At 30.2% G+C, this 1,100,227-nt stretch overlaps 9 protein-coding genes across 21 annotated transcripts; 6 read left to right on the forward strand and 3 right to left on the reverse strand.

Annotated features, from left to right (window-relative positions):
- Positions 1-230,214: 230,214 nt before the first annotated feature.
- Positions 230,215-238,289, reverse strand: Rab40 (RAS oncogene family member Rab40). Its single transcript, XM_075375336.1, has 4 exons — positions 237,937-238,289; positions 234,150-234,343; positions 231,447-231,669; positions 230,215-230,641 (listed from the first exon to the last, which is right to left on the reverse strand). Exons 1-4 carry the CDS (start codon positions 238,127-238,129, stop codon positions 230,361-230,363), a joined length of 891 nt encoding a protein of 296 aa, XP_075231451.1. The 5' UTR covers positions 238,130-238,289; the 3' UTR covers positions 230,215-230,360.
- A 411-nt stretch (positions 238,290-238,700) lies between these two features.
- Positions 238,701-267,167, forward strand: LOC142330276 (putative 3-methyladenine DNA glycosylase). The gene is made up of 4 exons (XM_075375466.1): positions 238,701-238,858; positions 247,465-247,946; positions 250,746-250,819; positions 264,904-267,167. Exons 1-4 carry the CDS (start codon positions 238,845-238,847, stop codon positions 265,261-265,263), a joined length of 930 nt encoding a protein of 309 aa, XP_075231581.1. The 5' UTR covers positions 238,701-238,844; the 3' UTR covers positions 265,264-267,167.
- Positions 267,168-297,392: 30,225 nt separating this feature from the next.
- Positions 297,393-850,035, forward strand: rho-5 (rhomboid-5). Of its 4 annotated transcripts, none has more exons than XM_075375248.1 (21): positions 297,393-297,742; positions 458,313-458,424; positions 484,654-485,004; positions 500,136-500,897; positions 753,535-753,615; positions 786,400-786,666; positions 790,041-790,212; positions 800,390-800,506; positions 807,770-807,877; positions 813,835-813,989; positions 815,171-815,335; positions 815,668-815,851; positions 818,639-818,713; positions 822,364-822,525; positions 824,978-825,019; positions 830,025-830,113; positions 831,994-832,249; positions 833,446-833,546; positions 839,796-839,949; positions 843,501-843,767; positions 849,625-850,035. In XM_075375248.1, the coding sequence occupies exons 3-21, from the start codon at positions 484,682-484,684 to the stop codon at positions 849,790-849,792; spliced, it is 3,648 nt and encodes a 1,215-aa protein (XP_075231363.1). In that variant the 5' UTR covers positions 297,393-297,742; positions 458,313-458,424; positions 484,654-484,681; the 3' UTR covers positions 849,793-850,035. The 4 variants fall into 4 exon arrangements, with proteins under 4 accessions (XP_075231363.1, XP_075231364.1, XP_075231365.1 ...); XM_075375249.1 differs by having other exon boundaries at positions 824,996-825,019; XM_075375250.1 differs by lacking the exon at positions 824,978-825,019 and having other exon boundaries at positions 849,625-850,034.
- Positions 850,036-865,368: 15,333 nt separating this feature from the next.
- On the forward strand, positions 865,369-901,661 carry WRNexo (WRN exonuclease). 5 transcript variants are annotated; one of them, XM_075375406.1, is made up of 8 exons: positions 875,882-876,261; positions 883,984-884,150; positions 884,890-885,195; positions 888,533-888,683; positions 888,817-888,902; positions 892,184-892,325; positions 899,212-899,313; positions 901,443-901,661. In XM_075375406.1, exons 3-8 carry the CDS (start codon positions 885,179-885,181, stop codon positions 901,515-901,517), a joined length of 573 nt encoding a protein of 190 aa, XP_075231521.1. In that variant the 5' UTR covers positions 875,882-876,261; positions 883,984-884,150; positions 884,890-885,178; the 3' UTR covers positions 901,518-901,661. The 5 variants fall into 5 exon arrangements, with proteins under 5 accessions (XP_075231519.1, XP_075231521.1, XP_075231523.1 ...); XM_075375408.1 differs by lacking the exon at positions 875,882-876,261 and adding an exon at positions 880,904-881,089; XM_075375407.1 differs by lacking the exon at positions 875,882-876,261 and adding an exon at positions 882,791-882,893.
- Lipt2 (Lipoyl(octanoyl) transferase 2) lies at positions 901,548-902,207 on the forward strand. The gene is made up of 2 exons (XM_075376134.1): positions 901,548-901,816; positions 901,940-902,207. Exons 1-2 carry the CDS (start codon positions 901,548-901,550, stop codon positions 902,205-902,207), a joined length of 537 nt encoding a protein of 178 aa, XP_075232249.1.
- Positions 902,208-906,320: 4,113 nt separating this feature from the next.
- LOC142330014 (L-xylulose reductase-like) lies at positions 906,321-927,479 on the reverse strand. The gene is made up of 5 exons (XM_075375019.1): positions 927,239-927,479; positions 914,483-914,735; positions 909,382-909,496; positions 907,823-908,033; positions 906,321-906,610 (listed from the first exon to the last, which is right to left on the reverse strand). Exons 1-5 carry the CDS (start codon positions 927,288-927,290, stop codon positions 906,507-906,509), a joined length of 735 nt encoding a protein of 244 aa, XP_075231134.1. The 5' UTR covers positions 927,291-927,479; the 3' UTR covers positions 906,321-906,506.
- Positions 927,480-938,901: 11,422 nt separating this feature from the next.
- Positions 938,902-964,386, reverse strand: LOC142330262 (L-xylulose reductase-like). Of its 2 annotated transcripts, none has more exons than XM_075375451.1 (5): positions 958,650-958,674; positions 957,047-957,299; positions 954,234-954,348; positions 942,453-942,663; positions 938,902-939,181 (listed from the first exon to the last, which is right to left on the reverse strand). In XM_075375451.1, the coding sequence occupies exons 1-5, from the start codon at positions 958,657-958,659 to the stop codon at positions 939,078-939,080; spliced, it is 693 nt and encodes a 230-aa protein (XP_075231566.1). In that variant the 5' UTR covers positions 958,660-958,674; the 3' UTR covers positions 938,902-939,077. The 2 variants fall into 2 exon arrangements, with proteins under 2 accessions (XP_075231566.1, XP_075231565.1); XM_075375450.1 differs by lacking the exon at positions 958,650-958,674 and adding an exon at positions 964,101-964,386 and having other exon boundaries at positions 938,904-939,181.
- A 5,680-nt stretch (positions 964,387-970,066) lies between these two features.
- Positions 970,067-1,001,235, forward strand: LOC142329921 (multiple inositol polyphosphate phosphatase 1-like). Of its 4 annotated transcripts, none has more exons than XM_075374869.1 (10): positions 970,067-970,217; positions 976,833-977,103; positions 979,616-979,741; positions 982,123-982,301; positions 985,256-985,381; positions 994,559-994,694; positions 994,828-994,928; positions 995,668-995,780; positions 997,935-998,141; positions 999,330-1,001,235. In XM_075374869.1, exons 2-10 carry the CDS (start codon positions 976,860-976,862, stop codon positions 999,643-999,645), a joined length of 1,548 nt encoding a protein of 515 aa, XP_075230984.1. In that variant the 5' UTR covers positions 970,067-970,217; positions 976,833-976,859; the 3' UTR covers positions 999,646-1,001,235. The 4 variants fall into 4 exon arrangements, with proteins under 4 accessions (XP_075230984.1, XP_075230983.1, XP_075230986.1 ...); XM_075374868.1 differs by lacking the exon at positions 970,067-970,217 and adding an exon at positions 970,230-970,385; XM_075374870.1 differs by lacking the exon at positions 970,067-970,217 and adding an exon at positions 975,012-975,030.
- A 2,328-nt stretch (positions 1,001,236-1,003,563) lies between these two features.
- LOC142330283 (monocarboxylate transporter 9-like) lies at positions 1,003,564-1,093,736 on the forward strand. 2 transcript variants are annotated; one of them, XM_075375475.1, is made up of 8 exons: positions 1,003,564-1,006,020; positions 1,077,390-1,079,809; positions 1,080,679-1,081,058; positions 1,082,526-1,082,643; positions 1,084,513-1,084,734; positions 1,087,704-1,087,989; positions 1,090,333-1,090,502; positions 1,092,363-1,093,736. In XM_075375475.1, the coding sequence occupies exons 2-7, from the start codon at positions 1,078,517-1,078,519 to the stop codon at positions 1,090,491-1,090,493; spliced, it is 2,460 nt and encodes an 819-aa protein (XP_075231590.1). In that variant the 5' UTR covers positions 1,003,564-1,006,020; positions 1,077,390-1,078,516; the 3' UTR covers positions 1,090,494-1,090,502; positions 1,092,363-1,093,736. The 2 variants fall into 2 exon arrangements, with proteins under 2 accessions (XP_075231590.1, XP_075231591.1); XM_075375476.1 differs by lacking the exon at positions 1,003,564-1,006,020 and adding an exon at positions 1,048,497-1,048,598.
- The last annotated feature ends 6,491 nt before the right edge of the window (positions 1,093,737-1,100,227 follow it).

Below are 1,100,227 nucleotides of genomic sequence, written 5' to 3' on the forward strand. Positions count from 1 at the left end.
AACACCTCAGTTACTAATATGTATTAGATTAGCTCAATTATCTGTAATTAAAAGTTCAATAGTGTGTCGTGTGTGTTATTAATAAATAGTTTACTGTTCAAAATTTGAGGTTTTTATTTCGCAACGTAAGCGGAAAAATTGGTCATCCGGGCCGGATGTTAATTAGTCTCAGTTGCTAGGACTTGTTGTCTATAGCAACGGTAAGTTACTATGAGTTTTTGCTGTTTTTTCTGATTTATTACGTTTTTCTGTGTTCAAGATACGTTCCTTCGGGTGTGGAATATCATTTGGACACTGTGTCGCTCGTTTCAGGATTTTTCTAGACATCTCTACGTACTTGGAATTGCAAATAACATCAGTCCGCTATGAGTTAAGAGAACAACACGCCTTTCTATGGCCTCTGTTACTATTATGCGTTAGATTAGTTCAATTACCTGTAATTTAAGGTTCAATAGTGTGTCGTGTGTGTTATATAAATAAGTAGTTTTATAACTCAAAATTGAGGTTTATATTTCGCAACGTAAGCCGAAACAAAGATTGATGATCAATAGTTTCTTCAATTTAATGTTATTAAACGAAGTGACAACCAGTAGTTTTATATGTAAACTGGCTCGTAACCGAATGCTCTTTACCGAAGGCCCTACTACATAATATTGAAAAGAAAAAAACATTATATAATATTTAAAAAATTTTTTAAGTATTAAATTACAAATAAACATATTATAAAACCGTCTACGTGATTTTTCATTAAAAGATCTTTCTCTGGCTTCTAAGTTAGTTTTTGAAACACATTATTATTATAGTTCCATCAAAGAAAATTTCTCTACAAATAATAAAAAAATCTCTGAAATATCAAAGCAACTGGTAAAAAGAAGGTTTGGTAAAAGAACTTCTATTTTTATAAAAAAAATAATTTAAAAAAGAAAATTTTCCTGGTTTTTCTTTTAAATTATTAAAATTGAGGGTGTTGAACTCTAAAATCAATATGTTCTGTAAGATAGACATGATTATTTTTATCTCATACAAAAAAATGTATTCACTACTTAAACAATAACAAAAAAATAATAATTATACTTTTAATTAATAAATAACTTAAATCGAAAAGTTTAGTGGTGCTTAGCCGACTATTTTAACAATTTTTTTTGAGGAAATACGAACTTACATTACAATGAAAGTAGTTTTCTTTTTTCTTTTTTTTTTAAAGGAAAAGCATCGAGAGTGAAAGTTCATGTTCATCCCATTTTCTTGACCAGCGGCAGAGCAGAGCAGCTGTATCAATTCACGTGTGCCAAATGCCGAACAGATAGCACGTCAAGTGGAAGAAAATAGGTTCGGGTAATAGGAAAGAGCTGCAGAAGAAATGAAAGGGTGAAAGTAGGCGATGGAACTTCAAATATCTTCTTTTTCTGTTTTATTTCTTATCTACTCATTCAATAATGTTAAAACGTTGTCCAAGGTACTCACTAAACTCAACATCCTTCCTTTATTATTTTTCTATCTTATAAAATAAAATGATGCTGTAAAAAGCTAATCCTTATCTACCTTCATTTTATTACAACCTAGTCTCTATTTAAAGTTTAATAGAGATAGTTTAAACTGGATACAGAAGTTTATGATGAAGAGATCTTTAAAAATTTATTATTATCTTAAATTTAAATATTCGTAAATTTAAAAAAAATATTAACTTCTTTAAAATTTTAATTTATTTTTAATTTAATAAAAGAATACGTAAAATCTTAAATATCGTATTGATATTCCTGTACACAAAATATTATAAAACAATACATTTTTTACCTGAATTTACAAAAAAAGTAACCTAATAAAAAATTACGTAAAAAATAAATATACATTGTTTCATTTTAATCGCCTCAGGCGAATTTCTCGTAAGCTACAATTAATACAAAAAAATGACCTAAAAAAAAGTTACTCAGATTGGAGTGGAAAACCAAATGGTGACCTTTGATTTGACCTTGACCGTATTTCAAGGTTAACACGATTTTTCAAATACAATAATCTATTTTTGACCTCACGAATGACACGAGCAGAAACTTTTATATTGGAATATGTGGTCATAATTATAACCTTGGAACTTTTCTGATGGTCATACGACTAACCGAGATAGTTTTATAAGAGTTACACGTTTTTGAAGGTGATACAATATTCCTGGAATATTTATATTCAAGGCAATTTATCTCGCAAAATATGAGAAAAAGCATAAAAATAACTTTACAGATGTTATGTGAATAGGAGGAGGATATCCAATGGTGACCTTGACCATGACCTTAAGGTCCCATTTGGAGGTTATATCAAGATCATTCAGGTTTTTCAAATAGAATTACCTTTTTCGATAGCACTAATTGGATTTAGTCATGACGTTTTATGATTATGTTTCGTTTTTTTCCAGCTTCTTGAAGTTCATGGTTGACTTACGGTATATACGATTAATACAATTTGCTGATTCAAGACAGTACCATACAGCAATCCTCTTTACAGAACACAGAAACCAGTGACTGTAAATAGTTGCAAAAAGAATCTAGCATCCGTATGACACTATCTCTCATGCTTAGCCGTCTGACCTTAAAAACAATTTCCAAGATCATGTGTGACCACATATTCCAATATAAAATGTTCTGCTCTATTCATTAGTAGGGTCAAAAACAAGTCATTCTATTTAAAAAAAAAATCGGTTAACGATTTAGGCTAATTCAAGGTCAAATCCAAGATCATCATGAGGTGTCCCCTTCCAATCTGAGTAACTTTTGTCTAGGTCATTCTTTTGTATTGCGCGTAATTTATGAGAAAATCGCCTGGGGGGGCGATTAAACTGAAAACTCTATATAGTGCGATTCAAAAGTACTGCAAATCATTTCTAATTCTAAAGCTCTTTCGCATGAATTCTTGAAACATTCAAGAAACCCACCGGGTTTATCCAGTGTTTAAACTCGTCTTTGTAAAACTAGCTGATTTTGGTGACTCATAAAAAATAAATCGATTAAATAAATATTTAACTTTCCAACTATCCAAAAATATTTACTATAAAAAATCAATTTCTTACAATGTAAAATTCAGACATTATAATACGGTTATAAAACGTGAAAGACCTTACGTGTTATGAACTTTAAAATTAAATAATCAAGGAAGGCTAGAAAATATTTTGAAAAAGTAAAGAAATATATTAGGCTCGAAGTGTGAAAATAATAAAAATGCTTTAAAATCAAACGAGAAAATTTAAACGAAATCTGAAAATATAATAGACACAATTATAAAACTAAGAATAATATTTTACGGTATTTAAAGAGAATGATTGAAGAATAATTGAAAAGAAAGATTTTAAAATTCTTTTATAATCTCAAAAGTAAATAATTAGTTTTTAGAGATAGGAAAGGATCTAGAAGAGATAACAGAAAGGAATATTTCTAAAATTTAGAGAAAAAAGTACATGAGTTTAAAAGATTTAAAGTGGCTCAAGATGGAAGAGAAAAAACAACAGAAGAAAACAGAGAAAGATTAAGAGATAAATATTAATAAAAGTTAAAAAACTAGACAGCCAAAAGAAAAAAATTAATTTTTAACATAGGATAATTAAAGAGCTGCAGGTTAAAATTTTCTATACAGCATAATTTTTTAAAAAATTATTCAAATATACAAATCCCGGTAACGTAAGGATTCCAACGCGGGGTCATACATCTAATCGGTTCGGTCGTTGGGCTTCTACGGTGGAACAAACATACATACATACATACACCCTAAATACACTACACTCCTTTTTTGGTAGTCGTGTAAAAATGATGACCGAGATGGCAGAAGATTAAAGCCTCGAAGAAAAAATAAATTTGTTCATGCAATTCAGAGATTGCCGGTTCAGAAAAAAAATGGACTGCCAATAAGAAAAATTTCCCACCGAGCTGATCTAGTGGTTAACTCATTATCGCAAATCAGTTGTTTAACAGCTGATTTTCGTAATCTAAGGTTCTGAGGTTCAAATCCTAGTAAAAGCTAGTTGCTTTTATAAGGATTTCAATGTTAGACTGGATACCGGTGTTTTTTGGTGGATGGGTTTTAAATTTTAAATTAATCACACGTCTCAGGAGCGATCGACCTAAATCTGTTCAAGACTACATGTATACCGATACATTTACACTTATATCTGCAGCTACGTCAGGCCTGGTAATCCGGTAGCACAGATTGCAGTTGGTAATTTATACATTTTCTGACCCGGAAGTAGCTGTAAAACCTGTTGAAGAAAACAAACAGAATTGAAACGTTCAGCAGAATTTTTACTCAAATTAATCTGGCTTAACAATTAGGTTTTTTTCTTTTTTGTGAGATTTTAAAACGAAAAATATTTAAAAATGCACCCATCAATTGGCAACTCGTTTTAAAATTTTTATCAAGATAAAAAGAATGGTGTTATCATCAAATATGTACGATATCTCAATTTAAAATGGCAGAGAAATAAAATACAAATTTTGTCGGATTTTAAAGCATTCAAAATCAAATTTATATTCATTCATTTAGAGATAAGGGATCTTTTTTTTAATTTACAAAATTAAAAAATTATTTTCAAAACTGTTTTTCGTCTTATTATAGCTAAATGTGCTTTACAGTTATACTTAGTGGTTTCACATACTCGTGTAACAAAAAAAAGAAAAGAAAAGAGAGTGTGTGCGTGCGCGTGTTTGCATGCATGTGCGTTTGTCTGTGAGATGGGAAACTAACATACTTTATTCTGGAATGATCAATGTTACAGGTTTATTTAATAATAACAGACCTTTGCGAATAAATATTCGATTTCATCATTTTATAATTATATATATATATATATATATATTTATACAGTGGGATGATTTGTGTATAATTTTATGCATCAATGTCTATTTAAAGTGAAATATTAGTCAACAAACCAATTAGTTAATTAACGTGGGTAACAAAGTGGAAAAAAGTAGAAAAAAATGTTAACCAAAAACAAGAGTCCTACAACATTTCGGTTAACTTTTAGTAGTATTTTTTTATTTTTCCTTTTGTTGTTCTTTATTAATATAATTGATTTATCCTTTTTTTTTTAATCGCGATTTAAGTTTCTCCAATTATTTACAAGATCTATATACCGCTTGCTCTTAGAAAGTGGGTTTTTTCTAATTTTGATAATAGTCTAGATAATCACTCTAATAAATTAAGAGATATAATGTTCATAAGTATAAATATCAATTAAAATATATTAAATAAATATAATTTATAAACTAAATTAGCTAATCAACAAAATTTTGCTTTCTGCAAAAAATGAACATCATATTCACTTATAACGCATTTTTTTGAACGCTGGCAAAGATGTAAAATCATTTTAGTATTCTTAGTTTTTCTGGCTTTTGCATACAGAATAAAATTTTGTTTCTTCACATACTGATGAAGTTAAAATACGAATACTCTTACGACCATATTAACTTTATCAAAAAAAAGATTGAAAATGATTCGTAAAACAAATAAAATGTTCTGAATATTATCACAGATTTCATCCTGAACTAAAGTATTACAATGTAACTTAAAATTACTTAAGCAACTTTAAAATTTAGTTATAAACATCTGTGAAATTATTATAATTTTTTTTGTTATTTAAAGAAAAAACATAATAAATAAGTTATTTATAATTTATTCTAACTTGCGTGATAAGTAGCAAAAGAGGTATCCTTAATTGTTATTGAAATACAATTCCGTACAGAAGATTGTGAAATCATTACCAGTAATACCAACCATCTTCATAGCCGTTCAATAACCTACCATCCACCTATTTCAGACCTGATGAACAAATTGACTAATAAAAACAAATTTCAGTCCAACAAAAACGTTTACTGAAATAAAATTAATTTAGTGACAACGGCTTTATCTTTAAATTTAGCAAACTGTTAAAAATCGTAAGTGGAATGTGTTTATTTTCAAAGATGAGTGGACGTTCGAGATGACAGTAATGGGAAAATCTAAGTGAAGTGTTTGCTTTTTTGGTGTTATCGTAAAATCTTTAATATACGCTTTACAAAGGTATTTAACGAAGAATTATTTTTTCATTTTTTTTTTAAATCGAAGATTTTAGTGACTGTTCGATTCTTTTGTGAAATGTTTGATATAAACGGATCGGATATGCGATAATCATAAATTTGCTATTTAATATCTTGGATGGATCTATGGACTTTAAGAACTGTTAAAGCTCTGGAATATTTAAAACAACTGGAGTTTTCGTTCCGGAATTATTAGAAACTGAATTCAAAAACTGAGAATGACGGAAACCTAATTTACAATCGACATCAGGTTCGATACTTTTAGCCGAGTCAAAAGACACTCAAAACGGCCTTAACGTCGAAAAAATTCACAACAGCAAATAAAGTATTAGAACAGGTTCGGAAACGTATATAGAATAAAAGTATGCCCTAACGGACATGAGCGATTAACTATTTGTTTATTAACAAATTAAGGAAAAAAGGTTTAGGCTTTCGTCTTAGCCTAGAGGCTTTTAATCACATGTAAAAAAAAAAAAAAAAAAAACACCAAGAAATAGATTAAGAAATTTTGCATTAAAATCTTCCCGGTATTTTTTTCTACGAGCAAAAACTAAGGGCTAGCGAATTTTACAATAAACGCCAAATTGCGCTATGGTATTTTTTGTTTTTTTACCGTTAGATATTGCTTCAGACGACGAGGATGAATGATTTGTAGCGTGTGTAAAAATTCCATGCCTGACCGGGATTCGAACCCGGGACCTCCGGATGAAAGGCAAAGACGCTACCACTAGCACCACGGAGGCCGGCTGATAAAGTAGCTTGGAAACGGGAATAGATTCGTTTACAGTAAGACTAAATGGACAAATTAATAATTTATCCATATTTTCTTCATATTGCTAGTAGAAAAAATTGTTCGGGAAAATTATTTTATGAAAAATTATCTTAGTTTTCTACTACTGGTATGTATTTTTTTCATAAGATTAAAAAAAAAAACAAAATATGATGATTTTTTTTTGTCTTCAGTCATTTGACTGGTTTGATGCAGCTCTCCAAGATTCCCTATCTAGTGCTAGTCGTTTCATTTCAGTATACCCTCTACATCCTACATCCCTAACAATTTGTTTTACATATTCCAAACGTGGCCTGCCTACACAATTCTTTCCTTCTACCTGTCCTTCGAATATTAAAGCGACTATTCCAGGACGCCTTAGTATGTGGCCTATAAGTCTGTCTCTTCTTTTAACTATATTTTTCCAAATGCTTCTTTCTTCATCTATTTGTCGCAATACCTCTTCATTTGTCACTTTATCCACCCATCTGATTTTTAACATTCTCCTATAGCACCGCATTTCAAAAGCTTCTAATCTTTTCTTCTCAGATACTCCGATTGTCCAAGTTTCTATATAAAGCGACACTCCAAACATATACTTTCAAAAATCTTTTCCTGACATTTAAATTAATTTTTGATGTAAACAAATTATATTTCTTACTGAAGGCTCGTTTCGCTTGTGCTATTCGGCATTTTATATCGCTCCTGCTTCGTCCATCTTTAGTAATTTTACTTCCCAAATAACAAAATTCTTCTACCTCCATAATCTTTTCTACTCCTATTTTCACATTCAGTGGTCCATCTTTGTTATTTCTACTACATTTCATTACTTTTGTTTTGTTCTTGTTTATTTTCATGCGATAGTTTTTGCGTAGGACTTCATCTATGCCGTTCATTGTTTCTTCTAAATCCTTTTTACTCTCGGCTAGAATTACTATGCATCAGCAAATCGTAGCATCTTTATCTTTTCACCTTGTACTGTTACTCCGAATCTAAATTGTTCTTTAACATCATTAACTGCTAGTTCCATGTAAAGATTAAAAAGTAACGGAGATAGGGAACATCCTTGTCGGACTCCCTTTCTTATTACGGCTTCTTTCTTATGTTCTTCAATTATTACTGTTGCTGTTTGGTTCCTGTACATGATAGCAATTGTTCTTCAATCTCTGTATTTGAACACTAATTTTTTTTAAAATGCTGAACATTTTATTCCAGTCTACGTTATCCAATGTCTTTTCTAGGTCTATAAACGCCAAGTATGTTTGTTTGCTTTTCTTTAATCTTCCTTCTACTATTAATCTGAGGCCTAAAATTGCTTCCCTTGTCCCTATACTTATAATATGATGATAAACTAGATATTTTTTTGAAACACGTTTTTTTCCAAAAAGAGTAAAAAATTTTCAAAATCAATCACATCTTTGGTTAAATATTGATATGACGTATCTTTACATAAATCTACGAAGTTGAATAAAAATGTTCATTAACTTTTTATAACGATTTGTTTATTGCGTCATTTTCATGTGTTTAGGAAGTATACTAACATTTACTTCCTAACACTCATTGAAATGAAAATCTCTCTCATTTAAAAGTACCTGTTTTACGTTACAAATAACAATTAAAATACGTTCTTATTTGAAAAAATAGGATTTATAATCAATGATTGGTTTTGAATGTTAGCCAAGGTACCAAAACATGCTTTCTCTAAAAAATGTAATTTTCAAATGTTGATATATAAACAATTAAGGATATAGATATCCTTTATGGAATAAGTAGGTAGTTTGGAATTTTTTTTTTTGTTATAGGCGTTTTATCAACAACTTGAATATTTTCACTGTAGATTCAGATTAACGGGCAATAAAAAATTAAAAATACTTCGAAAATTTGACTAATTTATAGTCCTGGGTTTTATAAAGCGGTACCTTTCTGAATTTATTGATTATCTTTAATAGGAACAGAGTTATGGAAGTTGATTTATTGCGTGCACTCGAGTTACGCTGCCTATGTATGGATTTTGCTGCTTATTTAAACTTCGCTAGTCCTTAGTTTTCCTCGTAGAAAAAAGTACACGAGAGATTTTTTATGAAAAATTTCCTCAGCTATCTACTGGTGCTTTTTACTTTTACATGCGATTAAAAATAAAGCCGTTATTGTCGAAAAATCAAAAACTTTTCCTTAATTAATCTATATATATATAAAAATGAATTTTTGTCTGTCTGTATGTCTCTTATGCCTTCCTAAACCGTTCATCCGATAGCGATGAAACTTTGGGGAATGGTTGGACGCATGCCAGGGAAGGTTTCTGAATTAGTTTGGATCCCCTAGGTTGTGCTAGCGTCGAGATTTTCGAGATATGTATTTATGGTCCGATTTGCCTCATATGCAGAATACATGTTACTTACATGGAAAGAATTATCTCTGCAAAAAATGAACTCGCTAGATGTCGCTGGGATTGAGATATTTTGAAAAAATATATTTATGGACCGATTTGGTTCATATTCAGAATATGAATATTAGTTACGTGGGAAGAAGAAATATTTTTCCAAATAATATACCCGCTAGGTGTATAGTTTACAAACAAACAGACTTTTATATCTATATATATATATATATATATATATATATGCCTATCTTATATCTTATATATATATGATCTTATATCTTGTATATACGCCTTATTTTATATATCTTACATATATATATATATAGGCATGTTCGTATGTGTGCCGTAAAGATCAAAAAACTAATGGACTGATTTACGCGCGGGCAAAAGGGAAAAAGGGGAAAAGGTGGAAAGAGAAAAGGGGAAAACGGGAAAGGGTAAAAAGGAAACTGTGGAGGGATGAGGGAGAAGGGTGAAAGGGAGAAGTTGGAAAGGGAAAAGGGGAAGGAGAATAAGTGAAAGGTAAAATTTGCGAAGTTCAGTTTTTTAATTTTTTTATCAAATTTTTAATTGTGTTCATTTAAACTCTCTCTCTCTCCCACTCGCTCTCTCTCTCTCTCTCTCTCTCTCTCTCTCTCTCTATATATATATATATATATATATATAGCAATAGCGAAGCATTGCCGGGTCTGCTAGTAATTAATACACTGAATAGTTAATTCTCATTTTCCCTATGGCATCATTTGTTCAACCGACATCAGTAGTTTACCTAAGAGAAAAGACTCCTAGCACACTGCTGTATGAAGCTAAACTAGAGACATATATGGCTGACCACCAGCCAATTAAAGCTTCAAGCGCTTTATTGTGGTGGACAGGTACTTCTTAGCATTCAGCGACCTAGGCGTGGCAGCGAATTGCTGTCGAGACGAAGTAAATTTTAATTTACGGATGTCTTATATATTTTTAGTATATGACGGGGTGCGCCTACCCATTTTAGTAAATATATGAAAGTGAGCGGTTGGAACACGTAAGCCGGTGGTGTATGGCACCGCGCTTAGTCCGCTTACGCTGTTAGATAAGCTCTAGGAGCTATTTAGGACACTGGTCGCTAGGCTCAGTAGCAGTTTGTGGCACAGACATTCGGTCTTATGCTTTAGGGTGAACGAATGGGGGTGGTGGCGGGAGAAATACCAAGCAAAGCAAGATCCCTAAGCCACACTTTTATTCTAAATACTTTTCCCAACCCATTCCAATAATTTATTTGCTGTAGTAAATTTTTTCCACGTTAAAATTTCTATTGACTTAGCTATTTGATGAAATCTATGTTGCTTAAATAATGAACTTACTAATGCTTTTATCTTATCCTTATGAAAAAATTAAGCTTTTCCTTAATACTTTTCAAAGAATGCACACTTCAAAAATTCGAAAATTTATATAAAAATTATTATCAGTATATAACTAAAACGTTTCGACCTGAAAAAATATCTTAAAGTATTCTTTAAGAAAACTTAAATTCAACTCATTTAAGCAGATGTGAAATTATATACTGAAAATTGGTCCTGTAATTACAAAATGAAAAGCACAAGTAAGAAGACGAAGAAAAGATACGTGTCGTGTATTTACTACACACACATGCACACATGTATTTGTACATTAGAAACACTACGAGGAAGACAATTTTATCTCGACGACTGCAGTAGTTAAGACAGCCTTATATAGTAAAGGTTATATTATAAAAGATGCCTTAAAGGCATATGCGAGGCAGCAGTTAGGCCTATTTTGAGCACATACACGGAGTACAGAGGTCCTACATAACTTAATTGGAACCGTAACGTTAGCACCAACGAAAGGGGAACGGTGTTAAAGGCAGGCACAAAGCCGACGCCGGCGCCCTCACCCGCGCCTAGGTATCCTGAATTAGTAAGGCATATTCCGTATTCTAATGAACTGCAATATTCCGTTACTTCGTGCTCGCCTCTGTTTCAAAACCCTTCCTCCTTACTCGTTTGGCTTAAGTTTAAATAAAATCGAACTTTTACATTAGTATTACAATTAGAAAATTCTTACGTACCTCATTTTTTTTCTTTTTATGATGAAAAATATAAGTATTTAAATGTGCACACACGTAACTCTAATAATTATTAATTTAGTTTTATTTGTATTTAAAAAACTCATTATTTTACGTATATTTTCTAATCTACTGTAAGTTTTCCTTGTTCCTTTCACAAAATTGAAAAATGCAATCGTAATATTCATTAAAATTTTTCCATTCAAAAAAATATTTACCTTCATTTGTCCTTATCATTTTTTGTTCACTTGAACTGTTTTAACTATAAATTTCAGAATTTACTCTATCCTTGGTTATTTTATGTTCCAAAACGTGCTTTACATATACGCACACTTCTTCTTTTTATGGATGCTTGGTGAATTTACTTAGAAATCAAACATCTTTAAATATATATGTAAGTTTATAAGTACATTCGAGAAGTCGCTGTGTAGTATGCTTTAGAATTATGTCGTGCATTCTGTTCTTTCGGCGTTAGGTTGGGCATCCTCTGGGTTCGTTGAGCGATGCTAGTAATAAACCAAGAAGTCAGTAGCTGCGTTGTAATTGAACGTGCTTCGTTTCGTTTCGTGTTGTTTCGTTTTTATAAATCAATAGTCGATCCGGAGGTCCTGGGTTCGAATCCCGGTCAGGCATGGCATTTTCACACTCGCCATCCTCTGAAGCAGTATCTCGGAGTGATTGGATTGTTCATTCGGTAGAGGAACAATTATTATCGTTAACACATCTTTCGTGATGGTGACAATTATACTGATTTAGTGAAGCACAAGTTTTCTGAAAAGATTCCAAATACTCCTGTTCCTCCCCGCAATGTAATTCGAAATCTTATTGAAAAATTTTGGGCAACAAAGTTGAAAGTTAACACAGCAGCAAGATGTTGGACTTATTACCGCACATAAAGCTGTAAGAAAAGAACTGAAACTTTTCCCCTACAAAGTAATGTATATTCAAGAACTGAAATTTAACGATCATGCCAAAAGATTAAACTATTGTCATTGGTTTAAACATTTTATTGACCAAAGGTCGTAGATATCCTTGACAATAGATATCCTTTTTTGTTATAAATGAAGCGCGGTTTCATCTGGGAGGTTATATTAATTCACAAAATACACGACTGTGGTCGGCAACTAACCCCCATGAATTACACGAACCTTTACAGAAAGCGAAAATTGGTGTCTGGGTCTGTGTAAGTAGAACGCGTATCATGGGTCTAATCTTTTTTAAAAATACAATTAACAGTACCATTATTGTATGTATTAACAAACTTCATTAACCAGTTAACAGAAGTGGACAGGCACGGCTGGTTCCAACAAGATGGCGCCACAACGCACACAACTAACAAGTCAATGTTTACGAAATGTTTTTGGTGAAAGAATCATTTAGTTAGGTTTTTGGCCTACACGATCTCCCGATCTGACTTCCCCAGATTGCTTTCTATGGGGGACAGCGAAACAAGGAATGTATCGCAAAATATTAGGTACAATTAACGAACTAAATACCGCACTAACGGGAATTCATACGAAACATTCCATTACAAGTGTATAAAAACGAAGTGAGACGTGTGTAGCGTTGCATTGAAGGGCATTTTAAACACCTTTTATAAACTATTTCAGTTATTGTAACATCTGTTTCTATAAAATACAAAGTAATAATTAAGAAATTTTCGATATTACACTTCCATGATTCCAGTGTCCAGCACCTTTCCGAACGCATTGTACTAAGAGGTTTACATAATTAGATTATTAGTAGATATTTTATTTACAAATCCATTTGGTTGAAATTTTATACTACGAACGAGTAATAAATTGTAAAAAATTATACCATCTATTTTATTTGTCTTTTATAAGTCTTTTTTTATATGTTTTTATAAAATGTATTTTTGTTGCGTCAACAATTCTTTTGGATTAATGCATTTTTATGAAAATTTTACTTGGAAATCTGAAGAAAAATAAATTCTATTTAAAATCATTAACTAATAATATTAATTTTATATTCAAAGGTACAGTCCCAATCAGAAAGGAAGAAAAGGAAAACCAAAGAAGAAGATTGAAAAGAAGGAATATCACTGTATAAAAAAGGGGCTGAAATTGTAAAAGAGACGTAATAAATTTGAAAAAGATAATTTTGTTTCTTTATAAATCCAGTACTGGTAAAGTTGTTACAAACCAGAAACAAGTCGAAACATGCATAATTCTCTCCCACTTTAACTACGGAATTCTAACAGGTAAAAAATAACGACAACCTGGATAAATATAATGGCGTAATTTACATTTTTTCTATTTCTACTCGGATATACACTTATCTACCAGCATTTACAAGCAGATACGTTTTACAATGTTGAAAAAATACATTTTTTAGCGATTTAAAATTTCGTTTTTAAAAAAGTCAAAAACATAATGACTAAATTCTTTAACTATTTTTTTGTTTAAATTATATGTTATTCATTGTTCTACAGTCTAATACTAGATCGTGGATACCGGTGTTATATAGAAACATATTTTAACGAAGAATATTGAAAAATATGCAACTGAAAAATCTAAAATAGTAATTGTTGTTCTTATAACAGTCGGAGAAGAAGTACAAGGGAAATTCTTAATATTGATAGAAAAACAGGGAGGTTGCTTGGTCGCATATTGAAACAGGCAGAAGTAGTTAATTAAGTAATGGAGATATCGCTACAAGATAAACAGGAGTAGGAAACCGTTAGAAAAACCTTTAATGTAAAACAAAAACGAAGAGAATTATTTGGAATGAAATATTTTTGTTTCACTTCGATAAGACGTTAATTATGTTTAAAGAAATAATAGGGCCCCTGTTTTGTAATTTACAAAAATTAAATTATTTTTCATGCTAGTTATTCAATTCATTAATTTAACCATTCACGATAGAGCTCAGATGCTTTACACAAGTAACGCACCTGAAATACAAAAATCAATAATGAAAGTGCTCTCTCTGAGAATAGTCTTGGCATCTCGTTCACTCACAGTGATGAATTAAAAAGTATCATCACTTATTAGATTAAATATTGTCTTCATTTCAATGGGGTTTGCATGGTACTAATGTGTAATATATCTGAAGATTATAAAAAAGACTGAATGAATCGATAACTATTTAAATCTTCACACCTCACTTTTCCTAGTAAGCCTTGCATATGATATCCCTTTTTTCATTTATTTGGGAATGAGTATTTGTCTCGTGTTCAGATTGCTCATAACTGTGAGGTTGTGGAACGTTAATTTATTTTTTTTTTTTTAATAGATCAGCAAATAAATATAATTACCAGCATGTAAATAAATTTCTCAACAGAATGTTACGTGGACTGGAGTTAAGACTTACAATCAAACCCACCAGGTTGGTCTAGTGGTGAACCCGTCTCCACAAATCAGCTGATTTGGAAGTCGAAAGTTCCTAGTAAAGGCAGGTACTTTTATATGGATTTGAATACTAGATCGTGGATACCGGTGTTCTTTGTTGTTTGGGTTTCAATTAACCACACATCTCAGGAATGGTCGATCTGAGACTGTACAAGATTACACTTCATTTACATTCATCCATATCATCCTCACTCATTCTCTGAAGTAATATCTTAGGATGGTTGCAAAAACTAAACAGAGGAAGAAAGAGAGTATTTACGAGTATAATATCTTGTTCTACAGCCTAATTGTAATCGACATCAAATTTTTAGCTGGGATATGAAAGGAAATGAATTGAAGAACAATTTGTTTTCATTACATGACCCCATTAACTAAAACCAATTATAATTTCGGTATAAAATAATTATTTATTATAATTGAGATAAATCAACTTATTTATTTATCGATTAAGGAAAAGGGAGATAGCAAAGGCCTTCTTTAATTGCGACTTTTTTTTTGCAATGATAGAAATAAATTTTTGTTATGCATGAATTCTGGTCAACCCTGACCGAGATTCGAACACAAAATATTCCGGATGAGAAGACTATACCACTAAATGAAAGTCAGCATTAAATAAATAAATAAATAGAGGGTATATTGATCCACTCATTAATATATAAGGAAAATATTCGACCTCCATTCAATACACTCCTTTAACACAATACACTCCTTTATCTATAATATGATATAACAACAGGTAAAAAAATATGTAAATACATATTTAAAAACAAAAATACAGAGTTATTTATAAACATTTTGGAATTTTAAATAATATGCATGAAATAATGTCATTAATTGAAGAACAAAGTAAAACGATAAGGTGATATAGAAAAACAGAACTTAAAAATCATACCTCGTATTATGGTCAAAGACAATTTAGATACGAACGTAATATAACTTCTGGAAAAGGAATTAGAATAAATTTGAACGAAAACACGAAATCTGGTGGAGATAAAAAATTTTGATTTAAATTTAATATTTTTAAGTTTCAGAAAACTTTATAAAACAAAAATCATCTTTTGAAAAGAGCTCAAAACTTATTAAAAATATTCAAGTTAACCCAACAGAAGCATGATTCCTTATCCTTCTCTCCCTATCCTTTTGAGACCCGTACTTCGAACTTTAGTACCGTCAATGACCCATTTATGAAAGTTACTGAGTTAAATTTAAAGTTATTAACGCAAAATATAAGTTAAAACATAACGTATTCACGCATATAGACGAATTGAATTTTTGGTTACGGTAAAAAGTGTTAAAAAAGAAAGAGTAATTTTAAAATCAAATATACCATATACATTGTAATTTAATTTTACGTATTTTAAGTAATTTAACTTTGTGGGGAAATCATCAAGAAAAAAAGTATTATTATCAATTATCTGATCTTGTAAATGCATAAGATTTGTAAGAAAAAAATCCTACATGATATCAGTTAAATAGATTTTATCCACTTAATTAAAATTATTTTTAAACTTAGATTACTTTTTTTTTATACGCCGACTAAGTAATCGTAGTAAAATTAAAAATTTTAATCACGGAATAAAATAAAAATAAGGAAAAAAAAATTACGGAAGTAATTTCTCATCTCAGCTCCAAGATTATTCAGTAGAGTGAAATAAAATGAAAGGAGAACATGGCATCCCTCTATTTTTAGTGAATTTTATAAGTTGATTGATATAGAATGGAATGGGTGGAAGTAAGTCGGTGAGCGAAGGAAAGTTTACTAAAGGGCGGGTCGTGCATAATGAAATTGGATCTTTCGGTTAGAAAGGAAAACGAGGACTCCTCCTATGATAGCCGTTCCCGACTATTTTAACCTACGGTTGCAAGTCTACTTCATTAAATTGAAAGAGTACCACTAAAGGAACGAAGTAGCGAGCGAAAGGAAGATAGAAAGAGAGAATTCAATTACTTAAGATAATTTTCAATCTATCCTCCTTCAAGGTTAAATAAATGACCATTTTCCCTTATTTTTATTATTTTTTCCTTCTTTTTATTAATAACAACCAACGAGTTCCGAGTTAATGAAAAAATTAATTAGCTCGTTTCTGTTACATTTTTGTTATAACGTGTTTTTTTTTTTTAATTGAAGCATTGCCGCTTCCTGTATAAATCTGTTATGACAGGTATCAAATGGATATACCAAATCTTTTGGTTCTAAACTTCTCCCTTTCTTGACATTATTAACATTCTTAACCTCCTTCTTTCACTTTTTTTCTACATTCAAGTTTTCCCTTCTACATTCTTCCAGTTTACTTTAAAATTTCTAAATGATATGTTATTCTAAACGGGTATGTCCCGTAAACGCATCAACTTCCTGTTACAAGCAACAATACGGATTGATGATTTGAGCCTTATCACCCAACATATTGTTAAAAGTAACTGAATAGGAACGTTACAAATTGATGTTGGACGTCCTGTACCTGTTATTTGTCTTATGTCAGGAAGAAATTAAAAAGAAAGCTGGCAAAATATCGTATTTCCCGGTAACGTCGATCAAATCATATAATACCTTGCACAGATTTTTCGCTACAAAACCTTTCCCCAGATCGCCAGAAGTCTTTGCAATTCAATCATTAACAATTATATTTTTATTTTCATAATTTTTTTTTTGTCTTCAGTCATTTGACTGGTTTGATGCAGCTCTCCAAGATTCCCTATCTAGTGCTAGTCGTTTCATTTCAGTATACCCTCTACATCCTACATCCCTAACAATATGTTTTACATATTCCAAACGTGGCCTGCCTACACAATTTTTCCCTTCTACCTGTCCTTCCAATATTAAAGCGAGTATTCCAGGGTACCTTAGTATGTGGCCTATAAGTTTGTTTCTTCTTTTGAATATTTTTCCAAATGCTTCTTTCTTCATGTATTTGCCGCAACACCTCTTCATTTGTCACTTTATCCACCCATCTGATTTTTAACATTCTCCTATAGCACCACATTTCAAAAGTTTCAAATCTTTTCTTCTCAGATACTCCGATTGTCCAAGTTTCACTTTCCATATAAAGCGACGCTCCAAACATATACTTTCAAAAATCTTTTCCTGACCTTTAAATTCATTTTTGAAGCAAACAAATTATATTTCTGACTGGAGGCTCGTTTCGCTTGCGCTATTCGGCATTTTATATCGCTCCTGCTTCGTCCATCTTTAGTAATTCTACTTCCCAAATAACAAAATTCTTCTACCTCCACAATATTTTCTCCTCCTATTTTCACATTCAGTGGTCCATCTTTGTTATTTCTACTACATTTCATTACTTTTGTTTTCTTCTTGTTTATTTTCATGCGATAGTTCTTGCGTAGGACTTCATCTATGCCGTTCATTGTTTCTTCTAAATCCTTTTTACTCTCGGCTAGAATTACTATTCATCAGCAAATCGTAGCATCTTTATCTTTTCACCTTGTACTGTTACTCCGAATCTAAATTGTTCTTTAACATCATTAACTGCTAGTTCCATGTAAAGATTAAAAAGTAATGGAGATAGGGAACATCCTTGTCGGACTCCCTTTCTTATTACGGCCTCTTTCTTATGTTCTTCAATTATTACTGTTGCTGTTTGGTTCCTGTACATGTTAGCAATTGTTCTTCTATCTCTGTATTTGAAACCTAATTTTTTTTAAATGCTGAATATTTTATTCGTCTACGTTATCGAATGCCTTTTCTAGGTCTATAAACGCCAAGTATGTTGGTTTGTTTTTCTTTAATCTTCCTTCTACTATTAATCTGAGGCCTAAAATTGCTTCCCTTACCCTACCGTTGCTGTGTGAACTGGGTTTGAACTGAATGATTATGAATATCTAAAAATCAATTTCTAGTTTTGAAATTCTGAGTTTCAAGGGTTAAAATATATTTAAAAAAAATTTTTTGAACCCTATTATTTTTTTTAATTTTTCGGTAAAAAATGAAGAAATCAACCTAATTTTTAGCGATTGTAATCCTGATTTCTAGATTTCTGAAATTCGACTTTGAATGGGAATGAAGAAAGACAAAAAAAAAATTTAAATGATGATTGTAAATTTTCCCAATCTCGACTACAGTAAACGAGATATTCAGTAGATTTGGGTTTGCAAATACACTTCAGATAAATATTTAAAAACCATTTTCGGTTTAATTTTTAATTCCGATTTTTTTTTAAGGGGTGCAAAGGTATACGGCGCTATGGCTTAATCAAAAAAACCCTGCTACCGTTACTCTGTGTTTAACTGGCTGCCTCCGGTTACTTAACTAAAAAACATAAAATATAAAGATAGACCGCTACTGGAAACGCAAGTATCCATATAGCGCGGGCGAAGCTGCGACGGGGAACTAGTATATATATATATATATATATATATATATATATATATATAAGCTAAACATACACCTTTAACAAGAATTTCTTCCTGTATAAATTTGCTTAATATTTATTATGTTGTTATACAGTACAAATTTGAATTCTATCCGTCTTAGATTACGACATTTTATACCATAATTTTATGAATAAGAATTTAACGAGGGAATTGAATAAGTAATTGGTAAAGATAGGGTGTACATAACAGATGAATAATATCGTGAAAATTTTATGTTGTGAATAGATTGATTAAGGCGGGGTGAATTTATAAGCAAGATTTATATCCAGGAGTATAAATGTACTTAAAAACTAAAATACTGTTTTGATAGAAGTGTAAAACGTTTGCTATAAAATAGGAAAAAGAAAAATCGATGAATAAGAATGATTATAAACTTTAAAAGGAAATAGCGATGGAATATAAACTACTAACGGATGGATATGTATATATATATATATACCAGTAAGCACTTTGATTACTTCGCAAACACACCACTATCACACAAAAGCTAATCAGACAAATGGAACTGAATGTGTTTCGTGGTATAATGGTAAGTCCCAAAGGGTAGAGGGGTTTTGAGAAATGTTTGTCGGTTTGCGTGTTACATACAAGGTAGGTACCGCACCGTGTTCGGTAGATTAATTATTACAAGAGGAGCGGAGCAGTCTGGTAACAGTCGAATGGAGACGAGACTATAGTACAAATAAATGTGGTAGGTAGCAAACATGCGACTAAAATGTAACATATTTTAATCTACTGAAATCCGTTTTAACTATTCTATATCGTTTACTTTATACAAAATATATTAAATTTACCCGTCGTACTAATTATATGACCAAAACTTAGTACATATATGTATAAAAAAAACTATTTTTTTCTAAGAAAACGATTTTTAAGATTAGCAAAGCATGTTACACTGTTGCATTTTTAATATTTTGTCCTCCCTATAGTTCGAAAACTTTACGCTCTATAGTTTCGTCGATTCGAACGTGAGGGTATTCACGTAATGGACTCAATTTTTTTTCACAGACGAGGGGTGGTTTCATCGACGGCTACGTAAACAGCCGTATCAGTAGGATTTGAAGTGCTGAAAATCCCCCTGCGAATTGTAAAAAACAATTGCATCAACAGAAGATAGGCGTATCTTACAAAATAAATTATTAGTTCTCTTATTTTCGAGTACACCATTGCCGCAGAACGATATCAGAATATTATATTGCAATTCATTGCACTCTTGGAAGAGGAAGATCGATGCTGCTGTTTTTCAATATGACGGTTCAACATCATACTAAGCAAATTCAACTTCTGATTTCGTTAACGAATTCTTTGGTGATCGCGTTATTGGTCGTGGCTCAGGCCATTAAGATCTCCAGATTTTTTTTCTTTGGGAGTTACCTCGAAGAAAAAGCCTACAGCAACAAACCAAGAACACTTGTACAACTGAAGGTCAATATCGAACTAGCTATTTTAAATATCGACCCACAAACTCTGAAAAAATTTGCAAGAAATACAGCGAAAATGGTGGAAGCGTGTATTCATAAAGATGGCGGCCACTTAAAACATTTACTCTAGTATTTAAGGTATTAGAAAATTTGGAAACAAAATTTTTAATTTAATAACTTACGAATGTCTTTTTTATTTAAATATTCCTATTGACATAGATGGGTTGCGTTTTATACGGGAGACAAGTAAATATATATAAAAAGAGATAGAGAGAAAGGAGAGAGCTTATAAAGCCTTCTAGATGTAGAGGGATATAAAACTTTATAGAAAGAAGATAGAGAAGATATACTAATAAATATATATATATATATATATTTCACTTCAGGAATAGGTAGGTGTATGCTACTCCATAGATAAAAGTAGTACAACTCCAAAATTTGACTGGATGGATCGTAAAACAGTTGATCAGAGCAGCAACACAAAATTATTTTAAAAAAAACGGGAATGGATTACAGAAAAGTCATACTAATATTTAATATATATATATATATATATATACACACACACACAATAAAATTAAAATAAATTTAATATATGAAGATATTAAATGTAATAAAAATAAAAAATACGTAAATAAGTACGTATTCTGAAATAAGATTTCAGAAGGTATTAGTAAAAATTATTTGATTACATTTGGGTTTAAATTTATATACATTAAACGAAGATGAAAAAATTCGAGAAAAATTTACCAATGGCGTAGTAGATTTTTATCATACTTAAAAAAAAAAACGGAGAGTTAAAAATCCGCGGTTAACATTATTTCCGTTGTGTGTTTTCAAACAAATTCATGACCAAACGCATCAATTTCTATGTATTTTCCCACATAACATAAGTTTTGTTTAACAAAGATTACGATCTACATAACAAATGAAAGATTTCTTTTGTCGAAATCACTGGTTAATTAGTTTTATATTATTATAGAATAATGATAAAAGCAGTATTATCCGATGGCTTTCTTATATTAGATATATTCATGCACAGCTTGATGAGAATCAAGAAGGAAGGTTGAATTAGAATTAAACATTTGTGTAGAGCTAAGCAAAGTTAGGTACAAATAACGTAAAAAAACAAATCATATTTTTCTAAATTCTTTTCAAAAAAAAAAAAATAAATGAAAATTTTGTTCTTTAATTTAATAATATTAACTTTATCAACAACTTTTTACTTCCTTGTGTGAAGAACAGGAAGTATTGTAATCGCGAAAAATTCGGTTTTCAGATTTCAACGGAAATATCCATTTTGACCATTTCTAAATCCTTTTTGACTAGTTTCGGCGTGACGTCTGTACCTACATACGCATGTATCTCGCATAACTCAAAAACGAATTGCTTTGGATGTTGAAATATTAGATTTAGGAGTTGTAACACCTAGTTGTGCACCTCCCCTTTTGATTACAATCGACTGGACCAAAAGTGTCCAAAAAAGCCCAAAATCCAAAAAATTTGGATTTTTGACGTTTTCTTAACTGTCGTAATAAGCCCTAATTGAGAGTGTTTCAACGATGTATCATAAATGGTACTTATTTTAATTGGTTCCAGAGTTATAGCGAAATAAAATTTTAGTTAATGAAATATTTGGATCTTACAAGAGGAAGGCACATCGGTTCGAATCCGACTTCATATAGATTCTTTTTTTAGAATTAATTTACTAAAAATTTGGCACCGTTGGTATTAATACAATTGTATAAATCGTAATTCCACTTACCAAAAATTTTCAAAATATATTTTCAAGAACTTTCGGAGATGTTACTCCATCATCAGGAATTTCTTATACGATGTTAATTCAAAGTTAAAATTATAATTATATTTAAGTTAAAAATTGTTATGTTCATAATAGTCGGTAGTGAAGAAATAAAAATAATTTATAATAAATATTTATTTGCAATAATGACAGTATTTACGATAAAGATATTTTTAGTAAACCAAACATAATATTCAATATATGTATTATAGACAACAAATTATTGAATCCATTTATTTTCAATGAGAATGTTTCAGGTGTTTCATAATTAAACTTTTTGCGGAATAATTTCCCAAATTTATTGAAAGATGTTCCTCTGATAACAAGAAGGCACATGCGATTTTCCAGTACGATACGACATCACGCTTTTTACTAACAAGCCGACACTCGCTATCGAAGCGTTTCCTAATGAACGTTTATATGAACTTTCTTCTTTATTTTCATTAGTAGAACAAGTCCTGAATGCTTGTTACATGAATCATTATGTATAATCGTCTTTTTTTTTCCTCTTCAGCCTTCGGGAATCACCGTCAGGTATTAATTCAGAGGATGACATGTATAAGTGTAAATAAAGTGTAGTTCTTGTAGAGTCTAAGGTCGACCATTTCTGAGATGTGTGGTTAATTGAAACCCAACCACCAAAGATTGATCACCAAAGGTTGATCATCACCTATCGCAGTTTTTTACAGGACATGGTTCCTTCAATAACTACCTGCACAAAATAGGCAAGAGAGAAGAGCCAATTTGCAACTACTGCAACGAGATAGATGATGCTGAGCACACCTTTTTTGAGTGCAATAGGTGTGACACACTTAGACATAGTAAGGCACTCACAGGTATAACTCCAGAGACAACAATAGACTACATGCTAAGAAGCGAGTCAAACTGGAATAATTTTGCTAGTTTTGTTAGACAAGTTGTTCTACAGAAATACTCCGATGAGAGAAGACAAGGTGTTGGCTAGAATAGGACTGGGTGGACAGCCTTGCTGGTGAGGTCCAGCATGCTGCGGTGTGTTGGCACTGATGAGCCACCAAGGACTCCACGGGTAACAGTCAGGCAACAGCACACTGAATACTGAAGGGACCCGGTACCGCGTCGCGGCGAACTGGGTCTGGCGTGGTGTATTAGTATTGCCCTTTTGGGTCCCCAAGGGGGCAATATTGATAAAGAACTCTCAAAAAGAGCTAACCGGTAGGCCGACCTGCCTTGCCGGTATATAGCTGGTAGGTGGGGAGGCCTATTTGAGTTTAAAGACACTCCCCTGGGCGGCGTAATACCAACAAGTCGGTCCGGCCCAGGGGACCTGAGAGAAAAAAAAAAAAAAAAAAAAAAGAAAAAAAAACCACCAAAGAACGCCGGTATCCGTGATCTAGTATTCAAATCCGTATAAAAAGTAACTGTCTTCACTGTATAACAGTTTAAACATACCGTTCGTTACTTAATATATTCTATATTACGAACTTTTCCGTCTAGATAGCGCTGTAGCTCTAGAAGGGATAGTAATGAAATCGGTCCAATTCGGGCGTATGCGGTTTTCACCGGATGGGACGTTTTGAGACCTAAGGAATCCAAAAAACCGGATGGAAATTTTCCATATGTTCCTATATACGTGTGTTCGATGTTAGTCTCCCACCTTATATCCAAAACTACTGCATCGGTTTTGACCAAACTTGGACAGATTACTTTTATATATGGGGCATTGATGCCATTAAAATTTCAATTTAAAAGGTAAAGGGGGTGAGGATGTGGAGCAAGCCACCTTCTGTATCTCGAACTTATTACGGTAATCTCGCCTAATTAAGGTAATTTTTTCTTAGTCACATTTGTTAATAATCAAAAAATATCTGTATAAATGTTTTTTTTTTTTTTTTGTAAAACCGCATCCCCCACTCTAAAACATACTGTTTTAGTCGTCTGCTATGTTGTGACGTCATAGGTGAATTAAATAAACTAATAATATTTAAAGTGTAAAAAACTACTTCAGTCTGGCTGGGTCTTGAACTCGAGCGCCCGGTTTACTCGGAACCTGGTGCGTTAAGACTTGCGGCTATACTAGTCTGCCGACCGTACAAGCGAAATTTGTTCTACGTAAGTTGTGAAATTACATTAGTATAGTTAGTGTCAACCGTCGCCGCTAGTACCGCTACACGCCCGCGAATTAAATACGGTGCGTGCGCCCTATAGTTAGAATCATTGAATTAAATAAATGAAAAAATAAATTATATTTAAATAAAATGTTAAATATTTTAAATTAAGTTTTGTATGTAAGCCGTATAGTCGTAGGACTTTCCGGGAACGCAGCTTTAGTTGTGTGACTGTGTTGTCAGATTTTTTTCTACGATAGGCATGTAAAGGAAATAATCATGTGATGAATGTAAAGTAAAAGAAGATTAAAAATACAGAGAATTTATCAGGAGAACAATGCTAAGATAAAAAGATTGAGAGAATAAATTTTGAATCGGGAGATAAACGGGAAAAGATGTGAAAATAGATCCTAGAAATGATAACAAAACGAAGTAAGGAAGAAAATGAGGACGTGTGGAAGAAGAGAAAGAAGCGGTGGTATGCTAGAAAGAGTTGTTTATCGGTAATCCTTCGCTGCAATTAAGAATACTGGATAAGATAAAGAAGACTAGAAAATAAGAATTAATTCATAAGATTAAATGCAACGCCGGCAAAGTAATTCGGTTGAATTTCAAAAGACGAAGAACAGTTAAAAGGTAACGGAGTATGCTACTACAACCTTCCTTACAGTAGGTTATAAACGGTATAAGAAGGGAGAAGAGCTTTGAGCGTTGTATTTGTGTGTGTTTACGTTTAAGACAGATGGATGAATATAGAAGGGGGAGGAGGTATGGGATAAGAGTAGTAATTAAAAGCACATGGGGCTTAATGAAGGAGTAAAAACGATGCGTGGATCTGCAAGAGAAAAGCAAGCAAAGGATACATATATTAAAACGGGTAGGCGGGAGGAGATGTTGATATAGTGATGCTGCTGAAGGGTAGAACACACTCATTCGTCATCATGTCATGTGACCTCATCCATCCACCTGCTTTCAACGCGAACAAGTAGAAACGGCAAACATAAGAAACAGTACAAATGCAAAACAATCCCTCAACGATAAATAACACTGCAATAAAAACTGCTTCTACCAATTAAACAAACAAAATATCTTCGATAATCAGCGGATTTATTACTATATAAATCGTAAGGATGTGAATAGAGATTCATATTTTCTCATTTCCCATACACACACACACACACACACACACACACACACACAATTTGTTTTTTAAGTTACTCTGCCATCAAATAAATAGAACAAAGAAAATAAGTTTTAATAACTGAAATAAAACTGAAGTTATACAACTGGTTTTACTTCCTTGTACGAAGTAAAGGAAGTATTGTGATCGCGAAAAATTTCGATTTTCAGATTTCAACGGAAATATCCATTTTGACCATACCTGAATCTATTTTGACTAGTTTCGGCATGACATCTGTACGTACGTATGTATCTCGCATAACTAAAAAACGATTAGCAGTAGAATGTTGAAATTTTGGATTTAGGACTGTTGTAACATCTATTTGTGCATCTCCCCCTTTGATTGCAATCGACTGAACCAAAAATGTCCAAAAATGCCCAAAATCCAAAACAATTGGGATTTTGGACTTTTTCTTAACTGCAGTAATAAGCCCTAATTGAGAGCTTTTCAACGATAAATGGTACTTTATCGTTTACATGAGATTCATAAAATTCTGGGTTTTTTCTTTATAAAAATTAGTAGTTTTTAAAAGCTAATTAAATGAATAATATTAATTTTATTACGTTTTGATTCTACTTTACATAAAATGTTAGCAAGGTTTTTTAAATTCTTTGATTATATATTAAAAAACGGAACGAAAACATAATAAGGTTCTTTTTATAAGCCGATAGCACGAAAATTGTTCTGTTCTACTCGTATTAGATAAATTTGTTAAAAATTGATCCTAATGAATCATATTTATGGATGTCAACCAATGATCTGATATCCCATTTTATGTCTTAAAAATTCATTCTGAAGTAGCTCCAGTTTTTTATTTTATTCAGTCCGGAATATTTGTAAGTATAATAAAAATTTAATAATGATTACAAATTAAACGTTTTATTTATGTTTCATAGTGAAGCAGTACGGTTTCATCCTGTTGCAAACGAAATAAATTTGATCATCCTTCGAAAATTTGTCTTCTAATAAAACATCTAGAAATTTCGCTTTGTGGGTAACATAAAAATATTATCGTACTAAAAAAAGGAAGTCATCATTTTTTTACCAACCTTAAAAAATACAACTGATTGATGCCCAACAATCGGGCAATAAAATAAAAGCAGTTGAAAAATGTGCCGACTGTCAATCGGCGTTACTAGGGCTTACCGAACGATCTCTACAGAGGCAGTCTGGTGATTGCTTCGCTCCCTCCTATGGAGCTATTGGCGGAAGAACGGGTGCGAAGAAGAGAAGAGATGACAAAGAGCATGGCCAGGAAGGAGACGATAGAGCGCTGGCAGGAGAGATGGACCGGATCAGAGGTGGGTCTCTGGACAAAGAATTTAATACCAGATATCAGGCCTTGGCTCAGACGTGAGCACGGGGAACTCAGATTTGAACTAACCCAATTTTTATAGGGGCATAGTAGCTTTAATAGCTATCTATGTGGCAGGAGGAGACGGTCATCTGAAAGCTGCCAGTATTGTGGAGAGCGGAATACTGCGGAACAGACTGTTTTCTGCAAGATAGGAGGAAGACAGGATGATGATGCTGACACGGTTGGGAGAGGTTACCGCAGATAATATAGTGAAGGTAATGCTTCATGGTGAGCGGAACCGGTCAATAGTCAGTAAGGTAATAGGGAACATCCTCCGAAAGAAACTTGGATGAAGTGGAAGATGGATGAGTGGTGTTAGCGTTAGGGCAGTGAGGACAACCCCGTTCAGGAGGGTGGGATGCTCCGGCGTCCCACCTTCAATGATTGTACGGGGACTTCTGGGGTCCTTAGCTGTGGTAAAGAAAGATGGAGACCCAGTAGGGGGTCCCGGATTAGAGGCAGGCGCTTATTAAAAGACCGAAACCCAGCCGCTGGGAAATGCTGTCAGGAACAGCAGAGCCGGGTCTGGCAGGGCCTCCCAGATGAGTAGAGGCAACTGGCACTCTCAAAGAAGTGTTATACGGGACGTGGATCGGGCCTTGAGGGAAAGGGAGTAAAAAAAAAAGTTGATAACAAACAGAATTTGTGTTCTCATGAATAGAATACAAATTTTATTTTATCTCTTTAAAAGAATATCCAATTAAAAAACATATCCTGGTTTGATGATTCTGTCATCAGAACAAACCGTTTTTACTCTATTTTTCTGTTACACAAAATTTACTTATTTATTCTTTCCATAGAAGTAATGTAGATAGACACTAATTGACCGATTACGTGATCGTTTGTTAATTATTATTAGATTCTTGTTAATATTTAACTACTTATTTCAATAAAGAATTTTCATAACTATTTAAATTTGTGTATTTAAAACAACTTATCAGAATTATTTAAATAAAAAATAACAATTTAAAATTTAAAGTTAGGTGGCTATCATTTTGAATGTGAAACAATCATCACTTGTAGATACTGAGGAATTAATATAAGATAAAATTAACGTAGAATATAATGATTTAAAAAAATAATAAATAATAACCTACTTAATAAACCTGCAAAAACAGTGCTGTTATTTATTTTCATAAAAATGTTTGATTGAAAACTATGAAGTATAGTTTTAGGCAATCTCAGTCGAAAGTAAAAAGTTAGCTTAAAAGTTTGAAGATACTAAGCGGTCTAAACCACTTAAACTCAAACTCAGATTATCCACCATAACTTAATAAACTGCTTAAGACCGTTTAAAGCTATGTAGTTTTAAACGGTTAGCGAATATGTATTCGCTAACGTTAAACAAGAAAATAATGATAAGATGCTTGCTTGTATAAATCATAGTGGACAATTTGAATCGGAAGATAAAAGTGGTTTAGCTTTTTTTGTGAAATTTACGCGTTTTTAGTCGAACGCCTAAATTAATTTCAGTTGATAACTCTGTTATTTCAATCTCAGTTGATTACATAAAACAATAATTCATAGATTTATTGATTCATAGATTTATCTTTTATTTGTAATCGTATGAACTTTTTGAAGGTACTATTTATTTTGCTATTTATTGTATCGTTATTTATTTTTTTTTTTACGATTTTATTACTATCTGTAATAATGTTTATTTAAAACTAATTTCTTAATATTTACTGACGATGATAATTTTATAACTGAAACAGTCATCTATTTCTAGATTTTAAATTACTTTCTTTACGGTTTTCGATTTTTCATAATCGTTTAACAGAGCTCTTTTTTTATATCTAACCATATTTATTGGTCGATTGAATAGCTCTATTTTTCTATTACTTTATATTTATTTTAATTATTTTAAATATATATATTTGCCAGTAGTAATAATTTGAGTGAATTTACATATTTTTATTTTCCATTGAAAAATCTGTGTAGGTTTTATCATAATTATTAATAATTTAATTGGTTCACAGGCAATCCGTCTTGGATTTTATGGGCTATATAGAACTGAAACGCCCGCTACAGCTTTTAATATAGAAACAACAAAAATATTCGTTTACCAGCGGATAATGATAATTATTCGCCGACTTGAAATCATTTTATATAAAAATCATTGTTGCATAACGTGAGTCGGCTCTTCGGTCTCTCTATATAAAACGTTGGAATTTAAAAAAGTTAAAAGTCAGTTCATCTTTTTTTTTGTAATATAAAACTTAAAAAGCGTAAAAATTATCATAAGAAATTGAATAATAAGTTTTTACATAAAAGTCATCAAGATCAAGGTTTTTTAGAACTTTAACCTAACGTATCTTAACGTTATACATATAAAAAAAAAGCTCGGAAACCAGTTTTTTGTTAATGACATTTTAAGATCACTCTCTGTAGAAACATATATCGTTCGAGTCACATATATTATAATCATAGAAAGTCCCTATTAAAAATAACAATCCTTATCGTACTCAAATAACAAAAGGTTGAAATTTATTAACTTAATCGATAATAACTGGGTGATTAAATTATAACATATCTTCCCCACAGAAAATAGGATTTCCATAAAATTATCAAACGATTTACTGTTTCAACCCGTAAACATTTGTTTTTTTTTGTTTTTTAATGAGGTATTATTAGGGTGGAAACAGTTTTTAGCATTTATATTATTATTTATTTTATACAGAGTATCCCATGAAGAAATGGAGAAACCTTCAGGAGATATTCTATTTAATAAAAATAATGAAAAAAGTTCATATAGAAATAGGTTTGGAAGGTTTCAGATTTTCTGATAAAAAGAAGCTCTACTGTAATTTTTGAAATCCAAATTAATAAGTAAAGTTGGTGGTTTCTTGTGTAATTTCAGCTCGGGAATAGGATAAAAAAAGGTGCCAGAATTGGAATTCCATTAGTTTTTAAGATATCCAACGTAAAACACGAAATTCGGTATCGAAAAACAAGTTTTGTTTTTAGTTTTGTAGTACAATAACTTTGATTATTTTTGTCTTCAGTCATTTGACTGGTTTGATGCAGCTCTCCAAGATTCCCTATCTAGTACTAGTCGTTTCATTTCAGTATACCCTCTACATCCTACATCCCTAACAATTTGTTTTACATATTCCAAACGTGGCCTGCCTACATAATTTTTTCCTTCTACTTGTCCCTCCAATATTAAAGCGACTATTCCAGTATGTCTTAATATGTGACCTATAAGTCTGTCTCTTCTTTTAACTACACTTTTCCAAATTCTTCTTTCTTCATCGATTTGCCGCAATACCTCTTCATTTGTTACTTCACCCATAAATATTGTTACTATCTGATTTTAAAATTCTCTTATAGCATCACATATCAAAAACTTCTAATCTTTTCTTCTCAGGTATTCCGATCGTCCAAGTTTCATTTCCAAATAAAGCTACGCTCCAAAAATATACTTTCAAAAATCTATTCCTGACGATTAAATTAATTTTTGATGTAAAAAAATTACATTTCTGACTGAAGGCTCTTTTCGCCTGTGCTATTCGGCATTTTATATCGCTCCTGCTTCGTTCATCTTTACTAATTCTACTTCCCAAATAACAAAATTCTTCTACCTCCATAATCTTTTCTCTTCCTATTTTTACATTCAATGGTCCATCTTCTAAAGAATAAATAATAGAACTAAACTGCAGGGAATTTAATAACTTTTAAAAAAGGTTATAGATATTCTTTAACTAAAATCAGTTACTTTTTATATACATCTGCAAAAATCATCTTTATTCCCTTTCACCCCACTTAACTCTATAACAGATAACTCTATTACGTAGGACTTTCTGGAATCCTTTATAAATAATTAAAGATGAACATTTCAAACAAAACAAAATTAATGAATGACCTCTGTTTCTTATTCTGTATCTATTTTTACAATATTAGAATGAAATCCCAATAATTTATCGATATAAGAATTTAACCCTAGTAAATTTAATAATTAATTTTTTTTTGTAAAATCATTTTAAAGGAAATTCGTGTGCGTCCTGTTAAAAAACTTATAATTGCATCCTTTATTGTGATAAAAGTTTTTCGTTTTAAAAAAAGGTTTTTCAAATATATCACTTCCTTCTGAAGATTCGAAGTATTTGATTTATTAACAATAGATTTAGTTTTCATAGAAAAAATTTAGACATTGTTTTAAAAATTTTGTTTCTGTTTTTTCTGCTCAATCTCTTTCTCGTTTTTCTTTTTTCTTTTCCTTCTTTATTTTTTCTTCTTCCTGCCCTCTTTCATGTTACGCCCATTATTGATATTAAAATAAAACCATCAAGAATTGTTAAATTTAAATTATAAAACATTATACCAGTTTGTCCTTTGCCTTTTGTTGTTAAAAAAATCTCATCTTAAGACAAATTGTCCCAAAAAATATTATTATTTTAAATGAAATTCTTAATCACTTAGTTCGTTAAAACTTCGTCGGTAAGACAAAGTCAACGAACTGTTTAGAACTGTAAACTTACAGTTCTAAACATGATTTAACCTAAAACTCCTTACGGACAATGACATTACTATCGAAAAAACAAATTAGCATGATTTTGATTTTTGATTTGCTCATTTTTTTTTGGGGACGTGGTGAGTTTGATAAGGAGTGCCACTCCCTATATATCCAAGATTCATCACCAGTAATAAAATTTTTTAGAAAATAGGGATCAGTTTCAATTCGCCCTAGAAGATCGCGGCACGCTTCCATCCTGTTGTTTTTCTGTTCAACAGTAAGGTTTTTTGGGATCAAGTTTGCAGAAACGTTTTTCATGTCCAATTCTTTTGTCAAAGTTTGATGGACTATGGTACGGTTCAAATTCGATTGTTCTGCAATCATTCTGACAATTAATTGCCGGTCGTACCGTATCAAGTCTCTGATTCGCTCAACATTGTCGCCACTTTTTGACGTTAAGGTCTTCCAGAGCGAGGATCATGCGCAACTGAATCGCGGCTATCAGAAAATGCTCTAAACCACGGAAAAACTTAGGCTCGTGACAGAGCGTCATATCTCCATACTTTTTAATTGTGAAAATGTTTCAGTAGCATTCTCAAAGAGTTTAAAACTTGATTGCTCAATGTTATACTCATTTTTGTAACGCACAACAAGAACTCGTTTCACGAAAGGTCCATAGACGGATCTTGTCTCGGTCTTCTGGGGTTAGAGGCAGGCAAAGTCTAAGAGTCCCGGTCTCCGGCGGGCGGCCCGGGAACGACGTAGTCGGGCCTGGTTACCGTCCGTTGGGGATTAGAGGCAGGCGTGCAGTAATAAGATCCGACCGGGGGGCTGACTTGCCGTACCGGTCATACAACCGCCGGATGGGGAGGCCCCCTTAGAGTAAAAGGACACTCTCTCGGGCTGAGTCCCGGGGGAGTAGGCCGGATTAGCCCGGTGGAGTAGGGTTTTAAAAAAAAGTCTATCGTCATTATTGTCGTCATTAATTATTCAGTCTTCATTCGTTACTCTTGTTCGGTTCCAGCCAGTCGCCAACAATTGCAATCTCATTATTCTTGTACAATCGCATTCAGTTCCAGTTCATAATTCAGTTATAATAAACATTTAATAATATATAAATAATTCATTTAATATTTCAAGTACATTAAACATACAAAAGTATTTTAAAATATAATAAAGAATTGATACACTCTTCAAACTAAGATCCAACATTTCCTACCCAGCAAAGATGCAAAGAATAGAAAGAAGAATTCTAAGAACATGCATAAATAAAATACGACTTACTGATGGGGGAGAATGCAGACTCATACCAAACCAAGAGATACATAAAGACACAGAACCAGCTCTAGACTACTTTAGAAAGAAAAGTATCTCCTTCTTTGGACACATAATAAGAACAGAACCGAATAGGCTCGTCAGAAGACTGGTCGAGAAATACTGGAAAATGTCCAAAACACCGACCTAGATAACCGAAATTAAACAAGACATGCAAGAACTAGAAATCACAATAGAAGATTTATGAAACAAAACTGACAATATAAAAATACTAAAAGAATCAAACACCAGATTTAAAATTAAAGAAAATAAAACAACAACCAGGGTTTGTTCAAAAGAACTCAAAAAAGCTCTGACAGAATAAAGAACTATTGCGAAGTAATCAAGAAGAAAACGAAATACAAAAAAACGAACAAGAATTGACTAAAGTAGTCACTGTGACCTCAAAATCCTCAAAAAAAAAAAACGAATAGATAATATCAACTTATGAGTATTATTTAAGAATCAGCGCCGAACTTTATCTGTTCGTACATCACACAGACTTCATTTCCTTTTCTTTTTTTAACATTTTTTTGTTTAAATATATTGAATTATTAATAATTATTAACCTCTGATTGTAAAATAAAATTACAATAAATAATAACTCAATAACAAAAAGAAAAAAAAACGTATAAAAAATATCAGAAGTTTATGAAATAGAATTTTATGTACTTTTCATTTTAAAAAAATGTGTATGTAATTTAACAGGCGTACAAGGAAGTCATGTGATGTTCACATCAGTTTTTTTTTTTTTTAGAAAAATTGTTTTTTAAATTAATTTTATTCTTATTTTTTAAATTTTAAAGCATTTTATATTAGTTTTAAAGAGACAGATGTTAACTTTTATGAAATTACCCAACAATTCGCACTGTTCTTTAAAAGTCTGTTTGTCTTTTTAACCTGCATGATTTTTAAATAGATATTTTCCCCTGAAAATGAAAATAATCAATTTATTTAATTAAATTAGAATAATTTTTTTGGTGAATTGTAAGTAAAGAGAGATAATGAGAATTCGTTTCTTATTAGAAGGAACAGTGCAATAAAAATGAACTTAGTTAAATCATATTAAAATACATGTTATTTAATTATTATATAATTTATAACAAACTAGCATCTACTTCGCGGTTTATTCTTCTCTATTTGGTTACCTACGTTTTCCCTCGTGGTAAATGTTTTATTTTATGGTTCTTAATCAAGTAATCGGAGGGAGGCAGGTACAACTTGTCGCGTCGCACGTACAGAAACAGTGGTAGTGGTTGTGTTGATTAAGTTACCTGTGGTGGTTGAAGCAACGGTTTAACTTTTTTTTATTATGATACATTTTTTCTGTAACTTCATCTTATTCGATTTTTGTCATAATTTCCGTTTCCATTTTATATATTTGTCTATTTCTTCATATATTGTTGAACTGTAAAAAAAAGATGGTAAAGTATTAAATGACTATCCCAGCTACGCCGGCCAAGTCATACGATACTTTCATTGATTCGAATTTTTTTTAATTTTGGGGCAAGCATATCAATAGTTTTTAGTACCTTGTACGAAGTAAAGGAAGTATTGTGATCGCCAAAATTTCGATTTTCAGATTTCAACGGAAATATCCATTCTGACCATCCCTGAATCCATTTTGACCAGTTTTGGCGCGACGTCTGTACGTACGTATGTATCTCGCGTAACTCAAAAACGATTAGCAGTAAGAGATTGAAATTTCAGATTTAGGACTGTTGTAACAACTAGTTGTGCACCTTTCCTTTTGATTTCAATCGACAGAACCAGAAGTATCCAAAAAACCTAAAATCCAAAAACATTTGGATTTTGGACTTTTTCTTAACTGCAGTAATAAACTCTCTTTGAGATCTTTTCAACCGTATATCATAAGTGGTACTTATTTTCATTGGTTCCAGAGTTATAGCAAAATAATTTTTAATTTATGAAATATTTGGGTTATAGGGAAAAGGCACATCGGATCGAATCAGACTTCATCTCCTTTTTTTTAACTTTTTTTTTTAATTTAAATATACTGATTTATTAATAATTATTAACCTCTCACTGTAAAAAAAATTGTCGACGAATAATAATTTAATAACAAAAAAAAAAAGAAAAAATATCAGAATTTTTTAACGAAATAAAATTTTATACAATTCATTTAAAAAAAAAAAGTGTGTAATTATAATTTAATAGGCGTACAAGAAAGTCATGTGGTGTCCACATCAGATTTTTTTCTATTGATTATACTGATTACCAAAATAAGATTTACGCATTAAAATTTCGAAATTTCAAATAACTTTTGTTTTTTTTACTTTGGGGGTTTCCTTAATTGATAGGTACAATTTAATAGATGTTTATAATTTTTTTTTTAATTTAGAGATTTTATGATTGCTCTACAATAAAACGTTCAAAAAATGTTTGAAATGTATTTAAACCGAAGGGAGCATAGAGAATAATAAATACGTATTTCAATTTTAAAAGGTGACGGTTTATTTCTTGAAAAAAAAAACTGATTCTCGATAATTTATATATCCAATATGGATAACGTATTTGCTTTAATAAATGTTTCTCTAAAATCCCTCTGAAGAAAATCGAAATCATTTTTTTCACGATGTTACTCACCCGCTTAACGAATTTTGAAAAAACAAATTTAAAGAAAATTAGTTTGGTCAATTGAGGGAATAAGTCAAAAGCAAGACAACACACACTTACATATGTATGTACGTATGTTTTTTTTTTTGTCAAGATGAATTTAGAACGTAAGAATCTGGTAAAAAAACGATACCCCATTTTTGACACGATCCCTTATACTTCCACCTTTAACATAGATATTCTAACTATATTTATCGGGAAAGTAACATTATTAACATTATATTATTTTAGAAGTTTAAAATACTTCTAAACTAAAAAAAAAAAATTGAATAGTATACTTCTATACTATTACATAAAGACCAAGAGAGTTTTTGTTTGTTCGGGAAAAACAAAAAACTACTCCATCAACGTAACCAAACTATTACTCGTGTTTCTCTGCACGAGTGAAAAGTTTTATACAGATATATTACATCTCGAAAAATCTCGAAGACCCGATCGAACAATTGCTTTCAAAATTTCGGGATACATTCTAATTACACCACGGAAGGTTCTAGCTCCCTTGAAGATTAAAATATTTACATTTTTCATTATTTCTTCACCCCGAAGGAGGATGAATTTATAGGCTAAAGATATTCATTCAGCGTAAAAAAAGATTAATCCTTTTACTTCTTTATTATATTTCTACCCCCACGGTAAAGAAATAAGTTCTGAATTTTTCGTAGTCAAAGTTGTATGTACTTTAGTTACCATAACTACTGCTATTCTGTCTTTTGTAATTGTTTCTTTATCAAGTTTTATAAAGCCTGAATAAATTATTTATCAGTATTATTCTCATATTAGGATAACTAACAGTGCAGGGTCCAGGGGGTGGAGCCCTCTGAGTAGACGGGAATGGCGACCAAAATGAGCTCTGCGGGTGTTCAAGGATCTGTCCCGCTGCAGCATAGAATGGCGAGCGAAGTGAGATCTGCGGAGCTGGAGTAGACCTCGTGATCCCGAAAACCCCCGAGGAGCCCCTGAGTTGGATCCGGGATTCGCTTGGACCGATCTAAGCCCTGAGGGTCCAGGTTCTGGCTAGATGGACCGAAAAGTTTACATTCGACGAATATACATCACTTTAAATTATTTCACGCAAAATACTTTTTAAATAAAAATCCAACGCATAAAGAAGAACAAATAACTATACCGTGATAAAAGAAAAAATTCGAAGAGATAAAAGAAAAAAAAATTCGGGGAAAAAATTATATTAGAAAATTCCTGATAAATATTTTTCGGTAATATAAAGCCGCACTGAATTATAGCGTTTAGATGATTTGCATACGGTTTAGTGAGCTACATTTTATGAAGAGCTATCCTTTTCAATAACGGTAACGGAGTTGAATATATCGATTAGTCGAAAAAGGATAGGTAGGCAAGCATACACACACGCGCACGGATTATTTATACGTTTATTACTTACAACTTGTACATGAGTATATATATATATATATGATCCTATAAGTTGCTCTGGTATTTGACAAACGATATAGGTGAAAGAATATTGTAAAACTAAAGAATATAATGTTATTTTACTTTTCACCTCCCTTTCTTTGTTCTGTGAGATATTTTTTTAACTTTTTTCCTTCGACTTCTATTTAAATTCTATTTCAACTTAAAGTTTTACAGTTGAAAGCGTAAATTTATACTTTTCAAACCCTTCTGTTTCTTTTTTCTCTTATGTTAAATTCCCTCATTCCTCTTAGAAAAAAATATGTACGATTAGTATACAATGAATAGAGATAAAAGCCATTAACAAACCTTTAAATCCACTACATTCTACACAACTTCTCTTCCGCAAATCTTTCAGAAATCATAAATGTGAAAAATCTATTCCGTACAACATTTCTATCTATTGCTACAAAAATTAATTGACTGATCCAACATAAAATATGAGAAACTGATAATCTGGAACCACTCCAAAAAAAAAATAAAAATAATAATCCGTTACTGACCTATCTGAATCCTCCGTTTCGTGAACTTCGATAAATTAAATAAATATCTAAAATCGTTCATATATATATATATATATATATATATATATATATATGCACTCATAAACACAGAGAAAGAAGGGGAAAGGAAAAAAAAGAAAGGAGGAATATATTGGTAAAAATGCCGATGTAACTGATATAAAATACATAAATGCTCTTTATTTGTCAGTAATTATTAATTTTTTTTTTTTTTTTTTTTTTTTTTGTTATTGTGATCTGGCAAATGTCAATATCCTCCGGTGAATGCTTACGAATACCAAATACGTCGGTGAAAGACAGAAATATTTGCTTATGTTATGATACATTCGGACCTTCGTCGGTATATGTCGACAAACACAGATAAACTCTGGTGGGGATCGAAACGATAACTAGAAATTTAAAAAAAATATCATCGTCCGATACCAGTCTCTAATGTAAATAGAATACGTGAAACCCTCGTAGTAAAAAAGGAAGTTTAAATTTAAGCCAAACATAGTCTACGCTCGCTAACCCGTCTAATTAATCTTAAATATACTAATTATATATGTTATTCTGTAAATTTGGAGGTGATTAATCGAATTCATCGCATTCAGCACGCATTGATGGGCGAAAGTTTAATAAAAATATTTTTATAAGAAAATTGTACAAAGGGTAAACTATTTGAACATTTATTTGTATTGCTATCGTTCAACCATGCAATTTAAGTATTCTGTATATCTTTATTGGCCCTTTCAATTTATAAAATGCTGAAAATTTGATTAAATTTTTTTATAAATGCGAATCGTCCTCATAGTGGAGAATAACATATATAATTTGTATATTTAACGTTAATTAGACGAGTAAGCGTAGGTTATGTTTGGCTTAAATTTAAACTTCGTTTTTTAACAAGGGTTTCTCGTATTCTATTTACCTTACAGATTCGTATAAGGGTGATTTATTTTTAACTTATAGTTATCGTTTCGACTCCCACCAGAGTTTAACTGTGTTTATTGACATATACCGACGAAGGTCCGAATAAGGAAATATTTCGGTTTTTCATCGACGTATTTGGTATGTGTCGAGAAATTCACGTATACTCTTTCCGACGCGGTTGCAGATGATGGTTGATTGACAATCGAAATTATCATATATCTTTATATGTTAAGTGAAAATGTTTGTAAACATCTTTTCGAGCTTAATTTTTGTTTCTAATTAATTCCAATAAACGTGTAACAAAGTCTTTTATTTATATATTTAATATCTAAGGAATACTTATGATTAGATTTAATTATAACGATGTAAACTTTGACTATAGAGAAATGTTCAAACATACCTTCGCTATTTTATTAGACTTAAATAAAATGGGAAGGAAAAGGGGGAAACAAAGAAAATAGAAACACGTAATGCGGGTAAGGGTAATAATATAAGCGAATAGAAAGGTTTAATCTATACGTACTTCTTTGTAAAAATGTTAATTCTTCATTACTGCGTTATTTAGTTAATGAGGCAGCAAACTTAAAGACAGTGACTGAGATGTACATCTTATATAAATCAAACAAAACATTAAAATAAATGTAAAAAAAGTCAACGATAAATTTCGTAGATGTAACTAAATCACAGGTATAAATAAAAACAAAACACACAAATACACAACCACTCTTATTCTTTTGTAGTTTTCATTTTCCCTCTGATATATGTATTACATCATGCATAAGCTTTTAGAAGTCAAATCAGGTTCTTTATTTATTTTTAGATTACTCTCGTCTTTTATATATTTATATTTTCCATTCAAAGCACCCGAGAAAAAGGAAATTTCCTAATACTCGCATTTTACTTAAATTTCACGTAATGGAATAACCTACCACCATATCCAGTTCAATAAACATACCACTGAATGTAGAAAAATGTATTTCTATAACTTTCCGGAGATTCACGCGCGCGCGCGCACCCCCCCACATATATATATATATATATATATAGAGAGAGAGATTTATACTAAAATATTAAATGGTAAATGCAGTCTGCTAAATTTGTAAATGGATTTAATGCTAGACATAACACTTCCCTGTCTTTCGTAATCCACTTTATAAGGAAAAAAGAATATAAAATAATTACAATTTTAAAATAAAATCAATAGAATTTATAAGTTACTTATTTAAAAGAAATATAAAAGGTTTTTACTTTGTCCAAATTTCTAAATCCCAGCTGAATCAGGTAACAATTGATCAATATATATTTCAAATATTACCTAAATATATGCTTTCCTGAAAGAGAATATATCGGATTAAGGTTTCTAAAACCTTAAATTTTTGTTCTTACTGAGGCAGTCGCCATCTTTGGGCATTTGAAGATATTTTTAGATGATCACTTATACATTTAAAAAATAGATTTTAAATTCAACCTTAATGTGTTATGCTTATAAACTTTTTTTTTTTTATTTAGCCTCCGGAACCACCGTAAGGTATTACTTCAGAGGATGAATCAGGAATGTAAATGATGTGTAGTCTTGTATAGTGTCAGGTCGATAATTTCTGTGACTTGTGGTTAATTGAAACCGAACCACTAAAGAACTCTGGTATTCAAATTATCTAGCATTCAAATCCGTATAAACATAACTGCCTTTACTACGATTTGAACCTTAAAACCTTAATATAAATCTGCACTATTTATCTAAAACTATATCATAATTTACAATAACATACATGTTCATTTTCTACAATGAAAAATAAATCAAATTCGCAAAATAAGAATATTGAAATAGAATTTCACTGGCAGTTGATTGGTTTAATACCTAAATTTTGTAATCAAAAATTTATTACATTTGCTTAATCTTTTTTTTTAATGTATTTCTATTACATACTTTTTCAAAAACGTATTTATGTATTTGCCATATAGTTATCAAAACGCATTAAACAAAGTAACCTTTTTATGTGATGGGGTCCCTCCATTAGAACTATTTTTTTTTCTTTCTGGCCGCACAACGAAGTGTCGTTATCAGCCCCGGACACAATATTACTATCGTAATCAATTAAAAATTAATTCTACTGATATAAAACGCCTATTCCGTATGCTAAAAGCAAAATAAAACCAGAATAAAAAAGATGTGGGCACCACATGACTTCCTTGTACGCTTATTAAATTATATATACACATTTTTTTTAAAATGAAAAATACATAAAATTTTATTTCAATCATAACTTCTGATTTTTTCATATAATTATTATTGAATTATTATTTATCGTAAATTTGTTTTTACAATCAGAAGATAATAATTATTAATAAATCAATATATTTAAATTTAAAAAAAAGGAGATGAAGTCTGATTGGAACCCACAACGGTTCCAATCATAAATTTTAATTAATATATTTTATCATGGTTTTAATTCGCTCTTATCATACGACATGGGCATTTTGTTCTATTCTGTGTTTATATATTACTTTTCTGTAATTTTTAGGTTAAACTTTTATAATTAATGTTTTAACATATAAATATTGTATTCGGGCGCTAATGACGGTACTTCGTTTGGCGCCCAAAAATAAAAGTCTGATGTGGACACCACATGACTATCTTGTACGCTTATTAAATTATATAATTTCATTTTTTTTTTAATTGAAAAGTAATAAAACTTTATTTCATTAATAACTTCTGATATGTTTTCATTTTTTTGTTGTTGTTATTATTGAAATATTACTTATCGTGAAAATATTTTTACAATTAGAGGTTAATAATTATTCATAAATAAATATATTTAAATTAAAAAATTAATAAAAAAGTCTGATTGAACACCGATGTGGTTTAAATCCGATTTAATCTCCTTTTTTTACCTTTTTTTTAATATAAATATATTTATAATTTAAATATATATAATGAAATAAAATTGAATGTACATTTCATTTAAAAAAAAATGTGTATATGTAATTTAATAGGCATACAAGGATGTCATGTGGTGTCTACAACCGATTTTTTATTTATATTACTATAGTAAAAATAAGGCTGATTCCGCTGGCGTCAGCACAAGGAATAATTAGAAGCCAAAGTTTTTCAAAGATACAACATTAGATAGCTTTTTACAAAACACTGGTCAATTAATGATGGGGGATGTTTTATCAGCAATTTTTAACGAATATTCTAGGAACGCTTACTTAAAATCTACAAAATTTATTTTTTAAATCCTATTTTTACTCTTGAATATTGGATATATTGTTCATGCTTCTCCATCGAGATGTTATAAAAAAAAATCTCACCGAGAACCGAACTCTCTTTGGCATAAATATAGCAACGAAAATAGCGTACTTAAAGTAACATAACATACGTGATTGATATTTAAATCAACCACCCATTTTATAGAAAGTCATAAAAACTAGTTAAATCTTTGGTACTACACCTATCTATTATTTTCTTTATGACGTATAATTACGTACGTGATGTATTATTACGTTATACGTAAATTTTTCATGATAAAATCACAATAATTATAAGAACACAGTGTAATTTGGTCAATCATAAAGCTAAATAGTTATAAATTGAGTTAGATGGACATTTACGAGTCACATCCGCTCAACCGGAATGAAATAATGTCATATTTAAACCCTTGTTTACGTAAACTTAAACATGTATTTATACATGTTGTAAAGCTTAACATGAATTTAAGAAAGTAACAACTAATGTCAGGTAGTACAATATAATAATATATTAAAATGACAGCACGGATCGTGGTATGACCAATTGACGTCAAATCAGTTTAATGAAAAGGATAAAATTTTATAATGTTATTAACCGCAATTTTTATAAAAAATAAAATAAATTTCGTAACATAATATAATATCTATTAAACAACTTACCTGTTATAAACAAATATAAATATATTAATGATTGTTTAAGTAAATGTACTCACGTAAATTATCGATCCGTGTAAAGATAACATGGCATGATGGTAATTGAAGCGATTAAATCTGAAAAAAAATGAATAAGATTAATAATTTCCATAAAGCTCATTAGTCGAAGTTTTCAAAGGAAATGCATCGTTTAAAAAAATTGAGGTTTATAATTGTCCCAGATTAGCATATGTGTGTAAAAGAATAAAAATTGATATTTTATTAAAAAGAAAAAAAATTAACATCAATTATGTTCAGTAATCTATTTTATCTAATTTTATCTTCTCCTGTTATATAGTTATACAGTGTAGCTACACTACATAAGGGAAACTAATCGTTCAAATTTTGCATTTTGCAGATCTTGACGTTTCTGGAACCCCATTTAAAAAAACAATGTTACTGTTGAAAAATCCCAAAACTATCAATGTAAGTTAATTTTTACGGACAATAAATTTAAGTTTTGTAAGCGTAGTTGGAAGGGGTATTTTAGACGCAGAGGGGGAACTACTCCTCTGCAGCACTGTACGAAGCGAAACGTACATATGCGATCGAATGAAGACTGATCGTTTTATTCCCCTATCCATCCTAAATATTTTCACAACAACCGATCACTAGCACAAAAATATACCCAGAGGTAATTAAAATGAACTACTACGCATCATACAACTGCTTTAGAAAAATAGACTGGTAGGTGTATAAAAATAAAAATAGGTGTATCTTATAATAGAGTCGAGAGGGCGCAAGGCCTCGAAGGAAATGAAGCAAAAGATAGACTTAGACATAGATGGCAAAATAGATGGCAGGAGGATTGACCAGTCAGACGCACAAGGAGCTGATTCCAGATCTTGCACTATGGTTAGACAGGAAACATGGTGAGTTAAATTATCATATCACGCAGTTTTTTACAGGTCATGGCAATTTCAATGAGTACCTCCGTCGTGTTGGAAGAAGGCCAGGTCCAGAATGTATGTACTGTGAGAGAATTGACAATGCAGAACACACATGTTTCTGCTGCGAGAGTTGGGCAATTAAAAGGAGGAACTGTGGCATAATAGGTATGAGCCCAGCAGAGGTCCTAGAGCACATGTTGAGGAGAAATAAACTGGAGGAAGGTTACGGAATTTATAGTAGCAGTACTAACAGAGAAGGATATAGATGAAAGGCGACTAGGTTACTAGTGTAGAATAGGGTAGGGTGGACAGCCTCAGTGGTGAGAGACGGCACGCTAAGGTGTGTCGTTCTCAATGATCCACTGAGGACTCAAAGGGTTTAGATAGGTTCTGATGAAGAAGAAGAGTAAGAAAAGACCCGGTGCCACGTTACGGCTATTCGAGGTATGTCGTGGTTTCCAAATGGGCAAACAGAAAATCACTCAAAAGAGCTGACACCGGCGAGTCGACCTGCCATGCCGGACGTTCAGCCGGTAGGCGGAGAAGCTCGTTAGAGTTTACCAGACACTCCCCTGGATGGCGCAGTACTAACCAGTCGGACCGGCCCAGGGGAGTAGAGTGAAAAAAAAAAAAAGGTGTATCTTCTTTTTTGTTTGTAACTTTCAAAAAGTAGTAAATCATAGAGTTACAACCTTTGATGTATTAAATTAAAATTGTTCTTTAATTAAATATAAGAAATTATAATCTATTTTGAATTGTTAAATTATGAGCATAGTACATTTTTTATTAACCTAATCGAAACTTCAATATGGGTACAGCCAACATAATTCCGTACTGTGTTATTTAAAAACCTGTACTTTTCACCAACTACAGGCCGGGAGGGGGGAGAGAGAGAGGGAGTTTCATATAAACACTCTTAAGATTAACAAAATAAAACGGTTTGTATTTGGTTGGGTTGTAGTGTTCAGATTCGTGACAGGAATTATGTATTGTGATTGGTCAAAATTTGGTGGATTCCGATCGATTAGTACCTTTCCATGCTGATAAATTATAAAATCAGAAATTGTAATTTGTTTAAATTTAGAGCTTTCTGTGATGTGTAAGTGTATATACTCTGGTTTACGATTGGTCAAAAGTTTTCATACTTGATTGGATAAGATGTGGTATTCAAACTGTTGAAAATCTGTGGAATCCGATTTTCTTGAACGAAGCAGTATTGGATTATTTGAAAATATTCCTAGTTGAGGACGGAGAAATTTAAGTGCAGTTTGTAATGTGCTCGGATGAATGTGTACTATATGTAGGTATTTTTTATTAGTTTCAGCCCGAAAGGGTTAGGACCATTTGTCGTGTTTGATTCTTATTTCTTTTTGTCAGTCTGTTTAGGAACAATTATTCAATTTAGCAACAAAATTTCAATATATTTTACATAGGATCTGCATGAATTCGAAATTAGTGATTATGTTTGGATATTAATTTTATCTCGATTCGTACATCGTTGTTACGCACATCCAATATTATTATACACATACACAATATTATTTGCTTTCACATACACAAATTATTATGCTTTATGTATGGATATTTTACGTATTCCAATGTAAATGTATATGAAATTCGACCGAAACACAAAGAAAAATAGAATAAAAAAAATCACCTTTTCGAACATTTTACAAATAGAACATCAAATTTTCCGTAACCTTAATAAAAAAAATATTATTGCATTTTATTTCTTACCTAAATATATAATACAGAGCTTTACCGTTATGAACAGTAAACAGTAGATTGAATGGAAAATTATGTAGAAGAGCAACACGGATTTACAAGTGACGTAGAAACAAGTGATGGAATAAGACTTTCTGAGAGTAATTGAAGAAAGAAATAGGGAAAAAAGTAAAAAAAGTGTACGTGATTTTTATTGATCTGGCAAAGACTTAAATTTTTTATAGGTTTTTTCGTTATTGTCTAGCTTTAAATCTTAAAATTTTATTAGCCAATTTTTATGAAATTTTTCCGTAAACTTCTGAATATGGATAATTGATATCATTTTATTTTGGTTTCAATTGATCTAGTGGGTGGGAAGGAATGGCGGCTTGTAGCAAAAATTAGTGAGGGTGCTGCTCCAAAAAAATTTTTTTGAGCCTTTTCAAGGTTATGGTTTAAGTTTTTTGTACAATAAAGGAACAAAAAAATGAATCAAATAGAATAGCTAGAAGCAGGATAATAATCTCACTTTAATACATTCAAGAATATGGTACACGGTTTAACCGAATAAATAATAAAATGTCAATACAGATAATATTTTTTAGTATTATTAAATAACTTAATAAAATGTCCGCTTAAAAACACTACGGTCCAATGGTGCTTAATTTAAATTTCTATGTACACAGAAACTAATAAATAATTAGTTTTTACTAGTTACCATCTCTTTCGCTCTTCCAGCGTGTTTATGCACAGATTTTACAATCAAAGAGCCCTTGCTTTCCGCCATCTTCTAATCACTACTGAAAAAACAACTAAATCGCTTTCATATTCCTTCCACCAAATAAACTAGAAAAGGGAATGAGCAAGGAACATCCATACGTACGTGGAGTAAAAATAAAATTACCTTCCACCAGCACGCCAGAGTCGGCACTACGGGAGCGACAGTGCTCTCTCTCCCTCGCAGCCTCACGTACAGCTTTCTATGTGCGTATGTGCACAACAACCAAACACCACGCTGCTGGAGCTGTGAAGCGCACAGTTCTATACAAAGATTTTTGTATATCTTTCATACGCTGGGGGATGGCTACTGACATTAAGCTTAAGGATTATATATTGTACACGTATAAAGAAAGGATTAAAGATAAAAGGACTCATTACATTAGATGTTATCGATAATATAATGTGGAAATAGGAGGTGCTGCATTCCACAGTGTCTATACGCGAGCCGCCACTGGTGGGAAGATACGATTACCATGGTTCCCGTATCTCAGAATATTACTAAAAGAGTAAAATCTTTTTTCACATAATTCTACTTATATAAGTATACGTGTATACTTAATTTTCTACCTAATTTTCAATCTTACCTATTGTAATATAATTTTCTTAAATTATGAGCATTATTTCTTGCTAATATCAAGGCATATTAAAGGACAGCATTTACAGTAGTATAGCTGCTTTAAAGTTTTCAAGCACCCGTTTTGCAAAATGATTCTTTATTTCAGACTAAATATTTTTTTAAAAATAATTTCAAAATGGTTTCATTAATTACAAACAAATTCTCAGTTAAAAACACTTTTATTATGCAAAATACAAAACTATTTAATTAAAATAAAAATTCTACAAATGGTTATCTCTAAACCAAATACAGTTTTATTGTAAAAAATATTATTCTGAAATCTAATTTTTTTGTTTTATTTCTCTTAAACTACACACCTTATACTATTTCTCTACATAATCGCCACATGAAAAGACATTTATCGTAGCGATACATCAGCTTCAAAATACCCTCGTCGTATTCTTCTGCAACTGATTAACAGTGGCTAATTTTTAAGTTCGTTGTCACCCGCGAATTGCTTACCGTTCAAAAATTCTTTCAATTTCACAACCACACGGTAATCAGAAGGAGCTAAGTCCGGACTACATGATGGATAATCGTGAATTCTCCATCCAAATGTTCTCAGTAAATCACGTGACGGACGCGCAACATGTGGACGTGCATTATCGTACAGCAGGACGACGCCGTCGGTCAGCCGCCCATGCCGCCGATTTTGAATGGTGTGGCGTAACTTACGTAGAGTTTTGCAGAAGGCTTCTGCATTTATAGTCATTCCACGTGGTATGACATCAATCAGCAGTATGTCAAACCGATCCCAAAAGACTGTGGCCATCAGTTTGCGTCCAAATGGCTGCGGTTTGACCTTTGCTGGTCTGGTTGGTGATTGAGGATGATGCCATTCACTTGACTGCCGTTTTCTCTCTGTCGTGTAATACGAAATCCATGCTTCATAACCGATAACAATAAAATTAAGGAAGTCATCACCTTTTTCTGTGTAACGCATCAAAAATTCCAAAGCAGTCCCATTCGGACTTTCTTGTAACGTTCCGTTAAAACGTGCGGCACCCAACGTGCTGAAACCTTTCTGAAACCTAAATGGTCATGAACAGTGCGAGCAGTAACAGCACTTGAAACATCAGGAAACAGAAGGGCCAGGTCTGAGATCGTTGAGCGACGATCTTTTCTGATTTCATCATTGATGCGTTTCAAAAAGTCCTCGGTGATTATAGAGGGCGTCCCCGAACGTTCTTCATTATGCACATTAATTCTGTTACTTCTAAACCTTTCACACTATTTTTGGACGTTTCATTACATTATCAACGTACACAGAAACCAACTGCCTATGAATTTCAGCCGGTTTAACGTTTTCATGGTTTAAAAAACGTATGCCTCCACGTATTTCACAGTCGGCGGCAATATCGATTTTCCTATTCTTTTTATAACTAATAACTCACACGTAATAAAAGATACTACAACGCAACAGCTTATAGACGATAATGCAGTGTGTACATTACTAGCGTGGCCATGAACGACACAGACTTGCCAACTTTAAGGAGAGTAATTTCCCACCGGTCCGTACTTTAGAGATATCTTCTGTAAGTCACAGATTCACAACAACTATTTTGGTAAAAAATTTCATTAAAGGGTAGTAAATGAGTGAATAAACTTACCTGAAAATCTATCGCGTACAGAAACTTCCTTAAGAAGTGTATTTTATACATAAAAAAGCTTTTTTTAAATAAAAGAGGTATGTATGTATATATATATTCTATGTTTTTCATCTTTGACATTTAATTAATAATCTTGAAGAGGTTAAAAAACTATTTTAATATTTGGTCAAACAATATATTTTACTTATATTTTTTTTGCTGATTTTATATCTTTTCCCGAATATTTATTAATTTCATATCGTTCAAACATATCGAGATCTTAAAAATATGTGATTGCGTTATTAATGCATAACTCATATAAATAACTGTGCTCTTTGTTGATATAGAACTTAAAATTTGTATGTTATTTATATATTAATGTGTTCAATTTCAATAGAATAACTTTTAATAATAATAATAATATAATAAATTTATTTTGCAGTTGAGACTAATCAAAAAGCAAATACAATTTTAATTTAAAAGCAGTACTATTGTTTTAATAATCTCCTGGTGTGAGACGTATAATTACATCACAATAAATTAAACTATAACATTGCTTTTTATTACGTCGAAATTTTAATAATGTCTATACATTTGTAATTTCTCTGTTATTATTCCAATAATAAAAGCGATATATTACTTGGATTATTTATAGAATTGAATATATATCAACTTATGAATATTTAGTTTGCGTTATTATTTATTACGTGTAGTATTGATAAAGGCTTCTTTGAAAATTTAGAGTACTTTATTGTATTAGTATTTATTATTTTTATCCAGTGTTATTTGTTAGAGTAACATTAGCTATTTATATAGTGAATACTAAAAGGGCTGGTAACTCTTGAAGTAGAAAATAATTGGACTTATGAAAAATAAGGTTTTATTTCTTTGATTTTATTATACTCATTAAAATATAATTAAGTAAAACGATGGAAATAATAACATTTCTGAGTGAAGGAATATTTTAATGGAAAGTTTTTAAAACGCGGGATTCTAAAGATATCTGTATACATGATCAGAAACGTATAATGGGTGCATTTAATTAATAGTGGTTGGAGGTACGTTGGGCCGACCCGACGTAATTCAATTCTAATCAGTACAATCATCAAAATAATTTAAATTAAATTTATACGGAAAATATCTGTTTAATGCTATAAAACGCCCTTCAAAGCGAGGTTTGACCTATATGCCGGATCTGATATACGTGGGATTTATGGTAATTAAAAAAAAAAAGATACGTCGTCAACCAACATTTTCGATTACATCCACGGTTAATATTATCAAAACAGACAACAAAAAATACTAAAACATATGTGTCCCGGCAGCGTGCGGTATTGTAGTGACCGTGTAGTTTTAGAAGTTGCCATATTCCTGTGATAAAAATGCCTGTACTTTTTCCGATAACATCTTTTATAATCTTTGTAAATTATTTCTCCAGAAATGAAATATTACAAAGGTCGATTAGTAGTACATTTCAGGACTTTTACACAATGATTTTTTTCTGGCTACATCATAACAAGATTTTCATATAATACTTTAAAAAATAAAAGAAAAGATAACTTACCATATCTACAAAACAAAAAAATCTTTTTTGTTAAGACTAAAATAAAAATAAAATGTTTTCGAAATCTTTTTTGCAAACAGTTTTCCGTTAGTTCCATTAAAATTTAGGTAACGCAATTTCTTTTAAACATTTTCCTACGTTACCATTTTGATGAAAAGTTGATGAAAACAGCCGATTGGACGTATTAAGACGTTAAAACAACGTTTGAAGACGTCAAGGAACTGACTAATATAAAAATGTTCATTCATTCGTTATTTATGTATTATTACATATACAGAGTGTTTCTAAAATGGTGAGTTGGCTATACTTTTTCGGATTCTACTTATAAAACAAAACAAAAAATATCCTTAAGAAAAATGGCAATTTCTCCTTCGTTCTCCACCTTTATTTATTTATTTTTTTTTTTTTTGTTAAAGAGGTGGGGAATCCCATTTACGGACGCCTAAGCAGTGTCGGGCTCGTTAACAGGTGCCGCAAGATGTTATTAATATGCGTATATAAACCTGCGCACTACCGACTAAACCGCCACCCCTGGCAACCATCTTTCCTGGAACAGCTAGCGAAGCATTCCTTCTAGAAGTAGGTTTACACGCTCACTCACACACTCATACGTCATAGTACAATCGCATCGTAATAGGAATATTAACAAAAACACATCAATTACAGTAAAACAACAGAAAATAAAATACATCACCATATATCAAGATACAGAAAACAAATTATGAAACTACATACAAAGAAAAAAGTCACACAAGAGAAGAAAAACTCAAGAAAACAACAAGTCTCTCAACAATATAAACATCATATAAAAAAATCATCAAAATCAATACAGCAAGAACGTAAAAATACGCCTAAAAAAGATACATTAATTAATATTACACTATCAGAGCAACAACACGACACTAAAAATGCATACATCGGACAACAATAAATATCTGTAGCCAAACAGCTACCTAATCCTCAAGGAATGCAGTAAATACAAAATACTACATACTACAATACGGCTTCAAAAAACAGGGATTTAGCCCAAGATCAAAAAGACATCATAAAGACATAATATATATCAAAAGCAAAATACTCAAATAAATAAGTAAAAAAAAAAAAAATTATAAATTAAAAACATTACGTTATAATATCAGTACAGGAAACATACATCATAAACTAACCAGACACACATACTCCTTATACTTACTACCTGCGGACACCAGATCAGATACGGGAGCGTTATGTCCGCGGCCTCTTTACGTCAAGGCAACCCCTACATGCACGGGAGACCCCCTAGTCGCTCACTCACGAACGTGTCCGCCCCCATACCCTCTGACACCGCCTATTGTTTCGTGATTCCTCCCATGCTTGGACGTCTCTTATCCTGATTTTCACGTACATACTGATCACCTTCCAGTTTTCTTTCTTTTCTATCATTATGTCCATCAACTTCTCAGGCTGGAACATAACTTCCCTGCCAAGTATATCAAGTTCGTTCTCCACCTGTCCGCCATTTTGTTATATTCATATAAAAATGTATATCTCAAGTTCGGATAGACGAATCACATTAACATTTGGTAATAAAGTTTTAAAATTAGCAAAACAGGACTTAAGTACCTTCGCAAATTAAAAAATGGCGGCCATGTTTATTTTTCAATCTGTTATATCTTCATAAATATTAGTTTTACTAAAATATTAAGCCTTTTATATTAAACAAAATGACATTTTATTTTTGAAAATCGGTTAAAAAATAGCCGAGTTATGGCAAAAAATTGATGTTGTAATTATGTCTGTTTTCATGTCCCCCACTTTACGTTTAATTCGATGAAATATTAATTGTTTTTATTTATTATTAATTCTAGTATTGTAAATTAGTATCAAATTAATAATTTTCTCACAATAATATACCTAATAATTATGACACAAAATTGCAACATCAATTTTCTCCCATAACTCGACTATTTGTTAACCGATTTAAAAAAATAAAATGTCGTTTTGTTCAAAACAAAAGGCTTAATATTTTAGTAAAACATATAAATTTTGATAAAACTAATATATATGGAGATATAACGGATTGAAAAATAATCATAGCCACCATTTTGTAATTTGCGAAGGTACTGACCGATTTTTAGTTAATTTTAAAACTTTATTATCAAGACGCTTACCAAATATTAATGTGATGATTCATCTATCCAAACTTGAGATATAAATTTTTATGTAAAAATAATAAAATAGGAGGCCGTGGAGGGGGGGGGATGAAGGAGAAATTGTTATTTGTCCTAAGGATATTTTTTGTTTAGTTTTCAAGGAGAATCCGAAAAAGTATAGCCAACTCATCAATTTAGAAACACTCTGTATAACTAATAAAATGTTAATTTTTTATATAAGATTAAATCTTATATGTTGGTATATGTTGCATTATGTAATTCTCCTTATATACGTCTACTATAGAATAAAATATTCTAATTATAATTTACCATTTGGTTTTTTATCTACGTTAAATATCTGTATTCAATTCAAATGAATAACATTACTCTACTTATTCCTAAATTATAGTTATTCATAAAGAGAGGTTAGGTATTACGAGATTAGAGATTAGATTAGAGGTTAAGTACTGAGAATTGTGTTCCTACATCATACGAGTGATGCCATTAATAAAAAAAAAAATTATAACAATTCAAATCATAATCTAAATATTGCAATAAATTAACAAGTAAAATAATTATTTGTTAACAACTAGCAGAACATCTATCTTCAAGCAAGAACAAAAACTGTAATCGGCAACTTAAACTTAATCGGTTGAACTGAAACGAAGGAATATACAACGGATTATAATACGATATACATAAAGTGATTTATCGCTGTTTTTTCTTTTATATAAAATGGTCGAGAAAAGTGGAAAATATAAATGGGAGAGGTGAGATTAAAAAAAAGGAAAAATTAATGGTGAATCCATTAAAACCATTGTTCTTCTGTTTCATTGTAAAACTGATCAGCCATGAATTTTTTTTTTTTTTTTTTTTTACTATGCAAACATTTCTTCTTGAAATTGATTTATGATTAGAGTATAATACATTTTTCTAACTTGACTTTTAAATTTAAAAAAGGAACAATAAAAAATCGCTTTTAATATTTTGGTAATGAAAATTTTCAATTAGACTTTTTTACGATTAATATTTTTAAACGTAATCTGTCTATCGATTGGTTATATATAAATACTCGAATAACTTCAAAAATAATAATTATTTTACTTCATTGATTTAGGTTTTATAATATAAAAAACCGTACTTTTGTATTAAAACGGTTTTTTTTTTGGAAGGTTATATATAATATTTATATATTTTATAAAGATAATTGGTCAAAATCTGTTATATGCCCACCCTCTTGTAATTTTATAAATATAAATTAACCTACTCTCGCTTCGCTCGCTAACCTCGACTAATTAACAGTAATGTTTTGATTATTTAAATTATAAATAATTACAATAATTACTGAATTTATTATTTAAATACTCAAAACATTATTGTGTTAATTAATAAAGGTTAGCGAGCGTAGGTTAAGTTTATTTAAATTATATTTATAAAATAAATATAATTTAAATAATAGGAGGGATATATATCCCTCCTAACAGAAGGCGCCGTTTTAATACATAAATATCTAAAAAATACTTATAATATAAAATCAAGAGAAAAATGAACAATATTTCTTGTAGCCTATGATTTATAAATGAAAACATACATTTTTGAAAAAGCGCATTATGCTTCCTAAGTAAACTCATATCAAAGTTCCAGTAAAAACACATTGGTTTATGTGGAACTACGTTTCGCACGAGATTTGAGCGTGACAACGTTATTGAACTACTAGCTGCAGGACGTGCCTATGGCACGGTTCCGCAGCTAGGTCCTCCGAACGGGTTGCCCTGGCGGGCGACGTCTAGGAATGGGATTATTAGGTGTCCAAAATTGATTACCTCTTGAGTAAAATTTTTTTTTGAATGATGAAAATTGGTCAAGGAAAAGCGAAAAAATAGCAGCAAATCTGTCCAATAAAAATTTGGTTTAGATCGGTTTAGGCATCTGTTAAAGATAGCACACTCTCAACATTTTCATTAAGATCTATACTATCCATATGTAAATTCACTCAATACGAGAGCTGGAAGCTTAAATATAAATTAAATTTATTTATTTATTAGTTATATAATATTATATCCAGTTTACGAAACAAATTATCGTAATATGAAACTAACCTTCCTTGACACAATAACAAAAGAGAAGTTAGCTTCAAAATCAATAAATCGCTAAGGAGGAAATAAAGGATTCAAAATTCTTCTAATTTTGACCTTTATTGTTTACCATTTGATTTGACACACGTGTTTTTGCCTATATGTATGTTCAGTTGTAATTACAAGGCCGAAAAAAAATCTTGTTTACGATTCTAAATGAAAGCAAGCCCTCATCATTTTTATCCTTCAAAAGAATAAATAATGAAAAAGTATAAAAGTAAAGTAATTGAATAATGAAAAGTATAAATAATGAGGATTTTAAACCCTCATTATTTATACTTTTGTTACTTTCTACTGTGTTTTATTTATTATTATTATTAGGGTATTAGTGAATCCATAGTATTTTCAGTATCGATTTATTTTTATCAAAAATAGTTGTTTTAGGATCTGCTACGATATTGAATGAATGAATTACGATAGTACAATTTATTAATTTATTTTGCAATTATTATTACTGTTGTTATTTATTGTTTATAAATGTTTAAGAAAATCTTTTATGATTTTTTGACAGGCATTATGTTCAACAATGTAAATATTTCTTTCTTTTTTCTCTTATTTGCTGGTGTTGCTTCTTCTTACTTATTGTTTATAAACATTTAAGAAAAAACATGATTTTTTGTACGATAATGAAAGCATGTTCTCAGCTAAGAGGAACGCATACACAGACAGATACACATACAAGTGCCTTTAGTAGGATAGGACTTAAATGCAATTTTAAGTAAAACTCAGTTTTTTTTTTATATTGTCCTTTGTCCTTATGACAGTTACATGTGAAATTTTTAAAGAAAGTTAATAAATAATTAAAAAAGAATCCGTCGACCTTTGATTGTAATGTAGCAAAAAAAAACTTGTTATCCTTACGAAGTAAACACATGTTTTTTGAGAAATTAGCGTTGGGCTAGATGAAAATTCCAAATAATTAATTCATCCATGATTTGGATGTTTTAAAAAATTACTTGTTAAAACAAACAAATTAAATCGAAGTGATTGTTTAATTAGCTAATGAAACACGTTAATATTCCATTTTTCATTTCATTTAATAATAATATTAATTAATATTAATATTTTTTGCAAGTTTAAATTGAATGATTTGTTAAAAAATAATTTGAACAATTTGTTGTAGAAATAAACTTTAATCAAATCAATGTTGATAAAGTGTCAATTTAAAACGATGAAATTGAAATGATAAATCAAATTCATGAAATTGCTGTTTTTGAAAAGCCCGCCAAAACCTGCTTGACATGATAGTATATTCCGTTGCACGACGGTTCGGCTCGGCTCAGGCGGAACGGGACAATTTTTCGTGCGTGCTGCCGGCGTTCATCGATTTATAAGACGTTGAACGTCTTGTAATCGATGAACGCCGTACTTAATTGCAAATTGATCAAGTAATTTCTTTGTTTATCCAGAACAAACCAAAATCCTCTTCGTATATATATATGTGTGTGTGTGTGTGTGTGTGTGTGTATGTGTGTGTGCACGCGTGCGTCCGCGCGCGCGCGCACGTATGTTATTGAAAAATTGATTAAACCGATCATTACATAATTCAAGATTAAAATGAACAGGCTGGCGCATGAAATGATCCAACATTTGCTTTTATTAAAAAGAAAATAACTTACAAATATACAAATAGAAAATTAAAATTCACAGAATTGTAAAAATGAATAGAAAAAATTGTTATAAATAATATAAATATTATTATACAAAGAAATTATTTTATATACTTTTAAAATACTTTCATTTTAACTTTTATTATTTTTTTTAAGAGAAAGAGCTATTAAATAGTTACCATAATAAAATAATTAGAAACGATTATGGAACATTAAAAAATATTTAAAACTTTGTACTAGATGCACTAGACATTACTTCTGTACCCATCGGGTTGGCCTAGCGGTGAACGCGTCTTCCCAAAAATCAGCTGATTTGGAAGTCGAGATTTCCAGCGTTCAAGTCCTACTAAAGGCAGTTCCTTTTATACGGATTTGAATACTAGATCGTGGATACCGGTGTTCTTTGGTGGTTGGGTTTCATTTAACCACACATCTCAGGAATGGTCGAACTGAGATTGTACAAGATTACAGTTCATTTACACTCATACATATCATCCTCTAACGTATTCTCTGAACGGTAATTAGTGGAGGCTAAACAGGAAAAATAAAAAGAAAAGGAATTTATTTCTAAGAACCCAAGATCGTATATAAAATATACGAGTATATGATGTGTACATTATACTGTAAAGGTAATGTTCTCTGGTTAAAATTTTATCCAGTAAGTACATATTTTTCTTTAACTAATACAATTTACGTTAATTAATCTACTGATCAAAAATAATGTAGATTGTTTTCCACTGGCATTTGTAGATTAACCATTGGAACTTACACTAAATATCCTACATCCTAAGCCTTTCTTAAGACTGTAAAAAATGAAAAATATAAAAGGAGGTATTCACGTTAGCTTCCTCTGAAAGTAATGTGATGTTAATTATACAGTCATTTACTCTTAAAAGGAAATAATACGACCTTGATATCTAAGGGCTTGATTTAGTGGTATCCAAAAATGTATCGCCGAACTTAGTGGCGCGATTGGTAGCGTCTCAGCCTTTCATCTGGAGGTCCCGGGTTCGAATCCCGGTCAGGCTTGGTATTTTCACACGCTACAAAATTGTCATCTCATTTCAACCTCAGAGCAATAGATGGTCCCGGAAGATAAAAAAAAGCTTTCTTTAGTAAGCTTGGTATGGCATGTTATTCCATAAGTATCACCGTCACCTAAAACCGTATACTCACATCAGATATGTGTATATTTCTTCATTATTTTAAAAGATATTTTAACTATTGTTTTTTCTTCATTTTAACCGTGATTACTCTTTTGCAGAATTCTGATGATTTTATTTAAATTTATTTCAAATTATTATCTTTTTACATTTCAGGATTTATTTTCTTATAAACAAATTATCTTAAAATTTATAATACTATAATTTAATTTATATTTTCATGATTATTCTTTTTTAAAAGTTATTTAATACATTTTCACGTAAATTTTTCTAACAGAATATTATAAAATTTTTATGAATTCTTTTGAACGTTTTATACAGTACCTTTCCTAATGTGCTTTAAACAATTTTGTCTTCAGGATGAATAAAAATTGCGTACACCGTCGACCACAATATAATAATGAAAATATAACCAAACAATTACTGTATTCTAACATACTCATGTACCCTTTGTCTTTATTATTTACCAATGTAATATTTTGTCAGTAAAATATGATTTTGCTAGCTGTAGTTGATGAATTATTCTTTTTGCTCATATTTTACCGTAATATAGTCAATTTAAATACCAACTAAAATAATTTATTATGCAGTATAATATTTTATTTACGCAGCATTTTGTAAAATACTGCTTTTATTTTTACTACCATATATCTACTGGTACTGACTCATCGACAGATTTTTGCAATCAGTTCGTATACTCTAATACTAAATTGAACAATTAAGAGAGTCCCTTACTATACAGAAATAAATAAAAAAATAATTTTTAGTACTAATGATTTACAAAATGAGTATCGGGATTGGAAGGGTAAGATTTATACGAAGACTAGTGAAGTAAGACTTATATGAAATGAATAGGTGACGTGTAAAGGGGTACGCGACCGCTAAATTTATCGTTGAAACGCAGCAGTAGGCAGTTAAGGTCTACATACGTATAAGTGAACGGGGAATTCTGTGTATGGTACGCATGAATGCGCGTGTATAAGACGATAAGCTGCTAGGGTAACCATCCTAGTGTGAACGTTTAACGAGCAGTAATCCATTGAAGGATGGGGTACATACAAACCCTTTCTTTTTCATGCTTATAATCTACGAAAGAGAGAGGAAATTTGGATGAGACTGAAATTAAATAGGAAAAGCTAGTGGTTAATAGAAACTAAATAATATTTAGCATGTTTGTATATATATATATATATATATGTAAAACGAAAGTATTAATTTTAAGTAATTATAGTTCGCGCTATCTTGCTTACTCACAGTAAGCAAGGATGTGAAGCACCGTCGCCGGCAATCGCAGCAAGCAAAACGGATGCATCGGTCCGATCTATTAAGTGTCCAAGTGTAAGATTACTATGTCCTATTCATAAACGGTAAATAATAACCCCCTTAAGACCGTTATTCCAGATTGAAAAGCTCCATAGTAGCACAGTATCCTTTATGTATCGGAGTTTATGATCCATTGAAGCAGTCCAGTCATCTTGTTAATTTCTTCGAAGTTTAAGAGAATTAATAGAATTACTAGTAGTAACACGAGCGGTGAAAGACGGTTGGCTACATACATTTTTAGCAGCGAAATACGCACGTTCGTTACCCGGGATTCCCACATGGCCAGCAGAAACTCACTTGTGTATTGCGGAGGTTCAACTCAGCGACTGCATCATGAATTTCGATGACGGTAGGATGTTTAGAATAGAAATCTTCTAAAGATTGGAGTGCACTACACGAATCGCTACAAATAAGGATGTGACGGTATTTTCGGCTAATGATATTCAAAGCTTTATTGATGGGGTACAGTTCAGCATTGTAGACACTTGTAATACCAGGTAGACCGAATAAACAGGTTCTGCTATTTACAATAAAAGCGCATCCATCGGTACAATTCTGTTTCAATCCATCTGTTGATACATTGCGTCTGGGTTTGTCTTGGATAGATATTAAAATTTGTGGGGTCGAGTCAAAACGGAGGTTGATAAACCACGGTCGACCGATTCTTAACACTGTTTGCTGTACTCTACAGTTTTCTAGCTCACCCTTGGCCTTGTAAAATTTAAAATAAATAAGGGAATCATCGTTACCGCCTACGATGAAATCCGGATTTTCAAAACCTGTTAGCGGTTGAATTTCATAGGCAACCGGTTTTTATTTATTTGTTAATTCAGTATAATTAAACCCTATTTTATTACTTATTACTAAGTAATTGTACATTAAATTCTACTGCACTGTAGAAGGTCAGATCAATCGATGGATTGATTGTACTGAACCTACAGACTAATCCTGAACCTCTAGAGATGGTTTGATTGGAATCACAAGAAGCTGGAGTACGAGTTGACCAAGTTCCTTACCGACCAGGTTATTTTAAAGCACATCTGTGGGCGCGGACGCTGAGACTCTACTATTGCGGACCATTTTGTATGGAGCGCGACTATTGCGGGAAGGGGGATCCCCAGCAATACACACAGTGTTCGAGTGCGATCGCTTCCAGCAGCATACGGAAGCATGCTTGAGAGAACTAGGCGTGCAACCCCAGATAACATCATGAGACTATTCTGCAGACCGTATGGGGATGTGTCACACGTGTCATCCGTACAAAAATGGTGAAAAAAGTGCAGAGGTAAATAATTTCCCCTGATCTCTTGATTCTCCCTTGGGGCTGTATACATATTAAAAACCTCCGGTCCCAAACGAGATTATAAAAAAAAAAAAAATGAGGCATTAGAGACGGCTGACAAAGGACGTTGTGCTACCGAATTATCTGGTAACTCGTGTCCAAGTACGCATTAATAGACATCATTTCTTTCGAGCCCAATAATCAATATTTTTTTTTAACTTATCAATGTAATATTAAATAAAATTGTTTGGAAAAAAGATTTTAAAAATATTATGTATACGGAAGTATCTAAAAACTCTTTAGAAAATAAATTAACACATTTAACACTATTATTTCAATTAATTATATATGTGTACGATATTTTTATATCTTCAAAACTAAAATTACTGTTAAACAGGCTTTGTATAAAAGGTGGAACATTATCATTTTCTATGTTTTTTTGTTAAATACTAAAATAGTAAATATAAATCGGAAACTGAAAACATAGCAGTGTGTCCTAGATCTTGTTACTGCTACTCAAACAACAGTTCAAATGTGCAGAACAGAATTTTTATGTAAAAATTTAAAAAAACACAAGTAATTCTTTCATCTTTGTCAAAGTTTGTTTGCTTCAGTATTGTTTGAGAATATATATATATATATTCTCACAACGATATAAAAATATATATATATATGGAAAAAGTTATATATCAATTATATAAATTTTTAGCTTTACTCAATTTTATTTTTATTCGTGAAGTCCTTTATTTTATACCCGAGATACAAATTTACAATTTGTGTTTAAATAAAAAGGAAAAAAATATGCACATTCAAAAACAGTAGTTACGCCCACTTCTATTTGTAATCGAAGTAAACAACAGAAAACTTAAAACATTTGATCACGCTATCATATAACAAAAAGAAACTAAAGTAAAGTTTAAAACAGTAGGATGAGAAGGGAGAAGTTAACACTAAGTTTTACACTGTGACGTCGTAACGCTCAGTTTACAGCAGAGTTTAAGTGTTTCCCTCTCACCAAACACACCATAGCACTCATCCGTTTCTCTTTCTCCCTCCAAAGTTAGGACTTTATTACCATCTACCTTGATACTTATCACTACACAAATAAATGAAGAGGTGACAGAATGTTTTTCAGAATGAACCTTACTTAAAATATACGAACTGAAAGTGAACGCAATTGAAGGTCTGTTCATATTGTTGTATCATAAATTTCTTTCAATCAGATAAAGATTGGTGAAGTTACACGCTACAATAGTATTATATATGCTTTGGAAACTATATATATACATACAGCCTATGACACTCTCGGTAACGTAAAGATTCCAACGCGGCTCATACATCTTCTTTTTTTTGTGTTTAACCTTCGGGACCACCGTTAGGTATTGCTTCAAAGGATGAGATGAATGATCTGTAGCGTGTGTGAAAATACCATGCCTGACCGGGATTCGAACCCGGGACTCGGAATGACCGAGACATTACCATTCGCGTCATGGTGGCCGGCGGGACGGGGGTCATACATCTAAATCAGTTAAACCGTTAAGCTGCTACGCTGGAACAAACATCAAACACATACATACACCCTAAATACATTATTCTCCTTTTTGAGCAGTCACCAATTCCTAAAAAAAAAAAAAACTATCCAATCCCACAGTTATCTTATGTCAGGTAGTACTTCGCATATAAAAAAGGTTTTTTTTTATTATACTTTCGTTTATTACATTTTCATTTTTAATAAATTACCGAGCCCTTTGAAAAATTTCTATATCAATGTATTTAAAATATAAAGATTTTCTTTAACGGCAACAATATTACTTTGTCGATGAAATTTAAAATAATAATAATCTATTTATAAAAAAAAGATGATTTATCTGCATCCCGTTCAATTGTGTAAAAATATGTGCTCAAAATAATTTTCACCACAGCCTTCTGAAATATGAATTATTTTGGATCGGCCTTCGTTAATTGCTTCCAAAGTCTGCCGAACGTCATTACTCGACGATTTATGTTACATTTATTGCTGCACGTATTAAAGATTGTATAAACAAAATTTATAATTCAACTTCATTTTTATTCCTCTATATTTAAATCTACTTTTAATTTTACGAAAATAATTTTAAGCTTATGTTTGAATCAGGCATAGTAAAGATAATTTCTGAATAACTATTTATGCGAATTCTTATAGAGGAAAAAATTGAAAACGGATGATCGAAATGTATTTCAAGAAATTCTGGAAGATGTCGTTTTTTTTTGGACTATGCAATAAATATTTTTGTTCGTATGTAAGTATTGAATGTTTCAAATAATATTATAAAACTCATTTTCAGCTTTCGTTAATTGTAATTAACTCTTAAATCTGCTTTTTTTTAATATTTAAAAATCTTTTGGACATTTAAAAAAATTACTTATTTGCACATTTTTTAAGTTATCTTTTAAAATGTGTAGCAATTTTTTAAATATTTTTTCCTAGAAATACGAAAAAAATAAATAGGCGAGAGGATAACCTTATTTTAAGGTTATCCTTATATAAAGTTACTTTTTTATATTGAATATCATCTTATATTTATTCAAAATTATTTCATGCGTGTTTTTATTGGAAAACTGAAAGGGAATCCTGGCTTCCTTAGATTCCTAGCCTTGCGGAGGATGCCTCAAGGGAAATGATGCTGTTATAGATGTATAGATAGAATAGCGAATGGCTACGAGCCCACCTGCTTACTTCGCCAAGATAGGCGTTTTGACATCGAGCTCCGGTTAGCTTAGATATTCGGTGCTAGGATGAAAATGGATGCGTGGAGAACTGTGTGATAGAGTTGTGATGCAGGAGGGTGTAGGCATTGACTTCGCTTCCGAAAGCGGACCAGAGCAGAGAGAGAGGGAGAGAGAGACAGATAGGATATGCTTTTATTAGAGGCTTATCAAATCTCTGAATCAGTTTCTTGATCTATAAATAAATCGAGAGGACATTGAGTAAATTGAATTCTAGGACAACATTTCCGTTATTGCGATCAACAGTTGTTTTATTGGTATGAGGATAGTATTTTTGGGGTTTAAAGACTCAATCAAGTTTTCTTTTTATCATAGTTTGGTTTGCTTGACATTTCTCCCGCCACCACCCCATCCGGTCGCCCGAAAGCATAAGACCAAATGCCAGTGCCACAAACGGCTACTGAGCCTCGAAACAGTTTAGCGTCCTATTTAGTGTCCTAAATAGCTCCTAGAGCTTACGTAACAGTGTGAGCGAACTAAGCGCGGTACCATACATGACGGCTTACGTGTCCCAACCGCTCACTTGCCATATTTACTAAAATGGGATAGGCGCACCCCGTCAACTCAATCAAATATTGATCTGAGTGCATAGTTTAATTGAAGTTATATATAGGAAGAGTTTTTGTGTAAAACCAGAATAAAATATTTATGTATTTAAACGCAATAGATTAATTACTGTTAAAAAAAATAATTGAGATAAATATTTGTTAATTTTTAGATAATATCTAATTAATTATGGGGATTGTAATAAGATATTTTATACTTGCAATCAGAATTTTAATTACTTAAATATGAATCAACATATGATTATTTGAAAAACATAATTATGTGCATAAAACTCGTAGATAGGTTTACGCGTATCATATGCATAATACTGTTTACGCTTTATAAGCGACGGATAAATAAATAAATATCAATGCGGCAGTGGAAACAATAATAAAATTAGAAACAAAGAATTGCATTGAACAGCGTTGTATTGTTATGAATAATACTATTCATGAATTATTACATAGCAATTAGCAACAGTCACTGGTCGCTGCATTTGAAGGGTGCTGTTGGCAGACTATGTGATGATATTTGAAAGGGCTGTTTCCTGGTGAGGGTACAGTAATGTTCATGCATCCATTATTATTTTCCATCAACAAGTGTAGGATATATCCAAAGGTTATTGCTTAATTAAAGTGACGTATTCAAGCAACATAATTACTTTATTTATGTTTTGTATTAATTAATTTATATCTTAATTAAACACATTATGTAATAATGTGTGTGTGTGTATATATATATATATATATATATATATATATATATATATATATATATATATATATATAATTATAATTTGGTGAATTGCTAATATGCATTTCTCAAATTAATGAATTAATTACCAGATGAGGATTTTAATTTTACCCCTGGTCAAATTAAAAAATAAAAAAAGTCTGACAACAAAGTTTTAATACTTTACTGGTATTCGTTATTCTTATATAGTGGAAAAATAATGATATATGAAAAAAGTTACGTAAGATTTATTTTTTGGGATGGGGTAATTGATGATGATGAAGTTTTATTATAGAATTATCATTATATACTTAAATAAACTAAAAATTCAAAAAAAAATTGCAATTTTTTCTTTTCCTCTAACTAAAAATTCATCTTATAATAATTTTTTTAAATATTTTTCTACGTTTAATATGTTAAATGGGAGAAGCTAAAAAAAAATTCCACCGATTTATTTTTTATCGGTGGGGAATAAGATTAAATTTTATTTTTATAAAATTTAAATTTTATCTAAATAAACCAATATTTTTTAAATTAAAAAATCGATATTTTTGAACTTCGAGCGGCTCTCACCTTCTTCAATATTGTCCCAAAGTATCATTTTGGATAACTTGTACTAGTACTAACACTCCGCCCAGAATGACATTAAAAAAAAATTTGGTTAAAAAATTAGTAATAAATAAAATATAGCTTTTTGAATTTTCTTTTGGGCGAAAAACGCTTTGGCGTTATCATCGCCCCAACACGATGTATGTGTTTTAAAAAAAACCAACTAAATGTTAAAAATTCCCAATTAAAAATTAATTAAAAACAAAAACATCTTTAAAAACAATTAAAATACATCTTAAATTCTTAAAATGATAAAAACCTGTAGCGTATGCTAAGATCAAAATAAAAACACACATATATATCACGCTGTATATCTGATTAAGATATTAAGATTACCATGCGCTTTACGCAAATGGCATAAATAACTGAAAAATAGTAATTAAAATATTTGAATATAAACGGAAGGTCCTAAGGAATCGTAAAACATATGATAACTTGTAACTTTTTCAGTTTTAATTTGTAACAAGGGGTGCGCCTCCCCGATCTAGTTTTAATTTGACAAGTGAGCGGTAGGGACACGTAAGCGGGTGCTATACGGCACCCAGCTTAACCGCTCACGCAAGACAGGAGCTCACTAGGAGCATTAGGAATAACGAGGTCGCAAATCTGTTTTGAGGCACAGTAGCCGTTTTTTGGCACGGAACATTTGGTCTATGCTCTAGGGCGACCGAATGGGGTGGTGGCGGGAGAGATGCCAGCTAACCAAATATGATAACTTCATCCACCCCCCGTTTCATCATCCCCTACAATAGTTCGAATTTGATTTGATTAGATTTGCATGGAATTTCTCCCGGCACACCCCATTCGGTCGCCCTAAAACAAAAGACCAAATGTCTATGCCACAAACGGCTACTGAGCCTCGAATCAGTTTAGCGACCAGTATCTTAACTATCTCCTAGAGCTAACCTAATTGCGTGAGCGAACTAAGCATGGTGCCACACACTACTTGCTTCGTGTCCAACCGTTCACTTTCATCCACATAGTTTCATGGATACATATGATAAGAATAGTTTGAATGTTAGACCCCCAGCTTAAACTTGCCATGTAATGTCGCATAACAGATGCAATCCACAATGATGTGGTGCACCGTCAGTAGGCAGTCGCAGCGAGCACAAACTGATGCATCTGTTTGAGTCATCAGATATTCATGCGTGAATCTAATGTGCCCTATTCGCAAAAAACAGATAACCTCCTGTCGACGGTTAATTCAGCATAATTTTTGATTTTTGAAGAATTTGGGGCAACGTTTTTTAAATGCACGCATATACTGAGAGCTTTATATAAAGTGGGATTAAATATGCGTAATTTTCAGAAAATTGACCGCAAAAAGTTACCTTCTTCCCCTCCTCGAGATATTCATTCCAAAATTTTACCAAAAAATAGCCCCGTATACATGAGTCTCTTTACAAAATTTCATCAAAATTGGTTTATTTAGTTCAAATTTATTATGCTTCAAATACGCCAACATGCATACGTACGAACATTAGTTTCCACAATTTTTTTTTTTTGTTTTTTGGGGTACCTGGGTCGTGAAATATCAAAAAATGAAAAAACTAGACCCCATTTTTTGACTGATTACCGTACTTTCCTATTTTTTGCATTGTTCTAGAGCTATGACGCCAGGAAAGTAAAATTTTTAATAAAAACTGTTAAATATCTTTTTTTCTTTTTATTGCCGTTTCGTGATAAAATCTTTTTATTTAAGTGTAGTTGATTAAATTTATGGTTGATTTTGTCTCAAAGAAACACAATTTTGAAAAATTAAGCATCTTCACTTTTTTCAGTCATCATTGGAATCAATAAAAATAGTTGGTCTCAATTAAATGAAAGTACATTACCATTTTACAAAAAAAATCCGCAATTTTTACAGACCTGTTTACACAATCATTTTCCTAGACAATTTGCCATTTCTTTTGTTTTAACTTTTTTGTGCCAGAAGTATACATAAAAAAATTTATTTCCTAGAAAAAATTTATAACTAAATTTTGATAGATCTTGAGTTCTTGTATAAAAAAAATAATCTTTAAAGATATCGGTGTGTGGGTATATTTTGTCCGTGATCTCGTACGTGAAATATAAAATCAATATCATTCAATTAAAATCTATGGAATCTATTCATTACTCGGCGCGTATTCAAAAGCCTTTACTTTTCCGGCTACAACTCTACTGCTGCATATGTTGCAGTTATAAATGGAAAATACACAGATCAGCCCAAAATTTCGATGTCGGGGTTTTTTTCTGAATGTTGAAGTTTCACGATCCCCTGAGTTAAAAAAGTTAAAAAAAATATGGAAATTTATATATATGGCTTGTTCTATATTTTGATTAATATTTCGGAACTATCTCGATATTAATCTTTTAAAAATGGTTCAATAAATTTCTACAAATGTGACATTAAATTTTGGATAAAATTAAAAAAGGGAAGAGGGTAGATTTGACAATTTGATTTTTTACTTTTTGATAGTTCATTCATTCATTTATAGTGTCCTGCCATTAGGGAAGGTCCTGCGCGGCTGCAGTTCTGCACCTTGTTCTATCCTTTACTAACTTCTTTGTTTCAGCATATCTTCCTTTTCCATAATCCCATCTATCATTTGAAATCTCTTTCTTTCCTTCCAATCACCAAGCCTTCTGCGTCACCCCGCTTCTCAAAAGCTTCGATTTGTTTTCTGTCTGCCTTTCTCATCGTACATATGTTTCAGCTCCATACAGCATCACACTCGTTTCATTAAATTCTTTCTTAACGCTAAGTTTAACTTACCACACAAAGTCTTCCCTTCATATTAAATGCCTGCTTACTTCTTGATACTCTTGTTTTAATTTCTACTCTGAAAGTCAGGTGATCAGTTATGAAGCTCCCTAAGTACTAAAATTTCTTCACCCGTTTTAAAATTTAATTTCCTGTCTTAATTTCTACCCTCTCCTCTTTTCCACTTAATATTATATATTTTGTCTTCTTTTTATTGATCCTTGCACCCTGACTTTCGCAAGCTTCATTTAAGTCATCAACCATTTCATTTAGTTGATCTCTCTGCCAGTACCGCCATATCACCAGCAAGACGAATACATTCTATTTTTCTTCCCCCGATCTTTATTTCTTATTTTTCATTTACACTTTAATTATTTCTTCCAGATATACACTAATCAGTGTTGGTGACACAGTATCCCTGTCCCTGACTCATGCCCCCTTCCACTCCCTAGTGTCCTGTCATTTTGTTCCTAACCTCACTTTTATCCTCTGGTTATGGTACAGTTCTTACATTGTCGTCTCTCTTTCCAGTAAACTCCCTTCTTTTCCAAAATTAACAGTAACTTATCCCGTCTAACTCTGTAAAACGCCTTTTCTAGGTCGAAAAATCTAACATACACTCTTTGCCTCCTTTCCATTTATCTCTCACCTATTACTCTTAACAGCCCTATAGCGTCCCTTGTTCCAACAGCTCTTCTAAACCCGTACTGTTTTTCCTCAATACTGCCAACTAATTTATTGTATAACCTCTTATTTAGAGACCTCAATTAGCTGCATGTGATATTAGGCTAATTGAACATCAAAATATTCTTCACAATTTTTTGAATTTCTTTTCTTTTCTATTGGTACCATCATTGTATCTCAGAAGTCCTCTAGGTGTAATAATATATAATGGTCGTAAAAATTGAATTTTAGTACGATAAAAGTACTTATTAAGATATTAAAAACTCCATACTTTTAGATTAATCTGGTTTAGAAACGAGGAGGGACATTCAAATTATTTCTAAAATATTTTTACCTCATATCTCGAAAACCCGCTAACCAAAAAGGTTGAAATTGATACAATTATTTGGCTATATATATACCAGCTATCAATATTTTTTTTATTTTTTCCATTCAACCGCGGCTATAAAGAGAGTCCCGGAAGATGTTAACCAAACATAAGGAACTGATTTAGAATATCAAAATGAACAAAAAACCTTCACGAGGACAAATGTTGAGCTTTGCTTATTTACCGTCCGTCCGCTATGTTGATTATTTTCAATGAAAATTTACATTTTAAGAACGAATGAGATATTTTAATCAAATCTAATACGCCTATACCCAACAATATCATCTACAAAATAAATGAATTTGAAAATTTTATCTTTGGAAATTAAAAGAGGCGGTCATTAAAATCTTTTAATCATTAATAGTCCGTAAATATTAGTTTTATTGAATTGTGTTTTATTAGATAAATCGTTAACTTTTCGTTATGAACAAAACAACAGTGCATTTGTTTAACATTTTCTGACAAAAACTGTCTAAGTGGATCGCAAAAATTAAGCTTGAAAACAGGCAAAAAGTTGTCAAACTACATCATTTACCCTCTGTACACCAAGAGGGAAATATAGAAACCAATTTCACGTTTTATTAGTTTTCTTCTAACATTATTAAACAAATTTTGAAGTAAAGCGCGAAAATTAATTAAAATATCACCTTATAAGAGAAAAATTCAACGGATTATTAATTTTTTGATTTTTCCTAATTTTTAATACTTTAATTTTAATTGTTTGTCAACCGATTATTTTAATCCTCTTTTCTTTTTCACCTAATACCATACATTTTGTCTTCTTTTTGTTGATCCTCGTACCCTCGATCTTCAAAAACCGATTTTCAACAAATGAGGTGTCGTTTTGTTCATAATTAATGGTTATGGTTTATTTAATAAAACATAATTACATAAAACTAATATTTTGGAACTATTAACGATTAAAAAATTTATTTTTCAAACTACGGCTATAACTAAAAATTTTATACTAATATCAAGTGTTTATTATTTCTTCTATTTTCTTTTCTTTTTTATCAATTATACTGTAATTACAGTATAATTTTGATGTTAAAAACGTCATTTGATGAAAAGATCAACTATGACTCAAAACATTTTACTAAGAGTTTTGATATTTTTATCACCAATTATATCTTTAGTACTGTATAATTTTTGAGGTAAAAACTTCATTTGATAAAAGAGATCAATTTGATTTCCAAGCGTCCTAATTTTTAGGGTAGTCTTCCCATGTAGGTGGCGATTTTTATTACTTTTTCCCGGGCGCAAAGCGAAGTGTCGTTATTAGCGCCCGGATACAATATTACTATCGTAAGCAAATAAAAATTAACTTAGAAATGTAACTCATTTAAAACGCCTATTCCGTATGCTAAAAGCAACATAAAACCACAATAAAAAACGGCATTTAATATGTTAAATATCTGACTTAAAACAATAAAACTTCTCCCTTGCATATGCAAAACAGAAAAAAATCGACTATACAGAATAATAATAAATATTTGAATACAGAGTTACGGCCTTTAGAAATATTAAGACTTTGGAACGATTTTGAGGCCTAAAACTCCGTACTTGCTACATTTAATAATAAAAATGGAGAGAGTGTTATATGTACGACTTGGTTGAAAAAGATAACATTTTTTTCATTAGATATTAAATAAAATAGTAGGACATGGAATTTACAGATAAATTGTTGATTAAGAAATGATACGCTGAACCTTTTTCTTTTCTTTTTATATCTTTACATCCGACATCTCTGTAAAGGACTATACGGGCATTAGAACAAATTTGTCTTTATTTATTTTTTTACGATAGGAAACTGAGAAGAAATTGAGAGTGTTGTTGTAAGATTAAAGCGTTTTAGCTGTGGATGCTATATTAATTTGACCCCTGCAACAAACCACATAGATTTTAGGATTTTGTTCAGCGCTAAAGGTTTTTTAAAAGGTTAACTCATTTTTAATTATATAATAAAAATTATAGAAATAGTATAGTAGTTTTTTCACCTGAAAATACAGCTTTTCATAAAATATGTAAGAACAGATTTTCTCCTAACGTAACAATTTTTTTTAAGTTTACGTAATCGAACGCAAGGATAGCGGGAGAATTTGTATCTCCCTATTAATAGCAGGACCTGGACGAAAATCCCTTGTTCCTGTATCTTTCTTTTGTCGGGCGAGTAATTATTTATTTAATAGCGGTTAGATTTATTTTGTTTTATTTATGGACGGAATTATTTGCTGCGTTCCGATGATATAGACGGGAAGAAATTGTTTGACTGGGGCTGATTTTGGGAGACTAGCCGCACATGAGCTTCCTTTCTTCAGTCCTGAAATCCTTTCGGTGCTAGACCTTTCGGACTAGCAGGAATGCGCCTTTCCAGGACCCTAGTGTTGGAGGATACAATGCACTCCCTTCTCCTTAGAGGGAGTCACATGTGCTAGCGGTGACTTTACTGGTAAAATCTTATTGGATTTGTTAGCTGGTGCGATTTAATCGGGTGATAAAATCTGAATAATTTGTTTAACATTGCCTTTTTTATAATTTTCACATTAATTTTATGTTTACCACGGTTTTAGTAAAATTTTATGAAAAAAAAATTTGGTATTTTTTTTTTTTAACAGCTTGCTTTTAATGTGAAAATTAACGATAAACAATTACAAAATTTGGTTTATCAGAATGTAAGCATTATATAAATAATATTTAAGGGAGACCAAATTTTTCATACGTAATCTAAGACCAAAGTCACGAATTATTACGGGAAAAATATAATTAACATACTAGTAATTTAAACAAAATAAATATCCCGTAATACTTTACTTTTATCTTTCTGATCATGCAAAAGAAACTGTAGCAACAAATCACATATATTGTGAAATAAATAACGTAAATATAAAAGAATTATTGCGGAAAATTTAATTTAGTTTTGTATTTGTGTGTGTGTGTGTGTGCACGCGCGCGCGCTCATCTGTGTACGTATCACACACACGTATGATGAATATGAAATACATACATACTATAGGAGCAGACATTTTACAAGCGATGCAGCGTTGATTTTCTATGTACTGTACTTGAAGTGTATTATTGTCATTCTTATCAAAAGAGTAAATCATAACTTTTAGGGCCGATGAATAATTTAACATAAACGACATTGAATAGTAATATGTCAGACAAATTTTCCCAATTCAAATTCAAAACACACGATATTTCTTTCTTAATAACAGAGCAGATGGTATGATCAGAGATATACAGACACACACACACACACACACACACACATACACATGCATACATACGAAACCTGAAACAGAGGAAGGACGGAAGGAATAGATTGGAAAGAGAAAATAGAAGTAAGAATCAGTAGAGAGGGATAACTTGTACAATAAGGGTGGTTACGTATGTGAGGGTGTCTAAAAGCAAAGCACACGTGGCGTTGTAATATTTGTTTAACCCCCCTTTCCCGTGCTTACGTACTCCTGTGTTACCCAACCCTCTAAGCTTAAGCTTTTCGAAACCCATTGAGAGCTAACCTAATGTAAGACATAACTTATTCGTTCCTTTCTAAAACTGTACAGCTCTTCAAATATTTTGCAATAACAATAACATCAGACGAACGGGATAACTTTTCTGGTTCAGTAACTTAATTAGTGTCTTGTTTCTCTCACTTTACCAATAATTGTTTTAAGTAGCAATATAGAAGGATTTTAAAATTATTTGATACTTTTTATTGAAATTTAAAGTAAAATCTTTTTACAAACATAATTAAAAAAAAAAAAAAAAAAATACGCGCATTTCTGCACATAAAGACCGATTTTCGTTTCCAGCACCCTCACTATTTTGGAATCAGAAACGCAGGGAATTTCTTTGTGCAACGCACTACATACGTTCTATTAACCAACAGAACCTTCACACAAGCATTAAGTTTCAACTAACTCACCATATAACTAATTACAAGAGCGCGTATGAAAAATACACCAATACAAAGTCAACATAACCTAAAATTCAGGTTATTGTCTGTCATCGACTTTAAATTTAGCGTAACTACACAACAACTAAATTTACCTACGTAAAATCTTCACAACTTCAGATACTACCACAGCATATTGTCGCGTGTTCGCGGCTCGATCAGGATATTGAGAGATTGACAATTGAAAATGTTTATATAACTACAATTTACTGGTTTAAAAACACAAGTAAAACAAGAAAAATCTATAATAATAATATGACAATAGTAATAATAACAGTAAACAAAAATAATAAAAATAGTAATCACAACCACAATAATAATAATAATAATAAACAGTGATTACATACATAACAGAATTTAAAGTAATCATCAGGAGTTATTGACAGGTAGTTACATGTAAGTTAGTCCCATTGACAAAAGATATTACCATGACCGCTAGTCTTAACACTTTTAACCACTAGTCTTGCATTAAGAACATTAGTACAATAGATAAGACAAGTATAAAGTTCTTTCAGGAAAAATACCTTTGCTGTTCACAAATAAAACTACTCTAACAATTTAAGAATGAGATTTAGCACATTATCTCTTCCACATATAGTCTAACAATAACTCACCGAACCATTTCTTGTTTTCATGTACTGGAATTACTTGTGACGTCATCCTAATCGCGTCGAACTTAATTCACACTAGAAATTAGCTCCTTCACTGATCTCCTCGCAGAATACTCTCGCTTACTGATATCTCACAGAACTCTCCTCGAGCACTCACATCATAATGTCTCGCTTAGACTGATCTCGCAGTACTCATTTCAACTGGTCTTTCTCGGATTATTTATATCCCTATCCTCTTTACCTGCAGGACCAGACACCAATTAAGCGTGAGAACGATCGACCGAGCCCTTTCATTGCTGTGCGTTCCTAACCTGATCCGGTAACTCTCCTCGCGGAACAAAATCTGTTTAGGTGTGTCAGTGGGCAGTATTACAAAAGAAGATTGTTAAATGGAATTGTTACCTTTACTAAAAGGGGTTATTTTAACTTCTTTCTGGATTTCTCCCATTATTATGTTTTCTATTACTTCTTTCTTCATTGGCAGGAATCCGTTTCTCGGGTCCCCTACACCAGTCTTGTTACAATATCTAAATTTTAATGAAGTTGATAAAATAGTTTCAGAGATTTTCGAGCCACAAAATCTTACACATAAGCCTACAAATATATCGGGAAATTTTAAGTGAATGTTATTTTCATACACCTCATACTTCAAAACGTAAATAAAATTCATTTTTATCTCCCAATCTCACTATGCGACCGAAAGTAATACTGCCCATTTCTTAAAAAATTGTAAAAAATTTTAATTTGAAAACTATAAAGTTGACAAATAGTTGCATAAGTTTCCCAGCTTAGCCGGAAAAGCCGGCTAAGAGGGAAAATTAAGGAGGAAAATTAAGAGGGACATTGAAGTATGCAAGTAAAGAATTATGTAAAAAAAACTATTCTAATTAATAATATTTATACTAATTAAGTGAAATTTTAAATTATGGTACCCATAAATACTGTATCTGCTTATCTCCTTGACCACTTATAACCAAAAGTTACGCAACTCTGGTTACCGAAAGAGTTTGCCATTTATGAACAAATATTTAGACAGAAAATTATGTGTAATGTTAAAATATACGAGTATGCAAGTTAAGAATTACGAGTATATAAAAAGATTCTTTTTAATTAAATTTTGTTATACGGGACTCAAATTGACCTTATTTCCTCACCACTGAGCATCACTTGAATCTCCACACAACTTTAATTAAAATTAAATCGCATTAAACACTTCTTTTCAGAAGTTATCGTACAAAATTTAATAAAAAAATCCAGTCTAGATATCGAGAAAACCGGTAACTAATTTAAAAAAATAATAGGCTTATCCCACCTCTGAATGAAATTACCCAAATATCAAGGGATATACTAATATAATAATAGCATCATTTAGTTAGTACAAGAATGAGACTTGAACCCCCGGTTCAAGAACCCTGGGTTTTGAACCCCCGTACATGAAGAAACCCGCCTTGTGACGATCCCGGTCGCCACACCACCCACACCGTTCTTAGTACTGAAGGGTTTTACCGGAGTCATCTTTTAGACCCTGTAAACTTGATATTACAACAGTCATTAGTTTGGCCTCTGTAAGAATGTCACCGATACAGCTATTGCCTCAGCAGATATTTCCAACAGTGCATTTACACAACCTACTATCTATCGCCTTCGTATGACGTCTTCCAACCACGACCACCTTCCTTCCTTTATCTGTTTAGCTTCCAGAACCACCGTAAACTGTTACTTTAGAGGATAAATGAGGATGATATGTATGAATGCAAATGAAGTGTACTCTTGTACACTCTCAGATGTGTGATTAATTGAAACTCAACCTCCAAAAAACACCGGTATCCACAATCTAGTATTCAAATCAGTATAAAAGTAATTGCCTTTACTAGGAATTGAACCTTAGAACTCTCGACTTCGAAATTAGCTGATTTGCGATGACGGGTTCACCACTAGACCAATCCGGTGGTAACCAGTACCACTTACCTAAACTTATAACTCTCAACTATCAAATTAACCCGATTCGCGGAAGCGCGATTCCCGCGCCTTCCTCTAACACCGAAGGTTTTACACAAAAACTCTTCCTTTATCTAACTTCAATTAGACTTTGCACTCAAATCATTACTTGACTGAGTCTTTAAACACCAAAAGTACTATCCTCATACCATCAAAACAAGTAAGTGTTGATCGCATAACGACAATTTTGTTCTACAATTTAATTTACTCAAAGTGCTCTTGATTTACTTAAAATTCAAGAAACAGTACGCCGTAAGGTGGATGTAGATTTCATCAGTGCTAAACAAAGGGAAAAAAATGATTTCCACCTTAAAGTTGAGAAAAACTTTAAATTTACTCAATACGACAATGATTACATGTGAAACCTACGGCAAGCCCCATCTTCTTATAATTCCGGCAAAATTTTAGTCATCCCTTGCCGTAAAGGTTGGTTATATCAAAAATTGTTTGAAAAAAGTTTTAGGTAATGTCTAGATAACTAACAACCATTTTAAACCGATTCGATACTGTCCCTATTAAGGGAGGAATGATTCTTTTTTGTCTTCGAAACTGCATTTTTCAACCCCCTGGGCCAATTGTTGGGGATATAAAAAAAATTACTTAGATACATTTTATACCCTTATCCAAATAATAGTAGGAACTTTTCTTTAAATAAACGAATTCAATATTTTACTTAATAAGAAAGTTATAGCGATATTTTGTTTTTTCGAAAAATCTCCCCGATTTCCACCTCCATAGTCCGATTCTGGCCATTAATGAAATCAACCGACATTTTTAAGGAACAATTTGAAAGTGATTGACGCAAAAATTACGGCAGTTATCGTCTCTACAAGAAAGTGAATATATATATATATATATATATATATGTAAACTTTTGAACTGACGGTGGTTTTGGAGTCTGGAGGATGTGAAACGCGAAGATAGCCGAAATTTTCCGGAAATCGAATCATGGAAAATTACAACAGGTAGCTTTCTTATGAAATCTACCTAAAAATGTAGAGGTTTATGAAAATATTAACAATTTGGTCTATTAATAACGTACTAAATGAACAGGTAGTAAGAAAAATTAAAAAAAAAGGTTGTTAGGAAAATTCGTAGAAATTAACACATGACTACTTGCAAATTTATTTTTAAAAAAACCAAGCTAATAAGAGGCTGGTTTAGAAGGAAATGTATATATTGAAAAAACAATAAAGAAGATAAAATATTATAGTGGGTTAAAAAACAAACAAAGAAATAATATTGTTATGTTAATGGCACAAAGTAGAAAAATTAGAAAGTCCATCAAACCAGTTAAACAACCAGAAAAAACTTTCCGATATTATGTTAGCTTATTCTTATGGTTTCGAACACTCTCATTTTCCCCCTTTATGTTAGCGGATTTTAGTAGGGTGCTTAACCACTGTTTGAAAGAAGCTATTACAAGTCTACATTTTTGGAAGGGTTTGTCTTCTACAATGATCCCCTTTTTCACTACCCACCCTTTTTCATTAGTCTTTATCCTACCTTTTCTAAAACGAGAACCCTCTACCGACCTTATAGGATTTTCCAGTGATAAAGTTTCTTAACGGGTGGGGGGGGGGTTGTAGAGTAAGCCTAATTAGTGGCTGCTGTGCATCGTTAAAATCCCGAGCGTCCTGGTCCTCATAATAACACCATAGAAGCGCCCTTATACGAACCTTTAAAAACCACCTGTGTATTAAAAATGCTTTCAGATTCAGATTATCAAACTGATTTTCATGAAAAAAAGAATCTTAAGACTGGCGTTGTAAGTAAAATTTGTACCAATTTTGTTCCTTTTTTGAAAATCAAAGAACAAATTAACAAGTCGACACATCCGAGCAGTCGAACTATTCCTTTAAGCTACTCAACAGCTAAGTGCAGGCACTTCATAAAGAATAATACCCATTTTATAACATAAAATTAATACATATCTTATGAAACAATATGGAAAAATCATTTTCTTCATCCTTAATTACCAACAAACCATTAAGATGACTTTCGAACCACAACTAAATTCCAAGGATAGAATTACAGGCGTATAAAAGGTAGATGTGAATATAATTGATCTTAAAAAATCGTTCCTTTACTCTGTTGACTGTAAGTCTTTTTCTTTCTTTTTCCTGTTTAGTCTACGGGAATTACCGTTTAGGTATTACTTCAGAGGATGAATGAGGATGATGTGTATGAGTGTAAATGAAGTGTAATCTTGTACAGTCTCAGTTCGACCGACCATTCCTCAGATGTGTGGATAATTGAAACCCAACCACCAAAGAACACCGGTATCCACGATCTAGTATTCAAATCCGTATAAAAGGAACTGCCTTTAGTAGGACTTGAACGTTGCAAATCTCGACTTCCAAATCAGCTGATTTGGGGAGACACGTTCACCACTAGACCAACCCGGTGGGTTTGACTAAGTCTTAATTCCAGTCCACGTAACGTTCTGCTGAGGAATTTCCTTACATGCTGGTAATTATATCTGTTTGCTTATCTATTAAAAAAAAAAATCAACGTTCAAAACCTTACAGTTATGAGCAATCTGAACACGAGGCAAATACTCATTCTCAAATAAAGGAAAAAAAAGGGATATCACATGCAAGGCTTACTAGGAAAAGTGAGGTGTGAAGATTTAAATGGATATCGATTCATTCAGTCTTTTTTATAGTCTTCAGATATATTAATGCACATTAGTACCATGTAAACCCCATTGAAATGAAGACAATATTTAATCTAATAAGTGATGATACCTTTTAATTCATCACTGTGAGTGAACGAGATGCCAAGAGTATTCTCAGAGAGAGCACTTTCATTATTGATTTTTGTATCTCAGGTGCATTACTTGTGTAAAGCATCTCTATCGTGAATACTCTAGTTAAATTAGTGAATTGAATAACTAGCATGAAAAATAATTTAATTTTTGTAAATTACAAAACAGGGGCCCTATTATTTCTTTAAACATAATTAACGTCTTATCGAAGTGAAACAAAAATATTTCATTCCAAATAATTCTCTTCGTTTTTGCTTTACATTAAAGGTTTTTCTAACGGTTTCCTACTCCTGTTTATCTTGTAGCGATATCTCCATTACTTAATTAACTACTTCTGCCTGTTTCAATATGCGACCAACCAACCTCCTTGTTTTTCTATCAATATTAAGAATTTCCCTTGTGCTTCTTCTCCGACTGTTATAAGAACAACAAACTATCACTATTTTAGATTTTTCAGTTATATATTTTTCAATATTCTTCGAAAAAATATATTTCTATAGGCTTTAATTTTTCAAATAAATAATCAGTATTTATTTTTGTTTAAATAAAAAATTAATGAAATAACAAACATTAAAAAAAAATTAATTTAAAAGGAAGAAATAGAGAAGTGCATGAATCGATTTTTGTGATTACTGAAAGAAAAAACACGATTACTTAAAAAATATTTTAAGCATGTGGTTTACAGAATGGTCGGTTTAACTTTAAACTTTGATGCCCATGTAAATTTAGCAGTAGATAACGTAGCATTAATATGAGAGGCGAAACGGAAAGATTGTTGGAAACAATCTGATTTTGAAATCAAGGAAATCTAATTTTGAAAACTTGGGTTTCATGCATCATACTCATTATAAAATTTTGAATTTAAATCCGGTAGGAAATGGTTATTTTTACAGAGGTAAATAAATTCCCGTCAATTAAATGGATTATGAAAGCAACGTGTGGGCTAATCAATGTTAATTGTAAGTTGTAGGTCAGAAATGTAAATGTTTCACACATTTAAAATGTGTTATTGAATTCAGGAAAGTAGGAGGGGATAACTTTCATTCCGTTGCTTGATGCTCTATCCTTGTCGATTGGAGAAGTCGCTGGCTAGCGTTAATAGAGCTGTGATTTATTTATATATTTTTTGAACGGAAAGAACTGGGATAAGCTGGCTGCCTATTGCAGAAATGCGTAGTATTATAGATGGGCATTAGTTGGGGATTTCAGTTATTAACTGCTTAGGACTTCTACTGAAAATGATTATATGGTATTATAGCAATAATTCACATTTTTGGTTCCAATACTGATATCGATGTTTCACGTTCGATTTTGCCCGTACCGGTTGTTTTCTGTTAAGAATGGATGAACTTGAGTTTATTGAAGATATTAAATTTGAATGATTAAAAAAAAAGTTAAACGGTAAATTTTAAATGAAAAGTAAAAGAAAATGTAACTTTTTAATCTCGAGTAATAGGTCCCTACAGAGTGGTGCACGATAAGTTGACACATTTATCAAATCGATTATAAATAAATGTTTTGTGTTCCATATTGTACATACGTAATTCCTATTTCTTGGAAACACCGGTAGAGGTCGCCTAGCCTTTGTATTAACTTTTGATTCCGCAGCACCTTAGTTATTGTTGAACTACGGCCTATCACAGACGTTTGTCTAATTCACAGCGCGTTAATGCTGTGATTCTTTATACTGAATTAAAAAGTGTTACAGTGACTCAGCGATAATTTCGAGCTCATTTTAACATTTAATGGATTCCAGTAAAAAACATCCATCTCCGTTTATACCGTAAATTTGAGATCAAAAGTAGCTTCCGTTCGTTCTCCGGAAAATATATCGAAGCAATTTGTTGCCATGCAACTTAGTCCGAGAAAGTCTATAGGACGAGTTTTACGAGAAAAGGGAATATTTCGTCGTACAAAGAATGTTAATTTATTATTTTTTTGATCAAGCTCTTTCCATATAAATTTACAGTCCTGCATAAGGTTTTTTTTTTTTTAGTTCATTAGTTTTTATCCTCCTCCCTGGAGCCAGACCCGAAATCAAGCATGAACACAGCTCCAGGGGATTCCATCACCTCAGACTGCCTAGTCGAGAACTGATGTTTCCCCCAGACAACCGGGACTCGCTCTTTTATTAGTCGCCATGCTTCTAATGAGGTACCTCTAGAGATCCCCCTAACGACTTCAGACTTGACGCCACGCCTCAAATGAGGAACCCTAAAGAGATCTCTCACCGGGACACCGGTCTTTCTTTGCCTCCCTTATCGAAGTTCGATCGGAACACTAGGGAGGTGTATGTACATGTACATGTATATGAGTATAATAAAACAATAAAAGTCTCCTAAAAGAACTAAGAAGTAAAAGAAAGATGATAGGCCTAAAAAGAGATCAGAAAGAATACACATTAAGATCGTTAAAGATTTGTACCAAACAATAAAAAAATCACGGGAAAAGAAGACAATCTATGGTCACATCAAGAGAATGCGTACTGAGTAGCTAGCTAAAACTTCTTTTTTTTTACTTAATGAATATCTTCAATTCACAACTTCACCTTCCTTGGTGGCGAAGAAATAATGAATAATTTTAATATTTTAACCTTCAAGATTAAGGTGCAGCATAGAAAAGTAAAATTTAGCAAATTTTTCTACCTCCAAATAATTTTTTTTTTGTATGATACCACCACACTCAGGGGAATAGTACGAGGAGCAACTCAAATTGATTTAAAGTGAAATAATACGACAATGATGCACCATTTATAAGACACTGGAAACCAATAATTTTGACAAAAAAAAATATCACGTTACAACAACTAAAAGGATGGTCATTTAATATTTTCCACAGCTAATCTCAAAACAGATTATTACACCTTGGATATATAATTATTGTTATCAAGAAATGGTCATAGAAAGATTACATCTTGAAACTAAACCTTGGTAATCTTGACGAACCATAAATTAATGTTTTGTTATCAATGAAGTTGGTGTTCATATTTTTATCAGGCGGATATTGACCAGAATTTGAGCAGATTATCATGATTTAGCTTCCCTTTAATAAGTTTCTGTTACATAGTGTTATATTAATTGTTTATGTATGTATAGGTTTTAATACAAATACTACATCTGTATTATTACTACACATAAATTTAGGTTTAATTAATTTTATGATAATAAATGAGTAATAATGTTTGTATTAATAATTATTGTTTAGTTTTTTTTATTCATAGTCTTTGTATTATGTATTACAGTATTAGATGTTAGAAAAATTAGTGAAATGAAGAGTAATGAAGCTTTCTTGATTATGCTGGTGAAGATGTTATGTTATATCCGTATCAAGGTTCAAACGGATATCAATATTGGCAGAATATGCCGAGGATAATGTTTTTCCACGTAACAGTACAGATTTTGATCGTAAATCATTAATTTATTTTTATTGATGTTTTCTTAGTTAATCCTTAAATTTGGCTAATACTTTCTAGGACCCGCTACGCATATATTTATAGGAATGTAGGAATGTACGTGTATAGGAATGTTTGTACGTACTTATTTTATAAAGAAATTTACTTTTGAAATTTTATTTTATTTGAATTACCTGACTGAAGCGAGATTCTATTAGTAATTTTTATCATTTCATCTCTTTGTGTTTTATAATATAGAATTTTTTCATATGTAATTTGAAATTTTAACCGTAATCATCTTTGTTATTATTAACTACAATGATGTAAGTACACATGTAAGAAATTTTCATAAAATCGTTACAGCATGACATTCACTAATCGGTGGTGACTAGAACAGATAATTTAAAAGATCATTTCTTAACGAATAAGAAGGTCAAATTCTTGAAGCTCATTTGTAAAATAGAGAATTACATTCCCTACAAAAAAAAAAAGTATAATGAGCATGTGTCCTTGATAGTCAACGGTCACTGATGAAATTGAAATTTTGGACTTTTTTAATTTGGAATTAATACAGTAAGATTATTTGTGGTATCGGCTAAATTTTACACTTTTAGTTTAAATCAATAATTCTGTTTTTTTGCTGTAATAATTAAATTTGTTAACCTGGAATAAATTTATTGACATCTACAACCACAAGAATGTATCCGCGAGTTAACATTTTAAACTTTTTTTTAAATTAACGATAACTAATTTAAAATTGTTATTTTAAAACTTTTTTGGTTAATGATGTAGTCAAAGGTTTTCAGTATCTGGACTAAATCAAAAACCAAATTTTCAATTATCTAGGGGAAGTACGTAAGTGCTTTATGTGAATAATAAAACCTGTACACTCTAAATAATAATATTAATAATAGTAATTCAAAGTATTTACAATTAAAGTAAATATGAAACATTATAAATCTGTTTCTTAGCAACAACACAAAAATTTTGAAAGTACAAGACATTATACATAGTATATAACACGGGGAAGTATGGAAAATAAATTCGAAGACAGTGAATAACAGCGGATAGCAGTGTATAATTACATTTTCCAACATTTTAAATTTTGGATACAGAAGCTAAAATAAGATAAGTTTCAAAATCCTTTATTTTAATTCACAATGTTTTCTTTCGATATTTTAATTTTTTTTCCGGATATTTATTTGATTATTTATAAAAGTTATTTCTTGACGATTAATATTTTTTAAAAAACAAAATTTATTTGTTTTTGTCTTTGTTTATTTATTTTATTTATTTATCTTAATTTGCTGATAGAATTTCCTGTATTCCTCTATGATAAATATCTATATGATAATTATTTATTATTCCTTGCGATTCTTCTTCGTTGCTGATATCTAAAATTCTATGTGTACATACTACTAACTGCAATTGGTAACTCTTAAAATATTCGGTTACAGTTATTGCAAATTTTTCAGAAAAATTATTTTCAAAATATAAACTACAGTTTACATTAGGAACTAAATATTGTTTTATAAAATGATATCACTAAAATTTTATTTTTAGATATTTCTACTGTTAACCATTATTTTACTATTATCAAAAAATGTTTGTGTTTTAACTTTATGTGGATTATTTTTTTTTACTAATTTTAATGTCTGTGATGAAGTGAATAAAAGTAGCAAATAAACAAACACTACATCTAGGTAGTTTAATCAACACTGCCAGGAAGGGTATCTGGAAAAACTGAAGGTACAACTATGGGTAGTTATAAAATACAATGCAGCAATAACTATCATTCATGTTGCAACTTTTTCCTCGTTCCCTCTGCGTCCACCACGCACTCCCACCACGCACTCCCACCATGTCAATCTTAGCTCAGTGTGCAGCCTTCGCTCATAAGAGGAAGATTCTTTTGTCGTTCCAGAACACTCATCTTATTTTAATATGTTGTAAAGGGAAGATAAAGGGGATGTTACGAACGCTGTTGATAGATATTTATTCGTCAAATTACTCACAGAACACTCAGTGTTGTGGAAAAGTTAAAGAGTGCTAAAAGCAATTAATGAAAAAGATACGGCGTGGGAAGAATGTAGCATCATATATCCCCAAGGTACTGGAAGTGAAATTTTAGCAGCCCAAATGAAGAAAATGCTATAAAATTTGAAGATCAAAATAAAAAAGAAAACTGATAAAAAAACAACGGGAAACAAAAAGATCAAACTTAATGATTGGCGAAAAATGCTTTTATTAATATCGGGTGAAAAAGAAAATCCAGTTTTCACCAAAGTGTCAGGAAATATTTTCGTTGGGGTACCACAGTGAACCGAAGATAAAGCAGATTCACGTCTAATAGTAATGATGAATGCAGCGATCCTCCAAAATCTTCAGTTAATAAGATTACGTCTTTTCAAGTTGTACAACAGGCGAATACCACATCTGCAAAGACTTATGCGAGATCCAGTATAAATGTATCCAGTAAATGTAGATCCAGTATCCAGTATAAATGTCCTAGGAAAATGAAGAAAGACTTATAGACTCCTCAACTGTAGAAGCTGGTCATGTTACAGCAATCTGAACTGCAGAAAATCCAGAAAGAGAAGAGATTTGAAGAAACTATATAAAAACTACTCAATGAAACAGACTAACATAACCTCAGACGTTTATTTTATAAAATTTTAAAATAACTATTATCAAACATTCATTTTTGATAATACATCATCAAAAAAATAATAAAATAAATGAACAAAAAATAGAATGTAGGCAAGTACAATTTGCACGTCTGGTTGTACACACTGTTAGCTTAGCCGTTGTCACCATGGTGGGCCGTGAGTACATCCATCCCAACCCCGTAGAGGAAGACACCCGCCTAGTGTGACGTTCCGGTCGCCACACCTCCCCCATCCGTTGGGCCTGTAAGTATAGCTACGTCCTGGGCTTGTCTATGGCACTGCAGCAGGCCTAATAGTTGGACATAGATCTAGTCGACAGCTAGAAGATTAGCGCCGCCGGCGCAGCAAGTACTGGGTCGTGACTGCGATGTGACATCAACAGGCCAACCAGTAAAGTAGCTGATTATTGCCGACATCAGATTATAATTTTTATTTTTTATTTTGTTTTATATTTTTATTATTCTAATTAATTTGTAAAACTGGTAATGATTTTATAAACGGAGTGTACTGCAATTGAGGCTATACAATATGTATTTTAGACAATAAATTAAAATTCAACATGTAAAATATAAACTTACAAATGATAAAAAAATTAAATTCTTTAGAATGATAATGCATAAATTAAATAAAATTTTATTTAATATCCCGCCGCTTTTGTTCCCCACGAAGTTTTCTTGCACTGATTTTACGTATCTCTCTGCCAACTTCCTCTTCATGGAAGACATCCTCCTCCAAATCTTCTTACAAGTCCTTCAAGTACCTTCAAGTTATTTGTCGATATTGTAAAGAACATCACAGCTCACTATTAGTTTTGGTAAACTTTCTAGTGACACTCCCACGCAGATACCAAGGATTGGGAACCTCTATTGGAGCTAACAAAACACTCCTTCTACTATGATTCTTTCTTTAACTTGTTTGTGGTTAAATAGAGGTTGAAGTCATCGTCACGTGGCTTGAATGGTGAGATCAGCCACAGAGATATATCACAGCCGGAGTCGCCTAGCAAATAAGCAGTGGCGTGATATCGGGAGATTGTCCTAAATATCACTTCTTCTTCATACTCTAGCACAAAGCCTGACCACTAGGCACTAATGCTTGTAAACGTTTCCCCTGCATCGAACGTCGCCTGAACATTTACACTAGCACCCTTGCGATTAAGATATTTGTCCTCGAACATTGATGGTTTTTTTACGTGAATCCAATCTAATAAACCAACAGCTTGTCAATAACAGTGGATTTGCTACAGTAACGTTGCATTATTCATTTTTTGTGCTGTTCTGGGAAAATCAGTCCGATCATCAGCTTTTTAAAGAATATGATCCTAACGTAAATACTTATATACACTGTTGATCGGTCTACTCCAAAATCTTCTGCCACTCCACTCTGAAATACAGGATCAGCAGTTTAACGTAAAAATATTTCCATTTGATTTCTTGGGATTAGTGCTTTTCCCCGAATTTCATCACTATTTGGCATAAATTCTGAAGTTAAAAAATCAATATTTTCAGTCTGGAAACGCATCAGTTCCTTGCATCTACTCATAACTCTTCTTTCTTTATACTTTTTCCCTCCCACACATGCATGAACGTTGCCATTACGAACACCACTGAAAAAGTGGATGTGACAACTTCAGACTCCGAAATAATGAAGTTGTATCTTTACTCCATTCACAACAAAAGTGAAGTTATAAACCTTTCCGGAAAAACGAAGTTGTAACTGTACGGGATAGTTGTAACTTAACTTTTATTCACACTAAAGGTAGTTGTAACTTAGAAATACAGCAGATGACCATCCCTGAATTATTCATTTTGACTAGTTTCGGGGTGACGTCATTACGTACGTACGTTCGTATGTATCTCGCATAACTCAAAAACAATTAGCCGTAGAATGTTGAGATTTTGCATTTAGGACTGTTGTAACATCTAGTTGTGCCCCTACCGATTTGAATGCAATCTACTTGACCATAAATGCCCAAAAAAGTCCAAATTTATTGGATTTTGGAATTTTTCTTAACTGTAATAATAAGCTGTCAATGAAAGCTTTTCAACGATATTATCATAAGTAGTACTTATTTTCATTGGTTTCAGAGTTATAGCCAAATCCAAATATTTTATAATATCTTACAAGGGTTCGAATCCGACTTCATTTCCTATTCTTTTTTTAACTATTTTTTTAATTAAAATAATTTGATTTATTAATAATTATAAATAATAAATACAAATATTTATTAAAAATTATTAAATAAATGTTTACAATAAATAATAATGCAATAACAAAAAATAATAAATCAGAAGTTATTGGTGAAATAAAATTTTACGTACTTTTCATTAAAAAAAAAAGTATATATGTAATTTAATAAACCGTGCAAGGAAGTCATGTGGCCCACAACAAACTTTTAATAAGGGGTTTCGTTATATTAGCAAAATTTGTGTAAACTTTCTGCAGTATCCTAATAACACTAAAAATCTTAATTTCTATGGCGGTTCTTGGTATCGGATAATGTTAACTATATTGATCTTTTCTGGAGTGGGTTTAACTTCACAGCGGTCATAAGTATCTTAAATATGCTACTTCTTTTCGTAGAATTCTGTTTTATCTAATTGAATTTTGGAGTTAACAGATCTAAATTTCAAAATATTAAATCTTAGTATATGTTCTTTTAAACTAGTCGAATAAATAACATCGTCAAGATAAACAAGGCAAATTTCGTTTTGAATTCCGCGTAGTACATTTTTCATTATTCATTGGAAGATCGGTGGGCTATGTTTTAATTTGAATGGCATCCTCAAAAATGTTTAGTGCCCTCAGTAGAGAACACCGTTTTTTCTATAATACTCGGGCCCATCTCTACCTGATGAAATCCAGAGGCGAGATCTAACGTACTAAATTGAGATCTAAACGTACTATATTGGGCTCTTTCCTAGCTTGTCTAAATCAGTTACATCTGGAATTGACTGACTTGGAATATATAACATACAAAATTACTGTTTTGAATAATATACAGTTATTCACTACACTTCGTAGAATAATTCTGGTTGTGCTTTGTTATTCAGTCTTTTATTCCCGTTGTGCTTTGTTGTCTTTGTAAACGGTGGATACCGACGAAGAATTATGTTCCTTAATCCTCCTCGAAGATCCTCGCAGTCCTACCGACTGCGTCAGTTATTTCTTAACGAATATCCTTGAAAAAAAGCAACGAGCTAATTTATTATTTGAAAAAGTGCCTCAAAAAGAAATGAATACAAACAGTATGAAATGCACAGGAGATAAAAAATACTCTAGGGGAAAAAATGTACACATAAACACGTACAGCAAATGGTAGATGAATCGTTTGTCAGCATATTTACGTACGTGTAAATGATAAGCGCATCATTGTATCAGTACTGTTTGAGTTTAGGGCAGATTCTGGGAAGATTCTATTAACTTCCTTGTAAATTACATTACTAATCTTTCTTAATAGACTACTAGGTGAGCTCACCCTAGAGCATGATACATAAAATTGCCCATAAGAAAAACAGTTTTCTCTTAGATATTTCCTACTACTTTTAATTGTTGTCCTTAAGACTTACTGAGTTTCATTAAAAAAAAAAAATTAATAGGAAATTGCATTCTTTTGGACTCGAAAGGATATGCGTAGGTAAATGTTAATAAATAAACGATAATTCGTACGGTTGCATGTACGAAACATTCATTAAGAAAAATCGAAACATAAGTGAATGTATATTCATTATACATCACTATTTTCAGTAAAAAGGAAAAGGATATCTGTTTTCATAACAAGCGTTATCTGTTAACATAAAACAGGCGTTTACCAATATTTGTTTCTTTCTATTGCGAACAAAGCTGTCGTGTTATCATCGACCGAAACAAACTTATCACAAATAACGTTAAAAAAAACTTACAACTAGAATCAGAGCTAAAATATCAAAGTAAACTTAAATCCGCATAATAATCTCAACAACTTCAATTGCAATTTTCATCATGATCGGAAGACAGCATAACAAAATTACTCTTTCTTGAATCTACTAAATCTAATACGATAATATGGTGAATGGTATTACAAGCGATAATGACTTGAAACCTCTTTAAAACCAAATTATTAAAATCTATTTTTTTTAAATTTGTAAAATACCAAATTTTTAATGTCAACTTTACCTACTGAAACAAGTAAATTTCCTTACCAAAAAAAAAAAAGGTATAGTAGAAAACCAATATAGACTTATTATCACGCGGCAACAAATATTTAATGATTTATAATAATTTAAATTTTATTAATTTACTTGAATATTTAATAAATTAATATTTAATTTCTAATAATTTATTCTTTGAAAATATCCGTAAATGACTTCGGTATATAAAATACGTTAATGTAAATATTTCTTTAATTGGAAAATACCTATTATAAAATTCTATATTCTTACACGTAATCTAAGCATATTTAAAAATGATATAAAAAATTAATTAAAACTATTGTTATAAAATATAATAGAATAATTTTAGTATTCTTGTGTAAATATGGTAAATTGGTGTAGAAATTCATTCGGAAAGAACAACCCCATGGAACAACGCAGGTACGGAGAAAAATGACTCATCTAAGCTACTAAAGGATGGAGAGGACGCGACACACAAGAATTACACCAGGGCATTGTGGATCAGACATATACGAGTCAGAGTGAATGTGTGTGTAGCTGTGGGGGCGTGAATGGGTGTGTGATTGGGGACGTGTATGGGTGAGTGATTGTGTGTCTGTGTATGTGTGTGTGTGTGTCAGTGAATGTGGGTGTGTGGGGGGTTGTATGAATGTGAGGGGTGCATGAATGTGTGGTGGCTCGGGTGTGCCTCTTCCACTCTGTTTCTGGATGTTCTTCCGTGTGTGCGATCTTGGGTCGCTCGTGTGTTACAATCTGCATATTATTCACACCATCATCAATTGCAATTTTCGACATGATCTGAAGACAGCATTTCAAGATTACTCTTTATTGTATCAACTAGTTCTAATACTATAATTTAGTGATGCTATTCCTAGTGATAATGACTTGTAACCACTGCTGTTAAAACTAAACTGCTTAATTATATTTTTTTGTAAATTTGTAAAATAATAATTTTTATACTTCAATTTAAACTACTGGTACAATTAATTTACCTTAACAAAAATAATAGGTTTGATTGAAAACAATTACTTAATGACAAATATTTAATGACTTATAATAATTTAATTATTAATTTACTTGAATATTTATTACTTTTTTCATTTGTAACAATTTATTCTTAAAAAAATATTGGCAAATTCTTTCTATATATAAAAATTTAATGTAAATATTTCTTTTATTGAACTATACCAATTAAAATTAGTATAATCTTACACCTAATCCGAGCATTATTAAATATGATATAAAAAATAAATAAAAACTTTTGTGGTAAAATAGAATAGAATAATTATTATCCATGTGTTAATTGTATAGGAAGTTATTCGCAAAGAAGAAACACCCCATGGAGCAACGCAAGTACCGTGAGAAATGACTCATCCGAGCCACTCAAGGATGGAGAGGACGCGACACACCGGAATTGCACCAGGGCATTCTGGATCACATATATACGAGTCAGAGTGAATGTGTGCGTAGCTGTGGGGGCGTGTATGTGTGAGTGAATGGGTGTGTGGTTGGGGGCGTGTATGTGTGAGTGAATGGGTGTGTGGTTGGGGGCGTGTATGGGTGAGTGAATGTGTGTGTGGTTGGGGGCGTGTATGTGTGAGTAAATGTGTGTGTGTGTGAGTGAATGTGGGTGTGTGGGGGGTCAGTTCCAAATGATAAATTTGGAACTGATATTTAATTATTTATCATAATTAAAATATTATTAATTTTCTTAAATAATTATTATTTTTTTTTTTTTTATTTCTAATAATTTGTTATTTAAAAATATTTGTAATTGAGTTCTATATATATAACACGTTAATGTAATACAAAAGTATTAGTAAATATTTCTTTAATTGTAATATATTAATTATATATTCCTACATGTACTAATCATAATTTAATATGAAATAAAAATTGTATTAAAAAATTTGTGAAAAACGATAATAGAATAAGTATTCATGTTTAAATATGGTAAACTACGAAATGAATTAATCCGTAAAGGAGAACCAGCATATGGAGCTACGCAAGTATAGAGAGAAGCGATTTATCCGAGCCACTCAAGGATGGAGAGGACGCGACAATCCGGAATTACACCAGGAGAGTAAGGTTCAGACATATACGAGTCACTAAAGTGTGAGGAGGTGTGTGTGTCATTGGATGTGTGTGTGAGAGGTGTATGAATGGGTGTGTGTATGTGTGTGTGAATCAGGAATGTATGTGTGAGTGAATGCGTGAGTGAAAATCACTCACACACACACCTCCAACCATACACACATTCTCTCACACACACATACACCCCCAGATTCACACACACATTCACCCACACTCATTCCCTTACAAACTCACACACATTCACTCACACATACACACCTCCAACCACACACACATTCACACCTCCAACCACACACACATTCACACCTCCAACCACACACACATTCACTCCTCCAACCATTCACTCCTCCAACCACACACATATTCACTCCTCCAACCACACACATATTCACTCCATACACACCTCCAACCTCACACACATTCACTCACACATACACACCTCCAACCATACACTCAAAAGAAAGAATGTGTGTGTTTTTGGAGGTGTGTATGTGTGAGTGAATGTGCGTGTGGTTGGAGGTGTGTATGTATGAGTGAATGTGTGTGTGTTTGTGGGGGAATGAATGTGTGTGTGAATCTGGGGGTGTACGTGTGTGTGAGTGAATGTGTTTGTATGTATCGTTCCATGATTCTTTGTTGTATCTGTAACTAATAAAGAGTTGTCAGAACTTTTTTTAATTTCTTACCCACCTCTCTGATATTCCAGAAAATATAATGAAAATAATAAATATTGATTTCTGTTTACGCGTCTGAATTAATAGAGGAATTATTTTCCCAATATTTTTAATAATATTGAAGTTAATCTGACAGAAATATTTTCCAGTAGATAAATTTTTAACCAGTTATGTATTGTATAATGATCACCTCCGGGATCACAGTTACATATTACTTTAGAGGATGAGAAGATATTAATTTTGTAGCGTGTTAAAATGCCATACCTGACCGGGATTCGAACCTGGGTTATGCGGATAAAAGGCCGAGACGCTACCACTCGCGCCACGGAAGCCGGTGTATAATTACCGCCTAGTCCTGAAAATTTTAATCTATTTCCTCAATCCTGAATAGATTCTGATTTGCCAGTGGCCATAGAAGAAGGTAATTTCTTATCTAAAAGATAAATTATTGTAGAGATGAAGAGCAAATGGTATTCGTTAAAATTTAAATGGCTTAAATGACGCGAAGGGTGGGGATAGATTGCTGGATTGGTTCCTTCTTATCTCTGATGGTTTTTTTTTAGCCTCCGGAACCACCATAAGGTATTACTTTAGAGGACAATATGTTTGAATGTAAATGAAATGTAATCTTATACAGTTTCAGGTCGACTATTTCTGAGATAAGTGGTTAATTGAAACCCAGCCACCAAAGATATAAAAGTAACTAACTGCCTTTACTAGGATTTGATGTGACGTTCTGTTGCGGTAAACTATCCCCATTCCAATGAACTATTAGCAATGGTAAAATTACTTCACTCAGATAAAACTACTGCGCATCTGTGTATACATGAGTATATATATGATAAAGATCACGACATTAAAACACTGTTACTATTTAATTATTTAACTAAAATTACAAGAAATAATGTAACGTAAATCCATTAAACATAAATAATTCAAAAGCCGTTTTGAAAATTATTTTAAGCACTTATTTGCATACATATTGAACGTGATACAAAACCATCAAGGTTTTTTTTTAATTGGTATTGTTTAAAAATTCATCAAAAAATAATATTCGTGCATATTTACTTCGTCGTATTTTTTTTTATTCTCGAAAAGAAAAACAAAATCAAACGTCCAACTGAAAATAATATAAATCAACCAAATAAAAAGAGTACAGTATAAAATAAAACAAAAAATAATTTAAAAAAAAACAACTTCATAAGAAATTCTTTGAGAAAGTCTGCAGTCCAATACAGAATAAACACAATTTGATGATCAACAAGTGATACTTAAAGCTACAGACAAAGAAATGACCAGAAAATAAATAATTAGCAAAAGAAAGAAAATAAGATTCCTTTCTAAATAACTAAAACATCACTAAAAGGCTAAAATAAACCAAAAATGCCAATTTCATTAGGATCCCCACAAAACTGAAAGATAAAGTAAATAAGCAACACCCAAAAGAATAAATACAAGTAAAAAAAGTACTAAAAAACATCTACTAACAGTAAAAAATACATTATTAAATCCTAGATTTAAACCACTTAAATCTGCCAAATTAGTAAACAGATTACTCCATTACTAGAAATCCTTTCGTACCAATTAGTTTCCCAAAAGTCCACTACAGCGATTTTACTAATTTTTCTGTTTTCTAGTTGCAGGACTGAAAAATGTTGACTACGGAAGAGCGGGTAGAGATTATCCTGTTTTGTGGAAGAGAAGAATTCTCTCATAGACAAGTTGCCGGTGAATTTAATAAGAGACATCCTTAACGAGAGCCAGAGCAGCACAGAACGGTTGGCAGACTTCTAGCAAAGGTCAAGGTTACAGATAATGTTGCCTATTTAAAAGATCTGGACGTCCAAGCACTTCAGAAAAGATAATGAAAGGGGTTTTGGCGATGGTATCTGTAAGGCCGAAAAAAATCAATTCGCCAAACAAGCTTGGAAGTGGGGGTTTCTCGGTCTAGAGAATGGAGGATCTTGCAAAAAAAGTATCATCTGTACAAGTTACAAGTGTTACACCACATGTCAGAAGACGATCCTGATCGCCCTATGGAAATATGTAAATGCCCTATGGAAATTTGACCCGGTTGGAGAAGGACCCAGAGTTTTTGTCTAAAGTTATGTTCTCTAACGAAGCCAACTTTTATGTAAATAGTGAGGTGAACCGACAGAGCTTACGGTGTTGGTCTGACAGTAACCCTCACTGGTTTATCGACAGTAAGGAGCAAGGAGTTTATCGCGTCATAGTTGGTGTGGTTGTAGAAATTCCGGATCATTGGCCTCTACTTCTTTAACGGAACAGTTAACAGCGAAACTTACTTGACAATGTTAGGAAATGAATCAATGCCTGATTTGCATTTGTTGTGTTCTGGAAAACCATAATGGTTCATGCAGGACAGTGCACCCTCCCCCAGCAACTATGGTACACAAGTTCGTAATTGGGTAGATGAACACTTCCGTCAGTGGATCGGTCATAGGAGACGAGTGGAATGAGCTCCACGATCCTCGGATTTAAACCCAGTGGATACTGTCGTGCTGGATTATGTAAAATCCCAAGTTTACATAGTCAAGATCAAGAACAAAAATCTGTGAGAGCGCATCACAACTGTGTGCCAATCTGTAACGCCTGACTTAACATTCTGCGGAACACGGGAGACCGTTTCCAATTATGTTTCGACTTACACGGAAACCACATTAATCAGATACTGTAAATATATTTTATATATATAGTGCGGGACTTTTGGGACAATTTGTAGAATAAATTTTAAGATTTGACTACCAATCTGACTCACTTCGGCTTGAACTCAGATCATGTAAAATTTTAAAGTTTGAACAGACCTTAAACTGTAAAACCTACCCTACAGCAGTTTTAAATCCTACATCGAGGTCGCAAACAAATCTATCAATAAGAACTCTACAGATATATAACGCTGTTATTCTTAAGGTATCTTAATGTTATAAGAAAATAAAATACAAATAAGGTAAATTTTTATTATTCGGGAAAAAATTTAATTAATTATAATTAACAAACGCTGACAGAAAGGTACTAAAAACAATTATTGTTCTTAAATAAAATTTAATTATCCATAACAGTACTATCAAGTAAATTGAAAAAAAAAAAATAAAATAAAAAAAAAGATCGCATTCAATTGAACTGAACAGTAAACTTACTTATTGTAAATAAATAAAACCCAAAATCTGTTTCTAGATACACTTTGCAGTACACCTACTTTGTTACGACTTATCTCAGTTTATGAGAGTGACGAGTGATATGAACATAATTAAGATCTAAATTCAAAGAATAATTAAAAAAAATTACTATTACATCCAAATTAAAAATAATCGAAATAAAAAATCAAAAAAAAAAAAGAAGATTAATGTAATCCATAATAACTACATCTTAGCATAACATAAATATCTAAAAAAATTTATGTGGAAACAAGATGATTTCCTTGTACGCCTATTAAATACACATACACACATTCTTTTAAAATTAAAAGTACACAAAATTTAATTTCATTAATACCTTTTAATTTAAATTTTACGTAAAAATCTAGTTTGGACCCCACATGACTTCCTTCTACAATTTTCTTAAAATGAAAAATAAATAAAATTTTATTTCATTAACTTCTGATATTTTTTAATATTTTTTTTTTATTGTTATTATTGAACTATTATTTATCGTAAAAGTTTTTTTACAATCAGAGGTTAATAAATTATTAACAAATCAATATATTTAAATTAAAAGAAATTGAAGGTTAAATCGGATTTGAACCGATGTGCCTTCCCCTTGTAAGATTAAAATATTTCATTAATTAAAATTTTATTTGGCTATAACTCTGAAAACAATGAAAATAAGTACCACCTATGATATATCGCTGAAAAGCTCTCAATGTGTGCTTACTACTGCAGTTAAGAAAAATTCGAAAACCCAAACAATTTGGATTTTGGGCTTTTTTAGACACTTTTGGTCCAGTTGATTACAATCAAAAGGGAAAGTGCACAACTAGATATTACAACAGTCCTATGAGATGATCTCATATTACAGTTATATGAGATGTACGTACGCAGGTACGTATGTACATCCCAACCTCGTAGGGGAAGACACCCGCCTAATGACGTTCCGGTTGCCACACCTCCCCCACATTTCCTGCCCTGTAGGACTTTAACGGGAGTCGTCTAACGCCCTCTGACTTTTTACATCTCATAGTAATAAGCCTGGCCTTGTTGGGATACCACCGATGTAAATGCTTCGGTAGACATTTGCATCGGTGATTTATTAACTCACCTTTTGCCTTCGCTCTAGGCCTCGTCCGGACATCTTGAATGTCCTACATCGTAACCCTCTGAACAAGCTAACCAAGGTCGCGGAAGCGCGAACCCCGCGCCTAGTTCTACTTATTATGAGCCAATTTCGTGAATTTCTCTTAAGTCGAGGCAAATTAACACAATATACCACCAAAGATGTTGATCGCAACAACGAAATTTAGTCCTAATTTCCCTTATTGAAAGGTACGTAGGTAAAGACGTCACGCCGATTCTAGTCAAAATGGATTTAGGATGGTCAAATGGATTCGTACGAGGAAGTAAAAAGAAAAAAGAAATTTTTCATTACATTCAACGACAGTGATATATAAGAAATTAAAGGTATAAAAAATCAATGATTATCATTTATATTGCAGGTTCCTAGACCTATTAAATTTCAATTAATAAAATATACTACGTTAGAGAAATAAAACATAATTTGAATAACAGTATATCTAACCCTGGCATTTTACTAGAAAAAGAAAGAATAATAATTTCACCTAAAAACAAACTTTCCAAAATAAGATTAAACTAAACTGTAAAAAAAATTAGCTTGTACTTGATGTGTAGCCGCAAATGCTGGCTCAACATTTAGTGTTTATTGTAAAATTCGCTAGCGCCCTAGTTTTGCTCGTAGAAAAAAGTACCCGGCAGATTTTTTATGCGTAATTTCCTCAGCTAATTAATGTTTTTATTTTTATATGCGATTAAAAATAAATTATTTTAATCGCTATTGGCGAAAAAATTAAAACTTTCCATTAATTTCGTAATTAATAAATTAAATAGTTAATCGCTCATGTCCGCTAGAGCCCACTTTTATTCTACATATTTTTCCGAACCCAATCGTATTATTCAAATAAGAATTTGCTGTAATAAACTTTTTCGAGGTTAAAATCTCTATTGACTCAACTAATACAGTAGTACTTAACGAAATACTATAAAAAAGAATATGTTTAGCCAAATTTTAGTTAATCCCATTGATAAACGTAAATTTAAAATAAAAAGCATATAAATCACTGAAACCACTAATCCGATTTCTCTTCTCTTTATCGGTAGGAGGGGAATCAAAATACTCCATATAAAGTGTTTTTTTTTGTAATGTTTATTCATCAATTAATATTTTATTTATTATTTTCTCTTTTTTCATTTATTTTTTTATTTTATTTTTATCTTTATTTATTTATTTATTTTATTTTATTTTTTATATATATGTGTATGCTTTTCTGCTATGTCCACCAATTATATTGTTTAACAATCGAAATTACATTCTAGATTTACATTTTAATTAAAATAATAAACAGCTTTTGAGCGGAATTTTGTCTTTCAATTTTAGCTGTCTTATATAAAAACATTTTCGTTACTTACGTATTAAGGCCACCGCAGCTACAGCTTTATTTAAAAACGAAGTAGTCAATCGGATTTTGGTGGAAAATGGGCCGATATAGAGTTTAACATAGATTCAAAACAGTCTCTTTATTAATTTTAATAAATGGTTATTTTTTATATAATTTAACCAAACTTAACCTACGCTCGCTTCGCTCGCTAACCTTGACTAATTAACAGGAGTGTTTTGATTATTTAAATAATAAATAATTGCAATAATTACTGAATTTATTAAATAAATACTCAAAAAATGACGGTGTTAATTAGTCAAGGTTAGAGAGCGAAGCGAGCGTAAGTTAAGTTTGGTTAAATTATATTTATAAAATAAATAAATATAAATAACCATTTATTAAAATTAATAAAGAGACTGTTCATTTTCCACCGAAATCCGATTGACTACTTCATTTTTATAAATAAACCTGTAACTGCGGTGGCGTTAATACATAAGTACCTAATTTTCATATGAGATAACATTAAATATATTTAATATTTAATTTAAAAAAAAAAATTCAATTTATAGTATTTTGCTAAAAGATGCTTTAATTTGTTAAAACATCTCATGTGGACACCACTAAACTTTCTTGAACGCCTATAAAAATTACATATATTTTTTATTAATTTTTTTTTGTTATTATCGAATTATTTATTGTAAAAATTCATTTACAATCCTCGGTTAATCAACATATTTTACTATTAATAAGTCAACATGTTTAAATAATAAAAAAAAGGAAATGAAGTCGGATTCTTGCCGATGTGCCTTCTCCTTGCAAGATCCAAATATTTCATTAATTAAAATTTTATTTAGCTATAACTCTGGAACCAATGAAACTAAGTACCACTTATGATATATCGTTGAAAAGCTCTCAATGAGGGTATATTACTGCAGGTAAGAAAAAGTCCAAAAACCAAATCTTTTGAATTTTAGGTTTTTTTTGGACATTTTTGGTCGAGTCGATTGCACTCAAAAGGGGAGGTAAACAACTAGATGTTACAACAGTCCTAAATCCAAAATTTCAACATTTTACGGCTAATTGTTTTTGAGTTATGCGAGATACACACGAACGTATAGACGTCACGCCGAAACTAGTCAAAATGGATATTTCCGTTGAAATCTGAAAACCGAAATTTTACGTGAATAAAAAATTTTTAAGAACTATTTTAAAGATTTAGTTTTGTGTTGAGTTCAGTTCGTATTATGAATAATTTTTCTTTTTCGTTTCAATTTGATCGTAAACTTTATTTCCAATTTAATATTTTTCGACAGCTATTATTTTCACGTATTACCTAGCATAATTGATGAATACGAAAAATTACGCGTGGTAATTCCGATAAATTTATACTTGGTCTAACGGAAAAAATTATGGACAAACCGGATAAAACTTTTTAAGGCGAATTTTTTAGGACATACGTTTTGTATATGGGAAAATTGATAAAAATATTTTTTGTATAAATACGAAAATTAAATTTACCTTTATGCGAAAATTAAATATATTTATTTAATTATTACTTACTATTCTATAATAAATTTACCTTTTTGAGGAAGAAAAATAAAAAAATATATATAAAGGAAAATAGCCGTTCATTTCTTAAAGGAAAAAAAAGGTAAAAAGAGAAAAAAACGGGAAAAACATTTTTACGCAAGGAAAAGAATATATAGAAAAACAAGTATTAACAGCTTGTAACTGTAGAAAAAAGTGGATGTACAAAGAAGAAGGGTGGCGTAGAATAGATAAGAAATGCACGATCGGAAAGTATATTCTCGTTGGGTCCACAGTCGACTGGCTGGTCCATTAGTCCAAACTGTCAGACTACTGTTCATTCAAGGATAAAAAATATTGCGGGTGAATTTGTTCCGAGGTATTTTTCCCATGAGATTACTTCAGTAGTGGACATCTGATGGATGATAGAGAAAATATTACCACTATTACACCAAATACATTGTTTCCGCTAACATCACATTGTTATAAAAATTATTATAAGTATTTTTAATATAATCATTAAAACACGTTTCGTATTTTAAATAAAAAAACAAAGCCGAAAAGGGTTTCTATCTTAAAAAAGAAAGAAAGAGTATAACATAATTTAATTTTTTAACAAATTTTTAAAAAATTAACATTTCACAAAAAAAAAGAGAAATTATTAGAAATATTCATGAAACGTATGTTTTGCAGTTAATGATGTGATAGACTAACAAAAGGAGGTACAATAAGAAATTCTAGTTTCATAGTAAACGGTAATGAAGGAATATGATCAGAAACTCGATACCCTATAAATCAAATACGTAACAAACCAGTATATTTTTTTACTCTTAGAGAAAGCAACACACAAAAAATTATATACTACTTATCCAGCTTTTTTATATTACATATACGTTATATATCACTTATCCCTTAATCGCTTTTATACTATTATCATGAAGATGAAAGAAAAGGAAAATCCAACTGGTTTAAATCAAAGAAATTTACTTTTATTAGCCCACAAACGGATAAAGGGATTTTATTAAAACCATTTCTTTAATGGTAAATAATTCAGTCTGATCGCGTGTTGTAAGTATTCCTCACCTGTTTAAAATATTACTATTATTATAACCAGTAATAGGGGTTTTTCAATTATTTATCTACGTATACGTTGTAGACATTAACAATATGATTAAATTTAATTAACATCGGTAGTAAACATTACGACAATACATACTCTTCTAATATTCATTTTTACTTTGTCTAGATAAACCTGTTACGATAGGATGATACAGAGTGTCCCATATAAAACTCAACCCATCAATCACTCATCCATGAAATTTCAAAAGTCAAGCTTACTCCCCTACACGTTACTGAAATAGACTCACTCATCGATGAAATTTCAAAAGTTAAGCTTACTCCCCTACTCGTTACTGAAATGGACTCGTCCAACATCTATACAACGTGGCGATGCAGTAGAACACTACCGATAGTAACAACAATGCAATCATAACGTTCAGTGTATTGCTAGAGACAAGATGGTGTTTTCGCTAGATGAAGGTGTTTTCATTGTCGAGTCGTACTTCAGTACGAAATCAGTGGTTGCAGTGCAAGATTTGTTTCGCCATAAGTATCCAGATAAACCAGCTCCTAACAAAAGTATTAGGTCAGTTGCAAAATTTAGAGAGACCGGTTGTGTTAATAACAAGGAACACAAAAGATCTGCGTCAGTGTTGAATACAGATACAGTCACTGAAATCAAAGACCGATTACTCGCCTCGCCAAATAAATCGATCAGACGTTTGTCTGCTGAAATTAATTTGTCTAAATCAACCATTCACCGGGCTACCAAACAATTACAATTACGTCCTTATCGCATTCAAACGGTTCATCGACTTCTTGAGCCCGACAAAGAAAAACGGCTACAATATTGTCACCGGTTCCGTCGATTTCTGCGTGAGGGAATTAATGTTATGGATTCGTTATTTTTCACAGATGAAGCACGGTTTCACTTGGATGGCTACGTAAACAGCCAAAACAGTAGAATTTGGAGTACTGAAAATCTCCACGTTTATCACGAAAAACAATTACAGAACGTGTGGTGCGCGATATCGCGGAAGAAAATAACCGGTCCTATTTTTTTCGAGTACACCATTAATGCAGAACGATATCAGGATATTTTATTTCAGTACATCGCACTCTTGGAAGAGGAAGACAGACACTGCTGCCTACAACATGACGGTGCGACATCTCACTACGCAGGTTCAACTTCTGATTTCGTTGAGGAATTCTTTGGTAATCGTGTTATCGGTCGAGGCTTGTGGCCACCAATATCTCCAGATTTGACTGCGGCGAATTTTTTTCTACGGGGTTACCTCAAAGAAAAAGCCTACAGCAACAAACCACGAACACTTGAACAATTGAGAGTCAATATTGAACAAGCTGTATTAAATATCCAGCCACAAACTTTGAAAAAAGTTGCAAGAAACGCTGTAAAAAGAATTGAAGCTTGTATTCAAGAAGATGGCGGCCACTTCCAACATTTACTCTAAATGTAAGGTAATGGATGGTAATAATAAAAATTACATTTACATTTACACATGCCTTTTTATTATTTCAATACCTACCAATATAAGGCTGGGTTGCGTTTTATATGGGAGACTCTGTATAAAGGGCCGTTTGTGTAGTTCTCTCCTGACAAAGATAACACAACATTTTTCTGAAATTTTGCTTTTTAACGTTGTCACCTTGCTATTCGGTGTACTAAGACGAAAACTTTTCAACTTTTAAATACTTTCATTGTAAGGCGATTTGTCCAATTCTGCAAATTAAACGGTTGTGTCCGTTATAACCTCATCCAATTGAAATGAATCTTTTTCCAGCGAACCATTTCTACAGATTTGGGGAGAAGAAGAAGAAAATTCCTGGGAATCAAATCCGACGAATACGGTGCATAATTACTCTGTGGAGAATTATAAGTATAAATCATCTTGAAAAAATAAACAAACTAACCGAGTTTGCCTTCTGTGTGGTTTTCTTTTTAAATTTTAGGAGTGTTTTACGTTCCTCCCACCTCATAGGTATTTCTCAGCAAAATTCTTCTCCAAAATAATACTTCAAAAGTCACCAAGGTTTTTTCTTTTAATTATTTTCCTCGAGGTCCGCGTTACAAATGTTTTATCTCAAATCATAAAAAAACGATACTTCAAACACATTTCCTTATAAGTTTCTTTTTCAAATAAGAATAAAGATTCTTCAAAATAAGTAGCCGCTTCTTATTATGAAGTATGACCTCAGATTTCCTAATTCGCTCTCTCTTATCTCCCCTAACCACATGACTTCTTTGTACGCCTTTGTACTGCCTTGTAAACATTTGTTCAAATTACATATACACATTTTTTTAAAATGAAAAGTACACAAAATTTTATTTCATTAATAACTTCTGATATTTTTTCACATTTTTTTTTATTGTTGTTATTGAATTATTTATCATAAATTTATTTTACAATCAGAGGTTAATAATTATTTATACATTAATCTGAAGTCTGATTCGAACCGATGTGTCTTCCTTCTCCTTGTAAGTATTTTGTTAATTAAACTTTTATTTGGCTATAACTCTGGAACCAATTAACATAAGTACCACCTATGACATATCGTTGAAAAGCTCTCACTTCGGGCTTATTACTGCAGTTAAGAAAAAGTCCAAAATTCAATTTTTTGGGATTTTGAGCTTTTTAGGACACTTTTGGTTCAGTCGATTGAAATCAAAAGGAAAGGTGAACAACTAGATATTACAATCCAAAATGTCAACATCCTACGGCTAATCGTTTTTGAGTTATGCGAGATACGTACGTACGTACTTACAGACCTCACGCGAAACTATTCAAATTGGTCAAAATGGATATTTCCGTAGAAATCTGAAAACCGAAATCTTTCACGATCACAATACTTCCTTTACTTCGTACAAGGAAGTAAAAACTGAAACCTCAATTATTATTATTTTCAGCGAAACTACGCTTTTGAGAACTTAAATAAAGGCACCGGAAGCACGCTTCGCATTCGAAACTAAACTGACGTTCTGCAATCCCTTACGCCTATTTTATACTGCTGAGAGCACGAAATATTCAAACGTATCATCATATTCATGTTCGAACATGACGCTCTCACAGCGAATATTTTGCAAGCAAACCAAATTACAAGGAGTACGTACACATCAAGTTGGAACCTGTTGATTTCTCATGTTATTACAACTCATACATCTATGAGGATGATATGTATGAATGTAAATGAAGTGTAGTCTTGTACATTCTCAGGTCGACCATTTCTGAGATCTATGGTTAATCGAATCCCAACTACCAAAGAACACCGGTATCCACAATCTCGTATTCAAATCCATACAAAAGTAACTTTGCTTTACTAAGTATGTGCCTTTACTAGGATTTAAACCTTAGAATTCTCGACTTCAAAATCAGTTGATTTGCAATGAATTCACCACTAGACCAACCCGGTGGATAAATGCAACTAGTCTGATATTATTACAAAAGCACAAACTTTAAATTCGGTAACAAATTTCACCTTGCATTTTTCATTTCACAAAATGTGCGAAGCTTCAAGCCGCAACTGGCGTTTCTTTATTAAAAAAAAGCTTTTCTTATCAGCCAAGTATATAAAGTCACTCTCTAATATAGATTTACTAATAATAATTACGTAAATTTTTTATCATTAATTATCATGATATTCATTGATATTTCCAAGTATCAATAATAATAAATGAAAAATTTCGTCGATATTGTAGAATAATTGTTCTTTATTCGAGATAAAACATTAGCGGTCGGAAAAAAGAAAAATGTTTCAATTTAAAGTACAGTAAATTTCCTATTTTATTTTAAACAGTATTAATTTTTACCCATTTGTTAGCGGTAAATAAAGAAAAAAACGGTCGATGTTAGACAGGATTGAAACTATACTAGTTAAGGGCTAATTTGTAATCGGCACTCCAAGTAGATTACTTTAGGCCGTAGTTACGGACAGGTCCTATTTCAGAATTCCCCTCAGCCATATTTCTAGTAACAAATCGTGAAACCCCCATAGGGGTTGGTGACGTCATTACGTTTCCTGCCACCCCTTGGGAATACCTCCATCTCTTCAACCCGACAACTCATCCCCCATAACACACACGCGCCACTGCCGCTACTATTACTAATACTACTACTGTTACTACCACCACTGGACCACCCTTCCTGATTTATCCCAATCTAAATCAGTATCCAAACTATCTCTATCTCTTTTCACCCCTTCCACTCCTCGTCTATTCTTACGTTTCGACCTTCTTCTTCTCCGACTTGTACCCCCTCTCGTCGACAATCACCATCATTCCCCCTACTATTGCGTATTTTTTCTCCGACGCTCATGCTCATGCTCATCGTAAACAGGCGTCTTCGTTGACTACCAGGAACTTTCACCACACGTACCAGTAGTGCAACTACGAGACTTACATACCTTAAATTTTGCTAACGTAAAGTTAAGACCGAAAATGAACAACTGTCTGTATAATAATCAAACTTAGAAAATAATAAGGTTTTTTCAAATTTTATAAATATTTCTTATATAAACAATAACATCTTTTTCATTTTCATCAGATGTTTTTTTAATTTCCAATAATTTATTATAAAAATACCGGGTGATTCAAAAAGGATTTCACAACTTTAAAAGCATATAAATATTTATTGAAACAACTTACAGACTCAGTTGAGATCTCATTTCATAGAAAAACACATCAAGTTTGTCACCCAACATTTCATTTTGGTTCGATATGGTTTCCATTTGTAATGCAACATATATCCCACCTGAAGTCTATTTCATTCCAGAATGTAACCAGCAAGTCGAGCATTACCTCTGCTGTTGCGGCGTTAATTCGAAGTCTTTGCTCAACAAAATCAACAGGCAAAGGATGTACATAATTCCATTATTAGATTTTCATCTTTAACGAAAATCCACAAGATGAAATTTAGCGGAGTCAAATCTGGGGAGCGAAGTGGCCATGCAATTGGACTTTCACGACCAATCCACCGACCTGGGAATCCAATATCAAGAAAATCTCGAACTTCTAGACGGTAGTGAGATGGTGCCCCGTCTTGCTTATAATAATGGCATCCGTTTTGGTCATCATCGTCTAACTGAGGAAAACTTTCGAAACATATCCAGAAAAAACAATACCATTTACGGTTGCCTCCTGGAAGAAGAACAGTTTTTGTTTACTTAGGACACAAAAAAAAAAACATTGACCTTCGCGCTATCACGAATGTTCTGCAAAGTTTCATGAGGGTTTTCGTTACCTCATATTCTACAGTTATGGGTGTTCACCTTGCCACTGTTGTGAAACGTTGACTCATCACTAAAAATTACATTATCTAAAAATGCATCGTTTTCTGCAATTCTATCCCTCAATTTTACCCAAAACTACAGCCGAGCAAGTTTGTCATCATCTATAATATGTTGAACCATGGTTAGTTTATATGGCTTCAAGTGCAATCGCTTAAAAAATACGCGCCAAACAGTTTTTATGGAATGCCAGTCTCACGTGACGCACGTCGAGTTAATTTCTTCGAACTATCTGTAAAGCTTCCTCTGAGTTATTCCACATCAGCTTCCGGGACGCGTGGTCATTCTGGCGATTTTGTACGTTCAGAGAAAACCTGGCTGAACGAAGGTTTGGTGCAAAGAGTAAATCATATACCTATTAGGAGGCTCCTAACCGTACTCTATGAAAATTACGTTGAACTGCAGTTTCTGACTGCAAATTGTGAAACCAAAACACACAGTGAGGACGTTCCATACCAGTAAATGTATCCATTTTTAACAACACTGGTGAGTGCTGTTGCTAGGTACTAGTGAACATCGAGAGACAAAACTTGATGTGTTTTACTATGAAATGAGACCTCAACCGAATCTGTAAGTTACCTAAATAAATTTTTATATGTTTTTAAAACTGAATACAAACAATTAATTTAATTAACTTTACCTGTAATTAACAATCTAATTAAAACATACTTTCAACGATAATTATTTTATTATTATAAAATAATTATTAATATTAATCATTATTTTATTTTTTGGAATATTTTCTATCCAAAAAAAATTTATTTTGAATAATGTTTATATACCAATTACACCAATAATTCACTTTAAAATTATTAATAAAATAGATTACGTAATTTTACAGCGTTGAGGATCCTGATGTACTTTTTTTCTTACTTTACACGTTAACTTTCAAACTAACCGGAGGATTACTCATTTTACACGGATACTGTAAGAAATTTATAATTATTTATATATTTTTTTATCAAACTCATCAATCTAGCTTTCACAGAACCAGTAACTGATTTAAGGCTTGAATCAGTGTCTTGCAATAGAAGATTTTTCTTTAATGAAAGTGTTATGGAATGTCTTATTCTGGATAAGTTTTTTACTACACAGACTGGTCCATAAAGTAAACACACATAGGAAAAATAAACTTTCTTTATGAAAACGATTTTTATTTATTTATTTTTATATACCTATGTATGAAAAATTATGGAACACTCTGTTAATAATCTACTTGATTTTTTACTGTGAAAGCAGATATATCACTGTATTAAGATCAAAACCATTGTCATAATACATTGTAGAAAACGTATGAACTTAGTTATATTCAGTTGTAAAAATAATCTATCACTAAAGCTTGTTGCATGAAAAAAGATTGCTTCAGAAAAGTTTTGTTGGCAATCACTTTAAATTCAGATGTTCCAATTTTATCCAATTTAATCCTTGGAACCTCAATCGCGTTTTCTAGCGTTTTATATTTGTAATATTTTTTTAAAATTAATCTAATCTCATAGAAATACGCATAAGCTTGCAATTACGATTTCTTCTCTTTCTTTCTTCATTCCAATATACACATATATCTTTGTATATATATATATATATATATATATATATATATATACACATACACAAACAAAAAACTTATGTAATAAATATATACGTGACACTCGGCGATAAGTAACGACTGACACGAAACATAATTCATTTATTTCGTTTTATATTACCTTCATGAAAAACAGACATATTGATCAATTTAGACATCAAACATATTATTTATGATCGTTTATTACGATAAATAGAACCTGAAATTGTTCATGTCTTTTGTAATTATATATCACTAAAAATGTATTACCTACCTCTCTATATTTTATTCTTTTTCAATTAGAATTTTATAGACACTGCTGATGTAGACATATATCAAATTAATAACAGAATTATTATCTGTTTGTTATGTAGGACAACCAGCAATTACATCCTATTTACCAAAAATTACAAGGTTTTAACAAAATTCCGTTTCTATTTTGGAGAAAGGTGTTTTTTATCCCGTAACGTCATTTTTAAATTCTACTATAGTAAGATTACAAGTCAGATATGTTAATACTATTCAAATATTCACTGAACTTAAATGTGGGAGGGAGATTTATTATTTTTTTACAATTTTTTTTACTATATTTGAACTTTGAACGCTAGAAAGAAAAGAGGAACTGAAGATATGTAACAGTAGTGTGAGTCCCCTAATTACTCTCTCATAAATAGCAGTCGGATGTTTCATTTAGAGAGGAGTTATAACTAATAAAGTGAAAGAGCCATGAATAACTATGCAAGATGATGCATGCATTCATGATTCATGACGGATCCGTGAATAACTGTGCAAAATGATACTGTAATACATGTGTAGGGATGACTTGTTTGAAATGATTACGACCTAAATAGATTCAGAAAGTGACGACAAAAACTACCATGTAATTTCGAATAATACGAGTATGAAACTAGTAAACAGAAAAAAAGAAAAGGAATCCATAATATTTTTCAAAAACATTTTGAGTTGTACTTTATTTTTTTATGCTGTATTAAAATGTTAGTTTATTAAAGTTTACATATTAAAATATGTATTTCATTTTTTTTTTTTTTAATAGTTTAATTGTACAAAGTGGACTATGCGAATGGACAATTTTGAAATAACTGTCACCAACGTTAAAAAATGTTTTTACAAGTTTTATTGTTGCAAATTAAAACTAAACTATATGCCAATAATGTTTAACATGTAGATTTAAAATTTTTGAAAACAATGTAGTGTAAATGGCTATCCGTCCCACTGTTTGCATTCCTCAAATCTAACGTGAATGCGAATCTCATGGTACTTTTCGAGATTTCCACCTCTGTGGAAATCTCGAAAATTTTCTCTTGAATCCTGATTTTAACTGCTGCACAATTTGCACTTTGTACGGATGGAATTGTAACTCCTAATGGGGTATTCGTTGAACGATTGTCCGGCAGAAGCGCAAATCTGATGCCTATTTACGAGCAGAACGTCGAGGGCTTCTTAGGAACAAACCCTGAAGAGCTTTACTATTCTCTGGGGTTCGCTAAATTCGTGGAGCGCCTGTCTGATTCTTGCTTAAAACTGAACCCGTCTCCAATCTTACGGCAAGATGGATCACGATCATGGCGTTCTAAATAGTAGTGACGTTAAAATTTCCTGGTAGCAGCATGCTATCACCGTTTTTATAACAACACGTCTTCACGGCAAACGCGCGTTGTGAAACGGTCCACTGCTCCATTGTTACTGAATAGCAAGGTTGTCCCTGCCTTAAAGCACAGTCATGAAATGCTGTCATCCTTAAACAGCAGCCACTATGCCTTTCAAGATTTTCAGTTTTCCTGAACCACCTTTCATAAGGTTAATTTTGTAGTCGATTTGGTTAAGTGAAATCTTTTCGTGGGTAAAGTAATTATTACTGAGTTTAGGAGAAGGCGCTTGACTAGAGAGATGGTATGAAAGCATCCAAAAGAAACCAAGTGTATTTACTAATAAGTAAATGAAGCATTCTGAGAAGCAACAGAGAAATTTTGGATTTTTTAAAATGACATCATCGTGTTTAAATTAATGGTTGAATGCATTGGTAGCGTTATTTTTTCGAATTATACACAAAATATACATGAAGATGGCAAAAATTTCCTAGAGGGCCTCCGGTTATTAAGGGTAAACACGCATCTACTCTACAACGAACTTGATATGTCGTTCACCGTATCATCTACTTGTTAAGGCATTACCTTTGACTTAAAAACTTTAACTTCAACATTAACAAAAAACAATTAATTTATGAAAAATTAGGAAAATGAATTTACGGTATCATATAATCTTCGCACCCCTTAAAAAATTGAAATTCAAAAACACCGGAAACGGTTTTTAGATATTTATCTGAAGAGTATTTTCAAGTCCAAATGTACTGAGTAACTCGTTCAATATAGCTGAATATGGGTGAAAATATCGTTAAAAATTCGAAATTCAATAAACCTCGAAAATAGTTTTTAAATATATATTTATATCAAGAATATTTGCAAGCCTAAAAAATAGAGTATTCCCTTTGCGGTTTCGCCCACGCCATTTGGTTATTTGCGTTTCCCATCGCGGTCAGGGGATATTTAACCGGTGATGGCTCGCTTCGCTCGCCCTCCCCGTCTAGCCAAAGGACTCTGCCCCTTGGACTCTTCTGTGCTCATTAAACTCATGCTTGTGAGTAGTAATAATGATAAATAAAAATTAAAGCCTGCTCAATTTGTAAAAAAAATATTAATGTATTGTAATTTCTTCAGAGCGAGCAGCACTTTGGTGATACAGCAACCGAAACTTTGAGTGATCTATGAATGCGGGTTTCAAATCAGTTGGCCTTCATCTTAAAAATATTAGTTTTAACTGGTTATCCGTACTTCATACGAGTAAAGATAGATTTTTTCGGTCGTGGGCATTACCCGACAAACACAGCTAGGACATTTTTTTTACATTTCTCATTAGCTTTATTTTATGTTTTTAGTCAAGTAACCGGAGGCAGGTGCAGCCATTCGCGTCGCACCTACAGTAACAAGGCCTTATAAAAACATTCTTACACCGTTGTAAGCCTTATTGGTCTACAACGGTGTAAGGCTGGTTGAGCCGCCGCGCCTTACACCGTCGTACCCCTTTAAAAATGAAATTAAAATATACACGAAAATAGTTTTTAGATATTTATCTGAGGAGTACTTTGAAGCCTAAATATAGATCTTGATTAGTACAGTGGGAAATGGGGAAAATTTGCAATCATTGTTTGAGATTTTTTTTACCTTTTTTCATGCCTTTCAATGTCGAATTTCGTAAATTATGAAATAAATTCGTTTTTAGATATTTACATGAAAATTACACACAACAAAAATCAAATTGATATCTTCATTTGTTATAGAGAAATTAAAAAAAAAATAGCCGGGTTTCAACGATTTTGAAAAAAAATTTAAAATCCATTTTAACCTTTTAAACTCGAAATTAAAAAAAAAAATCGAAAATTGGTTTTTAGAAGATTACACACAACAAAATTCAGGGTGATATCTTCATATTTACCGAGAGATTAAAAATATAGTAAATTTCATTGTTACTCCATTTTAAATTGAATTCGGAATTTCAACAAAATTCTTTCTTAATCTCCACTTACACAATAAGAGGGAAATTATACAAATTTCCATCAATTTAGCTTCGCTAGTTTTTGCTGGGTGTTAATGAATCAGTTAGCCAGGAGAACTTGCTTTATAGGTACAGGTATAAAAAGAGGTTGCCTTTAATAAAATTTCCATTGCTAATTCAACTGACGAGTAAATGATTTGCTCCAAAACGAGTTTCTGAAGTACAATTTCCAAACAATTCTGAAAACGAATCTTAAATAATTTCAATTTATTAGTAGTTTTATTAAATAATATTTTTTTTAAATTACTACTTTTATCTTTGTTACTGGGTGTAATTTTCAGTAAAAACTTTTAATTTCTTTTTAAAAAGATTATTTTTAATATATATTAATTAGTTATGAAAAAATTATAATAACTTATAATATGAAAAGCCGATTTTCAATAAATATGCAAAAATTACGTATTATTTCATACTAAAAAAAAACACCATATATTACAAACCTAAAAAATAAAATAAAAAATGGTTTTTCGACACCGAATTTGGTTTTTTTTTCTTGATGATATTGCCACATAAGCTTGAAAAGCCTGTGCGTGGAATATAGAAATGGGATTTTGTAGCGTATGAAAAATGGCATGCCTGACCGGATATGTTTTACGTCGGATATCTTAAAAACTACTGGCGTTTACCGTCCTGGGACTTGTTTTATCCTATTTCCCAGCTCAAATTACATAAGAAAACACCAACTTTACTCTTTGGCTCCCAAAAATTACACTACAGCTTCTATTTATTAGAAGAACTGAAATCCAGGCGAAATCTTTTACTAGCCGTAACTTAAAAATGAGGCTTTTCCATACCTATATTATATGAACTTTTTTCATTAATTTTAGCAGTAGAATATGTCCTGAAAATTTCTCAATTTCTTCATGGAACAGTGCATTAAAAAAAAATGTTAAAAGCTAAAAACATTTTTACACTACCGCTAAAAGAGCTCGTAAAAGTTGCGAATCAGAACGCTTTTATAATAGTTTTTATAAAATCATCAATAAAGTATCCCTATTCGATCATATGGGTGCCTCGATCAAGTGTCAGTCGGTCAAATGTCCACCAGAAAGTGTCTAACGAGTATTCTGATAAGACTTTTTCTAATAACCAAATTAAAATTGAAAACCTATAATGCCTTATAGGTATAACCTACCTAATACATTATTTACATTAACATATGTAAACTAAAATCTTTTTTTTATAGAGATCCAATTAAGTTTCCAGGAATTCTTAAGCATTTTTGCACAAAAAAGTATTTAATTACTGTATATGGTTATATATTACGCATGGATTTTCACCTAAAACTAAAACAAAATACAAAAATGAAATCTAAACCATTTATTTACTTTTATGAAATCGATACATTGGTATAATTCATTAAATACGAGTCTGTAAATAAAGTAATGAGACTAGTTTTTTTGGCAGCAAAAGTGGCAACACTGTAAAGTTACTAGTATACATATGGTTATATGAACAGCTGATTTAGATTAGATATTAATATTTTTATTCTACTGGTGCCACATGAGACGTAAATAAACTTTTCGTGAAACGGGTTTTTGTTGTGCGTTACAAAAATGAGTGATACTAAATATGAGCAACGTTCTACAATCAAGTTTTGTGTTAAACTCTGTGAGAATGCTATTGAAACTTTTTAAAAATTGAAAAGGGCGTATGGAGATGACGCTCAGTCATCAGCCAAAGGTTTTAGGTGGTTTAAAGCATTTTCAGATAGCCGGGAATCAGTTGCAGACGTTCCGCGCTCTGGAAGACCGTTAACGTCAAAAAGTGACAATGTTGAGCGAATCAGAGACTTGATACGGTACGACCGGCGTTTAACTGTCATTGATGTCAATGATTGTCATTGATTAACTGTCAATGATTGTAGAACAACTGAATTTGAACCGTACTACAGTCCATCAAATTTTGACAAATGAACTGGACATGAAAAATGTTCGTGCAAAATTGGTCCCAAATACCTCATTGTTGATCAGAAAATCAACAGGATGGAAATGTATCGCGATCTTCTGGGGAAAATTGAAACTGATCCTAATTTTCTAAAAAGTGTTACAACTGGTGATGAATCTTGGATATTTCAGTACGACCCAGAAACAAAACGCCAGAACAAGGAGTAGCACATTTCAAACTCACCACGTCCCCAAAAAACAAAAATGAGCAAATCAAAACCACGCTAATTTGTTTCTTCGATAGTAATGGCATTGTTCGTAAGGAGTTTCTGCCAACAGGACAGACTGTAAATCAATATGTTTACCGAGAAATTCTTGAAAGACTGCGGAAAAGGGTTGCCCGCGTGAGACCAGCCATCAAAGACAACTGGATGCTGCATCATGACAATGCACCTTGTCACACTGCACTCTCAATTAATGAATTTTTGGCAAAAAAAAAAACATTCCTGTATTTCCTCAACCACCTTATTTACGTGACTTGAATCCCTGCGACTTTTTCCTGTTCCCGACTTTAAAAACCAAGTCAAAGGACACCATTTTGGAACAGTAGAAAACATAAAGAAAATGTAACCAACCGTTTGAAAAATATACCGGTTTCTGAGTTGCAACACTGGTATGACGAGTGGGAAAACCGTTTGAAGCGTTGCGTGGCTTCCCAAGGGAACTATTTCGAAGGTAATGGAGTCCATGTATAATTAAAGGATTGTAAATAAAAGGTTTATCTGAACAAGTCTCATTACATTATTTATAGACCTCATACGTCTACTTTACTTTTAAAACGTTTCACACCTTTTTTTTTTTTTAAATCATGAGGTTGTAAAGTTGTAAATGGTTGAAGTATTGTATTATCCATTAACGGCTGTGTAAAATTATTTTAATAAAAAAAAATATATTGCAATGATATTTTACGTAAAAAAAAACTTTATAAAATTGAAATAAAAAGTTATGCTTTCTTTATTTCGGAACTAAAAGGTTTTTTCTTTTCGTTTTCTTAAAATAGTACATAGTAAAACGTCGTAGGTTAGAGGTTTTTTTTGAAGGCTTTATAGTGTAAAAATGAAATGTACCGTTGCACGTGAGAGGGTAGTGCCGGTGGTTGAGGAACAAGGAGCTCTTAATTTATTATGAAGTTTTAAGTTAAGTGAAGTTTTATCCATTAATCATTCAGTTGCGTAAATGAGCATAGGCTGTTTTTCATTCGGAAATAAAGCACGTAGCTAGCCCATACAATTATTCTTTTTTAACTTTAATATGAATTTATTTCTTATTATTATTGTTTTGCTTTATCTCATTCCTTTTTCGAATTTACTATTAATCTCTTTGTGGAAAAAGAAATATTTTAGGTTTTGTATTATTCAAAATTTTACCGAAACTGTGAGTCGAATAGTGTCTGCGATCATGCCTACTATTCTAAATACTGTAATCCACAGAATAACTTTAGATTAAATAAAATGCACCGATTCACTTGTTCAAATGATTATTTAATGTTTTTTTTTTACATTTTTACATATTTAATTACATTTTTATATTCTTTACATTGTTGTGTTATATTTTATAATAAACGAGATGAGATGAACACGTTTGTGTGAAGTTATAAAACAAGAGTGAACAATACAATAAGCTTGCCGGCCTCCGTGGCACGAGTGGTAGCGTCTCGGCCTTTCATCCGGAGGTTCCCGGTTCGAATCCCGGTCAGGTATAGCATTTTCATACACGCTACAAATCATTCATCTCATCCTCTGAAGCAATACCTAACGGTGGTCCCGGAGGTAAAGAAAATACGTATATTAACATCAGCTGTATTTAGGCTAACTAGATATAAGCTCTAAAAAAGAAAAAAACGAGAGAATACCAAAATATATCATAAGAAATATTAAGTAAATAACAAATGGAGCTGAACATACTACCCGTAAAAAAATCTCTAACGGTTTTTACTTCTTAATATTATAGTAATGTTTCATAAGTAATAACACAATGTTAACATTAACAGTGTTTGATCTGAAATCTCAAAATTGTGCATGAAAATAAATAATATAATACACTGAAACCTCTACAAAATAGAACCTCCAAAAAACGAAAATCTCCACAAAACATGCGGTTTCTGAAGTACCGATATATTTTTATAGAAATTAATCTCTTCAAGACGGAAACCTCCGCAATACGGAAACGGAAAGGAAACAGAGATTTTACTTTTAATTTTATATATTAATCTTGTTCCATAAGACGGAAAGGAAATTAAAAAAAAGATTGTACATTCCCACGATTTGCAAATTATAAATCCAGTAGATTATTATTATAATACAGTACTGTAACTGTTATTTTTCTGATTATACGCAGTCACATTCTTGTCTCCAAACATAGCTCAAACTCCAAACAAGGCGAGGACACAGAAAAAAAATTAACAGTTTCAGAAAAGCATTGGGTATGGTCGCACAGCTGGAAGAATTCGCGATTCGTATAAACAGCGATGATATGCGATAGAATATGTTAACGGCTAGAAATATTATTGAAAACAAAAGTTCCAAGAGTAAATTATTGAAATAGAACACTGTACCTTTATTATTTCATAAAATGATTTTATTTTAGAATTAGTTTTAGATCATGTTACATGTCTTCTTATTAAACGTAACTTTTAAATGAAAAATTACTTTTTTTTTTGTCTTCAGTCATTTGACTGGTTTGATGCAGCTCTCCAAGATTCCTTATCTAGTGCTAGTCGTTTCATTTCAGTATACCCTCTACATCCTACATCCCTAACAATTTGTTTTACATATTCCAAACGTGGCCTGCCTACACAATTTTTTTCTTTCTACCTGTCCTTCCAATATTAAAGCGACTATTCCAGGATGCCTTAGTATGTAGCCTATAAGTCTGTCTCTTCTTTTAACTATATTTTTCCAAATGCTTCTTTCTTCATCTATTTGCCGCAATACCTCTTCATTTGTCACTTTATCTACCCATCTGATTTTTAACATTCTCCTATAGCACCACATTTCAAAAGCTTCTAATCTTTTCTTCTCAGATACTCCGATCGTCCAAGTTTCACTTCCATATAAAGCGACACTCCAAACATATACTTTCAAAAATTTTTCCTGACATTTAAATTAATTTTTGATGTAAATAAATTATATTTCTTACTGAAGGCTCGTTTCGCTTGTGCTATTCGGGATTTTATATCGCACCTGCTTCGTCCATCTTTAGTAATTTAACCTTTTTAAACTTCTAACATTCCACGCTCCGACTAACTTTTAAAAATTACTAACTTTTAAAAATAAAAAACATTTTAGTATAACTGAACAATTTTTGAAGATTGGTGTTAAACTTATGTTCTCTGTATGCAGTATAATTTCCGGATTATTCTAAACGTTTATCCTTGTCTAACTTCATTTTAAATTTGTATAATTCATAGCACAGGACCTCACGATAAAATAGCTCGATTTTTTAAAAATCTGCAAGACGGAAACGTCTTCAAAACGGAATTCTTACTTGGTCCCCTTAGATTCCGTTTCGTAGAAGTTTTACTGTAATTTATATTAGTGATATATAGAAATAATGAATTTTTTAAATTTTATTAATGAATTTTTTAAATTTTATTAATTAATTTTTAAAAGATTATTATCCTTTAATTGCTGTTTATCCAACTTAACAAAATTTATTTTTATTTTCCTAACAATTACAATAACTACAGTTGCCTATTTTTTTCTTTCTCAGCTATTTATTTATCCTTTGCGTTTTTGTTTAAAAAACAACCCAAGCAAAATACTTTTTAGAAAAAAATTAATTAGATGAAGAGGTTGGCAACACAATCTATTGTTGTTGTTTGATAATTAGCCGATATTATTTTCTATTCCTTTTTGTTAACGGTTAGTTATGTTTGGTTTACTGTGTTTTTATTAAGAACAAATGGTTTTGAATACCTGAAGAAAGTTTTTTTGTTGTGGAAAATTATTTAACAACTAAATCTTCTGTTTGTGCCAATTAGCTTTTCAATTAAAGTTCACGGGTAAGAATGTTCCAAATAAATCTTCAATTCATCGTTTGATAAAAAAATATAGAAGGACTGATTCTATTTGCAATCAGAGAAGTAGTCGGAAACGTTCAGTACTTAATAACGAAATATTAGATGTTAGGACTTTTATACTCACCTAACAAATCATTAAGTTACTTGCCAAGTATAACATCCCAATGTTAAATCATCCGCCTTATTCGCCTGACTTAGCACCATATCACTTTTATCTGTTCCTCAAAGTCAAATCCGCATTAAAATGAACAAGATTTCAGACCGTTGAAGCTGTGAAAGAAAAACGGCACGCTTCATGAAAGAGCTCACTGAAGAAGACTTCAAGCTCTGTTTTCAAGAATGAAAAATTCGTATGGGCATTGTAGGGATAGAGAAGCAATATGCACCATATTGAAGGGGATAATAACTAAATATGAATAAATTTAAAATAAAATATTTTATAGCATTAGTCTCATTATTTAATAGCCGCACCTCGTGTATGTATATATATATATATATATATATATATATATATATATATATAGTACGATACTCCCAGTAACATAAGGATTTCAACGCGGGGTCATAAATCTAAATCTAAGTTCAGCAGTTGAGATGCTACGGTGGAACAAACATACATATACTCTAAATACATTACACTCCTTTTTAGGCAATCGTGTAATAACAAAATTGTTCTAATATTTAAATCATATAAATTGTTATGCCTATTTTAAATAAATTTATTTGTCAAATTTTGTTAAAACAGTTTAGATCGTTCATGCGTAATCTATACAAACAGTAAAACATATATAAATCGTGATAATGAAAACGAATTGAAATAAACAAAGCATTAAAGCAAAAACCCTTTTGTTTTAGTTTTATCCGGAATGCAGAGATAACATGAAAATAATGGCATCTTAGAAATTAATTAGACACATAACTTTAATTGTGTATACAGAAAACAGTAGCACTCACTTCGATTAATTACGTCAATCGCCTTGAATAAAATATTATGGTAAAATAAAATTTATATTAAATAAAAAATATATTCTTTTACCTTGCCGACAGTTTATTCGATTTAAAAAATGAAATAACAGAATAAAATTATGTTTTTTTTTTCAGCGATTAAAAAAATGATGTAAAAAACGAAACATTTTCTTTTTAGACTTTACTGTTCAACGTAATGGAGTTATCTAGATAAATTTACCCGTATAAACCAACCTCAAAGTTTAATGATTTTTATTCGCGTGCAACTAAATAGGCCTTTGTCGACAATTTGTTGTTTTAAATGTGACTACAGTTAAATAATGTATTTATCCTTCAAACCTTACTCCTGTAAAGAACCTAAAACGATGAGTTTATATTTACTATTAGGCCCATGATACATGTACTAGTAACTACGCTTCTAAATAACAAAGGCGTTTTAAAAAAAGTTGTTAATTAGTACTATAAAGATATCGCATAATAATTCAGCACACACCAGCTATTGTACAACATCTTCAGCAGTTAAAATCTCTTGGCGCATTCACACTTTTTTTTTGTAGGGGTGGAGCATACATTTTACAGACGCCGAAGGATGGTCGGGGTTGGTAACAGGTCCCGCTAGGTATTAGGAAGAGCGTATGTATACCTGCGCACTACCGACTAAAGCTCCACCCATGGCTATCCACCCTTCCTGGAATAGTTGATAAAGCATTCCATCAGGATGGGGGAGATTGCCCCCTCCTACCACACACAGTCATGCGTATGACACACACAGTCATACACCACAACATACTACAAGTACAGATCATAAATTGCAAAAACAATATAAATTCTTACATGAGATCATCATTACATAATCAGAACAAATACAATATACACATCAATACAACAATGTAGAAACACCATCAATATTCAGCAAATTGCACAATATACACCATGTACAAATACCGTTAAACAATACAGACAACATAATATCAAATATATAACATACAATATATTATACATATATATTTTATTATAGAATATATAACACCACAAACAGTTTGATACACATAAAATGCAAAATACAAAAATGCAAGAAATGTGACTTGCTAGTTACACTAGAAGTACCATAAATTGTTTAAGATAAAGGAAAGTTGCTTCAATATGAGTTTTCAAAACTAACGGATTTCGAAACAGTGCATTTGCTTATTAATGCCCTTATATTTTTAATGGTAATGAGATTAGCATATATTGTACTAAAAAATCTTTAATTTTATTTTTAAATTTAAACTGATCTAAGGTGAAGAAAATAAAAACATTTTATTTTTAGATGATGAATCTTGATGATGATGTAAAGATGAATATTTTTCAAAAGATTATTTATTAATTTAAAACGTTTCAAAGCTGAATTTATAAAATTCATTCCCACAAATTTGATAAAATTTTAATATGTTTATTATTTATTATGCGGCATAATTAAAAAAAAGTAAAAATAAAGATTTATATATATATTTTTTTGTATCCGCAGCAGTTTTACAAAAAATTGCTGGTAAAATATTTGTTTAAAAATTTATGTTACTTAAAAATGCTAAATATCAAAGTATTTATTAAAAAAAATTGCTATATAAAATATTATTATACAAAATAGTATGTTATGCAAAACGTTTATTTGGAATATTTCTCTTTTGAGTTTTTCCTGGGCGTTAAACGCTTCCGTATTATCATCGCCCAGTTATTTGGAACAAAATAAAAATAATAATAATAATAATAAATATAAATGCAAGAAAAAATAAAATAAAACAAAAAAAGAAAAAAAATAATTTTTCCTGTATTTAAAAAACCGACAACCTTCCGTAGATGGAAAAATCTTTGCGCAAATTCGGCAGATTACAATACTTCGCCTTCTAAGTCTATAGTTCAGCTGTAATGGTAGACGGTAAAGTAAAAGCTGACAACAAATTTTAATACTTCCCTGGAATCGGTTATTTGTCTTAGATATATTGGAGAAATAATCATACATGAAAATAGACTTAAAAAACGTTTTGAAAACTCGATTTTTTACAATTCGTTCGGTTTCCCCACCCACAATATTGCCCCCCAAAGTATTATTTTTGGATCACTTTACTACTACTACTAATACAGCTAGGAAGACATTTAAAAAAAAAATCGGTTAACAAATATGCAATAAGTAAAAAGATTTTTCCGATTTTTGGAAGAATTTTTTTGAAAGGAGAAAAATTATGAAGCAAACGTGTTTTTAAATGGTAAGATGCATACATACATGTACTATACTTAATAAAAAGTGGGATATGTTTGTACAATTTTGAAAAAATTGACTCCAAAATTTAAAAAAAAAAATTGCTCCATACATACGAGTCTGTGCCAAATGTTATCAAAATTGGTTAATCCTGTGTCAAGTTATTAAGCTTCAAACATGCCAACACACGTACACGCGTAAGTACATACAAACATTACCTTTTGTTTCTTTTTTGGGACCCCTAAGCCATGAAACGTCGAAAAATGAAAAAAAATTCATACCCTTTTTTTTGACCGATTACCACACTTTCTTTCTTGCAGCAATAGCTACAGCTATGAAGCCAAGGGAAGTAAAATAATCAGGAACTGAAAACTTCCCTTAGCTAAACTTATGGTAACAATCTAAACTTATGGTAACGATCATAGTGATATATTATTTTTACTTCCTTGTACGAAGTAAAGAAAGTATTGTGATCGCGAAAAATTTTGGTTTCTAGGTTTCAACGGAATCCATTTTGACTATTCCTGAATCCATTTTGACTAGTTTCGGCGTGACCTCTGTACGTAGATACATAAATACATATCTCACATAACTCAAAAAGGATTAGCCGTAGAATGTTAAAATTTTGGATTTAGGACTGTTGTAACATCTAGTTGTAGAACACCTCTTTTGACTGCAATCGACTGAACCAAAAGTGTCCAAAAAGACCAAAATCAAAAAAATTAAGATTTTAGATTTTTTATTAACTGCAGTAATAAGCCGTTAGTGAGAGATTTTCAACGATATATCATAAGTGGTACTTAGTTTCACTGGTTCCGGAGTTATAGCCAAATGAAATTTTAATTAATGAAATATTTGGATCTTATAAGGGAAGATACATCGGTTCTAATCGGACTTCATTTCCTTTTTTTTATTTTTTATTTAAATATATTGGTTTATTAATAATTATTAACCCGTGATTGTAAAAAAGTTTTACAATAACTAACAATCCAATAATTACAATAAAAAAAAAACAAACATAAGTTATTAATGAAATAGAATTTTATATACTTTTAATAATGTTTATGTGTAATTTAATAGGAATTATTACATACGTGTATATGTAATGCATTTGGTGAAATGTCTGGTATTTAATATTAATTGAAAATTATAATTTAGAATCATATTATTTTTGATTTTCTAGTTTAGTTTCTGTTTAATTATATTTAATTATTCTGGAATTTCTGTTTAATTTTATCTACATTAAGATTACTTACAAAGTGACTGAAAAATAGACCCTCACAAGAAAAACATATACACTAAGGCATACATGCCCAATGTTTAATAAATTGCAAAAAATTCTTATCTTTTAGTTCATTACTCCTCTGATATTCTCGGACAATATCCAAGTCGAAGTTGATCATAAATTTGTTTTTTTTGCTTGTTTTTTTGCATTCATTTAATCGCCCTTTGATTTAATTTAAATCTTCTGATCTTAATTTGTGTATACGTTCTCCAATTTCAGCAATTGTGTAAATGTCCACTTTATTAAAAAATTGGAGGATCGTATCGCACTTTCTAACGAAATAAATTTAAGTGAAGTGCAGCAAAAAATATGTATATGTAATTTAATACATGAACAAGGAAATCATGTGGTGTCCACGTCAGTTTTTTTTTATTTGATTGGTTGAGGAGGGGGTTGAACCAACCAAATAAATATTTCAAAGAATGAAATTGATAGGATGCCAAAAATTATATTCACGGAGCGATTGTTCAGCAGGGGAAAGAAGGGTAAACCCAAGAAACGATAGTTAGGTAAGGTGAAAAAGATTTGGCTGTGTTGTGAAGGGGTTAGAGGAGAATGGTTGGGATAGTGTAATGTAAAGAGCTATCGAGGAGTTGGCTCTTATAAAAAACTGCATGCCAGAAAATAAAATAATATTCCTTGTTCGATTTCCATTACTAAAATAGATTTATTACAACTCCCCAATTACCAATGATTTACAAAATAAATTATTTTTATTATTTAAAAAAAGATTTTTAATTTTATGAACAAAGGATATAGATTTTACGTGCCCTTCTTTCTGAACTATCAGTCGAACAAAATGTTTATGAGTAGTTTTCAAAAGGTTTTAATTATCTCCTACGAATACAATCGCAGATATGGTAAACCAAACTGGAAAAAATAAATGTGCATTTTCTTCAAATTCATTAAGAAACTGTTATGAGATAAACGGAAACTGTATGGTTTATTTCATGGAATTGTAATTATTTTTTCGTTTGCGCGTACTATTATCTATTGTATTAAAAAAATAATTTTCTTTGCATCTGCTAGTATTCTTTCACTCATCAACTAACTTCCTCTCTCTGGCTTTGGGAAAATGTTTTCTCCTCTTTTCCTGTTAATTTCCTGAAAATTCTTGAAATTTATTATTTTAATTCTGAAAGTATTTCGGTCCAAAATTTCTTCTTTTTTAAAATTGAATTCCTTATATTTTTCCGATTTCTTGAACCCAGTAATTTTTTTAGTTTTTAATTTAGGAAGATAATTAAAAATTCTTTTTGTTAATTTGTTGTCCTTCATTGTTTTTAATGGACCGTAAAAGCATATTTTATTTTTCTTATAGTGTTCGTTTTTTTTTTCAAGTTTTTGGTAAATTTTATAAATTGGTCTTAAAATATTTTGATTATTTTTCTATTTAGGTCAAACAGTTTTCTTAAATTTTTTCTTTCTTTCTCGATTCTTTGACTGTCATTATCATTGCTACTGCACATAAGGATTCTGGTTACAAACTTGTGTCTAAATTTTATATTAAAAAAAAATAAATGTTTTGTTATATATATGTTTTGTTAGTTGATAGGCTTGTTTCATTTTACTTTACTTGCTTTCATTTCTGAGGGTTTTATCTATGACATAATACTGAATTATTTCTCAGAGATATTTACATTTTTCAACTATTTTAATTTTATAATAATTACTTTTTAAAAACTTCAAAATATTTTAATATTTGTCATACACTTTGTTTTTTCATAAGAAATTTATAATCTTGTTTTCACTCCGATTTCTTTTGAATTTTTGTTCCTTCAGAATTTTTTGTGATTATTGGCAGATTGTCTCCCAAGGCAAACAATCTTACACGAGATTGTTTATTTCATTTTTTTTTCATTTTTGATTGACTATTAATTCACTACTTAAGCTCGTAGCATTTTTCGTCGTGTGGAAATACTTTAGCATATGAAAAATGGCATCCCTGATCGGGATTCGAACCCGGGATCTTCCGAAGTAAAATAAAACCTTATTAATCGGCTACAAAGATCGGTAAAGTGTAGAATATCATGTTTTAATTTACCATTAGAAGTTTACGATTATTAATCAAAAAGATAAATTTAACGCTAAATAGTACTGATACATCTATATAAGTTATATTTTAGTTTTCTACGATTAGATCAGTAATTTGAAGAGCGACAAATTTATCTGCCTTAGCGGTTGAATCACATATTTTCTGGTTAAAATACACAACTATTCATTACCCTGTTACCGTATATGTCTACTATCAGGGGCATTATAAATCATAGATTGTTATTCTAGTACGCGTCGGTGAACATATATCGCAAAGTTTACGACATGCAGTATAATGTCATTCTTGTTTACATTCGATCCCTAAGGAACGGGGACGGATCTACTTTTGTAACGTACTTATTGACTCACAGCGTCAGTATTACGGTACGGGTGTATACAGCATAATATAAGAACTCAGGGTCTAGTGTATATACTTAAGGGAACAAATACGGACGGAAGAGGTACGTCAGGTAACTGGACAGCGAACCCTGAGGTAGCGGTAATGGCCCTTTCAGTATTACAACGACTCTATCAGCCGCCGCTAAACCGGACTGAATCTGTAGGGTGCAGCGGTGTTATTTGTAAAGGAAAGAAGGTCGGGGGCGGAGATGGTATTCGGTGAATTGCAGCAGTGGATGCGGGATAGCGGAGGTCCGAAGGGGGTGGAAGGATTGTATGCCGGTCTGTCAATACATGTAAAGGGTCAATCCTCCTCTAAGCCCGTAGCCTTTCGGTGGTGCTGTTACTACTAAAGTGTATGTGTAGTGGTAACAGCATCACCCCTTGGCCCTTCTGATCCCTCTACGTCTGTGTGTGCGCGCGCGCGTTCTCTCCGACACGTACACGCACACAATCGGGGATTCGGTACGATACCTCCGTCCTCGTCCACTGAAAATCGCCTATACTATCGCCCTCGCTCCTTACACGCTCTTTCGTTCGTTGAAGCCTCTGTTCAGTAGGCCACTATTTTATACCCTCTTCTTATCTGACCGCCACTGACCTTTGTAATACCAAACTACTGTTAGATGAACAAGGGTGGTTGAAACTCAGTCTGATAGTAGCAAAACTTTGCCATGCTTTTAAAGGATTATACGTTTATAAACACCATCTATGTTTGCTTACATCAATGATTATTTAAGCGGTTTTAGTTTTTATTATTACTATTATCTATCTACTGTCTACCACATAGAGTAGATCTTTCTGTGTGCTGATGTCTGAATCTAGGAATGGTTTTGGGTTCAGTGTTCTACGCAAGGGGTTGGAAATAATTTATTAATAATTCTATACGTTTTGTTTCTTGTTTGTCAAATTTTGTAATAATTTTAATGTTCTTACTTTCTATAACGAGTATTTCCAACATAAAGCTGTTTAATTTGCCAGTACAAGAATGATTTCAGTAGATTCTGTTTTATTATTTTATCTATATAAATAAAAGACAATCTTCGTTTTGTGTGTGCACTGTTAACTCAAAAAATGCTTAACCAATTTCCCTGAAAACTTTACAATTTATTATTATTTGTCCCGGTAGTGTTATATGTTATTACTTTCATAATATTTAATAATCTAATTATTTAATAATACAATATTTAATCACATAATAACTGTCTGAGTAAATCGATATTGACATAGCAAACGATCGATATAAACGATATTTCTCGATATATACAACGACATTAAATTCAGTAAAAGAGGTTTAAGGTTATTTATTTATACTTTTTAGACAATATTTATACATTTAGACTAACCCACCGGATTAGTTTAGTGGTTAAACTCGTCATCGAAAAATCACCTGATATTCGAAGCTGAAAGTTCTAAGATTCGAGTCCTTGTAAAGGAAGATACTTTTATATGGATCTGAATACTAGACTGTGGATACCGGTGTTCTTTGGTGGTTGGGTTTCAATTAACCACACGTCTCAGGAGTGGTCGACCTCTCTCTCCTATTCTGTTAGCCTCTGGAACCACCCCAACCTATTACTTCAGGGGAGGAATGAGGATGATATGTATAAATGTAAATGAGGTATAGTCTTGTACAGTCCCAGGTCAACAATTCCATCATGTGTGATTAATTGAAACCCAACCACCAAAGAACACTGGTACATTCAAGATCTAGTATTCAAATCTGTATAAAAGTAACTTTACTAGCATTTGAACCTTAGAACTCTCGACTTCGAAATCAGCTGATTTACGATGACGAGTTAACCATTAGACCAGCCCGCTGGGCAAGGGTGGTCGACCTGAGTCTGTTCAGTAGGTGGAAAAGTTGCTGCCAAATCCCCCCCCCCCCCATCTCACTACTACATATTTATATATTTCTAAAATATATAATAGTGAGATTGGTGAGGTTTGAACCGTGGTAAATATTCCGGCAACAGCGAACAATGCCGGGTCCAATATAAAATGTAATGTTTTTTAAAAAAAAGACTAAGATTTCGAATGTTCATTTAGTCAAGTAATTCTTTAGAATTACTTGACTAGTTGTCACTACTTGTCAAGTAATTCTTTAGAATTACTTGACTGTGCACTTACTTGAAATTATACTTATATTCATTACTTAAAATCGCACTTATATTCATATAATTTTCGAGTAATAAGCAAACTGGATTTATGTTTTTACATAATTTTTAAAGAGTCATTAAAATCAGCTTTCTTGTAATATTTCTGAAAACAACTAAATTCTATTTTATGAAGATGTAAAGAACTTCATCATTATTTTTATCAAAGGATAAATTATTGAATTGGGTAAATTTCTTCCCTTTCTTTGTATAACTTCCGTTTAATAATTACGAGTAACAATTTATTTTCAATTAATCTTGAATGTATATTTAAAATGTGTCAGGTTATTTTAACTTAAACTTACTAATGATTAGGAATTTAGCAAACTTATATTAAATATAAGTTTGTTTTTTTTTTATGTTATCTTTCATGTTTGATTAAAAAGTATGAATCTTAAATTATTTTTAAGGAAAAAGGCTTCAAATAATAAACGTGATGCAAGACTTGATTCAAAAGAACATGACAAAAATATTTAACTATACTTTACCTTACAAAAGTGCTAAAATATAATGTAACGAAGCAGGTAAAAGTGATACAATTTTTTCTGATCAGTAATATACTGTATTAAAAGGTCCAGATAATCACTTAGGTCCAGATGATCGGATAACAGTTCCAGATTCGCCCGTACTCAAAAATTCCAAAGAATACCAAGGGTACAGTAAAAAACAATACAGAGAAGAAAGGGATTAAGTGTAAAGGAACCCGGATAGGTTTTTTCTTTCAAATGAAACAAACAGAATCTCATTCAAAGGAATTGTTTTTCCATATTTTAGTCGAATCATGGTACCCATTACAATAGCTAGCTTTCTTATAAAACCTACCTAAAAAGCCCTATTGTAATTTTTGGACCTAAATTAAGAAGTACAACTGGTGGTTTCTTATGTAATTTTACTTGTGAAATAGGATAAAAAAATTCCCAGAACAGTAAATGCAATATTTTTTTAAGTTATCCAACGTAAAACACGAAATTCAGTGTCGAAAAACAATTTTTTTTTTTTAGGTTTGTAATATATAATAGCTTGGTTAAATGACTAATAAATTCCGAAGATTTAGTAACAAATTTATAGAGAATTTACTCTGAAGAAAATTAATGTTAATACAGCTAATAATAAGTAAATAAAAACTTTTAAAAATCGGTTTTTTATTGAAGTAAAACAGACGAAAAATAGACAGAAAATCGTATTATTTATTCTGTGCCTAATAAATACTTTTTAAAAACAAATAAACTAATTACTGAAAATAATTTTTAAAAAAATACAACATTTATAAAACAATATTTTAGCTGTGTATGTTCAATAATCATTTACACAGGTAAAACGAAATAATTACGTAAAAAATTAAACTGAAATGTATGATTCTTTAGAAATATTTAAAAAAATGTTATTGTATTAGTTGCCAGTACTAACAGCTGGTCAACAATGAAAATTGTGTACGTCGTTTGAATCTGCTGTCATAAATTATACAGATGACGGAAGTGTAGTGTTATCACGGAAGTGTAGTGTTATCACATCGTAGTGTAAAAATGCCGTTCCAATTTTCTAATGAGGATACAGCGATATAACTGTCGTTATGAATTTTGGCGTCTGACCGATGTTTATATGAACTTTTTTTCATTTTTTTCGCCAGTAGAATACGCCCTGAACGTTTCTCCGTTTCTTTGTGGGACACGTGTGTGTGTGTGTGTGTGTGTTGGTGTGTGTGTGTGTGTGTGTGTGTGTGTGTGTGTGTGTGTGTGTGTGTGTGTGTGCGCGCGCGCGCGCGTGTCTCTCTCTTTCTCTCTCTTATATATATATATATATATATATATATATATATATATTATATATTGTTACAATGCCTATCTTATGCCTATCTTAATATCGGCGAACGGCAACGGTAGCAGGTCAGATGCACGCGCTTGCACAAGCGTCACTCCCGCCACATCGCGCAGTTCTCCCATCATACTAGCGCTACGGCCCCACCACTCGTAGGCTCCAATAAAAGAACATACACGAGAGTGAATTTTCAATTCATCGTCGACCACCAACTGGAGAAGACCAAGAAGAAGATGAAGATGGAAGAAATTCCCTGGCCGCCTCAACGTGGAACCTCCCGGCGGATGCTAACAACCCCGCCGGAGCAGCAGGACTGGCCGTCCTGCCGAGGGAGCCTACCTACCCGCTTCAATCGTCCTGGCCAGTGGACTCGGCAGCAGAAGCCTGCCCAGGGTGGGATCGCTCGAGGAGAACCGCCTCGGCCGCGCCGGCGAAAGACAACCGATACTGCGGGACTCTGGGGCCATCATTGCCACGCTTTAGTGGGGACCCAACTACCACTGAGGGGAAGCCCGGGCCCATTTCAATGGACAAGCCGTAACTCCCCGACTACAGCCAAGTCGGCTTCGCCGGAGATTAGCTTCCAGACCCAACAGATCTTCTCAGAGCTAACGCAAAAATGTTTAAAATTACAACATGCCGTCAAAGCCATTAGGCGACAACAGGCCTTTTCAGTCCAATCGTAAGGTTATAAAGACGCCACGTGCATCGAAGCCATTCGGCGACAATATATAAAGCCTATGTGTAAAATTTTGTGGCTCGAAAATCTTCATAACTATTACACCAATTTCATTGACATTTAGACGTGCTGTACTTGTGTATCTGAAGTTGCACGTAGGAAATTTTGATGAAGTTTAATCGAGTTGTTCTTGAGTTATGCTTAATTTAAGGTCAACAATTTTGAGCAAGGCAAGCGAGAACCGTGGTTAGTCATGGTTCTATAAGTTTAAACTTGATGTTTCTTTATCTACTGCATCTATTGTTAGCAATATTGTCCGGCGTATTCAGGTAGCGTATTTAGAGGGTCATGATGACTATGTATGTGTTGAGAGGGGCGAAAGGAAACAAAATAACGAAACGTCGGTCTTCTTGCGCAGAACTGCGCACGATTTTTTTTTGTAATCTTCCGATTTCGAATTACTAATTCACCGAAAGTATATGTATTGAATATTAACATGTTCGTGGTATAATCTTTTTTGTGTTTTGACATACTGTTCTCTAAATAAAAAATACGAGCAAAAATGACAAAGGAAGCACTTGCAAGTGTAGTAATGTAGTTTCAGTAGTTCTATGTGAATAATTCATGCTTCTTAAATTATTATTTAAGTCCTAATTACAAATTAAATGGCACTGCACAAGTTCTTTCCCCCTACTCTCATTCAACTCACCATTAACATTTTCCCTGCATTTACTTTCTCACTTCCCCTATTTATTTCCTTTTTCCCCTCTTTACTCTTATACCGTTTGGTACTATACTGTCTTTTTCTTCTCAGATTTCGTTTCCATCTAAAAGCGCGTGTTAAAGTGAACCTTGTCCAGGTTCTATTTCTTATCCTATTTTTTCGTATAGTATAAATATAAGTATATATATATATTACACCTCGAGAATATTTCTAGTGCTCTACTTTAACTACCCTATTTCTTGTTATACCTACGCCTTCATGTTTCTAGAACCACTGAACTAGTACTTTTACATTCATTGCCTGCATTGCTGTTTTTAGACCTACGCTACCAAAGTTTATGCAAAGTAATTTACTAACTCATCCAATTTAAATTCCACCTCCTAATTTTTATTTTATTATTTAATGCAATTACTTTTTTCTCTCTTTGTTTCCTCTTACACACAACTAGAGTATATTAAATTAATTTTACACACACAGCCACACACAAACTTTGGGGCTGTGTGAAAAATTCTGAATGCGCGCTCACATTCTAGATAGTTGCATTCTTTTATTTAATGTAAGGATCTCAATATAATGTCTTTCTAACAAATGACACATATTAGATTCCACTTTAACAGAACGGAAATATTAAAAATATAGTCTCTACGGAATACTGTTTACGTTTTAAAAATTTTCAATTTTAATAGAAAAGGAATAATGCTCATTAAAAATACAAAAAAGAACAATTTTTTGAAACAGTTTTTCTTGAAAAGAAAAATGTTTAAACATATCAAAATTATAAATAAACATTTACTGACGTTATCGACGAACAAACTAATGTTACGTTAATGGCTTCCATATTACGTACGTATGTTTATGAACACTTTTTGTCTAGGATTTTGATTTTGGATTCGAATTAAGCAGCGTTAGATGATTGACAAAAATACACAAATAGCTGCGATCGGCCGTAGGGTTCATCTCAAAATGGCCTTCATAATTAAAATTTTGTTATAATCATTAAGCAACAACGGTCTAAGATATTGAAGTTTAATTCAGTTAATTCAATTTTTGCATTCGTACATTCCATCTCATTCAAGGATAAATGAGGAAGAAATATAAGCATGTAAATGAAGTGGAGTCTTGTACAGTCTCAGTTCGACCATTCCTGAGAAGTGTGGTTTATTGAAACCCAACCACCAAAAGACACCGGTATCGACGATCTAATATTCAAATCCGTATAAAGGTACCTTTACTACGAATTGAACCTTAGAACTCTCGACTTCGAAATCAGCCGATTTGCAGTTACTCTTTATTACAAAGTAAATAGGTATGAAAATTTTACATTTAATAATTCCAGAATGGCCACACTAGTTTTTAATCACCAATAATTCCATAAATATTACTTTTATGGAATAATGTTTATTAGATAATTTTTACTTCCTTGCACGAAGTGAAATAAGTATTGTGATCGCGAAAAATGTCGGTTTTCAGATTTCAATGGAAATATCCATTTTGACCATCCCTGTAAACACTTCGGCTAATTTCGGCGTGACGTCTGTACGTACGTAACTCAAAAACGATTAGCCGTAGAATGTTGAAATTTTGGATTTAGGACTGTTGTAACATCTAATTGTGTACCTCCCCTTTTGATTGCAATCGACTGAACTAAAACCGTCCAAAAAAGCCCAAAGCCAAAAACTATTTGGATTTTTTACTTTTTCTTAACTACAGTAATAAGCCCTCATTGAGAGCTTTAAGATATATCATAAGTGGAATTAATTTTCATTGGTTCCAGAGTTGTAGCCAAATAAAATTTCAATGAATGAAATATTTGGATCTTACAAGAGGAAGGCACATCCGTTTTTTTTTTTTTTTTACTTTTTTTATAATTTAAATATATTGAATTATTAATAATAACCTCTTATTGTAGAAAAATGTGTATATGTAAATAATAGACGTACAAGGAAGTCTCATGTGGTGTCCACATCATTTTTTTTAAACCTTTTATTGTAAACAAAATGACATCTCATTTATTAAATCGATTGATAGACTGCTGCGGTATGATTGAAATTACTTAAGTGAATCTGAAAATTAGGCGTTAAAGCAGATAAGAAATTATCAATCTGCACCGTTACGAACAAGTGGGTAATTCGATTTCACATTTTATTACTTTTCTTCTAATATCATTAAACAATTTTATATTAAAGCGCGGAAATTATTCAAAATGTTTCCTTATAAGAATATCATACAACGGGATGTTAATTTTTACGTAAATAAGATTGTTACATTTAGTACCAACCAGAGAAATATCAGCAGAACCTCCAGGAACGCTCTGCAGAAAGCGATTTCTAAAACCTTTTCATAAATTTGTTATCTGCAATCGATTTTTATTTTGTATTTTATAATTTGTTTGATCGATTTAAAGTAAGAATAAAAGAAATAATATTTAAATATCCAATGGTGTATTTGAAAAAAAAGATCTGTCAAGAACGAACCGGGAAAGTTATGCAACATATTTTCAGCTTTTTTTAAAAACCATTTTATAATCTGCATTAAAAAAAATGTATTTATATTTTTATAATAATAAATTTTAAGTTGTTATTGAATTATACAAATTGTTATGTTTATAGATTAAAATAAAAAAAAATTTAAAAAAAACTCTTGATGAAATAGATTTATTTATTCATAGATCAAGGGCGGGAAATATGTCGTCTAAACCAGGATTCCAAAACTGTGCCCCGCGGCCTCTTCACAGTGGCGCCGCGAAATATTATAAAAGCTTCATAATTAATTATTAATATTATTCATATTATAATTATTAATTTAATATTAATGAAGTAAAAAACATAATTAACATAGACGAGTTTTTTTTATTTTTATCTCTTATTAAGAGTAGTCATACTTTTACTTAGGGTAGGGCGCCATGAAAAAATGTTAATTGGAAAAGGACGCTGCGATTCGGAAAAGTTTGGGAATCACTGGTCTGGGAAAAACTGTCCACAATTTTCATACATAAAGAATTAAAACTATCTGATAATTTTTATAAAATTATTTTTTTCTTATGGTTATTATTAATAAAAATTGGGTAAAGAATATTAATCTAATTTTAAGTTTCACTGTCATAATATAATAATAATAGTTCATCGTAATGTGACCAAAAAATTTAAAATTAGCCTAAAAATATTTCAACAAAATGCTGAATTAATTTTTTTTTTAGAAATAAAGAAAATATTATATAAATTAAAATATATATATATCGCGAGTTATTTCTATGAAAATCTGATAAAATTGATTGTCAGTAGTATGACGTAAATTGTCTGTACTAATATTAACGTCATTGCTTTAAATTACATGACAACGACTATAAACTTAACTCCTTTAGTCTTGGAATCGACACAAAAGAAAGAAAAACTGTAAAGAAAATTTTATAGAAAATAATAACGTATGGGTGTATCGAATTAGGATTTATTAATTTATTATTTATTCCAGTAAACTAAATAAAAGCCAAGAAACGAAAATATTGATAATTTATCCACTCTAATAAATTGGACTTACGTCCGATTTCATTTTAGGTAGATCTCATAAGTAAGTTAGTTACCTATAGTAATGGGTACCATAATTTGACTTCTGGAAAATTTCGACATATCTTCGCATTTCACTTCCCCCAGACCTCAAAACCACCATCAGTTCAAAAGTTATATATATATATATATATATATATATATATATATATATAACAAATATATATATATAAACACAACTGCCGTAATTTTGCGCCAATCACTTTCAAATTTTTCCTTAAAAATAATTCGTCCCAAATTCTCAGTCGAGTTCGTTAACGGCCAAAATCGGACCATGGGATGGTAATGGGGGGGGGGGGGCTTCTTCGAAAAAACAAAATATCGTTATAACTTTCTTATTAAGTAAAATATCGAATAGTTTAAAGTTCTTACTATTCTTTGGATTAGAGCCTAAAACTTATATAAGTAATTTATTTTATATCACCAATCATCGGCCCAGGAGGTTGAAAAAATGGAGTTTCGAAGACATAAAAGAATAATACCACCCTTAAAAGGTATCGAATAGATTTAAAGTGATCCTTAGTTCTTTAAACATTACCTAGAACGTTATCTGAAACAATTTGTGATATGACCGATCCTTACGGAAACGGATGACCAAAATATTGCTGAAATTATAATCAGATTGGGCTTGTATGGTAAACATGTGAAACTTTTTTTTCATCCAACCATTGTCGTATTGAACAAATTTGAAGTTTTTCTTAATTTTAAGGTGGAAATAATTTTATCTCCTATTAACACCGGTGAAATCCACTTCTGCCTTTTGGCGTACCGAAGGGGATTTTTATTATTACTTTTTATTTATTTATTTTTTGGCACAAAATACACAGATTTGAAATTTTAGTAATAATAAACAATTTTATTTAAATTTAAAAAAATTATTTTTAATGCAACATAGTATACAGGCTCCGCTGAAAAAGTAAAATGTTTGAGCTTTAGTATGCAGTTCTAATATATAATTTTAGTTTTAAAAAAACGTAGAAAATAACTTAAAAATAACAAACTTAAGTAGAAAAAAATAAAGCGATAGAATTAATTATATCATTTAAATTCTAACACAAAATATTCTGGTAGTTGATATTTTATAATTATAGGTATCATTAAGTCATACTGAATATTACGTAGCATAATAAATAATTATCCATTATATCAGGATTAACACAAAAATTTTCATTTGAAATAAAGTTTTCTTTTCAACCACGTATCAATTTCTTTGTTTTGATTATTGGTTATTTTGTTGTTAATAAAGTTTTACGGAATTTTATTTATTAACAGAGGCATTGTTGTTTAAAGTGACGTTTACAAGAAGTTAGCTTTGTAACATCGATATTGTAGGTAATCAAGACTGATGAACGTACGAGTATATCATAAGGGGTTGTTACGCATAGCAAAGATGTGTGTATTTTTATTTATGTACAGAATTGCGTTTTTTACATAAGTTTATCGTAAAACTTATTTAAATAAGTTTATACATGTAAAACGTAAAATTTACATTACCTTTCTACCTCCTTTTTTTTGATGAAGAGAAAAACTTTTTGTAATAATAATAATATTAAATATGAGCCGGATCCGGTACTCGAAAACGAAACAGTAAACACAAACAGAAATAACGACCATTAAACTATCGCTAACCATAAACGGATATCACACTAATCGAAAAACAACGAAAGAAAAATTTCTGGTTAAAATCTCAATAACGAACAGCAGCAAAAACTTGGACATAAAGCAAAGCAAGAAAGTTAGAGAACTATATACCGTTGTTTCAGGAAATTAAGGAAATATGGCAAACAATAGCGTGTTCACATACTGCGGATCATCTTCTCCACTACGAGGATAATACCGGAAAAATTGAAAGCGAAAATCGAAAATTGCTACTCGACCTGCATGCGGATCTATTTACAGTTATAGAGAAGTTTAATCGTCAGTACTTGCAACATAGTTTGGAAATTCATACAATGAAATAGTAGCATGGCTTGACGAAAAAAGTCGGCGCCAAACAACAGCTAATGTTAAAGTTTAAAAAAAATAGTAATAATAATAATAATAATATAAAAAGACAATTATTATATCCCGAAAATAAAACCATGGGGCTTAAATATTAAACGTAACAAGAGATAAATATTAAAAATTAAAAAACAGGAATGCCAAAAAAAGAAATAGCTGTTTAATATAGGATTAATAATAATACATAATATAAACGGAATTTTTTACATTTTAAAAGTAAAAAAACTACGTATTTTACTTTCTTTTGTGTTCGCGAAAAATTTCGATTTTCAGATTTCAAGGGAAATATCCATTTTGACCATCCCTGTAACCATTTAGGCTAATTTCGGCGTGACGTCTGAACGCACGTACGTAAGTATTTCGCATAACTCAAAAACTATTAGCAGTAGAAATGTTGAAATTTTGGATTTAGGACTGTTGTAACATCTAATTGTGTACCTCCCCTTTTGATTGCAATCGACTGAACTGTCCAAAAAAGCCCAAATCCAAAAACGATTTGGATTTTTTACTTTTTCTTAACTACAGTAATAAACCCTCATTGAGAGCTTCAACGATATATCATAAGTGGTATTGGTTCCAGAGTTGTAGCCAAAAAAATTTTAATGAATGAAATATTTGGATTTTACAAGGGGAAGACATCGGTTCGATTAGACTTCACGTTTTTTTTTTGTTTTTTTTAATTTAAATATATTGATTTATTAATAATTAGCACCCTCTGACTGTAAAAACATTTCTACGATAAATAATTCAATAATAATAAAACATGAAAAAATATCAAAAGTTATTAATGAAATAAAATTTTATGTACTTTTCATTTAAAAGAAAATGAATATACATAATTTAATAGGCGTACAAGGAAGTCTCATGCGGTGTCCACATCATATTTTTTTGGCGTAAAACGAAGTACCGTCATTAGCGCCCGAATGCTTTATTTATACGTTAAAAAATTTAATTTAAAAGTGTAACCTAATAATTACAGAAAAGTAATATATAAACACACAACAGAACAAAATTCGTGTGTGTATGATAAGATCAAATTAAAACCACGATAACATACATTAATTAAAATTTAACTTAAGAAAACAATAATATCATCTGGTATACGTCAAATAGCCTAAACAGATTAAAAAGATTATAAGAATAATCAAATTTTTGAATCCAGATATACGGCCTTAAGAGATCTTATGACAAACGACATCATAGTCATATCGTTACCTAAAATATTTCTGATGTTAGTTCCAAAATTAAATTTCCGACGCAATGCCGCATAATAGACACAGTTCACTGGTACGTGGTGTACCGTCAGTTGACAGTCGCAGCGAATATAAACGGGTGCATCAGTCTGAGTCATCACATATACATGGGTGAGTCTAGTGTGCCCTATTCGTAAACGGCAAATAATAACCTCCTCACGACAGTTATTCCTACATGAAGAGCTCTAGGGTGGCACAGTATTCCGAACTGGACAAACATTATTACTGATGGTAGCATTCTATTCACTCTGTCACTCATCAGGAACTACGTTCTTCAGTTAACATAGAAGATCATTCGAAACAACGCGATTAAAGAAACGAGGCTGCAAACAAGCCTCTTTTGTCGTCCGATCAGCGCGCTCATTGTCTGAAATTCCAATATGGCTGGGGATCCAGCAGAAGCTCACACTTGAATTACGTGTTCGTTGAGTTAATCCAGAGAATATTAGACTGTATATTGTGAACAACGGGTGTCTAGAGTACATATCACTTACTATTGACTTGCATGGCACTCATAGAATCTGGACAGTCAAGTACGTGTCGGAATACTGGGCTAAGTATGTATAAGACTTTGTTAAACACAAACAGCTCCGCGACGAAAACACTAGAGATATTGGGAACACCAAACGAAACAACATCGTGTCAGGAACCATCTGTATAAACCACAACACTTGGATTTACGCTATTTACAATATTAAAAAAAAAATTGTTTCGTAAGGTAGATGGATTCGTGTCCTTTTTTGACTTTGACCAAGACTAAACCAACAATTCAAGAGAGAAGGCTGCCAAGGGGGGTAGTAATGTTGAGTAACATTGGTCCTGGAGGTAATTGTATATTTAGAGCTAAGAGAAAGCTCTGAGCTTTGATGCCTAGCGGAGCAGTAGATCTCCCATATTTCTGACATCGATTAAGGTGTGGGTTAGAAATCACGGGTTCTAGTAGTAGAATCGCGGTATACAGGGAATATAAAAGCATAGATCATTTGAAAAACGTGTAAAATTGTACAATATTTAACTTTTAGACTAACTATATAGTTCTATTAACTATATAGAGAATAGAGTAACCATTGAAAAGTCGTTCTAAAATTAAACAAAAAAATGATAATACGAATATTATTATTTATTCAATGACATAATGCTAATTTTCGCAAAACATAATCCCTGCTACATTAGACATCTTTCTTACAGAAAGATTTAGACTAATATCTAATGTCTAAGATTTCATATTACAGTAGCTACAATTCCAAGAATCGTTGACCTTTGTGTCCGACCCATTTTTGAACTTGTGCTGATTTCGGTTCCGCGTAAAAATTCTTTGAGAGGAAAAAATAAATATCTGAGAGTGCAAGTACGGTACTGCAAATTGAATGCAGCAATACCTCCCAAACCGACAATTGAATAACTTAACTGTCTTTAGAGCGGTATGGGGAAGGGTGATATTATGTAGAAGAACTACGTCTTTTGAGTGAAGAAACCGGGACGTTTTTATTCTTCCTGGTTTCACGTTATTTTCTAGCATTTTACAATAGCTCGCTATTGTACTTCCAAATAACTATAATAAATTGGGCATTTGTTGTTGCAAAACATTAAAATCACTTTATTCGCTGATGTGAACTTGCATGTTTCTATTCCGTACTCTGGCGTATACATTCCTGCTAAAATGATCATATCTTCATCACGTGTTATTATACGATGTAAAAAAGCATTTTACCTTCCCCTGAAAACCGTTAATTAATTTTAATACAAAATGATGCCGTATACTATGCTTTATATCAGTGAGCGCAACGCTAGCCATTAGATGTCGTGAGTACTTGCAGTTCATCTCTAAGCGCCTGCACACGCGTTCTTCCCCACCAAGCCAGCTGATCGCGCAACTCTCCTATCACAGCGGCGCTGCAGCTCCACCACTCGCAGGAGCCTATAAAATACCTGTACAAAACATACCACAGCGAAAGCATTCCGTCGTCAATCTCCACCAGAACAAAAAGAGGAAGAAGAAGAAGAAAGAAAACAAAGAATATGGAAGAAGTTCCCCGGCCGGCCCAACGTGGGACCTCCCGGCGGGTGCCAACCTGCTCTTGCCGATGCAGCAGGCCTGGTCAGCCCGCCAAGGAAGCTACTGGGCGCTGACGCTACCTTTCCGCTTCAGCTTGACGGGCTTAAAGCGTCCTGGCAGGTCCAACACAAAGCCTGAAGACGGAACCGAACGAGGGCCACTCGGGTAGAGCCGCCCCGGCGGAAGACGACCGATGCCGACGCCGACCCGACACTGTAGGGCTCTGGGGGCCACCACTGACCCGCTGTAGTGGTGTCCCAACTGCCACTGAGGGGAAGCTCGGTCCGATTTCAACGGACGAACCACGACTCCACGACTGCAGTCCAGTCTATATCGCCGGAGACCAGCTTCCTAACCCAATAGCTTTTCTCAGGGTTACCTCGCAATATCCACAAACGGCTCTTTTTCCGGGTCATCACTTCACAAACCTCAAACAGCTCTTTTCAGGGCTACCATAAAGTTCTAAGGTGCCACTTGCCGTCGAAGCCATTCGGTGACAAAATATAATTACGGATATCTTTGTGATTTTGAATCGATCATTTCGAAAGCCACCTCGAACTGTTGCTTGAATTCAGCTTATCTCGGATAAAGAAATGGTCGGCGCCGATATTCGCACTACAAATTTCAGTAATTTCCCCAGTAATTTTTATAAGTCTTTCCTCGAGAATATTATTCAAAGCATCAGTCAAACTACCACCGGTGTTTCGCTACGATGAAAATCGGTGAAACTTTTCTGCCTAATTTAAACTGTTTTATACACTTATTTAAATTTTCCCTTTTTATTGTATTATTTTAACATCCACGAGTGAATTTTTTTTTTATTTTACATCTACAGAAAATAAAAACTAAAATAAAAAAATCACAGCTCCACACACTGTTCCACCACGGCACATGTTTCAAGCGGAGCCGTTATTTTGAAAAAAAACATATTTTAATAATGGAAACTGATTTCGAACAACTCATATATCCTACGTCAGTCTGAAGTCAATCTGAACATCACATAACTTCAGTTTATTTATTTAATCATTTTTCCACTGTTGTCATTTGTCTCTTTAGTTATTAAATGAACCTCGTATTTAGATACGTTAAATCATATTTACCATTAAAATTTGATTAACAATGTTCGTAAATGATTAATTTACGTTGTCTTGATTTAAATACAATGTTGTTATGTATATAAAATAAAGTTTTCAGTGTAATTGTCATATGTCTCTTTACTTACGACTTTTTTAATAGATAATTGCAATACAAATAAAATTACTTTATATTTTAATTAATTCTCTTTCTGTGACTTTAAATAGAGAAGTAAAAATTCCATTAAATGCCGAATCGTACAAACGTGTACTAGTCTGACATTCTACCATTTATTTCAATTTTAGATCAGGTCTAGGGACTTGTTTATAGTAGTTTGTTCCCTTTTAAACACGACTATTAATTGGTACTTCCCGATTTTCAATTAATTTAAACATATACAATTTAATTTAAATAGATACTTAAAGTAACGAGTTATACCAAAATTCGGGTTGAATCATTGTTTTTTGTTGATTTTAGTAATTTTACCCCTATGTTTTATACAAAATAAAACTGTATAAAGAAAAAATATAAACATAGAGAATAATTTCTTAAAATCAGTAGCTATTCCGTATGGATTCATTTTTTATCACAAAAAATAATAATACAACATTTACTAAAAAAATATTACTTTTTTATTTAAAAAAGAATTAATGAAAGCTTGTACTATGATGCACAAAAGGGAAAGAGAAATGTACCGAATTCTAAACACATAGACACGTACCATTTTTAGCTTGTATCTTCCACACAGAACGTCGGTGTGTACATATATAAATACTTGCAAATTACTAGCTTAGCATATTTATGCTAATAAAAATATACTCTAGCTGTAATATTTGTAAATACGTTTACAGTGGTCCGAAAAATTTCACGAATGCTCATATATGTTGCAGTTTCAATAGCATTCAGAGTATACGGGTGACACGAGAGATCTTTAACTATACGGTCAATAATTCAACATAACATTGTAGAATACGTTATTTTGTTATTAATATTAAAAGAAAGATCGATTCGAACCGAATAATCTTACATTCCCATGTTATCCGGTCGATATCTTGAATTTACCTACATTTTATTCCCGTTGTTTCAGCTGCTGTGTCACATTATACTGTATATAAATTTAAATATATGAATTTTAATATATATAAAAATCCATACATATATACCAGTCAACCGTAACGGAAATTAGTCTATATAATACGGTCTATTTTCTGTATAATATATTCAAAATTATTTCATGTAAAAGCAAAAAAAAAATTGGTAATTGCAATAACATACACGAGTTTCATTATTCTTTTTCCACAATCCAAATTTACCGCGCTTTTATATATATATATATGTATATATATTTTGGGTGTCCCGGGAGATGTTATTGACAAACTTTAAGGGACAGATTCAGGCTATCAAAATAAAAGCGAAGTTCATAAGGAAAAATGCCCACGATAATATTAGTTTTATCAAATTAGGTTTTATTAGACAAAATTTTAAGCCTTTATCGTGAACAAAATGGTACTTTCCATTTGTTCAATTTGGTTGATAAACAACTAAGATGTGGTTGAAAATGTTAAATTGGATCGCACAAATTAAGCAGTCTGATAATATTGTGCCTAAAACAGGCACAATCTTATATATAAAAATTTAATGGATTCTGTGAGTCTGTTGCTTTTTCATGCAAAAACTATCCACAAATTAATTGAGCTGAAATTTTTTATGCACATAATTTTAATATTTGGAAAGAACGTACGATTTCTACCGTTACGAAATGTTTCAAAATGGTGGCCAATTTTAATGGTTTGTGGTAATAATCGAATTATGTTCTTTGCCTATATTCAACATTACTGTGGCCAAACGTTTGATCAAATCCAATACGGAGATCAACTTCTGTATTTGAAATTAAATTTTCTACAAAAATGGTATTTTATCATTTTAGCTATCTCTTTCTTTTATCGATAAAAGTAGCTTTAAAAGTGCTACGGTGTACGGTCTCTCCTTCGTTTTTAAGGGCAACGGAAGCCCGAGTGCTCTCCAACCATGTAAATTTAAACCAATATTTGTTTCGGTTCCGCCTGGCAGCTGATGAGCTGTGCGTCTGCGGGGAGGTCCAGTCGAACGAACACTTGATGTTCAACTGCCTAGCTCTTGGGGGGGGGGGGGGCAGAACTCAGGCCAGCCTGGAACTTATAGGTCAAGGGAAAAATTGGCCACTCACAATCGGCGAAAGCCGCATGTCGGACCGTGTGGGAGTCCTTGATGCGGTTGGTTTGTTCAATCGATATCAGCAGTTTGCCTAAGGGAAAAGACTCTTATGGCGCTGCTGTAGGAAGCTAACCGAGAGATATGGCTGACCACCAGCCAGATTAAGGCTCCAGTCGCTTTAATGTTGGACAGATACTTGTTGGAATTCAGCGGCCTAGGAGTGGCAGCGAATTACTGTCTTTGACGAGATAAATTTATATTGTTGACAGTCATATATGGTTTAGTAGTTGACGGGGTGCGCCTATCCATTTTAGTGATATATGACAAGTGAGCTGTGGCAAACGCAAGCGAGTGGTGTATGGTACTTTTAGGTTAGCTCTAGGAGCTAGTTAGGACAGTGGTTGCTAAACTGTTTCGAGGCTCAGTAGCCGTTTCTTGCACAGACATTCGGTCTTATGCTTTAGGGCGACAGAATGGGGTGGTGGCGGGAGAAATGCCAAGCAAACCAACCAATATCCTCGTGGTGTTTGTCGAGTAACGCTAAGAATCATGCAAAATACTTTTTTAACCGTACGAAGGACAGATAAGCACCAGCTGCAATTACTATTTTTAAGATAGACTGACTTTTCTGAAACCCGCATCCTACAGATCATTACAGGTTTCGCACCTGTGCTGACTACACTGTTACTCTGAAGAAATTTAAATAGAACAGGATTTAATTGTTACTTATTAGTATTAATCTCACAGACATGATGATAACGAACACAGTGAGGTCTAGGGGGCTCCGCTCCCTGACGGAAGGGTGTGCTAAGCGAGCCCTGCCTGGCTAGTATTATAATATAAATATTATTATTATTAATAATAATAATAATTTGTTTATTTGTTTGTTTTGTTCGTGCAATAGAACAGCTATATAAAACCTTCGTATGTTGCACAATATTACACAAACACATATAAAATAATTATAAGTCAACAATTCACATATAAAATTAAAAAAAAAATTTAAATACATAAAACTCAGAATACAATACTAATATAATCATAAATTCATAACAATGGAAGTAATAATTAGAATTTCAAGTCACAATTCACAAAAAATAAAAAATATACATAATTCAAGAAACGAACTTTTGACGAGAAAATCAGACCACCACCTTTACTATCTTACTGAAACTCTTCTTTCTTGCAAAGAAATGCAGCTCGTGTACAAAGCGATCGGCAATTTTGAGACATCTGGAGTCAAGTGCAGTAGAATTATCCGCCGGATGAAAAAAAAAACGTTAACTATTCTTAAAGAATATGCTGGTAATCTTAACCCAATTTCAAAATTTATAATAATGCGACCATGTAGAAAATTATAAAATAATAAAAGATCAATACACTTTCTTCTCAAATTTAAAGACACTAGCCTCAACTCTTGAAAATATCGCCGATATTTCCAAGGAAAGGGAACTTGCAAGACATCCAGTAAATAAAGTTTCTCTGAACATTCTCAGTCATATTATCGGTGTAGGCACGCTCTCTGTTCCAAATAACTGCGCAATATTCAAGGTATGACCTAACTAATGATTTGTACAGAGCCACACATTCATCAACAGAAGAAAAATAATAATAATAATAATAGAACTTGTTAATTATTTTTAATTTAAAAAATTAAGTAAAAAGTATTTCTCGGAACAATCTGTACGTACCTAGTGACTGTTTAATGAACACAACGAAAAACGTAATTATTTATCAGTGAGATACCGAAATTAAGTCGCTGAAGGCGACTTAATATTAAATATTTATCACTTTCGATAATAATACACCCGTTTTTAATCAAGACAAGCAAACTTTAATCAGGAAAAGTCAGCAATGTAGTGTGGTTTTCCATCGGCTTCTTCATTAGACTAAACGTAGTGTCTTATACATTAGAATGTTAGAAATGTACAAGTAATAGTGTTTAACTTTAAAAATAAACTTGATGTGGACACCACATGACTTCCTTGTACGCCTATTAAAATACATATACACATTTTTTTTTTAATGAAAAGTACATAAAATTTTATTTTTTCTTATTTTTATTATTGAATTATATTTTGTATTTTTTTTTTACACTCAGAGGTTAATAATTATTAATAAATCAAAATATTTAAATAAAAAAAGGTAAAAAAAAAAAAAAAACCCAGATAAAGTCTGAGTCGAACCGATCAAAATATTTAGCCTTTAAGATCAAAATATTTCATTTATTTGGCTATAGCTCTGAAAACAATGAAAATATGATATATCATATATACACTTATGATATATCGTTGAAAAGCTCTCAATGAGAGCTTATTATTGCAATTACGAAAAAGTCCAAAATCCAATTTTTTTTTTTATTTTGGGCTTTTTTGGAAACTTTTTTGTCTTTTTTTTTCTTTTTTTGACGCTTTTATGGTCCAGTCGATTGCAATCAAAAGGGGAGGTGTACAACTAGATGTTACAACAATAAAAAATCCAAAATGTCAACATCCTGCAGCTAATCTTTTTTGTGTTATGTGAGATACACACACATATACGTACAGACGACACGGCGAAAGTAGTCAAAATGGATTCAGGGATGATCAAAATGGATATTTCCGTTGTAATGTGATAACGGAAATTTTTCACGATTACAATTCCTCCTTTACTTCGTACAAGGAAGTAAAAAAATATCCTTTTTAAATTTATAACAATTTTTGTTTTTATTAATCAGAGAGAGAACAAATGTAAATTCTTCCTCTTCCATTTGAAACAATTTACATTTGTTAACGGTCATCAAAAAGAATATTAGGATTAGTAAAGAAAATTCTGAGACACTACTGTTCGAACACGTGCCTTAACGCACCTTTCAGTATTCGAAGCGTATGCCGGTCGTACAATAATACTTCCAAATAAATTCCCTTTATTGTGATTAATTATATTTCTATTGTAGTAGAATTAGACACATGTTATTTATTTCATATCTTATAGTATCAATAACTTTCATATCGTTGGGTTATTATAATAATAATAATATTATTATTCGCAGTTTAAATTACATTTTATAATATGACTAAAGCCCTTTTATATTAATTATTTTAATATATTTAAGAACTTAATAGTTTTACATCTTAAGAACTGAATTGTTTAGTGTATAAAATGTTGTATTAAACAAAAAAAAAAAAACCTTAATAATTACATAAAAAGAAGTATAATTTTACAATAGATATAATATGTATTTCTTCTTATTATAAAACAACTGTAGAACTGGATTGACATATATAATGCATCTTACATAAGTAAGAAAAAAAGAGTTATATAATTTGTGTTTTTTTTTAACCTCCGGTTCCGTCGCTAAGTATTGCTACTGAGGAAGAGACGAATTATTTGTAGCGTGTGTGAAAATATCATGCCTGAACGGGATTCGAACCCGGCACCTCCGGATGAAAGGCTGAGACGCTACCATTCGCGCCAAGGAGGCCGGCATAATATATAATTTGTTTATCATAAATGATGAGAACATGAGAATGAACAACTACTACACCTTCACGGCGGTGGCAAATTGGTATTTATTCAATACTAGCAGACCCGGCAATGCTTCGCTATTGCTAGCTTTGAGTGTATAATAATACATATATATATATTAATTGAAAATTTGATAAAACATTAAAAAAATGAACATTACGGAACATCACTAAATTAAACTTTCACTTTATCCCTTTGTCCCCTTTGTCCCTATTTCCCTTTTTTCCTTTTTCTCTATTTCCCTTTTTCCTTCTTCACTTTTCCCCTATTTCCCTTTTCCCCTTTTAACTTTTTCCCTTTTTCCGGCATGTAAATCGGTCCACCAGTTTTTAGTTTATAGCGGACATACGTACGAACATTACCTTTTATATATATATAGAAGAAGAAAGTCTGTGTGTATATTTGTTTGTTTCGTAAATATTTCGACACCGGCGTCACCTAAAGGTTATAGTTTTTTACAAAAATTTGTCTTTTCACATAACTAATGTATATTCTGGATATGAGCCAAAATACAATTTTTCAAAATATCTCAACCCCAGCGCCATCTAGCGGGTCCATTTTTTTCAGAGGCAATTCTTTCCATGTAAGTAACATGTATTCTGAATATGAACCAAATCGGACCGTAAATACAATTTTTCGAAATATATCGACCCCAGCGCCACCTAGCGGGTCCAAAATAATTCAAAAACCTTCGCAGGCGTGCCCACAACAACTCACCAAAGTTTCATCGCAATCGGATGAACGGTTTAGGAAGGCATAAGAGACATACAGACAGACAAACATTCATTTATATATATATATATAGATTAATTATCATTTTACAAAAATTAAATAAATTCAAATCAAATTTAGAAATATTTATTAATTAAGAACTAGCCCTACTCTATATCAATTTTTTTTAACGATTAATACACTCAATTTTCGGTTAAAATAAACGAAGTAAAATCAGTTAATCAAATCAGTTTACTAAACCCTTATGATCGATATCAAATACGTATGCGAACAGCTTTATGGGAAATTGATTACCACTGCATCAACCGAATATGGGTTTAGGTCTACAGATTAAACGAAAACGTGCTTCGGATAATAATACTATTAACCAAAGACTAAACGCACGCTTAAATGAGCTTACCTCTACTCAATATGTTAAAGTACTTAGTCATAGATTCTTAAACTAATAATTTCATTGTAACTTTTCAATATAATAAGTTTGAGATATATATCCTGATTTAAAGAAATTTTAAAAATATAACCTGTATTAACTATGTGATTACAGTTGCTACAAATTAAACCAGATCAGTAGTTCAGAGAAAAGTAAATTACAATCAGACCCGAATTTAGAGCAATTTATGCTAAGATAAACCGGCGTGTAATGCATCTCTACTTATATACTATTGCTCTGAAAAAATGTATTTAGTTTAATTACAAATTATAATTAAAAACAAATAATAATTTATTTTCATTAATAATATTAAAAATATACATAATACTTATAGTTTTAATACGACTGCCCAAAAAGGACTGTAATATATTTAGGGTGTATGTATGTATATATGTCTGTTTGTTCCATCGTAACAGCTCAACGGCTGAACCGATTTAGATGTTTGACCTCGCATTGGAATCCTTATGTTACCGAGAGCGTCATAATACATATATATATATATATATATATATATATATATATATGTATGTAAATCTTTAAATAAATGTAAAAAATTAGAAAAAAATTATACTATATACAAAATTGTCACCCGCGCGCTCTTTAATTATCCTATAGTAAAGAGCAATGCTTTTCTTGCACAGTCGTGTTTTTTAATTTTTAATATTTACTCTTGTTATTTTTTTTAATTTATTAATACAAATCACCTTGATTTATATCTGCTTAGGTTTACTTTTTTTTTTATTCACATTATTTAACATATTACCGTTTTTCTGCTATCAATATTTGATAACCGGTACATAAATAACAATACGGTAACTCCAATACAACTATGAAACATCTGATGTTTCACTTAAAAAAAAACAAAAAAAAAACAGTAATTAATAAAAATTTAAATACCGATAAATATTGTAAATATATAACAAATTTAAACTTCAGAGAATTTAAATTATATATTCATTCCAGATATGCTGCTGTAAAATTTTTTTTTAGTTTAAAATAACAAAGAAAACTATTAACATGCGACACAGACGTATTTATAGATTTATGCTAATAAAAATTCAAGTTTAAGAGAAATCTTATAATTAATAAGTATCTCACCAATTATTCTCCAATACGGAATTAATTTAATTTAAATATAATCAAATATTATTGAATTTGTAAGTAAGAAGCCAAAATAAAAAATTAGTAACTTGCATTGTTGTAAAATAACAGCTATACTACTATAAATTTGTAATTAATTTTTTACATTTTTAAATTTTTTAAACGGGTTAAATTTTTTTTTAATTTATAATTTAAATGGCACTGCGGCTGACTAGGTAGCACCTCGGTATTTCGCGCGGAGGTCCCGTGTTTGATTCCCGGCGTGGTATGGCATTTTTTCATACGCTATCAATCTCCACCGGGCTAATGATCATAGTTGTTGGTACCGGATTTTTCTTAATAAAAAATAAATAAATATATTACATAATTTAGGACCACAAACATTTAATTAAATTTAAAAATTATATATTATGATTATTAACGTAAATTGTTCTAGCCATTTAATTTGTACTAGTGTGGCAAATTATTAATAATTGTGTATTATTATTACTTATTTGTTGTGAAGGTTGTTGTTGCTAGTGCTTGGGACATTAATCCCAACATTAACTCTTTAAAATTTGTTATTTTATGTTATCCTGAAGATAATACGAAAAAGGTTACTGTGAGTTCATCAGTTTTTATATCCTTCCCCTGGAGCCAGACCCGAAACCAAGCATGAACACAGCTCCAGGAGGCGCCATCGCCTCAAATTGCCTAGTCGAAAACTGACGTACCCCCATACAGCCGGGACTCGGTCTTTAATTAGTTTCCATGCCGCTAACGAGGGGACCTCACAGAGATCCCTCCACCGGGACTCCGGTCTTGACGCCACGACTCAAATGAGGAACCCCAAAGGGATCCTCCACCGGGACAACAGTCTTACTTTTCCCACCTCATCGAATTCCGATTGGAACACTAAGGGAATCCCTGTCCAATCGCTGGCAACGGGACACCTAAACGGCCCACCCCTCCAGGACAGGGCTGTCCTAACCCAGGTATTCCCCAAAACACAGCAAAAGCACCTCATTATTTGATCTTGCAGCCGCATTCCCCAAGGGAATGCCCGAGAATTACAAAGGGTACATTTTGCCTTCGTTGGGCAATCCTAACGTAAATTCCCCGTAATCCCACAGTTGAAACAATGTCCTTGCCTGTGGGGCGATTTACATCGTTTTATTTTTACTACAATTTTTCCGTTTTGGCAAGGAAGGGATTTATCGGGAAACGATTTACAACATAGTTTTTCTACTGAAAATTTACGTTAAAATCAAGTATCACATCTCCACCTTCCTATTTATAAAAAAAAATTTGATTCAAGGAAGCGGATTCAGCATGACGGAGAAAGATTTCAAACACGCCAACTGAACAAACACACCAAACGAGTAATTTTTGTAACCTTGTGTGTGTGTGTGTGTGTGTGTGTGTGTGTGTGTGTGTGTGTGTGCGTGCGCGCGCGCGCGCGCGTATGTGTGTACATATAAATACACCAGTGGATCCGGCAATGCTTCGCTATTTCTAAATTTGAGTGTATTAATTAAATCATTAAAAAAAGGTATAAATAACCTAAAACTTCTTTTACTAAATTTAATTTCGTTGTATATATCGATTGTCATTGTCTATATAAACAGTTGTTTGTGTCAATATCGACTTCCTCAGACAGTTATTAAATTTAAGTATTAAATTACTATATTATTAAATATTATGATACTAATAACATATAAACACTCCTAGGACAAATAATATGTGAGATTTTCAGCGAAATCGGTCAAGTATTTTCTAGTTATTTCGGCACACACAAAATGAAGATTATCTTTTATTTATATAGATAATATTTTACATATTTATTTACAACTTTGGTAATACTGAGTATTTACTTGATCAACATCAAATTTATTCACACTGGCATATTACTACATTAACATATAATTGACTATATTGAAGTATTATTAACAGAAAAAGTGATGATCAACATATAATAAGTATGAGAGATGCAAATTAAACCATAAACTAACCTTAATAGATCAGTGACTCGGTTGTAAACCGTTGAAGGTGACTGATGGTACTCTTCATCAGATGGTTTATCTGTCGTATAAATGACTAATGGCGTCTAAACTTTAATCTTAACCTGTATTCGCACAATTTTAAGCGCTCTCCAAAGAACGGATTAGCATCTGAAGAAGTCTTATAACTCACACAATTGATTGCTAATTGATTAGAGTACTGAAAATGCGGCGAGGACTTTCAACTTGCACGGGTCACTCGCTGTCCAAACCTGCATTCCGACATTTAAATCTGGTGATTTCCTGATTCTAGACATATCTACTACGGTATATTAAAGTATGAAAAAAATTTAAGTCGATCAAATAATTGCTCAATTTACCATAACTTTGAAGAAACTTGTTGCACCAATGAATCCTGTTATTATTAGGATGTGCAGGGCATATGTTGAATATAAAACTTTGAAGTGACTAATTATACCTGAACTTTTCTAATTTGGCTTAACATAGATTTTAATTTCCTCCAAATCTGAATAAAAAATGAAGATGTAAAATAATCAAATTATCACGTAATTCGGGATTATTTCAAGATATGCCCCGAAGGGCGTAGGTAGATTTTTTTTGATTATGTGACGTTTAATTTCATTTTTTTATTATTGTAAATAAAAATAATTTACGAGATTTCAAGTTACATAAAAACTGGAGATGCAACCGCAATAAACCATCGTAAATAAGAAATATGTGTAAATTACACGGTAATAAAATTAAAATTGAGGCACTGAAGTAATAATTTTTTTCTAGTTTAATAATATAAAGAATAGTAGTAGATAATTTATATAATCAAGATGCTTATTCCTATCTAATACGATTAGTTACATGGTATTTTAACATGTACAGTATGTTAGAATATAATACAACCGTAATTCAATATTTAAAAAATCAGTTAAATTTAACATGATTCGTCCATGATAACGATACAACCAGACATGTGAAAAGAAAAAAAAATAAGAAGATAAATCAATAGGGGCTTAAGGGCAGTCAGTAAAAATTATTTGTTCCTTGTTAACGGTTCATACGTAACAGATTTTATTACAATTGATAACTTCAACCAATAAAACTCATTTTTGATAATTATAAAAATAAAAAAAAATATTTATACTATATATACATCTACAATAATGAAATAAAATATTACCTTTTGCAGACCCGATCGTTGCTAAATAAGTTTTTCATTATTAAAGTGTTTTTATTTAACATTTAATACGCACAGTTAATCAACAAGTATGTACATGTCTGTCACGAGAAATGGACTGGCAATAATCGTACATCTCCGCGTATAATCGGCCGCGTCCGTTTAAGCATTTTACCCTAGTTACCGTCAATCGTATTAGAATAGCTTTATAAGCGTCTGTCAATTAAAAACCAGTCTGTTAAGTAGCATTTTCTCCTGTAACGATACAAAATTTTAAAATATAGAATATTATTTAATAAAGTATTTAATATTTTTGACAAGAAGTTGATAAATCTATCTAAAGCTATCCGGTGCATCAAAACATTTTACAATTTAATCTTTTAAACTGCAGATAAATTCTATTATTTTCCTGCAAAAAAAAAAGAAAAAATGTATACTCGCTACTAATATATTTATTTTTTACAATTTTATAAGTAAATGTATCCATCATTCAGACGTTAGCATTTACTAATCAAACCCCTGAACCTGTTTATATTAACATATTTAATTATATTTAAGAAAAAGATAATAATTTAGGGTACTTGTGTATTAACCGGGACGCATATTATTTTACATAATTTTCTAATTATGTATTTTTTATTTATCTAACCTAGTCTTAAAAGATAAATTTTTACTTAAATTACTTAATAATTTAAGTAAAAATTAAAAACCTTCTTAAATAATCATTTCATACCGTTTCATGTGGGAGCCAGAAAAGAGATATTCATTTCAGTACTTCTCCAAACAGTGCATTTTTTTGGAAATTTTTTCGAAACATGAATTCAGCCAGCTAGGATTCCAAGCAGTGTCGAGAGGTACCCCGGTATTTTTTGTTCCCCCACTTAATTGATCCCTAAATTCTTTCGGTAAGCTAAGTATGTGACCCCGTCTCCGGGTTGATAAAACTGTATCGACGGTTAACGTGTAGATGTGTGTAACCATTCCTTTCATGTAACTGATGGTGACCGTAAAAAATTCTTGCCCCATGGAGAATGGGTAATATTATAGTTGAGACGACAATTTTTCATGTTATTTATACTTTAATATATTTTGTATGTAGGTATTTTCTTTTCACAGTTGCTACATTTTATGATCTTGCTGTGCTTTTTTTTTGTGGCTGAGATGTCTGCTGTATAATTTTGCTATCTCTGTTGTTTGTATGATTGAACTGACTGACATGTCCCTTTTGATGTATTATGTTGATGTACTATGATATTTATGTATTATGTTATTTTGATGTATTATGTTATCTAGTTTTTCTTTGTTCCGAAACCTTGTTGTGATCTGCCCGAATGATCGTGTGACTTTTTACATATGATAATCTCTGAAAGGGGCTGATTTGATAAGTTTTGATGTACTGTCTCCAATTATGTTCTTTGCTCATGTGGTGTTTGATGTGAACTATTCTGAGGTTTCTTAGTTAGATTTTTTGTATATATGTATACATATTTTGTTATGAATTGATTTTGCTTGATCATCATTTATATTATCTGTCGCTGGATGTGGTTTCTTGGCATAATGTTATTGCTATGTATTGCTTGGACAATGATGTATTACATTGTGGTGTATGAATATGTGAGTAGGCGCATCGACCCCCTTCCTAAAGTAATGCTTCTTTAAGCAATTCCGGAAAGGGCGGGTAGCCAGAGGTATAGGTTTAGTCGGTAGTGCGCAGGTACTACATATATGCATTAAACAACATCTTGCGGAACCTGTTTGCGACCCCGATACTGCAATATGGCGTCTGTAAAATGGATTCCCACCTCTACAACAAAAAAAAAGATGTGTGTAACCAGCCGCCTCCAATTCATCACGCTAATAACCACACCGGTAGTCTGATACGACGATCGATCCAGCTTGAATTTTTTGTCTAATAATTCCCAGCAGCGTTTTTGCAGAAAGATCAGGAACTTCGACAATGTACGTTTTGTTTAGTTCTTTGCAAATTCCCCAAAAATCTATTGTTGTAGAAGAACCCTGCCCGCATTATTTTTGCGTCGTGTAAAAGACTCATCAGTTTCCACTTCTGTACCGTAACCACCTATTTTGTCCATCGGAAACTGATGTACAATAAAAGCACATATTTCTCTTACGTTCATATTCCAGTCGACTTACGTTCAATTATCGATCGCAGAAGTCTACTGAAGTACTCTACTTGCCCAAACAATAAATGAATCGCATAAAAGTAACTATCGGAAGCCTAGTATCCTCCAGCCAATTTCCAATACGAAATCGCTTAGATTCGTTACAAGCTCTTTTGTTACATTTCCACTTCACACAGTCACTGAAATATAATATCACGTCATGATCCTGTGTGCATTTTCAGGAAAGTAACACTACTCCATATGCCTGTAACGCTGATTCTTCAGTATTTGGTAGCTGTCAAAAATGCATACTATTACTTTCCGTTATAGCGGAAGGACACTGAATGATGAAAACACGACAACTAAACAAACTAAATTGAACAAAATTATTGGGATAACGAGAAATAAATTAACTTCGATAACAGCGTGCACAACAAAAATAATGCTTAATAGTCCAATGAGATGTGGATGATATGTATGACATGTAAATGTCATACAGATAAGATTAATTAAATGTGATGAATCCAAGATGGTAGACAAAGATTTTTAACAACCCATAAAGTCTTGTACAGATTCAGACCGACCATTCCTGAGACGTGTGGTTAATTGAACCCCAACTCCGAAAGTACGTTGATAGCCGCCGTTTAATATTCAAATCCGTATTAAAGCAATTACCTTTTACTAGGATTTGAACCTCCGAAACTTCGACTTCAAAAAACAGCTGATAAACAACTGCTTTGCGAGGACAATTTAACCATTAGACCTTACTATTGCCGGCCTCCGTGGCGCGAGTGGTAGCGACTCGGCCTTTCACCGGAAGTTCCGGATTCGAATCCCGGTCAGGCATGTCATTTTCACACGGTACAAAAATTGTCATTCATCTCATCCTCCGGAGCAATACCTAACGGTGGTCCCACAGGTTGCTATTTAAAGACTAAGCTCTACAAAAAAAAAAAAAAAAGATTAATTCAATGTGATGAATTCAAGATGGTAGACGAAGATTTTTAACATATCATAAAGTAATAATTTTGTACTGTAACTATATACGGTAGATCCGCACTTGTTTCTAGCCCCTAGTATTCCTCAGCTTTCAAATATGAAACCTTTTCCGTATCGTAATATCACCTTCAGCTTCACACACACGCGCGCGCGCACATACATATACATATATATATATTCAGGCTGTGTAATTAAGTCAAGATAATATAAGGATATTTACAAAAATGATTATAATAAATTTTAAGATAAGAATTTCTAAATTTGAATATAAATGAATTATTTAAATATTTAAAACTTACTGGAAATTCTTTTTAAAGTAATGTAGTGAAATAGCACTCGTATAGCACTGAGAATAAACATTAAACATTCATACTACTCCTCCAAAAAAAAAAGATAGTATAAATAAATATGGTTTCAGAAAATATTAATTTACATATGAATTAGCTAACAAATTATTTCATCAGCTCTACGTGTAATATAAAACTAAAACTAAAGGAAAGAAAACTTAAAATTAAATATAATAAATATATTATTAAATTTTCGTAAGTTCCCAGATCGTTAAAATTCCGCCTTCAAAAATTACATCAAGTTCTACTTCTCTTCATCTCATTTTTATAAATAATACAGAATATCTGCATGTTTGTTTGATTACTAGTACCAATGTAATTCAGGATCGGCTAAGACCAATTGAAATGATTCTTTTGTCGACACATTTAATTAATATCTTTAAAAAAATGAAAAATCATAAATATTTCAAGATAAAACTTCATTATTAGGTAAACAGTATGGTTTCATCGAGAGCGTATAATATTTTAGCCATTTTATGAAATATTTTGATTCGCAGAAAAAAATCATATTCTGAATAAGATACCTAAGCTAAATACAACATTTTTAATTTAGTATTTCATTAATAAAAATGAAGTTCTCAAAATTTCAACGATTTAAAATTGCACTAGATTTTTACTAGAGAAAATTTTCCAAGTTAGCGTCTATGGATGTTCTTTCTTGTTTTGAGAATGAGTCAAAAGTATAGAAACTCCTGAACAACATTAAAACCGTTCAGATAGAATACTGTGCCGGCATCCGTGACGCGAATGGTAGCATCTCGGCCTTTCATCCGCAGGTCCCGGGTTTGAATCCCGGTCAGGTACGGCATTTTCACACGCTAATTGACATTCATCTCATCTTCTGAAGCAATACCTAACGGTGGTCCCGAAGATTAAAAAAAAAATATACTGTAATTTTCAGGATAAGGTATCGGTCAACTACTTTACCTCTTGTTTCAAGCCCTTATTGAGGGCTGGCCCAAGGGCTTAAACTCAAATATTTTAAATAATACTTTTTTTGTGATACAATGTTATAAAGGTCTCTTTAAGACAAAAAAATGGTATAAATAAAAACTTGATAAGATCTCTATACCAAAAATAAAGTTTGGATTTTGAAAAAAATTACATTGGTAATAATTTAACGAACTGTTATCGGAAATATATAAATTTCTAAAGATTTGATTAAATGGATACATCGAAAAAAATTCATTTAAAAAATAATAATTTATTAAACATAACGATTATTTATTTACTTCTGTTCCATTTTAACAAAAAATGTAACTCCTTCTGTTGTTTGACAGTGTCAGTCTGTTTTAAAAGGATGATACTGCATTATTCAATGATTTTCTAGTAATATTTTGTGCCGATTCTCGATTCTATTTTGTAAATCTCCGATATGTTTGGGCTTATTATGATAATTCTTTTTAAGTGGCGCCATTGAAAGTAATTCGATTGTGACAAATCGGGTGATATCGATAGCAATTCTATTTGATCCCTTCGGCCAATCCGTCTTCCAGAAAAAAATGCATTTAAAATTTCACGTAACTAATTGACCAAAATTTGGCTATATTGAAACCAAATGTTTTAGAAATTAGGGCCAACAACGTTTTGAATATTTGGAATGATATGGTTGAGAAGTAACGCCTCATATTTCACTGCGTTTAAATTTCCATCAATAAATATAGGCCCTATAAATCCTCTACCTACAAAACCTGCCCGTTTATTTACTTTGGCTTGATACTATATATATGCCCCATAATAACCAGTGTGGGTTAATATCAGTCCAGAATCAATTTACATTGTCATTTAAAAAAAAGTGCCCTCATCACGAAAAACTACGTTGTTTAATAAATTAGGATCTGTACAAATATTGTCCATCATAATTTCACAGAACTCAAGTGTTTTCTTGTAATCATCTTCATTAAATTCTTGTACCAGACAAATTTTAAAGGGTATGAAATTTTCACTTTATAACGCTCAATCACTGAACTTTGGCTAATATTATGTTTTCGTGCAGTTAGAATCGAAGAATGAGGCCTCTCAAGAAATTGTTGCATAGTATCTAACGAATTGTTATTTGTTACAGATTTAGACGTTCCTGGTTTTGCCTATTATTAATGATCCCTGTTTCTTCAAAGGGTTGAAATTCTATAGCTCTTCAAAAGGTAAAATAGTTGACCAATTATCTTCATCTGAAAATTATAGTATTCTATACGTTAACTATAGGTTTCTATACTTCTAACTCGGTCTGTATATCTACACGCCATATTTATTTAAAATAATAAGAAAAATATAAATCGGTAAGATTACACTTTATTTTAATATTTTTCTTTATATGAACAGAACTGAAACGAAAGACCATAATCTATATTTGTATCTGGTTGTAAGGGTTATACGCACGTACGAACAAATCTGATTTAACGTAACTTAACTGGAGTAGCAATTTATACAATTGAAGTCTACAAGCCATTTGTTAAATCTTCAATTGAAATTTGTACCATCTGGCACTTTCATCTGGATGACTAATTGAATTTTATATTTAATTACTTAGATTTCTTTTTATAAAAAATAGGATAACAAATGAATCCGTATTCTTAATCGTCATTTTTTATTAATATAATTTCATAGAATGTATTTAAACAGACAATTATAACATTTTCAACAACAATAGTAATTATTTGAATCAACTTTCCTTGGAATTTATCTTATTTAACGAAACTGAATGTGGGATTCTAACCACCTATTGAGAAAATGCTTTTTTTTAATGGTTTTTGAAAGACGATACATTTTTGAAAACTTTTAAGCAATGAAAAAGGGTTATTTCTTCCTATATCTTGAAATGGATTTTTTGTGATTTTCACGCTAGGGAATTTTATTTCAATAAAAAAATTTCTGGGTAAAAGGGTAAAATCAAATAGAATATGAAACAACGATTTTTTTAATGTATGACTGAGAGATCCCTATTTGGATAATAAATGAGAACTAATTCCGGAAGAATACCGAATAACATTTTAACTATTATTTCTGTAGATTTAATTTTGATAGAAATCAGTGTTACGTTTTTATGAATTACACATGTGTGAAGCGAAAATTTAAAATCGTGATTATTCATTTAACGTTTGGGTAAAGGCTGTGAACTTTATGCATTGTCAGTCATTAACGTCAATTAGTAAACATGGAACAATGGTCAGGTGTACATCGAACTAAAATCGTTTTATAAAATGGTGACTCCACGACAACAATACGAGATTATTTCACAATCGGTTCGATATTCCGCATCATGGGCGGATACCGTCTGTTCGTGTAACTTATTGGTTAAAGTTTGAGAAAACTGCGTTCATATTAAATTTAAAAAATCTGATGTAGACACTACATGACTTCCTTGTACTCCTATTAAATTACATAAACATATTTTTTGCTGCAATACATTTAAAGTTATTTCATTTGAAAGTTAGATACAATCCTCCAATTTCTTAATAAAGTGGAAAGTTTAAATTGCTGAAATATTATTCTTATTAACATTAAATATTTATACGATTATTATTAATTCAACAATCTTACATGAAATATTAGGATAGAGTAAAAATCCCTTTATATTACTAGTTCAGTATTATTCGTATCTTCTTGAATTGCTGATTAGAAAAGGTTTTAGATTTTTGGTGTGTCGTATAAATAAAAGTTAATAATTAAACTATTCCGTTTAGTGAACTCCTCCTGTATACAGGTTACAAATGTAAATTTCGACTTTACGATGTAAAATACTCAGTTTTTATAGTTGGGTTATTTGATAAATAATCAAAATGAAAAAGAAACGATCATACAGGAAAAAGAAACAAGATTAAGATCTAAGAAGATGATGTGTATGAAGGAGAAAGAAAATTTCAAAACCAAAGAAAGAATAAAAATATTAAGAGAGAATGATAAATATAAAGAGGAAGAAAACGTTAAGACCAAGGAAATAATAAAAAGATTAAGAGAGGATGATGAAAATAAAGAGAGATAAAATTTCAAAACTAGAAAACGTGTACACAAATTAAGATCAGAAGAATTATATCGAACCAAAGAGCGATTAAATGAATAGCAACAAAAAACAAACGAAATGATGATCACCTCCGACTTAGGGAAAATATTATCCGACAATATCAGAGGAGTAATGAACTAAAACAAGAATATTTTTCAATTTATTAAAGATCGGGCATGAATGTCTCAGTATATATGTTGTTCTTATGAGGGTCTATTTTTCAATCAGTCTGTAGTTAAATTTAATATAGATAAAATTAAACGGAATTACCAGATTAATTAAATAAACTTAAACAGAAATAAACTAGAAAATCCAAAAATACGACGATTCTAAATTATAATTTTCAATTAATACTTCCCCTTTTAAGATCCAAATATTTCATTAATTAAAATCTAATTTGGCTATAACTCTGGTACCAATGAAAATAAGTACCACTTATGATATATTGTTGAAAAGTTGTCAATAAGAGCTTATTATTGCAGTTAAGAAAAAGTCCAAAATCCAAACATTTTTGGATTTTGGGCTTTCTTGGACATTTTTGGTCAAGTCAATTGCGAAAAGGGGAGGTGTACAACTAGTTCTTACAACAGTTCTAAATCCAAAATTTCAACAACCTACGACTAATAGTTTTTTGAGTTATGCGAGATATATACGTACGTACATACAGGGGTCACGCTGAAACTAGTCAAAATGAATTCAGGAATGATCAAAATGGATATTTCTGTTGAAATCTGAAAACCGAAATGTTTCGCGATCATAATACTTTACTTCGTACAATGAAGTAAAAAAACACGAAAAATTGAAAGTACAAAAAACAAATTCACATATGAAAGTAAATGAAGTAGCAAAAACGATGTAATTGTGATTTTCAATTGTAAATAATACTACAAGAAAGAAGGAATCATATTTAAAAAATAAAGTCCTATAGAATCTAAAAATTGAAAATCTGATAAATTCTCAAACTGGAAATAAAAACAATTTTTTTATAAAATATTTCAAAACCAAAAATTAAAAAAATTAAATTATAAATTTTTTTTATTTAAAATTATAAAATGGTTTAATAAAAAAACGTACAGAGGAAATCAGCAAAAAGCATGTCTATTTCTAATCAGGTAATATGTTTAACAGTACAAGTAATACCTTGCCACAAAGGCATTACCACAAACATGTTTGCAAATGCTAGTGAACATTTTTCATTGGCTAAAGACTACCCTAACATGTGTTTGAAAATCAAAGTTCATGAAATAGGTTCCTACTCGAAACTCATACCATTCCAGCTTGTATAACTAAAAAAATAAAAATATATGTTTCATTTCATCGTTATGAAAAACCACATAACTTTTCTTTTACGCAATAGAGATTGTAAATGCTGTGGTTGCTTTGACCATGCAGTTGACTGCTTCTGCATGCGATGTCTCCATGTTCCACGGAGGGGCCGATGCACCAGAAGCGACTCTTTTACTAGTGGGCACCGGAGATTGCGGGGTTGCGCCGAGAATGTCTTCGGCTGAGAAGAGCGGCTCAACGTTTGGAAATCGATGTACGCAAATGTCCAGTCGGCTGTTCAAAAGGCGGCGAAGAAGTGGCTCAGCAGGGCCATTAATATGAGCAAGGCACGCTGCTGACGAAACCTGTCGTAGACCGTGGACGTAGACTAGGAGTCTTGCAGTCACCAGCTCCACTAGACAAGGCTAAAGCAGAGCACGTCGTTAAGACGTTCCCGGCTCACTCGGTTCGTACCTAGCGTGACTTCAGCCATTTCCTACTCTTCTCGATGGAGAAGCTGGTGGGAGCCGTGCGGTCGCTGATTCTCAGAAAAGCCTTAGTCTCGATGACATGCCGGGCAAGGATCTCAAGCTGGTGGCTTTCAGCGCTAGATGGAAGATCGCGCATCTTGAGCTGATCGCCAAGGGCAACGGAGACTCGGAGTCGCCGTCCTCCTACTGCCCAATCATTTATCTTGTCGTGTGGTCCTTCTCGTTACGTTGGACATGAAAAACGCATTCGACTCTGCACGATGGAGCGATGGGCTTCGGGCCCTGGAGCATTCATTCCACGTGGCTCGATACCTCTTCAGATTGGTGGACGCATACCTGAGGAACCGCGGCAGGCTGGCGCAGGACCGCAAGCACGTCGGAGTCGGCACAAGGGTAAATCTTCGGCCCCGTCCTTTGGAACGCCGTCTACGACAGCTTGATGAGACTGGAGATGTCGGAAGAGTTGGTTGGGTTGCTGACGATGTTGTGCTGCTTGTTGCAGACCGCGACGTGGAGTGCGCCTAACTCAGGGTCATTAACTGGCTGGAAAACCATGGGTTGTCTTCATCCCTCAGCAAGACGAGATTGTGGTTCTAACAAAGAACCCTCCTCCCCTTGCGGACGAGGTTTTTGAGACCAAGCTGGATGCATATGGTGCGATTACCTACATTAACTAGAATCTCAGACTACCTAAAGGAATACCATCGCCCACCTTCAGAATCTTCAGAAATGTAAAATCATCTGCTATTAAATTCTTAATAAAAAATTTACAATGTACTACTTCAACATACATTTTTAATAAATAAATATTAAATTTTTAAAAGAATTACTTTAAGTGATAAATCTTTAATCTATTTATTTAAAACAATAAATGATAAATTTTAAACCATTATTCTGATCACATTAAAAATCCTAAATTACTTTGAAAAAATTAACATTTTTTTAAATTCAAAATTTTGAATCTGTGTGATGAATACCAAACCGTGGTACTTAACCATGATGTAGGGTACACAACCTTACATCACATTGACTACACATATATCTACTCTTTCACTTATTCATGTACTTCAGAATGTGTATAAACACAGCATTCTCTCATTAAATTTTTGCTATTTGTTGTCTCCGGTACAAGAGAAGGAAAATGTCTCTCGGTTAGTCTGAGTGATGGCTCTTTAGATGATGGTTGTTTCCCACGCTGAAAAATTCCTGCTGTATGGTACAGTTCAAGAAATTATCAAATGACTTCTAGTTGAAAGTCAGCTACGGTGTGACATATTTATCTCTATTTACCATGTACAAGGCATGGACATTCAGCAACACTATATTAATGAAATGAAAAAAAACTTTTTTGTACTATTTTACTGTTTTGCAAATTCCACTGAACTAAGCATCATATAGCTTTGATCAACTGCCCCCTTCTTCCCATTATAATCAACTATGCATGTTGTTTTTTTTTTGTATTCTTCTGTTATGTGATCTTTTTATGGGTTGTTTTAATTTCATTTTTGTGAAGTGTAAAAAGTACTGTTACTTGTTTTTTGTCTAACCATTTCACAATCATTTAGTTCATTGAGAATGTTTTTTTAAAAATATGATGCCAGAATCTGAATTGTCAAATTAATAATTAACAGGATCAAAAGCTACCTCAGGCCACGGTAAAGTAGGTTTGAATTTCTTCGTTTTTGTTCGTAGGGTCTTTATCTTGGTTTTTGTCGTCAGTCGTCTTACGTTTTTTTCTTGTTAAAGTTGCATTGTACCATCATCAGTTGAGTGGTTTAGTTTTTTTTTTTTTTTTTGTATACATTGTAACTGGGAGATTGAAGTCACTGTATTATAAGCATCTTGGGTATTCTGTAGTCTTGTCGGCGGCTAAAAAAGTACGCAGATTTTCAATATTTACATCACTACCGCTGTCCTCACCATCCGATTGCAAATCTAATACTTCACGAATTTCATGTTCATCCGTTAAATTATCACAACTTTAGAAATAAATTAAAACGAACCTATACCGACTATTGTTTACGAACTGTAACACGAGTGCACGTTCCTGCCGTTCCGTAAGAGTTGAGGTTAGCGGCTGGTGACGTGATTTTTTCGTCGTTTATTTCAGCGTTAGATAAAGATATCTATAGTAAAATTAGTTACTTATAAAGCCAATAGACTGCACTAATCGGTAGACCAATATAATTATACTGAACGCGTTAACACGACGCTAGTACTTGGCCGGGAAAGTTCAAAAACGAGTATACGCGACAGTAGGCTTACGAGTGGAGAAAGCTGCCGTCGCGTGCACGCAACGCCAGTACTTAAAAGGTTAATAATGACAAAATATCAATAGTTTAGCAATGTTTGAAAGGATAGCATTCTTTAGTCATTTTGGAAATAAAAAAAGCATGCTATTTATCTTTTTGTGCATGTTAATTATCAGTATGATGTAGGAAGTACATATGAGTACAAGAATGTTAGGTTATGATGCCATTATGAATTGGAGTCGGGCTGTGTGATAGGAAACTCTTGTCTAGAGTTTGCTCAGTTTCTGTAAGTCTTTAACCACACAACTTTACTTTTAAAAAACTATAGGCCCATTAATGATTCTAACTGAGATCTATTGATTGTTTATGACTAGTATTATCATATTTTATAAAAAAGGATATTTTTATTATAAACATAAATGTACTGTCCATATATTAATGATTTAATTAGTCTTGTCTATATACACATATCCTTCATACGTGTCAAATAAAATATATGGTCACTCTTAAGATGTCTCATATAAACTAAAACCTTAGCAAAAATTCAACTAATCTTATCTTGAAGGACTGATTAGTATGAACAACATAGTCGGTTCTCTTCCTTGTAAACTATTGAAATTGATGTTGTACCCGTTACATTAAACATTCCTTTCCAGCCTCTTTACATCTTCACACATATTTATCCATTACATTACATAAAATAAAATTATTCACTACTCAAAAAAAATTTAAACTCTCTTGCTACTGAAAATGTTTCATGATTTTTAGAGAGAGAAAGAAATAATGTTAATTACTGGCAATATTGTAATATCTAAATATGATATTTATATATCTGAATAGCTATTTTTATACATCTGAATTTGTGCTTTGATCAAAAAGTCCTGTACACTTTTGATGTATAAAAATAAAATTTTTATATTCATAAAATGTTAATAAAATTTTTATTAACAATTATGTTACATAATTGTTGATTTTATTTCATAGCAACTAAAATAAAACTAAAAATAAATAAAACTGAAGTATTGACTTATAAAGTATTACATCATGATTGAATGCTTTGCTCAAGTTTTCGCTGATTGTATACTTTTGTTAATAAGTGCCTTTTACTCACTACTTCTGCAACCTGTGCTTAACAACCTAGGTGGATTCTTAGTAAATTATGTATTTTATAATTTTTTATACTACTGCATTTTATATATCTTTATCGTTATTCTAAGTTTTCTACCATTCATCTTCACTGTATTACTTTTATTCCACATGCTTCTATTTATAAGAATTAATTTTGACCAGTAATATATTAGTATTTCGCCAAAATTTATTGTACTTAAAATTTTTTATATGATAAACATTTGAAAAAATTATTATTTTTACACAAAAAAATTAATTTTGATTACTTCTACGCAACATTTTAAGACATTTCAAATGAAACTTTTAACGTAATACTTATTTTAACATTTTGATGTGATCAAAATTTATTGTTCATATACTTCAAAATTATTGTTAAATGATAATTATTTTATCATAATTCAAAGTAATTTAAGATTTTTATTGTGATCAGAATACTGGTTAAGAACATTTTCAATTTAAACATACTAAGAAAATCTTAAAATTTTTATAGAAATTAACAATTTTGATTCTACATGTGGAATGTAAAACTGAGATCTCAATACACTTGAACAATATGAAATTTATCAACACTGAACTTAAAAAAATTAGAAGTTACTGGAACTGGACAACTGTAAATGAAGGCCTCATAATGGTTGACTTGGAAATATTGTATTGGTGCAAATTTTTCTGTTGACTTTGTTCTCGCTAAAGGTTTACAGCAGGAGTGTTGTATTTACCAAACATTATTTTAAATTTATTTGCAGAAGGCTCTGAAATGCTGGACTAGTAAATGTGATCAAATGGAAGTTCTGATGGAGAAAAAGTATATTTAAAATTTATTATTTGCAGATGAAAAGGTTATTTTGGTAGATAAGAATGATATTTTGAATATGATGGAATTGTTTATGATAACTTAATTACTGAATACAAGAAACGGGCACTGGAAATTAATATCGAAATGATATGGTACATGGAAAAAAAGTGAGGATTTAGAAACGCTGTGAAGCATTCTGACGAATCTACATATCTTGGAATAACATCAACATCTATATAATAATAATAATTATCTATCCTATTATATTATCCTTATTATAGGATAATTAATATCTATCCTGAAGAAATTCTACAAATATTATGAATAAGGTTATAAAGGGAAAGAGAATTGAAAGATTGCTTTAGTGTTGTGGAATAACCAAATCTAAATGAAACATAACATTAGTTGAAAGCAGTGAGGTGTATGTATCTGAGCAATGAACATGAAATGATGAAACAGAAACTGATGGCTTTAGATGATATACTGGAGAAGATGCCGGAGGATGTGGGATCATGACCTGGTGAAGAGTATGGAGGAACGAGGTTTGTTGGATGAAGTGACCAAGGATAGGAAGGCATGGAGTAGATGCAGAAAATGCTATAACGGCTGTAAAAAAAAACCAGTAATAAACTCATGTATTTTTAAATTTCTTTAGTCCAGTAAGAAACACAATGAAGTTATAATGTATTTCATGGCTAATAAATTGAAGATAATAATAAAACAAATTCCTAATTTATTTATTTTTTATTTTTTACTTGTTAATTTAATAAAATTACTAAATATGAAATAAATATACACTAAAATAGTGTAGTTATATGCATGATATTTTTTACAATTAGAAGTTAATAATTATTAATAAATCAATATAATTAAATTAAAAAAAAAAGTTAAAAAAAGATTCGAACCGAATCTTTAAAGTTAAAGTCAGATTCGAACCGATGTGCCTTCCCCTTGTGAGATCCAAATATTTCATTCATTAAAATTTCATTAGGCTATAATTCTGGAACCAGTGAGAATAAGTACCACTTAAGGTATATCGTTGAAAAGATCTCAATGATCGTTGATGATCTGCTTATTATTGCAGTTAAGAAAAAATCCAAAATCAAAATTTCTTTGGATTTTGGGCTTTTTTTGGACACTTTTGATCCAGTCATCCAATCGAATTTTTCTATTTTATATTAGATTTCATGAAAACTAGGGTAGATACAGTTTTCTGGAAAAGTTAAATTTAATTTTTCAGGTCAAAAAACATAAGAAAATATCAAGTTTACCCCTTAAACATTTCAGTACCCCAGTGAGGGGTACTGAAATCCGGGGGAATTTTTCGTTAGCCATAACTCGATAAAAAGCGTTTCGGACATATGTTTGAACCGACCTTTATTTTCTTATTTCGAACTCTAGAATCGGTTCCCAGATTTTTCCCCTTTCCTCCTGAATCACTGTATATTATTTATATATACAGAGTGTTTCTAAAATGCCGAGATGACTATACTTTTTCGGATTCTACTTGTAAAACTTACAAAAAATATCCTTAGCAATTTCTCTTCGTTCTCCACTTTTTTCTTCCTTTCTTTTTTCCTGTTTAGCCTCCGGTAACTACCGTTCAGATAATACTAAAGAGGATGAATGAGGATGATGTGTATGAATGTAAATGAAGTGTAGTCTTGTACATTCTCAGTTCGACCATTCCTGAGATGTGTAGTTAATTGAAACCCAACCGCCAAAAAACACTGATATTCACGATCTAGTATTCAAATCCGTGTAAAAATAACTGGCTTTGCTAGGACTTGAACGCTGTAACTCTCGACTTCCAAATCAGATTTGGGAAGACGCGTTCACCACTAGACCAACCCTGTGGGTTTTCGTTCTCCACCTGTCCACCGTTTTGTTATTTTTATATAAAAATTTATACCTCAAGTTCGGATAGACGAATCATATTAATATTTGGTAAGCGTCTTGGTAATAAAGTTTTAAAATTAGCGAAAAATCAGGACTTAAATACCTTCGCAAATTACAAAATGGCGGCCATGTTTTTTTTTCAATCCGTTATATCTCCGTAAATATTAGTTTTATCAAAATGTATGTGCCTAAAATACCTTTTATATTGAACAATATGACATTTTATTTTTTTAAATCGGTTAACAAATAGCCTAGTTGCGGCAGAAAATTGATGGTAATTTTGTGTCGTAATTATTAGGTATATTATTGTGAAAAAGGTATTACTTAATTTGATACAAATTTACAATACGAGAATTAAAAATAAATAAAAACAAATAATAATTAATCGAATTGAACGTAAAGTGGATAACCTGAAAACAGACACAAAATTACATCATCAATTTTCTGCCGTAACTATATATTTGTTAAAATGAAGAATAACAATTTTTTTTTCATACATACGATTTCATGGACAAAATGTTGAAACCTGGTATATCAGGTAATAATAAATCCTTCATTATACACTTACATATTTTGGAACCTGATATACCAATTACGGTTCCAGTATATAATAATTTGAGAAAGAAATTATGAATTTAATTCAGATTTAAATTTATTTTTAAAGACTTCATTTTTATATATTTCTTTATTGTTCAGCAATTACTAAAAAAAAAAAATTAAAATATAATTAAGGGAGAAATAGACACTATTTTTTAAATGAACACAGAACTTTTAACCTTGCAACCTAATTAATATTAAATCATTGACCCCATAATAAAATAAATTAACCAACTTCAAATATACAAACGGATTAAAGTAATTTTATTTTAACGAAAACTGAAAATGGCTGAGCTAAAAAAATACACTACAGTAAATTGGAAAATGGTTCAATCAAAATGAATGAACGAAATGAAGAGAGAGCTACCGAGTAAGTGGGCGAGTGAGTGAATTTGTGAAACGGAATGAGACAAAGTCAAATGTTTACACAACATAGAGACCACTTCCCCTAGATCGTTTAAACATTATTCGCCAATCACTGAATTTGCTGCTTATGAGGTTTATATTTACAATCAACATTTGTCCAGCTTAATTATTTCATCATCGTATTTTAATTTTTGTACGGCACTTTATAACTGTTGTATAGAATACAGTGTACATAGAATTAATGAAAATAAACAATTAAGTTATTTAAATACCACATATTCACAACCGTAGTACTTTTAAATAAACATCAGTTTTTTTTATCTACGCCTATAACTCTGACATCCACAGTGATGACTATTGGTAGGTAAGAAAGTATAAACAAATTATTATACAAGTAATTTAAATAAAAAATATATTTTTAAAAACTATTTCGCTTAAAGCGCTCGATGAACAAGCAAACAAAAAAATACATATCGATTGAGGAACTTAAAACCGAATCGCTACAAATTATAGTTGCGACATGTAACATGTTATAAATTAAATGAAAAATTAAATTAAATTTTGTATTTTCATTAGCAGAAGTTTCATATCTGCCACATTTTTGACGTGAAACGTCTTTAAAATCACACCGAAACATACGGGTACCAGAACAGAAATTTGTAGCGTAACGAAAAGGTCTATATCATTCTGCCTTAATAACTCCCATTTTTTGGGGTTTTTTTATTTTATTTTTTTTTTCTCTATCTACCTTCGTTTTAAATAGTTTTCAAACAGATATTGAAAGTTATATTTCATATATAGAGCTATCAGTAAATGTCTACAATTTGTTTAAATTATAAATCCCAAACTTAAAATAGGGAAAGGTTTTTGAAAACTTTTTTTTCTAGTTTTTATTAAAGGGGTATTAGATTTATAAAAAAACTATATTTAAGAAAATTTGTTAAGCTTAACCAATGTATGAACATTTTTAGAAAAATATTTCTTAAAATTTATTCCTCACCCCTAAAATATATATATTCTATTTTTGTTTTTTGCCTCTAACCTTTTATAAATTTTATTATTAATAACCGGAAAATTCATGCAATAATTTGACAGCTTTATATATAACAAAAATTAAATATTTTAAATAAATAAAATATCGAAAAAATATTATTTTATTTCCTTGTACGAAATAAAGGAAGTATTGTGATCGCAAAAAAATTCGCTTTTCAGATTACAAGGAAAATATCCATTTTGACCACCCCTGAATCCATTTTGACTAGTTTCGGCGTGACATCGGTGCGTATGTATCTCGCATAACTAAAAAACGATTAGGCGAAGGATGTTGAAATTTTTAATTTAGGAATGTTGTAACATCTAGCATTTGGAAAAATATAGTTAAAAGGAGAGACAGACTTATAGGCCACATACTAAGGCATCCTGGAATAGTCGCTTTGATATTGAAAGGAGAGGTAGAAGGAAAAAATTGGGTAGGCAGGCCACGTTTGGAATATGTAAAACAAATTGTTAGGGATGTAGGATGTAGAGGGTATACTGAAATGAAACGACTAGCACTAGATAGGGAATCTTGGAGAGCTGCATCAAACCAGTCAAATGACTGAAGATAAAAAAAAAAGTAACATCTAGTTGTGCATCTCCCCTTTTTTGATTGTAATCGACTAACCAAAAGATTGTAATCGACCCCAAAATCCAAAAATTTGGATTTTGGACTTTTTCTTAACTGGAGTAATAAGCCCTCATCGAGAGCTTTTCAACGATAGGTGGTACTTATTTTTATTGGTTCTAGTGTTATGGCTAAATAAAATTTTTAATTAATGAATTATTTGGATCTTACAAGGGGAAGGCACATCGGTTCGAAAAAAATTACAATAAGTTATTGTAAAAAAATATTCAATAATAACAATAAAAAAATATCAAAAGTTATTACTGAAATAACATTTTATGTACTTTTCATTTTAAAAAATGTGTATATGTAATTTAATAAGCGTACATGGATGTCATGTAGTGTCCACATCAGATTTTAAAAAAAATTATAAATCTACCTAAAAAAAATAAAGTATTAAAATAAAAAATAACTTTGTTTAATGTAATCACTTTTCACAATTTTTGTCAGTTTAATTTTAAGTATGCTTAAAACTCATCATTAGATTATTTTTCAGCTAAAAAAATATGTGAACAGTCTTCTCTGTAAACTTAATAATAATTTTATAGAAAACTGTTACAAGTTAACTAATTAAATATTAAATATTTTAATAATGTATACAAATTACAAAAAAGATTTGTTTTAAACTTTATAATCGTAAGCAGTAAAGCAAATTTCTGAGAAACAATAATTAGTAAAAATCAAAAACTGGCCAATAGAATAATAATAATAACAAAAATCGAGTAAAACATGTGAGTTATCGGGTAATAATCAAGGAGGAGTTTTAACAGAAAAAGAGAGAGGACACGCATAATACATAAATACACTATCACAAACATAAGTAAAAAGAGGTTAGCAAATAGTTGCGTACCACAATACTAGAATAAGCGTAACATACACTCACTCATTCGTATGAGAATGTGTAACTCCCTCCCTATTATGGCCAACCGACCAAGAACAGCTCTCTCGGTCCTAACTTAAGTTGGTGGCTATAATTCAATCTTTGAAGAAGAGGAGAAAAGCGTAAGAGGAGGGAAGATTCTACTGCTGCTGGTTCTGCTTCTGCAGCTTAAGTCCCTTTGCAAACATATTTCATGGATGCGTTGTTATTTTAGTTGTACTTACCGTGATTAATTTAACAAATTTAAATTAAATTACAGACGACAACGCAAAGCTCCAATTCTACTGTTCTATATTATTATAGTACGTATAAAATGCTATTTGTTTAGCCTACGTTAATGTTTATTCGACTTTGTTAACTTAATGAAATACTATATTTTCTTACGTTAACCTTTATTACAATTAAACAAAAACATCTTACCTAAATCCACCGTTACACGATTTTATATTAAACTACAGAAAGTACGATTTAATTATTTTCATTTTAATCAGCAAAAAATCTTATTTTAATTTATGTTAGTTTTCATTTGACAAATATTTTTCATTGGATAAGTGGAACAATCTGTTGTATATGTTTAAACAAAAATTACTAAACCAAAAAAAAAAAAAACGATTTTTGTTGGGTTTAGGAAATAAATAAATAATGCAGTTTATCATAATCTCATTCTCTGTTCTGATATACCGCATTCAGTCATCCATAGGCTTACAAATCAGCTGATTTGAAAGTCGAGAGTTCCAGCGTTCAAGTCCTAGTAAAGTTAGTTATTTTTACACGGATTTGAAAACTAGATTGTGGATACCGGTGTTCTTTGATGGTTGGGTTTCAATTAACCACACATCTCAGGAATGGTTGAACTCAGACTGTACAAGACTACACTTCATTTACACTCATACATATCATCCTCATTCATCCTCTGAAATATTATCTGAACGGTAATTACCAGAGACTAAACAGGAAAAAGAAAAAAGTCATCCATAGGCACGAAGGAAAAAAAATTTACTTCATCTTATCTTAATGGGATTTAAAATAGCCTGACGTAAGATCGTTGGAAGCAGATTATCCAAATTTTGTAGGTAAATGTCGAATAACCCACCGGGTTGGTCTAATGGTGAACGCGTCTTCACAAATCAGCTGATTTGAAAGTCGAGAGTTCCAGCGTCCTAGTAAAGTCAGTTATTTTCACACGGATTTCAATACTAGATAGCACATACCAGTGTTCTTTGGTGGTTGGGTTTCAATTAACCACACATCTCAGGAATGGTTGAACCGAGACTGTACAAGGCTACACTTCATTTACACTCATACGTATCATCCTCATTTATCCTCTGAAATATTATCTGAACGGTAATTACCGGAGGCTAAACAGGAAAAAGAAAGGAAAGGTAAATATCGAATAAAAATTAAAGAAAAACATTTTTAAACAATTTTATAAAAAAGAAAATTAAAAAGTAGATATAATATAGGGGTTCAGAAAGTCGCTGTGCCGTACGCTTTAGAATTATGTTGTGCATTATGTTTTTTTCGGCGCAAGGTTGGTGTTCTGTGATTTCGTTGGGGGTTGCTCAGTAATAAACCTAAAGTTGAGTTTTGATTGAACGTAATTGTTTCTTTACGAGTGTTTTCACTTATCGGAAATAATAGTTGCGAGAAACGTAACGGTTTTTTCGGTAGAGAAGTGCATTTTTCTCGTTGAATAAGTCCTTCGTGAAGGGAACAAATATACTGATTTAATGAAGCACAATTTTTCTGAAAAGTCTCTAAATACTCCTGTTCCTATCTCAATAAAATTACTTGAACTTTTATCGAAAATTTTGGGCAACAGGCTCTGTCGAAGACGCTGATCGAGGTAGAAGACCACCTAAACTGAACGAACAAAAGCTGTTTGATATTTCGGGTGCTGTAGCGGAAAATTCATCAAAGTCAATGCGTAAATTAGCACAGCAGTGATATACCGACTTGCTACCGAAAATAAAGCTGCAAGAAAAAGAGTTGAAACGTTTTTCCTATAAATTAATGTGCGTTCAAGAACTGAAACCTACATATATTACCAAAAGATTAAATTTTTGTCAATGGTTTAAAAGTTTTATTGACAAAAATCTCGTAAGTATCCTCGAAATTAAGATTTTTTGACAGATGAATCGCTATTTCATCTGGGAGGGTATATTAATTCATAAAATTAACGACTGTTCTCGACAACTAACTCTCGTGAATTACAATAAAAATCTTTATACGAAGCGAAAATTGGAGTCTGGGTCGGTGCGAGTAGAACGCGCGTTGTGGATCGAATATTTTTTTTGAAAATACAGTTAAGAGTGATGATTGTTATTGTGCTGTTTTAATAAAATTCATTAGCAGTTTACAGAAGTGGAAACCCAACACGGTTTGTTCCAACAAGATGCCCCCATAGCGCACACAGCAATCAGGTCAATGACCTTTTACGAAATGTTTTTGGTGAACGAATAATTTCGAGGGATTTGTGGCCTGCTCGATCGTCCTATCTGACTCGCTCAGATTACTTTCGATGGGGAACAGCGAAACAAGCAGTGTATCGAAACAGAACACGAACGATTGACGAACTAAAAACGCAATAACGGCAAACGTTCGAGACATTCGGACATTGTGTGTAATGAAAAAATCGTTACCTGAAATTAGCGTCTTAAAGCATAAAAATACTCGTCTTTCTTATGTAGCCTAAATAAGAAATAGTATTTCTTATATAAACCATTTTATTAATAAATTTATTAAGTTGATATATATTTTTTTTTAATTCTGGAAATACAGTGCTATTAAAATATGTACCAGATATAATTATTTTAAGTCTCCGATTACATTCTATTACCAGCGGCAGTATAATGGATTTTTACTTACTCGGCTGCAATATACAACAGAAAGAAAGTTTGCTACTCGTTAAAAAATGTTCCTATCCTATTTTTTTTATTTTTTAACGTTTTGAAATCCTCTAAGCTCAAAAATATTGAACTATACGTTATACAATTTTGTATAATTCTATATTTATGGAGTAATATGTTTAATTTTGTCTTTATTTATCTTAATGTCTATGGCATGGTTGAACGCTTATATTCATAAAATTTGGAATGGTATGGCATTTTGGGGAAGAGAATTACATTTAAACCATTTAAAAATCGGATGAAAAGTTAGGAAGATAATATAGGAATTCTATCGTTTGAAGATGGCTTGATATCTACTTCATTAAAACTTTTACTCGCGTGTTTTTTTAAGTCATCAGAAAAAAAATATCAAAAATTCCATTAGAAATAACAAAATTAAAAACTTTTTATTATTTTCATAAAATCCAACCCTAAAAAAAATTTCTTATAACAATTTACTTTTTACTTGCTCCATCTATCGACCAAAATTTAAATAAAAAAAAAAATAGTAATTATTTTTCCTAAATTTATTTAAAAAAAATGGAAATAGTTTTTAAAACTTTACCACTGGGATAAAACTAAAAAATGTAGCCACCTTGAAAATAGAAGGTCTATGAATTTTTAAAGTTTTTACTGTTTCAACATATCGACTTAATCAATCCCGTTTTTTTATATAAGTTACTTGCTCTACTTGGACAATATTCACGTAAGTACGGTGTTCCACATATAATAGGAATTTTATTAATGCTTAAACTACTGACAATCAAAAATTTTATTATTTTGACGTATATTACGCGTCTAAGGTACAGTAAACAGTTAGTTGCTTTCTCTGAAATTAACGATTCTAATTATACAATCATTCTCAGAGTTTAATTGTTATCATCTGTAAGGCTGAATATTGATTTTTGTGGGCTTGACATGAAGATGTAGAATTTGGTTCAGTGAAAAAAGAAAACCATTTCTATTTATGTTCCCTAATAACCCTAACATGGGACCCTTATTTATCTTGGAAATGATCATATAATTTTCCGAAGTGATAGTTGTATTTTATCCGATCACTACAATCTTTTTGTATGGTATCCATCATACTTATAATATATTTTTCTGAACACGAACAATCGGAGGGGAAATAATCTTCAATCTTTTTATCACAGAGATTGACGGTAAATTTTTTTGCAAATATTCTAAAACGTTTAACAATTTTATAGATATATTTTCCTCTGCTGAGTCAAAGTAGTTTACATAAATCGTTGTTTCATAAAAGAATGGGATAAATTAATCCGTTGGCAGAGTATTTTTTATGATTTGTGACAGATGTTAAACATTTGAGGTACAAAAGCCATCAATTAGGTTCGCTTTTTCTGGTAGTAATGGTGATCGCTATACATTCAGTCCCTATAATGAACAGAATGAAGGTAGAACCTTTAGAGCTAAATATCATCAGAATTTTGCTCGGCATACCGTACTGAAACAGTATATTTAACTCGGGAAAGAAATCACTGTGAAACGACCACCCTTTTCGCTTTCCTTGCTAAGCCTTTCAAACTGATCTTAAGATGGTTTTATTATTTTTGAGGGTGACGTTTGATTTACGCTAGGTCACCTACTCTTGAATACTAGATCGTCGATCCTGGTGTTCTTTGGTGGTTGAGTTTCAATTAACCACACATCTCAGGAATGATCGACCTGAAACTGTACAAGGCTGCACTTCATTTACATTCATACATATCATCTCATTCATCCTTTGAAGTAATACCTTACGGTGCATCCGGAGGCTAAACAGAAAAAGAAAGAAAGAAAGGTCACTTTCTCTTGCCGGTCTCCGTAGCACCAGTGATAGTGTCTCAACCTTTCATCGGGAGATACTGCGTTCGAATCCCAGTCAATATATGACATTTTTACACGCTACAAGATTGTCATTTCATCTCATCCTCTGAAGCAAACCTACTAACGCTGATACCGGAGGTTAAAAAAATGAAGTCACCTACTCTTACGGTTCTTGAAGTACAATGACATCTTAGTTCAAAATTTCTTAGCACAGAATTATGTTTGTGTTAATTTCAAGAATGATTGATTAAATAAAATTTTGTATATTATTTCCAACACCGAGAGAAGGGTTAAATTTTACATTTTCTTGTAATCCCGTTAAATTTCAGTGTTTCCAAATTTTTATAAAATTTAAGCTTGGACAAGGGAGCACGGTATGGAATTTTTTAAACGTATAAAAAACAAGTCAAGGATTCGAATCCAGAACCTTTAAGATAAAGGCTAATTGGTTTCATTTTAGTTTTAATTAACCTACCTTTTATGGTAAATTAATGAAGGGTAGCGAACACCGTAATGTGCAATTTTATAACCTCACTATATATATTATAATGTGTATACATACATATATATACTTTTTCCCTGGGCTGACAACGAACTGTCATTGTCTGCGCTCGGACACGATATTTGCATTTTAAATAGATAAATATTAAAAATCTGATGTGGACACCACATGACTTCCTCGTACGCCTATTAAATTACATATACACGTTTTTTTTTTGTTTTTTTTTTTTTTTTAATGGAAAGCACATAAATAACATTAATAACACACATAAATTAGTAACTTCTGATATTGTTTAATTTTTTTTTATTGTTATTATTGAATATTATTTATTAATTTAAATGAATATACTTAAATTAAAAAGAAAAGTTAAAAAAAGGAGATAAGTCGGATTTGATCCGATGCGTCTTCCCCTTGTAAGATCCAAATATTTCATTAACTAAAATTTTATTTGGCTATAACTCTAGAACCAATGAAAATACTTATTGTACCACTTATGATGAAAACCTCTCAATGAGGTTATTACTGCAGTTAAGAAAACTTCAAAATTCATTTTTTTGGGGGATTTTGGGCTTTTTTGGACACTTTTGGTCCAGTCGATTGCAATCAAAATGGAAGTTGCACAACTAGATGTTTTAACAGTCCTAAATCCAAAATTTCAGTATTCTACAGCTAATCGTTTTTGAGTAAAGATGTCACGCTGAAACTAGTCAAACTGGATTCAGGGATGGTCAAAATGGATATTTTCGTTGAAATCTTAAAACCGAAATTTTTCACGATCTTAATACTTAAAAAACTGACGGCAATGTTACTGAAATTTCTCAAAATTTCCTTAAATCTTAAAATTTCTTTTAGGTGTGTTATTTGAACACACTTTAAAATTATTTTTACCATTTACACGATATCATTCAGCTTTTTATTTTATATTTTTGTATTAGGTTTCAAAACTTTATCAGATTAGGCTACATGACACAAATCACCGAAAAATGGATAGTTATTATTAAGAATAACAACCTCCTAATTTTACATATAAAGGGGAAAAATGAGGAATGAATTGGTTTCCCATATCCTTCTTCTGCAGTATTCTATATTTTAATACAATGCCCACTGAAATATGATATTCAGCCACGTAAGGAACACCTCATTAACAGATTACATAATAAACAAAAAAATATGACTTTCGTAAAAGCGACTCTTGATTAATTCTGTTCATAACTTAGATGATATATATATCTATTATAGCAGCAGTCAAGCAATATTAATACCAAAATGTAACGTTATAAATTATGTAAACACAATAATATTTTTAAAAAACACTATATTCATTTTGTGTAGAATAATTTTAATTTCTTACTGAATGGAAAATACTAATTACGGAGTTCACAATATTTAGAAAATGGTTGATACGTTTGAAAATTTTGATCCAAATTCACCAATTTTTTTCTTGGCGTACCATAAAGTGAAGTTAATAAACACACTACAGGTATTTAGAGATATTTTAAAGCAAATTATGAATATTTTTAAGATTAAAATGTATGTTTAAGTTATATGATAATGTAAAAAACTATTTTCTGATAACAGATTTAGAAAAAAAAAACAATAGCTTAATAAATTTTTTTCGAATAATTTTTCGATTGTACGATATTAATTTCAATAATATTACTGATGTCATATTTAAGATAAAAAAAATACCTACAAGTTAAGACTTTCATAAATTTCCATTCTTTTCAAAATCACCCTTTCATGATCCAGTCTTAAAAAAAATTAATTTAATTACATTTCCCTTAAGATAACACGTAAAGCACTGAATTTTATAAATTTTAGATTAAACCATTCCTATGATATGATATATAGAAATAGAAGCATTATCACAAATACATATATGAATGGATTGTACCTCTGGATTTCGAAATAAAATTTTTTTTACAGTGCGCTTGTTTCACTTATAAAATAATCTCCTTCTACACACAGCCGTCCAAGACAGTAAAAATATAAACAATTAATTATAATTTATAGAAAAATAATTTTATCCTAATTCATAAATATACAAAAAAACCTACCTTTTATGTGTAACTAAAGCAAGTATCCTCCTGAATTTTATTTAAAAAAATAAATATATACATATTTTCTTAAAATTAACAATTAAATAAATAAATAATCTACTCCTTATAAGTATATTTTAGAATAAATTATTTTTATTATTATTAAATAAAATTAGTGGCAGTATAATTAAAAAATCGGTCACGCTTTTTTAAAAATAAATTCCACTGATATCCACGAACCTACTCGGCGAGTATGAACCGCGCAACTGACTGACGGTCGGGAAATAGAGTCGCCAACGAACGGTATTTCGTTAACCCCGCGAATCCATCCCCCAGCCAAAACGAGTGAGCGTAAAACCTACCGTACTTCGTATGTGTTACCATGGTTACTATTGAAAACCGAGTGTCAACATAACATCGTGCTCGCACCAAATTCCGTATATTATCATGCTACGATAAAACTTTATTTATTTGTATTTATCTATCAATTTAAATCAATGAAACAGTAATTATCAAGAAATTATTATCAAATTATAATATTCCGCTTTAAAAATTTAAATGAAGTTTTAATTTAACTAATTTTTCTAATCGGATTTATTTATACAGAGTGATTCACAAAGAATGTAACAAATTTTCAGAATATGTTATATTGATGAAAATTAAAAAGAATGTTCATATAAACATAGTTTTGTTATTACTTTGTTCGCTGGCAAAAGATTTTGTCCTGATTGTTGCGGCTTTGGTAAAATTAAGCCTTGCTGTATTCCTTAAGGCCCGAACTAAGGAGGTAATTTTAGTTTTATAAGAAATCTGACCTGAAAAATTGAAGAAAAATATTTATCCCGGAACTGTATTTTTATGTTTGGCGTAAAATAACTTTGTTGATGGGTACAAACACGTAAAAGATTACATAAAACTTGTAGAGAATTTTATTCTGAGTAAAATGGTGAGAATACAGTCCACAGAAACTAAATACAAACGTACTTTTGTGCTGACGGTGGTTTATTAGTTTGGGAGATATGAAACGCAAAGATATGTCGTAATTTTCCAGAGTCGAATCATGGTACCCGTTACAATAGGGAGCTTTCTTATGAAATCTACCTAAAACATTAGACTGTCCAAAAATATAATAAAATAAACTACTATGTAATTTGGGGGGGTTTTATCCGTTTACAACCCCTTAAAATTGCATAATTCATTCGGTTTAAAAAATAGATATTTTTCGTAAAAATAAAAACAATAAATTTATTTTTTATTATTAAAGATCTTTTACTGATTTTAAATAAAAGTCCATTTAAAACCATGACCTAGTTTATAGTAAACATCAGACCTTTAATTATTAAATATCTCTTCATTATTTTCAAGTCATTTAAATATAAAGTGAACAGTTGATATTAAAGTGTAAGCTTCCCTATCATATTCCTATTGTATTATAATATAATATAATATTAAATTGAAACTTGTTATTCATATTGTAATTTATTACAAGCGTGTATTATTCGTATTTTTTTATAAATTTTGTTTTTATTAGTTAGGCATTTTTAATATCATTACGTTCTATTAAATGAAGTGTTTAATCTCTTTAATTTTTAAATAGCAAGTGTAATAATATTTTTTATTACTTTAGACCGAACATACGTTTATAATTCTATTTTGTAATATGTCAACATTAAAAAATAAACAACAACAAATATATATATATATATATATGTAACCTTTTACTTCAGGGTTATTACTTTTTTTCTGTTTAACCTCCAGAACTACCATAAGATAGGGTATAGTGATAAGGTGGTTGGGATTGAATCCCAACCACCGAAGAACACTGTTATCTACTATCTAGTATTCAAATCCGTAAAAATGTTATTCTTGCCTTTCAACTCTCAATTTAGAAACTCTCGACTTCAAAATCACCTGATTTGCGATGACGAGTTATCCACTAGACATACCCGGTGGTTTTACCAATTAAGCCCGCTATTCATCAAGATTTGCGAAATAGAATTGGTACAGCAGTGAATTCAATAACCAGGGACCAGTTTTCAATAAAAATAATTTGAGAATAAATTATAAAAATAATTAACTTTTATTTATAAATATCGATTTTTATATCCTTTACGAAGTAAAGGAAGTATTGTGATCGGAAAAGTTTCGGTTTTCACATTTCAACGGAAATTTCCATTTTGACCAGCCCTGAATCCATTTTGACTATTTTCTACGTGACACCTGTACGTACGTATGTATTTCGCATAACTAAAAAACAATTAGGAGCAAAATGTTGAAATTTTGGATTTAGGACTGCTGTAACATCTAATTGTGCACCTCCCCTTTGACTGCAATCCACTTGACCGAAAGTGTCCAAAACCCGAAAATAAAAAATAAATGGATTTTAGTGTTTTTCTTAACTGCCGTAATCAGCCCTCATTGAGAGCTTTTGAACAATATATCATAAGTGGTACTTATTTTCATTGCTTCCAGCGTTATAGCCAAATAAAACTTTAATTAATGAAATATTTGGATCTTACAAGGGGAAGGCACATCGGTTCAAATCAGACTTCATTTCCTTTTTTTAATGAAAAGGAAATAAAATTTTATTTCACTAACTTCTGATTTTTCATATTTTTTTTTATTGTTATTATTGAATTATTATTTATTGTAAAACGTTTTTTACAATCATAGGTTAATAATTATTAATAAATCAATATAGTTAAATTTTTTTAAAAAGTTTCAAAAAAAGCCAGTACTAAGGAGGGAATAAAACAAATTTCCACCTTAAAATTAAGAAAAACTTCAAATTTACTCAATACTACAATGGTTGCATGTGAAAAAAACTTTCACATGTTTAGCATACAAGCCCCATCTTACAATTCCAGCAACATTTTTGGTCATCCTTGCCATAAGGGTTGGTCATATCAAAAATTGCTTCAGGCAAAAGTTTTAGGTAATGTTTAGAGAATTAATGACCACTTTAAACTGATGCAATACTGTGCCTATTAAGGAAGATATGATTTTTTTTTGTCTTCAAAATCCCATTTTTTCCACCCCCAGAGCCAATAGTTGGTGATAAAAAAAGCTTTGCTTACATAAGTTTTAGGCCCTTATCCAAAGTTTTGTAGTAACTTTAAACGAATTCGATATTTTAATTAATAAAAAGGTTAGCGATATTTTGTTTTTTCGACAAAGCCACCCCATTTCCCCCATGGTCCGATTTTGGCCGTTAACGAACTCGACCGAGAATTTGGGGCGAGTTTTTTTAGGGAGCAATTTGAAAGTGATTGGGGCAAAATTACGGCAGTTATCGTGTCCACTGGAAAGTGATAAAAGTGTATATATATATATATATATATATATATATATATATAAACTTTTGAGCTGACGGTGGCTCTGGAGTCTGGGGGATGTGAAACGCAAAGATATGTCGAAGTTTTCCGGTAGTTGAATAATGATACCCATTATAATAGGTAGCTTTCTTATGAAATCTATCTAATAAATATAAGATTCAGGAAATTTATTAAAGAGAGATTTAAAAAATATTGGCAGAAAAAGAAATGAACTGATGCTAAATCAAAGTGTTAAACATTTCCTTTATTTTGGCCAAAACAAAAAAAAAAAACAAGATTTATTTATTTTATTATTATTTTTATCTTTATTTTTTATTTTTTGTTTCGAATTCAACCATGTAGTGGTACATTAGATCAGGTTATTTTCATGTGTGTTCTTTTCTCTTCTTCCGATATTCTTTCGTTCTTTTGAGGTGGCTTTCTTCCTTTCTTCTCCCATCTTGGATCCCCTTTTGGCTGAGATGTTTTCTTGAAAATCTTAGGTTTTCACTTTTTCAGTGTCATTCTGTTCTTTTTTCTGTTGGTGTTGTCTTCTTTTAGTTCTTTCATGTCTTCTTCAATGTGTCTGAACCAATTTTCCTTGGGTTTTCTGTTCATGAAGAAGTTGAAAAAAATCTGTTTAGTCAATATTGTTTTGGTTCTTTCCTTTAATGTGGCTGAAGAAGCTGATTCTTTTTTTCTCATAGAATCTGAGAGTTTTTTATTTTCTTGTACAGTTCTTTGTTTGGTATTAGTTCTATTTTATGAAGAAAGCCACCTCACCTCAGAAAGAATATCTGAAGAAGAGAAAAGAACACGCGTGAAAATAACTTGATCTAACGTACCACTAGGTGGGTGAATTTGACCCAAAAAAAAATTAAAGATATGAGTATAATAAAATACGATAAATTTTGTTTTGTCTTGTTATGGTCAATAACTTTGACCTGAGGAGTTTTCTGATTATTATTTTTTTTCAATTTGTTCTTTTCTGTTTAGTGTTAGCATCTCTGCTGCTTACAGAGCTTTATTACTGTTCTGTTGGATCGTAATATATTATTATTTTTTGGTATTATGGAAATTGTGTTATGAAAACTGTAAAAGCTGGAACAAAATGTTCCTTTATATTCAGCAGAAACTTTAAGTCAACCTAAGTAAGGAACAGAAATTAGGCATTTAAATTTACCATTTACAAAATCTATTATTTATTTACATCTTGTCTAAAATATAGACAATGATAAAATTCTTTTTGAATTAGAGAGATGCAAATGAAAACTGTTACAAATTAAAAGTTTATCTAAGTTAGGTTAAGTCTGGGTAGGGATTTATACTTTTAACCCATCGGGTTGGTTAGTGGTTAACGCGTCTTCCCAAATCAGCTGATTTGGAAAGTCGAGAGTTACAGCGTTCAAGTCCTAGTAAAGCCAGTTACTTTAAACATGGATTTGAATACTAGATCGTGGATACCGGTGTTCTTTGGTGGTAGGGTTTCAATTAACCACATATCTCAGGAATGGTCGAACTGAGAATGTACAAGACTACACTTCATTTACACTCATACATATCATCCTCATTCATCCTCTGAAGAATTATCTAAACGGTAGTTACCGGAGGCTAAACAGGAAAAGAAAGAGGGATTTATACTTTGCAGTATATATTCCATGGAATTTACAAAAAATAATGAATTTTTTCCACACATGGTGCCAAAGAGGTCGACTGAACCAGTGGACCCATCTATATGATTCCATTTATTCCTATTATCTGAATAATTTAAATCTGAATAAATGAGGCCATAATTTGTAATTAATATCAAACAAAGAAATCGGTTAGTAAACAGTAAAGTTTTCATGGAAACATGTTTAAGTAGTCTCTTGTGAATCAAGCAACATAGGAACCGAATCAGGTAAATCTGCACATCATGTAATATCTAATGATGATTAACTACCAACATCTAATAAGAAAGAAACCAGTGGTTATTCTGACATGAGTAAAACAGCTATAGATATCAGTCAGTTGGTCAGTAATTAATATCATCAAAAAATGAATAAATAGTAACACAGATTTTTATTGGATGATAGAATAGTGGATAACATGTATATATAAACTGCATCTGAAGATGAAGTAGTGAATAATAATGAAGGTATAATTGTCATATTTAAATAACTAGAAAGTAATAATACCAATTTAATTATATTGTAGTAATGAAATTGAAATAGGTTTAGAAACCTATTGAATAGGATGTTTTGAATAGGTTTAAATTTCAAAATGTAAATAAGAGTATTCCAAAGAAATATATTTATTTTAGATTCCATTACACTAGAAGATGTTAATAAATTATAAGAGAAAGTGTAAATAACAGTAGTAATTTAATTTTAAGTTTTGTCAAGAATAATATAAACAGCCCTTTAATTAATAACAATGGTATTGAAGAACATACATTTTTAAGAAAAAACAGAATAAAAACCTAAAAATAAGAAATAAACAAATAATTAATAATATAAGATAAAGAATACCTAGGTTATAATCATCGATAACCCAAGTTATATAAAATCAGAAAAGAGTTCAAGTTGTGCAGAAAAGAAAATTTGGAAGCAAATATTTTTCTGAACTTTTTAAAAAATCTGAAAATGAAAGAAAATTGTTATTCATAAAATTCTGGAATGATTTATCATGGGATCAACTCAAAATGCATAGAGAAAATAGTGTTAATATTATTCTTTTGAAGCAATTTTATTAAGACAACTCTAAAACAAAGTTCATTTGTTTATTTTTTTAAAAATAGGTAATAAACAAGTTGGCAAAATAATGTTTCAGTCTATGTTAGGTCATAAACATCACAGGTGCATCACAAGATGATTTTTTAAAAAAACATAAATCATAGATATTAATAACTAAAAAAAAAAAATATGTTGATATATTCACAAAGTTTATGGAATTATAAAAAATTGTCATTACTATGAAAGGAAAAACACTTCTTAATTCAATTTTGAGAATATATTTATTCACTAATAAAACTTTATTCCTTGTACCACAAAATAAGTTACGAGCAAACGTGTTATCTCTCATTCTTGGGCAATATTTTTATTTTTGTTTTGTGAGATAACCCTGTATTTATGCGATGCAAAATATGATCAATTTTGTAAACTCGTATGTGCATAACATGAGGCAAGAAATCTGTATGATAATTTCTTAATGGATATTCAATATTTTATTTTTTTTAATGTTTCATTATATTATTTTTGTAGTTTAACTGTATTAAGTCGTTAGTTGTGAGAGAAACTTAAAAGAGGTTTGTGGCTGGTATAGTAAATAAACTTCAGACACGAGTTTTTTCTAGTCTGAAATTATTGTTTTGTTTTTGATTTCTTTATATTTTGCAGTTTATTATGTACTTCTGTTTATGTTAGTTAAAAAACCAAAAGGTAATTTTTACATGAGTTTCTTGAATTGATCAAAATGAATATCTGTGGACATTCGTTAAAAACAATTCAGAAAAACTGCTGTTACAATATTTATGTATGTTTTGATTTCAGAATTACTGGCATTGGAATAGTTTGTTGCAACATTTGAAATACTTCCAGACAGTAAAACGTTAAGAAAGAAAGATCATCTGCCACAATCACTTCTTCATCTAAAGCTATTTTTGCTACAAGACTGAATTACTCCAAGGCAATATATTATATTTAAATGTACTATTATATATATATATATATAATTAATATTTTTTTATATTAATTATAACTATAGTAATTAAATTTCATATTCTTTTGTATTCCCAATAAAAAAAAAAATATTATACACCTTAAATGTAAATTTATTTTAGCTTTGCCTACATTTGCATAATAATAACCAATATAAAAGGTGACCTAAAGTCTTTCCATGATTACAAAAAAACTATTAAAATTATAGCTGTGTGATTTGTGGAAAAGAAAGAATAAAGAAGAATAAGAAAGAAAAGTACTTTTTATATTGGTTTGTTGCAGGTGGAGGGCAGGTATTAATTTTTTGTAAAATAGCGTCAATCCAGGAGAAAGTACAATGTATGTTGTGATATCCCAAGTCGAAATCACCGATTACTGTACAACAAAATTTTAGAAAGTAATATGGATGACCAGCAATTGATAGCAAGAGTATTGTGCGTAGTATACAAAGTTGAGAGTGGAAGTGTAGTCAATTTTCCATGAACAGGGTGGTTAGTGAAGAGAAGGTTGAGATTGTGCAGCAAGCATTTCTACATAACCCTTCCAAATCTACCAGTCATGCATCAACTAGGGATTCCCTGGTCAACAGTGCACAAAATTTTACACAAGAAAGTAAGGTTGCATGCATATAAAGTTCAGATATTACAACATTTACAGCCGGATGACAGCCATCATCGTGCTGCCTTTATGACTGAGATTTTGCAGGGGATTGATAATGACAATGAGTAACTGCAGCGCGTGTGCTTTTCAGGCGAGGCTAATTTCCACACCTCAGGGAAAGTAAACAGGCATAATGTAAAAATATGGGGTTCAGAAAATTTGTACTTTAGGGAAAAAATTAGAGATTCCCCTAAATTGTATGTGTGGTGCAGTTTGATGCGCAACAGAATCATTGGTTCCTTCTGTTTAATTGAGCAATCACTAAAAATTAACATTTACCTGGATATGCTGCAACACTTTGCTACACTTCAACTAAATGACTTGCAGCGGTTTTCCAGGAGAGTGGTACACCACCACATTGGGTGGTGAATTAGTTCAAGATTCTCTGAATGAATTATTTCATGGCATATGGATTGGGTGCAATGGTCCCACTCCGTTCAGCAGATATAACTCCCTTAGACTTTTTCCTCTGGGGTTATGTTAAAGACAGAGTCTATCCAACACCCGTACCTGATCTGGACAGATTGAGATGAAGAATAACTGAAGCTGTTGCTAGTGTTACCGAAGAAATGTTGACCAACACATGGCATGAAATTGATTATCGGTTGGACATTCTACGAGCGACAAAAGGCGGACATGTTGAAATTAATTGACATTGTAAAAAACTTTCTTTTGCCAAAAATCACACAGCTGTAACTGTAATTTTGTAATAAATTTTTGTAACACTTTGTATATTATGGCTCTCAGTTGTGTTAAAATTGGTCCTAAGTAGCGTGAAACCATAAAACTTCAACAAAAAAAAAATATATATATATTTTTTTTAATATTTTATATGTATATAAAACTGTTACATTATAAATTATGATTATTCTGTTATAAATTTACAAGAAATTAAAATAAATCAAATCAATAAAAACTTAAATATTTCACAAAACTATCCTTACTCCTACAACATTTGTCAGTTGTAGGTTATGACTTATTGTAATTCCATGAATGATACATAAAATAAATAAGTAAATATATGAAAAATATAAAAAATAACAATTATATTAACTGATAAATAAACAGTACTTAAAAAAATTATAAAATGAATATTTCTAGGTAGGATTTTATAAGATTAAACAATTAAAAAATACAAACAACATAACTGAAACAATTAAAGCAAAGCTATGAGTAATTTAGCTTATTTCTCAAGCTTTAAAGAATTGTTTACTCAAGTTAAAGCTGTAAGAAAATATCCAATTGAAAATAATCAACCTAGTAAATTTATCAGGGTAATTACATTAAAAAAAAAAATAATAATAAAATAAAATATTTTTAATACATTTGCTAATTATATTCTACCTAAAGAATAAATCATAACATAACACTAAACATAACACAAAATTTTTATCTTATGATAAAAATCATTTAAAGAAATAAAATAAATACTTAACTATAATTTAAATAATCTTGAAATAAAAACTAAAATTCAACATACAATATAACTGACAAATGAAAAATACATTCCTAAGAAAAAAGAGAAATAAAGATGATAAACTAAGAGCTTAATCTATATAACGTAATTACAACTTAAAATAATTACACATAGACAAAAATTTGAAAAAAATACGCAATTGTAAATGAAATTACTGATACCCATAACTTGAGTAACTTTGGAGAATGGATACATGTGTTCTTCAATGAAACTTTTACAACTAACTATGTCATTTGTTAAATAAATTTTATCAATAAAAATGTGGGTGTACATATTTTTAAACTGTCTATAATATTTTATCAAAACATATCATATAAATAAATTATAAATATAAAATAAATTTTTAATGTAAAATACATACCTACCTAGGTAATTACAATTTTTTTTATTTTACAAAAAATGTAAAAAACATTACCTTACTTCACGCAATATAGCAAAGAAAACTACACGCAAAAGAGACAGTTACAATCTAGCTAACCTACTTCTACTTCATAGAATTAATAAATACATCAATGTATGAATATACACATATATGTATGTATGTGTATGTGAATATACACATACAATATATGTATGTGTTTTTTTGTTTGTTTGCACAAACAAAAAAACACAATTAGATCTTATCCATTACATCTTGCAAGGAGAAACACATCCTCGTATGAGACACTAGTTTTTATTTTGTGCAAACATCCTGAATAGAAGGCAGTCCCACAGTAGACCAAGAATAAGCCTCAATAATGAAGCAGCTGCTCTGGCGGAACTAGAAGATCCTAGCACGGCAGCATAGAAAAGCCAAAACATAAACAGACATTCCAATAGTAATTATCCAAAGAAGAATATTACGAAAAATAAAGATAATGAATAAAGAAAGAAGATAGGCAATGATGGAGGTCAATCAACAAAGGGAATAGGCAGGGCTTTGTTTAAGGTAATCTACTGTCTTGTTCACAACTACCAAAAACAATTAGTTATGTATAAAACAAACGAATGTACCATCATCCTTTAAATGAATTTGAATAACAGATCCTTCACCATCATGAAACAGTTGACATATTGACTGACATATCGTTAGTAATTAAAAAAAAATTAAAACATGTAGCTTGGGTTAAAATTGATGTTAGAACATCAACTTACACTGCACGCAGATACTTACGAAGAATATGGATACATGGTGATCTAGATGAGATAGTTACTTGATGTCTTTTATGTGATTTTATTCAGACTCAAATGTACTAAAATAGCCATTTACATTAAAATTTAGCACTAATTTCTACTGCCACCAAATCTTTACACAAACAATAATTATAATAATAATTAAAAAATTTTCAGGAGCCAAAATAAATATGTGAGATTTCTATTTACAGTCAAATGTATATGATGGGCATATCAAATTAAATGTTAAAATATTCTAATCGCTGAAAATAATCATTTTACAATAAGTTTATTCTTTTCAGGATAAAATTATGACAAGGTACAGTATAATACTTTGCAGCATTCTTCACTTAGCCTACGGCTGGACAATTTCACAACATACGACATTTTTTGAATGGCCCACCAGCCAGAAACTTTATATCTGAAATTGATATATTTTTGAACGACATAATTTTTTCTAAGATTCATAAAATGTGTATTAAAAAATATATATAAAAAACAGGATTTAAATAACAGGAAAATACAGCATGATATCTGATGTATATGTTTTTATAGTTACAAGTGGAAATAGTTTCATAAACAAAATCAGATGATATTTTGAAGTTGACACTGATTCATTATGTAGGAGAACCTACTATCTGTTCGATTTATATAACACCAGCTGGATGGCAATACAAGCAGCCATTTATTTAAAATTATTACAGATATGACAAATCACAAACATATGCACATAGACAACAAATACCATATGTAGTTGTAGCATTTCCTGCTCTGCTAATTCATTTGGGATATATCGATTTATCATTTGCACAAGCATCTACAGCTGTATCTTTTCAATCATAATTTTGTATTATATTCTTTTTTTGCACACAGAACATTCACAAAATTAATTTTCTCACACACCACATAAAAACTTAAAATCCATTCGAATCAGAACCAACTGGAAATTGAATGACACAAAAGGATCAATATAACCAAAGAAAATTTCATTCAGGAAAAGTGAAAGGAAAGCTTACTGCTAAAACTTAAAATCGATGTTCAGTTAAAATTAATGTTTACAATTTAGTTATTGTGTAACAAAAAACAAAACATAAAATAAACGATAAACGGAGTTTTACAAATAAATAAAATACTTCATAAAGAAATTATTTCAGTATGTCAAAATTTTCTATACCATTTTTTTTGGTGCAACCATTTTAGTATCATAGCATCAAAGTACATTATCCTAAAAGGTTTTTGGTATTTATAATAATACAGTGATTGACATATTATCAATATTTCATAAAGGAAAAAGAATTGTTGGTACTGATGATATCTAATACCGACCAACCTCCTTTCTGACTTAAAATGCTTTATTTTTTTAATGTAAATAAAAAGGAGAAAATCAGCTGTAATTAGAGTAAAAAGAAATGAAACAGAAGTGTAAAGGTGCATTTGATTGATTGCAAAAGAAAAGAAATTACTCTTTACATGATTTTCATGAAGTAAATGTAAATTGTTAGAATATAAAAAAAGTAGGATGGTCATCAACTTAACTGAGGATTGGAGAAATATACCTTGAATTTTCAAGAAAAAAGATATTCACTGATTATAAAAAATTTGTGGGGTACAAAAGGTAGTATTCGAACATATTCTACTCTTTGTTTTATGTTTAGTAACAGGTCTGTAGCTAAGTATGTAAATCCTTCTTCAGTTATGTTACCCGTTGACTGCTGTTGTTATAACACCATCTTAATAAGACCAAGGTTAAGATGATGTTAAGAAACAAAAATCCCTTTAATTTGTAGTCAAATAAAATATTTGATTTTCATTCCACAAGTTTTTTTTTTTTAATATGTTCATTTTATTAAATTTATTTATAAATTAAAAAAAATAAAATAAAAAATAAAATAAAATTTGTTTTATATTGATAAGGCTTTGTTCATGTTACTGTCTGTATCAAGTGGTTGGCAAAATTTGATTCTATCTGAATCAAATTTGTATTGTGTGGTGCCTGAACATGTACTTTAAGTCAGAGAGTGAATGTATGTTCAACTAATCTAATCAATGTAGTATTTAGTGCAATCATTGTAATTCAGTTTTACATATCTAACCTGGACTGTTTTGATAGCTTGTTTATTGATCTTGTGTATACCATTTGTTATTCTACAAGTGACACAGTAGCTTTCCTGGAAATATAGAGAATTTTTAATAATTGTTGGTTGATTTTTAAACATTATATATTTTCTGTTGCTGAGTATGGTTTTGTCTCGACAAATGTTGAATTATTATTTATACTTTAAACAGAAACACTACATTTTTTTTTTAAATTTTACTATTAGATCAATGTCAGTTCATAATTTTGAAATGCTACAACTGGAAATGGAGGCCATTTGTAAGATAAGGCTGTGATATTAATTTCATACAAGTAGTGAAACAAATGAGTGACTGAATTGTCCTGAAACAATATTTCTAATAAGAAAGACATTTAAAGATAGTGTCACATGCAATAAACCATGGAATAAAATACAAAAACAATTGAGTATCAAGGAAAAGCAGTTAGTATTAGCATAAACAGAAACCAAAGAAGAATATATGTATGAAAGCGCTGTAATAACAATTGTATGTTTGATAAAATACATTGAGCGAGATATATTCAGATTGTTTTTTTATATTATAATTTATCTGGCTGGATTAATAGTAATTTGTTAGGAAGGATAGCTTGCTGGCTGTGTGGTATGAGTGGTAGATTTCAGCCTTCCATCCAGAGGTCCTGGGTTGAAATCCTGGTCAGACATAGCATTTTCACACGTTACAAAATTATCATTTCGTCTCATCCTCTGAAACACTACTTGATCCTGGAGGCTAAAAAAAAATCAATGATGGATAGCTTGCAATAAAGATTCTGCAGAATCCTTCATGGTTAAGTTCACTTAAGACGTGGGAAGATAACAGTTGGATTAAATAATTTATAAATTAAAATATTATAACAAATTTTATGTAATTAAAAAGAAACTGCATTATTTATAAAAATAAATCTTAGATGCAAATAAAAATTTTAAGATACAAAATAAAATCTATTTGAAGAATATTTCAAATTATATAACAAAATCACTTTCATGTAAGGGAACAACCCTTCACATATTAGAATCAATTTATTATGTTTCTATTTTTAATTAATTGCTAAACCATATTATACATTTTTTACATTTTATAGATCTAATTAAAATTAAATTAATTTCTTTCTTCTGAATCAATTTTTAATTAATTACTAAACCATATTACAGATTATTTCTACATTTTATAGATTTAATTAAAATTAAATTAATTTTTTTTTTCTGAATCAACTTTATTGATGAGTTTTCAAATACTAATTTACAAAATTGTAAACTAAATTATCTGTATCTGTGTAACACTTATAATTAATACTCATATTTGTTCAAATATTTTTCATTATCATTATTTAAATTATTTTTTTCTACTGATTTTATTTTCACATATTTGTTTATTTATATTTACTTTAATTAATCATTCTATTTTTACACGCAATAAAAAAAAGTTTTGTAATACAAATTAATTTTGTAATGTGTTCTGGTCAGGGATTTATGATTGTTTCCCTTCATCTATTGAGGTAAATAATAAAAGAAATTTTCTTTTTTTTATTCTGAGGCATAAGCCCACCTACTTACTCATTCCTATATAAATAAAACATATAATTATGTACTTATATGAATAAAGTTATTTTTCACAAAGAAAAAACTTGATAACATTTTATTGTATGTATATATACATTAAGTTTTAAGCTCTTACAAAGAGATAAATAAATTAAAAACTAATCAAGTACATAAAACATTACAAAATTTTAAGAGAGATGATGACACCATAATTTTCATAACATTAGATTATTCTTTCTTTTTCTGTTTAGCCTCCAGAACCACTGTAAGGTATTACTTCAAAGGATGATGTGTATAAATGTAAATGAAGTGTAGTCTTGTACAGCTAGACCATTCCAGAGATATATGAATAACTGAAACCCCACCCCCAAAGAACATTGGTATCAACGATCAAGTATTCTATCTCTGTATAAAAGAAACTGCCTTTTCTAGGATTTGATGCTTAGAACTCTCGACTTCGAAATCAGCTGATTTGCAATGACGAGTTCACCATTACACCAATCTGGTGGGTTAACATTAGACTATTAGTTAAAATAATTGAAAATTTGATTATAGAAATTTTACTTCATTAGCTGAAGGAAAAGCAAATAAAATAGCCAACTTGTATTAATGATCAATAAAATTTCAATAGAATATCAATAACTTACTACAACAACATTAAAATATTTCATTTATTATTTCTAAATAACATTTGTAAAAGTTTCATTTTATTAAATATACCATTTTCTTGGATGAAGCTTCTTTATTACATTATTATTATTATTATATGACTGAAGTATTTTTTGGGTATACTGTTTTCTAGTTAATTAATAATTATCAAATTGCATGTAATTCTAAATGAGAGAATAACTAATCATTATCCCACAACTAGGCTTTATATTAAAACCCCTACAGGTTGGTCTATTGGTGAACTCATCATCGCAAATCAGGTGATTTCGTAGTCGAGAGTTCTAAGTTTCAAATCCTAATAAAGGCAGTCACTTTTATGCAGATTTGAGTACTAGATAGTGGACACTAGTATTCTTTGGTGGTTGGGTTTCAATTAACCACACATTTCAGGAATGGTCGACCAGAGACTGTACAAGACTACACTTCATTTACATTCATACATATCATTCTTATTCATCCTCTGAAGTAATAGCTTATGATGGTTTCAGAGGCTAAACAGAAAAGAGAGGAGGCTTTATATTAAATGTTAATTAATACTGTTTAGGCTTTGTACAACATATAAAGGAAGCATTGACTAAAATCAAATTTTCAAATACTGGTTTTAGGCTAATAACATAATTTATAACACATGGATTAAGCAGAAGTAAAACAATAGATGTTATTTAAATTTTAAATCAGCTAGAAAATGTTGTGATAAATCTGAAATTATTGATAATAAGATATGAATCTACGTATTTACAAAAGAGAATTTATAATAGGGGAAGAATTAATAAACCTACATTAATAATACAAACCCAACATTTTAATTTAATTAAGGAAATAAATTTATTGACAAGTAATACACAAAGTTACTTTATATGTTAATTGTTTTTTGTTTTTAAGAAAATAAAAATAATTTTAAACCAGAATAATTTACATATTTAATTTATCTAACTGTATTCTCATATAAGAATTAAGTATATGAACGAGGGATCAAGAAATTTCTTTAGTGACCGTTAAAATAAGGTTTAAATTTTTTTAGGTTATTCGTTAGTTATCAGTTTTTTTTCTAGTTCAATAAATTAGTATGTTATTACTATTACTAGTATAGTGAAATAACAAATGATATAATAAAATTATATATTTTTACCTTCAAAACATACGTTGTGTCACATTATCAAAATTCCAATTCTGTAAACAATAAATTCATACAGAGGAGAATGGAAGCTACTACGATGTTTTACACTAATCCAAGTTCTCGCATTAAGATTACCAGTAAGCCATACCATACAGAACAATCTGTATTCTTAATCGATTTTTAAAATGGATCACAGACAAAAAGAACGGAATTTTGAATATTTAAACAAATTAGAGTAACATGATTTACTTAACCCGCCGCGTCAGTCTACTGGTTTAACTCGTCATCGCAATATCAGCTGATTTTCGAAGTCGAGAGTTTTACGACTCGAATCCTTGTAAAGCCAATACTAGACTATGGATATCGGTGTTCTTTGGTGTTGGGGTTTCAATTAACCATGCGTGTCAGAAGTGGTCGACCTGAGTCAGTTTCAGACTACATGTTTACCGGTACATTTTAACTTACACTACATCTACATCAGACCTACCAAGCTGGTAGCGGTAATTACATTTGCCTGTACACATCACAGAGATCCCGCAGTAGCTGAAAAACTGGAGAAAACTAAACTGTGATTACATAATAAAATAAAAAAAATTTTTTGTACAGATAACAAATTTTTGTTCTTTAATGATAAATCAAAATACTTAATGATTTTATCTTATTCGTAAATTAAAAAAAAAAAAACACAAACTAAAATGAAATAGAGTCTAAATTCAATTCGGTTTGTCATTAAAAAATCAATTATAATCATAGCTAAACATTTATAATTTATACACATACAGGCTTATAAATTATAAATTTATGTATATTTTCATAAAACATTTTTTTTAACTAGGATAAACTAAAAAAAGTTCTGTCGAATAACCGCATCAGAAGTTTTTCCGGCTTTAATTAATCTTCAAAATGTTAAACCATTTTTTAGAGTACATTTTTAATAACTCTTAACTACGGCTCCTGCAAACCAATTCACTTCAAAATCAATAGGGCTCTATTCCCAATAGGTTTACATCACCCCACCAAGTTTCGTCAAAATCGGTTAAGATTTGCGTCTGATAGAGCGGACAAAAATATTTTATACATTCATACATACATATGCTTAGATATGTATTTTAAAAAGATAATACAAATAATATAATATCGTATTAACACCACTCACACACACACACACGCGCGCGCAAAACCAGTAACGATTTCTAAATTCTTTGAAAATCTGCTAAAAATTAAGAAATTGTGATTTGAGGAGGGTTTATTTTCGCTCGTATTTACAAGCATACAAATTTTAACCAAAATTTAATTTTATTTCACTTATAAAAAATAAAACATTTTTAAAACTTATAAAAATTAAAACATTATAGAGTAGTTGTTTTTAATTTTAACTGGAACACATAAGTTAATTAATACGTTTATTTTAATAAGATAAATATGCAAGTATAATTATTTGAAATGAAATCAAATAACTCGATGTTGAATTAAAAAATCGATTATACAAATCGTTACAATTAGATCAACTGGTTTATTTCTGTGATCTGTTACTATGTGCGAGAATCTTCTATCAAATAAACAAGAAAACATTTAAAGGTATTATTGAAAACAATCAATTTTATTAAGTATTAATCAAAATTTGTTATTTTTTCTTTTATTATACTGATCTGTCTTGGTTTTTTTATAATAATAATTCGCATGTACCGTTTATTTAAACAGTGTTATATTGGGAAAAATAATTTTTGTTAAAAATGTAATAGTTATGTTAATGATTAAGGTATTGTAATCTGTGAACTAAAATTCAAGTAAAATCACTCAATAGTTTCACGTTTGGGATGTAAAAAATAATAATCTGTAGCTAAAGATACTTTATTAATACGATTCATTTTTAGTATTACGTTTTCTAAATAAGAATAAATGCTCCATTTAAGTAAAGTAATAAAATCTGTACAAAACGATGAAAGCTGATGTGTTATAAAGAATAAAATATTTCACTATTTATATTTTTAATACGTAAGAAATGGGTTTAATTAATTTTATTTCCATCACAGTGTGTAGGTTACCTATTGATGTTAGGACAAGACATCTTTTCACATTCGCTTGTTGCTTTTCATCAGTGTATTAATTTTCGGTGTTGAATTATTTTATTTTTGTTTTTAACTCGCTAAAGTATACTAGTTGTCAAATTTACATATGCCTTGGGATATAAAACATTTGAAAAGTCAAAAAAAAAAACCGACCACGCGCTAGCACATAGAACGTACGGGAGAAAAAACATACCGTCCATGTTGGAACACTCATTCGTGTGTGGTTGAATGTATTCGTAAATTTCTTTCTAGTTCATGCTTTCAATTTATGTTTACTAATTTCCTAGTCTTTTAATTACATAAAAATAATTTATTTCTTCGTTTTATGAAAAAAGAAAGACATAAGTTTGTTGATTTTACTTATAAAAAATTTGTGTTAAATTTTCGTACAATAAATCCTCAATTTATTCCGTAAATCAATAAATTTAGAATTTTTTTAATTTTTGTATTAGGTTAATTAATAGTTTATTTTCATCTGGTTTGTTTACGACTTTAATATTAGTTTTTATTCCTCTACATGTTTTAGAATAGATCGGACAAAAAAGAAAACTAACAAAATTATTTTATGTTTTAAACCCATAATTAAATAATACATTGTACATTTTAAACGTTTTGATTTAAAATATTAATAATAATAAAATTATAGAAATTTATGTAAAGTGCATTTAATTAAAAAGGATATCAAAATCGCCAAAATTTATTAATTTAGAATGAAAATAATAGAATATAATTATAAAAGTAAAACATAATTGTCTAATCAATACTAACGGAAATACAAATAATAAAAACAAACGGTACAATGTAACTACGGACGACTGTACACTAACAAAATACAAACGTATTTTGATGCGCGAATAGACAACACCGGGTCTAAAGTAACACGCTGACCTCACCAGTAAAGCTGCTGCACTACCACGCGTATGAGCGTGGTCAGCAGGGTACATGTATATATAAACCACGCCCCAGCAAGTTTTCAGTACTAAATGTGTTCTTTTAATAAAAGGTTAATTAAAACCTTTTATTTTTGTTTTGAATTTATTTTCCGGTTTATTTAATTTTTTAAAAAATATATAAAAAAAAGTAAAACACGAATTAAGTGTAAATTATTTATATCCTTATGTGGAATTTCTTTAAAAATTTATTTCCAGTAATAACTAAACACTACTCTTTAGTAGAATTAATTACTAAGGTATTTTTGTACGAACAATTAGAGATACTTTTTCTCTTTCAGGTTATTGTTATTTTGTATAATCTACTAACTTACATCTGACCAGGTTTGGATTCCGGTCAGAAATAGCACCTTTTTTACATAAAAATTAAATGTTTTTTCCTGTTTAGCCTCCAGGAATTACCGTTCAGGTATTACTTCAAAGGATGATATGTACGTTGTAAATGAAGTGTAGACTTGTACAGTCTCGGTTCGACCATTCCTGAGATGTGTGGTTAATTGAAACCCAACCACCAGAGAACACCGGTATCCACGATCTGATATTCAAACTCGTATAAATAAAAATTAAATCTGTCATTAAGAAACTTAACTGGGTTTTTGTTGTTATGTTTTTTTAATGGAGTAAATAAATAAATAACTGTATTCCATTATTATGGCTTATATATTTAAAAGCGTGTAAATAACATACAAATGACGTTACGTATCATCTATAACCTGTACTTTATTTCGGATATACACTCAAACAACAAACTAAAAAATTTTGAGTTCACTGATAATTCAAACACAAAAAAATAATCTAATCCATCACTATATTCTTGATAGTTTTATAGAACTTATGTGGTAGTTTTATGTAAACTGATCGCGTTTAGATGTGTTCAACAACATAAACGAAGTATCAAATATATACCATCCGTAATCAAAAATTATCAAATAAAGTAAAATTATCTGATTGCACAGCAAAAGAAATCTTGATAGTAGTGATTAAAAATATAATTGTTCTATAAAATTATAAATATTTACATGAACACAAAATGCAGTGGTATAAATTAAATGTTCCACTAACCAACGATTTTCAAAATATATTTCTAACGGTGCCAAATGCTTAGTAAATTAAATCTAAACAATAAAAATTAACTTGCAATAACATTTTAAACTAGTATCATTGTTTTACGTTTCAGTAATGAAGTTATACACATTAAAACAGAAACATCACGCAAGAAGTGAACGACTATTCGTACACTAACTTTTATGACCGTTTCTAATCGACTGACAGAGGGTCATTCTCGTTAGTACAGTATAAAAACAATTACAACATAGTATTTCCTTTCAACTCGATACCGGTAGACATCAACTAAAAGACAGTAAGTCACGTATTAGGTTAAAAAAGAGCCGACTAATGTATAATCTATTTTATTTTGTTGCTTCAGAACTATTGAAAGCATGTTATATTGTTTTTTTTTTCTTAACTCTGCCAAACAGTACCATTTGTATTATTTATCGTGAAATATGCGTATTCTACAAATTAGTTACTAACATTTCCTTATATTTAAAAGTCGGCATACATTGTTTCTACTAATTTAATGACTATACATATTCTTTTAGTTATCAGTAATTATCAATTACTCGAAAGGAAAGCCTATTTGTTCGTTAGGTTCCTAATATTTTTTAGCCTACCGACCCCTTTTCGAAAAACAAAATTATTCACCGTCCTATTTTCAAAAAAAAAAAAAAAAAAAACCGACTCCCGTTTTTGAAATCAATAACGTAACTCATAGTTTTCCAATTTTTTTGAGTCATGGTCCAGTTTTTCAAACACTGATTCGATGGCGCTCCTCTTAGATGAAGTACACTATATACATTGAAAAACAAGCACAGATTTTAAAAATTAATTTTTAATTTTTTTGGTGATAAAATATTTTAAAAAAGCTTTACTGATTTTTTGTTTTAAATAAATTCCTGTGCTATGATAAGTATTATATATTATCTAGTGTAATCATATAATATGATAATGGTATTTGTTAATTTTTCGGATGATCGATATGACGGCAGAAATAAAAAAATTGATTTTCATTTCTCTTCTCTCTCTTAGGTTTATAGATAAATCTACGGATTCTAGTTACTGTTTTATCTGTATATTTTTGTAGTTAAATTATTAAAGAAAATTTAAAAAAAAAGAATTTGATGTGGACACCTCATGACTTCCTTGAACGCCTATTAAATTACATATGCACATTCTTTCGAAATGAGAACTACATAAAATTTTATTTCATTAAAAATGATATTGATATTTTTTTCATTTTTTATTGAATTATTATTTATTGTAAAACTTTCTTTACAATCAGGGGTTAATATATTTAAAATTTACAATTAATAGATCAATATATTTAAATTAAAAAAAGGGGATGAAGTCTGATTTGAACCGATGTGCCCTTGTAACATCTAATTATTTCCTGAATTTAACTTTTATTTGGCTATAACTCTGGAACTAATGAAAATAAGTACCACTTATGATATATTGTTTTATATCGCTCCTGCTGTGTCCATCTTTCGTAATTCTACTTCCCAAATAACGGAATTCTTCTACCTCCATAGTCTGTTCTGTTCCTATTTTTATATTCGGTGGTCCATCTACATTATTTCTACTACACTTCATTACTTTCGTTTTAGTTCTTGTTTATTTTCATGCCGTGGTTTTTGCATAGGACTTCATCCATGCTATTCATTGTTTCTTCTAAATTTTTTTACTCTCAGCTAGAATTACTATATCTTCAGCAAATCGTAGCAACTTTATATTTTCACCTTTCACTGTTACTCCGGATCTAAATTGTTCTTTAACATCATTAACTGCTAGTTCTATGTAAAGATTAAAAAGTAACGAAAATAAGGAAAATCCTTGTTGGACTCCCTTTTTTATTACGGCTTTTTTCCTATGTTCTTCGATTATTACTGTTTCAATTTCGTAAATTCAAATTGTAAATTCAATTTGTAAATTTTTCGTAATATAAATTTTCGGGTCACAAGGTTGCGCCACCCTTACTCCTCTGCTCCGGAGCCAGCATGCCAACTACCGATAGCCACCTGAGTATGAATTAGCCCTCAACTATTACATACCCTTATTACAATAAATAAAACCTTAAACCCTAAAGCCTTAACTACATATGAGTTGCATCCCATCAGGTTGTCCCTTAACGACCATCCTTCCACACTGTATGTCCGTTTGCTATTTGTAGCAACACTTATTTAGTAACTTAGCCTAACAATTAATCCAAATCCAGAGTAAATAAATAAATAAATCATGAAAACAGTCTATATTCTAATATTTATGTTTCTTAATTCTACCGCCGATGCTCTCGGTGTCCACCTACCCCGCTCATAGTTCCTCTGCCTCCCGTTCTTTGGTTTGGAAGCCAGTCCCGAGACCTGATCCCATTGCCTCCGTCCCCGGAGCATGTATCCGGTGATGCTATCCGGCGTCAACCACTCCAGCCCGGATAGCTTCCGCATCGCCACCCACCGTCTGCAGCGAAAGAAGACATGCTCCGGGGTGTCTTCTTCATCACAATAGGCACCTAGGATCTTCCCTTCTGCGGAACCTGGCGAGATAGGATCCGAACTCCCCGTGCCCGGATAGGAGCTGGTTGAGATAATAATTGATCTCACCAAACCCCCTCCGGAGCCACGGGTCGATATTTGGTATAAGCCTTCTCGTCCAGGCCCCCTTTTCTGTTTCCACCCACTCTCGCTGCCACTCGTCGATCAGCAGTCTCCGAGCCTCAGGTTTCGGGACTCCTTCACTTGTCCGTTTTAGTTCCAGCGCCCGTAGGTGGATCGGTGGGACTCCAGCAATTACCCCCGCTGCAGCTGCGGAGATCGTTCTGTATGCAGAGGTCACCTTGATGTTGGTCCTCCGCTGTAGCGACGTAAGTTTAGCGACGTTCCTTTTAATCCCCAGAGCCCCGTGCCATACCGGTATCGCATACATTAGTATCGACGTCGCAACCGAGAGCAGCAGCCTTCTCTTTCCCGACGCATATTTTCTTAGTTAAAGATAACCTAAGCTGTTTCGGTAAGTTTGGATTTAAAATTCGCATACGTTTGAAATACATAATTTTACCACTACGTACTACAACAACTGACTGGAACTAAATGATAATACTCTATTATTTTTATCGACAAGCAAAATATTATATTAGGCTAAACAGTTGCTACTAGAGATTCTGTACAGTAGCGATCGAAGGTTTGAAAAAATTAGTAATTTTTAACCGGATCCAAATTTTCGTAAGTAAATCGCAAATATCTCGAATATGGTCGTCCTGGCGCTCTGAAAAATTTTTCAACCCTCCCTGGATCCGCTCCCAGTGGTACCCGTTGGATGATAATATTTTCAAGTGTCCCCGGAATGCCGTGCGGAAATTCGCAAAGGGGCGCGATGGGGGTCCCACCGTTCGGCAACCGCTCGTCCAATTTTCACGATTCAAACGGCGTATGTATCAGCAGGTCGAGCGCTAACTGTTTAACGCATCGGTACACTCTTGATCGACCGGATCTTGGTTATCCGGAAATTATCGTTTAGCCCTATGTTTTGATTGTACTCACCCATCGTAAAACGTACCGATCCGATCTTTCGCTAAATTTGCTAAACCCTGTGCGCCAGCACAGATGTGAAGTATATACTTATGAAGACTAAATATTAGAAAATAAAAATCATAACAGAACCTTTTAAAAACCACTCATATTAAATCCACTAAAAAATATGTAAAAAAAAAATTAAACACTACTCTTAAATTAAACGCACTAAAAGGTAAAAAATAATTTTTGGACGGTATCTCAAAATGGATTTGACAACAAGCTTTGGTGGTAATATGTAAGATTATGTGAAAGTCATAGCTTCAAATTAAAAACTTGATGTTTTTGCCAGTTGTTTTATATGCGTGATGAATAGTCTAAAAAGTGGGATGCAACCTTGCACTCGACTAAGAGTGGTTTTTAAAAAGTTTTTTTATATTGTCGCGTGTTCCTCGGCTCGATCAGGATATTGAGAGGTTGACAATTTAGAATGATTATATAATTACAGTTTATTGAATTAAAATGTACATAATTACTCATGTTCATAATACGTTTATATTATTATTGTTATTACTGTTCGTATTATAATAAATACAGATTTGCTCATTTTCTATAATGTACGTAGTTTAGTGTAGATAATATAAAATTAGTACGGAAGTCAAATACGTGGATCTATGAAAATTGTATACTAGTATATGATTATATAATCTGGTTCCCATGAGTTTACTCTTTGAAACTGTCATACAACAGCGCAATCATTTCAGTTATAATTAAACATAGGTATAATTAACTATTCAGATTATTCCAAGAGGGATGGTGATTACATATTGCATGTGTAAAACCAGTTTGATTTAAAAACTTTCCACTGAAATGATAAACATGTTTTTTTTTTTAAATTTGTTTTATTTAATGTTATTTTTTTACCTGAATAAATTTAAAAAAAAATTAAAAATGCATAAATCAGGTAGTTTTATTACAAAAATATATATATATATATAAACTTCTCTCCTACTACATTAAAAGCAGTGCATATAATATATTGTTTTAAAAGAGAGGTAAACTATATCATTAATGTACCGCCTAATATATATAAAGCTATTAAGTGAAAAATAACACGAAAAAAGCACATTTTTTATGAAATATTACGTTCTCTTTTTTTCACTGAATGTGAAAATAGGAGGAGTAAAGATTATGGAGGTAGAAGAATTTTGTTATTTGGGAAGTAGAATTAATAAAGATGGACGAAGCAGGAGCGATATAAAATGCCGAATAGCACAAGCTAAACGAGCCTTCAGTAAGAAATATAATTTGTTTACATCAAAAATTAATTTAAATGTCAGGAAAAGATTTTTGAAAGTATATGTTTGGAGTGTCGCTTTATATGGAAGTGAAACTTGGACAATCGGAGTATCTGAGAAGAAAAGATTAGAAGCTTTCGAAATGTGGTGCTATAGGAGAATGTTAAAAATCAGATGGGTGGATAAAGTGACAAATGAAAGAGGTATTGCGTGCGGCAAACAGATGAAGAAAGAAGCATTTGGAAAAATATAGTTAAAAGAAGAAACAGACTTATAGGCCACATACTAAGGCATCCTGGAATAGTCGCTTTAATATTGGAAGGACAGGTAGAAGGAAAAAATTGTGTAGGCAGGCCACGTTTGGAATATGTAAAACAAATTGTTAGGGATGTAGGATGTAGAGGGTATACCGAAATGAAACGACTAGCACTAGATAGGGGATCTTGGAGAGCTGCATCAAACCAGTCAAATGACTGAAGGCAAAAAAAAAAAACTAGGGTGGGACGCTGATTATGTAATTTTTCAGTTCCTTTTACAATTGTGATTGGTGTGAAGCAGTGACTTTTTGATTGGTCAATAGTATTCGTACTTCTGAATGGTTAGGAAAATACGGTATTCTGATTAGGGTGTTACTAATCTATGGGGGGCAAAGAATCTTATACGTAATTTGCGATATGCTTGGATGAATGAGAATTGTCGTTGGTCGATGGTTGTCGTTTGGTTTATTTTTGACTTTGCTTTGGGAGGATTAGAGCGAATTTGGATCAAATTTCATTTTTTTACGCAACTAAGGTGGCTGATATAAAGGGCAAAATATTAAATTATTTTCATCAAATTGCACTATTATTAAAAACTAATGAGTTCTGGTATATTAATCTTTTACACATTATTACCTTAGTTTCCGTCATTATAAAATTTAATACTAAAATTATAAACTATATACGTATGTATTTTTACGATTACCGGTTAAAACGCACTTGCATTTGAATGAAAAATGATGTATCTTGTCGTGAAAATTTACCTTTTTGGAGATTTTATAAGGATTGAATATTTACTGTGGAATTTTATCGTAAATTTATTTCAAATTATTACTTTTAGAATATAACGTCCAATTCGTTATCACATTTTTTTTGTGAATATTAAAATCATAACAATTGCAATATGATTGTAGTTTTTAAATATATATATTTATGAAGTATATTTATTTATAATATTGTATAAGGGTATTAAATAATGAAGTAATAAAGTTATTCTGCAAAAATATATAATAAAAACAATCATTTGTATGCTAGTTTTAAATGCATACAAAGATGGTAGTGCAAATCTTCGGCGATGTGACGAATTCTTGAAAGAAATTCAACACTTTATATTTTGGGGTGAGTTTAGTCACTAGATTAACATTTCTGGTCTAAAAACATACAGTAGAAAATCAACAGAAAATTAATGGTATATTTTATCAATAATTTATTATCAAAATAAAGAGAAAGACCAAATGCCAACTCGGAGATGATTAAATATAATAACCATAGAAATAGATAGATATTTAACATAAATGTTTTCCTGTGTTTTCCTAGTTTAGTCACGGATATTGGAAAAACGAAAGTATGAATTTATTTTCGAAAAGTTTTAACGTATGTTTACTAACAAGACAAATATTTTGGTTCAAAATTAAGTTGTTAGTGACCGACTTGCAATTATGAATATGTAATTCAATTTATTGGGAACTGCGTAAAAATGCATTGACTGACTGCAAAATTTCCAGGGTCCATTTCGAAATTCTTTCGATTCTGTGTTAAAAACTATATACTCCGTAGTACCGATTTGTAAAATCTGCAACAATTACCTTTTTGTAAGATAACCTCGTGTAGCGAAAAACTTCTTTCAAATAAAAAATCGAAATTAAACACTGTGTATGTCGATAGAGTTTTTCGAATCGTTAATTTAATATATTGATTGTAATTTATTAATTTGTAAATTTAATTCACAATTTCAGGAAATACATTTTCCATTCTCCCGAGTGCAAAAAATATCGCTGTTGCATACAACAACTACATATAATTTAAACTGGTAATACATTAAAATTTTGCCTTAAACAATCCATTGTTTGGATGTGAAAAAGAATTAAATCTAAAATAATATATCAATTCACATATTAAAATTAAATTTTACAATATATTTATAAACTGGGTTGTATATACATATATAAATACTGAATATCATAAATGAATATGGATTGGTTAACGAATAATTTTGTTGTTTATCGGATAAAATAATGGTGACGATAATTCTGTCCAGTGTTTGGTCAAAATAATTGTTGTGGGGATGTTTTTCAGAATCGTTTCTGACAAAAGGTAGAGTAAAAACACACTACGGATTTATCAGAACACTACGGATTTTATCAGTCAAAATTTGTTTTTTTCTAACTGCATTGTGTGTGTGTTCCGTGTGCGCGCGTGTGTGTATGCTTGTGCGTGTGTGTAACACTACATAAATATTTTTTTTTTTTTTTTTTTTTTTTTTTACTTTAAGACCACTTTAGTCAGAATAATTCAACTCTTTTTTGCCGATCTTTTAGCTTTCACTTTCTCCCAATATTTTGTCATTCTTAATGATCTTGCTTTACGATCCTCTTCTGAATAAACCCTTTTTGTATAATTAAAAGTTCTTACTTTAAAGTTGGTATTCGGATCTTTAATAACAAATTTTAATTTTTCGGATTTATTAAGTAAATCTTCATAAGCCAAATTTAATTCTTGCATGTCTTCTTTAATTTGTTTGATCCATAATGGCGGATTTTTTAAAGACCAAAATCGATCGATAATTCTCTTAGTAATCCTATCCTGCGGTAATCTTAACAAGTGTGCACAGAAAGAAATTCGCTTCTTTTTCATAGATTCAATTAAGGATTCCAAGTTTTCGTACAGAAATGTATTAGGTAATAATCTGTACTGATTTTCGTGTTTATATTTTTTGTTTATGAAGGTTCTAAGAATCCTGCTTTCAACTTTAAACAAAGGTTCAGTCCTATTTTTCTGATTTAATCTAAATAAATTCTCGCTTGCGTAAGTAATTACTGGTTTAACCATAGTTTTGTAACGTCTAATTTTAGTGTTAATCGAGAGCTATTTTTTGTTGTATTTTTGGTTACTTGTAGCACTAAATAATTTATTAAGTCTTTCAGTCCAATTTTGTTTTTCGTTACAATTACAAGTAATGATCTCTCCAAGATATCTTTCTACAAGTTCTACTTTGTTTCCATTAATATTCACAGAATTAATAACTAAAGGATCTACAGCCATCATTTTAGTCTTTTCGTAAGAAATTTTAAGTCCAATTTTATTCGCAAGTTCTTCTATACGTGTTATTTGCATTCTGGATTCTGCGATACTATTAGCTAATAAAGCTAAGTCATCGGCAAATCCTAGGCAATTTAAAATTAAGTTATCTCTTTTGTATCCTATGTGAATATTTTTTGAATTAATTTTAAACCATTCGCGCATCAGAAATTCTAGTGCACAATTATATAATAAAGGCGAAAGTCCGTCGCCTTGTCTCAGTCCAGATTTTATGTAAAAAGGTTCGGAAAATTCGCCACGAAAATTCACTTTAGATTTTGTATTTGTCAATGTTAAATCGATCATAATTACCAATTTAGGATACAATCCGAGATTTCTCAGAATTTTTAACATCGAAGGCCTATGTATGCAATCGTACGCTTTTTTGAAATCAATAAAAGAAATAATCATCTGTTTTTGCTTTCTATTATAAATATCTATAAGTAATTTCAAAGTAATAATTTGATCTGGACAACTGCGCCAAGGCCGAAAACAACCTTGGGCTAGCTCTCTTTCTAGTTGGTCCTTAATTCTATTGTAAATAATTCTAGATAAAATTTTATACGTACAATTTAATAACGAAATTCCACGACAATTGTCTGGATTTGTCTTGTCGCCTTTTTTGTGTAAAGGATGTACGTATAATAGCTGTCGTCCAATGTTCTGTAAGTTTTTCGGATTCCCAAATTTTAACCAGAGAATTATGCAAAGATTTCTTAACTGATTCTCCTGCATTTTTCCAAATTTCTGCAACTGTTTGCTCTTCTCCGCTTGCTTTATTATTTTTAAGTTCTTTAAGCGCATTTTCTACTTCTTTATAAGTCGGCGGTTTAAATATAAATATAATATAAGGTTTATTTAAACATAAATATTTATTATACTGAAATGGTCATAATTTACATACCCATGTCTCTTTTAAATTCCTAAGTATTATTCTCACCTTATGATTCCGTAATATACAAGTAATATGATTGGTTGGAATTTATTGCTTGAAAATTAATTAGTACCTTTTACAATTGTGATTGGTGGACTGTAGTGCCTTTTTTATTGGTCAATCGTGTTCACACGTTTAAAAAATACGATATTTTTATTGGTATGATACTGAAATAATCTCTAGGGGCGGAGAATGATATGTATTATCTGAGTGTAAGAAACGTATTTGGGTAATATTTTTATAGTCTTTACGCACGTTAGGTGACTGTTAAGGTCTAAACGGTAAATAAATTTTTATCAAATTGCACTTCTTTTAAAAACTAGTGAATGCTTGTATCTTAATCTTTTACATATTCTACGTTAATTTCCGACATTATAAAATTAATACAAAATTGTTTAGTATGTACTCATCTATTTTTACGATTACACGTTAAAATTTACTTGTATTTGTATGAAAAATTATGTAACGTGAAACTTTATCTGTTTGTAAATTTTATAAGGCTTGAATATATTCTGTAGAATTTTACACAAGTTCATTTTAAATTACACCTTTGAATATGCCGTCAACTCGTTATCCCGTTTGTTTTGAATTTAAAAACCATAACAATTCCAATATGATTTGTGGTTTTTAATATAAATTTATCAGGTAGTATTTATTTATAAAGATGTATATTTAATTATAAAGTATTCTCATTATTCTGCATTAATATAAAATGAAAATAATATTTGTATGCTTGTCTTTAAATGCATACAAAAGTGGTGACTTAAATCTTTTACGATTGACGAATTCTTAAAAGAAATTCTATAATTTGTGGTGCGTTTAGTCATTAAATTATTAAATGTTCTGATCTAAAATACGTACAGTAGAACATCAACAAAAAGTGAATGTTTTATTTCATTAATATTTTGTTAATAAAAAAAGAGAAATTCCAAATGCAAAAAAATGACATTATTAAGTGCAGTAACAATAGAAATTAATGTATAACATAAATATTTTCTGTGACAAGGTATAAAAAATAAACATTTATTATAACAAAAAAATTATCAATGTGCGCGCGTGTATATATATGTGTGTGTGTGTGTAACACTACATAAACATTATTATACTAAAATGGTCATAATTTACATACCCTTGTCTCTTTTAAATTCCTACCTTCACAAAAAAAATTAAAACTGATATTTAATAGCGTTTTTGTACACACATATCTCGTACTGGGATAAAATTGTAAAATTTCCCGTACTGGAATAACGGTAGTATGAATTTATTTTATTTTTGTTAGTGTACTAACAAGATAATTAGTTGGGTTCATAACTGAGTTATTGACCGACTTGCAATTAACAATATATATCTGAATCCTTTAAGAATTGCGTAATAAATTTAGTGAGATTTAAAATCACTCAGTCAAAATGTATTTACGCCTGCCTGCAAATTTTGCAGGGTCCATTTTTTCCCCCCTTATGATTCTGGATTATAAACTACATACCACGTAGTATCGTTGTGTAAAATCTGCAACAATTAGCTATTTATGGTATGGCCTCGTGCACCGACAAACTTCTCGTTCCAGTAAAAGTTCGAAAGTAAACACTGCTATATGCTGTTAGGGTTTGTCGACTCGAAAATCAAACATATGAATTGAAATATTAAGTTGTAAATTTAATTCACAATTGCGGGAATTACATTTCCCATTCTCTCGAGCGCCAACGTTACCGCAGTAACTTATAAAAGTACACAAAGTTTAAACTGGTAATTCGTTAATATTTTGCTTTAAAACTGTCCATTAAAGAACTATATTTATAGTAATATGTCAATTCACGTATTAAAATAAAACCTTACAGTATATGTATAAACTAGGTTGTACGTACATCTAGTGGTTATCTCTAAAGTAAAGACCGTTTCATTGTAAATAGATTTATTCTGAAAACTTTATAAATATTTTTATTTCTCTTGAACTACATACCTTATACTTACTTCTCTATATAATCGCCACATGAATTAAGACATTTATCGTGGCGATATAATAGCTTCAATATATTTTCTACCGCCAATCCATTTAGCCTTTGATTAACAGCATTTTTAAGTTCATCGTCACCTGCTTACTACTCAAAGATTCTTTCAATTTCCCAGACAAATGGTTATCAATAGGATAGTGATACATTTAGACATTAAATTATCTGGTCTAAAAATATAGAGTAGATGATCAACCAAAAATGAATTTTATATTTCATCAATATTTTCTTATTAAAAAAAGAGAAATTCCAAATACAAATAAGGAGATTATTAGATGTAATAATCATAGAAATTGATATTTAACATAAATTTTTTCCTGTGACAAAATATAAACAATAAACATGTATTGTATTGAAATGGTCACAATTTACATAACCATGTTACTTTTTAAATTCCTTTCAGTCAATAGAAAATTAAAACTAATAATATTTCATAGCTGTTGGCATACACATAATATGTACACTAATTTATATATTAAAATTTCTTATACTGCAAAAAACGGAAGTCCAAATCTCTTATCAAAACATAAGGAAAATTTGCTGAAGACATAATTATATTGTTTTATAACACGAATTGCTAACGACAGACAGCAAGTAAAAATATGTAACTAATTCTTTTGGACAGTGTGAAACAAACGTAGTTTTTAAAAGCGTTTAACTCGCTTTAGGAATAATCAAATCGTGCAACTGCTATATATTTTGATCTATCGTATGAAAATTAATGAAATTTGGTACACGTATGTAACTTCGATGACAATACAGCACTACGGTGTCGGAATTTGATATGACCCATCCCCACGCCACCACGCACTACCCCTACGCTAAATTCATGCATTTAGTTGAAAATGTTCATTTCTCAGTAATGAAAAAATAAATAAATAAATTTGGTATACGTATGTAATTTCGATGTGTAAAAATAAATATTTTTACTTCTTTTTTGGTCTTAAAAAAAAATTCAAAAAAAATTACAAAATATATTTGATTACATATAAAAAATTATTTTTTGAAAAAGCTTTTATTTTACTAATATTAATATTAACATTAATAAAAAATGAAACAAATTACAAAAACCCTCTAAAAGTAAAAAATAAGAATTAAATTGAGAATTTTAAACAAAAAAATATAATATATTAACAAATATAAAAATGCACTGAAAAGTAAAAAATAAATTATATAAATATCTAATAAATAAATAACCAATAAAAAATAAATAAATGTAATAATTATTAAATTTTAAAATTAAAAGTAATGAAATATTTAGTTAAATAAAATAGTGAGGCAGTTTTTATAACAATGTTTTTGAATAAGTATTGTTGTAAAAATAAATGTTGTGTTGTTTTAAATAAATTATAAAATCTCTTGGTGGAATTCATGGAATGTGACACAACCATTACTGCAGCTTCATAATGCGTGATTCTTCAACGTCTATGAAGGGCAATTCAAAATAAGCGGAGAGGAATATTGTCATCAGGGATTGTCTTTCTCCAAGACAATGCTCGGCCGCACACTGCAGCTGTTACAAAGAAGCTCCTGCAGTGTTTTCGTTGAGAAGTGTTTGATCACCCACCATACGGCCCAGACTTGGCTCCATCTGATTTTCACCTCTTTGCTCACATGAAATGCTGGCTAGGAAGACAACATTTTGGCACAGACCAGCGTAGAAACATGGCTGAAAACACAGGCGGCTCCGTTCTATGACGAAGGTATTGGAAAGTTGGTACCACACTACAACAAATGTCTAAATCAGAGTGGCGACTATGTAGAGAAATGGCATAACTATATAAGTACTTGTTACAAATAAAAAAATTTTTAATTTCACTGTGGTTTTAATTTCGTGACTGATCAGACCTTGAAAAAAAAAATAACCCTCGTATTTAATTATTTACCTAAAAACTAAACATTCAATTTCAGTTTTTGAAGAACATAATTTTAAGTTTGAAGTTCAGTTTCTGCATAATGATTTATTCTTGGTTAGATAAATTATCTATATAGTACTATAAACTGAAATAAATGAAATTAAGTTTTTAATATACATGTTTTGATCCAGTTTTAATTAAAAAATCAGTGCATTACATTTGTAAGGGGTTGACAAGAGTTAAAAAAATAAATTAAAACAATTAACTTTCTTACTCGAATAACCATTTTCAGAACATTAATCAGACTTTTGATATGAAAGCAACATTTCTATAAAAATATAATTTTGTTAAATGTTAGTAAAGATGTCTATTATTATTGTACAGAAATTTTGCAATGCGATTGATTATTACACCTCAAGTCTATACCTTTATTGTTTACGTGCCAAATAGATTATTTTAAATGTTATTTAAAATAAAAGTACAGTAGTTTACTGTTAAAAAAGTTAGTCAGGTTTCAGAATGTTTGATTCCCCCCTTACAAGGTGAATAAAAAGATATTACATTTATCTAAAAGAAATTCGTAACTTTCAGATACAAAAATAATTCAAATACTCAGAAATGCTACTTCTTGAATAAAATTGTACCCAATGCATGCATATTACAGCAGAAAGAAGGATGAATTTACGGTTGTTTAAAATTAAATTTTCTTCCAACTAAAATTTTTTCTAAGCATATTTTATTTTTATATACTGTGTTTGAACATTTTAATTAAAGGCAAGTTTCATCAAAAGAGCATCTAATATTGAAATTTGCCCTGTACTTAGCCATATATGTTAACTTATTGTAATGACACAAGCTTACTCATGAAAAACGTTTCTTGTTATTGAGAAAAAACTTCCATAAATAAAATCAAAGATTTCATGGTTGCATTTAATTATGAAATTTACAATATTAAGAGGTAATACAACTCCACTGGGAACTTCATGTGTTAGAACTAAATGGTATATTCAGAAAGTAAATTCAATTTCTAAATATTGCCACTACTGTGCTACGATTGCCATTCTACACATGCATGCTGAGTCGCCTGATATGTTGTGAAAAAATTGATAGCATTCTTATTTAATTGAACATTCTGTACACTTGTTAGTGGGCATTTGTAATGTTTAAGAAATGCGAGACTCTCACCACATGTAAAATTTAGTCTTGAGATCTATTTCTGGAATGTAAGGAATATTAAACTGGTTGAAATTCAATGCCAGATTTGTGATGTTTTTGGAGAAATCGCAATGAGTGATTCCATGCCGTGGAATTGTTTAATGAAGAATACGAGAAGAATGTGCACAACAATGAATACAGCCGGTGACCAGCCATCTTAGATGATTTGGTGCATGCACTTGATTTTTGTTTCTGGAAGGCGAAATCGCATGCACTTGATGAGATGAAAGAGAACAGATGATTGATTCATCAGATCATCCTTTCTGTGAATTTTCCACAAATTTCATGTTCACTTCTTCAGGAAATTGGGTCTGAGAGATTGGATTATTGGATACCTTTATTTCTGTTATCCAAATTATTGGGAGTTCTGTGACGATGTTGATGTCAAACAAATTTTAATATCTGACTTGTGTCACAGTTAGAATCATCATTACGTGATGAAGGGATGTAACTCCTCATTATGATGGGAAGAACTACATAGGAAAATAACGTAAAATCTGTACCTCAAATAACAAGAAAATTTTTAAATGAATATGTTGTTGATTTTTTTTTTTAATAGCCCTTCAGAACTTACTTTCTGGATAAAGTCTTACATAACCACAATAACAGCTTGTTTCAGCCTGATCCCAAAGGGTTAAAGGTAGCAAGCAATATGACTAAATGAAAGAAATAACAGATTCTGGAGAAACAATTTTTAATCTTTATTAATTTATTAATTCTTTACAGCAATTAAAAAAAAATTTGACTAAATTTTTTTCCCAAAATGTACAAAAATATAGTAATTAATAAATCAATCAGGCATACATTTACAGCATAAAATTTTATCAGTTCACACATTCATACTCGCATACGCGCAAACAAATGTACATATAATATGTTACACAATATATAATACTATCATTAAATCTATAATATGTATATTAATATACAATATTATATAATTTCTAATATTCTATCTATTCTATTATTTATAAATAATACAATACAAACACAGTACAAAACGGACAGACAAAAAAAAAAATCACTTTTATAACTATAATTAGCTACAAAAAATAATTACAATAGAGCATAAGTAATATGAACAACAAATATCTGAACCATCAGCTTATACCTGCAAACAAATAAAAATTAAAAAAAAATTAAAACGAATAACCCGTAAACCAGCATAAGCTTTAATATTTTAATAAAAGCCATATGTTTTAATCACAATTACATATTTTTTTAGTGACTGCATAGTTTAAAATTTCAACACTTAAGATAATCTGAAATTTATTAAAATATTTGAAACTAACAAATCTCCTGCCATTTTTTTAATCAAAAATTTACATCGTGGAAATTGATGGATACATACAATAAGCAATTATTAGCTTATGACCACTGTAGTCATCAGTGCTGCTTTTCAGCAAAAGCACATATTTTTATAAATAACAAAACTACTACTGTGGTTTAGTATCTGCATGCAGACACAAATCATTATTTGTTAGAAATTTTTTTTCCCCTTACGTTTAAATGTTAATTGGCACAATACAAAGCGAGCTATCTTGAGTAGCAAGCAGGAAAATAATTAATCTGTTACTTAAATCATTTATATCCTGAACATTTTATTCATATAAATGTTATGGTCAAAGTGAAAAAAATGGGCATCACACATAATGCCTGAGCAATCTGGTATAATGATTAATGAATGAAAATTAATCACTTTACCCAAGCAATAAGCAAATAGGTTAGAGCAAAGTGATTTACTTTTATCACATTGTTCGAATGCCATTGGGCATTATGTATATTGTCTGGGTAAAGTAATTAATTTTAGTTCATTGATCATAATGTCCAAATGTGTTTGGCCATTAATCACATTGCTTGGGCAATGTGATTAATGGAACTAAATGGATTAAATTAACTACTTGCATTCACAGTCAGGCATTACGACTAATACCAGATTTATCACTTTGCCCAAAACAAATAAATAAATATAGACGACTCTAATAGATAAAACTGAAGTGCAAAGCACCATACATTTTCATTTTTTATAAATCACTAGAAAACATCAAATCTGCTTCGATGGAAAATTAAAGACAATAAATAACACATTAAAACAATTCTTAGAAAGATTTGAACATCACAAAAAGTGTCATTATTTATGAACTGATAACTGCCATTTAAGTAATATTCAACAGAAATCGTCAAATCAGTTAAAATATAACAATTATAAATTATCCAAAATATGTGGAATGGTGATTTTTTTTTGTTGGGTGGGTACCATCTTGTACAAATATTCAAGGAGATTAAATTACTAGATTTTTTAGAATTAAAAAAAGGGAAATAATCTCAAATTAAAATATCCTCAATTCAATCAGTTGAGAGTAAACCATAATTGAAAAAAAATCATACAAAATATCTCGGGAAAGAGATTAAAGGTAAGATATGTCAACCTAGTTGAAAAAAAGATATACCTCACAATGTTTAAAAAGAACACTGGCAAGTCATAACTGTTTTCTGGAACATCTGCATAAAATCAGAATATAACAAATGTATGTCTCCAAAGTGTATCAACTGCAATGAAGTGATTGATTTGGAATATATTAAAAAATGTGAAACTGGTCGCACCAGTGTTTTAGACCAGGATTTTAATTTTAACAAGGTGATTTTTCAAAAATTGTTATATAATATCCATTACAATTTTATGTACTTCTAGAAAGATGATTTAACATTCAGATTGTAAATGCATTTGCAACATCTAATATCTAGATCGCTTTCTCCAGCTGTTGTATCCTGTCTATTATAAGTGCACCCCCTGACATTTCTTCTTATATACCTGCTATATTCCACTACACCTTTCCGAGAATTATTTTTATATGTAAAAGATGAATTTTTTTATAAATGTGTAGTTTTTATTATAAATGAATATATATTTTTACATCAAAACAAAATATTATTATTTATTATATTTAAGTATTTAAATTACAGAATTTATTTTTTTTTTAATTATAATTATAAAACGACTTTTTTCCATTTCACAATTCAATTTCTTTTACTGTTTCTTCAAAATATTCTATTTTGTAAAAATTTTTATCATAAAAAGATAAACTCAAAAACCTATTAGAAGGATTACAAAAAGAACAAGTAACAAATGAACACATAGGGAATTTTTACTCTTACACATGTCGCTAAAACGGTTTCTTCAAGTCATTTTTGACTTTATGACTGGTTTGATGTAATCTTAATGTGGATAATATTAAAAAGAAAAACTGACTCAGTTGTACCCATTAGAAAAATGTGATATATAGATATTTACAAGTAACTGGACTCCACATATAAGATAACTCTTAAAAGTCTATAGAAAAGTACCTTGGGATATTGATAAAGTGATGTTATATAAAAATACACACAGCGATGATAAATTCTGTATAATGTAAGATATTTATTACACAACTATTTTTGAAAAAAATTGTATTGCTCTCATATTGCAGATCAATAAAATAAAAATAACACATACCAAAGGCGAATAAAAATATGTAAACATGATTAAAAAAAAATCCTATCCTTTAGAGAAAGAATATCACAGATATAACAGCATATAGGGAAACTATTTTGTAAAACTGGTAACTGGTGTAAAAGAATGTGTATGCGAACACGTTCTCAAAATTTTAAATAATACCTATACATACATACATATATATATATATATATATATATATATATAGGAATAATAAAAAATCAGTACTGCCCACATTATTAAAGAGTTCATATTACTGATGCTCTATTGAAAACTAATTCTATAAATCATTACAACATTATAATTATTTTTATCTTATTATAAAATAATAACAATGACCAGTAATTAATATTTAGCTCTTAAAAACTATTATTAATTATTAGTAATTTAATATTTACAAAATATTAACATTATAAATATCATGTCACCACCGGTCTCATGTCTTCTTAGTTTTAAAAAAATTAAATTTGGTAAATTAATAATTTCAGTATTGCAAGGAAACAGATATTCTATATATCACCAACAAATTAATAAGTATACAATTTATATAAAAAAAGGCATTTGAAATGAAGTTCCCAAATTTCATGAGTCGAATAAAAATTCTTAAATTAAAAAAAACAAAAATTTTAAATATATCTATTACATGAAACATCAAGTCAAACTCCACAATTTAAAGATAATGAAATTTGTTGATCATTTAAAACCGCACAATATTTTCTAACGGATACAAACAACCAATGAATGACACTCAAAAACACAATAAACAGGCAAAAAACAATATTAAACATTGAATAAAACTGTCAATTAATTAATATATTTATTTTTCAGTATATTTATGTAATATTTTCATACATACAATATATATGAAACAAAAATTAAAATTCACTGACAATTAAAATTAAAACATTTGAAGCAAAAGTACAGTATAACAAAGTACAATACAATACAATTCATTACTAAATCAAGAAAAAAAATTCATAATTAAAACATTCATCTGAAACAGCTGCAAAACAAAATCTTCATAGTTTTTTTTTTAATTTTAAGTGTTTTATCATAAAACAACACTAAGCATTGGACGGATGTGTAACAACGAATTATTTTCATTAAAGAAAATGCTTCTACAAAAATTAAGGCATCATTATGACATTTAACAATACAATAGTATATTTTACAAATATACTGTAAATAACTTAATTTGTAAATAAAATGAAAGTTACCAAGATTATTTTTTCATAATAAATAAAATATTTTAATAATATACAATTATATTGGAAACAAATATTATGATAAAGAGGATGTGCATCTAAAAAAAATATGTCACTGATTTTTTAATTTTTGGGCCCTATAACTCACACGAGTTAATTGTCACAACTGTTACAGAAGTAGAGATTATTTTAATTTAATATGTCTTTGTGAAATGTATCTGTTACACACAAGAGATTTATGAAAAAACAAGACGCACGTTGTTGAAAAATGAATAGTTAAATTTTATTTAATATTTAAACGTAATTAATAAATATGGTTATATAGCGAAAAAACATACAGATAAAAATTTTAGGAATTTTAAGGAACAATAAACATAAGTACTTAACTAATTTTTTAGTAAGTTTTTAAAAGACTGGTTGGCAATTAAGTGAGTGCAGTATGATATTCAATGCTACAAATTTTTATTTTTTCATTTGACTGTACAGTTTTTCTTGCCTTATACTGTAATCTTCAATGTACTTTTGCTTTTAACTGAACTTCAAGCCCTTACACTTTAACACTGTCATTTAAGTTCAATTGTTATTCAGCTGTAAATGAGACCAGCACAACAATCAGTACTTCTGTCAGTACAGGAATTCGCATTATCACGAGTTAACTTTTTTTATAAACATAACTTTAATCAGCATTACGTTTTTTATAACAGTATCTTTTTGTTTTTCTTATTTTTAAGACAATTTCAATTTTTTTATTTTTCTTGAATTACCATTTAATAAAAAAAAATTATGGTCTACCTTACAGTAATTTCATTGTTGGTTGGGTACAGGGGAGGCAAGTAATTGTTTCTGCGTTATTAATTTTGAAGCTAAAAATTACTTTTTTTTGTTTGTTTAAGAGTTACTGGTGATTTTTATTATTTGATATAACAAACTTAAATTTTTATATGTAGTTTTTTCATGGTAATTTGGAGTACTTGACCTGAAACTAATTACATTTGGGAAAGTTAAGTAAATCAAAACTAGGTCAATAAAAAAATCAATAAAACTAAAAATATTCCCCCAAAGAGGAGTCTTATTCTTTAAGACTTTGGGGATTGGGGTCCTCACAGGCCTAGCCTCTGCAGCCTTCTTCCCACTACACTCTGGGCTACAGAACACTATACTACACACATACAATACACCACCAACGTGTACCTTTTTACTACACTTTGTGCACACAGTTACAACATTACACATGGTGATGTTGTGATACCTTTTGAGCCGCAACGGGACCCAAGGTGGGAACTACTGTATTATGGCTCTGCATAGTGAGTCTCGAACGATGTCCTCTGGGAACATGGGCAAACCCAGTTGAATTATAGCCCTAGCTCCAGTATGTGTGTGCTCTGCTGGGGTAGTCATGTATTTGCTGATACTCATGGGAACGACGATGGATAATCTTCAAGTAATATCAATGATGACTGGTGGTCTATCCAAAAAAACCACCAGAATTATGGAAGAAGAGGTGATTGTGAAGCCAGGCAAGAAGAAGGTAATGATTTTGTCACCAAAACAGAAGAGGTCAGGGAGAAGGAGGAGGCCCCCTGGGACCTCCAAACACAAAGGAGAATCTCTCAACACAGATGTACAGGGAAACTCACAGAGTTGAGTCGCCCAGTAAAGAAGTTGGCCAGAAAAATTGGAGATTGCCAGAAAGCTACGGGATGATGGCAGTGGCTCTCTGGAGGCACAAGAAAGAGCGCAACTGATAAAAGAAAAAGCACTTGACTGAGCAATTCTTAAAGGTCAAGGGACCAAGGACTGGACAAAGGGCATCCACTTGGACACAGCCCAGGATGACACTCAGTATAAAGGTGATGACAAAAAAGGTGAGCTGTGGAATATCAGAACTGGAAAAAATGCTCAGAGACATGGCTGTGCTGTGGACACACATGAAGCCCAAGGGAAGATTGGACTGGCTTCTGCCGCTAGCGAGATAACTGGATCTACCAGTGACATGGATGAAGTGAAGATTGAATCCAAAAGGACGACAGCCATCTCACCAACACCAGAACTGAAAGCTGGCTGCAAGGACGAAAGGGCTGGGACTACTGACAACTCTGAAGTAGCAACACAAACACTGGTGAAGAAGAGGAGGGGTTCAGGAAGTCCTACCAAAGAGGATTTATTGACACAGAGCTATGGAAATAAACTCATAGAAGTAGCGGATGACCTCGCTTCACTATGTGATAAAGAGCTTCTGTCACCTAATACAATACAAGAATTAGCCATGTATTAAAGGATAGGGTCAGAGGTTTAATTACAGCTGCGCAGGGAAATACCACCAAGACCAAACTAGAGGTTGAACAGGAAACACAGGTACAAAATATCACCCCAGACATTGTGGAGCAGAGCAACAAACGAGACAACAAGGCATTGGATGACATCATGAACTTAACATGGCGCTGAAGGGCGTTCAAGAAGGGTCACCCACAGATAAGACAGATAAGTTCAGAAGACAGGATCTCGCACCCACAGATAAGGACAGAAGTATGGCTTTTGTACTTGCTAGAATTTGTTGGAAACAGGGCCCCCTTAACAGATTTTATTCGCCAAAATGCTACGAGGATTGGGTGAAGAGTGGACTCCAGTGCTGAGATCCTGGGTGGTACTGTGCTTAAAGACACCAGCAGCACAAAAATCTACTACCCGGAGAATAAGGATGAGAATCAGATCACTATCTTCACCGTGGTGAAGATACTATAGACACCATGAAGGATGAGAAAGTAAATCTGATACGACAAGGCATTTGGGTTGATCCCCAACCCAAATACAGCAAGAAATTATAAAATACTGAGCGGTGAGGGATCAGTTACGCACAACCATCAAAGATGCCAATTAAAAGGCATGGAAAGAGCTGAAGGACATAGACCCATGGGAAAGAGCATACCAAATCCTCATGAAAAAATTTGATAAGCCCCTCTTGACTGTGTCAAGAGAACAGGTGCTGTTGGCGATGAAGAGTCTTTTCCCCTGCCAGGAATCAGACCACGAAGCTATAATTAGTCACAACTCGAGATTGTTCACTATTGAGGAACTAAACGGTGCAGTTGGTGAAATCAACACTAAGAAGAGGCCAAGACTACATGAAGTGAAGGGTCTACTGTTCAAACATGTGGCCAATGCACACCCAGGACTGATGGTAGAGGCAATCAATAAAGCCCTCAGAAACGGATGCTTCCCTATAACCTGGAACAGAGGGAGGCTGATACTCCTCCCGAAATGGACAGCCAAAAGACAAACATCCTTTAGACCAATATGTCTGCTTCCCTCGCTGGGAAAGCTCTGTGAGTGGCTCCTAGCAGGGAAAATCAAAGGGGAACTGGAGGATTCTGGGGGTACATTATCTTTAGCTGTGCTGAGGGGCACTCTACCAGTTTTAAATATGTAAGAAGGAACTCACTCTATGTGGGAATTCAGCCCTAGAACAGAAGAAAGGGCTGGAGAGTGTGCGCTATAAGTATCATTATATCATATTAGGTAATCAAACTGGACCACATTGATTTATTGTGCCTAAAACATATTGTAAAATAGTATGTTATACAGATAACCAATGAAAATACAGTCATTATCATGTCATAGGTATTTTTTACCTTAAATGATATATATAACACATTCGCAGGAAATCGTGAGCTTTCATATACGGAAGATACATTATAGATATCTAATTTGTTATATCTTTAATTGATTGTTGTAACAGCCATACACATATTAGTACAAGTTATATTAATATCCACTGTCGAAGGAAAAGTAACTTATCAAAATAAATGGAATTCATTTTAAACCACCAGGAACAGAAAGGGCTGTAACTAGAAGTAATATAAAGGTTTGTGGACCCAACGATAGTATCGTACCAGGACTGTACATCCATTGCAGTTAATTGCCATGATACAGGGAGGGATGTAAAGTTTAAAAATAAGGAGGGTAAGTAACTCGAGAAAAAAAAAAATGGGATGGGATGAAAAAAAGGAGGGTAAGTAACTAGAGAAAAATAAAAAAAATGGGATGAAAAATAATGGAAAGAAATGGGGCCTGTGTAAGGCCAGACCTTCCTGGCCCTACACAGGCCCCTTTGCCTAATGTGTTCTGGTCTGCCCAGTGAGTTGGTCAGAGCTCCTCGAGGATGGCATGGGGGACCCTCGATGATGTCGTGTCGTGGGAAGTGAAGGGCATGCGCAATGCATGCCTGGATCTGGTAGGCTAGGGCCAGAATGGGTAGCCTGTCAATCAGCTTCCCAGAAGAGAGGTCTATGTGTTTCAATGAAACCGGGGAACTACAGATGGGGAAAACCCCTTAGAATAAAAGTCAGCCAGGGAGGGTAGAGATTGCTGCACTGGCACACTGAGGTGACCGTATTATGCTTGGTGGTGATGACCGGTGGCCTTGGGGGTGCTTAATTAAGAAAGAAAAAAAAGATCAAAATATAAAATAAATAAAAAAATAGTAAAATAAAAATATTGTGTTGTACATCAATGAAACAAAATTCCTTTTGTGTTTATAAAGTTTTATGAACACATCGGATCCTACTAGCATGCACAGTATTAAGTGCTGTAATGTAGCCATTATAATAAATTTAAAAATCATATCAGCTAACAGGTAAATAAAGTTAACAACTTATATTATAAAATTTAAATTAAGAATAATTTGCTATTTTACAATTTTTTCCCAAAATTAAAAATATAAACAATATCAATACATTATTTGTATAAGTAAACTGAAAAAAGTATTTTGATAAATAGTAATTATAATGATTTTAATTAATATTTAAAAATAATAATTTACAGAAACTAAAACCTATTTAAATAAGATAATAACAGCTTGATCTACATTATCAATTTCAAACAACATTAAAATTCCACAGTCAGATAGCTAGGCAATCATATAATTAAAACAAAATGAGAAACTTACACACACTGAAAGAAAGATCCATCCTTAAAAAAAAGGATGCAATACACAATAACTTCACATGCATGTGTAAATATGATAAGGGCCATAACTAAGAATGGTTTTTTATAAGTAAGTGGATCTGACATGTAATATAATTTATTCCTGAAAACAGCATACCCATTTTCAAGAATTCTATCCCATACTAGCAGAGTGGAGAGTAAAGTAATTTCTTGATGCCTTTTTCACAGAATCAAATACTACATATATAAGTAATTTAAACAAATTAATACTAAATACCGAGACTATACAGTTTATATGAGGTGTGTTCAAAAAGTAATGAGAATTTTGAAATTTCATAGGCTGTATTACTTCGATTCTCAGAATTTTTTCATTGTTATTGTTAAACATGTCTGAAAAGTATCTGTAAATTTTTAGCCATTTCGGTTGTTTGGACTGTTGTCAGATGTCAGAAGGATAACACGTCTTTTGAAACAATCTGTGATTTTTTATTTGTATCAACTGGGTCATACCATTAAATTTTTCTGGATGTTTTGGGTATGAAACGTGTGATAACAAAATTTGTTTTAAAATTGCTGAATTTTGAACAAAAACAGCAGTGAATGGGAGTTGCTCAGGAGTCGCTAAATGAAGTCAACAATGATGCAGAACTATTGAAACATGTCATATCAGGTGATGAAACATGGGTTTACCGATGATGTCAAAACTAAGACTCAGTTGTCTTGGTGGAGGCATTCTGGATCACCAAGACTGAAAAAACTCGACAAGTACAGTGGAATATGGTTATGCTCACACTGTTTTTCGATTTTAACGGCATAGGGGAAGTTCTTGTCACAAGGTCAAATGATCAATAAGGAGTTAAACGTCGTTTGCGTGAAGCAATCCGAAAAAATTCCCGGATTTTTGGCGAAACAATTCATGGCTTTTGCACCATGATAACGCTCAAACTTCATTGCTTGTTTGTCAATTTTTGGCCAAAAACAAGGCCCTGTTTTTCTATTCCCAAAAATAAAAAGAACCTTAAAGGGCTGTTGATTTACAAGCATAGATGAGATTAAAAGCAAACAGCTGAAAGAGCTAAACACTATTCCAAAGATTGAGTTCCAGAAGTTTTTCGGGGACTGGAAAAAGTGCTGGCATAAGTGTCTAATGGGGACTACTTTAAAGGGGACAACATTAATGTTGATGAATAAATAAAATTCTTTCCAACAAACAACAATTCTTGTTATTTTTTGAACACACACCTTGTATATTAGTTACATCCTATTCATTTTTATTTTCACAAAAGAGTTTCTCTCAATTTTTAAACGTATGTCATTTAGTTATTTGATAAGCTCTTTTTGCGTCAAATTATGTAATACGTTGTTAATCAGTGGGTAAAATGTTAAGATATAATAAATTTTAAATAATCTCCATAAAATCAAAACCTTAATTTTAATAATTTGCATAATTATTGTAAATAAATATCACATTAAGATGAATATCCTAATATGAAAATTAATTTAATGAAATGATATATAATAAAAAATAATGTCGGCAGAAACATAAATAACATTAAAAAAATAAATACCAATATTATATTTAAAACATAAGCTACTTAAATTAAATCAAATTGTACAATGATTTACACTGTGATTGCAATTATTAAGTTAATGAAATTTTAGATACAATAGTAAACAATATTTTAATATTTAAAGTAACATAATTGTGAAAAGTATTCAAAAAGTTCCTGCAATGCTAAACTAATGTTTAAATATCTCTTACAATATAGTCAAAAATAATACAGGTAACTTATTTGCTGATCTTTAAGACAATGTAATAAATTTAAAGTTTTAACTAGATACACCAATAAATCAAAACAATAAACATACACAATCTTATTAACACGTGGTGATTTTTTTTTAATAACCTACACAAGATGAGTATTCTAGAAAAAATGAGTAGTGATAAAGTTTCAACATTTGGAACCATTATTGGTGTGGGCAGGTCCACCCAACAGACACCAAATGATGGTTAGAGTCATGAAAGATTAAAATTTTAATTTATAAGTTTATAAATATATTATTCTGAGGATATTAAGTTAAAATTAAACATTAATCATTAATTTAGAAATAAACATCACTATAAATAATTAAAATTAAAAAAAGATTTTTAAATATAAATATGATTTTGTAAAACGCATTATTAATTCAAATAAATCTGATATTTATTTTAATCATACAAAAAAATTAAAAATAATTTATCTGTATAGAGAGAGGTATGGTATGGATGCTGTTTTAACATCATTCAGGTTGTATATGATAATTAATTAGCAAATATAATAAATAATTAGTTTATCATTTTTACTGAATTTATTGAGTAACTCCATAGTGTTTCAGATCAAGCAGCTAGAAATCAAAAACTTATCAGCCTAACAAAAAAACCACAGATAAGGAGATGAGTCGCATAAATTTAAGTGATTAATATAAATAAATGGCACATAATCATATTTCAAGGAATTTAAATAGAAAAACCAAAATTATGAAGTTAACTGGATTTTTCTTCTGGCTTCTTAAGTAGAGTTCTCTGCAAAAGTAAGTTAAGACGTAAAAAAGAAAAAGCAATAGATGGAAAAACTGTTTTAATAAATTAAATTATTATGAAATTTAGTATAACTAAAACAGCATCTAACATTTTCGAGGAACTGAAAGGCAAACAAATTTTTTTTTTATCTTTTTGGTATTTTGTATTTTATTAAATTAGAAAGCTTCCTGATTAGATTGATGTAAAATTTACATTATTCTGAAATATATTTCATATAAAAATCTGGTTTTGAAATATGACTACTCAAGAATATTTTTTATTATAGTTGAAAAAAACCTATTTTAGAAATTTTTTTTTAATATAAGTATACAATATTTTAAGTCTAGTGTGTTGTTCACAAATGTTCCTATAGTTCACTCCTTATTCGGTTTTTACATATGTAAAAGAATAATGTTTTGCTATTCCATTTCAGTTAGTTTGAGTTCATAACCCAATCTGTTGTTTGTCCTGTTTTTATGGTTATATTTGTTTCATTTTAGAATTTGGTTTTACTTATTGAAACAAATAAAATGAAATCCCCTGATTTCAAATTAAACTAATGAAAACTTGTAAAGGTGTCAGTGGGAAACGTTTTCACAAAGAAAATTCAGTGCACTCATCATGTCCTAACCTTACTACTTCTGGTACATGTATTCATAAAAAAAGTTGGCCTCAGTTAAGTATGAACAATAAATTTCTAATTAACAACATTTACATGAAGTAATAGATTTATAGATTTAAAGTTATTATCAGAAATTTTAATTTTTGTATTACTGTGTAGTTTACAAAAAAAAAAAAAGCTGGACAGTACTGAGGCGGTCTTTCCTCGTTATATTTTTGGCTTTAAGGGGAAATTTTTTAATCTAAAGCAATAGAAAACTCACATACAACGGAACAATTATTTGATGTATATCTTGGGCTAGTATATGGTCTAGAAGCATTGGTAGGGATTGAAGGCTGGGCAGACTATGTATGGTGTAATGAATCTTGTATAAGTTTACAACTTATACAAGGGTTCTTTTCCATGCTGCTGAGACACTGTTGCAAAAAACACCCGTGAAAAATGCTGTGAAGAGGCAATTGAAGAAACAAATCCATTGGTGTAGACAATCAAAGACATCTCTGTTACATTGGATGGTACCTGGCAATATCATGGTCATAAATCACTAAATGGTGTAGTTACACGTAAAAGTGTCAATACAAGAAAAGTATTAGATGTAATAACACTAACAAAATATTATTTATTTCCTGACAAATAGAATCATGAACCAAACTGTATGCAAACTACACAGGTTTACGTGGGGGTCCATAGAAGTTCATGGAGCCAGAGAAATACTCAGGAATTCTCTGTTACAGTATAACATGAGGTACATAATAAGATTATTTGGGGACGGAGATACAAAGAATTTTCTGCTATTTTTGAAGAGAAATCTTATGGAAAAACTGTGATCAACAAACTTTAGTGTGTTGGCCATGTTAAAAATAAATGGGAGCAAAACTTTGTAAACTGAAGCAACAAATGAAGGATGAAAACTAGATGTTACCGGGAAGAACCACCTAACAGATTGAAGCTGATCTATTTATGCTGCCTGTTAGGTGGTTCTTATTATGACCAAACTATTAGAAAAAATATGAACAGTCTGCAAGCCATGAAAACCTCCATATGGGCCATATATTTTCATAAAAGATTAACCGATGAACATCCTGCTCATGGATTACACCCTGCAGGACAAGACACCCGGTGCAAATTTAGGAAAGCTGCCACTGGAATTACTTACAAACATAATCATAGCATTCTTCCTGCAGTAATGACAGGTATAAGGCCAGTGTTCCTTGAACTTTCTATTGAAAACTTGCTATGATGTGCCTTCATGGGAAAACTCAGAACAGTAATGAAGGTCTAAACAGTAACAAAATATGGACCCAAACTTTGTGAAATGTATTTGTGACTAAGATTACGATTCGTATGGTACTGTAGCACGGTTAAATAATGGAGATACTTTCAAGTGTCAAGTACATGGCACTGAATCCAGAACTGTGTACAATTCAGGCAATTAAACCCTCAATGCAGAATGAGTGCATGGAGCAGACCGAGCAATGAGTGACTGAAAGGAAAGCAAGAGATTAGACTTCTAAAATAAAGTTGGAGGAAGAATTTGACGACTGTGAAGCATATAACCCAGGAATGTACTAAGTAGGTCAACATGTTTCAGTTTTCCATGTTTCTATCTCCTGTTTGTTATTTTCCAAAATTTAATTATTTAAGATACAATCAACATTTTCACATCAACCACTGAATTAATTTCCCTGAAATTTTTACACAGTATTCAGGCTCATTACTGGTTTAATCTGAGTATATATTATGAAAAAAGTGAGTGAGTAGAATTGTTTTGTTATAACTATAATTTTCAGAAGAAATTGAAAGACCAGCACGAAAAAATGTTTATTTCTTATAGTGTTGAATAATACTGTTATATTGCTGTATGTGGGTGAAAGTAAAATGATATTATAAAAAAACATGATTGACAGAGTAGTTTTTGGGAAATGTTTCTTACATTAGCATTGAAAGAGATAGGAATTCTGACTTCCCTATGATGAAGACAGTGTTCAAAGAACATTACATTTACTAGAACAACATTATTTAAAAAAGAGAAAAATGTACAAGTCAGCCAATAAGTGAAGAGATAAATGGTAGTAAATGTGTGTGTGTATGTATATATATATATATATATATATATATATATATATATATATATACACAAATATACCACATATGTTGATATGTTTTTATCCCTTTTATCAATCTAGAAAACCCGATAACTATCTTAATAATCATAATTATTGTTAATTACTTGATGTAGTAAGTGGACTACAGAAGAATAATTTTCAAAGAAAAGATTTCTGGTTTTAGAGCGCATAAACCTGCATATGAAATTTACTTCCAGATGCGCAAGCTATACAATTAAATTTATGTGTACATTTTTTCAAGCAGATTGAAAGGTTTTAAAGATGAGTTAGTGTAACCAATAATATTGTAGTTCTAAACGTTTTCAACAGATACACTTATTCAAGTAGATAGATGAAGTTTAATAGAAAGAATTACCAACTTTATTGTAAGAGTATTAGTATAGTTTATTTAATAATTTGTAATTGATCACCATAAAATGGGCTGGGAAACCACATCAGAGAAATCTAATATAATTTGATTGAAGGGAAAAATTGGATTTCATTTTTGAAAAAAAAAAAAAAATTCAATTAAAATTGAGATTTGGATATATCTCTATCATAGTGATGGCTACCCATCATATAAGCTGGAATCCTAGCAAAACAGTGCAGAAAGAATTTCAGTTTTCCATGAAAAAGAAATTCATTACCCAAGTAATTATTAGCCATTAAAGTGATGCTAATTGTCTTACAAGATGCTAAAGATTTTCTATTGCTTTTTTTTTAGGAAAGATGAGATACTATTAACAGCCAATATTTGAAAGCCAATGATACTGAAAAAAAAAAAACATGGTTTATAGTTCTGCTATATGCAATCTTAAATACTATATATTTTATCAAACATTCTTTTTTGTTTGGGTTCCACAAGTAGTCATTATATGGCATCAACTTTCACAAAAACAAAGAAATAATAACAAATGTATGAAACCGGCTCAGGCTTCACAACAAAGAATTTTTTGTTGTTGGCATAAAGAACTAGTAGAGATGGGAAAAGTATATAACTGGGAATTAAGCTGAAAAATGAGTAGTTGTTAAATAAACTATAGTAAAACAACAGTAGTTTATTTCTAATTATTGAATGATTCTGACATTATGTAGTGGTAGTTGGAATTACTGCTATCAGTGATGTAACAGTTGTGGCAGAGAAAAATGCTAATTACATCTCTTCAGTCATGCCTCACTCTTCTAAACATATAAGAAAATGGATATTTTTATAATTGTAAAATCCATCAGAAAATGCTTAAAAAATCTATAATAGGTAAGAGGTTTTTAAATACAAATGATCAGTAAATCCATTGTAAATGTATCAATGTTTTATGAACAAAAGATTATTTTCAAAATTGAATAAGTGTATATGTTAATAAATAAAAACAAAACCATTTCAGAAATTTTTTGAATACTAATACAGTTATTTGTAAGAATGAAAGACACATATCTGTGTATTAATATTAATGAACAATTTTTATACCTTATAACGCAAGTATGTTCAAAAGTAGATTGTAATAAGATCATATTTTAGAAATCTTATGTTAAATCTACAACTATTCACAAAAATATTTATTGAATTGTACTTAAAACTAAATTCTATTTGATAGAAAAAAGTTACAACTATTAAGTAAACATATGAATTTATAATAAAATCCATGAAAAATAAATGCATTTATATAAAACTAAATTTTAATGGCTGCAAATTCAAATTAAATTTTTTAAAATAAAATATCATAAAAGGATACAAACGAAAGTGTTTTACAAGACTTAAATAACCGTTTCATAAAGATAAAAGAGAATGTTAAATTCTGTTTATAATGTAAAATTACAATCAATTTCAACAATAACAGATAAAATAAAATTATAGAAATTAGTTTCCAGGCACCACTGAATATCTTTCATATGATGTATGCTCAAACAGACTAAATTTCAAGTATATTTTTAATTACTGGATATGTTTATATACAGAGAGAATATTTATAAATGCAAAAATTCAGTTTAAGACAGAAAGCCAATGAAGATATTGTAACTAAAAAGCTAATGAGTAAATCTGTGTCAATGTACAGTTATTTATTTTTTTTGCTATAATGTATATTAGTTGGTGCCAATGGCAATATTTTTCTAGACAACAAACTAAATATTATATTTTGATACTTTTTTTTAGTACGAATCGCATACAATTTACTGATAAAAAATTTGAATTTTCTAAAAAAGATCTCCTGTTGGTGCCAATGGCAGTATTTGTAATAAAACACTGAATGACAAATTAAATAAATGTTGATATATTTTAGTACAAATTACTTTATATCAGATTTCCTGATTTATATACTATTAACAATTATGGAAAGAAATGTTTAAACACACTTTCAGATCATTTTTAACAAACATATTTTACGATATAAAAAAGATTATGTCACAAAATGTACAAAAAATAGGGATTATGATATAACAAGCAAAAGAAAGAAAAACATATTAATACAATCTAAAACAAATTTACTTTTGATGGTAGTTAATACATTATTTTGTAGTATGTTCTTTTTTAAATTCTTTTTACAAAGGAAAAAACACAATTAGTTTATCAACAAATATAAAAGCTTTAAATGAAATTTATTATTAAGTGACAATCTTTCATGACTTCTAATGCTAACTGTCTTTTACTTCAGAAAATTCCCTATAATGCCCTTTTGTTTTAGAGAAAACTGATAGTAACTGATTTACTTATAAAAAAAGTAGCTGATGACCAATTATAATTGACAGTCTTTTTTTGATGAAAATGAAATTTGTAATATATGAAATAATATAGGATGTAAAACCAGATCCAGATGAAAGGCAGAGATGCTATCTTTCCACCAAGTCAATTGAGGGGTGGCCTTCAATATTTTAACTTTCCTAACATTTAATTATTTTAATATCTAACAATCTAACAGAACAGTTCTTGTCTCTGATTTTTAACCAGGGCTCTGGAGCAGGCACATAGAGCAGGTGGAGCAATAGATTTTTATTCTGAGCAGAAGCAGAGCCAGAGCACAAAAATTTGCAGTGCTGCGCTGCTCCAATATATATATTTTTTTAATATTTGAGCTGGGGAGAATGGAAGTGGCATAAGTCATAAAAATTAAAAATTGAGTTAAGTCCATGTTTGAAATCCTCTGACATAGTTCTGTTTTGTTTAGAATGAAAGTGGATTTAGTTAGTATAGAAATTCACCACTAATATTCATTTCTTACATTTGATTTTTCAATAACAATTTTAACAAACCATTAAATATTAAATTAAATTTCACAGAGAATGAAAGTGGCTTTCATTCTCACCGGCTCATTTGATATTTTGCATTATTAAGTTTACAACACTGATATTATTTAACATGTAGCAAACTTGTCAAGTGATACATAACCTCACTATTTTGGATGTGCTTGGTTGTGAGTGTGACAGTCATTCGTTTCAGTTTGCAATCAGTTTGTTATAATCGTATATCATAATTTGTTTGCAGAGGTAAGATTATTATTACTTGGTTAATTTGTAGACACGAATGTTTATATGTGTTATTTCTTAATAAATAACACTTATATATATATTTGATTATTTAAGCCATGGCGTCAAACTATCATCTACACTAATTACTTGGAAAAGGAACAAACAACTGGAAAGTATTAAGCATCATTATCGAACCGATTGATTGAAGAAATCAAGATAGAAGTCCTCATATGAAATATAAAAATATCCTCTTCCATTAATACAATGCACGAATGCACATCTGCGCAGTTTTGATTGCCAAAAGTATGGAATTAAAGTTCAAATTATTACATCATGCACCGTATTCACCAGATTTGGCCCCCAGTGATTTTTTTTATTTCCTAACTTGAAAAAATGACCTGGCAGGCAACGGTACATGTCGAACGAGCAGGTCATCGCCCAATGGATGCTTATTTTGAGGGCCTTTTGAAATCTTACTTTTTGGATGACTTAACAAAATTGAAGAGATAAAGTGTATAAGGTCAAGTGTATAGTTAAAAGGAGATTATGTTAAAAAATATAAAAAAATCTTTTTCTAAGGAATTATTGAACGACCCTTGTAATTGATTTAGCTCAAGAACCAGCAATTGTTGAGCATCGGTAGACGATGATTTTGAAAAGAGTTGGATAGAAGAGAAAAAAGTTGTCGAATTTCAACTATATATAATAAAGATGACAACTAAAAAGACACATATATTGAGAAAGACTGCAATGCAATAGAGGATGTGGGGAGAGTAAAGGTGAATGTATTTGAAGCCATTGACCATTATCTGGAGTGCATCAGAAAAGCATGCAGAGTTGCTTCAAGCATACCAACTTTTCAAGTGAGTGTTGAGGGACTACTTTCTGGATTAAAATTAATTTTAAGTGATAATAGGTAGTCAATGAAGAACGATTTGCTGTCTGCCATTTTATTTATTAAGATCAACGAATAAATTTTAGATTGTACATTCATTTTTTTAATAATAAATAAATTAGTTTCAAATAAAAGTTTTTTTTAAATGTACTTATATATCAAAGAAAAAATTAATGTAATTCCTATATGAATATTTTAACCGGAGCTTGGAGTGGGGCACGTAACAGGGCTGTAGCAAATAATTTGATGCTAGAGCAGAGCAACTGAAAAATGTGGTCACTTTAAAGCCCTGTTTTAAAATTATAATTTCATAAATTCCAACTGATTTTGATATAAATGGGGCTGTAAGTGTGATTGTAACCAAGTCTTACCAACTGTATTTTAAAAATGAGCAAAATAATTGAAAGAATGTATATAAAGGTAATTTAACCATAGAAGCAGTACCCTGTCAATTTTATAAACACTTAGTGTGTCTTGTTAACTGACAGTATGATTAACCATCTATTCATTTTGTATTATGAATCACCAATTTTGTCAATTCACATTGTATATTGATATATGGAATAAGATTCTAATCATCTTTTATTGTATTTCTTCCAATATGGTATATATTAATTTTTGTTATATATATAATTTTTTGGTATATATATATATTTTATGGTATATATAATTTTTTGAACTGACAGTGGTTTTGGGTTCTCGGGGATGTGAAACGCAAAGATATGTCAAAATTTTCTGGAAGTCGAATCATGGTTCCCATTACAATAGGTAGCTTTCTTTCTTATGAAATCTATCTAAAACAGCAGTATTCTACTCACATGGTTAGTGTCATAATAGAGAAAAAGTGATCTCATTTCATAAGATTTCACTTTAAATAGTATATTTTGCATGTCATGAATAATTTTAGTTAATATATAGTTAAATATACCAAATATCCACTTAATCATCTCTTGCAAGCATGTACTTGGTACTATGGGCTAGAATATGCAATACATTTTAATAGATAAATACACAAAATTTATTACATTTAGAGACAACTATCAACAGCTTTACCCACACAGATTCTATAAATATTATTTAAGCAAACAGCCTCTTTAAAATGTCTTCTTTGCAAATTTAACTTGTTTAATGAATAATAATAACTGAATGAATCTTTTAATCCTATCAAAATCAAAAGCTACTGATGCTATGTAATTAAAAAAGATTTGATGAAAAAAATTTTTTAAATTCAAACAAAAATAAATAAAATAAGTAAATAGCACCAAATGGAAACACAAAATTTATAACTGTGATTAACGTTTAATTCATATTTATCTGTTTTGTACAACTTTCTTATTCTCTTTATTGAATGATTTAGTCTGACTAGTCAACACAGTCTTTTACAATGATTGGTTCACGCATGCACAATAGCTTTAAGTAGTCTGGTGTGGACATGTAACTCTGTATTATCGTCAGTTCATTGTTTGCCTTTGCAATTCCACATTGTCGTCAGTTCATTGTTGTTTGCCTTTGCGAGACAGTGTGTTATGAGTGCAGTAATAACAAATCCTGCAAGTTATGAAGTTCAATTAGTGATTAGATTTCTAAATATAAGAGAACATAATATGCTGCTGAAATTTACCATCAATTGTGTGAAACATTTTGGCATATTCAATAAGTGAAGGAAAAGTGAGGCAATAAATCATGAATTTAAAGCCATCCAAATGTTCATCAAGAACAGAGAAGTGGCAGACCTCTAGTGTATGGACTGATGATCTCACTGAACATGAGAATGCAAAAGTGAGAAAATCATCGCTTTATGATTAGCAATCTTTCTCTAGAATTTCCAGATAACAATGTTGAGAATCGTGACTGACATTGTAAACTGTGTGCATGATGGATGCCAAAAATGTTGGCAAATGCTCATAAAAATTACAGAATGACATCTTCATGTGCTTTTCTTGACTGCTTTAACGAGGGAGAAGAATTTTTTCGCATATTGTCACTGGTGACGAAAAGTGAATTTCAATGCTGAAAAAAAAAATCAATCCATACAGTGACATCATTCCAGTTCACCTAAACCAAAAAAATTGTAACAGCCCAGTCTCAAAGGAAAATCATGGCAACTGTATTCTGGGGCCAAAAGGGTGCGCTTTTAATTGATTTCATGGAACATCCATCACATCATAAGTTTATCGTGAAACACTTTCTAAACTGCATCATGCCATTCAAAACCGATAATAGGGAATTCTGAGATCAGGAATTGTTCTTCACAATAACAAACATCCACATACAGATGCATGCACAACTGAAATGATTCAAAAATTTGGATGGGAGATTTTTTATCATCCTCCTTACAGTCTCTTGATCTCACGTCCAATGACTACCACCTCTTCCTATATCTCAAAAACTGGCTCGTGTCTTAACAATTCGAGGAAAGCGAAGAGTTAAAAATCTTTGTGCAAAAGTGGCTACAATCCCAATGAGCAGAATTTTATGCAATGGGTTTAAAGAAGCTCGTTTTAAGATATCAAAAGTGTTTGGAATGATATGATGATTATGAAGAAAAATGGAATAAATATTTAAGTATATGTAACCATTAATAGATTTTTCATTTTTTCAACTGTTCTCATTTTGTTACTGATCAGCTATTACTTTTGACCTATGCCTTGTGTGTGTGTGCATATGAAAAAAATTCATTTTTATATTTCTTTTGATGACAATTGCACCAAAGAATACGGTACCTACTTTTTCACTTACATAAATATACTGTGATAAATCTATTAAAGTGTTATCTTGATATCTGAAACATAGTTAAGCTACTTGAATTCAAAGAGTTATCACAGCCAACCTCTGTGGCACAAGTGGTAGCATCTTGGCCTTTCATCTGGAGGTCTCGGGTTCGAATCTGAGTCAGGCATGGCATTTTCACATGCTACAAAAATTGTCTTTCATCTCATCCTCTGAAGTAATACCTAACGGTGGTCCTGGAGGTTAGGCTAATATCACAATAGCCAATTGCACCAACAAAAAAATACTGTTTAAATTAAACTATAACAAATTATTATTATTAATAACAAGTAGCATTTAAAGAAAAAATTTGTCCTTGTACAATAGTGTTAAATAAATTTAAGCAATATAGATTGTTCAGTCTTATTATTTTTTTTATAATTATAAATGTATATGGATTTAAAAAAAAACTTCAATATTATTTTAAATTAATGCTTAAATATATTATATACTATGTATATATTCACACCAATTAATATATAAAATTATTAATTATTTCATAAATTTTTTTAAGACAAGAATCTCAGTGGAGTGGTGGAAAATTACTGGAGGGAGTTGAGTTAGGAGGGAAATATAGTAGGTTAAAGATCGCAAAGATCATGATAATATACAAGAGTTTCTACCAGAGCAACTGGGCCTTGATGGATCAGGTGTACCTGTTTGCGGCTGTCCTCCGGGATTTGTTTGTTGTAACAAACGTAACTTTTTAGCAGCAACACGTGGCATCTGATGCGTCGATGATGACATTGTCGTATATGTTGTCATCGCATATGATTTAAGGTGACTTTTAATAGTATTAGGTAATGGCAACTGGTCGATACTATACACTGTTGTACGTGCAACGATAGCACGACAACATAGCTCCTGCAATGTTAGCACTGAAAAACATAACAATACATAAAAGAATTACAGAAGACAATGTTAAATATAATGATAACCTTATCACTATATTATCTATGAAAAACACATTTTAAAGGTCTATAATGTTTTAAGTCCTTGACTTTTGATTAAAAATGCATCAAGGTATACTTTCTGTTGAAACCAGTAACAAGTATCTTGACTGCATCTCCTGGTAACAATGTATTCAAATATAATAAACACGACTTCCTAGCCAAGCAATCCAAAGATGAAGTAACCCAAGACTACATAAAAAAAAGGGCATATTAATCCTTAAGCCCAGATTGATTTAATACATTTAACCACACATCAAGAAACTATACCTATTATTTATATTCACCCAACAAAAGTTTTCTAATTTTTGTCACTTCTGACACAAAAATTGATTATTATTATTATTACATAGTGAGTATGTTAAGCTTCTTCTGGAAGCTTCCATCATAATACTTTGTATATCATTACGCAATTTCAAACAAACATATTTTACTGTGTTGTCAGTGGACAACACAGTAATATCTTTAAAATTATTCCTTTTTTCAAAAATTAACTCAATGAAGAAATTACTTTTTCTTTTGCTTATAGTATTTACCCTTGAGATCAGTAGTATCTTTTGAAATGTATTTTAATGAGAATATCAACCACTAGCCATCCAATACATTTGAAAATTCCTACTAGTCAATGGGTATGGAAAATAATTTTACATGGAAAAGCAATCCAAGCATTTTCCATTGAAAAGGTTGCATGGTAATAATAAAAATTAATAATTTACTTCTTAATTTGACTTACCTTTATTCGATCTCCACAATCGTTCCATTCCATTCCTTTGCAGGGCACGTCTAGAAAGTTCCGTAAAACTTTCTCTAATGTTAAAATTACATAAAGGGCTGACTTCAAAAAAAGCCATTTGATTTTTGGCGGCATACGCTTCGGCTTCACGAGTACCAACTTGTCTCTTGAATGCCAGATGCAACCTGTTACCAACAAGCACCTTGGGCACTCCTGGTGCATGCTGAAAAGGAATAAATTTCATTACTTCTACACAAATAGAAAAATACCCAATTTATGTAATCTTAAAAAAGATGTATGATATGGTGGTAAATGAAGAAGGATCTTTTTTCCTTGGCCATTTCATCAGACACCAGTTTGAAATTTAAGTTTAACTTTCTTTACTTCAATAAGCTATTTTTTTCAGAGCATCTTCTGGGTAACCGATTTTTTTTTAATGTAAACCACACCTTAATCTGAATCCCTTCTCTGAAGCAGTAATGGGAATCTTTTCTCTCTTCCTTCGAGTGATAAGGTACATTAACTGTAATGATAACACTTCCTTTGAGAAGTACTACCATAATGTTATCTATCATCTATTTTTCAAAACGTGAGCTCTGCATTTTATCATGGTAGTCCAGCATGGGCTACAACAAATCGAGGTCCTTTGGAAGCAGCTTTCAGTCCAGTCAATAATCCTGCTAAAAAAGGCATCTTGGTGTTTTAATTATGACATCTTCCTTGTTTTTCAAGATGCAATTACTCTGTTCGTTTTTCGTTTATTTAGAATTCTTAACACAGTAGTCCGGGTAGATTTAGGTACCTCACAAGTTTACTCAACTATAAAATTAATACTATCCTGAGGGTTTGTTTTTAAAAAATAATCATAAACATTAACTTCAGTTAACCTTTTCCCATTCCTAATTGGCTTCTTTTTTTTTGTGGAAACTTCTGTTGGCTGAACTCACTTCAGGTAAAAATAAATTAAAAATAAATCTAAATATATGGATAACATAAATGGATTAAAACAATTAAAAAAAAAAAAACTATACACTATAAACATCCTGTGCGGTATGCAAAATCACAGTCATGAAATTAATTTAATGATTATGTAAACTTTATGATGCCGGTTTCATCAAAATACAATAGCTGACTAAATTTTATTCAGAAAAGGATAAAATTTGTATAAGATCAGCCACAGCTATATTATAGCTACAATATAATAACAAAATATAAAAATATAGTTTAAGGAGGTTTAAATGTAAACAGAAAGATTTCTGTTTGAATCAGAATATTATAATCAGTCATTAAACATAATTAATTGTCAAAATCTGTTAACTGATTTATAAATACATACATATTAAAAAGAATGAAATAAACTTGATTAATGAAAAAAATAAATACACATGGAAATATTAAACAACATGTGATATCAAAAGTAAACAATTCATTTCCTTTTTCCACAGTTGACCATGAATTGCAATTTTTTTATAAAGAATAATACTTGAATTCACCTTCATTTTAATAACAGTTTCGATAAAACTGTCATTTAGCATAGTTGATTCCATTTATGAGTTCATCATTGCTTTTGAAGTATTGAGTAGCAAGCCCATTCTTTAAATTTATAAACAGATGAAAATCAGATGTTTCACAAAGGTGTGTGTATGTGTGTGTTTGTGTGTATGCATCCACTGTTTGAGCTATTTTTTTATTTCAATATCAATGAACTGAAAGCAATGACTTGTCCCCTAACACTACTGTGAACAAATTTACTTTCTTCAATCTGATATTGCTGAAGATAAGTTAATGTCACTCCCATTCTTTTTGTTTTATGAACATTTTTAAGTTGTTTCGGTATCCGTTATGTACAGTAGATATGAAAACCCTATCTGTTTGTAAGAATTCCACTGATCTTGTATCAGTGGATCTTGAAATTTGAGGAAAATTTTCACTAATATCAGTAATTGTGAAGCTGCTTTATCAAGAATGGCATATTCAGTTTTTTTCAACAAGTTCATCAATCACACAATGGTCTTCTTTTCTCGTTATCCACTAATTACATTATTGCTTTAGAAGATAATAATGTTGACATTACAATGACACTGAACTATCAGTATCAGATGGTTTACTCGTTGATAATGGATCTAAGCTGCAGATGTTCCTTCTGCTGGGAAAAATTGAATGACGTTAAATACCTGGCAACTGACGCAAGCCACAATAATCATCTTCATATTTCACCACATACTGCTCCAGCATTACAAAACAAAAGGGCAACTGACTGTATGTGTGATATTATTTAAGCAGCTGTCTACTGCACATTCTTTATTATCGAAAACAGTTCGTTTGTAATGCTTAATCAGAGGTTAACTTATAAATAGCCAAATTATTTATTATATTTTAGATGAACAAACTTAAATTTTATTTATTAAATATAAACTGATTAATTTCTACCTACTTCAAATTAAAAAAAGTATGTTTACAAAACCAAATAAATTCAGGAAATCTCATGATTACTAAATTCTTTTTTTTTTCTAAATTCTGTTATACTAACTTTATTTTAAGCAGAAATTATGGTTAATTTTAAAATCCATACTTCCCTCAAATACATAAAATAAGTTAATAATATACACTTAATAATAATAAACAGACAAACAAAATAAAAATGGCAATAAATTTTAGTAAAACAGGATAAATATAAAGAGTAAACTAATAAAAATTCCATACCTCTTCGACTTCTTTAAGCCAACGGTCGATTCCATCAAATGACCATTTATTAGTAATATCATACACAAGCAAAATACCTTGGGCTCCTCTTGAATAGGAACGTATTATAGTACAAAATCTTCCTTGACCAGACGTATCCCATAATTGTAATTTAACCCTTTTACCATCCAATAATATCGTAGTAGTTTTATAAGCTGAAACAATACAAAAACCTCGAGTAAACAAATAACTCATTACAATAATAATAAATAAATCATTTCTGAAGTTGAAAAAGAACAACAGCTGATAAGTTTATTAAGAAAATAATTGAGAAATGCCCAAATATAGCTTTAAGAAAAATGTTCAATAAATAGTAAGACTTCAATACTATGTAATCGAAAGTAAAATTTGTACCTTGCAGAAAATTATACAGTGCAAAAGTATCTTATAACTTCATCCTAAACAGGATAGGCCTGTATGATTTTTTAAAAACACACTGGTATGCCATGTTTTGAGAAAATATAATATTAAATGGTTTGCAGTAATGAATTTTAGGATTCTACAACATAATTACACGCACACTGAAAAGTGAAATTATACACTAATTTGGGATAAACTTTTAGTACAAGATAAAGAAAATGAATCTTTTGAGCCTAAGACTCATGCTATGTTTAGCAATGTGGTCAGCCATATCTCAAATGTTAAAGTAATTGCTTATGTTAATTTTAAAACAGAAAATATCAAACTTGAAAGTATCATTAGTATAGAATGTATGCAACTGCTGGTGGCATAATTCATCAACCGTTTCTGTAAATTATCTCTAAATTTCAATCTCAGGTAGGCTTTAAAATATTGATTTAAGGAGGCTATAAACTAATTTCAGATATTTATTTTATCAAAAACAAGATTAAACGTTTTTCTGATAACTCCGGTGAAGATGAGGCTATTAATTAGCTCTAATTTGTCTTACAGAACAAATTCCAGTACATTGTTCCAGTACACTGAAAGCAAATGATTAAACATTTAACAATTTAAAAGCTTTATCACATTTCACCATGCTGTTTAATGAACTGTTTAAAAAATGTAAGTAAGATTTTATTTTAGATAAGTGTTACTACATTTCTCAGGGATTATTACAAACTTAGCCAATGTTCATTGGATAATTAACAAAAGTTATAAATAGAAATTAATAAACAGATAAAAACAGAGACAATCTGATTGAAGTCCCGTACAGCACAGACTGTTCCAGTACACTGAAAGCAAATGATTAAACATTTAACAATTTAAAAGCTTTATCACATTTCACCATGCTGTTTAATGAACTGTTTAAAAAATGTAAGTAAGATTTTATTTTAGATAAGTGTTACTACATTTCTCAGGGATTATTACAAACTTAGCCAATGTTCATTGGATAATTAACAAAAGTTATAAATAGAAATTAATAAACAGATAAAAACAGAGACAATCTGATTGAAGTCCCGTACAGCACAGACTATGCAAGGAGCAGGATATCTATTTAAGTTATGTAAAAAAAAAAACTTTTACCATGCAATATAATTTGATTAGCATAGGGCAAAAGTATTTATTAAACAAATATTTTATTAATAAAAACTGAAATACTTTATAAAATGTTTACAAATTAAATACTCATAAATATTTATTCAGAAGGTAAAACAATTAAGCATAAATTTAACTAGGCTATCGTTAATCAATTAATTAATCTATCTGGTTTAATTATATATTATCTTATTTGTTTAAGTCTAGTCAAAATATTCATTAAAATTAACAGTTACTATTAGTTATCATATGGCTTATTTTGTTTTCAAAAGCAATACCAAATGACATTTATTCAAATACATTTGTTATATCTTTGCAAATGCAACTAGTGTTAGTTTCTCATTAACCTACTTAGTATAAACATAAAAAAATAAATAATAAAACTGAAGACTAAAAAATAAAAATAGTAATTATCATCATAACTATTAACAGTAATGTACCACAGGTGGTCCATCTCATTAATGTCATATATTTGGCTAATTTCCTTTTATTTTTAATGCTAAAATACAGAGTATTTATTCACACTTACTTTTTATCCACTTAATATTAGCTACTTAAGTTACATATTTTAATCGATTTATAATACCCGTTTTATGTGTAAAACAATAGATAATTTGTAAAAGCGTAGGAAAGCTACATAGAGATTGAAAATTAATTTTGTTTTGCATATGTTGGAGAGAATTCAACTGAAAGAGCTACAAACTACACTATACAACAATCTGAAAAATGATTCAATGGATAAAAAATTAAGATGACATGAATGAGTTTGAACTGCGTCTGACTCAAAAATTGTTCAAATCTTCTAAACTGTTCTGTTTAAGAATTTCACTCGCTCAAAATTTAATTTCAGAATAATAAAATATATTTGTTAGTCAATGCTAAGTGTTTGATTATCATAGCAATACTAATGACTAATTATTTATTTATTGTGTTTTTTTATAAGATATTTATTTTTTAAACAATAATTCCAATTTTTTTTCATAAGACAAATATGGATTTATTATAATAATTAATAAAGATAACTATTATGTTCAAAAACTTATTAAGAATGCTACGAATGGAGCAAAGCAGTGTTTACAAAGAGGGATATGTGTGAGTAAAACAGATGAAATTGCTCTTGTTTAAATACTGTAGGAATTCAACTCAAGCGCAAGCTGTATACATGCAATAACTTAGTTATTTTAGACTCTTAGGCTTAAATAAATAATTTAATAATAATGTATGGTTGTGAACAATTGGAAAAACATTTCATGGTTATATAAATTCATGCTGTGCATGCTAAATATTATAAAAAAACTCAGTACTTCTGTAATGATGTTTCAGAAACATGTGTCTGAGTAAACTATACATAATAGTGAAAAATTTGAGATTTTTGTGAGAAATAAGCTTTTTGTGGTAATGCAAATAAGATTGCATCATTTTTATTTTCTGTATTTTTAATTTATACTTATGAATGTCTCTTTTTGAGATAAAAACTTATGAGAAAAACTATGTAATCTTCTGATTTTGAAGAAATCATTAGTAACATTTTTGCTTAAAGTACAATGCAGCAATGTGTCTTTGACGACTCAAAGAAAATATTTCATTATAAACTTCTTATGTTATGATTGAAATTGGAATCACAGTTTCATAGATAAATTACGAACCAGCTGCACAAAAATGTAACATAATAGAGAGAATCATTAAGTTTGATGAATTCATATATATCACTTATTAATGCACAGTGCTGTCAAAATTCTACTGAACTTCGGCATTCACTATGATAATAAATAGTAATTTATCATAATATATGGAAGCTTCCACAGTTCTTAGAAGAAAGTGAGGAGTTATAAATATAAATTCTATAGAAATGACTAATTGTACTGTGTTTTACATACTATATAAAAAAAGCATGCCAAACAGCCAAGCAGATGAATGGACAGGTGGTTACAAATTTTGGGATTAACACAATAAATAGTTATAAATATGATATTAATTAAAATAAACTGCTCTTTACAATCTATTATGACTTCTATTCAATACTGCAATGTATAACATGGATTAAGTAACCTAACAAGGACTAAGCTGTTTTACTAGTGGTATTTAATACTACATAACTACTACAAGGCCAGAAAATATAATTAAAGAAATCTTTTTTTCCTAAAATGTTACTACTGATTAAATATAAAAACTATATTAAAGTGAACACGGCAATACAAAACAATGCAAAAGGTTAACAACAGTTGTTGAATAAAAATATATTAGAAATTACCACTGCCACTACAAAACGGTGATTCAGAAGAACCGTCCTCTAGTCCACTCAATATTTCTTGTTTTCCAACGTCACTGTCACCGACTAACAAAAACTTTAATAAATAATCATACTGCTTTTGCTGTTGACATAATGATCTTGTTTCTACTGCCATAAGTGTAAGTGGGCTTACACTTATGTTTCTCTTGCGCATAATAAAAAATTTATTATTTTAATCAAGCCCACCACAAAAAACAAACGAAAAATATGCACTACTAGCTAAATAAATATACAAAAGTTCATATCTTAAACACTAAACGAAATAAACCACAACAGATATACTGATTTCCATTGTTTCATCACATCACATCTGTTATGTCCTATTATTTACCATCCATATTGGAGTAAAAATACCAACTATGAACAACAAAATGTAAGCTTAGAAAAATTTCAAATACATATAAACTCATTTCATTTATGTTGATTTAGGTTACGTATTATCTGATAAAGTTATTAAAATGTTATAACTAAATAAAAATTATAAAATTGTCTGTTTAGCCTACACTTTGTTGAAAAATGCCTTAAAATTCAGTATCAGTATTATAATGTAGTGCTAGAATTATAATCCAGAATAATCTTATTTTCCTAAATTACTATTTTTAATTAAAATGAGATGAATATCCAGGGATTTGGTAATAAATAGAAAGTAAAATGTATGTATGAAATACTACGTTGAAAAATTAAGATATACCAAAGTTTATCACCCTGTTCTTGTTTAGCAGCTTGGCGCTTGTAAACATAACCTGTTGTGTAGTTAAATTATGTTTTTGTATGAAATTAGGGGCATTTATCAACCCCTTACGTGTATGACTTTTTCGGATTTTACATTTTCCTTTAAGAACGTATAATGGCGGAGTAAAATTTTTAAAATGGCTTCAAAAAGGTAATATTTTGTATTTTTTATAATTCAAATATACCATTTGTCTTCTATAAACCTACGTAATAACCGATATGATGGTATAAGTTCTTTTTTAAATCTCTTGAACTAGATATTTAAAACTCTCTACAAAACATATTTGGTTTATTAGAAAAAGTATTGCCGATAATTTCAAAACCTATTCGTATATATAAAATTAATTAGCTCGAACATATTGAATTAATATTATGATTTTTTTCAAGCACATTTCTGAGAAAAAAATGGTCATATTCTTTCTAGTCTAAATAAAACATTTTACATCGTATAAACGTCGTTCAAATTGTTTAATAAAACTGATTCCTTTGTGAATATAAAACAAAATAACCGACTTAGATGCCACATAAAATGATTTTGTAACATCGATTTAAAACTGACGGCGTACATAGCCAGTTCCAAGGCTACATGATCTGATGTATCAGGATTTACGAACGAAAGGGTCATTTCCAATGTGTTTGTTTTCTGTTGAACGCCAAGTAAATCATTGTGTTATCATGATGAATATCATGTGATTTCAGCATAGTCCAGGCACTAGTACAAGGTGAATTTCATGATTCACCGTTAAAATTTTTGAAGTGTCAGTTTCATAGCTAATATAGTTTATCTTAGTCATGCAGCATCATACTACATAAAACTATGAATAATTTTTATTTTTGTTTGTAGAATGAATACTTAAATGTTTTTTATCACTTATTGTGCAAATTAGTTACATAATGGTTGTCAATACCTATCTGTTACACTTAGTTTAATATGTTAAGATGTTAGTGTTTTGTAATTTTTTAAATGTTAATGTTTTACAAATTGATATATATTATTTTACGGAAGAGGAACAATTTACTGGAGATTTTCAATAATGAGGGTGAAGCCCTCATTGTGACAGAGTGATCACAAAGTCTCATTCCATGATGTTTTTTTTAACCCTGCCTCCCGGAACCAGACCCCCATTTAAGCATGAATACGGTTCCCGGAGGAGCCTTCGCCTCTAGCCGCCAGTTGAGGGAAACGCCAAGCCCGGTTATGCCGTTCCCGGCTTTCATCATCCAGCAACCGGGACTCGGTCCTTTGTGCTTCGCCTCTAACGGGGACGCTCCCGAACGGACGACTTCGCCGGGACTCAGTCTTTTAGCTCAGGGGCTCGAGAGTCCGCGCACTTCATCACCACCACCCTCCCTTGCAAGTATGGGCGAACGGCAGCTCCGTACGGAGCTATCCCTCACCCCCTAGCTTCCTGATATTTTATTTGCAGTATTCCCGTCAGTGTCGAAGTCCACCGACCGCGTAACATCGTTCTTACGATCGTCCCCCACCTCAAGATGCCCAGTTACGGCAGCACTCGGCGTTCCTCGTCTCCACCGCGGGCACTGGAATATCACGTGTTCCGGCGTGTCTAACTCTCGATAGTAGGGGCAGAAGGGGTCTTCAGCTCTTATTCGTCTACACAGGTATGAACAAAAGACTCCCATGACCGGCCAGGAATTGTGTCAACCAGAATCCCAGTTCGCCAGACGGAAGTCTGGTTCCGTGATCAAACGATGCGTCCACCTCCCTTTTGTGGACACAACCCACCTGGCTTGCCAATCCCTGTAGACAGTTGCGTTGTCATCGTCTTTACACACACCATGATAAACTTGCGCACGAGCCGCCACCAGCTGTTGAAGTGGCGGCTTCCTTGTCATCACCTCAGTTGAGACCGAGGCGTATGCCAACGCCACCTTAAGAGCCATACGACCCTCCAACGTTGGGTACTATCTTAACCAAGTTCTTGAAGTCTGCCCAGCTTTCTCACTCACCGCCTGGATGTGGTGAGTGAATGACTGCTAACGGTCCAACTACACCTCAAGATACTTGGCGGCCTCCAATGGTGATTGGGCCACAGCTCCCTCCATCGATAGCGGGAAGGGCACCAGTCGCCGCCTTCCCGCCATTGGAACAAACAGAGATTTGTGGCAGTACAAATGAAGTCTCACCCCGGCTAACCACTCACCGACCATCGCGTTAACGGCATTCGCGGGACTGTATCACCTCTTCTTCAATCTTTGCCACCAGGGCCAAATCATCAGCGTAGACGATAGAGGTGACACCCTGCAGGAATCACAACCAGAGGACTCCATCGTACATGATATTCCATAGGTGGGGACTCAAAATGGAACCCTGCGACCTATAATGTAGCTTACATGTTGAGCACTGTATATCATTAGAGGTGATTGTTAAGAAGAATCAGCTGCTTTCAGTTACTCAACCATGTGCCAGGTTTATAAGTTGATGTTATTTTGGCATGTAAAGTGTGAATTTTGATTTGTGCAGTGGCTGACCCTTAATATTTATTTGAAGAAAGACTTGTTATTAGTTAAACACATAAGCTTTCAGTTGCAAATGAAAATTACAGTAGCATGTAAGTTAATTTGAACACAAGGAATTTTTTGTTTAGTTCAATCTTGTGGTTACACTACTTGACCGCACCCATTCTGTGGGATTTCTGTGTAATGTGAGGTTATTTAGCAATTTGCATGTTATAAATAGTGTTTTGTGAAAATTTCATTTTTTATTACAAAAAAATATTTTTTTATTCTTTCTTCTATGTGTCTTGAATATATAATAATGGCCATAACTTCAATAAAACATTCAATAATTGTTTCTTTTTCTTAGCATAACAATATTATACGACAAATAGCTACTTAGTAAGGTGTCGGTCTAGGAACAGTTATGCTATTTTAAAACAATTTAAAGAAAGTGGCTCCTTTTCATTTCAAAGGAAAACCAAATGTGGCCATAAAAGAATAAAATAATACAACACAGGATTAGTGAGAAAAAGTAAACTTGATCCAAGATTTTCTGCTGTGGGCTTAAAATGAGAATTAGCAGCCAGTGAAACAAACTTACATGTGACAACTGTTAAAACCGACTTATTGCAACTGGATGCAATAAGATGGATGTTCATCGGCCAGCTAAAAGTAGCTGTTAACATCTAAAATGTGCAAAAAATAACTTTTGTGGACCAAAATAACATGCCAATTGGACCAAAGACTGAAAAAAATGTTGTATGTTCGTTTGAGTCACACTTTTATGTTCAGGGACAAAGGGTTCCATATGTTACAAAAGTATCAGTTGAAAATTCATCACCGGCTCATATCCAAAAATTAATTATACATCCCCAGAAAAAAAATGTTTTGGAGGCACTTATTCATTACTTCCAGTAGAGGATTGTTGAAAACTGATGGATATATCAATTCTGAAGGAAAGGATTTTAATACAACTTCAAAACAATTTTCCACAAGGCAGTAGGGTGTTCTAACAAGATTTGGCGCCATCCCATACTGTCAAAAAAATGGAAAAAATTTACAAAGAATGAAACATTATACTGCTCTCATAGCCAGGTAATTCACTAGACTTAAATCCGTTGAAAATCTTTGTACAAATTCCTTCTAAAATTTTTATAAAAAAAAAACTCAAAAATTAATTGTTTCACATAATTTGACGTCAGTAAAGCAATAAAATTGGATGGTTTTGTAGTAAAGTAATCAAACAATGTGTAGTACACTTGCTGAGTTGATGCCAGATTGTGTATGTGAAGTAGTTAAGAATAATGGAGGACATTAGCAATTAATATGTTTGCAAACTGTGTAGATATGATTTTTTTTTCTAAATAAGTTTAATTTTTATTAAATAATGTCTGTGTTCGAATTAATTTGCCTACTACTGTATGAAGATAGATTCATTTGTTTTTTGAAGTGCTGCCCGTAATAACCCTTCGAAAGTGGGAAAGAAGAGCAGCTTCCACCAGGTCACTCCTTTTTCCCCTGGATCAATTCAGGTCATTCCCCACTTTTATAAGAAAATCACAAATCGCTGTTATATGTAGTGATATGGGCAGCAATATCTGAAATACAGTTGATTGAACCATAGAACTTTTTAAATGAATATTTTATAGGATGGTGAATTGATAAGGTCTCTGAAATTAAATAACTACCTAGAAATCCAGACTTATCCTGTGACAAGTTCCTTTGGGGCATAATCAAAGAAAAAATCGACCATTTATGACTTTTATCCTCCAGCATAGAAGAGAATGTCTAAACATACTTAGTGACTGAAAAAAGAGCACATTACAGGTATAATTTAAAGTTTTACACCTAAAACTATTAAATTAATTAATTACAAACAAGTCATGTTTATCTTTTTATGAAAAGTTACTTTTTGGCCACAGTGTAGTAAGTTATGCAGTCTGTTCAAATTTAATTATAAGTAATTGCTTTTTCATAGATTATAAAAAAGGAGAAGAATTAAATGAAAGATTTTTTTTATTTTTATATTCATGAGCTTAATTTAAAAAACATATTTAAAAAAAAACATTAGCTGATAATAATATTTTATCCAAATCCAGTATTTGCTCTTCAACATACCAGTAATACAATTTTTTTAGGCATTATATTGTTACAGAAATGACTAGTTTAAGTGCGTCACTCAAGAAAATGTATGTGAAAAATATGTTGTTTTTTTTTTCTCCTAATGTGTATGTAGCAATCTGTTCAACTAGTGAACAGTAAGCAACTTCCCTATGATCTCGTATGATGTGGATGATATGTATGACATGTAAATGAGTTGTAGTCTTGTATAAACTCAGACTGACCATTCGTGAGTTTTGTGATTAATTGAACACCAATCACCAAAGTACACTGGTATTTACTGTCTAGTATTCAAATCCAGTGGTGGCTCGCGTATAGGCACTGTGGGACAACAGCACCCTCTATTTCCACTTAATATTATCAATAACATTTAATACAATGAGCCCTTCTTTCTTTAATTCTTTCTTTATATTTGCATAATACATAACCCTTAAGCTTAATATCAGTAGCCATCCCCTGGTTTATGAAAAAGATACAAAAATCTTTGTATGGAACTGTGCGCTTCACAGTTCCAGTGGCATGGTGTTTAGCTGTTGTGCGCATGTGCACATAGGAAGCTGCAAGGAAGAGAGAGCACTGTCACTCCTGCAGTGCCGACCCTGGTGTGTTGATGTAGGTAGTTTTTTTTTTACTCTTGTGCTTAAAACCGTGTACCATATTCTTGAATGTGAAAAGTATAGATTAGATTATTATCCTGATTTCTGCCATTCTATTTGATTTTTTTTTTTCGGTTCTTTTATTTTACAGGAAACTTTAACCATGGCTTTGAAAAGGCCCAGAAAAAAATTTTCTGGAGCAGCATCCCCACTAATTTTAGCTACGAGCAGCCACTGTTCAAATCCATATAAAAGCAAGTAACTTTTATTAGAATTCGAACCTTATTGAGAATCAGCTGTTAAATGACTGATTTTGCAACAAGTTTACCACTAGACTAGCCTGATGAAAAATATGAAAATAATTTTTTCATTACTTTTCTTGTAGTCGAATTAATAAATATAACAGCTGATTTTCATTTATTTTTTAAAATGTGTACAATTAATATTGTTCTTCAATCTGAAAATGAATATATACGTATTATTGGTGTTAGATAAAGCAAAAAGAGTATTATTTTTTAAATCTTAAGTTTCATACTTGTCTTAAACATAATATTATTAAATGCCTCTTAATTAAACTGCATTCTTCTTTGCTGAACAAATTTAAAGTTTTCTAATTGATAAAATCCAATTTCTTGATATATTTTATTATTTTTCCTGTTTAGCCTCCGGTAATTACCATTCAGATAATACTTTAGAGGATGAATGAGGATGATATGTATGAGTATAAATGAATTGTAGTCTTGTACAGTCTCAGTTTTAGACCATTCCTGAGATGTGTGGTTAATTGAAACCACACCGCCAAAGAATACTGGTATCCACGATCTAGTATTCAAATCCGTGTAAAAATAACTGACTTTACTAGGACTTTACTAGAACGCTGGAACTCTCGACTTCTAAATCAGCTGATTTGGGAAGATGCGTTTACAACTAGACCAACCTGGTGGGTCGATAGATTTTATCCAGTACGACTTAAACACATACACACACAAATAACAAGTGCCCTTACCATTTTATATTTCTAATGTGTTTATCGTAAGAAATACTAAATAATTACATTCTTTTTTTTAAATTTATACTTATCAAGAATATTGCTACCTAATTATGCATAAAAATGCTCATAAATGTTTTATCTCTGTCAATTTCCTCAAAAAATGTTAACAGTGTTTTTTGTGCTAGAAATATAAAAATTAAACAGACCTTCCCAAACAGATCTTTGTTTATCTCAATGTTAAGTTAAATAATCATAAAAAAAAAAAAAAAAACAAATCTTGGTCATATAATTTTTTCTGAGTGTTCAAATTTTGAGTGTGTTAACTAACGTTTGGTTTTAAATTCAGGAAAGTTTTAGTTTATCATTACATTTGGTTAAGCAGCTTTTACATTAGGATATTTTTTAATAAACTTTTGAGAAAAGTCTTTAAACGCTAGAAAAGTATGGTTGGTTATCATTGATTTATTTACATGTTATTTGGAAGCACTGATTAAATTAAAATTTGGTGTAATTTTGACAATAAAAGTGCATAAGATTTTATTTAATAATTATTAATGATAAAACTAATAGATACAAAGATATAGTATATAAAGGCCTCACAGCCACCATTACTATGACTGCAGATGTACAAATAAGTTAGTTGAACACTTAAAAATTTTTAAATGGACCCAGATTGGAAGCTGTCATTTTGGAATTTAAGTAGGGAACCCTCTCTTACCTCCCTGCAAAAGGGCATCAATAAACTTAGTTGTAGACTGACCACCTGCCCTTGTAAGGTAAACATATTGTTACACATTGACCTGCCAAGGCCACCAAAATGGAGAAGATATTCAACTCTTTAGTTTGTCGAAAAGAGGGGAAGTAGTGTTATTTTAAAATTTGTATTATGAAAATTAAACCAAAGGTTGATAATAACATCTTCCAGCAAATCTTATTAAAGTTTAATATAAGGAGATACAAATGTAAAAATTGACACAGTTCTTGAAGCAGGCTGGCAAGTATTCATTCTTCATTAAGTCTCCAATTTTCATTAGGCAGTGTCACACACAGGCCTCTCATAACGATTTGCAAAGAAGGTTGTGTACTTAACAGATTATAAAATTAAGACTATTGATGATAATCTATTGGAAATATATTACATCTGTTTCAATTTTCCTGATTAGGTTGATATTAAATAATCCTGTGAATTAAAATAACTTGTAGAATTCTACAAGTTGAAAAAAAAAACAAAAATGCCATTTTTTTACAAACTGAGAAAAATGTTTGGTGTTATATATATCCAGATTTGAAGGGAACTCAAGAAAAGCGTTTTTAAATATATAATATTCATGAAACTCTATAGCTTTCAGTGCTCTAAAGCAGTGTTTCTCAACACAACTGATACTGCGGACCAATAAAAATTTTAAGTTTGTACTGCTGACCACACAAAAGTTGCATACGAAACTGAAGAAAGTGCAGCTTTTTTTTAGTAATTTGCAGACTAATTACCTAAAAAGTTCAATCAGTACTGTAAACTCATAGTTGTACAGTAAGCAAGTACTCGGTTTTCTCAGTTTTATACATTATTATTGTCATTAAAAAAAAAATAAATAATAATGGATTTAAAGTTTGTAAAACTATGTAATAAATGTAAAGAAGTTCACGGACCATTAAAATTTTCCTGTGGACCACCAATGGTCCTTGGCCCACCGGTTGAGAAACAGTGCTCTAAAGGGTTTCCATCAGAAATTGTTTGGTTTTTTATTTTGTTATACTTTTCTTGTAGATATGTAGACATTTGTAAAAGGTGCGTAGAATGAAAGTATAATGTTAATATTTATGATATAGCTGTCATAAATTGGCTATTTATAACATAGAAAATGTCAGATTTTTATAAAAAAATGTTATTAGATAAAATTTATTGAAAATGTTATATTAAAATTTAAGTTTTTCTATCAAGAAAATCATTTTTAACATGATAGGATTCATTTAATCACATTTTTGAAATCCATTATAACCTAAGTGTAATGAAGTCTAAGACCCAATTACTCAGTGCACTGATATAATTAAATACAACTTTTATATCAGTTTTTTTATTAAACAATGATAAGTCCATCAAACGTGATGCTTGAACAAATTGACAGACTTTCATTTTATATGTAGTACATATGTAAGTATTTTTGGGTAACATTAAAGGTACATTTTTGGGTACATTTAGTATACTTGCTTTTGAACAGAATGGTATTGAGTTCAGTACTCGCAAATAGTCTTGTATTTTTTTCCACTTTTTCATTTCTTCCACCGTCATTGATGAAATGGATATGTAAAAACATTATACATAATTTAATTTTTAAGAAAAACTAAACAAATTTTGATAATATAATGTTAAAATTTAATTACCAAATTTTCAGTCACTTTGATGGCAATTTTCAATGTCTTAAGAATAAAAATTAATCATGATTTTCATCTCTGACCATCCTGAACAGAAACACTGCAGATATAAAATCATGTCCAGTGTCGTGTTTATTTACTAAGTATCAAATTGTATTTAGGTGTAAAAATGTTTAGTATTCTATTTGTTTTGTTAAATTGTACATTTTCCTGTTTCAGAAGTAAATATTTTAACGATAGTGAAGAAAATTCAAAAATACGAACAACTAGGAAAAGATATTCAAATTCTCAGGATGAAAATTCAAAATTTGTGAAAGAATATCATAAAAGAGCTAACAGTGGTGAAAGTGCCATCTGTACAGATGAATCTTCTAGTAAATGTGATAACAGTAGAAATAACTTGATAGGAATGAATAATATTTCATCAATGAACAGAGTGAAAGATGCATTTTATGACATACCTTGCATTGAACTTGCTAAACGATTGTTAGGAAAAGTATTAGTAAGAATTGATGATGACGGTACTGTATTGAAAGGTAAAATTGTCGAGACTGAATCTTATTTAGGGGGTGATGATAAAGCGTCTTTTTCTTATAACGGTAAAATGACTCCAAGAAACAAACCAATGTTTATGAAACCAGGGACTACTTTTATTTATATAACCTACGGAATGTATCATTGTTTTAACATATCATGTCAAGGTATTCAATTTTTTTTATTATTATATTAATTTTAATGTTTTATTTATAGTTGAACTCCTACTACCCAAACTCACATTATCCAAATTGTACTTTTCTGGAAATAACAGGATGGGCACTAGCCTAGCCTATGATCCTAAATCAACGAAAATGTGCTGATGGTTTTTTTTTAGATCAGTTATAAGTTAAGAAATTACAAAATTGATGTAAATAAATCTAAAATTACACAAAAGATTAGGATGTCTGCCTCTTGATTCCACGTCAGCTAAAATATCTTCCAATCATTTTTAGGTATTTATTTTAGGTTAAATGTTTGTTAAAAAAATTATTAGCTTACTGTAAGTCTACAGTCAAACAAAACTTTACAGGATCAGGTCATTTGCCTGAGATCCCAAGTCAACCAAACTGTCTATGTCTACTGATTGATTCTTTTTGTTAGCTGTGTAAAAATAAAGAAAGGTTTCTTTTAATAAAAAACAAAATTATACGGTTGTTTCAAGTTTATAATTTTACTGTTATTAAAAGCAACTGTTCAACAGTATTTACCTACTGACCTTTTTATCTACCATTTAATAAAGTAAAAATTAAGTAAACTTCCAGTTTGATGTACGCGGTCTGTAAATAAAGTAATGAGACTAGTTTTTTTTGGTAGCCAAAGTGGCAACTCTGTAAAGTTATTAGTAAACATGGTTATATGAACAGCTGATTTATATTAGGTATTAATATTTTTAGTCTATTGTTGCCATGTGAGACATAAACTTTTCGTGAAAAGAGTTTTTGTTGTGCGTTATAAAAATGAGTGATAATAATTATGAGCAACATTTTGCAATCAAGTTTTGTGTTAATCTTTTAGAATTCTACTGAAACTATTCAAAATTGAAAAGGGCGTATGGAGATGACACTGTCATGAGCCCAAATTTTTAGGTGGCTTAAAGCATTTTCAGATGGTCAGGAATCAGTTGTGGACAATCCACGTTCTGCACTGTTATCATCAAAAAGTGATGACAGTGATGAGCAAATCAGAGACTTGATATGGTATGACCAGCAATTAACTGTCAGAATGATTACAGAACAATTGAATTTGAACATACTACAGTCCATCAAATTTTGACAACGAATTGGACATGAAATAAGTTTGTACAAAATTGGTCCCAACAAACCTCACTATTGAACAGAAAAACAACAGGGTGGAAGTGTGCCGTGAATTGAAACTGATCCTGATTTTCTAAAAACATGTTATTACTGTTGATGAGTCTTAGATATTTGAGTACAACCCAGAAACAAAACGCCATAGCAAGGAGGGCACATTTTAAACTCACCACATCCCAAAAAACCAAAAATACGCAAATCTGAAATCAAAACCATTCTAATTTGTTTCTTTGATAGTAATGGCATTGTCCATAAGGATTTTTTGCCTACAGGACAGACTGTAATTCAATATGTTTACCGAGAAATTCTTGAAAGTCTGTGGAAAAGAGTTGCCTGCATGAGACTAGTCGTCAAAGACAACTGTATGCTGCATCATGACAATGCACCTTGTTACACTGCACTCTCAATTAATATGTTTTTGGTAAAAAAAAAAACATTCCTATAGTTCCTTAACCACCTTATTCACCTGACTTGAGTCCCTGTGACTTTTTCTTGTTCGCGGCTTTAAAAAACCTCAAAGGACACCATTTTGGAACAGTAGAAAACATAAATAAAAAATGTAACCGACTATCTAAAGGATATTCCGGTTCTAAGTTTCAACACTGCTATGAAGAGTAGGAAAACTGTTTGAAGCTTTGTGTAGCTTCCCAAAGGAACTATTTCAAAGGTAATTGTAAATAAAACATTTTTCTAAACCAGTCTCATTACTTTACTTACAGACCTGATATATTAGTCATGAAAAAGTGCTCTAGTTCCAGGACTGTTACACAAAATTTTATGAGCAAAACTTTACTGTGAAGGTTTTGTGAAATAAAGTGCTAGTGAAATAAACCATATCCAATAAAAGCAACAATCTGAGAGTATACAAATTAAACCACAATGAATGTTCTAAGTGGTACACTAGGCAGATAGGATTCACATATACAAAGAATACAAAACCACTGCACTCATCACCATCAGCCTTCCAGATCATCTCATATAAATAAATGGATGTATGTATGAATACATTAAATAAAACATGAAAATGTTGTTGACTGTAAAGCACGTATAAGCATAAACTTCTTATTTAAGCAATATTAAATTTATGAATAAAAATACACAAATTTGACAAAAACAACACATAAAACAGATAACCAAAACATGTATCAAGTATAATATTTTATTGCGTGCTAAAATGGATTTCCCAGCTTTGTCAAAATGAAAAGCTAACTATAACAGCTGCAGCAGTACTAAGAAAGAAACTGAGCCATTGTGAAATTCTAAAAGCACATTTCATGTTATTCTGGAATTGTGTTTAAATTTATTAAAAAAAAAAAAAAAAAAAAACTTTTAAGGATCAAGAGGGCAGACTACTTCTTGAAGTACTCCAATCACCAGTTTAATTTACTATACTATTAATTTTTATATTTTATTTTCTGCCATACTCAGTTGACATAAAAGAAAGTATTTTATGATCTGAGCTCATTTTTCAGAAAATCATTATTTGTTGATATTATTGAGTTTCATATAAAATAGAGGGAAAAGATGAAAAATTAAATTATTCAATAATTTATATAAAATATTTTGGGAGTGTGTTTACATAATTTTTTTTTTGTGTTTTATATTTTTAGAATAGTGCTAGTTTTATCTTCTATAAATCATTTGTGGTTTTAGGTGATGGTGCTGCTGTTTTATTAAGAGCTTTAGAACCAATTGAGGGAATTGAAAGAATCACTCAGAATAGACTAGTAAGTTCTTGTTTCCTTTTGTTTCACATTTTCATTCATCATGTATAATATAAACAGGGTCATTCACGGGAACAGGATGTTTTTAAAATAATCATAAAAAATTGAATATTTACTTTAAAAAAGTTTTATTGGTACTGAAACACTTGTTAAATCAAAGCATTTGTTATTTACTCATGAACGAAAAATTAAGTCCGGCAAGTTATGTCCATTTTGGACAATACATTGTTGTAGCCTTTCACGGTAACTGGCCTCAATTCTTTGCAGCATGTCTACATCAATCTGGGTGACGTGATAACTAATTGCGATCCTTAAATCCTCCAATGTACGCGGTTTATTGCCGTACACACGCGATTTCAGAAACCCCCACAGAAAAAAATCACAACTACTCAAGTCGGGGGACCGAGGGGGCCAAGGAATGTCGTCGAATCTGGAAACGATCCGTCCCGGAAACAAGTTACGGAGAACAGCCATCGTTGCCCTCGCTGTGTGCGCTGAAGCTGCATCCTGCTGGAATAACACATTTTGAAAATCGATTCCCTGGTTTCGTAACTCAGGGATGAAAAACGTATTCAACATCGCAATGTAACGATCAGCTGTTACAGTTACGGCAGCGTCATTTTCTTCAAAAAAATATGGTCCAATAACACCGACCTTTCCTATTGCACACCAGACAGTCAGTCACCTTTGAGCTATGAAGTGGTCTCTCGTGAAGCTGATGTGGGTTTCTTTCTGCCCAATACCAGCAATTCTGTTTGTTGACGAAGCCATTCAGACGAAAATGGGCTTCGTCACTCATTAACAATAACAAATTTTCATTTTCTTCAAAAATGGTAAGCATTTGTCGACAAAATTGTAATCGCTGCGTGAAATCTTGCTCGTTTAACTGCTGCACGATGGCTATCTTGTAAGGATGGAAATGCAGGTTTGTATGCAGAATTCGTTTTACCATACTTGTGCTCATTTGAAGCGCTGCTGAATGCCTCTGAATAGAGTGGCGTGGGCTTCTGACAATGGCTTCCCTTACTCGTTCGATGTTCTCCGGAGTGCTAGTAGTTCGTCGGGGACCCGGTGGTTTTTTCTTCAATATTGAACCGCTTGTTCGAAGGTTGTTTACCCATCGCAATATTGTGTTACGAGAAGGAACACTTGCATTACGATGGATATTAAACTGATGGCGGAAATCTCGCTGGACAGCAGTTACAGATTCATCATTTCACACAAAACTGTCATACGCGTAAAGGCATTGGTCTAGCGTCCACGGCTCTATCTCAATGACTAAAATGTAAATGCTATGAACAAAGGAAACGTCAGACACCAGCCACGTGCCCCTCCCACCACGAACGCCCGAGTACAACCCACTTCAAAAACATCCGGTTCCCGTGAATGACTCTGTATATATTTTTTAATTGATTGCCCAGAAAAGATTGAGTGATTATTTTGTGATATGGACTGCGGACTGCTTTGAACATTACCTACTAAGCATCGTGACAGTGTTTAATGATCTTTGGAAACCAGTCTATTAAATGGTGCTTCTGCCATTGACATTATACATTTACTTTGTGATTTTCAGGATAAAAATTATTTTTTTATCTGATATTATTTTTTCAGGATGAATATTTTTTTTTTAATTTTGTCCTTTGAGTTTAATATTATCCATTTATTTTATTTATTTTTTGTATACTTTAAAGTTTTTATATACATTTTATTTTATTTTTTTACTTTGAAATGTTGCAGATATTATGAAACAATGATATAAAGAATGCTTCTTCCCAGGACTTCTGTAATAATATTTATTATAGTTTGTTTAGCTTATTAAAGAAAGCTTTTTAATTATTTAGATTTAGCTGAATAGGTTATTTAAAAATGAATTTAAGTAATGTGTTATTTGTTTTAAAAGTTGAGAAAAGAAGGGTGATTACAGAAATTGTTCATTCTGTTTCTTGAAATAAAAATTTCATGAATTCTTCAAGAAGGTTTGATAAGTTCATGGAAAGTAATGGCACAGATGTGGTTAAAAGAATTCTGTACTTTATGAATAAAGGATCAAGTCTGCAAAGATTGTTTTTTTTTGCTTTCTCTGCTACATCTGTATTACTGCTGCAGCAGCTTACCTATAAAGAGAAACTAGGGTGATAGGTCAATATTTTGGATTATTTTGGATATCAAGATTTTTGCTAATGTTGACATCTCAAAACTCCCTTACTCCAAAAAACACTCATTTTATGAGTTTTTAAGTAAAAAAATTGTTTAAATGAATTAATTTTTTTCTTTCTTTTTTTTAAGGCTTTAGTAAATTTAAATAAATGTGTTATAAAATAATAATTAGATTAATCTTTACACTAAGTGTAGTCTTTTTTTATAGTTTTGCATGAAAAATTGAAATGATTTTAAAAAACTTATAGAATGAATATTTAAATCTATTACCTTGAAATATTTATTATTCAAATCTATTATTAATGTTTTGTTCCCTATAACTATTGCTGTTATATTATAGTGATTGTTCCAAATTTTTATGTCGGGTTTTTTGTGATTATGACATTTCACTATTTGTCCTGTATCTAAAAAAGTAAAAGAAATTTTAGATGTATGTACACAGTATGTCTGAAAAGTTCCCGAGCTAAATTAAATAAAAATACAGATTTAAAGATAAACGGATTTACTCACAACCCTTTAAATAGAACCTTTCTCTAGTTATACACTCGTTGCAGCGCCGGTAGAGCCCATCAGATGCTCTGGATAGATCACTTTGTGGGATCGTCTTCAACTGCTCAGTGCAAGCCCTTTGGATGGTCGGAATGTCGTTGAAAAAGTGGGCTTTCATCTCTTCAGCTTGAGTTTTGGGAACATAAAATAGTCTGCTGGAGCCAAGTCTGTTGAGTAGGGCAGGTGGGATGAGGCAGTGATTTGATTTGCGGCATAATAACGTGTTAAAACTGTTGCCATGTGTGCCGAGGCATTGTCGTGCAAGAGACCAACTGCCTGGATCCCAGTACTGGGGTCGGATTCGACGAATGCGACACATCAGGCGTTTCATTACTTTCATTAGAAACTACTTATTAGGTTATTTAAAATTCCTAAGTTTTTAATCAATTGGATTTAGTGGGTGGGGGGATATTCAACATTATTTTGAGACAATTCTTGCCTTATGTTTTGAAAACCCTTTTACCATTAAAGTTGAAATTTTTCTATATCTATTCCAGTTTTGGTCTGATTTCACACTCATTAAATAAAGGGGCCTTATGATACCCTTTTTTTTCAGCAAACTATGAAATTTGTTTAGCTGTGCTGAATGACACTGCACCAAATTAGGCCAACTTATTGAAGTAAATAATTACTTTAAAAGATAAGCATTTAACCAACAAAAAACAAGAAGGCTGAAAAAGACCCATACTTAAAATAACAATTTTTTTAGACTTTAATTTTCAAGATTGTAAATGATACTGTTCTATTATTAATTAGACAACATGGGAACTATTGTAAAAAAGGAGTTCCATGTGAAAGACTTTTTTAAAGTTGTGGTCGTTATTAAAATTATTATAAATTATCTGTCATGGAATTAGGTCAAATGGGACCAAATTTTTTTCCCAATTACATTTTTAATACTGCATATTTTTTTTTTTGGTAAAATCATAATTTGTTCAATTTTTTCGGACCGAAAAACACTTTGGTGTTATCATTGCCTGGGTACGATATTTGTTCTAAAAAAATAAACTGGACAGTTAAAAATTAATTAAAAAATTAAAAACCCCGACACGCAAAAATATCTCTTCAAAGTAAAAAGTCTGTTATGCATGTTAAAAGCGAAATAACAACACAAATAATATCACATATATTTCAAAAAAAAAAAAAATTTTTTTTTAAATCACATTCTGCATTACAGCAAATTGCATAAATATTTTGAACACATTACAGTAATTTATACATTTTAATATAAATAGACGGCTCTTAAGAAATCGTAAAATGTAAGATAACAACAGTTCACTACCCCCAAAAATTCTTTGCATGTTAGCTCTTAGTTTATACTTGTAACACAATGCCACATAACAGATACAACCACATCCGCAAGGATGTGGTACACTGTCAGTCAGCAGTCACAGCGAGCATAAATTGGTGCATCTGCTTGAGTCATCAGATATCCATGTAAGAGCCTTGCTTCCAAACGGCTGATAGTAACTTCCTCTTGACAGTTATTTCTGCATGAGGAGCTTAAAAGTGAAACGATGAATTTAATTGGGTGAAGTTTATTGTTTATGGTAGCATCCTATTCACTTTGCCACTCATCATGAACTAAATTTCCTTTTCAAGAAACAGATAAGATTGTTGTTAGAAGCAACGCAACTGGTAAAAGGAGGCTGAAAACAAGCCTCTTTTGCTGCACTCATTGTCTGAAATTCCTACGTGGTTGGGGATCCAGCAGAAGCTCACTGTTGTATTACATTTACTAATCTGCAAAATGACACAATGAATCTCATTGACAACAGAGTGTCTAGAGTACAAGTCATTAATCGCCTGTAAGGCACTCATGGAATCTGCCAATATTTTGGGCTAATTATATGTAAGGCCTTATTAATGGCATATAGTTGTGCAACGAAAATACTGGTGATGTTGGGCAAGCCAAACATGTATGTTCTGTTGTTAACAACAAAGCCACAGCCAACAGAATTAATGTTTCTAGAACTGTTCGTATAAACTGTAACATTCATGCTATTTTTAATATTATAAAATTCATTTTGTAAGAGTACCGGATTTGTGTTGTGTTTGTTATACTGACAAAGATCAAAACAGTTATTAACATGAGAAGGCTGCCAAGGAGGGTAATAAACATGGTGTAACAGTGAAGACTGGAGGCAATTGTATACTTAGAGCTGAGAAAAGGCGTTGAGCCCTGATAGGTAGTGGAGCAGTAGACCTTGGCTGTTCCTGGTATTGATTAACATGTTGGTTTAAATATATCACATCAAAGGTTGAGTGAGTTGATTGTGCTTTAATGTGAGCCACATAGGAGCATATTTGCTTCTGTCTATTACAAAGATACGGCTCATCATTATCCGCCAGCAGACCACAGGACTTGAGCAAAAAGCACCTGTGGCAATGAATGAACATGGACTGCATTGAGCATCTTTAGTGCGGTGGCCCTCGCCGATGACCGAACTACTTTTTTGACCTACACAGCCATAGTCCAAACGAGAACAGACCAGAGCTCGGTAGAAGCACAACATGCATACATGATTGGCTTCCATATGGATGTTGGACAGAACTCTCAGCATGTCTAACATTTATAGACATTTTACCTTCAGCTCCTTAAAATGTGTTATCCATATTAGTCATTGGTCAAACGATGCACCTTGAAATCTAACCCCTGTGCATGCTTCAGTTGGTTCACCATGTAAATATAGTTGGGAGTCAACATGTTTCCTCAACTGGAAAAAGCAAATGCACTTGGTTTTTTCCGGGTAAAACGTGAATCTAGTAGATATACATTACGATTCTAAGCGGGTTATTGTGTTTTGAAGCAGCCTCTCACCTGTAAATAATGATCTATACATGCTATGTAAGTTGAAAAATCATCTACAAACAAAGAACACATAACAGTTTTTGGCACGCAGTTTGTTACACAATTTACAGCTACGGGAAACAAAGTAACACTAAGAACACTTTTCTAGGGTACTCCATTTTCCAGTGTGAAACATTCAGTTACCTTCTTTCCAACTCGAACTTGGAAGAACTGACTGCTAAGGAAACCCCATGATAAATGTGAGGAGATTACCTTGTACAACCCAATCATGAAGTGTGTTTAGGATTCCTTTCCCCCATGCTGTGCCGTATACCTTTTTTAAATCAAAAAATACAGCAACCAGATATTGGCAAAGTGAAAAGGCGTTTTGAATAGCAGCTTCCAGGGCAACTACGTGATCAATAGATGATCTGCCCTGGCAGAAACCATATATTTCTGGGGCAGTCATGATTTTCTCTCTAGGTACCACACTAGATGATGGTTTACCATTTGTTCTATAACTTTACACAGAGCGATAACTTCAGTTTGATTTATCCTTACTAGGTTTCAGTATGGAGATTACTAGTGTTCCTGACCAAGAATCTGGAAACGCATGGTCAGAGAATACACTATTACAGATACACAGACGATGTCGTGCACTGTCTGAGAGGTGTGACAACATATGGAACCTGATATTATCCTTTCCAGGGGAAGTGTCACAAGAATTAATCAAGACATGTGTTAGTTCATTATAAGAAAATGGAATGTTTAGTTCATTTAGCGAGTTTTCAGTCACCAAAGGGTTATTCTCTATCTACAACTTAAATCTCACAAGTCCAGGGCAGTATGATGATGCCCTGAATGACCTTCCAGATGTGGTCTTGGTAACAAGATCTCTGCCAATTTGCAATTCAATCGGCTGTGGTGAATGTACCGATCTACACATGGTTTGAACCTTTCTTCGTACAACAGGTGATGGTGTTGTATAAGAAATGGATTCGTCATAATTCAACCAAAATTTTCACATAGCACATAAGAAAAATCTATGGCAAACAGACCTCATGTTGCAGAAGGCATAGAGCATTTCAGTTGTTGGACTTCAATTGAAATTACATAAAGCCCTACCCACCAAGGAACATCAGGCTACCTTGGCTTTCCAGCTGTTCAGGGGATGAATTCATTTGCATTACAGAGAATCCGATGTGTAAACATGGGAATTTGGTGGATCACACTACCACTCTTGTTGTAATCACCAAAGGAGTCCTTGCAACCGATCCAGTCTGCTTTCTAAACCACCCGTCTTTGTGGCTGACTCAAAGCAAATAATAATTACCGACTGAGATTACAATCGGTCTACGATTGCTTCCAAAGAAGTTTTTGGAAATACACCAGGTAAGACATGGGAGCAAGTTTGCTGAACACAATGACAGATCGATGCACGAAGATGTACCTGATGAAGATGACATAAACGTACACAATCCATCGTTCAACAAGCAGAGATCTAAGTTCTGTCTCAGCCAATCAACTATATTGCCTGTGCGAAAACATGACAATGAACCTCAAGAATGTTGATGGGTGTTGAAATCACCAAGTATTAAGGATAGTACAGAAATCTGGGAAAACAGACTGGACAGATCATCCTCATTGATATCGGAATGTGGAGGAAGATATAAGTTGTAGACATTGATTTTGAATGGCGCCAATATCTTCAGTGCAACTGCAGGAATGTTTGTCGCTAGCGGAATACTGGTGGCTCTGATGATTCCTTCACGAAAACAGCTACACCCTTATGTCCTCTACCCTCAGTTTCATGGTCACATCTTTTACAGACATATCCGTGAAAGGACACATCATCCTGGGGATGGAGGCAAGTCTCCTGACACAGTATTAAAGGATTTTGTTCCTTTAGTAGAATTTAAATATCCTTACAGAGACCACAAACATTCCATTGAATAATTTTTGTACCCATAAATAATCTTTTCTTGTTATTACAGAACTGCATGCATATTGTTTGTCAAATACAATCCGGTTTTTATTTTTACTGTTTATAACTTTTAAGAAGTACTTTGCTTCTTCAGGCACTTCATCAGCCTCTATATTCTCAAAGAGATCTCGAGATGGTGGTGGGGGACTTCAATGCCTAGGGGGCCAGAGATACCGTACCAGGCAACAGATTTTTAATTGATTCCTTCATAGGGATCTTGGTAGTTTGCTGCATTGTTGGTGCTGCTGGAACTTTATTTGATGTTGTTCCAACTAAAGTGGTTTTCGGTAAACCATTGTCGGTCTTTCCACCAATAACACAAGCCTGCGATGATTGTGTGTTTTAGTTTTTAATACTTGATTCTTATGAATCTTTTAGCGCTGAATCTGAAAATTACCTTCATTATTTTCCATCACGTCAGGATTTTTTTGCAAATCGCAAATTTCAAAATCTGAAAAAAGTTGAAAAATTACAGAAATGTAATAAAGTAAAATTGATACATCATTTTTTTTTATAATAAATTAATATATTTACTTTTTTGGCTTATACTATGCATTCTTATAGTTAAACAGTTGAGATTTCTAAAGAGGGTGGTAGGGGGGGTCATTGACTCCTTAATTTCTAGTGAAAATTGCCTCAAAAATGCCTAATTTCTGTTAATCGTGCATTTTTAAATTAATTTATTTAATTAATGTTTATGAGGTACATCATGTACTGACATGATGTACCTCATAATGTACCTTTGTACAAAGATTACATGCCTTTGGAAAGCACTCCCCTTCTTCACCCACTTATAATGACAGAGTGTGTAAAAATTCCTACTATTTTATTCCATATGTTGAAGTTTCTTTGGATGGCTTATATTCTGCTTCGCGCTTTTCCTTCTATGTTCTCTATAGAGTTCATCTTGGTGAAACATCCAGTAATAGTCTGCCATCATCCATTTTCCTTGATACCTCCTTTCTATTTCTTTCATTTTCTGATGAAATCTCTCACCTATCTCTTCGCTAATGGCATCCAATTTTGAGGAAAATAATTCACATGTGAATTTAGTAAGTTAACCTTCAAACTCATGGAGTAGCCTAAATTTTTATACTTCTGCAGCATGTTCTCAATGATTGATTTGAAATCAGATCCTTCTTATTGTCCAGAAACTTGGTTACTATGTCGTTAAAGGCTCACCAGGCTTCTTTTCCTGCAACTTCCATTTGTTTCTCAAAATTACCATCTTTGAGAAATTTTGTAATGTCAGGACCAGTAAAGACACCCAAAGACCTTCTTTAAGGCAAAAATATGTTGTCTTTATATGGTGGTGAGATTATAAAAAAAATAGATAATAAATATTACGTAACGAAAAATAATTAAAATTACATTTTTCTATGGTTATATTATATATAAAATGCTTGAATTACATGGCTGGAACCTCGATCATAGTGAGAGTCATTTTGATACAGTTGTTCAACTGATCAAAAGCCTTTTCTTTCAATCACTGACCAATCAGAAGCAGGTATTGTTTAATGTAACAGTTTTTTTTTTTTTTTACTTTGATTTTAATCTGATTTTAATAGTTAGAAAGCAAAGATTAATGGGGAAGTGCATCAGTAGGTAACTAAATTTCTATATTACATTATTTATCCTTTTGTTAATTATGACAGATTCTAAGGAAAAAATGTCTTCAAAATCATCTTCAAATTCTATGTTCTTATACTGTGGTCAGGATACGTCAACAGTTACCCTGTTCTTATCAACAGCATATTTATCCTCATCAGACAATGCTGAGTGATGTCTTTTCACTTGACTTGGGTGGTGGTTTTTTTTTTAGATTGACCACCATCATAGTGGTTTCTTGGGGTTTATTAGGAATTTCCATTTAGTTCCCACAAATACCGGCGACATAAGACCACTCCAGAAGAACGCACGCATAATGGAGCTAGAGCTAAATACAACTGGGTTATATAATATATATATAATATCCTTACAGAGACCACAAACATTCCATTGAATAATTTTTGTACCCATAAATAATCTTTTCTTGTTATTACAGAACTGCATGCATATTGTTTGTCAAATACAATCCGGTTTTTATTTTTACTGTTTATAACTTTTAAGAAGTACTTTGCTTCTTCAGGCACTTCATCAGCCTCTATATTCTCAAAGAGATCTCGAGATGGTGGTGGGGGACTTCAATGCCTAGGGGGCCAGAGATACCGTACCAGGCAACAGATTTTTAATTGATTCCTTCATAGGGATCTTGGTAGTTTGCTGCATTGTTGGTGCTGCTGGAACTTTATTTGATGTTGTTCCAACTAAAGTGGTTTTCGGTAAACCATTGTCGGTCTTTCCACCAATAACACAAGCCTGCGATGATTGTGTGTTTTAGTTTTTAATACTTGATTCTTATGAATCTTTTAGCGCTGAATCTGAAAATTACCTTCATTATTTTCCATCACGTCAGGATTTTTTTGCAAATCGCAAATTTCAAAATCTGAAAAAAGTTGAAAAATTACAGAAATGTAATAAAGTAAAATTGATACATCATTTTTTTTTATAATAAATTAATATATTTACTTTTTTGGCTTATACTATGCATTCTTATAGTTAAACAGTTGAGATTTCTAAAGAGGGTGGTAGGGGGGGTCATTGACTCCTTAATTTCTAGTGAAAATTGCCTCAAAAATGCCTAATTTCTGTTAATCGTGCATTTTTAAATTAATTTATTTAATTAATGTTTATGAGGTACATCATGTACTGACATGATGTACCTCATAATGTACCTTTGTACAAAGATTACATGCCTTTGGAAAGCACTCCCCTTCTTCACCCACTTATAATGACAGAGTGTGTAAAAATTCCTACTATTTTATTCCATATGTTGAAGTTTCTTTGGATGGCTTATATTCTGCTTCGCGCTTTTCCTTCTATGTTCTCTATAGAGTTCATCTTGGTGAAACATCCAGTAATAGTCTGCCATCATCCATTTTCCTTGATACCTCCTTTCTATTTCTTTCATTTTCTGATGAAATCTCTCACCTATCTCTTCGCTAATGGCATCCAATTTTGAGGAAAATAATTCACATGTGAATTTAGTAAGTTAACCTTCAAACTCATGGAGTAGCCTAAATTTTTATACTTCTGCAGCATGTTCTCAATGATTGATTTGAAATCAGATCCTTCTTATTGTCCAGAAACTTGGTTACTATGTCGTTAAAGGCTCACCAGGCTTCTTTTCCTGCAACTTCCATTTGTTTCTCAAAATTACCATCTTTGAGAAATTTTGTAATGTCAGGACCAGTAAAGACACCCAAAGACCTTCTTTAAGGCAAAAATATGTTGTCTTTATATGGTGGTGAGATTATAAAAAAAATAGATAATAAATATTACGTAACGAAAAATAATTAAAATTACATTTTTCTATGGTTATATTATATATAAAATGCTTGAATTACATGGCTGGAACCTCGATCATAGTGAGAGTCATTTTGATACAGTTGTTCAACTGATCAAAAGCCTTTTCTTTCAATCACTGACCAATCAGAAGCAGGTATTGTTTAATGTAACAGTTTTTTTTTTTTTTTACTTTGATTTTAATCTGATTTTAATAGTTAGAAAGCAAAGATTAATGGGGAAGTGCATCAGTAGGTAACTAAATTTCTATATTACATTATTTATCCTTTTGTTAATTATGACAGATTCTAAGGAAAAAATGTCTTCAAAATCATCTTCAAATTCTATGTTCTTATACTGTGGTCAGGATACGTCAACAGTTACCCTGTTCTTATCAACAGCATATTTATCCTCATCAGACAATGCTGAGTGATGTCTTTTCACTTGACTTGGGTGGTGGTTTTTTTTTTAGATTGACCACCATCATAGTGGTTTCTTGGGGTTTATTAGGAATTTCCATTTAGTTCCCACAAATACCGGCGATATAAGACCACTCCAGAAGAACGCACGCATAATGGAGCTAGAGCTAAATACAACTGGGTTTACCCAGGTGCCCAGAGGACATCATTCGAGACTGACTGTGTAGAGCCATTCACCCATTGGCATGATAAGTTTCCTTCTTGGGTTACAGTTGCGTTTTGTAAGGTGTTGCAACACCACTAAGTGTATGTATAAAAAGAAATAGTGTAGAATGTTGTTGTGTAGTTGTGTAAGGGTATATGTTGTAATTTGTTTAGTGTTCTTGATGTAGTGTATGTGTATAGTGTAAAGTGTTCTGCAGCTCAGTGTGTAGTGGTAAGAAAAGCTGCTAGGCCTGTGGGGACGCCAACCCCTAAAGTCTTAAAGAATAAGACTCCCCATTGGAAAAATTTGTTCAAGGGGATCAAATCGGACCCAAATTTTTTTACTGAAAATTTATCTTTTTTTGCAGTTGTACTGTAAATATTGCATATTTAAGTTATTAATATTTAAAACCTCTATGGTGTATTTGAAATAAGAATCTGACTAGGGCAAAGCCAGAAAGTTATGTAAGCCTTTGCTGGTTTTTTAGGAGAGTGTGAAATCATTGACCTCTGCAGAAATAAAGTAATTCAGATTATAGTCAATGTAACTAGGTTGTTATTAGACTGAATTTTTAAACCACAACTGGATGGCTAGTTACCATACAAAGAGTATCCAGTGACAGAAAGCTGGACAAGGACAGGAAAGTTAGAAAACTCAGAAAGAAGTGAGGAAAGCTATCTGACGAACATATCTTCATTCGAGGAGTGTGGTTTTGGGTAGTAATAAATGGTTTTTAATGGATAGTGATGGATGATTTGTTTTCTATTACGTTTATGTAAAATTATCACTTTTGAGATGATTAAACCAAATTTTAGATATGGTAAAAACTTTTTATTCATTAAAAAAAATGTCTCAATTACATACAGTACTGTCTTAGACTAGTTCTGTTGCTGCATTGTGATTCTAGCTAAGGTTATTAGCATTTTTTTCATTGACTAGGCATTATATAGAATGTGTATCAAAGAGTATACTAGATTTAATCTGTGTGTAGAGTATGAGTGTTTACGTCTTAGTTTAACTTTTTATTGTTCAACTCTATTAAAAACCTTTTCTCTGTTACAGAATTCTTTGGCTTTTTTCATTTTTCTGTATTTGTTTTCTGTTTATTTTAAAAATGTTCTTGGAAAATGGCTGTGTATAGTGCTTTCAATTTCAAACGCATCTAATGAATGTATGAAATTCATGATAGTGATTCATTATTTACCAAACATATCATAAAATATTGATGCAATAAATTTAATAAAGTGCTAGAAATATTGCATATGCACAATAAAGGATTCCATTTTAAGTGTAAGAAAAATAAAAGCAATCAAAAGCATATATTATCTAAAAAACCAACAGGCACAATTCAAATCAAGGCATTTAAATAATCATTCCAATCCAGGTTTACTAAGGAAAATAAGGGTGTGAAATGGTTTCCTGGCACTTTTTTCACCTGAGCTGTATGAACTGTTGCATATGATCATTTCAAGCCCTCCAAAATGCAGGTAATATGTAACTCTGTGAGTGATGTCTTTATTCTGCACAACTATACTTCATTACTAGAGTCTCATGTACCTCAGGTCCTTTATATGCATCAGTCATTAGAAAGACTCGCAAACAATGAAAAGCAGAAAAACAAGATTGAGATTGAGACAAAATTAGTACATCTTGGCCTACCATTAGAATGGTTACTTAATAAAATTCTATAAATTTATGATGGTGTGTATTACCTACAGGTTTTAACCTTTATATCTGTTATAATATTTGATTTTACCCATACATTCTGTACTATATTTTTTTAACTTTTCTAATAATCATATTAACATTGTTTATGCTTAATTAAATTCACATATTTAGCTTGCATACTTCAGGAGCAATTTCAAGCATAATTAGTTTAGATACCATTAATATAAACATCAACTTTTATAGAAATTCTGAAAACAATAGCATAGTGTAATAGCTAATTAATAGGAAAACGACTGTTTATCATGGCATATTTTATTCAGTCATGTTTTATATTACTTAAAAATCAATTGAAGTTATAATATAAATATATAATATTTTGAAACCTTCTTCTTCCTTCTCTAATTTAAATCATTTAAAAATTTGATCTGAAACAGGGTCTTTGTTACAAGGTTTGTTTTTATTAAACTGCATGCATTTTTGTTAAAAATAACAGACCAAGATAAACATTACATTGCATGTAGGTGGTCTCCATACATTTAAACGTTTTCATAATCATTTTAATATAAAGTGTAGAGACAATTTCCAGTACATATTTGGCATTATATATGATGACAGATATATAGAACTGCACGCTCATGTAATGCATAAATCACCATCTAGTTATGAAAATTAGATAAATCCTGGGGGGTTAGGCAATAAGCTGTATCCCGTTCAACCGTTAAGACCAGCTTAATACTTGATTATGTAACGGTATACTCTCAAAATAGAGAATTAAAAAAAATCCAGAAATTCTGATCCCATCTATATATGAATGAAATTTATATATGAATGAAATTTAAAAGTGCATTTTACATTAAATACTTTTTTTTTAATTTCTAATTATGTACCGATTTTGCTAGCAGTTTAATGGTATTTTTTTTATTATTACAGGAATTTGGAAAGAATAAAAAAACTCCATCAATACCAAAAAAAAAACCAGACATGAAAGTTTTTCAGTTGTGTAATGGACCTGGAAAATTATGTGTCGGTTTTAATATTGATAGAACATTAAATGAAAAAGATCTCGGTTCATGGGATAGGATGTGGATAGAATATCTCAATGATGGTGATCATAGTGATGTAAAAGATGACCTCATCGTGATAAGTAAACGTATTGGCATCGATTCTGTTGGAGAACCCTGGTCTAGAAGTCCATTACGATTTTATTTGTATGATTGCCCATCTGTAAGTAAACGTGATAAATTAAAAGAAGAAATTGTTAAGCAAAATTTATTAAATAATACAAATTAATTAGTTTTTTGCATATTTATAATAGACCCCTCAAGAAAATGTTTTAAAGTAAATGTTAAGAAATTTATTGAACTTACCTCATCGTGGCAATCATTATTTGTGGAGTAGCAGTTAAATAATTTAACAGTTTTTTTTTCAGCATTCTGCAATCTAGTATGTGTAGATTTGATTTGATGACAGTGTTTTGTCTAGTAGATGATTTTATCATGAGAAAAAACCCCTTTTTTTCTAAGATTAATATTGGTGTGGTTTTACCATTGCTTTGATTGTTGTACGTTTACGTATTTTATGTCTGAGGACTCTGTTATAAGTATTTGTATGTAATCACATCGCAGTTATTAATGAGTAAAAATGTCTCAGTAATGAGTAATCATTTATCCTTTTCTCCAAAAATTGATTTAAATGGAGAAGCCAAAAGATTTTCTAGATTTTTAAATTCTTAATGTACTTTATGAATAAATATCAAAGCATGTAGTTATTTTAATCCTTTATAAATATTTATTATAATACTGTTATTACTTTCTCTTGTATGGAAAATCGGAGCTCATTTCTTAATATTATTTAGCCAGTTATTACAAAAAACCAAACCGTGTCCTTGTTATTATAATACTAAGTTATATTTTATGGTTTCACCTCTTAAAATACCATACTCATTCAACAGTCTTCAACTGATGAAATTTTTCAAAAAGTATAAATTTTGATTTCTATTTTTGGTCATTGGATATTATTCAGGTTTTAACTAATAAAGAAAAACTAAATGATTCAATATTAGATTTTTATATATCACAAGTTTATTTATATCTTTTTGTTATATATTAATGAATGAATATTAAGAATACATTAAGATGTGGGTATTACTTACAACTACATTGTAAGTCTATAGAGAGAATCTATAAATACGAAGGGTGTGAGAAAAGTAATGGGACTGACTTTTTACTTATCAAAGATATATTTTTTCAAAGAACAATATTATCCCCTTCAAAGTAGTTCCCTTGGGCAGCTATACACCGGCGGAGTCGTTGTTCCCACTCCTGGTAACAGTGCTGGAAGGCTTCAACTGGTAGGGCATTTAACTGGTCGGTCACAGTCTTTTGAATGTTCTCCAGAGTTCCCAAATGATGTCCTTTTAAGACATGTTTCAATTTCGAGAAAAGGAAAAAGTATAGGGGGGGTTGAAGAACTGTAGGAATGCGTTTTGAGGTCAAAAATTCCATGATGGAAATGGCCGTGTGATACAGGGCATTGTCAAGAAATTGTCACAAACCTTTTGCATGTCCAGATCGTCTGTCAAAATTTGATGTATGGTGAAAGTGTTTAAATTTAACTGTAGACTCATCATCCTTATTGTTAAACGACGGTCTGATCTCACAAGAACCCCCATACTTCATGTTTTCGTCAGATTTTGAAGTTGAAGGACTCCCTGAGTGAGGTTGATCTTCAACGTGTTCTCGGCCTTCCAAAAATGATTTGTGCCGACGAAAAACTTGTGCTCTTGATAAGCAATGTTCCCCGTAGGCCTGTTTCAACTTTTCAAAGGTCACACTTGCGGATTCCCCAAGTTTAAAACAAAACTTGATCGCACCACGTTGCTTTAAATTCCGATGCTCCATTTTCGTAACAACAAAAACACAATTTCACTGATGGCGCTGCCAAAAATAATGTTTTGGCTGAACGGAGTTGAAATTTGTACTGATCATGTGGGATGAACAAACCGGTCTAGCACAGACCAGTAGACACAGCGTTGCTACATCACTCACAGTGTTACCAATCTCATTACTTTCTCACATACCTTGTAAGTGCAGAAATATGAAAAAAAAAAATCATGCAGAATTACTTGCATATTTTTATTTGTATATTCCTTATTTTGGTTTTTTAAAATAATATGGTTTTCTATTAAATAAAGAGATCCGTAGTTTTTCATCTGAAAAAATTAATAAAATTACATTTTTATAAGCATGTCAACTTTATTTGTCATTTTATTTATACAATTCAGTTTTATTCCTTGCCATAATATTTTTGCATATTTTTTGTTTATTTAATGAAACTGTATAAAGTAAAGTTTATATAATAAAATTGTATCGTGCTCCTGATAATTTCAATTCAGGTAATGATTTGAATTGTGCAGGATGGGAATCCTGAAGTTTCATGAACTTTATTTACCAGAAAAACAATTTTATTAATGCTTTATTTTTAGTTATGGACAGCAGTATATTTTACAACTTCACCAAATTTTATTGTTAAAAATATTGTCATTATTAAGGATGCAATGAAATCATCAAATTGCACAAAACAATTATTTCACATCCTTATTTACTGAAAATTATGTAAATTAGACAGAAAATTGTTCTAAATGAAGATTATAGGAAGTCAATAAAATAAGAACAAATTAAAATTTTAGTTTATTTGTACATCATCAACAGGCTGATGCCCAATAACAGTTATTGACAGTTGATAATTAATCTTTGTAGTGTATGAAAAGATTCCTTGCCTAACAGGGACCCAGACCTGGAACCTCTGGATGAGAGTTAGTGAGTCTTCATCCTGGCACAGAGCAATCCTATAAGATTATGCTAAAAATTAAGACCATTTTAAACATTATAAACCCTTGAAATTTTCCTTTAAAAACATAATTCTTTTTCTTTCTACTTTTCATGTTGTCCATGTTTCACTTTCATAAATGTAATTTGATCTGGCAGTTCAAACTTTTAACAAACTACTGTAACAGCAATGGATGCAGCAGTCTTAGAAACCACATCGGTAAAATTGCAGTAGAGATCTGAAGACTTCTTGAATATCATACAAATCAGTCGATTATTATCAGCAGTAATCCCCATAAAATATTTTTAAGAACATTTTTCCATTTCTGAGATCTATATTCAGTATTACCAGGTACTTCTTTATCTACTAAAGCTCTCCTTGCTTGCTTCAATTTGCTTTCATTATTTACGTTTCCCTATCTTTATTTTTTTTATATTTTTTTTTTACTTTTAAGACCATAACGGATCACTTTAATTCATTTTTTTTGGCAAGTTCTTTCTTTTCTTGCTGATTTGTTGTTTTTCAGCTTTTATTTTTTGCCAGTAATTTCTAAGGGTTTCAGATCTTCTTGCCCTTTCCTGTCCAGAGTACACCCGACTTATTGTTTTCTTGGGTTTTGATAGAAAAATTGTTTCTTTATTTTTTAATTTCTCATAGTTTCCGGTTTTCGTTTTTAGGTTTTCATGGGTTATGTCTAATTCCTCCATGTCTTTCTGTACTTCGTATAATCAGTTCGGTCTGCTTTTCTTGCTTCCAGAAAAGTTCAATTATACGTCTGATAAGTCTGGTCTCTTCCATTCCGAAAATATGTCCTAAAAAAGGAATTATCTTCTTTCTAAATTTATTAGTTATAAAGGCGGTAAGGTTTTTTCAAGATTAACAACTACCGCACCAACAGTCCTGTAAAGTAGGAGCCTTGCCACAATGCCGATAAGGTAAGGAATTGAATAAACGCCGTTTGGCGTTGGGAATGTGCAGTTTTTTTTTTTCGCGTGAGATATTTGTGCCCCCTATTCAATATATATAATACAGCTTGATAATTGATATTTTATTTATATTTGATAGATGTTATATATGTATTTATATTTGATAGATGTTATATATGTATTTATATTTGAGAGATGTATATGTTTGGCACCCACCGGCAGAAGGAGGGGAAATCCCTTTCCTTTTTATCCTATCCATCACAAAATAAAATAATAATAAACTTTACTATTTTTTTTTCGCGTGTGTTCTGTTTCTTATATTCCAGATATCACATCCACCACAGCCAACAAAACTGGTTTCTTCACTGCGACCACGCAGTCTTCCCAAACCCTTCCTGGACACACGTGTGTCTGGAAGATTAATATTATGTAGTGTGAGCAATCTGCTCTTACTTCTTCGACAAAAGGCGATCGCTGCTCCCAAACTGCAATCGCGAATCAGTTTTAACACAATTGTAAGTTCCTTATCTCCTTTCCTTTCAAGAAAGAAGAAGAGGGAACGAGTCCAGCAGCTATCAGCCCAGCAGTTACCTGCCCAGCAGCCACTGACAGCATAGAAGAACGAAGAGAGAAGAAACAGCACTTTCCCCCGTTCAGCGCTTCGGGGCCACGGGATCTTCAAGGTTACTGGCATGTAATTTCGATTACTGCCAAGTCTCGGAAATTGCAGGCCAAAGAAGAACGAAGAGGTCATCTGAAGAAGAAGAAAAAGAAGAAAGAAGACCCACTACATGACCCGACATCACAGACAGGAGTCCGAAAAAAGAGCCAGCCCAGCAGAGATGCAACATGAAGGGCAGCCATTGAAGAAGTGGATGAAGATCTTCTCATTATCCATTCCTTAAAATACCTTTATACTTACAATTAATTAAATTAAATTAAATCAGCAATTGCGACTCCCTCCGGAGAAGGGGCGCATTGCTCCCTCCAAACAATTAGTGCCCCATTGTGACGTATTCCTACTAGCCTATGAAGCATTAGCACTGAAAGGACTTCAGTGGACGGTCTGAAGGGGAATTACGTCGGGAGGACAGGTTTTAAAACCCTAGCCTCCCACAGTCTGACCCAGAAATGAGTTTGAGAACGCTGGTACGAATCAGTTTCAGTGCGAATCAGTTTTAACACAATTGTAAGTTCCTTATCTCCTTTCCTTTCAAGAAAGAAGAAGAGGGAACGAGTCCAGCAGCTATCAGCCCAGCAGTTACCTGCCCAGCAGCCACTGACAGCATAGAAGAACGAAGAGAGAAGAAACAGCACTTTCCCCCGTTCAGCGCTTCGGGGCCACGGGATCTTCAAGGTTACTGGCATGTAATTTCGATTACTGCCAAGTCTCGGAAATTGCAGGCCAAAGAAGAACGAAGAGGTCATCTGAAGAAGAAGAAAAAGAAGAAAGAAGACCCACTACATGACCCGACATCACAGACAGGAGTCCGAAAAAAGAGCCAGCCCAGCAGAGATGCAACATGAAGGGCAGCCATTGAAGAAGTGGATGAAGATCTTCTCATTATCCATTCCTTAAAATACCTTTATACTTACAATTAATTAAATTAAATTAAATCAGCAATTGCGACTCCCTCCGGAGAAGGGGCGCATTGCTCCCTCCAAACAATTAGTGCCCCATTGTGACGTATTCCTACTAGCCTATGAAGCATTAGCACTGAAAGGACTTCAGTGGACGGTCTGAAGGGGAATTACGTCGGGAGGACAGGTTTTAAAACCCTAGCCTCCCACAGTCTGACCCAGAAATGAGTTTGAGAACGCTGGTACAAATGGATATGGAATGCTAATAAATCCGACCATAAAATATAATAAAACATTAAAACTTAGACCCGTCATTAAAAAATAAACCCTTAAACACACCCGATTACAGAATCATACAGCAGCAAGGAACTCTGTCGGCTCTGCGATTCGAAGGGAGAATTTGTGAAACTCCTGCCACCTATGCACTCCATTCCAATGTCCCATAAATTATATTATTTTAACATTTATTTGGTAAGAATTCCTTTCTCAATTTTCCTCTCTCGTAGAATTCTTTATTGTCTTCATTTTTAACATTTTTTTTTTTTTCAGTCTAATGTACTTTAAAATAATTACAGTTTACAGTAGCTAATATTTTGTCAATATTTTTAAAGATTTGTTTTCCAAAATTCATGATAATTGCTATTTTTCATTATTAACACCACTCCACTTCTTGTTATAATTTGTGTTGGTATTTTTATTTCTGTCTAGTTTTAACTATGAATTAGTGAAAAGGAAAAACATTTTATAAAGAAAATTACACTTTTATGGCCTCCATGGGACCACTTTAGTTAAGTTTACAGAGGGTGTTTCAATTTCCTTTTCTCCCAGCATTTCTTCATTCTGTCAGATCTTGCCTTTTTTAATTCCTCTGAAATCATCCATCCTGTCCATTTTCTTTCCTTGGTTTGTAGTCTAGTTTGTTTGTCCTTTAGAATTCCCATTTTTGCTTTTTTCCCTTCAGGTCTGTTACTGTTATCCCCAGTGTTTCCATGTCTTGTATTTCTGCTTGTCAATTAATTTTGTTCTTCCTTTTCCATAGTTTTTCTATTACTTGCCTTGAGATTCTATTGCCTGGTGTTCTGATTAAGTGTCCAAAGAAAGAAATTCTCTTCATTTTGATTGTGCTTGTTACAGGTTCCATTTCCTTAAAAACTGTCTCATTCGATATTATCCTCCAGTCCTTGGTAGTATTTTTTGTTTTTACAGTTTCTTGCTATTCTTTTGAGTTTTAGAATTTTGTCTTTGCTGTGTGGCTTGTTTTGAATATAGTTTCACTACCATATATTATTATGTGTTGGATGACAGTTTTGTAATGTTTGAATATGGTGCCTATTGAAAGGCATTTTTTGTTGTATGTGTTGTGAGTTTTCGTGCTATTGTTAGCTTGTTGATTCTACTCTTCCATGTGGGTATCTCTTTTAAGTTGTATGTTATGATTTCTCCTAGATACTTCAATTTTTCTACAATTTTAATCTATTGATTATTTACTGATATCTTGTTTGTAAGGTGGGAGGGTTAGTTAACATTAGTTTTGTTTTCTCTAAAGAGATTTTTAAACCTCTGTGCTATCTTCTGAAGTAAACTTATCTGTTTTTGGCTTCTTGGATGCTGACCAACCGGGTTGGTCTAGTGGTTAACGCGTCTTCCCAAATCAGCTGATTTGGAAGTCGAGAGTTACAGCGTTCAAGTCCTAGTAAAGCCAGTTATTTTTACACGGATTTGAATACTAGATCGTGGATACTGGTGTTCTTTGGTGGTTGGGTTTCAATTAACCACACATCTCAGGAATGGTGAAACTGAGAATGTACAAGACTATACTTCATTTACACTCATACATATCATCCTCTGAAGAATTATCTAAAACGGTAGTTAAACAGAAAAACAGAGGCTAAACAGGAAAAAGAAAAGAAAGGCTTCTTGGATGCTATTAGCCAGAAGGACTAGATCATCAACAAAGCCGACAGTTTAGTTTTATGTTTTCTTTCTTTCTTCCGATGCATGTGTTTTTTGTATTTACTTGATACCACTTCCAAGGCCAGTTGAGAATAGTCTCATCTCCCTGTCTCAGCCCTTTGCTTATCATGAAAGGATCTGAAACTTCTTTAAATTTTACTTTTGACGTTTTGTTGGTTAATATTAGTTTTATCATTTTGGTGGTTAATGTTAATTTTATACAATATATATATTAAAATGGAATTATCTCTTAAATACAATTTTTATAAATCATCTTAATTATGCAGAGCAGCCCATGACATATAAATGGGGTTTTCTGCATAATTAAAGTAATTCATTTATAAAAAAGATTTAGTATAATAGTTGATTTATATGTTCATTAATAAAAAAAAATTATTTTATACTACTAGTTGGTCAAGGCTTCCTTTGCTTGCCTGACTGTCCAGGCGTGTCCAGGGTGGAGCCAGGGCCTCCACCCCCTGCCACATAGACCCCTGTTGCGATCATTATTCTCATGGTTGTGAGAATATTAAATATTTTACTAATATTCATTAAAGAAAAAAGAATTAATTGATGTAAAAGGATTAATTTTTTACTTTTGTTTATTTGTAAGCATTTTTTATGCCTTAGTTTTAGAGTATCTGTTATTTTCTATTTTTATATTATCATTCTTATGGGTTTTTATGATTATTATTTTTTGGTGTTTGTGATGGTGTTTTAGGATTATCACTGTTGGTTGTTTTGATTGGTAGGTCTAAAAAAAAATTATCATGGACTATCATTTAATTACAGGTTCCTCTAAAAAGATTTAAAAACCACCAGATCTGTTAAATTTCAATTATTAAAATATATACTACCTTATAGAAATAAAACAGATTTTGAATAACAGGGTATCTAATCCTGGTTGAAACCAAAATTTACTTAGAAAAAAGATAAAAACTTAATATAAATTTCATCCAAATATAAATTTTTTAAAATAAAATAACTAAATTGTAAAAAAATGAGACCACAAATCTACAACTGTGAGTTGTTTCTGATGCATGGTTTGCATACACATATACATGCACACACTACTTAATTTAAAATATGTATCATTTTATTTAAATATAATATTTATTTGTTTATTTAATTCAATGATTCTAAATAAAGCATCTGCGCATTCTGTACTTAATTTGCGCAGGTATGGTGATATTAGCGGAAATGGTCAGCATAAACTAAACTAATGTAATTTCATAACTTACATAGAACAAATTTCACTTATGTGATTGGCAGATTGGTATTGCCGCGAGACTTATTGCATCAGGTACTGAGTTAACAAAGCGAACGAGTTCGAGACCCAGTCAGACAAAGTTATTTCTTTATATTTTAAATATTATTCATTTATTTAATTCTACTGCTCACCTATGATGTCACAACATAACAGTAGTTTAGAGCATTTTTTGGAGTAGGATTGAGATTTTAAAAAAAAAATTTGTTTACAGATTATTTTTTAATTATTAACAAATTTGCCTAAAAGAAATATTTCCGTAATTAGGTGAAATCTTGAGGCACTGAGGATGACCTTGCTGTACAGCCTCATCCCCGTGACCTTTTAAATTGAAAATTTAATGGCATCAGTACCCCATATATAGAAGAAATCTGACTAAGTTTGGCCTAAGTCGGTCCAGTAGTTCTGGAGATATAAGGCGATTTTAAGGCTAATACATAGAACACATGTAGATACGAACATTAGCATGTGAAATATTTCCATCTGGTTTTTTGGGTTTCTTAGGTTTCAAATCGTCAAGATCTGGTGAAAAACGTATATGCCCAAATTGGACAGATAACAATACTTAACCTTCTAGCGATATCCACAGGGAAAGTAAAAAATTAACTTGAACAATGTATAACTGCAAATGCCGGCACAACATTTAATCCTAAAAAGTATAACTTTAATTACAAAAATAATTTGCAAAAACCTAAGCACTGAAAGTAAAATATATTAATCATTAAGAACAAAGGAACTAACAAAAATTTACATGTATTATAAACTGTAGCCAAATTTAAAAACACAGATCAAAATTTTTTTAAAATCAACGACCAAAAATTATAAAAAAAAAAAGTAATAGCTATGAGTAAATCATAAAAAAAAGGCGTTAAGTCACTGAGCAAGTTAGGCTGAAATTTACCCCAATATTCCAACTCTGTTTAATGAATACCTTTAATATCTTAATCCCCAAGGGAACTAAGACCTCAGTCTATGGCTTAAAACCTTCTCTGGGATAAATATGAATGCATTCTGAAAATCTGAAAGTAGTCAGTCGGTTGATTCTCGAATGATGCTGTTGCAAGCAGTCAGATCCACAAACTTTCATATTTGTATAAGATTTATATAAATTATAATTTGTGTTTAAAGGTGATTTCATTCAGTCATGTACAACAATAGATGTAGGAATTTATAATATTGACTAAGTTAGCTAGTTATCTATATTTTTAATGATGTGATGTGAGATAAGTATTGTGGTGTTTTTATATTTTTATTTTAAGTAAAATTATTTTCAGATGATAAAATCTGATTTCATTAGGCATGTTTTCCTCACCTATTATAGAGGCTCATTTTACAAGCCTAATTACTAGTAGTTGTATAATAGACATTACTCATTTTGTATTGATTTTAACAAATTGAGCTCTACAATGAAATTAAATACATAAATAAAATGAAAATTAAACTAATATATGGGAATTAGATATTTTCAATATTGTAAATGTTATTTCCCAGGATATCAGGATTTCTAAGTGTTGACTAAAAGTATTGTATTAAGTATTTCTTTTTTGTGTTTTTCCATGTTTTTGTATTCACGTTTTCTTCTTTTTTTTTAAACCATTATCAAAGAAAAAACAATAAAGAGTAATTTTATTGGTGGTGTAAATTAAGTATTTAATAGTCTACTGAAAGGTAGAAGAATAGTCTCAGAGATAAATGTTAAATTATAGATGGAGTAAAGTGTGAAAGAGTGAAGTATCTTAAGCTGAGGTACTGGAAACGGTATGCGATGTTAGCAATAGATCACATCAAAAGTGCAGATGAGACCTTATGTATAATCTATTAGCAATAGTGGGTTGGCAATTACATTTTCCCCTCCATCGCATCCCCTGGTAAAGAAAGGTGGAAGCCATCATTTTGAAATTGAAAATTCATTATGTCCTCCACGTAATAACTAGGAGCTTTTCACTAACTTTGATTAAAAATTAGAAAATGCATCTGGACATAACTGTATCACAAACAAATTGAGAAAAAATTGAATTATTCTTGGATTTTAATCTTTTTTTAAATTTATCTTTTGCCAAAAAAAATACTAAAACATGAAATAGTAGCAGCATTTTTGGCTGATTCATCATTTTCAGGAGCTTCATTCAAATTATACAATTTTAAAAAGAACATTTATGTTGAATATCTTAATATATGAAAGATTGACATCTATTTAACTGAACTCTAAATGCAATTTTTTTTTATAAATGGACCAAAGGATGGTATAACAACTAGAGCATTAGAGCTTTGTTATTGTTTTATAATGTGAAAATGTATTGATTTTCATTATTAATATTTTCAGGTACATTCCCACTAACTGGGCCACATATTATTTAGCTGGACCACTTATAATTTTTGTAGATTTTTAAACATTTTTACTGTGATTGTCAAATTAGGTTCAGTTCCTTGTTATATTACTTCCAGAAATGTAATTATGAAATATTCAGGAACAATGGCAAGAAACATTTCTTTTCCCAAATATTCATTGTCGGAAGTATTCCGCCAGTCTTATTTTCTGGTGTGTAAACATTTTTCATCAGTTTTGATGATGGTTTCACTTGCAGTTTTACTGTACAGCTCAAACATTCTAACATACACATCTCCCATACGTTCCAAATCTATGATTATCTTTTTTGACATATTAAGTTGCCAGTCACAGAAATCAATTCAATTCCTCACATCAGCATTAAATAAACTACACAAATCAGAACTGGAAACCAGCTTCCCTGAAGTAAGTTACCAACACATGCAATTTTTAAGTTCTATTTTCATTAAAAGTTAGAATTCTTCCTCTACTTTACACTGTCAGTTTAAGTATAGTTTCATTGCATGGCAGTTGCTGCATTACCAATTTGCTGACGACAGATTTATTCTTGTAGAAACACCGTGACTGTTTCTTCTGTGTTTGGTAATTTCCACAGTCATTACTATTGTAGAAAACTAGACTTACAAAGAAATGAACAATAATGAAATGAATGAATGTACAAGTAATCAAAGAGAAAGAAACATTGATTCAGTAGGGCCTGAGATTCAGTAGTCCTGCCATTCAATAGAACCTCATAGGTTCAGAAAATAGTAATTTCAGGGCCAAAAAAAAATAAATTTAAACATGTGAAATATGACTATTTCTTTAAATATGAGATTTTAAGAGATATGAGATTTTACAAAAATAAATCAACATTGAGGTATGTATCATCTTTGTTGGAATGAAGTCCAACTTGGCTAACAGGAAAGTACCTATTTTTATTTTATGTTTACCACTTAATAGTTTTTTCTTTAAGATTTTAAATGTGTTTATGTAGTATGTATAGATTGGTCTTGAATTAAATGTATATTAGAAGTCAAATTATGAGTGTTCAACTTACTTGGAGAGAAAAAGTATATATATATTGGTATTTCTAAAGATTTATTGCTTTATTTTACTATGCGCTAGTAAAATCTTTCACACCAAAGTGTGTATGGGATCCATAATTCAGACTATGTAGCATTCACCACTTTAGCAGTATGTTTGGTTATTATATAATAATAGACAATAATGTAAAATGAGAAGAGAATTGTTTGCAGGCAGCATTCAAGGAGACCACCGAGGCATTTTCAAAACTGAATAAAGATTACCAATCAGAGTTTGAAATGGGTCAGCTTATGAAAGAAATATGATACCTCTGCAGCTGCATGTCCTGATATCTTTCTTCCAACCTTTGCTACTTTAGCTGGAGGTTTACCAGCCACCTCTGGTGGTTCTCAGCTGTATGACTTCCTGACATCTTTGGTTGTATTACTTCAGTAAATGATTCAACTGCGTATATTGTTGATATAATGTTCTGTAGTTGTGCTCAAGTGTGATCTGATCATTGATGTCTACAGCCAATCTGTTGTCATTCGGTTTGCAAGAGCCAAGATAATTGCATCCAGGAAAATTCATACTGGCAGGTTAAATATTATTTGAGTGTAAATCTTGTACAGTCTCAGTTTGACCATTTCTGAGATGTGTGATTAATTGTAACCCAACCACCAAAGAACACCAGTATCCATGATCTAGTATTCAAATTCATGTAAAAATAACTGACTTTACTACGATTTGAATGCTGGAACTCTTGACTTCCAAAACAGCTGATTTGGGAAGATGCATTCACCACTAGACCAACCCAGTGGATTTTAAAACTTATAGACAGGTATGTTTATCATTTATCAGTTTATATTACTTATCGATGGTAAACAAACTTCTCTATAATTTTAAATTGTATTTTTTATTTAATTCCACAATAAATAATCATTTTTATGAAGCAAAGACTCCTGTTGAGATACTGGAAAAGAAAAAAAAACAGTTCATGAAAAGATTAATTTTATAAATAATTTTATGCTGCTAGTAGGATGCAGTTTGCTGAACTATTTATTAAAATTTGTATAATGAATTGTTTTAGGCTTGAATGATGAGAAAATGTAATGATAGCAGGGTGGCTTAGATTAATAGAAACTGCAATGTTTTTTCACATTTCAAATATTTGTTTATATAATTTGAATGGTTTGTTTTAACAAAATAATTATTTATATATTTTTAAAATTAGTGTTAGTCGTTAACGATGACTTTTAAAACAATAATTTAAGTCTTTTCTAAATAGAATTGGTTATAAAAATTTTACTTCAGTTACACCTTGAAAAGGATAAAATTATTTCTATTATGAGGTCAGTTTGCCAGTTCAACACTGATTATTTAATGTTTATACATAGAGTTTTATCTAACTTATTAATCCATAGAGTAGCATATCTAACCATTCCTGAATGATCTAATTAATTTATTATCATTTACCAATCGGAATAAGAATAAATAGTATTTAATAACAAATACTATGTGTTTGGGTGAGAGGTTTCTCTTCCCACACAGGTAGGTATTCAAGATCAGTTTGAACTGGTTACATTTTACCAATTACAGTTTCTTGGTATAATTTTTTGGTCGGTATTTATTTATTAATGATTTCTAATTAATATGTATTCTGACCCCTGGTGATGCAAAGATGTAGCAGCTGTAACTGTAGGCACTTCTGCTACAAAAACAAGATATCCACATCCCTACAGGTCCAAAATCAATGAAACTGCAGAAGATGCCTGTAATTTGTATGAACTAATCATTAAAAAATCTTTTATGATAGTGGTGAAGTAAATGTGTCGTCAAACAGTAGGCTGGTTTGACATACCACTAACTACTCATACAAAACTTAGACTCCCTTGACAATGTTTTCTTCTAGATTTTAAGGATTGGTGGCCAGTTCATTTTACTTGTTGTCACTTAAATGATCTGTTTACATATTATGTATAAGTGTTCCCAACAGAATTCTTGTTGTCGTAAATGAAAAAATTCAAATTTCTTGTCACATAAATGATCTGATTACATATATATAAGTGTTCCCTACAGAATTCTTTTGTAGTCATCACCTAGTTCTGATTTATAATCATTAATTAGAGTTAGGTCATGGCAGTAGATACGGTAAGTTTTTATACATAAAAATAAATACATTTAATTTAATATCTTCACTATTAATCTAATATATTCACAGATTTCCTTACAAAACGTTATGAACAATTTTATCGAATTTTCTTTCTTTTTTAGTATTAGCAATATTGAGTTATGATTAATAATTTTTTTACAGTGAAAGGGTTTAAATTAAAGAATTAATTAATTTTTCGTTGATGTATGATTAGTTGTTTCATTATCTAACTATAATGAAATGGTATACAATTAGTTACGCTAGAAACAATGACTGTACGGAAATTAGAAATTTTCTACATCGTTTATTAAGTTGCTCGCTAGAATACGCTACTATCTTTGTAATATTACCGAGTAATAAAATTTTGCAAATGACATAACCGACCTAGTTAAGTTTCTTCTCGGTAGAAGCGGGACTTGTTCAATTTCCTCCAGTCTTGTGTATTTAATTTGAAAAGTTTTAGATTTTTTGTCTGCTGAATTATTGATGAAATCTTTCTAACATATTAAGAGAAATTAAGTTACCTATATTACATGCGATAATTTAACACAGATATTCATGCTTTCAATTATACTATAACGGGTGAAATTATTTTCTTTATACTGGCAAGAGATTACTTTTAATTTTAAAATGAAATGCGACCCATTTCTAAACAAGCTGTTAAATCATTTTATACTTTATTCGATCTTTAAAAAAAAATCTTATTTAGTCAAAAGGTTTTGATCTTTTATAAATATGATTACGTTGAATCAGTGTGGGTTTCGACTGTTCATGACACTTAATCAACAAATTCGCAAAGTATTGCATTCGAGCAATATACGTGGCGTAGTTCTCGATATTTTACAACCGTTTGCCTTATCTAAATTTTGTTTTTTTCTAAATAAAAATATTTCCTCATTTGTTCTGTGATATTTAAATGCATTTACATCATTATTTAATTGTGAAATCTGTATACCTAAATAAGTAGGATTTCCTTTGGTACGTATTAGCTTCCATTTTGTACATCGTTTTTTATAATCTGTAAACGCGTTTACACAATGCGTCATTCCTCCACTTGCAATATAATCTCAGTGTCAGAACGCAGATACTTATATACTTTTAATAACAAATAAATTCTGCACACCTTTAATTATATACCTTATATGTACCTTTAATTACGTTAAGATGGTTGTATAAAGTGAAACCCACCGGGTTGGTGTAGTGGTTAACGCATCTTCCCAAATCAGCTGATTTGGAAGTCGAGATTTACAGCGTTCAAGTCCTAGTAAAGCCAAATATTTTTACACGGATTTGAATACGAGATCGTGGATACCGGTGTTCTTTGGTGGTTGGGTTTCAATTAACCACACATCTCCGGAATGGTCGAACTGAGAATGTACAAGACTACACTTCATTCACACTCATACAAATCATTCTCTGAAGAATTATCTAAACGGTAGTTACCGGAGGCTAAACAGGAAAAAGAAAAGAAAAGAAAAGGTTGTATAAAGTGAAAAAGTTACTTATTCACTTTAACTTTAAAATCTATTTACGGTATGCGCAAACAGCTCCGTGAAAACATATATCAGTTCTGTCGGCTACTTGGAACAATCTAAAATATTATTCCGCAAAAAAGTTCTATTATATTAATAAATTTGAACGATCCAGGTGTGGGGTAAATCAATTAATTCAAATATTAAAATCACTCTGCGATCCCAGTTGAAAATAATTCGAAAATTTTGACAATAGCAAAATAAAAACATTCAAAGAGATTTACCATGGTCAAAAACATTTCAAAATTCAGCCCTTATTATAAAAAAAAATAAATACTTGAATCTCCCCAAAATTATTTAGCAATAAACACGGTGGATAATTGAGAGGTAGTGAGTAAGAAGATTAAAACGGAACCATTTTGCATACTTGTTTTACTAACAATTCTTACCAATCTATTAACAACCATTACGCTTGTGTTTTTAAAATTTTAATTCATTATAATTGTTCGTTCATTCATTCATATTGTTCTGCCACTGGGGTAGGTTCGGTCACGGCTGCTGTTTACCTTATTCTATCCTTTGTTAACCTCTTTGTTCAGCATATTTTCCCTTTTCCATAATCCCATCCATCATCTGAAATTTCTTCCTTTCCTTATACTCGCTAAGCATCGCATCCACTAATAAACACTTTATTCTCATACAATGTCCAAACCAATTGCTTTTCTTATATTCAATCACATTTAGTATTTTTCTGTTGTCTCTGATTCTCCTTAATATTTCCTCATTTTTATTTATTATCGTTTTATTTTACACTTTATACGCTTATTATAATTTTATATAAGCCTCCTTATACTCGCTAAGCATCGCATCCACTAATAAACACTTTATTCTCATACAATGTCCAAACCAATTGCTTTTCTTATATTCAATCACATTTAGTATTTTTCTGTTGTCTCTGATTCTCCTTAATATTTCCTCATTTTTATTTATTATCGTTTTATTTTACACTTTATACGCTTATTATAATTTTATATAAGCCTAAGGAAAACGCTGCTGGTATGGAAAAACCATTCACAAGAAACACTACCAGTGTGAAACGTATTCGTTTATGAAAGATAAAAAAGGATTAAAACAACTGCTACTGAATGCAAGCTAAGCTTCTCTAGAATCCGGGAATTTGTATTATTTTTTTACCCTAAATTTTTACGTGAAAATACTTAGAATAATAGGAGACAATACGTTATCGTTGTCGTTCAATAATTCAGTACTGATCTGTTATGATAACAAGTAAATAGTTTCAAAATATGTAATTATTTTTTTTAAAGACATCTTCCACTTACTTATCTGGAAGTAACCTCAATTTGAGGTTATGTCGACGTTAAATTGAGCTTAACTTAAGAATGACTAAACCAATAGTCATCAAATTTTCACTTGCATAACATAAGATTCACTACTAAGCATTTAAATTTCAATAAAATTGATGTAGTAGTTATGGAAATTTTCGAGCCATAAATTTGATACATACATTATTAGGTACTGTAGGTTTATTGTCTACGCATATGTAGTGGTTCCAAGACCCGCTACATGATCTGGTAATAGATTTATCTACTATCAGGTTATGTGACAAATGATGAGGAGAGTGTTTAGCAAATTTTTGTTTTCGTAGGAAGTTAACGCGCGCGCGGATTAGATTTGTATTTTTATTTTTTTTTTATAAGGTATTACATAAACGGGGTGTGGTACATTAGACGCGCGCGGAATTGAAACTTAAATATTACTTACATCCGATAAAAATTAGACCAATGAACAAGATTTGTCCTTTCCCGTATCTCAGATTACCGTTATCATTTAACGCCCTCGCAGGTTACTTCGGTAACAAAATAATCTGAATAGAAAACCCGATAAAAATTAGACCAATGAACAAGATTTGTCCTTATATATTTAAAATCTATTCGGAATTATGAACTGTATTCATTAATTTCTTTTTTGCTTCATTCCTAATCACTGACAGTTATTTCTTTAAAAACTCAAAAGCAAATTTTTTCATTGATTCTCCGACATTTACTCTTTTAATTGCTTCTAATTTTTTTTTCCATTGACACTACCACCTGTTTACTTTTTGTATGAGTAATATCTTTGCTATGACTAACCATTATACAATAGCCACAAAACAGTACATACAAGTAAGCAACACAACACACTACAGCTACTACACTGTATTACAGTACAGCAGATACACACTCACAAAATATAGAACAATATTTACGCATACAATAGATAACAGAAACTAAAGAGAATTTATTGTTTTGCTTTACTGCCATGTGCTGTGAAAATGTAATAGTAATTACTCTGCAATAGTAATTACGTATGAATAATCATCAGTAATAGGTAATAATAAAATTCATACATGGAGTAAATGGCATCTTGGGAATTTTTTTTCACCTATTTTATTTTCAGCACAGAATTGTTGATAAAATAAATACAACTTTTCTAAATTTAAATCAGGTCTTAAAAATGTTTTCATAGTTTTCAAGCATGAATAATGACTCATATTTCGGAATAACATTTATGTGTAGAATAACATTTTGAATTATTTCCTTCTGTGTTTTCATAGCAGGTGTATGTCGTCCTCTTTTGTCTATTTCTACAATTCCTCCAGGTTCTTGTTTTTTAATTGCATTAACTATGACTGTATTAGATATAGCTAGTATGTTTAGAAACATAACTTTACACACCCTTATTTTTACATCATTTATGTGTAAACTATAATGAAAAGAATTTTCTTTTGGTTTTGTACCATTCGTACCTCTACATTTTTCTTATAGTCTTACTTCAATGTAGGACATAATGAACTGTCTTTAAATTTTTAAGTAATTTTTGGTAATATTTTATTTTACACATACATGGAGGCTTAATTTCTTCTGCAGCCAATTCTTTGCTCTTTTTATTTGCATTGCTCTCACAATACAAATACACATTTAAATTGTATGTAAGCTCAATGTACAACTGTACATTGAGCGCTTATTTTTACACAAATATTTTCATTTAAATTACTAGAGGAAGTGGTGGAATCTATTCATTCCGTAAGAAAAAAAAAGAATTACCAAGTCTCCACTGATCATTATCACTGGCAAAAAAAATTTGATTTGATTTAAATTAATAATACTGTCAATAATAACACTAAGAAATAAAAGTTAGCAAATGTGGCTGCCAGTGTTTGGTAATCAGATTTCAGTTGCTGAAACTGAAATGATCATATCCTCATACACAAAAAATGATAAATAATATTAACAAGAAATTTACACATTAAATGCAATACTATTTTCAGGCACCATATTATATAAAGGATAGGTAGATATAATTATATATAAAATACATTAGAAATTTGATAAAATATTTAGATCAAAGCCTTAGATAAATGTTAAAACTTTTGGAATGTCCTCTCACTTAAAGATGCGATCACTTATAACTGCTAAACAATTGTTCGAATCTTTAACTCGGCTAAGGCTTTAATGATTGTCAAATAAAATCAAGTATATAATTTACAAACCTTAATAACTGGTAATTAGTCTATTAACATACCAAGTTTGTTAATTACGTTATTCTTTTATTTGGTGAGGAAAGCTAATATAGAAGATATACACATATTCTGTTTGAGTCATATTATCTACAGTAAAAATTCATAAAAGCAAATTCAAATGCTCTTGGTAAAAAAAAATTTGCATATAATATAGACAAATAAATATACACACATATAACCAATTATTTGATATATTATTTTTAATTCAAAATAATACATTTTATAATAATAATATAAGTAACAAAATGTCATCATCGGTCTAACTTAGTTCATTCAGGAACTACTGCATGTATCAAACAATGATAATAATTAAAATAATAACAAATAAATAAGTATAAAGGCTTGAGAAAAATACATATTCATTTGATTGTTTTTTTTTTCGTATTTATCCATACGTATTTATAATGAAATTAATCCTAAAATTTAAAATACAAAGATCATATCTTACATACTATTTATACTAAAAGAAAAAAAGAAATCAATAAATAAATAAATACTATATTATGGAATTTGGCTCATTGTTTTGAGAAAAATTATTTACTATATTCACAAAACATAAACTTATTAAAAACAAAAAATCTCAAATTTTTGCACAGCTGATTATATTTACAATAAAACTGTTAAGTACTGATTAAAAAAAAAAATGTATAAAATGAAATTGAAATCTATTGGAAAGAATCTATTTTTTTTAATATTTTAAAATTTCAGTTCATAAAATAGCTAAATGTTATGGTCATTAGAATATAATCTTCTTGATGATCAACATCCATTTCAGTACCACGGAATGGAAATGATTATTTTTCTCTCAAAAATATCCATTGGAATTATTTGGTTCTTATTATTACTACCTCCTTTTTCTTGTTTAGCCTCTGGTAACTACCTTTCAGATAATATTTCAGAGGATGAATGAGGATGATATGTATGAGTGTAAATGAAGTGGAGATGTGTAGTTAATTGAAACCCAACCACCAAAGAACACTGGTATCCACGATCTATTATTCAAATCCGTGTAAAAATAAGTGACTTTACTAGGACTTGAACGCTAGAACTCTCTACTTCCAAATCAGCTGATTTGGGAAGACGTGTTCACCACTAGACCAACCCGGTGGGTTTATTATTACTACCTAAATATTACTTTATTTGCACTTTCATTCTTAAACAGCTAATATAAAATAATAAAATATTTTTCATAAATTTTCTTTGAAAATAGCTACTTTTTTGAAATTTTATTACATAAAATAATAAAGTAGTATTTGAACAATATATCAATGAATGTATTTTATAACATTAACGTCTACTTTTTCTAATTTATGAGCTTAAATTAACACTTAATTTCTAACAAATCTAACAGATTGAATGTAGAATCAATGAAGGTAGGCGTAAACAGATAACTAAATGGACTTTAAAATTGTCATTGATATAGTATAAGGTATAAGAATTGATGTTGCTTAATTAATAATCTAATATTACTTACTGGAATAAAATGTACGTTAAAATTTTAATTTATTTTGTATGAATGTCCATAAAATTGCAAATTTAATTTTGTATGTTAAACCACTTCAGGTAAAACTAAAAAAAAAGACTAATTTTTTTTATTTATTAGTAATCATCAAATTATAACGTAATATTTTTACATCCCATACTAGTTTCTGAAATAAATTAGTATTGCAACATTCTTAAAATGTTAGCAAAAGAACTTACTAATGTAACATTATCAAATTTTGTTTTCTTTCTGATATATATTATATTGTCAATACACAGTTTCTTTGGCATCTATTAATTTATAAAAAAATATGTCTCATTTTTTAACAGCTGAAGTTTACACATACATAAGGATTTGTCTTAAACAAAAAAAAGTCAACAAAGAAATCTAATTGGCAGAAATACTGAAACCAATGTAGATGCGAGCAATGGAAATGTTAAAATTAAAATATTTTTAAGTAAAATATAAACTTTTGATGAAAAAAAATGATTTTTCTAAGAGGGGCATGCAATAACTCCATAGTTAATCATTTCTATGAGTTCTGCAAATATTTCATGGCAATGTTAGTTTCTCATTCTAATATCTGATACACAAAAGCTTAAAGTAAACTGGAGATATAATTTCTTGATTTTACAATAGAGATTTAATGAGTAATTTTTTCTTCTTTATATCTTTAATGAGCATCTTTTTACATCATTCAACATAAAAGAGAAGAAAAAATAAAAGTTTTTTTTTACTAATGTATAAAGAATAAAAGTTAATTTATTTAAATATATAAGATTTTTAAATCTAACCAATTGTTAAATAGTAATTCCCTCAGAAGCTACTTTTCCTCATTTGGAATCGATTGAGTTAACTAATGATGCTAACAAGACATGCACAGCCTAATTTAAGAACCTAAAAAAATTCTCCATCATGTGCATGCTTATAGATAACAAGTGCTAGGTGCATGTATTTGTGTGATAATTGACCGTAACATAATGGCACGTAAACACAGTTAAGGAGAAATTGCAAATTTAAATGAATCAGATTCTGATCTGGATAAATTCAAATTCTTGAAAAACAAATTGCACTGTTATCTTCTTTTATGTTTATATTGGAACAAAAGGACTCATCTTCATGAAGCTTTCACAGACCAGTAATCGATATATAAATCACAGCAGATAGAATTGTGTCTGCTATAGATATAAATTCTGAATTTTCAACTAAATGCAAAATTTTATATATTTTCTTTTACTGACAATTATTTTTATAGATGAATTACTGATTAAATATTTAATTTAAATTTATTTTATTTTAAGTGAAAATCAAGCAATCATTTTAGAGGTGGGGGTAAGATATATAATCATATATAATAGTATGGAATTTAATTAACTAAAAGTAAGCACATTTTTCAATATTGAGCTTTTTCACATGAAAATTCATCACAAAACAATCCAATTACTGAACATCTAAAAATTGTGCAATTCAATCAGCTGAAATAGAAAATCTGATAATTATTTTCTGGAGATTAAAACTATAGAAGTACAAAACTTAAGATATATACTTTTTTTTATAAATAAAGAGTAATTATTACAATATAATACTAATTTTTAAAATAAGCCGAATACATTAATAACAAGCTAATGTTGATTATTTTATAAATAATAGTTAATTTTTATTGTTTTAATATAATAAAACAAATAAAAAAACCTATATAGTTAGTGTGGACTGCTGAAAACTGTGGAATGTTCACAGCAGTCTTTAGGGACTATCAAGTGTTGAATCTTTACAGATAAAAGAAAAAAAGTAACTGCGTGTATATATTGGCTTGATGCAATGATTTGTTAATTTTACGATAATTTCTCACTAAAATTCAATACCGATCAAATACTTATTACTTCAATTCACCATCTGGTAAGTTTAACTTACACGATTTTATAAAAAAAAAAAAAAAAATAAAGTAACATTACAATATTAAAGAAACATAATTATTTCAATTATATTCCATTCCAGATGTTAAGGGATTTAAATTTGATTATTTTATACAATAATGCTCACTTAATAAATATAAACAATTTTACAATAAAATAAAATCCTATAAAACATAAATACCTTATATTTCTGAGATATTCTGATTAATTAATTAAATCCAGGGTAGAATAAGTAGACAATTAATGCTTCACTTTGCAAGTCCAATTTCAATTTATAATACAGTTAATTTTTATGCTTGGGGTTCAGTTTTTAAAAAAATTATAACTAATGAAACTGTTCACCTTCAAAAGATGAAAAACAATTGTTTTAACATAAAATATCTATTAATTTCTTACTTATTTATGTACGCTTACACAAAAAAGTGTATTTATAATGAATAACGGTAAAAATATGCTTAATACTAAAATTAGAAAAAATAATTCTAACAGGAATACTTAATATTTTAGCTTATTATTAATTTTATTATCTGGTCATTTCTGCTTGCTTGCAAACAGATAAATAATCTGATCAGATTAAATAATTCTTTAAATTAAGTTTTTTTTATTAAACACAGAAATAACTGTAAGCTTAATCATTTACTGAAAACATTATGTATTTTGACAAATTACAAATATCAAGAAAATAAAAAAAATTCTACAAATCAAAAAAAAAATTTAATATAAATATCTTCCTCCAAACTGGAAGAATGCTAAACTTAAAATATTAAAAAAAAAATTATAAACAATAAAATACTTTTTCTGTTATAATTAATTTACAGATACAGATGACCAAATTACATTGAGCCAGGTATAATTAAAATTTCATAAGTTTCTATACATAAAAGAATGCAAATGAGATAGAGACAGGAAGGACACGTTAAAAATATCAGAGAAGCTTTAATTAATTTCTTTGCAACACAAATTTGCTATATGTGTTCTTGGTAAACTTAAAAAAAGAAATAAGAGCAATAAAAAGTTATGGTACAAAAGTATATATTTTATACGAAACATTAAGATCTGAAACAATAATTATATGTAATATAACAAATAATATTACTGTGACACACTAGGTTTAATAAGGAATTGATTGTTTTTAAAATCAATAATACGAGGGTTATTATTTGTTCAAGGTCCGATCGGTCGCGAAATAAAAACCCGCGCAAAAATCGGATGAACCTTTGCGCATATGTGTTTCGCAGCGTCTCTAGTATGGCCTTCAACACGCCGCGTCACTTCGTTTAGTTCTGAACACGCAGGAAGCACGTAAACATGTCTACAACAATAGCATCTCCCGCCAAGTGTGAAGTGCGTGCGGTAATTCGATTTCTTCAGGCTGAGGGGTGTAATGCAGCTGAAATTCATCGACGAATAAGTAATGTGTACGGTGAAACTTCAATGAGTGACAGCAAAGGCAAGAATTTTAAAGCAGGACGTGCTGATGTACATGATGCAGGCGGTCAGGGAAGGAAGCGAATGTCAACCGATCATCTCGTTGAGCGAGTGGATGAGGCGATTCGAGAAAATCGTCGGTTCACAATTTCTGTATTGAGTGATTCGTTTCCTGAAATTTCAAGTTCAGTTCTCTACACCATTGTGAATGAGAGACTTACGGAGTTGATGCTATGGGTCGTACGCAATGCTGCGAATGGTTTTCACGATTTAAAAGTGGTCATCAGTCAATTGAAAATAATCCTCGACCAAGAAGGCCTTCGACTTCAACTGATGACACATACATTCAGAAAATCAACGATCTGGTGCGTGCAAATCGCCGATTGACTGTCAGCGAACTTGCAGAAAGTTAACATCCCGATTGGAGCATGCCGTGACATTTTGACTGAAAAAGTGAACATGCATCGACTTGCAGAAAAGTTTGTTCCTCGTTTGATGACCGAACAGTAGAAACAACATCGAGTGGACAATTGTCGGCGACTCTTTGAACAAGGCGATGATGATTAAACATTCATAGAAAGGATCGTAATGGAAGACAAAAGCTGGGTTTACGGCTACGAAAGTTCGAACATAAAATAATCGCACATTACAAAAATCGCTAATAACACTTAAACATGTTGCATTCAAATAAAAATAACACGAAAATTAAACGAGATACCAACAATCCAAGAACAATTAGTTACAGAGGAGATTATGTGGAATACATTGCTGCCAACCGCACGTCAGTAAATAACCCCGTTGGGCGGGTAATTAAAAAAGTTCGATTATTTTTTGAACAGGCCTTGTACTTATTTATTGTAAAAACCCGTTACAAAAACGGGGAATGGTTGGCAGAAACAGTAAGAAAACTACGTAAGTACTCATTTCGATAGATACAATGTACTATTTCAGTCAACTGTTGAAGAGTTGATAAAAAATTTCAAACATACGTATTCCCTCAAAGGTGACACACCGCGTATGCATCAACGTGTCGGTTCGACCGTCACTAAAACATCGTTGCAATGAGTGAGAGTGTAACAATTAATGCTAAAACATCAATACGCAATCGAACACAGCGATTAAACATTCCACGAGCTATAGTAGAACAAATTTTGACAACATACATATTAAATTCAATTAATGCATTAATGTTTCCTTGAGACCATCAACAACGAAGAGACTTCGTCAATTGGGTAATGGAACATAAGGAAACGGATAATGAATTTCAACAGAAAATAATCTTTAGTGACAAGGCTGATTTCTACCGGTTTTGTGAATAAATAAAATTTTCAAATTTGGCGCAGTGAAAATTCGATGGAAGTTCACACGCATTCTATGTATCCACAATTCACAGATGTGACTATATGGTGCGCAATTTTGGCTGGGGAGTGATTGGACCCTCTTTATTCGAGAACGACGCTGGGATTACTGTTAAAGTGAATGCTATTAGTTATCATCCGATGCTCGAAAATATTTTCTTTTTTTATTAGAATTGGAAGATATGGATCTGTAAGTAAACAGTTGCAACAGGACGGTGCGAACTGCTACGCAGTACGTGAAACCAACCAATTATTGCCGATAAAATTTCCAGGACTTGCAATTTCTCATTTTTGAGATTAGAATTGGCCAGCAAGGTTGTGCGATCTACCACCTTGCGATTATTTTTTGTGGGGTTATTTGACCAATAACATGTACACCGATAACCTATCAACATTTCTAAGGTTTAAAAACATAATTCGCTGTTATATTAAATTGACTTACAGACATGTGAATATGTACTTGAAAAATTTATTAATAGAGTGGACACCTAACAACAGAGCCTTTAGGTGACATTATTTCATATTTAATTTTCTCCTTTGTACTTATATGTTCTTATTGAGATACTCTTTATAATCAATAGATTTATTTAAAATAATTTTTTAATAAAAATTAAATGCCAATTTTGGAGACAAGAATTTAATTTAATGCAGAAAAGATATTATTGTTGGCTGAAACGGAATATATACATAAGTTGCAAAGTTTTCTTTATTTCAAATAGTTCAAACCAGAAAATAGAGTTAAATTTTCTGAGAATGTTACCAACCTTCATTGTATGGAAATGGTTCAGTAATAGTATGTTTAATATCAAGATATTCTTGTGTAGTGTATATATTCCCTTAATTATATTAATACGCTCTATGTAATTTTAACTTTGTAACAAAATCTTCTTTGTAATAAAATTCTTTAACTTTTCTTCATTAACTTAGGGTTTATTTATCTTTGTTAATTTTCATATCGAATATAAATTTTGAAATAAAACTAAAATATTTAAAAGTAAATTTCAGAATTTCTTTTTAAAAAAAAATCCTTACGAAGAGTTAAATTAAATTTTTAATCTCACGCGTACTTGTGATGCTATGCAGCTAATATTTTACTTTTTACTAGTATTTAACGTGTTAAAAAATATTCTATTATATAAATTGATTTTACAATAAAAACAAAACTTTTTAATCTTGTTTTAAACTGATTCTCATAATTATATTTTACTCGTAATGTTATGTTTAATTTTTGCAGTATTTTCGCTTTTATGTAAAACATCTTTTGAAATTATAAATTATTTTACTCTTTATTTACGTTATCATATTTTTATGTATAGATATTTATTCATAAAACAAATTGAATTTTTATTTATATTGATATTACTTTTTAAACTTTATGTTGTTAATATGTAAACTTATGTACCTGCTTAATTATTTTTTTGTTTCTGAATCAAATTTAATTGAATTTTTATTAATTATCATATTTTATAAATGATTTATCTTATCTATAAGTTGTTACAAAAATAGTAAATTTAGCGATTTGAGAAGTCGTTCATGAAATTTCATAATCATATTCAAGAGTAACAAGGTACCATGTCAGGCTAATTAAATAAATGAGGAATTAATTTTTTTTCTTGCCTTTTTCACTTAGATATAATTAGTAGTACAAATTGCACATTATCTATGTTCCTTAAAAAAGGCTTGATGTATAACGAACATCATTACCCTTATAGAAAACAAATTTTTACACTTCAGATGTTATATGTATATGTTACAGCTGTAACAAGTATTGCGATAGTTGGTTCAAAATTAAAGAAATTAAATATTTCTTTTTGTTTGTAAAACAATACACATTGAATACCCTTCCATTGTATATTACGATGGATGAGGGGTGGGGGGTAGAAGCATTTTTATTTCTTATAATATTCTATGAGCACCAAAGTTGATTTGTTTTTTTCTTATATATTTATATACTAGCATCCTCGTCGCGGTTTTGCCCGCGCTAAAGGGTAACGTGCGTCTAACGGTCGCGGCCAATTTTATTTTATGTTCTTTAGTCAAGTAATCGGAAGCAGGTGTAACCAGTCGCGTCGCACATATAGTAACAATGTCTATAGCTGTTGGTTGAGCCGCTGCGCCGTACATCGTCGCATCGTTTAAAAAATCGAAATTAAAAAAAAACTTAAGATATTTTTCTGAAGAGTATCTGTAAGCCGACATCAACTATCTCGTTTAGTATGGTCGGAAACAGGGAAAATTTGCAATCATTGTTCAACATTTTTTTAATCTTTCTTCGCCCTTTTCAAGGTTGGATTTTGAAAAACCTAGGGAAAATAGTTTTTAAATATTCACATGAGGATTGCAGACACCAAAAATCAAGTTGATATCATATGTTACCGAGAAATTAAAAAAAATGGTTGGGTTTCAAAAAAAATTCAAATGCCTATTTCAGTCCTTTAAACTGACAATTTCAAAAAAATTAGGAATTGGTTTTTAGATATTTATATGAAGATTACCCGCACCAATCAAATTTATATTCTTCATTTGTTACCGAGAAATTAAAAAATATATTAAATGTCATTGTTACTTCAATTTAACTCTTTAAAGTGGGAATTTCAAAAATCCTCTTTTATTGTCCTTACACTGTAAGAACACGTCTACAAATTTTTATCATTTTATCTTCAGTAATTTTTGCTAAGCGTTGATTATAAATCAGTCGACATATTCTTTTCTGTACAGAATATATCACGAAGTTCTCCCGATACTTTCATAACCTATTCTACTAGTGAAAATGATGAAATTTTAATGGTCTCACAACGCATTACCCTTGCATCTTGGCAGGTCAGGTGGGATGACTTCCTGCTGGTCGTTACACGCATGGTATATTCCTAACTGCGACTGATTTGCGTGTGGTTAGGTGGATTTCCCCCAATCGGTATATTACACAATTCCTTTCCGGGCATGGTGTCTTTAGAGAAAGTTTGGCTAGGTTTCGTTTAATAGATTCGGACCTGTGTCTGTTAACCCACCGGGTTGGTCTAGTGGTGAACGCGTCTTCCCAAATCAGCTGATTTGGAAGTTGAGAGTTCCAGCGTTCAAGTCCTATTAAAGCCAGTTATTTTTACACGTATTTGAATACTAGATCGTGAATACCGGTGTTCTTTGGTGGTTGGGTTTCAATTAACCACACGTCTCAGGAATGGTCGAACTGAGAATGTACAAGACTACACTTCATTTACACTCATACATATCATCCTCATTCATCCTCTGAAGAATTATCTAAACGGTAGTTACCGGAGGCTAAACAGGAAAAGGAAAGAACCTGTGCCTGGATTGTGGAGTAGACGACACACTTGACCACGTCCTTTATGTATGTCCCCGGTACGAGGCTGAACGTTCCAAGAGTAGTTAGAAAACTTGAGAGTGTGAACTCCTTTCTGGTTCTCCGAGTTAATCGGAAGGTCCGTGGAGAATGGTCGATAGTGGTCGGTTTCCTCTGTTTTCTTGTATTAAGTAGGTCGGCAGAAAGTGTTTAAACGGAGTCGGTTCCCGGTGGCTAGGGTTTCGGCGGGAACATTGGATTGGTCGGAGGTATACGTATTGGCAGCAAGCCTCGGTTAGTTTGGTTAGAACAGTAATTGTTAAAGTCGAGTGGCGGGGCAGTTGTCGACGGGGGCATTACTGTGCTACCGAGAGCATGTTAGTCCATGCAATCGTGAGGTGTAGCACTGTTTTGCTGAGAGCGGTCTTCGAGTGTGACAAAGTAAATGTCACGCGGGACTCTGAGATAGAGCTGGGTGGGAGTAAGAGGTCTGTTCTCGACTCCCTTGTGGACCAGATTGGAGTCCATTTTTCTTAAATCGGTTAATTAGTGTATTTTGTACTGGGTGATGGAAATGAAGCTCTGAATTTCGTTGTTACGTATAACAAATTTTTGAGTGGTGTGAGTTTGGCATTGCATTTGACTCGTTACTTAATCGATGTTTGAGGCATTTATATAGTACAAGCGTTTTTATTGTAATTGGGCTAGACGCGGGGTTCGTGATTCCGCGAACTCGGTTAGCTAGTTCAGAGGATGATGCTATAGAATAGGAAAAGTGAAGATGTCCGAAGGAAACCTAAAGCGAAATCGTTGGCTGAGTTATTAGTTTTTACTGATGTTTTTACAAATATCTGCCGAGGCATTTTCATCGGTGGCATTCCGACTAGGCCTGGCTGGTGACTGAGGTGTAATCAGTTAGAGGGTCTGAAGACGACCTCTGGTAAAGCCCTTCAGGGCTAGGATCGGAGGGAGTGGTGACCGGAATCGGCACAAGGTAGGTGTCTTCCCCTAGGGGTTGGGATGGTGAAAATGATGGAAAAAAGTTCATATATATCCTAAAATGCTTCGTTTGTGAGTTACGGCTAGCGAAATATTTCGCTCGCATTTTAGCTACCTCATTGAAATGAGGTTGTACTGGAATTTTTATCTTAGGAGCCAAGAGTTTAGTACCAAGTCTTGGGCTCCCGTGTGTCCTGTCTAGCGTCGAGGCAATTTTTCATTTAGAAACCAAAGTGTGGAGATGAACCAAGGTCCAATCTTACTGAAAAATGAATTCTTCAGTCTTCATTTAGTTGTGAAAAAAAGCAGCTCTGCATCATCTCAAGATAAGAATGCCTTGTTATTCTGTTTCCTTAAAAAAAAGGACCGTACATTTTTAGAAAAAAAAAACACAAATGAAAATAAATGTTAGTGAATCTCTCTGTTGTACAATTTCGTCGGATTCTTAAGTCCTCAAGTGCAAAAATTGAGACGTAAAAATTTACAAATTAAATTAAATGTTGTTTCATCACTAAAGATTAACCGCAATAAAAACCTACCGTTTTCCATACCAACTAAGAGAATATCACAGAAATCTTTACGTCTTCTTTTGTCAGTTACACGAAGAGCTTGTATCTGTTGTAATCGAGACGGCCTGAAAGATGTTAGCATTTAAAATCGCCTTGAATTCGTTGTACATTTCCTCTGAAGTGCGTAGTCATCCTGGACTTTTTCCCTTACGTAAATACCCCGATTCTTTGAATTGTTCATACCAGTGATGTATCTTCTTACCCGATGATGGATCGATCTTTAACCTATCGATACGCATACGGAACCGTTATAACGTACTCTTGCCTTGCTAAATTATATAGAAGATAAAACGTTTTCTGTTACATAACGCCATGTTATTTACGATTCAAGTTAGCATAAGTTTGAGCGATAGAATTATAATTTCGCAGCCGATTTTTAAAACTCTAGGACCTACATTTTAATTGACGCAAATTTCATTAACTGATCATGCATGGTTGCATAGGTGTATGGTTTTGAAATCGGATCATTCTTTTTGATGTAGGCTGTATTTTAAAAGCCTGTTATTTTTTTTTCGTTTCTGCCTTTCTTATCGATCACGTATCATTTCTACAAAGTGCTATTCTCGACTATTTTTTTTAATATTGTTTTGTTTTTTAAATTCTAAATATATGTGTTTAATATTAACACACTTAATTTTATGATAGAATTTTTAAATACTTTTTATTTATATTAGTCTGCTTTTCATCGTCCAGCCTTTTTCATTTTTATTGACTAAATATAAATTTCTTATTTTGGTTTATGACTTATCATTTTTCTATCTTTTTTTGTTATATTTCATTATTTTTATTTTTAAATTATAATCTACTTATATCAGTTTTCCTATAACTCTTATAGGTTTCTCTTAAATGTTTTCTATAAGAGACTAAGAATCTTAGATGCTGTTCTATAAATTCAGGATTTCCAATGATTTAATTATTAGTTTATTAAATAAAGTAAATATTACAAATAAATACACAAAATTTTATTTTCGGGATTTTTGTGAGAATTTTCATATTTATTATAAATTTAATAAAAAATTATAAGTATATATGAGAAAAGAAAGTAATATCGTTAATTTTATTTTCTAAATGTGCGAATTAATGATAAACAATGATAAAACAAGAATAACGATAAATAATTAGCTAAAATGAATAAATTTATTAATTATTTTAAGATGAGATATTAATTTAAATAGAATGAAGTAAAATAAATCTCATCTAAACGTTAGATCAAATAACTTTATTCCCTTCGATCTGGACCAGCATTCGAAATCTTAAGTAAAGTGAGCGGTAAAATTTTAGAGTTATTTTTTAGATTTTATTTTATTTTATACTAGAAAATTGATTCTCTTCTCTTATTAGTTTTTTTTTTTAATGTAAATCTTTATATAATAAACTACTATTTCTAGAGTGTGTCATACGTAGCGTACTATGATATCAAATCACATTAGTTTCGATTGGAAACCGTTGTATAATTGCATTATTTGAATTACTAGATAATATACAAATTTGTCTTCTCTAAGCTTATATTAATCTTAATACGGTTTGATATAGTATAAGCGCGTTCTTCTTTTAAGTTGTAAATCTCTATGTAAATCTCTCTTTTAAATCTCTATGTAAAACAGTAAATATTTTTATTTTGTAGACTATTAAATAATATATAGGTCGGACGGTTTTATTTATGTAAACAATGGGTTTGTTTTTGTTAATTTATTTTATTTTGATAGTACAAAATTATTAAGAAGCGATTAGGTAACGCTTATTTTATAAAGAGGAGTCGATGTAAAATAGAGTGAAAATTTATAAACCCGGTAACGTTGGTCCGTAGTTTTTACATATTATAAATAATGTGGATGCTGGAAATAAATAGAGTGTTCCAATCGTAATGCGAGAACGTAAGGGATAAAAGGTAGTGTATTCCAGAATAGGATGCATTTATATATAAAAGGAACGAGGTGGGGAGGAGTTGTGTTCTGCGTTGCCTGTATAAAATCAGCTGTATGAAGACTGTATTTTTTATAGATTACGACAGTTACGCGATTAATAACCTTATTTATATCGGTAATAAGGCCTACCGAGGTCGAAACGGAGGGCACAGAACTCGTTATTGATTTTAAACAGGGTTCCATAAGGGTGTGGGAATCAGGTGTAGAATTTTGGGGTGGAGATTATAGCCTCCAACCCGTATCGAGGCGTGTTATCACGCATGCGTTCTGCTGTAGCCTAGACCAGCAGACGACCGACGGATTAATATACACAAAGTCCGGTTATCGGGACCGCGGTTAAGTCGATACATATAAGAATGCCAGTCGTGTTTTTAGTTTTTCAAAACGGTCTTATACCCCGATACGCGTGATCTTGTGTTTATTATATTATTTTATATTTTCGTATCGCTTCCGTTTAAATATCGTTCGATTTTGTGTGTGTTTTTTAATTGTGCGTTGTCTTCATATATTTTACGCGTAGTTTTTGCGCAAGGCTTTACCCAACCCGAATTGATTGTATGTTTAAATGTATGGATGCGGCCATTTTGAAAACCTGTACGTCTTTAACGCGAGTGAAGTTTTTATGTGTTAATATTTATTTTTAAATAAATCTGCATCGATATCCGACTGGAATTTGTATAAGGTATTTATTTTATATGTATCTATACATACATATACATATATATATATATATTTTTTTTTTTATTTTATAAATGTATTTATATATATATAACCTGATCTTAACTTTTAATGTTATCGAACGACCTTTCTATCTACTGATACAACATGTAACGTAAAAAAAAAAACAACACCCCAAAAGTACCACCCTTGTAAAATATATCGTTTTAAAAAATACTCCGCGCGGTGTAATAGAAATAAATTTATTCGGATAACTTCCGAGATTAATCGGTATAATTACTATATCGCATTTTAAAGTATAAACTTTATTATTTATAATATAATTTTAAGGGTGGGAGATGATGTCAGCGCTCCTTGTGACAAATACATGAACAAATTTATGGGAATTTTTTATTTTTGTTAAGATATTATTATTATTATAAGATTTATATTCCTAAAACTTTTTCTTTCATTAAAATAAATATTATTTTATTAAAAATATTTACAAAAATTTATTTCATCTATATCGTAGTAGAAATGATTTATATATACTTTTCAAATTTTAACTTTAAATTATTATTAGAGGAACACAGAGAAATCAATGTTTATGATTGTCAAAACAATATTATTACATTTATGTTAATAAACGAGTTTTTTTCTTTATTAATTATATTTATGATAGATAAATCTATTTAACTTTAATTATTAATTTAATCTATTAATAAATATTATACGTAACTTTTTTTTAAAGAAAATTTAAATTTAGTAAATTTTTATTCTAATATCTATCTCAACGGTACTTTATGTTCTGTTTACCACCATTTTGTTTCTAACAAGTATGTTATGTTATGATTTCTAACTTTAATTTTAAGTATTGTAATTATTATTTTTATTTTGTTGTTAATTTTTTATATTTATTAATTTTGTTTTAATGTAATATTTTGTATATAATTTGAAGTTTTTATATTTTACATGTTTGTTTTTGTGCATTTATAAAAAATTTAGATTATGTTTTAAAAAAAAACCGTTTATTTGTTTTAAGATTATAAAAGTACTAGTAGATATGTTTAATCTCTTTATTAGACTGTATTTAAAATAAATTATTTAATTTGTACATTCAAAAACATTATAACAGTGAATTGAAATATAATTATAATGTAAATAAATATATTTTATTTGGATTATAATATAATTAAATATTAATTATATTAATATTTAATATAATATAATAATCTATAAATCACTTCAGGAGAAGTAGTTTTGTTGAATAAAAAATAATAAAATTTTTCAATGTTTTTTTTCTTGCAAGAATCAAGGAAAACTGTGGTGTAACCTTGATCAGTTTAATATCACAAAATATAAATTAATTACTTAATAAAATAGCAATGGCTATATAATTTATATTAAAATATAAAAATAATAAATGTTGTGTAACTAAAAGGTGAAATAAATCGGTAGTGTAAAATAAAAATTTTGTAGGCATTTTATAAAAAATGTATATTTGAGTTCGTTTTTAAATTAATATACAGAAAATTTATCTAATATTATTCTATATAAAAATCATTAATAGAGAAATATTGTTTTTGTAAAAAGTAAATAAAAACGATTTTTAACAATTTTTAAATAAATTATTAGAGATATTTAAGATCGTTAGGTAATTTATAAAAAAAAAGCTATAAAAAATTATAGGCCGGATATTCACTGATTTGATGTTTCTGTCAGATTTGTACAACCATAAATATAAATGATGAAAATTTAAAAATTTTTAGTTTCCTAATTATCGGTTAATATTATTTATATTATTTACGTAAATCAAATATCTAAAAACCTCCTTTTGATATTTTTAAATAGCCCCATGATGTAACATTATTTAATTTTAGATGGGCGTAAACAATTATAAAAAAATCATTTAAGGAATTATTTTATTATTATTCAGTCTTGTTTAGGTTTATACCCTATTCGTCTCTATTCCAGTGTAATCTCTTAATTTCAACGTACTTTTTATGATCTTATGTTCATACTATTCCATACATTTTTATCTATAACTTCCTATAATATTTCTTCTTTTTATTATTATAACAACTCTAAAACATTTTATAGACTTCCTCAACAATTTTTTTCTCAGCCTCTTTATCGGTCACCATAATCCTCCGTCGTCTCACACCCATGAAATCAGATTTTCCATAATTCATTTTTTTTTTTTTACTTTTTTCTTAGCCGGAACTTCCATACGATCTTAATCATTCTGATCGCCTTTATTTTTAAACGATTTAATTTTTGTGCTTTTACGAATTTGACGATATTTATACTTTTTATAAGTGTTCAGTTTTCTTTTTTTTTCATTTTCCGTACTTTTAAATATCCGGTTAAAATATTATCCTTAAAATTTTTCTTTTAAATTTTTTTAACATGTTTTAAGTCCATTTTTTTACTGCTATAAATGATAACAGAGTTCTAAAAAACTATCTACGTTATATATTTAATTTATAAGAGATTTTATATCGGCAAAATAATGTAATATTTTAACTACATCTGTTCTTGAATTGATATATTGTTTTTCTTTTATTATTATATTTATTTCTTTTAGTTCAGCATAGTACTAATTAATCTGCGAGGGTCTCCTAATTACGTCATCAATAATCGTGATAATTTATTTTATTTTACTCTCATTTAGTATAAGGCCAAGTTTTTTTTATTTTTTATTCCATTTTCTTGGATGTATTCTTTTCAAAAAATTCCGCTGTAAATTATTTTATATTTCAGTTCATTACTTAAAATCTTCATTCCGTAGTTTATGACTAAATTAATTTTCGAAAATCTTTTTAATTTCATTAAAAAAAAAAAAAACTTTTATTCTTTGTTTTTCTGATTTCCTTTCCATAAATATAAATTATGAATTTAATTATATTTCTTAAACCTATAATATTTTCTTTAAGCTTGTGCGTGAAATATGGAAATTTTGATATGTTTGGCTGTTATCATAATGATTAACACATTATATATAAATATATTTATTCTAAAATATATACATATATATTTTATATACAACATATATGTATATATGTATCTTCATTACATTTGTGTTTTTTCTAATAAGTCCTTAAGAGGCCACGTTAATCAACATAGAATAGGTTCTTTTTGAACGTTCAGTTTTATGTTTGGCTCCAGTATTCTTTCATTTTCTGAACTGTAATTGTTTACATTCTTTCTGCCAACTCTTTTGTTTTTTTTTCTGGAAAACCTTTATAATTTTGAATATATTTACTAAAGAAATCACTATCATTAATCATTTCATCTGTAATATTTAATTTTGTAATTTCTTTAACCCGTACTTAACTGTTTTTTAGTTTATTCATTTTATAAAAATATTTTTTTGTTATTCTATCATTCTCCTTTTTGAAAATGTATCCATAAAACCGTAAATGTTTTTTCTCTCTAGTAATGGATACATGTCATTTGACTTCCTTAGGGGGAGTCGAATTTATTATTTTACTTTTTTATTTCAAAAAAATAAAATAAGTAAACAATGATTATTACCAAGGAATAATCTTAAGATTTATAATATTTGCTCCTGATTTATTATTTAACTCTAAAAATATGTTTTTATTTTTTTTATACCTTATTTTACGAACATATAAAAAAAAGAATAATTTACGTCTTTCGTTTTCATCTCTTTCTGTCATTTCTTTCTATACTGAAACTCTCCTTTCCTTGTTATATAACTTTGTTATATTGGTTTTTATAATTATAAATTACTATTCATTCTTTGAAATTTTTCCAACTTATTTTTTTAAAAATGTTTTTATCATAATTAAATTATTTATGAATAAACGTTATTGTTACTTATATTATACCTACGGTAAATAATATATAAAATATAAATAAAGGGATATGCATATAAAAAGAGATCGACTTGAAAACAAGATATATTTAAAATAATTTTACTTAAGATGCAAATCTGGTTAGCTATTTCGATTATTAGACTATCATTTTTAAGTATACATAGGAAAAAGTGTATATATAAAATTACGTATAAAAAAAATCGGCAAATAAACAGTAGTTATGGAATGTTGTAAAAGGAATATTTCTGAAAGCGTTGATATAATAAAAACAAAAAAAAAAAGGAAATATAATTGGTTTAAAAACATTTAAAACTGAAATTTCCAATAGAGACTGCCAACCACGTCTTAGTCCACGCCCTTTATGTTAAAGAATAGATAAAACTTATCGTAATGAAGATGATTGAAGATGACCAATTAAAAAGATATCCACACCTGTGAACAAAATTTAAGGGAGGAGACATCCATTTAATATTCTTAAGTATGAAAACTTTGATTAATAAATTTTAAATAAATTCAAAATTCATGAAAGCCCTTCGTTTTAAAGATATTCATCCCCCATTGTTATTTATTAGTGAAATTTCTGCATTGCTATTCTTACTTGTTAAAGTACGAGAAGTTTCACCTGTGACTGGTTTCCAAGAGCCGTATCTTCTAGAGGGAGAAATATTTTTTTCTTTTTCTCTAATAGCATCATCATCATCATCATTAGTTTCTTTTTCAAATAACTGGACTAATGTATCAGTAAAAAAAAGTCTGAAGTAGTAGGATTAGTCTACTGAAGGACAATTTTTAGGTGAGAAGTTTCACCTGTCTAAATGCTGGATTTTTTAAAAAATTGTGTTACTAATAAAGTAATTTTGTGATCAGTATCCAGACAATGGAAACTAGGCAACAGCCGATTTTTCTGTTCTTCTATGTAAATGAGCAAAATTCTTCTTTATTATAATTTTCAATTATTCTTTTAGTTATTTCTATTTATTCTAAATTATAATTATTGTCTTTATAAATCAATCTTTAAATGCAGGCGCTCTTACTACGGGCTTAATTTTACCTTTAGTTTTATCAAGAACAAAGGTAAATTTTCTATATGTAGGTAATCTTTAAAAATATTCTTTACTTTGTTGCTAAAAAACAAGTAATATGTAATTTTTATCCATGATTTCTCTGTTCCTTCTCTATATTTGTGAAATAAGTTTTTTATCTTTTTGTCAATTTTTATCAATTTTTTTTTGTGTACAGTGTCAATGAAATTTCTAATAAAATCATTGTTCTCAATTGTATTTTTAATAAAAAATGATTTTTCTGTGATACGCTTTTAGAACGAGCCGGCACCCGATTAGTTCTACAAAACATCGCATTAAAAACTCTCAACTTAGTATGCAAGTAGAATGAAAAGAAATTTTTGTAAATGAAAATCTTTTGACGTATTTATTAACAACGATTTAATCTTTAATTTTTAAATGGTTAGGTTGAATAACGTGAAGTAGTATTACTGAATTTTTATTTTTCGATAAGAATGAATTATCCTATTTTTTTCTGTTCTTATAAACTTTGCTCATTTATAAATATAAATGGATGAAAATTTTGCAGCTTTTAATTTACCAAGTTTAGATTCATACGGTTCATATGTACAAGCAGCATCAAAGTTCTGATAACCCGTATTTATAGTATAAAAACTTACATAACGATTTTAATCGATTAAAAATTCATTAAAGCCTCTTTTAAAGATAATAGTCCTCCATTATTGTTCAAGAAGAAACGTTCTAAATCGCTACTGATAAATTGCTTTATCAGTATTGCTTTATTTATTACTTACAATTCTTACTACTGTTGTTTCTGTTAAATATTTTGAATCCAATTCCTAGGCAATGATGGATTACAGCCAATTTCTTGGTATTCTCTTTATTTATATTAAATCAAATGTCCCTTTGTTCTTTTTTTAATCTTTCTTTTGGCTTGCCCTACTTATCCTAAATTGAATTTACAAATCAATTTATAAATGCCCACTCTTTCAACCGGCTAGTTTTTTCTTTACGTCAGAATTTTTTTTTCCAAGGACAGAGGTCAATTTTATTTTTGTTTGTCTTTTACTTTTATTTTAAAAACATTTCTAAAAATATTTGTTTTTAATGCTTCGTAAGACTGTTTTTTTTAATAGTATTTATTATTATTATTATTATTATTTTTATTAATTCTTTTTCATTCATTTCTTTACTGATTTTCTTATGTACATATATTTTCTTTACTGTCTACTGATGATGATTAATTTAATAATCGAATTGTCAATTTAAAATAAAATTTTTTTAGATGAATTATTTTAGTACAAAAAATGATCTTTGTACTTTCATGACCTTATTTGATATATTATTTTTATTTTTTAGGAATATATTTTTAGTTTTTTAGTTTTTTTTCGTATAATTATTCTGATACAGCTAAATTACCCGTTCTTCTTTTTGTTTTTTGTTATTATCACATAAGGAATTTGCTTCAAATCTTAATTTTTTTTCCTCAGATTTTTCCTAAACGGGTAAATATATAACGAAAAGATTGATTCTAATATAATAAAATATTTTAAGCGAAGTATTTTATCTTACTTTTTTTATCATCTGAAATCTTTTGTTTAAGTATAAAAGAAAACTGAAATAAAGCATTAACGAAATATGATAGAGTCCACTTTTATTAATTTTTTTTTTTTTGAGAAATATATTTCTAGAAAGTCATTTAAAATTGTATTTGTTCATTTTTTGTTAAATTAATTTACTTTTAAATCCGTCTTATATAAATAAATTCAATAAATTATTTTTTATCAAGTAAATTGGGCGAGATCTCTTAAATATATATGTTACCGTGAAAGACCATTATCTGGCAAATGTCGATATTCTCCGGTGAATGTCGACACATACGAAATACTTCGATGAAAGACCGAAGTATTTGCTTATTCGGATCTTTTCATCCTTAAACTTAAATGTTCTTTTTGAACGTTCAGTTTTATGTTTGGCTCCAGTATTCTTTCATTTTCTGAACTGTAATTGTTTACATTCTTTCTGCCAACTCTTTTGTTTTTTTTTCTGGAAAACCTTTATAATTTTGAATATATTTACTAAAGAAATCACTATCATTAATCATTTCATCTGTAATATTTAATTTTGTAATTTCTTTAACCCGTACTTAACTGTTTTTTAGTTTATTCATTTTATAAAAATATTTTTTTGTTATTCTATCATTCTCCTTTTTGAAAATGTATCCATAAAACCGTAAATGTTTTTTCTCTCTAGTAATGGATACATGTCATTTGACTTCCTTAGGGGGAGTCGAATTTATTATTTTACTTTTTTATTTCAAAAAAATAAAATAAGTAAACAATGATTATTACCAAGGAATAATCTTAAGATTTATAATATTTGCTCCTGATTTATTATTTAACTCTAAAAATATGTTTTTATTTTTTTTATACCTTATTTTACGAACATATAAAAAAAAGAATAATTTACGTCTTTCGTTTTCATCTCTTTCTGTCATTTCTTTCTATACTGAAACTCTCCTTTCCTTGTTATATAACTTTGTTATATTGGTTTTTATAATTATAAATTACTATTCATTCTTTGAAATTTTTCCAACTTATTTTTTTAAAAATGTTTTTATCATAATTAAATTATTTATGAATAAACGTTATTGTTACTTATATTATACCTACGGTAAATAATATATAAAATATAAATAAAGGGATATGCATATAAAAAGAGATCGACTTGAAAACAAGATATATTTAAAATAATTTTACTTAAGATGCAAATCTGGTTAGCTATTTCGATTATTAGACTATCATTTTTAAGTATACATAGGAAAAAGTGTATATATAAAATTACGTATAAAAAAAATCGGCAAATAAACAGTAGTTATGGAATGTTGTAAAAGGAATATTTCTGAAAGCGTTGATATAATAAAAACAAAAAAAAAAAGGAAATATAATTGGTTTAAAAACATTTAAAACTGAAATTTCCAATAGAGACTGCCAACCACGTCTTAGTCCACGCCCTTTATGTTAAAGAATAGATAAAACTTATCGTAATGAAGATGATTGAAGATGACCAATTAAAAAGATATCCACACCTGTGAACAAAATTTAAGGGAGGAGACATCCATTTAATATTCTTAAGTATGAAAACTTTGATTAATAAATTTTAAATAAATTCAAAATTCATGAAAGCCCTTCGTTTTAAAGATATTCATCCCCCATTGTTATTTATTAGTGAAATTTCTGCATTGCTATTCTTACTTGTTAAAGTACGAGAAGTTTCACCTGTGACTGGTTTCCAAGAGCCGTATCTTCTAGAGGGAGAAATATTTTTTTCTTTTTCTCTAATAGCATCATCATCATCATCATTAGTTTCTTTTTCAAATAACTGGACTAATGTATCAGTAAAAAAAAGTCTGAAGTAGTAGGATTAGTCTACTGAAGGACAATTTTTAGGTGAGAAGTTTCACCTGTCTAAATGCTGGATTTTTTAAAAAATTGTGTTACTAATAAAGTAATTTTGTGATCAGTATCCAGACAATGGAAACTAGGCAACAGCCGATTTTTCTGTTCTTCTATGTAAATGAGCAAAATTCTTCTTTATTATAATTTTCAATTATTCTTTTAGTTATTTCTATTTATTCTAAATTATAATTATTGTCTTTATAAATCAATCTTTAAATGCAGGCGCTCTTACTACGGGCTTAATTTTACCTTTAGTTTTATCAAGAACAAAGGTAAATTTTCTATATGTAGGTAATCTTTAAAAATATTCTTTACTTTGTTGCTAAAAAACAAGTAATATGTAATTTTTATCCATGATTTCTCTGTTCCTTCTCTATATTTGTGAAATAAGTTTTTTATCTTTTTGTCAATTTTTATCAATTTTTTTTTGTGTACAGTGTCAATGAAATTTCTAATAAAATCATTGTTCTCAATTGTATTTTTAATAAAAAATGATTTTTCTGTGATACGCTTTTAGAACGAGCCGGCACCCGATTAGTTCTACAAAACATCGCATTAAAAACTCTCAACTTAGTATGCAAGTAGAATGAAAAGAAATTTTTGTAAATGAAAATCTTTTGACGTATTTATTAACAACGATTTAATCTTTAATTTTTAAATGGTTAGGTTGAATAACGTGAAGTAGTATTACTGAATTTTTATTTTTCGATAAGAATGAATTATCCTATTTTTTTCTGTTCTTATAAACTTTGCTCATTTATAAATATAAATGGATGAAAATTTTGCAGCTTTTAATTTACCAAGTTTAGATTCATACGGTTCATATGTACAAGCAGCATCAAAGTTCTGATAACCCGTATTTATAGTATAAAAACTTACATAACGATTTTAATCGATTAAAAATTCATTAAAGCCTCTTTTAAAGATAATAGTCCTCCATTATTGTTCAAGAAGAAACGTTCTAAATCGCTACTGATAAATTGCTTTATCAGTATTGCTTTATTTATTACTTACAATTCTTACTACTGTTGTTTCTGTTAAATATTTTGAATCCAATTCCTAGGCAATGATGGATTACAGCCAATTTCTTGGTATTCTCTTTATTTATATTAAATCAAATGTCCCTTTGTTCTTTTTTTAATCTTTCTTTTGGCTTGCCCTACTTATCCTAAATTGAATTTACAAATCAATTTATAAATGCCCACTCTTTCAACCGGCTAGTTTTTTCTTTACGTCAGAATTTTTTTTTCCAAGGACAGAGGTCAATTTTATTTTTGTTTGTCTTTTACTTTTATTTTAAAAACATTTCTAAAAATATTTGTTTTTAATGCTTCGTAAGACTGTTTTTTTTAATAGTATTTATTATTATTATTATTATTATTTTTATTAATTCTTTTTCATTCATTTCTTTACTGATTTTCTTATGTACATATATTTTCTTTACTGTCTACTGATGATGATTAATTTAATAATCGAATTGTCAATTTAAAATAAAATTTTTTTAGATGAATTATTTTAGTACAAAAAATGATCTTTGTACTTTCATGACCTTATTTGATATATTATTTTTATTTTTTAGGAATATATTTTTAGTTTTTTAGTTTTTTTTCGTATAATTATTCTGATACAGCTAAATTACCCGTTCTTCTTTTTGTTTTTTGTTATTATCACATAAGGAATTTGCTTCAAATCTTAATTTTTTTTCCTCAGATTTTTCCTAAACGGGTAAATATATAACGAAAAGATTGATTCTAATATAATAAAATATTTTAAGCGAAGTATTTTATCTTACTTTTTTTATCATCTGAAATCTTTTGTTTAAGTATAAAAGAAAACTGAAATAAAGCATTAACGAAATATGATAGAGTCCACTTTTATTAATTTTTTTTTTTTTGAGAAATATATTTCTAGAAAGTCATTTAAAATTGTATTTGTTCATTTTTTGTTAAATTAATTTACTTTTAAATCCGTCTTATATAAATAAATTCAATAAATTATTTTTTATCAAGTAAATTGGGCGAGATCTCTTAAATATATATGTTACCGTGAAAGACCATTATCTGGCAAATGTCGATATTCTCCGGTGAATGTCGACACATACGAAATACTTCGATGAAAGACCGAAGTATTTGCTTATTCGGATCTTTTCATCCTTAAACTTAAATGTGGAAAATTTAAACTTCCTTTTTTTACGAAGGTTTCTCGTAATCTAGAGTAACCTCGTAACCTTAAAGAATAACTTCTCGTAACCTCAGAGATTGGTATTGGGTGGTTTTTTTTTAATCTCCAGTTATTGTTTCGAACCCCTCGAGAGCTTATCTATATTTACCGAGATATACCGGCGAAGATCCGGATAAGCAAATATTTCGGTCTTTCACCGACGTATTTGGTATGTATCGACATTCATCGGAGAATAGTGATATTTACCAGATATCGGTTTTTTACAGTAACATATACACTCGTGTGTTTATATATATATATATATACATACATAAAGATGAAGCACACGTTTCAGACAGGTTTAATCAGTTAAATTTCATGTTATTAATTTTTAAATTCTTATCAGCTGTTGTTCCATGATTTTTTAATTAATTTTTACTAATATAAAGTAGGCACAAATCAATATAGTTTAATTATCTTCAGTTTTTATTTAGAACGTAATGGACAAAATTACAACGTAAAATTTAATATTTTAAAATTATATAATGGTTTTGATAAGGGATATTATGCTACTTTTTTATTTAATTTATTTAATAAAGTGTTCATGTTTCGACTACAACTAGAATAGAAATTATTTTTTTCTTTGCGGTTAGGCCAACTACGGACCATGCAAATATTTTTTCTTCTGGTTTCTTTTTCTATTCAACTAATATTCTTTCATTCTTTCCGCGATTTTCTCTCTCTCTCTTCCAACTATTTCACTTTGGTGTGATTCTTTTCCTTCCTCAAACTTAATTTCGTGTATTTTTTGTCAGAATAGCTTTCTATTTTTCATTCCATGTTCTTGGATCCCTACGTTCTGTAATTATTTCTTTATTTGTCGTAGGTATGCAAGGGTCCTCTTTTGTTCCTAAAGTTTAATGAATATTTGTTTATTTTGTCTCTGTCCTTCCATTCTGGCCTAGGAATCTCAATCTCCTTCTTCTTATCGCTTTTTTGGTATCCTCATCTCTTCATACAGTTCTTGATTGTATCCTTCTGTTCTTTTCTTGGGGCTTAGGATTGTTCTTATTGTTTCTTTATTACGTCTCACTTGGTAGTAGTACCACTGGTCTTACCATTGTGGCATAATGTATGAGTTTGTGCCTTTTTTAAGTACTTTTCATTGTAGATATCTTTGATCAGCAAACATAATTTATTCAATTTTTTTCTTCACTCCTCTATTGCCGCTCTATTCATACTGCTGCTTTTATTGTTTGTCCCTACTTATTTGAAATTAGACACTTATTATTTTATTTTATTTATTTTTAGAGCTTCTTATTTTTTTAAATTATTAAAAAATATAAATTGTTTACTATCAAATTACGTAAGATATTTCCTTTAGAAGACTTTCCAAGCTATTTAATCATTCCTTTCTATACGAAGATACCGTTGCTTATTGTTCTTAATCGGGCCCCTCTTTTAAAGATTAGAAAAATCGTTTAATATCCGATCAAATTACCTATGCGATTAATTTTTTTTAATCTGTTGTTTTTCAAATTAGATGTGTTTTAAATCTTATATCGTTAATATGACTTGAGGTATTTCTTATTACGTACAATGCAAAAAATGTGCATGTTTAGTTAATGTCTTTGAAAGAATAACTTTTTGATGTTATTTTTCCAGAAATCTGTTCCGTTTATATTTGTGCGTGGGTGAGTCCAATCTGTCAGGTGTATGCTTATTTATAGCTTATAAAAACTGAAATATTAACAAACTACACGAAATTTAAAAAAAAAAATCAATTTTAATGATAAAAAAAGATTAATTCGTCAAATCAGTTGTTTAACAGAGGCTTTTTGATGTTGACGTTTCTGAAATTCAAATCCTAGTAGAGTTTAGTTGCTTTTATACGGATTTCGGATTTGAATACTAGATAGTGTCGTAAAGAAGATAAATATCTACTATACTTATGAGCTACCCTCCTTTTTGGAGAACAACAACGCAAAAAGTTTCTGGAACCAGGAAATTGTAACAACAAAACCCATCAACTGTAATAAGCCAGATTTATTAGTAGCTGATAAAATGGAAAAAGTAACTTACCTAATAGATGTGCCATCCCATCAAGTAACTACATCAACACTAAACGCAATGAGAAGCTGCAGAAATATACAGATTTTGCTTTTGAAATTAAAGAAATGTGGACTCAAAAAGAAGTTTATATAATCCCTAATTATATCTACGGAGGGAATAATACCATCTACTTTGCACTACAGTCTTGAAAAATTGAAGATCCAGTGAAAGACCCACGCGCTAATGCAAAGGAGCGTGATAATTGACACCTGCCATGTTGTCCGGAAGGCACTTAGTCAACAATAGCAAGCCTAATCTCGTTGGTATAAATTATTCCGAGTTTAAGGAATGTCACCGGCAAAAAAGTGTAGGATAATTAATAATACTAATAATAACAAATTTTATTAAAAACTTCAAAATTATACATTAGTGCAGCAAACAAGAGTATTTAGATGCTTTGTAAAAACAAAAAATTATAAAATTTCAAAAATTCAGCTAGAATAATATATCTGAATGTATAAATTTAATTTTCATTCAAATAGGTTTTAAGATAAACAATCGCTAGATATAGCTAGATATTAAATCCAAAATATTTATTCGATTTTTAAAAAAGCTCTCCGTAAGAAAGCACGTTCGTGATCAAAAAACAATATTTGTATAAAACCCATGTTTTTATTTTTATGTGTGCTTTTTTTATAATTTACAAATATAAGTGATGGTAATCTAATCTGATGATGGAATTTATATCCTCGAAATGGTGAATTATGTAATTAGATGAAGTTGCATGATGGACCCAAAAAAAAATCAAGTAAATGTTACTTCTTTTATTATAAGATCAATAAAAAAATTGGAAACCAATTAGTTGATAAATTACTAGGACTTTGGTAATAATATTACCAAATTTGTGTACTAAATTACACAGACTTGTGATTTGTGTATCAAATTACACAGATTTGTGATTTGTGTACCAAATTACACACACTATCTGTATAATTTGGTGCACATATTTAAGATTTTACAATTACATTTTTAATGTCGATTATAAAGAACGGATGATTGAAATGTGTACTAAAAAATAAAAAAAATATGTTCCTTGTTCATTGTTGGAAACTGGATTTCTTTTTAATGTGAAATCTCTTTCAAAAATACTAAGTTTCCGACGATTCTTCTTAAAGTCTTGCTAAAATGTATCATGTGATAAATAAATCATAAAAAACTTCTTAGAGGTAGGTGGTAGAGGTAAAACATTTTAAAAACTTTTTTCTTTAAAAGTTTTTAATGTTAGGGTATATTTACTTTAAATCTTTTATTAAAATCTTTTTTGACTAAAGTGAAAATGTGTAGTTTAAAAAAAAATTTTCAATAAGGTAGACCATTTTTTTGAGTTAAAAAAAAATCTTTAGTCTTTTGATACGAACAATGTTGAGTAGACTTTTTTTAGAATTTCAATTATGTAAAATAAATTAAAAAAATGTGTTTAAGACATTAGGGGGGGTTTCTATACATCTATACAAATTTCAAAAATTATTATTAAACTTGTAAATTGGGTTTTAAAAATCAATTCAAATCCTCTAACTTAAGTTTAGAAAAAATAAACGTTAAAAACAAAATTAATGTTTGAAAAATAAATTGTAATGATTTATATATTAGAATTGTTTAAAACAAAGTTTTTTATTTGTTAAAAATTTAGCCCATCCTTCAAAACAAGTATCCAAGGTAAATCTTTAAAATTATATACATTCTAATCTTTGTGTTTGTTATTATCGTTTATTCTTTACATCTCTTCCCGTAACCAAATTAATTAACCTTGATTCTCTAAAATACATACCACCAACCCAGTTATTCTTCTGCTGTTCATAGCTGTAGAGAAAGTAAAAGTAAACAAGCAGTTTACGCGATAAACGGTAAATGAGTTTTCCTAACAGCGTTTCTTAAGTTAGATTAAATGAAGTAACCTAAATTACTTACACAAATATTTTACTAAATTTTTCTGAGTAAAAAAACATTTTCTTAATTTTTTACACAGACATACCCAACATCAATATACTATATTTAAATATCTTTCACCTACTTTCTAGGTCAACTTAAGCAGTAATTTATAATATTTAAAAGCGACTACTAAATAAATTCTATTTCTATTAAATAATTATATAGAAGGAAAACTTATCCATTTATATATATAAAATAGGAATTTTATCTATAAACTGGAGAATGATGATGCCACCTCTTTTATCTTGATTAGAAATAGTTTTTCGATATGTGCTTACTTAATTAGAACATAAACAAAATTATTAATTAAACCGAATGTAGATTATTTTTGACCTGATTATGGGTCTGTTTTACTACATATTACTAATTAGAGGGTCCAAAAGAGGATCTCCGGTAAAGCCAATCAGGGCTAACAACGGAGGAGGCAGGGATCGATCGGGATCGTCACAAGGTGGGTGTTTCCCTAATGGGGTCAGGATGCATATTAATCAGTTTCTTTCTGGACATGGTGCTTTTAGGGATAAGTTGGCTAGGTTTGGCTTGACTGACTCAGGTCTATGTCCAGAACCCGCCGGATTGATCTAGTGGTAAACGCGTCTTCCCAAATCAGCTGATTTGGAAGTCGAGAGTTCCAGCGTTGAAGTCCTAGTAAAGTCAGTTATTTTTACACGGATTTGAATACTAGATCTGTGGATACCGGTGTTCTTTGGTGGTTGGGTTTCAATTAAACACACATCTCAGGAATGGTCGAACTGAGACTGTACAAGACCACACTTCATTTACACTCATACATATCATCCTATGAAGTATTATCTGAACGGTAATTACCGGAGGCTAAACAGGAAAAAGAAAGGTCTATGACCGGAATGTAGAGTTGATGAAATGTCAATCATGTCCTGAATGTACTAGAATATAAAAGAACTTACAAGAATTAATTCTGATTTAGAATTGCAAGTCAATTGGAAAACCCAAAGGAAGTTGAATATAGTTGCTTCTTTAGGTTTTTAGCCCTGCAGAGAGTGGCGAAGGGGTTTAATACTCTTATAGAGTAGCAACCTGAGTTGCTAGGGGCCTGCTTGGGAGCTCACTTTGCCAGGATAGGCGTTTTGGCATTGATCTCCGGTTAGTTGACGTTTCGTTTTCAGGACAGAGGTGGATTGTGTTAGGAAATCTGTGATGGAACTGCGGTATGAAAGGGTGAAAGTTACCTTACACCCGAGTTATTCACCCGAGTTATGAGAGGGTGAACCTTACTCCCGAAATCGGACCAAATCAGAGAGTAAATTTTTGCTTCTTGTTAAAATTTTTTAATTATCTTTGACAAATGATGGTAGATTTTGGTATCTGTAGGACAAAATTATTGTTGTTAAGATCAAAACTTGTTTAAGAAGTACGAGAATAGATTTTAGATGATTTTAGCAAACAAAAAAATAAATATTTGATAATATAGTTTGAAATCTATTATGGGAAATGGCTATTTTATGTCCTTCGGTGTTAGAAATAGGCGCGGGGTTTGCACTACTGCGAAGTGGTTAATAATTTAGTTAAAAGGGCCACAAATTAGAGTAGATGAGCGAAGTTGGAAGAAGCCTAATACAAAGGCGATAGGAAAGTTGATAAAATACACTGTGCATCGGTGGCATTCTGGCAGAGGCCAGACTGATGACTGTGATATGTAATCAGATTTCCAGGGTCTAAAAGGCGACCTCTGGTAAAGCCCATAGGAGGGTGTGATGTGACAACCAGGAACATCTTCTCCTACGGGGGTCAGGATGCATAATTGTAAATCGAAAGAATAGCGATCGGGCAAAATATTGGTTATAAGGATTTTTAAAATTTTGACATTTCAAAACCCCATTTAGTCCAGAAAGTTTAGAAATTGCTATAAGATATGTATACATAAGAAGTGTGTTGGTCTGTATTTTGATTAATATCTACGAACTGGCTCAACATAAATTATTCGAAAACGACCCAAAAAATTCAACTGATGCCATTAAATTTTATACAGAATAAAAAGAAAGGAGGGATAGTTTTCATCATTTTGAATCTTTTACTTTTTGTATAGCGAGAAAGAGTATTCTTTTATTTTACCTATTAAATTTAATAATTTCCTTAATTTTTTTTATAATTTTTTATATTATGTGGGGTTTATATTTTATATAAATTTTATTTTATTACGAAGTCTACTTTAAAAACTTATTAGTTGTTAAAGTAGACTTCGTCTGAATTTTTATTAATAGATTTTTTTAGATATCGAAGTTTAAGTCTTAGAAGATTGAGTTTTGTATCCAAATATTTTGTCTAAAATAAAAAGATTAATTAATTAATTAATTTAAAATTCAAGAGCTTTATGTCAATCGGATTAAATGATGGGGGATATTCAACATAATTTATAAACACTTTTTTCCTCATATATTTAAAATCCGTTGATTAAAAACGCTGAAATTTGGCACAAATATTTGGCTATTTCAAACCTGGTAAATTTTCGATCCCATCTGAAAAAGGGAGTATTACAATACTCGTATTTTTTTAAACTATATTTCTTGGCTTTGTTGAATTAATATTGAGCCAAATGGGACCAATTTTTATTCAAGTAATGAATCTTGTAAATAGAATTTTAAGCCTCTCCCCAAAAAAATACATGAAGATCTGAATGGGATCCGTACTTAAAAAAAAAATATTTTTTAAACTTTAATTTTCAATATCGAACATCAAACCATACATAATATTAATATAGATGACATGGGATCTTTTTAAAAGAAGTTGGTCTCATGAGACCCGATTAAAGAATTTAATAAAACGTTTGAGGTTTTCTGTTTTTAGTTCTGGCAGTCATTTAAAATGTATACGTGTATGAGGTAACTGCAATCAAAGAGATCAAATGGAATTCAAATGTTTTACTGGTTATTTTAATTTCTCTTTAGATACTGTATGTTAAATACAACATAATTTTGTTGCTAAAATCGTCATTCAGTTATGAAACACTTAACTGGGACCAACTTTTTTTTTTATAGGAATTTTAGTTTTTTCTCAATTACATTTTTAACATCGGGCTGGTCTAGTGGTTAACTTCTAACAAATCAGTTGTTGAACAGCTGATTTTCGAAGTCGAAGGTTCTGAGGTTTAAATTCGAGTAAGAGTTAGTTGCTTTTATACAGGTTTGAATAATAAACAATGAATACCGGTGTACTTTGGTGGTTAGGGTTCAATTAACCACATTTCTTTGGTCGGCCTGAGTTTGTATAAGACTACATCTCATTTAGATGTCATACATATTATCCTCATATCATTGGGCCGTGGGAGGGTTACTCATTAGTTAAAAAAATTACAATGTACACATTAGGAAAAACTTTTAAAATTACACTTTTAATACTGCATCATTTTTAAAATAAATACGTTATTCATTGGTGGGGTCAAATCGAATCTATATATTTTTTTCTGAATACTACGGTATTATTGGCAATTATATTCTGAATATTGTATATTTAAGTTATTAATATTTAAAAGTCCTATGGGGTATTTGAAATAAATTTCTGTCAAGGACAAAGCGGGAGAGTTATGCAACCCTTTACAGTTTTTTTTTTCACTTGTTAGAAAAACATTCCATTCTTGTACAACATTCCAAAGCTGATTTTCTACGTAAAAAGTTTCAAAAATTTAAACAAAATTTTTGTTGTTTATTGTTATGAAAAATTATCGCATTTTTTCATAAATATTTAGCAAGTGCAAGTATTTTTTTTTTCATTATTATTAGTATTATTATTACTTTTAATTTATAAATCAATTTTTCTGTTAGTACCTTCGTTAGCGAGTTTAGAAATATTCAAAGTTGCAATGACGGAAAAATGTTGTTAAAAATAAAACAAGGTAAAACGCACATGAACAATTTCCATTTTACAATTTAAACTATTTTACATTCATAATGCAAACAATAACGAACTTAACTTAAGGTTTACTTAATATAATCATTTTAGAAATATCGATTTGTTGTTGATGAAATCAAGGACAAATTTTACCACTAATAATATTCATTCAAAAATAATTATTAAAAAGAACTAGTATATCCTAAAAGTTTACTTCTATCTCTTCGATATCTAAGAGATGTCCTACAAACCCTGAAATTATTCTTTTTTATTTTTGAGTTCCAGTTTTGATTTTATCAAAATATAACTTAAACCTTAAAGCTTTGTTAAGGATTTATCCTGCAAATTCAACGATTTACCAAGAAGCAATGGAAAATAAGTGAATTCATAACTGCTACCCATTCAATTGGTGTTACTTTGGATAATAATGTTGTCGAAATTGGACAGTTTTTCTAACTCTTGAAATCAATTAGACTTATACCTAAGTTTTAATTAATTTTACATTTTCATTTTTACACGATGCTCTTGGCACACCTTCCTTAAATACTTTTGTTTAATTAATTAATAATTTATTGTTTGTAATTTATTCTTCTGAGTAATTGATTTTTGTGTTTGTTTAGCTTTTAAAAATTTCTGCTAAGTGAGAATCCATTTAGAAAAATCTTCGTCATTTACTTGTAGTGTTTACTACAAATTACATTATGTATTTATTTTTTATATTATATGTGAGTGCATATTCTCTCTCTCTCTTTTTCTATATATATATAGGAAATTATTAAATAACTTCCCGGCTACGCCGGTCATGATTACCAAAATAAGAATTAAGCATTAAAATTCCCAAATTTAGAATAAAAAAATGTTTGATTTTAGCGGTTTCCTTACTTTGAATGAAAATTTAGGAAATATTTATTTATAAAGAAATTAACCTAACATAAAAAAATTTAAAAGAGAATTGTTTAAAAGTATTAAAAAATATAAAGTACAAGTAATGAAAGTAATGAAAAAAATTGCTTCTTATTTTTGATCTGGAATATAATGTATATGTACGATAACTTCTTTAATTTTAATAAAGCTTTTTAAGTGATGAAAGATTCAAAAAATAAACAAAGAATATACATATATATATATATATATATATATTAGAGGTAGGAATAAATTTTCAAAAAATGTTTTCTAAAATTATTCATATATATAAGCTTAATCTATGTATACAAAACGAAGGTTAAACTTAACAAATTTGCTTGAGTAATTTTTGTTTCTAAATCTAACAACCCTTCAATAAATTTGTAAGAAAAAAATAATTGTGAAAAAACCTTTCTACATTTTAGGGTCGGAATTTATTATTTTTAAAAATTGCAGATATTTCTTTAGAGCTCTAAATGTGGAGTATAACCCTTAAAAATATTTTTAGAAACTAAACCGAAGGGAGAGCAAAAGATCAAAATACAGTTACGAGTATTTCAATTTTAAGAGGTTAAGATTAATTTCTTCAAAACAATTTTGATTATTACACGACTCCCCAAAAAGGTGTGTAATGTATTTAGGATGTATGTATGTATATGTGTATGTTTGTTACACCGTAGCAGTTCAGCGGCTGAACCGATTTATATGTATGACACCACGTTGGAATCCTTACGTTACTGGGAGTGTATATGTTTAAATAAATTTAAAAACTTTAAAAAAATTATACTATTACAAAATTGTCATCCACAGGCTCTTTAATTATTCTATACTAAAGAGAAATTTTTTTTTTTTTAGTAGTCTTTTTGTATATTTATTTCTTATTTATATATGCATTTTAGGTAACAAATTTGCTTTAACAAAGTTCTTTCTAATTGCTGAAAAAAAATCGAAATTGGGTTTTAGCGTGTCATCCTTAACGAATTTGAAAAAATTAATACGATCGACGACCCAGTTATAGAAATATTTAAATAAAATTTGAATAAAATCGGTCTTGAGATTGACGAAACCTACTTTTTAGTAAGGCTAACAGCAGTGCAACACACGTAAGTACATAGGTACTCACATACATAGATATGTTATTTTTTTATCTAGACGAGCCTAAAATGTAATATATATATATATATATATATTTTGTTTTGTTATTTTTTAGTGTAATTTTTAAAAATTTGTTTTATTATTTTTAACATTTCCTCAGTAGTTTATAGTTTAAAGCAGTACGAAATTTTATTGCATATATTTTCCAGGCGATGTAAGCTACCTATGTTCTTGCATTTAAAAAATAATTTAAATAAAAAGGTTCAATTTACCTCATTTTTAATGAGGTAAATTAATTTTTCATTTTTATATATTTCTAGAATACTTCTACTTAATGTAGATTTTTTTAAATAATAAAATAGATTTTTTAAAGATATTTAAAAAGTACGTACTAAAGAGTTTTTATTAAAAATTATCCGGCCGTAAGAGGTGTTATCGGATAAGAACTAGTACAAAGTATCAAGACAGTAGATCGTGAAAGAAATCATAAAATCACTTTCTTACGCAGAAATTTCCCCCTTAACGGGTTTCTTTGTATAAAAATTATTTTAAAAATAAAAATTTCGAAAATAATTCGTTTTTTGTTACTTTTACGACCTTATAAGATCACTTTAGTTCAATTTCTGGACCAGTTCATTTTGCAATCGGTTCTTCTTATTATCTAATTGTGTGAGTTTCATTCTTGCTTCTTTTCTTTTTACCCACATCTTTTTGAGGCGTTCTGATCTCTAGCGCCTGTCCTCATTTTACACCCTGTTTTTTTTTTTTTTTTTTTTTTTTTTTTTTTTTTTTTTTTTTATTTTAGGTTCAAATATTATCATATTAGTTTTAATTATCTTGTCGTATTTTTCAGATTTGTTTTTATATTTTATTAATTCTTTTATTTTTATGGAGTACAAATACTCGTACAATTAAACAAATTAATATTGTAATTGTTTTTATCTTCTTTATCAATTATTTAGTTTAAAAACTGAAGTTTAATAGACAACTACGCCTCAAAACCGTTCGGATTAGTTTGAGACCGGGGACGATTCCCGCAAGTTTGAGAAATAACTAATATTTAAGATAGAATTTACTTAAAAAGACATTTATCGAATATAAAAGGTTTAGAATTTATTTATTACGGTATATCAAGCACTTTGGTTATTACTTTATAATCAAATTTTATGCACGTCCGGTCATTTTTATTGGTATTATTATTATTTTGCTTTTTATATCGTGAGGTGAGCACATACACCCACAAAATAAGTTTTCTTATCGGGCACATTGGCTGTAAATTGTACTATAGAGTTGTCTGACCGCTGTGTACACAATGTCGTTTTTTCTTTTCCCTAAGCTGTCACCTATATTGGAAATATCAGAGTCTTAAAAATGCACTTCAGGGATCTTTCGGTCTCCTGGGACGTTGGAGGAGTGAAGCTTGCTGGACTCTCCGTTCCATAATCAAATTTTTGAAACTTTCTTAACCCGTAACCTTCTATTTGTTTTTTTTCTATTTTCTCCATCTTAACGTAATCTTCTCTTCTTTTTCTTACGTTTCATTCTAGTCTTTTCTTTATTTTCCGACTTCTTCGTTCAGCTTCAATATAATTAGAAATATTTATATTTTATTTTATGCAACTTCTCCTTCAGTGTGCTGATAAAGTGTAAACAATTTAAATTTGTTTAAAATATAGTTAATATGAGAACTGTTGAATTAAATGGAGAAAATTCGAGAATTTTATATTAAGTGATTTGATTAACATCCTCGATTAGAATCAATTCATAAGCCCTATCCACAACTAAACTTTTTACTTCTATATTTTACATTAGGGTTATCATGTTAACAATTTATTAAAATCTAATACGAATACAATCACAAAACTTAACTAACAATAACACACTTTTAAAATTAATAAAAAGCCAACAACGGTAGAAACCATCCAACCTTATACAAACATTTTTAGAGATATAATCCACAAATTTTTCATTGAACTCATTTCATCAGAAGAAATTATAGAAGTACTTAAACTGCAAAATATCAACACACGTAAACGGATATAACAGCACACTGATTGACACAAAATAAAAACAAACATAAATAAAAACAAAAATGTATCACATCATAAACAAAGACGCGGAGAAAATATTTCACAGTTTAAAAATAATCTGTATTGTATCCCAATGTTTTTTTAAATAAAAATACAATGAACAGTTAAAAGCTTTCCACACCAACAAAGTCAAGAATTTTCCAATCATCTCATGAATACAAATCTATCAATATGACAATCACCTTGATATTCTAATTTAAAAAAATCCCTTTCGGCACGCCGGAAGTCGGCGAGGTAGATTTCACCAGTGCTAAATAGGGGATAAAAAAGATTTCCACCTTAAAGTTAATACAAATTTATTCAATACGACAATGGTTGCATGTGAAAAATGTTTCACATGCCCCATCTTCTTACAATTCCAGCAACATTTTGGTCATCGCTTGCCGTAACGGTAAGTCATATCAAAAATTGTTTCAGATAAATGTTTTAGGTAATATTTAGAGAATAACAACCACTTTAAACCGATTCGATACTGTGCCTATTAAGGGAGGTATGATTTTTTTTTGTCTTCAAAACACCATTTTTTCCACCCCCTGGGCCAGTGGTTGGTGATATCAAAAACTTTACTTAGATAAGTTTTCCTTATCGAAAGCATAGTACTAAAACTACAGTTCTGGAATATATATTTTTTTTCAATTTTTCAGGTCAGATTTCATATAAAACTATTAAATTTACCCATTAATTTGGGTTCCATGAATTACAGTACGACATAATTTTACCGAAGGTGTAGAAATCAAGGTGAAATCGTTCGCGCCAGCCAACAGCCGCTAACGAAGCGTTTGCGAACCTATGTTTATAACAACTTTCTTCTTTATTTTCACCGGTAGAACATATCCTGAAAGTTTGTTACATTCTTCACGAATCAATCTAAATATAAAAACGTTGTACTAAAAATCAAAAAAATACATACATATACAACTTTAAACCACATTTCTTTATACGTGTCAGCATACTTTAAGAAAAAAAACATCTGTACTAATAATAACTGACGCTTGTGGAAAAACAGTAGTACCAAGACACTTAAGTTGCCAACGGTCGTCAAAGATGATTGAAATCGTTTCAATTTTTTTTATTTATAAAATTTTTAATAAATGTAATATTGGTCTGTTATTACAGAAATGTTAACTTCAAATTAGTATTAGAGTAGGTGTGTAAAGGGAAGAGTACGGAATAACTGTCTGAAAAAATATTGAACATATCAGGAAGTTTTTCCTGTGTAATCCTAAAATAATTTGTTACGAAGCCGAGCGCTTACTAGCCATTCCGGTAATGACAGTATAGAAGATTTTAACGAAACGCTTATATATGAGTCCATACTGTATATAGTTGTTACAAGCTTTAAAACTACGGAATACGCTGATGCGTGTTTACTTCGCGATCGAAATGTTGCAGATGAAATCGATAACTTTCTTGATCGTGTTGTGTTTAGTGATAAATCAACATTTCAACGTAGTAAAAAAGTTAAGGCACATAATGTGTGCATTTGGGAATCAGGAAATCACATGAGTTATTACAATACAAAAGGGATTCACCAAAATTAAATGTTTTCTGTGCGGTATCCTGTAGACAAGTTTGAGGAGCCGTTTTTTTTTTTCACTGAAAGCGTAATAGGAGTTGCTTGTTCGATATTCTGAATACATGGATCTTTTCTCAACTCTAAAATGGACAAGAGAATTTTAATTAGCATCAAGATGGACATCTTCTCACTGGGATCGGTCGAATGATGATTTTCCAGATCGCTAAATTGGTTGGCATGAACTTGATGACTTGATGAACTTGTTTGCGGTGACCTTCAAGATCAACCGATTCTGATACCTTGTGATTTTTTCCTACGGGGGTCTTATAAAGGATCTTATGTACGCGCTTCCACTACCTATTGATTAACCAGATTTTAAGCACAGGATTGAAGCAGCTATCACTTCCATTATTTCAGACACGCTGGTTAAAGTATGGAATGAACTCTCCCTCCTATCGAATGAGTGTGTGTCGCTTGACGAATGTTGCTCGCATTGATCATTTATAGGGAAATACTGTAGGAGTTACTCTTTTATCTCAATTGTGATTCATTACTATAAATCAAATTTAAGAGATACCAAATAGCTTTAAAACTCCGACATTCTTTTTTATACATTTTGTATAATTAATTTGAAGTTGTTTTAAATTCTTCAACTTCTCGATTGGACTATAGATATAATCAGTAAAAATAACTAAATCCTTGTACATAAGCCGAATTTGATTATAGCGCATCTTTAAATTAAAATTGCATTCTAAATTATTTTTTATTCGACGAATAACATTATCTAAAAAATATACTGGCGTAATAAATGCCCCGTGGAACATTTGATTTACTGATAAATTTATGTGTATACACACACACACCACACACACACACACACACACACACACACATATATATATATATATATATATATATATAAAATGAATCTCAACTGTCATAAAGTAGAAAAAGCAAATTACCATCTTTAAATCATTTTTTAAACAAGCAGCAAACCCAGATAAATTCATGGTAATGAAGGAAAAAATCATTAAAAAATAAGTATCACAAAAATAAATAAAACAATTTTTTTTTTTTGTCTTCAGTCATTTGACTGGTTTGATGCAGCTCTCCAAGATTCCCTATCTAGGGCTAGTCGTTTCATTTCAGTATAACCTCTACATCCTACATCCCTAACAATTTGTTTTACATATTCCAAACGTGGCCTGCCTACACAATTTTTTCCTTCTATCTGTCCTTCCAATATTAAAGCGACAATTCCAGGATGCCTTAGTATGTGGCCTATAAGTCCGTCTCTTCTTTTAACTATATTCTTCCAAATGCTTCTTTCTTCATCTATTTGCCGCAATACCTCTTCATTTGTCACCACATTTAGCACCACATTTCAAAAGCTTCTAATCTTTTCTTCTCAGATACTCCGATTGTCCAAGTTTCACTTCCATATAAAGCGACACTCCAAACATACACTTTCAAAAATCTTTTCCTGACATTTTAATTAATTTTTGATGTAAACAAATTATATTTCTTACTGAAGGCTCGTTTCGCTTGTGCTATTCGGCAATTTATATCGCTCCTGCTTCGTCCATCTTTAGTAATTCTACTTCCCAAATAACAAAATTCTTCTACCTCCATAATCTTTTCTCCTCCTATTTTCACATTCAATGGTCCATCTTTGTTATTTCTACTACATTTCATTACTTTTGTTTTGTTCTTGTTTATTTTCATGCGATAGTTCTTGCGTAGGACTTCATCTATGCCGTTCATTGTTTCTTCTAAATCCATTTTACTCTCGGCTAGAATTACTATATCATCAGCAATAAAACAATTAAAACGAATAATTAAATAAACACCAGAAGTAACTAAAGTAGAAGAATGAACTAACCATCAAACCAGTAAAATGACTGAAGACCAAAAAAAAAACAATATTTATATATATATGTTAATCTGAAAGACCGAAATTAGAGAATGTCAATATTGTCCAGTGAATGTTGACACGTATCAAATACGTCGGTGAAAGATCGATATATTTGCTTATATTATTATACATTCGGGCCTTCACCGGTACGTTAACAAACACAGATAAGCTCTGATGGGGGATCGAAACGATATCTAGAAATTAAAATAAATTCGTCCAATTCCAATCTCTAAGGTAAATAGATTACGAGAAATCGTCGTAAAAAAATCGGGTGGGCTAAGTCGGGGCGCACAGCCGTTGGTTTAATGTGAAACATTACAAACCTTGGATGAAGTTCCTCCGAGCTACAGACCGACCAATGGGAAAGCCACCATCGTATTTTTTTTTTTTGCAAAACTGAAAGTCTCCAATGGAAAATTTTAGTTCCTTCATTTGGCCAACTCCACAAATAAATTGGTGGTCTGTATGTCAGCGAGTTACTTATTCTGTACTGGATTGAAATAAAAGCGAGGTATTTACTACGTACTAAATTTAATTTTAACATAAAACAGACACTAAATGGTATATGATATTTATTTCGACTAATATTTTTGTTATGAGAAGTAAGAGACATAAGGCATAATAAACAGCGATAGAGGTGCTCGCGCCGTCGACGTCGTTCACTGAACGCGTCGTGATAGTTTTGCGACGCTCCCAAAACAGTCTCGCTCGTTCGGTATCAGACATTGGGGCACCTCTGTGGTCCAAAACCTCCCCTTTCCAACCATATGGGTAATTTATATCTCCGGCTGGCTTTTGCGCGGGCTGAAACTGACTTATTGAATTTTTATACTTTTTTACATCAATTTTTTACACATAAATATTGTACAAGATACACTTACTATTATTTAAATCGATCTACCTCGGCAAACTCTAAACTCAAACACACGAATCACCGTGCTATCACTTCTAAGTCGTGTGCTACACTGAATGAAAATGAGCTCGGCAGTGACGCAAAGTCGTACCGACGAGCTGACCATGTAAGTTATAAAATGATACCGCATTTACGTCTCGGAGACTAACAGTTAGGGAGTTATTAAGACAGGATGATATAGGCCTTTTCGTTACGCTACAAATTTCTGTTCTGGTACCCGTATGTTTCGGTGTGATTATAAAGACGTTTCACGTCAAAAACTAAGTTTAAATTTAAGCCAATCATAACCGATGGTCACTAACCTCGTGTAATTAACGTTAAATATTCAAATTATGTATGTTATTCTGCAGCACTGGAAGCGATTTATCAACTTCACCGTATTCAGCATACACTGATAGTGAAAGTTGAATAAAAATATTTTTATAAAAAAATTGAACAAAGGAAAAACCATCTGAACATTTATTAGTATCGTTATCGTTCATTCATGCAGTTAACATATTTTGTATATCCTGATTGGCCCTTTCAATTTATAAAATTCTGAAAAATTTGATTACATTTTTTTATAAATGCAGTGAATTAATATTGGAGAATAATATACGTATATTTAACGTTAATTAGACAGTTAGCGAGCGTAGGTTATGTTTTGCTTAAATTTAAATTTCCTTTTCTTAAGAGGGATATTCGCAATCTATTTACTTTAGAGACTGGTGTTGGGTTATTATTTTTTAAATTTCTAATTATCGTTTTAACTCCCACCAGAGCTTATCTGTGTTTATCGATGTATACCGGCGAAGGTTCGAATAAGCAAATATTTCGGTTTTCACCAACGTATTTGGTATGCGTCGACATTCAACGGAGAATATCGACATTTGCCAGATATCGGTCTTTCACGGAAACATATAAATATATATACTTCTTGATTAATTTATATTTACGGATTATAGACCAATCTGCGTCATGGCAGTAAAAATCGTATCTTTTGTTACAATTTCAGCTCAAATGATTTGGATTACTTTTAACTTTTATAGCTTCTTTAGCCGTACATTTTTATGTACCTGCTTCATACTCTCCCATTCTCTTCTACCATGTTATTTTTGACACAGCCCCCCTCCCAGCATTTATCATCATTTTTCCTATTTTTCTTTTCATTTTTAACAGATATTGTTTTATTTTAATTTTTTTTCTATCTTACATCATTTATTCTTATAATAGTCTGCCCCATTTTCGCAGTACCATTGTTTTTCCTGTATCCGTAATTCCTGTTTCTTGTTTTATATCGATATTTGCTTTATATGGATATCCATTGATTATTTTTTCATAATACGTTTAATTTTTTTTAATCACGTTTCTTTTTACAGCTTTTTACAATAGCATACACCACATTTCATTTTAATCAGCATCATCATGCTCTACAGTTAATTTTTTATCTTTACATCCGATGTAAACAAATATTTATATCGGTTAAAAGCAAACCATCCTATAAATCTTGATCTGATTTTATTTTTTCCCCGTCCTTTTAAGTCCTTTAATCTCTTCTATGGTTTAATTTCTTATAGCTATAACATTTTCGTCATTATAGATAATTGAATATCATTTTATTTTTTCACAATTTATCTTTATTTAAAATTTTTCTCATTTTCCTAAAATTTTCAAATTATTTTGTTTTCACCTTTCCTATTTGTACTTTATCAAAAAATTTCAAATTATTTAATCGGTCTCCATTAATTTTCTTTTTATTCGATCGATTGTTTTTTCCAAATATCAAGGAAAATAAACAAATATTCAAGGAGAAATTTACTTTATAAAAAGATTTGTAATTGTACAATTAATATAATGTTTTTATTTTGTGGTGTGGTATAAAAAGAGATAAAGGAACATTATTTAATGTTTACTAGATTTTCTTTAAGGTATTTTAATGTGGAGCCAAGTTCAATACAGATGCATACAGGAAATACGAAAATAAATTTAAAAAATTGGCCGAGAAAGCTATTTATTTGAACTCATATACATACTTCTTTTGCAGAGTGAGAATAGAGTTTAAGTCGCTTATGAACCTCTATATTTTATTTTGATGTCTAGTCTTTAGTCTTTAGTCTAGTCTGTCGCTATTTAAACTACAACATAATGTGAAAAGTATAACAAAAATAGATCGCAGACTAGTAGCTTGAACGGTTTGCTTGTTACCCATTAAATTTTATTTGGAACGCGTCCTATCGGTTGTGTTTCTATCTTTCTTTATTTTAAATGTTAAGCACGGGTGTTTCCCGCAAACAGTCGACCGCCAGACAGACATCGCCCTACCCGCTTCACCGTATCCCTTCCTAGCCTTGTATTTTTGGTACATTCATCCGGACATTCACGAACAGTTCACTGCTCTCTGAACTTCATTGCCTGTCTACATTCATCTCTTTTTTTATCCGAGTCAATTTTAGATTAACGATCTTTGTCTTTATTACTTGAAACACATAATGGACTTAGGTAGATTTAGCGCAGAGTATTTTAACCTCACATTAAAAATCTTAATTGGATATATATATATATATATATGTATAAAATATCTTGAAAATTTTGAAAATTCCTGAAGATTGGAAGACTGCTCTCATCTACCCACTTCATAAAAAAGGATCCAAAACAGAACCAAATATAACTGTAGGGTAATTTCTCTTTTGGAAGTTACATATGAAATTCTATCTAAACCTCTTCTTAATCGTGCTGAACCTCAATTGAATTAACAAATTGATGAATACCAGGTTGGATTTAGGAAAACTAGATTTTACTCAGAGAAAATCTTTAATAATAAAAATATTACGGATTATTGTAAATGTCGAAAATAGAACATGTGTTATAAAAAAAGCATTCGATTAGGTAGATAGAACATCACTCTTTTCAACATTAACAGAATTAGTTTATATAACAAAACGGCAAACTTAATTTAAACAACATTAACTACTAATACATACTGTAAAATAAAATTTCTGGGAGAATTATCAGATCCTTATCCCATCAAAACCGGTGAACTTTCTCCACTATTTTTTAACTGTGCTCTTGAAAAGGTAGTTAGAGAATGGAACAAAAATTTAGACAAAAATAGTGGAATAAGACTGGGAACTAAAGAACTAAAGATTAACTGTTTCGTTTTCGTTGATGATATGGCATTATTAGCAAAAAAACCGGATGAAGTACTTTCGTTAGAAAACGAAAATTTTTACTAATGATAAAAACTGCCTGAATTTCCTTAGCATAAATAATAAAAAAGTAGAGAAAGTGGATAATTTCAAATATTTCGGAGAATGGACAATTGGAATTCTTTAGATAAAAAAGCGTTAAAAGTTAGAACCAATAAAATGGAAATCGCTTTCCAACTAACGAAAAACACATATAACAAACAGTCTTTATCATGGAACTAAAAATGTCAACACTATAAAACTGTGATAAAGCCGGAGGAACTCTATGCGGTAGAAACCCTAAGACTGTTTCGTTTATGTTCATCTAATAACCGCTTCTGTATTCTTCATATTTTGTCAATGATAATTTATTATTAAGATTTTTATAAAATCAATTATCTTTGAAAACGGTTAACGTGATTATTATGCCAGATATTTTAGTTTGTGAAAATGTTCTTTACACGATACCCAGACCGCTTTCCCTTATTTTCAGGGATAAAAAAAAAAATCACTTAAAATTGATATCACTTTATGATTCGGAAAGATATATCTAGATTATCAAAATTTCATTTTTATATACAGTTGTCTTATTCAACAAATCGGTTTTAAAATACACGCAATTTTTCTTTTGAAAGAGCCAAAGCTGTTACGTAAAATTTTTAAAATAAAATTTATAGAGAATTTAATTTTGAATAAAACGTAAGAATTTAGAAGTTTATTTAAAGCAAAATATATCAAAATTTGGCATATTTTAACTAGGTATTAAACGAAACATAATTTTCAATATTACAAAAAAAAGAATTAAATATTTTAGAAAAATAACAATCAAATAAAACAAAACATAAATAAAATAATTTATTAACATCTTTAAACCTAATTAAAAATTAGTTTTATTTAATTTTAAAAACCATAAATAAAATCATGTCTGCAAATTCTTCATTTGAAAATGTATAAGGAATTCTTAGATAATTACATACTCAGCCATTCCATATATTTATTTAAAAATCTGATGTGGACACCACAAAACTTCCTTGTATACCTATTAAATTACATATACACATTTTTAAAAGTACATAAAATTTTATTTCACTAATAACTTCTGATTTTTTTCACTTTTCTTTTTTATTGATATTATTGAATTATTGCTTATTGTAAAATTCCTTTTAATAATTTTTAAAAAGATATTTAAATTCATTATTAATAGTTACTAATAAATCAATATTTAAATTAAAAAAAAAAGTTAAAAGAAAAAGAAAATTAAGTCGGATTTGAACCGATGTGTCTTGTAAGTTTCATTAATTAAAGTTTTAGTTAGTTATAACTTTGGAACCGATGAAATTAAGTACCACTTGTGATATATCGTTGAAAAGCTCTCAATAAGGACTTATTACTGCATTTAATAAAAATTTCCAAAATCCAATAAATTTGGATTTTGGAAATTTTTACATTCTTTTTGAATCATCCGTCATAGTAAATACGAATTAAGTTTTAATGTCTATTAATTCACTTATTTTACGCGTTATACACAATAAACTTTCGATGCATAAGGTTTACCAATCGAGTATAAAATTAAAAAAAATGTAAAAAACATAGTGGCGGTGTGGTAGTGTCTCGGCCTTTCATCCGGAAGTCAGGGATTCGAATCCCGGATCAGGCATGGCATTTTTACACATTACAAAATTCATTTATCATTCATCTGGTAACTGTAAGAGAGTGAAATCTTGTAGTTATATGTAAATAAATAAATAAATTTAGGCAGTAAAACGTAAAGTATTATGTATATTACTGTCGTTATATCATACGTATGTGTTATTATTATATTACAAATCGTAGAACACAAAAATTTATTTTTAAGAAAAATGTTTTGTTCATCTAAAATTTATATTTTTTTTTTCATAAATATAGAAATTCTCCATTGCAACTGTTTAATATTTTTCTTTGATGATATATTTATACAGAATGTTTAAATTATTCCCTAGCGTTCTAAATTCGTGCTTATTCATATTTACGTGTTCTGAATAAGTTGAGTACAAATATCATAATTTGTAGGCACATTTATACCCTTTAAAACGTCGTTTTTTAAATAAAAATATTAATAACATTTTAAATTTATTACACTTTTTATTTCTACTTCATACATTTTTATTTATTCTTTTTTAATTTCTATAATCGTTATGTAGTGATAAAAGTTTTCTTATGAAAAAATAGTGTTTCAAATATTGAAATTAATGTTATAATAATAATGTTAAAACAACGTTTAAAATAAATCTTGTTCAATTTGTGGGAAAAAGGTTTTTTTTCTAATGACAGCTACAAATCATTTGCAAAATAGGCATTTAATGAGAAGAGAAGACTGCTGTGTGGAAAGTTAAACTTAGCGTTAAGAAACAGATTTATAAAATGTTTTATTTGAAGTGTGATGCTCTATGGAGCTGAAATCTGGACGATGGGAAAGGCAGACAGAAAACGAATTGAAACTTTTGATATGTGGGCGTGATGCAAAATGATAAATGTCAGATGACAAGACCATGTAACAAATTAAGGAGATTCGAAGAGAACAGGAAAATTCTAAATGTGATTGAATAAAGGAAAAGAAACTGGCTAAGGCATTGTATAAGAAGGTGTTTATTAGTGGATTTGATAGAAGACTTAGTGAATGGAAGGAAAACAAGAGATTTCAAAAGATGGATGGGATTATGGAAAGGAAAAATATGCGGATACAAAGAGGTTAGCAGATAGATAAGGTGAACATCAGCAAGGTGGAGACAGGATTTTCCCTAATGGCAGAACACTATGAATGAATGAAACTAAATCAGATATTTTTATGTAATAAGAAAAACTTATCAATATTTATTTTTTAAGTAGTTTAACTTAAATCTTTAGAAATTTTTCAGTTCTTTAAATAAAAAAACGCACATATTCAAGTAAGTGGTGGCATAAAATTGTTTGCAATTTTAGTATATTTTTGTTATTGTAAAATTCTATCAGATGCAATTTTCCAAATTGCTTATTTTTATACATATATAAAACAGGATTACGGTTTAAATAGATAAGCATATATACGCGTATTGTAGGAGTACATATTTCCAGGAAAATAACCTTCGGTCCTAATTCTGAATAATGCTCCTTACTAAAGTTTCTTTTTAAATTTACTTTCGCACTTTTTTGTCTTTAGATACTTTTTGATAAAATTCACTTCGTTTTAATCACAAATTCCCCCAAAGAAAGACTTTTTAAAAGAACTAAAAAAGCGATTTTTTTTGATTTTTTAATGACTGAGTATTGTACCTAAAAATGAATTGTAGGGATTTTGGTGAAAATTAGTAAAATAATATAATTACACATGATATTTTGTTTTATTAAGTGTTATAGCAGTAATGGTTATTGGTTTTAATGACTGAGTATTGTACCTAAAAATGAATTAAAACTACTGTAGGGATTTTGGTGAAAATATGTAAAATAATACAATTACACATCATATTTTTTTTTATTAAGTGCCATAGCTGTAATGGTTATTGGTGACATGACATGAGTCACAAGTCACTCATAAACATGCAACTGTACGTAAGAGTAAAAAAATCTCCATAGCAAGCTACAGATAAAAAAGGAGTAAATTGCTTTTGTAATCGTCTTTTTTACCGTGCGAAATGGTTGGGTACCAACATGCCAAGCCCAAAAAAATGTAAGTAATATTCGGCTCTGAAGTTGTTATTTAAAAATAATAACTTTACTAGTTTCATCCGAGGGGTTGGTTTTATAATGAACATCATTATTCTCAGAGAATGGAATATGATTAGTGCTAACGAGCCTTACCGTACTATTTCACGGAAGGCAACTTTGGTGATTGCAGGCGTGAAATGGATAGATTTAATTGCGTTAAAAAAGCAGCAGCGTTATGATGCCAAGAAATCAGTTGAATTAACTTCAGAAAAAATGTGCGAGATAGAATAAGGAAAGATAGAAAAATGCGCAGGCCAGATAAGATGCGGCAGAGGGTGGGCGATATACACATGATCTCTTTCCAGACGTTGTTGGTTTGCGGGTAGCCCCTTGGGTTCACCCGAACAAGTATGTGGCGCAATCTCTTTCTGGTCATGGCGCCTTCTGAGACAAACTCCAGCGTTTGGGCCTGGTGGATTCAGGAGTGTGTCCAGATTGTGGACAACTAGATGACGCATACCATGTAATTTACGAATGCGTAAAATACGAACTTTTGCGCATGGAGACTATTTGTCGACTCGACATTATCGGTTCGACATTAGATCTCCGTGAAAAACCGGGCTTAATGGGTACTCGTTGAAAATTTCATCGGGTACCTCGAAAGAGAACGCATTGCCGAGGGAATTTAGGGTTCCGCCTGATCTTTCCTGTGTCTTGGTTTTGTTGTTCATGTGTTATAACATTTTATGATTTTGTAGTGCTTTGTTTTATTTTTAAGGTTTTTTATTTCGTGTTTTGTGTTATGGTTGCTTGTTGAACTCAACTTCTAACCTATTGGATCTCCAGACTTTCATCTAGAGGTCCCGGATTTGAATCCCGGTCAGGCATGTCATTTTCACACACGCTACAAAACATTCATCTCCTCCTCTGAAACAATACCTATCGGTTGTCCCGGAGGTTAAACAAAGAAAGAAAAAACCTATCGAGTAGGTAGTTACGTTATTAGTTTCAGTTCCTTTGTGTCATTTTGTCTTGTTAAAGACTCGACATAGATGTGTTTTGTTTTAAAAAGTTCATTTCCTAGTAGAACACCGACGGTAATATCAAATGTGGTATTCGCATCGGTGGCATCCTGATTGAGGCAAGAACAAGGCTGAGAGATGCCTTTTGCCGGGGTTCTCAAGATGACCTCAAGTAAAGCCCATAAAGGCTAGGTATGGAGGGGGTGGCATCAACCGAAACAGCCACATGGAGAGTGTCTTCCCGTACGGGGGGTCAGTGTTATTTAACTATATACGTACATATATATATATATATATATATTAATACTAGCTTCCCCTACGCGGCTTCGCTCGTGCTATATGGTTACTTGCGTTTCCCGTCGTGGTCAATTTTTATTTTTTTTTATTTTATGTTTTTGGGTCAAGTAACCAGAGACAGATGCACCCAGCGCATCATATATACAATTAACAGTGGCAGTGGCTGTTTTGGTTCAACCGTCGTGCAGTACATTTTCTCACCTCTTAAAAAATCGAAATACGAAAAACATCGAAAATGATTTTTAGATATTTATCTGAAGAATACTTGCAATCCCAAAACTACTGAATATCTCGTTTATTTATAGTTGGAAATAGGGAAAATTTGTAATCATTTTTCAAAATATTTTACCTTTTTTCATCCCTTTCAAGGTTGAATTTTAAAAAAACCAAGAAATTTGGTTTTTAGATATTCACATGAAGATTAAACACCAGAAATCAATTGATATTTTCAATTTTTACCTAGAAATCAAAAAAATAATGGGGATCAAGAAAATTCAAAAATCCATTTTAAGACCTTAACTCGGAATTTCAAAAAATTTAGAAACTGGGTTTTACATATTTAGATGAAGATCACATATAAAAAAAATCAAGATGATATCTTCATTTTTTAAAGAAATTAAAAAAAAAATAGTAATTTTCATTGTTATTTTATTTTAGATTCCCTTTAGGCAAGTAATTTTTAAAAAAAATCCTTTTTTAGTATGCACTTACACGATAAGAAGGACGTGTATACAAATTTTCATTAATTTATCTTCAATAGTTTTTGCAGGACGTTGATTATGAATCTGTCACGACATTTTGATATATAAAGTTATTCTCAAGTCTTGCTAATAATATTACATACCGAGCAGAGATGATGTGACGTTCAAATCTTTTCTTCTGATCATTAATTTTTTACTATCTCTAGATTTTATATCTTTTATATCTTATTCATATCATTCGTGTCAATTTGCACGAAGTTGAAATTATAATGATTTCTTTTTCTGTTGTTCCTAAAGCACTTTTATTGTTCAGCAGCTGCCAACAGAAAGTTTAACTAATTTAACCTTATTCATACAAATAATAAAAGTAGTAAAAAAAACATTTTTTTTTTAATGGCTGGAAAATATCCTGACAGATATTTATCTTAAAAAATAAAAATATTATTACGTGACTGCTTCTATTTCATGAGGACAGTTTACATAATGAAGTGCTTCCCTTATTTAAGGGTATATTTATTATATTTTGTATGTCTAAAATTATTTTATGGCTGTGATGTACGTAAGGCGTCTTTAACATAGTTTTCTATGAGCATAGTATTAACATTTCAATAATCTTGGCATCTGATGTACAACTATACGTAGCTTGGTGAAGAAGGTAATAGGGAATAATTCGTAATAAGCCTGACATGGATTTCTACTTGCAATTAGGAATGATTTTGCCAATTTATAACCATTACATTTGTGAAATAGCAAACGTAAACTATTCCTGTTTTTCTGAGGAAGATTCAAGGGAAACTGGAATAAAACTTTTAATCAGAGCAGAAAACTAAATTACAAAACAAATAAATGTTTATAGTACAACTAATTATTTAGAAATTATAGTTTTATTAAATAATAATTATATAACTGTTTTTCGATTATGAATAAAATCATTGCTAAAAATATTAATGTAAATATTATAATATTTAATTAATGTAAATAATTATTTTAGAGCTGTTAATTGCTAAATATCTGTGCACACATACTTAAGTACACGTTATCGATTATATAGAAAATACGTTAAGGATTTATCTAATTAAATTACGCTTCAAAAACCTTTTACAACAAATGTTTACTTAAAGATGGCCATTTTGATTGTTAATCAGAAGTGGCGGCTCCCGTATAGGCACTGTGGAACTGCAGCACTCCGTATTTTCACTTGATATTAACGATAACATTTAATATAATGAGTTTTTTTTAATTCTTTCTTTTCGTTGTACAATATACGAGTGTAGTCCTTAAGCTTAATGTCAGTAGCCATCTCCAAGTTTATGACAAAGATACAAAAATCTTTTTATGGAACTGTGCGCCTCACAGTTCCAGCGGCGTGGTATTTGCCTGTTGTACGCGAGGGAGAGAGCACTGTCGCATCCGCAGTGCCGACCCTGGCGTGTTGGTGGAAGGTATTTGTTTTTTTACTCCGCTTGTGTATGGAACGTTTCTTGTTCATTCCCTTTTCTAGTTTTGTGGAGAGAATATGAAAGTGGTTTAGTTGTTTTTTTCAGTAGTAATCAAAGATGGCGGAAAGTAAGGGCTCTTTGAATATCAAATTTGTCCAAAAACATGCTGGAAGGGCGAAAGAGAAGGTAATTAGTAAAAACTGATTATATATTGGTTTTTGTGTACATAAAAATTTTAATTAAGCATCGCTAGACTATAGTGTTTTTAAGCGGATATTTTATTAGGTTATTATCTAATTATACTAAAAAATATTATCTGTAATGACTTTTTTGTTATTTATTCGGTTAAACCGTGTACCATATTCTTGAATGTGATAAACTGTAGAATTAGCTTACTATCCTGCTTCCAGCTATTCTATTTGATTCATTTTTTCCCCGGTTCTTTTATTTTACAGAAAACCTTAAAAATGACCTTAAAAAACCCAAAAAAATTTCTGGAGCAGCACCCCCACTAAATTTAGCTACGAGCCGTCACTCTTAACCAGTCATCAGTAGACGCAAGAAAAAACAACATATACAAAAACATTTTTTTTTTGCCGCAGTGTTTAATTTAAAATCTGTTCCAATTTACCGGAATCAAAAAATAAATTTGAATACAAAAAACCATGATATGCAGGGAGAGAATCCATTGAAATCCCTCAAAGAATTATTTACATGTATGAATGTATCTACATACATATTTTATACAGAATACATAAATATATAATAAACATAAATAAGTACATACGAAGATGAATCCAAGGAATATTTACAAAGCTCAGAACATTTAAAGCAAACACCAAAAAATAATCTCATAAATCAAACAAAGAATAACTAATCAAAAAAACGATGAAACAAATCAAAGAACCAGTAAAACTAAACGGAAAAACGAAATGAAGAATTTTGACGATGCACAACACCTTAGGGTAGTTGATTTACCTCAAATTTCGAAGAATAAAATAGATCTATTATACGCAGCTGTTTTGGCGCTTTACATCTTCGCTTTATCCAAGTAGTTAACCGGGAACCAGTTCACATATTTGTTCAGTCTCATTTCGTATCTTGTATCGAATCGCCGTATTTATTCTTGCAAGATTGGCAATTTCAGATAATCGTGTATTTCAGTGTTTTCCGCAAACCACGGCGCTTCTGTTATATTTTTTAATAGTTTTTTCTGGAACCACTGAACACTTCGATGTTACTATCTATTTTCGTGCTCTATAGTTGGATTCTGTAAGTCCATATCGGTTTAAGGACCGCTGAGTATAGTAATTTCTTATTAGGTAATGGTAGTTGTGATCCCCTTCTTAACAGCCAGTATATCTCTCTGAACTTAACGTTAAGTTGCGTCCTTTTCTGCCTGACATTAATCCTCCACGTCAGACGGCGAACCAGATGCAATCCTAGGTTTTGCACGCTGTTATCATGCTGAATGAAAACGCTATTCAGTTTGAACTCGTGAGCAGTCCCCCCTCCTCAACGTAACATGCATAGACTTTTCCGGATTAATCTTCATCTTTCATTCAGCTAGCAGTTCGTTAATTAGATCCAATGCAGTTTGTAATTTATAAAATGTTACGATAGGGTCAATATTTACAGCCAGGTACGTCGTGTCACCCGCAAATGATGGAGCTGTGATGTCCTCTGGAGTCGGGAAGTCTGCAGTGAAGACCGAATATAGAACCGATCCCACACTGAACCCTGGGAAACATCCGATCGAGTATCAAATGAATTCAGACTTCAAGGAAAAAATTCCTTCCAGGTAGTTGTTTAGGATCAAGTAATACGGTTGGGGTCTGTATCAAATGCCTTTTTTTTCCGTAGGAACTGGGAAAATTTACCTGAATCAAACTCCCAGCAGCCCGCACATACTGGGTGTGTGGGGTTCATCGCCTATGAGATGGGAACCACTAAAAACCCACTCCCTCCCGCAGAGTGGTGCTGGAATTGACGTAAAGGCATGAAATCAGCATCACCCGCGTCACAGGCACACGTTTCAATCACATCAATATTTACATAACACATTAAAAAAAAATTTACAATTAATAATATATACAGCTCAGAATATATACACTATAGCTATGCTGGCCTCAGACAACAGGAATGCCTCCTGCGAGAGCCATTGATCACGACAATGCCGAGGCACCTCCGCCAACCGCTCCCGAAGCCGTCCTTAACCGACCTCTTCTTGTTCTCCTCACGGTCCTCCTCTATTAGTTTCTGCTGTAGTACCCTTACAAAATACCAGGCACAGGCAGTCCATCCCTCACCGGGACAGAACATCAACCCTCTGATTCCCCCCCGGCGAGTTCAATTGCCACGCGGTAACTTCTACCTCCCTCTGGGGATCAAATGCCTGCTGGTGGACACTCAAAAAAACACAGAGCAAAACATCTTCTCTTTTAGATACTGGCTGATAACGTTGATAATCCTGTATTTTATTAGAATGTTGAGTAGCCACGTCTGAAGCCGAACTAACAGTCAGGAATAAGACGTCCTTCCTACAAAAAAAAAAAATAATTAAAATAAAAACAAAGAAATAATAAACAATATTGACTGATAAATAAAAAGTACTTAAGAAAACAAACAAGAAACTAAGTATTTTTAACAGGATTAGTAAAATAAATATAAAAAATTGTTATTCTAGAGACTACCAACAGAAAGCGTAAATCTTGTTTAAAAATAAATGAAATATTTAAACTTTCAGTTCAAACTTTCCACCACCACTTAGTGCACGCCTCTTTTATAAGTTGGGTGGATAAAAATTATCTCAAGAAAATGACACAATATAATCCTTAAACTAATGAAAGAGATAATCCCCCTTGAACAAAAGTTTAATTGTGGTGATAACATTAAATTTTTTTACGAGTGAAAAATTTCTTTCGACCTTTATAACAAAATTTAAACTTCAATTAGGCGGCTTATGAATATCAGTTTCCTATTGTTCAACTATAATGTGGCTGCTTACTGTTAATAAAGTAAATTTTCCAACCATCCGATATCTCTTTATTATGTATATATTTAACGAACGAACAGTTCATTATTGAATTCAGTATGTACGTGAATGAACACGTTTTTTTCCGATTTTGATTTTGGATTCGGATTAAGCGTCATTAGAGAATTAAAAAATATACAAATGTTGCGATCGGCCGTCGAGTTCATCTCAAAATGGCCGCAAAAATAAAAATTTTATACTAATCATTACGCTATAATGATGTAAGCTAACAAGTTGGTTCAAACACACTAATGTAAGGTTTAATAAAATGTATAAAATATATAAATATCAATTTTGTAAATGAAGTGTAAAAACCCCAAAAAATAAAGTGGTGGTTAATTTTGATAAACTAAATTTTTAATAATTGAAGGAAAGAATACCATAAAACCACCAAAACTATAAAATTATACTTATTTAGTAATCAAAATTATACTTAAAAATTATACCACCAAAATTATACTTATTTAGCGTATTATCCCAATAGAGATTTATTAAAACCATAACAAAATCATTTTTGCGATCTGAAAATATAATTTTTTTTTTAAATTGAAAATTAAAAAAAAGGTTTAATTAAAACAAGAGCGAAGCAATATTATAATACTATAGATAAACTAGCTGTTCAATCTGTTGATCTCCGAAGTTTTGTTTTTCACTACAAAAACTAACATTTAATGCGTTTTATCGCTTAATTAATACTTGATATAAAAGCTATGTCAATCATCTTAATATTATTAGTTAAATTTTTTAATTAATTTTAATCTACACTTTGCAAAACAGAAATGTATTCAACCAGATGAACAAGCATGGTGTGTTGGTTTGTTTTTTGCACGTGCTCAGAATTTTATTTTGATTGAAGCATTTCCTTGCAAAACGCAACAAAGTATCACACTTTATTTACTTGCTTTATTGTTTTGGAAAAACTCCTTATTTGTGTTGAAAAAAATAAAGCATATTTATTATTTCCTTTTATTATTTTTTCATTGCTGTTGCAAATTTTTTTTGTAATTATTGAAGCTTTTCGTTGTAAAACTTTTTGTTGTCATTACGTTAAACTCTTGAACGTTATTTAGTTGGCAAAAACATTTAACAAAATTTTATGTAATGAAACATAAACTATGTAATGTTTTCACGGCGAGTTGTTGTATGTTTTCTAGTTTACTTTAATAAAGGACGCAGCTGCATGCGTGCTCTGAATCAACAAAGATACAATATAATTTTTTTTTTATAGTCGCATTAACAATTAGTCATTAGTGACTTATTAGTGTAATGTAACTGTACAGATAAATTTGTAGTCTTGGAACTAACTCAGGTCGATTAACCTGAGATGTGTGGTTAATTGAAACCCAACCACCTAAGAGCACCGGTATTCACGATCTAGTATTCAAATCCGAATAAAAGTACCTTTATTAGGATTTGAACCTGAGAACTTCGACTTCGAAATCAGCTGATTTAAGACGACGAATTTACCACTAGACCAACCCGATGAGTTACAATATAACCTGACACTTCCGGAATATCATATTAAACAATTGATAATTTTTAATTTATTTTTCATACTGCCCTTTTCACTTCCTCGTACGAAGTAAAGGAAGTTTTGTAAACGTGAAAAATTTTGGTTTTCAGATTTCAACGGAAATATCCATTTTCACCATCCCTGAATCCATTTAGACTAGTTTCGGCGTGATGTCTGTACGTACGTACGTTCGTTCGTGTATATCTCGCTTAACTCAAAAACGATTAGCCGTAGGATGTTGATATTTTGGATTTAGGACTGTTATAACATCTGTTTGTACACCTTCCGTTTCGATTCCAATCGACTGGACCAAAAGTGTCCAAAAAAGCTCAAAATCCAAAAATTTGGATTTTTTCTTAACTGCAGTAATAAGCTCTCATTAAGAGTTTTTCAACGATATTTTATAAGCGGTACTTATTTTCATTGGTTCCAAAGTTATAACTACATAAAATTTTAATTAATAAAGTATTTGGATCTTACAAGGGGAAGGCACATCGGTTCAAATCAGACTTCATCTCCTTCTTTTTAACTTTTTTTTAAAATTAAATATATTGATTTATTAATAATTATTAACCTCCGATTGAAATAATATATGGAAAAAAATCAGAACGTATCACTTAAATAAAATTTTATGTACTTTTCATTATTAATAATTCAATATATTGAAATTTAAAAAAAAAACTTAAAAAGAAATAAATGTACATGATGGTTCGAACTGATGTGTGCATAGTTACGGATCCGACATGTTCTCAATTATACCACATAACTACTTGAGCGACGTGAAACAAAATTAATGTATAAAATTGTGTAACTGTCTACATTATTAAAGAATTGGAAGATCGTGTCTCACTTTCAAATGAAATATGTTTAAATGAATTGCAACAAAAAACGTGTATATGCAATTTAATAGGGGTACAAGGAAGTCACGTGGTGTCCACATCAGATTTTTTTTAGTTTTTAGATTTACATTTTTCTAGAGAATAGTTTTACCGTAATCAATAATTTACTTTCCATTACAAATTAGAGTTGTTTTTTTTAATAATCGACGTATAACACTGAAACGGTTATAATTAAAAAATTATTTATGATTTTTTTTTTTGTCTTCAATCATTTGACTGGTTTGATGCAGCTCTCCAAGATTCCCTATCTTCATTTCGATATACCCCCTACATCCTACATCCCTAACAATTTGTTTTTCATATTCCAGACGTTGCTTGCCTGCACAATTTTTTCCTTCTACCTGTCCCTTCAATATTAAAGAAACTATTCCAGGATGCCTTAATATGTAGCCTATAACTCTGTCTCTTCTTTTAACTATATTTTTCCAAATTCTTCTTCTTTATCGATTTGCCGCAACACCTCTTCATTTGTCACTTTATCCACCCATCTGATTTTTAACATTCTCTTATAGCACCACATTTCGAAAACTTCTAATCTTTTCTTCTCAGGTACATCGATATACCTGAGATGATGTGGTGCTTTATATGTACTTCCATATAAAGCGACACTCCAAGCATATACCTTCAAAAATATTTTCCTGATGTTTAAATTAATTTTTAATTTAAACAAATTATATTTCTGACTGAAGGCTCGTTTCGCATGTGCTATTCGGCATTTTATATCGCTCCTGCTTCGTCCATCTTTAGTAATTCTACTTCCCAAATAACAAAATTCATCTACATAATCTTTTCTCATCCTATTTTTACATTCAGTGGTCCATCTTCGTTATTTCTACTACATTTTATTACTTTCGTTTATGATTATAAAAAACAAAAATAAATTATATAATTTGTGTTATAAATTCAACCTAATTAGAAATAGTCTTAGTTGTTTTTTTGTTTGTTTATTTATTTTTTTGTTTTGAATGAACAAATGATGAATGAATAAGCAAGTTGTAAACTGAATTAAAATAAGAAACGAGATAGTCCGTTCTTTCATTTCATTATATAATTCCCCTACTCATACCATTCGTTAGACCGTATACTGTAATAATAGTCTATAAGCTTAGCGTTCTAAAAATAAAATTGAAACGTCAAGTATAATACATGTGTTATACATAAAAATCGCTTGTTATATTGCAGTACTTTATATTCCCTGTCACTGTAAATAACTCTAGCAGATGACTAATTAACACAACAAAACGTTAACTATTTTTATCACGGGAAAACTTCTGATAATAAAAACCTGTTAATAATGGAATAATTTATTATTAAATCATTATATTTTTAATTAATATGAGCTTATTCAGGTATGATAAAATTATTTATTCTCGTATCAAAATTCTATTTGTAGGCGATTGTATATATATAGCAGACTCAGCAATGCTTCGCTATTGCTATATTTGAGTATATATATATATATATATATATATATAGATTAAATGAACAGAACTGAAAGTCTGGTAAAAAAATGAACATTACGTACTTCAATAAATTTACCCTTTCCTTAATACGTCAGAATAAAAATAAATCTAATTGGCAAAGCAACAGCACTATCTATCGGATTTAATTCAAATCACTCTCTAAACACAGTAGTCGTGGAAAATAACCTTTTAACGAAAGAGATATGGCTGCAAAATCATGGCAATTAATACTGAACATTAAGAAACTTACAAAACATTACGGAACTTCACAAAATTTAATCTTTCACTTTATAAAAGTCAGAATGTAAATAAATCAAATTGTCAAAACAGCACTACCTATCGGATTTAATTCAAACTATTCTCAACACAATAGTCGGTTCAAAATACCCTTAACTTTCCTTCTACGTCAGATCGAGGATTTCAATAGCTTTAAACCTTCTCCGGACAACGCGGACCATTTTTCAGAAAGCCGTGCGTAAATCGGTCCAGTAGTTTTTTAGTTTATAGCGGACATGCGAACACTGACTTTCATATATATATATATATATATATATATATATATATACATACTAGCAGACCCGGCAATGTTTCGCTATTGCTAGATTTTATATATATATATAAATTAAATTAACACAATTGAAAGTTTGATAAAACATTAAAAAAAATTAACACTACGAACTTCACAAAATTTAACCTTTCACTTTATCCTTTTTTCACTTTTCCATTTCCCTTTTCCGCTATTTCTCCCTTCCCTTTTCCTTCTTTCCAATTTTACTGTTTCCTCTTTTTCCTTTATCCCATGTCTCATTTTTCCAATTTTCCCCTTTTCCAATATTTCCTTTTTTATTTTTTCCGTTTTTCCCCGCGCGTAAATCGGTCCACTAGTATTTTAGTTTGTAGAGGAGATATATATCAACATTGCATTTTATATATATGTAGAGAAGAAGAAAGTCTGTTTGTATATTTGTTTATTTCATGAATAACCGGCGCCTCCCTAGCGAATATAGTTTTTGTAAAAACTTTAATTTTCATGTATCATATATATATATATATAATCGCTTCGTGAGGAAGCGATTGATAGATTATACAATCTGGTGTGTAATATTTATGAAAAAGGGGAATTTCCGTCAGACTTCAAAAAAAGTGTTATAGTAATGATACCAAAGAAAGCAGGGGCAGATAAATGTGAAGAATACAGAACAATTAGTTTAACTAGTCATGCATCAAAAATCTTAACTAGAATTCTATACAGAAGAATTGAGAGGAGAGTGGAGGAAGTGTTAGGAGAAGACCAAATTGGTTTCAGGAAAAGTATAGGGACAAGGGAAGCAATTTTAGGCCTCAGATTAATAGTAGAAGGAAGATTAAAGAAAAACAAACCAACATACTTGGCGTTTATAGACCTAGAAAAGGCATTCGATAACGTAGACTGGAATAAAATGTTCAGCATTTAAAAAAAATTAGGGTTCAAATACAGAGATAGAAGAACAATTGCTAACATGTACAGGAACCAAACAGCAACAGTAACAATTGAAGAACATAAGAAAGAAGCCGTAATAAGAAAGGGAGTCCGACAAGGATGTTCCCTATCCCCGTTACTTTTTAGTCTTTACATGGAACTAGCAGTTAATGATGTTAAAGAACAATTTAGATTCGGAGTAACAGTATAAGGTAAAAAGTTAAGATGCTACGATTTGCTGATGATATAGTAATTCTAGCCGAGAGTAAAAAGGATTTAGAAGAAACAATGAATGGAATAGATGAAGACCTACGCAAGAACTACCGTATGAAAATAAACAAGAAGAAAACAAAAGTAATGAAATGTAGTAGAAATAACAAAGATGGTCCACTGAATGTTAAAATAGGAGGAGAAAAGATTATGGAGGTAGAAGAATTTTGTTATTTGGGAAGTAGAATTACTAAAGATGGACGAAGCAGGAGCGATATAAAATGCCGAATAGCACAAGCTAAACGAGCCTTCAGTAAGAAATATAATTTGTTTACATCAAAAATTAATTTAAATGTCAGGAAAAGATTTTTGTCAGGATGTCAGGAAGACAAAAAAAAAAATATATATATATATATATATATATATGTTTTCTGAATATGATTCAAATCGGTCCATAAATAAGATTTTTCTAAATATCTAAACCTCAGTGCCACCTAGCAACACAATTTTTCGCAAAAATATTTCACGTAACTAATACATTTTCTGAATATGAACCAAATCAGACCATAAATGCAACTTTTCCAAATATCTCGACTCCAGAGTCATCTAACGGGTCCATTTTCTGCAGAGGTATCTATTTCCATTTAAGTAACATATATTCTGAATATGAGCCAAATCGGACCATAAATATAATTTTCTGAAATATCTCGACCCCAACACCACCTAGCGAGTCCATTCTAATTCAAAAACCAAATATCACGACCACAGCGCTACCTAGCGGGTCCAAACTAATTCAGAAACCTTCCCTGGCATGCGTCCAACCATTCTCCAAAGTTTCATCGCAATCGGATGAACGGTTTAGGAAGGCATAAGAGACATACAGACAGACAAACATTCTTTTTTATATATACAGATAAGAAGAAAGTCATTTGTATATATTTTTGTTTATTTCGTAAATATCTCGACACCGGCGTCGCCTAGAGGGTATAGTTTTTGCAAAAATTTTTGTTTTCACGTAACTGGTAAATATTCTGAATATGACCCAAATCGGTACATTAATACAATTTTTCTGAATATTTCAACCCCTGTGCCACTTTGCGGGTCCTTTTTCACAAAAATATTTATTTTCACGTAACTAATATATATTCTGATTATGACCCAAATCCGACCATAAATGCAATTTTCTCCAAATATCTCAACCCCAGCACCATCTAGTGGGTCCAGTTTTTGTAGAGACATTTCTTTCCATGTAACACATATTCTGAATATGATCCAAATCGGACCGTAAATACATTTTTTCGAAATACCTCAACCCCAACGCCACCTAGCGGGTCCAAAGTAATTCAGAAACCTTCGTGGGCGTGCGCAAACAACTCACTAAAGTTTCATCGCATCGAATAAATGGTATAGGAACTCATCGTGACAAACTAACATTCATTTTTATATATATAGATTATACATTATTATAATTTCTTCATAATAATTTTATTTAATTTAGAATTAATAATATTCAGAAATTACTTAATAGATATAATGTTTTTTCAGCTGTTTAAGCTAACTGGTAACACCATCTTAGTATACAGTTTTCATTTTACTAAATATAAAGTTGAAAAGTCTTTAAAAAAAGATATTCCGTAGTTTAGGATAATATCTATAATCAGTAACGTGATATCTGAATATTAAGTGCAGTTTATTATCCAAGGTATGACAGTGGAACAAACATTTTTACTTTCCAGGAGCTAGAATATTTATATTAAAGGGGAAAATATGGTGATCATTTCAAAAATGGGGTATCGGATTTTTTGTAAATCTTTACGTTTTAGGATCCAACTTGTTCTGTTAGACTAGAAAACATATATTTGTATGTACGTACGTGTGTGTGTCGCTTTTGACCTTATATGTCAGGTTTGACCATATTTCAGGATTTTCTTCAAATTTGGCTTAATTTTTCTGTTTTTACGAGACATTTATCATATTAATTTTTTTTTCAAAATTCGTAAATGGGGTTGGGAGATATCGCGCAAAAATCAATTTTGATTTTCTTCAGAGGTATTTTAGAGAAAATTTTCTTAAAACAAATTTGTTTCCTACAGTGAATATATATATATATATATATATATGTAAATTATCCAAAACCCTTTTTTCAAAACATCAACCTCCATTTCTTAAAATTGAAATATACATTTTTGTTCTATTGCTCTATCTCCCTTCAGTTTTTAATTTTTAGTGAAAAGCATTTTTTTTTCATTACTTTCATAAAAGTTAAATTTTCTTTTTTCAATATTTTAAAATAATTCTGCTTTAAATTATTATTATTTTTTTTTTTTTTTGGTAGAGTTCACTTCTTTATAAATAAATATATCCTAAATTTTTCCCATAAAGTACGGAATCTTTTAAAATCAAAAATTTTTTTATTCTACATTTGGAAATTGTATTCTGATAATCGTGACTTGACCGGCGTAGCCGGGAAATTCATGTAATACTTTGCTAGGTTTTTTATTTTACGAAGGACTGAAGTAGAAAATATAAATGCAAAAAAGCTCTCATTAATTCCTTTTCTGAAGCAAGATATATAGCTAAAATAACAGACATATATAGTCATGTTTTAGGAAGGGATTAAATATTAAATAATCTGTCATCTTGATAAAAAAACTTCCAACTTTTGTATGAAAAAATTTTTCCTAAATCCCTCCGATTTAAAATTTAAAATTCAATTTCGTTCAAAATGCCACCACCCCTTTTTCCAATTTTTGCATAAATTTAATACTTTCTTTCTCCCCGAAGGATTACCTAGTTTGAAGAAAATCGGTTAAAACGGGGTCCAGTGTTATAATACCAAATACATGCCGACATTCATGTATTTGAGGATACATGAAATACAAAGATACCTTCGTACGTATGCACAAACGTCCGTCTGATAAAAATAGACTTTTTAGACTTAGGAGCCTTGGAGAAAAAAATTATTTTCGAAGATTATTTATAATTTATTTTTTTTTTGTTAGAAAATATCTTTTCAAAATATCTCCTTGAGGCACAATACAAAAAAAACACCAATTTCTATAGATATATTTTACCGATCTGTTTACTATAGGTGTAGCTGCTATAGCAGCATATATCGCTATAGTCGAAAAGGTAAAAATCATAAAATGTAATGTGACGTAGTTAAATACAGGTTGTAGATTTCTTTTACTTTGTAAAAAAAATATTTCATATATATTTTAATACGACATAAATCATGTTTCACATACACAGTCTCACGTAGAGATAGAAATTAAATTAATTAAAATGACATTACCTAGATAATTTACTTTACATATATTTTTAAAGTCACTAACTTTTTCACTGAAATGTTATAACTTTTTTGAACTATAAACGACAGTTTACTTTATTTATACTCTTATAATCTCCTGGGGTCAATTTAAACGATTTAGTAGTAAATTTTTTAATTCCTAATTTATTTTTACGGCAGTTAGGATAATTGTATTAGCTAATGTCTGTATCCTATCGCTAAAATTTCTTGGAAATAAACCTCAAATTTGCGTATATGGATTTACCTATCTTGTATTTTTAAGTGTACTATATTGATAATTACGAAGTTTAATCTTAATAATAAAATGAAAAAAATTTACTCTTTTTAAATTTATGTAATATATCATTAGTTGAATTCAATAGTATTAACGCCTATATTTGTTTGTAAGAGTAGGTTAGAATAAGTTGAAACGAAGACAGTCACTCCCAAAAATTATATTACCATACCAAAGAATAATAAGCCTTCATGCCAGGTTTACTAAGGTAAATGAGGAGTGAAGTGATTTCCCGTTGTATTTTTTAATGAATCACTTATCTATTGCATATTAGTATGCTGCACTCATTGAAATGCAGCTGATAGTCTTGCCTATACGTGACATTTCCAATGTTACGATCGAAAAATGACTCGGAGAGGTAATAATATAAAACAGCAAACAAATGAACCTTTTACTAAAAATAATGCGTTATATGTATTCTCTTAACTCATTTAGGAAATAAGCAGCAATATATTTCAGTATTGACACGTATTTTAACGATAAAGATGGAAAAAATGATATTAAACCCTTGTCAGGAATCAAACCGAACTTAGCTAACTTAGAAGACTAATTACAACATCAATTATCCAGTGAATTAGATTTAAAATAAATTACAAAAGTAATTTACAAACAAAACAATCTAAATTTAAGGTGAAATGTATTTAAATTGTTTATTTAGTTGGGGTAAGAAATCCTGGGTTTATTTGTAGTACAAATATGTAACAAAAAATGTATATCTTAATACTTCGTTTTTCAACGATAGGTAGAATTTTTCTGTTATGTAACAACGAAATTCATTGTCAATAATCTGACATGAGACAACACTTCTGAAAATTGTATTGTAATTCTTAAGAATAATACATTTATAATGCCAGGCATACATAGAAAATTGAAGGGAAGATAAATTTCCCGTTTCTTTCTTAATTGAACGGAATATACTTTCTAGTACATCAACATATCAAGCGTGCCGGCCTCCGTGGTGCGAGTGGTAGCGTCTCGGCCTTTCACTCGGAGGTTCCGGGTTCGAATCCCGGTCAGGCATGGCATTTCACACGCTATAAAAATTATCACTCATCTTATCCTCTGAAACAATACCTAGTGGTGGTCCCAAAGGTTAAAAAAAAATCGTATAAATAAATAGTGTTTCTAAAATAGTGAGTTGGCTATACTTTTTCGGATTCTCCTTGTAAAACTAAACAAAAAATATCCTTATAAAAAATGGCAATTTCTCCTTCGTTCTCCCACTGTCCCCCATTTTGTTATTTTTTTTATAAAAATTTATATCTAAGTACGGATAGATGAATCACATTAATATTTAGTAAGAATCTTGATAATACAATTACAATTACAAAAGTTATAAAATTAGTAACAAATCAGAACTTAAATACCTTCGGAAATTGCAAAATGGCGGCCATGTTTATTTCTCAATCAGTTATATCTTCATAAATATTAGTTTTAATAAAATTTATATTATTTTCTAAAATATTAAGCCTTTTATTTTGAACAAAATGACATTTTGTTTTTTTTAAATCGGTTAACTAATAGTCAAGTTATGGGAGAAAATTGATGTAAAGTTTCAGTCATAATTATTAGCTGTGTTATAGTGAGAAAATTATTACTTAATTTATACTAATTTACAGTACTAGGAATTGACAATAAATAAATACAATTAATATTTAATTGAATTGAACGTAAATTGAAGGAAATGAAAACAGTCACAAAATTACAACATCAATTTTCTACCATAACTTGGCTACTTTTTAACCGATTTTCAAAAATAAAATGTCATTTTGTTTAAAATAAAAGGCTTAATATTTTAGCAAAACATATAAATTTTGATAAAAATAATATTTATGGTGATGCAACGGGTTGAAAAATAAAAATAGCCGCCATTTTATAATTTAAGGTATTTAAGTCCTGATTTTTTGTTAATTTTAAAACTTTATTACCAAGACGCTTACCAAATATTAATGTGATTCGTCTATCCGAACCTGAGATTAAATTTTTACATAAAAATAACAAAATAGCGGACGGGGAGAACGAAGCAGCCATTTGCCAATTTGCCAATTACAATTTTCTCCTAAGAATATATTTGTTTAGTTTTTCAAGTAGAACCTGAAAAAGGTTAGCCAGCCCACCGTTTTTGAATCACTCTGTTTATAAACAGTATCCCACGGGAAAACCGATACTTCACAGGTGTATACCTCTCACCAAAATAATGAAAATATTTAATATAAACATAAATCTGAAAACGCTTCGTTCACGAGTTACGGCTAACGAAAGTTTTCGCCCGGAATTCAGTTCCTCCAGTGAAATTAGGTGTTACTGAAATTTTTAGGACGTTAATTAAGGAGCAAAATTAATTGTCTTCTATGGGTATTGACCTGAAAATTGAATAAAATAGGTTTCAGAGCATTATCTCCATTAATTTTTTATGATATCCGAAGTAAAACTGAAAAAATTTGTTGTCTGTAAACCGTTTTTTTAAGTTTACAATACAATAACTTTGTTAAATGACTAATAAATGCGGTAAAATTTATTAAAAAAAGTTGTACATAATTTAATTCTAAAAATAGTGATATAAATTAAAAATATTGATAAAAATCAAATAACAATTTAAAAAATCAAATTTTAATGAAGAAGAAACAGAACAAAAAATAAAGGAAATGACTGCTTTTGAAAATCTTTGAAATCCATTCATTGTTTGATTAAAAAACAGTTAATAATAAACAAATACAATATAGTATTTAGTTAATTAAATACTTACAAAGCAGTCTTAAAACATTCTACAAAAATAGGATTTCAAGAATATTGTATTAATTGAAGTTCTTAAAGTTCATTGATAATCTAAAGTTGACAACACAGTTATTTTCACAAAAAAAGTTTGAATCGAAGTTTTTGCATACCTGCTCAACCATTAACTTATTGTTAACCATAACTAGTCTCTTACCTGTGATTTGTGTACTGTATGTGCTCTTTTTATGATTTTTATGTTAGCGTAGCCGAATAGTGATCATCATCACTTTTAGAGAAAGTAACTCATGTTTTTTCATGCCTTATAACCAACCATGCGTGTGTGAGTGTGTGTGTGTGTGTGTGTGTTATCGTGTAGAAGTGTGGTTGCGCGCGCGCGTTGTATTACCTCGGAGAATTTAAATTTAAAATAATATTTTTATATTTACGCCCAAGTACATAATTCTTCCTGAAGTAAAATAGTAAAGTTTTGGTAAATATTTTTCGCAGATGTTTGTTTAATATGGCATAAGTAATTTATAATTATTCTTTTGAAAATATATAAATTTGCATCATCCAGGTGTACTTTTACAGAGAGAATATTTTGCAAGGTAAAGAATAATTCATCTGACTACTTCAGAGTATTTTGCAAGGTAACGTTTAGCTTGAATTCTCTAGGATCTAGGATCAAGTAAAGTTATTCCTTATTTATTATTAGGATCAAATTGACTTAATTTCTTATTCCCTATAATAGGTTAAAGATACAGACATTAATTTAGAATCAATAGATCTGATTTAAAATTAATTATACTTGAAATAAATAAAATAAAAAATAAAAAAAATAAAAATAATTGTTATAAAAAACTATTTTTTTTTTGTTTTAATAAATAATTTCTAATATTGAGCATTGAGTTATATTTTTGTATGTTAAGTCAAGAGTAAATTTACCTAATTTCAATTTTTAAAACTTGGCATGTCTGTCAGACTGCAATGGTTCTAAAAAGTGAACAGTTTCATTTAAAAAAAAAAAAAAAATCGTAATTTATTTAGCATTGTATTATACTGTATTACCACTGATTCCGTTGAAATAAATCTTTATTTTTCTGGTGAATAAATTTTTGTGAACTGCATTCACAACGGTTATGACGTTAGCATTTTATTTATTTAAAGGCAAAAAGGCCAAAGGTTAGGGGGTATGTAAGGGTTGTTTTTGTATTTTTCAACTGTTATTCTTTTCATGTTACGTCATCTGGAAAGTGGAAGTAGAGATTGAGTTTAAATTTTCTTTTCTTTCTGTTTTATACGAATACTATGTTCTTCTCGTATCTATGAATGCAGTTATTATTTTATTTAATTTAAATAAACGTTGTTGTTTTTTTTCACAAAAATATAACAATGAAAGATAAAAGAACTCATGCTTTGTATACGTCTCTTGCAGAACTTTTTTCTCCATTAATTTCTCATTTATTTTGTACTTTAAAAATAATATTAAAAAAAGTGCAAACCTTTTTCTGTGTTTTGTTATTACTTATTTAGATACTATCGAATAAATTCTATTGTAAGATAAAAGCACAAAAGTTTGTTCCAATGTTATTAGTTAAGTATAATGCTTTTCTACATTCTCATTCACTTTCTTTGAAAGTGACTTTTTAAAAAGAAAAATCTTACTTTAAATAAGCACAGGAAATGGAAAGAAAAATACAAAATAAAATCGTATTTATTCTCTTATGGATGTTCAATTTTTAAATTTATTTGTGTTATTAGTAATTTCACAAAATACAAACCTGTAAACTTATGAATTTTAATGGATCTTGATCAGGTAATAGATAGATTTAACCAGTTTGATACCTCGCTATCCTTTCTATTCTGCTCAAGTATTTTAATTTCAATAAATTTACTTCATCTACATTTTATAAAACTTTGTTTCATTTATTATTTCTCTCTCTCATTTTCTCTCTTTTCTTTCCAGTTCTTATTTTAATACATAGTCTATTAAACTGTACCTAGTAACAGAATATAATTATTTATAAAAAACAATTTTTTCACTTATTGATTTATTATATTTTTATTTTGGTTTGAAATGAGCGCTTTCGCAGAGATTTTTACATCATAAGAACATATACGTGGAGATTTATATTAGAAACCAAAAAATGTAAACATAGATGAATGTCTTTATATATATATATATAAAATATATATGGTGAATAGTGAATGGAAAACAGACACAAACCAATTCTAGGATTGAAAACAAAAAAAAGGAAGATATACATTTTGTGTAGGTTAAAAAATGAAAAATGGAAAAATTACTTTTATCTTTTTTTATTTTTTTTTTCATTTTTTTTTTCTGGACAAGAAACGCTTCCGCGTTATCATCACCCGGATACGATTTATTCGTTGTAAGAAACAAAAATATCACGTTATATATCCCAGTTAAATAAATAAAGCAACCATCTGCTTTAGGGTAATTTCCATGAATGGTTGAAACTTACTACAGTAATTGAAATACTTGAATGTAAACGGAAGGCCCTAAGAAACCGTAAAACATAAGATAACAACAATTCATTATTTCCTAGAATAATTTGCATGTTAGCCCCTAGGTTAAACTTGCGACGCAATGTCGCATAAAAGATACAATCCACAAGGATGTGGTGCACTGTAAGTTGGCAGTCACAACGAGCACATTTGTTAACAATATTTACGAAAAAACTTTGCAAATTCACACCCCCACCCCAAAAAATGCTCTAAACTAGCGGCTAAGTGGGAATATTGCGTCAATAGTACTCCTGTCCTCACAAAGAGCGCTAGTGTCGCAGTCCGCCATCTTGGAATTTCCTTTTTTCCCTGTAGGAAATTCCCTTTTCTCTAGTCATCTTGGACTAGGAATTTGAAATTTTATAGGGTTGCCAGCAAAATTATTTTTTTTACTTTAAATATTAATTATTTTTTTCATTTAATTTTGTTAATATTTTAAAGGTTGGCAGTACCGACGTACAGCTGTTTTAGTCGTCTTTCTTTCTTTTTCTGTTTAGTCTCCCGAACCACCGTAAGGTATTACTTGAGAGGATGAATGAGGATAATACGTATGAATGTAAATAAAATGTACTCTTTTACAGTTTAAAGTCGACTTTCCTGAGATATGTGGTTAATTGAAAACCAACCGCCAAAGAACTCCGGTATCCACGATCTAGTATTCAAATCCATATAAAAGTAACTGGTTCTACTAGGATTTACTAGGAACCTTAGAACTCCCGACTTCGAAATCAGCCGGTTTGCGATGACGAGTTCACCACTAGACCAACCCGGTGGGTTTTGTTGTAGTCGTCTGCTATGTTGTTACGTCACAGATGAGCGGTCTTTTTAATAACATCCGTTCTGTCTCCTTAATAATATGGGTAAAGCGATCGAACTTATGCTAGTGACACAACTTTCTGATGAAATTAGTTCTGGTCTTGGACTACATAAGAATCAGTTCGTTTTACTGGAAGGGGCGCTCAACAGTTCAAGTACTCTTGAAGGTAACTTCCACAATTTCCGAACGGCGCCTTGGGGGCACTTAAAAATATTATCATCCCCGGGTACCACTGTGAGTAGATGGAGCATTACAAAGGGGGTTGAGAAAATTTTCCAGAGCGCTAGGACTGACCGTTTTCGAGATATTTATGATTTTCATCTGAAAATTCGGATCCGGTTAAAAAGTATTAAATTTTCCCAAAAAATCGATATATATTTCGCATACATATTGATATAGATACGGTATATCGATATATAATAGTATAATAAGTATAAACGTGACCACCACGAGGCATGTACTAAGGAATCGGGATTTTCCGCTAGTAATCGATACATTCCGGTGCTAAGCTACGGGGGACGCACACACAGACACACATGCAGATGCCGTTTAGTAAGATAGAATTTTTCTTATTTTTTCTAGAAAAAGTTCGATTATATATATGATTACAGTAATTTAATTTATTTGTGTAAAAATTAAAAAAAAATTCATATTATTATTTTATGTTGATAATATCTCATTAGAGTAGAAAAACCTAGTTCACATGGAAGGGAAATTATCATATCTCACTCGGTACACAACTAGATTATTTATTAATATAAAAAACAAAGCACGCAGTCAGACATCTATATGAAATAAAGTGAACTCTATCTGTTTTATTATTTTGTATTTATTACTGTTTTAAACAATAATAAATCTAAGCAAAGTATTTGTCCACCTGAAACTAAAAAGCAAAGAAGCATTTGAAAACTTTTTATGTATCTTTTCTCTGCATCCAGGAATTTTTTTGTGAGACATATTACACAAACTAAAAGTTTATAATTGTATATACCCGTTCAATAACATTAAAATGTATCTAAAACTTTTTGCTAATTTTCACAACTTCCTCGTAATATACAAAGTTAAAAATATATCTATGTTTTTATCGACATCAAATATTTTAATGTATTCCTTTCAAAATATTCAGTTTAAATGATTAAATGATAAAGAAAGTAAGTAATGCTAGCTTACCAACTTTAATATTATAAATATCCATAAATCAAATAAAAATTCCCTGTCAGTAGATAGTTAAACTAATTTACATAATATTTATTACCTATTTTTATTTAAAATGTGTTTAGATAGAATATATATACAAATATGAAATTAAATATATGATATTTTTATATAAAAAAATTATTTTTTATGACAAATAAAGTTACTTGAATTTAAATTTATTTCCTTAAATATATTTTTTAAAACTTGATATGACAATATAATTCTTAGTTACGGGCTTTATATAAAAAAATACCATTAATATAAGATATATATGTATATTATATTTATGAGATAATTTTATAAGTTAATTTATATATATATATATACATAAATTAACATATAATTATTTTGTATAATATAAAAGACGTTGAACTAACATATTAAAAATAACAATTGATTAACAAATATTATAATAGTATTAATAGTATTTAAAATCCTTTACTCTGTTATAATTACATATATTGCCAATCTTCGTGGCGGAATGGTAGCGTCTCAACCTTTCATTCGGAAATACTGGGTTCCAATCCTGGCTAAGGATGTCATTTTTCATAAGCTACAAATTTTCATTTTCATAAGAAAAAATGACCAAAGCAGTCAATGACAAAAGAAAAAATATGTACACAGAGTGTCCACGAAGAAACGGAAAGTTTGACCATAATCCAGGGTAAAGTAATGATAAAATATCATATAAAAATGCTCTTTGTTTTCAGGGATTTTCGAACAATTACTATAATTAAGGTTTGTTATTCTGTTACCATTTATCATTTCATGTATTTTATTTTTTGTTTTGCTATATTAAGAATAATGTTTATTAAGTGCAAAAAGAATAATACGATTTTTCGCGTTTTTCCTCGCTAAAATACGAATTTTAAAGCTTTTATTTACTTTTTATTTGCTGTATTTACATTATTTTTTTCAGAATTAAATTCTCTTCAAGTTTTTTGAATAAATATTTCCCATTTATTAGTAATTTAACAAAGCTGTTGTACTACAAACCTAAAAAAAAACTTGTTTTGATACTGAAGTTTTGTTTTACATCGGATATTTTAAAAACTATTAAAGTTACGGTTCTGGGAACTATTTTATCCTATTTCCCAGATCAAATTACATAAGAAACCACAAACTTTACTTCTTTATTTGGTTCCCAAAAATTACAGCAGGGCTTCTTTTTATTAGAAGAACTGAAATCCGGAAGAAATCTCTTTGGCTAGCCGTAACTCGAAAACAAAACGTTTACAGACCTATGTTAATATGAATTTATTTCATTATTTTAACCAGTAGAATAGGTCCTGAAAGTTTCTCTGTTTGTTCGTGGGATACTCAGTATAAAAAAAATTTATTTTATCTCTTACCCTTTTTGAGATGAAAACAGGTGTGAAGCAGGGAAATAAATAAAAGATTTTCCTTGGACCAGCAATCTATTAAGCGAATAGAGATTGTGTCAACATTAGTTCAAATTAAACAGAATTCATTCGTTGTGATCATGGATAGCCTGCCTTAATTACAGTGTTTTGTGAATCCTAATGCAATCATTACCGATAATATTTATCACCAATAATACAATTTTGAAGTATGTCTGTCCATGAAAAAAGACATTTTTATATTTATTCTTTCTTAGCTTCATAATTTCTATTTTCAGTTTTACTGAATTATAACCGTTAATTTCAGTCTTTACACAATTGTCATTTTAACATGCGATCACAAATTGCTTTTTCTTGGTGGTCTAATTGGTGTTTATTATCTTTCCGGTGAAGTACGCAAACTAACTGTATTTGAGTAGATGTTTACAAACAGACAGATGTATACTTAGTTTAATCGGGTTTCTCTCGTTTGATTTTCCTGATAGGTTTATAGCATTTTTTATATTACGTTTGCAATTATAAAACCCTTTCTCAATCGTATATGGATGAGTTTATCAGTTTAGTAAATTTTTTCACAAATTTTCTTCATTTATATAGCCTATGGCACCAATTACACCGATTACAGTCAAAATTACAAACAAAGATTTAACAAACTAATATATGCTACTGATTCTGGAGTCGCCATCAGGAAATCTTCAGGATTCCCTTCATAAGCTGTCCTAGGGCAAACTTCTGTGATGTGTCTAACAGTTTGATTTTCACCACATTCACAAAGGGGCGTCGGTGTTTTACCCCATTTATACAGGAAATAGGCGTACCTACCATGCTGAATTCGTATTCTGTTTAGCGTTGACCAGATTTGGTTATTCTGCTTTGTGGTCCATTCTTGACGTCAGGCGTCAAGGTTAAATCCGTCCTCTGTGGCAGCAATTGCTGTTTTGATAGGTGGCTTTCTAGATTGAAGGCGACCACGGTTGGCATCCTCAATGTCCTCATGTAGGACATTGTCCTACATGTCCTCATTGTACATTGTCCTCATTGGTAGGTTTCGATTGTCCATAATCTTCTTGTACTCTCTTACAAGAGTGTTCATACGGCGCAGGTTTGGGGGTGGTGTGTGGCTCAATACTGGGAGCCATTCCACGGAAGTAGACCTGATAACCCCGGCAATCATTCTCATTTTCTTCAAATTAATATTTATAAATAGAAAGTTTTGCAACATTTGAATTAAATCGTATAATAAAACCAGTTGACCGTTATCCTCTCCTCATGAATTTTGTAGGTATTTATGACAGAAAAATGCATTAGCATTTGGGCGAGAATGTTTTAAAAATGATTAGACTGTTACTTTACATAAGAGAAATAACAATAAAAAATTTGCAAAAAAATTTGTAATATTTTTAAAAATTTTCAAATTGAAATAATTAAATGCAAATTAATGAAAGTTTAAACTAAGAAAATATTTGAGAACATAAATATGAACTCAAATATTTATTGCGTAGATAAAATAAAGCAATATCTTCTAGAATTGCTTGAAACATTACGATTATCCGATTTAATTTTTTCCCGCATAAGTAACTGTCCAGAAATTCTCTTGCTATGTCTCATTTATGGTTCATTTTATTTTTGGGTGCTCCTGTACTCATTCTACCTTTTGAGTATGAGTTCCGTAATTGGATAGGTTGGAAAAATAAAAGGTTTATCAAAATTTAATAGGACAGTAAACGCCGGGTACGAACGCCCATTAGTGCTGTATAAGGTGGATGGTCCTCTACCGTTATAAATGAGAGTTTGCGAGGAACTGCTTTAAAAACCAGATGATTTGGTTGTCTTTTAAGACAGGTAGAGTATGATGCTAGCAATTGATCCTTGTGTATCCCAAAGTGATGGTTCACCGCGATCAAGTATGCTTGCGACAGGGCTTGATCTAAAGGCATTTGTATTAAGATGAAGAAAAGCGTGATGTACAGAATTCATCATCTTAAGCACTGTATGACGCTCTGAAGATTAGACAATGCAACCGTAATCCAAACGAGACCGAATAAAATAATAATAATAATAAAGCAACGTACATGATCGATCGGCTTCACACTTGGTGTTGCTAAGGATTAGTAGCATATCTACAATTTTTAAACATCTCAATTTTAACTGTTTTATATGTTTCACCCACGAAAGACGACTATCAAAAAGTAAACCTAAACACTTACCTCATGGATTCTCCGTTAATAAAAGGCTCTCGTAGGCGAGAAAAAACATTTTGTTTTCTCAGATGAGAACGTGAAGCCGTTGACCTTGGGCCAAGCTTAAAAACGAGATATAGTAACTGTGTAGTATAATTCTGTAAACCCACCGGGTTGGTGTAGTGGTGAATGCGTCTTCCCAAGTCAGTTTATCTGGAAGTCGAAAGTTCCAACGTTCAAGTCCTAGTAAAGGCAGTTACTTTTATACGGATTTGAATACTAGATCGTGGATACCGGTGTTCTTTGGTGGTTGGATTTCAATTAACCACACATCTTAGAAGAATGGTCGAACTGAGACTGTACAAAACTACACTTCATTTACACTAATACATATCATCCTCATTCACTCTTTGAAGTAATACCTGAACGGTAATTCCCGGAGGCTAAACAGAAAAATGAAAGTATAACTCTGTAGTAGTCTCTCAGCTGCGGCTGTTGAACGGGACGTGATATGTATAGAAAAATCATTAAAAAATAAAGAACATGACACAGGTGGCTGCACACATTTAGTAATACTGTTGATTGCTGTAGTAAACTTGGTAGTAGTTATTAATAGCCTTCCTTGAGGTACACCATTCTCCAAGGTGACGCTACTCAACACATAATCTCCAACACGGACACGGAATGTTCAGTCATTTAAGAAATCCGTAATAAAGGCAAGAATATTGCCCATGACTCTCCATTTTTTAAGGGTGTTTAGAATACTACGTCGCCAGACCGTGTCGTACGCCCTTCTGATGTCAAAGAAGATAACGAGGAGTTTCTGGCGAAGCAGAAAAGCGTTTTTGATAGCTGTTTCCAGTGAAACTAGATGGTCAATGGAAGATCGTTCTTGGCGGAAACTACATTGTTCTGGAGATATTAGGGCATGTTTCTCTAAATATTATGTAAGCTTGAGGTTCACCATTCTCTCCATTAGTTTGCACAAAATGTTTGTGTAGGAAATAGAGCGGTAGTTGAGGAGCATTTATCTCTACCAGATTAAAGTACTGGTACGACAATGGCTTCCCACCAGACAGGTGGGAAGACTTGTGCGAAGCACAGTACATTATAAATAGGCAATAGGTGTTGTGGTGCACTACAACAGACCAAAAACCACTACTGGAAAGAAAATAGATAGGCACACTATTCATTCTATCTCTTGATAAAATACATTTATTCAAACACATTTACTGGAAGATCCATAACGATGGCGAATTTTAATTACAACGGTGAGTGACAATAACCGTATAACATTGCACAAATAACTACTATGTAATGTAATTTAAAAATTAAAAAAAAAAATTACAATACTAGCAGCATGATTATGTAACCAGAGAAGTATAAACACGCTTGCTAAAGTCTAAAGTAATTTTTAGAACCATCTGTTGATGGAATTACGATTATCATAAACAAACACGAACGAACACTTGAGATATAAATTTCGTTAATAACTTATATGCGTGCAGCAATGAATATAATAAAACGTGTAGAGTAATGATCTCAACAATGAATATAAAATAATGGAGGTCGATGTACACAAATAAAAGCAAAGATAAACAAAACAAAAATACATTATAAACAAAATTCACATGGATTAGCCCGAATCAAACAAAACAAATCAATAGATGGTGAACACTATCAGTAACAAAAATAATACTCCTAGAAAAAAAAAAATATATATACATACAGAACTGCTCCGACTATACAATGTTCTACATTAATCAAACAGGTTACAATTAAAAAAAAAAGATACACTGAACGCTTAATACCCCCATAGTAATGTACAGTAAATATCATTTGTTAATCACCTTAAGGAGAAAGAGTAATCTGTTTTTTTCTTTTTAACATTTAGTTACTTGTAATATTTACTAAGGATAAATGTAACCTAGAATATAATTTAACCAATCTCTTTCAACTTACACTATTAACAGTAAGGTTGGATAATTTTTTTTAATGCTGAAACGTTTGATTTTATTTTTAATCTAGAAATATTTGTTTGCCGTCGTAACTACTGGATTCTCAGTGCTTTTTTTTATCTTTATGTAAACAAAGTGACGTCAGGAAACTGTTATGGAATCAGTTAATGAATGAATTAGAGCACATGGCAACGTATTCCAGAACTAGAGCAGTGCAGTTAGACCATAGATTCTCAAACTTTTGCGCCCACCTTCCAAATTGAGAATCATAAATTTTCTAGCGCCGCGGAAATTTTTAAACTTACCATCTGTTAAAAATAATAATATTAAAATTGCTGTTTTTAAGATACGCTCTTAAAAACAGCAATTGCAATTACTGTTTTTAAACGTGGCATATCCTATTTCTGAGTTGAAAATTACATTTTAAATGAGAGCAATTAAAACGCATTTTAATCATATTTGGAAGTATTTTTATTAAAATTCCTTTCATAAATTTGCAGTCGTATCTATATAGTTATATAACAACAATAGTGATAGCATATTCAATATAACAATACATAATTATAACAAAGCATTTCAATAGAAAAAATACACTTACATTAATGTGAAAGATGAATCTGATGTGCTTTAACGATTTTGTTAATATCAGGCTCGATTTTACTTAAAAACAGCCGTAAGTCGCCGCGTTCGATAACATGCAGCCGATTTCTCTTTATGGTTAGTAACGTTGGTACAGTAAATCCACGTTCGGACAAATACGACGTGGTAAAAAGGTATCAGAAATCGTTGAGAAATCGACCATAATCCAAGGTAACGTTGTGGGATTGGCTTTTGCAGCCAAAATTCTTGGTAGCCATTCTTGAATTTTATTTTTATTTCTTTGTTTAGTTTAGCAGTTATCAATAAGTTGTTCTTCTAACTGGGATGATCCTGCTGTGTTAACATTTGAAAAATGATCCAACACCCAGTCTGGTATGTGCACATTTGAAATGACCTGAAATCGTTCTTTGAACTCACTGTAGAGGTTCTCCAAGTGTCGCTAGTAAACAATCAAGTCGTCGTTGTTGCAGGATACCGCTGATAAATTAGGGAAGTTATTAAATTCACGTGTGCCAATATTTCTCTTGTGTAATAGCAGTTTGGCTACCAAAACGTAACATTTTTTTTTATTTTAATCAAGTTCACAATTTATAATCAAGTTATACAATTAATAATCAAGTTTGTAATTTAATAGGCGTACAATCAGGTCATGTGTTGTCCAAATTAGATTTTTTTTAATGTATGAATATTTGCACTGAATATAAAAATTATAAATAGCACCATGGTTTTGGTAAAACTTACTATGTCCGAAAGTAATTTAACGAGCACATCTTAAAAGCTGGGATTTTTACGCAGGTTAAAAGAAATGTAATGTATTTATGGTACAGTGCATGTATGTTCCACCGTAGCAGCTCAACGGTTTAATCGATTTAGATGTATGAGCCCGCTTTGGAATCCTTACGTTAACGGGAGTGTAATAGACTATATATATATATATATATATATATATATGTTTAAATAAATTTGAAAACAAAATTATATTATATACAAAATCGTCATGCGCACACTCCTTAATTATCTTACGTTAGTAATTATTCTATATTAAAGACCAATTTTTATCCACAATGTTTTTTTTTGGCAATTGTAGTTTTTTAATTTTTAATATTTCTCTCTTGTTAAAAATTCATCGACCGAATAATATTGATTGATTTCATAGAAAAAAAATATTTAAAAAAAAAATAAATTAGTGGGAAAATTGTTCAAGTGGTTCGAAAATTTATTAAAAAATAAATACCCTTACCTGTAAAGCCCTTACTTGTAAGCCGAAGTATTGTGCTGAGTTGTAAAAAAACAGTTTCGTGGTCTGGTAAAGCCGGTTATTGTTAATTAAAAAAAAATAAGTGATCGAACATTTGAACAAAGATTAGACATTCATAAATATATACAGAAGGGTTAATTAACATATTTAATTTTCTAAATATCGTTTTCACGGTTCATATTTATGGCGCCAGATAATGATCTGGCGCCGCCTATTTTTGTATTTTTAAAATTCGATCCGACTTTTTGAAGGAACTTCAATAGATGGATGATATTATACTTCTGATGGAAAATTTTTTTCGTAATAAATATTAAATAATGAAGACAAACTTAGCGTTATATTATTGTGCTTCAAAGTAAAACATTTCGGTTTGATTTTTTACAAACCATGGCGTATAGATAGTATGGAACTGCAGCACCTATATTTCCACTTGATATTATCGATAACATTTAATATAATGAGTCCTTTCTTTTTTAATTCTTTCTTTATATTTATACAATGTATAATCCTTAAGCTTAATGTCAGTAGTAGCCGTCCCCCAGTTTATGAAAAAGATACAAAAATCTTTGTATGGAACTGTGCGTTTCACAGTTCCAGCAGCGTGGTGTTTGGTTGTTGTACGCATGCGCACATAGGAAGCTGCACGCGAGGCTGCAAGGAAGAGATGTATCACTGTCGCTTCCGCAGTGCCGACCCTGGCGTGCAGTAATATAAAATTATTCCTTTCAAATAATTATCTTATGATATAGATAAACTTGTGTCGTCTATGAAGTGAGTTAAAATGAATGGCTCAAAATTATAAGACAGATCATTATTAAATAATAAGAGAAGTAAGAGGACCGTGGACACTACCCTGAGGCACTCCGCGTTCTACACATTAAAGTGAAAATCTAAATTTTAAATTTGTATTCTTATCAGAAGCTGAAATTTTAATTATGTTGTTTACGGTTGGTAAGTATGAGTTTAATCAGTTACAATAAGAGGAACTGCATGCAATTCCTCTTATCCAACTAAAAGCAGCATACTAGATCGTAGATACTGGTGTTCTTTGGTGATTGGATTTCAATTAACCACAAATCTCAGAAATGGTCGACCTGTGACTGTAATACAAGACTAAACTTCATTTACATTCGTACATATCATCCTCATTCATCCTCTGAAGCACCTTACGGTGGTTTCGGAGGCTAAACAAAAAAAAAAAGATGTAAGTTAAAAGCAGCTAGTTGAAGAACATCGGTTTGTCCGAAGATGAGATGGAAATATTAGTTCGATGTGTAATGATGATGTCTTTATTTTTTTTTCATACTAACTAAATGGAAATTTTCATTGACTTTTACAGTTATTACTTTTGTAGTTTTGGAACGGGTCTAGAGACCTAATCCGGAATGTTCTTGATGATATAATAATAATAATGTTACTTATTTAATTTAGCGTTACACTGCGACTGATTCAATCGTGTATGCATTATTTTTAGAAATAAAATCTTTTTTTTTTGTTTTAAAAAAAATATATAAACCACTTTTTCTACAAAATTTTAACATTAATAAAACGACAGATTTGAGCATCAATTTTTATAATACTGCACCCGAAATCTACATTTAATTTTTTTTATCTACATTTGATTTTTCATCGATAAACAAGTTAGAAGAAAAAATCCATAAATAATTTTATTAAAAGATTTTCGTTAGTTTAAAAATACAGCAAACAACCCCGAGGTAATCAAGTTTATCGATGTTGATATCGCTGTAATCCGCAAATTAAATTACTGATTTACGATTTTATTCCATTTTATAAATTATAATTTTCTAATACATAACGTTTTATCAATTTTCTTTTTGACACAAGTATTTACGTAAACTTATAGAACATTATTTTAAAATTTAGATTTATTATAAAAAACTGACTGCTTTGGTATATCCTATACATAGTAGACTTCATTATATAAATTTGTTCTTTATTCGATTTTCTTTGTCTTTTGTCTGGGTTTCTTTCATTTCTTTTCCCCTTTTTTGAAGAAAAACATATATATTTTCTTTTCCCTTTGGTAATCCTATCACGCCTACTAACCCTTAAGACATCCCTTTATCTAAATCCCTTGCCATACGTAGCACCCTACTGGTTTCATGTAAAGAATGACATACGTCCTGTCACTTGTAAGTTACGAATGTGTTTTTTAGGGGTTGAGAGTACGGGTGGAGAATGGTAGTTTCTTTGTATTTTTATCCTGTTCATAATGAACATCTCGTATGTGTTGTTTTTTTTTGTTGTATAATATAAATATTTTTATTACTTGTTAGAACATTTATACTTGCTTTATTTTCAAAATTTGTTTTTTTAAAAATATTAACAAATCAAAATAACATTTATTTGAAATTTATATGATAAAGGGTCGACCCGTCTAGCCAGAACCTGAACCTTCAGGGCCCAAGTCGGCCCACGAAATCCTTGAAGCCAACTAAGGAGGGGCTCCTCGAGGCCTTCCAGGGCCACAGAGCTCGCTTTGCTCGCCATTCCTCTGTTACAGGGGAATGGCGCCTTGGACACCCGCGGTCGCCATTCCCGTCTATGCAAAGGGCTCCGCCTCCTGGGCCTTCGCACTGGTCGTTATCCTAATGATTATGAGAATAATACTGATAAATAACAATTAAAGTATTCAGGCTTTATAGAAACCTGAAAAAGAAACTAAATTACAAACGACATAATAGTAGTTACTACGGAAACTAAAGTACACACATTTTTGACGACGGAAACTTCATAACTTATTTCTTTGCCATGAAAGCAGAAATATAATGATGAAGTAAAAGGATTAACTTTTTTCCTTAATGAATATCTTTAATATGGAACTTCACCCTCCCTGGGGGTGAAGAAATAATGAATATTTTTAATATTTTAGCCTTCAACGGAGATAGGCTATGTGACTTAAAACCTTCCATGGCATAATCCGAATGTATCCTGAAAATTTGAAAGTAATCGATTTGTTGGTTCTTTGAGATTTTTCAAGATGAAGTATATCAAAAAATTTTCTCAGTTATACCAAGAAATGGGTAAATATTTTATTGCGATTGATCGAGTAGTTTTTTTATTTATTTCGAACAAACAAAAACCCTCTTCCTCTTTTTAATAATAGTATAGATAGATTTTATTTACCGTATATATAATTACATTATTTTTGAAAATTATTCATTCGAATCATTCATTTTAAACCATCTCAAACAGTGATAGAAACTCACAGTTTATTAATTCTATTCATTAAGGTTTGTGCTTCAACCGGAAAATTTCCACTACTACATATATATTACATTTTTTTTTCGAGATTTTTTGAGATTAAATATATCTAAAAAATCTCCTCAATTATGCCAAGAATCATTGGTAAAAATTTGTTGCGATTGATTGAGTAGTTTTTTGTTTATTCCGAACAAATAAAAACCCTCTTCGTCTTATATAATAATATAGATTTTTGGGATGAATCCTTTATTTTATACAATCCAATATATAATTCTCAATCGAAATTTTATGAAGTTATGAATGAATTACTGTTATAAAACCCCACAATATAATAGTTTTTAACTGAATTAAATAAACGTATAAATAGAATCTTCAAGAATCTTTAGTTGATTATATAAGGAATAGACGGTGATTAAGGAAAATCAGTTCTATGTTACCTTTAGGCTTAATTAGTAATCAAATATTTCTTAATGAGAAAATAATTCCTCGATAAAATATTGTTAGATATCATAAACCGCGTTCACAGAGAGGCGACAAAATTAGGTACTGGATACTGCTTTACTGTTCTTAAGATAAGACATAAAGAAAAAAATAAATTATTATAACCGTAATATGACTAAATAATTAAAAATAACGCTAGCCCCTAGATACTCATCAAGTTTAAAGTCACTCACCATAAGATTATGTCTCACTGCATAAGCGAATATGAAAAGTACACCTTTTTTTCTAACCCCCTCCCTTGGACCGGACCCACAATTAAGTATTACTCAGCCCAGGGGAGTGTCCAAGTGTCCAATACTCTAACGGGCCTCCCCGTTTACCGGCTTTACATCCGACATGACAGGTCGGCCCACCGGTCGGATCTTCTCTTTATGACTGCCTCAAGCCGCAGGTGTATGGCGCCAGGTCCAGCTATGCCAAAACCTAGTCCCTGCTCCAGAAGCCGGGTCTCGGTCTTAATTCTGCCTTGCCTCTAGTGGGCAACCCCCAGAAGGAAGTTCCCCACCGGGACTATGGTTTTAAAATCCCTTCGCCTCAAATGAGGAGCCCCCCGTAAACGGGGGTCCTCACCGGGACTATGGTTTTAATTCCCTCCAGAAGTTGTTGCGTCCTGTTGTTTGTCATTATATCGAGTCCTATTTGGAGTCCTCAAATTGAGGTTATGTTGTTCGTTGTCGACTTTAAATTGAGCGTAACTGAAGAACGACTCAATCAATCTTCATAAAATTAACTTCATTAAATTTAACTAAATTTTAATTAAATATTTTAATAATTAAAGTGAATTATATCAGTGAACTTGTTTAATTTGTAGTAGTGTTGCAAATTGTTAGTTATTGTGATTTATTATTATTATTAAGGCTGTTGTTATTATTGTTTGGACCACTAATTCCAACATTAAATATTTAACATTTGTTACTGGTTGGAATTCTGAAAGTAATGCGAAATAAAAAAGTTACTACCAGGAGTTTTATCTCGTTTTATTACCACCGCGATTGTTTTCGTTTTTTCAACTTTGATTGGTTACGACTTGTAAAAGAAGGGATTTATTGAGAAATGGTTTTCGGTATCGTTTTCCTCTTAAAGTGTTACATTAAAATTATGTACCACATGTTTACCTTCCTATTCAAAAAAAAAAGTTTGATTCAATGTGTCGGACAAAAATTGTAAACACCATAAAGTAGTAATTTTACCATAAGTATGTAAATACACACTCGTGTTTACTTCCTAGTATCCCTCAGTTTTGAAATATGAAGTCGTTTCCATATTTTAATATCATTCTGTATTTATGTTATTATGAAAGATCGTTATCTGGCAAATGTGGAAATTCTCCGGTGAATGTCGAGATATACCAAATACGTAGGTGAAAAACCGAAATATTTACTTACTCAGATCTTGGCCGATATATGTTGACAAACTCAGATAAACTGTAGAGGGGGTCGAAACGATATCTAGATTAAAAAAAAATCACATAATACCAATCTATAAGATAAATAGAATACGAAAACCCCTGTAGAAAAATGGAAGTTTAAATTTAAGCCAAACATGACCTACGCTCGCTAACCTCGTCTATTAACGTTAAATTTACAATTATTTATTGTATATAACGTTAATATTGTGTATAACGCAAATATACAATTTGCTATTCTCCAGCATTGGAGGCGATTAATCAAATTCACTGTATTTATACAAAAATTAATCAAATTTTCAGCAATTTATAACTGAAAGAGGCAATCAAGATATACAGAATATGTTAACTGCACGGATGAACGATAACGATACAAATAAATGGTTTACTCTTTGTTCGATTTTTTATAAAAAATATTTTCATTCAACTTTCACCATTAGTGCATGTTGAATACGATAAATTTGATTAATCGCCTATAATTATAATTTATAATAATTGTAATAATAATTTGTAATATATGTTACAAATATATCATTTGTAATATACGTTAATTGGATGTGATTAGCGAGCGTAGGTTATGTTTGGGTTAAATTTAAACTTTTTTTTTTATGAGGATATCTCATAATCTATTTACCTTAGCGATTTATATTGAGAGATTTTTTTTTTAATTTCTAGTTATCGTTTCGATCCCCACAAGAGTTTATCTGTGTTTGTAGATACTCTTATATACCAGTGAAGATCTGAATAAACAAATATTTTGGTCTTTTACAGACGTATTGATATGTGACGGTTTTACCGGAGACTATTGACATTCTCCGGTAACATATATATATATATATATGTGTGTGTGTGTGTATTTAGTTGTAATATAAAAATAAAAAAGCTGATGTGGAGACCACATGACTTCCTTGTACGCCTACTAAATGGCATATATTTTTTATACATTTATAAATTTATATTTTTTATTACATATTCTGTTATTTTTTTTCATGTTTTTTTTTTGTTATTGTTAAATTATTATTTATTGTGAAAACGTTTTTACAATCAGAGGTTAATAATTATTAATAAATCAATATATAAAAAAAATAAAAATAAAAAAAAATAAATGAAGTCGGATTCGAGCCGATGTGCCTTCCCCATGTAAGATCCAAATATTTCATTAATTAAAATTTTATTGGGCAATAACTCTGGAACTAGTGAAATTAAGTACCACTTATGATATATTGTTCAAAAGCTCCTAATGAGAGCTTATTACTACAGTTAAGAAATCCAAATATTTTGGATTTTGGGGTTTTTTGGCACTTTTGGTCCAGTTGATTGCAATCAAAAGTAGAGATGCACAACTAGATGCTACAACAGTGCTAAATCCGAAATTTCAACATACTCCGGCTAATCGTTTTTGAGTTATGCAAGATACATACATAAATATGTACGTACATACGTACAGACGTCACGCCGAAACTAGTCAAAATGGATTCAGGGATGGTTAAAATGAATATTTCCGTTGAAATCTGAAAACCGAAATTTTTTCGCGATCACAATACTTCCTTTACTTTGTACAAGTAAGTAAAAACAACCTTGCCAACAATTTATATTATTTCCCTAAAGCTTTCGGTCATTTGACCATCCTCAGGAAAAAAAAATTTTGTAATTTAAAACATAAAAATTAAAAAATCAATTAAAGATATTATAAAATATTAAAAGCATAACAAATGGTCGTTGTGTATAAAAATAATTAATTTCATAACAACTGACACACTCTTACTGAAATGACGTAATTATTTTTATACAATGACGACCAGTTGTTATGCTTTTAATATCTTTAAATTTATGTTTTAAATTAGGAAAATATATTTCTCCTGAGGATGGTCGAATGATCGAAAGCGCTAGGGATATAATATAAATTGTTGCTAAGGTTGATTTTTATTTTTATAACTAATTGTATACACCAACGGTGCCATGTTTGAAAAATGTAATTTAGATTGTTATTTTTTTTTTAACAATTATACTTTCGGGTTGTAAATTTTGAATTAAACAATGAATTATAACAATTGTTAGAAGGTATACTGTACTATTAGTTCAAATAGTAATTTACAAAGTATTATTATTTTTGAAACAAAAAAACGTTTTGTATATTATCATTGAATGACTCATGGGTATAGAATGTTGTAAAATCAGCAATCACCTATGAAGTGAGTTTATCGTATGGTATCGCGGATCATGTGGGGACAAAGAGGTTATAAAAATCTTCCATAACATTCTTTTACAGCCTGAACAAAATGTCTGATATTTTGTTCTTCGGTTAATAGTAGTATACCGTATATTTCATCTCCTTACTTTTCGTTAAACTATTCTGTGTCTTGTATTTTATGTTATACGAGAGTATACTCATATTTTATTCCCGTTCACCCACTCTATCCCATTCTCTTTCTGTCTTTATATATATAATGACATTCTCTTCATACCTTGCACATAATACATCAGAGAACTCCTATTTATAAATTTAGCTATATAATACCAGAAGCTGCTTTCACAAGAATGTTTTGACCTATATACTTGGGACATGTTATCGCGATTTGTTACGTTATTGTTTTGAATTTGATGCTACTGTTTCTGATAAACATTGTCTTGAAATTTTTAATCTACTCTCGTGTTGTTCACCCAGTTCACATGCTCTTTAACTTTTTATTTTTTAGTGTCGTTTATTTTGTTTTTTAAAGCTTTAATGATTATTATTATTATTTTTTTTATTTCGTTGAAAGATTATCGTTTAAATCAACAATTTTATTTATGGAAAAAGTATAATTGTTTATTCATGCTGTAATTAATTACAAAGGTTTTGTTATAAAATCATTTTTGTAATTGGATAATTTTATCTATATCAGGAAACGATAATTAAAAAGGTAAAATTAAAACAAAAAAGGTTGTTTTTTTAATACGATTTTATTTTAAATGTGTAGATGTGGATTTTGGTATTTATATATTCATACTTGGATTTGGATTTACGTCCAAATTATTAAAACTAATGATTGGATCGTATTGTCAAAAACGTACAAGCCATCTTATAGATCTGTAAATTATCTCAACCAAATAGAAAAAAAAACTAAACATTGCAACTACCGCCAACCATCATGGAATAGGATTTTGGAATCGTTTTTCAGAATTACTGTTGCATTAATGTAAATGAAATAATAGTTACAAAATAAAAAAATAAAAAAATGTAATTAATAATCTCCTTAACATATCGACGACTTTTTCTTTTCTTCCCGATAATCGCAAAAACTATTGAACCAATCATTACATGAAATTTTAACTGTAGCTTTTTTATGACCTTCACGGAATGTTTACCACAATTCAAACTTCATCAATATCGCTACTAAAAAATATAAATAAATAACTTATTTTAATAAATATAATTAAAAAATCTGATGTGTACACCACATCACTTCCTTGTACGCCTATTAAATTACATATACACATTTTTAAAATTACATAAAATGTTATTTCACTAATAACTTCTGATTTTTTTATTTTTTTTTATTGTTATTATTGAATTATTATTTATCGTAAAACATTTTTTACAATCAGAATTACTAATAAATCAATACATTAAAAAAAAAAATTAAAAAAAAAGAGGAGATGAAGTTGTATTTGAATCGATGTGCCTTCCCTTTGTAAGATCCAAATATTTCATTTATTAAAATTTTATTTGACAATAACACTGGAGCCAATGAAAATAATTACCACTTATGATATATCGTTGAAAATCTCTCAATGAGGGCTTATTACTGCAGGTAAGAAAAAGTACAAAATCCAATTTTTTTGGATTTTTTACTTTTTTGGGAACTTTTGGTCCAGTTAATTGCAATAAAAATGGGAGGTGCACAACTAGATGTTACAATAATCCACAATCCAAATTTTCAACATCCTACGGCTAATCGTTTTTGAATTATGCGAGATACATGCGCACATATGTACGTTCAGGCTTCACGCTGAAACTAGTCAAAATGGATGATCAAAATTGATATTTCCGTTGAAATTTGAAAACTGAGATTTTTCGCGATCACAATAATTCCTTTACTTTGTACAAGGAAGTAAAAAGAACGGTTTTTTTTTATTGATGATTAAAAGTTCATTCGATCAAAGTGAGGCAACTGGAACCTAGTATTTTTTATTAGGAATTGTGATTTTTTTCTCTACTGCACTTTTAATACTGTACAATGTTAAGATAAAAATGTAAACTGGTACAGGGGGTCAAATTGAACCCAAATCCTTTAACTGAATATTAATCTTTTTGTAATTGTATTCTAATTATTTCATAATTAAATCATAATTAAAAAACCCTATTGCATGTTTAAAATAATAGTTTGATAAGGATAATGCAGATAAAGTTATGTAACCTTTGTAGGCTTATTTTAAATTGAATAATTAGTTAAAAATGGAAACATTTTGATGGCTAAAATATGTTTTTTAACAGTGCAATAACGAATGTGTTTAATTATTTTTTTATATATATATATATATATATACATTTATTCATATAACTTTTATTTATTTTTTTCTGTCTAAAGTTGTTTTTTCAGAATACTCCAACACAGAATCTACGTTTAATGTTATGATTAGTGTTTTGCTTTCAGGCCTTGTACTAAAAACCTTTTGTAAAAGTATTTTGGTACATTTAAAATAATAAAATACGTCATTTCATTCAGTTTATTTGTATCCCTTTTATTTATTATATTATATTCGTATATCAAATACATATTTGTTATATGAATAGTTATTTGTTAACATTTCTTGGTTACGTATTACAAAGGTGATATATATATTGTATTTCTGGCTGAATAATTTCACAAATACATTTTTATGTGAAAAATGAATACCAGGATTTAAAAACTAAACTTTTATTTTACTAATTAACATTTTTTGAGGAGATTGCTGTTAAATTTTTTTTAATAATTTTATTTATAGTCGTGTCAATTAAAGTCATAAGCAACTCATTAATATTTATGTGAATGTACCAATAAACGTGTGGTCTTGGACTCAGGCCGACCATTCTTGAGACGTGTGATTAATTGAAACCCAACCACCAAAGAACACCAATATCCTCGATCTAGTATTCAAATCCGAATAAAAAGAAACTACCTTTATTTATTAAACCAAGAACCCTCGACTTCGAAATCAGCTGATTTACGATGACGAGATTTATCATTATACCAACCCGATGGGTTCGTGTTTAATTTAATACTTTTTTCACTATTACTTTAATTCATTTATTGTTATCAGTGTAATTTTATATCAAAAATATAAACTAATCGTGGATAAAAACAAAAAATTTCTTTAAAATACACGATTTTTCTTATAAGATAACTTCACAAGATATTGTAATTATAAAAAAATTAAATATTTTAAAATTTGGTTCAGCGTGTCATTAATGAAGGTTATATTTTTAAAATACAGCGTGATTCATGAAGAAAGGGAAATAATTTGAGAATTGATTTTATAGCTTGAAATAAAGAAAGTACGTATACGATACGTACAAAAACGCTTTGTTATCGAGTTACGGCTGGAGAAAAATTTCGCCAGTATTTCCGTTCTCCCGACGATATCCACCTCTAACAAATCAACTCCACTGAACTTTTCAACTCAACATAATATTTCGGATTACGAAAAAGGCCGTATTATGCTTCCGTTGCAGTTTTAAATAATAAATTACTGAAACATTTAAAAAAATCTTCCTATCATTTAATTAAAATGCAAATAAAAGAATTTATTTTTTTTTAAATTATTCTTTCCATGGATTTTTAAATAATCTAAATTATTTTCTTTTTTTAATAAAAATTAAGTTAAAATATTTCATTTAATGTTTATAAATAATTGCTCGAACATTTTCATGATCGATTACTGAATTTTGATTTTATTTTTCATTGATTGATTATTCTAATATATTTAATTTATTTTTATTTCATAGGTTTATATTTTAAATAATTTAAAGGAACTGTAATCACATTTATTTTCTATTTTATAATTAATTATGATGGTATTTTGTGATGATTTTTTTGAAGTTTTATCACGATTTTCCAATATCTCTCTCTCTCTCTCTCTCTCTCTCTCTCTCTTTTCCTGTTCAGCCTCCGGTAACTACCGTTTAGATAATTCTTCAGAAGATGAATGAGGATGATATGTATGAGTGTAAATGAAGTGTAGTCTTGTACATTCTCAGTTCGACCATTCCTGAGATGTGTGGTTAATTGAAACCCAACCACCAAAGAACACCGGTATCCACGATCTAGTATGCAAATCCGTGTAAAAATAACTGGCTTTACTAGAACTTGAACGCTGTAACTCTCGACTTTCCAAATCAGCTGATTGGGGAAGACGCGTTAACCACTAGACCAACCCGATGGGTCTATCACGATTTTCCTAGATCTAGTCTGACAAACGCTGAGGCATTTCCTTTTTTATACATGGAATAGCATATTACCTATTCCTGACGTGATATATATTCTTATATATACTGATATAGAATAGAAAGTTTATTTTAATATTTAGGTTTGGAATGCCATTTGGAATTAGATATATATATATATATTACTTATATATCTAAAATAAAATGTATGATATATATCTAAATAAAATAAAATTTATTAGAGGAGTCGGTTGATTGATGAAAATGTCGAATTATAAAGTAATTCCGTTAAAAGAAGTATGTGTACATATGATAATAATGAAAAAGAGATAGTTTACATTATTTATTGGATGAAAATCAAACATTATTGATAGTTTTCTGTATGATAGATTTTTAATATTAAAGTACTAAAGCAATTAGATTTGTTCACAGCGTAAATATTATTTATTTCTTCAATTGCTTACTTGTTTTAAATGAGAATACTGTTGCTGGTTCATAGAATTTAATCCGGATCGGGGCGAAATAGTAGATAGAGAAATAAAATTAAAACTAAACTTTTCAGAGACATTGTTGTTTTACTGCTTTCATGTGAATGCATATACCCGTATACGTATAAAGAGATTCGATTGTTTTCCTAGAATGAGTTTTCTGTTTACTTATTCATTTATTTATATTGTAACTTATACAAACAGTTTTAAATTATTTACTACTTGTTAATTATTTATTTAATTCAAACGCGTGTATGTTTTATTTAGTATTTAAAACTATTGTTTACTTTTAAATAGATTGTTTTAAATTTATTAAAATTAATTCTGGAAAATTGCATTGTCACCGATCTGGGAATTTGTATTTTTTTATTTTAATTAATTTTATTGTTACTTTTCTTTGTTTTAATTTTTAGAGCGATAAAATATAAGTTTCAAATGAGATTATGAGAAATCTGTTATAATGTTTTAACATTATAACAGATTTCTCAAGAATAAAATTATTATCAAGATTAAAATCCCTTGAAAACGTTCGAAAAAAAAGAAAGTAGATAATCTGGAATCTACTGTAGTCACTATAATAAATATGTGTTTAAAAATCCGATGTTACAATTGTGCGTAATATGAAAGATAAAATCTGATTTGAAGTAGCATATAAAAGTTTTTTCCCTTAATGATGAACCAACCAAATCCTTGTTTCAGTCTTTGTCCATCTGCTAAAAATACAATTCTTTGAATTCCTTTTTTTGCCTTTTGAAATGTTTTAAATACAAAACATAAAAATCTATGAAATTACAATATAATGTTGTATAGTCACCCGATTTACTTTACTGTGTAAAATTTCAACATTTTATGCTTCGAGAAATGAGTTTAATTAAGGTTGCAAGATTTAAGGACACGGTTGAACCATTGTAACTTAAAGAAAAAGATATAATAATAGATGATTTTTTTGATTTTTAAACAATCATCAACTGTAGATACTTTGGAATTTTTTCTTACAAGGAAATAAGTAAATAAAAAAAGAGAAAAAAGTTAATTAATTGGAAAATAAATAGTTAAAAAATATAGATAACACTGAGAAAAATTCTTGACCCCAAGAAAATAGCATAAGGATAAAGAGTGAAATCCAGCCATAAACTTAATGAAGAAATAGAGTATGTCGAAAAAACGATAAAGAAAAGGAAAATAAGATTCTAGGCCGTGTGTACAGAATGGTTGAACAGAGACTAAATTAACAAATATTCATTAAACTCTGAAAACAAAAGAGCAACCATGGGTACCTACAAAACATGAAGAAAGAGTTACAGAACCTAGGGATCAAAGAACAGGAAATGTAGGATAGAAAGCTATTCAAACTAAAAACACACGAAGTGGAGGTTGAAACGGTAAGGAAGGGGGAAAGAACCACACTAAAGTAAAATGGTTGGAAAGAGAAAGATGAAACACGAGGAAAGAATGAAAGAATAATGGGAGAAAAAAAACAGAAGAAATTATTTTTGCGAGATTCACAGTTGACCTAACCGCAAAAAAAATAACAGTACTAAGTTTAAAAATATTTGAACTTTAAAACAAAAAAGAGCTACATCAGAGTAGTGAAAAAAATAACGGACATAAAGAAAAAGTGAAATTCTTTTATCACTTTGTCAGAATGACTAAACACAAGTTAACTAAAAAACCTTTTATTCTTCTATAATAGGAAAATAGGAGGTATGTAAATAAAGTCATGAGACTAGTTTTTTTTTGGCCGCCAAAGTGGCAACTCTGTAAAGTTACTGGTAAACGTATGGTTATATGAACAACTGATTTATATTAGGTATTAATATTTTTAGTCTATTGTTGCCACGTGAGACGTAAACAAACTTTTTGTGAAACGAGTTTTTGTTGTGCGTTACAAAAATGAGTGATACTAATTATGAGCAACATTATGTAATCAAGTTTTGTGTTAAACTCGGTGAGATGCTACTGAAACTTTTTAAAAATTGAAAGGGTGTACGGAGATGAGGCTCTGTCATGAGCCCAAGTTTTCAGGTGGTTGAAAGCTTTTTCAGATGGCCGGGAAACAGTTGCGGACGATCCACGCTCTGGAAGACCGTTAAAGTCAAAAACAATCTTGAGCGAATCAGAATTTGATACGGTACGACCGGTGATTAACTGTCAGAATAATTGCAAAAAAGTGAATTTGAACCATACCATAGTCCATCAAATTTTGACAAACGAATTGGACATTCAAAAATTTGTGCAAAATAAGTCCCAAAAAATTTCACTGATGAACAGAAAAACAAGATGGAAGTGTGCCGCGATCTTCTAGGGCGAATTGAAACTGAACCTGATTTTTTAAATGTTATTACAGGTGAAGAATCTTGGGTATTTGAGTACGAGTCAAATACAAAACGTCAGAGCAAGGAGTAGCACACTTCAAATTCACCTCGTCCCAGAAAAGCAAAAATGAGCAAATTAAAAATCAAAACCACGCTAATTTATTTCTTCGGTAGTAATAGTATTGTCCATAAGGAGTTTTTGCCTACAGGACAGACTGTAAATCAACATTTTTACCGAAAAATTATTGAAAGTCTGCGGAAAAGAGTTGCCCGCGTGAGACCAGCCATTTAAGACAACTGGATGCTGTATCATGACATTGCACCTTGTCACACTGCACTCTCAATTAATGAGTTTTTGACAAAGAAAAACATTTCTTTATTCCTTTAACATTTCCTACATTCCTGTAGTTCCACTTTATTCATTCAACCACTTTATTCACCTGACTTGAGTCCCTGCGACTTTTTCCTGCTCCCGACTTTAAAAAACTCCTCAAAGGACACCATTTTGGAACAGTGTAAAACATTAACAAAAATGTAACCGACCATCTGAGGGATATTCCGGTTTCTGAGTTCCAACACTGTTATGAAGAATGGGAAAACCGTTTGAAGCGTTGGGTGGCTTCCCAAGGGAACTACTTCGAAAGTGATGATTAGTCAATGTATAATTGGATTGTAAAAAAAAGTTTTTCTGAACCAGTCTCTTACTTTATTTACAGACCTCGTATAATTAAACTGGGTTAAAGAGGTTAACTGGATAAACCGAGGTTACCCAGAGAGAGGTTAAATGAGTAAACTGGGTTAACTAGGTTATAAACTATTTAAAATTTAAAAATATAGAAAACTATATTAAAAAACACCTTTAACGTATGTACCCCTTTAAAGTATATATTAAAGGATTTTCAAGAACAAAAGACGAAGAAAGAGAATTTAAGAAAGGTCGGAAGAACGCAAAAAGAACATGCGAAGAGTATGAAAAAGTACTGGAAGATAAAAAACAGCGAAGAAGAAAGAAGTGAAAGATGTGAAACGTGGTCCTAAAGTGGCTAAAATCGAAAATAAAGAACAACTGTAATTACGAAACACTAAAAAATGTTTTTAGAGTAAGAGTAAAAAATACAAGTAACTGTTTTTTCTTTTTCTTTTTTTTTAGTCAGTCCCAAATAGAATATATAGAATATAAAAACTGTAAGCTGTAATTTAGTGTAGACTGCACCTCACGGTTTAATGCACACTTCTCCTAAATGGATAGATAAAGTTTTATCTCAAGAAAGATAAAGGTACATGAACCTTAAACTAATCAAAAATATATGCCCTCCCGACGAATTAAATTTAAGGAAAGAGATAATTTTTATATTTTTTATAATTGAAAACTTTTATAAAAAGATTTAAAAAGACTTTTTTACTGACCCCTATCGTTGTTCAGGGGTTTCTTCAGTAGTGATTAAGTAAATTTCCTAAATATGTAATTCCTGTTTAATACGATTATGTTTTAAAATTATAGTTTGAAATAAACAAATTTTGTGAGCAGTTTGAAAAAAATATTTGACTAAGGTCATTTTTTTATGTTTTATATTTATAATGGGTTAAATTCTCCTCTTTTATTTAATACTCCTCAGTTTAAATTTTCCTTTTAGTTTTCACTACTTATTATTTCAATTTAGGATACGTTCTTAATATATGATTAGGGGTAATAAACCTCTATATTGAAAAATAAAAATTGTATTTATTTTATTAACGTTTTATGCTTTGACTTATGAAACTGAAACAATTTTATTGAGGGGATTTTCATAGATGGAAATACTATTCAATCCTTGTCATAGAGGTAGAGGAATTTGTAATGGTTTTTAATAATTTATTGTGAACTTCAGTAGATTAAAGGTAGTATTGTCGAATAATTGTCGTCTTGGTGTCTGGTGTCGTACCTTGTTTGGATATAGTTATTCTAATCCTTTATTATTGCTCATTCATGAATAAATAAGACCTTTTTAGTTTATATTTAATTATTTTTAATGAATATATAACATATATATATATATATAATATTATTTTATTTGTAAATTTATATGTAATATCGTTGAAACTCTATGTAATATTATGTGAGTCCATGAAGGCTAGTAGAAGGGTGACTAGCATTAGAACAATAGCTCATTTATATAGTAGGACATCTCCGGTCGCCACACCCCCCCTCCCCCACCCGTTCAAAGCTCTGTTGGGCTTTCACAGGAAGTAGGAAAGAGCCGCCTGAAGCCGCCGGAACTATGTGAGCCGCCGGAGATGAGTGTAGCCGACCGGAGCCGAGTGCATCCGAATGGAGCTGAGTGAAGCCGACTGGAGCCGAGTGCACCTGAATGGAGCTGTGTGCAGCTGATCGAAAGACCTTTTAATTTTAAAGTCCTTTTTTTTTGTCTTCAGTCATTTGACTGGTTTGATGCAGCTCTCCAAGATTTCCTATCTAGCGCTAGTCGTTTCATTTCAGTATACCCTCTACATCCTACATCCCTAACAATTTGTTTTACATATTCCAAACGTGGCCTGCCTACACAATTTTTCCCTTCTACCTGTCCTTCCAATATTAAAGCGACTATTCCAGGATGCCTTAGTATGTGGCCTATAAGTCTGTCTCTTCTTTTAACTATATTTTTCCAAATGCTTCTTTCTTCATCTATTTGCCGCAATACCTCTTCATTTGTCACTTTATCCACCCATCTGATTTTTAACATTCTCCTATAGCACCACATTTCAAAAGCTTCTAATCTTTTCTTCTCAGATACTCCGATTGTCCAAGTTTCACTTCCATATAAAGCGACACTCCAAACATACACTTTCAAAAATCTTTTCCTGACATTAAAGTCCTTAAAAAATTTTTAATAACATAAATTGAAACTGAGACTGAACAATTATACAAATTCAGAATAGTACACAAAGAAAAAAAGAAAAGAAGGCCGGCATCGCTTTATCCCGGCCGGCATTCTTAACAAATTTTTTAGGACTACGCAGGAAAGACTCCGTGATACGTTCAACATTCCGTACGGTCATTCCGTACATTTAATTTTACATAGACATCTGGTTGTTTCAAATAGATTACGCCATCGAGGAATGTTAATGTCACTAAGGATCACGATTAAACTTTCTACGGGACGTACATTGAACTGTAACGACAGATTCACATTTAACAAAGTGCAAAATACAGAAGGATCTCTGTTTAGGAGTCGCCATCTTTACTATTGATTTTTTTGGGTTTTGTCGGTCTCAAGGTGGAAAATTAGGGAATCAATCTACGGTCATCCACGCAACTACAATTGTTCCTTAAATCAACACTACAAGAAATGATAAATTAAAATTCGTTATTTTTTTTTTACGCTCGGTATATAGTAAAAGTGTCAATTTACTTTCCTTTTTATTTTAATTCATGATATCGATCCGTTTAAATTATATTTTTACTATATTTTAAAACTACAGTTTTTAAAAGCATTTCTATAAATACATAATTTTACTACCCAAAATTATGTGATAATTATATATGTTGCTGATTATAGTGTAGTAACCCCTTCTCATTGTAAAGGGAGGCGCACAATGACTTAAAGTTAAAAAAAGAACAAAGATTATCAATTCAAAGAAATTTTATTTTTCAATTTAGAATTAAAAATAAATGAAACAAAATTTAAGGATCTGTGATTACAAGAAATTCATTTAACAAAGGAAGAGAAAGAATCCATATTTAATTATAATAAACAGATGTAATTTGAAGAAATAATAAAAAGGATTAGCAGTTCCGAGAATAATAATGTAAATAATTAACTTTAATAATAAGTTTAAGTACCTAATAATAATAAAACCATCTTTATTTAATACATTTCGTTTTTTTCTGGAATCGTCGAATATATTATTACATTAAAATAGAAATCAGCCGATAAATGTCAAAATTTTATTTTAAATTAAAATATCTTTATTTCAAACTAAAAATAAATAAATAAATTAGCGCTATATTCGTTTCAGGCGAACCTGGGCATGCGACATTAATGACAAACCTAGGATCATAAGCTTTCATTTAAAAAAAACATTTGGCGAAATCGGTTCAGTGGTTAGGGCTGGGTGATTCTCTCAATGTTTTTACCAGTTACTTTAAACATACAGAAGATGATAAAATAGTAATGAATTAAGTAGATTTAAAAATAACACTGTGAATATTTGAAAAAAACCTGATGTGGACACCACATAACTTCCTTGTACGCCTATTAAATTACGTACACATTTTTTTTTTTTTTAAATGAAAAGTACATAAAATTTTATTTCATTAATAACTTCTGATTTTTTTATTGTTAAAAGTTTTTTTACAATCAAAAGTTAATAATTATTAATAAATCAATATATTTAAATTAAAAAAAAAGTTAAAAATAAAAGGAGATGAAGTCGGATTTGAACCGATGTACCTTCCTTTTGTAAGATCCAAATATTTCATTAATTAAAATATTATTTGACTGCAACTCTAGAACCAGTGGAGATAAGTATCACTTATGATATATTATTGAAACTCTCTCAATGAGGGCTTATTACGGCAGTTAAAAAGTCCAAATCTTTCGGATTTGGGATTTTTACGGACACTTTTGGTCCAGTCGATTGCAATCAAAAGGGGAGGTGTACAACTAGATGTTACAACAGTCCTAAATCCAAAATTTCAACATCTTACGGCTAATCATTTTTGACTTATGCGAGGTACATACACACATAAAAACATAATACATACAGATGTCACTCCGAAAATAGTCAAAACAGAGATGGACAAAATGGATATTTCCGTTGAAATCTGAAAAAAGAAATTTTTTGCGGTCACAATACTTCCTTTACTTCGTACAAGGAAGTGAAAAGAGACAAAAAATTTTAAATATTATTTTTTCATAATTAATGTTTTAGAATATTAACCGTACACTAACCAGCTTTTTTTAAGTTAAAAAGGTAACTGTATAAATATTATTTTTTTATTATTTATAATTTTTTTTTTTATTAATATTTATATATAATTTTTTCTCCCTGTTGAGTTGAAACACATTAATTTGTAGCTATATGATATATTCTTTGCTATGTGTTGCTTTCTTTGAAAGTAATGATGTCCAATATTTAATAATTATTCCATCCAATAAGCATAATGAAGATATTCCTTTTAGGACTGAATATCATCAACATTTCTATGGTTTTAGCATGTTAATGTGCTAATACGCCACAGTATATTTGTGTTAGTGAAGAAGACAACAGGAAAACTACGTCGCTTCTAATTTTTCTTAGTAAATCTGGTATGAAATGAAGTAACTTTTGATTCGTATTAGATTAACTCAATCATTTACAGTTATTTCTTTTAACATATACATATATATATATATATATATATACTAGCCGGCTCGTTTAGCCAGAAAACCTTGACCCTCGGGACTCAGGTCAGCCCAGGTGAATCCCGTAGCCTCCTAAACTCTGAGGCTCCTTGGAACCTCGCGGGGTTCTCGCATGATGCGATAACAAACAAACAGAAAAATTATATATATACACTTCCGAATAACCATAACCGTGATCTATTAGTTCGAGAGTGTACCTGATGCATGCAAGAGTTATCCTTCAACCTACCAACAAATAAAAAATTTGAATTTTGAAAAGTGATATTATAAGAGCACTTCCCAAAACAGCATCCCAGGACAGCCCGTTTGTAACTGGTCTAGACTCCCACGAGGTGCTCGCATACTTCACCACTTTAGCCTCATACACAAACCTACGGGAAACCCATTATTGTTAAACAGTAACCTTTTAAAATTTATTTTATATTATTTTAGTTATCGTAAATTTAATTTTATTGCTTTTGTAATATTGTTCATTCAGTTGATTCAAATCATTCAATTCAAACCCAGCTCACACAGTGATACTCACAGTTCACAGTTCATTCATTCAATTCATTAATTCAATTCATATATGTTTTTCTTTTTCCGTTTAGCCTCCGGAACCACCATAAGCTATTATTTCAGAGGATGAATGAGAATTATATATGTGAATGTAAATAAAGTGTTGTCTTGTACAATGTCAGGTCGACCATTCTTGAGATGTGTAATTAATTGAAACCCAACCACCAAAGAATACCGGTATCCACGATCTAGTCAAGAGTTCTAAGGTTCAAATTATTGTAAAGGCAGTTACTTTTATACGGATTTGAGTACTAGATCGTGGATACCGGTGTTCTTTGATGGTTAGGTTTCAATTAACCGTATTACTTCAAAGGATGAATCACCAATCATCCTTTGAAGTAATACCTTATTGTTGATCCGGTGCTTAAAATAGAAAAAGTAAAATTAAAAATATTTAAAAGCCTTTTCAGTTATACAAGAAACATGGGTAAAAATTTGATTGCGATTGATCGACTAATTTTTTTGTTTATCCCGAACAAGCAAAAACTCTCTTCTTCTTTATATAATAATATATATGTGCATTAATTTTTATAACGTTTTACTGGTCTAGTTAAATCATTTTGAACGACCTTTTTTTATATTATATTTTTAGTTATAAAAGTAAACAGGAGAAGTAAATAATATTGTAAGGATGAGAGTGGTATTTAATTTTATTGTTGAGGAAGAATTAAATTTTTGAAGTTTTATACAAATTCTAGTAAAGTTTAGCGACGTCATTGCCAATTTCTATATTTTAGGTTATTAGTTATAGCGAGTTCGAAAAGCAGTAATAAGATTTTACTTCTGTGTTTAACCCAGTTTGGTTGTAAACAAAATATTCATCATTTTATAAATTTTTGTAGGGGTTTAAAGTTCTTTTTTATAATGTTTAAAATATTACATATTTTCGTTGATAAATTATTGCTCGATAATGAATATATACGTGAGCTTTAGTGCGGCGCATATTATATATACATTTTGAAAGTAGAGCGTAAATTTGTATAGATATATACATATGTGTGTATAAATGCAGTGTAACCGGTCTAGTGTTAGACGCCTTTGCCTTCTATATCGACGTTTTGCTGACGTCACCGCCCAATTCCACTCCCTTCTCTTCCCTTTCTCATCACTACCACTTACCACTTACCGCTTACCGTTCCCGTTCGTGCTACCCTCTTCTCCGTCGAGGTTTAATTCTCTTCTCGCTTTAACTACTCCTTTCTCATTCCCTCGTACTCGATGGAGAGCTGTGATGAAGCATAGCGACGAGAGAACAAGAAAGAAATACCAGCAAAACGGGAGAAGAGATTTCAAGTCTTGTCATGAATCACATTATTTCAAGTCAACCGACATCATTCTCCTCTCATATTCTCTCGCTATCTCTTTCCTCGACCCCTCTGCTTTTTATGTCCCTTAAAAGTAAGCAGAATTTAAACTTGGCGCTGATAAATATTTGTCATAAGTATTTACATCATGCTAAAACATGAAAACATGTGCAAATTAATTACAAATAATAAATAATTCTGCCCTGTTTAAAAGTCTGTTTTTTCATTACTGAGAATTACAACTTTCTTTAATATCATTTTAAATACTAAAAAAAAAGTATTAATTACTACAGCACATTATTTATAGTTTGTTTTTTCAATAGAATAATAAAATAATAAATATGACTCGTAGAAAAAAAACTTTTTTTGAAATACAATTATAATAATTAAATTTAATTTTTTTTTGTTTTTTTTTCTGTGTTTAGAATACTAAAAATTTATAAAACATAATAAAAGTAACTTCAGAAATCAATCAAAGATAAGTAACAAACAGTGTTTTTTGTTCCAGCTTTATGAATAGATCAACTGTAAATTAAAAGTAGTTATTTATATAATTCCGACCATCAATTTAATGCTGATTTTAAAAAATTACAATTTAAAGAAGAATGAAAAAATATTATTTTTTGTAGTAGTCTGTTTTTACTTCCTTGTACGAAGTAAAGGAAGTATTTTGATCGCGAAAAATTTCGTTTTTCCGTTTCAACGAAAATATCTATTTTGACCATCCCTGAATCCATTTTGACTAGTTTCGGCGTGATATCTGTACGTACGTATGTATGTCCTACAACTGAAAAACGATTAGCCGTAGAATTTTGAAATTTTGGGTTTAGGACTGTTATAACATCTAATTGTGTACCTCCTCTTTTGATTATAATCGACTGAACCAAAAGTGTCTAAAGAAAGCCGAAACTCCGAAGAAATTTTGATTTTTGATTTTTTCTTAACTGCAGTAATAAGTCCTCATTGAGAGCTTTTCAACGTTATATCATAAGTGGTCATTTTTTTCATTGATTTCAGAGTTATAGCAAAATAAAATTTCAATTAATGAAATATTTAGACCTTTCATGGCACATCGGTTCGAATCAGACTTCATCTCCTTTTTTTTAATTTAAATATATTGATTTATTGGTAATTATTAACCTCTGATTGAAAAAAAAATTATTAGTGAAATAAAATTTTATGTACATTTAAAAATGGTGTATGTGTGTATATATATATATATATATATATTTAATAGGTGAACAAGGATTTAATTTGGTGTCTACATCAGACTTTTGTTAATCCATTTAGTGATAGGAAGTGAAAACAGGCAGAAAATTATAATACTGCATAATTTTTACCATCTACTTTAAGAATTGTAACCATATCTCATCTATCTTTCAACCAATTTGAACAAATGAGGTTCATTTTGTTCAAAATAATAGGCTTAAAATTTTATTTATTATAAAAGAATTAGATAAAATTAATATTTCTGGAACTATTAACGATTAAAAAATTTAAATGGCTATTGTTTTAAAATCTTTAAAGGAAGAATGGTTACACCTTTTTTTTATTAGAAATTGTTATTAGATACATGTACATCAAATTCCATTAAAATATCTCAATCCTTTCTTAAGATATGCATTTCAACTACTAAAACATATATGACTATCAATAATTAAATTTAACTCATCAAAAACAGCAATTCGCTGCCACTCCTAGACCGCTGAATGCCGGCAAGTACCTGTCCACCATTAATCTGGCTGGTAGCCAGCCATATCTCTCGGTTAGCTTCCTACAGCAGCGCGGTAGAAGTCTTTTCCCTTATGTAAACTACTGATGTCGGTTGAACGAAGATAACCGCATCAGGGAACTCCCACACGGTCCGACAATGCGGCTCTCACCACATTGACTTGTCATTTATGAATGACCAATTTTCCCTTTGACCTCTAAGTTCCAGAGTGGCCTGAATTCTGTTTGGTACTTCCAAGAGGTGGGCAGTCGAACATCATGTGTTCGTTCTACTGGAAACTGGACCTCCCCGCAGACTCACAGCTCATCAGCTGCCAGGCGGAACCGAAACAAATGTTGGTTAAAATTTACATGGTTGGAGAGCACTCGGGCTCCCGTAGTCCTTAAAAACGAAGGAGAGGCATGCCATCCTCCCACATCCTGTATAAATCTATACAAGGACATTCCCTTAGTCGTGGCTTGCTATTATTGCTGCTACGCTTCCATCGCGAGGCTGTAAAACCTCCTCCGCAGGCGGGAGATGGGCAACTTTTCGAAATTTAGAACCGGTGCATTGAGATCAGTCCCAGAAATCCGTCGAATACCAGGTTCTACAACAAGGGACCGAGAACGGAGCCCTGCGAGCTTCACCTGGTGACGGACCTCTCCACAACTAGGTGCGCATCCTTAAACAGAGCCGTGCGATGAAACAAGTAGTTTTGTACCACAGCCTGTAGGGCTAAGGGAATATTGCGGCGTTCCAACTCATAGAGAACAGAACTCCAACACAAGGAAGGAAATGCTGCATCTATGTCAATAAAAATTGTCAAAGCATGTTTAGCATAGAGATGTACGTAGAAAACATCTGACGTTGACATCACATGACTTCCTTGTACATCTATTAAATTACACATACACATTTTTTGCTGCACTTCATTTAAACTTATTTCATTTGAAAGTGAGATACGATCCTCCAATTCTTTAATAAAGTTGTCAGTTACACAGTTGCATTGTGGTGAATACCACATTGCATCACATTATTTTGTGGTATCCGTATCAGCATTTAATATTAGATTATATGCTAATTTTGTTTCACGTCGCTGAAATAGTTATGTGGTATAAGTGAGAACGTGTGTATCAGACTTCATATACTTTTTTTATAATTTAAATGTATTGATTTCTTAATAATTATTAACCTGTGTAAACATTTTAGAATTTAAATGAAAAGTATATAAAATTCGATTTCACTAAAACTTCTGATTTATTTCATTTTTTTTTTTAACCAGAGGTTAATAAAGCAATTAATAAAGCATTAATAAAGCAATATATTTAAATTTTAAAAAAAGTTTAAAAAAAAGGAAATGAAGTCGGTTTCGAACCGATATGTCTTCCTCTTGTAAGATCCAAATATTTTATTAATTAAAATATTATTTGGCTACAACTCTAGAACGGGTGGAAATAAGTATCCCTTTTGATATATTATTGAAAAGCTTTCAATGAGGGCTTATTACGGCAGTTGAAAAGTCCAAAATCCAAATTTGTTTGGGTTTTACGCTTTTTTGGACACTTTTGATCCAGTCAACTGCAATCAAAAGAGGAGGTACACAACTAGATGTAAGAACAGTTATAAATCCAAAATTTCAACATCCTACGGCTAATAATTTTTAAGTTATACGAGATACATACGTACGTACGACGTCACACCAAAACTAGTCAAAATGGATTCAGGGATGGTTAAAATGGATATTTTCTTTGAAATCTAAAAACCGAAATTTTTAGCGATTACAATACTTTCTTTACTTCGTACAAGGAAGTATAAGAGGTCTTTTACTAAAACATAAATGAAACTTCATGTAGTAGGAAAAAGATCGAATAAAAGTTTAAGTTTCACTGATAGTGTTTTGATTTAATTTTTTGCATTAAGTTGAAGATGGAATTGTCCATAGAATTCCATGAAATGGGACAATAAAGCAATACTTGCTTCTAAATAAATATTTTTTCATAAATTGAATAAAAAACAAAATAGTGAGTAAAGGAAAAATGAAGCTAGATAGGACATTTTTTTACGGGAATTATTTGTTTATTTTGGTATCCTTAATCTGTCCTTTAATTTTAGCCATTATATCCGGGGAACCTATATAATAAACATCATTATTTTCAGAGAAAGCAAATATTGTTTGTAACATTTGTATATGATATTTTATATGTATCACTAGTAGAAGAAAAACTGAATAAAAGAATAAGTAGTGTGTATGATTTTGAAAAATATAAATCATTAATAAAGGTATATCTGTTGAAAAGGTTGAATTACTCGTATATAAAATGTTTTATTCAATGGAATAATTTTTTTTATTTTATGTAAAATGCAAAAAGATATTTTGTTTGAATACTGCATCTGTAGGCGAAAATGAAAGTATGTAGAATGTACTAAACGGAGTAATGTTATTAAATAACTTTTTACATGGAGTTAAAATAAAAAAGCTACAACTTTTATCATTTTAATTAAAACACCCGCGCGCGCACGTACACCCATATATATATATATATATATATATATATATATATATATATATACCCATATATATATATATATGAGTAATATTAAAATTCATTAATAATAAATTAATCAATATAGTTATACAAACCTATCTATTTAACAGTAATTAATATTGTAAAATTCATAAAATTAATACTGTAATTAGATTAAACTATTGTTTAAAAGTATCCTTTTTTTCCAAGAATTGTAATTTACTTAAAATTTAAAGAGCAACAATAATTTTAAATATAAAAAAATCTGATATGGACACCACATGACTTCCTTGTACGCCTATTAAATTACATATACACATTTTTAAAGTTACATAAAATTTTATTTCACTAATATCTTCATGTATATGTAAATATATATATATATATATATATATTTATTTTTTTTTAATTGTTGTAATTGAATTATTATATACTGTACATTTTTTTTTACAATCAGAGGTTAATAACTACTAAATCAATATATCTAAATTAAAAAAGAAATAAAGTTTGATATGAGCTGATGTGCCTTCCTCTTAAGATCCAAATATTTCATTAATTACAACTTTATTTAGTTATAACTCTGGAACCAATGAAATTAAATTCCACTTATGACATATCGTTGAAAAGCTCTCAATGAGAGCTTATTATTGCAGTTAAGAAAAAGTCTAAAATCAAAATGTTTTGGAATTTGGGCTTTTTTGAACAATTTTGATCCAGTCGATTACAATCAAAAGAGGAGGTGCACAACTAGATGTTACAATAGTCGTAAATCCAAAATTTCAAATTCTACGGCTAATCATTTTTGAGTTATGCGAGATACATAGGCCTACATATATACATACGAACAGACGTCACGCCAAAACTAGTCAAAATGGATTCAAGGATGGTAAAAATGAATATTTCCGTTGAAATCTAAAAACCGAAATTTTTCCCGATTACAATACTTTCTTGTACTTCGTACAAGTAAGTAATTATTAAACATTAGCTCTTACCCATATAACAGTAGTACGTTACTGGGTTAAGAGCTGCGTTTTAATTATAAAAAAATTTATATTGATTAAATAGCTGATATTTGTTTTAAATATTAATAATTTTTTTTTAAAGATTTTCATCTAAATCCATTTATGTCTCTATCAATTACATACATAAATAAGGATAATGTAACTTGTTTATTTTTGTATGTATCCATGTGTTATTTTCTTTATATAGATCCAAAATAATTATACAACTAAAAGTTATTTTTCTAAAATAGGAGCTAGATCTATTTTATAAAATAAATTATATTGATTTCTAGAAGATAATTAATTGGGCCGTATATTTATTTATTTACATCTCTTTTAAAAGTTTCAAATAATTCTACATTAATTAAACAAGAAACTCTGATTATATGAAGATTTAAAAAAATAAACAACTAAATGGATTTCGGTAGATGCAATTTTACTCAAAAATTAGAATCGACGATTATTTGTAGGGAAGTCTCGGAATCCCGGTCTGGCATGGCATCTTTTTATATGCTACCAATTTTCACCGGGCTAAAGACTATAGCTTAACAGCTAACCTTTTAAACAGCTTTTAATAGCTTAACAGAACCTTTTTTTATGAAAGAGGTTGTTTGAAATCAATAAATAAAAATAAGTGAATAAAAAATATTAAAAAATAAATAAAATGAAATTAAGTAAATAAAAATGCTTGAAAATACGATTTAAATATATATAGTACAAGGTTCTTTAGTAATATCATACAATAATTACAAAACCCGATCCGCTCTCCCAAAAAATAAATTAATATTCATAAATATATTTCTTTACAGAAATGAGTTAGTAAATGCTATATTTAAACGATTCCGTTTTATATAATTTAATTCTGCTTTAATAATTAAATGGTAAATTTTATCTTTTAAAAATGTTATCAGAATCGATCTTTTAAATAACCATTTTAACGATAGCTTTATTGTGGGTAAATTCTTTTTCCTTAAAGTTTCTTATATGGTTAAAAGAAATGGTTTCTTTACTACCCACGACGGAACGGAGATGGTATATGCATTTGGGAGAAGAGGTTTGTGTGTGTGTGTTTTACCATTTTCCTCAAAAACTACTGGACCGATTTTGATATGGCTTTTGCATTACATAGGTATCCTGGACTCTCGTAGGGGAAGAAATCCTCCGCCACCCCCATCGTTCCTAGCCCTTATGGGCTTTACCGAAGTTCATCTTCGAAACCTCGGCTCTTAACATATTCCAGTCCTCTTACTTAACATAGGTATCACTTCAGAACAGGTTCTTAGACATGTTTTACGGTTATAATCCACCAAGGGGCGCTGCAGTAGATGTATTTCTCTAAAACAACTGGGCCGATTTTGTTGCGGTTTTTTTTATTACATTGGTATCACCTAAGGGCAGGTTCTTAAATTAGTTTTACGGTTATAAGCTGCTAGGCAGTGTTGCAGTAGATATGTTTCTTCAAAACGGCTTAGTAGTTTTTTAAATTTTAATTTTTTACTTTTATTATGTAACTCAAAGTCTTTCTTTTGATTGTGATGTATGTAAAGTAATTTTTGTACCAAGAAATACCAGTAAAATTTATTTAAATAATAAAATTTTAGTAATAACATTACAATAAAATTTCATTATAATTCACCTCCACTGGACAAAAAGAAATCTTAGATAATTTTTTCCAATATAAGTTTAGGTATAATTATTTTTCCACTGTAACAAGAATAAGTAACTAATGCCAATTTTTTTTTTATCTCAAAATAGTTTTTTTTCAAAATTATAAAATTTTGCTATCTTAAAATTTATAAAATTTTGCTATGTTAATTATAAAATTTTGCTATTTTAATTATAAAATGATATCGATTGATTGACAATGTGAAAACAAATCGAAAATTAAAAATATATCTATTTTTGTTATTATCAACTTCATTCATATTTTTGAAGAGTTGATCTTCGATTTTGTTAAAAATATTACCCAATTGTTTTTTTGTTTTTAAATTATATTACCATTCAACATTCTGTACGAATTAATATCTCCAAAAATTATTCAGGTTGACCTATTCCTGAAAGAGTTTCGTTAATCAAATCCTACATCTAAAAGAAAACAATTAAAGCCAGAACTTTCTTAATAAATGTTCAAATATGAAATGTTTTAATTTCTTATTTCAAATCGTTTCTATTTGTATTTTTATATTACTGTTTCATTGGCAAAAAAACAGTTAACTGTATATCAGTATATTCCTTTGTATAACATTTTTTAACAATTTTTCAATGTAAAAAACAATTCTTTTCTATTAAATGCTTTTTTCTTTGTAGTGTACAAGATATAATGTATTTTGCTCATCCCTAAAGTGATCTGTCAGCTTATATCGTTTTATCAAGATACCTTGACCTGCTCTACTTTCTCTTTACATATTAAAATATATTTATTTACAATGTATTTTAATTTTAAAACGTATATCGTATAGGAAAGTCATTCTCATAGATATAAAACATTTTATTTTGAAAACAAAGAGGAAAAATCGTTTATTTTATTTTACTCTATTTATTATTATTATTATTATATTCGTAGTAATATTTTTACTTTTTTAATCTAAAATCGTTTTCAGCAGTTTTCAGAATATTCTGAATTGAGGCGATTCATGTCATATTCAGTTTGGTATTCCAATCTTTTAATATTAGATTATTTAAGTGCAGCCATATTTTTTAATATTCTATTCTTTTTTTTTTAATTTTTTATTTATCCCTTATTTTTCAATATTTTTATAAATTTAATGTACAACATTATATCTACGTATTTTATTTGTATTAAATTTTTATTGTATTTAATTTATTTATTTTTAGAGAGAGTGTAAGAGAAGTTTTTGAGAAAGAAGATTCTTTCGTTTTACTTTTTTACAAACGACAAAGGCAATGGTTACAGTATTGCATTTTGTTCTTTATTGTGTACAGAAATAAAGACGTTTCCATATATATATATATGGAAACGTCTTTATATATATATATATATATATATATATATATATATATATATATATTATATATACAAAGGGAAAATATACATTTGTGTAAGTATGTATGTATGGTGTGGTCACACTCCTGCTGAGCCGCAGTGGCCTTTCTACGACAGTTAGCAAATTGGAATTCTATCAGGGATTGTTACAAACTATAAAGACGTAATATCTGCAACAGTAGTAACAATAATAATAAAAAAAAACTGTTTTCTTCTCTGTTGCAAAGGCAGCAGCTGTATGGGATATTTCGTTTTTCTTTATGAAGAATTTAGGATTCTTTTTCTTGTTGTTTTACTGTAAAATTTGTTACAGTTTAAAAAAAGAGAGAAAAAAGAAAGTAAGTGCTTTTTTCTGTTATATTTATGTACATACATTTACAAGTTTATTATTTTACAATAAAATTCTTGTCTGGAACTCCATACGCTAGCTGAATCTTTAATTGGTTTTTAATACTTGTTTATTCTTTTCGGGCAAACTTCTTTAACGTTGGAAAGTGTAGTATAATATTTTTACTAGATAATGGTAGTTGGAAGAGATTTGATTTTTATAATGAAACAGCCAAAATTAACATCTAATTATATATATATATATATATATAATATTATCTTTCATAACATCGAAATAAAGATAGTATTGAGATTGGTTCGATTACAAATCTTAGTATAAATTTATGGTTTACTAAAAATCGACTGGATTTATTTTCAGAATGAATGGTATGTAAATATCAAACACTAAACAAAGGACATTAGAAAAGATTTACAAATACAACGGAACGGAACATCACAGGCGGTTACAAGTTAGCTCGGTCACAAGTGCACTGTAGCCGCTCTAACCACCGTCTCAGTGTTATTTGCTTTTTAACAGTGTTAATGAAAAGATTTAGTGATAGTGTCGTGTTCGAAAATTGAATACCGGCAATTTTGCGGAAATGTTTTGCTCGTGGGTTACGCGTTGATCACTGTAGAGGATTGTCCTCATCGTAAAACAATATTTTTATGTGGTACCGAGAGTTTGATAAAGGAAATTTTTGACTTTGAGGACGCTCAAAGGTTAGGTTAATCGTCTTCGTCTTTGACTGAGGGAAACATTGCTGTGTATGAAAAATGCTTTAGACAGACTGGCATGACCTATCACCAAATAGAGGTGTTCTTCGGCATTAATGCACCGTCAGTTCGTGCTATTCTATGAGATCATCTTTTAGTTACAAAGCTTTGAATCCTTTTGATGCACATAACTTGACTGACGATGAGACGGTACGTCGTGTTTCATGGTGTCGTGAAATGCTGAAAAAGTTTGAAAATTATAAATATTAAATAAATTTGAATAAAATTTCTAAACCATCTCAGGACAACTGTAATAGCAGTTAATAAGTGGTAATATTAAGAATTAATACCACTGAATAGCACTGTACCAATGGTTTTTTTTTATGAGAAACGAAAACTTTTAATTAATTACCTTCGCAATTTTCAAAAAAGTCTATTTTTACTTTTTAGTATAACTGTACAGCTATGATGCAAGAATAGAAATATGGTAATCAGTCAAAAAATCGGGTATGGTTTATTTTTTGCATTTCTCGACATTTCATCACCCAGGAACACCAAAGAACAAAAAAAGAGAGGGAGGGTAATTTTCGTACGTATGTAGGTGTGTTGGAGTAACCCAATGGGTTGGTCTAGTGGTGAACGCGTCTTCCTAAATCAGCTGATTTGGAAGTCCAGAGTTTCAGCGTTGAAGTCCTAGTAAAGTCAGTTATTTTTACACGGATTTGAATAGTAGATCGTGGATACCGGTGTATTTTGGTGGATGGGTTTCAATTAACCACACATCTCAGGAATGGTCGAACTGAGACTGTACAAGACTTCACTTCATTTACACTCATACATATCATCTTCTGCAGTAGTACCTGATTGTAATTCCCGGCGGCTAAACAGGAAAAAGAAAGAAAGGTGCGTTGGAGTATTTGATGCTTAATAACTTTTGACTGGATAAACCAATTTTCATTAACTTTTGTACATAAACTCGTGTGAATGGGAAAATTTCTTGGTAAAATGTTTGGGTCAATATCTTAGTGTGGTATGTGGATCAATTATTTCAGAATTTGTCAAACATAACTTATTTTATATTAGCCATATAAAGTAGGGCACATAACTCTACTTTATATTAAGCTCAGTACATCCGTGCATGCTTATCTTACTATTTTAAAAACAATGTGCCCTAAAATTCCCCTTTCCTTAAAAATCGAAAAAGTTATCTTTTTATTTATTGCAAATTTTTTTAACCGATTTTTTTTAATGTCTTACTAGATGTAGTAGTAACGCGAGAAACAAGGAAAAATACTTTGGGGGTAATATTGAGGTTGGGGAAGCCAATCAAAGTTTAAAAATATCGATTTTTTTTAAACATTTTTATTTTAAATAATAAACTAATGATAATAATGAATAATAATCTTTTAGTAATAATATTGTAATAAAATTTCATCACAATTCACCCTATTCCCAAAAAAAATAAATTTTAGGTAACTTTTTATTGGTTGTTTATTTTTCAGTGGAGTTTTTATTGTTTTCTTCCATTTAACATAGAAAAATCAACAAGAAGTTTCTGGAAAGGTAATTTTGGAGGTTGGCGAGCAGACAAAAATTAAAAAATACCGTTTTTTGAAAATGTTTTTGGTTTATTTTAAAATTTTACAATAAAACTTTATCATAAATTACCCCACCCCAAAATATAAATCTTAGGTAACTTTATCACGTACAAATTATTTCTCCACTATATAAAAACAAATAATCAGGGCTAGGAAAATATTACAACTGTGCTGCAAGCTTTTTTTATTTCATATAACAGTACCTAGCACTAACGTAAAGATTTTGCAGATTATAGACTCATTTATGTAATGTAATTTTAAATATTTTTTTGCTTGAATATATATTACTTTTTTTTTTTTTATTACTTTTAAGACCATACTGGATCACTTTAGTTTATTTTTTTTTTGTTTTTTTGGCAAGTTCTTTCTTTTCTTGCTGATTTGTTGTTTTTTAGCTTTTCTTTTTTGCCAGTAATTTCTAAGGGTATCAGATCTTCTTGTTCAGAGGACACCCGGCTTATTGTTTTGTTGGGTTTTGATAGGAATCTTGTTTCTTTATTTTTTAATTTCTCATAGTTTCCGGTTTTCGTTTTTAGGTTTTCACGGGTTATGTCTATTTCCTCCATGTCTTTCTGTACTTCGTATAACCAGTTCGGTCTGCTTTTCTTGTTCCAGAAAAGTTCGATTATCCGTCTGATAAGTCTGGTCTCTTCCATTCTGAAAATATGTCCTAGAAAGGAAATTCTCTATATATTACTTTATTTTTTAAGAAACTATATATTACTTTATTATATTATTATTTTTTTTTTTTTTACAATTACCAGACGTGAGAGACTTAATAACCTAAACGTTAAATTATGTTTACTAAGCACAAAATTTATTTTTAAAACTAATAATAACGCTTCACTGAAGATGCTATTAAAAATACCGAAACGCGTTTAATTTTATAATAAGTAATAGTGTAGAGTTTATTTATTTTTTTTTCATTTTAGGTATTTATAAAGTGTTCCATAAAGAACGCATAATTTTTTTTTATAAAAACAAGAGATTTTATACAACTCCCGAAGTAAGAAGTCGTGTGGATTCAAATCACAAGAACACGGTGGCCAATCCTGTTATCCGTTGCTTGCGATGAGAGGGAAAAATTTTTCTTCCAAGGAATCAATTGTTTAGCGTACCATGTGACCTGTTGCGCCGTCTTTCTCAAATCGTATATTTTGCAGATCCATATTATCTGTACTATTCAATCTAGGCTACAAAAACCAAAAAACTCTGTTGTCATGTTGCGCCATTCGCTTTTATTTAATTTAGGGATTAATTTTTTTCTAAAAAGTAGAGAATTTAAACGATAATTTTGTTTTATGTAAATTGTGGAACAATCAAAATATTGTACAATCATCTTATTACATAATCATTTTCTAACTGCATTTAATATATAGAATTCAGTTAAAAAATGATTATATCGGTTGAATAGAATACACTCAATATTAATAAAGAATCACTTGTCATCTTTATTTCCTTGTACAAAGTAAACGAAGTATTGTGATCTCCAAAAATTTCGATTTTCAAATTTCTACGGAAATATCCATTTTGACCATCCCTGAATCCATTTTGATTCGTTTCGGAGTGACGTCTGTACGTTCTTATGTATCACGCATACCTAAAAAACGATTAGCCATAGAATTTTAAAATTTTGGATTTAGGACTGCTGTAACATCTAGTTGTACCACCTTCCCTTTTGATTGCAATCGACTGAACCAAAAGTGTCCAAAAAGCCCGAAATCCAAAGAAATTTGGATTTGAACTTTTTCTTAACTGCAGTAATAAGCCCTCATTCAGAGCTTTTTAAGAGTATATCATAAGTGGTACTTATTTTCATTGGTTCCAGAGTTATAGCCAAATAAAATTTTAATGAAATATTTGGATCTTAGGGAAAGGCACATCGGTTCAAATCAGACTTCACCTCCTTCTCCTTTTTTTTTAATTTTTTTTTTTTAAATTTAAGTATATTAATTTAGTTCTTAATAGTTTCTTAGTTTTTATTAGTTTAGTTTAGTTTAGTTAAGTATAATAATTAAGTTCTTGTAAAAAAAATTTTACGATGAATAATAATAAAATATTTAAAAAAATTTTTTTTAAATATAAAAAGTTATTAATGAAATAAACTTTTATGTACTTTTCGTTATAAAAAAGTGTTTATATGTAATTTAATAGGCGTACAAGGAATTCAGGTGGTGTTCACATCAGAGTTTTTAAACAAAATTTCACTTTTGTAATCTGTAATTTTATATAGTTGTTATTTATTGATTTATCCCTCTACTTTTTATGTGTTGCTTTATTTATAGAGAAACTTTGAAATGTTTCAAAACTTGGTAATACAAAAACATACATAACTACTACTTATTTTATATTTAGTTTAAAACTAAAGTTACTTTTGTAATTTATTAAAGCACTCTGTAAATTACAACATTTATCATGTACCACACAATATAATGTATTACATATATAATATGCAATAAGATTGTATTACATTAATTTACAGCAGGAAAATAGAAGCGTGGTTAAAATTTCGTATAATGCATACACAGTACGTTACAGTATCTTGTAAGGCTGCGTGCAATGTAATCCACTACTGTAGTGAAACGGATAGCTTGTATGTTAATAGTTGTGTCGGCCTGAAAATATATTGTATATGCGACCAGCCCTACTGGTAAGTACAACTTCGTTGTTACATAACTTGTACTCCTATTTCTACAAGAACGTTTCTCCCTTCCTTTAATGCTTCGCTTTTTACACGTGTCTACTGTAGTAGTTAAATCAAGCGGAACGGTATCTTTCACCGAATCATATAAATGTACGTATATTGGAAAAGCGTAGCGGTTTGAAAATAAATATTTTATGTACGAAATATCAATAATAAAAATTCTTTAGTGTCCAGGCACTACAACATTGTACAGTTTTCCCATAAATAGCTGCGATTCGTACTGAATTTCTTTAATCATACTAAAAACGCGTTCCTATGTTATAAACAATGCAGTTAAGTATCATCGAGTGTAACTGGTAAACGGGTTGGTGATCGTTCATTTATGTTATGGATGCTGTTCGGTTAGAAAGATATCTGAATGAACTTTAGAAAATTTTCAACTAAATAATCTATAAAAAATTATTTTTAAAATCAATTTTTATTCTTACTAAATTAGTTCTAAATTTTTATATTCTTTATAAAAAGAAAACGGAGTGTATAATGCCATAGTTTCCCGTATAAAAAGATATATTAATTTGTGTTTTAATATTATATAGTCTTTGTTATGACTGTGACACGTATTTGAGCAAAAAATGAGATTAATCGGAATTGATTTCTTTATGAGTAAGTAGTGTTTTTATTATACAACTAGTTCCTGTGGTGATGTCAAAGTGCAGATGTCATTTGTATGTCTGAATATTACATGTATTTCAAAAAGCTTGGAATGCTGATATACCAAACAGTATATTCAATTCGGTGAAGAAAATTATGGGAAACTACTTAATTCCTCATTAGTAAACCGAGCATCGAATGGTTATATTTGTTAATTATTGAGCAAATATTTAGGAGTGACTTTGTCTCATGTCGGTTGTTTATAATTATTATGGTTTTTATACGTAATAAATACATACTTTTTTTTGTGTGTTTGTTATATATAATATAAAATTTACTGGAACTTGAACCTGACAAAATATAGGTTTGTAGCACATAGATATGTTTCTATTAATATCCCAAGAATTAATAAAACAATTATCGATCAAATTTTAAATTATAATTGATAATTTTTTACTATAAAAACAATATACGATTAGTTATATTTTCAAAATCTTTTTTGTAGGTTATATCATTATTGCACTTTTTTTTCTACATGTTCACTACATAAGTACAAAAAATTATACAGATATTATTTATAATGTTTTCCTCTTGATTTTAATACAGTACAGAAATGTAAAAAGAAAAAAATTATGGGGCAGGGAAATGTTCTTGTAAAAATAAAATTACAACTTACGTAACAACAAAGTTGTACTTACCAGCAGGGCTGGTCTCATATAATTATACATCCTGACCCCCGTAGGGAAGTACACCCACCTTGTGACGATCCCGGTCGCCACACCGCTTCCTCCGTTCCTAGCCCTGATGGTCTTAACCGAGTGTCATCTTTTAGACGCTCTAAACTTGATAACACGACATAGTCATAAATTTGGCCTCTCTCAGGATCCCACCTACGTAAATGCCTCGGCAGACATTTTCATCAGTGTATTTACATAACGTACTACCGCTTTTGTAAGGCCTCTTCTAATCACACGACTACCTATCACAACTTACAACCCTCAAATTAACCGATTCGCGGAAGTGCGATCCCCGCGCCTTTCTCGAACGCCAAAGAATTTATACAAACTTCTTCCTTTAACTAACTTCAGTTAGACTATGCACTCAGATCATTACTTTATTGAGTCTTTAAACAACAAAATTGCTATCCTCCTACCAATAAAACAAGTGTTGATCGCAAAAACGACAATTTTGTCCTACAATTCAATTTACTAAAACATGTAATTTTACATTTTTTTATATATATTTATATATTGTTATTATTAATATATATATAGAGAGAGAGAGAGAGAGAGAGAGAGTAGCCGGTCAGGGGACTTCGCTTGCTGAACCCCAGATGTGTCGCGTTTTTTCCTCATGGTTGTGAGAATATTAAACATTTTACAAGTACTCATTAAAGAAAAAATAATGAGTTGTTTATCTCACTATATTTCTATTGCCATCATGACGGAAATATAATGGAATAAAGAATTAATTTTTTTTTAACGAATTAATATCTTTAATTCACAGCTTCACCCCTAGGGAGGCAAGGGCCTCGAACTTTGACTTAAAACCTTCCGCGGGATAACGTTAACGTATACTACAAATTTTAAAATAATCGACCCGTTGGTTCTTGCATGATGCTGTCACAAACTAATACACAGACAAACTTTCGAATTTATATATAAAATATATATATAAAATATATATATATATATATATATTTATATAAAATCATCAATGAATATTTTTCGGTTGGATATTACAATAAAAACAGAAGCACAAAATATTCATCACAAATCCGGTAATTACCTTTCAGATAATACTTAGGATGAATGAGTATGATATGTATGAGTGTAAACGAAGTCTTGTACAGTCTCAGTTCGTCCATTCCTGAGATGTGTGGTTAATTGAAACCCAACCCACTAAAGAACAACGGTATCCACGATCTAGTATTCAAATCCGTGTAAAAATAACTGACTTTACCAGGACTTGAACGCTGTAACTTTCGACTTTCAAATCAGCTGATTTGGGAAGACGCGTTCACCACTAGACAAACCGGGTTAGTTTACAGTAATCTGGTACACGAAGTTAAAAAAAAAAACTACAGTTCTTATGTAAGAAAAAAGGAACCGTCAAAATAGTTCTGTAGCTGCAATGTGATATACTACGTTAGTGATGAGTTACTTCTGTCCGTCATTATAAGCGATAAAATGTTGCAGTGGAGTAGAAAAAATAAGACATAATAACCGATTAATTATATATAAACAATTTACATACTGTATTTATGTATTAACAGCATACTAAACCAACGAAGAGACAAGTTTTTGGTCATTACATCCGATATGTCATACCCGATGTCACTATAAACGATACTTAATGTATATATATACATATACATAACATATATATATACATATACATAAAATATATATATATATATATATATATATATATATATACTTTTTTATATAATTTATCAGACTCGTGTAAAAATTTATACTGTTCTTAATGAACGTGTTTTCTGGATTTTTAAAAAAAAATTTATTTAATAATTTTTTTTTACTTTCACCAGCTGTTACAGTTTGCTACATAACACAAAATAAATTAATAATGTTGTTAAAAAGTAATTCCTCTGCAGGAATTTTATATATCTCAACGTTTTGATGCTTAAAAAATGGAAAAAATATTAAAATCTTGGCAACAAAGTTATGTATATACAGATGTATTGGCATATCAAGCACACCTGACTTACATTTTAATCTGAAATTTTGTTGTTAGCTTTTATATATAAGAGGACTGATATTATTAGAGTAAAAAAAAAAGAATGAATGTTTGGGAAAAGTGGGAAATGATATATCTGCAAAGGATTAAATTTCATAAAACGTTTACTGCTATATGTAATTTTTTTTTCTTTATCTTAAATAATACAACTAAAATTAATACTTTAGGAAATTTATTAAAAACTAAATCTCTTTAAAAAAAATATATAAAACTAAATACAGAAAAAGAAATCGCACTAATAGGCGCCAATTTCAAAATGTTAAAATTAAATAGTTTTTCATGTGGGGTTTTTCTTTTTAAAGTCACTTAATTTATTTTATGTGCTTCTTTTATTTTATTATTTTTTTTATTCAGTGTATAGAAAACTTCTATTCACTAAAAATGAGCTGTTCTTAATAAACACTTAGTGAAAAAATCTATTTAATGAAGAAAAAAAAATGGAAAGAAGTCATATTAACAGACTACTACTGAGCGGGAGCTAAGACTGTCTGAGATTAGGGATTGTTTTCTTTTTACTGTATTATACAAATAATTTTCTTCAATTTTCGCATAAATATACTTCAAATAACTGAATAACGTCAGACTATATATATATATATATATATTAAACAACATGTTATAGTGATCCAATTCTAAGCAATGTTAACGACAAAAATGGAGAAAAATAACAATATTTCATATAAAAGGTGTGGTTTGGTTTCAAAAAATTCTTTTTAAGTTATCTAGAAGAAACTTACAACAGGAACCCCAATTTTTAGAGCAATTTCCTCAGTCAAATAAAAAGGATCTTCAAGAACATGGTAAAAAATACCCTTTAAAAATATGTACGAATCGAATCGAGAACTTTCTTCTGTTTTGTAGTCGTTTAAGAAACAAGGCCTACCCTAAAATGTAATTATTATTTATTATTTACGATTAATTTACATAAGTTGTAAGCTTGTTCGTGTAAATACGGAATTTTGTACAGTATGAAATATGCTTTACGTGACCGGGATTCGAACCTAGGACCTTACGAATAAAAGACTGGTGTATTTCTATTATTTTTTTCTTAATGTATATTACAATCTGTTCAACTAGTGAAGAAGCAACATCCCCCTCCCCGTCGCAATGAAATGAAGATAATATTTATGACATGTAAATGAGGTGCATCTTGTACAGATTGATGTGACCATTCTTGAAACGTGTGATTAATTGAACCCCAACCACCAAAAAACACCGGTTTCCAATGTCTAGTATTCATATTTCTATAATATCACTTAACATTTACTATGATTTAAACTTCATAAATTTAAATTTCGAAAATTAGCTGTTAAAGCACTGATTTGCGACGACAAGTTAACCACTAGACCAGTCCAAAATAAATGAAAAAAATATTTATAAACAGGTATAATATTTCTATTTTATTACATTCTATTCATTTTATCACAAAAATATTTTCAACAGCTATCAACCAGTCAACTTTTCCTTTTTTAGTTAGATTTCATAAGAAAACTTACCTATTGTAATGGTTATCATGATTCGACTTCCAGAAAATTTCGACATATCTTCGCGTTTCACATCCTCTAGACCCCAAACCCACCGTCAGTTCAAAAGTTTATATATATAAATATATTTCATTTTCTTTTGGACACAACAACTGCCGTAATTTTTCTCCAAGCACTTTCGAATTATAAATAAAATATAACGACCAAAAATTTCGATTGAGTTCGTTAATGGGCAAAATCGGACCATGGGGGTGGAAGTGCTTTTACGAAAAAACAAAATATCGGTATAACTTTCTTATTAAGTAAAATATCGAACTCGTTTAAAATTCCTACTATTATTTGGATAAAAGCCTAAAACTTATATAAGTAAATTTTTTTGATATCATAAACCTTTGACTCAGGGGGTAGAAAAAATGGTGTTTTGAGGACAAAAAAAATCACGCCTCCTTTAATAGGAACAATATCTATTCGGTTTAATGTGGTCATTAGTCGTCTAAACATTACCTAAAAAATTTGTCTGAAACAATTTTTGATGTGACCAACCCGTACGGCAAGGTATAACCAAAATATTGCTGGAATTGTAAGATGGGGCTTGTCGTATGCTAAACATGTAAAACTTTTTTCACATGCAACCATTGTCGTATTGAGTAAATTTGAAGTTTTTCTTAACTTTAAGATGAGAATCTTTTTTATCCCCAAATTAGCACCGGTGAAATTTACCTCCAGCTTCCAGCGTGCCGAAAGGGATTTTTTATTATTTTTCTTTAAATGGAGCATTATTAGATTCAGAATAATTTTAAAAATACATAACAAAGATATGATTATATAAATTAAACGCAAAATTTTGTTTCAATAATCCAAAATATTGTTATTTCTCATTAGAAATTATAATAGAAATAATTGAGACAATAAGGATAAAAAATAGAATTCAAATTTATGAAAATTTAAAATTAAATTTTAAGTTCCGTCCAAATGCTCTGGGATTGTCAACACATTAAATATTTTTTAATCCATCTTTATTTAGTGTTTCTATTGTTTTCATTTTTGCCAAGTTATTTGAATTAAATTATTTAAATTTGTTTATTTTACATTTCCACCATTAATTTATTACAGCAAATTAATTTTCTTTTTTTGAGAGAGTAATGACTCTTTTATCAATACTAGCTGTCGTCTATCGTCTAGCCAAGGGGCTGTGCCCCCTGGACCCTCGACGCGTTCGAATTCTCATCTTTATGAGAATATGAAGTATTTTACAGATATTCATTAAAGTAAACATCTGACGGGGACACCACATGATTTCCTTGTACGCCTATTAAATTACATATATTTTTTATTACATTTTTTTTCATTTTTTTTTTAATTATTGAATTATTATTTATTGTAAACATTTTTTACAATCAGAGGTTAATAATTATTAATAAATCATTATATTTAAATTGACAAAAAAACCTTAAAGACTCTTGTAAGATCCAAATATTTCATTAATTAAAATTTTATTGGGTTATAACTCTGGTACCAATGAAAATAAGTACCACTTATGATACACCGTTGAAAAGTTCTCAATAAGGGCTTATTACTGCTGCTAAGAAAAAGTCAAAACCTAGTTCTTTTTTTGGATTTTGGGCTTTTTTGGTCCAGTCGATTGCAATCAAAAGGGGAAGTTGCACAACTAGATGTTATAACAGTACTAAATCTAAAATTTCAACATTCTACGGCTAAACGTTTTTGAGTTATGCGAGATACATACGCACGTCACACACAAGCGTCACTTAGAAACTAGTTAAATTGGATTCAGGGACGGTCAAAATGAATATTTTCGTTTTATGAGCACATTTTTTTATAGTTTCATATGTGCGCACATACAGAAATCCAACGCGGCTATGGCTTTTTATTGGAGAGACTCGTTAGCCCTTTGAAATTACAATATGATTACATGTTGTGTCATCATCATCATCATCATAATCTGGTGTTTTGCCCGTGGGCATATTCCTTATGCCAACGCTGTTTCTATCCTGTTCTGTCCCAACCCTTCTCCTTAATCCCCTTGTACTTTCCAATCTTCACGTCATCTATTAACTTTGTCCTTCTTCTTCCTCGCTTCTTTTCTCCTCCTACTGAACTTTCCGATGCAGTTGTCAAGTTTCCACTTCCTCTAACCAAACGTCTTAATCAATTTCCTTTTTTTGTCTACTTCCTACATAAGTGATCTTTCTTCTTTAATCCTGTTTATCACTTCCTCATTCCTAACGTTATCTTTCCATCTCATTTTCTCCATACTTCTCCATATTTGTATCTCAAAAGCCTCAATCAAGTACCTTTTCCTTTTCCTTAACGTTTATCATTCACTCCCACACAAGACACTTCATACGTAGGCATTTGGATAACCTCTTCCTTAACTAAGTTGAGAACTTTTACTATATAGTAATCTCCTCTTCTCACTTTACCGGTGTTATCCTTTCTTTTATTTCTATTGTGCTCTTCCAGTCCTCTGTCACCATAGCACCCAGATACCTGTAACTTTTTACTTTTTCTAATTTTTCTTCGCATAAGTAAATAAATTCCTTTTCATAAATAAATTACATGAAAAAACCTGTATTATTCTTTGAGAAAATTAAAAATATTTAAGAAAATGAAATCTAGATTACATAATTCTTCTTTGTATTAATAGTTTAATGCATGAATAAAATCTGATACTCATTGCATCAACAACTTGTTTTAGTATTTTATTAAAAAAGATTTTTGACATTTTACCTTAAATGTGAAATACGATATTTCCTTCGTATGTTCGTAATTCTGATTTAAATAAAATATAGCTACGTAAATTATTCCTCTTTTCAACAACATTTGGTTATTAAAGTTTTTTTCATTATTTACTTTATAAGCAAGATCGTCATTCAGTGGGGTAAAAGAAATTAATACCTTATAATCATATTATTATTCAAAATAGATAGTAAGCATTATTTTTCAAAGCAGTTATTTTCAAAAAAATAAAACATTTTAGAATAATTCGGAACTTTCTTTGGATACTTCTAATTTCGAAAAATGCATCATTCAGATGTATTCAGGTGAATTTACCTTCGTGTAAATTTTTATAAATGTACTTCTCATGTTCTTTCACAAAATTAATTCATATTTTGTAAACTAATTTTAAATATATCAAGGGTTTTTGAATGGAACCTTGACATTATATCAGTAATAAGTCTCTCAAATCAATAATGTTAAAACGAAGCCGGTAATTTACAGCACTTTAAGCAAATCAAAACAAAACGAAACCTATTTTCTACAAAAATTATCTCTACGGTACTTAAAATCGTTATTTCTATCTTCAACAATAATAATATTAAAAAAATTTGCGAACGTTTTTTTAATAAAATTTAAAATTATTTTTGAAGTGAAAACGTTTTTAGGCGCGTTTTGTCAAGAGTTTTTTGTACATATGAATTACATGGGAACATGGGAAAAAAATCGCTGATTTGTAATCAAAATCTGTAACGTAACGCAAGACTCTAAGCATATATATATGAAGGAGAAAAAGGCATACAGCGAGAATATATATACGCATATATGAGTGTATAGTATAATATGTAGTATCAAAGGATGGGAGGTGGGAGAAAAAACTACCGGTGTTTCACAATAATTCTCCCTCTTTATCGCTCTCTTTCTCTCTTTCAATATGCATGCCCATACACGCGTATACGTCTAGATTAGTATACGGTAAAGATAGACTATGAATTACAGTAAGCCGTACCACGTTGCGTCTCAGTTGTGCTTGTATACATATATACATTGAAATGTTTGTTCATTATATGTCAAAGTGTTTGTTTATATTAAATATTTCAATACGTATTCATAATAAATAAAAAAAATAATTGTTTAAATTCAATGTAGGTGAACATATTATAATATTTGTGAAGAATACTGTATAAAAAAGTGAGTACATCAAAAATGTATTTCATGTTTATATATTATATTTTTTATTATAACGTGTTGCACGTGACACTTACATTCAAAAAGCATATACGGCATAATATATATATATATATATAATTATATAACAATGTCAAACGATAAAAATATAAGTACTATAAGATATGACACAATAATAGACGCGGTATTTACAAGATATTTGGATAAATTTCATTCGAGAGTATTTATTTCATACTTAAGTTACCAAAAACCAATTGTTTCATTTTTAGAACATGACGATAATTCAAATAATGTAAATATTTCAGAAATATAATAAAATGTATCATTGTTAACTATAATACACATCATTATTAACATGTAAATATTTTGTTATTGTTACCAATAATTAATAAATAAAATTAATTTAAATTTTGTTGTTAATATTTTTCAATTCATTATACAATCATTTAAATATGTTTTAATAAAATCAGCAGAAGTTAGAAATAGTAATATAATCAAATATAATTATAAACCACTAATCGGTATTCATTATTTGAAGTTTTCACTTCAGTCGGCCAGTCCCGCGACTGCCATTTTTTTTTTAAGTTTTGTTAATACTCTTCTCAAAAAATTATTTTTTTTATCCATGTCATAAATTATTTATGTCTTTTGTTTTAAAGAAATTGAGGTTTAAAAGTTTCAAATTTTAATCCTAGAATCAGATATATATATTTTTTGTACAACCATTTTTTCAGTTTTTTTTTATGGACAACAAATAGATGTGTGAAACAAATTTAAGAAATACGTATTTTTTCATATTTAGTTATATAAATTTATCTAATTTAATTCTATAAAAAACTAAAAAAAAACTGATAAATTTGTTAAAAGGCAAATTACATCGTAATTACAAAGAATGAAATCATTTTAAGATAAAACAATTTTCTGGTGTTTTAAAAACAAAACAAAAAAAATAATAAATAAAAAACTGACAACACAGTCGTAAGAATAGCCTTCACGCGGTTTTTTACTGATGCACAGCTTACACAAACAACTTAGTTTAAAATATTTGTCATTTTATCTAAATATAATATTTTTTGTTTATTTAATTCAATGTTTATAACTAAAGCGTGCGCGCATACCGTATTTCATTCGCGCGGGTGTAGCGGTACTAACGGCCACTGTAAATACTTTTTTATATTTTTAAATATTATTAATTTATTTAGTTCTATCACTCACCTGTGACGTCGCAACATAGCAGGCAATTCAACAGTTGTACGTCAGTGATACACTAGCGCTCTTTGGGGTTGTAACGTATACTATTGACGCAGTAAAGCCACTTAGCCACTAGTTTATTTAGAGAATTTTTTGGGGGTGGGGGTGCGATTTTTTTTTGTAAGAATCTTTTTGCAAATATATATTTTTTAAATTGTTAACAAATGTGCCTAAGACAAAAAAGATCCTAATTAAGCAAAATCTCGAGAGGATGACCTTGCTGTACAGCCTCACCCCCTCGGCCTTTTAAGTTGACAATTTATCGGCATCAGTGCCCCATATACAGAAGTAATCTGACGAAGTTTGGTCAAATACGGTTCAGCAGTCCTGGAGATATAAGGAGTGGGACCGATATATAAAGTATGGATATAAATTTTCATCCGGTTTTTTGATTCCTTACGTGTCAAAACGTAAGATTTATTGAAAACCGCATATGCAAAAATTGGACCGATTGCAATACTTTTCCTTCTAGAGCTATAGCTCTGTTATAATGCTAGACGAGAAAATTATAGGAAAATATGTCATTTTGATAGATTGAGAACTTTCCGTTGGCATTATAGATAAAATTCAAATGTTTAAATTTATCGATATGTAAAGTAAATATTAATTTACAATAGTTTTATTAAACTGATTTTTACTAGATGTATTTCTTTTCCTTAAGATAAATTTTTGTATTATGAATTCAACATCTTAGCCACCGGTCAACCTTTAGATTATTATTTAAAAAATCTTACCTAATAATGTGGTACCGACTTTTAAGTCTCATTGTGGTAATGTGTGGGGGGGGATAAAAGAGGATTTTCTTTACGTTTTGAGGTATGAAGAGTACGAAAATACCATTCAGTTAAAATTTCATTATATATCTATATAAGGAATAATATATATAGGCCTATATATAAAATTTTGTGGCTCACAAGTCTACAAAACTAAATTAATCAATTTCATTGAATTTTACATATGCTATAGTAGTGTAACTGAAGTTGTACGTGTGAACAGTTGATGAAGATTGGTTAAGTCGTTCTTGAGCTACGATGAATTTAAGTTCGTAAAAGATTTGAGGTTATGTTGGTGTAGCGGTGTATTTTTCATACGAGGTTATTTAGAAAATCCGGTGGTGAATGAGTTGAAACTTGACTTAACCAGTCTATTGGTTAATCGAAAATATGTATTGCATTATACTTTTAAAATCTGTCTGTTTCTGACTGCGAAATAGAGACGGAAACGAAAAGTTTGTGCAGAACTGCGCAGAAGTGTTTTATTATTACTAATTAAGTGACAGTTATTTGCAGAAATTCGAGTTAAAAGATTTATAAAACAATAATAATAATATTTTACATAATAATATATGTGTTACAGTATTTTGAAACGTTTTGAGAAATTCTGTTTAAAAATTTTGCAAAGTTGCGTTGTGTCTATAACGCAAAAACAATAGCTTTTATATTTAGTTAAGGCCGGTTCAATGTTTTAGTTAAAACATCAGCGCTTTCATGCTTTTATACCCTAAATTAAGATTTATTCGTCTGGCGGAATAAACATTTAAATCAATACTCATTGTTAAAAGGTGCATTACACATCGTGATACTATAGAATAGAGTACATTAAAACATATTATTCATTATTTATTATTTTTATCAGAGCAGTTTAGACTACAATAATCATAATAATAACAATAATATAAATGTAAGTAATAAAACAGCGATACAGAATGTTCTAACTTATAATTTATTCTGTTTTAGATAACATGACGCCAAACAAAACTTTTTACGTATTTTTACAACAAGCATTGTTGCCAATATTTTCTATATTAATGTTACAATCATGCTATTTACTATTTTTTTTCCAATAAAACTAAAGTTTATTTTCTATTATCATATTTTTATTATTTAAATTTATGAAACTATTTACTCGTTACATTATGGAATAGTTTATCGCAGACTATTTTTAAATCTTGATAAAGTGTTTAAATTGTTTGAATTTTTATAATGATTTTTGTAAAAATATATAAGTTTGTATATATTTACCCGTAAATGTATTCTACTAACATACAAAGTAATAATAACACTTCTTTGATCTATTTTATTACTTCGTTCAAGGAAGTATTTCAATCGCGAAAATTTTCGGTTTTCAGATTTCAACGGAAATATCCATTTTGACTAGTTTCGGTGTGACATTTGTACGTTTGTATGTATGTATATCGCATAACTCAAAAACGATTAGCCGTAGAGTTGAAATTTCAGATTTAGGACTGTTGTAACATCTAGTTGTGCACCTCCCTTTTTGATTGCAATCGACTAGTCCAAAAAAGCCCAAAATCGTCAGCAAACGTTGAACCGGTTGTATCTGCTGTAATTGAAAAGTCAGCAGTAAACAGAACATATAAGATCGGTCCGAGAACGCTTCCTTGAGGTACCCCTGATTTTATTAGGAACAAATCCGTTAAAACTTCTTTATTTTTAAGTTTAAAATATTTATATTCTAAGTAAGATTTTAGCACTGCATAGAAAACATGCGGTAACATCTTTGTTTAATTTATAAAGCAACCCTACGTGCCAAACTTAGTCAAAAGCTTGCCTGACGTCGGGAAAAACCGCTTAACAGTTTTTTTGATTGTCTAGAGCATGATTTACAACGTTAACAATTCTGTTTGCTTGCTTCACAGTAGCATGTTTCTCCCTAAACCCAAATTGGTGACTTGAAATTTGATCATTTACGAACTACTTCATTCCTTTTAAAAAGAGCTTTTCAAACTCTTTAGAGAGCACTAGAAGTAAGCTGATAGGCCTGTAAGATTTAATATCAGTTGATTTTTTATCCGGTTTTGGTGTAACAATTATTTGTGAAATTTTTCACGGACCAAGAAAATGACCAATTTGAATAACACCATTAAAAATTAAGGGGTATATCTTGTCGATGTAATGCTTGAAGTACCTGGTCGGTAATTAAATCATATCCCGGCGCCTTTGTTGGATTTACTTCGTTGTTAATCACTGAAGAAACTTCGTGGATTGTAAAGCGTTTAATTGGTAAAGGCATTTGAAAAGGAGAAATCAAATACTCGGAATATGTTTTGGTGTGTTAAGGTAGCACTACCTATTTTAACGGTCATGGTGTTTGTGTTGGGCATAAGGAAACAAAATAAAAAACGGAAAGTTGGCATTCTTGAGCAGAACTGCGTAAGAATTTTTTTATGATACGTTTTGAATAAATAATAAATTATAATTTAATTCTGAACGCTCGTGTTTTATTGTCAATTTTTTCATAACTTTTAATTCAATAGGAAAAATTAATAGAAGTTTCATCCTAAATTTCTTTAAAATTATTAAAAATCAATTTTCTAATATTTAAGAAATTTGAGGGGATTTTTTTAACTTGTATTTTTAGGTTATATTTTGAAAAAGGGCCGATAAACAAAATGCAGATTCGAACCAACAGTATATTACAGTAAATATTTCTCCATTAATGATCTAGTCCCTATTATATAAGTAATTCTTAATTCTTTCATAACTCAAAACGCTTACATATTTTTATTTTATTTTTAAAATACCATAATCAAATTTAAAAACTATTCTTAGATTCTAAAGTCAAAAAAAAAATGTCATAATCAGCCAGTGTAATGTGACGTGAGCTAAATATTCAAAATATTTCGTAATCGAGTTTATACTTTACCAGATTATAGATTATTTTTTTTTATAAACAAATACGTACATTTTCAATCTTTATCTATATTTATTTATATTTAATTTAAATTTAATATTATCAAAAAAAACAATAGTGATAAAAAATTTGCGTTTTTTTTTCTGTTTCATGCCCATAATAATTACCTAAGGTTATAGTCATCTATTTTACGAACTAAAAAGTAATATACCTTACTTAAAATAATACTTGTAAAACATTATTAATACAGAACTGTCTTAGTAAACAGTGAAAGTTTTTTACGAATTTTTACACATTCAAAAAAAAAATTACTTTACATTTTATTTTATTGTTTTTCTTTAGATAAGAAAACAGCTGAGGTCGTAATAATAGTTTTCAACTTTATCTTTGGGGGAAGAGTTAAATTTAAAGCTCTTTGCAAATAACGGGAAAGTTTTACTATTATATAAAAATAATATATTTTTATGTAATAGTAGATTTCAAGAATGAAAAAAAAATTTGACAAAAGGAAATTTTATAAGAACAAAAAGATTTTTTAGGGTTATATTCTAATAATTTTAAACTTCAACATCTTTATTTATTTTAAATTGCCGTAAACAAGATTTATAATTGATTTTATATAACAAAAAAATGTATAATATTACCTCAATATGTTTCTTAATAATCACTGTTATAAATAATCTCCTCTAGATAAGTCCTTGCACTATATTCGGGAAGTCTTTCTTTCCATCTAAACTTTTGAGTTCTTGTTAGTTCTCTTTACTTTTATATATCGTCTATAACTTTTCCGGCCTGTCTTTTTTTCATCCTCTTTTGATCTTCTAACATTGTTTTATCAATTCTTTTCTTCTCATACGTTCTAGCTGACTTTTCTATTCTGAATTGCTGATTTTTCTGATTAAACTTTTTCACATTACTTCTTCATTTCTCAATCTGTCATTTTAGTTTTTCCAATCTCCTTCATGCCCACATTTTCAATTACTCAAGTCTTTCTTTCGTTAACTTTTTTTAATATATATTGTCGCGTGTTTGCGGCTCGATCAGGATATTGAGAGACTAACAAAATAAAAATTTCTTATAGATACAATTTATAATCTAAAAACATAGATAATAATATAAATAAATAATAATAATAATAATAATATTAATAATAATAATAATAATAATAATAATAATAATAATAATAATAATAATAATAATAATAATGATGATGATGATGATGATGATAATATTGAATATATAACACACAAAATAGTAATTCAAATAAGGACAAGATTTGTTTAAAAACAGTTAAATTATAAAAACCAGAATACAGTCCAGTTTACTGAAACTGCATTAACACAAGATAAGATTAGAAAAGTTCATCAATTCAACTATCTGCAAATATTACTTCTTTTACTATTCACAAGGAACTATCCTACACTTTATGAATGAATATAATATTGTCACTTTTACTACTGTTTACCAATAACTTAGCGAACAACTTCCTTCATTCAACCACTGTCCACACTGGAATGCTTGTGATGTACTCGTTGTTACCAAATACTTACTGATAATGCCGTTACACAATCACGTCGAACACGGCCTCGCCTAACTACTCTCTTAACTACTACTTAACTACTCGCTGTTTCCGCTGGTCCTGGCAGTATTTATATTCCCTACTACTTTCTTCTGATTATCCTCCGGAACCACCGTAAGATATTACTTCAGTGGATGAATGAGGATGATGTGTATGAATATAAATGAAGTGTAGCCTTGTACAATCTCAGGTCGACCGTTCCTGTGATGTATGCTTAATTGAAACCCAACCACCAAAGAATACCGGTTTCTACGATCTTGTGTTTATATCCCCTGGCTTACATAACCAGTACCCGTCTAATTCCTCAACTGTTGAAGGTAATAATTTCATCGTCCGCTCACTTATGTTTTTCCATAAATTCCTGTTCCGGTCCAGTAACTCTTCTCGTGAAACAATCACAGGTTAACGGCCTGGGAAAAGGATATTTTCATTATTATTTTCTCTTAATTTCTTCTTAATTGGAAGGAATCCGTTACCCTGGTCCGTTATATGGTCCTTTAACAACAATATGTTACACATGTATTTCGAGTGCAACATTTCACAAAACTTTTTCACGAGACTAATTTCATTTTACTACGTAATAAGAATTATCTTTTAAATTCTTCCTTATTCATTATTAGTTTTTATTTCATTTTCATTTTCACATGTAGACCTTGCTCTACAGCCTTACTCCGTTGACCACTTAAGTTGAAAATTTAACGGCATCAATATCCCATATGTAATCTGACCAAGTTTGGTCAAAATCGGTTCAGTAATTCTGGGTATATAAGGTGATTTAAAGTGCGACATCAAAAAAAACACGGAGACACACGTACATACGAACAACCAGAAAATTTCCATCCAGTTTTTTTGGTTCCTTAGATGTTAAAATGTCAAGATGATGAAAACCGCATTTGCCCAAATTGGACCGATTACAATACTTTCTCTTCTAAAGCTACAGTTTTACTATAGCGCTATCTAGACAGAAAAGTAAAAAAGAACTTCTCCTAAAAAAGGGCCAAACTCAGACATTACGCCACAGTGCTACTATTCGGAAGTGAAACGTTGCATCTTATCGACCTGGAACAGTTAAAGAAAATAGAGAGAAGAACACAAAAAAATCCTAGGCCCTAAGAAAACAACAGAAGAGTATAAACTGAGATTCAATCAATAAATTTACGAAGAAATAGAGAATATTGAAAAAGCGATAAGAAGAAGATTTCTGATCTATGTGTACAGAATGACGAACAGAGACTAAATAAACAAATATTCATTAAAGTTTGGAAAAAAAGAGCAATCACGGGTACCTATAATAAATGAAGAAAGAATCAAAGTACCTAGGGATCCGAGAACAGTAAACAAAAGACAGAAAGTTATACTCACAAAAAATACACGAAGTTGAGGATGAAGCTATGAGGGAGATAAAACCTACACCAATGTGAAATGCTCGGAAGAGAGAAAGACCAAACACGCGGAAAGAATATTGGAAGAGAAGAAAAATAAATCAGAAGAAATGATATCTGCGAGTTGGCCTAACTTTAGAAAAAAAAAAATTATTTATTTACACTAATTAATGTATTTTAGTGTAAAATTAGTATTTTTATTTATTTATTTAAACGCACTGTGGCAACAGAATTTATTTATATTATTAATCAATAAAACACTTACAGATTTTTGAACATTTTTTTTTTATCATAGGCGCTTAAGCAGTTTTCGTTGGTTCATAAGGTGATTAAAATGCATTTAATTGATTAAATTCGTTTAAATAGAAAACAAAAATTATGAAATTCTTTTTACATTTTAATTATTTGAGAGAAAAGAAATAATGTAATAATTAATTCATCTGCAATATTTTAAATAATTTTTAATCAATTAAACTATCATAATAATTTGATAAAATATTACGCATTGTAAAAATGGTAAGGTAAAGATAAGAATAAAACTTTCAAAATAAAAATAATAAGTGTTTTGTTGGTTAATAATTTGTACTATTTATATGAACAGAGTGATACTTAAGTTCCGAATCGACTTCATATTTCAAAACTGAGGGATATTAGGATGTAGAAACAAGTACAGATCTACATATATCTATTACAAATGAAGCTACATTCTTGTTAAATGACCATGTAAATAGGCATAACTATCGATACTGGAGCAATGATAATCCTAAACTGATTTTAGAAGTTCATACAAAGTATCCTGAGAAAATAAACATTTGGGAAGGAATTGCTGATAATAATATGATAGGGGCTTTAATTTTAGATGAAAATCTTACAATAGGTGCTTATTGCAATTTAGTCGTTATATGATTTTACCAAATATCCAGGAAAGTTTTGGATAATTGTTAGATAACTAATGGTTACAGCAAGATGGACGCCACCTCATAATTATTTAAGGACACGGAAAATTTTAAACGAAACATCCAGATCATTGGATAGATCGGTGAGGAGCTATTTGAAAACTTGGCCTGCCAAGTTTTCAAATCTGTCTCCTTTAGATTAATATTTTTGGGTTACTTAAAACATAACGTATACAAAACAAAACGTGTAAACAATGCCGACTTGAAAAGGTATAAAACTAAAGAATCTGCACGTATACTTCCAAACGTAATACCAGTTAATAACGGATATTACTTAAAGTTAGCGCCAATTAGTTAGTTAGCTGCCAAGAAATAAAGGGAACATTTCTTGTAGAACGATGCGATTTCAAAATTTATTGTATTAAATAATTTAGAACCGAAAATAAATAACTAAATTTAAAATTAATTATTGTGATAATTAAAGTAAGTAATATCAGTTGACCTAGCCATTTAATTTGCAGTTGTGCTTATTATTTATTATCGTAAAATCATTATTATTGGTATTTGGGTCAAATACTAAAACCTTAAACATTACTATTTAAAATTTGTTATTCGATGTAATTCTGAGAATTGTACGAAATAAAGTACTACCGTGATGTTTCTTTTTTGCAACTTTGATTACTAATAACATGAAAACGAAGTTTATTGACAAACGGTTTTCGCCATCTTTTTTCTCGTAAAAGGTTACATTAAAATAATGTATTACATAACCTTCCTATTTAAAAAAAGAAGTGTGATTAAATACGGCAGTTCCAAGATAGAGGATAAAAATTTCGCACATCATAAAGTAGTTAGTTATTTTGGAAGTATGTAGACCCGCAATTTTTTCTATCTCCTAGTTTTGAATCTCTGTTTGTTTTTCTCAGTTTTGGAAAGAGTGATAATAAATATATATATATATATATATATATATATTATCAGTCTCCATAATAAAGAATGGTGCGTGGGTTTGTTTGTTGTGTGGGCTCACATTTTTATTTTACCTGCTATTGGCGCAGAGCGGACCAATTGCAAGATGGTGCGCCGGGTGGCCGCGCGCAGCGCACGAACGATTTATACTTTTTGATACGAACGATTTATTTTATTTTATTTATTTTTTTGTTGAATTTCTTTATTTACAATCTGCTTTTATATTGAAGCTATAAGTAAGTCGTATGACAACAGACTGAATCATACGATTTATCTAAAATTATATTTGTGTTTTGGGAATAAAAAAGGGAAAAATTGGGGTTGCAGCTGTAGTAAAAAAATTACAACTCAAGAAACAGCTAAACATTTTTAGGATTTTGAAGCTTTTGTTGTAAAAGTTTTTGTTGTTCGTATTCTAAATTCATGAACGTTATTTAGTTACAATTGGCAAAAATATTTAACAAAATTAAGTGTAATGAAACAAAAACCGAGTAAAATTTTCTTGGCGGGCCGTAGACCCGAATTGTTTCTAGTATATTATGAAAGAATAAAAGGGAAAAATCATATAATATGATTATAGAATTCTTTACCTCTTGAAATAGATGTACGGATTTACTGTTCGATTTATTTATTTATTTAATTAGCATGTACTTAGTAATTTACTAATAGTAAATTGTTTAATACCTTCTTGTATTTTAAATCTATTAAATTCTATTTATTCAGTTTTGTGAAGTTTTTTTTTTTGTCTTCAGTCATTTGACTGGTTTGATGCAGCTCTCCAAGATTCCCTATCTAGTGCTAGTCGTTTGATTACAGTACACCCTTTACATCCTACATCCCTAACAATTTGTTTCACATATTCCAAACGTGGCCTGCCTACACAATTTTTCCCTTCTACCTGTCCTTCCAAAATTAAAGCGACTATTCCAGGATGCCTTAGTATGTGGCCTATATGTCTGTCTCTTCTTTTAACTATATTTTTCCAAATGCTTCTTTCTTAATCTATTTGCCGCAATACCTCTTCATTTGTCACTTTATCCACCCATCTGATTTTTAACATTCTCCTATAGCACCACATTTCAAAAGCTTCTAACCTTTTCTTCTCAGATACTCCGATTGTCCAAGTTTCACTTCCATATAAAGCGACACTCCAAACATACACTTTCAAAAATCTTTTCCTGACATTTAAATTAATTTTTGATGTAAACAAATTATATTTCTTACTGAAGGCTCGTTTAGCTTGTGCTATTCGGCATTTTATATCGCTCCTGCTTCGTCCATCTTTAGTAATTCTACTTCTCAAATAACAAAATTCTTCTACCTCCATAATCTTTTCTCCTCCTATTTTCACATTCAGTGGTCCGTCTTTGTTATTTCTACTACATTTCATTACTGTTCATTAATTTGTTCTTGTTTATTTTAATGGGGTAGTTCTTGCGTAGGACTTCGATGCCGTTCATTGTTTCTTCTAAATCCTTTTTACTCTCGGCTAGAATTACTATATCATCAGCAAATTGTAGCATCTTTATCTTTTCACCTTGTACTGTTACTCCGAATCTAAATTGTTCTTTAACATCATTAACTGCTAGTTCCATGTAAAGATTAAAAAGTAACGGAGACAGGGAACACCCTTGTCCGACTCCCTTTCTTATTACGGCTTCTTTCTTATGTTCTTCAATTGTTACTGTTGCTGTTTAGTTCCTGTACATGTTAGCAATTGTTCTTCTATCTCTGTATTTGAACCCTAATTTTTTTAAATGCTGAACAATTTATTCCAGTCTACGTTATCGAATGCCTTTTCTAGGTCTATAAACGCCAAGTATGTTGGTTTGTTTTTCTTTAATCTTCCTTCTACTATTAATCTGAGGCCTAAAATTGCTTCCCTTGTCCCTATACTTTTCCTGAAACCAAATTGGTCTTCTCCTAACACTTCTTCCACTCTCCTCTCAATTCTTCTGTATAGAATTCTAGTTAAGATTTTTGATGCATGCAAGTTTCTTATAACAGAAATATTTATATGTTCTCTCTAAACAGTGATTAGATGTATTGAATTTCTGAAATTGATTTGAAGAAGAAACCCCCAACAGCAATTACCTTCTCTATACTCTGTTTTATTCTGCCTAGCACCATGTAACAGCTGCCGATGATGATAATAAAATGAATTTTCAAGTCAAATCCAGAATTTCTGGATTTTGAAGTTAATATTCAGAATTTAATTTACAATTTATTTTGTTTAAAATTTTTTAATTTTTTTCATTGAAAATTTCATATTCTCTAAATATTTTTCATTCATTTAATTTTAATTTTTTGTATTTATTTTCGTACTTATTGATTTATTAAATTATTTTAACTTATATTTAAAAAATTATTTGTTATAAATTTTATATATATATATATATATATATTATTTTTTTTTAATTTAAATATTTTTAATTTTTTAAATACATTTTAATTATTTTTTTTAATGCTTTTATTTACAGTCTCATCAACAATTACAGTCATTAGTGACTAAAATAACACTAAATGATGGTAAATAACAAATATAAACAAGAACAATAAAGAATAAAAAAAAAACAAATAACAAAAAACACAAACTAAAATACATAAATCAGACAAAAACCACTAAATTGTATTCTTCATTCCACAGTAGGAGAAAAACCTTAACAGAAGATGTTTTATACCTTCTTTCCGGTTTAGTAGAAATTTCATATCTGAACCCATGTCTAAGTTTTGTGGAACGGTTCCAAAGATCGGGCAATCAAAGAGCAGATGGTGCACAGACAATTTGACCTTGCACGCCTCACAGATCTGCCGAGGAAAGCCAAATAGATGAGCGTGGGTAAGCCTGGTGTGTCCAATCCTTAGCCAAGTTAAGATGACTTGGTTTCTTCTATTGCTCGGTAAAGAGGTTTCTCGAGCACATTCTCCCGGATATTATGTAATGCCGTGGGAGGACTTAACAGCCAGAGCTTATTCCACTAAGGTCGCAATTTTACACGGACAAATCTCATGAAGTCTATCTCACATGTCAATTGTACTCGGAGACCATTTATTGCTGCTCTCTTGGCAGCCTCATCGGCCCGTTCGTTCCCGAGGATGCCACAATGGCCAGGGACCTGTACTAATACCACAGTCTTATTTATTCTTGAAAGGATATCATGAATAATCTGGACGACAGATTCAAAATGTCTGCAGCTCAAGCTCTCAAGTACACTCCTGGAGTCGGTAATTACTAGGAAGCTGTCGTCACAACGGGTTTCGATAACTTTCAAGGCGGAGTACATCGATAGGCCTCGCAAAAGAACGCAGAGGGACAGTCATTAAGCTTATATAATATCTCGGTGTCAGGGAGTACAATAGAACAGCCACATCCGTCGGCAGACAGAGCCGCCTGTTTAGATGAGTGCACCCATTGTACTTCTTAGCCATTTTGTTAAATTGGCCTCTAGCAGACTAGAACCGTATGCCCCGTATAGTACTTCCAGATGGTAACTATACGTTCTCTGGAGATGCGCGTAACCAAGAGGCACCGCATCCTATTTCCTTTCCAAGGATCTTCGGGGCAGGCAGACCTAGTTCTTCTTTGGTCTAGTGGTGAAGCGTCTTCGCAGATCAGCTGATTTCGAAGTCGAGAGTTATAAGATTCAAATACTAGTAAAAGCAGTTACTTTTTCATGGATTTGAATACTAGATTGTGGATACCGGTATTCTTTGGCGGTTGGGTTTCAATTAACCATACATCTCAGAAATGGTCGACCTGAGATTGTACAAGACTACACTTCACTTACATACATACATATCATATCATCCTATGAAGTAATTCCTGACGGTGATTCCCGGAGGCTAAATCTTCTTGGAGATTTTAATTTTTAATTTAAAACATATTTATTTAATTTTTAAATATTTGAAATTTTATTTTTAAATATATATTAATAAAATATTTTAAATTTTTAATTATGTTATTCGAAGAATTGTAAACGTTTTCGTCATGAATTGACCTTAGCTTATTTTACGTCCTATTACTAATCTGTACAGACATGGTTTAGCCACAATGTTAAAGTGGATTTCTAGCGAATGAGAAATAATGTTATGAGAATAATTATTGTCCCAGTTTCCTTTATCCCGGTATAGTGGTTACCAGTTCGAACTAATATACCTCCACCTGAACTTAAATAGCAGTATTTTTGTATTTTATCAAAGAAGTTTTATAATGCAAAACTATCTATCGACCAGCAAATAATGGAGTGAAATCTCAAAACCCTACATGAAATATTCAATAGAGCTTTTTTAACATCAGCGACGATCTGTTTGGGATAATAATAAAAATAATATTTATGAGTGTAAAAATAGTTCCAAATAACAAACTTTTATAAATTTATAGTACAAGTTATATAGTTAAAGACCGAATACAGAAGGTCTAATTACTTTTTGAACCGATAGAATTAGGCGCTGACCACAATCTGTTGTATGGTGAACCTCAATAGATAGCAGAGCAATGTTGTGTACTGCCCATTAAATTAAGTAGATAAGTTGGGCTTACCAAGCGAGAGAACTCACTGGACGTTTACCGTACCACTACGTTAGGAATTGATTGGCTGAGAGAAATCTGCACATAAAACTGTACGTATATCGTAATGTTTCAGCTTTTACCAAGAGGCATTAAAAACAAATGATGTAGACATCTATATTCCTTTTTGCTCACACGCACACACACACACACACACACACACACATATATATATATAAATTAATTATGTAATAGTTTCCACTTACCGACAATCTTTAATAGTAATGTTCGAACGCTTTCGGATTATTAATCCATCCTCAGGAACAATGATGTGTTATATATTATAATTATTTACTTCACATATCATTGAGATTATACTAAATTGAATTTTATAAAAATATAAATATAACAATTGATCGTCAAAAGTTAAAATAAAGTTAACGTTAAACAATTAAGAATCAACAATTGAGACCTTCATGCTGACGTGATGGATAATATATATTTATATATATATATATATATATATAAATATTTATTTATTTATAATGGTATAGTTTTTAGCTGAGTGTACCACATAATTCCCCTCCGGGGGCGCGCACACACACACAAAACCAATAAATCGTGTGTGTTTGTGTATGTATTCTTACGTGAGGGGGGGGGAACTAATGCACATTTTCTATGGTACAGTCAGCTAATAACTATATCATTATAAAAAACGTTTGTTAATAAGATTTACAACTGAATTGTTAAAACGAATTTTTTCTTTGGTTTGTTTTTTCCAACCAGTTTTCCACCTACTTCCGAGTCTGGATGTGTGTGTGTGTGTGTGTGTGTGTGTGTGCATAGGCAAATGCAGTTATCACTACCGTCTTGCCAGGCCTGGTGTAGTTGTAGATGTAGTGCAATCTAAGTGTAAATGTGCCGGTAAACATGTAGCCTACAACAGATTCAGGTCTACCACTCCTGAGACGTTGGGTTAATTGAAACCCATCCACTAAAAAGAACATCGATATACACAGTTTAGCATTTAAATCCATATAAAAGCAACGGACTTGAATCTTACAATTCTCGACTTTGAAAATCAGCCGATTTTGAGATGGCGAGTTTAACCATTAGACTAATCCGTCGGGTTAAGCTTTTCTTTAATTATTTTTTAAGTTTTCATTGTTTTGATTAATTTTTTTTAAACCTACTACAAACAAATTCAGATTCTTAATTCAATATCTATGATTTTTTAAATGTACTCATATATTTAAATATTAGCCTTCATTAAACGGGCCGATTTCCATTAACGTTTTTTTTATTTTATAAAGGCGATTCTTTTAACGGTCCCGTTATATTTTTTCTTTTTTTTTAAAATAACTTTAGTTAATGATTTTTTAACGGAGAATTAGAGTATTTGTATACAACACTACGATATGAAGATTTTTTTCATTTCTATGACGGCATCAATCCTATAATTAGAATTATTACATGATAATGGATTTATATGTTGTTTGATTTTGCACGAAAATTAATAAAAAAAAACTTAAGATATAAAAAATAATTCCATATTCTCGCCGTTACTTTATATTAGGGTAACAACTGTTTACGGCCTTTTCTTATATATATATATATATATATATATATACACACACTTTTAATTAAGACGCATTTTTCTTGCATCCTTTGTGTTTTTCTTGCAGAAGAATATTTTTCATATAAGCAGCATTATTTTGTTGTAGTTTTAACCAATTTTAAACAAAATTAAAAGTATAAAATGATCCAGTGGTTAACTCATCATCGCAAATCAGCTGATTTCGAAGTCGAAAGTTCTAAGGTTCAAATCCTAGAGTAAAGGCACTTACTTTTATACGAATTTGAATACTAGATCATGGATACCGGTGTTCTTTGTTGGTTGGCTTCAATTAACCACACATCTAAGGAACGGTAGACCTGAGACTGTACAAGACTACATTTCATTTACATTCATACATATCATCCTCATTCATTCTCTGAAGTAATACCTTACGGTGGTTCCGGAGGCTAAACCGAAAAAGAAAGAGAAAACTACAAAATAAAATTAATTAAAAAATATAGTAACAGAGCAACTCAAAAAACCACCCCTAAATGTAAAAAAAAAGACACTTTCTTAAATTTCAACTTTGTGAAGCCAGCGGTAAATTTTGGTTTCATAAGTTTATTTTAATTTATCCTCTCTTTTTATTTTTAAATTATACAAAATTAAACACGTTTAACATTTGAACATTTTTCACAAATAGTCTTCTTAGTAATTGTTTATTTATGAAATAGTACCATTGACTCGATCCTAATGATTGAAGACCCGCGGTAAGACAGACATTCAAACCCATCTAAAAGTAACTTTAATCCTACTTGGATTTAAACCGAGATTCTTCAACTTAATAATAACTGTGATGAAGTAATTCATCACAGAAACCTACAAAGAAGTTTTTGCGTGGGAATATGAAAATAGAAATTTGTAGCGTATGAAAAATGTCATATCTCACAAGGATATTCAAACCTAGGACCTCCGGATGAAAAACCGAGACGCTACCACGGAGATCAGGTTATTTTCATACATTTATTTTGCATACTATACAAGTTTAATAACTTTTTGAAACTTATTTAAAAATATCTCTTCAGACCAATACATGATAAAAAATTATAAATTCTTCTTGTTATTAAACTACTGGCCGGTCAATTGTTGAAGTGGTTAACATTAGTTATTAAGCTTGTGTCAAATTCAATTCCTGACAAGATTCTATCATTTTTAATTTCATATAATTTCACATATATAAATCCGAGGTCGCAATGTTAAATAAAAATGGATTTATATATATCATATTAGAAATAAGATGAGAATAAAATGTTCAACATTTTAAAAAAATTAGAGTTTAAATACAGAGATAGAAGAACAATTGCTAACATGTACAGGAACCAAACAGCAACAGTAACAATTGAAGAACATAAGAAAGAAGCCGTAATAAGAAAGGGAGTCCGACAAGGATGTTCCCTATCTCCGTTACTTTTTAATCTTTACATGGAACTAGCAGTTAATGATGTTAAAGAACAATTTAGATTCGGAGTAACAGCACAAGGTGAAAAGATAAAGATGCTACGATTTGCTGATGATATAGTAATTCTAGCCGAGAGTAAAAAGGATTTAGAAGAAACAATGAACGGCATAGATGAAGTCCTACGCAAGAACTATCGCATGAAAATAAACAAGAACAAAACAAAGTAATGAAATGTAGTAGAAATAACAAAGATGGACCACTGAATGTGAAAATAGGAGGAGAAAAGATTATGGAGGTAGAAGAATTTTGTTATTTGGGAAGTAGAATTACTAAAGATGGACGAAACAGGAGCGATATAAAATGCCGAATAGCACAAGCTAAACGAGCCTTCAGTAAGAAATATAATTTGTTTACATCAAAAATTAATTTAAATGTCAGGAAAAGATTTTTGAAAGTGTATGTTTGGAGTGTCGCTTTATATGGAAGTGAAACTTGGACGATCGGAGTATCTGAGAAGAAAAGATTAGAAGCTTTTGAAATGTGGTGCTATAGGAGAATGTTAAAAATCAGATGCGTGGATAAAGTGACAAATGAAGAGGTATTGCGGTAAATAGATGAAGAAAGAAGCATTTGGAAAAATATAATTAAAAGAAGAGACAGACTTATAGGCCACATACTAAGGTATCCTGGAATAGTGGCTTTAATATTGGAAGGACAGGTAGAAGGAAAAAATTGTGTAGGCAGGCCACGTTTGGAATATGTAAAACAAATTGTTAGGGATGTAGGATGTAGAGGGTATACTGAAATGAAACGACTAGTACTAGATAGGAAATCTTGGAGAGCTGCATCAAACCAGTCAAATGACTGAAGACAAAAAAAAAAAAAAGAAATGATAAAAGTGTTACTCTACTGATAATAAAATAAAAAATATAGAATTATCAAGGAGAATCTTGATCATATCAGTAAAGTACAAAAATTAAACGTTTGTAATTTCCTACTATTATGTAAAAATAATAAATATATAAAATAATATTTAATAAAATATGTAATGATAATAAATAAAGATAAGATCTGGAAGAAAAATTAATTGAAATTATTTAAGAACATATTTAATTGTATTAATCAAGGATAAGTTCAGGTATTTTTTTAAATTATCCATTAGCATTCAAAAACATTACCATAATATTCATTTATATATAGTAAAAACAAGTCTTTTATTTTAATTTTAAATAAAGACTTTTCTTGTAAGTCTGTTTTATGCTGTGGAACTCGACTATACAAATGCCTTGTATAATAAAAGATAATATATTTTTATTTAGAATAAATAACTCTTTTTTTTCTTTTTAGTTAATTGTTAATTCGTAAACTTAACAATTTTTAATATATTTAAGTAAAAAAATACTTAAAAAGATGAAATATTTAGAATTTAAATAATTTAAGTTAGAAGATTTATAATGTACAGTTAAAAATTTATTATCCCAAAAATTTCATTGTGATTTTACTTGTTAAAAAAATAATAATAATAAAATATTGTGTAATATTTCATATTATCAAAATTATTGATAGAATCATGGATGTCGATAGAATAAATAAATGAGGAAAAGAATGTTGAGGTAATGGTCTGGTCTGGTTGAGGGTGGTCGTTGAGGGTTATCGCTATAGGTAGGAAAGGAAGAAAAGAAGGTATAGAATGGTTGTGGATGGGGAAATTCTGTTGAGAGTTGAGACTGATGGTGCAGCCTATAGTGCAGGATTGGAAGGGAGTGGCACAAATAGGATGAGTAGGAGAGTAGGCCGAATAGGAAGAGGGATAGGTTGGGAAAGTACGATCGCGGCATACATACCGAGTGACTGTTGTCGGTAGAGGGTAGTAGAGAAGGATAGTAGGGTTAGGAATTGGTTCGGTAGAAATCCAATATGGGTCAGGGATGGGCGATATCAGAGACGTAGAGGCAAGGCAGACCAACAGCGTTGCCACCTATATACTGTCTGCAAAATTTTCCCTCTTATTTCATTTTAGTCCCTTTTTATCATTCCAACGTTGTCGTTTGAAAAATTTATTTTTTATTTTTACTCATGCGAAATTCTAGATTCGTAAAATTCATCTGCGTAGACTTCTTATACGGTTTTTTTTATTCAATAATATAATATAGTATCGTATTGTATTCCATGTTGAATATGGATAAACCAGGCCGTGCGCACGTGCTATGTGTAGTATCTTTTTTATCTTTCCAGTTATATTACGACGTACAATAAAATAAAATTCGCATGCCAAATATATAAACATATACTGTATAAAGAATTGAATTTTGTTATACCAGACTGTCGGTGACGTTTACGGTTATATCTGGAATATTATTTATAGCTAATACTTTATATTTTATGTAAAATTAGTTTAGACATAAGATATTATTTTATATATTTATAAAATACCGATTGAAAGCATTTTACAAAATGATTCCATTTTATTATATTATTAAGGGCGATGAACTGCTGTGTTACAATATGTCAAAATAAATATAAGCTTTTAAAATTCGAAACAGGATTAACCTACTAACCGACAAAAATTTTATACAATATTTAATCCGCAAACCATCTGATTAAACCTCTCTCGTAACTGCATGTATGATATATAATCATTACCTCCTCTAATAATACTGACATACATTTTTCCGATATTTCTCCGTTCCAAATTAAAAAAAAAAATCTATTTATTTTTATACTTTAATTCAAATATTTAATAATTTTATATATCTATATAAAATATGTAATGACCATAAAAATAACATTTACATTATTGTACAACGTATTACATAAAATATAATGCTTTAGATAATTTTACAAATAATTAATCAAAGATAAACTGACTTTTTTTTAGAATTGTCTCTACCATTAATAATTCATTTTAATTAACCTAAATAAAATAATAACAAATTATACTCAAAGAGAGAATTCTTAAAATGTTTATTATATGATACTCGTAATGACAATTGCAATAAATGAATTTTTGATAACTTTGTGTATTTCATAAAATTTATTAAACATATATTAAAAAAAAATAAAGTTTATATTTTTTTAGGAAAAAATAGCAAAGATTGACGCTCGAGAAAAGCTAAAAAGATTTGTATAAGTATTCAAAATAATCATCGGTAGATTTGAAAATTTAAAAATAAATGAAAGGCATTTGATAATAATTTTCCAGAATAACAATGAAAACAGATAATTAAAGATTTCATAAGAAAGCTACCTATTGTAATGGGTACCATGATTCGACTTCTGGAAAATTTCGAAATATCTTTGCGTTTCACTCCAAAACCACCTACATTTCAAAAGTTAATATATATATTTCACTTTCTTGTGAACACGATAACTGCCGTAATTTTGGGACAATCACTTTCAAATTGATACATAAAATATAACGACCAAAAATCTCGGTCGAGTTCGTTAATGAGCAAAATCGGACCATGGGGGGTGGAAATGGGGGAGCTTTTTCGAAAAAAAAAATAACAAAATATCGCTATAACTTTCTTGTTAAGTAAAATATCGAACTCGTTTAAAGTTCCTACTATTCTTTAGATAAGGGCCTAGAACTTATTTAAGTAGTCTTTTGATATTACCAACTATTGATCCAGGAAATGGAAAAATTGGGTTTCGAAGACAAAAAAAACATACCTCCCTTAATAGGCACAGTATCGAATCAGTTTAAAGTGATAGTTATTTCTCTAAACATTACCTAAAACTTCTGTCTTTAACAATTTCTGATATGACCAACCCTTACGGCAAGGGATGACCAAAATATTACTAGAATTGTAAGATGGGGATTGTCGTCTGCAGAATATGTGAAACTTTTTTCACATGCAACCATTGTGGTATTAAGTAAATTTGAAGTTTTTCCTAACTTTAAGGTGGAAATCTTTTTTATCCCCTACTTAGCACTGGTGAAATCTACCACCGCCTTCTGGCGTGCCGAAAGGGATTTTTTTATTTTCATTCGACATAAACTTCTTTTACCTCAATACTTTAATTCAGTTAAAACTTTAAATTGAGAGTTTTTGAATTTAATTTTGTGTTTTAAATTTAGTAAGTAAGTTTAGAGATTAAATAAGTTAAATAAAATAAAACAATTGATAACCCACCGAGTTGGTCTCTCTTTTTCTGTTTTGCCTCCGGAAACGCCGAAAGGGATTAAATCAGGATGGATAAGGATGATGTGTATGAATCTAAAAGAAGTGTAATCTTGTACAGTCTCAGGTCGATCATTCCTTTTTACACGGATTTGAATACTAGATCGCGGATACCGGTGTTCTTTGGTGGCTGGGTTTCAATTAACCACACATCTCAGGAATGGTCGAACTGAGAATGTACAAGACTACACTTCATTTACACTCATACATATTATCCTCATACATCCTTTTTTTTTCCCCCTACATCCCTGGGCCGGACATCCAATTAAGTATACTCGGCCCAGAGACGTGCCTTTTGACTCTAAGGCGGTCTTCCCGCCCACCGGTTTTACACCCGGCACGGCAGGTCAACCGCCCCGGTACTAGATCTTTTCTTGCCTGCCTCTAATTCCCGCCGACGAGGGTAAAGCCCGGCTATGCCGTTCCCCACCCCCGCCGACAGAAACCGGGTCTCGGTCTTTATGCCATTTGCCTCAAATCAGCGCGACCAGCACAAGGAGCGCGGGCACCCCCAAAACCAGCCACGCCGGCCGGGTCTAGGTCTTTTAATTTTATCCCCGCGAAATCTCCCCGGAGTCCCCGTCCCCTCACCGAAACCTGCACGCCAGGGCATACAGGCTCTCAGAGACGGGGCTGTCCACCTATCCCTATTAACGATTGAACCTAACGATTCCTTCGTCGCGCCTCCTCTTCCTTAGTGCGAAGAACCGTACCGGCGAAATTGTTAAAAACGTTCCAGTTCTGCTCCCTCCTTAGCGACCACTCTACTATGTTATTCGCGTTCAGGTTATCGACTGCTATGAATTGTCTGTATTGTGCCCATCTTCAGCATTCGAACATCGTATGCTCTGCGTCGTCCACCTCCTGGCAGTAGTCGCAGTTGGGTGTGTCTCTCTTGCCGAATCTTTTTAAATAGTAACCAAAACATCCATGACCCGACATCCTCATTCATCCTCTGAAGAATTATGTAAACGGTAGTTACCGGAGGTTAAACAAGAAAAAGAAAGAAAGGAAAGGTCGACCATTCCTGAGATGTGTGATTAATTGAAACCCAACCACCAAAGAACACCGGTATCCATGAACTAGTATTCAAATCCATGATACTAGGATTTGAACCTTATAATACCGGGTTGGTCTAGTGGTAAACTCATTATTGTAAATCAGCTGATTTCGTAGTCGAAGTTTTCAGGTTTAAATCTTAATAAAGGCAGGTGCTTTTATTCGGTTTTGAATACTAGAACGTGGATACCGGTGTTCTTTGATGGTTGAGTTTCAATTAACCATACGTCTCAGGAATGGTCGGCATGAGTTTGTTCAAGACTACACATTTACTGGTACAGCTAAATTATACTGATAAGTCGGTAATGACTTTAATTGTTGATGCGACTGTAAATAAAAGTATTAAAAAATTCAACAAAAAAATCTATAAAATAATTTTTTGAAGCAGAACTAATAAATCATTTTTTCCGGGTTTGAAAACAGGGAAACACACGATTTCTAAATTTGGAGAAGGTGGAAATAATTTTTGGTGTAATTCAAATAATTTTACTTTTCTGAAATATGAACTGGTTTGTAGTCAAAATGAAAAAAGTTGGTTTAATAACGTTTCATAATTATCTACGAATTGATGTTTTTTTTTGTTTTTTTTTTTGTTTTTCATCAAAGAAAATTGATGAACCCTGTCCATCCCAAAAAATAGTTGCATTTTTTCTTTGATAAAACGACTTTTCCGTCTTTGCAGTTCATTCAGCTTTTTCCAATTTTTCTACTATTATTTTAATTTTTGACATGTTGACATGAATTCATATTTCATACAAGATTATTAATCAAAGCAGAAATTTATTTCAATTGTGTTTAAAAAGCTTTGAAAATGTTTATAAAAAGCCTACGTTTTTTATCAATTTTAAGCAAACGCAGCATAAACCTATCTGGCAGCTGTTTATTACATACATATCCATTTAAAACGTCAAGCATTATTATTCGACGAACTTTCAAAACAAAGTCATTGATTTTTTCAACGATTTTTTAAATATTTTTATCTCTTTTGAATGTTTAATGTATACTTTGTCTTTTGTGCACATGTGACCAGGTTTTAATTAACCACACCAAAAAATGTCCGATAGTACGGAGTCACAAAAAACATTATTGAAATCTGTACTGAGTTGACAAGACTTTAAAAAATAATCATTACCTAGTACTCGTTTTTTTCCATTTAAAAAAAAAAAATCGAATTTTTTTATTTCATATAGCTGTAACAAATAACTTAATTCAATATTATGAGTTTCTGATGGGAATCATGATATGTAAAGAATGGTAATTGGCAACGTATGAGTTATATGTTAGTGCTGCCATCTGTCGAAATTTGGGTATAATCAAATGCCCTTCTTGTGTGCTTTTGTGTGTGTGTGTGTGTGTGTGTGTGTGTGTGTGTGTGTGTGCGTGCGTGCGTGTGTGATAGCATCTAAGTCGCGGCTTCGCCCCCGCTGTATGGTTATTTGTCCCTTTCCCGTCCTGGTCAGTGGATATTCAGTCGGACATGGCTCGCTTCTTTCGCCCTTTTAGCAAGGGCTCTGCCCCATTGACCCCATTATGCTCATTAAACTCATGCTTGTGAGAATAATAATGATAAATAAAAATTAAAGCCTGTTCAATTTACAAAAAAAAAATCAGTGTATTGTAATTTCTGCAAAGCAACAGTTTAGTCAGTACAGCACTCGAAACTTGGAGTTATCTAGGGGAATGTGGGTATCAAAACAGTTGGCCTCCATCTTAAAAATATTATTGATAACTGCTTACTAGTACTTCATACCGGTAAAAATGTATTTTGCCCGGTTCTTAGCGTTACCCGATATACACCAATAGTAGATGACCGTACTTCGTTTCTGTTTTTTTTTTAATTTTATGTCTGTTTTTTTTTAATTTAGTCAAATCATCGGAGCAGGAGCAGCCATTCCCGTCGTATATACAGTAACATAGGCTGTATCTGTGTTTGATTAGCCGCCACACAGTATCCCTTAAAAAATAAAAATTCAAAAAAACCCGAAAATTGGTTTTAGATATTTATCTGAAGAATATCTGCAAGCCCCAATCTAGTGAATATCTCGTTTAGTATAGTCAGAAATGGGGAAAATTGGCAATCATTGTTCAAAATAATTTTACCTCATTCAAGGTTGAATTTCGAAAAATCTAGAAATTATTTTTTATATATTTACATGAAAATTAAACAAACAAAAAATCAAGTTGATATCTTCATTTGTTACCGAAAAATTAAAAAGAAGGAAAAAAAGTAGCCGGGTTTCAGAAAAGATTCAAAATCCATTTTAACCCTTTAAATTAGGAACTTAAAAAACTAGAGATTATTTTTCATTTTCTCACATGAAGATTACACACACCAAAAATCAAGTTAATATCTTAATTAGTTACCTACCAAGAAACGTAATTAAAAAAAAAAAAAAAAAAAGAAAAAAATAGGTAAATAAATTGTTAGTGCTCGGCCGTTTATTACTGGCAACTGAACATAACTGTGTAAATCGTAAAATTTTCCCCCCAAAACGTGGAGTACGCATGCGTTTTCACCAATGTAGAATTACTGCGCAGTGCAGGGGAGGAGGCGATTGATAGATTATACAAACTGGTGTGTAATATTTATGAAAAAGGGGAATTTCCGTCAGACTTCAAAAAAAGTGTTATAGTAATGATACCAAAGAAATCAGGGGCAGATAAATGTGAAGAATACAGAACAATTAGTTTAACTAGTCATGCATCAAAAATCTTAACTAGAATTCTATACAGAAGAATTGAGAGGAGAGTGGAGGAAGTGTTAGGAGAAGACCAATTTGGTTTCAGGAAAAGTATAGGGACAAGGGAAGCAATTTTAGGCCTCAGATTAATAGTAGAAGGAAGACTAAAGAAAAACAAACCAACATACTTGGCGTTTATAGACCTAGAAAAGGCATTCGATAACGTAGACTGGAATAAAATGTTCAGCATTTTAAAAAAATTAGGGTTCAAATACAGAGATAGAAGAACAATTGCTAACATGTACAGGAACCAAACAGCAACAGTAGCAATTGAAGAACATAAGAAAGAAGCCATAATAAGAAAGGGAGTCCGACAAGGATGTTCTCTATCTCCGTTACTTTTTAATCTTTACATGGAACTAGCAGTTAATGATGTTAAAGAACAATTTAGATTCGGAGTAACAGTACAAGGTGAAAAGATAAAGATGCTACGATTTGCTGATGATATAGTAATTCTAGCCGAGAATAAAAAGGATTTAGAAGAAACAATGAACGGCATAGATGAAGTCCTACGCAAGAACTATCGCATGAAAATAAACAAGAACAAAACAAAAGTAATGAAATGTAGTAGAAATAACAAAAATGGACCACCGAATGTGAAAATAGGAGGAGAAAAGATTATGGAGGTAGAAGAATTTTGTTATTTGGGAAGTAGAATTACTAAAGATGGACGAAGCAGGAGCGATATAAAATGCCGAATAGCACAAGCTAAACGAGCCTTCAGTAAGAAATATAAGTTGTTTACATCAAAAATTAATTTAAATGTCAGGAAAAGATTTTTGAAAGTGTATGTTTGGAGTGTCGCTTTATATGGAAGTGAAACTTGGACAATCGGAGTATCTGAGAAGAAAAGGTTAGAAGCTTTTGAAATGTGGTGCTATAGGAGAATGTTAAAAATCAGATGGGTGGATAAAGTGACAAATGAGGAGGTATTGCGGCAAATAGATGAAGAAAGAAGCATTTGGAAAAATATAGTTAAAAGAAGAGACAGACTTATAGGCCACATACTAAGGCATCCTGGAATAGTCGCTTTAATTTTGGGAGGACAGGTAGAAGGGAAAAATTGTGTAGGCAGGCCACGTTTGGAATATGTAAAACAAATTGTTAGGGATGTAGGATGTAGAGGGTATACTGAAATGAAACGACTAGCACTAGATAGGGAATCTTGGAGAGCTGCATCAAACCAGTCAAATGACTGAAGACAAAAAAAAAAAAATTCACCAATGTCAAAAACTCAGCTACAGAGACGGTACAGTCATAGACACAATTATTGATAAGAACTTCTCCAGTTGCATGAATTTTTAGGAGGAATATTTACAATTTGATATAAATAGAATATATCTATGTTATAAAATACACAATATTAATACAATATATACACGGTAATGCGCGTCTCACTTCTTGTACTTACTTTACAAGCACTGACGTTGACAGCCCGAACCCAGTTACAGAATGAAATGCGCACGCGCTACTATTGCTAGCCTCTAACAAACGCCTTAAAGCAAACTGTCCGTAGCCTCGCGCGGGGTGTCTGTCTAAAATCGGAGTTGCCAAAAACGAACAGACGAACTCTACTCCATTTTCACCCGTTAAACTCGGAATTTCAAAAAAATCCTTTCTTCGTGTGTACTTACACCGCAAGAAGCAAATGCATACAAATATTCATGAATTTATCTTCAGTAGTCTTTGTCGGTTGTTGATGAATCTGTCAGTAAGGACAAGTAGCTTTGTAGATCTAGAGATGTACACACACATACTAAAGCAAAAAATAAAAAAAATATTAAAATAAATAAAAACAGAACACTACAATAAATATGTAATACAATTTGAAAAACCCAAGCTGAAAGAAAGTGTTAGGTAACAATACATTCATTGATAATAAAACACTCCTTCATTATGACTGTCAAATAAATTCGAATTTACTTAATATAGAATAATATAATTTTTTTAAATAGTTACAGTAATATAGAAAACAAGATATGATTGATAAATTATAGTTAAAAAAATATTAACAAGAAGGAATAAAGTTTTTGTTTTGTTCTCCGTCTACGATTGACTAAAAAACCTCGTAAAAATTTATATATATATATATATAAAAGAAACGCTTCGTCATGTTTGCTACTTTACCCAGATAGCTTCTTAATCCCTCCTAATCATAAAAATTAATCAACGAAAAAACAAATTTATAAGAATCTACTATTAAAATATTACTTATACAAGTATTTCATTACTAATCATCACCATCACAGCTTTTTTCGAAGTAATATTTATGCTAAACTATAAAAAAAATTATTAAATTAAAACGATTAAAAAACAAACTCCGTAGCGGAGAGGTAGCGTCTCTGCCTTTAAACCGGAGGTCTCGGGTTTTAATTCCGATCAGACATGGCATTTTTTATACAAGTTATTCTCACATTCCCAAGTACAAGCTCTTTTGTACGATCTGTAGTGAAATAATTCATCAGACAAAAAAATTAATTAAATAAGTAAAGATATCAGAATTTTATTTATATGGTTTTTGTTAAAATGAATGATTTTTAAATAGTGTATCTGATATATATTAGATTTTATAATGATTCATGTATGTATATGATACATAAAATAAATATTTAAAAAATAGTTATAATATAGTAGCGACATACTATAAATAACAAAATAATATTTTCTTAAAGAGATACGTATGAAATTATTTTTAAAAAATGATAAAGGGTCAAAAATAAATTTTTTTGAGATTAATATACAGAGTGATTCACGAAGAATGAACAAACCTTCAGGAAACGTTCTGTTAGTGAAAATGAAGAATGAAGTTTATATAAACAAATGTTCAGAAACTCTTCGTTAGCGATTGTCGGCTGGTGAAAAACTTCACCCAGATTCCTGCTCATTCGGTAAAATTAAAGCGGATTGTAATTCTTGGGACCCAAATTAAGGGATAAATTTAGTGGTTTTATCTGACCTGGAAAAAAATATAGGACCCAAGACTGTATTTTTCGATAAATCTGAGATAAAATACAAAAGATCGGAATCTAAAAACACTATTTTATATTTGGCGTAATAACTTTGTTAAATGGATAATAAACACATATTAGATTTAAAAAATCCTTGTAGAGAATTTGATTGTTAGAAAAATATTATGAATAAATTCCACAGAAACTAAATACAAACGTAAGTATTTCGAAATTTGTTGAAAAGAAGATGTGGCAGATTTTAACGAGATGTTAAAAAAAAACTAAATTTTCAGTATTACAAAAGAATTGACACGGGAAGAAATTCAAGCTGAACGTAGAAAAATGTGATACTCGTGAAATGTGATAGAAAGGAGGACAAAAGAAAGGTGATATTAAAATAAGAGATCATAATACACAGAAGTTGAAGAATTTCGTTATTACGGTTCTAAAATTACAAAGTATGGAAGAAAGTAAAGTTGATACCTACATACTTAAACCAGGAAAAGTTTTATTCTGAAAATAAATCTGCTAGTATCAAATGAAAATAGGGATTAGAAAGAAATTTAAAAATATATATATTTATATGATATTTATTTACATAGGGCAGTAAAACATGATCAATATGTAAGCTTGAGCCGGCTTCCGTGGCGCGAGTGCTAGCGCCTCGCCCTTGCATCCGGAGATACCGGGGTCACATTCCGGTCAAGCATGCCATTTTCACATGCTAAAAAATTTCCATTTCATCTCATCCTCTGAAGGTTTATTTAACTGTGGTCCTGGAGGCTAAACAAAAGTATGCTGGAAAGTTTTTTAGATAGGTCTTAACGAAGAAGTTTAAAAATTATATACATGATAGATTGTGATATGAAAAGGTTTTAAGACGGAGTAGAGATGGAAGAAATCTATGTCAGAATGTTTTACAAAGTAGGACAAACCTAGCGGGCTATATAATTTAACAGACACACAAGGTAAGTAAAAGTGAAAAAGGTGAAAATAATGATGGAAAATAGAGATTAGAGTAAAGTATATGAAATGTAATAAAATAAATAAATAAAATACAAGAATATCCTAAAAAAATTAATGATGAAGTTAATATAAAGTGTTTTGTGACGCCAATTTTTTGTGTTTACGATAACTTTCTAAAAAAAATTACTACAAAATATATCTAGGACATAATTTATTCAATTCACACCATATGAAATCACCTTAAAATTTAAAACTTATTTTAAGTTCAAGCATTTCAGTATGGCTTTGTTTTATCCTTGAAACAGAAATCAGGACTAAACTTTTTCCAAGCTACAACTTGCTAACGAAGCGTATTCCAAATCTTGTTTTTAAGAAATTTTTCTTTATTTTCACTTATAGGTGTCCTGAAATGTTTACCGTTTCTTGTGACGTACTACATATATATATACAGATATACTACATATATATACAGAGTGTCCCATATAAAACGTAACCCAACCTTATATTGGTAGGAATTGAAATAATAAAAAAGGCATGTGTAAATGTAAATGTAATTTTTATTATTACCATCCATTACCTACATTTAGAGTAAATGTTGGAAGTGGCCGCCATCTTCTTGAATACAAGCTTCAATTCTTTTTACAGCGTTTCTTGCAACTTTTTTCAAAGTTTGTGGCTGGATATTTAATACAGCTTGTTCAATCGTTCAAGTGTTCGTGGTTTGTTGCTGTAGGCTTTTTCTTTGAGGTAACCCCATAGAAAAAAATCCGCCGCAGTCAAATCTGGAGATCTTGGTGGCCACAAGCCTCGACCGATAACACGATTACCAAAGAATTCCTCGACGAAATCAGAAGTTGAACCTGCGTAGTGCGATATCGCACCGTCATGTTGTAGCCAGCAGTGTCTGTCTTCCTCTTCCAAGAGTGCGATGAACTGAAATAAAATATCCTGATATCGTTCTGCATTAATGGTATACTCGAAAAAAAATAGGACCGATTATTTTCTTCCGTGATATCGCGCACCACACGCCCAACTTCTGCGGGTGTTTGTTTGTCGTGATAAACGTGGGGATTTTCAGCAAATTCTACTGTTTTGGCTGTTTACGTAGCCATTCAAATGAAACCGTGCTTCATTTGTGAAAAATAACGAATCCATAACATTAATTCCCTCACGCAGAAATCGACGGAACCATTGAAAATATTGTAGCCGTTTTTCTTTGTCGGGCTCAAGAAGTCGATGAACCGTTTGAATGCGATAAGGTCGTAATTGTTGGTCGCCCGATGAACAGTTGATTTGGACAAATTAATTTCAGCAGACAAACGTTTGATCGATTTATTTGGCGAGGCGAGTAATCGGTCTTTGATTTCAGTGACTGTATCTGTATTCAACACAGACGCAGATCTTTTGTGTTCCTTGTTATTAACAAAACCGGTCTCTCTAAATTTTGCGACTAACCTTAATACTGATGTTTTGTTAGGAGCTGGTTTATCTGGATACTTATGGCGAAACAAATCTTGCACTGCAACCACTGATTTCGTACTGAAGTACGACTTGACAATGAAAACACCTTCATCTAGCCAAAACACCATCTTGTCTCTAGCAATACACTGAACGTTATGATTGCATTGTTGTTACTATCGGTAGTGTTCTACTGCGTCGCCGAGATGTTCAGATGTTGGACGAGTCCATTTCAGTAACGAGTAGGGGAGTAAGCTTGATTTTTGAAATTTCATGGATGAGTGACTGATGGGTTGCGTTTTATATGGGACAACCTGTATATATATATATATATATATATATATATATATATATATATTTCGCTTTATTAGTTTGACAGTTTTCTCTTATTTTCAATTCCTTCCCTAACTGAATTAAAAATAATTTATATAATAAGTAGTAATAGAACTTGTACAAAATTATCAGACCGCATAATTTTGCTATCCGCTTTAACAATTACAGCCAAATCTCAGCCGATTATTATTTATTGTTTATCAATCGATTTGAATAATTGAGGAGTCAGTTTGTTCATAATAAAAGGCCTAACATTTTGGGTAATAAAGCATACTTCGATAAACTCAATATTTTTTAGTTATCTATAAATGATTAAAAATTTAAATGGCATCATTTTGAATTTTCTACAATTGAATTTTCAACCTTATCGATTCTGTTGAATATGTTGTTGCATACACATGCTATCTAGGCGGGAACTCCCTCTACATTGTAATAAATCCAGTTTAATCGGGCTCTTTCTTTTTCCTGTTTAGCCTCCGGGAATTACCGTTCAGCTATTGCTTCAGAGGATGAATTAGGATGATATGTATGAGTGTAAATGAAGTATAGTCTTGTACAGTCTCAGTTCGACCATTTCTAAGATGTGTGGTTAATTTAAACCCAACCATCAAAGAACACCGGTAATCCACTATCTAATATTCAAATTCGCATAAAAGAACTGCCTTTACTAGGATTTGAACGCTGGAACTCTTGACTTCCAAGTCAGCTGATTTGGGAAGACGCATTCACCACCAGACCAACCCGGTGGGTTTAATCGGACTCTACTGGTACCAACTCTCACCGCTGATTTCGCTCACTGCTGCTGGAAAGGTGGGGTGGATAAGCCGTGGTGGGGATAATCCAATGTGTTCATTCGCAGTGGGAAGACCTTAGTCGTAGTCGAGCGTGGAACGATGGCGGATACGAGCGCGTTCACGATCGAAAAACGTTTTTTAGTTTGTGTGTAGGTTCACGAACGCCCACACACTGGTAAAACATGACTTCTTTGCGCGTTTTAGGAAATCGTTTCTGTCATGGGACAAAAAGCTTTTACAACGAGAAGTGTTCTTGATACGCCACGCAGTGGGAGGTCGAGCACTCCAGCTGATACGTGTGCTGCTGAGGAGGCATCAATTCAGTATTCACCGATGAAATCAACGCGCAAACGTTCAGCAGAGCTAGGCATTCTAAGTGACTATGCGAGACGATATACGGAAGGAATTGAAAGTTAAATGTTTTCGTCCAGTCACAGTTAATGTGTTCAGTGAAAATGACCTTGATCGACGTTTTTATGCATGTCAGATATTGTTTGAACGCTTTCCGAAAGCAAACTATAAAAAGAACGTCATGTTCTCAGACATCTGGGCGATTCATCAAAGCTCTCGTAACCGAAAAGTTTTATTCTGGACAATCCTCATTTTGTTTGAGGAAAAGAACACCATTCGCCTCATGTTATGATTTGGGCTGGGATGATAGCTGAACATCTCCTTGGTCCTTATTTTATCGATGGCACAGATAATCAACACAATTATTTGAGAATGATCAATGAGTGGTTGCTTCCAGAATTAACGGCAAAAGGGATCGCTGACATCATTGTATTTCATCAAGACGGTGATCCAACGCATTTTGCTTTGAATCTCCGCAGACGCCTCTATGAAATTTTTCCGAATCGCTGGTTCGGACGTGGATCAGAATAGTTACCGTCTCCCTTGCCTTGGCCAGCAAGAAGCCTTGACCTTACCACACCTGACAATGTCCTCTGGGGATTTGTAAAAGAAGAGATCCGAAAACGGAGATACGTCAAGTACAAAAGCTCCCAAGACGCTGATTTGTCAGCATTTGAAATAATCACCCGTGATATGCGGTTGCAGATAAACAACCGGACATGGAGACGCATACTCCATGTCCGGTTTGTTGCTGCTCTTTAAATATGGTGGTACCCCCCACACAGACGTGGGAAGGGAAGGATGTTCTTGAAAATGCTATTAAGTCTCCCGAATGCCTGTCATCCAAGCTTAACTCTTCGCTCAACTTCTTTGATTATATCACCCTTAGTTGACTTCCGTTGGCCAAAATGTATGTAAGATTTATCTGTTACAGTTTTCCAGAGATAAAAAGTTACTTTATATATATATATATATATATATATATATATATATATATACATATAGAGGCTATGTATAAAATTGTGTGTCTCGAAAATCTCCAAAACTACTTAATCAATTCCATTGAAGTTTAGATGTGCTCTAGTAGTATATCTGACGTTGTGCATATGAAAATTTTATGAAGATGGGTTGAGTGATTCTTGAGTTACCCTCAATTAAAATCGACAACAGACAACATAACCGTAATTTGAGGTATTTTTTTGGATTACATAGTGAGATTGGGGATGGAAATGAATTTTCTTTTCGTTTTGAGTTATGAAAATTACGAAAATACTATTAATTATAAATTTTTCGGCTTGACAATTTCAAAAATAACATTCATGTATCAAAAACTGTGGCTCAAAAATTTCCAAAACTAAGAAAATAATTTTATTGAAATTTAGATATATTGTAGTAGTGTGTCTGACGTTGTGCATATGAAAATTTGATGAAGATTGGTCGAGTCTTCTCAGTTACGCTCAATTCTTCTCAGTAACTTCTTCAGTTACGCTCAATTTTAGATTGGCAACAAAAAATATAACCTCAATTTGAGGTTGTGTTGAATTTGAATTGGTGTATTTTTCATACGCGCTTACACAACGAGTCACAGTGGTGAGTGAATTTAAACCTTAATACTTGTGTGTAGGGGGTCCACTTATTAGATTTAATTATTTCTTCAAATTACGGTTGTAATAAGTCAATTTAATTTTCTTATTAATAGAAAATATATTCTAATATTAAAAAAAAATAAAGAATTATACCTCTTCCAGTTTTTTAATTTAATATGTTTTGTATACATCTTGCACAAAAAAATTATACAAAATAAAAAACTAAAAGCCGACCTTATTGCGCAGAACTGCGCAAGAATTATTTTTATAATAAGTTTTCTAATGAGAACGGATTAGAAGTTCTAAGGTTAAATTTAATATATTTATTTTAAATAAAAAGTCCTCAAATATTTTAGTATTGGTTACATAATTCATTGATTTTCAGTAGTTAAAGATTGTAACGAAATAATTTAATTCTATAATTTTTTTCTACAGTTGATCAGGTTTATTTTTACATATTTTTAAAAGTATTAAGTAAGTATACATTTAAACGATTGTTAAACGACACAAAATGAAAATTTTTGTTTACTATTAAAGTTCCACGTCCGATAAAATTATAATTTGAGTAAAATATTTCTAAAGTACTTCGAAAAATCTATAACGTGATCAAAATTTTATCTTTAAATATTTATTGTAATCAGGTTGTAAGTTTTTTTTTAGATAATGACAATTAAATCAAATTCAGCACGAAATAAATTATAGATTTCAATGGCGACGCACGAGCCTTGAGTAACTTTGTCTAGAGCGAGGTTTTGAGAGGGTTTGAGAAGAGATGCAGGTGTTGAATCCCTTCTTTGGGGGGGTCACTAAATGTTAAGAACCATGATGTAGTCCTAGTTATATTAAAAGAAGTTGAAAATAATTATTCGTCTTTGAAGTAAAAGTACTCTTCAACTTTTTTTTATAGCGAGAAGTGCAGATCTGAGATAGAAAGAGTTGCTTCGTTAAGGAGCGACAGTGCAGTGCAGAGATTGTGTGACTGGCTAGTGCCCCGCCCATCGTCTATCTTTAATTTCCTTAGCTATAAAGGTGAACGATCCACTTGACCCCCCTCAGGTCATCTGGGTTTATTCCAGAATTTTCTTCTGTCTTCTTTTTTAAGATATAGGTAAATCATAATAAACAATTATCGATTAAAAACTCCCTATTGATGTTATAGCTAGAATTTATAGTTCATTTATAAAGATCCCGATCTGATGAGGAATTTTTCATAGTAAAGAAAAAAATTTCGTTTATATTAATAAAATATCACCAAATTATAGATTTCAGTTAATGTATGATGGAATCATATACTAAATATCGGTAATATTCTACGAGTATACTTTATCGTGTTCGCGGCTCGATCAGGATATTGAGAGATTGGCAATTTAACATGTTTATAAAATTACAATTTATTAGTTTAAAAACATAAATAAAATAGGACAAATCAATAATAACAATAATGACAATAGTTATAATAAACAAATAATAATAGTAGTAATCACTCCACAACAAAAAAAAAAAAATAATAATAAACAGTGATTAAATACATAACATAATTCAAAACAATCGTCAGGATTTATTTACAAGTAGTTAAATACTGAAAACCAGAATTCAGTCCCATTCACAAAAGATATTAGCATTACCGCTAATCTTGACACTTTTAATCACTAGCCTTGCATTACTAACAATAGTACTATAGATGAGACAAAGATAAAATTCTTTTACGACAAATACCTTTGCTTTTCACAAATAAAACTACCCTAACGAATTATGAATGAAATTCAGTAAACATTATTTTTTTCACTTATAGTTTTACAGTAATTCACCGAACCACTTCTTGCTTTCGTGTACTGGAGTTACTTGTGACGTAACCTTAATCGCGTCGAACTAGTATGCACTAGAGATTCGCTCCTTCACTGCCCTCCTCGCATAATACTCTCGTTCCAAACGTGTACTTCGCAAACATCACTCTTCGCTTAGAACTCTCTCGCAGAACTTGTAGACTGATCGTCAACTGGTCTTCCCCGAAGTATTTGTACTACTAACTTCTATACCTGCAAAAAATATTTATCTGAAAAATATTGACAATACAGTTTACAGTACCCGATATACTTTATGTACCTTACAAAATGATTTTAACACTAACACAGTACTGCGTACTGTTGTTGATCAGCTGTTGTTATTTTAGTGCCAGCTGTGAAATAATCATTTTTCAAATAATTTATTTTCATTAATAAAAAATTATTATCATTATTTTCATTATATCAAAATTATTATTAAAGTAATTTATTTTATTTTTTTATTTTACAATTGTGTAATTTCCACCTTTTTTAATTTTTTAACAACCAGTTTTTTTATAAGTTTTTCAGATCACAAAGAAAGAATTTGGTTTTTGCTTACATTAAATAAGTACTTTTCTAACAAATGTAGTAATGTACTGTTTCTAAATAAAATTCTAAGTTTTTTTTTAAGTTTCTATGTCTTATTCAACTTATCTTAAACCATTTTGTTTTGAATTAAATTTTTTAAAAGTTTTATTTAGTAAGTTTTGTTGAATAAGTTTTTAAACTTATTCATTTAACAAGTTATTGCCAAAAATAAAAGAAAAAAAACAGGTTTTTTATCCCAATTTATTGGTTTTCATCCCAGATTTCTCAATAACCTACTTGAGATAAGGTTCTGGAACCTTTTTATCCAATTTTTTAGGTCAAAAATAAGAAATCTATAATTCTTTCCCTTAATTAACATCCTAGAAATTTTAGTACAACCTCATTTCATGAAACTCGTGCGAAATCTTTCACTAACCGAAAGTCGTAAATGAAGCATTTTAGGACATATATTTATATGAACTTTATCCATAATTTTCACGAGTAAAATAGGTTACGAAAGTCCCGGGAGAACTTCGCGATACACTCCGTATACCATTCGGATTAGTATTTTTATTTAATTTTGTATTTTTAGATTACTATTTCTTGGTAAATAGACAAAGATTTGTTATTATTATGATTAGTTTATGAATGAGTTATACGGGTTCAAAAACAAGATAATAATCTTTATAAATATATAAAAATTTTAAGTTCGTTTGTGTACGGCTTCAAAAATTCAAAATGTTCTGCACCGATTGAGCTCAAATTTTAGCACGATATATAACCCGCATCAAAGATTGTTTTCATCTGTTTTTAATAAATCTATCTATTTTTAATTTGTATAGTTTTTTAATAAATAAGAAGCTAATAAATCAGATGGAAATGTAAACAAAGGAAAACCAATCAGATCAATGCAAGATGGCCGCTGTTAAACACAACGGCCAATCACAAAGAGCTCGTATGGCCGTTGCCAATGTAAACAAAATCACAACTGATTAAGTAACTAATTTCTTTGAATTATATTTAACAGCTAAAACGTCTGAATTTTATTAAAAAAAAACAAAAAGAAAATCCACCAAGAAGGACAACCGCAGTTGGTGATGATATGAATGATTTATAGCGTATGAAAATGCCATGCCTGACTGGGATTCCAACTCGGAACCACCGGATTAAAGTCCGAGACGTTACCACTCGCGCCACGGAGGCCGGCAAACATGTTTGTTAGGAGCCGAATAAAAACACGACTTACCAATATGGCGTTGTGTGTCAAACCAATTTTATACGGACTATAATTACTTTTAATATAAATACACCGCTAAACTATTTCTAAATAATTCAAATTCGTGTAATGTTTTTACGAATCGCGTTTTTATCAAAATCTCACCTTTTTATCAATTGACCTGCGGGGTTTTGTTTTCATTGGAGACCGTAATTCATTAGTAGATTCAAACTCGAGACGTGGTACACTGAAGCAGCACAACTTCTACTTACGTTAGCAGTTTATTAACATCTGAAATCAACGCCATTTGATTATTCTGTAATTTGTAAGCATTACTCTGCTTTTGTAAGCATTTAAAATGATGTGTTTTTTCGCACGACTGAAGGGCTTTTTTTCACAGCCCACAAATCTTTATATATAAAAATGTTAAGTTCGTTTGTGTACGCTTCAAAAACTCAAAATGTTCTGCACCGATTGAGCTCAAATTTTAGCACGATATATAACGCGCATCAAAGATTGTTTTTATCTATTTTTCACATCAGTCACATACCCGCGACCGCGAGAAAACAGTTCTTTTAACGGTCACCTGTGTACCAGTGACCGCGCCATCTGCCGGAAGCGAGGGGAACACTAACGACATACTAGCTAACGACAACCGCAGTCACATGTGAAAAAATACCTGTTCCCAGTTACATTGTTTATTAACAAAAAAAAAAAAACGTATCCACTTGCATCTGAAATTCAGATTATTATACAATCTGAATTAAATATTCACTTTAATCGAGGTACTTTTGTGTGATCGTGTCGTGATTGAGCTGCGCCTTTCACCAAGCTCTGAATTTATTAGAAAATGACCAAAAGTGGGATATATGTATTAATGACGCGTGCAACACTGCACATCCAAACCAAATTCGCGCATTATTCGCAATTATATTGACCGCTTGCTTCCCTTCATCTCCCACAGAGTTATGGGAAAGATGTCGATCGCATATGGCTGAGGATATTTTGCATAGAGTACGCCTAGAAAATACCAATATGACCATGGAATTTACAACGAAGCATTGATAAATATTGAAGACAAGTGCTTAGCTATTGCAAATAAAGTTCTTAGTCAATTGGGAATGCCAGCATCCACCCGAGCTGCGATTGCTTCATTTGATATGGATTTACGCCGTGAACAGAGTTACAACATTGGTGATCTTCAGTCATATGTCCAGTCAAACATTCCCAAATTAACGCGTGAAAAGAAAGACATTTATGATCGCATAATGCAAATGATAAATGACGGAGTTGGGGGACCTTCTTCTTGGATGCGCCAGGAGGAACTGGGAAAACATTCCTCATTAGATTGATTCTAGCAACGGTTTGATCAAAAAATGACAATTATCCTGTTGCGGAATATTAATCAGCCAAAACTCTGCAACGGTACGCGACTTGCAGTTAAGAAATTGATGAATAACGTAGTGGTAGCAACGATTTTAACGGGGCCTTTCAAAGATGAAGATGTCCTCATTCCTCGAATACCCATAATCCCGACCGATACACCATTTTAATTTAAAAGATTGCAATTCTCAATTCGATTGGCATTTGCAATCAAAATCAATAAAGCTCAAGGTCAATCTTTAGAATTGTGTGGTTTAGATTTACATTCGGATTGCTTCTCACATGGGCAACTGTATGTTGCGTGTTCCCGAGTCGGCAAACCAGATAGCCTTTATATCTACGCAGACAGTGGAAAAACAAAAAATATTGTATATCCAAAATTAAACTTCTATGAAACGTATGCTTTGTTTTGTTTCTCATTTCTCATCCATGCAACCACAATGTGCCACAGCGAAGCGAGGCGGGTAGAGCTAGTTAGTTTATAAATCTTTTAAAAACATTAAATTTCAAATGCTTCTGATGGTATTGTTTCTTTTTGTTAAACAAAATAAATGAAGAAGAGTAAGTTTATAACAGTATTAATCTGAATATAAAATAAATATAGCAACGTACTTATTATGATATTTAAATAGACAAACGGTAAGTGAAAATAATTAATTATATTTTAGTACGTAAACTTTCATGTTGTACTAAGTAATAATGAAAATATGTTTCTACATAATACATTTCAGACAATTTTACCTTTTAACAATTTACAATTTTGTTCTCAAGTTATAATTCAGTAATTATAAATTTTCTCCCTATTTCTTAGTTTTAAAATCAGTCGTACGAAGTTTAAACGAATAAATATATTTTATTTAAAAACAAAACAAGATTTTGCAGTCGAAAGAATAATTTAAAACAAATTATTATGTTAAGTAAACTCGTATTAATATTTTACTTTCCTGATGAATGCAGCTAGAATAGCTTCTCTTATTCCGTATATACGTACTGTATGTTAATTTCACTGGTTTTAGCTTATGTATTAGAATCGACAGAACTGATTTTCTTAAAACTTGTCCCAAATATTTTTGTATAAGAGCCATTGATTTTATTAATTTTTTTTTCAAAATTCTTTAAGGAAGTGGAAGATATCGTCAAATAGTACATTACGCAACGAGCCTATAAACCATTAATCCACGAATACGAAGTAAATCAACCTCACTACAGTGCATTAATGGCCATTATACAAAGTTGCATAACGTATTTTTTTTTACGTCGGATAAAATATTGAAATTATTGATTTAAATCAATGATGGAATACTTTGTTTACGGAATATATTTTTTTTAATTTTTCAAGAAATATATTAAACCACACATTTCTGTCTACGGCTATTAACTTAGGTTAATAACACTGGTGGCTAAGCATTATGTTAAGTTCTGCCTTTTTTTTAAAATATCGATCGTGTTAAAGACATTTCTTCCTCGGAATTGTTATGAGAAAGAGTTATCCATATAATATTTGATACAGCAGACCTCTGGGTGATAGAAGTCTGCTGACTCTGTGAAAGTCTTGGATATTTATTGGAATATGTCTATTATTATAAACTTTTAAAGCGGTTTTAATTAACTGCTTTTGAATAGAACGGATTACATTTAAATAACAAGACTTAACATGTCCCCAAGCAGTAATATCATTTCTTAAGATTGACTCAAATAATGTAAATATATAATTTTTAAAACGTAATTAGGGAATCGATTCATAGATGATACATTTTACATTGTATACTATGCGGAAATAACACTAATTTGCTTAGAAAAAGTAAGAAATTCATCAATAATAATGCCCATATACTTATTCTTGGATTTATAAGCTACAACAAGGCAATTGCAGGAAGATGAACAGTATAATATAGAAACTTATTTACCTGTTTGTGTACTTTCAAATTAACTTCTGCTTGCTAATTGCTGAATCAGATTAAAATCAAAGTAAAAAAGAAACTTATACATTAAACAATATCCACTTCTCATTCGTCAGTGATTGAGAATTTTAGGCTTTTGATTGCCTATAATCAAAAGCCTCTTGATCAAAAACCTCTTTTTTACAATCAAAAGCCTCTTTTTTCTTTATTTTTCATAAAGAAAATCTGTTTCATAATGGCCCTCATTATGATACAGGTTTCAGCCGCATAATTCAAACGTTACATTACAGCCATAGAAAAAAATTATTTCGATTTTCTCCAGAGGCAGATTAGAGAAAATTTTATTAAACCAAATTTGTTGCCTACAATCCATATACAAATAGTTCAAAAAACGATTTTCAAAAAATCAACCCCTACCTCTTAAACTCGAAATATATATATATATATAAAGTTTATAATTCATATACAGAGCTTTCAACGTCAAAATTTTTTTTTAGTTATAGACCCTGGACCTTTCTTTCTTTTTCCTGTTTAGCCTCCGGTAACTACCGTTTAGATAATTCTTCAGAGGATGAATGAGGATGATATGTATGAGTGTGAATGAAGTGTAGTCTTGTACATTCTCAGTTCGACCATACCTGAGATGTGTGGTTAATTGAAACCCAACCACCAAACAACACCGGTATCCACGATCTAGTATTCAAATCCGTGTAAAAATAGCTGGCTTTACTAGGACTTGAACGCTGTAACTCTCGACTTCCAAATCAGCTGATTTGGGAAGACGCGTTCACCACTAGACCAACCCGGTGGGTCATAGACCCTAGACCTAAAATGCAGAAACACTTTTTTGAAAATTTTCGTTTTCTTATATTAGCTTTTATAGAAGGAGGATTTAGATTTTAAGAAAGCTTTACTGAAGAAAGTTTTTTAAGCTTAACCTGTATATGAATATTTTTTAGAAAAACGTTTCTTAAAATGTATTCTCAAATCTAAAAAAATATATTTTGCTTTTATTTTTGTTTCCAACTCTTAATTTTTAATTAAGCCGGGAAAGTTATGTAATGTTTGGCCAGCTTTTGTTGTTTGTATAAAATATTATATTATGTTGATTTTGATCGTATAAAAAGCTTTTTTATATTCGATCGTAAAACTTTTTTTATAAATCAAGAATTTTTTTTTAACCATCAATTCCGAAAGAAACCTTTTTTAAAAAAGGTTTTTAATGTTCCATTTTCCCCTTCATCAGATTTGACCACTATTAACAGCTTTATTTTTCTTTTAGTTTCCGGAACCTCCATAAGGTATTTCTTTACAGAATGAATGAGGATGATACGAATGAATGTAAATGAAGTGTAGTCTTGTACAGTCTGAGGTCGAGCATTTCTGAGATGTGTGGTTAATTGAAACCCAACCAGCAAAGAACATCGGTATCCACGATCTAGTATTCAAATCCGTATAAAAGTAACTGGCTTTACTAGTATTTGAACCTTAGAACTCTCTACTTTGAAATCAGCTGATTTACGATGACCGGTTCACCACTAAACCAATCCGGTGGGTTACCGGTGGCTGCTCATAGCTAAAATTATTGGAGGTGCTGCTCCAGAAAATTTTTTCTGAGCCTTTTCAAGGCCACGGTTAAAGTTTTCTGTAAAATAAAAGAGCCGAAAAAACGTCAATCAAATTGAATAGCTGGAAGCAGGATAATAATCTAATTCTACAGTTTATCCCATTTAAGAATATGGTAAACCGTATTTTGTTTAACGGAATAAATAATAAAATGTCCGATTAAAAACACTATATAGTCCAATGGTGCTTAATTTAAATTTCGGTGAACACAGAAACAAATACATAATTATTTTTTACTAATTACCTTCTCTTTCGCCGTTCCGGCGTGTTTTTGGATAGATTTGGCAATCAAAAACCCTTGCTTTCTACCATCTTCTGATCGCTACTGAAAAAACAACTTTCATATTCCTTCCATCGACTAAACCAGAAAAGGGAACGAACAAGGAACATTCCACACACACGCGCGCGCGCGCGGAGTAAAATAATAAATATCTTCCACCAGCACGCCAGGGTCCACACTGCGGGAGCGACAGTGCTTTCTCTTTCTCGCAGCCTCGCGTGCAGCTTCCTATGTGTTCATGTGTACAACATCCAAACACCACACCGCTGGAACTGTAAAGCGTACATCTTCATACAAAGATTTTTTTTATCTTTTTCATAAACTTGTGGATAACTACGGACATTAAGCTTAAGGATTATATATTGTACAAGTATTAAGAAAGAATTAAATAGAAAAGGACTCATATTAAATGTTATCGATATCATGTGGAAATAAGGGGTGCTACAGTTCCACAGTGCCTATATGCTAGCCGCTACTGAACAGGTTATTAAATTCGTTGCTTTCCAATATTTAATTCAATATTTAAACATAAATAAAAGTATGCTCAAACCTGATGTATACAGAAATATCAGAAATTAATGAGCGAACTCGTGGCATAATCGTTCCGAATTTTAAAAATTGGCAGCTATGCCTGTTTCATAAACTTGGGGATAGCTACTGATATTAAGCTTAAGTATCTTATTGTACAAGTAAAAAGATACAATTAAAGAAAAACGGACTCATTATATTAGATGTTATCGATAGTACTAAGTGAAAATGGGAGTGCTGCAGCTCCACAGTGCCTATTTGCGAGCCGCCACTGTGGGCTACTATTAACAGCTAAATCACAAATAGTTTCTTCGAAGTATTATATATCTAATTAAATTTTGTTTTTATAATATATCGATTTTAAGATGTTTTTTAAAGTGTTCGGTCATGATCTGATGAAATAATATTAAAACTAATACTTAACCCATTAATTCATAATAGCTATTTATTCACAAAAAAATTCACTGAGCTTCGACCTTTAAAGATAAAGTTTAGTTTATCACTAATTTACATTCTAATATCTCTTATCTAAAAATTTGTGATATATAGAAAAAAAAAATTGATTGAGCTTGTGTTTCAAGCGTTTTTGTATTAATTGTACACCATATAGTAATATAATTACTTAATCATTAAACAATTAACCTTAATCGATTAATACACAATAAATGGGGTGAAAGGTATATTAATTTTGGAGTAACTTTTTTTTATATCTTGTAATAAAAACTTTACACTCGTTAACGGTTGTTCCAGACTTGAACCCATATCAGAAGAAAAGCTTCTTACAGAATTGAACCATTACTGACACAAATGTTCATCCACTAAAGATGATGGTTAAACCAACTAGAACGTAACTCACAAAGCGAACGCTATTGTCTCCTTAAGAAGACTTAAGAAAGCAGTAGACCATAAGGTAGCAGTAATGGGATGATGCTTGTATTACCAGTAGAGTTTATTCTTTTCTTTAATTTAAATATTTTTAACATAAATATTTTGATAAATTTAATTATATGTCAACAAACACTAGATAAACAAACTAGGTTAACAATTACTATGTTTGTATTGTAATTTATTACTATCTTTATATAAGAATCATAATCCTTTAATATAAACTTGCATTTGTATTTATCTACTTAATAATTTTGTATTGTTTAGGAATCACTTATCTAGAAAATATGGAAAATTGACTGCCGTATATTGCATAAAGTAAAATTCTAAAAAAAAACAAGGCGAGATAGTTTCAAATCCAGAAAAGTTTATTAGTAAGAGCAATTTGTTTGGCCTAATCCATAAAAGTAGTGATTATTACTTTTTTTTACCGTAGTCTATTATTACGGGTTAAGTGGTTTTATTTGAAATTTAACCTGAAAGATTGAAAAAAGAACCCAGAACTGTATTTTTAGTATTTTTCGAGAAATGTGGGGGGGAAACAAAAGAATGGTGTCAAAAAACATACTACAATTAAATCCCTATATAACGAACCTCGATATTACGAAACCTCGATTTTGCAACAACAAAAAACTTTACTACGAGTTTAATAAATCTACGTATAAATTGACCTCTATTTAACCTATTCATACCTTTATGTAACGAAATGGTTACTGCATAATAACATAATACAGTTTGTGGTAACATATAGTAAATTTTACGAAATCTTTTTTTAAAAATAATAAGATTAAATTTAGTATTTTGGGCATTTCTGTGAGTTTAAGGTAGTTATTCTTTTGATTTCCGTACCTAATATGTACCTGTGTACAAAAAAAAAGTATTCTTTACAACAGTCAAGAATTACAGGTTATTTTTATTGAACTGGGAAAGCAAAAATTCCCAATATTCCCTCATAACCCATCGTGTTCTACAGTTACTGTCTGCCTATACGTTATAGTAGCAGAATTTCCCGAAATCTATTAACTAATGCTTTTTTTTTAGTCTTCAGTCATTTGACTGGTTTGATGCAGCTCTCCAAGATTCCCTATCTAGTGCTAGTCGTTTCATTTCAGTATACCCTCTACATCCTACATCCCTAACAATTTGTTTTACATATTCCAAACGTGGCCTGCCTACACAATTTTTCCCTTCTACCTGTCCTTCCAATATTAAAACGACTATTCCAGGATACCTTAGTATGTGGTCTATAAGTGTGTCTCTTCTTTTAACTATATTTTTCCAAATGCTTCTTTCTTCATCTATTTGCCGCAATACCTCTTCATTTGTCACTTTATCCACGCATCTGATTTTTAACATTCTCCTATAGCACCACATTTCAAAAGCTTCTAATCTTTTCTTCTCAGATACTCCGATCGTCCAAGTTTCACTTCCATATAAAGCGACACTCCAAACATACACTTTCAAAAATCTTTTCCTGACATTTAAATTAATTTTTGATGTATATAAATTATATTTCTTACTGAAGGCTCGTTTAGCTTGTGCTATTCGGCATTTTATATCGCTCCTGCTTCTTCCATCTGCAGTAATTCTACTTCCCAAATAACAAAATTCTTCTACCTCCATAATCTTTTCTCCTCCTATTTTCACATTCAGTGGTCCATCTTTGTTATTTCTACTACATTTAATTACTTTTGTTTTGTTCTTGTTTATTTTCACGCGATAGTTCTTGCGTAGGACTTCATCTATGCCGTTCATTGTTTCTTCTAAATCCTTTTTACTCTCGGCTAGAATTACTATATCATCAGCAAATCGTAGCATCTTTATCTTTTCACCTTGTGCTGTTACTCCGAATCTAAATTGTTCATTAACATCATTAACTCCTAGTTCCATGTAAAGATTAAAAAGTAACGGAGATAGGGAACATCCTTGTCGGACTCCCTTTCTTATTACGGCTTCTTTCTTATGTTCTTCAATTGTTACTGTTGCTGTTTGGTTCCTGTACATGTTAGCAATTGTTCTTCTATCTCTGTATTTGAACCCTAATTTTTTTTAAATGCTGAACATTTTATTCCCGTCTACTTTATCGAATGCCTTTTCTAGGTCTATAAACGCCAAGTATCTTGGTTTGTTTTTCTTTAATCTTCCTTCTACTATTAATCTGAGGCCTAAAATTGCTTCCCTTGTCCCTATACTTTTCCTGAAACCAAATTGGTCTTCTCCTAACACTTCCTCCACTCTCCTCTCAATTCTTCTGTATAGAATTCTAGTTAAGATTTTTGATTCATGACTAATTGTTCTGTATTCTTCACATTTATCTGCCCCTGCTTTCTTTGGTATCATTACTATAACACTTTTTTTTAAGTCTGACGGAAATTCCCCTTTTTCGTAAACTAATGCAAAGCACTAAAATTGCTGTACAAACTTTTATTCATTTATCTAAATGAGACATTTACCTACAGCATGTAATCATCCTATCCTACTAAAGGGCATTTGTATTTGTGTCACCTTTCGCTGAGAACAGGCTTATATGATCGAATATATTGCCCGTCAAAAAATCATAAGATTTTTTTCTTAAATGTTCATAAATAATAAATCAGCAATAATAGTAATAATTATAAATTAAATTAATTAATTTTACTACCGTAATTCATTCATTCAATATCGTAGCAGATCTTAAAATACTATTATTATAGATACAAATAAATCAATACTGAAAATACTATCGATTATCCATCTAGATTAACTTATTTTTTTAACCTACGGACCACCGTTATTATTGTTTCAGAGAATGAGATGAATGATTTCTAGCGTGTGAAAAATGCCATACCTGACCAGGATTCGATCCCGGGACCTCAGTATGAAAGGCGGAAACGCTACCACTCGCGCTACGGAGGTCGGCTTAGATTAACTTTCTTTCTTTTTCCTGTTTAACCTCCGGTAATTACCTTTTAGATAATACTTCAAAGGATGATATTGTGAGCGTAAATGAAGTGTAGTCTTATACAGTCTCAGTTTGACCATTCCTAAGATGTTTGGTTGATTCAAAACCCAACCACCAAAGAACACCGGTATGCACGATATAGTATTCAAATCCGTGTAAAAATAACTGACTTTACTTTGATTTGAACGCTGTAACTCTCGACTTCCAAATCAGCTGATTTGGCAAGACGCGTTAACCACTAGACCAACTCGGCGGGTTGGCTTAGATTAACTTATTTTAACTCTTTCCTAATGAGAAAGGGTGCTTAACTGAACGACGACGAATCTTTTTTTCGCTTTTCTTTGATCAGTTTTCATCATTAAAAAAAAAAGAAGTTTTTATACAAGAGATAATCAATACTGGACATCTAATAATAGCATTCCGAGATGCTGCTCGCCCGGAGGGCCTAGCTGCGAGGGCGTGCCATAGGCAAGCCCTGCTGCTAGTAACAAGTAGAATTCTTAGAAAACATTTAACACATTTTTATTGTTCAGTGCATACATATTGTTCAGCAATCATTTTTCCTAGATTTATTCAATTGATCTCTGTCTTTGGATTACGTTACTCGCGTTATACAGTACTATAATGTACTGAACTGTTTCTTTAGTATGCTGTATAATGTGAAAACTGAAGTGCGTTATTGTTTCAGAAAAAAAGCATTAAACACGAAATTGTCAAATGTCTTAAAAAAAAGATATCGCGCAAAAATTTGGAATCCCACCAAGTTCATTGTCATTCATTGTCAACAATTTAAAAAAATCGGGATGTGATACTGCAAGAACTAGACCAGCGTAAAAAAAATCTAGTGAGAAAAAAATTAAAAGGTAGCAAGTATGATCATATCGACGAAACCATTTTAAAATTGATGACAGTGATGCGCGAAAAAAGCTTCCGTTATCCAGGACATTAATTAAAGAAAAAGCCGTAGAATTTGGAGTCTTATTAGAACACAAAGATTCCAGGTCAGAAATGTGTGGTTAAAGAAATTTAAAACAAAGTCATTGCGTTATTCATGAAGTAATTACTGAAGAAAGTCCAGAACCACTATTTAGCAAAATTTTTTCCCGGGATTCTGGGTTTCGTTATATAGAGGCTCGATTGTTTTTATGTTTTGCTTAAAATAACTTTATTAGATCGGTAAAAAACGTAAGTTTTAAAGGTTTTATGTTAAAGGTATCCGGGGTTTAAACAATCTGTTTAAAACCCCGGAAAAAAATGAAGAAAAGCTTTTTAAAAATTTTCTCTTTCTTATTTTAGCTTTATTGAAAGGGGGAAGCTTTTACTTTAAAATATGAAAGCGGTGTGACAACCTTCTGGTGCTTTATGTGGGAGATAATTCTACCGCATTCAATATTGCTTCTTCAACGTTGGCATTTCTCACAAAACGTTCACCATCCGCATCGAATCGATGTGGTTTAAGCTTACCAGTTTCTCGAACTCGTCTCTTTAAATTTTTAAATGTTTTACGATCCGGACTCTTCGAACTGGATAATTTTCCCAGTATATACGCACAGCATCCAATCTACTTTTATTTACTTTTACCATATATTAACAACGTGTACGTCAACCCTCTAAATGAAAACAAATTTGTGGTATCACCCATTTAAAATTACCGATCAAAAATTAACAACACAAATACCGCTCAAATGTAGACATTAAAATTAATTGATGATCGTTGTTATTGCCAACCTTTGAAAAAAAAAATAAAAAAATAAAAAAAAATAATATGTTTTAGAAGGATGTCTTTCAAATTTATTTTATAATTTTTACCATTTATATGTAAATTCTCCTGCTTAAAATCGTATTTTGTGTACTTTTCTGATCCAGTTTGTGTATTTTGTTTTTAATTATATATGAACTTCTCAAATTAGTGTTTCATTTTAATAGACGATATTTACATCAATTTTCTCTGAATTAAATTAACTAGAAAGTTAACTAAATTTACAATGTTAACTAGAAATATTTATTTGTCTATTGGTAAATTAACATAGATGATATTTACATCAATTTTCTCTGAATTAAATTAACTAGAAAGTTAACTAAATTTACAATGTTAACTAGAAATATTTATTTGTCTATTGGTAAATTAACAATTATTTTATTCTAAACCTAAAAATGTGTATTTATGAAAACCTATTCGTTCCAAAGACGCAAAACTGGACTTTTTTGACCCAAAATTTTTAGTATGGTTTTATTTCACAGAGGGAGCAGAAGACAGGGATAAATGTTTCGCTAGCCGAAATTCGCTAACGAACCGTTTTCTGACCTATGTTTATATGAACTTTTTTTTTTTATTTTTGGCTAAAGAATCATATTCCGAAATTTGCCGTGAAATTTAAGAAAAAAAAAACATTTAAACAAAAATTACTATTTTACTTCTTTTTATATATAAACATTTAAACAAATTAAATACAGGTTATGTAATTAATGTATAAACAAATACATGTATTTTGTAGTGTTAAAATACTCGAAACTTCTTCTATTGTCATGAAATTCTAATGGTATCATGGTTTATTGGTGTAGATTGGATGTTAATTCTTATTTTAGATAAGTATGAGAATTATTTCATTTACTTTTGTCATAGGCACAGTGCCTCTATGTTTTTTTAAAAATCTTTTTATTCATTTCATGCAATTAAAATAATGTGATGGTAACTCCTACACAGATTTTTTCTCGGGAGTATCTAATTTCTCTTCACCTTTAAAAGAAACTGTAACATGTCAGACTAGATATATTAGAAACTTTAATAATGTTACTAGTTTTTAATTCAATTAACAATTAAGTTGATATAAGAGTTCTTTTTTTGTATGAAAATATAATGTAACTATGAGATTACGTAACAAAGAGGAGACGAGAAACAATGAATAAAGTAAAATGAAATTTTGAATAAATATTAAATTGAATATATATATATATATATATATATATATATAATGACATTTTATTTCTTAAAATCGGTTAACACATAGTCGAGTTATGGAAGAAAATTGATATATACACACACACACTGTATATATATATATATATATTTTTTTTTCCGAAGTAAAGGAAGTATTGTGAACGCGAAAAATTTCGGTTTTCAGATTTCAACGGAAATATCCATTCTGACCATCCCTGAATCATCCATTTTGACTAGTTTCGGCGTGACGTCTGTACGTACGTATGTATTTCGCATAACTCAAAAACGATTATCCGTAGGATGTTGAAATTTTGGATTTAGGACTGTTGCAACATCTAGTTGTACACCTCCCCTTTACGATTGCAATGGATTGAAGTAAAAGTGTCCAAAAAAGCTGAAAAGCCAAAAAAATCTGGATTTTGGATTTTTTATTAATTGCAGTAATAAGTCCTCATTGAGACCTTTTCAACGATGTATCATAAGTGGTACTTATTTTCATTGGTTCTAGAGTTATAGCCAAATAAAATTTTAATTAATGAAATATTTGGATCAAGGGGAAGGCAAATCGGTTCGAATCAGACTTCATCTCGTTTTTTTTTTAACATTTTTTTTTTTTTTTTTAATTTAAATATATTGATTTATTAATAATTATTAACTTGTGATTGTAAAAAAATTACGGTAAATAATAATTCAATAACAACAATAAAAAAAAAGAAAAAATATCAGAAGTTATTAATGAAATAAAATTTTACGTACTTTTCATTAAAAAAAAAATATATGTATATGTAATTTAGTAGGCCTACAAGGAACTCATGTGGTGTCCACATCAGATTTTTTTTTAACTTATAGTGGTATAGCAGAGCTATAGCTTTAGAAAATATTGTAATCGGTCCAATTTGGGCATATGCGGTTTTCACCTGATCTTGACCTTTTGACACCTAAGTAACCCAAAAAACCGGATGAAATTTTCCGGATGTTAATGTTCGTATATATGTATGTGTATGTTAGGTGTTGGCCTCTAAATCATTTTATAGCTCCAGAACTACTGTACCGATTTCGGCCAAACTTGGTTAGATTACTTCTGTATATGAGGCATTGACGCCATTAAATTTTCTTAACTTAAACGGTCAAGGAGGTGAGGCTGTAAAGCAAGGTCACCTTTAGTATTTCGAGATTTCGCCTAATTAACCATTTTTCTTAGGCAGATTTGTTAACAATTAAAACATAACAATATTTGCAAAAAGGACTTTTTACAAAATGCACCTCATCCCAAAAAATTCTGTTGAAGTCGTCCGCTATGTTATGACGTCACAGGTGAGTGGAGAATTAAATAAATGAGTAATATTTATTTTGTAAAAAAGTAACTAGGTCGGCTGGGTCTCGAACTCGATAGCCCGGTTGACTTGGTTCTGGTGCATTAAGACTCGAGTCTTCACCAGTGTGCCGACCGTACAAGCAAAACTTTTAATAAATATTAAATTTATAAATATTTTTAATTAAGTTGTGTGTATAAGCCGTGCATCAGAAACAACTGTGTTGTCAGCTATTTTTATTATTTTATTATCAACATTACAAAATTGTATAAATTATTTCCGCATTTCATCTGAATAAATGTTACGTTCACTATTAAGCTTCAGTAATTTAATTTGAGTATTATTATTTTTATAATAACAAACTTTAAGCTTTTATTGTATTAATATAATTTCGTTTTATTTATGACAAGATATTGTGTATATATTTTTTTTTTTACTATTAAGGCCACAAAGAACCACTTTAGTCAGAATAATTCAAGTCTTTTTTGCCGATCTTTTGGCCTTTAAGTTCTTAGTTTTTACTTTCTCCCAATATTTAGACATTCTTAATGATCTTGCTTTACGATACTCTTCTGAATAAACCCTTTTTGTATAATTAAAATTTCTTACTTTAAAGTTGGTATTCGGATCTTTAATAACAATTTTAGTTTTTCGGATTTATTAAGTAAATCTTCTTAAGTCAAATTTAATTCTTGCATGTCTTCTTTAATTTCTTTGATCCATAATGGCGGAAAGACCAAAATTGATCGATAATTCTCTTAGTAATCCTATCCTGCGGTAATCTTAGCAAGTGTGCACAGAAAGAAATTCGCTTCTTTTTCATAGTATCGATTAAGGATTCCAAGTTTTCGTACAGAAATTCATTAGGCAATAATCTGTACTGATTTTCGTGTTTATATTTTTATAATATAATAAAGAACATAAAATATGTAATAATAAAATATTTCACATATTTAAAGTATTTTAAATGTTAGAAGCTGATTGTAACGTCTAGTATTGACTATTATGTTTCGGTATATATTTGCAGCGTTAGCAGACTATACATGTCGAAATAAGTATACGTCACACGGCTCTTGATGAGAAAACTAACCTATATGTTTTACTATTCAATTTGAGACAGCTTCATCTTTTAGCATACTCTTTTATCTATAACATAGGGTGGTATTCTTTTTTCAATTTTACAAATCACAATATTTTTGTTTTTCATGCTCTGTTCATGAAATTGAATAGTGTGTTTTGGAGATACAAACAGTCTTACAAATTATATCTTAAAAATGTAAATTAGAATTACTAACCTAACTTTGTATAATATTTGTATAAAATTCTTACGGTAAGTTGGACAAATTTTTGCCTGCATTATTTGAATAAATACAATAGCTTCTTCGCGTACCGGAAAGTATAAAAGTATTATAATTCTTTTTTTAAATATAGATGCATGAGTATGGAACCATAAATTAATCCTGTGTTTAATGTTAAAGACCATATATTTTAACTGTCATGTCATTTTATACAGTAATTAATTAATTCTTGAACTACATTGTTAAAATTATGCTGTTTTATTATCTGATTACCGTTTGTTTAAAATTGAAGAATGATATTCGGTCTTGTAAGCAGTAACTACTTTTACGTTTAAAATTTATTATTATTCAGTAAATTATGGTAACATGTTATTTTGTTAATGAATTCATATTGTCTTTTTGTTGTTTAAAATCATTAATTTATTGTTTGTTTGGTTTTATAGGGAGGGATGTGTTGCAGAGAGACAGCCGGGGGTGGTATCGCGTGATGAGGTAGTTGGTCGCCACGGAACAGGAAGTCCCCTCACCCTGGAGTGCCCCCTCCAGTAGGCACAGGTAATAAATTTAGATCATGTTATCAATATAAACATATATATATATATATTATTCTCTTGGTATTTTCATGACCACATTATCACAGACAATGAATTATTTCAGCAGGCTTTTTTTGTGTTCCATTATTGGTAACCATGAAATCAAAAACACCACAGTGAATAATAGTTTATTTTAACCGCAAAAAAGAAATAAAAAGCTATTGATGATTTGTTTTTGCAGTTTTTAATTTCCTGTAGGAATATTTTGCTTTTTTTAACCCATATTTGTAGATGGAACTCATTTTAGAGTTAGTGTAAACAAAATTTTAATGTAATATAAGTTTCTGAAAGAGATTACAATTTTTTTAGCTACATTTTAGCCACCATCACTGTAAATAGTACATACAATTCTGGTGAGTTATTATTGAAAATAATTTTAAGACTGAAGGATGCATATTTATTATAAGGTGTATTAAAAAAAAATGTTATTTGTGTATTCAATAACATTCAAATTTAAAATATGTAGGTTGTTGTTAATATTTGTATTTGTCGTCTATTTCTATGAACCGTAAGTAAATGCCAGCGTCAAGTTACTGACTTTTTTTAAATATTTTTGTTGAAGTTGCATCCTGTTGGTCTAATGTAAAACTTTTTTATATTCCTGGAACACTGTTCGTTTTGTGTGTGTGTGTGTGTGTGTGTGTGTGTGTGTGTGCGCGCGTGGGCAAGTGTTAGAATGTATTTATATGGTTTGTTCTGTATTGCTGTTTGTTCAAAAAAATATTTTATCCATTTTTTTTAGAATTTTTATCGAGTTTTCTGAACAATTTTCTATTTATAATGTTATAGAAGGTCTATTGAATTATACTCATCTCTTATAATCCATCATGGTGAAGGAGGAAATACCCCCATATGTAAAAGCAAGCAAATATTCCCAGAGAAATCAGAATATGAGACAAACAACCCCATCCAGAGAACTATTCAAGATCCCTTTAACTTATGGTACTAAAATGGGAGCAGCTCATCATCAGTCAATAATTTTTCATTATCAACTTAAATAATAATTACAAGAAAAATTGTATTTTCCTTCAGGAATTAAAGAGCCTCCCAAAGTACAATTACTGGGTTCCTAATGGAACATCATCCATCTTCAGACTATGTCGCATAAGGAAGTACCAGATTGAATTATAAACGATTCGGGTAGATATGTACTGAAAGTTAAAAATATTAGGAAAAATTAATAGGAAAAAGCTCTGCCAGCTGCCATCAGGCCTGCACTGATGGCAGAGCAGGGCTCTCACCCGCTATAAAACCTCGCCTCCTATCATGCAGGGGCCGGATTTAAGCCATATGTTATGTACAGCCCCTGCATGATCACCCAGGCACTCTACTATCCGAATCCGTATGACCGGAAGGCATCCCCAGTGGATGATCAACGAGTGATGACTCCGAGGAGACCACACCGCCCACTCCCAGGAGCTGGCCTCCCTTGATCACCTGTCATCAAACTCCACGTCTATATAGATCCACATCTGCTCAGCCGGTCGTCATCTCTCTTCATTGGTCTTCTCTCCTATCATTGATGTGACTGTAGTCAAGATACATTCCCAGTTGTTGCTATTGCTGAGCATCACCTCGATTATATTGTTGGCCCCCTCCACACCCTGATCCTCGAGTACTACTCTTAAGTTGCGCCATCTAGGGCAAAACAACACCACATGCTCTGCTGTATCCAGTCCGCCACAATCGTGACAGCAACTTGTATGGCATCTACCCATCCTGTGCAGATAGTCCTGAAGACATCCATGTCCAGACAGGAGCTGGGTAAATTCGTAGCCTGTGTTACCATGCTTTCGCTCCACCCAGTTCTTGACATCGCTTATGAGCCCATAGGTCCACCTTCCTTTGTCCGAATCTCGACATCTGCCACGCCAAGGCATGTAGAGACCGTCAATTGCTTCCTTTCTCTCCTGTCCAGCCACTTTTGAAGCTCTCATTTGCACTTGTAAGTCTATGGGTGGTACTCCAGCTATAACCGATGCCGCCTCAGTGCTGATCGTACAATACCCTGCGATGATACATATATTTAGCCTACATTGTTGCATAACCAAACGCCTCATGTTGCTGGCCCTTGACAATGCTCTCAGCCATACAGGAATCGATATAACATCACCGAGGAGTGCACACTGGCCAACAGTTTCCTCTTACCCGTCTAAGGACTGCCCTTATTCCTCATCATTTTGCTGAGCGCCTTCACCATATTTTCGCCCTTTCTAATCGCCTCCTCAACAAATATAGTAAAGGTTGGTGCTTGTCCAGCCACATGCCTTAATACTTCGCGGCTGGACTAGGGTGGACCATCATGCGTCCCACTCTAAAATGCAATGGATGTAGTCTGTGTCTTCCTGCCATAACAAACACTTTCACTTTGTCTTCAGTGAGCCGTAGACCATGAGCTATTAGCCACCTCCTAACCATGTCAGCCGCTTCTTCACCAGCTGCCATCAGTTCCTCTTCTGTTTGCATACAATCACAAGTGCCAAATCATCGGCAAACGCCACCGGGAATCCATGTGTGTTTGTCAGTTTTATAAATACAAATAAAGAACAGCTCTTCAGCTGTTAAACAATCAGTATTATTGAGGAAAATTAAATAAATATATTTATTACTTTTTTTTTTGGTCGATGAATTACATAGAAATTTACAAAGGATTGTCTAAATGTATATGCAATATGGAATTTTATAATGCATGAAAAATGCCATTCCTGACTAGGATTTGAACTCAGAACCCACGATATGAATAAGGAAGAATTAATATACCTGCTTAATTCTTTCTTATTCATATAATAATTTAGTTTTATATATTTATATAATAAAATTTTCTACTAGAACACTCTTGTTTCTGTTTAGCCTCCAGAACCATCGTAAGGTATTATTTTAGACGATGAATGAGGATGATATGTATGAATGTAAATGAAGTGTCGTATTGTACTGTCTCAGGTCAACAGTTCCTGAGAAGTGTGGTAAATTGAAACTACTAGAACACTGCAAACAGCATACTGCATTTAGAAAGGCTATTGTAGAAAGGCATTTAGAAAGACAATGTACAATATTTGTTTTTGAATTAAAAGAATTTTTGATTCAAAATAATATATACGTATGTCTGTTTTATTACTCATATTATATTTCTAATGAGTTGATTATGGTCATTGAAGTAGTGTCTGTTTCCTTTAAACATGATTAGTGCATCAGTAACTGGAATGTTTCTGTAGAGATTTGTTATTCTACTGATAATTTTGTCACAATTTGATAGCTGAAAACAAATATTTTATTGTTTTTTATTACCCAAAATAAACAATTTTTATTATGCCAACCATATGGAAAAAACAGAAGGACTAGTATTTGGAAAACGTTATTAAATTTTAAGAAAGAAATAAATATTAATAATTTCATAACTTACAGTTTTGTTGTAAATTTCATCCATTTGCAGCTATAGAGTCATCAGCATGTTTCTTCATGTTACCAGCTACTTTTTTTAAATGGTTGCAGCACTGATTTGGGGTATTTCGATTTCAAATTTTAATATTTAGTTTGAATTGATCAATCATGTGAAGGTTTTTTCTGAAGACTTTTTCTTCTAAATAGCCCAAAAGAAAATATACATGATAGATGAATCTGACAATCTAGGTGGTCATTGACTACAAGAATGATTTTATTCTCAAAGAACTAACGTAACAGCAACATAATATTAATTGCTGTCTTGCTACATTCAGCAATTGCAACATTCATCGTTTTTTAATAGCTCTATGAAGTCAGTTGTAATCTTCTTGTAGCATCAGATGTTACTGTTTCCATGAAAAATATTAGACCCAGTATTATCTTTCAAGAAATTGTGCGCCAAACTGCAACATTTTCTGAATGTACAATTCAAATAGTTGAAAATACTGTATTTAAAAAAATTCTTCTTAAGCCTTAAAAGCAAGCTCTTTGGAGGAAACTATTCAAAGTTTGGCTACTGTATAAAAAGTAATCTATTAAACTTTTTTAATGGTTTATTTTTTATTTTTCAACCAATCTATACACCAAATATTTTTACTATTTATAATAAAGGATACTTAATTATATTAATTAAGAGGAAAAGAATTCTTAAATTACTGTTGAACATAACTGAAAAGTTCTATTTTATCTAGAAAATATGAGGCTGATAAATTTTGCACACAAGCGTGCTACACGGAGACAAAAGTTACTATTGAGTTGGGCATGGCAGCATATGATAGCTAAAATCTCCCTCTACAAGCCTGTGATAATGAGTTGAAATCCATTTACCGGTTTTTTTTCAGTAGCAGTTAAAATGGAGTCGAGTATGGCCAATATATTAACACAGTTAAAACAGTGCACAGTGACAGAATTTTTAACAGCAGAAAATGTGAATCCTATGAATATTTTTCATCATTTAAAAACTGTTTACGATAGTGAAACTGTTGACAGGAGTACTGTGAACAGGTGGGTGTTGAAATTTAGCGAATGTGAAGTTGGTAAAGCGACAATTGAGGACGCACCTTGCAGCGGATGACCAGTTTCTGTGACCGACAAGAAACATCGAAAGGAGGTGGATGATTTGCTTCGAAGTGACTGGGGAATCACCCAACAATGCATCGCTATTCAGTTAGGCATATCTAAAGAATGAATAGACCATATTATCGCGAAATTGGGTTACCATAAAATCTGTGCCCGATGAGCAAACTCTCTGATGGCTCTTGGCAAGCTGAAGTTTAAGCCTATTCCGCATCCGCCATACTCTCTGGATTTGGATCCTTGTAACTTCCACTTTCTATGTCATCTCAAGAGGCATCTGAAAAATAATCATTACACCACCGATGATGGGGTGAAGGAAGCTGTGGACACTTGGATCCGAGAAAGTCCGCCAGAAGTTTTCAGTGATGGAATGCAAAAACTTGTCACATGTTGGGAAATGTGTATCAGTGTAAACCAGGATTATATTGAAAAATAAATACTGTATTTTGTAGCTAAGGTATTGTACTTTTATTTACTTTTTATTTTTCCAATATTTCTTTTCATTTCCATGCTACGCATATATGTGCAAAATTTATCAGCTGAGCCTCGTACAAAAATAAAGTCGTAAAAATATAAAGTCCTAACAAAGAACTAAACCCGTAGTTAAAACTGATTTCAATCAATTCTGAGTTACGATCCTGATCAACAACTTTCATCTTCTTTATCTCTTCACAATTGTTCCAAAAACGAGTTATTTAACAATATTCCATTCTAAAAATATTCACTATTATCTTGTCTGTGACATCTTCCTTAGTCTGTCATTTGGTTCCATTTTTATCATTGCCAAGTTGGAAATACCCAGATATAAAAACTGGTATCACTTGCTGCAGGATTAAGGATGTGTTCCTACATTGTAGCTAGGGGAAGGGTCAGTTGAGCCAAAACAATAGTGACTGTTGGGCCTAACTGTAGAGTTACAGATATAGTTCAGATTCAAAAAGTGTGAACCATTTTTTCTTAAAGAAAATGTACGCCTTCCCCAGTAACATCCTTAATTGTATTCTATACCTGGCACAAATACAAAACTTATTGTCAGTTTTAGAAATAGATTTTAATATATGTTTCACAAAATCTTTATATTTATCAGATAGACATTGGCTGTGCAGGTTGTTAGAAGAAAATTTTTTTAGGCTAAGTACTGGTCAATCTTGGGCAGAAAAATATGGAATAGATTTGGGTTTTCTGATATTGTACAACAATGGACAATGGAAGAAAAAATTGAGTGCATATCTAGAAAATAGTGTAAGTTAAACAGAGTAGTTCAACTCAAGAGATTACAGAATATTTACATTAAATTGAATTTTGTTTTAGCTGAAAGTACATTTTTAAGTGACAAATCTATGTAGAGATTTAATTATTTAATATTTAAAACAAGATGATCTATGTCCAGAATAGTAGTATGAACAAAGAAGAATCCACAAAACGGTGTTCTTTGTGCAACTCATGGCAGGAGAAATGCATTCTATTTCCCTTCTTAGAAAGGTGCTCTGTTTAGCAAAATAAGGAGGAGATCTGTTAAACGTAGAATTTTTGGTGATAAACATGTTAAATTTAGAGAATTAGGTTAGGTTCGTGAGAAATGTTTAGGCAGCCTTAATATATAAACAGTTACTATATGTGAGTTCAGCTATTATATTTCTTTTAATTATTTGGTTGATTTCAGGGAATTATATTTTTGTTTAGTAAACTGACCTAATAGACAATCTACAGTCATATCACATTCATGTGTTTGATAGAAAGAGCTCTCTTTTGTTTTTACAGAAATCAAAGATTCTTATATCTGATAGTAGATGTTGCACCTTTTGGATATTAGATATAACACACCTTTGAGTAGGTGAATTCAGAATTACAGCTTAAATTTAGCATGAGTGTTTACTATATATTAAAAATTTATTTATTTATTTTTTCATTTTATGAACTGTTTTGTACATATCAAGTTTTTCCTGTTAGTTTTATGGATGGTAGAGTATTGTGATTCCATTACCTGTTATGCTCAAGTGCATCCTTTCTTTTGAGTACACATTTCGATGCCAATTGAATAAATGCCAGCAGTCTGTTTCTATGTAAGAAACTTAAAATTTAGATTAGTTATGCACATACTTCAAAATATACAACAAAGTAAATTTATTTACAGATATTGTAGAGATATATGTTCACTGCATATAGTCATATTTTTACATAAACTTTACTATCTTTAAATAAATGGTTCAGATCTAGCCAAAATTAATAAAAATATAAATCAAATTACTATTTCTCAGTTTTACTTTTACAGTAAAATATTGTATATTAATATCACATTTATTTCTCAGCACTGTACTAAGAAATTAACACCTATATATTTTGTTACAAAATATTGAACGTTTTATAATTTACAACTAGCTACTTTATTGACGCAATGGTTTTATTTATGAAGTCAGATTCCTATTCTATTTAACAAGAAATATGTAAATGACACTCTTACAGGGAGTTCCTTCAGTTTAAGTCCCATTTAATAAAGTTTTATTTTAATTGGTTTTTTTTTTCATTAAATAACTGCTGAATAAAATAATTTGCAGTTAGTTTTCAAGATATTTTTTGTTTGCACTCACCATATGCTACCTAGCGCAATCCCAGATGAAAACCTAACTTCCCTAAAGATTTGATTAAACTGTGCTTTCAGTAATAATAATTAATTTTTATTAAAGAAATCTGATGTGGGCACCACATGACTTCCTTGTATGCCTATTGAATTACATATGAATCTTTTAAAATGTGAAGAATAAAAAGATTAGGAAAGGATGATGAATATAAAGAGAGAGAAAATTTCAAACTAGAGAGCGTGTACACAAATTAAGATGAGAAGAATTATGTCAGCCATAGAGCAATTAAATGATTGCCAAAAAAAAACAAATAAAATGCTGATCAATTCTGACTTTGGGAGAAAATTTCCGACAATATCAGAGGAATAGTGAACTAAAAGATAAGAATTTTTTGCAATTTATTAAAGATTGAGCATGTATGCCTCAGTATATATATTGTTCTTGTGAGGGTTAACGTTTCATTCACTCTGTAATTAACTTTGATGTAGATAAAATTAAACAGAAATTCCAGATTAATTAAATAAAATTAAATTAGAAAATCCAAAAATAATACAGTTTTAAATTAATATTAAGTAATCAGATCACTCACCAAATCTATTACACGTACACACATGTAATAATCCCTATTAAATTATATATACATATTTTTAAGAGTCCATAAAATTTTATTTCACTAATAACTTCAAAATTTGATTCATTTTTTTTATTTTTATTGTTATTAAATTATTTATTGTAAATTTTTTGTTTACTATCACAGGTTAATAAATTATTAATAAATCAATATATTAAAATTTTTAAAAAAAGGTAGAATAAAAAAAAGTTAAATGAAAAAGGAAATGAAGTCTGATTCGAACCAATTTGCCTTCCAAATATTGAGTGAGATCCAAATATTTCATTAATTAAAGTTTTATTAGGCTATAACTCTGGAACCAATGAAAATAAGTACACTTATGATATATCATTGGAAAGCTCTCAATGAGGGCTTATTATTGCAGTATAGAAAAAGTACAAAATTCAAATTTTTTTTCAATTTTGGGCTTTATTGAACACTTTTGGTTCAGTCGATTGCAATCAAACGGGGAGGTGCACAACTAGATGTAACAACAATCCTAAATCCAAAATTACAACATCCTACAGCTAATCATTTTTGAGTTATGTGACATACATACATATGTATGTACAGACATCACACTGAAACTAGTCAAAATGGATTCAGGGATGGTCAAAATGGATATTTCCATTGAAATCTGAAAAAAACTTTTGACGATCACAATACTTCCTTTATTTCGTACAGGAAATTAAAAATGAATGCCCTAGGATTTTTCATACTCTAAGGAATAGAATGCTTACAGGATTCTCAATGAAACTATGCCATTCAAGGTGATAATGTAAAAGTTACTTTTTGAATAACTTTTCTTTCATTCTGAATCACAAAAAAAGAACCCTACATAGGTCAAATAGAATTTAATTGCTTATTTTCTGTACCTTAGAACTGGAAAAGAGAAATAATAGCTTAATTTATTAGTAAAAAAAAAAAGAAAAAAATAATAATTTTAATAATAACTTGTTACAAAAAAGACATATAAACAGATTTGTACTTATTGGTTTCCTTTTAAATTGAATTTGAGGTATAAATTTTTATAAAAATAGTAGTACAAGAAATTTGTTTGTTTGAACAGCTATCTTTTGTTCTAAATCACTAATATTTTAATCTATTTGCATTCTTTATTCTTTCATCAGGGCCTATTTAAGAAAGGAAAAAAGATGGCAAATAACAAGAAATATGATTATAAGATATGATTATAATACAAACTAATTGTTTATTAAAAAAAAATGAATAAACAAAATTAAGTTTTAAAATATTAATAAATGTATACATATGTGATACACGCATGCATTCACACACACACACATACACACAGAGAGAGAGAGAGAGACACACACATGCAGAATTCATGTATGACATGAATTACACCTGGTTGATTATACTGCAAGGCTGCACTGCTATTAGAGGTTTAATCAATTTGTTCGAGAGAGCATTTAAGTGTTGGATAATGTATTTTTACAGATGAGGCTTGGTTTCATTTGAGTGATTACATTAAAAGTCAGAATAATCATTACTGGAGCTCAATAATCCATTCACAATCTTTATACCCATAATAAATTGGTATGTGGTGTGCGATTCCAGGCAAAGAATAATTGGCCCCATATTGTTGAAAACACTCTTAATGCAGACCTCTACCAAGAAATTGTAATGTAATTTATTGCAGATCTAGAATTAAGTGAGAAAGATTCATGATTTCAACCAAATGGGGCCACATTTGGTTGAACACGGTACACGGTTTGAGCAACAATGGACCTTTGAAAAACTTTATTGGTGAAAGAGTAATATCGACTGGCTTTTGGCCATCTAAGTTACCTGATCTTTTGCCTGCAGATTTTTTCTCTGGAGATATTTAAAAGGTTGTGAATTCAAAAATAATCCACTCACCATTGAAGAGCTGAAAGCCAACATAACTGAAGAATTACAGGAAATAGATAGAGAAACACTTCGAAAGATTGTACGGAATATGAAAAAGAGGGTAATGGCTTCCATTGATGAAAATGGTGAACATTTTCAACATTTGTTATAAAAAAATTTGATCTCAATATTGTTTAGCATAAATAATTGTAGTGTTTATAACTAATTGCATTAAATATACCACATTAATTTTCTTTAAAATGGGTTGCGTTTTAAAACAAACACCCAGTATTTATAATTACTTTCTCAACATCTTGTACATTATGTACAACATTATGAATTTTTTTTGCAAACTCTAGAAATGATAAACAGATAATTTGTTCTTTTACTTTGCTTAATTTGATGGGTCAAATTGCTTTTCATGTACTCACAGTTCTAAAATTAAACTAATATCATTAAGTATACATTTCACATCTTACTTGTATAAATTATCCTAATTAGTAATCTAGAAACATGAGATATTTTATTTTTTATGTTAATTTATTTTTATTTTTCTTACTGTTTTTGTTTATAACAGAAATTATAATTACTGAATGACCTTAACTATAGAAAGTAGTGACTAAAGTAAAAATTAGAAAAGATTTACGTAATTAAAAAATGTATATGGTACTATAAAAATTGTTATTGTATTGACAGTTGGATAATGAGTAATTATGTAATTACTGCATCTTATTGAAAACCTGTCGTAATCTTTTAATTTTGATAGCAACAGCTTCTATGTACTATCTTCACCATCATTCTCTCTTTGGATTCAAATTAACAACACTTCCTGGTCAACAAATATAATAAGCTGTAGGAATTAGATTAATAAGAAATACTGTGGGTCATGAATCAAGAAAATTACATAATCTTTGCAAGATATTATATGAAACAATTAAATAACATTTTTATTAAATTAGTCCTACTATTTATATATTTTTTTAAGTCATTAAACAAATTACTGGTTTGATGGGATTCTTCATTTTTTTCTTCTGTGCTGGTCTTTTAACTTCAATTCACATAATATTGCATCCTATAACTTCAATTATATATTCCATATATTCAATGTTTGTCTTCCTCTACGGATTTTACTTTTAATACACCAACCTTGTTAATACCTTAATAAAATTTTGTCATAGAGTTCTCTCTTGTCCTGTTGATCTTAATACCTCTTCATTTTGAATTTTATTAACTCATTATCTTCAATATCATTTTGTGATAGAACACTTTCAAAAGTCCGTATCTTTTCATTTTGTATCTTTTATTTATTTGCATCACATATTTTTATTTTTATTTCTTTTGTGCCCTTGTTTCACTATCATAAAGTACTATACAACACACAAATATTTTCATGAATTTTTTTATTAATATTGTATTTTAAAATATGTACTATAAACTGCAATGCATAGTAATAGTTTCTGCTCTATTGCAACTATTAGTATCCTAATTTTAATAAAACAACAGGATCAATATAATTCTAACATCTAAACTTCACATATCTCATGAGCTGTTATAATCAGCTGTAAGAAGTACATTTTTTTTAATAATTATGAATTATATGAAAAGATCTCTTGCTGTATTACTTTTCAAGCATTAATAAGTAAACAGATAAACATTGTAGTAAATAGAACATTAAAATGGTTTGTATAAGATAATATTGGCTGCAGTTGAAAGGCTTCTTAGAAAAATAATATTGGTCTTGGAGAAATACCCTTTAATAACACAGAGTAAGTAATGTAGTTTAAACAAATACTATTTTAACGTTAAGTACTTTTCTAAGACTTAGCATTATTGATGCACTTTTGTGTCATCAGTTACTTTATTTTTTAATTTCTCTTCCACCTCAACATTCCTTTAAGTTCAACATTATTCTATTTGCTCATAATTTTTTCTTCATTCTGTATAATAATTTCCTGATTTATGTACTTTAATTTGTGTTTTTCATTACATTATTTACCCTCTACTTATTATGTTCCATCCATAACCTAACTAATTAAATTCATATCCTATCCTATTAAAGGGCATTTGTATGTGTGTCTGTTTATGTGTGTGTCCATCCCTCTTACTTAGCAGATAAAAAACAAGTAGTATGAGTAATATTCTATACAACAATAAGTAAAAATGTGCTCAGATAACAGGCACCGAAATGTACCGATCACTAGCAGAAAATCCCGATTCGTTAGTACATGTCTCCTGGTGGTCAGGTGTATACTTATTGCTTGTACTTGTTATTATTTGTACTTGTAATATACATTTATTTCTTTAATCGATATACATGCAAAATAAATATTAATATTTATTTATGTGATTGTTTTTCTTCATAAACTAATAAACTATAACCAAAAAATAATTACTCAAATTAACCATGATACAACTGGAAAACTGTTTCTTCCATCCATCATCCTTTTCTGATTTCATTTAATTTTCTTACTCATTATTCATCGAATATTCATTTTAATTTAAAAAAAAGTAACTGCTAACACTTTCTTTATTATTAATACTGATGTTTTAATTCACCTTATACATTAAGGTTTTCTATTATTTTTTAATATGAAGAGACTTAAGTTTCCTGTGCGATTAGCTTTTTGTATGACAATTAATAAGTCTCAAGGGCAAACTTTTGAACTGGTTGGTACTGATTTGAGAAGAGAAGTTTCTGGGCATGTACAGTTGTATATTGTGTTATCAAGAGTAAAAGCATGGAGTGGAGTGAAAGTGAAATTGTTTCCAGAGCATAGAGATAAACAAGTGAAAAATGTTGTTTTCAGAAAAATTTTGGTTGGTCTAGATTGATTAGTGAAACAGTGATTTTTGTTTATTGAAGAAAAGAGTTTAAAAGTGAAAGCGGATATTTTGTTTTGAAGTTATTTTGGTTTTAGAAGGTGTGATGATGGTAACCTACCCTAAAATTTATTTCCTAATGAGGAAGAGCACTTAACTGAATGATGATGAACCTAATGGTCCTCTTCAGGGCCAGTATTTTAAATATTATAAAAGAGTTGTCTCAAGGTTTTCTGTTCGTATGTTTATTAATAAATTTCTTTATGTTTTTGTTTGTATGTTTGAGTTTTTATATTTATATATTTATAAATAAATTTAAATTATACTATATAATATAATTTTGTAACTTATCTTTATCCTTATTTTTTCCTTTTTTTTTTAGGCTTATGCCTAAACCGATCTAAACCAAATTTAATAGGAAGGATTTGCTGATATTTTTTCCCTTTTCCTGGATCAATTTTCATGATTCCAAAAAAACATTTTGACACAATTTTGGACACCTAATAATCTCATTCTGAAATGCTGCCCACCAGGGCAACCCACCCAAAGGATTTAGTTGTGAAGGGCATGCCATAGGCATGCCGGGAGAAGCTATTATTAAAAAAATGGAATAATATTTATCAACTATTATAAAATATGTTACGACTTATTTTGAAAGTTATTGGAAATATGCTTCTGTAGAATCGTTTCAAAAAATCGAGCCTTTTCTACAATGGTATTGCAGGTGATGTAAATGAGATAGACATGAATTCATTCTATACAGACCACTTCACTAAGCCAATTATTATTTTTAATACTTCCTATAGTTCAACCATTCCTTTAAAATAATGTGATGTAATCATCTAAATCAAAATGCGATACATTAATTGAGAATAAAAGATATTATTTTCAAAAAGGACTTTTTATTTTAAGATATAATTTTTTCATTAAAACTTAAATATAACTGTTAGACAACACACAAATAAAAAAGCATCTAATAATATTGTTAATGTAAAAAGTTTTGTTAAAACAAAACTGAAACTTGAAAGAGTAGAGTTTGGCCGTTTATTATTGGCAACTGGACATAGTTGTATAAATCGTATAATTACCCTCTCCAAAACGGGGAGCACGCAAGCATTTTCACCAAATCAGTCAGCTACAGAAATGGTACAGTCATAGTCACAATTATGATAAGAGCTTCTCCTGTTGCATGATTTTTTTAGGAGAATATTTACCATTTGATATATATATATATATATATATATATATAGAGAGAATACATTTATGTTATAAAATGCACAATATAAACACAACTACATGGTAATTCATGTCTCACTTCTTGTGCTGACTGTACAAGCACTGACATTGACAGCATGAACCCAGATACAGAATGAAATGCGCATGCACTACTATTACTATCCTCTAACAAACACCTTAAAACAAACTGTCCATAGTCTCGTGCTGGGTGTCTGTCTTAAATCAAGTTGCCAAAAACAAACACCACAAAATTCTACATTTACATCTGATTAATCTGATAAGAAGCAGAAGTAGGAGGCTTGGATTTTCCCAGTAAATACCTCAGCTATTAGTCTGGCTTTTTGTGTAACCATCTTCCTGTATGAATATTTGGACAATTTCACAGGTACATAAGGTCATTACCCCGTAAAGTTTCAACAAAAAGGCATCTGTTCTACCACTAACCTAAAGATACGAGTATGTTACCACAGATGGAACCATGGTGTTATCCGACCAAAATAATTCTTTTTCAGTAAAGAAAACAGTGGGAATAGGAGAGTCAACACAGAGAGGGAATTGGCGTAGAAGAAAATCAGTGTACTTTTTTATGTTACTGTTTTAATCAGTTTTCCATTCAGCCAAGAGTAATTTTCAGATGAACCTTTTTCATTATTCCTTTTGACTACTTAAGTTATAATTTAAAATTTACTTAATAACACCTATGTAGGTTTGATAATTACCAGTAATTTATACTTTCTAAGAAAATTAATAATTACTATTTTTTTTTTTTATTCTTTTATTTATAGTTATATCAACAATAAATTAAGTAAGAGTCATTAGTGACTTAGACTTAGAGAAATTTTTTTACAAATAGCTAATGTTTAAAATTTACAATTGAACAAACATTGAACATCAAACTAATAATTACTAACCATTAGAACTTAACCACTGTTTAAGCAATATTTCATATAGACAATTAAGGATATAAAAATTTTTAAATTAATTTTCTCATTTTATTATCTTATAAAAAATTTTAAGTCTTGATGTCATCCTCTCAAATAAGCATCTTCATATTTTGACTTAAGTTTAATTGCCTACAACTAGTTGTGAATTTTGGGCACTCTAAGAGAAGAAGGTTTATAGTCCATTGTTCATTACATAACTGATCTGTTCTTACACAGTAAGATCAGTGACAACGAAGCAGATTGGTAGAGGGTGAAGCTAGTGTTCCCAACCCGTAGTTGCCCTTACAATGATGTGATCTCGTCTGTTGGGATGGACGATTGGTTTTTCAAACACATTTTCCCAAATTCCATGTAGGCCCATGGGTGAACTTAACAACCAAAATTTGTTCCACTGGGCATTTAGTTTATTGGAGGACAAATAAATATATATTGCATTTCTTGAAAGTGTTGTGTATTTTTGTCTTCCTTCTTATCACTTCACATATTTTATCATTCCACCACAGAATGAGTAGCTTCTTGAGTTAACCAGATATTCTGGAAATATATCTGATGCAGAGTCAAATATAGCATTCGAACACCAACTTTCAATAACTCCAGTTGTTTGAGGGAGTATTGTGTTAGCAGTGAAGCTGATCCAATCTGCCTTACCAAACAACCAACTTTTAGAAACGGGATATAATTTTCTTGTAACATCATTTATAATTTACACCAAGAAATAATCACTTCTCTGAAGATTTTGTAGAACTTTGTGAGAATATCTCAGTGCAATCGAAGCACTAATAAAAGTTTAATCTATACAGGAGATTGTTCCATCTCTGGCTTAAAATAAGTCCCTGAGTCATCATTTAAAATAGTAAAGTCAGAATTGAAAGAGACTTTTTCAATTTTCTTCCCTGGGGATCTACTCAATTTGACCCCCAAATAGGACAATAGTGTTCATTAAAGTCACCCATTAGTAGTACGGGTGGGGGAAGCTGAGCAATTAATCATATTATGTCATCCTCCTTCCAATCAAAGTTTGGCAAGTATATGCTACAGACAGTAATCTGCAGCAGACACTTTTTTGTGTTGCTACCACTTGCATATTATTTATTGTGTATTTCAACCACTTCATTGATAGCTCTAGCCGAAGCTAATATGGCTACTTTACCTCCAACTCTTATTATGGTGTTGTTCATCTCACCATTAAATATTACATCTACTTAAATAAAAATTTTTATCTCAGCAGAAATGTTTCTTGCAGATATATAGAAATTGGGTTTACATCATATATCAAGAGTTAAAGCTCAAGAATGTTTGACAGACATCCATTGATGTTTCATTAAAGAACTGACTTATTTATTTCTTTAGACAATTAATCTTTAGGTTTACCCTTCATCATTTTCCTTTTCTTATCTGTTCATCGAACAGCTTCATGTTCGATAAGTATATCATCACCTGTGTAATTGCCAGCCTCTTAGTTGGAGACCAATGAAGCAGCAGATGATGACTGTCAGGGCTCAGTGCTTGGTTTAGGCATCGATTGAGAAGCAGGAATTGAGGAGACACCTACAACAGGTGTAGCACTGCCTGCCAGCATCAATCAGGAGAGAAACAGGTCTCCCCTGTGTGGTTTTAGGTGGCCTCTGTGGTTTTGGCAACTCAGAAGTACATGGTTTCAGAGACTCCTTAAAAGTCTTTGAAGCAGTCATCCTCTTGACAGGCTCATCTAACAGATCAAGCAATCGAATTTGAATCTCAGGTTTTTTATCCTTCTTTCTCTGTTCAGATTCACTCTTGTTCTTACTCAATGCATTGTCTGGTGGATGTGTCTTGGACGGTCTCATAATTTTCTTTGGAGAGAGAGTTAATTTTGTTGTCAATCACTCTCTCTATCATTGTGGCTAACACTGGAGTGAGGTTTCTAAGGACTTGGTCTGGATCATCTGTTAGAGCAGGAACAGTAGTCACTGCCTGAACATAAGTTGTAGTTGCTCTCAGTTTGTGGTTGTTTACAATCTTTTTGGCTTCGAAGTAGCTGACATTATGTAACATTTTCACATCTTGTATAGCTACCTCATCTTTGTAAAGAGGACACTTTCTTAATCAACATACGAGGGCTATTCAGAAAGTAAGAAACGTTTTGGAATTTTAAAAAACCAAGTACAAGAAAAACTTTTTATTATATACATGTGAAAGAGGGTCTAAAATACTACTTTTCAACATAATCACCATACAAATTCAGGCATATCATAATGGTGGACAAGCTTTGAAATTCCTGTGTCATAGAATTCTGCCGCCTGTGATCTCAACCACTCAGTGACGCACCCATCTTGCACAAAATTTGTGGTAGCCTAGCTTCTGTGAAACAATTTCAAACAATAAAGTCCGTGAAACTTGTGGGAAACATAGAGAAAGCTCAGTTATTGTGAAACGGCGGTTTTCACGAATCTTTTCGTCAACTTTGGAGACCAGATCGTCAGTCACAATGTTCGGACATCCATTCTTCTCTTTATCGTGAACGTTTGTTCGGCCATTTTTAAACTGAATGTACCACTTCCTGACAGAACTTTCACTCATTACGTTGTTCCCGTACACTTCACACAGTTTCCGATGAATTTCTATTGGTTTTAATTTTTTTGCCAACAAAAAACGAATCACAGACCGCAACTCACAACTGTCGGGATTTTCGATTGCAGCACACATTTCAAATTTGTATATAAAAAAACAGGCAGTGCGGAGATGTTCCCGTTTTCACGGTTGGACGCTGACTGAGGTGCCGAGCACGAGCACACCAATATATACGCGATTGGCGTGCGCCTGGCGGCGTCAGTTGGAAACGATCCTTACTTTCTGAATAGCCCTCGTATATGCTGTTCTCTGCAGTTAATGCAAGCAGAAGGATCCCTACATTGCTCTCCTTCATGAATTTCTTTACCACACACACATATTTGCAGTCGTTTGCGACAAACCGCGGTGTGGCCAAATCACTGATATCTAAAGCATCACATAGGTTCAGCACAAATGCTTACATATCCAGACGATGTATATCTATTCATACATTCTCTGGCAATTTTGGTCTGTTAAAGGTGAGGACATGAGAGGCAGAAGGTTATAATAAGGTTCATCCTTCGACTCCTTGCGGTGACAACTCCTCTAAAATGTCCTGTTCAGAGCAATTGAGAAGATCTTGGCAGGCCACAACACCTTTTGAAATATTGAGGGTGTTGTGAGGATCACAGAGCAAAGTCTGTATCACAGAGCTGTAAGGATCAACTTGTACAGCAGTCTCCTGTTAAATTCAGCCTAAGAAAATTTTTTTGGTCTTTTCTTTCTTTTTCCTGTTTAGCCTCCGGTAATTACCTTTCAGATAATACTTCAGAGGATGAATGAGGATGATAAGAATGAGTTGTAAGTGAAGTATAGTCTTGTACAGCATGTCATTGGTCTAGTCAATGTATAGATTGTTGAATGTTTTTCGTATTTCTTTCACTGGCCTTCAGCGCATATCATTATTTTGCAAGCAGTAAGGGAAGGGCTTACCTTTGTTAAATTTCTATCTTCCTTAATAACGACCAGGTCTCAGTGCAAAGTTCTTCATAGTAGTTCTCTGCACACTCTTCAAATCAATAATTCTTCCTTTCCCAAAACTCTTCTTCCATTATGATTCTTGTGACATGGCTGGTTCTGAACAAGGGTGTTCGTCTACCACAATGAATTGTTTAACTTGCATAATGATTTAATCCCTTCTATAGCAAGACTAGTTGCTGGGATACACCCACACTCCAGGGCTACCAATCCTGGAGGTTCAGCTAGGTACTATGGTGGAACTGGTATATGTCCTGGCTGAAAGTGGATGTGTAATCTCTGCACTAACTTCAGCCTCTTTGACCCTGGCCACCATATCGCCAGTTTTAAAAGTGGTGTGAGTTCATTTCCAAAATCATTTTCAATTGTTCGTGTCAACAGGTGGCCAAAGAGTCCAGTCCATATAGTGACCTGAAGATGGAAGAAGACATCTTCAGGTTACTATATGGACAGGACCAGTGTTTGTGTTAAACTTTTCTGGATTCAAGTCACTGTAAGGAAGATGGAAGTCCGAGGAAAATACTCGGAGACCTGTTAGCCAGCTATATGTATGTATTGTACTTATGTACAGCTGTTACTGCCCTGGAAATGGAACATAGAGGGTATGTTTTGAATGTGGGGATTATCTTTCTCAGAGTAGTAAATACCATACTTTAATATCCATCTTTGTATCAAGTTTAATGAAGTTTCTATTGTGTCCTTAGTAATATTAATGCTTTTACCTCTGACAATGAGACTTTTGGAAAATTGGTACTATTAATCCTCTTATTTATCACAATTTTTTTTTGTTTATTATAACTATAATACATTTACGTTTTTTTTTTAATTATAAATTTTATTTATTAAACTACATGACAGTAATTAAATGTTGGTGATATTCATTTATGCTTTCATTATTAAGTGATAGCAATTCTGTCATAATCAGATATACTCATATGTTTAACGAAAATAAAAAAAATAGAAATTAAAATTGAAATTTGGAATAACAAACTCGAAGAGATGACTAAATACCTCTGTAAAACAATTTAACTTCAAAAAAAATTTCATCAACCATTTCTCTGTAAGGAGATTATCAGAATTTAAAACAGAATAATTTGTATTCTTTTGAATTTATTTGTATGAATTGATGCTTTAAAATATTATAAGGTCTCCAATGCATATTCTATTATATCTGTCTACTGTTTGTTATTACTTTTACTGTGTAAAAAACTGCTTTTTTGATTTATTTATAATGATTCTAAAGAATTTTTATTAATTTGCAATCTATAGATTTCTATATAGTTATTTATTTTAAGAAAAAATTGTGAAAGTGTGAATGTGCATCAAATTAAATGAGACACATGTTGGATTACCAAGAACAGTGTATGTTCATTTGCCTTTCTCATTTTTATTTCATTGCAAACTTTGAGACAAGTGAAGGAAACTGGACAGTAACATTGATTGTGATGGACGCACCCTTCTTTTATATTTTGCTTAGTAAGCTTATATTTATTTTATGTGCCTGCACATGATGATAAATGTATTGTGTATGTGTGTTTTAGTGTGTGTGTGTATGTGTGTTTTAGTGTGTGTGTGTGTGTGTGGGGGGGGTGAGAGAGAGAGAGAGAATGAGAAAGTGTGAAAGAGAAAAGAGGAAGTATATACACTTTTTTAATACAGACATTTTAAAATTATATTATTTCTTTATTACAATAAAGTTAACCTTTTAACCAAAGGTTTCTAGAATGAAAAGCTACATGCTGACAGCAAACACCTCATTCACAGCCTATACTACATAAGAAAAAAATGTAACCAATGCTACTCAGCTGACATTTAATTTCCTCCATTAGTGGTTATGTAATATTTATTACAGTTAGGAAGGCTAAAGAGTCGCATATTAAAAGTAGATTTTTACAGATTTGAACCAGATTTTTTTAACCATCAACCTCTGGATTAAGAAAATAGTAGTCAACCATTCAGTTATTCTGATTCCAACACAGCAATTCTATTAATTATAAAATGTATTAATTACTTTTGTATATAATTTTTCTAAACTTATGATCTATAATACATTAATAATATTTTAAACTGCTTATTGTTCAAAGCACTTCATCAGTTTATTATTTCATAATTACTTTTTGTCTTTCAATTTATTATAATTACTAACCTCAATGATGGAATAATAGTATCTCTGCATTTCATGTGGTAGGTTCTCAGTTGAATACCAGTCAGGTTTAGCATTTTCCTTACACAAAACAATGAATTTTTCATAAATAACTGTAATTAGACAATTAGTCTGTAATTACTAATATAAATAAAAAGTTATTATTGTTAACATATTATTTATGTTCATTCACTTATAATATGATAGAGTTTTTGTTTATATAAAGTGGGCTTACATTTCTTTTTAAGTAATGGCCTGAGTCTAAGATTAAAGACATTATAAGTTGAGGCAAGTATTTTACTAGTAAATAATAATTTTATTGTTTTTGGTTCCTTTCATAGAAAATGGTACATTGCAACCTTTATCAATCTTTCAATATCATTGACCCGACTGCATAATTGAAATATCTCTGATTTAAAAGAGTTTTTCCTTTATTTTGTTGAAGCAAAATGTCTCTGAGTGATTATAGCCTGAGACCTAGCCATATCAGTCAATTTTTAATGTCACTTGTTCTGTAGTTCTGCCTTATGATCTTCATATTTGTTATGAACTAATTAACAATGCATATGGGACTAATGAACCAAGGAAATAAAACAGGAACATGAATATTTTTATTCAATGAACAAGAATCACAGTATGTATAATCCAAGACACAGTTACCAATCACAAAAATTTTCTGAAAATATTTCATTTTACTTCTAATTATATGAATCTTTTCTAAATATTGTAAGTAGTATGAACGTCTTCTTCGCTTTATTACATTTCTTGTTAACTCTGGAATATGTGCATTCATTTCTTTAACATAAGTTAAGAACCTGTTTTTTTAACAGTAGTTGAATAATAATTTTACTCAAAGAATATTTGTTCACAACCTTCATGAAATATATCAATAATGATGATGTGATATTTAAACATTGAACTATTTTTCTCTTTTTGTCCTTTTCTGAAGTAGTTTGGATATGTTTAGTGTAATAGTTTGTAAATAATTATGTTTTAGTTTAAGATTTTATAATTAGTGTTGTAACTTATGTTTTTATAAAAATTTGTACTTAACTAGTAGGTGTAATATATAAAAGATTTTTAAAAATAATATAGAATATAACCAAATTTAGCTGTGTTAATATTTTTTATTTATTTTGAAAACTGGATTATTATTTTCAGATTAAATTAAGAAATTAGGAATATTAAACATGGTTCATTTTTATTAAGCATAATGTTTATGATTTGAGTGGAATGCTTGATAAATTATTGTTTTATTTTGTTAAATAAGGGTAAATTATGGTTTTTACTATACACTACTTCAGGGTTTAATTTTTTTATATTGTCTACTTCAGTAACAGGTTTGTTTAGTTTTGCCATATTTTTATGATAATAAGAATTTTCATTCTATTTAACAATGAAAATTTAATCTAATCTATCTACGGAAGAATGTTAGCAAAGATAAGTTAGAAGTTGATCATGTAATATCTTTCGACCAAATCTTTATGTTGAGCAAATAGCCTATCTTAGGAGAGTTTTTTTGCATATCAGTTAAAAAAAAATTTTCTAATAGTTTCATCATTTGAGAAATATTTCCTTCTTAGTTAAGTAAATTCTTACTTAGGATTCTAAATAAATTAAAAAATATGTTAGTCTGTTCATAAATATTATCTTCACACCTTTTTCTTTGAAAATATTAAACTAATTTTTATGAAGTAAAAAGCATAAGATTAGAGTTAAAATTTTGATTAATTCTATGGTCCTTCTAATTCCTACAAGATTAGCACTTAATTTAAGTTACTCATAACTATAAATGGCATTTATTCTATCGGTTTACCACCTGTATAATCATGAATATTTTATAAATTTTTAATATACATCACTAATAGAGATGTAGAGAGGATAAAAATTGCACATTGTTTTTTTTTAAATTTATTATCATTATATAAAATACAATAATAATATTATTATTATATCTAATATTATTTAATAAAATATTTTGTAAATTTTATCAAATTTACTATAACTAAAAATAAATTTTTAAATTTAAAGTTTCCAATTTTCAAGGACATATTATCACACTGATCAGAATGACGATATATTTAAATCCAAGTAATTATTAACAAAAATTATGTTTTGTGTGTTCATAATATGGAAATCATATTTTCATCTCAACCATTAACCTTAAAATTGGTTTGTATCCTCTGACCCAACACCAGAAGCATCATATGGATATAAGCTTTATATCTTTATGAAGCTTAAATAGAGAGATGTACTCAAGTAAGAGGTATGAGATACGGCCTGTTCCTTTCCAAATCAGAAATATACCTTAAAAACTAATATTAATCAGAAAAACTATATAGTACATAATTAAATTAGGTTACATTCTTTTTTTTCTGAATAATAAATTTGTGTCAAGAAATTTCTTGCCTTGAGGAAACACAGTATCAAAAATTATTGATATGAAATACTGGTTTTATATGTTCACTTAAACAGTTGTGTCAACTAGTATGGAGAAATAGATTGGCTGTCTTACGTTGCTATATGTTTAGTTAATTCTTCTGTTTTCATTGTTGATGAAGCAAAACTTATTTAAATCACTGAAGATTATTCCATTTACCTTCTTTCTTCCTGAAGCCAAAAGATCACTGCTGATTTCCCTGCTGTGTTGTATATTTATTTATAATTCATAAAGAAATGTACGATCTGTTTGATTCATCAACAAACCTTTCTTAAACAGTCACGTCAATATTAAAGTTCTACCTATAGTAGGAATAGACAAAATTAAAATTGTAACCCTGTGGCAATTAAAATTGCTTTCTGTTTGATTCTTGATTTAATGTTTAGCTTTTATATAAAATTAGACAGAATCTCTTTTTCATTTCATAGAAATGAGTGATCAATTTTTTTTATCAATGTATTAATTCATCATTTATTTTCAATTGCTAGTCTGTCATATAAAAATTAAAAAAATTATATTTTTTACTTTGTAGCAAACGAAAAAGTTAAGATGGCATATTTTATATTATAAAAAAAAGTTAAAATACAAATTTAATATCTCTACCTAGAATACATCATTTACATTTAATTTTAATACGAAAAACTAAATTAAAACAACCAAACAAATTTGTTTCTTACTTCTCACCAGATAAATGTAATATATTTAAATGTTACTGACAGATTCATTTGTAGTTAGTCTTTTAATCAGTTCTTTTCAACAACAGAGAGACACCTAAAGAAAATTAAGAAATAATGTTTTCCAAGAATTACTAATGCTTCTTATTAAAGTTTGAATTTTTTAATTTTGTGATTTTGAATTTTTTTGCTAAAATGAGTATGAAAGACTCAAAAACATTTTTTTTTAAACTGCCCTTTAAAAATTGAATTTTTTTTTTGTAAAATTCATCCCAAAGTAAAATTTAAAACGGCTGAAAGTTCTCTGTGATGAATGTACTAATTTGAAGACAGTACTTCATTCACAGTTATGATAAATTTATCCTAGTCAAGTTTTGCTAAAATGAGTATGGTCTCAGGGCGACCATTCCTGAGATATGTGGTTAATTGAAACCCAACCACCAAAGAACACTGGTATCCAAGATTTAGTATTCAAATTGGACACATTACACTTCATTTACATTCATACATATCATCCTCTGAAGGAATACCTTATGGTGGTTCTGGAAGCTAAACAGAAAAAAGAATATACACGTCTTGCTGTTGAAATAATTTCAATCGTTCTTGAATGGCCCACACATGGACAAATTAATAATCTAATTAACCCATTATTAAAGATTAGTATTACAGGTGACCCAATTATTTTGATTTTATGGATGAAATTATTTTATCAGTTATTTTTATTGATGAAATTAGTTCATCAATTATTTTTATTGATTAAAATTTCAGTAAAAAAAACATCCTGTGGATAATGTAAAAATAACAATTTTATTTAAATAGGTTAAAGTTCTTAAAACTCAAACATAAGAAAGGACATTAAATTTTAAATAAAAATTTATTTTAGAGAAATATTGATACTGGCAAAAAAACAAATATGTATCTTGAATTTGAAATACCATCTAACCTAACCCAAGCTATATTAATTTAATTAAGTTAACATAAGTTAATTGAGTTAAATAACATAACTGAATTTAAAATAAGTTATTTAACTTAATGTTAACTTAACAATTAAGTTTTGTTAATATAAGTTAGGTTAAATAAACCTACCTAACCGTAGCTGAGGAACGTTCTCAGATTAGGAATATAACTTAATTATTAAAACAACTAAATTATTAAAATTACTTAATCTTTTAAATGTAGTAACGCGCTCTAATTAATAGCCCCAAAGTGGTATCTTTTTTTGGGTTGAAAAGGTGGTGTAAAAGAACTATGGAAAATAATAATTCCTTATACAATAAAAATAAATTATGACTTACAGACCCAAATATTTATATTTTTGTTTTACAATAGTACTTTTGAAGTTAACGGAATCATTTATATTTAATCTTATGAATCGTGTAAATAATAACTGCTGAATAAAATAATCATTGAAAAATTTCACATTGGAAAGTGTATTATTATAAAGTGAGCAATGGGTTTATTGTAATTTCAAAATAAAGAGTGTTTAATATCTAGGACAAATTTTCAAAGTAAAGTTTAAGAACCTCAGTTTATAACCACTTACGAGTCTACTAACCTTTGTTGTCACCAGTATCGACCAGGTCATGCAAACACATTAGCGACTGCATGGATTCGCCCGAAATTTGACTCATTAAGTACTGAATGTTCATTAATGCCGCAAAGAGTTCGATCTTTCTCATGTTACTGAATTTATTTATTTATCAGTAGTAATTTTAATAAATTTTTCGTATTTTTTACTTCCAGTTCTTAAAATAGTGATTCTAATTAAAGTTGTTAGTTCATCTTTTCTTTCAATCCGATCGTTTCTTAGATAATATAATCATTAAATAAAATAGAATACCAAGATAAACCGATTACCTGGACATTTATCCAATAAAATATATGGCTGTTCATTTTAATCGGATGATCCTGAGTCAAAAGTATTAAAAAATACTGGAATAATAATAATTGATAGCATAAAGCTAACCTTGTCAGTGTATACTACTTACAGTGTATACCAGTGTGTACCATTTCACATTTTTTAATTCTAGTCGCAGTCGATGACAAGTTTTCGGAGACCACCTAACAAAACAATTGTCCAAGGAACCAGATAATAAACCGTTATATCTTAAATCTGTACGTTTTCCGGTCGCGAAAAAAATTGCTTCCATATTTAGAATATAAATTATTAGGTGTATATAATAGCGTCTTTTTTTCTCCAGTTGATTTAACTTATAATTATACAGTAAAGTTCATTTCCTGTGGAGAATATACCATAATCCAAAAATTCTTTATCTCGCGTTAATTCATTTCGTTATTTTGCCTCAATAAAATATCACAGGCTTTGTGAACAATTAGCTATGGTAGTTCTAGCCTAGAGAGAGCTACCTAAAGTAAATATAAACTCAAACGCCTACTGTTTTTCTACCTTAATTTCATAAATTATCCCACCACAATAAGTTGTAAGCCAAATTACAGTTTTTTTGTAACCCTGGACAAACATTTCTTATATCGGCGTTATTTTGAAGCCCAGTTCTAAAATTCACCAGTAACACTAAAATTTAGTCAAGTTAAAAATAGTTTATAGTCTAACTTTCAATAAACTTAAACCAAAATCCTGGAACAATACAGGTAACAATAGCTGATTATGGTTACCTTTTGTCCTCTTCCAAACCGCTGATGTTTTGTTTTACCTAAAGAACTCTTAATAGAATGAGAAGAAATTTCTGAAAATTAAACATTTTCTCTGGGGCATGAAGATTACATCATTTCCTTTCACCTTAAAGTTTAATTTTCAATCCAGTGTTTAATTTTTTATTTTTATGTGTTTTAGATGTCCTGAGAAGGGTTCCCGGGGGAGGATGCAGGAGGTGGAGGCACGCAGCAACGTCAGGGATCAACACTGCGTTGGCGGCGGCAGTAGTAGTAGCGGAAGTAGCATAAGCAGCAGCAGTGCCAGCAGCAGCAGCACGTCGAGTAGCAACGGCAGCGTTAGGGAATCGTGCACCGGCAGAGGCGGCGGTGGCTACCTCGCCGAGCACAGGGCCTTCCTTCCGCCGCCGCCGACTCCAGACCGCTATTTGCCTCCACCAGCCCCCGCGCCCCCGGACCCATACGATAGGTATCTATTGCACAATTACATACACGATCGATATGTACCGGCCAACATCGATAGGTATGACAGGTAAGATTTTAATATCACATCTCTTAATAAACTACTTTTATGCTCCATATTTAATTAGTTTGATTTGATTAATCACTTGATTTAATTTTAAGACGTCCTTGTGAAAAACTTTATTAATTGCAAAAGATACAGAATGAAAAGTTTTTTCAATCAACAAATTGATAATACTAGCCAATTCTGTGGGCAGTAAGAAGATGCATCTTAAATTTTTTTAACTGATCTAGTAGAGTACTATTTCTTAGCTTCATTCTTTTATTATATATTGACACGTTTTGAACCACTCCATCGTCAAAACTTATTGTATTGATAGAAGTTTAAAAACTTCTACTAATCTTTATATAGCATCTAGTCAAATCACCTCTTTGACGTCATGCCTTATCTAGCTTTCTTGTTTATTTCATGTTAATGTAATGTTATAAAATAAACAAGAAAAAGGTTAGGTAAGGCATGGTTAAATACATGGAGCAGAAATTTAAAAGTACCAATACAATAAGTTTTGACAATGGAATGGTTCCAAAACACTTCAACATATAATAAAAGAATGAAACTAAGAGAGGTAAATAGTACTCAACATAGTGATCTTAGCAGAAAAGATAATAGTAATTATTATTTTAATAACAACAATTTTGATCTAGTAGAAATTATTGGTTGAGAGAAAGCGTTTCTTTATTCATAAGCAAGGAAATTATATTACATGTGGTATATTAGCAAATTACAGACTGACAACTGAGAGAACTTTTGAGAATGCTCAGAATTTTTAAAAATAAGATTATTTTAAAATATGACAAACTGTTAAATAGTTATATAAACATTTAAATCACAGAATAAGAAAATTTTCCTGTATGAACACCAATCGATTGTTTTTACTAACTGAAATTCAAATTTACAGCATTCTGTAGACATCAGAACGGTTTAGCAATTCTATAATTCTATTGTATTTTCTTTTATATGAGTGTCATCATAAGGGATAAAACAAATCCTACAAAAAGGAAAGCTAAAATATTTTAAACAGATGAAGTTATACTTGTTTAAATACATCTAAATTGGAAAATAATTTAGACTTTTTGTAATGTTCTATCATCAGTCTTTGATAATGAATGTTTTTCTGCTTTTCCTTTCAAACAATGACCTGACAACCCAATTTTTATCTAGATAATTCATTCGACTTTCTGTTGGACCCCCAAGGGATAATATAATACTTCATTTTTTTTTTTTTTTGTTTATGGGTGAAAAACGCCTGGGTGTTATCATCGCCCAGAAGTTTATTAATAAAAGGGTAAATTAACTCCAAAATAATAAAACTTATAAGGTGTAAAATGAATATTAATCATATAATAAAAATTTATTAAAACAAGAGTCAAGAATGTAAAATAAAATTCAAAACCAATACCGCAGACGAAGTCTTTAAAAATATAATACTTCTGATGGAACTATACATCGAAATAATAAATATCTAATAATAATGTCATGCTTACTGCTTTATTAAGATATTTCAAAGAGAAACAATATAATTTATGTAATTACTTATGAAATCATTCTGATTATTAATTGGAATTTGTCATCTAAGATGGCTTCCAGAAATAATATACTATGGACAACAGAAATACTACTGTTATTATTAACGGGAGTACTATTTATGTAGTTAGCAGTTTAGTACATTCCTGAGTAGCATAGCCTAACGGTATTAACCATTTTTAAATTAGATATTTATAATCAATGTACAAAATTGTTTAAGTTTTTAAAAGAAAGTTATTTAAAGAATTCTGCCAGATATCAAAACAAGTTTAACATTTAATAATTTTGTTGGATTCTATTTTGTATTAGTGTCGCCGTATTACCCATATATAATGTCACCAAAAAAGAACAGTACTGTACATTTCAGGGTTGGATGCAACACTTATCACTTACCCAGTTTTTTTTTTTTTTGTTACGGCCCGGAAGGACCAATTAGTCATTTATGTTTAGTCTTTCTTATCTTCCAATACTCTTTCATTTTCCTGGAAAAATCCCTTTTCTGTTCCTCTGTCCAAACCGTCCCCGTTTTCTTTTTAAGCTTTTCTGCAAATTTAACACCGGGCAAGTTGTTATAATTTCCAGATCCTGTTCTGAGATTTGCAGTGCAATGCCTACTTCTTTGATGTCTTGAAGCTCCTCAGTGGGCCACACTGGTTGCGTTTTTAGCTTTAGCTATCTTTCCAAGAGTTGTTTACTTTTCCTTGATTCCTCCAAACGCAAGAGGTGGCCAAAGAATTTAATTCTCTTCTTTCTTATTTCTTCTGTAATTGGTGTAACGACCTCATAGATTCTATGGTTTGGGAGTAATCTCCACTTTCCTTCCACCAAGTTTACCCCGCCAATACAGGTCCTTACGATCCTTCTTTCTATTTTGGCTACTTTTTCAGTTCTCGATGCTATCTTGATTTGACCCAGTGTTTCACTCCCATACATTACTACCGGTTTGATCACCGTATTATAGTGTCTTACCTTGGCTTGTTTGGAGATGCATTTCTTGTTATAGGTGTTTCGTGTGACCACTTGTGCCATTGCTAGTCTGTGTGCTCTTTCTTGCCAGGCTATTTTCTCGTTTAGATTCCATGTGATGGATTCAACTAGTTTATTACAATTAAATTATTTATATCCCACATTGTCAATACTTTTTCTCTCTTCATCCCATATCTCTGTGTCTGGTAACAGATATTATGGTTATAAAGTCTCCATTACAGTTTTTCTTTTGTAGTTTTTCAATCATTAGTAAATTGTATTGATCACACTTCAATAAAGAATGTGGATGATCAGAGTTTCATGATTGTAGAATCATTATTTCATGAGAAATTATATTCAGTATATTTTTATTCAATTAATGAATGCTAAGTTGGTCCAGTGATTAGTACATGAAAATATACTGTTGTTTTTTTTTATTTTTTTTAATAAAGTATAATATTAAAACACTAGTAAAGGACTTGTAACAATTATATGAAATAATTACACTGTGATGGTTTTTTACTATTCAAACAAGAATAGTTATTACTTTAAATTATCAACATTTCCTAAAATAATCAACACTTCAGCTTAAAATCTATGTACGAGTATTCATTGACATGTTAAATTATAATACCACTGTTAATTTCACATAAGTAGGATCTGCTTTTAATTGCAGTGAATATATATATATATATATATATATATATATATATATAGGCACACAGAATGTTTCATTTTAATCACCCCAGGTGATTAATTATTTTTAGTAAACTACGCACAATACAAAAAAATGACTTAAACAAAAGTTACACAGGTTGGAGAGGGACACCTCATGGTGACCTTAGATTTGACCTTGAACTCGACCTTATTTCAAGGTCAACACTTTTTTCAAATGGAATGACTTATTTTTCTCCACCATTGAAAAGAGCAGAAAATTTTATATTGGTATGTGTGGTCACACATATGACCTTGGAAAATGTTTTTAAGGTGATATGGCTATCAGAGATAGTGTCATATGGATCTGGATTTTTTTTGCATATATTTACAGTCACTGGTTTCTAAGTTATTAGAAGAGGATTGCTATCTGGTACTGTCCCGTATAACACTATCTCTGATAACCCGTATAACAGTGTTTACCTTGAAATGAGGTCAAGGTCAAATCTAAGGTCATCATGAGGTGTCCCTCTCTAATCTGATTAACTTTTGTTTAGGTCATTTTTTGTATTGTACGTAGTTACAAGAATATTGCCTGGGGGCAATTTAAATGAAACACTCTATACATACAGAGGGTTCCGGACAAATATTCACCGAACTTCAGTTACTGATTCAGGACACCAAAATGAGTAAAACATTTACATCAACATAAGTTCTATTTTGCTTTTTTTTCATTCTGGACGCCATTTTGTGATTTTCAACAAAAAAAATATTTTTTTCAGGAACGGGTTAACCTACTTTAATTAAATTTGGCAAATATACTACTACTGTCTTATTCTACAAAATAAAAAAAATTTAAAACGTCATCTTTAAAAATTTCATAATGTCCGCCATCTTCATTTATTAATCTTCAATATCTTAGTAATTATTTGTTTGATCTAATTTTTATTTATTACAAAATTTATTAGTCATTTTATTTTGAACAAAATGACAACTCATTTCTAAAACTGCATTGATAAAAAATTCCAGTTATTGCAGACAATTAACCTGGAAGTACGCATTCGCTCCATAATGCAGGCTTTTAATTTTTTGCCACTAAATCATTTTCTTCACTAAATATAATAAAAATTATTAATAACAAATAATAATAGTAAATTAATAATAATTAAAAAAAAAAAAAAAAAAATTAAATAATAAGTTAATTTGGTATAAAAGTTCTAATAAAACAGAGAATAGTTCTTTTTATAATGACGAAATATAACCTGTATTAAAAGAAAAAGAAAGTAACTTATAAAAATGAATTATCTAAATTAAAATTGTTAGTTAAAAAAAATCAAATAACCGAAATCTATTTAATAATTTGTCAACAACGAAGGAGCTTTTCTTTATGTTATTATTATTAAATATTAAAACATTTGTACATTATAAATAATTTTAAATTTGGCTCATTTTTTTCTATTTTTTTAATAAATAAAACAAATTCATTTATTAAATACTAGCAGACCCGGTAATGCTTCTCTAATGCTAGATTTTTGAGTATATATATATGGGTCCGGCATATAAACCTGACGATTTTTGAGGGATAATAATTAAACTGTGTTTCGTACTATTAAAACATTTAATATATCAAATTAAGATCAATTTTTGCAATTTATAGTGAATTACATAGATTTTTTTTATTTGAATATTATGTCGTACAAATGTTTTCCATTACTCCTCACACACTCACTTAACCTCATTCTAAAATTTGACATTGCTCGCTCAATCATCACTTGTGGAACTGCTTCAATTTCTCGTTGAATGGCTTCCTTAAGTTCTGCAATTGACTGTGGTCGACTACCAAAGACAAAGACTATGTTTGAGATACTCCCACAGAAAAAAATCACAAACAGCCAGATAAGGTGAACGCTATGTCCAAGGAATGTCGCCAAATCGGGAAATCAAACGTCCAAGAAAGGTTTCTCGCAGAACATCCATTGCGATTCTCGCCGTATGGACGGTGGCACCATTCTGTTGAAACCAAATTTCATGTCCTTGAAAGTCATTCAGTTTCGGTCGCAGAAATTCATTCAACATGTTTACGTATCTATGAGATGTTACTGTTACTCTGCGATTTAACTCCTCAAAAAAATACGGGTCAATTATGCCAAACTCCGAACTTTGAAACCGCACACCACACTGTAACATATTAACTGTGAAGTGGTTTTTCAAGAATTTGCCGTGGATTATGCGAACCCAATAACGGTAATTTTGTTTATTCACAAATCCTGGCAGATGAAAATGTGCCTCGTCACTTAAAAGAATAATGGCATCCTGGTGGACATTTTCGAGGACGACCTCGCAAGCTGCTTTGCGAGACGCCCAATCATTTGCATTAAGTTGCTGCACTAACATCATCTTATACGGATGGAATTTCAGGTCGGCATGAAGAATTCGTCGTACACTTCGATCAGAAATGGCTAGCGCAGTAGCATGACTCGCTGCTGAACGTCGTGGAGACCGCGTAACAGCTAACCTTACAACGTTAATGTTTTCAGTCGTTCTCAAAGTCCGTTTTCGTCCTGTCAGTTTCATTTTTAAAGCAGACGATGTGTTCCTAAAATTCTTCACTCACAACAATATCGTATTCCTACTGGGAACAGACGCGTGTCGATATAAAATGAAATGTCTGCGAAATAAACGCTGTTTTACAATAACCGAGTAATTATTTTTAAAATAGGCTTCAATCGCAAACGCTCGTTGTTCACCCGACCACGACATACTTGCTTCTAAAATGCATGAATAAACCTGTCGGTTTACAACACTCCCGCCTTCTCATTGACAGTGGTGCCAACAAATTACTACAAAATCGTCAGATTTATATGCCGGATCCAGTACATATATACGAGGTGCGACAATAAAGTAATGAGACTGATGTGAAAAAAAATGTTGCTTACCGTTTTAGTCATGTTTAGTGTTGTCTCCTTCAAAGTAGTTCCCCTCTGATTGCACACACTTATTCCAGCGCTTCTGCCATTGATGGTAACATTTCTGGAACTCATCTTCTGTAATATCCTCCAAGACCCTCGTGACAACTTTTTGGACATCTTGTGTTGTTTGAAAATGGTGTCCCTTGGCCGCTATTTTGACTCTTGGAAATAGAAAAAAGTCGCACGGAGCGATATCTGGTGAATAAGGTGGCTGTGGTAGTACTGAAATTTGTTTTGAGGTTAAAAATTGCTGTACTGACAGAGCAGTATGGGATGGCGCATTATCGCGATGCAGAATCCAATTATCAGCAATGTTGGCACGGACACGAAGAACTCGTTTACGAAGTCTTTCTAAAATTTCTTTGTAGATATATTGGTTAACTGTTTGTCCAGGAGGCACCCACTCTTTATGAACAATTCCCTTGGAATCGAAGAAGCACACAAGCATGCATTTCACTTTTGACTTTGACATGCGAGCTTTTTTTGGTCTGGGTGATCCCTTTGAGCACCATTGCGAACTTTGGCGTTTTGTCTCTGGATCGTATTGAAAAAACCAACCTTCATCACCAGTGATAACACGGCTCAACAAATCTGGATTGATTTCCGTTTGCTCTAACAGATCGGCTGCCACAATTTTCCGTGTTTCTCTCTGTTGTTGTGTGAGATTCTTGGGGACCATTTTTGCACAAATCTTTCTCATACCAAGACCTTCAGTTAATATTAGACGAACCGTTTCTCGATTGATGTTGAGTTCTTCTACAATCATTTTCACGAATAATCTTCGATCAGATCGTACGATTTCACGCACCCTGGTCAAGTTGACATCTGTCCGTGAGGTTGATGGTCGTCCACTGCAGTCTTCAACATTCGTTCTGCCTTCACTAAATCTTTTATGCCACCGAAAAACTTGAGCTCTTGACATAACCTCCTCTCCAAAAGCTTTCTGAAGCTTACCGTAAGTTGTCGTCGCGTTTTCACCCGATTTAAAGTAAAAAGAAATGGCATACCGTTGCGCAATATTTTGCGGTTTCATTTCTGTGACGAGAGACACAAACACCTGTTCACTTATTACAGCGCAACTCACGACTGAGCAGTTGGATCAATGTGCCGCTTGGACTAGAAGTAGCTTATAGACCAAGGTCAAAGATGGTGTCCCTACGCAAGCTGCAGGGTTGCCACATCTTGCAAAGAAAAATCAGTCTTATTACTTTATTGTCGCACATCGTATATATATATATATATATATATATATATATATATATATATATATATATATATATATATATATATACATACATACAAAACTTCACAAAATTTAACCTTTCACTTTTCCCTTTTTTTTCTTTTTACCCTTATTCCCTTTTCCCTTTTTCCATATTACCCTTTCTACTTTTTATCTTTATTCCTATTACCCTTTTTACCTTTTTTCCTATTTCCCTTCTTTTCTTTTTCCCTATTTTTTCCCCTTTTCCCTATTTCCTTTTTTCCTAATTTTCTTTTCCGATTCCCCTTTTTCCCATTTTCCCGGTCCAGTAGTTTTTTAGTCTATAGCAATAGTTAGTCTATAGAAGGAAGTCTGTATATTTGTTCGTTTGTTTTGTTAATATCTCGACACCGGCGTCATCTAGCAGGCACATTTTTTGCAAACATTTTTCTTTTCATGTAAATAATATATTCTAACTATGAACCAAATCGGACCACAAATACAATTTTTCGAAATATCTCGACACCAGCGCTACCTAGCGGATTCAAACTAATTCAGAAAGCTTCGCGGGCGTGCGCACAACAACTCACCAAAGTTTCATCGCAATCGGATAAATGGCATAGGAACGAATGCGGGACAAACAAACATTAATTTATATATATATATATATATATATATATATATATATATATATATATTTATAAGATAAGATAGGTTAACATACTTAAAAAGTAACGAACAAGTTGAATGTATAGAAGAGATACAAAACTGAGTTAGATAACATCAAAATGTAAATTTCCTTTTATATTGGTTACAGTTCTTCAATTTGACTGTACTTTGGAAGTTTCTCATTCACTGACCCTCAGTGTTCATAAACCTTTTTATGTATAGTAACAACATATACATGCACACAAATAAAAGCAACTGATGAGAATGGTTTGTAAATTAAATTGCAACAAATAATAAAGCGGTCAGATAGAATGCATATTCAACCTCAAACACAAAGTACTGTACTCATACACAAATTGTAAACAAAAACAGAATCAACCTCCACTTAATATAATAAAACAAACAATATTAATAGCAATGTGGAAATTTATTCAGCAATAAAGAATCAGAAACTCTAATAGAATGATACAATACAAAATATTTGAATATATCAAATTAACAAATAATATATTTAATCAGCAAGTATAATACTAGTCACTCACAGTTATTGTGAAACACTAAATATCTGGATTAACCTTTACAAGAGCAAATTTTTATAATCAGAAATCCAGATAATTTTAAAATTAAAAAAGATTTACCATACTGGATATATCACTTTGATATATATATATATATATCCACTTAGTATAAAAAAATATATCAAAAATGTATCACTGATATATATAAAAAAAATCAAAATTTAAAAAAATTATCTGAAAGAAATTAAAATTTACTACCACTTTATAAAAAATATAATTTCAAAAACATTAAAAAAACTTTTTGAAGAGAAACTCAATTGTAATAATTATAACATACAAATGTGTTACAAAAAACATTATTCCTTAAAAATTACAAAAATATTGAAAAAATTATACAATATGTTTAATAGAATAAGATATGGTGGTAGTCAATAATCAAAACATAACTTTACAAAGACAATTCCTTTTTAAAAAAGAAAATCTATAATCTGTACTTGCTTTAACATTGATTTTCAATATATGAACTGCGAGATCATATAGTCATTTTAAACAAACAATCTTTGTAGAATCGCATTCTTTATGTCACTCCAACCAGTCTGTAGCGGTAGATAAGCAATCATTAGTTTTTTCATGTGAAGGTCCCAATGTAAGTCATTAAATCATAGTTCTTACTTGATCAATTAATGTGTTTCCATCAAGCATTTCTTAAGTTAATTTTATTAAAAAAAAATGATGTAGTTTACCTTAGGCCTAAGTTTACATTTGTTTTGTGTAGTGGCAGCTCACATATAGGTATTTCAAAAAAAAAAAAAAAATTCAACAAAAAATTGAAAATGCTTTTTTTATTAGACAGTTTTATTTATTACAGTAGCTGAATTTTTTTTGCAAACAGGTGCTTTTATATAGAATTCTATCAACGGTTGTTTTTCAAACTTTGAATTTTGAGGATTCAACAAATGATGGATTTATTAGGCCTTCTGATTGCAGGTTGTCTAATTTATTCACCACTTTATTCTGATACCAGTAGGTGGCCTTCCAGGCAATTTCTGTTTGAAAATAGATCCTGTTTCTTTGAAGCAGGTTGAACCAGAGTAGTATATCGTTTTCATATGGTGACTTTTTTCATATGTATGACAATATGTCCCTTTAACTAAAATTATAGATTACATTTTAGCATGCCACAAAACATACTTGTTCTTGAACACACAACCTACTTTTTCTTGAAAACATTGTATACAAAGGAACTCAGCTCAATAACATTACAGAGACTGATGCCATAGTTTTAATTAAAATGGCTGTTACACAAACTTTTGGGGTGAAGGCTTCCAGTGCTACCAACATAAACTCTCAAAATGTGCCTAATGCCTTTATCTCTCTCTTTTTCTGTTTAGTCTTCAGAAGCACTAAGGTATTACTTCAGAGGATGAGAGGATGATATGTATGAATTTAAATGAACTGTAGTCCTGTACAGTCTCAGGTCGACTTTTCCTGAGATGTGTGGTTAATTGACACACCACCAAAGGCATCCATTCCGGTCAGGCATGGCATTTTCACACATGCTACAAATCATTCATCTCATCCTCTGAAGAATACCTAATAGTGGATCCTGAGGTTAATGAAAAAAAAAAAACCATCAAACAACACCGGTATCCACAATCTGGTATTCAAATCTGTATAAAAGTAACTGCTTTTAGGAGGATTTGAACCTTAGAACTCTCTACATAAAAATCAGCTGATTTGTGATGATGAGTTCACCACTAAACCAACCTGAGTTACTAAATTCCTATCTGTTTTTATGATGATCTTTGTATCAATATTTGACTAGAAAGTACAGTTCAAATACGTTGTTTATAAATCAGAAAAAAACGATTTTTGAGGCAAAATCTTGTTATAAGAAGAACTAGGTTAATACGCTAAGGTATTTAAGAAATTGATATATAAATGAATAATGACTAAAATTGTATATTAAAAACTCAGAAACAATAATTAGAGTAGTCCTTTAGATATAAAAATTATAGTGTAAAAGTAGTTTATTGAACAATTTGGAAATAAACATAATAATGTTTATATCCAAAATGTTAGTTAACGTGTAAACCAACAGATGATAACGAGGTAAAAGGGAAAAGGTTTATGTGGGATTGAATACTGTGGCTTATTCAAAATCACACCGGAGAATAATTTGGTTTCCATATTAAACATAGTATGAAATGAAATTGAAATTGAAAGCCGGTGATTGGCTGTTATACCGTACTACGTTTTGGATTCTATTTGATTAGAACGAATATTTGATAAAACTGTGGTACACACACTATTTAATACTAGTGTTTAAATAGACTCAAACTAATAATAATATTTAATTATATATTCATAAAGCATAATTTGTTTTTTTTTGTTGTAATAGTTTGTATTTCCTATTATTTCATATAAAATTTTGATTTTATGACTTCCAAAGCTTATATTTTTAACAAATAGACTAGTATAAGAGACATATTAATTCCTCATTGTAAAATCTGAGAACATATTTATATAATTAGGTTGAAATTTTATATTTTAAATTTTAAAATGTTGATACCAATAATTAATTACCATATCTTTCAGAAATATTGAATAGTTTTTAAATGTTGATTTTATTTTTGGATGAAAGTTATAAAAAAAAACTTTACCGAAGTGAAGGTTGTTACACCTGGTGTTTTAATTAAATTTTAACAGATCTTTCAGTTCATGTAATGTTTTTGTGTGACAAATTTTTTTTCTTCCATTTAGACCTTTGTTTTTGTGAGTTTGTATATTTTGAATTGTTCTAATGTATCTAGTGTTAATTTTTTATTGCTGTAATAATTTCATGTTTTTATTGTTGTTAATATCTCTGCATGTATCAGTTATTTCAATGAAGTGGTTTTAACAAAAGTGGTAATGTTCTTAACATCATTGTAAAAATTACATCCTATTTGTCCTATGTAGAACGTATTACAGTTCATCTTGTAGAAAGGTAAATCAAATTTATCTTTAGACAAAAACTCAAATAAGCATATTCAGCCCACTCTTCTTTTTACAATTGATTTGCACATCATATTTCAAACGGCTCATGGTTTTCCTTTACTTCTTCCGATAGTTATTTAGCTTTAATTTTATGTTATTTTGCAATGAAAGATTTCAGTAATTAACTTTTTTTATTATCATTGTTTTTATTTCTTTTGCATTTAAAAGGTTTTATTTTGGTTTAATAACTTGTACGCCAAAAGTCTATAATGATGATTATGGTAACATTTCTTATGTACCTCTTTTCTTGTCATTCAATATTTCTAAAACCAAAAAAATCTGAATTTCAGAACTTTTTTGGAAAAATATTTGCAGTTTTACTAGCCCCCTATTGTGGTATAAAATAATTGGCATAATTAAATAATAAATATTTCTTCACTTTATTTTTTTTTTCATTACTGTGATAACAGTCAGGAACTGTATCTTTATTGTTTTGTGTTCTACTCTCATTTTCAAATATCTCATAGGTATCTATGTATGTATCTATGAAATATCATAGATATAAATATTGATATATATATATAGATTCATCATATCTCATAGTATTATTATCTCATTTTTTTAATGATTTTTTTTTTTTTAATATTACTTATCATTTTTATCTAGAATAATTCTGCTTATGGAAATATAATAAAACTCAACATCTTGAATAAATTAAATTGATGAATGATTTTGTTGTCCAACATGAATTTATTTTTCACAAATAAGATCCTGATAAAAATGCTAGAGAAATAGAAATAGTTTTACTTGGCAAATTGTTAAAATTATATTCTTCAGTAATTTTATCCAATCAAATTAATTCCCATTTTAAATTATCTATGCTAACAGATATTATAAATTCATAATAACATAAACAAGATTATTGTGATAAAGATTGTTATAAATTCTTAAATAATTTATTTTTCCATTTACAAGTTTAATCTTGGCAATCTCTATGGCAGAGTAGTACCATTCCATCCTTTCATTTGGAGGTCCTGAATTCAAATCCTAGTCAGGCATAGCATTTTTCATGTGCTACAAAATTTAAATTTCAATATTCCCATATTGAAATGTTTAAGTAAGTGTGTACACTTATTATTTTAATTAACTTTTGCAATTGTCAAGTTTTTCATACTTTATATATATATATATATATATATATATATATAATGCGTATTATAATTTCTGTATAAATTATATATTATTTGCTAACTAATATTATTTATTTGCAATTAATGTTTTTTTTTAATAATTCTTCTTTTAATACAATAATTTCTTGTGTAACGCTTTTGTTATCAAGTAAAATCATGATAAAAACATGTGCATAGCTTTTTAAATTAGTATTTGTTTTTATCATTTACTAACTATAAAGAACCAGATGTTACAAGATGAAAGAAGTTTTTTCTGTCGGCCTGTTATTCATTCTACTATATTAAATACTGTTTGTTGCATGATTTCTTTTAAGTACTAAAATTGTATTCTTAAAAATCTGGAGAAATATTATGTGTAATGTACATAATATTATGTGTAATGTATCGGCCTCTAAATCACTTCATATTTCCAGAGCTACTCAACCGATGTTGATCAAAATTTGTCAGAATACGTCAATATATGGGCCAATTGATGCCGTTAAATTTTCAACTAAAAAGGTCAAGGTGGTGAGGCTGTAGACCAAGGTCACCCACAGTATTTCGAGATTTCGCCTAATGAAGGTCTTATTTTTCTTAAACAAATTTGTTAACAATAAAAAAATAGCAAACGCTGCAAAAAAAACCTTTTTGCAAAATCGCACCCCTACCCCAAAAAATGCTCTAAACTAGTGGCCAAGTGGGCATACTGCGTCAATAGTACGCCCTATTACCACAAGGAACGCTAGTGTCACAGTTCGCCATTTTGAAATTTTCCTTTTACCCTTTGGGTAATTCCCTTTTCCCTCGTCCTCTTGGACCGAAAAATTTGAAATTCCACAGGGTTGACAACCAAATTATGTTTTACACTTTAAATATTAATTATTAATTTATTTTGTTTAGTTAATATTTCAAAGATTGGAAGCATTACGTACAGCTGTTGTAGTCGTATGTTTTGTTGTTACGTCAGTGGTGAACGGTAGAATTAAATAAATGAATAATATTAAAAGTAAAATAAAGTAACTCGAACTCTTGAAGAACGAAAATAATAATAAATAGTCTTGAAAATAAAATAATAATAATCTTGATGAAAATAAAGTAACCCTTGAAGAACATAAGAAAGAAAACGTAATAAGAAAGGGAGTCCGACAAGGATGTTCCCTATCCCCGTTACTTTTTAGTCTTTCGAACTAGCAGTTAATGATGTTAAAGAACAATTTAGATTCGGAGTAACAGTACAAGGTGAAAAGATAAATATGCTACGATTTGCTGATGATATAGTAATTCTAGCTGAGAGTAAAAAGGATTTAGAAGAAACAATGAACGGCATGGTGAAGTCCTACGCAAGAACAACCGCATGAAAATAAACAAGAACAAAACAAAAGTAATGAAATGTAGTAGAAATAATGTAGAATTACTAAAGATAGACGAAGCAGGAGTCATATGAAATGCCGAATACCACAGGCGGAACGAGCTTTCAGTCAGAAATATAATTTATTTACATCAAAAATTAATTTAAATGTCAGGAAAAGATTTTTGAAATTATATGTTTGGAGCGTCGCTTTATATGAAAGTGAAACTTGGACGATCGGAGTACCTTAGAAGAAGGAAAAGATTAGAAGCTTTTGAAATGCGGTGCTACAGGAGAATTTTAACAATCAGATGGGTGGATAAAGTGACAAATGAAGAGCTGTTGCGGCAAATCGAGGAAGGAAGAAGCATTTGGAAAAATATAGTTAGAAGAGACAGACTTATAAGCCGCATCCTGGAATAGTCACTTAAACATTAGAGGGTCAGGTAGAAGGAAAAAATTGTGCAGGCAGGCAACGTTTGGAATATGTAAAACAAATTGTTAGGGATGTAGGATGTAGGAGGTATACTGAAATGAAACGACTAGCATTAGATACGGAATCTCGGAGAGCTGCATCAAACCAGGCAAATGACCGAAGACAAAAAAAAAATGTAACTCGGTCTGGCTGGGTCTCGAAGTCGATCGTCCGGTCGTCTCGATACGTTGTGCATTAAGCTTCGGGGCTACATCAGTCTACCAACAGTAAAAGTGAAATTTGTTCTATGCAAGTTGTGAAATGATATTAGTTCATTTAGTGCCAACCATTGCCGCTTGTACCGCCACACCCGCGCGAATTAAATACGGTATACGCGCGCGCTTTAAATTATAATCATTGAATTAAATAAAAAAAAAATGTTATATTTAAATAAAATGATAAATATTTTTAATTAAGTTTTCTGTGTAAGCCGTGCATCAGAAACAACCTACAGCTGTCGGGTTTTTTAAATTTTTTTTTTTTTTTTTTTGAAAACTGACAAAAACTTTTTAAGAACAAATGGTACAGTAATTAATGGAACACAATTTATACAAGTGATCTCACAAATGCAAATATTTATGCGTTATCATTGTTTTTGTAGGCTTTACCATTTATTTATCGATTTTTTGATTATAAAATAAATTTTGTTTGTTCTTATTTTTCAGTTACCACCAAGCAACGACGGTGGCCGTACCGCCGATACCGGGCGGTCCCGGCGACCCGTACATGCGACGTGACCTGGGTTACCACCATCATTATCGGCTGCCACCGACTCCGGCGCCGGTGGTTCCACCCTCCGGCACGGGAATATGTTACTTCCCGTCTCACCAACATCATCCGCAACATCATCACCACCATCAGTCACCGCAGTCGAGAGTGATAGTTCCGTCATCGCAGACGACGTCGAGGCATCAAACCGGCGGCGGTGGAAACGGAGGTGTAGGCGTGGGCGGTGGACATTTAATACCGACCAGAAGGTGCTGCCCGTCGACTACACCTTATCACGCTCATCATACGCATCATCATCATCATCACCATCATCACCAACATCAACATCAACATCATTTACAACATCAAAACCATCATTCGACTTCTTCATCCGCGTCTTCAACGTCGCCGTTATTATCGCGTACCGCTGCGGCCAGACAATCCGCAGGTAGTAACGGCGCTACGGCGCCTCCCCCGGTCGAATATTTAGGCAGCAGCGGCGGTAGATATATATCTACGACGCCTCCTTTGCCCAGGTGTAACAGTGTATCCGATGTACATACCGCTAACGATCTAACAGTCTCCCAGCAATCTCAGCACAATAGAAGGTTACAACATCAGTTAGTCAATAACAGCAACACGTTATGTTGTCCGAGAAGACCGCAACAAATATTGGCCGCACCGCAGCCATCGACACCGGCTCAACACAACTCTGTATGGTGAGTAAATCAGAAACGCATTATTTTTTTTATAAAATATGTATGCAAAAATATTCTTAATGCTTGACTTCGCACAAATAACTAAAATTAAATATGTATTTGTTATCTAGTAAATCATCACACCTTCCTCACAATAAGATATCAGTTATTAGTTATCGCTTTGATAATTAATTAAAATTAACCCGGTGACAGTTTAAATTTTTCCAGGCTGTATGCATTTATATGCTTACCAGGGGACTATGCAGCAGATACAAACATAGTCCTAAACGCAAAACCTCTAGTTAAACGTCAGTGAACTGACGTCATCAAATGATAAAGGTGACAACATAATTTTAAAACAAAATTTTCTAGAGTAGAATAGGTTTTATAAAGACTTATAACAGTTTTTTTTGTTATGTATATTTTACGTTACGTACATATTTTTTCTCTTTTTAGTTGTATAGAACGGTTTTCTACTTGTTATTTATAATTAAGATTGCTATTTATATTATAAATAATATAAACTGCTTACCAATATATTATTGGTTTCTCTCAAGCGCTTATTCAAGCGGTTATTCTGCCATCTTCAGGAGAGATTATAATTTATTATTGAAATATATAAAAGTATAAAACTCACATATTTAAATTATATACATAATAATTGATCGTCATTTTGTTAGTGTTAAAGTCTTGTCAAAATACTACGTCCGTATTGTAATAGTATCATAATTGTTATGTTTTTTTAACTTTTACATAATGACAATCAGTTGTTATGTATATAATTTAAATGTGTGAGTTTTATACTTATATATATTTCAATCATAAATTATAATCCATCCTGAAGACGGCAGAATAGAATAGCTGAAAGCGCTTGAGGGAAATATATTGGTAAGCAGTTAATATTATATATAATAATTGTAATTTACCAACGGTACCGTGTTAGAAAAACTTAATGTTGTCTATATGTTTCTCTTATTTTGAATTTTCATATATTTTACCGTGATATTTGTATTATCTTTTCTTATGAACTAAATTCGCCTAGTTCTGTAAATCAACTTTAATATTCATATACTATTCTATTACAAATTTAAATAATCTTAAATTAAATTAAAAACAGAAGTTTTCTTCTTTAAAGAAAATTTTCTTAATAGAAAATAAAGTTTTATTGATTTCGGTTGAATGATTCTATTATTATATTAATTATTTTTTTTTTTATATTTGTTCGTAAATTTTTTTTTTTTTTTTAAAGAATTCGTAGCGCTGTTGTTCATCATAAGTAAAATTACTCGTATTTTTTCATTTTTACCACAATAAAATGTTTAATTAATACAAGATAGATCTGGTTTAATAAATGTTGAGTGGCTTTATGTTTATAAAACATTGAATGTTTACTTTTATATTTATAGTACATCGTAAAACATTCCAGGTGTTTTTAAATTATCAAAATGTAACAATAAACAGATTACACTTTTACATATTAAATCGACAAAGGAGTTTGTTACTTATATATTTAAGTAATATTTCTTAATCTTTTACTACAAGAAGGTGAATTACGACCAATATTTCACCTATCTTATTAAATTTACATTTTTTACTAAGTAAAATTATTAATACAATATCTACAATGTTAAATACGTTGATGAAATATTTTTTTTAACAGTATTGAAACTATTAATTTTTTTAACAAAATTATCTTGTTCTTCAAGTGCCCTATTTATAAGTGGTACATAAAAACATATGCTCCATGCAATCGTAGATAAAGAAAGAAGTGTACTCTACTTAAGTTATAGCCCCACTTTTAACAGGAATGCTACAAAAGTTGTGGTGCCAAGAAAGTTCGTTCAGATTCACGTTTGATATAAAATAACTTAGGCTACTACTTACCTAGCATTTTATAAAAAAACAGTAAGATGGAAATATCGGATAAGTTTTTAAAATAGTCGGTTGAGATATCAATGATTTTTACTTCGAATTTTATAAAAAATAATGGTTGTGGTTAACTTTTAACATATTGTCGCGTGTTCGCGGTTCGATCAGGATATTGAGAGATTGATAATTGAAAATGTTTATAAAATTACAATTTGGTTTAAAAATATAAGTAAAACAAGACAAATCAGTAATAATAATAATAAGCGTCACTAATAAAATAAATTATGAAAAATAATAAATAAACAATTATTTTTTTGTTCACCTTCATTTAACCCGCCCCTCGGGGTAAACAGATATGCTTAGAACAGTATCTAAGCATATCTCAGCTCCGGGGAGTGTCTTCGTTTCAAACTATCTCGGCAGAACACACGGTTCCGTCCAGGTAGCCGGGACTCGGTCGTGCAGTACGTGCCACGCCTATAATGAGAGGACCCGAAAGGAGTCCCCTCACCGGGACTACGATCTTGCATTTCCTCCCCCAGAGGTGCTGCGAAGGAGTACCCGTCCAATCATTGATGGTGGGACGCCGGAGCCTCCCACCCCCCCCTGGTCGGGGCTGTCCCTCACAGACACCCAACAGCACCGAGCAGGGTCCGCATCTTTATGTCGCAAGTGAAGCCTTGCACCCTCTATCACCGGTGCATGTCCATACAACCGTCAGGAAAGACACCAAGCCTCTCACCGGCAGTCCTTCCGTAGATGACTGACCTCACCACAGGTGGGATACGTCCAACAGCCAATAATTTATCCTCAAGGACGGGCGGCACAGTCACAGTGACCACCTGCGTCGCACCATAGGCCGTCTCATGGACATAACTTTGATCGACACTGACTCCCCCGTGATTTTCCGAAATTGCGTAATGAATTCATCCTGAGTGGTGTGTACATCCACATCCTTAGTAAGAATGTGGACCCTCCTACCAACCCTCCCTGTCAGAGCCGTAATGGTGTCCTCGACTTTCGTAGAAATATCCATGCTTATTCGTTCAGAAGCACCACTATCGGCCCGCACCCGGATGTGGAGGTCCTCACCTTGTCCCTTACGCGTGGAGAGGAACCCGACTTCACCTGATGACACAGCTCCTTTCACTGAGCGTAAATTTTCCCCTCGCTTTGATTACCACTGTCGTCGTCAGTGGGCCTATGGGCGTCTCCTGCCGACATATTTCTGCATCGACACTAACAGATGAGTGGTGTTTCTTCTCGACTTGTGGACTGAAATATTCAACTGTGCGGCACAAAGGTTGTCCAACTCGCTCAGATGGTCCTGAAAGACATACCGCCGAAGAGATAGATCTCCGCCTATGGAGATAGATTAGTTCGGTGTTGCTTTTTTTATTAAACTTTTTAAACCTCTTTTTATTGAAGAGAACTTATGTTGCACTACAACTAACCATTTTACCAAATTACCATTAAACGGAACAAAAAGTAAAAATATATGGGGTATTCTCGCGGTAAGCAGTCCAAGTTGAAAGATATGTTATTAGCCAACCTTTTTCATTCAACTTAAACTGTTTTAAGGTTATATTATTTTAACTTTTTTTTAATTTATAAGTATAAATAATACTGTTTTATAGTTACATGAAAGTGTTGAATTAGATGTTTTAAATATATTTATTTATGCTTATTTAATTCCTTTATATCTTAATTACAAATGATAATTGTTTAACAATTGAAATGTGTACATAGTTATAGCAGAGTCGTTCTAGCAAGGCTCATTTTCCTCTACAACAATACGTATATTCCCCTCCACAAGCGTCTTGCTGTAACTTCTCGGCTGTACATGTATTTATTTTTTTTTTTGAGAATTTCCCTTTTTACTTCCTTGTACGAAGTAAAGTAATTATTGTATTTCCGAAAAATTTCGGTTTTCATATTTCAACGGAAATATCCATTTTGACCATCCCTGAATCCATTTTGACTAGTTACGGTCTGACGTCTGTACGTACGTATGTATGTATCTCCCATAACTCAAAAATTATTAACCGTAGGATGTTGAAATTTTGGATTTAGGACTGTTGTAACATCTAGTTGTATACCTCCCCTTTTGATTGGAATCGTCTGAACCAAAGGTGTTCAAAAAAGTCCAAATCCAAAATAAAAATTGAAATTTGAACTTTTTCTTAATTGCAGTAATAAGCCCTCATTGAGAGCTTTTTAACGATACATCATAATTGGTACTTATTTTAATATTTTAACAGTGAAGAAAATGAAACTTCAGAACGTAACGAATTTGAGGAAAATATGATCACTGCCCCACATATATTTGGGCCAAATTTGAAGAAAATCGGTTTCGGACAATCCTGATATATAAGGCCAAAAACAGTACGATGCACATATGGACATACATATGTTTTTTTGGTCTAGAAGAACTAGTTGGATTTTAGAATGTAAAAATTTTCAAAAAACCCGACACCTTATTTTTGACATGATCATCATACTTTCCTATTTAATACAGTTATTGTATCTATATTCGCCAAAAAAGTAATATACTCATGTGTGTGTGTGTGTGTGTGTGTGTGTGTATATATATTCAAATGAAAATCGGGGGTTTAAAGTTATATAATACCGTATTTCTCAGGTTTCACGTAGATTAATTAATTTATACATGAAATGAAAGAGCAATTCAAACACTTTTAGCTGTAAGCAAGCTCATAAACAGTTTCCTGCACCTTTCGCTTGAAAGCGCTACTAGCAAAGATGGCGATTCCTCAACAGAAAGCGTTCTATGTTTTGCAGTTTGCAAAGAGTAAATCTGTAATTACAGTTCAAAGTGTGTTCCATTGTGATCACCAGAGTGACAATAATATTCGTAGTTGGTATAAACAGTTTGAGACTACTGGCTGTATTTGCAAAGTGTACAGGAAGACCGAGTGTGTCCGAAGACAATGTTGAACGTTGACAATTTTGTGTGTATATATATATATATATATATATATATACACATTTAATATAACACCTAACTTATATAACACACACACACACACACACACACATATATACATATATACATATATATATATATACATACATAGCAGTCATTCAATGGATAATAATTCTACGACAAGTTTCTTGAGGAGTGAAAGTTTCCCATAACCTTCTTTACTGATTAAAGCATACAAATCAGCACGACAAGACCTAGTTAAATTAATAAACATCATTACTTACAGAGAAACTATTCTGGTGGTTGAATATTATACATCAGGTTCTTTACAAATTTCAGTCGTAATAAAGATTGGGACAGAGAGTGGAAAGCGTTAAATTTGTCATATCTAACGATACGGAATTTTTCAGTTGTTATGACCGATTAAATACCGTACTTACTAGCATAACATGTTATTGCCGAAGTTAAGTAATTTTATTTTTCATTCCTAAAGTAATACCCCTCTCTATTCTTTGATTGCTTCAGTAACTTAAGAGGTAACGCATCATTTACGAAATACGTTGGCAGCTACTGATGCACATAATAATGTGTACGTGTGTATGTTGTGGTAGGAAGAAGAACTGACGCAACGAAATATAAGTAAAAAGTGATCCTTTCCTCTGAATCCATTCTCATTCCTACTTTAAACATAACTGAAAATTATGATAATATATCTGAAAACATGTTTTCCTTCAGATCAATGCAATTTTCTAAGCTTTTCCAACACTAGCAATACGTAATTTTAGCTTTTCTATGTAATTTCATTTTCACTACCTATCGAAGCGTTTTAATGAAACATCTTTTAAAAGATTTCTAAATCGATTCTCTTAAATTTAGCCCTTACAATTTATGTAAGATGTGGGAAGTATACATATCTACATCCTTTTCAAAGGAAAAGAAAAAATCAAACATCCAACTGAAAATAATACTGCGGTAGCGTCTCGGCTTTTCATCCGGAGGTCTCGGATTCGAATCCCGATCAGGCATGGCATTTTCACACGCTACAAAACTTGTCATTCAACTCAACTAAGCAATACCTAACGGTGGTCCCGGAGGTTAAAAACAAAAAAAAAAATTAAAAGATAAAATAAAACAAAAAATATAAAAAAAAGCCAAAATTTCATTAAAAGAACAAAAATTCTAACCAAACAACAAAATACAAAAATATTTTTAAAGCACCTAAATCTGCCAAATTAGAAAATAAATTATTACATACTAAAAATCCTTTCGTACCAAAATTCGAATCGTATAAAAAATATAAAAACTAACCTGGCTCACGCTAGCTTGAACTCAGATCACTTTTTATTATTTTTTTTTTTGTTTAATCTCCGGGTCCGAAGTTAAGCATTTCTTCCGCAGAGATGAATGCTTTGTAGCGTGTATAAAAAAATGCCATGCCTGACTGGGATTTGAACCCAGGACCTCCGGGTGAAAGGCCGAGACGCTACCACTCGCGTCACGGAGGCCGGCAGAGATCAATGTACGCGCCACGGCCTTGTTCGATTATGTTCCATCCTTGTTCGATTTTCTTCAGAGGCGTTTTCGAGAAAATTTTATTGAATCAAATTTATTACCTACAATGCGTATATAGATAATTCAAAATTTCTTTTTCTAATCAAATCCCACCTGTTAAAATTTAAAAGTATTTTTTTATTCTTTGGCTCTAGCTTCCTTCGGTTTAAATATTTTACAAGATTTTTTCTAAAGTTTATACTTTATATATAGAGCTATCAAGAAATTTTTTTAACTTCTTGAGTCTGATTTGCCAGTTATTACAACCAATAAAGACACTAGTATAATTTTTTTAAAATTGACATTTCATTTTATATAAAATACTACATAGCTATTTCGATTCCAATGGAATCATCTTCAGTAGTACGTATAACATAAACAAAATAAACATTTTTAACATTAACAAACTATCAATTTAAAAAAAATACGGAAAGGAGAACATGTAGCTTCTGCGAAGAACTACGAGTACATGTTACTGTAGATCTACAAAACAGTAACATTTTTACTGAAAAAAATTTGTGAAATTTCTGAATAACATAAAAAAAATTTTTATTTTGTTTATGATGTAGTATTGATGATGATTTCATTGGAATCGAAGTAGCTATATAGTGTTTTATTTAAAGAAAATGTCGATTTTGAAAATTTATACAAGTGGTTTTATCTATCAAGAAATGTGAACATTTTTTTTTTTTTTAATTACAGACCCCGGACCTAAAATGCAGAAAACATTTTTTGAAAATTTCCTTTTTCTTATTTTAGTCTTTATTGAAGAGGATGTTAGATTTAGAAAATACTTTACTGAAGTAATTTTGTTAAGCTTAACCTATAAATTAATATTTAAAAAAAAAAATTTTTTTTAATTTATTTTCCTCGTCTAAAAAATTTTATATCTTTTTTTTTTGGTTTTAACTCTTTTAAATTAATAATTATGTGTAAAGTCGTGGAATAGTTTGGCAGCTTTTTCTTTATTTATATTTTATAGCAGTGTCACCTGATGATGACTGTATAACAATGGAAACGCCATTTAGGTTTCGATTTTTAGTAAAAAAAAGATTAAACGATTATGTATGTAATCTTGTTTTCCAGTTTGCTTGTTTAACATTTTATTTTTTTATTTAACTAACAAATATTTTGTTGTAAATATTCATTTTTTTGGAGGGGATGATTTTAAAAAATTACATTGCTAAATAATATAATGAAACTTAAATGAAATTTTCAGCTTATCTGAAACGGATTTCCGGATAATAAATGTTAAGTGAATGCAAATAAACATGAAAAATAACTCTACCAATAATTTTTATTAAATTACTAATTTCCTCTGTTTTAATCTTTTCCACAAAATTTATTATTTATTAGTTTATTAGTAAACAAAAGGTTTACGTTAGTTTTATTTGGTGAATATTTATTTGATATTAATATTTCAATTACTTTATACATTTATACTTTCCTGTAGATTTTATTCCGTATTTTCCTGATACAAATTAATTTTGTTTCTAAAGTTTAGAAAAATAAAAGTGTTATAACAATTACTTAATAAAAAGACTAATCATTTTAAAATAGAATAAAAACTTAATATTTTTTTATTATGTCATTGCTATTATAATGCATCTGATATGTACTCCTATTCATTAATAAATTATTTGCTTAATAATACTTTGCCGCTTAGCAAATAAGTTAATAATACTCAACTCCGATTTAGATTAAGTTGAAAATTTCTATACTTACCCCAATAAATAGTTTTTCAAAATTCGCTAAGAAAATTTGATCATTAAAATAAAAACTTCCTTAATGTAAAAGTAGTTAAAAAGAAAAATATTAATGCAATTAAATATAAATCTTGAATATGTTAATTTAATTCATCACAGCAAGAATTTTATATCGTATTTTTTTGTAATACTAAAATGCACCGTTAATGACTATACCCAAATCTTGACTTTAAGAAGATCAAAATTGCAAACCCTACGAGACACGGTGCAAATTTTCAAAATATATATAAAAAAATATTAATTGTTAATAATTTATCACTCGGCAACTTCTCTGTCAGATGTCCTTCAAGCAGGAATTTAAGGAAACGTTTCTAAGTTACTCTTCCGTTGAATTGGTTAATTCTTTATAGGACTTCCAGAATTCAAGGATTGATTACGTTTATTTTAACGTTTCCGCAAGAGGCTCAGGTCCATTGTTCTTTAATGTTAGTTTCAAATTAGATTTTACGTAATTTCTCCGCTAGAATTTGTGTAGACGAGTGCTTGGAGTAAAATAAACAGTGGCGGCTCGCGTATAGGCATTGTGGACTGCAGTACCTCATATTTCCACTTGATATTATCGATAAAATTTAATATAATAAGTCCTTTTTTCTTTAATTCTTTCTTTATACTTGTACAATATATAATCCTTAAGCTTAATGTCAGTAGCCAACCCAAAGTTTATGAAAAAGATACAAAAATCTTTGTATGGAACTGTGCGCTTCACAATTCCAGCGGGGTGGTGTTCGGCTGTTATTGTCATGCGCACATAGGAAGCTACACGCGAGGCTGCAAGGGAGAGATAGAGTACTGTCGCTCTCGCAGTGCCGACCCTGGCGTGCTGGTGGAAGGTAGTTTTTTTTCTCCGCGTGTGTATGGAACGTTACTTGTTCGTCCCCTTTTCTAGTTTAGTCGGTGGAAGGAATATGAAAGCGGTTTAGTTGTTTTTTTTTCAGTAGTGATCAGAAGATGGCGGAAAGCAAGGGCTTATTGTTTGCCAAATCTGTCAAAAACACTCTGGAAGAGCGAAAGAGATAGTAATTAGTAAAAACTAATTATATATTTGTTTCAGTGTATATAGAAATTTAAATTAAGCATCGTTGGACTATAGTGTTTTTAAGCGGACATTTTATGAATAAGTTATTATCGAATAATAATTCTAAAAAAAACGTTGTCTGTACTGACATTCAATTATTTATTCGGTTAAACCTAACGGTTTTTAAGCACAATGTGCTTAAAACCGTGTACCATATTCTTGAATTTGATAAAGTGCAGAATTAGATTATTATCCTGCTTCCAGCTATTCTATTTGATTCATTTTTTCGGTTCTTTTATTTTACAGAAAATTTTAATTATGACCTTGAAGAGGCCAAAAAAAAATTCTGGAGCAACATGAAATATGACTTCCCTTTAAGATCTAAATATATCATTAATTAAAATTTTAATTTTAATTTCGATTGCAATCAAGAAGGGAGGTGCAACAACTAGATGTTACAACAGTGCTAAATCCAAAATTTCAACTTTCTTCGGCTAATCGTATTTGCGTTATGCGAGATACGTACATATGTACGAACAGACGTCACGCCGAAACTAGTCAAAATGAATTCAGGGATGGTCAAAATGGATATTTCCGTTGAAATATGAAAACCGAAATGTTTTGTGATCACAATACTTCCTTTATTTCATACAAGTAAGTAAAAAACGTTAATAAAATAAAAAAGGAGATGAAATCTGAAGGCCGAAATTTTTCGCGAGCACAATACTTCGTACAAGGAATTAAGAGACGTATTTTTATTTTTGTTATTATTATTATTATTATTATTATTATTATTATTATTAATTTTAATAATAACTGATGGTAGTTACTATAAATAAGTCCTAATAAGTCCCAATCACGAATATAAAAACGAAAATAAATTACGAAACAACTTAAAATTCCGGTCGAATCCAAATATAAGTCGGCCCCGCATATAGATCGACCCCGATTGTAGGTTGACTTACATGGGGAAAAACCTCGACCTATATTCGGGCAAATACAGTACTTTAAAGTTTTTTTTTTTAACTCTGTATTATAATATTGTTGTATATTTTGTAACTAAAAACCACAGAACTCAATACAATACTACACGAATACCGTAATTAGCTGAATGTTATTCCATCAATCTGACTTATCTCCATTAATTTATTATGTTTACGTAATGTAATTTGTAATCAAATCTTGATTATTGTTACTAATTTGGAACAACATGAACAATAAACATATATATGACCAGTTACTCAAATCAATCGTACGCGGTACGAAAATGCGTTGTTGCCATTGGTCAACCAGGAGCTCGAGTATTGACTAGATCAAAACTAGAATTTTTTATTTTTTTTTATTTTGTTATCTATCTTGTTTATATCTGAATTTTCGCATATGACCTTCATCACAGCCCCGCAGCTAATATCCGTATAAACAAGTTTCTGCATCACACGTTTCCTCTCTTTATAAATTTTTCCCTCTCTCTCTCTCTCGGAACTTTGGGATAAACTGCCTCCTGAATGATTCGAATTGTCTTTTTTCCAAAATAATAAATTACAAATAACATTTTATCCCAACTCCTTAGGGAAAGACATCCCTATGTGGCGACCGGTAACGTCACCTTGTAACGTTACCGATCGCCACATCACTCCCTCCGTTCCAAGCCCTGAGGGGCTTTACCGGAGGTCGTCTTTAGACCCTCTAACTGATTACATCTCACAGTCATCAACCAGGCCTCGGTCGGGATGCCACCGATGTAAATACCTCGGCAGACATTTGCATCGGTAAAATACAAATCAAATTTTGCCTTCACGTAGACCTCAAACGGACATCTAACATCCAACCTAACATGATTCCCTCAAACTAACTAACCGAGATCGCGGAAGCGCGGATCCCACGCCTAGTCTAAATTTAACAACACCGTTCGTGACTGCGAATGCCTCAGAAAACAAACGAGTTGTAAGTCAAATCAGTGCTACACTCATACCGATCAAAAATTAAAAATATAAGTTTAAATTACTGAAATGAAATTTAGTATACGGTAGTTAATGTTTATTTAATACGCATAAACGATTTTTATCAAGGCCGATTTAGAAAAAAAAAAATTCAAATTACTCTTAATTATTATTAAATTCCATAAAACCTCTTTGAAATGGTATACGATTATTTACCGTGAACGTTCGATCAACCTTGATAAGCCATTATACTTTATGTTATGCTTCGGTTCTTAAATATTAAATTTTTTTTCGTAATTCAATAAATCATACCAAATAATGTCTATTACGGTTTTTAACAAAAAAAAAATTAAACTTATTAAGATCAATACTGCATCCTATCTTTGAGGTAGAAAATTAAAATTAATCTTTTTTTTTTTGAATTGGTCATTTTAGGAACGTTTGAACAAACTTTATTTTCCTTTAATCGTCTGCCATCATTCGGTCATTTTTCTTAATCTTTCTCTGTGCTCCCCTGTTCTTCTTTTCTCTTCCTCCCCACTTTAAATTTTTTAAACTCATGTGCTTTTTTTTTAATTTCTCTTTCTAAAATCTCTTATTCTGATCTCTTAGAGATTCTTTCATTTCTGTTGAAGCCGATTTTTTTTTACTTTTGAGATTAAGAAAAAAGTTGAAAATCTTTCTTCATTGTTTCTCTTTAAATGATCGTAAAATACTATTCGTTTTTTAATAGTATCGATCGATTATGTTTTCAAATTTTCTCTTTTGATCTTAAAACATTTTTATAATTTTCACACTTTGGGCCGTATTTCTTTCTTTCCTTTTTTTATAATTATTTTCTTATTTTCCTTAATTATTTAATGTTGAAGTTTCTGCCGCGTAAAGATATTCAGTTTTTATAATCGTATTGTAATGTCTGAATTTCGCATTGTAAGAATTCGATTTTTCATTATAAAGATTCTTGGTTATTTGGAAAGCGATTGCCATTATACTTCCACGATTTTGTAAACACATCTTGTTTACTCCACTTCTCTAGGTTACTTTGCTTAAATTTTTCTACGACTTTAATTTTTCCGAATATCGGTTTAATTTCTTACGGGTATTTTTTTTAGAGTTGTAATTATTTTTTATATTTGATTTTTCCTTTATTTTTTATTTTTCTTTCTTGTACTTTTAGCTCGTTTTTTCAAATAAAATTTTCAGTCAATTTCTTTCGGCGATTTCTTTCAAAATTTTGATCTACTTTTGGGGGTGTGCTTTGGTTGTCAACGAAGATCGTCAGATCATCTACAAGAGCAAAACAATCCGTTGATATTCCTTTGTGTTTTATTCCAATAATTGTAATTAGAAGTTTTAGGTTTTCATTTATTTTTCGTTGTTCAAAAATTTCGTTATCTAAAACAATTCAGTAGAACTGACGAGACCATCGTCTTGTCTGACACCGGTATCAATTTTGAAAGGTTTTGAAATTTTTTCCATGAATCTTACTTTTGAAAATGCGTTTGTTTAAGGGTTCTTTTAATTAGGACCTTAACAATTTATTATCTTAAAGCTTAATTTCTTTTAAAGTTCCAATTATGGGACTTCTGTCAACTAAATCGAACGTTTTCTGAAATCGACAAAAATTAAGATATGTTTTCTGTAATTTAACATTTTATATAGTTTGATACATTTCAAAGTAAAAATTTGTTCTGAGTAAGATCTGCCGTTCTTGAAACCAGCTTGATGTTCACCATTTTGTTTATCAGCAAAATTTTCAAATCTGTTTTGAATAATCTTTGAAAAAATTTTATAAATTACCGAAGTAGTGAAATTCTTCTGTAATTATTTACATTAATTTTGGCGTCCTTTTATGAAGCGGATGGATTAACGAAGAACCGGTAATCTTCCGGTGTTTCTTCTTTTTGTCAAATTTTAATGAATAATTTTTCTAGACTTGATTATACTTTTTATCCGTCAAATTTTAAAAGTTCAGCTGTTATATTGTTCTGTCTGTTTCCTTTGTTATTTTTTAATGTTTTAACAAAATTAATGATTTCATCTTTATTCGAGGGATTTGGTTCAGGCATTATAATGTTTGGTTTTCTGAATATTAATGTTTCTTTAGATTTTTCACCGTTTAGAAGTTTTTGGAAAAAACTGCTAAACATTCACAGTTATCTTTATTGTTTAAAATTAATTTTCTGTTCTTTTAAAAACACCAGGTGTGTTTGATATTCTTTTAGTTTTGATTTAAAATTTCGGTGAAAAGTATGGTGTTTTTTCTTAAAGTTTTCTTCGATTTTTGTTATATATTTTTTTATCGTTCTCATTTTTGATTTCTTAATATTTTGCTCGTTTCTTTTCTGATTTGTTAACAAGTGATAAAATAAAAATATTTTTAAAATCCACAACGAAATTAAATTGGATAATTAAAGAGGATAATTAAATATTAAAACATTAATTAGAAAGACTTAGAAACATTCAAAAGCCCTTTTGAAGAAACATATCTACTGCAACACCCCCTACCGGCTTATAATCGTAAAACTAATCTAAGAACCTGCTCTGAGGTGATACCTATGTAATACAAAATACTTATCAAAATCGGCCCAGCCTTTTTAGAGAAACATATTATAGCGCCCCTTATGGCCTATAACCGTAAAACAGGTCTAAGAATTTGTTTTGAAATGATTCCTCTGTAATTCAAAAAATCGCATTCGGTTCAGTAGTTTTTGAGGAAAATGGTAACACACACACACACACACACACACACACACACACACACACACACACACACACACACACACACACACACACGTATATATATATATACACACACACACACACACACACACACACACACACACACACACACACACAAAACCTTTTACCCCAAACGCATATAGTGCGATCATCGTAGTTAGACCTGAACAGAAGTCGATTATCGGTTGGATGTTTGCAGAGAGGCCAACAGAGCTCATACTGAAACAATTTAAGGTATAAAAAAAAAACATTTTAAGTTGTAAAATTTAAAAAAAAATACTCGTTTGATTATCCCTAGTAGTTTGTGAAATACGATTTTTTTAAACTGCTGCAACATTTTTAGATGATTCTGTGTAGTTAAAGCTCCTGTGATGAACTAAAATTTAAAGTAGAAGTTATGAATAATTTTTTAAGAACTTTTTTATGAAAGATATAAGCTCCGTTATGACAATGAAGTAAAAAATATATACATACATATATATATATTTATAATCATCAATAAATTACCAACAGTATTCACTGAAACTTAATCGTTTAACTTCGGTGATTTAGAGGAACTGATTTATTAGATCCGGTTTCAGTTGTGGGCATATAATCGGTAATTTATACTCGTACAGTTTAATTACCGTGGTGCTACTGTTCTCTGAAATCGTTTCAAGAATTTTAGAACCATCGTGACTTACGGTAAAGCTTACTATTTTATCGAGAGATTTTGGAAACTTATTTATTTATTCAATTATTAGCTTTAATAACGACTAAATTATGAAATACGGGTTAGCATATTTGAATTACTGTGTTTGTATAAATATATTATTTTGAATACAAATTGATTAATTAAAACTGCTTCTTAACGTAGTCCAAATTTATTAAGAATTATAACAGATAATCGAGTGGATGATAGACTTTCACGCGAGCGCGCGTTATTTGTCTTAAAAGTAAAATAGAATTGCTAAGTTATTTTCCCCTTCCACCTATTATAAATGAACTGGATATATGAACGACGTTCTGCATCGTATAAGAATACCACTTCAGCAAGTTATACTACTACTACACATGCACTTATTCACACATACATACGGAACTGTATATGTAGTAGTAAAAGGCTGCTCCTGACATCTATCAGGTACTCCCACCACAGCTCATGAACGTGACTATACGAATTTCCTTATCTTATCTATTACACACGTTCAAGTCAATTATTACATCTTTTATACAGATGTAATAAGCTTATTTTTACAATGTTTATTTTGTAAAATTTACAAGGCCGATTTTGTTGTTTTAGGTTGCGGTAAACGGCCATGTTGACTAAATTAATTTTTAATTAATATTATTTATTATTATTTGTTGGCTAAATTTAATTACAGTTCTTAATCTTTGTAGCGGTTTGTTGCTGAATTACAAACAACAATAAAGAATAAAAACATTACGAATAATAAATTATTATCCAAAGTTGTGTCGTTGACTAAATGATTCTAGCCGATCTCCGTAACGTAGAGGTAGAGTTTTTGTCTTTCATACGAAGATTCCGTGTTCAAGTCTCGGTTAGACGCGGTATATTTCGTATATTATAAAAATGTGTTATCTTCTATCAATAACTTTTATCAATCATCAGCCTGTTTTTGTAGTATAATTTAATACATATTTATAAAATAAACTTTAATAAATAAACTTTGCGGACGATTTAGCCCTACTATCCCAAAATATAGAAGAGGCCAGATACCAACTGTCAACACTGGAAGAGATTGCAGGAAAAATTGGTCTAAAAATTTCATACGAAAAAACCAAAATTATGGTGAGAGACCCACTATGCACAAGCAAAGTAAAAATAAACAATAATGACATAGAACTAGTAGAAAACTTGAAATATTTGGGGGAAAACATCACACACAACCTCCAAGAAAATCCAAACTGGAATGAAAGAATAAATAAACTCATCAAAGCCACAATAAAAACACAAAACATCTATAACAAAAAATGCATGTCCATAAACACAAAAATAAGACATTATAACTCAGTTATCCAACCAGTAAATACTTTACGGATGTGAAACCATATTTGGACCGTACCAGACAAGGTTTACCGACAAACTGATTGAAACACAGATTCTACGACGATGCATCGGGAAAAACATTCAAAAAGACGGTATCTGGAGAATTATTCCAAACGAAGAGACTTACAAAACGATCATCCCGATAACTAATAAATTTAGAAAGAAGAGAATTTCCTTTCTAGGACATATATTCAGAATGGAAGAGACCAGATTTATCAGACGGATAATCGAACTTTTCTAGAACAAGAAAAGCAGACCGAACTGGTTATACGAAGTACAGAAAGACATGGAGGAAATAGACATAACCCGTGAAAACCTAAAAACGAAAACCGGAAACTATGAGAAATTAAAAAATAAAGAAACAAGATTCCTATCAAAGCCCAAGAAAACAATAAACCGGGTGTACTTCTGAACAAGAAAGGGCAAGAAGATCTGAAACCCTTAGAAATTACTGGCAAAAAAGAAAAGCTGAAAAAAAATCAGCAAGAAAAGAAAGAACTTGCCAAAAAATGAATTAAAGCGATCCATTACGGTCTTAAAAGTGAAAAAAAAAACCAACTGTATAAAGTAAATAAACATTGAAACAGATATTTAGTACACAGCTTCCCCAGCGCTATATGGTTACTTACGTTTCCCGTATCGGTCAATAATTTTATTTTATGTTTTTTAGTCAAGTAATCGGAGGCAGGTATACACATTAATAACAGTGGCAGTGACTGTGTTGGTTGAGCCACAGCGCCGTATACGTTTGCACTCCTCAAAAAAAATCGGAGTTAAAAAACCCGAAAACGGTTTTTAAATATTTCTTTCTTTTTCCTGTTTAGCCTCCAGTAATTACCTATCAGATAATACTTAAGAGAATGAATGAGGATGATATGTATGAGCGTAAATGAAATGTAATCTTGTACAGACTCAGTTCGACCATTTCTGAGATGTGTAGTTAATTGAAACACAACCATCAAAGAACAACGGTATCCACGATCTAGTATTCAAATCCGTGTAAAAATAACTGACGGCTAAGACTTGAAGGCTGGAACTCTTGACTTCCAAATCAGGTGATTTGGGAAGACGCGTTCACCACTAGACCAACCCGGTAGGTAGTTTTTTAAATATTTATCTGAAGAGTATTTGCAATATCAAATCTATTGAATATCTCGTTTACTATAATCGGTATTGGGAAAATTTTCAAAGATTGTTCAAAAACTATTTTTAACCTTTCTTCATTCTCTTTCAAGGTCGAATTTAAAAAATTTTAAAATTGGTTTATTGACATGAAGATTACACTCACCAAAAATCAGGTTGAGTTCTTCATTTGCTACCGAGAAATTAAAAAAAAAACAGGGTTTAAAAAATTCATAAATCAATTTTAACCCTTGAAACCTGGAATGAAACAAACAATTTTAGAAATTGGATTTTAAATGTTCATAATCAGTTAGTTCAAACTCAGTTAACACAGTGATAGATGCTCACAGTTAACATTTCATTAAAGTTTGTGCTTCAACCGGCAAATCTATATGTCTATATGCTAATATCTATATGCTCTATATATATATATATATATATAGGGCATATACTTTTTTCGAGATGAAACATATCCAAAAACCTTCTCAGTAAAATTAAGTAGCGATAGATCCAGTAGTTTTATGTTTATCCCGAACAAAAAAAAGAACCTTTCCTCATTATATAATAATATAGATTTATTTATTTCTAAGAATTATTCGGTGTTCTTTGTAATCAGAAATCTGAAAAAAAGTTTTATCTATATACTTATTTCAATAAGAAAAAAAAACGCTTACGAAATGATTAAAATATAATGAATTAAAAATAAACTTTCTTATGAATGTAAATTACAATCATAATGTAATTTGTATATTTTAAATTGGGAGTAATAATAATAATTTTAACAATTAAAAAAACATTGCTAATACAAAAAAATAAAAATAAACTGCTAAATCAAGCTGAAGTCTTTGTTAATATTAAGAAAGGAAAACCCCACATACTTGTAATAATTGGTTTGAATAAATGGTTCAAAAAAAATTATATAGTGATATTATATTTAAAAAGTCGTTAGATTTGATAATCATAAATATCACAAGAACAAAAAAAAGTTACGCTAAAATGATTCACAAATACAATGGCAAAACAATGAAAAATAATTTTAGTACTTAAAATTATCTGTTCATTAACTGAAATTAAAAAAAATTTTTAAAAATCTTTTTAGATTTTTCAGATGATTTTACGTGATAATAAATTTTTTCGCTAAAACTTGTATGTGTACAATAAAAAAAGACGAAAAAATCCCGGCAAATATTTTTAACGTTAAACTACAATTTTCTAGATAGTTAGTTATCTTTCTTTTTCCTGTTTAACCTCCGGTAATTACAGTTCAGATAATACTTCAGAGGATGATATGTATGAGTGTAAATGAAGTGTAATCTTGTACAGCCTCAGTTCGACCATTCCTGAGATGTGTGGTTAATTGAAACCCAACCACCAAAGAACACCGGTATCTACGATCTAGTATTTAAATCCGTGTAAAAATAACTGACTTAGTAGGACTTGAACTCTCGACTTCCAAATCGGCTGATTTAGGAAGACACGTTCACCACTAGATCAACCCGGTAGGTTAGGCTAGTTCTTATGCCAGCCTCCGTGGCGCGAGAGGTAGCGTCTCGGCCTTTCATCCGGAAATCTTGGGTTCGAATCCCGGTCAGGCATGGTATTTTTCACACACGCCACAAAGCATTCATCTCATCCTCTGCGGCAAAAATATTGCTTAACTGCGTACCCGGAGGTTAAAGAAATAGAAAAAAGGTAGTTATTTATATCTTTATCATCCAAAAGATTCTGGTTCGAATCCCGATCAAGTTTATCCCACAATACTTTTATTTCGGCCTTATTTTAAACGACCATCATATTTAGGTCGCGCATTTTTCGACCGACCCATTTCACTAAACTTTATCTTATATTGTTTACGTTTTTTAATACAGATTGTTCAAAAGGTGATGCAACCTATTTCTTTCTTCTGTTGCTGGTTTAATTGAGGAAAATTGAGAAAAAATGGGTTACACAATGCAAAATTAGTGTCTCGCAATACATAAGATGTGCCAGTTACGCACAGATCCAGAATGCTTTCATAGAAAAATAAGGTGTGGATGCACCAAAGAAGTCCTTCATCAAGCGGCTGTATAAGTTCCAAGGGACGAGGAATGTGGCAGATGCAGCAAAAAGTGGTTAACTGAAAATGCTAACAACAGAAAAATTGATCGACGTGCAAGCTGCATACTTCGTTATCCCCAGAAGTCTGCGTGACGCCTATCTAGCCAATCTGGTCTCCGTTGGTAGTGCCTACACGACATTGCGCAAGGGTTTAAAGATACATCTGCACAGAATTCGTTTTGTTCATGAGTTGTTACCTGCAGACACTGGAAACCTGTAGCTTTCTGTCAATGGTTTATGTCATCTGTAACGCTAGATGGGAAAGAATTCGACGACTGGTTTTGATCTGATGAGGTATGGTTCTACCTTGATGGAGACGTGAATGAATTCACGCAATCACACATTTGATGTACGGAAATCCACTTCAGTTGAACGAGTCTCCTCTGCATGGACAAAAAGTGGAGTTTTGGTGAGCAATGTCACGTAGGCGAATCTTTATAATATTCTTTCATGGCTCAATGATCAGTGAGCGCTACATACTGATGGTACAACAATTTGTAAACACTACACCCACAGACCGGCTAGAGTACATGAGGTTTCACCAGGACAATGTTACCGCTCATACAGTCAACATAACTATGACTTTCTTGGATCAGTGTTTTCATAGACGAGTGGTTTCGAAGGGGTTGTGGGCCCAACGGTCTCCTTATTTATCTCCTCCTGACTTTTTCTTGTGGGAATACCTTAAGGATACTGCTTACAAAACTCATCCTCACACCGTTTCCGAATCGCAGAGCGAAATTTATCAACGATACTCCAATTTATCAACAAACGTTATAACATGTGTTTAAGAGCATGCAACGTCGTATTTAATTATGTGAATAGCATAATGGAGGCCATTTTCAACAGCTATTGTAACTTACTCATTTTTCCCTAAGGTTGCGTCACTTTTTGAACATGTTTAGTTTTATAATGTAATTTTATGTTCTAAGAAATAGTGTATCAATCTGTGTGACGTTATTGTCACCACCACTTCTAGCTTAGATTTATTTTTTTCAAATTCTGAATATATAATTTGATTGGCCACCAGAATAATTAGTATAATTTCTAAGAAAATTGTTTTTTTTATAAGTAATAAATTAAACATTTTATTGTTAATTCTCTTAAAAATTTTATATATTTACATTTCTCTAAATATTTTCTAAGTATTCATTTTTAAAGATACTTATCATTCTAATCCTTTATATCCATGATGCATCTGCTTCAATAAGTGAAAATTTAAGTCATGGTAGAGGTGATAAAAAATAATTTCTCATGTCGTTAAAAAAAGCCAACAACGTGTTGCCTAACTTTCTCGGATGTCCTTGACAGATTTTTATTTCAAATATGCTTATGGTTTTTATAAGTTAATAATTTAATTAATGTTTACAATATTTAAAATAGGCTTACAATTGAGAAAAAAAAGTTTAATAAAATAAGTGAAAATTTAAGTCATGGTAGAGGTGATAAAAAATAATTTCTCATGTCGTTAAAAAAAGCCAACAACGTGTTGCCTAACTTTCTCGGATGTCCTTGACAGATTTTTATTTCAAATATGCTTATGGTTTTTATAAGTTAATAATTTAATTAATGTTTACAATATTTAAAATAGGCTTACAATTGAGAAAAAAAAGTTTAGTAAAATAAATTTGGATAGAAATTGATTCCTTGACCAAATGACGTTTCTAACTTAAAAAGTAAAAAAAAAGTAAAAATATTTAAATTAAACAAAAAATAAAAAAAATTATTAACCAGTTGACCCCCTTAACAAAATGACGTTTTATCAGTAAAATCACACTCATACTTCGGTACTACGGACCTCCCTTTGGAAGCAGCGGACAAAATCTGGAACAACCGACTCAATTTAAAAGTCGCATACGCTACGGTTGGATATGTGGCAACACTGCACCTGAGCCGCACTTCCAGAACTGACCGCTAGCTGGCAGGTCAGTTTGTTTACATTACTGTAAAAACTAGTGTGCTCATAGCTGCGTGGTTTTTACATTTTTTTTATTTACTATGTTAGATTTATTTTTTATAACCATGCTGTCTGGAGGAAAAGTAGAAAAGATATTTATAACGTACAGGTATTTTATACTGTCAGACTGGATATTGTGCTTGATTAAAAGTACAGTACTTTATTTATTCCTCTGTCTTTTATAATGTAATTGTTGATATTAGCCATTCCTAACGTAAACTTAACTTAGTGTCTGTACAACCGGCTTTATCGGATCGATTTTCCCCCCTTTATTCTGTAGCACTGGAAGTATGATTGTATGCAGGTATTATTAGCTAATAAAAAAAATAGCCTAAATATTTTAATCCCATCTGTGATTCCCTTTTAATTACATCATATAACATTTTTAATAACACCTACATCTTAAAAACAGGTAAAGTATCAGAAATAATTAAAAAAATTCCCAAGTCATCGTCATTGACTCCGCTTTTTTAAAATCTTGAAAATTAAAGTTTAAAAGATTTACATTTTAAGTACTAAGTACAGTCCAAAAATTCAGTCCTCTTGCTTTTTCGGCCTTTAAGCATATTTATTGCAGTAATTATTCTCTCCAATATATATATATATATATATATATATATATATATATACGAAAAAATGCCCACAAAGGAACGAAGAAACTTTCAGAACATGTTCGTTCTACTGATTAAAATAATGAAAAATTTCTTCTATTTTTTGTATGATTTGTTTCAATAAAAAAACGATTTTTGGAAAAGTTTTTATTTACTTTTTATTAGTTGTATTTACAATAATTTTATTAGAATTAAATTCTCTACAAGTTTGTTACTAAATCTTCCGCATTTACTGGTCATTTAACAAAACTATTGTATTAAAAACCTAAAAAAACTTGTTTTTCGACATCCAAATTTTTATTATTTTTCGTCGGATATCTTAAAAAGTAGTTGAGTTATAGTTATGGGACCTGTTTTATCCTATTAAATTACATAAGAAACCACCAACTTTACTCCTTGCTCCTTAATTTGGGTCCATAAACTACTACAGGGCCTATTTTTATTAGAAGATCTGAAATCCGGGCGAAAAGTTTCGCTAGCCTTAAGTCGAAAACAAAGCGTCTCCAGACCTATGTTTATATGATTTTTTTTCATTATTTTTACCAGTAGAACATTTCGTGAAAGTTTTTTTTTTTTTAGTGGGACTCTCTGTATATATAAAAATTTGTAAAATATTTCCCATTTTTTTGTCAACGGGTTTTATGAGATGCGAGGTGTAAACACTGTTTAGAAATAATGTTGAATTTGAATCACTCTCGTCCTAAATTAAATTGACTTTAAACTTTGGAATTTTAAATATCTTAATCGGTTAAATATTTTAAATTACTTTCATCATACTAAAGCTCAATTTTCTACGACCACTGTAAAAAAAAATCAAAAATTAAAGTTAGCGAAAACTACTCTTTTCCCTTTTTTTAAATTTCCTCAAAATTTAATGGTATCAATGCCATACATATATAGTTTTTGTGTAATTTTCGAAGAATTAATGTTAAGCCCGTCCAAAGATATTAATCAAAGTACAGGTAAAACTCACGTACACAGAGTACTTATACATCTTCCGGAAATCTGTATAATACAGAATGAGCAACATAAAACCGAACCCATAATGAAACCACTACCTAACACTATTTATAAAAGGCTGTCATACACAACTAGCGCGACTAGTGGATGTATATGTTACTACTGATTGTTGCTGACGTTTGTCAGGTGGTTACGTGTTAATGCAGTATACGTTTTACTGCACTGCAGTGTTGTGACTACAGTTGTGTTTGTGTAAAATGCTTTATTCAGTTCAGGAGAAGATAGCTGTAGTTGAGACCTATATTCGTTCTGGATCGTTTGAAGAATCACGTCAAGTATTTGTAGAAAAATTTCCGAATGCCTGTATCCCAGCGAAGAGAAGCATACACGATTTAGTTAATAAATGGCTTACAACATGTTCGGTTTCAAATGCAAAACGAAATAGGTAACTTTCCGTTAGGACTCCACAGACCATACTGAAAGTCCAAAAAAATTACTACGCAAGTTATCCCAACAATCTGGTGTTAAATACACATACTTTCGTAAAATTCTTCATGAATTAAAATTGAAACCGTACTGCGTTGCAACTGAAGGAGACAGACAAACCGAAACGACTTCATTATTTCGACTGGCTTCTCGAAAACATTCTTGGTGGATAAATAGACCCGATATCGTATTTCATGTCAGTCGAGGTATGGTTTCATTTATCCGGCCATGTTAATTCGCAGAATACCAACCAGGTGTTGGATGGCAAGGAATCCTCACGAGATATTCGAGCGTCCAATTCATGATGAGAAAATCGGTGTTTGGTGTGCTGTTTCCGGTAATCGTATAGTGGGACCAATATTTTTCGGCCGGACTATCAATACACAATTTACCTCACAATTTTCGAAGAATTCTATGCGTAATTAACTGATAATGAAAAAGAATACAGGTTCTTGCAACAACACGGAGCAACGTGTCACACATCAAACGTTTCATTGAATCCCGTTGATGCAGCTTTCACAAATGTACGAGCTGTCAGTAGAGGACGGTGGCTTCCACGTTTCCCAGAGTTGTCTACTTGCGATTTTTTCCTTTGAGGATACTTAAAGGAGAAAGTTTATGCGTCTAATACCCAAAATATTGATGAACTAAAGGTGAACATTCAACGAGAAATCAACGCAATTGACAACAACGTTTTGCGTCAGAAAATTCTCAATATGATCAGTCGAGCAAAAAGTACATCGATGCCCGCATGGTCATTTTGACATATTTTGTAACAAAAAGGTAAATAAATGCAACATTTAAATTACGTTTTATATTTTTCTTATTTAATTTATCGGTATCATTCATAAAACTTTATTTCAACATAACCTACTGATTCTGCAGCGGTTACGTTATGGGTTCGGCTTTATTTTGCTCACTTTGTATGCATTAAAAAAATATTAAATGTCGATAATTACAATAATCGCGATATTCAAAATTTTGGCTGATCGCTATACTTTTTAGCCGGTAAAGTAAAAAATGTAAATTTAAAGAGCTGCAGCATATTGAAGTTACTAAACAAAAGTTTTGGCTTTATATTCGAGAAAAGTCTTTTTCTTAGCGTAATGCGTAAATAATAAAAAAAAAGAAAAAAATGTGCTTTGGCTCAACGAAAACCATGAGAAAACTTTGAACCATAATATCACAAATTAATGAATAAAAAATAAAGATTTATTTTACTTTATATTAATGCATAAAAAATTTATTTGTATGAATAAATAGTGGTTTAATATCTGAAGATAAAATCAGTAAAAATATGAAGGTATTCTCACTGGAATACTCATTTAAGAACAAGTTAAACACCAACAAAGAAAATTCAGGTTTTTTTTTTCTTTAAGCCACCCATGGATCCCAATAAAAAATAACTTTAATTTGTATTTTCTTTTTTTTCTTCCAATACTCGTTTATTCTTAGATTAACTTTATTTCACTCTTTTTGGAAAAATTTTCTTCCGTTCTTTTCCTCTTGGTTTTTCCTGAAAACTCTAAAAAAAATTTCGGTCCAAAATCTTTTTCTTCTTTAATATTTAATTCCTTTAAATCTTTTCTGATTTTTAAAACAATTATTTTTAGTTTTTAATTTAGAAAGATAATTAAAAATTCTATTAGTTAATTTGTTATCCTCCATTCCTCCATAACAAATCTTTCTCTTATAGTTATTTTTTTTTTCAAATTTCTAGTAGATTTTTTCATTTTATTATTTGAGATTCCAAAAATTTTCAAAAAATTTCTCATTTTCATTTTTAATTATTTTTTCCAATCTCGATTCTTTGACTATATCATCGTCATTTCTGCAGTATATAAGCATTCTGGTTTAGTGATTGGTTGTATTATAATGTTTAAATGTTGCATTAAAAGAATCAAATTTTTGTTAAATACATTTTATGTTAGTTCGAATTTATTTATTTTCATTTCTGACTTGGTTCTTTCCAGGATTACTCTGTATCATTTTTGTGAGGTAATTAAATTTTTCAGCTATTTTAATTTTACCGTAGTTTTTAGATATTTCGGTTTATTTTTAATGTTTCTCATACATTCTGTTTTGTTTTCATAGGAAATTTGTAATCCGGTTTTTTCTACGATTTCTTTTAATCTTTTAAAAATTTTGTTTATTAAATTAATAATAATATTTTAAAACTTATTAGCGGAGTAATATTGTTTTAATAAAAGAAAAACTTAATTCTGAATAAAGTGGTCAGAGGCTTGATAATTCATTTTAAAATAAGAATAGAATTACAAGATCCCTTCTTAAGCCTAAATGTAGTGTTACGTAGCTTAAAAATACTAGTTTGTCATTTTTAATTATAAATTATAAATATTAACAAAAAGATAATTTACAATTTATTTTCAGTTACTGTACACAATGGTATTATTTTATATTCTGCAATGGTATGCAATGTAATTGTTAAAAATAAAATATGTTGCATTAGTATTTACAATACACTGACGTTATGATATTTTAATGAAGGTATTAATATTTTGTTATATTGGTAGTACTGGTTTTGTAGCGTACTCCAGTACACCCGGTTAGCAGCTGGTTGACTTTCGCGGTTGTCTTTTATACTATCTCTGATCGGATGAGTTACGTTTTGTCTGTATAGTGAATGTGTTATGTTAGTGAATTATATTGTTTTTTTGTGATGGCTACATAGTTCATCATAATGTGTTTAGTACGTTTTGTTTATAAATTGTTACTTGGTACTACACTGAAGGATTATAACTTATTTAGTGTTGATAATTTGGTTTAGGTTATAAAATCTATTGCTTATAAGTTATTTTTAAAATGTCTGATGATAAAGGAAGTAATCCATCGTCTTCCGTTGATCGTGCATCAGGTATCTGGTTGAGACGTCTCAGGTGAGAATTTGTTCAAATTGTATTCTAGTTTATTGTAGAGAATATTTTTTCTTCCTTTTATAATACAATATTACTTTTTGCTGTTTTATCAAGTCGATGTTTTATTTTAAACTTTATCCGTTCCTGTAATTGCTTGTTATAGATATAAATATTGTTTTATTTCACATTCTTATTTTTATCATATAATAATATTGCAACTCTGATATTTGTTTTTATTTTAATCACTATTAACGATTCCTTTTTGACACGTGATTCATTTATTAAACTACTCTTATTAGCTTACAATTTATTTTTAAGAAGTTCGAGTGGGTAAACTTATCTTTTACATTCGCAATGATGTACCAATTATAGTTTGAACTGCCATGCCATGACAGACTGTGTTCCCGTGTAAACAACAATACAAAATGTACGTAGATTTAATTGTATATTATCGTGTTGTAAAGTTTTGTTATACAGCATTATGTCTATTGAATAATAAAACGAATGTTTATTTTATTGGATTGATTGTAAAGTCCTCAATTCTATTTTATTGTTTTAATTTCTATTCGTTATTCGTAGATATTTATCTATTCCCTTTCTGCTCATTTACAACTATCATATTTCTTTTTTTGTAAGAATCTAACTGACCCGGAAACGCTGTTTTATTGCTAAATTTTAGTATATATATATATATTAAATTAACACAATTGATAGTTTGACAAAACATTACAAAAGTGAACATTACGGGACTTAAAAAAATTTAACCTATCACTTTTACCCTATTTTTCTAATTTTCCTATTTCTCTGTTTCCCTGTTCCCTATATCTTTCCTCGTTTCCCCCTTCCCCTTTTCTCTTTTCTCATTTCCCCTTTTTCCTTTTCCAATTTTCTTTACTTCTTTAAAAATAATAACTTTCCTTAGTTTCTCTCATTTCAGGTACCAACTCCTGTTAGGTATATTAAACGGATCTGTCATTATTAAGTCGTCTTCTTCGCATATCCACTGTATACAATCGAGTGCTGAAAGTTTGCCGCTCGCCAACTACTGTGTCTAGTCATTGTACCGTACTAGTATGTTGTGTTTGTCATGTTATCGGATGAAGTCATATGGTTAGATAGTACAATAAACCCCGCTCTCCCGTTCCGTCAAAGCCAGCCGACAGTTCGGTTGATTGGGGCATCAGTTCACTTAGTATAATAAAAAAAATTCTGTTTGCCCTTCGTTATCCACCACACCATTTATTTTGTGCGTATATCTGGTATAAAACTGCACTAGCATTTCAGAAAAAATATTTTAAAATTCTTAGATTGTTAAGTTGCATTTTAAAAATATTAATAAAAAATGTGCAAAAAAAATCCAGAAATTTTAAATAACGGTATAAAAAAATAAAATTGATAAATAATCAAAAAATAACAACGGTACAAAATTGTCCAACATTTTTAAATGTCAGTACCCACAGTACGATGATGTAATTAGACAAGTATGAACATGTTTGTTACAATAGATCAAAATAAATTCTTCGTTACCAGAGTTCTAAAAAATTATCTTTTTTTTGGATTAACCTAAAAAAAAATCTCTAAATAAAATGTTTAAAAACGATTTACAAATGAAAAAAAAACTAAATTTCTATGTTTAACGGTACCGTACATTATAAAAAATCTGACTTGCCTATTCTGAAATATTTGTCCTTGAAGGATTAGACCGCAAATTATTTTTAATGAAATATTAATCTGATTATTTTGCGGTAACAAAAGGTCAATAAAAGTTAAATTATCTTGTAAAAATTAAATTAAAAAAAAAAAACAATTCTACAATAGAATGTATTTTTGCAATTATCTATCTAAGTGTGGATAATATCGTTGTGTTAAGCGTCACAAGAACACGTTGGCAATCACATAGGTAGAATTCCCAATAATGAAACAATATTATTTTTTTGTTTTTATAATGCAAAATTTCTGGATGTTTTTTTAAATGATAAACTTTCGTAGGTCGATCAAATTGTTTTTCTTACTTTTATTCTGTTTAGCCTCCGGGAATCATCTTCAGGTATTATTTCAGTATTATTTCAGAGGATGATATATATGTATGAGTGTAAAGTGAAGTGTACTCTTGTACAATCTCAGGTCGACCATTTAATTCCCTAAAAGGGTATTATCGGTCTTTATATGTAAGAAATTACTTTCGGGAGTAAGTTAAATAGTTAATCTATGTAAGAGAAAAAAAGTGCGGAGCATAATACTGTTCGGTACATGGAAATTGTACTGAACAATTATTTGCAACTGTGTAGCCGAAAATTATTCGGGGTAGTCATTTTTGCAGAGGTGGTGCCCCTTGCAGGGTGGGGACTGAGTTAAGCTTAAAAAGCGGGTCCTATCTCCATTTGGTACAATTGCAAAAAAAAAAAGTCGATCATTTATGAGTTGTGTGGTTAATTGAAACCCAACCACCAAAGAACACCGGTATCCGCTATCTAGTATTCAAATCCGTATAAAAGTAATTCCCTTTACTAGGATTTGAACGTTGGAACTCTCGACTTCAAAATCAGCTGATTTGCGAAGATGCGTTCACCGCTAGACCAACCCGGTAGGTTTGTTTTTTGTAATTTTTCTTTAACTCACAATGTTTTTTTTTTTTTTCATTTTTATCGTCAATTCTTACATCCTTAATTTAATATACTTCCTGACATTACCTATTAATGAAATTGTGCATAGTTATTAAAATGGGGGTACTTGCGTATTAACGCCACCGCAGCTACAGCTGCTGTTTAGGTTATGTTGACTTCGTGTACTGACAAATCGTACGTATATCAAAATAACCTAACTACATATAACCTACGCTCGCTTCGCTATCCTCTTATAATTAACATTAAATATGCATAATACATACAACTTGTTAATAATATAACCTTAATGTTACAGCACCGAAATCCAATTAATGTTAATCCACCGAAATCCGATTGACTACCTTGTTTTTAAATAAAGCTGTAGCTGCTGTGACGTTAATACGTAAGAGGTTAGCGAGCGAAGCGAGCGTAGGTTATATTTAATTATGTTATTTTGATATACATACGATTTGTCAGTACACGAAGTCAACATAACCTAAACATCAGCTGTAGCTACGGTGGCGTTAATACGTAAGCAACAAATCGGGTGACAATAAATATTCCACCATGACTGTTTCAAACATCCCTCCGTACGAGGGTAAATGAAGGGTGCAGGTGTAAAGGGTAAACAGAAAGAAAACCTTGCAATAATGATGCATTGTCAGAGATGGATCGAACGGGAAATCTTTTATAAAAACGTTTGTCGAAAATTGTGATAGTTAATTCAGTAAACGAAATAAAAACTTCACTATTTCGTTACTTTGTGTAGTAAACGTTTGATTGAAAATTTTTTTAAAATATTTTATAAATATATTAAAAATTCAGTATATGATGTTATCTTTTGAAATCCAAATTAACCGAATAATTGAATTCATGCAACGCATGATTATTATTTGATTAAAGTGTGTCTAAAAAGTATAAAACAAGTTTTAAAAAAAATTTTTAATATTATTTTGCAACAAAATCAAATGGTTTTTTTCGTTAAAGCTTCTTAATAAAACTCTAAAGCATGTCATATTTATTATACCTGCATAAATTCCCGCTTGAAATATAATATTATTTTTAGGACTTCCTTAAAAAAAAAAGTGAAAATCTTTTAAAAATTCCCTGTTTATTAGTTTATTTTCTAAGTTAAACGTTCTGAAGCTCAAATCCTAATAGAAGTGAGTTACTTTTTATACGGATTTGAATACTAGACAGTGGATACCGATGTAAGTTGGTGGTTGGGATTCAATTAACCACAAATCAAAGGAGTGGTCGGCCTGAGTCTGTATAGATTACACTTCATTTACATTTCTTAGTATCATCTTCATCTCACTGAGCCAATGCGTTGCTTATTGTCCCAAAGTTGTATCGGTTGTAAATTACAGATTAAGAATAGAAGATAAATTGAAATGTTTATGACTGCGTAATCTTTGTTAAAAACGATGTCGTTTACTCTTAAATTGTAACAATATACATTCATCATCCCAGATAAAGTACCGTTTTTTTCCCTTTGTTGTTTTTTACTTCCGACAATACATCAGCTTTGGAGAAATGGTGTTTTGTGTTTTTTATTGTTGCATTTTTAATATATTACCAAACTATTAAAAAGATCTTTACCATTTTATTTAAAATAAAATTAAAAAAAAAACTTTTTTCATTCTGTTGGATTTTTAGTAAAACTAATTAATTAAAAAAAAAAAAACAAACTTTTCGGACATGTAGTTTCTTATTAATTAATTTATGTTTGTAATTATTATTAATTAATACAGACTTCTATTTTACTTTCCCGGCGAATATATTAAAGATAAAATTATGTTGATTATATCAAAAAAGGAATATCGAAATTGTTTGCCAATCTTTATGTTTTAGTGCCAAACTAGTTTATCTAGACCATGTATGTGTGTAGTATCTGCGCATGCCTGTAACACTGCTTTTGGCGTTATATCTCAGGATTAATCCAACCGGTTTTTTTTTTCAAATTTGGGTCATACTATTTTATATATGGGGCATTGATCATATTTTTTTTCTTCAAAATTTATTTAGGGAATGGAGATATTACGAAAAAAATAATTTCAATTTTATTCCGAGGTATTTCAGAGAAAACTTTATCAAAGCGAATTTCTTACCTGTAATCCATATATAAATAATCTGGAAATATGTTTTTCAAAGAATCAACCCACACTTCTTAAAATATATTTTTTTTGTTCTTTTTTTTTAAATAACTTCTTTTTTTTTAAATAACTTCTTTTTTTTTAATTATAGACCCTGGGCCTAAATTGCTGAAAGATATTTTGAAAATTTTCTTTCTTATTTTAAGCTTTATCGAAGGAGGTGTTAGATTTGGGAAAATTTTACTTAAGAAGATTTGTTAAGCGTAGCCTATATATGAATATTTTTAGAAAACCTTTTCTTAAAATATATTCCCCACCTCTAACAACATATATTCTTGGGTTTTTTTTTTTTGGGGGGGGGGGGGGGGTTTGGCTCAAACCCTTTTAATTTTAAATTATTAATAGCCGGGAATGTCATGTAATACTTTGCCAACCTTTTTTATTTTATAATTATTTACTAATTTTGTAACGCTTTGTATTTGTTTTATTACAGTTTGTCTTGATTTATAGAAGAACATGCCGAGTAGAAAGTTCCTTTTTTAAACTTATGAGTAATACATTCATATCCATTCCTGACATTATCTATGTAATTATAATTATGTACTGATCATAATTAGATATTTATTTTATTTATTATGATAAATTGATTCTCATGTACAAGATTTCCATACAAATAGAAATAGCTTAGACCAATTAAATTTTTTGTTAAATAATAAATATATATTTTGTTTAGTTATTTTTTTCACACTTGTTAATAGGTGTTAAGTTTTATAATCAGTTAGACGGAATGTGTACGAATAACAGTAGTTTAGTCTTTTCTTACGTAAATAAAAAAGAATTTCTTGAATCTAGGTTGTTCAAACTTTCTCATTTCTTTATGTTATCGTGGGTATGAATTCTTCAATTCAGAAGGATAGATTAAATTTTTTACTCGAATATTTTATTTATAATTAATCATTTTATAATTTTTATGAAAAGTATGGTCATTTTTTAGAAGTTGTTTTTTTTTTTTTCAATTTATTGTTTCTAATATTTAGTTATTATGTTTTATTATGTTTCAAATAAAAATTGCTATTTTCTCAGGATGACTTATAATAAATCCATTGCACTAAATTTAAGAAATTTAGTAAATTAAAAAAGAGGTATTTACTTATTAACCCGCAAAAATTTTTACGCTAAATAAATAATTCAATAAAAAAAATAAAAAAAATAGAAAAAATCAGAAGTTGTTAGTGAAATAAAATTTCATCTACTTTAAAAAATGTGTATATGTATTTAATAGGCATTATTACGTATGTGTATATGTAGTAGATTTGGTGAAACATCTGATTATAAAATATTAATTGATAATTATAATTTAAAATCGTATTATTTTTGGAATTTCTAGTTTAATTTCTGTTTAATTTTATTTAATTATTCTGGAATTTCTGTTTAATTTTATCTACTTTAAAGTTAACTGCAGAGTGACTGAAAAATAGACCATCACATGAGCAACATATACACTGAGGCATAAGTGCCCGATCTTTAATATTTTGCAAAAAATTCTTATCTTTTAGTTCATTACTCCTCTGATATTGTCGGACAATAGTCTCCCTAAGTAGGAGTTGATCATTATTTCGTTTATTTGTTTTTTGTTGCCAAACATTTAATCGCCCTTTGGTTTGATAGAATCCTTTTGATCTTATTTGTGTACACGTTCTCTAGTTCTCAAGTTTTCTCTCTCTTTATATTCATCACGCTCTCTTAATCTCTTTATTCTTTGTTTGGTTTTAACGTTTCTTCCTCTTTATATTTATCATTTTCTCTTAATATTTTTATTCTTTCTTTCTTTCTTTGCAACATTTTCTTCCTTTTTTATTTCTCTTTTTTACATTTTTTTTTTGTTTTAATTTAGATATATTGATTTATTAATAATTATTAACTTCTGATTGTAGAAAAAAATTACAATAAATAATAATTTAATAATAATAATAATAAAAAAAATAAAAAATAAATCAGAAGTTAGTGAAATAACATTTTATGTACTTTAAAAAATGTTTATATGTAATTTAATAGGCGTACAAGGAAGTCATGTGGTTTCCAAATCAGATTTTTTTTTAAATTTTCCTTATATACTGAATTATTGTTTCCTTTTCTTTTAGATGAGGTTAAATGATAATAATTTCACAGGAGCATGAAAAGATTGTACTTTGTCATCAAATGATAATTTAACACTGACAGAAATTGCCTATTTCCCACATAGAATACTCGTCTTTGATGTGTCCTTGAAAAGTATTACAGCTTTTCTGTTAAAACAAAACTTACCCGCGCGCTATGTATGTTTGCTGTTAAATATAAATACATTTTGAATAAAATACGTATCCTATATAAGTATATGTGGTGAAGCTTTTCTCATTATTGTTATTATTTGTTTTTTCTTCTTTAAAGAAATTAAAGTATCATTGGTTTATCATTTATGCATGTTAGGGAGGACAGGAAATTGATTGTAATTTTATCATAAAACTCTTTGTCTTATTTTATCTCTATTAAATTTAAATATTTATATTAAATAATTTTAAACTGCACATTTTTAAAATAATAATTCAATAAATAATAAATAAAAAATTTTTTTAAACATTTTCATTCGCTCTTACTATTTTCAGTAAATCAGTAACTGCTACGGATGTTCTCACCATGATATCAGTTGATATAAATTCCCTTTTTTTTTAATTATGTAGACACGTATTTTAGAATGTATTAGAAAACTGTATTAGATTTAACTTATATATTTATTTATTCAATATTTTATTGTATTGTATTTTAATCAGTATTTGATTGGGTTTGTATATTTCATGTTATTAAAATGATTTAATAGTTCAAACAAAAAAATCTGACAGCAAAGTTGTAATTATCTCCAGACATTGGTTATTTATTCTTATACAGTGGAAAAATAATTACACATGAAATACGTTACCTGAGATTTTTTTTGGGTGGAAGGTAATTTATGATGAAGTTTATTGGAAATTATCATTATGTTAAATAAACCAAAAAGAGTTTTAAAAATTCAAAAACAATCGATTTTTTTCTGCTCCCCCCAACTCAAAAATCATCATCCAAGTAATTTTTTTGATTTTTCTACGTTTACTATGTTAAATGGAAGAAACAGAAAAAAACTACTGAAAAATGTACAACCATTAAAAAATTATACCTAAGATTTATTATATTTTTTTTGTTGGGGGGGGGGGGGGTGAATTATGATGAAATTTTATTTTAATACTATTACTACGAATTTATTATTTATAATATTAATAATATTAAAAGTTAAATTAATCAAAAAAAGTTTTGAAAAGTTCAAAAAAATCTGTATTTTAAACTTTGATCGGCTCCCCACCCGAATATTACCCCCATAGTATTTTTTTTGGGGTCGCTTACACCACTATGCCTAAGAATACATTTAAAACAGAATCGGTTAAAAAACATGCAACAAATAAAAGGATAACTTTTTCAATTTTTGTGAAAGGGGAATTTTGGAGAAAATTTTCTTGTAAAATTGTAAGATAAGAATGCACGCATGTACAAGAGCTTAATATAAACTTGGGTTATGTTTGAAAAAATTGAGAAAATGTGAGATATTAGCTACCAAAATGTTATCAATTATCCCATATACACGAGTTTTATACAAAATTTCATTAGAATCGGTTTATCTAGTCGAAAGCTAATAAGCTTCAAACGCACATATGTTCGTACGAACCCTCTCTTTTGTTTTTTGGGGTTCCAGAGTCATGAAAGTTGAGAAATTAAAAAAACCCATATCCAATTTTTTTACTGATTATCATATTTTCCTTCCTGCAGCATATCTGTAGTAGAGTTATGATGCCTGGAAAGTAATAAAATCGTTAAAAAACAATTTGGAGAAGTTATTAAAAACGCTGTACTTAATGATTTGGTTCAATTTATAGTCTCAAAAGTTTATAATTTTAAATAATTTTCATGAAACATGGCGGATTTTTTTTAATGATTTGGAAAAAAAATACTGTTTTAAAATATTAAAAGATAGAAAAAGTTAAAATAAATATATAAAATGTCAGAATTTAGTTTTTTCAGATAATAAACCTGTAGTCTTTAAAACCGAGGTATTTCAGTTACTTGTCTTTCCTTCTATCAACTGTTCATTAATATAAACAAATCATTTTGATATTGCAACAGAATATCGAAAAAGCAATTTCTTTTTAAGTCTCTCATTGGCAAAATATTGAACTAAACGATCTAAAATTTGATGAGCAAGATAAAAAGTCCATATTTTAACATATGTTAACCTTACATTTTACAAATAGTCTTTATCGAAGTTCTAAAGGTATAAATATAGGTAATATATAGGTATATATTGTATAGTTCTAAGGTATAAATATATCTAGAAATAGGGTATACAAAAATAGTCCGCAAAAATTTGTTTCTCGCGTTTTCCTTAAAAATGTAAACACCTTGTTTGTTGTAGTTTGAATAAATTATTTACAAACTTAGTTGAAAGGAATATGTTTTGTTTTGTATATTCATGTACTATATTTTTTTACTATGTTTTTTTCCAGAAAATACTTCAGTCTAAGTTCAGGTGAATTCTTTCATTTTCCAGATTATAGTATTGGATAAAAAATATAATTAAATAATCATATTCCTATATTACGCTAGTTTTGAATGCCAAATTACCTATACCATCTGGTTTTAATGTTACATTCGTTATAAGGCGATCAAAAAACCGGAAATTCTTCTCAAATTAAATCAACTTTCGAAAATTATTACGTATGATTTTTGATGGTTTTTAACATTTTTGAATATCTATTTAATACAGCTTAGACTTTTAAAATTTAAACTACTTTGAACTAAGATTTAAATATAAAATAACTGAATGTTTATTTAATATGACCTTTTAAAATTTAAAAAAATTTCTTAACTAATTTTTAAATATTAAATATTTTTGTTTTAAAGCAAAAAATATAGAGATATAGTTTACTATTATAATTTTGTTTGTTTATTCGTTTGCATTACGTAAGAATGACTGATTTGATTTTAATGAAGGATGAGTTTATCCTGTGAGAGACTTTTATCGAGTCGGGTTAAAAAAAAGTTATTATTTTTAAATTAGTTTAAAAAAGTTTTTTTTTCTTATTTTAATAACGAAATTATACTCATAATATTTAACCGGAAGATTATTATGGAATAAGATAACACCATCCTGCAAAAAAAACCATCCTCGATTTTTTTTATCCTTTTCATGAAACGATTTATTAAATTTGAAACTAATCGATAACAATATGTTTTAGAGTAATATGCAACTGTATACGTTGATCCGTGTATAAATATTTACGTCACGTTTTACTTATGTACGAAAGGTTTCATTTAATGTGAATTATAAATTTTGGCTTTATTTATTAAATTAATTCTTTTGAAAGCGTAAGCGACATTGGAAAGGCGTAGATTGGCTAGTATCCAATTAACGTCATTTCGACCTTTAAATAATAGGTTTACGATAGTATCGAACCGTTTAGTTTATTTATTATTATGAATTTAAATACCTGAATTCATTTTACAAATTTGAGAACAGGTGTTGACCAAAATAGGTAACCGGATTTTATTTTCACGTTAAAAAAAGAATAGTTTCTATAAACGGAAAAAATAATCTAAAACTCTGATAAGCTCGGATTTATAATACCCCTTCCTTTCGTTTGTAAACAAATATCGATACATTTTAGAATAACAACAGGACGAGACACTGGTATACAGAGTACGGTTATAGCGGTCGATGTAGGATTCCGGTACCTGCTCGGATACTTCAGTAAAACCAGTGTCTCTGACGTAGCTACCAACTTTTATTTACTGGAAAACTCAGTTCTCTCATATTTCCCGTGCTGAATTTATTAATTTATCTTTCCTTCCTGTTATTTTTGTATTTTTTCATCTAATTAGTATACTGTTTATGATTTGATTTTTATGTTCTTACTTAAGTTATTTTTATTAATGTATTTTTGTATACATAAAAAATGATTGACAAAGAGTTCATTTTTTTAGGCGATATCATAAACGAACGAATGAGGAGAAATAGGAATTATGGGTACATCCGATTACTTAGATTACTAAACTTAGAAAGAAGCATTTTATAGTTGATACCCGAAAATTTGATCAAATGAAAAAAAAAATTTTTTAATTATTTTGTTAAACAATCGTGAATTACTTCTATAAATGTCTCATTTCGTAAATTTTAGTTTTGCCAGTTGTTTTATACCGATGAAAATTTGAGTACCAATTTGATTTTTTATTTCTTTAAATTTGTACAATAATATAAATAAAATACATACCGAAAGAGATTGATCGTATATACGAAGGTCATTCTGTAAGTTATCGGCCTGACAAAGAAAATACAAGGATTTTCAAGGTAGTAATTCTCCAATTTGGTAAAAAATTTAGACCAACGACCAAATTTTTAATACTCTGTATAATACGATTTGTCCAACTCTGTGAAATTACCGGTTATCTCATCTTTGACTCATCATTTGAAGTAAAGTTTTTCCAACCTAGCCATTTCTTCAGGTTTGTGAAGAGGAAGTAATCACTGGGGAGTAAATCCGGCGTATATAGAAACACTTCAAAACATATTTAATGGAGTTTTGCACCAACAACCCGATTATGTGTATGTGTGTGCACGCGTGCGCGAGCGCGCGTATGAGTGTGATTTATGTAACGATTTCGTTGGTGGTAGCGGTTTTTGGACGTCCCGTACGTTCATCTTGAAATTAGACTATCATTTAAATTCAGCACCCTACTTTTTTACCGTTGAAAACGAAGAGGATGAATCCTTTAAGTGGACTCTTAAGTCTTCTGTATTTCCATTAACAGCTAAAGTTCAATTTTATCCGTTTTTTTAGAAAACGCCAAAACTTTTTTGTTTCACTCGGCCGCCACCAATAAGCGACTAAACCTAGGCGTCTGAAACTTCAGAACAAGCCATTTAAAGGCTTCATTAACAAAACATGGGGCGTTTAATAATTTGTGGTGACCCTCGGCCATTTATCAACTGCAAAGAAGAGAATGCACTGTGAATGAATTGCAAGTAATGCAAAATTACTTCAGTGATCGGTATGTGCTGACTTCTGACGACACTCCACACCTACAAAGAAAACTAGAAGTTACCGTAAGTTTTGTCAATAGAAGGTACAAACTAAAAATAAAATTAGCTTTTTTATTAAAAAAAAGTTACTTAAATATTTATTAAAAAAGTTTGATAAAATGTGATTACCACTTAAGTATGATTCAAATTCTTGTGGGATCTATAACAGTCACTATTCGTTCTAAGTAATACACGAAAAAAAACCAATTATCGATCTGTGGTTGTTACAAAAATTAGACTAACCGTATCAATAAATTAAAATGCTATTAAACAGAGTTAAGAAACTTAACTGTTCATATGACAGTCCCTAAATAAATGTTAATTTAGATTATTATAAATTATAAAAAAATGTTAAAAAAATTATTGAAAAACACCTTAATTTTTTTATTAAGAATATATAATATGATTGATCGAATAGATCGCATTAATTGCCAAATCCGTATCAGATTGATTCACAAATCGTTAATTTAAAATTCGCTTATAAAGTAGTGTTATAAGTTTTTCATAAAAATTTTAATTCGATTGCAAACGTCTTTAGATTTTAATTCTAACGATTAAGATTATTTAATTAACGTAAGAACAAGGTGATAAATAAGACATATAAACTGTTGAAAAGGGAAAGTTCAATGAAAAATTTGCAACGAGGATTGAAAAAGACACATTTTTCCTCCGCTAATTTACTTTAAACAAGTTTTAAATAGTACATCAAATTATTTCTTTGGAAAGGCATTTTCAAAAGGTCAGTATTATTAACATTTCACAGGTTATATAAAATATTACTTACTTACATTAAACTTTTAAGCGTATTTTACGTGATTTGAAGAATTTTTGGTTAGTTTTATAAGTATGTTATTGAATACTGGGCTAGTGTCTTAAAATATTTAGTAAGCAGTTTTTAGCTTGGTGCAATAGGTTTTTTGTTTTGTCAAGAAAGTTTTTTCACTTCTATGCATTTTTTTCACGTTTATACTTTTTTCCTCCTCTATATGTTTGCGCAGCTCATTTTTTATGTCTGTTTTTATTTTTATTCTGTTTAAGAATTTGTCGGTGTGAATATTTTGTACGTTTATGGCTGGTAAAAATGTTATATTTCTAATTCTAATAGGTCTTCCGGTGAAGCATGGGTAGATCAAATAAACTACTCCCGAAAAACTGTTCTAATAATATAAACAGATAGGATGCAACTTCAAAAAAGACAGAAAAAGCATATAAAATTACTTCATAATAACTTAGCATTGAAACTGCGTTATTAAGAAATATATTAATTATTATTATTATTATTCATTCGAAATTAGAAAATGGAACGTCCCAGATATTTCACGATTACATAATTCTACGTATATATTAAAATGAAACGTTATAATATTTAAATATTATGATATAATATATATAACAAATATATATATACAGATTTATATAATTTCAATGTATTTAATTCCCATTGCAGAAGAACTCCCATACAGTTTAAGCCCTATTTGAGTATGAATCTTATTGAGTCACAAAACTGCCAGTGGTATGAAGTTAGAAACATAACATAAAACAGTGCGCTACGGGGACTTCCAGCGACTGAAACGCCTACATATTCTGGACTTGAGGAATCTCAGTGACTCTTAGGTGATTTAGTACCATATATATGAAGAGTATCTGACATGCCGACTGTCTTGTATGCCTTGATGAGGAGTCTAACCTCTTTCCATTTCTTATATTACTATTTGTTTGTTATTATTTAATGATGTTATAGATTTTGTATTTTTTATTATATCTCTGTGAATACTTGAATCTATGTGGTCTTATTCAGTGCAAATTTATTTAGTATATGAACTTTATATATGTATGTATATACTTAATTTATATTTTTATGTATATGGACGTCTAATTGAGGGTGTTAGTTGGAAACCCCTCATCATGTACTTTTCGTAATACGATTTATTTGTGGTTCCTTACTCGGAACAGATAGTAAATAAACAGATTGAGGCAAAACAAACACATGTTATTTAAAGCAAAGAAACTAGTATTATGCGATTAGTAGAATAAAGAATATTTTCCTTACTAAAAAATAACTCACTAAGTTAAAATGATGTTCTACAAATAACAATGACAAGAGTAAGCTTTGTAATCAGAAAAACTTCACTCGATTAATATTCTACTTTAACTTAACCTTTAAGTAGTGTTTACTTTGGCATAATCTGATTCATAAATAAATAAATAAGAACTTATTGTCTCATAATTTAATAAGAATCCGATGTCTTTCATAACTTTTTCACATTAGATTTTACGATAAAACTGAAAATTTAAAGAAAAAAGTAATCGTTATATAGAAATTATATAAATTCATAAAACTGAACAAGATTTGCTATGTAAATTTTAATGAATACTCTAGTGATTTGTCAGCGTTTTTCATTTACATTTATCAAAGTTTTAAAAACTTTAATTAAAAATATTTGAAGAGCAATAACTTTTTTTTTGTATTTTTTTTTCTCTTCAGTCATTTGACTGGTTTGATGCAGCTCTCCAAGATTCCCTATCTAGTGCTAGTCGTTTCATTTCAGTATACCCTCTACATCCTACATCCCTAACAATTTGTTTTACATATTCCAAACGTGGCCTGCCTACACAATTTTTTCCTTCTACCTGTCCTTCCAATATTAAAGCGACTATTCCAGGATGCCTTAGTATGTGGCCTATAAGTCTGTCTCTTCTTTTAACTATATTTTTCCAAATGCTTCTTTCTTCATCTATTTGCCGCAATACCTCTTCGTTTGTCACTTTATCCACCCATCTGATTTTTAACATTCTCCTATAGCACCTCATTTCAAAAGCTTCTAATCTTTTCTTCTCAGATACTCCGATTGTCCAAGTTTCACTACCATATAAAGCGACACTCCAAACATACACTTTCAGAGCAATAACTATGAATTTGTAATGATTATTTCAAACACATAATTTATAATAAAACAGATTTATTTTTATTTTAGCAGAAATTTTTGTGGTACTTGGAATTAATCTCCATTCAAATCAGAATCAAACCAAGGACCCTAGTAATATTATCAAAAATTCCACTTATAATAACAAGCCAAAACTAAGAAAAATACAATGGTGCATGAAATGCAACTCTGTTTCTGGAAACACGCGGCTTTTGCGTAAGTATATGGTGAAAGTCGTATATCAACATGGGCATCGCCTTCTACCGCTTCCACAGCGGCTTAGGCGTTATCCTTTGTCAATTTCACCCGTAAGTTTTTTGTTGTACTAAATATGATTTATCTCTTAGTCATTGTTCAGTTTCTATTTAAATATACTTTAATATGTTTTAAATGATGATAGATGTTTAATATTTAAATTTAGTTATATTATATTATCTTTTTGCTTAATATATGAAATGATGAGGGTGTATGATGTGAATGAATATGTTGCGCTATATGAAGTAAATGTTCACTACATGAATTAAAGATTTATATGTGAATTAAAGGTAAGAATGTGCATTGGAAATTTTTTATCAAATGAAAGATGCCATTTGAAGACTCGGGAGTCTTCAGGGTAAAAGGCTAGCCTTTTAAGAAGTTTTTTACACTTGCAATTTGCAATTTTAAAAAAAAGCAGTTTCAACGAACGGTTAAAGAACAGTTCTTAAAATATGTGTGTGTGGTATTTCTTCTTTAAATTTAACTTTAATATTTAATCTTTTTTTCAACAGTATATTTCAAACCATTCATCGGAGCTGAAAATATGCGCTAAAGAATCTCTTGAAGATATCCTCAAAAAAACACAAGCAGGGTAAAAATCTGTAGTAACCTTGACCTTTGACCTCTGTGGGGTGGTGGTCAGGGGTCGGGGTTGGGGTTAATGTGAAACATAAAAGGGGTAGGTAAGTCGGGGAAGCGATGCTGGGGACGTAGAATTAGAATGTAAAAAGGATCAGGGTCAGGGGTCGGGTCGGGCTCTGGATATGGAAGGGTCAGGGTGAGCGATCGGGGTTAATGTGTAAGATCAAAGGGTTGGTCTAGTGGTGAACGCGTCTTCTGATTTGGAAGTCGAGAGTTCCAGCGTTTAAATCCTAGTAAAGGCAGTTAGTTACTTTTATACGGATTTTAATACTAGTTCGAGGATACCGGTATTCTTTGGTGGTTGGGTTTCAATTAACCACAGATCTCAGGAATGGTCGAACTGAGACCGTGCAAGACTACACTTCATTTATACGCATACATATCATCCTCATTCATTCTATGAAGTAATACCTGAACGGAAATTTCCGGAGGCTAAACAGGAAAAAGAAGGTTAGGTCGGGAAGCGATGATGGGGGCGTAGAATTAGTATATAAAGGGGATCGGTTTTTATTGATGGTATCAGCCATCAAAGAAGTGGATGAAGAGCTTCTACTTAACCTTTTCCTACATAACTTACAATTAAATTAAATTAAATCAGCAACTGCGACTCCCTCCGGAGAAGGGGGCGCATTGCTCCTTCCAAAGAGTTAGTGCCCCGTTGTGGCGTATTCCTGCTAGCCTATGAAGCGTTAGCACCGAAAGGACTTTAGTGGACGGTCTGAAGCGGAATCGCGTCGGGAGGACAGGTTTCAAAAGCCTAGCCTCCCGCGGTCGGCCCATAAAATGGGTTCGAGAACGCTGGTTAACAACAGATTGGAATGCTATTAAATCCGCCCTTAAAATTAAAAATATAAAAACCTAAAATTATACCCGTCATTAAAAAAAAAATAAACCCTTAAAAACACGCCTGATTCTAGAATCATCCAGCAGCAAGGGACACTGTCCAGTTCTGCGATTTGTAGGGAGAAATTGTGAAACTCCCGCCAACTTTGCATTCCATTCCATTCCATTCCATTGGTGGTATGCATTGTAGCGGTACTAATTGTGAGGGGGTACTAGTTCCTACTACTTTTCTGATTCTAATGCAATTGCTACTCGTTGAAAAAGGTGAGTGAAATTTTTTTAATAAGTGTGGATACCTAGCGGTGATAAAAAGCACTCGTTTAGATTTTAATGAGAGTCTGGATACCTAGCGGTGTTAACAAAAGCACTCTACTTAGTTTTATATTTAATATTATTGGTAACATTATATATATATATATAGCTGTGAAATATATTGCAGACAAATAATGGTGCATAATAAGTGAAATATGCCGAAGACGCCTACTAACCTCCCTCTACCATATGAGTTTATATTGATGAGAATAAGAAGAATTTATCACCAAATACCCTCATATGGAGTTTGTATGAGGAGATGTGGGGAGAGGAGAGCAGTCATCCTTCACATACGGAGGCGGATGAGCGTATGCTCTCGCTGTCCAATGGTAATTATAAGCCAATTAAAGGGTCGTACTTGAAGATATAATTGTAATCTGGTCATACTTACTCCATTTCTGTGTCAGCCCGAGAACTTTCTGAACGCCCTAGTAACTTTTGAGTAAATGCATTAAGTAAAAACATAAAATATATAAAGAATGCATCACGAATTTTTCTGGGACTTTCATAACGCATAATAGTAATTGTTAAATGGGTAGTAAACACATAAACGTTTAAAAAAAACTGTAGAGAATTTAATTCTGAACAAAATTATGTAACACAAGTTCAAACGTTATGTAACCAAAGAAACGTTGGAAAAGTTTTTAATTTTATTTAGAAACAGTACACAAGACCAAAGTGCATTATACGGACCAATTTATAATAAATATTAAAAAATGAGCCCGCCATTTTCAACACCTTTCTTGACACGCTTCTGTGGCTCTTTTTAGTTGTTTAGGCTGTCCTTAATTTGCTCAGTCTCATCCATAATGCGGACAATTAATTCCTCGAAAGTATTTATTTTTATTGTGCGTACAATATTTCTGATCCATTCTCAGACGCAAAAACTAAAGGTGTTATCTAAATCAGGCGACCTTGATGGCCAGGAATGTGGATCTCCACGACTGATCCATTCCTCAGGGAAATGATGATTTAAGTGAATGGAAACTGCACAAGAAACGTGGGGGAGGTGCGCCATCGTGCTGCAAGTATATTTTTCGTCAAGCAGCTGCGGCAATTCTTCTTGAAGAAACTGCACGTAGACCTCAGCATTTAAGCGGCCGGGTAATATGAACGGACACGCCGAGTTATTGTAGGGATGAACTCGTCATCCCAAATCCGTTGATTTCGTGGTCGAGAGTTTTAAGGTTCAAATAATACTAAATCGTCGATACCAGTGTTCTTTGATAGTTGGGTTTCAATAAACTACACATCTCAGGAATGATCGACCTGAGACTGTACAAGACTACACTTCATTTACATTCATATCATCGTTTTTTCTTTTCCTTTTTTGTTTAACCTCTGGGATCCGCCGTTATGTATTGGTTCAGAGGATGAGATGAATGATTTGTAGCGTGTGTAAAAATGCCATGCCTGACCGGACCTCCGGATGAAAGGCTGAGACGCTACCACTCGCGCCCGGAGGCCGGTCATATATATCATCCTCACTCATTCGTACTCTACGGTGGTTCCAGAGACTAAAAGAAAAAGAAGAAGATAATATGTAACGATCCAAATAGCAGATTGTGAAAAAGGCCGCACCATACATTGATACTAAATCGGTACGAGGATTTACTTCTGTCCATGTATGCTCATTGCATAAATCAACGCCAAATGTTTCTAACTTTTCTTTGTTTTACACACTTATCTAACACCATTTTGTTTAGAATTACATCCTCTTTAGGTTTTGTTTAAACATTTATGTGTTTATTCCACATTTAACAAAGTTATTTTACGTCAAACATAAAAAAAAAAAACAGTTGCTTTTACTCCAGTTTATTGGTTTTCACCTCCAGATTTCTCAAAAACTTCTACAGATACGGTTCTAAGACCTTTTTTATTCGATTTTTTAAGTCAAAAACTATTAGTAATCACTCATTTTTCTGCTTAATTAACGTCATAAAAATTTCAGCACGATCTCATTTCACTGGAGTAGTTGAAATCTGAACGAAATCTTTCACTAGCCGTAACTCTGAAACAAAGCATTTTAGGACATACGTTTATATGAACGTTTTCTATTACTTTCACGAGTAGAATAGGTTATGAAAGTTCCGGGAGAACTTCGTGATACACTCTGTATATAAAACCGAAAAAATATAATGAAAAAAAAAGATCGTATGGTGTGCTACAAGTGTACCTTCTCTTCGTTCCTATTTAACTCAATAGTCTCATAAAACTGCTTAACACCGTTCGATTTGCTGGTTTCAGTCGAAAAGAGGAGACCGTATTCACAAAATCTCAGTTAACTCAGAAACTCATTTCAGTTAACTCGGAATCTCCGTCGGTTATTGAGACCAATTTACTTCTTAAAACAGTTTATCTTCTGTACACTAGTGGTCCTACCTATTGTTAGCCTTAAATCTGTGCGGACCTTTAGATATCTTTCTTAATCGGATATCTTAAAAGCATCAATATTTTCATTTTATTAGCCTAAATAAAAGTCCCTATCCTATTCTAGTTAAAAAAGTTGCGCTACATTTTTGTGAGCTCTTGTACGTGATTCTCTATTTTTTTACTGACATAAATATTTCCTAATTCATAATAAATACTATATAAAATGTATTGTTTCCTTTTTATTGCTCCTAGGTGATTACATAAGTCGCATTATATCTTTACCGATTAGTTAAAAAAAATCTACAATATTTTTTTCTAAATTTTATTCACAAATTTATTAACTATTTACCTACGTAATTAATTCTATCTAATCTTGAAATTTATCGTAAAAAGTAGTTGAAGGAAAACTAAAAAAAATCCATTTTTACTATTTTTTTTTTTTTTAACTTGACTTTATATCGATACGAAACTTGTCAACAATATTTGATAACAGATCTTTTCTTATTTTTCTCACTCAATTTGAACGTTTCTGAAGCGGGTTTTCCTGTTATAAAAAATTTGTCAGATTGCAGCCATTTCTGTAAGGATTGTTTACTTTAAGAAAATTAATTTAAGTTAAAAAATATACGTTCATTTTGATAGATTGAATCGAAAATATTATTAAATGAAATGGAACGATTAAATATGTAATAAAAACAATTTTGTTTAATTACATCTTTTTTTTATTACTGAGAATACAAATTAATGATTCATTATACATCGTTAATTTTTATGATCTTGTTTTATTATCTTCGTAAATTAATTTATAGATAATGTAGATAATATTAATTTAAATTAATTATTGCATTTAATTTTACATTGTATTCGTTAACCTGACACATGTTACTAATTTCTTTATATTTTATTAATTTACTTAATATTAATTAAAACTGTATTTATTTGAGTTCATTTGTATTTTTCTTTATAATTATATTTTATAAAAGCTGCAACTAAATTATAAAGAAGAAAAGATTTTTACGGTTGTTTTAGGATTTTTTTTCGAAATTAGCTGGGAAAGTAAGAAACCTTTGCGCGGAATTAGTTTCAAATATATTTTTAAGATAGTTCCTTGTTATAAACACATATTATATTACGTACAATAAGTGTACAAAAAAAAATTGGTCTTCCAAAGTTTTATATCATCGCTTAATTACCTTTTTCAAATCATATATATTCTAAAAATATTTATTTAAATGTCGTATCCGTGTCAACCTCAATCCCGACAATCTCAAAAGAGAAAAAAAAACAATTAAAAAATTTTAAAAAATGTAATATTTATATCTAGCACGATTTTCATGCTCCTTTCCTTATGCAATAACATGTAGTTTTCTGCAACAACGAGTAATGCAGTCTCTTTTTTTCATTCATTCTCTGTAGTGGTCGCCATTGTAAACTATTGTATCATTGTATTGTTTACATGTGTAAACTACTGTATCTCAAAAAAGAAATCCCTTTCGGTACGCCGGAAGGCGGAGGTAGATTTCACCGGTCCTAAGTAGGGGATAAAAAAAATTTCCACCTTAAAGTTAAGAAAAACTTCAAATTTACTCAATACGGACAGTGGTTGCATGTGAAAAAAATTTCACACGTTTAGCATATGAAAGCCTCATCTTCTTATAATTTCAACAACATTTTGGTCGTCCCTTGCCGTAACGGTTGCTCATATCAAAATTGTTTCAGACAAACGGTTCAGGTAATGTTTAGAGAACTAACGATCACTTTAAACTGTTTCGATAATATGGCTATTAAGGGAAGTATGATATTTTTTGTCTTTTAAACCCAATCTTTTCCACCCCTGGGCCAAAAGTTGGTGGTATCAAAAAATTTTATTTAGATCAGTTTTAGACCTTTATCCAGAGAATAGTGGGAACTTAAAAGAATTCGATATTTAATAACAAAGTTACAGCGATAAAAAAGTAAGTCAGGACATATGAATTTAGTCATGAAAAATCAGGAAATATGAATTTAGTCATGAGAAGTCAGGAATTTCTTCCAAAATACCAGGAAAAGTGAGGAAAATTTGCAAAACATTTCAGAGAATTACATTTTTGTTACCGAATTAAGATTATGTTAGTTATTAAGAAAGTATTTTTTAAGCAATGCTAAAATATACTTGATGTACTTTCCCGATGTCGGGAAGTGGCGATCCCATCGTCCACCACATTGCAACTACGTACTTCAAGCAGCCATTAATATATCCTGTTCTTACTAACATTCCCCGATTATGCTTTTACATTAAAAGAGGAATTGAATATTCCAAATTGCAATTAATTTTTTCACAGGTGAAATTTTAACCAAAAAGTTACTGTTGAAAAATGTAAAGGTTTTTACTGTTTTCTTGGAATTTCTCTCAGACCATCATGAATTTTTATTTGTATTTTAGGTAATTAATTGCTTTTAAATGGCATGTAAAACGATTGTTTAATGAACAGTTTTTTTTTTGTGGGCGAAAAACGCCTGGTCGTTATCATCACCCGGAATTTATTAATAAAAGGGTAAAATTACTCCAAAATAATAAAACTTATAAGGTGTAAAATTAATATTAATCATATAATAAAAATTTATTAAAACAAGAGTCAAGAAGGCAAAATAAAACTCAAAACTAATACTGCAGACGAAGTCGTTAAAATAATCGAATAAAGAAACTATATAAAACTTACCTAATTCCGATGTTTTGTGCAAAAGGTTCCCTCCCCGGATAATGACCAGTGGTTAGATATAAACTTACACACAGAATTAAGTCGATTAAGAAGAGGTAGAGATGTGTATCATGATTTTGTGATGCGTGTAAAAAATAGTTTGGACTGTAGAATACAGCCGAAAGGGAGTGACTTCGCACACTAAAGGAAAGCAGCATAATGAAATAATTACGATAAGGAATTCTCAGCCTTCCTTGAAAACGTTTTAATCTCCCAGTGGTACTTCAACTCAGCAGACTAAAACTTTGATCAACTGTTGTGAGTACAGTGGTTGTGATACATTCGTGCGTCCTTTGTGTGGGTCTTCTGATCAGAGTAATAACATTTCAGCAGCATATGATATATTTGAATCCTCGACTTTATTTATGCAAAATGACAACACAATTACTTCTTTTTGTTATAAAGATGATGTTTCTAAGTTGGAAATTATTTTGGTTCCTAATATTGTACAAAATAAGTTATCTATAAGTTTCATCTGAAGATATTTGTGCAACTTTTAAATTTATGTTCCCTGATAGCTGTATAGCGTCAAAATTCAAGCTTGGAGCTACTAAATGTTCTTATGTCATTAATCGTGGTCTTGCACCATACTATGATGGCATTCTGCAAACACTTCAGAGTAATAACGACAAAATATTTTTCAAAAAAATGTTTGTAACGTTTGTTTTCTGTACAAAATAAGGTATTCTGTTCTAGTTTTTTTTACCTGTATTACTTTTAGATATAGTGATTTTAGTTTTCCTTTAAGCTGTGATTTATAATCTTTGTTAAATTGAAATCTGTGTTTCTTAGCATTTTTATGCAAACCCAAGTTATTAAACATTGTTTTTTGTTTACTCTGAAAAATAATGTGGGCTTGTTTTTGTGAAACATTTTTAGCAATCTTAGGTGCGAGCCAACTATTTTTAAAAAGTGCTTTAGTTAGTTTTTATTTCTTATCTGTGTTACTTTTAGCTACCATGATGTTCATTTTTATGCAAAAAACGTATTAAATGTTGTTTTTTTTTTTATTTTGCAATGTAATTTACTGAAGTAATTTATCACCAAAAATAGGCAAATTTCAAATGTATATTGTAAAAAAGTAATTAAAAGATAATGTTTAATAATGAATATATTAATAAATAATAAAAAAAAGACGTAAGTTAAACAGTTATGGGGATGGTGTAGGCTGCGAAAAAATAAAATATCTATATATTTTGCCGATTAATCGGCAATAGCACAACATTATGAGAGTCAGGAAAGTTTTACTAAATTGGTCAGCAAAAAACAGGAAAAATGAATTTTTAAATTAGGTAGGAACCCTGTACACAGGGAATATCTGTACACAGATATATACAGTATTTTACTACACCGCTACTATATTGTGTTCGTCAAAATTACAAAATATTAAACGGTAATACATTTTATTAGCAAAGATGATAATAAAGGCAATATTTTTAATATTATCGCGTGTCCACGGCTCGTTCAGGATATTGAGAGATCGACAGATGAAAATTTTGATATGATTACAATTTATTGGTTTAAAAACATAAGTAAAACAAGATAAATCATTAATAATAATGACAATGGTAATAATAATAATAGTAAACGACAATAATAAAACAAATATAGCAATCACAGTCACAATAATAATCAGAATAATAATAACGTACAATAAAAAATCTGACTGTAATAATTACAACATTGCTAATAATGATATTAAATGTCAATAGCAAACAAATAATCATAAATCTCAATAATAATAATAAACTGAGATTACATACAAAACAGAATATAAGTAATCGTAAGGATTTATTCACAGTTAGATAAATTGAATAGAAAAGTAGAATTCAGTCCCATTGACAAAAGACATTACCATAACGTTAAGACATTAGTCTTAACGTTTTTAACCACTAGTCTTGTATTAACAACAATAGTGCAATTGATAAGACAAGTATAAAGTTCTTTCACTGCAAATACCTTTGCTGTTCACAAATAAAACTACCCTAACAGTTTATGAATGAAATTTAGTGCAGTATGTCTTTCACTTATAGTCTTACAATAACTTACCGAACCACTTCTTGTTTTCGTGTACTGGAATTACTTGTGACGTAACCTTAATCGCATCGAACTTGTGTGCACAAGAGATTCGCTACTTCATTGCTCTCCTCGCAGAATACTCTCGTTCAAAATATATATAATCACTGCTCGCTTAGAACTCTCTCGCAGAACTCATCGTAGATTTTCTTTCTTGCAGATTCTTCTCGCAGACTGACCGTCAACTGGTCTTCCCCTGAGTATTTATACTCCTTACCTTTTTACCTGCAGGATCGGACCCAATTTGAAGCGTGAGAATGATCGTCTGCCCTCACGTTTTACCATGACATTCCAAACCTGGGTCCGGTAACTCTTCTCACGGAACAAACATTTTTTTAGGTGTATCAGTGGGCAGTATTACAAAAGACGATTGTTAAACGGACCTGTTACCTTTACTAAAAGGGTTCCTTTAAACCCCTTTCTGGATTCCTCCTACTGTTATATTTGCTATTACTTTCTTCTTAATTGATAGGAATCCGTTACTCAGGTTCGTTATACCGGTCTTGTTACATTATTTATTATACGTCACCCCACTAAGTGACGTTAGATGAGTCATCACGGTCCTGTTTAAACAGGTTGTATTCATAATACTCCTTGCGATTACCAACTTCCGTTTGTGTAAAATTTTAATTGTGAAACATTTCATTGAAATATAAAGAAACAGGAAGATTGTTGTTAGCGATTAGAAAAGGTTTCTGCGTATTTTCACAGGTTGATAAAGTTGGGACTGTTGATTGTGACATAGAAATTCTCTAGTTTCTAAGTAGAGGAAAATGATGAACTTTTTTTGTTAATATATATATATATATATATATATATATATAATATATAATATATAATATATATATATATATATATATATATATATATATATATATATATCAGTTTATGATAATATTTATATGTTGATATTAAAACTTTTTTCCAAATAAATAATCACGTTTAATCTTCTTTTACATAACGTTTATGCTGTTTTATTTTAGAAAAACGTATGATGAAAAATTGTGCGGAAACATAGACTAAAATATGTCTTAGAAATACTATATGTAACTACCATTACAGGCAGGATATGTAGGTGGAAATTCAATTCTGCTAATCAGACATTTGTAGGTGCACTGAAAAAAATGCATGTTGCTATATATCAGGATTATCCGAAAATTAGTGTATCCAAACAAAATTCTTTTCATCATATTCGGATAAATGAGTATCTAGTACATTTATTTTTAATTAGATTAACATTTCAGCGAAAATATTTACTTAATTTTTATTTCCCCGACGATTGTAGCTAGAATAGATAAGGAAAGTAATTTGATCATGTCAATAATGGCTATCAGAGTTTTTGCAGTTTACGTTTTAGGGTCAAACATTTAGACCAAAATGGGTTCGTGTGTACGTATGTGTATCGCACTGGTTTTGGCCTTATATTTCAGCGTTGACCAAACGAATTTTCTTCAAATTTAGCTCAAATATTTCTATATGTGGGGTATTGATCATATTATTTTCTTTTTCAAAATTCGTTCGGTGGATGGGGGGGATATCACGAAAAAAACAACTTCAATTTCCTTTGAAGGTATTTTAGAGAAAACTTTATTAAACCGAATTTGTTACCTACAATGCATATATAAATGAACCAAATTTTTTTTCAAAAAGTCAACCCACACCTCTTAAAATTTAAATATATGTTTTTTGTTCTTTTGCTCTATCCCTTCGGTTTAAATATTTTTCAAAAATCTTTGAAAATCTATACTTCACATATTCAGCTAACAAAAAATGACCGCAATTGTTTTTTTAAATTTTAGATGCCAAACCTAAAATGCAGCAAAGTTTTTTGAAAATCCGCTTTTTATTATTTTAGCCTTTATTGAAGGGGAGTATCAGATTTAGAAAAAACTTTATTTAAGCTAACTGGTTAAACTTAACCTCAAATAGAAAACTTTTTCTTAAAATTTATTCCCCACCTTTAAAAAAATTTTTAAACAATTCTTTTGGAATTTTATACACATTTCCAAAAATAAACTCTGGGATTTTAAACACGGAAAAAATGTTTCAAGTTTTTACGTTTTTGTTTTAGTCTTTATTGCAGTGGTGTTAGATTCAGAGAAAACTTTACTTAAGCAAATCTACCTGTATATGAACATTAGTAGAAAAAAAATATTTTAATTTATTCTTCACCTATAAAAAAATAACTTTATTTTTTGTTTTCTTTTTGCTCTGACTCATTAAATTTCTATTATTAAAGATATTTTTTTAATATTTTGCTTTGTCATGTTGTTGATAATTAAATAAGTAGTTTTGCTGCGATGATATACTCCGGCCCTAAATAAGAAGCAGTTTTTTCATTTTTATCATAAAAGTTATACTTTTTTTCAGTATTTTTAAAAAATCCTTTTATTAAATTATTTTTTAACGATTACTACTTTAAAAAAAAGTTATTAAATTTTCACCATAGAGTACGGGATCCCCAAAATCAAACTTTTCTTACTTGAAATTTGGAAAGTTTTTATGCTTAAATCGTATTTTAATAATCAATAAAAAAAAAAACCATTTCTATTGGGACCGCAAAATTGTAAAAAATTCGAAAAATATTTTTCGTTATATTTAAATGTTTATTATGAAAATAATAAGATATTTAACGTTTGAATTAAATAGACCTTCGACGAAGCCGATAAATCTTTTACAATTTCAATTTGACCGACGTATTCGGGAAAGTCGTACAATACTTTTCCATTTTTTTTATTATTTATTTTTTTTTTAATTGAATATCACAAAATTAAATAATAATTAATTTTTAACAATTCCATTTCATTTGCAATTATTACATTTTCCCGATTTCTTAGCTTTAAAAATATGATTGAAGAACCGCTTCACGAAAAACTTTGACAATGTTTTAAACTTTTTATTCATATCACAGTGTAAAACAGATAATTATTAGGATTTTTTAATTTACTTCTTAAAATTTAATCTAACACTTTACCAGATATTCAATTATACATTAATATTTACATTAAATTTACAGTTTATTTGCTTTGTTATCAGAGAAAAAAAATTATGGAAATAAGATTAACAAATTATCTATGTTTCTTTTAAAAAATACATAAAGCGGTTTTTTTGAAGTTTATATTTTAAGAGTGGTCGTCATAAACGCGTAATAGAGATTAGATTAATAAATCGGTTAAATTTAAAATTTACACATTAAGAATTTTTTAATTTTATTTTCATTTTTAGTTACAGGTTATTTAATAATTATTTGTTATTAATATTGTATTTTCAACTTTGATGTTAAAAGATATTATAGAAAAATGCGAATTAAGTTTCAAGGAACCTCAAATGAATATAATACTATTGTATAGCCTACATAATACTGGTAAGCTCATGTCAAGGTTAATCCAGAGCTGACTTAAACCAAGCTTTTAAAAAAGCCGTAATATGAATTTTTAGTGAAGTTTAGGGTTTTAAACAGTATGACCTACTTTTATCCGTTTTTCTCTTTTCTTTTTTTTATCCAGAGTATTACATGGATGAGATGTAACAAAGAAAAATATTATAAAAGAATTATAGTAAAATATCTCCTTGATTGTAAAATTAAATTTCTTTATTGTATTTAAAGCACAGCAATAATTTTTTATCGTATAATATCCATTTAACTGTTTTTCAATTAACCGAAAATAATTTAATGAAGATGATTTTGTATCGGATTAAAAAAAAATAATGATAAAATATGTTGTATCGTATTATCTAAAATACAAAAATGAAAGATTCATTTATTTATATCTGTATGTGCTTTGTACAAGAGATTGTAATTAAAATTACAATTCAACACTTGATGTTCTTTGTGTCAGGCCGATCAGTCCTGAGAAAATCGGTGTTAAAATCAGTTATTAAATGAATCTGATTGCATTAAAACCGATTCATCTATTTAATCTTATATATTAAATGAAACTTTTTGTTCTTCAAATGATAATGATTTCCTTTATTTATTGAAATGAATTTTATTTTTAGATTACGTTGATAGATACTGATTCGTCTAATGTATAGCTGATAAAAATTATGAAATTTTACTTCTATCTACTGAAAAGAAAACCACACGCGTACGCAAAAGAAGACTAAGGAATTTATGCTCGAATTAAAGATTTATTTCTTATTTCACTTTGAAATGGTTTTCTTTCTCGCCTAAACCGGGAAGATTTTTTAACTCCGGCTACAGAGGACTTCACCCTCAACAGACTGCTACTTTGGAGGAAATTAATTTCTACATTAAAGTGTGTAAGTAAAGATTTACATAAAAAAAAAAAATGGTTCTACTCTTGAGTGAAATCTTTAGATACGAGATCCATGATGATCCTAATTCTCCCACCTCAATTGACCGATTGTAACCAAATTTAATTGGTATCAATTAACAATATTCAGACGTACAAAATTTGATAAAAAAAACTGTTAATACAGTCTGAAAATATCAAGAAAATTGATAAAAGATGAAAATAGTTTACTCTTGCGCAGAACTGGGTAAATAGATCGACTTTCGTTATTTTATTGTTTCCTTTTAAAAAAAAATATCGACTTGTTTTAATTTAAAATTTTACAAAGAATACGATTTAAGAAGTAAATAATAAACAAAAATAAGTAAACAAATAATTATAATATAGTGTAACAGAAAATCAGTAATAAGTTAATAATTTCGACACCATCACTAATTCGCAGTCAGGAACGCACTGATTTTCAGAGTACAACTCATTGCATACGTTCGATTAATCAGTAGACTCTACATTCAAGCATCAAATTTCAACTCGCTCACCACTGTATAAGTGCGTATGAAAAATATCCCACTGCACAGTCAACACAGCCCTTACATAAAAAACACATACCCAGTCATCATGACCTTCAAAGTAGGTAAAGCTACTTGAATACGCCGTACGATATAGCTAAAGATAGATACTGGAAATAAAAAAACGTTTACGTTCTAACTTGCAGCGTCATAAAGAACCACGCTTTTAGCTTGGCCCGCCCAAAGTTTTTCGGCCCTTAATCGAGGGTAATTGAAGACTCAACCAGTTTTCATCAAATTTTTACATGCACAACTTCAGATACACTACTATAGCATAATTAAATTTCAATGAATTTGATCTCGTAGTTTTGGAGATTTTCGAGCTATGAAGTTTATTACATAGGCATATATATATATATATATATATATATATATATATATATATATTTATTTATATATACATATACAGGTGATTCCAAATTGCACGGCAATCTTTCGGAAGATGATCCTATAGCCAAAAATAAGAAAAACGTTCATTTAAACATAGGTCACAAAACAGTTCATTAGCGAGTTTCGGTTCACGAAATATTTAGTACTGCTTTATTTTATTTATTTATTTATTCCTTCTTTATTTATTTTTTCTGCTTCTTCTATGAAATTAAACCGTATTAAAATTCTTGGGGTACAAATCGAGGGGTTAATTTTTTTTTCTTCCTTATGATTTTGTACTAAGAAATGTAAGTGGTCCAGACTTTTATCTCACTTAGATTTAAAAAAAAAAAGTTTTGTCGGAGAATACACTTTTTTAGATTTTGAATAAAATAACTTTGTTAATTTATCAATAAACAAAAAAAAATCTCTAGTTAACTTTGTAGAGAATAATAAACAATATTAAATAAAAAATTTAAAAAAAATTAAAATAATTCTTGCGCAGTTATCAGTACCAGCAAAGTAGATATCGCTGCCGGAATACAAGAACAATGTTGCTAACAATAGATAGTCCAGATAAAGACACGTCAACGTTCCAACTTGTAGCATCATAACAAATATCACGCTTCTAACTTGCCCCGCTTAGATTTTTTCGATTTTGAATTGAGCGTAACTCAAGAACGACTCAACCAATCTTCATCAAATTTTCACAGAGAAAAACGTTCAATACACTACTACAGCATATCCAAATTTCAATAAAATTGATATAATAGTTTTGGAGATTTTCCAGCCACAAAACTTTCTACTTAAGTCTATAATTAAATAAATACAGAATATATATATAATATGAATATTAATTTAAATGTAATTTGTTTAAGTTTATTTTTCACTTGATTGGTTAGAATTAAATAATAACAAGATATATTTTACTTAAAAAATATTATCTTTATTAATCTGTTGGGTTTACCAATCTACTATACAAACATAAATTAAATTCACTACGTTTCACTTAGAATTCTGTAAGCTTCTTCAGGTGACAATACACATTCATACATACATCATACAGAATTCTCTTGCATACTAAGAAATTAACTGATCTACTTATCCTAGATAACAATGTTTTGTCCCCACCTTTATTACAATAGATCCCCCTACTCACACTTTACTCATTTTATCTTTAGGTAATTATATGTATCTCTTTACATAACCCGATTGCTATTTTTTTTTGTATTTTGAAACCTTTACATGGCACACATTTTTCTCAAAAATTACTACCATTAAACATTTATTTCTTTAAAACTAGATTTATAATATAAATAAGAATTTTAAATTAAATTAACAAATATATGTTGCCTAATCCGGCTATGTCCGTTCTACTGTTGATAGCGTTTATATTTTTCATGATGTACATCATTTCTAGAGTGGTTCTTTTATGTGAATTTTGTTGTTTGTCTAATATATTGGTGCTGTTGAAATCAAACGGGTGTTTATGTTCTATTGTATGTTTTGTGAGCACTGTAACTTCCTTTTTAAAAAAAGAAGGAAGTGGGAGAGGAAGACGAAGGAAGAATATATATATAACCCCCCCACTCCCACCATGCGACCGACAGTAATACCGTACTTTTCTTCGAAAATTCAGTAAAATTTAGGCTTATTATACCCCCACCTCATGAATGAAATCACCTCTTTACATAACATACTAATGTAATTGTATCACCTAATTATAAAAATATAACTTTGAGTCTTATTACTATTAAAATTAAAAAAGATTTTTTGCCTCCATTTCTTTATAGGAATTTGAATAGAATAAAACACCATCATCAGAAAGTATCCTATATACCTAAGGGATTTTCACTTAGGTAAACTTTTTTTAAATTATGTGAAAAAATCTACCGATTTTTCAATAATATTGTGAGGTAACGAGACCGATGAGGTCCATACCTTCATGCCCTTGTGATCAGAAATCTTGTAGGATCAATGGTTCATAAAAAGAAATCATCATGCCAAATTTTACCTGAATCTGTCCATCCATTATGGATCAATTTTCAGTTTTTCCTTGAGCCTGGAGATTTTAAGCAAAAAACAGGCCATACATTCATTTATACATACATATGAACAGAATATATATACTTTTAGTTGCTGAACATGCGTCTCGATGTAGCTTTTTCTTGTGACAGATAAATTAAAAAGTACAATTTATGCACGTAAATATTTTAATCAATATTTTTTAAAATAGTTAATTTCGGTATTGAATTATTCTGTTCAAATTCAAGTGCCTTCTTTCTTTAACCAGTTATTTTTCTTGTTTATTTATTTGTATGTACATGAATATTTTTATTACGTTGTATTGTATGGTTTTTATTAGTTTTTATGTTGTTTGATACATGCACTGTTGCTGTTGTTGGAGTATTTTTCTTCTGTATGTACTGTAAAATTAGATTTGTTGCTCTGTATAATATCCTTCTATTGTTTTTAAGAGCTATTTTATATTTTCTTTGCATCTTTCTTATGGTTTTGTCTTTATTTACTTATGTTATTTTATGTCTTTTTCACATTTTCTTTTTCTTTTATTTGTTTTAAATTCTGTTTAGTAATTCGTTGGTAGTAATATGCTTTTTTCTAGATTATTTGTTTTGTTAATATAAATAATATGTTGTTTTTTTTTTTAATTAAGATAATTGAAGATTTAATTGAGTATTAAACAAATTTAAAACCCGGAAATCGATTAAATTTTAATTAATAAAATATGTACTACCAAAGAAAATAAACTTTATTTTGAATAACAGGTTAAAAATCCTAGTTTATTAACAAATTTATTTAGTAAAAAAAAAAAATAATAATTTAAATTTCACCCAAATATAAATTTTTAAAGATTTAATTAAAATTCAACATTTTTTTTGATAAAAGAAATCAATTTTTATCAACTATTCGAAGAAAATTACCTATTAATTTTTGTTGCATGGTGAGATTGTTGGGTGAAAATGAATCTTCTTTATGTTTTGAGGCGCGAGAGGTACGAAAATACCATTCACTTAAACTGGAGTTCCCTCGTAAATACAGAATGTCCCGGAAGGATTCTGATAAACTTCACAGTAGTATTTCTCTCATTAAAATAATGGAAAAAACATATAACATGGATCCGAAAACGCTTCGTTAGCGAGCTTCGGCTAGTGAAAGATTTCGCCCCGATTTCTATTCCTCCGCTAAAATGAAGCCCTACTGAAATTCCGGGAACATAAATTAAGAGGTGAATTTAGTAGTTTCTTATGGTATTTGAACGGAAAAATGTTTAAAAATGGGTTCCAGAAATTTAGCTCAGTTTAAGGTTAGAAAAATTTGAGCGGGGCAGGTTAGAAGCGTGGTTCGTTATAATGTTGTAAATTGGAACGTTGTCGTTTCTGTATCTTCGATATAATATTGCTCGGGGTATTCAGGTAGCGTTACCTATTTTGTGGGTCATGATAACTGAGTACGTGTTTGAGTGGGGTAAAAGAAAACAAAATAAAATAAGGAAAAGTCGATCTTACGCAGAACTGGGCAAGAATTTTACTTATTTATTTTGTTTATTATTTTCTTCGGTGCTTGATGAAATTTTATATATTGAATTAGTGTATCTATACTTGTATTTTTTTTATTGTTGTTTTGATACCACTACATCGATTCTTTGTAAAACCAAAATCTTATAGAAAAAAATTATATAATCATTTTTTTAAATTGTGTGTTGTGTTTGCATTTTATATCTTTTTTCAAAATATTCGAATAAATAATCCTTTGACGACTATTCTACAGACCTTATAAAAGTCAGAATTATGAAAATTGGTACTTAAAAATTCAAATATTTTTTAAAACTTCTGAAGTATTGTTTTTAGAAATTTGACAAATATCTATTTCAGAACTGTTTAACATTCTAATCGATTTAATTTCTTATTCAATTTAATAATATACAGTATTATTAAATAAAGTGGATAAAGTGACAAATGAAGAGGTATTGCGGCAAATAGATGAAGAAAGAAGCATTTGGAAAAATATAGTTAAAAGAAGAGACAGACTTATAGACTACATACTAAGACATCCTGGAATAGTCGCTTTAATATTGGAAGGACAGGTAGAAGAAAATTGTGTAGGCAGGCCACGTTTGGAATATGTAAAACAAATTGTTAGGGATGTAGGATGTAGAGGGTATACTGAAATGAAACGACTAGCGCTAGATAGGAAATCTTGGAGAGCTGCATCAAACCAGTCAAATGACTGAAGACAAAAAAAAAAATATACAGTAAGTATCGTTTTCAGTGACATCCAAGGAACCGACGATTTTAGGTCATTATAACCGATATTTAGGTAGCTTAGTAGTACTACTTTAATATGCCATCTACACGAATATTGTAAGTAATACAGTAAAATAATAATCATTAAAAGTAATAATAATTTATTTCCGTAATAAAATAATATAAAAAAATTTGCAATAATAAATTTAAATACGGTATAGTAAAAGAAGATTTAGAAAAAAATTTTAAATTACTTTCTCTGCAAAAAGTCGGTTATTTTTTGTTGCTTCAATGTAGTTTTTGAAGGTTCTTTTCTAAATAAAAAAAAAAAAAAAACACGTTTGTTTCTTCATTAGCAATTTCTGTAAAACTGAGAAACCGGCAAACGGTTTTCATTGCGTGATGGAAATAATATTTAATTAACCATTTTTTTTTTTTTTTGTCTCAGTCATTTGACTGGTTTGATGCAGCTCTCCAAGATTCCCTATCTAGTGCTAGTCGTTTCATTTCAGTATACCCTCTACATCCTACATCCCCAACAATTTGTTTTACATACTCCAAACGTGGCCTGCCTACACAATTTTTCCCTTCTGTCCTTCCAATATTAAAGCGACTATTCCAGGATGCCTTAGTACGTGGCCTATAAGTCTGTCTCTTCTTTTAACTATATTTTTCCAAATGCTTCTTTCTTCATCTATTTGCCGCAATACCTCTTCATTTGTCACTTTATCCACCCATCTGATTTTTAACATTCTCCTATAGCACCACCAAAAGCTTCTAATCTTTTCTTCTCAGATACTCCGATTGTCCAAGTTTCACTTCCATATAAAGCGACACTCCAAACATATACTTTCAAAAATCTTTTCCTGACGTTTAAATTCATTTTTGATGTAAACAAATTATGTTTCTTACTGAAGGCTCGTTTAGCTTGTGCTATTCGGGATTTTATATCGCTCCTGCTTCGTCCATCTTTAGTAATTTTACTTCCCAAATAACAAAATTCTTCTACCTCCATAATCTTTTCTCCTCCTATTTTCACATTCAGTGGTCCATCTTTGTTATTTCTACTACATTTCATTACTTTTGTTTTGTTCTTGTTTATTTTCATGCGATAGTTTTTGCGTAGGACTTCATCTATGCCGTTCATTGTTTCTTCTAAATCCTTTTTACTCTCGGCTAGAATTACTATATCATCAGCAAATCGTAGCATCTTTATCTTTTCACCTTGTACTGTTACTCCGAATCTAAATTGTTCTTTAACATCATTAACTGCTAGTTCCATGTAAAGATTAAAAAAGTAACGGAGATAGGGAACATCCTTGTCGGACTCCCTTCCTTATTACGGCTTCTTTCTTATGTTCTTCAATTATTACTATTGCTGTTTGGTTCCTGTACATGTTAGCAATTGTTCTTCTATCTCTGTATTTGAACCCTAATTTGATGTATAAATTACATAAAGTATGTATACAGGAAATTTTTTTTTTTTTTTTTTTTTTTTTTTTTTTTTTTTTTAATTAAAAATGCTTATTATTATATTTTAATATTATATGGATAATTAACCATATAATATTAAAATATAATAATAAGCATTTTTAATTAAAAAAATTTCCTGTATACATATTTTATGTAATTTATACATCAAATTGGTATTTATATCTTATTAATCCGTCCTTTATATTTCAGTGTATTGCTCAAATACAACATAAGTGCTTATTCAGTTTATTTTTTTAAGATTGTTGAAGTGCTTTGTCACTAAATTTCAATGAGAATCTTTTAGCGATTTAAATAGAATTTTTATATTTTATTTAGATTTAAAAAAATTTAAAAATCATTATTTATTTATTTACCTAATCATTTTTTTTCTTATAGTTTAAATGTGAAAAATGCTAAGCTTGACCATAACTTGAAATTAGAGCCATCTAGTTGAAATAGAGAGTAGTAAATTTTAGATTCATTTCAATTTTTTTTTTTTTTTAATTGTTAAAATCACCAAAATTTATTTAATAAATTTTCATATTATTTTCGAATAAAAAAAAAATTGTAGGATAAAAATACGGTTAAGTATTTTACATCCGTTACATACTAGTACATTGTAACAATTACTTTAAATGTCTTTATTGTTAATTTACATCGATTCTCATTAAAAGAAGTCAAAAGAAATGGTATCGGTTTGGCTCTACTCTAATAAGATAGCACTGAAGCGTTTTGGAATGTAGCCAAGTTGTGCTCGATTGATCTGCCATTTTCTATTTTCCTTTATCTCTTTTAGTAATCATATTACTTTTAAAAAATAGAAACCGGCCTGAGCCGAGTGTAGAAAAAAATTCTTCATTTTTATATGTTTGTTCTAATGTTCGCTTAAAACTCATTAACTGCTGGAATGATTCTTTTATTACTGTATCTATTAAATGTTATTAAAAGGTCATTTCTTCAGTGATAAAATTTATTAAATTATCCATTGTTGGGAGATTAATTAAATGTATTAAAACTAGTATTAGTAGATGGATAAACTAATATTGAGTGGTCAACTTAAAAGAGGTCCGATCACTTTAGTTTATAATTTTAAAGAAAGTGTTGAAAATTATGTCCATCCACTTCTATGCACTTATCAACATATTTGATCATGTTTCTGGTTACTCTTGTTAGCTGTATCCTGTCTATTTCCTGGATGGCACTGGTAATGTTTATTTTCAATTGATGCAGGGTGTGTGGATTGCTCCTATAAAGGATTTTTTTTAAGTAATCCCACAGAAAGAAGTCTGCACGAGTCAGATCAAGGTATCCTGGTGGCAACAGTCCTTCTAATCATTTTTCACCAAAAAAATCTTGTAGTATCTCCATAGTAGAGCGGGCTGTATTGTAAGTGGCTCTACTTTGCTGCAACCAGCAGTTACACTAATTCTCTTGCAGTAAGGCTATGAATTATTGGATAATTTCGTGGTAGACGCTAGCATCCACATTTTTAAAAAAAAAACAATGGTCATATTACTCGTCATCTTGAAACAGCATCATACGTCTATTTTCTTATAGGTGTAGGGAAGATTCAAAGAAAATGTGTGGGTTTTCAGTGCCCCAGATGCAGTAGTTTTGTCTGGTAACATACCCACCAAGGTCAAAAATATGCTTCATCTGTGAAAAACACCTGATCTAAAATGACAACGTTGTCTCTAATGAAGTTCTTAAACGACTTACTTTAGTAAACCTTTTTAGCATGATCAATATTAATTAGTTCACGAAAAATCTGCATTCGATATGGATAACATTTCAGCATTTTCTTTACTGCAGTCTGGGCTGAACCTAGTGAAATGTCCTTTTCCTGGTGTAGTCTCCGCAAAGATTTGTAAGATCTTGTAACTACCGCTTTAATGTCCTGTATGACTTGCGTCCTGCGTCTTTAAAATGGACGTATGTCGGGCATGTTTCTGGTCTAACAACGAACCTTTTCGTGGAATTTTTTTAACTTCTGGATAACACTTTTCACTGGTGCTTCCTTTACAAATTTCTCCCTGAACTTTTGTCGATACTCAACATGAGATTTTGTGTCTAAATAAGTTTCCATCACGTATACACGTTCTTAAAACAGTTAACCGCATTTTAACAAACAACACAAGATTACGCTATGTTATTCAAAAGTCAATGTTCTACACAGACTGGTAATATTGAAATGTGCACGTAATAAACCGTCCTCCCCATTCCAGCTCCAGTCGTACCATCTTCCATATAATTTTACCAATCTTACAGCAATACATCCATTTTAGCAAAAAGTATGGATTTAGTATAAACTAATGAGTAATGAGACCTATTTTAACCCTTTAATATGTCATATTTTGCAATCATGCAGTATTTTGAGTGATTAACTATTCATATAAGCATAATTCTATGCTTATATGATGGTTTCCATCAGTAGAATTAAGGAAAACGTTTTTTTCAGTTTTATTTCAGTATTTAATTTACTGAAATTGAATAAACTTTTCTTGAGATATATGCAATTTAATAAAGATTTTAATATTTTACAATTTTCATAAATAAACAAATAAATTGTTTACTCCAGTCGGTAAATAATAATACATTATATAAATCATGTCAGGTTGTGAGTAGATATGATAATCTACGGATAAAAAAGGATGTGCCTCAATATTTGTCTGGATAGATGAAGGTAAAACTTTTTCAAAGCAATATAGACAAAATAGGTAGGCGAATTAAATAACTTATTTACGGCGAGTGCTCTCTGTATACTGTAAATGTAATTAATAAGTATATATTATCTGTAAATTGTAAAATTACGGATTGTTTTCACGCTATCTGTACGTGTCATATGAAACTAAAGCTAAAATCCGTTATTTTAATTTACATCTATTGTCTTTTTAGGTAGATTTCATGAGAAAGCTACCTATTGTATTCGGTACTATGATTCACCTTCCGGAAAATTTCGACATATCTTCGCGTTTCACATCCCCCCAAACCCCAAAACCACCGTCAGGTCAAAAGTTTAAATATACATTACATATATATATATATTTCACTTTCTTGTGGACAGGATAACTTTCCGTTATTTTGCGCCAATCACTTTCAAATTGTCCCTTAAAAATAACTCGTCCCAAAATCTCAGTCGAGTTTGTCTACGGGCAAAATCGGACCATGGAGGTGGGCATTTCAAAAAAATAAAATATCGCTGTAACCTTCTTATTAAGTAAAATATCGAATTCGTTTAAAGTTCCTACTCTTCCTTGGATAAGGGCCTAAAACTTATCTTAGTAAAGTTTTTTGATATCACTAACCAATGGGGTTTCGAAGATAAAAAAGAATCATACCTCCCTTAATAGGCACATTATCCAGTCGGTTTAAAGTGGCCGTTAGTCATCTAAACAATACCTAAAACGTTTGTCTGTAACAATTTTTGATATGATCAACCGTTACGGCAAGGGATGACCAACGAATTGTAAGGCGATGGGGGTTGTATGATAAACATGTGAAAATTTTTTCACATTGTCGTATTGAGTAAATTTGAAATTTTTCTTAAGTTTAAGGTGGAAATTTTTTTTATCCCTTACTTTGCACTAGTGAAATCTACCTACGCTTCCAACGTGCCGAAAGGGTTTTTTTTCTATTTTAATGTAATTCCATCAGGAAATAAAACTTATTTTAACGAAACTAAGAAAAATTTGAAATTTTTGCTGTTTCTTTGAAAATATTTACAAATAGGCCCTACTTTTTCTCGTCTTTTTTGGAAGAAAAAATTAAACCAGTTGTCCTTTTCTAAATTTATACTTTCAATACGTATTTTAATAATTAATAAAGGATGAAATTAATATTTGAACCAACCTTTCGTGGTGGTTTTCATTTTTACAATTTTGCACTTTGCAAAAATTAATAGAAATAGATTTTTAAACAATTTTTGAAATCTTTTTTTTAAATTTTAAGTGGAGAAGTTTCTTGTCCTATCATTCAAAAGTTTTATGTAATTTATTTCTTGAGAATTTATCTTATTAAAAAAAAAAGATTTGATGGGAGCAGGAATTAAAGATTCTGTTTTGGGTCACTGATAAGATCTGGAACTGGAAGAACACAGGGTAACTTAGCTTATATATCTAAAATTTGCACATATTTTAATAACTTCAAACAATATAAAGATGTAAAAAAAACTGTTAAGAAAACTTTTTCATTTAAAAGTTACCTACAACTTATTGGTAATAAGGAAAGTAGTCTATCTCCCTTGAAAATCTTTTTTGTATACACACTCTACGTAAGTTGATTATAAGTAACTTTTCTTCTCTACAGCAAGACCTAAAATCATTATCCTAAAGCAGGCATGGCCAAAATATGGCCCGCGTAATGAATTTATGCGGCCCGCAAAACATTTTTCAATATTACATTTTTTATAAGCAATTGAATAATGGAAAATACCGAAATTTAAAAAGAACTTGCCAAGAAATATTTAGTAATTTATATTTGTGAACAAACTTTTTCTTTAATGAATCTAAACAAAAGTACAACAAATTCTGTAATAAAATTTTGTTTACTTAAATGAATGAATTTTTCTATTTAACATTTTTTAATTTGAATATTTCGTTCGGCCCGTGAAAAATATTAGCTTTCCAATTCGGCCCGGAGGCAAAAACTATTGGCCACGTCTATCATAAAGCATAAACAAATATATTAGTGGTAATGCAAAAGCAACAGCAATATCATTTATATCGATAATAATGGAATCTAAACAGTTAATCTATTATTTCCAGAAAATTATAATTACGCGTTGCTTACCTATTAAAGAACCTTTGCCCTATTCAAGGACCTAAAAAAGAAATAAATTGTTATTTAACAACAATATCGTTTTTTTTTCCGATAGATTAACTTAGTTTTTCAATTCCGTAAAGTTTTCGCCTTAAAATAAATGGTGTCAGTTATATAACAAGAAATTAATTTAAAATTTTAGTCACATGTAACACCATTAGATATGAACCGTAAACTGTCTATATGAAAAATAAATATACGCATAAGTACTTTTCTCATACTCTCTCTCTCTCTCTCTCGCTATGTATATGTATGTATATATATAACCACTTCATGATTTCTCCACTTACCTTTCTTTATAAAATGTGGATTTATATTTTTTTTTCATCCACGTGAAACTTCAGAATCTCTTTTCAATTGAAAACAAAAATATTGGTAAATATTATCAATTTATAGTATAACTAGAAATAGAGTCGAATTTTGTAATAAAAAAATTTCAACAGCCATCGTATATTACCAATTAATAATGAAGATTACATCGAAGGAGAAAATAACAAATGAAGAATTGTTATAAAGGATTAGGTGCTATGTTTACGAAGCTTATTAAAGAAACTACGAGACACGTGAATAGGATATGTATTACGGTATAACAGTTTGTAGCACACGATAATAGAGAGCACAGTTGAAAGAAACAATCAAAGAGGCAAATCAAGACTAGGGTATACTGAACAAACCGTACAGGATGTAGAGTGTAAAACGTACATTAAAACAAAGAAATTAACACAAGATCTGGAGGAGAAAGATTGCTATAAACCAATCCTAGGATTGATTACTACAAGAAGAAAAGTAAAAAAAATTCTTTCTGATTGTTATTTCTAAACATTTTCATTGGTTTTTTTTTTTTTTTAATTAGCTAGACACGTATTTGTAATATGGACGAGAAGTATGTGTTGGATTTGAATTGTGTTTGTTCATTTAATATGAATTTTTTTCCTTTTTTTTTGTAAATTTATACTTTCGTGTAATATAAAGTAGTATGAATATGTACTTATACGCTTGAATGTATTTAAAATATACCTTCAAATGTATATTTTACATACAATGGTCATTTTTTTGTATATGTATAAAATATCAAAGTTTTCATCAATATACTCTTAGATTTGTATCCATGAGATGGATGATATATACTGAATCTCTGTTATGGAAGGCTTTATAAAATTACTTCTATATTTTATATAGCGGTGAGTCAAGTATCATAACCCTTTAAGGTAGATTTCATAAGAAAGCTACCTATTGTAATGGGTACCTTGATTCGACTTTCAGAAAATTTCGACATATCTTCGTGTTTCACATCCACCAGACCCAAAACCACCGTCAGCTCAAAAGTTTATATATATATATATTTTTTTTCACTTTCTTGTGAACACGATAACTGCAAAAATTTTGAACCAATCGCTTTCAAGTTATCACTCCACTTCCAATCACTTTTAAATTGTTCCTAAAAAATAATTCGTCCCAAAATCTCGGTCGAGTTCATTAACGCCAAAAACCCGACCATGGGGGTGAAAATGAGGAGTCTTTTCCAAAAAAAAAAAACAATATATCGCTATAACTTTCTTATTAAGTAAAATATCGAATTCGTTTAAAGTTCGTATTATTCTTTGGATAAGGGCCTAAAATTTATGTAAGTAAAGTTTTTTAATATCACCAATCATTGGCTCAGGGGGTGAAAAAAATGAGGTTTCGAAGACAAAAAAAATTACATGCTCTCAATATAGATATAAAGAGATGATAATTTAAATAAATGAAGTATTCTTATAACATGGTTCCCGTTAGTTTCATTTTATTCCACCAGATTACACTTTACATTTCAATTCAGTATACTGATAATTAGCAAAAAGTCATGCTTTATTAACAATCATATTAACTATTTGACTTTATTTTATGATATTATTAAATTCTTCTTACGATGGTATAAGCACTCAAAAAGATCTAGAAAGACATTTAATTTGTTAGTAAGGTTGATTTTCACTTTTTAATAATTTATTAAAAAAAAAATCCCTTTCGGCACACCGGAAGACGGAGGTACATTTCACCGGTGCTAAGTAGGGGATAAAAAAGATTTCCACCTTAAAATAAGAAAAACTCCAAATTTACTCAATACGACAATGGTTGCATGTGAAAAAAAGTTTCACATATTTAGTAAACGACAACCCCAGCTTCTTACAATTCCAGCAACATTTTGGTCATCTCTCATCTCTTCCCGTAAGGGTTGGTCACATCAAAAATTGTTTCAGACAAAAATTTTAGGTTATGTTTAGCGAAATAACGGCCACTTTAAATCGATTCGATACTGTGCCTATTAAGGGAGGTATGATTTTTTTTTGTCTTCAAAACCCCACTTTTTCCAACCTTTGGGTCAATGGTTGGTGATAGAAAAATTAAAAATTTACTTAGATAGGTTTTATGCACTTATTTGCTTAATAAGAAAGTTATAGCATTTTTTCTTCGGATAAACCCCATTTCAACCCCCATATTTCGATTTTGGCCGTTAACGAACTCGACTGAGATTTTGGGACGAGTTATTTCTAAGGTACAATTTGAAAGTGATTGGCGCAAAATTACGGCAGTTATCGTGTCAACAAGAAAGTTAAATATATTATATATATATATAAACTTTTGAGCTGACGGAGTTTTGGCGTCTGGGAGATGTGAAACGCGAAGGTATGTCGAAATTTCTGGAAGTCAAATCATGGTGCCTATTACAATAGGTAGCTTTCTTAGGTACCTGTTTTTTTATTAGGATCCTAATGTATGCTACTTCATGGAAGTAATTTAAGCTTACATTGTTATTATTATTTTATAAAATTCATTTATTCAGTGCATTCACCTTCGCAAATTATTTTTTTCTTTTATATCATTTTATTTTTATTTTTTGTTTTACCTACTCAATAAGACTAAGCTCTGAATCTCTTGTAGCTAAAATGATCCTACTCCTACTGTTATAAGTATCATTGACTTTTAATATTCCAATTCACAAAACTCTAGAATGCCTTTTTGCTTATTGAACGATTCAGCATAATGTAGCGTCGTATTTATTTTTAAATAAAAACAAAAATATTAAATTTATTCTTATAATTATAAAAAATACCACGGTAAAGTATTATTTCATCATATAAGATTCTTTTTGAAAGCTGATATTTTTTGTCGGGAAATTAAAAGTCTTTTCATTCAACCGTATTCAAATATCGTATTTCTACATTATAAGAGCTCGATCTTAACCTATACTGTTATTTTTTTATTATTATTTTTTTTGCTTGATATCGCCAAATGAGCTTGAAAGTTGTGCCTGAGATATGGAAACGTAATATTTGTAGCGTATGAAAAATCCCAGTCAGCCAAGCCTGACTGGGATTCGAACCCTGGACCTCCGGATTAAAAGCCGAGACACTATCACTCGTGCCACGGAAGCCGGTGCGAGTAGATAGCTTTTCTCTCTCTCTCTCTCTCTATCTCTCTCTCTCTAATAATATCTCATTTAGTGTCTCATCAAAACGTATAATAATGCAAGAAACCTTGATCTTCGACTCCCTTCAGTTCACAAATTTGGAAAAGGGTATAAAAAATTAATGATTCTTCGATTAGTCAGTTAATACAGTACAGTCTACAGTACAAGTAGACAGAGCTGAATATTTGTAAAGTAATATAATTATTTGATTCGAAGTAGATCAATTTCACCATGTCTGTCTATTTTTCTCTGATTTCTCAAAGCTAAAATTATGAGTTTCCTAATAGCTCCAATCTCATTTTATATTATCCATTAGTTTTAATCATTTCTGAACTCTGTTCTTTCCATCTTCTACTATTTTTTAATCAGTCCTTCTGTAATCGTGTATTCTAGGAAATTAATTTTTTGAATTGTTCTCATCTGGTTAGAATCTGTTATCTGTCCACAAAACGTTTCCATAGCAAAATTTTTGCTATGGATGATGTTTATATAAAACGTAATAATAGTGAGGGATGATGAAAACTGTGAAGTAGGGGGAAAAAATAGATTTAATAAATTCAATTTAAAAACACAAAATTATCTCATATTACTGAGAAGGTCAAAAGCTAGCGATACTTTCCAGTATTTTCCTGAAAGGATAGTTACCATGTTGAAAAAGTTTCTGCCCCATAAATTCACACAGGTAGCTGTCCAACATCAGTGAATTAGTGCTAAAACGACGCCTATGAGATGATTTCGTTATCTCACAGTTTACGTTTTGCTATGAGCAAATGTATATTGATCAGTGAAATTACTTCTGTGGTTAACGATGTTATGGCCGTAGCTTTGGTTGGTGGGATTCCTTATGCGTTGTATATACTCCGTCGATCGGAAATTATAAGAAATCCAGGAACCGTATTGTCAACAATTATAAATAATAATGTAACAACTGATCTGTCTTCATCAGCGAAAAAACATTCTCCAGTGTTACGACAAATGCCAAGCTCAACGTCATCTGGTTTTGAGCATACGGCCAACATTGTACTTTCGTTTAGCGAACACGGACTCATCAGTTCCACTTTGAGTCCTAGTCCTGTAAAGTCAGGAGAAAGTAACAGTTTTTTTTAAACAAACTTCCCGTAAATAATTATTCCAATCAAATACAGTAAAGTGATTAATCAGTTGTTTACAAAATTCTTGTTAAGACAACCTAAAAATCTACGAATATCTATAAAAAGTAAAAACTTGTCATAACCCAATTTTGAATTGGTAAACCGATTAGTATACAAATGAACGTCCTTTTTTTACTCACTTTTAGAGTAACGCTACCTTTCTCGACTATTTTTTCTGTTTAGCTACCGAAACCACCGTAAGGTATTACTTCAGAGGATGACATATATGAATTTAAATGAAGTACATAGTCTTGTACAGTCTCAGGTCGATCATTCCTTAGATGTGTAGTTAATTGAAACCCAGCCAACGAAGAACACCGGTATCCACGATGTAATATTTAAATCCGAATAAAAGTAACTGCCTTTAGTAGGATTTGAACCTTGGAACACTCAACTTCGAAATTAGCTGATATGCGATGACGAGCTCACTGCTAGACCAACCCGGTGGGTTTATCTTTCTCGACTATCCCAACCCCCGTAGGGGAAGACTTGTGACGATTCCGGTTGCCGCACCAACCCCCCTGTTTGTAGCCCTGATGGGCTTTAACGGAGGTCGTGTTTTGACCCTCTAACTGATTACACCAGCCTGGCCTCAGTTCGGATTTTCTCGACACACCGTAAAACTTAAAAAAAAAATGTCGTGACCGTATTTTTCACACCCTTTAGACAGAATATTATCTCTTTTAATGTCATTTAGTACACCCTTCTTTAGATTTAAATCTGTGAAGATATTGCTAAGAAATTCCATCATAGAATGCACAAGTACAATCATCGAATATTAACATCCACTAACTACATTCTTGTGACCAGTCTAGGACTTGCGTTATAATGGGTTAGTTATACGAGTTATGATCGTGCAGGAAAACAGTTCATTTTTAATCTTTTATTAATACTATATACTGCTATACATAAAAATGTAAGTTTAGTGGGCTGATAACAGATCTTCCAAGCTTCTATTTTCCTGTTAATTCCGTGTATAATTCTCATTCATTTTTTCCCTACCCCTCTTTGTCCAGGGTTCTCTCAGGCCATCAAAGTCAAGGAATTTCGATTTAGTCAGAGAAGGTTTTGAAAATTTTCCATAAGTCAGGGAAATCTACTGAAATTTGTACAGTTCACGAAAACTTGAAAAATTTTATTTGTGGAGAAGAATTACTGAAAGATAACGACTACATATATATATATATATCCTCACTGAAGAAGCTTCAGTAATCGGGAAAAACAAAGAAAATTTCGTAGAAACTCTTTTCGTAAATTATACATCCGATTCAAGTTTGAAATGAACAGATCCCATTGAAATGAAATCAATTGGATTTAATGGATTTTTTTAAGCAGGTCTGCAAATTTCAAATACCTGTCTAATAAGTTGCACAATAAATAAGTATTCATGCTGGTAATAATATATACCTATATTATGGGTGTGCGAGTACTCGAAGTTTTCGGTAATTCTCGAGTCAAGTTGAGTATTTTAAAATCGAGTAGAGAATAAATATTTAAAAACATTTTTACTGAGAAATATTTTAAGATTCCTGTATTCTCTCCATCCGCAAATATTTTCGAGAATAAAATTAAAATATTTCTAACTGTGGAAATATATCTTCAAATTACATTGAGATTAATTTTGTATTGATGATGTGGAAAAAATCATGTTTTTTTTTTTTAATTTCGAAGTTGAAAAATCATAATTTTATCGTTTATTTCAGATACTCGCTACTTTCCGTATGAATATCATTGCACATAATGGGTTTTTAAAATTAAACGATTCAATTATTAGGTAGTTTGAACGTGGTTTGGAAAAAATTATTGTTAGGCTTCATGTTCTATATCGTGATTATTTTAGTTAGGGAAAATGTTTAAAATATTCAGTGAAAGTCAGGGAAAAATCACTTCCTAAAGTTTTGGTGGAGCTCTGTTGGTGTAATCAGTAAGGAATGTATTTTCTGTTATGACATTTTCATGTTATGAAAATTTAGAAGGTAATGGAGTGATTTTGTTTTAACATTGTTAATCTTGCAGATCATCTCCATAATTTTGAATAATCACCAGATTAAGCTATTTAAAAATTACTCATTATTTAAATAGACTATTTAATTACACACTTTTATTTGAAATATCTGGTGAATATTTAAAATTATGGAGATGATCTGCAAAATTTGGTTTTCATGTTATGAAAATTTATAATATTTTCTGAATATTTCTTCTATTAGTGGTACATATATTCTTAAGTAGGTGATAATATTTGAACAGTTATCTTCTAAGTTAATTTAAAATAATCAGTTTAATTAATAATAATTTAGTTTAATTAATTAATAATCAATCAGTTTAATTATGTTACAGAATTGTTAAAACGCCATGTTATCTAACGCTTACGTTAATCAACCAAATGTTATTACTTCTTTTCCAATATCTTTAGCAATTATCTTTTCTTGTTTCTATGTATGCTTATTATTTATTTTATTTTCCTTTATTCAATTGTTTATCAATTTATAAAGAAATTCATAAATTGGTCCGCAAAACGATCTTACTTTTTATTTGATAAAAATTATTGAAATCTGATGTGGACATCACACAACTTCCTTGCACGCCTATTAAATTACACATACATATTTTTTGTTGCACTTCATTTAAACTAATTTCATTTTAAAGTGAGATACGATCCTCCAATTCTTTAATAAAGTGGACAGTTACACAATTGCATTTTAGTGGACATCACATTGCATCAAATTTTTTTGTGGTGTCCGTAACAGCATTTTATATTAGTTTCTATTTTAATGTTGTTTCACGTCGCTCAAGTAGTTATGTGGTGTAAGTGAGAACGTGTCGGATCCGTAACTATACACACATCGGTTAAAATCCGACTTCATGTATTTTAATATATTGATTTATTAATAATTATTAATCTCTGTAAAAAAATTTGAATTAAAATGTAAAGTACATAAAATTTTATTTCACTAATAATATCTGATTTTTTTTTTCAATCAGATGTTAATAATTATTAATAAATCAATATAATTAAATTTAAAAAAAAAGAAAAAAAAGAAATGAAGTCGGATTTGAACTAATGTGCCCCTTCCCCTTATAATATTCAGATATTTATTTATTTAAAATTTTATTTGGCTAAAACTCTTGAACCAATTAAAATAAGTACCACTTATGATATCGTTGAAAAGTTCTCAATGAGGGCTGATTACTACAATTAAGAAAAAGTCCAAAATCTATATTTTTTGGACACTTTTGATCCAGTCGATTGCAATCAAAAAGAGCTGTGCACAACTAGATTTTATAGCAGTCCTAAATCTAAAATTTCAAGATCTTACAGCTAATCGTTTTTGAGTTATGCGAGATACATACATACGTACTACATAGATACATACATAATAGCCAAACTAGTATAATTAGTGTATTGTACGCTGTTCGGCGTACATACATAGTACGCCGAAACTAGTAAAAATGGATTCAGGAATGGTCAAAATGGATATTTCCGTTGAAATTCGAAAACCGAAATTTTTCGCGATACAGTACGTCCTTTACTTCTTTCAAGGAAGTCATTAGTGTAAAAATTATCTTCAATGATTTTATTTTAGTTAATAAATGAGATGATGATAAAGTAATTTGTGATGTAAATCAATTTCAAGATTATTTTGTATTTTTAAGCAATTTTTTTTTTTATAATGATATTGTAGCAACTTTAATTTAAATAAGTAAACATAGATTTTATAATCAGTTACTTTTAATAATTGAATTAAAAATGAATGATTATGCAGAATTTATTCCCCTCGGGTTTCACATCGAGTGTGCTTTTTTTCTTTCTATTATCGGATTAATTTAATTACACTTTAACCAATTATAAATTCTGTAGTAAATTTCTGATGAAAAATAAAGTCAATATATATATATATATATATATGATAAGTACGGTACTTGTACTCTGTCCATTTATGACGGGTGAATGATGGTGATTCATACTATTTATTTCAAGTGGGATTTTACCAATAAAATGTAAGTTCGTTCACCTTAGTACATCGGGTTGAGTATTTCCGACTCATGACGACTTTACATTTGTTTAAGTTACGTGTATCTTATTTTAAAAATATTTTCTTTTCAATTTGAATTTTATTTTTCTAAGTTTAAATTAATCCAGATGAAAAAAATCTTTTCTATTTTTGTACATTGTTAAGTTTGTTAAGTTTTAAATTTCTTTAACAAAATATTTATGAATTTTTTTTTCCTTTTTTTGTAAGAAAGGAAGAAAGACAACTCCATTCAAGATTCAAAGAATACTTCCTTGAAAAAAAATTGTAAATCAACTTTTTTTCATGGAACTATACAATTCTATTTTTCTTTCTAGTGGAATTTTGACCCCTTCTTAAAAAAAAAAATCATTTCTGTATTTGTTACAGACTTTGCACGCTTTATTTTCCTTTTATTATTATTATTTCGAAGGTAGCTCAGTAATTAAAAAGACTAATGGCAAAGAAAGTTGGGAGCAGTACCTAAATTTAGCTAGGGAGTATGTTGAAAAGTAGTGTTAATTTCATTTTCACTGAATAAATAATAATTTTTTTACAGTTATTTATCTTTTTAATTATGATCGACCCTCGTATTATTATTCGATACCGTAATTACATTTCCACCTTTTCTCCGGTAGGTCCTGGGTTCAAATCCCGATAGCCTTTAGATTTTTCTCATGATAAAAACGATTTATCTTTCATCAGCATCTATAATTGTTTTTATTTGAAAAAGGAGACAACTAAAACTGCTTGGAGGAGTGGTAGTATCTCTCTCTTTTTTATATTAAAGGTTCTACATTCGAATCCAGGTTAGGGTCTGCCTTTTTTCTTACGTTTTAATTTTGATCGTCGAAAAAAATTTAGGATAGATGTAATTGGAAGTAAGCTTGTAAGAAGGTACTGGAAAAAGAGTAGAATAATTAAATAATCATCTGTAGATCTTGATTATATTACTGTGAATTTATTTAATTTTTTTGTGTAAAATTTTATTGGGAAGCTAAATTCCAAAAAAAATTATTTTAAATTAAAAAGGGTGTCGAAACCGCATGTGATTATTTGTAATTTTAAGATTAAAAACCTTGGTTTCTAATTAAAATAGTATAAATTTAATTCAAATCCCTTTTGAAATAATTTGGTTTTTCTTTACGATAAGCAAATAATATGAACGAATAGAAATGATAAGCGTCTAGTTTAATTGTTTGTTTGTGCGTGCTAATGCGTGTATGTGTGCTCGCGCGGATACACAGAAAGTGCTCGAGGATATCCCAAAAATTGGATACTGAATGATGTTTGCTCAATATTTCAATTTTATGTGGGTTACATAAAGTAATACTACAGCTACGTACTGGATCTACTATTTGTGCAAAATGATTGTTGGAGTTTTGAAACTATTTATCTCTGAATTTGGACGTACAGTGATGAGTCACAAATAAAGTGGAAGAATGATTCTTACAGATTTCCCTACAAATGTTCAATGTACCTTTCATCATTCGGCACACATCTGATTGATAAGACAGTTCATCTCGTTTTTTAACCAGTACGTCTGGACTATTGGAAGCGATAGCTGCTTCAGTCCTGAGCCTCAAATATGGTAAATTCAATAGGTAGCGGAGATACAAACACAAGATCCTTTGTAAAACCTTATAGAAAAAATCATATGAGGTGAAATCGGGTGACATAGGAGGCCACTGTAACAAACTATGTCATGGGATCCCTGCCGATCGATCCAGCAGTTTTGGGAAACGTCATTCAGTCGATCCCGTAAAGAGTTATGCCGACGAAAAGGCGTACAATATTATTTGCAAATAAAGTTCTTTGGTTCATCTTGCAGTCCAGGAAAGAGCCATGTACGCAATATATCCGAATAAGCAATTCCTTTTTGGCTTGCCTCAGCGAAAAACAACGGCGCGTAAATTTGACTTTTTATCATAGAAAACATGTAATTTTCGGGAGTCCCTTTTGCATTGTAAGAGATTCATGGGGATTTTCTGACCTCCAAATATAGAAACTATGTGTTTTATTTTTTCAATCAAAATGAATTGTTGACTCATTATTAAACACAGTACGATAAAAAAAATCATCTTTATCCTATAACATTTCGCGAAATCGGTACACACTGCGTTGTCGGTAGGCTTCAAAACCTCTAACAGCTGTAAACGGTATGGAGGCTTATGTATGTGTTTCTTTTAAACACGGGCATCGCTAATTAATTCGTGGATTGTCTTCCAAATAGTTATTTTAGAATTACGCAGGAAAGACTCCTTGACAAGTTCAACATTTTCTTCACACACCCTTGTTATTACATACTGTTTCCTTTATATTGAACCAGTTCAAACCAGTTGTTTCAAACCAGTTAATCAGTTGTTTCAAACCGATTATGCCTCGATGGATGTTATAGTCACTTTGAGGAACATGATTAAATATTCTATGGGACACACGTTTAACTGCAACTACAGATTCACATTTAGAAAACTGCAAGACACTGAAGGATTCTTGTTTAGAAGTCGCCGCCTTTGCTAGTGGCGCTGTCAACCTGAAAGAAACGGATTCAATCTATGCCATGTACGCAGTGTATTTTGCTCTTTGATTTTACCCTTTTATCAACACTGTACACCTCATCCAAAATATATTACCCAAGGGTTAAGGGAAATAAATGGTGGTAAAAATTTGATCAGAGCAACATCACAGAGATACACAATTAATTATGAAATAAAAAAATAGATGTGGTCAAGCCCTTTTTAATTATTTAAAATATGTATGCATGAAGTAATATTAAAGTAAATACATGAAGATATTAAATATCCAGCGTTATTAGGTCATAGAACTGTATATTTTTTGTAGTTTTCGAAAAATCTGTGGTAAATGACCACAAACGATTGGGATCGAAAAACACTATTTTGTGTTTGGTGTAAAATAAATCTGTTAAGTTGGTATTAAACACAACAATTTAAAACAATAGTTGTTTTAAATGTTTTAAGAGAATTATGGGTAAAATGCTATGAATTTAACTACAGAAATTAAATACAAACATAAGAATTTGGAACTTTACTAAAAACAAACATATTAAAAAGTGATTCATTTTAACTAGTTATTAAACGAAACAAAATTTTAAGTATTACATATTAAAGAAATTAAATATTTTAGAAAAATAAACAATCAAAATTTAACAAAAAAATGAAAAATCAAATAAAAGAATTTCATTTATAAAATTATCGGTAATGACTATAGCTTTAGTGAAATAATGAAAGAAATGATGTAGGTTAACGAATGGTATCGTAGTGTAATGAGTTTTAAGTGAATATCGATTTGAGAAAGTACGTAGTAGCCAAAGCTTCCACCCCTATGCCGTTGGAATATTTTAGAAATGTGTCATTTCTTCATCATCGACTTCAATGTTTTTACTGCTCATTTTAATATTACTCCTGGATGCCAACTTCTAAATGTCGAAATAAAGACTTAAAAAGTATTAATTTGCAATTTTTTTGTACTGTGGTGTACTTTAATTTCTTAGTCTTTCCAATTAAAAAATAAAAAATAAAAAAAAAACCATGGTGCGTTGGTTTGTTTGATGTATGTGGATCACATTTTTATTTCTGTCACCATTGAAATAGAAATATAATAAAGTAAAATTGCTAATTCAATTTTTTTTAATGAATATCTGTAAAATATTAAATATTCTCACAACTATGAGGAAAACGAAAGCGTCTAGCCAGTGGGTTCCGGTCTCGTCGTTGGACTCGTCGTAAAATCACTTGTTGAAAAATCAGTTAACTTATTTTCGAAGTCGAAGATTCTGAGATTTGAATCCTAGTAAAAGTTGTTGATATACGGATTTGAATACTGGGCAATGGATATCGATGTACTTTGGTGGTTGGGATTCAATTAACAACAAAATTCAGGAATGAATTTGTACGGCTTGAATCTGTACAAGACTACATCTCATTTACACTTTACACGACACACATATTGGGCCCTATGACCCAATGAGATGAGGAAAAATATATATATATATATATATATATATATATATGAATATACATATGAGGATAGTATATATGAATGATTGAATTAGTTATTAGTTATGAAGGTTTAAAATACATGTCCTTTCTTCAAATCTTGAAGTTTTCATTCAAACCATACTATTTTAAGATAATGAACAGGGTTGATATGAAAGATTAAATTCAACAAGAAGGAATACAAAGGATATTTATGTTTTAGGTTGAAAAAAGTTCAACCAGAACTTAGACAATCTTAGCTCACGTTCGGTATTATTCTCTTTTCGTAGCTTCCTTACATTCGTTTTTATACTTTTATCAAAACGTAGACTGTATCTTTTAACTATTTTTTTTCGCCTTTGCCATTGGAAAATTTTTATATGCTAGTAGCATTTTCAGTTTGCTGATTCAAAAAAAAAATTAAATATAACAAAAAAAAATTCTTATAGAAAACCTTACATTTGCTTCTTGATTTAACAGTTGATTAGATTAACCCACTGTGTTGGTCTAGTGGTTAAAGTCTTCATCGCAAATCAGCTGATTTCGAAGCCGAGAGTTCTAAGGTTCAAATCCTAGTAATGGAATTACTTTTGTGCGGATTTGAAATCTAGATCGTGGATACCAGTATTCTTTGAAGGTTGGGTTTCAATTAATCACTCTGTACAAGACCACACTTCATTTACATTCAATCACATCATCCTCATTCATTCTCTGAAGTAATATGTTACGGTGGTTCCGGAGGTTAAAACAGAAATGAAAGTTGATCAGATTGCGATGTACATGTTAGGAATATAAATATAAAGATTTACTATTCTTCTAGATGATGAACTTTTCGTATTTGTTAATAAAAAGACAGATTACAAATATCTTTCGACCTAAATTCTGGTGTTAAGATGAAAGAAATTTATCCAGAATTTATTTCCGACAATTACTGTGTTTTTTGTTTTGTTTTTTTTTAATACACTAAAATTTAAAGATTTCCAATCAATGGGAAAATTCAAATCCTAAAAAAACTTTCATCTCTTTTTTTCCCATTTAACAGTATATGTTTAATTGGAAATTTATGGAAGAAAATGGTTTCATTAAGTTGGAAATTATAAAAAAATTTATAAATTTTTCATCAGTTAATAAGTTTCACATAAGATGTGTAAGCTTATACAAAACCTTACATATGCATCCTGATTTAACTATGTTTATTTAGCTGGAAACAGATGTAAAGATAAAAATCGTTTAAACACTTTTAACAGCTATAAACATTTCCCACAGGAAATCTTGAATCTGTGTTAACAGAGAAATAAAACTGATAGGTACTTCACCGCAGATGATCAGATGGTAATAGCTGAAAAAAAATTGTTTAAGATTTTCTCACCGATAAATCCAAAATCCAAATATTATCTCTTTCCTGATATCTTTTATTCTTCAGTTGTTAAATGAGCTAATGAATCGTAAAAGGCGAGGAGATAAAAGGAGGAGAAAGTTCCTACAAAGCTTTATCTTTTATGAATCATTTGATCAAAGTTTGACAAAAGTTGATGTCGTATTAAACCTAACCCTTTTCTTATTCATTATAAAGAACTGAAATTTATTTAAAAAAAAAAACTTGTAGGAGATGGTTTTTAATCGGTCTTAACCCGTCCTAAAATTTACTGTTTCATAGTTTCGTTAAGTGACTGCATAAAAATCAGTGTTTAAGTATATTTCAAACAAGAATTTATCTGTTTTAAAGGATGAAAAGAAAAGTAATTACGATTATCAGTTTCATCAAAACACCCGCTGGAAATAGTCCTTACTAAAGAAAAGAAAATATTAGGCCTCAAGCCGCAGATATAATAAAAATATACAGAGTGATTCAGGAGGAAAAGGAAATAATTTAGGAATTGATTCTAGTGCTTGAAATAAGGAAAAATCCTTAAATTTTTAAGGCATTATATAAAGGGTAAACATGATGGTTTTTTTATGTTAATTCATCTGAAAAATCGAATTAAACAGGCCCCAAAACTGTATCTCTCGTAGCTTTTATGATTTCCAGAAAAATTCGGTGACGAAAAACACAGTTTTTAGGTTTGAAATACAATATCTTTGTTAAATTCTACCATTGGCAACGGTGCTTCTTTCAACTCTTTTCCTTACATTTTCGTAGCCAACCTAATAATATCTTAGCGTTCCTTGATGAGGGCAACAGCATTCAGAATTTCAGAGATCAATTCAACAGGTGTGCTTACGATTTGCTTGTATACTTTGAATTTTGTTCCTCTAATAAACAGTAATCTAAGGGAGTAAGGTCTGGTGATCTTAGAAGGCCAATTTACCGGCCTTCTAAGTTCAATCCATTTACTAGTGAATTTTTCACCTAACAATTCTTTTACTTCATTCATGAAGTGTGTTGGTTCTCCATCAAGTTGATAATACATTTTCATGAGAAATTTTCAAGCTCTATGAGGAAATCATCGTTTAAAAATTCCAGATAATCTTTCCTCGTGACACTTTGTTCTTTATGAAAGGGCCTGTTAATTGATTGTCGATCATGCCACATCAAACGAAAATCATTGCTGGAAATTTGATTCAACTACCGTATATAGGTTTTCTCCAGACCATCGTTGCGAATTTTGTGTGTTATTTACGTCATTACGGGTAAAAGTAGCATCGTCCGAAAGATGTATGAACGGAATTAAGTGGTAATTATTGTAAACCCAATGGCCAAATTTAATTGTCTGATATGGTCACCAAGCTGGAGGTGGTAAACTTTCTGAACTAAGGACGCAGTCTGTCAGCATGTGATGTCCTCCGTACAGTACTTTGTGGAATGTAGAGTCGTGTAGTAATTCTTTCTGTGCTTGTTACAGAACTAAACTGTACCACCTGAAAAATGTTTTCCTTCTCGTCAGTATCTATCTGTAGACGTTCAGATGAAACATGTGCGCTAGGAAGTGTACCAATCTCATAAATATTAAATATTATAAAACCGGGTTGGTCCCGGTTTTCTAAAGCATTGCACACCCTGGGCGGGTGCCATGGCCTCTAACCTTTTGAGAACCCCCAAGGAGAGCCCCACGGGTCTCAGTCTTTTGTACCCAAGCAAAGGGATCCCCGGTCATTCATTAACTACAGCCCACCCAGGCAAGCCCGAACAAGCCGCAGTCTTCTGAGTCCGGCTACCCTCAAAGTCCCTACCCGTTTCTTTCTCGTATATTCCATCCTACTCATGTGTATCCTGTTATTTTATTCTAAGAATCGTGGTCGCAAGAGATTACAACCAGATTCCACTCTCGTCTTCCTGTTAGAATGAACGGTACCGTCCCTTCCGGCGTGAATCCCGTCAGACAAAGACTCGTGACGAATTCCATCCCACCTATGGCAAATGAACACAGTATGTTCTACATTATCTCTTGCTCGCCACAGTACCTGCACGATGACGAGTCCCTTCTTCCGAATTGGTGGAGGTAGGCCTCAATCTCACCATGTTCGGTTAGCAGCTGGGACAGGTCCTACCTCACCAATCATAACCTGATTCTAAAAAATAATTAACCATAGTCAAAATTATGTCACAAACAACTAAATCGCCTAACGTTTATTATTAACGTCTAACCACCATTTTATGACAACAGTGGGTATTATTTAAATTAATTTTGAAGCATACATTTAGTGTTGCAAACCTAAGGTCTAGATTTATTGTACTAAAAACAGCTATTTTTAATTTTTATAAATTCATAATATTTTCTGCTGTTTTGTTCTGCTTTGTTTTTGATCATGAAAGTTGAATTTTTTGTTTATCATAAACTTTATTTTACCAATTTTCTCAGAAAATTAGATTCTCTACAAAATTTGCTCATAAAAATTATTTATTTACTCATCATTTAACAAAATTATTGTACTTCAAACCTAAAAACCGTGATTTTTGTCATAGATTTTTTCTGTTTTACATTGGATATCATGAAAAATATACGAAATACGGTTCTGGGATCTGTTTTATTCGATTATCCGGTTAAAAAATATAAGAAATCATCAAGTTTACTTCTTATATAATGCCTTAAAAATTTCAGTATGACCTATTTCATTGGTGGAACTGAAATTTAGATGAGATTTTTCTCTAGCCATAACGCGATAAGAAAGGTTTTCGGACATATGTCTATTTAAACTTTTTGTCTTATTTCAAGCTCTAGAATAAGTTCCTATTTCCTCCTGAATCACTCTGTATAAATGTTACGGCAAATTTGATTAATCTGGTGAATGTGATTAATAGCCTCCACTGTTAGAGAATTTAATAAATATATAGCAATTTATTAAATATACCGGCTATTTTACATATTCTCCATATTAACATATTTTAGATATTAAAATAACAACGCGACTATAAGCAGTTACTAAACCTAACTAAACATAATCTACGCTCGCTTCGCTCGCTAACTTCGTTTAATTAACGTTAAATATACAAATTATATATCTTATTCTCCAAGATTGGATCCGATTAATTAAATTCACTGGTAATTATGCTTAATCAGGATTAATCAGTCAAATTTACTGTAACATATGTATTAGATAACTTTTGTAATATAGTAAACGTTCAACGAATAAGTACTATTACTTTAGTAGTTATGGTCTGCTTCCTATTTATTACGAATTTTTATCGCCACAATGTTATGTGGTTTGTGATGATTAACCATCTTCATTGCTATTTAGGTATACTTTCAGTTATAATATTTTTACTTGCTATCTATCTATTATTGTTTTCCTTGTGTATTTCAAGGACGCTGAATTTAAAGAAACTTAGATTACATGAGTTTTTTGTCAACAATGATTCATTTCCTACCTAATTTGCAGCATGTCTTTGCGGGAATTTTATTCATCCGGTAAACGAAATGATTTATTTATTTAGTTGTGTTTTTTTTTTAAATTATAATAATCCGTAATCAATGTATTTGATCATCGATTTAGATCAATAATCCCGATATTTTCTCAACCGTAGAAAAAGTACGGTATGCAACTTTCTATAATGGCCATTAATGCAGAGTGCGAAGTAAATTATAGGGACTGTCGTAAAGTTTACGACAGTCCCTAAGGGTCGTGTCGTAACTTACTTCGCATTCTGCATTAATGACTATCATTATAGGCTCGTTGCATAATGTATTATTACCTTACGCAGAAACTAATCCTTTTTATTATTATTAAAAGTTTTAATACTTTCGTACTTATAAATAAAATGGCATATTTAAAGTTTGTTTTACTTTTATAACTAATAATTAAATATAAATAAAAGGTTATTTAAGTGTAGTATAAATGTTACTTTCTATTTATGTTTAAATCTGTTAGTAAAAGGGGTAAGAAATAGGATTCAGGTCAAAATATCAGTGAGTTAGAAAATCTTTGGATTAAATGTTATTAGTATAAAACAAAAGTAATATAAAAGATAAAGAGGAAATTGTTAAATTAGGTTTGGGGTGGAAGATGGGGATTTTTAAGTAGAAAAAAGGATTGTTTTACTCGAAGAGACGAAGAAGAAGAAGAAGAAGAAACAACTTTTAGTGATACCAGGAGAGCGAGATGTCTCCAGATTAGTAAGGCTACAAGGATCTAAGAAGAGGGGGGAAAAAGGATTGAGTGAAAGGAAACGAATTCGGGGAATATGTTGTACGTATGTATGTGTAAAAGAGAAGTAAAAGGGATACAAATGGAAGAGAAAAGTGGAATAACGGAGAATGAACGGATAGATAAAGAGATAGATAGAAGGAAAGTGGTCGAAACATTCAGCTGTTGGGGACTGGTAACGGGATCGGATAACCAGTAAACTGACTGCGTAGTGAGGGAGACACATACAGAAAAAGATAGATAAAAGAAAGAGAATAAGTGTGTGTGTATGTTTTGAAGAGGGTGAGAAGTAAGAGAAGTTTTTGGGTATGGGGAAGAATAGGGATTGAAGCTGGGATGATCATTTGACAAAGGAATTGCACTGAGGATTACAGAGAATTACAAACAGCGGTGAGCGCGCGCACGCACACGTATTCACCAAAACCTCTTTTCTGTACCTCTTCCTGCTGCATAATTATGATATAGATATATATATATATATATATATATATATATATATATATATATATGTAGTATGGATGTGCTCTCTGTGTGTGTGTGTGTGTGTGTGTGTGTGTGTGCGTGCGCGCGCGCGCACAAATGTATTAATCCGTTGTTGTATGCGTGTTATAAAGATAAAGATGCTATTTACGCATGATGGGATAATGAAGAAATACATAATAAGCTGAATAGGAAATTTCGCTTAGTGTTATTAAAAATCTTCTTCTGCTTTAATTTTTTTTTGTATTCTTTCTAATTGAAATTTGATGACACTGAACTAATTATGTATTTTGCAAAATTTGTATGATTTAGAATCAGACAAACGCCTAAGGTTTTTCCATTTTTATTGAATTAATTTTGCTCATATGCATATTCGCTTGTTATATTATTATTAATATAAAATTATTTTTTTGTTGATTTAAACTTTTTTTTTGTGATTACATTATTCATAGATATAAAAACTACAATAATTTACGGGCAATAAGTTTATTTTTTACCAGCACTGTTGATAAATTATTTATTTGTTGTAAAATTATTAATAAGTAAAAAAAAAAATTAATCTTCAAATACGAAACAAAAACAACAATCAAAAAGGTTCTAAAGAAACATTTTCAAGTACAATTACTTTAAATTTAAAAAGAAATAACCCATCATTTATGATTAATATGGAATCTTTTCACCTCATATTAGCTCAAATATTTGCCAATTATTTTCACTTAAATAACTAGAAAATTAAGAAAAAATCTATTAAGGAATGATATTTATGTGGAAGTATAATTGAATCATATTTGTGAAAATTTTGATTCTGTTTTTTATTCTAACCGACTTAAGAAATTTGTATAATCTGTTTACTTCGTTTAAATTATAATCTAAAATATCATAATGAATTTTGCTCTGCAATGTACTATAATGTACAGATTGGCCGGGAAGTCACCGGGTACGGTGACCTTCCGGGGGTGACTTTCGTAGGGATACCGTAACGTTAACTAAAAATTGTATTAGTTATTAATGAAAAATACTATATAATAATGAATTATTTTATTTACTCACTTGATACATTGTATTAATTTTAATGGTCCGAGGGTTTGTGTGTTCGCCCACCTGTTGCACGCACAATTCTATACGTCGCCACAGCCTCAGTAACATGCGACGTAGCACTTCTGTTGTTGCATTACGGAAGGCGTCCCTCACAGCGTCACGCAATTCTTCATTTGTGGTGTAGGGACGTGCAAATACGTTTGCTTTGATAATTCCCCATAATGAATTGTCTGGCATGGTGAGATCAGGACTTCGTGGTGGCCATTGAGCTGGTAACGCAGGAGTACGCGGCCATTACAACGTCTTGGAAGTTTTTCATTCAGGAACGCGGAGACTGATAGAGAAAAACGTACAGGTGCTCCATCCTGCTACAACCTTCTTCGTTCCATGGAATCCTTCTCTTGAAGCTGTGGTATTAACCTTGCCTTCAACATTTCTAAATAAGTTTGTGCATTAATTGGCCCATCAAAAAAATAAGGACGAAACCAATGATAAGCTGTCATTCTTACCCATATCATGACGCACGGTGGATTTTTTCCAACTCTGTCGCGTAATAAGCATTTTCTTTCGTACAAAATAGCACATTTCTGGCACGCAAACTGCGATAGATTGCACATTCGTCAGTAAAAATCTCTTTTCCACTGTGCACTGCAGCGATGATGCCCGGCATGATGCAGCGCAACGTTCCATGTCTTCATCTGATAGTTCATTGATGAACATAGAACTAAATTGCCTAACTTTCAAGTCCATATGGCCTTGCATCGTCGTTTGCGGTAAACAAAGTTCAGCTGACCGTTTAAGAGTTGATTTCATCGGGGATTGTTCAATGGAAGCTGTAACAACAGCACAAGTTTCTAACCCCGTTTCGTTTACTGCGCGGCCTATCTTTAACACTGCATAATTCAAACGCATGTTTTTCCCAAGGTAACATTGTTGCTTTTCGTGGTGGCGGCTTATTAAAGCGTTCCCGAAACATATCACTAATTAGTTTCATTGTTAAATCGGTATATTGTCGTTCATGAACCATACACATATGTCACTAACCGCTTCTCGATGCTGTAATTACTCGTGTCAGCCGTTTTAGTACAACTGTCTTTTACTCAAAGTGTGTGACGTTGTAAAAAACTGTTGCCAATGGACCCCAAAAAAAATATCGTATGTTCTAAACGCATATCCTAACTCATATTTGTCGTTAACTTTAGGGGCACGGTAACTTCCCGACAATTCTGTATATTATTATTTACGATGAAATAAACCGTTTCATCATATAATCAATTTCATTGTAAAAGTGTTAATCAATCTTCTTATTACAAAAACGGAATTATATAAAAGAAATGATGAATAATACAAACCCCCGAAGAAAAAACACATACAGTAGAAAGCCATCCCTCAGTGGAATTTTATAATTTTTGGAATATTGAAATAATAATTTGATGTGTCCTGAATTCTAATTGCAAAGTATCTTCATTGTGATTATCTTTTATAATTATTTACACGTGATAAAAACATCAGTACTGATTATTTCTTTACACATTTTATCTCACAGTTTCTGTGAACCGAAAACTGTTTACAGAAAATGTCTTATATAAAAACTGCTGAAATATTTCTAACCCATTAGGAATTTGTTAAAAAAAAAAATGTTTTCTATCTGTAATTGAATGTTCTCCTCCGCTTCTTTCTTGTGTTTTATTTCATGCAGTGTTTTATCTGCATTTTTTTTTTTTTTTTTGAAAGATTGGTTTAAAATATTTCATGTTAGTTAACCTGTTTCAAAATTAAAAAAACATCTGGTTTAAAAAAAAAAACAATCAAGTAACTCGATCGTTAACATTTATTTAGAGTAATATTATTTTGCTATTTATTATTATTTTGTTATTGAAACAACTCCATGGCGAGTGAATTTTTGTAACTTTTTTGAAGGTTTTGCTTGATTTACTTTATTAAATATTTTTGCTCTGCTTTTGAAGCAAAGAATTGTGTTTTAGAGAAGTTAGAGAGTAGCAAATAATATTCAGTTTCTTTGTACATCGATCTTTTTTTCGGATTTGGGGCAAACAATTATTTTTTTAGGGATGCGTTCACACTGTATGTGTTTTTCGAGGGTTTATATTATTTACCATTTTTTATATACCATCTTGTTTTTGTGATAAGGAAATTTATCAACACTTTTTCAATGAAATTGTTTTTTTTTGTGGTTGTGATATCAGTTGTTATGGTTAAAATATTTTTATCGCTTTTGTCATGATGAATACTATCACATAAAATTAATAAAAAAACAATGATTTTAAATGAGTTATAGTATAATAAATCTCGTAGATCAGTTATTAAGACGTAATAAAATAGCCGTTACAATCCATAAAGATTAGATTTTAGCTTTCAGTTTATTTACACTTCTAGCAATGATCATCGTTATCTACCGATATCAACGACAAAACTGTTGTTGTCTTCAAAGGTGAAAATGCTGCTTTCCCGACATAAACACTTATATTATAAATGTGTATTATTTAATAATTTTGATTATTTATTATTTACTAATAATAAATAACATGTGTGTATTATTTCCATTTAACTTGTAATATCCTTATCATAGACCAGCCGATAGTAATTCAGCTGTAATTTTACTATGTTAACCTTTATCATAATAATACACAAAAACATTATTGCTTTTATTATTATTTTTGTTAATAATTAATTATTATTATTTATTTTCATTACTATACTATTATATTTATTGTCTGAAATTATAAAAAGAGATGAGAGAAGGTTGTTGCGCAGGAGTTGTGGAGTTTCTAGAATGGGGTGCGTGAGAAATGAGGAGATCAGAGGAAGAATTGGGGCAACCGTTATAGTGATTGATGTTTTGGAGGAAAGAAGACTACTATGGTACAGCCATGTTTGGAGAATGGAGGAGTATAGATGGTCTAGGACAGGGGTCGGCAACCTTTTGAATCAGAAGAGTCAAAAATTACAATTTACAAATTTCAAAGTTTTTAGAGTCACAAATTTTTTTCGAAAATAGGTTTATTAAATAACAATTTATAGGTACTTACACTTATAATTATTATTTTAACTCTAATTTTTAAATAATAAAAGCTATAAAATAGATAAATAATAAAACAGGTAATTTATTAAATATATATTTTAATAAAAACACTTTCGCAGTAATATCCAACATTAATAATTTGTTTCTTTTTTGACAATTCTTATTGACTAAAAAAGTAGAAAAGTCTTATAGAAAAAAGTAGTTAGTATCTTATTTGGGAAAAAATATGTATAATACGTATTTTAAAAATATAATACTTATTATGTTACCTATCTTTACTTCGGTTTTTTTTATTATTATTATATAAATGTACATACAAAACTTTAAGAAGATAATTCGCTTGTAACTCTTTTACTTAAAAACAACAAACTATACGTCAGAGCCAAAGCGCTAGTGAAGACGCCAAATTTTCTTGCGTCGAAAGCGAATTAAAACCTACATAGAAACATCCGATGACGGCGTCATTCGAAAGCTTCTGACGGACTGACACAGACGACGCATGTCACGGGGGAGGGGTGCGGTGAAAAGCGACTACAAGTGGCAAAGCGATAGAATCGGTGCCTATAATTCCCGTTAATCGATTCAGAACGATTTTTAAGTGTTATTTTTTTTTTTTTTTGATAAAATAAATAATATTTGCGTATGGAACTAAAGAGTCGCAGTTTCACATCCAAAGAGCCGCATGTGGCTCGCGAGCCGCAGGTTGCCGACCCCTGGTCTAGGAGGTTGTTGAAATGGATTCCAGGAGAGAGGAGGAAACGTGGATAACCTCCGAAGCACTGGATGTCTTGAGTGATAGAGGCAATAGAGAAGGAATTTGAAGGAGGAAAGTTTGCGAGGTAGAAGAGTTTGGCGGTTGGGATGTGAGAGACGGTTTTTTTAGCTGAAAAAATTCGCCTAGAACAAGATATTTTTATTCTATTTGTTGTATGTATAATTAATTTATTAAACAGTTTTTTTTTCATAATAACCTTTTGATTCATATTCTAGTGTTTTCTGAACCTTGATAGTCTACGCCACCTAACGAAATGTAAACGAACGTACATTTGATTTTTGTTGGAAAAGAATAAAAATGACGGTTTCATTTTGTGCGATTAGAAAAGAATAAAAACTATTTTCTTATAAACGTTTCAATTAATTAATATTAAAAATTAACGTGTCAAACACGTGTTAAATAATACACTTATTTATAAACGTGTCAATTAATGAATATTAATAGTGAAAGTAGCTTTTATATAAAGAAAAGTGCATAACAAAGTGGTATTACTGGTTATCCTTTCAGTACACTTTTTTTTTTTAGTGAACGTAAAGCCTTTCGTAAGAAGCTTAATCATTATTGTAAATAACTCCTGTTTGTCGTTTATTTGTGCGCTTTTTTCACTTTTGTGTTTGAGTTTTTGGCGGAGATTTACTCAACTCCCAAACGGAGATATTCATTTAATCATTTGATTTTTTTTTAATTTTATTTACTACATTGATTCTATATTTGGTCAGTAATATATTTATAAAATCTAATGACGCCTTACCTTTTACAATTCAGTCATATTAATTTTTTTCTGATTTATTATGTTATCCTGCCAAATTAATTTTCACTCAGCTTGTGTTAAGTACATCAGTGGTAATTTGTGATGTATAACTAGTGTTAGCGGTTTGCAAACCGTGGCTATAACAAAGCTTATGATAACATCACAATTTCATTTACGGTTGAATTGCGATTATTACATGGCTGAACTTCTGCCAAATGTAAAATTTATTAAACTTTGCTAGTAATAAGTATTTATAATTCAATATCTAAAAACAGTTAAAATAAAAATCGAAAAAATTTTGATTTTATTTACGATAAAATAGTCTTGAAATATAAATATCGTACGATTTTATTAGCTTATCAATATCAAGATAATAATATTAATTTTCTATTTGGAAAGATCGAATTAAATTTTAAACTTCCCGATCCCTCAGTTCTGGTTTCCGGTCTATATTTATGACTTCATTTCCTGGTCTAGTAAAGCAGGATTTCACCCAGTTACATTTATATGTAACTGGGTGAAATCCTGTAATTCGTGTATTAAAAGGTATATAAATACCTTTCGTAACATAAATACCTAATTCGTGTATTAAAAGGTATATAAATACCTTTTAATATACGAATAAAGAGCTACATTTGAGTCCCTACTGTTTAAAGGTGTACCTGATATCTCGGAAATCTCCGTATTTACATACAACTTCCTTAAATCAGGATTGATTAGGTTACAATTTGATTGCGGTTCTTTTTTGAGATTCAGTTCGAACTTTTCTAAGTAAGCGTCGTTACAAATCCATTGAAATTTGTTTTACTACTTTTGACATAGTTTTTTATTTGATTTGAACCAGGTATCATAGACATAGTGGAATAGACTCCAAAATACTTTCTTAACATTACATTTTTTATTTGTTTGCTCCATTTTTTCCATGAGTGCGCCTTAAAGGTGATTAGTGACGTGTACCCTGTTGTTTGTGAGATTCATTGCGTTATTTCGCAAATGACTGGACGTATTACAACTGTGAGCTTCTGCTGGATCCCCAGCCATATAGGAATTTCAGGCAATGAGCGCGCAGATAATGCTACAAAAGAGGCTTATTTTCGGTCTACTTTTACCAGTTACGTTGGTTTTAACGATCTTGTATGTTTCCTGAAGAGAGTAGTTCACGATGAGCGGGAGAGTGAATGGAATGCTAATATTAACAATAAACTTCATCCAATTAAGGGCACTACGTCACAGCGGAGCTCCTCATGCAGAAATAACCGTCGAGAGGAGGTTATTATTTGTAGTTTACGAATAGGGCACACTAGTCTCACTCATGATTAACCCACCGGGTTGGTCTATTGGTGAACGCGTCTTCTCAAATTTGAAAGTCGACAGTTTCAGCGTTTAAGTCCTAGTAAAGGCAGTTACTTTTATACGGATTTGAATACTACATCGTGGTTACCGGTTTCTTTGATGGTTGGATTTCAATTAACCACACATCTCACGAATGGTCGAACTGAGATTGTATAAGACTACACTTCATTTACACTCATACATATCATCCTCTGAAGTAATACCTGAACGGTAATTCCCGGAGGCTTAAAAGGAAAAAGAAAGAAAGGATCACTCATGGATATCTGATGACACAACAGATGCAGCTCCTTGTGACTGCTAACTAACTGTGCACCAAATTTTTGTAGATTGTATCTGTTAAGTTTAACCTAGGGGCTGATATACGAACAATTCTAGGAGATATTGAAATATTGTTTTCTTATGTTTTACGGTTTTTTTTTAAGGGCTGTTCGTTTATATTCATACATATTTTAATTACTATAGCAAGTTTTAGCAATTCATACCAATTGCCGTATAGCAGATAGTTATTTTATTACTTTAATTGAGAAATATAATCTGACATATCTTTGTTTATTAGAATAAATACATCGTATCCGGTCGATGATAAATCGTAAGCGTTTTTACTTCCTTGAACGAAGGAAAGGAAATATTGAAATCGCGAAAAATTTCGGTATTCAGATTTCAACGTAAATATTCTTTTGACCATACATTTTTCGTTCAATACATTTCTACATAAATCATTACTAATTACCCTGGTACTAACCAATACCTATTTTTTTGGTAATGTAAATAATTAATATGAACTGAAATAATTTAATAAAATTATATTTGTAGTAGATTCATCCTTCCTGAGCGAAATGCAAATCCATTTTGACTAGTTTCGGTGTGACGAAAGAAGTTCATTTATACGTACGTACGAATGAACGTATTTCGCATAACTCAAAAACGATTAGCCGTAAAATGATCAAATTTTGGATTTATAGTTGTTGTAACATCTAGTTGTGCACCTCCCCTTTTGATTGCAATCGACTGGACCAGAAGTGTCCAAAAAAGCCCAAAATTCAAATAAATTTGGATTTTGGACTTTTTCTTAAGTGCAGTAATAAGCTCTCATTGAGAGATTTTCAACGATACATCATAAATAGTACTTGGTTCCAGAATTATAGCCAAATAAAAGTTTATTAATGAAATATTTTGATCTTACAAGGGGAAGGCACGCGATAAGTCCAAATCCGACATCATTTCCTTTATTTAATTTTTTAAAATTTAATTTAAATTTATTAATTTATTAATAATTACTAACCTCTGATAATAAAAAAAAGTTTTACAACAAATAATAATTCAAAAACAATTTTTAAAAAATCAGGAGTTGTGAAATAAAATTTTATGTATTTTTTTTAAAATGTGCATATGTAATTTAATAGGTATACAAGGATGTCATGTGGTGTCCACATCAGATTTTTTACCCAGAAAAACCAAAAAAAGAAGAAAAAATCCATTTTATTATGATCAAATGATTCTTCTTTACTTGAACAAGGATGTATGAAAAAAAATTATTTTTCTTGTAAGCTCAAGAATATCTTGAATATCTCTCTTATCAGAATAGAGTCTTTAATAAAAACTTATGATTTATATATATTTTGATGGGTTGATTAATGTAAAATATTGTTTTATTATTTTATGTAATTATTTTATAGCTGAAATAATGCAAGATAATAGATCGTGACAGTCACCATTTGATGCCACAAGGATATTAAAAGATTAATATCAGGCCGTGTTTTATAAAATCATATCATAGATCTCTTTTATTCATTTCATTTATTCATTTATTAATTTTATTTCATTTATATTTCTTTTGCAATGAAAATATGCGAAAATTAAAAGTATTTTAGAAAAAATACGAATTGAATTTTCACATGTTACGTCATTCACCGGTTAAGTTTATTTTTATTATATAATTATTTACACAATTAAAAAATATGTACGTTTATTTGTTATTTTTTTTTTAATAACATTTCTACGTTATTAGATATTATTATTTAATCAAAAAGGTCTGCTTATTTGTATGTGATTTAGGATTACTATTATTGTTGCTTAATCCTTATTTTTTATTTTTATTTAGTATTGCATTTTCCTTGTTTAATAGGTAATCTGTTTTTCTTAACTTTGCTATGACGTTGAATTATCTTTAATTTATATGTTAACCTTGACCTTTATACGTAGGCGTTGGTGCACCCGCTTTTATAGTTACAATTTAATTTATCGACTGAAAAGATTAAGACTTAAATTATATTAAAGTTATCATATTGGATTTTCCCTGTCATTAGTTGTTAGTTTTCGTTATTATTAATTATCGGTTGTATATTGAAATATACATACAATCTTCTTTATGTAAATCTTTGTACATAGAATAGTAAAGTTTTTCTTTAATGCGAAACAAAACTGACTTCCATTATATTTATTTATTCTTTTTTAAAGTTATTCTTTGTTCTTAGCTACTTAATTATAGTGATATTTTTTCAATTAAAATTACCTAAACTCGGCTAAAATTAATTAAAACAAAACATTTAACTTTCTTTGTTTTTCAACCATTCTTTCATAACTTAATGGCATTTTGTTCGTTCATTACATTTCTACATAAATCATTACTAATTACCCTGGTACTAACCAATACCTATTTTATTGGTAATGTAAATAATTAATATGAACTGAAATAATTTAATAAAATTATATTTGTAGTAGATTCATCCTTCCTGACCGAAATGCAAATTCAATATTTATAGTTTAATAACTCAATAATTTATCAAGCAATAATTATAAATATAATAGTACAAAAGAAAAGTATGCTAAATATTTATTAAAATGGTATTTCGATTGTTAAAGAATACTTTTTTTCAGTTGTCACTGAAAAAAAGTATTTGAAAAGATAATAAATAGATTATATAATAATAGTAAAATATTATTTAATTAAAATATAAATAATTTTATTAGCTATAATTTTAAAGGTTTAAGAGTGTTGTTTGTAAAATAAAAGTAAAACCACAAATGACTGTTGACAGTTTATCTATTTTTTCTTTTGATTTCTAGCGTTGAATTATTTTTAATCTCTATGTTAACTTTGATCTTTATTACTTAGGCGTAGGTGCTACTGCTTTTACCATTAGAATTAAGAAGTTGATTTGCAGGCATTTCCAGTCGAAAACGTAAAGTTAGCATAAAAACAATCTAACGTACTGAAACTTCAAATCGCACTGCTCACTACTGCCTAATTTTTTGTAAACAAGATGAATTTTCTTTTATCCTCGGTTTTATAATTTTCTATTTTTCAGGAAATATTTTTTTCTCAATAATTTTTATTGTTAATTAGAAAAAAATTGATCATTTTTATATCGAGAGTAAAATAGAATTTAAATTTTAAATAAGTGTTATATAAGCCATTTCATGGACGAAATTTCTCTAATGATTCTGTTTTAATATTATATATGCCCCTGCTATTATACGTTGCTGTTCGTAAGGCAAGACGCCGACTAATAATTTTTTTTGGGAAAGGTATTTTATATCGCTTACTAATGGAAAATATTTTATTACATTTTTGTTATTAAATAACACTTCAAACACAATCTAATAAAAGTTGATATAAATATTTATTAAAATGGTATTTCGATTGTTAAAGAATCATCATTCAGTTGTCATTGAAAAAAAGTATTTCTTTATAATTTCGTTACTTTATAAGTTTTCTTATCAATTTTTTTTTAAAATAAATATTGTCGGTTTAAATAGGTAATACTTAAAAAAAATATTAGTCGAAAGCTGAAAAACCGTTGGTCCAATTATAGTAAAAATCCTCAAACTGGGTGAAATTTTATTTATCTCAGTCTGAAAATTTTATTTAATAAGGTTTTTATAGCAATTTTTTATAGGTGGTCTTATTATCGATTAAAAAAAAGTTAAGCACTTTTTTTACTTTATTTAGTATTTATTTCGTTTTTTAAAGACGGTATTCAGTAATAAAGTGGACTTGTGTAGGATTAGAAAAGAGATTGACAAAACCCGTATAATCGATCCCAATGTTTTATTATTGCTGCTGTTCATCAACTCCTTTGCTTGTAAGTCTTAAGCAAAAATATATTATTTTTACGGAATGAATATTACATTTATTTTTTATTAAAATTATTGATAATAGTCCATTCAAATACTTATCTAGCAGTATTTTTTTTTTTTTTTTTTTTTACTTCCTTGTACGAAGTAAAGGAAGTACTGTGATCACAAAAAATTTCGGTTTTCAAATTTCAATAAAAATATCCATTTTGACCATACTTAAATCGATTTTGATTAGTTTCGGCGTGACGTCTGTACGTACATATGTATCTCGCAAAAACTCAAAAACGATTAGCCGTAGGACGTAGGCAATTTTGGATTTAGGACTGTTGTAACTAGTTATGCACCTTCCCTTTTGACTGGTATCAGCTGAACCAAAAATGTCCAAAAGAGACCAAAATCCAAAATTTTTGGATTACGGACGTTTTCAAAACTGCAGTAATAAGTCCTCATTGAGTACTTTTCAACGATGTACCATAAGTGGTACTTATTTTCATTGGTTCCAGAGTTATAAACAAATAAAATTTTAATTAATGAAGTATTTGGATCTTACAAGGGGAACTCACATCGGTTCAAATCCGACATCATCTCCTCTTTTTAAATTTAAATATATCGATTTATTAATAATTATTAACCTCTGATTGTAAAATTTTTTTGCAATAAATAATAATTCAATAATAACAATAAAAAAAAAATTAAAAATATCAAAATTATTAATGTTATAAAATTTTATGTAGTTTTCAATTAAAAAAAAATGTATATATTTAATTTAATAGGTGTACAAGGAAGTCGTGTGGTGTCCACATGAGATTTTTTCTTTTCATATGATGTCTGGCGCCTCTGTTTTTCCTTTAAGTACTGTTCCTATATATATACTTTGTCTCTCGATTTAAGCTTGTTATGTTCTCTTATGAGAAAATATTACATTATTAATTAATTAATTAATAGGAATTTTAACTTATCTTAAGATACATTAACTCTTAGTGGTAATTGATATTTTATCGAAAGTATTATGTACGCATTTCCTTGTTCAACAACTATTGCAGGGAGCCTAATTTTAAAAATATTTCTGATTATAATTTCTTATCACGTGCGCGCGTGTTTTAAAGGAAAATTACAATATAATGATAGAATGATAAAATTACGATGCAATGATCAAATTATAAGTATAGTGTAATAAACTTTTGTGAGTATTTGTAATAATAAATAGGGCATGTGATGTGGTGATAACGGAATGATTCATATTTAAATGATATTTTTATGTTCAGACTAAAGAAAATAATTTTCTAAAAATACAGTGATTCACGTTGAAAAGTGTTTGTAAAAAAAAAAAAATATTTATTTTTTTCTGTATTTGTAGCTCGCTAATATTACGATAAATAGATTAGTCGGAAATTAAAGTTGCGAACGTCAGAAATAATATGACGTTAACACCAGGAATATCATATATATATATATATATTTAAGACAAAACAGAAAACCACTGGTGTCGGTGAACAAGAAATTAGAAATTAATAAAATATCTTTTTACTGGTAAAATAATATATGCGATGTTCTACATCACCTATTTAAAAAAAAATTACATAACAATCGAAAAATTTCGATACTCTATTTCTATATTAGTAATAAATTGATGGAGAGGTTGCTGCTGTTACACTGGCCTTGGAAAAAATGACGGATGCTGCCGGAAAAAAGATAGTGCTGCTGTCGGATTCGAAGGCAGCACTGCTTGCGATTGCATCTGGTCAATTCCAATCTAATTACGGAATCCTCGCGTGCCGAAAAATCATGGTCACCTTCAGTAAAACCGTAGATGAGTTAGTGATGCAATGGATTTCGTCCCACTGCGGTATCTATGGAAGCGAACTAACGGATCGTCTTACGTGGGTGGGTGTATGCCAACCACAGCCCATCTTGCCTATTTCATTGCGTAGTGCGAAACGAATGGTCTGTAGTGCTATCATGGAGAGACCAAGAGCAGCAAATTTTGAACTGAAAAATCGAATAAAACAGGTCCCAGAACTTTAATTTTTTAAAAAGTAAATTTAAAGTATTTTAATTTTTCAAAGATATAAATTTATTGTAATAAAAACTGCTGTTTTTAATTTAAAAATTTGATTTTTTTTTTTGTTTATTATAGACTTCGATTACATAAATTTTCTTCTCAGATTTAAATTCTCTACAAGCTTTGATAATAAAATTTACTCACTTATTAAATGTCATTTAAGAAAGTTATGAGCTTTTAAATCTATGAAAAAAAAAACATGTTTTTCGTTACTGTTGTATTTATTTATTTTTTTATATTTTTCTGTTTTACGTTGGATATGATGAAAATTACGGGAGATATAATTCTGGGACTTATTTTATTCAATTTTTCATTCCCAAATGATTTCTCTTTTCTCTTGAATCACTTTTTTTATAATTAATAAGTTATAAATAAAAGGGATTAATCGTAATTATAAAATAATAATAATAAATATTAATTGAAACTTAATAAAAAGAGTATTTCTTTCTATTTGTATTTATAAGATTAAAATAACGTTTTTGGGTGAAAAAACGTTATTTTAATTTAAAAAACTCAGTATCGTTTAAAACAGTCCTTGTTAGCAGCGGAACACTTAACCACTCGGTCTCTCCGACACAGATTGCTACCAGGACTTATTTATTAAAAACTCCTCTAATGTAGAGGAGATTAAGAAAGAGATTTATATCACATGAACCTTGAACCGATCAAAGAATTATCCCCCCTCCCAATAAATAAAATTTATGGAGGTTCACCCACGTAATGTTCTTATTATAGAAAACTTTTCCAAAAAGGTTTCTTATAAATTAAAAAAATTCTTAAAGGTTTTAAAGCAGCGGTCCCATACCATTATTTCACGCTGAATGTTCTTTTTATTACGAACATCTTTTAAAACTTTTTCTAATTTTATGACAGTTTCCAGACAATATTGGTAGCTAAGTCCGATTTCTGTGAACTGTTTTTTATAATGAGCCAAACTCCCTTTTATTCTAATTTTATTAATTATTTTACTTTATCCTAAGTGTATTATAAATTGCAATTATTTTCTTTACAAATTATTTTTTTATGTATTCTCATTGTTTTGATAAGTTTGTTTTATCTTCAGTGTACCTGAGGTTAGAGAGCTGTTTTGTTTTTTTTTTATAGATATATCTTGTTAATAAATATCCGTTTTTGTTTCTTTTTTGTAAAAGTAGAACTACATTTTTCTAAGTGTTTTTTGAAATCAAAAAAAGCAACTAAAATTAATAAAAATATAATAACCTCTTATTTCCGGTTAGATTTTTGTATTTCTAAACTCTTTGGGGTATCCTAAGTCCAAAAATATTAAATTCTTTTTTTTTAATATTATAAATTTGTGTCGTCTATTGTTTTTTTTTTTTTTTAGTTTTAAGAAAGGTTTAAATTTAAATTTTAAGATTTATTGTTTTAACTTTTGAATTAGTGGGGGTTTTTTTATTTATTAATTTTTTTTATAAATACATCTCAATTATTTTGGTTTAAAAAATGAGGCTTATTATGGTTTCATTGTCATTTTATATAAATTATCGATTCGTTTAAAAAATGTTACATGCAAAAAAAATCATAAGTACTTTTTATCGGTTGGATAAAAAGTACATTTTTAGTGGATTTTTTTTGTAGTTTCTTTCATTTAATGTTGTAAACTTAGTATACTCAAAAACCTTGTTATGAATGCGATTTTTGGGGGTGGAGGAGCGGAAAAAAAATCCATTTTTTTATTTTTGAAACTTTTTTGGGTTATTTAAACATATACCAGTAATTTTACAGTATAAGTGAATCATAAATGACCCCCACCCAAAAAATAAATTTTAGGTAACGTTTTTCAAGTATAATTATTTTTTCTAATTTTTTTTGTCTTCAGTCATTTGGTTTGATGCAGCTATCCTATCTAGTACTAGTCGTTTCATTTCGGTATACCCCCTACAACCTCATCCCTAACAATTTGTTTTACATATTCCAAACGTTGCCTGCCTGCAAAGATTTTCCCATCTACCTTTTCCTCCAGTATCAAAGCGACTATTCCAGGATGCCGTAAGATGTGGAGTCTATAAGTCTGTCTCTTCTTTTAGCAAAATTTTTCCAAACGTTTCTTTTTTTACCAGTTTGCCACAACACCTCTTCATTTGTCACTATCCACCCATATGTTTATTAACATTCTCCTAGAGCATCGCATTTCAAAGACTTTTAATCTTTTCTTCTCATGTAATCCAATCATCCAAGTTTCAATACCGTATAAAGCTACACTCCAAACATATTCTTTTAAAAATGTTTTCCTGACGTATAAATTAAACTTTGATGTAAGGAAATTATATTTCTGATTGTAAGCTCGTTTTGCCTGTTCTATTCGGTATTTAATATCGCTCCTGCTCGGTCCATCTTTAGTAATTCTACTTCCCAAATAACAAAATTCTTCTACCTTTGTAACCTTTTTTAATCCTATTTTTATATTGAGTGGACCTCTACTTTATTTCTACTGCATTTCACTTTCGTTTTGTTCGTGTTTATTTTCATATGGTAGTTCTTGCGTAGGACCTCATCCATGCCGTTCTATGTTTCTTCTAATTCCTTTTTGCTCTCAGCTAGAATTACTATATCATCAGCAAATCGTAGCATCTTTATCTTTTCACTTTGCACTGTTACTCCGGATCTAAATTGTTCATTAACATCATTAACTGCTAGTTCTACGTAAAGATTAAAAAGTAACATCTTGTCGGATGAGATAGGGAACGTCGGACTCCCTTTTTTATTACGGCTTCTTTCTCGTGCTGTTCGATTATTACCGTTGCAATTTGGTTCCTGTAAATGTTAGAAATTTGTTCTTCTATTTCTCTACTTGAACCCTAGATTTTTTAAAATGCTTAACACTTTATTCCAGTATATAAGAATATATAAAATAACTAATGTCAGGAAAGTATTACATCTTTTTTTGTCAGATTTTTTAAAAATTACCCACCGGATTGGTCTATTGGTGAACGCGTCTTCCCAAATTTGAAAGCCGAGAGTTCCAGCATTCAAGTCCTAGTAAAGGCAGTTACTTTTATACGGATTTGAATACTAGATCGTGGATACCTGCGTTCTTTGGTGGTTGGGTTTCAATTAACCACACATCTCAGGAATGGTCAAATTGGGACAGTACTAGACTAAACATCATTTATACTCATACATATTATCCTCATTCATCCTCTGAAGTAATACCTGAAAGGTAAATCCCGGAGGCTAAATAGGAAAAGAAAGAAAATTTTTTAAGTTATCAAAATAGAATTTTTTTTTTTGTGATGACGGACATCGATTGCTGTGGTCATTTTTCCTTATGAGAATGGATATTTGTAGCGTATGAAAAATACCATTCCTAACAGGGTTTCGAACCCGGACCTCCGGATGAAAGGCTGAGACGCAACCATTCCGCCACGGACATCGGCGGAATATTTTAATTGTTATTATTATTTATTTTATAGATAAGTGAATAAATTCGTAAAAATAAAAAATAGTTTTCAACCTTTTCAGTTGTGGAATGGGTAAAATTTTTATATATATGACAAATAAAGTTTAAGAATATCATTGCCATATTTTATTCGAAATATATAAGTATAAATAATATATATATAAGTCATAAAAGGTATTCTTTTTCTCATAGAAGACCAAAATTTTCAGCTACTTAAAATTTTTTTTCTTTTACATTCGTTTTTCTACCTCGTTTTTTAATTAAAATTTTGTAACTACTTACCTATTATAGTAGTATTGTGAAAACATATTTATTCAATTCAGAATAAAAGTTTTACTTATAAAGGGTATCGAAGATTTTTTTTGTGGTTTTCTTATTTAAACAAACAGAGAGAAAACATAAAAAAAATTTAAAACTACTTACTAAACTAGGTTCTTAAATACGATTATACTTATTAGTAATTTTTTATATTAAATTTTTTAAAGTTTTGGCACAATAAAATTGACTACCCGGAAATGGAGGAGGGGAAGGAAAACGGTATTTTTACCGTTGGTGTTGATTTTTCTATAAAGTGTGTTATAAATTATAACTTTAGGATATTCTTTCGTGATGAATATTATTTTTTGTTTGTTTTCTTATTTTTTTTAAATCGATTTACCTTCATCACTACGTAGATGATTGATAATAATTGTTCTTAAGGGATTTAAAAAAGTACTTTTAAAATATTTAAATTAAAACTTATACGTTATTGAAAGAGGAAAAAAAACATTTTAAAACAAAAGCTGAGTTTACACTTAGCGTCATTGTAATGCAGTCTCACGTTCACATTATTATATACTTAACTGTTGTCAAAAAAGTTAGGTAAATTTTTGTTTTCAGTGATTTTCTGAAAAGTTATTTGAAATTCATGACACGTAGCTAGGGGTTGTATTACGCAGCTAGTGTTGTGCCACAAGTCACTGATTATCGCGTTGTTCGGTTTAATAGCTTCATATAAAGTTTAATCAAATTTTCTACGGTTCTCTTGAGTGCGTACGACCTACTTGAACGCAGCCCTACTCTTTCCCTTAGTTTCGCCTCGTATTCCTTTGAGAATCTTACATTATAGGCTTATACTGTTTAACATAATATTCGTTCGCTGCCTGCCTCTCAAACATTGATATTTAAATTTCTTTGAAAAGTTTTTTTGAAGAGGAAAATTTAAGCTTTTTTTTTTACTTTCTCCCATTTTATATGCAAACTAAGGTATAGTAATTGAAATTTTTTTTCGTGAGTGATTTGGGCGTCTTATCGTTACTAAATACATTTAATTCAAGTTCAAGGAGAGGTTTACTGCTTTGTACTGAGCTCCTATCCATGGCTACTATCCAAGGCGCTATGCTATGCGGTGGATTGGCTTTTATAACAATAAACTCTATTTATATATTAAATGTAATGTACAAATGTAATGAAAATCTGTATTTAAGCATCATAACAAAGAAGGGACTCCTTACTGCTTTCTTTTGATAATCAAACAGTATGGACCATCCCAATAGTGTGTGTGTATGTGTGTGTGTGTGTAGAGGTGGTATACGTTTTTGATTTAGTATCACTTGCCCATTCCTACACCGATTCTATTAAAACTTTACAGACCTTTTAACAAAGGTTCTAAAAATCTCCTGTGAAAATTTCAACCTGTAGCATTTAAAGAAACAAAATGGCGGCTTTCAAATTAAAACATCAATTTCAGATCAACCACACTTTTTTATTCATTACAAAATGGCTGGTAAAAATCATTAAAAAAAATTCTTTTCAGCACACCGGAAGCGAAGGTAGATTTCACCGATGCTAAGTAGGGGATAAAAAAGATTTCCACCTTAAAGTTAAGAAAAACCTCAAATTTTCTCAATATGACAATGGTTGTATGTGAAAAAAAGTTTCACATGTTTAGCATATGACAAACCCTATCTTCTTACAAAACCAGTAACATTTTGATCATACCGTAAGGGTTGGTCATATCAAAAATTGTTTCAGATAAAATTTTTAGGTAATGTTTAGAGGACTAACGACCACTTGAAATCGATTTGATACTGTGGCTATTAATGAATTATTTTTTGTTTTCGAAACCCCATTTTTTCTACCCCTTGAGCCAATGGTTGATTATATCAAATACTTTACTTAGATAAGTTTTAGACCCTTATTTAAAGAATAGTAGGAACTTTAAACGAATTCGATATTTTACCTAAAAGGTATGTTATAAGAGATAATTTGTTTTTTCGAAAAAGCCCTCCCATTTCCACCCCCATGGTCCGATTTTGCTTATTAACGATTTCGACCGACATTTTGGGTCGTTATATTTTATGTTTAAATTTGAAGGTGATTGACGGAAAATTACGGCAGTTATCGAGTCCATAAGAAAGTGAAATATATATATATATATATATATATAGACGGTGGTTTTGGGATCTAGGGGAGCGAAACGCGAAGATATGTCAAAATTTTCTGGAAGTTAAATCATGGTACCCATTACAATAGGAAGCTTTCTTATGAAATCTACTAGATTAATTAAAAGCAATTAGATAATTAGTATCGTTAGTAATTATAACTTGTTTTATTCAGTATGAATACCTGTTTAACAATATATCATCTGTTTTTGATTATTTTTACCAACTATTTTGTAATGACCAAAAAAGCGTTTTTTTTAAAACTGCTGTTTTTAATTGAAAGCCGTCATTTTCGTTCTATAAATTCTAGAAGGTTGAAATTTTCACAGAACATTTTTCAAACGTTTGTTAAAAGGTCTATAAAGTTTCAGTAAAATCGGTAGGAGAATGGGCAAGTGATATTAAATCAAAATCGTATACCTCTTCGTGGGACGCTGTGTATATATATACATACATACATGAGTATTTAAAATTTATTGGTGGTATCCCATAAGGATTGCCCGCTAGTTTCAACTCAAAATATAAATTAAGAAAATTATTTAGTTTTTCATTGTTTCTAGGTGCAGAAAACTTGAAGTATCGATTGTAAATCTTGTTGATGATGTGTTCATTGGATCCATTTCTATTCTTCCTCTTTTATGGTAATAAATTTCGCGCGCGCACGCGCGCGTGTGTGTGTCATGATGTCTGTATCTTGATTACAGACTGAAGATTCCATCTATTATCGGCCTAAGTCACATAGACCAATATTCTAAGGAAGAAAAGTTTTCTTATGAAAAAAGAACGACTAGTATTTTGACTTACAGGATAGTTATAGTAGGTGTAACTGATTGATGTCATGATGGAGAGTTTTATTATCAATGAGTGTATTGCTAGCTAACATTTTCTTCAGCTTGGGCTTTTCAAATTGTATTACGTATTTATTGTAGTGTTCCTTATTTATTTATTTTAACTTTTTTCTTTCTTATTTTTTGCTTTTGTATATAATATGTGTATGTGTATATTTTGGTACCTATAAAGCAACTAGTCCTGAATGACTGATTTATTAAGGTCCCACAAAACGTTTTGTAAATAAATTCATGAAAATTTGTATGCGTGGTCTTCTTACGATGTAAGAAAGGATTTTTTAAAATTCCGATTTTAAATACTGAAAATGGAGTAACAATGAAATTTACTTTTTTTTTAATTTCTCGGTGACAAATGTAGATATTAAATTGATTTTTGGTGTGTGTAATCTTCAGGTAAATATTTAACAACTAATTTCTAATTATTTTTTTTTTTAATTCTGACTTTGAAGGGTTAAAATTAATTTTCCATTCTTGTTTTAAACTCGTCTTTTTTTAATTTTTCGTTAGCAAATGACAATATCAACTTGTTTTTTGGTGTGTAATTTTGATTTAATATATAAAAAGTAGTTTCTAGATTTCTCAAGATTCTACCACACAAGGAGTGAAGAAAGGTAAAAAAAAAAATTGAAAAATAATTGATAATTTTCCCCATTTTCGATTACAATAAACGAGATATACCCTAGATTTAGGCTTGCGGACATTCTTTGGATAAATATTTAAAAACCTTTTTGGGCTTTTTGAATTTCGATTTTTTAAGGGGTGTGACAATGTACAGCACGGCGGTTCAACCAACACAGTCACTCCCTCTGTTATTGGACGTTCGACGCAAATCGACCTGCCTCCAGTTATTTACCTAAAAAAACATAAAATAAAAATTATTGACCGCGACGGCAAACAAAAGTAAACATATAGCGCTGGCGAAGCCGTGGCGGGAATGATAGTTAAATATATAATTTTGTAACATTTTTGTTTCATGTGAATTAAAAAAAAAAAAAAATGCAAATATCTCGATTTATGCGTGCATTAGTAAATAAAATTAATTTAGATAACATTGATTTAAATTACGGTGAAAGAATACGGGACATTTTTTTCACGATCAATTAAATCCTTTTTGCCTGATATATGAATAAAATTTCAAAAGGATCAGGACTTTCCTTGATTAAATACCGGGGTTTTTTTTTTTGTACAGAATTCATTTTAAAATAATTTTTTTTTTTAACTGATGAATTAAGTTACTACAGAAGCTTACAAGGGAGTAGGAAGCTTACTAGGAATATGAAGATGGAAATCTGTAACGTATGAAAGATTAAATTCTTGACCGGGATTCGAACCCTGGACTTCCGGATGAAAGGCCGAGACTCTACCACTCAGTCACGGAAATCGGCTAAATTCTTATTTTGTTTAATCTTCAAACAAATATCGAAGTAAATAAAAAACTTTTGTGGTTTAGATCGTCCGGATAAATTTATTCAAAAAATTTAACAAAATATTTTAAAATATTTTTGTATAAAATTTTTTTTCGAATGGTTTTTATTCAAAATGTTAAACCTTTTTTGTAATAAATTAAAACGTATCCGATTAAACTTCATGTAATTCAGTATCATATTTATATAAAGAATATTCATGAGGATGTAATTGCATGCTGGGTATATAGTTTTTTTTTTAACATACACGTTTAATTATAACAAAAAATCCTATTCTAGAATTTATATTTTGTTGTTTTTATATAAGGTAGGTGAATAAAATAATAATAATGACGGTGATAAATTATATATATATGTATAAAACTGTTGGTGTATTATGTAGTAAAATTCTCGTGATGAAAATCTCCTGAGATGACATCAGAATAGATTGCGTGCCGGTATTGCAAGGTCATAATCATCATTTTAACTGTAGTATTTGCAGGTTTGCATAGGTTATATTATGTACTTAAGCTGCTTTATCATGAGCTGGGAGAAGTATAGTAAACAAATAAATATTGGTTTGATTGATTCAGGTGTATATATACTGAATATAAATAAATGTATATACCGTGTAGTGTATATATACTGTAAAAGGTTAAATTGCCCGGCGCCGATTTAACTGTTATCAGTTATTACCAAGAACAAAAAAATTAAAATTCAATTAAAGAAAAAATCCGTAGGAAAATATTTGTTAATTTTTTGTTTGTTTTATTTTTGTATTACAGCCTGAACTTTTAGATAATATGAAGTTGTTTTCCTTGTAGATGGGAACTCGTATAGAATTTTAAAAAAATGTTCCTTCCCAAAAAAATGGTCAAGTTCGTACTTAAACTATTTTGCTGTAATTTTTAAGATAAATTATCCATCAAATTTTTTTTTATGGCCTCCGAGACCACTATTAGGTATTCTTTCAGAGGATGAGGTGAAATGATAATTATTATAGCGTGTGAAAATGCTTTGTGTGTGATTTCCTTAGAACCGGGTTTCGAACCCCGGGACTTTTGGATGAAAGGCCGAGACGCTACCACTCGCGCCACGGAGGTCGACTGTTTTTTACATAATTAGTCTATTTTTAAATTAATCGGCGTTCGGGTGTCATAAATAAACCAGTTGTCATAACATAGCGCATGCGCAGTAGACATCAGCTAAATTTTAATATCGTCACACATCAATTGCCGTTTCATTTTGTACCTTCAAGTAGTGTGTGATGAAATATGGAATTGATTATTGCAGCTCTGTGAAGAACCAGTTGTGAGGTATATAAGATTCGGAACGCAATCCACATTCCGTACATTTACAAAAAAAAATATATAACCGCCATTAAATAAATAAATATCCGTACAATAATAAGAAAGACCCATCAGAAAGGAACTATTGACCAAGCTTGGCGATAAATAGGTGGATATGTACCCCCCATTATCCATGTGTTCCGTTCCGCGAGGTATGTAATAACATCGTCATTTGTTTTTTGCAAGCATAAAGAACATCTACAGCTGAGATCCAAGTCAACTTTGGTAGTTTACGATAATAATGTACTGAGATAAAATGGTGGAGGAAATTCATTAACGGGCGGACTAAGTGTATGATGAATTAGGAATCTGATGATATTACATTACCAGTGATGGATGAACTGTCGAAAAAATTGAACGTGCGGTCGTGATAAACTCCTTTTATAATTTCTGAAGTTATTGGAAACTTTCCTCTTATTTCAAGGTTCACTTTTTACGGCGTTATTACTAATAGATTGGAGTTTCGTAAGTACTATGTACAATAGCTATCGAAACAACTTGTTGTCTACAAAACGAAAAAGTAGGAGCGACGTTGGCTTTTAGAAATATTTGAATAAAGGAAATTAATTTTTTGACAGTATTGTTACTGGAAACGAGATATAGATTCCGTTCATCAATATAGAGACATCCTGACCCACCATACGGGAAGACACCTGCCTTGTGATGGTCCCGGTTGCCACACCAAACCCTCTGTTCCTAGCCCTGATGGGCTTTACCGGAGGTCGTCTTCTAGACCCTTTAAACTTGATAACACAACCCAGTCATCAGTTTCGACTCTATCAGGATGCCACTGATGGAAATAGTTTACACAAACTACTACCCTTCATACAGGCCCTTCGTATGGCCTGTTCCAATCACGACACCTACCATAACTTACAACCCTCAGCTATCAAATTAACTGATTCGCGGGAGCGCTATTCCCCCGCCTTCCTCTAATACTGAATATTTTTCACAAAAACTCTTCCTATATCAAACTTCAATTACGAACTATTTAACTTCAGTACGAAAGTTTGTCGTTGATCGCATCAACGATAATTTTGTCCTACAATATAATTTTCTCAAAGTCCTCTTGGTTTACTTAAAAATAAAGAAACAGATTCACATATTTAATAAGCCTTTAATGAAATCATTCACTAACTCTCTCTTCTCTGGTCCGCTATCGGGAGCGAAGTCAATACCGAGACAAAAGAGCAATCCCAACAGTGCCTGCACACACACTCGCCGAAGCCCAAGAAATTCAAATAAACAAAATCGAACTAAAATATAATGGTTACCTTCTTTTGAAGCCGTAAAGAAATTTCTTTTCGTCGGCAGAATTTATGAAGCCAAACCTCAGACGTTTATCGTGATACGTTTACAAAGCTTAGGAGAGTAATGTAAAATAAAAAATGAGAGGTGCTAACAAAGGGGATCGTTTTTGCATGACAATGCACCGCCTCACATTTCCGCTACCACTGTAAGGTATACTAAACAAGTTTTAGTAGCAGATTCTTGACCATCCCCTTAAATTCCTGATGTGGTTTTTATCTGATCACAGAATTGAAGTATTAGCTGGCTACTGTACACTTCAATAGTAATGACCTCATGGGTAGAGTTAACGAATGGATGGATACTACGGCGTTCTTTGAAAAGGGAATAAACTAGTGTCACAAGTCTTGAATTTTGGCGGAGACTATGTCGAGAAGTAATATAAATAAATATGAATATAATAAATTTTTCTTTTTCAATTTATTTTGTTTGTTTTTCTCGCTTGCAACAGAAAATAAAATCCAGATTACGAACTAATTTTTTTTAATTTTATATGAAACTTACAATAATTTTTGAGCTTCTCTCTTCATTAGATGTATACACCGGTTTTTATAGTTCATTTAATTTAAAATGATGATAAAAACAATCAATTGTAAGTATTTATTTGTAAAAATTCTGTACGCATGCTATTAGAGCACGCTACTAAGAAAGAAGTTTGATTTAATTTATCTGTCAGGAACGTAAAATAAAATGTTATGAAAAAAATAAAAATTAAAATGAAATATATAATTAGGAACGCTATCTAGGTTTTTTTTATAATTAATCTATGTGGAATTGAGGATAATTTTAATTAAAAATTAAGGAACCTTTTAAAGTTTCTTCTTAATTAGTTGTGATTCATATGTACGTATAATTTATTTATTTTTTTTTACTCTTAATATGATTATTTTCCGAGATTAATTTTTATTTGCATTTTATCCTTTAAAACCTTTCTTGTTAGTGGGGCTGACCTCTACAATGTTTGTACTATAACCTCTAAGTTACTTACTTGCAGTAATCATGTGCATAACACTGCATGAGGTTAGTTGAATGTAACTGATTCTTTCTTGCTTATTTATATAAAGATTTTATTTCGTAATCTATGACTTTTGTAGCTTTTCCTCAGAATTCTATTTAAATATTCAAAGTATGAAGCAGTATTATATTCCATTGCTTATCTTTCTTAGATAATAATCCAAGGCGATAATAATCTAACTGATTGTGTGTCTTGATTGTGTATAATTGCCAAAATACGGCTAAAATTCTTTCTAATGTAAATCCCCTTAAGATAAGCTTATAGCAGATGGAAAAACCGGAAGTTATATAACCGGATCCAGTATTGTAATTTTTGTTAGATTAAAACTTCTCGTTTTATTTTTCTTCCTTCAGACAGCGAACTGCATCTCAACAAATAGTAGGATATTTATAAAACTTATATTTAAAATTAAATACACAACTTTTGAGTATTATTTTTCCTTGTCTTTCGTTTTTATTTTCCAGTGTCCTAGTTATCGTACCGTTTTTATATACATGAACTGCTTTTTTGTAGCGTCATTCTTTTTTTTTCTCACCGATTTTTTTTTTCAATTTTCGTTTCATTTTATACGTACATGAAATTTCATGTACGAAACGCATTAATTTTGTAAAGAGCTTCTTCTCCTTGGGTAATTTTTAAATAAAAAGATTTTGCACAGATTAATTTTTTATACAGCAAGCTGAGTCAGTGTTCCTAATTATAATATTTAAGGTAATATTCTACGTATGTGAATGATAGTTCAAGATTAAACTTCTCTTTTAGAAGTTATGCTCGTATCGATTTTGTATATGGAATTGTCATAAATATCAACTTACGGGTAATTTTCTTATAATCATTATATCTTAAAGGAAATGTAAAATCTGGTTTATACATTTTAATAACCGATGAAGAAGCGGCTGAAAATAATATTTTTAGGTTTTCTACTTTTTTATATCATTTAAAATTTCAAACTTTGTTTACTATTAGAGAGATTATATTTTGTTTCTGATACATTTTTCGTAATTCCGATCTAATTTCTTAACTTAATAATGTTTAAGTGCTCTTAATAATTATAATTTCATTTGATAATGGGTATTAATTAATTGTGTACCAAAATTGTTTAGCTTATAGACATGTTCTTAGGGTTTTCTAGCCCGTCTTTGCTTTGCAAGTAAAGGGATTGATTATTATTTTCCCGTGTAGATAGCTAAAAAAACTACTTCCCTTCTAAAGCTACAGCTTTAGAAGAAGGGAAAATATTGTAATCGGTCCAATTTGGGCGTATGCGGTTTCCACCAGATCTTGACTTTTTGACACCTAAGGAGACTAAAAAACCGGATGGAAATTTTCCGGATTTTAATTTTCGTGTGTGTGTGTGTCAGTCCGCGCGCTTATGTTCGTTGATGGCCTCTAAATCACCTTATATCTCCAGAACAACAGGACGATTTTGATAAAACTCGGTTAGATTACTTCTACGTATGGGGCATTGATGCCATTAAATATTTTCAACTTAAAAGGTCAAGGGAGTAAGGCTGTAAAGCAAGGCCACACTTAGTATCTTGGAATTTTGCCTATTTAAGATCATATTTTTCTTAGGCAATTTTTTTAACTATTAAAAAATAATAATATTTGCAAAAACGTTTTTTGCAAAATCGCACCCCATCCCAAAAAATGCTTTAAACTTTGAAGCTTTGTTGTGATCACTATGATGGTTGTTTCTCATTGTGGTTTCTTCTATTGTCGTCTAATTACGTTTATAAATTAATCTTTACTAAATTGGCAGCCCCAAATCTCACCAACCGGCTAGATCCGATCAGAAATCATGCATTTTTTAACATTTTTCTTCTTTCCCTTTTTTATTATAATCAAGACTGCTATAAAAGAAAATATTTTTTTATAAAATTGAACTTTGATTGTCACTTTGGGGTTCGCGCAAAAGGTAACAAATATGTTCGTGTGAGGTATTAATTTATACATTTTCAGGAGCGCTGAAAACAATTTTAATATTTAAAGTTTTTGAAATAGAAGCTTTTTTTAATAATACCAGATTTGAAATTTGCGGTTTAAACCTCAAGCCAATATTATTATCTTGTAATTATAATGTAAGATTCTTTTCAGTATGTCAATATATTTATTATATTTTATTTAAAATAGCCGCGTACAAGAAAGTTCTACTACTGTGCTTTTTAAGGAAAATTAATTGATAAGATAGGACTATAGAAAATGCTACTATATCTCGCGCGACTACTTTCTCCCTCTCTCTCTCTCTCACTTTCTCTTTATCTCTCTTCCTCCTCCCTCTCTCCATTTTTCCTCTCTCTCACTATTTTTTTCTTTCTTTGTAATTATTAACCAAAATTTTAATGCATGTGTTCTATGAACCTGCAGGTAATTTATTTTTTTAACTTGTAAAATTTTAACAGATACGTATTTTTGTATTACAGCGTAATAATGTCTCTGTTATATGACATAAAGGAATGTTCGTAGACGATGTGAGATGAACTATAAGCAAATTACTCTGTTAATCTCGTGTATAACAAGAATTCCATGCCTGTCTTACTATGAAAAGCAAGTAGTACGGTATCACGTTACCTTCTTTACTGAGCGAAACTATACACTTTTGTTTATCGATTTCCTAAGTCAATCAATATTTACGTGATGATCAGCCGAACAAATGAATTCTTAACTAGGGATTGGTTGAATACTTAAAATTATTTCTGTGAGTGAAATTTAGTCTGATTTATGTTTCTGAAGCGCTTTATATTTACACTTTTTCTTATGTAGCTATAACAAAAGGTCGATCTCGACCTTTTGTTATCTTTTGTAGTCTTCTGTTAAGACTCCACCGACATACACTGCTACATAAGACTTGTTATTGCTACCACTCCGCCACCTTCACCTCCGCGAAGGTAGTGGAGTGGTAGCGTCTCGGTCTTTAATCCGGAGAGCCTGGGTTCGTATATATATTTTATTAAATAGATTTTTTATTCGCTATAAAATTCTCATTTCGTATTCCTCCGAATAAACTTCAAGTTATTGTAATGATGAAAATGAAGTAAATTCCAAATGTAATTTTCCTTTTTTTTTATCAGTCTGATTAATTTCTTTATTTTTAATTCTCCCTCCACCTTCATCTAATATTTTATATGGGTAGGTTATAATTTAAGCTGTTTTTGCGATACTTCTACGTAAATAATATCATCTCTTTTGTGAACCTACAGCTCATATTTTACTTCTGGGGAATAGTTTTTTCGATGTTTTCATGTAGTTATCATGAGCGTTAAATTTATTATATACAAATAAATAGTCAATATGTAACTCTTCGTACTGTAATTAGTGAAGTCTTTTCCGTTATTTATTTAACAATATTATTTTAAGTAATTACACATTCTACTTTTTCCCTAGTGGTTATTGTCTTATTACGTATCAGCATTCCATCTTTCGTTTTTTTTTAATAATACCCAACATATATTATTTTGTGCAAAAGGCTACCAGTTAAATTTACTGTTTCGTCAGGTATAGCTAGAAAACCTATATTGAAGGGGAAAGTAGTGGTGATCATTTCAAAAATTGAGTTATTTTGCAAATCTTTACGTTTTAGGATCAAGCTACTTCATATAGATAAAAAAAAAACATATATATGTATGTACATATGTATGCAAATTCGTAAATGTATACGTAAGGAGAATTGATCATATTAATTTTTTTTTTCAAAATTCGTAAAGGTGGTTGGGGGATATCGCAAAAAAAACAATTTCTATTTTCTTCAGAGGAATTTTAGAGAAAACTTTTATTAAAACTGATTTGTTATATACAATGTATATACAAATACCCAAAAATATTTTTTAAAAAAATCAACCCCTACCTCTTAAAATTGAAATATATGATTTTGGTTCTTTTGCTCGATCTTTCTTCGGGTAATATAATTTTCAAAATTTTTTTGGAGATTGTACTTCATATATAGAGCTATCAAGAACTGTTAAAATTTTTACATTATAAACATTATATTCTATTATTATTTTTTGACTAACTTTTTATTATTTATTTTTTTTTTTTTCATTTAAAGGGATATTAAAATTAAAGTTGCTCACCCTCCTCCGTACCACGTATTTATATCGGGTGATTCAAAAAGGACTTTGCAACTTTAAAAGCATATAAAAATTTATTGAGATTCGGTTGAGGTCTCATTTGTTAGAAAATCACATCAAGTTTGTCACCCAACATTCACTTTGGTTCGACATGACATTCCATTTATAACGTGACACATGAAGTCGATTTCATTCTAGACTGTGGCTAGCAATTCGGAGGTTACCTATACAGCTGCGGCGTTCATTCGAAGTCTTTGCTCAACAAGATAAACAGGCAAAGGTGATACATAAAATCGATCTTTTATGAAACCCCAGAAAATAAAATCTAGCGGGGTAAAATCTGGGAAGGTAGCCATGAAATCGAATCTTTACGGCCAATCACTGACCTGGGAATCGAATATCAAGAAAAATCTCGGACTTCTAGGCGGTAATGAGGTGGAGCCCCGTCTTGCTGATAATAATGTCGTCCATCTTGATCATCATCGTCTAACTGAGGAATTAGAGAATTTTGAAGTATGTCCAGATAAATGATACCATTTGATGTTACCTCCTGGAAGAAGATCGGCCTGTTCTGTTTGGAAGAACAACCTATCGAAGGTTACTCTTGGGACAAATACTTGGGTTACAAATACTCTTGGGACTAAACCTTCGTTTAGTCCCAAGAGTATAAATTGTATGTCTAGTAGGTGGCTCCCTTTTTTTTATTATCACTTTTTAATCACTACAGGGGCAACCGGTAATCACCTAGTAGACTTTGCCTCGGTCGACCCTGAGTGACGTGACGTAGACTAACACCCACTCTGCCTTCCTGTCTTTGATCCGTAATCGAATCCCCCATCGGGGTTCCTTCTTTATCATAAGAGCACCCGAGCTCCTCTTCTAGATGGTTGAGATACCCCTCCCCAGAAGGGCTACCTTTCCCATTTTTACCTTCTATGTGGGTTCCGAGTATGCACACCTCCACGCATACCCCCCAACAAACGCATCCACCCCGCACACCATGAGGGTCCTCAATGCGTGTTCGAAACACCCCGATCCAGCCATTCTTTAAGCCAGACCAAGACGTCCTCAGCAAAAAGGCTACCTCCCTGGTCCTATACGGTTTCACAATACACCCCCCCCCCCCCCCCCCCAGGCTTCCAGAATTTTTGTAGCCTGCCACCATCTTTTTTTTTGTGTAGTACAGTTTACATTGAAAATTTTAGTGCCGTCCCGTCACGTTAACTACCTATTGCGTTTTACATACAGTAATATGCGACTACTAGGTGGCTTCCAGTCGTAATCTCTACGAAAATTACGTTGAACTGCAATTACTGACTGGAAATCGTGAAACCAAAACACGCAGCGAGCACGTTTCGCACCAGTAAATGTATCCATTTTTAACAACACTGGTGACAGCCCTTTGTGTCCGATTTCAGTACTAATGAACTACATTAGTCAAAACTTGATGTGGTTAACTATGAAATGAGATCTCAGCGGAATCTTTAAGTTATCTAAATACATTTTTATATGCTTATTAACTAGTTGGACCCAAAATGAGAAACAATTTTTTTTCATTACTATCATAAAAGTTATACGTTATTTTTTCAATATTTTTAAACAATTCTCTTTTAAACAATTTTTTTTTATGAAATACTTGTTTATAAATAAATTTTTCCGTTAATTTTACCCATAGAGCAAGGAAGTTCACTTTAATTCATTCATTTAAAAAATTTATAGTATAATTGGACTGCAGCCTACATTTTTATATGACTCTTTCAATATTTATTCTTTATTAAATATTTTAACTGATATATTCAAACGTGCGTATATGTTGTTTTTTTTCTATCTGACATAGATGATATTATAAACCTTGACTTATTGCGTAGCAATGACTGAAGAAAGTAAGAAATATCTCTCTTGGAAATACCTCATAACTTATCTTTATAGAATTACAACCTTAGGACGTCTCCCCAAACACATAAATTTTATGAGCCATCGACGTGCGTTTCCTAATGCAATTTTAAAAAGATTAAAAATGTATATATACTGTATAGTTTTAGTAGTTACTGGTGTCTCCTATAGGGAAAAAAGAAATGAGCTTACCGGTGTCGTTACAAAATGCTATAAAATTAAGGCACTGAAGTGTATAAAAAATATTTTAAAAATTTCTACCTTCTTTTTCTCTGTTTACTTATAATTTGTAAAAACAATTTTTGTACTTTAACGTAACTTTAATCAATTTATTTACCTATTTTTTTCAATTTTGTAAGAATTTAATATATTTTCTTTTTGAACTTATTTTTTATATGAAAAAATCATTTACCAATTCGAATTGCCTTTTAAATTTTCTTGTTTTTTTTTTTTAGATATTTTTCTAGATAATGGTACAGATTTTACAGAAAACTTTTTTTTTTAGAAATTTTCCTTTCGGTTTCTTAAGGTACTTATTTTAATTATGAAGAAAATTATTCAAGAATTTAAATAATATTTATGGAAAAAGGTAATTCATTAACTTTATTGGATGAAATATTTTACACTAATGAGAAGCTACTTGCTTTTATTATTTATCTCACGCGGCGGTTAATGGTTTCAGACTTGCAACATGGATACACTATCGTATAATCACTTGTTAGAATATTGTACACCGCATAATATATCAGTATGGTACTTAGTTACTGCTTTTATTTCTAAATTACTGGTAGAATTTAGAACTAGTATGGACTGTCTTTTTTTGATGAGATGATAGATGATGAAATGAAGCAACGCTATGTTCTTGTTGAATCGTTATATTTCATTTGTTTTCACCCTTGACATTTTAATTGAATTACAATAGTTACATTAAACTTAAGAATGTATGACACTTTAGTAATAATAATTGAACTTGAACATTATCAAGAAACTATGAGTCCCCTCGGACTGAAAAGAAAACACGACCGCACTGAGCGGGATTCTTACGTAGAATATAACTAACACTAATTGTCCATCCGGACGAAATGAAAATGCGACCGCACTGGGCGGGATTCTAACGGAGAATGATAGTACGAGCTTCACTTTCCGTTGAGCGTTAGCACCCACTAGATCGCAGCACCGGATGGCTCGACGTGGAACGGAACAGTAACATTTGTACTGAAGAGTAAAGTTAAAAGAAAGATTCTCACAGAACGGAAAAGTAATGCAGGATGCATGCTTTTACAATAGTGAGTATTTGGTAAATTTTGTAAGAAGTCAGAAGAGTCCTTCCTGCGTATTATTTCCGACAGATATCTGAGCACAACAAAATATGCCAACAAAACTAACGTTAAGGACGAAAACCAGCTGGTCTCTACCTTTTCAAAGTTAACTTCGGTTATAAATTTGTGAACCCTGAGGGTAAATGCAGTCAGTGTTTTACACATCTGTAAAATAATGAAAGGATATGGGAAATTTCAAATGCTGGAACGAACAGACCGAATTGCAGTTCTGGCACAAGAGAGCGAAGCACCATTTGGATTTATATTTATTGGGGTTCTACGTGGAACAGTGTATTACTGACGATTATTTGAAAGAGATCCATAAAGCATAATAAGCTATAAAGTTATAAAGACGTATTAGACAATAGACAAAGATTGTATGCCATCAGTCAGTAATCTAAGAAAGCGTGAGAAAAAAATTCAGTTACGTATAAATGTATGACAACAGTTGTATAATATATTTTACGGGAAAAAAAGAATGTTCTTCCATGCCTCCACCCATTTAATGGCTAAGTACCAGTTTTATTTAATTTCTCAAATATGTTTACCGCTGATATATTAAATATTATTAAAAAGTGTAAATTCACCTTATCGGCAATTAATTTTGAATATCTCAAGATCTTTCAGTCCGTAGACTATCGTCAGGACATTAAAATATAATTATAAAATAAACTTAAAAAGGTTTTATTTATTATTGCTATTATATATTTAGTATTTATTTATTATAAAAAGGAATTTAAGTAAGGAAAGTTACATGTTTAAACCTTCTACCGAAAAACAAAATTTCATTTGATAATTTAGAAACTGCAGTTTAAAAGAATGGAGTAGTATTATTTGCTGTTTAAGAAATCTTTGCATTATCAGTTAACATTTATTTCTTTAATATATCTCTTTAAATTTATTTTCTGCATAGCATCCGTGATACTGAAATAGAGGTTGTAATAATGATTGTTGCCGGAAAAAACTCTGGTATGGACATCAAATGACATCCTTGTACGCCTATTAAATTACAAATACCCAATTTTTGCTGCACTACATTTAAACTTATTTCATTTTAAAGTGAGATACGATCCTCCAATTCTTTAGTAAAGTGGAATGTTACACAATTGCATTGCAGTAACACCACATTGCATCACATTTTTTGTGGTGTCCGTGTCAGCATTTTATATTAGTTTATTTTATTAATTTTGTTTGACGTCGCTCATGTAGTTATGTGGTATAAGTGAGAACGTGTCGGATCCGTAACCATTCAGACATCGGTTCGAATCCGACTTCATATACGTCCATATATTTTTTTAAACTTTTTTTTTTTTAATTTAAATATATTGTTTTATTAATAATTATTATTAAAATAAAAAATACCTAAAATTTTATTTAATTAATAACTTCTGATATTATTTTCTTACTTTTTCTATTGTTATTATTGAATTAATATTTATTGTAAATTTTTTTTTACAATCAGAGGTTAATAATTATTAATAAATCAATATATTTGACTAAAAAAAAAAAGTGTAAAGAAAATATATGTGTATGATGTCAGATTTGAACCGATGTGCCTTCCCCTTGTAAGATGAAAATATTTCATTAATTAAAATTTCATTTCGCTATAACTCTGGAACCAAAGAAAATAACTACCAGTTGTGATATATCGTTGAAAAGCTCTCAATAAGGGCTTATTACTGCAGTTGAGAAGGAAAAGTCCAAAATCCAAATATTTCAAAAATTGAAACCCGGCTTTATTTAGAAGTCTGACTGTATACACATTTTTGGCTCAGCTGATTGCAATCGAAAGGAGAGGTGCACAACTAGATGTTACAACAACAGTCCTAAATGCAATATTTCAACATCCTACGGCTAATCGTTTTTGAGTTTTGCGAAACACATTCGTTCGTACGTACGTACGTACAGACGTCACGCCGAAACTAGTTAAAATGGATTCAGGGATGGTCAAAATGGATATTTCCATTGAAATCTGAAAACCGAAACTTCGCGATCACAATACTTCCTTTACTTTGTACAAGGAAGTAAAAAACAAAAAAAACGTAACGATATGAAAATAACTTCCAAGAATATATGCTTCATTTAATATTCACTGCTAATTAGTGGTAATATCACTAATTTCTTCAATGAATTGATGTTACTGTTGAAATATATATAATATATATTCTATTAGTCTGTGTAGTGTAAACGCGCGCTTCTTTATTTAACTACGAACGTGTTAAAACATGTCGTGTTAATTTCCTTAATAGTGTTAATTGCAGTTATTTATAGGACCAATTAACAGTACTGTATTGAAATAAACATTTGATGCTGTAATTGAGAAAAAAGGCCAATTTATTTTTTATGACACTAGTTTTTTTAGTTTTTTTTAACAGCTTACGTTTGGTTCATTCTTTAATCATAATTCGCTGGGGTGGTTCCCATTTCTATATATACTGTGTTTACTTATCTGAAATTATTGCTTATATTATAAGGCGGGGAAGTACAGACACTCACAGTTATTCTTTATAGAATAAATTCGTTTTCTAGAATACATTTGTGTGGAAATATTGAAAGATAGATTGATGTAACGCGTATCTTAGTCATGTATTTCCCAAAACATTGGACGAATCATTTCTCAAAAATTTTGTCTCGTCGCTTTTATTAGTATATTAATTTTTTTATTATTATTATTAATCACATGTGATCTTGGAATCACATTATTGTGTCGGAAAAAGTAAATGACCGAGACTTGGTGATAATGGCTAAATCCATCCAAGAGACATGATGCTATTTTAGGTCGATCCATCCGAACCAACTTCCCAAAGTATTTATATTAAACAAAAAGTAATAACTTTCATTTTTAATATGTCGTTGATTACTTTTTGAATTTTTTTAAAAAATATTCTTTATAATTCGATGGTTTTTCATAATTTTTTAATATATCATTAATTTTTATGTATATATATTTTTTATTTTTTACTTTTCCGCTTATATATTTATACTTTATACAGTTGTACAATAGTTGTATTACTCTCTAAGAGAAAGTATCTTAATTGGATCAAATTTTGCATGCTGGACGTGTATATATTAGCCATTCTCATTTGCTTGATTTCTCCAAGTGGATTAATCGATTTTAAAGTCTTGCGTGAGGACCTCTGAATACGGTTTATTGATGCTATTTAATTTTGGTTACAACTGTCATAGGAGGGGGGAGAAGATACGTCCCTTACATCAAACTTTTAATCACAGTAAAATAATTTTTTTTTTTACGTATTTTAATATCTTTTAAAATGCTTATACACTTTTCATAGAAATTATATATTTTTCATAATCAAAGCTGTAACCTTTGTAAAAATGAAAGGAAAGTACAATTTATTTATTTTTTGTTAAAAAAGCAGGGCCATGTATAATTAAGTTATTTGTTACTATTAAGCAATCTTCATTTATTTCCTCCTCTTGCGTGATAGTATCTATATAATTTTATTTTACATTGTAATATTTCGTTACGGAATCTATTTTGATCAACATTAATCGTTTTTCGTCATCCATAACAAAATTGTTGGTAATATATAACCGCAACACTTTGCCGGCTTTTTAAATTTTACATATATATATATTAATAATAATAATAATAGTTATTATTATTGGTAAATAATAATAATAGTTATTATTATTGGTAAATAATAATAATAATTATTATTAATATTATTATTATTATTATTATGCTTTTACGGCCAACATAGGACCACTTAAGTCAATTTTAGTTAGATCTTTTCTGAGAAAAGCGTGTTATTTTACTCTTCCGAGCTGCCCAGTATTTCTTCATCCGTTCAAAACTTGCTTTCTTTTCTTCATCTGTAAACACCCTCTTCGTTGTATTTTGTCGTTTGTCTGTCTTTTTTTAAATCTAATGTTCTTGTCTTTTAGCTTTGTAATTTTTCCAGTTTTATTCTGTTGGTCAGTCAGGGAAATTCCCAATTCTTTCATATCTTCTCTAATTTTTTTGATCTATCCTACTTCTAGCTTTTGGAACCAGAGCTTTTCAATTATATTTCTTGACAGTCTTGTTTCCGGTGTCCTTATGAGATGACCAAAGAAAGAGATTCTTTTTTCCGCATAGTATCAGTAACAGGCTCTATTTCTCGATACACCACCTCATTTGGCATAATCCACCATTGGCCTTCTTTTTGGTGTTTTTTTTTTTTGTTTTACGTTCTGACAATTCTCCTCTCTATTTTCAGAATTTTTTCAATTTCGGTTTTTCTGAGTGATTTTGAAAAGGGTCTCGCTTCCGTAGGTGACTTCTGGCTGAATTACAGTTTTATAATGCTTAAGGTTTGTTTTAGTCGAAAGGCATATATATATATATTTTTTTTTTTTTTGGAAAATTCAATTACTTCATTAACATACTTACCGTTATGCCAATTAATGTCAAAATAATAATTGTAAAAAAACAAATACCACATACAGTAATAGAGAAAAAGGATCTAATAAATTACCAATAGTTAAATTTCGCGAAATCCCACATCATCATTTGGTACAGAATTCTAGAATTATATGAAAAAATAAAAACTGAGACTCATACGTAAAATCTAGCAATCATCTTTTGTCTTTTGCAGTTATTGTTTATGTAATTATTATATATTAGTTATTTTATTATATATATATATATAATTACTAAGATTATGAATTGTTAATATATTATAGTTCGGTATAAGCTCTTCCCACTCTAGAAAAGTCTGTTTTTTCATTATATTTCAGACTTTTCCTTTTATATATAAATACACTAATTATATATACGTACCTTATATAATAATGATTGTTCATTTTACTATTCATTACGCTTTCAGTAGTTCTATTAGAATTGACTTTATTTTAACAAAAGTTTTTATCTCTTATATCTTTACCAACCTGCTGAGTTAAAGCAGGATAGACAATGTATTATTTCATAACAAAAAGGGATAAATTTTAACTTTTTGTTTTTCAGTGTTTTGGCCCGATATTTCTTAGTACAGTGACAAATTTTAAGCACCAATTACATTGGGAACTAGTCTGAATTACTTTCTCTAAGATGTTCCATTATACAGGTGATTCACGAAGAATGTAACAAACTTTGAGGACATGTTTTACTAATTTAAATAAAAAAGAAAACTCATGTTAACGTAGTTCCGAAAATTCTTCGTTAGCGAGCTTCGGCTGGCGAAAGATTTCACCCTGATTTCTGTGCCTTCGGCAAAAAAATAAACCAGATTATAATACTTTGGACCCAGATTAAATGGTACCAGGATTAAATTCAGTGGTTTTATATGAAATATGACTTGAAAAATTGAGGGAAAAAAAAGGTACTTGAACAATAATTTTAGTAGTTTTTGAAAAGTATTGGGTAAAAGATAAAATATTGGGTTCGAAAAACACAATATTATGTTTAGGGTACTTTGTTAAGTAGGACTGTTTAAAAATATTTTCAGATTTTTTCGGTAAATATTTTAAAATTAGGGTACAACGGACTTCTTGGTTGTACTATAGTTTAGTGTGAATATTATATTTTACGTAGTACAAAAAAAATATACTGATGTCGAAGTCGAGAGTTCTATGGTTCAAATCCTAGTAAAGGCAGTTGAATAAAAAGGATTTGAATACTAGATCGTAGATACTGGTATTCTTTGGTGGTTGGGTTTCAATTAACCACGCATCTCAGAAATGATCGACCTGAGATTGTACAAGACTATACTTCATTTACATTCATACGTATCGTCCTCATTCATCGTCTGAAGTAATACCTTACGGTGGTTCCGGAGGCTAAACAGAAAAAAGAAAGGGAGTATAAAAAACTTATATTTGCCTTAAGGATACAGGAAACTTCTCGGATGTATTATAATTTAGTGTGAATAGTATATTTTACGTAGTACAAAAATTATATTATAGAAAACAATCACTTTTTTCCGCTAACGTTTGTAAAAATGAACAAAATTTTAATACTGAGAAATTGGTTTGTATGTAAATATAAACTTGATGTCGGTATTAAATTCTAGGTTGAAGTCATTTAGCTCGGTTGTACTCTTTTCAGAGATTTTTATTTTGTGAAAAAAAATTTTAATGGTGTATGCTTATTAAGAATGAAAAGACGATTTTAAGTGGAATAGAGTTGTTTTTTTGTGAATTAGCCTATAGATACGTTTAAATAAGTATGAAAACATTGTACGTATTACGGTGAATTTGAGCACAGTATTAGAAATGTAATTTAATTTCATTGTAATGTACTTAGTTTTTAATATACTAATACCGAATTAAATGTTTTTCTAATAATTGCTGTTCAGTTTTTATCGTCAAGTGCTTTTATATTATCGACATTAGTTCCCGCTATGGGGGTATTTAAATTTTTAAAGGGCTTTTTTCTTTGTAATATGTATTATGTATGTGTGCGTTTATGTTTTAGTGACCTCCATTAGTGGTGGTGATGGAGAGGGGTTTCACATTTGAATATTGGCGATTGCAGTTCGGAGTCAGCACTCAGCATACTCCCTTCTCTTGTATTCCTTTTCTGACCATCTCATTCCCCAACTTAAAATAAACTGCCTTATACGCTATACCCTTCTGCCTACTGCAAGATTCTGTGCCAGACCACAAATACTGTTTAACACAATACGATCCCGACATACACACACACACACACACTCAATCACATTAAGTAGTCAGGATATATAAAATGCATTATATTACGTTGACTTTTAATCAAAAAATCTAAAATTGTGATAAATTATGAACATTATTAACAAAGATATAAAGCAATGGGCTCGCATTTTATTTTTTTATATCTTTGTTCGATGTACTTTATTGCTATCTATTTTGTTTTTATTTGCTCAACATATTTAATTCATTCTACATCCAAATTTGTTCTAAATTTGTCCTACCTTAAAGTTTTAATATTTTAATATAGAACTAATCGTTGGTTTCTTGTGGTACGTAGAATATTTTTTTAAGTTTTTTCCTTTCATCTCTGTTTCATATTTTTCATGAAACCTCTGCGTTACGTAAATAAAATTTATTCCACTTAATTTTTAGCTTTCATATTTTACTTCTTGTCATGTTTTACTACCACATCTGTTGTAAATTACATTTTATACAGAATACTTCGTAATTTATGACCACTTACTGTAAGACTTCTTAAATTTTTAAGAATATATTATTGATAAGTTGTACAAAGAAGATTGATATTTACTATTGTTTATTTACTCGTATATGTCCTTGTAGTAGCATTAAAACATATTATTTTTATTTTAGTGTTTGCTTGAAAACTGGGCTCCCCCTCTTCATACCGATGAAATTAACCAAGTAAACCTGTTTTAACCAGTTCATTTTCTCTGTAAATTGAATTATTATAATACATCATTCTATTAACGTGAGTTTAATTTTACCACTGGGACTTAATATTTAAAAAATATAATTTTTTAAAACTACTTTCTATTACTTTCGGTCGCATAATGGAACTAGGGGATAAATATGGATTTTCTTTACGTTTTGAGGTATGAGGAGTTCAAAAATACCATTCACTTAAAATTAATTTCCTTATATGTAGTCCTACGTATAAAATTTGTGACTCGAAAATTTTCAAAATTACTAGATTAATTTAATTGAAATTTCTATATTCTGTAGTAATGTGTCTGAAGTTATGCATGTGAAAATTTGATGATGATTGGTGAGTCGTTCTTGAGTTACGCTCAATTGTTCAAAAAATTTGAAAATCTTTTGGCTCAAAAATTCTCCGAAACTAGTAAATCAATTTTATTAAAATTTAATTATGCTGTAGTAGTGTATCTGAAATTTTGCATGTGAGAATTTGATGATATAAGTCGTTCTCGAGTTTCGCTCAATTTAAGGTTGACAACAGACAACAACCTCAAATTTTTTCAATAACCTCAAATTAAGGTTACGTTGAGTTTGTATTTTGTAGTTTTCATTGGTGCTTTTGCAGTGAGTCACATTGGTGAGTATTTAAACTTGATGCTTGTGTGTAAGGTCTATTCGTTATTTTTAATTATTTAATCAAATTACGGTTATAGTGATTTAATTTTGTTATTAACAGAAAATATATTGTAATATTAAATTTAAAAAAAAAAATACCTCTCTTAGTTTTCTCATTTAATTTATGTTTTGTATATTTCTTAAACCAAACATTATACAAAATAATAATACAAAAAATATTACACAAAATAAAATAACGAAAAAAAGAATTTTTTTTATTGTGAATCATTTTCAACAATTTTTAATAGAAGATTTCTGGAAGACAGTGATTTCGTGTTGTATTTTATAATTAACATTTTTTATTAATCATAATTTATTAATTTTAGTCGAATAAATAACCGGGGTAATTAAAATAGTTAATATAGTGTTATAGGTTTATTAGCATATAAGTTTATAGTTATTTAATTAACATTATTTTAAAAAATCAACAATTATTTTAGAAAAAAGTACAAGAAGTTTTAAAAATTAAAAAAAACTGATATGAAAGGGCACAAAATTTAAATTATTTATTTCAATTGTGTTATAAAAAAGTATCATAGTTCACGTAATTTTGTTGTAGACTACATGATAAAAAGAATAAGTAACTTTTTTTATCGAATTGCTTTTAAGATAAGATTACTTGTATCGGTAATAGTTGTAAAAAAATGTTTCCCATTGCATTAATTATTTTATATAGATTTCGATTTATTTAATTAATGTATTATTTATGATTAAACGTATTATACACTCATGTACCAGCTTATGTAGTGAACTCTCTCGTACAAGCTTCTATTAATTTAACAGGCAAAAAAAAAATTTGACCAACGTCGGTGATGTATGGTTTTTATATTTTCAACCTTCATGAGGTAGTCACGTTTTAAGATCTTCCCCCATAAAAAAAAATGTGAAAAAATTTCTAAACAAAAATTATATCATAGAATATGGAAACTTTTATTTTATTCATCGATTTTGTTAAGTTCTTTTTTTAAATTCTTTTTATACCATTCGGAATTATTTATTTAAAGTTTTAGAAAGAAGGCGCATCCTCTAAATTTAGCAGATATTGTGAGAATGCTTAAATAAATTAGTATATATTTGTGTATGTTTGTGTGTGTGTGTGTGTGTGTGTGTGTGTGTGTGTGTGTGTTTGTGTCTCAGATAAGTAAGCAAGTTACGATTCGCTTTTAAGGTAAGGTGCTTTCCTGATGTATATATATTTCCGTGAAAGACCGAAGTTAGAGAATGTCAATATTCACCGGTGAATGTCGACACATACCAGTTACGTCGGTGAAAGACCGAAATATTTACTTATTCAGACCTTCACCGGTATATGTCGACAAACACAGATAAGCTCTGGTGAGATTCGAAACGATAATTAGAAATTTAAAAAAAAATCACCCAATACAATCTCTAAGATAAATAGATTACGAGAAGCCCTTGTAAAAAAAAGGAAGTTTAAATTTAAGCCAAATATAACCTACCCTCCCTCTAATCTCGTCTAATTAACGTTATATATATAAATTATATATATGTTCTTCTCCAATATTGGAGGTGATTAATCAAATTCACCGTATTCAGCATGCACTGATGATAAAAGTTGAGTAAAATATTTTTATAAAAAAATTGAACAAAGGGCATACATTTGACCCCCCCCCCGCCAATTAAGGCTCCAAGCGCTTTAATATGGTGGAGAGGTACTTACTGGAATTCAGCGACCTAGGCGTGGCAGCGAATTGCTGTCTCGACGAAATAAATTTTAATATATTGGTATAATATGTATTTTTAGTAGTTGACGGGGTACGCCTACCCATTTTAGTAAATATATGACAAGTAAGCGGTTGGGATACGTAAGCCGGTGGTTTATGGCACCGCGGTTAGTTCTCTGACGCTGTTAGTTAAGCTAACAGCGTCATAAAGTGGCTACTGAGCCACTTTTCGTGGCTCAGTAGCCGTTTGTGGCAACCCATCGGTTTGGTCTAGTGGTAAACGCGTCTTCCTAAATCAGCTGATTTGGAAGTCGAGAGTTCCAGCGTTCAAGTCCTAGTAAAGGCAGGTACTTTTATACGGATTTGAATACTAGATCGTGGATACCGGTGTTCTTAGGTGTTTGGGTTTCAATTAACCACACATCTCAGGAATGGTCGAACTGAGATTGTACAAGACTACGCTTCATTTACACTCATACATATCATCCTCTGAAGTATTATCTGAAAGGTAATTAATTACCGGAGGTTCAAGAGGAAAAAAGAAAGAACCCGTTTGTGGCATTGACATTTGGTCGTATGCTTTACAGCGACCGAATGGGATGTTGGCTGGAGAAATGCCAAGCAAACCGAATAAAAAAAAAACCAAATACCATCTGACCATTTTTATTTGTATCGCTATTGTTCAACAAAGCAGTTAACATATTCTATATTTGTCCTTTCAATTTATAAAATGCGGCAAATTTGATTAATCGCCTCCAATGTTGGAGAATAACATATAATTTGTATATTTAACGTTAATGTTGAGTTTAGCGAAACGAATGTTGGTTATGTTAAATAACCTTAAATTTAAACTTCTTTTTTATTACGAGGTTTCTTGTAATCTATTTACGTCAGAGATTGGCATGGGGTGATTTTTTAAATTTTAGTTATCGTTTCGATAACTTGTACATATACTGGCGATGTAAAATTTATAATAATAAAAGCAAATATTTCGTCTTTTACTGATGGTATTAGGTATGTGTGACATTCACCTGAGAATGTCGACTTCTGCCAAATATCGATCTTTCATGGTAACATGTAAATGACATTTTAATGAATTCTTAAAGAAATATGTTTTTCTAAGATTCGATCAAAATTATTCTCTAATTATTGAAATAATTTTTTGAACGGAAAGAAAATTCACGATGGACAATATTAGTTATAAAGTGTGTAATATCATTCAGACTGCGATTTTTTTTAATAAAAACAAGTTAGTTTTATTTATGATTCAACTTGCACTTAAACGCGCCCAGTTTATATATATATATATTTTTTTTTCTTTTAAATCATATTTGTTCTCAGATAGTTAATTTACTTTTTTCTTTCGTTTTTTTTCTTGAATCTATGTTTGATATTAGCAGATTCATTTGCGGCGTAAACGATTTTTATTTATCAACGTGCAATAACTTCTCTACAATTTCCTTTATAAATTTTTATTCTCCAGTTATAATTTATTTTCTCTTACACTAAATTTTTTTTAAATCTATGTGAGACTGACGTTTATCCTAGGAGCACAGTGGTTGTTTGATGACACTCATTTTGAGCAATGAAATTGCCTCTGTATCCATGGCAACAGTATAGTATTTCCGCTTATGTAAACGGACTGTTGTTGACAGTTCCCTCCTACTTGTCGCCTCTCTACTTACTTGTACGACAATAATAACAACCAGACTAAAAGGGTCTTGCTTCTGCTTGTAGGGCAATGAAGGTATTCATTTATACCAGTTGTATGATTTTCACTCCCTTGAACAAAGACAAGTTTAAAATAAGATGCCAACGAAATGTTTATTTTGTTAAATAACAACAAAATAACGACTTGTTTCACTCTTTCTGCAAATATTTCTCTCTTCTGATATCAGTTGATTATGCACTATACAAATCGGTTATACTGATTACTACTTTGGAAGTCCTTTTCATTTTTAAACATAAATAATTCTTGGAAAAAAATACATAATTATGAAATTTGCTTATAAAATGTTCTTTTGCTTTTCTGCTATGAGAAATGAGTATTTTATCATTAATATAAATTTTCTTTTTTTACGTTTATTTTTATAGATCTCAATCGTTATCTAGATTTAAAAAAAAAATGTATTAGTTTGTGATCACAGTAGCATTAGAATATAAAATTTATTAAATAGATTTGTAATATAATTTATATTAATATAATATAATTATGTTATAATATAATTATATTAATATTATTAATATAATTTATATTAATAAAATATTGATTCGATTTTAAACTTAATTAAATCTACTTTGTAAACAAAATATTTTTAATAATTATTTAATTTTTAATAATAGGTCAATTAGATTACGGTCAAGTTATCCGTTAAAAAATCCTGGAGTCAGAATGTTAAAAAAATTTCATTTTATTCTTATTCTATTACATTTTAACCAAAATATATTCAGAGTTTAAGATACAAAAACGTTTTAACAAGAAGGATATAGATATGGTAGTAAAATAAAATAAAAAAAAAAAAAAAAATTCATTTATAATGTTTAAAAATCTGTTTGATTTAACTTTTTTAAATTATAATAGTAATATTTATATATATAAATATTTATATAATATCTATATATATATGGGCATCAACTTCTAAGGTCATTCATTAGCCCTCGCCACATTCTTAAAAATTAATTCAACAATAGGATCCTCAGATGTAAGTGTGTAAAGAGCCCTTACATTTGCTTAAAAACACAAAAATAACAAAACAGGAAATATATATATATATATATATATTTTTTTTTCATCCTACCCTCTGGGCCGGATCCACAGCAAAGTAAAGCACAAGGGGTTGTCTACTCAAACTAGCTTCTCCGTCCGCCGGTCGTAAATCATTGCCTGCCTCTAATCGCAAGGGCGGGGTATCTATGCCGTTCCTGGACCCCACCCCAGAAGCTGGGACTCTGTCTTGATGCCAATACCTGTAGAGAGAGTACTCTGTGCAGGGCACCCACACCGGGTCTCGGTCTTTTTCGCAAAGGGATGAGAGAGTCCCAGTGCCTCTTCACTGCCGCCCATCCGTGCAAGCACAGACGAACGGCAGCTCCGCAGGGGGCTGTCCCTCAACCCCTCGCCACCCCATCCTCCCTGGCTTTGTGCTGGAGTTACCGTGTCACAAAGTCAGTTACCGCACGAAACCTCACTGCCCCTCATAACGTACAGTATATGATTGTATTAACTGTAAGGGGCCCAGTCACCAACTCACAGGTGCGACGTTCAGTAGCCCAGGTCCGGCAGAAACACTTAAACACACTTATAACACGCACTTACAAGGTGTAAAGTGTCCTAACACTTTAAAAAATTCGACAATTCTTGAGAATACCAAAGATTAAATAAAATCCTTGTTCGTAGAATGGCTAATTCAGATAGAGAGTTCTTAAGGAAACACAAATCATACTGTCAGATTTGTTAATAGTCCGCTGGCGTGTAGATAAGGAACTATCATTTCTTCCTTACCATTTTCCAAATCAACAGTAATATTATTTTTTAATCCGTGCCTGTTTCTGAAGTTTTCGTGTACTGTATTCTTCCAGTAGAGGTTTAACGGAAAGTGAGTAGCTTGTCGTGGTTTTACTAGATCGTGGTTACCGGTGGTTTTAAACCACCAATGATTACCGTGGTGGTTTAAGACGTCTAAATAGAAAAAATATGCACCTATACATATTTTATATATTAATATAATATTTACGTTTTTTTTAATTTTTTAAAATTTTTTTGAGAGACAGCTATGATAATCTTTTTAAAAATAAAGTTATATTGAAGTATGTAACCTGAGGGTAAAAATAATTTTTTAAATATCAAGCTTAAATAATGAATAAAACTCAAAATTTTTATTGTTTATGCTAATTTTTTCTACTTAATAAATATATATGTAATTTCATTTTTTATTGAAATTAAATAAAAATCACTGAGCCACATAACTTTGTTAGACGTTGAGAAAAAAGAACGAATTTAAGAGAGATGATTTTTAACTTAAAATAGGTAAAAGCAACCATTTTATAATACAGAATGTAATTTAATTTAACGTAGAATTTAATTCAATTTTTTTTATAACTCTCATTTATTTCTCTTCATTTTAAAAGGCCTTCAAGTAGATTATGTTTGTTTAGTTGATACCTGCGATTTGATCTTGTCTAGGCTTTAAGCTTATTAACCTCTATTACAGGCGGATTCCCGTTTTTATATAATAAAATGTAGATTACTATTCAATGATATCATTTATATATTCTATTCATCGAATTATCATTTTTACATATTTTTCTACGACGTATCTAATTAATTTTCCAGAACTTTATTGACTGTTCTCGGGATAATCAAAAATCTCAAGTGTTATCCACATCTTCCAATAAAAGGAGAGAGGTATTCTATCTGCTCTTTAAATCTATCTATACGCTGTTGTATTATTACGTATATTTCATTCAGTTCTTGTTTTTCAGCAAAAGTTATATAGAAATTAGATTTAATCTAGAAGAATAAATTAAATTTTACTCGATATTTTCCAATTAATATTTATATAACCAACAAAAACAAGAGATGGTTTATAGTTCCTATTAGTGTTCAAATCCTTTTTAATTTCTCGAAATCATTTCATTTCGAATAGAAAGCGAACCTAACTTTTCCTTTCATAACTGTATATTCATAATGTTTTATTATTTAATAATATAATTTATACGAATCTATCGTGAGAGGAAGGAAGGAAGAAAGAAAGAAAGAAAGAAAGAAAGAAAGAAAGAAAGAAAGAAAGAGACAGAGAGTTCTTTATATTAGAAAATTTATGATAATTTAAAACAGATTTTTTTAAAGATTAGCTTTTTATCTGTACCGATTTAATAATTATCTAATATTTTATTTATTTTAATCATTTATTAGGTTTTATAATTATTTTACTCAATTTTTTTTTTATTTACAATGAAAAAGTTATGGTAAACGGCTGGTTTGTAATAAATTAATTACAAACATAAAATGTTCAAAAGTAGTTAACAAAAAAAAAAAAAATTGTTAATATTAATCTGGGTGGCTATTTCGATTATTAATAAATAATTTTAAGTCGATACTGATGAAAAATGTATAAAAAATTATTTTTACTATTGGAAAATTAAAATCCAATTTTGCCTAAATTAGTTTATCAAAATCGAAATTAGATCTTTTCTCCTTAATTATAGAAAAAAAAAATCATAAATGTTAGTTATATCATAAACAGAAATTTGGAGAACTTAATTTAATAATAATGTTATACTGAAATAATATTTTTAAATAAAGATAGGGAAGCCATTACGTAATAACCGTTTAAAATTTATTAAAAACTTTTTTGAACATTTAAATCATAAGACTTTTAAACTTTCCTCCTTTAAATTTCAAATTCATAGGAGGTTTTGTGTTCTCTTTTTTAATTTATTTTTCTTTAAATAAATGTTTATCTTATACAACTGTATGTTAAATGGGCGTGGATTACTATTGGTGCGAGTTTCAATTGGAGATTTCAGTGGTATATGTTTTTAAGTTAACTTTAATCTTTTGACTGGGATTGCCTAAAACAATAACAGTTCTTTTTATTTTTGTTATATGAAAATTATTAAAAATTTCTCTTTTACACGACTGTCCAAAAAGAAGTGAAAAGTATCTAGGCTGTATGTATGTATGTATGTATGTTTGTTCCGCCGTAGTAGCTCAACGACTGAACCGATTTAGATGTATGCGTTTGAATCCATACGTTACCGGGAGCGTCATAGGCTATATAAACATGTGTGTGTGTGTATATATGTTAAAATAAATTAAAAAAATATATACTATATACAAATATAAGTTTATAAAATTGTTACCCCAATTCTCTTTAATTATCCTATATAAAAGAGCAATTTTTTTTTGACAGTTGTTTTGTAAGTTTTAATATTTATCTTTTGTTTTCACGTTTTATTAATATTATTTATTTGTTAGTTATATTTATTATTATTTCTTAATTAATTTTCTATTTATTATTTTAATCAATATCTATCGTTGATGACTGTTTAACAATCGAAATGGTTTTCTAATTTTAGATTTTTAATATTTTATCCAAGTCCTTTAGAGCATTCTCTTGTTTAAAGAAATTTTCAAAATAACCGAAAATAAATTCTTTTTTATCTTAAAACAGAAAAAGAAAATGTAAACCTCATTATCACTCCCTTGTAAGGCTTTCGTTTCATTAATCCTGTGGTTTCCAAACTTTTCCGAGGAAAAGTTTCTCCTCGAAAAATTTTTCCATGCGCTCTACACTAATAATCTTATTATAATTTTATTTAATTTGATAATTTTATTTAATAAAAGTATGACTACTCAAGTAAGAGATAAAAATAAATAAAATTCGTGCATCTTCATTATTTTTTTACTTTATTAACATTAAATTAATAATTATATATGTCTTAGGTCAGTTAATTATGAACCTTTTAAAATATTTCCCGGCGCCCGTGTGAAGAGGCTGTAGCGCACAGTTTGGGAATCACTGCATTAACTTGTTCCAACTTTCTAGGGTTTTCGAGGTCTTCCACTCTTTTTCCTTCCCGCAGGAAGTGATTTAGTTTACAATTAAGATCCTTAAATGTATTTAAATCTTTTATTATTGTTACGTGTTTTTCACAACTTTTCTTACAGTTTCTTTTGTTGAAGGTGTACTCAAGTCTATTTTATGATCTTCTTGCTTAATTTATGTGCTTGCTGATTATTTATGTGATTGATTTAAATTTGGAGACTAAACTATCCGAAATGATTTCATCCACAGGTTAGACTTTGTGTAGGGCCGTCAGTTTTAAAATATATTGCCGCGTGTTCGCCTTTCCATAAGGATATTGAGAGACTAAAGAACGTAAAAATTTCTAATAAATACAATTTATTACTCTAAATATATATATAAAATAAATAATAATAAATATATATATATATAACATACAAAAGAGTAATTCAAAAAGAAAACAAAATTTATTTTATGACGAAATTATGAATACCAAAATATAGTCCACTTTACTATAAACGTTTTTTTTTTTTTTTTTTGACTAATAGAAAATAATATTGCATTAAAACTGAAATAACAATAGAAAAATATAAAATTCAAACAATTCACTTTATGCAAGTATTATTATTTACAAAAGAGCTACGCAATGCTTTAAGAATGAATAGAATACTGTCACTTTCATTGATAATTAGAAATAATTCACCAAACGGCTTATTGTTTTCAATCACTGACCGAAGTTGAATACTCGTGACACATTCTTCACTCGTTTATTACCAGATACTTACTCCGAATGCTCCCACACGCTGTACTGAACTGAACTTGTCACTGCCCTCTGCTGTTACCCCCGGCAGTATTTATATCTACAAACCTGCAGTACCAGTAACCGACCCGTCCATTTGATTGTTTAAGCGCAATAATTTCCATTGTTCGCACCTTTTTCGCTTTTCTACAAGTCCTTTTCTAGAAAGAATCCCTTTGTCGTTTCTTCTAAATTCTTCTTTTTTCATTCTGTCTCTCTTTCATCTTTCTGGAAGCTTCTCTAGCCGTTACAATATATATAATTAAATATTATACCAGCTTCGGCCAGATTTTACGCTTACTGTTATCGCCGCTGCATCGAACACGGGATTGCAAAACTACTAATTCTGTCCGCTGGTCACCGGTAGTATTTTTACCTCCTGGCCTGAAGAACCAGTACTCGACCGTTCTTTTGACTATTGAAGCATAATAATTTTTATTATTCGCGCCTTCTACGCTTTTCTAAAAGTCCTTTCTCCGGTCTGATATACCTTCTTGTCAAACAGGAGCTTTTGGAGGTGCCATTGTTTATAATACGAAGAACAAATTGTTAAATAGACCCGTTATTCTAAATAATGAATTCCTTTTGGTTCCTTCTAGATTTTTCTTTCTGTAAGAACCCACCGGTCCCGTTACAATCCCTTCCGTGCTTGTTTATAGGCAGAGAAGTTTCCTGCGAGACTGGACAAATGGTGCACAAGAAATATAAGATCGAAATCCCTTCTCATCTGTGGCACGAATCCATCTGATATTTAGCCAAGAAATGAAGAACAACGGAAGGAAGATAGGTAAAGGATTAGGAAAAGAGGCAAACTGTGAAAATAACGTTCTATTCAGACAAAAATTGGGAAATGAGGAAAACAAACCTTACCAAAAAATTACTTAAAGTCTTTTCTAGAATCTGCCTTCTAGATACCGCCTACGATTCCTCAAGAAATAGGATTCAACAGCACATTTACGATCACGATTTTGCGTTTATTTGCTTAAATATCAGAAGATACTCCGATAATTGATTAAGATTTCTTAAGGAAATCTTTTTTGTGACTCCAGAAAATTATTTAGCCTGTGGAATATCCAACTGAAGTATAAACTATATTTGTCAGATCCTCAATAAAGAGTTCCATTTAGGATTGTACTGGAATATCATTTTAGCGGGAAAAATAAACACTTGTAACTTACTATTTTAAAATCCTAAGCTTTACATCCAGACAAAAATATTGGTAAAAGTTAAACATATAAATCTGCAATTAATTGTGGAAAATCGAAAAATCAAATTTTTTTTTTGCTGTATTATGAAATTATTCTTAATTTATAGTATCACTTGCTTATTGCTTGATTTAATTTTATATATTTGTTCACGAACCGCGTAATAATGGATGAACCAATTTAAATGAAATATCATTGATTTAGTGAATTATCATAATAATCTGATGGATACCATTGTTATATTTCAGTTTCCTCAGGAACACCCATTCTCACTTTTGATGAAAAAATATTTCCGGTGTTTTCTTATGTAGGTGTATTTTACTCATTTTGGTTGTATGAAACAACAAAAAAACTGTTACGTAAACATGATATAAATATAAAAGATTTAAAACACGACTGTCGAAAAAAAACATTGTTAACAAACACTGCTCCTTTTGTTCTGGCTTGGTTCGATCGTGATTTTGTATTATACTAGCAAATACCCAGTTTGAATTTTGAAAATAGGAAGATTGGTTGCTTAGATATAACAATATTTCCGAATAACCACGATCTGTTAGAACGAGAGTGTCCCTGATACATGCAAAAGTTAGCCTTCAACATACTAACAAATACCCTTTGAATTTTGAAAATCGGACGATTGTTTGCAAATATATTATAAGAGCACCCCATTACATTTCTCAAAACAACACCCCAGGGGTACCCGGTTTGTTACCAATTGATGGTGATAATTGGTCTAGCCTCGCACGAGATGATTGAATCACCTTACCATTCTCTCTATTATTATTATTATTAAACAGAGATTTCTTTAATTTACTTAATACTAGCAGACCCGGCAATGCTTCGCTATTGCTAGATTTGAGTATACATATAGATTAAATGAACACAATTGAAAGTTAGATAAAATATTAACAGTATGAACATTACCGAATTTCACAAAATTTAACCTTACCCCTTTCCTTTTCCCCTTTTCCTTTTCCCCATTTTCATTTTACTGTTTTCCCTTTCCCAATTTCTTACTTTAGTTTTCCTCTTTTCCTCCCTCTTTCCTTCCCTTGTTCCTCTTTGCCTTTCCCCCTTCCTCTTTTCCCTTTCCCATTTCCATTTACTTTTCCCGTTTTTTCTTTTTCCGCTTTCCCCTTCTTCCCTTTTACCTTTTTCGATTTTTCCCCCTTTTCCCCGCACGTAAATCGGTCCAGTAGTTTTTTAGTCTATAGCGGACACACATATCGGAAACATTGAAATGGAATCGTAAAACATTTAGTATAGCGTGTGTTACTTTTACGTTCAACAGATAGCGCTGTTTAAAAAAAAATGTTTTATTTGTCACAAGTGTGACATCTTAGGTATATAAATAGTAGGTATATAAAAACACGCTCGTATTCGAATGCAACGTTGTGTCAAAGTTTCAAAGCAGTCGGTGAAGAACTTTCGGAGATAAAAGATTTTGAACAAACGAACATTTTTGTTTATATAGATTTTATTTAACTTTAATAATAATTTTATTATTTTTGTAATATTATTCATTCGATTACTTCGAATCATTCATTTCAAATCTAGTTCAGACAGTGATAGAGGCTCATCACAGTTCATTAAAGTTTGTGCTCCAACCGGCAAATCTCCACTACTACATATATATACAGCCTATGACACTCTCAGTAACGTAAGAATTCCAACGTCGGGTTTTACATCTAAATCGGTTTAGCCGTTGAGCTGCTACTGTGGGACAAACCGAAAAAACTTATATATACAAACACACACCCAAATGCATTACACTCCTTTTTGGGCCGTCGTGTAGTATAATTAAAGCGATATGATCACACTTTCTGGGTGAAATAGATTTTGCCGAATTTTAAAAAGGAAATTTGTTAAGGTATAAAAATTAAAGGAAATATAATTCGCTCCACTGATCTCCGTTGTTGAAATAAATTTTAGCATCTTTTTGAATAAAATAGTTTTATCCGGAAGATCGCAGGTTTAGATCCTGATAGAATATGACATTTTTCATACGTTATAAATTTTCCATAACTTTTTTTCCTTTCACAAACTTCAAGCTTATTGTATGATTTTTTTATTAAATCTATCAAATTATCTACGTAAAATAAATTTCGCCGGATTTAATTATATATATAGATGTTTTATATATATATATATATATATATAACATTTTTTTATGTGTTTCCCATCCTGCTTGTAAATAACTGATAACCGGGGTAATGATGCATATTCACGTGATTAAATTTGCTAACAATAATTTTTTTTTTTTTTTTTGTCAACAACCTTGACAAAGTGTATTGGCCATACTTATATACTACTGTATTAAATTATTGTTATACTGTTTTGGATATATTTTTGTCATATATAGTAAATATTTACTTTGTTTTGTCTATTGTTATAATAATATGAGTCCACAAAATGTAATATAGACACGATTTCCATGTGTAGAGAGAACTATGTATTAATTTACCGTTAATTAAAAAATTAATGACGTGAATGTAATTTCGCTTTATTCGCAATTCATAATATAATGCAAGTAAATTACGAATGTATTTATCAACAGATGTGGTATGATAGATTATTTTAATGAATAAATTAATTAACAATTTATGACTCATGAACATTTCTTATGTATGACGATTGGATTCACTTGTAGGTGAATAAATAAAACGTTATCTCAACATTTTTTTCAATTCAGTCGACACTATTTATTGGACGAGTTTTTATTTTTGTGATTTATGTTAAAAAAATTTAATTATCAGACTTTTAATGTCAACAATTAAAGAAATTATATTTGTCGATAAGTTTGTAATTTCAGTCGTAATTTTTAATTAATTTATTCATTAAAATTATAATAATGATAACAAATTACGAATAGTCTTTATGTTATTCATAATTTTTTTTTGTAACGTATATAATTTAATTTCTTGATTAAATTTATCGTCAATAACGAACGGAAAACTAAAGAATATTGATTACATTTTATAACGTAATGTAATATTTTGCCCGTATGTGTGCCCGTATATAGCATATTTTTTATAGATAAAAAATATGCTATATTAATTGATTAATAACTTAAGTTTTCTTATTCAATTTCGAATTTTTAATTTATTAATATCTTTTAGCAAAACCAAATTTATTAATTGTTTAATTCTAAAAAAAGAAAAAAACGTCCTTAACTGACATTATTAAACAATTAATGTGCCAAAATTTGGCGTGTGTTTTAAACAATAAACGAGCTAATCAGAGTAGTTGGGATCACCAGAAAAATTCGGTGGAAACTGATTAAAAAAAAAAAATAAAAGCTGGTAAAGTATTGTATACTTTTTCGAAAGTATTGAAAAAACCTGTATCTCATTTCGGGTCCGAATTGTAATATAATTGCCAATGCCTCTTTAATTTTAATAGCCCTTTAAGAGATGAAGAAAAATATATAGAACAATTTTTTTTTTAACAATTAAAATTTAGATTTAGAGCCAAAAAAACAACATATATTTTTAAAGGTGAAGAATAAATTTTAAGAAAACTTTTTCTAGAAATATTAATTTATTGAGGGAGGTTAAGCTTAACAAATTTGCTTAAATAAAGTTTTCACCGATTCTAACATCCTCTCCAGTAAAGAATAAAAATACCTTTTCTCCATATTAGGTTCAGTGGTCTATGAGTTGAAAAAAATTTTAGCCATTTCTTGATATGTCTATTTATGAACTTTTGAAAAATATTTAAAATGAAGGGAGATAAAGCAAAAGAACAAAAAATACATTTTTCAATTTTTAAGAGGTGGAGTTTGTTTTTGAAAAAATTATTTTTGGATTAATTATATACCTATTATAATTATAAATTTGTTTTAATAAAGTTTTCTCTAGAATTTCTCTGAAGAAAATCGAAATCTGTTTTTTCGCGATATCTCCCACACGCTTAAAGAATTTTGAAAAATAATTACTATGATTAATACCTCGATATATAAAACTATTTGAGTTAAATTCAAATAAAATCGGTTTTGTAAATCTGAGGTATAAGGCCAAAAGCAATGCGATACGCATACGTACGTACATGTATACGTACATATGGTATCTTTTTCTGTCTAAATCATTCGTTTTCAAAGTGGGCGATAACGTCCTCTTGTGAGTTCTGAAGGCGTCAGAGAAGGCCCACAGAAAATTGGTGGCGTTCAGGTCAAGGAAGGCGAAAAAAAAACAAACAAAAATTATGTTTTCCTGATATTTTAAATTAAAATTAAATACCTACTACATTAATAGAAAAAATTAAAGGGACACCTAAATTTTACGATAAAAAATGTATTCAAACTACTTCAACTTTGCAATCAAGAGGCTTAGAGGGATGAATAAAGAAAAAAATTAAAGCTTGAATACTCTACTTTTTGACAGTGTACTTTAGATTTCAGAAATCATCACATGAAAAAAATCAGAGAAATTGCTCTCATTTAAAATGTAAGTTTCAACTTGGAAATAGGATATGCTACGTTTAAAACAATAATTGCAATTTCTATTTTTTTAGATGCGCATATTGAAATTGTTATTTTTAACAGATGGTAAGTTTAAAAATTTTTCGGGGGGCAATAGAAAAGTTTTAATTTTCAATGTGGACGGTGGACGAAAATTTTGAGAATCAATCATCTAGATGAACTATGGACTCTAGTACCGTAAATATTTGCAAAAAACCTGACACCCGTTGTTTTTTTTTGATATGATCACTGAACTTTCTGTTTAATCTAGTTATTCTAATAGATTCGCCAGGAAACTAAAAGGTTTATACTTGTAGAAACTCTCTCTCGCAATGTACGTGTGCGTTTGCGCACGCGTTTGGGTCTGGTTGTAAATACCCATTAGCTGCCGCAGATCTTTTGGAATATTTTTGATATCTTTTCCTTTAGATAGATTGTTAAAGTGAAAAAAAAAATCCATCTGAATCAATATTTAGTACATTCTGTCAACTCTAAAAACGGATTTTAATGGTGTAAACTATCTTTAAAAAAAAATTAAACTGAAAAAGTGGGTTTTGTTCAAATTTTTATTATAAAAACTATTTTTCTTAAAAGAAAAAAGTTTTTTTTACAATTTTATGAAAAATTTATTGACAGTTTTTGATAAAAAATTCAGCTTTAAGAGTTTTCCAATGTAAATAATTGGTGTTCCTATCATGCAGGAGTAAAACTTTTGTTTCAATTTATGTAATTTTTGTTTGTCTTATTATTCCACTTGATTGAAATTATTCTATATATGTAATTCATCAATAGGCTAACTGTATATGGAAGATGATTTATCTTGAACCGTAAAATAAATATTTAACTTTATACTAAACAAAATATATTAATTTATTATTACCAAAATACATGAGATGCAGAGTTTGTTGTATAATGAAATGCCCTTTGATGTTCTTGACAGTTAAAGTAGATGAAATTACAGTTGAGAAACTCACTTCACGGCTGTTTACAGTTTCGTACAAATTTAGGCGTTTAGATTGAAATTCCTAACCCGAAAATAATATGATTGGATAAGTTTTTAACAAACTATTGCCAAAATGTTTTTATTTATTAGCAGGTTTGCTATTTATCTTAATCTAACTTGTTAAATTTTATAGAAAATATCAGTTCAATATTATTTTTTCTTTTTTTTTAAATAGAAAATAACTTATAAATAATGAAAATACAACGTACCAACAATTATAAAATGTTAAATCTATTCAAGCGTTTTCGGACCTTCATTCATCATCAGGAATATGTATTTGATTAATTTTAAAAATGTTGAAATGTTTTATATCGTAACAGTTGGTCGTCGTTGTATAAAAACTTTAGTACAAAAGTTATAGCAACAGTCAACGTAAAGTAAAACATGTCCATAACATTTGAAATTTCTTTTATGACATGGTATGTTTTACTTTACGTTGATTGTCACTATACCTTTAGTACTGAAATTTTTATACAGTGACAATTAATTGCAATGTTATAAAAAAAGTTTACATTTTTAAACTTATCGAGTGCATATTCCTGATGATGGACGAAGGTCCGAAAGCGCTTGAATAGATTTAACATTTTATAATTGCTGGTAAGTTATACAGAATGTACCATATAAATCGCAACCCAACCTTATATTGGTAGGTATTGATATAATAAAAAGGCATGTGTAAATGTAAATGTAATTTTTATTATTACCATCCATTACCTTACATTTAGAGTAAATGTTGGAAGTGGCCGCCATTTTTTTTTTTTTTTTTTTTTTTTTTTTTTTTTTTTTTTTTTTTTTCTTGAATACAAGCTTCAATTCTTTTTACAGCGTTTCTTGCAACTTTTTTCAAAGTTTGTGGCTGGATATTTAATACAGCTTGTTCAATATTGACTTTCAATTGTTCAAGTGTTCGTGGTTTGTTGTTGTAGGCTTTTTCTTTGAGGTAACCCCATAGAAAAAAATCCGCCGCAGTCAAATCTGGAGATCTTGGTGGCCACAAGCCTCGACCGATAACACGATTACCAAAGAATTCCTCGACGAAATCAGAATTTGAACCTGCGTAGTGCGATGTCGTACCGTCATGTTGTAGCCAGCAGTGTCTGTCTTCCTCTTCCAAGAGTGCGATGAACTGAAATAAAATATCCTGATATCGTTCTAAATTAATGGTGAACTCGAAAAAAATAGGACCGATTATTTTCTTCCATGATATCGCGCACCACACGCCCGACTTCTGCGGGTGTAATTGTTTTTCATGATAAACGTGGGGATATTCAGCGCTCCAAATTCTACTGTTTTGGCTGTTTACGTAGCCAACCAAATAAAACCGTGCTTTATCTGTGAAAAATAACGAATCCATAACATTAATTCTCTCACGCAGAAATCGACAGAACCATTGAAAATATTGTAGCCGTTTTTCTTTGTCGGGCTCAAGAAGTCGATGAACCGTTTGAATGAGATAAGGTCGTAATTGTAATTGTTTGGTCGCCCGATGAACGGTCGATTTAGACAAATTAATTTCAGCAGACAAACGTCTGATAGATTTATTTGGCGAGGCGAGTAATCGGTCTTTGATTTCAGTGACTGTATCTGTATTCAACACTGACGCAGATCTTTTGTGTTCCTTGTTATTAACATAACCGGTCTCTCTAAATTTTGCAACTAACCTTAGTACTGATGTTTTGTTAGGAGCTGGTTTATCTGGGTACTTTTGGGGAAACAAATCTTGCACTGCAACCACTGATTTCGTACTGAAGTACGACTCAACAATGAAAACAAGTTCATCTGGCTAAAACACCATCTTGTCTCTAGCAATACACTGAACGTTATGATTGCATTGTTGTTACTATCGGTAGTGTTCTACTGCGTCGCCGCGATGTTCAGATGTTGGACGAGTCCATTTCAGTAACGAGTAAGGGAGTAAGCTTGACTTTTGAAATTTCATGGATGAGTGATTGATGGGTTGCGTTTTATATTGGACATCCTGTATTATCATTATTTATATTTTATATATAAAATAACAACGGTGCCATGTTGTTGAAATTTAACCTAAAATTTAAGAATATAACTTGTGTATAATTACATTTCTGATTTTATTGTTCTTAATTCTATTTCAAGGAAGAGGAATGATAAACTGTTATGTAAAATTAACAAAGAGAAACACTTCATTACAATTTACAAAAAAAATCCGGTCTAGGGTTCCATAACTTAACCGGCTTTGCCTTCAACCGATTTTTATTTTAAATATGCCATAGAGTTTTTAAATATTAATAATTTGATTATGCCACATTTAGAGTAAAATTGCGAATAAAATTTAAATGTTCTATAAAAATATTTTGTCCGATTTGACTCTATTAATTATGTTTTTACCTGAAACTTTATGAGTATTAAAAGTATAGTTGAGGAAAAATCAAAATTCTTAGTAAAAAACTTTGGGTCTCAGTTAACCATGTGGTCATGGCGATTTATTTTCAAAATTAGACTGTATTTTGCGTATAATTGCCAAAAAAAATTGAGTTCAATTTGATCTCTGTTCGGCAGCTACCTCATTTAAGTAAAAAATGCAACAGCATTTTTACTTCTTTGGACGAAGTAAAGGAAATATTATGATCGCGAAAAATTTCGGTTTTCATGTATCAATGGAAATATACATTTTGACCATTCCAAAATCCATTTTGACTAGTTTCGGCGTGATGTATATACGTACGTACAACGATTTGCGGTAGGATGTTGAAATTTTGGCTTTATGACTGTTTTAACATCTATTTGTGCACCTCAACATTTGATTGTAATCGACTGGACCAAAAGTGTTTAAAAAAGCCCAAAATCTAAAAAATTTGGATTTTGAACTTTTTCTTTGCTGCCGTGATAGCTCTCGAGAGCTTTTCAACGATATATCATAAGTGGTATTTATTTTCATTGGTTTCAGAGTTATAGCCAAATAGAAGTTTAATTAATGAAATATTTGGATCTTAGGTGAAGGCACATAGTTCGAATCAGACTTCATATTCTTTTTTTTAACTATTTTTTTAGTTTAAATATATTGAATAATTAATAATTTATTAACCTCTCATTGTAAAAAACTTTTTACGATGAATAATAATTCAACAATAACAAAGAAATATATATATATCAAAAGTTATTAATGAAATATAATTTTATGTAATTTTCATTACATTAAAAAAAAAAAAAAAAAAAAGTGAATATGTAATTTAATAGGCGTACAAGGTAGTCATGTGGTGTCCACATCAGATTTTTTATTTTGTGAAGTTTTTTGTGGGTAAATCTAATTAATATTCTTTCATTCTTTTTATACATATTATAATATTATTAAGTAGAATAATACTTAATGATTTTAATTTAAAATTATGTTTTCTTTATATACATATTGTTTATCTTATAGAATTTATACCAGCTCATATTCATTTGAATATTCGAGTATAAGGAAGTTGTAAATTTCATTTTATTTTATTTTTCGTGTCTTGTCAACATCTATAGACATATCAACGAACAGTTCATATCATCTTACCTTTTAGATAATTCTGAGAGATAGATTGAATAAGGCGATACGAAAATCTGTCAACACATCATTTCCTATTTCTTATCTCTAGCAAATACTATATCGTATTACTCATCAAGTTTATAAAGTTCAGTTGACGCGCAGTGTGGGGATGGATTACTAAACTTGGGGGGAGACACAGAACATCAATACACACAAACACACACACACACACACACACACACACACACACACACACACACACACACACACACACACACATGTACATGAGTGCGTTGTACAGCAAATGAATATTTTTTCTCTTATCATCCGCCTTAATGATATTTTCATTTATTATTTTTTAAATCTGTTTTTTTTTTTTTTGCCTAATTTTATGTATTATTTTTAGCTTTTAGTAGTTTCGCTTTTTTTTTAATAAAAGAAAGGATGAGGTTTTTTTTAATTAAGCCGTTGTGTTCCATCTATGTCGTCACTGACTGATGACTGAGATTATTTAGCGCTATCGTTACTGCTTAATTTCTAAACTTGTTGGTTTGAATGTTATCAACTCTGTTGACTTAAAATAGTGCTACTTCCAATATTCAGCTGGAAGTTCTGAAAAATGTTTCTCTACCTTTTTTTAATTATATTTTGCTGACCTGACCCATTTCCTACCTCATCCTACTTTTTATTTTCGTTCAAATTAACTCAGTTGGATTGAGCTCAAGTTCAAACTTTATGCGTTGTGACCTGATCGTAATCTTCAGATATTTATTTTAAGTAGTATTCTTCATACTGGGCAGTGGCGGCTCGCGTGTAGGCACTGCGGAACTGCAGCACCCCTATTTCCACGTGATATTATCGATAACATTTAATATAATGAGTCCTTTTTTCTTTAGTTTTTTCTTTATACTTGTACAATACATAATTCTTAAGCTTTATGTCAGTAGCCATCTCTCAGCTTATGAAAAAGATAAAAAAATCTTTGTATGTGGACAAATGCGGTAGATTTTAGAGCGAGGGTGGACTGTATTTTTGTTGTTAGATGATTATGATAATAAAATAAAACAACACCTAATTCTTGATGAATCGTTGTGTTTAATTTCCTTTTTACACATAAATTTACTTGAGCATTATGTAGAATTACAACTAATATATATACTTGAACATTATAATTAACAGTAAGCCTAAGCGTCCATCCGGACTGAAACGAAAAACATGACCGTACTGTACGGGATTCTAACTTCGAAAGAAGTTCACCTTGACCATTATAACCGCTCCTCGTGGTATTCTGACGTAGAACGATCATATGATCCTAGCTTGCCGGTGAGCTCTAGTACCTACTAGATAGCAGCACCCTACGGCTAGAAGTGGAACGTAGTACTATGGAACTGTGCGCATCACAGTGCGGTGTGGTGTTCGGCTGTTGTGCGCATGCGCACATAGGAAGCTGTCCGCGCGAGGTTGCATGGGAGAGAGAGAGCAATGTTGCTCCCGCAGTATCGACCCTGGAGTGCTGGTGAAAGATAGTTTTTTTCCCTTTTTTTTTATTTGTTCGTTCTCTTTTCTAGTTTAGTCGGTGGAAGGAATATGAAAGAAGTTTAGTTGTTTTTTTCAGTAGTGATCAACCATGATGTGGAAAGCAAGGGCTCTTTGATTGCCAATTATATTCAAAAATATGCTGGAAGGGCGAAAGAGCAGGTAATTAGTAAAGTCTAATTATGTATTTGTTTCTGTGTACATAGAAATTTAAATTAAGCACCATTGGATTATAGTGTTCTTAAGCGGACATTTTATTAGGTTATTATCTAATAATACTAAAAAATATTATCTGTATTGACATTTTACTATTTATTCGGTTAAACCAAATACGGTTTTTAAGCACAATGTTCTTAATACCATATTCCATATTCTTGAATGTGATAAAGCGTAGAATTAGATTATTATCCTGCTTCCAGCTATTCTAATTGATTAATTTTTTTTCGGTTATTTTATTATACAGAAAACTTTAACCGTGGCCTTGAAAAGGTCCAGAAAAAAATTTTCTGGAGCAGCACTCCCACTAATTCTAGCTACGAACCGCCACTGATATTGGGCTTGTTTAACCGCAGAAATTTTTGTGTTTCAGTTTTTCCTTGTTTTCTGCAATCTGAATCCGGAGCCTTATGTAATTTTACGTTGTCATAGCGAGCGTTGTCAATTAGCGAAACTCAAAAGGGTAGATGGTTTGATATTAACCTTTTTTCCAGCCACATTAGTAGTGTTCAGGTATTCTCTTTTCTTTTGGCTCGAGTTAAGAATCAAAAGTCCATTTGAAATCTCTTCTTCAGCTCTGCCGGCGTATACCAGACACAGTTTTGATCCTCTGGATATAGTTTTCTTTGCAGCCATATTAAACTCATCTGTCTGACCATAACGTTTTATATTTTTTAACACACATAAATGCTTTTGTGAATTTTCATATATAACTCATGTTTTGAATATATATATATATATGTACACATTCTAAACTTTTCATACATAAGACGTTTCTGAAAAAATAATTGAACCATCCTTCTCTTCAATAAATTTTCATTTGTAAGTAATTTACTCGTTTGAACAGTTTACCTTTTTTATAAATATTTTCCTATTGCTTTCTTCTTCTATTTAAAACTCACTCAGAATATTTCGTAAATACATTAAACTACAGTCCAGGTATTCTGTTTTTAAAACCGATAACATTTTTGAAAGTTATCATTATTAATTTTTTTTTTACGGTATTTTCCAGACCTACGGAAATTTTTATTTTTTCTCAATTTGTTTTATTCTATTATGATTTTACGCCCTGTATTTTACGCCCAAAGGTCAGCTACGCAAGCTGGAATTTTTTAACAAAATATTTTTGGATTATTCTCAATTACTGTGAACGTTGATTAACCGGATGACCTTTGAAATCTGGATAATTGGAAAATTAAAAAATGTTTATCATACGTCCTGGACATATTATTCTAATGTTTAACGGGTATAAAACTTAATAAAAAGGTAAAAATATATTTATTTCTGTATTAAAATTAAAAAGATACTCAGAATAAACGTATAATGTAATAAAAAACAAATACTGTAATACGTAACAAAAAAATCCAAAAAATTTGCTAGCAAAAGAATCAGAATTCACAAAAATTATCTGAAAAAAATTAAAATTTACTTCTTTATTGTTATGTAAAAAAGTCATTTAAAAAAGTTGTGTTTACGTCATTCATTTCAGAAACAAATTTTATAATTAGTTTAACTCTGACTTAAATTTACGCATGTATTTGGTTATACAAATTACAAAAAAATTCAATTAAAAAATCTAATAAAAATACGTTTCCAGATATTTTATGAAAAAAAAAAGATTGGTTTCAGAATTTAACTCAATTAGTCATCAGAAAAAAAAAATTAATTGTAACGATATAAATCTTCTTACTAATTATAAAAGATACGTAATAGGATTATTCCCGTATGTATAAACTGCAATAAGAGACTTACCTATTTCGATTTGAACTGCTTTATCTGAAGCTTTATTTGAATAGTGTTTTCACACTTTTTAAATAGTTTTTACTTTAAAATTCCCTAGTAATCCGGATAGTTGAATATTTGGAAAATCAGCGTTCGGATAATCGGCATTCCGATATATTTCGTTGTAAACGTTTATACATTTGATTTGACGTTTTAAAGTCAGTTCTCATCCTAATTTGCGATTAGATTTTGGCTAAGGCATTGCAAAGATAAGCGAGAATGAGTAGGATGTAAAAAAAAAATTATAAAACATACTGTTGAGTATAAAAACAAAAAACGCAAAATTAACACAATTAAACAAAGCGATTGGCTTCTTGCGGCACTATCGCGTACTGTTTTCCCTCCATTGTATTATTAGTAGTGTCAACACTTCTTAAAAACATCCAACACACTGGAATAGACTTCGACATAAGACTTGACTGATCCGAACACATAGTCTTTGCCAAATCCTGACAACGCGTATTGAATCACTAGACAATGTTCCATGGATTTGCAAACCGACAAAAAACTCTCCCTCTTGCTGACATCACCCGGCAACCGGACCCATCTAAGCATTATTTAGTCCTCGAGGAGTATTTGGGAGCGTCCTGTATGCGTAATCCCCTAACTTAAAATACCATTTCAATGTAAAAAAAAAGTAACGGTTCAAATTTGTAAAATACTCACAGCTTGGAAAAAATAAAATGTATAAGAGATATAATAAATTTATTTTTAAACAGTAAATAATTAAAAAGCGGCACTATACTGACCTCCTTGGAGTCTCACGCAAATCATTGTTTGGAGTCCACCTACGCCGAAATGCGGATGAACGCCTCCGCTTGTTTCCTTCAAAATATTTCTACAATTAAATCCTGGATTTCCTTCTATGTCTCAGGACTCAACAGCATCTTTTGTATGATTTTACATACTTCTAAGGGATCTGTCTTTGTCTGGCATTATTCTCTTATGTTCACCCATCTACTGCAGTGAAATACCACATGTAACTAACAAGATTTAGCCTAACCGAAATTTCTCACCTGTTTAATACTATTTTTTTAATTTGTTTTTAATAAATCTGTTGTATTAAAAATAAATAAAAAGGTAAAATAATATAAAGATGTATCATCCCGCGTCTCGGCTTTGCCCGCGGCTATATGCGTACAGAACTTCAAAGATTGGGAATAGTTATTTAGTAATTAAGTAATGACTGTTACCCTCAGATTTATCGCTGTTCACAACTTTACGATATGGAAACTACAGATATAACTGGAACAGAAATTTACTCAAGATAGAAAGACGAATTTCAAAAAGGATTTATGGTCCAAGAAAGCCACAGACTGAGATTCAATAAAGAGATATACGATAAAATTGAAGACCTGGAACTGACAATAAGAAAACGACGACTAAATTTCTATGGACACGTGGTCCAAATGAACCAATCAACAGATTTTTAATAAATTCTGGAACTACAAAGGTCAAGGTGGCTATCTTAAACAGCTGAAACAAGAGCTAAAAAAAGGTCAACAATACAGAAAATGATTAAAAAGAACACATAAAAAACTTTTTGAATTTTGATAAAAGAAAAGCTAACAGTCCGAAACAATTAAGAACTTCTGGAAGAAAAAGGAAGAAACTACATGAAATGATATTTGCGTGGTCCTTGAAGACCTTTTCGTGGAGAAAGAAAGGAACTTTTTTGTCCCCAGTTTTCAAGCAATATTAAGACTACTACTGTTTGTTACTCTACTCGTACGCAACCAGGAAAGTATTCCTTTCTTATTATTTTTTTTCTCCTGTATGCCCAAAATATGATTTACTTTTAAAATTAAATTTTGTTTTGCTCCCTCACAAAATGGGTTAGGTTTTCATCATGTTTGTAAGGATGGAGTCAAATTTGCTAGACCACACCACCATACGTTAAAGTTATAATTTAAGTATGCTACATATTTTACATTTTTTCTTTAAAAAATTATCTCAACTCATTGATATTTAAAAGAAAACATATTTTTCGTTTGTTCGCGATAACCGCGAAAACTACTGAACCAATCGTTAGAGAAATTTTAATTGTAGTTTTCTTATGATCCCCAGAATCTTAACCGTAGTTCAAAATTTACCAATCTAATTACCAAATAAATCATAAATAAACAAGTTTAAAAAGTAACATAAAACTTCTTTTAGTAAATTTAATATCATTGTCTATAACGATTGTCATTATTTTTATCGATCATCGCCTACATCATTGTCGACCTCTTCATATAGTTATCATTCGATTTACTAATGGTATATATATAATTTGATTTACACGTAATTGTCTATAAAAAATCATTTTGTTTTCTTGTCGTAAAATAATTAAAATGCAAATTAGTTTGATAATAAGGTTATAGGGAATTACGACTATTTATAAAATTGAACAAATGAAAAGTTGCTATCCGTTCAAATTAATGTATTTGATCTGGTAAGTTGTGAATAGCAGAGATAACTGAGGATATCAGCCCACACATAATTACTACAAAAAAATTCCAATTTTTGAAGTTTTTTACGCATATAGCGAAGTCAAAGCCGTGACATAATATGAAGTTCTTTATATTATTTTATCGTTGCATTTATTTTTAATTGTTCCTTTTATTTACTTAAGATAATTATTTAACTGTTGAAAATGTATAAAAGTAGTGCATTTTCTGCATTTTTTTAATTGTTTTTATCGTTTCTCTCTAATAATTTTTTTTAAAATGATAACTTATATTGATTGTATTTTTTTCCTATTGTTTAATAACGATAAAACATTTTTAATTTATTTTATAAGAGATCTGAAACAGATTAAAATTTACTTGCCTGGTGTTCATAAAGCAGTATTATTGATTTTGATATAACGTTACTGTTTCATAATGTGAACGAACGTGCAACCTCTAGTTATAAATTTTAAAGCCGTAGCGTATATAAAAAAAAAAGTTAGTTGCTAAGTTTTTATGTTCAAACTTCAATTATCGACTCACGGATAAAGTGGTGTGAAAAAAGTTTGATATATTCCAAACCGTTTTTATAATTTGTTATTTTAAAAAAACCTTTCTTTTTTTTAATTTATCATTCAGTGTATCTTTAAAATATTTACACGTTTATTTTTCATCTAATGCTTATATTTCTTTATTATTTGTTGTACTTTTAATTTTAATTTATTGAATTTCATCTTTCGATTCTATTTTTGCTGTAAAGACATATATAATACGATACGATCTAAGTTTATTCAATTTAATGATTCGATCATTAAATTGCTTTTTCTTGCATCATTGATATTTTAACTATTTGTTTAAATAAATTTTTTAATAAATATCAGTACTAAAAATACTGCAATGAACCAAAAATAATGTAAAACCTTTAAAAGAAGTATTACAGGTTTATTAAATGTAATGAAGAAAATTATTAAGAGTTACTGAAGCATATAATTGAAGTTATTAAGCAAATCACTGAACGTAATACTATAATTAGTTCGAGATATAGAGGAGAACAGAAAAAAGATGAAATGCATTTTCTTTTTAAATCAGTCGAATGCAAAAGCTACTAAATGTCAGAAAAGACGTATGTTATTTTACAAAATATTCAAGTTGAATTTTCTAAAGACGATTCCAAAAAAATTTATACGTTGAATTTGTTTTATTTATTTTAAAATACTACCTTTTTTTTGTTTATAGCTAAAAATTGGTACGGAAATTCAGCAGATTTTCTTTTTCTATTTAACCTACGAAACTACCGTATGGTATTACTTCACAGGATGAATAAAGATGATATGTATGAATGTAAATTAAGTGTGATCTTGTAAAGTCTCAGGTCGAACATTCCTGAGATGGGTGGTTAATTGAAGCTCAACCATCAAAGAACAGCGGTACCCATGATCTAGTATTCAAATTGCGGTGAGGGATTCACCACAAGACCAAACTGCAAAATACAAAAAGACTTTCTGTTCGGAAGTCGCCATGTTTGTTACGTGGCGTTTTTTAACATATATATTAGGAATCGATCTACGGCCATGCGCGCAACTAAAACTGTTTTTTACTTTCTTGTAGGAAGTAAAAGAAGTATTGTAATCGCGAAAAAATTTTTCAGATTTCAACGGAAATATCTATTCTGACCATCCCTGAATCCATTTTTACTAGTTTTGGCATTGTACGTAGTATGTATCTCGCATAACTCAAAATCGATTAACCGTAGGATGTTGAAATTTTGGATTTAGGACTGTTGCAATATCTAGTTGTGCACCTTCTCTTTTGATTGCAATCGACTTGACCAAAAATGTTTAAAAAATCCCAAAATCCAAAAGAAAATTGTATTTTGGACTTTTCCTTAATTGCATTAATAAGCACTCATTGAGGACATTTCAAAGATGTGCATCATAAGTGGTACTTATTTTCATTGGTTACAGAGTTGTAGCCAAATAAAATTTTAATTAATGCTATATTTGAAATTTACAAGTAGGCACATCAGTTCTAATCCGACTACATTTTCCTTCTTTACTTTTTAATTTAAATATATTTATTTATTAATAATTATTATTGTCTGATTGTAAAATGATTTTTACGATAAATAATAATTCAATAATAGCAATAATAAAAAAATAAAAAATATCAGAAATTATTAAAGAAATAAAACTTTATATACTTTTCATTTAAAACAGCTATATATGTAATTTAATAGGCGTACAAGGAAGTCATGTGGTGTCCACATCTGATTTTTCCCTTTTGTTTCATAATTATGAACACTGAATACTTCATCCAAGTGATATTATAACTACTAATGCAACCCCAATATTTTTTTTAGTACACCTGGTATAAAATAGTAATTCGTACAGTTGGCCACTTTTAGGCATAATAGATTAACCCGCCGGGTTGGTCTAGTGATGAACGCGTCTTCCCAAATCAGCCGATTTCGAAGTCGCGAGTTCCAGCGTTCATGTCCTAGTAAAGGCAGTTACTTTTATACGGATTTGAATAATAGATCGTGGATACCGGTGTTCTTTGGTGGTTGGGTTTCAATTAACCACACATCTCAGGAATGATCAAACAGACTGTACAAGGCAACACTTCGTTTACACTCATACATATCATCCTCATTCATTCTCTGACACTTCGTTTACACTCATACATATCATCCTCTGAAGTAATACCTGAACGGTAATTCCCGGAGGCTAAACAGGAAAAGAAAGTAAAGGATAATAGATATTAATGTTAATACTATAGATGTTTATAACATTTGTGAATAAAATTTAACCTTGTGGCGTTTACAATTTAATTTTTTTTTACTTGTTCTCGATATTGTTTCGAAGTTTAGAAATTTAACAACCTAAACGAAATCTAATAAAAAAGTAATTATGCTTTCCTGGTATTCGTTATTTATTCTTATATAGTGGAAAATAATGATACATGAAAAAAGTTAATTTTTAAAAAAAAAATCAATAATTTAAAAAAATTGAAAAATTTATATTTTTAACTTTAATTGGCTTTCCCTACTGCCCCCAAAGTATTTTTTGAGCCACTTGCACTACTACTATAAACAACTAGAAGAGTCGGAAGTTGGAGTAAAATTAGGCGGCAGGAACAAAAATAATTTGCGGTATACAGATGTCATAACACTATTAGCCGAAACAAAAAGCGGCCTGGTAAAATTAATTCAGGAACTTAAAGATGAAAGCGAAAAATTAGGCCTGTATCTCAATATCAAGTAGAAAAAAATAATGGCAACTACAGGATGGCAATGTCAAGATGAAAATCAGAGGCGACGAAATTGAATGTATCCAAGATTTCATTTTTCTTGGTTCCAACATCAATCGCGATGCAGAATCGTCATCTGAAATTGAACACCGTATAGAATTTGGACGAACCGCAATGCATATTCATAAATAGATCCGGATAATGAACACTGTTTAACCTAAATCAGTATGTAAAATCTTACTTCCATTGGACATCTTAATGACTGTCATATAAACGTTTAATAACATCCTGACCCAGTAGGGAAAGTCACCCTCCGTCAACCCCTCCGTTCCGAGCCCTTATGGGTTTTACCGGAGGTTATCTTCGAAACCTCGGCTGACATATTTTAATCCGTCTCAGCCAGGATGCCACCGTTGCGAATGCCACGAGTGACATTCCCATGGTGTACTATTAATTAACGAACTCAAAACAATCTCACACAGCTCACCGAGTATTAAGCAATACTGAAAATACTTAACTAACAAAGGAATTGAACTAACTAAGAGGAATTGAACACACAACACGAAACATAAAAATATTACAAGGAACAATAACAACACAGTAACACTAAAACAAAACAAGCACAAGAACAACAAAAACATAATTTATAAAAAAAATCAACAAAAATAGAATACAAGAGAAATCCAAGCAGAGCTCTAGATCCCCCCAGCAATCCTTTCCCTTGCTAAGTACACTACAAAACTTTCCACGATTGTCCATTCGGTGTTTTAATAACAGTAATCAAGTGCATTGAACATCATAACTTTTCAAAGTAATTTCCTATCTACCTTATCAACAAATGCTTTTTGTAAAAGGCCAGATGAGCTTCTAATAAAAATTATTTATTTTCTCAATAATGTACTTTTTTTTGTTATAGATGAGTTTGAGAAATGCCATTTACGCACCCCCCCATAAATGGGGGAGTGTCGGACTCGCACAGCTTCGGCTAGATGTTATTAAAAGCCTTCAGTAATGTACTTTGCAAAAAAAAAACATTATCCACACATGACCGGTCTATGTGAAATCCAGTTTGTTCTTCAGATAATTTGGCCTCCAATATTGTCTTTAATAAAGTGTAATAAAAATAATTAATCAAAAATAGAGTATATTTTGCAATCAATGTTAAGCAGAAAAATTCCTCTGTAATTCCGACATTCCTGTTTCTTAAATATGGGTTTCTTTCTTATGTTCTTGAGTGCAACCCATATTTAAGTGCCTTAAATATCATAATAGTTTTTTTTATTATTTATCTCTACCAAAACGATAAATAAATAAATAAAATATATAGATAGAATAACCCAGATATAACAGTGTGTAAATAATTTTTTCAATTATAAATAGGAACATATTAATTGCATATTGTTGTATTGATTATTTTACTAACTAGTGCAGTATACAAATGATTAATTTGTTTCACATTCTCTCATTTTATTTTATACAGTATCCTCATTCTTTCATTCTCTTTCTTTCACTCTCTCTCTCTCCCTCGCTCTCTCTTTCTCTTTCTTTTTATCTGTTTCACATATTTCTTTGAAAGGAATCATTAACGGTTATTCTTTCCAATATTAATAATTACTATATCGAAGATACAGTTTTACTTCCTTGTACGAATTAAAGAAAGTATTGTGATTGCAAAAAATTTCCGATTTCAGATTTCAACGGAAATATCCATTTTTATCATCCCTGAATCCATTTTGACTAGTTTTGGCGTGACGTCTGTACGTACGTATGTATCTCGTATGTAAAATTTTGGATTTAGGACTGTTGTAACATCTAGTTGTGCACCTTCCCTTTTGATTGCAATCGACAATCTTACAATTGCAATCTTGCCGATTGCAATCGGCACTTTACAGTGCCATTTTGGACTAAAAGTGTCCAAAAAAGCCCAAAATCAAAAAACAATTTGGATTTTGGACTTTTTCTTAACAGCAGTATTAAGCCCTCATTAAAGACTTTTAAACGATATAACATAAGTGGTATATATTTTCATTGGTTCCAAAGTTTGTAGCCAAATAAAGGTCTAATTAATGAAATATTTTGATCTTACAAGGTGAAGCCACATCGGTTCAAATCCGATATCATTTCCCCCTTTTTTTTAAATTTATTTAAATATATTGATTTAGTAATAATTATTAACCTGTGATTGTAAAAAAATGTTTACAATAATTAATTCAATAATAACAATAAAAAATCAGAAGTTATTAGTGAAATAGAATTCTATGTACTTTTAAAAATGTGTGTTTGTAATTTAATAGGTGTACAAGGAAGTTATGTGGTGTCCAAATCAGATTTTTTTAGAAATTATTTTAGCTACATAATTTTATTATGGATACTTAGTATCCTATGTAGAGTAGATGTAAAATGTTAAATAAAAATCGTTATAAATTATCGCTCCGTCTGATAATTTCCGATCTCTAGAATGGTAGCGTCTCGGCCTTTCATCCGAGAATCCCGGTCAGGTATGGCAATTTACATACACTACATGGATTACCTTTTCTTTAGGCTGCTTCTTTGGTGAAATAATTCGTAAAAAAGCTGACAACACAGTTGTAGGACTTTCCCGTCACGCGGCTAAAGCCGCGTTTCTGGAAAGTTCTCTCAATTGTCTGTTGTTTCTGTTGTATGGCTTACACGTACATATAAGCACACACACACACACACACACACACACACACACACACACACACACACACACACACACACACACACACACACACACACACACACACACACACACACACACACAAACAAACACACACACACACACACAAAACTGAATTAAAAATATTTATCATTTTATTTAAATATATTTTTTCGTTTGTTTAATTCAATGATTCCAAATAAAGCGCGCGGGCATACCGTATTTAATTCGCGCGCGTGTGGCGGTACTAGGAGCGAGAGTCGGCACTAACTAAACTAATGTGATTTCACAACTTACATAGAACAAATTTCACGGCAGACTGGTTTATCCGCGTGGCTTAATGCACCAAGTACCGATCGAGTTTGAGACCCAGGCAGACCGAGTTAATTGTTTTACACTTTAAATAGTATTAATTTATTTAATTCTACCGTTTACCTGTGATGTCACAACATAGCAGATTATTACAACAATATTTTTTGGGGTGGGGGTGCGATTTAAAATTTTTTTTTACAGATATTGTTATTTTTTAATTAAAAAATGTGCCTAAGAAAAATATGACTGTAATGAAGCGAAATCTCGAGATACTGAGAGTTACCTTGCTCTACAGCCTCATCCTTTGACAAATTTGTTCAAAATCGGTCCTGTAGTTCTGGAGATATGAGGTGATTTAGAGGCCAACACAGAATACATACACGTACGTTCGAACTTTAAAATCCGGAAAATTTCCATCTGGTTTTTTTGGGTTTCTTAGATGTCAAAACTCAAGATCCGATGAAAACTGCGTATGCCCAAATTTAGACCGATTTTAAACTTTCCCTTCTAGAGCTACAACTCTGCTATAGCGCTATCTAGACGGGAAGTAAAAAATACCTCAAGAAACTTAAAAGAGAATTTTATAAAAATTTGAATACATATTTGACAATTAGGAGGTCAAAGATGTATAAACTAAGTGTGTATAAAATCTAGTTAAAATATGGCGTTACTTCGTTTAATTAACGAAAAATTAGAAAAGATTTTAAAAAATAACATTTTTTTGATATTTTATTTTTCATTTTTCGTTTCATTTTTCATTTATATTTTTAATTGGTACTACAGTGTTTTAGGTTTAAATGGGTTCTGGTTAAATTACAGGATAGGTATTAAAAAATTCTTTTCAATATATTACAAACCAATTTTCAAAAAAACCAGTTCTCAAATCTTTATTTTTCTTTCAATTAATAAATAATTATCTGAATGGGTTTATTCTAATAATAATTAATAAATAAATCACTCTATATTAACAATTTTTGGTTAATTATTTCTCTTGTCAATTCTCAAATATCGATTATTAGCAATATTAGAGAGAGAGAGAGAGAGAGAGAGAGAGAGAGCTGTACTATCGGTTATGAGTTATGGGGTTTACCTACTCTTGCCTTCTCTGCTGTTTTCCAGAAGCGTACATTAACTCGTAATGATCAATTGTATTAGCTTTTACCATATTAAACAAATACTGCCAAATTAATATGCTTCCCTTCCTCCTCTTCCTCTTACTCCTACCTGTCTATTGACGAATAGTAATGCATTAATCAAAATTTTAAGAGTAAAATTTTCCATATAACATATTGAAATAATGTGTTTTACAGAAATTTCATTTTGTTTAGCTTAATTGACTTGTACGAGTATATGGCCTACATTGATCTTTTTATTTTGCGCTTAATAAAGTTATTTTGATGTTATTTTTTTTTTTTTTTTTAGTGCGCACATAAGTCGTAGTATCGTAAATTTCTCTAAGAAGTTTATATTGAATTTTGTGTAATAACGTACGAATTTTTTTCCCCGTGAATCATAACTAGTTGTACGAAACTTTATCAATTTTTTTTTTTTCGGTTGGGATTATTTATAGCGTAATAAAAGATAAAAATCTGATGTGAATACCATATGACTTCGTATTAAATTGCATATACACATTTCTTAGAACTGAAAAGACATAAAATTTTATTCCATTAATAACTTATTGACTTCTAATCTATCGTATTAATTCTAATTTAAGAAAGATAACATGAAGAAAAATATCTCAATAAAACGACAAGACGATGAATATGAACAGGAAGAAATTGTTAACAACAAGGGAAGAATAAAAAAGTTAAGAGAAGATAAATATAAAAAGGAAGCAATTGTTAAACCAAAGGAAGAATAAAAAGGAAGAAAATGTTGCAAACAAAGAAAGAATAAAAACGTTAACAGAAGATGATAAATATAAAGAGGAAGAAAACGTTAAGATCAAGGAAAGAATAAAAAGATGAAAAAAGGAAGATGAATATAAAGAGTGATAAAATTTAAAAACTAGAGAACGTGTACACAAATTAAGATCTGAAGAATTATATCAAACCAAAGATCGATTAAATGACTGTCAACAAAAAAACAAATAAACGAAATGATGATCAACTCTGACTTGGGGAGAATATTGTCCGAAAATATAGATGAGTAATGAACTAAAAGATAAGATTTTTTGCATTTATTAAAGATCGGGCATGTATGTCTTAGTGTATATGTTGTTCTTGTGAGGTAATATTGGAGGGACAGGTAAAAGAAAAAAATTGTGTAGGCAGGCAACGTTTGGAATTCGTAAAACAAATTGTTAGGAATGTAGGATGTAGGGGGGTATACCGAAATGAAACGACTAGCACTAGATAGGGAATCTTGGAGAGCTGCATCAAACCAGTCAAATGACTGGACAAAAAAAAAAGTGAGGGTCTATTTTTCACTTTTTCTGTAGTTAACTTTAATGTAGAACAAATTTAACAGAAATTCCAGAATAATTAAATAAAATTAAACAGAAATTAAACTAGAAAATCCAAAAAATAATACGATTCTAAATTATAATTTTCAATTAATATTAAATAACCAGATGTTTCAACAACTCTATTACAAATACGTACACATATGTAATAATGCCTATTAAATTACATATAGACATTTTTAAAAGTACATAATATTTTATTTCGCTAATAACTTCTGATTTTTTCATATTTCTATTTTATTGTTATTATTGAATAATTAACTTATTGTAATTTTTTTTTATAATCGCAGGTTAATAATTATTAATAAATTAATATATTTAATTTTTAAAAAAATTAAATTTAATAAAATAAAAAAGGAAATGAAGTCTGATTCGAACCGATGTGCTTTCCAAATTTTGTGTAAGATCCAAATATTTCATTAACTAACATATTATTTGGCTATTACTCTGGAACCAATGAAAATAAAGTACCATTTATGTCGCTGAAAAGTTCTCAATGAGGGCTTATTACTGCAGTTAAAAAAAAGTAAAAATCTAAACGTTTTTGAATTTTGGGCTTTTTGGAACACTTTTGGTTCAGTTAATTGCAATCAAAACGGGAGGTGCACAACTAGATGTTACAGCAGTCCTAAATCCAAAATTTCAACATCCTACGATTAATAATTTTTCAGTTAATGCGAGATACATACGCTCGTACATACGTACAGACGTCACGCGTCTTAACTAATCAAAATGGATTCAGGGATTGTTAAAGTAGATATTTCCGTTGAAATCTGAAAACCTAAATTTTTCGCGATCACAATACTTCCTTGATTTCGTACAAGGAAGTAAAAATGGTTAAAAATATTATAAGTTGGTACGTCTGGTTTATTTTATAAAGTAAGAGTTAAGTATAGTAGTATTATAAATTACTCATATAGGTGTGATGCTTTAGTAATAAGGAAATGTATGTAGTACTGTATGTTGTGTTATCTTAATAAGATAACATGCATTACATGAAATTTTGTTTTTACAAAGTAAATTATATAAGTGTATGTATGTATATATATATATATATATATATATTGTAAAAGTGTGTGTGTATATACATATATATATATTCTTTTATATATATTCTATATATAAAATATATATATATTTTATATAGAATATATATATATTCTATATATATATTCTTTTTTAATGTATTACAAGGAAGTCTAATACTTTTTTAAAAAAACATGGTTTTTCGAATTTTTAATTGTTCGAAACCACTTTTTTATGTTGATCTCTCAGAAATTCTTAATGTGTTCTTTTTTTTTCAAAAAACCGGAAAATCATTCTTAATTTCTCAATCGTTGAAAATAATGAAAACAGATTTATTCTATTACTTTTTCCAGTCCAGAAAACTAGAGACTTTTTATGGTAAAATGTTTAAAATTCGTAGAGTTTGTCGCAGACTTTCTAAAAAAAATGTTTTGAATTGACAATGACTGACGCTTTCCTGTTCCTATTTATAAAATATTATCCCTTTTGTAAATTGCATTCATTCGCTTCTCTTCAATTTCATCAATACCCCACTAATTCAACCAAGAAATAAAACTTGTACATTTATTCATAGATTTCCGCTTAGAATTTTTTACAAAAACAAAAAAATTAAAAAGAAAAAAAAAAGAATAATGTATAAAGAAATATATCAACGTGTTTGAGTGATCCGTTTACAATTGCAAAATACAAATGACGTAAGCCAAGAAGAAAAAGAACAATCCATAACAACTAAAAAAAAGCTGGCGAAGTATTCCACGTCTTTCCCGGCTACCTAAAAAAAAATCACAAATCATGCAACACGTATTTTAATAAAATAATATACTAATTGGGAGCCCTCGAATAAAGAAGACTATTTTATTGACCTAATGTGCTTTAAAATCAGTATTAAATAAATTAAAATCGAAATTCTCCAAAAAAATCTGTTTGAATTTGTTTTTTTAATTGGGACCCCCGTATTAAAGAGGATTTTTTGAGATTTTTATGCTCGCAAAAGTAAATTAAGACATTTATAATTCGAAATTGTAAAACAAAAAATTGATTTTAGGGCTTTCTTAATTCAGGGGGAGTAATTGGGTAAAATTCCTGTTAAAAAAGTATTCCCAAAGGAACAGTACTAAATTCAAAAAAAAAAATTCAAAAATATTAAAAAAATTAAAATATACAGCAATAATTTAAAATAAATTCAATGTGATTTTTTGTTGTAAATTTGTTTTGCTACATTTTTTGTTGTAAATATAGCAGAAGTTTGATAACGAATTTAAAACATGATAATGAATTTTAAACCCAATGGGTACTATAAATTGACCTTTCATACTTTAAAAAAAATCAAAAAACAATTTTTCATTGCCACACATTATACGAATGAAATGAAGGCAAAATTTTTAAATGCAGTAATTTAAAGGCTCATAGATTCAGAAAATAAGTAAATATTTTCCATTAACTCCTTTTCTTAAGCAAGAAATAGTTAAAAATTTCAAGTCATTTTTACTGGATAGGAGCGAATATTAAAAAAATACTGGGCAGTTTGTTATCCTGATAAAAAGGGCTTCAACTTTTCTAAAAAAGAAAGTTTTAATAACATACTTTACAGTAAAATTGTAAAATTTCATTTTGGTCAAAACAGCCCCGCACCTTTTCCTAATTTTTGCAAAAATCTAGTATAATAAAATATTAGATTTTATTATTAAATTGGTAGGAAGATACGGTATCTTCCTACAAAGTTTGAAGAAAATTGTTTTTTCAGAGCTTCAAATGGATGGCTAACATTCTAAAAATTCACTTATAAAAACTGAACTATAAAATAAAAATTGTAGAAACACGAAAAATCTATTTTCTGGAATAATTATTAACCGTTAAATTCTTCCATATTTTGCATTTTAATGAAAAAATTTATCAATAACAGTTTTCTAGTGCCCGTGCTATTTTTTTTATTCTGCAGGTTTTATTATTATTAATAAGGGAATAGAATAATACTAACTTGAATTTTTTACAGTTACTATAAAGCAAGTTATTTAGCTTCAAACTTACTTGCAGAGATGTAACACAACTAATATTATACATTCATTGTAAAAAAAATTCAGATGATGAAACATATAATAATACAGGGAGGATTTAAGAGACATCCAGCAATAAAAGAAAAAAAAATGAAACAATAATGTAACTCATAAAAATGAAAAAAGAAAGTTTTCTTTGGAAAATGTTATTATATAAATTGAATAGCATAAGTTTTAAAAAGGGCTAAACATAGATCATGGTAACTTTGTTTTATTAGAATTGGTGAGTCGTTTTTAGTGTCTTTCATACAAAAACAGTATCTGTTTTATTTTTTTCGTACAGCGGGCTTTATTGTTAGTTATAATAATAGTAATTGCATTATATCTTCGCCGAAAGTGTTAATCTTAGTAATTTGCTTCCTAATACCGTAAAGAAAAAAAAATTAGCTTTTATTATTCCTTAATGTGTTTCCTGATAATGTTTGGTAAATGTTATTATTTCATCACAGAATTTCTTTTTAATTTAAAAAACTAAAAAAATCTGATCTTTTTATTATCTTTTTTTTTCTTTAAACACCCCCAAGGTAACCAGTCCCGTTAGGGACTGGTTAACGGCACAACCCAGTCACCTCAGGGTGTCGTGGCAGCAGTCTGTGCCCTTCCTGACTTCCCTTCAAGGGGCTTTCCCAACGGGGTCCCTACAGCCTCATAGGAACACGCCGACGTTTTCTTCACCACAGCCGACACGCCCCTCCACTGGTGAGGTACCCTCCCCGGCCTTAATCTACAAGCTACAGACGTGCGTTGTACATGTCCTTTGCTGTCCTCGACCCTCTCACACCCCGAGAGACCTCTATATCATCATGGGAGGCTACGATCCCCCCACTCTTGCGTGTGGGCAGGCCATAAACACCCTAGGAATGGAGGCTATTTCCCTGGTTGTACACGTCGCTTCGACCCTAGAATTCTTGAATTCTTTGAAGTCTTCTCCATGTGTATTCACTATAGTATACAATACACAAAGCACATTACCTATATATTTAAGACATCTCACTACATGTCTTAACATTACATTATTACTAAACAAAATTTACCATACAACAAAGATACAATCATTACATCAAAGAATATGCACCAATATTTTTAAAATTTTACACTAATTATTTGCTGAACTAAAAATCATATCTTATCATTCTCATCATTATCTTTTAACTTACTAAAAATTTTCTGTCCATTTAAAATAAGCAAAATAATAAAAGTATGTTCCAATTAATATCAAATAACTAAACTTTTTCCCACCCAATTCCAAGTTTTATAACGAACAGTTTTCGAATTTTTCATCTATTTTTCCAAATAATAGATATTTCTATCTTAAATTAATTTTTTAATTAAATTACCATTTAATTAAAAAATTAAAAAAATTTCGTTCTGATATGCAGAATAATTGAATATTTTTAGTGTACCATATTCCTTGTTTATATAACACCTAAAGGGAGACATAACGAGACCAGTATTATATAGGCATACCTGCAGTATTCTTATAAGGAATGAATGATCTTGTCGATATATATATTTCCTTTTCTAATTTTGTAATAAATGCAAGCTATTTTTTTCCTATATATCAACTATAGTATTGTTTGAGGACAAACTTGTGAACAGTAGACTTAAATAACGTACTGTGAAATTTATTGGAAGAAAGGTTTCCATTAACTTAGTACAACGCTTATTTATTAATAAATAAGTGTATTAATTGTTAATTCAGTGTGTTTGAGAATAGATAAACAAGTCTAATTAACTCACCGGGTTGATCTAATGGTGAACGCGTCTTCGCAAATAAATAGCTGATTTCGAAGTCGAGAGTTCCAACATTCAAATCCTTGTAAAGGTAGTTATTTTTATACGAATTTGAATACTAGATCGTGGATACCGGTGTTCTTTGGTGGTTGGGTTTTAATTAACCACACATTTCAGAAATGGTCGACCTGAGACTGTACAAGACTATACTTCATTTTTACTCATACATATCATTCTCATTCATCGTCTAAAGTAATACCTGACGGTGATTCCTGGAGGCTAAACAGAAATAAAAAAATAGGGCTAATTAGATACTACTTTTTTATAAATCGGTAAACAAATATAGTTTAATAAAAAAAAAAAACACGTTAAAAGAATCCAAATTTAAGAAAAATACGTTTTATAAATCTAGTAATAGAAAAATGTAATTTTAAATAAAATAAAATAAAAAACTCATTAATCTTTCTGATAGCTGTGAAGTATGTAAAACACCTACAGATACAAGATATATTTGGTTGAGTTGCTTTCTCTTATAGTAATGATATTCATTATACAGCAAAACTTTGTGGGTAACAGAGGGAATAAGTCATTTGTAAGGGGGTGAATATCACCCTTACAAATTGGTTGTCTGATATGCAACCGTATATTTGGTTCAATGAAAAAAAAGTAACCGAAAAGCCACTCTTACTTTCCGTTGTAAACATGGCATGGAATGCTAGTTATTTTCTACGTAATATTGACTTGTGATTCATTTTAGATCGTTTATAGGTATTACGTATGCGGTACTTAACATAAAAAAAAATAATAAATGTAAATTTGGAAGTAAAATAATAGTTCTTATGGTAGACTTTTTAATCTCTATTAACGTCAGTATTATTTTTTAAGTTCGTCTTTTCAGTTTTTATTCATACATATTTTTTTTTGCATAACATGACTGTTTTCATGTTATACGTATAAATATATTAGCTATATATTGTTATCAATTATATTATTCTATAATTGATAACAACATCAATAAACCTGTAAAATATATTAGCGATTATAATTATTGTTTATTTAGTGATGAATCATGTGTTGTTCGCACATAATTTTTTTTTTTTACGTTTTCAGTAATAACTAAAAGTATTATTGTCTATGTTACGACGTTTTTCATTAAAGAAACACTTTCCTATTCTTTGAGTTACGTTGTTGCCATTTATATTCTATGAAGGTCTTTGAATACAGAAATGTTAATTGTTTCATTATTGTTTAAATCTTAGTCGTCGTTAATATCTTTGTTTGTAGTTTCTTGAACTACGAACAAACATTTCTTGTATCTATTGCGCTACAAGATTTTGTATTGGATCCCATTTTCGGAGTGCGTCAATTAATCTATGAAAATTATTTATCTAATTCTTCATTTTTTGTTTCCATATTTTCCTATTGAGAAAAAATTCCAAATATTTTCAAAATCAATTTTTCATGAAAATGTTTTTTTTTTTTTTTTTTGTTAACTTTCGAGTCTACCGTTAGGTATTGCTTGAGAGGATGAGATGAATGATTTTTAGCGTATGTGAAAATGCCATCCCTGACCAAGATTCGAATCCGGGACCTCAGGATGAAAGGCCAAGACGCTACCATTCGCGCCACGGACGAAGGCCGGCATAAAAAAAAAATAGATAAATTTAACCTGCGATATAATCGAGAAAAGTTTAAATTAAAAGTAAACTTTATTACTATGAGGATGATGTGTTTTTCTCTTAAATATCTTATTTTAAAATAACTACTGCGGAAAACTGTTCTGTTATGATCACAATAATAACATAGACTACAAACTGTTATTGTGAAAAGTTGCTTATAAAACGATGAACCCAGTTATCACTTTCTTGCGTGAATTATTGTAAATTGCACCCTTAGTATGAAATAATTAATCATATTTTAATTTACAAATATCAATTCTTCAATGATAATGGTTTTTTTATGTCCATTCTTACTAATTACATCTAAACAAAACTACCAGATTTTTTTTTCTGTTTTTAAGATAAACATTTTTAACTGAAACACAATGGGTCCATAGTGCATATAAAAACATGTGTAATATATTAATGTTTATGATAAATTTTAGCAAAAACTTTCTGGAATAAAGAAAGAAAAAAATTATATTTTTAATATTTGTTTTAGAAAGTATTTTTCGGCCGAATATTTTGAATTTTAAAATGGAATGGGGAATGTTTCCTCTTCCTTTTGACCAAAATAAAAATGTATATGTTTTTACTTCCTTGTACGAAGTGAAGGAATTAATGTAATCGCGAAAAATTATGGTTTCAATTTTTTTTTTTTTGACCATCCCTGAATCCATTTTGACTAGTTCGGTGTGCCGTTTGTACATATGTATGTATCTCGCAAAGCTTAAAAACTATTAGCCGTAAAATGTTGAAATTTTGGATTTAGAACTGTTGTAACATCTAGCTTTGTACCTCCCCTTTTGATTGCAATCGACTGGACCAAAAAGGTCTAAAAAAGCCCAAATTCCAAAACATTTGGATTTGGACAATTTTCTTGACTGCAGTAATAAGCCCGCATTGAGAGCTTTTTAACGATGTATCATAAGTGGTACTTATTTTCATTTGTTCCAGAGTTATAGCCAAATAAAAATTTAATTAATGAAATATTTGGATCTTACAAGTAGGCACATCGGTTCAAATCTGACTACATTTTCCTTCGTTTTTTTAAATTTAAATATATTGATTTATTATTAATTATTAACCTCAATTGAAAAAAATATGAAAAAAAAATTATAAGTTATTAGTGAAATAAAATTTTATGTACTTTTCATTTGAATTCAAAATATTTTTCAGAAGTTAATAATTATTAATAAATTAATATTTTAAATTAAAAAAAAAAAGTGTAATAAAAATATATATGGTATGAAGTCTGATTCTAACCGATGTGTGCTTGGTTACAGATCCACACGCTCCACTTACACCACATAACTACTTACGTGACGTCAAACAAAATTAATATTTAACTAATATAAAATTCTGATACGGACACCACAAAAAAATGTGATGCAATGTGGTATCCACCACAATGCAATTGTTTAACTGTCCACTTTATTAAAGAACTGGAGGATCGTATCTCACTTTCTATTGAAATAATAGAATATCTCTCAATATCTCTCATTGTAAAAAAGGTTTTACGATGAATAATAAATTCAATAATAACAACAACAAAAAAATAGGAAAAAATATCAGAAGATATTAATGAAATAAAGTTTTATGTAATTTTCATGTAAAAAAAAATGAATTTGTAATTTAATAGGCGTACAAGGAAGTCATTTGGTGTCCACTTCAGATTTTTTGGTAATATAATGCAACTGCCATCAAAGGGTAGTCAAAGGCCATTGGGTTTTGTTCAACTTTCTTATATTTTTAGAGGAGGAAAATAAATTTTAAAAAGAATTTTTCTAAAAATATTCATATATAGGTTAAGCTTAACAAATTCGCTTCTGTAAAGTTTTCTCTAAATCCATCACCCCTTTCAATAAAGGCTGAAATAAGAAGAAAAAAATTGTAGCTATTTCTTAGTAGTTCTATACAATATATAAAGTAAAGCAAGTAAAGTTCTGTACAGTAGTATAAAGTTGGAAAATATTTTAAACGGAGAGAGAGAATGAAAGAACAAAAACATATATTTCAGTTTTTAAGAGGTGGGGTTTGACTTTCTGAAAAAAATATTTTTAGTTTATTTATATAATTATGGATTGTAGGTAACAAATTTGCTTTAATAAAATTTTCTCTAAAATATATCTGAAAAAAATTATTTTTTCACGATATCCCCCTCACCCTTTTAACGAATTTTTAAAAAATAAAAATTAATATGATCAACCCCTCATATATAAAAATATTTGAGCCAAATTTGAAGGCAACGATTTGGTCATTCCTGATATATAAGGCCAAAAGCAGTGTGACACACATCATAAATAGGTACATCTATGCGTCTTTATTTTTGTTTTTTTTTCTTCAGCCATTTGACTGGTTTGATTCAGCTCTCCAAGATTCCCTATCTAGTGCCAGTCGTTTCATTTCTGTATACCCTCTACATCCTACTTCTGTAATAATTTGTTTTACATATTCCAAACGTTTCCTGCCTGCACAATTTTTCCCTTCTACCTTTCCTTCCAATATCAAAGAGACTATTCCAGGATGTCTTAATATGTGGCCTATAAGTCTGTCTATTCTTTTAACTATATTTTTCCAACTGTTTCTTTCTTCATCAATTTGCCGCAACACCACTTCATTTGCCACTCTATCCACCCATCTAATTTTTAACATTCTCTTATAACACTGCATTTCAAAAGCTTCTAATACTTTCTTCTCAGGTACTCTGAACGTCCAAGTTTCACTTCCATATAAAGCTACGCTCCAAACATGTATTTTCAAAAATGTTTTCCTCACGTTTAAATTAATTTTTGATGTAAGCAAATTATATTCCTGACTAAAAGTTCGTTTCGCCTGTGCCATTCGACTTTTTATATCGCTCCTGGTTTGTTCATCTTTAGAAATTCTACTTTCCAAATAACAGAATTCTTCTACCTCCATAATCTTTTCTCCTCCTATTTTCACATTCAGTGGTCCATCTTTGTTATTTCTACTACATTTCATTACTTTTGTTTTCTTCTTGTTTATTTTCATGCGATAGTTCTTGCGTAGGACTTCATTATGCCGTTCATTGTTTCTTCTAAATCCTTTTTACTTTCGGCTAGAATTATTATATCATCAGTAAATCGTAGCATCTTTATATTTTCACCTTGTACTGTTACTCCGAATCTAAATTGTTCTTTAACATCATTAACTGCTAGTTCCATGTAAAGATTAAAAAGTAGCGGGGATAGGGAACGTCCTTGCCGGACTCTCTTTTTTATTACGACTTCTTTCTTATATTCTTCGATTATTACTGTTGCAGTTTGGTTTCTGTAAATGTTAGTGATTGTTCTATCTCTATACTTGAACCCTAAATTTTTAAATGTGCTAAAATTTTATTTTAGTTTACATTTTAAAATTCCTTTTTTAAGTCTATAAATGCTATGTATGTTGGTTTGTTTTTCTTTAATCTACTTTCTACTATTAATTTGAGCGCTAAAATTGCTTCCGTTGTCCCTATACTTTTCCTGAAACCTAATTGGTCTCCTCCTAACACTTCTTCCACTCTCCTCTCAATTCTTTTGTACAGAATTCTATTTACGATTTTTGATGCGTGAGTAGTTAAGCTAATCGTTCTGTATTCTTCACATTTATCTGCTCCTGCTTGCTTCGGAATCCTGACAATAACACTGTTTTTGCAGTCTGACGGAACTTCTCCTCTTTTGAAAATACTATACACCAGTTTGTTTAATGTATCTATCGCTCCCTCACCGGCACTGCACAGTAATTCTGCAGGTATCCCGTCTTTCCCAGGAGCCTTTATGCCATTTACATCTTTTAATGATGTATTAAATTCAGGTCTCAATACTGTATCTCCCTTTTCATTCGACTTCCTCTTCTTCCTGTATCACACCAGTTTCTAATTCATTTCCTCCGTATAACTCTTCAATATATTCTACCCAGGTATCGACCTTTTCTTTCGTATTATAAATCGGTGTATCATCTGTATTTAACACATTAAATTTTAATTTATGTACAACAAAATTCACCTTAACTTTCCTGTCTGCTTCGTCTGTTTTACTAATGATTATTTATATTTACTTTACTTTAATTCACTCTTCTTTCGCTAATGTGCACTTCCTGTTTATAGTATTTCTTAATTGTCGAAAATTCCTTTTATTTTCATCGCTAGCATTCTTATACTCTCTACGTTCAGCCATCAGCTGTAATATATTCTGATATCTAAGATTTCTTACCAGTTCTCCTAAGTTTGCTGATTTAACAATTTTTTTTTTAACAGTCTCCCATTCATTCTTCTTCTACATTTTCTACTTTATCGTTTTTACTCAGACCTCTTTCGATGTTATCAAACATCTTCTTTACCTTCTGTTCCTCAAGCTTCTCTAAATTCCACCGATTCATCTGATACCTTTTCTTCAGGTTTTTAAACCCCAATCCACATTTCGTTATCACTAAATTATGGTCGCTATCAATGTCTGCTCCAGGGTGTGCTTTGCAGTCGAGGAGTTGATTTCTAAATCTTTGCTTAACAATGATATAATCTATCTGATACCTTGCAGTATCACCAGGTTTTTTTCATCTGTATATTCTTCTATTATGATTTTTAAACTGGGTGCTTGCAATTACTAAATTATACTTCGTGCAAAACTCAATAAGTCGGTCCCCTCCTTCATTTCTTTTGCCAGCCCGTATTCACCCATAATATTTCCTTTCTTACCTTTTCGATGCTTGCGTTCTAATGTCCAAATATTATTACATTTTTATCCCCCTTTATGTATTTAATTAATTCTAGATAAACAATAAAACGTAAAGATTTGCAAAATACCTGATACTCTATTCTTGACATGATTAACGTACTTTCTCCTTTAATATATCTATTCTAGGTATATTCGCCGGGAAAGTAAAATAATTAATTAAATTTAGTTTAATTGTTATAATCTGTCAGATAATTATAAAAAATACAATGAAATATAAATATTTTCAAACTGTAATAAGCAAGAAGAGTATTAATATAAATTTATGTATTTAAATTTTTATAAAATTTAAAATTTGAAAAACAAAATATTATTGCTATATTCAAATAAAATAATCAACAAATATGAAATTCATATATTTTTTTTTTCAAAATTCTTATAAATACTATATAATAAAAAAAAAATCATCTGCGTCAGTGCATATTATAAGAAAAAAATAAGTTAAAAAAATGACATATTTTAGAATTTTATTAATCTAATTTAAGTGTCCTACTCGTAGAGTTTTGTTGAACAAATTTTTATTTATCTAATTTAAAGATATTTGTGGGAGGGGAGAATTCATCCATTTTATTAATTAAACTTTACTTCCAAAATTTAAAAATTTTTAAAAATATATATATAATCTGTACATCGATTTACATGAAAATAGTTAATGAAACATCATGTTTGAAAAATATAACATAAAGAAATATTATAGGTGTCGGATTAATTTTTAAAACTTAATTCTAGATATTTAAAAAATTCTTAGTTTGCATCCTAATATAAAATTTATGATGACTTAAATATAATTTGTTAATAATTCAGTGTATAATACCGACCTATGTGTAGGTTAACGACCTATTTTCCCAACATTAGTCGTCATTGTACGATTGTCAGTTCGTTAAGGTGTGGCCAAAGATGTTAACAGACTGTCAACTAGTACATTATTTGTTGCGAACCCTTGTTTTCTTTGATAAATGACAAATCATTCTCCTTCAAATGACAGTTCGTTGTAATAATCATCATTATAAAAGCGAGGTTATGTTTTATAATAAACTATTGATAAAGTTTGTTGTTAAATATAATTTGTTCTACTATACGCATTATTTAAAATTATTTTTTTCAAATGTTCATCTGTTTAAAAATTAACAAATATTTAATTAGATAATTATTGAAAGTAATTTTTAATTACATTTTCATGAATAAATACATAAAATTTACGTCGATTAATACGGTAAAAATCTAAATCATTAAAATAAAAATTATAATTTCCGTACAGAAATAATTAATTATTAAGATAAAAAAAAACCTTTCGGGTTGGTCTAGCGGTAAAATTGTTAGGAAATCAGTTGATTTGCTGCAAAAATCGGCTATTTTTCTATGAAAAATCAGCTGTTAGACAGTTGTTTTTGCAGCTGATTTTGAAGTCAAAGATTCTGAGGTTCATATCCTAGTAAAAATTAGGAATGCCCTGGTGCCCGAACGTTTTACCGGTTCTGCGTTTTGGAAGAAATAAAAAATTGTCCTTTCACATAAAATTTGTTTTAACGTACAATCTGATCTACGTTTTAATTTAACATTAAATATTTACTTATATAATACTATCATATAATATATTTACTTAATGAAAGATATTATCAATTCCTTAAATGGTGTGTGTACAAAGTACTGTTGCTTAAACATATCTTACAATACTGAGCAAGCGCTGTGAGAGTGACCAATTTTTAAGTCTAACAGATCCAAACTTGAGAGACTGGAATCCAGAGCTATATAATTATAAAAACGCGAATCCGAAAACAACGAATTGCAGACGATACCTGAGCGGGACAAGCAAAACAAACCATTATGGAGGTTGCTAATTTTGTGGTAACTCTACGAAATTGGATTATTTCAATGAACAAAACATTTTTTATTCTGATGCTTCAACTATTAAATGTTAAGATGTTCAAGTATTAAAATGGTTTTGTAGGTTTTAAAATTATTTGTTTTAATTTCTAACCCTTACTTCACTTTTATTTATTTCATTTTTGTTTTCAGACATTTGACTGGTTATATGCAGCTCTCCAAGATTCCCTATATAGTGTTAGTCGATTTCGGTATGCTCCCTATATCCTACATCCCTAACAATTTGTTTTACATATTTCAAACGTTGCCTGTCTGCACAATTTTTTCCAACCTGTCCCTCCAATATTAAAGCTATTATTCCAGGATGCCTTAATATTTGTCCTATAACTCTTGTCTCTAACTATATTTTTCCACACATGCTTCTTTTTTCATCCATTTGCCGCAGCACCTCTTCATTTGTCACTTTATCCACCCATCAGATTTTTAACATTCTCCTATAGTACCGCATTTCAAAATCTTCTAATCTTTTCTTTTATAAGGTAATCCGATCGTCCAAGTTTCACTTCCATATAAAGCTACGTTCCAAACATATACTTTCAAAAATGTTTTCCTGACGTTTAAATTAATTTTTAATGTAATCAAATTATATTTATTTTTTTATTTTTATTGGTGGTTATTAACAAATTATGAGCCGATGGAAAATATAACCTAAATTATAAAAATCAAACCTGCACGAAAATGTTCCTTCCTTTTGGATATTCAAAAGCAAACGGCGACGAAATAAATAGCTAAAAATCTAATTCACGAAAAATAATTAAACATTTAACGTGAAAAAAATAAGTTTTACTTTTTATCACCATAAACATTGAAATAAATGTGCTGAAATAATGTGCTAAATAATTTGCTGAAATAAATGTGCATTTTTCATAACATTGTCATGCAGTCAGCTGTCTGGGGTTGTGGAACACATTCTTGCGCTTAGAAACTTTAGTTAACATCGACGCATATGTAGAGTCAAATCGATTTTAGCAATCGTAATTTTTATAGATTAGTTATTTTTAGGATAATTTTGTTGTGCTTATGAATCCATATTTTTGGATTTAAGCGTTCGTCAAAATTTAATGAAAGGTTCATCGAACAAAATTTAATAAACCTTAATGAAATCGACCGTATAAATGTATATATAATATTTATATGTAGTTATCAAATTGGTTATGCTCGTCAATCATCGGTTGTAAATAATTTGCTGATTTTTGATTTGAATGTAGAAATATAAGTTACTGGAACTAAAGTGTGTTTGAATTAGATCTGACAAATCTATCTCCCAATCAGATAAACGACTGAAGCGAGAGATCAGTTTTATTTAAAAATCTTTTAAATTTAGCACAGTATGCTATATTATCAATAAATATTGACTATTTTGTTGTATTTATTCTATTACCTTTTATTGTGTAAATACTGTTTAGGCATTGACTTTTGATAAAAATGGGTAAACATTACGGCTTGTCGGTTTATGTTATAAAGAAATAAAGTCCTTGTACGGTCGATTTAATGTCACTAAACCTATCCGACCACGTGATACTATGATATGTATTGAGTTGGCGTACCATTTACCAAAGAATCCAATATGACGTAAAAACCAAGGTCGATTACTGGTAGTATAAACCGACATTATGTTATGGCATTGTAGTGCTCATTCAACGACATTCCAGGACATTGACACCTGATTTACGTTAATTGCAGCATTCTTTTTCCAGTAGGAGAACAAGGTTTTAGTTTTTATTTTATCTTTCAAGTTTTATTCATTTTTATTTTCAAAATCATTTTTTTTTTTTTGTAGAATTATTTTTAATAAGCATTTGAGTTTGAGCACATATATTTTGTGAATTAAAAGGTTAAATTGATACACTCATGGCAGTACTGTATTTTTTTTGTGCGCGCGCGCACGCCCCCATTTCCCTTTTTTCTAATTACGTAAAACATGTTTTCGAATTCTTTTATTCAATTCAACTGCGTCTTTCGATATAGATGGAACTTAAATAGTTCTTAATAAATCACTATACTTAATAAATAATGTACGTAATGATGACTGCAACATTCAAGCCCCTGGATTCAAAGTGTAATTTCAATCCCGCTGTTTTTATCAGTTAAGCCAGAAACTTAATATTTGTTTTGTTAAGTCTAATGCTATCGTGATCTATTACCCTGATATTTTAGGTAGATTTCATAAGAAAGCTACCTATTGTAACGGGTATCATGATTTGACTTCCGGAAAATTTTGACATATCCTCAAATTTCACATCCCCCAGACCCCAAAACCACCGTCAGTTCAAAAGTTTATATATATTTCACTTCCTTGTGGACACGATAATTGCCGTAATTTTACGCCAATCACTTTCAAATTGATACGAAAATATAACGACCCAAAATTTCGATAGAGTTCGTTAATTGGCAAAATCAAGTCATGGGGATTGAAAAGGGGTTTTTTAAAAAAAAACAAAATATCACTACAACTTTCTTATTAAATAAGATATCGAACTCGTTTAAAGTTCTTACTATTATTTGGATAAGGGCCTAAAAATTATCAAAGTAAAGTTTTTTAATATCACCAACCATTGGCCCAGGGGATGAAAAAATGGGGTTTCGAAGACAAAAAAAATCATCTCTCCCTTAATAGACACAGTATCGAAATCGGTTTAAAGTGTTCGTTAGTCCTCTAAAGTTACCTGAAACTTTTGTCTGAAACAATATTTTATATGACCAACCCTTACGGCAAGGAATAATAAAATTGTTGCTGGAATTGCAAGAAGATGGGGCTTAAACACATGAAACCTTTTTTCATATGCAACCATTGTCGTATTGAGTAAATTTGAAGTTTTTCTTAACTTTAAGGTAGAAATCTTTTATATCCTCTACTTAGCACCGGTGAAATATACCTCCGGTTTCGAATATGCCGAAAAGATTTTTTTTTAAATTTAATCCCAGGAAATTAATTTTCCTTATTTTTTTCATATATTTTTCTCGTATATAATTTAAAAAAAAGAAAATAACAGTAGATATGCTATTCTTTAAATAAAAAAGAAACTACATTAGAATTTTCCATGAAGGTTCAAGGAAAACCGTGAGAGGGGGAGGAATCCTTGACCAGAGCAGCGTCACAAAATACAAAATTAATTGTTAAGGGAAAAAATAAAATAAACGTAAATCTGTATGAATAGTTTAAGTAATAAATATCCAAAATATAATATTTATAAGTAGATATTTTAAGATAATAAATCAGTAAAATCGATACAAAATAAAATAATTTGTACGGCGTTAATTACAGTTTTATACTTGTGCGAAGATTATATATATATATATATATATATATGTGTATGTGTTTATGTGTGTGTGTGTGTGTGTGTGCGTGTGTGTGTGTGTGTGTGTGTGTGTGTGTTAGCTTATGGATATATTCTTCATAAAAAGTTTGAGGACCTGTCACGAGCCAGTTATACGCGAACTTCTTTAAAAAGAGATCTCAGATGGATAAATCTAAACTGAATGTACAGGGAGATATTCTAAAGTTTCCTAGTAATTTTCTCCAGTTTTTAACCGGAGTCTTGAGGTCCGGGCTGTGTGAGGTCTAGCGTTGTCGTGAAAGAGACGTTATCTCAGATTGGTTAACAACGCCTTTTGTACTTGCAGGAGGCTTTCATTTTGTCCAAAAACTGGTAAAGTTTACAGTCCTAAAAGACGGCTGTGAGGACTATTCCAGCTGAGGACGCGTTTTCACCTTTACATGGTTTTTTACTCGTACACACTATATTTACCGATATCGACTCGCGAATGTAGTGATTGAATGTATATCTCATCAATGAGACTGTTCGATACAAAAAATTGTTTTTTTCTTGTCGAAAACGATTCAGGAGCCTTTGGATAATCTGTCACGCTTATTTCTGATTATGGTAAAAAATCTTGTAATTCACCTCTTACAGATTTTGTCCGAGATGTTTTGTGATAATGATGTAGGCACTTCCATGACTGACACCCACTTCCTAAGTGATTTCATTCCTCTTCAATGAGGTCACGGAACGATTGAATGTTGTCATCCATAACACTTAATTCTTACGCCTGTTGTGACTCATTTTATACATCTAGACGATCTCCTTTAAATCTTCTATCTCAGTCATAGATTTGGATACGTAACAGCATCATCATCCCAAAATGCGCACGCAGTCTACTTAGAATTTCGGAAAGTTTGACGCCCCTTCTTCTTTTTCCTGTTTAGCCTCCGGTAATTACCGTTCAGATAATACTTCAGAGGATGAATGAGGATGATATGTATGAGTGTAAATGAAGTGTTGCCTCGTGCAGTCTGTTCGACCGTTCCTGAGATGTGTGATTAATTGAAAACCAACCACCAAAGAACACCGGTATCCACGATCTAGTATTCAATTCCATGTAAAAGTAACTGATTTTACTAGAATTTGAATGTTGGAACTCTCGACTTCCAAATCAGCTGATTTGGGAAGACGCGTTCACCAATAGACCAACCCGGTGGGTTAAGTTTGACACTCCTCTCTCTCTTTTTTCCTGTTTAGCTTCCGGTAACTACCGTTTAGATAATTCTTCAGAGGATGAATGAGGATGATATGTATGAGTGTACTCTTGTACATTCTCAGTTCGACCATTCCTGAGATGTGTGGTTAATTGAAAGTTTGACACTCCTATTCGTGAGAAACTTTAAGATAATACGTGCTCAACTAGAATCGAATCTCTTGCTCTGACGTAACACTATTGACCAAAAAGACGCGTATGCCGATGCGTCCATCCTCTTACACATCTGAATCCGTTAATAACCCTTCGCGCCTGCTTACTCATGTTCGTACGCGAGTCTGATTTAAATTTGGCAAAAGTCCAATTTATAATTGACCGATCCTCTCGTTTAAGGCAAACGAATAATTTTATTTATATTTGCTTAATTTATTAATGCTACTCAAAAAATTCATCAACAATCAAATTTAATTAATAATAATAATTTATTAAAAAGAAAATTGGGTATAAATTGATGGTAAAATCTTATAAATAGATCGGTAATTTATTAAAAAAAAATGAATGACGGGTATATAATTAAGCCCCTTCTTGTAAGTTAGAAGTAATGTGAAAATAATTCACTTGTCTGAATTGATAAAAGTGAAGTGGCTACTTTTTAATTTTTTATTAATCTATAAATATCTATTTATAATATCTTCCCTTATATAATGATGAAATACGTAAACAATATTTACGAGTAAACGAGAAATTAAGCTCAATCTAAATGTGTGAATCGATTATTACGACTTTGACCTTGAGACTAACAATAATGCTTGTTATATAGATAGTGTGAATATTGTGAAAAAGGTTATTTAAAAATAATATAATAAAATACTATTACAATGTAAATCGATAGTATTATAAAATGTTTTGTTTACAGTATTTTATGTAATTATGCAACATAGTCTTTTTTTTTTTTTAAATTATACGGGATAAGTAAAAGTATTTTAAAAATATCTAGTTATAAACTTAATATATTATACGAAAGAGAGTAACCGATTGATTTTTTCGCCACGTGTTGTAGCTTTTGTTTCGATTTGAGTACGTAACGTGTTAATGCGTGCACGAGTGCATTGTACCGTATTATAATAAAACAACATTTTTTATTGTGACGCTTAATTGTGTTTAGATGTATATATTTCTTCATAGACATGTCTTAACATGTTTTATTATTTTTATTAAAGAGTTTCCTTGTGTATGTTTTGCAATAACAAGTGTTTGTGTATGTTTTTATTTTTAAACTTTCTCTGGCCTTGTTTCCTGTTTATTTTTTAAACGCGCTGTATTAGCTTAAATGTCTACCAGATATTCTACTAAATCTGCTAGATTATATGATACTAATATTGCTATTACTTAACAGTTTTTATATTGCTGAATGACTTTGTAGATTATATATATAAATGAAGCTTTTAACCACATGTTCTTCAAAATAAGAATTTCCCCCCTCAATGTTCTTATAATACTGGAAGAAGATTATTTAACTAAATTAATTTTTGTTTATTTATATGCTTACTATCCAAAACACTTCGACCTATTTTAAGAAAACATGTCAGATGAAATTATCTTCCTTTTTTACCTCATCAGGTACAGCATAACATATGAGACAATTTTTCTATAACCAGATACACATTTTTTTTAAGATCAAAAATGTATTCTTCAACTGTTTTGATTATTGAGTGGTATGAAAAGTGTAATCTAATGTAAACTGTTGTTGCTTTATACTATTTTCGCAGTCATTTTTATAATTATAATTCTTATGAAAAGAATCTGAGATACAATAGACATCAGTTAGAGTTGCTTTCTCTGAATGTAATGATATCCAATTTACAGCTAATCTTTGTGATGAACCAAATTAAGCTGTAACTTGTGCTATATTTCGATGGGCATGGGATCCTGATGTACATACATATGTTGGCTAAAAGGTATTGAGCCTTTGGAGGCCAAAATTGAGAATACATTTATTGTTATTGGAAAATAACATTATGAGATCGCATATCCACCATTTTTTTTTTAATGACCTACTGCCATTTTTCCGGCAACATAATCCCGTTGCTACAGAACTTCCGTGATTTCTGTTCAAAAAATTGTGACAGATGGTTTTCACAGGCCTTTTTTGAAACTAACAAAACACCATTCAGGGAGTTCTGTAGAGACCGAAACAAATGATAGTCTGACAGAACCAGATCTAGGCTTTACGGTGGATGAATTAAAATTTCCCAGTCAAGTTCTCTCAATTCTTGACGGGTCGGTAAAGATGTATGCGGTGTGACGTTTTCAGCATGGTATGTCACATCCTTTCTGTTGACCAGTTCAGGCCGTTTCTTTTCAATCGCTTGGTGCAATCGCGCTAATTGTCGACAGTACAGGTCTGAGTCTGTCGTACAGCGTGGCAGCGGTAGCTTGTGGTGCACGATGCCCTTCCAATCTCATCAAACGCACAGCATAACCTTCCTGGGCGTCAATGTGCTTTGCAACAAACTGCGGAGCTTCTCTTAGCTTCGACCATGTTCTTTTTCACGCATTGTTGTCGTAGGTTATCCACTTTTTATTACTCGTGATCCAGCCGCTTCAGAAATGGCTCGATTTCGTTACGTTTCAGTAGAGATTCGCCGATAGAAATTCGATCGAGTAAATTTTTTCGAGTCAGATCATTTGGTTCCCAAACATTGAGCATTTTGTTTGTAGCCAGCTTTTTCCAAATAGTTTAACTCAGTTTGATGATGGATGTTTAGGTCAAAGGTGATGTCATGACTGCTTACATGCCTGTCTTTCTCGACTTTTGCCAGAATCTCATTAATATTTTCTATGATTGGTCGCCCACTGCAAGGATGTCTTGGACATCGAAATTTGTAGAACATAAGCGACTGAACGATCTTTTGATTGTTGCTTTCGATAATATGTCATGCCCAAAACAGCATAAATTTCTTCACGGATCTGCGAAGCATTTGCTCCATTATCGAAATAAAATTTTATAATGTAGTGCAGTTTTGCGGAAAGTTAATTTAGCTTCACGGCACAATACCTTACCTCTGAGTATAAGAATTTCAACACTTTTTGCATACCTACTAGCTCAACTGCCAGCTGTCAGATGATGTTCAGCGTGACCCACTGCGACTCATATCTCCCCTCTCTCACTCTCTCTTCATTTTTTTTCTGTTTAGCCTCCGGAACCACCGTACGTTATTACTTCAGAGGATGAATGAGGGTGTTATATGTGAATGTAATTGAAGTATAGTCTTGTCCCGTCTCAGGTCGACCATTCCTGAGATGTGTGATTAATTGAATCCAGTGCAGCCAAAAAACACCGGTATCCACGATGTAGTATTCAAAACCGTGTAAAAGTAGCTTCCTTTACTAGGATTTGAATCTTAGAACTCTCGACTTATATTCCCTGAGATTTGGAACGCTAATGCTATCTCGTTCCCAAAAGGTTCACTACTTTTTAGACTACCTATTATTTAAATCGGTGAACAAAGAAACTGGAAACCACTGTTTTTCACTTTAAAAAAAGCCATTTACTACTTTTTAGTGCGCTGTTATTTTAAACTTATCTGAAGTGATGTGGTTATGAAAATTGTAAAAAAATGAATGTATGCTGATCTATATATATATATATATATATATATAGAGAGAGAGAGAGAGAGAGAGAGAGAGAGAGAGTATTAAATGTTGCAATACGATTAGAGGGACTGGTGTGAGACTTTTGACTTGTGGATATGGACAAGGATGGAGAAATTAAGATGGACGAATAAAGTGAAGTGTAAGGAAGTAATGAACAGGATTAAAGAAGAAAGAACACTAATGCGGGATGTACGCAAAAGATAAGGAAACTCGTTGGGACATGTGATTAGAGTAAGTGGAATTTTGACAACTACATCAGATGTGTCAGTGGAAGAAGAAAGGAATCGAAAAAGAAGAAGGATGAAGCTAATAGATAAGGTGAGGATTGTAAACTATAAAAAGACGAAGGAGAAGGCTGAAACAAAAATGGATGGATACAACCGTGGTGTAAGGGACCTGCCGCCAAACAGATCATCAGAATTTGATGAAATGTTGCATAGTAATAAATAAATCTTTAGTTATGTCTTAATTAAAAATATTTTCACGTAAACCTTCTTTTCAGAAGAAAATTATTTATTGTATTTTATTTGTTCTTTTAATATTCACATGAAAAAAATAATAATAGGATGGAATTTGATCTCTATAAAATTTGAAACAATTTTTTGTAGTTATTTTTTTTAAATATCAGAATTTTGGAAATGTTTATTTAGTCATTTGAACCTTTCCGGATGAATTTTTCCAAAATGTTTTAATGGAATTTTTTTTTTGGAAATCAGCTTAATAATGTACGTATATTTAAGTTGATCGATGATTTTGGTCCTTTATTTATTTAAATTTTTATTTTTTTACTCGCGAAAAAACATAATCAAAAACTGTTCAATGAACGAAAACAAAATTCCCATAAAATGAAATAGTTAAAAATTTTTTTTTTTTGTATTAATATTGTTTGTAATTTTTAAATAATCTACCTTATGAAAACTGAATACCTTAATTATACCTTATTTTCACAATCTTGAAATTGTTACAAGGAGTATACCAAATTTACATAAAGTACACAAAATCATATCTCACATGTTATTGTTAAATTTAAATACAGAACAAAACAATGTTTAACAATAAATAAATATTTAGAATTGGAACTGTGTTTAAACATGTGCAAAATATGTAATATAACAGCTATTTGTGATACAAACATTAAAAGGTAAATGGAATATCTTTAAAAAAAATTATCAATTAAAAATTTGTGGAAAATTACTCTGAATAAAAAAATGATAATAATAATTCTACTATAAATTACTCGGAGTGAGCTCAAGGATATCACAAATTTTTATCTATTTCACGTATCATAAACATTGTTTTTGCCTTTCATCGTTTTTTATTATCTATATTTTACTGCTTTAAGTTTTTCATTTTAAATAAATGAATTATTTTTAAAGCTGATTTATTTGTGAGTGTTTCGTACTTGTATGATTTTTTTGCTGTAGCAAAAGCTCTCGTTCAGCGCGGTATTTTAATAACAATTTATATTTTTCGATTTGTCCGTCCTACATTTGTTGAACATAAAATGTGTTTTTCAGTATGATTTTAATCTAGTTTTTTTCTCGGATTGGTTATAAATTTATAGTAAAAATACGATGAATGAAGTTTTGCATAAAAGTACTTAAAGGTTTATAATATTACTACACGGAATCTAAAACAAAAATATCATACGTGAATATTTGGTCTGAAAAGTGACCAATGTTAATTATTAACTTTTTTTGTTGGTATTCTATCATGATTTTTCTTCTTAAAATAAATTCTGATTACTTGTCCTTTTGTCATTATAACAATAAACTTTTCTTTTTAATTCCCTTAACTTTATTGTATTGACATTATGTGTGGTTTTCTCATGTTTATATCACTTTTTTTTTTACCTTAAAATTTTATTTATTGATTTTCTAAATTCTACTGCAATTATTTGTACATAATACAGAGTGTTCAAAAAGTGACGCAGCCACATAGGAAAATGAATAAGTTACAATAGTGTTTGAAAGAGGGCACTATTATGCAATTCACATAATTAAATACGACGTTGCATGCTCTTAAACACATATTGTAACGTTTGTTGAAGAATTGCAGCGACACATCGTTCAATTTCGCTCTGCGATTCGTGAATGATGTGAGGATAAGTTTTGTAAGCAACGTCATTAAGGCATCTCCACCAGAAAAATTCAGGAGGGGATAAATCAAGAGACCGAGGGGGCCACAACCCCTTCAAAATCACTTGTCCATGAAAACACTGAACCAAGAAAGTCACAGTGCTGTTTGCTGTATGAGCCGTAGCGGAAACATTTACGCGTACTCTAACCGCTCCGCATGTATAATATTTACAAACCCACCGGGTAGGTCTAGTGGTGAACGTGTCTTCCCAAATCAGCTGATTTGGAAGTCGAGAATTCCAGGATCCAAGTCCTAGTAATGTCAATTATTCAACAGCTAAACCATGAAGTTTTCTATTTATAGTTTTTTTTTTTTTGTAAAGTTTTTATTTTCTGTATTTTTAGCTTCCTTAAGAAATAAAAGAAACTTAGGAGTTTAAAAATTCTAATCCTAATTTGTGTATAGTAAATTCTCAACGCAGTTGAATTTTTTTTGCTATAAAAAATTCTTCTCAGATAAAATCGGACTGATGATCGCAATTTATGTTAAGATCTACTACGGTCTATTTTTCTCTAACTGATAAAAATAGGCTTACTCCCACCCAAGTAATTTGTTTTATTACATTTTGAACAAACGTAAATAAATGAAAAAGATAATATATTTTACGTTATTTAAGGCTGAACGTAGAAAGATTGCGTATTTGGATCATTAAGTTCAAATAATATGAAACCAAAAAATTTCTAGAGAAAAACTAGACGGAAATTTATATATTTCTTGATGATACACAATGAAAAAAGATGACAGAAAAAAATAAAAAATTTATATAAGTTATTCGGTCAAAAAATTTAGCTATTTTCTGGAATATAACTAGAATCATGTCAAAATTGTTAATTTTTATTCTTAAATATAAAAAAAGAAAAATACAAATTATTTACAACAGTGACGGAATATTTCAACTAAACTCATATTAACACTTTTTCACTACCGATATCCGTAGGAGTCCTTTTGAATGCGGGAGGAAAAACATAAAACAATTTTATCGGCGTCGTATCGTTTAATACTTCAATATCGAGGCAACATTATCGCTAGTGTCTATCAATAAAAAAAGACCCTTATGGGAATATAGAAGACTCTTGGGGTGATATTAATAAGTGGATTACGACGGATAAGTGACAAGAAGGTAATATATATTATTTCATTCATATGAAATTTCCTTATTTGTGCAAATTTTTATTATTTTCATAACTTTAACCACAGAAATTAACACAGTTATATCTTATATATATATAAAATATATAAAATCTATATATATATAAAAATGTTAAGTTCGTTTGTGTACGGCTTCAAAAACTCAAAATGTTCTGCACCGATTGAGCTCAAATTTTAGCACGATATATAACCCGCATGAAAGATTGTTTTTATCCATTTTTAATAAATCTATCTATCTATTTTTAATTTGTACATTTTTAATTTGGAAGAGAGAGGTGGGATTGGAAAGGCGTCGTGCATCACGAGCTGCTACTGCCTGGCAGAACGATAGACTCAAGACCTGTACTGTCGACAATTAGCGCGACTGTATCTAGCAATTCAAAAGATGGCCTGAATTTATCAACAGAAAGGGTGTGATATCTTTAATATTTATTTTTGAAAATTCATCCACCACGGATTATTCTGGTAGTCTTCTTCCACCCTTGAAGTTCCCAAGCCAAAGCCTTTACCTGCAGTCCTCAGAAGCCCTCGATACGTATATTTTTGTAGTACTTGCCAGGCGTATGATATCTCTCGTCAACCATCATCGGCATAAGCCTCTGGCCTCTTCGGGCGGTACACAAATACCGGCCCAGTCGTGTATTCCAACGTTCCTCGCCGTCATGACGGCCTCACATTCGTCCTACCATCCCCAACCATCGACCACATTGCTGATCGCATTCGCGGCACATACGGCAAACCATGCTGACAACGTCAGACCGCAAACATCTTTAACAGCCCGTCAGGTATCTGCCGTATAGCCCAGACGTGGTACCGTCATACTATTTTGATTTCTGCAGAAATCCCTGAATGGTATTAAGTTAGTTTCAAAAAAGCCCTGTGAAAACCACGTGTCACAATTTTTTGACCAGAACCACAGAAGTTCTGTAACGACAGGATTATTGTTACCGGAAAGAATTGTTGAAGATCATCGAAAAAAAATGTTCCGTATGTGGTCTCATAATGTTATTTTCCAGTAAAAATAAATATATTCTCAATTTTGGCTTCCGAAGGCTCATAGATAATCTATTATTTATACGTCTCTCCTTAGGAATGAGATTATTAATGCGATTTTACAAAGCGTCAATCGAAACTTTCACCGGTCTTTCACTACGATGAAAATCAGTGACACTTTTATGCCCAATTTAAACTGTTCATCCATTTATTAAAATTTTCACAGTTAATATTTTTTACAATACTGTTTTAACATTTGAAAGTGAAATTTCGGCCGGTTTTACACCTCCAGGGAATAAAAAATATTATCCCAACATGCTGTTCTACCACAGTATTCGTTTCAAGAGGATATTTTGAAATAATCAAACGAAGTTATAATTGTGTAGACCTAGGTGTCATTCATATTACTTAAAGTTCACTATTAATGAGAAACATTAATTTTCATTTAAAATAGGACTTTTAAAATTTAAAGATCTTCGGCTTCGGTCGGATTCACATTCGGCTCCTGACGATTGAGCGATTCCGTACACAGTATGTAAGCAGACTCCGCACTTTCAGGCAGTCCTCTTCCAGTCTACTACAAGTCTCGAAGGACTCAAGAAGTCTTCTTTCACTCATTATATGATATTACATATATTAACACAATAAGTTACTAAAAGATTCACAAATTAATAATGTTTATATATGTGAATGGTATTTACAATTCATAATAAAAACAATTATAATCGCAAGTACATTAAGACTTAATTTATTTAAAGAATCAGCGCCAATTTCGACAATGATAAGAGAAACCCTTTTTGAACAGTTGATATTTTATATGTGAGGAGTTCCAACTTCTTCGTCAGATTGTTTCAGTTCTGATAAATAGTTTTTCTGCTTTTTCTATTATATAATTATTAGCCTTTTTATATCATGAAACCTTTTTATATCATGAAAATAAAAGCCATGATTTCATGATAACGATATTTGAGACCTCGTTAACGTTTGTTCTGATTCTTTTAAAGGATATATTAATATTAAGGTTAATATCTTCTTAACTTGAAAAAAAATTTATGTTGGTAATCTTCAAATCTACTGTGAGTGTACGAAAATGTGTAACATGTATGTTTGAAATGCTAATTAAATCATACGAAGTAGTAAAATTGTTTATTAATTTAATGAGTTGTAACAATGGTGTAGCGTAATAGATTTATGTTATTGCATTATATTATGTTGTATGAATCTAGTAAAAGCATAGTATGGTTTCTGTTAATAAAATATAATACAATTATTTGTGCTGTGCGTCTTTCTTTGTTATCTGTTGTGTTAGTTAACAATACTACAATGTGTATGTAAATATCTTATTATAAGGGTACTTAACCACATCTGCAGTGCATACGAGTATATACTACGAAATTCTGAAAATTGAAATACTGAAAGAGAAAGAGACGACGTACGAAACTCAGTTCCTTTTCTTATTTTAATTTATAATCTCCTTTTGTATTTGTTTGTAACCTACATTGCACTGTCCTTTCTCTTTCTTCCTATCTCTTATTTTCTTTTATGCGGTAAAACACTCTTCCTCGATACTATCCATGTCTTTCTTCTATATATATTTTATTCATTTGAATGTTTTTAAATGCGTATTGGATCTTTAATGTCAAATGTTATATTTCCTTATACGTGGTTGAACTAAATTATCATCTGTGATATAAATAATTAAAATATTTGTGAAATTAAAAAAAAAAAAAAATATTTTAAATGATCTTAAATTCTTATATGATTTAAGAAATTCAAGCACTTGATAATATTAGTTTTTTTTTAATAATTTTCAATTCAGGCACTCGTATTTGATTTCATTGTGTTTGAAATCATCACGTCCTATTCTTTAATTTTATTTTATTTTTAATATATTTTATCTGTGTCTTAATCTATAACTTTAACACTCTCTTCCAATACGAAATTTTATTTTTTAATTTTATTTTCTTCTTAACATAGGTTTTTTTGTTACGATTTCTTCTAAACAAAGATCTTTGTTTCAAACTACAATCAAGAAGCTACATGTAAAGTCCAGAATTGAATTGTTTCACAATAAAAGGGATACATTAATTTGTTGTTTTACACCAGTGGTTCCCAAACTTTCCGTGTCGCGATTTTTTTCAATTAAAATGTTTCAATGGCGCCCTACTATTAAGTAAAAGTATGACTACTCGTAAGTAAGAGATAAAAATAAATAATACTCGTGTATCTTCATTCTTTTTTTTTTTACACTATTAACATTAAATTAATAAATATATTGGTTCAATTAATTATGAAACATTTACAATATTTAACGGCGCCCCTGTGAAGAGGCCGCAGCGCAAAGTTTGGGAATCACTGTTTTACACTATCTTTTCTTATCTTTCGTACGGCTATAACGCATGCAAATTATCATTGGAGAACAAGAGTTGTTTTCTCTGATAGTAATGATGTCGTTATGTGACCAGCTTCAATGAAAAACTAAGTGAAACTGAATTTCTATATTTAAGTGGGATTTCCATGCACCTTCCATGTTTTCTACGCAGCAAATATTTAATTAAGGGAGAAAGTAACGGGGAGACCACTTTATTAGTGAAAATAAACCGCTTCGTTTTTCTTTTAAATCCTTCATGGTTTGTTTTTGCGTTGAGAATGACACGCTGTTTTTAGTAGAGCTTTGTGAGATTGCTTCTAATCTTTTTGTTTATGGAAGCTAACATATATCTAATTTTCAACATTCATCTACATTTTAAAAGTCTCTGTTGTGAAGCAGTTTTCTACCATATTAAGCTGCACTCCATTATGTAAACAAAAAGATTTTTTTTTACTTAGTTTACTTTAGATTTCATGTTGATAGAAATATGCCCATGTTAATCTTTAATTTTTCGTTGTTTTTTGTGATAGTCTTTTTTGGATTTTTTTTTTTTGTCTTCAGTCATTTGACTGGTTTGATGCAGCTCTCCAAAATTCCCTATCTAGTGCTAGTCGTTTCATTTCAGTATACCTTCTACATCCTACATCCCTAACAATTTGTTTTACGTATTCCAAACGTGGCCTGCCTACAAAAGTTTTTCCTTCTACCTGTCCTTCCAATATTAAAGCGACTATTCCAGGATGCCTTAGTATGTGGCCTATAAGTCTGTTTCTTCTTTTAACTATATTTTTCCAAATGCTTCTTTCTTCATCTATTTGCCGCAATACCTCTTCATTTGTCACTTTATCCACCCATCTGATTTTTAACATCCTCCTATAGCACCACATTTCAAAAGCTTCTAATCTTTTCTTCTCAGATACTCCGATTGTCCAAGTTTCACTTCCATATAAAGCGACACTCCAAACATACTTTTTTTGGATTAAAAAATTATTTTTTTTTTTTTACTACCTTAACTAAACTTCTCCTCTTTCTATTATTATTTCTCATTTTTTAATATTTATAATTACTTTTGTTATTGAAACATTTTTATTGCATTTATTTTATTGTTATTTATTCGGTAAGAGTTTCAACGCTAAATCCGTAATAAATACGTTATCTACTAATATATATTGTACCATGCTACTGCAAACGATGCCCTTATCCGATTCAGGCTAACGTTTTAGATTTGTTTAGCTTTTTCATATGCGAAAAATCAATTAAATCTTTTGCGTTTCATACTTTATACAATAGATAATACCAAGTGATTCAAAAAAGACTTTACAAATTTAAAAGCGTATAAGATTTATTCAGATAACTTACCAAATTCAGTTGAGATCTCATTTCGTAGCAAAATGCAAGTTTTGACTGATGTAGTTCATTAGTACCGAATTTGACCATTGTTCTGTCACCAGTGTTGTTAAAAATGGATACATTTACTGGTGCGGAACGTGCTCACTGTGCGTTTTGGTTTTACAATTTGCAGTAAGCAACGGCAGTTCAACGTAATTTTCGTAGAGGGTTCAGTAGGGAGCCTACTAGTAGCCGTACTTTACTGTTGGTAGCAAATCTTCGTTGAGACATGTTTTCAGTTAATCACACGAAATCGCCCATATGGTCCCCGAAGTTGTTGTGGAAAAACTAAGAGAAGTTTTATGCAGAAGTGCGGTCCGGAAGAAATCAACTCGACGTATATCCCATGGGACTGGCATTCCACAAACGACTGTTTGGCTTGCTTGTTACTCACAAACTTGGCTTACTCACTAATGAATGAGTAGCTTGCTTGCTTTTTTCATGTTTTTTTTTTAAACCAGTTATTTGTAATATACTGAAACAATCACCGAAATATTATATTTTGAAATTGAAACTCCACCCCCTCCCCGGAATATACTTGCAGTGTATTTCGGGGGTTCATATTATTCACCATTTTTTAGATTTCATAATTTTTATGTCATAAGGAGATTCACTAACACTTTTACAATGAAATTGTTTTTTTTTTTAATGGTTGTGATATCAGTTATTTTGGTTATAGTATATGACAGGATGTATACGTATGATGACATAAAATTATTAAAAAACAAATGGACCATTTTACCTTTAGATCTTAGCTATCGATTCTCCGAGCAAAAACACTTATTTCACATACACACACGCGCGCGCGCGGATACATATATACTTTATTATGTACTAATAACATGTGTATTATTTACATTTAATTGGAAATAATAAATATTTATCACAGACCAGCCGATCGTAATTAAGCTGTAATTTTACTGTGTTTACCTTTCATCACAGTAATACACAAAATATAATTATCTTTATTATTATTTATTATTATTATTATTATTTTTGTTAATAATAAATAATTATTCATTAATTGTAATTTAATTTTGTGTGTATGCATATATATATATATATATATATATATACCGGATCATCCATTTAAATTGAGACTCATGTATATCTCAGAAATGACACATTTTAGGAAAAATGTTACCTTTTTTCCATTTCCAGGGGAAATACGTTCACAACCTATGTTGTCCTTGATAAGGTCAAATAAAGGTTATTTCAAGGTCAACTTAATTATTTTAAGTAGGAACCTATAATTTTTATTGGAGAATCGAATTCTTTGCAAAAAAATACATTTCAGACTTTTTTTTTCTAAAATTGATAGTTTTTTTAGTTATTCATCTTTAAAACTGTTCTAGGCCTATAAGTTGGTGTTTTTAGTTTCATTAGGTCTTGCCCCGCTGACGACTTACATCCAGCTGATGTTAAATTTTAAATAATAGAAAATAAAATTTTAAATAAAAAACAATCAGTGCTATCAATAATGAAGCTAAAAATAATGAAGAAGAAGAAAAAGAAGTTCTGCATGTAAACACTAGCGAACGTTTTAAAATAGCATAAAAGCGAAGTTCAAGTTGCAAATGACATTTGTCTAAGTGAACGTATTATCTCAGTGTCTTCAATTAATTTTTTTATTACTTTGTTACTCGCCAACTATTACATATTAAATTAATTAGTTTTTAATTATGGAACGATTTAAAATTAGAGAAAAAAATGAGGTAATTTTGCTTTACGGAGAATGCCACTGAAATTTTGATCATACAGTAAGTAGCTTTGTATGCTCTACGATTCCCTGGTAGAAATACTCCAAGTCGTGCTTCTATGTACAGAATTGTAAAACAGTTTAGTAATACTGCAAGTGCGGGGGCCAAAATAGGAGCCGTCAAAATAATGTAACAGCAGAAAACAATGAAATAACGGTGGCTGTGGCGGTCATTGTAGATCTTTATGTTAGTTCAAAAAGAAATTCGCCTGATTCCGGGATATCAAAAACCAGTTTTACTAAGAATATTAAAACGCCTGAAATTCTATTCGTACTACATTTCATTGCATCAGAAATTCCATGGTAACGACTTTGAGTAGCATTTTGTCGATCGGCGCTCGAAAAAGTACAAGTAGAACAACATTTTTTTCTTAATGTCCTATTTTCCGACTAATCAGGTTTTACTAATCATGGAGCAGTAAACAGACTTAATATGCATTATTGGGCAGTGCAAAATCCACAGTGGCTAAGGGAAGTAGAACATCAACGTTCGTGGATTGTCAATGATTGGTGCGGAATAATGGGCTGTACATTAATCGGACCCCATTTTTTCGATGGAAATTTGAACGGAGAGAAATACGCAGATTTTCTAGAAAATCAGTTGTTTTTTCTGCTTCATGAACTATCCTTGGAGAAGAAAAGAACGATGTGGTTTCATCATGATGGCTGTCCTGCACATTATTCAGTTATCACCAGAGTAATTTTGGTCCGCGAATACAATGATCGTTGGATTGGTCGAGCTGGTCCAGTTCATTGTTCTGATAGTTTCCCTAACATTACTCCAGAAGACATTCTTTTACTGGGTTACCTTAAAGAAAAGGTTTACGAAGAAGTACCAACTACCCTTGAAAACAAGAGCGTATAACAAACGTGTGTAGAAATGTCAAGAGAGAAACTCTATTAAATATTAATAGATTGTTCTTAAAACGTATCGAAAATTGCATAGAAGTAGAAGGACATTTGTTGCCGTAATTTACGTAGTAAGTTTTTGTAATTATTTTAAATAAATAGCATTAAAAAAATTTTAAAGTATTTTCATAGACTCGACATAACTTAACTGACCAAATCGTGGAACACATGTAGGCTATGTACCATACCGTTTTGTACTATTTGATTAAAAAAATTCATTAAAACGTAAATGGAAATTTATTTAGATTACTCCTTTAATTGATTGTTTTTTATTTAAAATTTAACATCAGCTGGGCCAGACCTTTTTGTTTGTTTGTTTAACCTCCGGGACCACCGTTATCTATTGCTGCAGAGGATGAGATGAATGATTTGTAGCGTGTGTGAAAATGCCATGCCTGACCGGGACCTCCGGATGAAAGGCCGAGACGCTACCACTCGCCTCAGCCTTTCATTCGGAGGTCCCGATCAGGCATGGAATTCAGCTGGGCTAGACCTAATAATACTAAAAATACCAATTTATACACCTACAGCATTTTTGAAGATGAATAATTAAAAAAATATCAATTATAAAAAAGTCTGAAATTAAATTTTAATTTTTTTGAAAAGAATTCGATTCTGCAATAAAAAATATAGGTTCCTATTTAAAACAATTAAGTTGCCTTTGAAATGCCTTTTATTTGACCTTATCAAGGACACAATAGGTTGTGAATGTATTTCCCTTTGAAATGGAAAACCATTAATAGAAAACAATTTTTCCTAAAATGTGTAGTTTTTGAGATATAGATAATTTTTGTCTCAATTTAAATGGACCACCCGGTTTTATATATATATATTAATTTAATTTTTTTAAATAATTTTGTAATTCAATTCCATTATTTATCACATATTTTATATGTGTAATCTATTAAAACGTTTTTTTTTTCATAATAATCTTTTGATACATCCTAGTGTTTTATAAACCAGTTAGAATTAGTATTTTTCTGATAGATTGCGGCTTCTGACGGAATATAGGAATATACAAGGAAAAATGGTGGTTTAATTTTATTTTTATGAGAAAAGAGTAAAACATGTAATTGACTATTTATGAAACATAATGTATTTTTTATATAACCGAAGTAAGTTAGGTTGCTGTCGGAGAATAATAAAATGGCGGATTCATTTTGGTGAGAAAAGAATAAAAACATGTATAAACGTGTAATCTTATGGATATTTAATAGTGAAAATAGATTTTATATAAAGAAAAATGTATAACAAAGGGATATTACCGATTATCATATTAGTTTATGTTTTTTTTTTTTAGTGAACGAAAAGTCGCGCGACCTTTTATAAGAAGCTATACCGTTACTGGAAACACCTTTTTGTCGTTTTCTTGTGTTTTTTTTTTTTCACTGTCGGTTTTTGGCGGAGATTCACTCGATTTCCAACCAAACGGAAGTCCTGATTAGAAATGTTATGAAACAATTTTTTTTTGCTCTGATATGCTTTTTTAATCAACGTTTAAGTTATTTAAAATTTAGTTAAATTATTATTTTTTGGACAAAAGAAATTTTAATCAGATGTAAATTGTCTATAATAAATTTACGCAAAAGTATTTTTGTGAATCTTTGAAACAGTTAAAGAAACTTCCAGCTTTCTTGTAGATAAACGTGATTTTAATAACACCTCTCCTCTTTTATTATTTAACCTAATTAATGTTTTGTTATCGTTATTCTAATATTACTTTCACAGTTAATTACGAAAGATGGAAATAAATAACGCAAAAGAAACCAAGTTTGACTGAATACAGTTGGCCATAAAATAAGACAAATCAATAATAACAATGAAAATAAGAATAGTAAACTACAATAATAAACTCGCAATAATAATCACCACAGCAAACAATAATAATAATAATAATAATTATAAATGTCAATAATGAGCAAATAATAATCATAGTAATCACAACCTTGTTTTATTTTTTTTTTAATCTAACTGGTAGCAATGAATATCATTATATCTGTTTCTTCTCAAAGACTGAAAGTCATATCAAGAACAGTTTAATTCAGTAATAATTGTGGATGATCCGGCAGCAATGCTGTTTCAGAAGAGCTGGAGGTGATAGCTAGTTGCTATGACTACGACCAATCTTGATAAAGTAACTGTTTTGGATTGTTTTAACCTTTTAGCAAAGTTTAATTTTCCTTCCTATACACGATAATAAACCAGTGTTATCAGTGAAAAATATAAATGTAAAATTTAAAAAAATATATATATATTTATTATTTTGCCCTTTTATTTTCTTTGTGTTTATTTATTTAAGCGATTTTTTTAATATTCCCGCTACAACGGTAATTTTTAAATAATTCAAGTTTAGATTTTTATAAAATTTTATTTACCGGAAATAATTTGTATTTTGTAGATCTCTTTTTGTTTTATTAAAAGTTAAAATAATAATTTATTAATTTTATGTTTTTTACTTGTATATGATAGAAAAATGAACAGTTTCATTTTCGCGGTTCCTCAAGGAATTGAGAGACTAACGTAAAAATTTCTTATAAATACAATTTATTTTTTCTAAAAAAACATAGAAAATAAAATAAATAATAATAATAAATAGATATAACATGCAAAATAGAATACAAACGAGTAATTCAAATAAAAAAGACAAAATTTGATTAGTGACAGTTAAATGAATAAATATCAAAATACAGTTTAATTAACTAACAATATTATGACTTCTAGAAACTAATTTTACATTAACAAAGTAACACTAGAAGAGTTTAAAGTTCATACAATTCAATTTCTCCAATTACTTTTAACTTTTAATATTTACAATACTACCCTATACTTTTTAGAATGAATTGAATACTATCACTTTCCCTACTGTTTACCAATAACTCACCGGACAACTTCCTGTATTCAAACACTCCACACTGGAAAATACTCGTGACGTACTTTTCACTCGTTGTTACCGCACGCTTAATGATATCGCCGTCATTGCAACCGCGACGAACTCGGGTTTGCGAAACTACTCGGTCTTCCCTTATTATCACGACTGCGCCGAACACGGCCTCGCAGAACTACTGATCCTCTCCGTTGGTTCTTGGCATGTAATTATATCCGTGCTCTGCGGAACCAGTATCCGCCTCATCCCTTTAATTGCTGAAGCGTAATAATTTTCATCGTCGGTGTCCTTATGTTTTTCTATAAATTCTTATTCCGGTAACCCTACTGGTCGAACAGTAGCTTTTGGAGACGTCATTGCCTTTATTACAAAGAAAAAATTGACAAGCGGACTCGTTATTCTAAGAAAAGAATCCCCCCTTTCTTTCTTCTGGATTCATCTTTTCATTATTATTTTCTCTTTCTTTCCTTTTAATTGGAAGAAATGTGTTACCCTGGTCTCATTACACTATCTTTCAGCCCTAGTTTTATTTCATTTGTTGTTCTCCGACTATTAGTGTTTTTTTAAAAACATTAATTATTTTATAAGTGTGTTGGAATTTGTCAAAAGGATTTAGCTGATAAAATTTCCGTAATGTGAATTTTACCAAAAAACTTTACACAGATAAAATATTAAAATAAAATAAAATTTACAAAATTTTACAATAAATTTTACACCAATAAAATTTTACACACACATTTTTATGTGTTTTAAGTTAAAACGAAGCTAATGAATCGGTAAAAATTGGTTTAAAGTAACCGACAAAAAGAGTTTTGGACATATAATTTTTTTCAGATTATTTCGCCGGAGTTACGTCCTTCAGCAAGTTACAAAGTACCAGCACCCAAAATTTAGGTTATTTTCTACTCTGCATATGTAGTATACATTTTTTGTGGACTAAATAATTGATTCCAGGGAAATTAAGTTATGAATAACAGTTAGATTTACTTAATGTTAAATTAGGTAAACGAAATTCATGGATAGTGATTTTGTTCTATATCAAATGTATTTATTTATTTATCAAAATGTATTTATTTGCAAATTATTTGTAAACTAACCTATCCTTATTTTTTTTAATCTAACTGAACCTCAATTTATTTCACTTTAGCTACCTTTATTTAATCCATAAATAATTCATTCTGCACATTTATCAACATCTATCTCTTAAGCTTAATGTTAACTAAATCTTAACTTATTATTAACTAAATTTAACTGAAACTAAATTATTTCGTCCGCAAATAAAGTACAGTACAGATTTACAGTAGAAAATAACGAAATTTTGGCTGCAAGTAATGTGTAACTTACGAGGGACGTAACTTGGGCGAAAGGCGTTTACAACGAATAATTTCATTTGTAACGAGTAACTTGGTTCGAAATAAAAATATATTATAAATTTCATCAAATTTGACAAGAGACAATAATTGTATTCATTTATCTCTTTTTCTCTTATCTGAATTAAAAATGAGAAAAATCAATAAAAGTATAAATGAAAAGAGCTATGATCATTCAAAACAAGTTCATTTATTAAAATTAAAATGGGGGAAAGCTATTTTATTTGGAAAGTTCCTTAATTAAAGAACATAAATTCCAAATTAATTCCTAAATAATTTCATGTGAGCATGATTATCAGTGTTCTTTTTTTTCAGAAAACTACTCTATTTTGTTGAATTATGGAACAGTTCATCTCTTAATGATGATATAGAACTAAAATAATGTGTAACCGAAAATAATGGTAATCTGCGATAAAACATTTTGATAACTTACCGATTGAGGATGCAAAAAGAAAATCTGCTGATTTCAAAAGTGGGTTTGAGAAATACGGATTTTAACCAACATTAAAACTGTCATACCTAGATCAGGAAGATCCAAATCAATATTCCTTCAGCAGAGGGTTTTTTATTAAAAAAATTAAATTTTTGATTGAATGTCCCAAATTATTTGTTTTTTTTTAAATTTAATTTAATGTTTTTTTTCTTTTCAGAAACTATTAAAGCCATCTCAATCAAATTTGAAGGGTAGTTTTAATACATTTTGGGCTAGTTATTGGTCCAAATCAGCTGATTTGGAAGTCGAGAGTTACAGCGTTCAAGTCCTAGTAAAGCCAGATATTTTTACATGGATTTGAATACTAGATCGTGGATACCGGTGTTCTTTGGTGGTTGGGTTTCAATTAACCACACATCTCAGGAATGGTCGAACTGAGAATGTACAAGACTACACTTCATTTACACTCATACATGTCATCCTCATTCATCCTCTGAAGAATTATCTAAACGGTAGTTACCGGAGGCTAAACAAGAAAAAGAAAAGGGCTAGTTATTGGCACAATTTAAAAAAACCTTTTCCTATAAAAAAAAGATTTTTATTAATAAATAATCATTTTAAAATAAAAATGTAAAATAGTGTAATAGAAGAGTATAAGGCAAAACAAGATAAATATTAAAAATTAAAAAACCAGACAGCCAAAAGAAAAACACTACTATTTAATATAGGATAATTAAAGAGCGTGCAGGTGAAGGTATACAGTATTTGTATATAGTATAATTTCTTTTTAATTTATTTAAACATATATGTAGCCTATGACATTCCCAGTAATGTAAGGATTCCAACGCGGGGTCGTACATCTAAATTGGTTCAGCCGTTTGGTCCACCGCAGCAGTTTGAGCTGCTGCGGTGGAACAAACATATATACATACATACACCCTAAATACATTATATTCCTTTTGGGCAGTCGTGTAATAAATAGTCTGATATTTAATTTAAAAAAATTAAGGTTATATTTTTTTACGGTTCCTGAAACAACTTGAATTAATTTAAAATGTAATATAGGCAGTCGCTGTCCGTTAAATAAAAAGCAACAAATATCTCGTAGATAATGAATTAATTATTTTTGGAGCATTAATTAAACAAATATTATGTGTTTTCTTATTATCATTATAGAAAATACTTCGAAATAGTCACAAATTGATTAATAAAAACTTGAAAATAATATCTTCATTACCAGTTTTATTTATTTTTACCTATTGCTTTTCTGTTTGTATAAGACATAACATAGTGTTATTATAGTGATTTACTTGACAGATTGGTTAAAAAAAAAAAATTAATAGTTAAATTATAAGTTCATATGTTTTCATGAAGGATTTATAGTACAGGACATAGAATATGTTATGTGTAAGAGAATACTTGTAACATTTCCCTTAAAAAAAAGAATTCATTTGAATCTTCAGTGACAAGAATGTTTATCTCTAAAAATGTAGTAGATCCTTTTAACATAATAAATTTTGCTGTCCCTTCCTACCTTCTGTTTGAAGAAAATTTATTGAAACTGATAATAAAAATGAATGAATATTTTTTTATGTACTTTAAATTTTAATATTTGTGAGGCAAAGTTTTAACTTAATCTTTTTTTTTTAAGTAAAAGATATCAGATAAATTGTAATCGAACTGAAAATTTTAAATTTAATTAAAATTATCATGAACTTTGTGAAATAATGATGATCATTTTTTAATTTTATTTATTACTATCGGTTTAGTTAAAACGAATATTTTCTGCTAATTTAATGACGACAGAAGTGTCGTCATTATGTGTGATTGAATCAAAATTATGATTCGTTATTGGTTGAAATAATTATTATCAACTTAATTTCTAATTGGTTACTGGTCTTCTAAATTACTGAGAGAAAGGAAAAAAATAAACATTGACCTATTAATAAATAAATAAATGATATTCACATACAACTTAAAAAAAGTTAAATTCAGAAAATAAAAGTTTTCATAAATTCGAGCATCACTGCCGTCTAGCGTAAAAGATAAATAGTGAATGAATAATATTTCAGAATCGTATATTAACGTTGTACATCCATTTTATTGCTTCGTTTGTTGGCAACAAAAAGTAATTCCATTTCCTCTGTTAGATCTTAAATTACATTCATTTGTAAGATAGCCTAGCGCTGAGCACCACAATTACATACTTAATTTATTAATAGTGCTGTGTATAAAACATTCGTTTACGTATATACCATAAAGACAATGTATATTAAACATTGATTATGACAGAATTAGTTATATCGACTTATTCCGGTCTCTAAATGTGTATGATTGTTGTAAAGTATTTTAAAGTACAAATAATCATAATAGCTTTCTCTGGTATTAATTATGTCCGCATAACCAGTTCCTCGTTTTAAAAATTGATCTCAGTTGCTTGTTGTACTTGTACATAAATTTCACACTTTTAGGTTAAATTGCGTTTCGTGTTTGACCAACTATAAATAGCGCAATGATATTACAGCATCAGACAGATATAAATGAAATAAATATAAATTTCTAGGTAAATTGCCTCTTTAAATATAGTTGTGTCTTTTTTTAATTTACAACTATGTAATCACTCTGAAAATTTTCCTAGGTAGATTAAAGACTGTATAAGACTTAAGTTTGAGTGGTTTTTCTTTGCTTTTCATTTTAAGTAGCTTTAATCGCAAGATTTTTAATAAATTATGATTGTGTAAAGAAAAATTTAATTCAAGTATAATTTTGATTCATTATTATCAAACATTAATTTAAATGTTTCATATCCGAGAATGTATAAAATTGTTATTCGTTTACTCTAAAGTAATTAACTTAGAAAAAACAACAACGTTTTAAATTCGACGTAGAGTTGTTCTTTTTTTAATATTTTATTGTATTATTTGTTTAACCTTTAATTCTTTACTAAAAGGTTGGATTACATTTTAATTTTATTTTTTAGAGAAAGTTTTCCTATAGTTTTTTCCATATAACGTTCGTTAGTGGAAGATTTTTACTTTGTCATCATCGCTCTAGACTCTAGAGTCTAGAGATATACTATAAAAAGGAAAGTATGGCAGTCAGTCAAACAATTGCTTGAGTTTTTTTTTTTTAATTTCTCGACTTTTCATGATCCCGGAATCTCAAAAAAAAAAATTGGTTACCCTTTATTGACCACTGCTGCTGCGTAACTATATAAGGAAATTATAGCGATCGGCCAAATTTATTATTATCTTGGTTTTGTAAATGTTGTTGACATTACAAGAACTCCTTAGTTTAAAAAACACAAAAAATTTATAGAAATTACCTGAAGGTATACGTACGTATGTTAGTTTAAATGTCTGTATTTCGATTAATATCTTCGGACTGATACAACGTAAATTATTTAAAAATGGCTTTTGTGTAGTGGTCGAAGAAAATTGAGATTTAGTACGACGAAAGTGCTTATTAAGTTATTTAAATTTCCAAAGTTTTAAGTCAATCAGATTCAGGAGTGTTGGAATATTAACAATACTATTTTTAAACAGTTGTTGCTGCTATCTTGAAAACCTGTTAACAAAAAAGTTGAAATTTTACACAAATATTTGGCTATATATATTGTCGTGAGTTCGTGGTTCGACAAGGATATTGAAAGATAGCATATGTAAAGGTTTGTTTTATAAATACAATTTATTACCCTTAAATAATCTATAAAATAACATTTCAAGTTATTAATACAACATTAATTTATTAACAATTAAATTATAAAAACCAATCTACAATTTCGATTTATTGAAAACTGTATAATAATTAATAGAAACTAATACTATAACAATAATTAAAAAAAACGTACAATTCACTTTATGCAAGGTGACAAATAAACGGGAACTTTTGAAATGCGTACTGGCATCAATGTACAGTTGGCAGCACTGTTTTAAGCAGAGGCAACTTAGCGACTCGGTCATCATAAAGTATTGGAACGGTAACAGCGTGCCTTTACAAAACCAACGATAGTTTGGAAGATGCACAGAGGTAGTTCAAAACTTTCCATTTTTTTTTTTTTTTTTTGTTACCTATATTATTCACTTGTACAAAAGAACTACCCTACACTTTATGAATGAATAGAAAAAATAATGTCACTTTCACAACTGTTTACCAATTACTCGCCGAACAGCTTCTTATTTTCAAAATCCAAAATGGAACACTTTTCACTCGTTTGTTAACCAAATACTTACTCTGAATGCTCCCACCCACTGAGATAGCTTTTATCGCATACTGAATTGAATTCGAAGTTATAACTGTCACTCCGCTGGTCCCCGGCAGTATTTATATCTCCAGACCTGCAGTACCAGTACTTGACCCGTCGTTTAGTTTGTACAAGCGAAATAATTTCCATTGTTCGCACCTTCTTTGCTTTTCTGTAAGCCCTTTTCTAAAAAGAATCCCTTTGTCGTTTCTTCTAGGTTCTTCTTTCTGGAAACTTTACCCATTACAATATATATATACTACCAGACCCGGCAATTCTTTGCTATTGCTAGATTTGAGTATATATATATATATATATATATATATATATATATATATTAGCTGTACCCGCCACGCTTCGCTGTGGCACATTGTGGTTGCATGGATGAGAAATGAGAAACAAAACAAAGCATAAGTTTCATAGAAGTTTAATTTTGCAATACTTGTGGATATACAATATTTTTTTTGTTTTTCCACTGTCTGCGTAGATATAAAGCCTATCTGGTTTGCCGACTCGGGAACACGCACATACAGTTATCCATGTGAGAAGCAAATCCGCATCTAAATCTAAACCACACAATTCTAAAGATTGACCTAGAGCTTTATTGATTGTGATTGCAAATGCCAATCGAATTGGGAATTGCAATCTTTTAAACTGAAATGATGTATCGATCGGGATCATGGGTATTCGAGGAATGAGGACATCTTCACATTTGAAAGGCCCCGTTAAAATTGTTGCTTCCACTACGTTATTTATCAATTTCAAGACTGCAAGTCGCGTGCCGTTGCAGAGTTTTGGCTGATTAATATTCCGCAACAGGATAATTGGCACACCTATTTTCAATTTTAATATGTGTGGTGCATCCCTGGCAGATCAAGTGAGTTTAAAAATTCCGTTGGATAATTAACTACTTCATCTGCTTCCACAACGGTGTCTATCGACTTATATGTAATTTCCTCACTTTGAATGCTGGATTGAATAACATTATTAAGTTGATAGACATCTTTATTCTTTGCGGCAAGGATAGCTCGTTCACCGAGCCGATCGTGATTTCTATGATTAATTTCAATATCAGGAAATACTTTTTCGATCAGTTCTTCTTTCGATGTTACTAAATTACAAAAATTATCAGGAAATGATATTCGTCTAGACGTCTTATCGACTGGCAGCTGTCCGTTTCCAATGTCCAGTAACGTCGTGAGAATACCTCAGCTGATGGATCATTCTGCAACTGGACACGCATATTCGTAGTCAACTGCAATGTACGTACGTGTCGCCACAGTGTTGAATATTTCAGGCAAGCATTTATTTCGTCTGCCGGTGTCGATCGAGAAATTACAGGCAATGTTTGCCTAAAATCTCCTGCGAGCAATATCAAATTATTTCCGAATGGTTGAACGTTTCCACGCAAATCTCGTAACGATCGATCAAGAGCTTTAAGCGATTTTTTATGTGCCATCGTGCATTCATCCCAAACAATGAGTTTACAATTTTTTAATACTTTTCCCATACAGGATGCTTTGGAAATATTGCACGTGGGAGTCTCGATGATTTGCATGTTTAATGACAACTTCAGAGCTGAATGCGCAGTCCTTCCACCTGGTAACAATGTCGCAGCTATTCCAGACGAAGCAAGAGCTAAGGCTATGTAATTTTTTTGATCGAACCGTTGCTAAAATCAATCTAATGAGGAATGTTTTCCCAGTTCCTCCTGGCGCATCCAAGAAGAAGGTCCCCGAACTCCGTCATTTATCATTTGCATTATGCGATCATAAATGCCTTTCTGTTCACGCGTTAATTTGGGAATGGTTGATTGGACATATGACTGAAGATCACCAATGTTGTAACTCTGTTCAAGGCATAAATCCACATCAAATGAAGCAATCGCAGCTCGGGTGGGTGCTGGCATTCCCAATTGACTAAGAACTTTATTTGCATTAGCTAAGCACTTGTCTTCAATATTTACCAATGCTTCGTTGTAAATGCCTTCTGTAAATTCAGACAAAAGTGAATATTTAACCTAACAAAGGATTTTTTGGTCATTATGTAGGGATATTATTTTCTGCGTATTTGGTTATTTCGACTTTTTTTGTTTGCATAGTCTTAAGTCCATCTGGGCTATAAGAAAGTTGGGTGTTATAATTTATTTACTGTAAATCATCCTTCTTGGTGGCTTTTCTTTTTGTTTTGGTGTTTTTTTTTTTTTAATAAAATACAGATGTTTTAGCTGTTAAATATAATTCAAAGAAATTTGTTACTTATCAGTTGTGATTTTGTTTACATTGGCAACGGCCATACGCGCTCTTTGTGATTGGTCGTTGTGTTTGACAGCGGCCATCTTGCATTGCTGTGATTGGTTTTCCTTTGTTTACATTTCCATCTAATTTATTAGCCTCTTATTTATTAAAAAACTGTACAAATTAAAAATAGATAGACAGATTTATTAAAAATAGATGAAAACAATCTTTGATGCGGGTTATATATGCTAAAATTTGAGCTCAATCGGTGCAGAAAATTTTGAGTTTTAGAAGCGTACACAAACGAACTTAACATTTTTATATATATAGATATATATGGATTAAACAAACACAATTGAAAGTTTGATAAAACATTAACAAAATGAACATTACGGGACAAAATTTGACTTCTTTCTACCTTTCTCCTTTTCCCTTTCCACCATTTTCTTATCCCCCTTTTCCCGATATTTCTTTTTCCATTTTCATTTTTACCATATACCCTTTTCCCTGTTTTCTCCTCTTCCGCCCCATTTCCCTCTCCTTTCCCCATTTATCTTTCCTCTTCCTCTTTCCCATATTTCACTTTTTTTTTTTCCTTTCCCTTTTTTCCCATTTTCCCCTTCTTCCCTTTTTAACATTTTCCCCGCGTATAAATCGGTTCAGTAGTTTTTTAGTCAATAGAGGACACACATATCTGAAACAGTGAAATGGAATCGTAAAATATGTAGTATAGCGTGTGTTGCTTTTACGTCCAACAGATAGCGCTGTTTTTAAAAAAAAAAGCATGTTTTTACCTGTCACACGTGTGAGACATCTTAGTTATATAAATAGTATGTATATAAAAAAACGCGGGTATTCAGATGCAACGTTGTGTCAAAATTTCAAAGGAATTGGTGAAGAAGAACTTTTGGAGATTTTAGATTTTGAACAAACATTTACATTTTTATTTATATATATATATATATATATATATAAACCAACCGATCAACTATACAAACGTATAAATTAAATTCACTACGATTCACTTAAAATTCTCTAATCTTCCTCAGGTGACAATACACATTCATACAAAATTATCTTGCATACTAAGAAATTAAATGATTACCCATCCTAGATAACAGTGTTTTGTCCCCACCCTTATTGCAATAGATTCCCCTACTCACACTTGACTTATCTTATCTTTAGATAATTATATGCATCTCTTTATATAACCTGATAGCTACTTCCTGTGTATTGAAACCTTTACAATGCATACATTTTTCTAAAAAAATTACAAACATTAAACATTATTTTCCTTAAAACTAAATTTACAATATAAATATGCCTTTTTTTAAAATTAATTGAACATATATGTTGCTTAATCCGGCTATGTTCGTTGTATTGTTGACAGCGTTTGTAATTTTTCTTGATGTATATCATATCTAAAGTTGTCCTTCTATATGTATTTTGTTCTTTGTCTAATATTTTAGTGCTGTTGAAATCGAACACAGTGTTCTATTGCAGTGATTCCCAAACTGTGCGCCGCGGCCTCTTCACAGGGACGCCGCGAAATATTGTAGAATATTCATAATTGATTGAACCAAGACATTATTAATTATTAATTTAATGTTAATAAAGTAAAAAGACACAAAGAAGATACACGAGTTTTATTTATTTTTATCTCTTACGAGTAGTCGTACTTTTACTTGTGATAGAGCGCCATGGAAAAAGTTTAATTGAAAACGGGCGCCGCGACTCGGAAAAGTTTGGAAAGAACTGTTCTATTGTATATTTTGTGAGCGCTGTCACTTCTTTTTTTCTATGTTTATCGGCTTCTATTCTTTTTTTAAGGTATTCAGATGTTTGTCCAATGTACAACGCGTTACGATCTTTACACGGAATGCTGTGTATTACTAAGTTGTCTTGTTGATTTTTTTCTATCGGCGATTTTAATTTATAAAACATGATATTGAGATTGTTGTAATTTTGGTGGACTATTGCGAAATCCGTTTTTAGCAGTTTTTTAATCTTTTCTGACAGATCTGTGACATACGGCAGTGTAACATAATTCCCACTTTTATTGTTTTTATTCGGGTGCTTCTTTTTCCTATTTAGCTTCCGGTAATTACCTTTCAGATAATACTTCAGAGGATGATTGAGTGTAAAAATGAAGTGTAGTCTTGTACAGTCTCAATTCGACTATTCCTGAGATGTGTGGTTAATTGAAATCCAACCACCAAAGAACACCGGTATCTACGATCTAGTATTCAAATCCATGTAAAAATAACTGATTTTACTAGGATTTGAACGCTGGACTTCTCGACTTCTAAATCAGCTGATATGGGAAGTCGCGTTAACCAATAGACCAATCCCGTGGGTTTTATTCTGGTGCTTGGCTGATACATTATTATAGTGTTTATGAATTGTATTTTTAAATATTTTATTTATGATATTTTCCGGATGTTATTATTTTTTAAGAGATCTTTTGCTTTTTTTTGTATATTCTGGTCTATCAAATTCTGTAAATTTTATTACTCTGTTTGCAAGATTCCTGAATTTTGATACATACTTATAATTCTGCATAATTTTTAGAATAAAAAGGTAATTTTACTAAGGAGGTCAAATCAGTCAAGCCAAATTTATTTTATTTTAATATTTTGTTCTTTTTCACAATTGTAGGGGTAAAATCTGCTTCCTATACGCGGGCAGTTAAACTTAATAAAAACATTATTTTCACTTATAATGATAATAATTTATATTTAATAATAATATTTACAATTTTTATTAAAACTTAAATAAACTTTACTTAAGAACTTAATGTTATTTTGTTATTTTCTTTCTTCAAATTCTGTTTTACGTTTGGACAACACCGGGAAAATTTTATAATCTTTTTGGGTTTTTTTTTGTAAGGAGCAATATGTTAGCTAATTTACTAACATATTTAAATACAAGATTAAATTAATTTTTGTATGATTTTTGAAAATTCATTATTTTTATAAGTAATCATACGAGGTTTGTCCCAAAAGTAAGCGTACAGCTTTTTCTACGGACGAACAGGTGATGTAAGACGCCCTTGATGTATGACAGGGCGTACGTTTGGCTGCATAGGCATACTTATTTTAAGGGATCTGTTGAGTTAGTCGGGCGCTACTGCTGTTCGTATATGGTCGTGTTTTATAACCTCGTTACGTTTGCTATAGAGAAAAATATTGAACAACAGTACGCTATCAAGTCTGCCACAGAAATATTTCATTCTTTAACCAAAGCTTATAAAAATGCCACTCTATCGAGAACTGTGGTTTTTATATGGCACAAAGCTTTCAAAGAGGACCGAGAAAATGTTGAAGACGATCCTCATCCTGGAAGGTGAAAACAATGATTATTGTTTTTTCGATATCTGATACATTTGGGTACAAAGAATTTGTATCTCCAGGACAGACAGTTAATAGCGCCTTTTTACAAAGATGTCTTGGAAAGACTTAGAAAACGGGTCCAGCGAGTCCGAACGGTCATTGTATATGACTGGGTGCTGCACCACGATAACGCGCCAGCTAACACTTCGCTTTCAATTCGTGAATTTCTGGCGAAGAAACACATTCTCGTACTTCCACAGCCTCCATATAGCCCAGATCTACCTCCGTGCGATTTCTTCCTCTTCCCTAAGTTGGAATTGAAGGGTCATCATTTTGGGACGATGGAAAACATATAAAATAACTAACCGATGAGCTATATACACTTAAGAAAAATGACTTTGGTACTGCTATGAACAATGGAAGAAATGTTGGAACCGCTGTGTAATGTGATTCTTCAAAGGAGATAACTTGTAATTTCAGGTAAGTCCAATAGGCAATTAAAAAATCAGTACTTTTTTTTTTTTAAAGTGACATTATTTGTCGTAGTAGTTTCTTCATATTAAACCATTTTTTAAATTGGATATAAAAGTTTTTATAGTGGAGTTCTACATTATTATGTAATTTTTTAGGTGAGTAAGTCAAATACATCACGTGGATGGGGTGGTATGAATAACTTTATTCAAGGTTTATAAAAAAAAATTATTTTTTAAAGAAAATGGTTTTAAATAATAAACCGTTTTACTTGGGTGATTTTTTTCCCAGAATTGATTACCTTAAAAATTTACTTTAATATATTATGTTATTTTATGAAAGCAAATTTAAAACATTTTGTGATGCAGCCGAACTGCTACTATTTTTAGTTGTCGTCTATGATCAAATATTTACTGTCTTTTCTTTGGTCACTTGTGCGACATCGGAATAACTAATAGCTTCGTTTGCTTTGTTTCTGAATTACATTGACCTTCTTTCTGTTAGTTTTTCTTTTTTTCGTTTTTTTTATTTTCTTATATAAAGTCTCTACATAATTTATGTACTTCATATATATTATTGTTGACAATAGCTTCTTATTTACAATTTTTTTTTGCATAAATTTAAACTCACTTACCGATTTAGATTTACATTTAAATTATCGCAAATGTACGTTAAAAATTAAAATAAAATTAGCATTTTTAAAATAAAATTAGCATCTTTTTAAAACATCAACTGCAAAGATCATTAGATACAAAAAAAACCAACAGTACCGTGAAGTTATACATCTAAAATGGAAATTGAATCATGTTTTTCATAATAAATTTACCTAATAGTAGATCAACTTCAGTGATCTATAAAACCAGTTCAATAAAAATATGATGTTTATCATCGTTTTCTTAGTTCTGATACTTTTATACTCTGCGTCTCTTGTAAATTTTTGAAATTGTATTTTATTGTTTTAGTCCTTGTTTTGATTTGCTTCATTACTAACCTGATTTATAATTCGTCTGTTATTTAAATTACTAAAATTTTTTACTTGAATTTGTATAGAATAGTATATAATAATTTCTGGGTAACTATTACTTTTTTTAATTTTTTTAATGTTATTGTTATTTTCAGAAATATCATTTATTATTTATATTAAATATAATTCAATTTACTTTTTGTTTAGATGAAGAAACCCCTATTGTTTATTATTTTTTTCCTGTAACAAACGAGCATCTTTCTGAAAGTTCTCCGCATGACACAGAGATAGCGCTAGTGTGACCCAGTGATATTTGTCAAGTATGATTCTTAGCCATGGTGCTGCAAAGTTTCAGATGCGTGTGTTTAGGTGTTTTTTTCTGGCGATCGAATAAAGCAAACAAGTTCTAGTATTTGTTTGAAAAATTGATAAAATTGAAGTTCGAGCTGTTATAAAGTATTTTGTTTTAAGAGGTTTATCTCCTTCGGACATACAAAAAGAGTTGATTGCACTTTAAAGAATTCTTCCCTTCTGTTTTCGATGGTAAAAAATGTGAACTGCTGAATTTAAATTTGGTCATATATTCATTTCAGGTGATAGAACGCTTGGAATGCCCTATGACCGAAATAATCGCGAAAATCCACAATAGTGTATTTAAATGATCGCCGACTAAAGATATGTTTTTCGTTGTAATGAAACGTCAAAATCCGTTATATGACCACAACGCTCTTCTGGAGTTAATTAGTTCTTAGATGGTGCCACTGAAACGATACTTTGAAATAAGAAATAAATAAATAAAATTATATATATACATATATTTTTTTTTAATCAAAGTTAACATAACCTTGACTTAACCTTAACCTACGCTCGTTAACCTTGACTAGCTAACGTTTTGGTTAGATTACATTTATAATTTTATTTCTTTATTTCCTTATTTCAATATAGCGTTTCACTGGCGCCATTTTTCTTTTTCCTGTTTAGCCTCCAGTAATTATCGTTCAGATAATACTTCAGAGGATGAATGAGGATGATATGTATGAGAGTAAATGAAGTGTAGTCTTGTACAGTCTCAGGTCGACCGTTCCTGAGATGTGTGATTAATTGAAACCAAGCCACCAAAGAACACCGGTATCCACAATCAAGTACTTGGTACCATCTAAGAACTAACTAACTAACGGAAGCGTTGTGGGTACATAACGGATTTTGACCTAATGAAAATATATATTTGCCAACTAATTCGTAAAAAAAAATTTATAAAATTTTAAAAACTTTTAAATAATTAAAAATATTTCTTGAAAATCTGTTAGAATTCTTTTTTTTACCTTTGATGGTTGGGTTTCAATTAACCACACGTCGAAGGAGTGGTCGACCTGAGTCTGTTAAAGACTACTTGTTTACCGGTACATTTAAACTTAAATTGCACAAAATCTGCTGCTACGTCAGGTTTGTCAAGCTAATAGCATTAATTGCATTTGCCTATACACACACACTCAGACCAGGTAATAGCTGAAAAAGTGGTTGGAGAAATCAAATAAGGAATATTTAGTTATTTGTTAAAGGTACCTTTATGAAATAATTAAATATTATTTTTATATATTTATTAGAAACAGTACTATAATTTAAGAAAACAGTCTATTTTTTTGTTTTATACAATAAACAGGCGAGTTGAGGTATAAAAAAAAAATTGTACTAAAGAAAGTAAATTTTTATTTAAAAATGGTGTTTTAAAAGAAGTACTACGTATGATGTTCGTCCTGGCTATTAACAGTACAATTTATTAATACTTGCCTGCTATCTATTGTCGTAAAATGTAACTAAAATGAATTTCAGTATATTTAATATTACTTTTCTTTCCTACCTAAAGAGCGGTATAGCAGAGCAATAGCTCTAGAAGGGAGAGTATTATAATCGGTCCAATTTGGGCATATGCGGTTTCACCGGATCTTGATGTTTTGACACCTAAATAATCCAAAAAACCGGATGGAAATTTTCCAAATGTTAATGTTCGAATGTACGTGTTTTGGCCTGTATCTTTAGAATTACTGGACCGATTTTGACCAAACTTGATCAGATTTCTTCTGTATTTGAGACATTGATGTCATTAAATTTTTAACCTAAAAGGTCAAGGGAGTGAGACTGCAGAGAAAGGTCACTTTCATTATCTTGAGATTTCGCCTAATTAAAGTCATATTTCTCTTAGGCACATTTGTTAACAATTAAAAAATAACAATATTTGCACAAAAAAAATTACAAAATCGCACTCCCACCCCAAAAAATGCTGTTGTAGTTTTCTGTTATGTTGTGACATCACAGGTATAATTAAATAAATGAATAATATTTAAAGTGTAAAAAAGTAAGTCGGTCCGGTTGGGTCTCGAAGTTGATCACCCGGCTGATTCGGTACTTGGTGCGTTAAGCCAAGCAGCTACATCAGTCTACCAACCGTACAAGCGAAATTTATACTATGAAAGTTGTGAAATAACATTAATTTAGTTAGTGCCTACCGTCGCCGCTTGTACCGCCCCACCTGCGGGAATTAAATACGCTATGTCCGCGCGCTTTAGTTAGAATCATGAATTAAATAAACGAAAAAATGTTATATTTAAGTACAATTATATAGATTTTAAATTAATTTGTGTATGTATGTGTGTGTAAGCCATGCATCAGAAACAACCCACAGGAAGGACTGTAAGACTTCCCGGAACGCGGCTTGTCGCATGGCGAGACAGTCCTACAATTGTGTTATCAGCTTTTTTAAAAGATTTTGCTCAGAAGTTAAAATTATTTTTAGTATTTAACCTCTTTTTGTTTTAATTTATTATTTCTTTAATGTTAATAATTTTATTATTTATATTTATTATTGTGTATAATTTTGAAATGTCTCAAAAGTGATGTGGCTGTACTTCAGATAAGCTGCGTTTTTATACGGATTTTAATACTAGATCGTGGATACCGGTATTCTTTGGTGGTTGGGTTTCAATTAACTACACATCTCAGGAATGTTCGACCTGAGACTTTAGAAGACCACATTTCATTTACATTCATACATATCATCTTTATTCATCCTGTGAAGTAATACCTTACGGTGGTTTCGTAGGATAAATAGAAAAAGAAAATTTGCTAAATTTCCGTACCAATTTTTAACTATAAACAAAAAAAAAGTCGGGAAAGGTAGTGTTTTTAAATAAATAAAACAAATTCAACGTATGATTTTTTTTGAAATCGTCTTTAGAAAATTCAACTTGAATATTTTGTAAAATAACATACGTCTTTTCTGTGATTTAAGTAGCTTTTGCATTCGACAGATTTAAAAAGAAAATGCATTTCATCTTTTTTCTGTTCTGCACTAAATCTCGAATTAATTATAGTATTACGTTCAGTGATTTGCTTAATAACCTCAATTGTATGCTTCAGTAACACTTAATAATTTTCTTCATTACATTTAATAAACCTGTAATACTTCTTTTAAAGGTTTTACATTATTTTTGGTTCATTGCAGTATTTTTAATACTGATATTTATTTATAAATTATAAAATACTAGCTGGCGGATACCGGTGTTCTTTGGTGGTTGGGTTTCAATTAACTACACATCTCAGGAATGGTCGAATTGATACTGTACAAAACTACACTTCACTTACACTGATACATATCATCCTCATTTATCCTCTGAAGTATTATCTGAACGGTAATTACAGGAGGCTAAACAGGAAAAAGAAAGAAAGATAAGCTGCGTTTGCAATACGTTATTATTTGGTACGACGAGAATGAAAGCCGAAGCTGTAAGATTTTATCTTTTGTTAGGTCGTAATTTTTCAAATGACCTAGTTATCTTTGAATCGATTCATATTATTAAACTAATTAACTAAAGTTGGCGTAGCAGCAATGCTATTCTAGCATCATCCATAAACCTTTATATAAATAACTCGATCCGTAAAAGATTTTCAAAGTAGAGTATTAATCGAATTTTTTCGATTGGTTGATATTTCATTCAATAAAGCGTGAGAATATTGTTATCGACGTAGGAATATTTGATTGTGCATGCCAAAATGCACTTCATACTGAATGTTTCTTTCATAAAAATAATATTTATACCTGATATTTATAGTTATTTGAAATTAACCCGTTGCTAATATATTTCGGTAATAAAATAACGGTATCATATTCTCGATATGTAGACGTATTTCAATTAAATCGATAAAATGGTTGGTACTGTAAATTTATCTGATTAACGAACTAGTAAAATTTTACTGTGAAGATTTCTTCCTACAAAAATATGTTTTGGTATATTTAAGATGGTATATTTAATTATTGTGTGTAGGCATATTTCACAAAAACTAATTATACAGAAACATATTTTAAAATATTTTCATAGTTTGTTCAATTTACACGATAATACAATAAATAACTCATAGGAATTGTACGAGGAGTAGCAGACATTGATCGCAATAATTATCCAAAGTCGCTCAAAATTTGCAAACGAAAAAAATATGACATAAAAAAAGTACATTTTATTTGCTAGAAAAAGTATATTTACTTTCATAAACAGTTAATATTTTCTCCTAACGATGAACCAGTTTTCTCATTCCGTCAATGTAGAACCCTAGTGGTTTTCCTTGATCCATGACTCCACTGCGTCTTTTCAGTTCATCATCCTTGGTGAAATGAATGCTTTTTTAATAATATCTTTAATTGTGGAAAGAAGTGAAAATTGTAGGCTGCCAAATCTATTGAGTATGGAGATCCAAATTTCAACTTCATAAGAGCCTCGGCGGTGTGTGTGACCGAACATTATTGTGTTGTAGAATTATCGGATTAATGGATTGTCGAACACGACACACAAGTTTCCTAAAGTGTTTTAATGTCTCTATGTATCGACAGAATTTACAGTAGATCCCGCTTCCAGTTAGTCAGGCAAGTATACGTTTTGACGTGAAACATCTTTAAAATCACACCGAACATACGGGTACCGGAACATAAATTTGTAGCGTAACGAAAAGATCTATCTATATCGTCCTGCCTTAATAACTCCTTAACTATTAGTCTCAGAGACGTAAATGCGATGTCATTCTATAACTTACACGGTCAGCTCGTCGATACTACTTTGAGCTACCCGCGTCACTGGTGAGCGGGTTGGCGGGGAGGGGGCACAGCGCAGATCAGCCAAAACTGGCGCTCTCGCTCATTTCCATTCAGTGTATCTCACGACTTAGACGTGATAGCGCGGTGATTCGTGTGTTTGTGTTTAAATTTTATCGAGATAAATCGATTTAAGTAATAGTAAGTGTATTTTTTACAATATTTATGTGTAAAAAATTAAAATAAACATGTAAAAAGGTATAAAAATTCGCTATCTCAGCCTCACCCCGTGAAAAGCTACCCGGAAATATAAATTACGCATATCGTTGGAAAGGGAAGTTTATGGGCCACGCATCGCTACCCCAATGTCCTGTGCCGAGCAAGCGAGACCGTTTCGGGAGCGTCGCAAAGCTGGCACGGCGCGCTCAGTAAACGACGCCGACGGCGCGAGTACCTCTACTGCTGCTTATTATGCCTTATGTCTCTTACTTCTCATATGACAGACCAATATTGAAGAAAATTGTCGTCGAATATTAGTTGAAATAAATATCATGTAGTATTTAGTGTCTGTTTTATGTTAAAATTAAATTTAATACGCAATGTCTCGTTTTTATTTCAATCTAACAAACTAGAAGTGACTCGCTAACATACAGACCGACCAATTTATCTGGAGAGTTGGCCAAATGAAGGAAATAAACTTTTACATTGGAGACTTTGTTTTATTAAAAAAAAAAAAATACGATGATGTCTCTCCCATTTAACTCTACAGATAGATACGTTGGTCGGTCTATAGCTCGGAGGACTTCATCCAAGGTCTGTAACATTTCACGTTATACCAACGGCCGTGCGCCCCGACACAGCCTCTCCCGATTTTTTGGAATCTGATTATGGTGAACCATCGTGCCGTTATTGTATTAGTAATATACATAGTGCAATGATGTGTTCAACTCATTCTTTCGATATTCCTATCGGAGTGGCGATGCGTTGTTTTGTGATGCGACGATAATTTTGAATCGATTGATCTATCATCTCCTTTTGGTGCTTCTTATCAGTTACAGAAACTGGTCGATCACTGCGAGGGGAACATCTTCATTATTTTCTTTACCAGATTTTTATGTATGAAATGTTATTACCTTCTTACAATACTTAGATTAACATTTTCATCACCCTAAACATAAATTTCGCTAACGTTCAGTTTTTCGTTGTTAAAAATCCTGCACTTTATTTTAGACGCGTTGACGTAGTCGATTCCATAACAATGGCGACTGTTAGAAAATGGCCGAGCATTAGTCAATGAGTTTTGGAATTTAGTGGGGGGGGGGGGGGATGAAACTACAATGTGAACGCATTTATCACTTTGTGCGACATTTTGTTCACCCGTTAAATTCCAATGAGCATTACATTTCAGCTGCTCCTCCTTGCTTACGAAACTATATTTCGAAATAACGTAGTCGAATCGCTGATTGCCTGGTTTACGTCTACATTTAAATACGTAAAGCTATCGATTAAGCTTATGAATTTGTTGAGAAGTAAATATTACCTTTTCGTTTACGGTTTATGTTAATACCGTACTTATTGTCTGTATTTCTCTTTGTTTGTTTTGTAATAAATAAAACATATTTTAAACCTTTGAAACTGATTTATTCAATTCCTTTCGTATCACTATGGGATAAATCTAGTAATCTGCTCAAATATATATATCTGCTTCATTTGTGTTCTTTTCTCGCTTTAATACGTTTATGATTTAGATTTTTATGCATATATCTTCATAAAATGTCTTCTAAAAGTTCAAAATTTTAAGAGTAGTATGTCCGAAATTCCCGATAAGCATTTCAACCTCCTCTAAATAGATCATACAGGTGGATCCAGGGTATTGGTAGAAACAATTCCATTTATACCCATTTCTGGATGAAAAGGTGGATGATGAAAAAAGGGACAGAAGAGGAATAGCCTATATTTTATTGGTTCAGCTGTTATTTATTATTTTGTCCAGGATCCTTGGTTGTACACCAGATCTAAATTATTCAAATATACGCTGATTTCAGGAAGATCAGAGTTTTCGATCTGAAAATCATAAATATATTTCTTATATCATTCTTTATTATTACTTATAAAAAATGAATAATAAAATAACTTTTGTTTGTATTTAATTAAATTAATCTCCTGAGAAATATAATGAAGTTTGTCGACAGTATGACCTTGTTAATAAATGTGGGTTACACACGAATTAACCTACTTTAAATACAGAACGTCTACATTATTTTTTTTTAATACTGCATGTTTAATAGAATATTAGTTGTTTTTTTTAATTTGTTTGTTATTAACGGTGTTTTTTTTAACTATTTATGGAAGTGGAATTTAGGCTTTTGCGATGACAGTGAAACTCGTTTGAAATTTCTTAAAAATCTTAAATTGTAACACTCAAGGTTGTATACTAACCTTGTCCGTATTCTTGTATGTGTGTTGTTTACTTTAAATTTGCCGATCGGATTTTAAAATTATTTTTTAAAATATTTACATAAAATTTTATTACAAAATATTCTCTTGATTTTTTTTTAATACTGGGAACATGTTTCTATTCCTTTATGGACACAGTATAAAGTTTTCGTTTGGTTCGAATAATGGATGAATCTTATTTCATGGCGTACTATTATTATTTTATTTTTATAATTTTGTGTATTTTCTAGTTTTTTTTTAATTTATTTAATAACGAATATTGAAAATTTATTGCATGGTAAGATGTGAAATAGATAATTTTTTAACCTCTGGTTTTATTCGTTAGAGTATGTTCGATCAAGCTATCAGTAGTTAGATTAAATTTGGGATGCTTGAAAATTATCTTTCATTTGAGTTAATCTCTTCCCATTAGAAGTAATAACAATTTCAGTTTATATTAAGGGATTAAAAAATTATTATTAAATTGACGAGTTTTGCAGAATAATCACTTGATTATTTCGTTGTATCAGGGTAGATTTTTTCTCCTAAATCAAGAATCAGAAATCCGAGTGTTCCAGTATCAAGAAATTATTTTTCATCTCATTTGGGTTCTTCCCCTTATCCCTTGTTCTCCTATCGTTCCTCTGTGCTTGGTACTATGTCTTTCTTCTGTGTATAAAAATACCAACCTTCTTCTTCGTTCCTCAGTCATTTCATTAATGAATATAACTTTCAACTTCTGACAGATCGCCTGGAAACCTAATTCTATCTCGCAAGGCAAAACCTTCAACAGCACGAAAAAGCTGAATTTCTTAACTTACTTCTGTAATTACTGTGTAACTTTTTTCATTAGAATCATCAATAATGTTTTGAACATCAAGATTACATCATGAATATTGTGTCGCGTACAGAAGTTCTAGTAATGAAAAGTGCAAGAAGAAGAATAAATCCCAAAAGAGAAATGTCTTAAAACAATAACAAAAAATGGCAATGGAAAGAAAATCTAGAATAGTATAGAAGGTTCGGACAGTAGATGTTTTGAAAAGCTATTATGCTTGAATGAACAAGAGGAAGAGTTGGCTGCTTATTTACATCAGGACAAGCCCTTGGCCCAGGAGTATAAATACTGCCGAGGAGCAGCGAGTAATGTTATTATCCCGTGTGTGCGATCATATACGGGAAGCAGTGCATTCCGATTTGCAATGAAAATGCTACAGTTCTTTGTTCTGCCCCCTTCCTTCTTCATCTTACATTAACTAGACAGGTAACCGTCTAGGTATCACATGTGTCTTCTCCCTCCGCAAACGGAGTGCATTGAATCTTCCATAAAACTAGGGTCCCATCAAGTGCATTCCTGCTACATCAAAAGGCCTTCCGTGGACGGACTGAAGGAGAATTGCGTAGGGAGAAAAACTGCAAATATCTTGCTTATCTCCCAATAAATAACCCGAATTAGAGTATTTTTCGCAAACACGATCTACAAAAATCGAAACCCAGTCTCAAACTCTAAATATTACAAATACACTCTAAATATTTTATATTTAGTTTAATTACATAATATTACGAAATAAATTCTATTACAAAATCAAACAAAAAATAAATATATAACAGTAATTAAAACTTAAATACCCGCCAGATAAATAGAATGACCAAACAGCTAGGAACTGATGTCCAGGCTCTGCAATAAACAGATACATAAAACATCCTTGCGTTGTGTATGTACCTTGTTCTGCGGATGAATGTATGAAAAGCTGTTTATCGAGTTAACTGTGCACATGAAACAAGGAGATTATTCGTTGATAAAATATAAGCTGGTTTATTTTTATAAATATTAGATATAACTAAACCTTTTTTTTTGTAATTTTTATCTCGTTGTCGTAATCACTTCTTAATTTTTTATTTATTGTAAATTTCTCAATAGAATCAGGAACACTGCTAATAACGTCTAATTTATTTATTTTATAGATAATAAGAGAATAAAGAGTAAAAAAATTCAGTTCAAAAGAAGGAAAAAAATTCTTTTGTAGCAGGTTTAATTGAGGAAAATGTGTTCAAAATGCAGCAGAGAATATGCCAGTTATAGATAGTTATGCAGTTAGAGATGTGCCAGTAATGCCCAGAACCAGAATTCCTTCACAGAAAAGTATGTTTTGGATACACCAAACAAGTCCTCTATCAAGCGGCTATACGACAAGTTCAAAGCCACAGGAAAAGTGGCAGATGCAACCAAAAGTGGTCGACAGAAAATTTTAACACCAGAAATGTTAATCGACGTGTAAGTTCTATATTCTGTTAGTCCCAAGAAGTCTGTGCGACGCCTATCTAGCCAGATTGGTATCTCTTTGTTGGTAGTGCCTATACGGCATCGCCGTATACGGCATGCCTATACGGCATCTGGGCCAGTAATGCCCAGAACCAGAATTCCTTCACAGAAAAGTATGTTTTGGATACACCAAACAAGTCCTCTATCAAGCGGCTATACGACAAGTTCAAAGCCACAGGAAAAGTGGCAGATGCAACCAAAAGTGGTCGATAGAAAATTTTAACACCAGAAATGTTAATCGACGTGTAAGTTCTATATTCTGTTAGTCCCAAGAAGTCTGTGCGACGCCTATCTAGCCAGATTGGTATCTCTTTGTTGGTAGTGCCTATACGGCATCGCGCAAGTGTTTAAAGATGAATCCGTACAGGACTCGTGTTCTTCTCCAGTTTGTTCATAGCATCTGTAACGCCAGATGGAAGAACTCGACGATTGGTTTCGATCTGACGAGGCATAATCCCAATTTTATGGATTCGTGAATGCACAGAATTCACGCATTTGGTATACGAAAATCCATATCAGCTGCACGAGTCTTTGCATAGAAAAAAGATGGGTATTTAATGTACAATTTCACTTAGGCGTATCTTTATGACATTCTTTCTTGGCACAGTGAACAGTGAGCGCTACATACAAATGGTGCAACAATTTGTAAACACTACACCTGCAGACCGGCTAGAGTCAGGTGGTTTCAGTAGAACAATGCTACGGCTCATACAGTCAACAACAGTATGACTTTTTCGGATCAGTATTATCATGGACAATTGATTTCTAAGGGGTTGTGGCTCCCTCCATCTCCTGATTTATCAACCCCTGAAATTTTCTTGTGCGGATCCCTTAAGGATATTGCTTATAAAACTTATCTCACACCATTCCCGAATTGTAGAACGAAATTGAACAGTGTGTCGCTGCAGTTCCTCAACAAACGTTACAACGTGTGTTTAAGAGTATATGCAGCGTCGTATTCAATTATGTGAATCGCATAATGAAGGCCATTTTCAACAACTATTGTAACTTACTCAATTTCCTATAAGGTTGCATCACTTTTTGAACATTCTCTATATTTTTAAGAAGTTTAATGTGTATAATCTATTACTAATATCCTTTGTTGAACCGATAACACGCGACAATAGTTTTGGTTTCGTAAAGCTATAATATGTTTGGTGTTTTAGAACTGAAACTTTGGTGTTTGTATCCAGGAACGATCTTAATCTGGAATTTTTAGACGTGGGTTTTCGTATAATTTAAATTCGGTTTTGGTTTTCTATTACTTGTACTAATGCAGATGTATATTTTTTTCTGTTTGTTACTTTTATTTGATTGTTATACGCAAAGATTGGATTGAATAGTCTATTACGGACGCATTTTCAAATATGTCATTACAAATTTATTTGTGCAAATCAGTGCGAGTCTGTTTTTTTGTTATTAAGATCTAGTAAAATATGATACGTTTTCTAAATCTTTGTAGGTAGGTAAATGAACAGAATTTTATTAAAATTAGCCGTAGATGACAATAATTATCTTAATTTCCAATCCTTTGATCGTTGCTCAGAATATCTTGGCCCCGTTGATTTTAAGAATAGATTTAAACCACTATCTATTTATGTCGTTTATTCATTAGTCAAAAACGTGTATAACCTTTATAAAAATATTTTAATTGGAGAAATAAATCAAATCAAAGACCAAATAAAGAAAATATAATAATACTATTAATAAAGAATAGATTGAAGGATTCATCCAAATTTAATTTTATATGTTGTTTTTTCATTTGTTCAGACTTCAGTTACATTCTTCTTTCTTTTTTTTTTTTTGAAAAAATTGAGAATTTATTTTATTTTATTTTGAAGTATTTTATTTTATTTCAAAATATATACTTTATTTTAAAATATGAGATTAATATATTTATGGTATCTCTCTCTCTCTCTCTCTCTCTCTCTCTCTCTCTCTCTCTCTCTCTCTCACTCTCTCTCACTCACTCACTCACTCTCTCTCTTTCTTAATTCAAACTAAAATATTAAGGTGAAGATTCGACTTCTTTTCATGAATTTATATTTACACATAATCTTTTAAATATTCAAGTTTATTCTATTCAATCCGAGCAAATGTTTTATCATTTTTATTTTTATGAAGTATTAAAACTGTATTGTATTATGCATTTTTTTTTTATTAAACTAGTAACGTTATTTGTAATTTTATATTAAAATAACTTTTTTATCCAGTTTTATTATTTAGGTCATACTATCGATGTGCTTATTCCAGGATATATATTTGTTGTTTTATTTATAACATAAATCTGTGAACACAGCTTTTTTTTGTCAGATATATATATATTTTATAATGTATATATTTCATATTTATTTTTAAATCAATATAATCTTGTTATTGAATTTATTTTCCTAGTTTGATAAAAACTTGTTTCTGTTCGGTCGACTTAATTTGGGTTGTAATTGGTTATTTTTTTTAAATTCTTAAAAAATGGTTTGTTTTGCAATTTTATCTTGATAATAGGGAATATTATATTTTATAATTTACATGCCAATCAAAGAACTGATTTATTTTTTACTTCCTTATACGAAGTAAAGGAAGTGTTGTAATCGCGAAAAATTTCGGTTTTCAGATTTCAACGGAAATATCCATTTTGACCATCCCTGAATCCATTTTGACTAGTTTCGGCGTAACGTCTGTACGTATTTACTTATCTCGCATAACTCAAAAACGATTAGCCGTAGGATGTTGAAATATTGCATTTAGGACTGTTGTTGTAACATCTAGTTGTGCACCTCTCCTTTCGATTGCAATCAGCTGAGCCAAAAATGTGTATACAGTCAGACTTCTAAATAAAGCCGGGTTTCAATTTTTGAAATATTTGGATTTTGGACTTTTCCTTCTCAACTGCAGTAATAGACCCTCGTTGAGAGGTTTTCAACGATAGATCATAAGTAATATTTATTTTTATTGGTTCCAGAGTTATAGCCAACTAAAATTTTAATTAATGAAATATTTGCATCTTACAAGAGGAAGGCACATCGGTTCGAATCCAGCTTCATATACATATATTTTTTTTTACCTTCATTTAAATATATTAATCTATTAACCTCTGATTGTAAAAGAAAATAACAATAAATAATTCAATAATAACAATACAAAAAATATATATGAAAAAAGTATATGAAAAAAATACAAAACGAAAGTAATGAAATGTAGTAGAAATAATGAAGATGGACCACTGAATGCAAAAATAGGAAAAGATTGTGGAGGTAAAAGAATTTTTTTATTTGGGAAGTAGAATTACTAAAAATGGACGAAGCAGGAGGGATATAAAATGCGAGCTTTCAGTCAGAAATGTAATTTGTTTACATCAAAAATTAATTTAAACGTCAGGAAAAGATTTTTGAAAATGTTTGGAGCGTAGCTTTATATGGAAATGAAACTTGGACGATCGGAGTACCTGAGAGAAAAAGAATAGAAGCTTTTGAGATGCGGTGCTCTAGGAGAATGTTAAAAATCAGATGAGCGGATAAAGTTGCAAAAGAAGAGGTGTTGCGGCAAATCGATGAAGAAAGGAGCATGTGGAAAAATATAGTTAAAAGAAAAGACAGAGTTATAGGTTACATATTAAGGCATCCTTAAAAAATTGGAGGATCGTATTTCACTTTCAAATGAGAAGTTTAAAAAAACTTCGGCAAAAAATGTGCATTTATAATTTAATAGGCGTACAAGAACATCATATGGTGTACACATCAGATTGTTTTATATATATGTTACAGATGTTTTTTAAATCACTATTTTAAATGTAAATGTTTGAAGCAATTTAAAAATTCTTAATAAACAGTGTAACTGCCGTTACAAACAAGGTATTATATGATATAAATATAATTCCTAGGTCATTATTATTCCTTCCATCTAAATAATTTTGATAAGTCATTTGTAGATACAATTTTTTTTATGTGATTAGTTACCTCTCTGTATTGAATCACTAATTGTTATCAGCTTACTCACGTAAAATTACCAGTATTCCTTTCTTCGATGTTTTCTTATCATTCTGATGTTATTTCATCCTACCGGCTGTTTTTCTCAGCAACTTGAATTTCATTCGATTGCTTTGAATTATCTCCTTTTAGAAATACAACCACCAATGAAATGTCAGTACTGCTTATCAGTTTGTTTATGTAAACTTATCGTTATTTACTTTTACTTTCTTCCTGTGCATATATGTAGCTATGTAGCTCTGTGTGTGTGTGTGTATATATATATATATATATATATATATATATATTTTTAATATTTTTATTTAGCGTATGGCACCAAAACACAACACAAATTACAGTAAAAAATTACAAAGATTTACAAAAATTAATATAAGCTACTGATTCTGTACTCGCCATCAGGAAATCTTCAGGATTCCCTTCATAAGCTGTCCTAGGGCAAACTTCTGTGATGTGTTTAACAGTTTGATTTTCACCACACTCACAAAGGGGCGTCGGTTTTTTATCCCATTTATACATGAAATAGGCGCACCTACCATGCTGAGTTCGTATTCTGTTTAGCGTTGACTATGTTTTACGTGGCAAGTCAAAACCCGGCGGCCTTTGAGTAATACATGGAATTTGACTATTCTGCTTTGTGGTCCATTCTTGACGCCAGGCGTCAGTTAGGTTAAATCCGTCCTCTGTGACAGCAATTTCTGTTTTGATAGGTGGCTTTATAGGTGGCTTTGATAGATGGATAGGAGCACGATTGGCATCCTCAATGTCCTCATGTGTTGGTAGGTTTCGATTGTCCATAATCTTCTTGCACTCTCTTAAAAGAGCGTTTATACGGCGCAGGTTTGTGGGAGGTATGTGGCTCAATACCGGGAGCCATTCCACAGAAGTAGACCTGATAACCCCGGCAATCATTCTCATAGTGTTATTAAGTTGAGCATCAATTCTATGAACATAAGGGCTGTTAAGCCACACTGGCGTAAAATAATCAGCAGCCGAGACGAGGTTCAGAGCCGATGTGCGCAAAGTGGAAGCCGATGCTCCCCACGTTATTCCACAGAGCTTATGTATAATGTTGTTTCTCGCTTTCAATTTCTCTGCAGTTTCCATTAGGTGATCCTTAAATGAAAGCGTTCTATCAAGTGTCACGCCTAGGTATTTTGGTGTCTTATTGTGAAAGAGCCATGTATTCTCGAATAGATTTTTAAGCTCCCTATTAGCGAACTTGTTACTCAGATGGAAGCATGACACCTCTGTTTTACTAGCATTTGGTTGGAGGAGCCATCTTCGGAGAAGTACCTTCCCAGTTTCTCCAGGTCAGCCATCAGGACCTCCTCTGACCTTCAAATGATCTATATTTTGTTGTTAGCACTCAGTCATCGGTGTAGCCATGCTTTTTAGAACTTATCTCTGTCATGTCTGCAACATAGAGGCTGAAAAGGAGAGGCGCAAGTACCGACCCTTGTGGCAGGCCGTTCTTGAGTTTCCTCGGTGAGTTTATATCGGATCCCATGATAACTTGGAACATTCTGTCGTTGAACATGTTATTAAGGAAGCGAGCTTTTGCATGGGATTACACGGATAACCTTACAGATCATGCCTTCTCTCCAGCTAGTGTTGTAAGCGGCAGTATATATATATAAGGTAAAGCATGGTAGTCAGTACGAAAACTCCCAATGACATCCTAAGAAGTCATTAACACAAAAATAAAACCATACATTTCTCAAAATGGATGTATGATGATCTGCTTTTCACTAAATATATTCAGACCGGATGAACCAATTTTGTTCAAACTCAATCACCAAAGCTTATGAAGTACATGAACGTTTAGCAAAGATGTTTCCAAAATTTTTATAACAACTTCCAAAAATTGTAAATATGCAAATTTTTTTTCTAATATCTCAGTCGGAAGTAACAATACGTTTAAAATAATCACATACTGATATTCTTAATAAAATTGCCTGCCTTTCATTTGTTTTTGCGAATTTCTTCAACCTTCGAATACTTAACCCACTGATAATTCTTATATATATATATATATATATATATATATAAAACCTTTTACTTAAGGGTTATTATCTTTTCTTCTGTTTAGCTTCTGGAACTACTGTAATATATTACTTTAGAGGATGAATGAGGGTGATATGTATGAATGTAAATGAAGTGTAGCGTTGTATAGTCTCAGGTCGACCATTCCTGAGATGTGTGGTTAATTGAATCCCATCCACCAAAGAACAATAGTATCCACTATCTAGTATTCAAATCCGTAAAAACGTTATTCTTTCCTTTGCTAGGATTTGAACCATAGAACGCTCGAATCCGAAATCAGCTGATTTGCGATGACGAGTTAAACCACTAAACTCACCCGGTGGGTTTATCAATTAAGCCTGCTACTCGTCAAGATCTACGAAATCGAATTGTTACAGCAGTGAATTCAATAACCAAGGACCAGTTATAAATAAAAATAATTTGGGACCAATTAAAATTTGGGACCAATTTATTTATAAATCGCTATTTTTACTTTCTTGTACTAAGTAAAGGAAGTTATGTGATCGCGAAAAATTTCGGTAGAGAAGAAAGATTGTGATGTACGATATTAATTTTGTTCGCGCATGTATTTTTTATATGCATATATATATATACACGCGTGCGCACACTATATTTCTCCTTTTTTCTCTCTTCTAATGAATACTTTGAATTAATTTGTGTATTTTAATCAATACTGTAAAATCATTAATAATATTTCGTCAATGTATACCTAAGAGTAAATGGAACTGGCCACTATCCAATATTAAAGTCATCTTTCACATGTACGAGCACACACACACACACACACATACACAAAATCTTTCTCCCGTTCTCCTTCTTGCTTCTCCCCTACCCCCTTTTAGAAACTTCTATCGCTTTCTTCTCACTGTTCTAATGAATAGCTTATATTAATACATATATTTTAATCAAAACTTCAGCATCATTAATTATGATATTGGTAGTATATGCTTGAAAAGGAATGTAACTGGCCACTACTGTACATTATTTTCTTTAAAAAATACGTTTATAGTACTGCCTTTTTTTATTGATGTTAGCGATTTATGTTAGATATGTTTGAAAACAATACTGGTTCATAAACGAGGGTTATATATGATTCTCTTGATAACAGAGAATGCAAGAATTGATCTGCAAGTTAACTGGAAAACTGAAAGGAAATGGAACATAGTTGCTGGTTTCCTTAGACTGTTAGCTCTGCGGAGGATGGCTAAGGGGGTTTGATGCTGTTATAGATTTATAGATAGAATAGCAACCCGGGTGGCTAGGGGCCCGCCCGGGTGCCTACTTCATCAAGATAGGCGTTTTGGATCGAGTCCCGGAGAGTTGAGATATTCGCTTTAGGATGAGATGGATGTGTGGAGAACTCTACTGATGATGGAGCTGTGGTGTGGGAGGGTATAGGCATTGACTTCGCTCCCGAAAGCAGACCAGAGCAGAGAAAGATAGGGTATGTTTTCATTAAAGGGTTATTAAATTTGTGAATCTGTTTCTTGATTTTTAAGTAAATCAAGAGGACTGAGTAAATTGAATTGTAGAACAAAATTGTTGTTCCGATCAACACTTGTTTTTTTCTTTTTTTTTGGTATGAGGATAATATTTTTGGTGTTTAAGGACTCAATCAAATAATGATTTGAGCGCATAGTCTAATAGGAAGAGTTTTTGTGTGAAACCTTCTATGTTACAGAAAGGCGAACGGATCGCGCTTCCGCGGATCAGTTAATTTGATAGTTGAAGGTTTTGGTAGTTGGTCGTGGTTGGAAGAGGTCATACTAAGGCCTCTAAGTTGTGGAAGTTGTGTAAATACACTGATGGAAATGTCTGCCGAGATATTTGCATCGGTAGCATCCTGACAGAAACCAAACCGATGTCTGTGTTATGTTAACAAGTTTAGATGGTCTAAAAGACGACTTTCGGTAAAACACATCAAGGCTAGGACCGGTGGAGGTGGTGTGCGACCGAATCGTCGCAAGGCGGGTGTCTTCCCGCCTTGTGATGTGTACACCCTATAGGAATCATGATGCTGGTATAATGAAGTCTCTTTGCAATTTTTAGTGTAACTTGATTTCTGGGAATAATAATTAAAACAAACTTTTATAATATTAATTATAAAAGATTTTTATAATTAATAAAAAAAAAATTAATTTTTAACATTTAAACGCAGGTTAACTCGGATGTTTTAGTAAAATGTTTGCTCTTTAAATAATACGATTTTATTGTATAATACTATCTAACATGGTAGCAGCAGTTTGTACTGACTGTTCCTATTCATTCATTTTGTGGAGATAAATAATTATATATAAGTAATTTTACGTATATCTTTCTATTAAAGATATACTGATAGCATAATATTTAGATAAGTTTTTCTATGATTTATTATTATTTTATTAGGTGTGGTTTTTTTAGTCTGCGTATTTTCTTTTTTTTTTAAATTATCTGTTTAAAAATGTTTAAATAATATATATTTTTTTACTGTTAGTCAATAAATTATATTTAATATTTAATTATATTACCAGTTGTGGTAGTAATAATTTTAATTACTTCTTAACTTACATATACGGTATCTTCTTCTAAAGTTGTAATTTGAAGAATTGAAAAACAAAACTATTTTTCAGTTAATCCGGTTTTTTAAAATCAGTTCTTTTTAGTTATTTATTTTTTAAAGTCTTTTTATTACTATTATATTTCTTACATTGATCCTTTTTTTCCGTATTAAATATTTAAAACATATTAATTTTATACCAGCGGTTTTATTTTTTAGGTAGATTTCATAAGAAAACTATCTATTGTAATGGGTACCATGATTCGACTTCCGGAAAATTTCGATATATCTTTACCTTTCACATTCCCCAGACCACAAAACCATCAAAATATATATGTATGTATATATATTATATATTTCACTTTCTTGTGGATAACAGCCGTAATTTTGCACCAATCACTTTCAAATTGATACATAAAACATAATGACCCAAAATCTCAGTCGACATTAATGGGCAAAATCGGACCATGGGGCTGGAAATGAGAGGGCTTTTTCGAAAAAAAAACAAAATATCGCTATAACTTTCTTATTAATTAAAATATCGAATTCATTTAAAATTCCTACTGTTCTTTGGATAAGGGCCTAAAACTTATTTAAGTAAAGTTTTTTGATATCACCAACCATTGTCCCAGGGGATGGAAAAAATGGGGTTTTGAAGACAAAAAAAAATCATACCTCTTTTAATAGACACAGTATCGAATCGGTTTAGTGGTCGTTAGGTTTCTAAACATTACCTAAAATCTTTGTCTGAAACAATTTTTTATATGACCAACCCTTACGGCAAGGGATGACCAAAATGTTGCACGAATTGTAAGAAGATAGGGCTTGTCGTTTCCTAAACATGTGAAACTTTTTTCACATGCAACCATTGTCGTATGAGTAAATTTGAAATTTTTTTTTAACTTTAAGGTGGAAGTCTTTTTTATCCCCTACTTAACACCGGTGAAATCTATCTCCGCCTTCCGACCTGCCGAAAGGGAGTTTTTTATATTGAAATATAACGGATTATTTAAGGCTGTTTTTATTTCTAATTAAAAAACAAAACAAACTTTATTATCAGTTAAATTTGCATAATGCAGTTCCTGTATTAAAAAAAATAAAAAAACAGAAACGAAGTTGCTAAATAAAAAAAAGTATGTATGTATATTTTTTCAATAAAATGTCTCTGTATATAGTAAAATAAAAATTTATAAGTAGGAAACGAACGTTATCAACGGAAGAACGTTTAGAAAAAAAAATTGCATTTTTTCCTGGTTTGTTCATCCGATTCATTCAGTCCTTCCTGTATCAAGTATGTTTATCATCTGACTGCTTGAAAAATAACTGATATATATTTTTCATTAATAAAAACCACTTCTAATCTTAAATCAATAAACATTAATATATTTCTACTTAATGAATGGTTTAATACGTATTTATATATTATATATTACACTATATTTCACCTCTCTCAAACCAGAAAACATAATTGTTTTCGTGTAACTCAAAAATATAATACTTAGGGTAACGGGAAAAGCTCTTGTTATGCTTTAATAAATTTTCCGAAATATTAAAAAAAGTCTACCCATCAATTTATTTTGAATGTAACTAATTTTTTTTTTTAATATAAAAATATATTACTCTGTCGATGTATTTTTCAATAATATTAATTAAAAAGTTTAAAAAAATATATATTTTGAAACCTATTCATCGTGTACAGAAATATGTTCTCAAATAATTTTAATTAATGCCATTTAAATTGTAATTTATTTTTCATCAAACAAAAAGTACGTTATTGAATTCAATATATATGTCTTTATGTGAGTAAACACTTTTTGTCTCGGTTTTTGATTTCGGATTCGGATTAATTATCGTTAGAGGATTACAAATATACACGATTGGCCGTCGGGTTCACCTCAAAAAAATGGCCGCCATAATTACAATTTTGTAATAGTAATTACGCAATTACGGTGTAAAATATCAAGTTGATTCAAACGCAATAATTTGAGGTTTACTAAAATATATAAATATCAATTTTGTAAATCAGGTTTAACACCCCAAAAATAGCGGGAAAACTAATTTTTTAATAAATTAAAAAAAATTAAAATATGTCATAAAACCTCCAAAATATGAGATAAATAAATTATATTAACTTAGCGTATATAGCGTAAGTAGAAATTAGAGATAATAAATTTCTTAGAAATTAATTAAAAATGAGAGAACAGAAATAATAAGAATGTTCAAGAGTACGTGAAAAAAAAGAAAAGAATATTCATTCGGGAAAGAATACTAGGCTTTTCATTGATAACTGGTTTATATTCATTATACTTTGTTGAGTTGTTGTGCCCGAAGGTTTCTGATTTTGGACCCGTTACGTGGCAGGGGGGCGAGATATTTCGAAAAATTGTAAATTTGTCTCGTATTAAAAATATATATTAGTTTCGTAAAAATAAATATTTTTGCAAAAATTAACCTGCTAGGTGGCGCTAGGAGTCGAGATATTTCAAAAAATTGTATTTTGATCTGATTTGGCTCACATTCAGAATATAAGTTATGTGAAAAGAACATTTTTTTCAAAAACTATACCCGTTAGGTGGATCCGGTGTCGAGATATTTACGAAGCAAACAAACATACAAACAGACTTTCTTCTGCGCTATATATATATAAAAGTCAATGTTCGTATGTATGTCCGCTATAGACTAAAAAACATCTGGACCTATTTACGCGCGGGTTTTTGCAAAATGATCTGCGCAGTCCGTATAAGGTTTAAAGCTGTTGAAATCTTCTATCTGACCGGTACAAAATAGTTAGGGGTATTTTGAACCGACTACTGTCTTTAGAGAGTAGTTTGAATTAAATCCGATAGGTAGTGCTGTTATAACAATCTGTTTTATTTACATTCTGATTTTTATAAAGTGAAAATTATAATTTTGTGAAGTTCTAATGTTTTGTAAGTTTCTTAATGTTCAGTATTAATTGTGATGATTTTAGAGCCACATCTCTTTTCGTTAAAAAGTTATTTTCCACCGACTACGGTGTTTGAATTAAATCAGATAGGTAGGCTGTTATTTTGACAGTTGTATTTATTTACATTCTGACTTTTATAAAGTGAAATTTTGTGAAGTTCCGTAATGTTCAGTTTTTTAATGTTTTATCAAACTTTCAATTGTATTAATTTAATCTAAATATATATACTCAAATCTAGTAATAGCTAAGCATTGCCGGGTCTGCTAATATTCTATATTTATATTTTAATTAATTAATACAAGGACGGTATTACTTTTGGTCACATGGTGGTAGCGAGGGGTAAAAATGAATTTTCTTTACGTTTTTGAGGTATGAGGAGTACGAATATACCATGCTATTAAATTAGGGTTTTGTTATATATATGTATGGTTATGTATAAAATTTTGTGGTACGAAATTCTCCAAAACTACTAGATCAGTTCAATGAAATTTAGATATGAGGTAATAATATATCTGAAGTTCTGCATGAGAAAATTTGATTAATATTAGTTGAGTCTTTCTTGAGTTACGTTCAATCTAAGTTAAAAAAAAATTGACGTTACGTTGACTGTGTAATGGTGTATTTTTCATACGCTCTTATGCAGTGAGTTACACTGGTAAGCGAGTTGAAATTTGTTGCTTGTGTATAGGGTCTACTGATTAATCGAACGTATGTGGTATGCTGTACTCTGAAAGTCAGTGCATTTCGGATTGCGAAATTGTGAGGGCGTCGGAAACAAAAAGTTGGTCTTCTTGCATTGAACTGCGAAAGAGATTTTTATCTTATAATTATTTTTGTATTTTATGATACTGCTCTGATGAGGTTTTACCACGATTTCCCTTGATCCAAATAGTCAAATATTTGAACAGTTAATTTTTTTCCATGAAGTAGCATATTTACTCATTTCTGAAGTAATCTATTTAATACATTATTATCTATTATTATACATTATTTAATACCGTATTTAGAATAAAACATTTATTTATACTTAATGTTAAACTGGTAGAATAGTAAACAGTGTAACTTTATCATAATTTATTAAAAAAAAAAAATTATAGTTCAAAATGTATATAACGTTATTTTTGTTGTAAATTTCATTCGTTGGGGTAAAATTAAAGTATTGTCGTAAAAATGTACCAAATCTTTCTAATTCTTTTATTTTCCCGATATACATTTTTATAAACCCCTTTGGAAAATTTTTTGATCAAGAAAAGCTGAACCAGATTGTTATAAAAAATTGTTCTACTCTAATCTTAAACCTTAAAAGATGCGTAAGAAGATTCTATGACTGCGAAGAGAGCAGAATAGAATGGTAAAAATGGAAAAAATTAATGAAAAAGATTTTTTTTACGTAGACGATTGTAGATTTTGAGGTTATCAGGTTTAAGCAAGTGTTAGAGTAAGTAGTTTTTTAATAGACTATTTAAAAAAAAAGGAAAAAATGGTGCAAAGGTTATCTATCCAGTTCTGCGCAAGAAAACCCGACTTTTCGTTTTTCGAAAATATGTAATGTGAAGTTACATACTTTCTAACTTGTCCCGCACAAATGTATTCCACATTAAATTGAGCGTAACTCAAAAACGTCTTGACCAATCTTCATCAAATTTTCACATGCACAACTTTAAATACACTACAACAGCATATATAAATTTCAATGAAATTGATGTTATAGTTTTGGAGATTTTTAAGCTACAAAGTCTTATAATATATATATTTATTTATATATATAGAAACCCTAATTTAAGTGAATGCTATTATCGTATTCGTCATACTTCAAAAAGTAAAAAAATTTCATTTTCACCCCTGATTCTCTTAATGAGACCGAAAGTAATACCGTACTTTTCTTCGAAAAGTCGTTAAAAAAAACTGGGTTATTAATCATGTATTGAATTATTCAGGATTAGTAAGTTCGTAGATTTATAATTTTGGAAAAATAACTTCTGGTGTGATACTGTCATATGTTTACGATTTCAATTTTTGCTTTACTAAAGTTTACTCGTTGTTATACTTTTTTGTATTGATTTGTTTTGTAACAGATTTAAGCAACAATTTTTAAACTTTAGTTATTATAAATAGTATTACATGAAGTATTTAAGGTTTTCGTGTTCGGGCGTCGACTACATCAGTCTACCCGTTGATTGATTGTATATGTAATAAGTATTTTGTTTACGTCTAGAAAATCCTGACGAATTTCAGGATTTCTAGTGATAAAATATGGGGTTGTATTATAAATAATGGTCCGATTTCGAGGAAACGGACGATAACTGTGAATTAAGAAGATAATAAACGCCTGAGTGATAAAAATATTGATTACAATTTATGTTGGAATTGAATCGTACTGCGTGAAGAAAAACATTATGTGAAAAGTAAGCGATAATTTTCTTCCGTAATGCTTTTCATTTAATAATTACAAATATTAAAACGGTACAATATTAAAAACAAAATAAATGAATAAATTCAATAAAGTTTGCAGTTAAAAAACTGACTGGTTCAAAGGCAATATATGACCGGTATAAAGACAGTGTAACAATAATACGAGTTTTCCGTAGTTTCCATACGTAGAAAAATGAACATTTTTTTTTTTTTAATTTTTATTAATAATACGTTCTACATATTGCCATTATTTTGAAAACACATTTCGATGCGTGCCCTCCAGTGCTGAAAAACACGTATCCCTATAAGTTTCCATACATATAACCGTTGTTTTTATGAAGCTCATAGTGTATCAGGAAAAGACACAAAACATAAATCATAAAGCGTAACTCCGGCTGTAAACACAGCCGGAGTTATGCTTGTACGTCCGTTGATATGATTTATGTTTCGTATCTTTTCTTGATACACCATGGTCTTCATAACCCTATATATGGAAACTTACGGGATACTCTGTGTACTGGAACTGGAAACAAGTTTAAACTGGAAACAAGTGGAAACTGTAAACTGGAAGTAAGTTTAATTGTGGAAACATGTATACAGAGTATGTAAAAAAAGGTCCATCCGATTTCAAAAGGGTTTTATTATTTTCCCATTTTTTTTTCTTTTTGTCTTCAGTCATTTGACTGGTTTGATGCAGCTCTCCAAGATTCCCTTTCTAGTGCTAGTCGTTTCATTTCAGTATACCCTCTACATCCTACATCCCTAACAATTTGTTTTACATATTCCAAACGTGGCCTGCCTACACAATTTTTTCCTTCTACCTGTCCTTCCAATATTTAAGCGACTATTCCAGGATGCCTTAGTACGTGGCCTATAAGTCTGTCTCTTCTTTTAACTATATTTTTCCAAATGCTTCTTTCTTCGTCTATTTGCCGCAATACCTCTTCATTTGTCACTTTATCCACCCATCTGACTTTTAACATTCTCCTATAGCACCACATTTCAAAAGCTTCTAATCTTTTCTTCTCAGATATTCCGATTGTCCAAGTTTCACTTCCATATAAAGCGTATATGTTTGGTTTCACTCCAAACATATACTTTCAAAAATCTTTTCCTGACATTTAAATTCATTTTTGATGTAAACAAATTATATTTCTTACTGAAGGCTCGTTTCGCTTGTGCTATTCGGCATTTTATATCGCTCCTGCTTCGTCCATCTTTAGTAATTCTACTTCCCAAATAACAAAATTCTTCTACCCCCATAATCTTTTCTCCTCCTATTTTCACATTCAGTGGTCCATCTTTGTTATTTCTACTACATTTCATTACTTTTGTTTTGTTCTTCTTTATTTTCATGCGATAGTTCTTGTGTAGGATTTCATCTATGCCGTTCATTGTTTCTTCTAAATCCTTTTTACTCTCGGCTAGAATTACTATATCATCATTTAGATAGTGCTATAGGAGAGCTATAGCTCAAAAAGGGAAACTATTGTAATCGGTGCAATTTCACCGGATCTTGACGTTTTAACTCTTAAGATACCCAAAAAACCGGATGGAAATTTTCTGGATGTTAATGTTCGTATGCACGTGTGTGTGTGTATGTGTCTCTCTCTCTCTCTCTCTCGCTCTCTCTCTCTCTCTCTCTCTCTCTCTCTCTCTCTCTCTCTCTCTCTCTCTCTCTCTCTCTCTCTCTCTCTCTGTGTGTGTGTGTGTGTGTGTGTGTGTGTGTGTGAGAGTGTGTGTGTGTGTGTGTGTGTGTGTGTGTGTGTGTGTGTGTGTGTGTGTGTGTGTGTGTGTGTGTGTGTGTGTGTGTGTGTGTTCGGGTGTTGGCCTTTATCTTACCTTATATATACAGCAATACTAATCACCTTATATATACAGAACTACTTCACCGATTTTGACCAAAATTGACCAAATTACTTCTATAAAAGGCGTATTGATGTCTTTAAATTTTCAACTTAAAAGGTCAAGGGGGTGAGGCTGTATACAGCAGTATTACTCTCAATATCTCGAGATTTCGCCTAAATAAGATCATATTTTTCTTAGGTACATTTGTTAACAATTAAAAAAATAACAATATTTGCTAAAAATATTTTTGAAAAATCGCACCCCTACCTCAAAAATTTCTCTAAACTACTGCTTTGTTGTGACGTCATAGATGAGCGGTAGAATTAAATAAATTAATAATATTTAAAATGTAAAAAAGTAACTCGGTCTGGCAGAATTTCAAATTCGATCGCCCGGTTGACTCGGTACCTAGTGCGTTAAGCTTTGCAGCTACACCAGACTGTTGAACTTAGAAGTGAAAGTTGTTCTATGTAAGTTGTGAAATTACAATAGTTTAGTTAATGCCGACTACAATCGTGTTGTCAACCTTTTTTTTTTAAACAAAATAAAATTCAGTTTGCGATTAATTATAAAAAAAACTTGTTCATGTTTGAAAATTAAATTTTATTTAAAATTTTCAGAAATATTTAGTATATTTACAATTAATATGTCTGATTTTAAGTAACAAAAATAATAAAGTTATTAAAAATGAAGCCAATCTCTGTGGCGAAGTGGTAGTGTCTCTTTCTTTCACCCGGAGAATCTGGATTGAACTTCAGATCAGGCATTGTATTTTTTCACACGCTACAAAAATATAATTTCATCATCATACATCGGTAGCTATTATATAGTGTCTACCAAAGTAAAACGAAATATGAAGGAATTAATTAATGTTGAATTTTTCTCTTTCGAGTAAATTATAGACATTCAATCTATCTATTTAATGTTCTGAGGAAATAGATTGTAAGCATTTAATTGTAAAACAATGAGCACATTTTTTAAAAATAATTTTCTATTTATAGTTTCTACTGATGATGATTATCGAACAATCGAAATGACCATCTGAGTTTAGATTTTAACTTATTTTTTTATAAACGATTTTTTGTTAAAGATCTTATTTTCAAATTTATTTTAATAACCGTTAGGTTTGTTTATTTGTATCTGTGCTGAGTTTAAAAAATATAATAGTAGATAAAAACCAAATCGATCAGAATAAAATTTCATTTACGATAAGATAGATTACTGCTTTTGTAATGGAAAATTTTCCATCAAACTATTTATTTAATTTTCTGAACTCAGTGCATTACTTCAAATAAATGCTTAAAATTCTCACGCGTATAATTTATAGAATTATTGCAGGCAGCATTTATCAAATTAATATATTATTATAAAAAACTCTTTATAAAGTTTATTGGTGAATAATTGAAATATTAATATATAACTGCGGCATTGAATGAACGATTAATGAATGATTAGCCAATGGTTTCTGTTTCAATATTAATGTGAGGAATTTATTTTAAAATAAAAAAAACATGGGAGTATTAAGGATTGTGAGAGGGATGTAAAACATACTTCGCAAATAATGATTAATGATATTACAATCAGTCTAATGGAATGTACTTGCTAGTGACGTATATTCAATCAATACTTTTCATGTGAGGTTACAACTGAATGATCATCTATTGTATTTTCCATTTCATCGGGATATATCTCTTTATTTACTTATATATCGTAGACTTATTTTGTATATTTTGTGAATAAATTTAAGCATTTTACGGAGCCCTTAGGTTATTTAGATGGTATAGAGATTGAACATATATATATAAAACTGTGAAAGACCGATATCTGGCAAATGTTTATATTCTCCAGTGAATGTCGATACGTACCAAATACGTCGCTGAAAGACAGAAATAATTGCTTATTTGAACCTTCGCCGGTATTTGTCGACAAACAAACAAAGAAAAGAAAGTAACAAAATATAAAAAATCGATTCAAAAAAAAAACCAGAAGAATAAAAATGTAAAAACCTCTGGTGGGAGTCGAAACGATAATTAGAAATTTAAAAAAAAAAATCACTCGATATCAATCTTTGAGGTACATGGATTACGAGAAACCCTTGTAAAAAAGGAAGTTTAAATTGAAGCCAAACATAACCATCGTAGACTTAACCATCGTTTGACTTAAAATAACAGGGCAGTTGACAAGCTGCCCTGTTATTTTGTTTTGAACGGCCCGACGAAAGCTTTCGGATGGTTTCTGGTGTCTGCATTTACGGATTGACTGAAGTCAAAAAATCCATACGCATAATTCTTTTTCGTTCCCAGAAAAATATTGCCATGATCTTTTTCTCAAACTGTTGCGTTTTGATTTTTTTGCCGACAGGGAACCAATATGCCGTCACTGAATAGATTGCCTTTTGGATTTCGGTGTGTAAAGAGCCATCCAGGTTTCATCCTAGGTCACAATAGAATCGACGAATTCTTCACTGTCAAGTTCATAACGGTCTTGAAATTCCTGAGCACAATAAATTCCATTTTTTGTGTTCTTCTGTTAACATTTTAGGTACCCACCGCGCGCACAATTTTCGAAAAGTCAAACGTTTTGTAACCGATTAATACAGCGCAGTTCGATAGACTTCTGGACACATTCATAAATTTTATCCATTAGCCGTTCGAGTTTGTCAACAAACTCGTCTGTCACAATTGACAATCTTCCACTCCTCTGTTCATCGTGAACTTTACTTACTTCTAGTGTCTTTAAACTTTTTACACCACTTTTTTTACTTTATCATGTGACATCACATAGCCGTAAACAGAAACAATTTCGCGGTGGAAGTTAGCGGACTTTTCATTTTTATCGATAACGAGATATCGGATGAGGGATGGCACTTCACACTTGGCGGAATCGGGAATAGCCATTGTTTTTCCTGTTTAGCCTCCGGTAATTACCGTTCAGATAATATTTCAAAGGATAAATGAGGATGATATGTATAGTGTAAATGAAGTGTATTCTTGTACAGTCTCAGTTCGACCATTCCTGAGATGTGTGGTTAATTGAAACCCAACCACCAAAGAACACTGGTATCCACGATCTACTGTTCAAATCTGTGTAAAAATAACTGATTTTACTAGGATTTGAACGCTGGAACTTTCGACTTCCAAATCAGCTGATTTGGGAAGACGCGTTCACCACTAGACCAACCCGGTGGGTGATCGGGAATAGCTGGGTTCATGATACGACATGATTATGACGTAATCAATCAAGATACTGACCCCCCCCCCCCACACCTAGACTGTTCTCTTCTTTGGTACCACCCTTTCACACAGGAGTGTCAACTTTAAAACGAAAAATTTCCTTCGGAGCTAGACAATTTATAACCTTACTTTCCGAACATTACTCACATATTTTGAGAGAAGAGCGTAAATTATTTCTTGATAACTGGACATAAAAATAATACGAATCAGTTTATCCTCTCGGTATTTTCCTGGATTTCTCGACTTCTCATAACCTTACCTAGATCAAAAAAATGAATTAAAAAGTATTTTTGGCACAATTGCCATAATTTCCACTTAGTATAACATATAACTACTATAACTGCCGGGAAACGTATATGCTTTTTGTACTCCATTTAACCAGATTTTACAAAGAGGCGCTGCTAGACAAACCCGTATCACTCCTTATCATGCGTAAACTGTAATATTTGTTTACTTCTTTTTGTCTCTTACGTAAGTGAATACGTGTTTATTTAATTATGTCGTATCGTAGTAATTTGGGGGTACATATCAACGAATTTTTGTGAAAATATGGTATTTTCAAAAAATAAATTTTAATTACTTGTCGAAAATTATATTCTAAATTTAAATAATAATTCCGGGAGGCTTTTTTTTAACCTCCGGGGACCACCGTTAGGTATTGCTTCCGAGGATGAGATGAATGATAAGTAACGTGTGAAAATGCCTGCCATACCTGACCGGGATTCGAACCCGGGATTTCCGGATGAAAGGCCGAGACACTACCACTCGCGCCACGGAGGCCGGCAAAAATATTAAAAATAAAAGGGAGACATTACATCCACTAAAAATTTCCATTTGTTATTTTTAAATATAAGTTTAAAGATTCATGAATTAATCATTTATACAAAAATAATAATTATTATTATACTTTAAAAATAACACTGTTGAAAATTTAATGAATGATGTTTCTGAACTTTCCTGGAATTTCTGTACAGTTGAAAATTATTACTATTATTATAACTCTTACAATTTTTTTTAAATTTATCATTAGGGAATTAAAAAAAAATCTTCCAGATAAAAAACAGAATTTTTCAAAGTAGGAATGGTAAAGGGAATGCTTTTTTGAAGAAAAGAAAATCGATGTATTATTATTCTCACTGTTATTTTTATAATAATTAAAGTAATTGTCGAGAAATACACTATTTATTTTGTTTTCTTGTTCAGACGCCTCTGTATTTATAAAATTTGTCGTAATTCCCATGGTATAAATAAATATTAATTGGAAAGCAGAGTCAGTTTAACAAGGTTTGAGCTTAGCAGTTCTAATTCAGTGACAAATTTAGTAACCTTTTCTGATATCGAATTTTCTGATACTAAAATAAGATTTAGTAGTTTATTTTGTATGATTTTAATTAATTATACCAAATCAATGAGGTTGCAGTTTATTTTCTAATTAATTAACCACATTTATTTACCTTATCATTTTATGGTGTAGTTTTTAACTAATGAATAAATATTTATGTAATATTTTAATGTTGCTCAGATCCAATTATAGTTTTCTTACTGTTAATTAAATTTAATAGAATAAACAGGAAAGAATTTTCCATGGTAAAAATTGTTCTTTGATTTTGTTTGTTTGTTATATAATTATTTATTTCTTTCTGATTGATTATTTCTTGGTGAAGAATTTAATGATCCATAAAATTTTATTGGCGCGTGTCAAGGAACAAATAAATAACCTTCTTTGAGAATGTTTTAAGATGTATTTTTTTTTAAATTTCTGTAAAGTTTTTAAATTTTACAAATTAAATTAATGTAATTTAATTGTTAAAATTATATAGTTTAAGAGTTTTATATACAGAATATCCCACGAAAAAACGATGAAACTTTCAGGACATGTTTTCCTGATGAAAATAATTTGAAAAATGAAAAAAAAACATATAAACGTAAGTCTGGAAACGCTTCGTTTTCGAGTTACGATTAGAAAAAGATTTCACCCGGATTTCAACTGTTCTAATAAAAAGAAAACCCTACTGTAATTTTTGGTACCTAAATTAAGGAACAAAGTTGGTGGTTTCTTATGTAATTTGAACTGGGATAAACTGTCCCAGAACTGTAACTCCAGTAATTTTAAGATATCCAACGTAAAACACAAAATTCGGTGTCGTAAAACAAGTTTTTTTTAAGGTTTGTAGTTCAATAATGACTAATAAATTAGAAATATTTAGTAACAAAACTTGACGAGAATTTAATTCTGAGAAAATTAATGTAAGAATAGCGAATAAAAAGTAAATAAGAACTCGGTTTTTTTATTGAACAAAACGGTATATTTATACAGAGTTTTATAAACAAAAACGTTTATGTAGACGAACGCCTTCTTTCGCTTCATTTTCCCCTGTATTACAAAACAGAAGACGTAAATATTTTAGAAAATTGAAAACTTGGTTTTGTTTAATTCCTACTTAAAATCTTCCCTATTTTGATATATTTTGTTTTCAGTCAACTTCGAAATTCCTACGATTGTATTTACTTTCTCTGGAGTTTATTTGAACCACTTTATTCAGAATCTAATTCCCTAAACATATTCAAAACTTTTATGTGTTTCTTAATAATTGATCAAAGCTATATTACACCAAACATAAAATAGTATATTTTTCGATCTCAATATTTTATCTTTTTCCCCAAAACTACTAAAAATACAGTTCTGGGACCTATCTTTTTCAGTTTTTCAGATCAGATTTCGTATAAACCACTAAATTTACTCCATAATTTGAATCCTAAAAATTACAGTCTGGCCTAATTTTACCGAAGGAGAAGAAATCAGGGAAAAATCTTTCGCAAGCTGAAACTTGCTAACAAAGCTTTCCGAACCTATGATTATGTGAACTTTCTTCTTTATTTTTCACGAGTAAAATATGTCCAGAAAATTTGTTACATTCTTTGTGAATCATTCTGTGTGTGTATATACGAAGTGTGTGAGAAAAGTAATGAGATTAGTAACACTGCGAGCGATCTGGCAACGCTGTGTCTACTGATCTGTGCTAGACCGATTTGTTCATCCCTTCCACATGCTCAGTGCGAGTTTAAACTCCGTTTAGCCAACACATTATTTTTGACAGCGCCATCATGTGTTTTTGTTGTTACGAAAATGGAACATCGGAATTTAGAGAAACGTTGTGCAATCAAGTTTTGTGTTAAAATTGGGGAATCCGCGAGTGTGACCTTTGAAAAGTTGAAACAGGCCTATTGGGAACATTGCTTATCAAGAACACAAGTTTTCCGCTGACACAAATCATTTTTGGAAGGCCGAGAACATGTTGAAGATCAACGTCGCTCAGGGAGACCTTCAATTTCAAAATCTGATGTAAACGTTGAGCGTGTGAGGGTTCTTGTGAGATCAGACCGTCGTTTAACAATATGGATGATGAATGAACAGTTAAATTTAAACACTTTCATCGTACATCAAATTTTGACAGACGATTTGAACATGCTAAATTGGTGCCGAAAAACCTCACAACGGAACAGAAGGTCAATCGAAGAAATGTGTGCGTTGATCTTCTTGAGAGGATTGACAATGACCAAGAATTGTTCAATCGTGTGATCATAAGTGGTGAATCCTGGGTATTTGAGTACGATCCTGAAACAAAGCAGCAAAGTGAAGAGTGGCACACTCCGTCATCTCCTCGACCGGAAAAATGTCGACTGAGCAAATCAAATATCAAAACCATGCTGATTTGCTTTTTTACAGTAGGAGTATCGTGCATAAAGAATCTGTTCCTCCAGGACAAACTGTTAACCAAGTGTTTTATAAAGGTGTCCTTGAAAGGCTCAGGAAAAGAGTGATTCGCGTGAGACCAGACATTGCAGACAGGCTTCATCATGACAATGCCCCGTGTCACACGGCCATTTCCATCACGGAATTTTTTACCTCAAAACGCATTCCTACGGTTCTTCAACCGTCCTATTCACCTGATTTGAGTCCCTGTGACTTTTCCTTTTCCCGAAATTGAAACATGTCTTAAACATGTCTTTGGAACTGTGGAGAACATTCAAAAGACTGTGACCGACCAGTTAAAAGCTCTACCAGTTGAAAGCTTCCAGCGCTGCTACCAGGAATGGGAACAATGACTCGGCTGGTGTATAGCTGCCCAAAGGAACTACTTTGAAGGGGATAATATTGTTGTTTGAAAAAAGTTAAAACTTTGGTAAGTAAAAAGTCAGTCTCATTACTTTTCTCACACACCTCGTATACATAATATGATTGTGGGATTCCACATTCAATTATTTAAAAATAAAATAATTTATTATAACATTTTTTTAAATATTTTTTCATTTAGATCAGAAACCATGTTTTTAACATCAATAAATACTGTTTCGCTACTGGAATCCAGTAACCATTATGTTAGTCGAGGACTGCATGTGTATATTATATCTAAATTATTTTTACACATCTATTAGAGAAATTAATAAAACATTTTTATTATGAAAGAAGAGAGTAAATAAAAGAAAAATGCGTTTTACCACGATCCTTTAGAGCAATAATGGGGTAGGAACTTCTTGTATATGAAATTATAATTTTTCAGGTTTCAGATGTTTTTTTTCAAATATGCATACGTACAGCCGTAGTTATTCCCACGGTTTAAAGTAGTGTTTGATAACTTATTCATGAAAAATATTCTTTTTTTCTATAAATTTAAAAAATCAATATTCTCTCTAGCTACACTTACTTTTTTAATTTTATGACTACTTACGGTATATTTCCCCTTTCATTCAATACCAGTTTGAAGATACTTTTTATTGATTTAAAGTCTCACAAATAAAAAAAATTTTTTTTTTTCAATTTTCCTCTTATATATATGAACTCTATATATTACTTATACAATTGAGAAGAGATTTTGATAGAAAATTCAAAGTGAAATAAATTTTTATATGGAATATTTTCTCAACTGTAAGAATTTAAATCTGTTTTTAATTAATAATATTTTTTAATAATTTTATCAAACGTGGTCCCGTTGGTATAATGATTATACAATTAATAATTAGAAAACCCACTTACCAACAATTTTTTTAATATATGCGTCAAACACTTTCGGAATAGAATTCCATCATTAGGAACTTAAAAAAATGTATATTATATTCTTGATAAAACTAAAACTTCATTGTCATGTAAAGTTGTTTATGTAACGTAATAAAATATAACAGTGGGCATTATGTGTTTAAAATTATGTCGACTTAATGTCCCAGATATAACAGTGGAGACATTCCTAATGACAGTACATTAAGTCGACATAATTTTAAACACGTAATGCCCACTGTTATATTTTATTACTTTAAACAACTTTACATGACAACAAAGTTTTAGTTTTTTCAAAAATATAATATACATTTTTTAAGTTCCTGATGTTGAAATTCTATTCCAAAAGCGTTTGAACGCATATATTAAAAGAATTGTTGGTAAGTGAGTTTTTTGATTATTAATTGCAATTTTTTTAATTTAAAAAAAGTTTTCAAGGATTCAACTTACATTCATTTAAAATTAGCAATGAATTTGCTTCATTGAAGATTCTTTTAGAGATAAGAACAACCCGGGTTGTTCGTATCTCTATCATATAGAGGTAATTTTATGGGTTCATATTGCTATGAACTCATAAAAATGTTTTTGTTAAATTAAATTGAAATTCATGCCTATCATAATAATAGCTACACTTTGCACAATAGGTTTAATTAGGGAAATATTCTATTTGATGCAATTTATGTGTTACATTAAATCAACTGGTTCAATCATTTTTGAATGTTGAAACTCCTAATTTTTTGGCTCATAAGATTTGATGGGTTCAAAATGAAGGGTTCAACATTTTAGGTCATAAGCTAATATCTAGTCAGTGTCCTCTCCAAATTTGGAAGTTTTTGGAATAACACTTTTCAGCCAATTTCTAAGTAATTATTTAAAAAAATAAATAAAATTCATTTTAAAAATAAAAATAACCTATTCATTCATTTGTTTAAACGAAATAATATTTGGCCTGTTTTGTCACAAATGGGTATGTAAACTAGAATAAAAATTAATAAAAAAAAAGAGTAGTTTCCTTTGTTTCCTTCAGATTTTTTAAAATAAAAATTGTTGTATATTTTTTTTCTTAAGTGATCTGACTGGTTTGAGCAACTCTCCAAGATTCCCTATCTAGTGCCAGTCGTTTCATTTCGGTATACTCCTAACATCTCTAACAAATTGTTTTACATATTCCAAATGTTGCCTTCCTGCACAATTTTTCCAATATAATCTATATATTGTTATAATAAAATGAAATTCTGAAGTAAAAAAGAAGAATAGTGATTGGGGAATAACAAGACCATCCTCAATTTCTTTTTATAGTTATTATGGGGCAAGTTACTAAGCTTCAAACTTATCAGAGAAAATATACATGATCAGGAAATTTGATTTATCTATTTTGCTTTTATATTAATTAATATGTATATCAGTACATTTGCAACACTGAGTAGAGCATTACTTCACATAAAAGACATAAATTAATTAATTAGAAAGACTAGGACATACATTATTTATCCTAGTCTTTCTTTTGACTATGATGTATATGTAAAATATTTGAGGTCAAAATTACATTTATCAGAGTTGCTTTCTCAAAGAATAATATTGTTAAATATACAAATACTTCCTACGTTCAAGTGAATATCTAAGAGTGAATATTACTTGAATTTTAGTAAGCTCGGAGTATAGAGATGCAAAATTATGTTTAGCTAAGTGAAGGAGGCAAAAGCAATATTAGTTTACTTCTCAATATTTTCCTAGTAAGTCTGGCATCTTTGTATCTTATATCTCATACCAGGTCATCTGTCTGATATTGACATCAAACAGTTTTAATTTTATAGAAATATTTAATTCTTGTGTAGTACAAGGTAACCTTTTTTTTTGTTATTGTTGTACCACTTTATTTAACTCTTAGCAGGGGAAATGAGTTTCTAGACTAATGAAGAAAGGCAGTTTCTCTTAACTAAGAAAGACATAGATTTTGATTTATGAAATTACTTTTGACCAATAAAAATTGAGATTTCAATCAATAAATAAATTAATAAAATATGAATACTTTTTATTTTGTTTTACGTATCATGTTAGTTGGAATAGAAATAGAACAAAAATCTGTTAAAAGTAGATAGAATATATTTTAAAAATCAATTGATGGGTTTTTAATAAAACCTGCTTTGGTTTAACAATAACAAAATGCACTTCTAATTATATAATCAGGACAATAAGTATTAAAATAGTATTTGAAAGTTATTAGCACTTTTCGCTTCCTGTTATGTTTTGGTTCTTTCTGATCTAAAATTTAAGACTTTAAAATCTTATATTTTAAAGATGTAAGTCATCTTAAGAAATAATGGACTAGTTTTAGTTTGTAAAGAAACTTCTGCATATAAAAAATCTAATTTTGTAATTTTTCTCATCTACAGTTGTTCCTATGTATAAGTTAAGAATCTACTATCTACTGTTTTACTGTCTTAAGGAAATGTTCACATCTATTTAAGTGTTCCTGAAAATTTCATATCTAATTTATTGGAAAGTATTGCAAAAACTTGTTTGGAAAAGTAGTTAAATCGACGATGGTAACAGCAATACGGTTGTTTTAATAATTTAATTAAAAAATCTGGCAACAAAGTTGTAATATTTTCTTAACATTACTTATTTATTCTTAAATAGTAGAAAATTAATTATCCATGAAAAAATTACCTAAGATTTCTTTTTTGGGGTGGGGGATGGTAATTTATGAATAAGTTTTATTGTAAAATTATCAATATATGTTTAAATAAACAAAAAAAAATTAATTGAAATAAAATCAGCATTTTTTAATTTTTTTCTACACCCTCAAAATCACCTTCCAAGAAACTTTTTTGATTTTTCTAACTTCTACTAAAAAACTAAAAACTAAACCAAAACACTAAAAAAATCCACAAAAAAATTGTACAGCTAAAAACAAAAAGTTACCTAAATTTTTTTGGGGGGAAGGGGTGAATTATAATAAAATTTTATTGTAATATTACTAAAAGTTTCCCTACTGCTAATATGGCCCCAAAGTATTTTTAATTTTTTTTGGGTCACTTGCACTACTAGTACACCTAGAAGACTTTTAAAAAATGCAGTTAAAAATTATGCAATAAATAAAAAGATAGTTCTTTTTGATTTTTGGGGAAGGGGAAATCTTAGGGCAAAATTAAAAAAAAAAATTGGTATGATAAGCTTTCATGCATGTACTGAGCTTAATATTAAGTGCAATTATGGTTGCATGATTTTCAGAAAATTAGCTCCCAAGAAACCCTCTTACCTCTGGAGTTGTTGACCCCAAAATTTGATCGACAATTTGCCCCACATAATTTAGTCATAAAATTTCATTACATAAAAATCACCACATAAAATTTTTCCATCATAATCAATTTATCCAGTCAAGCTTCTAAGCACACCAACATATTCCACATACTTTACATATGAACATTACCCCCTTTTTTTTTGTTTTTTGGGGTTCCTGGCTCATGGAACTTTGAGAAATGCAAAGAAACCTATACCCTACTTTTTGACTGTACATTTCTTCTTGTGTCATAACTGTGATGTCAGGAAAGTAAAAATGATAAAAAAAAACAACAAAAAGAATATACTTTGTAGTAGATATTAACAGTAACAGTGATTCGTTGATGTGTGATGAGATGAATTATTTCTGCTTCATTTGGTTGTGAAATTAATTGCTCTACATTTTCCATTTCTTTATTTTTTCATAAATTGTGTTAAGTATTTGTGTTTATATTCTGTGGGTTTTTATAATAATTGATTATAAGTCATTTGAAGTATGCAATTATTATGTTGGTGTATATTCTCAATAAAAGAAATGAATGTAGGTGTTAATTTTCTTTGAACACCTACGTTCATCATAATTGCATGTGACGTTTTCCACACATTCTACATTATAGCTTTTATATCAAATGATTAAAATAAATTTTCATTTTATCAGAGGTAAATAAATTGCTGTCTTTTGAACTGAAAAAGCTACATCTATCATCAGATGTAAAGTGTTACCTTTTTTTTAACCAATGGTACATAATAGATGATATGACACGCACCGTAGCTACCACTTTTAACTTGCAATTACAGTAATCATGAGTATTTTTTGATTGTATGGATGAAAATTCAACATGTACAAGTAGATTGCATTTTCTATATGAATTGTTGTTATATTTGATTCAAACTTCCAAGATTACAAACTTTCAAGATACATTTGATTTATTGTATTATTTTATAACTGTAAAATTAAGTCTTCAGGATGCAGAGCTATCTTTCTTCACATCCCAACTGTAACTATTGTTTTTTTTCTATGTGCCTAAATTGTTAGAATCAAGCAGAATACAGTCGCTCCACCACTTTCTAGTTACCTCTAACTTATACTCAACTCCCATTTCCTAAATAAAGCCTAATTTTGCATTTTCATTCTGGTTTATTGGGTATTTTTATTCTTATGCACACATTTCCATATTTTATCTGTCAAAAAACACACACACACACCTTAGGGTTTTTAAATTTATTATTTATGACTGAAATACTTTTAAATTGAATGATAAATTACAATAAAATTAAATAAACCATTTAAGTGATCACTGGAAAAAAATATTCTCTCTCTCTCTCTCTCTCTCTCTCTATATATATATATATATATATATATATATATACACGCACACTCGCACACACATGGAAAAATGAAAAAAATATTAAAAAACCTTTTTAAAACATTTTTTAATTTTGAAAATTATATAAAATTTTTTTCACACTAAAAAAACCATTACAAAATACACTCCCAGGAAGAAAATTACTTTTCTTCTAAAAAGTAGACCTTTGAAAGAATTTTAGTAGGAGGTATACTTTATGTCTTTTCTCAACTTAAGAGAAATTTCTCATATAAAATTTATTTAAAAATGCTACAAATGTTTTGTCATATTCTGACAAAAGCAGATAGATTTATGTATAAAAAAACTGATAACAATTTTGATCTTAATTTCTATCCATGGTATGGATATTAAATTAAAAATTTTGTAAAAAATCTTGATTTTTTACTGAAAAAAAAATTTTGTTTTTATCAATGCATTTATTTTCATTTAATTTAATTTACTTGTTGTTGGTTACATTCAATACTTTTAAACCAAATACTGATAGAAAGCTAGTTCAGATAAAAAAAATAATACTGGAATTTTTTTGTTTTGTTTGGAAATATAAAAACTAAAACACAATATATTGCATGACAAATTATTGGTAAGCTAGAATGAATGATGAATAATTTAAAATAATTAATAACCTTTAGATATCATTTTTGTAAATAATAAATAAAAATAATTATATTTTAACATATTTCACGCTAGAATTGTGTATTAACTTTTTAATTTAAAAAAAAAAATCCTAAAAACTTTTAACAATCATGAGAAGAGTCAAAGAACAACCTAGAAGAAAAAAATCAATATATCTTCAAATTCTGTAGATAAGAAAATCCATTAGTTAAATATAATGCATATCAAGCAAAAATTCTTACAGAGTATTTTAAAAAGATTTTTATATCTACAAGCTGTATATTTATTTACATCTGTGAGTAATGTTAACGTTTGAGATGTTGTCTTCTCACTTAAATTTAAATTTTATTGTTCGGTTTATCGTCACTGTTCTCTGTTATGGTTATTGAAGCCCGAACTATAGGTTAGATTTTTCTTTACGAGCATCCACTTTGAAAAAGACAATTTCAGATTATAGAAATTACATTAAAAGTTTGACTGTTTTTTTAATATTTTTAAATTATTTTTCTAATATTTGTTGTTGTAGTGCTTTACTTTATTATTATTTCTGTTCATGAAACAAAAAGCCGAGTTTAATTTCATATTTAGTAAAATTTTTATTCAGTAAAATTTAAAAAATATTTTTGTGGGTATCTAGACACCTTAGATTCAATGGTCATATCTACTACTGTGACACTTATCAGTAAATTTAGCAATATAAAAAAAAACAGTAATTAATGTATAAATGAAATTTTGTATATAATAGTTTTTTTATAAAAATAACAACTTGATAATTTGCTGTATTGAATTTCTTAACTTTATTTTTCCAATTTTTTGTCAAAATGACAGTAACTAAGCCCTGTATTTTCCTAGTAGGCATCTCCAGCCTTTTGGACAACTCATGGAGAGAATACAGTTCTCTGTACAGTCTGTTGTGTCCCAGTTGTACACTTGGACACTAGTCTGTTACTGCATTAATAAATAAATTATTGCACTCACTATAAATACACTATAAAGTGCCTGTCTTTGTCAGCTACTATAACATGCCAGCAAAGGATCATAAATAGAAGCAGAACTGCTGACCCAATTCCTGTGGCTTTTGACCAAGGAAAAAGGAATAAAGGATAAGGAAATGGATGGAAAGAGGAAAGGGAAATCAACCCGCAAAGGGAATTCCTCTTATCAGACTTGATGAGGGTAGTTTATCTTCTTGCTCAGGACAATGAATGATATGATCGTTTCATCAGCCTGTGTCATTAATATTCATTCATTCGTAATGATAAAGGATCATATCAATGATCTCATGTCATCACTTCCAGCAGAAAGAAACAAATGCATATATTAACATACTATAAGTATACAATAGAAATATACAACAGATTGAAACATAACTCAAGCATGAAGATAAAAAATTTCCTTTATGTTAGTAGTAGTATTATTATTTTATTAATCACATGATGAACAATGAATCATATGATGCTTAATTGACTTTTGTTTATTATTAAAATGTTGAGTAAATTGGTATTTATGTAGTAAATTTGTAATATTTACTATTGTAAAACAATTTATATTGGAAAAGTTATGGAAGGTAAAAATATGAATGTGCATAATATATGAATGTGGTAATATATGAATGTGCTCATGTGTGAAATATGTAAATTAATGCCCATAAACTAAATTTAAAAAAATAAAACTCTGGTTGGGCTTTGTAGAAGGCAAAAGTAAGGGCGATGAGTTATTGGAAACACTGATTGTTCGCGCATGCGCAGTAGCTTTAAGTGATCTGTTAGGCATATAATCGCCACATTTCATTGTTATTTGCCTTTGCGAGAAAGCGTGTTACAGTGAGTGCGGTAGTAACAAATCCCGCCAGTTGTGAAATTCGATCAGCGATTAGATTTCTAAATGCATGAGAGGACATAATGCTGCTAAAAATTCACCGTCAGTTGTGTGAAACATATGGGCCAACCGCAATTAGTGAAGGAAAAGTGAGGTGATGGTGTTGTGAGTTTAAGGAAGACTGTTCAAATGTTCATGACGAACAGAAAAGTGGAAGGCCTATTGTCCGGACCGATGATCTCGTTGAACGTGAGAGGAAATCGCTGTATTATGATTAGCAGTCTTTCTCTAGAATTTCCAGTTTCAATGACAATACTGTTGGTGTTTTTTTTTTTTTTGAAAGGATGAAATACGCTTTCCGTTATCATTGCCCGGACAAAATTGTAAAAAATTGTGACTGACACTCTAGGCTACCATCAACTGTGTGCACGATAGGTGCCGAAAATTTTTGCAAGTGCTTAAAAAGATCACCGAATGACTTCTGTACGTGCATTTCTGGACCGCTTTAACCACGAAGACGATTTTTTTTTTAGAATATCGTCATTGATGATGAAACATGGATTTCATACATCAATGCTGAGACGAAACAACAATCAATTCAGCAGCGTTATTTCGGTTTATCTAAAACAAAAAATTCAACAAACCCAGTCTGGTAGAAAAATCATAGAAACTTATTCTGAGACCAAAAACGTGTGCGTTTGATTGATTTCATGGAACCTGGAACATCCATCAAATGACAAATTTATTGTGAAACACTTTCTAAACCGCTTCGTGCTATTCAAAACCGACAACGGGGAATACTGATATCAGGGACTGCTCTTCTTCAATTGTTATTCGTGCAATAATGCACGTCTGCATGCATAACAGAAACAATTCAAAAATTCGGATGGGAGATTTTTTATCATCCCCTTACAGTACTGATCATGCATCCAGTGAGTACTATTTCTTCTTCCACCTCAAAGACTGGCTTGTGTCTCAACGATTTGAGGAAAGTGAAGAGTTGAAAATCTCAATACAAAAGTTGCTACAACTCCAAGTAGCAGAATTTTATGCAGTAGGTTTGAAAAAGTATATTTCAGGATACCAAAAGTATTTGGAATGAAATGATGATCATGTAGAAAAGTATGGTAAATGTATAAGTGATTGAAACCAATAATAATCAATTTTTCATTTTTTCAACTGTTCTCATTTTCTTACTGATTGCCCCTTACTTTTGAACTGCACTTCCTATAAAATAATGATTTGATTAGATTTTAGTCAGAATTAGCTCTAAAATGGTTGCCAACACAAAAAAATATAAATTTTTATTATTTAAGTAGCTGTTTGTCTGACTTATGAAACAAGTCATTCCCAAAATTGGGCTACTAGTTTTCATGTCAAGTATATTTAGAAAATTTTATTTTTTTTGTCGTTTTTTTTACTAAGCCAATTTTACATGAACATCAACATTTCCAGCTTACCAAATAATGCAGCTGATATTTTCTTTCACAGATATTACATATCATTGTATATGTACAGTGAATATCACCACTCTCAAGGAAACTTAACTCTGATTGATTATTCATGTACCCAGATGGTTTACATGATTATAACTATATAAAAATAGTCAAATGAAGCAACAAATTTCGGCTTAGATAACACTGATGAGTTTTGTGTATTACATGTTAGTTGGGATAAAGCATATTAAACATTATGGAAGAGAACAAATCTGCATGTTTCATTTTTTCAAACAAGGAATCAATACTTGTTTCCATAATTTTAGAACTTAATTGTATGCCCAATTATAATAGTAACTGTTTCAACTGAGATGAGTAATAATTTGATTAATTTTTATCAGTAGGTATTTCTAACATTCTGATGTCTTCCAACTTTTCAATAAAGAATATTCTATTTTGAGTTTGAAGAGAGTGTGGTTTGAATTAAGGCTATTCCATTATTTTGTATTTTTTTAAATTTTTTGTTTTTATATTGTGCTGATTTTATGATACACTGTTGATGTAGAGAATTTTAATTTCATGTTATGTATAGTATTTTTCATAAAACTTTTGGCAAATATGATTGAGCCGTTATATTCAATATTTTTATGTGTTTTTATACATATTATATAAATGATTTTCTTAATTATTATGTGTCTTCTTTTTTTTAATTAGATTTTATTTTTAATGCTTAGAAATAACATAAAAATAATTATTTTATTAATGGTAACATTTCTATTTATTTATTTACTGAATATTTCTAATTGTAGTTACAGGTTATGTTCTATGAAAATGATATCAAAATTAAATATTTTACAAATACAAAATCCAATGTACTCATGTGACTTTCTTTTAAAAAGATTCTTTTTTGTTTTGAAATTATTTAACATGTTTATTTGTAGTTGTTTGAATTCTTTTTTTGTAAACTTCTTGTTCTGTCACTTTCCCTTTGCCTTGAAGTACTTTTGGATATGTGTGTATGTGTTTTCATTTCTATTGTAGTGTTGGTTGAATTTGTATAGCCTCTCTGTATGGGGATTGTTGTAGTCGGTGATTTGTGTGCTGTTTTATGTTGTGCGTTCTATGCTTGTTGCTTCGTCCATACAGCTGACTTACTAATGCGTTAGGATTTAGGGCCAAAGTCCTGCCCCAGCTCAATAAATCCCCCAGACGTTCCTGTGGGATTCTTTCATATCACTCTCTCTTTCTCTTACTATGCGTGTGTTTGTATATGAGTATATGTGCACTGAATCTCCCATAAAACCACCACATTGAACAGATACAATGACTAGATGAAAACGAGAAAAGGGGTTGGAGATTGTTGGTGTGCAGTTTGCCCACTACATTCTCATCTCATCTTACTGCTACGTCTTTCAACCCTAGTTTTCTCTTACACAAATACACACACACACACACACACACACACACACACACCCACATATATACACATATATATACACCCCTGTTCTCTATCTCCCTCACTCTCTCTCTTTCATGATCTTCCCCTAATATATATATATATATGTGTGTTCATATTTGTTGTAGTCTATATGGCCTGGATAATTAGATTTATTGTATGTTAGGTACTAAAAAGCTTCTGTAGTGCATTAATATTTTTTTATACAATCTTTTAAAAAAAACAATTTGTAGTTTGAAAAAATTTGACCTAGATTTCTACTAACAGATGACAATCGATCTATTAAGACCTATAAACGTTTCCTATCCTTCTCTTTTTATTACCATTTGGGTCTCTATTATGACAATTCTTATGGGCTTTTTTCCTTCTTTGGGTCATTTATTGTTCTAGTGTCATTTAAAGGAATCTGTCATCTCGATGAAAGTAATCATAATGATGATATTTGTTATTGAATTAGGCTGTTTATGAATAAATTCTTTTTTATCATTAAATTTCAATTAATTGATAGCAAGACCACATAATGGCAATAGTGAACAATTCCAAGCACATAAGTATGTTTTTGATTATACTATATGACAGTGTGATTAAACCAATCTTGTCCAGTTCTAGTTGATTAAACACAAAATTACATTTATTGAATTTTAATGCTCAACTTATCTGCACAGCTAACAGTTATAAAAATTTTTAAAAACCGACCGACAAACTGAATCTGAAACAAGTGCTGGGCATTAGAATTTTTTTTTTATTACCATAAAATTCATCCATTTGCTAAGTTGAGGTAGTTTGAATTCATCTCTGTATTTCTTTCAAAAGGTTCAAATTTTATATATTATATTCTTATATTAATTTGTTGCTATACACCGTTTATCCTGATATTTCTTGTAGTTGTAGCATATATAAAGCAGCTAATGTCTTAATGGCACCGGTCAAGAGTTGCTGTCTCTGAGCTGTTTACTATATAGCTACTACATGTAGTGTCATCAATGTTGGACTAAAAATTACTAATAATGATTTGGCATGCTGATGTGCCCCATATATATGGCTTAATGAAAAAACAATGAGGAACCACTTAATTTTTTTTTAATGAATCTGTTATTAGGTTATTTTTATTTAGAAAATGATTTTATTATTGTCACAAATGAAATGTGACTCATGGTATATCACCTAAAATCATTACAGTTACGGTACTTAACGTGTATGTACATTTCCGTGTACAAAACCTAGTTTAGGGCTTCATATTATAGTAAGTTTACCGATTAAATTATTAAAAATAGAAATAAAAGAATAAAAATTGATTCAGTTTTAATGCAAATTTATGATAAATGATGCAGAGGTAATTGCACAATACTGTTTAATATAACAGGAATAAAAATATTGTGTTTATTAATTCATAGAAACAGTATACATATAAGTAATATTACCAAAATTTCATAGATAAATACAGTCTAATGATTCATGCAAGTGTTATTATAATAATGTTTATGAGGTTGTTGGAATACGTTTTTATTACATTTTCTTTTGAATTATAGTGTGACTAATCGAAATTTTTATCAACCAGGTAGGAGTTGATTTATTGCTTTGATTAAAATTGGAAAAGTTTTGTTAAGGTATGGTATTTAATGTATATTATAATTTTTTTTATTGTTTTGATATTAAAATTTAGTGTTCAACATTATCATAACTTTATTGATTTTTATTATTATTACAACTCATCATGAACAATAATTTTTTTATAATTATTATTTTAAAAACACAGAAAAATAGAAGTGTAGAAAAAAATGCCATGTCGTGCAGTCGAATAATTAAAGTTCAGTCTATTATGAAGGATTTATCCATTTTGTTGGTCGGCTGTTAGATTAGTAACAGGGATTTTAAAATGTATTAAGAATAAAAATTGTTTTAAAAATCATACTTTTTCTATGAGCTGATTCTCATTTGGTGATATATTAAATTAATTTTATTAAGCATGAAATATGGAATTTATTTATTTTTATATTTACAGAACTGTAATGATTGTAATGGTTTAATATATATATATATATATATGTGTGTGTGTGTGTGTGTGTGTGTGTGTGTGTGTGTGTGTGTGTGTGTGTGTGTGTGTGTGTGTGTGTGTGTGTGTGTGTGTGTGTGTGTGTGTGTGTGTGTGTGTGTGTGTGTGTGTGTGTGTGTATGTTTTATTTGTTTCTCATGTTAAATTGATGAAACAATGGTTGTTCATAGGGATTTGGGGGTCAGTCAGAAAAAAGGATGTAGCATCATACTTTATAAATAAAAAAGTTATTTGTTACAAATATTGATGACTAAGTTGGGACTGCAGAATTTTAGTAGTTAGACACTTCTAAGATACTTTCAACTACTACCTGTTTGCATACATTGGATAAGTTATGAATAACCTTACAAATTTTTGTTTACTGTGAAAAATTAATTTACGAATTTGATCAACAAATTTTTTTTGTATATTATTTATTGTAATCACAGTGGTTTTTAACAATTAATTAAAGTTTTTTTTTTTTCTACAGGAGAAGTGTTGGTCAGTCGCCACCATCTCCAACTCCGCCGACCACAAATGCGCCGCCAATATCACCCCTTCCTGTGCCTACGTAAGTAATAAATAAGTTAATTTTATACAACATATAATAGCATGTTTTTATACAACTGATTTACCTTGAAAGTTATTATTTTTTTTATAAAAATATACGATAAAAACATAGGGTTTTTGTTGCTTGTATAAAAACTGAGAATATTAAAAAAAACTTACAGTTGTCAAACAATTTAATTATATAAAATCATTGTTTTTATTATGGTTTCATCTATAACGTGGGTTATTGCCTACCAGAATATTAATAAACAGCTGTTCCAAACTTACAACAAAAAATTTAATAAACGTAAAAATAATATGAATAATGTTAATTTATATAAAATTATCTGAAACATGGTCTGTTCCATTTACCAATAAGTCAAGTGTTGCATTGAATTTCACAGTCTTTCATAGACAATACATTTTTTTTATAGTTACCTATTCAGTTATAAATTTTTCTTAAAATATATAATTTTCAAACTGTTTGAAACAGTTTTTAAAGAAAAAAGAAACTTATCTGCTTTTTTACTGTGGTGTATAGTTTAATAGGGTTTGTTGATACTAATGTACCCTCCTTGATACTAATGTACCAAAATTCGCTAAGCAGAGAAACACAAATCAAATTTTGTAAACATCAGATTATCTGGGGTGACAACATGATGAAATGTAATGTGTCCAAATGACAGTACAGACTTCTTAGAAATGATCTAGATAGAATAGTATTTTATTCTTGAATCATCATATGACAACTTTGTATTGTATTTTCAGATTACTCAACCTTTTACAGTAATTGTATAATAACTTAGCCCAACTCTCATTATAACCTTTAGCAAACTCTCAAGAAGTAGAGTAGAAAAAGCTTAAATCAAATGTTATGATAGTTAATGCTAGTAGAACTTTGTTTTATGACATATTCAATACTTCAGCTAACAAATAATTACAATAGCTAACAAAAAACATCCAAATAATTACAACAGACAAACAAAAAATTACAATTGTTAACAAATAATTAGATGTATTAAATAATCATTTTTCAACATGAATACCTCTTTCATTCTGCTGTTTTTCAAAAAGATGATGATTAAGCTAATTATACAAATTCCATAAATGCCCTGGTTTCTAGAGTACTTGACAGAACATGTATACCTCCATAATATAAATATTGATGAAGTCTTAAAAGAGGATTATTGGATTATAAATGGAGGAAATCTTCAGTTTTCAAGGATTTATTTTCATTATGAAATGTTGCTATTAGTGCATACTGGTGGATATTCTTTCAGCTTTATTAGTTGCCCTTTTTGTTCTGCAAGATTATTTTTTAATGGTATCAAAACAACTATCATTAAATGAACCACTGAATTTAAATACATTTTATAATTTTTTGAAAATTGGAGTATTATCAGAGATTGCTATTCTGTTTATCTCTATGAAACCATTAAAAAGTTTTTATTTTTGTTATAATTTTTGTGACTTATTTCTGTTTTAGTGTCATTGTAAAATTTCAGCTAAGTTAGTCGATAAGTAAAATACCTATAGTTAATTAAAAATGTAATGTCTTCATAACATACTTTGTTTATATATATTTTTTTGAATTGCCCATTTCTGGACCGCATGAACAAACTTTATTTTTTCTTTGAGGCTTTAATTTTCTGTCATCTGTCAGTCAACATTTTTCTTAATCTTTCCCTGTGTTTTCTGTGATTCTCTTGTTTTTGTTTTCTCTTCTGCCTTGGGCCATTTTAAATGTTTTAAATTCTTTTTTCTTGAAAATATTCCTGTCTAAAATTTCTTCTCTTATTTGGATCTCTTGGAGATCTTTTCCTATCTCTGAAAGCCAATTGTTTTTACTTCTTAGATTATCACAGAAGTTGAAAATCTTTCTTCATTTATTCTCTTTAAATGAACATGAAACATTATCTTCTGTTATTTAATTGTGTTTATTACGTTTTCAGATTTTCTGTAAATTTCGTTGTTGGAAATTAAAACATTTGTATTATTTTCACACTTTGACCATAATATTTTTCTTAGAATTTTTCTTTCATTTTTCAAAATATTTTCTACTTTTTCTTAATTTTGATTTGTTTGGGTAATTATTTGGCCATTAGTGAAGATCGTTAGATCATCTGCAAAAGCAAAACAGTTTGTTGATACTCTTTTCTGTTTTTCCATTTTTTGTGATTGGAAGTTTTAGATTTTCAATTTCTTATTGGCATTTACAAAATTTTGTAAGATATAGTTATATAGAAGTGGTGGTAGTAAATATGATTAAAATATCTTGTATTATATATATTATAAATACAATTTTTTTATGATTTATCTTATAATCTCTGAAACAGAGCTTATAAAATTATTAAATATGTAATTAGATGATTGTATAATTGTTCACAATTATTCTTTGTTATTTTACAGTATTCTAACAGTGATAACCTGATACACAATAAAGATTGCTGATTGTCTCAATTTTAATATGAAATCATATCTTCATATTTTATATAATAATATATTATACTCATAGTATCATATTTAATCAAGTTATAATGAAATATATATGCAAACACACAAATTTCGGATAATGCCAGTTGATGGAATTAAAGCAGTCTTAAGATTAGTTAAATATTTAAAGAATAGTCAGTGTAAACTTTAGAAGAAATATGCACAGTATTTACTGTGTAGCAACCATTTAAGAAAATATACTTTTATAATTACAATACTGGTATGTATTACATAAGATTTTTAACGAAAATGTTTCCTTTTTTTAAATTTAGTTTTTTTTAACTCTATAGAGCCTTTTGAAAGAAAAAAGGATCAGTGCTTGAAATCCATAAATTAAATCATATTGACCAGTATTTGTTAAATTAAAAATTTTTAATTCTTCATGAATTCAAAAATGATAATTTAAAAAAAAACTGTACCCGTCTTTATTAAAGTAGATAAAAAAATTATTTTTGTATGATACATACAAAAATACCCATCTTATTGCATTACAATTCCTTGCAATTTTTAATAAATAGACCCATTTAAAAGACTTTCTTTTTCAAAGTCAATGTTATGTTGAACTTTTTTTCTTTTCGGGCGAATATAGCCGAGAAATTAATAATGTAAAAATGGAGGTATCAGGTTTTTTGCAAATCTTTACATTTTAGGGTCCAATTAGTTCATCTAGACCAAAAGAACATATGTATTATATTATTTGTACTGATTTTGACCTTATATTTTAGTATTGAGCAAATAAATTTTCTTCAGATTTGACTCAAATATTTCTGTATACAAGACATTGATCAAATTAATTTTTTTTCAAAATACATTTATGGGTGGGGTATATAGAGAAAAAAATTATTTTGATTTTTGTCAGAGGAGTTTTAGAGAAAACTTTATTAAAGCAAATTCATTACTTACAATATGTATACAAATAATAAAAAAAAAAAATTTTCAAAAAATCAACCCTTCTCTGAATTTTATGTTTTTTGTTCTTTCGCTCTATCTCCCATCAGTTTAAATATATTTTTAAAGATTTTTGAAAGTTTTGTTCCATCTATAGAGCTACCAAGAATTGCCTACAATTTTTTTTTTAAATTATAGATCTCTAGCCCTAAAATGCAGATAAATGTTTTTGAAAATTTTCTTTTTCTTATTTTAGCCTTTATCGATGAGGTGTTAAACAGGTGTTTTTGTAATTAGTTTTATTAACAACATTAACTAGCATTTCAACTGCAGTAAAAAAAGTCACTGTTCATGATTCTATCAACATTTATTATTATTTTAGAAAAAAAAATAACAGAGCGCAAATAAAATCACAACATAAATATCAAGTCCATGTTACTGAGTTAGAATAAAAGGTTAAACAATCACAAAGAATTAGGAAAAAATTATACTTTTTTTTTTATATTCCAATAACTCATTAAGACATAGGTTGGTTATTTATTAGCCATACATACTGTATTATCATACATACAGTTGTCATTTATGACAACTGAAAGTAATATTAACAGCAAATTTATGTCTAGTATTGTAGGCATGAATAATACTCATTCATCAACCATATCCATATGAATTAGCATTTATAAAAATTAAAATTGTAAATACATATAAATCAATTAATTATTATCATAATTTTAGGATTTATAACCATATACCATATTTTTTTTATTGTTTTAACTGTCTTTTTTCATACTGCTCTCATTAAGATTTTCTAACAATTCCCTTGATCCTTTCAAAGAAATACTTTCTATCTGAGGAATTCCCACCTGTCTGTTCCATGAAGTCATCTATATTAATGAATAAATAATTCATACAATATTCTGGAAGTCTCTAAATACAGCTTTTATGATTAGGGCTCAGAAGAAGCAGCTGAATCCTTAGTTCATGTAATGAGTGAGCCTGTAGTTTGCTACAACTGTGGATTACCAGATAAGGATATGTTAATTTAGCCTAGTAAAGAATAATGGATGGGGTTAGTTCAAGGTGCCATTTATATTAAACTGGTTCAGCTAGGCTGTGAATTATTAATTTCTTTCACAGCAATGTTAACACTTAATCATTTGCACCATATTGAAGCACACAATATGCATAATGTATAATTAATTATCTAACTAGAATATTTATTTATTTGAACATGCACATTTACAGAAATGCTACTTACAGATAGCTAATGTATAATTATTACCATTAACATTTATAGGCAATGATTCAAAATATCTTCCTTTTTTTAAGAAATTTGCCCTAAAAACCATCTTTTTTTTCTTTTTTTGTTTTATTATTAAATATTAACAATATACTTTTCAAAACATTGGAACTTTTTCTTTCAAAGATCTTATTAGAGCTAATTATCAGGCCCTTCTTCAGTGAAGTAACGTGTAACATAGTTGTACTCAGCTGTTACTCATGTTAAAAAGGTTAAGAAACCATACAAATATGTATTATACAGGTGTGGCAGAAATAAATCCCACATTTTGAAGTTTAATTTAAAAAATAAAACTAATGAGCTAAATAAAAATCCTTTTATTGTCACAAAAATCATATAATAAAGCCTTATTTTAAACTTAGTTTTGAAAACTATAATACTCAAATGTCAAACGTCATTGGTGATACATTGTCAAAACCTTTCTTGGAAGTTATTCAATACTCTCCTGCACATCTCGAGAGGAATGGTGACGATTTCTTGCCATATCACATCCTTTAACTGATCTAGAGGAAGATGTCCAAATTTTTTCTTTTAAGTATCCCTACAGAAAGAAATCACTAGGGGTAAATCTGGCGACTGTGTGAACAACTCAATGTCACCGTGCAAAGAGATTAGATAACCAGGAAATATGTCCCAAAACTGCAAGCGAACATCAAGAATTGTGAGCTGTGAGAATTGTGTGTAAGAATTTTGACTCCATCCTGTTGGAATCAAACATCTGCTGAATCTTCAAGTTCATCTAAACCCAGGCCACAGAAAGCTCTGTAGCACCTACGTATTAATCTAAGGTTACATAACTGTGATACCGTTGTCTTAAAAATAATAGGGAACCCATACGCTAATTTATCCTATTGCACACTAAATAGTAACACGAGGACTGCAACAGTTTTTGGTGAAGTTCATGATGGTTTGCATTGGCCCAATAACAAAAATTTTGTTTGTTTATGCTGTCGGAGACATAAAAATATGCTTCATCACTAAACAGCACAATAGCTGCAGGGGGATCTACTGCCAAAATTCTTTACACAATGCTTACAATTTGTGCAGTCCCTATCACTTAATTTGTGCATGCTACTACCATTTCATAGGGATGCAATTTGAGTTCCCTGTGAAGAATTCTTTGCACACTCTGAATCAGAAATCCCAAGTGCAATTGCATGTTTAAGTGCGGAATGCAATGGAAATTGCTCAATGGATACTTTTACCACCTGCAAATTTTCTGGTGTGTAATGGTTTGAAGTCTGCCAGATGGTTTTCTTTTTGATGTTGATCCAGGTGCATGGAGACTAGAAAACCATTGCAAAATCGTTTTCCTATCTGGAACAGTGGCACATGGACCAAGACCAAAGCTTATACAAAAGGTTCAGTGAGTCGCAATTACAGATTAATTGTTTTTAATAAACACTTCAACAACAAAACCATGTTGTTCTCCAATCCAAGCCATGGTAACGACTAAAAATGGTGGGACCTCCATTAACTAGTGAGGCTCCACCTATCTCAGTATGCCCACCGCATATGGCACAGTGACGTTTTCAAATGTAGTAGGTACTTCTGCCTGTAATAGGTGTTCTTTGGTGGTTGGGTTTCAATTGACCACACATCTCAGAAATGGTCGACCTGAGACTGTACAGACTACACTCATACATATCATCCTCATTCATCCTCTGAAGTATTATCTGAAAGGTAATTACTGGAGGCTAAACAGGAAAAAGAAAGGTACTTCTGCCACACCTTTTTGTTAGATTACATATCGATTTGGTTTTAATTGATCTGTGTTGTATTTGTTTATTAATGCATTATTAATTGTATATATTATTCAAATTATTATACTAAGGTGTTTAATAACCTTTTCAAGATGGACACTATTAACAACAGTGTCATCAAATACTTTAATGAGGAGAGTCAATAATAATTCATTTTAAAAGGTCTTAGGAAGAAAAGGTTTCGAAGACCTTTTAAACTAAAAGCATTTCAGTTAATTTTTAATAAATTAAAGATTTTTTGTCACATTTCAGTATGCCGTTCAATGAATTATTAAATTAAAATTTTATGTCTTCTTATTTATTATATAACAATATATGACAAAAGCCAATAATGAGATTTGACTTGGCAGTAAATTTTGTTTTAATGGATTAATTCCTTTGTTAAAGAAACAGTTTTCCAGCTTTGTGGTTAAAAAAGGAAATCGATTGATAATTAAGTTAATTACAGAATAGTTGACTGTAAATATATAATCTTCTTTGTACTTTTAAATAATCTGGTCCATTTTTCTCTTGATTGCCAATGACTTTGTAATTGTTGTTATAAAAGAAATGTGTTGATTGTAATTTTATAATAAAGTTAATCAACTAATGATGTATTAATTAAATCTAATTGTTTTAAAGTTATACAACAAACACACATTCACTATGAATGATTCAGTAGGTTTTGTATAACAGAATACCATGAATAATATATCTAACAGTTCAAATATTTGTATACATATTATAGAAAGTGTTATAATTATTGTAACAACATTTAAGTTAATTACATTTGCTTAATCGTATACTGTTTCATTTGCTGTGAGAATTGTTTACTCAATAAAATTAATCATATGTAATATTATGTATAAATATTGTTGTATAAATTGTTTGAGTAATAAAAATTATTTATTCTCCTTTTTTTTTAATGCAAAATCTTAAAAATCCACAGTTTAACAGAGTAAACATTATAATAAAAAATAAAGGCAGTTACAGTATTATATTTAAACAACATATGTTATTTTCCTGGGCAAGATATTACAACCTGATGGTTCTCCTAATAGAAGATCACAAGATGAGCTACATTTAAAACAAAAATTCAACACTGTTAAGTATAGATGTAATGCCAACTATATATAATAAACTAATTCTTAAATATCTTCATGGCAAATAACACTGAGCACAGTAAACATCTGGCTTAAATAATCATATATGTTTTGCATTTTTTAGTTAGTTATCTTAGAGATCAATGCCTGTGAAAAATAAACAAATAAACTAAATATTTATTTTCATTATTAGAAAACTTAAACCTTTTATAGCAGTTAGTACTTTCTAAGGCTAACCTGCTTTTGGATGTTAACTGTATATGAATTCCATTTAAAAATTAAATCCTTAATGGAAAGAATAAATATAAAATAGTATATGTTTAATACTTAATGTATAATTTATTAGTACATCACAAAATTTTCCTATCATCGTATTTAAGATTTGAATAAGAGTTAAAACATGATCTAGAAGAAGATGAAGAAGATGAAGAAGGGATTAACGTAGGAGGAATGAAAATCAATTGTATAAGTCTTGCAGAGGTCATGGTTGTTTTAAGAGATAAGCACAGGATATTCAATGGATGGTTTCAAAATTAGAAAAAATTAGTACAGAATACAGAATGAAAATTAATGTTAAGAAAGCAAATGTAATGAGGATAAAAGACTAATAATAGAACAATACTTTCTGCATTAAAGTAAGAAGAGTTGACAAAAATAAAATGGTACAGGTATTCAGAAATATTATGTTAAAAGAAGATTGTATATGTGAAAATAAAATAAAAGCCAGAATATCTGGTTATAAGGACTATTTAATAGAAAGATTATAACTACTTGATAAGTTATAATATATATATAATGAGATGGAATTATGTGTATTGAATAAGCATCTTATTTATTTGGAGATGTGTTATGTTTTGTATGGATGTAAAACACATACCAAAAAAAAGAAAAAGAAAGGTTGAAGACGTGAAAGTATAGACACAAAAGAAATTAGAGATAACCGTGGACAAATTGGGAGAAAAAGGAAATAATCTGCAGTTTGAACAAAAATATAAACTTAAAAAGAATAATTAATAATTACATGTAGCTGCAATATATAATAGCAGGAGAAAGTTTGGTTAAAATATTGCTATGAGGATCACTAGAAAGTACAAAAGAAGAGAAGCCAGAAAAATAAAAATGGGATGCTTTAAAACGAAATGGAGAGCTATCAGTTACTCAACAATTTAGCTAGGAATAGAGGAAAATGGAGACATTTGTTATGTAAAGAACTTGCCTCAGAGCAGATAAAGCAGATAACGATATGATGTTGGAAATGATTATATTTTCATATTAAACAATAATATTATATTCCTTTATTGAATTATATCATTAAAATAATTACCACAAATTGTTATTGTTAAAAATTAAATATATTTCCAATATTATTTATAAAGAAAACATAGATCAGTAACATTAAGAACAAGGTTGGGTATCATAAAATTATCACAAAATATAAACACATTGATAGGGTGATTTCAAAGGAAAAGATTAAATATGGATATGAAAAATTAAAAAATCTGTGTATGTATGTGAAACAAAGTGAATATTTGTCCAAACAAAAACTTTCAAGTCTTAAGTTATGCAGGAAGGAAGTAAAGTAATAAATTTAGATAAATAAATTAAAAACATTTAATTCATCATAAGAGGTTGTAAATAATTTTATTATATGAATTATATTTTTTTCATTGTGTCACTTGACCAAACTGTTGTAGGCTACCTTATACAAATCACTCCTGAAAATGGCTAAGCAGTTTTCAAGAATAACAAGCATCCTGTGACAGCTTTCTAGGGAAAAAGAAAAGTGAAATGGTTTCTTTTACCCATCTTGCTAAATTACACATACATATACTATAGCCCATCAATATTTTGATTTAATTACCTGAACTAATAAGATAATGAACAATTAATTAAACTGAACTAATTTACGTACTAGCTAATCATAGCTGTATTTTTTAATCTGGCAAAATTATAATTAAGAGAGAATAAAGAATTGTTGAAGTCATTCATTAACCTTTAATAATGTACACTTAAGAAAGTTTCTGATATGAAGAAGAGTAAACAAAGATTATGAGAAGTTGAAATGCATTTCCTCAGTGAGGCTATAAAGTTTCTTGAACATTTACAATCAATTTGCAATGAAAAGATAAGGAGAAGATTGGAAGTAGAAAATAGAGAGTAAATGATACCTAAAAAACAGAGAGTGTAAAGAAGGAAGTGGTTGATATTTTGTTTAAAAAGAATTTTATGCAATGGGTATATGGATGGAATGAATAAGAAACAATGGCCTTATGGAGTGAAAGCCTTACTTGTATTATTATTACTTATGCTTGTACTTGTATTATTATTACTTATACTTGTATTATTACTTATGCCTTACTCCATATGGGAGAAAGAAATGAGGAAGACTGTTGTTGAATGATGAGTTGTTGAATGATGGGTGTCATTGAGGCAATTCAAAGGGAAGGTCTGGGAGATTGCAACTAGATGAACAGCAATTTTGTAACATTTAGGCTGAGATAGTATAACAGGCCCACCAAAATTTAGATTTCAGATGATATTTTAATCTTATCAGAGACAACTTCATTCTTTTCCCATAAGGACTAGTTATATAGTGAATGTCATTACGTTCAGTTGAAACACTACTCAGACTGGTGCTCATTATTGTATATCAGGTGCTTTATATATGCTTGTAATTGTATGCCAGGTGCTTTATGTATATAATAACAATAAAAACGCCAGCAAAGAGTCGTACAACTTTCTCGGTTTGCTGGGAAAGTTATGTATTGTCATCGATGACAAAAAGGATAATGTCAATCAAAATAAATTTCTTAATGAAATATTGGTATCAAACATTGAAGATGCATTATCAAACAAGAGGAGGTAACAAATGAAGATTTCTTAATTAGTGAAGAGAATTTTATTATATCCTGGTCAAAAAAAAATTCCTAGCAGAATTTTAGAAAAGTTTTTTGTGTAATCATGCTTCTCTTCCATGTAAAATTAATTTTCTACACTTTTGGATGTAGAAAATTAAAATTTCAACCAAAAGTGTGTAAGCCTCCTAAAAGATATTGTATTGTGTAAAAAGTATAATTCTATTACTTGAGAAAAATCTGAGATATGGTACCCTTTCTTTCTTTCTTTTCTTTCTTTTTTCTGTTTAGCCTCCGGTAACTACCGTTTAGATAATTCTTCAGAGGATGAATGAGAATGATATGTATGAGTGTAAATGAAGTGTAGTCTTGTACATTCTCAGTTCGACCATTCCTGAGATGTGTGGTTAATTGAAACCTAACCACCAAAAGAACACCGGTATCCATGATCTAGTATTCAAATCCGTGTAAAAATAACTGGCTTTACTAGGACTTGAACGCTGGAACTCTCGACTTCTAAATCAGCTGATTTGGGAAGATGCGTTCACCACTAGACCAACCCGGTGGGTTGAGATATGGTACCCTAAATGACCATATCTCCACATCTTCTTGATCAGTTTTAAACAAAACTGAGTGATATCAATGACCCATATTTGAAGTCTTTAGTCATGGGACCTTTTCTTTTTTCTGTTTAGCCTCCGGTAATTTCCTTTCAGATAATACTTCAGAGGATGATATGATGATATGGGACTACAGTCTTGCATTCCCCCCAATGGCATCTGCAAGGGAGCCCCACCTGATCATTGGTGGTGAGTTGCCGGAGCCTCCTACCCCTCCTAGATGGGGGTGTCCCTTCAGACACCGCAGCTTTGTTATGCTAACTCCGGCGGATTCATGACTCATGGATTATTATGAGACCAACCCCTACAACCTGACGAAATTCCTTTAGGAACTCATCCTTTGTAGTGAGTATGTTCACATCCTTAACAACAATGTGGACCCTCCGACCGCTTCTTCCCATCAGAGCCGTAGTGGTACCTTCTACCTTTTCAGCGATGTCCTTGCCCAGTAGTTCAGTCACACCACTATTGGCTTGTACCTGTAGATGTAGGTCTTCTCCTTGCCCCTTTCATGCGGAGAGGACCTCAACCTCTCCCGGCGACACTGCCCCCTTGACGGATCGAAGGTGGTCAGCATAGGTCTTACCTTCTGCCCTAACCACCACCGTTGTTGTCGGCTGACCCACAGGTGGTTTCTTGCTCTTTAACGACAATGCTGATGGTACTTGTGAAAGACACATATAATTTTTCTTCTCCATCCACCTACACATGTACTCCACAGAACGCCGTAGAATCTGCCCAAGCCGACGATGGCCTACAAAAGCAGACTAGTCTGTCGATCCTGTCTATCTTGCATCACTTGCGGTATGAACCTGCAAATGATAGAGACCACCTCGCAGTCCCTAACTGTCGAATCAAGTGCTAAAACATAGTCGGTCCAGCCCGCATAAATCTTACATCCATTGTCCCCCTCGGATAGATCACATGCGGTGGACTGCTCCACAAAGACCTGGTCTGCCTTCAGTTTGCCTGCTCAGGCCAGGTACCAAATCCATAGAGCCTTACGGAACAATGGTGCATGTTGTAGGTGTTCGACTCCCAACGCCATCTCTAATCCAAGCAGACCCAACATCCTCTGCTGGCAACTCAGCGGAGTTCTCCACTAGAGTTGAAGATAGGAAGACCTCTTGAGGCCAACCTCTAAGAACTAACTGCTCAATGTCTGCCTCGCAACTTCACAATCAATCGCTCACTGGAGCTTGTCAATCAATGACCAAGTTGCAGCCTGTTGTAGACCTCCCAACCAAAGTCGGCAACGGCATAGCAGTGATGATAAAATATGTTTGTGTATCCGCTGTGCTCAGCCAAGTATATCAACTCTCCTGAGGCTCCATTCATCCTAAATATCTGCGAACACCTCCAACATGTGAACATGACTGTTCATACGCTCAGAACATTCTTTGATCTCAACTTTAGTGGTCGTATGTAGTCTAGTGAGTTCAACTCCTTAACTTTATGCAGCAAAAGTCACATTAGTTACAAAATATTTCTTCCATGATTGAAAGCTCATTAAGATTAAAAGTATGTTATACCTGCTCACTTTATATTCATTTAATTTATTGACCTTAGTTAATATATTCTAGTTTATTTTCCTGGCTAAACAGCCCTAGTTTACTTTCATTTACACAATAGGCGCTGAACATATATTTACAATAAAACATTAAGGGTAATATTAATTTTAAAAAAATAATTATTTGTATTTTATCAACCATTCAGTTAAAAATAACTATAAATTAATAAAAATAAATAAAACTAATAGTAAATTGTACAATACATTTCCCTGGACAGCAGTTTATTTACTATTTTAAACTTTTTCAAATATATTACATTTAAACAACTTATTTATAAACATTTACATTTACATACCAACCGTTCATTCATTCCTGATCAAAATATTATGTAATGTAGACCCTTACTACTAATTTGTCTTTTATTTTTACCTTGCTACTAAAGCGATCTTTAATCCTATTGGTTCACCTCACTTATTCCTTGTATCTAAACCTGAGACAAAATATTATTATATTTAGTAGCAGGAGTAGAGGTTAAAATACATGGTAATGGGAATACATTATAACAATGTCCGTAAAATCATGAACCACCATGTTCTGATGGTGACAAGTTTCTTCATAGTAGCTGTCAAAAGTTGGGCACCAGAGCTAAGAGCTCATTACTCAAAAATAAACACAAATTAGTTAGTATAATAGATTTATTCATAATATTAAAATTGTTATTATTAAAATTTAGGTGACTTCAATTTTTTGTAAATTACATTAAAAAAACAAATAAATAACGTACTTATTTTCTGAAATCTTATCAGATAAAGGCATTTGGTAACAACCATTATTTCAATGTTCATGACTTTATGTATTAAACAAGTACGTTACAAATTGCTGTCAAATATGAGTGATAATATTGAGTCAAATAATGGTTGAAAATTCAGTAAAATCTGTGATTAGCTTCTTGCAGAATTTATAAGTACTGTGTAATAATATGACTGTCACTATGTGAGTAATGACTGTTTACAGTTGCAGCATATGAATGTTACTAGCTATGCAAAATCTGTAACTATCGAATTCTATATAAGCAGAAGTTTAGATCAACTTTTTATTATGAGTTGGCCAATCAAACTTGCTGTTCCACTTTAAAGATAATTTTTATGTATTGCACTAATTGTTTTATTAAACCGATTTAAAAATCAGTAGATTTTTATTGATCTAAGATCAATAAAATTATTTTTTATTTATTCTATGTCATCACAATGTAATGAAAGTGATGAAAGACATAACAAAAATATCTGAAATCACAACCACCGAAAAAAAGAAAATTTTATGGTAAAAGTGTTAGTAAAACTCCTTGTCACAAAAACAGAATAATATTTTTAAAAAAATGGTGAATAATACTAACCCCTTAAAAACACAAACAGTTTGAAACCCTCAAAAAACAGTTCTTTGCCCTGAATCTAAAAAATTGGTATACAGAGAATTTAATACTATTTGCTCCTCTCAAACTTCTCTAAAACAATATTCTTTGCTTCACAGAGAAAAAATATTTAATAAATTAAGTTGTGCAAAAACTTGAAAAATAGTTACAAAAATTTACTTGCCACGCAGTAATTTCAATTACAAAATAATAAATAGCTAAATAATGTTGCTCTTAATGATTAAGTAGCTTGCTTTGTTCTTTTCATCTGTTTTTTTCTAAATTAGTTGTTTGTTATACTTTGAAACAAAGAGAAGTTTGAATTTTATGGAAATTTCAGCAGGTAAAAATTATATATGAGTATACGTAAAGTATGGAAACCTTTAAATAATTTTTCCATTGTTAAACATAATTTAGAGTATTTCCCTACCTCAAAATGATCTATGTTTTTTTATATGAAGCCACTATAATCCAAGCATCCAGGGTGCTTGGGGTAAGACCAGTACTTGGGGTACTGAAGACCACTTCTGAAATTAGGTGTGAAAAATATTAATTAAATGTTACCATTTTGATTTAGTTTGTTATGTCTAATGTTTTTTTACTTGAATTTTTTTTGGATTTCTACACCCTTTAAAATGAGAGTCCACAGCTTTACTCTTTCCATTTAATATTTTTACTTTCTCCCCACAGTACTTTCATGTGTAATGGTCTTACGCTTGAAAGTAGATTGTTTCAGATTATCATTTACTAAATTTTGTTTTTCTATGGTTTAACGGTTGGAAAATTAATTATTATTATTATAGTTTATGAACATCCTATTTTACATACGCTTATTTATATGTACATAATTCATAAATGTTACTTACTTACTCTGAGAGCTCCCAATTACAGTTATAGTTTTATTTAAAAGAATCTATCTACAAGGATCTTTCAATAATTAAAGAAACAAATGGCAACAGTAGAAAAACTATTAAATAAAATTAACTGAAACTGTCTGACATTCAAGTTGACACTCCTGAGAAGATAATGTTTTTTTTGTCCTCTCAAAGTTTTTATGTGGTATAAAGCTGGGGGTTACAATGATAGGGTCAAGAATGGTTCAGACACCACATAAACTGGAATTTACTACTGGAATAAGAAAGCTCACAGAGAGATGGGGGAAAATGCCTAAATATATGTGGGATTATGTTGAAAAGTAGCATTAGCTTCATTGTTACTGAATAAATAATATTTTTTCTACTGTCATTTGCCTCTAAATGAATGACAAATTATTGTTTTTTTTTTTTTAATTATTGTGATTTATTTTTGTTCAGAAAACATATTTATCTAACATATTTTAATACTTAATAAAAAACAACAAAAATTGTTTTCAGTTTACTATGTTTAAACAATCATACGAGTAATTTAAGTGTTCAAAATTTTATAGATATCAGAAAAGCTGTATTATTCAGCATAGGATAAAATAGGCATCTAAAATGTCCAGTTTACATTTTGTAGATAGATATTTTATTCTACAAACTAGGAACTTGTTCTAGAAAGTAAAACCTACTAGAAAACCCTTTAAAAATTCTAGTTGTCTTCTTTTTTAAGAAATTAATATGTAGTATCCTGTAAATTAAAAGATATTTTAATGTTTGAATATTATTATTTTTAAGTACGAGTAATATAAATTATTCCCTTTGTACATGAATTTAAAGTCAAATGTTATTTGTAAATTTTTTCACATAGAATTATAGGTTTTTTTTGTTTGTTTGAAAAGCATATTTCAATAATTTTAAAGTATTTAGATTGAAATTTTGTGAAAATTAATAACGTAATTTTATAACGTAGTAATAAAAGACAAAAATAAGTAAATACATTTATGTAAACAACATAATACAGAGGGTTTGTTTTAACAGAGCTTAATTATACTTAAGTAAGTATTTACTAAGTTTGGTTGTTATATTTATTGTTTACATTTATAAACACTGAATATTTTAAATTATACAATTTTAAATAAAACAAAACCCAGCAGTTCTTTTATTTTGTTATTTTTATTTTTCTGTAATAAAATGCTATTGACTCGAAGGCTAGGAAGGGTAAAAAGACAAATAAAACAACTATAACTATAAATTATATAAAAATATTTATCATATTAGCCATGTAGTTTTTATTAAGTTTTAATTTTATTAAGTTTTTATTTTAATAAAATATATGAAATATAAAATATTGCAATAAATGTATATCATTAATAAAATATAATGTATTTTTAATCAGTTTAAAGCATTAAATCATATATGTTATTATTATTCTTTTAACTTTCATGAAGGGATGTCACAGAATGTTACCTACCCCTTGCTTTACTGTGCAGTAGATTAACAGTTCAAGGTCAGGCCAAAACAGATGTATGTTAATGGAGTGGCTTCTTAAACCTGTGCCCTGTACATCTCTTTGTTGGGTTCTAATTAACAACACATCATGTTAAGATGACAAGATGTTATGAGCTACAAGTATACATTTACTACATGAACAAGAGATTCAGCTCCCTAAGAGCTCTGGATCAACAAAGCTACATTAGATATTCTAAAGATTTTCAGAATATCATACAATCAATAAAAAATTTTATATATTTTGTAATCGTTTCAGGCATTTTTTTCATTTCTTTTTAAGGCTTAAGATTTTTTTTACAGCAATGAACTTTAATAAACTTAATACTACTAAAATCTGTCTAAACCATTACAGTTAATAAATATTTAACAAATTTTTTATTGTATTTTTCATATTTTTAAAACTGTTTGTAAATTAGAGCATGATAAAGGTACTTGCAAAATTACTTTTTGAAAAAATAATTTGAAGATGCCTTCAAAAAGACAAAGGAAAATAATTTGAAAAATCAAAATTATATATGAAAAAATAAGAAATGATAACCAGTAATATTTAATTTTTATTATTAAGCTAGTAATTTTTTTCTAAAGCATTTGTACCAATCATACATTACTTCAATTTTTTACTTCATACTTAGACATTCTTGAACCAAACAAATCTATTTAACACTTTTTATAAACTCTTAAAACATAATTCCAAAATATTAGGTACTTTTTATTTACATAATATGTGTACAGCATAATGCAGATCAAAATTACCTAATTTTTATTTTTTTACTTTTTTTATTTTTAAGAAGGTTATCAAATTTTCCTGGACCATTGGCCCTGGATAAGACCTTAAAATATCAATTCTAAAACATCTGGAACATCCCAGAAAGCAACACCTTGAAAATTGAAATGTGGAATTAAGGATTGAAATGCTAATTAAACAATGGCTGAAGCCAGGGTCAGATTTAGCCTTTAAATTTCTCCATGCAAAATTAAAAAATTGCACCCCTACAAAACTACAATGTATTTGAATAACTTTTCTTTCATTTGAAAGTCAGCTCTTGAGAGCATTTTTATAAAAAATTTCGTTTTTATATGATAAGTAGTAAAAGTTTTTACTGCGATTTAAAAAAGATTTCACGGGAAAATAGCGTTTCGTCCGAAAAAGTGACATTTTAATGAATTACCGACACGCGTACAGATTTGAACTTGTTCTCGTTGTTGAGGATATTAAATAACGTTTCTGATTGTATAAAATTTTTTTCTGTATCTGTTCAACTTCCGGACTTTCAGCAATTTTAATACGGAACTTTGCTGAAAAAGGCGAAAAATGTATAAAACATTGAATGAAGAAAAGACAACTTCAAAAATTGAAAAAAAATCGCTTCATTCGCCTCCTGTCCTGGGCCATCTCATGCCAAACTTTGTACCTGCAGGTGCAGCGGTGGTCTCTTTGATGTACCGCACTCAGACAGACACACACACAGATGCACAGACATTGCCTTTTGTATATATAGATTACTGGAGTAGTGCCTTGAAAGTTTTGTGACGATTAGTACATAAAATTAATTATTTTATTGTTTTTTTATAATTTTTTCAGAAAATTTTCTAATTAATCCAGAAATTGCAATTTTTTTCTTATTTTGTTTTAGCAATTTTGTGTCCCTCGATTTTTTTACTCCGTGCCGGGATACAGACTAACGTAGTATTTGTTCGGTTCTGACTGAAGCCACATTTAATAAACTGGTTCTGTAGGACACTGAAGTTAAACAACATTGAACGCATTTTCCTTTAAAAAAAAAATTATTATACATAAACATGTTACATTGAATGACATAAAAAGTGACATAAAAGTTCTGTAAGTAGCAAGTATTCCATGCCAGGCTTAGTTAGGAAAATGGGAAGTGAGGTTACCTCTTTTATCACCAAGCCAAATACATTGTCACACATTAGAATGCTAAGCTTATCAAAATGAAGGATTATCAGCTCTATAAATGATGCCTTCATTCTGTTTACCCTAGGGACTGGCTAGATCATGAAAATCATTGCTTTCAGAGAAAGTAGCTCTTGTTTAGTGCCTTTTGTACCTCAAATATGCTTTAAATGAGTCTCAGTGATAAGAAAAACTGAGATAGGTGGTGTAAAACAAGAAATTAATATACCCGTGGACTCGACTCACTAGAGAGGTTATAAAAAACTATCAATTTCTTTATTACTGTCACTTACTTAAGTATATTATGCCTACTTATGCATATTTTAAAATATTCCTTATTTTATTAAAACTGAGACATTTCAAAACATCAAATCTATTATTTGAATTCACCTTACATACAGTCACTTAAAAATAAAATACATGAAATAATGTAGCTATTTGGACATAAATACTACTTTTTAAATTATTTTTGATATTATAGTGGCCTAAAACTATCACCATATTGGATTCAACTTTATTTTTTTAATAGCCCTAGAATATGTTTTTTTTTTTCATATGATATCAATTCTATGCAAAATTTGACAAAAAAAAAATGGGATAAAAACCACACATCAATAGCCATCTGTTTTCAAAATATTTTCCATTAAAATCCTTACTGAGTGAGAGTGCTTCTTTAGTCAATCTGTAACCTAAAATAAAAATAATGCACTTGATTCATGAAAATGTATTATTGATTCATTTTTACATTCACTAATTTTCTCTTAAAATCCTTTGAAATATTTGAACTTAATCATTGATATTCATATTATGCAGTAACTTAATGTTGTTGAATTTAGCTTTATAAAATATTTAACTCCTTTCATGCATCTTTGACACTGTTCTGTATGTTAATACTGTTTGTCATATAAGCGATGGCAATCTTGCTCAAGCTGTATATTAGAAACATTATGGTCGATCACCCCAAAGAATTTCTGCAAGGTGAAACCATTTTCCATCAGGATAATACATCACAACATTTCAATAAAGAAGTAAAAGAATTTTTAAATGCTGAATTTCTTTAAAAAATGAGTAATTGAAGAGGAACAATCGAATAATCTGTATCTTTTCCGCATCTTATGCCAATGAACTTTTTCTTGTGTGGCAATTTAAAGTCCACTGTTTACAAAGTTCTATAGTTGATATTGAATTAAAGAACATGATAACTGAAGCATGTAAATTCCTTACTGTGTATATATGCTTGCAAATATCAGGAGAACATTTCAACTTAAAATATTCTATTGCATAGAGGTTGGAGAATTACATTTCGACTATTTGTGCTCCCAACTCTATTACAATAACAAACTAATACAAATTTTCAATTTTTTAATTAACATTAACTGTAAAATTAATAAAAATGGTTTTAATATCATAAAAGCAAAATTAAATTCATTTTCATCTAATGTATGAAAAATCTATAAAACACTGAATAAAGAAAAATCTACTTCAAAAATCAAAAAAATCGCTTCAAGGTGTTTCACCTCAAGTAATTAATTTACATGTTAGCTATGTATTATTTAATTAAATGTCATAATATCTTAAAATTAGTGAAACAATTATTACGATTTGATAATTATCTCTATTGACAGCAGCACTTACCATTCAACTGATATCTTTAGAATATTTCTTGTTTTTGTTCTAGTTAGTATTTCACTTCAGTTAGTTCGGTTTAGAGTTTTGTGCCTCAATTTACATATGAAATGAACATTTGGCAGTTACCAAATATGGAATAGAACACTGTGCAGTTCTTTATTGAGTCCAGGGTTCTACCAAAACATCACCTATGTCCAAAAGATCATAACATCACATTGTCTGTAAGTTCTAGAGCGAGATGAAGACAACAAAGTTAAGTTTCAATGAATAAGTTAGTTGCAAGTTAAGTTGCAATGGATTATAATAGTAGACTACCAGGGGCGGTTTGATTAAAATCAAACCGCCCACTACTACTATATTACTATAATCAAACTACTAATCAGTATATACTGATTAGTAGTGTTAATCAATGTTTTAACATTGATTTAAACAACGATTGTACGTGGCAGACAGATAAGTACCATAAAAACCCTATTTAGTTGGCTTTTTAATGGCTAATATATTGAAAAAGATAAAAATATGAATGTGCAGTTTATGCCATGTATTTTTTCACAAAAACATGGGAATGATATATGTCAGATGTCCACAGTACTACCAGTCATTCCAAAAATGATTGATCAGTCACATGCAGAATTGTACTGGGTAAAAATTTGTCGTTAGTGGATGCCAGCTTTCTATAAACGTAGTTGTTTACAGATAGAATTATTCTTTGATCAGCGTTGTTTGTCATATTTCATAATATCTGTGGGTAAAATACGCATTTCTTATTATCTACATTTTCTTCTTGACCTTGATCCTTCTTTTTAATGTTCTCAATGTTTTTGGGTAAATCCTCACTGGATACAAACTAAGGACATAGAGGAAAAATGCTTGGACATTATAGGCTAATTTTTGTGTCCACAGTATTATGTAAAAAAATACTTGAGTCCAATATGATGGAGATAAAATGATAACCACAATTTAAGAATAGGTTAACAAATAGTATCTAGTTCCAAAAAAGATATGTTAGGATTCTCTAAATTAAAATTGTAGAAAAAACTACTTTTACATATGTGTGTATATATATAAATTTTTGTTGCACATTTTATCATAAATATCATCATTGCTTTTTATTTCATAATGCTATCCAAATTAATGAATTCACTTAAGCAGTAACAATTTAAAGGGATTTTCTGAACTAAATGATACATGAAAGAACACACTGTTTTATATGAAAGAACACATTTTTGGAGGTACTACAGTCATTCTTTAATGATAAAAATATTACACTTTTAGAATTACATAAAGCTAAGATTAAAAATGAAAATATCCATTAATACTTTATTATTTAATTAAAACTGCTGACATTAGATTTCTTCTATATCTCAACCTACACATAGTTGAGAATTTTAATTATATATTGAAAATTTGATTAGTTACTTTTACGCACGCGTGCGCGCATATATATATATATATATATATATATATATATATATATATATATATATATATATATATATATATATATATATATAACATTATCTTTTTCTCTTATTGATTCTTCACTAATACCTAGGATAATGCAATTTTTCTTTTTCACAGTTACCCTGAGTTGAGTTTTATTTTATGGAAGCAGAATGCATTCAGTAATTAATTATTCTTTCCTCTTATACACTCTAAACCTTCTTTAATTCTTTTCCTTTTTATCAATTAACTTCATTCACTTCAATTTGCATTTATTTATCCCTATTTCGTGTTTCAAATGCTTTCAGCACTTCCATTCTTTAGTTTTTTTCTTTTAATTTTATCATTATGTATGCTAATTGAATTTACCATGTATTAATCTTATAGTGTGAAATGAACAAAAAATATTTTTTGTTGAATTTTTTTGCAATGATCTACTAAAAAATTTTATTTTATAGTATTTTATTTTCTTGTTCTAAAGAAAAAAATCTGTTATAAATTTGTAAAAAGTTGCTGAAATAAGTTAAAATTTGTTGTAATCCTTAAAACTAAAAAAATCAGAAAGATTAATATGCATTTTTGATAAAATTTTTACTCAAATATTATAATAGCAAGGAGATTGCTAACAATAAACTACACACATTTCATATTTGGGTTTGTAAATAAATAAATAACATTCACTGGAATTTATCATAAAAAATATTCACCAGTACTTTCTAAGAAATGGTTTTCAGTTGAATCAAATGTATTAAAACTATTTCCTAATGACGTTTTTCATTTTTGTGTTTTTTTCTTTTCAACATTATTGAAGAGTTTTTATTTTAATTTATAAATATGATTGTCAATTTTTTGAAATAGTTTTTTAATGCAAATCTCACTCACTGATGTTACTTGAATGAATATTTTATTTATATCTTAGTGTAATAATAGGTTCTTTAGTTTCTTGATTGAACAATTTTTTAACATGAAATTAGTTTTGTAGTTAGTAGAAAAATACCTGTCAGAGGATTGAATTCCAACACACTTTTTGCTAAAATGCAGAAACGCTGCCACACTTCGTCAATATGTTACTTCTTTTTTTTTTTGAGATAAGAGGTTTAAATCAACATTTTTTTCTTACTACAACCATGAACTACTTTTAATCTATTGATAAAAAAATTTGTTTGTATAAATTTCTTATTGGTTTATTATTTATAATATACTTAATACCAAAAAGAGATGTTAAAAACTATTATAAACTAAAAACATATCAAATTATCACGAAACAGTTCCGTTTCTTATGTATATGACAAAATGAGATCATGCTAAATTGCTGTATTTTATTTTTTTAAATAATTTTCATACATATTTATTTACGTAGTTAACAGCAGGGTAATACTCACGAACATACTCTCTTTTTTTTAAAAAGAAATGAATGTTTTTCAATGAATAGAAATTGCCTGACTGGGATTCAAATCCAGAGACATTATTGTTCTGGGTTAGGATTATTCTATAACATAAATTGTTCATATTTATTCAGCGATAGATAATTTTTGTTCTGGTGATTCTTAACTTTTAGAAATTTACAGTCAGTGCTTTAATGTATTTTTTGTGTATATTTATGTTATGGTCTTATTTTTTGTTCATTCAGTCCATCTTTGAACCACATTTACATAATTTGGCTTTTTCCTTTTCCTAAAACTTCCTCATTATCTCTGATTTTTTTCTTCTTTCTTATTCCCTTTAGATTCATTTAATTTTTTTTTTTTAAATAAATATAAAGAACCAATTTCCTAAAAATGTATTTCTTTCACATATAAATTTTTTTTATCTTTAGTTCCTCGAGTTCTCTTTGTACCAATTTATATTTATTTATTTCATTAATAAAATTTTTTTCTTTAACTCTACCTATACCTAAAGATTTTGCACTTGAGAGTATGCTAGCAATTTTTTTATATATTCTTATGTAAAATATGTGTGTAATGTAAAATATACTTACCACTTAGCTACATTATCATCTCCATATATATAACCTGAAAGATAATTACAGAAAGATATTGATTCTTGTGCAGAATTTTTGCTATTAAACTCAATGAAATATGATCGTAGTTGCTGATATAAGTAGTTTTTTCTTATAATTTCCCCTTAACTTAAATTTTTAATTGCACGTCAAATGAATTTACTTATTTTTACTGATGAAAAAGAGGTTGTGATGGATAAAAAATGATCAGCAAAGAATTTTAATTTTTTTTTTAAATTAAAATTTAATTAATAGTTTACAAACCATATAATGATATAGATAGATAGTTTAAAGCTAAAATTATTTAACCACTGGTTACATAACTATTTTGTTGTACTAGTTTTGATTTAATCGCTGTTGAATTTTGTTTCTGAGTGCAATGATTTCTGCACACCATTTACGTACATGATAAGTTATAATATATGGTATTCTTCTACCACTTTGATGTAATTTATTGTATTACATAAATTAGAATTAAATGCAAAACTTACATGATTTTAAAGAAGGTTAGGAATTGTAAAAATAAAAAAAAAAATAGACATACATCTACTTATATAATTAGTTGTTTATGTTCTACCTTAATTCATTATCATCATTTTATATGTTTTTCTCTCTCTGATAAGGAGGTAGGTTGTTGTACAGTATCCATTTCTATCTTTTTTTCTATTCCCAGCTACACTTTTGATTTCTTGGTAGTTCTCATTTTGTTTTAGATTGTCTAAAATTTTTACTCCTGTGTTTTTATACCTTTCATAATCCTTCAAGCACTATATTTTAATCAACCCTTCTACTTTCATGATACATCGCAGAACAATTAGCTTTCCTATTTTAAATTGTTCTGATTAAGCTTCTATTTTCATTCATTCCCTTAATTACTTATCCTTTCATTTAAAATTTAGTTTTCTAATCTCATCTATGTCAATACTTTCATGGTTGCAGCTTCTCTTTTTTTCTGTTTCTTTTCATGAACATTTCTCATCCTTGCAGATGTACTGCAAAATTTCTTCTAGTACCATTAGTAATACTATTTATATACTTAATACCAAAGATGTTAAAAACTGTAGCATGGCATCACAAAATAGCTCCATTTCTTATAAATATGACAAAATGAGATCATGTTAAATTGCTGTATTTTATTTTTTTCAAATAATTTCAATTTCTTCTAGTAACATTAGTTCTAGTCTAACATGATGTAATGCAACATTTCTTCTAGTCAAACTCCATCGTAATTCATTTTAATTGTTTCTTTATAAATTCTTCCTTGGTCCATTTTACTAATTTTATTTCATCTTCACTTCAGCAGTCTTCTGTCAACACTATATTTACAATTTACTTTTAAATTCTGCTTTTTATGTTGACAGTAATCGGCTTATTGTTTCTTACCATCCTTGTTTTTATTTTCCTAATAATCATTTTAATGCTAGTTCTTAGAAATATCTTCCAGTTATGAGTTCATCTGTTATCTATTATCATGCGATTCATCTACTTAAAAGCATGTCTACAGAATAAAGTAAAATATATTATAATTTTTAAAACTGACTTTAACATTTTTTTTATTGTCATAATCGAATTCTTTTACAAAGTTTTTTTTTATATAATAGTGTATTATAATCACACTGACCATTATCTGTATCACTTAGTCACTAATTGTATTGAATTTAATCTGTAAATTTATATTTATACATACATACATACAAATTTTATAAATTATAAAGCCTTTTCTGTCCTAATTTTAGAAATGAATCCTAATTTAATGAACTCTATGCAGTAAACGTATGTTAATGCTACTGGACTGCTTACTCTTTGTAAAGTAAAATAAGTAAATAAAATGATGCAGTAAATTATAGTGTGTTGTAATGTTTGCAATCTTGTTATTCTATTTGTTTTGCCAATTAGTTATAATTGTTCTAATTATCTGATGAAACGAGTGTCAGTATTTTGTCAGTAAATTTAGTTCTTTGTCAGTAAAAGATTAATTAATTGTTCAATCCTGTAATGATTATAATTAAATTTCATTCATGTTAAAAGAGGAATTAAATTTCAATCTGTGTTTTTTTTTTAATTTAATTCTGTGAATATATTTTTTATGTTACACTGGGGAAATTTTTTAAATATTTAAATTTTGCTTTCTTACTTACTTTAATGTTACATTTTGTGGATTTATTTTTTTTTAACTGAATGAAACAGTTACAAACTTTCAGTTTGTTCACTGCTTATCTACTGTCAGATTTCACATATTTTCATCTTAGTAATATTTTACTACCTTAGTTAGAGGTAAATTTCTTGCTGCTATTAGCCTGCTTATATTGTCTTCTCAGTTTATCTAGATATTTCTCTTCCTCTTTTTAGGTGGTAATCAGTTTTAACACTTTTTCTGCATAAGTACTCCTCCTCTAACCTAATAGTATACCTAGTAATAATATCAGCTACCTTCTCTCAATTTTGCCAAGTATTTCTAAATCCAGTTCCTTAACTTTTCTTATTATATCCTTTATTATATATTAATCCTTAAAAATCAATTTCGATCACCAACAACGAATGTTTGTTTGTTTTCTTCATGTCCTTCTTTTCCATGTTTGTATTGCCACTATTTATTTACAATTGCTTATAAATTCTTTTCTTGATACTTGTTAGTATTCCTCTTTTAAGGAAGACTGGGAGAGAGCATGTTCATGAATGGCAGTCATTTTGCTAAATCTACATCTGAATTTATTCCATCAAATATGAGTGTTCCGGGGAAAATGCAATATTTCCCATGCCTCTATAGGTGTTGCTTCTTTAGAGTTAGGTATTATTCTGCCAAATGCTAGAGAAAAAAAGCTTGAAAAAATCAACTGATTTCTAACATTGAGGATTGACATTGTAGACTGGTTCCTTACATTATTCAATAATAATAATAATAATAAAAGTTTATTTTTCATTTTAACAAAATTTTCTGGTTATAGATTTATTTTATCACAGATTTAAATATTTACTTAGTAACTAAATTTATATTTTTAAATTACAAATATTTATATAATGGTATATCAAAAGTACTACTTAAATATACTTGACTGAACATAAGTTACTTGTTAGAATTACTATGAACATTTCGAATATTAAGAAAAATCATTCTGTATGGAAAGACTGTTTTACACACTTACATCTGCACATAGACCATTTTAACTAATTATTTGTTAACGTACAGAAGATATCAAATTAACATAATATTATTATTATTTTAAAAAAATAGCACTTGGTTAATTTTATAAAATTAAAAAAACTAAATTATCAGATGAAAAAAGGAATCAATTTCTATATTTGTCAAACTAAACAGCAGTTGTGAAACTTATTAAATCTACTTAACGAATTACAAGACTGAATGAAGTGAGATATTATATAACATGTAAAATTATTCATTAATTTATCCTGGATTATGGACAAGTTTAATCGGATATGGTTATGGAAACAAAAATTAGTAATGAATTCTGAAATACAGAAATTTGAAGGTTTTTCATAATAAATAGAACTTTAATGGAATTAATTATAAACTTCAAAATTGTCTTCTATAATAAAGAAGAAATATCAAGGTTGTAAAGTTCTTCAGGATTAAAATTAATTAATGAACATCTTTCTATTTCCCTTATGTGTCCCTTATCACTCTGAACAGAGATAAAAGGGGTGATGGTGTAATAGAACTGTACGAGAAGACCCTAGTGTAATATACCAGTTAAGTATAGAACACAAAGAAGATTTTCAGGAAATGGAATAAAATGCTATAAAACTAGTGAAAATCTATAATAGTAACATAAACATGTAGAAACAAACAAAACCAAAAAAATTACTGCTTGTCATTGTCAACATATTAAATATAAAATCTTAGTTGAAATACGGAGACAATACACATTGGATTAGATTGAAACTGACTAACAACTTTAGTATAATTATGCACTCGTGAGACATTAGTTGAGGAACAGTTAAGAAATAAATGAAACAATCTTACACTTTAATCAGGTACTAAATACAAATAGAAGCCCTCACTGAAGAATATCTATCTCGATACTGCATCCTGAGACATAATTGGTTGTCACAGAACCTTCAAGGATAAGTAATGCAATTTAATATCATTCAAAACCCAATTTTCTTATTATAATTTAGTAATTTTATTTTTAAATAGTATTTTATGAAGAGGCTTAGAATAGAAACCAAAGTAAGACTTACAAACTTACAAAATATTTCATTGAGTACTCATTTTTAACTGAATAGAAAATTATGTTTTTTATTTAAGAATATAAATGTGGGTAGTCTTGAAAAAAATGAGTGTTAGAATAGAAATATATTTGTCATGTTTATTAAAGTTTATTAATGTTTCAAACAATTCACTGTGAATTCATGATGGACATCTTGACAGTTTGTAATTCCAGTTCTGTAATAAAGTTATTGTCAAAGTTGAATAACATTATCTCTGCTTGTCATAAACAACAGTAACAGTACATATTCTGTACATTAAGCACATACGATATTTTTGAATAGTTTGACATAATATAGTTATTTTTGTTTGACTTTTGCATAATATTATGAACCATCAAATTAAATTGGTGCATAATATTTATTAGATTTTAAGTTCTATTCGGTTAAAAAAAAGAAATCAACAAATAATAAAATCATGAAACTTAAGAACAAAAGTGTAGATAAAGAACACAAGAATGAAACACATATTCTGCAGATTAGATCTTCTAACACTTTTTAATTTTGTTCCTTTATTATCGAGATAGGTAATGAAGACCAGTAACTCCAGAGAAACTCTGGAGTTGACACTATTAGATATGCAAAGGAAAGAATTATAAAAATTAGTGAATTATATTAAAAACTGTAAGAGAAATGGTGAATTTTATCTTAAATGCTTTAACTGCATTGGTTGTAGGTAACCAACCTGAATGAGCCACAAGTTACTCTTGTAAATGGTATGGCAGGGATAATTAACATATTATACCGTGAGAAGTGAAGTGGTTTACCATTTACTTTATCTGTGTCAGACATAAATAAATAAATCTTTTATCTTGATCGGCTCATAATAATACTTTATAAAAATCATGATTTTATAAGGTAAATTATAAATATAAAAACAAATTATAAGATAAAAGATAAATGTGCTTAAAGCCCTTATTAATTAATTAAATATAAGTACATAAGTAATGTTAAGGAATTAACATTAATAAAAACTAATTACAACTGGTTTATATGCTTGTTTAATGAACTTACACTAAAAAAAAAGTTTCAACCAAGTAATTCAAAATTCAGATTTTGCTATTAAAAATTATTTTGAGCATGTATGTGTGTATATGTTGATTGGCTGCAGAAAAAAAGGGGTTTTTATTGTTATTTTTTAATTAGTATTATCTAAAAATTCATTGTCAGAGAATATTGTTTCACTAAAAGAAAATCCTTTATATGTATTTTAAATAAATTAATAGAAAAATTTTTCAAATTGTTTATAATTTATTAAAAATGGCAAGAGAAGCATAAGATCCTTTCTTGCAAACTGAATTTTGTGCTGAGTTGCACAAAAACAGTTCCATTTATAAAGTTTGATAGGGGTGGAAGTTCTATTTTGTTAAATACAATTATTATTTTTAACAACAGTTACACATTCATAAATATAAACACCGGATAAGTTAACATATTTAATCTTCTAAACAATGGGTATATTATTGATTTAACAATGGGTATATTATTGATTTAACAATTATTAACAATGGGTAGATATTGATTTAATGCCCATTTTTGTATCTCAAAAATTCATTCCGATTCTTTGAGGGAGCCTCAAGAGATTATATTATTCTTTAGATGTGAATATATTAGGCATAATAAATATTTAATAATGAAGACAAACTATGCGTTTTATTAAAGTGCTTCAAATTGAAACCGTAAGATATTTGATTTTGTTACAAATGAAATCAATATGATCATCCCACGAGAATCCGTGTGATGGGGGTCTCTTTTAAGTTTAACACTGTACTTGTATATCAAAAAAACCTGGCTTAATGGTGTATGATTACATTCAAAGAATTATGTCCCTTTAAATGTTTAAAGAAAAAATAGCAAAGTATGCTTTTAAATTTAGATTACTGGAACAATAATTGGATGTTTGTTAAGAATAGAGATGGATTTAGACATAAGCAATTGAACAGCTGCACTATTTGATGATTTTTTAACCAAAATAAATTAACATCATTATTTTTAATTAAAATAATTTTTTTTTAATCTCTCTGAATAATTAATCTGTGGAATGATTTAATACCTGTAAGGACACAATATTTTACCAACCTTAAAATAGTTTACCAGATCACATTTTAGCAATGTCTTCAAGAAGAGCTTTAATCTTTCCATTTTCCTCAACTTTGAATATTGCTTATGACAACTAAATTTTAATGTCCTAAAAAAGATATCTCCATATAATAAATATATTATTAGTTTACTTAAAGGTAAAATCTTTAAGAACAACATTTTTTTAAACAGCTAACTAAGTATTCTTACTAGAATAAACAATTTACAGTATAATAAACAAAGTACAGTTATCAGGTATTATGTTTAAAATTTATTTATACTGGTTATTCTTTTTAGCAATTTATGTACAATTTAACATCTGAATAATGAGTGCCATTTTCATCACAATAAGGCAGTAGGGTAGATATTTCAAGAATTTTTAATAGTAATATTTTGCAATTAAAATTTTTTTTTTTTTGGAAAATATATACAAGAGGTTATCTCTAAAGTAAAGACTGTTTCATTGTAAAAAAAAAAATATTCTGAAAACTTTATAAATATTTTTTATTTATATTAAACTACTTATACTATTTCTCTATATAATCGCCACATGAATTAAAACATTTATCAGAGCGATACACCAGCTTCAATATACCCTAGTCGTATTCTTCTGTCGCCAGTCCATTTAGCAACTGATTAACAGCATTTTTAAGTTCATCATCACCTCCGAATTGCTTACCACTCAAAAATTCTTTCAATTTCCCAAACAAATGGTAATCAGAAGGAGCTAAGTCCGGACTATATAGTGGGTGATGGTAAATTTCCCATCCAATGTTCTCAGTAAATCACATGTCGGATCTGTAACATGTGGACATGCATTATCGTGCAGCAGGACAACGCCGTCGGTCAATGGCATGCCATAACTTACGTAGAGTTTTGCAGTAGGCTTCTGCATGTATAGTCGTTCCACATGACATGAAATCAATCAGCAATATGCCACCAAAAGACTGGCCATCAGTTCATCCTCAATCAGGTTGGTGATTGAGGATGACGCCATTCACTAACTGCTGTTTTCTCTTTGGCATGTAACACGAAATCTATGTTTCATCGTCGGTAACAACTGAATTTAGGAACTAATTACCTTTTTCTGTATAGCGCATCAAAAATTCCAAAGCAGATCCCTTTAGAATTTTTTTTGTGACGTTCCGTTAAGACGTACGGCACCCAACATGCACAAACCTTTCTGAAGTCTAAATAATCATGAATAATGTAACCAATAACAGCTCTTGAAACATCAGGAAAAAGAAGAGCCAAGTCAGAAATCGCTGAGCGACGATCTTTTCTGATTTCATCATCGAGGCGTTTCAACCCAGTGATTATCGAGGGCCTCCCCGAACGTTCTTCATCATGCACATTAATTCTGTTATTTCTAAACCTTTCATGCCATTTTTGGACGTTTCTTTCATTCATTATGTTATCACTGTACACAGCAACCAACTGCCTATGAATTTAAGCTGACATAACGTTTAGATGGTTTAAAAAATGTATGACTTCACGTATTTAACATTCGGCGGCAACATCGATTTTGCTATTCATTTTAAAACGTATTAACTCACACGTAATCAAAAATACTACAACGCGACAACTTATAGACAACAATGTGTTCATTACTAGAGTTCTAGTGAGTTTTCTAGTGTTCATTACTAGAGTGGCCATGAACGACACAGGTTCGCCAACCTTAAGGAGAGAAATTTTCCAGCGGTCTTTACTTTAGAGATATCCCTTGTAGAATATCTTTGGAAAATATTTAGATTTCATTCTCGAAACAGAAGTTTCACAAAACACAGTGTTTGCAGAAGACAAGATATTACAATTTTTAAATAAATCTCTACATTGGATAATATAAAGATTCATTCAGGAGGAAAGGGAAATAATTTGGAAACTGATTCTAGAGCTTGAAATAAAGAAAAATGTTCATACAAAACATACGTCTGAAAACACTTTGTTATCAAATTATAGCTAGCAAGAAATTTCATCCGGATTTCAGTTACCCTGGTGAAATGAGGTCATACTTGAGTTTTTAAGGTGTTACATAAAAGGTACTTGATAATTTCTTATGTTTTTTGACCTGAAAAATTGAATAAAACAGGTCCCAAAACTGTATCTCCAGAAAGTTTAATGATATCAACATATAACAGAAAAATTTGGTGATGAAAAACAGTTTTTTTAGATTTGAAGTACAATAACTTTGTTAAATGACTAATAAGTGCATAAATTTTAATATAGAAACTTGTAAAGAATTTAATTCTGAGAAAATTGATGAAATAAAGTCTATGAAAAACAGAAAAAAACAATTTTTATTATTTTATTCAATATAAATGCTGTCTGAACAATATATTATAAATTAAAATTTCTATCCATGTTAAGCTCATGCCAAAGCATATAGTGGATAGCCAGTGAAGCATGAACATTGTATGTATGTCAAATGCCATGTATCTAATATTGGATGTAGGATATATTCAAATTGTTATTGGTTTTTTTGTCATTCATCAAAGGGACCTTTCTACGTTGTCCCAGCCACTTGTGACTCAGCTAAACTATGCATCCATTAATGAACACATGTTTCTGAGTATCAGTTTGCTGAGTGGTTAGTTAGCTTCAACAACTACCTTCAATAGCTTGCTCACCCCGTTTTAATAAAATTCCTTACGTTTCTAACTCTGGTTAAGGGACACCTTTTACAACATTTTTTTCTTTAAGAAGTAAGAGGCATGAGAAAAAATAATGATGGTTGCTGCAACTGAACCAATTGTGTCATCCTGCATTATGGAATAAGTGCTCATGAAAAAGAGAATTCACATTGGCTTCAATGTTGGACATGTGGTGTAATGCATATTCCATGGCAAATACTGGAAAGAACATTTGAGGCAGTCATTGGAAAACAAATTCAAATGTTTGTACCAAAAGTTAGAAACAAATTTGAGACTATCATTAGACATATGGTACACCTGTGTTTAACCACTAATAACTTGGTTGTTATACTGTTTTAGAAAATGATTATTGATTTTAATTATTTTTTTTACATTTTAAATCCATTTACAGAATTGTTGTAGAAATTCATAATTAAGAGAACTCTGCAGAGAATATTATATTTTTTGTGCATTTGTTAGTTTTTAGTTTCAGATTTAAAAAAAATTTCTTAATATATGTATTATTTAAATATAACAATGTTATTTTATTGATAGTTATCAGCATTATAATATAAGCTTTGTTTCTGTTATTTAGGACACCGGTCAGTATGGAACCAGCATCACCAGTGCCTGTACCGGTCGCTGTTCCCATGACAACATACCAGAGATCTGTATCTTTGCCAGTACAAGAACCGATGGTACAACAGAGTGTTTCACTTCCAGTTGAAACATCGACTAATACCAGTATAATACAACGACGAACATTGCAACATCAACAATCAATGCCTGTAACACAAGATGAAGTTGTAGCGAGTAGAAGAAGAGTATATCCTACTTCTTCAATGACTGAATTAGTTAAAAAGTAAGAATAGCAAATTCATTTTTAAAAAAGATATTATTAAGAATAATGTATCATTTTGATGTTGATGGATTTATATTATCTTTTGAGATAAGAAAATAGCTAACTTGAATGCTTTAAACTGCTGCCCAACCTAGTTTTCTCCCCTTTTTCTCTGCCATAACCTTTTTTCTTTTTGTCATCTTAACACTTCCTCATTTTGGATTTTATTGACCAATCTAATTTTTTTAGAGTTACATTCTAAAATATTATAATAGGGCTTGATGAATGAGCATTTTTATGTTCAGATGGATTCTTCTGTGCACCATATAATTTGTAGGGTGGGGAGAAGTTTACCTTAATATATCCTGAACTTATTTTTAGGTGGCTCTTAAGTATTTGAAGGAAAAGAAATTTCTTACCACATTAGGGTCTTTTAATATAAAATTATTCATCTGTAATGGGCTATTTATATCCTTAGTAAAAATATTCTTATTTCCGGGTCTTTAAAAACAATTAACTTGAACCATCATAAATTAAAATTAGTCATCATTAAATTAGTTTAGGATAAGAGTTAGTTGGCTTAAGTATTTTTTATTTACAGTATATACATATTTCTGGGTTTCTTAAAACATTTCCGTAATGAAATGCTTGAAAAAAGTGAAATTATAATTATGTTTTATAAATCAAGACCTTAATTGTTTCCAATCCTTAATTTACAGAATAAGTGAAAAAATTTTATACTTTTACGAACATAGGAAAGGCAAACAAAATGAATTAACTTGAAGGGAGAAGATTGAGATATTGTACAAAATGATTACTCTTCTTCATAGTTACTGAATTTAAAGATTGTGGTGAGAAATTTGCAAAAATATGTTACAAAATAATTATTTCTGAAATGATAGATTTCTGCTCTTTCAAATGAAAAAAAAATTGTAAAATAAATATAAAAGAAACTGTTTAATTGGATATCCGTTAGTAAAAGTCTTTTTATGTTGAAGCATTCACTGTATGAAATATAGACTTTACTATCTTGGCAAGTTTATTTGATTGAATCGTACCGAATGAAAATACTTTTGGAGAAATAAAAAGGAGAGATTGTGTAGCAGCAAAATTTTTCTTAAAAATAGCTATAAGTAACTTTCTATTTGTCAAAAAATAATACATTTTTGTTATCATATTTAAGTACTTGTGATGAGGTATTTAGAATATCTTTTCAGTAGCTTTTTGTAGATTAAATATTTTTTCTTATTATAAAGTTACATTAAATAACATGTAATGTAAGATTAAATGTTATTAAACAACTTTTTTTCTGTTTTACAATTAAAATTTATAAGAACTATTTAATATTCTGTTACTCTGTTGTTTTAATAGATATATTAAAAAACTTTGAACTGAAATAGGTTTTAATTAATTAAAAATATTAATGGTCTGGTTGTTGAATTATCCAAAAGAACTTTTTTTATGAGTTTATGGGAAATTTGTAGCATATGAAAAATGTCATCACGCCTAACCAGGATACAAAAGAACTTTTTTGAAATGTTAGATGAAAATTTAATCTAAAATTGTTTATCCTAATCAAAATTATGTTGCAATAAACAATACTGATAAATAAAGACGTAGAGTTACACTCTACGCACATGTACTCACCTCTTTCTATAAAATTAGTAATGTGTTAATTTGTTTTTTATTAAGTAGTGATTAAGGTGTTAAATGTGATACATTAATTATATGATGGAAATGTTTAAAATAAGAGTTATTAGAAGAGGAAGTTTTGAAAGCCATGTTATGATTTGTAAATATTAGAATGTTTATTTATGTATAAAAGATAATGGTTGTTGTGGAACAGAACTGACAGTTTGATTGATCTTGCACAAAGGTATTGGGTGTGTTTCTGTAAACATACTCCTATTTATATTTGATTGGTTCGATTTTATTCACTTTTACTGTTTATACCTGTTCCCGTTTAACTTCCTTCAAGTTGTTTAATGGTTTATATATATAAAACAAACTAAATACGGTAAAAATCAAATCCAACTGTGATTTTTTTATTATCTTTTTTTTTAGTTATAAATTATTATATAGTTTTGGAATTTATTATATTATGTTTTTTTTTTTTTTTTTTTTTTTGACAGATGTCTGATTGGTTCAGTGTAGTCCTACCTTTTTTTCTGTTGTATGTTAATCTTTGAACTTCAGCTAATTTTTTTTTTATTTCACTTCCTCTTGGCTTTTAAGAAGAGTGATATTAAAGATATATAAATTTAACAAAAAATGCCCGCTGGGTTAGTCTAGTGGTGAATACGTCTTCGCAAATCAGCTGATTTAGAAGTCAAGAGTTCCAGCATTCAAGTCCTAATAAAGGCACATACTGATTTTATACTGATTTGAATACTAGATCATGGATACCGGTATTCTTTGGTGGTTGGGTTTCAGTTACCCAAACATCTCAGAAATGATCAACCTGTGACTGTATAAGACTACACTTCACTTACACTCATACATATCATCCTCATTCATCCTCTGTAGTAATACCTGATGGTGATTCCCGAAGGCTAAACAGGAAAAAATAGAGAGATTTAACAAAAAAACCTTTTAATCAAAATAGAATAATAAAGTAAAGTTTTTTTACTTATCTACTTGATTTATTAATCTAATGTATATTTAATGTTAAGTATTTAAAAAATAACTTACTTTTAAAGTGAAATTGGATTGTTAATTAATTAAATTTTGTTTTAATATAATATTACAATTTGCAAATGAGTACACATTAATCAGATGTCAGCGTGCGTGTGGGCATAATGTAAAATAAATCAACAGGATGAATATGGAATAATTTTATGGAAAGTAAAATTTGTTTACATTAAACAAATGTATATGTATTTATTAAATATACATGTATGTTTTATTTACAATAAGCATGCAATATGGTAGGAGCAATATTAATGCACTGCTATAATAACCGAGCCTACATTAAAAATATTTTTATCACCATAATTTCATAATTAAATTAATTTTTTTTTTTTAGTTTATAAATTATTTAAATTTCATACTGACTATTCTTAAGAATGGAAAAGTCACTAAAATGTATTAAAAATATATTTTATTTTTGTTTTAAACTGAATTTTTTCACTAATGCAATACTTGAAGCATCAGTGTTACTAAAAAAGAAACGATAATGATTAGAATACAAGTTGGAATTGGCAGAACATTATTCATTCCATTAGTAGGGAAAACACATTCAGCACTGTTCATTTTCCATGATGGATGTTACAGTTCAGATTATAGTAGTAATTTATATTATTTAAATTATTCATCGGTGAAAGATATTTTAATATGTCATTCATTATTATAAGTTACTATTTCTTGTTATGCTTTAAACAAATTTTTTTTTTCAGTTATATTAAACGTGAGACTGCTGTATTTTTTGGTGTCCATGAGGGTACTGAAGATAGTGAACGTGCCAGGTGGTTAGAAAGGAGAAAACGTCTCTGCACTCGCAAATATGGCCAACTTCGATCAGAATTTCAACCATTGTGCCCTTCTACAACTGCCCCATCTAGCACACAAGTATGTTTATAGAATGTAATAAATAGCTTATAGAATGGATAAATTATTCAAATTATGTAAAAAAATTATATTACTAATAAATATTTTCAGCTTTAGTTGAACATGGATAAAAATTCTTTTCTGGGGTAATATTTATGTATTTGGATAGCTTACATCCATTAAATTTGTGATATTTAATGTTTGTGGTGTTTCTTTATTTGTACTTCAGATTTAAACTGCTTCACATCAGATTTTAACTTCCACTAAACTATGGCAGTTTGCCTTGTCTAGCCTCAAATTGGTCCTATATGAGGTAGTACTATTAATTTAACCCCAGTATCCAAAGTAACCAATATCACAGGTTTTGAAAATTAAAAATTAGCATTTTTATGTTCCAAGTATTGGAGTAGCATAATTTATCTAGAGTTACCATACATTCAATAACTACGCATTTTACAACAGTAAGTACTATAAGATGATGGTTTGTTATGCTAAAGCCATTCAGAAAGTTCTTGGCCTGATAAAGAAAACACAAGATTTTTCAGAAATCTTATTTTTCAACCTAGAAAAATCCTGCAATTCGATAGATTTAGACTAATGATTTTCCAACTTTTAATTATCATCAGTATAATATGATTTGTTCAACTCTGCAAAATAAGTGGTTGTTCAGCTTTGACCTCATCGTTTGAAGTTAATTTTCTCAAGCAAGCCATTTCCAACTTCTTCAAGTTGGAACGAGAAAGTAATCACTGGGGGGCCAAATCCGGCAAATATGACACATGAAAGCACTTCGAAACATAGGTCATGTAGTTTTGAAGCAACAACCCAAGACACATGTGCAGCTACATTATCGTGGTGAAAGGGCACTTTCTTTTTTCCTAGATGTGATTGTTTAGCCTGAATAGTTCACTTCAGTTGGTCCAGTGAAGCATAATACTCCTTAAAATATAATATAGTATAGCATAATACTACCTGGTCTTGCTTTTTCCCTTGTAGTCTATGAGCACCACACCACAAGAATTCCAAAAATTGTAGCCATGACTTTTATTACAGATGGGACTGTTTTTGCTTTCTTTGAGACACTTTCACCTGCTCCCACTGACTGTTTGGTCTCTGACATTGTGATAGTGAGTCCATCTATGCATCTACTGTTATAAAACATTAAAAAAATGAATAGAATCGCATCTAAATTAGTGTAAACACCTTTTAGAAGTGTTCAGTAAAATGTGATTTTGGCATCTTTGTTTGCTGCAATTGCTTTTTATTTGTATGTTTTTGTAAGAGTGGTCTAGCAGTTGAATTTCATCTAGATACATGTAGGTTATTTATGTATCTAATTATTCTGGTTGTTGAGGTTACATATGAGTGAAATTCCCTTGTTGCTTGTTACAAACCAATATATCAACAAAAGTCTGTTACAGACCAATGGATATGCAAATATGTACCTTCTACTAACTGTGGTACTGAATCTTCTATTCATATTAGGATTACACTTTAATTCTATAAGATTTAGTATTATCTAACTTAACGTTTTCAAGTTTTCCCTCTTTTCCCTGTCAAGTACAATACTTTACTGTCTCTCTAGCTATTTTTCTCTGGTTTGTTTGTTTTAATTCAAAGAAGGTTGCAATTAATGTCATCATGTCTCATAAAGTTGGTTAAATATTTGCTTTTTCTAAAACAGATTTAGGTTATTTGAGTATTTTTTACAATAACCTTTCTTTCATAATTTATAGGTTTTGATATTTTCCATTGCCAAGTTTCATCCATATTAACTCATTAATATATTATTTTATCTCAACATAACAAAAATTTGAAAACAATCTAAGAAATGCATATAAAATTTGAAATCTTTTTTTAGTAAATAAATTTTATTCATTATTGTTTTAAAATATATTTATTTAATTATTTTATTTCATTTTTGTTTTAACACATTTATGGTGTTTTGTCAATTTTTTATATGTAAATAATTTTTAAGTAGTTTTGTTGCAATCTTTTTGTTTGCTTTGTAATTACTTGAGAAGAATTAACAGAAAATCTAAAAAATTAGCTTCTTTTGAAATGTATTCTAAAGTTTAAAACTTTAAACTTCGAAATAACTTTTTTTAAAATAATCTTCAAATTAACTTTCATAGACATAAAGATTATAAATTTATCAAAAATAAATATAATGTTACATTTTTTTTACCACTTAATATAATTTTATTTGAAAATTTGTTTGCTTTTTGAATGCATCTTATTCACAGTTATCTATATACCATTTTACAAAAAAAGCACTGTATAAAATTAAAAATGTCTGATTTGGTTGTTAATAATTTAGATATGTTAAAGTTACCTTTTTTATATAAAATAATTGTATATACAGTTTTGGATCTAGACGATAAAACAAGAGACCTATGCAACACTTAACAATGAAATACCTATTCTCAAAAATAATATTAAACATCTGACACATAGCATACTTGGAAATGTAAAAAAAAGAGTTTCTCATCGTTGTCTTAACTAGATATACTATTGAACATCAATGTACCATACCATCAAAATTCAAATAGTATACTGCTAAATAGGCAAAACCTTCAATATGCATTATGAACATCATTACTCTGAGAAACTGTAACCATGACAAATGCTTTTTATAATTTAGGAGTTAATATGCATCACAGTCATAACAAAGACTTGAAAAAATAATGTAAGCTGCTTCAAATTAATATACTCCTTTTGTCAAGAAAATATACATTAAGTATATATTATAAAAACTCTTGTGCAGTTTTGTACAAGATGACATATATTTCGTTTCAACATCCTCACTATTTTGCAGTCAGAAATGTACTATTTTATGAGTGCAGAGCACTACATACATTCAGTTAATAAGTAGACCCTACACATAAGCATAAAATTTAAAAATTCACTCACATCTATGATTCACTATGTAAGCACAAATGAAAAATACACCACTACATCACCAACAAAATCTTAAATTGAAGTTATTTTGTCGGTTGTCGACCTTAAATTGAGCATAATGAAAAACCTTAACCAATTTTCATCAAATTTTCATATGCACAACTTCAGATACAATACTACAGTATATCTAAATTTCAGGGAAATTTATTTAGAAATGTTGGATATTTTTGAGCCACAAATTTTACACTAAGGCCTCTCTTTCTATATTATTACAGTTTACATATACACCTGATACCTCAAAATGTAAAGAAAATTCAATTTCATCCCCAATCTCACCATCATGCAATCGAAAGTAATATACCCTCAGGTGCTTGTTAACCTTGAAGTTTGTCAGTCCCAGAATTCATTCTAATTATGGAATTGGCTGTTTTTCATCTTTTGTTTCATGTATTTCCAGTTTTTAAAATATGTGAGAATCTCCTTCCTTTAATATATAAAAGAAATAAAAAACTATACTTTGCTGTAAAAAAATTATTTTGTTTTAAATGTAAATTAAAACCTTTGCTTAATGGAAAGAGGTAGCAGTTATTATATTATATTAGTTTCTATTATGAAGTTAAATAATGTTAATAGATGAAATTAGCATATAGCTAATTTTTTGTTGGGCAACTGCTCTTTTGTTTATATCTATGAAGGTAGAGTTTTACCTGTTGCTGACAGGTTGACAGATGTGAGTTTTTGTCTATATTATAGGCTTGTATTGTTTTCATTTATAAGTTTATACTACAGCCTTTTATGTCTTGAGAATCTGGAAATTTTATTTATTTTTCTTTGTACAGTATTTCTCCTTTCTTTAATATATAAATTATAATACAAATATAAATTTTTTAGAAGAATTTTGTTTATTATTTCCTGATAATGTGTGGTTATTTGAAAGATTTCCCAGGAGGTAGATCCAAGAAGTCAGGACCCTCCTCTTCATAATATAGAAAAAAAAATATTATGAAACTATGCCGTTTTCAGAATAAACTTTGCTTTTTTCCATGCAGTGTTTATTATGAAAATTTATCTTTTTTGAAAATACTGGCAAAATATATCTGAAATGAATGTTTGAAAATATTATAATATTCTACATTTAATTTAATTTCTATTATATTATGGATTTCCATATTGGAATTTCCTGTTTTCTGAAAATTGACTCCTCCCAAAAAATACCCTGGCTCTATTCATATTGGTTATGTAATGTGAAGTTCATCAACACTCAATTTTTTTAATGAAATTGTGATAAAAGATTTCTATTTTTATTTTTTTGTTTGAATAAAAGCTTCTATTATATTTTAGTATTTTGCTACTATCAAATTTTACAATGAATAATTTGGTTTACTACATTTTTACTAAGGTTTTTACTTAATCAAAAACTAGTTTTGATGTCACAGATCTGAGATGTACAAAACTTTTGATTAAAGAGGATTTTCTCTCTGCAGTAGCTTAGATTCTTTCAGTGGATGTAATCTGGTCACCGTGCATTTACCTTCCTTTTATACTACCTTTTGCTGTTTCATTAGTTACATCCCACATCATATCTGTTATACATCACCCTTCCACTTGAATTTGCTTCTTTTTACTTATATCTCATCCTTTTAAATCATATGTTAATATATCCTTCTTCTATTTTTACTTCTACTCTTAACCTTTCTTTATTCTTACACTCTGGTTAAATCAGATTTTTTTATATCATTTAAATGTTTTTTTTACTTCACCGACAATAAGAATAATTTTAAAGAACTAGTTCATGAAAAAAGTTTCTATGAAAAGAAAGTAAACTATTTTTTTGTTTAGCTGTGTAAAAAAAATTTCAAAATGAAAATTTTATGATTCATAATATTTATGATTAACATTTTTTTTTTATTAGCATTTGATGCAAAAATGCTGTAAATAGTAAGAATTCTTGTTATTTTATTTTTCACTTACTTATTTTCTTATTAAAAAAAACTGAGTAGATTTTCCACATCGGAAAAAAAAAATCCACATCGGAGTAAGTCTTTTCAAATTTTATAAAATATTTATTGAAAAAATAAATAGAATATTAACTTAAAGTAAATTAAAATTAAAATACATTTAATTATTATAATATAAAATTAAAATAAATTGAATTTTACTATGAAACAAAATAAAATTCAAGATCATATTTATTACGTTTGGTATCCAGACATAAATATTTTTTTTTTATTTTCCTAATGTTTATGTTGGAATCTGTTCAACTAATGAACAATAAGCAATCCCCCATGGTCCAATGATATGTATGACATGTAAATGAGGTCTAGTCTTGTACAGACTTAGTCCAATCAATCTTGAGACATAAGGTTAATTGAACCCCAACCACCAAAATACACTGGTATCTACTGCCTATAGTGTAATTACACATTTTAAACAAATGGACCAATTATGGTAATGCTTTTTTTATTTTTGGTGGAAATTCTTCTTGTAATCCAATAGTAGGTAGATTTTTTCAATATAATTTAAATCGAAGATTTTTTAAACAAATAATTACATTTTTACATGGACAACTAACACATATTTTTGTCATTATTTGGTTAAAGGATAATGATGCACAGACCTGATGTCATTCTAATAAAGTATTTTTACAGTAAAATCACAGAAATGTGATTGGTAAACTTAAAGTAAAAAATCATTATTTTCTTTTACTCCAAGGGTCCTTAACTCACTTTCTGTAGCAGTTTTATTATGTCCTTGTTTATTTCCTCTTTTAAGAACTTGGGCATGCATATCCCCAAGCATATATATGTGTATGTGTGTATATTTATTTATTTTATATATGTATACCGGGTTACAGAGTAACAGCACAGTGACATATATATATATATATACACACATGTATAATTTGTATATACAAATACTGGCGAAGTATTGCATGATTTCTCCAGTTGTTAATAATAAAAATTAGAAGTATTAGAGCCAAAAAACAAAAAAACAAAAAACAGAATATATATATATATATTTTAGAGGTAGGGTATAAATATTAAGAAATATTTTTAAAATATTCATATATAGGTGAAGCTTAACAAATTTGCTTAAGTAAAGTTTTCTCAAAATCTTATACTCCCTTCAATAAAGCCTAAAATAAGAAAAAAAATTATCAAAAACATTTCTAAATTGTAGATTCGGGGTCTACAGTTTAAAAAATTATATACATTCCTCGATAGATCTATGTATGAAGTATAAACTTTCAAAAAGATATTGAAAAATATTTTAACCAAAGGGAACTAAAGGAAAAGAACAAAAAAATATATATTTCAATTTTAAAAGGTGGGATTGATTTTTTAAAAATTATTTTCTTTATTATTTATGTATACATTGTAGGAAACAAATTTACTTTAATAAAGTTTTCTCTAAAATGCCTCTGAATAAAATGGAAATTAGTTTATTCATGACATCCCCACACTCTTGATGAATTTTGTTGAAAAAAGTTAATGTGATAAATGGGCATTGATTATATTAACTTTTTTCATCTTTTATTCATTTTTTTATCAATGCGCCACGTACAGAAATATGTGAGCCAAATTTAATCAAAATCAGTTAGGTCAAACCCGACATATAAGGCCAAAAATGGCAGTGCAACACACATACATACAAAGATGAGTTTTTTTTTTGGCCTAGATGATTTAGTTGGACCCTAAAATATAAAGATTTGCAAAAAAACCTTTTACTCCATTTTTGACATCATCACTATGAGTTCCCATTTAATACAGTTATTCTAACTACATTCACTGAGAAAATAATATTAATGATACATTAAAGAAATAAATCATCTATATACATATATATATCCTACATTTACGATGATATATATCCTACTTTTTAGGGAGCCTTAGATTTGTTTGGTAATTGCTACTTAATATCATTTATCTGCATTCATTATCTTATTTTTATGAGATGCAGATTTCTCACCTTTCTTGAAAGCAGTATTCATTATGGGCTTAATCAAGCTTTTTTGTTATGTAACTATTCAGTTAAAAATATTTCAGAAGTTAAAATGTTTAAAAAACAGAAATGTAAATTTCCTCATTTCAAAAATGTTATTTTTGTACTCAGAACAATATGCAACTGATCAAAATATCTTCTAGATAAAAATTATTGCTATAAAAATATTATACCTCCACCACACATTGAATAACAATTAAAAATAATTTCCCTTTAATGATCAAAAAGAAGTATTTATTATAAATATTTAAATTTGAAATATTAATATCGTTTATAATATTCCATAAATTATAACATACAAAATAACTTATGGATGTTTTATTAAGTTAAAAGAAAAGTATGCTAATTTAAATAATGTTCTTACAAAAGCAAAAGTAATAATGGTAAAAGATATTAAAAGAAATAACAACTTTATAATTACTTAAAAAGTTCTTTTGAAACAACTTTTTAAGCTGTTATTAAAATTCTTTCATCTAATCTAACTTTGATATGATCGACTTATTATTCGGATTTCTTAAGTAATTCATAAATAAATTTGATATTAAATTTAGATATTTAAAATTAATTAATAGATGTTTAGTTTTTCATGTATATTTATGTTATGAGATGTCAGCACTAAAGGTGCATAAATAATAATAATAATAATAATAATAAATAAGCTTGTAGAAGATTAATGATTGATTAAAAGGTCAGAAGATGATTATTACAGTTCTCATTAAAAGTAGATTAAATATCATTAAGAATGAGTAATTATTATCTTTTTTTATATCTATGATAAATTTATTATATTCCTTTCATTCTTGTTCACCATATTAATGTATTACAGTCTAATGTTTATTAATTTCTTAAATTTAATATTTATTGGTACGTATGAGAGTTTATTGTAAGATGATTATTATTATTGTTCTATTCAGAATATAACATAAACAAATAGCATAACTTGGAGTTTTCCTATATTTTTATTGAACAATAAGAAAACTGAATAAAAGTTAAAAATTTGCTCACAGATAAAATTACTAATAAATACCATACATAAGTAATAAATAAGCCTTTTTGTAAAAATATTAAACTATAAATAATTGTGTTTTAACTTCAAGAATTTCTATAAAATGGATTTTTTTTTTTTTTGTTTAAAATATATTGGAACATTATTTATTTATTCAATGTACTTTTAACTTAGACTTAAAACAAACATGCATTTTTTAAAAAGTAGTAGGTATTTATAATTAATTTATTAATAAACAATATTTTATTTTTCATACTGGAGAAAAAAACATCATGGAGAATTTAGTTTCACTTTCCTTCACTTTATAATTGGAATGTTGACCCAATTACTTGCACATTAATATGGTTGTGTAAAATTATATTTGAATAAATAAGATGTTTTTTTATTTCTTTCAAAATAAAGTGACCAGATTTCACCTAATAAATCGTAATTTAAACAAACTAATAATTTCTGACAAGAGATGGTGATTTTATGTAATGTAATCTCAATTATGAGGTGGGATCTTGCCTAGATATCTTAAAATAATCATGATTACAATCCTAATAAGGTTATGGGTACAGTAAAGTGTCAGAATAATAGGAAAGTTAATTTAATTATGAATTCAGAAAAGATCTTTTGAGAATTTGAAACAGAAGACATAAAAAAACTGGAGCAAATAATTTCAAAACATTATAGATTTACTAAAGAAAGGTGCAAAAATGGATTTGATTTAGCTGGTACAAACTTTCTGTAAAAGGTATATATTTATTTATTTATTCATATGGCATACACACAGTGTGATTATAAAAATATATATGTAGACAATGTTTGAACAAAAAAAGAATGCAATAAGACAAATTACAAATAAAAAGTAACTAAATAGCAGTAGTTAGTCTTCCAGACCATGCTAGCACTGTAGCGTCAGCTTTCATAAAGTTGCTTCAACTACCTCTGGTTTGGAGCTCTGTAATCATAGCCCAGAGACTCCACAATGCATATTTGTGTGTGAGTCAGGTATATAGAATTAAATAAATGAATAAGTGTTTATTTTGTATTAATTAAAGAATTGAATTCTGCATCGGAATTGAATCCTGATAATGAAAATAGAGTGTGCACAGAATGATTTTTGCATCCCTGATTTAAATAGGTCAAACTGGATTGGCCTAAGAAAAGAGGTAAGACAAGATACTACTTTTCACTAACACATATGTAAAGATATAATTAAAAATACTCTAAAAGAGAATGTAGGGCTTATTGTAGGAGAAAGGAAAATAAATTATATTAGATTTTCAGATGACATGCTTTTCAGAAATGTAGCAAACATGATTTTAAAATTAGAAGATATTATGACAGAATATGGAATAAAAATTAATTTTGTTAAAAAAACAGAGATTGAGGAATAGGAGAAAATAAACCATTGATTGTCCGTTCAAAAACTGAAGAATTGAAAAAGTAAAACAGTGCATGTAATTTGATACGTTTTTGCAAAAGTGAAGCAAGTAAAACAGTGCATGTAATTTGATACGTTTTTGCAAAAGTGAAGCAGTAATAAAAACTAGATAAAAATGAATGGTTAAAAAAGCATTTAATAGAAATATACAATTATAATATAGTATGATTGAGTTAGACTATTCTTCACTAGAAACTTCTTGAGGAGGAAGCTTCTTGTGAAGAATTACATCTGAAGCATACTTGTTTACAAATGTGAAACATTGAGTCAAAAAAAAAAGAAAAAAAATAGGCTGCAGGCATTTGTAATGTAGGTATGAAGGAAGTTGGTGAATTTTAAATGGATAAACAGTGAAAAATGAAGTAATGAGGATAATAAACTGGAACAGAAGCTTAATTAGAATGTTTCAAAATAGAAAAGGTAGCTGATTAGGTCATATTATGAGAGAAGAAATTTATTTATCATAAGAGAATGAAGATGGATATGGTGCAAGGGACCTGCATTAGGGCAGACCACTATGATAACACCATTGAAATGGCTACCATTTTGCATTGCAAAAAATTGTGGCAGACACTGTAAGAAAAAATTAATTTACTCTTTTTTGTGGTAAATAATGCATTATAAATACTGTTTCCATTCAATTGGGAAATTACAAGTATGTAATACTTGTATATCAATAAAATTACCTTCTTTTGCCTTATAAATTTTCTTTTATTTATTTTTTTAATAATGTTAAAACAAATAAGATATGAAAGTAAAAGAAATATAGATATGGAAGTTTTAGTTTTATGCTGTAACTTAATATTATTTATTAAATAATTTAATATAATTAAGTTTGATAATTTTTTGTTTTTTTTCAGCCGGATGTATTGCCTCCTGGTAGGGATGAAAATGATGTTTCTAGATCTGATGCTCATCTCCGTAGGAAACCATCTGTAGCAAAAATGACTTTTAGCGGTGTTGCATATGTAGTTGCTGTAAGTTTACCATTTTATATTATTATACACTAATGTAGAAAATGAAATAAATTTACATAGATTATGTAATTTTAGGTTTTTAAATATTTGTAAAAGATAAAATTTTCAAATACGTTGATATAGTTTATAATATCACGCTTTTTGTAATTTTATTATTTTTAATAGAAAAAATTAGTTTTTTTAAAATTGTAATTCATCATTTACATGTAAAAACAAAACCATGTGATCAAATTTTACGAAAATGAAATGTTAATTGAATAAAAATAACATAAATGAATTAAAACATGATATCTCATTCTGTTCAAAAATTTAGAATATAAAGGATTGAAAATTTGTTTGCTATAACAATTAAAAGTTGATAATAATTATAAATATTCTCTATTATTTACTCTGATATAATTTCATTTGTTTTGTCAAGATAATCTGACAAACAATTAGAATAAATCACTAAATTCTCTTTTTTGAAAGTTTGAATTCTGCCATCCTTGATGAATCTCTTAAATAAATTATGAAACAGTTTTTATATTGATTGACTTGTGTTTAAAGAAAAAGCTATATAGCCTCTACAGAATTTTAGCTACCATTTGTTTTAAATCAAACGTTTTTAGAAATTGCCTATGGTAGTACTGAGTGTTGTCTCTTTTTTTACAGTCACATTTGCACAAACCAACAACTACATGGAAATCTTATGTATAAAAAATAAAGGACAAAAACTAAACACAATTGAGCTATTCAAACTATATAAAACACAAAAATAACATTGTGAATGAACAGACATTATTTAAATCACAGGTACTCTTTGAATACTTCATGAATGGTTAAGATCTTTAAAACCTAACTCTAACCCCAGTGCCATAGTCAGTATTTTCACTGGCAGCCTTTAAAAAAAACTTGATTTAGAGTGAGAGCTAACTCAGACTCGGGTAAAAATTTCTATAACTATTTCTATAAAATAGATTTTACGGTTGTCCGTTTAAAAGTAGTTCTATATATTATCTTCATCAGTCGTTTCATGAAATTTTTCTTTTTCTTACATTTACCTTAAAATTTATTTTTTTGCAGTGTTAACTCTCTGATAGGTTCTTTGTCAGAAAGATTTTAATATTTTATAGCTGATTAATTGTTTAATTATTTTAGAATTACTGTATTTCAGTATGGTGTTGAACTAACCAATAGTTTTGTCTCTTTTAGAAGATTATGATATTTTTTTTTAAAAATTCAGTCTCCAATGAATAAACAAAGGTTAGGTTTTCTACGTAGCTAGAAGCAGAAACTGTCCAATATAATTAGTTTCCCCTGTATTCTACGGACAGAACATTAAATGGTGAAAAGCAAGCAACTAAAAAAGTATTTCAAAAATAAATCTTTATAATTTTTGATTGTTTAATGCTAAAATTTAACAGATTTAATATAGTTTATATTTTCTAGACAAGGATGTTTTATATTTATTTTTCATTTCGGTTCTCTATACCAGATAATTTATCAGTTTAAACATTTCAATTCCAAATGTTAAATGTAGAAAATGATCAAATAATGCTAATTTACCAATTTCCTAAACAGCATGAAAACAAGCTTATACGTCTTGATCAATTCTGAGATAAATTTTTTATAGATTTATACAAGCAGTTTAGAAAATTTTCTATTGTCAAAACATTATACCAACAAGTCTAATTTTTATTTAATTGGTGTAATATTAAGATCACTTATTTTCTAAAATGTCACATGTTTTGGAAATTTCAAGTGTGAGAGCATTATGTCTCCTTTAAGATTTTATTTTTTTTCATATAGTTAAATATTATAGTATTTTATACACAAATAATAACGTACAATGAAGCTGAAGGGCAAGAATTCAGTACTTTATTCAGATCAATTTTATAATTATCATTTTAAGAATGTTAAGTATGGAATTTCACAGATAATAAAAAGGAACTGCCCACTGGTGTGATAGGGTAAAAAGAAGCCATAGAAAGCTTATTAGAACATCATTACAAAGTACAATATTAATATTGAAAAAAATGATGTGCATTAAAGTCCATGATAACACTTAAAGTGTTAGTGATACAACTTTTTGAACATAATAAATTTGTCACAGGATAAAATTGCTATTTTGAAGTTGTTAATTATTATATATTTGAATATTTTTTTTAAAATCAAATATTAAATTAATACTCAGTAAATTCGGGTTAACTAACACTATTAAAAAAATCATTAGTGCTTAATTTATCAATTCATTAGATTATTTCTGTAAAAAGACATTTTTTAATTTAATTTAATTTTGGGTAATTACTGTAGCATATTAATTTTTTCTCATAGGCCAAAATGTGAAAATACTTCTTTTTTCTATTTGATATAAATACAAGCTTGTATACAACTCATTTCTTGAAAAAAGGGATAGATTAATTTGTTGCTTTACACCATCTGCTTAGACTCTATTATACATGTAATTTCAGATTAACTTTCTCTAAGAGTAATGATGTTCATTATACAGCCTATATGATAACAGGTTAATAGGTATCAAAATGCATTTATGAACTCTCCTATATTTCGGTGGGTTTGGTAGGCCAATGTTCAATGCAGCAATATATGTTTCTTTTTTCAGTAAAGAAGGCAATGGAAAACTGTTTCACTCTTCACTTTCACTAGCTATGAGTTGCTTGTTACATTAATTGTGGCCATGCCAGTTTCAGGAGGCATTTGTATTTTAATGTTAGGCCACCTGCAGTCATTTTGGTTAACACACATACAGAAGTAAATATGAAATAAATACAATTTTTTTAATGAATCATACTAACCAGCACCAAACATAGCCCAAATTTTTAAATCTTATAGGCCTTAAAATCTTTTGTAGTCAGTAAGGTGCATACAATTTAAGTTTTAAGAAATACTTTCCTTAGTTTAATAAGTTTTTTACAATTATATTTTAAAATCTAAATTAAAAATTATTAATGTAGTATTATACAAGTATAAATTTTCAAAAATTCATATCAATGAAAAAGATATCTGTGAATGGGATACACAGGGATAAACTTAAAATATCCTCTTAGAGATTTTTTTAAATAGATTTCTTATGAAAATTGGAATATTCTAATGAATTTAAACCTTAAACATACTGATTATTTTTAGGCAGAAGCATGATGTAATGTGACATTATCTGATGTAATGTGACAAAGTAATGATTATTTTTTTCTAATATAATAGAAGTGGAGTCAGTTCCAATTTTTAGTTTAATCTTATTAAATGAATAATTATGATTAGTTAAACTCAACTTGTTGATTATACTGTTAACAATACCAGTATTATGAAAAGTTTTTATATAAGTATATCAAATTTCCATTCATTTATCAATTCCATAATAGAGTTCTATATGAAATATCTGCAGGGAAATGTGTATAACATTTACTATTATATTACTTTTTATATATTACTTTATATTATGTATATTACTTTAACTTTGTCTTAAGCTCCAAAATATGAGATATTAAACTCTTGTCATATGAAAACTACAAAAGGTGGCGGAAATATAATGTACATTTACTTTTAATTCAAAAATAGAAAGAGATAGTCAAGTGAAATATAAATGTGGCATAAAAGTACAATTTATTTGCTACATTTACTTACATTTATTTTTTCACTAATCATCTAATCACCAATTACAGCTAAACATTTCTCCCAGTGGTGAACTAATTTTCTTTATCATTCCATACATGAAGAATGCTGGTTGTCTTTTCTTGATTCACAACCTCATTGAGTCTTTCAATTCATCATCCATGGTGAAATGTATATCTTTAATTTCCCTCTTTAATTGCGTGAAAATCACAAGAGAAATGAAAATCACAAGGTGCCAAATCTAGTGAGTACTGAGGGTGTAAAATAAGTTCAAATTTCAACTTCACAAGAGCTTTGGCAGTTGTATGTTGTATGTATGGCCATGCCATATATTATATTGTTGAAGAATTATTGACTCTGTGGATTGCCAAACACAATAGACACATCTCCTAAGATTTGTAGCACATATTGCATAGACCTTACAGTCAACCGAGCTTTTCACAATCACAATTTGAGAAGAGAATTTTGCTTGGGTTATAAGTTTTTTATTGTGGCAAATCACAGTGCATACTCTGCCATTCTTCGTTTGGGTTGTAATGATAAAACTAAGTTTCGACTCTGATCTTAAAATTGAAAAGGAAGTCATTTCCTTTGTCAATCACTGCATATTACTTTAGTCATATTAACAAATCAGGTGTACTCGACTTCATAACAATGACAATTGACAGAAAATGAGAGGAGCTCATGACAGAGGAGAGAGAGCTGTGTTAGTCAGCAAATTTTGGAAAGTTAGTAGTAGTAGTAAGGGAATGAAATAACAAGATGTTTTAGTGTGATATTTTGTTCTCCCATTACATTTCAGCCATCTCTCATATTATATCATAAAAAAATACCATGCTGCCATTATCACAAAAGAAGTACAGTAATTCTAATTGGCCATCAGTCAATATATAGTATCAATACAGTAGTTATTTCAAGAGATATATTGCATTAAGATATACCAGATATATTTTTTTTTTTGTTAGTTGTTATTATATATATATATTTATTTGATCAAGCTAAGTACAGAATAATATATAAAGTAGGATGACACTTTCCTTATTCCATTATACATGCAAAAGTGCTTTCATAAATTTCTCGCATCATCAGTTGCATTAAATTACTTTTACAAATTATTAGATCAAATTACATATTAAAATTAAAAATTGAAAATTACATATATAAAAATATGACAAATTACTAAAATTAAATTAAAAATTAAAAATAAAAATAAATAAGTAGTTTAAATAAAATAAAAATGAATGTGATCTAACTAGCCAATGTGTTCTTTGGATGTTGGGTTTCAATTAACACACATCTCAGGAATGGTTGACCTCTCTCTTTTTCCTGTTTAGCCTTCGGTAACTACCGTTTAGATAATACTTCAGAGAATGAATGAGGATGATATGTATGAGTGTAAATGAAGTGTAGTCTTGTACATTCTCAGTTCGACTATTCCTGAGATGTGTGGTTAATTGAAACCCAACCACCAAAGAACACCGGTATCCATGATCTAGTATTCAAATACATGTAAAAATAACTGGCTTTACTAGGACTTGAACGCTGGAACTCTCGGCTTCCAAATCAGTTGATTTGGGAAGACGCATTCACCACTATACCAACCCGGTGGGTAGGAATGGTCGACCTGAGATTGTACAAGACTATACTTCATTTACATTCATTCATCCTCTGAAGTAATACCTTATGGTTGTTCTGGAGGCTAAACCGAAAAAGAGAGAGCTAGCCAATGTTACATAACTGTACAGAGTTGAAAAATTATCTAATATTTTAATTTTAAATATAATAAAAAAATAATTTTTAATTTTAATAGTAATTTGATCTGAATAATTTATAAAAGTAATTTAAATTTGCGAAAGCGCTTTTGCATGCATAATGGAATAAGGTAAGTGTCATTCTACTTTATCTATTATTCTGTACTTAGGTTGATCAAACCAATAGAATTTGTATATTAGTGCTGAGGAATATGATTCTTAAAAGAATTGGCTTTAGAAAGAAATATACACCTATATACACCTATATATTTGTATCAAACCTTATATATTAAAATTAATAGCAATTAAAATAACTGAAGAAAACTTTCATTCATTTAAAAATATTAAAAAACAGCACTACTGCTGGTTCATGTAGTGCAGAATTTATATCCAAACAAAATAGTATCTGTGCATGTATGTAAATGTACGCTAATTGTATTGTTCTACTTCTTGTATAGATGTGAAAGATATGAATTGTATTTTATGAGATACATTTGCTAGAAATGAATGAAACCATTCATTTGATTCGGTTGCTGTTTCGTATCGCAATAATTTTTTTAATATTTTATCAGTTTCTACAAATGAAAAAAGAAAATGAATATCATGTTATCATTCACTGAATCAACCACATTTGAAAATGTTATTCATTAAACCTTTTGCTTTGTATCACTTCATTTTTTTTACTATTATTTTAATTCATTTAGTGAATGTAGCATATTCTTTTTTGTATTGTGTATAATAACAATATTAGTAGTATTCATCTTTTGCTTTTTAAATTTAAAAAAATAAATGTTGATATCAAACCCTCTTTTTTTCTCTTTCTTCTAATTCTGTATCTTCATCATCATTTAACCTTTTCTTTTTTTCTGTTCTATTGTTAGAGGTTCATTCTGAGACATTTACTTAAATTATATATTTGTATATTTTACATTTGCATTATTCTATGTAAAAGTTTTAATTTAAAAAAAGCTGCCCAATATTTTTTATTAGATTGCACCAAAATGACTTGTCTTGATATCTTAAGTTTTGACACATTTATTAATTTTGCTACCCCTATGAGTAATAGAGTTCCACTGTAATAACATCTCACTCCCACTATCAGTTATGTTTATAAGTACCACAGCTATAATGGTTGTACACAATCTAACAAGAATCACTTGTCACTTCCAAAATAACAGGCCATTCATAAGAATAACAAGCAGTCATGTGATACTACTAGGGGAAGTGAGCAGTGAAGTGGTTTCTTTTTGCCTTCTTTAATGAGTCAAATATAATGTTCATATCAGAATGTCAAATCCATTAAAATATTGGTTATGTTCAATGTAAAAAGTTACATCTTTGTTTACCACAGATTTTGGCTGTTTAATGAACATCAAGGAAAAAAGCAGCTTTGTCAAATTCCTCTTGTACCTCAAGTGCTTTAAATGCACCACACCTGTAAGAAAGACTAGTAAATAGTGCAAAGAAAAAATTAATGTCTTTTTCTGTTGTGAAATATCGTGTTGTATGCACTACTTCAATGTAGTAGGAGAAAAGGTTTTATATAATTAAAGTAAAATACGTATTAAAACTTCTGCAGATTCAGTTTTGTTGATATTAAAAATTATAGTAACCTCCCTTAGGCCTTAGGTTGTTGTAGATCTTATCTTAAATGCACATTAGTGCTTAAATTAACCTTTTGTAGCATTTAGGGATAGGTTGGGATTTTTATAGTGTTTAGGAGAGGTCTCTGCTCTAAACACCATTATGGTAGATGATAAACTTAACAATACATAGGAATTTAATTATGGAAAATAACATAAAGTATAACTAACTTAAATATTTTAAGCATTTAGTATTGTAATAAGTATGTTGTATAGAAATTTAATATTTAATAATCTGTTGTTTATTTTTATTTCTTTTTTAGACATTAAGTAGACATAAACCTCGTCAAAGTTCACTTGGTCGTCAGATGTCTCGTAGTTATCCTCCATCTACAGTACCTCCATCTCCTACTTCACCACTTGATGATGAGGTTAATATATATTTTGATTTTATTTCTTCATATAATTATTTAATAGTATGTATGTTCACTGCCATTATAATTGTTACAAGGGTAATCAATTATTATCCGCAATGTAGTTATAAATTTTATTGCAATACAAATAGGAAACTTACATGTACATCATTTTTCAACATAGTCCCCTTGCATTTCAACGCACTTGGTCCATCGTTGCACAAGCTTCCTGATGCACTCATAAAAGAAGGTTTTCGGTTAAGCTGCGAGCCAGGAATGCAGCGCTTCTTTCACTGTTTCGTCTGAGATAAATCGACGGCCCCTTAGTGCCTCTTTGAGTGGACCAAACAAGCGGTAGTCAGAAGGGGCTAGATCAGGACTATACAGAGGATGAGTCAGTACTTCAAAGTTGAGTTTCTGGAGTGTTTCAGCTGTGTGGGATGCAGTATGTGGACGGGCATTGTCGTCCAACAATACAACACCTTATGACAGCAGTCCTCGGCATTTGCTTCGAATTACAAGCTTCAGCTTGGCAGTAAGCATCTCACTGTAACGCGCACTGTTTATTGTCGTGTCCCTTTCCTCATAATGTTCCAGTACTGGGCCTTGTGAGTCACAAAAAACTGTAAGCATCAGTTTTCCTGAAGATGGTTGGGTCTTGAACTTTTTTTTTGCAGGGCGAATTTGGATGTTTCCATTCCATACTCTGCCATTTACTCTCCGGCTCGTAATGATGGATCCATGTTTCGTCACCAGTGATGATTCTGTTTAAGAAGATGTCCCGTTCATTACCATAGCGATCCAAATGTTTTTGACAGATGTCCAAGCGCGTTTGTTTATGCGACTGTGTGAGTTATTTTGGGACCCATCTTGCACAGACTTTATGAAACCCAAGTCTGTTGTGGATGATTTCGTAGGCAGAACCATGACTAATTTGCAGACGATGTGCCACTTCATCTGTAGTTATTTGTCTGTCTAAGAAAACCATTTCATGTGCACGCTCAATGCTTTCCTCACTTGTGGCGGTAAACAGTCGTCTGGCTCCTTCGTCATGCGTAACACTTATGCGACCATTTTTGAATTTTTCAATCCATTTGTAGACACTCCGTTGCCGCAACACACTGTTCCCATACTGTACCAAAAGTCTTCAATGAATTTCGGCCCCTGATACACCTTCCAACCACAAACAACAGATTACTGAACATTGCTCTTCTTTGGTGCAAACAGAAAGTGGAGCAGCCATGGTTAACGGCAGGGCAGCGATAATGGAACTAACCTAGCAGCATCAAATCTGCACAGACATAACAACAATTAAACCACGCATTTGTCATCTACGCAACTGACAGTACTGCAAACATAAACAAAAATATAACTAAATTGCAGATAATAATTGACTTACCCTCATATTTTGTTGTAGTCAACATGAGTCATAAATCAATCAATGCTGTAAATGAAATATACATTTCCAGTATAACAATCATTCCTTTGCAAGGTTTACTAGGAAGAAATTTACAATGAAGTAGTTCTCTGTTGCTTTCTTTATGCTGAATATATGGTTACATATGAACATGACAATCTCACCAAACTGCAGATGATATTCAGCATTAACTTCACTCTGTTAATTAATTTTTGTTAATCTCATTCTGACATTCAATTCTAAATGGTGCATCTTGTATCTCAGTTGCTTTAAATGCTTTATAATGACAAGAAAGGCTAGGACAAGTGAGTAAATCAACAAATTAATGTACCGCTTTCATTTATGAAATTATATGTTATATATACTATTTCAACACATCCAATGTAATATTCTTTTGTTTACTAATTATTTTGTAATAATAATTTATTTACTCTTTACCATTTTGTATTATGGTACTAGATATTGCAACAGGAAGCACACAAATGGATGAGTTGTTAATTTGCACAACAAACAGAATATATTATTCATAAACCAGTAATATAAAAATAAGAAACAGTACGATTTCTATTAATTAAAACAAATAGCAATTTAAAATACCAGTTTTTGTCATAAATAAATTATTAAATTCACATTAGTATCTTTGCCAATACATTTAAAGCTTAATAATTTGTTAATAATGGTAAAATAACTCAATTTATCATTTCATTTCCTTTCACTTCTCATACCTTTCTTCAAAACGTTTCAGAAAACTTAAAGAAAAGTACCATTTTCTGATTATCTTTAATCTTATTTGATTTTGTGTGATACAAATGGCAGAACAAATTTTCTATTATACTCTATTAACTGCCCAAACAACAAATCTTTCCTTATTTTTGTAACCAAATTTTGACGTTTTTGGACCTTTAGCTTAACTAATATGTTAAACTAAAGAAATAAATTATACATTATGACAAAAATAAACCTAGATTGTGGTTGAAATCATTGCATAAAAATGTGATTAAATATTTCTCACCAGTATGAGCAATTTATAAGTATTTTGTTCATTAATTCTCCTTGATATAGTACATTGTCACATGAGCAGCAGTTAAACATAGTAGATGTTTTAAAACATCTTTTCCAAATACCATTTCAGTATGCATTATAATAATAAATATACATCATGGTTTCAAATTATTACACACAATTGTATGTTCACCTTATTAAAACAAACATACCTTTTTTTATTTTTAAACATAAAAATGTATTATTGAAGTAGCTCTTATTTTAAAAATCATCTATAAATAAAAAATCATTGATAAAAAATTTCTAAATTTGACATGGACAGTGAGAAAAGATTTGTCATTATGCAGTTAAATCATATTTTTAGAATGCTCTTATGGCATTTTACGAACTTGTAAAGTCAAGCAAGGTTAAAACATATATATAAAATATAAGTAATGAGATTTCATCTTACTAACAGTTATATTGGTGACCGTTCTAACTTTGCGAAATATTTTGGAATACAAACATAAATTATAATCTAAACAATTTTAATGATGTATTAGAGTATTCCAATGATTTTTATAAAACTAATATTTTAGAGAAATTTTTCATTTATTTAAACAATAACAAAGTGATAAACAAACAAACTAAATTTGATAACATTTTATTTAAACAAATTATAAACAGTAATTAAAAAATAATAATAATAATAATTGTTGGTAAGCTGAACTCTCATTATTTATATTTTATGTATAAAATACCAATAGTGCCATGTTACGAAAATTTAACCTAAAAAATATATTTCTTCAATTAGCTTTAAGAAAAGTTTAGTAATGAAATGAAATTATGTAAATTAAGAAAGATGATTGGAAATAAAATAGTCTTACCATTGACATTTTCCAGTTAATCTGAAAACAGTTATTAAATTATAAATTCATTAGCAAAGAAATAAAAGACTTGAAACATGTAGAAACTGTTAATAGAATAATGTGCTCTTTTTATGAAACCATTTTAAAAAGTTGAAGAAGTTGGGTTAAATAATTGAATTTCCTTATGTTTATTTCTAGTAATTTTTTTAAGTCTCCTGTACATCACTCAACTTGTTCAGAACAGGCAAGCCAAGAATGCAATCTTTCCAACCATATTGTATTCTATTTAGGTCTGCTGTACAATCAAATTAACTCTGCATTAGGATGATAGGAACAAACCATATAACTTACTGAACTTTAGGATTCCCTCACCATTTCTCCCTATTGTTGGATCATGTTATTAGCATCTTCAGATTGACTGATCAACCCACCAAGTTGGTCTAGTGGTGAACGCTGATTTGGAAGTTGAGAGTTCCAGCATTCAAGTCCTAGTGAAGTCAGTTATTTTTACACAGATTTAAATACTAGATCGTGGATACCGGTGTTCTTTGGTGGTTGGGTTTCAATTAACCACACATCTCAGTAATGGTCAGACTGAGACTGTACAAGACTGCACTTTATTTACACTCATACATATCATCCTCATTCATCCCCTGAAGTATTATCTGAAAGGTAATTACTGGAGGCTAAACATGAAAAAGAAAGAAGATTGACTGATCATCTTTACTCAGTGTTGAGATGTTATGGTGTTTATACAATTTATGAAATTTATTTTTAAAAGTTTAATTTTAATTTGCTAGTATTCCAATGGTGTTGTAAAGTGATGAAATGAATGTGGGACATTATTTTGGAATTTTTGAAAACTTATAAAACCTATGTGTCTTATGTAAAACATCATCTCAGTATAAAAAATATAGGTATGAAGAAAAAACCTCTATAAAGATTTACTTACAATTGTTTTAAAAGTTTAATAAAATTGCAACATCTTTCAGAAGAGACCTGCTATTGTAAATAGGATTACTGATTTTTCATTATGATCCGAGATATCATCTGTGCTGTTATGTATGAGATATATTTTAAATCCTTGTAATTTCTTCCTGTGACAAGAAACACCAGGGTGAGAATTAACTTCAAAACATATACAGCTTCTCTTAATTTTGATTTTTTTTTCAATAAATGGTTGTGCCATGCTAAATAATTTGCTGAAACACTGTCTGTACTTAGAAATCTTCTAAAATTGCATACACCTTACTCTGATAATAAATTTTCATGATTGAAACTCTTTAGATTTAACCATAGTTTTGCTTAAAGTTTTCATTTCTTCCTTGAGAGTCTTTGAAATTTAAAGTCTTTACTGCAGTTTCAATCTTTTTGAAAAAAAAAAGATGCACCATATTTCTGATAATGTTCATCGTTCTTTTGACCAGAGTTAGAAGCACGATTAATATTCGCTTATTATATTAAATAACAACTGAGAAATTGTGTTACAAAGAAATAATACAAAGGTATGTAGATTCACCTGCAATTTTTCATGTTCAACAGGTGGGAACAACCTGTGAGATATTGCTCTCATTACCAACCAAGTTGGGGGGTAATGTGCAGCAATCTAATAAATGCATAATTTTTCACTGGTATGTAATCCTAAGTTGAATATTTAAATGATTAATTTACCACAGAAGCTTAAAAAGAAGCTTGAACTTGGGAATATGAAGATGAAAATTTGTAGCGTATGAAAGATGCCATGCCTGACCACAATTTGAACCCACGACCTCTGGATGAAAAACCAAGACACTACCATTCTGCTTGTAAATAAATATTCTATTTACAATAGGATATTTATTTGAAGAGTTCATATAGAAATATTTATAACGTGATTGAAATTTTTGACCTTTAAAACTAAAGTTTTACAAAAGGAATGGTTATTTTGTATTATATTTAATTTTTTTTATTCGTTTTTTAAATAAAAATTCTTTAGTTATCTTCCTATTGCATAATCCCATATTTTAATTGCACATAGTTTTTATATCTATAATCCCATTCCTCAAATATACTGTATTACTTTTCTATAAGAAATATAAAACATAATCGTTTCCTTTATTAAGTTGTATTTTCTACCATTGAAAGTTTAATCATACCTTTTTGTTAAAATTCTAAGAATTGGACATCATACGTAGTTGAACCATACAATTATCATTTTAAGTTACTATTTTTTATTTACTCTTATTTATTTGATTTTTAACTTCATTTATCTTTTTTTTTGTTATTTTATTAAAAATGTATTACATTTTATTATTTATATGATTAATTAACTTAGGAAAAACTTTTATGTTTCCAAAACTACATAAGTGTTATAAAAAGTGTAGATTACTGAGGAGACATAAATTTTATAATTGTACATTATATTTATAAAACAGATCACTGTCATTGTATTGAGATTGCTAGATAAATTCAATTAAATAGAATCAGTCATTAATTGACATGTGCCCCACTGCACTACATATGATTTTATTTAAAAAAAATTATGACTGATGAATGGGAGTAAAAATAAACTTAAGAGCAAAAATAAAGTATGAAATATCTTTCACTGATGATCACATGGACAGGTGTGTTTATGTAGTTTTACTAATTTTACCAGTTAATAGAAAATGTCTGAAACACAATAGATTACGAAAAGAAAAAATGAAATAAAAATATTAATTTTTTTCTAGGTATTTTTTGATAAAGCCAGTACAACTGTAAATGATTCAGGAATAGAACAGGCATCTTCAATAGCACCTCCCCCAAGTACAGATAACACACAGTGGACTGCAATGTCAGCTGATATAACAGATAGTGTAGAGGATCCAACTAGAACAAGAGATAGGTAAGTTGAATATGCAAATTTATTACTTTTATAACTAAATACATTTTTTGGGGAAAGATAATGAAATTGTGGGTTTTAGTGTTCACTTTGGTTAGTAAAAAATGTATCTTTTTAATATATTTAAAATATATTAAGTTAAATTAAATGAAGAATGACATTTTTCACTAATTATTTTAAATCTGTAATTTTTCAGTTCTTTTGTATATATGTTGTTCTTATCTTTTTATTGTGAGATTTTTTTTATTAATCTTTCCTTTTTATAGTATAATCAATGCAGGCACATCCTGCCATTCAAAGATAATATATTCTTTAGAAAATAATGGCATGTAAATCCATGCAAAGCAAAATATTATATATTCTAAAGTCAGAAAATATCTAGTCAAAAAATAAAATAATTTTTAAAAAAATGTTTTAATAATGTGAAAAAATAACTTCAAATAATAAAAATTAAGATTATTTGATTAATGTTTATATAGATGCTTTAAAAAAATTAAACAATGTATAAAACAATGAAAATAATACACAATTTACGCAGAATAAACAATTTCAATATAGTTTTTTTTTTTTGTTAATAAAATAATTAAATCTTTCCATTAAGCCTGTTTAAAATTTATAAACTACTGATAAATTATGCTACATTGTTTATCACTTTAGCCAATTTATCAGGTAATGTGGTTTACAGAATAACTACTACATAAAATTTTTAAAAAATGTTTAAGTAAAAAAATGCATTAAAATGATTAAAAATGTTGGCAATATGTATTGTCCTTATGAATAAGTATTTTTTTAATTTTATTGTTATTAATTATTTTTATTTTTTGTTTACATATATTGAAAGTGTATTATTAAAGCATTATTTTTATGTGAATCATAAATTCTATAGCTCTTAAGCCAGTACAAGTTAGAAATGCTGGGCCAAGATGAAAAAATTTGAAGACTGGTATATAAGATGTCAATGCATTCTGTTTTGTTGATATTTTCATTTCAAAATTTTCTGAAAAATTATGCTAACTACTATTTTAAAATTTTCATACTGGTTACTACTAGCTTATAAAATTTATATCAATATTTTTTTTATACATATTGATATTTAATTTTCTTTATTTATATAACAGAAAATGTTTATTATCTTTAATGACTGAAAATTGTATAAGTCATGATTTGTAAATGTTTTATTATAGACTAGGTAGTTGGCGACGAGCAAATCCATCTGAGAGGGAGCGGCCGTGGGAAGCTGGAATGGGAAGTTTTGGTTTAAATCGTATTCATGGTCGATTCCTTGATACTGCTTCTGATAATTCAAATCGTCGACAGTATGGAATGGGAGTTGTCGGTAGATTTTTTGGGTATGTGTTTTAATTTTTATTTTTAATTAAAAATGTCAGAATTGTACGGATGTAAAAATTAACACAGTTTTGTAACATTATCCAAGTTCATATCCTACAGCATTGCAGAACAACTGTAGGAAAAAATGATTGGTGTTGACGCTGATTATGAACTCAGTGACAGACGTTTCTTACAGTTAATGAAATTTTAATATATTACTAATTTATTGAAATTCTCTTCCGGTAATGTTTTTGAAAAATTCCTTTCTAATTTTCCTCACACAGTTCATTTGTACTTTAGAGAGTAATTATTCATTAGTTGTTTTTTATAAAGTAATTTAATTTTTTTTTAGGCGTTCCTTAAAGAGGTCAGTTATGAGCAGAGAGCCAGTAAGGGCACAACTAGAAGATTTGGAAGATCATCGTCCATTTTTTACATATTGGGTTACTACTGTACAAGCATTAATATTGTTATTTTCACTGTGGTGTTATGGATTAGGACCAATCGGAATTCACCTTACCCATCAATCTGGTTTGGTAATTATCAGTTATAGATTATATATAAAAAATTACTGACATTTTATACTTATTGTTATTTATTTTATTCTTTTTAAAATATTAGTACTAGAGGACTGATGATTCATCCATTAGTTATTGCCTAGTGGGAAAACCTTACTGAAAGAGTTTTGGTAGTATATTTATGTATATATATATATATATATATATATATATATATATAATGTATTACTATATTGTATTTATTTATTGATACATTAAATATATTTTTTTATATATGTTGTATATATTAGTTGAATCTGTTACAAAATCAATTTTGGTTAGAAATTTGGTGTTCACTTTCTACCACCAATTCAGGAGTATTTTTCTGATTCTATAATGTCTGCAGTGTTGATCAGAACTTAATTTTGTAGTCAATTTTTAAAACTTATGTTTAAAACTTTACTTCTGTGTTTTGAAGTTACTTTATTAATATTTCTTTTTTAAATCGTATTAATAATGTCAGTAAATTGTATATTTGTATTTTGAATTTTGTTCCTTCAGTTACTTAAAATGGAGAAAGACTGTGCCTTTCTATAAAAATTTGTTTAAATTTATTTATTGGTTTTTATTATGTTACTATTTATTGTATTATTATATACTGTTGTTTATTTATTTTATTTCATTTTGAACTATTAAATTAAAGTGAACAAAAATTTAAAAATAGAAGGCAACCATGAAATTATGGCTGCACTTAATTATAAATATTTTTAATATGAAAATATAACAAATTAAAAAAAAAAATCATTAAAACTCGTACAACTTTCTTACCAGTTCATATTACCATGTGTAATAAATACATTTATTAGCTAAAATTTTCTAAATAAACACAGCTATTTAATTTATCTACGAGGTCTGTAAATAAATTAATGAGATTGGTTCAGAAAAACCTTTTACTTACAATCCAGTTATACATGAACTCCATCACCTTCGAAATAGTTCCCTTCGGAAGCCACACAATGCTTCATACAGTTTTCTCACTCTTCATAGCAGTTTTGGAACTAAGAAACTGGAATATCCTTCAGATGATCGGTTTCATTTTTTAAAATGTTTTCTACTGTTTCAAAATGGTGTCCTTTGAGGTGTTTTTTTAAGTCAGGAATAGGAAAACATCGCAGTAACTCAAAGTCAGGTGAATAAAGTAGTTGAGGAATTACAGGAATGTTTTTTCTTTGTCAAAAACTCATTAATTGAGAGTGTAGTGTGACAAGGTGCATTGTCGTAATTCAGCATCCAGTTGTCTTTGATAGCTGGTCTCACACAGGCAACTCTTTTCCATAGTCTTTCAAGAATTTCTCAGTAAACATACTAATTTACAGTCTGTTCTGTAGGCAAAAATTCTTTATGGACATTGTCATTACTATCGAAGAAACAAATTAGCATGATTTTGATTTGCCCATTTTTGCTTTTTTGGGACATGGTGAGTTTGAAATGTTCCAGTCCTTGCTCTGGCGTTTTGTTTCTGGGTTGTACTCAAATATCCAATATTCATTATCAGTAACATAATTTTTTTCAAAATCAGGATCAGTTTTAATTTGCCCTAGAAGATGATGGCACACTTCCACCCTGTTGTTTTTCTGGTCAACAGTGAGGTTTTTGAGACCAATTTTGCACAAACTTTTTTCACGTCCAATTCTTTTGTCAAAATTTGATGGACTGTATTACGGTTCAAATTTAATTGTTCTGCAATCATTCTGACAGTTAATCTCCAGTCATACCACATCAAGTGTGATTCACTCAACATTCTCGTCACTTTTTGATGTTAACGGTCTTCCAGAGCGTGGATCATTTGCAACTGATTTCTAACCATCTGAAAATGCTTTAAACTACCTAAAAACTTTGGTTCAGTTTGACAGAGTTTCAGTAGCATTCTTACCGAGTTTAACACAAAACTTGATTGCACAATGCCGCTCATAATTAGTATCACTCATTTTTGTAATGCACAACAAAAACAACTCGTTTCACAAAAAGTTTGTTTACATCTCACATGGCAGCAGTAGACTAAAAGTATTAATACCTAATATAAATCAACTGTTCATATAACCATATGTTTACTAGTAACTTTACAGTATTGCCACTTTGGCTGCAAAATAAACTAATCTCATTATTTTATTTCCAGACCTCGTGTATGATTTTAAAAATTCTCTCTTCATAGTACTTTGTTACCTCTCCATTTAGATGGAGAGGTAACAAATGTTTAGACATTCAATGACAACTTCTTTCAGTTTATCATCATTTGCAAATTACCTGTCATCTAAAAATTGATTGATAATTTTACAAAAAACTGCTCTAGAAGTATCTGGAAAAATTAATTCCACATCTGACTTAATGAAATAACGATTAATTTCTAATTTTTATCATCAAGGTATGGAATTGATGATGATTAGTTGAGTGTATCCAAAAGGGATTAAGCAGAACTAAAACTTAAAACTGCATTCATTTTAAAATTCTATATTTATATTTTTTTGCTGTAACATTCATAAATACATATATTATAAAATATGGATCTATCTAATACATTTGGTTTTTCTCAATGAACTTTTGTTAGTTTATGATTTTTTGTTGAATATCATCCTGGCATTGCCATGATGAAGATAAGAAAATACTATTAACATAAGAAAATGCTACTGAACAATACTTGTTTGCTACCGACATGTTGTATATCTGGTTGAAATCTGTGTCGATGTTTTCTATTGTAGGATAGATTAATATTCATTAATCATATTTACTCTGTTAACATTTTGATTGTTATGTTGATTATTATTGCAGGTTCTAGTTACCAGTTTATCATTACAACAAGTAGAATATATGGAACCAGCTAATTTCTGGATAGGACCAAGAGCTGTAAGTATTTTACATATACTTGTTTTTATTTTAACTTATTGTTGTATTTAGATAAACAAGTTTAATTCTGGGAAAAAGTCAGTAATTATGTATAATGTATCATTTAGTTGATTCTACTTTACCATGAAAAATGTTTAATTTAAGGGTATCTTAAAAATTTTAAGTTTTAAATTCTCATATTTTATATTCATAGTACGTAACTACGTGAAGGTATCAGATGCATAGACTTTTGTGAACGACAGGCCTACTATGTTATCCCTATAAATTCAACTTTTATTTACTCACCATTTAGGAATTTATGGTCTAATTATTCCATTTTTAAATTGAGTACTAGGATTCTCATATAAAATTTGTATTATTATTTCTATAGTCTGAATGCTGAAGAAGAATTCAGTAGGTCATGGACAGATCTTTTTGTTATACATTACCGGTTACTACTTTAGGATGTCTTTCTATGAAGAATTTCATAAATATGTATGTTTTGCAGATATGACATTTGTAGAGCTACAATGGCAAATCTTTTTTACTGTATTTAACACATTATAAAAGAATATAATTAATAGGTTTTCAGTATTTTAATAGATGTTGAACAATCTGTATTGTCAGACCAGTTTATTTCTTACACCACTTCATTTCATGTTTTTTTCTACTGTATTTTTTCTAAGAAATAATTTCTTAAGCTAAGAATAATTTCTTTTATTTTTCAAAAATGATTTTTTTTGCAATTTTCACAAATTTGAGTTCATTTTTTGTTGTAAGTTTTCTGTTGTTTTATTAAAAATTATTTTATATGTTTTATACTTAAAAATTAAAAAAACTTTTTAAGTAAAATGGCACTTCAAAAATATCTTTGAGCTGTACACCTAGACTAAAATGGCAGTATTCTTGAACTCATAAAATTTGATAATGTAACCAATAATATATATTGCTGTTGCATCATTATATATGTAAATTCAAAGCACAATGCATTAGATATATGTGTAAATATGTCATAGATCATTGTCTTACATGGTTCTCTTACCACATATATCTTAGAAGTAGTAAATAGACCATTATTTTTAAAATATCATTCTTTATGTTAGTATGTCCGTGATAAAGGTGACATTTAAAAGGTACATAACATCTTAAATGACAGATTTTTTTTAATCTTTTTTAATTGTGCATTCTGAATTTCACATTTTGTATGAATTACTTTTCAAATTATTGTTAATTTAGTTTTTAGTAATCGTATTTTTAATCAATAAAAAAATAATAGTAAGAAGTAATAATAAGTAGTTTTTTTTTGATGCTGAAAATGGGACATACTAATTTTTTAAATAATAACATTTGGCAGAGGAGAAAAAATTCAAACCATTTCTCATACATCTTGGTCTCTTATAATGGTCAAAACATCTTATCATAGTTTTCATAAATGAAATAAGATATGAACATTTTCTAACCAAACTTATATTTGTGAAACATTTAAAAAGATTATTGAAGTTCGATTTAAAAAAATAAGAAAATTAAACTACAGTAGTGAAGTAGGCTATACAACTGAATATGTCAATCAGTTTTCAAATGCATTGAAAGTAATATGATGCATTTTAAGAAGTTCCTATAATTACCATCTTAATTTAAAAGTGATTTTTGGAATTAATAGTTATTTATATTTTTGAATTTATTTTTTAAAACAATAGGATAAATTGATTTTTGTTGTATTCTCTTTACAAGCCAAATATATATTATGAGCCTAACTTTTGTCATCAATGTATTACCGCCACCAGTTTTATAACTAAACCATTTTAAGCCTAAAATATTACTACGAATTTATACTAAGTTTAAGACTTATTGGGCAGGACAATATAAAGTTTAAGAAGCAACAACTACTGTTAATTGTCTTAAATCTTAAGAAGCAAGAATGATTTGATTTATTATCAGACAAATGTGTACAAATCTCCATCATATGCATACTAGTATCAATCAACCAGCATCTTTTTAAAGTTATGTTCTTCAAATGAAGAGAATTGCGATTAACCAGTACCAAACTCATTAATTTTTGGAAAAAAAAAATTTACAGATATCAGTTGTATATCTTATTGATGTTGATTGTCATGCAGTCTTGTGCAAATTAATATGAACAGGAATATATTTAAAAAAATAATCAAGTACATATAATGAATGTACAGTGTTTACTACTGTAATTTTTATTTTTTAATATGTCCTCCTCGCTTTTAATAGCCATTTCAAATCTTTTAGTATTGAATTTATAAGTTTTATACATTCCTTTAATTTCTTGATCGTGAAATCACACCTTTATCACAGCAAAAATCATTTTGTCTTTAGTATTGCAGTCCATTTTTCTCAATTTTTTCTTCACAATTATCTACAAATTTTCAATTGGTTTCAGGTCCGGTGAATTTCCAGGCCAGTCCAAACACTGAATCTCTTTTTGAGACATGAAAAGGGTAACTTTCTTTGATGTGTGGCAGGGAGCCAAATCTTGTTGAAAAACAGCATTTTCGACTCTAAGTAAATGTTTTTGAAGTTCTGCAAGTTTTTGAAGCTCTAGTAGACCCCTATTTTCCAATAATGGGATGAATGTTTCACTGTTTGTCATCCTAGAGATGAGAAATAAAGTTTTAGGACCCCAAAATTTACTAAAAGGTACTAAAGTTTTAGCTGAAGCATCCCTAAAACATCTACTTTAAAAGATGCTTTAGAACTTGTTTGATGAGTTTTGGCGAAACCTGCTCATACTCGCTTCTTCACACATGTAACATGCTTTTGCCCAGGACTAGAAAATGGCTCTCGTCAGAGAAAAGGACTTTTCTCCAAGTCTCAGCTCTCCAGTTTTTGTATTTTTTGGCCTCCAAAAAATACAAAAACTCCTTCTTCATGACATCCATGTGAAGTTGTTTTCTTATAGGCCTTTGTGCTTTGCAATCACTTCTAGAAGTCTTCTGTATACAGTAGAATCATGAATTTTCACACCAGCTGATTCGAAGTCTTTTTTTAACTCAAAGGTTTTTTCTAAGGATTAATTTTACATATTCTACATGAAATAGCATCATTTTTTAAGGTGGTTTTACATTTTCTTCCACAGCAACCTTTTTGTTGAGGTGAAATTGTACCCATCTCAAGATTTTTTCCAATTATCTTATTAGTCTGTACCTAGACTAACCTTACACTCTGTTAGTATCTGTCTTTGAGTCATATGAATATGTTCATTGAGTGTTATTATCTTGCTTCTTTTCTTAGGAGTTAAATCCATATTGCTACTTTTCTAAATTTATTGATGAAATCACTAGAAGAAACGAAAATAAAATAGGTAAGTAATACTTAAAACCTCTGAAAACAAACAAGATATTTTCAGGCAATACTTGAAATGGACGGAAAAACTATACTTACATCTGGAATCAGTGATATAACATAACTAAACATTACCTCTTGTTCACATTAATTTGCACAAGACTGTATCTTATGATATTTAAAAATAATGTTCTTTTTAGCTTTATATAATGTGTTTAAATAATGTAGTTATAATGTAGTAATAATTACATAATGTTTAATAATGTAGTTTAAATAATATGTTAATATTATTTTTATTTTTATTAAGATAATATTTTTGATTAAAGTATTCTATAATTAAACCGATTTAATTTATTTTACAGGCGGATCTGATTCATTTAGGTGCTAAATTTGCACCATGCATGAGGAAAGATGCAAAAATAATCAAGGAAATTGAAAAGGGTAGGGAAAAAGAAAGAGAAACAGCATGTTGTATACGCAACGATGACTCAGGCTGTGTTCAATCTTCTAAACAAGACTGCTCTGTGAGTTACATTTACACTATGAATTTGATATTAATAATTGATTTATTATTTAGAAAAAAATATTATGTGATGTAATTTGAAATAAATGTTTCTGTTCATAAAAATGGAAGTAATTAATATAGTATTATGAAATGAACAGAGTTTACCTGTAGTACATGTGTAGTTGCAACTATGATAAAAGCAATGAGCAGTAATCATATGTTGCAGTTAAATTTTAACTATAAGCTGCAAGCGGCACTGCTTGCAAAGATGTAGCCACAAAACATTGTTCTTCATGTACAATAATACAAAGATAAACTTCAATGGCATACTGCTGTCATTGAAAATTCTGATGGATGTGTTTTTTACCACTAGAGTATAAGAAACTTTTACCAGCCTGCTTTTTATTAAAGAACACTGATCAGATGTCATTGAAATTTACCAAAATTCATATTTTTTGTTAAGTATAACCTTGTGACATAACAAATGGTGAAATGGTAAGCAAAATTATTGACATTAGACTATCCTTACATGAAAGCTATGATCTTTTCTAGATATTCATTAATATTAGTTATGGTATTTAAATCTATTTTGAAGAATTTTGACGGTTATAAAAAAATTATATAGGTGACTGTTAATATATGGTGGAAAATATTGTCAGTTGATTGCAGTATGTGCAATTGATGTGCTTAACTTATTAAGCCTATTGTTATTGTAACTTATCAGGAATAGATAAAACAAATCCAGTGAGTTAATATCATCACAAATCAGCTGTTATTACAACTGCTTTGAAATTGTACTGAGATCAGATTTGAATTCAATTAAATGACTGTTTTGTATTAGTTTGAATGTCTTTAATACTTATGTACTTCAATGAAAGGAAAATTCATTTATTATTTCATGAATGATTATTTCAGGTGTATACAAAACAGGCTGTAATTTGACTTAAATTTATGCTACTGGTAAAGCAAAATAAATTTTTTATTGGGAAAAATCCTTATTTTTAAAAATTGCTTTTAACTTGAATTGTTTCTAGACCATTTAATAAAGTAGACCATTTTATTTTTTACAGTGTAATAACAAATTTTGGCATTTAAAGATTGCTGAACATTTTTTATGTGGGTTTTTTCACCAAAAACTAATCACTAGGAATTGTCAACTAGTTTTTGCATTATCATCCACAAAATCATAAATGTAAATGTTGATGTTAAGACATAAGAACTGATACCAAACTTACTCACAACACAAACAGCATGAAAGGTTTTTTTTTGAGTATAGTATAGTTTATCCAGAAACTAAAACCATACCAAGAAAGAAATAGTGTATATACTGTCATTAACTATATACAACATCATCAAAGTAGTGCGATTAATTTCAGTATTCTACTAATACTTGCTGTAATAGGTTAGGCAACCTATTTTGGATTTAGAATTACCTGCATAAATCTTTCCCCTACTTTATTTGTTCTAAACATAAATTTAATAAATAACTTTTTTCTAAGCATTCTAATTTTACTTATTACATTTTTTTTTTAAATTTAATAAATTTTTTGTGAATTAAAAAAACAGTCAATGTGCAGTTTTGATTTATTGACTAATTATAATTAATTAAAACTGCTGATCTTCGTGGCAGAAGTGGTAGCGTCTCAGCATTTCATTTGGAGGTCCTGCATTTGAGTCCCAGCCAGGCATAACATTTTTCATACACTACAAAGTTTCCATTTCACATTCGCATGCACAAGCTTCGAAGGTATATGGTGAATTAATTATTAAAAAAAAACTGTCTTTCTCCATTTACGGTCATTACAAAATTTATGTAGTGAAAAATAAATAATGTATGGTTAATTATTTTACTACAGTAAACACATGTTGTTTTAGATATTATTCCCTCTCTTTCACCTGATTTTAAGACATCTACACTAATTATACCTAATTATACACTAATTATAACCTGATTATTGTCTTTTTATTACTGCATTGTACTTGTATGTTATATAGAATTAGTTTTCTCTTAGGCTTAGGTCTGAGATTCCTTAAATACCAGGATTTTTGACACTATTTAAACATGAATGTTATAGAAAAATAGAAAATATGGTTTATTATAAAAAATTGACTCATCTAGATGACAGCTAATTAAAGAGTTTTTTCTTTTAATTCAGAATATTAGACAGAATTTAATTTTAGAACTTGAAATTAGTTTATTCCTGATTAAAAAATATAAAACCAACACTTCATCTTTAATTTCATGTTATTCAGAGTAATCGTAAAAATTGCACAACCCAAATTTTTCTGCTTTGTAGGAATGACAGTTAAATTTGTAAAAGATATTTTAAGAATTATGTGGTAGTCACCAGTTCATTTTCCCTTCAGTACTATTGTTATATTACTGTTAATTATTTTGTTATAATTTATATTTACTTAATATAAAGGAAACAGTGATAATAATATATATTTGCTTATTTTCCCCCTTGCTGGTTACATCACGGATTCAGCTTGCTCGTGGGTTACGACCAACGGTATGTTCAAATTTATCATTATTGTTATGTGTGTAGTTGCATTGTTTGTATTACAAAAGTATTTTTTTTTATCAACAGCATATTGTAAAAAAGTATGTTTTATTTCCCTTAATAATTTTGCTTTATATTTTTTTTGCATATTTTTTTGTTGTCTTGCTTTTAACATTTTAAACATTTTAATTTTTATTTCTTTGTACAAAGTACAAAGAAGTAAAAAGCATACGTACGTATGTATGTATCTAGTAGCATAACTCAAAAACGATTAGCCATAGAATGTTGAAATTTTGGATTTAGGACTGTTGTTAACATCTAATTGCATACACATCTCCCCTTTTGATTGCAATTGACTTGACCAAAAATGTCTAAAAAAGCCCAAAATCCAAAAAATTAGGATTTTGGACTCTTTCTTAACTGCAGTAATAAGCCCTCATTGAAAGCTTTTCACTAATATTTCATAAGTGGTACTTATTTTCGTTGGTTCCAGAGTTATTGCCAAATAAAATTTTAATTAATGAAATATTTGGATCTTACAAGTGGAAGGCACATCGGTTCAAATCCGACTTCATTTCCTTTTTTTTTAACCTTTTTTTTTTTTTATTCAAATATTATTAAATAATAATATTTATTTAAATAATATTGATTTATTAATAATTATTAACCTCTGATTTTAAAAACATTTTTGTAACAAATAATAATTCATTCAATAAGTTATTAGTGAAATAAAATTTTATGTACTTTTAAAAATATGTATATGTAATTTAATAGGCATACAAGGAAGTCATATGGTGTTCACATCAGTTTTTTTATTAATGTGTTCAATATTTTTAGAAATTAAGATTCTCTTTTTTTATTTAATTTTTAATATTGTATTGTCTGTTATTTTAAACTTTGTTTTAAACACATATATGAACATGCATTATTTTTTTATTTGCCTTTTTTCCTTATGAAAACTTTACAAACTGCTAAAATCCCAACATGTTTTTTTTTGCATTTATATATGCATGTTTCTTATTTTGTATTTCTCTACTAATTTATATGATATATTGTATGTCATAATGTTAGTTTAGTTGCATGGAATTCAAAAGAAGCTTCACCGTTATGTGGAATGAGATTTTTTACAACTTTTTTTTTTACAGCATTATTAGCTAATATGATCTATTTCCTATTCTACTCCTAGATTAAAAATTAAATGCTATCTGACCATTAAAAATATTTCTTTGGATGAACACTATCTTTATGATAGAACAAAGAATTATTATTTTTCATTTAGTACATTACTAAATATGAAATATGATTAAAAAATAAAGAGATTTTTTTTTTAATTTTGTGTGCTATGTCTTTCTGACTGAGTTCTTTTTCCATGTGATGGTAGCACTTCTGTTCTGTAAATCAATATTTTCATCCATATTAGACACGTAATTCAGATTTTGCAGCTGGGTAATTAGGATCCATTTTATTACAACAGTGATTTTTTCATTATTGGAAATGATGGAATTAAATTTGCATTAAAAATGGAATAAAGTACAATGATGTACATGTTAGAGAAGGCTTTGGCAAGTTAGTTATGTCATCACCAAGCGTTTATGAGTACAAATGATTTCAAGAATGTTGTAAAAGGTTGAATATTCTAATACAATGAAAATACAGACAAAATAAAGAAAATTGTGATCTACTCGTATAATTATCGAATCACTATTAAAGAAGTTGCTGATGAGGTGGAAATCTCCTATGACTCGTGTGAAACAATTTTGACTGGCACTTAGAGTATGAAATGAGTAACAGCAAAATTTGCTCCTAAACTTGAATTTTTAACAAAAACAACATTGCAGAACTGTTGTAAGCTGATATTACTGATGACTCAGAATTACTCAAATGTGTCATAACATGGATCAAACATGAATGTTCAATTATGATTGAAACAATGATCTAGACATCTTAATGGAAGCTTCCTGAACCACCAGGTTGAAAAAGTACGCAAAGTTTGATCAAATGTTAAGATTCTCCTTACTGTTTTCTTTTGTTACAATGCCTATTATGAATTCTTACCATAAGGCTGTACAGTCATAAACAGTATTACTTAGTGGATTTACTCTGTTTACTTGAGACAATATGAAAAAATAAATTACAAGTATGAGGGAACAATTCTTGGATTTTGGAGTTTGCTTCATGATAATGCTCCAGTGTTATCCATTACCTAATTATTAATTTGTAAATTTGTAGCCTTCCATATTCCCCAGACATGGCATCCTGCAACTTTTTCTTGTTATCATTGATTAAGAGATCATTAACTACTTGAAGATGAAATAAGGGAAAATCACTAAATGAACTTGCCCACTGGACTGGTCTAGTTGTAAAATCGTTGTTATAAATCATTTTTTTAACAGCTGATTTTCGAAGTCAAAGGTTCTGAGGTTTGAATCCTCGTAAAAGTTATTTGCTTTTATATGGATTTGAATAGACAGTGTATATCAGTGTACTTTGATGATTGGGATTTAATTTACCACACGTTTTCAGGAATGATTGGCCTGAGTCAATACAAGACTACATGTCATACACATTATCCTCATCTCATTGGGCCGTGGGGGTTGCTTATTGTTTATTAGTTGAATAGATTGCAATCTACATATTATGATTAAAAAAAAAAAAGAACTTAAAGCCACACCAAGAAATTTCTTTCCACAAATGTTTTTAGGATTTGAAAAAATGCTGCCATAACTGCATTCGCATCCGTGGGAGATTACTTTGAGAGGAGCAAATCAGTATAGAAGAATAAGTAGATTCTTTTTGACAAAAATTATAATTCTTGGTTTTCATCACACTATGTACAATGAAACTAATTGCTCTTATACAAATAATAATATAAAAATCATAGTGATTTTTGAGAAAAAACCATTATTCTAGTAATATCAATAAAATATTGCATACTGATTCAAATGTCAAATGATATTTTGGATATTATTGTAACACATCTTTTTGGTGTTTATCCTAAAAATAATTTGTTAATTTAGTTGGAAAAATATGTGAATTTAAGTAAACAAAAATTTAGAATTAGTTGTACACATTATAGCAATTGAACCAATTTAAGATAAATTTCTATAATTTTTGTCATAACCAATCAAGCTATAATTTTCTTTGGATAGCTAGGCCTCACTTTCAATGAAAAGAATTTTTTTAATATTTTCTCAGTTTAATCTTATAGAATAACTGTATAAGAAATTTAATGCTCATATTAAATTTTGTTTTGACTTTTATCAAAAAGATGTTAAATTTTTATTGGTGTGTAGGTGCCTCTGTAGGTGAAAAGAGATTTTTTTTAGACTATTCTCTCTCACTAAGAATTCTCTACCCCAAAACTTTGTTTAGAGAAAATCAAAAATTAAATTCTATAAATTTTTTTAAGTAAAAGTATTTTAGAACTTTAAGTATAATACATCTTTACATTATAGCTTGCTTAAGTTTTACCTGTAGGACAGATTTCAGAAAAAAACTTAAACAAATTTTTTAATTATGTGGAAAATAATTATTGAAACATATATGTAACATATTTTTAATATTGTTCTCCTTTTTTGGATGAATTTTTTTAAATTACATTTGTCAGGCAGTACTCAGATAGAAACTGGTTGCTATTTGACATATAAGCCCAAACAGTAATTCAAATAAAGAGTGTTTTTCTCGAGATCACCGAAAATAACAATATTTCATTCTTCTGTTCCATTATTTATAATTTTGTTCAGTTCAATTCAATTCTTTGTAATTCTGATAATTTTTGACAACTTTATATCCTCACAGGTTTGCATTTATTTAATTTTTGTGTTTGCAGTATTAGTCAGCAGATTTGATAAAAATTTTTTGTTGTTAATATAATAGCTCAATGTATGATTGATTTTATGCTTGTTGAAAATTATGTTTGTATAAAATTACATTATTTTAATTATGTATTTTTTTACTTAGGAGAATTTTTAACAAATATCACCACGTATAAAAAAAGACATTACCACCTATTAAAAGAAATGTTATTATTTTTAACGAACTATTATGATGCCATAAAATGGGATTAATAAGATGCATTGGTTATGTTTTTTCTTTAAACATTTGATAGTGTCATAGATTAGTTGAAATAAATAATTAGTTCTGAGGGTTACCAACAAAAACTAGGTGACTTCAGTTACCAACAAAAACCAGTTTATTAAACATGGATTTATTTGTTCGCATCCTTACTTGTCATCCTTGGTTTTCCAAAATACTGCGTCATGAAATGTTCCAGATATTGTAGAACCCTCCCCTGATAGTTGATGTAGGTTTCTATCTTTTATGTATAAATAAAGTATATACATATACTAAACAACCTCATTAAACAAAAAATATATTTTAAAATACAGCAAATGTCTATAAATACTTACTCAAAAACATTGTTATAAAAACTGCACCACGCTTTTATTTAACTAAATATTTTCATTACTTTTAATTTTTAAATTTAATAATTATTACATTTATTTATTGGTTATTTATTAGATATTTATATAATTTATTTTTTACTTTTCAGTGCATTTTTATATTTGTTCATATATTATATTTTTTTTTTGTTAAAATTCTCAATTTGATTTAATTCTTATTTTTTACTTTTTAGAGGGTTTTTCTAATTTGTTTCCTTTTTTTATTAATGTTAATATTAATATTAGTTAAATAAAACCGTTTTTAGAAAATAATTTTTTATAAGTAATCAAATATATTTTTGTAATTATTTTTGTTTTTTTGTATTTATTTGTGATGAGGATTGGTGTGATGGAAAATTTCTCTGTAAATAATTATTTCAAGATAAAATAAGTCTAAACATTTTTAATAGTGTTACATTATGTGGTGGAAAGAGGTTAATTGTTTTTTTAATTTATTTATCTGATGGACAGAGTTCTTGCTATCAAGAACTCACATCACTCGTATTATAAAACTACCAGTGATTATTGAAACTAAAATATTTCTTATGTATATAATTTTTTTTTTATTCTAGAAAACAATATCAACATGGAAAAAATGGTCTGCTGGAGATTCAGGACCTGGTGGCAGACTTTCTGGATCAGTATGTGGCCTTGACCCAAAGTAAGTGAAATTTTATTTATTATGAAAGTATCTATAAAATTAACAATAGAAATGTTGTATCCAAATGATAATGTTTAATCTATACTTAATGAAATAAGTTGGCGAATCTGAAAAGAATTAAAAATTTCATTTTTTATTATTGTAGACTTTTTAGGCTTTTTATCATCACAATTTTGTATATTCAAAAAGTGAATTCACCTAAAATATTGATATGAATGATATCCATTCATATCTATATTAAGTCAATTTATCACTTTCACAGTTATTCTTGAGTAGCTTATCTGATAATTAAGATAGGATATGTTATAAATAAGAATAGACATATTAGGGAAATAAGAACTCCTCATTATTTTTCTTTTTATCTTAATTTATTACAAATTATTTGTTTTCAAACTGAATTTCTCAGTTTAAAAGTAGCCCACGCTATTCAGATAATTTTGATGGTATATCATCTAAAAATAAAAATATTGGAAAAATCTTCACTTAAAAATAAGTGTTACAAAAATACTCAAATTTAGAAAAGTATGTTTGCCAATCACTTACAATCTGGATTAACTACAGTCTGATTTCATTAACTTCATTAAGTTCGTACCAAAGCAGTGTTTTCCTGTATAGTATTTTATTTTATTATTACTTTTATTCTTGTTAAATGTAACAAGATTTATTAGTTTGAGCTGGATTTACTGAATTATTTGAAAAAGAAAAACTTTTCAATAAAAATAGGTCTTATAATAATAAGAATTATTATATTATTATTATAATTATAATAATAGAATTAATTATATTATATATATATATATTTTACTGAAATAAATCTTTTTAAGATAAATATTATTCTTCTGTACTGTTAGATTATATTTAAATTCTTTTAAATAAACTTAGTACAGAATCTTGAGATAAGACAATTTTTACCTTAATTTTTCATGAAAGTACTTTCACAGATCCTGCATCGCCATATTGAGATAATATATGTATCATTTCAATATTTGTACTAGGTGATTTATTTAATAGAATTTAAATATATATATTCTTACTTAGTTAAAAATGCTTTACCATAATTATTTTTTTAAGATGAAAAGTTTCACATAGGTAGGTTTTTTGTTTAACTAAATATGTATGTGTATGGTAATATTTATTTTCTAGAGAATTAATTTTAATATCGAAAGTTACATAAAATAAAGTGTTCTTAAAAGGAATCTATGTACATTTTTGAATCTATTAAAAATAAAAAGAATATTTTTATCTCTAAAAAGTCATTATAAAATATTAGTTTGCTTACTAAGGTGTATTAAAAACAATGATTTATTGGTAGATGTAGGTGTGATTGGCTCTTGTTCTCTTTTAGGTAAACTTGTTAAAGTAATCATTATTTATTAATGTTACAGCTCCTAACATTTTTCTAAGATCTCAGTACTTATGCGTTTTCTAGTAGAGCACTAAAAAATAATTTAATTTCAACTTACTGTGAGTTTGACTTAAAAGCATGCCTTTTATTATTACTACATCATTTATTTTTACTTCAAAATATTGTTTTATTCAATAGCGTAGATCTTTAACATTGTGTGAATATTCATAGAAGAATATTTATTAAAATTTAAATAAGTTTTAAAAAAACTGTAGAACATAGGAATATCTGTTACAGTTTAGATTAACCAAAATCTGATTTCATTATCAATTATGACTGGGCCAAATAACAAGGTTTTTTATGTAATATTTTATTTTATTACTAATTTTTATTTCATATCTGGTTGTATATTCTTTATTGATGTTAAACTGCATTAGAACAAATAACTTTTTTTTAAATATTTGTGTATTATTTTAATATTACTGTTAATTTTCGGAGTTATAGATGTATACCGCCTATATTTTTATTCTTATAGATATTGTGAAGCACCTGCATCAATAGCCCCATATGAATGGCCTGATGATATAACAAAGTGGCCAATATGCAGGAAGGCATATCCTCCGACTCAAAGACTGAGAGCAAAGGACAAGTTGGCTGCTGAGCATATGGTCTGTGAAGTGATTGGCCACCCTTGTTGTATTGGTATTCACGGTACTTGCAGAATAACAACTCGTGAATATTGTGATTTTGTTCATGGTTACTTTCATGAAGAAGCTTCACTTTGTTCTCAGGTATTTCATAAATTTTTGTTTTTTTTGGGCATGCATCTTAATTTTAAAAAATGAATTACAATACGCTTCATATAATGATGTAATACTTTTTCTATTATTACATTACTTTCAATTTCAATTCTTTATTCCATAAACTCTTAAAATTGATTATGATGTGTAAAAACTAATTCATAAACTGATTACTGATTCAGAAACTGGTATTTATTTACTTAGTAACTTTAGCAAATTTCTAATTGTACAGTTTAGTCTTTATTATAAAAACAAGAATTGAACTTTATATATGCATGAATGCTTCACCTGACTAGGATTGAATCCATTAGTATTTTTAAAAATGTTTGAATTGGTTACATCTGAGATGTTTTAATTCTATGTTAGCAACATTGTGTTCATTTTGTTTCTATTAATAAATTTCAGGATAAAAATAAACATTTAACTTGACAGAAGTAGGTAAAGAATTTAATAAAATGCCCTTTTTTCAGTAGTGCACATAAAAGTATATAAATTTAAATTCTTAAATGTCATATGTAAGATTACCAGAATACAGAAAATTTACAGTATTATAAATTAAATTCAGAGAAAATTTTTTTACTTACATTTAGAGAAAGAAATTTCCAAAAATAATTAATTTCATATGAAAATTTTGTAAGTCAAAACATTTTTTTAACCAATACAATTACTATTTTGTTTGAATGATTAATGTATATGGTGGATTTGATGTAAACATTTTTAGTATATGAAAATCCAGTCATAACTGGGATTAAAAGCTGGGATCTCTAGATGAAAGGCTGAATTTTTGCCTCAGAGATTGCCAGAATTAATCTTTACTTATGTGTTTTATTGAGATCAGATCTTATCACTTAACTTTTGGTGAACTGATGAGTTTTCAACAGTTTGTTGTGTTTTAGAAATTGGTCATATGAGAAAAAATTGATTTTAATGATATTTTAATGTTTTTCCTCTAACAGACTGAAAAAGATTTTCCAACAAAAATTGTAAGTTTCAGTTTAATGAAAAATTAGTGATTAAATAGAAAGATAAATTTTTGTTTTGAAAAGTTGTCTCGACAGCTTTAATTCATGAAATACGTTGGTAGAATTGTGTATTTTTATGTGAAATAGCATATTTAATTTTACTTTTATGAAAATATTTTTACAGATATCAAGTTGAAATAAAAAAGAATAAAATTGTAATTACAGGTGTCTTGTTTGGATAACGTATGTGGTATGATTCCATTCTATTCACCAGAAGTGCCTGACCAGTTTTACAGGCTCTGGACATCCCTTTTCCTTCATGCTGGGTAAGTAATATTCCTGTTTTTTTTTTTTTTATTTAAATTTAAATTTATTTATTACACAATCATTTTGAATGTTGCATTAATTTGTCACTTTATATCTTAATTTGTTGTTGCATATCAATGATTAAATGTCTTTAAAAATATGAATTAATGTATTTATATAATCTGTATCTAATAACAGGTATTTAGATTGTACATGTTAATTAAAATAAAAAAGAAATGTAGGGCCCCTGGCTAAGATAGTAAATCTATATTTCTTACAATTTGGTGGTTTCATTGTCTTGCAGATTAATATTCTGTGAGTTGAAAGGTATGACAAGAGTAAATTCTGATGGCAAAAGTAATATTAAATAAATCTCTTTCTGTAGATCATCCAAGTGGAACAACACTAGATGCAGGTTTGCTGTTTGCCAAAAGTATTTCATTAATAGTTGTTAATAACTTTAATTATGCCACTTTAGAGATGATCTAATCTACAGAAAAAGGAAATGTGATGTATGTGTTAACTGTAATTAATTTAAAGATCACTCTCCTGATAGTTACATAAAATTTTAATGATATATGAAAGTATAATGAAGCATGCTAGGTTTACTTAAGGTGTGAGTCTTTTTATGATTTATTGACTAAACTATTCGTAAAAAAAAAGCTTTCAATAAGAAAAAATTTGTTTAGTATCATCACACATTAAATATTTATAATATTAAATGAAAAAAATATTGTTGAAGACATTATAGTGGTAAAAAGAAAATTATTTTTTTTTAATGAAATTCTGTTAATCATTAATTGGTAATTATGTTTTCTGAATGATTTATGTAGTTTTAATATAAAATTCCTAAAATTTTATTAAGAATACATGTAGAAGAAATCTAGAAAAGACAAGATGGCACAAGTTAGAAGTAAGATTAATGATCGTCTAGCTGCATTAATCTGCATTATTGAACAAATCCTCATTTATTATAATTGTAATGTATTAGATCATTTCCAGTGTTCTTTCTGAAAACTTTGTAAAGATGAGATAAATGCATCTTTTTCTAATGTTATCCAGGACCATAATGTTAGTACAAGAACAATAATCTGATTGTGGTCAATTTCTTATAACATACCTGTCATATATCCTCTGATTACAATCATTTCATTATATAAGTTAATAGATTTATTATATTCTAGAATTTTGGGAAGTCATATTCTCAATCATCAGGATACTGAAGCTACTGCAGTTTGGTAACAGTCTACTTAATCACCAAATCCCTGGCACTTCAGGAATTATCAGTACATTGTCAATACTAAAGAGTATTAAATAAGTGTTTGTGGCAGTGTATTTATTAAAAAAAAACTTTCCGATTAGTTTTATTGTTTGTATGATTATGTTATAACTGGGGTGCTTTGAGTGTTTCCAGTTTACTTTTTACATGTTCACTGAATTCTATACCCCTATATCAATTTGAAGCAGTTATTACTTTCAAAAACTGTAATCTTGAACAATTAATATCATAGAATATTTTTTAGTTCATACTATTTCATTAAAAAATAAAAAATTAATATTGTTTTAAATCACAGTGCTATGAATATAATAAGCAAAGAATAAAAAACTAATGAAATTTTACATTTACATGTGTATTATGAAATAAAACTTAAAATTTGTTTGATATTTTGTTGTGAAGATGTTGTTAAACTGCAATGTAAAATGCAGTTTCTGATTGTTTTTATCTGGTAATTAAACTATAAAATCAATATAGAAATAAATATATGAAATTAAAAAAAAGGTCTATCACATATACTGAACATATTATAATGTTTGATGGGGATCACACTTAATAAAAAGGAAAAATATAAAAAAATAAATATATTTTAGTAAAATTAAAAAATACACAGAACATATGTATAATGTATAAAAAAGCAGACATATTACATTACAAAAAATCCAGAGAGTAGAAATTTGCTAACAAAAGGTTCAGAATTCACAAAAATTATCTAAAACAAATTAAAATTTACTACTTTACTGTTTTATGAAAAAGACAACTAAAAAACGTATGAACTCGCAAAAAAAATGTATTGAACAGAAATTGAGTTAAGTTTCTGTGTGATATAAAAAACATTATTTCTTAAAAATTACAGTACATTTAAAAGAATAAACTTAACGACAGTCGGTATTCAAAATACTATATTAAAAATAGTATTACTTCTTTAAAAAAAATCTGTCATCTGTACTTGCTTTAATGTTGATCATTTATGAGCTGCAAGTTCATGTAATCATTTTAAACAAAGAATATTTGAAGAATTGCTTTCTTTTTATTACTCCAACTAACCCATAGAATAGACAACATTCATAAGCTTTTTCATGAGATAATTATAATTATGAAATAATAATTTCATTACTTCATTACATCACAGTTAATTAATTAACGTGTTTTCATCAGTATTCTCAGAAGTTAATTTTGTAATTAATTTAACACAATCTAAAATTAACATACATTTTTTACTACTCAAATTGCAAAAATATCAATTAAAAAACCCTATAAAAACAAAGATCAATAAAAGTATGTTTCCTGTTGAAGCAAAGCTTTATTTGAATAGTACAAAGTGAGCAACATAAAACCATAACTTAACAGCTGCAGAATCGGTAGGTAATGCTGGAATGAAATTTTATGAATGATACCAATAAATTAAATAAGAAAAACATAAAACATAATTTAAATGTTGCATCTATTATTTACCTTCTTGTTATAAAAGATGTTCAAAATGACCAAACTGGGCATCAATGCACTTTTGTGCTCGACTGATCATATTGAGAGTTGTCTTGAGGCAAAACATTGTCAATTGCGCTAATTTCTTGGTGAATGTTCACCTTTAATTCATCAATATTGTGGGGATTAGATAGATAAACTGTCTCCTTTAAGTAGTCCCAAAGGAAAAAATTGCAAATAGACAATTCTATCTGTCCACCAAAAATGTTTTCAAGAAGCCAGTTGCAATAATCAAGTTGTCTCAATTTGTCTGTCTCCTTCAGCTGTTGCACAGTTGTAACACAGTATGGTTTCACTTTTAATTCATGAAGAATTTTATGATAGGATGTGTATTTAACAACAGATTGTTGGGATATCTTGTGTAGCGATTTTTTTGGGCTGGTAGTAATTCTTTCAATATTGGCAATGACCTGTGGAGTCCTAATGTCTATTTCGTTTTGCATTTGAAACTGAACCTGTTGTACGCCATTTTTTAACTAAATTCTGTATGCTACTCTTCGCTGGGATACAGGCATTTTGAGATTTTTCTGTGAATACTTGATGTGATTCTTCAAACAATCTATAACAGAAATATAGGCCTCAACTATAGCTATCCTTTCCTGGGTTGAATGAGGCATTTTACACAAATACAACTGCACTCACAGTAGTGACATGTAACCACTTGACAAATGGCAGCAACAGTCAGTCGTAACATATACAGCCACTAGTCGTGCTAGTTCATAAATAGTGATGGGTAGCAGTTTCATTATGAGTTCGTTTTATGTTGCTCACTCTGTATATAAGATTTTTTAAATGGTGTAATTTTTTTTAATTAGCTAGAGCTGTTTTGAACAGACCAGATAATCGGGAATTTGGGAAATCAATGTTCAGATAATCAGAGTCCCACTAATTTTAAATTACATTGGCACTTGTATTCTTTGATCCCATTAAATACAAATGATATGCAGTCAACTATAAGAACAGAAATTAAATTACAGAAAATAAATTACAGTAGACAGTTTTAACTTTGTTAATCTGGAGAAACCTTTTATTGAACTTCTGATCATATGTATTATGCCTGTATAATGTATGTATTTATTTATAATGCCTGTTGAGTCAAAATTACCATATTGATTCAAATAAAAGTTGCATTCTTACAGTTTAATTATCAAAAAAGAAAAGATAATAAAATGCTGAGATAAGTCTTGTTATTATTAGGCAGCCATTTCAGTGATTTGTGTAATAGCATAAATATTAAGATTAATATTAACTTTATACTATAATTGTGAAAACTCATTATTTACAATAGCGGGAAAAAATCAATCGTTAGGTTCTATATCTCTACCATTCACTTTGTTTAAACATTTGAAGCTACAGGAATTTAATCACTTTAAAAATTAATTTAAAAATTTATTTACTGAAAATTTGAAAATTGATTTTATATTTTAAATAATGAGATGAATGCTCCAGTGCTCTTTTGAAATTTCAATAGCCTGACTGTACAATACATATTTAGTTATGTATTTTCAACAGTATATTAATGCATAGTGAGTATGGCTTGATAGGTAATTTACATGTAGGGCATTGAAATTTCAGGATTATATGGAACATTTTTATATTATTTAGGTCATTAAATTTTATTAAATAAATTTTTTATCAGTTTCTGAACCATCTTTCTGCCCATCTTTCTGGTATTTTTTATTGATGCAGGTTTTCCCAATTCTTCTTCTCTTCTGAAGTCTGTCTTTGATTGTTTGTTCAGGTGGAAGATTGTTTCTGCTGTACACATGGCTTCTGCTTTTGAAACGGTGTTGTAGTATCTTATTTTTACATTTATTGATAGGCATTTTTTAATATAAGTGTACCAAATTAATTTTTGCGCTTCAGCTAGTTTTTTATTCTTATTTGGATTGAGGTTTTTTTTCGTTTAGGTATTAATTCTCCAAGGTATTTAAATTCAATTACTGTTTTGATTTTATTATTGTTTATATTAACTTCTTTTAATCATGTTGGTTTTTGAGGTGTAATTTCTGTCTTTTCAAATGGTATTTTGAGGCCAATTTTATTTGTAATGTTTTGAAGTTCTAATATCTGTGTTTTAGCTTTTGTCGATCTCATTTGCTAGTAGTGCCAATTTGTCCGCGAAACCAAGACAGTTTGTATTAATCTTTTGGCTTATTTTTACTTTTGGGGACGTACTTTGAGGTATTTCCTCATTATCATATTTAGGGCACAGTTAAATAATAGTGATGAGAGCCCATTCCCTTGGCACAGTCCTGTTTTGATCTCAAATGGTTCAGAGAGCGTGCCACTGAATTTTTCCTTTGACTTCGTGATTTGAGGGTCAGTTTTATCAAGTATATTAATTTAGTATGTAGTCCGAGGTGTTTTAGAATTTTTAGTAGGGATTCTCTGTGGATGCAGTTATTATAAGCTTTCATGAAATCTACAAGTGTTATTGCCATGTCTCTGTTTCTTTTCCTATTATAATCCATTATTAGCTTGAGACTCATGATCTGGTCTGGACAGCTCCTCCAGGGTCTGAAACCTCCCTGGTATTCTCCTAGTTCTTTCTCAAGTTGTAAACTGATCCTGTTGAGCATTATTCTTAAAATAATTTTGTATGTTGTGTTTAGGAGTGAGATTCCCCTGTAATTTTTAGGGTCTGTTTTGTCCTTTAGTCCCCTTTTTTGTGTAGTGGATGGATGAAGGCTGTTGTCCAGTGTTCTGGTAGTTCTTCTCTGATCCAGATGTTGACAAAATGTTGATGAAAGGCAATTTTTGCTGATCTTCCTGCATGTTTTCAGATCTCTACAAAAGTCTGACCTTCTCCCGCTGCTTTGTAATTCCTCATCTCACCCAGTGCGTATTAAACTTCTTTTATGTGGGAAGGTTGATGTTTTCTGGTTTGTTGTTATTGGGGTGTTGAAATTTAGGACTTCTGTCAGTTCTTCACAATTTAGTAGCTTGTTCCAACATTTAACTAGGATTTCCACTTTGTCTTTATTGTTAGGCGCCTGTTACCGTTTTCATTCTTTATTAGTTGGGTTGAGGATTTGTATTTTTGGAGATATTATAGTAGTCTAATCTGTAAGATTATATCTAAGACACATTTTAATTATTTGTTATTTGTAGTTAGTATTAGAAAAGACTGCTGTTCATATTTAGACCAGTATTAAAGAATAAATTCAGCATGGTGCTGATCAGGAACTGTGACAGTAAATTTGTTTGAGCTTAAATTGTTTGAAAATTTTTGTTAGTTGGATGGATTAAATATGCAACATTATTACTACAGTTAATTCATTCTTGTTTGTTAGTCTTTATTGAGAAATGAGCTGATTTTAATTTAACATTGTATTTATACAATAATGTTAAAATTATTCCTCCTTTTTTTAATGATAAAAATTTAAAGTTTGCAAAAATTTTTTAAAATTGTAGGAAGAATTTGTATACAAACTATTTAAATTTATAAAATTCATATGTATCTAATTCAGTACAATATGTAATTTTTTTTCTCTTGTTACCACAGTGTGTTGCACTTGGCTATAACCCTTGTGATTCAGTGGTTTTTGATGAGAGATTTAGAAAAATTAACAGGATCATTAAGAATTATGATTATTTATATGGGATCAGGTGTGGCTGGAAATCTGGCTAGTGCAATATTTGTTCCATACAGAGCAGAGGTGAGTATATAATAATAATAATAATCTATTTACATTAATTATTCAAATAAAACTTTTAAAAAAATTTGTAATTTTGTAATAATATTATTTTACCTGTAAAATTTATAATCATTTTTTCCATATTCATTTCTTACTTTTATCGAGATGTAGTTTTTTGCCTTTGTGTTTCTTGTGAGCAGGATTTTTTCATGTAGGTAGTGGTTTTTTGTAGACCTGCAGAATCAAAATATTTTAAGGATATCATAAAGTAAGAATGAAAGAACAGAATGAATCCAGCAAAGGTGAGAAGAACACTCATGCAAACTTAAAAACCCCTGGGAACAAAACAAATAAATACCAATAAGTAAAACTATTTATTGTGGTCCTAGAGAGATCAGTGTCAGTTGAAAATAATAAATAAATTTAAAAACCTAAAACTGTACTTAAAATCAAAAATGCACTTTTTCAATCATTTGAAGTCAGTACCAAATTACTGATTTTTAAAATATTTTTATTTGGTTCCAACTTGAAATCAAAATTTAAAGGATTGAAAAAGGATGTTTTCAGCCTAATTTTTTGAAGGTTTTTATTTTTATTTTATTTTTTTTTTTATTTTTTAAAAGCTTCATTAATCATTTCTAAAAACTATTTTGTTCCATGGCACAATGTAGTTAATTTTATAAATAAATCTAAAAATGATTCTTTTGTTAAATTTATGGGAATGTGTTAAAGCTCTCTCATTTTACATTATTCAATTTACTTATGCAAAGATCTGCATACAAAATTAAAGAAAAACATTACAATATCAACTAGTGATTTTTTTCCATTTGCCTGTACTTTATCAAATTGATTGTGAAATGATTCAGTTGGAATGAATTGTTATTGTAATCTGTTCTTTGGTAAGCAAATAAATAATTCTATTGCAGAAGTATCTCCAGTTTTTCTGCAAAAATTGTATCCTTGAATCAAAATATTTTTTAAATATCAAAAAATTAGTTATAGAATTTCTTGTTTCAGTAGAATTTACTGATCTGATTATCTTTTCATTACTTTTGTTTTCTAAATAAAATAAAATAATTTTTACAGACATTGAAGGTCATCTATTCAAAAAGTATCTAACTTTAGGCCATGAAAAGAAATATATAATCACTTCTAGATCTTATCCTCACAATGCATGTATGTCTCAACACATTTAGCCCAATATATTTATCGTTATTTAAAACATTTCTGAAACTCTTGTTTTAGAAAGGCATTCAGCTGTACCATCCCATTTTCCGTAACATCTTCTTATCTCTGTGATCCTTTCAAAGATTCCAACTTTTCAGGTGGCTTTTACATTTTCAACTTAGAAGTAATCAGCCATTTCTAGAGAGTATGGATCTTTATGAACCAGAGTAATTGCTATTGCACAACGCAGAAACAGCAAACACAAGCAAATTCAAACAATAAAAATACAATAATTATTATTGTATTTTTGCAATAATTCCTTCCCTTTTTATTTTGATATTGAATTAACATGATCTATCAACTCTCACAAATGATCTATCACCCTCACAAAAAATGCACCCATACATAATATTTCATAAACTTCATGTAAATAGGGTATATAAATATAAATGTATATAAAAAACTTTTCATTCTACTGTATAGTGAATACAACCAGCCACCTCACTCATGTTTTAATTAGCATTGCTAGGTCGAATTCCTGATGTTGATAAAAGTTTATTTATTTTTCAAATAAATGTTATCCTTAATAGACATGTTAATAATTTCATATTACATATGTGGATATCTTTATCGTCTATGTTCTCTACCTATGGGAAAACATAGATCTCATTTTATTAAGCAGGTGTACTTCATAATCTAGGTTCTACAAAATATAAAATTAACCCAGAATTGATTTAATAATCGCACTGAATATAATTGACTGCAATTAATGTCAAATGTTATATAGCACTGGTGACATTCAGTGTTAAATAACGTCTGCGAACTATCATAGAGTATAAGGTTATGTAAGTATACAAGTTATACATACAATAATAGGAACTACCTCTAATTATATTCAAGAACATATTTCTTATAGCTGTGTCAGTCCTTGTTTATTAATAGCGAATAATGTTGTCTACCTGTCAGGTTGTTTTTTTTTCAATTCTTTGGTAAGAAACAAATGATTGCTGTATATCATGACGTATGACATTTTTTGTTTATTTATTGTTTGTGAACATTATACCAATATTATAATAGAAAAATGATGTTTATAATAACACAGTTTTTTCAAATTTATATGTTCTATATATATATATATAGTACATATATATATATATATATATATTTTAATTAATAGATAAAGAGAAATCATGACAAACATCAAAGATTATCCCAAAAAATCAATGAAGACCTATTATGGAAAAATAAATAACTCAACCCAACCCAAATTATTTGGAATAACACAACCCAATTTAAATAATTATGATAAATAATCAGTAAAAACAGGACAGACAAAGTAGCTTCAGAAATCCAGAGATTCAAATTAGAAAAATTAAATTTCCTTATCAAAAAAATTTAGAACAATAAAATTAAGGCATTGTAGTTGGACCAGTGATTTTATACGGAATTAAAATGGCAAATCTGACGCTGGGTTTGAAAATCTACTCAAAATTGAAAGGAAAATCCTTAGGACAATCTATAGTCCCAGAAAAACAGAAAAAGGGTACAAAGTAAAATCAAATAAGGAATTCTATAAAACCCAATAAGATTTGGAAACCAGATTTGGAAATTAGGAAAAAGGTTAAAATTTCTTGGGTACATAATCTGATTGAATAAGAAAAGGCTAATAAACAAATTTTAAAATACTTTGCATATTAAAAAGCCAATCAGGATACATAAAGTAGATGAAAGAGGAAATTCTAAACCTAAGGATAAAAAAGGAGGCCTGTTTGAGTAGAATGAAGTTTAGAGAAATAATTTGTAATGCAAAGGTTCTTGTGGATCAAGGTAGAAAGTACACCAGAAGAAATTGGACAGAAGAAAAATGAGGCATTCCGAGAAAATAAAGGAAATATGAAAAAGAAGGAAAGAAGAAAAAATTAAATGATATAGTGTGGTTCTTAGCAGGCTACTTAAAAAAATAAATAGATATTGGATACTTCATTGTTCAGTTAATTTTACAGAAACATATATATGTATTTATTTTTAGTAAAATTAAGTGTAATGTTTCTGTATTAAACATTATTTGCATAACTATATGTTATCAGAAGAGTGCTTTGCAAGAAATGGCAACTGAACTGAACATATTAAGAGAATCTCAGATTACATGTTAAAAGGCATAACTAAAGTTCTGAATAAATTATATAATGTAAGCAAATTTAAAATTACTTTGAAAACTATTTCTTAATTTCAATTTTCTCATAATTTTATTTTTTACACTATTGGTTAATTAAATTATGCCATTTTATGTATGTTAATGTTAATCATTTTTTCATGGTGTTTATAAATACATATATAACACATTAAGCCATTAGTAAAATTATAAATTTACATAATTGATATTTATTTACAAATTTATTTTTCAGGTTGGTCCAGCTGGAGCTCAATTTGGTCTATTGGCATGTTTGATAGTCGAGGTGTTAAACGCTTGGCCGATGTTGAGGCATCCTCAACACGCCCTTTTGAAGTTGCTTGGCATCAACCTAGTTCTTTTCCTTTTTGGTCTTTTACCTTGGGTTGATAATTTTGCACATCTTTTCGGCTTTGCTTTCGGCTTTCTTCTGTCATATGCTCTTTTACCATTTGTATCTTTCGGTGAATATGATCGACAAAAGAAAATTTGTCTCATTTGGGTAAGTATTATTTTGTTTTGAATTATGATTTTATAAAACCATGATAAATTTTATAATTTAATTTATTATTAGATCTCTACTAATTTTAGGAAGCAATTTTAGGCCTCAGATTAATAGTAGAAGGAAGATTAAAGAAAAACAAACCAATATACTTGGCGTTTATAGACCTAGAAAAGGCATTCAATAACGTAGACTGGAATAAAATGTTCAGCATTTTAAAAAAATTAGGGTTCTAATACAGAGATAGAAGAACAATTGCTAAAATGTACAGGAACCAAACAGCAACAGTAATAATTGAAGAACATAAGAAAGAAGCCGTAATAAGAAAGGGAGTCCGACAAGGATGTTCCCTATCTCCGTTACTTTTTAATCTTTACATGGAACTAGCAGTTAATGATGTTAAAGGACAATTTAGATTCGGAGTAACAGTACAAGGTGAAAAAATAAAGATGCTACGATTTGCTGATGATATAGTAATTCTAGCCGAGAGTAAAAAGGATTTAGAAGAAACAATGAACGGCATAGATGAAATCCTACACAAGAACTATCGCATGAAAATAAACAAGAACAAAACAAAAGTAATGAAATGTAGTAGAAATAACAAAGATGGACCACTGAATATGAAAATAGGAGGAGAAAAGATTATGGAGGTAGAAGAATTTTGTTATTTGGGAAGTAGAATTACTAAAGATGGATGAAGCAGGAGCGATATAAAATTCCGAATAGCACAAGCAAAACGAGCCTTCAGTAAGAAATATAATTTGTTTATGTCAAAAATTAATTTAAATGTCAGGAAAAGATTTTTGAAAATATATGTTTGGAGTATCGCTTTATATGGAAGTGAAACTTGGACAATCGGAGTATCTGAGAAGAAAAGATTAGAAGCTTTTAAAATGTGGTGCTATAGGAGAATGTTAAAAATCAGATGGGTGGATAAAGTGACAAATGAAGAGGTATTGTGGCAAATAGATGAAGAAAGAGGCATTTAGAAAAATATAGTTAAAAGAAGAGACAGACTTATAGGCCACATATTAAGGTATCCTGGAATAGTCGCTTTAATATTGGAAGGACAGGTAGAAGGAAAAAATTGTGTAGGCAGGCTACATTTGGAATATGTAAAACAAATTGTTAGGGATGTAGGATGTATAGGGTATACAGAAATGAAACGACTAGCGCGAGATAGGGAATCTTGGAGAGCTGCATCAAACCAGTCAAATGACTGAAGACAAAAAAAAAAAGTAGATCTCTTAAAACTAGGCCAGATCAATGCATCTTGAGTTGATATTTTGAAATTTAATTCATAGCTTTTACAAAATAGTTGAATTAAAATCCATGTGGTAATTATTCTACAATTGTATATATTTACAAGGTCATCATCGTAATATTATACAGGTAAAAGAAGAATAGTTGGGTTTTAGCAATTCAAGTCAGGAAAAGTTGTTGAACAGCCACTTTAACCACTGCATCAGTTTCTGTATTGTTGTTTAGATGTGTTCCTTCGTTTTCTATGATTTCTGTTCAAGAAGGCTAGTATGTTTTTTTGTGGCATGCCGGAATTGAAATCAGTAATTTTAATTCAATGTATATTTTGTTATATATATGAGAAGGAGCTATTACATGAAAACAGTAAATGATGCTGGTTTATTCAATTCAGAGAAATAGGATCTTTTCTTAAATAGAAATCGTCTGGAAAGCCACCAATATTTGAAGAAACTGTAGAATGATGTAGACAGTCTACAATCAGAAGTCCTAATAAATCCCATCACTCATTGAACCTTTGAGTTACAAATTTCAAAAACAACCATTTATAAAATTCTATATAAAAGATTGCAATTGTATGAAACAAAGTTCATCTACTATAAGAAATAAAATTGTCTGATACAGAAAATTGTTTCCAGTTCTCTGTTGAGATTTTAGATGAAAAGAATGAAAAAAACAAATCATTTTTGAATTATGTAATTTTTATGAATGAAGCTACTTTTAACTTAACTATTTATAGACACAATTACTTATTAATTATTTATAGTATTTTATAGACACAATTTACGAATATTGGGACCTAAAAATCAACACTTAATTTTTGAAAAAGCACATGATGACATGTTAATATTTGGTGTGGTTTAATAAAATATCATGTAATTGAAGCTTTTTTTCTTTGCTGTAAATACAGAGTAAGCAACATAAAACCGAACCATAATGTAACTGCTGCAGAATCGATAGATTATGCTGAAATGAAATTTTATGAATGATACCGATAAATTAAATAAGAGTCATAAAATGTAATTTAAATGTTGCATTCATTTATCTTATTGTTGCAAAAGATATTCAAAATGACCACCTTGGGCATCAATGCACTTTTATGCTCAACTGATCATATTGAGAGTTGTCTGATGCAAAACGTTGTTGTCAGTTGCATTGATTTCTCATTGAATGTTCACCTTCAGTTCATCAATATTGTGGGATTGAGATGCATAAACTCTCTCCTTTAACTAGCCCCAAAGGGAAAAATTCCAAGTAGACAACTCTGGGGAATGTGTAGGCCACCGTCCTCTGCTGACAGCTGATTTATTTATGAAAGCTGCATGAATGCGATTCAGCGAAACATTTGATATGTGACACGTTGCTCCATCTTGTTGGAAGAAGTTACATTCTTTTTCATTACCAGTTAAATGTGCATAAAATTCTTTGAAAATGGCATCCTCTGAACTGGCAGTAATTCTCCTTTCAATATCTGCAATGGCCTGTGGTGTCCTGACAGAAGGTTGCCTGTTTCATTTTGCATTTGAAACTGAACCTGTTGTAAGCCATTTTTAAAATAAATCATTTATACTACTCTTTGCTGGAATATAGGCATTCGGAAATGTTTTTACAAATACTTGATGTGATTCTTCAAACGATCCAGAAAGAATATAAGCCTTAACTGTGACTATACTCTCCTGAATTGAATAAAGCATTTTACACAAACAGTACTGCACTCACAATACTGCATTGCAAGAAAACGTATACTGCACTGACAAGTAACCACCTGACAAATGGCAGCAACAATCAGCAGTAACATATACATCCACTAGTCGCGCTAGTTGTGTGAGAGTCTTTAATAAATAGTGTTGGGTAGCAGTTTCATTATGAGTTTGGTCTCATGTTGCTTATCCTGTACTATTAATTTAAATAATTTTCCTGATATATTAAATGAGTAATGCTTTCCTCAACCACATGAATTAAAAATGTACATCAAATTTACTTTCCACAAGATGGTACTCCCCAACTTCTATACCTTCATTAATCAGGCACTCAGTGAAAAATTTATAAATAAATGGATAGCAGGCCTTATCCTTGGGCTCCAAGAAGTTTGAACCTAAACCCTAGTAATTTTATCTTATAGTGATAAGTTAAAAACATTGTTTACTCATAAAAATTACGTAACCTGAATGACTTAATCGGATTAATTAAGGAAGCAATTACAGCCATAGCAGACAAATATATTACACATACATTGACAAAAACTGAAAATCTATTGGACGTTTGCTAAATATTGAAATTCTTTGATTAAATAACAAAATTATTTGATGGAGAATTTGGCAAATAGAATATATCTGTAAGTATTTTTGTTTTTATTTAATCCATGTCTTAAACCCAACATTTTTTAATGATAAATCTGTGTAGTGTATGTATTATAGATATATAATAAAGTTATTTGTGTACGTGTTTATTATACATACAGTTAATACATTTGCATATTTAGATACTGTCAATGTAATCCTCAATACAGTCCTATGGGGGAGGCTGTTTCTTATTTATTGTGCATACGTGCTTAATGGTTGAAATATTTATTGAGTAAAGCCCCAGACCTCCTAAAGAACAAATATAATAAATAAACCATTTAAATTTCTGTATTCTAAAAAAAGTGAGTACATTATAAAAGCCTTCTGTATCGGTCTATATGTTTGTATTACCATTTACATGATAATTCCTCAAGAGATTCTACAATAAAAACTAATTTCACAATTAAAAATTTATATAAATTTAATATTACAAAATTAATATTTTGAACATTGTTGACTCAAGCTGATAATTTTAAAATTATAATTTTTGTTACTCCTGCAATTGTGTGAAGACATTAACCATGATAATGTGACAAATGTTACAATTGAACTTTAGTAACTGTGATGTCGTAATTTAAAGTTGCAAGGCTTGACTTAACAGATTACTTCATTCTTAATACATGTGTTCACACCAGTTTATTTTTATTCCCAAACATTCTAATTAGCCAGACTGTTCTGAATGATGTTTTTTTAACAAAAATATTATATGTGTGTTTTATTAACACTTACATAAATATATATTTTTTTTAAATCGCCTTCATATGTCTAAAATAGAATTTAAGCAGTTTTCTGGTTAGGATTCTTTATTAAGCATTTCTTTGATGTACTTTACTTTTTATTTCCATTCTTTCAAAATTCATTTCTTTTTTTTTACGTTAAATTCTTTTTTAAATGTGAGAAAATTATTTATGAAAATTAGTAGAAAATGATGTAGCTGTTGATAACCAGAAAAATTAGACTTTTGTAATATAATACGTATTTTTTGCTCATGCAAAATGATGGAAATTTTTAATTTCTAGTTTCCCATCTAGCTAGCTCTATAGCAGACACCTAAAGAACCAAAAAAACTGGATGAAAATTTTCCAGATGTTAATGTTCGTATGTACATGTATGTGTTTGATGTTGGCATCTACACCTTATATCTCTAGAACTGATGGACCAATTTTGACCAAACTAAATCAGACCTCTATGTATGGGGCAATGATGCCATTAAATTTTCAACGTAAAAGATCAAGGAAGTGAGACAGTAGAGCAAGGTCATCTTCCAGTATTTTCAGATTTCGCCTAATTAAGGTCATATTTTTCTTAGACATATTTGTTAACAATTAAAAAATAACAATATTTACAAAAAAGGTTTTGCAAAATCGCACCCCCACCCCAAAAAATTCTGTTGTAGTCATCTACTATGTTATGACATTACAAGAAAGCGAAAGAATTAAGTAAATGAATAATATTTAAAGTATTTAAATATAAAATTTAAATGTATACTTTTTAATATAAAAAGTAACTCAGTTTGGCTGGGTCTCGAACTCGATTGCCCAATTGACTCAGTATCTGGTACATTAAGCCTCATGGCTACACCAGTTTGCCAATCGTACTAGCAAAATTGTTCTACGTAAGTTGTAAAATTACATTAGTTTAGTTAGTGTCGACCATTGCCGCTAGTACTGCCTCACCTGCACGAATTAAATACGATATGCACATGTGCTTTAGTTAGAATCATTGAATTAAATAAACGAAGAAATATTATATTTAAATAAAATTATAAATATTTTAAATTAAGTTTTGTGTGTGTAAACTGTGCATCAGAAACAACCCACAGTTGTAGGAAAGTCATACAACTGTGTTGTCAGCTCTTTTTTTTTTTATATATTATCCAAAAATAAAAAGAAAGTATTTTGGTATAATTAAATTAATCGTAGTTTTTATGGAATTTTATTTATGTTTTTTGTTCTGTGAAAATATTAAACATTAAACATCACCAAAAATGTAATTAATGTTTTTATTATTAAAAATTATTGGTTGGTTCACATTAAACATATTATATTGGTTCATATCTATTGCTAAGTTTGTCATTTTGTAAGAGAGAATCAGACTATATAGACTAACGAAATATTATTTCCTCCCATTTAAATACTAATCAAGGGTAAAAGTATTCACTGTACATCCATAATTTGAAGGTGACTAATTTTTTATTGTCTTTAGTTTATTATTTCTACTTATGAATTATGTTTAATGCTAATTATATTTTATAGGTTTGCCTAATGTCATCTGTCTTCCTGTTTCTGTTGCTGGTTCTATTATTTTACATTATCCCAGTGTACGATTGTACATTTTGTTCTTATTTAACGTGTCTTCCATTGGCACGTGACCTCTGCGCAACTCAAAATATCAATTTTAAACGTGACGATTCTGTCGTATGACGAATGGGGAGGCGACGGTTTCATCGCAGACCGTGCGTCATCATCACTACTTTTATTATTACAACTATTATTACGACATTACGATCTCATCATAAGAAGTCATTTTGCTGCTGGAAATATGTAAAATTTAAGATTGCTGAATTTGTATTTTTGTTACCAAGATCATTATTATTATAATTATGTTAATTGGATATGTTACAGACGTTACAACTTGTTATTTCTATAATAATAACAAACACTTTTACAAGTTCATAAACTTATACGAAAATATCATATTTCTTAGTTTCTAAGAGACAAGATTAACATTTAAATTTTGTTTTTAGTTTTCCATTTAAATTTTACACTTTTTTATTTTAATTATGAAATAATATTATAGTTCTGAAGATGATTTTTTAATAAAAGTTAACAATGTAGTTGGCTTTTTACAAAGAAGAAATTAAGATCTCAATTTAGCTGCCAATAGTAACAATCTTGATTTAGAAGATTAATATTATTAAATAATACTTAATTTTTTACAATATTTCCCAATTATTTATTGGCTGGCCGGCTAACACTCTGTTCTAAACAAGCTGATTTAAGATTTGTTTCGTGGCTATGATTTTATATTTTTCACAAATTCAGTCCATTATCTTCAAAATAATCTCATTGTAACCTGATATAAATTGTTATGAAGCAGTAAAAGTGATAATATAAAAATACGTATAAATGATCATTTTAGATTAGTTTGTTTCTGCTTTGGTTGGTAAAGATTTCAAGTTGACATATATTTTTTAATCAGTAAATCGCATTTTATTCATTAATTACTTATTACTTATTGTATAATTATCTGATAAAATGGAAAAATAATACTCTTTCCTAAAAAAAAATAATGATAATTAAAATTAAAAAAATAAATAAATTTATAAAAAATGAATAACAGAACTGATTTTCTCTAAAATTCTATATCAATGTAAAAATTAAATTAGGAATTGCCTGTAATTGCAACATAGTTTATGTAGAAAAGGATGATTCTATTTTTCATAAACAATTAGAAAAGATGAAGAGATGATCAAATATTGACAACCTAAGTTTGGATCCACTGTGCAGTCCTTTTTTATATTAATTACAATAAATTCCAAGTTGTAACAAATTTATTGTTATTATTATAATTAATTGATTTAAAAAAGCTGTGATTATTATTTAGTATGATGGGTTTCTTTTAAATACAAGGAAAGTTATTTAGTATTTAGTTTTATTATAATGTATCATTAAGGTTGTAGTACTTAATTTCTATGATTATTACAATGTTTCCTTCTTAATATTTTAATACTGTCAATTTGTATTATATTTCTCTAATGTAATCCATATTTATTAGTTTATTGTTATTTTTTATTATTATTATTATTATTATTATTATTATTATTATTATTATTATTATCATAAGTAATATTTTTATTATATTGTTATATGTTTTATATTATGTTATTAATAATTTTTATTAAGTTTATTGTTGTAATTGTAAGTAAACAGTAATTTATTCTTAATCTTTGATTATTATGTATGTTCCATATTTATTCAGGTAGTACATATAAAACTGTATCAGTCAGGTATATAACAGTTCGTATCCCATATCTGTAAAATATATTCAAAATTTAACCCTTTCTTTGAGTTTTTTCTTTTCTGATATAGTTTTTCTTTCATTTTTTATTACTATTAATAATTTTTTTTCTAATTTTCTAAATTTGTATTCTGTATATGAATTTAGTCATTATAAAAAAAATTATTTGTCAATAGTAAATTTGAAAATATTTAGATAAAGGTTCTCTAGAATTATTGTAGCCTTTTGAGCATAAAAAGTTTTTTTTCAGGAGATTAATATTCAAAAATTATTAAGTCTATAATTTACTTCTAAAAATTAAATTAAAATTATGAAAGATCTAAAAAAAAATTTAAGCACATTAACGTCCTAACAAAATAATATTTCAATATAATAATTAAATATTAGTATAATCAATTTTATGATGAAAAACTGGTTATTATTCATTGATTTGTAAGGTGATTGATTGGTTTTTAAATTAAGAAGTTTAAAAAAAAGAAATCAAAAATAAGCATAATAAATGTAATGGATTAAAGCATAATAAGTTTTATTATCATCATGAAATAATAATGTTAAATTGTGCATTGATGGATGATGAATTAATTTCTGTATAGTAACACAAGGAATGGCTGATACTTTTGCAGTTCTGATAAAAATATATTAATTTTCATTTTATGATTTTTCTTTATGTCTGCAACTTTTTTTATCTTCTTTTAATTTTGTAATCATTTTATCATTTGTAAAGAATAATATGTGGTGAGATTGGTAATTACGTAATATTATTTCAGCAGATGTTGTTATATACATATATGTTTTAGATGTATAATATATATATATATATATAAATATATAAATAATAAATAAAATAAATATATATATTTACTACCATCAGTGAGAATTTAATTTTTAAAATTAGTCAATATATTATTCATATTACATAATAATATTATAAATTAAAATATGGAGGACAATTTTATTACGTTATATACTGTATAATAAGAAAAAAATTATGTAACATTTATATTATTACATAATACATGACATCATTGTAATATTATATCATCATTCATGTTAAGATATTATGTAATTACAAACATAATATTAAGAAACCATCTAATGTCATTCATTTTGAACTATATTTCTTCTTTTTTAAATCTTGTTTACTTTTTTTTAGTTTTTAAAATTTAAGTAAAATATAATTAGATTATTTTTATTATATAAATGATTATTTAGCTACTGATATTTTGTTAACTTAATGGTAGCACATAAAATTATTATTATTAGTTTCATTATTATTACAGTATTATGATTATTATTGTTATAAATTACATTTATTGAGACATTAAGTGAGATAAAAATATAGGGGGAGAAATTTTGATTTAATGAATATTAAAAGTACAATAGTATGTTACAATGATGTTTACTATGTGTTGTATTGTAAATTATTTGTTTTTCACATTAGAAGCACATACTATATTTAGTCAAGCTTGTTTTAACTTGAAATAAATGAATTGACCTTTTTTCATATTAAAAATTCAGTAAAAATGATAGAATATAAAGGAGTTTATTGCTTCAGTACTTGTATTATTGAACATTTATTCATATTTCTTACAAAAATCTGACATTCAAGAATTGCAAGACATGCTGGATGCACTTGGATTTTTCAGATTTTTTCTGCATTAACTTCTACCTCACATATAAATAAATGTTGTTTTTATAGAACTGGTGCTGTAGGAAGTTCACACATTTTTGTAGTTTTCATTTTTATAATTTCTGACATGGCCATTATTTTTTTTACTTTTTTTATCCAAATCACATCGAGTAAACTACTTTGTTTAAGACAGTTGAAACTGTAATTTTATGTATAAGTCTTTTCTACAGTTTCATATCAATGCATAGAAGTAAAATTTGGTAAATTTCTTTTTTGACTACAAAATTTTACATTAATTTTGTATAAATCAATCTTCAACTGTATACCATCTATGTGGTGTTTAAGCAACATGAACTCTATGATCCTTTACCATTAGATACCAATTCACAAAAAAAATTTCAGCTGATGGAGTTTATCCTTACTTCATATAAAATTATTTCCTATAGTACTACTTTGGGACCATTTCTGTTATAAAGAAATTTACCATCTTGAGAGATTTCTCATGATCTAAAATCATTTACATGTTAAAACATGCTCTGACATAATCATAAAAACACAAATTTTTCTGCCATTTTTAAATTAAATTAACAATATTTTTTATTGTTATTATTACTATTATTAGTTACATAATCTTTGTTGTTTTATTAAATGTGTGTTTTTTTTATAATTAAAATTATAAATATGACTCAGGTGTGACATATATAATAATAATAATAAAATTCTATTCAAAGTCTTTCATCAAAAAAATAATAAAATTGAAAACTTGCAATTGACATGATTAATTTTATAAAAACATCAATTAAACTGAAAAAAAAGTAAAAATGACAACCATTCCAGCAATTCAAAGTTGTTTACTTGCACTTAATATGAACTGGATGCTTGGTTTTACTATGTAAGGTGAGTTGGTTGTATAGAGTATATAATATGTCATGAATTGAAAAAAAAGATACTATTGTGTGTTGTTTATCTAAACAAGATTATGTGTTGAATAACAGATTGCATGTTGGCATTATATATATATAAATGTCAGCATGTTTTTCTAGAATATGTATACATACATAATGAAATACTGGAGACTGTTTTCATTTTTATTCTTCATCGGGATTGTAAATATATAAATAACATAATATTATGTACTCATGTACTTAATAAATAAATTAATGTCTTATTTAATATGCATACAAATATATATATATATATATGTATGTATAAAATATACATAATTTTTGGTATTTTCATTTATACATATATACATATATATATATATATATTTATATATATATATTTATAAAACATGCATAAAAATGTATGTACGTAGGAGCATCATACAAACAAGTAATCTATAAATACAAAAATATAAAGTTAATTAATCATCGCAGCTTGGACTTGTGCTGTTTGTTCATTTGTTTATTTGTCTGTTTGATATATGAATAATGATGAAATATGTGATTTTTGAATAAATGAAGGAAGAAGAAATTTAAAAAACTTTCTTGTCTTTTATTATATAAATAAATACAATGTAATTATTTATAAATAAATAATAATAATAATAATAACCAAGTGGTTGTGCAGTGTTGTAAATTATCTATCAATAGTCAATCGTTTTGAATTTGAGATTGATCAATAAATCGAACAACAAAACAAATGATTTGATTGGATGTCGAATGTGTTCTTTTTATTAGTATTGTATTGATTGTTAAATAATATTTTGATATATCAATAATTAATTAATTATTACTTTATTATAATTATTATTAATTAATATTAATAATATGTATAATAATGATTAATGTGTGACTGTTTTTTTATTTTATAATTGTTTTTTTATGATTAGTTTGATTGTTCAAAAATCTTTATATGAGTATTATACTGGATTATGATAAAAAAAGGTTTTATTCACATCTTGATAATATGTGTTAGCTAATATTTTGAATTTTTTTCCAGTTTTATATTTTTTGGAAAGCCACATCAGTCAGTATACAGAATTTTTTTAAAAAAACTGCAGAGCTTATAATTTCACGACTTTTGTTTTTATTTCATTATCATTTATTTTAACCTACTTTCTTTCTATTAATTACATTTTTAACATAATCCTCTTACATATTTGCTAATTCAAATTAGCCGTTATTATGTTGAACAAATTTCTCTTTCTTTTCAAAAGAAAATATACATGAAAATATTATTCTTTTCTATTTACTGTACCTTTTATTTTATTTATTTACTTATGAATAAATAAGAAAAATTGGCAGTTTCCAGTCACTAAAATGAGTTTAGCAACAGATAATTTTGCTTATTACTGCTAATGCTCTCTTGTGAATCTTTCTTATTTGTTCACTAGGTCTAAACAGTATCTTTAAAGTAGAGAAAGTAGAATTGCTACAATTGCTGCCTACAATTCCAATACTTGCAGACTTTAAAGTCTGCAAGTTAAAAATGTTCATTCATACAAGCTGCATAAAAAAATTTCTGTTTTAATAAAACAAGTAAGCCTCATTTCATAAGAATAACTGTCATTTAATGGTTAATATCATCATTTTCAAATTAGTTTTAGTTAACGTTCTTATTTAAATTTCATTTTCAAGTGTTAACTATTAATCTTGATCTATAGATGAGGTTTAATTACAGATTTTTAGAAATACCGTTTTAATAGCCAAGTTATAGCAACAAGATTCTTCCTGGTAATGTTGGCAATTGTAACACTGATACTGCCTGTATATCTCCAACTTTTCTATATTTTACTGCTTGAGAATGACTTTCCATTTTTATCATTTTCTGGCTAAATAAAAAGGCATTAAAAAAAATTAGTTATCATTTGTGAAACCTTCATCTAATTAATTTCTTGTAATTAGTTAAGATGTTGAATTAGAGCTTGTATATCTTATACAAACACACACACACACACACACATATATATTACAAAAGCAATAAAAAAATTATGGGCTTTTGAAAAATGGGGATTACCAAAATCATTTCAGATCATATCAATTTGAAAAGAATATTAATGAATAATGCTTTTTTTCCAGTAAATAATAATCAATAAAAAATAATCATTTTACATTGGCAAACATACTTTGATACTGGAATATATAAAGATAAGTAATTAATTGTATTTATTCCAGTGGTAGCCAAAATTCTAAATTTATAATGAAAATAAACCTTCATTATCCACAAATATTAGCGGTGATATCCTACATTTGGTATGCTAGAATAATAAATTTCTTTTTCCTAATTTATATTATAAATTATATTTGCTCCAACACTATAATTTGACTCCAAAACTAAAATTAATAAGGTTCTGCAGTTTTTAATAATTTAAATATATTTTTCTTATGATTGAGTAGTTGTTTATATTTTGATTGGTGGTTGATTGATATTATTGTGCTGGTCGATGTGCATCTGGTGTTGGATTTTATATAATATATATATATATATATGTAAATAACATTACTTTTATTAATAATAATTTTTAAATGCTGGCAACAGATTTATATTATTTAATAGTATACCGTATTTATATAGTTTTATACATCATCTTGCTATTTTCAAATACTTCTTTTGTTTATTTACAGAATTACAATATTAATTAAAATATGTGTATTGTAAAAACAAAAATGTAGATAATTCATTTTAGTTTAAAAAGAAAATTTTGTTATGGATTTTTTTATTTTTGTTTTGTTTACTTTTCTAACTAGTTTTAAGGATTTTAGTTAGTATATTTTTATTGACATTTAGGATGATAGGTCAAAAGTTTATGTTTTGTAAAAAATTATTTTTTTTATTGTTTCTTACCTCACAATACAAATAAATTTAAAAAATTTTAAAGTGGATGGACGTATTTAAATGGAATATATTTTATCAGATGATAAGTAATCTGGAAGTAAATCTTTGGTAGTTTGAATGTCCACCATATAAAAAATCTGATAGTGATAAAATTGAAACAAAATCTTGTGCTTTTAGGCACTGACTAAACATAATTATATGAATAACTATTTTTATTCTTAATTAAAAAAAGTAGTATATTTTGTCAAATAGTATAAAATGTTTAAATTTATGCTGAATACATTTTAAAATTGTTTATTTACTCTTCTAATCCATTATGATACACAATTTTTATATTTATATACATAATATAAATATTATTGGTATGTATTTTGTATATAAATAAAAAAAAACTTAAAAGCATTTTTATACATACTACCTTAACTTTTGGCCTCATCTATGAACATAAATAGGCTATTATTTTTTTACATTTATTTTTGAAGAAATCTATTAAATATCAGTGTTAAATTATTTTTTTAAATATCAGTGTTGCCAACCACATCATGACAACTCTGTTTTTATGAAATAATCGTCAAGAAAAGTATCATAAGTATAAATGAATTTAACATACATATTGATTCTGCAGCACATCAGTTATTGCATTGGCCTATTGTATACACAGTATAAATATTTAATAAAAAAGAAAACAAAATAAAAAAATAGCTTTGTCATTTATAAAAAAAAGTACTTAAAGACAAAGAATTATAACTGTTTTGACTGTCTTTTCATAAAAACAAATTAATTGAAAGAAAATGTATTATTAAAAAAAAGGACTATTTATTTATATTATCTATGGAAAGACCAAAGCCTTATTACTGAAATATATCCATTGTAACTTACGATTTTAGTATTTAATTTTTTTTTAGTTCTCTTATTACGTTACATTCACCTTTTTTTCTTAAATCAATCCTAATATAATGATTGTATTAACCCAGTTTTATGTGCCTATTGAAACAAAAATTCAGTTATCAAACTTGACTACAGAGGTAATATGTTATTAATGTAAATCAATGTAAATCAGTCTCATCGCAATGCCTTTGTAACCCTAAGAACTAAACTCTTAAATTTGATAGAAGCATTTTTTTTTATACATATAGATGTTACCAAAATGTTCCTGTAAGCTTACCAGTTGAGTGGTTGAATTGTGGGGGAAAATATTTCACTTTAAAGCTTAATAATCAATAAAGATATTTTTGTTATATGAAAAGAACCTCCAGAATGATCATTCATCTATGACCATTTGAGAAATTAGGTATTTAGTGTATTGATTATTTGTGATGCAGATACAGAGCAGTGGATGAGTTGTGGTATTCTTTAGAAATATTTAATCAAATGTCAAACTAATTTTTAAAATTAAAAAATTTGCATAAAAATGTTAAAATAATTACATATAAAGTAGAAGAAAAAATCTGATGTAGATACCACATGACTTCCTTGTACGCCTATTAAATCACATATACACATTTTTAAAAGTACATAAAATGCACATACATACGTACATACAGATGTCATGCTAAAACTAGTCAAAATGGATTCAGGGATGATCAAAATGGATATTTCCGTTGAAATCTGAAAACCGAAATTTTTCCAAATCACAATACTTCCTTTACTTCATGCAAGGAAGTAAAAAACAGTAGAAAATAGTATTGCAAATTAGTAAGAAATAATACAAATATATTTCTAAATTATTGCACTTGATCCATATTAAAAATATTACAATAACCTATTTTTTTTTTAAATTATTCTTATTTTGAAATAGCTCATTGATTGTGAATGGAGGCATTTTGCCTTTTGTTGTCTATCAATTTTTTATGAAAAATTATACTGTTATTTTGACCCAAGTCAAAAAAACACATTTATAGTAATTGCTCCCATAATTCTACATTGAATTCAAAAAAACTTTTTAAATTAATTTACACTGCATCCAGATTTCTCTCGTAAATGAGTTTTTTTCTTTATTTTTATGTAAAAAATGATTCTGAAAAAATGGGTGTATTTAAAAAATGTTCTGAGATGTAGTGCACAAACTTCAGAAATGATTCAGGAAATTTATTATGATAAAATATCTTTGTACTTCTTTATCCAAATGTTTGTCTTTTGGTGATTGTAATTATAAATAAAAATGCATGTCTCAAGAGATCTTTTAATAATGTTTGGCATGTATGCTTGCACTTACATTTTCTAATAAACAAACTGGTATGATGATTTTACTTATTCAAATTTCAAAACAGAAGTTTTTAAATCTGTAATTTTTTTAATTATTTATTTTTTTAATTATTTTCCATTAGCTGAAATTTTAAACATTTTATTAAAAAAATAAAAAGTTGTAACTCATTTATTCAAATGAAATTTCAAAAACCAATCATAATTGGTGTTTTTTAATTACTGTAAATAAAAATCCTAAAAAAGTATTTTTTAGCTAGTTTTTAATTATTATTTTTTTATTCTCTTTTCTTCTTTTATTGGCCAGTTTTTAATTCTCCCATTTGAAACAGATTGGTGTTTTAAAGAAAGAAACAATTATTGGTTAGACTGTGCACATCCCATTTGTGATGTAAAAAGTATAAATGTCACGGATTTTATTCTCTATTCGTAATGGGTATGTTGCAGTCTGTTCAACTTGTGAACAATAAACACTCCATGTCCCAATTAGATGAGAATAATACAGTGAAACCTCTACAAAACAGAACCTCCAAAAACGGAAACCTAATCAAAATGTATGGTTTCCCAAGTCCCTATATATTTTTATAAAAATTAATCTCTTCAAGCTGGAAAACTCCACAATATGGAAACTGAAAGGAAACATAGATTTTACTTTTAATTTTACGTATTAATCTTGTCCCATAAGATGAAAAGGAGATTAAAAAAAAATTGTACATTCCCATGATTTGCAAATTATAAATCCAGTAGGTTATTATTATAATACAATACTGTAACTGTTGTTTATCTAATTATATGCCATCAGTTTCTTGGCTCCAAACTTCTAGCATATAAGCCAAGGATCATTAAAAAAATTTAGTAGCGAGCGGCAGCTTATGTAAACAATCCATGTACAGTTCTGAGAATAATTTTATTTAGTACTTTGAACACTGTGGTACACAGTAGTATAGTTTTCATTTTGTCGTAGAAGTAAATTGCTACAGTTTCGTATTCTGTTTGTTTGTTATCTATTGATAGTTTAAGTACAGTACATACGTGCCTTTATTTTTAATTTTCCACTTTAAAAACTGTTAATTATTTTAGTTTTAGTTACATGCATTTGTCTTCTTTTAAAATTTTACTCATAATTATGTCAAGAAAAAATACTTAAAGGAATTTTTAGGAATTAAATACTTAAATTTATTCAAAGGACAAAATAGAGGTTATTAATCTAATTTCTAAAGCAAACTTTAAAGAACTTGAATAAGTTTAATTGTGAAACATTTAAGCAAAAAAGTTTAATTCTGGAAAAACACAAATTTACAACATTTTAAAAAATAAAGATAAAATCAAGGAAGAATGGTTGAAAGGTGAAAGGAATACTAATTGTAGATGGCAGACTTAAAGCAAAAATGAAGAAATAAATTCAATTTTATTTAAATTATTCATACATGCAAAATAAAAAAAAATCTTCCTATTTCAGGGCCTATGCTGCAACAATAGGTGAAAGAAATTGCAATTATGTTAGGAGTTACTACTTTTAGCATTTCTAATGGATGGCTAGAAAAAATTTGTGTGAGGCATTCTAATTTCTTATAATCAAATTTCAGGTGAGGCCAAAGATGTAGACAAAGAAATAGTTATCGACTAGAAACATAAAATTAAAGAAATAACCACAGGTTACGAACCAAAAAATATTGGTAATTCTGATGAAACCAGTTTATTTTTGTGTTTTACCAAACAAAACACTGTGTTTCAAAAATGAAAAGTGTTGAAGGCAAACAATCCAAACAAATAGTGACTGTTCGAGTGTGCGGTTTTGGGGATGGCATGTTTTTTAAACCATTGGTGATAGGTAAATCTTGGAAGCCTCAATGTTTCACAGATGTCATTCAGTTACCACTGGAGTGGATGACGCTAACATAATGGAAAAATGGCTATATAATTTAAATGAAAAAATGGTTAGTGAAAGTAGATGTATTCTACTGTTGTTAGACAATGCATTGTGACACCCTCATGGAAATTATTTCAACATAAAATTTGTGTTCTTTCCTCCAAACACAACTAGTGTAACTCAACCAATGGATCAGGGGGTTATTAAAAACATAAAAATTCATTATCAGAAACACATTCTGCAGTCATTAGTCGCTAATAAGATTTATGTTCATTTGTTCAAGAACTGACGCATAAAATTACTGTTCTTAATGCACTAAGGTGGCTCTCTTCATCGTACAAAAAAATTACAAATAACTGTGTTAAAAATGTGCTTAAAGAAGCTTGTTTCTGCATGGAAACCAAAAATGATTATGTTCCTCATACATGTACTTTGCACAATACAAAAATATTGTGATGTTGAATTTCTGCTGCAAGAAAGTGGTCAAATAACAGTCCATCCTGAAGACTACATGGGTATTGATAGTGATTTGGTAACTGAAGAAGGATTTCAGAGTGTAGATGAAGTTATTTTGTCTGAAACTAGCAAGATTAACAAATGTTCATAAGAAGGACAAGGAGAGGAAACAGAAAACAAAATTAACAGTTCCAGAGAAGCATTGGGTATGGTCATATAGCTGGAAGAATTCACAATTCATATAAACAGCGATGATTTGTGACAGAATATATTAACAAATATTTTTGAAAATGAAAGTTCTTCCAAGAGTAAATTATTGAAACAGAAAATTGTATTTGACTAGTTTACAAAATGATTTTATTTTTGAATTAGTGTAAGATCATGTTGTGTTTTAGGCTAATTACATTTCTTCTAATTAAACATAACTTTTAAATGAAAAATTACTAACTTGTAAAAATAAAACACCCTCTTTTAGTGCAACTGAACAATTTTTTTAAAATAGTGGTTAATGTTCTTCATATGCAGTATAATTTCCAGATTATTCCAAAAGTTTATCCTTGTCTGTCTAACTTCATTTTAGTTTCGTTTAATTCATAGCACAGAATCTCACAATAAATCAGCTCGATTTTTAAAAACTGTAAGAAACTCTTCAAAACGGAATTTTTACTTGGTCCCATCAAATTTCGTTTTGTGGAGGTTTTACTGTATGTATGACATGCAAATGAGGTGTAGTCTTAAACACTCAGGCCAATCATTCCTGAGATTGATTAATTGAACCCCAACCACCAAATTAAACACTTCTATCCACTGTCTAGTATTCAGATTCATATAAAAATAACTTACCTTTATTAGGAATTCAACCACAGAACCTTTGACTTCAAAAATCTTCTGTTTAACAGTTGATTTGTGACAACGATTTTACTACTAGACCAACTCATTGGGTTATGTTATAGATAAGAAATATATTTTTTACTTTTATATAACAGTAATAATAGTTGGACTTCAAATTTCACAAGAAAAAGTAAAATGGTTCTCAAACAGCAAAAATTATACAGAAATAATCAAAATCTCAAAAGAAAAAACAATTCTAAAATTTAAATATCTAGGGAAAACATAACACTAAGTATCCCTTAAAAAAACAGGGTTGAGAGCTAGAGTATAGAAGATGAAAATAGCATATCATTTAACAAATGGTTTATATGACTAGAAATCCTTTTCAAAAATATAAACCTGAGACATTAAAGACATTCTAGAAGGGGTAGATGGGGTAGGGAGTTTACAAAAATTTTCAGAATAAGAATTCAGCAAAATAAAAAAAAAGAATTTAAAAAAAAATATGATCCAAAATATGAAAACAATATTTACAAATTAACAATATTTAGAAATTTATTAAAAAATTGAAAAAATAGGATATACAATGAGGAAAAGAAGATTAAAATTTTACAAATACCTGTGTAGAATGAATGAGAGCAGATTAACTAAACAATTTTTTTATTTTTTTGAAAAAAATAGAAATAAGCTGGTTTTGAGAAGCAGAAAAATATTTTAAAATATTCAGTATATAAAAAAAACAGAATCCCCTGATCGGGTAAACTTTAAAAAAAAGGTTGGATGAATCTGAATTTCCAGAAGAGCACAAGAAAACCAAAATCTTAAATGGAGGGATGAAATGAAAAGAGAGATGAGTGAAAAGATGAAGAGTTTTTGGAAAAGAAAAAATTTAAGCTATGTAAATTGATCCTTATAGGTCAAATTGAAAGAAAAAGAAAAGAAATCATAATAATAACTTGATAAATATGTATGAGGTTTTCTATTAACAATTCTTTAAATTATTTCTCCATTCAAAAAAATAGATAAATAAATGGCTTCCACATGTCATAAACAATTCTACACCTGCTGTGCCAATCAGTTTATTGTAGTTTCTGTCTTAAACTGTTAAAAATTACATGAATTCTTTTTAAAAACTCATCTCATGTTTCTGATTTTCCTTTCTGATGTACTCTGTCTTTAACATTTATTTAGTTAGTTTATTCTAATGGTCTATAGCTCTGTTTAATAAGAATTGTTTGAAAGGGATTTTTTGAAACTATCTTTGAAAGTGTTTATATTGTTAAATTGAAAGTGGTTGGGTAACTATCAAAATCTGTAATATTCTCTTATGATCTTAAGGATTCAAATTAGATCTGCTCATTGTCTCTTTTTGCTCTAGAGAGTTGAAAAATAATCAGCCTGTCATCATAGAAAAATTGTGTAGTTGTTGAATTTCTGTAGCCCTTCATTGTACATTTTCCAACAGAATTATATCCTACATAAAGTAGGAAACCGCTAGATTAAATATCCAAATTCAAAAATTGGTGTAACATATGTTGTGCAGATTTTTATAAGTTGGTCAGATTATAGATTCTTGAAAGATTTTTGAATTAGATAAAGAAGTTTATTAGTTTTCTTTGCAATGATTTTGATCAAATTACTTCATTTAAGGTCTTCTGATATATTAAGGCTTTTTATGAATTAACCTTCAGTCAAGTAATAAAAATAAACAAAATAAAATTTAAAAAAATTTATTACATACATACTTATATTACTTCTTAACACAGACCTCGCATAAATTCAAGCAATTGTCATATTGTGATAGTAACTTGTCTATTTCTCTTTCAAAGAACAGTGGCACCAAAAGTTTATTGTCTCCATCCATCAGTTCTTCTTTGTTTTTGAAGTTGCCAATCAATTTTTTGAACAGATGAAAACCACATAGTGTCAAATCAGGGCTGTAAAAGGGATGGCAGAAAATTTACCATTTAACTTGTTTAGTAGACCCTTGGGGTAGTAGTGGTGTAAGACCATGCATTCCCATGCAAGAATAAAGATCCCCTTTGTTAGCATCACTTGCCTTTTACTCTGTATCACTCTCTTAAGCATTTTACAACATAAACATTGTGGTTTTCAATATTTTACAATAAACATTTGTGGTTATTGTCTTACCTAGCTTCATAAATTCTGTCAAAAAATTCCTTTACAGTCTCTAAACATGATAGCAATCATTTTTTTATTCGAATTGGTTAGTTTGAATTTTTTGGGCTTGTTCGACAAGTGTGTGTACATAAACTATTTGGATTGTCCTTTTTTCTCAGTATTGATGAACAAAATCTGTGTCTCATTCTCAGTAACAGTACTGTCAAGAAATTCACTTCTTTTATTCCTATTTTTTTTTTTATTATTTTTTGTGGGCATCTATAAGTTGTTTTGGTTTACATTGTGCACAGTACATACAAAAACTCAATCTGACTGTAATAATTTAGTAAAAATCAGACTTTGAAATTTAAGGAACATTTTTGGTAAGTTCAATAATATTGTGAAGTGGCATGAAGTGACAATGAATGTTTGTCTTAATTTTTTTGTTGTTCCAACCTTTCTTGTAGAAAATTATGTTTATATTTAGTTAGAGAAGCAATTGTCTTCTCACTACATTAATCATATATAAATATGATATCTGGCTACCTTCTTTACATTTTAAGCATTTTGGTAGATATTAAAGTATTCAGTATAGAAAACTAAGACAATTGTTTCATACGGTATTAATGAAATGAAGTTAATTATAAGTGTAGATCGAACACTTAATTCCTAATATTTAACAGAAAATTTAGGCAAAATAATTTTTAAAAAGGAAATATATGTTTTGCTAATATTTTATCAGAATTTTTATCTAAAACAGTTTCCACTACAACTTATTTATGAAGTAATATTAAAAAAAATGAAATTTATATTTATTCACAGCAAGATGCTTGAAAATTTAGCTAATAAAAACATAATTTAAAGAAATAACAATTAATGAAATAAAGATGATTTAAAAGCTAATATTACTGTCATTTTGAAATTTGAAAATATGAAATAATCATACATTCATAATTTTAAAAAAATTTGATGTAGATATTAAGATATTTTAGTCCATTGTTATAATATAAATTTCTATCAAAAAAAATTTGAACTTATGGCAAACAAAATAATATAATTTACTATTATTTGCTATTTTATTTGTTTTAATGTACTCCTAAATTAATTCCTGAAGTGACTGCACTACTTAATGAGAAATATTGAATGTATTACGTAGTAAAAATTCTGAAGAGGCAATTTCATTATTGGGGCCAGAAAATATGTACGTTGTTTGTAGGTGTCTCTAGTTTAAAGGTGAGTTTGTAAAAAACAATTTATTAAAATTATAATTAATTTCAGACTTGACTTGATCTACACCATCTTTATAATTTTATTATATTTTGCCTACTTATGACTAATTATTAATTGATAAAACAGTAAGTATACAATTTATGCATAGTATGAACTACGGTGCAATATTGTTTACTTGCCACGCTTCAGTATGAGTGTCAGCTTCATCAGTATTAATTTAGAATAACATCATACTCTGTATAAAAGACACCATATTTATTGTTAAGTACATAAACTTATTTACTAACATGTAGGCTAAAAAATAAGAATTAATTACACATATTCAATACAGTGTATATATAGAATTCCATAACAATAATGGTTGTAGCAACCATGTCACAAGTTAATCCCAATAATAACTTAGACATCCTTAAGAATTACAATAATTCCAAGCCAGGCTTACTAATAAAAGTGAGGACTGAAGTGGTTTTCTGTTGACTTATTGAGTCAAATATCAGCATTCCAAAACTACCAAAATGCAGGTGATTTTCGTCTCTGCAAATGATACCATCATTCTGTTCATCATTGGAACTGTTTATTGATATAATTATTCTCAAAGAAAGCAAATCTAACTGGTATCTTAAGTGTTTTACAGTCATAATAAAGTCAGAAGAAGATAATATAGACCAAAATGTACCCCTTTCTGTAGTAAAACAAACCATTATGAGTGCTACTCTAACTCAGTAGGGAATGTTCAGTATATTATTTATTAAAGAAAATTTATTTTTAAAAAAATAAACTTAGCAGAAAATAAACATTGATTTTTTTTATAAATTGTTAAACTGAAGGAAATTTTAATTTGTTTTAAACAGACAAGATTGTTAAGATTAAACTCTACAGATTCACCTTTTTTCAATTCTATTTACTTCTTTACTGAAATGACATATTAGATGACTTTAAGCTGTTTAGTTTATTACCAAAACCTATCTACAAACTCATCATCGTTATTTTCAGTTTGGTTGTGTAATTCCAATTATAAAATTTACATCTCTACTTTCTTTCATACAAAAATTTCTATCACTGTTAACAAATTTACTTGCTTCTGCTTCAGTTTTGTTTTTTATTTATTTGTTTACAAAGAAGTATAAGTCTACTTCTACTTCAACTAGTATTTCTGTTGGTTGAGATTCTCTGTTAAAAGGGGTTTCATATATATATATACATATATATATATATAAAATAAAGTATGAGAAGAAAAAACATGGATATCAAAGTAAATAAGAGTTTTAAAAGATTTATTTGTAAAAACCAGTTTTTTAAATTAGAAAAATAAACAAATTAAAATTCTTCTTTATGTTATCAAAATTATAAAAATATATTCTAATATAACAAGTTTCCACCTTTCTTTTTCTGTTTAGCCTCCAGAACCACCGTAAGGTATTACTTCAGAGGATGAATGAGGATTATATGTATGAATGTAAATAAAGTGTAGTCTTGTACAGTCTCAGGTCGACCATTTCTGAAATGTGTGGTTAATTGAATCCCAACACCAAAGAACATGGTATCCAACAGGTTTCCACCTATAAGTCTACAATAATCTAATGGTCTTTTTTTATATCAATCAGAAAGTGTATGGATAAATGTGATGAAATTTGAGAAAATAGAGTCTAAATGAGGTAAAATAACATGAAGTTCAAAAGGATATAATATTTAATTATCTTTGTACAGACTTTTGTTTTTATCCATGTTGTATATGATCAATTACCCATCGAGATGAGTGTATCTAAAAGGATAAAGAAATAAAATCTGGATTTTCCAAAGAAAAAAATAGAAACATGGAACTGAGTGAGTCCAATCACAACTTACAATGTATCAAAAATATAGTTGTGCATAAAAAAAAAAAAATACCAAACTGAATATAGCCTTATTAGACATGAAAACCCAAGAGTAGTTATTGGGTAAAAGAAGAAATTAAATTTATTGATTTTTGGGCGTGACTTATATCATGAAAATGGTTGTAATTCAGGCATCTGTCATGCAGATGAAATTTGCCTGGATAGCTGTTCTGGATATCTTAAAGAAAAAGATGCTGTAGAAGTACCAAAAGGAAATTTTGTAAAATGTATGTAAACTGTGTAAGAGTTGCAAAGGTAGAAGTAATTTGAAATTTCTATCAAAAATGTGATGTCAATGGGTTGTAGAAAAAGAGAATCATGCAAAACAGTTGTTTACAAGATCTATGTATTATAATATAACTTCTATAAATTTGTAAACAAGCTGTTGCATATAATTTCATGTTATTCTGGCTAGAGTTAACATTTCTCAGTATTTTGTCTTTGTTACTTAAAAAATTGGTTCAGAAAGAGTATTTCTTTATCGTAGTGGTAAATGCTACTTAATATGGTATTATTGCAGGTGATTGGGTGAGATATTTAATAAATCTTTTCAATTTAAGAGTAGTTTTACTGATCAGCCATCTATATGTGTTATTAAAACAATAGATAACTGATGCAAAGCATAGACTTTGAATGATAAATAGGCATTAAAAAATGTTCACTTCCAAATAAATCATCCAGCCGTATAATGACATGATAATGATAAACATACTCATCCGTATAAACATACTCATGATATTAAATGTTATCACAGATACTGCAACACGTTTGACCAGGTGTCATTGCTAGACACAAGGTTTTTAATATACATATATTTATGTGTATTATGCATTTTATGCACAATAATAATAATAATAAGTATATAATAATTATTTATGCCTTTAGTTACTTCCTTGTGACAATTGATTAAAGCAAACAAGTCTTGACATTTTTAGAAAAATTATTAAATTGACATTTAAGTTGTTATTAAGAACTTTGTTTTAAGAGGTTTATCCATGATGGACAAACAGAAAAATTAGATTTCACTTCAAAGGATTTTTAATTTTTGGAAAACTTAGGACACCCTAAAAATGCTACAACTGATGAAATCGTTACAAAAATCCACAATCCTGAATTAAATGATCGCCAACTGAAGATACATGAGCTTGCTGACATTGCAGAGATTATAGTGGCAACAAACTATCACTATATTTTACATGATATTTTGGGTATAAGAGACCTTTTCATGTGACGGATGCCATGTCTTTTAACAGTCAACCATAAACATACACAAAGTGATCATACTTTGAAAAGTATCACTTCTCAAGGATGTTGGTGACTTAATTAAACACAATTCCACTGAGTTTCTTTAATGTTTTACAACTGCATATGAAACATAAATTCACTATTACATGACAGAGAACAAGCAATTGGTAGAAGCAACTGAAAGTGGACCAGAGAAAATAAAAATGGTTCCATCTGCAAGAAAAATTATGTATACGGATTTTTGGATTCCCATATTGTGGTACTTATACACTACTACTTAGCAAAGGTATGACCATGATTGGGAAGTATTATTCTTCACTACTGAACAACTGAAGAGTAAATGTCTCCATCTCTCCACATCTGAAGTGCTTTTTCACCACAATAATGCTCCTGCACACATTATTTGGTTGTTGCTGCAAAACTTTGTGAGCTCTGTGCCAAAGTATTACCACAACTACCAGGTGTGGCTCTCGGTGATTATTTCCTCTTCCCAGATCTGAAGAAATAGGTCATTGTAAAAAATTCACAAATAAATAATGAGGTCAATACTGAGACAACCATTTATTTATTCTGTAGAGTTGGCCAAATCACATTTTTACTGAGGGTATTAAAAAGGTGGAAAGTTGATCATGTAAATGTATCCAATTACAAAAAAATTCTGAATAATTTTGTATTTTCTTTGTCGAGAACTTTCTGAATAATTCTTGACCTTGTTTATGTAATATCATACTTTCAATCTGTTTTCTTTGTCTTAATGTTACATTTTTAAATTTAAAAAAAAAAAATATTTTACATCAAAAATATGTTCAATGAAAGCTTATCCTATGTAACACAATTTTTTAACGGGTTCTATCCAAATTTTATATGAAAATAGTTGTATGAAGCAATCTTCACTCTTTTGTTATTACAAAATTTTAATCTCTTTTGTCATCTAACCTATATCTAGAATTATAAATTAAATATTGTAAATTAACCTAAACTCTAAACCAAGGAGTGAAAATATTTTTCACATAATAATAACTTTATTCTTCTTCAAATATTTTAATCATTACAGGAATCGATGACATACGTCTTCAAAAAGCATACTGTGGACTTTTATAAGATGGCTTACATTCAAATATTGTTATATGTGGTTTTCTAAAACCGTGCTTCTTGCTATGAGTATGGCTGAAATAATTTTTTTTAAAACTTGCCAGCTTTATTTAATTATTGCTTTATAAATAAATAATAGAATGCTTTAATCATTACCTTGAACCTTACAAAAATGTTTAGTAGGTTTATAGGTTTCCATATTGAATTGAGATAGTTTATACAATGCATTGTTTTCTGCAGAAAGAGGTAAATTAATTTGAATATTATTTATTAGTTAAGGAATATCTGTCCCAATTTTTCTGATGAATATGATGTATACAAAGCATCTGAAGTAAAAGTAGAGTTAGTAAGGTGTTGTTTTTCTTTGAGCGTAATGGTGTTCATCATTCAGCCAACAACTGTAGTGATAGAATGTAAATGTTCCTTTAAGGGGGTGAATATCACCTGTATGTAATAGTGAAGAAGATAATGAAAAACCAGTTCACTCCTCACCTACTCTGTGAACTTTGGCATGAATTGCTTTTATTGTTAGAGATAGCAATTCCATTTTTATGAGTAATTTTTGTCTTTTGTCAAGTCTCTATAACCATTAAATTGCAATATCTAACATACATCAGATTTGAAGGAAATTATTTTTGGATGAAAACTCATGAAACCACAATATTATCTATTAATAGTCTAAAAGTAGACTTACTAAGTCCATTCAGTGATTAGATTTATTTAATCATTCGTATCTGCTCTTCTTTTCAGTTTTTTAACATTTTATTAAACTGTAATCTGTAAGGCTGAACATAACTTAAAAAGTAAATCCTATTTAAAAATAATTAAGATAGTTGGTTAACTGAACCTGATATCAAAAATACGGATGGATTCAAGAAATTGAAAATATTAAATATGTAAAAATATAAGTAATAGTTGGAAGAAGATGCTAACTTGAAAGATTGCTGATGATTGTGGGATTGGAATTAAAATATCTTATTCCTCTTGATTTTCCTACTGAATATTTTCCAAAACATCATAGACCACGAAATCATGGCAAATGAAACACTATATGTAATTAAAATATATATTTCACAACCGCAGAAGATTGAATTAAAGATTAATAAGCTTTCAATTTAATGAAGATAAGTGAAAAAACTTGCGCAAGTTCTGTGAACAGTAGATCTTACTCATTTTTCAATGAATTTAATAAATTGAGCTCTATAATGAAATTGAATTATTAAATGAAAATTAAAATAAGTACATAGTAGAACACTTAACAGTAATTGATTTCTACATGGTTTAGTCAAAATACCAGGTGATTCAAAAAGAACTTCACAACTTTAAAAGCATATAATAATTTTTTTAGATAACTTACAGATTCGGTTGAGGTCTTATTTCAGCAAAATACATCAAATTTTGACTTGTGTAGTTCATTATGACTGAATTTGGCCACCAACACTGTCACCAATGTTTTTTTAAAAATAGTTACATTTACTGGTGCAAAACATGCTCGCTGTGTGTTTTGGTTTCATAATTTGTAGTCAGCAACTGCATTTCAGTGTAATTTTCATAGAGTATGGTACAAAGCCTACTAGTAGGCATACAATTTACTCTTGGCACAAAACCTTCGTTGAGACAGGTTGTTCTGTTAAACATACAAAATCACAAGGATACCACATGTCCTTGAAGCTGCTGTGGAACAACTCAGAGAAAGCTTTGCACATAGTCCGAAGAAATCAACTCGATGTGCATCACATCAGATTGGCATTCCACAAATGACTTTAGCACATATTACATAAACAACTGCACTTGGCGCCATACAAACTAACCATGGTTCAACATATTAAAGATGATGACAAAGTTGCTCGGCTGCAGTTCTGTGTGGAAATGATGGATAGAATTGCAGACAACAATACAGTTTTAGACAACAGAATTTTTAGTGATAAGTAAACATTCTACATCAGTGGCAAGGTGAATACTCATAACTGCCAAATATGAGGTAACAAAACTTTGCAGTGCATTTGTGATAGCCCTATGGTCAATGCTTTTTGTGCCCAAGCAAACAAAGATTGTACGGCCTGTTACAATCTTTGTTTGTAACAACTATAAATTTTCTAATTCCTCAGTTAGACAATGATGACCAAGATGGAGGCCATTACTATCAACAAGAGGGGACACCACCTTACTACTGCCTAGAAGTCAAAGATTTTCTTGATACTTAATTCCCAGTCAGTGGTTTGGTCGTGAAGGCCCAGTTGCATGGCTACCTAACTCCGCAGACTTGAGCTCACTAGATTTTTTCTTGTGGGGTTTCATTAAAGACCGGGTTTATGTACCACTTTTGCCTGCTGATCTTTTTGAGCTAAGATTTCGAAATAACACAGCAGCTGCAGAAGTATGCCTGACTTGCTGGCTACTGTCTGGAATGAAATCAACTTCAGGTGGGATGTATGTCACATTACAAATGGAAGCCATATCAAACTAAAGTGAATGTTGGGTGACAAATTTTAAGTTATCTCAGTAAATTTTTATATGCTTTTAAAGTTGTAAAGTCCTTTTTGAATCACCCGGTAATCTTACTGTATGAATAATACCACTAGTGCTGTTTCCAGGTCTATTGGACATCTCTGTCAGGCTACTGACTGTTAAAAAGTTACTTCTACTGTATCCCTTTTTTTGTAAAGATGTCTGAGAAGAAATTATAAAACTAAATTTATCAGAAACCAACATAAAATTAAATATTTATTAGTACAGAAAACAACATGATGCTGTACAATAGTAGGAGAACAGTTTCAACGATGGCTTGGCTCAAAAATGGACTAAAATGTGAAAAGTAAAGTCTGTACTTCAACTGTTTAGAGAAGATTGAAAATATACTATGTTAATTGTAAAAGTAGGTCATATCAGGAATGGTGGGGAAAACTACATGTTCAGCTACATTAATGGTGGCCTTGTAATGGAAATTTTTCCTTCAATGCACCTCTACAGCATCCCTATTTAAGAAAGATATTAGGTATAATTTTGAAATTGTAAATATCCTGAAAAGTTATTATACATTTGTCATTCCATCTAATAGCAACAAACCTTACTTAGAATTTCATTAAAACTGGGAAATACATTTGACTATAACTGCTGCACAAATAGATAACATGTCTAAAAGGTAGAGTTAAAAGGGAGTTTTGACAAATAATTAAATTCATACTTGTTAAATAAATATGTGTTTTTCATAAAAAATAATTATATAAACATATGTACATCTTTAGGTGTAAACAATACTGATCAGTTGTTTTTCAGACAGTTTAATCTGAAGTAAAATATTACAATTTAAATCTTCCATAAAAGTGTAGTTAAAAAAAATCATGCTGAATTGTTAAAAAAATATTAACTAAAGATATATTATTCATAATAATTTTAAATGATCATAAAATGGAGACATTTGAAAAGTTACCGTTAAAAACATTCTTATAAATAAAAAATCCTAAACAGTCATTTAAATGGTAAAGAATACACTTTTATAGGGTTAGCCTGCATTAAAAAATGGAATATTAAAGTATTAGCTTTCATTAAATGCCATAAATTTAAATTATGTCAGCAGTAATAGAGCTTATATGTAGTACAAGCCATTTAATCTGAAATAATTTGTCTCTAGTTGTAAGTTTGTCTACTAGTATTGTACTGTATGTTAACTATACAGTACAATACAAATAAAAAGTCTTAATATTAAAAAAAACCTTTCAGTAAATTAAAAAACAATGAGGAAGCTTGTCTGTCAGGTGTATTCTTAAGATATACTTTGATATATTTTTTTAAACAATTTATTTTTCTAATTGTATGTATAACTGATTTCTTAAATTAATTAACAAACCGTAATAAATTAGCTTCTCCAGCTATTATACAAAGCTAAAACAATACTAATAAGATATTCAAAACAAGTTTTATGAAGTATGATTAGTTCCTTTCCCATTCAGAACCATAAGTAACTTATAATTATTTATAAAATAATACATTATTATATAACATTATTTTTATATACTGACTGTCTGATCAAGTTACTTCTTTAAGAAGGATAATGTCATTATTTTTGCTAAAGAATATTAGTAGCATTCTAGATTTCTGAGCATAACAGAAAATAGAAGTGTCATATTACAAAGAGTTATTACACTTCTCATGAGTTTTACAACTCATGAGAAGTGTGCTGAAGTTTTCAGTTCATGAGAAGTTTACAAGAATGGTGTCATAATAGACCACAGAGTTGAATCAGGTTGGAAAAAACAAAAAATTTGTTAAAGAGAAATAAATTACATTGTTCTTCAAACAAAAGACGTATGCGTACTTGATTGTAGTTTAACATTTTTTGAGTAATAGACCCAATTAAGGGTTTTCAGGTTTTTAATAGTACTCAAATAAAAAACCTAATGAAGAAATAAGAGTGAAGAAGAATGCTATTTTACATTATCAACATTTTTTCAGTTTGCTAGTGTAGTGAAGGGGATTATAATCATAATCCCTACCTTTCAAATGTGCAGTGTATATGGAAGTTCATATTAAGGTGTTTTAATTTCATAATAAACATTCTTTATCAAATTGATTATATCTAGCTGCTAGGATGCAATCTGGTAAACTATTTATTATGATATGAAGCCCTGTGTAGCCGTGAGGAGGGACCCCATAATCTATAATGAATTTAAAATGTAAAAATCTTTCAATTCTAGATATATCCACTATCATAATAAAATGAAAACGAATGTTTAAATAAATGATAAATTATCATAGGAGGAAATCTTTAACCTCATTAGCCAACCTTATTTGTTTTCACAATATTGAACTTGCATTTTTATCCGGAACGTTAGAATCCAATAATACAAATTCAAAGCCGGCCTCCATGGCACAAGTGATAGCGTCTTAGCCTTTCATCTGGAGGCCCTGGGTTCGAATCTTGGTGAAGCATGACATTTTCACACAGCTACTTGGCATTCATCTCTTCCTCTCAAAACTCCAAGATGAAGCTGAGAAATTTGAGACTACTGGTATATTAGAGATTGTTATCTTTAATGTTATTTTATCAGTTTGAGAGATCATATTCTATAATAATTAGAATAAGCACTTTCATTAGACAGAGGGATCCATTAATTTATTTAGAGACGTTTCAGAAAATCGTTAACATTAAAATAATTTCCACTTGACCACTCATTCTCAAATTTGTAGATATTATTTTTCAAGATCTTTATGGGACCGACTATGTAGCTTTTTCTTCAGTGGAATTTACGACGGTACTGTCGTTAATGCCATCTGCATTTAAAGGTTACGAAACTATTTAAAAAACGTTTTTATAATTATTAATTATATAATATTTGATTTAAAATCAGTCAAATGGGTGTTTGTACATTAGATATTGTTTATGTGAATGTAAGTTTTCATTTATATTTACTATTTATATAATTGTGGCTAACATCTTCGTTTGCATAAGTCTATAGGTCGAATACAGTGTTTTCGCTATGCTGAACGACAATTTATTTCTACTATTAGATCAAAATCCATTGATTGATATAATTTATGTTTTCGCTGATCATGACTAGTTTTAACTAATGACAAAGGTAAGCATTTCCTGAGGTAGGATTTTAATTAGATCAATCAATGGATTTGAAAAGTACTTTTTATGTAAATTGGTTAGTTTACATTAGCTGGTCTCAAGCCACGAGTCAATGTGGCGAGATCGCATTGTCGGACCGTGTGGGAGTTCCTTGATACGGTTGCTATGTTCAACCGCCATCAGTAGTTTACTTAAAGGAAAGACTCCTAACGTACTGCTGTGGGAAGCTAACCTTGAGATATATGACTGACCACCAGTCAATGGACTACAAGCGCTTTAATATGGTGGACAGTTACTTGCTGGGATTCAGCGACCTAGGCGTGGCGGCGAATTGCTGTCTTAACAAAGTAAATTTTAACTTATGGATGTCATATATATTTTAAGTACTTGACGGGATGCGCCTATCCATTTTAGTAAATATATTACAAATGGGCGGTTGGGACACGTAAGCCAGTAGTGAATGGTATCGCGCTTAGTCCGCTCACGCTGTTAGGTAAGCTCTAGGAGCTATTTAGGACACTGGTGGCTAAACTGTTTTGAGGCTCAGCAGCCGTTTGTGGTACAGACATTCGGTCTTATGCTTTAGGGCGACCGAATGGGGGAGAAATGCCAAGCAAACCAATACTCAATTTCTGAAACAGTTTATTTTTACCTTAAAACAAACTATAAAGTAAAAAAAAAAATGTAATTTTAATTTACAAGGGGTACGTTACGGGTACCAAAGTTAGTTACTTCCTTGATGATTGGAGGTAAAAATCAAAATAAGTTTAACATAGTGTTAAAACTAATTTGATTTTAGATGTCCAAAAAGTTAACATTTTATTTCTTTAGTTTATTTAAAAGCCAATAGGAGCGCTTCTTGAGTGAATTTAGCGCTTTTTTTAACTGTTAAATCAGCTGATTGTATAGGTTGTCGCAGTAATAACCTCTAAATATAGAGTAGAGACCTGAAGAAATAAAAAATTGCAGGCAAGTACAAGTACATATTTATATTTATTTTCTATGCCTTTTAAGATTTAAATAATACCTAACAATTTTTCAGTCGTTTTAAAATTGTTTGTTCCGGGAAAAAATGATAAAATTTAATAACGCAATTAGATTTGCTTCGTCCTCGTACAAATTAGTTTTTAATATTTTATAAATTTTAAATTAGTAACGTTGCGTATGCAATGATTTTAATCTATGCTCTGTTAATGGTAAACCGAACCATCATGTGTAATGTGAACGTTTCCATGAAACTTGCTTCAAAACGTTTTCAGTTTATCTGAGGTTTTGAGCAAATACAACAGAAAACGTTTTGAAGAAAGTATTAAAAAATTATTTATCGTTCTGTTTTTCGTTGCAAAATTGTAATTTAAAAATTAGCAAAACTAAATGATTGTTTACACTTATATTTTAAAGTGAATCTTTTAGTTTGAATTCCACATACATAGATAAGTATATGTACTGTAAAAATTATAATGTAAAAACAGTCGATTAAAAAAACTTTTTTAATCAATTGTTTTTACATGAAATACAATAAAGAAAAAGTATCTTAACCCGTGAAACTTTATATTTAAAATTTTGAAAAAATTGTTTATTCAACAGTTAATGTCACTAGTTGCTCAAATAGTTTAAAGCATATTGTTTATCTTTATTTGCCACACAATTTTAAGTTATATGTATTTTGTATATTCTACATCCTCAAAGACTCAAGGACTTTTATAATAGTACTGGTTTTACTTATAGCAGTAAATAAAGCAAGTAGCAGCTAAACAAACACTTAGCAGCTTCTTGCTTTATTTATCTTAATCAGTGCATTTTCTACAGTTTTTGTTCAATACATTAGCTTAAGTAAATTACTAAACATAATGTCTTTAATATATAACACTACATAGTTAGTGTATGAATCTTCTGGTGAGAATTTTACCTCTTGACTTATTTTTTCATTCTAGTTCATTTTAGCTTGCTAATTTTTAATTTCTTAGCCTAGCAGATATTCAACATTATTCAATATACTTTTTTTAAAATCTATTAAGTTTGTTCTTCTCACTGGATGTCTACTTGGCTATTACAGAGATGTTTGATAATGGAAATTTATCTTGTGTTCAGCAAACTGTGTGCTGTTATAACTATATGACGGAGATTTATAATTAAATACAACAGCCCATGATATACATGTTGATGTTGACCAAAATTGTGTAAATTTTGGTCATCAACATGTAAGCATAAACTTATGATGTACATAAGGTTACATTTTAAAGTAATTGAAAAATTTCTTTGCGATTTCCTCACCACCTCTGAGGTACAGCAAGTGGCGCGTTTTTTTTATAGTGCTATCCCCTGTAGGCCTAGTGCACTGCTTTTTATTTGTGCAACAATTACATAGATAATACAATTACATCATTAATATCTATCTATAGTAGTCTTAATTGCATCAATAATTTTTATCTATAATACAGCAATTACATCAATAACTTCTAACTAAATGAAAGTCCATGTTTTGATAACCAATTTTCTGTTTTAAGAAAAATAAAAATAATATTAAATTACACACATTATTAAACCTATTAATAAATATCACTCAATGCCAAATTAAAAACAATAGTTTTCCTTGAATACTATGTATGTTCTTTCTTGAAAAATAAGTTTATTATAAACTATTTTTTGTTTGAATTTTTTCACTAATGGTTCTGATGTTCATTTAATGAAAATTTTTTATCCCTCTAACTTTCCTTTCTTCTTAATTTTTTACTACAATAATTTCATTTATTCACCTAAGCATCATAATCGTGTAGTTTGTATGAATTGTTATTACCATTAAAATCTGTACCATATCAAAATAATGAAATCTCCATTTTATCTCATATGATCTCTGTCTTAAGATACTATGAAATCAAAAAATAACCAGAAAAATATTGCAAAAATGTACATAACTTTGAGTTTAAAATGTTATCGCTGATCCGAAAAATCTGTATTATCAGCATTCATCAAAGGAAAACAGTATAAATTTCTTTTTAATTTCATGTTCTCATCAAACTGGGTTTTAATATTTCCTAATATTAAAACAATCACTGAGTAAATTGTTAACTCTTTTTTGAGCTTTTGTACAGTAGCTACACAAACCTCATGGCTTCCCACATTATTATTGATAACAAAATTGTACTTTTATCATCCATATTTTGATATCTAATAATTTCTTTTGGAGAGAGACAGTTAAAATACTTTGTTTTCTCTTTTCATCAGACAAAATGTCAAAATCATGATCATTTTGTGTTAAAAATGCTGCTTGGTATGATGTTCAACTAGCATGATCCAGAGGTAGTGCCTTTTAAGTTATTGCTTTTTCCTTTAACCTCTTCCTCTTTTCTAATCTGTTTCTGTACAGCGATAACTTTTTCAATCTGGGATAGCAGAATAATAAAATAGTAATTAAAAAGTTAAATGTAAAGTTTTAAAAAATCTGAATAATTATTAAAGGCTACCTTTTTGACAAAGAAGTACATCTTTCAAGTATGTTTGCTTCAGATTTTAGTTGTTCAGATATAAATTAATTTTTCATTATTGTATAATTAGTTTTTTAAATATTAAATCTATTTATAGTTACCATGGTTTCATTCAATTATTATATCTTTTTATTTTTAAAATAATTTAATAAAAATAGAAATGTAGTCTCCTAGTCCATTTAACCTATAAATTGTAAAATTTATAAGAAAGGAATAAATAAAAAATTGGAGTATAATTTGTACTTTATTGAACATGTTTACTCTTTATAAGATTAGAAAACTGATATGAAAATCTTATCATGAATTTTGATTTTAGGTAGATATGAAAATAGCAATACAGAACTAAGTTCCTAATTTTTTGATAAAACGCTGCTTTATTATATATTATTCTCAACAGTGGCGGCTCATGTACAGGCACTGTGGAACTGCAGCACCTCCTCCTATTTCCACTTGATGTTATCGATATCATTTAATATGAGTCCTTTTTTCTTTATTTCTTTATACTTGAGCAATATATAATCCTTATGCTTAATGTCAGTAGCCAACCCCCAGTTTATAAAAAGATACAAAAATCGTTATATGGAACTATACACTTAACAGTTCCAGCAGCGTGATGTTTGGTTGTTGTGTGCATGCACAACAGCCAAACACCACACATAGGAAGCTGCATGTGAGGCTGTGAGGGAGAGAGCACTGTCGCTCCCGCAGTGCTAACCCTGGCGTGCTGGTGGAAAGTAGTTTTTTATTTACTCCGCATGTGTATGGAACATTCCTAGTTAGTTCCCTTTTCTAGTTTAGTTTGTGAAAGAAATATGAAAGCGGTTTAGTTGTTTTTTTCACTAGTGATCCGAAGATGGTATAAAGCAAGGGCGCTTTGATTGCCAAATTTGTCCAAAAACATGCTGGAAAGGTGAAAGAGAAGGTAATAAGTAAAAACTAATTATGTACTTGGTTCTGTGAACATAGAAATTTAAATTAAGCACCATTGGACTACGGTGTTTTTAAGCAGTCATGTTATTAAGTTGTCTAATAATACTAAAAAATAACTGTATTGACATTTTATTATTTATTCGGTTAAGCCAAATACGGTTTTTAAGCCCAGTGTTGTTAAAAATCGTGTACCATAGTCTTGAATGTGATAAAGTGTAGAATTAGATTATTATCCTGCTTCCAGCTATTCTATTTGATTCATTTTTTCCAGTTTCTTTTATTTTACAGAAAACTTTAACCATGACCTTGAAAAGGCCCAGCAAAAAATATTTTATCAAGCAGCACCCCCACTAATTTTAGCCACAAGCCGCCACTGAAACTGAGTCATTCTTTTTAATTATAATTTTTGCAATTTCTTGTTCTTTGTGAGTAGTGAGTGGTGTGAAAGTTAGATTGGAGTAACCATAGAGAAATAAGCAATGAACAATTTAGGAAATAGATTTTATTTTTAAAATAAAAAAAGGTCATCCAGCAGAGAGAGATATATATATATATATACAAGTTTTTACATTTCTAGTGTTGTGGCTTTTTTCCTGTTTAGCTTCCGGGAATCACCATCAGGTATTACTTCAGAGGATAAATGAGGATGATATGTATGAGTGTGAGTGAAGTGTAGTTTTGTACAGTCTCAGGTTGACCATTTCTGAGATGTGTGGTTAATTGAAATCCAACTACCAAAGAACACCAGTTCCCATAATGTAGTATTCAAATCTGTATAAAAGTAACTGCCTTTACTAGGATTTGAACATTGTAACTCTCGACTTCAAAATCAGCTGATTTTGCGAAGACGCATTCACCATAGACCAACCCAGTGGGTTTAGTGTTTGTAGCTTATGAAGTAAAACAGGGTGATAGCTTAATAAAGAGAATAAGAAAACTTTTTAATTCTGTTGACAAAAATAATTTGTTTTTTTCTATTTTCAAGTTTTGTCATACTGACCTCTGTAGTTAAGTGGTAATACCTTTGCTTATTAACCAGAAATCTCTGGGTTTCAATGATGGTCAAGCATGGCATTTTTCATGTACTATAAAGTTTATCGCTAAAAAATAATAGTGTCAGGCTGTTGTTTTTGAAGAAAATAGATATTACGACTCCACGTCATGAGGAACATTTTTTTTATAGGAAAGCTGTTTCACCAGCACATGTCATCATTATTAGTAACATGACAGAATAGAGAACCGATCTGGTTGGAACCAGTTGGTTTCTCCCCCTGGAAAGGAGAGCTAATTAAAACAGTGCTAGAAGAATTACTCGAAGATGCAAAAGAGAAAAAAAATTATAGATGATCTAAAAGGAAATAAGTTCTATTAGGAATCCTAATGTTAGTAATTTTTTTTATGTAGCTATTTATGTATAATTGATAATGTGCAATTTAATTAGAATTAGCTGCAAATTATGTTAACTACATCTCATTTAAAATTAAATTAAGAATTAAATTTAAAAAAATTATAATCCCAAGTATAAGATTGATTTTTTCTTCATTAATAAAATATAATATATTTTTGTTGTATTTTTATTTCATAATATTGCCACAATCACATATTGTTGTAGATGGACCTTAAAAAAATTGTCTGCTTGTCTTCTGTGTTTGGAGGAATAAGTGATCAGTTCATATTTAAATACTATGAGCAGATTTTATTCATTTTGTGTATGGATTAACATTTTTTTTAAACTATCAGGTGTTAAAAAAACAGTTATAAATGATAAATAATAGGTAGACTTTGTAACAGTTGTTTTACATCAATATGCTGAAAACTTCCAGCTTTGATAGCCCTGCTGACTTGGATTTGTATTATCTGTGATAGTCATAGAGGAAAGGCATTAAGAACAATGAGAAAGAATAGGCCTTTTCCTAGATGTGCCAAAGGTATTTGATATGGTGGAGCATTCAGGTTTACTTTATAAAATACAAAAAAATGGATTTTAGAGGAATTGTTAATAAGTTGTTCTTGACATATTTGCAAAATAGATTTCAAACAGTTTTTTTGGCTTGGTAGACAGGTAAATTATCTTGTGGAGTTCCACAGCATCTGTCTTTGGCCCCGTCCTATTTCGTATGTGTGAATGATTTTTGTAAAGGAATATTTAAAGTTGAAGTTGTTGCCTTGCAAATGATATGGCAATCTGCTATTGAACAATTAGAATTCAGTTAATTATCTCTGACACATAAGGACTTTGCTAATGTTGAATGGAATTAAATGCTCAAAATATAATATTGTAAAATTTAAGATTAGGGACATGTAACTGATAATCTAGTATATCATAATGTAAATTGTATGGATGGAAACTTGTTAATTGTGCATCTATTATTAAAGTTGATAGTCTTAAATGTATTGGAATGACCATAGATAGCCAATTGACATGGAAGTATCATGTTCATTATCCTAGAAATCTTACTGGTTTTTGTATAAGAAATTTTTATTACTTAAAGAATATATGTCAAAATTATATATTGAAAATGGCATAATTTTCTCTTGCGTAGCCCAGAATGAGTTACACAGTAACACATTGTTGGGGTGATACATATAAATTGGTTACTGAGCCATTAATTTTAATACAAAGACACACTGTATGGTTGATTGCTAATGAGTCCAGGTTAAATTTATCATTACCTATTGTTAGGAAATTAAAAAATTACATGTAGGACAATTGTACATATATAGATTAATGGTTAAGTTCTATTCAAGAATAGGATGTTTGGGATAAGATCATAATATCATACAGAAATAAGTAGAAATAAGGGAAACATTATTGTTTTTTTCCAAAAAGTGAAAATTTCAAAAGGTCAAATGATTATATGGTTCCTAAGATTTATAACTTAATATCTGATGATATCAGAGAAGCTGAAACTTATTCTGCAAAAAGAACATTTCTTTTGAATATAATATTTGAGATGGATGATCCAGTGTGTTTCTTCCTGTCGATTGACCAGTGCTACACGTATGATATTTGATTAGTTAGTAACTATAACAGAATTACTTTAGGTATGACAAATAAATGTTAATTGTTCTAGCTTTTTATGTTGTAGAACTCAAGTATGGTATCGATTGTGATATGATATTTGTCTTCTATATCAGAATGGGTGATTGCAGAATTTGATTACAATAACAAGAGTCAATATATCAGTTGAGTGGTATTGTATTATTACATTTCATTAATGGGAAATATGTTATACAATAAGTTTGTGGTCACCTACTTTTAAATCAGTTTTAAATAGATGTTTTATTTTTGCTCTTAATATTGATAAATTATATTGCTGGTAATTTCTGAAACAGGCTTGTCTAGAGATGCCTAATTTCCAGTAATTTGAAGTGTTATCTGAACTGTATTATTACAAAATTTAAATTAATTTGATTAAAAGGTAGAATAATAATTAGAGTTTGTAATATTTTATTTAATTGGAAATAAAATTATGTATTTTATTTCCATGTATTTATTATCATGTATGGATCATGGAATGTGTGCTTAAATCTATCTTAGTACAAGATAAACTTTTATCTTTTAGTTCTAAAAATAAGTATGTGATGATAGGGATGCTACTTTTAAAATAAATTAAATGAATGTGTAAGAAAATTAACTGGAATAATAATAATAATAATAATAATAATGAAGATAAGAATGTTAACTGGAGACAATTTGGAGTAATGTGTAATAAAAAACCGTTATGTGAGGAAATTAATGACCTTGAATATCTCTCACTTTCTGTTATTTTTCATCCAATTATTACTTTTTTTATCAGTTGTACATTTTTAATTATATGATTAATTCACTATGAGAATATCCAAATATTAAAAATGTGCCTCTTATCTGATAGTAAATTTATTATTAGTTCAATAACAATTGTAGTTGTGCTTGAGTTGATTTTATTTTGTACTATATGAAGTAATATGTTTTTAAATTTTCCATTTAGATTATTCTTTTTCTATTTATTCATTGTGAGTTAGTGCTTTAATCATGGTTTTTTCTATTTTGTTTTTATTCCTTATTTATATTTACATAGCTCCTTTAATTGAATATTTATATCATATTTAGTATATTATTACTTCTACCATGCTTATAATAAGTTTTTGAGAATACAGTGTTTCATTGTAATAATTAAACCAAATGTGCACATTTCAATCAATACATACTTTAAAATTATTAAAAAGCTTTTTTTTTGCTGTATTATGTTAGTTACTTTCTAAAAATTGATATTTTTATTGTGTGTTGTTCTAGGTATTTTATTCTATTGAAATTTGTGTTACTGATAGGCCATTGTCTGAGACAGATGAAGTGATTTTTATTAAGAATGTTACTGGTAGAAATAAGTTTGTTTCATTCCCTGGTAAAATACATTATTACAACAATGTCATTGATATTGGATTGTCGTGTAAACATATACTGTAAGTGTTACATTTATCACGTCATTATTGCTTATTAATTTAATTAACATCCAAACAATTTTTAATGTAAAATTATATCAAATAAATTTATTTTAAACAAGCCTTGAATAAAATAATATAGTACAATTATGAAAAATTATGTTAATTAGGAAGTAGCATCATAATTGTCTGTAAACAGGTTAGTAGTGAAAACAGATGATAATGTTAAATTACAAGTAAAGTTTAAATAGAAAAAAAATAATCTAGTAGAGTATTCTTTCTGACAAATTTGATGGAGCCAAATATTTTTCTGTTAAAGAAACAAAATTAATATTTAATGGAGAAATATTATACTTTTAATTTAAGTAAATTAAACATTAAATTATTTCAGTTAAAGAAATTCATTAAAAGAGTCACACTACATTACATTTTAAAATTAAAGTATTATGTTTTTTCAGTTACATACTTTTGTTTACTCCTGAAAAACTATTCTAATTTATAAAAAATAAGCAAAATTTGGTAAATTAAAAATATATGTATAAAGTATAGAAATCTGAACTCATCAGAGTATTTACAGAGAACCGTTTTTCAAATAAAATATATATGTTTAGAAGTTGTTTAATTTACCTGAAATATTTAAAAAGCATATTAAATTTAATTTTACTTAAACATTATGACATTTTTATTGAAAAACTATAATTTGTTTGAAAAATCACCAACTCTATTTTGATTGTTCTTACTTATTTTTATTCTTTTACAGGTCATTGTTTCTTAACAAACCAAGGTGGCTTGCATTTTTTGATTGCTTATGTTCTGATCGAAAATAATCCTCTTCAGTTGCATTTTCTACCATTAGCACTTGCTGTTATAAACAGGATTCAATATCTTAGCATCTAAAATATGTTGAAATAAGCCTAATAGCATTAGTAGAAGCTAAAATTTTGTGACACACTTTCTTCACCATCTTTGTTTTTACAGATTTGGATGCTTTCTATGATATCATAGTTTGTCAACTCGGCTTCTATTTATTTCTTATCATCAGCCTTTGGATGTTCATCTATAATGGGTAAATGACTTGAAAGTTCTGTGGCACATTAAATGGTTCAGTCTATTTACTGAGTGGCAGATTGTCACTGTCATCATCTTTTTCAGAAACATTTCTTTTAGGAAGATCAGCATATTTAAAAAAACAGTCTATTATTGTTTCAACTGCTACCAGGTCCCAGCTTTTTGAAGAATGCAGATGATGTAATATAGGATAAATGTTACGCCTTTATTTTATTTTCTGCAGTGAAATGAAACAGTTCTTTCTGTTGTGTAGTTATCCACCAGTAAAATATTTTTTCTATTTCCCTTTTTTAATTTTCTATTCTTTTTTCATATTTCTTCTTATGGATTACAACTGTCATCCACATAGACTTATTGTTTTAGTACTTACAGACTTGTTTTGGTACAAGAATCAAGTATTATTTGGTAGCAACTTTATAATTTTATAACATTTATACTTTTTATATTTCCTAATATTAATAACTATCATTTCTAATTTCTCATGTTGACATAAACTAGAATAGTTGCTCATTATTTTGATAGTTTTCCACTTTTAATAGTGCACCTTCAATAATTTTTCCCTGTTGCTTCATATTGTTCTTGTGAAGGAAGCCAAATTTGGCTTATTTCCCTCTTCTGATGCCTGAAGAATGTTAATTTTTTGTTATAGAAAGAATTTAACAAAACTAAACAAAAACAACAAAACAAAAATATATGTCTCAAAACAATTTTTTAACTTTGATGTATTGTAACTATTTTTGAAAAGTAATATCAACTGAACATGAAGAATTTAAGAAACATTTATTTAAAACAAAGCAGACTGAAAGCAGAAAAATATTGTACTGTATTATAATTAAAGTTAAAAAACGTTATTTCAATATTGGAAGGATCTAGAAACTCAATCGATTATTAGAAATAAATAAAATAAAAGTTTAGTAGCATTTTTAAATTCTATTGTATTGTGTAAAAATATTAAGAAACAGAAATTCATATTTAGAAATAATTTTGAAAAATAAATTGAGAAATTTTTTATTTTGTTGAAGGTTTGTATGCTTTCAAAGTTTAAAAAAGATTACTGTGCTTGTGTATCACTTTTTTAGTTTTCAGATGAAGAATATGCAGGCATAATTGTTGTTTACCATTATTGTAATGAAATTATACTACTTGCATATCGTGAATATCAAGAACGATTTTCTAATAGAAGAATTCCAAATAAAAAAAAAAAACTTTGCTTTGGTTTATGCAAAACTGGTTCTTTTCCATTATATTTTTTATTATGTTGAAAACCAACAACACTGTTGTGTCAAAGAAGAGCGTAATGTAATTCAGCAAGCAATTTCAATGAAGCTTAAGAGCTCAGTATTAGATTAATTTCAAACTGCACGAGTATGTCACCCACTACAGCAGGCATGGTCACCATACGGCCCGGGCCGGATCCAGCCTGTGTAATGAATTTATGTGGCCCGTGAAAAATTTTTCAATATTAGCTTTTTTTTTTATAAGGAGTTGAATGGAAAATCCAGAAATTTAAAAAAGTTTACACATTACATTAGATTTTTTTGTTAATTTGTTGTACTAAATCACTTTCATTTATTCATAAACATCATTTTTGTATTTAACGGTTTTTTTCATTTTAATATTTCGTTTGGCCCATGAAAAAAGTTTTCTTTCCAATGTGGCGTGGAGGCAAAAACTGTTAGCCACACCTGCACTATAGTATGGCAGATACTTTGTAAATAAATCTCTAACCGTACCACTAACAGAAGGTTCAAAATTTACTTCAAGACTTTCCAATATTGAAATTATTCTTATTTTTAGTTTAAAATTACAGAACTGTATTTTTCTATCATGTTTTAGTCTGTTTTGTTTTTAATAGAAATTTAATTTCATAGATTTTTCTTTTAATGTTCATTTAATGTTGTTTTACATATATTTTCTCAGAATTAATTTCTCTACAAATTTTGTTTCAAAATGATATTTGTTTATCGGCAATTTAATGGAGTTATACTATGTGAAACTTAAAAATGAACCACAGACACTTAACCATACTTACGACATCCTTAAAAACATATCAGTAGTAAACAGTGATTTTATATTCTTTGAAGATTTTGTTATTCAGAATATTTCATATAGTTTTTTCGTTAAGCTCAAAATTACCACATTCACCATTGTGTTTCAAGCAGGATCCCACATAAAGATTTCTTAAGCTATCACAAGGAAAAACACACACAATATTTATACATTTATATATATATATATATATATATATATATATATATATAAATAATTCTGTATCAGCATACCTACTTAATGTTCTAAGGAACTGTATTCTGTTGCAGATTAAAATTGGACAAAAGACTTCTCTTAATGAACAGAAATTGTGTTCATCATTTCATTAAAAATTTAGATTTACTAGATTTTTATGCTAATCTTTATAACATGTAATCATTCTTATGGCATTTTGGTGTATCTCTCGATAACATTAAGTTGCAAAGGACTCCAGCTTCAGAAGGTCCAAGGTCAACAAGAAAGTTTTTCCTCTGTTTTTCACAGACTACTGTACCTATACTGAAAGAGTTGTTCATTGTTAATTAACACACTTTTATAATATAGTGGATAACTTTTAATTGTGTTTCCATGAAGTTCATTTGTACTAAATATGCTTAGCTTTCTTGGTTTTGAGTTTTTATGTAGTTGCATCCCTTGTTTGTAATAAATATACTTGTGCTTGTTACAATCACAGTCACCAAGTCAGAATCTGTTGTTAATTAAAATCCAGCAGCAGAATCATGGCTGACAGACTGTGCTATTAATTGTATCAACAGATCAATTATTCCTTAATGTAATGTTAGGAGTTTCTGGGTACTTTTTATTCTAATGATTTTTTAATTTATTTATTGTCCTATCAGATCAAAAATAGATAAAAATTTTGGTTCCTTTATGGAATCCAACAACCACTTTTTTCAATTTTTTCTTCAAATCAGTGGGTATTTGAAGGTATTTGCAGAGAAATTATAAATATAATCTAACCAAACTTAACCTAGACTCGCTTCACTTGCTAACCTATTTTTTATATCTACTTGTCAATTTTATTCACACATGGGTCTTCCAAATAAATGTAGCTGAGAGAAGTCCAATATAAGCATTCTAACCAGACTTAACCTATGCTTGCTTTGTTCGCTAACCTTGACTAGCGAGCATAGCTTAAGTTTGGTTAGATCATATTTATAATTTCTCTGCAAATACCTCCTAATAGCCACTGATTTAGAAGAAAAGATTGAAAACAATGGCTGTTAGATTCCAAAAAAAGTACCAAAATGTTTTTGGTTGATGTTCTGTACGTATTATGTTTTCAGTGAAAATCATCTTATCTTTAATCATGAGCTTCCACTGGGATTTGATATTGAATGGCCTGTAGACTTTACAAAACTAGGACTTGGCTTCCCTGTTGAAAAAACCGCATTAATACAAATATGCCCAAATGAAACAGCATGCTACTTGTTTCATGTAAGTTCAATTTAAATGCCAATTTATATTTTTAATGAAATATTATATACTTGTAAAAAAATATGCTCTTTATGATCTCATATTTATATACTTATTAAAAAAAGTATTAGTAAGAATTTTTTATTATTTACAGGTTAGTGAGCTAGGAGAATTGCCTGATATACTTTTCACATTAATAAGCCTTCCTGATGTTAAAATTGTTGGGCTTAATATTAAAAAGTGAGCATTATATTTTATTATTATTTATTGCAGTTAGATATATGTTAAATATTATTTATTCATTTTATGTTATAAAATATGACAGAAAAAATATGAATATATACAGTATAAAATAGCAAAATATATTGTGTCTATGGTTAAAAAAATTTCTTCAAAATTTCTAAAATTGTAAATTGTCTGCTCTATCTATTTGCTGGCTGAATAGTTAGCATCATAACTGATCATTGAATAGCTTAAATTACTTTCTATGATGCTGCAGAACCCTGAAATGTATATATTTAAAAGTAATTACTTCTAGATTTTGAATGTTTGTGTACCATTTTTATTATGGTTATTTATGTTAAATTAACGGCACTGCCTCTGACATATTGGTAGAAGGCCAGACAAGATTAGTAGCTGAATTCTTGTTGGACTTGCATAACTCTAAAGGAGTGAAACCTGAAAATCACATAAAAATTAGAGGGTGGAAAAATACACTAGTAATATTGTAGTACTAGAAAGGACATCTTTTTTTGCAAAAAAAAATCTATTAATGTTAACATAAGATTAGGATTTATGCAGAATTTTTTTAGCATGTATTGGTAGCAGCATGCTGACAACAAAAAACCAAAATTGGGAAATAACAGAGGCATTTGAAGTTATTTTTGTAGGAAAATCTTTAAGTGGGGTTAAAAAAAATTAAAAATTAATATCTTTAGTATTTTTATTTCATAAAACAAAGTTGGCTGAGAATATTTTTTACTTTTGGGACCCATTCATTTAAAACAGTCAAAACACAAGCCACATTTTTGACAATTAATTATCTAACTCGTTATCAGGACAGATTGCTTAAGAGATTGCAAAGTTTACATTAGATATTTACACTTTTATCATAATAATTTGATAATGTAATTTTGTAATTGCTAATCATTTTATTTCATTGGTAATTTAATTAGTATAACAATCTTAAAGAAAAGGTGAACTATACAAAAAATATAATAATTTCTTGAGTGCTACCTCAACTTCATGGTTCTTTTGATATGGTTGATCAAAAGCACACCACAAGTATATAATTTTTTAATGAGAAAAAAAATATACACACATATTTTAATATGAATAAATCCAATTGTTTGATTAATTATATTTATAAATTTTATGTTTGTCAAATGCAGCACAAAACATTCAGAGCAGTGATGCTGTTCTTTGAAAAGAACAGCATACCAAAACATAACACTTTAAAGTTATAAATGACTCACATTTATATGGAAATTGCCTTTCTAAAGGACTCTTTTGGAGCTAATTAGTAGCACCTTGTTTGGTGGAGTTATTGATAGAACTATTGTTAATGGTACTTGCTGGTAAGGTTAGAAATCCTTTTTAATATGTAATCAAATAATATTTTCAGTCTATGTAGTGCTTGTTCATGAAATATATCGTTTTTGTCAATGTGGTTTTTATTAATTTTATATTAAAGTTATTGAAATCCTAGTTTTTATGCGTTATTTGTTGAGTTTCATTTTTATTTCATAATGTGTATGTTGGAGCTTGTTCAATTAGTGAACAATAATCAACCCCCTCATGACCCAATGAAATGAGGATGAAATTTATGATGTGTAAATGAGGTGTTCGAGGAAATGTGTGCATGTATCATTAATTTTGTGTTATTTATTAAATGGTTTAATTTTTTTATCTATTATGGGATATTACTTCTTATATTATTTATATTTCAGATGCTATGATCTGTTGTATCTTCTTTGCATACTCATTGTATTATCTCATTTACTAATTATAATACTGGTTGATTCAAAAAAGATTTCACAAATTTAAAAGCATATAAACATTTATTTAGACAATTTATAGATTCAGTTGAGGTCTTATTTCATAGCAAAACACATCAAATTTTGACTCACGTAGTTCATTAGCACTGAATTTGGCTACCAGCACTGTCGTCACCAGTGTAGTTAAAAATGGATACATTCACGGTGCAGAACGTGCTCGCTGTGTATTTTTGGTATTATGATTTGCAGTCAAGAAATGCAGTTCAACGTAATTTTTGTAGAGTATAGTAAAAAGCATCCTAGTAGGCATACAATTTACTCTTGACATGAAAACTTTGTTGAGACCAGTTGTTCTATTAAACATACTAAATTATCAGGACACCATGTGACCCTGAAGCTGTTGTAGAACAACTCAGAGAAAGCTTTGTACATAGTCTGAAGAAATCAACTTGATGTGTGTCATGTGAGATGGCATTACACAAGTGACTGTTTGGCACATAAATGATTGCACTTGAAGCCATACAATCTAACCGTGGTTCAAAACATTGCAGATGATGACAAAGTTGCTCAGCTGAAGTTTTATGTGGAAGTGATGGATAAAATTGTAGACAACAATACATTTTTAGGCAATGTAAATTTTAGTCATAGTCAGCATTTCACATCAGTAACAAGGTGAACACCCATAACTACCAAATATGGGGTTGTGAAAACCCCATGAAACTTTGCAGCACATTCATGATTGCCCTAAGGTTAATGTTTTTTGTATTCTAAGCAAACAAAGACTGTACGAGCCTCTTCTTCCAGGAGGCAACTGTAAATGGTATCGTTCAAAAATGGTATGCTTCAAAATTTTCTAAATCCTCAGTTAGATGATGATGACCAAGATGGAAGCCATTACTATCAGCAAGACAGGACACCACCTCACTACTGCTTAAAAGTCCAAGATTTTCTTGATACTCAACAATTCCTAGGTTGGTGGATTGGTCATGAAGATTTAATCCCCACCGTGCTCCCCAGATTTGACCCCGCTAGATTTTTCAGGTTTCATTAAAGATCAGCTTTATGCACCACCTTTGCCTGCTGATCTTGTTGAGCTAAGACTTTGAATTAATGCTGCAGTTGCTGAGGTTGCATTGCTGGCTGGAGTGAAATTGTCTTCAGGTGGGATCTATATTGCATAAAAAATGGAAGCTACATCAAACCAAAGTGAATGTTGGGTGACAAAGTTGATATGTGTTTTTCTATGAAATGAGACCTCAACCGAATCTGTAAGTTATCTCAATAAATTTTTATGTGCTTTTAAAGTTGTGAAGTCCTTTTGAATCACATGGTAGAGTTTTTACTTTCTAAACCATTAGTTAGTGCAGCACTGTAATCATAGTTATGAAATTTCAACTACATTTAATAAAGATTTCAGCTATATTATATAAATTTAGATTTATGTATTTAGTATTATAATTTATTCTACATAGAATGAATCAAGATTTATCAAATAGTAGCAACATGTTTTTATCTCTTCTATAGGGATGTTTTGAAGTTGGGACATGATTTTAATACCTTTGTACAAGATATAATTGAAAAGAATGTGGTAGATGTTGGTGTTTATGCAAACCGAGTGTTAGATTATCCAAGAAGGTGGAGTTTGCAACGGCTTGTTTTGCACTGTGTGAGTATATATATTTAATTTATTTTTAAGTGGCATTTGACCATTGTTATCTCATATTTTGAATGTGGTTGAATTACCTTATGCAAATAATTATTTTCCATAAACAGCAAGTGTAGATTTCATTCTACCAATAGAATATAATTGTTTATAAAATTAATTTTTTCGTTTAATGTGTTTTTTATTCTTGTATAGTTATTTTTTTAGTTCTGACAGATGGTTGACATTATTTTTAATTTTAATAATTTATAATTATCTAATTAATTAAAAATTATTATTTTTTTTTATTTTAAATTTTATTACATTTTGATGAAGTAGAGATCTCTGGGAAAGTACTAAATGTAGATAAAAAACAGAAACAGGAACTGGAAAAATGAATCTTAATAAATATGGTTGTGTACCTTTGAAAGCAGCATTAACTGCTATTTTTGTTTTAGTCTCTAATAAATTCCTATATTATTATAATTGTAAGCATAAATATAAAAACCAGCACACAGTGAAACTTTATCTTTTCTTTCTTCTTCCTGTTTAGCCTCCAGGAATTACTGTTCAGGTATTACTTCCGAGGATGAATGAGGATGGTATGTATGAGTGTAAAAGAAGTGTAGTCTTGTATAGTTTCAGTTCGACAATTCCTGAGATGTATGGTTAATTGAAACCCAACCACCAAAGAACACCGGTATCCACGATCTAGTATTCAAATCCGTATAAAAATAACTGCCTTTATTAGTAAAACTTCATCTGGCATTGTTTAACCCTAGAAGTGACAGTATTAAAGATGTGTGTTGCTGGCCTGTTTATTAAATTTTGCAAGAAATCTTTTTAATTAGTTTTTGTTTTTTATAAACATATGTTGGTAAAGTATTTTAAAGCTAATCTATATATATATATATATATATATATATATATAAATTAGCTTTAAAATATATATATATAAATATAAATATATATCTTATATAAGATATGTCTTGTGTATATATATATATATATATATATATATATATATATATATATATAAATTAGCTTTAAAATATATATATATAAATATAAATATATATATATATACACAAGACATATCTTATATAAGATTAATCTTATATAAGAATCTTAAGTTAATCTATATATAAGACATATTTCATTAAAAGTATTGGGTTAAACCAATCAACTATACAACTTATAAATTAAATTCACTAGAATTCCCCTGCATACTAAGAAATTAACTGATCTACTCATTCTAGGTAACAATATTTTGTCCCCTACCCTTATTGAAATAGATTTCCCTACTCACACATGACTCATCTTATCTTTAGATAATTATATGTATCTCTTTATAAAACCTCATTACTATTGCCTATGTATTGAAACCATTACAGTGCACATATTTTTCTCAAACATTACACATTATTTTCCTTAAAACTAAATTTATAATATAAATATATGATTTTTTTAAATTAAATTAACATATTTTGCTTAATCCAGCTATATCTGCTCTATTGTTGACAGCAGTTGTATTTTTCTTGATGTATATAATTTCTAGAGTGGTCCTTTTATGTGCATTTTGTTCTTTGTCTAATATTTTGGTGCTGTTGAAATCAAACAAGTATTTATGTTCTATTGTTTATTTTGTGAGCACTGACACTTCCTTTTTTCTATACTTTTACTTTTTATTTTATACTTTCTATACTTTTTTTAAGGTATTGAGATGTTTGTACAATGTACACAGTGTTACAATCTTTATATGGAATGCTGTATATTACGTTGGTTTGTTGATTATTTTTATCAGCGATTTTAATTTAAAAACATACTGTTCAGATTGTTGTAATTTTGATGGGCTATTGCGAAATCCTTTTGTAGCAAAAAAATCTCTTTTATAAAGAGATACATATATTTATCTAAAGATAAATCCTGAATGAGTAGGGAAATCTTCAATAAGGGTGAGGACAAAATATTGTTAATCTAGGGTGGGTAGATCAGTTAATTTCTTAGTATGCAGGAGAATTCTGTATGAATGTGTATTATTGTCACCTGTGAAAGCTTAGAGAATTACAAGTGAAACGTAGTGAATTTAATTTATAAGTTTGTATAGCTGATTGGTTAACCCAAGAGATTAATAAAGATAATATTTGTAATAAAATATGTCTTATTATATTTAATTCTATTCAGTCAAGAGGAAAATAAACTTAAATAGATTACAGTTAAGTTAATATTTATATATATATATTTATACACATACGTTGTATTTACTTGATTATAAAATAAATTAATCTTTCGTTATGATTGTTTATAGAAATAGAGTGCATCTTAGATTCGAAGAAATATGATGGGCAATAACCTACTTGTAAATAACGATAGGAAATGAAAAGTAAAATATCGATATTGATATTAGAAGCACCCCAGTAGTGATACTGAGTTAATATATTGATAGTGTCAATATTTGTTGTTATATCGTGTTATGTTTTTCCTTGTAACCTTGTTATTGTTACTCTTTACTCTCTTAGTCTAGCACAGTTCATTACAGAGTGAAGTTTAGTTTTCTATTAATTTAACTGTTAATATGACAACAAAATGGTTATATTACAACACTGCATTAAAACGAAAAGTTATTCATTTGCAAAACATAATGGCAATAGAGCTGCCAGCTGTCATTTTCATATTAATGAAGTAAATATATGGCGTTGGAGAGAACACTGTCAAGCAGTTTTTATGCAAAGCATTGACAGAGTGTTTTACTGGACTTGAACAAGGAACATTTCCTCAAATTGTTGATGCTGTAATTGATTTCGTAAAATGAAAACTAATAGAAACACATGATTATTGTGAAAAAAATAAAATTTTTTAAGAAATTCAAAAATTTTTCAAATTTGAATTAACCTTTTTTCAAATCTAGGCATTCCAAACCGGTCAAACTTCTAGAACATATTGTTAGTACTTGAATTGTAGAAGGATTACATTCAGTTCCAATTCTTGTGGAAAAGTCATTTGTTTCATTGTTGACTTTTTCTCCAAAAAGCAAGACAACCATTTTATTTTCATTGTAACTCCGTTAGTTTTCATGCTAATGACTTTTACCAAAACTAATTTTAAAGGTCCTTTCAAGTACTTTGAAAAATACCCTATAAGTTTTCCTTGAAAAATCTTCCGTTATTTAACATTGAAATGTTCGACTTGAATTTTTGGTGAATAGAAAGTTCCTTCAACAAATCATAAGTCAGTTTGTATTGCATATACAAACTGACTTAGTAAAATAATAACAGAAATAATAATAATAAATAAACAGAATTTAAATAATAAATAAAACAGAAATTTTTAAAAAATCAATCTCTTCGTTATTTTATGAGCTTCATTTTTGCTAATAATAATCTTTTTGTTAAAACGTAAGGTTTTTGAGTTATTCGTGAAAAACTGTTTAGTGCTTGTATGAAAAATCAACATTTTCAATCACGAATAACTTAAAAAGGATTGACTCTGCAAAAATTTTTATAGAACATTTTTTTGCTTAGAATTTATTTCTCCATCGATTTCTGCGTTACTTTGAATTTAATAATTGCCACCTCCAAGAAGAGGTGGGATCCACCCCCAGGGTAAAAGCACACATTGGCACTGTATAACTTTTGTTCCTTGAGCTATTCCCTAATTACTGTTCAAATTTCATTTTAATTGGTTTTGACCAAAAACATTCTGAGCGAAAAACTGTCAAACACTGTACTATTCTAAGATTGCTACTGCCTAATATGTACTGATGTTCTGAAATCAAAGTAATGAGAGGTTGTGTTTAACCTCTCATGACACTAGTTGGTATCTAATCCAACAACCATAAATTAACTGAAATGTTAGTTTCTGTTCCTGCAAGCCTTTTTTCTAACAAAGTAATAAATGTTTAACAGTGTAAGAAATGTAAAACATCCAAAAAAATGTAATTTATATAATTTACTTTGATTCTCCTTATTCACTGGTTATGAAAAATGTTTATGTATATTATGAATGAATAATACAGGGGTTTAGATAATTATATACAAATAGGAAAATTTTATGTTTGACACTACTGTCCTAAAAATTGCATCATAAAAAACTTATGCTTATTCGTATTTATGCTTACAAATATATTTTCACTTTGAATAGTAAAGTCATTTGAAATTTGATCTGTGTACTGAATGTATGAATGGTTGGCTGATATTAAGGTTGTTTCCTTTATATGTTTTGAACCTTCTGTTCGACTCACTTTATTTATGCATTGTTTTGGGAATTCATGTTTATCTTAAATTTCACTTATTTTAGATAGCCTGCTGAACAATCTTATTCATCTACCTAATTCTCACTTCTTTTGCCCTCCACTATTCCTTCCTTCCTTTTTACTAAATTGATTTCTTCTGCCATACATCTGTTCTTTGTTGGATTCAGAAGTTTTAGGACTTTAGACAAGGTACCCATTTTACACTGATGCTGCAACATATTTCTTATTCAATATTAATCATCTCTCTGATATTCTATGTGTTTACTACATATTTACTTTAATAGTTTGTGACTTTTCATCACAGTTATGACGGTTTCTTTATTTGGAGATAAAATTGTAAAAATAATTTATTAGTAATTGCTTTAAATTTTCTAAATGTTTGTAATTTCACACTTCAATTTTAAATTGTTAGAAGACACTTATCCACCTTCTAATTTCTGAGTGAGAAACAATAGTTCTTGTTACAGAGATCTCTAAGCAAACTTAAAACTTTTCATGCTTTCTTTTTATCCAGATGTAGCTACTTATTTATTGTTTGCAGAATCTCATTCCCTTAATAAATTGAGTGAGTGCTCCTTTGAAGACAAAATTAATGAACTTATTAATTATGTTAATAAACATTTGTGTTTCTTTGATATGGTTAGTCATCCATCCTTGATTCAGGTTTTTATGAATGGGTCAGAGTAAACATAGGATGTCATTCATAGACTTTTGGAGTTGGAATCATGCTGAATTTTAAACATTAATAATTATTTACATGGAATAAGTGCTTACTGATCTAAGAGAAAAATAGAATCAAAGAATGTACAATCATTCTTTGATTCTATTTTTCTATTAGATCAGTATGCAATAATTTTTATTCTCATGTGTAATAGAGGAAGAGGTCAAATTCTAGCAGAAATTATTAGCCAAATAGCTCATTCATGCCAGGTTTCAAGTTCAGGTTTAGGCACATTCTGACAGATTTAGACAAAGTATAAGATTTGGCATTTTTAAAAAAATATTATATTCCATTAAAAAATGCTTTATGCTATGTTATGCTGTTGGTGCATTTGTAAGTTGCTGTATTTCTTCTTTTTTATTATTTCAAATGGAAAATATTTTTTGTATTTTCTGGACTTGGCTCCCCCATTTGAACGTGGTTTAATTTGACCCTAGATGTCATTCAAAGCTACTACTCCTTACTTTTCTTGAGAGTCCCTTTAGAATAAATGTGTTAAACCTCAGCTCAGTAGATATTCAAGAAAAGTGATCTGTTAGTGAAGTATCTATTTAAATATATCAATGATATGCACTCTTCTCATTTCCCAAGAAAATCATAAGCTAAATTTCAAGTATTTAGCTCTTTCTAGAGCTTTTCAGCACCCTATTTTCAGCTCCTATTTTATTTTACCCACTTATGAGTTGGTAATCAAAAGAATATTTAATATTTTATCTTAAAACCCCTTTGGAAAAAGTATGCCAAATTTAAGATTTCATACCTATTTTGGAAATGGAATTAGTGATGAGAGAATCAGTGAAGGCTTTCATATTTATGAAAGCCTTCACTGATTCTTTTATTTATGAAATTGATTACAAGTTGTAATCAGAAAATAATGGATAGTTTTAATTTTTATTGAGAAGGATTTATTTTTATTGATATTGTACCCCTCAAATAAGTTCCCCAGAGATACAACATGTTTATGCCAGTGTTTTTTCCAATCTTCAAAAAATTTGTGAAAATCATTTTTTGTGTAGCCCTAAGTTCATTTATTATTTCTTTATTTCATCTGTCACCACAAATTGCTGTCCTTTTAATGATTTCTTTATCATTGGGAAAAAAATTGCAATGTGCCTGGAGAATATGGTGGCTGCAGTATCAAATGCTATTTGTTATTTTTGGATAAATAATCACAAATTAGTAGTGAAGTACGAGGTGGTGCGTTATTGTAGTTCAAAATCCAAAAATTTTTGGCCCTTGATTTGTGAATGTTTTCTTCAGATGTGATGTGATGTGTGGATAATTGAACCCCAGCAAACAAAGTACACTATCATCCGCTGTCCAGTATTCAAATCTATAAATAAGCCACTAACTTTTACTAGGATTTGAATCTCAGAACCTTCAACTTTGAAAATCAGTTGTTAAACAACTACGATGATAACCTAACCACAAAACTAGCCTGGTGGGCATGTCTAATGAGTACAGAAACAATTACATACATTATATAGAGTGCTTTCATTTCATAACAAAAAGACAAACTCAGTCAAAAAGACATAGTGTGTAGAGTTAAAAAATTGTTTTTATTTTTTGATCACATCTTGTATGTTTAGGTAATTGAAAATATATTTTCAAAATCAATTAAAGATCTTGGTTTAGTATGTAAGATTTTAGTATAGTTTCATGACTTACACGAAAAGAAATTGCATACTGCCTAGAACTAGAAACTTCTAGCAGCTTCATTTTATAATTTGAAAAAATTTGTTATTATTTGTAAAATAATACAAATTTTGTTTAGATGCAGCATTTAAGTTTATTTTATTTAGTATAGAGGTGTAGTTTATTGAAAAATAATAATAAAAGTGCAGCCTTAAGCTTATTGTACTAATTTCTTAAACAAAATTTATTTTAATTTAAAAATTTAATAATCAGTAATATTTTATTTGTAATTATTTTTACAGTTTGGTAAAGATTTAGACAAGGATGCTGGTATAAGATTAGGTGATTGGAAAGAGGAAGTATTAACCCATAAACAGATGCTTTATGCTGCTACTGATGCATTTGTAAGTTATTGTTTTTTTTTCTTTGTTTTTTTTTTATTATTTCACACTGAAGATACTTTTAGCCTCTTCAGTTCACAGAATTAGGGTTCTGATGATGTGGAGAATTAGCAGATACCTGTTAAAAAAGTTTGTTTGGTTCTGTACTTATGACTAAATCATTAAACTTTGTTCAATTAAATGAATTTCTAACAAAAATTATGTGAGGGCTATTCCAAAACTGACTTCCAATTGGCAAAATAAAAGTAGAGAAAAATATTTTATTATACAGGTTACTTTGAAATACCAACTGAAAAATTTGGAATGCATCATGTTGTCGCCAAGTTCGTTCTAGAACTCAACTCGATGCAAGAATAGAAAGAACATGTATCCATCAGGAACTTTTCAATCATGCAAGTGATGATGAAACCTTGTTGACGTTAGCAACCATCATTGAAACATGGATGTTTGATAAGAAAACAGTCTTAGTTATCACAGAAGGTAGGAAAACCATCACTGAGATTGAAAAAGGCATTCAAAAGTCATTCAGACATAAAGATGATTAGATCTCTTTTGATATCAAAGATGTTGTTCATTAGAGTTTTTTCCTGTAGGCTACGCATTCCATTACTATTTAAAAGTCATCAGATGTCTCCACAAAAATGTGATTAAGAAAAGATGTGAGATATGAATGTTGGTGTAACAACTCATGTTTCCTTCATCGTGATTATTTATCAGCCAATGCTTTGCTGTAATTTGTAAATTTTGTAAAAAAAACTTACAAAAACTCTGTGCCCTTCCCTACCCATCCTAACCCCTGCTGAATTTTTTTTATTTCTAGAATTAAAATTATTATTAAAAGGACAGATTTGAGACAACAAAGTTCATAAAATAAGATTTGCAGAACGCCCTGAAAACTATTTCAAAACATGTTTTGACTTGTTTTTTAAAGTAAAAGTGGGTTTGGTAAAAGTGTGTACAGCAGAAAGGAAAGTATTTTGAAAGAGATTGATTAATTGTAAAATGCTGTAAATATTCAATAATTTTTTTTAAGCACTTCAAAGGGGCTTTTAAGCACCTCGAAGGGAGCCCGGCTTTCATAGTTGTTCAGATTTACAAAAAGAAATTTATTATTTGAAGGATTTCAATTTTAAGCTTATAACTAATAACTTATAACTATAACTAAAAAATTATCTAATGAAATCTATTAATTAAAATAATCCCAAAAGATCAGCTCTGTATAACTTATTCTAAAAATTAATCTACAGTTCTTTTGAAGTCGGTAAAAGTCTTGTTCTGTTATTGTTTGTCCCAGCATATTCTTGTAAAATTCTTAGGAAATTTATAAATTTTCAAATACAGTTCTAAATATTTACTGTAGATAAGTTTCTTCTATAAATTAACTGTTACTTTCAGTTAATAGTACAGTATTATAATGTAACCTTGATCAAAATTTACTATGTTATAGAATTAGAGGATTATTAAAACATAATTGGGGTATTTGAGTATTTTGTTATGAAATGTCATAAAAATGTACGTGGTACTTGCTGGGTCTATCTATTCTGATTGAAAAAAATTGTCTATATACCACACCAAAGTAGTACATCAGCAACGTACATGATTATGTGGAACACATTGGTAGAATGTACCAGATTCCTTTTTAATAAATAAGACTGCAAAATTTCTACTTATCATAATATGTTTGTTGCCACATATCAATACGTGCTACTTTCTGAAGTACAAAGACTATCCCTCTGTTTTGTTATATATCTCCAAATGTGGATTATACAGATGATTTGGGAATAAAAGAGACCAGAAATGTAGTAATCGTAGTTAATAGTATCTAGAATGTAGAATAGCGGGCTTTTAGAAAATTCCAAGTACTGGCCGACCCATAACTTCAATCTACTGATTCAATTCCACGGCATTAATGATTAAGGCAATTTGTTATCATGATACTGTCTTAAGAAAACATTTTCTGAACATTCAGTTGTAAATTACATTGAAGAAGAGATGTGTATAGATTGTGAAATTTGTGGTCAACAAATTTTCAGATTACTTATAACAGTACTCTACTTTGTAATGTAAAAATGTTTAAATGTTTTTTTTATAATTTATTTTAAATTAATCGATAATTTCCATAAATTGTTTAGGTTTCTTTGATGCTTTACAAGCATTTAAAACACATGGAAGAGAGAAGATCTGCAATATTTGGATTATCTTTTTAAAATTTGACTGTAATTATATATCTTAATAATATGCCTTTAAAAAGACCATTGGTTAAAGCTGTACAAGTGGGTCGAATTTTGTATAATGATGGATTAATTTTACAAAAAAATACTGCGAGTAATATTAAAGAAAGTGGTACAGATGGTGTGCTTTTACTTTTAGAACATCAACCAGTTTACACTGTCGGAATAAGAAGTAAAGAATATGATAAGGATTTTGAAGAAAAATTGTTAAAAACTGGTGCCGAATTTTTTAGGACGAATCGAGGTGGACTAATAACATTTCACGGGCCAGGACAGTTAGTAGCGTATCCTATTTTAAATTTAAAACATTTTAACTTAAATATGAAGTGTTATATTAATTGTTTAGAAGAAATTGTTATTAATATGTGTAAAGTATACTATAATATAGATGCAAATAGGTCTCCGCATACTGGAGTTTGGATTAAAGACAATAAAGTGTGTGCAATAGGTGTTCATGGCAGCCGTTACATTACCAGTCATGGTTTGGCAATAAACTGTAATGTAGATTTAAATTGGTTCAGTCATATTATACCTTGTGGTATATTAGATAAAGGTGTTACTTCACTTACTAAAGAATTGTTGTCTGATATTACTGTAGAAGATATTGTTCCAAATTTTATTAGCTCATTTAAAACTGTTATGAAGTGTGATTGTGTGTTTACATAAACGTTTTTTTTATTATTTTTAAATTTATGGCTATATAGTTACAAGTTTTTTCTTTCAAAGAAAAATAATAAAAGATTTTACTGTATGCTGTTTTTTGTTTTTTTTTGTAAAGTTAATTAAGATCTACTGTTATAAATTTTACTAATTTACTACTTTACTAATTTATATGAAATTGCTCAGTTATTATTATAAAATCAATATTTTGATTAAAATATTTTCAGTATTTAAATTTATGATAAAAGTTGGATAATTACAATAAAGGTTATATAAATCTAAAAATGTAGGAGAATATAAGAGAAGCATGCAACATTAAAAAATGGAACAATTCTACTAATTTTTTCTTTGCCTCATTGCCCTATACCTGTAATCTGTTAAAGCTGGCCATTTATTAGATGAATCAAAGGTAGTAATAGGATACTGGGAAATAGCCTTGTTTCTCTGAAAAGTCTTGTTTTCAGGACACAGGTTCGAATCTCTGTCAGGTTTGGCATTTTTCATGCACTACAAAATTTCCATTTCATATTCCTTCGTACAGGCTTTGCAAGCTTATGTGGCAAATTAATTTAAAAAAAAAGAGTGATACTGTCAAACTTTTGTTGATTACCTACTTCTAAGTTGTGCTATAATTGTTAGTGTTCATGGACAACCTAAATTTTTCAGTAAATAACATTTTTGAGTTGTTTAAAATTTATTTATATATATATATATATATATATATATATATTGATTTGTTTCCTATTTAGTTGATTAATAAATTTTAACTTATTCAAAATTGTTAAACATAAACAAAATATTGATTTTATAATAATAACTGAGCAATTTTTAATAAGTACAGTTATAAATCTTCCACATCAAACTGTGCTTTCTTCCTTCTTCACTTCTAGGATTAGGCAATATTGGCTATTCTGGAAATCATCTTCTCATGGGGCAGCCACTGTTTCTATGATTTTCTAGCCTGTATTCTAAAGCTAGGCAAGGTAATCCACACTAATTTATATAGGCAGATCTCCACACCGATTTATCTTTTATTTTTTCATTTGTTTCAGAATAATCTACTCCCCCTCACTGGTCTAAGTAATTTCATATTTGCAGTTCTGACTTGTTCTTTGTTTCTTTTATAGTGTTCAGGTTTACTTCCACATGACAAAACTAGTGCTGCTATTATGGTTTTATAGAACTTCAATCTAGTTTCCCTCCTGATCCTGTAGTGCTTTTATTCTTATTAAGTTTAGTAGTCATGCTGGTTGTTTATATAAGATACCGCAGATCCTAAATAATGGAAGCTAGAGACTTGCTCCAGGAATATTCCATTTATCTCTGTCTTTGATCTCAGATATTTTCTGCAGAAAGCTGTTATTACTTTTTTGTCTTCTCAGCAGATGTTGATAAGCTGTGCTCATTACTAATATTTTGTAATGAGTAAACTTTTCACTGCAACATTTCCTCATATTGTTGAACAATGACATAGTCATTTGCTAATGCAATTATGCTCAGTTGTGTTTCATGGTTTAGCTGTATCCCTGCTTCAAAACTTTTTCTCATCTGTGTGTGATATTGTGGAGATAAATATTAAAAGGTGTCAGCAGCTCCATCGAACTTCATTATTGGTCTTAATATCTATTTTCAGTCTATTTCCCAAATCAATAGCAACCATTATACAAACTTTTTAATTGCTTTGATTAAATGAAAAAGAAAGCCTCTTGTTGATAACATATTCTGTAACTTCATTTTATCTAGGCTGTCAAAAACTTTTAGAAAATTGATAAATTCAACATGTGTTTCCAAATTATAATCCTTTCTCTTTTCAATCAGCTGGTTAATTATAAAATGACATCCATTGTCTAATGGTCTCTTTTAAAACAACATCCTCGATTACATTACTTCCAAGTAGTAATTGCTACGCAACCTAGTATAAATCTAAATTTGCTATCTAACAATCATATTAGATTAATATGCGTTATAGCATATTAAGAGCATTTAAATAGCTATATTCAAATGTTGATCACAGTATTATATTATAAATAATACAATTAGGAATGATTGAATATTAATAAAAGACAACATAAAAGATTGTATGGTATTATTTGTTATGAGAAGATGTTATATGTGTCCTGAAAGACGAACTCATCTTCAGGTTATATCTTACAAATCACTTCAACAAAAAAACTAAGTTTTAACTTGATTTATTCTTTTACTATTCTATGATAATCTATTTAAGTAGCTGTTTGATGAAAATCTGTAGGAATTAACAGAAAATTATAAACAATGGTTTTTGGCTGTTTTCCCTTACCACAATTTTACTGAAAAATAACTGGTTAATATACTTGAAAAATCATATTGAAAAGATAACTGTTTAAATATATTTAAAATAGAGTCTTGATCTTTTATTTAAGTTTTTTTATGTGTGATAAGATAAGAACATATTTTTTGTCTAACTATATACTTTAAAATCATTATGTTATTTAAATTCAAGACAGAAACATTATCATAAAGGAAAAAAGAATTTCTTAAATAAAAATTACTGAGAATTCCCATTCATGGTACTCTGTTAGGAAAGTATAAAAAAAACAGAATGTTTGCTAATGTTATGGTAATTTTAGCATAAAATCCTGAGGTGGTTGAAGCACTTCTGTTCTCTCCTCGTATCTCTACTGTCAGTATCCTTCCATGCCAACTCATTCAGTTATTGAGCAAGATAGAAAAATTGTTATGAAGTAAAAAATACTTTTTTCAATAAAAATTAATGTAATAGAAAAGTATAAAAAAAAATCACAAGGTTTGCTGACAATATGTTAATTCTAGCTGAATGCACGCACGGTCTTCCATTGCTAATTTGGTTAAAGTACACCTCTTCCCTCCTTATATCTCCATGCCAGTCCACTCATGTTCATATGCGAGCTATAAAGACAAAGTCCAGTTTGTATTTGTCTGACTTCTTTTGTTGGGTATGTGTATTTGTTAAGATTTGAAGGAAAGGAAAGATTTATTTAGAACATTTATTTGTATTTGGGTTTGTTAATGCCTAATTATTAATTGTAGTTTGATATTTTTTTGGATAAGTAAATTCTTTTATGTGTTTTGGGCATTGCATCCAAATATTTTAATTCTTTTATATTTTTTTTTTTTGTGTGTGACAAAAATTTATTGTTTAGGCATCAGTTAAATAACACATTTTAACTAATGTGTTGCTCTTGTCTAATTTGATTTAGTCAATATTTATTTTTGCTTAATTTTTTTTTATGTATATATTTCAGTGTTTGGGGTTATATATTCTATGTAAACGTTTATGAACGAATGTGATTTCTATAAAATTTGAAGTTATGTAAAGCTATCTATTCAGAGTAAATTGTGTTTAGGTCTTTATTGATTTTATCTATTCATTTGTGAATGTGGTTTTCTTTATTAACGCATAATTTATAATTCAGAACAGATAAATTACTTTTAAAAACATTTGCTGAAAAAATCATTATAAATTAAAATATACCATAAAATTTACTTGCTTAATAAAAATATAAGCTCATTATGAAAAAGTTTTTTTAATTATTTCTCACATAAGATATAAATAACACTTACATAAAATGAGCATAGAGCTCTTGACTGGCTTCTAGAGTAGGTGAATGTTTGACTGAATCAGTCAAGTAAAAGTTGATATTTTGTAGAACTTGAAAAGGATTTTTGTTTTAACGATCTATTATTTGTGAAAGTGAAAATCTTTGCAATAAAGGTGAAACATAGGAAGCCTGATTGGCTCAGACAAGAATATAGATTTGACAATTAGAATTCTTCAGTAAAAAAAAAGCATTTTAAACAGTATAATCATAGTTGCAGCTTATTTTAGAAATGTGATTTTTTGGAGGTGTATATTGTGGCTCGATAATTGGTGTCAAAAACCACATCTTTTTAAAATACAATAAGACAGTTTTTTTTTTTTTAATAGGAAAATATAAGCTGGGAAATTATATTTTTCCGTAGAAAAGACAAAGATGTTTGTTTTATTGTTGTATATAGCACACAACTCTTCAAGTTGTGTGCTATATACAACAAAAAACCAATATCTTTGTCTTACTTTTAATAAGAAAATAACATCAGATTTATAGGAAGAAAATAGAGAAATTTTATTTGCAAAGAACTTTTAATAATTTCTTTTTACACAAAAACGATATAAAAATGATTATTAATATTATTGTTTTTTTTTGTTTTTTTTTTAACATTTATATAATCTAAAATAAACACAAATAAAATAAGAGAAAATTAGTTCTGATAATGTACACCTTCTTCCATTGTATTATAACAATCAAATTAGCATGCAAGGAATCCTCCATCAATAGGCAGTGTAACACCAGTAATCATGCTTGCTTTATCACTCAAAAGAAATAAAATTGCATTTACAACTTCATCAACCTCTGAAATAAAAAAAAATTAAAATCATATATTTATGAAATAAAATCTTAAAAAGACAATATTACAATAATTCTTATATAATTGCTGATGTACACATTCTAATAGCGCAATGTATGTTCAGACACACAGCTTCAATGTATGTACCAAATGTTACATAAACAATAAGAATGCTAAGATACAGGTGATCTTATCACAGATTATCCATAATTCAGTAACAACATAAAATTAAAATCAGTTTTTTTTTTTTGTATGATTTCATTGCTGATCATCACGGACAGAAATTGCAGAATATTTTTAAAATATGAACACCAGGATATATTTTTAAATATCTTCAGAATTCTAACTTGGTCATAATGAACACAGTTTTTATGCTTTCTCACAACCAGAAAATTAATAAATAAATACTCTAAAAAAAAAAAATGGAAATTGAAAAGAATGTTCGAACACCAATAAAGTAAAAATCCATGCCGAATAAGAAAATAATTAAGAATATTACTCTTGTTTTAATATGTTAGTTTTGCTTACTTATTAAAAATCTAGTGATTAGTTAAAAAGATAGGAAGGTGGGTAAAATTTTTATTTTATTTGCTTTGGAAGATTTTAAAATGCTTTAGAGGATTCAAAATTCTCTTCACCATTCTTAATAGGGTGAACTTGAAGCAGTTTTCAGGTTTCCAGTTCGTACACAAAAAAAAAAAAGCCGTTAACATTAACCTAGAGCATAAAGATGATATTCTAAGCTTACAAATATTCACATATATAAGTATTATTAGATAGTTTTCTAAACATGAAGATTAATACTACTTTAATACTCTTTAAGATGATTTTAATGTAAATATAAACAAATACATTATAACATACAACTAGAATAATTTACAGTGAAGTTTGTAAACGGTGTAGTCTGTAACTTTTAAGGAGCTGTTGAATAAAGCCAATATTGATGTACAACTTTATAACAACAGTAGTTTTAAATGTACTAGAAATCTGATTTAAGAAAGTAACATTTTTATAGCAATAGTTTTTTAATTTTATAGTGCTAATAATACTATTTGGTGGGAAGATGCACAACAAGGCAAATACAGATAGTATGAATCATCATGTCTTGTATGTCACTGTTTTAATCAATCTTTTTACCTTAGTTATTAAATACTTAGATAATAATTTAGCTTTGGTTTTTTGACGTGAACTTTACTTATGATTATGTTGTTGCTTACCAGCAAAACGGTGTAATGGTATTTTTGACAACATTCCTTCAGACTTAACAGGATCAGACCAACCAAGTCGTCCCATTTGAGTCATAACTACAGTCGGGTTCAAACAATTCACTCTAATATTATGCGGTCCTAATTCAAGTGCCATAACACGTGTAAGCATGTCTAATGCTGCTTTTGAACTACTGTACACTGCATGATCTGCCACTGCTGCCTAAAACATAATTAAGAATTAGCAGGAAAACTATCTTTTAGCATTAGTAAATTTAAACTCACAATAAAACTGTTCACAAAAATATTAGTAAAATGTGACAAAATGAGATTTTACTCACTTTATGATATATCAGTGTGAGTGGAGTTTTAAGTAATTTGGACTATATTTAAATCAACATTCCATTTTCAACTTGGACTTTCAAACGCGATTTTTAATTTTTACTTTTAATTAATATTTCTTTTATATTCATATAATATTTAAGTAATAGTATAATAGTTAACTCAATTGTATTTTAGTTAACTAAAATTTTGAACTCAATCAAGATCTGAACTCAGAAATATCTAAATGAAAGGTAGGGACATTAGCAATTCATAAGAATTAATAGCAAACTGTGCTATAAGATTTATGTTTACGTTTATTAATGTCTCTTTACCAACTATTGATTATTTACTGTGTTTGCTGCTCATGTGCCTGCAGATATTTCTGAAGTCATTTATTTTGAAAGGTAGTTATGAAAGAAGTTTATAATTCTTAATGAGGATTTTCCCATTTTTAAAATTAAAAGTTAAGTTTAATACTTTATTAAATTTAATGTGGTATATATATATATATATATATATATATATTTTTTTTTTTTTCTGTTATCTGTAATAAAATAATCATCCACTAACACAAAGTAAAAACCATTTTTATTTTATAACAAATCTATTGCTTTGCTTTTAACTTTAATTTATGCATCATCATCAACAACTTTTAAGCTATTTTCCACATAATCGTCTAAATTTAAGCATTTGTCAAACTGTGGCACTAATTTTTATATACCATCATCAAAGAAGTCTGCCAAGTCCATTAAGCCATTCACAAACAGATGGAAATCGCTTTGAGCAAGATCTGGACTGTATGGCAAATGATCAAAAACACCCCATCTAAAAACCTTTGGGAATTTCACAAGTTTTTTTGCAGCATATGGAATGCATTGTCATGAAGCAAACACAGTCCACGAATCAAAAAAACCACACCAGTCATTTTGAATTGCATAACAAAGTTTCATCAAAATTTCTGAGTGAGATTCAACATTAATTGTCTCTCTGTAAGCATAAACTCATTCTGTAAGACTTCTTGGTGCTCCCAACATAATGACAGTAAAAATTATTGCAATTTAAGATTAAATAAATGATATTCTAAACGTGTTATATTATTTTATCCAATTGTATTATTACTATATATTAGAAAATTGCCTTGTTGATTTTGTCAAATCACATATTTATTAAATAATTCCAGTTAAACAGGAAATAGATTAAATTACCTAAGTGAATGAAATGCTAAAATGTAAATAAATAAATGTTACCTTAGATGCTTGAGATGATATATTTACAATTGATCCACCTTTGCCTCTTTCAACCATACCTTTTGCTACAACTTGACTTATATTCAGAACAGCCTTCACATTTGTGTCAAATACTCTAAAATAACAAAAATTGGAAAAAAAAATTATTACTATCACTGTAAAATTTAAGATTAATTATAATAATAAATACTTTATTCAGCTTGTAATACAAATTGCACAGATCATGTCAGGAATGGTAGATTTCCTAATTTATAAATAACTAAAAGCAACTACTCTATCATTTCCGAGAAAGGATAAAGGGAAAACCATAGAAGAACCTTGATGATAACAGCATTACAAAGTAAAAAATTATATAATTAAATAGGAAAGGTGGTGTGGTTATAGACTTCATTAATATGTAAAAATAATTATTTTTAAAAAAAAAATTGTGATGAAACTATGCTACGATAATAAATGAAAAATAAATACATGATGAGGCAATTTTAAAGATCAGGTCAATAACTTGTTTGAGTATATGTTAAGTACATTTTCAATAAAGTATGCAAAAAATGTATGTTTCTCCAATTAGTTCAAACTCGCACAGATTATTTAAATATTAACTATTCAATACTATAACAGTATTTCAGTGTTTCTATAACAGGAAATCCTTTAATGTTAAATAAATTGATGGAAATATGTTTTAGATTGCTAGATAATTATTAAAAATACAAACTGAATCGCAATAAGATAGTCATTGACTGAAGTGTTGTGCTGTGTAACATGAAAATAGTGTGTGTGTGTGTGTGGTCTAGTTTGGTTATACAAAGAATGAGATTCTGGAGTTTCTGTATCAAAGATTTGATAAGTCTGGAAAGTTTTCTTGTTAATGCCAGAGATATCTTTAATCAACTTCTGTGACAGAATATTTTATATAATTACATTTCAAAATTTATCCATGCATGAAAATAAATGCTTTCATTCAGCATGTAATCACATGCTAAGGTTAACTATTTTCATTGTTCTAAAAATTTTTAGAAATGGGCCTTGCTGTTTTTTGAAATTTTATTATTAACTTTTTCCCTTTTTGTTTAATTTTTTGTGTGCAAATAACATATAGCATTTTGTGTTTTCAAAAGAAAATATGTTATGAGATGAAATCTATTGTTCTACATGAAATAGTTAATATGAAATAAGAAATTATTATGACATAAAGAACAACTTGAAATAATGGCAAATATCAGATTCTTCAATCATAATATAAATGCTCCATTCTATGCATCTATGTGTATGCAGAATGGTAAGCAGGCAAGAAGCCCTTAAAAGTTTAAATGTATTGAAATGAAACTGAAAAGTAATAATTAATCAAAACTTTATATTTTTTCCATTGCAATATAAAATCAAAATCAAAAATAAAAGAAGACCTTTAATTATTTTTATTTATAGATAAAAGAAAAGAGCCTAATTTAGAAGGGGTCAGTTATTTTATGATAGATGGATAACCTTAAGGTCGATGTGGCTTGTAAATAGCACGTAAACAATTAATAAGCATTATATCAGTAAAAATATTTTGATTAATTTTTTTATTAAAACCGTCAGTAGATCACGTAAGATTCTCTTATTTGCCATATTCTGAGAACTGTTTGATTGTTCTTCCCCTTACATTGCTGTCTAACAAAAAAATTATCAACTGCGCTCACGTGTATATCCACATGAATCTCCCATGAACTCGTAAGCACACAATAATGCATTCACGCAGAAATTTTTTTTTTGTTATAAAAAGTAATTATTTTTTTAATGTTAGGAATACATTGCACTGAATATCTTGCAGATATATAACTATCTATGCTTTATCTTTATTTATTTGCATAATAATCACAATAATACCCAAAAATAGATTTTTTTATTATTTTTTTGTTGTAGATTAAAAACAATTTCATAGTATGTAAAAAATGCTCAGCTCAATCAAGATTTGAACCAGAAGTATCTGAATGAAAGAAAGGGACATTAGCCGTCGATACTTCATAAGAATTAATAGCAAACTGTAATAAAAGCACATATTCTCTCTCTCTCAATTTCCTTCTAATGATAAATGTTCACATTTATAGCAAACATAAATATTTGTTTTAAATTACAAAAATTCTACCCTTAAAACTAAAAAATTCTGAATTCATTAAAAAGGTAAATTAAGTAAAATGAAATAGGATATGACACTCAACTGTACAAAGTAACATTTCACTCTGCTGTTGAGCATGGGTGGGTAGATAACTCTTTGCATTGGGGCCAATAGGTAAGTCATCTCATTCAAACACTATTATTGGAGGCTATTATTTAAAAAAATATGTCCTTGAAGTTTCAAGAAAAGAAAAAGTGTTTAAAAATATTTTTAAACTTATAGTAATTATTAAATATAAAATTATCTGGTCAATCTCTATGGTGGAGTGGTTGCAACTTGACCTTTCATCCAGAGGTCCCAGGTTTCAATCCCAGTCAGGCATGGCATTTTTCATATGCTAAAAATTTCCATTGAGCTAATGACTAGCAGTTGATGCTTGTAAAAAAAAAATTATTTAAAGAGTACTGTGACAATAATTTTTGTTTAAATACCAAACAACAGTATTTAATACTGAATACACTTTAACTTTTAAGCAAAAATCGACAGTGAAATAGAAATTGTTTATACTATGCTTATTAAAAGAGGTGCTCAATTTTAGTACTATTTTAACTGTAGATGGACATTTTCTTTTGATTTAAATATATACTTTGCAAATACCTGAATTGTGATAAACTACACTAAAAATGAGAAAACCTAACATATAATGAAAATGTATACAAAAAATAACTACGAGTTGACTGTTGATTTAACAAAGCAAAAAGTATTTTGTGGGTATAATAATGGATTTTAATTCCAATCAGATCTGGCATTTACCAACATGATACAGATAGAGAAGTAAGGTAGCAGTAATTGAATGCAGTTATTGCCTCCAGTTATTGAGAGAGAATAAATAAATAAAGTGGTTTTTTATTATTATTCTGTATGCTATTGGTTTATTGTAATCATCTAAAAAAATGGTTTTATTTAAAATACAATCAATTTAAAATCAGGATAACTGATAAATTTGGTTAGCTGATATTTGTGGCAGAGTGGTAGTGACTTGGCCTTTAATCCAGAGGTCCCAGGTTCAGATCCCAAGTCAGCCATGGCATTTTTCATACGCTACAAAATTTCATTTCAAAAATACTTCAAATTAAATTTGTTATTGATCAAGAACAGATACATTTCATTATAGTGTTTTTTGTTGATACTAGATAGTTTAGGTAACTCACCGGGTTGGTCTAGTGGTGAATGCATCTTCCCAAATCAGCTGATTTGGAAGTCGAGAGTTCCAGCGTTCAAGTCCTAGTAAAGCCAGCTATTTTTACACGGACTTGAATACTAGATCGTGGATACCGGTGTTCTTTGGTGGTTGGGTTTCAATTAACCACACATCTCAGGTATGGTCGAGCTGAGAATGTACAAGACTGCACTTCATTCACACTCATACATATCATCCTCATTCATCCTCTGAAGTATTATTTAAACGGTAGTTACCGGAGGCTAAACAGGAAAAAGAAAGGTGAAAGGAAAGATAGTTTAGGTAGGTCATCCAAATCAAGATTTAATATTACCAGCAGGATTATTTACAAAATAATATCCTTGAAAGTTTCAAGATGCAGAAAGTGTTTAAAATATTTCATTTAAACTCACAATTTATACACTATGTTCAGAAAGTAGTTTCATTTTTTTTTTAGACTAAAATTAAAGCATCAACATCTTTTTATATAATTTTATTCAGAAAAGATTCACAATGCAAATGGTGTAATTAAATTCTTCCATTATTTTTTTGTGTTTTTATGTCAGTAACACTGCAAGGTCACCCACCAAATAATATGAAACTTGGTATTATCAAAGGTTTTAATCATAACAGTAATTAATCATTATTTATTAACATAACCTATCAGATGTTTTTTTTTATCAACTGTTATTTTATTTAAAAAATAATTTTTATAAATTTGTATTTATAATTAGTATTATCATTTTTTAATCAATTTAGTACACTGGATGTACTGGCAAACAAAAAAAAGTTTCTGATTATGCCACAATACGTACAACATATAATTTAAACGATTTTATCACTATTATTATTACATTATATCAAAGATATGATATGTTCATATTTCTTCTTTTTTTATTTTCCTAATGTTGCATTCCCTGTTCAACCTAACAAATAATAAGCAATCCTCCCCATGGCCCAATGAGATGAGGATGAGTACGACATATAAATGAGGTGAAACCTTGTATAGGCTCATGCTTACCTTTTCTGAGACGTGGTTAATTGAACCCCAACCACCAAAGTGCTGGTATCAACTGTTTAGTGTTTAAATTGGTATAAAAACAACTAACTTTTACTAGGATTTGAACTCCAGAACTTTCGACTTCAAAAATCAACTGTTTAACATCATTTGCGATGACAAGTTAAACACTACTAACCCGATGAGGTAACGTTCTGTTCTTTCATATATAACTTTCATATTTCATTAAAAGTTATTTCAAATAAAATAGGTAATTTTTCTCTAAACATAAATATGCTTCCATTATCAGAACAAACAAATCAAATGAAAAACTCAATATATTTGTTATTATTAAAACTTTAGTTATTATTATTATTATTGGAATATATTTTTATTGAAACTTTGCAATCTTCAGACGTAATGAATGTCTTGTTTCTAAGATGTATCATGGAAAATATACATAATGGAAAACTAAATGAAAAATTGAAGAAAGAAAAGTAGTTTATATAATCTGAAAATATTTTCACTTGCTTCCAAGATTACAGAATATTTAATATTCTGTTATAAATTACTGTTGTTACTACACCTAAATATCTTAAAATCCTTTCTTAATGATGTAGAATAAAAGCCATATATATATATATATATATATATATATATATATATATATATATATATAATTGTAATATAAGTATATATAAGTCATAATCGTAATACCATCATACAATCTAGGCTTGCTAACTCAGTAAGTAATTAGTACACAATATGAAAGCAGATTGTATAAATTACTTACTTATCAAAATCTTCAGGTAGTGCTTCGAGAAATGGTGCCAATATAGCAATTCCAGCATTATTTACTAAACAATCTACATGGCCGATGGTTTCTATTACAGGTCGTGTTATAGCCCAATCTGAAATTTCTATACATATTGCCTCGATATCAGGTACTTCTTCAACTAAGGTATCCAGATGATGTTTGGTACGTGAGACAGCGACTACTTTAGCACCACATTCCACAAGCTTTTTAACTAATGCACGGCCAATGCCTAAAAAAATGTAAAAGAAAACTTTTAAAGCAAATCTATTAATGAAAAAGTATGATTACAAATAATAGTCTTAGGAAATAAATCTTCATTTGTAAAGTATATTAAATTCTAAAGGAGTTCATATAAACGATTTATCTATTTGGGTTCTGTACCAAAGTAGTAGCACCAATTCTTTGTTTCCCATAAATAATTAAATTGTTAAAACTGTTTATCTGTTACTGTGTTAAATGATCTACAAATTTCTTAATCAAATAAAAAAAAAAACAATAGGAAAACATAGCCCTTATAAAATGATTTGCCAATGTTTCTTCATTAACAGTATTTATAACATACTAAATTCAATTGGAATTACCTAAACACATAATCCCACTGTCAGTATTTTTTTTTTTTTTTGTATTCTTATGCCAATTTTACTACCTTTTTCTGGAGTTAGATGGTAATATCCAGCTGAATCTTTTTATCATTGGACGTCACCCCTTGTCAAATTACTATGAGGAAATGAAATATAGAAATGTGTAGCGCATGAAAAATGCTAATCCTAATCAGGATTTACTCCTGGAACCTTTTGGATGAAGGATGGATATGTTATATCCCACTGCAGAGATTAATGCCAAACAGAATTTATTTTTTTAAAGAAATGTTATACTGGTCCAGCAGGATACCAAATAGTTTTAAAGAAAAACTGTAATTAAGAAAATAATGGTTACAATTTTTTAAAATGATTATTTTGTTTTGAAAATTATATTGGCCATGCATCGATCACCATTATCTATGCAAGTTTGCAACCTTGTCTGATCATTTTTGGTGATATTGCAGTGATTTCTTATTGTATAGCAACTTTAAAATCATCAATCCACTTACATTTGAAGTTTTCAGATGCCAGCAGAGAAAAATAATCAGGTTCTAATCTTGGGTAAACATATTGATCATGGGATGTTACCTTGTGTGATTGGATGCACTGGAAATACATTCTTGAACATCCATTGATCATCTAGCTATATGAATGGTAGCATCACTTAATTGCTATAGCTATAGCTGGCTTCTTAGCTTAGAGCTATAGTTCTGTAATTTGTATAATAGCAATAAAATATTTTTGTCAGGAACTGTAGAATTTTGATGTAGCCTAAAGTGAGCATGAAATAACAAAATCACCATTTTTAAAATAAGAGGTGCGACAATAAAGTAATGAGACTGATTTTTCTTTGCAAGATGTGGCAACCCTGCAGCTTGCGTAGGCACACCATCTTTGACCTTGGTCTATAAGCTACTTCTAGCCCAAGCGGCACATTGATGCAACTGCTCAGTAGTGAGTTGTGCTGTAATAAGTGAGCACGTGTTTGTGTCTCTCGTCACAGAAATGAAACCGCAAAATATTGTGCAACGGTATGCCATTTCTTTTTGCGTTAAATCGGGTGAAAACGCGACGACAACTTATGTTAAGCTTCAGAAGGCTTTTGGAGAGGTGGTTATGTCAAGAGCTCAAGTTTTTCGGTGGACATAAAATTTTTAGTGAAGGCAGAACGAATGTTGCAGATGAAGACCGTCAACCTCATGGACAGATGACAACTTGACCAGGGTGCATGAAACGTACGATCTGATCGAAGATTATCCGTGAAAATGATTTCAGAAGAACTCAACATCAATCGAGAAACGGTTCGTCTAATATTAACTGAAGATCTTGGTGTGAGAAAGATTTGTGCAAAAATCTCATACAACAACAGCGAGAAACACGGAAAAATGTGGCAGCCGATCTGTTAGAGCAAACGGAAATCAATCCAGATTTGTTGAGCCGTGTTATCACTGGTGATGAAGGTTGGTTTTTTCAATACGATCCAGAGACAAAACGCCAAAGTTCGCAATGGTGCTCAAAGGGAGACCAAAAAAAGCTCGCATGTCAAAGTCAAAAGTGAAATGCATGCTTGTGTGCTTCTTCGATTACAAGGGAATTGTTCATAAAGAGTGGGTGCCTCCTGGGCAAACAGTTAACCAATATTTCTACAAAGAAATTTTAGAAAGACTTCGTAAACGAATTCTTTGTGTCCGTGCCAACATTGCTGATAATTGGATAATGCACCACCCCATACTGCTCTGTCAGTACAGCAATTTTTAACCTCAAAACAAATTTCAGTACTTATTCACCAGATATCGCTACGTGCGACTTTTTTCTATTTCCAAGAGTCAAAATGGCGGTCAAAGGACACCATTTCCAAACAACACAAGATGTCCAAAAAGCTGTGACGAGGGTCTTGGAGGATATAACAGAAGACGAGTTCCAGAAATGTTACCATCAATGGCAGAAGCGCTGGAATAAGTGTGTGCAATCAGAGGGGAACTGCTTTAAAGGAGACAACACTAAACATGACTAAAACGGTAAGTAACATTTTTTTTTCACATCAGTCTCATTACTTTATTGTCGCACCTCGTATGTCTTAATAGTGAATGCACACTGGTCACCACTCTATGTCATGATTACAGTTGAGATGATAGGGTCTCTAGAAAATGGCATAACTCCACCACACCTCGTTTACTACTGCCGTACAAGAAGAGTTTAGAAAACCAGGAATTAGTTTTGCCAGATCCTGGCTATATATCACTTGCATTCTAATTTCTTAGTTAAGTACTATTAAAAAAAAAAAATAATTGTATAATTTAAGGATAAAAATTATTTTTCTTGCAAATTGTGCAAAAGAGAAAATGATAATTTTTTTTTTCAAATAATTGTATCAGTTTTGCACCAATTTCAATAGTCAAGCAATGATTTATCAGGAACCTATATACAGTGGTACCTTGAGATACGAATGTTTTGAGATACAACATGAAATATTCTAAAATTTATACCTCGACATACAACGAAAAATTTGAGATACGAATTTGCGATGTGAGATAATTGCATAGGTGATCCCTAGATGGCAGAGCGTTCGCTCAGCTTTCCCCCCGCCGCTTCAGCCCGATATGTCGCTCTGTTTGGTTGTTGAGACCACAGTCCTCTGCATGGCCGCCACGACGTGTTATTCGCTTTGTTTGTGCCTGTTTTTCGTGTCATTTTGGATAGTATATATACTGTATTCTGCATATTTTGTTATTTTAACCATAGATCTCAAAGTTAAAGACAAAACTGGTGAAAAGAAAAAGCCTAAGAAAATGATCTCAATGGAAGCGAAAATGAAATTATTGCAAAGCATGAGCGTGGCGTTCGTATCATCGACTTGGCAAATGATATGGCCGCAATGCTTCTACAATATCCACAATCATCAAGCAGAAGGAAGCGATAAAGAAGTTGCAACCTTCCAAAGGCGTCACCATTATTTCAAAGCTACGAACTAATATACATGATGAGATGGAACAGCTACTTTTATTATGGATTAAGGAGAAGCAATTGGCAGGTGACTCTGTTTCTGAAGCGATTATTTGTGAGAAGGCTGGCGCCATCTTCCAAGACCTCAAGCGTGATGTAACCGAGACGGAGGGAGAATCATCGTAAGGCGGTGAGGGGTTCAAAGCTAGTTGTGGCTGATTTGACAATTTTAAGAAACGAAGTGGCATTCATTCAGTTATTCGTCATGGAGAAACATCTAATGCAGATATTAAGGCGGCTGAAAATTTCATTAAGGTTTTTGAAAAACTCATTAGTGAAGAAGGATACCTACCGCAACAAGTGTTTAATTGTGACGAAACAGGGTTATTTTGGAAAAAAATGCCTAGGCGCACGTTTATCACGGCTGAAGAAAAGTGTCTACCCGGCCACAAGGTTATTAAAGATAGGCTAACACTTGCCCTTTGCGCTAACGCTATTGGGGACTTCAAAATAAAACCGTTGCTAGTCTACCACTCGGAAAACCCAAGGGCCTTCAAAGCTTATAAAGTTATGAAAGAAAAATTACAAGTTCTGTGGCGTGCAAACAGTAAAGCATGGGTGACCCGTCAGTTTTTTATTGAGTAGATGAACATAGTTTTTGGGCCTTCAGTGAAAAAATACTTAATCGATAATTGTCTACCGCTTAAGTGTGTCCTTCTGTTGGATTATGCTCCCGTTCACCCTCCTGGCCTTGAGGATGACCTTTTAGATGAATTTAAATTTATTAAAATTGTCTATCTGCCACCCAATACAACGTCTACCCTTCAGCCCATGGATCAACAAGTTATCTTCAATTTTAAGAAACTTTTCAAGAAGTATCTTTTCAAGCGTTGCTTCGAAGTTACCGAAAATACGAACCTAACATTGAGGGAGTTTTGGAAGAATCATTACAACATTGTGATCTGTCTTAAGCTTATAGATATTGCCTGGCAAGGTGTTACCAAAAGAACATTGAACTCAGCTTGGAGAAAATTATGGCCAGATGTTGTTTTAAAACGAGAGGGATTCGAACCTATTGAGGAGAAGATCGTATCCATTGGTCGCTCCATGGGCCTAGAGGTAGACGAGGCAGATGTTGCTGATCTCATTGAGGAGTATGCTGAAGAACTCACGACAGAGGAGCTGAAGGAGTTACAGAAGATTTCCCACTCGGGGGTAATGATGGAACTCAGCAGTGAGGAGGAGGTCGAGCTGGAGGAGAAACTTACTTCACGTGAAATTAGTGATATCCTTGGCAAGTGGCAGGAAGTGTCTGATTTTGTGGAAAAAAGACACCCAGAGAAATTGTCTACAGGGAGAGCGAGTGCCTTATTTGATGATAGGTGTCTCACATTCTTTCGTAACATTTTAAAAAGAAGGCAGAAACAGACCTCTCTTGATCGTTACCTTGTGAAGGTCTCGAAAGTCAGGAAAGTGAGGCCAAAAGGCCTGACGTTAAAGTGATGATTAATAAACATTGTGTGTTATTAATATATTAATAAATAAATTAATAAGCATTATGTGTGTTATTACTCGTTTATTTATATACAAATTGTGTATATTATATGTAATTTAACTGTGTTTTGGGTTAGTTTCATATCGCTAGAACCCATTAATATATATTACATTATTTTAAATGGGAAAAATTGCTTTGAGATACAATTTTTTTGCCATACGACGATGATCACAGAACGAATTAAATTCGTATCTCAAGGTACCACAGTATATTTCTGCTGAGCAGCAGATGCTCTAAAACTGTTGAACAGAGTAAAGTGAATGAATTTATTCAATAGTACAATTAAGGGTCTAAAATAAGCATGCAGTTTACTTAACATAAGATATAGCTCATTTTTAAGGTTTGGAGGGTTGCTTTTAAGTCATCTGGAAAGAAAATGGGACCAATCTAGATAATTTTACAGTTGGCCCTACTGTTGAGTAAAGGGAAACATAAGTTGAAACAGCATATTATTTAACTCAAATAAAATAGATAAGATACCCTATTGAAACAAAAACCTACTCTCCATATTTAAGCCAATCATTACTAAATTATATCATCAGTTATTGAAACTATTAATAGATTTTTTTTTTTATTTTGAACAATGAAATGCAAATTATTTCAAATGACAGATTCTCGGGCTTGGAAATAGCTACAGGTAATAACAAAAATGAAATGTTATTTTTTTTTACAAAAGAATGTACCGTGTCATGTTAAAAGGGACAAAAACCAGTAGTTTGAATGTTTGACTTCACTCATTTGTACTGTATTTAACTGCGTTTTACAATAAAATTAAGTTAGTAAACCAAAGTTTTAAGCACAAAACAAAATTTTCAGTAATAGCTGACTGAGGAAGCTAGTACTGAAAATAGTTAGCATATTACAAAGATCAGAAACACAAATTCCAGGGAGACTGTAAATTACTGTCTGATGATTATCTAGAAGTCCTTCTATTGTAATTTCATGTTTTTTTATTTATTTTTTAATTCCTATTTATGCTGTCCAAGAGGAAAATGATAAAAATAAATTTAACAAGAAATGACATAGATGTACTACTGATAAAGGCATGATGACATACAATTATAAACTGGTCTCATAGACAAATATTAAAGTTAAAGATGAGTAGAACGTGAAAGGAGTAGGTTACATCAAGACTGGAGGATATACCCCCATATTCAGTCACCATACTTAAATGAAAAATTAAGAGAATCAGTACACATGTGTCGTCGTACCTGATAATAAGGAACTGTAAAGCAAAATTTCATTACTAGAAAATCTGGGCATAACTGTAGGTAGATTTCAAACAGGCCCTCATTTTGCTTGATCAGTTAACAACATTAAGTGAATTTGGCTAGAATACTTACAGTCCTCTTAACTCCCACTTTTGAAAACTGGATAACGTTACCATTTCCAAAATTTTGGTAATTCATTTCTTTTACAGATTGGTATGAAAAATGAGTTTAAATATTCTTTTGTGAAGCATCCTTCATTCCCTTTTAGTAATTCTAGTAATATAATAACATGCTAGTATTTAAAAATTACTTATGAGAAATGTAAAAGGAGTGTGAACGAATGTTTTTGTAGTATTATAAAAAAATTCCAATAGTCAACATGATAAGATTATTGTAGGACATTGGCTTGGCTATGCCTGTAATTATTTTATTTTTTAAATGTTTTAAATTACTGTAGTAACTTAAAACTTATTATTAAATTACCGCATGAGTAAAACAAGCTAACATTAAAAAGAAATAACACTATGTTAGGTTATTTATTTCAAATTCAATAAATTAATGTTTATACTAAAAGTTATTAAAGATTATTTGATTAATCAAATATGTTTTCCTTTTATTGTTTAAATCATAAAAATGCTGGTAAATGTATATAACGAATAATTAGGAGTATTACTTCTCTTATAAGCTGCTTTATCTATTGATAAAATTTGTTTCTGTTGCCATGTAAATTAAAATCCATATTTAACTGTTCAAAACTAATGACAAAATATGAATAAATAAGATATATTTAGATAAGAACATTTCTAACGAATAATGTAACATTTATTAAAAAAAAACTAAAAGATTTGTTAGATATTCAACTTCACATAAATAATTATTAAATTTGGGGTGATATAAATAAAACTCTGTAAGGTCTGAGGCAGAAAGATGTAAAGTCTTTATATTGATTTAGAGGAAACATTATCAACTGACACAACCCTATTCCAGCTTTTGAAAAATATTCTTAATTGTGTAGACAGCAAAAAGATCCCATTTTCAATTTTTTGTAAGCTCAGTAAGGGATTCAGATTTGTTTGCCCATTTCTTTACTGATGAATAAGCTTAATAGCTATGGTTCAGAAGAACTGCTTACAATTAATTGGTGAAAGTCATAACTTACCAATCGTTAATGAGTAACTGAAATTTCAACTTAAAATAACATGCAAAATAAAAATACACAACCAAAATTTAGATTCTCACTTCAAGATGTAGAACATGGAGTGCCTTAGCTTAGTGTTTTCAATCCCTTGTTTTTCTTATTGTTTATTAATGACTCCTCAAAATCTTGAACCAATCATTTTAATCCTTTTTTACTGACGACATAAATGCATCTATATCTGAAGATAGTTATTTAAAAGGAACTGAAAATTCCACAATAGCAGTTGAAAAGATTATTTACTGGATGAATTTTAACCATTTAACTTTAAATACTGAAAACTATTGCATTAAGTTTCTTAGATAGGCGTAACATTACTGATTGCATGAATAAAATTTTCACCAATGATAAAGATAGTATTTCTATTACCCATAAAGTGAAATTTCTAAGTGTTTTATTAAATGACAAGTTCTCTTGGGATGATTTATTATTAAATATTTGTCATATCTAAGTATATTCCTGTCTAAAGTATACTGTTATCTCTTTGGGCACCTTCAAAAAGTTAAGATACAAAAATGAGCTGTCATTATCTGGTGCACATAATTATGAAAATATAATTATACATTCTGCTTACCAACAATTGTGAGTAATTAAGTACGTTCAAGCGCTTTTGGAAATGTTATTTTCCATCTTCAGGAACATATGATGATTGATTATATTTTATGAATATTCACTTCATAAAGTGATTTAGAGAGATAAATTATTTTTCTTCATACCGTTCAATGCGTACACAAATATTTGCTTAAAATAATTTTCAACAGAGCCATCTAAATTGTGAATTATTTTATTGTAATTTTTTTTTGGTGTATTTACCTGAATATTAATTCATGTGCTTGTATTTAAATAATATGGATTTTAACACCATCAATTTTTTTATTTTATAATTCCTATTTATATTTATTATTTATCTAATACAGACGTTTCTATATAATATATCTATAATATTATGTACCTATCAGAATAACAAATTTATTTTATTTAATAGCCTAAACGGGGAAAAAATATTTAAATTAGCACAATTTACACATGTCTCATACACATTTGCTCATTTTGTAGTATTTGTGGTGAATTAATAAAAAAATTGTGATGTCCCCTTGAAAACTTGAATTATAAGACTATTTTTGTATTCACACAAAAACCATAAAATAATAACCTATTAACAATTTAACTGTAATAAGTAAAAAGGTTATTGGTTTTTAAAAAACAAAATATTTTTAAAACCACGCTCTTATAGCATTTTTTGGTTTTACCACATCAAAATGGCAGCCAATAGAGCAAATTTACTCTATACAGTACTCCCGTGATAACGTGATACAATGTCACTATTTATTTTACTGATTTTTTTTTTAAATAAAAAATAAAATCTGCAGTCGATATGATCCTTAGCCTCTAACTTTTGGGGAATTGTATTGGATTTGGTAAAATTTAAAGCATAACTAGCGCCACTGAACTAGTGGTAGAGCTAAATAAAATTAAACGGTGCATGCGCAGTGGTAAGTGTAAGAATAGGGATAAAACAAAGTTTTAAACCGATGAGGTACAAGTGTTCTGATTCTCAATTTTGAACACTGATCTCAATATATCTACATATCTGATCTCTATATAAATTTTCTACAACTGCCCGTAAATTTCTGCTTGTATTGCGAAAATGACCGTTCTTTCGTTATTATTTATTTCTTTTTTTTACTGTTTAGCCTCTGGGAATCACCGTCAGGTATTACTTCAGGTATGAGGATATGTATGAGTGCAAGTGAAGTGTAATCTTGTACATCAGGTCGATCATTTCTGAGATGTGTGGTTAATTGAAACCCAACCACCAAAGAACACCGTTATCCACAATCTAGTATTCATATCCGTATAAAAGTACTGCCTTTACTAGGATTTGAACGTTGGAACTCTCAACTTCGAAATCAGCTGATTTGCGAAGACGCGTTCATCAATAGACTAACCCGGTGAATTTTGTTATCTGACTTTTTTTTTTTTAACCTCCGGGACCACCGTTAGGTATTGGTTCAGAGGATGAGACGAATGAACTGTAGCGTGTGTGAAAATGTCGTATCTGACTGGGATTCGAACCGGTCATACAGTACAGTACAAAATACTGTAATCCCTACATTTTCAAGTATCACAGTACGACTATATTAGTAATAAAAATAATCATACTAATTGTACGTATTTTAAAAACAATAAATGTTGGATTATAATACAGAGTAATCTTTTTAACCAGACTAGGTGTGACTAGACTTTTTTTTTCTATAGACATGATCAGCATTTTAAAAAAAATTAGGGTTCAAATACAGAGATAGAAGAACAATTGCTAACATGTACAGGAACCAAACAGCAACAGTAATAATTGAAGAACATAATAAAGAAGCCGTAATAAGAAAGGGAATCCGACAAGGATGTTCCCTATCTCCGTTACTTTTTAATCTTTACATAGAACTAGCAGTTAATGATCGGGAACAATTTAGATCCGGAGTAACAATACAAGGTGAAAAGATAAAGATGCTACGATTTGCTGATGATATAGTAATTCTAGCTGAGAGTAAAAAAGATTTAAAAGGAACAATGAACGGCATGGATGAAGTCCTACGCAAGAACTACCGCATGAAAATAAACAAGAACGAAAGGAAAGTAATGAAATGTAGTAGAAATAACAAAGATGGACCACTGAATGTGAAAATAGGAGGAGAAAAGATTATGGAGGTAGAAGAATTTTGTTATTTAGGAAGTAGAATTACTAAAGGTGGACGAAGCAGGAGCGATATAAAATGCCGAATAGCACAAGCGAAACGAGCCTTCAGTAAGAAATATAATTTGTTTACATCAAAAATTAATTTAAATGTCAGGAAAAGATTTTTGAAAGTGTATGTTTGGAGTGTCGCTTTATATGGAAGTGAAACTTGGACAATCGGAGTATCTGAGAAGAAAAGGTTAGAAGCTTTAGAAATGTGGTGCTATAGGAGAATGTTAAAAATCAGATGGGTGGATAAAGTGACAAATGAAGAGGTATTGCGGCAAATAGATGAAGAAAGAAGCATTTGGAAAAATATAGTTAAAAGAAGAGACAGACTTATAGGCCACATACTAAGGCATCCTGGAATAGTCGCTTTAATATTGGAAGGACAGGTAGAAGGGAAAAATTGTGTAGACAGGCCACGTTTGGAATATGTAAAACAAATTGTTAGGGATGTAGGATGTAGAGGGTATACTGAAATGAAACGACTAGCACTAGATAGGGAATCTTGGAGAGCTGCATCAAACCAGTCAAATGACTGGACAACAAAAAAAAAAAAGACATGATCTAGATGAATGTGTCTGAATAATCCTCTTGAGCATAAAACGTGTTGTTTGAAAACATTTTTATATATTTATTAATAATAAATTGAAACTTTAAAAGTCAATTTTTAAACCTGTCTTGAAAATTGACAATTTTTGGTTGATTGAAAATCATCAAAGTACTCGCAAGGTAAATACAGTGAAAGTAAAAACGGAAACCGTCTCAAAATGTACGGTTTCCAAAGTTCCAGTTTATTTTAATAAAAATTAATCTTCAAGATGGTAAACTTCTTAATACCGAAACGGAAGAGAAACATGGATTAGACGGAAAGGAAATAAAAAAAGCAATAACTTGCCATAAAATAGGGTTTAAAAAACAGATTATATTGTATACAAACGATTTATAAAATAATAAATCCAGTAGATGACTAATTGTTTACGACAAGGCAAGTCATCACATCTATGGCTCCAACTTCGGCCGATAAGCCGACGGTCATTAATAAAGTACGGTAGCGCACATCTTATGTAAACAATCATGTGCTTTATTTTGTCTGTAAGTTAATAATTTATTGAAATTTCTATATCAATTACGAATAATTTTATTCAGTCCCATGAACACCGTGATTAGAAGCTAATAGTTTTTTTTCATCTTGCCGTGAGCGTTTATTGTTCTAGTTTCGCGTTTTGATTGTTCGATATCCGTTTAGAATTTAAATACAGTACTTGATTGTTTTAAACATTTATAAAATAGTTTAATTTAACTTCCGTTTTATATTCGTGTAATTCATTTCCACTGGACCTAATTATAAAATAGTTCGATTTTTAATGAAACTGTGCAAGACGCAAACCTTTTCAAAACGGATTTCTTACTAGGTTACGTTTTGAAGAGGTTTTTTACTGTAATTACATACAATTAACAATGTCAATAGAAATTTGATGAACTTTAAATACAGTATAATTAAGATAAGCATTCTAACAGTTAAATTACAATAAAAAATTATTGGTAGAAGGTAAAATTAATATTACAAGCAAACGGAATTGCAACTTTCAGTTGCAATTAATTTCACCTTGAAATTAAAATATAAGTTAGTGTAGCTTTAGTACTTTGGATAAACACCATTTCTAAGTCACAGTGGTATCACAAAATTTGGAAAAAAAGCTGATATTTTGGAACAACAAAACTACTGTTTCATAAAGAAATAGGTGGTAGAATTTTCTGTATAACTGGGCCAGATTTGAAATATATTATATAATATTTTAATTTTCCTGTAGACTTTGAAACAACATATAAATTGTGAAAAGAAAAATAATATAACTGCAAAAAATTACAACTATATAGAGAAGAGACGTAGCAGGAAAGATTGTTCCTGATTACAACATAAAATGCCTGTTATTCTATCCTATTCCGCAACTTAATTGATATAGTCTGTTTGTAGTATCACAAAAAAAGGAACACAATAAATTGTTTTACAATTTTTTCAAATCTTTATCATTGTGATATACAAAAATACCCGAGTTAGAAAAAGCACTAGGTAAGTTCTCTCTGAAATTAATGATGTTTATTTTTCAGCAGTACCTGGGTAGGGGTGACACTTTAACGGCTGAATATTAACTCTATGTCAGAGGAATCAAGGCGTGCTGATAATACAGCTGCATTTTCGGTACAACAACGACAGCAAAGGGAAATGACTTCATTCTTCTCTTTCCCTAATAAGATTAGCATGAGGTGCTTGATAAGCTTAGGAATGATTACGCAAATTTTGGAGTGACAACAAATTTTTTAATTCGCCTAAGACGTTAAGGTTATGGGACGGAGTTGACGAATATTCTGCACTGGCCGCTGTTCACAAGGAACGATAGAAAAAATACATATCATTTGTGTTTAAAAATTAACCTACATACGGTTTTTAGAAAATACGCTCTTTAATTTTTATTTTACTAAGGTATATACAAAAAGCATTTTCTTACCTTGACCAGCACCGGTAACCAAAACACGTTTATTAGAAAAATTTACTTCCATCGTGACTGAAGATTAAAATTCTAATTATTCAAAAAAAAGAAAAGAAATACGAAGAATGTTAATTAAAATTAGAAATGATGTAAAGTAATTAGTTTCAGACTTTGAGGAAAGTCCATCAACTACAACGATCTGTTTAAATGAAACCGAACGTGATCGAAGAACTTCTGAACTGTATTTACATTATCGCACGTCTTCACTAAAGGTTACGCTATCTAGTTAGGCAAGTAAATCAGTGTTACCAGAAGATAAATCTAGAAAAATTAAATTATTGTATTAATCACCGAAAACAAAAAATACAATTAATTCGAATAGTAAACCATTTTATTAAAATGATTTCCGTCAAATATAGCGGTTTTTCGAATTCTGATCAATTCCAGCGCTACCTGTTGATCACAGCAATAAACTACGATGAGGTGCAAGAAAAACTAATTAAATGATTTATTAAATTCGAATACAGTTATAACTAGTCGTTTTTAAATAATTAAAACAAATGAAATTCTGCAATCCATTTTAATAAATGGTAAATTATAATAACTTGTACTTCATAAAGTATTCTACAAACTTTTAATTTTCAAAGAATATGTTTCAGGAAATGTTATAATCGCTAATTAACTTAAAAAATTATCCTAAGTGATAAGTGTTAAAAAATTTAATTTTTGATATAGTTCCTTAAACATTTCTCTGGTTTGCAATCAAATGGGTGGGCAATTTTCATTACTCCCCGACGGGGAGTCTTATTCTTTAAGACTTTGGGGGTTGGCGTCACCACGGGCCCAGCCTCTGCAGCTATTCTTCCCACTATACAGTGGCTGCAGAACACTTTACATTATACACATATACTACACCAAGAACACTACATAAATTACAACATACACACTCACACAATTACACAACAACATCCTACACTGATATTTCTTACATTAACACTCGGTGGTGTTGCGAGATCTTACGAAATGCAACCGTAACCCAAGGTGGAAACAAATCGTGCCGATGGGTGAATGGCTCTACGTAGTGAGTCTTGAACGATGTCCTCTGGGCACCAGGGCGAACCCAGTTGTACTTAGCTCTAACTCCAGTACGCGTGCGCTCTGCTGGAGTGGTCCATTTTTCGCCGGTACTCGTGGGACCAAAATTTCTGGTCCTATATTAAATCCCAAGATGGTTGGTGGTCCATCTGAAAAAACCACCAAATTAAGTCTTGCGAAGAGACCTCGATCAGCTTTGTCTGACGAGGATAAAAGTCCTATGGAAGAGAACTACAAATCTTTAGACTTGAACACTAAAAATATTCGATTCGTTGTTCTCCGAAATAGTCAGGAAGGTGGCTCCCTCCAAAAGGTTTCACCTTTCCTAATAAATAAAACTGTAACAGGTGCAAGTGGCTCCCCGAAGAACATCAGGAAATTACGCGACGGATCGATTCTGGTTGAAACATTCAACGACGAACAGAGTCGATCAATCTTACGTCTCCGTAATATGGGTGGTATAAATATAAGTGCTGAAAGCCACAAAACTTTAAATACGAGCAGGGGTGTAATTTTTTGTCGAGACCTTTTAGACATACATATCAATGAAATAATTGACGAGCTTTGCCACCAAGATGTTGTTGAAGTGAAACGTATTATGAAACGGCAGAACGGAACAGAAGAACCGACACCGTCTCTTATATTAACATTTAATCTCCCTGTTCCACCAGAAAAGATTAAAGTGGGTTACCTCTCGGTTCGGGTACGACCATTCATACCCAACCCACGGCGATGTTTCAGATGCCAAGGTTTTGGTCACACTACGACATCTTGTACAAAAACTGAGATCTGTGCTTGATGTGCTAAAGAAGGTCACAATGACACTAACTGCGAAGAAAGTGAAAAATGCGCAAACTGCAGTGGTCCACATACAGCCCGCTCCCGAGATTGCCCAATCTTTAAAGAAGAAAAGGCAATTCTCAAAATCTGTACGGAGCAAAAGCTATCTTTCCCGGCCGCACGAAGAGAATACAAAAAGTTAAATAATTCACGGAACCTGGTTAAACCAGATGTATCTTTTGCCACCGCTACATCTAAACAAATTCCTACAAATGTTAATAATCAGCAGTGCGGATCCTGCAATGAACTTAAAAAACTTGTTCAGATGCTTTCTGATCAAGTAGCTTCACTTACAGCCACTATCTCAGAGCTGACAAAGATGAAGAAAACGTCTTTCGTCGCAGTTAGTGAATCCAACAGTGTGATACACACGAAAGTTCCTGCTCCCAAAGTCGTACCGGCACGAGTAGCGACTATCACAGCTGGCAGTAAGCCACCTAATAAGCTCCCCGTAAAGGGAACCCACATAACCACCACCTCTGGGATGTTAACTGCAGCATCCCATTCAAATAAATCTCCTCCACCATCACCTCATTTACTGGAGGATATGGTTGAAGAACCACCCTACCCTAGGGCATCGGAGTTCTTTAAAATAAAAAATACAAAAAAGAAAAACCGAATCACCTACAACTAATTTTTATATAATTTCCGAAACTTAATTTTTTTATTTATTTTTTTACACTTATGAACATTATTCAGTGGAATGTTAGAGGTATTCGGTCCCGCATTGAAGATATTAGAGTACTAGCGCACGCACATGATCCACTAATCATGTGTTTCCAAGAAACTCACCTTCTACAACATGACCCAATTACATTCAGAGGATACTTCTGTGAGAGATACGACTGCCTAGTAGACAGTAGGGAGAGTGGTGGAGTAGCGATTTTCATGAAGAATGGGGTGTCTGCTACAAGAATTCAACTAACCACTGTCATTCCTGCTATTGCAGTAAAGGTCTCTATTCCCTTCAAATTGCATATCTGCAATCTGTATCTCTCACCGAACACTGAGTTCAGTGCTTTAGATGTCTCAAATCTCCTCACGCAAATACCATCTCCATCGTTAATAGTAGGAGATTTCAATGCCCATCATATTTCCTGGGGCTCAACCTTCTGCTCCACTCGAGGAAATATGATAAACAGATTGAGACAAGACTTTGACCTTTGCCTACTGAATAATGGATCACCCACATTCATGTCCTTATCAACTGGTACTGTATCTAACCTTGATCTCTCCATATGCTCACCGAATGTGCTCCCTCATTTTAATTGGTCTGTTTGTGATGACTTTCACGGCAGTGATCATAGACCAATTATTATTGGTTTCGGTGTAGACTGCGAGATTAAAAGAAGGCCACGGAAATGGATTGTTGAAAAGGCAGATTGGAACGGATACCATAAAGCATTCCAATCTCAGTATGACGATGAAGCGAACATCCTCGACTAATATTCTTCTTTTACGTCCATGATACTTGAGAATGCCAACAGATATATCCCACAAACATCGGGTAATCCTAGACGTCCTTTCGTTCCATGGTGGAACGATGATTGCAAATATGCTGTTAGGAATCGACGACAGGCACTACGAAAATTTAATCGTAGGCCTACAACAGAACATCTAAATTTTTACCGCAGGGCTAGAGCGGTGTGCCGTCGAGTATTCTTGGACGCTAAGAGGAATTCATGGACGAAATACGTGAGCACTATCTCACGCACTACTCCCACGTCTACTGTATGGAAGAAAATTCGTGCAATTTTCGGATCACCGAAACAATCTATTCTTGGTCTTATTGATGAAGGAGAACTCCTTTCATCATCCTCGGAAGTGGCAAATAGTCTAGCAAAATCTTTCCGCTCGGTGTCTCTCACCTCATCATATAATAACGATTTTCAACGTTACAAGATACAAATAGAAGTATTATCGTTAAACATTGGTGATTCGGTTGGTGAATTAAACACTCCATTCGTATTTAAAGAATTGTTACATGCACTTAAAATCTCACCAGACACTTCCCCAGGACCGGACAACATTCGCCTTTCCATGCTTTCACACCTTCCTAATTCGGCACTACAACAACTTTTGAATATTTTCAACGGTTTATTCTCCGAACAAGTCTTCCCACCCGGCTGGTCTGAAGCATTTATTATACCAGTACTAAAACCTGGTAAAGACCAAACTAACCCCTCAAGCTACCGCCCTATTTCATTAACAAGCGTTTTGTGTAAAATAATGGAGAGAATGGTAAACCGCAGACTTACATGGTACTTGGAGATACATGGCTTTCTATCTCCAGAACAGTGTGTTTTCGACAAGGACGATCTTCTATTGACCATTTAGTGTCACTGGAAACAGCCATACAAAACGCTTTCCTAAATCGGCAGCACCTCGTCGCTATCTTCTTCGATATAAAAAAGGCGTATGACACAGCCTGGCGACGTGGTATTCTTAACACTCTCAAAGAATGGGGAATCAAGGGCAATATGCTTGCTTTTATCCGGGGATTCTTAAATCACCGAACGGCTCGTGTTCGTGTAGATGATTCACTCTCAGATAGTGTCATCTTGGAGAATGGAGTGCCCCAAGGTAGTGTATTAAGTGCCACCTTATTTTCTGTAGCCATAAACGATATTACCAAATGTGTGCAGGCTCCTGTCTCATGTTCTCTATTTGCTGACGACTTTGCTGTCTATATTGCAAGCCGTTCAACACCTACAGCAGAGAGACTACTGCAGAACACTATATCTCACCTTGAAGCTTGGTCCAGGATTACTGGTTTCACATTTTCATCCGAAAAAACAAAATGTGTAGTTTTTTCTCGCCTACGAAACCCTTCTATTCCGCAAATATTTCTGAACGGTGAGACTATTACTATCTCTACTTACATCAAGTTTTTAGGTTTATTTTTTGATAGCCGTCTTACTTGGGTCAAACATTTAAAAGAATTGAAAACAAAATGTTCCAAACTTCTAGATATGATGCGAGTCCTTACTAATACCAACTGGGGAGCCGGTAGGTCATGTATGATACGTTTTTACTATTCCTTTGTTCGCTCCCGTTTAGATTATGGTTGTGTCGCCTACTCTTCAGCTCGTCAATTCGTGCTTAAAATGCTGGATAGTGTACATCATGCTTTCCTTCGGCTTGCCACAGGCGCGTTCAAGATCAAGTCCTGTCGCAAGCTTACTTGTAGACTGTGGTGAACCATCACTTTGGGATAGACGAGACCAGCTTTTATTATCTTATTTTGCTCGTCTCAGAGGATAGCCAAATCACACGGCTCTTGACTCGGTCTTTAGAAATCCTAATCTAGGAAAGTATGAGGATCATCCACGTCGTACTGCACCTGTAGGTGGCCGTACCTGGCGTCTGCTGCAGCATATAAATGTTGACACACCGTCATTCTTTCCTATGTATCCATGCTGATATCCTCCATGGAGAATAAACCTTATAAATTTTAATTATGACCTGACTACATACAATAAACAATCAACACCATCTATTGTCTTTCAGCAAATGTTTCAGTGTGTTCTCTCCAAGATGAAACCAGACGCGGTTGTATACACTGATGGATCGAAACAAAACGATACAGTTGGGTGTGCATTTGTTGTCAATGAAAGAACTTATATGTTTTGTCTACCCGGTATTACGAGTGTGTTTACCGCTGAACTATACGCTATAAATAAGGCTCTAAACATCATTAACCCTAAATATAGAAAAATTCTTATTTGCAGTGACTCGTGTAGTGCTCTCCAAGCCTTAAAAAACTTTTATTCCAAACATCCTATCGTCATTGAAGTTTACAACGCAATCGCTGAGTTGAATAATCGCAACACAGAATTAAGTTTTTGCTGGGTCCCTAGCCACGTAGGGATTCCAGGTAACGAACATGCAGAATCCGCTGCCAAAGAAGCATGTAACCAGCCTCCTTTCACCACCCGAGTTGCTACTTCTGATTTCATTAACTATGTAAAACAATTATTAAGAACAAGGTGGCAAGGTGATTGGACAGCTACCGTTGATAATAAACTCCGTCAGATTAAAGATTCTGTGTTACCATGGGACTCCTCATACAGAAAACCCCGGCGTGAGGAAGTAGTTCTCTGTCGATTGCGGATAGGACACACGAGGGTCACACACGAGTACCTTTTTACAAGAGGACAACCACCTCTATGCGCAAGATGCAACTGCCGCGTGACTGTGCGCCACATACTCGTGGACTGCATATGTTATGCGGCATTGCGTCGTAAATTTAAACTACCCAGAAACATCCGTGGTATCTTGTGTAATGATAAAGAGGTTTTAAACCGGATGTTTCTGTTTTTGCGTAGTATAGGGTTAATACAAAAAATTTAATTACTCTCGTCCTATGTATTGTTTTTGTTATCCGAGTAGCGAGCCTTTTACACTCCCTATCGGAATTTTGCTTTATATATATATATATTCATATTTTTTTGTTTTTTTTTAAATTCGTCTGTGATATTAGTTGTAAAATTTATCTCTTTTTTTTAGTTTTAAGTTTTATTTAGTTTTAATATGATAGTTTTTAACGTAGTTTTAAGTTACATGTTAGTGTTTTTGTTATCCGAGAATGGGCCTTTTACACCCATTCCGGATTTTGCTTACTAGAATAGTAGTTTTAAGTTTTAATTACTTTTACTTTTACTTATTTATTTATTTATTTTCCGGGCGATGATAACGACGGCTCGTTTTTCGCCCTAAAAAAAAAAAAAATTTCATTACTGTAACAGGCATAAATCTTAGTAAAATCTTTTGAAATAAATTTATGTTAATATTGTATAATGAGAATAGAAAGTGACCAGTTTCATTTAAAAGTAATTTTTCGCTATCTTTTATAAACTATATAGTGGACAGCTGAAAAGTAACTTACATCCACTAACTTTTTTTATAAATTAGATAACTGGATGCTGTTTGCAGCAATTTTCCTTGTACTGAGGGGCTACTTCAGTGAGTGTATATTTCACTCTTTTTGATTTTTTGGTGACTACTCAAAAATTTAAATTGGGACCTATTGTCATTTGATGTATCATTTTAAAGAGTTTGATGTGATGGAAAAATGATACAATTAAAACTAAATTCTGATCACCCAATCCAAAATGTGTTTGTTTCAGACAGCTAGAACTAGATCATATTCCTGTTTGAATACTAGATCGTGAATAGCAGTGTTGTATTTTAATTAACCACACATCTCAGGAAGGGTCGACCTGAGACTATAAGACTACAATTCATTTACATTCGTACATATCAAACTCATTTATCCTCTTAAGTAATACCTTACGGTAATTCTGGAGGCTAAACAGAAAAAGACAGGTAGCTAGAACTACGATTGTATGCTCTTCTTAAATTTGTTTGTTATTTATTTGAGGTATCCCGATTTTCACTTTGGAAATCTTCTTCAATAAGAGAAGCTAACTTAGTAAGCACCATTTAGAGTATTTTGCCTTCACGGAGGATGGCTCAAAATTTTTTAATGGAATATATGGTCATAAAATATAATTTCTTAATATATATATAAAAGTAATAACAGTATTGATTACATTTATAGGATACTGGGAAATATCCGTGTAAAACTTTGGTAATCATCTTTAGTGCCTACATACCTCTAGTGTACTAATTGTTAGTGTATGTAAACCTAAATTGTTCAGTAAATAAAATTTTTGTTATATAAAATTTATTTATATATTATATTGATTTATTTCCTATACAGTTGATTAACAAATTTTAACTTATTCAAAATTGTTAAATTAAACAAAATATTGATTTCATAATAAAAAATGAACAACTTTTTATTTTAATAAAAAATTAATTTTATATTTAACATAAAATTTTTTATTAAGTACAGTTAGTTTTCCACAACAAACTGCATATTCTTCCTTCTTCAGTTCTAGGATTAGGTAATGTCTGTTCTGGAAAACATCTCATCAGGCAGCCAATGTTTCTAATATCTTCTAAAGCCAGGCAAGATAATTCATATCAATTTATCTTGTATTTTTTCACTGTTCCTCCTGATTAAAAATTTTTTCTAAGAATCTGCAGCCTCTTACTGGTCTAAGTAATCTCATATCTGCAGCTCTGACTTGTTCTTCTCTCTTTTATAGTGTCCATGTTTTACTTCCATATGATAAAACTAGTTCTGCTATTGTGTTAAAACTTCAATCTAGTTTTTCTCCGGTCTTGTGTTACTCGTGAATCATTCCACATATTTGCTTATACTAATTGAGTTTAGTTGTCACATCCCGGTCTTTATAAAAGATACTGCACATCCTAAATAATTAAAGCTGAAGACTTGCTCCAGTAACATTCCATTTATCTCTAGCTTTCATCTTGGATATTTTCTGCAGAAAGATATTATTATTTTTGCCTCTGAGCTGATATTTTTAAGTTATAGTCATTCCTTATGAATATTACTAATATATACTGATGAATATACTTCTCGCTGCAACATATCCTCATATTCTTGTACAATGACAGTGTTACCTGCTAATGCAATTATGCTGAGTTGTGTTTCAGGATCTAACTGTATCCCTGAATCAAAACTTTTTTTCAATCTGTGTATGATACTGTGAAGATAAATATAAAAAGGTTCAGAGAGACACAGCTGCCCTGCTGAATTCCTCTATTGGTCTCAATATCTATTGTCAATCTGTTTTCCAAATCAGTAAAAACCATTGGACAGATGTTTAATTGCTTTGATTAAATGAAAAAGAAAGCTTCCTGATATCATGTTCCATAGCTTAATTCTATCTAGGTTGTCAAAAACTTTCAGAGAATTATAATTGCAATATGCTTTTCCAAATTATATTCATTTTTCTTTCAATCAGTTATTTAATTGTAAAATGGTATCTAATCTCTAGTGGCCTTTTCTAAAACTCATTTGTTTTCCAATTACATATTTAGCAATTAGGAATGACAATACTAATAAAAGACATCAACAAAAAATATTGTGTACTAGTGTATTTATTAAAAGAATATACTATATGTGTCATGAAGATAAAACTCATTTTCAAGAGAATATCTTAGAAATCACTTGATGGAAAAAATTAAAAGCAGTAAGTTTGATGAAAATTTGTACGAATTATCTGGAAATTTTGCAAAATGTTTTTTGGCTCTTTTCCCATATGACAATTTCAGTGAGAAATAATTACTTAATATAATCCAAAAATTTCATTAAAAAACAGCTGTTTAAATATATTTAAAATAAATTTTTATTTATTTTTTTGTGTGATGATCATATATTAACATACTTTTGTTTTCTAAAAAGATATTAACTTTTTTTGTATAAATTAAGTATTTTAGCATTATTGTGGTATTTAAGTTGGCTCATAATTCCAATTAATGAGGGATACAGAAAAAAATTGTTATGAAGGAAAAAATAATTTCTTCAATAAAAATTAATTAAAAAGAAACGTATAAAAAAAACCAAAAACATAAGGTTTGCTGATATGTTAATTCTAGCTGAATGCACACACAGTCTTCCAATGCTTTCTTTTTCCTGTTTAGCCTCCGGTAACTACAGTTTAGATAATACTTCAAAGGATGAATGAGGATGATATGTATGAATGTGAATGAAGTGTAGTCTTGTACATTCTCAGTTCGACCATACCTGAGATGTGTGGGTTAATTAAAACCCAACCACCAAAGAACACCGGTATCCACGATTTAGTATTCAAGTCCGTGTAAAAATAGCCGGCTTTACTAGGACTTGAACGCTGGAACTCTCGACTTCCAAATCAGCTGATTTGGGAAGACACTACTAGACCAACCCGGTGGGTTAGTCTTCCAATGCTGATTTGGTTTAAGTACACCTACCTATTCCTTCGTCATATCTATTATCAATATACCTCCATGCCAGTCCACTCATGTTCATATGGAAGCTGTAAACCAGACTCATGTTCATATGTCCGGTTTATATTTGTCTGACCACTTTTGTTGGTTTTTTTTCTACGGGTTGAAGAGAAGAAAAGGTTTGTTTAAGAACACACTTATTTTTGTTTGTGAATATTTAATTAATAATTGTAGTTTGGAATTTTTTTATTGAATAATAAGTAAATTCTCTAATTTTTTTTATTTTTTTGTTTTATTTGCAGGTGTGACGCAAAGATTTATTGTTTCAGGCATTAGTATTAATAACTAATGTGTTCTTCTTGTTTGATTTGATTAAGAGTCATTGTTTATTAATTTTTTTTTTATATATGTTACAGTGTTTGGTTGTAATATATTCTGCATAGATATTAAGTGAGTGTGATTTCTATAAAGTTTGATATTATATAACGCTATCTGTTCAGAATATATTGTGTCTTTGTTTTAGCTAGATGTTTATATTAGTTTTGGCTAGACATTTGCGACTGTGGTTTTCTTTTTTAATATGTAGTTTACAATTCAGATCAGGTAGATTATTATTATTTAACAGATATTTAACCAACATACTTGGCGTTTATAGACCTAGAAAAGGCATTCGATAACGTAGACTGGAATAAAATGTTCAGCATTTTAAAAAAATTAGGGTTCAAATACAGAGATAGAAGGACAATTGCTAACATGTACAGGAACCAAACACCAACAGTAACAATTGAAGAACATAAGAAAGAAGCCGTAATAAGAAAGGGAGTCCGACAAGGGTGTTCCCTGTCTCCGTTACTTTTTAATCTTTACATGGAACTAGCAGTTAATGATGTTAAAGAACAATTTAGATTCGGAGTAACAGTACAAGGTGAAAAGATAAAGATACTACGATTTGCTGATGATATAGTAATTCTAGCCGAGAGTAAAAAGGATTTAGAAGAAACAATGAACGACGTAGATGAAGTCCTACGCAAGAACTATCGCATGAAAATAAACAAGAACAAAACAAAAGTAATGAAATATAGTAGAAATAACAAAGATGGACCACTGAATGTGAAAATAGGAGGAGAAAAGATTATGGAGGTAGAAGAATTTTGTTATTTGGGAAGTAGAATTACTAAAGATGGACGAAGCAGGAGCGATATAAAATGCCGAATAGCACAAGCGAAACGAGCCTTCAGTAAGAAATATAATTTGTTTACATCAAAAATTAATTTAAATGTCAGGAAAAGATTTTTGAAAGTGTATGTTTGGAGTGTCGCTTTATATGGAAGTGAAACTTGGACAATCGGAGTATCTGAGAAGAAAAGGTTAGAAGCTTTTGAAATGTGGTGCTATAGGAGAATGTTAAAAATCAGATGGGTGGATAAAGTGACAAATGAAGAGGTATTGCGGCAAATAGATGAAGAAAGAAGCATTTGTTAAAATATAGTTAAAAGAAGAGACAGACTTATAGGCCACATACTAAGGCATCCTGGAATAGTCGCTTTAATATTGGAAGGACAGGTAGGGAAAAATTGTGTAGACAGGCCACGTTTGGAATATGTAAAACAAATTGTTAGGGATGTAGGATGTAGAGGGTATACTGAAATGAAACGACTAGCACTAGATAGGGAATCTTGGAGAGCTGCATCAAACCAGTCAAATGACTGAAAACAAAAAAAAAAAAAACAGATATTCAAAGATAAACAAAAAGAAAGTAAGGTTGGCAGTAAAATTTCGAGGGAAAAATGAGAAGCTGGGGAATATTTTTCCAGAAAAAAATATCCACAACTGTAGAGTTGTGCTATTACAAAAAACCAACAATATCTTTCTTACTTTTAATAAAAAAATAACATCAGAATTATAGGAAGAACAAAGAAGTACATTTATTTACAAAGTAATTTTAATAATTTCTTGTATAATTAATTTAATTATAATTTTTTTTAAAATGATATAAAAATGAATAACATATTTTTTTTTTCTATTTTTTTATTTTTATTAAACAATATATTTTTAATCAAAAATAAACACAAATAAGAAAACATTAATTCTGTTATTACACTGTATTATAACAATCAAATTAGCAGGCAAGGAATCCTCCATCAATAGGAAGTGTAACACCAGTAATCATACTTGCTTTATCACTCAAAAGAAATAGTATTGCATTCACAACTTCATCAACCTCTGAAATAAAAAAAAAAAACACACACATTAAAGTTATAAATTTATGAAATAAAAACAATATTGGAATGATTCATAAAATTATTATACAATTCCTGATGTACACTAATAATGCAGGGTATGTTCAAATATACTTAGTTTCAATGTATGTACCAAAAGTCATAAAAACAGAAAGAATGGTAAGAATCAAGTGATTTTGTAAGATAATTTTTTAAATTATCTTAAAAAAGATTAACCATATTTTAATTATCCATCCATAACTCAGTAACAGCAACATAAAATAAAAATATTTTTTTTTTGATTTCATTACTGACCATCATGGACAGAAATTGCAAAAACTTTAAAAATAAAAAGTCCAGGACACATTTTACAATTTCCTCAGTTATAATAAAAAAGCAGTTTTTATACTTTCTCACAAATAAATATTTGCAGTAAATTTCATTTTCATATTCACGTACAAAAAAATAAATACTGAAAAAAAATTAAAATGAAAAAAACAATATAAAAGAATGCTGGAACATTGGTATAATAAAAATACATACTGAAAAGGGAATAATTAGGGACATAGACTTTCTAGTTTTGATATATTAGTTTTGTTTTAAGAATCTGTTAGTGGTTAAAAGGACAGGAAGGTGGTTAAAATTTTTATTTTACTTGTTTTAGAGGGTTTAAATTTGCATTATCTTTTTTGCAAGAAATAAAATTATTCAATTTCCCCTCAATTTTTTTCAAAAAAATAATTTAAAGTTCAAGTAATTTGCAACTTATCATATTCACTATATAAAAGAGAACAGATGTGGCAAACTATTTTTTCAGCTTAGTAAAAAACAGTCTGTATACAAAAAAAGGTTTTCTACGAAAACAAAAAATTATTAAACTCCATAGAAAGAGTGTGAAGAGGGAGAGGGAGTGAGAGAGAGAGCAACATAATGAAACTGCTACCCAACACTATTTATGAAAGACTCTCGCACAACTAGCATGACTAGTGGATGTATATGTATACTGATTGTTGTTGCTGTTTGTCAGATGGTTACGTTTCAGTGCAGTATACACTTTGTTGCAGTGGAGTTATAGTGAGTGCAGTTATGTTGGTGTAAAATGCCTTATTTAATCCAGGAGAGGAGAAGCTATAGTTGAGGCCTATATTCATTCAGGATCGTTTGAAGAATCACGTAAAATATTCATAGAAAAATCTCCAAATGCCTGTATCCCAACGAAGAGTAACTTACACGATTTATTTAAAAAATGGCGTACAACATGTTCGGTTCCAAATACAAAATAAAATAGGCAATCTTCTGTTAGGACTCCACAGGCCATTGCCGATATTGAAAGGAGAATTACTGTCAGTCCAAAAAAATCACTACGCAAGTTATCACAACAATCTGATATTAAATACACATCCTGACATAAAATTCTTCATGAATTAAAATTGAAACCATACTGCATTACAACTATCCAATAACTGAAGAGACAGACAAACCGACTTGATTATTGTAACTGGCTTCTTGAAAACACTGTTTGTGGACAGATACACCTGATTTTGTATTTCATGTCAGACGAGGCATGGTTTCATTTATCCGGCCATTTTAATTCGTAGAACACAAGGCATTGGTATTAATGAGGAATTCTTACGAGATATTCGAGCATCCACTTAATGATGAGACAACTGGTGTTTAGTGTGCTGTTCTCGGTAATCGTATAGTGGGACCAATATTTTTTGATCGGACTGTCAATACAGAAGTTTACCTCACAATTTTCAAAGAATTTTATGTGGAATTAACCGATAATGATAAAAGATCATACAGCTTCTTCCAACAAGAAAGATCAATGTGTCACACATCAAATGTTTCAATGAATCGTGTTCATGCAGCTTTCACAAATGAACAAGCTGTCAGTAGAAGACTGTGGCTTCCACGTTCCCCATAGTTGTCTACTTGCGATTTTCTCCTTTGGGGTTACTTAATGGAGAGAGTTTATGCTTCTAATTCCCACAATATTGATGAACTGAAGGTGATCATTCAATGAGAAATCAACGCAATTGACATTGTTTTGCGTAAGATGACTTTCAATATGAATAATGGAGCACAAAAGTGCACTGATGCCCAAGTGGTCATTTTGAACATCTTTTGTAATAATAAGATAAATAATATATGCAACATTTAAATTACTTTTATGTTTATTTATCCGTATAATTCATAAAATTTATGAAGGTTAACCCAACCTATAGGTTATGTTGGATATTCTTTAACCTGTAAAAATGTATTCTTCAGAAAAATATTTTTATATAATTTATGATTAAAATAAATAACAATTCTATTCTCAACTTCAGTTCGGCTAATTAAACTACTACTATTAAACCATTCTTACTTAACAGGGTGAATTGAAAGCGGATTTTAGATTTCCAGTTCATACACAAAAAAAAGTTGTTATACCTACAGCATAAAGATCACATTCCTAAGATTACAAATATTGATACATATGAAGAATGTATACTTTAAGATAGTTTTCTATACATCAAGATTAATACTACTTTAATACTCTTTTAAGATGACTAATGTAAATATAAACAAATACAATATAACATAAGACTAGAATAATTTGCAGTCAAGTTTGTAAAGGGTGTAGTCTGTAACTTTTAAGGAGCTGTTCATGTCATATCATGATGATATGATATATTTAGACAATATCGTATATTTAGGGCCATAAATAAACGATACAATTTCCTTCATTTATTACACTGTCACCATACATGGCAGTAATTTGATGATGAATTTCCATATGACAAACACCTGGCACATTCTAAAACATATGACCTCACAGTCAGCGGGATTAAATTTTTTTTTTATTGATTATAAAAACACACAAATTTGTTATTATCATAAAGCTATTGATTGCAATTTCTCATTCATTGGATCAAAAAATATTTACATACTTTTTTAGGGAAGATTCAGTTTATGTGTAAGGTTTTCCTTTTCTTTATCCAATACAATGACCTAAATAGGTATCTAAATCTTATTATTTTTAGGAGACATTACATGGACAAATAGAAAATAAATTCGGTTCACAGAATATTCAAATTGTAATGAGCAGCATGAATTCAAATAAAAAAGATTTACTGATAATTAGACTATTATGTAATGTCATTGTTTTAATCAATATTTCTACCTTAGTTATCATATACATAAAAATAATATTTTAGCTTAGGAAACTGTAAATAACAATTTGGCTTATTTAACACATTTGATACATACTCTATGATTATATAATTGCTTACCAGCAAAACGGTGTAATGGTATTTTTGACAGCATTTCTTCTGATTTAACAGGATCTGACCAACCAAGTCGTCCCATTTCAGTCATAACTACAGTCGGGTTCAAACAATTCACTCTAATATTATGCGGTCCTAATTCAAGTGCCATAACACGTGAAAGCATATCTAATGCTGCTTTTGAACTACTGTACACTGCATGATCTGCCAAAGCTGCCTAAAACATAAGAATTAGCAGGAAAATTATCTTTCAGCTTGCAAAAGTTGTTATTACACATTAGTAAATTCAAACTCACAGTATAGCTGTTCAAAAAAATATTAGTAGTAGTGGCAAAATAAAATTTTAAAGTCACATTATGGTACGTTAGTCCGAGTGGAGTTTAAGTAATTTGGACTATATTTAAACTAACATTTCATTTTAAATTGGACTATCAAAAGTGATGTATCAATATTTAGTTTACAATTTTTATAACTTTTTTTGATTGTTAATTAATTTTTTTTTTATATTCAATATTATAAGTAAGTTTCAGATTTAAATTTACTTTTATTAATTCCTCTTTATCAATTAATGATCACTAGTATAGCATTGATCATCTACCATGTTGTTGCTGATGTAACTGTAGATATATGGTCTCAGACATTTCTAATGCAAATTTTTGTGGAAGGTAGTTATGAAAGAAGTTTATAATTACACATGAGGTTTCTTTACCATTTTTAAAATTAAATATTAAGTTTAATATTTTATGTGATATTATATTAACTTTAATAAATGCATCATAATCTAAATTTTTAAAGCTATTTTTGCACATAGTCTTTCTAAGTTCAAGCATTTCGTTTTTGTATGCCATCATCAAAAAAGTCTGCCACTAATCCATTAAGCCAATCACAAACAGCTGTCTTGACAACGTTGTCACTTTAATAGCGGTTCCCACCAAGAAACTCCTTCAATTTGGTAAGTAGGTGGAAATCACTTGGAGCAAGATATGGACTGTATGTTGAATGATCAAAAATACCCCATCCTTAACCTTTGATAAGTTCACAGGTTTCTTTTGCAGCATATAGACATGCATTGCAACCCACCAGCTTGGTCTAGTGGTGAATGCGTCTTCCCAAATCAGATGATTTGGAAGTCGAGTGTTGGGATTGCTTAAAAGACAATACAAAAGCATTGAAGTCCTTGTAAACTCAGTTATTTTTACACGGATTTGAATACTAGATTGTGAATACCGGTGTTCTTTGGTGGTTGGGTTTCAATTAACCACGCATCTCAGGAATGGTCAGACTGAGACTGTACAAGACTACACTTCATTTATACTCATACATATCATCCTCTGAAGTATTATTTGAAAGGTAATTACTGGAGGCTAAACAGGAAAAAGAAAGACATGGATTGTCACAATGCAAACACACTCCATTAATCAAAATTTCTGAACAAGTCAGTTTTAATTGTCTCAATACGAGGTATAAAGTCAAGATGAGTCCCATTAAATTAGCTTAAAATATGTGTCCTACGAGTCCCAATTCTTGGGACTCATATTTTACGGTACTTTAGGTGAAAATTCACAAGTCCATGTAATAGAGACCATGAACATACACAAAATTTAACACTAAGTTCATCTAACGTGAAACACCATTTCTCTTTAACATGTCTGTCGATCCGTTTTCAGCTGTACAGTAATAAGAGTAGGTGATCCTGAGCATTGGTCATCATGAAAAGATGTTCTCTCCAGTGTAAATAAACATTACCATTTCCTTTATTTATTACACGTGTCACCATACATGGCAGTAATTTGACAATGAATTTTCACATGACAAACACCTGGCACGTTCTAAAACATATGACCGATTGTTACTCACAGTTAGCAAGATTAAATTTTTTTTATTGATTCTAAGTACATGCATATTTGTTATCATAAAGCCATTGATTACACTTTCTCAATTACTTTATCAAAAAATATTTACATACTTAGGGAAGATTCAGTCGATGTGTAAGGTTTTGCCTGAGTTCTTTATCCAATACAATGACCTAAAGACCTAAATCGGTATCTAAATTTTATTATTTTTTAGAAAATATTACATGTACAAATAGAAAATAAATTCGGTTCACAGAATATTTAAATTGTAATGAACAGCATGAATTCAAATAAAAAAGATTTACAACAGACGTTTCTGTTATACCAGAAATATATAATAATAGATATCCATTGAAGCAGCAAAAAAAGTCTTTTTATGTATTACTAGAATAATTCAAATTGTTTTTATATCAATATTTAATTTTTAAATATTGAAATATGAGTTTTTAAATATTTTTTAAATATGAGAATGAAACCAATCAGTTTGTGAATTACATGCATACTCTGTTATATCTATACTGAATGATTTTAAAATGTGGAGGTATATCAAAACTCAGGGATACTAGGAGGAAACAAGTGTAGATCTGCATAGTTACAAATATCTAAATTTATGGTGTTTGAAAATTTTGTCCACCTTAATGAATATAGTACTTTTTATAGTACAGTGGACATAAAATAAATGATTTTAATGTAGAAAAACGATGGCAAAACCAGTTTCTCAATAAATGCCTTTGTTTTTGAAATAACTAATCAATCACAATTGAAAAAACGGAAAAATTGCAGTAGTAACAACACAGACCTCACAACAACAGTACCTCAACTCACACACCATTGTCCAACTGGATGGTATGCCAATTGAACAAGTACAAGAATTCAAATATTTGGGCTCACTGGTCCAGGAGAAGAAAGTAGCAACTAGGGCGGAAATCCACAATCGAATTGGTCAAGCAACCACAGCATTCGCTTCCCTGAAGTGGTGCTTCTGGAAACAAAGTAACATCTCCCTGAAGGCCAAAATACATCTTTTCCGAACCCTGATCCAGCCAATTTATTGCATGGAGTAGAAACATGAGCACTACTTACCACAGACCTGAACAAACTTGAAGTGTTCCAATTGTGATTCCTACGCCAGATCATCAGAGTCTCACTTTGCGATCACATCTGAAATGAGATATACGCCATCGCTGCGAACAACATCCAACAATCAAGGAACAGATTCAAAAACAAAGACTGCAATGGTTTGGCCATGTCTGCAGAATGAGTGAAAGCCAACTACCAAAAAAACTCCTCTGGTATGAATGACCAGTGCATTGCAGAGACCGACGAACAGCTCCGAAGAAAACGTTGATCAAGCAGATCGATGATATAAAAAAACCACAGGTTAAACCTGAATGAGGACAATTGCCATGGATCGTCATGCATGGAAGCGTCTTGTTAGTGAAATCAAACAACCACTGGCACCCACAGCAGCGTACAAGCTTAGGAGTCGATCCAATCAAAACGCCAGCTAGGGATCAAAACAAAAAAGAAAGAATGAATACAGGAACTTTTTTTTATTTCATGTTACCTTCAGAATTAAATACAATAACAAATTTTAAACAGTTAATGTTGGAATTAATGGCCCAAATACTGATAATAATGGCCTTCACAATAATCAATAATAATAATAACACATAATAACCAATAATTAGCAACACTATACAAAATGGCTAGAACAACTTGTATTATTTACTTTAATTATCACAATATTTAATTTTAAAATGTATTTAAATGGTTTTGACTCTAAAATACTTAATAGAATAAATCTTGAGAATGCATCATTCTAGAAGATATATTCAAGATTCTTCCCCTCTACAGCTTAGCAGTCCATTAACCTCAAGTAGTATAACTTGTGTCATGTTTGTTGGTATTACATGTACATTTGTCAATTATATGCATTTTCAAGTGGTCAGTGCTTACAAGTTTTGTATTGTCTTTTAAGTAATCCCAAAATTAATAATCTACAGGTGGCAGATCTGGAGACCTGGTAGGCCATCCTTTGGCACACAAATTAATAGGTACTACTGAGTGTAGTACTTCAACTTTATTGAGTATAAAGTTGAAGTCGTGAGTAGTATAGAAATGTGTTTGCTGGTTCTTGAACTTTGTACCCCAGGTAGTGTTCAGTGACTGTCATTAAAAATATGCTTACTCATAAAAAATGCTGATTAATAAAAAAAACCTGACCTCAAACATACTGACTCTTTAGAAAAATTGTCGCGTGATGTTTTAGGGATGTGTGCCTAACACACGTATTTGCTGAAGTTGCAATAACCTTGTTTACTAATTAACTTTAATTAACATTTAATTCAAATGTAACTAGGAATAATGCATTTGTGTCAGTGAAAATGCCTGCAAATTCATGTGTTATACAATAACTTCCATTGCGTTACATCAGCCCTGATTACCTGTTTATTACCAAAGTTATAATAATGCATTTGCAACAATGATAAAGTCGGATTTATATAAATACACGCCAGATTTTCATTTTGATCATACCACCTTCTGTTTCCAATGTATGCTATACTGTGAGTCTACCTTTTGATATTATTTACGCCTTTGCTCAGCACTATCTTCATTATCAATCAGGTAAATGAAACTACTTTTAAATAATAATTATGGAGGTAGAATATTATTAATTATTTATATATAGTTAAATAATGATTTAAATAATGACTTTAAATAAAATATTTTTTATTTGTAAAATTGCACAACCTATTTATTAAAAATAATTAAAATATACATTAGAAACAATTATGCACCTTGTATATTTAACTTTCCAGTTTAATTACAGAAGTTAAACAAAAAAAAAAAATTATATATACTGTTTACATAATTACTGTTTTTGTTAAAATTGACCCGTTTAAATATTATCTACTTAGCAATTTGTATGTCTGTGGTTTGAATTTATATTATATTTTCCAAATAATTACACACTTTAAATAATACTTTTATGCATATATGCGAGTTTATTCTATATAAAATAAGATTTATCTGTAAAATTATAAACTTTATATATCTTTCTACGTATTAATTATGCACTCAATATATTTTCCTTTCTAATTATTAATTATGCATTTTATAGACTATACTTACTCGATTCATCGATTCAAATCGTATAATTATGTACTGAAAAATAAAAATGATAGGTTGTTTTAAGTTAAAATTAGTCCGTTTAAATACCAATAACAAAAAAATGAATCTGTTTTGTTACAGTGTTTAACAACTACTTCTATAACAATTACATCGAATAAGGTGAGAATTATGTGGAGCGCTATTAATTACGCACATAAAATAATTTTATATTTAATATTGTTACGGTTTATACAATATTTAGATGTTATAATATTAATGCAGAATTTAGTATTTTGTTATTTAATAATTTACTTTGTCCTAATGCTTATAAATTGTTTGCAGGATTGTAACTGTGAATAAACATCATCAGTGTACAGTTTTTCTCTACCAGTCCGATCGCTTGCTTCGTTTAAAGTAGTAAAGACGTAACGTATATTTAAAATATATTACCTTTGATTATAAAAACAATTTCTTTGTTTATGTGTACTATATCTTAATTTAACTTCAGCCTTTCTTTTATGTAATATAATCTGTTAAAAATAACTGCCTTTTATAGTGTTGTGGGTTTGCAGTAAATATTTATTTTTCTGTAATTTTCCAACCATTCTCTGTTCATATAAAGAATTAAGACCATCTTCAATAAAATCAAGGTTAAGTATATTCATCTATTTAAATGTGTACAGAAAGATATTAAATTGTGGTATGAATATGACTGAGGTAAATATTATGTTTTCTTTATTTTAGACAAACCATTTTGATGTGGATCTATATTGTCTGGAACCGATCATTCAACAGAAAACAACAATGATTTTTGCTTCTGTTATTACTAAACACCCTTAAGCGGCAACATATTAGCAGACAAACCTTATTAATTAAAATATTAATTTTTACAAGCCATCAATTATAAAGGATTGGATGAGGGATACTGCAAAATTAAAGTCATATTACAGTAACACTGATCAATAGATTGATGCAACAGCTAGGATCAGTAGTATGTACAACGGTTAGCTTTTTATTATTTAAAAAATTGAACTGGATGTACTTTTTGATGAAATCTCGAATATGGTTAATTCCAATAAAGTTATAAGAAATCATATTCTAAAAGAGTAAGGGAGACATTCTTTCTGATGACGGCGAGGTCATCGATGTTGAGCAACCCATTCAAAAACCTTAACAGAGTCCCTCCTCCACGTCAGCAGGTGGAAGGTGATTACATGTGGAGAAGCATTTATCAGCTGCAGCAGAGCCAAATATAGGAAAACCTGCTGAGAGGCCATGATGAACCTCATGGTCCATCAGGTTAGGGACAACACTTAATCTCAGTCAAAGCTAGCAGCATTGTATTCCTGCCTCAACCAATGGGCAACAGTTGCCTGTAAACGAGGACATAGCAGTAAATATGCTTACTAGATATATTATTATATCATACATATAGCTTATCATAGTGATCTTGTGGCAGGAAGCATTGGGAAAAGGGGCTGAAAAAGCTTTATCCCATCATTCGCTGACAATGAAGATAATGTTTAAAATTTTAAAATCTTCAATCACAGTTTGAAAATGAGAATATCACTGCTGGTAGCTATGGAAGATAACCAGTTGGTGTCAGAGAACATCCTCTGCAATACCTAAACATGTGGTGAAATTTAGACGTAGCAAGACCAATCAACCAGGCAGAAGCTAAACAGTTTAAAAGAACTGACGAATTAAGTATGAACCTTTATGAAAACCTCTTCGAGAAAGCGAATAATTGATATCTTTGATGAAGAGGTGATCACACAACGAGTTCCATTCACTCACTCTCAGTTTGTGCCATAAATCATCATAACAGTTTCTAGCATGGATGTTGTCTAAAAAGGGCAAGTATTTACTGAAGCTGGAACTGTTTGAAACCAAACAGATAGGTCTTTCATTCAGAGATCGTTATAAAAATATTATTTGAGAAGAATTCAAGTATTCAACGATATGATTTCAGCAGCACATATAAAAATTTCTAAGGAAAATAGCTTCAAAAAAGTCACGACAGATTGCACTGGTTCACCCTCAGTAGTGGATAGGTTGGTTGGATGCTATGTATTTGATTCGCGAATGTTCACTTTTTAAATTAAAATTACTTTTGTAGAAACATGACGTCTGGAAAACAGTTACAAGAGGGCAAGAGTTAAATTGTTGGAGCAAGTCGGAAGACTTGAAATTACTCCTTAAAAAGAAATACAGCCTTTCTTGAAAAATATTAATTTTTGCAGGCCTCCTATCCAAATCGTCTTTGGTTATAATATCAGTCATGCCTACCATTTTTTACACCTTACAAAAATCTCATTCCATATTCTTAAGTATAGTGTATAAATCTAGTTAATTGAACTAGGATAGATCTATAGATCAAACTTTCCAGGAAAGAAATGATTTCCCATTATATTATAGGTACCCAGGCAGCTGAATTTTATGAAAATATTTGTAAATTAGTGAAACACTATGACAAATGCTTGAATTTAAATGGTAACTATGTTGAAACGTAGTTGAAAGCTGTGTAGGTTTAAGTTGTATATAATAAAATATTTTTATCTGTGCAGGTTTTTTATTTATAGCCAAATGGAGGTTACTTTCCGAACTATTGTGTATTAAAATTAGTGTTCATTATTGTGAAGATGGTTGTTATTAGGGTGTAGACCATTATTTCCAACTTTTTTAAATTTTGTTATTGGATGTAATTCTGAAGGTAAATGAAATAAAAAAATTACTACAGGCATATTGCCTCACTTTTTAAAACAGCAATTTTTTCATTTTTGTAACTTTGATTGCTTAATTTTATATTAAAATCATGTATCGTATGTTCATCTTCCTATTTAAAAAAAAAGTTTGATTCAATATTGGCACATCCAAGATGGTAGACAAAAATTTTTAACACCATAAAGTAGTAAATTTGAAACTATGTAGCTTTGCACTTGTTTTTATTTCCTAGTATCCTTCAGTTTTGAAATATGAAGCTGTTATCATACTTAAATATAAAAAAAATAATTACGTAAGATTAAATGAATATTATTTAAGGTAGATAAATATTTAATAACTAACAATAAAGCCTGTTGCAAAATAAAATACAATGGATACCAGATTGTATAATATACTATATTTCACCCATATCCTACACAATGTATACTATTTTCGTTAACAGAAAATTCATAACGTGCACATGGCTGTTGGTTTTCCTAAAGATCCTATTCTTTAGTTTCAGTTTTAAAACAGTCCTTCCCATCTCTGAAGATGTTTTACATAATGTTACTTATTAATTTAAAATCCTTAAATTATTCATTAACATAAAATTCTAATTTGATCTGCACTCTAATATGTTGTAATTTAATTACATTGGAAAATTTCTTGACAAACACTATTTTTTTCTGAATCTGTAAATAACCTGTCTTGCTCTGACCTGTGGATGATTTCACTTTTACGTCGTCATAAAATCTTCACATTCTTGATGATTCAACATGCCCATGCCCAAACACCGGTTCATGCCCAAACACCGGTTTGAGAAGGTAAATACCCACTTTTTCTATCGTCTGATAAATATCTACTTTTTCCATTGTCTGACCTTGGGATTTATTGATTATCATTGCAAATCCAAGTTTTACAGGAAACTGTCATTTAGTATAAAGGGAAGAGACGGTTAGTATCTGCAGTGCAAAGATGGATTCGGGAAATGAAAATCAATTTACCTGACGAAAAACCAGTTTTACTTCTGCAATAATCAAATATGGTTTTGGTTATTTTGACCATTAACCTTGTTCTGTATTAAGATTTCTCAAAAGCATGATGACAACTTCTACCTTTGAATTCATGAACAGGCATTCTTGAAGGAGTTTGCACATTTAGAAATTCTATTGGATAACTCTTCAGCATTTTCTCCCAAATTAGAATGAATGCAGTCGGAACTTAAATATGCGCTTATTGCTCCTTCTAAAAGATTTAGAATATTCTCATTTAAGTTGTCTACATCTGAATTTTCAGGACAAAAGAATGGCTTTTTTTAGCAACTGCATAACAATCTGAAACTTGTTGTCATCAAATATCAAATTATTCTTTGGCTGTATCTTCATAAAATAAAATAATGAAAGGTATTTCTATCACTTCCTTTGGTAAACCATTAGTTGTTTCATGGTCACCATTTCCAAGTAGCAACATCCACTCACAGAAAGTGAACTACATTGAGTGAACATCATTTTTAAGTTCTAAGATTTTTTTAATTTTCCCCACAGTTAATAGAATTTAATGTCCAATTTGACTGTTTTTATTCTGTCTTCATGTTTGTCAACAGCTCAAGTAAACAGAAATCACTTCCAAGTAAAATTACCTTATCAACAAAAAGTTGATGATTTTTCTTAATTTCTTTCAGTAGTTGATCAGCTACAGTTAAAGCAAAACCGAGATCCATTGTAGCTTTATCCAAAATTATGGCTTTACTTGATCAAATTAATTCTGCATCAAAAGAGCTGAATTTATTATTTAAAGTGGTCATTTCCACCTTTAAGTAAATTAGCAGTAATTTCTGTTGATGCAACAGGTAAAAAAATAGTTTGTTCTCCACAAATAGTACTAAGAAGAGTTTTGTACCAAGTTCTTGCATTGCCACCAACTATCAATGAGGAAAAACATCATAATGGAAGTTCTTCATCGGCGGTTACTGACATAATAATTTAAAATGCAACTTTTTGTTCTGTATTTGGTTTACTTGCCAGTGCCACCATTTTAGAAGCTTAAGACTTAAATAATCTGTGAGAATTCTATATGGATAGCTGGTAAGTGGTGTCTTCTAGAATAAAATCTGAATATTCATTCCATCTGTTAACCACTTCTTCAATAATTAGAGATCATAGCCTGAGACCAATTAATGAGATCAATTCATCATAGTGTGACTGAGTATTATATAGAAATCAAACACATCTAAATAAACAATTTTCATTGTCAGCAATCAATCTCATAATTGGTAGAGCCTTAATACACATCAATGAGAAAAAAAAAACCACTGAAAACAAGAAACAATAAAAAATCAAAGCAGAACAGACAATAAATGATAAGTTTATCAATAAATTTGACATATCACCTGTCCAGCTAATCAATATACTTATATAAATATATAATGAAGTATTTACTTTAAATAATTTACACTTTCAGTAGCTTATACTGTTAAAAAGATTCAAAAACTATGCAAATAACATACTATCAACTACAATGATTGCTAAAACAGCACTACATGATGGCAAAGTTGGCTGGAGCTGCTGTTGCAAACATGGCATGGTAAGACCATATGACAATTCCTTCCTCCGCAGTTCAGCTAAAATTACTCTGTGTTAAATCATACTGTAAATAGTTCTCCAAACTTTTAAAAGTCAGTTTGACAAAGTTAAAATAATTAATATTTTGAGATCGTTTCTCCTTAGCGTTGCAGTATTCCTCCATGTACTTTTCCCCGCAGTATTTTCTGTAGTTTCCTTGCGGTATTTTTCTCTTTGTAACAGAATCTATATCAGATCAATATCTCTTACAGTTATAGACATAGGAAGTTTTCCAAGTTTCCTTAGAAATTTTTCAAAGAAATGGAATTTTCAGACTTTTTTGCATTTCTACTCAAAAAGAGCTATTTGAAATGACACCAAAACATTTAAAATCAATCTGGTAGAAATAGAAGCTACCATAGACAATTATTATAACTGATACTTTGTTTATATGATATGAAACAAAATAAGCAAAATGGTATCAAAAGTTATTTTCTTTCTTTTTTTTTTCTTTTTTCCTGTTTAGTCTCCAGTAATTAACTTTAAGATAATACTAGAGAGGATGAATGAGGATGATATGTATGAATGTAAATGAATTGTAGTCTTGTACAGTCTCAGTTCAACCATTCCTGAGATGTGTGGTTAATTGAAACCCAGCCACCAAAGAACACTGGTATCCATGATTTAGCATTCAAATCTGTGTAAAAATAATTGACTTTACTAGGACTTGAACGCTGGAACTCTTGACTTCCAAATCAGCTAATTTGGGAAGACCACTAGACCAACCCAGTGGGTTATCAAAAATTATTAGTAGCCATTAACTTACATAATATTTGCTTACAAAATAATTAAGGGGAAAATGTAAAATTATCATAAAATAATCTAAAAATTAATTAAATATTTTTCTGTATTATAAATATTACTGTTATTATTATAAATTATATTATGCAAATATAAAAAATACTTTAGACTTGTATAAAGACTTTAGCTAAATGTTATTCAAATATATTAACACAGAACTGAATGTGATGCTAGTAATCATCTTCACTAGTGAGCTGGTATTTTCACCAAAATTTTAGTTTTAACAAACTACTGATCAATCGTCTACTGAATGCTTAAATTTTTTTTTTTAAATTTAAGACCTGTTTTATGAATTAATTACACACATTCATTTTGATAGTGTTAGCTTTTTGTGTTCGTGAAATTTTTAAGAGACTTTCAACTATGATCTGAAGCAAATGATAATTTTAAATAATGTCTATTTGTAATAAAAATACAACCAGATATGTTTTTGGTAAAACAAAAATAAATATTTGCCACACACAGTGAGTCATTATAATGACAGTTAAAATTACTGCAATTGAATTTTAAATCAAATGATATTCTAGAATGTATTATATTATTTTCATATAATTGTATTCTTACTGTGCATCTGAAAATTTTCTTGTCGATTTTATCAGATCACATATATATTATTAAATAATTTCAGTTAAACAGGAAATAGGTTAAATTACCTAAATTAATGAAATATTAAAATTTAAATAGATAAATATTACCTTAGATGCTTGAGATGATATATTTACAATTGATCCACCTTTGCCTCTTTCAACCATGCCTTTTGCTACAACCTGACTTATATTCAAAACAGCCTTCACATTTGTGTCAAATACTCTAAAATAAAAAAATTGGAAAAAATTATTTATTGCTATTATTGTAAAATTTAGATTAATTATCCTAACAATAAATACTTAATTCAGCTTGTAATAACAATTGCACAGATCATGTCAGCTAAGCAATTGCACAGATCATGTTAGCTAGGTTTGCTAATTTATAGATAACTAAAAGCCTCTATCATTTCTCAAGAAGATTCAAGAGAAAACATGGAAAAACCTTGATCAGAACAGCATTACAAAGTAAAAGTTTATAATTAAATAAGAAAGGTGATTAGACTATATTAACACATAAAAATAATTATTTCTTTGAAAAAGAAATAGTGATGAAACTATGCAAAGATAATAAATAAACAATCAATACTAGATGAAATAATTTTAAAGGATAGGTCGGGAGCTTATTTGAGTATGTATTTAAGTACACATTCAATAAAGTATGGAAAAATTCATGTTTATCTAATTAGCTCAAAACTCATATAATTTATCTAAATACTCGATAATATAATGTTTCTATAACAGGAAATCATTTAATTTTAAATTAATTTATTGGAAATATGTTTTAAATTTCTAGATAATTATTAAAATTACTAACAAAAGAATAAAGATTTTGTAAATCTGATGTAGAAGCGGCCTTGCTGTTTTTCCAAATTTTACTGTAATGATTATTTAACTTTTGTCACTTTTTATTTATTGTTTTGTGTGCAATTTACATACAGAAACTTTGTTTTCAAAATATCTATGTTATAAGATAAAATCAATTCTTCTACATGAAAGAGTTAATGAGAAATAAGAAGAAATTATTATTACATAAAGACCAACTTGAGGTAATATCAGATTCTTTAATCATATATAGATGCTCCATGTAAGTATGTATATGTGCATGCAAATTGGTAAGGAGCATGACGCCTTTATAAGTTTAAATTTAATGTAATGAAACTGAAAACTAATAATTAACCAAAATTATTTTCTTTCTTCATTAAAATTATAGATCCAAATATAAAACAAAACCACTTTGTTTTGTGTTTAGCTCAAACCACTTAACCCAACTGGGATTTGAATTCATAACTTTCTAAATGAAAGGAAGTGCCATTAGCAATCCATAATTTATAAGAATTAATAGTAAACTGTAATAAAAACACATATTCTCTCAATTTTCCTTTAATGATCTGATATGATAAATGGAGATTTCACATTTATAGTGAATAAATACTTTAGATTACAAAAATTCTACAAAATGCTGTAATCATTAAAAAGCTAAATGAGGCAACATGAATAAGTGCAATGACATTCAATAAGTTAACAGAGTGACATTTCACTCTGCTGTTGGCATGGATAGAAGATACCTATTTACATTGGAAAAATACGTAAGTCATCTCATTCAAGTTCTGTTACTGCCAAGATTATTATTTAAAAAATGATAACCATAAAAGTTCCAAGAAAGAGAAAAAGTGTTCATAATTTAAACTTGTTTACAACGTACATGTTTGCAATCACATGTTTACAATGTTCAATGTTACAATGATCTGAAAATATGAGGGTTTTCTGAACTCCAATATCTGGTGTTATGGCTATTTATGTAGCCACTTAGGTGAAACCATGCTTCATCAGAGTAGAAAACAATCCAACACCCAAATACTGCTGTGAATAAAACACAAAAATCATCGACAGTAATGTAATTTTTTCCCCTAACAGGTTCTCGAAGTTCATGGATAATGTGAATGCAATATGGATGGATGTGGATGAAGATCTACGACATTCCCATAACACATTTCGATTTGTTAACAGTTTTCATATTGACTTTCTTGGTGAATGCAGCAAGGATAGGCGATACTTTCCAAAGACGCATCACTTAAAAAATGTATAAACTAATTAATCCACTACCGGTTTTCTAAAATAAGCAACTACACATAAAATTATTGATTTATTAGGCACCCGTGGCGATTCAAGAAAAGCTACCCTATAGTCTTCCTGACATTTTAAGAATGACCACGATTTAAAATAACTCTCAACACTCAATGCATGGGCCTGAGAGAAACACATGTTTGTTCGCTCACAGCTTACTCACCATTGTACTACTATTCTATTTCAAGGTCAGCTGCTACCAACACATTCGTCGGCAAAAAACTTGATTTCTCTCTGCAGTATGTTTTCAAATTTAGGGTTGCGTATCTTTTGGCTAACTCTATATAATTCATATGATATATGTTCACATATATATGCTACCAACAGAACTTGTTTCAATTGTTGCAACAAACAAAATAAATGAAAAACTCAACCTATTGTTATTATTAAAATTCAAGTATTATTATTATTTTTGGTAAATATTGTTATTGAAGCTTTGCAATCTTCAAACATAATGAATGTCTTATTTTTAAGATGTGTAATGGAAAATGTATGGTTTGGAAAATTAAATGAAAAACTGAAGAAGAAAGAAGTTTGTATAATAAGAAAATATTTCCATTCACCTTCAACATTACAGAAATTTAAATCGGTACTTTTAAATGATTACAGTAATCTATCTATTATAAATTACTGTCACTACTACCTATGAATATCTTAAATCTCTTTTTAATTATTTTATATTTATATATATATACTGGATAAGAAGACGTAATCTTAATACCATCATACAATTTACACTTGCTAGTTCAATTAGTAATTAGTACATAACATGGGAGCAGATTGTATAAATTACTTACTTATCAAAATCTTCAGGTTCTGCATCAAGAAATGGTGCCAACTTAGCGATTCCAGCATTATTAACTAAACAATCTACATAGCCAATGGTTTCTATTACAGACCGTGTTATACCCCACCCTGAAATATCTACACATATTGCTTCGATGTCAGGTACTTCTTCAACCAATGTATCCAGATGATGTTTGGTACGTGAGATAGCCACTACTTTAGCACCACATTCCACAAGTTTTTTAACTAATGCACGGCCAATGCCTGAAAAAAAGTAAAATGAAATTTTTAACATCTATAAATTTTTAAAGCAAGTAATCACGGGGCTGCTATAAAAAGTATTACTTTTTTAAATGTTCTCCAACAGCCAGTTATTATTTTAAGTCACTGATCACTCTTACATCATAAAAAGGTTTTTTACTCAAAGAGATTGAAGTATATGTGCTGATGACAAGGTCATCAAGGTAGGTCTACATAATTTTTTTAGATATTAAAAAACCAATTAATGAATTGCTCTTGATTCAAATTACATGGAAATTTTTATTCCAGATAATTTTATTGGAACTAATAATGTAGCTCCATCATCAATGGAACAAATTATAGTAACTCTCTTTATCAAAAGAGCAGCAAATAATAAACTCCAAAAACATCTTCTAAATGAATAATTTTTAATATTAAATATTACCTTACGTTCTAACGTAAGAAGTTATGACATCACATCCGAGTACTCTGTTCCAATTACATTACATATTTTCACTATTGATTATGTAATAACTAATGCTAGAACGCATGTTTAGTTATTAATTCAGTGTATGTTATGTATACCTTCACAGGGCTTGTAGTAAAGGTTTGGAATTATTAAAATGTCATCACAAACTTAGACTTATTTACATACGAACTAAACTTTACAACTACTCACTCATACTTCAGTTAAAGTTTTATCAAATGAAACTACACTGACAGTACATCAAATAATAGTAACAATGAAGTTTTAAAATGATTAATTCATTTAATTAACGTTACTCTTTATTATGAAACTAAAATTAAAGCTAAACATTACATAGAAGTCATAATTGAATGTTGTTCTTATATTAAAATTGTAGAGCTCATTATTAATATATATTTATCAACGTTTTCTGTCATCAGTTTTTATGAAACAACTTTTTGTTAAATCTATAATGCTCCTTCATAAAAAGACCAACAAAAAATTGAAGTCTTTACTATTTTTGTATTCTAAATTTAAATGATGTTATTAATAGAATGTTACTCATAGTCTATGAATAAAACTTATGTCTTGATAACCTTAGGAAAGATATCTTCCTTTATAAAGTGTATTACACTGTTACTCTAAAGAAGTTCTTACCATCTATGTTGTAGTTTTATATAAGTTCTAAAGATTTATTATCTATCTGTGTTCTGTACCAATGTAGCAGCACCAATTCTTGGTTTTACATTTTCACAAGTTTTCCACATACAATAGTTTATCTGTTACCATTAAATAATCTACAAATTTTTTAATAGAAAAAAACATAATGGAAAAAATAGACCTTATAAATTGATCTTCCGTTGTTTCATTAACAAAATTTACAATATACTAAAGTTAATTGGAATTACCTGAACACATAATCCCAATGTCAATTTTTTTTTGTATTCTTCTTCTAGGGATAGATTGTAATTTGGCTGGATTTTTTTATTGCTGGACATCATCCCCTACTCAAGCTCTTATGAGGAAATGAATTATAGAAATTTGTACGACATGAAAGATACTAATCCTGACAAGGATTTACACCTGAAACTTTCTAGATGAAAGATGGAAACGATACACACCTCACTGCAGAGGCTGATGTCAAATGAAATTATTTCTTTTAAAGAAATTTTATATAAGTCTGGCAGATACCTATAGGTTTTTTTTTGTTTTAAATATCAAAATTGAAATTACAAAAAATAATTGTATTTATGAATCTAAAAGAATACTGTTTACAATTTTTTAAATCGCTTATTATTTTATTTTAAAAATTATATTGTCCATACATCGACCTAAATTATCTATATAAGTATGCAACCTCGCCTGGTCATTTTTGGTAATATTGCAGCAATTTCTTATTGGTTAATAACTTTAAGATCATCAATTATCCTTGACTTATGTTTGAAGACTTCACATGCCTCCAAAGAAAAATAATCAGGCTTTCATGTTGGGTGAACATATCAGTCATAGGATGTCGCCTTATGAAATCAGATGACTTGGAAATATTTCTTTTTGAATAACTACAGATCATCCAGCTTCATGAATGGTGGCATCAATTAAGTTGCTTAGCTACAGCTATTAGCAACTTAGCTTAGTGCTATAGCTCTGTGATATGATAATAATAATAAATTCTTCAGTCAGGAACTGCAGAATTTTCACATAGTCTGAAGTGAGCATGAAATAATCACTGTAATAAGATAACAGAATCACAATTTTAAAAATAAGTCTTGATAACAAATGCACACTGCTCACATTCTAGGTCATGATTAAAACTGAGATGGTAAGATCAATAGGAAAGGGCGTAGCTCTGCCACACTTTCTACTAATGTTTTACAAGCAAAGTTAGGAAATCCAGGAGTTAGTTTTGCTGGGGTCCATACTATAAATCTTATACAATTTAAATTCTTAGTAAAGTACAATTAGAAATAAAACTTTTGCAGATTAAACTTTTTTTTTTTCATTTAAAGATAACAATTATTTGTCTCCAGCAAATTTTGCAAAAGAGAAACTGATAAATTTTTTCTTCAAGTAATTTTTATCTTTTGGCACTAATTTTTATAGAGTGCAAGCAATGGCATATTAGGAATCTATAAATATTTCTGTAGACCAGCAGCAGATGCTCTAAAACTCGTAAACAGAGAACTACTCTATTACATTATAAAGTGAATAAATTTATTCAATAGTACAATTACAGGTGTAAAATAAATATGCAGTTTATTCTGATTACGTAATTTAAGATATAGGTCATTTTTAAAATGCACCTATAAAATGACTGTTTTTATGTCATCTGGAAAGAAAAGAAAAAAGGACCAATCTTGATAAGTTTATGGTTGGCCCTGCTGCAGAATGTGAGAAACCTAAGTTGAAACACTAAAACCTGCTCTCTATATTTAAACCGATTATTTATCATCAGCCAATTATACTGAATTATCAGTTATTGAAATTATTAATGGACTTTTTTTTAATTTTAAACAATGAAATGCAAATAATTTCAAATGACATAATCTATGACTTAGAAATAGCTACAAATAATAAAAGATTACGATTATTGTAGGACATTGGCTATGGCAGCAATTATAAAAAAATGTTTTCAATTATTGTGGTAACTTAAAACTGATTATTAAATTGCCGCATGAGTAAAACAAGATAAGACCAAAAAGAAATAATACCCATTTGGCAAGCCATTATCCTAGGTTATTTATTTTAACTTCAATAAATTGATGTTTATACTAAAAATCATTAAAGATTATTTGATTAATCAACTATATTTTTCTTTTTATTCTTTTAAATGCTAGTAAATGTATATAATGAATAATTAGGAATATTACTTCACTTATAACCTGCTTTATCAAAATTATTCAAAACTAATGAAAAACAATATGGATAAATAACATATATTTAAACAAGAACATTTCTAATGAATAATGTAACATTTTATTAAAAAAAAAGTAAAATAAAAGATTTGATAGATATTCAATTTCATGTAAATAATTATTAAATCTGGACCGTTAACATAAAAAAGTGATGACAATGTTGAGGGAATCAGAAACTTGATACGTTACAACCGGAGATTAACTGTCAGAATGATTGCACGATTAAATTTGAATCGTACCACAGTCCATCAAATTTTGACAAAAGAATTGGACATGAAAAAAGTTTATGCAAAATTGGTCCCAAAAAACGTCATTGTTGAAAAAACAAGAGGGTGGAAGTGCCACGATTTTTTAGGACGAATTGAAACTGATCCTGATTTTTCTGTTATTACTGATAATGAATCTTGGATATTTGAGTACAAAGCAGAAACATAACACCAGAGCAAGGACTTGGCACATTTCAAACTCACCACATCCCAAAAAAGCAAAAATAAGCAAATCAAAAATCAAAACCATGCTATTTGTTTTTTCAATAGTAATGGCATTGTCCATAAGGAGTTTTTGCCTACAGGACAGACTGTAAATCAGTGTGTTTAGTGAAAATTTCTTGGAAGACTACGGAAAAAAGTTGCCTGCGTGATACCAGCTATCAAAGAAAACTGGATGCTGCATTATAACAATGCACATTGTCACACTGCACTCTCAATTAACAAGTTTTTGGCAAAGAAAAACATTCCTGTAGTTCCTCAACCACCTTATTTGAGTTACTGAGATTTTTTCCTGTTCCCAACTTTATAACCTCAAAGGACACAGTAAAAAACAAAAAAAAATGTAACTGACCATCTGAAGGATATTCCAGTTTCTGAGTTTCTACACTGCTATGAAGAGTGGGAAAACCATTTGAAGCATTGTGTGGCTTCTCAAAGGAACTATTTTGAAGATGATAGAGTCCATGTATAACTGGATTGTAAATAAAAAAGTTTTCCTGAACTAGTCTCATTACTTTATTTACAAATCCCATATGAACTCATTTTATGCAGCCTATTAGGAGAAAAGACAAATTTTTAGTCATGTAACAGAGAAATATTAATCCCAGTTTTCAAAAGAGCGAATAAGAATGACTGTTATTAAGGGAATTGCTTTATTCAGTACCACATAAACTAAGAAAAATAATTCTTTAATGTTTAAAAATTCTAAGAAGACAACTGAAGATCAGCAGACTGATCTGTGGAAGAAAGCTTTAACAGTCCATAAACTATTCACTGCAAAGCAAATTATTCCAGAAATGTTTAAATTCACAGGTGAATTCCGTTCTGTGACGTTCACCCCTTCACTGAATGACCTTCATTTTCAGGAAATCCAAAATGTATATTGCACTATTGAACAAAATGAACTTTTAAGAAGGAATTTGATATTTCAGAGAAGATTATTGGATTATAAAAGATTTGTACATCAAGATGCTACATTAGCAGCATCTTAAATGCATGTTTCCAACTTTTAATCTGTTTCTTGAGTCAGAATGGGGGATATAAATACTCTTCAAATTTATCTAATATTATTTTAGTTATACAGAGGAAGAGGAAGATTTTAGAAAAACTGAAAATTTTGGCATTTGTTGATAACATGACAGTAAAACATACACAGCTAATAACCTCATAATTGAGCAGATCGATAAACCAACAAAAAAGGACTGGAAATATATTAAGATAAAGCAAAATATCTGAAAGTAAGGAGGAAAAGTAACTGTACACTAATGATTATTCTACAGTACAAAATATGAGGCAAAAGACATAAAACTTTAAGTATCTGTGAGTTACAATCTCTGAGGGCAGGAGATTTGGAGAAAGAAAAAGTATACTAATATGTTATCTCAAATTGCTACTGAATACTTTTTCAACACACTCAAAAGTTTAAGTATACTGTACTTTGACACATGTATTAAATATAACTATGAAAACTACACTGATTAAAATACAAGAGAAAAAAGTAATAATAACCCTTGGAAATTAAGTTCTAAGAAAACTACACGGGATATTCAAGGAAGTTGAACAAGTACTAAAAAACTAAGAAATAAATATACTGACCTGTACATAATAACTGTAAATGTAGATGACAGTGGTGGTTTTGACATATATTGCGAACAACACAGTATTATGAAAACAACAATGAAATGGAAAAATCAAGGAACAAAAAATAAAATTAAAAAGACAAAAATAGAGTTGATATGGCCAATTCAAATTTAAAAGCTCTACATGAAGTTAGATGAGATAAAATAATGGTAAAAACTCAGAAGTGCTGAATATTTCTTTAAAGGCCAAAAACCTCTTAATATTTTAGTGGCTACAGAGGTAATAGCAACATTGGAGAATTGTATATTTCAAAGGTCAAAAACTAGCGTAAACTGAATCTGCAGAAAATCAGTGATAAGAGAAGTTCAGATAGTATAAATTTTAAAAACAATAAATGCACAATTTTATATATATATAATGAAATGTTCTAAATTTAAAAAAAGTTGAATTACCTCAAGATGCTACATCAGTAGCAGAACCGAGCTCCAGCCTCAGCCTCACATTCTTATCATTGGTCCTATACTACACAGAACTAAATGCCAGGCATTGGTAAGTTACAGTGGTGTCACAAAGTTTGAAAAAAAGAGCTGATATTTTAAAACAACAAAACTGCTATATTTCATAAACAAATAAAATATCATTCGGCAGATTTCAGAATTTTCTTTATAACTGGGCCAGATTTTTAATTTTCCTGTAGATTTCAAAACTGCATGTAAATTGCCAAAACTCCAAAACATTAAATTAATTGTAACTCCAAAACATTAAAAATATAGATGAAATACAAGAAACTGTTTCCGATTTCAATACAAAATGCTTCTTGTATCCTATTACCCAACATGGTTGATGAAGTTTATATTGTAGTTTTACAGAAGAAAGGAATACAATTTTTTCAAATTCTTATTACTGTGATATAGATAAATACCTAAGTTACAAGAAGCACTATAGTTTCTCTCTATGAAATTATTGATGTTTATTTTCCAGCAGTACCTGGGTGTGGGCATCCCTTGAACGGCTGAATATTAACTTCATTTAAGTGGAATTAAGGCATGATGTTAGATAATACCACTGTATATTCAGAACAACAATGACAGCAAAGGAAAGAGACTTCATTCTTCACTTTCCCTAATAAGGTTAGCATGGGATGCTAGTTAGGCTTAGGAATGATTATGTAAATTTTGAAGAGTGATCAAAAATTCTTTAACTCGCCTAAGCCGTTAAGATTATGGGACTTGACGAATATTCTGCCCTGGCCGCTGTTTACAAGTAGCGACAGAAAATATTTTTTCATAACTTTTAAAAATTAACCTGTAGGGGTTTTTAAAAAATATGTTCTTTAATTTTTGTTTTACAAAGGTATATACAAAACACATTTTCTTACCTTGACCAGCACCGGTAACCAAAACACGTTTATTGACAAAATTTACTTCCATCGTACCCGAAAATTAAAATTGTAAATTTTCAAAAAAATAAATACAAAGAATGCTAAATAATATAACAAATAAAGTGTGTAAAGTAATTGGTTTTAGACGGTGAAAGCCAATCAACTGCAACGCTACAAACAGTGTTTAAATGAAACCGAAAATTATCGTAGAACTTCTAAACTTCTTTCTTACATTAAACGACTTCATTAACAGATAGGCTAATAAACAGTGTTACCAGAAGATAAGCCTAGAAAAATTAAATTATTGTATTCACTGAATACAGAGAATGCAATACGTTCGAACAACAAACCATTGGCATTTTATTAAAATTATTTCCTTCAAACAGCGGTTTTTCGGATAGGTATTTCGATTTTTGATTAATTCCAGCGCTACCTGTTGATTACAGTACTGAACTACTATGAAGTGCAAGAAAGACTAATTTAACGGTAATTTATTAAATTCGCGTATTGTTATAACAAGCCGATTTTAAATAATTACAAATATAGATGAAATTCTACTCTTCAGATGATTAATTCTATTTTATAAAATTTGCTACACTAATTTTCAATAAAATTTTTTAAGGCATTTATTACCATTAATTAACTAAAAAATATTAACCTCCTACAAAAACACATTCTCTCAGATAAATATATAGATGTACCTGGGAAGTCATCAAACTGATAATCAATGAAAAAAATTAATTTTGACAAAATTTCCCTGGGTTGTACAATCAAATAGCGTGGCAGTTTTTGTTAATGTAATCGGCATAAATCGGATCTTTTCAGTTAAGAGACAGCATTTACATTTTGTTGGGAATAGTGTAAACAAGTCCGCCCATTTGATGGAATGCATGATAGCCACATGGCGCGTCGTAATTAATTAATTTATTTACAATATTCAATTCTTCAGAAATCATTCATGCAAATTGAATCCTTGATTCATATGTTTATTTTTGTATAGTGTACTTTAATTATTATTGCATACTATACGTTTATTATTAAATAAAATTAAAAATACCATTTAGTAAAAAAAAATAATATTTAGAAATTAAAGAAAACATAACATTGTAGTCAATCGAATACTGAATCGTTTTGCTCTGATAATAATCTGCCGCCGTCGAGTCGCGGCCAGCGGACCAGTCACTGCGATGTTGCCGGCATTATGCAACAATGATATTCCAGCCTATACCGAAGCGCATTTACACCGCTCCCAACAAAAACGCAAATGCTGCCACTTAACGGAAAAGGTCCCATAAATCGCAGTAAAATCCTTTGTAATCGGCATTTTCCACAATTTCCGACATGGTGATTTAGGAACAAGTTGGCTAGTTTTGGTTTCATTTTTTTCGGGTCTGTGCCTGCACTCACTGTAGAGTCGATGGCAATGCAGACCATGTCCTGTATGTTTGCCCCAAGTACAAGACTGAACATATTCGTATTGTTAGGGAACTTGAGAGGATTAATTCTTTTCTGGATCTTTTTTCTTTTTCCTACCCTCCTGGAATTACCATTCATGTATTTCTTCAAAGGATGAATGAGGATGATATGTACGAGTGTAATCTTGTACAGTATCAGTTCAACCATTCCTGAGATGTGTTTAATTGAAACCCAACCGCCAAAGAAACACCAGTATCCATGATTTAGCATTCAAATCCGTATAAAAGTAACTGCCTTTACTAAGACCTGAATGCTAAAACTCTCAACTTCCAAATCAGCTGATTTGGGAAGACATGTTCACCACTAGACCAACCCAGTGGATTCTTTTTTTTGTGGGTTCTTTTCTGGATCTGCGAGTCAATTAGAAAACTCGAAAAGACTGGAGGATAGTTGCTAGCTTTCTCAGGTTTCTGGTTCTGCAGAGTCACTGAAGGAATTTGATTTTATAATAGACCAGCAACCTGGATAGCTAGGGCCCAAATGGGCATTTATTTCACCAAGTTAGGTGTTTTGACATCAAGCCACAATTACTTTAGATATTCGAATTCACTACTTTTTTCCATCTATGATGGAGCTGCATATGTGGAAGGGGCTGACTTTGCTTGCGAGGACAGCAAACCAGACTGGAAGTAAGCTAATTAAATCAGTGTTAGGGAGTTGCACTGTAAGAGGAAGAAGGCATTGACCTCGCTCCAAGGTGGATGTTTTTTCCTTAGGGTGTAAAGATGGTTGTTACCTGATGCCTGCTGTTCCCGTTCTTGTCAGTTGTATTTGTCCCTTTATTTGTCTGCTCATGCCTGTTTTCAAATAAACAGTTGCATATGTTTGCCTGATATTGCCAATTGTTTCCTGTTGTTAACAGGGTTTTGCCTTTTGTGCCTGGTTGTTGCCTGTTTTTTCCTATTGTTTTTGCTGTTAATGCCTTCTTTTACTGGTTGTTGCCTTTGCTTGTCAATGCTTGGTTTTGCAAGTTGTAGCCAGGTATTTGCCTGGTAGCTGGCTACTGGCTGTCTGGTGTTTTCCTGTTATATCTGATGTTTATTGGTTGTTGCCTGTTGATTTCCTGATTATTACTCACGATTTTCTTTTTGTTTGTGGTTGCCTGGTTGTAGTCTGAAAAGTCCTGTTGTTGCTCTTTGCTTCCTGGTTTTTGCCTAGTTGTTACCTGCTTTTGCTTGATTGTACCTTTTTTTTGCCTAATTGTTGCCCTTTATTGCCTAGTTATCTTCTTGTTGTCATCTAGTTCTTATTGTTCTAGTTCTTATTGCCTAGTTATCTTCTTGTTGTCATCTGATTGTTCCCTTGTTGTTATCTGTTGGTTGTTGTTGTTATTATTAATGTAAATAAGAATTTTTGTTATATTTCCTTTTAAAAATAAATCTATATTATAATCACCAATGTTACAATAACATGAAAAGCACAATACAGTGGTGGTTTAAGGTTAGATGTGTTACAATCCATACATTAGAAATTTTTGTTCATAGATATTATATATATATATATTTATTTTTTGTGAACAGGGTAAAAATGAATAATTTGAGGCATATCATTAACAAATAAAAAATAGTAAAGAGCCAAAAAATTACCTATGTAATCCTTCCTTTTACCTCTTGGATTGACAACATACTGTTTACAAGTGTATCTATACTAAATTATGAAATTTCAACTGTTTATTTAAATTTGGTAAAGGATAGCTTTAAGTAACTGCAAGCAGTTTCCTCTGATACGTAATAATGGTAAAAAGCAATACACTAAATGGGAAAACAGACTACAGATCAACCATAAAATTCAAATGCATACTAAACGAGTTTGCTAAAAAATCTATATGTTAACAGTGTGATTTACAAAGTCAATGAAAAAAGACACCAAATAAATTTTTTTTTGTCTTCAGTCATTTGACTGGTTTGATGCAGCTCTCCAAGATTCCCTATCTAGTGCTAGTCGTTTCATTTCAGTATACCCTCTACATCCTACATCCCCAACAATTTGTTTTACATACTCCAAACGTGGCCTGCCTACACAATTTTTCCCTTCTACCTGTCCTTCCAATATTAAAGCGACTATTCCAGGATGCCTTAGTATGTGGCCTATAAGTCTGTCTCTTCTTTTAACTATATTTTTCCAAATGCTACTTTCTTCATCTATTTGCCGCAATACCTCTTCGTTTGTCACTTTATCCACCCATCTGATTTTTAACATTTTCCTATAGCACCACATTTCAAAAGCTTCTAATCTTTTCTTCTCAGATACTCCGATCGTCCAAGTTTCACTTCCATATAAAGCGACACTCCAAACATACACTTTCAAAAATCTTTTCCTGACATTTAAATTCATTTTTGATGTAAACAAATTATATTTCTTACTGAAGGCTCGTTTAGCTTGTGCTATTCGGCATTTTATATCGCTCCTGCTTCGTCCATCTTTAGTAATTTTACTTCCCAAATAACAAAATTCTTCTACCTCCATAATCTTTTCTCCTCCTATTTTCACATTCAGTGGTCCATCTTTGTTATTTTTACTACATTTCATTACTTTTGTTTTGCTCTTGTTTATTTTCATGCGATAGTTTTTGCGTAGGACTTCATCTATGCTCTATGGAACATCCTTGTCGGACTCCCTTTCTTATTAGGGCTTCTTTCTTATGTTCTTCAATTGTTATTGTTGCTGTTTGGTTCCTGTACATGTTAGCAATTGTTCTTCTATCTCTGTATTTGAACCCTAATTTTTTTAAAATGCTGAACATTTTATTCCAGTCTACGTTATCGAAAGCCTTTTCTAGGTCTATAAACGCCAAGTATGTTGGTTTGTTTTTCTTTAATCTTCCTTCTACTATTAATCTGAGGCCTAAAATTGCTTCCCTTGTCCCTATACTTTTCCTGAAACCAAATTGGTCTTCTCCTAACACTTCTTCCACTCTCCTCTCAATTCTTCTGTATAAAATTCTAGTTAAGATTTTTGATGCATGACTAGTTAAACTAATTGTTCTGTATTCTTCACATTTATCTGCCCCTGCTTTCTTTGGTATCATAACTATAACACTTTTTTTGAAGTCTGATGGAAATTCCCCATTTTCATAAATATTACACACCAATTTGTATAATCTATCAATCGCTTCCTCACCTGCACTGCGCAGTAATTCTACAGGTATTCCGTCTATTCCAGGAGCCTTTCTGCCATTTAAATCTTTTAATGCTCTCTTAAATTCAGATCTCAGTATTGTTTCTCCCATTTCATCCTCCTCAACTTCCTCTTCTTCCACCAAATAAATACTAAACCTAATTTCTGAAAATGAGACATAGTCAATATTTATTTCAAATGATTATCATTTGACAGAAAAAATAAAATAAATATATATGCAGGGAGCACAGTCCAGTTAGCTTGTTTATTTACTTACTCAAAATTTTGATGCAAATGATATGATTTAAAAGTGATCATTAGGTCAATACCAAAGGCTTGTGAATTATTCTGAGAGCTTTAAAAAAAAATCTATAAGAATACTTATACTCGTTTAATTTTTAAACAGGTGATCTAACATGAGTCACAAATCACTCCTAAAAATGATACAGTTGTCTTTAAGAATAACAAGAATCCACAGTAGGCTTACAAGGGAAAGTGATAGGTTCAGAAGTTTACTGATGCCTGCTTCATTGAAATAACGAGTTATATATCAGCATGTCAAGCCCACTAAAATGCAGGTGATATTTTACCCTACGAAATTTACTCTAAACACATCCAGAGCTGGTTGTACAGTCAACAACATTATTGCTAGCAAAAGTATCCTTAATTAGTTTTAATTGATAAACAAAGACTAAGATAGATAGAGTAAAGTAACAAAAATGACGTACCCCTTTCTACTGTCAAACAAGAGGTTACTTACTACTGTTAACAGAGAGAAAATTTACTGTTGCTACATCATATAACTATATCAAAACATGGCATCAGAAATAATCAACCCAAAACCAAACAAGATCAACTGCCAAATTTACTTACTAAGGCTTAAAGCTTATTGCATGGCACGTTAATATTTAATAATCCTGGGAATGTGATATAAAGAAAATGATTACATAACAATAAGACAATTTTGGGGGGAGTATTTTTGTGGAAATTAAAATAACAATAAAATACCTGTACCCAAAACCAAAACCACACTTCTTGTAGTTCAATGATGTTAAAAAAAGTCTAAATACAGTTCTGCTGCAGATAATTGGTAGTATTCATAAACAAGTAATAATCATACCATTTAATGCTAACTTAAAAAAACCGGTATACTATACCATAATCTGTCAATAATACATAACAGTTATTTAATAAAAAGAATTCAATATAAAAAAGAAGAAATTTTTGTTTCTTTTCAACTACAAAATAACTGTTTTAAAAGTAGGTCACAGATAGAATTTGTAAGCTATCGCATAAACATTACTTTAACTAATCAAATAATAATTCTAATAGGAGATGGAGAGAAGCGGCAGAAGAGAATCACACAGTAATTGCAACACTTGTACATACATATCAATATGTTACTATGTGGATATGTAACGTGCCAATGTTTAAATTGTTTAAAGACTGATGACACAATTATATGCATTTCATTTAAGTTATTATAACATTGACGTAATATATAATTACATATATTAATACGTATGTTTATTTTAAAATATCAGTAATATTGTTAATAATAATATTTAGATTCATTAATTAGTATTTATATAATATTTTTTTACGTGTGATTTTCAATTAAAACAAAAGGTAGTAGGGTTTTTTATTTCTTAATTCGTGGAATATTTTTATTTTTCTTTACTTTTAATGGTAAGTTATACTGTGCTTCTTTATTAATCAGTAGCAAAATATAATTTTGACAACAATATTGGTTGATTAAATTAGGTACTAATTAATTGCATTAACTTAAATATTTTGACTTTTTTTTTGTTTGCTAATATTCACTGTTACTAAATTCATCTCTATCTTTGTTGTTTGAATATGGAAATTGCATTTTACTTTTCCAAAAGAAATTGTTTAGAGTAGTGTAATCAAAACTACTTTGTAGCTATAATTTTACTGATTAATTCTTCAGATATTTTTAACCAACATTGTTTCTACTTGGCAACAAATTAAACTGTTAATCAAATCTTTTAATTTTACTTATTAGGGTTAAGATATAGTCAATTCTATTAAATAAATTTGATTGGGTCAATTCATTCAAAACAGTGTTGTAGTAGCGGTATTTGTTATTCCTTCTGATATGAAAAACTAAATCAATTTTAAGTTAAAATTTTTTCCCTTATGCACGCCCAAAAAATTATCTAAAATCAACAAAAATTTTTCTTCTAAATTCCACTCGATCGGTGTTGCAACACATCACTTTACCTAGTTCTTAATGAAGTACTTTTAATTTCATCCAAATCTTTCTTGTGTTCTAATAATTACTCTTTTTATATCAACTTTACAAAAGGTTTTCATGAAAATCACATAAAGTGTCAGTTCCTTTTCATAGCCAGTCATACCTTTGTTTGATTGTGGATATCTGTTTTTTGTTTCCTGCTGTATTAATTGAAACTAATTTTCTTTTATCTTTTATGAACTATTATATGGGATGTTTTAAAACAGGAGTTTGATTAGTGTAGGTGATTTGTGGAAATTTAAAATCTGTTTTTTCCTTCAGTCTCAATGTCAGTAATAATTCTTCAACTTTTATTAAAATTGTTATGATGGAAAAATATCTATTACTAACCTTGACTTGCTAAAAAGTGTTGATAAGTTCTCCTTTTGTTTCTAAATCTTTCTTTATCTACATTTCTATAGTTATACCATAGCCTAATTATTGTCATTCAAAACATATCAAAATAATTTTTCTTTAAGTTTTAGAAAACTCCAGCTATTTTGTCTTTCTTATAGAATTTTCACTTACAATATTTAATACTTTTGTTGCTGCTCAATTTCCAACCAGTTCCATGTCTTGAACAAATTTAAGCTTTCTACTGGATCATAATAAAGGTTTTTGTGATTATCCCAGCTTATTGTAGTAAACTGTACTGAATATACATTTATGCTGAGATACCCCAATGGTGTTGGAATTTTAAACTTGAAAGAAACTGGACTGTTTACAATATTTATAGCTTTTGTCATGAGTTTTAAATAAATGGCTGTTCTTATTCATACCTAGCAGGTGCCATATAATTTGAACAGATGTCACTTAAGTAAATGTACGTACCGAGTCAATTGCAACTTCATTATTATCTAACTTTGTTTATGAACTCATTTCCATTTGGGACTCCAAAAAATATAAATATTGTCATGGTAAATATTCATATGCCCGAAGTAGATGCTGAAAAACATCCTATTTTTAACCGAATTTTATAATAAAAAAAAAAACAAATATACATTATGCAAATAAATGCAGTTCTCAATATCCGTTGAGATGAAATAAGTCACATATTTTAAAATTACAACTGATAAAATTCAATCGTGAATCATAAAAGTTATACTAAAATTCTTTTTGTATAATTGATCTACATATGGCATTGGTTGAATACATTTTCAGAGTAAATAACTCACTCATTATTGCTATATCATCAACATGGCCAGATGACAAATTTTTGTTTGACTTTTTCAACATTAAAGTTATCATGGAAGTTGGTAATTGTTTGAACATGTTAACCATCTCATTTATCAATCTTCAGAAATAATGTTTTTGTGTTAAAAATGTTAAGAGATTTTTTTAGTACATAATTATAATAAAAGGTCTGAAATCTCTGAGTAAATTAATGCAAAAAAAACTGACAGATGGTGTAGGTTTAGGTATGTTTTAGAGAATATTTAAGAAAATTTAGAAAAGTAAAACTAATGTAGCAGAACATGTTATAAAAATAATAATGCAAAAAACATTGAAAAAATTATTTTGAATTTGAGTTATAGAATTCAAAACATAAATTAAGAAGATTACATAATTTTACTATTTTTTTTTTTATCACCAGTATAAAAAATTTAAACTTACAAAATTTTTAAGTATTAGGTGAATCATTTTCAAAATACTGAAACATTTTTAACTGAAGGACTATGTAGGACTATGTAGGACTGGCAACACATTCTTCAGTGAGTATATCAGTAGTGTCATTTTTAATGACATTATTCTTAAAAAAAACTTATAAAACTCCTTAAGTATGTAATCAAATAATATATTTATTCTACATTACATCAGCACAATTAATGAACTATTTTTATCAAATCTAATAAGTCTGTAAATTTCCATAACATTAGTCATAATAAAATTATTTCACATATGACAAACACTAAACTCAATTTTGCCAGTAAGCATTTTTGTTCTCAAAAACATTTCCAGTCCTTTAAAAATTCTTGAATATTACACAACGGAGAAACATGAAGACAAAATAGCTTGCTGGGATTACTATACTGATGAAATCATATTCCTGATATGAAGAGTATAAGGCAAAACACATTTCTCATATCCACTTGTAGTTACACTTCAACTTCCATTTCACTGCAGATTGTATTCACCACAAATCACTCAAATTTCTTGGCTGCACCACCATAACAAAAATAGAAAACAAACACACCTTTAAAAATACATAAAAACCCCATTACAACTGAGAGTCATTCATAACATATCTAATCACCCCCCCCCCCCCAGAGTACAGATATGCGGTTTTCTTTTACACGTAAAATTACCTAAACTTTTTTAATTCGCGAATTAATTAATTCGCGCCAACGGAGATATTTAGTGGCGTGCGATTGGCAGTATTGTGTTCCGCATAATCTCCCTGTAGTTTAGTTTTGTGTTATTGTTGTATTTGTAGTACGTGTTTAAATGTTAGTAGCAACTTTTGTAATGTGCGATTTTTTATGACTGAACTTTTGTCTCAATGTCGTAGCCGTAAACCCAGCTTTCGTCTCACGTTACAATTCTTTACACGAATGTTTCATCGTCATCGGCTTATTCAAGAAGTTGCCGACAATTGCCCACTCGATGTTCTTTCTTCTGTTCGGTCATCAAACGAGTTACAAACTTTGCTGCAACTCGATGCATGTTCAGTTTTTCAGTCAAAATGTCATGTCATTATCCAATCGAGATGCTAACCCCTTCTGCAAGTTCACTGGGTACTTACGTATTAACGCCACCGCAGCTACAGCTTTATTTAAAAACAAAGTAGTCAATCGGATTTCGGTGGAAAATGGGCCGAAACAGATTCAAAACAGAATATAAATGGTTATTTATATTTATTTATTTTATAAATATAATTTAACCAAACTTAACATACGCTCGCTAACCTTGACTAATTAACACCGTAATTTTTTGAGTATTTATTTAATAAATTCAGTAATTATTGCAATTTGATTATTTAAATAATTGTAATTACTGAATTTATTAAATAACTACTAAAAAAAACACGGTGTTAATTAGTCAAGGTTAGCGAGCGTAGGTTAAGCTTGGTTAAATTATATTTATAAAATAAATATTTATTTATTTATTTATGTTAAACTCTATATCGGTCCATTTTCCACCAAAATCCGATTGACTACTTTGTTTTTAAGTAAAGCTGTAGCTGCGGTGGCGTTAATACGTAAGTACCGTTCACTGACAGTCAGTCAGCGATTTGCAAGCACCAGATCGTTGATTTTTTGAAAGTGGGAGTCATCAGTTGAAGTCAAAGCACAACAAATCAAAGCACAGTCATAGAAATTTGGCAAAATTGTTATGAAAGAAGATTATTGTGTAGTTTTCAAACAAACAAAAAAAACACATACACACAATACTAAAATGAACATTCTGATAAACATAACAACTCAGTATGTACAATTATTAGCTACAATTTAGTAAAACTATACTTCTTCTTCTTTTTCCTGTTTAGCCTCCGGTAACTACCGTTTAGATAATTCTTCAGAGGATGAATGAGGATGATATGTATGAGTGTAAATGAAGTGTTAGTCTTGTACATTCTCAGTTCGACCATTCCTGAGATGTGTGGTTAATTGAAACCCAACCACCAAAGAACACCGGTATCCACAATCTAGTATTCAAATCCATGTAAAAATATCTGGCTTTACTAGGACTTGAACGCTGTAACTTTCGACTTCCAAATCAGCTGATTTGGGAAGACGCGTTAACCACTAGACCAACCCGGTGCTGGTTGGTCTAAATCAACGATTTGGTGCTTGCAAATCGCTGACTGACTGTCAGTGAACGGTACTTACGTATAGTAAATACTATACTGGATAGACTGGACACACATTCACCCATAGATGCAATGCAAGAAGCACATACGAGGGTTCCACACAACAGAAAAAAATTTACGAATTACTTACAAAGACTGATCACAACAGGCAGATTTTACATAGCATATAAAAACTGGGATTTCAACTACCTGAGTAATAAAAACTTTATACAGGCATGAAATTTTAAGTTCCACAAAATGCTTGATATTTATTTATCATACAGGTATTGTCTGCTTCAAACAAATAGTAATTTTTGTTCAATATAATCTATTAAATGAAAAGAATCTATCTTCATTATAATAATATTTCAGTATTTAATGTTCACCATTCTTTTAACTATTTCTTGAATACCCACAGACATTGAATTTATGACTTTTTTACATATTTTTTGATTATGAAAAAAACAGTATGTATCTCCTTTTTTACATGTGTCTATGCTCAAGTCTAACTTTCACCAAATAGATTGATTTTTAATGATCCAACTTATATTTTGTAGAAATATAAGTTTCCTAGGCCTCACCAGGCCTAGGGTGGCCTGGTGAGATTCTTATATTCAATGTATTCTCATACACAAAATTAAGAAAAGTAGTTGGAAATGTTAGAGTAAAAAAGTAATCCATATTTCTGCATTTCAGAGAACTTTACCTCATATTTGTTGGCAGGGCATATTTTTTTTTAGGGTTATTTTATTTAAGTAAATTTTTACTTCCTTGTACGAAGTAAAGGAAGTATTGTAATTGCAAAAAATTTCAGTTTTAAGATTTCAACGGAAATATCCATTTTGACTAATTTCGGTGTGACGTCTACGTACATATGTATCACGCCTAACTCAAAATGTCTGGCCTTAAGATGTTGAAATTTTTGATTTAGGACTGTTTTAACCTCTACTTGTGCATCTCCCCTTTTGATTGCAATCGACTGAACTAAAAGTGTCAAAAAACCCAAACTTTTTCTTAACTGCAGTAATAAGCCCTCATAGAGAGAGAGCTTTTCAACTATTTATCATAATTGGTACTTATCTTCATTAGTTCTAGAGTTGTAGCCAAATAAAGTTTTAATTAATGAAATATTTAGACTTACAATGGGAAGACGCATCGGTTCGAATCCGACTTCATCTCCTTTTTTTAATTTAAGTACATTGATTTATTAATATATTATTAACCTCTGATTGTAAATAAGTTTTACAATAAATAATAATTGAATAATAACAATAAAAAAATCAGGAAGTTATTAGTGAAATAAAATTTCACATACTTTTAAAAATGTGTATACATAATTTAATAGGCATACAAGTAAGTCATGTGATGTCCACATCAGATTTTTTTAAACACGGACAACTTGATGTTGGTGCCAAATTAAGGGTAGGCGATTGTTGGTAGTTGTTTGTTTTTAATCTGGGATCAACAACAAAAAGTCTAAATTTAAACAAAAGTTTTAGTGCACTTTTTTTTTTAAATTGGTTTTATCTAAAAAAAATTTTTTTAATATTTTAGTATTTTAACATTGCCATGTTTTAACAAGGAATATGAGATGCATTTTTATCTTCCTGCGGATAGGTGAAAAAAATCCAGACCCTTACTGGGAATCAAACTTGAGCTAGACAATTCTTAGCATTATGATTCATTCATCTTGAGACTTTTTTCTCTATTCTAAGAAAAGTCTAAAATGAATTAATATGAAAGGAAGTTTTAGGCATGTCCAAACACTAGAATCTGAGATATAAGTATTTTACTATTGCTGATTAAAAACAGAGGTTATAAATAATGTTGAATAACAGCTTCATTGACTATATTATCTCCTAACATTTGAATTTCTCAAAACCTTTTTTCTTTATTACTGAGAATTGCTTTTCATTGTTCATTTTCCAAGAATAGGAGCTAAATTTAAAACCAAGTATGAATAACATCCTCAATACAATTTCTTTACAGAATGTTGTACAGTTAAAAAAAGTCCACTGTAAAATTATATTACTTTATTATTTAATATTATGTTAACAACCATACACAATGTTACATTAATTTTCAGGTGATATAAAGCGTGGGAGTAGATAAAATGACATTCTGGTTTTTACATAAAAAAATACTACCATTATTTTTAATGCATCTCATATTGTACGACCAAGTTCTTGGTGTAGATGACAACATTAATAAAAATAGTGATGACAATGATGATGATGACGATGATGAATTTAAGGGTTGTTATGATGACGACATGAATCCATATTTATTATTCTCTTCTAAAACATCATACAAAACTGTTGTACAGGATGAACTACCTATTGTTACACCTCCTCCAGGTAACCACTAATTGTTAAAGAAGTTAATTTAGGAATGTAAAAAAAAAATACTGAATCATAAAAATTAAATCAGTGTCTTAAACTATCAAGGGATTTGTAAATATGTAAAAATTATATTTCATGAATGAGAGATATCAAATTATCTTGTAAATATATATTAAACACCAAAAATTTCCAATTGAAAGTACAGTTATACATAGTAACATAGTACTCTCATAAAAAAAAAAGTTACCTAACCTGCATAAAAAAACATACATGGAGACCAATATATGAAAAAACTTTATTAAATTTTAAGAAAGAAACATTAAATAATTTCATAACTTACAGTATTATTATTATTATAAATGTTCAAAATTTTCACCACTTGCAGCTATACAGGCATCAACACATTTTTTCATGTTTGCAGTCACTTTTTTAATGGTTGCAGTGCTGATATGAGATATTTGACTTTAATATTCCAATATTGAATCAATTAATTATACGAGGATTATTTTGGAACAGTTTTTTTTTTAAATAACATCAAAGAAAAAATCAATGGTAAATAAATCTGGTGACCTAAGTGGCCTTAGACAACAGGAAATGATTTTATCCCCAAAGAACTTGCATTACAGCATTGTGTTATTCTCTGTGTGGGTTGTTCAATCAGCTAGCTTGTTCATCTTCTAGCAGCATTAAGAAGTGAGTAATCTGATAGTAGTATTCAGATGTTACTGTTTACGTGAAAAATACTGGGCCCACTATTCTCTTCTGAGAAATTGTGCACTAACATCAAAATTCAGAAAAGGGTGCGCTCCGATCATTTTTGATGTAGTTTCATAGAAAAGTGAGACTGCATCCACTTTTCTGGACGTAGTGATGGTTCTCAATAGTGAAGTAAATAAGAAACTTTACTCTTCACTTTCCCCAGTAAGCCTGATATGGAATGTTTGTTTTTTAGGGAACTTTGCCAATTTCAGGATTGATATTCCAATAATTTGGTTATGACATCTGAAGTTGATTCAATGTTTATTATAGTTTAATTCATTCATTTTAAATAAAATTTTTTGCCTGCATTATTCCAGAAAAATTTTATTAAAGGAGTTCAGTTAAATGGAGATTTATCTTTGCTGACTGATTTGAGATTGAACAAGACAAACACTGAACTGTAAGTGCCCTACATTTACAAATTTTATAGGCTGTCACAAAAAAAGTTTTACTAGGGTTCTGCAGAAAATTAGAGAAAAACTTTAAAAAAATTTTTTTTGCACATAAGTTATAAATCACTGATGTTTAATATGAAAAAAAAATTGTGAAAAGGTCATGACAATAGCTACTATTGTACCAATATTTAGAGCATAATGGTTTAAGACACTGAAATAATGCAATCTGTAATAATGTACTTTCGTATTAACTGTTAAAACACAATATCCCTTCTTATGTAGATTTCTTATGATGTAGATTGTAGAGGAGATAATGAATTCTCATGGAAACTATTAATGAATAGAGATTTTCTAACTCAAACCAGATAAGACTATATAACTACTATTTAAAGAACGCTTTTTAAATTCTTGTGGTATACTGGTTGCTACCCTAACTAAAGTGATGATGAAGAAGACTGATACATTTGAGATGTAGTTATATGATAAAATCACAAAAGAAGAACTTTTGCATTTACTCAGCAAGGAAATGAAATTGAAAAACAAACTTAAATCAAGCAAATTGTATATTTAGGGCTTGTTATGAAACGGTAAAGATACCATTTATCATATATAATTATTCAAGACAAAATAGCGGGGAAAAGAAGTATAACAAAAGACATATTGTGGCTTCAGATCTTGAGGGAGTGATTTAATTGCTCAACAAGGGATCTTTTTGAGCCACAAATAGTCAGGTTGATTGTTGACCTTAAGAAGAAGGTAGGTGAATCACAATTAAATGGTTTCTAGATTAACATTCAAAGATTAACTCTGAATAAGTTTTTTGACTAAAGAAGCAGATTGAGACCAAAGTGATTGTTCTGTCAGAGTTTAGAAGGAAGTTGATGGTTAAACTGTTCATTTAAAGCCACACAAACCAGAAGAGACTGAGACATGGAAAAAAGATTCATCATATTAGATGCTAAGAAAACTTGGTACAGTAAAGTTCATTCTTTCTTTGAGAATATCCTTAGAAAATAATTCCAACAATCATATGGCCAATAAGAAGGTCATTCCTATGTTATAAAACCTGATGAACCTGAGATGCATTGTATTAGCTAATTATTAACAGGTTTATCATTCTTTTGATTCAGGGTTTCTTGATGTTCTGAAAGAGAAAGGAAGTCTTTCCCCTTCTGAAACATAGCCAAAAAATAAGACATGTTTACCATTAAAAAAAAATTGTTATCAGCAAAAATAATTACATCTGTAATATTCTGAATAAAATAATTTCTAAATACACAATAAAACTTACAAAGGTGTGTTTTCATTATGAAATATTTAAGATTAATATTATAATAAAAAGAGGTTTACAGAATTTTTTTCCATTTTGGTAGATTGTTCACCAACAATGATATGGATGTTGATAAGGCATGGTATAAGATATGCAGTGAGAATAGATGATTTTCAGCAATTGTACAAAATAAGGGATGAGATAATATATAATCATGAGAACAAAAAAAGTAAGTATATAATCACTGTTTATAAAAATATATGTACAACAGGTTCTTTTCTTTATCTGGCTTCATTATCCAGTTCTGACATGACATTCTCTCACTATATAGCATGTCTAAGAAGTCCCTGTACCTCTCCATGCAATTAACATGTTGTTACTGTTTTGAAAGTGACACAGTATACAGAACCTGAAATAACTTCTTTATGCCGATTGGTATTCCTGTTCTCAAGGTTACACACTCACTTTATTGTTTCATATGCGAAGTTATGACCGATTTACTAGAAGTAGTTGTGGAGCGGTTGTTGATTGTTAACATGAGTATGCATAGTGCAAACAGTGAATTGCACAAATAATCAATTCATTTGCAAGTTCTTTTGCAAAGGACCAATATTGTAAAGAACATGTGAACAGGACAAATGTGCATATGCTTCCGGCAGTGTAAAAGACAGGCCGCTTAATGAACAAAAGAAGACGCAAATTCAAGCATATGTCTCCTTTGCAGATTTGATTGAGCCTCCAATTAAATCTATGCGTAAATGAACTATCAAACTTAACAAACTGTGATCAATCAACAATGCATGATCATATTAAAAAAAAACAAACTTAATTGTAAAATCATTCTGACTAATTTTTGAGAATGAAGTATTGTATAGAAATGTGGAATAGTGTATTCCAGGCTAGTGTGCTTCATTAGCATTATGTTGTAAATGAGTTCTCCTGCACAAGAGTGTTGTTTTCTGATGAATGTGCAATTTATCACTATTTATGAGTCAGGTATGTGGTTTTCTAAGCTAAGGAGAATCTTCATTTTGTGTATGAATTTGGAAGCATCCACATCATGTTATGTTATGGGCCAGAATGATGTGCTTGTGCTGTGCTTGTTCAGACCATATATAATTTTTTTGGAAGAGTACATGAATGGTGGAGGTTCTTATTTGCAAATGCTAGAAAGTTGGTTAATACCTCACATTGAGAAAAGTCTATCATGATGTTTGGATGCAAAATGGGGCTGCAGCTCATTTGCTTTCAAGTGAACAATCTCCTAAATGAAAAGTTTTTCAAAACTTTAAACCAATTGTAATCTTTCTTAAACTTGTTCTGGGTATTTTCAACCTAATGGAAGCTAATCTGGTTGATGTTTTTGAAGACTTGTTATGTTTTTGTAATGTTTTGTTAAGTTTTTTTCTAAGCTTATCTAGCTCTTGGCTAATTTATCATGGAGCATCTCCAACAGCTCCAGCATTTTCTAATTTCATGCTCAGTTTAAGGAAATGTTGATGGGTTGGTAGTACAGAATAGAAAATTTTACATGGAATTCCTCATGGACAACAATTGTATCCTTATCATTTTTCCACCAAATAGCATAAAAATTTATCCTTATTTTGTCATTTTAACATCATTATTCTAAATACAGATACAAAAATAAAGCAAACAATAATAGAATAGTAAAAGCAGCTAATTACTATCACTGCAAAATCAAAGTTTCTCACAGAATTTATATTTGTATGCAAGGGAAATTGTTTTTTACCCCACTACGTATTATAGAAAATCTGACAAAATTGTTATATAACTGTCTGAAACTGTATAAAATACTGTATACTCAGCTGTGCATGTAGATGCATGCGCGACACAAATGAGTAAATTAAATTATTTAGTTAAGCACGTGAGCTATTATTTTGATGTGGTTTTAAATAATGATAATTAGATTAACTTGAATTTTCTGTACATTTTTAAACATTCCTAAAATTGTTCAATTAATGGCTTAAAAATATTTATTACTTCAGAATAGATTTTATTAATTTTAATATCTTCACATAGTTCCATCACCAATATTATTTCATACAATTATTACTAGTATAAAAAAATGTGCACTAAAAAATTTTCTAACATTCATTAATCTTTTATTTTATAATTTTGCAACATAATTTCATGCTTTTCCTTTATCTTTCCAGACAAATGCCAAAGCAGTTCCTTTTTTCTATAAGTCAATTATAACTATTCTCTTTCCTTGAATATATATATATATAGTAAATATATATATATATTAAATGTATTAATTATAAAATATAGTAAATATATATATATATATATATATATATATATATATATATATATACAGAAAAGGGCTGCAATGGAGAATATTACAAATTCATGTTTTTGGCAGAAAGAAAGTTTAAAAACAAAAAGTGTTAACAGTAAATCATTAATAATAAAACTGTAATTTTTGTATGAACAAACAAACAAACATACACACACACAAAACAAAACAAAATTAAACAAAATAAAATTTAGAGATAAATCTAAACATTTTAATTATGTTAATGCATAATATGTATATTTTCATAAAACTACAATTCATTTATTTTCTTTGAATAATTATTTTTTGAGATGTTAACCTCTGTGAAAAGGATATTGAAAATTTAAGAAAATGGTATTTTGCAATGGGTAGTGAGCAAGAAAATATGATTCATGCAGCAGGTTTAGAAGAAATGAAAGAATTAGCAAAAAGAATTAAAAATAAATTCCCTGAGCTGATTAAACCACCTTATGTACCTGGAAATTATGTAGTAAGTATACTTCATCAGTAAAATATGCTCTATTAAAATGTAATAAATAATTTAGAAAATTGCATCCTTACAGCAGAATATAATTGTTTATAAATATAAAATTTTCAATAAATTTACTGTTTAATATTTTTTTTATACCACTTTTTAAAGATCTTTCCTTTGTCAGAATATATTATGAAAATACAAATATATGATTAAGAGCATATTTACAAAAAAAATATATAGCGGGTTTGTTGGGCATCTTGGTCACTGATATAAAATGTGTATAATATAATATATTTATGTTTTCATATGTACTGATGAAGCAGAGATCACTGCAAAAGTGTTCTACTTAAAGAAAAAAATTAAAAAATTAAGTATGAGTTTTATTCAATTGAATTTTTTTTTACAAATATAGTTTTGTTTTCCAAAATCTACCTTTTTTCAAGTGTAGAAGGCTAAACACAGTTTTTTCATAGCTAAGAAAATGGACTCTGACTTTATAATTGTAACAGCCGGAGTGGTCATTTATACACAATAAGGAGTGATGCCACTGATATAAATTACATTTATTATAATTTTTTTATTAAAAACAGTTCATGAAAATGACAATATTTAAATTTATTAAGTTAAATTTTTATTTTGTCAGAACCGACAACTTAGGTTGCAATTTCTTTATCTCTTTGATTTGTTTATTTTGTTTTAATCGGAAAGTGAGTTTTTCTACATATTTTACAGTATTAGCTGTCTTTTAATGGTATTTCTTTATTTGTAATGAAACAAAACAATTAACGATAAGAAAAATAAAAAAAAGTAATGATTAGTTTTCAATGATTTGCAATTACATAGATGTAGAGATTGAGAATGTGTGTAGAAAATGACATATTTACAGCAACAGAGGCAGTTAAATAAGTGTTTATTAAAGAATGCTAGTCTAGATCTTCTTAAATCAGATCACATAACGAGCCCATTGTATATTTTAACACGATACATACAGTCATATTAATTTCAAGTTATATAGTTTATGAAAAAACATAAACATAAACATAAACATTATTTTTAATCATAAACAAAACCAAATAAATTAATGAAACTAAAGTTTTAATAACTCATCACACTTTCGTTGCTTATTTTCAGCAAGTGGTGCTGCTGTTCACCTATCAGTTGATGTATTTTGAATGTGGTTGAAAAGGTTGGTAGATCGAATTGTATCTGTTCATTTTCTGAAATGTTGTAAATTTCATTATATTAAAATGTAATTATTTTTTGTGCATGTATAGTATATCAAGGTTGTTGATAGTATTGATGAATTTGTATGTTTCCGTTTGTTTGGTAACAAATGTTGATTTTTTGTTCCTGTAAAGTTCTTTTATGTTCATAGCAAAACAGATTCAGTATTTACTAATCAGCTCTTTATTGTAAATAACAGATTAATTTACATTAACATCTTGATGTTTTACACATAAACAAAGAGGAACCAGATTTTAACAGACTAAAATAAAAAATTAAACAAACATTAAAAAGTAAATGAACAAATACACTTTTCAATCACATTCTAGATACTTATCCACTTAATGTAATAAAACTGTTGGCAATAATATAAAATGTTGCCATATTCAAAAACAGCAGCAGAAATCGTTACATCATTTTATTTGAGAGCTGTGAAGTGATTGAAAGTGTTATCATGTGACATTTTAAAAAGTTACATTTATAAATTTTGTAAAATGTCTTTTGGTCCCAAAACCATTTTGTAAAATGGTTTGTCTTTCAAATTAATAGTTTTTTCTAATTTTAAATACAGACAATCAAGGGCAAAGACATAGAAAAATCTAATGTAATTCAGTGATGATCTTGAAATTATAGATTTCATTCTGAGGTTAGTCAGTTGTGTATTAATATATAACCTAAATATCATGCATGTTGTGGCAATTTTATTCAAAAAATTAATTCCATTTTTGGGTTGTTTAATATTTCATCTTGCATATATCATATTAATGAATTTCACTACGGGTATTTGTAAATTTGTATTAAAAGAACTTAAAAATAAATTTTAAGTGACATGTACTGTTTTTCTTATTGTTTGGTTTTCTGAATTAATCATTAATATGTTTAATGACAATAATTTTAAGGATTTTAATAATTATGTATTGTTTATTATAAAATATACTGTAAAAATTTTCCAACATTATGTGCTGCTGGATTTAATTTGAATTAAATTTTTTCTTTGAGTTCCAAAATGATTAAATAAACACAGAATTAAAAAATTCCATAGAAAACAACATCAAATAACATGAGACTAATTTATAAATTATAAGTAAACATAAACATGTACATATGATAGTCAATGTACACATAAATCAATGAATAAGTAACAAACATGACAGTTAAAAATTATTAGTAAATCTCAATACAAAGAATAATTGAGAAAATGTATAACAACAGATGTCACACATAACTTTAGAGAATAGATTGTCATCCTAATTAGTCATCAAATAATAATATATATATATATATTATAGGAAATATATTGTAAGATAGGAAAATATCTTTACATAAAATAATATCAAGGATTTTAGGTGTCGATAAAGACACTACCAGTAATTTCAAGTTTTAATAAAACAACAAAAACTTATTAAAACTGTAAAAGTAATATAATACGATCACTGTAACATTAACATTTTACCATCCTCTTTGAATCAAAAGTTACAATGCCTCTATCAATGCAATAAAAAATATTTCTATCCAATTCTATTAATATTTTTATTACTTTCTTTTTTTATCCAATCTCTTTACCATGTCTTTAATTTTTTCTCTACATCCATTTCAGTCTTATACTTATTTTTCAGGTTAAATACATCATTACAATGAGCAAGCGATCAAAACAATAATCATATAACAAATAAAAAAAACAACTTTTTATAATAAACAATACAATTAACAATGATAAGCAATAATTCTTAATATTGTAATTACAGATGAAAGTTACAAATACTACTACAGACAAGACATTAAAATGTGGTCAGGAATTTATGGAAACAATGTTTCCATCAAATCCACTTGTACAAGTTTTTCCACCAGCTGGTGATGACCTATTATTACAGGTAAACTGATCAATTTTTAAGTCAGTTAAACAGAAAATTGTTTAAAATTTATTAGGACTGGGAAAAATTCTGTTCAAAAATTATAATTAAAATACAAGTAAAGGGGTTGAAGTTGTTGTAAAATAATATTTTAAAATGCAGTAAAAACTAAAACATGGAAAAATGTTGGTTAGTATAGTAGATAATAAAGAAATTGTAAAATGCTACCTACTGTAGCAGAAAAGAATAAATATTGTAATTTTGCTTTTTTTGAGTTATACAGGCATCGACTTTTAAGGTCCCCTTGTCACATTGTTTTAAAAATAAAAATAAAAAGAGGAATAAATCACCTGTAGGATTATCAGATTCATAGGACCCTTACATTTTTATAAACACAAAAATAAATGCGAACTTGAAAAATTAAATAAAGCACACACATATATCACATACAGAGTGTAAAGGGCTTGGACATTTACATAAAAAAAAAAAATAAATAAAATACATTATCAGACATTGCATTAAATAAAATACATTATTAGACATTACATTAAATAAAATGCATTATTTGACATTATTTAGACTTATGTCTACATTGTGTAATTTACACAAAAAAGTCTTGACAGTACCATGTAATTTTGAAACCCCTGTGTTGAGGTGTAAAGGCCTTCACACAGAGGATTTTCAGTCAAACATAATGCATACTGATTTTTGTTGAAGACTTACTATAACAGCGTTATAATCTGTCAGCTTCTAGATAAGCAACTATTTTTCTTTCTTTGCCATTTTCTAAATCAGCAGCAATATTGTTTCTTAACCAGAATCTCTTTCTGAGGTTTTCATATACTGTACACTCTTCCAGTAGATTCTTAGCAGAAAGTGGTTTATCACACACACTTGTTGGTCTTTCTTTGCTGGTTCTACCATACTGTACCATAAACATAACATAAACTCTGTGACCAATTATGTGTCCGGTCACTGCCACTTGTTCCTGGTGAGTCAGTTTGGTGTCACGCTTTCATTTATATGGAGTAATTTCAATAACATTTAATTTCATATTTAGTCTTCTCCATTCATAATGATAAATGTTTCTGATAGTGTTAGATGATTTTTAACGTCTGCCGAGCAAATAGGGATTATATAGTCTCACAAATTGTTGAAATTCTGACAGCTTCGTCTGTGTTTTCATTTCCTGAGATACCAGCATGCCCTGGAGTTCATACAGATACACATCGCTGTCCCATTTGGTTTAATACATTCAGAATGGACAGAATGTTTGTGATAAGGACATTCTCAATGTTCTTGTTTCAAATAGCATGCTAATAGTATGCTTAAAGAGTTTGGGATATAAATAAGCATGCTCTCTTCATAGAAATGTTCTGTGTAGTAAAGAGCTTGCTGCACAGCAATGGACTCTGCCATCTAAAGCATTTACGCGCTTTTAGTGGCCATATCTAGCATTTTCCATAAATGAGCTTCACAATTTATGTATGTAGAGCATCCAACACCATGTTTAGTTTTAGAACTATCAGTATAAATTTTTATATATCCTTCATAGATACTGATGATTAATGAAAATTCCTGTTGGATTTTCAGTACTGGTTTCTTTTTTATTTATCCATCAGAGAGATCTAATCTTGTGCTTATAGATGGTAAAAGTCATGATGGTATTTCTCTCATAGAAACTGCTAATGTATCCGGTCAAAGCAATTTAGTGTTTTTTTTTTGTTTTTTTTTGTTAACTCACCATACGGTATTCCAGCTGGTCTGGAATAGGTAGTGTAAGGTGTTTATGTAAAGCAACCAAAGGATTATTATTAAAAGTTTTATAATTTATATAGGAAGGAAAGGCCTGCATATTGCTGCATATCTTAAATGGTAAGATCTCTTTTCTATGATGTAATGGCATTATGCTGGCTTGAGACATTAAACTACCAGGCTTGTATGGATAGCCCTGTGGCGTATTTGATTTTTCTGTTATGTATTACGTCTAACTTTCTTACATGTGACGTTTTAGTGGATAAATACCAATACATTCATAATCTAGCTTTGATTGAGCCAATGCTTTCTATAAATGCAGTAATGTCCCTTTTCCTGCACCCTAATTGATTGATAAACATTTAATAATTTTTAGAACTTTCTTGCATTTAACATTCAAATCCTGTATATGTAGTCCACAAGTAGGGATTTATCTAATAGACCTTAAATGCATAAATTATTTTTGTACTCAGTCAGATGCTCATCGATGGTCAATACAGGACTACAAAGAGGAATTCATTTTCTACAGAAGTACACAGCTGTTTCTCTGGTGAAAATTTGAATCTTTTATTCTTTACAACTTCATTGAGGTTGTTTATCGCTAGTTGCAACTTATACTTCACCATAATTGTATTATTACTGGCATATACAATTGCCAGATCGTAGACGTAAACACGTTTCCTGATTTCTCCTGGAATGGCTAATACAAGTTTATTAATGGCGATCGTGAACGGGTACCGCTGAACGGCGAGCCCCGTGGAATGCCATTTTATAAATTTTCTCTGAAGTACCCTCGTTATAAATCCGTAGTTTAAAAGTACGGTCGTTCATATTGTTGCCAAGTAATACCGGTAGACTGCCTCCAATGCCTCATTCATGTAGTTGAAACATTGTTCCATGACGCAGTCATATTGAAATCCTTCTACAAATCAAAGAAAACTCCGACTCGGTATTTCATAAGTATGAAATTGTTATATAGTATTTTCTAATTGATCATTTGGTAAATGGTACTGTCGAAATCCTGCTTGATGCGGGAATAAAGGACTTTCTCTTTCTAAAATCCAAACACTCGATTATTTATAATTTTTTCCAAGATTTTTCCAGTAGCACACGTCAGGAAAATAGGACGGGAATTATTGGGATGTTTAGATTTTAAGTTTTTTTTTTAAATTTGAACAGTGTGTGCTTTCTTCCATTGTAGTAGGTACATTCCTTTTCGCCATATCTGATTCTGAAATTCTAATAATATAAGTTTTGCAGTGGGCTCAACTGTCTGATCATGACGTAATGTATTTCGTCTGGACCAGGTACTCTATTACCGGTTTTCTCCAACGCTTTCACTAGTTCGTTTATTTTGATTTGTATATTGTATGAAAGGCTTATTTTGGTTCCAAAATTTAAGTGAACCTCCATTTCTGTTTTTTTTTTTTCGGAGACATTAGTGATAATTAGCTGTTTTACTGGCTTCTTCATATTGATGGGTAATAATTCAGCAATTTCGTTTGAAAAATCTATAAGATCCACTTTATTTTGAAGACATGTTGTGGGAGTAAAGTTTGTAGGCTCACAGATGGCCTTCATTTTCTTCCACTGCCGCAGTCGTATTTCTGATAATGGATGACACGTATTGTTGCCAGGATCGTTTTTGAATCTGACCTAAGTCTATTTTCATACGCCCTATGTGATTTTTATTTTTTTGTAAGGAAATTAGGTTTTCTGGTGTTGGACGGATCTTGAAAGCGGTTATATTCGTTTTTCTTCCTTTTATCGCTTCACTTATTTCATCATTCCACCACGGAACAGGTGGCTTCTTGCGTTTCCCGGATATTCTGGGAATATATATATATATATATATGATGCCGAGTCAAATATAACATTGTAGTTGTAAGTCAACATCGTTTTCGATAACTCCAGTTATTTCGAGTTTCGTTATCAGCAATGAAGCTCGTCCAATCTGGCTTATCAAACACCCATCTTTTAGAAGTGAGATATAATTTTATTGAAGGATCAGGTGTATTTTGCACCGAAAAATGGTCACTTCTGTGATGATCTTGTAAAACTTTGAAAGAGAATTTCGGTCAATCGAAAGTTATTTCTTCTTATAAAAGTTACATCTATACGGATGTCGATCCGCCTTTGGTATTAAAATAAGTTTCTGAGTCGTCATTTAAAATAACAGTCAGAATTTAAAAGGAACTTTTCTAACTCTCTTCTCAGATGATCTATTTTCAAATAGGGTTGTATACATTGACGTCACACATAATAGTATGGGTGGTGGAAACTGAGCAATTATTCGCATTATGTCATCCTCCTTTCAGTCAAAATTCGACAAGTATATACAGAGTGTCCCATATAAAACGCAACCCAACTTTATATTGGTAGGCATTGAAATAATAAAAAGGCATGTGTAAATGTAAATGTAATTTTTATTATTAACATCCATTACCTTACATTTAGAGTAAATGTTGGAAGTGGCCGCCATCTTCTTGAATACAAGCTTCAATTTTTTTTTACAGCGTTTCTTGCAACTTTTTTCAAAGTTTGTGGCTGAATATTTAATACAGCTTGTTCAATATTGACTTTCAATTGTTCAAGTGTTCGTGGTTTGTTGCTGTAAGCTTTTTCTTTGAGGTAACCCCGTAATCCGCCGCAGTCAAATCTGGAGATCTTGGTGGCCACAAGCTTCGACCAATAACACGATTACCAAAGAATTCCTCAACAAAATCAGAAGTTGAACCTGCGTAGTGCGATGTCGCACCGTCATGTTGTGGCCAGCAGTGTCTGTCTTCCTCTTCCAAGAGTGCGATGAACTGAAATAAAATATCCTGATATCGTTCTGCTATAATGGTGTACTCGAAAAAAAATAGGACCGATTATTTTCTTCCGAGATATCGCGCACCATACGCCCAACTTCTGCGGGTGTAATTGTTTTTCATGATAAACGTGGGGATTTTAAGCACTCCAAATTCTACTGTTTCGGCTGTTTACGTAGCCATCCAAATGAAATCGTGCTTCATCTGTGAAAAATAACGAATCCATAACATTAATTCCCTCACGCAGAAACCGACGGAACCATTGACAATATTGTAGCCGTTTTTCTTTGTCGGGCTCAAGAAGTCGATGAACCGTTTGAATGCGATAAGGTCGTAATTGTAATTGTTTGGTCGCCCGATGAACAGTTGATATAGACAAATTAATTTCAGCAGACAAACGTCCGATCGATTTATTTGGCGAGGCGAGTAATCGATCTTTGATTTCAGTGACTGTATCTGTATTCAACACTGACGCAGATCTTTTGTGTTCCTTGTTATTAACAGAACCAGTCTCTCTAAATTTTGCAACTAACCTTAATACTGATGTTTTGTTAGGAGCTGGTTTATCTGGGTATTTATGGCGAAACAAATCTTGCACTGCAACCACTGATTTCGTACTGAAGTACGACTCAACAATAAAAACACGTTCATCTAGCGAATACACCATCTTGTCTCTATCAATACACTGAACGTTATGATTGCATTGTTGTTACTATCGGTAGTGTTCTACTACGTCGCCGCGATGTTCAGATGTTGGACGAGTTCATTTCAGTAACGAGTAGGGGAGTAAGCTTGACTTTTGAAATTTCATGGATGAGTGATTGATGGGTTGCGTTTTATATGGGACAATGGGACACTCTGTATTAAAGATAGAGATCTGCAGCAGACGCTTTTTTCTGATTGCAACCGCTTGCAGATTTGTGTTTATTTCAACTGCTTCAGTCGACGCTAATACGGTTACCCTACCTCTAACATGTATATTTGTATATTTGGCAGTTTAACTTACTGGTAATTATTATACCTTCTTAATTTGAAATGTGTTTCAAATTAAGAAGTTTTATTAAGAGGTTTGTGGAAATGTGTTTCTTGCCTTCTTGCAGAAAAATACAAAATTGGGTCCATATCATTTACCAGTTGTTGGAGCTCAAGGATGTTTGACAAACATCCATTGAAGAATTGATTCGTTTATATTAGGCAATTAATTTTGGAGTTTTGCCAAACCTTTTTTCTCTTCTTTTCCATTCTCCAAACAGCGACTTGTTCTAAAATTATGTCATCATCCATGTAGGTCCCAACCTTCAAGTCAGAGACCATGGAAGCAGTTGACACAGATGGGAGAATCCTTACATGGTTCCCCTTCATGTGTCTGTTCACCACACACACATCTGGGGTCTCTTACATCAAACCACAGTGTGGCCAAATTGCTGCACCACATGGTTTACAGCACAAAAGTTCTCACATTCAGACGATGTACATCAAAGCGCACTTTATCCAGCAAGGAAAGTCTATTAAAGATGAGGACATGAGAAGCAGAAGGTAATACTTTGCCATTCCTTTTCATGTTCAATCTTCAGCACTCTATTACTCCCTACATGGACAATTCCACCACAGTTTCCTGCTCAGAAGAATTTAGTAGATCTCGATAAATCACAACATGCTTTGAGGTATTGAGAATGCTGAAAAGATTGACATGTATAACAAACACACCTATTTTATTTAATGCAAGAATCTTCTGCGACTGGATGTTGTTAGTTGTCTCAAAGTAAAGACTGTTGAAAATCTTGTGTATTTCTCTTATTGAACCACTAGCACAAATAGTAATCCCATGAACGATAAGAAAAGGGCTTACCCTCTTACCATCTTCCTTCGTTATCACAAGGTATTTAGGGTCTGGGTGAACTGTTCTTGAATACATCTGTTTGCAGACTCTTCACTTTATGTCAAATTCTTCCTGATTTATGACTCTTCTTCTGTTTCGTTTTTGAATGGTTTACCCCAGAAACACTCCAAATGAGGGTGTTTATGAGAATCCTCTCATTAGATTTCAGCCAACCCACATAGCATAGAAGAAATGTTGTCAATCTTCATTAAAACACCATTTGGAATGGAATCAACATTTTTTGGATTAATTTTATTTATTGTTTCTGTAGAATTAATGGTAGTACAAAAAAAAATACACAGCTCTTTATAAATTACTACTTCTAAGACTGTGTAAAATATTACAAATAAATATTTTAGATATTTAATATGAAATATTATCTCATATTTTAGATTTGCTCATTTCAATTCAAGATAATATGCTTCCCAATATTTTATAAAATGTTATCTATACTGTATTTTGAGGCATAGGAATTTAAAACAACACACTGGTCACTCAGAGATTCCTAAATAAATTTCTTTTAGCATACCTGATTATAGTTAAAAATCTGCTTTCATACACAGTAAAGTACTCAACAGAGAATGAAGACACATATAAAAGAAATATCAGAGCATTTTAAAAACAAATACAAAATTTAAAAAATCTTAAGAGTATGTTATAACAAAGAATAAGGTGACTATAATTGGTGTAAAATTGCTGTTGTAAGTATAAATAAATATTTCTATAATAAAAAAAATTTCATCTTTAAAATTTATTTGAATGAAGATAAATCATATAAATTCTATTGATTTTATAAAAAATATTTTTTCATTAGTAACAGTAAGAGGGGCAATTGAAAAGTTAGTTGCAATTGTCAAGAATTTTTTCCATACGATTACAAAATAGTGTACGGATGGATATCAAGGGCAATTACCAGCAGGAAAGAACATCAACCTTAAAAAGGCAGAGACAATGTTGAATGAATGTATTCATGAATTGTACTTGCAAATAGGTAATCACAAAAAATGAAATTGTAGCTGGAAAGGGTATTTGGCACGAAGAGTGCATGCCATCTCTGAGTATTTGAACTATTTGAAATGTTCATGCCCAATTGATTCATCTTTTATCAACAGAAAACACAAAAGGAAAAATTTTCAGACGGTTCTCGCAGTTTTGAATCACTATGAGAAGGAATGTGATTTTTTGGACAAAATAACTGTGATTATAAATGATCATTGGGTCTATAATTTTTCATCTGAAACGAAACTGAATTCACTTATTGAAAAATCCTCATTCCCCATCTCTGGAAAGTGCTGAAAGTTTCCATCAATCAAAAAGAAAGGTGTCTATTTGCTGAATTCATGGCTTAGGACTATATGATTAAATCATATTGTGAAACCTTGAATGGGCTTAGAAGGCTATTAAAGATTGGTGCCCTCAAAATCTACAAAAGGCAATGCGTTTTTACATGACAGCACCTCATTTGGTAAATACAATAAAGGATTTCATGAAAAATTCAGGTGATAGGTGTGAGAAAACTTACTTACAGCTTCAGCCTGTGTTATTTTTGGTCCTAAAAAAAAGCTGTTGTAAAGTGGTTACAGAAGTTAGATGAAGTTCAAAATGTGACTACGGAGTAGTTACATGTGGGGAAGACAATTTTTCCACAAAGCCATGGATTTGGATTTGAATTTCTGTTTGCCACATTACAATAAATATTTAAATAGACTCGGTGATTATGTAGCAAAGTAAACTATTCAATTGTATTCTCTGGTAAATAAAAGAATTTTTATAAATATTTCTTTAATTTTTTTTTTAAGCTAGTCAACTTTTGTACTGCCCTTCATAAATAAAAAAGGACACAAAAGGAACAATAAATCATTTATTCATGATCCTTATAAAAATTGATAATGTTTTAATTTTAATTAATTTTCAGTGATGATTTTTATTTCAGTAGACTGAAAACAACACCAGCATTAAAGAATATTACATATTCTCAGAATTTTAATTTTTATCAATCTTTGTAGACTACCTCACACCCTAATTACTTGTGGTTGTTTACTTATCCTACCAACTATCATCATCCAGATCCCTACTCTCTGTACCTTCAGACTCCCATTTGCCTTGTAGGTCATCCACATCTTCTTCTCCCTTGTGGAGTTCAATCAAATATCTTTCTTGGCCAACTATGTTCTTTTTTTTTGGAAACATCTATATCATTATAGAACATTATAGAAGACTCTTCTCCATGTCATCAATGTGCTTATTGCTGCCATACTTTTTATTTCTTATATACTTTAGAATAAGAACTGTACAACTACTGCATAGTGCATCCATTTCAACAGTTTATAATTTTTTTTTTCATCTCGCCTAGGCTTCCAAGCAGGAAACATTTGATAACGCTATTGTATTGTTTGTTCTTTGTTGCTTTTTGATGTAAAAAATATGGAATATCAGCAATATGGAATTAAACTTTTGAATAGCAATCCTTCCTTGCAACCTATGATGATCATTTTCCATAAGAAGATAAAAACAAGATATCAGTCTATATATATAGCTTGATGTTATTTTCCTCTAAACTCAAATCTATCTTTGGACCGCTTTCCAATCAGATTATTTCTGATTAATCTTCAAATCCCCACTTCAAAAATTCTTTATTTAAAACAAATTATTTATGTAGAATATTTAATAAAATTATTTTTATTTTTAATTACTACACTTAAATTTACCATAATTAATTTGTCAAACCAAATTATAAACTTTTTATTTCAGGTTTACACACCATGCATAAAAAGTAAAATTACAGAAGTGATCAAAGAAAAGTTGGAAGATTACACTGTAACAGACATCTTCCAAAAAGTACAAACAAATGTCATGAAAAAACTAGGGCTAAACAAACTTCCACCAAGTGAGTACAGAAACTTTTTACAATTATTAAAATCTTATTTTAATTTTTACCAGTAAATAAAAGTAATAACAATATATGTGAAAAAAGAGATATACTATTTTTGAGTAAAATAAATTTTTTTTGTCACTTTCAGAGAGTGTGACTATGATGTATAAAATGTGTAGTTTGGATAAGGCCTGGAATTATGAAAAAGTGTCACCATGGTGCAGTGTATTCAGCACGTCAGATTTAAAGGTAAAATATAATTCTATTAAATTATAACCTCGGCTGTAAGCAACATGATAAACTACCTAGATTAAACCTGATCAAAAGCAATCCATCTTTTGGTTGATCATACCTTTTTCCCTACCCTCCCCTTTTCTTAACCTTATTTCTTCTTCCTTAGACAAGTGCCCTAGAACATTGATGAGTCATAAACTTAGTTTCATCTATAACTTAACACCAGGGAATAGAGCAGCAACTCTTTACTTGAACTCATTGAGATAGCAACAGCAACCCCCACCTTGTGTAGTAGTGGCACTATCAAAGGACTCTATTACCTATCCAAGGGATTTCACAAAACGCTAAACTGACACATATGGTGTAGAAAGACTTCTTAAAATAAAACCTAAACGTGCATATTTTTAGATTTACAGGATAGAATCATTTCCATCCTGTAAGTCTAAAAATGTGAGCTGTGGTGAGTTGTGGTAACTGGTGATTATTAACTGTACTAATTACAGGTTTTCTGCTAATCTCCTAGTTCAGAATCCAAAAATTAATCTCCTTTCCTACTGTCCACTGTCAAACTTCTTACTTAAAACCTGAGCATCATAAACCCCATGCATCACAACCAACCTTCTCAAGAAATCCTATTTGGTAAATCTGTTTGTAAATTAATTTTTTATGATGGCTCATTTAATCAGTGATTAGTGCAAATAAAATGACCAATTAAATAATATGAACTTATTAAAGGTTTTCAATTTATTTTCAGTTTCTTGAATATTTTGAAGATTACACGTATTCAATTAAATCTGGTTATGGAACACAAGAATTTACAATAAAATATGGCTGTCCTTTAGTAAGAGATTTAGTTATGAGATTCAAGTAAGTATCTAAAATAACAATATCACAGAACAAACGTAATATTACTGAAAATCAAAAATATTAATTTACATTCTATTACTTTTACTAATATTTTAAACACCATTTCATGTTCAAGGAAGTTCTATATCCATTTGATAAATATTTCACATAATCTTTGATATATAAGTCAACATGATGAATGGGAAACAGGTTTAGAATGAAGATAAATAGTAAAAGGTGATGCGAATAGTAAATACAAGAAAAAACTGATTAATATATTGCTGTAATAAGTGAAATCATTCAAAAATCTCTGGGAAGTTTGTTTAGGATGTAAATTGCATGGATTTAGTTATCGTTATTGGTAAACCTTTTCAAGGACAGTTTTAATGGAACTTTTTTTTGTATGAACCATCTTCTTCTACCCTTACCTCAGGATATCCTTTTTTCACAATAATTATGAAATATATTCATACCTTCTTTTTTCTTTTTTATCTAGTCATCTTTCCATTACTGTTTTTTCTTAAAAAGTATCTTTAAAGTAATAATATAATCCTGACTTTGTTTTTCTTGATGAAACTCCTATTTTTTTTTGCATACAAATATTAATGTTACGATTGGTTCTGTAGAACAGAAGTAAAATATAATGTCATACTCAAATTATATGCAATAGTATAATACGAGGATTGTTCAGAAAATTCTTTTCTTGTAAAAGAATAAAAAAGGTTTTTCAAAAAATGTTTTTTATTTTTCAATATCTCTCATTTTTCAGTCATCTTGCAAGTTGATACATTTAGTCCAACAACTTTCCAACTATTTAATATTCTAAGTATAATGCGATTTTCCAACTCTGCAAAATAAGCAGCAGTTGTGTGAGTTTTAATGTTATCATTTGCAGTGAATTTTCATCCACTGAGCCATTTCTTCACGTTTGGGAAGAGGAAGTAAATTCCTGGAGCCAAATCTGGCAAATAAAGCACAAGCAGAAGCACTTTGAAGTATAGGTGATGGTGTTTTGCAGAAATAACTTGAGACATGTGTATAGGTGTATTATTATGGTGAAAGAGCACTTCCGTTTTGGCCAGATGTGGTCCTTAGCCTGAATAGCACCTTCCAATTGATCCAGTTGTGAACCATAATACTCCCAGTGGTGGTCCTACCTTTTTCCAATTAGTCTTTGAGCACTACACTAGAAAATCCTAAAATAACCGTAGCTCTCCATCATGTGGAACAATTATTACTTTGGTGCGTTTTCCCCTGCTCCCAGTCACTGTTTGGTTTCTGGCGCTTAATGGTGAATCCATGTTCATCTACTGTTGTAAAAAATCAAAGAAACTCAGCAGAATTGCATTTAAATGTCTAAAATGTTTTTGAGAATATTCAGTTGAATGTTATATTTGGTTGGTTATTAATAAACATGGTACTCATCAGGCACAAAGCTTTATCATACCCGTAACATCGTGTAAAATGTAATGGACATGGCCTACTAAGATATTTGCAATGTTAGCATACTCACATCTTCAGTCAGCAATTATTTAATACACTATTGTGGATATTTGTGATAATTTTGTTTGTTATAGTGGTTTTTGGACGTCCTGAATGTTTATCATCCTTAATAGATATATGGCCATGTCTAAATTCAGCAGCCCACTGTTTTATTATTAAAAATGAATGGAAGACTCTTTTAAAATTGCATCTAACTTTTTTTGAACGTCCCCTTGGAGTTAAATCTTTTAAAACAATGTACTTTATAACAGCTTTAACTTTCATTTCATACTTTTTTCACAAATTGTCAAAATTTGTTTGCTTTATTCAACTGCTACAAACAAGCAACTAAACATACATCTGAAACTTTGAACATGCCATCTAAAGGATCATACTTGACATATCATGATCATTTGGTGAATCTTACTATGTCAGAGAATTTTCTGAATCACCCTGGTAGTATGACATTAACATGAAGATAATTAAATAATAACCATATTAAGTAAAAAATTCTTAAAAGATATAGTGGTCAAAGTAAGTTATAATTTTTTTATAAATATTTTTAAGCTTATACTTATTCTTTGAGAAGATAAGATGTCTTGTCTTCTTGTCTACTGGTTCTACAGAACTAGCAAAAACTTAAAAATGAGATAAATTAATATCACACTCCAGTTAACAAATTTATATTTACAGAGACATCAATGATGGTAATACAGTTCAGCCAAATGCACTGTTTTACATGGGACATTCAACAACAATTAATTCATTAATTGTAAGTTTGGGAATTGCAAATGATACAGAAAAACTATCAGCAAATAATTATTATCGACAGATAAACAGAAAATGGAAAAGTTCATACAATCATCCTTTTGGTGGGAATTTAGCAGCCATCTTTTACAGGTGATCTATTCAAACAACTTTTTAATTTTAAACAGTAGATTGTTTTCTTAAAATAATTAGAGTAGAGTTTATTAGAGTGTATGCTCTCAGTCACTAGAGACTAACAATATTAATTTTTTTATTTGAATTACAAGGGGTGGCTAATAAGTAATGCATAGTAGCATATAATGGGAGGACAAAACATAGCACAGGGAACATACGGTACCATCTTATAGGTTATGTTCTTCCAGTGCAAACATGTCAAGCCTTTGTCTATAGGAGATGTAATACTAGGAAGTTGGGACTATCACCCAGCTTCAAGAAAATCCAGTGATAATCTATTAAAAATTCTAATTGATTCATCCAGGTTTCAGTGAATCAAATTTTAAATTAGATAAACCTATTTGTAAAGAAACCAATATGTACCCATGAAACTGTGCGACACTGTGCATTTGATAGTCTGTAACATACTCAATAAAATATATATGAATATTTATAACTGTAATGAACATCATTATCGTGTAATAAAAGATTAATTTTGATAAATGATATTTATTATATATCAGGATGATTTAAATATATTATTGTCATTTGTCATGCATTCTTACTAAAATAACTGTAATGAACATCATTATCGTGTAATAAAAGATTAATTTTGATAAATGATATTTATTATATATCAGGATGATTTAAATATATTATTGTCATTTGTCATGCATTCTTACTAAAATAACTGTAAATGCTAAATTAATATATAATATACTCATAATGTAATTCAAAGTATCAGATGCTATTTTTCAAAAGAAGAGTTTTAAGTGTTAAACCAGATAAAGATAAGGAAAGAATTGTGAGGTAAAAAAACAACTTATGATGAATTAGATGATCCATATGAAAAATATGTTTTAGATATTAAGGTAGTGTGTGCATCTGTATAAATAAAAGGGCAACACAACTTAAGGATCCAAAATGAAAAATAAACCTAAGAAGAGTAAAAGTATCATAATTTTCAATTAAATGAGAGGAATGTACGTTTTGTTGTACAATTAATAAAAAATATAAAAATTGTAACAAAATACAATAGACATTCAGAACATATACAAGATATTTACAGGAGAAAACTGTGCACAGGTAAATTATTATTATTATTTACAATTGTTCATATGTGTTTTACAATATTTTTGGATTATAAGGTTATATTTTGTTATTTAGGTGTGAAAGTAACGACAATAAAGTAATAATATATTTAAATGAGAAGCCAATACTAATCGATGGATGTGAAAGTATAATGTGTTCCTTTAATACTTTTTATGAAAAATATAAAGACTATATTGAAAATAAAACTTGTAATGCACATGAAATATGCAAAGAAGAATTTAGTTTTTGGTTTTTCGTTTTATGTGGATCAATTGGAACAGGTTTTGTGTATGTTATTAGGTATATTATAAATAGTTTATCAAAAAAAAATAAATTTATGTATAAATATGAAAAATATTTTAGAAAGCAAGATAAAAGACATATGGTATAAAATATTTTTAAATAATTTAGCTTTGATACTCATACATATACTTAAATAAATTATATTCATGAAAAATACACTAAATTGGAGGTTTATAAATAAATACAATGAATTACATACCAAGTAAAAAATTGTGCATTTTATACTTTGTATAGAGATTTTGTACAATCTACTAATTTTATCAGTTATCAATTCTAATTTACCAAACAACTTTAATATACACAAAGTATTATAGTAAAAAGTTGTTGGGCCTGATGGTAAATTATACTTTGGATGAGTAGGATCATCCTTTCTCACTGGTAAGTCTCCTAACCATGATTTTTTCCCCTAGGTACAGTTCTATGGGTGTTGATATGACTGTTAGGTTTTTCACACTGACAGTCCAAAATGTGAAGGGCTCGATATCTGGTGAGAAAGTAGTTGCCTATGGGCTGAAACAAGGTCTTCTGACCTAAGGACTAATTTTCTAGTGACTGCATAATAAGCCTAATAGACTAAAAACTTTTCTGAGAAAACCTCCTAAAATCCCTAAAAAAATTTAATTATTTCAATGATTTCTATTTGATAATTCATGTTATTTTAAATAACATGACTATAGTTGAACTGTACAACATAAATGATGAAGGTTAAGTGCTAACTTCAAAAAATATTCTTGAGCATGAATAAAATAATGAAGAAAATAAATACAAGTAGTTTTTTTTTAGTCTTGTTGGATTTTTTTCTTAATAACAAATATTTGTAAAGTAATAATAATATAGCAGTATAAGACAATAAACTATACTTCCAAAAACCTATTATTTCATAGTAAATATAATAATATCTTGGGGAATAATCCTGAAAATTGTTAAATAATATAAAAAACTGTCGGCCAAAAAGCAGTCTAATAAATCAGTTTCTACAGATTGCTGAAGTCAAACAACATATGGGTGCAATTTCATTATAGACTGTTAGATTGCACTTAAACAGAAATGTATACTAGTAAATATCTTGAATAAGCCTAATCAGTTGGTAATCATTATTAATGTATCCCATAAAAGTATAATCATCTTTCAGAATGATATCAACACAAAAATATCTGAATTATAACAAATGATGACGGAAAATTTATAGCGTGTAATGAAAATGTAAAATCAGGCTCATATGTAAGAAAGAGGAATCATATAAAATGATCTGTTTGCAATTGTACAAATTAATTTGTTTAGAACGTGATGTTCAGTGTTTATGAAATTTAATAGTTTAGGACTAAAATGTAGACAACATGATTGGTATAACAAAACATTAAATTTTAGTTAAGTGACGGACTTACAAATATGAATCACCTAAATGTTTGTACAGAAAGCCTATAGAAATTATAGCTGTCTCAATAATCAATGTGCAAATTACAAAATGTACAATTTCAGACTCTGTAAAAAATATAAGTGTTAAATTTTTTAATAATCGTAAGTTAGATTTAAATTATAAGATTATGTAAGGAAATGTATGTTAAATGATAATTAATATTTTTACTCATTTTCTTAATAAATTTACTCATTTATAATAAGATAAGTTTTAAGTGATTATAAGATGGATAAATAAATTGTTACACTCATTTAAAATCTATATTAAAAATATCACCATTCACTCTTTCAAAAATTAAATTAATTAACTGGCATACCGAGAGATCTCTAATTTAATCTGTAGTTGCCAATAAAAACCAGTTGCAGTATCAACCAGTGTACTGTACACAAACAATTTTGTTCAACAAATAAATCTTTCATCCATTACTATTATCATATTATCATCAATGTACAATTACTTACAAATAGCTTACTACTCAAGCTATTTTTAATGGTACAGTTTGTGAAGAAAATAACAATGAGTGATGAAGGTACTGTGATCATTAATAAATAATATGATAGCAAAAGGCTGCACATTTTTTGGCCGGCCTAGCATTATAGTGATGTTTGAATAAGAATTTACATTTTCTAAGAGCTATTATAATGAAAAATGAGATTTTAATTAGTTCATTTAAATTTATTTAATGGGTGTATAAACCTATTTTAAGTGGAGTTTAACGTATACTTTTTATTGCTAAAGTTTCAAATACCTCCATTCTTTTCTTTTGGCTCACTAATAACATGTGGAATTTTACAATTTTTTGTATTAAATATGGAATTTTTTCAAGAATCACGACCTGATTTTTTGTTATTTAAAACTGTCAAAAATGATCAGAAAACCCTCAAAATTGAATTTTAAATACTTTCAGATTTTCTATAATGTAGCAGTACGAGTCATAGATAAGACAACAAACTATATTCCCTAAAAAAATGATATTTCATAATAAATGTAATATCTTGGAGAATAATCCTGAAAACTGTTAAATAATGTAAAGTAACAAAATTAAAGAAAGACATTGAAATACAAATACATATTTACATTACAAATAACACAGTAATTTACATAACATAGTAAGATGGATATACTATTTTTTTTATTGATTTGTAAAAAATGTTTGACAGTGTCAACATGTACAAAGAATGATAAATGATATTGCAAACCTTTTTTTTTTATTTCTGAAATACTCTGCTATGTTCATTCTTTTCAAATTATCAATTATCACAAATCTTCTTAGATGCTAAGATGTTAACAAACTCAACACAGCAATGAATTTATTCAAGTGGTCTTAAATACATATTTCCACTAGACCATGCAAAATGTTTAGCAAGCAAGAGGCAAAATTTTAAAGGGTTCCTCAATCTTTAAGTGGTTGTTGAATAATAAAAAACAAATTGGTAGTAATGAAGTCAAAATATTATTATATATAATAAATAATTTATAATTATACACACATTTTCAGATCTGTAATAAAAAATTATCCATTATAACAATACACAGTTTTTGCATTCACTTGAAGGGATAAAGTTAAATAATTTCCGGAGATAGCTGAGCCCCAGAGCTTTATTCACAGTCTGAACTAAACGATTTGGTTTGAGATTTACATCTAACCGAAGAAAATTCAGAATTACTTGGTTTGAGGCTTAAAGAGAAGAACCTGCTAGTAGCTGGTACCTCATTTTCCTGGTTCAAGTACAGAGAAAAGGATTTTCTTCCATATTTTTAGGAAGAAGTAGTACACTGATGTATGTGGATTTTTGACTCGATTTAATATTCCGTATGAAAGTACCGATTGGAGCCTGTTCATAGATTCGTCCAAAAGAAGCCTCAAAGTTGTCCTTCACAGTGGGAATATGTATCCGTTAATACTCGTCAGACATTTTGTCCATTCAAAAGAAGTTTACAAAAATTTGGAATTTGTTCTCGATAAAATAAAATACGACAATCATAAGTGGATTATAGTCATAAATAAAAAAATCCAAAGAAAAAATGTCAAAGAAACCTTTCATAAAAAAAATTTTATGAAATTTTTTTACATATTTTTTTTAAGTTTCTAATTTTTTACCCTTATAAATTGTTAACATTTTCTTTCAGAAAAAAAATTCCATCAAATTATGATTCAAAATTGTAACTCAATATTTCTTGAGAAATTTCAATAGAAATTTGTCAAAATTTTATAGGCTTAAACTTAAAAAAAAGTTTTTATTAGAACATTCTGTATGTATATCAAAAAAATTTTCATCTAAAAAGAGATGGAGCATAGAAAATAATTCAGAATATAATTTATTGCTTTGCCAGAATGATGCACAGAAACTAACTTTTAAAAAAGTAGCTTCTGTAAAAATGAAACGAATTAATAAATATATGGGGAATTAATAATAAATATCATAATTAACTTATAACTAATAATATAAATGTTATAAAAAATTAACTTTTTAATTTTCCCTGTGGAGTGATTTTTTTTTCTCTACAGGATTAATTTGTTGCTTTACTCTCAGTCTTTCTTATGACTGTAAGATATGCAGATAACCTAAATAACAAACAGAACTACCTGTTACTTTTGAGCCTGCCAGGCTGGTCTAGTGATTAACTCATCATTGGGAATTAGCTGATTTCAAAGTTGAAAGTTGTAAGGTTGAAATCCTAGTAAGGCAGTTACTTTTATATAGATTTGAATACTAAATCGTTGATACCGGTGTTCTTTGGTGGTTGGGTTTCAATTAACCGCATATCTCAGTAATGGTTGACCTGAGACTACACAAGAATACACTTTTTTTAGATTCATACATATCATCATTCATCCTCTGAAGTAATGCCTTATAGTGGTTCTGGAGGCTAAATAGAAAAAGAAAAGGTAGAACTATTAAAATTTGCTTTTTTTACGAGTTAAAATTCATTTCCTAATATATCCTTGTATATTGTGTGAACATGTCACTTGAAGTATCATTATTTCCTTTTCAGTGGGCTTGACATACCAAGTATTAGTATATTCACCTCAGTGAAACTACTTTATGCCTCATTTTCCTAATAAACCTGGCCTGCAATGCTTATAATTATGATGCAATGTTCATAAATTACCAATAGAGTAAACAGAGATATAAAAATAAAAAATTATAGAGTACATCATTGATCTACAAGTTGTATGAAGTAAAATAATCATGAGATTATAGCAAGAATATCTAACTATCACAAACATATACCTTCTGACTTGCATAAAACATTAACTAGATTAACAAACAAATTTATCCTACCATTACTTTACTCATAAACTCATTCATTATTTGGTTATTTAAAAAATCTATAAAAATCAACCTTATTTCTAATGAAATGAAGGTAGAGAGAGATTCCACTATACTATCAACTGGACTCAGAATGATTTTTTATATTCAAGTGAATTATCAAAAAAATAAATAAAAAATAAAACGATGAGACTGTGGAATATACTGATTTTGGCTATATTTCAAAGTCTAAAAAAGAATTTACTGTTTAAAACTGTTCCTTTCAAGGTACACCTTAACTGTAAAATGTTAGTATAAAAAATATATACTTATAAACACTATCAAATAACAACTATAAGCACAACTATAAAACATTTTTAATAGCACATTTATTATTAGTATTTAACAATGTATTTTTATTTACATAAAACTGAATTTTGTGACTACCGTATCATAATTTTCTCACAGTTTCCATTGACTTTTTGAGGCATTTCTGCCACCTACATATTTCTGAAACAATCTATATCCAACACTGTTTAGCAATACTGTTCTACAGTAAACATTTTTCTAAATGAGGCCTTAGTTTTAAGTAATTTATCTTCTGTTTTACATCCTTGAATTTTCAGGTTACTATTCTTTGAAAAGGTTCCTTGAATTATGAAACTTTGAGATTTTCAGGGATGGAAGTTACTGAAGAAATGATTATTTTCTTCACCAGTTTTTCCAGCTACTGCCAGGTTTCTCTCTCTCTCTGTGTGTGTGTGTGTGTGTGTGTGTGTGTAGATTAACTGCATTCATCACTAATGGCTTGCTGCAGTTGCAGATGTAGTGCAATGTAAGTGTAAATGTACCAGTAAACATGTAGTCTTACACAGATTTAGGATAACCACTCCTGAGATGAGATGTATAGTTAATTGAAACCCAGCCACCAAAAAACACCGGTTTCTGAAGTCTAGCATTCAGTTCTTATAAAAACAATTGCCTTCACAAGGACTTGTACTTTAGAATTCTTAACTTCAAAAATTAGCTGATTTTTACAATGATGAGTTTAACCACTAGATCAACCCGGCAGATGGAGATTACTGAAGATAGATATCTCAGTTTCTGTGCATTCCTTACAAAATTTTGTCTTGAGTGTTTCTTGTAATGTTTTTTAATTTTAACTTTTGAAGGTATTATACTTTAGTAAGTTGTTGGTAGTAGTTTATTTTAAATTTGGCGGAGAATTGATAAACAGTATTTTTGTGAATATTAAGAGTTTTTGCATCATAAATTCAATTAAAAAAATATATCGTCTTTGAGCATTCACTGTCATTATATAAAATTCTCTTTTCTAACATTCCTTATAACATTTGTAAACAAATTCCATTTACCGGTAATACACCCATTAAAATAAACATAGATTATATGTAATATATAAATTCAGCCACTACAATAATTCGTGAGTCAGCAAATACAGTTTTGACAAATAATGAATGCAATTAATCTCGGGTCAGAAATTCATTAACATACTTATAACACCAAAATCGTTCAGAACAACATGAAAATATATATGTCGGTGTTAACAGTATTTGAATTTAGCAAACTGTAGAGATAACTAACTACTAAACTCGTAATGATTAGTGAAAAAATTTACAACAGAATGCGCTAGTATCGCAAATTCAGCCTGCTGCTGCGCTGTTCGGGAACGTTACATGTTTTCGGTAGTACGCCGAGTGCAAGTGACTGTCGTTGTTCGACAGAAGTAGGATTTGCGAATTCTAGTCATCGTAGCTATGCACTGATATAAACTGTACGTTAATCTTGGTCAGCTATTTTATAACCCACTTAATTATTTATGTTTACATATGTTATATATTTTATTGAGATTGTTTATCATTTTCAAAAGATGTGCTCTAGATTATATATTAATTTATTTAAATACAAAATCACGTATTTTATTGTTGTTTATGTTATTTGTTAATATCGTTTCATTACAAACGTACATACAAAATACTTAACCGTATAATATTTCTAACGTGAAAATTAAATTGTTCATGTACATATATATTTTTTTAAATTTATTTACTCTTCGTCTTACCACATTTTTTTTCATCAAGCGCATTAAGGATTTTCATGCATATTATACCCTATAATTTGTAAAGGTTATGTTTTCATAATAGTTAACGTTGATAGTACAGTTTGTTATTTGTTTTTTTGCTTTTTTTTTTAACTTCACGTAGAAATTTAGATTCTATGTTAATTTTTTTAATAAAATAATTATACAAACCTTTTTAATAAATTTAAACATTTAACGTAATTAAGAGATTTATCATATTTTACTACAATTTTAGTTATATTTTTCATAAATTTAAAATTTCTTAGAGGAAACGTTGATATATAAAACTTCGTTTCATGTATGAAATTAGTAGATACATTATTAGCTTAGTTCCAATACTTTTTTTATGGTTTAAACGCTTAAAAGCTGTACTAAGTTAAGCTGATTTGTTTTTGAGTAATGATATTCATTAAATAACTAGCCTGTGGTGAACAGAATGAAATTTTCACTTGCAGTGCAGAGTAATCATCTGATTCCAATGAGCTTTGTAGTACTGATATACAATAGAGGGGAAAATTACTTCACTCCTCAGTTGTCATTTTTGAGTGTTATTGATGCAACTTGTCGGTCAGTCTAGAAACGTTTTATCTCTTACATTGTTTCCGTTTTAAAAAAAAGTTTTTCATGCCACAACAATATTAAAAGTTACTAATTAATAGCTGCATATTTTACAGACTGATATGCTAGTATGTATGTAAGGCATATGTTTTAATTTTTATTACAACTATGTATACGAATTAAAAGGTAAATCAAAATTTGGTTTACCTGAATTAATAATTAAAATTCAACAAATAATATGAAATGTAATATTAATTTTGTATGTACTGACCAAAATTTTTTAAGTTCTTTTGTAGACTCATACAATTAGTATCAAATGTTACAAATTACTGAATAAAGGTCTCTCGTTTGAATCCCGGCGAGGATCTAAATTTTATAACGAAATGAAACCAATAAAAGTCATACGCTAATAAAATTTACGAATAAAACTTATATTTTAGAACACTACGTTGCTTTTTTATAATCTATTTTTATTACAATCTACATGTCGAATTGTTTTAATGGTTTACTAACGTATGGTGATGTGTGATGTATTAGGTTAATATACAGAGTGATTCAGGAGTAAAGGGAAACAAGTTTGGAATAATAATTTTTGAACCGATTATAGAGTTTGTAATAGAGTTAAAATTTCATACAAAATGTCCAAAACGCTTTGTTATCGAGTTACGGCTAGCGAAAAATTTCGCTCGTATTTCAGTTCCCTTGGTGAAATGAGGTCGTATTGAAATTTTTAAGGCGTTTTATAACGGGATATTTTTCTGTTAAGTTTTGTTTTTTAGTAATAAAAAGTTGATTTTTCTTTTTGTTTTTCATAGACTTTATTACATCAATTTTCTTAGAATAAATTATTTCCGAGTTTTTATAATAAAATTTACGCGTTTATTAGTCATTTAATAAAGTTATTGTACTTCCAACCTAATAAAAAAATGTGTTTTCGTCACCGAGTTTTTTTTTACATTGAATATCATAAAAACTATGGGAGATACAGTTCTAGGACCTGTTTTATTCGATTTTTCAGGTCAAAAACATTAAAGACCATCAAGTTTATTCCTTATATAACCTCTTATTACCTCATTTCATCGGGAGAACTGAAGTCCGGGCGAAATTTTTCGCTAGCCGTAACTCCGTAACAAAGAGTTTTCGAAAGTCTATGTATTTGTACGAACATTTTCCTTATTTCAAGCTCTACAATACCAAATTTTTTCCTTTTCTCTTGAAACACTCTGAATTTAATTTCAAGTTTGTAAAAGAGAAATTTTTTAATTTATTTAAAAGTATTTTTAGCTAAATGTAAATATACGATTACCAAATTGCATAATAAACCCTTGTTTTTGTTAAAGTTTTAGACTTGTAAACAAAAAATCTAAATATTTTAAATTTCTATGTAACTTTATATTAGATATACGTTTACTTTATATACAATTACTTTTATTTATTTATTTTTTTTAATTAGAAGTCTAATAAAGTAAGACTAGAAAGTCTGATTAAAAAGAATATGTAATATTATAAATTAAATAATATGCTAAGTGACATTGATTTATGATGAATGATTGGTGATAATGCACAGAATTACAATGAAATAAAAACAGAGAAAGTAACCTAACTATTATAATTATTAATTAAATGAAGTAATTTAAAATTTCTACAACTGGGTTGTTTATGATGCACGGCTTACACACATACAAGTTAATTTAAAATATTTTACTTTTATTTAAATATAATTATTTTTTGTTTTTTTGTCTTCAGTCATTTGACTGGTTTGATGCAGCTCTCCAAGATTCCCTATCTAGTTTAAGTCGTTTCATTTCGGTATACCACCTAGATCCTATATCCCTAACAATTTATTTTACATATTCCAAACGTTGCCTACCCACACAATGTTTTCCTTCTACCTGTCCATCAAGTATTAAAGCGACTATTCCAGGGTGCCTTAATATGTGGCCTATAAGTCTGTCTCTTCTTTTAACTATATTTTTCCAAATGCTTCTTTCTTCATCTATTTGCCGTAACGCTTTATCACTCATTTGTCACTTTATCCACCCATCTGATTTTTAACATTCTCCTACAGCACCGCATTTCAAAAGCTTCTAATCTTTTCTTCTCAGATACTCCGATCGTCCAAGTTTCACTTCCATATAAAGCGACACTCCGAACATACACTTTCAAAAATTTTTTCCTGACATTTAAATTAATTTTTGATGTAAACAAATTATATTTGTGTCTGAAGACTAGTTTCGCTTGTGCTATTCGGCATTTTATATCGCTCCTGCTTCGTCGATCTTTAGTAATTCTACTTCCCAAATAACAAAATTCTTCTACCTCCATAATCTTTTCTCCTCCTATTTTCACATTCAGTGGTCCATCTTTGTTATTTCTACTACATTTCATTACTTTAGTTTTGTACTTGTTTAATTTCATGCGATAGTTCTTGCGTAGGACTTCATCCATGCCATTCATCGTTTCTTCTAAATCCTTTTTACTCTCGGCTAGAATTACTATATCATCAGCAAATCGTAGCATCTTTATCTTTTCACCTTGTACTATTACTCTGAATCTAAATTGTTCTTTAATATAATTAACTGCTAGTTCCATGTAAAGATTAAAAAGTAACGGGGATAGGGAATATCCTTGTCGGACTCCTTTTCTTATTTCGGCTTCTTTCTTATGTTCTTCAATTATTACTGTTGCTGTTTGGTTCCTGTAAATGTTAGCAATTGTTATTCTATCTCTGTATTTTAATCCTAATTTTTTTTAAATGCTGAACATTTTATTCCAGTCTACGTTATCGAATGCCTTTTCTAGGTCTCTAAACGCCAAGTATGTTGGTTTGATTTCCTTTAATCTTCTTTCTACTATTAATCTGAGGCCTAAAATTGCTTCCCTTGTCCCTATACGTTTCCTGAAACCAAATTTTTCTTCTCCTATTCTCCTCTCAATTCTTCTTTATAGAATTCTAGTTAAGATTTTTGATGCATGACTAGTTAAACTAATTGTTCTGTATTCTTTACATTTATCTGCCCCTGCTTTCTTTGGTATCATGACTATAACACTTTTTTTTTGAAGTCTGACGGAACTTCCCCTTTTTCATAAATATTACTCACCAGTTTATATAATCTATCAATCGCTTCCTCACAAGCACTACGCAGTAATTCTACAGGTATTCCGGCCAGGAGCCTTTCTGCTATTCAAATCTTTTAATGCTCTCTTAAATTCAGATCTCAGTATTATTTCTCCCATTTCATCCTCTTCTTCCTCTATAACATCATTTTCTAATTCATTTCCTCTCTCATAACTCTTCAATATCCTCTAACTCTTCAATATATTCCAGCCACCTATCGACTTTACATTTCGTATTATAAATTGGTGTATCATCTTTGTTTAACACATAATATTATTTCGTTTATTTAATTCAATGATTCTAACTAAAGCGCACGCATACCGGATTTAATTCGCGCGAGTGTGGCGGTACTAGCGACGACGTTCGGTACTAACTTAATTTCACAACTTACATAGAAATTGTCCTTACAACTTAAAATTTAAATTTCGCTTGTAAGGTCGGCGCGAGGCTTAACACATCAAGTACCGGACGATCGAGTTCGAGACCCAGCCTGACTGAGTTACTTTTTTATAATTTAAATGTTATTCATTTACTTAATTGTATCGCTCACGTGTGATGTGAAAACATAGTAGTAGTCAGAGCAATTTTTGGGGTGTGGGTTCGAATTTGCAATCTTTTTTTGCAAATACAGTGTAACCCCATTATAACGCAGTTATCGGGAGATTATGCGACACTCGCGTTATTGGCTAACCGCGTTATTTCGAGAAATAAATTTTAAATAACAAAGGGGATCAATTATAAAATAGGCAAAAAGTCAAGCAATAATGGTTTAAATAAGCTAATACAGTATAATGTGTACTCAAAATAGAAAGTTAAATGCAGAAGATAAGATATTTTTTCTTTGAATGTAAATTATTGTTTAAAATAAGAAGTTATTATTTTTTGTTTCGCGGTTGTATGTTTCTTCTTTATAATATATGACTTTAGACTTTGTAAATGCAATAAATGACGATCATCACTGTCTCTTTGTTGCTCCATCCATGTTATTACATGTTTTCCAGAACGTCTTTTATTGAGGGTGTAGACCTCTCCGTAACAGTGACCTCTGCAACACCTTCCCCTTCTTCCTCCGACAAATTATCCTTAGGTTATTGAACCGAGTTTACAATTTCTTCGTCAGTCATGTAGTGGGTAACGGCTGCTTGGTTGTCTTCTTCAACCCGCTCATTGAGATCACTTACAGACAATTCTTGCCCGGTTGATTTTGACAATTCCAGTGCGTGTTCGTCAATAAAAATATGAACATTTCCTGTTTCTTCTGTATTACTCAGTGGCAATACTGACCAACAATTTTTAATTGTAATAGAATTTACGTTACTACATGCTGTTCCAGCGCTGAATACAACACTTTTTAATGACACAGTTTTAAGAAATTCTGTTACTTGTAATTCTGAGTTAACGATAGCGATCAGTAGCTCTTGTCGATAACAAGCTGTAAATGGCCGAATAACTCCTCAGTCTAATGGTTGAATCAAAGATGTAGTGTTCTTGGGTACATTGCGAATATTTTCCCATCTTTAGATTTCAGCAAGTCAGTAGGCGGATGAGCAGGGAAATTGACAAGAAGTAATAAAGCTTTTTCTTCCGATTTTCGAACTCGTAAATAATTTTTAACACAAGGCACAAATTCGTCGTAAAACCACGTTAAAAATATATCGCACGTCATCCAAGCGATTTTTACTATTTTTAAAAATAACCGGTAATGAATTCATATTAACGTGTTTGAAGCAACGTAGGCTGTTTATTAGCATACTTGCCAATAAACAACGGCTTCAATTTGATTTCTTGACTTAACTGGCACACAAAAGAAAAGCTATCCTTTCTTTGTTCATTTTCATACCAGATTATTTCGTACCCGCTTCGCATCTAATGTTTTTATTGGTAATAGTTTATAATACAAGCAGTTTCATCACAATTATACAACTGTTCGTTACTGAAGTTATTCTCATCTATAACTGATTGTAATATTGTTTGTGAAAAATATTCAGCTGCCGTTACGTCTGCTGAACGAGATTCTCGTTCGATATTTCCTTGGCCTCTGCCATGACGGATTTTTCATCGCGATAATCAACCAATAGAAGCACTGAATTCTTCTCCATTGTTAATTTGTTCGTGGAAATTTAGTGCCTGAGCTTGAAATTTTGGCCGTGATAGCGGTACTCCTTCATTCTGTTTTTACAAAAACCGAAGGTACATACATTCATCTACAACATTAACATCACCGAGTCTAATTTTTTTGCGATCAAGTCTGACTATTTCATCTACCGAATCAATAAAAGAACGCAATTTATCCTTCTTCTTTCAGCCAACCACGTATAGTACCTTCAGACACACCGAATTCCCAGGATAAACTGACTTTCCAATGACCTGCCTTAACCTTTTTAATAATTTCTAATTTTTCCTTTACAGAATACCTTTTTTATTTAGACGACATGTTAGGCAAATACGAACGAAAACAAATCTAATAAATTAACCAACGTAGTAAAGGTTAACGAAACTGATAAACACAGTAGAAGCAGCTCAGAATAAATCACAGTACGTAATAACATTCAGATATCATGTACTGTGCCTTGTACAGGCAGCTCATTGATGGTCTTATCGCTGTTACCGGAAATGAGTCATGTGCAGTATGTCTGCACATGAATTTAAGAATTTCTCCTATAACTGTATTAGAATCATAGTTTAGTTTGATTGAATGTTTTTAGAAATTCCAAGGCTTTAAAATTGGTCGTGAATAATTAACAGATGTTATATTAGAAGGGTATTGTAGACAATTTCAAAGGATTTGTGGTGGGTTTTACACCGATATCGAATAGGTGACTAGTATTTCTTCACTGTATTTTATTTTTTCAGATATTTTTGGGGGATAGGTTATAATCCGCGTTATATCCGTATCCGAGGGGTATTGAGCCGCGTTATAGCGGGGATGTACTGTATTGTTAGTTTTTAACTGTTAACAAATGTACCTAAAAAAAACATGACCTTAAATAGGTGAAATTTTGAGATACTGAGGGTGACCTTCCTCTACAGTCTTACCGCATTGACCTTTTAAGTTGAAAATTTATTGGCATCAATGCCCTACATATAGAAGTAATCTGACAAAGTTTGATCAAAATGGGTCCATTAATTCTGGAGGTATAAGGTGATTTAGAGGGCAACACCTAAAACGCACCACGTACATACGAACATTATCATCCGGAATATTTCCATCCGGCTTTTTTGGTTCCTTAGGTGTCAAAACGTCACCCAGTGGGCTGGTCTACTGGTGAACTCGTCATCGTAAATTAGCTTATTTAGAATTCAGAGTTCTATGGTTCAAATCCTAGTAAAGGCAGTTAATTTTATACGGATTTGAATACTAGATCGTGAATACCGGTATTCTTTGGTGGTTGGGTTTCAATTAATCACACATCTCAGGAATGGTCGACCTGAGACTCTGCAAGACTACACTTCATTTACATATCATCCTCGTTCAGTCTCTGAACGAGGATCTTAAGGTGGTTCATGAGGGTAAACAGAAAAAGAAAAAGGTATCAAAACGGGCAAGATCCGGTAAAAACCGCATATGACCAAACTGGATCGATTACCATACTTTACCTTCTAGAGTTATAGATCTGCTATAGTGATATCTAGATGGCAAAGTAAAAGATCTATACTGCAATAACACAGAATATAAATAAAAAAAAAAAGATGATGAAAATATGTGATAATGTCGTCAAATAAATTACAATTTTATACGTTAAAAAATTACATAAATTACCTTACAAATATAAAATAGAACAAATTTAAAATACAAGGTAAATTTGAATAATTGTTATGTTTTCCTGAAAACTTATAATCGGATTTAATTTTTTTCTTTTTTTTTTTAAACTATTTTTTATTTATGGTCTTAATTAATAGACTCGCTACTAACAAACAAAAAAATAAATTAATAAATTTAAAAAAAAATTGAATTTTGAACTTTTTTTAACTGCAACAATAAGCCCTCATTGAGAGCTTTTCAACGATATTTCATAAGTGGTACTTGTTTTCACTGGTTTCAGAGTTATAGCCAAATAAAATTTTAATTAATGAAATATTTGGAAATTACAAGAGGAAGGCACATCGGTTCAATCCGACTTCATTTCTTTTTTTTTTTTTAACTTTTTTTAAAATTAAATATATTGATTTATTAATTTATTAACTTCTGATTATAAAAAAAAATGTGCGATAAATAATAATTCAATAACAATAAAAAAAAGAAAAAATATCAGAAGTTATTAATAAAATAAAATTTTATTTACTTTTAAAAATGTGTATATTCAATTTGATAGCGTACAAGAAAATCATATGGTGTCCACATCAGTTTTTTTTTTTTACTGTAATAGAAGAAGGAATAAACCGTATGATGTGATTTATAGCCAGATGAATATAAATGTGGTACAACAAATTATACAATATGATTTTAAAGGTTCTCAGAGTGACGTACGCAGATGGTTAGTGTTAAAATATACGTCCGGAAAGTTGGTAGTTGGTAGTCCCTAACGAACCAGTTTTTTTTTTAGGCTGGAGCACCTTTATTATTGTCCCTTTCAAAGAAAAAGAAAATTCTGGCCAGAGGATTCACGGATGAAATAAGTTAAAAGTAAAGTACATTCATTACGTGAATAAGGAATGCAGTTACCTGTAGGTTTCGAGTCAAGAAACTTTTATTGGATTTAATTGGAGATATGTAGAATATTTATTTAACAGTAATGCAAACGCTAACAGATTTCTCCGTTTAATAATCTTTTTGACATTCAATAAATTTTTCAGCTTAATTAATTTACAATTAACTAAATTAGTTATAGAACTAAAAATACAATCTGGTTATAATTATTAATTTGCTATGGCACAGTGAGCGATTGTTGACACAAATTTACAACAGTTATAATTTGATATATCAATAGCCGGCTTTAATCTATTAATAAGAGACAAAACCCTTAAGAGGTAAGACATAAAATAATGGACCGTATTAGTTCCAGGAATAACGTACAACGTATCGAGTATAGGTATATTTTGTGGCATAAAGAAACACGTTCCAACAGTACTGGAAGCACCGCTAAGTGAATAATAAATTTATAAAAAAGTACCAGTGAGGCGATTTCCCGCCTAACCTTTAAGGATTCTATGTTAAATATTACTCTCAGATTTTGAGCGTGATATCCCAAAGGGTAAAAGTTGTCGAATTTGTTGTAATATAAGAATCTTAGAAATTTATTCTACTCGATTGAATCCAAATACGTCTTTTGTAATGGATTCCAGATAACATATCCATATTCCAATCTGTTCCGTACAAAAGCGTAAAATAATTTTATTATTGGAATGATAATGTGTAATAAATATTTTGTACTCCCAATTTCAAAACCTGGTAATTTATTGGCATTGTTGATTAGGGAATTATTCTGTTCTGAATCGATATAGAGTTCAGTTTTTTTTTTAGATAGATTTCATTAGAAAGCTACCTATTGTAATGGTACCGTAATTCGACTTCCGGAAAATTTCGACATATCTTGGCGTTTCACCCCGTTAGACCCCAAAACCACTGTCAGTTCAAAGGTTTACATATATATATTTCACTTTCTTAGGGACACGATAACTGCCGTAATTTTGCGCCAATCACTTTCAAATTGATACATAAAATATAACGATCGAAAATCTCGGTTGAGTTCGTTAATGGGAAAAATCGGACCATAAGGGTGGAATGAGGGGCTTTTTAGAAAAAAAAAAATATCGCTATACTTTTCTTATTAAGTAAAATATCGAATTCGTTTAAAATTCCTTCTATTCTTCGCATAAGGGACTAAAACTTATCTAAGTAAAGTTTTTTGATATCACCAACCATTGGCCCGGGGTTTGGAAAAATGGGGTTACGATGACAAAACAATCATACCTCCCTTAACAGGCGCAGTATCGAATCTGTTTAAAGTGGTCGTTAGTCCTCTAAACATTACTTAAAAATTTTATGTGAAAAATTTTTATATGACTAACCCTTACGGCAAGGGATGATCAAAATTTTGCTGGAATTGTATGAAAATTGGGCTAGTCGTATGCTAAACATGTGAAACGTTTTTCACATGCAACCGTTGTCGTATTGAGTAAATTTAAAGTTTTTCTTAACTTTAAGGTGGAAATATTTTTTATCTCCTACTTAGCACCGGTGAAATCTACCTCCGCCTTCCGGCGTATCGAAACGGATTTTTTTTTTAATATCATGTCAATTAGTAATATTGAATTATACGAGTAATTATTTATCCTAACTGCATGTAAATAATTAATTCATAGGATATGCACGCAAAAAGTTTGTTCTTGCATGAAAATTTAAACAATTGTAATAGTGGAAAATCAATATTCAAATAATATGGCTAGTTGGCAAGTTGGAATGTTGACGTCCAGATGAACAGGTCACAAATTTTATTCCCGATTACGATCTGATATCTTTTAACGTATCCTTTCATATGTTTCATTGTTTTATTTTATCTTTTTTTTAAGATTACAGGCATTAACTTACTTTGATCATTAGTCCAATGGATATTTGTTGCGTATGAAAAATGCTATGCCTGACCGGGATTTGAACCCGGGACCTCCGGATGAAAGGACTAGACGCTACAATTCCGCTACGGGATCGGCATTTCATGTTCTTCATAAAAATATATGTATAATATAAAAATGTATAGAAATACATATGGGATCGTAATTATTAAATTAAAAGAAAATTGAATAATTTAATTCATAAAATACATGCTCTTTTTTTACAGTACTGCTTTCTTTAAATTTTGCATTGAATAGGTATGAATATATTTTACTTTAAAACTCCTAATCATATTTATTAGTTACATATTATTACATATGATCTTTTAAATAACAGATACATTATTTTTAATTTGTTTGAATCAGCTGTTAATATATTTACGAAATAACTATTTCAAATAAATTTAGATAAAATTAATTTTTAATTAATTTAAAGATGTCTAATATAAACGATTTGATTTTTCTTTCTTTAATTTTGATTATTTATTTATTTTAAATATTTAATATTTCTTCCATTTTATTCAGAATCAAATTTTCTTGAAAATTTACGTAAAACTTTTACTTATTTATTACTCAGTTAACAAAGTTATTTTACGCCAAACATAAAATAGTTTGTTTTTTGACGTCATCCTTTGGACTTTTACCCCAAATTTATAAAAAATTAAAAATAAAATTTTGCGTTCTTTTTGCCCCGTAATTTCGGCCCTAAGAAAAACAGTCAGACTTAATTTTACCGAAGGCGCAGAAACCAGGGTGAAATGTTTCATCAGCTGACACTCGCTAACAAAGCGTTTTTGTACCTAGGTTTAAATGAAATTTCTTCTTTATTTTCACCCACTGAACATGTCCTTTCTTTTTCTGTTTAGCCTCCGGAACCACCGTAAGGTATTACTTCAGAGGATGAAGTAGGATGATGTGTATGAAAGTAAATGAAGTACAGTCTTCTACAGTCTCAGGTCGATCGTTCCTGAGATGTTTGGTTAATTGAAACCTAACCCCTAAAGAACACCGGTATCCACGATCTAGTATTTATAACCGTACAAAAGTAATTGCCGTTGTGGGATTTGAACTTTAGAACTCTCGATTTCAAAATCAGCTGATTTGCGTGCGATGACAAGTTCACCACTAGACCAACCCGGTGGGTTAACAGAGCATGTCCTGAAATTTACATTCTTCGTGAATCACCGTTTATTTGAATTCTTCTTTTCAAATACATTGAAATCGATCTAGAGCTCGTGTTACGAATCTCACCGACCTATGAATAATTTTTTTCGATTTTCTTTTTTTAGTTTCTTGTACAGAATAAAGGAAGTATTGTGATCGTGAAAAATTTCGGTTTTCAGATCTCAATGGAAATATCCATTTTGATCATTCCTGAATCCGTTTTGACTAGTTTCGGCGAAACGTCTATATTTACGCATGTATCTTGCATAACTCAAAAACGATTATAAGCCATTAGATATTGAAATTCTGGATTTAGGAGTGTTGTAACATCTACTTGTGCACCTCTCCTTTTGATTGCAATCGACTGAACTAAAGTGTCCAAAAAAGTCCAAAATTCATTTTTTTGGATTTTGGACTTTTTTAACTGCAATAATAAGCCCTAACTGGGAGGTTTTCAACGATATATCATAAATGGTACTTATTTTCATTGGTTCTAGAGTTATAGCCAAATAAAATTTTAATTAATGAAATATTTGGATCGTACAAGGGGAAGGCACATCGGTTCGAATTAGTCTTCGTCTCCTTTTTTTTTAACTTTTTTTTAAATTTAAATATATTGATTTATTAATAATAATCATTAACCTCTGACTGTAAAAATGGTTTTACGATAAATAATTCAATAACAGTAAAAAAAAAAAAAGAAAAAATATCAAAAGTTATTAATGAAATAAAATTTTATGTACTTTTAATTTAAAAAAAAATGTGTATATGAAATTTAATAGGCGTACAAGGAAGTCATGCGGTGTCCACATCGATTTTTTTTAAATTTAGCAACCTAAATTTACATCCTGTACCATCATTAGCTAAAGAGAGGAGAATAGTTCGAAAGCAAAGCATACATGTGTTTACAACAATATAGACTACGTTATGAACAGGATGCGACTTTTAAAAATTATAAAACCCGACCAACCATAATATCCCTATGAAAAAAATACGGTGACAACAGACACAAAAGTTTATACTGGATAATGAAAGGTTTTTTAACTGAGTTTAAAACAATAATGGTATGACAAGGTTAACAAGACAAAATAGATAAAAACTGGTTTGTTTGAACAAATATCGTGAAAGTTTTCATAATGAAACAGTCAATCTTGAATGTGAAGTTATAATGTATATGAACATTATATTAATTAAGGTCTTGGCGGTCTAGGAAAACAGCATAACTTGAACAATTTCTTAAACCTTTAGAATAGAGAAACTCAAATAGTTTTGTTACTCATCGTTAACATAAATTGGATGTTGTCTTACCGAAACGTGCATGAAGTGGAAAATATTATCATATTTCTTTTAAATTACTCGTTGTAAAAATTATTTAATTAAAAAAAGGACAGTTTGAACTATCACAAATAAATTAAAATCAAGTATAGAGGTTGTCCTCCCTAATTACCCTTCTTCCCCTTTTATTTTGTGCGTATTTCGGGCAAAATAAATTGCATTAGAATTGTGAGAAAAATGTTTTAAAAATTCTTAAATTGTTACTTAAAAAAGAACAAATAAAAGAAACCAGCAAATAAATAAACGTGCAAAAAAACCAATTTTTTTAAATATTAAAAAATTAATTGAGTAAATACAAATTAATGAAACCTGAAACTGAGATAATATCTAAAAGACTGAATATGTACATAAGAACACAATGTTTATTGCATAGGTCTAAAAACAGCAATATCTTCTAGAGTTACTTGAAACACATTGGGAACACATATTGTAGCCGTCATGTTGTAGCCAGCAGTGTCTGTCTTCCTCTTCCAAGAGTGCAATGAACTGAAATAAAATATCCTGATATCGTTCTACATTAATGGTGTACTCGAAAAAAGTAGGACCGACTATTTTCTTCCGCGTATCGTGCACCACACGCTCAACTTCTGCGGTTGTAATTATTTTTCGTGATAAACGTGGGATTTTCAGCGCTCCAAATTCTACTGTTTTGCACCGAAAAATGGTCACTTCTGTGAAGATCTTGTAAAACTTTGAAAGAGAATTTCGGACAATCGAAAGTTATATCCTCTTATAAAAGTTACATCTATACGGATGTCGATCCGCCTTTGGTATTAAAATAAGTTTCTGAGTCGTCATTTAAAATAACAGTCAGAATTTAAAAGGAACTTTTCTAACTCTCTTCTCAGATGATCTATTTCCAAATAGGGTTGTATACATTGACGTCACACATAATGGTATGGGTGGTGGAAACTGAGCAATTATTCGCATTATGTCATCCTCCTTTCAGTCAAAATTCGACAAGTATATACAGAGTGCCCCATATAAAACGCAACCCAACCTTATATTGGTAGGCATTGAAATAATAAAAAGGCATCTGTAAATGTAAATGTAATTTTTATTATTAACATCCATTACCTTACATTTAGAGTAAATGTTAGAAGTGGCCACCATCTTCTTGAATACAAGCTTCAATTTTTTTTACAGCGTTTCTTGCAACTTTTTTCAAAGTTTGTGGCTGGATATTTAATACAGCTTGTTCAATATTGACTTTCAATTGTTCAAGTGTTCGTGGTTTGTTGCTTTAGGCTTTTTCTTTGAGGTAACCCCATAGAAAAAAATCCGCCGCAGTCAAATCTGGAGATCTTGGTGGCCACAAGCCTCGACCGATAATACGATTACCAAAGAATTCCTCAACGAAATCAGAAGTTGAACCTGCGTAGTGCGATGTCGCACCGTCATGTTGTAGCCAGCAGTGTCTGTCTTCCTCTTCCAAGAGTGCGATGAACTGAAATAAAATATCCTGATATCGTTCTGCTATAATGGTGTACTCGAAAAAAAATAGGACCGATTATTTTCTTCCGCGATATCGCACACCACACGCCCAACTTCTGCGGGTGTAATTGTTTATCGTGATAAACGTGGGGATTTTCAGCACTCCAAATTCTACTGTTTTGGCTGTTTACGTAGCCATCCAAATGAAACCGTGCTTCATCTGTGAAAAATAACGAATCCGTAATTCCCTCACGCAGAAATCGACGGAACCGTTGACAATATTGTAGCCGTTTTTCTTTGTCGGGCTCAAGAAGTTGATGAACCGTTTGAATGCGATAAGGTCGTAATTGTAATTGTTTGGTCGCCCGATGAACAGTTGATTTATACAAATTAATTTCAGCAGAAAAACGTCTGATCGATTTATTTGGCGAGGCGAGTAATCGGTCTTTGATTTCATTGACTGTATCTGTATTCAACACTGACGCAGATCTTTTGTGTTTATCTGGGTACTTATGGCGAAACAAATCTTGCACTGCAACTACTGATTTCGTACTGAAGTACGACTCAACAATGAAAACACGTTCATCTAGCGAAAATACCATCTTGTCTCTATCAATATACTGAACGTTATGATTGCATTGTTGTTACTATCGGTAGTGTTCTACTGTGTCGCCGCGATGTTCAGATGTTAGACGAGTCCATTTCAGTAACGAGTAGGGGAGTAAGCTTGACTTTTGAAATTTCATGGATGAGTGATTGATGGGTTGCGTTTTATATGGGACACTCTGTATATATGTATATATACTAGCCTCCCTTCGCGGCTTGGCGGGTGCTATGAAGTTACTTGCGTTTCCCATCGCGGTTAAATTTTTATTCTATGTTTTTTAGTTAAGTAAACGGAGGCAGATGCAGTCGGTCGTATCGAACATACAGTAATAGTGGCAGTGACTGTGTTGGGTAATCCGTACACCGTCACACCCCTTAAAATATCGAAATTCAAAAGACCTCGAAAATGGTTTTTAAATATATTTCTGAAAAATATTTTCAAGCCGAAGAAAATAGAGCATCCTCGACGCGGCTTCGTCCGCGCTGTATGGTTACTTGCGTTTCCCGTCGCGGCCAGGAGATATTTAGACGGTTATGACTCGCTTCGCTCGCCCTTCCCGTTTAGCCAAAGGGATCTGCCACTTGAACCCCACTGCGTTCATTAAACTCATGCTTGTGAGAATAATAATAATAAATAAAAATTAAAGCCTGTTCTAATTATTAAAAAAAAAAAATTTGTTCATTATAATTTCTTCAGAGCTACAGTTTGGTCAGTACAGTATCCGAAACTTTGAGTGATGTAAGAATGTGGGTTTCAAACAATCGGCCTCTATCTTAAAAATATATTAAAAAAAAATTATATTGTATATGTAAAATATGTAACTGGTTACCCTATCGAAGTACGGGTAAAAATGTATTTTGCCCGGTTCTTAGCGTTACCCGTCAAACACCACTAGGAGCTGACCGTATTTCATTTCTCATGTTTTAAAAAAAAATTAAATTTCTTTTATTTTAAGTTTTTTTGTTAAGTAACCGAAGACAGGTGTAGCCGATCGCGTCGCACATGCAGTAACAGTGGCTTTGTTGGTTGAACCGCCTCGGCGTACATCGTCACACTCCTTAAAAATAAATTCGAAATTCAAAAAAAAAAAAAGAAGAAAATAGTTTTTAGATATTTATGTGAAACATATTTGCAAACCTCAGTCTAGTGAATATCTCGTTTAGTATAGAAAATAGCGAAAATTTGCAATCATTGTTCAAAGCTTTTTACCTTTCTTCATTCCTTTCAAGATCAAATTTCGAAAAATTTAGAAATTGGTTTTTAGATATTTACATGAAAATTAAACACACCAAAAATCGAGTTGATATCTTCATTTGTAACCGAGAAATTTAAAAAAATTCTAAATTTAATTTTTACACCATTTTAACCCTTTAAACTCGGAATTTCAAAAAAATCTTTCTTAGTGTACACTTACACTAAGATGAACGTTTATTCAAATTTTTATTAATTTAACTTCAGTATCGACAGTTTGTGCTGGGCGTTGATGAATCAGTCAGTCAATCAGTAAGGACAAGTTGCTTTTTAGGTATAGATATGTGTGTGTGTGTGTGGTGCGCGCGCGTGTTAAGTAATAATTGATTTTTTTAACTATTTAATTGTTCTCGCTATTTTTACTTCAATATAGGATTTTTCAAATAAATGGTTATTATAGAGATGGGAAATAAATAAAAAGAAATTAAAAATTTGGCGATTCGTTTAAAATAAAAAATAAAAAATAAAAAAACAAATATAATTATTTGAGAGAATTTAGTGATATTTTTAAATAATTTTTAAACGAACTTATATCACACAAGTGATGCACAATCATTTTTTTGCAAAAAAAAACCTATTTTATTTACAGCTATGCTAATACAAACTTATCTGTGTTATTACCTGATAATAAGAATAATCGAGAGAGGTTAATTTAATAATTGTTTTACAATGTAATAAAAATTCCAAATAACTGATCTTTGATTAACATTGTATTGTGATACGGGACAATCATTTCTAAATAGTTTACATTGTGTGAATTTTATCATTAAGTTTCATTTGTTATTGATGATCACGTGACCGCTGTATGATTGATAGTTTGTGGTCTATTGTTTATCAATAAAGAATAGCCGAAAAAAATTTTTTTTGCATTAAAAAAATTCATGACATTTAAAAGTAGTTCCATAATTTAGATAATAATAGTTATTTCATATTTATTTTTTCTTCGTGGTGGATTGGTAGCGTCTCGGCCTTTCACCCGGTAATCCTGGGTTCGATTCCCAGTCACGCATGGAATTTTTCTCACGTTACAAAATTTCCTTTTTATATTCACATGTCACAAGCTTCCAACTTTTATGGTGATTAATCATAAAGAAATCTATTTATATATTTTATTAAAAATGTTTTTTATCATCTACTTTTTACATTATGTTAGTATTATGTATTTACAGCTGCATAATTCGTTTCGTAATAAAGATAAAAACTCTAGGTTAGTTTCATTTATTCTCTCAATACTCGAATTATAGAATTTCATTTCGTTTATTAAATTTATTCTGCAAAATAATTAAGAATTTGTTTTAGTTGCCTAATAATTAATTTCTTCTCAATACGTTTACACAGTTTAGGTCATTCTTTGGTCAGTTTAGTCATCGTGGCTACCGGTGTTCTTTGGTGGTTGGGTTTCAATTAACCACACATCTCAGGAATGGTCGAACTGAGAATGTACAAGACTACACTTCATTTACACTCATACATATCATCCTCATTCATCCTCTGAAGTATTATCTAAACGGTAGTTGCCGGAGGCTAAACAGGAAAAAAGAAGGTCATTCTTTATCAAAGTGAGCGATAACGCCCCATTATGAGCTGTGTAGGCCTTCACGGTGGGGGGGTGAGAAGGCCTACAGAAAATTGGGGGCGTTCAGGTGGTCTAGGAAGGTGATGATGGCTGATTAAGAAAAAGGTAAAAGTTATGTTTTCCTGATATTTTAAACTAAAATTGTACCTACTGGTACAAAAAATTAAAGGGACACCTATATTTTATGATAAAAAATGATTGTATAGATACAATTGCAATTTTTTTGAAAGCAATTCTAATAAAAATACTTCCAAATATGATTAAATATTACTGTTAATTGTTCTTATTTAAAATTTAAATTTATAATCAGAAACGGGATATGCCATTTTTAAAAACAATAATTGCAATATTTGTTTTTAAGAGCGCATCTTAGCCGTAGCCCTCTTGTGGGGGTCTAGGGCCTGGAGTGGGGATTTAGCTATAATTAATTTCTCGAGTCTAGACTTGGGTAGGGCCAAAGGACCTTCACCTCTTAAGGATAAAAATTGTCAATTAAAAGATTCATTAAAGAAGAAAGAAAATAACTAAAATTAAATTAATTTCTGTGACCAAGGCAACAGAATAAGTCGAGAAGTTTTCCTCATCAAAGGTCTGTTTACTTAGTTACTACTATTCTGGCTTTTGTAATTTAGTTTCTTTTTCAGATTTCTATAAAGCCTGAATACTTTAATTGTTATTTATCAATATTTTTCTCGTAACTGTGAAGGTAAAAAATACTCGGGAGTCCTGACTAAACGGAAATGACGAGCGAAGCGAGTAATGCGGCCCTGGGATCGGACCCGTGGCCCCCGAGCTCATCTGCGCCAACCTGGTTCACGGAGGTCCAGTGGGCAGAGCCCCCTGTCTAGACGGTCGGCTAGTATATGTGTTTATTTGTTTGCAAAATAATACACTCGTGTATATGTATATTTGTATAAGTGTCTTTGTATGTTTATGTATGTGTATGTGTGACAAGAGGAAGGGTGAACAATAATTAACCTAAAAAACAAATTTATTTTAATTTGAATTAATGTGTAAATTGATTACTCGGTGTAGAGTTCATTAATTTCCCCCCATTTCCGCTTTTAACTAATCTTATTAAACTTACTTTCAGTATCCATCGCGTTTACTATTCAATTTTCTTTGTTTATTTTTATAATTTGTAAAATGCTAACTTTAATCATGTTTTTAAAATGTTTAAATTCAGTTTATTACTTATATTTGTTAAAATACACGGTATTCTTTCTTACATTGTATGTCAAACTTCAGCCAAGTCTAACCGTACTCAATTTCCAATCAGAGGTGGGATTTTTCATTATATATTCCAAAACATACATTTCTAATTAATTTGCTGAATTAGGTTTAATATTTATGTAATTTTTGTTAATATGACCCCAATTGCCAAACCCGGAAAAAAATATTTTTATCTATACTATTATATAAAGGGAAAAAGGTTTTTGTTTGTTCGGGATAAACAAAAATACTACTCGATCAAATTTTTACCAATGTTTCTTAGCATTAATGAGAAAGATTTTAGAAATATTTATCTCGAAAAAAATTTGTTTGTGTAGTGAAGATTTGCCGATTGAAGTACAAACTCTAATGAATTGATGAACTGTGAACTGTGTGTCTCTATTACCGCGTGAGCTGGGTTTGAACCGAATCAATCGAATGAATAATATTACAAAAATAATAGAATTAAATTTATGTTAAATAAAATAATATTAAATAAATTTCAAAAATTTCTGTTAAACAATAATGAGCTTTGCATGGGAACTGCGTGTGAGGTTAGAGTGGTGAGGTATGCGAGAACCAACCGACCAAGTACTTTTGAAATTTGCAGGATACATTCATGTTATCCCAGAGAAGGTTTTGAGCCATCGACCGAGGCCCTAGCTCCCTTGAAGGTTAAGATATTAAAAATATTCATTATCTCTTCGCCCCTAAGGAGTATGAAGTTGTGAATTAAAGATATTCATTAAGGAAAAAATAGATTAATCCTTTTACTTCATTATTATTGCCATCACGGCAAAGAAATAAGTTACGAATTTTTCGTCGTCAAAGGTGTGTGTACTTTAGTTACCATAGTTACTATTATTCTATCTTTTATAGTTTCTTTTTCAGGTTTCTATAAAGCCTGAATACTGTATTATTATTTATCAGTATTATTCTCATAAACATGAAGATAACTGGTTCAGGGGGTGGAGCCCTCTGGGTAGATGGGAATGGTGACTGAAGCAAGCTCTGCGAGATTCCAGGGCGTCGGTTTCCCTGGAAAATTGGAAGTGACGAGCGAAACGAGCTCTGCGGCGATAGGGTAGGCCCCGGGATGCCCCGAGGAGCTCTTGAGTTGGTTCCGGGATTCGCCTGGGCTGATCTGAGCCTGAGGGTCCAGGTTCTGGCTAGACGGGCCGCCTATTATTTTGATATATTTAATTTCTTTAAATTTATCATTTTAAACAAATTTAATTCCTTTTAATTTCTGGCAAATTCAACGGAATTATAAGAAATTACTGCTAATTCTTTTGAAATTTATTACTACTAATAAGCTTTGTAGTGTGAGTAAATATCTTAAATTTAATTAATAATGTGTTCTTCATTTAAATCATGTTAAAAAAAATATTTCTTGTTTCACATGTCTTTTGAACGACCTGTAAAATTCCGCTCGAAATTTAGTATTTTAAGAATGGAACAGTATTATTAAATAAGTTCTCGAAGTCGAAGGTTCTGAGGTTCAAATCCTAGTGAAAGATAATTGCTTGTATACTGATTTAAATAGTAGATAGTGGTTACTGGTATACTTTAGTATTTGGGGTTCACTGAGAACCACACGTCTCAGGAATGGTCGGCCAGAGTCTGTACAAGAGTACATCTCACTTACATGTCATATACATCATTTTCATCTCATTGAGCCGTAGGGGGTTGCCTATTCATTCGTTGAAAGAGTATAACGTTCACATCAAGAGATAAAAAAAAAATTGTAATAATACTTAAAAATATCCGTGCTCCATTTACATGATACACATGAGCAATTATTTGATGACAGCTTTTATTAACATGACAATCGAAAAGTCACGCGACCCAATATATTAATATATTATGCGATGTCTGGGTTGCGTGACTTTTTGATCGTTTTTTGCTTCGTTATCACTAATTTTTGTTACCGCTACAGTTAGTATTCTGAATACCCATAAAGAAAAGTAGTCTTTACTGTAATTTCTGATATTTGATAATATGTTTAAATATTTTTATAAAATTAACAGTTATGATAAAATTTATGAAAAAAAAAAATAAAAACGTTATAGCTCCATTTAAATGTATTTTTTTTATTTAATTTTGGTAAAATCAATGGTTTTTATTTCTTTGTACGAAGTAAAGTATGTATTGTGATCGTGAAAAATTTCGGTTTTCAGATTTCAACGGAAATATCCATTTTGACCACTCCTGAATCCATTTTAACAAGTTTCGGCGTGACGTCTGTATGTATATACGTATGTATCTCGCATAACTAAAAAACGATTAGCCGTAGGATGTTGAAATTTTAAGAAATTTTTATTTCTGTTAGGATTTTGATTTAGGAGGTGGACAACATCTAGTTGTCCACCTCCCCTTTTGATTGCAATCCACTGGATCAAAAGTATCCAAAAAGTCCAAAATCCAATTTTTTGGATTTTGGACTTTTTCTTAACTTCAGTAATAAGCCTTCGTTGAGACCTTTTCAATGATTTATCATAAGTGATACTTATTTTAATTGGTTCCAGAGTTATAGCCAAATAAAATCTAAATTAATGTAATATTTGAATCTTACAAAGGGGAAGGCACATCGGTTCAAATCCCATTTCATCTCCTTTTTTTTAGCTTTTTTTAATTTAAATATATTGTTTTATGGTAGTTGTGAGCCTGAACGTCCTCAACTTTAATTTTGTTCAAATTGAAGTATGTTGAAAAATATGCTATATAATTAATAAAAATACAAGTTTCAAAAGTCGGAAGAATGAAATTACCTTATTTTTCTTCCTCAGAATCTGTAATGGCAGTAACGTTGTTAACTCTTACTGAAATCCAATTGTGTATTTAAAAATGAAATCACCTATACGTATAACTTGTATATAATTTTTATTTTTAACGTTTATCAGGCGATGTTAGCGAGCGAAGCGAGCGTAGGTTATGTTTGATTAGATTATATTGATTCCTATAATGACGTATCGCGGACTATATCAACGTTTTACGCCTACAACGTTCAACGTTGTACGCTTGCTTCGCTCGCTAACTTCGTCTAATTAACGTTAAATATACAAATTATATATATATTTTATCTAGGTGGCCAGCAGATAGTTTCGTTGTATCCTGACTATCTGATGGAGTTGCCCAATAACGCTACTGCCATTACAGATTCTGAGGAAGAATACTAACTTCATTCTTCTGACTTTTGAAAGTTGTATCTTTATTAATTATATAAAATATTTTACAACTTATTTCAATTAGAAAAAGATTAAGATTGAGGACGTCAAGGCTTACAATTACGTAATTTATTAATAATTATTAACCTCTGATTGTAAAAAAAGTTTTACAATAAGAAAAAAAGGATCAGAAGTTATTAATAAAATAAAATTTTATGTACTTTTAACAATGTGTATGTGTAATTTAATAGGCGTACAAGGAAGTCATGTGGTGGCCACATCAGATTTTTATCTTTTTAAAAAATACACCATTTTAAATGGTGAGGGAGGGCCCCTTTTGGAATCCACCAGTGGCACTAATTCGATTTTATTACTTTGCCAGTTTTATGATGACATTTATTTATATTATTTAGAAATAATAACATAATATTCTATATTATTTAAAATAAAATAAAAACATATTTTTTTAATTTTTAATTAATTTTTTTTTCCTGTACTGAAGCCTGACCCCTCCAAATTACTGGCTCAAATATTTATCTATTGATGAATCCAGGCCCTGGTTGCAACAGCAGTAGAGTTACAGACGGGAAAATAAAATTATGAGATTAAGTATTTTTTTATGACTGCTATTACGTACGTAAGTATGTACGAAGTTAATAAAACTGCTGCTAAATTTATTGGTTGTCAACCTTTAAATCATTTTTAAAGCATAAATAATATCACTACATTTACTACTACTACATTTTCATTTTAATTACTTCACGTAAAAATTTTATGGAATAAAATTTTTACCGAGATTATTTTAATTATTATAATTGTAAAATTTTTTTTTAATATGTTGTTAAAGAAAAAATTATGCTGGTTGCAACAATTATTTTCCTTTTACGATGTTTTATTATTACACGTACTTTAAAAAACGTACCTTTTTCCTGTTGTATTGTTATACGTATTTATTTTTTGTTATCGAATATAAAGAGATGTTTGTTTAGTAATGATTTACTCATTTATTGAAAAATTTAATGATAAAATAACATGGAATATAAACAAATGTCATATTAAAATATTACTATTTATAAAATTCACTTGACATACTTGCATTTCGTCTATATTTTCAGTCATTAAAAAATAAAATTTCTCGGTTTTTTTAAAACTATAATTTTAAGGAGTATTAATACAAAAAACTTACAAAAAAAAAGACTTGGAACTACTGAACATCTCAGATGAAATCAAGGACTGAAGGAAGTTTAGGGATGAAATTAGAAATAAGAAAATTAAAGACGAGCATAAAAGAGAAACGATAGGAAGAAGATGGACGGAGAAGAGGAAGAAAAAACATAGTGAACGTATTAAGAGGTTTTGGGAAGCAAAGAAAAGAGAAGAAGGAAGTAAAGTCATGATTGGCTCAAGTTCACGCGCTCTCCTAAAGGGGAATAATCGGAAATAATAATACGAGTATATATACGGAATTTCTCTTTCTCTCTCTCTCTCTCTCCTCTATTTATATATATATATATATATATATATATATATATATAAACTTAGATATATTTAAATGGTATATATTCGCCACACCGAAAGCGTGGAGGTCCACTCGTAAATATCTCAAATATATAAGTGGTATATTTCTTCACCACTTGTTCCCTTTATTTATTTCTCTCTCTCGCTCTCTCTCTTTATATATGTTTTTTTTTTTGTCTTCAGTCATTTGACTGGTTTGATGCAGCTCTCCAAGATTCCTTATCTAGTGCTAGTCGTTTCATTTCAGTATACCCTCTACATCCTACATCCCTAACAATTTGTTTTACATATTCCAAACGTGGCCTGCCTACACAATTTTTTCCTTCTACCTCTCCTTCCAATATTAAAGCGACTATTCCAGGATGCCTTAGTATGTGGCCTATAAGTCTCTTCTTTTAACTATATTTTTCCAAATACTTCTTTCTTCATCTATTTGTCGCAATACCTCTTCATTTGTCACTTTATCCACCCATCTGATTTTTAACATTCTCCTATAGCACCACATTTCAAAAGCTTCTAATCTTTTCTTCTCAGATACTCTGATTGTCCAAGTTTCACTTCCATATAAAGCGACGCTCCAAACATATACTTTCAAAAATCTTTTCCTGACATTTAAATTAATTTTTGATGTAAACAAATTATATTTCTTACTGAAGGCTCGTTTCACTTGTGCTATTCGGCACTTTATATCGCTCCTGCTTCGTCCATCTTTAGTAATTCTACTTCCCAAATAACAAAATTCTTCTACCTCCATAATCTATTCTCCTCCTATTTTCACATTCAGTGGTCCATCTTTGTTATTTCTACTACATTTCATTACTTTTGTTTTGTTCTTGTTTATTTTCACGCGATAGTTCTTGCGTAGGACTTCATCTATGCCGTTCATTGTTTCTTCTAAATCCTTTTTATTCTCGGCTAGAATTACTATATCATCAGCAAATCGTAGCATCTTTATCTTTTCATCTTGTACTGTTACTCCGAATCTAAATTGTTCTTTAACATCATTAACTGCTAGATTCATCTAAAGATCAAAAAGTAACGGTGATAGGGAACATCCTTGTCGGACTCCCTTTCTTATTACGGCTTCTTTCTTATGTTCTTCAATTATTACTGTTGCTGTTTGGTTCCTGTACATGTTAGCAATTGTTATTCTATCTCTGTCTTTGAACCCTAACTTTTTTAAAATGCTGAACATTTTATTCCAGTCTACGTTATCGAATGCCTTTTCTAGGTCTATAAACGCCAAGTATGTTGGTTTGTTTTTCTTTAATCTTCCTTCTACTATTAATCTGAGGCCTAAAATTGCTTCCCTTGTCCCTATACTTTTCCTGAAACCAAATTGGTCTTCTCCTGACACTTCTTCCACTCTCATCTCAATTCTTCTGTATAGAATTCTAGTATTTATATATATATATATATATATATTAGACTTTTGACTAACCTATATATATACACACACACATACACACACAGGTGGGTCAAGTCACGTTACAGTTTTTTTTTTTTTAATTAACGTAACTTTTTTTTTTTAAATAATAAATTCATTTATTTATATGATATTTGTACATTTCTTTTACCTTCAAATTTTTTTCGTTTTATTTTAATTAAATTTTTTTAATTTTTATTATCGGCGAATATAGGTAGAATAATTGTATTAAAGGCGAAAGTATGGTGATCATTTCAAAAACGGGTTATCGGTTTTTTTTTACAAATCTTTACATTTTAAGATCCAAACCGATTTTATTCAAATATTTCTGTGTAGGGGACATTGATCATATTAACATTTTTAAAATTCCGTTAAGAGATTGAGATATATCGGAAAAAAGCCGATTTTAATTTTTTTTTCAGAGACATTTTAGAGTAAACTTTATTAAATCAAATTTGATACCGATAATTCATATATGAATAATAGAAAAAAAAATTAAAAAATCAATCCTGGCCTCTTAAACTTGAAATATATATGTATTTTTCTATTGCTCTCTCTCTCTCTCTTCGGTTTAAATATTTTACAGTTTTTTTTAAAGTTTATACTTTATATAAATATATATATAACAGTCAAGAAATGTCTACAATTTTTTTTTACATTTTTTTTAAAATTACACTGACTTAAATATAGAAAAGTATTTTGAAAATTTTCTTTTTCATATTTTAGCCTTTATTGAAGGTGGAGTTAGATTTAGAGAAAACTTTACTCAAGCAGATTTTCTAAGCTTAACCTTTTTTAACCTTTATTGTTTTAAAAATGTTTTTCTTGAAATTTAACTCCATCTCTAAAAAATATATATTCTATTTTTTGGCTCTAACTCTATTAATTTTTATTATTAATTGTCGGGAAAATCCTGGTCGGGAAATCAACCGGGAAAATCAATTTCGGGAATATTTTGCCAGTTTTCTTTTACATTTCAATTTTTTTTTTTGATGTATACATGAAAAATAGTAATACTTAACCAGAATTTTCTATTTTTTTCTATAAAATTTTAAAATATCTGTGGCTGTACCCCCTGAATTTCTTCACCAATATTACATTCAGCAATTATTCGAGGCTTATAAACGAATATTCGTTCCTTTTACATATTAATCAACATGTTCTCAGAGGATTTCTTTCTTATAATCATCTTATAAATTCGTGAGCAGTCTTTATTTTACTAATTTCACATTTAAAGGATTATCCAAAAGTCTCTTGTTCATTTTACTATTATTGAAAAGAGCTCTTTGACACTAATATTACCGTTTAATTTCACTTTTTCTTAAACAGACGTTTAACTTAGTGTTTAATCAACTTCTTAGTTTTTATTTTACCAGTGAATTAGACTTAGTTTAGTTTTCCTGATGTGAATCAAATATAATTATCATGTCACTTATCTTTATTAGCGAGAAATTTAATTTTAAAAGAGCTAATTTTCGTATTTATAATATATCTTCTTTACGGTGTACGTATTAATAAATCCTGCGTAGATTCGTAGAAATTCTGGTTTAAAAAATGGTTTATAGACTGGAGAAATGAAGATCAGTTGTGAATGTCAAGTATCTTTAGTCGATCGTTTTGGCAGTGTTACAGCTTTGTGTCGGATATGTTATTTACATGTGTAATATTCTGAATACATATCGTGTGTGTGTGTGTGCGCGCGCGCGCGCGCGTGTGATTGCGTACTAAGTATACTGGCACAAGATAAGGTCAACCATCCTTTTTCTCGTGTAATGACGTACTCGTTCTGAAAAAAAAACCGTTTTAGTGCCCCTGATGATTATATTCCTAAGAAGCCTTCTGTACATGATATAAAATATTTATCTGAAAACATTTTCACCCTTCTGAATGAGTTTAATCGATTGTAATATAAGTCAGTATAAATTACAAGGTGCATCTTCAAGTACAGTTTTTATTTATATGATTTTTATTTTTTAATACAGTCACATCTAATAATTAATATTGAGGTTTTTTCTATACCTTATTCAGAACACTGTCATTATTCTTACATATTTAAACATTTTGTAAAAAACATAGATTCGTTATCAAATTTTTATTTTACTTTTATTCGATTGTATGTTTACGCAGCATACAAAACAATCCAACAAATTTAAAAAAAAAAATTACTGAAAATCCTTTTCGTTTGAATGAATGAATAATTTTATATACAAACAAGATATTTTATTACAAATATAATACAATTAATCTATACTATTATAATTTTAAAAAAAAACAAAAAAACATTAATATTAGAAAACAGACTTTTTTAAAAGTATTACAAATTACGAGCTTAAATTACAAACTGTAATATATTAGGCGTTGCTGGCAAAAAGAAAACTTTGTATGTAAACAAACAGAGTGTCATAAGGAAAAACTTAGATACTATTAAACAAATGACATGATTACTCTTATAGTACGTTCTTCTTCAAAACGATTCTTATATTGTACTGAAAAAATTTGATGTGGACACCATATGACTTCCTTGTGCGTCTATTAAATTACATATACACATTTTTGCTGCAGTTCATTTAAATTTATTTCATTTGAAAGTGAGATGCGATCTCACATAAGATCAAAATTAATATTTGTATCCAGTATACATGAGTTCACTAAACGGATTATTAACTTTTATTTATACGACACACCAGAAATCTTGTGCACACTACGCACAAGAGAAAAAAAATTCAACAATAACTGATTTTAATTGAATAAAATTCAAAACTGTATGCCATTTGACTCTTGTCCCAAATTGAGATTTTTTTATCTGTTGTCGACTTTTTAATTGAACGACCCTTAGGAACGACTCGACCAATTTTCATCAAATTTTCAAATGCACAACATCAAACATACGACTTTTCTTTCTTTTTCTGTTTAACCTCCGGAACCACCGTGAAATATTACTTCAGAAGATAAATGAGGACGATATGTATGAGTGTAAATGAACTGTGGTCTTGTACAGTCTCAGTTGCACTATTCCTGAGATGTGTCGTTAATTGAAAATCAACCACCAAAGAAGATCGGTATCCACGATCTAGTATACAAATCCGTGAAAAGTAGGATTTGAATCTTAAAACTCTCGACTTCGAAATCAGCTGATTTGCGATGACAAGTTCATCACTAGAGCAACCCGGTGGGCACTTCAGATATACTACTACAGCATATCTAAGTTTCAATCAAATTTACTTATTAGTTTTGAAAATTTTTGAGTGAAAAATTTTATAAATAATTTATATATATATATATATACAAGGAAATTGTATTTTAAGTGAATGGTATTTTTGTACTCTTCATACCTCAAAACGAAAAGAAAATTCAATTTCACCCCCCCCCCCCCACTCAGCATGTGCGACCGGAAATAATACCGTACTTCGAAAAGTCGGTAAAATAAACTGTATAAATAAATACCCTACAACTTCTTTTACTAAATTTCATGTCATTGTCTATATCGATCGTTGTCAATGTCAATATCGATTTCTTCAGACAGTTATTATTTGATTTATTAAATTTAATGTCATTCGCTGTGAAATATCAATTTGTATTACTATTATAATATATGTAAAAACAAATTAGTTTGATAATACAATTAAACGGAATAACGATTATTGAAATAGTTAACAAAGTTTTGATGGTTTAAGGAATTAATTTCGATATCAATATTGAATTTTTCAGAAAATTATTAGGTTTTTTTTCAAAATTTGAGCGAGATTAAAGATAGGGATAAATGAATCAACGTCAGAGCGTTTGCAAAGACTTGAATAGCAACGTATATGCGCTGCTTAAATTAGAGTTCAATCTTCGGGAAATATGTTACATCTCTAATCAGCTTTTGATTATCACACTGATAAGGACTATCTAAATTTCAAAGATATTCAAATAAAATTTCAGTTTCAGTTAAAAAGTTTAAAAAATATACTAAAAAATTAATAACTGCATAGATTAACAGAAAAATTATTAGTGATTAAAATATGAAGATAGCAATAGATTTTTAACGTTTTTATGAAGTTAATTTTAATAAATTTTAACTCATCAGCAATTATCTATCCAGAATAGTTGAAATAATGATATATTCTTTCCGAAACACACGCGCGGCGCACACACACACACATACACACAATACAATATAATTTTTTTTAAATACTTTTATTTATAGTTCATCAACAATTAAAGTCATTAGCGACTTCTCAGTGTAATGAAACTGTACCGATAAATTTTTAGTTTTTAATAAACTCAAGTCGACTACGCGTGCCACGTGTTTAATTGAAACTCAACCATCAAAGAACATCGGTATCCACGATCTAGGATTCAAATCCGAATAAAAATAACTGCCTTTATTAGGATTTCAACTTGAGAACTTCAACTCGAAATAACTGATTTACGAGGACGAATTTACAAGTAGACCAACCCGGTGGGTTTTTTCTGTTTAGCCTTCGGAACCACCGTAAGGTATTACTTCAAAGGATGATATGCATGAATGAAGTGTAGTTAACCCGGTGGGTTAATATAATAATTGTATTATATTTTATATGTAATGTCCGTGGTTTCGCTAGCATATATTTTGAATTATATACCTAGAATAACTTTTCAAAAGAAACGTTAGTTTTTTTTTTTTTTTTATTAAAATTCTACTTTAATTTAAATATTGATTTTTAGTGTAGAATTGGAAAATTGGTCTATTTTTGTTTAAATTGGTTTAAATCTTAATAGAGCGATACAGTAACAATGTTTCGCATCGAATTCGAACGATAAAACGATGCAGCTAGAATACAATCATTCATTACATATGTTGAGATTTAGAGTTTTCATACAAAACATTTGTTCCCTTCTTGTCCACCTCAAATTGTATTTTTGAATAATGGTGAAACATGTGCCTTATGTTTTCAAAGAAAAGTTTAAATACCAATTTTTACGATTGTAGCATCTTCAATTTCATCAGGTTTCATGAAAAACTTTGCCACTTCTCAAATTAAAATTTTAAAAATTATGAATACGTATAATTTTATTTTCAAAGAAATGAAAAAATACCTACTGTCACGATTGTAACACCTTCGGTTTCTAATGTAGGATTGTTATTAAAAAAAAACTTTTCTTACTCCTTACAGACGGAGTTTTCCAAAATCCTTCCTGTGTGGTTGTTTACGTTATAAAAAAAAAAAATTCCTTTCGGCACGCCGGAATGCGGAGGTAGATTTCACCGGTGCTAAGTAGGGGATAAAAAAAATTTCCACCTTAAAGTTAAGAAAAACTTCAAATTTACTCAAAAATGACAATGGTTGCATGTGAAAAAGGTTTCACATGTTTAGCGTACGACAAACCCCATCTTCTTACAATTCCAGCAAAATTTTGATCATCTCTTACCGTAAGGGTTGGTCATATCAAAAATAATTTCAGACAAACGTTTTAGGTAATGTTTAGGGGACTAATGACCACTTTAAACCGATTCGATATTGTGCCTGTTAAGGGAGTATTATTTTTTTTGTCTTCGAAACTCCATTTTTCCATCCCTGGGCTACTGGTTGGTGATATTAAAAACTTTACTTAGATAAGTTTTAGACCCTTACTCAAAACGTAGTTTGAACTTTAATCGAATTCGATATTTTCCTTAACAAAAAAATTATAGCAATATTTTGTTTTTTACGAAAAAGTCACTTCATTTCCATTCCCATGCTCCGATTTTGACCGTTAACGAACTTGACCGAGATTTTGAGTCGAGTTATTTTTAGGGAACAATTTGAAAGTGATTGGCGCAAAATTACGGCAGTTATCGTGTCCACAAGAAAGTGAAATATATATATATATATATATAACTTTTGAACTGATGGTGTTTTTCGGGTCTGGGGGATGTGAAACGCGAAGATATGTCGAAATTTTCCGGAATTCGAATCATCGTATCCATTACAATAGGTAGCTAGCTTTCTTATGAAATCTACCTAACATTGTACCCAAAACATTTACCTATCTAGGTTAAGCGGTTTGAGCTTTCGTTTTGAGTTACTCGGTCAAAACATTTTATATATATATTTATACATACTAGCATCCCCGTTGTGGCTTCGCCCGCGCTATATGGTTACTTACGTTTCCCGTTACGGTCAGTTTTTTATTTTATTTTATGTTTTTTGAGTAACCGGAGGCAGGTGCAGCCAGCCGCGTCGCATGTACAATAACAGTTTTTTAGTCGAGCCTCCGCGCTATACACTGTCGCACCCCTTAAAAAGTCGAAATTCAAAAAAATCCGAAAATGGTTTTGAGATATTTATCTGAAGAGTACCTCGTTTAGTGTAGTCAGAAGTAGGGGACATTTTCAGTTATATTTACCTTACTTCACCCCTTTCAAAGTCAAATTTCAGAATATCTAGAATTCTTTTTAGATTTTCATATAAACATTACACACACCAAAGATCGAACTGATATCTTCATTTGTTACTGAAAAATTAAAATAAAAAGAAAAGTAAGTAGTAAATTTCATTATTACTCCATTTTAACCCTTTAAACTGGGCATTTAAAAAAAATAAAACTCTTTCTTAATGTGCATTTGCTCTGTAAGAAGGTGAGTATAAATTTTTATCAATTTATCTTCAGTAGATTCTGCTGATCGTTGATTATGAATCCCTCACTTCATGTTGTTTTTTCCGAACAGGGCTGCAGAGGACCACGCAAATATAATCTCAATTCCTTCTGTTCTGAGTTTCCCTTTTTCTACTCCTTAATTCTTTCATTCTTTCACTATGTTGTGTTATTCATTCTTCTGTCCAGCACAAGGGTTCTGTTTTTTTTTTGCATTCGCAGGAAACTCTATTCTGCGGATTTTTCCCCTAATTTTTTTTCTATCTTGACAATATATTATTTCTATTTTGCTTTATTTAGGTCTTCCTTTACTTTTTTTATGTATTGGGACGGAGTTTTATATTTCCAAAATCTATCAAAACGATTTTTCTTCAATATATCAGAATCCATTAGAATCATATGGACTCCTGTTGTTTATATAAAATTATATAAAAATCTATATATATAAAAATGTTACGTTCGTTTGTGTACGGCTTCAAAAACTCAAAATGTTCTGCACCGATTGAGCTCAAATTTTAGCACGATATATAAACCGCATCAAAGATTGTTTTCATCTATTTTTAATTTGAAAATGTAAACAAAGGAAAACCAATCAGATCAATGCAAGATGGCTGCGTCAAACACAACGACCAATCACAAAGAGCCCGTATGGCCGTTGCCAATGTAAACAAAATCACAACCGATTAAGTAACAAATTTCTTTGAATTATATTTAACAACTGTATTTGTGCTATAACAACTGTATTTTAATAAAAAAAAAAAACAAAAAAAATACCAAAACAATAAGAAAAAGCCACCAAGAAGGATGACTTACAGTAAATAAATTAAAATACCCAACTTTCTTATAGCCCAGATAGACTTACGACTATGCAAACAAAAGTCGAAATAACCAAATACATAGAAAATAATATCCGTAGATAATGACCAAAAAATCCTCTGTTAGGTTATTTTTTTACATATATATGACCAAACAATCGTTTTTGGTCATTTAACGTTCTTTGCTACGTAAAAGCAAAGAACAAAATTCACAAATAGTAACACTGAAACCACACAACTAAGTATTCGTTTTTTTTTTTTTGTTTTTTCTAACCTCCGAAACCACCATTATGCATTGCTTCAGATGATGATATGAATGATTTATAGCGTATGAAAATGCCATGCCTGACCGGGATTCCATCTCGGAACCACCGGATTAAAGTCCGAAACCTTACCACTCGTGCCACGGAGGCCGGCAAACATATTCGTTAGGAGCCGAATAAAAACACGACTTACCAATATGGCGTTGTGTGTCAAACCAATTTTATACGGAATATAATTACTTTTAATACGCGAAACCCTTTGCAATGATTGAACATTAACTTAACCTCTTCAAAAATTATTCCTTTTGAACTAAGCCACATTTTAATATCATTGTTTTTCTATAACACGGCTGGAATTCTTTTCGTTTAATGATAAGAAGCGTTGTCGAAGACAATAGCCGAATTCTCTTCCAAAGGACATAATACACCGCTAAACTATTTCTAAATAATTCAAATTCGTGTCATTTTTTTAATGAATTACGGTCTAATTCATTAGTAGATTCATACACGAGAATCACGTTGTACACTGAAGCAGCACAACTTCTACTTACGTTAGCAGTTTATTATCATCTGAAATCAACGCCGTTTTACTATTCTGTAATTTGTAACCATTACTCAGCTTTTGTAAGCATTTAAAATGATGTGTTTTTCCGCACGACTTAAGGGCTTTTTTTCGCAGTCCACAAATCTTTATATATAAAAATATTAAGTTCGTTTGTGTACGCTTCAAAAACTCAAAATGTTCTGCACCGATTGAGCTCAAATTTTAGCACGATATATAACCCGCATCAGAAATTGTTTTTCGCTGATGGGAAAAATAGATAAAATTATTATTTTAATAATTTATTATTTTAATTATTATTAACAGCCGCAGTTACATGTGAAACAATATCTGTCCCAATTACAATGTTTATTGACAAAAAAAAGCAAAAACGTATCCACTTGCATCTGATTCAGATTATTATACAATCTGATTAAATATTCACTTTAATCGAGGTACTTTTGTGTGATCGTGTCGTGATTAAGCTGTGCCTTTCACCAAGCTCTGAATTTATTAGAAAACGACCAACAGTTGGATATATGTGTTAATGACGCGTGCAACACTGCACATCCAAACCAAATTCGCAATTATATTGACCGCTTGCTTCCCTTCATCTCCCACAGAGTTATGGGAAAGATATCGATCGCATATGGCTGAGGATATTTTGCATAGAGTACGCCTAGAAAATACCAATATGACCATGGAATTTACCGAAGGCATTTACAACGAAGCATTGATAAATATTGAAGACAAGTGCTTAGCTATTGCAAATAAAGTTCTTAGTCAATTGGGAATGCCATCACCCACCCGAGTTGCGATTGCTTCATTTGATGTGGATTTACGCCGTGAACAGAGTTACAACATTGCTGATCTTCAGTCATATGTCCAATCAAACATTCCCAAATTAACGCGTGAACAGAAAGGCATTTATGATCGCATAACGCAAATGATAAATGACGGAGTTGGGGGGACCTTCTTCTCGGACGCGCAGAAGGAACTGGGAAAACATTCCTCATTAGATTGATTCTAGCAACGGTTCGATCAAAAAATGACAATTATCCTGTTGCGGAATATTAATCAGCTAAAACTCTGCAACGGCACGCGACTTGCAGTTAAGAAATTGATGAATAACGTTGCGGAGCACCGATTTTAACGGGGCCTTTCAAAGGTGAAGATGTCCTCATTCCTCGAATACCCATAATCCCGATCGATACACCATTTTAATTTAAAAAATTGCAATTCCCAATTTGATTGGCATTTGCAATCTCAATCAATAAAGCTCAAGGTCAATCTCTAGAATTGTGTGGTTTAGATTTAGATGCGGATTGCTTCTCACATGGCAACTGTACGTTGCGTGTTCCCGAGTCGGCAAACCAGATAGCCTTTATATCTACGCAGACTGTAAAATCAAAAAACATTGTATATCCACAAGTATTGCAAAATTAAACTTCTATGAAACGTATGCTTTGTTTTGTTTCTCATTTCTCATCCATGCAACCACAATGTACCACAGCGAAGCGTGGCGGGTAGAGCTAGTATATTATATATAGATTATTTTTTATATATATAACATGCAAGTATTATAAATGAACTTACATTATATGATTGTTTTTATTTCTTTTTATAAACTGAGAATGTATTTAAAACGAATGGCTGTAAGAAAATTAAATAAAAATAAATACTAAAATATTATAAGAGTAAATTTTAGCCAAATTATATTCGTAATTCTTATTTCTATGTAAATTTATTTGGGTTAAGGAAACCTTTCCTGTGCTCTATGAAAAATGGACAAATCCAATTTCCCATTTCGTAATGAGATTTAACTGTTAAGCAGTTCAATGATCGGAGACCGACACACTATGCCAGTTTTATAACCTGTACGTAACACATGAATAGATGTTTAATTAAATCCAAAAATATCCTTCCCCGTAAATTTAAATGAATTTTAAATACTTCAATCCTTTTATTAAATTTTTATCACACTGTCGGTGTTACTTTTCTCATTTTTTTTATGTATCCTTCTTTTTGTCGAATTGTTATAAAATTTTATCGTTTCATATTCTAAATGAAGAAAAGAAAATTAATCCATGTACAATTATTTTCGATAATCATTCAAATTTTTGGTATGACTATTGGTTTGATAAAAAAAAAGCTGACAACACAATTGTAGGACTTTCCCGTCGCGCGACATTTTTCTGATGCACGGCTTACACACACAACTCAATATAAAATATTTATAATTTTATTTAAATATTATATTTTTTGTGTATTTAATTCTGTGATTCTAACTAAAGCGCGCAGCGCATACCGTATTTAATTCGCGCAAGATTTATAAAGTTAAACGGGCGATCGAGTTTGAAACCCAGCGAGACAAATAATTTTTATACAGTTTTAAAACTACAACTATACGTCAGTGCTACACTAGCGCTCCTTTTTGGTGACAGTGGGTACTATTGACGCAGTATACCCATTTAGCCACTAGTTTATAGCATTTTTTGGGTTGGGATGCGACTTTGCAAAAATGTTTTTTTGCAGATATTATTACTTTTTAATTGGTAATAAATGTGCCTAACAAAAATAAGACCTTAATTTGGCGAAATATCGAGATAATGAGGGTGACCTTGCTTTACAGCCTCACCCCCTTGTCCTTTACGTTGAAAATTTAATGACATCAATCTCCTCCATATATAGACGTAATTCGACCATGTTTGGCCAATCAGTTCAGTAGTTCTGGAGATACATGGTGATTTAGAATGCGACACCGAACACACATACGAACATCCGAAAAATTTCCATCCGGTTTTTTTGTGTTCCTTAGGTGTCAAAACGTCAATATCTGCTGAAAACTGCATATGCCCCCAAATTGGACCGATTACAATATTTTCCGTTTTACCGCTATAGCTCTAGACGGGAAAGTAATCATTTTATAAAGCTTCCTATAAAGAATTTTAATCGGCTTTTTACTGTTGGTGAGATACTTTATTTGTTAATATTTCCAACCAAAATTGATTATTTGTTTTTGAATCTTAAAAGTATTTTTTGGTAATAATTTTCAAAAAATTTATTATTCTTAAATTTAAGAATCTTGTAGACCAGACGTTTTGATATGCTAGGTGATTCTAAAACCGGTTTGGATATATGGTATACAGTTATGGGGTACGACATGCAAAAATAACGTTGAGATGATACAAGATTTTCACAAGTTAGAGTGATGCATTGCAGAGGTATCGTGGGTTCGCTCGGATTGAAGAAATTCACGACTATCTTGGGTTGCCTTATGTTAGGTTTAAGTTACAGACAGCGATTAGACAATTACGTGAACTTTCTAGCAGTTAATTTCCTGCATAAGTGAATATCTCAAGCGGCTGAAACGCCAACACGTGCTGGTCTTGGGATATCTGAGTAACATTTGAACTGGTACGGTATCAGACATGTGATAAACGTATTTGAATTAGTGAGTGGCCTGGCGCATTCTATTTCTTTCTGTAGACTTATTATGCTACTATTTTTTTATCTATTTATTGTTTAATAATGTGAATTCTTTTTTGGTTTGGGTTTTAAATGTGATTTCTTGAATCTTTGTGATCCCAATTAATGCAAGTGTGTTTATTTATTGAGACTTTTTATGTATACGTAGTTTATGTATGTATATGTATATAAATTTTTTATTTTTTATTTATAAGAATATATGTACGCTTTATTGAGGGCGTTCGCTGGTAACCTTTCATCAAGTACTTTTTGTAATGCAATTTACTTTTGGTTTCTTAATCGGAACCGATTGTAAATACCCGATTTGAGAGAGAAAAAAAAAGTTTAAGAGACTAAATAGACCAATCCAGAAAAAAGTATAAAATAAGTAAATAATTTAAAATGTTATGCAATAAAAATTACCGTCTTAATACTTAATTGCAATTTTTTTTTAATTGCAGTTGTTTTTCTTCGTTCATTTGATTCTTTTTTTAATATATTTTTTAAAATTTGATCTTTGTTTTTTTATTTGGGTTTAAAGAATAAAGAAAATTCTTTATAAATTTATATGTTATTCATAAATAAAAAATCCCTTTCGGCACGCAGGAAGGCGGAGGTAGATTTCACCGGTGCTAAGTAGGGGATAACAAAAGATTTCACCTTAAAGTGAAGAAAAACTTCAAATTTACTGAATACGAAAATGGTTGCACATGAAAAAATGTTTCACATGTTTAGCATACGATCTTCTTACAATTCCAGCAACACTTTGGTCAACCCTTGCCGTAAGGATTGGTGATATCAAAAATTGTTTCAAACAAAAGTTTTAGGTAATGTTTAGAGGACTAACGAACACTTTAAAATGACTGAGATTTTGGGTAGTTATATTATATGTATCAATTTGAAAGTGACTGACACAAAATTGCGGCAGTTATCGTGTCCACAAGAAAGTGAAATATATATATATATATACATATACATGTATATATATATATAAATAAATCTATATATATAAAAATGTTAAGTTCGTTTGTGTACGGCTTCAAAAACTCAAAATGTTCTGCACCGATTGAGCTCAAATTTTAGCAGGATATATAACCCGCATCAAATATTGTTTTCATCTATTTTTAATAAATCTATCTATTTATTTTTAATTTGAAAATGTAAACAAAGGAAAACCAATCAGATCAATGCAAGATGGCTGCGTCAAACACAACGACCAATCACAAAGAGCCCGTATGGCCGTTGCCAATGTAAACAAAATCACAACTGATTAAGTAACAAATTTCTTTGAATTATATTTAACAGCTAAAACGTCTGTATTTTATTAAAAAAAAACAAAAAAAAACACGAAAACAAAAAAAAAGCCACCAAGGAGGATGACTTACAGTAAATAAATTAAAACATCAAACTTTCTTATAGCCCAAATAGACAAACAAAAAAAGTCGAAATAAACAAATACACAGAAAATTATATCCCTACATAATGACCAAAAAATCCTTTGTTAGGTTATTTTTTTACATATATATGACCAAACAATCGTTTTTGGTCATTTAACGTTCTTTGCTACGTAAAAGCAAAGAACAAAATTCACAAATAGTAACACTGAAACCACACAACTAAGTATTCGTTTTTTTTTTTTTTTTCTAACCTCCGAAACCACCGTTATGCATTGCTTCAGATGATGAAATGAATGATTTATAGCGTATGAAAATGCCATGCCTGACCGGGATTCCAACTCGGAACCACCGGATTAAAGTCCGAGACGTTACCACTCGCGCTACGGAGGCCGGCAAACATATTCGTTAGTAGGCGAATAAAAACACGACTTGCCAATATGGCGTTGTGTGTCAAACCAATTTTTTATGGAATATAATTACGCGAAACCCTTTGCAATAATTGAACATTAACTTAAACCTCTTAAATAATTATTCCTTTTGAACTAAGCCACATTTTGATATCAGTAGTTTTTATATAACACGGCTTGAATTCTTTTCGTTTAATGATAAAAAGCGTTGTCGAAGACAATAACCGAATTCTCTTCCAAAGGACATAATACACCGCTAAACTATTTCTAAATAATTCAAATTCGTGTAATTTTTTTACGAATCGCGTTTTTATCGAAATCTCACCTTTTACTCAATTGACCTGCGGGGTTTTGTTTTCTTTGGAGACCGTAATTCATTAGTAGATTCATACATGATAATCACGTTGTACACTGAAGCAGCACAATTTCTACTTACGTTAGCAGTTTATTAACATCTGAAATCAACGCCGTTTGATTATTCTGTAATTTGTAAGCATTACTCTGCTTTTATAAGCATTTAAAATGATGTGTTTTTTCGCACGACTTAAGGACTTTTTTCTCAGACCACAAATCTTTATATATAAGAATGTTAAGTTCGTTAACGCTTCAAAAACTCAACATGTTCTGCACAGATTGAGCTCAAATTTTAGCACGATATATAACCCGCATCAAAGATTGTTTTTATCTATTTTTCGCATCAGTCACATACCCGCGACCGCGAGAAAACAGTTTTTTTAACGGTCAGCTGTGTACCAGTGACCGGGCCATCTGCCAGAAGCGAGGGGAACACTCGCCATACTAGCTACCGACAACCACAGTCACATGTGAAACAATATCTGTTCCCAATTACATTGTTTATTAACAAAAAAAAAAAAAAAAATACGTATCCACTTGCATCTGATTCAGATTATTATACAATCTGATTAAATATTCACTTTAATCGAGGTACTTTTGTGTGATCGTGTCGTGATTGAGCTGTGCCTTTCACCAAGCTCTGAATTTATTAGAAAACGACCAACAGTTGGATATATGTATTAATGACGCGTGCAACACTGCACATCCAAACCAAATTCGCGCATTATTCGCAATTATATTGACCGCTTGCTTCCCTTCATCTCCCACAGAGTTATGGGAAAGATATCGATCGCATATGGCTGAGGATATTTTGCATAGAGTACGCCTAGAAAATACCAATATGACCATGGAATTTACCGAAGGCATTTGCAACGAAGCATTGATAAATATTGAAGACAAGTGCTTAGCTATTGCAAATAAAGTTCTTAGTCAATTGGGAATGCCATCACCCACCCGAGTTGCGATTGCTTCATTTGTTGTGGATTTACGCCGTGAACAGAGTTACAACATTGGTTATCTTCAGTCATATGTCCAATCAAACATTCCCAAATTAACGCGTGAACAGAAAGGCATTTACGATCGCATAATGCAAATGAAAAATGACGGAGTTGGGGGGACCTTCTTCTTGGACGCGCCAGAAGGAACTGGGAAAACATTCCTCATTAGATTGATTCTAGCAACGGTTCGATCAAAAAATGACAATTATCCTGTTGCGGAATATTAATCAGCCAAAACTCTGCAACGGCACGCGACTTGCAGTTAAGAAATTGATGAATAACGTAGTGGAAGCAACGATTTTAACAGGGGCTTTCAAAGGTGAAGATGTCCTCATTCCTCGAATACCCATAATCCCGACCGATACACCATTTTAATTTAAAAGATTGCAATTCCCAATTCGATTGGCATTTGCAATCACAATCAATAAAGCTCAAGGTCAATCTCTAGAATTGTGTGGTTTAGATTTAGATGCGGATTGCTTCTCACATGGGCAACTGTACGTTGCGTGTTCCCGAGTCGGCAAACCAGATAGCTTTTATATCTACGCAGACAGTGGAAAAATAAAAAAAAATTGTATATCCACAAGTATTGCAAAATTAAACTTCTATGAAACGTATGCTTTGTTTTGTTTCTCATTTCTCATCTATGCAACCACAATGTGCCACAGCGAAGCGTGGCGGGTAGAGCTAGTGTATATATAAACTTTTAAAGGAAGATGGTTTTGGGGTCTACGGAATGTGAAACGCGAAGATATGTCGTAATTTTCTGGAAGTTGAATCCTTGAACCAGTTACAATAGGTAGCTTTCTTATGAAATCTATCTAAAGAGTACCCAATGGTAGATATCATAAGAAAGATTACATAAGAAAGCCTAAAAATAGCTAAATATGTCAGTTGTTTTTATTTTATAAAAAATTAAAATGTTTATTTAACAAATAGAAAATGATACCATTTAATTTGATATTTACTACAATTTACTATTTCTTTTTTTTTACTTAGTACCTTATACTTAACAATTTTATTTTGTTAGCCGTGTTATAATATGCACGTTTGATTTATTGTTGTAGGTGAATTTCTTTCTTTACTTTATGATTTAAAAAATTTTTTTTGTTTCCCTATATTTAATATTCATACCTCCATGAGGAGGGAGATTTAAGAGTCCAGGTGAACAGCTTAAAGGTCAGTCGGATACTTTGATAAACCAAACAATTTTAAAGGTAGGTGAGGTTTTTCTTTAATGAACTACGGTGGTATTTTTTTAATGTTCCTTATGAAGGAAAGACAAGTATTATGCAGTATATATTTTAGCCAGTCAGTGCAAAATTGATGATCAGTAATGTGCTACTTCCAATGTGTGAAGTGCTCTGATTTTCAAACGATTGTGATCATCCGGTTTTTAGAGAGTTCTTAAGCACTTCTTTGAGTGAAGTTGTCTCGTACATTGATTCCTCTGAAAGTAGATCCACCTATCTCACTACCCAATCATTTTAATTAAATTCGATCTATTTTTTTCCAATTTTCGGTTCTGTGGGTATAGATCTGACCGTATTAGATCTACGTTGAGAATGACGAGAAGAATAGAACTGGAACATCCTTGGTGTAATGTGGGGGGAGAGGGACGGCAGGTGAACTGATTCAGGAACTTCTGTCCACTGGCTGCTTATTCATTGCTCAAGTACCTATCGGATAAAGCCGGATCTCATACTCCCTATTACAAAATACAGTAAGTAACCCAAAAGGTATAGGTAGATTTCTTGAGAAAGCTACCTATAGTAATGGTATCATGATTCGACTTGCGGAAAATTTCGACATATCTTCCGAAAAAGATTTTTTTCTTTGATGTTTAATAAAATTTGACACCTTACATTATAAATCATTGCATAATTTATTTATTTTACATACATAAATAAATATTCAACTGCATAGTGTACATTTTACTAAATTACTAATTTATTGTTATTTTTTTTGGTTGTAAATTCTCATCTCGTGTTCGGCTTTGTTTCGTATCTGTCGAACAATTTAATGGCCTTGATGTGCTTCAGTGTATTATGAATTTATTATCATTATTATTTTTTTTTTTTGTGTTTTGTTAGAAAAGTCGGAAAACAATAATTATGTAACCAATTGCAACGTTAACCATTTGTTTAATGAATTGTACAAATCAACTTTATTATAGCTCTTTCGTGTCCGCATTTATTCCACAATTTTTGTCTGTCATAGTAAACAAAACAGTACATTGATATATATATGTGTTACGTATTTTATAATTATGATAATTTTCGTTAGGTAAATTTTTTTTTTCATGTAAATTATTAATAATTTATTTTATATCAAATGAATGCTGTTTACTACGCGTTGTATGGAGCGTTCCTTATTTGTTCCCTTTTCTAGTTTAGGTGGTGGAAGGATTATAAAAGCGGTTATTTTTTCAGTAGTGATCAAAAGACGGCGAAAAGCAAGGGCTCTTTGATTGCCAAATCTGTCCAAAAACACTCTGGAAGGGCGAAAGAGAAGGTAATCAGTAAAAATTAATTATGTATTTGTTTCTGTGAACATAGGAATTTAAATTAAGCACCATTGGACTATAGTGTTTTTAAGCGGACATTTTATTAAGTTATTATCTAATAATAATAAAAAATGTTATCTGTAATGACATTTTATTACTTATTCGGTTAAACTGAATATATATTTTATGCACGATGTGCTTAAAAACCGTGTATCATATTATTCAATGTGATAAAGTGTAGAATTTGATTATTACCCTACTTTCAGCTATTTTATTTGATTCTTTTCTTTACGGTTCTTTTATTTTATAGAAATCTTAAATATGACCTTGAAAAGACCCAGAAAAAAAATTTCTTGAGCAGCACCACCATTAATTTTAGATACTAGCTGCCACCGATGATAATATTTTTATTGTTTACAGTATACAATTTTTGAGTTCTTGTAAGATGATATATTTCCACGGGATGATCAAATTAATTTAGTTGTCAACAAGATCAAACTGTCATACTTCGCTTAAAAGCATCTTAATCAATCACTTAAATTGTCATATTTATTTTTAATATTGATTATATCTATATTGCACAACCTTCTGAAATATATTTCATGCCGGGATTATTTCAAAAAGACGGAACGTCTTAACAGGATATAAAAACTGTTAAGTTTTTTTAAGCTTCCGGTAAATATGCTTCTGGTATACCAGATTGTTAGAAAATTAAAAATTCAAACATTTCCATTTGTTTACATTTATAAATTAACAACCTTCGAAAAAAAATTCTTATATAGTTAAAAAAAGGTACTGTTCACTATTAAACTGAACCATATTCGCGTGACTCGACGAGAAATAATTTTATTACGCTTCAGGTCCTGTTTTTTAATAAATTAATTAACGATCTAAAAGTAAAAGGTGTTCCCTTAAATTTATTTATAATAAAATCCAAAAATTTTTTTTATAGAAACAATATTAATCAGTTAATGACTTTTTAAACGATACAAATTAATGAACATATTATGTACTTATAAAGAACTTGTTCTGATTCATCAACGCTCAGCATAAACGACTGAAGATAAATTATGAAAATTTGAATACATATTCTTATGGTTTAAGAGCTTACACATAAAGACATTTTTTTTTTGAAATTCGAAGTTTAAATGGTTAAAATGAAGTAACATTGAAATTTATTAATTTTTTTTTTAATGTCTGTAGTAAATGAAAAGATAAACTTGATTTTTTATGTGTAATCTTTATGTGAATATCTAAAAAACTAATTTCTAGATTCTTTAAAATTCCGAGTTTAAAGGGTTAAAATGGATTTTGATTTCTTTTTTTGAAACCTGGCTATTTTTTTGAAATCCTTGATAACAAATTAAGATATCAACTTGATTTTTGGTGTGTGTAATTTTCATGTACATATTTTACTTTTTCTGTTTAGCCTCCGGAAATATCGTAAGGTACTAGTTCAGAGGATGAATGAGGATGTTATGTATGAATGTAAATGTAGTCTTGTACAGTCTCAGGTCGACCATTCCTGAGATGTGTGGTTAATTGAAACCCAACTACTCTGTAGCCACGATATCATGTAAATATTTAAAAAAAAATTCAACCATGAAAGGGGTGAAGAAAGGTAAAAAAAAAACATTGATTACAAATTTTTCTTGTTTCCGGTTATACATTCACCAGATTGGGGTTTTCAAATAGTCTTCAGATAAATATCTAAAAAAACATTTTTGAATTTCGATATTTTTAAGCGGTGCGGTGGTATACGGCGCGGCTACTCAACAAACACAGCCGTTGTTACTGTATGTACAACGCGACTGACTGCACCTGTCTCCGGTTACTTGATTAAAAAAGCATTAAAAAAAACTTGACCAACACAGGAAACGAAAATAATATAAAGCCGCGACAGGGATGCTAGTACAAGTATATTTTTGTAATGTTGAATGAGTAGAACTCATAAATTATTATTTGAAATACGCTGATCACCGTAAAAGAGTGGTAGCATCTCAGCCATTTCATCTGGAGGACCCAGGTTTGAATCCCGGTCAGGTATAGCATTTTTAATACACTACAAAATGCAATTTTCTTTTTGCCATAAACAACCTTTTGTGTGAATCTATTCATTAAAAAATCGGATACCGATTTTTGTTTTAAACCTAAATTTTTGAGGATTAATAAAACAATTGAGTTATAATTATAAGATTTTATCTTTTTACTTCCTTGTACGAAGTGAAGGAAGTATTGTGATCGCGAAAAATTTCCGTTTTCAGATTTCAACAGATATATCAATTTTGACCATCCCTGAATCCATTTTGACTAGTTTCAGGGTGACGTTTGTGCGTACGTATGTACGTATCCGCGCATAACTCAAAACCGATTAGCCGCAAGATGTTGAAATTTTGAATTTAGGACTGTTGTAACATCTATTGTGCACCTCCCTTTTTGATTGCAATCAATTGAACCAAAGATGTCCAAAAAAGTCCAAAATCCAAAAAAATCTGGATGTTAGACTTTTTCTTAACTACAGTAATAAGCCCTCTTTGAGATATTTTCAACGATGTATCATAAGTGGTACTTATCTTCATTGGTTCCAGAGTTATAGCCAAATATAATTTTAATTAATGTAATATTTCGATCTTAGGGGATGCTTTCCCCTAATGACTTTGTTGAGCGATATCATATGAAGTCCATTCGAATTGATTGCCTATCAGTTCGAATCGGACTTCATCTCCTTTTTTTTAATTTTTGTTTTTAATTTAAATTTAATGATTTATTAATAATTATTAATCACTGATTGTAAAAAAGGTTTATAATAAGTAATAATTCAATAGACAATAAAAAAAAAAAAATATGAAAACGTTTTATTTAAGTTATTCGTGAAATAAAATTTTATGTACTTTTAAAAATGTGTATATGTAACTTAATAGGCGTACAAGGAAGGAATTCATGTGTTGCTACATCAGATTTTTTCACAAAAGTTATAAAAGCTGCACAACAGCTGTGCCGAAAAAAAAACTATAAGAAATTCTCCGGTGATAAAAGGAGAAGTAAACTCCCCATGTTACTTTAAACTGCAAAATTTATATTTGTATTTACTTTAGAAAGCATATATTTTTTGCGTACTTTTTTATCATGTATTTAAATGTACACTTCGCAGACATTTATTAATTAAAGCCTTTAAAATCATTAATTTTACTTCGATTTAATTGATTTATTATTTTCAGACAATTGCATAATTATTATTTAATATAATTACGTAAGGTATACTTCAGATGATATGTATGAATGTAAATGAAGTGTTGTTTTGTACAGTCTCATGTCGACCATTCCTGAGATGTGTGATTAATTGAAACCCAATCACCAAAGAATACTGGTCTCCACGATCTAGTATTCAAATCCGTGTAAAAGTAACTGTCTTTACTAGGATTCTTATACCTCTACCATTCGGTATGTGGTGTTTTACTCGTACATAATATAATAATTAATTTCTGATCTGAATAGAATATTTATTTATGCGACTTTGAAAATTTAAATTACGGTTCTACCCGTTGTGGATAGAAATACGAAAGCTTTTTGGTAAGGATCATGACCGAATACTTTCAGAGTTCGATTTAAGGTGATATTATAATACCAACTTATTGTGGTGAATCATCCCTTAACCCTAATTCTTTTCTTACCAGGGTCCAATTTTAATTTGATCATTAATTAATAAATAAAAGTTTTTAATTTATTTACGACAATTTTAGAGCGGAGAATGTTCATCGCTCTTTATTGTATAATCCGGTAGATTGTATTGCGAATGTTGACATCATTGGGATCACAAACACTAGATTGTGGAAATGACTAGAGGAATTCTGCCGCTGACAATATAATGAACGCTGAACGCCGAATAGCTGCACGTGACTGCGAGCGGTGCCTGGACTATACGACGCCGCCTACATCCCGTATTCCCCTCCTACGACGTAACGCGTATCGAACGTCGGTTAGTTGTGACGTAGCCATGACGTCACGTTAAAACGTTGATATTGACTAAGATAATGTACGTTTCGTTTTTTTTTTTATCGTGCTTGTCACTCAATCATTCATCATTTTTTACCTTGTATTATCTTTCCGCTATTTTTAACAAAATCTTTTTTTCTTTGTAACAGTAAAATGTAAAATCTGTGTTTGTACAAAGGACATGAAAAAATGGGTCGATTAATTTTCATTTAACTTTTAAGTTACGGTGATCTCTGTTTACAATTTTAAACAACATAAAAAGAATATAACGCATTTAAATTTATTAAAATCTGAACAATATAAATATATTCTAAACAATATTAAAAGAATAATTTTCTAGTAGGCTAGAAAATTATTGTAGGCTATTTCATTAAAATGAAAAAGACGGACGCATTTACAGGTTGATAATCCTACCAGGATTAGGATCGTTTCCTTTATAATGTTTATTTTAATCTTTTGTTTTGCTGTTTAATTTTTTTATTTATAATTTTCAGTAAGTTCTTTCTTATTTCTTAGATGGCATCTTTTATATTTTTATATATCATTTCCCGTATACGTTGAAATATCTCTTTATATACAATATTTATTTATTTATTTAAATTGGGAAGTAATTTTCCTTGTTCTAATCCGTGGAAAACTTTTATATTATCAAAATAACGCAACATTGATAATGGCACATAAAGGAGAGGGTACAGCTATAAGTAAAGAATTCTTGACTAAAAAATTAAAGGATAAACTATTTTTTAATAATTAAGTAGTTCTAAAGACCCACGGGTTGGTCTAGTGGTGAACTCGTCATCGTAAATCAACTGACATCGTAATTGAGAGTTCTAAGGTTCAAATCCTAGTAAAGGCTGTTACTTTTATACGGATTTGAATAGTAGATCGTGAATACCGGTATTATTTTGGTGGTTGGGTTTCAATTAACCACACATCTCAGGAATGGTCGACCTGTATCTGTACAAGACTACACTTCATTTTCGAGATACATTCATACATATCCTCATTCATCCTCTGAAGTAATAACTGAAGGTGCTTCCTCAGGCTAAACAAGAAAAAGAAAAAGAAGGAAGTAGTTCTAAAAAAGAAATGTTTCTTATATGTACAAAATAATTTAGTTGGAAAGAATAAATTAATATAACTTCTGAGAAAAACTGATTTCTTACGTAATATACCTGTTGCGAAAATAATATTTTTGAATCTTAATTAAATAAACAAACAATTGTACAACTTGATTTCTGATCTCATATGGCTTGGCTTGAATATGAAAATCGGTTGAAAAGATGGGAGTTGATTGATATGGGAAGGGTAGATGCATACAATTTACAAAATGCACTTAATTTGATAATTATAGACAGAGAAACGCCAACCTATAGCAAACAATACAATTTATAAGAATGTCAGGGATAATCTTTACGATTTTATGTTTTGATACATAAAGTCTGTAGTTTTCTAAATCGTTGAATCGATTAAAAAGAAGGTGCCAATTCGATATCTTCAGTGATTAATGAATTAGGTAGGTTTTTCGATAAAAGATTTTGAACACAAAAATGATTGAAACTGGTCCGGTAGAATTTAAGAAATAAAAGTTTTTTTAAATAAAAATTTTAGTTTTTTAAATTTTTTTAAAAATGTTGTTATTAACCTATGCATTCTCATTCTCATTATTGAATTTTTTCGTAAAAACTGGGTTAAATTTAAAGCAAAATAACCTTTTTTGACTGTTTTTTAAATATGTTTAATTCCCCGTGAAATGCGCAAGATAAAATTATAAAAATATTCTCTTGTAACGAGTGATAATTAATCATTTTTCATTTCTTTGCTCAATTTTGGCGTTTTTTTTATTCAACGGTAATCTAGTTTTTGGACATTTTTCAATTAACCGATATTTCATGTAGGAATTGTTATTTTTAAAATTAAAAAATTAATTGTTATTTGTAAATAAAAAATATTATGACATATTTCATGCCGGTACGGAATGTATATGTTACTGTGAAAGACCGATATATGGCAAATGTCAGTATTCTCCGGTGAATATCGACACATACCAGATATGTCGGTGAGACCGAATATTTGCTTATTCGGACATTCGCCGGTGTACGTCGACAAACACAGATAATCTCTGGTAGGGGTCAAAACGATAACTAGAAATTAAAACCAAAAATCACCCAATACCAATTTCTAAGATAAGTAATTTACTAGAAAAAGTAACAAAAATAAATTGAATAGTTATAAACAAACACATTGTTTTATAAATTAAAAAAAAAACTTCTGTTTTATATAGTAAAAGAAGATAAACAGGTGATTCACTAAATGTGTAACGAACTAAAACTCTGGAATTTATTTTTTGTAGTTTTATCAGGTCAGATTTTATATAAAATCACTAAATCGACCCCGTTAATTTTCGCCCCAAGAATAATTTTGGTCTGGCCTAATTTTACCCTAGGCGGATAAATCAAGACGAAATCTTCCGCCATCCGATGAAAGATAATGAAGCGTTTCTGAACTTATATGTATATGAAATTTCTTTTTTATTTTCATCTGCAGTGTATGTCCTGAAAGTTTGTTACATTCTTCGTGAGTTACTTTGTATAATCAAACCTATTTTCTTAAATGTAACGGAATAAATTCGCAATTTTTGTTTTTAAGAAATTTGTAAACTACAAATTTCTTTAAAAAAAACTAATGTTGATAAAGATTATGTGAAAGAATTTATACTTAAGTTGTTTTTACTACTTAGATTTATGTACGACGGTAAGTCAATTATTATCCGCAATTTAGTTATATTTTTGTTTGTGTTGGTAGTACTGTCGTGTTGCGTAGATGATGCATGAGTAGTTTAATTATTGTTACGTCTGTGCAGGTTTGATGCTGCTAGGTTAGTTCCATTATCGCTGTTCTGCCGTTAACCATGACTGCTCCGCTTTCTGTTTGCACCAAAGAAGAGCAACGTTCAGCGATCCGTTTTTCGTGGTCGGAAGGTTTATCAGGGGCCGAAATTCATCGAAGAATTTCGGTACAGTACGGAACAGTGTGTTACCGCAACGGAGTGTCTACGAATGGATTGAAAAATTCAAAAACAGTCGCACAAGTGTTACGCACGACGAAGGAGCCCGACGACCGTTTATCGCCACAAATGAGGAAAACATTGAGCGTACGCGTGATATGGTTTTCTTAGACAGACGAGTAACTATCGATGAAGCGGCACATCGTCTGCAAATTAGTCACGATTCTGCCTACGAAATCATCCACAACAGACGTAGGTTTTATAAAGTCTGTGCAAGATGGGTTCCAAAACAACTCACATAGTTGCATAAACAAACGCGCTTGGACATCTGCCAAAAACATTTGGATCGCTATGTTAACAAACGGGACATCTTCTTAGACAGAATCATCATTGGTGATGAAACATGGATCCATCCAAAAGCCGGAGAGTAAACGGTAGAGTATGGAATGGAAACATCCAAATTCACCCTGCAAAAAAAAGTTCAAGTCCCAACCGTCCGCAGGAATGCTTACGGTTTTTTTGGACTCACAAGGCCCATTACTGGAACATTATGAGGAAAGGGGCACGACAGTAAACAGTGCGCGTTACAGTGAGATGCTTACTGCCTAGCTGAAGCCTGCAATTCGAAGCAAACGCCGAGGACTGCTGTCAAAAGGTGTTGTGTTGTTGCACGACAATGTCCGTCCACATACTGCTGCCTACACTACTGAAACGCTCCAGAAACTCAACTTTGAAGTACTGGCTCGTCCTCCGTATAGTCCTGATCTTGCCCCTTCTGACTACCGCTTGTTTGGTCCACTCAAAAAGGCATTAAGAGGCCGTCGATATACCTCGGACGAAACTGTGAAAGAAGCTGTGCATTCCTGGCTCGCAGCTCAACCGAAAACCTTCTTTTATTAGGACATCAGGAAGCTTGTGCAACGATGGACCAAGTGCATTGAAGTGCAAGGGAACTGTGTTGAAAAATTACGTACATATAAGTTTCCTATTTGTATTGCAATAAAATTTATAACTACATTGCGGATAATAATTGACTTTCCCTCGTATTTTACCAAGTAGTTAATGGGAGGAAATATGACTCATCAAAAAATGCTGAATCCAAGTCGAGAATCGAATATATAGCAACATCGATATATTAATCAGTAATAGATCTTTGTAGATAATTATATACAAATACGAAAGTTTGAGTATTTGTTTCCAACAGCATCACGCGAGAACCAACCGACCATTGTTTTCAAATTTTCGTAATACATTCGTTTTATCCCAGGGAAGGTTTTGATTCATATCAATCAGGGGGGCTTTAGCCCCCTTGGGGGATTAAGATATTAAAGGTATAAAAGAAATAAGAATTAAAACCTTTTACTTCATTATATTTCTGTCACCATGGCAACAGAAATATAATTAAGTAAAATGACTAATTTTTTTCTTTATAAATATCTATAACATTTTTAATATTACCATAACCATGAGGATAACGAACCCGTTGTTGGTCCAGGGAGTAGAGCCCCCTTGTTAGACGGTCGGACTAGCGGAGCGAGCAAGCCTGACTGGTTAGTTATTTTAATATAATACAATTAATGTGTTAATCCGTTAACCCGTTTTCATCTTATTATTATTTTCATGGACGGAAAAGGGAAGACATTCTCAACAGTTTTTTTTTTCTTTAGAACTTATATATAAAATTATGGTTTTATTTTTTAAAATATGATATTATTCTGCCATGGATATTTAAATTTTAAACAATATTAAACCTTTTTAAAAATTTCTAATTCAATGCCTTTAAAATTTTGAAATATTATTTCTATCTACTATATTTTTATAATAAAACTAAATAATGTCGAGGGGAGAAAATGCAAATTTAATTATATTTAAAGAAAATATCGTTACCTGTTTATTTCTCGAGGAAAACTGAGTGACGTACTGTAATGATTAAATATATAAGCATAATTACATTTTAACCGGTTATTTCCAGTTAAGCTAAGTCTCGAAACTGGTAAATGCAAAAAATAATGATTTATTTTTTGCATTTACATAATAATCAACTTACCTTCACGTTAATTCACATATGTAGTTCCCAAATTGATTTATTTAATTAAACATAAGAGTCAAATAAATACGATTAAAGAAACAAAATTAGATATATTAAAGTAATATGTATTGCGTGTAAGTGCGCGTGCGCTTTCTTCGTACAACAATGTTTATCCGTAGAAATTCACGGGGTACAACGAACGCCTATCCCTAGATTTAAAACTATGATACAGTCACTGAAAATAAATAATTTAACAGATACTTTGTAAATCATATTATGTTTGTCTGGGGGGCGGAACACATTCAGCTAGATCTCGAGATTGCCTAATATTATGTTAGTATTATATAATAACATATATACTGTTATTATTTATTTATTTATGTACAGTTCACGTTATAAAATTATTTTTAAAAAATTATAGCATTTAATTAAGGAAGAAATATGGGAAAATTATTTTATTTTTCCCGTAGGACGTCTTTGAAACTATACAACACGTTTCCCGACGGGGAGTCTTATTCTTTAAGACTTTAGGAGTTGGCATCCCTGCGTGCCTAACCTCTGTAACCTTACTTCCCAATAGACACTAAACTGCAGAACCCTTTACACTATACACATACGCTACACACGAAGCTCAATCGTAACCCAACGTGGAAACTATCGTACCGATGGGTGACCGGGTCTACGTAGTAAGTTTCAAGCAATGTCGTCTGGGCACCTGGGCGAACCCAGTTGATTAGCTCTAGCTCCAGTACGCGTGCGCTCTGCTGGAATGGTCTGTTATATCGCCGGTATTCGTGGGACCAAAATGTCAAGTTCACAAACAAATTCTATGATGGTTGGTGGTCCATCTGCAAAAACCACCAACATATGTCTTGTGAAAAACTTTGATCGGCTTTGTCTGATGACGACAACTGTCCCGAGCTAAATAATTTGAATGGCGACAAAACACCTTTAAAATACTTGGATGTCAGATTTTTAGTTTAACGCAATAATTAGGAAGGTGACGCCCTTCATAAGGTTTCACCTTTCCTGATCAATAAGGTAGTTACGGGTTCAAGCGGTTCCCCCAAGAACATCAGAAAACTTAGAGACGGATCAATTGTAATGGAGACTTTCAGTGACGAGCAAAGTCGATCGCTCTTACGTCTTACAAATATGGGTAGTATAAATGTGGTATGTCGTGGAACCTTGAATACTAGCTGAGGAGTAATTTTTTGTCGGCATCTTCTTGAGATGGACGTTAAAGAAATTGCCGAAACGCGAAATTGCCGAAAGAAGTTGCCACAACTTTATTTAAAATATTTATCATTTTATTTAAATATAATATATTTTCGTTTATTTAATTCAATGATTCTAACTAAAGCGCGCACGCATACCGTATTTAATTCGCGCGAGTGTGGCGGTATTAGTGGCAACGGTCGACACTAACTAAACTAATGTAATTCATAACTTATACGAAACAAATTTCGCTCGTACGGTCGGTAGACTGGTGTAGTTGTGAAGTTAAACGCACCAGGTATGGAAACAACCGGGCGATCGAATTCGAGACCCAACCAGACCGAGTTACTTTTTTCCACTTTAAATATTATTCATTTATTTAATTCTACCGCTCACCTGTGACGTCCCAACTAGCAGTATTTTTAAGCATTTTTACTTACTTGTACGAAGTAAAGGAAGTATTGTGATCGCGAAAAGTCTTGGTTTTCAGATTTCAACACACATATCCATTTTGACCATTCCTGAATCCGCTTTGACTAGTTTCGGCGTGACATCTGTACGTACGTATGTATATCACATAATTCAAAAACGATTAGCCGTAGGATGTTGAAATTTTGGATGTAGGACTGTTGTAACATCTAGTTGTGTACCTCCCCTTTTTATTGCAATCGACTGGATTAAAAATGTCCAACAAAGCCCAAAATTAAAAAATTTTGAATTTGGACTTTTTCTTAACTCGAGTAATTCGCCCTCATTGAGAGCTTTTCAACTATATATCATAAGTGGTATTTTCATCGGTTCCAAAGTTATAGCCAAATGAAATTTTAATTAATGAAATATTTGAATCTTACAACCGGAAGGCATATCGGTTCGAATTCGCCTTCATCTCCCTTTCTTTTTAAATTAAATATATTGATATTAATAAAATTATTATTAACCTCTGATTGTAAAATATGTTTTACAATAAATAATAATTCGATAATAAAAAATAAAAATTAAAAAATATCAGAAGTTATAAATTGAATAAATTTTATGTACCTTTCATTTAAAAAAACTGTGTATATGTAATTTAATAGGCGTACAAGGATGTCATGTAGTGTCCATACCAGATTTTTTTGGGATAGTGGTACGATTTTGCAAAATTTTTTTTGCAAGTATTGTTATTTTTTAATTGTTAACAAATGTTCCTAAGTAAAATACGACCTTAATTAATCGAAATCTTGAGATATTGAGGGTGACCTTGTACTACAGCCTCACCCTTTGACTTTTTAAGTTGACAATTTAATGGGATCAGTGCCTATATATAGAAGTAACCTGACCAAGTTTGGTCAAAATCGATACTGCAGTTCTGGAGATGTAAGGTGATTTAAAGGCCGATACCGAACACACTTTCATACGAACATTAACAACCGGGAAATTTCAAATCTGTTTTTTTGGTTTTTCTTATTGTCAAGACGTCAATATCCGTTGAAAATTGCTTGTGGCCAAATTGGACCGATTACAATACTTTGCCTTCTATAGCTATAGCTCAATCTACACAGGAAGTAAATTATAAAAAGAATTTTTAACCTAATGGTTGTGAAATAATTTTCACAAAAATTCCATGAAATACTAAAATTAAGTAAAATTTTTCTAAATTACAACTCCTATTTGACGTTGGTAAAATTTAACTCTTGCAAATACTTTCAAAACATGGAAATTTTGTATATTGCTCTGTCAGAGAATGTAAACATAGCACTTACATTCACTGGAAAAAACCTATATTGGAAATTTTGGAGAATATTTTTTTTGTGCTTGGAAAATAAGGGTTTACTTTAAATTAGCGGGTGCCTAAAATACAGTATAATAACCGTTTTTTATGTGATGGAACAATAGTATTTTTGTAATTCATTCAAAAGGTTTTGAGTTTAACTCCCGGTCAAGCTTGACAATTTTCATACGCTTCTGTACATTTACATGTTAATACTACGCATAAGCACAAACGTAATGAGTTAATATAATCATCAAATACAATAAAAAAAAAGTGTAGCGTATAAACTTTTATTCTAACATTTACCTTTCAAAACTTTATTTACTTAATTTATTAAACTGAGAATAATACAAAATACAGAAAAATTAAGTTGTTAAATCATATTTATTTAATTTTTAATAAACATTGTAAATATTGTTCAGCTTTTATGAATGCAAAAAACAAACATGAATTTAATAATTTTTTTTTGGCGAAAATATTTTCACGTTGTCATCGCCCAGGAAAAACTATATAACAAAAAAAAAAAACTAAAACTCGATTAACGCGCCCGAAGATATGATATCTATTTAGTAAACATATAAATAATTAAAAACAATTAAAAAACTAAACATTAATATAAAAACTCAGCAAAGAAGAAAAAAGGTGCATGACGTATGTTAAATAAACCACAGTGAATACAACATTAAAAATCTAATGTGAACCACATGACTTCCTTGTACGCCTATTAAATTACATATACACATTTTTTTATGCACTTCATTTAAACTTATTTTATTTGAAAGTGAGATACGATCCTCCAATTCCTTAATAAAGTGGACAGTTACACAATTGTATTGTGGTGGACACCACACTGCATCACTTTTTTCGTGGTGCCATACCAACATTGTATATTAATTTTATAAATATATTTTTTACATTTATACGTAAATATAAATATTAATTTTTATATATTAACTTTGTTTCACGTCCTCAAGTAGTTATGTGGTTAAGTGAGAATGTGTCGGATCCGTAAACCATACACACATTTTTGAATTAAAATGAAAAGTACATAAAATTTTATTTCACTAATAACTTCTGAGTTTTTTCATATCTTTTTACAATCGGAGATTAATAATTATTAGTAAATGAATATATTTAAATTAAAGGAAAACCTTATAAAAAAAGGAAATTAAGTCGGATTCGAACCGATGTGCCTTCCCATTGTAAGATCCAAATATTTGATTAACATCTTATTTCGCTATAACTGTGGAACCAATGAAAATATGTACCACTTGATCATATTATATCCTTGAAAAGCTCTCAATGATAGCTTATTATTGGAATTAAGAAAAAGTACAAAATCCCCAAAAAATTGATTTTGGGCTTTTTTGGGCAATTTTGGTGCAGTCGATTGCAATAAAAAGGGAGGAGCATAACAGTGTTCCTCCATTCTGTATTTAGGACTGTTACAACAGTCCTTAATACAAAAGGGGATTATCTATTCAGAAAGTGCTTATGGTCCTTTCGAAGACGTCTGCAGTTAACAGAAGTCGGGCCCTCCGACTACTTAGGATACTCCTCTCGTTTATGTCTCTCATTCCCAATGTGGAAGCACAGTTCAGCTGTGTTTACACAGTTCAGCTGTGCGTCCAAACTGGCAGTATTTGTAACAACGTTGAACATCTACAAATTCTTTGGCTTTACACGAAGAGAAGTCAGTAAACAATCTGCCCTCAGATAGACGCGTTAAAATAGTTCAGAACTCACCTGGAAGAGAACAACCTGGCAGACGATGGTCTCCTGCTGGTCGAGGGAGGCTTGTTGGCGGACGTTGAATTCCAAGCCACGCAATTATGGAAGACACTCGAGCTAAAGGGTCAGGCGGCGAGTCAGCGTATCGATGTCTCGAACACGAAATAAATTCTAAGTCCTCACGGAGACAATTATAAGGGGGATCAATTTTTCTAATTTTATTCAGTTCCTGTTCGTCTCAGACCAAAACCATTCCGGATCTCCACCGATCCAAGCATCCGCTAAATCCTGACCACAAATCCAAAAAACCCCAAAAATAACCCCCACCCCAAAAAATCTTCGCCAGGCCAAATCTTTCCTTTTCTAGGAGTTTCAATTTTTTTTTTGGGAGGGGTATTATGGTTGAGGGGTCGGATAAGTGATAAATGGAGTGAATAGTCTAGAAACGGAAGAAGGATTGACCTGGCGAAGATTTTTTTTGGGGGGGGGGGAAATTTTGGGATTTTTTGGATTTGGGGTCAGGGGATAGCGGAGGCCCGGATCGGTGGAGATCCGGGGGGGTTTTAGTCTGGGGCGAACAGGAAGTCAGAAAAATGAGAAAAAGTGATCCCCCTCATAAATGTCTCTGAGGACTTAGAATATATTTCGTGTTCGAGACATCGATACACCGGCTAGTCGCCTCACAGCCATACGGACTTTGAGGAGCATCATCGTGGTCTTCTCCGAGCGAAACGACGTCTTTTATTGATAACCCTTTCGCTCGAGTATCCTGCATGCTTGACTGGCTTGGAATTCAACCTCCGTCCCCGAGCCTCCCTCGACCAGCAAGAGATCATCGTCAGCATATGCCACGATGATGACACCCGCTGAACAACCTTATCCGCATAAGTGAATCAAACTCCACCACTCACAATAACTGACCTGCGGACAACCCTTCTTCATTATCTTCCCCGATTCATGGCTGCCCATCAATTCGTTCTACCAAAACAATTTTACTTTTTTAGTTATACTCTTTGGTATTATTTTTGAGTTTAGTAATTGAAGCAATTTAGCCATCCTAAAAACATTAATTTTAAGTTGTAAATGTTCTTTACCAGATGATACTGTGTAAGTTGAGGTTCAAATTTAACTAATAAGAATGAAATTACTTCATAAAATCCCGGTATTTTATACCAGGAATCAAAGCCAGGACCTTTTGAATTAGAAGATAGCATACAAAAAACTATATATGGAACAGTCAGTCATCTTAATTTGTAGGCTATTTATGTTTTATAACACAATTCGTGACTATATTAATAGTCTGATAGAGTCTACAGTTAACAGTAAATCGGTAAGATTTTATTAAAATTTATAGTTTTTTTAAAATTATTATTAACGTTCCTTTTTATTTTATTAAGTAATCTGTGTTAAAATGTTGATCTATGTTCGATAATATAAGAGAGAAAAAAATGGATGGTCATTTCCTGGCTTTCAAATTACAAGCTACTAAAAATAATGAATTGAAAATAAAAAGACTATCGATAATGGGTATCAGAAAAGATATACTAAAGAAAGAAAAAGAAAAAAAATGAATAGGCAAGGCTAGGCCAACCTAAAAGTCGATACGAATTATCAGAGATGAAAGACCTACATTTTAAATTAAATGTCAGGTCGTATATTGACCTTTGAAGAGGAAAAAACTTATATCGGCTTCTCTTGTATAGTTAGTTTATGATTATTGATTTGGCACGCCCTGGTTAAATTTACCTCTAACTTCTCGTCACATAATATATCTCTGGTCATGACAGATTCTCTCCTACTCCTCTTTTAAAAATATTTTACAAATCTATTTCTGATGTTTTCGTTTAATGAATTTGTCAGTAGAGATATTTTACTATTTTTTTTTTTACAAGAAATAATCAAAAAATCAAATCTAAATGAAGTGAGATACTAACTTAATACGACTGGATTTCTATTGTTTTATTGCCTAATCAGATTTTTTTTTTTTTAGAAAATCTCTAACCAGATTTCAGTGTACTTGAGATTATTATATTATATTTTGCTAATTATGTAATAATGCGTTTATTTGACATTTTTATTCGTAATACAATTTTATTCAGAATTTGTTAAAGAAATTAAGAAGTATTTTCAGTCACAGATAAAAAGAAAACCTATACAATAAAAATAGAATTCAACAATTATAATCACATTTCAACACATCACAACAAGAAACGGATGTTTCAACTGACTAAAATGGAATAAATTAAATAGAGAAAAATCACATTATATAACTTTCTGGACATTTTCTATATAACAAAATAATCAACACTGCCTGTGTTCAAACAGTTGTACTAAATAAAAACCGGAAAATTTTTAGTCAGCAGTAACAGAATATTAACTGAAAAATGGAAGGAATTTTTTTTCTGAAGATGATTATTTCATCAAGCTACAAGCTTGTACTGAGTAATATGGTATGGAGATTTTATATCGTATAAAAAATTATAAGTTTAATCGTGATTATACAGAGCGTTTCATAATGTTCTTAGGAGTTACAAAAATTCAGTACAAAAAAGTATTTCACTTACCTAAATGAAAGTTGTTCGAGGTGATGCAGGGAATTTAATAGTTTTTGTTAAAATCTATAATATTCAATATGTGCTCCTCTGGTGACACGGCACGCATCAACACGAAAGTCTAGCTCTTGCCAAACTCGTTCTAACATGTCATTTTCGATAGAGCTGATTGCATTGATTATGCGATCCTTTAGCTCAGCGATATCGTGCGGCATTGATGGGATAAACACCTTATCTTTCACGTAACCCCAGAGAAAGAAATCACATGGCGTGAGGTCTGGTGATCTTGGTGGCCACAGCATAATGTGTTGGTCTTCTTTAGACGCACGTCCTATCCAGCGCCGAGATAATGTTGTGTTAAGGTACTGTCGAACCTTGTTATGAAATCGGGCAGGGCAACCATCTTGCTGGAAAATGAAGTCGTTGAGTAGCTGAGGCATAAGCCGTAATTGTAACATATCCAGGTATATCATGCCGGTTACTGTAGTTTCCATAAAAAGGACGGCCCATACACTGCCTCACGAGAGATCGCACAAAAAACGTTTACTTTCGGAGAATCCCGAATGTGTTCCGCATATGCGTGTGGGTTTTCAGTTCTCCAAACTCACACGTTATGACGGTGTACTTTGTCGTTAATATGGAAAGTATATGAGAATTATCTTATTTACAAATCCTTCATCTAACAACATCTTTTCCCGTAACTGTAAACAAAAATCGAGCCTACGTGTTTTATCTCCATCAGAAAGACGCTGGATTAATGGAAGACGGTACGGTTTGCATAATAAACGTTTACGGAGAACTCTTCACCCTGTTGTTTTCGGAATTCCTAATTCTCTGCTTGCAGCCGTAGTCGATTTTGACGGGCAGCGAATGAAACTTGCACGCACACGTTCGACATTGACTTCTGAGGTTGATGGACGACCAGTTGATTTTCGCTTGTGCAAGCAACCGGTTTCACTTAATTGTTTATACCATGCACGAATTGAATTGTCACTTGGTGGCTCCTTATGAAATTTCAACCGAAACGCACGTTGCACAGAAATTACTGACTGACTTTGACAAGTGAAATTCTAACACACAAAACAACTTCTCGCTTCCCGTGGCAGCCATTTTCTCTACTGTCGACGCCTAGCGAGCAAATGGTTTGCTAACTGCCTAGTTTATGTGGAAAAAAACTATTTGAAGTACTCTTTCGTACAGTACTTTTTTTATTCCTATGAGTGAAGTAGTTTATGTTAATGAATTTTCGAAACTCCGAAGAACATTATGAAACGCCTTGTACAGATGAAAAGTAGAGGACGGGATGTATAAAAATAAGTCATACTCTACACTTGCTGTTTTTCAAATACATATTCAAAAAAACAAGAATAAAAAAAGTGTTTTCTAGTTTAGGGGCTGAATTTGGCTTCCGGCAGTACTTAACTGTCAACAACGGAACTGTACAGTATTTACTTAAAATCTTACGATATTATCTTATACGAAGGTCGCCTTTTAAATTTTTACAATAAACTTTAACATGACTCCTATGGGCTGAAATTTAAGGTCTCACCTTTCGTTAGTTTATAAGTACAGTTTATTAGACAATGCAATCTGTAAAGCTCTTTGAACTAGACCGACTAGGCGGAGTAACGTAGAAAGAAGAATCCCTCCAGTATTAATTTAACCGGGTCTAATCCTAGCCTAAGAAGTTGCCTATTCTTTTATTGATGGAGTATAACATTTTCTCAGTTTCATTAATAAAGATCTTTATTACTTTTGAATTGCTATTCTTATTCATTTATTTGTCCTAGGATTTTTTTCAAGACTGTCCTTTCTTTTTTTCTATCGTACTTATTTCATCTGATCTCAAACTGAAGATGCATACTGATGGGTAGAGGCTTTCTGGTTTGATTACCGTAATGTAATGCCTGATTTTGATGTTTATCGAGATCTTCTTTTTGTTATAAATATCTTTAATTAGTCGGTAGATTAATTTCATTTTAGATCGATCTAAACCGATCTCTTTAGATCGGTTTCTTTATTTTAAACCATTAATTTGGATTATTTTTCCTACATATTTAAATTTATTTATTTTTTGATTTTCATATAATTCGTATTTAGGGACTCGGGGGAATCTTTGATGACTGTCATGAATTTTGCCTTTTTTAAGGAAATTTTTAGTCCTTCTTTCTTAATCTTTGTAAATATTATTTATTTTTCATACATATAAAATGGCTATACACATTCTCAATGTCTATTATGTGCTAACGACCGTTTCATCTTGTTCTATTCGCACGTCCTCAGTACTTATTTAGATTGAGATATCATTGTAACATCTTAATAATATTATTAATAACATCATGTATTAAGTATAAATTGTATAAAAAAAATCAATTCTAGCATAAATAAATTCACTAGAGTATTCAAATTTTATTTTCCTCAATATTTCCCATTGTTACGAAACGACTATTGTTAAACCAGAACGTGCGAAGCGAAAATAAGTAAGGAGTGGCCCCTTGATTATAATGGTGAGCGATACAGTTCCAAATTACTATATGTATGTAACCTTGATTAAATATAATCAAAACAATCTCTTTCAAAAATGACGTCGATTTATTCACGATAAGACGAAATCGTGAAACAGTTGTTTTATGTGTGTTCTGATAAAAAGACGCTGTGTCTTGCTGAAGTAATTTATTGCTTCATATTTATTGTAATTTCGGTATTAAAATACCATATCGGTAGCGTGATATCGATCAGCAGGTAAATTTATTTCTTATTACATCTGTCGCCCACTGAAATATATACTCTGTATGCTTATATGCTTACGTAGAATATAATCTACCTTTATGTACATAAATCAGATTAACCATTTTGTATATATATATATATATATATATATACCCTGCTTACACCGTTGTTCGCTTATAATTCAAGAAGCGAAGGCCGATCTGAAAATTCTTTTACTTATATTTTTATTGTAATTTAAAGGAGGTTTTAAATTTATCCATATAACTTGATTATTGATTGGGTAATTACTAAAGCTTAAACAATGAACGTATCATATTTTTCAGCATCACTTTGGGTAAGCTAATATTTTAAATCACATTCAATTAGCTATATACTTCCTGTGAGTGAAATTTCGAAAAAAAAGATAATATTTTTATTTACTTAAAAACAAGTAAAAAATTTTTCTTGAGACACCAGTGATTTAATAGGAAATTTTATTTTTCACAATTTTCATTAAGCAGTCGAATGAAATAATTTTTCATAGTGAGCGCTATGTAGCGCTCACTAAAAAAAAAAATGAATGTTTATCTGTCTGTATATTTGTTATACCTTCCTAAACCGTTCCTCCGATAGCGATGAAACTTTGGGGAATGGTTGGACGCATGCCAGGGAAGGTTTCTGAATTAGTTTGGACCCGCTAGGTGGCGCTGGCGTCGAGATATTTCGAAACATTGTATTTATGGTCCGATTTGCCTCATATTCAGAATACATGTTACTTACATGGAAAGAATTATCTCTGCAAAAAAAGAACCCGCTAGATGGCTCTGGTGTTGAGATATTTAGAAAAAATGTATTTATGGACCGATTTGATTCATATTCAGAATATGAATATTAGTTACGTGAAAAGAAATATTTTTGCAAAAACTATACCCGCTAGGTGGGGCCGGTGTCGAGATATTTACGAAACAAACAAATATACAAACAGACTTTTTTTATTCTATATATATATATATATATAAAAGGCATGTTCGTATGTGTGTCCGCTAAAGACGAAAAACTAATGGACCGATTTACGCGCGGGCAAAAGGGAAAATGGAAAACAGGGAAAAGGTGGAAAGAGAAAAGGGTAAAACGGGGAAAGGTAAAAAGGAAAGGAGAGGTGCGAGGGAGAAGGGAGAAAGGGAAAAGGGGAAGGAGAATAAGTGAAAGGTAAAATTTGTGACGTTCAGTTTTTAATTTTTTTATCAAATTTTCAGTTGTGTTCATTTAAACTCTCTCTCTCTCTCTCTCTATATGTATATATATATATATATATATATAGCAATAGCGAAGCATTGCCGGGTCTGCTAGCCTTATATAAAATTAAAGTTTAGTCTATAAATAAGTATAAAGATATTTTTTCAAGTTATGTTTGTTACAGAACCATAGCAACATAGTTTTGTTTATTTCTGTATATAAACATTGTCATGATTTCTGTCTGTTCTACTTGTACGTACTAACAATATTCCTGCTTTAACAAAATTTGATATACAAACTTGTTTTAATTAGGATGTAAAAGTTTAAACGATTGCAATTTTATATATTTATTTTTTAGTAGCCGGCTAGGGCTAGTAAATCCTTACACGTCAAGATTATCTAGCATAATTTTAGATTATCATGCTTGTGAGAATATACTGATAAATAACAATTAAAACCTATTTAATTTATAAAAACTATCAGTATATCGTAATTTATTCAGAGTTACAGTTTGGTAAGAAAAGGACTAGAAACTTTGAGTGATCTAAAGTATGCGGGTTTCAGAATAGTCGGCCTCCATCTTAAAAACAGTTCATTATCCGTCCTTCGAACGAGTAAAAAAATATTTTCACCGTTCTCCGTGTTTTTTGGTCGTTACTCCAAAAAAAACAACACGAGGAGGTAACCTTATTTGGTTTTTTTATGTTCTTAAGGTTTATTGATATATTGTGTAACATTTTCTGAACATAATCTAAAGTATGGACATAATATTTTTCGCAATTTCCCCCCCCCCAAAAAAACTTAATTTTTTAACTTATCGGCCAAAAATCGATGTATTTTTAATCCAATAAGAATTAGGTGGGAATATGCATGTTTCAAAATAATACGAAATACTCAAAATTGCAGGAAATATTGATATTAATAATAACCAGGTTGGAGAAATAACGCAATAACTCGATAATACATTAACATACTCTTTTATACCGATCATTTTAAACATTCTCCATATTAACATTTTTTACATATTAAAAATATATGTATTATTGCTTATAATTCTAGATGTAAATTATAAATATAATCAACCAAACTTAACCTACGCTCGCTTCAAGCGCTAATCTCGACTAATTAACAGTAATGTTTTGATTATTTAAATAATAAATAATTGCAATAATTACTGAATTTATTATTTAAATATTCAAACCGTTCCTGTTAATTAGTAAGGTTAGCGAGCGTAGGTTAAGTTTGTTTAGATTCTATTTATAGAATAAATATATATATAAATGGTTATAAGAATGGTAATATAAATGGTTATATCTCCAACCTGGTTATTGTTAATATCAATATTTCTTGCTATTTTCAGTTATCTCCAGGTAAAAAACTTGCAAACGTTTGGGGGGGGGGGGTGAGAAACGAAAAACTACCAATTTTGATTTTTTATTCAGAGGATCGAAAGTATGTGGGCTTGTGCAAAGTGCCGTAATTGAAGAGAATGTGGCACGCATCGGCAACTTCTGGATTCTTATTTGTGCGAGTTTTTATGGCGTCAAAGATATAAAAAAGAAGATCAATTTGAAGTTATTTTAAGTATATCTGTGTATTTTTTCCAGTAAATAATTTCTATAATTGACTAATATTTATTGATTTTTGCTATGATGTGAATAATGAAATTTTCTATTTTATTTAATTACGTGTTTGATATATTTGAATAATAATGTTTGAATATTGAATTTCCCTATAATAAATTTTTCATTCAATATATTTTGTTTACGTTGAATTTTTATTTTTTATTTCGAAACGTGCATATTCCCATTTAATTCTGACAGGGTATTAAAAATACATAGATTTTTGGCCGACTAGTTAAAAAATTAAGTGTTTTATTTTTTGGGGGGGGGAGTTCCGAAAGAGATCCGAATGGACATCTATACAATACTTTCCTTTCTGGAGTGTTCATATACAGAGTATTCCCATAGCTGACTTTGGAGTAAGCGATATATAGTTCCCTGTGCGAGAAATATTGACTAGTAGATACCAATTACTTGAAACGTCAGCCCTTATGAAATATTTATTGTCATCGAAAATACAACTTTTAAGAGGAAACTGGAGGCGCTTGAAGTTGTACGGCAAGTCTAAACCAATTTACCCCGTACGCCGTCGTACATTTAAAGCTATTTTTCTCGATAACCGAAGGAGATATCGAAAAAATTAAATCAATATGATTTAATTAATGGCAATGCTGTAAGATAGGTTGACCCTATCTTCAGTGACATAGCTTTTCTTTCTTTTTGCTGTTTAACCTCCGGTAACTACCGTTTAGATAATTCTTCAGAGGATGAATGAGGATAATATGTATGAGTGTAAATGAAGTGTAGTCTTGTACATTCTCAGTTCGACCATTCCTAAGATGTGTTGGTTAATTGAAACCCAACCCCACCAAAGAACACCGATATCCACGATCTAGTATTCAAATCCGTGTAAAAATAACTGGCTTTACTAGGACTTGAACGCTGGAACTCTCGACTTCCAAATCAGCTGATTTGGGAAGACGCGTTCCACCACTAGACCAACCCGGTGGGCTCAGTTACATGAGCTTTTCCTTTCATTTTCCTGTTTAGTCTCCGGTAACTACCGTTTACATAATACTTCAGAGGATGAAATGTATGAGTGTAAATGAAGTGTAATCTTGTACATTCTCACTTCGACCAATCCTGAGATGTGTGGTTAATTGAAACCCAACCACCAAAGAACACCGGTATCCACGATCTAGCATTCAAATCCATGTAAAAATAACTGGCTTTACTAGGACTTGAACGCTGGAACTCTCGGCTTCCAAATCAGCTGATTTGGGAAGACGCGTTCACCACTAGACCAACCCGCTGGATTTCAGTTACATGAGCTGTCCAAGTATAACTGAACGAATAAAGACAAACGACCTTTTTGCAGAAAATTTTATTTCAAATACTGCAAGTGGTTTCTGAATTCGATTTGACCATAGTAAAATTGAATATCGGCTAGGAACATAATCCGGTTGTTACCACAAACTATTAAACCGGCCACCTTCTTGGAACGGTGAAGCGTATTTCCTAACGATTGTAGTCCTATGTTATTTTCAGGTATAAATACTAAGTTCATACAAAATTTCAGCTCAATAGGTTGTGCAGTTTTTGTTTGAAAATGTAACTGACTCAGAAACCATTAGATTTAGATTTTTATGTATTTATATTAGCTTTCTATATTTCTACTAATTTTATATAACATCCACAAAAATTAAACGCACGTATACTTTTATCAACATATTTCCTAATTCGTCGTTGATTATTAAAAAATCAATTTCAAAACTCTCCGTTATGTAGAATTGTTCGTCAATAGAGGTCGACTGTATGCATATATATATATATATATATTATGCTTTTCTATTCCGTACATTGTTCTTTAATCAATACAAAAAACATCACAAAATTAAAAAATAAAAATTTTATTTAAAAAATGTTTCGTAATCATTATGCAAATTTATTCAGCTCAAAACATCGGTTTCTGAAACAAATATTTGTATCCCTTCTACAAAAAAATATCGAGTAGAATGTTCGTTATTGAAAGAGTTCATTAATGTAAGAGGTGTACGGAACGGAAGGATTCTCGGTACGATAGTTAAATACTGATATAATTAACGTATTTCCTTGTAAAGACTACATTAATGCAAAATCTTTTATAAATACGGTTCGTTGGCTGTTCATTAGCATAAGAAATTCGTATAAACACTGATGTATAATATAACAGCAAACTATTTCTTCTTGTGGTGTGATTGTGATTAAGACGCGACGGGTCTTTGTTTATAAGGCGCGTCTAAGCGTAAATAATTGAAGCACTTAACTCCCCTTAAAAAGTTATCGACCCCATTAAGTACTTTTTTCTATTCTTTTAAAAGTCCTACTGCATCCTTTAATCAAACTTATTCTTTTCTAAGTTTCTTAAATACAGGTATTCAACAGAATGATTATTTTATATATACCATTTACGTAATACCACCTTTTATCATTGTATATAAATCAGAATCTATAAAAATCGATAACAAAAAATAAGGGTCTCATGGGTTATATAATCACCACTATAAATATATAAAGAAATTTTAAGTATAATCTAACCAAACTTAACCTACGCTCGCTAATCTTGACTAGCGAGCATAGGTTATGTTTGGTTAGATTATATTTATGATTTCTTTATACATTTATAGTGGTGGTTTTTTTTTAGAAAAAAAAAATTGTTTTGATAGTTCATATTTTAAAAATATTTAGTTTTAACGTAATCTAAAAAACGAAAACGTATTTCAATCGTTCAATCCAATTTCAACCTTAATAAATTTTCTTCTCAATTTTTGTGTGCCTTCAGTATTATGAATTACTACATTACGATAATAGGTTATCAACAAATGTCGTAGTGCGTGTGCCATGTGCCTTCAGTTCAGTATTACCTTAAGCTTTTTTTTTTACATTTATGTTTTTGTTTATATTGTTTTTTATATAATTGAAAAAGACTTTGAACTGAATTACTGATTTTTTAATAAATAAAAAAAAAAATGTTTTCTGAAATCCCGATGTCATTTCGAAAAACTGGCAACCCTGTGTGTAACAGAAAAATAAATGGTTTCCCGCTCGTGAAATTGGGGGATTAAAAACAGAATTGATTTTACTGTGGTACATATTTAAAAAAAAAAACTATTCTCGAAATATCTTCTATTAATGGAACATTTTAATGTAATTAGGGTTTTCAAGTAGGTAAGTAACGCAAGTTTTCATAGCGAGCGCTATCTGTGAATTGTATACAAAATACATAAATAAAATTACAATACATAAATAATGGCAAAGGTGCGTTTTGGTTATATGTCGTGTTTATTTTCTATTTAAAATAAAAGCACAAATACTTTGGCTTTAATGTCACTGTCCGTTTCAATTTATTTTTATTTCTATCTCGATTTATGTTAAGTATGATTGTACGGATTACGCATGAATGTAATAACCTAAAATATGTTATAATTGACATGATTGCAATTTTAACAATATCTATAAACAATATTCGAAGCATTTATCGACCTCGTAATGAAAGATTTTTGTTTTATTTCCTTGTTCAGGTAGCATGTTACAAAAAAAATAATAAAACCAAAAATTATGCCCGTTATCCGCGTACGTTTTAACAAAGTCTTTAAAGCAATGAAAATTAAAGTAAAATATTTTTTTTAATTAGAGTTCCCATCCAGTTAAGAAATAAAATCTGGTGCTGGGGGAAAATACTGGGTACAGTTGAACTGATTACAACATTGAGCACATATGTATCACGGATCTGGGAAAGGCAGTGAATAAAAATGGTCTACAAATTAATCCTATTTTTAGCTATGAAATCATTCACAGTTTGTGCAAGATTGAAAACAGCTCACAGTGCTACATAAATGTACTTGGACATCTGTCAACAAGATTTGGCCTGTGCAGTGATGAAAGTGATGCTTTCTTTGACAGAAACCTACCATTTTGAGACAGAGAATAAATGGTGGGTATGCAGTTTTCCTGGATTTACCAGGAAAAAGCTCAAACATCAACTGTCAGAAGAAAATTTAATGTAAGCTGGTTTTTGGGGCTCAAAGTCTCAGTACCAGAACATTATCAGGGAAGGGAGTTAAAATAAACAGTACTCATTACACCAAAATGCTTATCAAAAAGGGCCAAAGCCGCTATATAAAAACCAACTAAGGAAAATGGTTGAAAGGTATTATTTTATTGCGTGAGAGTACTATTACCCAGACAGTACAAACTATTCTGATTTGCCCCCCATGTACTGATTTCGCTGTTTTATACTATCGCTGTCTAATTTACTCAAAGAAATATTAAAAGGCCATTGATTGACCTCTGGCCAGGAACTGAAGAAAATTGTACACAGACTTAATGTTCAATCAAAAACATTTTTTTCTCAAGGCTTACAGAAGCTTTTATAAAGATAGAAGAACTGTATTGACTCACTGTTTTGTATATCTGTAAATCACAAGGCACTTTCAGTTTATTGGGGAACTTCAGTTACATAATCATAAAATGGCTTAAATTTCCAAACCCTACACAGTACAAATATAGATCATAACCCAAGGATATCTTAATTAAATGTCAGTAATTTCTATAAGAAGTCCCACAGCTGTAAACATCAAATCCCAATTATGTTGTACAAAACGTCAACATATTCTGCACGTTTATTGGTAGCATATCACTAGGTCCTGACATTTTTTTATCAAGAGTATTCTCATATATCATGATAGGGTAGGATATCGATTGGGTATATTGAGGATGTTCTTGTATTATGTGACTTACAAATAGATTAAGCACAACTAATAAATTTTACATAAAAACCAAAATTTCAACAAACTGAAATAATATTAAATTTATGAATACATTAAGTCTATTATAAACAAAATTAAAATCAATTACATAAAACAAAGATCAAATATATTATTCAACTACATAATAAAGAGGTTTCTAAACTTTTTAAATCAAGAACCATTAATAACGATGTTATAGTGAACACTACTAAAGATGATGATAATTTGCTGTAAAAAGTTGTTATAAAAACAATATGTAAAATTATAATTATGAAAATTACAATGTTTCGTTATGTTGCTGACACATTCTTGATGTGTGTTATTTAATTAACATACTGAAGAGCTATTGAATCATAAAGTTGATTGTAAGAATACAGTAATTAAAAATATTAAATGATGCTAAAGTAGTGTATGTATTTATGAAATTTAGCCGTACTACAACACTTAAAAACCTGAAAAATATTATAAAACACAACATAAAATAGAATGTATATTATTGTAGCTTGTGAATTGAATTATACTTAGTTTGTAGTTAGAATATTTTAATGTAGTAATTTAATATTATTACATGTAGATTTTTTATTGCAATAATCCATTAAAAAAAATTATCAAAACTGGTCTAAAAGATACGAGAAATGTATACATACCAGGTTTGTACATGTGTATATAACATACATCACAGAGTGTCCCTGGAGGAGTTTGCCCACTCGCCAAACATAAGGGACATAAAAATAAACCAAAAGAAAATCAGATAATTGCTTTTATGATATAGATAGATAAAATAAATAAATAGAATTAATAAAAATCAGATTGAAAACATTCTCCATTTTTTATTCAAACTATTAAGAAATTTACCAAGTGTAACAGTGTAACTGTAATTTTATAAATTTAAATACTTATCTTCTTTTTTATTGGACAATTACATGCTCAAAAGTTATTATTGTTTGTATTATATAGAACATGTCTTAATTCACTTTACAGATTACCCAATGGATTTATTGTTTGGGTGTGTATGGACTACCTTAAAAAAGTGTAACACTACACTCTGTATTCCATCTTTAATTACTATCATTGTTAAAATGGATTTATTTTTTTAATTATATAAGAATTTTTTACATTAGTATAAATTTCTGTTTGTTCCTAAAATAAAAAAAAATAAAAATTATTTAGTTCTCATAATAAACTACCTGCAAACTGTTTATATGATTTTTTAACATATTTTTTTATAGTATTGTTTTGTTAGTTGTCAGAAATAAGTGATTGAAAAAATATTCCAAATAGAAATTTACTGAAGAAATTAGTTTCTATTATATGCTTTTGGATATACGATGTCAGTGAATTTGACCAAACTTAAGGGGCTGATTTAGAATATCAGAAAAACCAAAACATTGTTATGGATAAGTGTCCTACTTCGTTTCATTCTCTATTTGTCTACCACTCTGTGCTTTTTTCAGTAAAATTATATAACTTAGGAACAGATTGAGGTATTTTAAAGAAATTTTATGTAAGAACATTGTCTACAAAATAAATAAGTTACCTTAAAAAATTCCATATTGGCAGCTATTAAAATTTCATTAATAGCTTTGTAAATAATAGTTTTATAAAGAAATTTTATGTAAGAACATTGTCTACAAAATAAATAAGTTACCTTAAAAAATTCCATATTGGCAGCTATTAAAATTTCATTAATAGCTTTGTAAATAATAGTTTTATCAAATTAGATTTTATTATATAAAATGTTAAGCTTTATATTTTGAAAAAAATGACACCTTATTTGTTCATATTGGTTAATAAACATCTGAGGTATGAATTCAATAGTTAAAATGAATCTCAAAAATTATGCAGTCAGACAATTTTGTATGTGTTTTCATTTATTTCACTAATTGAATTAAAAATAGTTTCTTTTAATAAACCCACTGTGTTGATCTAGTGGTGAACTCATCATTGCAAATCAGCTTATTTCAAAGTTAATAGTTCTAAGGTTCAAATTTTAGTAATGGTAGTTACTTTTATACGGATTTGATTACTAGATCGTGAGTACTGGTGTAATACCTCTGAAGTAATACCTTATGAGGCTAATAAGTAATACCTTCCAGAGGCTAAACAGAAAAAGAAATAGAGGTTTCTTTTAACAATAATAGTTTAAAACAAATAAATTAGCTTTATTCTCTCAAAACTTGTTGATAAATAATAAGCTTTCTAATTTCTTTTTTCTTTTGTTTCAGATATGTGTGATTCTATTACGAAAACTGCAGGGTTATTGTGATATTATACATTTTACTAGCCTATACTACTCTGAATTATATTGAAAAATAAACAAATAATGATGCCTTTACTATATGAAGAAATTTCATCAAAATTATTTGTACAAGTTTTATTACTATTATTTTAGACTCATTATAAAATATAATAATCAATAATAAGAAAGAAGATAACAAACAAGACTGTGCTTTATTGAGAAATTTATTTCTGGGAATGCATTATATAGTGCCTATTATCATATCTGTGAATATTGATAATAATCTGTATGCTGGTTATCTACATTGATAATAAAATAACAAAAAATAAAAATAAAAATTCATCAGTCAGGTTTTTGGAAGCAATTAAATTCTGTTCTTGATGAGAAATTTAATTACAGTACTATTTAAAAATCACCAGTACTATCCGAAATGCCTTTATTATTATTATATTCATCACTTTCATTATCGAATGAATGTGAATCTGATGCAAAGATTTAATCAACGTAATAAACCAAAAAATTCTTCTGGATGCTGTGTTTGTCAATATAATAAAATATTTGTGAAATCATTAAATCATTTAAATCGTTATCATTATCAATTTCCATTAGATTTACAAGGGTGGCCCCGTAGATGGACACAGACTGTTCTGTAAAATAATTTATTAAATAAATTATATAGGCTGTCTTGTTAATAATTAATTCATAATCTGAACAAACACTTTATTTGTGTTCGTTCTTATCAGTATACAATTATTGTTTTGGAACCTTTTAATTAATTGTTGTTTATGGTGTAAGTGTTATTTGTAAGCAAATCAACAAAAAAATTAAATTTTTTCAAACATATAGATGTAAAATTAATTTATGATGGAATTTCAGTGTGGCAGTATTCATTTTAATTATATTTGCTTCATTATTCTGTGATATATCGCATAAAGTATTGTGTGAAATTTTTAAGGAGGGGAAGTAACTTCTATAATTACAAAGTAAAGGCCAAGCTTCTAAAATTTATTCATTGTAAGAAAGTATTATAAAAAAGTAGCAGATAATTTGTAGTAAATTGTTTTCTTTATCTTTAGACTGAAATTCTGTGAGAATTTATTAAAAAAAAAAAGAATGGAACCACAAGTAGAAATTAGTGGAAATAAAACTGCAGGATTAGCTCCCATAATAAGATGGAGTAGTTTAAGTTCATCTATGGGTGGTTCATCGATAGGTACATTTAGTTCACCGGCTAAATCTGTAAGTAGCAGTGGTATTGTACCAGATTCTACTAGTAAATCTGAAGATAATGAGCCGGAAGAAAATGAAGAAAAACCATTATTTCCATCATCTGCAGCTGTATTTGCATCGGTTCCAGATGTTCTTAACAAAAGTCCTACTGATAGTAATGAAGATACAGTGACTGTAATTCCAAAAGAAAACATACAGTTAGTACGCACTGGTAATAATAACAACAATAATAATGAAGGAGTTAAATTTGATGTACCACTAGAAGAAGATTCAATCATGAGTAGTGTCGAATCTTTATTTGATGATGGTGATGAAAGTAAAAGACAGAAACCGAAAGTACCTGATGGTGGTTGGGGTTGGATGGTTGTTTTATCTTCATTGATTATAAGCATGATCGCCGATGGTATAAGTTTTTCGTTTGGTCTTTTATACATTCGATTTTTAAAATACTTCAAAGAATCTAAAAGTACAACTTCATGGATTGGTAGCTTATTTATGGCGGTACCATTATTATCAGGGCCCATCGGAAGCGCTTTGGTAGATCGTTTTGGTTGTCGCTGGATGACAATTCTAGGCGGCATAGTTTCTGGAACTGGATTTGTATTGAGTGCTTTTTGTGATACAATAGTCATGATGTATATAACTTTTGGTGTCATCGCTGGTTTGGGGTTAGGTTTATGTTATGTCACAGCTGTCGTAAGTATTGCTTATTGGTTTGATAAAAAAAGAAGTCTTGCAACAGGATTAGGTGCTTGTGGAACTGGTGTAGGAACTGTTGTTTATGCACCGATGACACAGTTCTTTATTGAACAATTTGGCTGGAGAGGTACTGTAATCATGCTAGCCGGTACATTTTTAAATATGTGTGTTTGTGGTGCTTTAATGCGAGATCCAGAATGGTGGATTGAAGAACAAAAAACTGCCGCTTTATCCAAATCAAATCGTGAATCCTCATCTGCTTCACTTGCTACAGCAGCCGATCTGCAAGCCCTAGAAGAGATAAGGGAAATGCTAAAATCTGGTGAATCACCTGAGTACATTCTTACTCAACTAGCTACTAACATTGCTAAGTCACCGGCCCCGACTCAATCTGAAGATGAAAATAATGACAAAAGTGCTAAAGCCAATGTTCAGTCAGTTTACAACTTACCAACTTATGTGCAAGAACATGAAAAGGTAGGTCTGACTTAATTTAATTTTTATTATTTTTAAGTTTTTAACCATAGTTAAAATTAGTTGTCATCTAATAAGAATCACTTGTGATGAGGCCATAAATATATTGTATTTTTTCTTCTAAATATATTTACAGTATTTTTTCATCTCAGCTAATTTCTGTTTCATGTATAAGTTCTTCATCCTCAGTTTTTACCCTCTGTTACTTTACTTATTTCTAGTTCTAAATTATTACTGAATACGTTATGCTCTGGCTCACAAACTGAATGTTCTGTTAACAAGATTCTACTATAGACCTCTCTGATTCATCTTGAACAATACTGGATCAATCCACATCTTTCTTATTACTAGCAACTATTTTTCAGTTAATTTTTGTTTTAGTTTCAGTTCTTGCTTTTCTGCCATCTGGTACATTCAGTATTAATTCTCTTAAATATGAAATGAAAAAATCGTTATTAACCCATATTTTAAGTGGTAATTATCTTCCAGCATTAATGCAATAAAAAAATTACAAAACACTTGAATCACATAACCACATTCACATACATTTTTTCTAAGAATTAATAAGAAGTCATTCTGATGTTGAAATCTGTTTGGGATGGTACACAGCGAATTTTCCAGTCGGCTATAAAGTGCCAGAATTTGGTAAACAGGTTTAAATTACACAACCTTAATTCTTAGACATTCTTAGACTTACGTAAAAAATATTAAACTTACTAAAAAATTTGAATTTCGTTACAGAATTTCATTAACACAATGACCTACAATAACAGACCTGAACTTGTATAATTATGCCTTTTCTAACAAAATTTGAACAAGAAAATGATCTTTAACTATACTTAACCATTATTTACACATTTATTTTTGTTCAGGTACCATTAGAAGTACTAGCATCATTAAGCAGCAATAAAAAAGTATTCAATGTAATACTGGAAAATTATCCAAGCTTATTAACATGCCGTAGCATGAGTGATAATTGTAAAATTAATCAAATTTGTGATAAAACCAGACCGACATGTCTACCTGTTACAATGAAAGTTACATCAGCAAATCAAAATCAAAGTAATAGACCTATTGTAACACCGACATCAAATGTTGATACCACTATGGTACCACTTTTATCAGGTTCCAAGCCTAACACTAAGTCAGTAAAATATGAATCAGCACCAAAAATGTCTGCTGATCAGCAGTGGAAAAAGAAACAGTCTATTTTGAATAATCATCATTACTTAAGAAACATCAAAGTGCATCGGTAAGTAAATGAATAGTATTTTCTATGTAGTATTAGATAACATTCTTCTTTTCATAAACCTTTTACTTCTATTTCTCCCTTTTTTAATACTTTTTTGCTACCCTTGATTTTGCTCTCTGTGACCTGTACATTTTGCTTTTCACTTTTTTAAATTTAATGGAGGCTGATATTGAAATTTTGATTAATGTTTATACCAACTTGTACTCTTTTTTTTATGAAAACTAAATCGATTTCAGTGAACTTTGGAAAAGTTTTTATTTGTATATTATAATATGCTTACCTTAAAAACTTAGAATCTACTGTTCAACTCAAAATTACAAAAATGTTTTCGCTATCAAAAACAAAAATGTGATTACTTTTAGAAAAACTTAATAAGATTTGCCAGTATAAAAAAATTAAAAGTTGATTATTTATTTTGGATTAACGTTTTATAATTTTTGAGACTAGTCTTAAAAAAGCATTTCTTTTCTTAAATTTTTGACTGTACTCTTAGTAAATAAATTCCACTTCCATAGACCACATCATTATACTTTATTTGTAATAATATTTTAAATATAAAGAGCTAATTAAATGTAATAAATAAAAAGATAAAATAATAGAAATGAAATTAAACATAAATAATAATAATAATAATAATAATAATTATACATAAAACCGTATTTTAACTCACATATAAGGTCAATGTACACAATGAGTAAGTAAATTAATAGCGCACCTACTCTTGCAGGATAATTATTGTCTAAATATATTTATTTTGTCAAAAATTCACTATGATAAATACAATATAGAAAATTTGCTGATGGTGCGTAAGACTAATGTACATAGAATTTTGTAGATGTAATACCTACATTAAATTATGTAATATTATATCTGAAATATTTATTTATTGTCTGTAAACAATATCTCTTAGAGTGTTCTGGGCTTATGCATTAACAGTGATTACCTTCACTATTAAAAGTTATAATTGTTCATGTTTATAGTCTGTGATAAATTGTAATCTTCAATATAAATTACATACCTGAACACATCTGAATTCATTGTAAGCATACTCATTATACTCAATTTAGTATTTTGAATACTCATTAGTATTCAATTTTATTGAATACTAATATTATGAAGTTTGTATAAATGACATAGATGAAGATTTGTTTTTTATTATTGTTATGTAACTTATTTCATTCACTTATATTTTTTTCCATTTTATGCTAATTTTGTAGTTAATTAAAATGATTATTTGATATATGTTACACACCACAGAAAACAATAACCATTTCAATAAATGAAATCTTTGTCTTGTAAAATCAATTTATAACTATACTGACAAAATTTTTAATTTTGGCTATTGAAGAATATTAAATAATTGTAACTTATTATTATTGCATAATAATAGTAGTTACATGTCGTATAAATAAGATGTACATGTCATTTGAATAGGATAATTTTTTTTATTATATTTTTTTGTAATAGCAATTCAGTTATGTATCGTGGTGCAGTTTTGAATACATATAAGTATCATTTGCGAGCTTCATCTTGTCCAGATATATATCGTAACTCTATGACTACTTTAGCAAGAGAAGCAGAAGAGGTAAGTTCTCTTACAATCTACAATCTAAAATTCATTATTTAAAGACACATATGTTTATAATTTCATTAATTGTTTACATACATCATAAAAATGTGCAATTTATCCAGTGAGTGGCTACATTTGATACCTGTATATAGTTGGCTGGTTAGTAACCTCTTTCCGACTTAAAATATCCATTTTAACAAGAAAGATGAAATGTGTGAAAAAGTATATGAAAAATAAGGCAAGTAAAAGCAATAAAAACATTTTTCAGTACTCTTGAAATGTTAGTTGACTTTCAGAAGTTGGCAACAAACTAAAAACAACTACTAATAACCTAATAATCTTTAACTTGGTCTCAAATTCCAAAGGGTCGAAAATTAAATAATTACTGAAAAATATTATTTTCTTATTTTTAGTACCTTTTTAAATCAGCCATACTTTTTAAGTTTATTTCTTTCATACTCTTTAGCTTATCTTTATTTTTAATGGATTGGCATATAAAAAATTGCTATCCTTATGAAAAAAGTTACAAGAAATATTGAAAGATGAGAATGTTTGTCTTGATAAAATGAAAAAAAAAAATACAGAATACAGATAAAAGATTCAAAGAGACTGATACTTAACAATGGGCTACAGGTCTCTGAACAAGAAAATATACTTTTTTTTTATTGAAAGTTTTCAAATTATATTTTTTGAATTTTCAAAAAAATAAGATTGAATATCAGAATGATATCTTGCTTACATCATTACACCATAAAAATTCAATACAAAAATTAAAAATTCTTTAAACCATGGATGAAGAAAAGTAGTAATTTTTTGTTTAAATATTTTCCATTTATGAGAAAAACTGACAACCAGAACACCAGAGTAACTGTCTGAAAAAAGTAAAAATAAATAATCAGTATCAGAGCTCTTGGTGAAGAATAAAGCTAAAAAAAACAAACAAAATAATAGTGACCAAAACAAGAAATATACGTGGACATAAATGAACAGACTTGGAGAAAATACTTCGTCATTTTTAAAAAAGCTGGAAACAATTTAGTCTTTCGATAAAAAACACCTGTACAAACCTTACGTGTAAAACATCATGTCTCAATGAAATATATAAACAGTTCTGACTATAAATTTTTCTCCAGCAAAAATGAGGATGTAGCTTCAAATTTAGGTACATTAAACCACATAAAAGCATTCTTTAACTACAGTGTATAGAATCAGCATTTGTCAAATATGTTGTAGAAGTAAGTTATAAACACAACATTGTTAATAATTTTGATAATATATATATATATATGTATGAACTACATATAACTATAACATGAAGGATTTTGGATTTTTGTAAAACATACAAAAAATGTAAAAAGAAAAAACAAACTTTGGCATACTAAGTGAAGGGCAATTTAAATCTAATACACTTTTTAATCACATCGTAAATATATGAAACAAAGTGTACCTTGTATATGAGACAAAAGATAGAGAGAATATTTTTACAAAGAATAGTACAGTCGTTTTACCACATGAATATGATTCAAGTTAATTTCTTATTTAATATTTATTACACACCACAGAAATCAACCATTTCAATAAATGAAATCTTTGTCTTGTAAAAGCAATTTATAAACTGTACTGATAAAATTGTTTACTTTTGGCTATTGAAGAATATTAAATAATTTTAACTTATTATTATTCCATAATACTAATAGTTAAATAATGAAATAGTAACATGTATAATGAAATGATTTTAAAAATAGTGGTTAAATTTTTATACTCAAAGATCATATTGCAGGTTTTTTTTTAATTAAAATTATTCTTTTGTTGACGCATTAATTCAATTTTGTTTTAAGTATTGAATTTGTTAAACATAATAAATTTTTGTTTAATTTGTTTTAGTCATGGAAAACAGAACTGAAAGAAATGTTAGCAAATATGTGTGATTTTTCGATGTTTCTTGAACTTCACTTTTTATTGATGTCTGTTGCTACAATTCTACTATTCACATGGTTTATCGTTCCATATTTTTATTTGGCTGAACATATGACAAGACATAATTATAATGAGAATGAAGCATCAAATGTAATTAGCGTGATTGGTTTCACTAATACAATTGGAATGGTATGTATTTATATTGCAGATGACTTATGTTTTATATAGTTTATATCTGTTATGAACATATATTTTTCAGTAATGTGCTATTCATGTTCATGTAAAACATTGAATTATCACTGAAAACAAAATGTTGATTAATACATTATACTTTTTAAGAATTTTATGCATAATAAGTAGCCATTTCAAATATTTTAATTAGAATAAATGATTGATTGTTTACACCATAAAACTCATATAACTAAATATATCTGTTATAATTATACATCAGGTGATAAACTTGAAATCAAACTGCTACCTAAACAGAGTTGCACATGTAATACTTTATGAATGAAATGAAAACAAATTCGATTTTGAATTTACATTACCAAAAGTTTACATTGATACCAAATTTTTGCAAAAGATGTTTGAAGTGAGCACACTGCTCAGGAATGCGTTTTTATGCTTGAGTGGTCGTATTGAGAGTTGCCTGATGCATAATGTCAATAGTGACAATTTCTTATCAGTTCATCGATAGTATGGAAATTTGATTCATAAACTCTTACTGAATAGCCTTCAAGTAGCTCCAAAGAAAAAAATTGCAACTAGTCAAATTTGAGTAACGCAGAAGCCGCTAACTATCCTTTGTTAATAATTTGTTCTTCTGTAAAAACCCCATGAAAATGTGCTAGTGAATCATTTGGTGTGTGACATGTTGCTGTTCTTGTTGGAAGAAGCTGTACTGTAGATGTACTCTTTTTCATGATTTACTGAATGTAGAATTCTTTGAAAATTTGCTCTTTATACTTCTGCATTGACAGTCGGGTCAAAAAATACTGGCTTCACTGTATGATTATCAGAAACCTTTTATAGTGAAGTAGATGCTCAAGTATCTGGTGAGGATTTTCGATCATCCAATATCTGGTGTTGTGTAAATTAAAATGCTCATATAAATGAAGCCATGCCTCATCTGACTTGAAATATACTATCAGGTCTATCAGTCGACCAATAATGTTTTTAAGAAGCCAGTTGCAATTATTAAGACATTTCAGTTTATCAGTTTTCTTAAGTTGTTGTTCAGTTGTTAAATGATATGGTTTCAAATGTAAATCATGAATCTTAAAGCAAGCTGTGTATTTTGTACCACTTTGTTGTGATAACTTAAATATCAATTTTTCTTTTGTAGTGGCAAAAATTCTTCTTTGAATATTGACTATGGGTTCTGGAGTCCTAACAAAAGATCACTCATTTTTTTTTTCTGCATTTGAAACTGAACCTAATGTTCATCACTTTGCCAGATCATCTATGCTATTCTTTACTGGGCTACTATCGAACATTTTTTATGATTTATTTGACATGTTTCTTGAAGGATCCAGAAAGCACATAAGCTTCCATTTTAACAACCCTTTGTTAAGGAAACCGATCAACCCTTTGATCAGTTAAGGAATTTTAGAAAATCACAACTGCAAAGAATAGAAATTTTAGATACTATACTGCACTGAAGCATGAGCAGTTTACAACTAACAACAATAGATGAAAGATATTCAGTCAATAGTGGCGTTAGTAGTTGCAGTGAAATAGCAATGTTAAAGGTGACACTCTAACTGCTGTTTGAGATTTAAGTTGGTTTAGTTTTAAGTTGCTCCTTCAGTTAATATAAGTTATAACCTGTTGTTCTGTATGGTAAGAAAAAGTGATGACATTTAATTAAATATTGAACAAATCCAACAACTCTGAGGAACCAATGCTTAATGTTATTTGGTAATTATCTCTAATCTTCTCCCAAGGCTTGTCTTTATCATATGAATTCCTACAAGGATCATTTTTGTGTACTTCTAAAAAAATACTATTTGTTTTAAGTATCTGCGGTAAACTTATTTATTTTGTTTAATTTTCATAATAATATTTTACATTACAAACCTAAACTTGCTTAAAAGACTTCGTTTGTAATAAACTGCATTAAAGTAATTCACAACCAGCTTTTGGAACATAAAAATTAATCAGAATCCTCAGCTGTGCTTTCGCAATTGAAGTAAGTAATCCTTTTTGTACTGAATCTTCAATGAACACTATCTCTAGCACAATGCTCAAATTATTATAGTCTGCGAATTTATTTTGTTTAACCTTCTTACGATGACACATGAGTGTCATCGTAGGTAGTCAAGGATGATGGTTCATGTTTTTACTTCCACTTTCCTTGTTCTGCTAAAACCTTATATTCCCTGTTACTCTTTAACCTAATATTTGCACCATCGCTTGAAATAATTGTTTTTGGAGTGCTGTTCTTTTTCATTATATATTTTTTTATCTGTAGTGTGATCAAGTATAATAGTTTTAAAGAAATAGTCTTTCCCAATAGTGTTTATTACTTTTCCATTCCAGGTTATTCAGGATAAATATACTAGAAGCATTAGGTGTATATCAAAATTTCTGTACCTACTTGTATGATCAAGGTACTGCATTAGTGTTGCCAACTTGTATAGATCTCACAAACCTACTTGTTTCATTTTTTGTGTTAATTAAAAGTAAAATAACAAAAAAATATTTAAAGTTTAACTTAGATCTAAAAAGATTGATATAATTCTTTCTTTTGAATCCTTTGAATCTATTACCTTTTTTTACAAATTTACATTTTCCTAAGACATGTCTATTATAAATATATTATTTTAATTCAGATTTGATCCTTATCTATTGAACAATATCTTTAGAAATATTTGTGAGGTATATGACAATTTTTTGAAGAAGGTAAGAGATTGTAAACTAAATGAGGTCAACCAAATTTTTAATCAAGGTAAATACCCAAAAGAAAGTCTTTAAATTACCAACCAAAGCTATAAAAAACAATTACATGTTTATGCTGGAGAAATTTTAGATTACCTTAATTTGATATTATTAAGAAGAAGTTTGAAGTAATTCAGAAGAATTACTTGAAAAGTTTTATTATATATTTAACTACTGTTCATAAGAAACACATTAATTAACATTGCTTTCCATTACAGATTGGTCTAGGCTATTTAGGAGATCAGCCATGGGTGGATGTAACCAAAGCATATGCGTTTTGTCTAGTTGCCTGTGGAATAGCAACGTGTGGAATGCCATACTTTACAGACAATTACTGGGTACTGATAGCATTTGCTGCATTATGGGGTTTGTTTTTTGCATCAAATTTCTCATTTACTCCTCCTATTATTGTGAAACTGATACCTCTTGAGCGTTTTACTATTGCTTATGGACTTATGCTACTTTGTCAAGGAATTGGAAATTTACTTGGACCACCCTTAGCAGGTCAGCTGTAGTTTGTTAATTATATATTTGATTAGCATTAATTATTATTTGCAAAACTTTAATAGCTTAAGGTACGTCTAACAATTCTAGTTTCAATCTATAGTAATTTACACAAATGACAATTTAAAACAACCTAATCAGAGTTAAAAAATTTAAAACAACATAAAAATAATGAACTAAAAAGTAAAACTTAATTTTTAAACCCTAAAAAACTTTAAAAAAAATAAAATCTGTTTAAAAAATTCAATGAAAAATTAAAATCATTATTTATTTTAAATGTAGATTTTGAAGTTTACATAAAATTAAAACAAACAAGATATTGGCAGTAGATGGTTTTTAAATTTTTACAGACTTCAAATATCAAAATTTAAAGAATTGAAAAGAATTATTGTTGCCATTTAGTGTGTTTTTAACTTTGTTATTTTTTAAAAACATTTATTGTGTGTAAAATTTGCTATTGCATAAATAAAAAATTTTGCAAGTCCAAGTATAAATAGTTTAAGTCTAAGTATAAAATTTCAGTATAAATTTCTTCCTTCCTAAATTTTTTTTTACAAATGATGACATTTACCAGCATCAAATATAACTTGCAGCAAATAAATGCTCATAAATAAATAAGTTAGGAGAAGACAAATTTCGTTTCAGGAAAAGTATAGGGACAAGGGAAGCAATTTTAGGCTTCAGATTAATAGTAGAAGGAAGATTAAAGAAACACAAACCAACATACTTGGCGTTTATAGACCTAGAAAAGGCATTCGATAACGTAGACTGGAATAAAAATGTTCAGCATTTAAAAAAAATTAGGGTTCAAATACAGAGATAGAAGAACAATTGCTAACATGTACAGGAACCAAACAGCAACAGTAATACTTGAAGAACATAAGAAAGAAGCCGTAATAAGAAAGGGAGTCTGACAAGGATGTTCCCTATCTCCGTTACTTTTTAATCTTTACATGGAATTAGCAGTTAATGATGTTAAAGAACAATTTAGATTCGGAGTAACAGTACAAGGTGAAAAGATAAAGATGCTACGATTTGCCGATGATATAGTAATTCGAGCCGACAGTAAAAAGGATTTAGAAGAAACAATGAATGGCATAGATGAAGTCCTACGCAAGAACTATCGCATGAAAATAAACAAGTACAAAACAAAAGTAATGAAATGTAGTAGAAATAACAAAGATGGACCACTGAATGTGAAAATAGGAGTAAAGATTATGGAGGTAGAAGAATTGGTTATTTGGGAAGTAGAATTACTAAAGATGGACAAAGCGGGAGCGATATAAAATGCCGAATAGCACAAGCTAAACGAGCCTTCAGTAAGAAATATAATTTGTTTACATCAAAAATTAATTTAAATGTCAGGAAAAGATTTTTGAAAGTGTATGTTTGGAGTGTCGCTTTATATGGAAGTGAAACTTGGACGATCGGAGTAACTGAGAAGAAAAGATTAGAAGCTTTTGAAATGTGGTGTTATAGGAGAATGTTAAAAATCAGATGGGTGGATAAAGTGACAAATGAAGAGGTATTGCGGCAAATAGATGAAGAAAGAAGCATTTGGAAAAATATAGTTAAAAGAAGGGACAGACTTATAGGCCACATACTAAGGCATCCTGGAATAGTCGCTTTAATATTGGAAGGACAGGTAGAAGGGAAAAATTGTGTAGACAGGCCACGTTTGGAATATGTAAAACAAATTGTTAGGGATGTAGGATGTAGAGGGTATACTGAAATGAAACGAGTAGCACTAGATAGGGAATCTTGGAGAGCTGCATCAAATGACTGAAGACAAAAAAAAAATAAATAAATAAATGTCTAAAAATGGTTACATCGAGGATAAAACTATTATATTAGCTAGAATAGATTTGCTGTGGTGGTGTGATGGCTAAAAAACCATGCTAGGCTGAGAGGAATCAAACAAACCTGCCAAACTTACCTGCCATGATAGCTTCTGTTCCAGTTTTTTTTTTTTTTTTTTTTTATAGGATAGAATCATATTATAATTTATAATTTGACATATTGAGATAAGGATGACAAAAAAAATTAAGTAACAAATATGACACATATATTTATCATTTTTAGGTACTTAAGTTTAAATGCAACAAGAAGTGATTGCGTTAATGATTATTCAAAAGGTTGGACATAATATGTTATCAGATTAAAAATTTGTTTAACATCATAAACTATTGTGCAAAACTTAAATGTTGGTGTAATAAAGCAAGAGTTGTAGAATAGAATGATCCCATTCCTTTCTATATTACAAAAACTACATGATCATAATAAAAAAAAAAATTTCTGAGATTTATTTATTTAAGGACTATTCTTTATACCATCTGATTTCAGGTTTAGTGTTTGATGTTACTGGTTATTGGGATTGGTCGTTTTACTTGGCTGGCTTTTGGATTGTTGTCAGTGGTTTATTAGTTGCAGGTATACCGGTTACAAATAATAGAATAATATGGGGATCTGGTGTACTGGAACGAGATAAGGACAGCATTGTTTAAAAATTTCCAGTAAGTTATTATTTTTTAATTTTATTTTACTTTTACCTGAGTATGGATTTGTATAAATAAATTTAGAATTACAAAAAGCCAACTTCTAGCTAACAAATTAAATGAAATTTAATTTGACTAGTTATTTCTTTATTAAATTGTACATTCATAAGTAGCTTTTTTTATTAATTACAACTAATTTATTATTATGTATATTAATTATTATTATTACTTATATCTACTAATACCCTATAATAAACCCCCCTATGCAGCACATTCAGCAAAATTACATGTGCATTCACCTTTACAGCATTAACGAAGGACAGATGCTTCCAAGAGTACCCTTACTCTCGAAACATTATAATCTTATAATTAAACATTATAAGCTTATAATCTTTTTGCAACCATTTTCACAAATGTTATGTTTAGTTAACTTTTAGAAAAAAAAATAATTTCTCATTTTCCAAATTTGAAGAAATTGCCTAATGAATTTGAAAATGTGGATAGTCAATCTTTTTCCAAATTTTTTGAGTTAGTTTACTCTTAGTGTCACTTATTATGAAAAAGTTTTATTGTTATAAATACTTTTTAAATTTTTGTTCACAACTTCTGGAAATTGACCAAGGTCACCATCTATCACCACTTAGAATTAATTTTCTGGCAATAAACAATTAGGATTTCTGATGCCAAGCAATCTATTCAGTTACATACATTATTTAATTATCACATACTACTTAAATGTAAAAGTGAATTTTGAAATTGTGGTTCCTTAGCTGCTAAAATAACATGCTATTCTTCCCAGACCTTTCTTTCACTCTAAATAGAATTTTCATTTCATTTCTATTTTCATAACTACCACCACTATTTAAATACAAGTAGCAACTGACAGAATACACATCGCTGATAAATACATCTTAAATTAAATGTAAATTACTGGAACCATTTTCTTGTGAATCAATGTTTTTTACTGTTATATAAATTTTTTAGTTTCATTTTTCACTATTTAGTTTGTAACTATCAATGTTATATATTTTTGTAGAAAGATACATGCTATTTTTTTAATTTGTTATAAATATCTCTCATCTCATCAGTTTGTGTAGATTGGGTCTTTTGTTCAAATAAAACAGAACAATCTGGTCTCCGTGTACACCGCTATTGTGCCCATCTGGACTTGTAATTGTAATAAACCAATTAATTACTATTTCAGTGAGTCTGGTTAAACCGTTTATGATTTAATTGTATGTGTCCACATAAAACACATTTGCAAGATGAAAAACTGTGCTCCTTTAGGAAGAGTTCAGTATCTGTTATTAGGAGACTTTTTTGAGTAGCTGGGAAAGTGTAGCCCGATTCGTTGGCAACATTCACAGGACCAAAAAAGTTGACCTGGATAGTCCCGAAAATTAGGTAGCACCTAATCAGGCTAGTATAGGAGGACTTGACTGGAAGTAATGTGTTAAACGGTTCCGGGTCGAGTCCTGGTAGAAAAGGGGGTGGTTTTAGTTGGTAGTCTGCTGATAGTGATTGGATAATACCATCTGCAGGAGCCCGACACTCCGTGCGTAAATGCATTTCCTCCTCCCTCCGCAAAAAAAGGACACTTTTTTGAAGAAAAAAATTTATATTACAGTGTAAGCTAGTCAATGCAATATTGTTCATCAGCTATTATCTGTTTAGCTTGTGGTGTTTTCTTCTGTGAATTAATCTTGAGTACTTCCTTCTGAAAATACATAATTAATTGGACATAATTATTTATTTGTTGAACTGAACAAATAAATATTCAAAATTTATAGTAAATATACTGAATTTCTTATTTTTATTAATAATTTATGTCATTAAAATAAAGATATAAAAAATGTATGATAATTTTTTTTTTTTCAGATTTTTTGTGAAGTGTTTACTAATCTCTTTCTTACCCTCCTCTTATATTTTGGTTCTCTGATAAATATAGAATAGTTCAATTTATTCTATTGTATATTATCAGTGTTAAAAGTATTACAGTATTATAATATCATTATTATTATGGAATTAATTTGGATTTTGTATACATTTGCGTATTTGTATTGTATGTACGTGTTTGTATAATAACAGTTATTACATTACTTTTTTCTGCATTAGAATATACAGTTACATTCCATATCTAAAGATTTTAACATGTAAAAATTAATTACTTTATTTGTAAAATCAATAGAAACATAAACATCACTTTGGTAGTGTACCATTTGAGTTAACTGCAAAAAGTGGTTTTGGAAGAATTGTTTACGTAAATGGCTGTTTTCTATTTTCATTCTACGACCATGTTTTTACAAAAATAAATAATTTAAACTGCAAGGCTGTCATGGTTTGTGCTTAGTACAAACTTACTTCCAAAGAATAAGTTTAAATCATAAAAAAAAAGGCAACTGTCTAGCAGATAACAAACACAGTTTCCATTTCTAGAGACATAATCACTAATATATGTCATATAGTTTTAGACTTGCATACATACATATCCTGAAACCATTTCAGCTATTGTTAGGCATGGGTACACGTTAGGCCTCTTCATCTTCTACCAGCATTTCATTTCTAACTGTTGCCAGATGTATTCTCTGGGTCTTCTATTACTCTTGGTAACTTTTCTGCACTCATTCTATTGTATCTGTTCTAACATACTCTCATCCCTTCAACTTTCTTAAAATTTATCGTGTGTTTCTCAAATATTTTCTTTCCCTTTTATAGCTCTCACTACTTTTACCCTCAATTAACCTAAATTAAAAATTATTTCTTTATTGTCTATGGTGTAAAAGAGTACAGCATAGTTGATTATGTTGAATATTTTCAAAAGTTTTATGATAAAAAACATACCTATTGAAAAAAAAATACATGAAACGTTCACTCTGTAGCAAAGCACTAAGTCAAAGAATCTAACTATTTTGTCTAAGAAATGTTTTGCTGCTGGAAACCACAAGAAGCACAAGAAGCCTTATACCAGTTATACTGAAACTGGTATATTAACAATTTATATTAAAAAATAGAGAACAGCCACTTTCAAACCATTTTCTATAAAACTGTAGTTTGAGAAAAATCATATACTTTTAATTTAGAATTAGTTAATTAAATATTTACAAAAAAAAATTGCAATTTATCAAGATTAGTTTGTATTTATAGTAGTTATTGATTACTAAGAACAGATACTTTTATTATAATTGTATTGTATTTTTGTAATCATTTATTCTATATTTTATACATTAATTGTGCAAGTATTAATTGACATAACTTCAGGTACAAGTCAATTGAACTTTTATATCTGTTACTATTTTTTTAATAAGAAAAATTAAAAAATAAATCTGCCAAAAAGCTTTACCACTCACTAGTTATTTTGCAATATAAATATTTTTTTATATATTGAAGTATTTCTTTAAAAAGAATTACCCAAGTGGAAATTTTTCGCAGTTTTTACTATTAAACATTCAGATTGTAAATGAAAATCTAGGTAAAAAATATTAGAAATAATAATGAAAAACACTTGATTAGGGTGTGGAATTTGAAAAGGAGAAACTGGGCAGTGGCATTGAAAAAAATCATAGATTAAATAAATGATTGAGAATAAAGATGATATCACAGAGTATTAAATAGAATATTAATGGTCTTGAAATAGAAGAGTTGATGTAAAGCTAGCAATTTTCCAACTGTAGACTTATGTTATTTTCAGTCTTGTACATTCATAGTTATATCCATGACTCAAATGTACAAGAGATAGACATACTGCAGGCATTTTTTGTTTTAAAATTTAGAGATTCTTATTTACATTATAAAAATTACAATATAATATTTTCTAAATTTAGCTGATTTTTCTTAATACAAAAGTCAGGAGGCCTGTCTTTATTCAGTATACAGTTCAACTGCTATAAGATAGTTAATGGAGTTAACACTGTCCATGTATAGCAGGTTCATCCCTATCAGATGCAAAGGATGCACTGGCACTCCAAATCCTAGTACCCTCAGCATTGAAAAGCTGGTCAGGGTCAGGCAACTATTTACATAAATAAATATTAAAATATGTTAGTCATCTACATATGATGTCAACGGGAATGTTTCAAAATATTCCTGCTCATCCACAGTAAGGCTATCTCATTTAATCTTTAAGATTACCAAGCAATCTTTGTAGGACATTGTAACAGTGAAAGTAGGATGTTTTTAATTCAATAGTTCATTTGACTAGTTGTGTTTAACCAGAATATTTCTAAATTATCCCTTTGCAGTTACAGAAAATCCCAGTTGGTTTTTATTTTTGTAATAAGATATACTGTTGAAGATCATATGCCATTCTTTTACAAATTTTATAAAAAACTTTTAAAAATTCTATAGTAATTTATCACTGTTATAGGATTGAATTTTATATAACGAAGTGTCAGATTCTTTGATTATATAATCCGTCGTTATATAATATAAGATACTATGTATAAGTAGAGATAGTGAGGTAGCAGTGATTTCCATGCTTTCAGGAGATGTTGAAGACATTTCTTCAGGTTTAGTAACAGTATTGTTTTTTTAAAATGTTAATGATTTTCATTCAAATTACTTGAAAAATCTTTTCATTACTTATTATGCAGCTCTTTCATCCATAGAATCTGATAGAGTAACTGATTTTATTAACCTGTGATTATTAATGGCATTAATGTTGTTTAAAGCCATCTAGTAGTTCCACTGATTAAGTGACTGTACAGTTATCTCTGAAGAACAATTTCCAAGTAATTAGAAAACAAGTCGTTAAACATTTTTAATATATATATAAAAAATGTTATTACTTATCACCCTGATCAAAAAATATAATGTTTTTTAAATAACAATTTAAATGATCTACATAATTTTGTTGTACTGCTTACTTACTGTGGCTAAAATATGAGATACAGTGCTACGATACATAGCATATTTATATAAAATAGGATAAAGCATATGAAGCTATAAATGTGATTTTAACATAAAAAACTCAATTAGAAAAAACCACGCAGATGAAATGTGATATGCTCTTGTATGAAAAATAACAAATCTGTGATGATTACTTAAAAATCTGTTTGAAATGTGGGTAATATTTAACAGTTTCATAATGTAGGGAAAAACATGTTTTAGTAATAATCATTTACAGCTTTGTTTTAAAAAAATATTTATTTAGTGATAAAAAATGTTTAAATCCTCTTCATTAATGCTTTGAGGATTCCTCTCAACTTAAAACAAAAAAAAAGAATTTATGAGAAAAGATGTTCCAGTTAAAATAATTTGTAAATTACTTCATAAATTAATTTAATTTATACAAAAAGATGCTTATATTTAGTGTAAAAATGAAAAATTATTGAAGTAAAAAAATATTACAAAGCTTAAGTAACTTGTAAGGAGGAAATGGTAAAACGTTTTTGTACATTCAATCTCTGAAAATGCAGTAATGAAATGTAACGCTTTTAAAATATAAAGAGAAGTTTCATTAATTAAATTTTAGATTTACTTAATTGGATTAGGTTTTACAATTGGCTAAATATTGTTGAAAATAGGTTTCTTGTAGACATGGTTATTTTATCTTATAGATTTTACCAGCTGTATAACTAATGTACTTAATTTGATTATTAAAAATATAGAATCTAGTAAAATCTAGTCTATTGTTATTTGTTATTATTATTCATTTTGTAACTGAATAGATTATTAGAGATTAATAATATTAGTTGTATAATTTTACAATGTTTTCATAATACAGATTTTGTTTATTAAAATGAATTAAATCTTTAGCCTATCAACTGTGAATACTATTTCTGTGCCTTTTGTTAATAATTACATACAAATACTATCAGCAGCCTGTACTTAATGCCTACCTGAACATATTTTTTTCAGTATTGACTGAAAGAAAAATAGTTTCGCAAAATATTGAGAATAATGGTAATAATATTTATTGAGAGATGGAAATGATATTAAGTATTACAGTAGGTACTTGTTTCTACTTCTTAGTATCATATTTGTAAGCTATTTATAACATATTTTTTATTAATTTAGTTTTTAAAAGTCATAATTTATATGTGCGTTTATTAATAACCATCCTGTTCTTATTAAATTTTATAATTAATATAACTGATATAAACAGGAATGTTGCTATAATAACGCAACACTTAATGATAATTTCCATGCTTTTTCTTTTCAGTCTTTACATGATAATTGTCATGTAACATTGTAACATTCAATGTCATTGACAATTGTAACATTCTGACAAAAGCTTACGTGAATAATACAAAATTATGTGAAAAATTGCCATGAATTTTTTTCAACAAAATGAAAAATAATTCAATTTTTATATAGCTGTTTAACATTTTTACACATTTTTGAATACAATTTTTTTCTGTTTAAAAAAAAAAATAAATGAATTACTAATTTTGGGGAAATTACAAGAACACAAAATTAACTTTATTTCATTAAAAATAAATATAATTTTTCAAACATAAAATGAGAAACGTAAAATATACATTTGGCACTATACTGAAAAATTATATTCAGATTACAAAACAATCATGTTTATTAATAAGAAAATAATTTAAAATTGTGGTAAAATTTTTTTATGAACACTATATATTTTACATTTTATAAGTTTAAATAAAAATTTCAAGTAAAAATATTATGTATGAGCAGTAAATGCAAAGATTTGAAAACGTTTTTAGACTAATAAAGCCTGCAATATTCTTTTTATTTATGTGTATCTTTATTAGACAGCTAGAGTCTACTACTTGCCCTGGTGTAGATTTAAAAAAACCTGTTTAATTATTAGTAATCAGCACCAAATGAATGATTATTTAAATGATTAGGGTGATTAAATGATTGTTATAAGATATGTTTGAATATGACAAAATATTTATGTTTGTTATGAACTTGTTTATTGGAATTTTTGGGCTGTGGTTGAATATTGTAAGAGTAAGATTTAAAAAATATATATACAACAATTGTGCATTTATGTGGTTGGTTAACCAGTAAATTCATAATCATTATTATAAATTATTCATCATTAATTCAGTAATGAAGTATGCAACTTTAACAAATATTTTTAACAAACCTCAAAATACATTGGAGGTACTCTGTTTGATTCATATACTTTTTTTATGAATGAAATCAAACAATGTATTCTTTATTAAGTGGGCTGATTTTATTTCTTTGATGGTCCTGCACTGTAAGGACTCTCCATGTAACTTAAATGGAAAAATATTTAATGAAAAATTACAATCTACGTACACAATTTGAGGATATTTTCATTTTTTGTCATTACCATTGCTAAGTATTTGATTATTAAAGTGTAATTTCTTACATACACCCTTATGTCATTATTGTAATTGCATGAAAACTACAAAATAATTAGTAGAATAAGTTAGGATAAAAAATAAATAGATGTTTTAACATTTCAGTGGATCTTATTCCTTTCAGCAACAGTCTTACATATATTTTCTGCAATTTTTTTCTTCTCATTATTCTCTATTTTATTCAAGGAATCCCTTTCCTCATACTCAATGGTGGATACATACATCATTTTTCTGTATTTCTTTTTTTACTTTTTCACCTCAGTATTCTTACCAATGGCATTTTTTCATAAGGGAGCACTTTTCTTTGGAGGGAAGCCTATTTAAATTTAGACCAACTTTTCATTTCTGATATCCTCATTGATTTTCAGAGTGCAATGCACTACATGTATTCAGTTAACCAACCAGTAGACCCTACACACAGGCATCAAGTTTCAACTTACTCACAGCATAAATACTTATCAAAAATACACTACTATACAATCAACATAACCTAATTTTTTTTATCTTAAATTGAACGTAACTCAAAAACGACTCAATCAATTTTCATATCCATAATTTCAGATATACTACTACAGCATATCTAACTTTCAGCGAAATTTATCTATTAGTTTTAGATTAATTTTAATGAATTTAAATTATGTTGTTTAAAAGGACTCATTTTTATTTTCTTTAATAATATCTTTAATCCACAACTTTACCCCCAAGGTAGCTAGGACCTCTTTCTAGGGCTTAAAGGTTTCCCTAGAATATTATGAATGTATCCTACAAATATGAAAGCAATCAGTCAGTTGGTTCTCGTGTAATGCTGTTGCAAACAAACTTTCAGAATTATATATAAGTTTACACATCAATTGCATTATTTTCTTATTGCAGTAAAAAAAATTTAAAGTTTTTTTCGTATAAAATATAAATATTTTTTTATACCTGAATTCCAGATAAACAAGTTTGACATATATGTTAATTTATTATTTTTAATTTGTATATTTTTTTTTTTTTAGTCATGCAGTAATAATGATTTAATTTGTGTGGTCTGTTTATAGTACTTATATTTTTAATTTTTAGATTTTTTTTTAACGAGTTTTATGAATGATATTTTTGAAATAGTTAGCATTTAGTTAACTGTGATTATATTGTAATTTATAGTACCTGATTTTTATGATGTGTATTTATATACATCATATAAATATTCATATGAGTGTTCACACACACACACACACACACATATGTATATATATATGTAATTATTGTCTAATAATACAAGCATATGATACTATATTTATAATTTGCTGAAAAACAATTTAAAACTTATATTCCTCAAAACAATATCTAAGTAATTAAGCTTTTTGTATGTTATTAATTGGAAAGAAACAATTGAATGAAATTTCATTGTTCAAGTGCATTAATGAATTTTTTTTTAGTTTGTCCTGAATTCAGTTGATAAATAGTTATCTAAACAAATTATTTAATTTTTTTTTGTAATAAAAAGGATAACTCATGTTAAGTAGTTGTAACTTACCATGGATAATTATAGGGTAATTCTTGTCGGTATTATAATTGTTTTCATGTTTTTCAATTAAAAAATTATCATGTTAAGTTATTATTTAATAACTGATGAATTTAATTAAACTCTAAATCTCTACATACAGTTCATAAATTCTGATTATTTTCTGTTAACAGGAAGCTTTTTACATGAATTAAACTGTAAGCATGCTTTTTGCTGCTGGGATTAATATTTACGGTTTTAAATTTTATTTTACTTTTATTTTATTTTAATTTCATTATTTTATTTTCTCTACTAAAATTAATCTTTACATTTTCAACGCTTAGTTAATTTATCACATAAATAATGAAATAACTAACTGCACATTCTCTTTTGCATGATTTCACCAAGAACACATGAATTCTTCAATAATTATTTTTATTTTATTAGAAAAGTATGAGTTAATAATTTGTTGGTGTATTCAATTACATGATACCATATACAAATATATTTTTAAATTTTTAAGTAAAAACTAGAAGTAAGAATGAACTTACATTCTTTTGAAGTACATCTCAAATTAGTGATTACATGATCAAAGAGGCAAATTTATACTTTTTTTGTAGTTAATTAAATAAATTCTGTAGAAATACTGCCCGGTTAAATGGAAAATAAATATCTTGTTGTTCTGCCAATCTGATCAAGCTTCTACATTAGTCACTAATGTTTTAAATATTTTTAGTAAATTGTGCATCCCCTTATACTTTTCATTCCAAAAAAAATTTAGTCCATTTAGAAGGGGTAATAATAGTGTGTACAAAAATTTTGAAAAGAATTTACACAAATTATCAGAAAAAATTTATTCATTTATTCAATTGATAACAATAGTCCAATGACCAATTAATAACTTTAATTTTTTGACACGTCTCAGGAGAGGTCAGCCTGAGTTTATTCAAGCCTCAGTT

The sequence above is a fragment of the Lycorma delicatula genome, chromosome 9 (genome assembly GCF_047948215.1).
Source record: "Lycorma delicatula isolate Av1 chromosome 9, ASM4794821v1, whole genome shotgun sequence".
Lineage (NCBI taxonomy): Eukaryota > Metazoa > Arthropoda > Insecta > Hemiptera > Fulgoridae > Lycorma > Lycorma delicatula.

Coding starts and splice junctions, on each gene's coding strand:
- LOC142330276 (XM_075375466.1), top strand. Junction 247,947..250,745: donor TTTTAACATATCATGTCAAG/GTATTCAATTTT, acceptor TTGTGGTTTTAG/GTGATGGTGCTGCTGTTTTA. Junction 250,820..264,903: donor GAATCACTCAGAATAGACTA/GTAAGTTCTTGT, acceptor TTATTATTACAG/GAATTTGGAAAGAATAAAAA.
- WRNexo (XM_075375404.1), top strand. CDS start 865,423: ATGTATTACGTAGTAAAAATTCTGAAGAGGCAATTTCATTATTGGGGC. Junction 865,513..883,983: donor TAGGTGTCTCTAGTTTAAAG/GTGAGTTTGTAA, acceptor GTGTTGTTCTAG/GTATTTTATTCTATTGAAAT. Junction 899,314..901,442: donor ATGCTGCTACTGATGCATTT/GTAAGTTATTGT, acceptor TAAATTGTTTAG/GTTTCTTTGATGCTTTACAA.
- LOC142329921 (XM_075374869.1), top strand. CDS start 976,860: ATGACATTCTGGTTTTTACATAAAAAAATACTACCATTATTTTTAATG. Junction 979,742..982,122: donor TAATCATGAGAACAAAAAAA/GTAAGTATATAA, acceptor TTATTTTTTGAG/ATGTTAACCTCTGTGAAAAG. Junction 982,302..985,255: donor ATGTACCTGGAAATTATGTA/GTAAGTATACTT, acceptor TTGTAATTACAG/ATGAAAGTTACAAATACTAC.
- Rab40 (XM_075375336.1), bottom strand. CDS start 238,129: ATGCGCAAGAGAAACATAAGTGTAAGCCCACTTACACTTATGGCAGTA. Junction 234,344..237,936: donor ACCGTTTTGTAGTGGCAGTG/GTAATTTCTAAT, acceptor GTATTGTTTCAG/CTTATAAAACTACTACGATA. Junction 230,642..231,446: donor ATTGTGGAGATCGAATAAAG/GTAAGTCAAATT, acceptor TATGTTTTTCAG/TGCTAACATTGCAGGAGCTA.
- LOC142330014 (XM_075375019.1), bottom strand. CDS start 927,290: ATGGAAGTAAATTTTTCTAATAAACGTGTTTTGGTTACCGGTGCTGGT. Junction 909,497..914,482: donor CTACCTGAAGATTTTGATAA/GTAAGTAATTTA, acceptor TTGTTATTTTAG/AGTATTTGACACAAATGTGA. Junction 906,611..907,822: donor ACCATTACACCGTTTTGCTG/GTAAGCAACAAC, acceptor TTTTTATTTCAG/AGGTTGATGAAGTTGTAAAT.
- rho-5 (XM_075375248.1), top strand. CDS start 484,682: ATGCAGGAGGTGGAGGCACGCAGCAACGTCAGGGATCAACACTGCGTT. Junction 830,114..831,993: donor GTATGTGGCCTTGACCCAAA/GTAAGTGAAATT, acceptor TTATTCTTATAG/ATATTGTGAAGCACCTGCAT. Junction 839,950..843,500: donor TTGTTCCATACAGAGCAGAG/GTGAGTATATAA, acceptor TTTATTTTTCAG/GTTGGTCCAGCTGGAGCTCA.
- Lipt2 (XM_075376134.1), top strand. CDS start 901,548: ATGCCTTTAAAAAGACCATTGGTTAAAGCTGTACAAGTGGGTCGAATT. Junction 901,817..901,939: donor ACATTTCACGGGCCAGGACA/GTTAGTAGCGTA, acceptor AGATGCAAATAG/GTCTCCGCATACTGGAGTTT.
- LOC142330283 (XM_075375475.1), top strand. CDS start 1,078,517: ATGGAACCACAAGTAGAAATTAGTGGAAATAAAACTGCAGGATTAGCT. Junction 1,082,644..1,084,512: donor TAGCAAGAGAAGCAGAAGAG/GTAAGTTCTCTT, acceptor AATTTGTTTTAG/TCATGGAAAACAGAACTGAA. Junction 1,087,990..1,090,332: donor ACTTGGACCACCCTTAGCAG/GTCAGCTGTAGT, acceptor ATCTGATTTCAG/GTTTAGTGTTTGATGTTACT.
- LOC142330262 (XM_075375450.1), bottom strand. CDS start 964,152: ATGGAAGTAAATTTTGTCAATAAACGTGTTTTGGTTACCGGTGCTGGT. Junction 954,349..957,046: donor GAACCTGAAGATTTTGATAA/GTAAGTAATTTA, acceptor TTTTTATTTTAG/AGTATTTGACACAAATGTGA. Junction 942,664..954,233: donor TATCATCTCAAGCATCTAAG/GTAATATTTATC, acceptor CTTATGTTTTAG/GCAGCTTTGGCAGATCATGC.